The sequence below is a fragment of the Pleurodeles waltl genome, chromosome 1_2 (genome assembly GCF_031143425.1).
Source record: "Pleurodeles waltl isolate 20211129_DDA chromosome 1_2, aPleWal1.hap1.20221129, whole genome shotgun sequence".
Classification (NCBI taxonomy): Eukaryota; Metazoa; Chordata; class Amphibia; order Caudata; family Salamandridae; genus Pleurodeles; species Pleurodeles waltl.
In genome coordinates, this window is record NC_090437.1 from 1198090443 (window position 1) to 1199243875 (window position 1153433).

General features: G+C 44.6%; 3 protein-coding genes across 6 annotated transcripts; 1 reads left to right on the forward strand and 2 right to left on the reverse strand.

The window, feature by feature from the left end:
- Positions 1-289: 289 nt before the first annotated feature.
- RNF4 (ring finger protein 4) lies at positions 290-201846 on the reverse strand. The gene is made up of 9 exons (XM_069205866.1): positions 201732-201846; positions 194447-194554; positions 89758-89881; positions 63569-63651; positions 51170-51182; positions 46721-46861; positions 30743-30935; positions 25046-25094; positions 290-10755 (listed from the first exon to the last, which is right to left on the reverse strand). Exons 2-9 carry the CDS (start codon positions 194453-194455, stop codon positions 10606-10608), a joined length of 762 nt encoding a protein of 253 aa, XP_069061967.1. The 5' UTR covers positions 194456-194554; positions 201732-201846; the 3' UTR covers positions 290-10605.
- Positions 201847-254267: 52421 nt separating this feature from the next.
- On the reverse strand, positions 254268-453974 carry CFAP99 (cilia and flagella associated protein 99). 2 transcript variants are annotated; one of them, XM_069203675.1, is made up of 16 exons: positions 453917-453974; positions 422055-422184; positions 388657-388801; positions 379018-379112; positions 376791-376903; positions 368289-368463; positions 359813-359893; positions 315647-315715; positions 309808-309891; positions 300009-300097; positions 296310-296514; positions 285612-285753; positions 275000-275151; positions 265898-266103; positions 258509-258692; positions 254268-254688 (listed from the first exon to the last, which is right to left on the reverse strand). In XM_069203675.1, the coding sequence occupies exons 2-16, from the start codon at positions 422163-422165 to the stop codon at positions 254533-254535; spliced, it is 2007 nt and encodes a 668-aa protein (XP_069059776.1). In that variant the 5' UTR covers positions 422166-422184; positions 453917-453974; the 3' UTR covers positions 254268-254532. The 2 variants fall into 2 exon arrangements, with proteins under 2 accessions (XP_069059776.1, XP_069059768.1); XM_069203667.1 differs by lacking the exon at positions 453917-453974 and adding an exon at positions 453347-453433.
- Positions 453975-454215: 241 nt separating this feature from the next.
- Positions 454216-970672, forward strand: ZFYVE28 (zinc finger FYVE-type containing 28). Of its 3 annotated transcripts, none has more exons than XM_069203698.1 (14): positions 454216-454496; positions 665543-665683; positions 725218-725355; positions 745527-745729; positions 799554-799643; positions 816339-816428; positions 818492-818593; positions 856777-858138; positions 883616-883720; positions 925831-925985; positions 926862-926978; positions 938409-938513; positions 946217-946320; positions 967638-970672. In XM_069203698.1, exons 1-14 carry the CDS (start codon positions 454458-454460, stop codon positions 967767-967769), a joined length of 2883 nt encoding a protein of 960 aa, XP_069059799.1. In that variant the 5' UTR covers positions 454216-454457; the 3' UTR covers positions 967770-970672. The 3 variants fall into 3 exon arrangements, with proteins under 3 accessions (XP_069059799.1, XP_069059790.1, XP_069059809.1); XM_069203689.1 differs by having other exon boundaries at positions 454226-454496; positions 925834-925985; XM_069203708.1 differs by lacking the exon at positions 883616-883720 and having other exon boundaries at positions 454226-454496.
- Positions 970673-1153433: the final 182761 nt, after the last annotated feature.

The window sequence follows — 1153433 nt, forward strand, 5'->3', positions numbered from 1 at the left end:
ATAAGTCTGCCATGGTCCCCAGGCAATCAAAACAAGCCAAATCTAAATTACCATACACAGCAGATATAAATACACAAAAAGAGTCATCACAGATCACTGAACCTAATCAAGTGTTTTGTGACCTTCAACTTATAGTACTGATCTGTTTGACAAAAGGAACCCACACTGGCTGATATTAGAAAGTAACTCATCTCACTTGATAAAGGGTAACAAGCCGTCCTGATCCTTCTTGATTGCTCGGGGTCTATTACAACATAAACTTTAACACACTGCTGCTTAGACTACAAGATTAGTCTGGGAAAACGTTTTTTTTATTGCCGAAACGCTGCTGCTGTATGCATGATTTATCAGTTTACAATACATGTAAAAATAAAAAAATAAAAATAAATCAGAAGAACTCACTGTTACAGATATTGTAAATTAATACCCAGTATTAAAATCGGGTATTTGCAGTAGTGGTTGCATACACAAAAATCTTCCATTTAATTTCTCTTTTTCATAATCCTTCAGTATCCTAGTTAACCATTCATTATACATTGAGGGTTTAACCTCCTTCCAATAGGATATAATTATGGAACACGCTACCAAAATAGTTATAAACTACTGAACTCTTTTATTCCTAGTGCCTATCCTCAACCGTCTCAAGCTGCCCAACAGAAGTGATCTGGTGTAAGATTAATACCCACAAAGCTTATCATGATGACACTGTACACCATACTCCTTATTCATCCAGCAATACCAAATCATATGCACTCAAGTCCCTGTTGCAATACATCTTGAGCAACTATTAAAAATATTAACTTCCCATTTGTACATTTGACTGGGGGTGTAAAATAACAACTATTGTGCATATATGTGCACAAGTTTAAAATTGAGTACTCTCTGTGCATTTTAAACGAGAACCTGTCTTTCCATTCAGTATGGTACAAATGAATATCGGTTTCTTTAATCTACCAGCAAATTTCGTACTTGTTAACATAGGCAACCATGGGCGATGAAAAGTTAGTAAATTGAAAGGTGATGAGCCGATTGTCTTCTTTCCTTGCTTCTTAATATGAGTTTCTTGAAGAGAAACCAGAGTATTCTTACTGGCAGGCATCTGACATTTCTTCTAGCTGTCCACCCAATGCTCCTTCCCCTGCCAACCTAGCTCCTGCCAATCCACACATTCCCTACCTGCTACTTCCTCCCACCGAACTGAATTTCACCTGTTTTTTTTTTTTTTTTTTTTAAAGGGGGGGGGGGGGACTTGGGGGTGTGTGTGTGTGTCTCTTTAAACTGTATCAGCTATCACTGTCTCAGCTCCTTAATCTGTAACCAAGGCTCACAGGAACTCTCTGGACCAACACAATCCTCTTCACTCGGTGGTGCCCCCTAGTTTTTATCTCTCTTAGAGTTTGTATTTAACTGCAACCAAACTATTAGGCTATCAAATCCAATCTGAGATGTACAGTAACAACTAAATGTATAATCACATTTAAAAAGATACAATGAGCTTATCTGACCATTTCCAAAGCTAAATGAGAGAACGCCTCCAGTCAGAGAATCTTTAAGACATGGGCAGGGTAGACTTTAGGCCGGGGCTCCCTTATAGAACCAGCTCTGTTCTGCAGAGAGTCTTGCCCTGATTACCTTGAGTAATTCCTAGACAAATTGTGGTAATTATCATTTCCCTTTAACTTATTTAATGTGGGTGATGCGTGAAAGCCTATTATGTACATTTTGCAGAGACATGCAGTTTGTTTTGTGAAAAAAAAAGTGTTTTTTTTTTTTAAGAACAAAATAGGACATCACGTATGAAAAATGGAAAGGCATCACAGAGATTGCTGTAAAATTAGTGAGCTGCTGCTGTAGTAAATATTGAAAATATAAGTCATCATTCCTGAAAACTAGATGTAAACATTTAAAATTTGGATGAGCATGCCTGTGCTCTGTCAGTGACCTGGCCAAACAGGGCATCAAAGAGCTGAAATTGGACCATAAATTCATGCTGTTGTGAACAGGGGCCCCCAAAATCCGTTTGGCCCAGGGCAAAATGTTGAAATCCTAATCTTGAAGGGATGCAGCCACATCATACCCACACTGGAAGCACTCCATGTGCTTCCCATGGCATTCCAGATCAAATTCATATGTACTGCATTATCCGCAAGACTTGCTGCAGTGAAGAGCTGTCATAGCTACACTAGCCAGCCTTCACGTATGCTCCTGAGCCTCAACTCATTACATTAAATGAAATACACCAACATAACTCAGGGGTTGCAAGACTCTGAAATCAGGAATGCCCTGGATCTCAGTCTTCAAGCTGAGCTATTTTTAGGTCTACTGTTTGTTTATCCCCCTTCTTTATTCCGTTTACTTAACCAGACAAAGACTGGTCCAAGGCTGGGAATGAAGTTGGCCAAAACTTGGTTCAGCTGTGAATCAAGGGGCATGAATAAAAATGTTTCTAGCTTACGCGTTAAGAATTTTCAATTCTATTAAGGACACGGAGGCGAGGATTATGCTCTCTTTCTTTACTGCCCAAAAACAGCAGCCAATCAATATACAGAAAACAAAAAACTACACATCCCATGATGTCATTAATGCCATGTCACATGGCCCAATTACCAACCATGACCTTTGTCCATATAAGGCATGACCCCAAATGTCACTACCTCTTTCTTTGTGAAGTCAGATAATCCACACAGGACCGGAGGCTCAGATTATGCTAGTTCAAAGCTGACCCATTACAACAGAAGCAACATCTACCACAGGTTTGTGATAAAATTTACGAAATGTAGATTCAGATGACCAGTCTGCTGCCTTCATGATGTCCTCTAATCTAGACCCCAATGCATATGTTTTAGAGGCCATGGCTCCTTTAACTGAATGTGCTCCAAATAGACTGGTATTTATACCTGCTTCTCCCATCAACCATCTCATCCATCTTGAAAGAGTTGCTGAGGAAACTGGTTTAAATGGTTTCTGTAAAGAAATCAATAACTGTCCAGCCGCAGCCTGCCTAAATTCTTCAGTAACCATCTCAATCTTTTAAACGTTGTACTACACAAAGTTTTGAGTTCTCAGGATACATTGGATAAGTTACTGACCTGCAATTGGTCTTCTGGAAATACTAAAAGTAACACCTTCAGGGGAGTAAGTTCTTCCCGATAAGTCTAAGGCCTTGACGCAGGAAACTCTTTTACATGAAACCAGACATAACAACATAGTTAATTTGCCCAAAGTTGTTTACAAGATAAATACTTATTAGCCGGCCAGGCATCTAAAAAATTTTAAGATTATATTAACATCCCACAAGACCGAATCTTGTTTGAGGAGGGTTGGCTAATCGAATACCCCTCAATAGTTTACATATGAGTGGATGTTCACCTACTGGTTTACCATCAATGTGGTTACGACCAGCAGAAATGGCTGACCTGAAGTTATTAATAGTCCTACACGCTAAACCTGAAGAAGCCATTTCAGCAAGAAAGTTAACAATCAGTTCAACATTGGACTCCATGGGATTGATATCCCTTCCCATGCACCAACCATTCCTTCTGCGCCATGCTGAAGCATATCTTTTGTGGGTACCAGATGCCCAAGCTTGTTCAATGAAATGCGCAGCTTGTCGCTAAAGGCCTGGGGAATTCCATCTCGACCCAGAACCATCCTTGCCATCAAAGTCAAAGTCAACTTCCCTGATAAGATCATTTGATGTTGAAGGCCTTCCGGACTCAATAGAAGATTCAGACGAGGAAGAATGAGCAACGGGCGAGCACAAGCCAGCTGAAGAGCAATAGGGAACCAGGGTTGAGACCGCCAAAAAGGTGTCACCAGGATCAGGTCTGTTTTCTGTCTCTGAACCTGAGACAGGACCCTGGGAATTAGTAAAAATGGAGGAAAAGCATAACCCTGAAAGAGGGACCAGTTCTGCAGGAACGCATCTGTCGCTAAAGATAGAGGGTCCGGGCGCCAGCTGAAGAATTTTGTTATCTGAGCATTGAGCCGAGATGCAAATAGATCTATTTCACAAGGGCCCCATTCCTTGACAATCTGTTGAAAAATCATCGGATCCAGTTTCTAATCGCTGGAATCCGTTAGATATCTGGAATTCCAGTCCCCAACAGAGTTCTGGGCTCCTGGGAGGTATTCTGCTAAGACAACCAGACGATGGTTCAGACAACAGTGCCAGAAATCCTTGGCAATCTCCGCCAGAATCCTGGACCTCGTCCCCCCCAGTTTGTTGACATATCGAACTGCTGAAATGTTGTCCATTCTCCAAAGAATGCAGCAGTCCGTTTTCTGGGGAGAAAGACTGGATGGCAAAAGAGCCTGCTAGGAGCTCCAGACAATTGATATGGAGACTTTGTTCCATCTGTGACCAACGTCCTCCTGTCACTACAGACCCGCAGCGGGCTCCCCAACCCCACTGACTGGCGTCTGACTCGATCACTACTTCTGGGTGAGACCCAAAGATGGCCCTGCCAATCCAGGCTTCCATGTGTTCGAGCCACCAATGTATCTCTTCCCTGACCTCTGTGGTTAATGGAATCATCTCTGAATAACTCAGGCCCTGTTGTAGGTGTCTGATCTTTAGTCTCTGTAGAGCACGATAATGAAGAGGGGCTGGGAAGACTGCCTGAATAGATGAAGCTAGTAGTCCCACTAGTCTGGCAATGTTCCGCAGAGAGATTGTCGGCTTGGATAAGGCTGATCTCAGTTCCCTCTTGATATTGCAAATCTTTTGTGATGGAAGGACTAGAAGTGATTGAACTGAGTCTATATTGAATCCCAAAAACTCTATTGTTTGAGTCGGATTCAATAACGACTTCTGCACATTGATAAGGAAACCCAAATCCTGTAAAAGACTGATGGTCCAGTTCATATGCCTCAGAAGAGCATGGGTATCCTGAGCCATTAAAAAGATGTCGTCCAGGTAGCTAATCAATCTTACTCCCTTGGATCTCAAACACTCTACTACTGGTCTCAACAGCTTCGTGAAGCCCCAGGGGGCCGAGGACAGGCCGGGTGGAAGGGCTTTGAATTCCAAACAATGACCCTTTCAAAGAAACTGAAGAAATCTCCTGTGAGGGGGAAAGACTGGTATTGACAGGTAAGCATCTTTTAGGTCCAAGCGGACCATCCAGTCTCCTTCTAATAGAATATCCCTCAACATGTGGATCCCTTCCATCTTTAAGTGTCTGTACACGATCCAAAATTGAAATCTTTTAGATTTAAAACTAGTCCCTGACCCCCACCTTTTTTGTCCACCACAAATATGGGAGTGCAAAATCCTGAGGGATGCAGAACTGAATAATCTACTGCTCCTTTGTCTATTAATGCTTGGACTTCCAGGTCTATGAACATCCGATCTGCGAGGGCAAAATTCATTTAAATAGAAGGGAACAGTTAGGTTGGAGTACTGATAAACTCCAGGTGAAAACTTAAAACGGTCTGGAGAATCCAGGGGTCCACTGAGATTTTTTTCCAGTTGTCTGCAAACAAAGCCACTCTGCCCCCAAGGGTAACCTGAGAATGAGGAATAATGCTTACCAGAATAGGCAACTTCTTGGATTGCTCCTTGTTGACCTCTACGTTGTCTGCGGAATCTGGGCCGACCTCCTCTGAAGCAAGTGGGGTAGAACGTAGAGTCGGATTGGTCTCCATGCCAACCACCCCTTCCTCTGGGGTAATAGTTTTGGGGACTAGAAAAGGAACCTCGGCTGGGCATTCATCCTCCAAAACGACCGGCCCTGGTAAAAAGGCAACGCTTAAAAACTTTAAGAGACATTCATGCCTTATCTAGAGAAGAGAAGGTAAAACAGAATTTGGCTAACTTATGAAAAAGGGTCCAAATAGAAGCCCGTCCGCCGCTGGGCCTGCTTCAGATGAGGCCAGGTCTACTAATATCAGATCAATGCGCATAAGGACGGATTTCCTTCGCTCTGTAGATATAGCGCAGTTAATGTTGCCCAAATGGCTCTCTGAGCCCAGCCCATCAATACATCAGTGTCCACTGGAGTGCCAGATTCTTTAGCAAGAACAGCCATATCCAGAATTTTCGTTAACGGTCCAGTTAAATCCAGAAGCTTGTCTTGGCAGAGACTCCAAGATCTATCTAGACCTTTTTTAGGGTCCTTTGCGAATTTTCTCATAAAGGTGACCGTGGTAGGATCACTATCAGGAGTGTCAGACACCTTATTGTCTAAATGTGGTCTAGGGCATTCTGCACGAAGTCGAGAGTGAACCTCCTTGTCAAAACTCCATCTCAGATTAGAATGAACATATTGTGCCACCTCGGCAGACGGAAGCCAATTAGACGATCTAGGATGTACTATTTCAGTTGGGTCAAAATCTAAAACTTGAAAAACAGGGGTTTGTTTCTTAGGCTTTTTACTGGGACCAGGAGCCTCCGAATCATCGGAGTCCTGGGCTGAGAAATCATTATCTGAAGACGAAGGCGAGAACGATTAGTCCTTTCTAGAACTATAATTATGTTCTGCCACACGCTTTTTGCGCAATTTTTCAAAATCAGCATGAAAGTCCCCTGAGGGACCATCTGCGCTTTCCAAATTTTTTGTCTTAGACTTTACCTTATGTCTAGCCCCTTTGAGGAGGAATGGTGTCTGGCCAGGGAGCCAGCCCTGTGATTGAGCGTATTGAAATAGTTGGCCCAAAAAAGGTCCTAACGCTCTGACTAATGCATCATTCACGGACTGTCGAATCCAGAGCCTCCACTAGATTAACCTCTAGTTGGTTGTCAATGTCCTCAGGATAATATCCTGCTTCTTGCTCATTCCATTGAGCCATAACGTTTCAGTAGTTCTAAATGACAATACAAATCAATATGTATTTGAATCAATTAACAGGGGGAGTGTAAAAACCCCTTTCAGGCAAGTTGTAATGCCCAGATAAGCTGTGGAGGGAGCTGCCTGAAAGACACTCTAGGCAGAGGCTTGATGTATTTTACAACCCATGCTCTAACAACGCTGGGCGTCAGGGAGCAAATTCAGGGTAGAGGAAACAAACTGAAATTGTAGCGCGCGCTATCTCCTGCAGAAATGAAGCTGGAATGATCGGCTCGTGAAAAGCAGTGTGCACACGAGGCAAAAAAACAGAAAAAACAGACTACGCGTAAGGCGCGCCTAACTCTCCCCCTCCACTTAAATGAAAAAATTAATGGGCACTATGCTAAATCAGCAAAAAGCCGATAAACACAAGTAAAGATTTAGCGTCGCTGGACACTCGTAATTACAGAAGCATTTCACATGTACAAAGTTTAAGAAATATAAGAATGTAAAGTAAAGAAAGAGGAAGTGACATTTGGGGTCATGCCTTATATGGACGAAGGTCGTGGTTGGTGATTGGGCCATGTGATATGGCATTATTGGCATCATGGGATGTGTAGTTTTTTGTTTACTGTATATTGATTGGCTGCTGTTTTTGGGCAGTAAAGAAAGAGATAGAATAATCGGAGCCTCCGGTCCTCACATAGAATTGGAGTGAAGCAAAGGGTCTTACACTTGCACTGTTGGACACAGAAGTTCAGTCGGGTTAGATAGACCTGGGGAATGAGTCCACTGCAGGCAGGAGAAAAGTCATCCCCACTTTTAGAGAGCAGTCTATCCTACTCACCCTTCTGCTGTGCAAGTAACAAATCACTGTCTCAGGTTCCAGAGGTGTTGTGCATTGAGACCCATTCAACTGCATTACCAGCTTTCAGTAGAAAATATGAAGAAACCAAGTAAAAGGTGACATCCATCGAGCCAGAACTATACCTGGTGATGAAGCAACTTTTACTAAATAGTATTGTCACACTCCACTCAAACCCACTCCACTCGAGAAGTGGGAGACAGACATGAAGATGCTATGATACAAGAAGCTGCAGATCTCACTAATAGTGAAATGCCTTGATAGGATTCCTAGAGAGCTTCCACAAGAACGTAGATAGGATTGAGAACAAGAAGACTGCAGACAAGCAGAGACTGAAGGACATGTGGAACAAAGTTAGGTGAACAGAAGCACCCAGAATTGTCCTGGAGAAGAGAACAATGTCTTTGGAGTGTACATATGCCAAACAAATCCAATGAACCTTTAGACACTTTCCAGAACTGTGCAGTCACTTCTACTGTTAACCTTGTTGATTCAGTGGAAAAGCATGAAAATGCAGTGAGGCTGCTGAACGTACACCTGATTGGGCGAGATGACATGGAGGATGGAACAAAAGTTAGGAGTCGTATCAAGGTTTATTTATGCAGTGGGATGGAACTTTGTTGTGGTATTCTGCTGAGGGTTGCAAGAAGTGTTATTGTCTACTCAAAAGGAGTAAACTTGATGGTCAAATGGAAAGGTGATGTGTGGTGGTAAAGGATTATTTATTTGTTTCCTAATTTATGCCAGGATGAATACAATGAAAGCACAAAAGGAGTGTTGGCACTTGGGCCTTAGTCAGCATACCTTTTCCAAACCAGTTTATGGTAGGCAATGGGAAAAATCTTCACTGTTTGGTGATGGAGAGGAAACTATTGCATACTTCAGAGTTCCCTTAAGGCAGCCACTGACATTTCACGATTTGTGTATTTTCTCTCTCCTTTAAAAGTGGTTCCTAACAGCTGTCACTATATTTGGTATACAATTTTTGTCTCTATGTTTAGTGTATAACTTTTTAGGGCTGTGGCAGGGTCGATAATAGTCATTGTGATGTTTCTATCCTAGTCTTAGAAAGCCATCATGCTACTTCTCGAATCCTCTCTAGGAGAACTTGTTTTATGTATGGCTACTTTTGCTGATTTTTTTACAGCTGTCTTGCCACCAACGGATGAACATGTTTGCGTCTAAGTAATTGTGATGTGAGATTTTCTTTCTTTCTGAAAATCCATAAAAGTATTAAAAAAAAAAAAATCCCAGTGCAGGAGAATGAGCAATTATTTATCATCTGTCATAAATTTAGAGGGCTGGACTTTACAGGCAATTTGACACAAGTATTTAAAAGTCTGGACCATAATGGTGCATGGCAGTTACTAAAATTGAATTACTAAATTAAGTGTTAAGAAATCAACACCTTCAGAGGTCCTCAACTAAAGATGAAGATAAGGAGGATCCTGTTTTGATAAATGTTAGAGCATCCTTATCAACTAATTGAATTCAGTCTTATGATCCTCTTCAAGATTCAAGTTTGATAGATTAGTATGGGTCTAACAGAATCAACATCTGTAAGAGGGAATCGTTTGATAAATCAGAAGGCTTTGAATCCCTGTACAACAGGAATGGGTAAAGCTCCAGAATTTTTAAAAGCAGTAATGAACTTGACTTGGATATGAAACTCAACTTAACAGGGTGTAACAAAAATATATTTGGGGATTTGAAAAGAAGAGTTGGACTGGCCTTGATGTGTTAAACTCCTATTTAAAAAAAAAAAAAAAAAAAAAAAAACAACAACAACTAAAAAAAAAATCACCTCCAGAGATTGATAATCTGTGTCTTAGCGGAGGAGATTAAACACACTGAGAATCAGAGGTATTTCATAGTAACAAAAGCAAGGTTTGTATCCAGCTAACAGAGTGAAATATTACAGAAGACAGTTTGAATTTAAGGATGCTCTACTGCCTCCCTAAAAATGGCGGACTGTAAGGTACTTAAATAACTTGCATTCTACGCCTATTCTTAGGTAAAAATAGAATACACATGATCAAATCCTACACGAAAGGAGAAGCAGAACTTTGTGACAGCTTTCTAATCTACTCTACAAAAGGAGACAATCTAAGAATCCTACTAGAAACAGACTGCTTTCAACATGCAGTTATCCTTTAAGGTCCAAACTTAATTGGGGCTAGCCACGATCACTTAAATTACAGCCAGGCTCTCCCTAACCGAATAATTGCACCCAATGGAGGGTTGGCTGACTTCCTAATGGATATTTTAACGAAGCGTATCAACATTTACTGTAAAGCAAGCAGGTAGTACGTTATTTGAACCATGATCACAGATCTCAAATGATGGTGACTTGCACAAATTATATCCTCTACAATTTAGATGCTTCGACATAAACCAGAACAAGCAAGCATTTCAATTAATATTAGGCCAGAGGCTTGTATTAAAAGCACTAAGTGCATAAACACTGGATAATTTACAAGCCCCACAATGTTTTATTTCCACCTTAAAATTCGTTTTGGCTGAAGTTTTAAGCGGCGATTTTCACAATACCTAGAGCAAAAAAAAAAAACTAAACAAAAAAACATGAGAAATGTACTTTTACAGCACTCCTTTAGAAACATGTAAAATGAGTTTTGCCACATCTTGTCATTCAGCTTTTTCTTAAGTCGTATATCCACACACAAGTGCACTTTCAAAATTGCTGTGTAAAATAAATAGTGTCAATTCATGAAGATGTTAAGATTCATAGCCCTAGGAGGAATTCAATTTAAACAGAAATCCCATAGTACAGCAATTTCCATTTAGATGAAACCATTTACTCCATCAATTATGTCAGGTCTTGTAGTATAAATTCTATGTTTTTGTAGGTGAACAAAGATAAACCACCAGTTCTGGCAAATTGTTTAGTTGAGGCGGAGGAATGGAAATCCTCTAATAAATTGTCCAAAAAGGGAGATGCCAGAGCCTCATTCAGATGTATATTGGATGATACTGTTTGTGAGTTAGTTTCTTTCTGCATGTTGGGCAAGTGCTGCTGTTTTTCATAGCATCACGGAGACACTGGCTGCAGAAGACATGTCCACATTTTGTTGCCACAATAACTCGTCCACTCTGTATGATCTACATTTAAGAAAAAGAAGCATAAATGTAATTAGAAGAAGCATAACAAAATTACTCATTTATTATAGGATACATAATAAAAAACTTTCAAGGGGAGAAGTTGATAAACTTCATCAAAATCCTGAGGAGGCCTTGTTGGCCCATAATGCATGTTGTTAATTAAGTATTTTTAACATCACATGTTTATTTTGGTGTAGTTGTATGAAAGGACAATGTGACCCTGTAAGCATCAGTTTGTGGCATGTAGTGGTGCAGACTCACATGCTGTGCATACTCCTGCCATCTAGTGTTGGGCTCGGACATGTGCATGTTTATTTTCTTGAAAGTCTTTCAAGACACAAGATATAATGACCAGTTATGCACATGGGTATTGGCTCCACACGAATGAGGAGGCTATAGATGCAGAATAGCGATACAGCAAAGATGACCATGTCAAGGAATATTAAAGATGAAAGAAGAAATATCTGTAAATTGAAAGGCTTCTAATGAGGAGGGTGGGAGCATGGAATCTACAGCACTACATACCACGAACAAAGGCTTACAGAGTAAGTAATATTTTCTGTTTGTGGACTATGTAGCTGTAGATAATCGTGCCGTGAATTGAATGTAAAGCAGCCCTGCCTTGAGAGAGTGGCTAGCCTGAGGATGTCGCAGAAGTCTGAAAAAATGTGCAAGACAGCCTGGCCAACTCTAGCTTGTCGTTGAGCTAAAACATCCACATAGCTTTGTTTATGAAACAGTGTGGGGAGTCGACTAAGTAGGTGCTTTGCAGATGTCAGCTGTAGGAATAGCACCCACAAAAACTCTTTATTTACAGGTTGAGTGGGGTCTGAGAGGGACCGGCAAAAGTCTTTTGGCATAACAGGTCTGTAGGCATTTGACCAACCAGCATGCTATACATGCTTTAGAGAGAGCACACCCTTTGTGTGGTTTGGAGAAAGAGGCAAATGTCTGTTGTGTCTTACAGAAGGGCTGACTCTGGATGTGGGAAGAACACAAAGATACGTAGTTTAATTAAGGTGGAAACTAGAGACCACTTTAGGAAGGAAATTTGAGGTTGTCCTGAGAACTACTCGTTCTTGTGCTAGGAAGAAGGGTTCTTCCAGAGTAAGACCCTGAAGCTCACTGACGCCTGAGGAAAGTGATAGCTACCAGAAAAGCTTCCGTCCAGGGAAAACTGTAAGATGCAAGAGTGGAATTGTTCAAAAGGAGGGCCTCTACATCTTGTTAGAACAACACTGAAGTTCCACAGAGGGGCAAGTAGCAAACTTGGTGAGATAAGGCTTTTGAGTCCCTCCATAAAAGCTATGATAGCAAACCCTGAAAGGGAAAGTGTGTTTTCACTTTTGATATTATGCTGCAACAGAAGTTAAATGAAGCCTGATAGAAGTGTAAGAAAGGCCTGATGTCTACGAGTGGAGCACATAACATAATATCTTGGACTGACGCCTGGAGAGGGTCAATATGTCTAGGAAGACCATAGCGCACAAATCTTTTTTATTTGCCTGCATAGCAGGCTCTGGTTGTGCACCTGTGTCTCTTTAGGAATAATAATACATTCTGAAGGCAGACTGAGGTACCCAAACTCTAGGACTTCAGTGGCCAAAACACAAGATTTAGCTGTTTGAGGTGCCTAATTGTGCCCGGATTCTGTGAGCGAAGATCTGGGCGCTTGGGCAGCTTCTTGTATGAGGTATTAGCAAGCTGGTGGAGAAGGTGAACCAGGGCTGCCTGGCCCAGGTTGGAGCTAGATGAGAGTAGAGGTTGTTTGCTGAAGCCTGTGAACCACAAATGGAAGAAGTGGAAAAGCGTAGTCAAATATCCTTAACCAGTTCATCCATAGTGCACTGCCCATAACTGTGAATCTGGAGGCTAAGTTTGGGCATTTTGGGTTTTCTGCTGTTGCAAAGATGCAGGGAAATCCCCAAAGGTAGAAGCACTGAAGTAGGTGGACTACGATAGTCCAATGTAAAATGCCCTAGGCTAGAGCGGACAACTGTACGGAGTGAGTGTGCCTTTTTGATGTTTGTCCCAACAAGTATTACTTTATGTTGGATGCGAGCGATGGCTAGCAATTCCTGCAGTTAATGTGGAGACCCGGTTGACTGGACGTCCACACCCCTTGAATGGTCCATTTATCCCCCCCCCGTGGAAGAGGAGTCAGTTGTGATAGTCATTTGTGGCTCTGTGTCAGAAAAAGGCCAGCCTTGCAACAGGCTGTTGGCATTCCACCATTGCAGAGAGAGGAGTAGGCCCAAGATCAACAGTAGATCCTCCCAATGACACTGTGCTTCTGACCCCTGTGCTGCAAGCACGCCTGCAACGGATGCATGTTTAACCTGACATAGGACGTGAGACTATAACAGTAGAGGAGGCCTTCATGCTGAGGAGGAGCATGACGTTTCTGAAAGTTAACTGATGATCTGGCTGAAAAAGGGGGAGAACAATGAGAATGCTTGGACCCAAGGGCCTGGTTATGCTTTTCCTGTGACAGTTAAGTACAGCCCATAGGAAGGGCTGGACCTGAAGGTGTAAGCCAATCCTCTAAGTAAACAAAGACGTGGGCATCATTCCTTTTGAGGTGAGCGGCTACCACAGCAAGACATTTTGTAAACTCCCTGGGAGCTGTGGTCACCTCGATTGGCGGCAATTTGAATCAATAATTCCGACCACTTACAACAAAATGGATGAACAAGCGATGTGCAGGGTGTGGAAGTAGGTATCCTTCAGGTCAAGGACAGTTGTGAAGTCACCTTGCTGTATTAGAGAAATGCCATCCTAGAGTGTTACAATATTGTAGAGTTCTACAGGATGTACTTGTTGAGGTACAGAGGCTGAGAATAGGCCTTACTGACTTGTCCTTCTTGGGAATGAGGAAGTATAGGGAGTTTACCCCTTTGCTGTGAGTTGTGGCAGCATGGGTTCTACGTCCCACTTGCCAAGTGGCAAGTTAATCTCCTCATGAAGCAGACACTGATATTTCCGAGGACAGGTGTTAAATGGTCAGGATGGGTGGGTGGGGTGTAAGGAAGTCACTGTTTTGCAGGTGTAACCCTTTCAGGGGCTGAGCCCCTGTCCCTGCCTCTGCCATTGTCACCCTCCCCTGTAATAACTCAGTGTGTCTGTTACTGCCTGAGGAAATAAATTAATGCCTTGGGGGTAGTATTCCGTGCCCCCTCACTCCGTCTGTAAGGTACTCATGGCCTTAGCCGTCTGTGTTCTTTTTCATATTTTCCAACACCTGGTCAACTTGAGGGCCAAACCGTCAAAGGGCAAGTTGACCAGATGCTGCCTTAAAGCTTGAAACATTCAGCCAGGTCTGTAAGCAGAGGAGGATACTAGTGTTTAAATCATGAGCAGTGGTATCAGCTGCGTCTAGCATGCATTAAATATTAATATTTGTCATAATCTTACACTTGGCTAATAATTCCGGACACCTTTACTGGTCTAGGAGGTGTTGAAGTAACTCCTCCATTTCATACAGGTGGGCCCTATCGTACCGGGAGAGTAAACCTAAAGAGTTGGTGATACACCACTGCATAGCAGACTGGCCAGCAACATGTTTCCCTGCCACATTGGTCTTTTAACTCCCCCTGGTCATTAGGCGGGTGCATACCCTGTGCTAGCCTGTTTGCAGGTGGTGTGAAATACCAGAGTCAGGGTCCGGTATACCCTTGATGTACAAGTAACTTACCTTCGGTAACAAAATATCTGGTAGAGACATATTCTAGTTGCAGACTCCTTACGTTAGAATTTCCCCCAGGCATCAGACTGAATCCGGAGATTTTTCTTCGAGCAATACACTTGCGTGTCGGAAGGTGGCGTCGGTCGACTTCACGGGCGTCGTAGTCACCGTGATAACATCGGGAGTATTACATAGACGCAGCCTCAGCGCAGTGTCAGTTTCTTTTAACGACTTTCCATGCGAAAGCGCAGAGCCGCTAAGAACACTGAGATTGGGGCGCCAGAGCTAAGGACTTGAATGGGGAATCCCTGTCCCTTGAAATCAGTTCGCAAGCGGGGAGGATGGGTGGGTCGGTAAGGAATCTGCAACTAGAATATTTCATTACCGAAGGTAAGTAACTTGTACATCTGATAGAGACTTCTAGTTGCAGATTCCTTACCTTAGAACAGATACCCAAGCAATGCCATACTCTGAGGTGGGCTGCGACCCAAGATCATACTAGAAAGTCCTGCAGGACCGAATGACTAAAGTAGCCATCCAAATGGACCCGACTGTCCAGGCAGTAGTTTTTAACAAACGTGTGCAGGGATGCCCACGTAGCTGCCTGGCAGATATCCAGGTCAGGAACTCCACGTGCTAACACAGTGGCAGCAGCAGTTGATCTGGTGGAATGAGCGCACAAGCCCTCAGGGGGTTGCTTCTTGGCCCATTGAGAGAATGTACGTTTTTTGCACCGCTTTCCCGTTTTTCGTGCCCACATACCAGATGAAGTTGATCGTCCACCCGGAAATATTTAGTACGATTAAGATAGAACGCCAATTACCTTTTTGGGTCCAGACGGTGGAGGCTCTCCTCATGGGAAGGATGCTGAGGTGCGTAAAAAGTAGGCAGGGTGATTGACTGGCCTACATGAAAAAGCATAACCACCTTGGGAAGGAAGGAGGCCTTAGTGCGCAACACCACTTTGTCAGGGTGCACAGACAAGAATGGAGGCTTGGAAGAAAGGGCCTGAAGCTCACTCACTCTGCGAGCAGAAGTGATGGCAACAAGGAAGACAGTCTTGAAAGTGAGGAGCCATAAAGGGCAATTGTGCATCAGCTCAAATGGAGTATACATTAAGTAAGCAAGGACAAAATTAAGGTCCCACTGAGGCATGATAAATGGAGTGTGAGGAAATAAATGGGTGAGACCTTTAAGGAATCTATTCCCAAAAGTAGAGTTAAAGAGTGAGGGCTGATCAGGGAGCCCAAGAAAGGCCAAAATGGCATATAAATACCCTTTAAGGTTGCCCAAAGCAGAGCCCTGCTGGGCCAAAGAAAGAATGAACAAAACCTCAGATAAATGAGCAAAGAGGGGATCAACAGTTTTGTTGGTGCATCATGCCACAAATTTATGCCTATGACAGGCGTACACCATTTTGGTGGAGGGACACCTGGCTGCCAAGATAACATCACAGACTTCGGGTGGAAGATCAAAAGTCGTCATCTATCGCCGCTCAATCTCTACGCATGAAGGCAGAGATTGGACAGGTTTGGGTGGAGAACTGTCCCCTGTTGCTGCGACAGAAGATCCGCCCGAAGAGGCAGTCTGAGTGGAGGATTGATGGCCATACTCAATAGCTCTGGATACATACTCTCCGTGCCCAGTCCGGAGCCACAAAGATGACTTGGACCCGGTTGTTCCTTATCTTCTTGAGAACTCTGGGCAGAAGTGGTATAGGCAGAAAGGAGGCCAGAGTTTCACTCGAGATGAAGAGTCTCCGAGCAAGTGCTGCCTTCGAAACTCCAACGCGCAAAACAGCTAACATTGCGTGTTCTCTGCTGAAGGAGAGAGATCTAACCAAGACTCTCCCCACTGCTGAAAGAGACCTTGCGCCACCTCCGGATGGAGACGCCATTTGTGATCTGCTGTACATCAACAGCTGAGTTTGTCCGCTCTGGTGTTGAGAACCTGCCAGATGTTGAACCATCAGGGTAATGCCCTGATGTTCCAGCCATGTCCAGAGACGTAGTGCCTACTGACAAAGGGTCCAGGACCCTATTCCGCCTGGTTTGTTGCAGTGCCACATGGCGGTAGTATTGTCCGTGAACACCTGCACTACTTTCCCTTTGAGAGAGTGAAGAAATGCTTTCAGTGCAAGCCTGATCACCTGGAGCGCCAGAAGATTGATATGGAGCACAGAGGCCTCTGATCTCCGCCTCTCCCATGTGGGCGCCCCAACCCAGAAGCGACACATCTATCATTATGGATAGATCTGGCTGGGGAAGGGATAGGGATCTGCCGTGGACCCAATGTGGATTCGAAAGCCACCACTGCAGGTCTTTCGCAGTCCCCTCTGAGATCAGGACCATGTCGGAGAGATTCCTCAGATGCTGCGTCCACTGGAACTTCAAGTCCTACTGCAGAGCCCGCATATGCCATCTGGCATGTGTCACTAAGCAGGAAGCAGGAGGCCATGAGGCCCAGCAGCCTCAGAGTCAGTCTCACCGAAACCCAAGACTGGGGCTGAAAGATCAGAATCACAGCCTGAATATCTTGGACTCGCTTTTCGGGAGGATAAGCCTGAAAGTGCACGGTGTCCTGAACAGCTCTAATGAAAGGAAGCGTCTAAGAGGGAGTCAGGTGTGACCTAGGCACATTGATAGTGACCCCAGCATGTGCAGGAGGCTTGCCTTAGTCTGAAGGTGGGAGATGACTTTCTGGGGCGAGTCCGCCTTCAGCAGCCAGTTGTCGAGGTAGGAAAAGACTGAGACCACCAATCTGTGCAGATGAGCTGCAACCACCGGCATCACTTTCGTGAACACTCGAGGGGTGCTGGTAAGGCCAAAGGGGAGCACGGTAAACTGATAGTGCTCGTGACCTACCACAAATCGTAGGTAACTTCTTTGGGCAGGCAGGATGGGAATGTGGAGATAAGCGTCCTGCAAGTCCAACGCTATCATCCAGTCTCCTGGATGTAAGGCAGACAGGATCTGAGCCAGGGTAAGCATTTTGAATTTCTCCTTCTTGAGGAAGTAGTTGAGGTCCTGAAGGTGTAGGATGGGATGTAAGCCCTTGTCCTTTTTCGACATCAGAAAGTAGCAGGAATAACAACCACAACCTACTTCTGGCACAGGGACCTTCTCTATAGCTCCCTTGGCCAAGAGACTTCCTGACGAAGAAGTGCCAAATGATCCTCCGGAAGTTGGCTGCTTGAAGGAGGCATGGCAGATGGGGCAAATTCGAAAGGGAGGGAGAAGCCCTTTCGAACGATCTGCAAAACCCACCTGTCCGTAGTGATGGATTCCCAGTGGGGCAGGTGATGACGAACCCTGCCGCCAACTGGATCAGAGTGAGGGGCCGGACTAAGAGGGTTTGGAGGCTGCAGTGGGGGCAGAGGTGGACTGGGCAGGCCTCTGGTTCCCTGTTTCAAGCACACGTGGGATTCCACGTCCCGGCCTCACAGAGGCTGAACAGCATGGGTGGCACGGTGGCTGGGTGGGGGATGTGACAGGGAGCCCCTTCCATTGCCACAAAAGGGGCCAAAGGTGGACTGTTGGGGAGAGGGGTAGCAGAAAGACCAAGGGACCGAGCCATAGCCCAGGAGTCCTTGAATCTCTCCAAGGCAGAGTCCTCCTTGTCTCCAAAGAGACAGGAGCTATCAAATGGGCATCACCATGAGCGAATGTTGGACATCCCCTTAAAAAAAACAGAAGTACGCAACCAGGCGTTTTGTCTCAAGGCCACTGTCATAGCAACCAATATGCCCAGAGAGTTGGTCGTGTCCAGCCCACATTGGATCGTGAACTTTGCACCATCACTCACATCGTTGACAGCTTGGGAGACAATTATATGGGCCTCCTCCGGTATCTGCAGCAGAACTTGTGCAACCGTATCCCACAGAGAGTGGGTATGGCGGCCCAAAAGGCATGCAGTGTTCACGGACCGCAACACGAGACTGGAGGAAGAAAACATCTTCTTCCCAAATTGTTCCCGCCTTTTTGATTTCCTGTTCGGGGGTGCAGAAGGGAATGCGCCAGAGGAAGAGGAAGCCTGGATGACAAGACTAAGGCGTGGGGTGTTGGGACAGGAATTTAGGGTCGTTTGGGGCAGGCAGACGGCGGTGTGCGATAGTCCTAGTCACAGAAGGCCCTGTGTTGGGTTTGGACCAAGTACCCAAAAGGACATCGGTGAGTGCTTCATTGAATGGCAAAAGGTGCTCAGATGTGGAAGCCCCTGGCTGAAACACCTCCGTCAAGAGATTGGACCTAACCTCTACAGTAGGTAGCTTAAGGCCAAGGACCTCAGCCACCCTACTGACCACCATAGCATAAGTCGCTCCCTCCGCCATAACCACAGTAGGAGGAGACATCATGCCAGCGTCTGGAGAAGTGTCCAGTCCACTGGCCTCGCCCAATTCCTGTGCCCAGTCCACAGATGGGTCATCCGTGGTATTCATAAGGGTCCCAGCACCCCTCCAATCCTTCCCCAAATTCTTACCCATAAGGAAAAGGGTCCAATTTCGACATGGGGTGAATAAGTCCCATTGAAGACCGAGGTGGCATCGGCTGACGCTGCTCCGAGTCGTTGGGGATAAGGATCGGGTTGACGATGGTGGGTACTACAGACGTTGGTAGCATCAACAATTGAACCAGTGCTGGGGAAGATCTCAGTGATACGACCGGCGTCAGATCCGGAGGGGACCTCGGTGGCCTAAGCCGAAGCTGCTGGCGCAGAACCCGAAGGCCCATCTTCTGAACCCTTTGGGCCTGAAGGCGCCGTATATGGGTCGTTCCGCCTAAAAATGAGGCGCATGGCCTCATTAAACTCCTTTAATTGGGCGGGGGTCGCTACAGCTCCTGGAAATTCAGGTAAGCTTGGAGCTGACCAAGAAGCAGGCTCCGAAGACGGAGGCCTCCTGCAACGCATCAGCTGACCGATCGGGAAAAGTCAAAGAGCGACGGGACCTCTTCGACGAGGACTTCTTACCTTCTTGCCCGGAGACTTGGAGGAAGAAGTATGGTGGTGGCTCCCCGAACAGTCTCAAAACATTAGTCTTGAGCGAGACCAGGACCTACTTGGAGTCGAGCGCTGGGCCGCCAAGAGCTTGAGAGACCACTCCCTCAAGGCCTTTAGGTGCATGGCCTGGCACTCTGAGCACGACTTCGGATCGTAGTCACGCTCCCAGCACCACAAACAAACCTGATGCTGATCAGTCATCGACATCATAGGGTGACAGTCCTCACACTGCTTGAAACCGGTCTTCGGAGACATCCTCGACGAACCAAAAAAACTCAACAAGGTCAAAGTTAGTCAAAATGAAGACCAGGGTAGCTCTCTCCGGATCAGCGCAAGGCGCGGAAAGAAAAGAACTGAAGTCACTGAGCCGAGTAAGCGTCTATGTACTACTCCCGATGTCATCATGGAGACTACGATGCCAACGATGCCCGTGGAGTCGACCGACACCACCTACCGACGTACAGGGGCATTGCTAGAAATCTCCTGATCCAGTGTGACGCCTGGGGGAAATTCTAAGGTAAGGAATCTGCAACTAGAAATCTCTATCAGATATAAGGAGTGTCAAAAGGGGTGGCTAATCAGTTACAAAGAGAGGGATGTCAGCCAAAGAGAATCTTTGATAAATTTGCTTAATTACCAACCCAAAGCAAGGGGAAAAGACCCAGACAGGAGCTTGGGTAGAACCTTGCTTTTGTAAAAGGGACTCTTCATGGCATTCTTCATAACGGAGTCCACACCCAGCTTGCTAGCCATAGCTAGCGGGTCCAACCCCACTTTGCAAGAACTACTTGTTGGTAGTGAACATAATCTTCTCCAGCTATATTCTCAAGATAAAGAGTTTGGCATTTGTTCCCAGTGGGACCTGTGTTACATGCTACTTGCACTATGAACTCTCTCACTGTGGACCAGAAATTCTTTATTTCTAATTTGGCCGATGCTAGACAGCGCACAGGCCCACCATTTATTTACTACAACTGAGTTATTGTCATAGGAAAAAAAACACAGCCTGTTCAGGACTAATAGCCTAATGGTTAAAAACATTGCCTTCGCATTTCAGGCCCAATATATTTTTGGGATTTTTTCCTAGAACCCAACCTGGGAATAGGCTTTCAGACCTTCTGGGCCCCAAGTACTTTGACAATGTGCCAACCTATGACAGTAAGCCAAATTGACTGCAACCACCCTGGAAACCACTGAGCAATACCAGAGTAACATGTGTTTCAGACAACAATCAATCCTATAAAATAGCACAGGGATTTAACTATTGGAACTCACATCCTTTTTCACTATGGAAGGACACACAGCACTAAGAAACCAGGGATACAAGTTAAGTGATTTTCAAATTCAAAACCGCATCCTAGTGTACACAATAAGAATAGTAACTATGATGAATATAAACAACATGGTAGCTGTAGGAAAGTACCCTCTTTCCTTGCATGGTTACACCATTTTCTGCCTGTCAGTGTTTGACTGCGTCTACAGGGATCCTACTAACTAGGACCCCAGTAATTTTGTTCTCTCCTCTAAATTGTACCTTTTTCTGTCCACAATTGGCATACTGGCCCTCCCATGTAAGTCCCTAGTATATGGTACAGAGGTACCCAGGGCATTGGGTTTCTAGGTGATCCCTATGGGCTGCAGCATTTATTCTGCCACCCATGGGGTTCCATGGGATCCCTATGGGCTGCAGCAGTTATTCCCCGCTCCCTGCTCTGGTGTGAAACTGGACAATGGAAAGGGGAGTGACCACTCCCCTGTCCATCACCACACCGGAGGGGCAGTTCCCAGAGCTCCTCCAGAGGGTCCCTGGGTTCTGCCATCTTGTTTCCAAGGTCGGCAGGGAACTCTGGGAGCATATGAGTGGCCAGGCCAAGTAAGTAATATCAGAGCCCCCTCCTGATAGGTGCTTACCTGTTTAGGTGACCAATCCCCCTTTCAGGGCTATTTAGGGTCTCTCTCTTGGGTGGGTCCTCAGATTCAGCTTGCAAGATTCCAGCAGGACTACTCTGCAACCTCTGCTTCAACTTCTGGCCACTGGAACCGTGACTGGACACTCTAGGAACCGACAAACGCTGCTACAACGAAGACGACTTCTGCAACTTTGTTTCCATGTCTTCTGCCAGCTTTGCCACATTTCCCCAGCCATGCATCCTCAGAAGACTGCAACTCTTCAGCCTGCACAAGAAGGAGGAATCTCCCTTGAAGTGAAGGAGTCAATCTGAATCAAAAGTGTTGCTACTAGGCTGCACTCTGGTAGGACCAGGGTGCAACTTTAGTCACAGTCTTGATGGATTCTGCTCAGAGTTGACAAGCACAAACGATTGTGAATTTTCCTCTGGTGTTTAAGGCAGCGTGAATTTGAAGTGAACCGGCACAGCAGGTGAAGCCAGGACTAAAGTCAGTATCAGAGGTGGGATCTAGATGCATATATGGTGCTGAGGGCAGACTTAGTGGTGGAAGTTTGACTCAAGGCCCTTGAAGTTCTTTGTGGCCTAAAGGCACACCAGAGGGCTAAGTAAATTGCCAGAGATGCAATGTCACAAAGGACTGGGAAACTTGGGGTGCACTGGAACAAGACTCCGGATCAGCTCCATTGGAGACTGGGATTGAGACCGGGTGGCACGTTGAGCCTTCGCTGAAGCTCGAGAGTGGTTGGAAGGGGCAGGTTCCAGCTTAGTTTTTTTAAGCCTCTTCTTAGACTTAGCCAAAGTATTTGATGAAGACGATCTGCCAAGGACAGGGACCTTAATTTCAACTTCGACAGGTCACAGTGTGGACTCCGATGTTTTGTGATGTACAGCTTTGCCTTGTGGTACTGTATTGCTTTTTAATTCAATTGGGCACAGCCTGGACAGGCCCTGGAATCATGCTCAGTCCCCAAGCTACATAGGCATACTATGTGCGGGTCTGTCCCCAGCCACCTGTTTGCAACAGTCTCTATACAACCTGAACCCTGTTTTACGGGGGTGACATTTTTGCTTGCATGCTGGTAAAATTTAGCTGAAAAGTCTCTAAAAAGAGGAGCTATGGATCTACATCTTAAGACACAAAAAGAAAAGGAACTGAAGTCTGCACACAAGGGTGGGCGCTTACATGTGGCTTCACTTGTCACTCTTCCTGAGTGGAATGATGTTAGCACGGAGCTGCACACCACCACCTACTGGTGTGGTGCAGAAGTACTGCTTTTAAAGTTTTAAGACTCAATCTGAAGTATGGGGAATATTCATAAGATGAGGATTCTCTGGCATGAAGTATCGATTCAAAATAAAACTATATCACTATTTTTAACCACTTTGGCTAATCAAACTGATCTTGGTGCTAAAGAAAGGGCCAAATTAACGTTTCAAAGATGGTTCATACCTGCATACCTCTTCCGAACAATAGAGACAATGTTACGTAAGAACAAGGCATTTACTTGCAGTAATGCTGTTTCTGGTTGAGACTAACTGCAGATTCCTCACATTTTGAATACTGAACATTGTCTGAATATGCAAGACTCGATCCGGAAACCTTTGAATAGTACCTCTGCATGGTGGTAGGTGGCACAGTGTGGCAACACACTGACGCTGTTCCACTCCAGAAGACTTGCACAACTAAGATAGGTATGACTCCCCGCAAGCGGACATCAGTTGCTGGAGGCTGGTCTTTGGTCAATGCAGAGCAGATCTTGATGCAGAATACAATCCAACAGGAGATGATCTTCTGTGTGGACTTGCCTTTTTTCGCCCCAGGAAACCCCACAAAGAGTTAATCATCCACCCTGTCCTTCCTTGGTCCGATAGATGTAAAAGCTCAGAGTTCTTTTGGGGTGCAAGGACCGAGTCTCTCCTCCTTCTTAGAAGTGTGATGTGATAAGGAATACCATAATGAGGGTGAGGCTTTACAAGGAACAACTGTGAAGTGTCTCAAAGGGAGTGCACTTCAAACATGTGAGGAGGAAGTTAAGTTCCCACTGAGGCATGAAGAAAGGAGGGAAAGGAAACAAGTGTTGGAAAAACACATCACAATCAGTGACCTAAATTATGAAGTCTGATCCGACAACTATGAAAAGGCAGGAAAAAAGCCAAAAGGCACCCCATAACTGTGCCCAAAACAAAGCCTTCCCAGGCAAGAGACTAACTACATAACTAAACATAAGATACCTTTTCCCTGGAAAGGAGGGTGGGGGTTCGGGTTTGGAGCACTGCTACATGCCGCACAAAACCACAAATCTGTCCCAATGAAAGGCATGTACAGTTTTAGTAGAAGGATGCATGGCTGCCAGAAAATCATGATACCAAAGAAACACATAAAAAAGGACTACTTTACCTCATCACCAATTTCTAGTGCAACTATAGAAAAAAAGTGCACATCCCAAAATGTAACGGAAAACTAAAGGCAGCAAATACCTGAAGGGGGCTTGTTCAAACAAGCCGACTGGTGAAAAGAGTCAAAGCCTCTTTTTGCATGTTGTATAGTGTGTTTGTGTGATAGCAAGAGGTCTTACCAGCCAGCCAAAGCGCTCTATAGCTAGACCTAAAACAGGCAACATGGTCGGGTGACATTACCAAACTAAAGTAGGTCATGTCACTTGCAATCTGCATCACACTTGCAGTGTTGCTGCTTTAGACAGAAAAAACACTTAAGAGGACTGGGTTGCCATTTGACAAGATTTCTGATGAGCACGTGCATCTTACGATACTAACCAATACCCTTCCTGCAAAAGCTGTAATCAGCACCTAACTACATTCAAAAGGATCTTTTTACTATAATTGTTTTGATTTTTTTTAACAAAGAAACTCAAGTATATGTTCTTGCAGAAAGTAAGAGAGAAAGTCATGCACACACAATACATATAAAGAAAAGTGTCAGGAAAATATATTTTTGCTTAAGTTACTGTTATTCAGTTTTGATTATTAATGAGAATCCGATTATTAAGAACTGTCTTTGAGAAAGGAACACATAATGGGTACACGTTTTAAGACAAGCAGGATAAGTAAAAGCAGTGATAGTTAAAGCATGGGATGAAGAGAGCCCAGAAACAGGCAACTTTGAATTGGTCCAGGGCTTTTGGAGGCAAAGACATTACCCCATGCAAGCACAGCTCAGTGACAAAAAAGGAGAGGAAAACGGAAGATCATGGTAAAGGCTGTTAACTTACACTCAAGACTGATGCTACAAGAGTACTCATCAATCTCATATGGAACTATTTGGGGAGTCTAATATTTTAAAAATATATATCTTTACAATTTCATTTATACAGTCATAATGCAAGCCAATAGATTTAGGGATGACACTTACGTTTTAAAGTTTGTTCAAAAACACAAAACAATATTGGTCTTGGTGCAATGCAAGGTGAGGAGTTTAACGTAAATAAATGTCTTAGAAACATTTTGAAAATCTAATCATCCTGTGCAAATCCTAGACACTTAAAGGGTTTAAAAAAAACAAATATTAGCAATGGAAGGTTAAGCGAAACAAGGTGCATTTACATAACTACTCAAAATATATAACAAAAAGTAAACGCAGAGTGGCTCCTCGTTAAAACTGTGAAACTTCTCAAAATTCTTCTTAAACCCCCCCCCCCCCAAAAAAAAAAAAAACAACAACAGAAGCTTGTGTTCTTACCTCAGTGTGAACATCCATGCAAATTGGACAAGTAACTGTACCAGGAGGCCTAAAAACAAACATTTGTATAATTTATGCAATTAGTAGCTTTTAGAGCACACGTCACTTCAAGCACATAAGAATAAGATCTGAAAACCAGTAATGGGTTATAATAAGTAGGCACCCATCTTACTTTACCTGCCATTAGTTTTTTCCTCCAACTTTCGCACACTACTTTATCCATTCAAGTTGCTAGCAATAATGGGGAATTCTGGCACCCACTGAATGGTGAATGGGTGATAGCTATTACTTTTAAATGGGCACTGTTTTCTAGTGGTACCTCTGGTGGAAGCGGGCTGTCTTCGTCTTGGTTGCCTAGAGTAGGTTGCAGATGGTGGAGCTTGATAGGGTTGATGATGTTGGTAGGCCAGTCTAAAGGGCTGCTGGTAGGAATGTGGCTGGTATCTTTGGTATCCTTTATGATACAAGTTAGATCCGCTGCCACTTGAGCTGTGAAAAGAGCTCTGAGGGATCGAGTTGTTTCTGTGTCTGCCTTTATGGTCTGTAAAGTGTCATCGATGTGCTTCCCAAATAAATAGTCGCCATCAGAGGGAATATCCAGGATTTTGGTTTGGCTTCCGGGCAGAATGAAGGGATCTTAAGCCAACCTTGGCTTTGAAGTACAGCCAATCCTTCCAACTGCTGGAAACCTGGATGCAATATCAATTGCGCAATTGATAATCTTGGATGCCGCTCTCTCGCCCTTCTGCAAAATGTGAGTGGATTCTCAGAGTCAGTGTTGGAAGTGAAATTTCTTGCGATCTAGGCGCCGCTGCAGCTGATGGTTGCTCTTCAGCTGGCATTGGGAAACGCTTGTAGTAGTCTGCAACAGGCTCTAGGTTTTTTACTAAGGCACCTGGAACCTGGACCATGCCTGGTGGAGGAGTATATTGCCTTGGATAACGCCGGCTTTGGTAAACAGGCTCATAATAATCTTGCTGCTCTTTTTCTTTCTCATGCTGATATTTTCTGTGTAATTCAGAGGGACTGTGAGTAGTAACAAACATCCCCTGATTGTCAGAGTCCTGAATATCCTATAAATGGCTGGGTATAAGTGGAGATACTCCAGCAGGTGACAAACTCAGGATGGGAACCTTTAAGTGAGAAGACAGTCGTCGACTGTAGTGTAGACAATGAAAGCAACACTAAAGTGGATGGCCTCTTTTTTGGTTTAACCGAAGGAGGATTTTTCCAACATCTGAATCGTCGACGAGGTAGTCGGTTGTCGACACGGACATCGACAAGGTGGTCTTAGAAGGCAGCACTGAGGACGATGAGGACATCAACGGTGTTGGTACGGTTTTCGTCAATGTCACTGTCGTCGATGACACAATGGATCTTGTTGCTGGTGTAGTGGTTGTCATCGAGGTAGTCTTAGTAGATGCAGATACAGTCAACGTTGTCAACGGGGTAGATGACGGTGAAATCGTAGTCGGGCTTCTCATGACTATCGTCGATGATGGTTTAAATGTTTCCAGCATAGACAATAATTGCAGATGAAGTTGTTGGCTCAGATTTAGAATCAGAAGAGCACTTTGTTTTTCCTCATGAGGAGCCTTCTGCAGATCCATAGTGGGTCTTTTTTAACCTCTTTGGTGCGTGCGTTGGCCAGTGGCTGACGCATGCACACCCTCCGAGGTGTGAGTCACAACCAGTGGCTGACGCCTTAAAAGTCCCTCGGGAGACAGGGAAGAGCTTCAGTGTCTTCCCCCGACCTGCCCCTCTGTGACGTCAGTGCACAGCGATGTGCACCCTCATCACAATTTGTTTTCCCCACCGGAGCGGGAAGCGGAGGTAAGGCCACCTTTTGCTCCGGTGGGGAAAAAGGGCCCAGAGGGGCCTCCCCAGCCTTCAGGAAGGCCTCGTTTGAAAGGGGAGATTCTCCCCTTTCAAACTAGGCCTTCCTGAAATGGCTTCCTGGCCGTGGATGACTGCTGCTCAAGCCCTAACTTGGGTTATGAAGGACATCTCCGACGTAGGAACAGAGACTGAGACAGCAGATACTGAAAAGCATGTGCATGCGGTGGCAAGGACAGAGAGAGTGGTCTCTTGGGAGCTCCCCAATTTAGTTCAGTCCCCAATTCTACCGGCCAAATCGTATTGTGGAGACATCAAAATTATCTATCACAAAGCAACCTGGTTCAGGAAGGCAGGCACCTGCATTTTTGGAGGCACCTGCATTTTTGGTCCTGGGCTCGGCAGCCATATAGGGAAACCTGCCAAATCCAGACATTTCTAGAAACTAGACACCCGGGGGAGTCCACGGAGGTGAGGCTTGTGTGGATTCCCCAAAGTTTTCTTACCCATAATACCCTGCAAGGTCAAAATGTTGAATATAAACTATTTTTTCTTGCATTTCTGTCACACAAACTATAGGAGTATGCTGGGATCCACAAACTTCCTACCACCCAGTGTTTCCCCACCTGTCCTGATAAAAAAGCTACCCCACTTGAGTGCCTGTACCTGGTGCCTGCGTCAGAGAGCCCCACAAGTCACCCCATCCTGGATTCCCTAGGTGTCTACTTTAAGGTATAGGTCTGGTAGGTTTCCCTAGGTGCCAGCTGAACTACAGCCCAAAAATCACAGCTAGGCAATGGAAAGATGTTGTGTCCATGTTGTTTTTGGGGCGTTTCCTGTCACAGGCACTAGGCCTATCCACACAAGTGAGGTATAATTTGTATCAGGAGACTTAGGGGAACACAGAATAGAAGAACAAGTGTTATTGCCAATTGTCTTTATCTACATTTTGCCTTTCAAATGTAAGACAGTGTATAAGAAAAGTAATTTTGAGAAATGCCCTGTAATTCATATGCTAGTATGGGTACCCCGGAATTCAGAGATATGCAAATAACCAAAGTTTCTAAACTTCTTATCTTGTGCCCATTTCGGAAATACATAGGTTTCCTTGATACCTATTTTTCACTCTTTATATTTTACCAATTGAATTGCTGTATACCCGGTATACAATGAAAACCCATTGCAAGGTGCAGCTCATTTATTGGCTCTGAGTAGCTTGGGTTCTTGATGCACATACAAGACCTATGTATCCCCACAGCCAGGAGGGTCCAGCAAATAAAATGGTATATTGCTTTAAAAAAATCTATCATAGTTGGAAAAAGTTACGGAAGAAAAAAGTCAGAAAGGAAGAAGGATCTACACAAATGACCCCTTGCTGAATTCAGAATTTTGTCTACGTCTCAGAGATATTTAGCTGTCTGGGATCCACCATTGGTTTCACGCCCATTTCTGTCACTAACTGGAAGGAGGCTAAAATCAGAAACAATAGTAAAAATGGGGTATGTCCCAGTAAAATGCCAAAACTGTGTTGAAAAATTTGGTTTTCTGATTCAAGTATGCCTGATCCTGAAAGCTGGGAAGATGGTGATTTTAGCACCACAAACCCTTTGTTGATGCCATTTGCAGGGGAAAAAACTGGTTCTTACTTCTGCAGCACCTTTTTTTTCCCCCATTTCACCCTCCCTCCCCCCCCAAACAAACAACAAATGTTAGCTTTATTTTGGCTAATTTCTGGGTCTCCTCCGGGGGAACACACAGACTTTGGGTACCTTTATCGTCCCCAGAATGTTGGGGAAAAAAGGGCGCAAATTTGGTGTGGATAGCTTATGTGGACAAAAAGTTATGGGGGCCTAAGCACTAACTAGCCCAAATAGCCAAAAAAGGGCTCAGCACTTGGGGGCTGGGGGCATATCAGCTAAGGGGTTAAGACCTTTTACTACAATGAGGGGAATCATGGCGAGACCTTTCCCTCTTTCTGGAAGTCTGTGAGGAGATGAAACACTCACTACTTTCTTTCTCAGAAACTACGGCAGTCTTGATTTTAAGATTCTCCAGCCAAAGTAAAAGCCTTCCCTCATGGTCTGAGGTTTTTTGTGGACTTTTATTTGAATATCTTGCAGTATCTCATCTTGTGGGATGGATGAAGTCTATATATACATTCTGTATGATGATCTGCTGAATGTAGTCTTCTTGTCACAGGTGTCACAAGGGCTGAAGAGTCCTTTCTTAATTAGTTCTGGCATGCTGGACTGGAGAAATACCAATTTTGAGATCACTTACTTCAGGGGGAAAAAAAACTAAGCAGAGCTAAGGGAGACTCCCTCACACATGACGTTCGGTGAAAATCCGAGGGAAGATGCCTCTGTTGGGATTGTTCTAAAGGGTACTGTCGCCTGAATGGTCATTGTTCAAATTTGGTCCTCTCTTAAAGACAGATAGGCTATTAAGCTGAACTTTGCATTCCCTTTACAGCCTATTATACTGTTATATACTGGTTACTATGATAACGTGGGATTTCCACTGCGACGATGGAGAATGATTCAAGCATGTGAATCTATGAAAGATACCCCAATACTGGAGAATGGATGAGTGCGCAGAATAAAGACACTCTTTTGAAAGAAGTGGCAAAGTGGGTGGTTGAAGGATGGCCCGAGAAGAGAGTTCCAACTAAGGAGGTGCATACATTTTGGGACCTAAGACATGAACTCTTCTTATTGCAAGGAAAGATGTGATCTCAAATACAGACTATTTAAAATGTGCCACAAGGGCCATTTAGGAGTTGTAAAAAACAAAATGAGTATGAAACACACACTGGTGGCCAGGCATGAACAAGGACATTGAGGTAGTAGTGAGAGAATCTGTCATGCAAGGAGGCAGATAAGACAAAGATCACCTTTAAGTCCTGTAAATGCATCGAACATGTATTGGGAAAAATAAGCATAGACATCACGAGTCCAATAAAACGGGAAGATACACAAGTTTATTGTGGTTATAATTGATAATTTCTCAAAATGGGCAGAAACAGATTTTAGGACTGATTTGGAAAGAATAGTGAATTCCTTGATAATGTATTATTAAGAGAAGGATTACCATAAAGTATTCTCAGCGACAATATGCAACAATTCATATCTGATGCATTCAAAGCTTTTGTAAAAAGAAATGGAATTACACATAAAATGACTTCTGTATATCATCCTGCAAGAAATGGTACGGTTGAAAGATTCAAAAGGGTGATAAAAGGTATCATACAACTAGTCATTAATGCTGGAGTGAATTGAGAGAAGGATAATGCATAAGGTATGGGCATATTCGATCACTCCTAACACAACTTGGAGTAAAGTTACGCGAGGCCTGGATCACCTATGGGTGACTAGTGGCAATTCTTGCAAGACTGACTCATGCCCCAAACCCAAGCACCAAAGACGCACTTCATGTGGGTTTGTGACTGACATGTTTTCTTCAGTTATGGCACTTGTAGTTTTAGAAGGGGATGTTGTTCCCTTGTACATTGTGTATGGTTCCGGGAGTCCTTTAAAGACCAACAAAAGTGGTATAAGAGCTTCTGTGTTCGAAGGCGTGAACAAAAAAATAAAGTGCCTCCGGTGTGAAAGGATAGTCCTTACATGTGGGTTTGCTTTATCATTTTACAGAAGATCGAATGCAAGCAATCCAAGTTAAAAAAAAATATATATATATAGTGAAAACCTTGAAAATACAGATGCCAGATTGTCTCAAGAGAACTAACTACTCAGTTTTGATAAATTAAAAGTTAGAGAGGTGAGAATGTGAGTAAAGAATGCATGCATGACTACCGTCAAATATTACACGCTTTATGAAGAACAAGTCAAGTGAAGTTTTTACCTGGGACTTGCTGTTCCATCTTTTAGCTTATTTAAGTATGCTGAAAAAGTACTAGCTACACACACGTCCCCTTCAGAGTCTTCATCACCACTACTTAACACACAGCTGTCGGGACCTTGAGTTGTTCGATTTCTCCTTCTTCTCCTGCGCCTTTCTAAACAAATGAGCAAAATAGATACACTTATAGTTTCACCTTTTAAAAAGTGCAATCGTTACCCAACAAATTGTCTACTCTGAATTTTAGCACATTTATACATTAACAAAAGAACCGGTCTACCAATTAGACCTTAAATACTGTGACTCGTTTGTTCCAAAAAATAAAGCAGTACACAGATATATTAAAAACATATTGTGCTGCTTTCATTCATATCACCTGTCCCAACAGGTAATGAATGACATCAGATCAGTATATATCCAGGGATCCGCATTAACTGAAGTAGTCCTATTGCATACACACTCACAAACTGGACCCGGCTGGGAGATTGGGGTTGCCCCCCTGAAATGGGAACTGATAGATACCCAAATATGTGAAACCTATTTCTTCACAAATCAAGAAATATTCATTCAGTAAAAACTAGAGTGATGCCAGGTGACTACAAAATGCTGGTGGGACACTGGTGGGAGCTTCCCATTTCCATGTTACGCCGGGCTGCACTGTATAAATGATTTATCTGTCACAGTTTCTCTATACCTTACAAAATAAACCCTTTGGGGGGGTCCCAGACACGTTCTTTCACAAGAAAGATGCAGTGACAAGACTGCTGTTGTGGGAGAGGTGCAGCTATATTGCTGGTCGGCACAGTTACTGGTAGTCAATGATCAGATTCTTACACTTATGCAGATAGAAGGGCCATGGACCGGAGAGGTTGCCTTTGCCAAACTTTACGGGACCGATAGAAAACTTTAGCTTCCAGCTCCCACCATTGTGAATGTGAGAATATGGTGACCGGTAAAGAACGCACTGTGGAAGATTCGGGTAACACTCGAGACTGAGGAGGAGACGGCTGGAGTTTAAAATTCTAGGACCCCATTCAGTATCCTCGAGACATGGCAATAGGCACAGAGTTTCTGCTTGTTCAGCTGAAGAGATTCTATACAGCAAACTTCAGGAGAATCAGGGTGATCCAGATGGGGAAAATAGTAGACGCCTGCTGCCTTGGGGGGGGGGGGGGGACACGGACAGTGAGGAACACTATTTTATAAAACTTATGGGACTGTGCGGATAGAAGTTACGTGGAGAAGGTGCGTGGTCCAATATCCTTAGTCACACAGTTAAATAGCACTCACCCTGTCCCCCTCCCACCTCCCCTGTTTTGCTGGTTATCTAGGAAAGGGGGGGGGGGTACACAGACTCTGGACAGGTACACACTTCTCTTCTGTAACATGGCATTGGTAGTGGCAAGAAAAGACATAGGGCGATATTTAGGCACATTCACTAGGACTCTGTCTGGTTTACAAGACTATTAATAAGATTACAAAGTAAGAGTACTATAATCAAATCTTTAAAAAAAAACTATTCCTAGAGAACACTGGTGGTCACTCACCTACTTCTCGATGAATATTCAGACACTGTGGGTGTCAACCCTGCTGTAGGAAAGTACCCTCTTTTTGCCTGTTGTCAGTATGTTTTGACAGTGTGCACTGGGATCCTGCTAACCAGGACCCCAGTAACTTTGCTCTCTCCTTTTAAATTTGGTCGCTTGGACCACAAATACCCCACATTTGGCATACTGGTGCCCCCATGTAAGTCCCTAGTGTATGGTACCCAGGTACCAAGGCAATAGGGCACCCAGGGTTCCCCATTGGCTGCAGCTTGTATTATGCCACTCATGGAAGCCCATGAAAAATGGGTTTGCAGGCCTGCCACTGCAGCCTGCATGGAAAGGTGCTAGCATCCTTTCACTTCAGGTCACTAAGTCATCCCTATGGTAGGCCCTCCTAGCACAGAGGACAGGGTGCAGGTACCCGCGTGTGAGGGCACACCTGCACAAGCAGAGGTGCCCCCACAAACTCCAGCTCCATTTTCCTTGACTTCTTGAGTGTGAGGATGCCATTTTATGCATGTACTAGACATAGGTCACTACCTATGTCCACCTACATAATGGTAACTCCGAACCTGGGCACGTTTGGTATCAAATATGTCGGAATCATACCCCAGTACCGTTATCAGTATTGGTTGTATGTTTCCATGCAATTTGGGAGCTACTTAAAATGCCCCCAGCATTGCTCCTACCAGCCCAGCGGCTGCCACCCCTCAGACAGGTTTCTGCCTCCTGCTATTTGACCAGCTCAAGCCCAGGAAGGCAGAACAAAGGATTTCCTTTGGGAGAGGGAGGCAACACCCTCTCCCTTTGGAAATAGATGTTACCTGGCTTGGAAGGGGTAGCCCCCCCTCCCAAACTGCTGGTGTGCTTTTTGAAGGGCACATTTAGTGCCCTGCTTGCATAAACCAGTGTGCACTGGTTCAGGGACCTCCAGTCCCTGCTCTGGCACAAAACTGGACTAAGGAAAGGAGAGTAACCACTTCCTTGTCCGTCACCACCCCAAGGGTAGTGCTCAGAGCTCCTCCAGGTGGCGACTTGATTCTGCCACCTTGAAACCAAGGTGGGCAGAGGCCTCTGGGAGCATCTGAGTAGCCAGGTCAGGCAGGTGACATCACAGCCCCCCCTCCTGCTAGGTGGTCACCTTGCTAGGCGACCAATCCCCCTTCCAGGGCTTTTTAGGGTCTCCCTCTGGGGTGGGTCCTCCAATTCCACATGCAACACTCCAGCAGGACTTCTCCGCAACGTTTACTTTGACATTTGGCCACTGGAGCCGCAGTTGGACTCCACAGGGACCTACAATTTGCAGCTACAGTGATGACCCTGCTCTGCAACATTGTTTCTTTGGCTCCTTCCAACAACAGTAGCATTTCCCTGCCTGTGCATCTTCTGAGGGCGGCAAGTCTTCAGTCTGCACCGAGAAGCAAGAAGAAATTTCCCTTGGAGTGATGGAGTCACTCCCCTGCATTTGCAGGCACCAACCGCAATGGCGACCGGCTGCATGGATCCTGCATCACGGGTGGCGATCTGGAGTGGTCCCCTTGGACATCCCTGCCAACTGTCCAACTTGGGATACAGTAGGTCCTTACCGCTTCACGCAGGACAATCAGCCTGTGCACCACGTCTCTTGCAGCTACCAAGGCTTGTTGGCATCTCCAAGGGATCTTCAAGCTCCCTGCAGCCCCAGCACTCTTACCTGTGAAGCACAGCCCCCCCAAGTACCTCTCCTGCAACGTGGGGCTTCCTCCAAGGTGTGCTGTGTGGGCTTCACCGTGACTCCTGTGCTTGCTGCTTGTGGGTAGTCTGTGGTGGCTGCCTCATCTTCTGACTCTCCTGGTCACTGAGGGTCACCGGGGATTCCCTTCCATGGGCTGAGTCCCCCCTGTACCTTGCTGGTTCACGGCAGTGACACTTTTCTCCATTCACGACATTTGCCTTTGCCAAGGCTTGATGGTTGTGTTGCCTCACCACAGACCGACTGCAATTCTTCATCCAGCATGGGACTTCGACTGCATCACTCAGGAACTCTTCAGCTGCTCCAGGACTGCATTGCTGACCGTCCTCATCTCACCGTCCGCCAGATCCTGCATCCAGACAGGTGGGTAGTGGCTCCTTCCACCACCGGACAACTCCAACGTTAACTGGACTTGGTCCCCTTCTTTTCCAGGTCTTCCTCTTCCAGGATCCACCTTTGGTTTCTTGCAGGCTCGTCTGGGTCTTGCAATATCCTTCTACGAAGTCCTTCTGGTGGGTTTGGGGAGAACCAGTTCCTTACCTCTTTTTTACTGGTCTCTGGGGGGCACTCTGGTACTTACCTTGTGGGTTTCCTGGTTCCTCCAGCTCCCTTCTATTGATTCACATCCTTAGGTGGGGGGCTCGACTTTCGCATTCCACTTTTAGTATATGGTTTGGCCCCCCCAGGCCTTCAGTACTGTCTATTGCTTTCACTGTTTTCTATTGCTTTCTATGCTAATTCCCGACTGCTACTGAACATATAATCGGGTGTTTTACTTACCTCCAGTTGGCTTATTGCCTATATAGTAATTGTGTCACTAAAATAAAGTACCTTTATTTTTTCTAACGCAGTGTGGTTCTTTCATGTGTGTAAGAGCTGTGCGACTACAGTCGTATTGCATAAGCTTTCATTGTCTCCTAGATAATTCGTGGCTGGTCATCCACAGCTACCTCTAGAAAGCCTGGCTTCCTGGACACGGACTACACCTCTAATAGAGGATATATCGACCTGGTGTAAGGTGATAATACCCTAGGTACTCACCACACACCAGGCCAGCTTCCTACACCTGCCAATAGCATAGTACCTTATGAAACCTTGGACATTTTGAATTATACCAAAATAATTTGCAGCCCTGCATTTTAAGGCGTGTGAAACTTGATGCTTTTAGCGTGTTTGCACTACTTTCTTTACTCTTTGTCTGACTAATTTAAGGTGGCGCTGCTGTGGTGTGGAAATTCATAGGTGGCAAGGGTCCCCACAGCAAGTGTCTCACATTAACTAATTTTAACAGACATCACATTATATTCTGCAACTTGTAATGTCGCTGTTACCTTTGTAACTATGGACTCAAAATCCCAGTAGTAAAATGTAGGAGGGTAAAAGCCATGATTAGCGGAAGGTATCTAAAATTAAAATGGGGACAACTTGCAGATATGAATTTTGTTGGTATGTGGAAAGTCTTTTTCTCCACCAGGGGCACTCGTGGTTTAGCAGACCTCCTGGCAGAGGCTGCATTGGTGAGTCCACAGTAGGCAGGTCCAAGGGAGGCTTTGTGTCCGGAGGTCTAGGGGACCACGTTGGCACACTTCAATTCTCGCTGGTCAGCAAGGGTGCAGTGTGCTTCCCGGTGTCTAGTTTTTGCGGTCCAGGGTCCTCTCAGGCTTCTTGGGGTGCTTGCAAGATTAAGGGAAGCAGCTCCATTGCCCCACAGGAGTTCCTGAATCTCTGTTGAAGGCAGAAGTCCTCCTAGGCTTTTGGAGGCACAGCAGCTTGCAGGATGAGTAGACTTTGGCGCAAATCGGAGGGAAGGAACAGTAGACAGGCCGGTAGGGCCGGGGCCAAGTCAAGTGCTTCTTTCTCTGGCTTTACTTTTGCGGCTCGTGGGTGCTCTTCATAGGTGAGCAGAAACCTAATTTCCTGGTGCCAGGAGCTCCCCTAAATACTAAATTGAGGGGTGTTTAGGAGAGGGCCAAAAAGCTACTTACCTTTGGGTCACTACACAGCCTATATGACCACTTCCTGTGGGATGTGGGCATAACCCTGTCCCAGAGTACCAACGTTTGCCAAAACCAGGATGGCAGATTTCAAACATGTAGACATCAGGCAGCTCACCTTAGGGGTGGCAATGACCTGAGGGGTAAACACACCTCAGAATACTTCATTTCATGTCAGCCATGGTCCAAAATGGGCCATTGGGCCGGGGGAAAAGGGGTGGGGGCTGGGGGAGAGAGAAAATCAGCATCTCTCCTTTGAGGGAAACCAGATCTGCATACTAAGGGTGGTGGGCCTCTTTGAAGCCCCCTGCCTTGGAATGCAGATTTGCAGTCATCCTGTTGGGTGGGGTGTATAAACCCCTCACCCAGAGCAGGATTTGTTATTGACCGCCCAAGAGCAATGGCTCTCACCATCGGGGCAGAATCTTGTCTGGTGGTGGAAGGCTGGCTAAAACTAGTTGGTCCCCATACAGGTAGTTGGTAGTCTTTCAGGGGGGCACCTCTACGGTGCCTACTGGATACATGTATTAATAAATCCATCAGAAATGAATAAAAAATATTACTCATTCTATCTCACTTTACTTTCTTTGAATGGTATTTTAGTTTGTGGTTATGCAGGTGTTTCAGTGTTTGTGTTTACACTATTGAGGGCTGTTTTCCTTTCAGTGGGGTTTTATCATGTATTATAGGTTGAAACCTATAACAGAATAGCCTAAAGGTAAGTTAATAAATGTTGTCCCCTGTGCTGGATTTTTCATAGCTTCTCATGCTTAAATCAGAATAAACAATACATAGGATTCAAACTATGCATGTTCACCTTTAATGAAACAGGTTGCATAGAAATATCTGTTGCACAGAAGAGGCGATTGCTGCATTCAAATCTATTAATAAAGTATTTTGTTAAAGTGTACTTGCTCTTCCACTTAGCTATGTGGCAGAACACCAGCAAGGAGCTCAGCTGTTGCAGATAGGAGTCTTGTGAAATGTTCCCTTACTGTATCCTGATAAGGGGAACTTCGCTTTATTGTAGCAAAAAGTGACTTAGGCTGAAAGATATGAATGGCTGATTAGAATTATGCTTTCTTTATTCTGCCCTTGTAAAAATGTTATGCCCCTATATGCATCTAGTAAATGTTAATTTCTTTTTCAAATGGATTTGGATTTAAGATAAAAGCAAGGAATGGCAGGCACGTTTAAATGAAAGTCTGCGAGAACTTCTGGCATGAATTTTGGGACAGAGCACTAGGTGATCATCTATGTGAAATTAATCTCAGGTTCATTCATTGTGAAAGCCTGGAGCTTTCCCACTCTGTTGTGATGGGAGCCAGGAGCAAAGCTTTTTTTTTCTTTCCCCCAAGAGATGTACGTAAGGTGAGCTTTGAGACCGGCTCAAAGGATGGCAGCATCAGTTGGCTGTGCACCATTTTTAACTACTACAGCACCAGAACAAGTCTACCATGACAGAAAACCCTAAAAAGGCATTTTATTAGCTGTTTGATTATTCTCTGTAAAAACAATTTGGTATTTTCTATTCTCCTAAACATTATTATTGAAACCAGATGAACTCAGACTGAAGAAAATTTGAGATATCCTAGGTTCAGTTGTAGGAAGTATGGGAGGGTTGAATAGTAATGGGATTTAGTTCTTTACTCTTGTACCACATATAGAATCATTTACGCAGAGCTGTAGGTTTTTGTTGGCACTGGAGCTCATGCTCGTGTCAATATTGCAAACTGTGGGGATTTTGAGATGACCAGATTTTAACTGGTCAGGAGCCAAGCCGGCAGGATGAGCCACTATAAGGCGTGGTGGAGGACCTGGCCACTATGTTCGCAAAGGGGATTGGAGTGGTTCTTCAACTTACTCTGTGTATCTAGACAGTCATACTACATCAATATATTAGAATCAGCCCGGCCAAGCTGAGGCAATCCATATCAACGAGCAGCGGTCTGCCCTGGCCTTCCCCAGCACGCTGGGAATGAAGGGAAATGGTGGAAAGGCGTAAACAAGTATATTTGACACCACCTACAGTAATGAGTGGTGGCTGACCCAAGACATGGGGATGGGGTTTGGGAGTATTCAGCTTGAAGAAGTCAGGCTGGCCTAGTGGTATCATCCCCTATGTTTGAAAAGGCTGCATGTCCAAAGGTATTGCAAGTATCTTCAACAGCACTTTAGGGAGGAATGAAACAAACTTGAGCAAGCCTTGCGTCCTAAAGAATGCAGCGAAAGGCAAATGTTGAAAGCCGATGTAGGAGGTGTCTATCACCGTCGGTATTGGAGGCCTAGATGCTTTAGGATGGTTCAAGGCTATTAAAGATGCTATATTGTGCCACATCTTGAGGTGGCAGAAGCAAGTATAACCAAATAATTAGCGACCTTTATGGATGTTGCCACCACAGAGAGAACCTTAAGACCTAACTTGTCATTTTGAGTGCAGTCTCTGTAAGGGGGGGCTGTGGGGTAGGAGGGTTTGTCAAGCTAGGCAATTATGTTTTGTTTCCATTACGGCATTATGCTGCTACTGCTATGATTGAGCCCAGTTTAGAGTGGCTGGTTAAGCATACTGGTGCAGAGCCAGGGGCTTCATATTTCTCTTCAACTTGTGGCACCACACCTTTGTACGGTGGCAGGTGTAGTCGTAAGTTTTTGCCTCTCCTTCCAGACATGATCCAAGATTGGATGGACTTTTTTCTTTTCCTGGGTTGCTCCTTGAAGTCGTAGAAAAGCCACTGCTGTTCCTCCAACAACACTGGGAGGTTAAACTTTTAACCTGCCCTGTCCATCAATGCACTCCACTCCTTTTTATACTAGTGATATTAATCATTTTATTGCTCTTCATCTGCAACCTTGGCTTCCCTCTAGTCCGAGTCTGCTTCCTGTTCACTATCTGGTTGATTCTTGCACTTTTATTGTATTTCTTGGTGTTGGAAGTACTGGTCGCTGTGTTACTGGATCTGATGGAGGAAGAATGTCAGGCACACATAATTGTGGCTCAGACGGCCCCATAAAAGACTGCAAGGATGGGCCAGATGGTAACACCTGTGGTGCATAATGAAGTTTTGACTGTGGACCAAGCATTAAAAGGCTTCAATCATGTGATGCACAGAGGTCATGAAAGTGATCGGGACCTGTGTCACAAGAGGTTGCCTGTAATGATGCCTGGATCATAAGGATGTTCATGCTTGTTGGAAATTGGCCCTCTCAGCAGGATATCCTGGATTTTGTTGACGACGATGAAACTGTAAGCACTTCACTCCTGTTAACCAGTAGTATAGTGCTCCCAACCTTTTAACATGTTGAAACTGGTATACACCGGATTGCCATATTTATCTTGCCTGCAAGTCCTTGGTATATAGTAGAGTGCACCCTAGACTAAAGTAAATGTGACTAGTGAGAAGCAACACTCACTGTGCCACTCACTAAAGTGACCCAGTAAACAGGTTTACAGGTCTATCATTGCAGGCTGGCAGTGCAGCTTTAAACTGCCAATTCAGACTGTCAAAATAAACCACTTTAAACAAGTCAAAACCTTTATTTCCAATATTATTATTTGACCCTACAACGTACTGCTCATTAGGCAGGGTGTATTTAAAAGTAGGACATGTAAATGTTTACTGTTCTACATGTCCCTATATTGAGAACTAAAACTCTTCTCACTTTAGCAAGGGTGGCTGCTCTATTGGAAAACAATGGGTTACATTATAACAACATCTAATAATGCTAATTGTGATTTAGAAACAGCAAGAAAAAGAATTCAATGACTTTCATAGCTATGCAAAATCCAATTTAAATGGTAACATCAAATTTAGTATAACTATTAAGGAAATTATACTTTTTAGAAAGTTATATTTTACTTTGCCTGAAGTCACTTGCAGCTAATCTGTATTTTACTCTACCACTTATTCCAGCCGCCAGTAATTAGCATTGGAATAGGTGTGACTGTGGTGTGAACTTGCTCCCAGGACTCTGTGGGAGGTGTTGTGCCCTTGAAAGGATGGCATGTGGGTTGAAGCGAGGAACTTCATTAACTTCGAGGAGGCCTACCTTGTCAGAAGTATATGTAGCTAATACCCAGGCCTGCATCCTTTTTGTACCCACTAAGTAAACTGGCCCCCGATCACAGCACGCTTCTTGTTAACATCACAGTGTCAGCTCCAGCAGGAGTGTTAAGACACCCTTGACAGGTCTGCTGAGATTTTATATCACATTTTGGGCTCACTTCAAAAGGCGAGAGATGGATGCCAAAGACATTTTTGTGCATCTATTGTCTGGTTGCTGATGAACCCAGACATTTGTCTATCTGTTTCTTGGGGATACAGGGACTGCTTCGAACTTGATTTTGATATTAGATGTGAGAGTACTCCAGTATCACCAGAATACAGTCCCCACACACAGTCTCAACCCTCAGGTTTATTGTGTCCCAAGATAGCTGTCACTTTGAAAATGCCTAAAGGGGGTAGAGCTAGCTCAAGGAAATTTTACCCCATTGGGTAGGGCATGTCCAGGGGTCATTCCTACCCACTAGCTCGTGCCAGGTATAATGTGGCATATCTGGACATCCACTTCAGAAAACTCCTGGACTAGAGAAAGATCTGAACCTGCTGTCTGCAACCTGAGAACCACCCTCGAGGACTGGACCTGCTCTTTCATTTGCAGCCAGAAGAAAGAAGTGGGATTCAAAAGTCATAGGGCTGACCTCCAGTTCTAGCTACAGGGATACAACAAGCTACAAAAGGCTGTTCCTGCAGCTGCCCAGCTGAACAGTGGCACTTGAAGTGAACTCCTGTGGTGGATTGAGACTTAACCCCTTCGCTGCCAGGCCTTTTTTTTTGGCTATTTGGGGCAGTTTGCGCTTAGGCCCTCATAACATTTTCTCCACATAAGCTACCCACGTCAAATTTGCATCCTTTTTTTCCCCAACATCCTAGAGGTACCCAGAGTTTGTGGGTTCCCCTGGAGGAGACCAAGAAATTAGCCAAAATACAGCAACAATTTTCCAAGGGGCCATTTGTGTAGATCCTACAAGGTTTTCCTACAGAAAATAACAGCTGAAACAAAAAGAAATTGAAACGGAGGTGAAACAAACTGCCATTGTTCTCCACGTTTTACTCAGTAACTTTTTCCTACAATGTCAGATTTTCAAAAGTAATATACTGTTATATCTGCTGGACTCTTATGGTTGCGGGGATATATTGGGCTTGTAGGTTCATCAAGAACCCTAGGTACCCAGAGCCAATAAAGAGCTGCACCTTGCAATGGGTTTTCATTGTATACCTGGTATACAGCAATTCATTTGGTGAAATATAAAGAGTGAAAAACAGTTATCAAGGAAACCTTTATATTTCCAAAATGGGCACAAGATATTGAGAAGCAGTGGTAATTTGCACATCTCTGAATTCCGGGGTGCCCATACTATCATGTGAATTACAGGGCATTTCTCAAATAGACATCTTTTTTACATACTGTCTTACATTTGGAAGGAAACAATGTAGAGAAACACAAGGGACAATAACACTTGATCTGCTATTCTGTGTTCCCCCAAGTCTCCCGATAAAAATGGTACCTCACTTGCGTGGGTAGGCCTAATACCTGTGGCAGGAAACGCAACATGGACACAACATTTTTTACATTGAAAACGGACGGGTTTTTTGTTAAGAGCCTAGCTGTAGTTTTTGATCTCTAGCTCAGCCGGCACCTAGGGAAACCTACCAAACTTGTGCATTTTTTAAAACTAGATACCTAGGGGAATCCAAGATGGGTTGACTTGTAGGGTGCTCTCACCAGGTTCTGTTACCCAGAATTCTTAGCAAACCTCAAAATTTGGCACAAAAAAAAACAACAACACTTTTTACTCAAATGTCGGTGATGGAAAGTTCTGGAATATAAGAGGAGCCACAAATTTCCTTCCACCCAGCCTTCCCCTAAGTCTCCTGATAAAAATGGTACCTCACTTATGTGAGTAGGCCCAGTGCCCACGACAGGAAATGCCCCAAAACACAACATGGACACATCACAGTTTCCTAAAGATAACTGACCTGTTTTTTGCAAAGTGACAAGATGTGGGTTTTGGCCTCTAGCTCAGACGGCACCTGGGAAAACCTACGAAACCTGTGCATTTTAAAAAACTAGACACCTAGGGGAATCCAAGATGGGGTGACACGTGGGGCTCTCCACTGGTTCTGTTACAAAGAATCCTTTGCAGACCTCAAAATTTGGCCCCCCCAAAAAAAAAAATTAAAAAAAAAAAAAAAACATTTCAGTGACAGTTCTGGAATCTGAGAGGAGCCACAAATTTCCTTCTACCTGGCGTCCCCCCAAGTGCCCCAAAACACTACGTGGACACATGAAAAGTATCAAATACAAAACAACCTGTTTTTTTTTGGGGGGGGGGGGGGGGGTCGGGGGGGTCAGGGGTGAAGGGGAGGCGCACCTGCATTTTTGGTCCTGGGCTCAGCAGCCATATAAGGAAACCTGCCAAACCCAAACATTTCTGAAAACTAGACACCAGAGGTTGTCCAGGGAGGTGTGACTTGCGTGGATCCCCCAGTGTTTTCTTACACAGAATCCTCAGCAGACTTCAAATTTAACAAAAAAAATATTTTTTCCCACCTTTCTGTGTGGGATCACCGCACAGACGCAACTTTCCTACCACCCAACGTCCCCTCAGTCTCCTGGTAAAAATGATACCTCACTTGAGGAGGTGGGCCAAGTGCCTGTGACAGGGAAGAGCCAAAAACATGTCGAAATTGAGGGGGAACCAAAGCAGGTCGAAAAGGGCAGTTTGAAAAAAAAACATTTTAGGCTGACAAGTAGGGGGGAATTTTTATCGGTATAGATGCTACAATGCTGGGTAGTAGGCATTTTGTGGATTCCTGCAGATTCCGGAAGGTTCCATCACAAGTGTGGGAAAAATGTGTGATTTCCAGCAAAGCTGGAGGTTTGCAGGACACTGTGGGTAAGAAAATGGTGCAGGGTGCATGTGAAGCACACCACCCTGGAATCACCCAGATGTTTAGTTTTCAGATATGTCTAGTTTGCCTAGATTTTTCTACTTGGCTGCGCCCCAAAGTCCAAAAAGTGCAGCCCTCACCATTCCAAGTGGGACGATTCCGAGAGTCAGACAAGCTCCAATGGCCCAAATGTAAAACCACCCCCCCCCCCCAAAAAAAATTAAATGTCCTCCTGCTTGCCGTGGGATAAGATGTTTTAGTGTGCAGGGGAGAGCTGAAAGACTGTTACCTCCTTCAGTTGGGGTGTTACTCTATTTCTCATAACCCTGCCCATACTGGTTGGTAGCCACTATTTAAAAAAATAATAATAATAATAATTGCCTGTCATCTAGTAGGTTTTCTGCCCTCACCCCCGAGTGAATCGTGGGAATTGCTTCATCTGCCCACCAGTGGGCAGAACAACTTTGTCCCCATTAAAAAAATATTCCCTGGTCTCTGCTGGGCTTTCTGCCCCCCTTGGGGGTAGACTGGCCTTCCAAAAATAGGCCGATCTACCCCCAAGAGGGTCAGAAATGGCCAACAGTAATGTGCTCCCATGGGAAGCGACCCTTGCCCAAGGGTCTGCCCCCCAAACAACACACAAACACCAATTCCTGGTGACTAGGTGGTTTCTGTCCCCCTTAGGGACAGATCAGCCTAATAACAATAGGCCGATCTGCCCCCAAGGGGGCCAGAAGCGGCCTAAAATACAATTGCCCCCCAGGGGAGCGACCCTTGCCTAAGGGGTTGCTCCCAACCTGTACAAAAAAAAATATAAAAATAAATATCCCTGGTGTCTAGTGGCTTAGGCGTAAGAAAAATAGGCCATCTGCAGAAATGGCCTAAATACAATTTGCCTCCCAGAGGTCGCTCCCCAAATTAAAAAAAAATAAAAATTATCCCTGGTGTGTAGTGGCTTCTGAAACCTTTCCTTTCATGTCTCTGCCTGCCCCACCTACCGGACGGAGAGAAATGTTTAGCATTTCTCTTCCGGATCGCGATGGGGGTGACCTCCAATGAGGTCCGCGCACAATTTGCGTGCTGACATCATCAGCCGTTATGATGGGGGATGGTGGTAAGGGAAGCTATTCCCTTTCCATCCCTGCCCGGTGGGGGTGGATGGGAGGCTCCCCACATGAGCCAGGTTCAGGACGAGCTGGTCTCGTCCTCGGCACACGGAGACCATGGCTGAGGGCGAGACCAGCTCGTCCAAGGCACCCAAGGGGTTAAAAGACAAAAATCTAAAAATAAAATCTCTATGCAGTTTGAATCTTGTTAGTGTAGCTGAACCATGATCCATTGTGGTCAGCATCAAATCACATCCAGATCCTGCACTACCACAACAACTGACTATCAAATTGTTTTTGTAAAACATTATATTAACTTTGCTCGTTCCATTACATCAGGGCTCCTAGGCCCTCCACAGTCAAAACAAACAATATACAGAGCATTAGGAGTCGGTACCGTTACCAGATGTGCCTCGGGAACAGACATTAAGAAAGGCAATACAAACAGGGCGGATGTTTCCCCTTTTTGGGCAGTGATGCCTCCTCATTTTCCATGCTCATGGGTATCCCACATTAATTATTAAGTGTCCATGGGTTATCTGGAATTGGATCATGTGCTTCCGCCCAACGAATCCATATTTTAGAATACTTTTGGGACATCCCCGCGCTACATATATGGGCTTTTCCAATCACATGCAGAAATCCATACTTCGGGCCCACCACTCGACCGAGGGGCTGTGTGCCTCCTTTCATGCCTTTGCAATATCTCTCTTGGCCAGCACCAATCCTAACCACAAGAGTATTTTTTTTTTTATATCCTCCCAGCCAGTCTGTAATGTGCAGACAAATCAATTTGGCATCCCTTGGAATATTCCAGCCCTAAATCACCTCTAGCTGTCTCAAATCTCTCTCCCAGTAACTGGCGAGAGCAGGGCAGTGCCAAAATGTGAGAAATACATTTTCCAGTGTAGCCCCACAGTGTAAGCAAACGCTGGTGGCCAGAAAACCTATGCGGTGAAGGCGCACCCTTGCATAATAAGTGCGATGGGGCAATTTAAACTAAATATCCTTGAAATGTGAAGCTATGGCTGTCTCTTTGGGTGCCTCCAGTGCCTCCCTACCAGTTATCATCCAGGTCACCCAAATCTGTTTCCCAGATCCTACACACCATCTTCACAGAGTCCAGTACATTCCTGAGGATCATTTTATGTGTCTGGGATTGCTTATGTTCTTTCATGTGTGTCAGTAGGAGCTTGGTCTCTAGGGATGAGAACTCCGGTATCCCCGGGAGTGCCCAGAGCATGGGTGTCAGAGCATGCTGGAGACTCTTTTCTCTGTGACCTTTCACACAGCTGATGATCTGGCCCCTCAAGCAGGCCTTATGGGCCTCCAATACCACCTGCTGCGAGGTCACCTATCCCTAATTTTCTATAACATATTGCTCACTACTTTGCCAGCACATGTCTCTGAAGTCATCCAGCCTGATGCCTTCTGCGTCCCAAGTGAAGCACATCTTTATCGGAGAATAGTCCTCTCGCTAAGTGTCTCACCTCTGTCACCCTATGGATCTCCTTTGCAGGCATGAGAAAATAACCCAACCTAGAAAAGGTCTGATGAGCCCCTGAATAGAAGGTATAGCATCTCTCGGTTGGATGTTGCACCCTCCAAACATCTACAAGATTCATATTACGTAGAAAAGTTGCTAATTGTGTGGACCCCCCCCCACCCATTCCCAGCTGAGGATCAGTCCATATGGCAATTGCACACCCCATTCAAGTCTCCTCCTACCACCCATGGGGCCTCTGGTAGATCCTTAAGTAGCCCTCCCAACTGAGCCACACCCCCACCATGGTGAGCAGAGGTGGGATCTATACACTTACAATAGATATGGGCTGGCCCTGAGGAGTCCTGGTGACAGCCACATACTGACCCATGTCTTTTGTCCAGGTGCGTGTAACTACCAGTGGTTTACGCTTTCTAATCAGTATGGCTGTGCCTCTGGAGCCCCTGTGAAATCTTGCATGGTAAACCTGCGAGTAACCCTTGCGGACCAAGAAAGAACAATTATTGTCAATTAGATGTGTTTCTTGGAGAAGCGCAATGTCCGCCTCAGTTTCCAATGACAAACGGAGGACCACTCCCTGCTTGTATTTAAAATGTGCCTGCCCTGAAGGGGATTGGGTCAGTGCTCCCCATCGTGATGGTGTCTATCATTGAGAAATATATCTGAACCCTGTGCACGCTATTCTGTGGTGTATACTGGACTATCATGCTGCCATCTTCTCATGAACTTCCGAAAACAAGGCAAAAAAACTCTCCGCCTCACCCCTGTCTTAACTCCCAGCCTACACTTCCAAAACTAGAAGTACCTGTTGTGTTGTGTCACAGGACCTGACTAAATGGGCTAAACTGTGACCTGTAGCACTCCCTGTACCAAATCCCCCTTCCCCAAAGTAAATGAACCCCACCTTCCCCCCTGCAGTCCCTTAAACATGCATACATAGTCTCTGGTTATCATCCACCAACTGCTCAGTCTTTGTGCCGTGCAGTCGGCTGGGACCTCTGCGTCAGGTTCATTTCATCGGCAGAGGCCTCCGGGCTCGCCAGAGAGGTAGCCATGTCCTTTCTTTCTCTGGCTGCCTCATGGTCTAGCAAATGGGTGCGGCGCCCCTTTCTCCACATACACTGTCTCAGTGCTGTGCACCATACCTGTAGTGACTTCCAAAGGGCCTTCACCTTGCATAGTGGACTGAGAGGACAATGTCTTCTGTTCGTTCCTCAATCCAGTGTCAGGCTGCCTCTGGTGTCGAAGAAAAAGGGATTTTTCCTGGTAGATCATTTTAAGTCTTGCTGGAAATAAGAGCATATATTTGAGCCCTATAGCTATCAGTCTAGCTTTGGCCTCTACAAATTATCAGCATTGCTGCTGTACTTATAAAATATAGACCGAAAAAATCAGGACTGTGCTAGACTGGCAAGTCAGGGGCTCCACTCACCGCTCTAAGGACCGCATTCTTTTCTGCAAAGTTGAGCAGCTGTACTATGAATGGCCTTGGCGGGGCACCCACCGGGAGCCTAGCCGTCAGCGCCCTGTGGCCGCGCCCACTATAAAACACGTTGAGAATTCGTCCTTGGGGACCCAGCTCATCAGCCAATCCTACATGAATTTAGTAGGGGTAGTGCCTTCCGCACCTTCGGGGATTCCCACCACTTGAAGGCTGCTCCTTCTGGATCTTCCTTCTGCATCTTCTGCCTTAGCCTCTAGTTGATTCACCAGCCGTTGCAGGTGCGCCAAGCGTTCCCTCTTTTATTTAACCGTATTTTCTGTCTGCCTCTAGGCGTCTCAAGAGGTCCTTGTCTACCCCCAGCTACACCTCTCCATGGTGCCACCGGCCCGACAGGTCTTCCGGCTTTGAGCCGTACACCAGCACTGGGTAGTGATAATGATTAACCCGTGCCATCTCCTACCCTTCCATGTCGTGCTCCAGACAACCAAGTATTGTCCAAGGAGATCTTTCCCTCGCCACTCTATGGCCTATCTACTCTTTACGCTAGGCAGCCAGGAAGTTTCTGCAGAGGATCTTAATAGTCCTGGGTCCAAACATTCACCCCCACCTGCACCAAGGGTCCCGCCAGTGCCGTCTCGGCGCTAGGCAACCTCTGTCCTCCGCACTCTTTGGATCATGGTCTCAGGGCTCTGTAAAGCACCCAGAGGCAAAGGGACAGGGGGGCGGGGGTCCCCAGGGAATACCCCACGGGCCTCAATGCAGAAACTCACTGGACACAGGGGCCCGCCTCTCTAGATGCCACACCTGCAGGCTCACCGGATCCCCGCTGGCTTTCTCTTATTAGCCGCTCCTTGGCAAGTCCTTCAGGTTGCCCCTTCTCCTCTCCACGAGGGCCATATCCCTGTGCCGCCTCTGCTGCCCACAGGCTAGGTTGCATGTGCTGCCACCGCCTCCAGGAACTCTGGGGGTGACACGCTATGGTCGAGGTCCTCAGGCCACCACCTCAGTCCAGCCCACAGGCCTGCCTCGGAGCCTGCACGCCTGCGTCCGTCCACAGTGCACCTCCAGTCACAGCCTGCCTCAGTCCTGCAGCCTCTCACGGCACAGGCCACCATGGCACCCGCATCACCCCAGTTCTGCACACTGGACCTCTCCACTCCTGGGCCGTTCGCCGTCCGTCAAGCCCATAATCAACAGTACTGCGGCCGCCGCTGGAGCCAGGACTGGGTTCCTTCATCTGGCTTCCGGGCCACGCTCAGCCCTCAGCCACCGAGAACCAGCCTGTGAGCACCACGGCGCAGCAGGCTTCACCACCGCACCATCATTGCAACATTTAAAAAAATTGTGCATCTGGTTCTTTTTATTGGATTGTTATTATGGTGTCTTTTTTTTAAATTAAATGTTACTCTATTTCTCATTCGTTTTGGGATTGTTTTGGTTTTGAATTTCAACTCTATTACTGTTTTGGTACTGCAATAATATACTTTACACATTGCCCTAAATTAAGCATGTCTGCTCTCAGATACCAGGAGGATTGCGCTCAGGTTAATTTAGTGACTGAGGATTCACCCTGATAAGGAATGGGATTATTACTTGAGGTAGATACACCCAGTCTGTCCCTCCTGGCCCCACAAAACTTAACCTAATTTCTTACAAGGATTCCTTCTGTGAATTTCAGATGATGGAACACAAGGGATGTACTCTTTGTATTCTTTTAGTTGAAAGTATGTGCCTCTATTCAGAAAACTCTCCATAATAGTTTTCCTCATTCCCGGGTATGTAGCACACATCTAGCTGTGCTGGTCTATTAAGCTATATCTTAGTCCTGCTCCTGCTCACTAACATCTGCCAATTCCAATCTCAAGTTTGGTACTTGCAACTGAAGGGAGATATTCAGAGACAAATGAGTTAGCTTGTGCAGCCCTGATGGAAGGAAGGAAGAGACAGGTCTGTGGTTGATGGTATCATTGCTGGGGCTGTGCACACTGGAGCTGTGGTCTTCATAGATATGGATGTCGTCAGTGGATGAAATGCAGATGGGCTCGCTATTCTTGATGAGGTCTACGGCTGGTGTGGATGATAAGAAAGGTTTTCAGTGGTATGCTTGATGGCTGCCTTTTCAGATAGCTTTCCTGACAAAGGTTTGGTTACTTCCTCAGTAGAAGCAGCTGAAGCAACTTATTCAATGGAGAAACTGCAGTTTAGGAAAAGTGATAAACTTATTTTTGCTCTGCCTTCATGGAGTGCTTAGATAAGCACTTTCCAGGTAATCAAACCCAGATGAAGGAGGCATCCTCATTAGAGCAGGAACATTTCTTCATTTCCAGGACAAACAAGGTCAGCCTCTTCTCTTGTCCTTTAGGGGCTTTGAAGGAAATATCTTGCAGATGTATCAGGATGGTTTGTGGGATTGACAAGATCATAAATGCACTGATTACGTGGATGAGGTGCATAAATCTCTTCTCCACAGTCTGAGCAGTGTGCCATAGCGGCCGTTGCTGATGACCTAGGTCAGCTCAAGTTTAAAACCAATAGAAACAACTCATAGTTGGGCTAGGGCTAGAGCTGACCTAGCACTGTCTGAAGTGCACCAAGATCAAGTGGAATGTGAAAACCGAACCAAAATATAGTTTGAGATAGAAAAGAGGAGAGATCATTCTGGAGATTCCCTCAACACGATGAGCAGTAGAAATCGGAGCTATGGTAAGCTGGCTCCCTGCTGTTCATGATGGAATAGGACGGTTTCCGGGGAACTTCAGAAACCGTTTGTTTTCACTTAAGTCTGCTGTATAGGAGCATACTTTTTGTCCTGTTAGTACAGTTTTGCTGTGGTATTTTAAATAAAATGGACTATGTTGTGTTTCCTCCAAAATACGTTATTCCAAGGTAGTGTACACACTGTAAGTAGTCAGCTCAGATTTGACTTAACTGGATTTTAAACAATAAATACACAAAAAGACAGATAAGGATGCCTTCTATAGGCAGGTTTAGAATATTTTCAACGATGACAACTTGTAATAATATTCTACTGTTTATGATTATCAGAGGATCCTAAGATAAATTGGGTACATTTTTTTCTTTAATCGTCTGACATTTTAGAGAATAATACTACAGAACGTAATATTTATGAGACATCACCTTTTTCTGAAACTGTAAAAGCTTTACTATGGCATTACTGCATAGAGCAAGAGAAAACACAGATTACGTACCATTTATAATCGCTTCTAGATGCATGATGAAATCAAATACAACAAGAAATCACCATATTTAAAAGGCGTACCTACATGGTTTAGTCAGGAATTATATATGTTTTAAATTAAGAAATGACACTCCAACAACAAAAGGCTAATGTGATTTTTTTTTAGCATTTTAAGTGAAAGCCCTACCTGAAAGGGCCTTGTTAAATATGTGTTAAACCTACAGCAGCAGCTTCTTGTTTCTTTCATCATATGAAACAATCTGTCACTTTCACGGAGCTCAAATTCCATCTTGAATGAGCCCTAATACAACTCTAGTAGGCTATACGAGGAGTTTTTTTGTTTTTTTTTTAAATATAAAAATTTACTGCGGCAAAGCTTCATGAATTGAAGCATACACTGCAGATGTGTACAACCTGCAGGTCAAAGACTGGAAACTCAGAAGCACAACTGAACAGTAATAGGATTTTTTAAGAATGAGCTATTTTACTTGCAATAAACTTATGCTTGGAAACTAAGTACTGACTTTTCCTTAACGTTTTCAGCACGCAAACTGCTGCACAATATGAATTAGGACAGTGTTGTCCAACCTTTTTATCGCCGCGGCCCGGTAAATGTTTGATAATTTTTTCCATGGCCCGCTTGTCTCATTGTGTGACAAGCGGGCCACGGAAAAATTATCAAACATTTACCGCCCGCCACAGTGGGGCGGCCTGGTGCCGATTGATCCACGGACCGGCACCGGTCCGCGGCCCGGGGGTTGGGGAACACTGAATTAGGAGATAGCAACAATATATGCATTTCAACAGAATACATAAACGCAAACTTATACAAGTCAGAAGGTCAAAACTATCTTAATTTTAATAATATGCATGCAATCACCCACCTGATTACAATCAATATTCATACTAAAAAAAAATTACATTTTTTTTTTTTTTACACAAAATACTCACCTTCTCCAACAAACTTTGATGTTAACGGGTAGCAAAAACAGGAAAATGAAATAAAGAAGTAAGAATTAGTCATGTTTATATTGTTTTGGTGACTTGTGCCACCGCGCACAATTTGAAATAAGAAGCAGATTTGGTGAATACAACATTCTATCGTTATGCTCTTCACTTGTTTTACAACTGTCAGCATATGAAACACTTAAATTATAATTAAGTGATTTAACAACAAATTTGGGGTAAACCACTGCAGTGGTTATCAGAAAAAAACAGTCACAAATTAATCAGGAATAGTCATGTTTTAAGGTTTTTTCAAAGGGCTTCATCGGTTCTTTGACACTTTCTTTGGAGAAGGTCTTCAGAGCTGACCGGAGAATGTTCCTTTTTCAATTGTAACACATTAAAACTGAGGTTTTATGTAGATAAATCAAAGATATTCTGAAGAGACACAAGGGGATATAGGATTAAAAATGGCTGTTTAAAAACAATTTACTTTTGTCTTAAAAATGTGTGCATGAGATGCATACCAATGTCAAATGTAATCCCTTTGTCCTAAACAGCTGATAACGCTGGCCCTCAAAAGGATGTGTGATGTCACCTACATACTACAGTCAGGCAAATGAGCTCTGACTGTGCTGAAGGCAAGCAAGCAGGTAAATTGTGACACTGGCAGACAAAGTTGCAAAGTGCAACTCTAAGCAGAGTACAGACTAATCAGAAATCTAGAATTCAATCACATGCGGATCCTTTGAACGATCAGAGTGTAGAGACTATGAGGCAGTACAATCCCTACCTACAATCAAAATGTAAAAAAACAGTAAACAACGGATCACAAAGCACATGCATTCAATTAAAGTAACTTAAATAGGTTACTGATAAGGCACCATTGCTACAGCCTCCAACCAAACAACACCTATTCAAACTAGTTACCCCTGACACATTACCCACTCAGTGCATATCATACACTACGTTTAACATAAATATAGAGAGTGTAACATGGGGGGGGGGGGGGGGCTACCATCCACATGGCACTTTGTCGAGGATAGATCTAGCCTTTACTCAATGTGGACATTTAAGAGAATATCAAAACAACTGACTTCCTAGATTGGATAATGTGCAATCACACTCTTGTTGCAGGTTTGGCATTGAGGGAAGCAGGAGACATCTATACCGTAGTGGAAACTGGAAAAGAGACCACCCATGTAGAGAATACTAGTGGTGCCATTTAAGATTTATAAAAAAAAAAACAAGGGACAGTCAGATCTGCTGGAGTCCTCTGGAAGGCATGTGCAGTGACTAGTAGAGGGTAATGTATTGAGTTCAGCAAATGCGGCGAGAAAAGCTCTAGTAAATGAGGTCAAAGTAGAAGAGAAAAAAAAAAAAAGAAGATCCTGGAGGTAGAAGTAGGATGGCCATGGAAGGCAGTGATGAAGACTAGAGGCCTAGGCAGCTTGGAGGAGGCAAGATCTTGGATCTCGAATTTCGTTGAAAAGCATGGCTAGTAAAAGGTATGTGTGGTTGTATCAAAATACAAGAATGAAAAACAAAATCACTGCCCTTCTGCTTAACCTAAAGTACCCCAACTCCCCCCCCCCCCCCACCTGCCCGGATGCCTAAAAGTAGCCTCCCCACACCTAAATACCTCCACCCCTCAAAACAAAGCCTGAGCCCCTCCCCACTCTAGACCCTAAAACTCTGCCACTGGAAAAAAAAAGAAAAAAAAAAAGTGCCCGATCCGCTCCCCCCGTAAAACCAAGGGTGTCACAAAAAAAAAAAAAAAAAAAAAAAAAAAAAAAAAAAACTTACCCCAAGCCCTCCTACCCACCCTGAGGCCTAAACCCTTCCCCCACACTTAAAATAACCCCACCCGCCTTAAAATATTCCCCCACTCTGAAACCTTCACCCCCCAAAACCTGGCTCCAGATCTTCCCTACCCTGTGACAAAAACTTGCCCACCCCTAAAAATTTAAGTACCCCGATCCTGCAACACCTCAAGGCCTAAAACTGCCCCCCAAACTGCCCCTCTCCACCCCTCCACCCTCTGACCCCACTCTGCCCTAAAAACTATTCCGTCCTCCCTACACCCTGAGCTCTAACACCAACTCCTAACAAAAAAACAAAAACAAAGCCACGACCCCCCAAAACCCACACTCCCAAAATTTGGCCCTTCCCCACCTCTCCGCCGCCAATCACTCATTAAAACGCCACCCCACCTGCCCCACTTACCAGCTGCTGGGTTCCCCTCCCTGTTGTGTGCCTGAACCACGCATATGTATTGTGCCTTAGCCTTGTGCATTTGCGCGGTTCAGGGCAAGCGTGGTTAACACTTGTGTGGTTACTGTCTGCGTGCTTCCGGGCGCGTAGTAAAGGCCGTTTCCCAAATACTTCATATTGCTGACGGGGTGAACAGCTTGGATTAAAATGATGGTTTACCCTTGTGTTATTTATATAATGAAACATATGAAGTCGATACCTGAAACATGTTTTGGAAACTAGACATTTTAATGGGGCAGCTATACTGAGACCGTGAGAGACCTAGAATATCTTTGGCAACCCTCAGTCACCAATGTAACTCAGGGTGGAGGGATGAAGGTTTGCACCAACCTTCAGAACCTGGCGTCAGGTAGCACAACTCCAGCACATATAATGCTGGAGCCAAAGTGATCTGATCCAGTAACGTCACCGATACAACACGTTATCTCCAAAAAACAGACAGCTCTGCTGCTGTCATGAGAAAACATTATAAAATACACAGACAGGCACTGACTATACTTAAAGTTTGGAAAAGGGCAACTCGCATTTAAAGCTAAAGACAATAATACACGCCAAACCTGTCCAGATGCCATACCTCAGTTTCTCCGGCTATGTCGAGCTTCATGCCAGAATGTGCCAGGGCAACTAACCCAGTATCTGGAATGCATACGAGGAGAGTTGTCTGCTGGGTTTCGCAACCTTCTGCACTAAATGAGGGATTTTAAATGCTAATTTCCTTGTCTACAATTGGACAGCAGCAGTGATAAGCAAGATCTATTATGACCTCCACAATGAGCCAGAGATAGACCAGGTTAATTAAGGCATTTTGGCAATGGAGAGAGCACAATAGTTACAAAAATGTATCAAATATGCTTACCCACCAACAGCCAGAAATGGAAATAAATTGAAAGAGGCCTGGGCAGCCGATATGCGTGAACACACTGGAGCACCATCGTGGTGTAGAATTGTCAGTAGATTGCAGAAAAGTAACCATAAATGCCAAACTCAAACTTACTCATATAAGTGCATACATTGGACAGACATGACCCTTCAGCTGATGAAGAAAAACATTGACAATAGCAGTGAATGCCCTAAATGTAGGTTGTCCGAGGGAACTTAATATACACAAGTGGTGGGATTGGGCTGAAATCTGTACTTTTGGGCAACAAGTGACCAAAAAGCCGGGGCGAACTAATCCAAACACAATTCAACAAGACAATCCAGTTATTCCTACTGGAACTGGTATCAGTTAGAAAAAAAAAAACACACATGGCATTAATTCAACTTGTGTAATTGGGACTAACCAAATGGAACATAGCTATGAAATGGAAGAAGAGTATAGCACTAGGATAAAAACATCGAAAGCATGCTTGATTAAATGGTTATCAGCCGAGTGTAGTGTGAAGAAACTAATATATGTCAGGGTGGGGGTCAATCTGATTCATGAGAATGACTTGGGAGCACGTATTAACCAATATGGAGCAACACAATGATCAGGAAAAAGAAAGGCAAGCCTTTGATTAATGTAAGAATGAGAAAAAAGTGTAATTGAAAACCTACTGCATAATGAAACAGCAAAGTGATGTTTTATTTGTATGTAATATATGATAATTAGTGAATGAGCCGATTAGAGGAGCTGGACATGTTTCAACACCACCAGGGGAGGGATCGTAGGTTGTCGTCGTTCGGGTTGAGCTCGCAAGCGCTCTGTCCTTGTTGTAATCTCTGTGGGCTTTTAACCATGCTCGTGTCACACCCATCACCTTTGTTGGTTCGTGGGCTTTCCTTTTAAAATTTGCTTGAAACATATGCTCTATGTTTTCCGTATGATTTCTGGACTACGTTTTCTCTATTTCGTAGGCAGCGAAATCTCACTGGGCACTAATCGAGCGACTTTCATGACTACCACATTGTAGGAAAATGTCACTGTTGGCATTATTACCTCCTAACTTTTTGCCTTTTGTTGATGCCAGCTTTGATTGAAAGTGTGCTGGGACCCTCCTAACCAGGCCCTAGCACCAGTGTTCTTTCCCTAAACTGTACCTTTGTTTCCACAATTGGCACAGCCCTGGCACACAGATAAATCCCTTGTAAATGGTACCCCTGGTACCAAGGGCCCTGTGGTCAGGGAAGGTCTGTAAGGGCTGCAGCATGTATTATGCCACCCTGGGGACCCCTCACTCAGCACATGCACACTGCCATGCAGGTGGGGAGAAAAAGGCTAAGTCGACATGGCACTCTCCTCAGAGTGCCATGCGCACAACCCACTGCCTGTGGCATAGGTATGTCACCCCTCTAGCAGGCCTAACAGCCCTAAGGCATGATGCACTATACCACAGGTGAGGGCATAGCTGCATGAGCAATATGCCCTTACAGTGTCTAAGTCTATTCTAAGACATTGTAAGTGCAGCGTAGCCATAAAGAATATATGGTCTGGGAGTTTGACAAACACCAACTCCACAGTTCCATGCAGGCTACACTAAATACTGGGAAGTTTGGAATCAATCCTCTCAGCACAATAAATCCACACTGATGCCAGTGTGAGATTTATTGAGAAACGCACACAGAGGGCATCTTAGAGATACCCCCTGCATTGCAGCCCAACTGCTAGTGCTTGGCTGACCGGTCTCTACCAGCTTGCCACTTCCAGACTAGTGTCTGGCCACACGGGGAGAGTGCCTTTGTGCTCTCTGTGACCAGGAACAAAGCTTGTCCTGGGCGGAGGTGCTTCACACCTCCCCCTGCAGGAACTGTAACACCTGGTGGTAAGCCTCAAAGGCTCAAGCCTGGTGTTACAACGCCCAAGGGCACGCCAGCTAGGGGAGATGCACGCCCACAGCCCCCACTTTTGGCGGCAAGTCCGGAGGAGTTAATGAGAAAAACCAGGAGGAGTCACCCACCAGCCAGGTCCAACCCTAAGGTGACCAGAGCTGATGTGACCCCCCCCCCCCCCCTTAGAAAATCCTCCATCTCATGTTGGAAGATTTAGCCCAATAGGAATAGGGATGTGCCCCCCTCCCCAAAGGGAGGAGGCACAAGAAGGGTGCAGCCACCCTCACGAACAGTAGCCACTGGCTACTGCCCTACAGCCCTAATGACACCCCTAAATGTAGTGTTTAGTAGGAAATCAGATTCCCGACGACCTTACAATGAAGGACTGCTCACCTGAAAACCCTGCAGAGAAGATGGAAGACGACAACTGTTTTGGCCCCAGCCCTACCGGCCTGTCTCCTGATTCAAAGAGCCTGCACCAGCGACGCATCTTGCGAGCCCAGCAATCTCTGCCGACTCAGAGGACTGCCCTGCAACTCCAAAGGACCAAGAAACTCCTGTGGACAGCTGCCCTGTCTAAAGCAACAAAGAAGAAACCATCTTTAAAGGGACTCTCACCTCACTCCAGAAGCGCAAGTCCCCACCACTCTGCACCAGACACCCCTGGCCCGTGTCCAGAGAAACCAACGCTGCAGAGAGGACCCCCAGGCGACTCAGATGACGTGTCCACCCTGAACCGCACCCCCACGACGACATCTGAAAGGGAATCCCGAGAAAACCCCGCTACCCCCCCTCTCCCAAAGTAAAGGAACCAGACACCTGGAAGAAGCACTGCACCCGTGGGCCACAGGCCAGTGACAAACCAACCACAGGTGCAGCAGTGACCAGCAGGCAGCCTTCACCCTTGCCCAGTCGGTGGCTGGCCCGAGAAGCCCCTCCCGTGCCCTGCCTGCGTCACCTGAGCGCTCTACAAAACCCCCCCGGTCTGCTCCCCGAGGACACAGATACTTACCTGCTAGCAGACTGGAACCCGAGCACCCTTAGTCTCCATAGGCGCCTATGTTATTTGAACCCCTCTTTGACCTCTGCACCTGACCCTGTGTTGCTGGTGCTGGGTGTTTGGGACTGACTTGAACCCCCAACGGTGGGCTGCCTATGCACCGGAGTCTTAACTTGTAAGTGTTTTACTTAACACAAAAACTAACCTGTACTTACCTCCCCCAGGAGCTGTTGAATTTAGCAGTGTCCACTTTAAAAATAGCTTATTGCCATTTTATGCCAAACTGTGTACATTACTGTTTTGATTCAAAGTTCTATCTATACATATGCAAAGTACCTTACATTTAATGTAATTACCTGCAATTTGAATCTAGTGGTTTTAAAATAAAAAAATAAAAAAATATTTTTCTATACAAAAACCAACTGGCCTGGAGTTACGTCTTTGAGTGTGTCTTCCCATTTACTGCCTGTGTGTGTAAAACAAATGCTTAACACTGCCCTCTGATAAGCCTAACTGCGCGACCACACTACCATAAAATAGAGCATTAGTATTATCTATTATTGCCTCTGTCAAGCCTCATGGGGAACCCCTGGACTCTGTGCACACTATCTCTCACTTAGAGATAGTATATACAGAGCATGCTTCCTACAGGAAACAAATATCACTTCAAGTAAACATTTTACCCTACTTATATGTTCTATTCAGTGTTTTCAGAGGTAATCGTGAATGAGCATGGCAAGCCATTCAGTCTGAGTCTTTGTTGGCTGGTCCCAGTTTTGTGCCAGTCATGTCACCACAGGGCCAAATCAAAGGTTCTATTGTTATTATGCTTCCCTGATCTTCAAGTATGAAAATAGCCATCGCCAAGGGGTGTGTCAGAGATGGCTGTGTGACGCTCGTCCCATCACTCTAAGCTCTCACCATGGGGTTTCCTTCTTTAGTGATTTGACCCATCCATCTCTTAGTCTGTCCCTCCCTTTCGCCTTTGGCTGAATTCATTCCTTTGGGTAGATATATGTTTCAGGGACTTTGCTTCGTGTCTGCGGCGGACTAGGGCATTCTTCGAGCCGCATCCATGCCTCCGCTGACGCTTGAAAAAAAGGATTTGCCCTGGAAATGACCTTTAATTTGGCTGGGAACAAAAGCATGTATTGCAGGTTGAGTCATCTCAGTTTCGGGTTCACCAAGTCAAAAGTGTGCATTTCTGAACTTCTCTGGAGTAGTCAGGGAAGATAAGGACTTGTGCGCTACTGTGAGCATCATATCTCATTCCTGATAGTTCAGGAGACACGCTAGCACTGTCCTTGGAAGTGCTCCAGGTGGTGGTTTGCTCCCCAGTGCACTCTTTCCATGATGAAGCGGGGGAGAACTTGTGAGATGGAAGAGTGCAACGTAGCCATTGATCACGAAATGCTCCCATATCCGGGTCCTCTACTCCTTCGGGTAGGTCCACAAAGGATAGATTATTGCAGCAGGCTCTACCTTCCGCATCTTCAAGTCCCCATAATGCATCATTTGCAGAGGTCCTTGCTGTGTCTTCCAGTTCGGAGATGCTTGCTTCTGTGAGTAGACTTTTTATGCTACGTTGCATAGATCTTGTTGTAATAATGATACTTCAGAACACACTGCACCCACCTTACCATCAAGTACCTCTCTGAAAACCTGAATTGCCTGTAGGATGGTGGCATTATCAGGCATCAGCAGCAGGGCTGCCTCTGGCAGAGGAGCCATCATTTCGAAGTAGCAATCCAATTTCCCCTGATGCTGTGGCTTGGGGTTTTTGTCTTTTGCCATAGTATTGTTACGGTGTCCGACAGGGTGTCAAGTGCAGCTCTGGGACTAGTTAAGGGAGCAGAAACAGTGGCGGCCACTGGTATCTTTGTTGCTCTGCCAGGTTTGTAGGCCGCTGTCCAAATAAAGTGGGCTTGAGTGATGGCACTTGTCTTAGTGCCCAAGGAGGTTGACAATACTCCCCTGTCCGGTGGCCCAGGTCACAACTGGTGCCACCCGGGGAGGGTGTATTTCTCTTTTCATATGTGGTAATAACTGATGGGGAGGGGGTGATGAGCCTGGAATCTCTGAATCCTTTGATCCTCTTTGAGGGGCCTCTGCATCCCCGCCGTGATATCGCCAGCCAGTTTGGGCGCTCCTCCTACCAGTCTCTCACCAGATTGCATCTGCCTGCCCTCACAGGCCACACGTGGCGGATCGTGGAAGAGGCCTCCACACACCACCGTTCGTGCCTACCTCCAGCCGATCAAGCCGCTTCTGCTCTCTCAGCGGCCCCAGGGACCACCCATCATCAGAAGACTGCCCCAGGCAATGCTCTACAGCACCTCGCAGCCTCTCTCTGGCTCCAAGCTGGGGCTGCATCGTGCCTCTCCGGTCTCTGAAGTCCGTTTGCCCTTTGGTGCGGCCGGGGTGTATGAGCATGGAGAAGCCCGCTGTGAATTCTATTACGGCTCCGGGGCCTGGGCATCCGTCGGCAGCCCCAAGATGTGACTGTCAGTCAGGATGTAGGCGGGCTGGAGGCGGAGCTCGTTAAAGGACTGTCTGTCATGATCGCCAATTTGACCACACACCCCTGGAAAGAGACTTTTGAGACTTATCTCGAAGCTCTGGGTGGGGATGCATTTGTTGCCAAGCGGAAGTAAGCTTTCTTAAAACATTGTTTGGGGACAGAAAACCGAGAGGTGCTGAAAACTATACTAATGCCTGAAGGTGATAATTAAGGAGAGACCGGTTTGGATGCAGATAAATGTGTGCGTGATGAGTATGTGAATGCCATGAAAGCCTTGTAAGAAAACGCCGGGGACAAAAATAAGTGCAGTAGATTAAAGTCAGTTGTTTTTTTTCTTGTGCTCATTTACCTGGGTAGAGTATACAACAATGTGTGTCAGTATTGAGGACATTGGCTGCCACTTGGATTTAGACATCTACAGGAGGAAATCACCAGGGATCAAATTATTAAAAGAAACTCTGATGTGAAAATACAGGAAAAATTGCTTGGTTTGAAAGATTCTTTATTAGAGAAATCTATATGTATTGCACAAAGCATGGGTGAGACAGCTAAATATGCCAAGGAATTGAATAAGGGTAAAGACGGGATGAAGAAGAGCTGTGCAAGATGTGTAGTGAAAACTAAATGTAAGTCAAACAAGAGAAGTGCAATATTGCAATCACAGTTTGAAGGCAAGAAGAAACATTCTTACAGACGTGGAAGCATGAAACATACCGCGGAATCTACGGAAGGTGCCACTCAAACCCAAATGTTTTAAATGTTTTAAAAAAGGTCATTTTTTTGCACGTGTGCAAAATGATGGATTGATCCGGGGAAAACGCAGTGTAAATGTAGTTGGGGAACGAAAAGTCAACCATAAAGATCCAGATTTGGACAGTGGTGAAAACGATTTGGCATGTATAGTGTATGCGAAAAGGTTTGTCATCCACCTAAATCTATGTTAAGGTAAAAGGTGAACAAGAATCAGCCAACAGATTCACTTCTCCCCCATTTATCTTTAATAGACTTTGCAACATGGGAACGTTTGGAAAATAATAGATTTGTTCCTACTGATTTGGAACCCGTAGGGTATTGTGGTGATAAATTACCCTTTAAGGGATATTTCACTGCAGAGTTGGAATATCATGGCCAGAAAGAAGTAGGCAAAGTCTATGAGAGAGGATGAATTTTGTTGGGGGTGGAAGGAACAGAAAGAGTTTGGTAAAATTCTTGATCCCAATCATTCCGATCAAGTGTTAGTCATGTCAGACAATGTGGTTGGCAACTGGAGTTTAAGATTTTCAAATTTATTTTCTGAGAGGCTGGGAGAGTCTTTGTGCAAATTTGAGCACTGCACTATGTTACGAAAGTGTGCCGTGCCCAAGATACACACAGTGTGACACATGTCTTTGCCTTTATGTGAGCAGTTGAGAGATGAGTTGAAACGATTGTGTGAGCTAAGAGTAATTGAGCCCATTGAAGCTTCGGAATGGCTCAGTCCCATAGTTCTGGCCTGGAATGTTAAACTGCACATGTGGGTGGACCTGAGGGATCTGAATGACATTTGGGCAGGCAGGCATCTGTTTCCTGATATAGAGAAGACGCTTACGCGTTAGTGGTGCTAAGTGTTTTACTACTTTAGATTTGTCAAATGCATACCACCAGGTTCACTTACACCCTGAGTTCAGGCATTTCACATCATTTGTAACTCCAAAGGGGGCTTAATAGTTCATCTGCAAGTCTTTTGGTTTAGCAACAGTCCTCTGAAGGGTCCTGCAGGGAGTTTTCAGTGGATTGTTTAATGTTTTGTTTTTCCAGGACCATGTGTTGGTATGGGGTGCCAACAAAGAGCAACATGATGTTGTCTTGGAAGAGGTGTTAAGCAGGTTAGCAAATGCTGGTTTGACCATAGCGCGTATTTGGAGTATTCTTTGTCATATGAGGGGGTTAAACCTACGGTAAAGTTGGTAGAAGCCATGAAGAAGGCACCTCCCCCCACGAATAGAAACCTATTGCGACCTTTGAGACTTGCTGAGTATTGTTCTAAATTTGTGGACTGTTTTGCTGAAAAGGTACATGTGTTATGTGCTTTAATGAAAGAGTGTGGAATATTGTTGGACTGATGCCTGTCAACGAAGGCACATTTTGAACTTCACACAGATCACAAGCCACTTATTGATCATTTAACTACAAAAGGGGCTTGTAGGGCAATACCTTGTATTGCCAAGTGGTTATACTGCTTACATGGTTTTACATTTAATATCTAATATGTACCCGATATAAAAACTGTCAGTGCGGACTGCCTTTCATTATCGCTGGACAATGACAAATGCGAGGAAGATGATGGATAGTAGCTGACAGAATAATCTTGTGGTAGGACTATATCGGAAGATCAATGAAGGGCAGCTGTTTTGGATGATCAAAGTTTGTAATTACCGATAAATACCTTGCCATCAAGAGTGGACAAAAGGACTGGAGAGAACAAATGTTTGAGGAAATTAATCAATGACTGGGAAGTGTTGTCAGTGGTGAATGGAACTTTAAGAGATGTGCTTGTGGAAACCATTCCTTTGCGTACATGTTTACTCAGTTTACTGCATGGAGGTCATGGTGGTTTGTCAGCCATGAAAAGGAGAGCATGTACAGAATTTTGGAGGTAGAGTATGCATAGAAATATAGAGCGAAGTGTGGGAATTGTGTGGCATGTGCCTGTAGTGACAAGTCTCACACATCTTCTATGATTTTGCACACCCTCCTTCCTTTTTTCAAGCCACTTGACAGATTCCCCCCAGAAATTCAATGCACAAACAAGGGAAAAAAGACCACTTTTTTGTAAAGTTTTGTGAAGACTTTTCACAAATGGTGCTAAAGTTATTCACAAAATAATGAAGGAATTTCCTATGGAAACGCTGCCCTAACTGTAACCACTCAATGGCTTCGGCCAGTGGGAGATTATACACTGAGATCATACAAATTGCTATAGGAGGATATTCATTCATTCAATAAATAACTGTGGTTAAATCTGATGGAGCCTTTCGTGTAATGCCGACCATGCAATATATATTATACAAAAGACTCCATTGAGATTCAACCACAATTATTTAATGGGAAACATAAGCTGGTTAACGACACTTTGAATGAATATCCTCCTGTAACAAATGATGATGATCATGAACCAAGAAAACACAATTTATGGCTAAAGTTTTTTTTTTTTTTTTAAACACTAACTATAAAGTAACTGAAAATGAGTGAAAAAGCCATAGGGTCACATGTGCAATGCATGAAAACGTCACATTGCCTTAAAATAGAGCCCCTATGGGCTAAAATTGGAGAAATGATTAGATAAGTAACTTCTGTCATAATCTCATACCAGTTATGGTTAACATCTTACCCTAGAAACATAATAGCACCTGCTCTGGGTTGGCAAGGCTAACAATAGCAGGCTTTAAAAAATGAAGACAATTAGGATTAGTGGTGCACCACAGGATATATAACTGAAGCATATCTACTCCATGCACTGAGGCAGAGGCAGTCTCTTGCTACTGATATTTAGGTCTCATTCAATGCAGTTCATAAACTCAGAATCCAAAACAAGGTCTTACAAATTAAAAATATACTAGATTTGTATGAACACTACACTGTGGCATAAAACAATGTGCCAATAGCTGTACGCACTGCCCATATGCACGATTCACACTACATGGAGTGTTTCCAGGTGAAGACAATACAGTAGGCTGAATTAGAGCCAGTGACATACAATGCCATGTTGTGAATATTTTTTCAAAGCAACAGTCCCACCTCATTGCTTAATTATGGAATCTTTTGGGCACAGGTTGAACATACAAAGTGGAAAATAAAAACAAACAATACTATCACTTACCACAACAGAATCATTGTGAGTTAAGTCAACTACCACTGCATCTGAAGCCGATTCACATGTAAGATCAACAACTTCTTCATCAGCTTTAGTACAACAAAACAATAGAGGACAGAAAATAATGTAGCTCTTAATTATTTGCTCAGGACATTAAATATTTAACATCATTTACAGTGTCAGCCAACACTTGAAGATTTGTTTGTTTTGCACAATAAGAAACAGTTTGGATAAGTATGCTATACTACATTTTTTATCAGATTCACAAAGCTAGAAGCCAAGGTCACACTAGTATTACCATGAGTTGTAGGTTCCTTGGAGGGCCTTATGGTTTCTGATCATTACATTTTAATGAAAACGTTCTAAAGTTATACTCTGTCACAGTTCCACTTTGTTCTTTTCCTCTTTCTAGGAAGCATAAGGCAGAGAAGGTCATTTTCAAATATGTATATATATATTTGAAAATATATATTAAAATATGTATATATATATTTCAATGTAGCTTGGCGAGAATAAAGAGGAACTGTAAATTCTACACTCTAAATGCAAGCAATCTCAAGTGGCACAGTCCCTTCATGAACAACCCCAAATACAATTATATTTTTGGATAATTAACAGGGTTGCATGTGATAAAATTGTATATATATATATATATATATATATATATATATATATATATATATATATATATATATATATATATATATATATATATATATATATATATATATATATATATATATAACCTTAAACACTCCTTCCAATATCAGGAGAACCAGGACACCTCCAATATGAAAATTCAGTTTATTTCAGCACAAAATCCAACGCGTTTCGGCAACAGCCTTACTCATGGACACCACATAAATAAAGTGCTTCACATATATACAGCCCAAGTTGGTCATAGAAATAAAAATAAGAGTGAAAATAAAAGTAAGAATAAAAATAAAAAACAGACAAATCCTGATACAACCACAGCAGAACACGTATTTGTGGTGGCCATCTTTAAAGTGCACATTCAATCTTAATACACTGTAATAAATGTTAAATAGTTTTTAAATAGTTTTTAAATCACACTGATATCACTCATAAGGTTTACATTATCAAAAAGACTTATTCAAAGTTACTTCTCATAATGTTACTTTACAAACAAATGGTAGAAAATATAATAAATAAATAAATATTTGATACACTATTGCAAATTTATAAAATAATTCAATTATTAAATATCTCAAATAAATATTACAATTACATATTTCATTTCCATGACGTTTGAGTAAAAATATCTATATATATTTTATCAAGTTAAAATCCAATATATTTTATAAAATATTTCATATAAGTATTTAGTACTCAAACCCATATCTCAATTACTACCATTGTATCTTGTACTGCCCAAGTGGGCATATACATTCGCAAGTAACTGTCCTAGAGGATAACATATCATTTCTGATGTTATACATAAACGACCTCGTTCTACTAGTGCATCATGGCTTATTAACCCAAATGGGTGGACATACAAATTTCATTCATAATAGAAAATTAACACCTCTCCATATCTTAATATACATTGAAATAACACCAACACTACAAAATACTATTGTGGTAAAAAATGCTCATTGTACTACAAAACTCCACATATCCTCAAAATATATTAATTACTCAAGATGGATGCTCAGTTCCTCACTCGAATTCAGCCCTACAGGTTCCAATGTCTCAAACTCAATTATGTATTTAGACTCCAAAGTACGTAACGTCCTTACTCTATTGCCACCCCTTTTGTTGATCTTGACTTGACCAATGACCACAAATTTCAATAAGTTCTCATTACCAAAATGTTGCTTAAAGAAGTGCCTCGCTACCGGATAGTTTTTATCATAATTCTTGATAGCTCGTCTGTGTTCCAGAACTCTTTTCTTTGCACTATGTATCGTGCTCCCCACGTACAATTTGTCACATGGACATATCAGACAATAAACACAATAAGTTGTGTTACAATTAAAGTTCCCCCTAATTGTAAAACTGTCTGACATCCCTGGAACATTTAGTGTTCTACAATTGTTACTAGTTCTGCAAGCTTTGCATTTCATACAACAAGCAAAACCTGCCACTTTAGTATTCTCCATATATCCCTTCAATGTTACATCATTGCGACATAAATTGTCTTTCAAAGATCTATTTCTCCTGAAGGTTATTTGAGGATTGTCACCAATCCAATTGTTTATAGTGGAGTCAGTCTGTAGAATGTGCCAGCTTTTGCTAAGAATAGACCGTATTTTATAAGACTGGTTGTTGTATGTCGTAATGAATCTGATTGGGTCATTGTCCTTCCCCTGACTCTCATTCGTCCTATACAAAACATCATCTCTCTTCAAGGACTCTACTTTCCGTCTAGCTTGATTAATAACTTTAACCCCATAGCCTCTACTTCTAAATCTTTCACACATTACCTCACATTCCTGTTGGAAATCTGCTGTCTCACTACAGTTCCTCCGGGCTCTCAGCAATTCCCCATATGGGATGCTGCGTATCAGGGTCCCCGGGTGTGCACTATGGGCGCAAAGCAAGCTGTTACCAGCTGTCGCTTTCCTAAACAATTTGGTCACCAATCTGTTATCTCTTACATAGACTTCCACATCAAGGAACTCAATACAATTTGGATTCAAATGTTCAGTAAATCTCAAATTGTAATCATTATTGTTCAAGTCTTGTACAAATTGTCTAGCTCCTTTCTCATCACCCTTCCAGATTACAAAAATGTCGTCAATAAAACGGCACCATAGGACCACATTGACATCAAATTGAGTGATCACTTCAGACAACTGTTCCTCCCACCAGCCCATGAACAAATTGGCATAGCTGGGGGCGAAGCAGGTGCCCATAGCTGTCCCTTGCAACTGTTTGTACAGATGATCATCAAAAATAAATAAATTATTCTTGAGACAGAACTCAATCATAGTACATAACATTTCTGAGTGAAAAAGGAAAGACAAAGATCTCGCTCTAAGAAAATGTCTAATAGCTCTTACCCCTAAGTCATGATCTATACTTGTATACAAGCTGGTCACATCTAGGGTCAATAATAAAAAGTCATCATCCCATTGAATGTCCTCAATGATTTTTAGAAAGTGTGTAGTGTCTCTCACATAGGAGGGTATTGACTCAACAAAGGGGCGTAGAAAATAATCGATATATTTCGATGTATTTTCCAAAAGAGAATCCATAGCCGAAACTATAGGTCTCCCCGGTGGACTAACCATATCTTTGTGAATCTTCGGAAGGAGATATAGCACTGGAATCTTCGGATGATCACACTTAAGAAACAGGAACTCGTCCCATTCTATCATACCCTGATCTTTCCAATCTATAAGCATGGCATGATATTTCTCATTCATTAATCTCACATCACCCCAGCTCACTTCCTCATAACATTGGACATTACTGAGCTGTCTCACTCCCTCTGCCACATATTTAATGGTATCCTGAATAACCACATTGCCCCCCTTGTCAGATTGTCTAATGACAATGGTGAGATCTTTTTTCAGTTCTTGGAGAGCTTGCCACTGCTCACCCGATAGATTGCTATTATTCACATTAAATACACCATATTTCAACTTTTTCAGTTGTTTAGTCATTTCTCTTTCAAAAACATCCAGAGCATCACACTGGATGGCAGGAAGAAAGGTCAATTTCGGTTTAAAATTGCTAGGACATGTACTGTCTAAGGCGATATCTAATCCCATCAAATTTAGAATAGGATCCTCATGAGCATCCACCCCCTCACACAAATCCATTGCTGTGTGAAGTACATCAATATCCGAAATGCATAGTTTGCTCTCATTATCTCTTACCACCACTTTCTCATCACTTTTAACTTTAGTGTGGTGCCACTTTCTTAATTTCAATTTTCTGATGAATTTGAAGGTGTCAATCCTAGTTTGAGTATAGTTGAAACCACCAGTTGGGCAAAAGGATAAGCCAAGAGAAAGGAGATCCTCTTCAACAGCAGACAATACTCTGCTGGAGAGATTAACGACATATGTATGAAAGTAGCACTGATGTTGAGGTAAGGAATACTGAACGAGTAAGTCAGCTAGTTGAGGAACAAGAAGAAAGTGACATTTCGGATGGGAACCTCTCGGATGTGCCTGACACGGTTTTGTCTGGGGCTTTGACATCAGACAAAGAAAAGGCTAGATCGAATTTTTTAAAGCAATTCAGACTGTTGAATCAGGGAAGGTTGGAACAACACAAAGGAATCCATCCCCAGAGGGGCAGAGGACGAGGAGTCAGAGGAAGAGGAAGAGGAACAGACAAGCCAAGGAGAGGGGGCGAAGGAGAAGACGCAAGGCCCTTGGGAGTGGTAACTCGTGCACGCAAGTAAAAACTATGAATGTCGTTAATCTCTCCAGCAGAGTATTGTCTGCTGTTGAAGAGGATCTCCTTTCTCTTGGCTTATCCTTTTGCCCAACTGGTGGTTTCAACTATACTCAAACTAGGATTGACACCTTCAAATTCATCAGAAAATTGAAATTAAGAAAGTGGCACCACACTAAAGTTAAAAGTGATGAGAAAGTGGTGGTAAGAGATAATGAGAGCAAACTATGCATTTCGGATATTGATGTACTTCACACAGCAATGGATTTGTGTGAGGGGGTGGATGCTCATGAGGATCCTATTCTAAATTTGATGGGATTAGATATCGCCTTAGACAGTACATGTCCTAGCAATTTTAAACCGAAATCGACCTTTCTTCCTGCCATCCAGTGTGATGCTCTGGATGTTTTTGAAAGAGAAATGACTAAACAACTGAAAAAGTTGAAATATGGTGTATTTAATGTGAATAATAGCAATCTATCGGGTGAGCAGTGGCAAGCTCTCCAAGAACTGAAAAAAGATCTCACCATTGTCATTAGACAATCTGACAAGGGGGGCAATGTGGTTATTCAGGATACCATTAAATATGTGGCAGAGGGAGTGAGACAGCTCAGTAATGTCCAATGTTATGAGGAAGTGAGCTGGGGTGATGTGAGATTAATGAATGAGAAATATCATGCCATGCTTATAGATTGGAAAGATCAGGGTATGATAGAATGGGACGAGTTCCTGTTTCTTAAGTGTGATCATCCGAAGATTCCAGTGCTATATCTCCTTCCGAAGATTCACAAAGATATGGTTAGTCCACCGGGGAGACCTATAGTTTCGGCTATGGATTCTCTTTTGGAAAATACATCGAAATATATCGATTATTTTCTACGCCCCTTTGTTGAGTCAATACCCTCCTATGTGAGAGACACTACACACTTTCTAAAAATCGTTGAGGACATTCAATGGGATGATGACTTTTTATTATTGACCCTAGATGTGACCAGCTTGTATACAAGTATAGATCATGACTTAGGGGTAAGAGCTATTAGACATTTTCTTAGAGCGAGATCTTTGTCTTTCCTTTTTCACTCAGAAATGTTATGTACTATGATTGAGTTCTGTCTCAAGAATAATTTATTTATTTTTGATGATCATCTGTACAAACAGTTGCAAGGGACAGCTATGGGCACCTGCTTCGCCCCCAGCTATGCCAATTTGTTCATGGGCTGGTGGGAGGAACAGTTGTCTGAAGTGATCACTCAATTTGATGTCAATGTGGTCCTATGGTGCCGTTTTATTGACGACATTTTTGTAATCTGGAAGGGTGATGAGAAAGAGCTAGACAATTTGTACAAGACTTGAACAATAATGATTACAATTTGAGATTTACTGAACATTTGAATCCAAATTGTATTGAGTTCCTTGATGTGGAAGTCTATGTAAGAGATAACAGATTGGTGACCAAATTGTTTAGGAAAGCGACAGCTGGTAACAGCTTGCTTTGCGCCCATAGTGCACACCCGGGGACCCTGATACGCAGCATCCCATATGGGGAATTGCTGAGAGCCCGGAGGAACTGTAGTGAGACAGCAGATTTCCAACAGGAATGTGAGGTAATGTGTGAAAGATTTAGAAGTAGAGGCTATGGGGTTAAAGTTATTAATCAAGCTAGACGGAAAGTAGAGTCCTTGAAGAGAGATGATGTTTTGTATAGGACGAATGAGAGTCAGGGGAAGGACAATGACCCAATCAGATTCATTACGACATACAACAACCAGTCTTATAAAATACGGTCTATTCTTAGCAAAAGCTGGCACATTCTACAGACGGACTCCACTATAAACAATTGGATTGGTGACAATCCTCAAATAACCTTCAGGAGAAATAGATCTTTGAAAGACAATTTATGTCGCAATGATGTAACATTGAAGGGATATATGGAGAATACTAAAGTGGCAGGTTTTGCTTGTTGTATGAAATGCAAAGCTTGCAGAACTAGTAACAATTGTAGAACACTAAATGTTCCAGGGATGTCAGACAGTTTTACAATTAGGGGGAACTTTAATTGTAACACAACTTATTGTGTTTATTGTCTGATATGTCCATGTGACAAATTGTACGTGGGGAGCACGATACATAGTGCAAAGAAAAGAGTTCTGGAACACAGACGAGCTATCAAGAATTATGATAAAAACTATCCGGTAGCGAGGCACTTCTTTAAGCAACATTTTGGTAATGAGAACTTATTGAAATTTGTGGTCATTGGTCAAGTCAAGATCAACAAAAGGGGTGGCAATAGAGTAAGGACGTTACGTACTTTGGAGTCTAAATACATTATTGAGTTTGAGACATTGGAACCTGTAGGGCTGAATTCGAGTGAGGAACTGAGCATCCATCTTGAGTAATTAATATATTTTGAGGATATGTGGAGTTTTGTAGTACAATGAGCATTTTTTACCACAATAGTATTTTGTAGTGTTGGTGTTATTTCAATGTATATTAAGATATGGAGAGGTGTTAATTTTCTATTATGAATGAAATTTGTATGTCCACCCATTTGGGTTAATAAGCCATGATGCACTAGTAGAACGAGGTCGTTTATGTATAACATCAGAAATGATATGTTATCCTCTAGGACAGTTACTTGCGAATGTATATGCCCACTTGGGCAGTACAAGATACAATGGTAGTAATTGAGATATGGGTTTGAGTACTAAATACTTATATGAAATATTTTATAAAATATATTGGATTTTAACTTGATAAAATATATATACCGTATTTATCGGCGTATAACACGCACCGGCGTATAACACGCACCTCATTTTAAGAGGACATTTCAGGAAAAAAAACCATTACATTTTATCGGCGTATAACACGCACACATCATTTGCTCCCTATTTTCAGGGAGAAAAAGTGCGTGTTATACGCCGATAAATACGGTAGATATTTTTACTCAAACGTCATGGAAATGAAATATGTAATTGTAATATTTATTTGAGATATTTAATAATTGAATTATTTTATAAATTTGCAATAGTGTATCAAATATTTATTTATTATATTTTCTACCATTTGTTTGTAAAGTAACATTATGAGAAGTAACTTTGAATAAGTCTTTTTGATAATGTAAACCTTATGAGTGATATCAGTGTGATTTAAAAACTATTTAAAAACTATTTAACATTTATTACAGTGTATTAAGATTGAATGTGCACTTTAAAGATGGCCACCACAAATACGTGTTCTGCTGTGGTTGTATCAGGATTTGTCTGTTTTTTATTTTTATTCTTACTTTTATTTTCACTCTTATTTTTATTTCTATGACCAACTTGGGCTGTATATATGTGAAGCACTTTATTTATGTGGTGTCCATGAGTAAGGCTGTTGCCGAAACGCATTGGATTTTGTGCTGAAATAAACTGAATTTTCATATTGGAGGTGTCCTGGTTCTCCTGATATTGGAAGGAGTGTTTAAGGTTATATTAGGGTCTCTCGGAACCCATCCAGGACCGCTGTGTGGAGCACCTGCATTCCGGGACTTGGTTACGAATATATATATATATATATATATATATATATATATATATATATATATATATATATATATATATATATATATATATACATACATACATACATACATACACACATTTTTTTTTTTTTTTTTTTTTATTGAATACGAGGTCTCAAATTATTTTTTAACTATCAGTAACTTTAAAATATTTTAAGGAGATTCCATAAAATCTGTACCAATATTTCTTTACAGTTTGAAAAGAAAACAGAAAATGAAGAACAAGTTAGTTACCTTTGGTAATGGCTTATCTGGTATAGACTATCTAGCTGCAGATTCCTTACCTTACAATTATCCTCAGGCACCAGACTGCATCTTGAAATGTTTTGAGAGCAGTACCCCTGTGCGCTGGTATGTGGTGTTGTCTGCGCCAGAAGTGATGCACACAGTGCCTATATAGAGGCCACCCCAATGCGCTGAGATCAGTTTCTTTTAGCGACTTTCCATGTTAGGAGCATGAACCCACAAAGAAAACTTAATACTGGTTTGGAAGACTAGGTCCCTGAAAGGGGAAAACAGCTGTGTCCCTAGAAATCCGTTTGCAGAGTGGGGAAGCATGGGTGGATTGGTAAGGAATGTGCCAATAGATAGTCTCTACCAGATAAAGTGTTACCGAAGGTAACTAACTTGTTCATCTGATAGAGACTTTTAGCCACAGATTCCTCACCTTAGAATAGATACCCAAACAATACCTCCCCAGAGTTGGGTCTGTGGAACCATTTCACATTAAAAAGTCTCGTAGGACCAAACGGGCAAAGTGCCCATCCCGACAGACCTGACCATCCAGGAAGCAGTGCTTGGTAAACGTCTGAACGATGCTGCCTTCCAGATGTCCAGGACCGAAACTCTGCATGCTAATGCAGTGGTGCAGCCTTGGTTTTATTAGAATGAGCACACCAACCCTTAGGGGGTTGGTTGTTGGCCAATGTGTAGCAGATTTTGATACAGAGTACTATCCATGGAGAGATAGTCTATTTCTGTACAGCCTTCGCCTTTCTGGCTCCACCATACCCCACAAAGAAGAGTTAATCTACCTGGAACTCCTGTGTACGGTTAAGGAAGAAAGAACAAGCTCTTTTTGGATCCAGCCAGCGGAGTTCACGGGTCTTCTTCAGAAGAAGAATGCAGCGGAGCATAAAAGGAAGGCAGGGTGATGGACTGACCTACATGAAAGGGAGTGACCACCTTCAGTAGTCGGGAAGTATGAAGGACCAGCTTACCTGGGCAGATGTTGAGGTACAGGGCTTAGAACACAAGGCCTGGAGCTCACTGGAGCTATTGCCACTAGAAGAAACGTCTTAATAGTTAGAAATCTGAGAGGAAAGTTGTGGAGTCGCTCGAAAGGAGCACACGTTAGATATAAATTTGTCCCAATGAGGCAGGATGAAGGGTGAAGGAGGGTGCAAATGTTGGAGACCTTTCAGGAACCAATGCACAATAGGTGACTTGAAAAGGAATGGCTGACACACAATTGCAGAAATGCCGAGATAGTATAAAGACATTCTTTTAAGGCGCCCCAAACAGAGCCCTGCTAGGCAAGTGAGAGAATAAACAGAAGGACCTGAGAACGGGGAGCAGAAGGGGGGGGGGAGTCAACCTGTGTTTCTGCTCACCACGCCACAAACTCACCCCAATGGCAGGCATATACCGTCTTGGTGGAGGGACCCCTGGCTGCAAAGATATTGCAGACTTTGAGCTGAAGGTCAAAAGTGGTCAACTGTCGCCACTCAATCTCCACACTGAAGGCGGAGTGTTGACAGGCCTGGGTGATAGACTCTCCCCAGCTGCTGCGACAGAAGAATCTCACGAATCGGCAGCCTGATCACAAGACCGATGGCTATGCTCAACAGCTAGGGATATCAAACTCACCAGGCCCAGTCCAGAGCCAAAAGGATGACTTTGGATCCAGTTGTTCCTGATCTTCTTGAGAACTCTGGGCAGCAGTGGTATGGGCAGAAAGACATACAAGAGGCCTCCAAGTGACTGCCTTCATGGAAACTCCAGAGTGCAGAATTTCTGCCATTGAGCGTTCTCTGTGGTGACAAACCGATCTAACCAAGGCTCTCTCTAACCAAGGAACAACCACCCCCCTCCCCCCACACTGCCAGGTGTTGAACCATCAGAGAAACGCCCCGTTGTTCTAGCTATAGCCAGAGAAGCAGGATTTTTTTTAAAAAGGGTTAATGACCCCACCCTGGATCGTGCCAAGGCTAATGTCCTAGGCCTACCCACACAAGTAAGGTACCATTTTTATTGGGGGATGTGGGGAAATGCTGGGCAGAAGGAAGTTTGTGGCTCCCCTCAGATTACAGAACTTTGCAGCACCAACATTTGAGGCAAAATGCAAAGGAGTCTGGGTAACAGAACCCAGTGAGAGCCCCACAAGTCACCCCATCCTGGATTCCCTAAATGTCTACTTTTCAAAAATGCACAGGTTTGGTAGGTTTCCCCAAGTGCCAGCTGAGCTAGAGGCCAAAATCCACAGCTAGGCACTATCCAAAAAACACGTCAGATTTCAATGTAAAAATGTGATGTGTCCATGTTGCGTTTTGGGGCGTTTCCTGTTGCGGGCACTAGCCTACCCACACAAGTGAAGTACCATTTTTATCAGGAGACTTGGGGGAGCACAGAATAGAAGAACAAGTGTTACTGCCCATTGTCTTTCTCTACACCTTTTCCTTCCAAATATAAGACAGTGTTTAAGAAAGAAGTCTATTTGAGAAATGCCCTGTAATTCACATGCTAGTATTGGCACCCCCGAATTCAGAGATGTGCAAATAACCACTGCTTCTCAACACCTTATCTTGAGCCCATTTTAGAAATAAAAAAAGGTTTCCTTGATACTTATTTTTCACTTTTCATATTTTATCAAATGAATTGCTGTATCCCCGGTATAGAATGAAAACCCATTCCAAGGTGCTCTGGGTACCTAGGGTTCTTGATGAACCTACAAGCCCTAAATATCCCCGCAACAAGAAGACAACAGTATATTGCTTTCAAAAATCTGCCATAGCTAGAAAAAGTTACAGAAGAAAGCGTAGAACGAAATGGCTGTTTTTTGTAACTCAATTTCAATATTTTTTTTTTTATTTCAGCTGTTACTTTCTGTGGGAAAACCTTGAAGGATCTACACAAATGACCCCCTTGTTGAAATTCTGAATTTTGTATACTTTTCAGAAATGTTTAGCTGTTCGGGATCCACCATTGGTTTCACACACATTTCTGTCACTAATTGGAAGGAGGCTGAAATCACACAAAATAGTAAAAAAAAATGGGGTATGTCTCAGTAAAATGCCACAATTGTGTTGAAAAATGTTTTCCGATTCAAGTCTGCCTGTTCCTGAAAGCTAGAAAGATGGTGATTTTAGCACCACAAACCCCTCGTGAATGCCATTTTCAAGGAAAAAAAACACATGCTTTCCTCTGCAGCACTTTCCCATCCCCCCCCCCCCCCCCCCAAAAAACAACATTTTAGCTGTATTTTAGCTAATTTCTTGGTCTCCTCCTGGGGAACCCAAAAACTCTAGGAACCATTAGAATCCCTAGGATTTTTTGGGAGGGGGTGGGTGGAGAAGGGTCGCAAATTGGGCGTGGCTAGCTTATGTGGACAAAAAGCTATGAGGACCTAAGCGCGAACTACTCCAAATAACCAAAAAAAAAAAAAAAAGCCTCGCCACAGGCGTGGGGAATAGGCCTGGCAGCGAAGGGGTTAAAGTAAAATCTGACTTGGAAACTAAACATTTTCAAAAGAGGTTTTAGGAAAACTATTTCACCACATAGATTCTATACTAGGCAGAGCTCTAGGTGGTTCTGAAGTGTACATTTTTGTTGGCGGATATAGAAAAACACTGTCAAAATATACACACGATAAGATCGAACAGCAGCTGATCATGTATAAGATCAAAAAGCAGCCGTCCTAAATATGGTTGACAAAACTGAAATTGACTAAGCGCCAAATGTAGACTGACAGAATTTACATTGTCCAAAAATTTGACATAACAAAAACAGATCCATCTGACTGCAATGAACCCCTACAGCATGGGCGTCATGCAACATTTGCTACCTGCATTACCTCCATAGTGTGGCAGTCATTGAACAGCGATCCTGGGGCGGGTTTCAAAAGTACCTCCAGCACTTGCACTGGAGGCTTCCTTGTTTAGGTTGAGTCTAGGCAGTGCGCATGTTGTATTCAGTCTATGGGCTTTTAACCACGCCCACTACTGCCGTTCGTTCTTTGATGTGCTTCTCTTAAAAACCTTTTTATTAGTGGTGCACTTTTCTAAGTGTCCCTCCTTTGTGTGTTTAATTCCATCCCAGGCGAATTTCCTACGTTCACGCTTTCTCCTGTTACAGCGTGATGACCCCTCCCCTCCCATCTGGTTTCCGTTTTGCCTTTAATCCCAGCCACGATCTTTTCTACACACAGCTTGTTCTGCTTTGTGTCACACGTGTGCCTGCTCCTCCCATAGTTTTATGTAGAAGTGACTCATTTTACGCTTACTTTGCTCTTGAAAAAGTATCCAAGAAACTTTTATAAGTTTCTCTACAGAGAAGTACTGAATAATCACGTTCATTTCGCTTTGGGAAAAGTATTATTCCAGCTGCTGTGCCAGGGAGAATTCACATTGGTATACATGTAACAGGAGAGCGAGGGTTTCAGTTTTTAAGTGGCAAAATGTTTATTCCTTCACAGTCTTTATTCCCACCATAAGATCCCTCTCACTAAAAGTCCAAAAACGTCAATTGTGCACTCTAAGCTGTTTTTATTCTTTATTTTATTCTATTTATTTATTATTTTTTTAATTCTATTTTATTTTTATTTGGTTGGTACTGCAACCAGGGATAGCACGAAATCTTCCATCCATCGATTTGTTTGTTTATATCTACTGCCACCTGCTGGCAGAATTGTGGAATAGTCTGCGCAACAGTATTTCGTTTTGGGCTTAATAACTTGTAAAACTTTTTTTGCAGTTTTTTTTTTTTTTTGTGGGTCCATTAAGCACGAAACCGACGTCAGGCGTGGGATAAAATCAAAAAATAAATTTAAAAGATGTCACTCTAAACAATCTTATTATCATTAAGGGGCTCTAACCCAAAGTTCACCATTCCATAAGACATTTTAAAATGTTCACCAAGCAAGTTTCAGGGTATTACACTGGTACAATAATTCAGCTGGATAATTCACTTGCTGGAGAGATCTGTGTGTAATCTCTGGCCGGGGGGATGACTGAGCACTACGTAACTCTGGCAGTTCACCCTTTTATTGTAGATTTTTTTTTTTTTTTTTTATAAAGAATGTGGGTTTTTCACCTGGGGTTGCAAGCAGTTGAGATCCCAAAGAGGGAGAGATCTGAAAACAAAATGGCAGCCAAAGTTTGAGAGGCATACATTTTTTTTTTTTTTTTTTTTTTAAAGAAAGAATGATTATTTTATTCTGTGGGCTGCGATTGTGTCCCAATTAAGGGCATGATTGACACCCCATGGGAAGACAAAATGGGGGCTAAGTTTTCCTGGGGGAAACTGGCCTATCAGACATGCAGGCGGACCATTCAGGGAGGATTAATTTCTTTAAAAAGAATGATTGCTTTCATTTGGGGATGCAACTAGGCCCCCAAGAAGGGTGGGATTGGCCATCACAGAGGAAAATAAACTGGCCCTAATCCACTTGAGCATCATGAAATTTTGCTATTTTTGCGAGGGGCGGCACAGAGGAGCATAATTTTTAAATTAAATTGCAAAACGTAGCCATTTTTTTATTGCTTGTGTGCCCGGTTTATGATCTGATAGGCCAATGCTCACTGTTTATTATCACGATAATTTCACAACATTGACTGCATCAAGCACACATGCATGCCGTCTTCGATACTTTCCAAAACACTTATACACAATGTTCAAAACCGCCCCGCTGTGCAAATGGGCTACTTATTTAGCCATCTGGTTTGGTAATGGGGGACATTTAGTTGTGTGCCCGGGCCTAGGTTCTGTCCCTGACTGGCTTGGACATGGCTTTATTTTGCTGTTCCCCACCTAAAATTCCCTTCACTGCAACGCTAGTGAATGATGAAAATAGATCCCCTATTTTTCCCACCTCACCCTTTTTTCACTTTCAAAATGCCTACATCTATGGTACTGTGTTATAATTGCATTTACATGGTGCTACCCCAGGTGAGGCATTAAAGCATTCTGCAGCAGCCAGCAAGCTACTCTGCAAGGCTAAATTAGTTTCTAATCCAGTGGGTATTTTTGCTTATTGGGATTAGTTTTATGCTCTTGCAGTTTAAAAACTGAATCCTGACAATTTGTCCTGAAATATTTTTATCTACCAGTTGTTGGCTGTTCCAGGACAGCAAATGTTAATAAATGGCACCCACAATAAATGAACAGAGGCTGGAGTGGGCGTCCCACTCGTCCCTTGAAATATGCTGTGGCACTGCATATGTGGTAAATTGAGGTCACCGTTTTATGTTTTAAAATATATATATATTTTAGCGTCTTCGGAGAAGCTAGTTGAATCACAGCATGGAGAGCCAAGTGCTTCATTTATCTATTTTTTTTACGTTGCCATCTCCCTCACACGCACAGTATCCCACTGAATTTTTAAGTATACTTCTGTCTTGTGTAGGACACAGAATTTCAAAAGTAAGGATTCAGACTGTTAACGAGATGGTGCCTTGGTGGATGTAATGGACGACAGATCTGAGGTTAATCCCCAAATTACCCCATACACTGCACATTCTGGCAGAAGATTGTTAGCTATATAGGGATTGGCGGACAATGTTTTTAATGCGGGAAGCAGAGTGTGAGCGCCCAGGGTGAAGGGGACTTTGTAAAGGCCAGAGACAGCCTACACAGGGATGCAATCAGCAGGGTGACTTCCTGAAATGTTTTGTGAGGAATGTGAGGCGGAGATGGTAAGAATCGAACAGATTTAATGGAAAAAGATTGATAACTATCTGGATTTATGTCATTAAAAAATGCAGAATAAGTAAAGGCAAGAGTGTCAGATGACTTGATGGACGATGGCAAATGGGACGGACTACAATGATTGTGAACAAAGGAAAATATTTTACTGGACTAATTGCAAGCTGAAAAATAGTTTCAGGGCTGCTCAATAATAAGTCTTTGCTATGGGACAATAATTGTGTCACCAAGCCCTTTCTAGGGACTTGCAGATGCGCTTTATTTCCTCCAGCTACACAAAAAATCAGGGAGCTGAGGGGGAGGAGCATTTGGAAAATATATATATATATATATATATATATATATATATATATATATATATATATATATATATATATATATATATATATTACACGCACAATAATTTTTTTAAGTAGGGCAACATAGCTTAAAGTGGATGTAAATAAAGAAAGCATTGTAGGACAGCACCATTCTCACTGATGATCTGAGAGGTAGTGAAATCAAATGGGGGTAACAATAGCAAGAACGAGGCTGAGATTGTCATAGGCAATCTTAACTCATTATCTACATAGCGGGGGAGGGATGGTGTTGGGGGGAGGGTACAACCTTAATCAAAGGGTCAGAGGGAATGGATGGAGTGAAGAATGTGGCTGGCTGAAAAAAGGGCAAATGTGAGGCAGTGGTGAAGGCAAAGAGTTGTCATGGCGGTGAGAGAAGAACAGACCTCAGATTATGCAGGTTCAACAAACCACAGATTAATATTCACCAAAACTGTGAAATCTGAAAAGAAAAGTAAACAAACGGATGACCAAGTTAAAAAATGTTGGGCAAAAAAAGACAGAGCTAGAGGGTAACGGAGGAGGATGCCAGAACAAGAGCAGGCAGTGCAGAGAACAACAGTGTAAGAAATTAGTTACTTACCTGTATTGGTATCTTTCATAGATTCATATGCTTGATTCACAGTATCTTATAAAGCAGTATGCAACACCCACAGAGGCTGCTACAATGCAAATAGGCCTCATATTTGCTAGTCTATCCATATACTTTTTTTGTTTTTTTGTTAATGGACCAAACTTGAACCATAATCAATCAGGCAGCAGCACCTTCTAGAACACTCCCAAGAGAAGCTACCTTCCTCAGATTTTCAGCACTAGAGTGAATTATGTATCCTGAGTTGGCAAAGGGAGCTTCTAAGGGGAGGAGGGTGGGTCGCATGTGAATCTATGAAAGAAACCAAGACTGAATAATTGCAGTTCAGATAAGCAACTTATTTCTTATCCAGTATTGGATCTTTCATAAATTCACATGCTTGAATCATAATAACAAGCAGTATTAACTATGTAGAATAATAAAACCATAGCGGATGGTGGGTATGAAATAATTGTATACATCATACCTTACATAGAGTAGTCATAACAACACAACTGTGTCTAGAAATGTTCAACTTATAACAGTAATAATATTAAGAAGAAGAATACAAATTATCACCAGTATTAGAAATACAATTCTTGATTACCACAGAGGCTCACCTTACTGGAGCACATGAGGTACGACTGCTAGACCCACAGCGGCATCAGTTCTATGCGTGGACTGGAGGCAGTAGTGCTTCGTGAACGAGTGTGTATTCTTCCAAGTAGCAACAAAGCATATTTGTTTGAACGTAACTCCAGCAAACAGAACAGCAGAGGTTGATACTGCCTTTGTTGAATGTGCTCTAGGCCACCTTTCTAGAGGTGTTCCTGCTGCAGAATGGCAGAACTGGTTGTTGCTGATAGCCATCTTGCTATCGTTGTCCGTTATTGCAGTGCCCTATCGCCCAGGTCCGTAGTACAGTAATAATTGACGAGACTTACGAAAAGTTTTAGTTTGTTGACGATAGAACTTAAGACATCTCTTCACATCCAAGGTGTGGAGGGATTTTTCGGCTGGTGATGTTGGACTGGGAAAATATGTCCGCAGAATAGATGATTGATTGAGATGAAATTGAGAAGGAACTTTAGGAATGAATTTTGGATTAGTTTTGAGAATGATGAAATCCTCAGTAAAACGCAGAAAAGTTTGTGTAGCAAAAGCTTGGATTTCACTGACTCTTCTAGTGGAAGTGATCACTAGTAGAAAAGCTATCTTCCACGTATGAAACTTGAGGTCTGCTTTATGCATAGGTTCAAACGGAGATTTCATTAATTGTGAGTACACAACATTAAGGTGCCATTCAGGGGGAGGCAACATTGCTGGAGGAAAGACCCTGAATAAACCTCTCATGAATTGCTTAATTACTTGTGATGAACAAAGGGAGGCCGCGTCTGAAGGACATCTGTATGTTGAAATTGCTGGCAAACACTTTCACTGAGGAATGCACGAACCTGGAGTTCACTAGCAGTATCAGGTAAGGTAATATTTGTTCTGAGGAGACCTCATATGGGTGTGTGCTATTTTATTGACACCAACAACAGAACTGCTTCCATTTAAGTCAGTATGTTTTGTTTGTACTGTCCGCTGTCACTTTAGAAAGTATGTTTCTACATTCTGGAGTAATCTTCAGATGCTGGAACTCATGGAATTCAGGAGCCATGCATGCAAGTGCAGTGACGTCAGGTCTGGATGCAATAGCTCCCCTTGATGCACTGATAGTAGCATTGGAGTTCTTGGGAGACTTATTGATGTGGCTTCTGACATCTGATACACGGAGCTTATTCTGAACTGTCTGGGCCATTTGGGAGCGATTAGTACTAAGCGACAGGATTCTGCCTTCATCTTGGCTATGATTTCGGGAATTAAAAGGATGGGGTGTGGGGAGCACATGCATAGATCCCGGACCATCGCATCGAAAGGGCAATCCTCCCAAGACCTTAGAAGGGGATACTGACTTGTGTAAAATTGGCATTTGGTATTCCAGTTTGTTGCAAAAAGATCTAGAGTTGGCCTCCCCCATGTTGCAAATATTTTGTCTAGTTGGGGTTCATTCAGCTCTCATTTGTGACAATCGCTGTGGGCACTGCTGAATGCATCTGCTAACGTGTTGTGTGCGCCTGAGATTCGTTCGACCTTCATGGAGATATGTTGCTTGCTAGTCAGTTCGAAGCTCCTGGGCTTCTTGTAAAAGTGTTAAGGATTTCATGCCTCCCTGCTTGTTTATACAATACATGCTGGTTGTGATGTCTGTCCGAACCAGCACTCAAGAACCTTGTATCCTTGGGAGGAAGACATGCAATGTGAGGAAGATAGCTTTGATATCCAGGCTGTTGATGTGCATCAGCTTTTGATGGTTTGACCATTTCCCTTGATTTGCAGATCTTGGAGATGACCTCCCCATCCTTTCATTGATGCATCCGTCGTAACTATTAACTGTGGGACTAACTGAATACACGTGAGGCCTTGAGAAAGATGAGACTGGTGAGTCCACCCAGTCCAATGCTTTGGCATCTTTGGCCAACAAAAATGCAATCTTCGAACGATCCTTGTGATTGGTTCCACTAAACTTGTAATTCCTCCTGCAACAGTCATTTTGAGACGTTCATATAGTACTAGGGTGATTGTGGAAGATATACCTAGGAGCGATTTGTACAACCTCACTGAAATGGACTTGATTGATGATAACTGATGTGGCAAAGGACGCCAGTCGTTTCTGTCAGTCCAGAACAGCTCTGAGAAACGGCATTCTCAGAGTAGGTATTGTGAACGATTTTCTTTCATGGACTGAGACTTAATTTTTGAAAAAGCGTAAGACAGCCCTTTGTCGATTTGAGTGTTTTTTGTGGAGTTGACACTTTTAGTAGCCAGTCGTCTAGGAATGGAAAAACCCGATGATTTTGTTTCCGGGGAACAGCTGCTACTGGGGCTAAACACTTGGTGAAAATGCGTGGGGCTCACCTGAGTCTGATGGGAAAGACTCGAAACTGATAGGGAGTACCAGCCACTATTAACCGAAGATACTTGCGATGCTTGGGATGAATGGGGATATCAAAGTTATCATCTTCCAAGTCTAGAGATGTCATATAGTCTCTGTTGTTTAAAAGATTTCATATGTCTGAAAGAGTAAATCATTCTGAAAGTTTGCTTGCGGAGCTATTTGTTTAGATTCTGCAGGTCTAGAATAGGTCTCCATTCCCCTGTTTTCTTTCGGATGAGGAAAAAACAGGAATAGAGTCCTTTTCGTCTCTGACCTACTGGAATTTCTCTATTGCTCCTTTGTGAAATATCAATTTGGTTTCTTTTTTCAATAAGAAAAGATGAGGGGAATGTGCCCCTTTTGGGGGGTTGTTTGGTGGTTTCAGTGCGAAATCCAAGTTGTGGCCATAAGCTATGTCTAATATCCATTGATCCGAGGTGATAGTTTTCCAGTTGTGGAGATATTTGGATATATTTGCCCCTACTTCATGATGGGAAGGTTGAGCAGCTGCTACTTGGACTGGGTCATTGTTTACGTCCTGCGTCGTTGGATTGATGTGAGGTTCTCAGACGAGCTCCATGTTTAGAGAAACCAGCCGTAGTTGGTTGAAGATACATTTGCGGTGCTCGATATTGAGATTGGTAAGGCTGAAGCTGTTGGGTGGGCTAGTATGAACCTCTACAGGTCGAAAAACATTTGCCACCTTGCCCCTCTGAAAGGCAATCTTCTATACTGCAAGGCACCTAGGGATCTGGCGGTGTCAGTGTCTGTTTTAATGGCAAGAAGAGCCTCATCTTTGTGCTTGCCAAACAGCATATCCCCGTCATAAGCCATATCCAGAATCTTTGCACTACAGGTCGAAATCAAGTGGCTTTGAGTCAACCCTGACGCCTCAGAACAGCGGTGCCTGACAGCTGCCTGAACCCTGTTGAGGTGATATCCCTGGATGTGTCAATCTCAGAAGAGGCCTGTTCTCCTTCTTGTAAGATCTTTTTGGCATCCTGTCTTTGGTCCTCCAGAATGAGGTCTATCATAGATTTGACGTCGGACCACAACTGCCTGTTGTGCCAGTATAGTCAAAGCATTAGCAGCCCTCACTATAATGGCCGACATGAGGGGAAATCTTTTGCCTAAACTGTCAAGGTGTCGTCAGTCTATCTGGTGGTGCTGAGATGGAATCTGCCAGATTTTTCGATCTTCTCTGTGCAGCTTGTGAAACTATGGAATCTGGCCAAGGGTGTCCTGTGAGGCATGCATGATAATCATCAGGAGCCCTGTACTTTTTGTCAATATGGGACAGGGCTGCCGGTACTGTAGCAGGGTTCTTCACGATTCCAATCCTCTCCTGCCATAAGTGGTCAATGATGGGATGGACCTTACTGATTTCTGTGCCTGGTCATTAAAATCATATAAGAAGCGATAAGAATGCTTCACTGTAATGGGTAGGTGTAATCTTTATGCTGGCCTTTCCAAAAAACAAAGATGCTGTCGGTGGGGGTGTCGACTAGTTCTTAGGCCCCGACTTCAACAGCGTAAGGTTTACAGTCGTCGTCTGGGAAACTGTCATCGCTGGAAGTAAAAGTGCCTTTCGTCTCGGAGGTTCTCGTGGACAATATACGAACCTGAAGTGAAGATGTGGCCGTCATCAACGTAGATGGTCTCGCCAACGATACGGTGGTGACGGTCGTTGTCGACGATGTTGCCTTCAACGGTGATTTTGTCGTTGACGGGGTTTGGAAAGGAGATCTTTCCCCTGTTGTCGACGTGTCTGAGACAACTTTAACTTTTTGCCTTTGTGGTTTACATGGAGTAGCTGGAGCAGATGAAGCTATCTCTGTCGAGGATTGGTTTTCTTCTCTCTTTTCTTAGAATCCCTCAACTGGTGTTGAATTTTAAGGGATTTTCTGCTTTCCTTCGAAGCTCCCTCCAAAGATCTAGCCCTTTTATGCGACTTAGGCACAGAGTCACTATTTTCATCAGATGATTTGGTTTTAGTTTTTTGTGGCCACAGCAATCATCTGTCTTCTCTGTCTCTCAAAGCCTAGGTGGAAACGTACGACAGATTTTGCATTCCTTTGTCGTACGAGTAGGGTGAAGGCAATAAAAATAATTTTTATGTGGACCATCGACAGACTCTTTTTCCCCCCACAGGTCTTGCAGGGATGTAAGAGGCCTTTAGAATCAGACATAATTGGAATAAATATAAGTCCAAACCTTGCTTTAAGTAATTTGTGGAAAAACTGAGCAGAGCTAAGGGAGACTCCCTTCACACTCGACATGCGGTGAAAATCTGAGGAAGGGAGCTTCCCTTGGCAGTGTTCTAGAGGGTGCTGTCACCTGATTGGTTATGGTTTGAGTTTGGTCCATTTTAAAAAAGGACATGGACAGATTAGCAAATTTAAGGCCCATTTCGATAACCTCTGTGGTGGTTACATACTGCTTTAGGAGTTACCTTGGGACTCCCACTTCGACGACGGGGAAGAATCAAACATGTGAATCTATGAAAGATCCAAGTCTGGATAAAGAAGAGATTCAGCTAGAAAAAAAAGGAGTGAGCAGCTTTTCCGGAAAGCCCATGACTGGTGAAATCTGCGAAGGGCTGGTGCCTGGATTTTGAGTAGTTCAAGCTCTTCGATTTGTAGAATAGTCCCTATCATGATATCTTCTAGATGTTGTGACCAGTGTGGCAATTCTTTAGAACTTTCCTGCAAACAAGATCTTATGATTCGCTCCTTTTTGGGTAATAGTCTATGGCCTTTTCTGAACAAGTAGAACGCCTAGATGGATAAAGGCTGTCTTCTCAGGAACTTAAAGTTCTAGTTGAGTAATAGTAGCAAGAGGTGCAGATTTATACACTCTTTCATGAACTGAAGCTAACATTTTTAGACAAGGTGGCTGTGTTCCCTTATGAAGGAGTCTGATTCTGAGAAGAAAATGTTATATAATTGAAGTCCTAGTTATGTATTGTAGGAATTTGCACTAAAGTCATGAATGCTTGAATAACCTCCAGCTGAATTTTCATCTCCAACAAACTAAGGAGTTACATAAACCTAATCCGCTTTTTTCTGATTAACCATGGTCAAATTAGACAAGAATCCTCTGAACAATCTATTGCTAAATAGACAGTCTTAGGTATCATTACCTTCTATCAGTTAACAAATACACTTCAGACAAGAGCAGTATCTTGGAAATCAATACATACTTTCGTTATTACCATGATCTTGATACTCAAGTAGTTTACGGCCCCTGGGGGATGGGGACCACTGGAACATTTTAACCCGGGGGGGAGGGGGAGGGGGGGGGGCGCGGAAGGGGTGGGGCACGCACCCTCTCCTGTTTATTAAAATCAGCCCTAGAAGGCTGGGTCGGCCTGGGAGGGTGGGGGTGAGGGGTCATTAAGCACCCCCTCCCCTAAAATATAATGTATGTGCCGGCCCCTGGGCCACCCCATTTTTTTTTCTTTTTTAAATTCTACTGCAGATTCTCATATCCAGTGGGAATTTGCTGCAAAAAGACAGTTGAGGACCACATGACCTTGGAGTTAGGGCATGCCTACCATGCCCCCTACATTTGTTTTTTGCATTTTTTTCCCCCCTTAAAGAATTCTGTACTGCGTCTCAAGTCGAAAGATGGCATTCTTTTTGATGTGGTGGCAGCAAATTAGACCTCTCTGCATCATGGATAATCCACAGCATAAAAAAAAAAAAAAAAAAAAAAAAAGACAACATTTTTAAACCTTAATTGCTTAAAAATTATTGAACAAATTTACACCAAAATACAAAAAGCACTTCTCCTGGACCAAGATCTAGCCTTCTGCCACATTTGGTTTAAGTCTGCTCAGCAGTCTGGGAATGAGCTGTGTTTAAGTTTCAATAGAAAAATAAATGGTTTTGGGATCAACCCCCCACATCTTTTTATCAGACACGCTTGATAGATCCCCCCCCAAAACTCTCCAGTTAGGAGGTGAAGTGATTCTGTTTTTGGAAAGTTTTATGAAGGTTCGTCAAACTGTGCCAAAGATAAGCACACACATCCTAACTACCCAGTGGAGACTGTCACTGGGTAATATAAATATATTTATTAATGAAGGGTCATTTTTTATTTCCTTCTGCCAAACAGCCTTTAGTGGATTGGTAAAGAGTGATTCTTTATTGAAGCATTTTTACCATCAACTATTATCATACAATGCAGAAATAAAAGTTATTTTCTTTTAGTTTTAGTTCTGAATCGCAGGAATCGTCATTGAAGTTGCGCATTAGAAAGTTGGATACTCTTTACTTTTCCATAAACAAAAAAGCGAGAGAGTCTAACTACCAGTACAACACATAATGTGTAGATGAACAGGACTATTTTCACTCTGTTTTACATTATGAGTCTATCTCTACCAAGTTAGATTTTTTCTAAACTTTTTGACATGTTAATCCTGCCTCTACACCTACAAGGCTGAAATGTAGTCTTAAAATGTCAGGACGAACCTGCTGTATTTTTTCAGAAAAAACACAGTTTTGATAAGACTCCGTCAGGGGGCTGTTTTCATTCTACAGACAAATGGCTTCTTCACACCCTGTAGTATATAAAGAACTTATTTATGGTATAGTGCTCTGGGGCCACAAGACAACAGACGATCCTTTCTAAGGGTGGGTGATAAATACCGACGGCTGGTGGAGTTCAGAGTTTTGCCCGCTCTGAGCCATGTTTCCTGCAAAACTCAGCTAACCGCTGCCTGGCGGAGTTTTTTTCTTGCGTGCTGCTTGCCAACATAAGTTGGCAATTGTGAATTCGCGTCCCCTAGAGTGATTTTCGGGTGCTAGAATGGCAGCCAGCCAGATCTCAACACAGGTGGTCATCACCATTCACAATAAGAAAGCTGTAGCTTAAGTAGAAAATCTACCTGAGCGTCAGCAAAGAAGCAGCGCACTCTGGTCAGCCGTGTGGTGTCATTCACGCTGATTTTGCAGTGCAGAACAAGCTTCCGGTGATAAAAATCAGTGCGACCAGCATGACATACTGAATTTCCGCCCGCTTGCGGAACTGCGTGGGATCTCACTTAGTTTTTATGCAACTCCATGGAACTCTGGAGAGTAAAATTCCATGAGTTCCACCCATCCCTAGTCATTTCCAGCATTTATGACAATCAGTGAATATCCCACAATGCAGAACCAAACCTTGCAGAGCCTACCTGGTGTCACCAGCATGCTAGAATCTAGTATGGTCCTCTCCATTCTTCAGGACTCTAAAATCAGAGAACTGGAAGGTAAACTAAGACCCATTTTCTCCAAATGAGGGCCAGGCTGTTCCCAAAGAATCTGGGACACTAGCCCAACCAGGAGACTATCAGTATGCTCTCGAGGCTAGGAGGATTGCTGAACTACTGAAGGTTCCTAATGTTTCAGAATCTCAAGGCCAAGACAAATTCCTCTGTTGTAATGTGAAAAGCTCCACAGCCAACTAGAAGAGAATATGAAACAGAGTGTCCCTAGCTGTCTAATGTAAAAGACACCAATAGTGTTAGCCACTCAGACCATAACAAATATTGTCCAGACCACTGAGTGGAAGGTTTTAGCAACAAAAACACTTCTAAAGAAAATTTAGAAGTAAGGATGAATCTGATATGTCCTACAAAGCATTGATTTTGAGTACATGCTATAAGATGCCTCCCCCTAACTCCTAAACTTTGCTGATTTGGTTGTGACTGCAACTGCCAGCTGCAGTAGCCAGAAGGGAGGATGGGTGAATGAGAGACATTAGATGCGATACAGGTGGACTAGGTGATTCTGGGATTGCCTGTTTAAATACTGATCCTGGTGCTCTCACACATAAGGTAGCAGAGGGACTTCAGCAATGTAAGATGCAAGTAGCCTCAAGACTCTGGAACCAAGTCGGTTGTGTTGTGTAGCCATTTTATGTATAACTCAATGCATGTTAGTTTAACATACTAGGCCGCTGTGCACTTTGCCCTAGATATATTTTATTCAGCTTCGTACTGTTATTTTACAATAACCAGTTTTTACGGTCTTGTTTTCATTTCTTCTATCACACTGTTTAGCTTAGTTCAGCACTGTGTTCTCAAATAATGCATTCTTGATCGCCCTGTGCCGCAGTCAAGGCTACAGTCTGGTACATTGCCGGTAAACGTGGTAGAAGTTTAGTCTCCAGCATTCGTAGAAAATACACATCCTTACGTAGGGGCATTTTCTTAGAACATCTGCGTGTTAGTTATAAAAACACTTTCTAGTCCTAGTACACGTCAAGAGGGATATTCCAGCCAGGGAACCACAACTGTATGCTGAATGCCCCGTTGCAGATGCTGATGCAGATTACAGGCCTTTGCTCAGGTATGAGGGTTGATGTCCTCCCGGGGGAACCTGAAAGGCAGGCTTAGAGCTTAACATGCTGTGCTCAAAATATAACTTAGAGAGAGAATAAAATAATGGCACCATGAGAGCCATATTCTTGTGTTTCACTCTCATCGTCACTATTTTAATATTACTGTGTTGTGTAATTCTGGTTATTGCAGCTCACACTTTGCTATCCAAAATGCAGTCGTTTTATTAAACCAATCTTTAAAACTTATACTGCCTTTATTGTCATTTATATATGAGACTGCATTGTGTATGAGAGAACCGGTTGTGACCTGAGTGACCACGACTTCCCTGAGAAGTACTGATATGTCATGCGCTCGGCTGCCCAATTGTCTCTGCCATTTGGAAGGGATGAGGCACTGCTAGTTAGCCGGAGCAAAATCCAGTTTTGGAGTGACATGCGTCATCCACCGTGGGTCAGACTCAGTCCCCCACACTGTGGACGATCTTGCTGCTCAAAATCCAGTAGTCTCATTAGGATATTGAGAGCCTACGTGACAGTTGGATGATCACAACTCTGGGATAGGGACTTTATATCTTGTGTGTGGAATCCTGATCAACTGTATCCTACTTAAAGGTACCAGAGGGTATTTTGCATAGCTCACTGAGAACCCATGTTTGAAGATGGAACAGAGAACTACCGCTAGACATGGCTATTGAGCTGCCTTCACCCGGACTTAGTAAGAGCAGCAGTGGACTGCTGTCACAACATTATTGACTTTGGTGGTGGTTTTTCTATGCATGTAGAAATCAAGCTGTTTAAGGCTGAAGGGCACATCTGGTACGTGAAGTGCTTATCTTATGTGTTTCATGGGAAGTGCTTGAAGGGCTGTGGAAACAGATTTGCTTACAAGTGACAGTTTATCTCCAGAGAAATTTCACTGCAAATTTTGCAAGAGACGGTGCAACAAAGGGGTACAGTGTTAGCAAAAGTCCTTACCACACCAGCATGAATCCAGAAAACATGCAGCTCATATCACCAGGTAACTTAAAACAACGTGACACTGGTTTTTAAGAATGTCACTATTTACAATGCAGATTTACTGTATTGATTAATCATTAATGCATGGTCAAGTAAACATACCATTTTCTTCAAGTTCTATTGTTTCCGTTTGCGTTGCCATCGGCGTGGATGTATTTGAGGCTCTTCTCCGTTTCCGTTGTAATCTCGAATTAGGTCTTGCTAGTCCACGTTGTCTACGCTGGCTCTGTTTAAAAGAAAATTGTTTTTGTTATTAATGGAATGGTGCTAGTGAATAGAATCAGAGGTCTCTTTTTTGGCACTGTGAAGCCAGCCAACCAGTGAGTTCTTTAAAATCCACGGACCAACTGGAACTCCAAGCCTTAAGTGAAACACTCAATTATGTCATTAACTTGGCAAAATCTCATCATTCTTGCTTGAATTAAAAACATATTTCAGAAACTAAATAAATGCCAATGGTGACTAGCCACATAAAAAGTACAGATAAGTAAACAAAAACATCCACAATAAAGAGACAGAGGTTAAAGGTCAAGCTGAAATGGTGACCAAACTGATTGGAGCCAGGCAGAGAATCACAATCAACTAAAGGAGCACAACCAACTGTTCAATAGACTTTCCCCAATGTACATTCTGCTGTAGTGTTCATCATAGAATTTAGCCTATAACACAGCCAATGTTTGTGCCTACGAAGTAATCCACATGACTCACTTTCAGGAGTATCGCTTAAAACTGGCCAGCCAACACTGACATTCATATAAGGTTTTCCCTATATATTTTTAGGCGCTCAGTTAGCATTTTTAGTAGGACCCTTCAGCACAAAGTACAATTTGCCCCCTATAGTGATTAATGTACGCAATGCTTCAGATTGCCTCATGTTTGATAAACGTGAGATGACCAGTGAGTGAAGTGCTTTGCCAAAACACATTTGCAGGACAGTCTACGCTTATTTCTTCACTTTTCAGCCGCCACAGGTCACCTCCCCATTCAAATAATCTCTGCCACCCCTCAGATGAATTAAAGGAGCCATCCCAAACAGTTCATCATAAATAACAATCACTAATAGTAAGCATTCCAAAATGCTACTTTGTTTAATTATGTCCGCTTGAATTGCTTGATTGGGTCACAGCATTCACCGGATGGCCCTTTCAATTTAGAAAATAAGTATTTCTCAGCTCGCAATCTAATTTTACATGTGTGAAGAGAGATGAGCATTACAGTATTCACGACACTAGGTAGTCATATCAGTCAAAGACATTAAGAATTATGAACAGAGTAAAGCCTCTAGGGCAAGCATTTAATGTATTATACTTGCTCAACATGTTAACTGCCTGCATGTGGCCTGCTTGGAAACCATTTACTTGAAACTACATTGATGCTGCCATGGCACTGCACAAAGCCAGTCCAAGACATACAAAACAATCAAGCAGCCTATGCACATCAGCCCTAGTCTGAACCATTATAATACATGAAATACCTACTTCAAAAGTGAAAAGTCTTGCACAGAATCAGGAGGGTGCTGAATCTTAGTTTTTTGTGAAGTCTAGAATACTGATGGACATTTGAACTTTGGTCAGTCCTGAGCAGCTTGCATCGAGTTTCTGATGCTTGTTGATCCTGATGTCTTGCTGATGAAGATTCCCTGACTGCTGTACCCTTGGAGAAGTATCTTCCTCTGCCATTTGCCTTTACCATTGAAATGTCTTTTTAGATTTAGTAATCCTTTTATTTTTCCGTTCAGAAGACTTGTGACTGAGATTCTGATATGCCGACGCTTTCTCTTTTTACTTATCTTTTGTCAAACTTATCTAGTGACTTGCAGTCCCAGATTATCTTTTTCCAAATTACATTTGTCCTTTTTGTATTTTGCCTGCATGTGTTTTTCCCCACATATGTATTTCCCCGATTTAGTTAGATGTGGGGTTGACCTGTGCCCAGCCAAAGATTATTGGGTCTGCTAAATTTGAACTGACTGATATAACGTGCTGCTCAGAATTTACAGTCATTGGTGTCTCAGATATTGTTATTGATGTTAAAACTAATTCTTCTTGAATGCTTACTTTAATTAATGTTATTATGCATCTCTATAACCTGTTTTTGTGCACTGTCTTCATGACTTTTAGCTTGTGGTTGTAATAAATCATTTAACCTATTCCTGATTGGAGTTTTACTTCCATGACCACATTGGTCACACTTGCTGGGTCAAAAGCTCCATTGACCTTGGTGAGCATTTGATTCCTGCGCAGGATGAAACATCCTACATCAATACAAAAGTCAGGCATGGAACAATAACAACAGGCGAGTAACAAGAAAATGGTTTTGGACAATTTTGGATGGTATCATGGAATACTGTCTACAGTGTTGGTCTGATGGACAAACAGTGGGCTGATCAGCGACTTTCAACCAGAAAATCTAAGGTCACAATGCAGACCTTATTTTTTTGGAACACATCCAGCTTCTTTATTAACAGAAATGTACATATAACTGAGGTTTTCCACCAGAACATGGTACTTAGTAACATATCATTAAATTAGACCGTTAGCAAGAGAAAGGTTAGCAGCGGTGAGCATAACTATTAAATTAATAGGTTTTGACCACCTGATTGAATACAAAAATGTACATGACTTGAATATACACAGCATACATTTACAATATAAGGTGTAAAAAGACAGGTCCATTGGTCTACATTCAATTTTTATGTTACTGCAACTCAAGGGTCAGGGTGCATGGTCAGAAACAGCCACTAAACTGCATCTCTTCCTTTAGATATGATTTTGTGATTCCATTGTTCATGCTGTGTAGTACTAATGGAGTCTGGTATGTCATATACAGGGAATTATAATGGTTATATTTAAACCTGATGCTTCCTAAAATAATGTGAGTATAGGGCACCACGTCCGCTACCTGAAATAGCAGATTATTGTAGAAATGTTGAATAAGATTTTACAACCACATCTCGGGTCTGGTCAAGGTTTGTACAAATGATGCTTATCACCAAATACTAAAGGATTAAACTGGCCACCAACTGCTTCTAGCCAGTTCTAACATTGTAAAAATTGCCCACCCTCGCTGTTGAAGTTTTGAGGATGTCTTCCAGTATACACAGCATCTTCACTTGGTACCCCCTCCCTCCCCAGCTTCTGAGCGCCCGAGGAGCCCAGAAAGCAAGGACAGAGGAAAGTTGGCAGGAGCAGGTGATTTTTGCTGTGCAATTACATATTTGAATCTGATGGTTGTACTAAAAATGTACTGAAGTGACAATAGACCACCCCCCTAAACAAAAATAAATTGGGCAAAAAAGTTATCCCAAACCCTAGCTTAGGTGTGTAGAGACTGCTTAATTTGTTTTGTGTGTGTTAAATTGTGTATGAGAGTATGTGTTGCACTTGTCTGTGGTCTGGTAAGAGATGGATTTGAAAGTGTGAGCATTTTTTTTTAGTGGCTTGCAAAAGGACCTTACCTGACGTGCTGCCTGTTGTAAGCTAAGAAATTTGGGCCTGGGCCTAGAGCCACCCGAGCAGGCCTTCCTCCTTTCCTCCAACTTTGCACAGCCCCTCAAGTGTAAGGTCCCCTGATCTATAGAGCTAGTGTTTCCAACAGTTGTGGTGCTTACAGCTTGGCCTCCTAGTGACGTACAGTGTTCTTATTAGCTCTAGCACTTAGGGACTGACCTATTGCTGGAGCTCCTTTTGGTTATTAGAGCTTGGCTTCCTATTGGTTCTAGGGTTTGGAGCTAGGCCTTCTATTGGTGCTTATGGTTAGAGTTCCCATTGCTTGTAGGTCTTAGGTTATGATTGGTTTCTAGGACTAGTGGTTCCATAGGCCCAGGTCTCCTTTTCATTAAGGTTATTTAAACCTAGGGCTTTGGGCAGAAGGTTAAGTCTGTCTGTTTGGGAATGGTAAGGTCTGGAAAGAGCCTAGGGCCAGAAACTCAATCTCCACCATAAGCACTTCAAGTAAGAAGTCACTTGTTTACAAAATATTTGCCAGCTATGCCTCCTTAAATATTATGTATACTAAAAACACATCACTCATATACATTTTCCTTGACTGACCATTACTACTATACCATGCCAACTACCATATGAACTCTCCAATAGCATAACCACTACACCTACACAATCTATAAAAAATTAAATACTAACTCTAAAACACTCTAGACCTCATTCAAACCACCAGACAACACACATGAAAGCACAACTACCCTCCAAAAAAAGTTCACAGATGGCACATCTCAAACTTATAAATTCGTGACCCAAACAACCTCCTATCTACCACTAATGCAACCACACTACCTTGCAACCCACCAATACCACATTGTTCTGTACCCCTGTTCCTCTTCCCATACTACATCACAAAATCACTTCAAACACTCTGACATGAAGTGGGAAGAAACAAAACTACTACAGTTTTCACTCTTCAACGCAAGAAATATTTTTCTCAGAAAACGCCCTAGACCTCACTTTCATTAGAGACCAAGCTCAGTGAAGACTTACTATGCACTCACATTTCACAAAGCCATTGCAGCAGATGTTTATATCACGTACAAAACTCAAATTGGAGGAGGCCTGTCAGACATCATCCAAAAAATAAAAAGTAAAAATCACTAAAAATAAACTGAAAACCACATGATAGGCAGCTACAACTCATGAATGACAAGAGGTCACCCCAACTCCCCCTATCACTTACGCCTTCCCCTTAATATATGGACCACCATTCAGCAATGCTAACTATAAAGATGACTTACTGAATACAGTGACAAAGACTCATCTGGGCTATCCAAATCTATACATTCTAAGAGACCTCAACATATGGTTTGACAAGAATAACCCAAATAACCACAGCTACCACAAACAACCCTGAACCATTCACCCTCCAACAAGTTGTTTAGGGCCAAACTCACTTGGCTGGACACTCTAGATGTCATATTTGCTCTCTTAGGAAAGCCACAGTTACAAACATCTCCCTTGTAAGCTGGAGTGACTGCAACATCAAGACCTTCAATAGCAATATACGTTTTAACGCAGACACCAAAAACAACAAACACACTATTACAGACAATACGATTAATGTAGACATTGAAAAAGAACTAGACACCCACAACCTTAACTACCATGCTGAAAGAACCCCAGTAAATATGTAATCAAACCATAGGACATGCACACCTTCTATAACTGGAAGCCCAATGCAGTGGACAAACATGCCAATAAAGACAACATCCAAGGTTGATTATCAAAAGAACACCACATGAATTAACATTAAAATAATTAAAACAGAAATCAACATAATACAACACAAGAGAACATTAAAAAAAGGCTCCACGCATGACAGAAGCAGACTACCCTTCTAAAGAACTAAGATTCTATCAGAATTCTGCAATCCAGTGGGTCAACAGGCAAACACTACAACTGGAAGACGTCTGACACACAATCTCCATGAAAATGATCTAAAAAAATTGAAAGAGATAATTACCTTAAGGAGAACACAGACAACATCACACTAACACATGTACCAACCAACACAGAAAGAGAAAAAATAAATTTGTCTCAATACGCACTCAGAAAAATGTTTCCTCAAAATTACCATCACAAGCAGACCATAAGCATCACCTTCAGACCCAGCAGCTCCAAACATCTTTAAATATGACCTTCATAAAACCTGTGCAGGGGAGGTAGCTAAATGCCCTGGAACTAGTTTCATTCTCACCTAAGCAGAAAATCTTCTGTATTAGACCACTCTTCAAAAATAAAAAGCCCAACTCGCCCCACTCAGAAATCCAGAGGCCTGTATCAAATGGACCATTCTGAGGAAAAATATTTGGAAAAGCAGCATTTACCCAGCTTTCACATTCTTCAAAAGAAAATGACAATGTCAAATCAACAATAAAGATTCAGACCAGGCAAGTCAGCCACCATATCCCTTTAGGGTGCTGTAAAACTCAGTGAACAAGATAGGATACCACCAACAGTGATATATTTAATGGCTTTGGGGGCCCTGGCACGTTTGGAAGGGGTGTGGGAGGGAGAATAGGTCTGTCCTGGAAAACTTACTTTTGTTTTTTGCTAAATCCAGCCTGCATGATGATAAACAATACTTAATCATATGCTATATGCTCAGTGAAGGGTCACACAAAAACAGTTACGATACATCTTGTCTGGGTTCAAAATTCCTTACAATCTGTCCAACATATTGCTTCAGGATATACAAGTTGCCTTCAGTATTGTTCACCGCCATGCGCTACTACAAAGACTCCACCACCTTGGAGTAATGTATAAATGGTCTCAAATGGGTTGGTTCTTATCTGAGAAAGAGACAAAGTATTGTTTACTTACCACTGTTCACATCAGCTTCTCACACCAAACAATAAGTTCCCTCAAGAGACAATTGCTTCCCCTTAATTATTCAACATCTACCTACCCCCTTAACCAAACCTGATTAAATCCTTCAACTTCACCTACCACAACTATGTAGACTGCACCTACATTTTTCTAAAACAATTGATGGACTGGAACACCACCTCTATAACTCAAAACCTGGTAACTTCCCTTGTGCCATAACCACAGGGATTATAAATAACTATATAAAGTTGATCACAGCAAAGGAAGAAATATCAACCTATCACCATACGGCCCAAGAAACATCACAAGAAATATGAAATCATCAACTATTGATTCAACTCCACTGTTGATAAGTTAACATCACAGTGTGCCTTCTAACAATGAAAACATTGGGTTCCATCTTCCCATGCCTTGGATACGGACAGAAAATGCAATACATCCGCACACTTGTAATCCTCAAGCTTGACTATGCCTACAGCATACACCTTGGCGCACCCATATTCACACGCAACATCTCATCCAAAGTGCTGTTGCAAGACGTCTTCTAAGCTTTCATCCAAGACAAAGGATGACCCTTGTTCTGCAATCCCTACACAGGCTACCTATAGCTACAAGGACAATGTTTGAGGCACTTAGCGGTGTCCACAGAAAATCCTAAGAAACCGGGCGAGGTATAAAAACAAAACAAGACACTGCTCTGGAGCTTGGCACCACTTGTCGTACCACCTTACCATAAGAAATCCACAGACAGCACTGCCTTTCAGTACCAGTGCCATCCTCTAGAACTTGCTACCAACCACCATTTGAGCATCTAGGAGCACTTACACTGCAGAAAACAGTTGACAACATGCTTACATCCTACATACAGGGAACAACCCAACTAGAACACAATTTTCTACACGGGGGAAAGCAAAAAAGGGGTGACCTAATGTTAGTCTTGGCATTATATAGTTATATCAATAATATCTATGGTCCACACTAAAAATAATAACACTCCGCTTCCGTCAGTCAACTGTAATTTATCACTTTTACACTCACAAACAAGTTACATACCTATAGTAACACCTTATCTGGTAGAGAAAATCTAGCCAGAGATTACTTATCTTAGAACTTTCCCCAGGTGTCAGACTGGATTCAGAAACATTGATGAGCAGTACCTCGCGCTGTTAAGTGGCATCGCTCGGCTTCGCCTGGCGTCACCAGAGTAGCCCGCGCCAGAAATTATTCACGTGGTGCCTATATGGGCGCCACCCCAGCATGTGGTCAGGTTTTTGTGACTTTCTACACCAGAAGCGTGGAGCCACAAGGAACACTGGTGTGCGAAGTTAGGGCCCTTAAAAGGGTTAACCCTTTACAACATTATCCGTTCACACAACTGGTAGAAACTCTACCAATCCTCCCTGCTAAGGCGTTCCCAGGCAAGTAAATTCTTCATCTGATACAGACTACTAGCCAGAGATTCCTTACCTTAGAATAGTTACTCAAGCAATACTTCCTTGTAGGTGGGGCTGCAAAGATTAGACTGAAAAGTCCTGCAGAACCGAAAGAACTAAGTGACTTGTCATGCAAACCTGACTGTCCAGGCAGTATTGCTCTGTAAGCATGTGCAAGGAAGCCCACCTTGCTGTCTGACTGATATCCAGGTCAGGAACTAAAGTTAATGCAGTGGTTGTAGTCTTGGCTCTGGCAGAGAGCAAGCAAACCCTCAAGGAGTTGCTTCTGGCTAATGCGTAGCAGATTTTGATGTAGAGCACTATCCATTGCAAGATGGGTCGTTTTGGCAACGCTTTCCCCTTTCTTGACCCAGACATACCCCACAAAGAGTTGATCGTCCACCCAGAACTCACTAGTAGGATCAAAGTAGAACGACAACGTTCTTTTTAGGGCCACCAGGTGGAATCTCTCCTCTTCTTAAGGAGGGATGAGTTGGAGCATAAAAAGTAGGCAAAGTGATGGAATGGCATAGGTGAAAAGAATTTACCACCTTCAGTAAAAAGGATGCTTGAGTCCGAAGGACCAGCTTATCTGGGTAGAAGGTAATGAATGTATGATTTGCTGACAGTGCCTGTAACTCACTGACCCTCCTGGCAGATGTTATTGCTATTAGTAAGGCTGTTTTGATGGAGAGAAATCTGAGTGGGCAGCTGTGGAGCAGCTCAAAGGGAGCGCACATCAGGGATGTGAAAAACAAATTTTAGGTCCCACTGGGGCATAATAAAAGGCACTGGTGGGAACGTGCAGGAACCTCTTTACAACAGAGGATTTGAAAGGGAAGGCTGGTCTGGCAACCTCAGAAAATGGCAGAAAGATAACCTTTTAATGTGGCAAATCAGAGTCCTGCTGGACAGAAGAAGAAAACAAATGGAAGAACCTGGGAAAGGGGTGCAAATAGAGGTTTAACCTATTTATCTGTACACAATGTCACAAATTTGCTCCAATGGCAGGCGTATACCATTTTGGTGGAATGACATCTGGCTGGCAAAAGACCCTTGAAGACTTCAGGCAGATGTTTCAAAAGTTGTCAACTGCTACCGCTCAATCTCCTTACATGAAGGCAAAGCATTTTAAGGTTTGCAGAACCCTGCCATGTTGCTGCGACAGAAGATCATCCCAAAGAGGCAGCATGATCAGAGGACCAGTGCTCATGCTCAACAGCTAGGGATACCAGTCTCCGGTGCCAAATGGAGAGCCCAAGAAAGGGCCTAGTCATTCCAGATCTTGAGAACTTTGGGCAGGAGTGGTATTGGCAGAAAGGTGTACAGAAGGCTGAAGCTCCAAATATGCCGAAAATCATCCCTGATCGAAATCTGCCTTGGAAATGTGCAAAACCACTGATGTTACCCACTCTCGGCGGTAACAAACCGATCCTCTCCCCACTCTTGAAAGGGGCCTTACACCATCTATAGATGGAGATGCCATTTGTGATCTACTAGGTATCGACTGCTCAGTTGGTCCGCTCTGCCGTTCAGAGAAACCACCAGGTACTGAACCTCTAGGGATATGTCTTGGTGTTCCAGCCACATCCGGAGGAGCAGTGCCTCTTGACAAAGGATCCACTACCCCACCCTGCCCAGTTTGCAGCAGTACGAGGCAGTGGTTTGGTCTGTGAACACCTGTGCCAGCCTCTCTCTCATTGAAGGAAGAAAGGCTTTTAATGCCAAACTTAGTGCCCAAAGCTCCAACAGGTTGATGTGGAACCCGAAATCCGCTCAAGACCAGAGTCCTGTGAGATTTCCACCTCTCCCAGACTCCCAGCCCAGGAGTGAAGCATCTGTCACTACAGTCAGCACAGGTTGGGGGAAGGGAGAAGGGTCTGGTGCTGACCCAATCACAGTTCATCAGCCACAACTGCAAGTCTTTTGCAGTTCCCTCCAGATCTGAATCACGCCACAGATATTTCCCTGATGCTGCGCTCACTTGAACTTCAGACCCCACTGGAGAGTCTGCATATGCCAACAGGCATGAGTAAGAAGCAGGAATCAGGAGGCCATGAGGCCCTGCAGCCTCAGTCAATGTCACCAAAATCCAGGGCAGAGGCTGAAACATTAGTTTCAGAGCTTGAATCTCCTGGACTCGCCACTTAAGGGGATAGGCTTGAAACCGCACTGTGTTCACTACAGCTCCAATGAAGGAGAGCATCTGCGAAGCAGTCAGGTGTGACTTCAGCACATTTATAGTGAGCCTGAGCAAGTGCAGAAGATCTGCCATAGTTCACAGATGGCAGCCGTCTGCCTGGGGTGAATTCTCCCTCAACAGCAAGTCGCTGAGATAAGGTAAGTCTAGCACCCCTGATCTTCGCAGATGTGCTGCAGCCACCGCGATCACCTTGATGAACACCAATGTGTGCTAGTAAAGACAAAGGGGAGCACTGGAAACTAAGTGCTCTTGGCCCACCGTTAACCACAGGTAACATCTGTGGGTAGGCAGGACGGGGATGTGAAAATAGCCGTAACTACAAGTCCAATGCTACCATCCAGTCTCCTGGGTCCAGAGCAGGTAGAGCTTGAGCGAGCATGAGCACTCCGAATTTCTCCTTGAGGAACAGATTAAGTGAAGGTCTAGTAGAGGATGGAGGCCTCAGTCCTTCTTTGGTTCCAGAAAGTAGGAGGAATAGCGACCACAACCTACTTCCGATGTCAGCACACCTATGAATTCTTTGGCAAAGTGAGCAGAGATTTCCTGACAGAGTAAGGAGAGATGGTCCTCAGTCAACCTGACATAAGTGGGTGGCATGGGTGGAGGAGAATAACTGCTTTGGATGATCTGCAAAACCCAACGGTCAGATGTTGCTGACCTCCAGCAGTGATGCAGGTGATATCCCCTACCCCCCCCACTATATGCCCATGATGGTTGGAGGGCAAACTAAAAGAGTATGCAGGTTGCGGCTGGAGGTTTGGATAACTGGCCATACCCCTGGTGAACCGTGTCCCGGGTCATGAAAAGGTTTGAAAACCTGTCTGTGGTGGCTGGAATGATAGAGATGAGTTTGAAAGCTCCTTCCATGGCCAAGAAAGTGGCGGAAGGCAAGCTGGAATTGGTGCAGGACCATGGAAAAGCCCAAGGACCTGGCTGTAGCCCTGCTGTCCTTAAAGTGCACCAGCGCTGAGATGCTTTCTCTCCCAACAAACAGGAACCATGAGTGAGGCCTGGAAGTCCTCCAAAAAGCCAGTAGCTCTCAACCAGGGGTTTTGACTAAGTACTATTGAGGATAAAATCACTCTTCCCAACGAGTGTCCAGCTCATGTTCTATGACGAAACTGGCTGAAATGAGAATATAGGCAGTATTTGCGCAACCAGGTCTCTAATTGTATGGGAGTATTCGCCCAAGCGGCATGCTGTGTCCACCAAATGCAGTGCTACGCAGTCAGTTTCCTCTTCCCGAAAGTATTCTATTCAGTGGGATGGTGAGGAACACGCTGAGGCTGACTTTGGAGGTGGAAGCCTGGAACACCAAGCTCTCCGGGGTGGGGTGGGAAAACTAGGGTCCCTTGAATTGTGGCGATGGCGGCAGGCAATTTTACTGTGAACAGAAACCCCTATGCAAGGCATGGACCAGGCCGCAAGCAGCACGTCCATGATAGCATCATTAAAAGGGAGAAATGGTTTCGACGGGGTTACTCTCGTTTGAAGTACCTCAATCAAGACATTCATCTTGACTGCCACCAAGCGCCATTGACGGTCCAAAACCACAGCTGCCCTCCTCACCACCATAGCAAATGAGGCACCCTCTTCCGTAGTCACAGTAGGGGGAAGAGACCAGGTCAATGTCTGGTGATGTGTCAAGTCCACTGGCATCCACCATATCCTCAAACCAGGTATCCTCAAGGTCTTGTAAGGGATGATAACGACAAGAGTCCTCAGATCCCTCCCATTCATCACCCAATACAGGCCTGTCAGAAGATTAAGGCATTGGCTCTGACATGATGGGGAGGGTCTGAGAGCGGGGGAGCATCATCACCCCCAGGTCAGCACCAGACAACGCTCATTTGGCTCAGTGTCAGAGGTGTTAATGACAATAGGGGCTCCACCACTGATAGGCGTCGGTGGGGCCAGGGGTGTCGGCACTGGAGTGGGTACCAGGGAAGGTAGAGGTTGCTTGACCGGCAGCGCTCCAGATCCATCACCGGATACCAGAGGTCCAAATGGCCTGCTGGCAAATAACCAGTAAGAGTCCCTCCTGAATCGGTAGGGCCTGAAGGCGCTCCAGAGGTGCAGTCTCTCCCAAGGATGAGGTGCATGACCTCAGATTTCTTTAAGGAGGTCGCTCCGATTCTAGGGCCTTCCTGATGAACAAGATCTTGAATGTCGCTGGGTTGGTCAACAATGGGAGGAGAGAAACTTAAGGGACTGCTCCCTCAGCGTCTTTGAATGCATTACACGACAATCCTATCACATCTTGGCATTGTGATCACGCTCCAGACACCAAAGGCAAATAAAGTACAGATCAGTCATCAACATCTGACGGAGAGAGGCACCGCATGGTTTCAAACCTGCCTTCACACCAGGAAACAGTCTTGAAAAAAAATATTCTACAGAAAACTGTAAAGGTTAGTAAAAAAGTAAACAAGGGCAGCTCTCTCCAGATCTGCGCTGACTTGCGTGGAAAAGAAAGAAATGACGTCAGTGCCCTAGGGTGGAGCTTATATAGGCACCTTGAAGGTAATTTCCGGCACAGACGATGTCAAGCAGAGATGAATGACGCCATCTGCCAGGGTACAGGGGTAGTAGTGGTGAACAGTTTCTGGATCCAGCCTGGCACCTGGGGAATATTCTAAGGCAAGAAATCTGCAGCTGGAAGTCTATCAGATATAAAGGCATACCTACTTTGGGGCTTGCCTGTTACCAGTGCTGTGCCACCCCAATAAGCTAGCCATGACCAAATTAACAGGCATGGAATAACAAGAGATCTGTCACATACTGCTGGACAATTGGAAAACTTTAATCTAGTCCACCACTGCAGGTCTCAAATAACCATATAGTTTGACTGCTTCTTTACATTTCACAATGACACATTAATGATATGAGGGTTAAAATAAACTCCACCCCAGCAAATCTTGCTACTTTTTTCGTATCTCTAACCATGCCAGCTCAGGCCCAAAACTGTAAACAGAATTTCACTTTAGACAACCCCATGCAGTAATCAGATAAGTAGACTAGGATCATAAGAAACCATCAGAGCTCCTCAAAGTGCTTCTTTCTCAAACCTCATCACACTACTAAGAACTGCTTCCAAGAACACACTAACCACGCTTCGGTTGTCATCACACACAACATGTAAACACTTCCCACAAAGGATACATGAAGACAACACCCTTCCAACCACACAACCTACAGTGTGTAGCTGGATGCCAGTGTGGGCAAGTGCCTCAGTGTGCCATATAGGCTTCATATAAATATTACAATACTATACAATCTGTGAGATTTTGTGCAAGAGACCGATCTCTGCAGGATTTAATATGGTGGAATAACAAACTTCCTTAAGAGTCTATTGGCTTTAACATACAAGTTTCTTACCTTTGGTAACAAAATATCTGGTAGAGACGTATTCTACTTGCAGATTCCTTACCATTGCATTTCCCCAGGCGTCAGACTGGATTCAGAGATTTTTCTTCGAGCAGTACCTCTGCACGCCATCAGGTGGCGTCGGTCAACTCCGCAGGAGTCGTTGGCATCGTGCTCGCAGTGATGATGTTGCGGTCGTATACAGGCACCAGCCTGGTGCGCTGACGTCAGTTTCTTTTCACAACTTTCAAAGCCAGTAGCGCAGAGCCATGAAGAACAGAGTAGTGAGCCAAAACTAGGACCCTTATGGGAAAGTTCCTGTCCCTAGAAATCAGTTCGCAGTGGGGAGAGGATGGGTGGGTCAGTAAGGAATCTGCAACTAGAATGTGTCTGTAGCAGATATTTTGTGACTGATGGTAAGTATCTTGTACATCTGATAGAGACTTCTAGTTGAAGATTCCTTACCTCTGAATAGATACCCAAGTAATACCATCCCCCGGTGGTGGGCTGCAAACCAAGATCATACCAAAAAGTCCTGCAGGACCGAACGGCCATAGTAGCCGTCCCTTCGGACCTGATTGTCCAGGCAGTAGTGCTTGGTAAAAGTGTGCAGAGATGCCCACGTTGCTGCCTGACAAATATACAGGAATGGAATGCACTGTGCTGGCACTGTGGTAGCAGCAGTAGCTCTGGTGGAGTGAGGTCGCAAACCTTCAGGAGGCTGCTTCTTAGCCAGAGCATACCACATTTTGATGCATTAGAGTACCCATCTTGAAATGGTCCTCTTCTGCACCTACTTCCCCTTCTTTGCACCCACATATCCCACAAAGAGTTTATCATACACCCGGAAGTCTTTGGTACGATCAAGATAGAACGCCAACCCTCTTTTTGGGTCCAGACGGTGGAGTCTCTCCTCTTCATGAGAGGGATGTGGGGGGCGAGTAAAAGGTAGGCAAGGTGATGGACTGTCCGACATGGAAGGGTGTCACTATCTTAGGTAGAAAAGAAGCCCTTGTGCAAAGCATCACTTTGTCAGGATGTATGGCAATAAAAGGTGGCTTAGATGACAGAGCCTGGAGTTCACTAACTCTGCGGGCAGAAGTAATGGCAACTAAGAAGACAGTTGTTCTAGTTAAGAGCCTTAGAGGACAGTTGTGAAGCGGTTCAAATGGGGTACACATGAGGTAAGACCAGGTTGAGATCCCATTGGGGCATCATGAATGGGATAAGAGGAAAGAGATGTGTGAGGCCTTTAAGAAACTTCCCAACTATGAAAGATTTAAATAAGGAAGGCTGATCTGGTATCCTCAAGAAAGCAGAGATGGCAGAGAGATATCCCTTAAGAGTGCCCAAGGTGGAACCCTTCCAGGCAAGGTAAAGAATAAAGAGAAGAACTTGAGAAAGGGGAGCAGATAGAGGATCGACAGATTTGTCGATGCACCATGCTACAAATTTCTTCCAACAACAGGCGTATACAGTTTTAGTTGAGGGACGCCTGGCTGCCAAGATAACGTCACAGACTTCGGGTAGCAGGTCAAAAGACGTCAACTGTCAACGCTCAATCTCCACGCATGAAGCCGCAGAGTAGACAGGTTCGTGTGGGCAGACCTTCCCCTGCTGCTGCGACAGAAGATCCTCCTGAAGGGGCAGTCTGAGCGGAGAAGCTATGGGCAGGTTCAAAAGCTCGGGATACCAGACTCTTCGTGCCCAGTCCGGAGCTAGCAGTATTACTTGGGCCCGGTTTTGCCTGATCTTCATAACTCTGCGAAGAAGTGGAATAGGCGGAAAGGCGTACAGGAGGCCTGAATTCCACTTGCGATGAAAAGCGTCGCCGAGCGAGAGCCTCCTTTGAAACTCCAACGCGCAAAACAGCTGACATTGCACGTTCTCTACAGAGGCAAATAAGTCTAACCAAGGTTCTCCACACTGAAGGAAGAGACCTTGCACCACCTCCTGATGGAGACGCCATTCGTGATCGACCACGCATCATCGGCGGAGTTCGTCTGCTCTGGCATTCAAGGAGCCTGCCAAGTGTTGAACCACCAGGGAAATGCCCTAATGTTCCAGTCAAGTCCAGAGGCAAAAGGCCTCTTGACAAAAGGGTCCACGACGCCACTCTGCCTTGTTTGCTGCGATACCACATGGAGGTGGTGTTGTCTGTGAACACCTGCACTGCTTTCCCCTTGAGAGAGAGAAGAAATGCTTTCAATGCTAGTCGAATCACTTGGAGCTCCAGATGATTGGTGGAAACTGGGCTCCATGTCAGAGACCAGATGCCTCTGATCTCCGCCTCTCCCATTTGGCCACCCATCCCAGGAGTGACACATCTGTCACAACCGCAAAATCTGGTTGGTGAAAGGAGAGGGATCTGTCCTTGACCCAGTCCTGATTCGTTAACCACCACTGCAGGTCTCTTGCAGTTCCTTCCGAGATCTGGACCTTGTCCGAGAGATCCCCCTGATGCTGCGCCCACTGGAACTTCAAGTCCAACTGCAGAGCCCGCATATGCTACCTGGCATTTTGAACCAGCAGAATGCAGGAGGCCATGAGGCCCAGCAGCCTCAGAGTCACTCTCACTGAAATCCAGGACAGAAGCTGAAACATCGGTATCATAGCCTGAATATCCTGGTCTCGCTTTTCAGGAGGATATGCGCGAAACTGCACTGTATCCAGAACAGCTCAGATGAAAGGGAGCGTCTGAGAAGGAATCAGGTGTGACTTTGGCATGCTGACAGTGAACCCCAGCAAATGCAAAAGGTTTTCCGTAGTCTGGAGGTGCGAGACGACTGTCTAGGGCGAGTTCGCCTTCAACAGCCAATCATTGCGGTAGGGGAAAACTGGGACCCTTAACCTGTGCAGATAAGCTGCCACCACTACCATCACTTTCGTTAACACCCGAGGGGCACTGGTAAGGCCAAAGGGGAGCACGATAAACTGAAAGTGCTCGTCACCTACCACGAATTGTAGGTAGCGTCTGTGGGTCGGCAAGACGGGAATGTGGAAGTATGAGTCTTGCAAGTCCCTCGCTATCATCCAGTCTCTGGGATACAGGGCCGATAGGACCTGAGCCAATGTCAAAATTTTGAACTTCTCCTTTTTGAGGAAGAGATTGAGGGACCGAAGATCTAATATAGGCCGAAAACCTTTGTTCTTTTTCGGCACCATAAAGTAGCGGGGATAGCAACCATGACCTACTTCTGGCAACGGAACCCTCTCTATAGCTCCTTTGGCCAAAAGGGCTTGGACTTCCTCAGGATAAGCGCTATATGATTCTCCGATATCAGATTGTATAAAGGTGGCATGGCTGGAGGAGATGTCTCTAAGCGGAGGCAGAAGCCCCTTCGGACAATTTGGAGCACCCACCTGTCCAAGGTAATGGACTGCCATTAGGGCAGGTGATGGCGTATCCTGCCACCCTCTGGCTCCTGATGTACCCGTGGACTAGGAAGACTTGGAGGCTGAGGAGGGGGCAGGTGAACTGGGTGACCCGCAGGCTCTCTGATCGCTGGGGGCTGTACAGCATGCGCAAGTCGTGGCCAGGGGGGAATGGACGCAGTTGGGTGCCCCTTCCGTAGCCATGAAAGGGGCAAAAGGCAGACTGCTGGGGTCTAGGTGCAGGTGCGAGGCCAAAGGAACGGGCCGTGGTTCGGGAATCCTTGAAGCGCCGAGTCCACCTTGTCTCCGAAGAGACGTGTGCCATCAAAGGGCAGGTCCATCAATGATTGCTGGACATCCCCTGAAAAGTCAGATGTTCTCGGCCAGGCATGGCGTCTGAATGCCACCGTTGATGCAACCGATCTGCCCAGAGAGTCAGTCGTAACCAGTCCACAACGAATCATGAACTTCGCTGCATCCCTCCCATCTGTAACGGCTTTGGAAAGGACAGTCCGGGCCTCCTCCGGAACTGCAGGCAGCACTTGCGCGGCCGTATCCCAGAGAGTATGGAAATAGCAGCCCAAAAGGCATGAGGTGTTCACTGACTGCACTGCTAGACTGTTGGAAGAAAACAACTTCTTCCCCAAATTATCCTGTCTTTTTGATTCCCTATCGGGGGGGCGGCAGGGAATGCGCCAGATGAAGAAGCCTGGATGACAAGGCTCTCAGGCGTGGAGTGTTGGGTCCTATTCACAGGAGCCCCTGTGCTGGGTCTGGACCTAGTACCCAAAGGGACATCTGTCAGTGAGTCACCACCAGCTCCCAAGACACTATCGGCAACACTGAACACATGCACTTCCTCGTCCACATCAACAACAACTCCACCCTCAGAGGTACACTAGTCTACAGACCACCCGGACCACGCCCCACCTTCTGCGACACCATCGCAGACAGCATCAGCCCGTACGCCCTCACCTCCACAGACTACATCATCATCGGTGATTTCAACTTTCACTTAGAAAACCCAAAAGACCACAACACTACCTCCGTCATAGACAACCTCAACAACCTCGGACTCAAACAACTGGTCACCGCACCCACCCACTCAGCAGGACACACACTGGACGCAATCTTCACCTCAAGCCAACACATAGCCTAAACCCACACCACCGAACTCCCCTGGACAGACCACTGCTGCGTCTACTTCTCCTTCACCAAAACCCCCACACACTACCATCAACACACCACACCCTACTGCATGTGGGACAAGATCCCCACAGAACGTCTAAACTCCTAACTGGCCAATAACCACCCCCCCACACCAACAACCCAAACGCAGGAGCACACAACCTCTCCAAATGGATCACTACCTGCGCAGACACACTAGCACCCCTCAGAAGACACATCACCACCCGCAACATCAAGAACGCCCCATGGTTCACCCCTGAACTCCAAGACTCCGAGCGCAAATGCCGCCAAGCTGAGAAAATATGGAGAATAGCACCCTCCACAACCAACTTCCCACACTCAAAACCAACATTCGCACCCATCACCAACTCATACGCACCGCTAAAAGAGTTCACTACAAGACACGCCCTGACAACAACTCCCAAAACAGCAAAGAACTCTTCACCATCAACTAACTTGCCAAAACCAAAGCCAGCAACATAGACCCCACACACACACACACACACACACAACCCCTATGTGACGCCCTTTCCAACCACTTCCTCCACAAAATCCTAGACATCCACAACAGCTTCACATCACACACACCCACCACACATACCCCTCTCCCACCCAACTCAACCCCCCCTCAAGACCCCACCACACTATCCACATGGACCCCTACCACACATGAAGAAACGGAAAAAACCATGAACTCCATCCACTCCGGTTCCCCCTCCGACCCCTGTCCACACCGCATCTACAACAAAGCTAGCCCTACCATCGCCCCCATACTCTACAACATAATCAACTCCTCTTTTGACTCCGCCACCTACCCAGACCCCTGGAAGCTCGCAGAAATTACTGCTCTCCTAAAAAAACCTCCTGTTCCCCGCCAAGGTTGCAGAGAAATTAGTCAACACTCGCCTATCCCACTTCCTCGAAGAAACCAACACCCTTGACCCCTCACAATCTGGGTTCCGCAAGAACCACAGCACAGAAACCGCCCTCATCGCATGCACTGACGACATCAGGACCAAAGTCGACAAAGGCGAGACCGTCGCACTCATCCTCCTAGATCTCTCTGCAGCTTTTGACACCGTCTGCCACCACACACTCCGCACATGCCTCCACAACATAGGAATCCGCTGCAAAGCCTTAGACTGGCTCTCCTCCTTCCTCACCGACCGAACCCAGAAAGTCCGCCTCCTGCCCTTCCACTCCAACACTACCAAGATCACCTGCGGAGTCCCCCAACGGTCCTCTCAGCCCCACACTCTTCAACATCTACATGATCTCCCTAGCCAACATTCTCCGAGCACACAGAATCACCATCCTCTCATATGCAGATGACACCCAACTCATCCTCTCCCTCACCCGCAACCCCACCACCGCCAAAACCAACCTGCACGCCCGCTCTCCTAGACACCGCCAACTGGATGACCACTAACCATCTCAAGCTCAACTCAAACAAAACCTAAGTCCTCATCTTCGGCCCCAACAAAACCACATGGGGCTCCTCCTGGTGGCCCACCGCCCTAGGCCCCGCACCCACCCCCGAAACCCATGCACGCAACTTCGGCATCATCCTCGACCCCACCCTCTCCATGACACAGCAAATCAATGCTCTAACCTCCTCTTGCTTCCACACACTCCGCACCCTAAAAAAATCCTTCAAATGGATCCCCCCAGAGGCCAGAAAGACAGTCACCCACACACTTATCAGCAGCAGACTGGACTACGGCAACGCCCTCTACGCCGGCACCACACTCAAACGCAAACTCCAAAGAATCCAGAACACAGCTGCGCGCCTCGTCCTTGGCCTCCCCCGACACGGACAAATCTCACTACACCTCAAATCCCTACACTGGCTCCCCATAAACAAGAGAATCACATTCAAGATCCTCATCCACGCACACAAATCCCTCCACAACACCGGCCCAACCTACCTCAATGAAAGAGTAAACTTCCACACGCAACCTCCGATCAGCCGACCTCGCCCTAGCCACAGTCCCCCGCATCCTACACACCACCACAGGAGGCAGGTCTTTCTCCTACCTCGCCCCCAAAACCTGGAACTCCCTCCCCACCGACCTTCGCAAAACCAAAGACCTACTAGTCTTCAGAAAGAACCTCAAGACTTGGCTGTTCGACCAGTGACCTTCCCTGACCCCCCTCTGCCCCCCCAGCGCCTTGAGACCCTCACAGGTGAGTAGCGCGCTCTAAAAATTTCTTTGATTGATTCATTAAAGGGTAGAAGGGGCTCGTCGGTTAGGATATTAGACCTAACCCCCAAAAAAGGTAGCTCGAGGTGCAGGACCTCAGCTGCCCTTCTCACCACTATTGAATAAGAAGTACCCTCCTCCGTAGCCTCGCTAGGAGGAGAGAGCATGCCAGTGTCAGGGGAGGTGTCTAGACCACTGGCATCACCCAAATCCTGCACCCAGTCCATTTGAGGGTCAAGCTGGTATTCTGAAGGGTCCAGCGTCCCCTCCATGCTCTCCCCGTATCCATACCCACAAGAATAAGGGTCTGGATCAACCCTGGGCCCAGGACAGCCCATAGAGAACCGAATCGGTGTTGAGCAACGTCGCTCCGGCTCGTCTGGTATGAGGATGGGATTGACGTCGATTGTGGGCCCAACCGACGTTGGGAGCGTCTACGTCTGACCCAATGCCGGGTTGGGTCGCCGTGGCACAACCGGCTTTGGGACAGATCCGCTACTGGATCCGGAGGGGTCCTCCGGAGCCGTGGCCGAAGCTGACGACTTTGAAACCAAGGGAACCCCAACCGACTCACCTGTGCTCAAAGGTGCCAAAGGTGGGTCGGACTTCCCAAAAATGAGGCGCATAGCTTTGTAAAATTCTTTAAGTTGGGCAGGGGTGGCTCTAGCTCCAGGGAAGTCGCATAAGCACGGAGCAGACCCAGATGAAGGCTCCGCTGACGGAGGCCTAGAGTGTCGACGCTCTTCCCGCATCGTATCATCCCATAGACGGGGTGAAATCTAAGAATGCTTTTCCTTCTTCGACTTCTTTTTGTGACCAGAGTATCTCAATGACTTGGAGGACGAGGAGTGGTGGTGACTCCGCGGCCGGTCTCGAGACCTTCCTCTCGATGGAGACTGAACACCGTGGAGTCGATTGTCAAGGTGCCATGAGCTTTAGGGACCACTCCCTCAAAGCTTTTGGGTTCATGGCCCGACACTGAGCACGACTTCAGGTCATGATCGCACTCCAGGCACCAAAGACACGAGGTGTGGATCAGTCACCTAGATAATTCGGTGACAGAAGTCACAGGGCTTGAATACGGTCTTGCGGGACATCCCTTGACCCACCCACAAACTCAAAGACTTCGACAAAAGTGTTGACGCAGTCAAAAAATTACTGAGGTAGCTCTCTCCAGAACTGGGCGTAGGCTGGTGTAGAAAGAAAAGAACTGACGTCAGCATGCAGGGCTTGCACCTATATACGACCACGTAGTCATCACGGCAAGCATCATGCCAACAACGCCCTCCGAGTCGACCGACGCCACCTGACGGCATGCAGAGGTACTGGTCGAAGAAAAATCTCCAGATCCAGTCTGACGCCTGGGGAAATTCAAAAGGTAAGGAATCTGCAACTAGAAGTCTCTGTCAGATATATGTGTTTCATAATAAAAAAGGATCAGTTGAAATAATTTCAGCTTAATTTTTCATAACAAACAGATCAGATGTATGGTATTTGAAATAACGTTTCCCAATGAACCAAACTGTCCTGCAGCCTTTATTATTAGCTTGCCACCAAAACTAATTCAAACTTTCTATAAATGAGCTTAAGCTCTCCCACAAGGCAACCATTCAGTATACAATAAAAAAAATGAAGTATGTTTAAATTTACAGTTGCCAAACATAAAATTCGTCCCCATAAGTCCCAGTAAAGATTTTTATAGTACAGATTTTAAATCTGTACAGTTTGAGGACCACCACAGCCAAAGCCCTTGCCTTGGCAGTCTGAGAGATTCCATGTTTCGCAATCTCTACCTAAAGGCTTTGGGTAGGGAAACATTCACCTTCAAAATCTAGTGTGTTTAACACACATTTTTCACAATACGTAAGTTGAGTCTACTGGCTTTGATACAACTTTTCCTAAAAAAAAAAAAAAAAAAAAAACACATCAGACATATGTAATCTGAAATAACATTTCCTGATGAACAAATAAGACCTACAATCTTTACTCTTGGCTTGGCTCCACTGCCAAAACAGACCTAAAGAACTGTGCATAATCTGGTTACCACCATGCGCAAGGTTATAAAATTGCAAATATGTGCCAAATTACACTACTCCTCTCAAAATAGTCCAACAGTCATTATCACAGTGAAGGTCTTCTATCTGCAGGGTCTGTCAGAGGAGAAGACTAACTCCAAAATCCTTGACTACTATGGTAATCTGTGAAAGGTCATTAAACAAACTACTGGTCTACAGCCTTTTACACAGTATGATTAACTAATAGTTCAGGGCCAACTGACTTTAATGATTTTCACAATAATTAAGCCGTGCCTTTATCATAATTGTCCTTAATAAACAGATCAGACCTAGGGTACAGACATAACTTGACCCAATAAACCAACCAGATATATAGCTTCCATTACTGGCTTGTCAATATAAGATATTGTGGTGTTCTATATCTAACGTAAACTTTCCCACAAGGCAAACATCAGATATACGGTCGTAAAATTACAAAAGCATACAAACATTGTGGTGGACAAAAATGCCATAGTCAGTCCAACAAGCAATATCACAGTGCAAATCTCCCCAGGGTTCTTTCAGAGAGGGTAACCAACACATTTGCGTACAATAGTAATTGTGAGCTTCCATGTAACAAAGTACCTCTAATATGGAATAGTAACAATCCATCCTTAAATACCTACTTGTTTTAACAGATGCTTTTCACAATAAATAGATGAGGCCTAGTCCCGTGACCAATGGCCTTACAACTCAGTTCTGCTATACCGAGCTCAAGATTTTCCACTATTCATCAACAGAAACAATGATTGGCCTGGCATTCATTTATATGACTGATTTACCTTTTTAAGTCAAAGCCTACCAGGCAGCAGAGCTGTCCGGCTGCTAAAGATGTCTTGGGGACATTCTGAAAGCTAACCTATGAAAGCATGGTGCCTATTGCTTACCATTGGCTTTGTGGTTTGTAACTCACATTTGCCTGCTTTCTATTTCTTTTGTTTTAGGCTGTTCAGCAGGTCTTTGTTCCTCCCGTGGATCATTGCCTGTTTACTGTATTCTATCCAGAGTCCTCACTTTCTGTAAAAAGGCTATTACATTTTGTTATCTTATCAAATTTGCTGTGCATTTGAAAACGGAGGTCAAATGTCAGGTGCAGTCTTCAATGGTGTTTACTTTTCTATCTCGGACTTCAAAGTGAGAAGATTTATGTAACAATCTTGCTGGATACTGGGGGTGAGAATGAAAAGTTATTTTTTCTAGCAGTCAACAAAATTTAAATGTCTGCAAATGAGCTGTGCAAATATTTCAGAATGTATCAATATTAGGAAAGCCCAAAGACTTTTTTGTAATTCTCAAGTGTGCTGCTGGAAAAATATTTTTATACCATCAAAACAAATCAATACTCTAGGTGATGCCATTTCCACACATTATCATGTGCGCGCTGGGTAGTTTTTAATCAGCAAAACTACGTCTGTGGAAACAAATGTCATTTAAATTTGAAATGTGTTGTCTGTAATAGCAATGCACTACCACACCATGTATATTTCATTCAACGCGGTGCGACTACACTCAGACACAAAACCCAACTGCACTCAATATGGCACAGCACCCTACGCCACAACATCCTACGCTGCAACACTAACTTTTGTGCATTGTGAACAGCAGCCATGCTGGGATACAACATGGCTAAAACAGATTGCCAAAGCCAACAGCTCTTGCATAGAGGAGAACTACTGGCTTTGCCAATGCTTGTTGTATACCGTCTACAACTTGTTGCCAGTACCTGGGCAGAGGGAAACATTTAAATATGTTTATGACATAGGAATAGTTTAGGAAACACACAAATGAATCATAATCAGCATGTACAGTGCAAAGAGTCCCCAGTGCTCACAAGAAAATTATGATCGTGCATAGACTGTGTGTAGACAAAAACAACAAATGCGCATAACAAGTCATGGATTGAATGTTTCCTTTAGTCAACATTTGGAGAAACGGAGGATGTCTTGTCTGTATGGTTGGCTGCAATGTTTTGACGTCTTATTCAAATTGGTCCGATATTATCAGGACTCAAAATGAGTTTAGGTTGCCTACAGTATGACAATGGCTAATTATTCCATGCATAGTAGTAGAGAAAGGCTTGTGTGATACTCCCAGGGTAAAATTACTCACTTGTGAAGTCTAAATGAAAAAGGTCTGTTATACGATGTGATTAGCTGTAAGTGCTGAAGAAAAAATCATAAAGAGGGGAGTGAGTCCCTGGGAAAAGCTATTGTGCTGAGGTCAGCAAGATAAATCAAAGTTATACTCACTATGAAAGTCAAAAATGACAAGTAGAAGATGTGGTAAAGAGCCAGTAGTATACCTATGTCACTGCCAACAAACAGACCGGAGTGTAAAAGTGAATTCCAGAGTATACACATCCAAATGTGGGTAATGCATATATTTAGCATAGACTCTAGCACTTTTCAGTTAAATGTGATTTTGTTTGCAGTAATGAATAAATTGGCTGCAGCAAGTTCCTGCTCGTAAATCTCCAATCTTTATCCCTTGAAGGGCCCTTGTTTTGCTCTATTGAAACTAATTCAGTTGGATATATATTGTCGATAGTACTAATGTCATGGTGTTCCTGATCCAACTTTGTTCTTTCTCCCCTCCCCCAGATCAATCTACAAAAAGATTGAGTACTTTTTTTTTTTTGTAATACACATTGTTTTATAAATGTTGTACTAAGCAATCATACTTAGACACACATAAGAAATAATAATGGGATAAAAAAGAAATAATAATGTACTAACTTAAGTTAGCCTGACCGTTGAGGCCATAATAACAAAGGTTTATATCCTAACATTAAAAGGCCTATTTTTCATGCTGAATTGTTGTTTTACACAAGATGTTTTTATTTCCACTGCAGCATTGCATGTAACATTCCAGGAGCCATATGTTAGTGAATACGAATTTGGTGTTTATTAGACAATTGACAGCGAGGTACTCACCAGGAGGAGAGGTGACAAAAAGGATGACTCATGGAAAGAACTGTCTGAACCGCAAAATGTGAACAAATTATCTTTACAAGGACTTATTTCTGTGGCTTATTGTGAAAACTTGAAAATCGGGGAGTTTACTGAATAATTATTAGATGCTATGAACGGAGACTGTAAAACTTGTTTCAATTTAGAATCCATTGTGTTTATATTAGTGTGTGTTTCTAGAGTAGTTGACAACTTCTTTTGGGTGCATTTTCTGGAGATCCAACCCCGAGACCATCTCTCTTTATAAGAGATTACTTAGAGCCTGTTCCCAATTTATTTTGATTTCTGCCGATTTATAGCTCTAGATACTTCCCAGTTTGACACTTTGTTTAGTTCGTGTTCAAAGGCTTCATGCTTATGCATTTATTAGCTCACTAGAACTCTTTACTGGGTTTCGGAATTGACACCTTACTCAATTTCATTCTACTATTATTTAGATTCAAGAAAATCCTTTATGGAAAACACTTGCTGTGTAATTTCATTTTTAACTGTTATGCTTACCAATATTGTAGGTTTCCTTATATTAAAATATCGATTCCTGGATTATATTAATTTCTAATGATGATGCTTGAAAGACTAATACTTACTGCATAAATATTAAAACTAAAGAATTGAATAATAAAAACCCTATGAAGTCTCAAATTCTCTTTACTGACTGTATTAAAGTCTTCAAGGATTTTATGTTTTATATGGTTTGGATGTAGATGAGGAGGAGAAATTCCAAGGTCCATGTGACCAATGGCAAGGGTTATTTAATGGTTACACCATAAGTTTAAGATAAAGAAAACCCAGCTCTGTTAAGTGGTAGCAAGAATATGGTTCATGTCACAGAGAAAAGGAGCTTAAATACATTGCCCATGTGTATAACTGCCTATGTACCATAAGTCCAAAGAACAAAGTTGAAGAATGAAGGAGTTCACAGTTTCGAAAGTGATTGCAGTGGTGGAGGTCTAAGCATCAATAGGGTTATGTGCTGAAATTGTCTTTGAGAGTTCGTCATTGTGGTGAAGGTGTGTGGTTTGGCAAAGTAGATAGAACAGTTGAATCTATGTATTGATGTTGAGTAGCTGAAATTGGGTTGTATGCTGGAACCATGTATGCACTTACAACGCGGTAAGTACAACGCATGGGTCATTACCATGCATGCACGTAGAACTATTTTTATTTTTATTTTTTAACCACGCGTGTCTTTACCACAAAACTTGTTGTAAAGACATGGCTGGTAAAGGCATATGCATGGTAAAAAGTGAAGAGATAAATATAACCCATACATATTATGCATACGTACAGATACACACACACACACACACACACACACACACACACACACACACACACACACACACACCTTTCCACCCAAAAACCCATACCCACCTATAAACCTAAAAATGCCCTTACCTCCCCTAAACTCAAACCCTCCATCAATCCCTCCCTCCATCAATCAATCAATCAATCACTCCCTCCATCAATCAATCAATCAATCAATCAATCAATCAATCCCTCCCTCCCTCCCTCCATCAATCAATCAATCAATCAATCAATCAATCCCTCCATCAATCCCTCAATCAATCAATCAATCAATCAATCAATCCCTCCCTCCATCAATCAATCAATCAATCCCTCCCTCCCTCCATCAATCCCTCCCTCCCTCCCTCCCTCCCTCCATCAATCCCTCCCTCCCTCCCTCCCTCCATCCATCAATCCCTCCCTCCCTCCCTCCCTCCCTCCATCCATCAATCCCTCCCTCCATCCCTCCCTCCCTCCATCCCTCCCTCCCTCCCTCCATCCATCCCTCCCTCCATCCATCCATCAATCCCTCCCTCCCTCCCTCCATCAATCCCTCCCTCCATCAATCCCTCCCTCCCTCCCTCCATCAATCCCTCCCTCCCTCCCTCCATCAATCCCTCCCTCCATCAATCCCTCCCTCCCTCCCTCCATCCATCCATCAATCCCTCCCTCCCTCCCTCCCTCCATCAATCCCTCCCTCCCTCCCTCCATCCATCAATCAATCCCTCCCTCCCTCCATCCATCAATCAATCCCTCCCTCCCTCCATCCATCCATCAATCCCTCCCTCCCTCCATCCATCAATCAATCCCTCCCTCCCTCCCTCCATCCATCAATCAATCCCTCCCTCCCTCCCTCCATCAATCAATCCCTCCCTCCCTCCCTCCATCCATCAATCAATCCCTCCCTCCCTCCATCAATCAATCAATCAATCCCTCCCTCCCTCCCTCCCTCCCTCCATCAATCAATCCCTCCCTACCTCCATCCCTCCCTCCCTCCCTCCCTCCCTCCATCAATCAATCAATCCCTCCCTCCCTCCCTCCCTCCATCAATCAATCCCTCCCTCCCCCCCTCCCTCCATCAATCAATCCCTCCCTCCCCCCTCCCAATCAATCCCTCCCTCCCCCCTCCCTCCATCAATCCCTCCCTCCCTCCATCAATCCCTCCCTCCCTCCATCAATCAATCCCTCCCTCCATCAATCCCTCCCTCCCTCCATCAATCCCTCCATCAATCCCTCCCTCCATCAATCCCTCCCTCCATCAATCCCTCCCTCCATCAATCCCTCCCTCCATCAATCCCTCCCTCCATCAATCCCTCCCTCCATCAATCCCTCCCTCCATCAATCCCTCCCTCCATCAATCCCTCCCTCTTCACAATTTCCCTCCCTCTTCACAATTTCCCTCCCTCTTCACAATTTCCCTCCCTCTTCACAATTTCCCTCCCTCTTCACAATTTCCCTCCCTCTTCACAATTTCCCTCCCTCTTCACAATTTCCCTCCCTCTTCACAATTTCCCTCCCTCTTCACAATTTCCCTCCCTCTTCACAATTTCCCTCACAGTTTCTCTCCCTCTTTGAATTCTTTAGTGCAGCACACAAAAGTTAATTGTGCTTGTTATGAAATTGTGTGTGAGAGAATTGTAAAAGAAGGTGAACCGCTGCAAGGAGTAAAAATTATGTTCGAACATGCAGTGCTGGGATAGGTCAATTGACGTGAAGTGCAGCGCTGGGAGTGGTTGGTGAATCATCAGGTGCTAAACTGCAACAGGATTAAAAGAAGGAGGATTGTGTTGGAACTGAAAGTAAATATTGAAATGCACAGACCTATAAATTAAACAAACACTGGAATTTACTGAACTGACAAATGCTCATTTTATTGTTCAATTTTTTGCAATCATGAGAAGTTTTTAAGTTGTTAGAGACTTAATGAAAAGTGATGCACGAGCCCCTGTTTGGGAGGGTGAAGAGGCTCAAGCAGAAGGTACACCAGGTTATTATATCGTGACAACCATAGGGCTTCTTACATGTCTGTTACTTGGTCAGTGGCACTGAAAAAACAGGAGAATTCAGATTTTGACAATACCTTTGATTTAGATTATTGAACATTTAAGGGAAAAGTTATATGAAATGAAACTTCCTCCTACGCCCACGCAGTACAAAGCAATAAATGCTTTGGGCAGAGCAGATCATGCCAATGATAAAGAAAGGTGTCAGTATGGAGCAAAGACCACCACAAAATTATGCAGACGCCTAGTGCGATGAAGGACAGCAGAGAGAGAGGAAATGTTTAGGTGAGGGAGCTAGAATATATCCAGCAATGGCGAGAGAAAAGCCTTTAAAAGAATCAAAAACGGGGAAATAATTATGAGGAGTCTGCATGAAAAACGGATACTGATGAGGGGGAGGAGGGCCCGGCTCTCGGGAGGGAGCAGGAGAATTGCCTCCCCTGGGTAGCCACTGTTTTAGGGAGTGCCACGGTGGACGCCAGGGGTGCTGGTGACGAGGAGGCGAGCCCAGGGTCAGAGCACGATTTGGGCTTGGGAGGCGACTGCCTCGACTGAGAACACAGCCGGAGGGGCCACAAGGTCTTTGAGGACACTCCCAGCTCGGCAGGAGAAGACGTGTCGTAAGCTGGGGACGGCGGGTCTCCCATATACGGACTAGAAGGAGTTGAGCGGGCCCGGGTCAGCACAGCATGTTAACTAGCAGCAGCCCAGGCTCTGCAGTGTGCACCTCACGGGACAACTAGACAGGGGGGTGCTGCGCTGGCGGGGCCCCCTCCAATTAAGTGGTTCCGTGACCAGAGGGAGAGAAGAGGGGAAGGAGAACCCCTGAAACGCCCTTTCAGGCAGGCGCCTCACCAACTTGCAAGAGCCTGGACCGCGAGAGACGGCGACGGCCCTGGAGCCTTCCCTCCCCAATAGAGCGGCCTACAAGTTGACACTGCCTGCAAAGAAGCCCATAACGAGCAGAGTCATCCAAACGCTTCATAACCCCCCCGATGATGGCTGACAACAGGGGACCAGCGGATGGCGAACTCATACCGGTCATGAGGGGCTTCCCCACCTCCCTGCTTGACTTCTTAAAGACTGATCTCCAGGATCTGCAGAAAGACTTAAAGACTTCTCCCAGGAACTATGCAAACTGCGCTCTAATCTTACCTCGATTGGGCACTGGGTCTCAGGTCTGAAAGACAACGGGATTGCGAGGGATGAAGATATTGTTGAACAAATCCGGCAGGAGATCCTCAGACTATGAGAGCAGCAGGATCAACTATAGATAATGTCTGAAGACCTTGATAATCACTCTCTCAGTCATAACATCCGAGTCAGAGGTGCCCCTAATGGGGTCGAAGAGAGGAGATTAGAGATTACACGACAGCCCTGTTTCACTCAATCCTGTGATATGAGGAGAACAAAGAGCTGTGTGCATACGTCGACCTCCTGCTTTAGTGGTGTATGGTAGCACCGTATCCAGGGCACTGGTTATCCACCTATTAAACTTCTCTGAGATACAAAATGTTGCATACCTACGAATAGTACCAGCAAACAGGGACCTGCAAACAGGGACCTGCACGTAGGGACCTGCACGTAGGGACCTGCACGTACAGACCTGGTAGTAGGCTCTGAAGTGCTCCCAACCACAACGTTGGAGATTCAGTGGCTGGGAATGTCCTAGAGGTTGGATGTAAATCATGGACACGGACATGTCCAATCCCGGCTAAGCAAGACCAGTGACTGTGTTCAGCATGTTCTGGACATAGCCATTTGGACACAGAGGATGGTCACAGGCTAGGCTATGTGCTGAGCCTCTACAATGCCAAAGTAGTTGGGCACATGGCGTGGCATGCACGGGCATGATTTATGGTTCATTTAGTGGACCATAGCTGTTTTTTTGGTTTTAGCTTTGAAACGATAATTCAATGTTAATGTGTTTATTCAGTGAATATTTTAAATTCCCATGGATCATTACAGTGTCTGTACAACAATAACTATTTTTTTCCAGTTAACTGTGTGTATAAATGTGTACAATATTACTCAATAGCAGATATTCTAAAATAATACAGTGCAATTTGTAAAAAAAAAAATTAACTTATTTTTCTATAGGAATAAGGTTATAACTTAGCTCTATATAATGCCATGTAGAGGATAGAAATTGATATCAAAGAAACCACAGATGCTTCAGTTCAAACGTTTACACTGTAGCGTTTCCTTCTTGGATTTATGTTGGTCAAGAACGGACATCATTGGTCATACATAGGCCACAATGGATGGACAGAGGATAAAGGAAGCAGGCCAAGCAGGCAGTGCGGATACAGGGAGGTGTAACGAGAGGAGTGAAGACTCAGTAAGCTAAGACTGTGTTTTTCAATTTGCGGCTCCAGACACTAGGAGCGGGAGGGAGGGATTGAAAGGCAGGGGAGTGTGTTGCTTGCATCAGTTTTAGAAAGGTAGTCTGAAACAGGAATGCACCATGTCATTACTTTTCAGGTGAGTGGCTGCATGAGAGAGAAAATGTGAGCGTGGGAACATGACCCAGAGTCCTACACACGTTCTTAGGTGCACCTTTGCAGGACAAATGTGTCTGAAATTCTAAAACAAAGCATAAAAAGGCAACAGATATAACTTACTGTTATAATAAGGGGGTTGAGACTTATAAGGGGTTTCAATGTGGCCTTTACAATCTACCACATTTTATATATTTAATGATGTCAAGTGATACATGTCGACCCTAATTAGTACAATATCAAAGTCTGTACTTTTTAAAAGGTAAAGAAAAGTGTGACAAGGATACACTCTGGAAGCCCTGCCAATGTATTTTCGTAAAAACCATGGCACACTCACCTGATAATACACACCCAGAGAACATGTTTACTCTCTTGGGCCGCAAGATGAATCCTGAGTGTTGGCGCCAGCAATGTAGGTTTAAAGCAAAAGTGACAACTGAAATTTGTTAATGAGCACAGAAGGCAGCAACCAGTTATCCCAATACACGCTTCGAGTAAGAGGACAGCAACACCAGCATGACAATCACTGCAAAAAACCCACATGGCTACCCATCTAAATACAACACAGACTTACACTGCATGAAAAGAGATAGAAAACTAATACAGGGTTCGACATGAGAGTGGAAGAGAGCGGAGAGAGTAGAAGAGAGAGTAAATACCTAGGGCACAGACAATGGGGAAGCCACTGTAGATCTTTAAATCTTAAGCATAGGTAGCAGACAAGAGGGTTCAAGTTAAAAAAGAGTAGCAATTCAAGAGAGAGGAACACTTGCAGGAATACATTGGAGAACACAGGGCTACATTTGCAGACGATGTGGTTTAGTAACAGTGAAACACACACTTGGGGAATGCTGTTTAAACATATAACCTTACCACAAAAGCCATTTTCCATTGAGTATGGTAACGCAAATGGCCAATTTTCTTCATTCCCAACAAGGGCTCGTGGGTCGTTTCCATTATGTATAAGACCTGATTTCAGGAATAAGTCCATAAAAGGAGCAATACGATAGAAACATGCACTATCTTACAAACATAACAATAATTCCAGTTACCAATTTCATTGTCCAACTGAGCAGATATGACACCAATAAAAACCACTGACTAAATTGATATATCTACATAACCTGATTTAAAAAAAACGTATCCTTCTTATGTTAAACTGTAGTTCTAACTTGCCCAATTATCTATTTGTTTCCAACCTATGCAAGCGTACATAGTAACATTACTATGTATGGACAAATCAGTATTATGAAGTTCAAATTTTACACAGCACTACACACTGATTATTATTATTTTTTTACTAACCCAATAAACGTCACCCCTTAATTGCAGAGATTTTTCCACCCTCACTGCTGAGCACTCATTTTTGATGTTTGTGGCACTTCCCGCTTAGGCCTTCATAATTTTTTTCTACACAAAGGTATCCAGATCACATTTGCTAGGTCAGCCTACTCTTGTCTCAGATAATAAGACCAGACATGCAAGTGAAATAAATCCTCCAATGTTCCTCCAGAGGTCGAGAGAATTAGGGGCTGGGGGAGGATGAGAACGACTGTTTGGCGCTGTAGGGGTTGACAATATGGCCAATTGCAGTCCTAACCTCTGTTACTCATATCAGAAGAATTTTTTGGGCCAGCGGGGAGAAGACATTCACGTCCTGCCCATGAATGTGGTAAAGTGGAGGACACTAACATCTCACCCTCCACATTTAAAGGGTTGAAGGACAATCATTTTTATTGTGGCCCAACAAGAAATGTAGCCCCATTTTGGGTAAAGTAATTTTATGAACATGAGGATGACTGAACAGCTAGAATGGAAAGTCCTCTTGCTAATATAACTACTTCAGGCAGTGCATCATTTCCAAAGTGCAAGTACAATGTTCAAATTATGGTTGGAAACAACTTATGCAGGTGCACAGCTGTTGCTCAAGAGGTTTCTTAAACCTGCATATCTTCCGGGCATGTATAGAACTACTTCAGGCAGTGCACCATTTCCAAAGTGCAAGTACAATGTTCAAATTATGGTTGGAAACAACTTATGCTGGTGCACGGCTGTTGCTCAAGAGGTTTCTTAAACCCGCATATGTTCTTCCGGGCATGTAGTTAATTTATTTTTCCAATTTACCTTTGGTCATTGCTCTTCAACAATGCTGCTGCAAAATGTTAACTTTCAAGTTAAAATTACTTTCGTCTTGAAAAATATGGAAGGCAAGCATACTTTGCTAATTCATGAAAGTACATTTGGTATAACTCCTTCATGCCTCATGAGCTATTTGACGCAACAGCTAGGCCTGTCCTAATGGTCACCCTAGACAACGGAACAGAAGATGGAAGATGGAACATAAGATAGATATTCCAATTAGTATTTTAAAATTTATAGGAACAAGTCCCCTAAATTCACCTTGGTAGAGCGCACTAGTTATTGCTTTTCATTGCTAAATCTCAGTAATGGCTGCTATGAAAGCCAACTTTTTTTTTATTGCACCTACATATCAAAGTGCATTGTTAGGCGAGAATCTGCTGAGACTGAGGTGTTTCTGGTGTCCAGCTACATTAATTCGGCAAGCACTGCCAGAGCCCATAGGTCTCGCCTGTGTGAAAGCAATTGCGATAATTTATTTTATCTGTGTTGTACAGCACTGGGTTGTACAGCATGTTTAAAGGTTTGTTCTAAATTGCTATGAAACAGCCACTATTCCTTTGTTATTTATTATTGCCTGAGGGATGGTTTGAGCTTTGAATTAAAATATGAAATGGGAGGGGGTAGCAAAACGTACGACAGTTTTAAAAAAGTATTATGATATAATTAACAATGCACTTTTTAATGAGGGCTCGGGGTGCTTAATAGAGAGACGCGGATGGGTAATTAATAAATACGTTGGATAATGGGTAGTGTGATAATAAATATGCATTATTTTAAGTGGAAGTTTCTGTTTAATTTGATAAATTAATGTAATTTAAATTTATGGAAAAGATTGTGATTATGATGCAAAATAATTAACGTGCACATGTAAAAAAAAGACAAATTAAATTTCCCTTTGTAGCACTGCAAGTGAAGAGAGGTAGGAAGCACACTTTATCGCAAAGAAAATTGAATGGCCAGGGTACTGCATGCCAGGTAAGCAGTTCCGTGAAATTGATGTGTGCTTGAGCTACGAATGAATGCTATTTTTAAAAGCACAGCAAAAGTGTGTCTTTGAAGTTAGTTTTTTTGCCACTGTAAAGTGGAAAACAACTTAGTTGTGGGTGAGGTGTAGTTGTAAATATTGTTGAAATCTGTCTAACTTAACAATTGAAAGGCAGCATTGTCCAATGAGTAATAAAGGTGAATGCAAATGTTGCCCTCTTGGTCGCTACTGGATACCCATAAATTCAAATAAGTTATGGGCAAGGCACATTTTCCCATGTGCCTTGCACATAATCTGTTTATGCAGTCACAACTATTGTTGAAAGCCGTCACACCGAAGGAAAAAATAAAAATCGAAATGCGGCATTGTTCGAGAGAATAAAACTTAGGCTTCAATTGAGGTGCAGTTGAAAATATTGTTTAAAGCAGTCTAACATCAGAAATAAAAGGCGGCATTGTCCGAGGTAGAATTAAGGTAGATTCAAAGCGGAATGTAAATATTGCCCTCTTGGCTGCTTTTTGAACACCCATAAGTTAAAGTAAGTGAAGGGTAACATTTTCCCATGTACCTAGCACATATTCTTAGGGGTATGGAATTTAATAAAATATCCTACTTGTCCATGGGACAGTTTGCTTCATAAATCTACTTGTCCTGTAAAAGAAAAAAATCTACTTGTTCCTTTGGTGCCATGTAGTGAAGCAACAAATGATGGCACAATCTCACTATATACGAGCTCTGGTAATAGCCTCTGTGATTATGCCAGGGCTAATATTAAAGTAGGGCTTGAATACCAGCAATTTCCTTATTTTGTCACCTCTCTGCACAATCTACATACAGGGGCTGGAGGCAGTTCTTAAGCAATACTTCCAGGGTTGAAATGCCCTTTTGAGTCTGTGCAAACCTATTAACTTACATGTTTTAAAGGGGAAAGTGAACTTGTAAATGCTCAACAGATTTTCGTATGAGCATATCTAAACATGCATACTTGCTCGTTGTTAGAAATGGGGGCTTTAGTTGGCAGTCAGGTTACACCCCTCCACCCCCGTCCAAACGAGGACCCTCACGCTAGTCGGGGTAAGTCACACACAATCCAAATTCTCCTGTGCCCTCCCTCTGGTAGCTTGCCACTGAGTAGTCAGGCTTAACTTAGAAGGCAATGTGTAAAGTATTTGTGCAATAAATCATGCAATACCACAGTATAATACCACAAAAATACACCCCACAGTGTTTAGAAAAATATAGAATATTTATCTGGTTAAATGCAGGTCAAAACGATCAAGGTACAATAAATACACGTTGAAATATCACTTAGGAAATGATATAAAGAGTCTTTAGTTCTTAACAAGCAACAAATGTCTCTTGCAAGCACAAAGTGCCTGATTTGTGTTCAAATTCTCTGCAAGGGACCGCAGAGGAGGAATTGAGTGGAAAACGGGGAGGTGTGCGTCGATTTTTCCGGCAGACACAGACGATGCGTCGTTGAGTTTTCACACAAGGAAGTCTTCGCGTCGATTTCTGGCGGACGTCCCGGGGGCAATGCATTGAAATGCTGGGTGTGCAGGAAGAGATCACAGGAGCTGCGCCGATCCAGTGGGCGATGCGTGGAAATTTCTGCTGCATGGCTGGCGCTTGCATCGATTCCTCTTAGGAAGTCAGGCTGTGTTGTTCCAGCTCGGCTTTGCGTCGATTCCGTGGGCCAAAGTTCCGGTCGCAACGCTGGCGCTGCATCAATCTGCACTTCAAGGAGCCGGGCTGCATCGCTCCGGCTCGGCGTGCGGCGATTTTCTCACTGCAATGCAGGCTGTGCGTCGAATTTGCACAAGGAGTTCTTTTGCAGGATAAAGTCTTTTTGGTCCCGAGACTTCAGGGAACAGGAGGCAAGCTCTATCCAAGCTCTTGGAGAGCACTTCTCAGCAGAGCCAGAGGGCAGCAGGGCAACAGTCCTTTGCAGAAAAGCAGTCAGGTGAGTCCTTTGGGCAGCCAGGCAGTTCCTCTTGGGGGTTGCAGGTTCTGGTTCAGAGATTTTTCTCCAGTGGTATCTTGTCCAGAAGTGTGTGAGTTGGTAGGGTCAGAGGCCCTGTTTAAATACCCAAATGTGCCTTTGAAGTGGGGGAGACTTTAAAGAGTGGCTTAGAAGTGCACAAGGTCCCCTTTCAGCTCCATCCTGTCTGCCAGGGTCCCAGTAGGGGGTCTGGCAGTCCTTTGTGTCAGGAAAGGCTACTGTCCTTTGACATGTAAGTATCAGGCCCTCCACCCTCCCAGCCCAGGAAGACCCATTCAGTATGCAGATGTTTGCAGGTGTGACTGAGTATCCTGTGTTTGGGATTTGTCTGAGTGGAATGCACAAGGGAGCTGTCAACTAACTCAGCCAGACGTGGATTGTAAGGCACAGAAGGATTTAAGTGCAGAGATATGCTCACTTTTAAAAAGTGGCATTTCTAGAAAAGTAATATTAAATCCAACTTTACCAGTCAGCAGGATTTTGCATTACCATTCTGGCCATACTAAATAGGACTGTTACTCCTTTCAAATCAGAATCTACCACTAAAACTGTATGTGAGGGTAGCTCTAATGTTAGCCTACGAAAGGAGCAGGACTCACAGCAGTGTAAAAACGAATTTAGGGGTTTTACACTACCAGGACATCTAAATTGCACAAGTACATGTCCTACCCTTTATCTACATAGCACCCTGCCCTATGGGTTACCTAGGGCATACCTTAGGGGTGACATATGTAGAAAAGGGGGAGTTTAAGGCTTGGCAAGAACTTTTAAATGCCAAGTCAAAGTGGCAGTGAAACTGCACACACAGGCCTTGCAATGGCAGGCCTGAGGCATGGTTAAGAGGCTACTTATGTGGGTGGCACAATCCGTGCTGCAGGCCCACTAGTAGCATTTAATCACCGGGCCCAGGGTACACAGTATAAGTAGATTAAATAAGCCAATTGGTTATGAACCAATTTCACCATGTTTTAAGGGAGAAAGTATATGCACTTTGCACACATTACCACTTCTAACCAGTAGAGTCCTAAAACCAGCAAAAACAGTGTCCAAAATGTGGAGGCAGTCAGGCAAAAAGTTAGGGGTGACCACCCTAAGGCTGTCAGGTCTAACACTCATGCTAAAAAACAGTTCACAAATATTTTCTAGGAGTACGATTCCCTGGTCTACTTCTGTAAATTCTAGTGAAATCATGAAATACATAAATTTGCACTAATGCAAGAACACATACCATGGGTCCTCTTTTGTTACTTTGAGAATGGGCCCCCTAATTAGGTCTGGCTTTAACTAAGACTGTTTGTGTTTATTAAAGTTCTATGTCTCTCATTATCTACCGGCTGCACATCTGCATCCAAAGAACTTTTGTTCCATGCCAGGAACTACTGTGGCAATGTGTGCTTTTTGAGATAAAAAATATTTTTGCCTTTTACCAATGTTTTTTTTACATTGGTGAGGGTCAACAGAACCCACAACAAAGTGCTCTAAAATCCATGTCAAAACAAGACACACCGACAAAACTAAAAGGCTGACCCCCAATGTCGGAACTTTTTGCTTTGCCAATGAGTGTTTATTTTCATGTTGACCATGATCTTGTTGAAAACGGGTTACAGTGATTTTCCATTATGAATATTTTTGGAAATACTTGTAAGCATTAACACATTTTTCTAAATGATTCTTCAAATAAACGGTACTCAAAATTTCACAGTCATTCAGCAAGACCTATTTTCCCTGGTTGCATTTTGTTTGTGAACATTTTATTTTGAAAGAAAAGGATCATCAATCTTGCTTTCAAACGTCTGCAAATAATCAGAGTATTCTTGGGGCATTATACATATATTGTTTGTAAACCTGTGTACACACATTGTTTACTGGAACCACAGTCAGTAGTTCAGACCAAGCTTGCAACATTGATTTAGAGAGGTTACCCTAATGATAAAGACTTTGCATTAATGAACCATAAATACAAGTTCAAGCAGCATTCACATATGGACACAAATATTACCTCAACTAAAGACAATTGCATTCCATGCTCCATAATGTAATACTGTAATCTGGCAGCCAAAGGTTTTATGTTGCAGGGGGTTGGGCCTACTTGTCCCAAGGACAAAATAAACATGAAAACATGTTGTCCTTGACATCAAACAATATGTCCTGTGCGTCAGGCTATAGGAATTTCACATCCCTGATTATGTGTTTTAGCAGTTACAACTATTGTTTGGAGCGGTTTAACAAAATAATTAAAATGCAGCATTGTCAAAGGTGGAATAAAGGTAAATAAACAAGCCCTCATATGCAAGATCCATTTAGTTTGAGATTAAAAATAAATGTGCTTCCTATTTTGCTTTCACTTGCAGTGTTAAAGGAGGGCGGGCAAAGGGGAGCCTGGGCTAATCTTTTTATTTTACAAGTCCACATTAACTAATTTGCACCACAATCATAAGGTTGTGGCACTGCTGGGACTTGATTGGGGTTTCCCAGGTTCAAAGGCCACAGCCCTGCACATAAGGAAACACTCCTTAATGTAGGTCTCCTTATCTGCAGGTCAGTGGCCTTTTAAGCTAGGGAACCTGTAAATGTCCAGTATCAGCATTGGAAGCACATTTTTTAATATCAAAGAAAGGCGAGTACGACAGATTTTGTGTATAACAGGCAAGCAGTTCCCCGAATGTGATAACGAGTGGCTGAGCTAATATTAAACAAACATTTACGCGTAAGGTCCCCTTATAGTCACACGGTAAACACAAACTCAGGCAAATGAAAATTGTTTATAAGAAGAAAAAAAAAGACACAGTAAGGATGTGGCCGAGATGAATTTCCAAACATTGGTAAAAGCGAAATAAACAAGCCAGACACCGACAACACGAAAGAGCAGACGACAGAGCCAGCTACAAAAGATGCACTCTGCAGAGTGACGCAAAAAAAAGAAAAAGAAAAAAAAAGCTACCAAAGGTGCAAGCAGTGGAAGGACAAAAGTACTTGTGCAATGCTCTGGGGGAGGGTGACATGCAAGAAGAGGGGAGGGCCAACCGCAGAGCTGACCAGCAAGAAGCAAGCAAATCGAGAGGGGCTTTGAAGCCCACCAATTGTAAGCAATGGGAGGGCTCCAAGCCCACTAACAGTAAACAAAATGCCCTAAGGAGACCTATGCAAGATTTAAAAAAAAAAAAAAAAAAGGATAGCCAGATATTGAAAGGTTGCTAAATAGAAATGCCATGCTTTCAGATACCTAAAGAAAAAAAAATGCAGTTTCCTACATTAATGTTTTATCACACAACAGCAAATGTACAGCACATAACTGTTTTGGGAATTTCTGGTGCGGGCAATTAGCAATGCATCATCTGCACACGGAGGTTCCAGTACAGTCAATTTTGGCATATAAATAGAACAGCTACAGCAAAATTTTGAAAACAATTCATAATATACACAAATAAAGAAAAGATGCAAGAATGCATCTTCAACATACTCTTCTACCAACATCTGCAACATTGCCAACGGAATTCCATCCTGGGCATCGCTGGTACCTCCCATAAAGCAGCCTGCTGTTCAGGGTGATAAGCACTGTAACTGTGCTGCTAAGTGGTACGCTTCGAAGGAGGGTGCTCCCAGTCCTCCTTGCCCTACCGGAAGCTGCAGTGTCTTCAGGGCCGCTTGGTGACATTTTGCACCCCATATGAGTGAACACAATTTGGCCAGTTCTTTTGAAAAAAAAAATAAAAGAATGCAGAGGAGTGAGCGGGAGATTAGCAAAAAAAAAATACAGTAGTCTGGGTAGCGCAATTATTTTTATGAGGGCTATATTGCCAATGGAGGCAAGTGGGATGGATTGCCAGAAGGTTAGCTGTGCATGAATATCTGAGTGCCCTGCAGAGGCTACCATCAGGTAGGAAGGGGAATGGTAAAGAAACTCCTAAACAGCGGATCACCTTCATGGCACCACTGTAGTCTCGTTTCCCCAGTAGTATTTCATGCTGTTCTTCAGGGCAAAGGGGGTAAATTGCTGTTTTGGTCCAACGCATCCGAAGTCCTGAGACTTCAGCAAACTGTACGCGGAGCATGTATTGGAGTTAGGATGTTGTCACATCCCTGAAGTATATAAGAAAGTAGTCTGCGGAAAACGAGACCGTACACACGATTTGAGAGGGATGCCCAAATCTCACCCTTCCTTGCTGAGGAGGATCACCATTGGTTCCATCGCTAAAGTGAAATGCAAGGGAGAGAGTGGGCATCCCTATCTGCTGCCCCAGCCCACTGGGAAGGGGTCTGATCAAAGGGATACAATTGTACACAGGATGAAGGACCTGGGTACAGCAGGTGAGTGTACGCTAAGAGGCGTTTCCCTATACCCATAGAAGAGAGCACCTGGAATAGATAATCTCAAGAGACGGTGTCAAACACCATCTCTATATCCAGGATCAGGCAGGCTGCTAATATTTGTCCATTCTGGACCTGGTTTTGAATGTGCAAAAGGCGTTAAATGTTTAGTGAGGTGTTGCGGCCAGGAGCTAAACCATTTTGGTCCATGTGGATGAGTACTGGTACAATCTTTGATTATCTGCTATCCAGGATCTTTCTTAGGATCTTATAATTGGCCCCTGGAATTGCAATGGGGTGGTACAATCCCAGTTGGGTAGGGTTACAAGCAGGTTTCAGAACTGATACTAAGTGACTCTCGGAGGGAGACAGGGAACACACCGAGCTGCAGGGCCTCTTCATACATATCTACCAAGAGCCGGGCCAGCCTGGCAGTGAAAGTAGAATCACCACCTAATGGGAGACTGTCTAGGCCCGGGGATTTGTTACGTGCAAGGTCTTTTATCGCTTGTATACTCTCATGGGTGTTACAGGGATGTCAAATGCGCCCCTGGATGCTGCGGGGCAAACAGAAGTGTGATGTTGGTCAAGAATTTCGTTACATCCATCTGAGGGACAATAAGAAGAGCTTTATATATATTCACATAACATGCATAGAATTCTCGAAGGACTGCCTTCTGTGTATAAACCACCTTCCCGATGGGGATTTCGTAGTCAGGGTTACAATCCCACTTTGTCTAACAAGCCAAGCGAGTAGCCACACAGCCTTATCGCCTTCCTCGTGTACTTTTGCAGCATGCCATGCAAAGTTAAAATGACGTAGGCGCTCAAGAAGCAGGGCATTTCCTTCTTTCACCTCTGCATATTGTGAAGTCAGCAATAGTAGTGATGATACCTTCCCTAAATCTGCAAGTCTGGATTCAACTTCTTCAAGTTCCCATTCCAAGGTCCTGCATATGCCCCAACTATCTCCTGCATGCAGAGGCCCAGTGTAACTACCTTGAATGCATCCCATTCCATGGCTCTAGTTGATGCTGTGTGGTGGTTTTCTGTGAAACATTGCAGTATATGTGTCCCCTGTGCGTCTCGAAATGCAGGATCTTCAAATGTGTCTCGTGGGAGGCGCCATGAAGGAGTTTGGGGGAATGGGGTAGCCACTCTAGATCCATTATCTGAGCGTCGTGGTCAGAGATCACCCTTTCTAGGTAGTCGGGAGTGTCATTTCCGGAGGGAATCTTAACAGAGGAAGCAATCTAGTCAGACATAAAGGTTATGTGGGATGGAGTGAAATGAAGAGCCTAATATTGTGGTGTTGTGCTCTCCACACGTCCATGAGGGACCAATGTTAGACCCAAGTTTGAAAGTCAGCTGCCTGAAGAAAGCAGGTCCGGACCTCGTGGGGGCAGGGGAGCCAAATAACCCAAAGTAATACTGGAGCGTTCACGCTCCTCGTGCAGCGACTGCGGAAGAGGGACTTACCTTCGCCTCCCTGGTTCTGCTTCACAGGTTCCCCCCTCCTAGTCTGGGGGCACCGTGCACACCCTCTCTGCTGGGCGAGACCTCCAATAAGGTTTCCTGGCCGCCAGACTGGTGGCTCTGGGAGCAGGAGGGACCTCCGATAAGATCTCCCTTCGTAACATGGGGAAAGTTCCCTGTACTTATACTCAATTTTGCACAGCACTTACACAGTTGTAATTGGTTGGAACCTCTTCTCCCCTCTGATTCTAGGAGTGTCCCCTCTCTCCTCCAGCACATGCTCCAGTCATCAGTTGGAGGCAAACAAGCCCTGTGTGTGAGGCCAGGGCAAACTGGGAGTGGCACAGTGAGCAAAAGAATGATGGATTAAACCCAGATCTGTGACTGGGGGAGAGTATTTGATTGTTCAACACTCCTTTCGTCATCATTTTGTGTTGCTAAAGCAGCCCTAAGTGAGAAGGGTATGCCCAGACGTGAATCAGTGCTCACTGTGCCATTGGATCCAAGTTAACCTGGCTGATACAGGGTGATAACCTGAAACCGGTCTCAGGATGCTTGTTTCCGGTGCAGGGAGGACCTGGCCTGGCAGTTTGGGCTGGACTGTTCCCATGAGGAACAGGGTTAAGAGTGTTTTGCATATGGCTGGGTCCAAACTGGGGTGGTATGGTGAGCAAAAGAACAATATAAATTAAACACAGATCCGTGACTGGGGGAAAGAGTGTTTGATTGTTCAGCACTCCTTCCATCATCATTTTGTGTTGCAGGCCAACTAGTAGCATTTAATTTACAGGCCCTGGGTATAGGGATACCACTGTACAAGGGGCTTACAGGTAAATTAAATGTGCCAATTAGATGTAAGCCAATCATACCAACTTCAGTAGGGAGAGCACCTGCACTTTAGCACTGATCAACAGTGCTAAAGTGCTCAGAGTCCTACAGCCAACATCAAGAGGTCAGAAAACATAGGAGGAAGGAGGCAAAACGTTTGGAGATGACCCTGCAAAAAGGACCAGGTCCAACACCCCGCCCCAGACTGGTTCCTGCCTGTGGGCACCCTTGTGTCTGCACTGCAGTACTATTTATTTTTAAACCCCCACCACCTACCAATGGCCCCCACTAACATTCTCACATGGAATGTGAGCGGTACAAACATCTGCATGTAGATAACTCATTTACTCATACTCCAAAAGTCACTGCCCTCTTGCAAGGAACACACCTTATGCTCCCAGAGGCCACTAGGCTGCAGAGGCAGTGGCTAGGACATCTGTTCACAACTCACTTCTCTTCATATGCTAGGGGACCCTTTAAATGGATTCGACCAGGTACCCCCTTCGTGGCCAATGAACATGATATGGACACTGAAGACCACTACATGTTTGCACGAGGGTGCTTAGATGGCGGCACACTATTATTGGGTCAATTTACACACCAAACAGAACAAACCCCCTTCTTTCACAAGTTGTCTAGCGTCCTTTCCCCAATGGAGAGTCCTCCCCTGTGGCTTACAGGATGAGATTTTATCAGTGTCATCGACCCGGGCTCGAACATTCCTTCCCACCATTACCTACTACACCCACAATATCCCCTGCACGCTCACTGCAAGATTGGCTCCAGCACTGGCATTTGACAGACATCTGGCATCAGCGTAATGCTACGGTAAGGGTTTACTTTTTTTTTTGTCCCACACCAATTACATGTGCGACTAGACCGAATCCTCTACACACACAATCTGGTATCTGCAGTGCTGCAAACAGCCTACCTGGGTCGAACCCACTCAGACCACAACCACAACTGACATGGGACAATTCCACCCCAATCATCCCCACCTGGTGACTACGACGTGAGGAATTGGAGGACATCTCCTTCCGGAAATCTCTGTGCACTGCCATAACTAATTATTTTGACTGAAATGAAGGCACTGCATCCTCAAGGTTCCTTGAGTGGGATGCATTTAAGTTTACCATGTGGGGACACTGCTTGGGCACACAGTGGAACATGCATAAATCTACTGAAGGGGGTTTAACCCGAATGGAAGGTAGACTTCTACAACATGACTCGTTCTATCCTGTGAAGCAACACCAGCCTGCAGATGGGCACAAGGAGCATGAATCACAAGTGGAGTGGCTGAGATGCCTCAACTCTGCAGCTCACTCAGCCCGCACACACACACTGCAGCTGATAGGTCGGACCAGTTGTTGGCCTGGCTGATAAGCCAGCAGCACTCTCGAACCACTATCCTGACCTTGTGCTCAGCCACAGGGCCCCTGCTCCACACCCAGGGTGAGATGCACAACTAGCTCACGCAACATTATGTACTGTGGACTCCACTAAATTAGACACATTCTTCTCCCCGCTCTCCCTGTCCTGTCTTATGGTTGAGCAGCGAGCAGAGCTGGACAACCCTATAACGCTGTTTCAGAAACAAAACAGCATACGTGCTCTGGCCACTGGTAGAACCGCAGGTCCCGATGGCCTTTTGGACAAATTTTATAAAGCCTACTCATCCTTGATCGCTCCAAGTCTACTGCGGCTGTATGAAGCAGCTCTGTTGGCAGCCACCCTGACTGCTTCCCTTGACGAAGCCCTGCTGATCTCCCTCCCCAAGCCTGGCAAAGACCCAACGGAGGTAGGCTCCTATAGGCCACTAGCGACGCTCAACACAGATATCAAAATCCTGGCTAAAACCCTGTCTACCCAATTGGCACCTTTGGTCCAAAAATCGCACCATTCAACAAAAAAAGGGTTTGGGCTACTGCACAGTACCTCATTGAAAAGAAGGGCTGATGGCCCCTTAACTTTGGCCTTTACTGCTGGCCCAGCCGGAGGTGAAAATAAATAAAAAAGAAGCCCCCTGTTGCCGTTCAGAATGAAAGCAGACAACAGTGCAGGTGCTGCTGAACGAGTCAGTGTCTGAAAATTACACAACAACCCATCACTGCTCTTCTATGCACATCAAACCCCTTCTTCCTTCCCTATAATTTGACCATGCACTTCCAGGAGCTTACTTTATTTTCAAACTGCATGTGCAATGACACCAGGACAATAAGAACTCATGGAAACATTAAACCTACACATTTTAAACATAAACAAATACCATTCCTTTACTTACACTTGGAGATAACACATTGTTAACACCAGATTATACATTTTAACCCTAACTTCATGTGAAAATACAAAGTATGGCTATTGTTTACTAACACCACAACTTATCACCCTGCTTCGAGGAACACACACCAACAACATACCTCTCTCATTATTGGTCATTTTGAACTACACTTACCAGACCGGACATTACATTTGTGCAGGAGGTACAGTGGCACCATGACCAACACAATCCGAATAAACATAAATCTTTTTTCCCTTGACTCACCTTACTCCACCACACCATTGTCCACCATGCTTTTAAAAAGTCCTAACTTCCATTCAGGGTTCAGGGCGGTAATTTCACTTCTTTGTGCTTTTACGTAGAAATATGCAAGTTGTAACATTAATCTTCCTGCTACTGGTGAAGACCACAATCTTAGAGCCACTCTGAGAATCCTTCCTCCACCCACCCACCCACCCACAGTTCTAAGCACCCCCAAGCGCCTCTCCCTCTGTCTTTCCAGATTCAAAGCTTCGAAATCTATCTTTAGGTTCTGTTAACACTTTGCGCAACACTGTTTCTACTTGCACTTCACCACTCCCTCTAACAGTTACACTGCATCCTTTATCCCTTTTACCACGGACAACAATTAAAAATATATGTTCTTTCAGGCCCCGTCTTTCACTTACTATCACGTAAGCACACAAACAGGCCTCTGGCTTTTTGTATCTCTTCCAGCCCTAGCCCGTACAACATTACATAGTGCGCCCTAATAACATTACATGTACTACGTGTAGCAACACCTTATGCTAAAAATAAGATCAATATACAATGATAATTTGTTGTTTTGCAATAAAATACAGCTGCATATTTAATTAATGCCACTACAACTCAGGAGACTCTACCTCTGCCATGGAGCACTTTTTCGTTAAAATAGATTTAACTTACTAGTGTTATCACCTCTACCCTACACCAATACGTTCTTTCGAAACAACAACAAAGCCTCATCAATAATAATTCATAGCACATTTTTCGCCCGTTCCTACCTTCTGCGCGCGCACACACACACACTTATGTCACTCTTTCTATTTGTGCAACAGGTACAGTCCCACAAGGACAATCTGGCATCAAGGACATACTGAAACCCAATTACTGTCAGTTTGCATTTTTTGTTATTTTTTTTTAGAAGCGAAAAGGACACCATTTTCTCTATCTCACTGTGCTCTATGCAACTGTACTCTACACCATTCTACTGTGGTCCACTGCACTCCATGCAACTTGACCATTCTACTCCACCCAACTTTACGGCACTCTAATCTACTGTGCACCACTGCACTCTATACCACTTTATTTCTTTGTACTCTACTCCACTGTACTATATGCCAATACACTCTACTATACACCACCATCTTCGCCACTACTCTATACCACTCCAGTCTACATAACTACACTACACCAATGCACTCTACATCACTACTCTATGCCATTCCACTCTACCCTGCAGCACTACTCTAAAACAATCTACTCTACCTCACTGCACTCTATGCAGCGTCACTCTACTATGCGCCACTGCGCACTACACCAATCTACTCGAAACCTCTGCACTCTACCCAATGTACTCTACACCAATTTACCCACAGCTAATGCACTCTCCACCACTGCACTCAATGCCAACTACACTGCACTCTACGTCACTATGCTATACTCTACTCTGCATCATTAACGCCACTGCACGCTACACCACTTTACACCATTGCACTTTAGGTCACTGGACTCTACGCCACTCTATTCTACTCTGCACCACGCAACAGTATGCCACTGTAGTCTATGCCAATGCACTCTACAGCCCTACAACTCTAAGACACTCTACTCTGCACTCCCCGCCACTGAACTCTACACTACTCAGTACCAATGCATTCTATGCCACTGCGCTCTACTCCGCACCACTCATCTCTATGACAATTCACTCTACACCACTGTAATCTAATCTGCATCACTGCCCTCTATGCCACTCTACACCTCTGCACTCTATCATGCACCACTTCACTCTAATCTGAAACAATCTAATCAACGCCACTGCACCCTACACCACGGCAGTCTAGGCCTCTATGCCACTCCAGTATATGCCACTGCACTCCAATCCAATGCAATCTACGCTGTACCACTCCACTGTCACTCCACCCCACTCTCCCTCCATGCCAATCAACTCTGAACCACTGTACTTGACGTGGCTTCACTCTAGGCCACTACTACACTATACAGAACTACATTAAACTCTACTCCACAACACTACTCTATTTTATGACGTTCTACGCAACTCCCTGTGCCACTCCATGACACTTTACTCCACTCTATTATGACAACTCCACTCTACACCACTTCAGTACTCCAATCTATGCCGCTCCACGCTGCTCTATGCCACTACTCCAATCAATGTACTTCCACTCTAGGACATTCTACTTCCTCCACAACACTATGCCACTCAATTCTGTGCATTCCAAGGCACTCCACGCCACTTAATTCTACACCACTTCATAACATCCCACACCAGGACACGTTTATGCAATTTTTAGTCATGCTGAACAGCTGCCACGCTTGTGTACAACATGGATAAATTATACAGGCACAGCCAATAGCTCTAGCAAAGGCAAGACCTATTGGCTTTGCTAATGCCTGTTTACTTTCTGGTCCTCCACCTCCTCCATTGCCCATCAATTTGTTTAAAAACAAATTGTGCTGAAAAGTGCTTTGTTGAGTGGGATGGTATATTTACAAATGAAGTTTAGGGGTGCCTAGCGTTTTAATAAATTACATTTTGCCATTGAACATGACAGTTCAATGCAAGCGCTCGCATTTCGAAAGGGCTTCCTCAGCATTGGTTCATAGCTTAGGCATCTGGCAACATTAAGAAAGCACTATTATCCAAGGAGTTAAATTGGCATAAATAGGGGCTAAAAGATACATCAAGGTGCAACAGGTGTCAAGATGAGAGCGCCAGTCCAACTCATATTTTATTTAACAGTGTAAGCATTCAGAAGTATTAGGATTGTGTTTCAAAACTCGGGTGGGCTGGGGTGATCAATCTAAACATTTTCAAAAAGAAAAAAAATGGATACATTTAATTTTTTTCCGGGTTCAATCAGTGTCACACCTTTTGGTGCATTAATATGAGTTCACTACAAAATGGTACCACCAATACAGGATAAATAAATAATGGAATACACTTACTGACCACTACATACTGGTGAAAGTAAATTTGAAAGAGAAAAATATATATATATTTTATGTGCTAAGTGGCACCTCTCATAATTAGTAGCTGCCCTGCGATCACATGACAGGCATCTCTGGCATATCCAGTACTATTTTTCTCATAATCTCATGTTTGATCATGGTATTTTAAATTAACCTGATCACACTGACTGATCTGTTAATGGACTGCATACTATACACTTCCATATCAGATTAACTGTTTGTAAGCAACTTGTTGCTTATTTAAGCAACAAGTCTACCCTTTTCTTGAATAAAAAATGAAGAAAAACTAGAATTGCAGGATCACTTATACGGATCATACACTGAACAGTGGGCTTGATATACATATATATATATACACATATATATATATATATATATAAACATATACACATATATATATATATATACACACATATATATATATATATATATATATAACATCCATGAGCTACTGCAAACTATTACGGAATTTAAATTAATGTAGCCAATTTGTTGGCAATATAAGATAGAGGTTAGTCTGGCAGTGATACCCACCAGCGACGACCGCAGCAGGGCATCCAACAGATTACATTTGGAACAATTTCCTAAACATGGAAATTGTTCAAGAAAGCACCTCAAGCCAGTGGGTGCTAGCAACATTTACTCAAAGAAGAACCGAGGCGAATATTATTTGTTGCCAATATATCTTATTTTTTGGATGTCACTCATTGTTTGAGGCATTCAAATAGTGGTGTCGGAAGCCTCCAATATAGCTCACAAAATCTTTGGCGTTTAGAGCATAAACATCTTCATTGCTAGTTGCATCTTGAGAAGCTATATTATATTAATCTCTACAGGACGTGTCAAGGTCAGTATTGAGGTCATTTTGCCAATGTGGCAGAATGAGTGAGCTAGTTCCACCAACAAAGTCTTGGTAGAAAAGCTTTGTCTCCTGAAAAAGTCTTACTTGGTAGCTACATACAGATCAAGAAAAAGAAGCATGAAATTACAACTCATTTCTGAATCCCATATAGTTCAGGCTAATTATTTTATAAGTGTTGTTTTGGCTACCCAAGGCCAGCCATCTTACAACCTGCATACATTTTCAACCAAATCACCCTCCTTAACTACATTCTATCGCTAAGAACTATTGAAAGTCGTAGACATTCATCTTTCAGACCCAAACTGCCAGCTACAGGTCCGACCCCTCCCCCATGGGGACAAATTTAAATGAATGATTTCCCCTTCCAAGATTTAAACTACTGCTACCTGGTATCATTCTGGCCCCACAACATATGTTGCTGAACAATAGCTGAAATGGGCTGACGGTGTCCTATGCTGTCGGGTGTGGAAGTGAAATATGTATAGCACAATAACTGATCAATGGCTTAAGTGGGCTGACACTTTTCTAAGCTCTGGTGGGCAGAAGCAGAGGGGCACGTGGACCACATGGCTAGTTCCATTAATAGTCACTCAAATTCTGCTCTTTCACACGGAGCCCGCTGACTCACACAGAAGTTTCTCCTGGTATCAAGGATGACTATGGCAATAAGTTCCTCTGGCAGCCTATGGTATTTTTTTAATTCTATTTCTTTTAGCGGTTCTTTGTACTGCAGCATGGAGTAAAATTAGTGATTTTTGACTTTTCAAACTATTGCTGTTATCACACTTTCCTACATTCGCAGAGTTGCACTGCGTTTTTCCAGTTCATGGCACACACAAATCATTCATGTCTACGAGTACCTCTGCATTCTACCTAACCCAGAGTGCTTTAGAATGCATGTGCTATCTATTGGCAGACCACCACGGGAAAACGGATGTTCTATCTTGTTTTTCAGTTGAGTATTATTGAATGATGCTGCAAGGAGTGAGTATCAGCACTTTGCCAACCACATTCCTGAAACTGAGCAAAAGTCGCAGATATCGCCAATGCAGAGTTTTCATTCATTAAGGAAATTGGTATGAGAGCAGCTATTACTAGCTAGAGGGCTCATCCCAGGCTGGTCTGATTTAAAAAAAAAAAAAAAAAAAAAAAAAAAACACAACGTGCTTCAATTTGTACCACAATTTGTATCTGCCTCAAATGGCTGCTCATGAAAACATACCTTCCTTGGCCACTACCTGAGTAGCTGTCCAGCTTTTAAAAGTTTCCATCCCATTTTGAAAGGACTGTAATCCAACACTTTATTTATTACTTTTTTTTTTTTTACTTTGCCCTTCTCCATCACCTGTTCGATGACTGGTTTCCTTATTTACCGGACCTCTGGCCCTGCTGCCAATTTCATTACCTCATTAGCGGCTAACCAGTTTCTGGATAAATGGATCACTGGGGCCGTATGTAAGACTGCACCTCTCGAGGGTCATGTAGCGCTGAGAGCAAAGCCTTCTGCCGAATGGTTTAATGCCGAGCTTTGAAAAAAAACAAAAAAACCGGCTGGAGCGTCTATGGCGCAAAGTTCTTAGTGCTAGCAGCAACGTCTACTATCATGCAGCCTTGAAAACCTATCATCGAAATATCCATGCTATTCGCAGGCTTTTTATGCCGATAAGATCAAATCCTCGTGTAACTCACCCAGAGAATTGTTTTCCATCTTTAAATCCTCGACATCGCAGGACTACGTTTCCGCGCAGCTCATGCCCCTCATGATAAGGTGGTGCATATCTACCAGATGTTCCCTGAATCAGTGAGGTATCTAGAATGCCAATCGGCTTGTTTTGAAGCCTTCACCTCGAGGGTCTCTCTAGCTTCATCTCCCACTTTCCGGAGGAATTACGGGCTCTGGTGACCAAAGTAAAATCGGGATCCCTTGAGGATGCTGCCCGATTCCCCCTCACCCCCCAGAATCTTGAGGCAGGTCATGAAATTCATTCTGCCTGGTCTGGGCAATCGTTTGAGTACCTCGTGCTCTGGCCTGATAACAAACAAGTGGAAACATGCTATGGTCAAGTAAATTCTTAAAAAACAAAAAAACACCCTGGACCTTGCCTCACCAGAAAATATCTCGCTGCTCCCTTTCTTTGCCGAAGTGGCCGAGAAACATGTCAATGCCCAATTGATATGTTTTATAGAATCTAATAACTTGTGTCACGAGTGCCAATCCGGCTTCTCGGCCCAATACAGCACCGAGTCAGCATTGTTGCTGGCCTCGGAGTCCCTTCGATCTGCTGCAGACCAGGGCTACACTGCCACTCTGAGTATGCTGGACCTAGGTGCAGTATTTGACAACGTCTCCTACAGGCTGATGCTGCAAAGTCTCTGGAATTGTGGTGTTCACTCTTCTGCATTGTAGTGGCTGCCATCCTTCCTTCAAGATTGCACCTTCCAAGTAGTTTATATACCGTTTGCTTCGGAAGTGTTGCCCCTGTCCAAGATGGTCCTTAGGGCTCTACATTAAGCCCCACACCATTTATCATCTATTTGTGCACCCTGACAGATGTCATCAACAAACACAATGTTACCTCAGTGTCTTATGCCATCACTCTTGCTCAGGACGAAGGAGGATCTGCAATGCGTTTTAGGTCCTGCCTGGTAGAACTGTCTCAGTGTATGAACTCCAGCAGCCTAAAGCTTAATGCCAACAAAACAGAGGTTCTCTTAGTCGGTCAGCAACCCTCTGTGTGGTGACCGAGAGCAGTAGGCCCCACTCCAAGCCCAAGGTTAAGGTTAAGGTTAAAAACTTAGGAACATGGTTTGACCAAACCTCCCCTTCGATAGCCAAATACCCTGCTTGACTGGAAGTTGTTTCACTATTCTTAAAATGTTAGCCAAGATCTCTGATCATGTTTCCTAGGTGGATAGAAAAGCTGTACTGCAGGCCCTTGTGATCCCAAGATTAAATTACTGTAACTGCCTCTACATTTGAGCCACCAGGGTAGGATCCGGAAGCTTCAAAGAGTGAAAAATGCAGCAGCCCAACTTCTTTTGAAACACCTGAGACAGGCGCATGTGTCCCCGGCCTTGGTTGAACTACACTGGCTCCCCCTGGAAAAATGTATTATCTTTAGAACTATGTGCTTCAGTCAAAAAGGTTTTAACAGAGGACTGCACTACTTTTTCAACTTGGTGAAACCCTAAGCACCTGGCCGCAGCCTCAGATCCATTGGAACAGCACTTGCAGTAATCCCTTGTGCTAAGAAAGCTCGGATGAGTGGTTGAGCCTCCAAGCTCTGGAACACCCATCACCCTTTTTCAGACTATAACCTGTTGAGGCAGCGTTCAGGAAAAAATGTAAAACCTTGCTGTTTAGACAGAGCTAAATCCCCATAGTTCTTACAGTTGTTTGGCACCGGTCTTATGCCTTGGATGCCTTTCATTCAGGGTCTCTAGCTGCTTGCTTTGCTTTTTAATTCTTCCAGCTGGAGTAATCGGAGTGCTTAAAAAACTGCTAACACACATATCTACCTCTATTAGATTTGACCCTCCATATCCTTACTGACTACATTAAATTAAAGAGATATACATTGATCCTGTTTTGGTTGCTTGCAATCTTCATCCTACATTAAAAGATGGCAGATGTTCTGTCCATCGTATTACAGTCAATGTACTGTACAAGGTGGACAGAGCATATGCCATGTTTTGACTGAGTACCCTTTAGGGAACTTAGTAGTCAGCCCAAACATGTTTAGCCCAGTTTTCAGAAGGTAGATATGCTCATACTGTGCAAGAAACGAGCTCCAAGTGCATCCTCAGATTGCTAACTTACTGCAACAAACTGAAAGAAGTTGGATTTAGTGCAGTGCATGCGCTGAAATCATATAAAAGACAAATCTTTCTGAGCCTAAACAAGCTGCCACATGCAGTGTTAGTAAAGAATGATCTGGCGCAAACCTGGCATTAGTCACAACTGAATGGGAAAGACACCTAACGAGGTATTCAAAGCTTAGGCTTATTTTCTGCTGGATCTTATGCTGGAAGAAGGTAGATGAACAGGTTAGGAGTGACCCAAAAACCACTGTACCCGCCTGTTTGCCAAGTTCTTCCTTTGTCACAAAATAGTGAATTTTCCGTTTGGTGCGTTAGAAGTGCATTACAGTCAATATTATGCACATAACAGGGATGAGAACATGTGCCATGTTTGGATGGAGAACGTAGATAGTCCAAAAATGGCCAAACTTGGACAAACGCCAAGGTCCTAAGTCTTTCTGAACATAATCTCTAGGAAACTAAGTACAGCCTGCACAAGCATATTTGGATCAGTTTTCAAAAGTAGTTATGCTCAACCTGTCTACAGAACGGGCAACAAGTGCCTCCTCAGACACCCCCACCTTACTTCCACACACTGCAATGAGTGTACTGAAGACGTGAGAATGATCGGTCTTTCGGAGTGTAAGAAGGCCACCAGGGTGAGGTGTTGGCAAACGTGCACCTGACACCTTCGCAGTATTAGGACCCCAAGTGAGGTGGACACAAACAGGGAGTCAAAGCTTAGCCTGGGTTTGTTTTCATTGGGATCTTATGTAGGTAAAAGGCAAGAAGGTCAAGGTATAAGTGAAACTCCAGACAAGGCACTAACCCTTAACAGTGGCTGGCAGATTGCATGCAGAGGTGATTGTGTGGCTGTTTGAACGTGTGTACTGGTTTACTGGAGGTCTGTTTGTATGTTAAGTTGGCTGATGACTGAGGGAGTGATAAGGCGATTCATTATCAGTCCTGTGGGCACATGAATGTGATAGTCCCTTGAAAGGCTGCAGTTTTGTTGTGAGAGTTGTATGTGTTGGGTCCATGGCTAGTGTCTGAATGCTTTGTGTGGCGCGCATGAGACATTTGAACGGACACTGGTGTCTTGTTGTGACTTCACAGTTTATTACCAGTAAGTTATGGGATATATATTCGGATTATGGTATTAGTACTTACTCTTTGACCTCATTGCTTCTGGTAGTGCAAAAGTCAACAGGGATTAGTCTGAACTTGAGTAGGTGATGGATTCTTCTATGAAACCTCAACACACAGAAAAGTCAACGGATGCGCAACTTGTGTGGATCCCACTCACTTATCCACAGTGTCCTGCAAACCTCAAACGTTACCCAAATGGCTAATATTCACACATTTTCATGTTTCTTTGAAGGAAATTTCAGCAATATGCTGGGATCCACAAAATTTCTACCACTAAGTATTGCTACACTTTCTCTGATAAAAACGCTACCCCACTTGTGTGTGTACATGCGCCTGGCACCTGCAACAGGAATGATCAAACCCGAGAACATAGCATTGGGAAGTGTGTGGAATCTCTGGCTAGTAGGAATGTTGTGGACCCCTACAGATTAGTAAAGTTTCCATCACAAATGTGAGAAAATGATTGTTTAAGGCACGTTTGAGGTGTGCATGGGAGCCACACAAGTCCTAACACTGTATTACAAGGTGGGGGGCGCAATGGGAGACTAGTTTTAAAAAATGACCAGGTTTGCTAGGCTTCCCTGGGTGGCAGCCGAGCCCAGGCCCAAATACTGTAGTTATTCCAATAGCTAAAAATGATTTTTGGATCGGAAATGATATCTTCACATTGCATTCTGGGGCCACAGAAGTGGGTGAGCGTTTTTCAATCGGGAGAAGTGTGAGAAACATAGAATAGTATAACACTTCTTATTAGGAGTTGAATTTCTTTCCATTACTGGCTTCCGAAGGTAGGCCAGTGTGCAAGAAAGATCACAATTTGCAAATTTCCCTCCGAAACACAATATGAAGGGCAACCCCAAATTTAGAGGTGCACAAACACCCGCTATTCCGATACCCAGTATCATGCACACATAAAAAAAATAAAAAAAATACATCCTTCTTTCATACCAAATTCCATACATTAGATTTTATCATATGAATTGCTATATGTTTGTACATAACAAAAATCATTACAAGCTGCAGCTCCATTGTTACCCCTGGGTATTGTGTGCTTTGGACAACCAACAATATATAGCCCTGTGACCAGAAGTGTTTGATGGATGTAATAATATGTTACTTTGGAAATTGGCCGTAACGATAAAAACTACAGAAACAGTGGCGCCAACTGTGATTTTTTTCCTAGTTATTTTCGAATTTTAAAGATTGGTTTCTTTTGGAAACCTGTGAGCATCCTACATAATTTAGAACCCTTGCTGAATTTGGAATTTTGTCTAGTTTTCAGAAAGTATAGCTTTATAGGTTCACCCATGGGTTTTATACACGCTTCCACACCAACTGCAAGTAGGCTGAGACCTCAAACAAAATAGGAAAAATGGACAACCAGTTAGAAACAAAATGTAAAAACTGTGGCGAAAAAATGTTTTATTTATACTCTGCTTGTTCCTGCAAGCTAGGAAGATGGTTATCTTGGCAAATTAGGCCTTTTGTTTTGTTGTTATTTTTTTTCTTAGGAGAAAATCTGCTTTCTTGCGCAGCACTTTTATGCCTTTTTTTTTTTTTACCAAAACACAAAATGTTGCTTTAATTTGGCTACTTTCTTGGTTCCGTCCTGGGGAATCCTCAAACTCTGGTTAACTTTGAGGCCTCGTATTGTGCAGAAAAGAGCATGAAGTGCCCCAAATGTCAAACAAAGAGCTCAGCGCCAAGGATGGAAAAGTCTCAGCCACCAAGGGGTTAACTGTGGTTCTTCTGGGCATGTGCACAAAACAAAAGACCTTAGGACTGGTGTTGCAAGAAAAAGGTGCTTTCTAGAAACTAGTTATCAAGTGCTGATCCAATGCCGACACGATTTGAATTAACCTACAATGCTGACCTGTTCATCATCAGTACAGTCATTTTGCTATGCGTGGAGAAGTGCGAAAAAGGCTGGGAAAAGAGATCAGTTTATCTTGGCTCTCTCATGTACCTTTAAGCAGTAGTGACATGATCAAGAAGTAGTTTAACTTTTAAGTCAGAACACACAAAGAATATCAGACATGGTGACAGCTGATGGAGCTGTGATGGGTTGATAAGGCAACTTACTTTAAACTAGTGGAAAACCTTTGTACACTTTACAGCATATATTTTTCTGGTACGTGGCGTCAATACTGCCAGAATAATGTTCTACAATTCTAACGGTCACTGAACGCTCCACTCAACTTATTCAGGAGCCAAGTCATTAAGTGTGCAGATGTTAGGCTGTGGTGCAAATTTTTTAATGACCGCCCACACACCTCCCACTCTCAAACCTGCCAAAACTTGATGGCCCCTTTTCCTCTATCCCAGTTTTCTTAACCTGTGATGTGAAGACCCCTGGAGGTCTGCAACACCTACTCAGGGAGACCATGACTGCTTAGATAAAAAATATTAACAGAGTGTACATAAAGAAGCAAAATTGAAAATGTTAACATGTTCAGTAAATGTGAATTAATTTGAAATTGAAGGCTAAAAATTAAGTTGGTATCCTCAGATTGATTTTTGGAAACAATGCAAGTGCATCAAACAGAATATTTTATGGATGATGGGTGGCCTCAGTTGAATTTAGCAAAGCTTTAACCTTCCCATTAAAATGTTGATTGTTTTACTATGTTTGTTGAATTTTAAAAATGATGTAATCACTTGTGTATTTGTCTGATGAATGATTGTGTTGTAAGGCTCTTGTCTTCCAGCACAAGGACCCCCTTCATCATTTCCGTTTGAAGATATGAGTTATTGAAAAGTTAACAAGTGATAAATTGATATTTCATCAAATGCACGTTTCTGGCATTTGCTTTTATTCTGTAGATATATAATGAATATGTCTGATAAGCAAGATCAATCAAAAATACATTTAGTGATAACTTTGTGATTAGAGTCTACTCCAGGAATGTCAAATGTTATCATTGTGTCCCCTCCACAGTTCTGTTATTTTATCTATTTTAATCACTAGCTTTTTTGGAGTTTTTAACCACATTAGTGTCTCCATTTTAGTTAGCCTTTCCAGTTTCTTTACTTTGGCCCTGAAACTGATACCAGGATTGTGTTCTCTTGGGAACACAGTCTCCTAGCTTTGCCTTGTGCTTTAGATAGCTGCCAAGTTATTCCAGATAACAAACCCTGTTGTCCAGGTATGCCTCCAACTTCGGAAAAAAAAAAGCTTATTATTTATTCATCTGCTTTAACTAGCATAGCGCTTAGAGATAGCACACTGAGTTTGTAAAAGATAGGACATCAACCTTCAATAAAAAAATTCTTAATAGCCAAGATCCGCTATTGGAAGGTGCAACAGACTATGGGGGTCATTCTGACTACCGCCGCGCGCGGACACCGCGCGCCCGGCGGGAGCCGCCAAAATACCGTACCGCGGTCGGAAGACCGCGGTGGGTATTTTGAGGTTTCCCCTGGGCTGGCAGGCGGCCTCCAAAAGGCCGCCCGCCAGCCCAGGGGAAACCGTCCTTCCCACGATGAAGCCGGCTCGTAATCGAGCCGGCGGAGTGGGAAGGTGCGACGGGTGCTGTTGCACCCGTCGCGTATTTCACTGTCTGCCAAGCAGACAGTGAAATACTCGTAGGGGCCCTCTTACGGGGGCCCCTGCAGTGCCCATGCCAGTGGCATGGGCACTGCAGGGGCCCCCAGGGGCCCCGCGACCCCCCCTACCGCCATCCGGTTCCCGGCGGGCGGACCGCCGGGAACTGGATGGCGGTAGGGGGGGGTCGGAATCCCCTCGGCGGCGCAGCGAGCTGCGCCGCCTTGGAGGATTCAAAGGGGTGGCGGTACACTGACGGGAGACCGCCAGTGTTGCCGGTCTGACCGCGGCTTTACCGCCGCGGTCAGAATGCCCTGCGGGGCACCGCCGGTCTGTCGGCGGTGCTCCCGCCGACCCTGGCCCCGGCGGTCTAAGACCGCCGGGGTCAGAATGACCCCCTATGTTTTTACTGTCCTCAATTCACACTTAACATCTATGCCAAATGGACCAGCTGAAGGGATGTGCAAACTTTTGAAACAATTACGTGAAATTCAGCAACATGTCAATCAGGCATTTTGCGCTTTTTAAAGAATATGAAAGAAAAAAAAAAGAATTGGGAAAGCGAATAGGTCTCGCCTATGTAGGACCTATTGGGTTTGTCAAAGTGTTTTAGCCATGTTGCACACCAGTGTAGCTGCTCTTCAGGATGGCTAAAGGTTAGTGGGATGGAGTGTGGTAGATTGCAGTGGGAGTAGAATGGGATACAATGGAGTGGGGTGGATTGGGGTAGTTTGGAATGGGGGTGGAGTAGATTAGAGTGGTAGATTGGAGTGGGTAGATTGGTGTAGAGTACATTGTGGGAGATTAGAGTGGGGTAGATGGGAACAGGGTAGGTTGGGGTAGAGTGGAGTCGGGTAGATTGGGAAAAAGTGGGGTGCATTGTGGTGGGGTAGGGTAGGCTGCAGTGGAGTGGGGTAGATTACTGTAGGGTAGAATGGATTGGAGTAGGAGTAGATTGGAGTGAAGTCGGGTGGAAGAGTGGAGTGGGGTAGATTGGAGTGGGGTGGGGTTGACTGGAATGGGGAGGATTAGAGTGGGCTAGATAGGAGTAGGGTAGATCAGGGAACATTGGGGTAGAGAGGAGTGGGATATATTGGGGTAGAGCGTAGTAGATTTGGGAAGAGTGGACTGGGGTGGAGTGGAGCAGAGTAGAGAGGGGTAGAGTAGAGAGGGGTAGAGTAGAGAGGGGTAGAGTAGAGAGGGGTAGAGTAGAGAGGGGTAGAGTAGAGAGGGGTAGAGTAGAGAGGGGTAGAGTAGAGAGGGGTAGAGTAGAGAGGGGTAGAGTAGAGAGGGGTAGAGTAGAGAGGGGTAGAGTAGAGAGGGGTAGAGTAGAGAGGGGTAGAGTAGAGAGGGGTAGAGTAGAGAGGGGTAGAGAAGAGAGGGGTGTGGTAGCTGGGTAGATTAGTGCGGTAGATTGAAGTGAAGTAGATTAAACTGGGGTTAACTGGGCTGGAGTGGGGCACATGGGGTAGATAGGAGTAGGGCAGATCAGGCTAGATTGGGCCTCAGTGGAATGGGATATATTGGGGTAGAGTAGAGTGAAGTGGGGTAGATCGAGTAACAGTGGAGTGGGGTAGCCCGGAGTGCAGAATGCTAGAACAGAGTGGAGTAGATGGGAGAGTGGGGTAGAACGCAATGCAGTGGGGTAGGTTGAAGAGGGATAAATGGAGTGGGATAGTCCAGAGTGGGGTAGATTGAAGTGGGGTGGATTAGAGTGGAGTAGCCTGGAGTGGGTGGATTGGTAACTTGGGGGTAGAGTAGGGTCGATTGGAGTGGAATAGATGAGGTACAATGGAGTGGGGTAGATTAGGGTGTGGTAGAGAGCAGTGGGTTTGGTTTGTGTGGAGTATGATTTGGAATGGGAACAATTGGAGTGGGGTGGGTTTGAGCACAGTGGAGTGTAGTAGAGTGGGGTGGGGTAGACTGGGTAGCGAGGGGTGGAGTGGAGTTGGATAGATTGGAGTGAAGTTGAGATTGTGGAAGAGTGGAGTAGACTAGGGTGAGATTGGAGTGGTGTGGAGTAGATTGGAATGGCGTGAAGTGGGGTGGGGTTGGATAGATTAGAGTGGAGTAAAATTGGAGTGAGATAGATTGGGGAAGTGTGTGGTGGATTGGGGTGAGGTGAATTGCACTGGGGTAGGTTGGGGTAGATTGCAGTGGAGTTGGGTATTGTGGGGAAAGTAGGGTAGACTGGAGTGAAGTAGACAGGGGTAGATTGGAGTGGGGTAGATTAGGGTGAGGTAGATTGGGGAGGGGGTAGATTGGGATAGGGTTGGTTTGAGTAGGTGTGGTACACTGGAGTGGGTTAAACTGGACTGGATCAGATTTGGGCAGAGTGGGGTAGATTGGGGGTATGGAGTAAACTGGTATAGGGTGGAGTAACCTGGAGTGGGCTAGACTGGGTGGAGTGGAATGGAGCTGGATAGATTGGAGTAAAGTTGGGAATGGAGTGAGACAGAATGGGGAAGAGTGGAGTGGGGCAGAATAGGGTGGAGTGGGGTAGAGTGTAGGGGAAGATTAAGGTGGTGTGCTGTGAGGCTCAGAGTAGTGTGGTAGAATGGCTGGATTACAGTAGGGTAGATTGGAACGGAGTGGGGTAGTTTGGAGTGGGGGTAGACTGGAGTGTGGTAGAGCAGGATGGAGTATAGTGGGGTAGATTAGGGTGGAGAAGACTAAAGTAGAGGTTGGTGAAGTGGAGTTGTACAGATTAAAGTTGAGATTAGAATGGAGGGAGAGACAGGGGAAGAGTGGGGTAGAGTGGAGTGGGGTATATTAGGGTGGAGTGGACTGGGGTAGATTGGGTGGTATAGGATAGGTTGTAATGGAGTGGAATAGATATGGGGTAGGTTGGATTAGGGTGGGATTGAGTTAAATTGGAGCGGGGTGGAGTGGGTTATATTGGCCTGGGGCAGATCTGAGTGGAGTTTGGTAGATTGGAGTGAAGTGTGGTAGTTTTTGGGCAAAGTGGTAGATCGGAGTGCTGTAGATTGAGTGGAGTAGAGTGGAGTGGGGTAGACTGGAGTGAAGTTGGGTACATTGGAGTGAAGTCGCGATTGGAATGAGACTGGGGAAAGTAGAGTGTAGTGGGGTAGATTTGATTGGGGTGGAGTGTAATGTAGTACAGTGGGGTTCAATGCAGTGAAGTAGAGTGGGGTAGAGTGGAGAGTGGTAAACTGGAGTCAAGTGGGGTAGATGGAGTGGAGTAGATTAGAATGTGGTAGATTACAGAAGATTGCAGTGGGATCAGGTAGATTTAAGTGGAGTGGGTTGGACTGGGGTTCATTGGAATGTAGTGGGATAGTTTGCAGTGAGGTAGAGTGGGTTGGAGTATATTGCATCAGCAGTGGGGTAGGTTGGGGTACAGCAGGGTAGAGTGGAGTAGATATGGGTATGATTGGGGTGGGGTAGACTGGGGCAGGGTGGGTTAGAGTGGAAAGGTGAAGATCTGAGTGGAGAGTGATAGATTTGAGTGGGGTAGTTTGGAGTGGGGTGGGAAAGATTCAAGTGGGGTAGATAGCAGTGGAGTTGGGAGTGTAGTGGGGTATACTGGAATGAAGTGGGGTAAACTAGACTGGATAGATTAGAATGGAGTGAGGTAGAATGAAGTGGAGTCGGGTAGACTGGAGTTGAGCGGGTTGTACTGGAGTACATTGGAGTGGGGTAGGTTGGGGAGGAGTGGGATAGGCTGAGGTGGGGTAGGTTAGAGTGGCGTAGGGTAAATTGGGATAGAGTGGAGTGAGGTACACTGGGGGTAGATTGGAGAGAAGTGGGGTAGACTGGGTGGAGTACATTGGGGTAGATTGCAGCGAAGTGGGGTAGGCTGAGGTACACTGGAGTGGTGTTGGATAGACAGGAGTGTGGTAGATTGGAGTGGGGTGGGGTAAGTAGTGTAGAGTGAAGGGATCTATAGTAGAGTTCCATGTGTTGTGAAGTGGAGTGTTGCAGAATGGAGTGGCGTGGCATAGAGTGGCGTGGCATAGAGTGGAGCATGCATGGTGAGGTAGCGCACTGCCATTATAGACAACACATTTTCAAATTGAACATAATAATTGCCCCGAAATACGGTTTTACTGCACACAAACGATAATGTGCGCAAATGTCATCACGTAGTGTACTGATGTGTTTTTATCTATTCAAATATTTGGTTCCACCACGCTTCAGAATTACAAATAATGTGCTTCATTTGTGCTAATTTTGATATATTCTGAAACATCAGCACAGTTCATTTTGTTGTGTGCAAAACATCCTACACCCTCTCCTCTTACATGGGTACTCCGCATAACTGTCACAAACTCTCTCACTTTCAAGACAGGAAGAAAAATAAACACCAAGCTCCATAGAAGAGAGAGTCTGACATTTGACACCTGTCTTTAAATGCACAGCAATGTGACCAGATAAGAACAAGATTAAAAGGCCTTTTTATAGAAAGCGAGTTTGCGGAAGAATACAGTAAACAAAACTTGGGCATCAGGAGGGACAAACTCAAATTGGACGTCCTAAAGTAAATAAAGCCAGCAAATGGAAATCCAGCAAATGTGACTTACAAACCACAAAGTCAATGGTAAGCAACGGGCAGAAAGCATTCCAAGGTCAGCTTTTTGAATGTCCCACAGTGACTTAAGCAAACTAGACAGCTGCGCTGTCTAGTAGGCTTTAGTCTAAAAATAATGACCTGGGCTAACATGACTGCTCGGAATTAAGGTTACAAAGTTTCAGCCCTGTTGGGTCGTTATTCAGTTTGTCAACAAGAGGTCATTACTGGCACTGCCACACGCTCCCGGACTCTAGTCAGTGCACTCCCCCACACCATGGACAAAAGTTGCTTGAATTCTGTTAATTTGTTTTGTTCCCATGCTCCCAGAATATACTTTTAACCAAACAGACATGAAAGTACACAACCTGACATATTGGCTCAATTTCAGGAATTTTGCATTCACATAAAATGCTAGACATTTGTGCAAGATCAGGCCAGCATAACACAAATTTCACCCAGACTAAACAATACTAATCCAAGGCCAATGAAGAAATCTGCAAACCTTTGAAGAAATCATTTAAAAATTAATAAGGTCAACCAAAGTGCAACGCGTCCATAATTAGCTGGAATTTAGCAGCCACAGCTCAAATTCATCCAAGGTTCGTTACACACACCCGGCCTACATGCTACTGCATGCACTACCCAAGGTAGATAAACTAAGATCAACCACATGACTGGCTCGAGACTCTCCATCGCACTGCTCCCTTAAGCCTTTAACTGCCTAATCCATCAATGATTAGAGGAAGCACACTTTGGTATATTCAATCCAGCTGTTCAAAATAAACAGACATAGCCAGTCGAATGAAAACCTATTGTGTAGTGATAACTCTTTTACTGATATACTTCCAGCGGGATTAAAAAAAAAACATTGGAGATTTAGAGTGGTTGCTGTTCGTTGTTTCTTCTTAAGCGGGATCATGCACTTACAATATTTTCAAGGGACATAGGGGGCAGACACAGCAAGTAAGATTAACTGAAGATGAGGCATCATTGTCTGCCCTCTTCTCAGAAGCTCATCTGTTCAGCACATTATGGATGGATACAACCATTCTGTGATTAACAAGCAAGCCAAATATGCGATAATGACCTGGTACATCAGGGAACTTAGCATACCTAAATGGCATTATGTTAATTCATACCTGCCCTGCAGAAAGGCAAATACAGTAATGCTCCAAGACATGCACCTAGCAGAGACTATTAAAATAAAGAGACAGTAGATGTGGCAACTCTAGTATCACACTTATTCAGCATTTGCTCGAAGGAACTTTAATCCCTTAGGACAATACCTAGACTCCCTTTGAACCCTTGAAACAAGTAGTGGATATCGAGGGTTGGTACGTCCTTCTGATGGCCCAGCTTGATGGGGAAGTGGTACTGTTGGTTAACATAGATGCGCCAAGGTTTTTGGGGGAGGAGGGGGCCTAATTATTTATCTAAGCAACTAACCAGGTTTACTGGCTGTCCCCTATTTATAGTAGAAGGCCTTATTGAGGTGTAAAACATTAATATCGATATATCACATCCTTCCCTGGCTTCTGCCGCATCAGCAAGGGGAGCTAAAGCACTATTTAGTGGAGGCAACATTGGGCACTGAGAAGACACCTGGAGGCGAATGCACCCTGACCTAATAGAATACTTGTGCTACTCCATGATCTGCATGTCAGATTAGACAAAAGATATAAGAGATAACTTCTCCCTTATTTGCTCAACACAGAATATCTGGGTATAACATATTCTGACCATAACCCTATGATACCACACCTCACTTGGGGCTATCCATGAGATGTGGTGCCAACGTGAGACTACAGTCTCATGCCCTCAAACACCCTGCTTTTAAAGGCAAGATGAGTGAGAACTTTATTAGAAGATGTTGAAGCCAATGAGGGGACAGCAATTGGCGCCACTAACAAATGGGAGGCATTTAAGATAGTGTCTGTGGGGCCTGCTTTGTAACAACATGTGATCCCCGGTCACCTCTCACTCTGCAACTGACCACCACAGAAAAACAAATGCAGCATTTGAATCCGGTCACACACCAGACCTTGACGAGTAGAGAGAAACAGCCCCAGTAGAAAGAACATGTGTTGCAAATAATGGACTTACGTTGATGACGATTGCTAGCCTTGAAAAAGCCCAAGAGATATTTACCATAGGGGCGAAACACGTGTCCGCTCTGTTTCTAATCTTTACAACCTTTGCTTGGCTCGCCGTTTCAAATGTTTACGACCTTCGTTTAAAATGGTCAGCATTAAAAAAAAACTTTCGATTCACCACCCTGACCCATTGAGTTAATTTTATATTGTAAACTGTTATAAATCACACATTTGGAACCTTACATCTGGATATTAAGTGGGTTTTTCAATTCTCCACTGTTTCAATATTTTGCATATTGTAAGCTTTAACATAGATGGACATGCGAAACTGGGAGATTTTTATCAGTTGATTTACGTAAAGTATTTGATACAATCAACTGGCCGTAACTCATGTCAGTGCTGAGGAAAATCAGATCAGGACATGGCTTAATCAACTGAGTAAAAATATTGTACACATCTTTAGTGGCCAGAGTACAGTCAGGGAAGGTCGTCTTAGTGAGGCAAGGATGCGTCCAGTCCCTGCTCTTGGTCGCCCTGAGGATGGAGCCGTTAGCAGCCTGCTTTATGGCGCAGAGCAGATCAATGGGGTTTAAAACAGTGGAATTACAGCATTTTATAGTCTTATCTGCAGATAAAGCCTTGATCTTTCCTGGAGTACTGGATCAGGGACTATGCCATACAATAACAATACTAGATGACGTTGGTCAGATTTCAGGACTTGCGGTTACTGGATCAAGAAGTGCATATTCTCAAATTAGATCAAGCATATCAATACCTACGGCAGAGCAGGGGAGGGAAGGATAATATAATGTGAACTTTGAGATTTTGCTTATTGTATAGTATTCATATTACAAAGCTAACACTGGTAAAGCAATCTGAGCACTATGATACACTGTGGACTTCTGAAACACTTAAGTATCACGGGGGTGGCAATGACCACAATCGTAATGCTCCCTATGATGCTTTCCTATGCCAACCGCCCATATACATTTTCCCTGAAACACTAAAGGGACTTCGACTAACAACATTAATGCTTTGGACAGAGGAAGGAAAGGAGTCATGTTGAGTACACTGAAACTACCGACTGAAAAAGGAAACTTCGAGTACTATCACATAGTTGCCCAACTACAATGGCTGGCAAGATGGCCATCGAGAGTAGCACATAGGTAAGAAACATGAGCATGGTTTAGAAACACCCAGAGTTATTAGATTCCCTTTTCACTGTATCAACATACAGGGCGAGGGATAAATCACTGCTTGTGGAGTCAATGGTCCAATAGTGCAGAAAACATCAATACAAGCATTGTCAATCTCAGACTGACTCCCCTGATATACCGCTGAAAGCGAAGTTCTATAAAACAAGAAGTAGAGTGCAGGAATAGAACCGTCTTGGGGTAACTGTTCTGGGAGGCAGGTCTGACCCAAACAAATTATACACTTTGTAGAAATAACGGAAACATCTAATGCTTCCCCAGGTCTCCTCCTGGCTTATGCTGGCACTACATAAAAGGTGGAGTCCTGCAGTTGTAATGGAACCCGACCATAACCACAATCTAAATAGTGTACTAACACTAGGGCAAACCTGTCACACAATTATACAGAGCATTACACACAGACTTAGATGATGACCTAACCAGCCTAAGGGATAAGTGGACACTAGATCTAGGACCAGAGTTCACAGATAGAGACTGGGAGACAGTTTTAGAATATCTGGCCCAGATCTGTAGAAATGCATGGTTTAAATTATATCGATCATTCTACCTGCATAGAACATATCTGACTTCCGAAGGGCCAGGGTTGATGTTGCAGAATCTAATACTGCAATGTTCAATGTGTGAGAAAGAAACAGCAGGATTTTATCACATGGGATGGTCTTGTCAGGTTGCTGCAAAGTACAGTGGAACAGTGGTGGACCAAATAGAACAGACAAGTAGTCAGCCAGCAATATTAATCTGAAATGTCTGTTAGAGGTAAACCTGCAATATAAAAAAAAAAAAATGGAAGAAAACAAATATACCTGGCTTTAGTACTGGTAGAACGGTGAATAGCCACCACTTGGAAATCCCTTTAAGGCTGAAACATGTTTAAATGGACAGACCTAGCTCAAATTGAACTGGAGATGCTCACTATAGACAGAGAGCTAGGCATATGGGAACAAATGCAGATCTGGGTGGGGCATCTGATTTCAATCAATCATTCATTTTGTGAAACAACAGAACCTCTTAACACATAGATGTTAAGAGTCACCAGATGTCCAGCTGGTGAAAATAGAACAAACACGAAATAACCTACCAGAAGTACCACAGTTTGGGCTGGGGTCTTAGTTATGCTATCTATCTTGATGGGGTCTGCCTCTACTAGTGCCAAGAAAATACTTTGATGAAGGAGGGTTCTACTAAATCCCATTTAACTCCACAAAACAACAAACATGCTGGCCTTGAGGGTTCAAACAAGAAGTGCTAGGGACTAGCAGGACTGGGCTAGTGTCCAGTCATTATATAGTAGCCTCCGACATGTTAGTGCAACAGCAATTATGGATAGATAATTTTCTTATTTCTCTCTCCCTCTCTAGCCTCCTACACTGCCTGTTCCCCAGTAACAGACACACTCAACTAATCTTAATAGGTACTACTAAATTAAATCTTACTTGGTCAAAGTTCCACGGAACAGTGCCACACTAACAAAATCAATTATGGACATGTAACAGACCTTCAACTACATGAGACTTCTTTAAAAAACAAATTATTCTAAAATAAATGACAGTATCAGTTCTAGATAGTATCTGGTCTAGACATTATGTTTAGAGCAAGCCAGGTACTACAAAAACATTTGCCTTGAGGAGGCTGAGGCAATATAGCACTCAAAACAATTGGTACAGACTTCCTGATTGCCTTTCATGCCAACACCAAATAAAGTAAACTCATACAAATTGTGGTGGCGAAGACCAGTAGGACTTCATCCATAACTGAGGCAATAGCTAACTTAATTAGGAGGTGGGATTTTCCCATCGCCTTTTAGGTCAAGGCTATTTGAACGCGGAATCACACTGACTGAACGACGAACTGTTTCTTATATCTACTTATTAGGTGTGTCAGAACAAATGACTTTCCTAACTATCTTGTAGTGCTAGCCAAAAAGGCACTCTTACACAAGCCTATTTACTCTATGTAACCATGCAAGCTGAGACACATACCTGCTTCCATCCCATAAGCCACCATCCTTGAACTTCAGTTCTTTTGATATGTGCCCATATCAAAAGAACAACCATACTCCATAGCGATTGGATATAAATGGTAGGTGATAAATAACTAGGTTTTCCAGGTATATACTAGAGTAATTAATATTACAAAGGGTCAAGTTCCCTTACTCCAGATTAAGGGGACAATTGTTAACTACTGAACATCCCAATTCTATGCATATCACAGTTTGTTTAAAAAAGTGATGTGCGAACCACCCTCCACATTTGAAAAGAAAATGAGGCCTAGTGCCAGAGCCCAATACTCAAGCTGTAAAAAAAAAAAAAAAAAAAAAATGTCGATCACAAAAAACATTTGTTTTTTTTAAACTGCAATCCAAATTGCAAAAAGTGTGAACAAAGGTGCGTGACATGCAAGCATTTGTGGTTTTTGCTTAAAGTGAGAAAAGGACTGGAGTAGGAGGAAACCTGGTGAGTCCTAGACATGAAACAAGGGTAGATGTGCACGTAGGACTTTAAATTCAAATAAATTTACTTTGCATTCTACAAAGGTTTTCTGGTACCAAAATGACTAATAGTTTAGTGGGAGCAGGACTGGGTCATCCAAGTACTAGACAGAACTGTTAATTTGTTTGGAAAAAGTGCCATCCAAGATGATCTAAGCCAAGAACCTTACCTGAAATTCCAGACCAAATATATATTCACCCACACCCTTTCAGGAGGGGAACTCCACTGGAGGCATCTGCTAATACTGTGCCCTCTATGTTAAAGGAAAGAGAACACAATCAGGATACTGTAACTTAATGAGCTGCATAAGGACCTCTGACAGAAAAGATATGCTTTGCAGAGGGCATTGTGGCTGATACAAAGTGATTAATATTTTAGCCTGAGATAAGAACTTTGCTGAGGTGCAAATACATCAGAAAAGAACTAGCACGTTCAAAACAGTAATACTCATCTGTGCTACAACTTTCAAACATGTGGAGTCAACAAAACCTAATGCCCTGCTTCAAGGTGACTGTGGGAAACGATAAAGCCAATAGTTTTGCACCCATATTATGTTAAAGGAAACTGTAATAAAAGAGGCTTGGCGGTAGAACAGATACTCAAACTAAGATGTTACAGACTAGGGAAACTCCTAACTATACTAGTTACATTTATCCATTATTCCAGGTTTCATGTTTCATGAATTAATACAGTGGTTGATTACGAGGTTGAAATAAGCTGTTGGGTTCTCAAGAAAGGATAGGTTCTTGAGGACCACAAGGTATTTTGAACATCAAGCCCAGTCCAGCTTTTACAGCTCCCGTAGGGGGCCTACTGTATAGAGCAAGAAGTACTAAAGGCTACTGACATATTTCCTGGAAAGGGTCAGAAATTAGCGCCTGACAATAGCAAAACCTTTCCAGGGAGGCGCAGGGCCCACGTTCAGTTAAAAATAGTAGTGGTGTAGAGAAAGGAGTTACCCCACACGGGAAAATATTTTTCCTTAGAGATAAAAGAAATAAAAGTTTTAACAAGTTCACTTGCGATGCATATTTTCAAATGAGCAAATGCACTTCTGTATTATTATCATGCAAAAATGGAATTCACAAAGATTTACTAGGAGTATGGTTTCCAGGCCTACTTCTTTAAACTCTTATGAATTCCTGAAAAATCGGAAATCTGTCCAGTGCGAGGTCAAATAACTTCAGGTGCACTCTTGTGACCAAGCATGTTGCCTTGAAAGTTCCCTTTAGTTGTTTTACAATGGATCCCTACGATCAACTTAAAAATAACCCGATGTCCGAAAACTTTTTTTTATTAAACAATACCTTCAGAGATATTGTTGTATTTAAAGTTATTCTTGAAAAATTGTGAAATAGTTTGGCAAAACTCCATCGAACCTTTACCTTTTGGCAAACTGCGAATATTATTTGGGTAAATTTCATTTTCAAAACAATCACAAATCTTGCTTCTTTTCTTCAACATGTATCTGCATATAATCAATGAGCATTGTGGGAACATTATCAAAAGGCATACATTTTAAAATTTTGAAAACATCTGTACAAGTTTTCATATTGGACTCTCTATCAATTATGTAAGCTGAGCTTAACGCTCATTCTATTCCCTTAGAGAACATGCCCTAATAGTAAGAGCTTTGCGTTAATAAACTATACAAACATTTTTGAACATCTTTTATTTCAAATTTTATTAGGTTTTTTCATGAGAAAGAAACAATACATTATACAGACAAGTATTAGCACTTCACTTCCATCACTCATAGCAAGATTCTACATCAGGCGCCATTGTGTGACAGTAGGAGGTGTAGGAGCTTTGCAGTGGGGCATAACAATTTTGACCATCTGATACACATGGAACCTAATCTTGCCAGCAGACAATTCTCCTTTCCATCACCATATTGTGGTACTGTAAACTGGCAGCCAAAGAGTTTGCGCTGCACGGTATTTGCCATACTTACACAGTGAACAAAAGAGAAGAGACCATTTTTTTTTAAACTGACCCTAAACAATACGTCATGTATTTCAGGAGATGGAAATTTCGAAGTTTTGTAAACAAACCTTAAGAAAGAAGGTTCTTGGGCATAATGTGTCAAACCAAGTGTCTGTTTATCACAGAACAGGAAAGGCCTGAACTAGTTACGTGTGTTTCTGTACTACTGATCCTCAAGGCTGAATGCAGACAAAACATTTTATATGGATACAGATATAGGGAATGAAACGTCATGTTCATTATAGTCAACTACTAGGACTCCACTGGGAACCTGCATATGAGCACGCCCAACTTTACAGCAAATATTAAGTCTACCTCCACATAACGGCGTCAGAGGCAAAATCTAATGTGTCTATATAACTCACATAACTAACTTTCAAATCAATACACAAGGCGCTTGGCCAACGGGGCGCATTTGGCATAAATACTTCTTCTCTTTAAGGGACTGGCCAGACAGATAGTTGGGTTTTATTGTTGTACTCAGGGACACGGGTGGAAAGCTACTTTTAGAGTACTGTCCCCTTCTCAATTTTGGGGAGATTTGCCTGTGTGTTTATTACTTGATTTCAAACACCATTCAATGCCTGCTTCAGGTAATTTTGTGTTGAAAGCATTATTCAGTGTATCAGTGTAAGCCAATTGGCTTTGAAAAGTAGTACCATTACACTGATTCTGTATCTTTATTTTAGAAATGAGGGATAGAATCGTATTGAGACTACCTGAATTCTCTTGACTAAGTTGCATTCTCTATTATTGGCTAGCTCTCAATCTTGAGAACCGCAATCCATAGTCTCATGTTGAGAAATTGAATGCAGAAGGCATCTTACAGGAGCAAAATGACTGACCGATGAGCAGAGGATTTTTTTAGAACCTGACTTCCCAGAAGCTAACGGAGCAAAGGATGTGGGGGAAATGTGTTTCTAATTACCTATTTGAAATCTGTTGAGCTTTTAACTGAACTTGTAATAGACTTAGTGAACGATGAGAAGACTTGTGTTTAATTCTGAAATTGTGGTTTGGTGAGATTTGTTTTCACGACCAAACATTCTCTCTCTCTGCTAAGTGTGAGTTCTGGTTATGCACATTGCACGTAGAGAAGTAGCCAGCCAAAGGAGCAGGTAGATGCTGCCAACTGGGGATGTCCTGAACCCCAGTATTTGCTGTCGACTGCCGCTCAGCACTGCTAAGCTGCAACAAGGCGGGAGGGCTGCAAGACAGCAGGCGGGGTGGTGGCAGGTGACAGAGCGCTAAGACATGTTGCAGAGGAGCAGCTCCCATAAATTACAGCTCATACCTTGGGAGGTCAGAAAAGGATGAATAGCCGAACAGAGGGGCAGAGTGGTCCCGGTAAGACCTGAAGCAGGAGAGGGGGATAGCGGGGTAGGGAGAGACCACGGCAGATTGTGGGTTGCGGCGGTGGACACAGTGGGCTTAGGTCTCTATGCAGTTTGTAAAGTCCCAGATTTGCTAAAGCAGCCAAACCAGTTTCATGTGTGGCTTGTGGGCCTGCACAATGCCACATCCTCCTGGTGCATCGCCCACTTGTGCCTACACTTCTCGTTCTTCTCTTTTTGCAACTCTGCCACCTTTGTCACTTTCTCAAAGTGCTTCCTACGAGTACAGGTTTGCTTATCAATCATTGGCTATTACATTACTACCTGGAGACTAGAGACGGATAGCCAAACAAAGGGCACAAAGGACAAAGTACAATTACAAATTGCCCTTGCACCATACTGTATGGCACTGTCCATCCACTGGCCTAGGAATAGCAGAGTTCCAAGCCAAATAGCAGCAAGACTTATAAGCCAACGAGTCATACTTGGAAAAATATTAGGAGGGCTTTCTACTCCAACAACTGCATGCTCCAATTTTGTACAACGTGTTTGTGCAGCGTGCACCCCCTCCCCCCCCTTTTGCAAATTACTGGATATCAAAACATGGGGTGGGGAAAGAGGGCACTGGAGGGAATCAAACTTATTTGAAACAAAGACCCTGAGAAATGGAGAATGAGGTACAGTAAACAAATAGTGCACGTTTGCAGCACCAGTACGCAAGTAGTGTAGTTCCATTTCACATTCTAAGTTGCTGTTGTCTGGCCTGGGAAGGTCAAGGTCTCAGGTTAGTAGCAGGGAAACAAAAGTCTTAGATTTGTTCAATTCCCATCTGTCCGGTCCCCCCCCCCAATCCCCACCAAAATCCTCTCCCTACCCCAGGTCACATTCACCCAGGAGGTCAACCTGGGAGACAAGACAGCAGGACTACAAAATAGGTTAGAAGATATAAGAAAACCAAGGAGAACAGAATCAAGATACTTTTCAACACTTCTCCAAGACTCAAGGCCTATCATTCTCTGCCAATCTTCTACCAAACTTTCAGGCCAATCCTTTAGTCCCTACCCTGTCTGGGAAGGAAAACAGCTGACCCCTCCCTACAAGTTAATTAGCTACTCTCATAAATGGAGTCTCTAGTTGGCAGTGGCTCACACCCTGTCCAAGTAGGGACCTTCACTCTAGTTAGGAAAATGGAGTCACACAGCTAAGATAGCCCCTGTGCATCCCGTTGGTAGCTTGGCTCAAGCAGTTAGGATTATCTCAGAGGCAATCTGTAAAGTATTTGTGTACACACACACACACTAACAGTGAAAACACTACAAAAGGCCTCCACACCATTTTAGAAAAACAGCCAGTGTTTTTTTTTTTTTTTTTTAATGTATAACAAGCCCAAAACAATGATTGGCACCCAGGGACAAAGCAGGAAAATTCCAGACCTCTGTTGATGGAACTGCAGTGAAACAGGAGCTGCGACAATTCTGCAGCCACGAGACCGATGATGCATCAATTTTTCAGCCACACCACAGGCACTGTGTTGATTCTTCCAGGCCATTGATGGGTGGATTTTCTCCTTACACTTCCAAGGGTCCAGGGACTGGAGCTGGCACCACTTGGCAAGTTAGGACTCTCAGCAGAAGAGCCCAGGCACTGGCAGAGGAAGCCTTTGATGTCCCTGAGGCTTCATAACTGGAAACAAGCGGAGTCCAAGCCCATGGAGAACTTTGGAAACAGGATGTAGAAAGGCAAGTCAAGTCCTTCCACTCCCAGAAGAGAAGCAGCGGGTCAGCACATCAAAGCAACAGGAAGCATCAAAGTCCCTCCTACAGCATCCAGCTCTTGTTCCTGGCACAATTTTCTCTGTCTAGATGGATTCTATGAGGTGTCGGATGTCCAGTACTTATACCCATTTCTGTATTTGAAGTAGGCAAACTTCAAAGAGAAGTCTTTGTAGTGCACAAGACCCTGCCTTCCCCTGCCCTGACCCCAGACACACCAAGGGGTTGGAGACTGCTTTGTGTGAGGCACAGCCCTATTCAGGGACAAGTGTCAGCTCCTTCCACCACTCTAGCTCAAGATGACCCATCAGCCTGATGATGGACTATCAGGATATTCAGGGCACACCTCAGCTCCCTTTGTGTGACTGTCTAGAGTGAATACACAAACAGCCCAACTGTCATCCTGACCCAGACGTATATTCAGCAGACAAGCATACGCACAGAATGATTAAGCAAGAAAAAGGTCCACTTTCTAAAAGTGGCATTTTCAAATTCACAGTTCAAAAACAACTTCACCAAAAGAAGTATTTTTAAATTGTAAGTTCAGAGACCCCCAAACTCCATATCTCTATCTTTTTTCAATGGGAAATTACACTTAAGATATTTCAGAGAGAGAGAGAGAGCGAGTCCTTGAAACAGTGAAAAACTAATGTAGCAATATTTCACTATTAGGACATGTAAAACAAATGTGTATATGTCCTACCTTTTAAATACACTGCAACCTGTCCATGGGGCTGCCTTAAGCCTACCTTAGGGGTGACGTACAGGTAATAAAAGGGAATGTTTGGGCCCGAAAAATGGGTGCACTTGCCAGGTTGACATGGCAGTTTAAAACTGCCCACACAAACATTGCAATGGCTGGCCTGAGACATGTTTGCAGGGCTACTCATGTGGGTGGCACAATTAGTGCTGCAGGGCCACTATTAACATTTGAGTTATAGACCCTCGACACACACTGTGCACTGTACTAGGACTAACTAGTAAATCAAATATGCCAATCATGGAGAGACTAATCACCAATACATTTAAAACAGACAGGATATGCACTTTAGCACTGGTTAGCAGTGGTAAATTGCCCAGGGTCCTAAAGTCAACAAAAACAGGTCCGAAGAAATAGGAAGAGGAAGGCAAAAGGTTTGAGGATAACCCCACAAAAAAGTGCCAGGTCCAACAGCTACAGAAGCAAAGAGGCATAAAAGGTGAGAAAAGAAAAGGGGCGACAAAAGAGAAGACTGAACAGAAGCGTCACTGCATCACGTGCACTGATAATTTGTGCTGTGGCAAAAGGGTTATTGGAGCCTTGACTCCACACCATATTTAGTCCTGACTAACTAAACAGCTGTGTGATGATATCACAGCATCCAAAGGCACCTGAGAGCAACTAGAGAAGAAGGTCTTGTGCCCAATTTACGTTACCCACACAACCTAAGTGACTAAGTCGAAATGCCCAAAAGAAAACTCCTGCCTCGGGAAAAAAAACAAACAAAAAAAAACTGTGCACTTGTAAATGTCCCATCTACAACTACCACTGCACACCTGCTTGTGGCCCACCTTGCAACCCGCTTCAATGGGTTGGGCATTCTGGGAGTGAAGGAAAAGTCTCCAAACAGTACAACCATGGAAAAAAAAAAACAATGTGCACGAAACAGAACAAGGGTTCAAGACAATTCCTTCATAAAATCTCTGTAGCACAATCGCTCACCTCACCGGATATATGGTATTCAGACAACCTTTCTATGAGCTCATACACAGAAGACCAAGAGGCCTTGCCAGCCACAGGACAAAAGTCCCGTAGACTGCATTCCTGCCCAGGGCAAAGCTGTGAGATAATCGAGCAGTCACCTCAATGTCACTCACCTTCTTGTCATAAGGAGCCCCACAAACACAAAAAGAAGACTGCTGGCTGAAAAACAATCACAGCAGGTAGTCACTCTATTAACCAAACCTGTTTTTAAAGGCGCCTCGGAAGTTGAAAGCTTGTATAGTAAGCACAGCAAGCAGACAGTGGTTGCTCAAATGCATGTGAGGATCACCATCCATCTGATCCAGCTTTAACCACAGGAACAGTAGTCAGCAAAAACGACATCAGTGGCACAACAAACACCATCTCCCCTTAAGAGGGCCAGGAGGTAAAGTATAACGGGCCAGGAACTGGGAAACCTATTAGACTGTTTCCACAAGTGAAGTGAAGTGAAGAAACATTGGCTCCAACACCCATGCTCGTGAGAGAATACCCGTTCATGAGCCTTAGCCCCCTCTGTCGGCCCCTCCAGTCCCTCTTTGGCCACTCTCAGTGCCACGCAGGACACGACTTTCAGAGTGTCTCTATGCCAATCCCAAAAGAGAGATGCAGGCAGACTTTATATAATCAATAGCCACTAATTTGCCATGCCCAGGCATGGATCTTCAGAGGTGAAAAAAACAAGGCCTTTCTCTCCCATAATAGACAAGCTAAGCACTCTGCCTCGAAAATGCTAAGAATAATGCAAATAAGCCGGGAACAAACACAAAGAACACTTCCAAACAGGGCTGTACTTGCCAAATCACACAACAGCTGCACTTCACAATCGAAGATAACAATGACCCCCTCTGGGTTAGCAAGGAAGGCTAACTTCCCCTCTACACCACTTACTCTTTTTCCTTAATGTCTCAGAAAACAAAATTCCCTTGAGCCCGACCAACAGAGATAAATCAGTGCCTCAAGGAGTACAAGTGCCATCTGCTACCCCTGCCCCTTCATCCCCTCCAATAAACACCACTCTCTTGAGAAGGGTGAAAAAGAAACTGATAAAGCAGTTGAAGGAACAGCGCATCTCAAACAAGAGATCCTTGACCTTAGGAGCAGCCAACATTCCTGTGGAGCACTCAGGGCTTGGGTCTTCAAAGATTTTCCCTAAATTTGACTCACTAACCAAGTCAAACACTGAGACCCCAGAAGGTACAAGCAGCAGCATAAACAACCACCTGGACTTAACGGCAGCTGAGAACCTGGGCCTTTCAGCTAGCACCCTACTCAAAACCTCAATGTGCGTGCAAGAGAACAAAAGCCCACTGCCGAGAAAAGTTTATCTAAATGCACCAGTGGATGGCTCAGTCTTAGTTGCCTCCAGGAAACAGACATAGGCACGAATCCAGACTGCTCATGCACTGATTCAACCAACAGATTGCTACATGGCCAAGAGCACAGTGTGACAACTCCAAACTCAGTCACAGCAGCTCCCTCACTCAATATCAACAGATGCCAAAATGGTCAGCCGCCCAACGGTCCCACTCAGGCACTGTCAACGCTGATTCAACAAACAACCTGATAGGCTCTTGTCCCAGTTGCATATGAATATGCAATCCGACCATAGCGGCAGATCTCACCATGAACAGCCAATTGATGGCTCTGTACAGAATGGATTCATCACCAAGCCTCTCCTCAACAATAAAAGCCACCTCTTAGCTGGCAACATGCCTCCAGTTAACCAATTCTCAAGAGATCCAGAGTCTCCCCTTCCCCACTGGGAAGAGCTACCCAAGCAGGCACTCAAGAACGGTTTGAGCTGGCATTTATCCACATTATATCCCTGTGTGTTGCTATCCCATAGCAACCAAGGATAAAAAGTAGCATACGAAGGATGCATCTGGCGCCATTCACGGCTGGTACCCAAGGGCGCCCGAGCATGCAACCTCCTTAATAGTATCATATGTGCAAAATGAGGAGAATAAGTTATATCAGAAAACCCACAGAAGGGAGGGCCAAGAGCAGCATTTGTAGCAATGTCTCCCCTGATCCGCAGCAGCCACAGAAGGCAACTAAAGCATTCAATCTTATAGTAACATACTGGAACGTGGCGTTATGTTGCTAACTTAATTTAATTTGTAACAGGCATGCATCACCCTGGGATGGGTATCACTGTACCAAGCAGATCGTAGACAGGAAGTCAAACTAATTAAGCCACAAACAACTCTGTTTTGAGAAGTTTCCTAAATTTGAAGTGGTCCTACTTTGCCAAATCTGGGGTGGGAGGTTATTCTAAAGCAAATGGGCTAAGTATGAGAAGTATTTTCTCCTGGTCTGGCCTTCCAAATGATCTTGATCTTAAGAATCTGTCTGGCCAGTACTGAACAAGCTTGGTAGAAAAATAGCTCCAGCCTTTTCCAGTCAAGGACTTGTGTGTCAAACAACTAACTTTAAAGACCATTCCCTTGCGCATTGGTAGCCAGTGGAGACAGCGCAGAAGTGTGGGGGGGGGGGGGGGAGCCGTCCTAGCTAGAAGATTGTTGATGAGACAGGCTGCCGTATTTTGAACAACTTGCAGTTTATTCACGACCGTTTCATTGGAAGAGGCCTAAAAAGCTTTTCAATAACCCAAGCGGCCGATAACCAATGCTTGGATCAAGGTTTTCCTCACAGAAGGCGGGAGAAGGTGAAAAACTCTCCGTAAAAGACACAGCATATGACAGCAGGTGCCAATTGTAGTCCCGACCTGTTCTTTCATAGTGAGAGAATGGTCAAGATGAACACTCACATTTATTTTACAACTAATTTAGAAGAAAGAGCTGGGCCCAATTCAGAGCGCCACCAGTCGGGAGTCCAAAGCTGTTGGGGCCTTGCCAAACAGTATAATTTTTGTTGGGCCTTAAGACAACCAGATTAAGCAAGAAAGTGCTTGCCTGCCTGGACAAAAGCGACATCCTCTGTCTGCAAGAGACTTTGGCTCCAACTCCTTCAGTGACACATGGATTTCACAAAATATTTAAGCCGGCTAATCACATCAACCTCTTTGGCCGCCCACCAAGGTACTGTCCATCTTCAAACATGTATGTTCCAATCAAATTCAGCTCCTCAGCCCTACAAGCAGCAATTATTACAGGCACAAAAAAAATCGGTATAAAAACATCCATCCTTGCAGCTTATAAACTGTTGCCATAACACGCCAAAAAAATTGAAGGCGTCTGTACTTGAAGATCTCTAACAGTTCGGAGGAGCGCTTCATGGAATTTTCTAACCATGAAATTCTCCTGGTGGGAGACTAAACTAAAGCAGGGTGCTGAGGAATTCATGCAATCTTGTGCCAAACTCCAAAAAAACAGTAAAAGATGAAAGACCACCAGACAACTTAAACTGACCTAGGCCTAACAACTATTCGAGGCACAAGCTCCTCACAGTCTGTTTCCCCCTCACTTTTAAAGGTAATGTCAACTACTGACTACATCTTTAGTTCATTCGACACAGTGCAAAAAAAAAACAACAAAAAATAAAGGGAGCACACTGCCTCACACTCCAGTAAAAAGTTGCATAGGGGCTATTTTATGCTGGAGTGTGAGGCAGTGTGCTCCCTTTTTTTGTGTGTAATTGACGGCTCCCGTGAGCCTACGAGCTGACGAGCTCTGGTGAGGCACCTGTTCGCCTACTGAGTGGTACAAAAACCTGTTAAGACGTTTGGCGGCATTTCAAGCAACCCCTTCAGATATATTTTCTCTCTGCTGATGACGGCCGAAAGCCAGAAACACGTGTCCAGAGATACTGCTCTTGCTGCACCTACTTAAGGTGAAAGACTTTTTGAAAAAGGTCTATCTTTAAATCAAATGACTGCATTTACCATGATGAATAGGGGCTATTTTATGCTGGAGTGTGAGGCAGTGTGCTCCCTTTTTTTGTACATCTTTATGTCAGATACCATACCAAGTCGGCTTGTCAATTTCAAGATCACTAACAGACTGGGAAAGAGACCACAGCCCCTTGTCCCTCACCTTAGCACTAGCAGCACCTACTACAGACAAATGCATCACCGTGGGCTCTTCAACAGGGTTGAAATGGCAACACTTGGTAGGAGAATCAAATGGATGCAGAAATCTCTTCAAATGTTAACATGCGACTAAAACAAAGCTGACTTTTGAATATTATGTTCATTCCCAATTGAAAATGTCCTATGTCTAGGACAGACTCCTGACTTTTGGGCCTCCCTGCTAGCCCCTGGCAACCAGCAGCAGCACTCAAGGACTGATGACAAGGGGAGGTCCCAAATGCAATACAATAAAGTCACTGTCTCGACATGAAGAGCACTAAGGAGGTTACACTGCGCTCAAACTCAATCCCACTGCAAGAACAGCAGAGCAGTAGCCATAATTGGCTTGCGTAAGCAGCACAAAATAAAAATCAACATGGGAAGAAAAGAACACATCACAGCAAAAGGAATGACTAAAGACTTTCCAAACGTTGTACGAAACAAACCAGGCCCACTTTTCGAATTATATCAATAAATGATAAAGCTCAATAACACAAGGGAAAACAGTGTCTCAGAGGAAGCCTAGATGAGACATGCGGAAGAGCTATGCACAGGCCAGTCTCTTTCAACCCGATCAAGCAGATAAGTGGGAGGTTACAGACAATGCCTAGGAACTCCCCTCTGCTCTCCAGGTCTGCAAACCTATCAGGGAAATGTGAAATAATGGAGCGCCTTACCCTAATGGTCTTCCTGCCAGTATATTTAAATGCACCTCATAGGAGCGGTCAAAGGTGTCTCCTATTTAATCACACCTTCTTGACAACCCAAGTCCCAGGCTTATGGAGGGGTCTGCCCTGTGCCCAATATTCAAAGAAGGGGACCAGACAAATCCATTAAATTACTGCCACATAGCGGTTTTAGATTTAGAGTCTAAAGCCTTTGCCAGAGCACTGCTTAAACAGCTGTAGGCCTGGGCCGCTGAAAATGATGCCCTGCCTTTCTTCCAGACAGGGTTGCTGGGCACCACATCAACAATGGATAACATCACAACACTTGCAGCCCAGACCCTTCAAGTAGTACAGTAAGATCATCCACCACTTTTCTGCTGCTTTACCTACTACAGTCCCAGATTCATTTGGTTAGATCGGCCTATGCTATGGAGAAAACTAGGTGCATGGGGTGTCCCCTCAAACCTATTAGGGGCAATAACTGCCCTGTATACAGGCTCGTGGGTGCAAGTGAGAGCGGGACCTTACACTCTTACCCCTAAAACCAACACCCACTGTGGCCTAAAGAGGGCTATGTCCTTAACCCTTCCTCTTTAATTTATATACAGCTGATTTAGGCAAAGCCATGGAGGGTGGCTGTCTTATTCCTCCAAAACTGGGCCAATCTAAAGTACACATCCTTCAAGACGATGTAGGGTTATTGGACCACCCCAAGGCTGGCATACAACAGGCCTTTATGTAGCCTCCACATTTACAATGGGAAAACCCACTTCATGATAAATCAGGACAAAACCACAGTCCGGATTTTCAGGTACTATAGACAAACACTTCACATGGCATATTAGGAGAAAGGTCATCAAAACAACCAGGAATTATAACTACCGGTCTGATTCTCAGAGACTTCTAAACCTATCACTCATTTGACCTCCTTGAAAAGGAAAAGGCAAGGCAATCATACACAGTATCAACCAATTGAACACAACATTAAAAAGCACCTCTCAGGGTTAAAGGCCAACCTTCTTCCTGCTCTTCAATATGAACATCAGGCCTTTCCCGGGGCCTGCGCCTCCTGCCTAGATCAAACAGTGCACAGGTTATAAGAAAATACTTCAAGTGCCCAGTTATATCTGCAGGGCTAGACTTAGAGCCTGATAGAGAGTTTGGCAGACAGGTTACTCCGTCACAAACGTGACGGATATCCCTTCCGCCGTATTATCATTTCCATAGGATATTATGGAATCGTAATACGGCAGACAGAATATCCATCACGTTTGTGGCTGAGTAACCCCATCAGCCAAACTCTAAATCAGGTGCTTAGATTGGAACTTGGGTTTTTGACACAAACCTTAGCCTGTGAGTCAGTTATACTGAAATACTATATTCAGACCATGAAAGCATGTGCCAATTCATTAAAAACCCACCTGAAAGGCATATTTGAGACCTCAAACAATCCCTGGCTCCAGCAATTGCAAAAAAACAACATGACGTCCTTCCAAACTAAAGAGTTGGTGTTAAAGTTGATTGATGTTTCCTATACACCTGCTAAAAGGCAATCAAGAGTAAACTGAAGCTAATTTCGAATTTCCATGACATAGCCTCCCTAAAGAATTCTGCCATCTTACTTCCTTTGAATAACTCCTACCTGGCAGGGAAGCCCCAACTATATCTATCAGAAGCCATAAACTGACAGACTTGCAGAGAGATCTTGTATATGCACCTAATACACTTACCAGTGGCTAGCTTCAATCCGGCAAGAGCCCACCAGGGTGAAGGAAGGGTGAGTAGGCCATGCAGTGATAAGCGTGCAATATGGCTGCACCTCCTGTGTTTCTGTCCCAAGCTAGATCCTTCTGGGAGGACACTGATGAAGCCAATCTTCCGTGCCTATACAGCTCACACTTATATGGAGGAATCACTGCTATGTTTCACTCAATCGGGTTCAAGAGCCTTATTGAGGTGCACGAAATTTGTCAAAGGACTAAGGGCGCAGCTCAACTGCAAATTTCTTGGCGTCGTAACTTCATGAGTACCCAAAAGCTGATAATGGATTACTGCACATAGAAAATCTGAATCATGTCAGTCATGCGGCCAAGGGGCTCTCAGACTAATTAGGGCAATGCAGTTGGTTCAGGGGCGATTACAATCACTCTATCCACTTAAGGGGCTAGTTTCTTAAGACAGTAGTTTATTACATCAGGATAACCGTGCCCTCCATTCCTTTTTGCACCTGCAAACAGACACTGATTGTATCGGCACACTACATTTTGCCTTCCAAAGCATCTCACCCTCCCTTGCACCTCCCTTGCATACCAAGTACCTTTTAAAAGTGGTTTGTACTCGATGAAGCTTTTATACCTCGCAGTTATACATTCTCCTGTGTACACCCAAAGTGTCTGCCTTCTCAAGTAACATCTTCCTGCACCATAGGAGACACTTTGCCCCCGCCATTACGACCCTGGCGGCCTTCAGACCACCACAGGCATAATGTGGCAGTCTGACTGCCACCAAAGCAGTGGTCTGGCTGCTTTGGCAGCAGTCAGATTGCCACATTATGACCGTGGCAGTTGGGCTACCGTCAGACCACCAGTTTCCCACCGAGGAGACTGGCAGCCCTAATCCATGTGGGCAGTGCTGCATGTAAAATCTGGCACAGACTGGGTGCAGGGGGCACCATGGACAGCCCCGATCACTGTCTGCATTGCAGACCGTGAAAAGCGCGGCAGATGCTGTTGCATCCAATGCACTGCAACATTTCCGCCGGCTCAATTATGAGCCAGCGTCAGTGATGTGGGCTGTTCACCGCTTCAGCGAGTTGACCCAGCGGGGAACTTGTAATGGGGGCCGCAGGAAGGCGGCCACACTGGCGGCAACCTGACCGCAGGAGTTTGGCAGACGGCCTTTTCTGACCGCCAAACTCGTAATAACTCCCTTTGTCTTTGTTCTTTTTGCCATTCACAACTTTTAGCCTCAGAGGTTCCTTTTGCACACAGAGCGGGTGAAGTGATCAAAAGACACCTTATTAAGTAACAAAATTTAAACTTTCCTCTTTTTCTGCAAATTAACTTGTTTTCTTATTAATAATTTTAATGTGATAATTAAACATGGTTGCTCATGTTATTGCACGGCTGTACGTTTTTTTATAGTATGGATATATATGGTTATGATTTTTATTAACTAAAATAAAATTGACACTGATGAAACGTTCCTCATTAGACATTGACCAAACATTCCTTATTAGCACCAGCATTCTTTATTTGCAACTGGCCAGGTTTTTCTTGCAAGAGAGCTTCCTCTCAAAGTAAGTAATGCATAAGCGGACTTCACTGCATTTAGATTCATAACACTGCTAGTTTCTGAATAAATTCTGTCTTTCTCCTTTTACCTCAGGGATTAATGTCCTGTTCAGATGTGCTGAAATGGTGGTCTTTTGCACAAAACGAGGATAGCTTTCATGAGTGTTTGTTCCTTGTTCGATGTTTCTAGTGCCCTTCTGAGGCGTTCTGAGAGTTGGGGCGACTAATGTAGAGAGGGCCTATCAAAGTGATTACTGGAGGGAATTACAATAGAGAAGAGCATGCGTGAATCAACAGGTATGGTTAACTAACTTGGGAATAGGGAAGCACGTAATTTTCCACCCCACCCCTTTTTTTTTTTATATTTAAATGCAATTTTTGTTACAGATAAATATTGGAGACCACTTTCAAAGTGTTAAGGATTCTAAGAAAAAAAAAGAATCTACAGATTACTGGCAGGTAACCGCAAGTGGGTCCATTTGCCCCTTCATTCTTCAATCAGAAGTAACATGCATTATTAAGTAATTGTGATATGGGCCAAATGCAGTAGAGGATGATATAACACCATGTGGCCCTGAATGGGAAGTTTCAGGATATGTAATGGAGGATGCTTCACTATACTAATTCACTATGATGCTGGGATATTGTGAAGTTTAAGATATAGAAATGATCTTTTATGTTCAAACTAGAAATAATATCTTAGGCACTTTGCACAGTGGTGACATCCACGTATGAGTGGAGTACTGACTTTATCCGAGTGGGATGTATTTGCTTTTTAAGTATGTATTACAAGTGTAATATGGCACCTGAGAATATGTTGTTGTATTTTAGATGTGAGAAAAAAAAATAAAAAAAAAATAAAAACACACATTGCACATCCAAATGAAGAAAAGGGGCATTTTCCTGAAGAAGGCAGTTTTGCAGAAACCTGCATTAAAAAAAAAGCCTAAGAGTTTAGCAGAATTCGATTGGGAAAAGAAAGCACAAACTAATCACTTTTTTGTACCTTCCATGTTATAACCAGTAATACTGGTAGTGATGTAACATAGAATCAAACAAGGTATAAGGCAAAAATCAAAGTAGGGTATAACATATGCAGATTCTTTGTCCTTTTCAAGTTATGAGGAGCCAGATTGGTATTGACCAAATAAGGATTGAAAACGATATAAGGCAATAACAAACAATTGTGCGATATATGTATATTAACAAGTAATGATGTTTAATGCACGATGATGTATGGGTGAGGATGGTGAGTGAATGGATAATGGGTATATATGACTTTATTCTTAAGTGACTAGTATCTGTAAAGAAGAATAGCATTCAAGCACTTTCTGTATATTGGAAACAAATTGGTTTAACAATATAAATTATTTTTTTCAGCTTTCCTTGTATGCCATACACAGAGTAATTTAGAGATATCTGGAATTCAGGGTCACCTGGGGGTGTTCCGCTTTTGCACAAAACGTCCTGTAGATTAGACCAGTGGTTCCCAACCTTTTGACTTCTGTGGACCCCCACTTTATCATTACTGGAACCTGGGGACCCCCACTGAATCATTATTGGAATCCGGGGACCCCCCATTAAGTCATTACTGAAAGCTGGGGACCTAATCTCTTAATATTATTTAATTTTCTAAGCAGTCACGGACCCCCTGAGGAGGCTTTGCGGACCCCGAGGGGTCCCCGGACCACAGGTTGGGAACCACTGGATTAGAAGTCCAAGGGGAAAGCAACAGTCCCTCTTTTCTTTTTCATAGTTGAAATTTCAGGCAACGACTCAGTCCAATTAGATATTTTAACATTCTTTTTTAAATAGCCAACTAAAAGGCACCCTGCATTTGTGTTACTAGTACCGTGCACTGGTTGTTTGAAAAGATTTTGGTTCTGCTAGAGCATTACAAACTTGAAACAAACTTTGTATTTTTAGTGTTTTATAATATTGTCACATCAATAAGCATCTATATATCAGAATGTTTGTTGATGGCTTGAACCTCTTTTCAGGTTATTTTTCCATTTGGAGTTTCACAGATCAGTGCTCATTTCCGCAACCTGGTCTTAGCTACAACCAAATTTATGTGGAAGACTCTTGGGTCATCTGGGAATTTCAAGTTCTAAAATCGATATTTTACAAAGCCACGTTTGAATGAATATGTTAATCGCCAAGGTCAATTATTCCTATAACTTGAGCTAAATCAACCAAATCACTTATTCCTCACTGGAGGTGCACAGCTCCCATTGCATTATTTGTAATGGCGAGTCATTCCAAATCAATATTTTACTTTAAGAGAATTTGCCCAATGTGTGAATCTGTAAGAATTTATTAAAGGGTATTACTTTGTTGAAATCACAACCCAAAAAGTCAGAGGTTAGTGCCACTAAAACATATTGAGAATACAGTTTTGGGTCAAAAAGAGGTCCGGCACCTCCTCTTTTCACAATGAGGACAGCTACTCACCAGACACTGAGATCTCAATGAAATATTGAGAACTAAGTTTATATTGGTCTCTCTTGGACATCTCACTTTCCAAATCTCATGATTGGATGTGCAACAAATCATTAACATGAAAAATAACATAACCAATGTATTGTGGTTATAAAAGAGGATCTTATCAGATAAAAGATTTACTAACAATAAAAAAATTACCAACCACACAAAAATACTAACATCCATCTCAACCAACTGTGCCCAGACAATTTCCATGTGTAAGATGGAAATACAATATTATTATACAATATCTAGCAGTATACAATACACTTATACAATATGAAGCAGGATGCATGATGGTGTAATTCTTGAGCAAATGGTATAGAAATGGTACTGTTAGGTGACCTGGCCCTGGGAAAAGGTGGAATATGATCATCTAACCAGCTACAGTATTAAAACTACCAAACGTTCAACACAAAAGATATTTGCTATCAGCTAGAAGTCTTGGGTAAGGACCCAACAATAGTTGGTATTTTTTTTGGGGGGGGGGGGGGGGGGCGGCGAATGCTATTGGATGGCCTAGATGGAGCACCATAAAGCCTATCACATAGATATGAGGAGGTATCTTCCTTTGCTTAAGGACGTTTGAGAGCATGAGGATAGCTTCTAACGTTCAGATAAGGGCTTCCCTTCAGAATCTAAGTGTATAGAAACATTTGCATCTTCGTGAAAGAACTGCTACCACCACCAGGCAGTTGGAAAAAGCAAGCGTAACTTTTTTTTTTAACCAAACATATTTTTCCAGTGTAGACTATTCACTGCAAAGAAAGACTAATCAGACCAACTTAGGACATTCAGACTCCGGTTGGTCAAGCTGAACTCCAATAAATTGGAAGTTCTTTTGCTTGGCAAACAAGACCACATCTGGACCAACAATTGGTGGCCTGTGGAACTTCTCCACCAGTCTTCTCGATCAGGAATCCGGGACCTAACCTTGGCCAAGAGCAGTCTATGGCCAATCAAGAACGCAAAATAGCAGCTACCTGATTTAAAAATGATGTTGAATTATTGCGGCATGTAAACGTGACACTCACAATTTATCCAGATTAGAAACTCCTTATACCTTGGTATTGCGACTTCTTTACTGGTGTGGCTGTAAGTGGTCCAAAATTTGACAGCTATGTTATTACTTTATCTTCCCAGAAATGCCCACATCGTAAGCAAACTACACTGGCTTCTGGTTCGCAAGAGGGCTCTTTTCAAGACCCTCTGCTTAGATTATAGGACCCTCAACAGACTTAGGCTAAAGTATATTGCAGAGAATTTGTTTTCTTACAGTCCCGCGAAGCAAACAAAAGGTTAGTTTCTCTCTGATGGGTTTTCTGTAGCCACTGTGTTGGTTGTGCATTTTCCTATTTGGTAGCGAATAAAAATGTATAAACTTCCCTCTTTCATGTGAAAAGTATCTAATTTAACACAGTTCAGGACAAAAACTTAAAACCCAGGTTGTCCAACAACACCAATGATGTTTCATCCTTTCATGATTTTTTCCTTTGATTAGCAACTCAGCATCAAGATGCCAAATTTGGGACACCCGAGCCCTATACAAATTTTAAACGTAACATTGTGGCCTTTTGGATTTTTAATTCTTCCTTTGTATTCATTTTATGAAAAAATAGTAACAGCAAATTCCTTTATCTTTGATACTAGTGCCCCCTTTTCATGTATGTAACCCTTTTGAACCAGCAGTGCTCTAGCTCTAAAGGTTTGCTGTGTGGAAAATGAAAGTTATGTCCTTTTGAATTTTATGTCACAACTGTTGTGAATGATATTGTGCACGCTGTTTTACTTTACTGGAAGGCGGTTTATAATGTTTTTGCTATTTAAAAGGTTTCTTAAAGAATGAGGACCTACCAATCCATGCAATTTAGACATTTACAAGAGCATTGGTGATTAAAATCATCATACAAGCTTTTACATTGTATCAGATATTAGAAATTATATAAAAGATTGAATGACACGATTTTAACTAAAAAACAGTGGTACGGTTCACAAACCCATTTGAGTACGGCTCACTTGCATGTTGCTTTTAGGTATCAGACCAATGACTGGATATATTTACCTCTTTGTGATGGTTTTTCTGAACAATCTACTTTACATTTGGTATTTTTAGTAGTTTTTATTCCACGCCAAGAAGGATGTTTATTTTACCCCTTCTGAATTATTTGTTTGTACTATGTGGACTACTTTATTAAACATATTGCAGATGCATTTGCACTTCATATGTTTCTCTGTAGTAAACCTTTTAAACTGTGTTGTAAAGACAAAGAAATGTCTACCTGAGCTGTTCCTGTTAATGTGATATAATCTTGCAATGTGTGTCTCCTTTTAGTTTCATGGTTTTATTAATTTTACATTGTAACTCGCATTACTTCTCAGCATCATGCAGTTCAATTCATGTTACCGCAAACCGTTTACACAAAACATGGGGGTTTTATTGCGGCATCATTTTTAAATGTTTATTTGATCTTTTATGGAGTGATATTGGTTCCAAATAAAGATTACATAAAGTGATTTACAAATTCATAATATGGACAATGTAATGTGCAAGGCAGGATAAAAAAGTAGCACAGACTACCGCCATACATCAACAAAACATGTTTGGACTATGTTGGGCTGACTCGGACTCAGGACAAAATTCAAATTTTACAAAGATCCCACAACATATATAAAAACCAATCAACGTTTTTCATTTTCCCTTCGACATTTACAGGGCTGGCTAACACAAAAAAAAAGCAATATCAAAAGATCAAGAGTAAGGACTACTCTCTCCTTGTTTCATAATAAAAAACAGTCTCTCAAAAAGAGTCTACTTCATATTAGTACCAACTTCAGATTTAATGAAACACAAAGATTCCAAGTGAGAGACAATATTTAGCATTTGCCTCAGGGCCATTCAGGAGCAAAAGGAATACTGTAGGAAATACACCTTTTCTGTGTGGTCGCCCCACAGTGTTCTCAGTTTGCTGGCTGGAGAACTATGTGTGATTTACCCCAGCTAACCAATCAAATCAAATCAAATCAAATCATTAACATTTATAAAGCGCGCTACTCACCCGTGCGGGTCTCAAGGCGCTAGGGGGGAAAGGGGGGGTTATCGCTGCTCGAACAGCCAAGTCTTTAGGAGTCTCCGGAAAGCGGAGTGGTCCTGGGTGGTCCTGAGGCTGGTGGGGAGGGAGTTCCAGGTCTTGGCCGCCAGGAAGGAGAAAGATCTCCCACCCGCCGTGGAGCGGCGGGTGCGAGGGACGGCAGCAAGTGCGAGGCCAGCGGAGCGGAGGGGGCGGGTGGGGACGTAGAAGCTGAGGCGTCTGTTGAGGTATTCCGGTCCCTTGTTGTGGAGGGCTTTGTGTGCGTGGGTGAGAAGACGGAAGGTGATCCTTTTGCTGACTGGGAGCCAATGCAGGTGTCTCAGGTGTGCGGAGATGTGGCTGTTGCGGGGTACGTCGAGGATGAGGCGGGCCGAGGCGTTTTGGATGCGTTGCAGGCGGTTTTGGAGTTTGGCGGTGGTCCCGGCGTAGAGGGTGTTGCCGTAGTCCAGGCGACTCGTGACAAGGGCGTGGGTCACGGTTTTTCTGGTGTCGGCGGGGATCCAGCGGAAGATCTTGCGGAGCATGCGGAGAGTGAGGAAGCAGGCGGAGGACACGGCGTTGACTTGCTTGGTCATGGTGAGAAGAGGGTCCAAGATGAAGCAGAGGTTGCGGGCGTGGTCTGCGGGGGTCGGTGCGGTGCCGAGGGCCGTGGGCCACCAGGAGTCGTCCCAGGCGGACGGGGTGTTGCCGAGGATGAGGACTTCCGTTTTTTCAGAGTTCAGCTTTAGGCGGCTGAGCCTCATCCAATCTGCGACGTCCTTCATACCCTCTTGTAGGTTGGTCTTGGCGCTGGCGGGGTCCTTGGTGAGGGAGAGTACAAGTTGGGTGTCGTCGGCGTAGGAGGTGATGATGATGTCGTGCTTGCGTACGATGTCGGCGAGGGGGCTCATGTAGACATTGAAGAGTGTCGGGCTGAGCGATGAGCCTTGAGGTACGCCGCAGATGATCTTGGTGGGTTCTGAGCGAAACGGAGGGAGGTAAACTCTTTGGGAGCGGTTAGCGAGGAAGGAGGCGATCCAGTCCAGGGCCTGGCCTTGGATCCCGGTGGAGCGTAGGCGGGTGATTGGTATAACCAATGAGAACGTGCTTGAGCTCCTTCTTTCAACGTGGTAAAATTTGGATAATCCTGATTGCCGCATTCAATTTACAGGCCGGAGGTACGATTTGTATCATATACTGGGGATGTACAGGTAAAATGTCACCAGTGGACTGCAATCCCCACTGGGTCATCTACTACAGTGACAACGTAAACATCACGGCAGGCGTACTCTCTAATCTGGCTGAGAAGTTTTAAACTGCACATTCATTCTATTAAAATAGTCAATTTTTAAAGGCCTACACCTTCCAGTTAAATATTTTAAGTCACTCTTTAGTAAGCGTTACTGCCCATAAGGCAGAGTGTACAGTATTTAAAAATAGGACATGTACAAATTTGATGTTGTACATGTCATTACGGTGAAAACACCCCAAACGCTATTTTCAGTATGGAAAGGCTGGCTATCTCACAGGAAGAATCTGCATTTTTGCTCCCCTACTTCTGACAGCCAGTGATTAGCATTTCAATAGGTACTAGACTGACCTGAATGGGCTGAGACGAACCCTCTAAACATAACAGAATATGCAAGGTGGGGCTGCAAGAATCCTTTAAAAGAGTAAATTCTACTTGAATGTCACATCGTGCCTGACAAGTCTGCTGGGTTTTTTCATCTGTCACCCTGGGTGCACTTCAAAACAACCTCTCATGTCAAAAGAAAATTGTTAGCTAACACTTGGGCCACCAGGATCCCACTATCCCCTGTTTTATTAAAATAGGAGTGAAATATATATTTTGTATATTGTTTTTTTGAGTTGCTGAAGTTATTGGGTTAAGTGGGAGGCCTCAGTAGGGAAAGCAGGTATCTGTGTTGGACCCCCGCCCCCACCTCCACCCCCCAACCCCCAAGGGCACAATTTAAAAACCCTGAAATTGCTAAGTCAAATCTCTCTGCATACCACTTGACTGTTCATCCAGCAAAGATTGATCAAACAGATATCATGGATTAGGGTAGCCGTAACCTGATCCAACCATTAAAAGCAAATCTGTCATGTGACTAAACCTGATCTAGCCCAACTGACCTTTCACAGGTGATTCAGTCTGGTAACTCACTATTAGCCTGGTAGTGTTATTCAGTGGTGTGGGATACACTTTGCTCCAAGTTTGCTTGTCTTTCAGACGATTCCAATAGGAGGCTGCAGTGCTGGCAGGTTGCCCGGTATGCAATGTGTGACACCTTAACTCAGGTCATGCTTTTTAGCCAGCAACACACTGCCTTCTTGAATGGTGATGAGAAGGTGGGTTTCTTACGAAACAATGAGATGATGATGCTGTCTGATTTGCAGTGGTGCTCTGATGCTTAAAAAAAAAAAAAAAAAATGGAGGAGCTCTTTTATACAGAGGTGTAGAATTTAACAAAAATATCTACTTGTCCATGGAACAAGTTGCTTCACAAATCTACTTGTCCTGTAAAAAAAAAAAAAAAAAAAAAAATCTACTTGTCCCTTTGGTGCCATGTAGTGCAACGACAAATTATGGCAGCAATCTCATATAAGTGCTCTGATAATAGTCCCTTTGATTATGCCAGGTCTGATACTATAGTACGGCTTGAATACTAGCAATTTCAAGCCCTACTATAGCAATTTGTTTATTTTGCCACCTTTCCACAGATCTACATACTTGGGTTGGAGGAAGCAGAAAGCAATAGTTTAAGGGTTGGAATGCCTGTGAGACTGTGCAAACCTACAACTTTGCATGTTTTAAGGATTTTCCCCAGTTCTTCTTTAATCTCTTCCCATACAGAGAAAGATTGGTAATTCACTCTCGACAAGGGTAGAGGCAGAAGTTCTTCCACGGTTGGGGAAAAAAGTGGTTGGAGGAAAAGTGAAATTGTTAACGCACAATAGATTTTCACGTGAGCAAATCTACAAATGCACATTTGCTTGTGCTAAAATACTGTATACAAATATTTTCTATGAGTACGATTTCCTGGTCTACTTCTGTAAATTCTTGTGAATTTATAAAATCCACTAATGGAAAGACATACCATCGGTGCACTTTTGTGACTTTCTTAAGAACTGGGTCTCTAATTAGGTCTGGTGTTAACATATTTTATAATTTGATTTCTGTATCTAGCCATCTATTGGCTGGCTTTTCTGTGTGTAACAGAGGTCTTGCTTCCTACAGTTCCAGGAACTACTGTGGCAAAGTGTGCTTTTTGAGACAAACATTTTTTTGTAGCTTTTTACCAATGTTTGTTACAATAGCAAAGGCCTGGCAGCTCCCACACCAAAAGTGTTACAAAAGCCATGTCAAAACAAGACACTGGTTGATGAAACCAAAAGAATGACCACCAATGTCAGATCTGTTGGTTTTCCCAGTGCTTGTTTATTTTCATGTTTCCCATAACCTTGTTGAAAATGGTTACAATGAGTTTACATTATGAATATTTTTTTTTTTTTTTTTTTTTAAACGCTAGCATGCATCAACACATTTTACTAAATTAGGCTTCAAAGAAGTAGTACCCAATATGTCACATTAAATTACTTGCATTTGTTTTTCTGAACATTTTATTTTGTAAGCAAAGATTATCAGTCTTTCTTACAAGCCTCTGCAAACATTTGCATCTAATCAGAGCATTCTGGGAGCAGTATACGTATCCTATTGTTCAACTTTTCCAACATGTGTACACATTTCTTTTACTGGAACCACTGTCAGTAGTACAATGTGACCTTGCAACGATTATTTAGAGCACTCACCCTAATAATAAAGGCTTTGCATTAATGAACCAGAAATAAAAGTTTGAACAGCATTAACATATGGACACAAATATTACCTCATCTGCAGATAGTTTCCTTCTCTGTAAACTGGCAGCCAGAGTGTGTGTGCTGCAGGGGGTTGGGTCTACTTGTCCCAAGAGCAAAATAAACATGAAACCTTATTGTTCTTGACCCCCCAACAGTATGTCCGGGGCACCGGGCTATTGGAATTCCACATCCCCGTTTATGGATTTATTATTGGGGGGGACCCCTTTATTGAGAGGTTTACCTTGAGAAATGAACAGTCTTTGAATCCATGAAAGATTGTTGTGAGTTTGTCATGCACTCATTATAGAGCCCCATGTGCGGGTACAGGCACATTGCCCAGAAAAGGTGTTCAGTGTCATTGTACAGCTCCTGGCATACGAGTACCTGATATTTTCAATAATGTTTCAGTATCTTGCTCTAGATACAAACATGTTTCGCATAAGAAAACAAATACATCACGCGAGGGAGGACTGTGATGACCACACAATGACACATTGACCTGCATGTGGCAAATCTATCTGTTTCTAGTTGAGCAGCCAACAAGGCCTTTAAGTACAAATGAACAAAGCCCTTCGATAGAAGATCTCACTTTGCCCCTCAAAAAGACTGTTTATGGGGTGATGCACATGCCGAAAAGCCCACATGGGATTTAAATTTAATTTAATAAAGTGTGATATCAGGACATTTAATAGACCATTATTATAAATGCTCAGAGTTTAAAGCTGTCAGGCTGGTTCATACCTTGACTCAGGGAGCTTACAGGACATTATTTGACCAATTCATTTACTCCTGATCTCCTTTCTTATTCCTTCACTATTATGGAAAGCGAAAGCTGGGTGAAGTGAGAGGTCTCCAATACTAAAGCACCAGAAAGGCAGCGCAGAGGAGCGGGGTTTGGACCCAGATGTTGATCCTTTTTAGATAAACATGATTATTCAACTTAGCGTGATTGATTCCAAGGCCCAGGGCAATCAGTGGATGTTCAGTGGGGGTGGCTGTAGCTAGATGGTTTGGATTTTGTACAGCTGGCTAGCCATACTCTTAATGAATGCCAACAGTTTGATCATTATCCTTCTATGACTCTACAAGTCCGTTGATTTCAGCTACTGAATATCACTATTATCATCACTGTAGCTGCCACTGAACCATATTAACCATACCTGGTTTGCAGCATACTAACTTTGCTAGTAAGCACATGAGAACCACCTAAACCTAGTAACTTATTTTCACTAAACGTATTTTTACTAAAACGTATTTTCATTAAATTGAAATAAATTGGGATATTAGTTGAGAGGGAGGAGGTATCCTACCAGGTAATAACCACACTTTGTTAGGGTGACTAAAGTCTCTACATTAACCTGAGGTCAACCTCCTGGTTGAGATGGCACAGAGCAGACAGGCTTAACTTTAAGACAGTGTGTGAAGTACTTACACAGTATTAAAACAGTAATAAAAAGTTGAAATGCAGACAATAAAAATCCCAGAATTAATTAGAACAAATGAGTAAACTGGGATAAACAAAATGACACCACCATGACAAAAATCCAAAAATGGGCACCAAAGATATTCATTTTTTAAGTGTTAAGTAAAAATAGTGCCAAGAAGTTACAATGATAATCAATGGTCTCAGTAGACTAGGACCTGCACAATATTTGACACTGTCCGAGATGGAGTGCTGGTCTGGTACACCAACCAGGTTCCTCCTCAGCAAAGGATTTTATCTTATGAGTTTAGTGCTTTACGTCCCAATCCATCACAAAAGTACACATATAAAGCCTTCAGGACCTCCTTTAGAGACTCTCAGGATGTCAGCTAGAGTCCCATCCAGGTCCAGCTCCACTGATAATGAGGGCATTTGGAAGACAGGCCTCTTGGAGCTTATTGTTACCCTGTAGCTTTAACAGAAGGTCCGCCTTATGACCCCTGGAGTTAGCTTGTTTTGTCCTGGGTACATGAGAAAGAGCAGGTTCAATCCTCCTGGGCTCTTCTTAGGTTGCAGACAGAAAGTTCATTCATCTTCAGATCGTCCTCAGGTCCAGGAGTGTTCTGCAGCAGGTGCCTGGCAGTGCCACGTACATGTCAAGCAGAAACTAGTGGGTGCGAATGATCCATGGGGACAACATCACCAATGGGCTAAACGTGACTAACCCTACTCAATTCCGGACATGTTCAGGATGGTGAAAGATGACTATATTAAACTTGAGCTGGTGGTGTTTGTGGGGATTGTGCTGTGGTGGTAATCCTGCTATCCACCCACATCTAACACCAAATTTAAGTTTGAAGCAGCCCCTGTAATCCTAAAAAAAAACAGGATTGACGTCTGGTAGAACAAAGTTGAGTTTCTATTAATTAGACAATGGATGTACAAGCATCCTGTCTTCTCCTTTTGAAGTATGCCTACTTGTGATATGCAAGCTGGAGTTGACACTAATGTCTAAAAGAGACCCACTGTATTTGTCGTTTGTCTAGCTGGGGGAGGAGTTGGTTAGATAAAAGAAGGCGGGTCTGATAACTTTATTAAATTATTCTACCTTTAGGCCTAAGTGGCAATTTTTTTTTTCCCAGGTACTTCTATGTGGGAAATGTACAGTTTGCTATAAGAAGATCTGTCAGGGAAGGAATTCAGCACCCTGGATCTGTAGTCTTTTTTTTGTATATCTAGCACAAAGGAATCGGATGGACCTATGTCCATGTCACGGTTCCCTTCAAAGTCATTTTGTGGAGTACAGAGGGGGGGGTCACAAAACGCATAATCCTTCCGAAGACTATCACTTACTGGCATTGGAGGATAGGTCACTGAACAGTTTATAGCCATCAAAAAGCCCTATACTCCATAGTCTGGGGGCCTGCTGCCAATCATGAAGATTCTGCCTTCAGGGGTATAGTGCAGGAGTGATTAAGATAGTACATTGAGTGGGGGTGCAGCCAAGATGGCAGCCGCGTCGGAAGCTTCTTAACAAGCTCCGAGGCTGGCCCAGGAATTATCCTCCCCCATCCAACTACAAGACTTGATACTAGCCAACCCAGGGCACCCAGGATGATGATCAGCACTGTCCAGCACTGAATACCAAAAGCAACCTCCATTTCAGGGTCGCCACTGACAGCCAGAAGCTGCCACTGCAGAGGCCTGTAAAATGGCAGCCTCACTACTGCTCAGGGGCCATGCTACGTAGATCTTAGAACGCAGCAGGTTCTACCTTGGGGCAGAGTAGTTCACTGGCAGCCAACTCCACGCCTCCTGCTTTGGAGGAAGCAGACCCTGGCCACCTCGCCGGGTACTCTGCAGCCTCGGTGTGGTTGCACCCTATGCCTGGACTGGCCTCCATGCCAACTGCCCAAGCCGCTACAGCCTAGGACATCAGCTTTCTGCTGTGCCTTGCTGGGCTCTGGTGATGCAGCGGCTATTCCCTTCTAAGCACCAACAGCAGAGCGCTGCCCACCGAGCTGCAGTTGTGCCAACCTCTACCTGGTTGGGGGGGGGGTTTGGGGGGCAGCTGCCACTGACACTATGGTACACTGCCTCAAACCTGCCCCACATTACCTGCAGAGTCCTCATTGGGCCTGACCCAGCAGGACGGCCCTCCGCAGCACCCAGTTGGCCCAGTAACTCCCCTTTAGGCACTAGAACCTGCACTTGACTCACCACACTGTGACTGGCCAAGGTCCCGCCAGTGGAGTGCCCGTAATACCGCAGGATTGAGGTGGTTTACTGGGGGACTGACCCTGATCCCCCCTCAGGAGCACGACCACTACCCATCACTGCCAGACTTCTTAACTATTGGGATCGCAACCTGCGACTGCAGCAGTTTCACGCAAAAGGTCCCTGGCAATATGAAAACACCACAATCACAGCATACTCTGATTTTATGGTGGAGGTGCAGCAACTTCTTAACTCCTACTTTAAAGTTAAACAACACCTCAGTAACCTGAAAACCAAATATGAGCTTTTCTTTCCAACAAAGCTCAGAGTAACAGACTGGGAGCTAACCAACATTTTTTTTTTAACCCCGGAGGATGTGCGAGACACACCCGAAGAATCGCATGCTGGGGAATAGTTAGTGCCTTAATCCCGAAAGGCAGAAACCCCTTAACACTAAGCAGTCCCAGGATCAGGAAGCGTGGAGCAAACACAGGGAGTGACTGAGGCCTCACAACACAGCAGAAACTCCTCCGCTCTCTTGGAGACCAACCGCCACTCGGAGTCTGGTTCAGACTCGGGTGGCTCGGTATCCGCATCAGCTGGTGTTTTACCAAGGCCCAACAATTACTCCATGACCTGTGATACAGGTAGAGAAGCCTCCTAGGTGAGTGTATTCGTAAGTCTTGAATGTTGACACGCCTGGGCACTCATGTTACAGGTTTAAATAGTTAGACAGGAGAATACGGACATTCCCACACCCCAGAGAGACTCCAAAGTGGACATGTTTTGCCTGTTGTATTGTTCTTTCGTTTTGTGGTTTCTGTCTAGAGGTGAGTAGCCAGGATCATGTGTTACCCAACTGGGGGAGGGGGCCATTAATGTACATGTTGTTTTAGTTTTTGTTTTTTGTTTTTTTTAAAGACACTGTACACATGTTGGTTCCTACTGGGAGGAGGCGATACTTCTGGGGGTGACTCGATGTCGCAGACACTAGAGACACACCATCCTGGGCCTAGGTCTTCCTTCCTGGCACGCACACTAATGCTACAGTAAATGGGGACACTCAATGATACTACTATCCTCCCCCCCCCCACCAATACATTAGCGTGATGAGATGGAATGTGCGTTGCATGATGACCCCTGCTAAACGATATTAGATTCACGCATAACAAACACCGCCACATACAGCATATTGCTATGCTGCAGGAATCGCACCTCAAGGCCATAGAACTTCAGAAGGTTCGGGCCCAATTGAGCAAGCAAGTAAATGGCACGTTCTCCTCTGCATTTGCCTGTGGCGTACATATATAGCTAGCGCCAGAAGTTTCATACGAGGGAGAGGGAGAGGGAGAGGGAGCATACAGACTAGGGGGGGGGGATAGACATCCTATACTGGAGGGTCACTTAGATGGAGCAGAGCTGACACTTGTGGGCATAAATGCGACAAACTCCAAACAATTGGCTCTCACCCCTGTGCTTTTCCAAGACCCACTGGCACCTGACCTTTGGGGTGATGACTGTGTGGCACATTTGCTCAAGGACTGCTCTACCCCCCTTTTTTGGGATGCAGCAGGGGCTTGCCCGATGCAGAACTTCTGATCCTGGCTGAGGCAGACACATTTATATCATGTGTGGCGAATGGGTCAGCCAACAGATTGCGAATGATCATTCTATTCACCGGTTCATGATCTCCTTACCAGGCTGGACTTATTCTTCTGCACCAGCCACCTGGGTCAGTGGATTTTCCGACCGCGCACACACACACATCCTTACCTGGCGCCTCCAAGCCGATGCATTATCAGACCATCCCTTTAGTCAGGGTCTTGTTACATGCATTGCCCAGTACTTCCACATTAAAGAGGAGTCTACTCCCTCAAGGCCATAGAAAGGGATGTGCATAAGGTAGTGGCAGCGGATCCCTGCATTGCTATATCATGGGGGTCTGACGGACACTGCAAGAAGAGATACTGAAGGTGGAAAGGGAGCTGCACCCCTTGGAGAGCAGTGGCTGCCAGGGCGACGGGGTCGAGCATCTTAACCACCTGCGCAAGCTGTATGGGGAAGTTGAGATGAGGTTAGGGTGTAATGATTACAAGCACCGTCGCCTATGCTGCACTCAGAGGGAACCGATAGAGCATATTATTGGCATAGCTGGTCAGAGAAGCCTAGCAGCATATTCCGACTGGAGACATAAAACGCATCAATGGCTCGATGGCCACCACAGAGGCAGACATCAAGTGCATGTTCTGCAAATATTATTGAACTCTATTTGGAGCTGCTGCAATCCCTAATCTATTACACGGATTCATGACTCGACGTTCGCTGGCACAGCTGTTCCCAATGCAGCGGGCTGAGCTGGATGAGCCTATCTATACCAGGTCACAGCATCTTCCGCAATAAAAAACTACTATTGCCAATTATCCACAGCAAACCTCTAAAGGTGTACAATAGAGTTGTGGTGCCCTCGACATCGAAAATGCCTGATACCCTGAGCTGGGAGTTTCTGCTAACGTCCCTGCAACATAGGAATTTCAGCCCAGGGTTGATGGGATGGATCAGAACACTGTACTAAAAAAAATTAAAAAAAATATTTAAAAAAGCTAGAGTGAGGATGGGCCAGCTGATATCTGACAATTTTCCTACAATGAGGGGCACCAGACAGTGATGCCCTCGGTCGCCTTTGCTCTTGCCAATTGCCATGAAGCCACTTGCCTGCACCAACAGGCTGCCGCTTGAGGGATTCCGGAACTACACACTCACCATACTGTGTTCCTCTACAGAGATGACGCTCTGGTCTTTCTGGAAAATGTTGAAGCCTCACTGCAAGAGTTGATCCAACTACTAGACAAACTCGGAATTGGGTTGTGCCTCAAAGTCAACTGGCCCAAGTCTTGTTTGTTTCCCCTCGCTCTGACCCCCGAACCCTGCAGGGCTGCCACCTCGAACACCGCCTCAAATTGTCTTATAACACATTCAAATACTTGGAAGCCCAAAAAATACCACGCTGACAAGGCCCTCTAGGAGGGCAACCTGGACCGGGCAGTGCGCTCGGTGTGGGGAATCACTCCCTTTCTGGGGTTCCCAGCCTCTGTCCGCAATGGGACAAGTGGCAATCACCAAGATGCTGGTACTCGCCAGGTTGCTGTATTTTTTTCCCTGCGCTGCCAAGTCTGCTTCCCAAATGTTTCTTTTGCGAACTCAATGGCCTCATGTTGGCCCTGAGATGGGATGTGGGCTGTCGGTGGGTAGCCTTAGCAATTGCACGACCTCTACTTCAGGGGGGGACTGGAGTACCCAATTTTGAACTATACTATGCAGCAGCAGAGCTGCAATGGCTGCTACACTGGCTGGACACAACACATAGTGCCAAACGGATGGCCATCCAAGCTAGACCGGGTGACTTGAGTGGTTACATCTGGCTGACTGACGGCACTTGCCCTCAACAAGGTAGATTTAGCATTATGGCGACAGCACAAGCATGCTAGTGCCGGTTCCTACATAGACACGGCCCCACCATACCCTATTCTCCATTAATTATTTTGGACCAACTACCGGATGTGCAGGGGTTAGATGCCCAGCACTAGCTAAAATCATGGCAGGTAGCAGGGATCGAAACCTTGGGCAATTTCTTTCATGAGGTAACCCTCATGTAATTTGGGCACATATACCTGGGTGCAGGCCACTTTTTAACATATCATGCTACCCAACATACATTTGGAACTACGTGGGGCGCTGGCAAGATGGAACCACCCCAAATGCCCGTCCTACACATGCTCCTATCAAGCGGCAGAACATGTCGAGCCATTTCAGCACTTTGTGGCACAGCTGATTGTAGCTTTGGCGGTTGCAGCCCTAGAAAGATCTACTCGCCCACTCGCTATGGCGAGTCATCAGTTATTATCAGTTATATTTTTTGGGCCTACTCGTCCCTTCTGGCGAGTTAAGAAAGAGGTGTTCTGTTCAGTCAAAAAGTGAAAATATGCCTTTAAATCTTGTTCTTGTCACATTTGGTCTGTGTTCAGAGACAGAGGTCAAAAGTCAGTTTGTCTTTTTTTCCATTCCGACTGAAGAGTTCGACAACTTTGTAGGGTGACCTACTGTAAAAAGTGTGAAATGAAAGGCTGTGTGGGTTTTTCCTAACACACAACATTTAAATAACTAAGTAAGTTGTGCGAACATTTAAAAATACATGTCAGTAGCTGTGAAAGACCATTTTTTGTTTTTAGTGTGATGAAAAAAAATATTTTAATAAGATGAAAACAAATAAGAACACTTCACTTGGTGATGTGCAAGTGATAAATATGTTTTCTGAAATCCAGCTTTCACAGATTATTAATACACTACATAGTTTTATCAGTAAAACTGCAAGTTAGTGGGAAGGTTTGTGGACATTTCTTGGAAAAGTACAATCTGTAAATGACAGTGTACTACCACATCATGCTTTAGTAATAGATGTATTAAAAATGAGTGTTTAAACAAACTGGGAAATAGTTTACTGATACTTCTGCCCTGATGGCAATGCTAAGAGACAAGTCAAGGACCATGTGTACCCTATATGTGGTCCAAATTCTTATTATACATGGAACAAATGTTTAGTCTATTTATTCAAACGAAAGAGGTTTTTTTGTAAAGCGGAAATGCTGAACTCACATATTTGAAGGTGCACTCATATGTGAGAATGAAGGAAAAGGAGACTGTGAAATAAAATATTTGTCTAGGATCACACCATTTGAGATCCATTTATGGGTCAAGTGCATTACAGTTAGGTCGATTAGATTATTCAAGTTACTAGACCTGCAGGTCTAGTAACAATTTTATGATTTTTCGAGGCCTCGGTGGGGAGGGCACCGACACAGTAGAACAAAGTACTTCCTCAGCTACTGGCAGACAGGACCTGGGCGCAGGCACTGCAAAATGTAAAGTAGGTGTCCAGAGATCCCAGGTTGCACTTCACACAATTCAACTACAATAATCACGCTTATTTCTCTCCCCAAAGTACTAATCGCATTTTCCCTGAATCCACATTGGGATGTCCAAGATGCAAGCTAGAGGAAGCAGCTTTTTGTCATATGGTGTGGAAACGCCCACGACTACAAACAGCATGGGCAGAAATCGCAGCTAAAACTGCATAATTAGCTAATCATGTACTAACACCTTCCCCTGAATCTTGCCTTCTTTACCTATGCCCTAAAGCCAAGGGAGATAACCAATTACACTGGTTCATTGATTTTGCCTTTGTTCTCTTTAAGAGACAAGCAGCAATGCAATGGAATGTGCCAGCAACTCCAGATACTCACAAGTGATTAAACACACTTACGCTAGGCATGTGCAGAAAAATCAAGTGTGTTGAAAACTGTAAGTAAATGCCTCCTTGGCATGGTTACACCCTGACCTTTTGCCTTTGCTGATGCCAAGTTATGATTTGAAAGTGTGCTGAGGCCTGCTAACCAGCACCAGTGTTTTTTCCCTAACCTGTACTTTTGTTTCCACAACTGGCACAACCCTGGCATCCAGGTAAGTCCCTTGTAACTGGTACACCTGGTACCAAGGGCCCTGATGCCAGGGAAGGTCTCTAAGGGCTGAAGAATGTCTTTTGCCACCCTGGGGACCACTCACTCAGCACAGACACACTGCTTGCCAGCTTGTGTGCGCTGGTGGGGAGAAAATGACTAAGTCGACATGGCACTCCCCTCAGGGTGCCATGCCAACTTCACACTGTCTATGGCATAGATAAGTCACCCCTCTAGCAGGCCTTACAGCCCTAAGGCAGGGTGCACTATACCACAGGTGAGGGCATAAGTGCATGAGCACTATGCCCCTACAGTGTCTAAGCAAAACCTTAGACATTGTAAGTGCAGGGTAGCCATAAGAGTATATGGTCTGGGAGTCTGTCATGCACAAACTCCACAGCACCATAATGGCTACACTGAAAACTGGGAAGATTGGTATCAAACTTCTCAGCACAATAAATGCACACCAATGCCAGTGTACATTTTATTGTGAAATACACCCAGAGGGCATCTTAGCGATGCCCCCTGAAAACATACCCGACTTCCAGTGTGGGCTGACTAGTTTTACCAGCCTGCCACACACCAGACATGTTGCTGGCCACATGGGGAGAGTGCCCTTGTCACTCTGTGGCCAGGAAAAAAGCCTGTACTGGGTGGAGGTGCTTCTCACCTCCCCCTGCAGGAACTGTAACACCTGGTGGTGCGCCTCAAAGGCTCACCCCCTTTGTTACAGCGCCACAGGGCATCCCAGCTAGTGGAGATGCCCGCCCCCTCCGGCCACGGCCCCACTTTTGGCGGCAAGGCAGGAGGAGATAATGAGAAAAACAAGGAGGAGTCACTGGCCAGTCAGGACAACCCCTAAGGTGTCCTGAGCTGAGGTGACTGACTTTTAGAAATCCTCCATCTTGCAGATGGAGGATTCCCCCAATAGGATTAGGGATGTGACCCCCTCCCCACCGGGAGGAGGCACAAAGAGGGTATAGCCATCCTCAGGGCTAGTAGCCATTGGCTACTAACCCCCCCCCGACCTAAACACACCCCTAAATTGAGTATTTAGGGGCCCCCCAGAACCTAGGAAGATAGATTCCTGCAACCTGAAGACGAAGAAGGACTGCTGACCTGAAAGCCCTGCAGAGAAGACGGAGACACCAACTGCTTTGGCCCCAGCCCTACCAGCCTGTCTCCCCACTTCAAGAAAAACTGCAACAGCGACCTCTGAAGCCTCAGAGGACTACCCTGCATCTAAAAGGACCAAGAAACTCCAGAGGACAGCGGCCCTGTTCCACAAAGACTGCAACTTTGCAACAAAGAAGCAACTTTTAAAGACCACACGTTTCCTGCCGGAAGCGTGAGACTTTCCACTCTGCACCCGACGCCCCCGGCTTGACCTGCGGAAAACTAACTCTACAGGGAGGACTCCCCGGCGACTGCGAGCCCGTGAGTAGCCAGAGTTGAGCCCCCCTGGGCCCCCATAGCGACACCTGCAGAGGGAATCCAGAGGCTCCCCCTGACCACGACTGCCTGCTTTAAAGAACCCGACGGCTGGGAAACCCACTGCACACGCAGCCCCCAGGACCTGAAGGATCCGACCTCCAGTGCAGGAGCGACCCCCAGGTGGTCCTCTTCCTAGCCCAGCTGGTGGCTACCCTGAGGAGCCCCCCCCCCTTGCCTGCATCGCTGAAGAGACCCCTGGGTCACCCATTGAAACCTATTGCGAACCCGACGCCTGTTGGCACTCTGCACCAGGCCGCCCCTGTGGGTGTGCTTTCTGTGCCTGCTTGTGTCCCCCAGGTGCCCTACAAAACCCCCCTGGTCTGCCCTCCGAGGAGGCGAGTACTTACCTGCTGGCAGACTGGAACCGGGGCACCCATATCTCCATTGAAGCATATGCGTTTTGGGCACCACTTTGACCTCTGCACCTGACCGGCCCTGAGCTTCTGGTGTGGTAACTTTGGGGTTGCCCTGAACCCCCAACGGTGGGCTACTTTGGACCCAACTTTGAACCCTATAAGTGCTTTACTTACCTGCGAAACTAACCAATATTTACACCCCCAGGAACTGTTGAATTTTACACTAAGTGTCCAATTTTAAAATAGCTTATTGCCATTTTTGCCAAAACTGTACATGCTATTGTGATGATTCAAAGTTCCTAAGATTCCCGAGTGAAATACCTTTCATTTAAAGTATTGTTTGTAAATCTTGAACCGGTGGTTCTTAAAATAAACTAAGAAAATGTATTTTTCTATATAAAAACCTATTGGCCTGGAATTGTCTCAGTGTGTGTTCCTCATGTATTACCTGTGTGTGTGTACAACAAATGCTTAACACTACCCTCTGATAAGCCAACTGCTCGACCACATTACCACAAAATAGAGCATTAGAATTATCTTTTTGCCACTATCTTACCTCTAAGGGGAACCCTTGGACTCTGTGCATGCTATTTCTTACTTTGAAATAGTACATACCGAGCCAACTTCCTACAAAAACGCTGCACACAAGAGGAACGCACGCGTGGGAGGTGTGACTTGGCACATACATCATAAACACAGAGGCTAGAAACTACACATGTCCACCCTGAAGGATATTCCTTATACTTACGAGATCACTACACCATTGAAATCACACAACTACCCTACACACTCAATCATATTGGGAACACTTTGAAGAGATGGATATCTGACACACAGGAGGGACCGTACAGCTCAATGCTGCTCTCACACTGAACCAGCCATGGAACCAATGTTATCTATCCCCCATACAGTGCTCACTACAGGCTATGTATATATGCTAACCTCTGAGTTGTTCGGTAGTGCTCAATATGGAAACTATGTACTATAAATATATATAGCAGTATGTCTATGCTGGCTTCACCATTATTGTTGTGAAATAATAAAAACAGATTAAAAATCAAAATAGATGGTACATCAAGTGAATAAATTCTTACAAAACAGTGTAAGAACCTTTTGAGAAACGAGGGATCTGGCCATTGATCATGTTCACAGCTCTAGATGACAGGGGGTAAGACAACCAAGGCGAAATTAAGATCCCAATAGGGGAAGGGATACACAATTCAGTCTTCAATCCATTGAGCAAGGAATCTCGATCAGGATGATACTCAAATCAGTCTTGAAATCATGGCAATACAAATCAAACAGCAGATATTAATCCCCATGTTTTTCCATTTATCAAAACTCTAAAGTAGTTCCTATGTCTACTGGTAGCAGTCAAACATTACCATGCCAGCATTCAACCTTTATACCCATTTTACAACTTTTCTTTTAATTACAGTTTTTGAATAGGAAAAGTTAAGCAAAACATAATTTTCCAGTAATTAGAGCTGCATAGATAAGACATTTTCAGCACTTAGTTAATGGAGTTATTACACAAGATCTAGTCTGCAAAAGAAAGTTTTGCCACCTTATCCTTCCTAGTTAGCATTCATAGTGACATACAGTGCTTCACAAAGCATGCAGCCACAACTTCTTTAGCACTGAAAAAGAAACAAAAATATGCATAATGTGATAGCTAGCAGGCTGGAGTTACTTACTGTGCTCATGACGCTCCTGGAATACAAATCGAAGATGGAATGAAATGCAGCTCGAGGACACAGCAGATGAACTTGTTACCAAATGATAAGAAGAAATGTTTTCAAGACCTACAAAAAAAAAAAAAAAAAAAAAAAAAATTGTATTGAGCTTTACTGGCTTTTCGCAAAACTGACATCTTTTTACAGGCAACATCAGTGTCATAAAAGTAAGTCTTTAATCAACTAGGGATGATAAACTATTTTAAACACAAACCTTCCATTTGCCACTTGCAAGACAGCATACAGCATACAGCTATTTACAAAAAGGTGCCTCTAGCTGTGGCTAAAGAAGCATAGTGTTTAAAATTTCGATTGAGCACTGAAATGTTGGGAAGATCCACTCCCTTTCCAGGGTTAGAATGCTACTCCAAGTAATGGCCAACAGTAAGACAATTTGCAAGCAATCCTCCTATGACTTTTTATGTGTTTGAATTAACACCACAAGCGGCCAAGAGTATGCCCAGACTTTGGTACCGTCAACATTTTGCCACTAGAACCAAGTTGCACCTGAAAAAAAGAGGCTGAAATAGGTTTTGGGTTGGTTGTGTTCCAGTACAGAGGGCCAAGCATGGCAGTTCGGGCTGGACTGTTCTTAATGGATCGGGACCAAGGCTTATCTGCGTATGGATGGGTCTAATATGAGGTGGTATGGTGGACACCCAAGCAATTGCCAGTGATTAGACTAATAGCAAGCATTCCTTATATTACCTTTCTTGTGTTTAATTCACCAATGTCCCACCTGAAAGCACAGGAATGTCATTTTATGGACACTGAACTACCACAAATATCGTCAGGTGAAGCAGAAAAGAATATAAGAACTATGATGTTAAGGGCAAGTTGGCCACTAAGGTTGGGGTAAGAGGCACAGCTCGCCAGCACCCTTCAGTTTTGTAAATCGATCTACATTTACTGTTACATTTCCTTGCGACAGGAAGCACCATGGTGAGCAGGGAATGAAAGGGTACTTACTTTGTCTGCTCCATGCTCAGAGAAACAGACAACAACACCTGGGCGTCTGTCACTCAGAGTCAGGTCACCTTCTGCTTTTTTTTCTTTTTTAGAAGTATAGAAACTTTTTGCAAAATAAAAAAAAACTGACAATGTCAGTCACAGCACTTCCTACCCACTACAAACTTTCCCTTCAAAAGTGTAGTGCTGTTCATCTTTTTTTTGTTTTGACTCTACTTACACTATAGGCTCTTCCTTAAAGAAGCAGGCCCGCAGAACGTTAGAGATCTATTTATTTCTGTGTCACACTAAGTGGCATATCAAGATTCAAGACATTGGGGGTCCGATTCATTTTACGCCTCCATGTTACCTGTACTTAAGGGTTCAGAGTTCTCTGCATCGACTGCGGAGTCTCCTGACACTTAAGTGTACATTTTATCAGTTAATGTGGGTAGGACTCGAGTTAGTGGATGAAAGAAGGGGCAGCCTTGCTACAAAAGGGGATGGGGTTAGAGAAGAGGTAGGAAGGGTTAGAGAAGGTCAGGGATGGACATCTTCCAGTCACACAAGAGAAAGCCAAGTACATTACTCTGGGTGTGGAATCATTAACTTACAATTTTTAAAGTAAGTTTACACTCTGAGTTTGTGAATATGTAAAGTAGCAAACTTATTCAAAAATATAAACTCACCCAAAAGTGTAAGTTACATTTGTGTATCGGACTAGATCTGGAAAAGAGATTCAACACATTTAGGATAAAGCTTAAGTCTCCCGTACCCAACTGGAATAACTGCTGTCTTGTAAACAGTGTATGTCATGTAAACAATTCTGGTAGTAGACAAACGAATGCCCCCAATCCATCCTGTGGGCATTTTATAGAATATAGGGAAACTGATGTGGCTTACAATGACCAAGCATACCATCAGTAGTTGAAGGGGGGATCTTTTACATTTTGTAGTGTCAGGAATGTCAGTGCGTCATACACTCTTTTCAAATGGGTGAGAAAGAAACTTTGTTAAACGTGCAAGCTAAGCTTTAGATATTTGAGTATGTGGCAAATTAGGGGGGAAAATGATCACAAAAATGTGCATCAGAAGAATGTTCTTCATATGATAGATAGTGCTTAACAAAACATGCTCAGAAGCCCAAGATCCAGCTGTGCAAAATTCTTCATGAGGCAGACCCTGTAACTCTGCCCAAGAAGCTGCCATTCCTCGCTTGAATGTTTCTTAGACATTGTAGATCTTGGTCTGAATATGCAAAGAGAATTGTCTCTTTAATCCAAAACCCCAGAGTCATTTTAGATGCCTTCTTACCTCCTAAAGTATAAAAAAAAAAAAAAAATATATATATATATATATATATATATATATATATATATATATGGATTGTGGATTGAATGCTTGAATTAAATCTCAGCCATCGGTAACTACTCATGTGTCATAAGTTCATCGTTATTTTGCACACCATACCACCTCAGTTAAGACCCAGGCATATGCAAACCAGTAGACCCTGCTCCAATGGTTACAGTCCTGCTAGAAAGGCCAGGCCAGGACCTCCCTGAACTGGAAAACAAGCAACCCAAAAGCGGTTTCGCACTAGTTAGGGCTCATCAGCAATGTATAGTTTGGTTGCAGTGAGACAGTGTGCACTGGACCCCTGTCTGGTAATACTCATCCCTCTTGATGACTCCCGAAAGTATACAAAAAATGATGGATGGAATGACTGATTTAATTAATCTCAGCCACTGGTAATTACTCAGGGGTGCACACCAATCCATTGTTATTGTCCATACAATGCTATCTTGGCAGGTAAACCAAAACTGACAAGCTGTCAGATTTCCTGCACTCTCTGGATTTGTCAGTTTAACATGCAACTCTCGTTTAACATCCATCAAATTCGATAGCCTCACATCCTCAGATGTAAAAAAAGAAAAGAAAGAAGGATAATTCATAATTCCTCGAAAAGAATGAAGCTTCCAATGTGTTTTAAGAAGAAAAGATGAATCTAGTTTAAGCACTACAGAACAGCTGAAACGTCACACGAATGTTTTGCTGAAGCGATAGCCACCAGAAAAAACACCTTACGACCTCTAAGGGCTCAAAGGGATAAGAATGTAGACATTTCAAGATCAAAGGGAGATCCCAAGGTGGAGTCTTAGCACAAAAAGAGGTCTAGCAACAGAAAAACTCTTAAACAGCCTCGATACAAAAGTCTCAGCTTCCTATAAGGAATAACCATCTTCACAGAACACTTATTACAAACCACTGCAACTTAAGGGTTTGCAAAGATAAATAAGTGTGAAATGGGATTTCAAGAATAGAAGACACCAAGCAAGTAGAGAGCATGTGAGATCAACACGACTCAAAATTTCCCCAATGTCCACTGATTTTAAATCGAGGGTCTTTTGAACCTTGAACAGCTTCAATAACATAAAAGGGACAAACCTTTCTGTATAAGGTTCAACCTTTCAACCTCCAAACCGAAAGGATTTTTTGTAGGTGACCCAGAGGGATGACAAACTTCAAGGTGGCTGGACTAACAGGTACAACACAGGGAGGTTGAAGGCGAAACGTGTAATACCAAAATTATATCCACTTTCTCCCTCACCATGTTCAACAATAGTCTCTTAATCAAAGGAAATGTGGAAAATCACACAGGAGCTCCTTTGCCAATTAAGTAAGAACATCTACTCCCCATGTTTCTTTTTCCTGGAAGCTGGAACAAAACTTCAGAGCACTGCTTCCCAAACCTTTTTAGAACACCACCCACTTATTAGAACAACAAACGTTTGCGATGCCTAGCTTTAATGGACATGAAACAGGCAATGTTTTAATTTTAACAAAGCATCTTGCAGTAGAGCATTGTCATTTACCAACAACATTAAGTAACACTACTCTGGAGTAAGCAGTTTGTCCTGGATGCATATAGGGCTACAAATGGGGTGTCAAATCTCTGGCAAATCTTGTGAAACATTAATTTAGATAAAGTCATATTCTGGGAGTAGGTAAACACCCTGACAAGGTCATCTACTTCTACATTTGTCTTTCTCCTTTATAAGAAACCCTAAAATTCAGAGTAGATGCTTCTCTGCCTATGTTCCCAGAGCACATGCTATCACTGACAGTGAGGCCAGTAGATAGATGGATGGGTAGATCGAGAGACAGGATTTTTCTATAACACAAAAAGGTATTGTTAACAGCATACCTAATTAGGGGCCCAGTTCTTAAAGAATTCACAAAAGTCCATCCATGATATGTCTTTTCATTAGTGCAGATTTACATTTTCATTAATTCACCAGAATTTACAGACATAGACCAGGAAATCGTACTCTTAGAAAAAATTTGTTAACTGTATTTTCGCATGAACAAACATGCATGTATAGATTTGCTCATGCGAAAATTTGCTGAGTTTTTACGAGTTCGTTTTCTCTCCAACCTTTTTTTCCCAACCATGGGAGAAGTTTTATTTCTGCCCTTGTCAAGAGTAAATTTCTAACCTTTCTCAGAATAGAAAAATTTGCCCTGGAATTATTGCTTACTGCTACCTCCAAGTCCCAGTATGTAGATCTACAGAAAGGTGGCGAAATCGGGAAATTGCTAGTATTCAAGAGCTACTATAGTATTAACCCTGGCATAATCAAAGAAACATTTATCAAAGCTCTTATAAAATCAGATTGCAGCTATAATTTGTTGCTGCACTACATGCCACCAAAGGGACAACTGTTTTTTTGTTTGTTTTTTTATACAGGACAAGTAGATGAAACTGTTTGTTCCATGAACAAGTAAATATTTTATTAAATTCAACACCCCTGATCAATCCATGCTTGTTTAGCATAAATATGCTCTCTTTTAACAAGTGGAGTAATTTGCATGAAGAAACAAGTGGTCCAGGTACAGATGTACTGGAATCTTCTGGACCTATAAAAATTAAACCAAAGGAGTCACCACTTTGTTGAATAAACTTGGGTTAGATCGTAACCCAAATGGCAGTACTCTGAATTGCCAATCCTTTCCTGGATGCAAGACCTTAAATAGTTCTGATGACACTCTGCCGTTGGCACGCATTCATCAGATCTAATGTCATCAAGTAATGATCCTTCTGAACCAAAAGAATAATATTTAATAAAGTAACCATCGTGAATGGATTTTTATGATGTACTTGTTCAGAGTTTTTAAAGTCAATAACAATTCTATTTCATTACCATGTTCCACGATCTTTAACGCCAATGCATCAGTGGTGGACCTTAGGAAATTTCCATTAAAAAAAAAAAAACTATGCATTCTTCCTCCCATTTACTAAGGCCCACCACTTTGGTTTCTGGGAAACAGCATAGTCAGGTACGATGATCTCTGCTGCTCCCGTTCTGACTTTGGTTTTTACGATATTGCTGTGAAGATGATTTAAACTGGGTTTTTTCCCCCATCATTTTGTCTTCTGCAAGGCTGCCAAAAGGATCACTTGTGCTTGGAGGACAAAGATGAACTAGGACTCTTGGTTTGATGTTTTCTGAATAAGTAATGTTTTCTCACCTTGAATATTTTGTGCAACTTCAGTTCCAGCTCGCCCCAAACATGTTTTCCCTTCAAAAAGCGTTCTTAAGACGGTTACAGCCCTTTGTGCTGCATTTGTATTCTAAACTTCAAAAACAGGTTGCAACGAGCGGCAACAGGAGCTACAGAGAAGGGCTCAAATTTACCAAATGAAATATTAGACCAGAATTACACCAGAAGTCCCACTTCCTCCAAAATATAGGTGCAGCCATGACCCTTCCGAATAGCTCTAAAGAGGGATTTAAAGTCAGACAACAAAAACAGGAAAGTGTAAGCACTGTAAACTCCAGCCTTCAACGCGAAGTGTGCTCAAGAATACACATGCTCTAGAGCAGTGGTTCCCAACCTGTGGGCCGGGGACCCCTGGGGGTCCGCGACTGCTTAGAAAGTTTACTAATATTAGGTTCCAACTATCAGTAATGGCTCAGTGGGGGTCCACGGAGTCCAATAATGAGTCAGTGGGGGTCCCCGGGCTCCAGTATTGATAAAATGGGAGTCCACAGAAGTCAAAAGGTTGGGAACCACTGCTCTAGAGCTACATCCAGTTTTTTTTGTCCACAACGGACCCTTTAAAACATTTTCCACTGTCACGCAAGACCTTCCAACTCGGCTCATAACGAGAGTCCAACTGTAAAGAACCAGGAACCATTTCCTCCAAGGGGTACGATTTTGACAAATCAGCATATAAACATTTAATCAAAATGAACTCCATTCTATAACCGTAAGTGCTTTAAATGGGATGGTACTGCCAGGTAATGGGATCAAAGCCCTGCCCCCGCCATAGGCCCAGTCTCTAAAGGTTTTCTCTCCTCAATCTGTTGGGTATTTTTTGGGATGTTGCCAGGTTTGTAACACCCAACTGAGGAAGGGTGAGATTAGTTGACAGCATTCATGTTTTTTTTTCCCTGACTTGCGGTGGGTCAAACCTCCTAAGTGATGACTGGAACTAGCACCGCTTTAAATGGACATACAGAAGTGCGAGTACTAACTATTTAGAGTACCTGTTTGCTCTTCAGAAGTGCTGGTACTCTCCCATAAAATAGCTGTCCTGGGTAAGTGCAGGTACTCTCCATTTCAAAGTAAAGAACTGAAGATACTCAGTACTGGACATTACCTGCCCATTTAAAGCACTGGGGACGAGGAAGAAAGGCCTAGAGATAATGAAGAATTGCACTGATCAGGAAGTTGAGAAGACATAATTAACAAAGGAAAGGTTAAGCAGCAAGGGGCGCTCACCATTTGTGCACACTACATATGGGGTTAAAGTGAAAACTGATCCTGTTTGGAGCCCTGCCACTGGGTCCACTGCTGCCTATGGTACATTCGCAGGCCTAAGCTGTATATCAAAATCCACTACGCACGATGGGATAGTAAGGCCATTAAGACAACGTTAGAAGAAATGACCAAATACCAGGAAATGGAGGTCAGCTTGCTTAATTAGGGAGACGTATAAGACTAGTTTCTTTAGAATAACGTGACAGATTGTTTAGGAACACACCTTGTAGTCTCAGTTTCTTTAAAGTTAAACACCCCCCCAAAGCTCGCCCAGCCCGCCTTCCACTTCCAGAGAGAACCTCTCAAATCGCCCAGCCAGCTTCCCTCAGATTCCTTCTGACGGCGCTAAATACATCTATCTGAAAGACTCAATCACTGAAAGCCTCCCATGCCAGCCCCAGAATTGCAGCCCCTATTAACCTACATTCCTGGACCACCCGCACAGGCCCTCGCCACTAACACCACACCGTACCTCTTAACAGGCAGCAGCGGTTCCCCTCTCAGCGACTCCAAAACCCCGCCCACAGGACGTACTAATTGGTTTCTCACCCGAAGCTACGAGCCCCGCGCAGTTCTTTGATTGGTAAGTATCCAAGCCTTTCTCTTTTAAAAAAAACATCGCTTCCGTTTTACCTACATTCCCCCCGGGATATGTAGTTTCTGTAATAGACCGGAACAGACTCCACGATTTGGGTGTTGTATCTTTACCATTGAGTCTTGTGATAGTGACATTTGACGCTAAGCCCGCCTACCAACCAATCAGACTTTTTAAAAGTGTGCCTAATATAGATGCCACGGAAGTGCATTGGCTGTATGGAGTCCATGAGTTTCGTACACTAGACCGCGACCGTGTAATGTAGTGACAAGTGTGCAAGCTGTATACGCATGGTGAGAGAACCCATCACTTACCAGAAACACTTTTATAATAGGTAGCGATCTTACAAGAATTCCAACAAATTTACATTTATGAATGTGTCCTTGTGTAACTGGAGTTGATGTAAAGCGCTCCATACCGTCGGGTCGACACGGGCTGTATAAAACTGCAACATTTTTTTTTTAGAGTTTAGCAGTCTATGCGCGACAATTAACAAGTCAACTAATCCCCAACCAATGAGAACATGTCCACTCACCTCTTGGCTCAGAACTACACCACCTCCGCTTCATCTGGCGCTCACAATTCTACAGCTATCTACCCTGCCAAGATTCCCAGGTACATGTGTGACGTGCTGCTGCAATCCAAGGGTTTTCTTTGAAATCTGGCACTTGTTCCAAGTCTACAAGTCCCAGAATTCAAAGAAAAAAAACCTGGCTGGAGCAGCACATCACCATAGACTTGGCAACTATGGCTTACGTAATTGTGTTTGGTAAAATTTGGTCCATGTAACGATATATAAGCTTAGTGGTCTTCGCCTGCTCCAGCATACTAAGGATGCTGAAGAAAATCTTCAAATAACTATCAGACAATCACCCAAACCTTTATCACCATCAGACTAGACTATGAAAACATCTAATATGCAGGAATTACTAACCAGCTCACAAGAAGACTGCAGACCAGCCAAAACACAGCAGCCAGACGAGTGCTCAACCTTCACGCCAAGCCCACATCACACCATAACTTAAGGAACTCCATTGATTCCTGAAACACAAGTAAGTCCACTTTATACTCCTCATCCACAGCTACAAAGCTCTACAACACCAACCCTGCCTACCTGAACAGCCCCTTCACTTCCACCAACCTTCCAGACACCTCTGCTGGTCTCTCACTAGCACACACCCCCTGTCAGTACTTAACTCGAGCAGCTGGATTTCAGGCTGGGCACCAGCGCTTATTTTTTAGGGCCGGCACTTATTCTTCTGCTTCAAGCATTTTCTGTGAGCAAAAGACACATATGGGAAAGACAGAGGAAGAGAAAAACAAACAAGCGTCACAAAAGGAGAAAGCAGAAAGCACAAGAGTGAGCTGAAGGGGCAGGGATTGGCTGTAAATGGATTAAAGAGACCCGAGATTGCTTCAGGATTACTCTGCCTCTGTATTCTGTGCTTGCACATTTAAATGCAGCAGCCGCATGTTTCTGAGGAGAGCTTTGGGCACCGGCACGTTTTTATTTACAAATTAAACACTGCCCAATGTATATAAAAAAGCAGGGCAGGCGGCCACGTCTTCTCGTGCCTGGCCCATAAAGCCTGGTACGACCTCCGACAACACATCAGAGGTGCCTCCATATCTTGTTGACATATGACAGAAGCTAAAGACCTTGCTTTTCAAGTAAGCTCCCAGGGCTGGCCTCACACACCTGCTACAGATCGCCTGGATACCCTCACAAGTGATTAACACGCTATAAAAACACAGATGAAATAACCTACTGTAAAGAACTCTGGCACCTTTGGGTAATGCTTGCACTAAATAAAAATGTATAAATACATAAATAAAGAGTGGCCATTGACAGCCTAGAAGTGCTGCATGCCCGATAGTTGTGTTTTAGTGTGCTAATTTGTGCTGTTACAAATGTTTTTACAAAAAGGGGATATCTTCAGAGGAAAATTACATACATTATCCTTTTAGTATATTTGTTTACATAGGCCATATGAAGGTAGTGACCATCTTAAAATAAATTGGGCAATATTGGTAAATCATACAGATTTTGCTAATTGGCACACAAGTACATCTCCTAGTTTTCTCAATTATGGTTAATATGTTTATAATTTATTTTCTGCGGAGCTAACAGTCCATGATAGTCTGACCAATTTAGCTAGCATGCAATGTGTACGAATGGCAGGAGTAAAATCACCACTAGCATATACATGAGGAAAAATGTGTGTTGCTTACATTCAGGATAACTGATCAGTTATTGGTTAATTAAGCAATGCTAATTGTGCAATGTTAATGTTGAAATAGTATGCCTCTTTTAGTTGTCCCAAACTCTCAAAAGTGTTTGCTATTTATACATAATTTTATATTTTATTGTTCTGTGGCAATTATTCGCACAATTAAACTACTTGGAGGATCAAATAGGGCTCACCGCAAGCAAATGTATTTGCCCTAATTAAATATGACAGCATTTAATAAAAGTTAATGAGTCTTATTGTAAGGCAAATTGCAGATGACAATACATTTAATATTGATCTAGTATACGTGTGAACACAGATTTGTCATTTACATATCAATGTCCTTTGGAATTTAAGGCTGCTTTTAGCTTATCACATGTGCAGAAACCTCGTTCATATTCTTGCGCTCTGTGGCTCACAGATGAAGGCACATTTACCAGGTACATCCTCAACTAGCCACGTCAATCGCTAGACAGTCGTCTGTTAGAAACACCTGAATTAGGTGGAACAGTCTCGTTTGTTAAATTAAAAAGTGCCAGATAATTTAGCTTTCTCCCTCTAAAGCATCCTAAACTTCAATGGATTTAAATTGCAAATAAAAGTCTGTGGCAGAACCGAAGGGTCGCGTTATGCTTCTCATCTTTTAATGAGATCACACATTACTTCCACGCCCATTGTCCTCTTTCAAGCCGGGATTAAAGCAGGATAAAAAAAAGTTAAGGGGCTATCAAGGAGGCATGGCCTATGGAAATAAGGCCATTGCTTGAACATGTAGACTACATTTCTGTGATTTCTATAGTGTGCCACCCAAGTGGCATTTATATACATAAAAACAATAACTGACATACACTGAAATACAACCAAGACCATTGGTTTTGCCAATGGTTGTTAATTGTTTAAGCGAAATGAGTAAGAACAATGATTTTGTTGTAAAGAGTGAAAATATTAAAATTCAGAAACTGACTAAAACATTAGTAAGGCCTGTGAAACGGGATGGTGGTCTTCTGAGTGTCAATGGCTCTTGCTATGCTCACTCTATGTTAGACATCATTTCTCTCCACAGCTTGTCCATTTGCATATTTTACATATATTTTCCTCTTCGCACCCTGTTTTCACTCTCTCCTGATGTTCTTTTTCACATCTCCTTCACCACCTCCAAAACTTGCAACACACCCACCCACACACCAATAAGCACTGACTTTTCTTCTACTTTCGCCTTGTCAATATTTGGACAACTGTGAACCTCCTTCAGATAGAATCACAATTTTAGCTGGAATATATGCCCAAAGCTGTGTGCTCTGTGCATAGTCCAAAGACCGGATGACTGTATATTTGGAACATGTTTTTGAGCCACTGATAGGCATTGTAAGAAACCCGCACTTTCAGCCTCTGCTCTGTAGCTCTCAACTGTGGCCCGTAATTAGCACCTCGAGGTGGCACAGTTGAAAGTATGAACTATAAAAGAGTAATGTGCTAAATGAAAGAAATGCAGAAAGTGAACACAATGGAAATAACACTCTTGATTTCACATTCCCAAGAGTGCTAAACATGTGAAATAAAAACAGAAACTAAATTGCTGACATGGATTACCTTCACATTTTTTATATTCCTTTTTCAGAAATCGATCAATGTTTTTTTCCAGTAAAGGTAAGGGCATGAATATAGGGACCTGTTTCAATGTCCGTTTTTGATGACTACTGAGTCTGAGACCTGGAGGTACCTGGCCAGCTGAAAGCCCAGCTTCCAGATTGTTAAGGTATGAGATGAATCCCATCTTGCAATGACAGGAAACACAACAGGAATGCCAAGAATAAACCCTGCCCACGCTAAGCTGGGCACTGTTAAGGACTAGCATTTCCAGCCTCTTCCTGCCTTTTTTCTGACTCGCAGGATGAGTGAATGCTGAGGTTACTGTGGGCTTAAACTAGGTTTGCCACCTTTCCCAGAGAAAAATGCCAGCCATTTGTTCACTTTTTAAGATTCTGCAAAAGGCCAGACATGACACCTACATAGAATTTCATAGAAAATCATCTGTATTTATTTTTAATATGTCATTTCTGTCTTTTTTCACTTTAATTATCAGTCAAGGCTGATTAAAGCAGCTGTAGAACACATTTGAAAGTGCCTTTGTCCTATATTGTTCTGTTTCAAGTATGTACTGATGGGGGGTGGGTATTGTAGGCTTTTGGTGATGTTCCTAATATTTGTACTGGCTGGGACATTAACATACTGGTCATGGTGGTAAAGAAAGGCCAGGTGGCAACTCTAGCTTCAATGTCTATTGCTGTTGCAAGGGTCTCCTGCTCTGCTGGGCTTGGAAGGAAACCTTAAACAATTGATGTGGCAAACAGGAGTAGAGCTTGAATTGATTCTATGATCGGACCGGAAGCAGCAGATTATGCATTCTCTTTCTCGATTTAATTAATATAGCTATCACTGTACAAGAGTAGCTTTGGTTTCATGATAAAGAACTACAATATCCAAGGTTCTTTGACAAATAAACTACAAATTCCATCAACATGGCTGTCCACCAGTAACAGTCCAGAAAACAGTGTAAACGCTCCTAACTGGTTTAATTCCACTTATTTATTGCTGTTCAGAGCAGCCATGGTAAGTATTTATTTTACTTCTCAATGATGGAATTTGTTGGTATTGTTTAAAATTGCCTTTTATTACAAGTACTTAGGCCCGTATTTATACTTTTTTTAGCGCCGCATTTGCGCCGCTTTTTGACGGCTAACGGCGCAAACCTACAAAATACAATGGTATTTTGCAAGTTTGCGCCGTTTTTGCGTCAAAAAACGACGCAAATGCGGCGCTAAAAAAAGTATAAATACGGGCCTTAGTTTGAGTTCAACGCTGTACTGACTTATGTCGCTGACATGTCGATGACGCTGACACACACTTATTTTTGTCCCAGTTGGCTAAGTTGTGTGGAGTGCTTCAGTCTCATCTCCCCTTCCCTTTTATTGCCGTTTTGGTAATCTCTGTGCTGGAACCATTTTTAGTGCTCGATACATAAGCCAGCTTGGTCCCTTGCTTCAAATTTCAACATGCTCTTCTTCTCACCTCCTCCAGGCCTCTGACGCATCTCTTGAGGTAGCCTCCAATGTGTTTACCCTAATACTTGAGAACAGCTCTTAAGCTGTCCCTCTAGAATGTGACAGTTCTTGACCAAACCTTTCAGTGAGGTGCGGTAGCTGGCACTGCTCATTACTGTTCAGTTAACCCTTTGTGCTCTGGACAACCGCTCGAGTCAGTGTGTCGGGTTGTAATAATCATTGATGAGTTCTCCACTTCCCAGAGCTTTTACAAGCAAGAAAGGAGGAGGTTTCTCATTAGTCTAAAATCTCAGAGAATTAATCACCTGGATTTTCTTCACACATTTAAAAATGGAGAGCATTCAGCTCCTTAGGGACACGCTGAGAGAAGTGGACTTCATAGTGCAGCTGCACCTGAAAGACACTTATCTCTCAGTCACAATCATTTTTCCTCTCCATCTCTTCTTCTAGTTTCGCTATAAAGTATCAACCAACGCATTCTTAGCCCTTCCATTTGGGCTGACATCAGCCCCATGGTGTTTTACCAAGCTTACTTCTGGTTCAGTTTAAGAGACAGAGAGGAGTATGGCTGATCATTTACCTCCACATCAACAACATTAAGTTAATGGCTCAAGGCCCAGCTCTCTCCCAACACCATCTGCAGCTGGCAATCTCCCCCTTTGAACTATTGGGTTTTGTCATAAACCAAAACAAATCCTATTTATCCCTACTCACCCAGACAGAATTTCTGGGGTTTTTCATTGACTCTGAGACCGGAAGAATGGTGCTTCTGAATCAAAGTTATTAAAAAAAGACTTGTAGAGCTCTAGCAAAGGACAAGATTACCAATCGCGAATTACTCGGTTAGTAGGCCTTCAGTCAGCCTCGATTGTTCGAGGACCATTACACTGTAGAACTCCCCAAGGACTGAAGATATTATATCCGTGCAAGGGCTTTCGTATGTTCAATCAGTTCTATTGTCTCAAGAAGTGAGACAAGCACTTCAGTGGTGTTTAGCCGACATGGAAGCGTGGAACGAACAAGCCACCTTTGGGTTTCCTCTGTATATTGTAATTGAATCAGGCACAAGTTGTTTAGGCTAGGGAGCAAGATGTGGTGAAGTCTCAACAGGAGGCAAGTGGTTTCAGGAGGAACTGTGTTTACACATCGACTTTCTTGAAACTTCTGGGTCATTTGTGATCCTATCTCTTTGCCCGAAGAAATCTATTTTTTGCATTCTACTCAGGATCGAATAATGTTTCAGGGGTCCAGTACATCAACTGCTTCGAAAGGGATGAGATCTCATGTTCTAGCAGACATTGCAAAGGAGTTTTAGCAGTCCTGCCTCAACCATAACATTTCAGGACTAGCAGTGGACCTACCAGCCAAGTACAATCAAGAAGCGGATTGGAGTTCCCATTTTCTCCCTGATTCCAGTGAATGAAAACGACATCCCACATTATTTATGAAAGTGATGGAGAAATAGGGACCCTGAAAGATGGATCTCGTTGACTCCAGACAAAGAGACAAGCAGCAAATATCATTCTGATAACTTCATTATGGGGGACCAAAACATGGTTCATGATTCTTTTGGGAGCTATCTTGCAAGCCTCCCCTCCAACTTCAGTCCTTTTCGGACTTTCTCTAGAATCCATCATGTCAGTCGCATCCCCTGGTCCTTCATAACTAGCTCTAACATGGAATCTTCTAGGAGTTGCTGGCAGGTGCCAGGACTTTTGAGCCAAGCTCTCTTTTTTATGGAAAAAGCATGGTCAGATTCTGCCCAAAGATGCTAGTGATCAACATGGGTAGAGGGACATGATTTTATTACAAACACGGAGGCTCCTATTATGCTAACTTCTTGCTTTAATTTGAATAGCAGCCAAGATAAACTACAAATCCAAGCAAACCCAGCTGGGGAACTACTGAAATATGTCATACAGTAGATAACCAATCAGAGTCACAGATGAGTATAAACATATTGACTGAGAGCAACAAGTCCTCTTTTCTTGCTGCTCGCAGTCAAGATAAGTACTATCTTTCTACTCATGTATTTGTAATTCTTTAGAATGCTTATTTGGTGTTTTTCCTTATTATATCGTTTTCTCTGTGCCAATGTATTACTATACGTTTCCTTTTAATAACCCCTTTTGTTTGTTTGGGTCTGTTTTTATTGCTGCTCCTTCGTTTTCTTATCGCTTCCCCAGTGTTCTAAAGCGAACGCCTGGGGCGCGGGCTGTGTACGGCAGCGTTTTCCTTGTCTAACGCGAGCCGGCACAGCATCTGACAGCGTCTCACTTCAACGCGTGTCAGATCAGCTGTTTCTCCTCAGCTCTCGCTCAATTGCGGTCCAGCTTTTACTAGCGCGACCGCTTTCACACAAACAACACATTTATCGGTGAGCCCTTATTGTCTTTTCTCTGCGGATCAGCTGTTCCCTCAGCTGTTTTTTCTTTCTGTCGGTCACGCTTTAATTAAAGCGACCGTTCTCAAGCTTCTGAAAGCCTTTTCTGCCAGATTTTTCAATAGTATTTTCTTGTTTTTTCTGCCCACTTAACGGAATTAACTTTTTTCTCGAGGGCAATCTACTCCTACATTTTAATTCTTAAATTTTATTGAAATAACTAGAATATTTTCCTTTGCTATGGAAAATTATTCCGAAGTTGAAGAGGCTCAACAGTTCAAAGAGGATTAAGATTCCTTTATTCAAGACTCGGTCCAGAAAGCGGTTTCCTCCTCAATTTCTGATTTTTCCAAGACCTTTGAAGCCTCTGTCAAACGATTACTATCTACATCTACCCCTTCCAAAGCCAGGAAAAGAAAGGCAGACAATGTCGATTTTAATTCTGACTCTCCTTCAAAAAATATCTCTAACCAACCGTCCACTTCCTCCAATATTTCCTTTCCCATACAAATCACTAATCTGGGAGATACAGATGATGATTTGGGTGATTCTGACACAGATAAGGATACGGATAAGGATGATCCAGACATAATGATCTGGTCAGGGCCTGTGGAGAAGAGGCGTAAAACTTCTCTAAATATATTGGGAGAGTCATCTAAAACCAAATAAAAAAATACCTTATTGGACTTTGCGGGTCAACCGATGTTTGATCTGTCACTTATCCGTCACCCTAATTCCACCAAATGGACTCCCTGTGACCATGTGTCAGAATATGTTTTAAAAAATCTACGACAACCTTTAGATAAATTAGTACATAATAGACTCAATTCTGAGTGCCCCAGACCCTCCCTCCCCAACAATATCACTAATACTCCTGTCATCGATCCAAACATGATAATGTTTTTTACAAAATTTGGGAAAGATCCCAAGAAAGGTGTTGACAGAGCCTGGACCAACTGCCAGGACAGGTTGCTTGACCTCTCTGGCCCTCTCACCAGAATTTTGGATTTGGCTGAAGAAGCCAGAATCGAAGGCAAGAAAGTTGACCCAGTCATTCTTTCCAATTGGGCCCAAAGGGCGATTTGCCTACTTGGCAACTCAAACACCTCAATGGCGCAAGGAAGACGCAAAAGCCTGCTACTAAAAATCGATCCTAAACTCAATACTCTCGCCGCTAAGGAGACGGGTCCAGAAGCCAATGGCCTTCTGTTTGGAGATTCCTTTATAAAAGAACTCAGTAAATATGTACAAACCTTTACCTCCATGGACAAAGCGTAGCCTTCCATGCAGAAGGTTTTTCATTCTCTTGTTTTTGGAAGAACCGGCAAAGGCAGGAGCCGCTTTGCCGGCCGATACACCCAGAGAGGTGCGGTCAACCAGACCAGAGGCTCCACTTCCTATCAACAGGAATACAAGCCACAGTTTTACCCACGAAGGTATCGTTCCTTCAGACGTGGCTTCAGATCCAGAGGTTCACAAAACTAAGGTAAGCGCTCCTCTTTATGGTCCATTGTTGGTGGGAGGCCGGACGGCATTATTTATGACAAACTGGCAGTCTTTAACCGCAGATCCATGGGTCCTGCAGACAGTTTCAAGCTATCATATAGAACTCTATTCCGTTCCTTTCCAACATCATGTTCCAAAACCCTTAATATTTTCCAAACAACAAGACACTCTGCTCTCTCAAGAGATTCATTCTCTAATTCTCAAGCACGCGATAGAGCCATGTTTCCCTCATCCTTCAGGCTTCACCAGTACGCTATTCTTGGTCCAAAAAAAGAACAAAACATTTCGTCCTGTCATAAACCTCAAATTTTTCAACAAATTTGTGGTTTATCACTATTTCAAGATGGAAACTATTCTCCATCTTCGAGATTCGTTATTGACAAACGATTGGATGGTTCGTTTAGACTTACAAGATGCTTATCTCTCTATTCCCATTCATCAGTCCTTCAGGAAATTTCTGCAATTCCAATGGAAGGACCAATTTTACCGCTTTACGTGCCTTCCTTTCGGCCTTTCTTCAGCTCCTTGGTGCTTCACCAAGGTGTTAAAGCCAGTGATAACTCCCTTGAGAGCACAAGAGGTCAGGATTATAGTATACTTAGACGATTTCCTAATTTTACACCAGGACAGATCCTTACTAACACAACAATTAGACATGTTTGTTTCCCTCCTTCAGAATCTAGGTTTTCTTATAAACAAAGACAAATCCAACCTCATTCCGTCCCGTCATATTGAGTTTTTGGGGTTTCTCATAGACTCTTTCAAGGCTACACTTCATCTTCCGACTCAAAAGATTTCCCACATAAAAAAGGAAATACATTCGGTTCTCAACAAATCACAACTTAGGATCAAAAGTCTTGCCTGCATAATCGGTCTTCTAGCCTCATCTATTCAAGCCATATTTCCAGGTCCTCTTCACTATCGAGCGCTTCAGCGGCGAAAAATTCGGCATCTTCGCGAAGGCTTCACATACGAGGATCTAATCCTGCTAGATCACGAATCCCGGATCGAACTCCACTGGTGGCTCGACCACCTAGACGCTTGGAATGGCCGGGCAATATTCTCTACAGCACCAGATCTTGTCTTAGAATGCAATGCAAGTCGGACTGGTTGGGGCGCAAGATGCGCTCAGTTCTCGACTGGAGGTTTATGGTCAAGAGAGGAGTCATCTCTGCACATAAACTGTTTAGAGATTCTTGCAGGTTCCTTTGCGATCCAAACCTTCGCCAAAGACAGGGTAAGTTGTTCTATTCTCCTCCGGATGGACAACCTTTCAGCAGTTCGGTATATAAATCACCTGGGAGGTACTCGGTCAAAACCCCTCGCCGAGCTAGCAAAAAGTCTATGGGAATTTTGTCTTTGAAACCAGATTTCCCTACGAGCAGAATACCTTCCGGGAAATATGAACACAATTGCAGATTGGTGCTCCAGATATCTTCAAGACTCTTCACCCTTCTATCTTCAACAATCTCTCTTCCAAATTCGGTCCCTTCTCTGTCGATCTCTTTGCCTCTCGTTTGAACTCTCAAATCCCTCAATTCTACAGTTGGCGGCCAGACCCTCAGGCTTTGGCCACCAACGCTTTCCAACAGGATTGGTCCAACCAAACCAATTATGCCTTTCCTCCCTTCATAATGATCCCCAGAGTTTTGGCGCAGGTCCGCCGTCAATCCACCAAAGTGCTATTGATTACCCCCCTCTGGCAGGGTCAGCCTTGGTTCCCCTCAGCTCTCGAATTACTCGTAGACCTCCCTGTTCTTCTTCCACTCTTTCCCTCTCTTTTATTGAATCCTCAAGGACAACCTCACGATCTGATACTCAACCACTCTCTTCAGTTAGTCGCATGGATGGTTTCGGGTCTGCCTGGAGAACCCCAGGAATTTCTCAGGAAGCTGCAAGCTTCATACGTCAAGCCTGGGCTCCTGGTACAACTAAAGCTTACAAGTCAGCCTGGTCAATTTGGCATAATTGGTGTCTGGTCAGGGGTGCCGATCCCTCTTCGGCAGATGTAGTCCTAGTTGTTAATTTCTTAGCCTCCCTGGAAGCCCAGGGCAAGGCTTATAGAACAGTGAATATGTACAGGTCCGCGATTTCCGCGGAACATGATCGAGTCAATAATAAACCCATTGGCGAACATCCTCTAATTTGTCGACTGTTAAAAGGAGTACGTTTTACCAAACCCCCTTTGCCTAAGTACAATTCTATGTGGGATGTTAATGTGATCTTACAGTTTCTTCTATCTCAACAGTCTAATTCCCTTTTATCCCTAAAATTTCTTTCTGCTAAACTAACCATTCTCTTCTGTCTAGATTCTCTTAAACGTATTTCTGATGTTAGACCCTTGGATGTGACTTCTGTACAGTACACTCCTCAAGGTGTTTTCTTTCAGGTTCGAAGAAGAACAAAAACTAATTTAATGTCGTTTTTTTATCCATATTTCCCTGATCATGCTAATATATGCGTAGGAACTTGTTTGAAAGAATATATTTCAAGAACTAGAGATTTGAGAAAGCCTTCTGAAACTCAACTCCTCGTCTCATTCAGATCCCCTCACAATCCTGTCACTTCCAATACTCTAGCCCGTTGGGTAAAATGGATTATGAACCTGGCCGGTATCAACATCTCCCTCTTTGGGGCCCATTCCACCAGAGGAGCTATGGCTTCCAAGGCCTTTTGGGCAGGATTGAGTTTAGGCGACATTCTCAAATCAGCTGATTGGTCAAATGTCTCAACCTTTAGAACCTTTTATTGTAAGCCTGTTTCCCATGTAGCTAATTCAGTAATTTCTATGCTTTGAACTAGCATAATAGGAGCCTCCGTGTTTGTAATAAAATTGAGATTTTCTTAGCTTTAGTGAAAGAAAGTCTTGATTTTATTAAACACACGGAGGCGAGTATTATCCCACCACTATTGTTCTCTGTTTAACCCTCCCTTTATTCTCAGCAGGTACAGCTACCGCTACCAACCAGACATCTTAAGGTTCTTTCTTCACCTTACCAGGATGCTCCGATGGACATACCTTCTTTGATTCAGAAGAGGACTCTACTTCAAGACCTTTTCATCCCAGAACTTGATCAAAAGACTGTTAATATCGTATATCGTTTTGAAGCTTTATTTTAAATTTTGTTGGCATGTGCTATTTTACCCCTGATTGTTCCTTTATTCAGAGTGGCTTAACTGCTCTGCAAGAAAAGAGGACTTGTTGCTCTCAGTCAATATGTTTATACTCATCTTTGACTGTGATTGGTTATCTACTGTATGACATATTTCAGTAGTTCCCCAGCTGGGTTTGCTGAGATTTGTAGTTTATCTTGGCTGCTATTCAAATGAAAGCAAGAGAAGTTAGCATAATACTCGCCTCCGTGTGTTTAATAAAATCAAGACTTTCTTTCACTAAAGCTAAGAAAATCTCCATTGTACGTGGAACAGGATCTTTAAACCATGGGTGAGGATGTGACTTTTGTGGTCAATATCCCTACCATCCTGGCAGCTCTAGGTGTTTCTTGCCCAATGGAAAATTCTTATTGATAAGCCATTTCAGCAGGTCACATCACATTAGTGGATCATCTGCTGGGTAAATATCCGCTAATGTCCAAGCTTCTTCACAAAATTTGCTTTACTCCCCTCCTAAACCCAGGTATGATTTTCTTTGGGCCATCTCTTTATGTCTGAAACAATTGCCAACAAAACGGACCACGCTTCTCTGTTTGACATCTTACTGGAGAATATCCAATGTCATAGCCTTAAATTTTAACAGGTAGGCAACTTATACCGGAAGGTGTTACTTTTGTTTTGTCCAGAAGAATGAAGACTACTGCAAAGTAGATTTCCTATCTGAGCTTGCCTACATATTCCAAACTTTGGGCCTCATTACGACTTTGGCGGTCCTTTCACAGGACCGCCGAAGCCACTGCAGGCTAAAGACCACCAGTACTGGAGGCCTTTTGCCCACCACATTAGGAGTTTTCCGCTGGGCCAGCGGGCGGAAACAGCGTTTTCGCCCGCTGGCCCAGCGGAACACACACCACAACATTGACACTGTCTCGTAATTGAGCTGGTGGCAATGTTGTGGTACGTCTTAAGACCACCAGCCTCATTATGTGTGATAAAATGCCCATGTGCGGATGAGAGCATAACAAGATATCTCAGGACATCCCCTTCTGATCAGCTGTTCATTTCTATGGTCCACCTGTCGGGCCTGTGCAGTAGCTGGCCCGGGATACTGTACCACTTTCCTGGGTGGAGCGCGTAGTCTATAAAGCTACACGCTGCACTGTAGGAAGCCTCTTGCCGTTCCAGTCTTTTTTTGACCAGCAGCTTCCTGAATTACGGTTACCTGACGTCTCACTCCTGATTTCCTCCTTTCTGTCGTCCTTCTGGTTTCCCTGGCATCCTCGGAGCAAGCTCCGCGGATCAGTTGCCTGGCTTCTCCTTTTGGCCGCATCCAGGTGCATCTGGCTATTTCTGTTGTTTTTTGTCATGCGGGGAATCACAGTCGGCAAACTTGAAAAGAGACAAATGGATACAAAGCAACTTGTGATCACCAATGTGGGTGACGGACAGCGTGCACATAATACCCTAAAACTTTAAGACAGTTATCTGATTATGAATTTGTGATGCTGCAGTATGAGTTATGATGCCATTTGTTGTGCAACCTGTAAAAAAGGCACAAAGATTCTATTTAGTGAAACAAGTTATGTATAAATTACACGGTTATGTGGTACCACAGTTAGGAATTCACAACAATATTCAGGAATTTATTAGTGCTTGTTATTCCCTGCTACAACTGCATGCATAGATTGAGTGTGGTAAAATGCAGTATATGTTTTTGGTTATATAATGCATGATGTAATGCATTGTGTGTGTATATATACATATATATATACACATACACTCCAATATGTGCGTGTAATATGTGTATATATATATATATATATATATATATATATATATATATATATGTATATATATATATATATGTGTGTATATATATATATATATATATATATATATATGAGAAAACAAACTGGTCCTGCTTCTGGCGCGCTCTTTCATGTTGGTGCAGGTGTGAGGAATGGACCATTTCCTCTCATGAATCCAAAAACAAACAATTGCAAGCAACTTCACCACCGCACTCCAGGAGGAAATTATTTCTTTGTATTGCAGTCAGGATTAAATCACCATCCTTCACCACTGACGCGTTTCGACCTACTGGTCTTGATCACAGTAACTTAGTCCTATCTCCATGTCCCCTATTTATAGTGTCTCTCCTATGACCCCTATTAGTGCATTGTGGGAAATGTAGTCTATTAAAAATAAATTAAATGTTGTGCATTAAAAACCAAGCTCCCCACCACCACAGAACGTGCCCAACGCTACACAAATTGTCTAAATTAATATGTGCAAAGAATATCACTATTCACAACAATCATTATGTCCATTTCTATTCTGTTGGTACTATTAACCTTACTTAGTGCAATTACCTCTGTGATTGCTATATATACCTGATAATAGATTGGTGCACTTATCTATTATTGTTTTCATACTTTCTCATATACATCCTAAATTTACCTCATTTTCTCCTTGATATTTATCTATAAATGTCCTCTATCCACACATCCACAGGTAATCTTATCTAATAACTGTTAGCAAGAGCGTTATATATCCTCAACCTACAGATGATAATGCAATTCTTTATCCCCATTCAGACCCCTCGGGCTTTTGGTTTTGAGCTGTATTATGAACTGTGACTCCAAACGTCTCAGTTGTAACTCTCTATCTCCTCCCCTTTCATTGCTATCTACACTCGCAATACCAAAAAATCTCATGTCTGTCCATTTAGCTCCATCATGAGTCATAAGGTGTTTTGCAATAGCATAGGTTATATCCTTATTTTGCACGGCTCTAATGTGTTCCAAAATGCGTTTTTTAAAGGACAAATTGTACTGCCCACATAACGCAGACCACATGTGCATTGAATCACATATACCACATAATTGTTACCACCAGAGTCCTCAAATTCCTTCACGTTCATCCCAATGCGGCATGCTTTGCACTTCTTACAGCAAACAAAACCATTTGTTTGGCTCAAGAGCCAGTTTGACTGTTCTTTGATCTGAAAGTGACTATTAACCAAAAGGTCCTGTAGAGATGGTACTTTTTTTATAGGTAACCATAGGTTTTTCCCCAACCAACTTTCCCACCTCTGGGTCCTTCCTTATAATGTACCAATATTTCCTCAGAATTTTCAAGATTAAATGGCTCTCTTTGGTGTATGTCATTACAAATCTGATAGTTGTGTCATCCTGAGGTTTTTTCATCATTGTTTTGTTCAATATATTATCTCTGGTTCGAGCTCTTGTTTTTAGTTCCCCAGCTCTAATATCTTTGTAATTGTATTTTCTTTGAAGAAATCTCTGTCTCGTTTCAGTGAATTTTTGTTCCATTTCACTTTCCGTGGAACAGTTACGTTTTATTCTGACAAATTCTCCATAAGGTATACTCTTTTTCAATGACATTGGATGGAAGCTCTCTCCATGCAAGATGCTGTTAGTTGACGTTTCCTTCCGAAATAGAGTTGTCTGAATCCGATTGTTCTCTACATACACCATCACATCCAAAAACTGGACCCGTTCTTTACTTATATTATATGGGAATTGGAGGCCCATATCATTTTGATTTAGTTTTACAAAGTATTGCAGGAATTCATTTTCTGTCCCATTCCAAATGATGAAAAGATCATCTATAAATCTTAACCAGATCACAGCTTTCTCCGCTAGTTTCTCATTCTCACCTCCCCAGGCTATCTGTTTCTCCTAACAGCCCATGGTCAAGTTGGCGTAACTCGGTGAGAAGGAATCTCCCATTGCTGTCCCGCGGATTTGGGCAAAGATTTGATGATTGAATAGGAATATATTATTGTTCAGACACAATTCTATCATCTTCAACAGAATTTGAGAGTGTTTTAACAGACTGATGTCACGTTGTTGTAAAAAATATTGCACTGCTTTCAATCCAATCCAATCTCGTGGTCAATAGATGTATAGAGAGATACCACGTCAATAGTGACCAATTTATAGCCTTCTTCCCATCCAATGTCAGCAAGAATCCTCAGGAAATCAACAGTATCCTTAATATAAGAACTCAAATTTTGTACTAACGGTGCCAGAAAGTAATCCACATAAGTAGAAATATTTTTATACAGTGCTCCACAACTCAAGACAATTGGACACCCTGGGGGATTTTTTAAGCTCTTGTGTATCTTCGGGAGGAAGTATATTGTAGGAAGTGTCGGATTTTCATTTCTAAGGAATGTTTTTTCATCATCATTTAACAAACCAACCTCATACCACGAGTCCAGGTATCTATTCAACTCAAAGATCAAATCATTTATGGGATTTCTTTGCAGTTTCAGATAGTGATTTTTATCATTTAATTGACGGTATGCCTCCTGCATGTACTGCTGCTTTTCCATAATCACTATGTTCCCACCTTTGTCTGCTGGTTTGATTTCCAAGTTGTTATTCTCTATAAGTGCCTTCAGTGCCTGCCGTTCTCGTATAGTGATATTTTCACTTTTCTTATTCTTGATCTTAACCATCTTATCAAGATCCTCGATTACCAAATCATGGAATATATCCATTATATTACCTGGTGATAAAACTGGACAGAATTTAGATCTGGGCTTAAAGTCTGCACAACAGTGTTTAGATGTTTCAATCCGCAGCTCCTCCAATATCTGTGTCTCTGTGAGCTGATCGTCTTCAAGATTGTGCATCAAATCAAATGCAGTTTTAATATCAGATTTTTGTTGAATGGTCAGACTGGGGCTAGTCACACCCCCATCATTTTTGGTCACTTTTTTGGGCATTACACTAGGGAAGTGCGGGAGACCCCGCTTCATTTTTTTTCTCAATTTTACGAGCAGATTCGCAGATCGACCACGTCTCCACTCATAAAATAAAAAAATAATGCTTTTTAGCCCTGGGGCGCAAAGGGGTCAGGGTGTCCGTACCCTGCCCTTTTTTTTTTTTTTTAACTTTTATTTTGGGACTTGGCTGAAGCCAAGTCCCAAGATGGCTGGCTACACTTCAACAGCTTCTGTTGTTGAAGTGGTATCAGCCAATCAGATCTCAGCACGAGATCATTAGGGGTCAGAATCATTTGCGTCCCTAGATATACAAATTCGGTTTCCCCTTAATTTCTCAAAAACTACTAAACAGAATTACACTAAAACAAAAAAGCACTCTTTCTGGACCAGAACCTACCTTCCTGACAAATTTGGTGTAATTCTGTGCAGTAGTTTTTGCGTTATAGCTATTCAAAATCCCTATGAAAAAATGAATGGGGAAAACGTGTTTTGGGACCCCCCCTTTTTTTCTCTTTAACTTTTGTAAACCCAATGATTAGCCATTCAGCTCATGACTTGTGATCACTATGTACTGTGGTAATGCAGCAAAATACCCCAACTTTTCGTTAAAATACGGCAACAACAGAGATCATTAAGTTTAAATACCTTAAAACTTATAAAATAGTTACACCAGTTACCTTCACCACACAAAACAATCATCTATGCACCACAATATGTAATCCTCACAAATTTTAACAAAATCAGACTGACAGTTTTCAGACAATGCAAAATTCAAAATTGTATGTAAAATACATTGGATTTAAGCACATTTTGGGTTGAACTTTTTCTGTGAGCCACCTTCACCAAACCCTACAAACCCTTTACTCCTTCCACAATGAAACAGGTGGAACAAGTCTGCAAACTTTTGCCGTCATTCGTCAAACAGGTCCGAAGTTATTAAGGGACAAAATTTGAAAAAATCCATAAAGTGGTAATAGGTTGTTCACAACAATTAAACTTAATACGTAACTATATGTAACACCCTAACCCAGAAGTCACCGAAAACCTGACTGTATGACATGATGAAGGGGATCATGGACTTACTTCTGAGGACAGAGCTGATGATTCCCCATGGTATGGGCAGGGCTCCCAGGATCCCGTGTCTGACATGACTGTTCTCTGCTTGCAGCCTCTCTCCGAGAGTTGGGCGGAGTAGGAAGCGACATCTGGAAAACACTCCCCCATATACCACTGCCAGGGAAGTGAGGAAGGACCTCAAAACCTGGCTCTTCAACTGAACAATCCATACAGCTCATCGACTGAACTGCAGACCCCCCTTCAGGGCCTTGGAACCCTAATGGGTTCTACAAGAATCCTGGTTGATTGATTGATTGATTAAGTTGAGACGTCGCAGGATTTGAGGAACGGACCGCAAGATGGGAGGAGTGGACCCTTTAAGTTGAAGGAGCTTTCTTGTGATAGAGTGTGTGTGAAGTCGAATGTGGAAGGTGATAAAGACGAAAAACTAGGACCCATCTAGTTAACGGAGGAGGAAACCTTGGAGGACGCAGAGACACCAAAGTAGGAGCAGAAGACAGAACCCATGCAGTGGAAGGCGCACAAAGAGTGTGTAATGCAGAAGACCCCTGCAGCCTACGGGAGAAAGGTCTGCGATGTCCGGAACGCCAGGATGCCACCGTCTTCATGCGCCGCCACACCACATTCCTGGAGGGACATGACTTACATAGGTAAGTGATTGATTCCTGGGCCGGTGTGGGAAGGAGAAAAGGGCTACTTAGTCTGGGGAGGTGGAGAGAGCCTCACCCCCATGCTTGGATTCCCAAGACACTATAATTTTTTTTTTTTTTCTTGAGCAGAACGACCCCGCTCATGAGACATACTTAAAGAAAAAACTGCTCTGTTGAAGTAAATTAGAGCACAATAATAAACCCCGTACACAATAGAACTTTCTTTTGTGTGTACACCTGGTGATGATTCCACTATAAACGTGAGGTACACCTGATGAATATCCCTCACCTAAGCACCATCCTTATACCTAAACAAAGCATAATCATAGACTTACATGACGTCTTTTCCTTTTATCGAGAGGCATACTCGAGACTGGTGTTCCCAATGCCAGGCAAGGCTGAAAGGGAGAAAAGAGTGTGCAAAAATGACCAACTGCCCTATCTCTGATCACATTGCATAGACTGGAATAAGAGTAAGAATAAACAAGCCAAATCTATATTGATTTCTGTGATATTTCCCACACTATAGGCCACAGTACAATATTGCTAATTTGTGATAAAAACTACATGGCTGATTTTCACCGTTGATAAGCACAGCGCTCAACCAATTGCATACCCAGTTCTAAGCTCGGTATACCACAGCACAATACGTAACTATGTTTTATACAACTTATAAGTTTAACATTACTTACAGTAATTACATATATAAACAGAAAATGAACATTTACATATTATAATATATGTCTTGGAACTATAACATTAACATGTTTTCACACATATGTTTGCTTTAATTTACACACTCGACTTTGCGCCACTCTACTTAATTACAGTCCACTTTACGCCACTCCACTATTCACTATTTATAGTATGCCACTCCACTTTAAGACACTCCAGGATACGCCACTACATTGCACGCTAATGCCCTGTACGTTAGTCCACTCTACTCCACAGAAATCCACTGTACACCACTCAAGTCTACACCACTGTACTCTATGCTATCATACTGTTCATTACTGTATTCTATTACACTTTTGTTTATGCCAGTTTGTGGATGCTCACTGTATGTAACTTCACTTTACGCTATTCCACTATATGCTATTCAACTATGCCCAGCTTTAGGGTACACTACTGGAGTGTAGCTTATTCCAGTGTACAATACTCCGCTCTACTCACTCCATTGTATTGAAATGCAGTCTACAGCACTGCACTGTACTACAATCCACTGAATGCTATTGCACTTTACAAGTCTGCATTCTGTATCAATGCACTAAACAACACTTCACTGTACGTCACTAGACTTGATGCTTCTATAATTAACCCCATTGTATAACACTCTACTGCACGCTACTCAACTACATGCCACTGTAATGTATGTTTAAAGATTTAACACCACTAAACTCAAAGTTATTACACTGAACACTACTCAGTTCTATGCTACTCCTCTGTATGACACTATATTTTATGCTATTCCACTATACGCCATTGCACTGTACCCTATTACACTATACCCCTCTGTAGTGTACACTATTCTGTTGTGCACCACTGAACTGTACAACATTTCAATATACACCACTCCACTTTACGCAATTTTAATTTACAACTACAATGTACCACACTCCACTTTATCTAAGCCCGCTGTACACCAGCCAACTGTACGCCACTCCGTTGTACCCCACTCCAGTTTACGCTACTCCAGTTTATGCTGCTCCACTGTACCACACTCCAGTGTATGCCATTTGAATGTACGCTATGTCAGCATTCCATATTACAATATATGCGCCGATACTGCACAATGCTCCATTCCCTAGCAGTCCACTGTACGCCAGCACAGTGGACGCGCAAATAGTCTACAATATTTACAGAACATAACCCCTTTACCACACTCCACTCTATGCTGTCCCACTGTATACCACTGCACAGTAAGATGCTACACTTTATGCCCCTCCAATATACGGCATTCGATTGTATCCAACTTCACTCTATGCCACTCCGTTGTATGCCATTCTAGTGTTCTCCCCTCCAGTAAACCTCATTCCACTTTACTCCACTGCACTACACCACAATATATTGTATCACAGTAGACTTTGTACCACAGTATATTCTGCCACACTCATCTTAATTACACTCCACTTCACAAAACTAAACTAGACAAATATTACAAATGTGTTACTAACATTATAAAAACATTGAAATTCACAAAAAACAAAAGTTAAAGACAAGTTATAGTTAGTAAAATTGTATTTATATTTGGTATACAAACTCAACTTAAACTACACAAACATTAGAAATAATAAAGTTAGAGTTATGCCTTAAATGTATGAATTACATATCATTTACACACTTGATTATTTCGTATTTGTGACAAACCCAATTTAAATTAGACAAACATTAGAAATTCTTAAATTAGGGTTATGTGCTAAATTTGTCATTAACACACAACTTTTGCATTGCTATAAGTCATGCTTATACCTAACATTTAAACTTGAATACCACCTTCAAAATATTATAACTTGCACACTTCTGTGCATAGTCTTGTCACCTCCCTCACCACACTACATTAACTTTAACTTCTACATGCTCTAGCTATACTATTGCATATTACATAAGTTATAGAGGTGAAATCACTACATTAATAACAACAATTAGGACATCTGAAATTACATGACTTGCCAGAACACAATGCATGGTACAGTGGTGAGTTATATTTAATGTACATTTTGGCCCTTGTGGATGGTCTCCTTGGGTCTGAAAATGGCTTGGTTGAGGGGGGTGTGCACGTGCCCCCTCCCCTTATTAAATAGATTGGACCTCGAAGGATGGGTTCCCAGGAGCCAAAAACAGGTAAGGGAGGGGGCCACCCACCCCTCCAATTAAATATACCCAAGCCTGGGAGGATCGGATCCCCGGGGCTCTAAATGGGCTGGGGAGGGAGGTCCTACTGACATCCACTTCCCATATATAGTTTATCTAGGAGTTTCACTTAGAATGCTTTTCTGATTGCAGTGAAAGGTAAGTAAGGGAAGGACAAGTAGGTGGTGAGGTCATGAGGGTGTAATAGAGATTTCTTCAAGAGTGGAAGGATCTGGCCTTTCTTGAGAGCTCCTGGGAAGATGGCTTGAGGGAGGGAGGTATATTTGATTTTCAATAGGGTTGAACAAACTTTTCTGGACAGTCCTTGAATGTACAACAAGGGTAAGACTGCCTCTATATAGAAGATGCCTTTAGAGAGAGTTGAGGATGCTGCTTTTATTGGAACTGGCCTGAGTGACGGGTTTCTGGTGTCAATTAAGGATGGGGGAGGGGGTTGCACATCCCCCTCCCCTAATATATATGTGTTAGCCCCAGGTGATGGGGTCCTTGGGGCCCTAAGGCTAAGCCTACGCTGTGTACGCCAAAGGCTGTGCGAAGTGTGGGGTTAGCAGCCTGCTAGAGGTTTGGCCACAGGGCCTGGTGGCAGGCCAAGCCCTGTGGCCGATCCCCCAGTGCGCACAGCCAAAGGCCATGGCTGCATGGGGTTGTCTGCTTCTGAGTGGCTGCCTGCGGGGAGTTGGATGCAGGAACTGGCTGTAAGCCAGGCCATGCGGCCAACTCCATGCTGCATGAGATGAAAGGCCATGTGCAGTATGGGTTTGGCTGCCTTCAGAGACATTGGCTGCTTCCGAGTGGGTTGGCGACAAAACCTGGCCACAGGTCATGCCCTGTTGCCAACTCCCTGTTGTGCACGACCAAAGGCCGTGCCCAGCATGGGTTTGGCTACCTATGGAAGTTTTGCTGCAGGTCCTGGCCGAAGGCCATTTGCCGTGGGGAGTTGGCTTTACATATAAGAATAAAATATTACTTTATGTTAAAAAAAAACCTGGAAAGTCAGTGAAAAAGCAAAGCTTAAAGTAATGTTATAGTTAGGTGTGATCAAAGGATCTGTTTTTATTTTTTAAAAATGTAGATAGTCACAAAAAAAAGGTTAAAGTAACATTATAGTTAGGTGAATATGTCAGTGATAACATTAATGTTTTGATCTAAAAAAAACACAGAAATATACCAGTTAACTTGCGCCTCCGACATGCACTGCTTATGACTTCACATATTACATCACTCATGATATGTTCTGTGATATCATTTATGACATCACTGATGACATCTAACATGCCATAATTTCTTAATCTCAGCAAAAACTATGGAATACATTGGACTTTTTTTTATCAAAACATGAAGCCATCATAATCATCAACCTTGCTAATCCACCATTATAGAACATCCCTAAATCGCTATTCCTCTTTCCTCTACAGATATCTTGATCGCCACCCTACCATCTCTCTAAAAAAACTTCTACATGAGAGAACCCTATAAATGGTACAATACATCACTCACTCAACACTAATCTGCCTTATAATGCCTTACTTTCAGAAACCCGTCAGTATGGTTCATCCTCTACCTCCCTCCCTTTTCCCCTCTGCCACCTCCACCCTTGTCTCATTCCGTATTGTCATAATCAACAATGTTTTGAGCATGACCATAACATAATGTCTATATTAGAAACTTATGTCTGCTAAAGAATGTCAAGTTATTTTGCACAGGATGCCAGCATTGTACATTGTATGTAAATAATAAAATTGTTCTGAAAAGTAAAAGTATTGGCAACACTCTACAATGTGTGGGGGTATCACAGTGTTGCTGAGCCTGCTTGCTACTGGATGTGCCCTAAATTGGTTTGTTCCCCATCTGCTTGTTTGGAATAGCTCCTGAACATTTGTCTTGATGTTTATACCTTTCGCTACCCTGGGAAGCCTCTTATCTGTATGTTGTTGCAAAGTGCTCTCTTTTATAAATCCCCCTACATATCTTGTTTGATCATATTTTGTTGTTTCAGCAGAAATAGGCACACTCTGAATTCTTCTTGATCCCTAATGTGTTTATATAATGTTTCTAACAGGGATAAACTCTAATGGACAGCTCTGACTTGTCTTTAATGATACCTTTTAGCTTCTGTTTCATCTTCTTCTGGAAAGTGCTAATTTCTATCCTGCTGTCTGAAAAGAACCTCTGTGTGAAGCTTTTAGTCACTATTTCACAACTGTTAGAGTTTTGTTCCCCTTCGGGTATTTTTGGTTCCTTGACATGCTTTGTTCGCTCCAGGGCTTGTTTATACTGGCTTGTTCCCTTGTTGCCTTCGAGTTCATCTTAATTGGTATATGGTGTTTGGAGATTTTGCTAATGCTCTTCTGGTATTGGCCTTGGCAGAAGGCATCAAGCCAAGACTTAGGCCCTCATTACAACCCTGGCGGTCGGTGGAGAAATGGCGGTAATAGCGCCAACAGGTCGGCAGAAAAAAAATGGCATTACAAGCATGGCGGTGACCGCCATGCTAAACCGCCATTTCTCCACTCCGACCCCCAGGGTGGTAACGACCGCTGGGCTGGAGACTTCGGTCTCCAGACCAGCCGCTGTCACTACACCGCAGGCGGTATCACGACCCTGCATACCGCCATGGATTTCGTGGGGTTTTGTACAGCCACGAAATCCATGGAGGTAGGCACTATCACCTCCGAGTCTTCCCCCCACACCCGACCCATCTACCATCCCCCAAAGGTGGTAGTACCCCCTCCCCACCCCCCCACATCCACACACACCCCCCTTCACGCACAAAGACACCACCACCACACATACTAACAAACATTCCAACAGACACACAGTCATACACGCACACATACATATAGTCATACATGCACACATACTCACAGACAAACATACAGACAGACACGCACACATTTGCAAACACACACCACACCCCCGCATGCATACATGCACTCACACACCCCCTCTACACACTCACACTCACACCCCCATGCACGCACACAACACACAACACCCCCCACCCCCTCCCCTAACGGACGATCACCTTACCTGGTTTGGTGATCCTCCAGGAGGGAATGGGATCCATCACCAGAACACCGCCACACCGAATCATGGGACGTGATTCGGTGGGCGGTGTTCTGATGACATGGCGGTGGAGGTGGAGCAGCCTCCACTTCCCCGCTGACCGCCAGTATGGCTGCCAGCAGTCATAATACCCTGCGCGGAAAACCACCTGCACTGGCGGTCTTCAGCGTGACGGTACCTCAGCGGTCTTTCAAAAAGATTGCAGAGGACAAAATGAGGGCCTTAATTTTTTGGTTTGTCTTAATGAAGCCATCAATACTTATATTTGAATCATCATGACATGCTCTTTATATATATACAGGTTAACTGAGATAGATATATATATATATATCTATCTCAGTTAACCTGTTTATAGTGCCTGGCTCCATAGTTCTTCAGAGGTGTGCACCCGTACTTAGAGATATCTATTCACCTAGATCTCTCTTCTGCTTCTAAACAGTTTTCTTTATGAGCAAGTTTAGTACATAACAATTTTCTCTGTCAAATGATAGGAACAATCTAGCATTTTAATATAGTCCAGAGCAGATCTCCCCTCCAAAATCTTTGTTAGTAGCTCCCTTTTTAAGTCCATTTGAGGACAGACCACTTTCAGGGGCCAGGCTGTTGCTCCACTTTGTTGCTAAGCAGTACTAGCCTGCACAGATTCACAGAGAAAGCAGATTTTGTTTCTATTGTTTACATTTTTGGGGCACGGGTGAGATTACAGGGAGTCCAGTTTTCTGGCCGATAGGCAGGTGCGTAGCTTCATGGGGGAGAGTTTTGGGGTGTCCCTCCCCCTTAATAAATGTCATTTCTGATAAATTGATAAATCATTGGGTACAGGTGCTTTCAGTTGGGTATGGTGAGGAGTCTGTCGGATTTCACCAGAAATGTTTACATACACACAGACAAAAACGTGCACACACTCTGTCACCCTCTGTTTAGAAATTCCTCAAATATGATGGTTATTTTAGAAAATATTGGGGGTCATTCTGAAGCCGCCGGCCTGGCTGGAACCGCCAGAATACCGCTGCGCGGTCAAAAGACCGCTGCGGGTATTCTGGGTTTCCCGCTGGGCTGGCGGGCGACCGCCAGAAGGCCACCTGCCAGCCCAGTGGGAAACACCCTTCCATGAGGATGCCGGCTCCGAATGGAGCCGGCGGAGTGGAAGGGGTGCGACGGGTGCAGTTGCACCCGTCGCGATTTTCAGTGTCTGCATGGCAGACACCGAAAATCATGGTGGGGCCCTGTTACGGGGGCCCCTGCAGGGCCCATGCCATTGGCATGGGCACTGCAGGGGCCCCTGCAGGGCCCCACGACACCCCATACCGCCATCCTGTGCCTGGCGGCCAGAACCGCCAGGAACAGGATGGCGGTATGGGGGTCGGAATCCCCATGGCGGCGCAGAGATTCCCCAGGGCAGCGGAAAACCGGCGGGTTTCCGTTTCTGACCGCGGCTGTACCGCCGCGGTCAGAATGCCCAGGGGAGCACCGCCAGCCTGTTGGCGGTGCTCCCGCGGTCGTTGGCCCTGGCGGATTTTACTGCCATGGTCAGAATGACCCCCATTGTGTTTTTTCTCACTTATTGCCCCTACCAATCTGCATTCCTGTCCCTTTCCACTGCCCCTTAGGCCCCTCTCATTCAACCTGCTTGCCGTATAATGTATTTTGATATTATGCCAGCATGATTTTTGAAAATCGGAATCCCTCCCACCCCCGTTCTGCTTCATTTCAGACGGAGAGAGAACAAAGCTAAAGAATGCGAAGAATGCAGCACTCTTAGTCTGAGTAATTCATTTATTAAGGCACTTCCCAGTTCTCAAACACAAATATACAATAATAATAACATGAGCATTTGATCGCACGTGCAGCTACTAAAATAACGACAACAGTTGTGTAATAATTAGAGAAAATTGAATGTATCAACAATGAATCTATATATATATATATATATATATATACATATGCAGTGAATACATATATTTATGCATGCACACAGTAAAGCTAGATAGTAAGAATTAAAAATGCATCACCATGGGGATCAAATCCAACATCATCCTTGTCTGCCAACGTCAAGCTGTGGAACCCAGAACAGCTGAGTCAGGAGAAACTTCCCCAACGGGATTATTCTGAGCAATGCGTCCACCCTCAGAAATGAATTCCTTCTGCTCCAGTGTCAAGCTTCCCCACCTTATAGACTGTAAACAAACTTAAGAGGAAGGTTTTAGAAACCCCCTCCCTTTGAGTAAATTGTGAGATTCAAGCTCCGGGTGTACTGGGTCTGTGTTGAAAAAACATGCAAACAGATTGGCCAGATCCCAAGATGTTTTTCCAAGACCGAACTGTACCCTGTTTTGCATAAACATTTTCATTCTTGTACACTCTTGTTGCATCCCCCATGTTGTGTTCACTTCCATGGTTAGAAAAGCAAAAACACGTTAACAGACTGTGTGTGGAAAAATACCTACGCCATCAATGTGATTACATTTGAAGCTAAGCACAAAATGGAGTCAGTGGTCAAGATGGAATTGGTGGTTAAATACCGATAGCATTACACCCCCAATCTTACTGACCAAGCTATGCACCTACTCACAGGAGGTGCACTTCTGTCTCCCTACTACAGTTAGGGATGAAGGAAAGTGAGACCACCTCCGTTTCACCCCTCTGCTGAACAAGTCCTCAGTGAGGGAGTGGCGTGGCCAAGATGGCAGCTAAGGCAGATGTCTCCGCCTGAGCTCCATGCTCCATCTGGCAGATCATGCATGTATCCCGGGCCCGCAGCTCCATCCGTGCCGTCTGGAGGGCTACCTTCACCCTGCCATGGGCCCTGGACTGGTAAGATAAGTGGCACTGCCTTCATAGAGGTGGGGAAGCGTGTAGACACTACTGCATAGCGGAATACAACTGGCTGGGCCACTGCTGCAGCTAGCACCTCGATTGCAGGGCTGCTAGCTGGGCCCTGGGTGCAGGGTGAATGTGCTGCCGCCCCGCATGGCCCAACAGACTTTTACAGATGCAGTTGTGCGGGGGAGCAGGCCCTGTACTTGGGCGCACACATTGATTGTGCTGGACACGGCTCCCTACTCATGCTGTGTGTCCAGCCCTGTGCCACGCTTCCGTTGCTCCTGAACACTTGCAGCTGTATCAGGGCTGAGGTGCAGCTCCTGTCTGAGGTGCTGCAGGTGAGGAGGCGGAAGCCCAGATAGGGCAGAGAACAGTGGTGAGTGGAGCAGTTCCGCCTGAGAGGCCTTGGAGTCATTGTGCTGCATGGTGGGGCCTGTGGTCCTAAAGAAGCATTTCCCATTGTCTCTATGGAGATCTCTGCTGACATGGGGCGATAGACAGCGAGGTCACCTCCTGCCCATATCATGAGAGCACTGTTCTGATTCTGCAGGACCTGGGGACACTTGGACTTCCTCTTGTCCTCCCCCCAACCCTGAAAAGCAGCGGCTCAGTTGTCGTGGGACCAGCTAAGCCGGACACCGCCACTGTTTGTGGAATATGAACGAACCTGGCAGGCAATACGTAGGAGGTTTGGCAAGGTGGTGACACTGTGCGATCCCTCCTTGGATTGGAGCAGACTGGAACAGACCGAGAGAGCTCTGCCTGACCCAGAGTACCAGGAGTAATCCACGCTGGCCCAGGTACTGTCATGGACTTCTGAGCACTCAATACATGGCTAGGGGACCTGTGCCCTGTGGCAATTTGGCACAATGGTGAAACCAAAGCAGCTCAACCACTCTTTCCTGTCTGACGAGATGCCACAACTCCCAGATGCTGCACTGGCTGGGGGGAGTTGGAGCCTTATGCAAACTTGAGGCCACGCTAAACATACACTCTAATCACTTTAAACTGATCCTACAGGCTATCCTGGATACCAAAAAAGTGCTGGAAACCAAGATCGACATGGTGCCCCAGGAAGTTTAGCTTTGCGTGGACCACCGCTGGAGTGGGAGGATGACACTGAATCAAACAGGTGGTCAGGCTACAGGTGCGTTCAGTGGAGGGTTTACTGCTACAGGCTCGCAACCCCTTTGAGGTTCTGTACTCCAACAATGCGTCCAGCGCAGACACTGTTGGCACAGTAGTCTCTGCCAATGATGACCTTCATGGACTGCTACTGACACCTTGCATGGGAGGAGACCTGTGATGCTAGACTGGGGCCCTCTCAGGGTGGTAAGACTGTGATGACGGTACCTGTCCAGCTGTTTGATTGATGTAACTATAGAGAGAGTGATGATGAAACAGGGACCCCCCATTTTGGGTGGTTTTGAAACAAAAAAAAGAGCCAGATTACATCTTTACTTGCTGCCCATGCCCCAGTGTACCGTAATGGACTGGAATTTTACTTGGCAAGTTGAGTTTTTTTGATTATGCAGAATCTTCCAATGTGGCAGAGAATGAGATATTATCTCAGCCTGGTGGGTGGGGATGGGGTTTGTTGATGTTGTTGCTGTTGTTAATGTTTGGACTCTGGAGTTGTCAGCGTACACATGCCTGCAGGCCCGACATATAGATTACACTCACACATGCACAGGAATAGAGGTGGGAGTGACCCCTCCTTGTGGGACCAGGAGTCTAGGGGTCAGATATTCAGGGATACATTAGTACACCTAACAACACTTTCACCCCCCAATACATCCTGCTGACCTGAAACATGATCGGTCTGGCCAATCCGATTAAATGCTGCGAGGTCCACACCTCCATCTAGCCTTGACATGTTCATGTGACACTCCTCCAGGAAACACACCCAAAACAGATAGAATTGCAGAGGCTAGCACGAAATGGAGAGGGCAGGTATATGGCACCAAAGTATCGACCTATGCCAAGGGGTTCCTATCTGGATGGCCCCAGGCGTCCTGTTCGTCCACAGATCCCTCAAGGTTGACCTAGATGGCAGGTATGTCATGGTGGAGGAACTGCTGAATGGAAGCTCATTGGCAATAGTGGCTATGCTCCCAATGTGCAACACACTTCCTTCATGAATAGGCTAACCCTTGCCCTGCTGCCCGACCCCAAAACCTCTATCATATGGGGTGGAGACTTAAACCGCATCTTAGATGTAGATAGAGACCAGTCCACCCACTCCACTGGCGGGAGCACCTTGCTGAATGTGAAGTACCTCCAGAGTTGGCTGACTGGCTAGGGGTGTGCGATATGTGGCGCCTTCAACACCCAGAGAGCTTTTTTCCTTCTACTCCTTCCCCAGTGCATAATGTCCACACTAACTTTAATATGTTTCTGTGTAGCTCATCGTTTGTCTCCCTCACACACCACATATCAACTATCTGGTGCACACACTGTCTGGCCACTGCCCATTGATGCTCTAGATGCAATGGGGCCGTATTCACCCCAGCATTCTGACCTGGAAATTACAGACAGCTTCACTCATTGATCCCCCATGCCGAAAGGACTTGGCCGTGCAGGTGACACAATACTTTGATCACAACACTGGCTCCCCGGCTACTCTGGCTTTGGAATGGGATGCACACAAAGTGGTGGTGAGGGGACATTGTTTTGCAACCACACGGGGGATCAAGCACACACTATGCAGAAAGATACTGACCAAGGAGCAGAAAATGAGGAGACTTGAGAATGCCCAGCCGCAGCCTAATTCTGACATAGCACCTTTGCTCCAGTTGTGCCAGGAAGCAACTCTGTGGAGGAAGATACTGTCCAAGGAGCAAGAAATGAGGCAACTTGAGAATGACCAACCACAGCCTAATACTGGCCTAGCACCTTTACCCAGTTGCGTCACGAACACCGTGATCTCGAAAGGCACCTTGGGCTGCTCGATTACAATCAATGCCTCACTAGACTCTATGGGGAGGGCTGGAAGGATGCATGCATGGGTAGTGCAGGAGGAACATTTACCCCCTCCTTTGGGCGATTCATGCGGAAGACAGCACAATCCTCAATACCCAGGAGGATATTAATGTCACCTTTGTGAACTTATAAAGCTCCCTCTCCTCCACTGGGATGGGTCCCTCCTCGTCTGTTCTACTAGACTGCAGGGGAGATCCTGCTCCTCCACATGAATGCAACCTAACGGGCAGACCTGGAATCACCTCTTCAACTAGAGGAGATTTGTATGGCCATATCACAAATTGCGTGCAATAAAACGCCAAATACTGATGGCTTTCCCAAAGAGTTCTATGTCATGTATAGTGCTACTCTAACGCCTAAGCTTTTGAAGGTTTACAATGAGGCACATGCTTGTGGGCAATTACCTGATCTTCTCTCGAAGGCCCTGATAGTAGTGCTCTTGAAACCGGGCCGGGATCCACTTGATGTTCGATACTATAGACCACTACTGAACCTGGACTACAATATTATGGGAAAGGTGCTTGCCAACAGGCTGCTCCCCTTACTTATTACCTTAGTGCATGCAGGGACATCTTAAAGGTTTTGGGGGCCCTGGGCCAAAAGTATTTTTGGGGACCTGTTCAGAAACAGCTTTGAATTTATGATCCAATTTCAGCTCTTTCAAGCCCTCTTTGGCCAGGTCACTGACAGTGCATATGCACACTCATCAAAACTCTAAATGTGTCTACATTTAATATTCAGGGATAGTGATATTTTGTTTTCAATATTGTACCAAAACAGAGGCTCACTAATGCTAATGCAAATAATCTCTGTGACACCCATCCATTTCTCATACATGGGGCCCTGTTTTCATCTAAAAGAAACTTTTTTTTATGAATGTTGCATGAAACAAACACAAACGTTCTGTGCACAATGTCTGTAGTAGACTCCAACACATCACCCACTTTAACAATAAATGGAAGGAAAATGGTATTTAAAACAATCTGCTTAAGAAATATTCAAGGTCATCAGGGCAAGACTCTATGCAGAACAGAGCTGGCTCTATCAGGGAGCCCCCTGAAAGGAAAGAGCCACTTTGCCCATGCCTTAAAACGCCTCTGAGTGCATGAAGATCAAAATGGATCATACCCGGCTGTAAAACCTTTCTAAATGTCTACCGACTACTGCAACTGCTGAGGGCAGACCTCGGGTCTACGGGTATGCTGGTGGCGGTGTCGCTTCACATTTAGAATGCCTTTGATACTCTGAGCTTGGATGATCTGTTTGTGACATTATAGCTAATGCAGGTAGGTCAGGGCTATCTGGGCTGGCTCAAAGCTCTTTATGGGAGACCAGGATCAAGGGTTAAGACAGGTCAGTTGATATCTGAGAGGTTCGATATCTGTCAGGGTACCGGACAGGGCTGCCCCTTATAACCGTTGATATTTGCTCTTGCTGTGGAGATGTTGGCCTGTCAACTCTGTACTCGGGCAGCTGAGTGGGGGATTGAGGCACCTGGTACCCACCATGTGGTCTCGCTATATGCGGATGATGCTCTGCTTTATCTACAAGATATGTCTGCTTCAATGCCAGCAGTGATGTCCCTGCTGTACAATTTGGGAGCGATGTAAGAATTAAATGCAAATTGGACTAAGTCCTGCTTGTTCCATTCCCCTGTCCCTGAAACTAATAGAAGCTCTTCCTCCTGGGCCTGGCTTTGATGGCAATATGACACTTTTATATATCTGGGCATACAGGTCTACCATTCCGAAGGAGACCTGCAGGTTGCTGCCGTTCTGGACATCTCTCCCATCTCTGGTGGATCAGGTAACAATATCTAAGATGGTGGTACTTCCAAAGATGCTATATTAGTTCTCAGCCCTCCCACTCTAAATTCAAGGCCGGACTGGCTGTAATAGGGCATCGGGTGTTTCCTCAGGAAGCTGGAAAGGTGGTGGGGTGCTTTTGTTACTGGGGCAGGTATTGTCGCTGTGCAACAGTTTTAAAAGCACTACAGAGTTCCTTGTATATCCAACAGTTTTCAGGCAACAATAAAAACGGCAAGATAACTCTGGTGATTAATGTACCCTCTGGAGAGAGATCAGAGTTTTGTCAGGTGGCAGTTTTGACTCATCTAAGGTAGCAGAGAGGGTTAATATGTCTGCTGCAAAGAACGTGTATTATGCAGATCACAGAACAGTATTTTATGTACAGTGCTCAGTGGGCTACTGCTTTTGTCACAGAGATCCCTTTTTTACTATGCAGTTCATAAGTTACAATCATAATCTAGCACAGTGAGCTACGAAATTCCATCAAAGGGCGGCATGCAAACTGCATGGCACAAGTTAGAAAGTTTTCTTTCCCCCCCCCGTCTTTGATTATTCTAATTTTGCTAAAAAGGGTTTATTGGGTAGAAAAAAATTGTTATTAGTGAAGTCAACCCTAACCACTGTTTTACATTCCTAATCCTGACTTTATTCTTCTTCAGACCAAGTACCTTTAAAAAATGCCTTCCAGTATGGATGACATGTGAATCCTACACCTTGCAGCACCCTTTGTCTCATGTAACATTTTCTATACACTGATTTACACATGTATGATTCATTGTCTCTGTACGTGTGTGTGATGTAAAGTGCTCTAATACTGGTAAGAGAGGCACTATAAAACAAATTAAATACATGTGAGAGAGAGGCTTCCCTTCTGGCCTCCCAGGGAAACATCTGATGCCCAGTAGGGCGAGTCCGGACTCGTGAGAGTATCATTGAAGAGCCCCAATAAAGATTGCTGTATCCTGTTGCACTGTAAGGTCATCATTTACTACGCTTTAAAAACAAATGCAATTGAATATATAATGAACACTGTAGGAGGCTGGACTGGCTTGTAGTGAGTACCTAGGGGTACTTGCACCTTGCACCAGGCCCAGTTATCCCTTATTAGTGTATAGGGTGTCTAGCAGCATAGGCTGATAGATAATGGTAGCTTAGCAGAGCAGCTTAGGCTGAACTAGGAGACGAGTGAAGCTCCTACAGTACCACCTAGTGTCATATGCACAATATCATAAGAAAACACAATACACAGTTATACTAAAAATAAAGGTACTTTATTTTTATGACAATATGCCAAAGTATCTCAGAGTGTACCCTCAGTATGAGGATAGCAAATATACACAAGATATATATACACAATACCAAAATATGCAGTAATAGTCTTAGAAAACAGTGCAAACAATGTATAGTTACAATAGGATGCAATGGGGACACATAGGGATAGGGGCAACACAAACCATATACTCCAAAAGTGGAATGCAAACCACGAATGGACCCCAAACCTATGTGACCTTGTAGAGGGTCGCTGGGACTATTAGAAAATAGTAAGGGTTAGAAAAATAGCCCACCCCAAGACCCTGAAAAGTGAGTGCAAAGTGCACTAAAGTTCCCCAAAGGACATAGAAGTCGTGATAGGGGAATTCTGCAGGAAAGACACAAACCAGCAATGCAACAACGATGGATTTCCAGTCGAGGGAACCTGTGGAACAAGGGGACCAAGTCCAAAAGTCACAAGCAAGTCGGAGATGGGCAGATGCCCAGGAAATGCCAGCTGCGGGTGCAAAGAAGCTGCTACTGGACTGTAGAAGCTTAGGTTTCTGCAGGAACGACAAGGGCTAGAGACTTCCCCTTTGGAGGACGGATCCCTCACGCCGTGGATAGTCGTGCAGAAGTGTTTTCCCGCCGAAAGACCGCCAACAAGCCTTGCTAGCTGCAAATCGTGCGATAAGGGTTTTTGGATGCTGCTGTGGCCCAGGAAGGACCAGGATGTCGCAAATTGCGTCAGGGGACAGAGGGGACGTCGAGCAAGACAAGGAGCCCTCTCAGCAGCAGGTAGCACCCGGAGAAGTGCCAGAAACAGGCACTACGAGGATGCGTGAAACGGTGCTCACCCGAAGTCGCACAAAGGAGTCCCACGTTGCCGGAGAACAACTTAGGAGGTCGTGCAATGCAGGTTAGAGTGCCGTGGACCCAGGCTGGACTGTGCACAAAGGATTTCCGCCGGAAGTGCACGGAGGCTGGAGTAGCTGCAAAAGTCGCGGTTCCCAGCAATGCAGTCTGGCGTGGGGAGGCAAGGACTTACCTCCACCAAACTTGGACTGAAGAGTCACTGGACTGTGGGAGTCACTTGGACAGAGTTGCTGGATTCAAGGGACCTCGCTCGTCGTGCTGAGAGGAGACCCAAGGTACCGGTGATGCAGTTCTTTGGTGCCTGCGGTTGCAGGGGGACGATTCCGTCGACCCACGGGAGATTTCTTCGGAGCTTCTAGTGCAGAGAGGAGGCAGACTACCCCCACAGCATGCACCACCAGGAAAACAGTCGAGAAGGCGGCAGGATCAGCGTTACAGAGTTGCAGTAGTCGTCTTTGCTACTATGTTGCAGTTTTGCAGGCTTCCAGCGCGGTCAGCAGTCGATTCCTTGGCAGAAGGTGAAGAGAGAGATGCAGAGGAACTCGGATGAGCTCTTGCATTCGTTATCTAAGGAATCCCAAGAGACAGAGACCCTAAATAGCCAGAAAAGAGGGTTTGGCTACCTAGGAGAGAGGATAGGCTAGCAACACCTGAAGGAGCCTATCAGGAGGAGTCTCTGACGTCACCTGATGGCACTGGCCACTCAGAGCAGTCCAGTGTGCCAGCAGCACCTCTGTTTCCAAGATGGCAGAGGTCTGGGGCACACTGGAGGAGCTCTGGGCACCTCCCAGGGGAGGTACAGGTCAGGGGAGTGGTCACTCCCATTTCCTTTGTCCAGTTTCGCGCCAGAGCAGGGCTAAGGGGTCCCTGAACCGGTGTAGACTGGCTTATGCAGAAATGGGCACCAAATGTGCCCATGAAAGCATTTCCAGAGGCTGGGGGAGGCTACTCCTCCCCTGCCTTCACACCATTTTCCAAAGGGAGAGGGTGTAACACCCTCTTTCAGAAGAAGTCCTTTGTTCTGCCATCCTGGGCCAGGCCTGGCTGGACCCCAGGAGGGCAGATGCCTGTCTGAGGGGTTGGCAGCAGCAGCAGCTGCAGTGAAACCCCGGGAAAGGCAGTTTGGCAGTACCAGGGTCTGTGCTACAGACCACTGGGATCATGGGATTGTGCCAACTATGCCAGGATGGTATAGAGGGGGCAATTCCATGATCATAGACATATTACATGGCCATATTCGGAGTTACCATTGTGAAGCTACATATAGGTAGTGACCTATATGTAGTGCACGTGTGTAATGGTGTCCCCGCACTCACAAAGTCCGGGGAATTGGCCCTGAACAATGTGGGGGCACCTTGGCTAGTGCCAGGGTGCCCTCACACTAAGTAACTTAGCACCAAACCTTTACTAGGTAAATGTTAGACATATAGGTGACTTATAAGTTACTTAAGTGCAGTTTAAAATGGCTGTGAAATAACGTGGACGTTATTTCACTCAGGCTGCAGTGGCAGGCCTGTGTAAGAATTGTCAGAGCTCCCTATGGGTGGCAAAAGAAATGCTGCAGCCCATAGGGATCTCCTGGAACCCCAATACCCTGGGTACCTCAGTACCATATACTAGGGAATTATAAGGGTGTTCCAGTAAGCCAATGTAAATTGGTAAAATTGGTCACTAGCCTGTTAGTGACAATTTGTAAAGAGAGAGCATAACCACTGAGGTTCTGGTTAGCAGAGCCTCAGTGAGACAGTTAGGCATCACACAGGGAACACATACCTATAGGTCACAAACTTATGAGCACTGGGGTCCTGACTAGCAGGGTCCCAGTGACACATAACAAACATACTGAAAACATAGGGTTTTCACTATGAGCACTGGGCCCTGGCAAGCAGGATACCAGTGAGACAGTGAAAACACCCTGACATACACTCACAAACAGGCCCAAAGTGGGGGTAACAAGGCTAGAAAGAGGCTACTTTCTCACAAACACGCATTGGCAAAGCCAATAGGTCTAGCCTGTACAAGAGCCATTGGCTTTGGCAACGTGTTTTGCCATGTTGTACACCAGTGTGGCTGTTTTTCAGCATGGCTTAAAGTTAGTGAAGTGGAGTGTAGAGTGGACTGGGGGAGTAGAGTGTCGTAGAGTGAATTTGTTGGAATGTCGTAGAGTGGAGTAGGAGGAATAGAGTGCTGTAGAGTTGAGTAGAGAGGAGTAGACTTCAATGGTTCAGTGGCAGAGATTGTCATAGGGTGGTGTGGGGAGGATAAGGGTGCAATGGGTTGGAGTGGATTGAGGTAGTAGGATGATTTGAATTGCAGTAGAATGGGCTGGATTGGATTGGGGTAGAGGGGGTGGATTTAGTGTAGTGGGGTGAATCGGAGTGAGGTGGATTGGACTAAGGTGGATTTGAGTGGATTAGACTGGATTGGAGTGGATGATTTGGACTGGAGTGTTAGGGCTGTGTGCTTTGGATTGGGGTGGAGTGGGTGGATTGGATTGGAGTGGGGAAGATTCAATTGAATTGGAGTGGATTGGAATGGAGTGCAGTGCATTGGATTCACTTGATTGAAGTGAGGTGGGTTGGAATGGATTGGAGTGGGGTGGATTGGATTGGAGTGGGGTAGACTGAACTAGAAAGGGGAGAGGTGGATTGGATTGGGATAAAGTGCGGTGGACTGGAGTGAGTGGGGAGGATTTGAGCGGGGTGGGGTGGATTGGATTGGAGTGGGGTGGATTGAAATGGGGGCTGGATTGTGGTGGGCTGCAGTGGGATCAATTGGATTGGAGTGGGTGTGTTGGATTGGATTGGGGTGGATAGGTTTGAGATAGAGTGTAATGGATTGGGGTGAGCGGGGAGGATTTGAGTGGGCTGGGGTGGATTGAAATGGGGTGGATTGGATTAGGGTTTGGTGGACTGCCGTGGGGTAGATTGGATTGGAGTGGGGTGTGCTGGATTGGGGTGGATGGGATTGGAGAGCGGTGGACTGAATTGGGATGGGTGGGGTGAATTGGGATAGAGTGGGGTAGATTGGATTGAAATGAGGTGTTGTGAATTGGGGTGGGGTGGACTTGAGAGGGTGGATTTGGGTTGGGGTGAAGTTGACTAGTGTGGGGTGGATTGGAGTGGGGTGGATAGCATTGAGGTGAGATGGATTAGATTAGCATTGAGTGAATTGGATTGTTGTGGTGTTGTGGACTGGAGTGGGGTGGACTGGACTGGGTGGGGTGAATCGGATAAGGCTGGATTGGACTGGGGTGAATCACATTGGGGTTGATCAGATTAGAGTGAGGTGGATTGGAAGGAGTGAGGTGGACTGGAATGATTAGTGTGGGCTAGATTGAGTGGGGTGGATTGGATTGAGGAGGGGGGTTATGGTGGAGTGTAGTGGGTTGGGGTAGATTGGATAGGGGTAGGGGTGACTGGATAGGGTGGGGTGGATTGGATTGGGGAGGTGTGGGGTAGATTGGAGTGGACTGGATTGTAGTGGATTGAATTGAGTGAGGTGGATTGGAGTGGATTGGATTGGTCTGGGATGGATTAAGTAGAGAGGGGCGGACCAGATTAGAGTGGGGTAGATTAAGGCGGTTTGGGGTAGGGTGGATTGGATTGGGGTAGGGTGTATTAATGACTGGAATGGGGTGCACTGAAGTGGATTGGATTGGAGTGGAATTGATTGGGGTGCTGTGAGTGGACTTGAGTGAGGTGGATTTAGTAGCAGGGAACTTGATTGGACTGGGGTTGATTGGAGTGGGTGGATTGGGTTGATTGGATTGGAATGGGGTGGGTTGGAATAGAGTGGAATGGGTTGGATTGGAGTGCGATGGGATGGACTGGAGTGGGGTGGGTTGGATAGGAGAGGGGTGCGGTGGGGTGGATCGGTCTAGAGTGGGGTGGATCGGACTGAAGTGGGATAGATTAGACTTGATTCGGTTGGATTGAACTGGAGTGGATTGGAGTGGGGTGGATTGGATTAGGGTGAGGTGGATTGAATTGGGGTGAGGTGACCTGTATTGGAGGGGGGTAGACTGGACTGGGCTGGATTAGGGTGGTTTGGATTGATGTGGGCTGAATTAGATTGCTGTGTGGTGGGGTGGACTGGATTGTATTGGGCTGGATTGTGGTGGCTTGGAGTGGGGTAAATTGTGATAGAGTGGGGTGGATTAGATTGAGGTGAGGTGGATTGGAGTGGGGTGAACGGGAGTGTGGCAGATTGTTTTTGAGTGGGGCAGGGTGGAGTGGGACAGGTTGTTTTGGATAAAAGTAGGGAAGATTGAAATGGATTGGAGTGAGGCAGATTGTTTTGGATTGGACTGGGCTGATTGGAGTAGAATAGATCGGAGTGGTCTGGATTGGAGTGGGGTGGATTGGGTTGGTGTGGGGTGGAATGGATTGGAGCAGGGTGAACATGGGATGAAGTGCGGTCGATTGGATGGGGGTGAAGTGGATTGGATTGAAGTGGGGCGTATTGTCAGATTGGAGTGCAGCAGATTGCAGCAGGCAGATTGTGTTGGATTGGGGTAGACTGGAGTGGGGCAGATACTTTTAGATTGGAGTGGAGTAGATTCTTTTGGATTTGAGTGGGGTAGATGGGAGTGGGGCATAATGTTTTGGATTGGAGTAGGGCATATTGTTTTGGGTTGCAGTGGGGCAGATTGGAGTAGGACATATTGTTTCGGATTGGATTAAGGCAGATTGTTTTGGAATGAAGTGGGCAGATTGAAGTGGGGTGGACTAGTGTGAGGCAGATTGTTTTTGGATTAAATTGAGGCAGATTGGAGTGATGCTGATTCGAGTGGGGCAGATTGTTTTAGATTGCAGTGGGGCACATTGGAGTGGGGCAGGTTGTTTTGGATTGGAGTGCACAGACTGCAGCGTGCGGATTGTTTTGGATTGGGGCAGATTGTTTTGAATTGTAGTAGGGCAGATGGGAGTGGGGCACATAGTTTTGGATTGGAGTGGGACATATTGTTCTGGATTGAAGTGGGGAAAATTGGAGTGGGGCAGATTGTTCTGGATTGGAGTGCAGCAGATTTCAGTGGGGCAGATTGTTTTGCATTGAGGCAGATTGGAGTGGGGACATACTGTTTTTGATTGGAGTGGGGCATATTGTTTTGGATAGGAGTGAGGCAGATTGTTTTGGAGTGGGGCAGATTAGACTGGGGTGGTTTGAGAGGATTGGAGTGGGGCGGGTTGCAGGGGATTGGATTGGGGTGAGTGGTTTGGATTGGAGTTGAGTGGATTGGTGTGGGGTGAGGTGAAGTGGACTGTAGTGGGGCAGTTTGGAGTAGGGTGGATTGCAGTGTACTGCATGATTATTTGTTAAAGCATCATTTCAGAAATGACACATAATAAAGAAACAATGTTGCTTTGCAATATTTGGAATAAAATAATCGTCATCTTTTGAGAGCAGCACCCACGAGCAAAAACAAATGAAAACATGAGTGCAAAGTGATAAAAGATGACCTGGCAAAATAAAAGGCAGTTAGCTATAAAAAAATAAAATTTGGAACTTTTGTTGGTCCTGCTAGGCACGTTTGTGCCAGTCACAAGCCTTCTGTTTGCAGAGCAGTATAAGTTAAAAAGAACAATATAGTACCTCGTCACGTAGGGAGCAGTGGGGGGGCACTGATTAAGTTGATCAATCAGTGCTTGGTCCCTGCTCCACACAGAGGAACGGAAATTATGCTTGGACTGCAGGAGCAACTTACGAAGCTGTAAAGAAGAGTGCCATGCCAGCCAGCAAATGGTAAGTGACAGGCGGACTCCAAGCGCTTTACAGTACACAACATTGTCTTGCAAGGAAGCCTCAGCGCTAGCGCATGCACTCGACCCTAAAAATGTGTTGTAGAATGCACCATTTTCCAAATTTTCTTGATGGGGAGAACGCCCCCAAACCCATTGTAGTAGTCAGGCTCGCTCACTATGCACCCTGTGGGGGCTGATCTGACAAAATTTGCCAGTGCTGATTTGGGTTCCTAGTCCAGCCCTGCCTCACTGGCAGGTCAGTGTGTGGGTCGGTCTGCTGGCTCTTTGTGGGCCGTTGTATGGTCTCCTGGTTCAGTTTTGCTGTAGATTTCCCTGATAATTAAACATTGGCTCAAATCCATGCCGTCTTCCATACCTTGCAAAACATATATGTAGCATGTCTTTACAAGTTTAAAACTGCCCTGATTTGCAAACATGGCCCACTTTGGCACCTTGGCCTGTTTTCTAACAAGCAACATCAAAATAAATACCTCTATGCCTTTTTGTTAGATTGCCTTCCCTACCCTTCAGGCAGTTTTGCCTTCTCATCGGGTACAGCATCCATTTTAGGACATCTTCATTCCAAATGGATGCTGTACTCGGGTCACAGCTCAATAGATCTGTGATCTTCAGTGTTATTCTTTATGAATTGTGGTTGTGACGCACTATATGAAAAGAGAACCAAATGAATAAATTATTCAGGGGCTAGTGAACTTTTGTCTGCCATGCGTTCAAATTTTATAAAATGAGGTTAATACAAGTTTAAGGCTTATTGCCATATCCAAGGCACTGTTTCTAATGTGGTGTTTGTATGATTTACGTATGTTAGTGTTACTTCAAGCCTACAGAGTAGTTTTTTTTTTTTTTTTTTTCAGAAAGAGTTCTGGGAGTGCCTGGGTTGCAGAAACCCTGGGCTATGACACTGCAGCGTCTGCTTCTATGGACTCTTCCCGGTTTCTATGGTGCCCTTCAGAAGCCAGATCTGATTTTGCAAACGACCTATGTACTAAACGTTAGTTTGCAAAATAAAACATCTTAGGGCCACATGTACGAAGCATTTTGCATGTTGCAAACGGCGAATTGAGCCATTTGCGACGTGAAAAATGCAATTTGAGATGTACTGACCCATATTTGCGATTCAGTAATCTATTTACCGAATCGCAAAAAAGGGTTTTCGAGTTTCAATTAGGAAGGGGTGTTTCCTTTCCTAATTGCGAGTCGCAGTCCCATGTATGATTGTTTTGTGACTGCGAATACAGTCGCAAAACAATCACAGTTAGCACCAGTTTCAAACTGGTGCTAACCCATTTGCAAACGGGAAGGGGTCCTACGGACCACTGCCTGCACTGAACAAATGAAAAGAAAACTTTTAATTTTTTGTTTTTGAAATGCATCTCGTTTTCCTTTAAGGAAAACGGGCTGCATTAAAAAAAAAAAAAATGCTTTATTTAAAAAGCAGTCACAGACATGGTGGTCTGCTGTCTCCAGCAGGTCACCATCCCTGTGAGGGTGGCCATTCCCAATGGGGTCGCAAATTGCAACCTACCTCATGAATATTCATGAGGAGGTAGGTCATTTGTGACCCCGTTGCGAATTGCAAACAGTGTCATTCACACTGTTGTACATAAGGTTTTGCGACTCGCAAATTGTGAGTCGCAAAACCTGTATTTCGTACAAGTGGCCCTTAGTGTGTTGCAATTTATAATTAATACTCATTAGGCAGGTCGCAAATTGAGACTCCGTCCAATTGGCCACAATCACAGGTGTGGTGGCCCGCAAGGGTCAGCAGGCCACCATGTCTGCGATTGTTTTTTAATAAAGAAACTTAAAAAAATAGCTCTTAAAGTAAACAAAACTGCTTGAAAAAATGTGTTGTCTTGTTAAAAAGTTTCAATGAGAATTGGCAGTAGACCCCTGGATCCCTAGCTATTCACCCTGAAACTAAGAGATCACTTTTCTTTTGCAAATGTGTTACCACTCCAACTTGGGAGTAACTTTTCAATAATGGGGTGAACAGAATTCCACTTGCAGATCGTTGACACATATGACCCTGAACTGGTATTTGGAAAGAATGTGGCACTCTTCTAAATAGTGATTCTGTATCATTTTCTAAACCTATTCAGTGATTTGGAAAAACGTTTCATAATCACTAAATGGCTTTAGTACATTATCAAAAAAAGTGTTTTAGCGCTTACAGGCGCTTTAATTTGCCGAAGTGGAGGGCTTGGAAACTGTCATGTATATATTTGAACTATTCTGAGACAAGTGAGGACACATTTTGTGTTTCTTAAATGTCTGCATTCTGTAGGCAGTGGCAAAGAGGTTAGCAGGAGTGGTGTCCAGTATTGGTCCAGGAGGAACAGATCCATGCCAGATATGCAAGATCATTATTGGATAAGTAAATGAGTGCCACTTGGGTTCATTGTATGTAAATGTATCCCATGTGGCTATTCTAAGAATCTTGCATAAACCCAACCCTCAGGGGCCTGCATTATATATCATTTGTTCTGTTCTCTAATGGCCTCATGCCCTACACTGCACACCGGTTTTTAAGGTTAATCGATCAGAAGCCAACCAGACTTCACGTCTCCTTAAATGAAACAGGGAGACATAGATGTAATCCAGAGTGCATCTCCCTTTATGTTACTTCGTTAAAAGTGTGGCACAGACCATGTATCATTCATTTCACAATCAATATTGCACCTGAGCATGGCAGCCCGGAGCTATCAGTGCCTCGGGGTACATTTGGCAGTAAACTGCCTCTTAAGTTAGTGCTGCCGTGCCTTTCTTACTGGAGCCACTGTAACGCATCATCATTTCTAACAACAAATTAAATGATGTATTAATGTTCAGTTAATACTCTCATTACTCACTAAGGTGACAAAACTCATTACCTCCTCGTCCGTCTTCCCCGTCGAAGTCCTTACACAATGAGCTCTGCCTCAACAATGGCACAGATTTCACCTATAGTGAATAAACATAAAAATATCCCAAACCCCCTTTCAATACAGCTTATGTGCTATAACAGCTGCATTTCCTTTTTCATGAAAATGGGATGAACCCGAACCTCTTCCTGTTTTTTCTGTGTAAAAAAGACAGTTTACAATCACCTATGATGTGGTTACATTTTCACTTTTATAGTAATTTGTAATATAATTGAATATTAATTTAATGATAAAGGAAACTGAAAGGCCCCCCCTACTGGTCTTTCTCTGCTGTTCCCCATTTTTATGCACTATTGGCATTTGAGTTATGTTGTGTCCAGTTTCTGATGCGAGGCCTCCAAAGAGAGGTAACTATTTTCTGCTCTCAACTCTGTTAAGCGATCAGGGGGCCGAAGAGAAATGATTTTATATTGTTTTAATAAAAAGCCTTCTTAAGCATTAATATGGAAGTGTCTGTAATGGTGGTGGTCCTGGGACACTTTGACTCCCAGAGCTCCTCTAATAGACTAATCATTAGGAATTTTTTCCCAGGCCGTAAAAATGTTTTTACGTCTTACCGCTGTTAAGCCTGCTTATAAAATTCATTGTTTTTGCCATTATGAGAAACCTTGACTATAGCATTATTTTATCACCTAGGAAACAGGCAAGCAGGAATAGCTCCTGTCATAGTTTGACTCTTGCTCTAGTAAAGACTGCTGGTTTAGGGATGGCAGCACTTTTGTTTGTAGGTGACTAGGCCAAGTCTACAACAAGTTGCAACTGTTGGCCCAACCCTTCCGGCTCACAAGACGTACCTCACCAAAAACCCAAACAGTGAAAGGTGATTTTTGGCAGCCTTTACGCATGGACTCAAGAGTGCGACATCTCAGGGAGGTTGTGGTTAAATGGAAATGATCCTTTTCTCACATAAGCAACTTGTCAGTCACACACCGGCAATGAAGGAGATGCAGTAAAGTTTTCAATAGGTTTTATTAACAAGACTGCAATCTACGATAAATTGCATGGCCTGCAATGAATAGGATAATAAAGAATGCAAGACACAAAATGGTAAAAATGAGTCATGAATACAAAGACCCCCACCATCTTGCAATAACATGTAATATGGAATAGATGAACCTAATCTCTAACCTAAAGAGAGCTAGGTGTGTTAAGTCTAATATGCCAGTACCATGTCCATGAGAAGAGCCCCCCCAACCCTCGTTACCTTGGAATGAGGTCTCTAGATCAGAGTCCATGAGGACACGAAGACTGGGTCAGCATCAAGGCGACGTGTAGCATAGATAGCGTTGATGGCATCTGGTAGGAATCCCTCTGATTATCTTGTCTGAGTGAGATGTATTTATACAGATCTTGTAGGACGCAGGTATGTTCCCAAATAATAGATAAGAAGGCATGCTTGGGGTGGCAATTATATAAACAATTCCCTGAAAAGGTACATTATGTTACTGTCCCACAAAAGTGGGAAAGTACATGATGTAAATACCTACGTATCTCATTTATTTTTTACGCTAACAGTGACGCCTTTACAGAGTGGCACTGATAACATGAAACTAAAACATCTTCCTAACTATAAACATGGCAGCCATCTCGGGAGAAATAATTAAATAAATGTTCTAAAAGAGAGCAAGCTAAGTAGGTTAAAAGTCACTAGGTGACGGGGGCATAGGCCTGCAAACCAGAATGCTAAGCTAAACTCCAGATTCCCATTAAAACTAAATAGGATCCACTACACTTTCTGCTCCTGGGTAATGTTGAGAAGCAGCGAGGATGCCACGGAGCCTACAAAACACTCCAGAAAGGGGAATCCACTTCCTCTGGTGAGGAAACCCTTCATTATGCTGAGGAGGTTCAGCAAAAACTGCCTCCCATGGAGATATTGCAGGGCATAATAAACAATGAAGTAAAGCTACTTTTCTGGCCAGAGACTGTCCTCCTCCAAAGAAGACTGTGCTGGACTCTCTCTCTAATCAGGACATTTACACCTGCAGAGAAGAGGTAGAAGACAGAGGGAGAGATGTTCAGGGGACTGATCTGACAGAAGTAACCCTCTATCTTCATAGTAATGTAGACTTTCCTGTTCCTTCAGCTCAAGAAGAGGAAGATGTTTTCTTAATGCAGCAATGGAATAAAGGACAAGGAGTATTTACTTGTACATAGGGCAATAAAAATGGTTCTGTATACAAGAAGAGCAGATGTGGAAAAACCCTCCCTTCATCAAAGGTTTGCTCAGAGGTTATACCTGTATAGTTTCAGGAAGAAGGCCCAGCTACAGTGGATGTGCTAATGTCTGGAATCTTTTCCCAGGAGACTATCATATTAGAAGACACAATTTCATCTGACACAATTGACAAGAAGATGGAATGCATCATACAAAGATTGTTTACTACATTCCATTTTGGTTTTCATAGCAGGCATATATGCTACTTTTACAATTCAGTTCCTAGTCAGGCTGTCCCTGAAGAATCTCAGTAGGCAATAGACTGTGCTCTCATCTGTCTATTATGAAGCTATAGGTCAAGTTTTTTGTCTTCGACAGTCTTTACGCAGCTGCCTTCGTATTATGATCTGCAATAGCAGCAAGAAGGCATATCTGCCTTAAGGGGGGAAGATTCTCAAAAGGCATTATTAAGTCATTTTCTTTTTAAAGAGTTAAAACCCTTTACATCTCAGCTGGAAGATCTGGTAAAGAAGTCTGTTGAGAATCAAAAGTTGTGGCCACTGATTCGTCCTACCTTTAAAGATAGAAGATTTGCTTTTCATTATTCTTTTGTCCCACCCTTAACAACATAAAAAAGGACTGGTCAGCTCTTTCGAGGCAGGGGTCGTGGCCAGGAAGGACCCTACTCTGACAAATCCTGACTCCATACCATTATCTTTACCTATGCTCCTCTAGGAATAACATTAGGACTCTGCAGAGTAAGTAGGAGGTAGGCTATTGAACTTTTTTGCAGTTTGGTAAACTAGAGCAATGGACCCTTGGGTGCTGCACATTATCAAATCGAATTTTAGGAAACTTCAGAAGACTGTTTTGTCCTTAGTCCTTCTCCTCACTGTTCCCTGCATCAGCAAGGCCTGATCAAGGGCATTCAAAATTTACTACACAAAGGAGCAGTGATGCCACGGCTAGAGGAACAGGGTTTACCAGGGATAATACTTCATAAGGTTCCTGGCTCACGATTGGTTTAACAGGGGATGGGGAGACCCGGCCTATCAGGTGGAGTTGGAGTTCTTGGGATTCCCACACCTCCTAGATGTGATGAATGGAAAGCCCCTCCCCCGAGACATGGGAGAAGTAACCAGGGCGGTCTTTTTGGCGTGGCGTGCTGCATTAAGACACACCCGCTGGAACACCGTTATTACCCGCCAGGCCCCACTGTGGAGAGAGAAATGGTTAAGCGCGACTGCACCACTGGAGGGATTCGCAGAATGGGACTTATTGGGTAGGGGATGTGTGGACAAGAGAAGCTATGAAATAATTTCAAGACCTACAGGTGGACTTCCAACTTGCCCAAACACAGTTCTTCAGATATCTCCAGCTTAGACATGCCCTGAGGGTCCACTTACCAGCTGCAGGCCCCTTGCCAGAATTTAATCCACCCAAACTACTCATGGGAATCCTGCGGGGAAAGGTGTCTCCCAAATCTATAAAATGCTAATTAACAACACTCCCGGGGACCTAGGACCTGTTAGAACCACGTGGGAGTTATGGGAGGGGGCCCTGGAGGAAACGGAATGGAGGGAAGCTATGATGGTGCCCGGGTATTAGCGGTGTCGGCTAGGCTCCATACAGTGCAATTCTACTATCTACATGGCGCATACCTGACACCAGCCAGACTACAACGAGCAGGCCTCCGCCCCTTTGCCCAGTGCCCACGATGCTCGAGCAGGCCTGCTGATTTTTTCCATATGGTTTAGTCCTGTCAAGTGATACAGTCCTACTGGGACAAAGTGCTCCAAGACTTGGGGAAGGTCCTGGGAAAAGAGGTACAGAAATCTGCAAAATTGGTCCTGGTGATGGAAGAGATGGGAGGATCACGGGCGCAACGAGCCCTGGTTGCCACAGCCATGTTGATCGCCAAAAGAGATATAGCCACGGCCTGGAACTCCCCCGAAGGCCCATCACTCTGAAAATGGAGAAAGGGAGTTGACTGGTGCGCAAACCAAGAGAAAGTGGTATATGAATCCAGAGGATGCCCCCGGAAATTTGAGAAAATATGGGGAAGATTGGTGGACATGATGCCATAGAATGGGGTGAGAAAAGGACTATGACGTTGTAAAGGAATCTAAACTGTGGTCCACCCTCTGGCTCAGACTACCGTCCCAATATTGCTGTCTATGGGGGGTCGTTGTTGGAATTTACTGCATTGCTACACTGTACTGTAAATGTTCTCTGCTCTGCCTGCTCTTTTACTTTTCTTTTTCTTCTCAAAACAATAAAAATGTGTTTATCAAAAAATCCTTTCGGAGACTTTCATCCAATTTTCGAGTTAAAAGAATAAACTCTTTCTTTCCTATCTATGGTACATGATGATCACATTGCAGAACATTCCTCTTTTTCTTTCTCCAGGAACGTCACTAGCTTCTTTAGACCTGTTGGATACTTACTATCAGATTCCTATGCACCCACAATCTCAAAGATTTCGTTGGGTCTGTATGGTGGGAGGCCACCTCTAATTTCAGCTCAAAGAGCTTTTACCAAAGTGCTGGCCGCTCTATTGGGTAACCTTCCCTCTCAGGGGTTATTAGTTTACCCATCTCTGGGTGACTGGTTAATCTGTGCTTCTTATTTTTCAAAGGGTGCAGAAGTTGTTAATCTGCTATACAAAGTCCTGAAGCGGCATGGATGCATTCTTATCAAGAAGCAGTCTAATCTGTTACCAGTTCAGAACAACAGTACAGAGGGGCTCTTTTCAGGAGAGATTTAGGTGCTGTGTGTCTTCCCCTTAGAGGTAAGTGAAACTAGTGACCTTTCTAAAAAGCCCTTGCACAGTGCTCCAAAGCTCCTGCCAGAGAGTGGCTGAGAATTTAAGGTGACTTGGCTGATTCCCTGTTGTTAGTTCCCTGGGCTCATCTACATCTGTACTCCACGGTGAACCATCTACTCACACTTTTGAATCCAATGTCTGAAAACTAAGAATTGATGGTTTCAATTTCTTGGAGATATCAGAAAAGCTGCAATGATGGTCAGGTCAAGCCAATCTAACTAGGGGAATTTCTCTGGTTGCTCCTTAGGCTCTAGTTCTAATTACAGATGTCAGTGGCAAGTGGCGGGAGCCACTCTGAAAGCCCTCATAGTTCAGGGTCAATGGAAAAAAGAGGAAAGGGGAAACTCCAACTGGAAGGAGTTGGCAGTCACTTACAAGGCTTTTCTGTCACTTGCCTATCTGATTCAGAACAAGGCCTTGTGGCTCCAGATAGACAATCAGTTCATTTATTCATATTTGCCATCTAGGCAGTTCCAGGGGTTCCGAGATTAGTTAGTCTAGTTGAATTGATAGGCACTTAGACAGTTATCAGTTTCCGATCTCTGTCAGTGATCTATCTTCTAGGGGTGAAGAACTGGAGCAGACAGGTTCTGTCAAATTTGTGTCTCATCAATGTCTCTATGTCTGTGTCCCTGTCTGTTTCTAGATATCCAAGACAAGTTTGGCAAACCATTGATAAATCTCTTTCCCTCACCTCAGAACTTTCTCCTACCCAATTTCTGCCCTCTCCTTCCATCTCCACAAGTATAGGAGTAGATGCAATAGCACATGGTGCTTGCATATGCGTTCCCCTGTTCCTATTCTAAGCAGAGGTCTTCAAAAGGTCAGAGACTACCATGTAGTGATTCTATGAATCACTCCCACCTGGTATCGCACACCATGATTGCCACTTAATCAGCCGTTCACAGTTCAACATCCATTGATATCTCCTACTTATCCATCGCTTTTAGGTTCCCCCAGTTATCAGAAACCTCTCTCCGACATCTAGCCCTGCAGAAGTGTCTGTTTCCATTCAGATCTATTTGAGAGAAAATAATCTCAAAGTGTATTCAAGACAACGGAAACATTTTGAGTCCTAACGTTTCTAGGGGGGCACCTCTTGTGAAGGAGGTAAGATTCCAGAATTCTTGAGTAAGTTTGTTAGGTCTCACTATTTCCACCTTCCGTAGCTTGTAGGCAGACATCTGAGTCCGTCCACACCACCTGAAACTGTTAGCCCAATTCCTGGCTAGCTCACAGTGCTTCACCTGAACCCCTAACAAACCGGGGTGGAAGTTGGTGTGGCAACCTGAACATGACACTCTGACTCCCCAGGGAAGTTGTTGAAACAGATCTTACCCTTTTGTTATATTATTCATGTATGCCCAGGCGAGATACAAAGAGATCCAAGATAAGCTTTCAATACATTTTTTTAAACAATCGCAATAATTAGACAGATGAAACATAGCAAAGTAGTCAGCATTATAAACATGGTAAAGAAGATGAGCAACCTAACTATGGTGAATGTGGTTCTAGATGCTATATAAGTTTTAAAAGTTCCCACCTAACCATAAAACTATACTCAAGAGCATAGCAGGTGTACCCTTCTGCCTCTACCAATCTAAGGAATTAGCCCCAGCCCCATACCTGAGAATAGTGTCAGGAGTCGTCCTGTGGTAGATATGGCAATCCTTTTGGGGTTGGTACATTAGCACCAGCTGAACAGTATGTCAAGCAGCATTCGCCCCAGGGCAGTATTGGCTGGAATGCCCTCTGCTTCTCCCCAGTCAGTACATCACTTATATATTAAAATCATAATGTATTTGAAGCACATGCCTTATGTAATGTGTGTAGATGTTAGAAGCTGTCACTTGAATGGGGAACACAAACTAGCATATTGTGTACAGTGTTCTTGGCCTTGGACAGAAAGTACTGCTTATGTGTCGCGCAAAGGCTAACTAAACAAGCAGTGTGTCAGTGTGTTCTCTATATTTCCTAGAATAAAGCATAGCTGATAAAAAGTGTAAAAAGTAATTGCTAAAAGCAGCCTTACTAAAACGAATAAAATGTGAAATGTAAAATGAAGTTAGATGAAACTAAAACAGGGGAACCAAAACGGGTCCAAGAGGTCCTCCCAACAGTTCCTCTACATGGTGATGGAGCTCCTTGGTGACTTCCAATATGCTTGTAACGTACTGCATATATAAAGCAGATCCATATTCTCATTTCTACCAACCACATTGATTTGGGCGAGCTTTTTACCTAACTAATGGTCTATGTTTGCACTCTCCAGATTGACTTGTTGTTTTGGACCTAAAAAGAAATTCAACTATTATTTAAAAAAGGTACCCTCAAGTTCTAGTTTTATTTAATCTCATAGGTCACAGTGAATGTGAAGATAGCTCAACATAAAGGTAACAGCATGATACTGGCTACAACTCAGCCAGTACTTAATTAGTTAAAGAATAAGTAATGGGGCCCAATGTTTTGCTAAGAAGCTTGTGGACGGGGCTATCGAAGATCAAAGTGCAGAATACAAAGGCTGTGTTTTCTTGATTCCACATCGCGCCTCTTCAATCCACCACCAACCTTTTCCTGTCTCTTTATCATACTCTTACTAGATCATTTCAATCCCTGCTTTCTTCCTTTGTCACAGTTTTTTCTGTCTTTCTCTTCCTCGTTCTATGCCTCTCTTGTGTCTTTCTCTCTTGCTCTGGGTCAAAGCCTATTGAGGAAAGATAAGTGCCCAGAAGCCCCACCTGAAGCCACAGGCTCAAATTAAGCAATGGACACAGGAATGCTACTGATAGTCACCAGACAGCTTTATTAGTAAGATGCACTAGTACTTGTGTTACCCCTATGTTTATGCTTTAGAATTTTTTGTGGATGTATTATAGTGAGTTTCATGACATCTAGTGCTCATGTTTGCAGTGGTACATCAATACCCATACTTCATTACTGTGCATAGAAGAAACATAGATGTGTTTTTGTGCTTATTGCCTTGAAAAGCACAATTGCCATTTAGGTCTCAATTACAAGTGTCCCAAAACGATCTCTTTACTTTCCTGCTCTGGAATTACCATTACTGGGAGTACTGATATTTCTGGGGGTAGGAAAATAATGGCAATTACATGTTTTAACATATTAAAGTCAGTGTTTTGGAACCAGTTTTCGCACAAGCTCTGGGGCTTCCATGGGTGGCGACCACCACTCCTCGTGCCAGGTGTTGGGGGCTTCTGTTTCATTTGTCTTGCTCTCTTTCTCTTCTCCCGGGGGGGCAACACTGGTTCCTACTTCCCCCTCGTTCCTAGTCTGCTTTGGGTTGGGTTGCAGCGTACCTGTCCCTGTTGGCTCCTCTGGCGTCCAGCTGTCTGCACAGTGTTCTCCTAAAACACGCCTCCCAATGACAATCCTTCCTGCATCTCATTTCCGCTTTGTAGGACTTGGGTTCCACCCTGGCATGTCCTGCAAGTTTAAATCTTTTTTTTGTGTTCCGGACTTTTCTCATCTGGGCTACCTGTTTATTGATGGAGCATTGGCTTTTTCTTTCAGTTGTTTCCCCCCTTCCTCGGGCTGCACGGAGGACAAAGACTGTGGACCGGACCCCCAGGAAAGGAGCGGTTGTGGAAGGGGACCCCTTCACAGCTATGCACAAACACGGTCTCTGCCCGCCGGCCTTGCTGTGAAGTCCTGTAAGGGCCAGCAAGATTCAGGCTGCGCATGCGGTCTGATGGCGGGAAGAGTTTGCCGGGCGGCCTCTGCCGCCTGCCAAACACTTAATGACCCCCTTTGTCTCCTTCTCCTCTGAAGCAGAAACGCGTTTGATGCAATGAGAAAAAGCAGGCCACCATACCACCTCCAACCACAGTGAGTTGCAATTTATGTTCTACCTCAATAATATGTTCATGAGGTAGGTCAAACTATGACCTACTACAATTTGGAATTTTACAAACTGATCTATTAGTAAATAGGTTGGTTCATAAATTTGTTTAATGGTTGCAAATTTAGAACTGTCTTTTGCACATCTGTCCCAAAATACTTTAAATTACACTAATAACATGGAGAGTGTGTCCTCTGAGAATGTTACTGTTCTCAGATATGTCTTTCCAAATTGGCAAACATTTGATGAGCATGAACCGAATATTGTACTCATTTCTCCTAGGAAAGACCAGAAACAAGGAGACAGGCAACTTACTTAACACCTCATTGGTGTGCAGAGTAGGTATCGATTATTCTTCTTTAGGCACAATACACTAAATATTTATCAACTATAAGCGGAGAACCCTTTGATTACAGAAACTGAAGACAGTGGCAAAATAATAACTTTATTGAGTAGCTTCTGACCTAAATAACTAATAAAGAAATACAATGTTCACTTAATCACTTTATTAGGAGGCAGAAATTGACATTTCATTCCATGATATACTTATGATGTACTGCAGTGGTAAGTCGCCTACTAGACATACTCAGACCAATGATTCAAATAAAAGATCTTAACGCAACAGAGGTTGATGAAATAGTCACAGTGTGTGAGGACCAGAATAAAAGTATTTTTCTGGATGTCTAAGCTCATGAAATGCACGTTGCAGAAGATGCATCTCTTGTAGCCCGATATGTAACCATTTTTTGAGCGACTTCATTTGACAATATGCCGTGCTCAAGGAGCTGAGCCTGTCGTTCTCTGTGTCCTTCCAGCTCACTCCAGTGGCTCTCTTGAGTGTGGTTCTGCAGGAGTGAAAAACATACCTCCATCAGACAGGCACGGCTGGACACTATAAACAAATAACTCATAATGTATCCTTCAACTTAGAAGTTGATTTAAGGATTATGAGGGTCATTCTGACCCTGGCGGGCGGTGGGAGCCGCCCGCCTGGCGGGAACCGCTAAATGGCCGCTCCGCGGTCAGAAGACCGCGGATGCCATTCTGGCTTTCCCGCTGGGCCGGCGGGCGACCGCCAAAAGAGCGCCCGCCGGCCCAGCGGGAAAGGCCCTGCAACAAGGAAGCCGGCTCTGAATGGAGCCGGCGGAGTTGCAGGGGTGCGACGGGTGCAGTTGCACCCGTCGCGATTTTCACTGTCTGCTAAGCAGACAGTGAAAATCTGTATGAGGCCCTGTTAGGGGGCCCCATGACACCCATTCCCGCCATCCTGGTTCTGGCGGTGAAAACCGCCAGAAACAGGCTGGTGGGAAGGGGGTCAGAATCCCCATGGCGGCGCTACAAGCAGCGCCGCCATGGAGGATTCCCCCAGCTGGGGGAAATCCGGCGGAAACTGCCGGACCCGGCTGGGCGACCGCAGCTTCAAAGCCGCGGTCTGAATACTAAATGAAGCACCGCCAGCCTGTTGGCGGTGCTTCAACCGGACTCAATGAGGCCCTCTATGTGCACGTAACTAATCTGGCAAAGCATAGCACATACTTTTATGGTTTAAAACCCATACCTTAGACAATCAAAGATGATCATATGACTACTAAATTAATTAATCCATGCTTATCTAGCTCAAGGGACATTTAAACATTTTGTAGCAAATGTATCAATACTTGACACCACCGCAAAGTCACGAAAAAAGACACACAATGTTGATAAAGTATTCACAATCCAAGGCAAAACTTTTTTGCATGCGAAAGTTGTCCTTCAAGTAACGCAAATAGCGCTTTGTTTTTCTTTTAGTCAAGGGGGAATTGCTTGGGAGGTATTCTGGCATTTCCACACAGCCACCCGTGCTTTTTGACGCAAAACCAGATCTATAACTATTGTCAGAACAGGCTTTCTGGCAAGAATAACGCCTCCTTGAAACAAGCGTTATGTAGGAGAAATGTTTACATTTCTCCATGATTTGAAGAAAAATATGGACTATCTACTACTAAATTGAAGAGAGGGATAAGGAGTGCTTTAGCAAGTGGTCTAGAGAGGGGCATGGTGTTAAAAACATCCACCCACATCGTCAGAAACTGCATTTCTAAAGTTGCTATTGCGCTTTAGCTGACAAGATAGTACTAAATGTACTCCCACCCAGCCTTAGAGCAAGCACAGCACCACGCAAGGCCATTCCCAGGTACTGAATCACACTCCAATGGAGTCAGGGACTTAATGTAACACCTCATACGAAATAATGTTAAAATAATTACATCATTTCCATTTTTAAATTCATTTTTATATATATATATATATATTTTGCCCAACAAATCACAAAATACTGAGGCTCATAAATGTGGCGGTCCGACCATGGATTCGGGAATTTCCATGAAATATGTCAAACATTTTCTTGTGGTCAAAGAAAAGGTCAGGACACTTCCAGCCAATTGTATAAAAGTTTACCGTCACACAGGGAGGAACACTTTGTGTGACAGTAAACTTTTATACAATTAGCTGGAAGTGTCTTGACCTTTTCTTTGACCACAAGAAAATGTTTGACATATATATATATATATTATTATATATATAGATAGATATTTTCAGTCTTAAAAACATGCACAATAGTTGAATATTTTATTAGTTTAAAAATTACTACTGAACCTATACAAATATTACATTTTTAAGTGTTTATTAAATACTAAAATATAATTTACTCGAATTAAACAGAACTTGTATGTAAATTTACTAAATATTGGTTATAAATAAAAATGGAGGGATTTATATTTTTTTGTTTAAAAATAAATATTTGTAAAATAAATTTATATATTTACATTATTTATTTAGTAATCATTTATTTTGAACAAGTAATGTGCTCTAACAATTTATTTTATTAGTTCTACCACCATGCAAAAGCTGGCGGACACGAAAGTCGTAATCACCAGGACAGCGGTTCTTGCATCGCTGCCCTGGCGCATTAAGACCGCCAGCACCACCAGGCCATCGGCCTGCGAAACAGTGGCGTGCTGGTGGTCGGACCGTGGCGCTTTTGCCATGGGACTTAGGGCAAAAGCGACAGTCCGACAGACACAGCGAGTCTAGTGGTCCTAGGACTGCCAGACTTGTAATCAGGGCCCTAGACTTCTAACTACCCACTCAAAAAAATGGGGCGACCAGGGGCCCAAAATAGACACACATTCCTCCCTATTTCTTACCACTCGTATGTGAATAGTGTGCAAAAACATGCATGAAGCAAAACATATATGTGATTTGTGCTGGGTGGGGGAAGGGGGTAGAGGGCTGATACAAGTATAATTGACAAAAGAAAAAGCTAAAATGTAAGCCAACATCTCGGGAGGTGGTGGTATTTAACCATTAGCTATCTTCTCTGAAAAGTATCTCCTAAATATTTGGGACTTCTGTTTGTACTAACTTTGAGTACTAGATTTCTGCCATTGACTTCCAAAATATTCTTGGATACAATATGTATATTATTATTCAGAAAAGAATCTCTCAGCAACATTTGATGCGGTCTCCTACCATACACCCATTACAAGGTTGCACAACATAGGCATCCAAGGAGCTGCTCTCAGATGGATTCTCTCTTTCCTCACAGGAAGAACGCAAAAAGTCCACTCTCTCGCCTTTACCTCCAAACACAAGGAAATTATCTGTGGAGTACCCCAGAAGGATACTTCCTCAGCCCACCCTCTTCAACACTTAAATGACTCCTCTAGCCAGCACTGTCAAAACCCACTGACTCAATATCATATCCTACATTGACAACATACAACTCATCCTCTCACCAGCAACACCAGCAACACCAAGACCAACTTCCACAACTGCATGACAGTCATTGCCAAGTGGATGAAGGACAACTGCCTGAAGCTCAACACAGACAAGACAGAGGTACTGATCTTTGGAAACAAAAGCTCCCCATGGGAAGCATCCTAATGGTCCTCAAAACTCGGTCCTTCTCCTACCCCCACTGACCATGTTAGGAACCTATCCATCATTCTGGGCAACAAGCTAACCATGACGACTCAGGTCAACTCTGTTTCCTCCTCTTGCTTCTTTGTCCTCTGCATGCTTTGTAAGACATTCAAATGGCTACCCCAAAGCTTAAGTTACACCATCACCCAGGCCCTCATCTCCAGCCGACTGGACTACAGCAACACTCTCTATGCAGGGATCGCAGATCACCTCCTCCGATGACTACAGACCATACAGAACATTGCAGCCAGACCTGTCCTGGATCTCCCTATATGAACCCACATCACCCCCTAGCCCATGGAACTCCACTGGCTCCGCGTACAGAAAAGATGCCAGTTAAAGTTTCTGACGCATGCATACAAGGCCCTGAAGAACTGCGGACCCACCTACTTGAACCACCTGCTGAACTTCCATCAGCCCACCAGACACCTCCACTCTGCTTTCCTTCTGCTAACCGCCAGCCCTGCATCCGACCTAGCAGATGCAGAGTTCACTCCTTCTCCTGTCTAGCAGCGCAGACATGGGATGAGCCACTCTTTCATCTACTGGCCTCCCCATCGCTTCCAGAGCTCCGAACGTCCCTGATGTCCTGGCTATTCTGCTAATAAATTGGACCCTGCTAGTGCCTGGATATCTTAACAGGTGACAATAAGAGCTCTACAAATCTCATGATTGATTGATTAATTGATTTTATTTTCTCACCCTTTTTGTGGATCCTGATCTCCATGAGTTTGCAGGACTTCTCTGTGGCGTGATTTTTAAGATTTCTGCCTGTTTTTTACGCTCCTGTGTTTTTTCTTCCAATTTTCTTTGTAGTTCTAAGATACGTTCATCTTTCACTCGTGCTTCTTTCACAAGCTGGGAAGTTGCTTTCTTTTCCTCTTGTCTACCGAACACAAGACAGAGTTGCATGAGACTACACAGGTAAGTGCAATAGCAATGAAGATCACCAAAGAATAAATCAGGCAGCATGAGAAAGCTTGTAAAATGGAAGTCTCTAGGTCACAAACACCCACTGATATACTTAGCTAGTCAACGTAATAAGGGATATGTAGCATTTAAAAAAGTTTACTGATAAAAAAAATAACATAAAATATTTAAAAATGTTGGTGGAGTCAGAATGATAGGATATTTATATAAGTCGAAATAACCTTATATGATAGACACATGTCCACATGGTATGTAATGAGGTATTGCCTTATTTAGCTTTAGAAAAACAGAAAAATCTCACATTTCTGAAGGAAACTCTAAATACGGAGAAGAATCCACCAGCTGAATTTCTGCCACCAATGGAAATTGTTTTGTCACAAATACTGGCAGCTTGGGATTCCTTACCTCACCACCTGTAGTAACCACAAATTATAAAACATATATTGCCCAAATTTATAGACCAGCTATCAGATGGCCCAACATTAAGGAAAGTTTTTTTACCATTAGAGAGGCAACATAAACAAAGAGTGAACAAGGAAGTACAGACAGAACCGTTTGTGCACAGCAATTTCTTTTGCATTCTTTTATTCTTCTCCAGTTTAGACAACACCACAGCCAGCCCACTTCTCCCAACCACAGGCTTCCTCAGGGCATGAATCAGTATATGTAATGTCCAAGCATCTGGACTTTGAATATATGAATCTGCTAGAAAAGCAATATTTTTTCAAGATACACTTCTTCAAAGGACAAACTTAGTTAATAGAGAAGGTAGTACCGTTCCATTTACGCTGCTAAATACATGTGAATCTAATCTGTAGGAGAAACACAGCTTGATGAACACTGTCATGCACATCATTCTGGGGAACAACATTGACAGCTGTGATATGCACTGAAATTTGCCAATTGTGGTACATTGCACAATGGACAAAATAACTTAAACCGGTCCCCATGTTTTGCTCTAGTTGGCAAGCTTTCTTATTTAGTATCTATTCAGGAAAGGGGTGTATTAAGCATGGTAGGCCGTGTGAGTTATGCTCTGCATTGTGTGTTACATACCATAACTGGTGAATTTTCAGGGATTTTTGGGGATTTGTGTTTGCTGGACCATAACCAAACTTTAACTTTGTTTTTTCGGTGAATTCCTGACTTTCTTTTTGTGATATACTAAGTTCACCTGCCATGTACCCATTCCCTACTGCACAAGGGCTTTGGTTATACACAGCGGGGGTTGGCTGCAGAGACTAGCTAAACAGTGAACTAAAATCCTGCAGGAAGACAACCTCCAGTAAATCTTTGTTGCAAATTGTCTTTGGAAGTGCAAACTAGGGGCCGGACGGAGGCCCAGTCCCTGTGTGCGTGAACGTCTATTGGGCATGGCTTTTGTCTATGCGTAATGGGTGCCAGACAAAAATCCTAGCTTTCACAAGGCCTTGTCATTTGCAGGCTGTAGGACTGGGATCGGAAACCTTAAAAAGTTACAGAGTTTACAAACCTAGTCATGAGGGTTAAGCCTGTGAAACAGAAGTGCATGACAGGAAGCATAACTCTCTCATCCAATCCCTTTTGTATATTTTTACCCTAAATTTGGGTCCTTGATATGTCAGGTGTCAAACACAAGTTTGAGAACCGTTTGAGGACTTCATATTTTTTAGTTTGGGTCCTTGAACTCTGCTTACACACAAGTGCAAGAGTTTTTGAATTTGGGATTTTGAACCTGAGTTTGCAAACCCACAAATAAAAACACTTTAAAAAACATTTACCCCAGGGAATCATTTTGGGTGCCCATCTTGAGAAGGGCATTGGAGAAAGCACTTTCTGCCTGCTTAAAGCTCATCTAGGGCCAGATGTATGAATAACTGGTTGCAAAATACTGTTCGCAAGTTGTGACCAGTAGAGAATTTTACGAACCAACCTATGCACTATTAGGTCAAGGGTAAAAATGTGAATCATATTGGGTTGCAATCTGACCTCACAAATTTTAACTCACTACAATTGGAGACGTCACAGGCATGGTGGCCACTGGCGTCAGTGGACCGGCATGTCTGTGACTGCTTTTAAATAAAGCAAACTTTTTTTAAAAATGCAACTAGTTTTTCTTAAAAGAAACAAGTCTGCATTTTAAAAGAAAAGCTTATTTTTGTTTGTTTGAGAGTTGGCAATGGTCTGTTGGATGACAGCCAACTCCACAAAAACAATGAATTCACTTAGAGGAAGGGGTTATTATTCTGAAAAGCCTCTTTCCTTGTGAATGGGTTACCCTTTCCTTTGAGGAACTGTTTTGTGATTGGACTTTGGTAAAAAAAAAATTATATATAGAATACCAATTCGGTATTTGGAAGGTGCCTACAATACGCCCCTTTCACATAACAAAGCAGTATCCATTCACAATCCAATTTTAGGAATCGGAAAAACTTTACTGATTCTTAAAATGGGATAAATACATCAGAAAAAGCATTTTTATGGGTGAAAGTGCAGAAACGTAACATCTGCATAAAAAAAAGCTTATTACATCTGTTTTATTTTTCTAAAAGGTCCTGGAATGGCGTTTTGCGGCCAGCCAATCAGAGTCTTTGGGTCATCATACATAGCCTTTAGTCAGTGGACCAAAATGGACAGGAATAAAATGACCTTGTCCAATTACTCGTACCTTTGTCCCACACGTGTCGTACATTATGAAATTCGATAAAACTAAAGTCCTGCAAACTCCACGCTTATGTGCTAGTGCTGGGTATCAACTCTCCACAGTGTGTAGACAATAAATCTACCATCTGCGAGGCTAAAAGAAAGACTATGGGGCTCATTATGAGTTAGGAGGACGGGGAGGTTGCTGCCACACAGGCTACCTCTCCGCTGGCCAAATTAAGAGTTTCCTGCTAGGTCAGTAGGCAGAAACCTGAGTTTCTGCCCGCTGGCCTAGCGGGAAGCAGCCTACAGCATTGTCTCCTGCTCTAAATCGAGCTGGTGTCAGTGCTGTAGCAGGCAGGGTCTGCAAAGCAGACAATGAACATTGCGAGGGTGCTGGCCAGGGGGGGGCCCTGCACTGCCCATGCCAACGGCATAGGAAGAGCAGGGCCCCCCCTGGGGCCCCCTGCACCCCTTCTCCGCCATCCTTTTCATGGCGGTGGTACCGCCATGAAACCGCTGGTGGAGAAAGGGGTAGTAATCCCCAGCAGCACTGCCCTAGCAGATTAGGTCTGCTGCCACCTCCAGACTGCCAGGATCTCCGATCCTGGTGGAGCTGGTGATTCCCTGGAAGGCAGACCACCAGGGATGTGATGTGGTGCTCGGACCTCCGCACTGGCTGTGGTCTGACCGCCATCCACGAATCAATAGACTGCCAGACTCGTAATGAGGCCCTATGTACTGGAGCAGGTATAAGAAAGACTTCTCAATGCAGTCCACTCACTCTCGTTGTGCATGAAGAATGATTACTCCGACTATTCCTTCCAGAAAAATCTGAAACTAACAAAAACGTTTCAAGAGGGGACTGTGCATTCACTGTAGCAGATCCATTGATTCATTGATCGTATGCCAATAACATTAACATTTTCTAAAATACAATTTACAGGAGCATGGATATTTCCTTTAAAAAAACTGTCTAGCATTTCCCTTCTATGCGGGGCTGGAAGTTGGATGTTTGACCTCCAGCACCAGTACTTTAGCGTTGAGTTTACCAGACTTAAGCTTTCATACTCTGTAGCATGTGCAGCACAAAGGTACTTACCCTGTCCCTTTTCCCAGTGCAAGCACTCCAGAAAGGTACATTTGCACAATCTGGAATGTGGTTTAGAGTTGTATGTTGAAAAGTCAAATTGTGAGGGGTTTATGGGTTAATGTGGACAAAAAATCTGGCGTCAACATAAGAACCTGATAGAAATGACCGCTCTTGCGGTTCTCATTTACATTGTACAAAAATATAAAAAATTGCAGTTCCATTTCCACTATGAAAAACTATGAAGATTACTTCAACTGCCTTAATGCATTGGCATAGGCACTAAAAGAAGACTGAGCACTGGAACATATATAAACACATATATAAAAGAAAAAATCCTCACTGTACATATTCATTACCATGCATCTGGCACGCTAGCTCTGATGGTCAAAAAGATTCCTACCAACCGAGATCATCTGGAAATATTCTTCCATACTGACCTGACTACTGTTCACAATTCCAGTCCTCATCACAACATAGAAGACAACAAATAGGAGGCTGCAATCAGTGCAAGTGCAAAAGTGCATAATCCAACAGCCGTCAAGATAAGACCCTGCATTTGTGACTATCTAGGCAGCCTGCATCCCTCATTTCCTCATTTCATGCTTTGGACTTAGAGCAGTCTCCTCAACAATCCTCTAATCTGCTGAAAAATCCTTCAAGCAACTTCAGCAACTTCCCCTATAAAGAAGTAGGGCCTGATTTAGAGTTTGGCGGAGGGGGTTACTCCGTCACAAACGTGACAGATATCCTGTCCACCGTATTACGATCCCGTAATAGCCTATGAAAATCATAATACGGTGGATGGGATATCTGTCACATTTGTGATGGAGTAACCATTCCGCCAAACTCCAAATCGGGCCCTTAGTCGATTATGGAAAGTGTTTCTGCATCTGAGCTTCTCAGCACAAGGACCCACATAAAATGCATCTTGTGAAATACTGCCTCACTTTCTGCATCCTGCTGCTGAAGGCTTAAAGTGTTCACCTATTAGAGTGCATCTGGCGGCATCCTAAGCTATTTCAAGACTACAAATGTTATGTCCCTACTTTCCACTACAGTACAGAAAGAATTAGTGATGGATCAGTTTCACACTCCCCTCTGCCAAAAAACTCATCAGCTTGGGAGTTCAACACTGTACTAGGAGCTCTTAATAAAGAAACACTTGAATCTATACATATATGGCCTCATTACAAGTCTGGCGGTCATGAGACCGGCAGCCTCACGGTGTCGGTTAGGACCGCCGCTGCAGTGGCTGTCCGACTGCCACATTAAGACCCTGGCGGTCAGGCCGCAAGAGTACCGCCATCTATGCCGCTGATTATGAACTGGTTCTTGGCCAGTCTTTAAATGGCAGAATCACTGCCATGAAAAGGTTGGTGGAGAACTGGTGCATAGGGCCACAGGGGGGGCCCTGCACTGCCCATGCACTTGGCATGGGTAGTGCAGGGGTACCCCTGCCCAGCACTCTGGCAATGCTCACTGTCTGCTATGCAGACAGTGAGCATTGCCAGGGTACTGGTGCACCCTGTGGTGGCAGCTTTGCTCCCGGCTCGATTACGAGCTGGTGACAATGTTGCCACCACTTTCTCGCTGGACTAACCGTCAGCCCAGCGGGAAAGTGGTAATGGGCCTGGCGGTGAGGTTGTCAGCATGGCACCAACCTCCCTGTTAGAAGTTTGTCCGCCAAACTCATAATGAGGCCCATAGTCTCCCTTCAAATGCTTTCAAGGATCACAGTGTTCCTTCTAGCTCTAGTATTGGCAAGACGTATTTTGTTCATTAAAACACATTATCTGAAGTTTGACAGCGCCAAAGTGACTCTTTCTATGAATCCTCAATTCATGCCTTCCGTACCAACGTCATTCCATCTTAGCATTTATTTAAATATAAAATATTTTTGCAACTTTTTGAATTTAAAGTAATAATTTAAAGGTGAATTATAAGAAAATATAATTAAATGATTTTGAATAAATTATACACATCACTTTTAATAATTATTAATACAAAATCAATTTTGTATTTTTTTTTACTTTAGGTAGAAAAGTATTTTCAAATCAAACTTCAGAAAAATAATGTTTATTCAATTTAATATATCATTATTGATTTTAATCCAAAGTAAGCTAATAGTGCCACTGCATTTTCTCTTTTCATCTATATTTGAAATAAATACATAAATAAAATTTATGGTAATATTTAACATACAAATATTAAAATAATTAAGTTATATTTTATACAAAATGCAGTGTGACATTCATTTTTAATTTCAAAAAGGTTATTAAAATACTTTATAATTAAATAACAAATATGTATAGTTTTAATATTAAATTATATTTATTTTCATTTTAGTTATAATAAATATTTTAATTTAAACTTTATTTCCTATTGGGTTTTATTTTAAGTCCCTATCTCCATTATTTTATATGGGTTGGTGTTTCAGAATCAGTAGGTGCCATGTGTGGTGCTGGACTACTGTTTCTTTTTGGCAGTAGTAACTCACACTCATAAATTTGCCCCCTCCTTTTTAAGGAAGTGAAGATGTGTAAGTCTGCATGTTTGAGTAACTTTACACTCTGATTCTCGGAATATCTAAAAGTAGTAAAGTTACACAACAGTGTAAGATTAAACTTACATAGAAAAACACTAACAAGTGTAAGTTATCTATGTGAATAGCCCCAGCCATGTTTAAAAGGTGATCAACATTGTCCATTCCAAAACTACTTCAAAACCACCTTTATTCTGAATATAATATTTTGATCTGAAAAAAGTGGTCTGATTAGTGATACTAACTGGTGCTTTAAAATCATCCTAAAAGATTATTGAAATGGATCCTAATTGATTTTTTTAAATGTATCTATGAAAATGAGAGCTCATTGAAAACACAAACTCCTCATATAATCTGGATTTGATGATGTAAACATAATCTAAACGCCATCTACGTTTTACCAAAACTGTAATTTATTACTGTAAATCTGCCACATTGCTGCAATATCTCATATGATTGTTGTAAAGAATTTGAGCTCCTTGTAAACTGCATATATGCTCATGTTAAACTACTGCAGCAACATGCATCATATTACTGTGAGGGGCTCTGACCCCCGATGGGGCATTGTTCACGCCAATGTATAAAACCACACAAATAAACAAATAAATGAGAAGTGTTGAAAGTGGGAATTCATTTATATTTTAACAAATGTTGAATGCAATTCTGAAACAAATTAAGCAGACTAACATAGTACAATATTTTATTTGAATATGTTAACAACATTGTAGTTTGGAAGTTTAAAAACATTTTGGGTGCAGTTCACAAAGATTTTGCTTTGACCTACTCCTCAGTACTCCTAAAATTCGTGAGAAAGCCAGGAGCACTACAAGAGTAAGTCACACCTTGCTAATAAACCAATCTTTATGAATCAAGCCCTGTGTGTAGTAAGGTGACTTATACTTACTTAAGTGCTGCCGCTCTTCCAAGGGCTGCTCTGTGGAGTGCAATTTGCTCTAATTTGTCTAAAAGAAACTGCTCTTTTGATTGTTTTTCCAATAAGATCTGATCCCTTTTTTCCTCCTCCTCTTTTATCTGTGCTTCTTTCAATAAAAACAAACGTTCACGCAGTTCTACTAGGGACATTTCACAGTTCAAACGATGTCCAGCGACCTCGAGAAAAAAAGAAACATTCATAAGGACAGGGCAGTATACACAGCAGAAATCAATTCCTCAAAATGACCAAATCAGCTTTTAAGATGGCTGGAACTAGACAGCTGCTGGTATGTACCAGTGGAGAAAGACCAATTATGCAGCCTTCTTTCCAACAAAGTAATACCTATCTGCTTCTGTGATAGTGATTTGTTTAAACTGCAGAGCCTGCAGCACCCTCGCAGTGAGTGCAAAGTAGAGGGATAACAAAAACAAAAACAAGCAGTACTGAAACAAATGTCAAGGAAAGAGTCTTTTACTCTATGCTCGAAATTCATTTTACCACCAGACCTCACCTTCAGAATCAGCTTCAACTCTATATGAGGTTTTGCAGTCATAGCAGAATCGCCAGGTGATGCTAACATCAGTACAGCACATCCTTAATGGCTTCAGGACTTGGTCCTTCTTGTTTTCAGCCACATTTTTACTACACACTTCTTATCTATGACTTCTGATCTCAGCAACAAGAACAACTTGATAATCAGCAAAAAGGCCACTGGCCAAACTCCTGGCTACTGGGTATGGCTTGAGAGGTTCTAAATTAAAATATTAAACTCCAGTATTTGTGGAAGGACGGTGTGCTTTCCTGTGATAAAGAGGTGGCAGTGACCAAAGCTGAAACATTGGAAAGAAAATAAGTTACTGACCTTTAACTATAGTTCTCCTGTATTGGTATCTTCCATAGATTCACATGCTTAAATAATTTCCCGTCTTCAAAGTGTGAGTCCCACAGTGCCATAGAAAGCAGTAGAGACAAATCTGTGTAGAAGTCAATGTTAAAGAAATTCACTGTAATAGCTTATTAGTATCATACGAAAAGAGCTAAAGTCCAGCCAATCAGGCAAGAGCACCCTTTACAACCCTCACCACAGAGGCACCAGTCCCTCAAATTTTCTAGCACAGGTGAGATATATACTGTATATAAATAAGGGGAGTGTATATGGGGAGGAGGGTAGGTCACATGTGAATCTATGAAAGATACCAATAATGGAGAACTAAACTTACAGGTAAGTAACTTATTTTCTTTTCCAGTATTAGATCTTTAAAATAAATTCACACACTTGAAACACAACAGTTGGAAGTTAGCATTTGTGAATAAAAACATCATGATTACATTGCGGAAGGTAGGAAAAATAGAAATGGCTCACCCTAATGGAATAGACAGCGTAATACTGCTTGTCCCACTGCTGTATCACTTTTGTCAGCAGCATCCAGGCAGTAATACTGGGTAAATGTGTGTCTGCTGGACCATGTTATTACACAACATATCTGCTGAATCGATATACCATAAAAGATAGCTGTGGTAGTAGAAATGGCTCTGGTGGAATGAGCCTTAACTCTGTGCATTAAGGGTTTTCCTTCATGTCTGTACCAGAATTAAATGGTGGCTGCGATCCATTTGCTATAGTTTGTTTTGACTCTGGAAACTCTTTCCTTAAAATTCCGTAGGCCACAAATAACTGGTCCATTTTGCGAAACTGCTTCGTTCTGTGTAAGTAAAATATGCTACATCTTTTTATGCCTAAAGTATGTAGAGATCTCTCAGCCATTGTTTGAGGATTTGGAACAAATGTTCTTAACACTATGGATTCATTAAAGTGGAAATCCAAAGGGATCTTTGGTATGAATTTGGGATTGGTTCTTAGTATGACATTGTCCTATTTGAATCGAATGAATGGCTGTTTTATGGCAAATGCTTGTATGTCACAAACTGTTTTCGCTGATGTTAATGCCAGGAGTAGTGCTGACTTCCATGTGAGATATTTTAGGTTGGTTTTGTGGACTGGCTCAAACAGAGATTTCATTAATTAGCTCAATACTTAATTGAAATGCCAAGTAGAGGGAGGTTCCCTTACAGGAGGGAAAACTCAGAAAAGACCCTTGAGGAACTGTTTGATGATACTCGCTGAGCAAAGGGAAGGTAGTTTATCTGATCTCCAAAAGTGGGTGATCACTGCTAGATGCACCTTAATTGATGAATGAGCAAGACCAGGTTTTGCCAAATGTAGAAGATACAATAGGGTCTGTTCTAGGGTAAGGAGATCGGATGCACACCCTTTTCTTGGCACCAGATAGAGAAACGTTTCCACCTGAGCTTTTACATTTTATTAGTGGTGTCTCTCCTGGCCTGCAGCAGAATTTCCCTGCAGTCTGTTGGGATGATCAAATTCATGAATTCATGGAACTCAGGAGTCAGGCTGACAAATGCAATGGAGTTGGACTGGGATGAAGTACCTGGCCGTTGCTCATAGACAGTAATGTTGGAATGGGCTTCAGCTGAATGTGCGCCTGTTCCAAAAGAAATAGGAGTTCTGTGAACAGAAACTGTCTTGGCCATCTGGTAGCAATGCGGATCATCCAGCATGGTTCTCTCTTTATCTTTCTGAGAATACTCGGCATTAACGGGATCAGGGGAAAAGCATATGCAAAGATCCTTGACCATCTGATAAAAAATGCATTCCCCCACAACCCCTCCTGGTGATGCCAGCTTGCGTAATACTGGCATTTTCAATTGTTCTTGGTCCCAAACAGACCTAGATCTGGTTTGCCCCAGCAAGTGAATATGGTTTGTAGAATCTGTTGATTGTGTTTCCACTTGTGACAGTTGGTAGTTGTCCTGATTAACGTGAGCACGTTCTGCCCTCAGTGTTATCTGGTTCTGCAGAGTCCACTTCCAAATTGCTTATGTTTGTTGCGATAAGGCTGATGATCTTGTTCCTCCTTGCTTGTTGGTGTTGTGCATGCTGGTGGTATTGTCTGTGTGGATGAGTACAGATGAGCCTGCTATTCTGGGTAGGAACAATAACAAAGCAAGCACTATGGCCTTGAGTTTCAGTAGATTTATATCCACCTTCTTTTCGGAGATGTTCCATTTGCCATTGACACAGAGATCCGTGAGATGAGTGCCCCATCCCGCCAAATATGCATCTGTCGTTTGACAAAGTCTGCCACCTGGGGAAGAAATGTTAGTCCCTTTGCAATGTTCCTACTCTGAGTCCACCAATGCATCGATGTTACCACGGTCGGGGTATTCAGGATGTTGTCATTGAATGACCCTTGAACTTGTATCCACTGCTTGCCCAGTTCTTCTAGCAAAGGACGCATGTGCAGTCTGCATTTCAGGATGAGTGAAATTCAAGAGGACAGCATTCCCAGTAGTGATTTGTACAGTCAAACTGAAACAGACCTTCTTTTGAGTTTTTGGGCTAATTGTTAAATCCTGTTCTGCCGTTCCTGTGAGGCAAATGCTTTGTCTTGGTTAGTATTTTGGACTGCACTTAGGAAAGTCAATTTTGTCGCTGGAATGAGAGATGATTTCTGAAGGTTTTCTGTGAGACCCAGTTTTTTGAAGAGTGTGAGGCATAGTGTTGTATCTGATGTCTCTTGCTGAGACACTAGAGCGTTTATTAACCAATCGCCCAGATATGGGAATATCTGCACACCTTCCACTGGGGCTAGACACTTAGTGAATATACATGGAGTGGATTTTAGACCAAAGGAGAGAACTCCGAGTTGGTAGTAGGGGCCAGCTACCCTGAACCGTAAGTGCTTTCGATGTTTTCGGTGATTTGGAACATAGAAAATGCATTCTGAAGGTCTAGAGCCAGCAAGTGGTACCCATGGTTGAAAAGGTGTAAGATATTAAGATATTTTGCAGGGCAACTATAAGGAAGGATTGTTTTTCAAGTAATTGCTGAGCTTCCGAAAGGTCTAAGATATGGCATCAGTCTCCTGACCTACCTTTTCCTTATGAGGAAGAAACAGGAATAGAAACTGATTCCCTTCTGATTCTCCAGGACGTCTTCTATTGCATCCTTTGCCAGCATGATAGATATTTCCATCAGGAGTTGTTTAAGATGGGGAGGTGGTTACCCTTTTGGGGGGAAATCTGGTGGTTTGAGGATGAATCTGAGTTTATGTCCCCAAGCTACAACGTCCAGGACCACTTGTCTTATGTTATGAGAGACCATTGACAAAGGGCGTGGGATCTATGGCCCCCAAGTTGATGTCTTTGAGAGTGGGGTGTAACTGGCACTGAGGAACAGTCACTACTTTCTAGTGGTGTCTCGACTTCTGGGAGTTTGTTTCCCTAGTGTTGGCTGCTTGTATGCCAGTGTGGGCAGACGCTGGTATTGTTGGGTGTATTGGGACAATATTGACCTTGGAAGGGCTAAAAGTGTTGTTTGTATTACTGAAATCCTCCACGATGAGAGTAGGAGCCTCCGCCCCTAGCACCTTGAAAGAGCTGCCTTCTCATCTGTCGGGTTTGTAGAGACTTGGCCGTGTGTGTATCAGCTTCAGTAGCCTGTAGAGCATCATCAATATGTTTGCCAAACAAAATGCAAAATCTTGTTTTGGATCTATGGTCTGAAGGATGTTGCTTTCAGCAAGCCTTGACTTCTCAGTACTGCCGCTACGGCTAATTGCTTGAACCCTGCCGTTGAAGAGATGTGTATGGCACAGTCAATTATCTCAGCTGAAGCTTGTTCTCTCTCTTGGAGAATTTTCTTGGCTTCAACCCTTGCATCTTCTAGCATGAGGTCTATATATTGAGCCATATCAGACCACATTTGTCTGTCAAACCTTCCTAAGATTGCCAGAAAATTGGCTGCTCGAACAGTGATGGCTGCCATACTAGAAAAGCGCTTGCCGATGGTATCTAGTTGGCATCCATCCCTATCTGGGGATTTTTTGAACACCGTTGGGCCGCTTGCGTGATGCCAGAATCCGGTTTCGGGTGACCCACTAGACATGCTGGTGAATCATCCTGTGCCTTGTATTTTTTGTCTAGCCTAGGCATTACTGCTGATACTGTGGCTGGATTCTTCATAGTTTTGATTCCTTCCTGCCAAATTAAATCCAGAATAGGAATAGCCCTGATGGATTTATTCATGGGCTCATTAAAATTGTATATAGAGAGCAGTCAGTATGTTTTGTGGTTAGAGGAGGTTAAAACCTTTTTGCTGCCTCTCCATGAATGTTGTGGAAACCACTAATGTCTTCTGGTCGTAAGTCTACTGGTGGCGGAGCAGGAGGAGAAGGTGTCAATATTAAGTAACTGTCCCACTCGTTAAGTACTGGAGCAGAGTTCCTTATCTCTCCTTCCTCTGCATCCTCATCCAAAGTAGATAGTTCCTCTGGTGGCAGGTCCACCAAAGTGTTTGTCAGTGATGTTAAGGAGTTCACCGGCAATCGCAATAATCATAGTTGAGGAATCGTTGTTTGTACATGCAGCGATCACATAGGTGTCTGTGGTTGTGGTGTAGGGTCAGATGTTGCTGGTTCAGGGAACCTTTTATAATCGTCATATGTTGGAGATTGGAAGCTTACTCCAGTGGCATTTGGACTGAGTATTCCAGTTGTTCCTCTTGGCTATAAGCAGAGTACTGTGTTTCATAATTTTGTGGGTGTTGGCCCGTATAATAGTAATCATCATAATATTGATTGTCTTCATCTTTCTGACACTTTGGGGGTCATTATGACCCTGGCGGTCAGGCTTCACCGTCAACAGGCTGGCGGTGAAGACCAACACATTATGAGTGTGGCGTGTTGGCCTCTGTCAAGCCACCACATCTCCACTCATACCGCCACAGAAGATTGCCGGCGGTATTAGGAGCCGCCTTTCCACCAGGGTTTCTGTGGTGGTAGCACCGCCACAAAAACCCTGGCAGAAAGGCCACCAGTGACAGGGAATTTCTTCTGTGTCACTGGTAGACGACTCCTCCCCCCAGCAAGCACTAAACCCCTCCACCCCCCTCCAGACACAGCACCCAACTCCACCCACCCCACTCCCTGCATACATGCACACACACACAGACACCCACATGCGCCACGCATACACTCATTCATCTACACTTACATACATGCATACTCACACCCATCCAAACATGCATTCTCACACCCATCCAAACATGCATACTCACACCCATCCAAACACGCATACTCACACGCAAACACGCATTCACCACAACACTCATACTCGCATACACCCACATGCATACACGCACTCACTTCTACAGACACGCATACAACCATGCATACACACACGCAAACAACACACACTCACACGTGCACACACAACACCCCTCACCCTCCCACCCCCCTCTCCTGTTGGACGATCAACTTACCTGGTCTGAGGAGGAGGTTGTCCGGCAGGGAATGGGTATAGGCGCTTCCAAGTCCGGCAGCGCCCCACCTTCAGTGCACCGCCAGGCCTTATTATTGCACATAATTCAGCGGGACCCACCCCAGCGCCTCCACCCACTAGCATAACTACTGCTGGATTTCCACCCAAAGTGTGGTGGAAATACAACAGTACCCGTAATATGGTGGGCAGAAGACCGGCAGCACTGGTGGTCTTCTGGTGCCCGTGGCTTTGGTGGTCTTCAAGGAAAACCACCAAAGGCATAATGACCACCTTTAAGTGGAGCTCGGAGGGGCTATAAGCCACCCCAATGGGGCCATCTTCATCTGCTTAATCTACATCAAGTAAATGCACAGTTGAGAATGGCAAAACTTTACTTGATGTGTGAGCAGGAAGAATTACATCTTTAGGTGATGTCTCAGAAAGCGTCATTATCAATAAAGGCATCAATGGTGTTAATGGTGCCTTTGTAGATGGTGTTAATGTTGTCATTAATGCAGGTGTCTTCGTCGACGGTAGGCTCGTCAACGGTGTCATTAGCGATGTCTTCATTAATGTTTCCATTGTTGTATAGGTTTTCTTTGCTATCGGTGATGCCTTCGTAGACGGGGCTGCCGTTGATAGTGTCTTCGTCGACACGGCTGTCGTTGGTGGTCACAAAGATGTCGTTGTGGACGGGCGTTTTGATGCTGGTTTCTGCATCATTGTGGAGACTGAAGAATTTTCAAGCACCTTCTTGGATGCTGTTGTCTTCGTCGACGATAGTTCATATGTGGAAATGGACATCAGTACTGCTGAAGATGAAGAAATTATCATTGGTGACGCCGCTGAGGTAGAAGTCGATGATGTTGTTGACGATGTCGTCGACAGTGCTTTGGCACAGAAAGTGATTCCGTTGTCGATGCAGGAGATTTTGAGGATCCTTTGAGAGAAAATTTTCTTTACAGATGAAGTTGTGGGGTCAGATGGAACCTTTGAGGAAATGTCCTCTTTTCTTGCAACTGGTAAATGCTCCTCATATTTCTTATGGTGTCTAGGTGGTTCATGGTGACTTTTTAGGTCTTCTGAAGGCTGTTTCTCATGGATCTATCCCTCTTGCAGGATTTTTCAGTTTTACAGGAGTCATCACTATCTTCCTCAGAGAGTGGTTGTTCCTTAGATTTCAGTTTTTGTAACCATAATAAATGTCTTCCCTCCCTGCCCTTCAGAGTTTTCTGGGGGAAAGCATGGCAAATCTAGCAATATTTTACAGTATACTATGGGGAATACAGTAAAGACACTCTTTATGAGGGTCCTCTGAGTGCAATTTCTTTTGGCCATAGGTGCCAAATGGCCTAAACAATCCCTTCTTAGGTTGTCCTGACATCATCTGACAGTCTAAAGCTAGAGAATATAAATATATCCCTGACCTGAAGATATTCATCCTGGATGAAGATTTAGTGAAAGAAAAACTAAGCAGAGCTCAGGGATACTCCCATCACATGACATGAGGTAGAAAATCCTAGGGACCGAAGCCTCTTTGGTGAGCATTCTTAAGGGTGCTGTTGCATGATTGGCTGGATTTTGGGTCCTTTTAAATGATACTAATAAGCTATTAAAGTGAATGTTTTGAAAATGTAATTCTATGTAGATTTTTCTTTACTGCTTTCTATGGTACCATGGGGCGCCCACTTCGACGACGTGGAATGATCCAAGCTGTGAATCTATGAAAGATCCAATACTAGAGAAACTCTTGCTTCTCAGTGGGCTTCAATGCTTATTTAGTACTCTCAGCACACATAGAGATTAGCTAGGGGTAAAACACTTCTCAGGACACACCTTTGAAGAAAAGTGCCTGACCCTCTACTTCAGAGAAGAAAGCTAATGAGACACACCAGGAACATCTTTATACAAGAACTCCTTCTGAAAAGAGGAAGACAGCATGAAAGCCACTCTTGAAAGAACGATAAAATAAACATGTTCCTTTGCCAGCCAGGGATGGATGGGAACTGAAATTTTTGAATGCAGCAAAAAGTCACACTTATTTTTTGTCTTACTTGACGCCAAAAGGGAATTCCAATCCTTAAGAAGGAGGCATAATAAAATGCTGCTGTAGACCAGAGTTACAATCCTATATCCTTAATAATAATCCTGGAATCCTTATCCTTAAATATGCAATTTCTCTTGGTGAAAACGTGACATGGCATCTTCAAAATTATTTGGTTGGAGATAAGTTTAAATCTGCAATTGCAAATTACTATACAAACAATAACATGATCATTATGATTTGTCAAATCAGGCATTTCTTTTTCCCAAATTTCTCTGTCATTCACATATTCTCCCTCACAAATGCCTCCAGATTAACTTGAGCATTTTTCACCGGAAAAGTGTTCCTGAATCTGAAATTTGAAGCCCAAGAAGAGGAGAGGGACATTAGGTGAAACCACTATGCCTCATTGTGACTTCATAAACTCAGAATGAGGAGGAAAAATCATTCAGTGGAAAAATCATACAGGGCAGTACCATTTTTCTCTGTGCAGTTTTATCTCCGAGCTGCAAAATGGGAGGCTAACCGATTTTTTATTTTTTTTCAATGTACAGATTAAGTGCCTAGTATTACCCTATGGCACTTATCATTGAATACCGTCAAATGAATACTGAGAACCTATAATTATTTGTGTTCACTCATTTCAAAATTATTTTCCGCATTTTATTGTTTTAAGATGTACTCACCTGGGTCAAATCAACAAACTTGTGTCTAATGAAAGGGACAGATTCAAGAGCTCTTATTTGGCAAATTAAATCAAACTTTTTCCGAAGTTCTTCCTCTGCTTCTTCTAAAGCTTGACGGAGAAGTTCGCGGCTCTCCTCTGCCACTTCCTGAACTGAAAAACAAATAAAAAAATAAAGTAAAAGATTTCCTCTGTTTTTTTTTTTTTAGTACCGTCAGTCTAAAGAGAAAACCATCAATGACATGAATGGAAGTTTATTTTCACATGTTTAACTTACAGTTTAAGAAAAGTGTAAAATAGGTTTTACATATCACACAAGTAACATAGTAAATTCAGGGTAGATCAAAACCAAATAACAGTTTCATTTTCAGTAATTAGTGAGTCAGAAATTTTAGTCTAAGATATATTCACGAAGACAGGTTGAAGAAGTCTAGCTTAAACATAACATTAATTTGTTATAAAAACATATTAAATATTTGTTTTAATACAAATAGGAATGAGTGTGTAGGGGCTCAATACAATCTTATTTATGCTCAAAATCTGTGAATCACCATTATGAAAATGTGGTAAGTGTGCCAATATGTAAAAATATATAATCTAGCTTTGATTCATACAGAACATCATACATGATGGCTACCTGAATTTATTTCATGAGGCATGCCACTGTAGACACATGGATGGGTACACATATGCCATCTTGTGTAAATGTTTAGTAGTTGTAGATAATTCATGTTTTCTGACATTAGTGGAGATTTTCAGCTGCCATGCTAAGAGGTTTAAAGACTGTCTAACTTTTACTCCTAAATGGCATTTTCAATATGTTTAATACTTATTGATTCTGTTCAATGAAGTTATAAAACAATTTTACCACAAGGTTTGAAACTCTGAATGTAAAAGAATGAGAGGGCAGTAAGTCTGACTCAGACTTTTTCTGTAAACCATGATGCCTGGTGTGAGATCCCTATAAAAATGAATGCTGTATACTTGATAAAGGCAGATGTGATTTGTAAGGAGATGCTGGTGATCTTGACATTAAAGTAGATTGAAACCTTATTTTTGTCAGTTCCTCTGAAAATGTTAGTATTTTCCGAGGTCACAGGGTCATCTGTGCCCTTGCAAATTGGCACTGTGTCTTAGTACTAGTGAAAGGTAGAATGGCTAAATCAAGGAGTAGCAGTGCTGAGTGTTTGGATCCCTTCCTTGGCTTTTAAAGAAGACAATATTCAATTAGAATCATTGTAATCATATTCAGCACTTTAACACATAATTTCCCCAACTGGGATTGTGGAAACACAGACCTCTGAAGGAGGCACCTCTGCTGGATTTAAAAATGTGATTCCAATGAAAATGAGTCAAGTTCAGCACAAACAATACGGACCTAACATGAACAAAGACGGCCTGCAATACAAAATTAACCACAAGCACAACTCCAAAGGAACCAGCAAATAAGAATTATTGCAACTACTGTTCGTTAACAAACACAGTACACTTTTATCGTTGGCCGGACTGGGGCTTTCAGAAAGTTCTGCACAACAGGAAATGCAGCACCATAGATTATCTCATTTGTGCAAGCAAAATTGTAACAGAAGCATCTGCTCCTCCTTGGAGCAACGTGTGTGCAGTCGTCAACATCTTCTCTTATGTTAAGTGCCCTCTTAAACAATAAAACATACATACATATTTTCTGATGGAAACCTGACGTCTTTGGATTCTTTGTGTGACCATCTCCAGATTTATTAACATTGAGCTGTAAAAAGACACAATAGCAACTGTGGCACCCATGTGCCTCTAACATGTAACAAGCTCATTCGACCACTTTAACAGAGCACATTCATTGCATTAACTTTTTCTTTGACCCTACCCCACCACCCTTGCAGATATGTCCCTCATTGACTCCCAACAATGTCTAAGGTAAATAGTGTAGCCTGTTACGATTAATGCGGACCCCATTGAAAGGGACATATTGCAATACTGTAGATCAAACTGCATAGGTAAGAGACATCACATGACTGGTTATTTGTCACCATATTTTATTATGGTTTATAAGGACTGGACCATGTACTCCTGAGATTGCGTATATATTTCTGTAAGACCCTATGATAGGACTAAAAAAACATGCTTATGTATGATGTTAAAGATTCGCCAAATGTAATTGTGATTTTGAAGGAAATGTTAATGAAAATGGTTAAAAAACTTATTATTTGACCCAAACATTTAATTTTTGAATAATTTTTAATAAGATGAAAATGATAAAGCAGCATTGTTGGACATTTCCACCAACACCATCAAATACTCCATAAATACTCTCAAGAATACCTTTATGGTCCTAAAATACTCCCAAATATTCTTTTATACTACCCTACCACATTTGGAACTGATATTCAGCACTCATGGGTCTCAGCACCTGGTCCAGACTAGCGCTCAGGATGAAGGAGAACATGAAAGAAGATGAGGAACAATAATCATATAATCAATAGTATCTATTGAAATCTCTCGTCAAGTTGTCCTACCACATTTGCCAAATGCTTTTCCAATCCTAAGCAGGAGGAATAGGCAGACCAACTAGCCAGGTAATCACCCAGAAAACTCAAAGCAAGGGAGTATTTCAACCCCAGCTTGTTCATTCTCCTGGAAGCTAGAATTCATAATATGTCAAAGGCTGGGCAAAACTGTACACCTCTAGCTTCATCCTCATTCTAATAAGGGTACCACAGTATGGCCTCAAATTTTCTGGTTATCACCTCTTTTTAATTGCTTGCACTGCCACAGTCATATCAGGCAAGGATCATTCTTCACTGGCTCCTCATGTGTCACAAGGCCACCTCTCATTTTATTGCTGTAGCTGACATCATGTTTCACTTCTCAGGTCTTAATGGAAGTAGACAAACCACTTCACTACAGGGTGCTGCATGGGTACTCAAAACCTCAGGTATAAGCCACTGGGCGGGTGGCCAATTCCACTCATCAAGACATGCTATCACCATTCATCCCTCAGGCCCCCAATATGCCTCTGTGCCTCACGACTAACCCAAGAAGGAAACCACACTTCACCTCCTACGATAGTTGCCTATACTCAATGCACAGATGACCACACCTTTGAACAAAACATTTTAGGTTTAAGATCTCTTTTATTGATTTTATTAAGGTAAGAACAGTACAACTTCTACCGGCTACAACCACCAGCCGGTGGGGGAATAGGTGACATAGAGGGAGGGGAAGGTAGAGGGGGGGATCCAAGGGGGCACGTCACTTACAGTATAATAGTTACATCACTCAATGGGCATACTCAAAAGGTATGTTGCAGGCGAGAATTCCATGTTTGGAGCATATCAGTCAGCCTGATCAAGGGGGACTCTGGCCGAGACTCGTCAGTCGAAGGATGCTTAGATATGATGGGCATGTTAATTCCCTGAATTCGTCTGACAAATACTGGATACATGGGCCCCAGGTTTTATCAAAGGGGATAGTAAGCCAGTCGCTGCTGCTGTCAATTTTTCCATACGCATAAGGGCCCATAACTTATGCAGCCAATCAGTGTGCGTGGGAATGGTCTCAGAGCACGATCGTGAGAGTAGTAGTTGTCTGGCCGCCCCCAGAGCCAAAGTAATAGCCCTACCCTTGGGTGTGCGAAGTGGATATGTCTGAGGCTTGGGAAGGCTGAGTAGCATGTAGCTTGGGAACCGCGGCATGGTAGTGTCATATATGTCATCTAGCGCTTGGAGGATGGAGTGCCAAAAACAAGCAATCTTTGGGCAGTGCCACAATATGTGGGTAAGTGTACCTTCCTGTCCGCACCGATGCCAGCATCCGCTGTCACCATGCACCCCTGCAGGTGTATAGTACATTTAATGGGCTATTTTCAAAAACATTTCTTTGGTGTTCGTGGCGCGCGCTGTGACACGTTCCCGGTGAAGGACATCGAAGGATTCCCTGTCTGTGAATGTGTGCTCGTATTCCCTCTCCCACCTGCGCCTTGCTGGTGTTGCAGAGAGTGCGGTCGGCGCAAGCAGCAAAGTGTAAATGTCAGACAGGAGCCGCTTGTCCGTGTTTCTGGTCAATAACCATTGTTCAAATTGCGTAAGGGGTCGACTTGAATGTGGACGAACCGCAGGCGAGGTCACCCAGTGATGAACTGCCATAAATTACCAGTATGCGTATGTCGGAAGGCCGTACCCCGCTGGAGACTGTGGAAGTCCATGACTCCGTCCTGGTCAAAGAGGTTCCTATCCCCTTGCAGATCACTTCCTGCCAAGGTGTAAAGGCAGGGTCCCCAAATTTGGGGGGAAGTCTGGGTTGCCAATGATCAGTGTCTGTAGGGAGACCAGCATGGATAGCCCTTTCAGAACCTGTACTTTGTCCCATGCTCCCATTGTGGCCCTCAAAATAGGCGAGACATGCACCCCTGGTGGTCGGTGTTTCTTGGGCAGCCATGGTACCTTCCAGATGTGGACCACTGCCACTGCCTGGTTGATAAAACACCAGTGTTTCTCTGTTAGGGGTCGGCCCCATTCAACCATGTAGCACAGCTGTACACCATAATAGTAGCTCAATAGGTGTGGGACTCCCAGCCTTCCCTCGGTCTGCGGAAGGTATGCCTGAGCCTTGGACATTCTAGACTTCATACCGCTCCAAATGTATTTCCAGGTAAGTGCTTGCATTTTGTCTAGTAGGTTGGGGATGGTTGCAACGGCAGGGTCTGCATAAAGTAGAGTATTTTAGGCAGAAGTGTCATCTTGACCGGCCAGGGTCAACGACCACGGGAGCACCGCCAACAGGCTGGCGGTGCTCCCAAGGGCATTCTGACCGCGGCGGTTGAGCCGCGGCCAGAAAGGGAAAACCGGCGGTCTCCCGCCGGTTTTCCGCTGCCCTACAGAATCCTCCATGGCGGCGGAGCGCGCTCCGCCGCCATGGGGATTCTGACACCCCCTACCGCCATCCTGTTCAGGATGGCGGTAGGGGGTGCCGCGGGCCCCTGGGCCCCTGGGGGCCCCTGCAGTGCCCATGCCAATGGCATGGGCACTGCAGGGGCCTCCGTAAGAGGGCCCCACGTAGTATTTCAGTGTCTGCAAAGCAGACACTGAAATACGCGACGGGTGCAACTGCACCCGTCGCACCTTCCCACTACGCTGGCTCAATTCTGAGCCGGCGTCCTCGTGGGAAGGTTGATTTGCCCTGGGCTGGCGGGCGGCCGCCCGCCAGCCCAGGGCAAATCCCAAAATACCCTCAGCGGTCTTGCGACCGCGGAGCAGTATTTTGTTGGGGGAAGTCTGGCGGGCGGCCTCCGCCGCCCGCCAGACTCGGAATCACCCCCTGTGTGCCTTCCACTTTGCTAAGTCTGAGCGTGTAGTGTTTAGTATCCTATTGTAGTTATATTCTACTGTTGCCTGTATGGTGGGAAGTATCCGCAGGCCCAAGTATGTAATCCCTTTTGCACCCCACGAGAAGATTAGCCTCTAGGGGTGTCCTTTCAACATCAGGAGTGGTGAGGTTCAATCTAGGCAATTTAGCGAGGTTGGTTTTAAAACCTGATACCTTACCAAAGAGTCAGTTCCACCATGACCCCGGGGAGAGATGTCTGAGGTTGGGTCAGGTGAAGGAGCATGTCGTCTGCGTAAAGAGCCACTTTATGCGATCTACCGCCCATTGTCATGCCAAAAATGTCCAGGTGCTGCTGTATATGCTCAGCAAAGGACTCCATATATAAGGCAAATAATAGAGGCAAGAGGGGGCATCCTTGTCGAGTGCCCCTTAGGATAGGAAATTGCTGGGATAGTCCCCCATTCACAGCGACCATGGCTCTAGGTTTATCATAATTGCATCAGAGCCACTCACGGAATCTAGGGCCTAGTCTGCGTTTCCTTAAAATTGCGTGGAGATACTGCCAGTGTACTCGGTCAAAGGCCTTTTCTGCGTCAATTGAGAGAAGGAGAGCAGGAATTTTAGAGCAATGAACCTTGTCCAGCAAGTGGCATAGTCACTTAGTGTTATTGTTACAGTTCCATTCAGGGATGAACCCGGTTTGGTCCGGGTCTACCAGATCCTGCATGTACGGGTTCAGCCTATGTGCTAGGATACCCGTGAAAATCTTAGCGTCCATGTTTAGTAATGTGATGGGCCGGTAGCAGGAGCATAGCTGTGGGTCTTTCCCCGGTTTGGGGATGACTGTCACTATACCCAGTTGCATCGTGGGTGGAAAGGAGTGGGATGAGCCCAGCGTGTGGTATAGCCTGGCCATCAAAAGATTTATAAAACTCTGCTCCAAAACCATCTGCGCCTGGAGCTTTACCCGGCTGCAGCCAGTGTTTGCTCGCGAGGACTTCTGTGGGCGTAATATCTCTCTCCAAGGTGGCACTCTATAGCCAGGATTCGTGGCAGAGAAGGTGAGTCCAGATAGTCCTCCATACTATTATGGTCAAGCTCCTCCGTAGAATATAAGTCCGAGTAGAACCACTCAAACTGATGACGGATCAGCTCTTCCTGGCTTGTCAGTGTACTATCGGGCAACCTTAGATCTGCCACCTGCCGCTCCGTGGCCTGTGTGCGGAGTCTGTAGGCCAGCAGTCGATCCGCCCTGTTTCCCCCAGCATAGACCTTTTGCTTAGTTCGGAGTAGGGCGTATTCTGCCTTATCCTCATCCAAAGTCCGTAGCTGTTTCCGAAGTGTGGTGAGTTGCCTTCTCGTGGCTAGGGACCCAGCCTGCCTGTGTGCCACCTCCAGGGCCCTTATGTCATCTTATAGTTGTTGCTGCTTATTACGGCGTGCGGCATTCAGTCTCGCTGCTATTGCTATGAATTGCCCTCTAATGACTGCTTTAAAGGTTTCCCAAAGGGTCATGATATTGGGTATTGGGATATCGTTTATATTTAGAAAATGGCTTATAGTTTCCTTAATTTCTGCCAAAATATCCTCATACGCTAAAAGTCTTATGTTAAGATACCAGTGTTGTCTACTTGGTGTGTACGTGGGTAGAGCAAGGGAGAGCATGAGCAGGGAATGATCTGAAATTGAGGCCACTCCAATTGCAGAACTCGTGGACAGAGTGGTAATACGGTCTATACAGGCATATGTCTGATGAGCAGCCGTGAAAAAGGAGTATGCTCAATCCGCTGGGTGGTGCCGGCGCCAGATGTCAGTCAGTCCTCTATCTCTATCTCACTCCTCCTGCACTGCTACCCAGATCTTCAGTGTTTCACGCCTACCCGGTAGACAGGGTCGGCGGGGCGCTACATGCGCATGCACGGTGCGGACCCCCTCATCCTCCTCCCAGTCGGGGTTCTTCCTCCACGCTCCCCTCCAGCATCTGCTTCAGTCAGCCCGGTCTCTGCGCCGCACCGCTTTGAAGTCCGCCCAGAGGTATCCAGGCCCCCAGCTCAGCGGGGCCCACACTCCGGGTCACAGCACTCACTACACCCGCATGGCGAGCAGGCACCGGTCACACCGCAGCTGCCATCTTCTTGCCACTCCACCAGTGGCCCACCGCAGCCCACACCAACGGCTGCCTGCAAACCCCTCAGAGGGGTCACAGCAGCCAAGAGCAGGACCCGCTGCCTCCAACCAAACTCAGGGGCCTCCAGAGGACAAAGGGGGCGCCACCGCACCCCCTGATGGCGTTCTTGGGCTTCCGATCCGGTCTGCTTCACGGTCCGACGACAAAGCTCCGAATAAACACTCCTACTCGACGGCCATCTTAGCCACGCCCCTGACCAAAACATTTTAGAAAAGAAGTGTGTGTGTGTTTCCTTCGAAAACTGCTAGCATTCCGAGTCTATCATGGTGTTAAGAGAAATCTTAGATGTCTAGAAAAACTAGACAAATAACAGAAGTTCATTATCAACAGCGTTTTGGTGTCTGTATTGAATTAATTCAGGATGTAGGATGCTGTTGAGCAAAATAGTGCTAAGATGATGGACCTTTCCCTTCATCTACGAAGGTGGCTTGCCTGCTTGAAAGCTTAAAGTGAAGAACCAAAGACAAGTGAATCAAGTAAAGAGATAAAATGTGACAGTATGCAGCTTAGGAAACTAACATCATGGCACTTTCATTTTTTCCAACAGCAAGGTGAGGTGGAAGGTTCTTTGGAGACTTTTAAGTGCACAGCATTCTACATTCTTGTTGCGTAGCAGGAAAATACATGCTGCTGGTACTGTGGGTCTTGCGTAGTCCTTTTGATGTCTTTATTTTAGATGCTAGGTTTGGTTGTATGCCATTGTTGACTGCCTTGTAGGCGATGTAGCAAGACTTGAAGATGATGTAGGTAGGCTGGGAAAGCAACTGTAGGTCTATGAGTGCTGGAGTGGTCTTGTTGAGCTTCCAAACACTTTTGATAGAGTAAGACACAATATGCAGGAGAGCCGACAATTAAGTGCTGCTAGGGTGCGCTGCAATGTTCAGTGGATTACAACAATGCACCCCGACAGATTTGATCAATCAGTGTGCTGGATACTGTAATGTCGAGAAGCAAGGACATCAATACTGTGAATGGAAGCTAGGGTGAACAAGGTTTCTGCAGTGAAAATGGTGTTGTGGTTATTGGTGGAAATGAGGCAGGTATGTCAGCTTAGTGTTGGAGTACAGCAGCGGCGGTTTCTTCTCGAGGGTAGGGGAGCATCCTCCCCCACCCCCTACGAGCCACACAGGCAAAAATAAAATGGCATTGAAAAGCTTTCATTGCCATTTTATTTTTACCTACGCAGCGCACACCAGCCTAGAGACATGCTGGGTGTGTCCTCTGCTGCTGATTAGGAGCACAGAACAGGAGCAGGGCTGACAGGACGCTCCAAAGTGCGCATGTCACTTTGGCCGGCTGTTTTGCAATGGCCAAAATGACATGCACATTTTGAAGCTCTCCACTCAGCTGTCTTAAGACAGCTGGGTGGACACACAGCACAGGCCTCCAGGGCCTGAATGAGTGCCCAGGCGCTTCTCTCATGCTGGTTAACAACATGAGAGCAGCATCTGGATTGATTAGGGCAGCTCTTCCAGGATCGACAAAGGAGAAGAGCACTACGGAGGTTGCACGGCCTGTGGGTAAGTGCTATTTTTTATTTGAAATGTGCGGTGCATGTGTTTATAATGCATGTATGTGTGTAATGCATGTAAGTGTAGTGTTGGTTTTTACTTATTGTTATGGTTTGGACTTTAGGTGGGAGGGGTGCTTTACTTTGGGGTTTTGGAGGGACGGTGTTTTATTAATTTTTTTGGGCCACTTGCGCCGCAACTTTCAAAGGGTACCAGCCACTGGAGTATAGAGCCTACACTGATAAGTTTAATCTAGATGGTGTTTTCGGTGGCTGTGCAGTGGGTGGTAGTGATGAGCAGAATATTTATGAGATTGCTTAGTTTGGAGGTGCAAAGTGTGCCGGTGCATGGGTTGTGGTGTGAGATGGTTGTGATGTGTCATGCAGAGGTGGGGAGGATGCACATGGCAGAAGTGTTGTTGAGTTGGCGCTGTATCAGGTGACAGATGCAGGAAGTTCTGGCCCTTTCCGGTCACATCAGGTTCAGACATTTGGTGCCCATGTAACTGTTCTCCCTTAGCTATGAACAATACAATTATGGCGGGGAGCACTTGTAGTATATTGAGTGGTGGGTGGCTGGCCAGGAGGCAGGCCATGTGAACCCTACTGTATCCATTAACTACAGGGCACTTCTAGATGGGCAAGTGGGCTGCTTGGCTTTGGAGTTCTTGCTGTGGTGTGAAGGCCTCAAAATCCTGATTGAGATACTAGGCTAACTTCAGTGAAAATGGTGGGGGATATTAACCACACAATCCAGAGTAAATTATCTGGCACAGAGTTTGGTGGCCTTACCTCAGTCAAATTTCACCATGAAAAGTGTGGTCCCCTGTGAAGAAAAGGTAAGTAAATTGCCTATGACATTCTGGAACTCACCGCAATCATATTTTGGAGACTAATCCCATAGATACCGATATGTACCCAAACTTTGGGGGTACATTCCCACCACCCACATTTGCCAGCCTAAATTCTGCTAGCAGTGATACAAACTGATGAACGTTCTGCAAGACTTTTTCTGTCAATTCGCTGTAATGATGGTGGATTCAGCCACTTTGGCAGAGAAGACTTTGTGACTTTGGCAGAAACCTTTGAGCTTGGCAATATGTTTCCTATTGCCTTAGAGAAGGAAAATCCTCCACAACAGCAGACATAAATAGACTTTAAACCTCCTTTAGAGATGTAAAGGATGGCAGCTGATTTCTTCTGTGTCTCCCCCTCACTTTAAAGGATAGAATTGTAGGAAAGAAGGGGGAGGACCTTTGGTCTGATACTGGATCCAAAAAAAAAGGAAGAAGAGGAATTGAATATACTTACGGTGCAAAACAATGGGGTAAAGGATTTATGCTGCTAAAGTACAGCAGTTTGATCTCATACTTTTCTGTTAAATTGCTACACCACAGTTTTCAACTTATCTACCAAAAGCACATGATGACCAATAACTAGGTGTGGAAGGAGCTACCTGTTAGAGGAAATACTAATTGGCTTTAAATCTACATAGTTTCCTAACATGAGGCAAAACGAACATAAAGTAACATCGCCATAGAATAACCAAAGGTCTTATTCACAATAAAGATATCTATAGTTGGATAACACCCATACCTATTTGTTGCTTGTATTTCTGGAGCTTTTTTCGTGCATCTTTTGTGTTTTTGTGTCCCTCTGCCACCTGTTCCACCAGGTCTCTCATTTCTTTCTCTTCCTGGAGGCGTTTTTCTGCATATTGGCGCATGAGTTCTTCCGTCTAGGCAAAAAACAAATACGTGATTGAGAACATGATAATTTGCCACAAAGTAAGCAAGATCTCAGGCGGTATGCAGATGCAAGCAGTGAACTTATAAAAATGTGGATGAATGTTTTCTTACTGGTCCAGAAATGATAAGCCCTCCTGAAGCAGCAAATAATGGAAACTGAGGAAATCTGAAGAATGAGTGTTCAGCTTCTCTTACTAATAACATGCCATTCTTGTGAGATAGGTGAAGGGGAAATCATAGGCTGCAAGTGCCTGATATTTAGTACTCTCATTCTTTACTCGTTATTTAATTAAAAGATTCCTAAAATGCAGGCTAGTCCCATGCAAAATGGATAAATAAAAAGAAACAAATTACACAAAAAAAAGATAAAACAGGAAAAGAACAAAGGCAAAAACTCAAAATGACAAATACAATATGGAAAAGTGAGATTCAACACAAAAACAAGGCAAACTAAATGTAACTTTATGGAGCTCTTATATGTGCTCATATAACAGAGGCCTGTAAGAGGACAAGAAGGGATTGTCGTACCAAGATGTTTGATTAGGACGCGAAAGAACAGTGAGTACCTCAAAATGTGCAAGAGTGATGCCAACTTTATTGCGGTGGGGAAGGCATTCCATATTTAAGAGATGTAACCTGAGACTTGTTTGTTGTGTTTTTTTGTTGAACCGGGAAACTGTTGGATGCCTGGGGTTTCCCCTACTTCTGAGTTTCTATAAGTTGCTAGACCTTTTGAATTTTATGGGGAAGAGAGTAGGAGCTGACAGCCTTGAATGTCAGACATGATGCTTTAAAGAAGCATCTTGTTTCTAAGGGCATCTATTTAAGTGACATGGGCACAGGGGAGTTATACTCAATGTTACACTTCCTAATGGTTATGATTAAACATGCTTCAGATTACAGAACTGCTTTTAGCGTTGATGCCAGTCTTTGGGGAATGATAATTAGGTGTATTTTTCCTATAATCAATACACAAGAGTCAAGCACAATCTACCCATAGGTGGATATTCAACAGTCAACTATGGAATGTAAGCTTCCAGGTTCCGCTCCTCTGCCTGGGCACCCTCCTCCCCTCCCCCTGCCAGCAGCAGCAGCTCAAACAGCAGCTGCAAACTTTTTACTACAAAACGATAATAAACGATGTTTATTATCGTTTTGTAGTAAAAGGGGCGGGGCATTGGGGATGACAGCCATGGAGGGGAATGCACAAAGCACTCCCCTCAGTGTGCATGTATGTTTGGCCGGCTGTCTCGGCCGGCCAAACACACATGCGCACTGGGCTCTCTCCAGCCCGGCACTTTGTTGTAAGGCTGGAGAGAACAGGCACAGGCTCTCAGTCTGCCTGAGAGCGCCCTGGCTGGGCGCTCCCAGCCAATCCTAACGCTGCTCTGAGCAGCATCGTGATTGGCCGCAGGGCAGGCTGGGAGCCGGTGCCTGCCACAGCAGAGGAGCGGTGCGGTGGTGGCGTTAGCAGTGATGATGCAAGTAAGTGTATTTTTAAAAAAAAATATTAATTACCCCCGCGTCCCCGCGCAACGCCCCGCCCCTACAAAGTACTGAGAGCTGCTCCTGTATGCTTCCAACAATACATTTCACTTTCCTATGACCTTTTGTTGTGCTTTTGTTTGGGAAACGTGTTATGAACCAGGCTTAAAGGACAAATTGGTGTGTACATTCATAGACCTAGCCCAATACTTTTTAAACACTGCATCGCTATGTCCCGGAAAGCAAGTACCGCCCCAGACGTGAAACTATGATTACAAGACTTGCTGAAATAGGCCAAAGCTGGGGAGGGGGTGGGACTTAGGGCCCAGGGCAAGATGGCTACACTGTAGTGCAGCTCTGCTGGCTGAGCAATAAAATCTGCTGATTATCCTGCCATCCACCGACTATACAACTAAAGTACAGATAAACTCAGGCTGAGATAAATGTGGAGACCCGCGTGGGCCCATCTGGTGTGACCAATACCCTGTTTGGCGGTGACAAGGGTCTGCAGCTGTTTGCCATGTGGGTTGCGCTGTGGAGGTGAGCCGGCGGCCGCGGCATGCAGTTGGAGGCAGCATAGCAGGACGAGTGCCAAGCACAGGTTCCGGGGTGCGCTTTGGGCCCTCAGCAGGCCCACAACAGAACTAGAGGCTCCCGTTGACTAAGGGAGCTGGCAGCACAGACTCGGGCAGCCGGAGTGCTGTTGGCCACCCGAAGGACCCCAGCATCGAAACAGTGTGTGGCCGCCGCATGCGAAGGAGCCAGGAGAAGGTGGGCCCTCTGTATTTCAATTCTTTCTTAAATATTTCCGAAAACAAACATACAGAAACATAATAACTAAAAAAACATACACAGGATAGTTGGAACATAAGTGTACCAATTATGAATGTCCATAATCATTCCATTCTGAATAATAAAAGAAGAGACTATGAGGACTCAATAAGTAATTATTAAGGAGAAAAAAGGAGAAGGTGGCCCTCTAGCCGCGCAGCTGCTGGTTGTGCACAACCCAGCAACAATTGAACAATGGGGGAGAGTGGGTGCCTGGTGGAAGACTGTGGGACCGAGCACAGTGGTTGGCCCTGAGCTACTGTATAGCCTTCCAGTGAGTACATAGAGCAGTGCCAGGACGCAATAATCAGAGGAGTTGTGATATAAATATAGAGGCATGACTATTTGCTATACCTTGGCTGCCCTGAAGGGTTTGCTTGGGCCCTGGTCCACCCGGGCCCCTCCGCACTGTGATATGTTGCTAGCTGCGAGGTAACAGCACATAACAGCACCCCGGCTCAAATCGGACCACCCCCCATTCAAAGGATGCACATCATGTAACTGGCTTCTAAGCTCCACGCTAGCCAGCAGCCACAGCACGGAGAACTGATTGGGGGTCAACGCTTACGCAGCCAGGGACTCGCCACAAATGCATAGCACCAATAAGGTGGTGGCCTTATGCCCCAATGTGTATCAATCATTGATATCACCCATAGAGCCTGCACCCTCACGACATGCCCTGCTCCTTGCTCCCGGGAACAGATGAAAAAGAAAGCGGAGAATGGCAGATGTCAGGATTCTGTTATGAAGCGATGACTACAGACTGCCTGCTGTTGAAGTGCAACACATTGCAGATCCTTGCTTGAGTGGGTCCGTACAGCAAAAAGTACAAAACACGTGAGAGGCATTGAGGGTGCTGTCTTTAAAGGTGGTGCTCTGACTGTGAACTCAATTGCGTGGGCTCCCCTGCTGCCCGTAGCGCCCTGAACAAATTTGGCTATGGGTGTCATTACTCCTAAAGGGGTGCCGGAGGGGGACAGTGCATGGAGCGACACACGGGGAACAGTTGCGAGCACCTTCCTGTGGTTATCACCCCATACGACCACACTCCTTGGAACCGAGCCTGAGTCAGTGATACAGCGTAGCTCGCGGACAACGATTGTGTGTGGAACCATATAGAAACTACAGTGGAAACCCTTCCTGGCGAACATGTCAAAAACGGACCAGAGTCAAACATGTCTCACTTTTGAAAATTGGCACACTACCAAGCCACCACAGGATATGCACCAGGCCCAAGACCAGGACTTGGACCCCACAACTAAGATCGCATAGGAGACCACACTGCTGGCAATGCAACAAAGTCTCCAGTCTATTCACAGGAAAATGATCTCCTTAAATCTGCGCATGAATAACATGGCAGACAAGCTGGATAAACAATCAACAGGCCTCATTGGTGCAGAGCAGTGGCTCTCAACAGCAGAAGATAAGCTGCAAACTGTGAGCTTAAAATGTTTGAATATGGAAAAGGTCCTGGCAATAATACAAGCCAAAAAATGAAAACTTGGAAGCTCGCTCATGACCCAATAACCTACGCATTACTACGGTCCCAAAATCTATAAATACAGGTAAGATGGAGACCTATGTAGAAACAATGCTTACCACATTATTCGGCCTGTCATGACTACTAGTGGTGGAAAGAGCACATAGGTCACTCATGGTGCTGCCGCCGCTAGGAGCGTTCCCGTGCCCTATAACAGTGAAACTATTAAATTACAGAGGCAGGGACACAGTGCTCGGATTGGCACAACAACAAAAGGACATAAACTATCAGGGCAACCAGACTGCATTCTACCCGGACTTCAAGGCGGCAGCCTGGAATTTCCACCCATAGAGAGACAATTACAAAGAGCAGAGATCCCATAAGCCATGCCCAACAGCAGAGTTTTGCAAACCTCAAGGCAGCAAAGGATTTTCTCAAGATTCTTACTGTACTGAAATGAGATCAATCCACAGAAGATATTGACAAGGAAGATACAGAATAATGCGTATGACTATAGACCACTATGACTGCGAAATGCCCTGTGTTTGTGCCACAACAAAGGATGCCCAACAGTGAAAGGGCCCCTCGCCATATTGTGTGGCCTGGTCCGTCGAAATGACCGGATGCGGTGTGATGGCATGTTCCAGACTTATCCCAGCCACCTCTGTTTCACTAGAGGGGAACTGGGAACTCAGGGGCACCTAGAGGGAGCACCCCAAATGACTTGGTTAAATGGAATCGCAGTACATGTCCTGTTGTGGAATGTTATCTGTTTTAATCTAAAAATTGTTGGTAATGGAGATGTCTTTATCAAGGTGGTGATGCTGAAGTAGGTGGGGGGGTGTGCTTGTTTGTTTGAATGCTAGACAGCAAGCAGTCAACCATTATACCATGCTTACTGTGCAACTTCCACTGCTCTACAGACTACAACGTGATACAACACCACATATTCTGACAGTATGGCCCGACCTGGGGAAAATATAACTTTATTGACCTGGAACGTGAGGGGTCTTAATAATCCTCGAAAAACCTAATTGGTCCTCTCCTACTCAGATGGCACAAAATACAGGTTGCTTTCCTGCAGGAAACACACCTGACATGCTACACAGAACAAGAAATCAGCACTAGATGTGTGATGTATAGACTGGCATCGTCTTACTCCTCTTATTTTGGAGGCGTCCTGATGGTTAAACAGGGGGTGCCATTTGTAGCTACTCCCTCCACAGTAGATGACGTGGGTCCCTTGCTCGTTGCGTCACTGGATTCAAGCTAGCCTGGTTGATGAAAGGTGATACCCTGAAACTGGTCCCTGGATGCTTGTTTCCTGTCCAGGGAGGACTTGGCCTGGCAGTTCAGGCTGGACTGTTCCTGTTGGGAAAAGGGTCAAGAGTGATTTGCATATGGCTAGGTCCAAACTGGGGTGATGTGGCGAGCAAAATAACAATGGATTAAACTCAGATTTGTGACTGGGTGTGAGTGTTTGAAAAGTTTCAACACTCCGTCTATCATTTTATTTCATTTTGTGATGTTGCCTTGTGCCCCCTAAGTAGCTAGGGTATGCCCTGACGTCAGTCCCTTGCTCGTTTCGTCACTGGATTCAAGCTAGCCTCGTTGATGAAGGGTGATACCCTGAAACCGGTCCCATTATGCTTGTTTCCTGTCCAGGGAGGACCTGGTCTGGCAGTTTGGGCTGGACTGTTCCCATGGGGAGCAGGGTCAAGACTGATTTGGATATGGCTGGGTCCAAACCAGGGTGACGTGGTGAGCAAAATAACAATGGATTAAACCCAGATCTGTGACTGGGGGTGAGTGTTTGAAATGTTTCACCACTCCACCCATCATTTTGTTTTGTGATGTTGTCTTGTGCGCCCTAAGTGGCTGTGGTATGCCCAGACGTCAGTCCCTTGCTCGCTGCACCACTGGATTCAAGCTAGCCTGGCTGATGAAGGGTGATACCCTGAAACTGGTCCCAGGATGCTTGTTTCCTATCCAAGGAGGACTTGGCCTGGCAGTTCAGGCTGGACTGCTCCTGTGGGGCGCAGGGTCAAGACTGATTTGCATATGGCTGGGTCCAAACTGGGGTGATGTGGCGAGCAAAATAACAATGGATTAAACCCAGATTTGTGACTGGGGGTGATTGTTTGAGAAGTTGTAACACTCCATCCATCATTTTATTTTATTTTGTGATGTTGCCTTGTGCGCCCTAAGTAGGTTGGATATGCCCAGACGTTGGTCCCTTGCTCGCTGCGCCACTGGATTCAAGCTAGCCTGGCTGATGAAGGGTGATACCCTGAAACCGGTTGCAGGATGTATGTTTCCTGTCCAGGGAGGACCTGGCCTGGCAGTTTGGGCTGGACTGTTTCCATGAAGAGCAGGGTCGAGACTGATTTGCATATGGCTGGGTCCAAACTGGGGTGACGTGGTGAGCAAAATAAGGATGGATTAAACTCAAACCTGTGACTGGGCTGAATGTTTCAAAAGTTTCGAAGGAAAGGCCGACACATAATAATCTGTGCATTTTTATTGATTTCATGGACATGAAGCAGCTTCCAGGATGCAAAGTAGTTTTTGATTACGCACAAATAAAAGTACCATGGAATGCATTGCTCTGCTGAAAATATATTTGCAACATTACATTGATGAATTTTCAGCACACTTTCTATCCTCTTCTTTTTGTCTTCCCTTTATATGCCACCTGACATTTATGATCTTAAAAAGTCCTTTCAAGAACATTCAGCATATTAAAGTTGGTCAATAGGATGTCCATCTGGACAGATTAAACACACCAATCATCATGAAAAATATCAACACCCAACGCCCTGCTCCAGGCAGGTCTTGTTTTCTTCGCTCCTTCAGCATACAGATGTGTAAGTTTGTTTAAAGAACCACCACAGGCAAAGAGAGATTGAAAATCAACCTTTTGGAAGCAAATGCTCTTTTCTGTTTTCATTGACATTGACTAGTTATATCAACTTTCTTGATTAGAGGAAAGAGGTACCTTTTCCTGCAAAGCAGAAAATGATATCATACCGTCTGCACATGCTTATCCCCCTTACAGGATTCCTTGCTGAATTCACTGTGGCCACATCTGATTGCAGGCTTACCCCTACATCCACACTGACAAAGGACTGCTGATGCTGGATTCTGAACAACACAGCAGTTGGAAGCCATTATATCCCTCTAATACCTAGGTCATCCAGCTGGATCGCTGGAGGCTTCCACTTCCATTTACAGTATCACGTTCCTAGAGTTATCGGAGCTGGGGCTTGCACCTGTTTACAGTTGACTTGTTCCGCGGGTTTGGTGGCAGCTGGTATGACGCGCTCTGGTGCTTCGCTAACCATAACCGTTTCCGCGCCTTTGGCCTCATTCACAAGAAGAGCCAGCTCCTTTATGAGAAGCGACACCCCCATCCATGAACTGGGGTGTTCGTTCTTGAAGGCCCTCCTGTATACTATGCAAATTTATTTTGTATGCAGGTATTATTCTCAGAGCTTTTCAAAGTTTAACACAAGAACGTAAGACAATTTTTTCAATAACATTTTACAGCTCCAGAAACTGATGAGTTCTAGGTTTCTGATAAAACAAAGAATCGTCCACATCAACAGATAGTTTATTTAAACTCGAACCTGAATTTGAATGATCCCTGTGATGTTGGCATTGTCTTAGGGCATTTACAAAAGGTTGCAGATGTTATGAAAACACATATAGCAAGTGGACAGACCTATAATGTTCCTCCATGAATTGAAAGATATTCGCACATGGCTCAAAATGTGGAAATAGAGTTTATCAATTGTTGTATGAGGTGGAAACAAATCGCCTTTTTTCCCACCTCACAAAAACGAATAAAAAAAAACTGAAGAATTCCAGCATTAACATTAAACAGAGCCACATCACTGCATAAAAAGAGTTTTGTCATCAGATATAGCAGCTGCAGAAGGAGGTCAAATTATCTTGTAATCATACTGATAAGTTCTCAGACATTGTTACTTTCCAGGCTATTCTTAATGAATCCAGACTGATTGGGAAACTCATTTTATTACATACTTCAGCTTTTTGGCCATTTGAGAAGTGAGTTTTTTTTGCATGTATGTCATGCATGTGACTAGCCGACATATTTCCACACAGGTGTGTATTTTAAGACTATGGAATTTCAGGTTGATGTATATCTTGCTGTCTGCAAAAGTATTCCTTTCACTTAGAAGTCCCCAATGTAATTTCATAACAAGAGACTCAGTCCTAGAATGCCATACTCCTGTATTATTAATTTAACAATAGACTCTACTCCAGATTTCAGAGCGTCAGATACCGTTGGGAGGTTTAAGCAATCATGAACGCTTCTTGACAACTGTATTCAGTTCTACACCGGGCGAATACAAAGCCCTGAACAACTTTGCAAAAGCTGAATTTATATTTAAGTCTTTGGTTTTAATTGTATATTTTTGCTCATCAAATATGCATTACAAATGTACAGTGCTTCTCATGTCCTGAGCCCGAAAGCTGGCAACCACCATTCATTCTCCAACCTTCTAAAAAGCGTGCTTAGTTCTAACAAAGACATATTCAGTCTTTTCAATATTTTCTAGTTTCATGTTGAAGAGATGTCCCTCAGTTCTTTGATGGAAACAATTTCTGTCTTCAGATTTAGGGACCTATATATATGTTGGTGGAAAGAAAACTCTGTTACAACAGCGATGGATTACCCTTTCAGCCGACATAATGGTTCACCCACCTGATTTAAATGTGGGCATACCATTGGTGTAACAACAGGGGATACTACTCCGTCTCTGCCGTGGTAAAACCCCTCCAAAAGCCTGATGAAGTAAGGGCTGTCAGAGGCCGAGTGGTATGTCCACTCACCTAAGTTAGGTGACCAGACACAGGTAAATTTCCACTGCCTGTCACTGCCAGGAAAACCTTAGCGGTAAGGAGCAGTGAAAACTGCAAAATGCCCCCCTCGCCAAGTGAGTTTACTCCCAATGGCGTGGGGGGGGGCATTTCTTTTTTTTATTTTAAAAAACAAAATCCTGTTTTGTGGTTTTGTACTGTAGCTTCGCCGTACGACTCTATCATGTTTGACAGAGCTGTACGGCAAACTTACAATACTTTTGCAGGAACCTCCTTGACTGCAGTTCCTGTCAATGGTTGAAATACCCGCAGACCCAACTGACATTTCAAAATTTGGCAGTGGTGACCTCCGCCTGGTGGAGACTGGCAGGAAGGAGTGTGACGAGCACATGGACAATGTATGGTGAGGGGGAGAGGCTGAAAGCAAGCACAGACAACAGCAGGTGGGAGGGGGGACAAGCACATGGATAAAGGAAGGTCGTGTTGAGGGTCTTTGGAAGCACATAAAAAATGGAGGGTGGGCAGGATGGGTGTGGTTGAGCACACGCACAAAGGGGGGTGAGTTGGAGGGGCCGGGGAATTACTCCGAAAATGGAGATTGGGTGGGATGGATCGAGGCTGGCGGAAGCTCATGAACAATGGAGGGTTGGGTGGGGTTGGGAAATCACCCAGACAACAGAGGGTGGGCCGGGGTTACTGTGGGAGGGTCTTGGAGGGAGAGAATATACGAGGGGGACGGCTAAAAAACACACACATTCATGAAGAGTGCTTAAATAACAATAAAAAAGTAGTGCCTGAAAAAGAAGCACTGGAAGGACATGGTAAGGCGTTGATGCTCCAGGGAAGGAACTGAACAGAAGGAAGCCTATTAAAGCTGACAAATAATCAAGAAGCCTTTGAGAGTGACAATGGTAAGGAGTGAGTGGCCTCGGAGCCACCTGCAATAACAAAAGGTCTCACAAGAGTGTCTTAGACGAGACCTAACAAGGCAATGAGAGGATCACATCTCAAGAGAGCCATCCAAATGCGAAGGATGAGCTTGGATCTGGCATTCTTCAAGCTCTTCCACGAAGTTCAGGGCTCAGGTCAAAGACTGTTTGGACAGTTCTGTTCTTAGCAGTTTTCTGAACTGAAGGTGACGAGGTTTCATGCGGATACCAGGCCAGAAACTGTTCCATAACTTCATAACTTGGACCAACAGGAATTCCCCCCAACACATTTAACTGTAAAACACACCTTGTAGCAAGTCTTATTTGCACAAAAATATGTTTCTCGATTGTGACGCTGGTCCTCAGTACATCATTGTGAACTGCAGCTTTTTCTGCATCGACTGCTGGGTATCACACACATTTTTAAAGCGCATTGATAACTGTTGGAGCTATGGGAAGTCTCTGTTGAAAACACTGCAAAGGGAGGGTACTGTAAATCTAACCTGCAAAGGCATAGTGCTCTAAAAGGAAGTTTTCATCAAATGAAATCAAATAACAACTGCCCCTTAAATGTATAATCTGGCTGTTGTGATGTCACAGGGAAACGATTATCAAGGCAAAAAGTTCAGTGGTGCATAGAGGCACAGAGGAGCAGAATGGTAATTTTAATGTAGCAATTACCAGTGTAAAGCGAGGCTTTGGGATAACGTGCTGCTTGCAGATACAAGACGTTCACAATGCTTTCACAGAAAAAAAGATCCTTTCATTTTTTCCCTCCACAAAGGTGAAGCCGCAATATATAAATCATATGCGCGGAATGTAATTCAATTTTGCTGAACTGAAAAGCAGAGCCTGATTTTGTACAGCGTTGATGAATCTCCCTGCGCCTGCTTCTATGCAGGGTGTCAGGCCTCTGATTAAGCTTGTAATGATGGAGGGCACGTCAGGTGCGCGTGCTCCCAGGAAGTGTTACCTCCTCTTTCTTTAGCTCGGCCTTCTTCTTGTTCTCTTGAATGACGTTCTGCCGGGCCAGTAGCGCTTCTTCGCGGCTCAGCTTCCCTTCAAGGCGCCTGCACTCGATCTCTGCCAGCTGCTTCTCCAGGTCTTTTTCCCGCATTTGCTTCTGCCAGGCCAGGAATTCAGAGGAGTCGCGCGCTCCATCAATCAGGTTTTCAATTCTAAGAAAGACAGAATATAGCAAGGGGGGGGGGAGTGTCAAGTGTTTCATCAACAACAACCTGCCAACCAATCAGAAATTACGAAATGCATCTGAAGAGCGTATAATGGAGGATTTAAAGCATGCGGTTCATCCTCGTTATGTCTGCTACTGGCCTTACTAGAGAAAACGACAGTGGATGCACTGTAAGTGAAAAATACAAAGAACTGAGTCCAAAGCTTTCAATGTCTCATAAATATTACAGTCAAATTCATAAAGGAGTTTGTGCTCCTGAGTATAAAATATGGCAATATTCTACTAAGGATTTACATATTCCAGAAAGGTGGAATTTTACTCTTGCAAACTGGGATTTGCTCACATGGGAATTCAGTACGGTACAGAATCCATATGAGGAAATTTAGGACCTGATTTAGAGTTCGGCAGACAGGTTACTCCGACTCAAACGTGATGGATATCCCGTAGCCGTATTACAAGTGCGTTATATCTTAGAGCACCTGTACTATAGCGGACGGGATATCCGTCACAACCATCCACCGGACTCTAAATCAGGCCCTCAGTAGTAGAGTCCGGTCCCTGGTAGTTGCAGTGAAAGTTAGGGAGCAAAAGTCAATGAGCATTAACAAACTTGGAAATTTCAGTGTATTTGCCAGACATTTGCAGATTTCCAATCCTGAAAATGCTTGAAAATGCATTTCTGTTAAGGGCAGGAAGTTAATGCAGGGTCAGAATGGGGTTAACAACAGCCACAAAATCTGAAACTAATGGTCATATAGGGGAAGTGGCTTCTGTAGACGGAAACATATTTTCCTCATAAAGAAATAATAAAAAAAATGTTTTCAGATGCAATCAGATCTTTGTCACATTTCTGCATTAAGTAATATATATGTATGTGAGTATTTCAGGGAATCCGTATCAAATGTAGATTGTGAGAAGTCGTTCAGGAATTCTTTCTCTAAAAAGTCAAAAATGTGTTCCAAAACAAGAGAAAACTTCTGAATTAAAAAAAACACTTTGTAAATTGGGACACCATGCCCTCAGAACCTAAGAGGCTGATTTAAGGCAAGATTACGTCTCAAGACTGCCAGACACGCAGTGGCAGTAGGACCACCACATTACAAGTGTGGCGGTCGGACTGCCAAATGGCCGCTGTCCCCATCAGGATCTCTGACCCTGATGGGCTGACGGTGGTCTTTGCTGTTATCAGCCAGGGCGGCGCTGAAGTTATTGCCGCCCTGCTGATTACACCCATGTTCTCCGCCAGCCTTTTCATGGCAGTTGAAAGGCTTGTGGAGAACAAGTGTTGGTAGGGAGAAGTAGCATTTATACTTGATGTTCGTCTGATGCTGGTACATGTAGATGTTCATGTTATTTTGAGGTTTTGTGGAGCTCGGTGCTTATAGTTTTGTGCTTAACATGTGGGTTAGCTAATGCTTGTGTTCTCCATTTCACTCCCTGCTCTCCTCCACTGTTCTTCATTAACTGTTGTATGTAAGGCCAGAGGTTCGTGGTGAGAAGGTTGGTGGGATGGGATATAATTTGCTAACTTTTTCTATACAACAGTGGTTTGAGGTATGTGTTCCTTTGGAGCTGACTTGTTTTAAACATTGGGATTTGGAGTTGGTCACATCTTTTTTGGCTATGTATCTCTGTGGAGCATTATCAATAAAAAGGTCCTTAAAAAGCCTCCTTTATAATACCAATATTTCAAAAAAACCTACGTCATTGACAAAATACTGACATTTTGTCTCCCCTGTGTGGCTCACAAGACTGCATCTGTCCCCTTTAAACCAACAGTTACAGCAACTGACTCCTTTAATGGGATTATTTCATTAAGGAAGTACAAATGAGTGAGTCCATGACTCCATTCCCTTCCTCCCAGAGAAGCAGCCCATCTTATCACATTCTCATGTCATTTAGGGATGATAACAAAAGAATGTATATGTGTGTAGAAGAAGTGTGACTGGCTCATGTTTATGCAAAAACTCTTGCCTAGACATAATTTGTGCATTGTCATACAGAGCCGGGGGCCGCAAGTGCGATAATTGAAATACATTTTGTGTTATGTACTACTATTGAGTTTGTTGCGATTTGAATTGCCATTAGAGCTCGCTCATGGGGATTATTTCCCCAGTTTAGCACCAGCTGTTTGCTAGCAGTAAAGAAAATTACAAAAAGAGCATTGATACGGTTTATGTTTATTAAGTTCAATTTTAGTATACAAAAGGGCAAATGAGGCTCGAAAACACAGTAAAACTTTGCAGCAGTCTTGCAGTTATTTTACACCAACTTCTAAAGGTTCCCATTGATGTCAGAGTCCACCACTCAAAACATCACTTCATTGCAACTTATAAGGTTTTCAATAAACTCCAGCCCTATTTATTGCCACAATTCATCTGCAAATTGTACGGACACCTACTCCCTACAGTGCCTAGTACTTATCTGAAGTCACTTGTAGGGTAGGGTCCAATAACACTGAATCTGCGTTGCTGGCTTGTTTTGCTCTCCAAACAGGGGTGGCTAAGACTGAGGAGCGTCGCCCCACTGGGTTGTGTGGCAAGGAAAAATAAAATGGTAATAACGCAATGTTATTATCATTTTATTTTTCCTGGGAGTACGGGACGTCATGGGACTGGGCTGGAACGAGGGGGCCGGAGGAGGGCTTTTGCTGCACAAAGTGTGCATATCTCCTTGGCTGGCTGTGTTGGGCCGGCCAAACAGACATGCGCACTTTGCATCTTCTCTACCTGGCTGTATTGCACAACCGGGTGGAGAGCATGCCCAGGCTTCCACTCCCAGTCTGAGTGGCGAAGCAAGCCGCTCAGACCAGTCATGACGCTGCTGTCATGCTGGTGACAGCAGGGTTGTGATTGGCTGGGAGCCTGTGTGTAGCCAGAAAGAGGACGATGATAGAGGGGAGGCAAACGCGTCTCCCCCGAAGGAAAGCTTTAAAAAAAAAAAATGTCAAACCCCTCCCCGTTCCGACCCGCCACCCTCGTTGCGTGGCAGTCGCTACTGTCTCTAAACCTTTTGTACAGGCATGCAAATTTAATCATAGTTGTGTGCAAATCACCCCTGAACACAGCAATGGTTTAAAATAGTGAGGAGGGGCCCTCTGACAAAACAGAAACATAAAGGTTCACTACCTCAGAGCAGGCATCAATCAACCACTAGCTATAAAATGTCCGATGTATAACCTTTGAATTAAATGGGAATACGTGAGCATCTCTTCAGAAGGACTATCAACTAATTAATTAAACCTATAGGAATAGTTAAACACTTGGGAACAGACAGATCTCTCAACACCTATGTACATAATTCCATTTCATATGCAAAAATAAATGTTTTCTATTCACTCTTCCATTGGTCACATCAAATCTTGTAGTGAGAATGAACTTTCTGATGGCTTAACTAGGCATTGACAACACAGGTCCTTGTTCCATATGATACTGTATCTAAACGTATCAGTGCTTGGCTACCTGGGTTTCATGTACCTACTTCTGAAGCTCTTGATCCACTTTGCGCTGGTAGAGGGCTCCTTCTCTCAAGATGGCTGTTGCATTCAATCTTACTGGTATATTGTCAACCTGTTGAAAAGAGAGATAGATATGGTGTTTACAACTGTGCAAGTGCTTGATATAAAATGTATATTCGTTTACTACTGTATAGGTGAATGAAAGACCATACAACGTATCATAAATGGGAGTCCTTTCTTGATTAATTGTAGGGTTCTCGTATGTACCGTTTTCTGATAGTCTGTCTTGTTTTTAGGGGACACTTTGGAGGCTAATTTGCCAATTTTGTGAAGCTTTTCTGCTTCGGATACATGGGGTTTAATTCCACATTTGTCAACAAATTTACCTTCACTTTCCCATCATCTGCCACAACTTTAAAGAAGTTTTTTTCACTTGCAGCAAAATCACTGCACCTGTCCTGCTTCTGGCGCAACCCTCATTTCTACCCCAGTCTAAATTGAGCCAGAGACATTAGGGCAGAATTTCCCAAACGTTTCAATTATGACCTCGCTTGAATAAATACACAATTTAAGAAAGTTTTGTTTTGTAGCTCATACTTAATTTCTCTGTTAACGCCACTGGCAACGTTCAGTATTACCTGGAAAGTGTACATATTGCGCAAGGCCAAATGGGAGGGTAGAACAGCATGGACGACTGATAAACCAACACTCCCCCCCAAAAGTAGTATAAAGTAAAATCAAAATGTATACATTCTCCTTTGTGAATAAAGGTCAACGAGTCCCAAATCAGTTGAATACAAACCCTCACACACTATAAATTCACATTTAACAATGTCCAGGTGCCTGTGAATTCAATATTGAATACATCTGCCACCAAATACTGCAAATTGAATGTTAATCGCTTTAAAGTTGAAAAATATTACATGAAAAGGCTTGTTTAAGCAAAACTACTGAAGCCTAAAAAATGGTGAAAATACAATACATCTTAAAATGTGATACTATGTTTGATGTACTTTCTATGAGATTATGGGCCTAATTATGAGTACGGCGGTCCTGAGACCGCCTTACTCGCGGTGGCAGTCCGAATGCCGCAATCTTGGTGGGCCAACAGCCAGATTATGATCCTGGTGGTCGGACCGCCAGTAAGTTGCAGTTAGTTGAATTTACTGGAAAGTACTTTGCTTTTTCTGATCTGTAGGTGGCAAAATGTCCAATAGTTTCCCAACAGTCACAAGTCATAGGCGTTTAATTCATAAGTGGATTTATTTAAATAGTTTACTTTAATTTGGGTAGGTTATTTTCTGTATTTTGCCTTTATCAATATTACTTTTGTTTTAAGTATTTGATGTTCGCTATTTTATTTTCAATCTTAATGTGTTTATGCATTACAAAATCCATTCACAGAGTCCATTGCTTCTGTATCATCCTGGCTTTGGCACTACGCCTGGGTTTTGATAGGCTAGTTGGGCAGGCTAAGGCCATCTACTATCGCTGAAACACCTACTGCCTCTAAGACATAAAGGCACAGATAGCTGCCCCAAATAGGTCAGTAGATGGACAGATTGACCCAGTCCCACTGACCTACTTCCAGCTAGCAGCACAAGGGTCTCGGCAGCCATGTCCTTGTGGGGTTGTGTAAGGATAGCCAGTCTAAACTCCCTTTATACAAGACCTAGATTGCCTGGACCCTGTGGTGTTGCAGTATATCATGCCTGACTAATCATGTGAATAGTTCTCTATGCAGATTCCCAAGCTGCATCACAACTAGGTTTCAGGTAGCCTGGTCACCAGAGGTCAGACAGGTGCAAGATTAAACACATGCCTACCCCAAACACCTATGTCCCTAGTGTCTCAGCAGCCTCAAAGAGTTTTTAAGGCATTGCTTGAACTCCACACCCACTTACCACCTCTTCTTCTAGCTAATAAGCAATGTTTTGTAGGCCCCCCAGAAAGGATAGGTGACAAATATTTATCAGTGGTCTGACATCCATGGGTAGGCATGTACATGGGCATCAATACCACTACAGATCAATACTCCATGACAAACCAACTGGGATCAGGCTGTCCAACTAGGTGGAATGGGATCTAGACAGTATGTTACTGCCTTGAGTAGTAGAATGGGATCCACCACAGCTTTGATAGCAATGGTGTCAGCTTGCAGCAGAAGAGTCTTGAAAAATGATGATGGCACAAAGGAAAACAAACTGTAAAAGAAAGGATGACACTGATGATGATCCGGAAGCAAAGATGGCTGAGAAGATAAGGCTAAAACTGTTGCAAGGCAATGAGGTATAACTTTAGATTGATTATGTTTGTGTCATGCAGAACACACCTACTAGAAAGGGGGCCAACCAGTGTGTGGCCATGGAATGTAGTAAAATCAGGTGGAGTGGCAGAAGTCCCATAGTCATAATACTACATTTGAATACTGATTATGTTTATGTATAGACAGTAAATATCTGGGGATGAGCTAGATACTTTGATAAGGGACTACATATCCCAGACTGCTTTGAGGCCCCAGGAGTCGGCCATTTTCACCAGCACCTGCATCCACTTGATCAGACCAACAAGCGCTATAAAGCGCGTGGGGGCCATTCGCGGCGCGGGACACACTAGAAACTTTGGCAAAGGGACTACATATCCCACACTGCTTTGAGGCCCCAGGAGGTGGTCATTTTCACCAGCACCTGCATCCACTTGATATAAAGCACGTAGGGGGACGTCGCAGGACACGCGCGGGCGAAGCCCGGGCCCATCTACGCCCGTCAGAGTCCGGAGGAGGCTGAGCTGGGCCACCCCCCAACATTCCCCAACATTTATCTCCAATTAGGCCTTGTTGACTCTCGTTTTTATTATTGAGTCCTTCTGCAAGTTGTATCATTGAACTAACTCTCTATAGAACATTTATCCACCAATTACACTCATTGGATGGGTAAAAGGAAAGCAACAGAGGGTGGGGCAGGGGCGGTGCTAAACACTAAGCAGAAAAGGCATAAGCATGCAGCTAATAACTGTGTTATGGACAGAATTGATAACCTTCTTGGTGAACGCAAAGAAATTTTAACCTCTTCCCCGGATAATGGCCCCAACGAAACTGGGGGCAAGTGCTCCTCAGTCAGGAAATTGGGTGGGTCACAAGAAAATTGTTGACATAATCGTAAAACGCAGCCAACAGATCACAGCCACTACAGGGCAGGGGGAGGGTAGGCATGTCATCACCCACGCTCCCTCACTATCAGCGAATGAGCCACCACTAGATCCTAGTGACTCTATCCAGTTTACCAACCGCTTAAGCCAGCGGTTCCCAATCTGTGCGTCGTGGCACCCTGGGGCACCTTTAAAACATGCCAGGGGCGCCGTGATCCAAGCACACAGATTGCTGCACTCTCCCTCGTGTGCAGATCAGACAGCATTGTCCATGTGTGACATCACAAATAGCATCCTAGGAAATATAACACAGAACTTCCCCAAAAAAGACAGGTGTAATTGGAAAGAGTCAAGGCCCTGGCTCCCCCTTCAGATCTTTTGAAGAAAGCTACACCTGAAAAGTGCAGAGTTTGTTAAAATGAATTTCCTTTCATTTCTGTCATATGAATGAACACCGTGCAGATGTCTCTAATGTAAAACCTCAGAGAGAAAGGACCAGTGAAACTCAGAAATGAAATTGCTAAGTATTTATGTTTTGACCTTTTCACCCATGCATTATTATCAAGCGCACAATAACTGGAAAAGGCTGCTCGCTTTTGACTCAGTTATGCATAGAATCCGGCGTGGCTTTCTAAATATTTAAAGTCCTTCAGGCTGTACCTTGAGTGTTTACAGCTAATGCGCCAGTACCAAAATATTACACTTTGGAAAGTCAGACACCACACAACGCATGTCTAAAAGAGAGCACTTACAGAGTCAAACTAGCAGACGTCAGTGATAACTTAGGCTGAGTTCATCCAACATTGCAGAATTTTTGGTACAAACTTCAACTTAATTTTTGCCAGGCAAACTTGACTGTATATAAAACAAATACATTTAAAAACATACTGAGAAGTTTGCCACAGGTTTTCAATCATAAATACAGACTTCGAAATCAGGAATCACTGAGGTAACATTTTCTGGGATCATCTAGGCTCTATCACACTGCCAGTGTTAGCTGACAATTCTCCAGCCAACCTGCCAAAGCCAACTGCAATTATAAGAAACACCAAAAATCAGTTTACTCCATTTAATGCTTTCTTCTCCTAATCCCTCATGACACATTTAGTAAATGTATGTATTATTACTTGTGAAATTGTTGATAAGTTCCATTTGTGGCCTTTGCATTCTAATTAGAAAACTATAGGGGTCATTCCGACCCCGGCGGGCGGTGGGCGCCGCCCGGCGGGCGGAGACCACCATAAGACCGTACCGCGGTCAAATGACCGCGGCGGTCATTTTGACTTTCCCGCTGGGCAGGCGGGCGACCGCCAAAAGGCCGCCCGCCCGCCCAGCGGGAAAGCCCCAGCAACGATGAAGCCGGCTCCGAATGGAGCCGGCGGAGTTGCTGGTGTGTGACGGGTGCACTGTCTTGTAAATGAACACTGAGCAGATGTCTCTAATGTAAAACCTCAGATGATGTTAGACAATGCATGCTTCCCCAGGTGTCACTCATGATGACCCCGTTGGAGGCAATGCACCTGCTCTTGTCTTAGTATGGAGGTCTGATGGTTCTTGTCGGTGTAAGCCTGCTCGTCAACATCAACACAGAGTCCGCTAACCAGGTCCCTGTACTGACTCTGGTAGAGACTGCAGCATACTCCGGGAACACGTGCAGTCATCTGGTAAAGACTTGAAGTCTGTCAGTGAATGGATGGCGGGACATGAGGCAGGTAAATTATATGGCACATGTGAGGTATATACAGTACCACTGTCAGTATGGGAGGTATCAGGTGTCTTCACTAGGAACCTTACTGGCTTCTTTCACAGTTGACCAGGCTGAGCCGTGCAGGACATTGTATTAAGCTGAATAACTTCGGTATAATTGCAAGGGTATGCTACAAATCGGTGGTGCTTTTCACCTTGACTGTCAGTAAGCCAAAAGAGAAGTGGAGAGAATGTGGGGTTACAGCCAACTCTGCTGACTTTGAAACAAGGGAACCAAGTTTGAGTTTTGGCCTCGGTTCAATGTCCTGTGATTCTCATGCCCTGCCCATACTTTTTTATTTTTAGAAAAACAGTTACCCTACTTTTTGTGGAAACACAACCACCCCAGATGGTTAATTCTGACAGTTAAAATGCTTCAGCTGAAGTGTAAGGCAATGAGTCTCCTGTGCTGTGAAACCGAGGGAGGTGCATACGGCTAAACAAGCCACCAGCTATGATTATAATATCTTCATCTCAATTATTTTCAGGGAGAAAAGTGGAAGTACTCTCTGGGCCGGGCTTACATCCCCCCACTCGGCAAAAAAAAAAAAAGTAACATAATGGGGAGCCGAGGCAATCAGCCAATAGGACAAGGGAGACACGGGTCAAAAAAGTTTGGGAACCACTGGCTTAAGCCCTTTAATAAATATCTCAGACTCACATGACGACCCCGACCCAGGCATCAGGATGGGTGGGTCAGTAGACGTAAATGTGTATTCAGCCCAGACAAATGCACAGCTCATCTTATGCATACAAGATTTAAAGAGGGAGGTGTTAGAACTCAAGTCTATGGTTAATTCCTTAATTGCAATAGTCAAGCAGCTAATTCCTTCAGAAGCCACGGCCATCATGAATCATATTCGTAGCCCAATGCCAAATCCATTAGGTATCTTGATGAAGTTGCCCAAATCGCCAGCAACCAGTTGTGCTGGCCAACCTTTAGCTGGTGCTAAGATCAAGAATTCCTATCAGCCTCCCCCACACAAGAGCTTAGGCTCAGGAAAGGCATCTGATGCCTGCTACCAAATCCCCAAATTCACAAGTGACACTGTCCCTAAATGCACTGCACAGCTCACCACTTTCAATCTAAAAACACTGTTCTAGTGGTCAACGTTCCCAAGCTACACCCACTGGCACAAAGGGAAGGGGGAGATTCTATCAGAAATAAGGCAATTCATTGGATTCGCCACGTAAGAGGCTGCTACTCTGTAATACGTAAGGATATAATTGATGCGGTCAGAAGGCCTGATCCAGGCACACACTTTGACATGTTAAAGTTGACATTTAGGGATAGAAGCATGGTGATAACCTGGTGGCTCTAGATGCAAGGACAAGTGCTCCAGGGAAATCCTGTATCCAGTTCAAATACCCTAGGCTGCCTCTGCACTGTGGAGTTTGCCCCACTCATTGTCCAGCAGGTAATCTATCTGCTCTCAGTGAGAATGATTGACTTGAAGTATAATCCGAAACACATGTTGAACTAACCTCCAACTTACATAAAACAACTGTCCCTGGTCTGGCTGCAGTTCCCAACATTGTCACCACAAGCACCCATGTTCCTCTTCCTAACAGATTCCACCAGACCGCCCATGACCCATTGCACAACTGTGATAACATTGTACTCTCCGTTCCCCAGGAACATCACTTACCAATCCAAGAATAGACAGCCAAGAATGAGAAAACCTCACCTAGGATTAGGCCAGCTTCCCTAGATGGATATCACCACTCAACCCAGGACCTGCTGGGCAAGAGTGATAACGATCCCTCCCTTATCAACCAACTACACCTGCCAAACCAACCTCTGGTAGCTTAACCTTCAAATATCACGTCAGTGGACAGGACGGTCTGTCCAATCACTGGGGTACGACTTGTCTCATGGAATGTGGCAGGTTTGAGATCTATCCTCCCGTCCTTTACCTCCTTTATTGAGGAACACAACATATGTCTTCTCCAGGTGACATGGTCGACCGACGCACTCTCTCGAACTGGCTATTCAAATTTTAATATCCCTGCTTTGCCCAGTATCAGGGGCAGGCCTTCAAAGGGTTTAACCATTTGGACTAGAATATCACTAAACTGCCGCATATCACAGCTATCTATTGATTCCCCCGACTTGTTAGGTCTTCGCCTAGCATTCAGGACAGACACAGTTGTGATCATTTTTAACATCCACACCAGAGAGGTTATGGGAGGGTTGGGTCTCCAAAACCCTCTGTGTTCTGGAGGCATTTTTGCAAAACTGTCCCAGGCATCATAAAATCATTGTGGCAGGTGACTGCAATGTCACATTTGAACCTCTTGACTGGGATGATCTCGGGTCCACCCATGAGGAGTTTTGGGCATGGGCTATCCCTGCCCGGGATATCCCGCCCATCCAAAGGTGGACGCAGGTTGCTGTCTAAGTAAAATCATTGACCATGGAATTTGGACTCAGGGCGCTTCATGGCAGGACCAAATCAGACGCAGAGGGTTGTCACACATATAACAAAGTCAACCATACCAGTAGAATTGATTATTGCCTAGTCGACATAAGACTATGGCCCCTAGTCATCGACATGATGGTTATTGAGAGATCTAAAAGCGACCATCACCCTCTTTCAGTCCATATGTCAGCTTTGTGTAACCACTTGTCCATGATTAACACCTCAGTAATAGCACCAGAGGAGATTAGTCTGGTTAATGACAAATGTCACCTAAAGTGGAATAAGGTTCTGGCTCGACCCACACTCATCAAAGCTGCTAACAACACCTTGAGGACCACATTGATGGGTTTAGAGGCGGGTCCCGCAATCCCCAATGAGGAAATAAGCTTAACTCACACCTCATGTTTCAAGGGTATTGCGACCCACTTCTCAGTAGATTTAGCCCCTGATGGCAAGAGGCTTAAGGGTAGGCATCCCTGGTTTAACAAAGAGTGCCAGTCCTCAAACAAGCATCTAATACAAGCTATTAAATCTAAGGATGTAAACACCATTCGCTGAGCTAGAAAGTCTTACAAGTCAGCTGTCTGCAAAGCCAAGCGTGAACCAGATGACAAGTGGTGGGCAGCACTTAGTGACGCTGCACGAGAGAGGAACTGTAGTGAGTTCTGGTCCCTGGCAGCGTGCGGCCCAGGAAACAGCAAGTTGAACATTACAACTAATATTGTTCCAACAACAAGCTGTGGGAAGTCCTTTCCCTAATGGGAATACCCGAGCACATTCTTGTACTATTTATTTGTCTCCATGAGGGTAATTATGCACGTGTCAGATGGGATGACAAGGGGCAGCAAACTGACAGAATCCAGGTGTCAAGGGGTGTACGGCAAGGGTGTGTCCTTGCCCCCACCCTGTTCTCCTTGTACATTGATGATATCGTCACCTTCTCTCATCATAGTGGAGGCTGACGCACCATCGTTAGGCACACAGAAAATTCCGGTCTTGATCTTTGCAGATAATACACTCTTGATATCCAAGACCCCAAGCGGATTACGGAAACTCCTCATGTGCTTTGAAGAATTTTGTTCCACGCGGGGACTTGAAGTCAATGCTTCTAAAATGAAATTGATGACACTCAATCCCCACAGATCCTTCAGAGGGAAGTTTATTCTCGAGGATACCCCACTTGAAAAGCACATATAGTTACCTGGGCATAATGTTAACTGAAAAAATGTTTTGGAAATCACATATTGCAAAGCAAGCACAAAAAATTAAAGCAAACAATGGGGGTTTTAATGAAGGATTTTTACCTCTTGTATACCAAACCAATACGCCCTGCAATCCAGATATATAAAGCCAAGGCTGTGAGCTCAGCCCTTTACGGGGCTGAACTGTGGGGCTATGCCAAAGCCCAAGAAATAATGATTTCTGAAAATAATGTTCTAAGAAATCTCGTGTCCCTCCCGCCAAGTACTCCACTGTTCCCCCTTTTTAAGGACCTAGGCATGAAACGTACTGGCCACAAAGCCCGCCTACGTCCCCTTTTGTACTGGATGCGTCTTTGGACTATCCCAGAGATTGCCTCCTTTACTGTAGCCCTGCAGGTCATTTTAGAAGCTGACCATTCTTATAGTATCCCCTGACTCAGACACATCAAGAGGCTACTTTATTCGCTGGGGCTTAGAGAACTCTGGGATTCTTCAACTACTACCTCCATTCCTTCAAAACGCGACCTAAAAAAATTGTATTGGCATATGGTAGACTCTGAAGATCTAGGGGTTGCACTTCACTCTACACTATCATATGATTTTGCCAACCTAAAAGAGACGTGCAAATATGAGGCTTTCTGGGATATAATCACGGTGATTAGAGAAAGGAAGTTGTACTTCCAGTTCCGCATCGGAACCTTGCCACTAAGATTACTTACCAGTTGCTGGTCACATGAAGATGCAACCATCTGCCCAGCTTGCAAAGCACCCACTGAAAACCTCCCTCATGTCTTATTTGTCTGCCCTGCATACGCTGCCTCTCGTAGGAAATGGCTGGCCCCAGCTAGTAGACTGCTGGGAGTTCGCAGGTCCGACATAGCCCTCCGAATTCTCAGTTCAGACACTTGCCTCACATTAGTGATTGCTGTTGCCAAGTTCCTTGGGGAAAGTTGGATTGTCAGAGGACATTTTTTCTCTGTATAATGGTTTTAGCAAGAATGTATCATTTCACTTTGGGAGTGCATTTAATTTTATTATTTTATCTAGTTACATGTACTGTACACATTTTATATAAACCTGTGTATTTATTTATTGCTGCTATGTGTTTTTATGGCTCTTGTAGCCAAAATAAAGTTCTGTTGACTGGCTGACTTAAATATCTGAGATAGAGCTCATTTACAGTCATCTTTCCTTGTATATAAACCATGCAAAATGCAATAAAATTCCCAATTGTACTTTTGTACTGATCAGCAAGGAACAAATGGGTGTTTTGTGTACTGCTCACAATTGACAAATCCACTCACCTTGACTGCAGGGACAGGACGAGCTTTTGGCGCATTGAACGATAGTTTGTTTTCTTCCTCCTTTATAATTTCAGAGATCACACGCTGTAAGTATTAGAAAAATAAGGGAAAATATAGATTTTTAGTACTATCAGTGCCTTGCTCCAGCTCTCCTTCCCCCAGCTCCATAATGGCACCCACTGAAGGCATCCTACATGCAGCAGCATCCCTCATTAAGGGTGTTAAGAAATATGCCCACATTACATTTACTTAGATGGGACGCCACTGGCTCCCCTTGCCAACAGGCACCATCTTCAAAACCAGCTACATCATCTACATAGCTATCACAAATGCAACTTCTGCCTATTAGTCTGACACGCTCACCACGTCCGTAGGGCTCTCGGCACATCCACAACTAAAACACCATCAGACTGTAGATAATAAGTGCAAAAAAGAAGAAAAAAAAGGCAAAAGACCTTCTCCATGTATGCACTTCTTTAAAAACAATACGTCATGAACAGTTCACTTTCAGTCGTAGAGACCAGCAACAGCTTTAATCACACACTATGTCTTTTCCTTGGGCCCTGTACAGCCCTCTGCTGCCTCTGCTGCCTTTCGACTAGGTTTTCGCAACATAGACAGGGGCTTTGTGAACCCCCGCTTTAGCAGCTACAGCTACAGTAGGGTCTTTATAGGCCTCTTTTATCTGCAGCTTGGCAGATAAAAGCTCATAATTAACACAAGAAGGATGGGCTTGTAGAAAAAAGAAAGAAGAATGAAGAATGAACGAGTGGATGCATGAGTGGGTGAAAATATGGATGGATGAGTAGGTGAAAGGGTGGGGGATGAAAGGATGGATGGAAGGGTGGGCGAAAGGATGAATGTGTGGGTGAAAGGATGGATCAGTAAAAGGATTGATTGATGGCTGGGTGAAAGGATGGGTAGGTAAAGGATGGGTGGGTTGTGAAAGGATGAGTGGGTGAAAGGATGGGGATGAGTGGGTAAAAAGATGGGTGGGTGACAGGATGGGTGGGGAAAACAACGAGGGGTGAGACCATGGGTAGACGGGTAGATAAAATGATGGCAAAGTGAACGGAAATCTGAGAGGATGGATGGTTGCACAAATGGATGGATGGGTGGATGGATGGTTATGGGTGAAAGATGGCAGAGTAAATGGAAAATTGAGAGGATGGATGGATGGGCGGTTGGGCGGGTGGAAAGGTGGCAGAGTAAATGGACATCTAAGAGGGTGGATGGATGAAAGGATGGTGGATGGATGAAAGGATGGTAGAGGGAATGGAAAACTAAGGATGGATGGACGTATGAATGAATGACAAAGTAAATCAAAACCTGAAAGGATGAGTTCAAAAGATGGATGGATGGAAGAATGGCAAAGTAAATGGAAATTTGAGAGGATGGATGAATGGATGGGTGGTTGGTTGAAAAGATGGCATAGTAAATGGCAATCTAAAAGGATGGATGTATGGGTGGGTGGGTGAAATGATGGTAAAGTAAATGAAAAACTCAGAGAATAAATGGATGGATGGAAGGAATGATGGCAGAGTAATCGGAAATCTGATAGGATGGATGGATGAAAGGGAGGATGGATGGTAAAATAAATGGAAATCTGAGAGGATGGATACGGACTGTTGGATGGATTAATTATTGCAGAGTAAACAGAAATATTAGAGGATGAATGGATGGGTGGGTGAGAGGATGGCAGAGAAAATGGAAATTTGAGGGGATGGATGGATGACTGGATAGATGGCATAATAAATGGAAATCTGAGAGTATGGATAGATGTCAAAGTAAATGGAAATCTGAGAGGGTGGGTGGATGGATGGGTGAAAGGATGAGAAAGTAAATGAAACTCTGAGAAGACTAATGGAAGGATGGGTATCAGTGAAAGATGGCAGAATGAATGAAAATGTGAGAGGTTGGGTAGATAGTAAAGTAAATGGAAATCTGAGGGGATGGATGGATGAAAGGATGACAAAGTAAATGGAGATTTGAGAGGATGGATGGATGGGTCGTTGGGTGAAAAGATGGCAGAATAAATGGAAATCTAAGAGGATGGATGAATGGGTGAGTGAAAGGATTGTAGACAGAATGGAAAACAAAGAATGGATGGGTGACAAACAGCTAAGTAAATGGAATTCAGAGAATAGATGGATAATGGATGGATCATGGATGGATGGACAGATGACATAGTAAACAGAAAGAACGGGTATCGGTGAAAGGATGGCACAGTAAATGAACATTTGAGAGGATGGATGGAGGGCTAAGTAAATGGAAATCTGAGAGGATGGATGGGTGAAAGGATGGCAAAGTAAATGGAACTTTGAGAGGGAGGATGGATGGATGGGTGGTTGGTTGGGGAGAAGATGGCAGAGTAAACGGCAATATAGAAGGATGGATGACTGGGTAGGTAAAAGGATTTCAGAGTGAATGGGAAACAAATGGTAGATTGATGTATGGATGACAAATGACAAAGTAAATGGAAATTTGAGAAGATGGATGGCTGATGGGCGGATGAATGGATAGATGACGTAGTAAATGGAAGTCTGAGAGTAGGGGTGGATGGCAAAGTAAATCTGGGAGGATGGGTGGATGGATTGGTGAAAGGGTGACAAAGTAAATGAAAATCTGAGAAAATGGAAGGATGGGTATCGGTGAAAGGATGGCAGAGTAAACGGAAATTTGAGAGGATGGATGGATGGTAAAGTAAATGGAAACCTGAGAGGATGGATGGGTGAAAGGATGATAAAGTAAATGGAAATTTGAGAGTGTGGATGGATGGGTGATTGGTTGAAAAGATGGGAGGATTAAACAGGATGGATGAATGAGTGGGTGAATGGACTGTAGAGTGAATGGAAAACAGAGGATGGATGGATGAAAGCACTGCAGAGTAAACAGAAAGGTGAGACTGAATGGATGAGTGGGTGAGAGGATGGAAGAATGGATCAGAGGATGAGACGGTAGAAAGGTAAATGGAAGTCTGAGAGGATAGCTGGATGGGTGAAAAAATGGCAGAGTAAATAGAAATTTAAGAGGATGGACTGATGGATAGATGGCATAATAAAAGGAAATCTGAGAACATGGCATTGTATATGGAATTCTGAGAGGAAGAATGGATGAGTGGATGGATGGACAAAAGGATCAGTTAATGGATGAAAGGCTTCATTGATGGATGGCTAAGTCAAATGATGGATTTATGGGTGAATAGATGCATGAATTCATAGATGGTGGACGTGTAAACAGATGGATGGAATGGTGAAAGATTGAGTGATGGATGAAAGAGTGAATAGATGAAAGACTACTCCATTGTAAATACATATGTATATCATAAGGCATAACATTTGTCAAACATTTTTTAACAAAACAGAACATTTTCAAACTGCCATTTTAAGCATCTCAATGAAAATTGAATGTACCTAAACAACAGTATGAATTCAAGGATTTTTAGCACTCAAGGCAAAATAAAAGTTTGACTGCTGGAGCATTGTCCAGAAATTCAGAAAAGGAAATTATCCTGACCTTTTGCTGTAATTTGAATGAATGAATGGTGTCCAGCTTGGGAAGCCCTGGTGTCCCAAGGCAACATTGCCCATCGGAGTACTTCCCTATCCAAGAATGGCACAATCATTACAAAAAATCTGAAGAGTTTTTTTGTGCCTGACTGCCAGTGTCATGTGAAGGAGCTTTGTGCTGCCTCATTAATAACTCCCCAATCGTGCCTCTGCTTTGTTTTATGAATAAAGAAATTGAATTCGCCCAAAAAGCTAAAATTGATTGCAAGTTGAAGCCTAAATCCCATCTGCCAAGCATGTGTCCTCATTTGCCCTAACCCACTAGGTCAAACTCTGAGTCTGAGGGGAGCTGTCCATCGCCATGGTGTCTGGGATTCAGATCTACCTAATGGAATACTTCTCTTTACCCCTAACCAAGAGTGTACTCTCTAAACAAGAATGCACGGGTGCATTCTAAGGCCTCTTCAGGCTTCCAATCCCTGGGGGCCCGTACACATGTGGATTAATACCCTAACTAGCCTAAACCACCCAATGGGTGTGTGGCCTGAGCAATTTACTTCTTTCTTGAAGATTTTAGAAGTAAAAGCAGGTAGCAAGGTGGGGTGAAAGTTGTAACATATGTTGCAGTCAGCAGAGCTTTCTTTGAGAGTGGTACTACCCCGGCCTTTTTCCACTCAAACTGGACTGTTGCAGTGGAAAGTGAAGTGTTACAGTGTGAGCTGATCACAGGACCAACAATACCAAGGGCCTTTTTCATCTGTGCAGAGAATGGAGTTACCAGAGGTCCAGTGCGAACCAAAGAGAAATAAGCATTGATTGTGTTGTTAGGCAGCGCATTCAGAGAAGACAAGCTCAGCGTATTGCTAGGCGCCCGCACTGCCAAAACTGCTGTTGTGTGTTCTTGCACATGGCTGACTCAACGGCATTCCTTGAACTGTTTGAATCACAGGGTGTGAATGGCGCCAGGGTGATCGCAGAATGCAGCTGAGGGAGAAAAATCTCAAACTTGGGCTTCTTCTTTGGTTGCCCTTTGCCTTTCCAAGATGGTGGTCCTTCCTTAGCATGTTGCCTGAGGATTCTTATCCAAGATGAAGGTCTTTTTCCTGTGATGTCAGTTCCTGTTAGACCATATATATGGAGGCAGTTCCAACTGAAGGACACGTCACAACGTGTTTGTTACCTTATTCTTCATTGAATTATTCCTCCCTCTGCTTCTTTTTGTGACCCAGATTTGTGATCCTTGAAGCTGGAACTTCTGCTAGCTTCTTCTCCTAGATATTGGCTCAGCCCTTCTTCTGCTGCTCCTTCAGGAGATGTTTGGTTCTTCCCAGTCTCATAATTTCTAATCTTTGCATTCAATCATGATCCATAAGAATGCCAATGATGATTTTCCCTCCTCCTGTTTGGGGCCTCTTTGAAGAGACACTTAGTACCTTTCATATATAGCATTTTTGCAGGATAACACTGAAGCTACCGGGAGAAGCTGCCCTTTCTAGTAGGTGGGCATGAAGTTGGCTTAAAGAGGTATTTGACTATTTTGAAAAGGTCACAGAACAAACTGCTAGCTGAATTAGGGCCTGATTTCAATTTTGGTGGTTGGCCTGTCCTCCACCAGGGCGACTGAGTAATTTACAACACACATTTCAAGCACTGACATGAACCGGTGTCAAGGCAGTTCCTGCCAATGCATTATAACTTTGCCGGGTGGCTCTGTCAAACATGACACAGCTGTACAGCAAAGTCATTTTTTTATTTTCAAAAAGAAAATCCCAAAGCAGAATTTTCTTTTTCAAAATAAAAAATATATAAGCCCCCCTCGCCATGGGAGTTTACTCCCATGGTGAGGGGGGCATTGAGCACTTTTTACTGTCCCTTATTGCTAGGTTTTTTCTGTAATGGCCATTGAAAATGGCGATGTCTGCCCATATAAAGTAGGTGGGTGGATATCCATCCAAACCTCCAACAGCCCTTACTCAATCTTGCTGTCAGACGAGTTTGACAATGGCAAAGAAGGAGTAGTCTCTGCCATTGTAAAACTATGGTCTGCCCTCATTTATATTGTGTGGGCGAGCCAATTTGGCAAGGAGAGAACTTGGTAGCCTTTGAAACAGAGTTCCCTCTTCACCAAGAATTAATTTGGGCCCTCAATCCTAAGAGCAAAGTAGACAGAGCATGCATCCTTGAACAAAATTTTAGAAGCTTTAATGTGCATCACAAACATAGCGTTGGTGGACAGGCATAAACCATGCAGCCACGCTGTCTCAAGAAACATACAATGGCATTTAGTGAGTTCCTTGGCATACCAAGGCAAGCTTTGGACCATGGGTTACCTTAGCACTGTCTGACTTTTCTGCACTGGCGCACTTGAACTGTCCAACGTTTGCTGTCAGTAATAATTCCTAAAAAGCAAACAGAGATTTCAATGAATTGTCAAGCAGATTTAGTATAAAATGGGCATATGACCATGAAAAACAAAGGCATTAACCTATAGAAAGACACCTTTGTGGCAACAATGGAAGTCGCCACTGGTGGGTTATATAGGTGTGTGCTGCCAGCCAGTGCAGGTCAGCAAAATTAAGGTTCATAGTGAAGGTACATACCCAAGGGATCTAACACTGCAAAAGGTTAAGCTATATTCCTAATAGCACTACTACTCCTGGTCAGCATTCTATGCACAGTGAAGGTATATAGTGAAGCTACGTACCCAATGACATTGAATCGCAGGTCTGCTTCTATGTAAAATGAAGGTACATACCCAATAACACTAACATACAGGTCAGCATTCTATGCAGCATGAAAGTATGTACTTAATTGTAGTATCATTGAGGTCTGCTTCTATGTAAAGTGAAGGTACATACATAATAGTACTACCATTGCAGGCCAGCATTCATTGAAAAGTGAAGGTACATACCCAATAGCAGGTCAGCATTCTTTGCAAAGTGAGGACACATTGGGCCTCATTATGAGTCTGGCGGTCAGTAGACCGCCAGACTCGCGGATGGCAGTCGGATTGCTGCCAAAGTGGCGATCAGAGCACTTCATCACAACCCTGGCAGTCTGGCCACCAGGTAACCGCCAGCTCCGCCAGGATCTGGAGGTGACAACGGTCCTAATCCACCAGGGTAGCGCTGCCCTAGGGATTACGACCCCTTTCTCCACCAGCAGTTTCATGCCAGTACCACTGCCATGAAAAAGCTGGTGGGGAACGGGTGAAGGGAGCCCCAAAGAGGCATATGCACTGCCTATGCACTTGGAATAGGCAGTTCAGACGCCCCCCCTCTACCCCCGGCCAGCACCATCGCAATTTTCCCTGCTTTGCAGACAGTGAACACTGCGAGGGTGCTGGGGCACCCTGCGCTACAGCATTGCTGCCTGCTCAATTATGAGCCAGAGACAATGCTGTAGGCTGTTTCACGCTAGGCCAGTGGGCGGAAACCCAGGTTTACGCCTACTGACCTTGCAGGAAACTCTTAATTGAGCCGGCGGGGAGGTAGCCTGTGTGGCGGCAACCTCCCCGTTGGAAGTCTGAACTCCTGAGCCCCATAGTAAAGACGCATAACCAAGGGCATTGCAAACTGCCAATATGCCAAAATTACATAGTGAGGTACATACTCAAAGGCAATACAAGTGCATGTCTGTTTTCTATGCAAACTGACAGTACATATTCAGTGTTACTACCACTGCAGGTCTTTATTCCATGCAATGTGAAGGTACATAGTGAAGGTACATACCCAATGTTAGTACCACTGCAGGTCTGCACTCTCTGCAAAGATGAAGGTTCATACCCAGTGGCACTAGGGAATAATTCAAACTGCCTTCGTTTTTACTACCCAATTGCACCTTTGCAAAAGTAACTCCTCTTAGACCTGATACGGTAACTAATGATGCCGTACAAATATCAGTTATCGATATGACTTGGTCAAGACTCGAATGCTTAATTCAGCTAAAAATATAATTTTGTTAGCAGAATTAAGGTGCTGAGTTGTCATTATTTAGGGATAGATGCTAGTTACTCTGTGGAAGGCTAATTAACCTGGAACAGGCCATTCGAATATGGAAATATGGTGTAGACATTTTTCTTTTTCTAGGAGGCGCTTCTAACACAAATTAGTTAAATTGTAAATGACTCTTAGTTACAACACTAAAGCTTTAACTATTGACTAGATAAAGAAAAAGACTGACACAATATACCATTACCAAAAAACTGCCATCCTTGTATAAGAATGCGTAAGACTTTTTTTACATACGTCTTCAACTCTTCTATTATACTGAATGAAATATGGTAAGTATTAGGTATATCCAGAGCCTGTAGCCTGGTTCTGGGTGCTCTCCTAGGTTCACCAGATGCCCTGGTGGTGCAAGTGGGTATTGCTTTAAGATAACTTGTTGAAGGCACACAAAATAGTGTTCAGTGTGCACAGACATAATGTTATCTTTTCTTCAGTTTCTGTTTATTACTTCATGAGCTGATAGAAACAATCTTATCACCAAGTATTGGATTGTTCATTTGTTCATTCATTTTCAAAGACATATAAACTATATGATACAAAGAAGCGGCTTTGGGCAAAACCTTTACCCGTGACTTGTTGACTTTGCTGTCTGTCTCACTTCTCTGTTCCTGATTCAGTGTTTTTCGTCCCTATTCGTGTGTCTGAACCGCCCAAGAAGCATTTCGGTTTCACTATGTTTTGATTCTATGGTACATATCTTTCCACTGTTTATGTCAGACCTGGTTGTGCAATGGATATTAGGGACTGTTTTCTCTCCCTTGCTACCGCATCTTGCTCCCCCTCTGCTCCCCACCCATTCTCTTTATAAAAAACTACCCTGAGCATCCACGTGCCTCCCCAAACCCTTACACTCTTAGTGTTGCCTACTGCTGTATCAGTGGGTGGCCATTTTAAAATGTCTTAACCATTCCACGATGGCCACCTATACGTGTGCCTGAGCATGTACGTCTGAGGAGCGAGCATCGTCCGATTAATTTTCCCAACCTTTAAGACAAAGCATATAAAGATGACTGCCATAAATGCACTGAAAGCATAAGAAAATACATTCAAAGATAGCCCTCAGAGATATGCGAGCATCCGCGGTGACCATCTTTCAATTAATTTATATAAAGTATAAGTAAATTAATTGAAAGGTAGCTGCCACATGTGCACACAAACGGAAACCAACTAGGGAAAAAACAACCATTGTCAAAGCCAGTAGCTTGCATAAGTGAGACCTATTGGCTTTGCTGATGCTTGTTAGTCTCCATGTAAGCACCAAAATACTGATCAATTTCCGATTACGTTTCTTTTAAATAGTTTATATCATTAAATTTGCACTCAAATAATCTGGCATTTCACTTTTATTAAAGCTCTGGGTGAAAGCTCAGCCTTGTTAGATAGTCCTGACTTTAAATGATACAGAACATTGCCCAAGGGAGATTCCCCGGCCCCCCATGCACAGCAGTGGCCCCAGAAGATGCACATTGTCAAAGACATAAACACCGACTGAGGAAGCACTGAAAGGAGCGGAGAAACTTTTCACAGATATGTGCCATCAGTAATGCTCCATAACTTTGCGACACATATAATCCTTGACTAAGTCCTACCAAAAACGATGCTGTTGTCTTGTGTGCTGCGCCACAGTAATTCTTTTTCAAATCTTTGAATGGGATATAGAATCACCAGACTGGAAACACTAGACAGGTAAATAAAAGCACAGACTCATGCACTGCTTATGACTAACCCTTTCTTATACTTCCTTTGCTTCTTGTTCCTTAACTTATGTGGGAATTTGCAATACTACCTTCTGGGTGATGGGCATCTCTCTAGTAGTGTATCTGTATGGCTACACAGTTTTCCACAATTGTTTCTTTCACATTTACTGCCCATCCCTTCAATAGAAAGTGGTGTCCAGAGTCCAGGCTGAGACTGTCTTGGAAAGATACTGCACTTCAGCTCCTAGTGTCTGAAGCACGGTATTATGAAAGGTGACAGTAAGTATGCGAAACTTCTGCTCAGTTCCCAGGCTGGGTACTTGAGTGCCCTTGTTGAGTGTAAGTCTATAAGCATATTTGAGCTGTGAAACTATCTGCAAAAATATGAAACACCCGTGTGCCTGGTCCAATCATCAAAGATGTTATCAAACTTGTGAAATGTCCACATAAGCAAACCTCACTTCTGAGGATTTTGCCCTCGTGAATAGTGATAGCCGCAAACCTAAAGTTCAGGGATGTTTCATTTACTTTCCCACCATAAATACACATTTACTATTGCCCTTAACAGGAGTAATGTAGGAGTCCGTTCAGGGTGGACAAGTCCTTGCAAACGTAGATGAATATCTACAATCCTGGACGTTTGTGGATGTTCACTTTGAGAAATCCAGGTTGGAGGGTGCCAGGGTGGTCAGAAAGTATAGGGCCCCAAATGTAATAATTGGGTCTTTTACCTCTAGTGTTTTGGGGCCCCTTAACATATTGACTATTAGAGGGGCCACACAAAGTGTGAATGCAGTTAATACACTACATATTTACAGTTGAGACAAAAAGAAAGGGGCATTTTGTTATGTATTCCCAATTAAATTAATAAGGTCTGGACAGGCTGTAATCAATGTATTCTGCATTTCATCTGCAACACAGATACGAGGCGGAGTCAGACAACAGTCTTCCAAGCACAGCCTCTACACATTCATACGTAGCCAGCACAGGGCCCCCTCCCCAGAGCTGCACAGGTGGTTACATCTCAAAACCATTTTAAAAGACTCCTACAGCGGGTGATACTCATGGCAAAGATTCTAAAAAACTAAGAGGGTCAAAATCAAAGACAACAGGGAGTTGTTTTGTGTCTGGACCCATTTGCTCCCCTCAGATGTAACCGTGGGACCACTGCCTGTTCTTAAAAAACGTTTTTACATGCATTCACAAAGGGGAAGAGGTCCCTTGGGGACCCCTTCCCGTTTTCGAATGGGTTTGCACCAATTTGAAATTGGTGCTAACTGCGATTGTTTTGCAACCGCAATCACAGTCACAAAACAATCATACATACCATTTAGATTCGGTATTATGAAGGAACGCCCTGGACACGCCCCTTCCTAATACTGAATCACAAAACCCAAATTGCGATTCGGTAACAAGTTAGCGCATCACAGTTTGGGCTTTGTACATCCCAAAAAGCTTTTTTCTAGTCGCAAACGGTTTGCAACTGGAAAAATGCTTTGAACATGTGAACCTTACTACTTCTGCCCTGCACAAACATTCCCAACACAGCTGCAGACAGTATGTCACCAAGTACAGATGACTGACAGGAGGTTCTGCTGGGAACATCAGAACAGTGGTGCTGCCTTGCTGCTGTAAAAACACTGACTTGAGCTTCCACGGGCCTGCAAGTCACCTGCTGCAGGCCTGTGAGAGCTAAAAGTGCATTTCTTTCTTCATGGCTGGACACTTTTGCATGGCACGGCCATGGCTTTATCTTTGTCTCCAGTCTGGAGGAGGTGCGAGAGTGTGGCACAGAAGCCAGGCTCAGCAACAAAAATGTATTTTTTTTAAAGAATCCTGAAAGATGCCTGGAAGCTCTGACCTAAGGCAAAACCTCGGGGACACATGAGGCATGTAGGCTGGGGTCAGTACTGCCAAATTTGTATTTTTCCTATACTACCGAGCTAACTTTTCCAGCTTGTTCAAGAACGTAATGACTTCTGATGGTACTCGAATACTATTTTTTATGACTTTGCTTTTTGTGTGTATTGGACTACAAATCGGTGAGTACATAATACAAAGTAGCTGGGGCCAAGCTCTCATTTGTGGCTTGACTGGCAGGCCCGGAGCTAATCTGGGAAGGTGACAGGCAGTCTTAGTAGCTATCACCACTGATGTGCAGTCCATGGTGCTGTCCTTTTATCATAAGGTTACATTGTGAATCCTGGCTGTCCCATGGGACTAAAACGTGTGATCCTTAGCAAGTAATATTGTCTTCTTAAGCCTCAGATCCCATGTACAATTAGTACAAATAGAAAGCACTGTGCCCTACGTGTACTTTTGCTAATAGAGAGCTGGACAGTGCGAGGCCACTTCACAAAGATATGTAAAAATACACAAAAGGGTACTTCATCAACATACATGTATTGCTAATGTGTGGCACTGTACGGTGCTTCTTTCACATGTTCTTCAGAAGCCACTTAAACATTTGGGAAGAGCTCCGTGCCTCCACTGAGTATGGTTCGTGTATTGTTTAAACTAAGTGTTGTGCTTCTGCCAGTGTTGGGCACAATAATTCATGTTGCCCTTTGACACCACTTCCGGTGATGTCACGGAGGTCAAAGGTCATCCCTTACAGCTCAGCCCCACTGGGAAATTCGGAAAGTTGACTCACCTGTCCCTGAGTACAGACGAGCACTCGGGGTTCATCTCAAAGTGATAGGGGACACAGATAATAGCTTTATCGTATTAGCACAAAAAGATTTGCTGAGGAATATGACACAAGAAAAGTAGTCCCCGGGGTCGACATACTGTCGGAGACAAAATGTATACAGATTTTTATTGGGTAATTACCCCACACTGATTTCATGCATTATGGTCCTTCAAAAATTGATGTGAACGGTTTAAATGAATCAATCATTTGCACACCATGCCGCATAGTATGTCTGCCTAACTCAAATGCAAACGTCTTATGATACCATCGTTGCTGTAAGTGCAGCGCGGTTTGGTGTCTCTCAAGGGATCCCAAATACGCTGTCACTCGGGGTGTCTTGTGAGTAGCATTTCAGCCTGACTTATGTTTCCATTTCAGAGAAATTGTAATTTGTGCTAAAAATGCTGACGTCGTCTGAACAACGCGGGCTCGAATTTGCTTACTAGAGAACATGTACTGGCATCACAAGCTGCTTCCCTTCTGGAGAAAGCGTCCAGGCTGCAGAGGGATTCATCGCCAGCAAAGGTCCCTTTCCAACAACAATGGGTTGCTTTTGTCAGACTCAGATGTTATGCTGTGTTCTACGTGTGTTATACTGCGTTATGCTAGGGTTTGTGGTTTTATAATATATTAAACCTCAGTATGCTATGTCACGCTATGGTATATAATTTGGTGCAGTGCACACTATAAAGATGAGTAACCCTAGCTCCTGCCTTCAAATGTTAAGCTGAAGTCACTTATTGTTGCTACTTATATACTTCTAGTGGGTGCATACACCTATGTATCAATTTAAGATATGTTAATATTTTGGTAGTTATTTTGGTCCCTGATATTTTGGAAGCGCTAGGTTTCTGTCACCGATATTTCAAAATACAACAACATCTATAGTAATGGTAAGGAAGGCCACTGGTGCACCTTAGTACAACCCAGGTCTTCTGCTCTGTAGAATGGATCAGTGAGGTAAGGTAAACACTTGCTGCTGGCCTCTTCTATTTTTCTTTAGATCATTAGTTAAATCCCCTAAAGGTCAACTAGCATTTGATCGATAAATTCACTACAATTGAAATGAATACATTGTAGTAATAGTTATGTACAATGCTTAGAGAGGAAACAATTGATGCATGGAATACTATGTTAAGAAAAAGTTACAATGGAGTTTAATATCATAATTAATAATCCTAAATTCCATGTGCCCAAATCTACAACTACATCCCAACAGCTAACACTGCACCATGCTGTAGAGACTCCAGTCCTTTCCTCTGCATCTATTCTAAATGTCAAAAACATGTATTGCTGGAATAGTGAGTGGGTTAACTGCAGGAAACTGGAGGAAAAGGGATTATGTTCTAAGAGATCTTAGGCGGCGAGTACATGGTACTTAGTCTACAACCCATTCCCCATCCTCCTTACTCAGGGAAAGATTGAATAGAATCAATAACCAAATGTGGAGTAAACAGCACAAACCACTTATCAAGCAGAGCATACATGCTTCAGCAAGTTAATGCTTAACACTTGCAGAAGGTGTGTTATGAAGCCCACTTGGATGCCCTACAGATAACATCTGGCTGAATGTACCAAAAAGGTACAAAGACTACATGCATATATCCAGTGGCGTAGCGTGGGGGGTGCAGGGGGGCCGGCCGCACCGGGCGCAACATCTTGGAAGAGACTAAATCCACGGGTTAGGGGGCGCAAATTACTTGCCTTGCCCCGGGTTAGGGGGCGCAAATTACTTGCCTTGCCCCGGGTGCTGACAACCCACGCTACGCCACTGCATATATCTGCTTTTGCCAAGAGTGAGTGAGAGGTCCTCTAACTGAGCATAATTTAATAATGTTGGACACAACCCAGTGGTATATTACACTCGTTGAGTTCTATATTCATGTATAAAGGACACTATAAGCGGGGGAAGAGGCTTTTTCAAGTCCAGACGGCCTCGATTACCATTTAAAATCAAGAGCCCTACTCACAGCCAGAAATGGAAGGCCATCTCAGCATAAGAAGAAGGGGAATGAAAAATAAGTAGAGATCCTTATCTAACGTTATATATGAAAATCAAAAAAGATATTTGGGAAAAAAGAGCTGCATCTAAAACTGTACCTTAAACTTATGAAAGAAAGTGTAAAGTTTAGCAAGGCAGGCCTGCATTTCACTAAGGGCCCATTAAGAGTTTGGCGGTCCCACCCCAGACCGTCATACTCTACGGGAGGACGCCTCCTGCCATGGCAGTGACGTCCTCCCTGAGTGTATTACAATGTATACAGGCTGACTGGCGGGAACATTGTAGTACGCGGTTCCCGCAGGATTCTGTTTCATTTTATATCTGGAAAATAGTACTCTTTACCCTAATTGATTTTATGGATGGGAGAAATCCCTCAATGTCAAGAAATAGTATTGTGTTGTACTTTGCTAGCGTGGTGTTTTGAGTTCTTTTGATGCCACATTTTGTGTACTCACAAAAGCTCCAGAGGGCCCTAAATTATAACAACATGTCTGCTGTGATGAATTACTCTATTACCCGAGACATGCAATGATTATCAGTGATTATACTAGTTAATTTCTCACTGTCCTTGAGACTGTAATTGAAAGAGATTGCAGCTATAACTCCTGTCACGGAGTGAGCAGGGTGGTTTACATCCAAATATTAACATCTAAACCTGCCAAGCCATAAGAGGCCATACACCCCAGGCAAAATATGGGGGGGGTGGTATTCTGAAGTGCCAGAATCCTCAGTGGGTTCCCCACTGACACATATATGGTGTCTGTTAGACCTGACAGCCTTAGGGTAGTCACCCCTAACTTTTTGCCTGCCTCCCTCCATTTTTTTGGACACTGTTTTTGCTGGTTTATAGACTCTGCACACTTTACCACTGCTAACCAGTGCTAAAGTGCATATGCTCTCTCCCTTAAAACATGGTAACCTGGAATCATACCTGATTGGACTATTAATTTACTTATAAGTCCCTAGTAAGGTGCACTTTATGTGCATAGGGCTGGTAAATTAAATGCTACTAGTGGGCCTGCAGCACTGGTTGTGCCACCCACTTAAGTAGCCCCTTTTTCCTTGTCTCAGGCCTGCCATTGCAAGGCCTGTGTGTGCAGTTTCACTGCCACCTCGACTTGGCATTTAAAAGTACTTGCCAAGCCTAGAACTCCCCTTTCTCTACATATAAGTCACCCTTAAGGTGTGCCCTAGGTAACCCCTAGGGCAGGGTGCTGTGTAGGTAAAAGGCAGGACATGTACCTGTGTAGTTATATGTCCTGGTAGTGTAAAACTCCTAAATTCGTTTTCACACTACTGAGAGGCCTGCTCCCTTCATAGGCTAACATTAGGGCTGCCCTCATACACTGTTGAAGTGGCAGCTGCTGATCTGAAAGGAGCAGGGAGGTCATATTTAGTATGGCCAGAATGGTAATACAAAGTCCTACTGACTGGTGAAGTCGGATTTAATATTACTATTCTAGAAATGCCACTTTTAGAAAGTGAGCATTTCTTTGCACTTAAATCCTTCTGTGCCTTACAATCCACGTCTGGCTGGGCTTGGTTGACAGCTCCTTGTGCATTCACTCAGACACACCCCAAACACAGGGTACTCAGCCTCACTTGCATACATCTGCATTTTGAATGGGTCTTCCTGGGCTGGGAGGGTGGAGGGTCTGCTCTCACACAAAGGACTGCCACACCCCCTACTGGGACCCTGGCAGACAGGAGTAAACTGAAAGGGGACCTGGTGCACTTCTTAGCCACTCTTTGAAGTCTCCCCCACTTCAAAGGCACATTTGGGTATAAAACAGGGCCTCTGCCCTACCTCATCAGACACTTGCTGGAGAAGAAACCTGAACCAGAAACTACATCCTGCCAAGAAGAACTGCCTGGCTGCTCAAAGGACTCACCTGTCTGCTTTCTACAAAGGACTGCTGTCTTGCTGTTGCCCTGCTGCCTTGCTGAACTCTTGTCTGGCTGTGAAAGTGCTCTCCAAGGGCTTGGATAGAGCTTGCCTCCTGTTCCTTGAAGTCTCAGGACCAAAAAGACTTCTCCCTTTCACTTGGACGCTCCGTGCGCCGAAAATTTCGACGCACAGCTTGTTTCGCGGCGAGAAAAACGCCGCACACCGACGCTGATCGACGCGACGCCCTCGGGACGATCGAGACTTCGACGCACAACCTCGCAAGGACAAAGCCGCACGACTTTCCAGGAGAAATCGAAGCAACGCCTACCGTGAGCGCGAAACTTTGACGCACGGCCTCGCAAGGACAACGCCGCCCGACTTCCAAGGAGAAATCGACGCGACGCCTGCCGTGAGACCAAACTTCCGACGCACGGCCTCGCAAGGACAACGCCGCCCGACTTCCAAGGAGAAATCGACGCGACGCCTACCGTGAGATCGAAACTTCGACGCGCAGCCCCGCAGAACGACGCGCAGCCGGAAAACAAGCAGGAGAATCCACGCACAGACCCGGGACATCTGGTAATCCCCGCGATCCACGAAAAGAGACTGTCTGCGCGCCGGAAAACGACGCCCGACTTCCCCGCGTGGAAAAGAACGACGCAAGTCTTTGTGTGCTGAGGAGAAATCGACGCACACACCCTTTTTCCACGCATCTCTCCACCTGTGGCCCTCTGAGGAGATTTTCCACCAGAAACCAGGTACTTTGTGCTTGAAAGACACTTTATTGCATTCTAAAGACTTAAGACACTTTATATCACTTCCCTGTGATATTTCTACAATTTTCCATTGCAACTTTATTCTTTTTGACCTACAATTATCCTGATAAATATTATATATTTTTCTAAACACTGTGTGGTGTATTTTTGTGGTGCTATATGGTGGTATTGTATGATTTATTGCACAAATACTTTACACATTGCCTTCTAAGTTAAGCCTGACTGCTCGTGCCAAGCTACCAGAGGGTGGGCACAGGATAATCTTGGATAGTGTGTGACTTACCCTGACTAGAGTGAGGGCTTTTGCTTGGACAGAGGGTAACCTGACTGCCAACCAAAAACCCCATTTCTAACATTGGTGATCAGCGGTGAGGATAGGACTTGTATTTGTGCAGTGACATACAGTAGCTAAGTATCTCACTACCTACCCACAGTTGAAGGTCAACTTGGTTTTTATCTCTTTTTGAAAATCCGTTTTTTCCTGACAATTTTCAAAAACTAAATCCTCACTCAACATGTCTCTGACTGGGTCTCAGACAGGGGACTTTGACCTAGTCCAGTTGGATACATACACGGTTAAACAACTAAGAGGATTCTGCAGGGCATTAAGGGTACCCACCCAAGGGGCCTCCAGAAAGGAGGACTTTCAAGTGGCGCTGAGGGCCTGGGCAGAAGCCCATTTAGAGGATGATGAGGAAGGGGAGCCAGAAAATGGCCCCTCAGAAGGATTTTCACTATCTATGGATGGTGTTACCACTGCAATTGTGCACCCTTCCAGACCAGGGAGCAGTGTCTCCATGCAAAGCCTGACCGCAGCGGAAAGGAGAGAGGAAAGGGAGTTCCAATTGCAAATGGCAAAACTGAAAATTGAGGCGCAACAGGAGGAGAGGAGGGCAGAAAGAGAAGCCAAACAAGCTGAGGCTGAAAGAGCAGCCAAACAGATTGAAGCTGAAAGGACAGCCAAACAGATTCAAGCAGAAGCTGAAAGGGCAGCCAAACAAGCAGAAGCTGAAAGAGCAGCCAAACAAGTGGAAGCTGAAAGAGCTTTGGCTGAAAAGAAACTATTGTTGGCTCATGAACTGAGTCTCAAGGAGCTGGAGATCAAGGCAAGACAGTCTGAATCCAGCAATAATGGTGGCAGCATACAGACAGGACCTGCTGGAGAAAAGAAGGTTTGTATACCCAAAAATGTGGTGCCCAGTTTTGTGGTGGGAGATGACATAGATAAATGGTTAGCTGCTTATGAAGTTGCACTAAGGGCTCATGAGGTTCCTGAAGGGCAATGGGGGGTAGCTATGTGGGGTTATGTGCCGCCATTGGGGAGGGACACACTTCTCACATTGGATCCACCGGATCAAAACACATACCCACTCCAGAAAGCCACTTTACTTGCCAAGTTTGGGCTGACCCCTGAGGGATACCGTCAGAGGTTCAGGGACAGCACCAAACAAACCACACAAACATGGGTAGATTTCTTTGATTTCTCTAGTAAGGCACTGAATGGATGGGTGCGGGGCAACAAAGTAGCAGATTATAAAGGTTTATATGACTTGATCCTGAGAGAGCATATGCTTAATGTTACTTATACAGATTTGCGCCAGCACCTAGTGGATAGTAAGCTGACTGATCCCAGGAAGCTTGCTGAGGAGGCGGACCTCTGGGTTAGCACCAGAGTGTCCAAAAAGGTACCTGGGGGGGACTCCCACAAAGGTGGTCAGGGTTCCCAACAGAAGAAAGAGGGGGGAGATAAACTTACAGATAAGGAACTCTCTAAAGGCCCCCAAAAGAATTCCCAGGGAGGGGGTGGCAACCCTTCCTTTTCCAAATTTTGGAAAAAGCCAGGGACATTTGACAAGTCAGGAAAATCTAGCCCCAAATGCATGGAGTGTTACCAATATGGTCACTACAAAGGCGATCCACAGTGCCCCAAGAGGGCACCGTCCACTACCGGACAGGCACCTGGGTTGACTAGTGTAGCACTCGGGGGGAGATGGACCCAACTAGCTTTGGGGAGCAGGTAGAGATTTCCCTAGTGTCCCTGGGAGAAGGAGAAATGGTGCCCAAGGCCCACATGCCCAGAAATACTTCCAAGTACCGGCAGTGGGTCACCATTGATGGGCAGAGGGTGGAGGCTCTGCGTGACACAGGAGCCAGTATGACTACTATCAAGAGTCAGCTGGTGTCAGCAGAGCAGATAGTACCTAATACATTCCACCAGGTCAGAGTCGCTGACAATCGCGAGAGTCACCTACCGGTGGCTCTGGTTCCCTTTGAGTGGGGGGGGGTCTCTGGTACTCTGAAAGTAGCTGTGAGTCCTGCCATGCCTGTAGATTGTCTGTTAGGCAATGACCTTGAGCACACTGCTTGGAAAGAAGTGGAGCTCAGGTCTCACCTGGAGATGTTAGGGTTACCTGAGTGGGTCTGCATGACCACACGGTCCATGGCTGACCGAGAGGGAAGTCAAGGGCATCTGGAGCCTGGAACGATGGCCCAGAGAGCTGCCAGGAGGAGGGACCAGGGGTGCGGGAAACCGGCCCCCGCTGTTCCCACAGTGGCTGACGGGGCTCCTGAGGAGGAGGCTTCCGAGCCAACTGGGGAAGACATTGCCGCCCTAGGTGACTTACCTGAGCTTGCTGGCTGGCAAGTTGAGGGTGGACCCACCAGGGAGGAATTCTGCAAGGCGCAGAAAGAATGTCCCACTCTAGAAGGTTTGAGGAAACAAGCCTCAAACCAGGCAGCCGGCGACGCCTCTGGCGATCACCACCTATATTGGGAGAATGATCTCCTCTACAGTGAGCCTAAGGTTCCGGGCTTTGGGGCAGCACGTATGCTGGTGGTCCCCCAATGTTACCGAACCTTCCTACTGGGTCTGGCTCACGACATTCCCCTGGCAGGACATTTGGGGCAGGGCAAGACCTTTAACAGGCTTGTCACCCACTTTTATTGGCCCAAAATGAGGACACACTCAGACAAGTTCTGCAGATCCTGTCCTACCTGCCAGGCCAGTGGTAAAGCAGGAAAAAGGGTTAAAACCCCCCTGATTCCACTTCCTGTCGTTGGCACCCCCTTTGAAAGGGTGGGCATCGACATTGTTGGTCCCTTGGACCCCAAAACTGCCTTAGGCAACAGGTTCATCCTGGTTTTGGTGGACCATGCCACCCGTTACCCAGAGGCAATCCCTCTGAGGACAGTAACTGCACCGGTGGTGGCCCGAACCCTGATGGGGATATTTACCCGTGTGGGATTCCCCAAGGAAATAGTGTCTGACAGAGGCACTAACTTCATGTCTGCATACATGAAGTCTCTGTGGGATGCGTGTGGTGTAACTTACAAGTTCACCACACCCTATCACCCCCAGACGAATGGTCTTGTGGAGAGATTCAACAAGACCCTGAAAGGCATGATTGGTGGCCTCCCTGAGGCCATGAGGCGTAAGTGGGACGTCCTCTTACCATGCCTTCTCTTTGCTTACAGAGAGGTCCCCCGGAGAGGGGTAGGGTTCAGTCCCTTTGAACTTCTCTATGGGTACCCTGTCAGGGGACCCTTAAGCATTGTCCAGGAGGGATTGGAGAAAGCTCCAAAGACACCCCCTCAGGATGTGGTCAGCTATATGTTGGCCCTCCGCAACCAGATGACCCGCTTCTGGAAAGAAGCCCAAGATAACCTTGAGGCCAGTCAAGAGGTGATGAAACAATGGTATGACCAGAAGGCCACCCTGGTAGTTTCAACCTGGAGACAAAGTGTGGGTAATGGAGCCAGTAGAGCCCAGAGCTCTCCAGGACCGCTGGTCTGGCCCATTTGAAATAAAGGAGCGGAAAGGGGAGGCCACTTACCTAGTGGACCTCAAAACCCCTAGGAATCCCCTAAGGGTGCTCCATGTGAACCGACTAAAAGCTCATTTTGAGAGGTCGGAGATCAACATGCTTCTGGTCACAGATGAAGGAACGGAAGAGGAGAGTGAACCTCTCCCCGACCTCCTCTCTGCCCAAGAAGGTGATGGGTCAGTAAGCGGGGTCATCCTGTCTGACTCCCTGACTCTAAATCAGAAAGGAGACTGTTATGAGCTGTTGGAGCAGTTCTCCCCCCTGTTCTCCCTTACTCCTGGGCTGACCCACCTCTGTGTTCATGATATTGACACCGGTGACAGTCTCCCTGTGAAAAACAAAATTTACAGGTTGTCGGATAAGGTGAAGGCCAGCATCAAGGAGGAGGTCTCCAAGATGTTGACTCTAGGGGTCATTGAGAAATCCAGTAGTCCCTGGGCCAGCCCAGTGGTATTGGTCCCTAAGGCTACTGCCCCAGGTGCGAAGCCAGAACTCCGGTTCTGTGTGGACTACCGGGGTCTCAACTCAGTCACCCGGACTGATGCTCACCCCATCCCCCGAGCTGATGAGCTCGTGGACAGGCTAGGCGCTGCCAAGTTCCTGAGTACGTTTGATCTTACTTCAGGGTACTGGCAGATCGGCCTAACTGAGGGGGCCAAGGAAATATCCGCATTTTCAACCCCGGATGGCCATTACCAGTTCCGGGTGATGCCGTTTGGGTTGAAAAATGCCCCCGCTACCTTCCAACGGTTGGTTAACGGGGTCCTAGCTGGCAAGGATGCCTTCTGTGCAGCCTACCTGGATGACATAGCTGTCTACAGTTCCAGCTGGGAGGAACACCTGCTTCACCTCAAGGAGGTGCTTCAGGCCCTGCAACAGGCAGGCCTGACCATCAAGGCCAGTAAGTGCCAGATTGGGCAGGGTTCCGTGGTGTACTTAGGACACCTAGTGGGTGGTGGCAAGGTGCAGCCACTCCAGGCCAAGATTGAAACTATCAAGGCCTGGCAACCACCCCGAACACAGACGGAGGTGAGAGCCTTTCTAGGCCTCACAGGATACTACCGCCGATTTGTCAAGGGCTATGGTACCATTGTAACACCCTTGACAGAACTCACTTCCAAGAAGCAACCTAAGTTGGTGAATTGGACAGAGGCTTGTCAGAAAGCCTTTGACGCCCTGAAGGAAGCCATGTGCACGGCCCCCATACTCATGGCCCCTGACTACTCCCAGGAATTTATCGTGCAGACAGACGCTTCAGAGCATGGCATAGGGGCAGTCCTAGCACAGCTGAATGAGGAGGGCAGAGATCAACCGGTAGTCTTTATTAGCAGAAGGCTATTACCACGGGAACAGAGGTGGAGTGCTATTGAACGAGAAGCTTTTGCTGTTGTCTGGGCACTAAAGAAGCTAAGACCCTACCTGTTTGGGACTCACTTCCGGGTTCAGACAGACCACAGGCCCCTCAGATGGCTCATGCAGATGAGGGGTGAGAATCGAAAACTCTTGAGGTGGTCCATTTCCCTACAGGGGATGGACTTTACGGTGGAACATCGCCCAGGGGTTGACCACGCCAATGCTGATGGTCTCTCCAGGTACTTCCGCCTTAGCGATGAGAGCTCCCAGGAGGTCGGGTAGCTCTCCCCACTTTCAGCTGGGGGGGACACATGTTAGACCTGACAGCCTTAGGGTAGTCACCCCTAACTTTTTGCCTGCCTCCCTCCATTTTTTTGGACACTGTTTTTGCTGGTTTATAGACTCTGCGCACTTTACCACTGCTAACCAGTGCTAAAGTGCATATGCTCTCTCCCTTAAAACATGGTAACCTGGAATCATACCTGATTGGACTATTAATTTACTTATAAGTCCCTAGTAAGGTGCACTTTATGTGCATAGGGCTGGTAAATTAAATGCTACTAGTGGGCCTGCAGCACTGGTTGTGCCACCCACTTAAGTAGCCCCTTTTTCCTTGTCTCAGGCCTGCCATTGCAAGGCCTGTGTGTGCAGTTTCACTGCCACCTCGACTTGGCATTTAAAAGTACTTGCCAAGCCTAGAACTCCCCTTTCTCTACATATAAGTCACCCTTAAGGTGTGCCCTAGGTAACCCCTAGGGCAGGGTGCTGTGTAGGTAAAAGGCAGGACATGTACCTGTGTAGTTATATGTCCTGGTAGTGTAAAACTCCTAAATTCGTTTTCACACTACTGAGAGGCCTGCTCCCTTCATAGGCTAACATTAGGGCTGCCCTCATACACTGTTGAAATGGCAGCTGCTAATCTGAAAGGAGCAGGGAGGTCATATTTAGTATGGCCAGAATGGTAATACAAAGTCCTACTGACTGGTGAAGTCGGATTTAATATTACTATTCTAGAAATGCCACTTTTAGAAAGTGAGCATTTCTTTGCACTTAAATCCTTCTGTGCCTTACAATCCACGTCTGGCTGGGCTTGGTTGACAGCTCCTTGTGCATTCACTCAGACACACCCCAAACACAGGGTACTCAGCCTCACTTGCATACATCTGCATTTTGAATGGGTCTTCCTGGGCTGGGAGGGTGGAGGGTCTGCTCTCACACAAAGGACTGCCACACCCCCTACTGGGACCCTGGCAGACAGGAGTAAACTGAAAGGGGACCTGGTGCACTTCTTAGCCACTCTTTGAAGTCTCCCCCACTTCAAAGGCACATTTGGGTATAAAACAGGGCCTCTGCCCTACCTCATCAGACACTTGCTGGAGAAGAAACCTGAACCAGAAACTACATCCTGCCAAGAAGAACTGCCTGGCTGCTCAAAGGACTCACCTGTCTGCTTTCTACAAAGGACTGCTGTCTTGCTGTTGCCCTGCTGCCTTGCTGAACTCTTGTCTGGCTGTGAAAGTGCTCTCCAAGGGCTTGGATAGAGCTTGCCTCCTGTTCCTTGAAGTCTCAGGACCAAAAAGACTTCTCCCTTTCACTTGGACGCTCCGTGCGCCGAAAATTTCGACGCACAGCTTGTTTCGCGGCGAGAAAAACGCCGCACACCGACGCTGATCGACGCGACGCCCTCGGGACGATCGAGACTTCGACGCACAACCTCGCAAGGACAAAGCCGCCCGACTTTCCAGGAGAAATCGACGCGACGCCTACCGTGAGCGCGAAACTTTGACGCACGGCCTCGCAAGGACAACGCCGCCCGACTTCCAAGGAGAAATCGACACGACGCCTGCCGTGAGACCAAACTTCCGACGCACGGCCTCGCAAGGACAACGCCGCCCGACTTCCAAGGAGAAATCGACGCGACGCCTACCGTGAGATCGAAACTTCGACGCGCAGCCCCGCAGAACGACGCGCAGCCGGAAAACAAGCAGGAGAATCCACGCACAGACCCGGGACATCTGGTAATCCCCGCGATCCATGAAAAGAGACTGTCTGCGCGCCGGAAAACGACGCCCGACTTCCCCGCGTGGAAAAGAACGACGCAAGTCTTTGTGTGCTGAGGAGAAATCGACGCACACACCCTTTTTCCACGCATCTCTCCACCTGTGGCCCTCTGAGGAGATTTTCCACCAGAAACCAGGTACTTTGTGCTTGAAAGACACTTTATTGCATTCTAAAGACTTAAGACACTTTATATCACTTCCCTGTGATATTTCTACAATTTTCCATTGCAATTTTATTCTTTTTGACCTACAATTATCCTGATAAATATTATATATTTTTCTAAACACTGTGTGGTGTATTTTTGTGGTGCTATATGGTGGTATTGTATGATTTATTGCACAAATACTTTACACATTGCCTTCTAAGTTAAGCCTGACTGCTCGTGCCAAGCTACCAGAGGGTGGGCACAGGATAATCTTGGATAGTGTGTGACTTACCCTGACTAGAGTGAGGGCTTTTGCTTGGACAGAGGGTAACCTGACTGCCAACCAAAAACCCCATTTCTAACAGTGTCAAAGAAGGTCAGTTGTGATGGGAAAGCAGGAGGCATTCAACCTTTCCCTGTTTAACAGCACTACTTGTCTGACTGGAGTGGAAGTAAGAAGGTGATGGGGGGGAGATGTGACGAAAGAGCCCACATTCCTAATTAACAAATTGTTTCTCTGGTGCGATCTGTCTACTGGATGCCTCAGTGAATGAGGGCCGAGACTGCAATCCTAATTTACGTTTTCATTTAACAGCACTTTTATAAAAGGGACAAGAGGAGATCAACGGCAAAAAGGCCTTACATTAGAAACAAAAATTGTATTACTAACTTGAAATCCTGGTCCGGAACAAAATGCTTGATCCCAGACAAGACTCTTAGGGCCTGATTACAACTTTGGAGGAGGTTGTTATTCCGTCCCAAATGTTACGAGTTCCATAGGATATAATGGACTCGTAATACGGCGGGTGGTATATCCGTCACATTTGGGACGGATTAACACCCTCCTCCAAAGTTATAATCAGGCCCTTAATTTGAAATTGTGCTCCTTTATCATTTAAGTAACTTCAGGTTTTTGTCCAAGAAGAACTCAAGAGATTTGGAGCATCTCACGATTGAAGGATTACAGTTCAAAGTGTTGTAAGTGAGTTCAGTCCGGTTTGAATCACTATCAGGCAATTGGTGGGCACAACAGAAGGAACTCTGATTTAAGTAGGTTGAGCTTTCAGTGATGGAGGGCTTCCAGACTTAGATATCCAGCAGAATGTAAGTAATGAAACAAAAAAAAATATCAAAAGTGAAACAAGATGTTAGAGCAACAGAGTGGAGGTTAGAGGCTTCATGTGAAGGTTAGACAAGGAGGGAGAGAATGAGAACTTGTAGGATCCCTTGGTGGATCATAGCGGGGTCAGAGAGAATATTGTCTCCTTTTTACGTCGTGTTTACTTACAAATGTAGCAACCTCTTGTTGAAAGACCAATTGTGTACTATGCTAATACTTAGAGTAGGATTTGGGCCAGCCCATTACTTAGCATTGGTTTGCTTTCTTATCAGTCTCATTTGTTTGCTTCCTATTCAATTACTTTTCATCCTTTTCATGTGTGTGTCCCGAAGAGGATAGCTTCTTCACACCCTTTTATTGAATGATTTCTGCTCTCCCACACTCACATCAGTGGCTAGTTTTTTTTTCTTTTTCTTTCAACACTCCATGGAACTGCATGTTTTTTATCTCTCTATCATGTGTGCTGCTTCGCCCTCACATTTTACCCTTGCGTGCTGTATTTCTTCTCGCCCAGCATGCCCCTTTCTTCCCTATCCCTCCCTGTCCATCTCTGCTGTTTTTTTTTTTTGTTTCACTCCCAGCCCCTTTGATGTTTTCATGTCCTTCCCTGTTCATTGTTCCTCGCTGCCGCTTAGAAACATTTAATTGCTCCACACACTTTCCACAGCCTCTCTTCCTGTTTTATTTCTTCTTATTATTTTTAGTATTTTTTAAAGCTGCACTTTGGTACAGAGCCACTTATATATATTATTGTATTTACTGCTCCAAGACTAGCCTATTTGTAACAGTAAATTAAAAGTAAAAAATATGCATACATGTGCATGCACGGTGGCATACGTATACATCATCACACTGGGTCAGCCATATTGAGGATTTTTATTTTGTTTTTGCTGATGCTTTTCAGCATCGGTAACAACCATTTTTTTCCTTAAGCACTGGCAAAGCCAAAAGGTCAACTACTGCCTTTCGATGACGCTGGTTTTTCTGATGAGCAATAACTAAGTACGCACCATTCAGCCTCGTACTGTCTTTGAGGATTTCCAGGAGAGTGTGATGGTTCCCTTTGTTGAAGGCAGCTGATAGGTCAAGAAGTGTACCTTTATCTAGGATGCGGAAAACGTCATCAACTATTTTTAAGGCTGCAGACTTGGTGCCCCATCCTGACCTGAACATAATTAGAGCTCATCCAGTATTAGTCTTTTGTTGTGCTTCATGTAGAGTTTGATCTCTATCTCCATGCAACTCTATATGGCTTTAGCTAGAAAGTGAAGATTTGAGACTGGGCCAAAGTTATCAAGATCAACTAGGCCCACACCCGTTTTTTGTTTTAGTAAAGGTGAGACAGGGCCAATTGTTGTCCATTTTCAGGCCTGTTCCTTCAACCAAAGAGATAATATTCAGGTTGGTCCAGTGGAGGGCAACAGAAGAGCTCATTCACTTTAGATACGCAGGAAAGGGAAAAGAAAACGCTAAATGCGCTAACATTTCCCCCATGAATGTTTTACTTGCTGGAAAACACACAGCCCTCACAATGAGGGCCTGATGTTTACAAGCACATCCAACAAATACAATCATCTCCAACTGTGACAGAGGGCAGAATGGGGTGTTGCTAACTCTACAGAACCACCCAGAAAGATGACTTAGTGATGTAAGCACTCACTGCTGAAACCTTGCTGTAACCTATTGTAGGAGGCTGGCCTGGTGTGTGGTGGGTACCTATGGTACTTCCACCTTATACCACGTCCAGTTATCCCTTATTAGTGTAGTGTAGTCAGTGTCTAGAAGCCAGGCTCTCAGGAGGTAACTGTGAATGAGCAGCCAAGGCTTATCTAGGAGACATGCAAAGCTCATACAATACTGCTGTAGTCACACAGTACTTACACACATGAAAGAAAACACTTTATTAAATAAAATAAAGGTACTTTATTTTGGTGACACAAATACCAAAAATACGATAGAGGCTATACTCCCTCAGTCGGTCCCCCACCTAGGCAAGTGTAGTGTGTAGAGGGGAGCTGGGAGTACTTAGAAAGCCCAAAGGTAAGTACCACAACCCACCCCAGTGACCCGCAAAGCAGGAGTAAATCACAGTAAGTTTCCTAGAACACACACAAAGTAGAACAGAAGAACATTGCAAAATCCAGAAAAGACTGCAAGACATCAACAGTGGATTCCTGGACCAGAGGACCTGTGGAACGATGAAGTCCAAGAAGCACAGAAGAGTCCAGGAAGGGCAGGGGCCCAACCCGCCAGGAGGAAGGTGCAAGAAGTGAACCACTGATGAGGAAGAAGAGTCAGCACTGCACCCAAGAAGACAGAGTCGGGTTCCTGGAGGGTGCAGGTGATGTCCTACACCAGATGGAGGAGTGCAGTCAGGTTTACGTCATCAGAGTCTGCCAACAAGCCTTGGCCCATGCAAAGCTCACGGTTAGCAGAAAATGGCGCTGCCGGGGACCAGGAAGGACCAGGTGGACTCTACCCAGACGGGGAGACACATCGAACCCTCAACAACACAGAGAACCCACAGAAGACCTGGCAGTGCCCATAGGAGTCCCACAGGAGAGTCGCAGCAGAGGCCCACGCAGCACTACGAGAAAGGCTCAGAGGTCACCGGAGAACCACTCAGGGAGCTGCGCGTCACAGGAAGGAGTGCTGGGGGCAGGAGCTGCAAGATGCACAAAAATATTGGATGAAGGATGCCAATGAGCTTTAGCAGCTGCAAATGACACAGTGCACGGGGGTACTGCCCTGCATGGAGAGGCAAGGGCTTACCTTCACCCAAGTTGGACAGTTGAAAGAGAGGACCGTTGGGACCACTTCAGTCCACCACCCAGGATGCAGGATCCACGCAGCTCAAGAAGAGAGGGGATCCACGCAGCTGGTCGTCATCGCAGTTGGTGCCTGCAGAAGCAGGGGAGTGACTCCTTCACCCCAAGGGAGATTCCGTCTTCTTTCTGATGCAGGCTGAAGACGGGCTGTCCTCGGAGGATGCACGACCGACCGTGGAAATGTTGCAGTTGCTGGAAGGAGCCGGAGATACAATGTTGCAGAAGGCATCTTGTTTCTTTGTTGCAGCTTGTAGGGTGCTGAAGAGTCCAGCTGCGGTTTATTCGGTCAGAAGTCGAAGTGGAGGGTGCAGAGGATTCCTGCTGGAGTCTTGCAATCCGAATCTGAGCTGAGGAACCACCTAAAAGAGAGACCCTAAATAGCCCTGAAAGGGGGATTGGTCACCTAGCTTGGTGACCACCTATCAGGAGGGGGCTCTGACGTCACCTGGTGGCACTGGCCACTCAGATGCTCCCATAGTTCCCTACCACCCTAGAATACAAGATGGCAAAATCCAGGGACCCCCTGGAGGACCTCTGAGCACCAACCCTGGGGTGGTGATAGACAGGAGAGTGGTCACTCCCCTTTCCTTTGTCCAGTTTCGTGCCAGATCAGGGACTTGGGGGTCCCGGAACTGGTGTAGATTGGTTTATGCAAGGAGGGCACCAAATGTGCCCTTCAAAGCATTGCCAGTGCCTTGGGGAGGCTACCCCTTCCCAGCCTGTAACACCTATTTCCAAATGTAGAGGGTGTAACACCCTCTCCCAAAGGAAACCCTTTGTTCTGCTTTCCTGGGCGTGAGCTTCTCAAGCAACAGGAGAGCAGAAACCTGTCTGGGAGGTGGCAGCAGCTTGGGCTGCCTGGAAACCCTCAGAAGGCTGAAATGGCAATACTGGGGGTCCTCTAAGGAGCCCCCAGAGTGCATGGAATCATACAACCAATGCTTGCAAAAGCCTTGGGGTATGATTCCAACATGTTTGATACAAAATATACCTATGTTCAGAGTTACCATTATGTAGATGGACATAGGTAGTGACCTATGTCCAGTACACATGTAAAATGTGATCCTCGCACTAAGGAAGTCTGGGAAGATGGGCCTGGAGTTCATGGGTGCACCTATGCTAATGCAGGGGTGCCCTCACACACAGGTACTTTGCACCCTGTCCTCTGGGCTAGAAAGCCTACCATAGGGGTGACTTATAAGTGACCTGGTGTAGTGAAAAATGGCAGTGAAAGGGTGCTTGCACCTTTTCACTCAGGCTGCAATGGCAGTCCTGCAGAAGTTTTTGCATGGGTTCCCTATGGGTGGCAAATATATGCTGCAGCCCATTGGGATCCCCTGGAGCCCCAATGCCCTGTGTACCTAGGTACCTTATACTAGGGACATACAATGGGGCACCAGTGTGCCAATTGTCTGTGAAATACAGAATTGTGGGAGAGAGAACATAATCACTGGGGTCCTGGTTAGCAGGATCCCAGTGATTACAGTCAAGCACACTGACATCAGGCAGAAAAAGGGGGTAACCATGGCAAGAAAGAGGGTACTTTCCTACACAACCCCCCCACCCCAAACGAGGGACAAGAAGGCTAACCTTGCCCAGATGAGTCTTCCTTGTCTAAGTGGAAACATCTGGAGAGTCCATCTGCATTGGAGTGGTTACTCCCAGGTATATGTTCCAATGTAAAGTCCATACCTTGTAGGGAAATGGACCACCTCAACAATCTTGGGTTTTCTCCTTTCATCGGCTTGAGCCATAATGGACATTTGTGGTCTGTCTGAACAATGAAGTGAGTACCAAAGAGGTATGTCTCAACTTCTTCAAGGTCCAAACCACAGCAAATGCATCTCTCTCTATGGCTGACCAATGCTTTTCTCTGGGGGTCAACCTTCTGCTTATAAACGCTACTGGTTGATCCAGGCCCTCTGTATTAAGTTGTGAAAGAACTGCCCCAACCCCTACCTCTGAAGCATCAGTCTGAACTATGAACTTCTTGGAGTAGTTTGGGCTTTTTAGAACAGGTGCAGAGCACATGGCCTGTTTGAGTTCTTCAAAAGCTTTCTAACGGCTTGCTGTTAATAATACCTTTTCAGGCATTTTCTTGGAGGTGAGGTCTTTAAGAGGGGCAGCAATGGAGCTATAGTTGTTAATAAACCTCCTGTAATAACCAGTGAGACCGACGAAGGCTCTGACCTGGGTTTGTGTGATGAGGGGAGTCCAATCCAAAATGGTTTGGATCTTCCCATGTAGTGGCTGAATCTGTTTCCCACCTATTAGGTGTTCCAGATAAACCACTTTCCCCTGTCCTATCTGGCACTTTGAAGCCATGATAGTAAGGCCTGCTTTCTGCAGGGCCTCCAAAACGTTCCGAAGGTGGACCAAGTGGTCATCCCAGGTAGAGCTAAAGACAGCTATATCATCTAGATATGCTGCACTGAAGGCTTCCAGACCTTCAAGGACTGTGTTCACCAACCTCTGAAAAGTGGCAAGTGCATTCTTCAGACCAAAGGGCATTACTGTGAATTGGTAGTGCCCTCCAATGGATGGTTGAGAATGCTGTCTTGAGTTTAGCCTCTTCTGGCAACTTAATCTGCCAATAGCCTGCAATAAGGTAAAAAGTGCTAAGATACTTGTTAGATGCCAGTGTATGAATGAGTTCATCTGCCCTAGGGATAGGATGCGCATCTGTTTTGGTTACTGTATTGAGGTCTCTATAATCACCACACAATCTCATCTCTCTTTTCCCATTTTGAGAGTGTGGTTTTGGGACCAGCACCATGGGGTTAGCCCAGGGACTATCTGAGTGCTCAATAACTCCCACGTCAAGCATCTTTTGCACCCCTGCTTTAATGCAATCCCTTAAATGATCCGGTTGCCTATAGATTTTATTCTTGACAGGCAGATTGTCCCCAGTATCAATTATGTGTGTATGGACAAACAGTTCTGTGAACTGTCCTAGGAGATTTCTGCAGTCTTACTTTTGAGACTGAGAAAGGCAGTCTTCTAAGACCACGCCCTCAACTGAACCATCAGCTGCAGAATTTGAAAAGGGGACAGGGAGAGGGTCACTCTCATCTTCCTGTCCCTTATCAGTGGCCTTGAGCAGGGTTAGGTCAGCCCTGTCATTGTAGGGCTTTAGGTGGTTCACATGAAGTACTTCTTGGAGTGTCAATAAGTGACCTCACCTTTCTTTTCCACTATGATGTGTGGTCCACTCCATTTGTCTTGGAGTGCTCTTGGTGCCACTGGCTCCAGGACCCACACTTTCCGCCCTGGTTGGTACACAATCGGGACAGCCTTCTGGATATGCCACTGGTTTTGCAATTCTTGGATTGCCTAAAGGTTCTTACTGGCCTTCTTCATGTACTCAGCCATCCTTGATCTGAGACCAATTCCATAATCCACTATATCTTGTTTAGGGGGCTTCAGGGGTTGCTCCTAACCCTCCTTCACAAGTGCAAGTGGACCTCTAACAGGGTGACCAAAGCGGAGTTCAAAGGGGTTGTAGCACACTCCTTTTTGGGGTACCCCTCTGTAGACGAAGAGAAGGCATGGTAATAGGGCATTCCATCTCCTTCTGAGTTTTTCAGAGAGTCTCATTATCATACCTTTGAGTGTTTTATTAAAACGCTCAACCAACCCATTTGTTTGGGGATGGTAAGGTGTGGTGAATTTGGTTTCACCATACTCTTTCCACATTGCTTTTAAGTATGCAGACATGAAGTTGCAACCTCTGTCTGATACAAACTCTTTTGGGAAACCAACCCTGGAAAATATCCCCAGTAGGGCCTTGACCACTGCAGGAGCTTAGTGGTCTTAAGAGGTATGGCTTCTGGATGCCTGCTGGCATGGTCCTCCACCACCACCAGAATAAACCTGTTTCCAGAAGCTGTGGGAGGGTCAATGGGGGCAACAATATAAGCCTTTACCCTTTAAAATGGTACCCCAACCACTGGCTGTGGGATTAAGGGGGGCTTTGGGGTGCCACCTGTCTTGCCAGGTGACACAGGAGTGACAAAACTCCTTTGTGTCTTCTGACATGTGAGGCCACTGAAAGTGAGGGACTAGTCTGTCCCAAGTTATACTTTGCCCCAGGTGCCCAGCAACAGGAATGCCATGGGCTAAAGTCAACAAAACTCTCTATATTGAAGAGGGATGACCAGTCTTCTGGTAGCACCAGGTTTGGGTTGCCTAGGTTCTGAATACAGGAGGTTGTTCTCCTAGTACACCCTGTGGGTACCAATGACAACTCCTGCTTCTTCTTTGACAGCTTGCTGTCTCAAACCCTCAAGTGTGGGGCAAGTTTGCTGAGCCACACTTAACTCCTCCCTGGCAGGCCCCACTGCACCTAAGAGTTCAGCTGTGTCAGCTTGAAGTTCTTCAGGTGTAGGTTCTGTCCATGGAGTGGATTCCTCCTCCTCAAAGGAGGATTCATCAGTGGACGGAGGGATAGGGGATCATTTCTTACCCTTCCTACCCCTGCTTTTGGGAAGCTCTTGGTCCATATTTACAGGATCAAACTTTCCCTGTTCCCTTTGCTTTTTGGCCTGAGCCCTTCTCAAAAGCAAAGATATGCCCAGGAATGCCCAGCATGACTGCATGGGCCTCCAACTGTACTTCTGAAGTCTCCAAGTCATTCCCTAGTGGACATTCTACAGGTAGGTTTGTGGACACTACAACTGTTTTAGGACCAGTAACCTCCCCACCCCCCAGCTGAGATCAACAACTGCCATGGGGTGGCTCACAGTATTGTTGTGGGTGTCAGTCACTTGGTATGACCAATTAGGTGTTGCTCAGGGGACACCAGTTTTTCAGTCACAATTGTGACACTGGCATCTGTGTCCCTGGAGGCCTCTGCATGAACACCATTTATTAGGGGTTGTTGCTTGTACTTATCCATTTTAAGGGGACAAGCAACAAGGATGGTAAGGTCAATGCCACCATCAGAGACTAAAAGAGCCTCAGTGGTTTCCCTAACTAAACCAGCCCCCACTACACTCTCCAGACTTAGCTCTGCTACACCCTTGGATTGACTATTGCTAGTATTAGTCTTCCCACCACCACTGCCATTGCTAGGGGTACTAGTTGTAGCAGTGGGGGTAGTGGTGGTGGGAGGTTTGGTGCTTTTATTAGGGAACAAGTTGTCTCCTGCGCTATGGCCTTTGTTCTTACAAATATAGCACCAAGGCTTTTTGGTCTGATTGTGATGTGAAGCGGATTTAGACCCACCCCCTGAATAGTTGCCTGGGCATGATGAAGTCTCTTTACTTTTATCTTTGTCCCAACCTTTGTCATTAGACTTAACATCCTTCTTCTTGTCCTTGTCACCCCCTGTATGAGCTTTTCTGCTCAACCTTGTTCTGACCCATTTATCTGTCTTCTTTCCCAATCCTTGGGGAGACGTCAGATCTGAGTCTACCAAGTACTGGTGCAACAAGTCAGACACAAACTTATTCAGATATGCTCTCTCAGTAATAGATTGTACAGGCCCTCATAGTCAGACATACTTCTAAAGCTTTAACAGAGCAGTCCACAAAGTCAACCCAATCCTGTGAGGCCTCCTTTCTGGTCTCTCTGAACTTGATTCTACATTGCTCCGTTGTGAGACCAAAACCATCTAAGAGTACTGTTTTGAGTATGTTGTAGTTGTCTGCATCCTCCTCTCTGACAGTGAGAAGTATATCGCTTTCCTTGTCAGAGAAGGACAACCAGAGAATAGCAGCCCACTGCCTTTGAGGGACCCTCTGAACTTTACAGGCCCTCTCAAGTGCAGCAAACCATTTGTAAATGTCAACCCCCTCACCTTGTATGAGGGAACAATTTTGTGCAAGTTTCTTGAATCAAAAGAGTCCTTCCTGACTCTGTAATCCCTGAAACTTGAGCTGCTGCCACCATGGGGTGCTAACCCCAACCCCTGTCTCTCTCACTCTCTCGCTCTCTCTCTCTCCATTGCCAAGGCCTCCCTATTTAGGGCTAGCTGTTGCTGCTGCAGCCTCAGTCTGGCCTCCTCCAGTCTCAGTTTCCTGAGTTCTCTATCTATAGAGGCATCCCCTGGAGTTGTACAGTGTGATCCCTCAGACACTGAAGTGACATGAGAGTGAGCAGAGGTGGATCTTTCCCTAGTCTTAGTGACCATTTCTACCTGTCTTAGGGGTGTAAAGGGAGCCCTACCTGTGTGACTTCCCCTCCCACTACCAGCTACACTATTTGGTCTGTTGGGCACTGCAAGATCCATTGAGGAACCCTCCGAATGGGTCTAGAATGTCATTCTCGATTACAGTGAGATTAGGGTCTGCTCCTTCTTCCTCCTCCTGATCACCAGCATGGTCTTGGTCATCCTGGAGGAGGAGGCACAAGAGCAGACTCTTATTAGGATTCCTCTCCATGTCCTGCTTCCTCTCTACACACAGCCCCTTCAATTCCTTGAAGGTCAGATTCTCATAGGGAGAGTCCGTGACCTCAGAGCTATGTCCAGCTGAGACATGGTGTGTGATAGGATGCTGTAGGGTGCACCTAAACTACCTAACCCCTAGTGTCTAAGAAAGACAGTTAGAGCCAGGGCTATACCTATACCGTAGCTTGCCTAAACTTTAGAGACTAGTTCTCTTCACTAGGTACTATGTATATACCACTAGGTATGGGGTGGTGTAGGAAGTTGGCTCTGTATGTGCTATTTCAAAGTAAGGAATAGCATGCACAGAGTCCAAGGGTTCCCCTTAGAGGTAAGATAGTGGCAAAAAGAGATAATTCTAATGCTCTATTTTGTGGTAGTGTGGTCGAGCAGTAGGCTTATCAAAGGAGTAGTGTTAAGCATTTGTTGTACACACACAGGCAATAAATGAGGAACACACACTCAAAGACAATACCAGGCGAATAGGTTTTTGTATAGAAAAATATATTTTCTTAGTTTATTTTAAGAACCACAGGTTCAAGATTTACATGTAATACTTTGCAGGTAGGTACTTTAGGAACTTTGAATTAGCAAAATAGCATATACAATTTTCACATAAATCACATATAGCTATTTTAAAACTAGACACAGTGCAATTTTCAACAGTTCCTGGGGGGAGTAAGAGTTTGTTAGTTTTTGCAGGTAAGTAAACCACCTACGGGGTTCAAGTTTGGGTCCAAGGTAGCCCACCGTTGGGGGTTCAGAGCAACCCCAAAGTTACCACACCAGCAGCTCAGGGACGGTCAGGTGCAGAGGTCAAAGTGGTGCCCAAAACGCATAGGCTTCAATGGAGAAGGGGGTGCCCCGGTTCCAGTCTGCCAGCAGGTAAGTACCCGCGTCTTCGGAGGGCAGACCAGGGGGGTTTTGTAGGGCACCTGGGGGGACACAAGTCCACACAGAAAGTACACCCTCAGCAGCACAGGGGCGGCCTGGTGCAGTGTCTAAACACGCGTCGCGTTTTCAATAGGTTTTAATGGGAGACCAAGGGGTCTCTTCAGCAATGCAGGCAGGCAAGGGGGGGGCTCCTCGGGGTAGCCACCACCTGGGCAAGGGAGAGGGCCTCCTGGGGGTCACTCCTGCACTGGAGTTCGGATACTTCAGGTCCTGAGGGCGGCGGGTGCAGAGTCTTTACCAGGCGTCGGATCTTAGAAGCAGGCAGTCGCGGTCAGGGGGAGCCTCGGGATTCCCTCTGCAGGCGTCGCTGTGGGGGCTCAGGGGGGGCAACTCTGGCTACTCACGCTCTCGCAGTCGCCGGGGAGTCCTCCCTGAAGTGATTGTTCTCCACAAGTCGAGCCGGGGCGTCGGGTGCAGAGTGTCAAGTCTCACGCTTCCGGCGGGAAACGCAAGTTGTTTCAAAGTTGCTTCTTTGTAGCAAAGTCGCAGTCTTGGGTGAACAGAGCCGCTGTCCTCAGGAGTTCTTGGTCCTTCTAGATGCAGGGCAGTCCTCTGAGGCTTCAGAGGTCGCTGGTCCCTGGGGAGAGCGTCGCTGGAGCAGTGTCTTTAGAAGTGGGGAGACAGGCCGGTAGAGCTGGGGCCAAAGCAGTTGGTGTCTCCGTCTTCTCTGCAGGGTTTTTCAGCTTAGCAGTCCTCTTCTTCTTAGGTTGTAGGAATCTGAGTTCCTAGGTTCCGGGGAGCCCTTAAATACTAAATTTAAGGGCGTGTTTAGGTCTGGGGGTTAGTAGCCAATGGCTACTAGCCCTGAGGGTGGGTACACCCTCTTTGTGCCTCCTCCCGAGGGGAGGGGGGCACATTCCTATCCCTATTGGGGGAATCCTCCATCTGCAAGATGGAGGATTTCTAAAAGTCAGAGTCACCTCAGCTCAGGACACCTTAGGGGCTGTCCTGACTGGTCAGTGACTCCTCCTTGTTTTTCTCATTATCTCCTCCGGCCTTGCCGCCAAAAGTGGGGCCGTGGCCGGAGGGGGCGGGCAACGCCACTAGCTGGAGTGCCCTGTGGTGTTGTAACAAAGGGGGTGAGCCTTTGAGGCTCACTGCCAGGTGTTACAGTTCCTGCAGGGGGAGGTGTGAAGCACCTCCACCCAGTACAGGCTTTGTTACTAGCCACAGAGTGACAAAGGCACTCTCCCCATGTGGCCAGCAACATGTCTGGTGTGTGGCAGGCTGCTAAAACCAGTCAGCCTACACGGATAGTCGGTTAAGGTTTCAGGGGGTACCTCTAAGGTGCCCTCTGGGGTGTATGTTACAATAAAATGTACACTGGCATCAGTGTGCATTTATTGTGCTGAGAAGTTTGATACCAAACTCACAGTTTTCAGTGTAGCCATTATGGTGCTGTGGAGTTCGTGCATGTCAGACTCCCAGACCATATACTCTTACGGCTACCCTGCACTTACAATGTCTAAGGTTTTGCTTAGACACTGTAGGGGCATAGTGCTCATGCATTTATGCCCTCACCTATGGTATAGTGCACCCTGCCTTAGGGCTGTAAGGCCTGCTAGAGGGGTGACTTATCTATACTGCATAGGCAGTGTGAGGTTGGCATGGCACCCTGAGAGGGGTGCCATGTCGACTTACTCGTTTTGTCCTCACTAGCACACACAAGCTGGCAAGCAGTGTGTCTGTGCTGAGTGAGGGGTCCCCAGGGTGGCATAAGACATGCTGCATCCCTTAGAGACCTTCCCTGGCATCAGGGCCCTTGGTACCAGGGGTACCAGTTACAAGGGACTTACCTGGATGCCAGGGTGTGCCAATTGTGGAAACAAAAGTACAGGTTAGGGAAAGAACACTGGTGCTGGGGCCTGGTTAGCAGGCCTCAGCATACTTTCAAATCAAAACTTAGCATCAGCAAAGGCAAAAAGTCAGGGGGTAACCATGCCAAGGAGGCATTTCCTTACAGGTGGTCTTTCCTGTGGAAAGCACCACGTGACAGAGTGATAAGGCAATTGCAAGTACTTAACCCACCGCTGCACCACCAATGTAGGAGGCTGGCCTGGTGTGCTGTGGGTACATATGGTACTTACACCTTATACCAGGTTTAGTTAGCTCTTATTAGTGTAGTGTATTCAGTGTCTAGAAGCCAGGCTCTCTATAGGTAGTTGTGGATGAGAAGCCAGGGCTTATCTAGGAGATATGCAAAGCTAATGCAATACCACTGTAGTCACACAGTACTCACACACATGAAAGAAAACACTCAGGGGGTGATTCTGATTCTGGCGGGCGGCGGAGGCCGCCCGCCAGAATTCCGCCCCCATTATACCGCTCCGCGGTCAGAAGACCGCGGAGGGTATTATGAGTTTTTCCCTGGGCTGGCGGGCGGTCTCCAAAAGACCGCCCGCCAGCCCAGGGAAAAACTCCCTTCCCACGAGGATGCCGGCTCGTAATCGAGCCGGCGGAGTGGGAAGGTGCGACGGGTGCAGTGGCACCCGTCGCGTATTTCAGTGTCTACAAGGCAGACACTGAAATACTTTGCGGGGCCCTCTTACGGGGGCCCCTGCCGTGCCCATGCCATCGGCATGGGCACGGCAGGGGCCCCCAGGGGCCCCGCGACCCCCCCTACCGCCATCCTGTTCATGGCGGCTTTCCCGCCATGAACAGGATGGCGGTAGGGGGGGTCAGAATCCTCATGGCGGCGGAGCGCGCTCCGCCGCCATGAAGGATTACCCCGAGCAGCGGTAAGTCGGCGGGAGCCCGCCGACTTGCCGCTTCTGACCGCGGCTGAACCGCCGCGGTCAGAATGCTCGTGGGAGCACCGCCAGCCTGTTGGCGGTGCTCCCGTGGTCGGTGGCCCTGGCGGCCACCGGCCGCCAGGGTCAGAATGACCCCCTCAGTGTTACAAAAATTAAGGTACTTTATTTTGGTGACACAAAAAACAAAAATGCCATAGAGGCTATACTCTCTTGGGAGGTAAGTAAAACACAAATTATATACACTAGTATGCAGAAATAGGCATACAATGGGCATAAAAATAGTTAGAAAACAGTGCAATTAGTGAAAATCACAAGAGTTAGAAATGGGCCTCGGGGAGCACAAACCATATACTAAGAAAGTGGAATGCGAATGTCGGTCCCCCGCCTAGGCAAGTGTAGTATGTAAAGGGGAGCTGGGAGTACTTAGAAAGCCCAGTAGTCGAAGAGGAAGAGTCACTCCGACAGAGCCCTTGGGATGCCTGACGGCAAGGGTGTAGGGGTGCAAACAAAGTTAACCAGGGGACTGAAGCAGAAGCCAGACTCTGCAGGCAGTTTACCATGAAGTAGGTTCGAAATGATGGATATGCTGTGATTTAACCAGGGAACAGAAGCAGAGAGTCCGGATTCTGATGTATGTTAACTAGGGTGCAAACAATGACCGATGAAAGGGGCAGCAGCAGGCGGGCACAGCACTTGCGGCCCGGGCAAGGCCAGAAGCTGCCCACAAGAACTTGGCACACACTGAGACCCTGTTGGTCATACCAATAAGAGGCTGTGCAAACTAAAGGTTGACAAGCAGACTAACTATGAGGATTTGACTCAAGAAGTTAGACACAAAAGGAATGTTTTGTTTTACATGTGACATATGTATGACCACATGTGCGATGTTTATGAACCATGTGTTTGTGCTGTTACAATAAACCACGTCCGTTATAACTTCCAATAATGCCTCCCGTATTGTTTATAGAGGAGAGGGAAGACAGTGAACGGGCGAGAGTTGAGTGGTTTCTCGCACGTCTCGGAGGGGGTTAGTAGTACCCACATCTTGCAGTTGTGTTACAAACTGGTAAAATAGGGCTCAAGTTTCTAATTGCTCACTTTAGACAACTGTCTGATCCGACCTAAGGACGCAATTTCACCTCACTGTGCCTCATTTTTAAATGTATTTGGATATTGTGTTCACACTATGCTTGTTTTTACGGCATTTCCGATTGCTTCGTACAAATTAAGCACTTAGCTCACCAAAAATAATTGTTTCGCTTTTGACTGTAATAGATGATGCTAGGTAGTGTGGGTACTGTGGTATAGTGCTGTAAGCCTTTAACCACAACCTTTCTATATGTGCTGTGGCTTTCTCACTGGCACATACAACCTGCCATTTCTGGTGATTTCTATAAGGGTGAAAACAGTTACAGTGATGTCACATGGGTTATGTCCAGATCCTCAACCGCACCTAAGGGAATTTAGAAGTTGGCACCTTTGAACTTCTATCAGGACATTTCTAAATCAGTTTGTGGAACCATCCAGCTTCTGAGCTCGTGTTGGTTGAGCACAGACTGACCCCCGGTGCCTTCAATCTCATGACGCGCAGCCCCGCCCACCGCTTACAATGTCCGCTATGTCTTCCCGCAGCTCCGGGGATTGGCTTTCGTCTTTCGACTGAAAGCGACATTCATTTCATAAGCCACAAACTGAGATTCTTCAGCTACAGGCATTTACTGGCTTGACCTCTGTAAATACTCCGAATGTTTCTTACTGTTTTAAACGCTACTTTACACTTGCAGCACAAGACGTGGGTATGACCGGAAGTACAAAGAGAGCCCTGCTGGTTGTGGTGTTGACCTTTGGACAATGACGTCATACATGCCAACACTTCAGAACTAGACAGTGGGAAAATGTGAAAAAATATCGGGCGATTTCAGGCGCCTCCAGCCTGATTTAACACGAGTGCATATAAATCGCGTAGTCTCGCCTGGTTTATTAATAATAAAGTCACACTAGATCATGATATTATTTAGACACAGCAACTATGTACACAGTACAACTATGGTTTCATGGGTTTTCACCTTATGGGCTGAACGCCTTTCTTGCTACCCTTACTGCACAGCATGGCAACACTACTCCTGCCCCCAGTTTACTCCACAGCAGACCCTTACCTCTCCACCAGAGCAGACCCTTATCTCTCCACTCCTGTTTCCCGGTTTATTCACTGTACGGCTTGATCCCTCTCCTCCTGTCCTCTGATAAACTTACCAGAGAGTCTTACACCTCTGCTCTTGTCTCCTAGTTAATTTACATCAGAATCCGGCCTCTCTGCTTCTGTTCACTGGTTAAATCACAGCAGATCCATAATTCCGAACCTACTTCATGGTAAACTGCCTGTAGAGTCTGGCTTCTGCTTCAGTCCCCTGGTTAACGCACTGCAGACCCTTGCCTCTTGGGGCATGTGTCCTAGTAAACTCACTGTGGAGCGTGTCTTCTCAATCAATCTGGATTTGTAGAGCGCGGATAATCACCAGCGAGGGTATCCAGGCACTAGGTTCTTGCTGGGATTAGTCAAAAAGGCAGGTCTTAAGTCCCTTCCTGAATTCCGGTAGAGAGGATGGAGTTCGGAGGTGCTGGGGAAGGTCATTCCAGGACTTGGCGGCAAGATAGGAGAAAGAATGTCCTCTGCGGGTGCGGGGCCTGTGAGCAGGGCGAGGGAGGTGGAGCGCAGGTGTCTGGAGGGTTGGTGGGATTTCAAGCAGTGGTTGATATATGCTGGTCCTTAGGCGTGGACGGCTTTTCTGGTTGGGGAGCCAGTGGAGGTCTCAAATAGCAATTCGTCAGGGCTAATGCTGCTCTGATCTACACAGTGGTTGAAATCTTAAAGGTATCCAATCCCCGTTAACCTCTTAGTGGTATAATGGTACCTACAAGGACCGGCCGATCTGTAAAATAGAAGAATCAGAGAAATCACTTTGGCCACGTACTTATCAATGAAGAGGTGGTATAGGTGGAGCATGCGTCAAAAATATTCAGCATGCTGCTATCAGTTTCAAGTGCCTCTAGCACAGTAAATTATAAAACAACACCAAACATATAGATTTTGCACATTGTAGTGCAAGGCGTCGATAAGAACTCACCCACATAGCGTGGCTTTTCTATCTCCTTGTTCAGGAGCAGAACGGACGCTGACTTAGCGTCCTGTAATAAAAACAGGAGAGAAGTCCCGTGATGTAAATCAAAGGCTTGAGACCAACTTGGCACCCAATCCCATAGACAACCACTGATTATACTCACAAAGTTGTTGCCTGAACTCCACCGCACAACCTACCCTGGCTCTGCCTCCTCAGGAGTGGAGAGGCAGCTGGGGCAGGCGGTATGAGAATCCATAGCCTACAACCCTCAGGTGGGTTTGTTCTGCCTCAGAATGACTAGAACGGTAACCATCAGTATTGTTGGACCCGTCATGCTGGGTGATCGTTAGAGGGTCATGGCGGAATAACAGATAAATACTCTCAAAGAGGAATAGTTGCAGTCCCCCATGAGAGATAGCCAATGTTTAAATCCCCCCAGGTGCATAACCGCTCTTGTCTCCACATGTACGCGACCTCGCTCCTCGCCCTCTAAAGAGATGTGTGCGCCATCTTGCAATGGTGTGAAGAGAGTGAGTGTTCCTGATAAAGGAGGTGATACACATAATACACTCTCAGTTTAAAACAATGGTTGCATTCGCGGCTGGTGCTGTAACCTTCTATAGGAAGAGAAGCTGTGCACAACCCAGAAAAGTATCTGAGCACACCCACTCATAGTCAGCAATTCCAGCGCTCCTCTATAGAACACTGGGCACCACCTTAGAAAGGAGTTGTATGAAGTATATCAGTACCAAAGCTGGGTATCAGATAGGAAATGACGGTGGCGGCAAGGATATTGAAGTCATGTATACATTCTTGCACAGTGAGTCTGTGACTCATACTCAACCACCCCAGTATGCCTCTGCACACAAAAACAGGCGCCACTTTGGAACGGGCTTGGGCTTTGAGGCTGTGGAGTCATCGTAGGACTAACCTCCCACGTCGCACGGTGCACTCTAGATGGAGACCTGGACCTTGAACAGCTTCGAGCCGAACGACGCAGAGAGTCGTGTCGACGCCGCTTCTCATGTTATTTCGAAGAAGTGTGAGAAGACAATCTCCGATGGCTTCTATGTTCTTTCTTCGCCTTAGCCAAAAAGAGTTTGGCTTCTCTCTCCTTCAGCTCCCTCGGATTCATGCTTTGGCAGGACACACACTCCTCGACGTCATGCTCTGAACTTAAACACCAACGGCAATCATCATGACAGTGCGTAACCGACATGCGACCCCGCACTCCTGACAAGGCTTAAACCCAGACTTCCTAGGAGGAGACATTGTAGCCAGAAACAAGAGGGAACACCTTCAACAGTACGAAGAGCTAGGAGAAAACCGTTAGCGTCGAAGGCACGGAAAAAAGGGAACTGACGCCAGCACCCCGGCGAGGACCTCTTATTGTCATGGTGATGTCAGACAGAGTTGTGTGGGAGCTGTGCAATTGTGATGTCCTCGTCAACGTGGAGAGCTGGCGCATTGGGAGAATTCATAAGGTGAGGAATCCACAGGTAGTTGTATCCATCAGAAACTGTGATATCTAAAGCATTTTGTTTAGAAATTGTTAAAATGAGAGGGTCTTATTCCCATAGAAGTTATGGTTAGTGCTCTAAAAATATAAAATGAGGACAGATTTTCTGAGTTCTCAAATAGCGACAAAGCACTTTAAAATCATTTGCTAACTTGATGTGTTTTTTTATCCAGTTGATAACTTGATTATATCTTACACTTAGGGGAAAGAGTGTGGCATTACGGCCAGAGCTGCAGACTTTGCAACTGGAGAACCAGGTTCAAGTTTCAGCGTCAGCTCAGTATGCTGTGATTCTAGGCAAATTCTAGGCAAATCTCCCCATATCTAAAGCCCAAAAGGAGTGTGTCCATGTGTAATGTAACTGATGCTCATGTAAAGCACTCTAATACCTTTGATTCAAATCTGCGCTATATAAAACTGCAAAACAAAATTGAGTGTTTTGCATAATTCTGTCATTGGGCTATACTTGGGCTACATTTGGGTGATATTTGTGCTATATTTGGGCTCTTTTTTCTCTGGCGGTCATCTTGGGAGATTTGTCATGAAGTTCCCTAATCTCTTCATTTACTGCAGTATCATCAGTAAACAATGCTTTCAGGTTTCTACTTTGATTCCATCAAGATGGTGGTGAGATGTGCCACACTTTTGGCATGAAATTAGAATGTTAGCACTCTAGTTGCTCATTATAACAATGTAGTAAACTACTGATCACCAGGGATTAATTGGCAGTCCACTGCTGGTGTTGAAAGCGCATGTTTCAGTCTACATGTCAGAATGTTATAATGAAACAGAAGAGGAAGATATTTGAGAACTCACTTAAAACGTGTCCTAATTTCTCTTTCTAAAGCACTAACCATAATTTACATGACAAAATTAAACCCCTCATTTTGCTCCTTTCTAAATTAAATGTTTAACGTTTTACCAGTTGGATTCAATCAAGATGGTCTCAGTTGTGCCACACTTTTGTCAAAAGTAAGACTGTCAGTGCTCTAGTTGTTCTTTAGAACACTCAGGGAGGCTGCAGTAGAACACACGGGAATCAAGTGACAGGCTGCTTCTGTTGGAAGTTCATGTTTTACTGAGAATGTCAGACTTCATTCTCATAAGGCTGAGAAAGATACTATTAATTTACTGAAAATATGCTCTTATTTTAGCTTCTGGAGCACCTTTCATAACTTCTATGGAAAAAGCACGTGCAGACAGTTTTCTCTCAAACATGATTCATGGAATCCCAGCAGAAGCCGTTTTCACAGGGTAAAATCACCTTAGCAACAAGTGCTTTGTATTGTAGCTAAAATCTGTTATCACTCTTTATATGTTCTCCTTTTTGTGACCATCAACACCTGCCATTCACTACAATGCATTTCAATGGGGTGCTGTCATGTATTTAAGTCACAGGATGCCTGCCAGCACTTTCTGATTGAAGTGCTGACAGCCAATCAGATCTTACCATGAGATCTGTGCTTAGGCTCCGCCCAGATATTCCAATTTCTTTGTCCTTTAGTATCTCAAAAACTACTGAACGGATTTACACCAAATCACAAAAGGGTGCTTTCTGGACCAATAGCTACCTTTCTGCAAAGTTTAGTTTAATTCTGTAAAGTGGTTCGGGCTGCAGTCATGTTTAAAATCTCTATGGAAATTAACATAGGACATACACTTTTTTTGACACCCCCTCTTTTTCTTGGCCCCCGCTTGAAGGATCACCCCAAAAGTGTGGAACATAACAAGACCCTAGAGGACACCTTTTTGGGGAAAATGTCATTAAGATTCGTCAAACAGCAACAGCCAAGTCAAAAAACGCTTTTCCTATGGAAACTAGGTTGTAACTATAACTACCTACTGGTGAACGCCAGTAGGTAATATAGATAGATGTAGACAGATATAGATATATAGATATTGTCAAGGTAGCACTAATTCTGGCACTACGGATCCAACATGCTAATACCCACTTCCCTGAATCCACTGACGGCCATGTAAAGAATACCTATGTCAGTCAATGGTAGATTGGGTCAAGGGAAATGGTAAAAAAGATAAACAGAGACTTTATTCTTATTGCCGGACTCAACCTGCTCTATAGAGGCACAGATATATACAAGAAATAATTTTAGTTTTTGCTAAATTATATTACAGTTCACTATGTCTATTTTATTATATGATATACTTCATAACTTCATAACAGTCTCTGTATATTCCACTGTCTCTGGTTGCTGACAACTGTATCACTCTCCAGAGTTGACTAGTTAATACACTTTTGTAATACGTGCACTGAGTAACTTGAACTGTAATGCACATTCTTGTATCAGTTACTACCTACACCAAGTTAGAAATAAAGTCTGTGATCTGAGTGATGTTTAATCAGTATAGTTCATCATCTATAACATACTGAATATTCATTAGTACTAGGCTTTTTCTCTTGACATTACACATTCACTTCCCAACCACTAGCAAATACATAATTCAAAACATAAACAAAGGCCCTCATTCTGACCTTGGCGGTCTTTTCGCAAGACCGCCGAGTTACCGCCGCGGTGAAGACCGCCGACCGCGGCGGTATGCCGCTGTGCGCATTCTGACCGCTGGGAGCGTACCGCCGGAAAACCGCCAGCAGCCACACTGGCGGTCGGCGGGAAAGTGGAGACTGGTCAACCTCCACCGCCACGCCAGCAGAACACCGCCCACAGAATTACGACCCACATTTCTGTGTGGCGGTCTTCTGTTGGCGGTCACCTCCCCATGGCTCCTGTCACCTCCCGGAGGACCAACGCACAAGGTAAGTTGATCGTCCGTGAGGGGAGGGGGTGGGGGGGTGTTGTGTGATGTGTGCGTGCATGGGGGTGTGCGTGGGAGTGTGTAGAGGGGGTGTGTGAGTGCGTGCATGCGGGCGGGGAGTGCTGCTGTGCCTATGGGCAATGTGTGTAGTTCGGCGGGTGCGCATGTCGGCATGTATGTGTGCGGGTATGTGTCCCCGTTGTGTATGTGTGTGTGTAGGGGGTGTGTATATGTGCATGTTGGGGGTGTGTGCATGTCGGGGTGCGTGTATGTGCATGTCGGGGTGGGGGTGGGGAGGGGGTTCGTACCACCTCTGGGGGGTGGCAGGGGGGTGGAGGGTGTGGGGGGAGGACTCGGGGGGGCAGTGGGGGGTGGGGGAGACCCCTATCAGTGCCAGGGAAGGAATTCCCTGGCCCCAATAGTGCCTACCGCCATGGTTCGCATGGCGGTTCCCGACTGCCAGAAACCGCGGCGGTAAGCAGGGTCATGATACCGTTGGCGGTCTTGGGTCGACCGCCGGACCGGAGTGCGCAGACTCCAGCCCGTCGGTCATGACCGCCGTGGCTGTCGGAGTGGGGAAGTGGCGGTCGGTCGCGGCGGGGACCGCCGCGGTCAGAATGCCATTTTTAATACCGCCGGTCTGTTCGCGGTCCGACCGCCGTCTCTCCGCCGACCGCCAAGGTCAGAATGAGGGCCAAAGTCTGTACAAAAAGAGGATGCACTAGGTTCTGTCATGAATAGGTGAAATCGAGTTTGATACCCTAGAAAGAATGACTCTAAGTAGGAGTTGAAATCTTTGGCATGAGGGCACCAATTCTAAGTGCAAATCAGTCTAAATCCATAGGCTCTAAAGTTTATCCAGAACACTACCCTAGGAACAAAGTCCTTGATAAAGCCAAATGAAAACGCAATGAATTCTGCACTCCTGGCAACATGTTTCCGGCTGCAGCAACTAACTATAAAAAATGTCTAGGAAGGAATGCTCTAAAACACAAGGAATTTATACTCAACTGATCCAAGATGGCCACCGCTAGCATTGCAAATGTCAAGAGATTCCTTTGGCGTTCTGAAATATGCAGTTTGTTGAGCCTCTACTTGTGTGTTCTGCATAGTCTAATTTTTGCAGTCACAAAGGCTCACTCCAAACAGTGGCCATGCTTTGTATGCACTCTGTGAGAAAACAGGGCTAATTGCAGAGGCTCCCTAACTTTTTGCCCCCATTTTTCACTTTTTGCTGGCGTTTTCCTGACTCTGATGTTGCCCTTGGTACTGCTAACCAGTCCCAGGGCCTGTGCTCTGTGTACAATCAGTATGCAAATTAGTCTAATTATAATTGGCTAAGTCAACCTACCTATAAGTCCCTAATATATGGTAGGGCATGTAGGTTTTGGGACCCCAGCATAGGTAGTGCACCCATAGGTGCACTGCTGAGGTGCCCACTGTCATTTTAAAGGCAGGCCTGCCTTGCTGGCTGCTTTTAAATTAAAGTTACATGCAAATTCGACTTTGGAATTAAAAGTAGTTCCAAAGCCTTAAACTACCTTATTTTTACATATAAGCCCCCCCCCTAGGGTGTGCCCTATGTGCCCTTAAGGCTGGGTGCCACGTAACTATAAGCAGAGACCTTCTAAAAATAGTTTTATAAGCCCTGGTGAGGTGAAACAGCAAAACTCGTTTTTTCCTCATTGTAGTGAATGGCCTCCATATGCTAGAATGGGGAGACATTATTTTAATTTTAAAAATCCCCTTAAGTTACAGATACCACAAGTTTGGTATCAAATTAATTGTTATAATAAATACCACAACTCCCAGTTGTGGGATTTCAAATAACTTGTTCAGGTGAAGAGTTTTGAACTTTACCTGAAAAATTGCCAACTTCAGCCATGCAGTGTTTTTGCTGCTTTGCTCTGATTGGCCAGCCTCTGGCAGCCTGGCCAGGCTGCCTTGATGAGGTGTGAAGTGGCCTGGCTCAACACAAAGAGATGTGCCTGGGGGAGGAGATCCTCCCTCAGCAGATGGGGAAGCAGGAAGTGGGGAGGGCTGCCAAACTGGTCTTCAAAGGCAGGGAAGGACATTTGGAGCAACCCAGTAACACCCTGACATCCTGCAAACACAGACAATTAGGTGCCCCATTGATTAGATTAGGAGAGGGCAGGAGAGGGGTGTGTTTAGAATTTTTAGCCACACCAGTGGATGGGCTCAGCCAGATGTAACCCCCAAAAATCACTTTCAGCCATGATCGATTTTTGAGGAATGTTACTCCCTGTGATTGATTTTTGCCACACTTCCCTGGAAGTGGTCATCACAGGGGGAAGCACCCTTCCCCTGATTGGAGAACCAGGACCCCCTGTTTTTCACCCAGGAGCAAGGATAAAACTGGCAGACCTGTGCCCACACCTCAGTTCCCTACCAGATCCCTACCAAGAAGAACTACAGAAGAAGAAGGACTGCCCTGCTGGATCCCTAACTTGCACCTGGACACTGCACTCTGGAGGACTGCATCAGCTGCACACTTGGGCTTCACCACAAGAAGGACTTTGCCTGGCTTCAACTGGTTCAAGGAGGGACTCCCTGTTTGCTACAGGTGAACAATTGCTAACCAGAGTCCCCTGCACCAACTCCTGAAGAAACCAACCAGCCACTGTCCAGTGGCCAAAAAGGAGTTTGCGCCAGGTGCATTCTGGGAGTTGTAGTCCGCACCCTCAAGGAGCATCTCAGCGCTTCTGGGACCTTGGGGTGAACTGTGGACCTCTTGGAATGCCTGTTTCAAGCGTATCAAATGTATTTAACTCCCCATAGACTACACTAAATATACCCCAGTGTGAAAGATAAATGTCCCTACTGCCAAGTACCTCTGACAGATATATTGCACATGTTCTGGAAGAGCCCCATGTTGCAGTGGTTCTGGGTAGTGGTACTATCAGACATCACACAGGACACAGAGCGGACAGATGTTGTCATGATGCACCGCTATCTATTGGGCTCATTCCCCAGCCCCAACAGCAAGAAGGCCACCAGAAGATTCATAGACCTGTCCCTTTTCCTGGCTATGAGGGCGTTGTTAATGAGAAGGAAGTCTCTTATTCCTCCTTCCATCCCGCTATGGAGGCAGGATGTTATCAGGTGGTCACAGGGCATGGGCACAGTCATCTGGAGGGAGGAGGAGAGAGGTTAACACCTCCTTTGGCAGTTTACTGGGACACAATACTACATTATTTTTAAAAAGAATTCTAAAAATGACACTACACCACCATAATCTTTCTTGATTAACCATTCATGCTAACACTATTATAGCATATTGGGACTAGGACCCTTTCTAGTGAAGAGGGGAGAATGTCTGGAGTTTAAATCTGTGGGATGTTCTCACTGCACCTGGTGTTCTTTCCTTTAGGTCCTATGGTCTGCCCACACCCTCCTAAAAATTAGGGTGCATAGCTCTGGAAAAGTTAACGGAACTTAGTGTGGCATAAATGTTATGCTTTGTGGTATTGGGACACTCTGCGGTGAGTGAAAGTGATTATTTTCTGTATTTGTCTGAGTCACTTGCTCTAAATATTATACTGTGTGACTAAGTCTTATTATGGTTAACGTCCTGCACCAGATTATAATATATGATGTACAGAGATGTATATCTGTTTGCTGCAAAATGTTAATAAAAACAAATAAAAATAAAATAAAAAAAATGCCATTACCACCAGCAACCCCCCTTCTCTTGCACACAAGCTCATCGTCTCTGGTGGTTCTCTGCATACCCACAGCCACAACGCCATCAGGCTGCAGACTCAGAAGCGTTAAAGTCAAACACCAAAACATCAGGCCTTTTTCATTTATGCATCTAAGATCTGGAAGAACATCCCAGTATCCTTCAAGACCACCCCACAGCTGCTCCAATTTTGGAAAAAAGTGAAGCCTCACCTCCTTAAAGAACACTATATCACAGTGCATTAACTGCCCACAAACCCAGCTAATTGACTTTATGCCTGTCTTTGACCATGTACAGTGCTCAGCTGCTTTTCATGTGCTATAGAACTACTATATGCATGCATAAGGCCAATTTACTGAACTGGAAAAAAGAATTGGGGAGCTTATTGTAAACTATCTATACAATATTGTAAGATAATGCAGGGTGGATCAGACATAATTACATAATGCTGAAAAAAATAGATTTGGCAGACTGGCAGAGGGGGTGGCCATTTGATGGCCAGTATGCCAACCACTAAATGTGTCCCTTAAGCTTGAATTAACTTTCTTAAATGTTGATCAGGTACAGCAGGAGGCAGGCCCGGCAAGGGAAGGGATGAAGTTTGGTCTAAACCCTGCTCATCCAACCACCTCCTACAACCTGATTTTTCAGTTATACCACACTACCAAATGATAGGAAGACACTTTATGGTTCCAAAGCTAATCACAGAACTTCAAGATGTGTTCCACTTTGTTGGGCTTACATTAAAATGTACACTGTAAGCATATCCGACAGTGGGTTCCGTGCAAATGAATGCCATAAAGCGTTTGATGGAACGCGGACATCATTATTCCAAGACATAGGATGTACCCTAAGAGCATGGTTTTGTGTATATCATGGCAATATTACCTACCTCTGCTCTTTGGCGATTCTTCAGCTTTGTCTCTTCCAGTCGCTGTATTTCCTTTGGTGGTTTATAGGTGGATACCGGGATCTAAGTAAAAAATGAGACATCACATAACTTGAACCAGTTGAAGGAATAGGCAAGAATTTGAGATTAACATCCTACAAAACTCACACTTTAATAATCAATATTGTTTTCAATACATTTTTCATCTGATTAAGGTTGCTAACAAATGTACAGGTAAAACAAGTTAACTAGTTGAAATGCTCTACAGAGGCAGGCAAATCAAAAGCATAACTAATGGGTACAGTGTCTACTCGCTTTAATTTATTAGACAAAATATGATAACAAATATCTCTGATGCATAGAAAACAATAGAAACATGGAAGTAAGAGGGCTACTAGTGTTTTTGCCCCAGTTCTCCAAGTAGTTGGGTTGCCCCATATTGCATCTTCTGGGCCCCTGTTTTGGGGCAGGTCTCTCATGAGGACCCATTAAAACTGAGGCCAATTTCAGCACAGAGGCCAACTACTCTGTATGGAATGGAGTACAGATGAGGAATCAAGGTCATGAAGAGTAGATAAGGTCCCAGCCGTGCCCCACTTCTGACATACCCAACAGGCTTCAGGTCCACTTTCCCACCAACTAATTTTAGAAAATTCACACCAGCCCAGCTCAAGCCATCATAAAGGCAGATGGACAAGAAAGGGGGCATCATCTGTAAAGTTCACACCAACCCAGGCTATTCCAGGATAAAAGCAGGTGGAAAAGAAGGGAATACCATCCATAACTGCACGTTTTACACCACCTTAGCCTATGCAATGGTAAATGGACAAGAAGAGAACATCATCAATAAGTGCACATTTCACACCAACCCAGCCTAAGCCATGCTAAAGGCAGATGGACAAGTAGGGGATGTCATCAGTAAGTTCACAATCCCCATACCAATAGATATTGGCATTGTCAGGCTTAGGTGGTTGTCACTGTACATAAAAGTAAGAGGCATTGAAAGCAGGCAGGAGAGTAATCATTCATCTAAGACCCCTCTCAGAAGTGTTGTGCCTCTACACGTAAACGTCCAGTTATCAGTTTGTATCTCTGTTCTGGAGGCTTACCAATGACACTCACCACTGATTGTAATCTGCATTAAGAGGGATAAGCCACGATGTTTAGGGAGATGGTAACTCCAGTCACCAGTGGGATGAAACATGAAGAATCCATCGTCCCACGGTCAGTCAGCCCTGTATCCACCTTTTACACATCAGGAGGAAGGTTACGAACAGCCAATTGTTAATGTGCAAATACTAAGCGTAACACTCAGGCAAGCAAGGAGCTTACTGCTAAACTGACAGTCAGGGGTTAATCGGGCAAATGTAGCTATTAAGGCTTCTTTCAATGGGATGCTTTCTTCCCTGCTCCCCCCCTCCCCCCCCGAGATCTGCTTTCATTCATTTCCTTTTTACAACTCCTCTAACTATAAGGACTGACATTAGAAAGTGGCGAGCAGCGGTTTGCAGAAGATGGAAAAAAGTTGACATGTAGTAAGTTGATTGGAAGCTACCTGTACAGCAATACTGCTGCTGGTTTATCGGACTCTGGTCTAACAATTCGACAATTAATCGATTTGCTGTATTACTTTATCTGACAAGTGCTACTGATTATACGGCCTTTTGATCTGTAACTTACTTTGGCTTATCCATATGTTGTTTTTTTACCTGAAGTACTCTTGGAATGTGTTATGGCAGCATCCAATAAAGTTGGAAACAACAGAGTAACCTTTAAAAGAAAGCTAACTCGTCACATTACACAAGCCCCTTTCCTATTTCTTATTCCAATTCCATTCCTAATTATTCAGTGCAGTTTACAATGTTAGCGAAGATTTGATTATTCTTATTGTTGAAAATAAAAATTCGTTTTGATTTTGTTATACTAAGTTTCTCTAAATGTGTCTTCGTCTTTGCCTACTGCTCTTGGTGGAGGCAGCAGGTGGTGATCCTGCCTCATGTCACTGAGCATATTGGCTTGTATCAAGTAAAAGGGAAAGGAGCCTTGGACTGGATGAGGGACTTGACCTCCCAGGTGATCCTAAGCCTCACGAAGGAGGGACCAGCGAGAGGCAGATCCCAGCTCTGGAGACCCGGTTGAGTACAGTGAGAGATCAAGGAAAGCAAGACTTCCAGGATACTTCAGGAAGGTGAAAGGAGGAGAGGGATGTGTAAATAAGACAAGGCCACCTCATAAGAGTTCAGTACCAAAGAAAGGTGAGGAAGGGCGGTGTCATCATGAACAGCAAGATACCAACACCCAACGGGTAGCTGTAGACTGCAAACAGCAGATAGAAGGCAGTAGACAATATGGCTGATTAGTGAGTTCTGTCTTGAAGGAAGCTCAACTCAGTAGGCATGGAGGGGTACATATGAGTAGAGACAAAACAGAGAGAACCAGTGCAGAAGAGGCTAAGAAAGAAAGACCTCCTTGAGACTCTGGGCACGAGAGGCACAGAGTTAAAGAGCCCTGAGTATAACACTATAACATTGAGGTTTTACTTCACATATAACTTACATCTTAGATGAATACAATACCCACTAAAAGGAATAGACTGGGAAATGCTTAAAGATCAGAATCAGTGGGTGAAACTTACCTAGCAAGCAAGAAGGAGGCTCCACATTTGAGAAGGTAGGAATAGGGTCTAAAGAATGTTATGTAAGAAAGGAAGGAGAAGGTCACCCTTCAATAGAGAAGTCATTGCTAGAAGAGTACTCATTACAGTAATACAGCCGCAATCCCAGGGAAGCCCTACACAAGAGTTGGTGGGGGTATTGTGCAACCAAGGATCATGAACAGACACAAAAATGTTGTTTCTCCACCCTTTGCACTATGATATGGATGTATACAATTAGTGCTGCCTAGCCAACTGAAGTAGGTCAGTACGATTTGGGTGCAGTGGTTACCAGATTTGCTACCTCTGTAGAATTAGTGAGAATAAGTGGGTAGCAGCAGCCTGATACAGTCCAGTTCTGATCCTCCGAAAGGTCAGCAGTATTCATCCTGGTGAAACTCATCCGGCTGATGTACAGTGGCCAGGGCTGGTCAGTGGAAATCTCTTCTCCACTGTAGCTATAGCCTATTGATTATCAGGCTGGTGGCAGCCAATGAGTGCGTGGCAGGAATAAGCAGGTAAGCAGGCTGTAATGGTATCAATATGATGTTGAAAGATGCTGCCTTGCATATCTATGTTCTGTGGTAAGCAAAGATTTATAGTTGCACTAGTATAATAACAAAATATACCTAATTAGGGTTGCAGAAATTGGATTAAAAACTGCCACTGGGAGAGCAATAGGTGTGTATAAATATATATATTTATATATATAGATATATATATATATTTTTTTTTTAAAAATATATATTTATGTACACACAGAGCATTTGGGAATTAAAGAAGGGGGTGCAAGTCGTTATGTAACTCTTGTGGTAACTGTGATTGTCTGCATGAGGGCAAGACTGCAAATTAGTAAAATCTTTCTACTATGCACATGCTACACATTACTGACCCCTGTGGTGTCACACAAACAGCACCCTTTGGGGTGCCCTTTAGGAAAGAGCTAGAAAAGTCATAGAACCTCTGGCAAAGATGTTATTTTATGTGTATTTGTAGAGCGCGTCTGTATCCTGGCATTTAAGCAGGGGCAAACCTGGTCTGGCCAAAGTATAGGCTGGTGGGACCTATTCAAAGAGCCACATCTTCAGTATCTTGCGGAATTCAAGAATAGAAGAGGCAGCTCAAATATCCATCAGCAGCATGCACCAGGCTTTAGGAATGATGTACGAGAAGGCCCGGCTGGTGGATCTCAATCTGCATAAGTGGGTGATTATTGCGAATAGGAGTCCAGCTGAGCATTGGTGTCTGGCGGATTTGTGGAATGTGAAGTGGCTGTTTTGGTAGGCTAGGCCTGTGTGTGTAAGCCTTTGAAGGGTGTGTGAGGAGTCTGATAAGAGCTCATTTGTGTATGGGAAGCCACCGGAGTTCCTGAGATATGGGGTGATGTGTGTGCGAAATGGTAGGTTTAATGTAATCCTGGCTGATGAGTTTCATATGGTTTGGAGGCGCCTGGTCAGGTATGTACTGGTTCCGGGGTATAGGGTGTTCCTGAAGTCTAGTCAGACATAGCCAGAAATGCATAGAGCAGTCACTGATAGCACAGCAGAGGTTACTATCATTATATGCTTGGGGGATTTTGAAGCCCTGTCCTTAAAGCACCTCATGAGTTTGTATTAGCACCTAGTGCTGTGGGGAACTTCATTGCCTCAAGCAAACAACCAGAAAGCAATAGATGTTATGTTCTGTTGATTTGTATAGCATACTAATCATCCGTGGGGGTACGCAGTCGCTTGAGCAGGTGAGTAGACATATGGTCCCCATAGAGTTATTCGAAGAGTCAGGTCTTCAGCTTCTTGTGGAACTCCAGAAGTAAGGAGGAGGCTCTGATGTGTTGTGGGTGGTTGTTCCATGTTTTAGGTGTCATGTAGGAGAACAAGCGACCTCCTGCTCTGCTTTTGTGAATGTGGTGGGTGTGTGAGAGTGAGGCTGAGCATAGGTGTCTGAAAGGCTTGTGAAAGTGTACCCGGCTATTCAGGTTTGCTGACCCAGAGTTGTGCAAGGTTTTGTATGGGTACATGCGGAGTTTGAATTGGCTGGAGATGTAGGTGCGGCGTGGAAGGTTGGGTATGAGTCTTGTGGCGGCGTTCTAGATGTCTGTGTGGGAGCTGTTTGGAGATTCCAGAGTAGAGTGCATTGCAGCAGTCAAGTCTGCTTGTGATAAGTCCTTGCATGACGGTGCGTCTGATGTGCTTTGGCAGCCACTTGAAGATCTTTTGTACCGTGCGTAGGATGTGGAAGCAGGCAGCACTCACAGCCTTGACTTGTGCCGTCATGTTGAGCTAGTCATCCAGGATAATCCCCAAGTTCTGCCGTGGTCTGTGGGTGTTGGTGCTTACTCAGTCGAACCACCAGGTAGTGTCCCAAGGAGAGGTCCTGTTTCTGAATACCATTACTTCCGTCTTGTCGGAGCAGAGCTTCATGAATGTGCTGTCTTGTGTCCCCATTATGCATGTGCGCTTTGATTTAGCAAATGAGATAGAGAGATTGTACAGGGTTAGTTAATAGTATACCCAGTCGTGGTCTGAATCTGTCACATCTGAACAGGCACAAAATGGAACCACGGACCTGGTAGATACTCCTACCACACTCCCATCTCAAAGGCAGGAATACATCAACTAAGAAGATCTTGATATTTCCTAGGTTACTTTGCAGTTTATGGAATGTCCTGTACACCTGTAGTGGTACATTCTTGAAAGAGTGGACTGCTGTTAAAGCTGGTGTGGTTCTGGAAACATCCACTGGGAAGCTATGGATACAGTAACACACCCAATAGGAACAAAGGAAGGAAAGCCCCAGGCTTACAGCTTTATGTTCTGACTCTGCAACTACATAATGCAATGGTCTCTATATAATGCAATGGCCTAATGCCAGTGCTTAATTTGTGCTTGTTGTTTCCGGTGCTGAGCACCAGCACTTATTTTTGAGGGCCGGGGCTTATTCTTCTGCCTCAAGCATTTGCTGTGAGCAAAAGACACATATGGGAAAGACGGAGGAAGCGAAAAACGAAAAAGTGTCATAAAGGGGCAAAGCAGAAAGCTGCAGGTGTGAGCTGAAGGGGCAGGGAGTGGCTGTGAATGGATTGGAGAGGCCCGAGATGGCTTCAGGATTACGCTGCTTATTATTCCGTGTTCCCACATTTCATTGCAGCAGCCGTGTGTTTAAGAGGAGGGCTTTGAGCACCGGCACGTTTCTATTTACAAATTAAACACTGCCTAATGCAAATGAAAAACTGCATCCAGAGCCATTTCCCAGACTGAAGCCAAGATACTGGCAGGACTGCAGTGCAAATACCTTGCAAACACGTTTACCAGAGGGAACAGGGCAGTACTGCATTCCCACCAATGTTGCTGGCTGTGACTACAATGCACAGGGGCAGCGACAATGCCAGCCAGGCGTGGGGCCAATAGCCCAGAGGAGGGTTAGATTGTTGCCCCACGGCTTCAAAACTGAGGGCATTTGTTCCACCAGGGGCTAACACTAAGAATAAGGGAAAGAGGGGAAGGAGGACAGATTCAACCCCAAGCCCTCTTCTAAGAAAATGTGGGAGACTGAGTTGACGGTGTCTATGCTTCAGAAGGAGCACATGGTTATGGTGGAGTTTCAGGAGTGTGTGGTGTACTCTGTCCAACACTTAGAGGTGAAGATGGAAGACCTTGAGGACTAACTTTTGACCTCATGATGTGCTGTCTAGGGGAGAGTTGCACTTAGGAATATGTATGTCCTACCCAGAGCCCCGGAGGTAATGGCATTAAGGGAATGCTTATTGCTGAGAATGGGTCTTGATAATAGAAGAATGTGGCTATGGAGGAATGTTGCATAGAAACATAGGAAGATGTTCATGTTCACGGGTTTAAGCAAGGAGCCACAAAGAGATTTGGGCTGCTGCACCTGAGGGAGGCTTTTATACACGAGAGCGTAATCAGAAAATCAAGGTGTCTGTCAAGCAGATTCTTACAGGCCTTTCCTCGATTGAATTAAGATGGGGAGGTGAATAAGTGGGAGAAGGTCGAGATTCAGAAATTATTGAGTTGAAGTCTCATGGCTTCTGGAGGCTTGCTAAAGCTGTCTGGCAGGATAAGCACTGAGATTGGGTTGTATTTCTCACTGTCTTTTAATTATCGAATGAGATGTGGTGTCTCGCTCTTCCACTCTCTCTTTTGCTCTCTCTCTCTCCTTCTCGTTTACTCTCTTGATCCCTTTCTATCTCCCTCTCTCGTTCTCTCTCTCACCTATCCCGTCTCTCTCTGCTGCAGTTGTGACCAAAGAGCAATTTCTCATGATTACGTAGATGCAGGCATGTCAGAAGCTTTGGTGATGCTGGGGGTCAAAACTTATCAAGAACCCCTCTTAGGTTTGCGACCCAAGAATCAGCTTGTAATTAGGAAGAAATGCTTAAAATGAAAACACAGAATTTGGTGCCAACTAGGAAGAGGGCCCCAAAATGTGCAGGGCTGGGGGCAAAGAGTCCCAGGTGCCTCAATTTGTGACAGCCATGCGTAGATGTTGATACCTAAACTGTGCAATTCACCTGGTGAGGTGGTTGGTGAAGTATGTACCCTCTTTCTGATCTTCCTTTGCAGGGGACGATGTTAGATGTTCTACTGTATGTGAGGGACATATATCTTTGTGCTATTTTTCTAATAAAAAGATTTTACAAGAACTATTTGTATGTTTGAAAGGAGTGCACATTTTATGATGTTTTTAACAAACACTCATTCTTGACATTCCCACGCCCATGAAACGTTATGGTCATGGTGGTCATCCAAGAACACAACTTGATACTTACACGAAAGATCATTATTACAGGCATGGTACTATTCTAATCCTGCCCTAATAATTTAAAAATGTTGGCCTACTGCCGTGGGAGGAGATCCATGGGGGGGGGGAGGGATCCTCGACTGACAGGGAAGAGGGCAGATGGCGGCGCACCACCTATGTTCTCCCGCCTCCATCCGGTATGTGGAAACCAGACAAAGATGGGAGAAGGTGTGTGTGATGGTAGACCGGCATCTGCCATTCACTTGCTACACTCTGGTCTCTGGAAACCTGGACAAGACAAAGATGCAAGCACTTCCTTTGGTGACACAACACAGATGGAAAACAACTTCTGTTTTTTACTCCTTTCACAGTATCAATGAATAACCAGATTTAGAATTCAGTATTCAATGAGAGCAATATATAATCTGTTATTGATACCCAACATAGGCCTTCATTACAAGTAGCAGTCACCAGCCCCATAGGAATCACGAGACCTGTGGATCTGGAAGCAACTGAAATCTATGTGTGAAAGTACGGGGTACAAGAAGTAATTACTGGGGGAGTTGTGCCTGGAATTACCAATTCCCCTAGTAAATCCTAATTTCTTAATGGACCCTCATGGTCCAGCTTACCATGGGCCAGATTTTCCCCACCCCTGGAGTTATCGATACCCCAGGTTTCAATAAGTCAGTGGGTGGGGAAATCCGGCCTATTTTACTGGGCCACTCATAAAAAATATCTTAATCGCTCTCATTTTATCACTCTCTGAAAGGCAAGCAGCTAAGGTGCTCCGCTGAGACTCGGCAATGTGGCCTACACATTACACATTAGACATATGCAGCATATTTTGCAGCCTGCTAAGCTACAATATTTTTAAATGCCTCTTCTGAAAGGGTGCCAAGTGTGGTTTTTAGGATATATTAAGTGTTTTTTGATTGCAGTAAGATTGAAGGAAAGTATACATTCAGTTTATATTTCTACAAATTTACCTTTCAATACATCATATTAAAAAGTGGAAAAATTACAATTACGCATTTTACAATCATTCAGAAAAACAAAGTAACTTACAGTCGGATGCTTTTCCATCGGTGGTATTGGCTGGGGTACAGGTATGGATCGTGGCTTGGGTTTGGTTAAATTAAACTCTTTTAGCTCCGTCACCTTAGTTGTTTTCATTGTGTTTGGGCGATTGGCTATTTTGTCCGCAAGATGGTCAATCAAATGTTGAATTTCAGGTTGCCATCTAAATTAAAAAAAACACATGGGAGCTCAAATTACTCCCTAAACTTAACTAAATGCTGCACTTGTTTTTAACAATAATTTAGTAATGGACAGTTTACAAACACACTGTCACAAATTTCCACTGGGAAAACAGCTATCCAGATCTGAGAGCCAGCGAAGGAACCATGATTTAAGTGATAAAAGATTGTATATACTGGGTTGGCCATTTGCTGGCTCACCTGTTTATGTAAAAGGCGGAAAAAAACAATATTTTTTAGCAAGGTTTTTCTGCACAGAAAACTGTGCAATCACCTACAAGGATAACATTTTGCAAATGTTGTTGGTACATCTGCAGAATTATGTGGTCTGGTGAAACTCGACTTGTCAAATTACCAGCTTTAGGAAAGCAAGACGACGAAACAATTCACTTTCCTGATGACGTTTCAGGATGAATTTTGCACCCTACATAGCGATCCCATAACGGTCACCACCATCGTGCAGTGCTCCTGCCCCTCAACGCCCTGGTGAGACTCTGAGAGGTGCAGTAGTGCTGTGGGACAAAACCTCTGAGCCCCAAGGAAAGTCCTTGTACCATGTTTCTTGCCTGCCTGGTGACCTAGTGTGGGCAGTGATGTGACATCCTGCCCATCACTCCATGTCTTGCTTGTATACTTGTATAAGATTACTGTTGGAGGGAGCCTCAGAGCCCAAATAAGGTTCCCTGCTTCTTGATGACAAGTTGGGGAAAGTACTTTGGGGTGGCACCTCAGAGCCTCGGGAGTGTGTGCCTTCTCAATGCCAGGGGTTGGCAGTGTGAGGGGCAGTGCAGTAGACAAGTACCTCCTGGGCCTAGAAAGTATGCCTGCTCCATGCTCCCTGACAGGGTGGTGAAAGTGAATGGGGCAGTGTTGTGGGAGAGCGCCCAAGGGCCCCAGGATAATACTCACTTCTCCCACATGTCTCCTGAATGCTGCTCCCTGTGGCAGTCAGACATCAACATGTGAAGCCAGATCGTTGTAAAAACATTTGTCTATAACTTTGTACTTTAATTTCTGCTTACATGTTGTCACCTTCGAGTGCAAAATCGTCACTTGCACTGACGTGTTCTACTTTGATGTTAACAGTGGGCTGGAATGACCCCCTCAGTTTGTAGTGGCAGTACCTACTACCACATAAGTTGGCAAAAGGTAAAACTGGAGTATATCATATTGTTCAACATATTGCCTAAACTGTGTAATGTTCTATGATAATATTCACTCACTCAAATTCTAGGAATACTGTTTAGAGGTTTTCCCCTGTAAAAATGCTGGTAGTGAGCTCCAGTTTCCTTCACTACAAGTATTTTAATCAGTTGCGGTTACTATGCCCAACCCATTCTCTCCTCATGGTCCCCATCACCATATTTCATTTCGCATCCACACTTTGCAAGTTTGACGGAGATGGGTAGCATTCAAGCTACAGTCAAGGACAGGGATTTGGATATCCTTTTATTTAAAACTGCATCAACACTAACAACTTCATTTAAAGCGTTTCTGGAACTTTTTTGATGCATTTTTCAGTTGGCAAGCTACCAAGGACTGCTAGTACCACAACTAAGATATTTGGAGCTGGCTACCATGTGCCCACACTAGACCTCTTCTACCAAAAATGTTAAATAATTTACCCTATGTTCCTAACTGAAGATCAGCAGACACAACAACTCACTGCTGTGGTACAGAATGTATTTACTGAAAAAATCCTGCTTAGATTCAAATGCTTTGAATTGATTGAATGGGGAAATGAGGTGCAACACAGATTATTGGGGTTCACTTTCTTATTATGTTTTATAATGGATACAGATTTGTTATCATCAAGTGTCGCAGCTCGGCCGCTTTTGCTCAATGCATCATGGTGTTGTCCACCCTAAATAGCAGCACCACACTATTGATGGCACTCAATATTGAGGACAAAATATCCAAAATAAAATATCGTCAGGTAAGTCCAGATTTTCTATACCTAACTTCATATATATGTACCTTGGTGAGATATATATCTTCAAGGTAGGTAGATGTGGAGTTAGGGAGATTCAATCTATACTTCCCTATATGCACTTACCTTTCGATGTTTTGTAACTAAATATTCAGTCCTCAATATTCTTGTTTGCAATTTTCTCATTCGCTCTTACACTGGCCTCCATAGCTATTACCATTACATTTTGGTCCATAGTTTTATTTTCCCCTTTGGTGTACACTTACAGTTAAACAGAGGATATATAACAGTCGGTAGCATATCCTGGATGTCTGGCTGGACATTCTATTTCAGTGCATTGTTTCATTTTCTTACCCACTTTGCAGCCATAAGTACTTACAGATGGACCAGGGGTCAGTTTCAACACTTGAGTAGTAGAGACAAACGTCTTATTCACAGCAGAAATTGCTTGAAGTGAGACATCATTGGGAATACAACTTAAACTAGGATTTATCTCCGGGGCAATCCTGAGGATTTTACACATTTAAATTCCATAGGAAAGATAAATATTTTTTTGTCTGGGCGCTCCCTATTAGTTGAATTCTGAAAGAGGTGGGGACTTAGTAAGAATCTAGCGCAAAAATATTACATATCCAGGGTCACCAAAAGTTGTGCTGTGTCACTAAACAGATGTTTTTCTATATTATTTATAAGGTCACTTCTGTCCCTAACAAAACCAGAAATGAGCAGCACAAATGGCTTGGATAATTTTAGTCCCGACCCACACCCCAAGATTTGTCTCTGCCAGTGTTTAATTTATAAAAGAATGAGTGCCAGTCCTCAAAGCTCTGCTCAAAAGCCCGTGGCCAGTGCTACTAAATGTCGGCCTGCCAAATCCCAAGGTTGCATAGTTGCGAATCCTTCTCATGCCTCTTTAATCCACGAGCAGACACTTTTAACCCCTTTCTCACTCTTGCAGGTTTCTGCTTTCTCCCTTTGTGATGTTTTTTCTGTTTTCCTCTTCCACCTTCTTTCCCCCTTGTGTGTTTTCCTTCTCTTGCTCTCAGTAAATGTCTGATGAGGAAAAATAAGTGCTGTCCCCAAAAATGAGTGCTGGTGGGCTCAAATTAAGGACAGGTCCCTGCTTCCCTAGGTTCCTTGTAACACATACATAAATTGCACAACTGCACCAGTTCTGCACATCCTTTGTTCTTTAATGTAGGTGACTCTGTTGAACACTGACTATGATACTATCTATAATAGTTATAGGTCCTGATATGGCTAAACTGTGCAGGTACCTTCCTGTAATAGATGTAGATCGTCTAGATCATCTGATTTCTGCTTCTAACTAAACTGTATTATTCTTATTTGTTTACATTGTAATATAATAGTGTCAGATCCTGATATAATATGTAATCAGTGCTACAAACCAAATGGTGTGTGGCTGCCGAGATTGCTTTGTTCTTATGATGAGTAGCCAGATCCTTATAAGACGAAACAGCAACTTTTCACTTTCTACTAATGAGAAATTACTTCTGCCTGTTCTTTTAAGGATTTAAACAGGGATCGCACTGTTTTTTCTTTTTTTGCACAGGCATACAGTCCACCATAATATGAAATAAAAGCATGCAGTTCCTGAATTATAATGGCAAATTATTGCATTTTTGTATAGCTGAACATTTGGTACTTTTGGGTAACTTTACTACTTTCAGCTATTCACAATTTATGAGTGTAAGGTTCCTCAAAGGTTTAGACTTAAATGTATTTACCACCGAAACATGAGGTGGTGCCAAATTTATGAGTGTAAGTTACTAACGACAAAAAGGAAAATTAGTATGTCAAGCACCTCACATGGGCAGCCACTGATACCGCAACACCCTTCCATAAAAGTAGATGACTTAAAATAGAACCCCGTTGAAAATAATGTTAAATTCAAATTACTTATTACAACTTTTTAAATGTATATATATTAAACTGAATTTTTAAAATTATATATATTTTTAAAATACATATTTTAATGAAAATATATTTGCAACTTCTTTCAATTTAAAAATAAATGTAACTACATCTTTAAGAAAAACATATGAATTTCAATGAATTTATACAATTTCGTACATTACGTTTTGTAATTTTGAATACATAAATAGTAAATACACACATTCTACTTAAAATAATTATTTTTTATTTTATTTAATATATTTAATTTAATTGAATAATTATGTAAACAATTATGTAAAAATTAGTTAATAGTTTAAAGTTAATACTAGTTACTACCATTAACTTTTTCCCAGAGAGGCCATCTCCATATGGTAAAGTACAAGGAGATTTGTAAACGTAAAACAAATAGAAATAATATTTTAATTTAAAATATTAATGTTAAAGGATTCTATATCTGTATTTGGAACAATATATAAAATGTTATAGCATTATTAACAAAATTTAAGTTTAAATTGTAAATATTTTGAATATGGTAAGTTAAAAGAAAATTATTTTTCTAAAGTTTAAAATAGGAAAACAAATTCCCTCTTAAAGTAAAACAACATAGTTGTATTAGTTATTTAAATATTAAAAGCTATGTCCATAATTAATTAAAAGTAATGTAGTCATATTTTACTCAAAATCAATGTTACATACATTTTTACATTTCAGAAAGGTTACTAAACTATGTTACATTTAAATAACAATTATTTATTTTTATAATTTGTTAAATTAAATTAATTTTACCTATATGTTTAACTACTTTAAATAATATAATGTCATTTAACTGTGTTTCCTGTGGGGCTTTAGTTTGAGTCTCTGCCAGGGCCAGACAGGCCCTTTATTCCACCTTGCATTTCTACAGTGGTATGGAGACCCTGGAGGATGTTTTTAGGGCAGGGGGCCTCTATCACTTTCCCTAGATCCTCAAGCTTAATTGCAGGAGGCATGGGGAGGCTTCATTTGAGAGAGAAAGAGAGGGAGTGAGGAGGAAGGTAGAGAGAAAGCAATCAGAGAGGGAGAAGAGAGGGAGAATTGATGGAAAGAGAGAGGTTGCACTAGGAGACAAAGGGAGTTGGGCTGGTTTAAGCATTTTTGCTAGTGCTGCTTTTGGTTCCTCAGTCTGGTCCTGGTATATTTGTCCATTATTTTCAATGGCAGGGAATTGCAGTACCAGTGTTTGGCCATTTGTGATGCTAGACATACTCCATCTCTGAGCTCAAGTATATACACAACTGTGTTGTTTTTTTTTGGCTAAAGTAACTTTAGAAGTGCAATTTGTGAATAGGAATGGGGTTACTCTTGTGCGTGGGTGCATGTCTCTCCTTAAACTCCTCCTTAGTCCTCTATTAAACCCTCCTCTTTTGTAGTAAGTAGCCCCCATTTTCCAATCTCTCCCCTATGTCCTTATCATATTTTCTACTAAAACTTATACTTACATGTGGGGAGACTCCACAGTCAGGGCAGAGATCTTTGCAAAGAAAAGGATAGCAGAGGTGGAGGTGGAACATCTGCACATTGATTTGTGAATAGCATTTTGTAGTATGTTACTAGAACTTTTGTAGTACTGCTACATACTACAAAATGGAGTTTGCGAATAGACCCCAAGGTCTTTTGATATTCATTTTATGTTCTTGTGTCATTTTGAGTAAGCAAGACAGCAGCAGTTTCCACCATTTTCCTTGCATAATGGCAGACCTTCTAACAGTGTATGGTGAGCCTGTTTTTTGTGTTTTAGATTGAAGCATGCTACTTTTTATATCTCAAATGATTATTAACATTTTTGTTGTCTTTAATGTTGTTATTATTCTTGTTTTTTTTTTACCAGGACTTGAGTTGACACATTAGCCTGCTTTAAATTCAATCTTTCTCGTTATTCTTCATACTTATTCATATATGATATATAGGCTATTTCACTCAGTTGTTTAGGTGATAAGGTTAATTCTGTCTATTTTTGACGGCTTCTTTTTTTGCTGAGTTTTTGTAATTTTGATTGACAACTGATAGTGGCATTTTTAGATCTAACCTAGAGACATTTTTAACTGTTTAGCCAATCTAATGTTATCCAAACAATGCATACATAAGTATATACGTAATGGGGCTTTTAGTCAGCATTCTTCATCCATTCGTCTTTATTATGTGTAATTCACATCTGGCTTCCACACATCTAACCACACACTTAAGAGTCTGTCCGTTTCAGACACTCTTCACTGCTAGGTACAGCATTCTGCTTGTGTACATGTCTTGTTCTGTAACAATTATTTTAGACAATTATGTGCCAAGGTACTAATATCAGCACTAGTTAAAGAAGCTAAAATTTCATATGTGCAATCTGAGGAATTTTTGGTAAGGAGCATAATGCCACTTCGAATTAGATAATCTATAGGACCACACTCAATGGTAGCTCTAAAACATGTTGCCACTATGGGCCAGATGTAGGTAGGTATAAATTTGTGACTTGCAATTTGCGAGTCATAGTGACTCGCAAATTGCAACTCGCAAAACGAAATGCAGAAAGGTGTCTCAGACACCTTCTGCGACTCGCTATGGGGTCGCAAAGACCCACCTCATGAATATTAATGTTTGCGACCCCATAGCGAGTCCATGCACTCACAGGGATGGTGGCCTGCTGGAGACAGCAGACCACCATGTCTGTGACTGCTTTTTTAATAAAGCAGTTTTTTTTTCTTCTTAAAGGAAAACGAGCTGCAAAAAGAAAAACTTCCGAAACCATTTGGTTTCGGTTTTTTCAGAGGACCACTGCCTGCTCTGAAAAAATATTTTCTTTGGCATTCACAAAGGGGAAGGGGTCCCATGGGGACCCCTTCCCTTTTGCGAATGAGTTACCATCCACTTCAAGTGGATGGTAACTGCGAGTTGGTTTGCGACCGCTTTCGTGGTCACAAAGCAACTCAGCATCGCGATGTGGTCGCAAATAGGAAGGGAACACCCCTTCCTATTTGCGAGTCGGAATCACATGGTACCGACTCGCAAAATGTGACTCTGCATCGCGTAAGGCCTTTTGCACGTCGCAAACTGCGTTTTTCGCAGTTTGCGACGTGCAAAAGGCTTCCTACATTTGGCCCTATATTCCTGCTGCACTCAGAATAAAATGTTAGTCTCGCTGATCCCTTCAGTTTTCAGTCTAACTTCCCTTCAGTTCAACTAACTCCAGTGATAGGCTGGATTTTTGCTACTAACCACTTTGGTAACTAACATTACCGGGCCACTCTGTAATGAGAACTTAGTCATCACACATAGGTTTACTGGAATAGCTCATTATTAATTTGTTTTCTGAACTGCGGTTGGTTTAGCTGTGATCTCACTGCCCTGGCCCATATTGATTAACATCTGCAGTCATGTGTTGCTGGCTACTTTAGCACTATTAAGGTAGCATTGTGTGTGAAGGCAGAGTTTAATAAACCAGTTACTCCAAGAGTCTTTCAAGTAAACTGGTGTTAATAAACAGAGACTTACGTTTTACATTGGCCCGTCAAAGGTCACGTGAACAAGTACCTGCAGATGGAAACACCACAATACCCTTTAAGGCCCTAACAATGGTCCATAAGGCCCAAAACATCACATCATACTCCTTTTTGGTCCATAAATTTTCCTTTAACCAACCGTCACACTCCTTCAGATTGGCAAACCAATTCTTCCTTGCCAGTACGGCCACATATGGAAACCAGGCTTTCTCCTCAACAGCAGCCAAATGATGGAACTCTCTCCCTTTGAGTATTTACTCTGCTTTAGACACCTGCAGAAAACCTGTCTTTTTATAACTAGGTATGGCCTTTTTTCCCAGTCACTGTTACGTTTTAAGATTGAGGCCCTCATTCCGAGTTTGGCTGGCGGCAGTAGCCGCCAGCCAAAAGGGAACCGCCACTTGGCCGCTCCGCGGTCAAAAGACCGCGGAGGCCAGTCTGGCAATGCAGACAGTGAAAATCTTTCTGGGGCCCTGTTAGGGGGCCCCTGCACTGCCCATGCCAGTGGCATGGGCAGTGCAGGGGCCCCCAGGGGCCCCACGACACCCGTTCCCCCAATCCTGGTTCTGGTGGTGAAAACCGCCAGAAACAGGCTGGCGGGAAGGGGGTCGGAATCCCCATGGCGGCGCTGCAAGCAGCGCCGCCATGGAGGATTCTCCCAGCCGGGGGTAATCCGGCGGGAAACCGCCGGACCAGGCTGGGCGACCGCGGCTCGGAATACATAAGGAAGCACCGCCAGCCTGTTGGCGGTGCTTCCGTGGTCGTCGACCCTGGCGGTCAGAATGACCCCCTGAGTCTTCATAAAGTGCCAAAAAGCATCTGTGTACCAGCGCTCTACAAATAAATTATAACGTAACGTGATAGGAAGAAAAAACTCTCATTATGTTAGTGATATTTTATCTCAACAAAGAAGTCAAAGCTATGATTAAATATTACTCACTTCAGCAATGGATCAATCCAATTCTCTGTTACGTAAACAGCATCATATATCAGACTCCACTCATCTTTTATCCATGTATTCAGATTCATAGGATCGAAAAAGAACCTGAGAAACTGTAAAAAGTGAATTTTGTAAAAACAACATCTCTTTTCAAAAACTATTTTACACAGTATTAAATCATGAAAGACTAAGATGTTCAGAGTAGCACTGCATTGTCTGTGTGATGGAACTGAAGTGTGAATGGCTGCAGAATGCCACATTTACAAAACTAGTAATGTCTAACTACAATAACCCACCAATAACCCACCAACCACAGATTTGTAAAGCAAGAACAGGAATTAAAAATGGACACCCATCAAGCCAGCCACCCGATTCCTGCCAGGCTCTAGAAAATTCAACCTTATCTTGCCCATCCTCAAGGAACAACCCTTGCTTGCTATTTAATCGAGGATTAAATTCAAAATGAAATGCCTTGCTCACAAAGCCATCCCTCTAAACCGATTTGAAAGTTCTTTGGCCACTGCACTGACTGCGGATCAAGCAGGAGCCCCAGTACAAAGTGATATGCCTCAAACAGTGGTTGGCATTTAGATTGCCCTTAAGCTTCGTTTAGCGCCTATTGCTCCCTACGTCTCACCCCATTCCTGAGATCTGGAGTTAGAGCCCTATTTAAGATCCCATGGTTCAAGCCATGATGCGGTGGGCACCTTCTTTTCCCATGTCACAGAGGTCTAATCTTTCAAACAGACCTTTTACAGAGAGTAATTCCCACTTCTAATCAGTGTCTGTGATGGTTAGTAAAATATGCCCTTTTATCAAACTGCATCAAACATTCTGAGCAAAGATTGATGGTAGGATGTACCTGGCTAGAAGTCATGATATATAGTTGCTTGCCTGGTCATATGTTACAGAGAAAGGAACATCTTTAGCCTGCAACATCTGCAACACCTGCTAAAGACTAGGGTAGTTCTATCACAGTGGAATAAGCCATGCTGAATTTTATCAAATGGATGACTGAGGTTCTTGTAGATTTCCATTATCAGTGATAAGATCTTTTGGGCAGAAGTCCAACTTCATGTGCACTCATGGACTTTAAAAGAACACCTTTATTATATCCTAGTCTATTCTTTACCCGAAGGACACAGTCAAGGACTATGTAGTTACTGTAATGTACCCAAGGACTGTGGAGGAACTGTATCTCTACCCGAGGTGTAGAGCTGTCTTATAGTTTTCATCAAATGTTGATGCAGTAAAAGTATCAGATAGATTGTCATATCCTTTTATAGACTCAGACCTGCCATATGGCACATAACCAGTGCTGGCCGCAGTCCTCCTACACTCTGACCAGTCATTGGATACCTTGCAGACTCCTTCTGCCTACAACCCTTCCAGATTATACCCTGTCCACTTAACAACACCTTCTTAATGTTTCCATACTCCATGCAACATCACCATGCATTATGGGGTGCTTGCAACCCCCCCAGAAGTCTAATTTTGGGGGTAGCCCATCTTCTCCTGGAATCCAATTCTGCCCTCCCTCATGGGTACTTTCTGTAGTGTACAACCGTGATGTTAAGGAGAACAAGTAGCAAACATGAACTTCAGAAAAGGGTCAGAGAGGAAGCCATGATTCAAAGATGATGCTGTGTAGTGAACGAAGGGTGTTCTTTCCTTCCTAAAGCTGATTCACAAACCATTTTTCTACAGATTGTTGTATCTTATTTCTGTCCTGAGCCTGAATAACTCCTGAATATACAGACCCAATTCACAAAGCATATTCTGTGGATAGTATTGTCTTACTCTAAGATTCAGTGGAACTTACTCATGACCCCTGACTCAGAAAGATTTTCCTGTGAGTAGTTGTGTCCTAAGGCACACATAAGAGTAGGTTTTTTCAGGAAATTCAATAAATAAGATAAGATACTTACTGGGAGACTCAGGAGTCATGAGTAACAAGGCTTTGTGAATCACATCTGGAAATTCAGGAGCTAGTAATACTTACGAAAGGTGTAAAACACAACTATTCAAAGGAGGATTTTGGTGAATTGGACCAAATGTTAATTTCAAAAGCAATACAGACTGTTTGGACAAAAAATACTGGTGGACATGAGGAACAAACATGCTTAATATCAGAATATTTGTTTCAACTGAAAGGCCTTTATCTCCCAGTAATGTATTCAGACTAATCATATTTTTTATTTCAGTGGCAGTACGACTAGTATTTTACCTTGTGCATTTTGGAGATATCTTGAGACTTGATAATCCTGGTAAAATTCTGAAGACCAAGTTCTTCTAGTTTAAAAGTGGCTATATAACAGATGACTTAGAAAAAAGGCAGAGAAAAGAAACACATTAAGAGACAACAATCCAAATCATTAACTTAAAATGAAGTTAAACACATTGCCTTTCTCCCCCTTTGGCATTAATACAAAATACATTCCTATGAAAATGACTCACATTGCACCTGACTCAGTAGTGTACGTAACGAAGGGTCTCATGCTAGGTCTGTTAATGTTGCTACTATTTCTAAGAGGCTACATAGTCCTAATGAGATTTCTTCTAAAAAAAAGAAAGAAATGTGTGGCACCTCAGAGAGTGCATTCAAAAGGTGTTTCCATGAAATCTGGTCCTCCCACGGAGAGGTTGATTTTTCAGGGCTCCCTTCCTCCCCCCTTAACATTACTAATTTACAGGGCATTGATAGTGATGAAGATGGCATCTTAGATGATGACAGGACTACATTTAATGTCAAGGATGACATCTCTGGCAGTGGGCCTCCTGAGAAAAGGCGTGAAATATCTCCTTCGGATAGTTTGTCCCATCCAGTGTCCAATGGTTCCCTTCTGATCATGTGTCAGATTATGTTTCCTTTTATTTAAGACACCCATTGGATAAGTCCTCCAGAAAAGATTTAAAGTCAGAATGTCCTCGACTGTCCCTTCCCAATAAAGTGGCTGATGCCCCCATTATTGACCCAAATATGTTATTATACTTTACTAAATTTGGGTAAGACCCCAAGAAAGGAGTCAATAGACCCTGGTCTAATTGCCGGGACTGGATTTTGGACCTGGTGAGTCCACTGATCAGGATCCTGGATTTGGCAGAAGAGGCAAAGATGGAAGGGGAACAAGTAGACCCTGATAAACTTTCTAATTGGGCACAGTGTGCCACATGTATGCTGGGCAACACAAATGCCTACACTTCACACGAAAGGCATAAGAGCCTTCTACTGAAAATAAACTTGAAGTTGAGGAGCCTGGCAACTAAAGAGGAGGGACCTCAGGCTAATGACCTTTTGGTTGGGGATTCCTTATTATAAAGGAAATGAGCAAATATTCTCCACTTTCGCGACCATAGATAAAGCCCAGTTTTCTATTAAAAAGATATTTTCTTCTTTTGTTTTTAGAAAGGCCGGTAAAGATAGGAGGTCGTCTTTGCCAGCCGTTATTCCTCAAGGGGTCAATCCCTCAACAGAGGCTCCTATGTTCAAGGCTCCTAACAAGAATATTATCAGGACTTCAAGCCCCATTTCTACATCCGCAATTCCCGTGGAATCCATTACAGAGGATACAGAGCCAAAGGAGATAATTTCTCAGGTAAGAACTTTGAATTTTGGCCTTCCTCCCGTAGAAGGCTAGATGCTTGGTTGTCTCTAACTTCAGATCCTTGGGTGATTGAGACTATTCAGGGTTATTACATAGAGCTATATCAGATTCTGACACAGAGTTGTCCCGCCCAACCTCTACATCTCTCACAGGAAAAGTTTCTCCTTGTTCAAGAGGAAGTGCATTCCCTTCTTTGAAAACAAGCTATAGAAAAGACTACTTTCGACCCACCAAGTTTCCTTAGCACCATTTTCCTAGTTCTCAAAAAGAAAATAAAGTATCGTCCAGTCAGCAATCTAAAACTGTTCAACAACTTCATGGTATGCCATCATCTGAAGATAGAAACCATCCTTCTTCTTAGAGATCTACTTCTTCAAGACGATTGGTTAGTACGTCTAGATCCCCAAGAAGCTAGTTTGACGGTTCCTGTTCATCCTTCCTACAGGAAGTTTCTTCAGTTTCAATGGGGACAGTCCTTTTTCCATTTCAAAACTTTACCTTTTGGTCTCCCTTCAGCCCCTTGTTGTTTCACCAAGATTCTCAAACCTTTGGTAGCCCTCCTCAGAGGTCAAGTGTAGGAAAGTACCATCTTGCCTGGCATATTACCCCCATATTTCACTGTATATATGTTGTTTTAGTCTATGTGTCACTGGGACCCTGCCAGGCAGGGCCCCAGTGCTCATAAGTATGTGCCCTGTATGTGTTCCTTGTGTTATGACTAACTGTCTCACTGAGGCTCTGCTAACCAGAACCTCAGTGGTTATGCTCTCTCTGCTTTCCAAATTTGTCACTAACAGGCTAGTGACTAAATTTACCAATTCACATTGGCATACTGGTACACCCATATAATTCCCTAGTATATGGTATGGGCTGCAGCATTTCTTTTGCCACCCATAGGGAGCTCTGACAATTCTTACACAGGCCTGCCAGTGCAACCTGCGTGAAATAACGTCCACGTTATTTCACAGCCATTTACCACTGCACTTAAGTAACTTATAAGTCACCTATATGTCTAACCTTAACCTGGTGAAGGTTCGGTGCAAAGTTACTTAGTGTGTGGGCACCCTGTCACTCGCTAAGGTGCCCCCACATCGTTCAGGGCAAATTCCCTGGACATTGTGAGTGCGGGGACACCATTACACGCGTGCACTGTACACAGGTCACTACCTATGTACAGCGTCACAATGGTAACTCCGAACATGGCCATGTAACATGTCTAAGATCATGGAATTGTCCCCCCAATGCCATTCTGGCATTGGGGGGACAATTCCATGATCCCCTGGGTCTCTAGCACAGAACCCGGGTACTGCCAAACTGCCTTTCCAGGGTCTCCACTGCAGCTGCTGCTGCTGCCAACCCCTCAGACAGGTTTCTGCCCTCCTGGGGTCCAGGCAGTCCTGGCCCAGGAAGGCAGAACAAAGGACTTCCTCTGAGAGAGGGTGTAACACCCTCTCCCTTTGGAAATAGGTGTGAGGGCTGGGGAGGAGTAGCCTCCCCCAGCCTCTGGAAATGCTTTGATGGGCACAGATGGTGCCCATTTCTGCATAAGCCAGTCTACACCGGTTCAGGGATCCCCCAGCCCTGCTCTGGCACGAAACTGGACAAGGGAAAGGGGATTGACCACTCCCCTGACCTGCACCTCCCCTGACCTGCACCTCCTGCCGGCTTTCTCAACTGTTTCCAGGTGGTGCATGCTCTGGGGGTAGCCTGCCTCCTCTCTGCACCAGGAGCTCTGAAGAAATCTCCCATGGGTCGACGGAATCTTCCCCCTGCAACCGCAGGCAACAAAAGACTGCATCACCGGACCTCTGGTACCCACTACAAGCCAGGCCAGCGTCCTACATCAAGGTGTAAGGCTCATTGTATATCTCAACAAATTTTTTAATCATGCCTCAGGGCAAGTCTTGAATCTGGCTCACTTACATCTCTGTCAAGATCTTTTACCAATAAACATTCAAAAGTCTTCTTTGGTTCCGTCACAACGTCTGGAATTCCTAGGCTTATTCATGGACACTTCTCGGTCAATTCTCCAACCTCCTCAACAAAAAGTGGATCTAATAAAAAAGGAGATAGATCATACCTTATCTCTTCCTCTGTGTACTCTCAGATCACCAGCTCATCTGGTGGGCTCTGGTTTCCTCCATTAAAGCCATTTTTACCCGCCTTCTGCATTACGGAGCCCTTCAGAGACTAAAGATTTGCCATCTGCGCAACGGGGTAACTTATATGGATCCAATAGTACTGGATTCAGAATCCAGAGAAGAACTCCTCTGTGGCTAAGTCACTTAGATGCTTGGAACGGGAGAAGGATTTTCTCTGCCGCCCCAGATCTTGTCTTCGAGTCAGATGCAAGTGGGACAGGATGGGGCGCAAGATGTGGCCAACTCTCGACTGGATGTAGCTGGTCTCTTCAGGAGTCATCGCTGCACATCATTTGTTCAGAGATGCTTGCAGGTTCCTTTGTCATCCAGTCCTTTATAAAAGACATTAAAATACACAGTCCTATTACAGATGGACAATCTGTCGGCAGTCAGGTACATAAACTGTCTTGGAGATAAAAGGTCCAAACCTCCAGCGGTTCTCTCCGAGTCTTTGGGAATTTTGTCCCCAAAGGAACATTTCTGTCAAAGGAGAGTATCTTTCAGTCAAAGTGAACGTGGTAGCCGACTGGTTTTCCAGACATCTTCACGATTCGAGCAATTGGAGACTGCATCCTTCAGTGTTCAATCGTCTTTCTTTGAACTTCAGCGCTATGTCAACAGACCTCTTTGCTTCCTGTATCAATTCTCAACCCCCTTCCTTTTTCAGTTGGAGCCCAGATCCTCTAGCTCTCTCTACAGATGTGTTCCTTCAGTCATGGACTTAGTGCCTCCTTTATGCCTTCCCTCCGTTCCTTTTCATTATCCGAGTACTTGCTCAAGTACGCAGACAACAGTCATTCCTTGTTCCGATCACCCCCAATTGGCAATCACAACTTTGGTACCCAATGTTTTCAGAACTGTTGTTGGACATTCCAGTGTGGATTCCTCCATTTTCCAATTTGCTTCTCAACCCTTAGGGTCTTCATCACAATCTCATTCTAAAGGGCTCCCTATCCCTCATAGCATGGAGGATTTTGGTGTTTCCTGAAGAACCCCGGGAATTTTAGAAGAGGCTGTCCAATTCATCCAACAATCCTGGGCTCTGGGCACAGCAAAAGTATACAAGCCAGCCTGGTTGGTCTGGTGTAGCTGGTGCTTGGACAGGAATTCAGATCCCCTTTCAGCAAATGTAACTTTGTTAGTTAATTTTCTAGCTTCTTTGGCTTCACAAGGGAAAGCTTATTGCACCATTAATACTTACAGATCAGCAGTATCTGCAGAACATTTCAGAGTGGATGGAAGACCTTTCGGTGAACACCCGCTGGTTTGTCACCCTGTTAAAGGGAGTACGTTTTGCTAAACCTCCTGTTCCCAAGTATAATGTGGGATGTTAATTTGGTATAACATTTGTTTTTTCATGGCCGGACAATGCTGAATTAGCTCTTAAATATTAATCTGCAAAATTGATTATGCTTTTGTGTTTGTTATCCATCAAACATGTCTCTGATGTTAAAGCACTGGATGTTTGCTCTTTCTAATATTCTTCTTTAAGAGTTTATTTTAAAGTCAGTAGATGTACCAAAATTAATTTATCGTCAGTCCACTATACTTTTTCCTTGCTCAACCTAAATGAGGTATTGGTAATAGTTTAAAAACGTAGTTTCACAAACTACAGATCTCAGAAGTTCCTCCTCTTCCCAATTTCTTATTTCCTTTCAAAAACCGCATAAGCCTGTCGCTGCTCCTACTGTGGCCCATTGGGTTAGGTGGGTCATGTCCTTGGCTGGCATTTCTACTGATTCCTTTGGTGCCCATTCAGTCAGAGGGGCTATGGCCTCTAGAGCTTTCTGGCAGGGGCAAGTTTACATGATATTCTCAGATCTGCAGATTGGTCAAACTTTAATATGTTCAGAACTTTTTATTGTAAACCAATTGCTCATCCTTTTGAATCTGTTATATAATTGCTTTGACCAAGCATAATATGAGTCTCTGGTCTTGTAATAAAATTTTGATTTTCCTAGCCTTGGTGTCTAAAAGGCTAGATTTTATTAAAAACACAAAATAAAATGATGGATGGAGTGTTGAAACGTTTCAAACACTCACCCCAGTCACAGATCTTGGTTTAATCCATGCTTATTTTGCCTACATGTCACCCCAGTGTGGACCAAGCCATAAGCAAATCAGTCTTGACCCTGCTCCCCATGGGAACAGTCCAGCCCGAACAGCCAAGCCAGGTCCTCCCTGGACCGGAAGCAAGCATCCTGGGACTAGTTTTGGGGTATCACCCTTAATCAGCCAGGCTAGCTTGAATCCAGTGGTGCAGCGAGCAAGGGACCCACGTCTAGGCATACCTTAGCCACCTAGGGCACACGTAGCAACACCACAAAATAAAATGATGGATAGAGTGTTGAAACTTTTCAAAAACTCACCCCCATTCACAGATCTGGGTTTAATCCATCATTATTTTGCTCGCCTCATGATCCCAGTTTGGACCCACGCATATGCAAATAAGTCTTGACCATGCTCCCCATGGGAACAGTCAAGCCCGAATTGCCAAGCCAGGTCCTCCCTGGACCAGAAACAAGCATCGTAGGACTAGCATCGGGATATCACCCCTCATCAGCCAGGCTAGCTTGAATCCAGTAGCACAGCGAGCAAGGGACCCACGTCTGGGCATACCCTGACCACTTTTTAGCACTCCGTCCATCATCCTTTTGTGTTGCTAGATTTTATTAAAGACACAGAGATGAGTATTATCCCACCACAGTTTCATTAACCCTTGTAGTTTCTTTTGTCTGTAGTCCCAGTGCCTTCAACAAGTTTGACTGCATCCAATTAACTTGCATGGAGCATCTCCTCCTTTGGATTCCTCCTTACTGATTTCCCTACGTACTACAACACTTATGGACATGCCTGCAAGATGTGCATGAGGAAAAAAGTAGGCATGTCCGTACATGCCTGCTTTTTTCCTCATGCACATCTTTAAGGATTTTGTGACTCTGATATTGACTTTAGGTTCAGTTATAATTTTGTTCTCATATTGACTGACTCTCGCAAGAAAAGAGGGCTTGTTGCTCTCAGTCAAGATAGTTACTGTTGTACTCAACGTCCTATTGGGTACACTATTGTGACATAATGTAGTAGTTCTTTCCTAGGACTTTTTGGGTAATTAAGTTTTTCTTTTGGCTGCTATGTTTATTAAAGCAAGAAAAGAAAGCATAATACTTGCCTTTGTGTCTTTAATATATCTAGTCTTTCAGACACCAAGGCTAGGAAAATATCAATTTAAGACGAGTAATATTCATGAGACATTATTTATTAATACTAGTTGGATGCAGTTGTGGTGTAAAACCCAATTTATTCAAAGATGCGTGCATGTGTGTGTTTTTTGTGGGGTGTTGATAGTTTAAAACTATTGCAGTGAAAGCAAGGAAAGTTGAAAAACTGGCAGAGACCAACCTAAGAAAGAGGTAGCTACAAAGGGACCTGAGGAAATGGAAAACACAAAAACATGTGAAAATGCCAAACGGATGTGTAATGAGTTCGAAGTAGAGACTGATCAAAAGTGCCAAGCACAGTACTTCATACTTTCTGTCTTTTTAACTGGCATTACCTCTCATAGCCCAGAAGTGAAACCAATGGCTGACACTGCTGTCCTAAGCTTCGCAGCCAAAGCCTTAAAGGGCTTGCCTAGTTTCCAGCTACACATTTCTGAGAGCGTCTAGCTCTGCAAATGATTTTGTCACTGTGGACACTTGTGAGGATCTTTGGAGAACGAAGTTCTAACTGGCAGGGAATGTTCTTCTGTTGGTCTGACCCCTGGAGAACCACGAGTCGGAGACTGATTTCTGACACAGACTGAAATTGAGGAATTCCTTTCCCTGAAACATATAACTGAAGTGAGGTCTGGAAGAGATTTGGGGGAGGCTTATGGTGACACTCTACTTTGTGATCCGTGATAAATCTGTACCATAAGCTGGGAGCAAATCGATATTGAATGCTAGAGAGAGGACTGCATTCCTTTATTTCATTTAATTCATATAGCTCTATTTCCAGGAGTTACGTGGCACTAGTAATTTGCTAGTGAATTAAAATTTTGGTCATGACCACATTACCCTGAAAGTGCAAGATTGTTTTCTATTTATTTAGGTATTTACAGCACACACAGTGAAGGCAGCCTCAAAGGGCATGCCAGTGGCTAGTAGAGGTAGGTGCTATAATCTAACCAATAAATAGGTTTAGAGGTTCCCAATAATAGTAAAGGTAACTATCGAGAACTTTAGCAATTTCCTATATATGAGGTATTTGTATTCACTTCTGATGAATAAAGAAAGTTAAATCCGTGCTTTGACCACACGAAAGGAAGAAAGAGCACAACCACCTGCTTGTGCTCTGTGCATCCCAAACTCCTGCGAGGGGTGGGTGTGCGCAGGATGCAAACTATGTGCTGGTACGTTTGAAGAACTGCTTTTTAAGGAAGGTATTTTAAAATAACTCATTTCGGAATATGTGATTCACCAACACTATGAGAAATTGAGTCACACCTTCCCAGATCTAAAACTAATCTGGCTGCTGTTTTTCGGGTATTGAGAAACATCAAGATGTAGAGTGATTGATTTATAAGCGAGTTGTCATAGTTTAAGCAAGAGGTAATCACACCTAGACAATGGTCTCACCGCAGTTTGCCGGAACAAGGGGGAAACCTACTGATGGTAAAATAGCATGTTGATGTCAGTTTGTTAATTTGTTACAGGTTTCCTAATAGAGTTCTCTGGACTTTGGTGGTGCCCTTTGATGCATGGGATCTCATGACCACTATGACTTCCATCTAGTTGGAGTTTAATGGAAAAGTGTTAAAACACATGCATGAATCACAATTACAACAGCTTCTGGGTTGATTTCACCTTATCCTCGAGCCACATAATCAGCTGGAAATGGTCTTTAAACTCCTAAAACATGAAACTGACACAGTGGATCAAATTTGTTAGTGATCTTGTGTATAGGGTAAATACAAGTTAGATGAAGTAGGGCTGAGTGATGAACCTCGAGGGACTCCATCACCTAGTTGCTTTCAGTGTGACCTACCAGGGACTCCATGACTTAATTGCTTTGAGTGTGTCCGACCAGGGCCCAATGAGATAGCCTAGGTGTGCCCCTACAGGAAGGAAATAAACCACTCTAGCAACTTGCCCCTGACTCTCACCTCTTCCATATAATTAATAAGTATAGAATAAGAGACAGTCTCAAGTGCCTTGGAGGGGACATAGGACCATGACTGCTGCCTTTCCAGCACCCAGAGTGGTGTAGATGCTACCTATGGCAGCTGTCAAGACTGCTTCTGTTCCCCGATTGGGTGTAGAGCCTGCCTGTCTGGATATAATTACTTGATGTTCGCCAAGAATTCGTACAGTTGAGCTTTAACTGTACTTTCTATAACTTTGGTGCAGAACGGGAGCAGAGAAAGGAAAATGTCAAGGGGTTGGCACCATTTGTTTTAGAAATAGAACGACTTAGTCCTTTCCAACTTTTGGGAACAGCTTTTAGGAAGAGTTAACTAGTCCAGGCAAACTGATAATAAAAATCTGTGAGGTGGGCAGTGATCTCAGGAGCTCATTTCTAAGATCCTAAGGAGAGCCTGATTCAGTGCAGTGCAACGTATCGTACACAGAGTACCCACTTAGGGGACAAACTTGCCAATTCTTACTGCTGATGAGGGGGGTTGGGCAAGTTGAGGAGGTGGGAGAACAGAATGATAGTTTACAAAGTTGATGAGGTTTTTTGTGAAATTTTTCCTTGAAAGAAGTCAGACACACAATAGCAAAAAAGCAAAAACCAGCGTGCTGTATGGGTGAAGAACCGCTCTCCAGGAACAAGAGCTCGCTAACTATGCTAAAAATGTCCCTTGACGGAAGTAATCAAACCACACATTTTTATATTCTTTTTGGGCTGGTCTGTACTACCTTTTTTATGAAATGTTATTACTCATCTAGTGGTGCTCAGCTACTTTGCATGCTTTGCTATGATCTAGCAAGTGTGAGTGCCAATAACTGCAAGGACAACTTGACACCTGAAACGTAAACAAGATTATATCACTCTGAAGCTTTAACTATTACTTACTCTTGTAATATACAAGTAACAGTGATTTGAACACGTGCAGCTCAACATGTTAAAAATACATACCAACGTATAGATTCTGTTCCGACAGCAGGTAATGTTTCCCATCTCGGGCATAAAATCCATCAACCACAATATCCCACAGTGGTTTGTACTCAATGCAGCCAGCCAGCAACTCTAAGACAAAGGTCTCCTCTGATACTTCCAGAGTCTAAGAGAATAAAGGCAAAGATTCAGAAATAATGAAAATAAAAACCAGGAATGGTGGTACTTTAAATGAACTAAAAGACTTTGAAACACAAATACACCTGCAGGCCATGCTTCCTTACATAATATTAAGGAATGGTCAGTGTCACCTTAAAGACATTGGGCTCCAGTGTGCATTTATCACCTCCTGCTACAGAAAAGGCATCAAACATATCACCTGTAGCAAGCTCTGACCAGTCATCACTAGAGGAGTGCTGCCATAGGGGCTTCCAATATGTGTTATCTGTGGTGGGGGGGTTGTTAAAGTGTGCAAATGTTCAACGCCAAACATATTATCGGTCTCCCAACTTATGTTATGTGTATTATTGCAAGATTTCAAATTTTTTGTTTGTAGTTTAATATAGCATGAACGTGGCAAAAGGCATGATCACCTGATTAGTTTACACAAGGTCAGATTTTTTTAAGACACAGGGAGATTAAGTAGTTTGCCTAGAATTACAGGATGTTGAGCTGATGCCGGTACTCAACCATGTGAATCCCCAGTTCCACAGCTCCTCCCTCAGACAGGCAAGTTCTTGCTGAAGGTGGGAAGACAGGTAGTTAATATTGTAATTGATGGAACTCTTGTGTTACAATCCACTGAACTCACTGTACATCTTCTACAGTCTAGTCATTGTTTACAGTTATGTCTGTTGAAGAGAATGCACAAGTGCATCCTCAAGTGGATCCTCAACTACCATGGTGATGAGGAAGCAGAGATAACTGTCAGAGGGAGGAATATTCAAGGACAGCACAATGCACATATCGCCATTGATAGCACATGTACATTTAGGGGTTGGAGCGAAGGAAGAAAAATTAGAGCAGACCCTGCTTGATTGAGGAAAGCCCAAATCCCAAGAGACACAAACTGGTCTTTCAAGCATGAGCTGGAGGTGTAGAATGGGTGGATGACTAGACATTGCACCATGAATGGGGGTAAAGTAGGTAGCGGAACTCTGGATCCACTGGGCACAAGGCATAATGTTTAAAATCTATACCACAAGAGGTACAGCCATTTAATGTTCCAAGGTTTACCTATGGGCAAGAGTAGAAGCCCCTGAGAAACACGATGCCTCCGGCCCACAAGTATTTTCACATAGCCCCCAAGAAAATGAACCTAAGATAATAGAGAAAATCCCAGGAACAACTAAGGACCAATATCAATGGCAAAATCAACGATGAAGCTACCAACACCAAGGTTGGTGATGTTGTCATTAGCGTAAACATCAATATCACAGGACAACTTTTTAGACATCTGACCACTAGCAACATAGAGCAACATGTGGCTGATACTGGTAACAAGATAATATCCGATCCTAAGAGATATAACATAGTCAGTTTTCTGACATTTGATAATGCTTAGGAAATAGTCACTGTAGTAGATCTATCAGATGGTGAGACACAACACTCGTGATATTTTTCCCGCTATGCATGGCTGTCTGGAGATTTCAAACAGGAAGAATTTAAATCATATTTTTGATATGGTGGTTCTTGCTTGTGATGTTTAATGGACTACTTTCTCTTAATTGCACTTGCTGTTCTATGGCAGCTTTGCTGGAAAACATAAAACATCTATCTATTCATCTGTCTATCTATATAATATATGGCAGCTCATTTCTTTCAGAAAGAATATACATCTATAAGGGACTAAAACAGGGATGTGTTGCATCTCCCCTCTTGCTTAGCCTTTTAACATCCGACATATACTACAATATGCTGAAGGCCTGGTTGTATTTGATGAGACGAATGTTGGCTTATCTAGGTAACTAACCCAATTAAAGAAAAGCAACAGGGTAAATGTCTGTTAATTAAACCATCAAACATTAAGATAGGAGTATTTGGAAGGGACAGAAAAGATACTAGTACTTTGTATGTTGGAAAATACAGTATTTAAAGTAATCCCCAATTACAATTATTTGGGAATATGGATGAGTGACAATGATTCCACCCGCTTCCACTTTCCAACTTTCAAAAATAAAGCATTAGCATTGACTTCTGCTTTTTCAGTGTTTAAGTAAGAAGTTGGTAGGTTCCTCAGTGGAAACACTATTAAAGGTGAAGAACACTAAGCTTCTACCTGCCCTTTTTTATGGATAGTGGCCTATTTGGGATCTATTGAACCTGCATTGATAAGCTTCAATGTCATGTCTAGAGGACAGTTTTTCAGCTACCTAATGCCTCCTGTTGCACACCATTGAGTCTAGAATTTGTTAAATCAATCTATCTATCTATCTATCTATCTATCTATCTATCTATCTATCTATCTATCTATCTATCTATCTATCTATCTATCTATCTACTTACCTACCTACATTGCAGAGGCAGTAGTAGTTAGGTCAGACTTTCCATTGTGTTATGCTAACAAAAAACTTGTTCATCCAAGTGATGTGGGATGCAGGAGCTGTCAAAAACACAACTTTTCCCATTTTAATTTGATTGTAATTTCATGAGGATGCCACTGATACAGCCACAGAACAATTAACTGAATGGAATTATACCAAATCTACCTTGAAGAGCAGAAATTCACACAAGGAAATGCCTTTAACAGTTTGATGTAAATTCAGTTCAGTAGTTTTAGAGTAATCAGCATTACAAAAGTGTTTTTGTAGCCTTGAAACTCAATCCAACTGTCAATCAAGACAGAGATATCTGGACCAGTAATCCAGAACTGGTCTGTGTACCCAAATTCCATAAAATAAATAAATCCCATTGGATGAGAGATATTTTTCTCCCCATTGGATGAGAGTTCTTTTTCTCCCATCATCTATTTTGCATCCACATACCAAAAGGCAGGTTTGCAATCCCATGACTCTCTATACCAAAACCCAGGTTCGCTGGCTCATGCCTCTCTCAATGGTTGTTTGCAACTTGAAAAAAAATGTTGCAGTAGACCAGTAGACTTAACCTTTTGACTTCTGTGGACCCTGACTTTATCATTATTGGAATTCACGGACCGCCACTGAATCATCATTGGAATCTGGGAACCCCCCCATTGAGTCATTACTGGAAGCCGGGGTCCCCTGCCTAAACATTGTTGATGATTTGAACAACAAAACAAACACAACAAATACAGAAACAAGCATTCCATCAAACACATACACAAATGATAACACATTTTATTTAAAGTTGCAAACAAATATAAATTTTAAAAAATCTAATAGGAAGTGTTAGAAATGGAGTTTCTGGTTGGGTAGGGAATGCACCTAAGCCAGGCAGAACCCACCACTCTAGTCAGGGCAAGTAAGTTACACATCAAAGATAACCTGTGCTCACCCCCTCGTAGCTTGGCACAGAGCAGTCAGGCTTATCCTCAAAGGTTATGTGTAAAGCGTTTGCGCAATACACTCACATCAGCAACACAATAAATACACCACAAAAGAGACGCCACACAGGGTTATATACAAATAGGGTTCTTATATTGTAAATATATATCTCCAAGGCCAACAAGCACTGTGCATAAGGTCCCAATCCTGTATATATATATATAAATCTTAGACCCAAAATACCATCAACATCATGTGTACTCTAGATGTACCACTGTACTTGCATAATAGTCCCCAAATGACATAAACCAATTATGTTTGTGCATATGAAGCAAGCCCTGAAGGCACACTTAATATCATGACACAGTAAGACCATACTATAAGGGTATGAGGTATGAAATGTAATCAGGAAGCACATGAAACAATAGTAGTCGCCAAACAATTCAGCAATTATGTATGACACATACTTTGCAAAACATCACCGGTACCTTTTAACACCGGTCATGCAAGGGAATATTGCCAACATCACGCTTATCCTGAAATAGCACTCCTTATCCTAATCATGTAGGGTGAAAGTGGCATAACTCATGCCTACTGTGCACACTATGCAGTCACCTTTAGTAGTATTTGGTGACCTAAACAAGGTATGGCACAAACGATAAACACCCTTATGTTAGTGCTGAAAATGCCACCAATAATGTACACAATACGTATATCGCTTAATATCATCCTCACACACCGGTGCAGTGTACCTGCAATCCTATTAAATAAAATATGGTAATTAGTGTGCGCTGCGACGGAGACAACCCCTTGCTTCTAAGGGTGTTGCTGTGGTGATCCACTGCCTCAGCGCAGAGTGTCCCCCGCAGTAAATTCAAATGGGGAGAAGGGCACCAACACTGTAAGGGGTTAGCAGAGAGACATCCTAGGACTTCCCCGATCCATCATGAACAGGGGCTGGGACTGCCACCCGTGCTCTTCCTGCAACGCGGTGTGGCTGCCCGAGGAGAATGCTCCCTTGGTGTCTGGGCTCCCGAAGAGACGGTCTTCCTCCTTTCCCTCAATGGTTGGAGTGCATGCCACTAGGCGGACCATGCTGGGCTGCCCTCCGTGGTTGGGCAGCCCTGGTGGTCCACTTCAGGCACCAGGCCATTCCTCCCGCACCAGGGAGACTGGCATGGCAGCAGTGCTCCTCTCTTGGGGCCTGGCGGCATGTGAGCCGCGCTCTCCACGTCCCTCGTGGCAAAGGGGCCTCACTAGGGGGGATTCTCGCCCCCAGGAAGAAGATGGTGTGTAGGAAGATGGTGCCTCGGGCCGGCGCCTCACCCCTTAGGCCAGCCTGTTGAGTTTCCCTCATGGGGGGGCGCAAATACTGGGCCCACTTTGATGAACACGGCAACACAGGCCACTCAAGGGGAATTTGAAGCCCTCAACATGCGCAGGGGGATTATAAGTAAAGCAAATTAAAAGAAAAGCACTCTCCACGCTTTGGGGGAAAGTTGAAGCGCTCAGTAGGTGCTTTGCTGCAGGCCCTAGAACAAGCCTGCATTTGGGGGTGAGAAATAAAGCTCTTACCAAGCACTGAGAACACTGGTGGGAGCACAAAGCAGGCAGCCAGCCAGCACGTTAATAAAAGTGGCAGAATAGTGCCCCTTGCCCCGAAACATAGCAGTGCCTTAGTGAAACAGAGTCAGGAAGCCACTGGAAGCAGGGCAACAAGCAGAAAAGCAATCCAGGGAGTCCTTTATGCCACCCTGCAGAAGCAGGGCAACCGCAGAAGAGCCGTCCAGATGAGTTCTCAGTGCGGTCCAGCAGTCCCTCTGGCAGAGGTTCAGTCCCAGTTCCAAAGTGCTCTGAAAAACAGGGGGCGAGAGCCCCTGTACTTATACTCCAAAAATGCCTTTGTCTAGGACGTAATTTCAAAAGAACCCTTTCAAGTGAAGCACAACACCCTTTCACCCCAGCCCTGTCTCCAGATATCAATAGGGGGTAATCAGTCTATTATGCAAGTGCATGACACAGTCTATTTACATGTAAGGTGTGAACGACCCACCCATCCCCAGCCCAGGAAGACTATCAGTATGCAGATGCTATTTTCAGTCACACCCAGCCCCTCCTGTGTGATGATTGTCTGGAAGGTATACACCAAGTGGAGCTGTCACTCTGCCCCAGACATGGATTGGAGTCAGGCTGCAAAGCACTTATAAGCACAGAGAAATGCCCACTTTCTAAAAGTGGCATTTCTAAAACAGTAATGTAAAATTCACCTACACCAGTAAGTGGGATTTCTCATTACCATTCAAAACATGCCTACGCTACCCCTGATAGATTAGAAATTACCACTTAGACATATATAAGGGAATTTCCAATGCAACCCTATGAGAGGAGCAGCACTCACAGTAGTGAAGAACTAAATAGGCTGTTTGTCACTACTAGGACACGTAACACATAAAAATATATGTCCTACCTTTTACATAACACTGCACCCTGCCCATAGGGCTATCTAGGGCCTACCTTAGGGGTGACATAGGTGTAGTAAAAAGGGAGTTTAGGCCTTGGCGAGTAGTTTGACTTGCCAAGTCAATGTGGCAGTAAACTGCACACGCAGGCCCTGCAGTGGCAGGCCTGAGAAAAGTTTGAAAGGCTACTTCTATGGGTGGCGCAATCTGCACTGCAGGCCCACTAGTAGCATTTAAGTTATAGGCCCTGGTTATCTGGTATACCACTTTAGAAGGGACATACAGGTAAATGAAATAAGCCAAATAGGTATAAGCCAATTATACCAAGTTTTAGGGGAGAGATCACATGCACTTTGGCACTGATTAGCAGTGGTAAAGTGCCCAGAGTCCTAAAGCAGACAAAAAGAGGGTTAGAAAAACAGGAGGAGAAAGGCAAATAATTTTGGGATAACCCTGCAGAAAGTGCCATTTCCAAAAGGGAGGTTGGAGCTTTTCTAAATTCAATTGAAGCCACATATTGTACATACTATATTCTGTTTGATGCACCTGCACTGCTCTCACGAATCAATCTGAGGATATTAATTTAATTTCTTAGCCTCCAGTTTAAAATTCCTTGAAGACAGTATGTTTCAAAATGTCCAGTTGTACATTTAGCCATTCTATTTATATACACTTTAATAATCTGTTAATATTATTTCATTTTCTAGGCATTCACAGACCCCCGAGGAGGCTTCGCGGACCCCTAGGGGTCACTGGACCACAGGTTGGGAACCACTGCAGTAGATATTACAGGGCGCAGGGACTCGATCCTCACATCCTGAGAAAACAAACTGAAGGAGCCATAAGGGGCAGGAGTCGGCATCCTCTGACTCACTGGCTCAGTTGGTAGGGCCCCACAGAGACCTGCCTCTGATGATAAAACAAAAAATTATCATGGGGGATGCAGGCATCCTGGTTTGCTTCACTGTAAGCACAGTGGACCCCCAAGGTCTGTGAAGCTGGCCCAGAGGTTTGCGTACCCTGGTTAAGGGGTCCTGTTGGGCTTTTCGAGGGATTGTCAGACCTAGTGATCGGTCCGTAGACATGGAGGGACGCACAACAAGGGCACTGTGAACCCTTAAAAAATACAAGGACAGACAACAGGCCAGGCCCCAGTTTTCCACCAAAGTATTGAGGAAAAAATATCATAGGGGAAAAAATATCTAGGCCTCAATATTGAGAAACTAAATTTCATGAAGGTAAGTGTGCACAGGTAAGTGTAGGTTTGGTATATTTAACTTCACAAAGATCCACCTCGATAATATACAAGTATGTAGATTGTAAATTAAGAATAGAAAAACTATACTAACATTTGTAATTATCTTCATGATATTTTTGTTCTTGATATTTAGGTCTCATAATTGTGGCCCCACAATGTTTTCCTCAATATTGTGATACATGCCGTCTAGGCCGCAGGCCACCTTGAAGGCTGTGCAGAGCAGGGGTTGTCGGCTGAATAGGGTTAAGCTCAGGGTGACTGGAGCTGAGGGCCTGTGGCCTCTCTTTAACTTTAGAAGAGGTCAGGTTTGGCGAGGATGGAAGGCAGGAACATGGAAACTAGGCTACGTATCACTTCTAGGTAGTGGGCATTAAGGATCAGTGACGAAAAAAGGTCAGCGCAGGCACTGGGGCAGGGCCCGGCAACATCTCCGAGTTCCTTCAGCTTACTCCGCTTCAGTCAGTTCGTTCATTGGCATTTGCGAACCTCAATGCTTGTTATTTCTACATTTTATTCAGTTCCCAACCTCTGCTAGTCCTCAGAAACCCTTGCCCTCTATCCTCTGATTTACATTTACACTTTAGTACATACAAAGTTCTTTTGCTTCCTTACTTCTGTGTGCTTGGCACCAGACGTACTGCTGCTCTCCATCTTGGCAGAACCTCTGTGGCGTTTGCATCAAGTCCTGAGTGCTGCCTCACTCCATTCTGGCATCTCCTCTCCTCAGCTGTTTGGCTCCAGGACTCATTCCTAGTAGGACGGGCACTAGTCACAGTATGTGCTTGGCAAGCAAGAGGTAAGCTATAAGCCTTTGTTATTATATATTCATTTTTGTTGATTACAAGTCTCATACTGTTTCTTTTATTCTCTCTCTCATAGATACGTGAGCAGTGGTTCTGAGACAATCCTTGGATGTTAATGGCGCCATTCTGAACCAATGTCTTGAGAGGGTTTTTTTCCCTTCCCCCCTTTTTCCTTGGGTTCCTTACTGACGTTTATTGTTTAGTTCCCGAAACAGGCGTACGATTGAATTGATGACTAAATCCGTTTTGGGAAATTACACAACTATCCTCAACTGCATTCCCAGGGGTTAGCCAGACCACTGGCTGTGTGCAGCGGAAGCTGGCCGCACGTGGCTAATTTGGTGCAGGGCCTGGTTGAAGCCCAAGTGTGACAGTAATGGTTTCAGTGAGTTATGACTGTTGTAACAATACCTTAAATATTTCAGTGTTTTTTCAGTTTTAATTCATAACCATAACTGTGTTTTAACTGTGCTTTTTTAAGTGAGTGAATATATATATATATTTTTTTTTTCACTTAAAAAACAAATGTTACAGGGACTTTCTAGTTAAGTTCTCAATTTACTTTCAGCAGTTATAGTTATGGTTAGCTCAAATAACTTTAACTCATGCCCTAACGTAATCATAACTCGCGGTCCCGCCGTGCAGAGTTTTCTCCTCAATAACTTTACTGCAAATGTTAATTAATATTATCAATGATGTAAAAAATATATCAAGAGTGATGTAATATGTGAGTTACTTAGCAGTGTGTGGCATCCTAACCCCACGACTATACTGTGGACTTTACAGCATAGTGGTCGTGCCCATGAACTATGGGCATCTTTTTAAAATGACAACTATTTTTATTTTTTACTGTGAGGGACATTGGGCTCCCCCTTTAAAGCCTGGACATCAGGGTGTGCTCACCCTGACCACTTAAGTGGCTTTTATTTCATTTCTCTGGGATGCAGGAACCGTGCTGTGCATCTTGCATTGGTGACAGCAAGTGTAATCTTATGCTTGCGTCAAGGAATTAGTGATGTTGAGTTCACAGCCTCCAGTTAGCATTTCTTACACTTTATAAAAGATTTTCAGGTACAGATGCGATGAAGGATCATGTGTAACCAATTATCATGTCAACATATCAGCACAGAGCATTTCTCACTTTTTAACAGAGTCAGAATTTAGCACAGATGCATGCACAGATGTATGCAGAGAAGAAACAAGGTGACCTAGACAGGTCAAAGCTGACTTCTTAACAGAAATACAACACATCATTACTCTGGCTGTTGTGCAAGCTCTTTTTTAAACACCCACGCATCCCAATGTCTCCTTGATAAAGAGCTTTGCCACTCCACAATTACAATATGCCAGTAAGATTTGAAGCCTAAACCACCGTGTGCTGAATCAGTTGGCAAAAAGGTTGCAGTGATCCTAGCATTTGTGCATGTAAAATAGGATTGTAAACAAAACAAACCCACATGTCCTTCGGTCTGTTGACAGCAAAATGTAAGAAGGAAAATGAGTCCACAGCCTCATCACAGTAGGCTGAAATAAGTAGCCAGCCCTTCACCTTCGGTATTGGGCCATGTAACCAGGTCATGGAATTTCTATGCGTTGCTATATGTGGTGACATGAAAGGATATGCACTGGTTGACAGAAGCAGTAAGATCCCTCAAGCAATGGCAAGTCTATATTTCTTACATTTTCGCAAGCTGATCCTTGGACTTTTGTGGATTAAAAGGGCCAAGATTTACAAAAGTGTTAACCCATTGAAGCCCACTCAGCAACTTGTTCAATACCTCTACACAGCGGTGGTGCGATAGGAGCACACCTGTTTTGTAAATACTTACAACCATTATCTGTGCCCCAGCTGTTCAAAATTAGGTAGAAAAGTAATATGGTAGTTATCTGCCACCATGTACACTGTAAGAAAAACTTGCACACTCCTGGGTGATGTCATCAGTGATGTCATCAATTATATCATTTGAGATGTCATAAATGATGTCATATAACACGTCATGAGTGATGTGATATGTGAGGTCATAAGCAGTGCATGACGGGGGCGCAAATTATAGCTAGCACTGCTAGCTATAACTGCTGAATTTTTTGTGTATTTTTTTACTTCAAAACATTAATTTTGTTGCTGAGAAATTCATCCAACTATAACCTTACTTTAAACTTTGTTTTTTTAGTATATATATATATATATATATATATATATATATATATATATATATATATATATGAACACCCAGGACTAAAAAACACTTTTTTAATAAACATTTTGCTGCAATTTTGTGAGGACGTCGTGATTTCATGGAAAAAAATAAAAAAACAAGCTTGGGCTCCCGCGCTTGTTTTTTTTTACAATCCCCCGGGTGGGCCTGGTCCCAGGGGCATTCACAATTTCTATGCCCCCCCCCCCCAAATATAATGATGGGGGGCCGCGTGCACCCCCCTGCAGCCCTGTGGACTGCCACCTCCCTGGGGCACTTTTGTAATTCAGTGCTGCGGGGCCCCGTGCTCCCCGCCCAAGCTCCAGGGACCACCACCTCCCCGGGGCTATTGATTGCTGGAGGGGGCCACGCAGCCCCCCTCAAGGAGCCAATGATGGCCCTGGGGACTGCCACCCCCCATGGCCGGCTCCTGCTATGTCCCAGGGTGCCCACCTCCACGACATAGCTGTTTGCAGTGACTCAGTGGCACCTTTGACAGCTGCGGCCAAGTCACAGCAAACGATCTGCTTGCAGTGAGGGAGAGCTATCAAACAACTCTCCCTAACTGCAAGCAGAGGTTTCCTCTGTCTCCCTGCCTGCAAAGATGCAGGCAGGGGATCAGAGGAAACTGCTCTCACAGAGAGGGAGCTGCTATAGCAGCTCCCTCTCTGTGACAGCAATGCTGACTCCCACAGGAGGTGGGGAGCCGGCTGGGACCACCCGGAGAGCCTGTCGGACCAACATTGCCACTGGGTGCCCTGAGGAACACCCAGATCACATGGCCGGGCCCTCTGGTATGGGGTCTCCAGGGCTGAAATCAGCCCTATGGAGAGGGGCTACGCGGCCCCCTCCCCAATAAAAAAAAAAAAAATTGGAGGGGCCGTGGCCGAGGCGTCAAGATGGCGGTTGCACTTTCGTAGTGCTCCGGACCCCTCCGTCATCCGCCTCCATCAAACACTCCATCCGATCCCATCACAGCCATGGAGTGACTCCAGACATCCTACTGCCTCCCGGGACAAAGGGAAAACAAATAACTAACATCCCCAACCTGCAGCGAGGAGAGCCCTTGCCGGGACGTGGGTGCCGCCCGCATCCAACATGGCGGACCGCGGGTGAGGACGCGCGGAGATCGTGGAGCGGACGAGGCCTGCAGACAATCGCTGGCCGGCCGCGGCACCCTGAACAGCCTGGGGCGGCGTGCGGCTCGAGGAGGGGGGGCGGATCACAGTGTGGAGGGGGCCCGGCTTCAACTGGAGCGGCGCGCGGCCCTGAACAAGGGTGAGAGGAGCGTCGCGCTGAGGACGGGCGGCGGACCCGGCGGGCCGGTGGCAGACCAGGGCCCGCGGTGCCCTTTCTCTCTCCGCGCCTCCCCCCTCCCGGGGAGGAGGATTCCACAGCTTTGGGGCGCGGCGGCGGCCTGCAGCCAATCGCTGGCTGGCCGCGGCGCCCTGAACAGACTGGAGCTGCGTGCGGACTCCACAGTGACTCCTGACCCGGAACGGGCGGGGGCATCTTCACGGCGACCCTGACACGCCTGGCGGCGAGGAGGGACTGAGGTGCCGCGGGTTTGGCTCACGCCCGGGACGTCCCCACAAGCAGGAGACACCAGGTTCTAGCGGCGATTCCACGGAGCTCCGGGGGGCACCGCACGGAGGGGGCATAAAGAACCGGTACATCTGTTCAGCATTGAGCTGTGACCCATACCGACATGGGCCAGGGGAGTCTCCTCCGTGGGTCCTCCTCCCCTTCCCCCACTGCCCGGGCCTTCTTTTCGGGGGAGAAGCTTGGAGGTGGACCCCGGGTCGAGGCCAAAAGACAATCGGCGCAACATAAGGTGAGGAGGGGTAAAGACGCAAAGAGACTAACGCACACTTGAGAACACCCCCTACATACGAAGACCACAACACCTCATTAATGGAAACTCTATAGGGCCCCAATCGTGAACGACCTATGGACTGAGATAACCACCCAAACACTGAACCAAGATCCACAGAGTTGTGGGAGAAAAGACAGTTCTCCGGTGTGCCCCCCCCACCTGCAACTGTCCTGGAGAAGACATCCGAGCCGGGGTCGTATCCCCGGACAGAGAGGTGGCGACTGGTTCTCCTTCTACCCCCGGGTGTGAACCTGAGACCTAGGATCATAGATTGCCCGAATGGTGCAAACTGGGGTCTGGAAGCTGCTGCTGCCCCCTGGGGCTCCGGGGCCTCCCGGAGTTCTGCTGGGCACGGGTGGACGCCGAGAAACTGGCCACCAAGCTAAAGCACTCCTGACCTCGTAACTGCGAGCACTGACCCCCCGAGCTGTCATACGCCATCAACACCTGACGGTCTTATGGGACCAAAATCCCTTTGACACCACCATGGGCAAAGATAAACCAATGTGGCAGACAACAGCACAGACGCGTATGGACCAATTTACCACGGGAGCCACCGGGTCCCGGGCTGACGACCGCGCTTCAGGCCGAAACGGCGAACCACGAACAACATCAGAAGACCTAGCGACGATACTCCAGGCGATCCAGACATTCCAGGACGCCATTGAATCTAAAATAGGGGAGGTCAGGGTAGACGTGGCCTTGGTCCGAAAGGATCTCCGGAATGCCACAGCCCGACTCACAGAAGCTGAATCCAGGATTTCCACGGTGGAAGACGAGGTGACCGCTCTCAAAACCCAAGTCGCCGCTCTGAAGGCTCGCACCTCCGATCTGCACCGGAGAGCTGAAGATGCTGAGAATAGATCTAGACGCAACAACCTCCGTGTGGTGGGCCTTCCTGAGGGCGCAGCGGAGTCCTCGCTGGCCCAATACCTAGAGGACTGGATCCGCTCCTGGATGCCGACTGATCACCTCACGCCGTGGTTCGCGATTGAATGGGCCCATAGGGCACTGCAGTCGAGGCGTCCTCCGGGTTCTCCGCCCAGATCGGTGATACTCCGCCGTTTTCATTTTAAGGACCGTGATGCAGTGCTACAAGAGGCACGTGTGAAGGGCAATCTCACATGCAATGGAACAAAAGTCCTACTTTTCCCAGACTACACCAGGGAGGTTCAACAACAAAGGCGCTTATTCACCGAAGTGAAACAAAAACTAAGAGCTATGGATGTTCAATATCGCCTTTTGTTTCCAGCAAGACTCTGTGTAATTTATAAAAACAAGACTCACTTTTTTGACCACCCAACTTTGGCCTGGACCTGGCTGACAGAGGAAGTCCTCCTGGGCCGTTGTACAGAGGGGGCCAGGTCCCAGCAGGGGCCGTGACGGGAACGACAGGGGAACAAGCGGTCCGACCGATGCCGTCGCACGCGCTCAAGACGGCGCAGAACACCAGGGGGTCCCTCCCCCGTGGAGCCACGGCCCGGGGCCCACCGGATAGACTCACAAAGCCCGGGCTCTGACAGAGGGGCTAGACATGCGGAAAGGGACCCGGACACACCGAGAGGGGAGAGGGCCCACTCAGGACCTCAAGACACAGACCTATCTCGCAGTCCGGTGCTGTGACTTCACCGGCGCAACTTCTTCCAGGCAGACAGACATTGCAAGGCAGGGATGGCCTGGGCTACACCAAGACTACCTTACGAATGCTTACTATGTGTTACATAGATCAGACCCAGAAATATGGAGGGGTCCACCACCTCCGCCACCACCACCCTATCAGTTGAAGTTTCATCCCACTAGTTGCAGAGTGGGATGGTGTATAAGGGCCACAGATGCTTCTGGGGGGAAGTATGGGGAGGGAAGGGAGTTGGGGGGATTGGGCGTTCTGACCTAGTTCCAAAGGCCGAAGTTACGATGTTTAAAGTAAGATAACATTTTTGTTTTATGTCAAGCACTCAGAGTAAGAAAAATAGAGATTCCACCAACATTAGAGAACCGTATGCCTCCCAGGGTCAGACACATAAGAGAAGACCCTCTACAACCCAAGGGCCGACTAGGGGAGGCCCTAAGAGCCACGATACAACCTCTCCACACACATATCCCCATGAATCAGACACAAGTAATCTCCTGGAATGTTAACGGTCTCTTGGACAAAATTAAACGCACAGCTATGTTTACATATATACACCGATATAAACCGGAAGTACTCTTGTTGCAAGAGACTCATCTCTTGGGAGACAATTGCCCCTTCCTGACACGTAGAGGCTTTGATAGGATATACCACGCTGGATTCACACGTGGCTCGAGAGGGGTGGCTATACTATTACATTGGTCGTTCCCCATGACACACATTCAGGTGCGAAGAGACCAGCAGGGGCGTTACATAGCTATCACGGGTAAGATTGAAGGGAACATGATTAATGTGGTCAGTGTTTACACCCCCCCCCCACCACTAGCCCAAAAACCCCTCAAAGATCTCTCCCAGCTGCTTCTCGATCTACCACCGGGGCTCACGATGGCGGGCGGTGATTTCAATGCTACCCCAAACCCGGCTATGGATGTAGCCAGTCCACTCTCCACATACAGACATACAGCGGTAGCAGGGCTCACGGGGTGGCTATCTGCGACGGGGCTCTGCGATGCGTGGCGGGTGTGGCATCCAAGATGGCAACAGTTTACCCACACCTCAGCAGCCCATGGCTCTCAATCCAGGATAGACCTGGTACTGCTCCCAAGCTCAGACTGTACAGCCCTCTTCCACATCGAAATCTTGACACGGGGATTCTCTGACCATGCTCCACTTAGATGTATAATAGGTCCAACGCAGTCTCGGACCCGTCCAGTGTGGCGGCTGAATGGTTGGTATCTCCAAGACATAAACTACACCGATCAGCTGCGTAGAGCAATACAGGAATACTTTGACCTTAATGTAGGGTCGGTCACCTCCATGGGCACCCTATGGGCAGTGAGTAAGGCAGTGCTGAGAGGCTCGGCAAAGAGCCTGATACGCAACCGAGAACACACACAGGCCCAACATATCGAACGGTTAGAGCTTCGGGCCAGAGACCTCGAAAGGGAGGAAGAAATCCACCCAAGTGAAAGGGTAACACGGCAACTATTCCTAACCAGAGAGGAAATTAGGGACCAATCCCGGGAGGCGGCGAAGCACATGTGGAGGGCGAACTCAGCGAAAATCTATGGATGGGGAGACAAAACTGGGAAAATGTTATACTGGCTGGTGTCACATCATCAGGCCTCCATGATCGTTCCCGAAATCCAAGACAGGGAGGGCAATCTTGTAACGGGGCACGCAGAAATAGCAAACGCCTTTTCCACATATTATCGAACATTGTATCAGGCATCGGACAAGGTGGACCTAGATCTGGCCCGCCATCTATTAGATGGCATCCCCCTCCCTCGATTACCAGTGGCGGAGGTGCGAGTCCTGAAAGACCCCACCAGCGCAGAAGAAATACAAACAGCTATCACAACACTAGGCACTGGGAAAACCCCAGGCCCAGGCGGATTCCCCTCAGAATATTACAAAGCCTTCAAGAAAGAGTTAACACCACATTTATTAAATCTCTTTACAGAAATAGAAAACAATGGCACCTTCCCACGAGAATTGGATGCAGCCATCATTGTGGTACTCCCCAAGACCCAACCCCCCTCACTGCACTGTGCTGACTACAGGCCAATCTCACTGATTAATACTGAAGTTAAGATCTTTGCATCCCATCCTCGCTGCCCGTCTTAAGAGGGTTCTGCCCCACCTAATACACCCAGACCAATGTGGATTCATAGCTTCTCGCAACCGACGGATACAATGTCTGGTGCTGCATGTGGCCTTGGCCGAGCATCATCGACTGCCCCGGGACCTCGCCCTTTTGCTTATCGACTTTGAAAAAGCATTTGACTCAGTAGATTGGGGATTTCTCCTGCTGGTGCTCCGCCGCGCGGGCCTGGGCCCGAGGTTCTGCCGTCTGGTACAAGCCTTATACGTTAGCCCCACTGCCCGGGTGCAAGTTAACGGTACTCAGTCCTCAAAGTTAGAGATTCACCGAGGCACGCGACAGGGATGTCCCTTGTCTCCCCTTTTATTTACCCTAGCCATCGAACCCCTAGCCCAGATGATCAGGTCCGACTCGATATACCGAGGGTGGAACTGGGGCCATACACGGGAGGACAGAATAGCGCTCTATGCTGACGACGTCCTACTATACATGGAGGAACCCAGCACAACGGGTCTACGCAGCCTTGAAATATTGCGGTGTTATGAACAGGCCTCGGGACTAAAAATTAACCCTGCCAAGTCAATACTGATCCCACTGGCAAGCTCTAGAGACTGCTTTGACTGGCAAGATAGGATTCCTCTGCGCAGACTCAGCTTCAAATACCTGGGTATATGGGTGTCCCTACTGCCCGAGATGACATGGGCCAAAAACCTATCACCGTTGTTGACACATATCAAGACGGACCTGCAGAGATGCCACACCCTACCGCTAAACGTAATGGGCCGTGTAGCCCTATACAAAATTATGATCCTGCCAAGGCTCCTATATACCTTCCAGAACTTTCCACAACCTATCCCCGCGCCTAGTTCAGGGCACTGGACAGCGCTACAGGGCTATTCCTCTGGAAAGGAGCCAGACACCCAGTAGCGGCTCACCACTGTAAAAGAGGGACATACGATGGAGGTTTGGGTGCCTCAGACCCTACCTATACTATCTGGCTACTCAATTAATAGTAATTCATGACTGGTTTAATGGGGGATGTGGGGACCCAGCCTACCGGGTGGAACTGGAACTCCTGGGATTCCCACACCTCCTAAATGTAATGTATGGGGTACCCCTCCGCAGGGTACTGGAGAAGTAACAAAAGCGGCCTTCCTAGCATGGCCCGCTGCCTTGAGAATGACCCGTTGGAATGCTGTTATCACCCGACAGACCCCCCCTGTGGCGAGGGAAATGGCTAAGTGCTACAGCAGCACTAAAAGGTTTCACAGAATGGGACCTGGAGGGTATCTCTCTGGTAGGAGATGTATGGTCTGGAGAATCCATGAAATCATTCCAAGACTTGCAGAGGGAGTTCCAACTCGCCCCAACACAATTTTTTAGATACCTTCAACTTAGACACGCCCTAAAGGTTCACCTACCAACAACGGCCCCCTCCTGGAATTCAACCCACTAGAGGCCAAATTAATTATGGGAAACCTAGGGGGGAAAGACATTTCCCAAATCTATAAAACTTTGATAAATAACACGCCCGGTGACCTGGGTGCCACTAGAACTAAATGGGAATCCTGGGTCGGGGCCCTGGAGGAGACGGAATGGAGGGAAGCCATGATGGCACCCAGGTCACTGGCAATATCGGCCAAACTCCGCACAGTGCAATTCTATTATTTACATAGTGCTTACCTAACACCAAACAGGCTGCACCGAGCGGGCTTGCGCCCCTCCGCCCAATGCCCATGATGCCCGGATGGGCAAGCAGACTTCTTCCACATGGTCTGGTCCTGCCGAATGATACGACCCTTCTGGGACGGGGTGCTCCGGGAACTGGGTGGAGTCCTGGGGAGGACGATACAGGGCTCTGCAAAAATGGTCCTGCTGGGAGTAATGGATGAAATGGGTGGATCACGGGCGCATCGGGCCTTAATAGCCACGGCCCTGTTGATTGCCAAAAGAGACATAGCCGCGGCCTGGAGCTCTCCCGAAGGCCCATCACTTAGAAAATGGAGAAGGGGAGTTGACTGGTGTGCTAGTCAAGAAAAAGTGGTATATGAATCTAGAGGTTGCCCTCGGAAATTTGAAAAGATATGGGGGAAATGGATGGATATGATGTATTAGGAGGTAATGGGGACAGGCCTCACACTGTAGCAATGTAGTACTGTAACACATACTAGGATCGACCCTTTGGCTCAAACCTTCGTCCCAATATCGTTGTTACCTGGGGAGCATAACTACAATCATAAATGCAATTGTGATCAATATTGTTATTACAGACCCTAACTCTCGTTGTAATGTCACAATGTATCATGAACGCTCTACTCAGATTGCTCGATGTGCTCATATACTTTATTATATTGTTCACTGCTTCCTTTTCTCAGAAAATCCCTGCGGGATGGGGTCCCTGGGGCCAAAATAGACCTATTGAGGGGGGCTCCAGAGGATGGGGTTTCCGCAATGAGATCGGCATGGGGAGGGAGGCCGTGTGGTCCCTCCTCCCCCCACAAAAAATATAAATGTTTAGGCCAGGCTCTGGGGGATGGGATCCCCGCAGGCTGAGATTGGCCTGGGGAGGGGATGACAGACGTCCCGCCTCACATTTAAATATTTAAGCTGGGCCCCGGGGGATGGGGCCCTGCAGCCAACCCCCGCTGCGCACGTCCAAAGGCCATGCGCCGCACAGGGTTGGGTGTGTATAGGGGCTGTTCTCAGGCCAGGCCCTGCGGCCAGCCCCCTCTGCGCACGGTCAAAGGATGTACGCAGCACAGGGTTGGGTGGTTATAGGGGTGGGCTGCAGGGACGGGCCGCAGGTTTGGCCCTGCGGCCAACCCCAGCTGCGCACTGCCAAAGGCCGTGCATGGTGATGGTTGGATTAAAGTATAGTAATGAAAATTACTTTATGTTAAAAAAAATTACAAATTCACTGAAAAAACAAAGGTTACAGGGAGGTTATAGTATATAAGTATAACTGCTGAATTTCTATGGTGTTGTACGTTTAAAATGCAAACCTAACTATAACGTCCCTATAACCTTTGTTTTTTTTAAGTGAATGTATATATTCAAAAAGAAAAGGTTGCAGTCTTGTGAGCGGTTGAATTTTGTAATATTTTAAATGCTTCAGGAAGGAATGAGAGTTGGCCATCCGAGCAGGTGTTGAAGGTGCAAGGCAATGAGTGTGAATAGGCTACAGTGAGATTTTTTTCTTGTATCAAGCTCCAGTGCATCCTGGTAGGTGAAGTCATTTTTGTAGTTTTGCCTATTAGAAATGCTAGCACGTTTCAATATTTTGTACACAAAGAACCTGCATTTACTCAATTCCTTGAGGAACTCACACTGATGTTGAATTTTTTTGGATTAGTCCACACATCTTTCAAAATTCGACTTTTCAGTACACAACTGTCAGGCACACCGCAGAGTGCATAACTGCTGCAGATTCACTGATGACATGAAAACTAACATTAAAGTTGAACAGCTTACAGGAGTGTGGCCTTACGTTTTGGAAACATATATTTGGTGTTCCCCGCACTTGAAGGAGACGACACCTCCCTCCCCCTCAGCACCCAGGGCTGATCCACACAGAAAAAACTACTTTTCTGTAGTGTTTCTGTTTTATCAGGACCGGCTTTAGCGCTGGTGGCGTCCGGTGTGACACCATGACACTGAATTCCCTCATTACCAACCGCTAAAGTGCCCCTTACCTCTCCATAGCCCTTCTCTCGCATACATTGAACTTGTTTTATTCAAAGCGCTCGTAGGCTGGCTTTGCTAATCTTCTCAGCTATCAACATAAAATACAGATCCTGTTCTTTGCAACATGCATCATAACCCTCTGCTCTATTTTATGGCTAGTCAAAACTGCCACTGGACAATACTCCGATCCCTCTCTCTCGCAGGAACATTTGGACTTTTTTTGGACTTTTTTTTTATTGTTGACTAAAAGCTGGATGCACAAGGATGCCAGAAACAGGTGCTTTTAAATCTTACTTTATTGCTGAACACAGCGACCACCCCCCTGAGCTCCAAGTCAGCGCCCAGTGCGGACGCACCGGCCGCACCACCCGAATGCCGGCCCTGGTTTTTACTGTATTTATAAGCTATAAGTTTAGTTTTACTAATAGTTATTAGACAGGCTTATCTTTTTATGTGCCTAGTCTCTACCACTAGTGGAAGTCTCCAGAGTCATAAAATTACTATTAGTAACAAAAAACATGTATTTGATAAATGCCAAAGAAATAGTAAACTTACAAAAAAGTGTAAACTTACCTTTTTGAATCAGGTCCTCCGTTTGCAGGATATTTGTACATATACCATAGCAGTGAAAATAAATGTAGCACAATAATACATGTTATTTAGAACAACTGTACTAATTTACACATATGAGCACATTTATTACGAAAGTGCAAAGGTCAAATTCCAGTACATGATCCCTATATGCAGGTGCCCCGAGTTTAATATATAATTTACTAACACTCACTTCCTCACCCTCCCTCTCTGTTTTTTCTCTCTCTCTTCACAATTGGAACATAGTGACCGTCAGAATGACAGACAGGCGCGCATGTGCGCCCTTCCCCAACCAACATACCTATAATCATGAGGATGGGCCATTGACTGTAATGAAGCGTGTATTTAATACTCTAACTCCACACGCGCTTTGATAGTATGGAAGGTTATAAAGCAGACCAAGGCAAATATAAATGCACTTTTAGTTTTTTGATGCACTCGCTCGAAACTACCTAAACACACACACACACACACGCACATGCACACACACACACACACCAGCACCGAGGCCATAGATCAGAGTGCACACTGAAATAGTTGAAAAAATCATTTAATATATTAATTGGCCAAGTACTGCTTACAGGAAATGTCCGTCATAAACTCCTTTTTTAGAATCTCAGACATTAAGATCTTCCTTGAGGAGATTAAAAAACATCTTTCACCCACCTGGAACTCAATATAGTCCACTCAAGCATGGGCCCTAGTTTGAGTCATTCGACAAAGTATTTTGCAAAATCTCTTGAGGAAGGCTGCTTTCCCAGCAATCACTTCAGCACGCAGTTACAGATCAAGGCCCATGATCCATGAACCCTATTCTATATTACATAGGAATAAGGTCAAAATGAGGACACACACACAAGTTCTATTCCAAAGATGGAAATGGAGTTCCATGCTAACCAGTCCATTTCTTTACCAAATTTATTTCGGAACCCTTCTTTGTTAGAAAGGTGCACACTGAATGTTAAGAGAGTACTAGAATGTCTTTCTGTAACAGATCAAAGTCACATGAAAGACCAAGCACTTGTGTGTTAACATTGTGCATGTTCATATGAGGTTTTGCACTACAGAGCAATCAGGGTCAGACTGGGAACCCAAAGCAGCCCTGGCAATTTTGTCAGACCAGCCCACAAATGTGGATTTTGCTGGATTGCTGCTTTTGGTATTGGGTCCCAATATTGTAGCAAAAGCAGCCCCCAGTAATAAAACTGCCCCCGCCCTTCCAGCCTCCCGGAGTAATGCCTGGTATGGCCAGTCTGGCCCTGAGCGCAATCAATTTCTAGGTGGATAGTCTCTTGCATCCTACTGTCATTCTCCTGGTGCACAGACCTGATTAAAGCCCTTATCTTTCCTGAACTACTACTCTACAAACGAGTAGTGGAGAACTACTTGATCACTGTAATGACCTGGGAATTGGCGGGGAAAGGAGAGAGAGAGAAAAAACACTGGACTGGAGCTTACTCTTGGTCTTAACATCCTGCATGGCCAGAAAATGAAAGGTATCAAAGGCATCACTGGTAGGAGTTTGGGAATTCACTGCATAGGCTTTAATGAAGCAGGAAGCCTCAGGTGAGAAAGAGGTGCTATTTGGGCAATTGTCCAGGCTTACCGGTTTTGGTATTGAATGTTGCTATGATGAACCCTCTAACAGACCAGGATTCCAAGAGAGGATCCCTGGGCATCACTGTAAACCACACCAAACAGGTGCTGAGGAAGCAAGCATGAAAGAGACCATACCCAGAGGTATAACAGACAAGAGTTGGGAAGAGGAAGTGAATCTAGGAAAGTGGAGGGCCTGAAAGGAAAAACAAACAAATATAGGGATGTAACAAATTGTGTGAGCTACTACAACAAGGAGTGCCACAACAACTAACGATGCATTGCCAGGAGTCATCTCCATGTTTGTTAATCTATTAAATCCTGGTTTTATCTCTAATTCCCAGAAGTATAAAGAACCCGGGAAATGAATAAAACATATAAGTCAGCATTAGGTTAGTGGTTGGGGTTTTTGGCATTCACAGTTTCCATTGTGATGTTCTCCAAAGTCTCCATCCTTGAGTCACCCAAGCCATGATCCCATGCTTCCAACTGAATAGAATGCTGATACCTAATTTGTTATCAAAAAGCAAATATGACCTTACCAATAGGACCAAAACCACACCACTGGAGGAAACGTTGTGACCACAGCGTTATCAAGGAACATTACAATAGCGGAGATCTGGAAAGTTGCTACCTGCAAGGCAAGCCACACTTTCACAAGAAGCCTTTATCTTGAGTCAGACTCCAGGGCTGACCCTCAAGCAGGTGAGGCCTCTTTAAGGAACTATTTGGGTAAAGCATGGTATTTTCTCTTACTTTCAAATGCGTTTTCAATTGATGGGTTTACTACTCTAGTTAATGCTTATGATTATCAACAGAGATCCATTTAAGGAGAAGGAAGCATTACGTCAGGCACACTCCAATAAAATCGTAAGTAACACTCCCTCCTAACAAATGGAAAGAGAAATTGATTGCAGCTAGGCAGGATTCAAAATCTTCCCAAAAAAAGAATTGGATTAATTTCCACTGATAAGACATGACCATATACTAGAGTACTTTTCTTTCTAGAAGAAGTGTCAGTTTTCCAGAAGGCAGCTGACTAGCTATACTGTATTTCTAATTATTATTTTGTGAAAGAGTTTTGCTTTTTTGCTTTTATTAAACTAGTGACATTTGTAGGTACAACTGGCTGTCAGGTCAGAAGACATATTTAGGCACAAAATACTAGGACCTTTGAGGAAATGGCACAGAGGACAGTGGAAAATCCCACTTGCACTTGAAAAACTACATTTTCCAGACTCACATGCACAGCTCCAGCCACTAGAAGACTGGTCAGTATTATCAGGTATACTTTTGGATCAGTAGTGGTAAACCAAGTATTTTTACCCCATCTGTAGAAAAGTCCCTTGTCTGGCAACAGCAGTTGTGACTCTTTGATTTTCGCTATAGTTTGCTCTTGTTCAATCCTTCACCTTTGTTGTTTTCTCCCTTATTTGGTTCCCATCAGTCTTCTAGTTCCTATTTCATTTGCTAGTGAATTCTGCTTCATTACTTCTTTGCCAATGTGTCTCCATCTCTAGGCCTCAGGTTGCCTGGTGCAGCATGGGTTTCCACATTCAGCTTATATGCGCGGTCTGCGGTATGCCAGAACTCAGTTATAGCATCCCCTTCGCTTGCACCAGTTAAGCCCTGCTCCCTGTTAGCCTTATGTCTAATGTATGTTCTTTGTTGTTGCTTTACTAAATGTCTTCTTGAACACTTAAGTGGAGACCTTGATATCCTTAAATGTGGGCCTGGGACATTGGGCCTCCAAAAGCCATTCTAGGTTTTCCGAATACCAGCCTGTAGGATTGTGTGTGTCACACTCTCCTTCCTTGCCCCCTTTTCACCTTAGCCTGGGTCTTTTTTAACACCCTTCATTCAGTGCAAGATGTGAAGTTGACCTCTAGAGGGAGATGGAGGGATTGGCCCTGACATCCACACTCTCGGAACACTGTGTTCATGACACTGTCTTGTTTATATAAAAAAATAAAGGTTATCAAAAATGTATTTCAATTTAAAAATTGACTTTTCTAAAGAAAAGTATTTATGATTATATTAGTAATTCCCTAAAAAAGAAAATGAGCTCCTTCTTACCATTCTTTGTTCTTAACCAACTACTCTGGGTACTTGTTCTCTTCATCTCAACTAATGCTTCTCTTTTAACACTGGATTATACAAGCACAAACTTTGCTACATTCTGTTCTTTTCTTTATGCTGCTGTTTGAATTACCTTTGGTCTTTCATATTCAGTGCACATCTAATTTACATTCACCACATCAGCATAGCAGATTCCCTGTACCAATGATTATCACATGCATTTCCTATATATAATTTAGGGACACTTTGTGAGGGGCCAGGGGCTGCAGACTACAACTCCCTGACTCCATTGCAGCAGTAAGAAGCCCTTGCCGCTCTCTTCGTGCCCGGAGGCTTACCAGACTTTTGCCCCACTGCACAGGATGCTTTGTGAAGGGTCCGGGGGCTGAAGACTACACCTCCCTGACTCCTTTGTGGCAGGAAGCCGCACTTGCCGCTCTCTGCGCGCCCGGAGGCGCTTATTACCGGACTTTTTCCCCAATACGCGGGACGCTTTGTGAGGGGCTTGGGACTGCTGACTACACCTCCCTGACTCCTTTGCGGCAGGAAGCTGCCCTTGCCGCTCTCTTCGTGCCCAGAGGTGCTTATTAATGGGACTTTTGCCCAATAGCGCGAGACACTTTGTGAGGGGGCCGGGGGCTGCAGACTCTACCTCCCTGACCCCTTTGCAGCAGGAAGCTACCCTTGTCGCTCACTTCGCGCCCGGAGGTGCTTATTACCAGAATTTTGACCCACTACGCGGGATGCTTTATGACGGGGCCGGGGGCTTCAGCCTACACCTCCCTGACTCCTTTGCGGCAGGAAGCCGCCCTTGCCGCTCTCTTTGTGCCCGAAGGTGCTTATTACCGGACTTTTGCCCCGCTGCACGGGACCCTTTGTGAGGGGGCTGGGGGCTGCCGACTACACATCTCTGACTCCTTTGGGGCAGGAAGCCGCCCTTGCTGCTCTCTTCGCGGCCGGAGGCGCTTATTACCGGACTTTTACCCCGCTGTGCGGGACGCGTGCGGGCATGCCCAGGCGAAGACCGGGCCAAGAGCGGGCCCATCTGCGGCCGTCAGAGCCCGGAGGAGACTGGGCTGGGCCAACCCTCTAACATTTAATGGTATTAAAGAGAGAAAAGCGTTGTCTAAACTGCCAGTCTATTGACCAACATTAATGTTCTACTAACCAATGTAATAAGTTTGTACTGTATTGATTTCATTGGTTCTATTGATCAGCGTGTTAACAGGGGGCCGGTGTGGAATAAGTGTTTCAAAGTAACATAAACTAGGTATTTTAGTGTAGGACTGAAATCCAGAGATGGGCAAGAGGAACCAATCAAATGCAAAAACACCCCCTCATAAAGATCATACATCAATATTGAAGTATATCTCAGGCTCAATGGGGCCTATAGATAAGCAGATCACAAATGTAGAAGAAAGGCTACTATCACAAGGGAGCCCTATAGAGGCTTCATCCTTGCATAATAATCCCTCTAGCTTAGATCCTGATTCCATACGCCGGCCTAAGATAATAGAGAGTAGGAATCAGGAAGAAACCCTAAACGGCTGCATTCAATATACAAACGAGTCCATACTAGAGGTGGGTGATTCCCCCCCTCCACCTAAACGTATACAGAAGCCTCGAGTACCCCAAAGGGGAAGTGCTTCAAGCCCTTTCATAGCCGAACCTCGTAAAAAGGGTGACATAAGCATTCAACCTATTGGAAAGTCTCAAACTAAAACTGTTACAAAGAAACTCCCCCAGAAGAAATTACAGCAAAAACATATGTAAATATTCTGGACACAATTAAAGCCCTAGAACTCACAGTAAAAACATAATTTGATATATTTCTAAATCGTCTAATTCAAGTGGAGAGTAATGTGGAGTCTAGCCTTGACTTAGTGAAGACACAATAGGTTGATCCAATCTCTATAACCCTTCAACCTAATGGTACAACCCATTCAAATGTATGCCTAGTAATGGAACTACAACTCCTGCCAATTACACCTTTACCCAAGCAGCCTCCCATAGAGTCCTGCACACATGCAGGTCTCACCTGTAGTGTACACCAAACTATGACAGTGCATACAAGCACAAGTGGCTCTGAGATCTATAACACGTCCCACTCCTCCTCGGACATTCCACTTCTCCTGAGTGATATTTTACAACTACCCCCTGCAGTGAACCCTGGTCCTTGCGAATGTTCCTGCTATACCCGGCAAGAACCGGGAAACATGGATGTTGTTAAGAAACAAATCCTTAAATTGGATAGGATCTCAAATGGAACCCGGCATGATTGGCACTCTATTTGAAGATATAAAGATGGTTAGGAGAGTCAAATGGGTAGGTAGGAGACAGAAATCATTAATGGGAGAGTGTGTGGTACTTTCATTTAAATCTCCAAAATTGGTAGAAAGAATCTTATGGGGATTAAGTCCTTGACAGGTATCTAACCATGGTATTTCATTACTTCCATTAGGCTATTTCTATCAAGGTAATAAGGGCCAGAACCAACCCAAAAAAGGGACTCTCTCTTTATGGGAGATAATTGAGTGCAACAATGTTGTCCCCATAAGTAACAGATTCCAAGCCCTTCTGCCTCTGGAAGAATTGGACTGACTGTTGGATGATCTGGCCAGGGGTAGCGGGGGGCCATCTCTGCGGAACCTCTACCTGATCCACCCAACAACAATAATGATATGACGGGCAGTAGTAGGGAAGTACTTGCAGGAATCATTCATGAACAGTACAATACCAGATCTGGAGTGCGAGATAGAGGCGATCTTGTTCACCCGATCACACACTCATCCTTCCCTCTTAATGAGGTAGATCTTGCTGCCCCTGATCGATACGATTCAGGGGCTGCAAAACAAGGCCTCAATCTTTTGTTTTGGAATGTGGCAGGCCTTCGCAGCAAGATCGAAAATACTGAATGGTTAGGTTTTATTGGACCATTTTCCTGTCTGTGCCTCCAAGAAACCTGATGTACGGATCCCATACATATAAATGGATATAGGACATTCCATACTCCCGCGATCACTTCCATGCATGGCAGGTCGAAAGGGGGGCTTTGCACTTATATTTCCAATAACCTTGATTTGATGAAGGCGATTAGCCTAACTTCAAATGTTTTTTTATCAGGTAATTGTGTGCAAATTACAAAATTTATTACAGTTAGTTATTATACATTTTTACAATAACGCCCCTTTGGGTAAAATCCCAAATATAATTAGACAATTGCAGGATAACTTGGGACTAGTGTGTAACTCCACCAGGAGAGAGACCTTGATTGTATGGGGAGGTGATTTTAACACACATTTATGTACACAATCAGCTGGGGAAGATTGTGGCATATATGTAGGGGGTAGCGAGGCCCAAGTTAATTTTACCCACAACCATTATGGTAGCATACTGAATGAAAACATGTTCGAGTTTCAAACGAAACTTGTGGTAGTAATTTGCATTTTAAACCTACTTTTATGGCAGATGCGCAAATACAACAATTGAATTTATTTTAACATCTAATAATTTCTCTCACAGCGTATCCAATCACCAGATCTATGATATTGCACTCAGTGATCACTATCCTCAAAGCATACATCTTGCTTTGCCTTCAGATAAAAAGCAGCACAGGGGAACCGTGGATAATCTTAGTAATATAGAATTGGGCTCCAGAAATGGGTACTCTCTACGCTGGTCCCAGATTGAAACAATAGGCTTTATGAAGCAGCTGCTTAGTGACCACCTTAAAGACTTCGAGATTTGCCTTGATGATAATATATACCCAAAAGAATGTATCAGAGCTTTTACCGCAATCACACGTGGGATTAAAAAGTCACTTAGTGCTAACGTGAAAACATCAGGAATCCAGAAATAAAAAAGGCTGGTTTGACTCTGAATGTACACGGGCTCATAAAAATCTCAAGAAGGCCCTACACAATTCAAAAAGAAGTAAAAGTGATATATCCATACTTAGACAGGAGTGTAAGAAGGCCGTAAAAAAATAGGAAAAAACTAATAAAAAAAAGAGGCTTGGAACACCCTGTACGAAGCAAGCCTTCAAAATAATAAAGTTATATTCTGGAAGGTAGTAAACTCCCCGCTGCTGGGAGAAAAAGAATCTCCCATGATGGAAATAGCTATTACGGAAGAGGAACGGATCGCCCATTTCTCCGAAATATACTGCTCAAAAAAGGGGACTCTAGGTGCAGATGTATATAAAGGCGAGTTGTTGACTATTACCCCACCGTTTAGAATAAATGAGGTCATCGAAGCCATTAACGCAAGCAAGAGTGGGAAAGCACCAGGCCCAGACGGAGTCCCAGTGGACATATACAAGTCCAATAGTGTTCTTTGGGGCCCTTTATTGACACAGGTTCATAGAGCATGTTGTTCCACAGGTTTTATCTCAACCTGGGCAGAGTCCATTATAGTACCAATATTTTAAAAAGGTGACCGTCATAACCCTGCTTGTTATAGACCAATCTTGCTTCTCGACACTCTTGCAAAGATAGCTGGTCATATTATTTTGAATAGATTACAGAAGTGGGCTGAAACAAATAATATCCTATCGAACTTGCAATATGGCTTTTGCCCAGAGATAGGAATGGTGGAACAGGCTCTAAATCTAGATATTTTGATAAATACACTAAGGCCTATTTAGGAAACCTCTACATAGTTTTTGTAGATTTGACCTTGGCATTTGATTGCGTGATCCACAGTAAACTATGGTCTACCCTGATGCAACTGGGGGTAGATAAAACAATAGTCCACTTTATAAGGGAGTTATACTCTGGAAGTAGAGCAAAGGTACAGTTTGGGGCGCACAGGGAGTGCAAAAGCTCATTTAACATAAATCAAGGGGTACAACAAGGCTGCGTATTAGCGCCTTTCCTTTTTTCATTATATAGAAATAAACTTGAGTCAGTGTTAGTCAATGAATGTAAGGATTTTCCTCAAATTGGTCACCGACCGAGACCAGCTCTTATGTATGGTGACGATGCCGTTCTTATGGCACGAACCCCACTAGCTTTGGAGTGTCTTTTGGCAACTTTTGCCAATTACATGGAAGAACTAGGCCTTAGAGATAATCGCTCTAAAACATATGTGATGAAATGTGGCATTAAGACTATTAAAAATTACTGCATCTCAATAAAGGGTGAGAAAATAGATACTACATCAACATTCTCGTACTTAGGAACCCTGTTTGACAAAAAAGGTACCTGGTCCCAATGTATCAGTTCTAGGAAATTACAATTTATTAAAACCAATATGGCCATAAAAAGAAAATTCTAAACGAGTAGGGACGATCACTCCAAAAGACATGCTGACAATTTATAGTGCTGAATGTGTCTCTGTCGCAATGTATGGGGCTGGCCTATGGGGACATAAAAAGTGCAATGCATTGCAGATAGCGGAAAATTATTTTTTAAAATCACTTTTAATTGTCCCTAAATCCACTTCATCATCCGTGTGTCATTTAGAACTGGGGGTTACGCATATTGCTGACTTAATAAGGATACAACCAGTATTATTATGGCACAAAGTCTGGTCTTCAGAATATGCAAGCCTGAACAGGGCGATTATAAAATATTGTCAAACCTTAACTCATTCATTGGGAATTCCTTGGTTGGAGTACATTAAGAACTTTTTTACGGACTTGGGCCATCCAGACTATTATGTTACACCAGACATAGGGGGTCATTTTGACCCCGGCGGGCGGCGGTCGCCGCCCGCCTGGAGGGAACCGCCATATGGCCGCTCCGCGGTCGAAAGACCGCGGAGGCCATTCTGGCTTTCCCACTGGGCTGGCGGGCGACTGCCAGAAGGCCGCCCGCCAGCCCAGCGGGAAACCCCTCCCCACGAGGAAGCCGGCTCCGAATGGAGCCGGCGGAGTGGGCATGTGCGACGGGTGCAGTTTGCACCCGTCGCGTATTTCAGTGTCTGCTAGGCAGACACTGAAATACACAGTGGGGCCCTCTTACGGGGGCCCCTGCCGTGCCCATGCCATTGGCATGGGCACGGCAGGGTCCCCCAGGGGCCCCGCGGCACCCCCTACCGCCATCCTGTTCCTGGCGGGCGAACCGCCAGGAACAGGATGGCGGTAGGGGGTGTCAGAATCCCCCATGGCGGCGCAGCGAGCTGCGCCGCCATGGGGGATTCCAAGGGCAGCGGTAAACCGGCGGGAGACCGCCGGTTTACCCTTTCTGGCCGCTGCAGAACCGCCGCGGTCAGAATGCCCTTTGGAGCACCGTCGGTCTGTCGGCGGTGCTCCCGTGGCCGGTGACCCTGGCGGTCACCGGCCGCCAGGGTCTGAATCAGGCCCATAATGGGAACACTGACCAGGAAAAAACTTTAAATGGAATGCCTTACCCATTTTGCCAATTTAAGGTGGGCAATAGAAGCACAAAAACCAAGTGTTATGAGGAATCAACTGATGCAGATGACGGACGGCATGGAACCATATTTACAGCATGTTTGGAACCCTAGGCATCTTTTTGTTCTTATTCGCTTAAGACTAGATACATTCCATCGATTAGTTGCGATTCAGTCTCGACACAAAGTACAATAAATACAGTTTTATTTTGTAAATTGTATACTAGCCAGAGAAAAAAAAATCAATAACATTTTTAAAATCTTTACAAATACCTCAGTTTCGCCCGGCCTTTTTGTACCTACAAACCCTTTCATCAATCAAAATTTTTAATGGTATTGCAGTTTATTTATGCGCAGTATTGAAGGCCAGAAAGGGCTTTTAGACAAGTTTGTAGATGTTTTATTAAGAGTCTTCGTAATGTGTTGCCGTGTTTTTTTATTACAATTAATTGATGTATACCACTTTTAGATTTTAACTTAAATTAGCTATGTTAATTTCTTTTTATTTGTTTATATGTGCTTTTATGGTTGCTGATAACAACCAAATAAAGTATTTTCTACTATATAATTTTAAAAATGTCATTATTTCTTGGCTGTCCCTTCTATCCGACCTTCTGTCCCTTTATCAATTTTCAAGATCTCAGATCTACTTTCATCTGCCTTTTGGCCAACCTTTACCCTTCATGTGTTCCATTGTATGCTTGTTTTTCGCCTAATCACCCCAAAATTATGAATTTTAGGGCCTGATAAATTATCAATTTATCAGGCAATTTGCCTCAGCAAGTCTCTATAGTTTTTCAGAAACCATTGTATGTTCAAATAACTTGCTTGTCTGTGGTCATGTACTGAGACATTCAATCAATGTTTCAGTAATTATTTCTATTCCGATTTCACATTAAGATTAACATTCTGTAATGCAAATTGGAAAAAACACTCTATAAAATAAATAAAAGTAATCATAAGTAACATCAACAAAAGTAACATAAGTAACATACGTAAATGTTAGAAGGATGCAAGACTGGGTTATGTATTTTGTATACTTTCTACAAATTTATTAAAGGTTTCACTTGCATATTGCATATTGTACATCCCTAGATTTGGGGTGCTACTAATACACAATAGAGCATAAGCATTAGGATTTGAGTAAGGTCTGGTTTGCAAAAGAGATGAGGTGAATATTTGTTAGGTTTAGCAGTTGAGAGAGGACTCAAATAAGGCAAGGTGCAAGTGATGGCATAAGTGATGGTGTAAGAAGAAGAAAGTTTAGTAGAAGAGTGGCATAGGGAGTAGTATGCGAGAAACCCCACTGTCTCTGTAAAATAGCAGATACAACATGGTGTAAGGGAAAAATTCAGCAGTAGCAGGGATTTCGTTAATGTGTATCTGTGCACTTCAAAAATGTAGTGGAACCAAGTTGTCATTTTTTCCTCTAAATGTTTGTATTTGACAAAGACATACTTCTTATTTTTAAATACTGCTTATTTTGTATTTAACAAAATGAAAGGTGAACAACAACTTTAAATTAACACAACAATGCACCATAACAGCTACTATAAATCACAAATCAGGTACTTCAAGATACAGTTTCCAAATGTCCCATTTCATCATCATTGTTCCTACTCAACTTCAAAAAACTAAATCTTCCCAGGTAACACACTTCCACAGAATACCCAGGAGCTCAAGATGAGCCACCAGGAGAAAGAGAGTTAAAAAGGAAATACAAGGAGCAATATAAATGAAAAACACTAAGTACGTTTCTGAATTCAGTAAACATCTCTGAACCTCTCCGTAAACCTCGTTCCTGCCCTTAGAGAGAGCACAACCATCTCACCCCTGCATCTGTGTGCCAGAATAGATTCCATTCCCACACCAAGCCAATTCTCCTGACTGCAAGGGAATAAACCACTCCTGCTGTCATTCAAGTCGTACATCACTAACAATGTAGCGCCCACAGCTGCATCAACACCTTTTATGTTTACAGGGACTTTATGGCCCTCATTCCAACCCTGGTGGTCTCTGACCGCCCGGGCGGAGGGCAGCGGAAGCACCGCCAACAGGCTGGCGGTGCTTCCAGGGCTATTCTGACCGCGGCGGTAAAGCCGCGGTCAGAAAAGGGGAACCGGCGGTTTCCCGCCGGTTTTCCCCTGGCCCAGGGAATCCTCCATAGCGGCGCTGCTTGCAGCGCCGCCATTGGGATTCCGACCCCCTTCCCGCCAGCCTGTTTCTGGCGGTTTTCACCGCCAGAACCAGGATGGCGGGAACGGGTGTCGTGGGGCCCCTGGGGGCCCCTGCACTGCCCATGCCACTGGCATGGGCAGTGCAGGGGCCCCCTAACAGGGCCCCATACAGATTTTCACTGTCTGCTTTGCAGACAGTGAAAATCGCGACGGGTGCCACTGCACCCGTCGCACCCCTGCAACTCCGCCGGCTCCATTCGGAGCCGGCTTCCTCGTTGCAGGGGCTTTCCCGCTGGGCCGGCGGGCGATCTTCTGGCGATTGCCCACCGGCCCAGCGGGAAAGTCAAAATGACCCCCGCGGTCTTATGACCGCGGTGCGGTCTTTTGGCGGTTTCCGACCGGCGGGCGGCGCCCGCCGAAGTCGGAATGAGGGCCTATATGCCTTGTGTATTGCTCATTCGGTAACTCCCTCAAAGCCCCTAGCAACATTTCATCGCTGGTTTCATAGATCCACATTTAACTGTTGCAGGCACTCCCAGACCATTAAGCTTGGTGCCCCCTTATGCCTTCGAGCATCGCTCACCATTGTTCCAATTTCATGATAGTTTTAATCAGACAGTCTGTAAAATTTACAAGGCCACTCAGAATGTCTATGGTTATCTGCACCTGGTCTACCAGTTTCTGTATTGCAGTGGTTCATACAGTAATAGACCTGCTACCCCAGCACCACTCTAAGGCTCCTCAGCTAATGCATGGAATTCAGATTGCTTCTCCAAGCATGTCCCAAACACAGTGTCTGCAGGTGTGAAAAAATTGTCCAATCGTCCACTGTTTCTTAAAAACTTGTAAAACCAAGGTATGGCTTTACCGGGAGCTCCAAGCAAACGTAGCCCCCCTTTCTAGATGTATACATTAGTAACAACATTTTTTACTCCTACTTTTGTGAAATCTACTTGTTTGTATACTCATTTTTACATACAATTGTTCTGAGATTTCGATTCCATAGTGTAATAAACCATAAGAAATGTACACAGTTGTATTGTTTGTACTTCCCTTTTTCTATAGGTTATATGCTTTTAAAATCTAAAATACTAAACATTGAACAAAAGTAATTAACTGATGGAAGAGAGATGACGTATAGCTCACCTTCAATTCCTTCGATGTGTCTTCCAAGAAATAATCTAAACCTTGACTTTCTGGATTGAATTTAGCAAGCATTTTCACCACTGTTTCAATATTTTTTCCATAGTTGGTCATTTTCACAGAGGTTTAACACCTAGGATTGTGGAAAATAGTAAACAAAACGTATTAATATTGCCACAGTTTTAAAACAATTGGACCCAATTGGGAGATAACTTTTTTCATGTGTTCAAGGCCTATATCCATAACATGAAACATTAAGAACAATTTGTATCTCTGTATGTCATTATATAAGCAAGAATGCAAATGGTCGAACTATTGTTTATGACCCACGCTAAACTCATGGATTGGTGTTTTTAGTGCAATTTGATGTAGGCTGGTTACTGTATGGTATGAATTCTTTAGCTGATGTTACGTCTCTGCATGTCAGGAATACATTGATGTGGTAAAAATAAATGTACATTGTTATGATTTTAGATTTACATTAAAGTTTTAGGATTACCTTAGAGAAGCTTTCATATTTGCTACAAAAGTAAGAGCAATATTTGAGTTTTTTGCAAAACAAGTCAATAAAACAAGATCAGTAAACACCAAATGCACTAAAAAGTGTAATTTATGCTAACAGAAGATGGTCACTATATATATTTACAGACAACCATGACAGGACAAGGACAGGGAAATATATCTGGAACGACTGATAGGTTCAGGGAAGGCTGTATGGGATATAATGTAAAGAAGCAAGCTAAATCAGCCACTGCAGTCATCCAATGATGTCAGGGATTTATGCACAATGAAAGGTGTAGCACATGGACTCTGTGAACCTAAAATAGCAAATGTAGAAAATCAAGAAAATGTCAATTACTGCCCAGACCAGGTTCTTTTGCTTAATATTGCTAACAAAAAGGGATGGTAGTGATATGCTGAAGTAGAGACAGAACCACAAATACAAGGTAAGTGTAAGACTGCCGATTTTTAGAGGGAAAAACATAACATGAAATAGTAAGACAAAATGTGGGCGAGATGGGGTATGATGTGATACCGCCCAGGATTTGAATGGATATAAAAGCGATGCTCTGGAAACCAAAAACAATGTCGGATTGGGTTAGTCACTAGAGAGAGCGTCAGTTCTACATGTCTGGGGCAAATCAGGTAAAGTCCTAATTCACAAAAACAGGTGCAACAAGAAAGTATAATATCACAGATCAGCCAGTGATAACTCAGCTGTGAGCAAATTTATGGAACCACTGACAAACGAGAGGACTTTTTAGGTTCAAAACAGTAGTGTCCAACATTGATTAAAAAAAGGTTTATATAATTAATGAGTTTGTAAATTAGTGTAATTTAGATTTATTACATGAATTTATCTTCTGTGGTTATCATGCACATCTGGCATGGGGTCTGCCATCCTAGCCATCCTAGTTTCACTTTGGTCAATTCTAACTCAGGCCCTTATTCTGAGTCGGATGGACTTCTGCTCAGTAGTCCCCTCCTCTGGAATTTATAGGTGTGAAGCTCTCCGCAGTCATAAATACGCTTATGCCTGCTAGGAATCCCTTTGTAAATTACTGGCAGGTGCAAGTAAGGGAAAATGGCTTGTAAACGTTTGTTTATGACGGAATTTACCTATGAGAATCTGGTCTCAAGTATTAAAATATATATTAAAGTATGTGCACATGGACCCTAAATCCCTTAGCTGCAGGGTGGTATGACTTGCATGGATCCCGGTATGTTTTCTTACTCAGAATACCCTGCATATTTCACACTTTGGTTTAAATCATGCGTTTGCCTCACATTTCTGTGACGGAAAACTGCGGAATCTGCTGGGATCCGTAAAATTGCTACCACCCAGCATTGCCACACTTCTCCCGACAAAAACTATACCCCACTTCTGTGCTTGGGTCTATCGCCAACAACACGATGGGCCCCAAAACGCACTATGGAGACATCACATTTTCGCAATGAATATTAACTATTTTTTTCGATAAACCAACTTCATTATTTTCTTGGTAACCGAGAACAAAAGCATATTCCATAGTGGACATATAGTGAAAGACTGCTTGCACCAATCCCACACACCCCTAAACCCACCACTAACAGTCACCAGAGTGCAGTATGTATTAGGAATACTATTTGCCCCAAATCCTGTCATGCTTCTGCGGGCAGCCCCAAGCCGGGTATATTAGGTTTTCCGTCTGAGCACACCAGTCCGTTCCCATTCGTCATTCAGTTAGGGTGGTGTGGGTGACAGGATCTCCACCTATGGGCAATGTCACGTTTGGCCCCCTTTTTGGTAATTCCTACTATTATCTGCTCACCACCACCATTCTACCCAAGATCTGGGGCAGTATTTCCTGTACCCTGCCAGAAACCAGTATTCAGGGTCATGTCCATACCATATAGTAAAATTCTGAGTCGGTTCGGGAACACCAGAGATAAGTTGGTTGAGACAACATTCCTGCATTCCATAAACATTGTGATGTGAAATAGGTCGTGTGGAGATAGTGAAGTTGGCTTAGTTGCATCTTGGAGGAAATAGCTAACGCGCAGGGGGCCATCGTCATCCTCCAGCAGACCCAGCCACCCCTCCCACAGGCGCCGTAGAGATATCAGTGTATCTAAAGCATTATTAACCAGTGTCCAGTATATCATCAATACTGCCCCTTTACAGAGGCGGCCCATCAGAGGTTTTGGCTCAAGTGGGCTGTAGTCCGACAGGGTGGTCTCACCTTGTATGTGGTAGGATGTGGCATGGCGAACTTGTAGAATTTGTGAAACTGTGTATGTAGCAGTGAGATCTGATGTTGCAGTCCCTGAAAGGAATGTAGATGGTCCCCTTCCCAGACACCCCACAGTGGTAATCCCGAATCATTACAATATCTAAACCCTCCAATGAGGGCAGTGTAGTGCAGCCATTCTCCTTCCTATAGGGTTGTCATTCGCATGAGTTTCTTATCTTATCATATGAAGCGTAGTGCCACGCTCCAAGTCCTAATAGGTATTGCCATCAATGCGGAGACACAGTTAGGAATTGCAAGGTCGTAGGGTAGACCCAGGACACCGAGGCTCATATGTTAAAGCTGTAGCTGGTAAGCAGGATTATCCCACTCTCCAGTTAGCCATTCATTAATCACCATCATGTGGGCTATCCAGTAGTAAAGTTTAACGTCTGCCAGTCCGAGTCCCCCATAATGGGCCGACCACCACCACTTGTCGAGTTATATACGCTGCGGTCAGTCTGTCCAAGGAAGACTCGGACCAGTGTGTTGACCTTCTGAAACCAACAGTTAGGAATGGCAAATGGGGAGTGTTGAAGGACATAGAAGAACCTGAGCAATATCATTTTGAAAAGGGCATCCCTTCCCGATAAGTTGAGAGTAAGATGCTCCCATCTCTGAATGTCTTGTTTCATTTACTAATAAGGGGAGAGAGACTGAGAGCCCAGGCCAGCTCCCTGAAAATGTGAACACCCTAGTATAGGAAGCTTATGAATTTGGAACCAAATCCCATCCAGTCCAGCACCCCGAACAAGGAGGACCAGTCGATAGAGTCAAAGGCCTCCTCAAAGTCTATTAAAAGAACAAAAGAACAAATGAACAAGGTTTGGGCGTAGGCTTGGGTGGCTTGTACTTGAAGTATGCAGTGTCCAATATTTCTAGTAGGCATGAAGCCACATTGGTCGGGATGAATAAGGCTAGGGAGGGCTCACTGAAGCTGATTGGCCAAGATCTTGGCACAGATCTTAACCTCCGCATTGATCTGCGAGGTCTTGCGGTAAGAGGTGCATTTGATGGGTGGGTGATTCCCCAGTCTTCGGCAGGACTACTATCATGGCCACATCGAGGCCAGAGGGGAAATGTTTGGTGTCTATCACCTCAGATTATAGATCCAGAAGAGGGGGATAAGCAAATCCCGGAATTTCCTGTAGAAGTTCCTGTCTGCCAATGGACTCCGGGCAGGTCCACAATTTCAGGGACTATCGTATAAGCCACATCATTGGTATCTAACCAATACAGCAGCTTCCCGCTTTTATCTCCCCATTCGTAGACACGGTGCATAGAAGCCCTCCAGCATTGCCTGGCCTTTTCAAGGGAGATTTGATGCAAGGACATCTTTGAGATTTTCAGCTGACATTAATGAGATGCAGTCGGAGTGAGTATAACCTGTCGCTCCAACTCTAGTATTTGGCGCTCTAGTGATGTGACTTGGCTCAGTTTATACTTCTCTTAACGTTTTAGCTACCCCTGTATGAATCCCCGGACTGTGGCCTTCCTGGCTGTCCGTAGGGCCCCAGCGGAGGAGACTGTGTCCGGGGTAAGCTGTCTCCAGAAAATCCATGTAGTCAGTATTAACAAAGTGTCAGGCATTAAGGCTCCAGATGGGATGTCAAGTCACGTCTTCCATCCCAAACTGGCCAGCAACAGGCGAGTGGTCAGAGATGCTGTGTGGGTGGATTGTAGCCACCACCAAGTGTATGAGTTCCATGGCCGGGATGAGGATTAGGTTAATACGAGATAATGTCCTGTGTGCTGCTGAGGTGTGTGTATATTCCCACGTATGAGGGTGCCAGACCCTCCAGGCATTGCAAAAGCCCAGGGATTCCCTCCAAATCTGCAGTTGGTTAACACATAATATGTGGCTTGCTCCGGGTTCGCCGGAGAAGTCAAAAACAGGGTATGGCGAGGCGTTTAGGACACCTATTATCATGGGCCCCTGTGGGACTTCTAGAATGGCATTCTTCACTGCTGTAAGTGCTAGCACAGGTGGTTGTGATGGTATACATACACTAAGGAAGTTATAGTGAAAACCCTCAAGAAGCCCCTCCATCCATATAAAATGGCCATGAGTATCTCCAGTTGTGCACGTCACCACTAGTGGAAAGGACTTAAGGAGGATGATTACCACTCCCCACAAGCCCAGATGTACCCACAATGGCACACATCTTCCTATCCAAACCATTTCAGAAGAGGGCATTTTGTACACAGCAGGTGCATTTCTTGCAACTTTAATATTGCAGGTTAGTATCTTTTGGTATAACGTAGGACCGCTGCCAGCTTAATCTGGTCAAGAAGACAGCTGACATCCAGGACACAAACCTACACTGCCTCATCAGTGTTAGTCAGGATTTCTGTGTGGACAAGTTCTGGGCATGGGTGCCAAGGGTGGTCAGTGTAGGGTGGGTCGATGCATATCGTTATGTCCGGTGCAAAAAGGTCGAACAGAGCTAAAACATAAGTACAAACAAAACTTAGTAAAACAACCCACGCCACAACACCCCGCGCCCCTCACTTCTTCCCTTGAAGCATCTGTTGCCCTGTATAATCCTGAAATGCAATCTATTGCAACCAATGTGTGCAAAAATTGCAGCATGGGTATTCCTCTGGTTCAGGACCCATCGAGCTAAGCCATTAAGTTTCAGGATAGCACCTATGGACTAGTGTGGCATTGTATGCAAGGGATCGCCCAGCCAGTGTCTCCATAAAAGTAGGTCTCCACTGTCAGTTTCCTGTCCTTGATCCTACCTGGATCGCTGGCCGGGGCCAAGTTGTGTGCCCCTTGGCACTCCAGGGAGCGATCATTGCCATGGGATCGTGCCCTCTTAGGGTCTGAGGAGCCTGATGAACTCCTGATGTGGTTCCTGCCTTTCCTTGATCGTGTTCTCCTGTGGGACTTGATGGGCAGATGTCTATTGTGGGAGTTCAGATATGGGCCACTCAGGTGTGTTTTGTTGAGAAGGTCCCGCTTTTCGGTCACCCACTTCCAGGCAGACCGAAAAGCGGGACCTTCTCAACAAGCCATCATGGGGCAGGGAGGGGCACCTAGGTGGGGGCTGCTGAGCCACAGCGTTGTACCCTCCCGATGGTAAGCCTACTAATCTTACCTTGACATTTACGAAAACTAGACATCTGGGAGAATCCAGGGTGATGCGACCTGAGTGAATCCCACAATGTTTTCTTACCAAGGATGCGCTGCAAAGCTACAAAAAATAATACATTTTCCTCACATTTCTTTTGTGGATCTGTCGGAATCCACAAAATGTACACACTTCTACTGATAAAAATGGTAGCCCACTTGTGTGGCAAGACCAAAAACGTAGTTGGATCAATGCAAGCAACAATGTCCTGGTTTCACCTGGGTCTCTAGGTTTCATAAATGCCCATGATCTGTAAAATTCTTAAGGGGCCTGCTAACTCAGAGCCCAAATAATGCAGTTATTCACCATGGCAATTGAGAATAAATTAGGATTTACCCACTCCCTACCAGCCCATTTGTCGGAACTACGCTCAAAAGGATCCAAATGGTTGCCAGGGAATTGGGGTTGGTCTATGTCCTTGGGGGGCAGACAAATTGCTAGGGCTTCAGTGGTGCAGCCTCATATCAGAATGGGCTGGGCCCCCCAACATATTTTAATATATATATATCTCTCTGGCAGCCAATTAGATATCTGCAATTTTGCCCTGGTTCAGAAGAAAGACTGTTGGGGCTTTAGGGGTGAGAGAGAAGGATTCCATCCAATGCATCACCACAAATGACAACATCACCCCAGCCATACAGCACCTCAACTTCCAACTCTAAAGAGACTGCAAAACCTCCAACAGTGGCACCTTGTCTACCATCCTCCAGGACCAAGTCCAGCCTTCTGCAACTTCATTGCAGACTTCACCACCCCCCTCGCCATAGACTCCAACACCTACATTTTCCTCTGTGACCTCAACTTCCATCTCGACGATCACAATGATATCAACACCACTAACCTCTTTAACAGCATGAACAACATCGGACTCACCCAGCTCGTCCGCGACCCCTAGCACAATGCAGGCCACACGCTAGAGCCCATATTGATCTTCAGTGACATGAACTCACCAGGACCGACCACTCCATTGTTCACTTCAACATCACCAGCTCATGGACCTTCGCCACCAGTCTGCCCAATGCCCCCCACCGCAGCTGGAGCTAATTCTCAAAAGGACATATGGATTGACGCCCTCAGCACCACCCACCCCCATCTCCTCCAACAACCTATACTGGAACATAAGAAACTTCAACAACTGGATCAACATCTGCACCAACAGGGTTGCTCCCATCTGCAACAACACCCACAGAAGGTCCACCAAGCAGTCTAGCTGGTACACTGAAGACCTCAGAACCACTAAATGGCACTGTAAAGAACAAGAAAGGAGGTGGCGCATCAGCAAGCACACAAATGACAAGACTGCCTTCAGGACAGCCCTCAACCTCTACCACAGACAGATGAGAGAATCAGAGAAAAAGGCCTTATCCTCATGCATCAAATCCAATAACAGCACAGAACTCTTCAATATCATCAAAGAATTCTCCAATCCTTGCAAACTTCTTTCATAACAAGATCACCAACATCTACAGAATATTCAAACCCCATCCAAGGCCACCAACTTCTTCAAGCAACACAATGACCCCGCTACCACCACAGACATCCGCCTATCCTGTGGCCAATCCTGACGCTGCTCAGAGCAGCATTAGGATTGGCTGTGTTGCCGGGCTGGAGAGACCACACCACAGTGCGCGACGTATCATCTTCCTAAAGACATCAAGTACCTAGTATGTTATATTAGTCTTTATTCACCTGCATGTTACTCATGAACACCTCTATGTCGCTCTTACAGAAAAAGGCCACATGGCTGGCTTATTGCTGCTTCAGTAGTTCCATTTCCACTGCTCCTAAAGTTTGAACCTCCAAAATCTGCAACAGAAGGTCCCGTAGCCAGTTTTTAAGCAATGGGCTCACACTTTTGGAAACCACTGACAAGAATCAAGTCATATTCACAAAACTGGGGAGTCCTCTGAGGACAAAAAATGTGGCTCTCAAACAAGAAGCACCAGATGTTGAAGGATACGCAAAACCAAAAAATAATACATCAGTAAAGTTTTTATACTGGAATCTCAAAGAAGAATAGCATCCAAGCAAATGGCAAAAAATACAAACATACATGAAAACCACCAATGGGCATCATACCCCTTCAAGAAACTCACCTAGATGACAACAAATTGGCAAACTACTATCTAACTGTATTGAGTAAAGTTTTAAGTCAATATAACACTAGAGGGAAGATTGGAGGGATTTTGTGCTACCCTACCCTCCAAAATCAACAACCAAGACGCGTCTAGCATAATTGTGAATTTACCACTGATAGGTATCATTCTTTTAGGATGTGGAACCCTCACCCCAATGCGAGCATGCTTCATCAATGGGTTCCATCCTCATCCAGAGCAGACATATAGGGGGTTATTACAACTTTGGAGGAGATGTTAATCCGTCCCAAATGTGACGGATATACCACCAGCCGTATTATGAGTTCCATAGGATATAATGGACTCGTAATACGGCTGGTGGTATATCAGTCACTTTACCGTCACTTTTGGGACGGATTAACACCTCCTCCAACGTTGTAATAACCCCCTAAATCTTTCAGGTAAGCTCCACTGTTTTCAGGGCACTTTAAGAGCCATAGCGTTAGGCTTGAGGGCATATAAGGAAGTCACTGAAGTGATAATTTGCCTAGAGAAATTCTAGCCTAATATATTGTGGGTTTTTGGCAAATGTTAAAGGAAGGTTCAATGAAACTGAAGTCACTACTACACTCACACTTCACAATTATTTGGGTAATGCATCATGAGGGATGGCAGTCATGAAACCCCCTGTAATCACACACTGGGGAATAGAGCACATGTACATCAGTTCATCAAAAGGAATAACTTGTCAAACACTGAATTCCTTCCAAAAGTGTTTGAGATATAGCCTGTTTCCTCCCGAAAAGGTTGGAATAGGTGAATGGTAAAAGGTTTAGACTCACTTTGTCAAGTGCCAGTATCCAGCAATTAAACTAACACCACTCCTGTGCCCTCAAAATATCGGATTGCGAAGAAACACACTCTACTCAAAGGATATAAGAGATGTTAAGTTGCAATTCACCTTAGTCAATCAAAAGATAATTTGGTTGTGCACATTCTGCAGCTTTCGGCTCCGGGCTACGCACACTGGACATGGCACCCTTTATCAGAGGGGTGCCAACGCAAGCCCCTCTGTGCTAGTTTGCTTCCAGGCAGCCCCAAGTGCCAGCACCTCTGGCCCTTCAACCCTAGCCTTCTCGGTGAGAAGGACGTACTAAGCAAATTTCCTCTCACGAAGCCAATATGGCAATCCAGATAGCTGAATCTCTCTAAATATACACTCTTTACCCATCCCCATTGCCTGCAAAATATGTGGCCAGACATAGCTTGAGTAACATCAGCTCAATCCAGAGCCTATACCATCAACTTGTGCTAATAAGTTTACTACAGCAAATTGTATGCTTTTATACACTCATTTGTTGGCTTGATATCTTTGACATCACGAAGACACATAGACCTATGGCCCTTTTCTCAACAGAAACATGGCTAGAAGACTCATTGGCCCCAGATATTGCTCAGGCTATACTAATGTGCTATACTATAGTCTGCCAAGACCAGGAGGTGAAATTGCAATTGGACACAGCCCTAACTTTACATCTCAGATCTTTCCGGCAGACAAATGCTGATTTTCTCCGTGAAATTCAATGACTGTTTTTCATTTTCAGAAGCATTAATTGAGCCCAGCAGGAAACTTCATTAACTACTTCAAAATTCAAGTCCTACATCGGCTATGGTACCAGTATCTTGGAAACAAGTCACTATAGTCCTTCTCTTCAAAATCTCAAATATAGATCCAAACTGGCCTGGTAACAAGTCACTATCGACCCATTTTTTAAAAAGTCAAATACTGATTCAAACTTACTCACTAAGTATGTCTTCTAGCCATGTCTAGATTGCTTTTCCCTTCACAATCAATCCAAAATATTGGAAAAGCATGTCAGTACTCAACTGTCTCATTTTCTGGAAATTAAAATCCTACTTCATAGCACTTAATCGGGTTTCAGGCCCCATACAGTACTGAAGCAGTCCCTCTAGCCATAAGGTAGACCCCAGAGCCATTTTAGACCAGGAAATGTCTGCCGCACTGACACTACTAGACCTATAAGTAGCATGAAATGGTTCCGCATGCCAGTCTTACACACAGTCTTCACAATGAGCCCTGAGGTGCTTAAAATATTTTTCTTCTGATAAACTGCAAGCGGTCTCTCTACCACCCTTCTTCTCTTTACCTGTTTTCATTAATCAAGGTGTCCCACAGTGATCTTGCCTTAGTCCCATGCCTTTTGATGATCCCCCTAGCCAACATCCTCCGAGCACACGGAATCACTATCCTCTCCTATGCAGATGACACCCAACTCATCCTCTCCCTCACCCGCAACCCCACCACTGCCAAAACAAACCTACACGCTGCTCTCCTCGACACCGCCAACTGGATGACCACTAACCACCTCAAGCTCAACTCCAACAAAACCGAGATCATCATCTTCGGCCCCAACAAAACCACATGGGATGACTCCTGGTGGCCCACCGCCCTAGTTCCCGCACCCACCCCGCAAACCACACACGCAACCTCGGCATCATCCTGGACCCCTCCCTCTCCATGACACAGCAAATCAATGCTCTAACCTCCTCCTGTTTCCACACACTCTGCACTCTAAAAAAATCCTTCAAATGGATTCCCCCAGAGACCAGGAAGACAGTCACCTACGCACTCATCAGCAGCAGACTGGAATACGGTAACGCCCTCTACGCCAGCACCACACTCAAACTCAAATGCAAACTCCAGAGAATCCAGAACACAGCCGCACGCCTTGTCCTTGGCCTCCCCCGCTACGAACGAATCTCACCACACCTCAAATCCCTTCACTGGTTCACCATAGACAAGAGAATCACATTCAAGATCCTCATCCACGCACACAAATTCCTCCACAACACCGGCCCAACCTACCTCAACGAAAGAGTGAACTTCCACACTCCCACACGCAACCTCCGATCAGCCGACCTCGCCCTAGCCACAGTCCCCCGCATCCAACGCACCACCACAGGAGGCAGGTCCTTCTCCTACCTCGCCCCCAAAACCTGGAACTCCCTCCCCACCAACCTTCGCAAAACCAAAGACCTCCTGCTCTTCAGAAAGAACCTCAAGACATGGTTGTTCAAGCAGTGACCCTCCCTGCCCCCCCCTTTGATTTCTCTACCCCCCGCGCTTTGAGACCCTCACGGTGAGTAGCGCGCTCTACAAATTTTGTTGATTGATTGATTGATTTTAATAAATATGACACCTCTAGCATCATTGGTTCGCACCTTCAGCTACAATATTATAACTTACGCAGCTGACACTTGTTCACTGTGGCAATCCAGATCATTGGACCACCAGCAAGAGAAGTTTCCGGGCCTGTCTTTCATATACAGCAAACTGGGTGCATAAGAACTGTCTCAAACCAAATAGCAACAAGATAGAAATTATTTTCTATTGGAAACACTATTCACTCTGGTCTCATCTCTGGTAGCCATCAGAGCTGCGTCATCCCCATAACCATCCTCATCTATAAGGAATTTAGGTGTCCGCTTTGACCAACATTTCTCCTTCAAAGGTCAAGTATTTTCAGTGACAGCCACCTGAACTGCATTGCTGAGAACTAGGAGGAAGGTTGGTCCTGATTCTTGCTGATACTAGGAAAAAAGTGGTACATGTCCTATTCACTTCAAGAATAGACTACAGCAATAATAAATAACAGGTTGTTCAAAATGCGGCAGCACACCTGATTCCTAAGCTTCTTCTGCATCAATGTATGTCAAATCACCTTAAAGTGCTACACTGGCTGCCCAACCATAAATGATGTAAGTTTATAGTAATCCGCCAGATCTTCAAAATCTGAACTATCTAAGGTCATCTTATATTCAGAACGTGATTTAGACTTAAATTGATGTGTGTGACATAATGTACACTAAACACAAGCTTTATAACTACAAATTAGACCACAAATAATCTGCTCTAACTGAATCCAATCTAAAACAAGTGTCTCAGATGTAGAAAACCGCATGTCTAAGTCTACCCTGCTAAGAATTTTTTCATTTGAGTTCAATCAATCAAAAAGTGAATACATAGGATTTGCAAAATGCTGAATGTGTGAGATTAATATGACACACATTTAGTTTAGATTATTATGTTCTGCAAATTGATAATCAGGCTTACATGAATATATTTGTAGTATTTACTTTGAATGCTGACTGAATTAGCTTGTAGTTTCTAGAAGGTTTACAGCTATGTTTCATGTTTTCTGCTGTTATTTCCAAATTACACAATATCATAGAATAAAACTAATTGAAGGGCATCTGGCCACTTTCAATTAATTGTTTGTGCTAAGAGTTTCTAACAACCTTGAGATTATGTTATAAAAGTCGATCACAGAGAACAAAGGGTAGAGGACAATCTTCAACCCAGGCAAAACTGAAGCAGGAAGCACAGAATCATATCTCCAGTCCCAATTGAAGGCTACAGAGACAGGAGGCATTTACCCTATGTTCGCAGACTTATAAGTGCACCTGGCCTTGAGACACAAGAATAGCAGTTCTTGCAACTGCAATAAACATAAGAGCTATTGTTCAAACAGGTATGTTGGTGTGTACCATCTCTGAAACTCAAAATAGGTTTTATTTTCTCCTGTGCTAGAATTAGATTAATGCTTAGAAGTAGCAGAATGAGGGTAAGATTGCAATACACTTCACATCGCAACCATGCTAGAATGGCTCCTCTTAGTTATGCATTTGGTGAATGTTGCTGCTGCTGTTTTATTTCTCTTTATTTTGGTTACAATCCACTAGTCTCTAGAATACAATTCTAATTTTAAATAAATATTTAAAATGTATCTCTCATGTTCGGGCATTCTTTACTGTATAATTCTTTAATGAAAGAGGGCTTGGGTTGTACTGACAAACTCTGTAATGTCACATGGGATTGATCATTACCTGAAACACATGTTGCTCAAATATTTCTCAGTGGGTTATGGAATGGTTGCAGTAGAAGTGATTTTCTGATTCGGGTTGGCACATCGACTAAGACCTCGGTGCCAGGGGTCTAGAAAACTGACCTTTGTATCTCTATAGAAAATTAAACAAAAAGTATAATTTGGTCCTTGAAGAAGTTTGGATGGTACACTCAAGAGACTAAGAATTACTGTTTGTGGAGACGTCCTTTGTTAATACTGAGTACCTCCTTGAGGTCAGTTAAGTACTTCCTATTTGCTGTACGTTTGTCAGGCACTTGACTTATAAACGGTTATTCTCTTTGTTGATTTCTGTTTTTTTGAATCTTTGAGTCTGTTTGTTGAAAGTGTAACAGCTTCTATTCCGATAGGTCAAAACTACAGGGCACCAGTCACATCTCTTTGCTAGGGGTGTCCCTAACATGAGGAGTGAAGTAACATTTGTTGTAATGGCCCATGCTGCCTATCTGTTTGAAATATTTTAGTCCTGTGTGCAGTTTGATCCTGCAGAAATCAATACTGGGCACTTTCATACATTCAAACAGGCTGCAACACCAGTTGATTATGTTCCCTATTGTGACCTACAAGTCCTGTCAGGCAAGGTTTGGTGGTCAACTGCCACATGTAGAACAGAATGTTAGAATGAGTCCACTAAGTAATGACGGGGTCACCCGGCCCATTTTGCTGGGTGTACACCATATTACCGGCATGGCGAATCTGACACATCCAAACGTAAGAAAGTTACTGACTCAGGTAGTGTCTGTTTCTAGGAGACTTCAACAGTATATCCTATTCTATAAATAACTGTCACAGAAGCAGCTACTCCTGGACTGCATCACATGTGTATGCCTCAATACTAGCAATCACTCCACAGACTATTCGCGCTATCCTGGGCAAAGCACTACTACGCATGGTACACCCTGCTTGTTGGTGCTATTAGAGGTGTCACAACAAGTACATAATGAGCATGGAGCAGCACCTGCTCTGGATTTCGGAATGAATTTGATAGGCAATGTTGAGGCAGTTTCCTCCATAGTCCGGAGTAATTTTCATGAACGTTCAGGGAGAAGCTGCAGTTCTGGCAGTGTTCCAGCAGCTAGCAGCATTTCCCCTGCAGGATCAAGAAAGTGAACTTAGAAAAATAATTTCAGAAGTGTACACCTCTTTGGATTGTGATATCTTAGGTTGGCTAGCTCTTAAACTGGTTCTCAAAGCTAAAAATGGAGGTAGACGGTTCCAGCAGGGAGAAAACAATGCTGGAAACTTAAAATATGCAGAAGATAAAACAAAAAACAAGGACTGTGTCTTTAGTACTCTGGTGCCAGTAAAAGGGCAGAAAGAAGTAGACAGACAGAAATGACGACTGCATCAAGAAGAAACGCTATTTAGCATCTAAGGTTGAGATAAGTGTCAAGAAAGAAGAGAAGGTTCAGACTCACAGACTAACTTCAAGAAGAATAAGAAAGTGACAGCTCTAGCAAAGTAACATGCCCTGCAAACTACAGATACTTCTGTGGAACAAGCCGTCAGCAATAGCCCTTCTGAACAGTGAAGCAGAAGTGACAATAGTTTTCCGACTTCAAAGGAGCGTCTGGAGGTGACTTCAACTAAATACTACATATAGGTTGAGCTGCCAGGTTGACAAACAACCCATCCAGATAGGGTTTATGATGTAGAAAGACAAATTGAGGGGGACATCCAGCACAAAATAGAAGCTATATTCTGGCCTCATTTGACTGAGACTTATGACATCATTCTTGCAGAGGATGACTGGCCTCCAACTTTGATTCGGGATGCACCTTGCGGTGAGGAAGTCATAATGCCAGAATGTTCCTCATTAGTACCTGAAGAACTCAGGGAACAATTTGCAAGTGAGCGGGCTTTGAAACAGGCTCCTGCTTTATATAGACCTCAAGCAGGGTGGGATAAACAGTCTGTTCCATATGTGATTCACTTTAGGAGTGCGCTTCAATTTCAGGCTCAATATCATTTGAAGTATACGAAAACATGATGGATGGAATGCTTCAAATCTCAGCTACTGGTAAATACTCAGGGCCACATCCCAGTCCATTGTTATGTTGCACACCATGCCACCTCATTTGGACCCAGTTTTGACCCTGCCCCAATACGAAACAGTCTGGTCTGAAATGCCAGGCCAGGACCTCCCTGACCTAGAACACAAGCAACCCAAGACCAGTTTTGCCCTGACTCGTGTAGCTTGGTTCCAGCGATACAATACATATAGGACCCAAGTCTGTGCATACTCTTGCCTCTTAGGGCAGTATGTCAAACAGACAAACACAACAGTCTCTTTATTTTATTTTTTTGTCCATTCTATTTAATTTTCAAGTGTGCACACTTATGGGGCATTCCCCATTCTCATAGAAAGTAGAGTTTCTGCAACTCCTGTTAAAAACTGCTGAACATCACTTGCCTGCGCAACAGTCAGACACAAAGATGAAGCATTCAAAGTACTAAAGACAGTTTTGGATTTCAAACTTCAACTCTTTAAAGCGATAATAGTTAAACCTTTTGTGTCATAATGGCATGGAACATTTAGAATTAACTTACCTCAAAGAAGAAAGAACTAAGGGCCTGATCACAACTTTGGCATCAATACAGTGGTGGGGAGGATGCTGCTAAGCCAGCAGTGTCCCTACCGCTGTACTATGATGTTCCTGCCGGGCCGGACAGCAGAGACAGTGCGGCAGCATTGGCTTCGGCTCTAAGGGAGAGCCGAGGCCAATGCTGCTGCACTTTCTACACCGCCAGCATAGTCAAAATGCATACTGGTCCTATTGCAGGCAGTGCGCATTCCGACTGTGCTGACAGGGGGGCCCCTGCACATCCCATGGTCGTGATTAGGACGGCAATGCTGATATCGACACCGCAATACTTGACCACAGCTTTTCCTACCAACGCATCTGGATCCAAGATTCTGATGGTAGCGGCGGTCCGACAGCCAGCATCCAAATCTGGCAGTCAGACCACCAAGGATGCAGCGGTTGTCATAAGAACCATCAGTATAGTAACAAAAAAGAGGAACTTGATGCTTGCACAACATTCTTAAGTCCTTAGAATCAGTGACCAAGCCTACCTCTATTTCAACAACTTCTCAAATGTCTGGGGTATTAACACAAGTCATCCATGCAATTTTACCAACAATACCCTTAGACTCTCCAGAAAGATTCAGAGGGGATCCACAAAAGACCCGACATTTTTTAATGCAATGTTCCTTACATTTGTTATACCGACCAATAGTTTTCTCAGATGCTCAGTCAAAAGTGGCTTTAATATTGTACAATCTGAAAGGGGGTCTAGCAACCCCTAAATAAACGCCTTTGGTTTCTAGAATTGACCCTGTCTTGCATGATTATGAAATATGCAAGGCAGCAGTTTTGTAAATGTTTGACAGGAGACCAGCAACACAGGGAACAGATAGTTAACTTTTAGGTCTTAAAGAAGGAAACAGAGATCTGATAACCTTTTTGACGCCAGGGGCATATATTCTGTGGGGGTGTTTGGGGTGAAACACCCCCTCCACGCTCCCTAAATAATTGCTCATTCGGGTCACACTGCCTTGTGACTGGCGGCTCTGCTTGCTAGTGTACCGGACTGGGGCACAGATTTGACCCCAGTGACCTGACAAAAAAGACAGACATCAGTCTTTGTGGTGCTCGGTTCTGGAGGCATGCCTCCAACTTGTAAAGTCTGTTCTTATCAGACTCCGATCCCTGCAGAAGCACTTATTTCCCTCTTATGGGACTCATGCATGTAGAATTGTGCACATGGACGTCGGATGTGCACTCCAGTGATCTCTGGTGGTGCTCAGCTTCAGACAGAGCCATGCAAGGCAAGTCCTTTCCATGACCTCTAGGTGTGTGTTAACCATTCATTCTTACAGTGCATTTTTTTGTAAGGGGCGGGGCTTTGTGAATGTGGCAGTGAGGCTATGATGACCTCAGCACAGTACTGACCAAGTACAAGTCTGACGTGCTGTTTCAGTGGGTGTTCCTGCTGCCCTGTGGTGCGAAATAACTTAGGTAGTTGAAGCACATGCTGGAACGTGTAATGTCTGGGCGGCAGCTTCAATCGTTTGGAAGGTTAATGTGTCTGATTCAGGTAATTGTACATAACGTTACAGATAGGTACTCAACATACAAAGAGTACCCGTGATGCCAGTATCCTGCACATACTGTAGTTAGTGAAGTGTATGTAAAATGATCCTACAGCCTGTGAGGTGGCTGAGGTGCTAGTGGCCAGTATCTGCAGTACCTTATGTCCTGTACAAAGTGCATTCAATGCAGTCTGGTTTGATTTCTCTAAAGCCTGTAAGATACGTTTCTATGTGAAATGCTTTACATTGCTAAGAGTGTGTGCATTGTGACTATAGAATGAGATGCCTGTACAATGTACCCCTAAATAGTACTTCTTGCTGCTGTCCATGCAGCCTGTGCTTTTGTTAGGCTGCAGGGACCCCACTGCATGCACTTCTCTCCATTGTAATACATCTCGTCATTTCGGGCATTGCTCCCCAACCTGTACTGATCTCACACTCTCTAGCAGTTCTTCCCAAGGGTCTGTGGTGTCTCACTCAGAGCCCTACCTCAGACCTCCTTTTACCACACACTTTACACACACATGCACACTCAGGTGCCTATTCACAAAGGTGCATTTACACATGAAGATTAACTTATGTATAAATGTACAACTCCTCCTACAGGCCTTGAAAAATCCTAAAAATGGTACCTGATCTGAAGGTCTAGTGACTTCAATAATCAACTTGACCTAAATGTAATGTGTTTAACCCGTAACCTGATCTCAAATTGTGTGATACCAGGCATATATTTTATTTAACAGAGTGTCTTTTTCTTCATTATCACATAATATGTGAGTTCAGCATTTCTGCTGTATAAAAAACTCTTTGGATTGATTAAGTAGCCTAGGCTTTTGCTCCAAGTTTAATAAGAATCGAGCCTACATATATGGTGCAGATGACCCCTGATTTGCTTCTTAGTTCACTAGCATTGTCATCAGGGCGGGGGCAGGAATGTTTCTCAGTTTATGTTTACAAACTCTCACTTTTACTAAATATATAACTAAAGCATGATGTGGAAGCGCGTTGTCATTTACACACAGCACATTTTCCATTGAAATGGCCACAAACTTTCCCACTAACATGCAGTTTTATTGATAAAAACATACAGCGTAAAAACAATGTGTGGAATTTTGGTTCCACAAAAATAATAATCATTTGCACATCACTTAGCAAAATGTTTTGATTTGTTTTGGTGTGGTTAAAATATTTGTTTCCACCACAAAGAATTACACAAAATGTGCTTTCCTGGCTATTGCAATATAATATTTGTACAGTTCATTTACAAGCTATTTAAATGTTGTGTGTTTGAAAAAACTGACGTTGTACAGCACGGCTGTCAGACAAGTCACTTTACAAAAGCCTCTAACTGCAGTCAAATAGAGAAAAGTAAACACCTACCTCCAGGATAAAATAAGGAGCAAATTGTAAGAAGACATAAGCTGAAATTTAACCTCTCTGTGAATGCACAGCAAATGTGACAAGATAAAAACAAGATTTCTAGGCATATTTATGTCTCATTCACTTTCTGAGGGAACAGAATCCCTGTTCTTTGTCAACTCAGCAGAACAGGAAGGTAGGCCCTAAAAATAGCTTGCGCTCCTAAAATATGAAACACCATAGCGAGTGGGAGAGTAGATTTCTTGAGGCCTGACCTAGGAGCAACTTCTACTTTTTGCTATTCACCATTTCTGAGTGTAAAGTTATTCCTAGGTATAAAATTATATGGCCCCACCACCTGATGCTTCCTACACCCAGGAATTATGAGCGTAAAATCAGTACTCATCAATTTTGACACTTACGCAGAAGTCTCCACCACCAGGATGGAGATCTCCCTATGGAAAAGTACAGGGTGGAAATTTGTAATTCCGAATAGGCCAACCGAAGTTTCAGAATCAATAGATTAGCTGTTACAAATTTCTCAGTGATTAAATTAACATCAAAGTTAGAGAAGAAGAAAAATTCACCTCACTATTCCCAGATACAGCAAGACAAGAGCATATGCTAGTAACATAATAGAGAGCAATTTGAGAAAAGAGCTAAAGCAAACTTTGAGTGTCAGTCACGCTTTTTCAAAGGAACATAAAGAAAAGCGCAGAAGAGGAAATATACATTTGTACTGTGGGGTCACAGGTCATTTCGTATACGATTGTCCAAAAAAGTCCAATCAGAACCAGAAGGGACATGGAAGGCCCCATAAGTAGGAGGAATTACTCTGATGGGTGTGATTAAGAAAAAACTCCAGATTCTCATTATTTGATCATGCCAATCATAGCTAAACTCACAAAACGTGGAGATTCTGAGCATGGCTGTCATGACTGATTCAGGAGCTACAAACAATGTTTGGGACATCAAATATGCCAAAAAGACTGGATTACGCCTCATGAAAAAATTGTTTGTGAACCGGTCAGAGGAGTGGATGGTACCAATTTGTCTTTGGTGCACAGATCATAGTGAACTAGTCAAATTAATTTGAGTAGGTAAACATAGTGACCTGATTCAGGTTAGTCTTATTGCTGTTCTGCAGTTTTAACTTATTTTGAGCTAACTTTGCCTGATGAACACAATTCAATCATAGACTACGGGAAGAAGTCAATTGAAATGAATTCCAATTATTGTAAGGAAAATTGTTTTGGCAAAATGATTCCTCACAAGAGATATCTCAAGCAACAATTCTGACTTGAGTCACTGAATCTCGTTTGTGTGAGAAACACTTGGGAAATTCCAACAGAATATGCAGATTATACTGGTATTTTTAGTAAAATGGAAGCTCATAAAATACCCCTGACACCTGCCATACTAATGCAAGATCGAATTAAAATGTGGGGTAACTTTATCTTGGAGTAGAATTTACTCCTTCAGTTAAGTAGGAAGTGCTCACTTAAAAGAGTATTTGGGTCCTTGTCAGTGTTTTCATTAAAACTTCCTATTCCCAAGTGTCTTCACTGTTATTTTTTGTCCCCAAATGGAATGATGAACTGAGACTCTGTATTGACTATACAGCTCTGAACTGAGTGATGCTCAAGAATAGGTATCCCTTACTGTTCATCTCAGTTCTTTAATATCAAGTGAAAAGCACCAAGGTGTATACAAAACTGGATTCATGAGGAGCCTACCACTTGATAACAATTCAGGATGGAGACGAGTAGAAAACGGCATGCAGAACCTACTTTGTTTTTTTAGTACTAAGTTGTAAGTCGCCTATGAAATGCTCCAACCACCTTGCATCATTCTGTGAACAATGCCCTGAGATAATTTTTGGACAGAATTGCCGTAATATATATTGAAAACATCTGGATTTTTTTCATAAAATGCGCAAGATCATGTGAAGCATTTGAAAGCCATTTTGCAAAAGTTGCATTAAACTCATTTATATATAAAACAGGAACAATGTTCCTTTCATTTAAAAAACTGTGAAATTGCTGGGATTTGGCTTGTCTGGCCTGTCCACTCAGGATGTCTTGATGGATCCATGTCAAATAAAAGCAGTGACTGAATGGCCATCTCCCACCACAAATGTGAACAAGGCCAGAGTTTTAGCAGCTTCATCAATTTCTACTGGCTTATAATAGAAGGGTTTTCACATACATTTGTTCCCATCACGCATTTATCGAAAAAAGGAGTCACCTTTAATTGAAGCAAGCCTATAATTTCGTGAAATAGGCCTTTACTTCAGCCTCTATTTTGTTGCATCCAGATCGAGAGGAACCAGTTTACGTGGAAGATGATACCTCCGATCAGGCTATTGGAGGAGTACTTTCCCAATGACATAAGAAGACAGGCCAGCTCTATCTTCTGGCTTATCATTACAGAAAATTAAATTGTGCTGAGAAGAATTATCCCATAGCTACGTTAGGTGGTTATTTTATTTTGCTCACTTCAATTTTGTAATAACCTTTTGACTTACTTCTTTGAAGAAAAAAACAGATGCCCTGTCTAGAATTATTGTAGATCACAACGCCAACATCACGAAGAAAGAGCCCATCATTCAAACTGCAAAGTTTGTTTGTGGCACAACTTATTGTGATCTGGAAAACAAGTTCATCAAGCAATTACTGAATAGAAAAGGGACGAATGGTCAGAGAAGGGACCTGATCATGAAATAAAATAAAACCTACTAGATTATAAAAAGGCTCTGTATCTACTCACAAAGAACTTACAAGAGAAGTCATTAATAAATTGCTATGATGCCCTATGGGCTGGGCACAAAGGAATTCATAAGACAGAAGACTTGGCTAAGAGACATTTCTTATAGCCGATTGTAGGCCCTTAGATAACACAATATGTACTTACCTGTGAAAAATGTCATGGCCACAAAATGCGATGGCCACAAAATGCAGAATATTAGCTACACGAGGAAGAATAAGGAGACATTTTAAGCAATTTATTTTTTGTCCCAACCCCCTCACCCCAAGTTCTTGCCACCTCTGAAAGGGTCCTTTCAATTGCACAAAAAGAGAAAAGAGAGTTGAGATCATTCTTCTGCTCCTATGGAGTCCACAAGCAAGGTCAGTTCTGACATAGGGTTTTATGAGCACATTTTTTCTGCTCCAAAAGAAAAAAACACAAATGTGTTTGTATCATTTCACAAACTTTCTACTTGGCATTTTAGCAGCCCTGGGGAGTTATATAAAACTTCAGAAACTAGTAGCTTTGGTACTCAGGTCTCAGCGCATTCCGATGATTCTATGCTTAGATAATATATATTCAAGAACAAGTTCAATCGGTTATGTAGTTAATCCTGAGAAATCTGCCTCATCCAAAACAGCCTGTGTTCAAATGTCACTCTCTTCAATGTCTTTCAGACTTTCTAACTGGTGCTAGTATTTGACAGTTTTCAAATTTCTGCTCTGAAATAATATCTTATGATAAATGCCACCATCCTTGTGTTCCATCCAGACAATGTCTAATGGTGCCTACTGTTCTTTCCAGCCAGCACATCAACACATGCTTCAAACAAAGCAGCAGCATTTCCACCCAGCAATCAAGAATTCACAATAACCTCCATGAAGAAAAACAAAAGAGAATAATAAGATGTAAGTTTGTTGTATTTTTTGGTACTAGGAAATATTCTGATGAGCTCCTAAATCGTTTTAGTTGTAACTGACACACCTAGGGTTGCCTTTTCATCTTATGGTCATTATGTGTCATTCTAGAATGACATATTCTTATCTGCATGAGCCCACGTGGACCTGCACACTCCAAGGTATTTCTAGAGCTCTCTCATAGCACACTACACATGGAAGCTATAACATGATGCACACCACCTGCCTCGTACACTTGCAAACGCTCTTACTCCTTGGAAAATGCACGTCCCCGTGAACTTAATTATTTTGTACGAGTGATGCTGGAACAATTTTCAGAGCGAGGGTGCTCGCATAAATGTTTACATCACTGAAGTCATAGTCAGGATCGTGAAACAAGAAAGTGTCGCTCAAAGAACAAGTATAGTAAATGAGCCACGCACATTCAGCAGGAGAGTGATAAAGGTGTTTAATGTATGTGGTGAGTTTTTGGAGCACCCTGTCATTTACAGATAGCACATTTTCTATTGAGATGGCCACAAAATTCGTACTGATTTACAGTTTTACTGATAAAACTATACAGGGCCGGTGCTAGGTGTGGGCAGCATGAGCAGCTGCCCAGGGCCCCGTGTCTGCTCACAGCCGTGGAGCTGTGCACCTTTAAAGACTCCAGAGTTTAGAGGCTCTGGCGCTCCCTCAGAGTTTATATTTTTTCTGTCTTTTTCTGCATGATGATGACAGCAATTTGGACAGGTTCTTAAATCTTAAAGTCCCCTTACATGGGAAGTGCGCCCTGCCCCCCTGTGAATGAAAAACAGGATATCCTACAGGGCGCACAACAAATGACAGAAAGATATCACATTGGAAACTGCTCACCTAGGGTGAGAGAAAAGGAAGCAGAGAGGTGAATAAAAGGGGTAAGACAAATGGAATAATGTGAGAGGAGGGGAGAGCATATAGGTGTGAGTAGAGCAGAGAGACAAAAGGTGCAAGCAGAGGAGCACAATCAGCAACAGTGGCTTGGCCAGGGCTTTACGTGGGCTGGGTCCCTGAGTCTTAGACCCAGTGGTAATTTAAAACTGACATTGAAATGGGCCCCTATTGGGCCCTATTCTCATGTCCTTAATGTTACCTACGAAAACACTTATCCAGTGTCTGAACAATGAATATGTTAGCAGGGTCAAAATGGCCTGTTGGGCAATCAGGCAGTGCCTGACAGGCTAATCTGTCAGGTCAGTATGTAGGTTGTTTTGGGTTGTTTGTGGGCCTGCTTTATAGTCTGGTGAGCTGTTTTTTTACTGTTGATTTTCCTGATATTAAAAAAAAACATAGCCTGCAGCAACCTCAAATCTATGCACATTTCCATGCCTTGCAAACAACATATACAGTATGTCATTACAGGGTAAAAACTGCCCTAATTTGTAAATCTGGGTCACATTTCTACCTACCTAATTCGCTAATAGGAGCCACTTTTATTTTGATACTAGGCCTATGTTGTGCCCCAGTCCGACGTTGTATGTTAGGGTAATCCATGGCAGATATTTAGCTCCTGTTTATATTTCACATGCTTTACTTAATCTTGAATCCTTAGGAATGCTAGCTATTTCCAGGATGTGTGTTTCTGTATTTAGGTTCATGGCATATTACTATGTACACACTTTGTACTAAGTGGCCTCCAGGTGTTTACAACAAGCTAAACTTTGGAGTTGATGCTGAAGGCAGTACGACTTTCTAATGTGCCTGTCTGTGGTTCAAAAAGGTGTTCAGAATACATGATCATTCAATACATGGTCTCTCTGCAGAGCACACAGAGCAAATGTCACATATTTCAGTTCCAGTTGTGATTCTGTGCAAATGTGTGTGAAGTGGGTACTCATTTGTCAAAATATTGACAAGGTGAACGTAAAGGAATGTAGTGTTGCTACTCATTTATCTTAAACAGTTAACAACCATTGATAAAAACAATACTACTGGCTGTTTTTAGGTGTTAGTCAGTTGTGTTATATTTCTGGATTCAATCACAGAAATCACTGAGAGGAACCAAAGTAGCAGTCAGATGGAACACTGTGGGAATCTCAGAAATTTAGATTACAGGTTTAAGCTTTGCCCTTAATTACAAAGACCACACCCCTTTTAGAGACCCATCTGTTTTTTCAGCCCCTTAAAGTCCTGGACTGGCGGACAGAGAGACAGGGAAAGAGGACAGATACATGTAATAGGCAGAATCAATTATAACAGACTGACAGAGAGATGAGGTGAATGGCACTGCATTCAAAAGACAGTAATGTAAGAGGTAGAATCCACGCAAAAAGGTAAGAGGCTGGGAGACTGGTGATCATTGAAATATAGAGGTTCCTAATTAAACATATAATACTCTGTGGTGTGCCAGGCAAGCCTCACCCGTCTCAGTTGTTTTGGTGTTACACCTTCCTCAAGAATATTTTGAAAAATGACAGAAGATAGAATGTTTGGCCCAGTTTCCATAAAAAGTGGTCAACAAGCCACATGGGTGATCTATTCTAATCAGTCTGCCCCTCTTTGCTGTGTCTCATTCTTATGTAAGAACTGTACTACTGTGTTTTCTCTTCTCCCTCCTGTATTTCCCACTTTCCCATGTGCTCCATTTTACCCTTTCAGTCACCACACTTTCCTGTCTGCAACCTTCTCCCCAATAATCATTCCCTCTCTAGTGTGTACTGTTCACTGGAATGCAACATTCTGCTCTCTAAGCTCCTTTATCTTTTGTAAACCATCATAACATCGTGCGTACCCTACCTGTGTTGCCTCCTCTCCATCTAGTGGGCAAAACGGGAGCAAGTGCCATTTGCATGTGGGTGCTAATGTAAAACTTATTGCTGAATCAGGTGAAATTGTTTTGCAACTATTTCTGAGATACCTGGGTCTAAATTACCCTGATCAAAGAGGATGCTAACAGTTACCTCCATCTGGACTCACAGCACATTGTGCCAGATGTACGAAAGGATTTAGCATTTCTTAATGGACCAAATCGCAATTTTGGACCATTAAGAAATGGTAAATTGCCTGTTCAGATGTACAAAGGCTAATAGGGAATCGCAAAATGTGATTTCTACCCAGTAGAAATCGCATTTTGGAATTCCCAAATAGGAAATCAAAAATAAGGATTTCCTATTTGCGATTTCCTAAGCACATGTACAAAGCATTTCTTAAATACGAAATAGGCATTTAGGAAATGCTATTACCATCGACTCCAAGTTGATGGTAACCATTTGCAACTTCAAAAAATGCATTCAACAAGCATTTTTTTAAGTGCTGTGTAGCGTGCCCATGCCCCCAGGGCAGAGGTCTTCAAACTGGGGGGCGGGCCCCGCTAGGGGGGCCTCATGTGATCCCAGGGGGGGCGCCAGACTCTGGCCAAAAGAAATATTATGCAGATAACAGGCCTTTGTTTTAAGCAGAAGCATGTTATTGCAGTTTTAAAAAGGTAACAGTACTTAACTGTAATGTTTAAATATATTTGGACATATTTAAACATTGCCATCTTTATAAAATACTTGTAAAAAATTCTGAGGGGGGCCAATGATTTTTATTTTTCAACTCGGGGGCGCGGCATTAAAAAGGTTGGAGACCACTGCCCTAGGGCATTTGTGCGCTTTACATGTGCACACCTTTTTTTGGGGGGTGCATCAAAGGGGGGCTGTAGCCACAAGGTACCCTTGGGTTTGGATTTCCTAATTTGCGATTTACTATTAGAAAATCACAAATTTGGAAATGCAAAAACATTCGTACCTATGGGCCTGTAGGCCCACAGGAACGAATGGTGTAGCATTTCTTAAATAGCGATTTCCTAAAAGCAATTCCTAGTCTGTAGTAATCGCTATTAGGAAATCTCTTTTTTTCTACATTCCATTTTGCATTTCCTAAATAGTAATTTCTTAGGATTTGCTATTTATGAAATGCAAACTAGGAAATGTAAACATCAAGCCCAGTGTCTGTATTAGACAGGGGAATCCTCCAGGAATTTGGCATATCAGCTTATGTCAGAATGAGGGTTTGTGTAGGGAATAAAACATATTTAAATTTAAGTTACAATGGTCAGCAGGTTATAAGTTTTAATTGGCTATTAATAAAACATTTTTACAGAGGATAGAACTGGCACATGTGTGATATTAAGTGCTATATAAAAAAGGTATTTTCCATTTACTTTTCTTTACAATTGAAACATTCCTACCCCTTACGATGTGCTCCTACTCAAGCGTATACATTGCTAGTCGACGTAGTTCAATTACATTAATATATGTCTGATTTACACAAGGGCCCTCACTGTTTTGAGCAAAGTAAAGATTTATGTTTAAAGTTGTAAAGAGGAAATACTGCAGCACAGGATGTACGTGGGAGAATAGTGCCAACACACCTTACTGATCCATGGTCCTAGTTTCTAAAATAAACTCAATGCACAATCATGATTACTACTTAGAGAACAAATCTTTATTTACATATGCAATAAGACTCTGTTATTGGACACACAAAAAGCCAATTTACTGTGACAGGCGTCTCTGGAATGTGACACCATACAATCCTATGTGATTCTTGTCTCAAACATTTTTTCACATAGTGTGTCTAGAGGCAAAGCAAGCTGACACACTGTGTGACCACCCGCACAATATGCCAAGGTCTTAGTGTGGAAAATAAAACTAGCCAGTGGTGAGCAAAATGGTCAGGAGAAACCAGAAGCAGTGGAAACAGCCCAGATTACCAACTGGTACTAAAACATTTTTCTAAGTACCAGCCCTCCTCTTATGGTACACTCAGTCTTTGTGTCTGCGTCTCTTCACATGAGTTTGCAGACAGTCATATCAGAAGGCAGGATGGAAACAGGGGCTGACGTTTCTACAGCCCCACTGAATCATTGCTTCTGATAGGGCTTGGGGTGACCCTGCTACAAATGCATCACCACCCAAGCATGCTCCTGTGTTTCACATGCATGTGTTTCAGGGGGCATGCACAGCTTCTCAATGGTTTGTGAATGTGTGAAGTGTGCGGAAAGGAGCATCGCACTGATGAAAGTAAACACTCAACCTGACAGTTAGTTTGGGTGTTTATACTTTTTGCCTTTCAAAGCTGCTCAAAACACTTTCTTTTTGTTCCTGCTGATACTGGGCAGCGGTGCTCTAGTACCCTGATGCACAGGCCGCCACTGGTAAAAGGATTGGGGCGAGTGGAATGGTGGAAGGGTAGATGTGGCTGTAAAGGAGGAGAACAAGCAAAACAAGATAGAAGACTGGGGAGAAGAATGGCAAATATTAGCACATGGAGAAGAGAGTTAAATGTTATTGGGTCGGAGTCAGCAAGAGGAGTGTAAAGGGGGGAGAGATGAAACATGAAGAGTAGAATATGGAGGGAAGAGGTGGGTGCAGAAGTTGAGGGTGGAGGGTCAGAGAAAAGGTGCAAGGTAGTGCATGAATGGGAGCAGATGATATGAAAGTAGCAGAATCATCAGGAGAACTTGAGCGGTGGGAAGAGGGAAGGTTGGGGGGGTGGATGTAAGAGAGCAGGATCACTAAGCGCAGGTAAGAGGCTGAGTAGGGAGGCAAGGAAGAAATAACTGTAATAGTGGCAGAACCAGTGAGAAAAGATTAGAGGCTGGGGAGAGAAGAGAGATGAAGTGTGCAGCGGGGAGGAAAGAGGGGGTGAAAGAGGAGCAGAATCAGTGAGAAAAATATTAGGCAAGGGGCGGGAGGTGTTTAAGTGAGGAGCATGGAAGAGTGAGATGGATGTAAGAGATTCAAAAAAAGCAAGATAAGAGGCTGGAGGTGAAAGGGGAGAGGTGTGTTTAAAGATACATGGCTGGAGTGAGAGATGAGAGGTAAAGGGTAGCACATGGATAGAAGATGGTAAGAGAGATGGAACCAGCAGACAGCTTAAGTGGAGGGGAGAGAGAGAGGGACTAGTGGGAGGTGGATGTAACAGGGTTAGAATCAATAGGTACTGTAAGAGGCAGGCAGAGAGATAAAGTGAAGTGTAAAGCATTGAGAAGAGAGGTGGATATAAGAGACAAAACCAGAAAGAAATGGGACGAACCTGGGGGCATGGGTGAGATAGATGCAAGAGGGACGAAATACACAAGGTAAGGTAAGAGTCTGAGGAAAAGATGAGGAAAGGGTAGTGCATGGAAAAGGAGGTGGAAGTAAGAGGGTCAGAATCAACAAGAATTGATTTGGGAGGATGGAAGGGGGGCGGTAGATGTAAATGAAGTAAAACAAGGAAAGACATTATGAGACTGAGGGAGAGATGACAGTTGAAGGGGTTTGTATGGATAAGATGTGTGAATATATATGAGAGACAACCAGCAAGGGAACATAAGCAGAGTAGGAGAGAAGTAATGGTGAGAGGTAGATGGAAGAAAGCAGAACCACAAAGATGGTAAGAGGTTGGGCAAAGAAAGACAAGAGGTCAGAGGTGAAAGTTAGATGGGCAGAACTAGCAATAGAAAGTTGAAACAAAAATGTAAGGGTCTGGGGAGGAGGTAAAAAGGCTCTAAAAATCTTCAGCAGGGTCAAAACTTATCAGCATCTACAGATGTCTCTTTATTGCCCTTTTCTTGGAAATCCTAGAAAAAGGAAATCAACTTCTAAATCTCTTTCATAAAAATTAATTTATTAATTGACAGCATGCTGGTTTGCTTCTGACAACTCTAGGAGTTTGAAGTAGCATTTCTTGCTTTGTCAGATGACTGTGGCTGATTCTTGATCAAGGTGTTGAAGCAGCCTTAATATTACTAAATCTTAGTGCCACGTTTGACACTGTTTCCTAGCTGGTGCTTATAAATGAACTTGTACAGCCTGTAATTTCAGGAATTCCCCTGGAATGATTTGCTTCTATTATATTTGGGGAATCTGGAACAATTCAATCACCAACTAGTTCTGTTAAGTACTAAGGGCCAGATGTAGCAAAGGGTTTTACCCATTCTGTGTCTATGGGAAAATGTGTTCGTACATATGGCCCTAAATCTCTGACTTGTGGAATTTATTGGGTCTTCGCGGTTTAATTTTTATCATTCCCAGTTGGCCTTACTCATACAGTCCTTTGGTTTCTTGTTTATATATTCTGCATAATGATACCCAAATCATCATTTCCCTCAGTGACAATCTGGTCTCTGCCCAAAAATATGTTTGGACTTGCATGCTAGCAGTTGATTTCTGAATGAAGACAAATTCATTAAAACCTTTTACTGACTTACTGACAAACCAAGGGTCCTCATTCTTAAAGGATCTCATAACATATGGTGTTCTGTTTGGTGGCTTGTGGAACTGGGTGAATCACCCACATTGGTAGAGACAGCAAAAAAAATATTGGATTCATTTTCAACCATCTTCTTTTTTTCTGAACACATTAACCATGTTTCATCCACTTGCTTTCATTACATCCACAAGCAACACAAAATCATCCCTTTTCTCCCCTCTCACTACTGTGAGGCTGATGTACAGTCCATTATCTTCTCACTAGATTATGGAAATGGCCCTCTGTCTTGGGCTTCCTGCTTTTTTTTCCTTCAATTCATTCAGAACAGTGCTAGGCTCTTCACCTGAGACTAATGCATTACTATGCCATTTCTTCGCACCTTTCTACTATCTGTTGGGTTTTTATTTCAAAACCATCTGTCTGCAATGCACCATCAATTTGTCATTGTGCACTGCATTAAAAAGGTTCTATCTTTCCTGCACTGTGAATGTTATATATCCCCTACTGACAAAGTAACTTGGATCTCTACTAATGTACAGAAGGACTAACTGTTTTCTTTTTTTTTGGTTTGTTTGTTGTATGTTTCAATATGCAATAAAAAGATTTAAAACAAAATGTTATTTCTACAGCACACTTTACATTAATTCTAGAATCCTATACTTTGTGCCAACCAAACTCCTGAGCCATCCTAAAATTTAGATGGTCCACATAAGAGGCAGATTCTTGTCATTTCTAGTTAGGCAGCACTGGAACTCTTTCCCTCTTAAGCTATGGTATAGCTCCAATCTTTTCTAAAAAAAAAAAAAACTAAAAAAAAAACTATCTGTTTGCCCCATTAGTAAAGTCTACATCTCTTCTTTGGTCATTACTTACTGCCAGAATACCCAGTTAGCTTATCATTTTCATTCACCCCATTCAATAAAACAATAACTACGTTTAATTCATTTTATGTATTTCCACTTACTAGAGATTTGAACTATAAGTATTTTATTAGAATTATTAACTATATTTGAAACCATTTTACTGATATCCAAACTAGGTAAGTTGCTTCTAGCAAAGTATCTTCAACAATGTCAGACAATTAATGGTCAGTTGACATAACTTCTTGTGAAGTCACTTCCTGTGAGGTTAAATCTTACACAAAATATAGGGGACAAATTCTGCCCGGGACCCCACAAATCCTAAAAACGGCCGGAAACTGTATAGCATACAAATAGCAGTTTCAAACCATTCACTAAATAAACTGGGCCAACAAATGGTTCGTACAGACTAATCACTTGTACCTGCATGCTGAAAAACCTGCATGCTGAAACACACACATCCAATCACATTAAAAACATAAATGCAACAACTATTCCTAAACAGACCTAAAGCATGTGCTTCTGTAATTTTGATTTCACCACTGGCATATAAAAAAACTAGATTTCGTAAACAGATTCCTGTAAGTTACTTTTAAAATGAACATCTGCAGCAGGTTACTATATTTAGAATGTTTTATATGAACTATCTCATTATTTGGGCACAGGTACCAAATTCAGCTTTCAGTAAAACTATCCTTTATTTTAAATAAATATGTTCCCAGTATAATTGACTATATTTCCTTCGCTTAATGGAAAGCAATAGGCATCGAAACAAGGTCTAGGCAGAATCTCACACAAAAAATAATAACCAAATAACCTGTTGCATGTATGAGAAGCAGGCGTGCATGTCATACTGCAGGTCGTCTTTCGCTTGTTAAGCCACGCATGCCTACAATCTTCACCCTGCCTCTCTTCTTTCAGCAGCTTAATCTCAGTGGTCAAGAATATAGAGCATCTTTGGCAACGGGATGTCGACGGTCAAGAAAACATAGAACACCTCAAGTAGGTATTGTGACATTCGTAGCAATCGTTGCACAGACTAATAATATTGTGAGTCAAAGATATCATCCCAATCCCATTGGTTTTTTTCTGAACATTAGATGGTCTCGGCGCAAGTTTAAAACCTATGCAGCTTTTTGCATTATAGTAGGTGTACATGGGGTAGCATTAGATGCAAGTAACTTACAGTTATCTCAGTGCGAGCCGTTCTCTGGTATAAAGTCAATTATTTTGAGGCAGTGACACTCTACTGGTCATCTGTGGACGCATGGAAGTCTGGGAGTTGAAGTGTTCTTTTAAAAGACTTCCCTTAGCATTGTAGTGTCCCATTGAAAGGAAAGAACTACCTGTCCCAGACAGGCAATGGCTCGGTATGTTTACTGGTCTCCTGGCAACAGGAAGCCATTCTACTCACCGAGGATGCACAAACGGTACTCTCTAGTAACAATAAACGCTGTTTGGAACACAGTGAATAATACTGAACGGTGTTTGACACATTGAAAATGCAAATATGCTTCTTTAAAAATATATGTATATTTGTGTAAATGATATTTGTGACGTAAAATATACGCCATCCAGTGGACATTGGATGTCATTAATAAATGTTATGTTTTTTTTCAGTCTTATCCCCTGAGGACAGCCAAGAATAAACCGAATGGGTAGTTCTTGTTGATGACGTTATACATAGTATTGGACACGGAGGTCCTCGGTAATTGCAAGGGTCAGGCAAAACGTAATTGTTATATTTGGAACATACTTGAGACAGAGACGTCGCGACTGCCCTCGTCTTGGTAGCGTCCTACAAGTTCAATGCCTATTAGGATTAAATAAATATATATATTATTAGTGTGTGTGAAAAGCGGCAATCCTTTATTCAATCATTACATTTTCAATCCTCACCCCGTTAAACAAAGGATCAGGACAACCCTAAGATGGCTGCTGTTTTATTACACGGTGTCTTGCGTGTGTGCGGTGGCGGGGAAGCGTTAGTCCTTTGTTTGTGCCTACTCCGAGTGTGCTTGGCAGTGGAGTCCGTCGCCTGTTTCGCTGCGCGGTAATGTAAGCCGCCTGTAACTGCTCTGCTGCAGCGGCAGGAGTGTGGCTGTCACTGGAGCGCAGGAGATACCGCAGCGGCGCCCCCTCCCCCGCTGTCCCAGCTTGGCAGCCCAGGAGAAACCCGAGGCACGGGCAGGAGGGAAATATTTAACAGCTGATTTAGGTCGGGATCGAGGCGTCGGAAGGGGAGAGCCCGGGCTCAGCGGGATCCGAGCACTGCCAGCAGCAGGACACAGCAGGGCATGATGAACAGGTTCAGAAAGTGGCTGTACAGACCTAAGGTGAGTGTCAGTCCCGGTGGGACTGCAGATCCCCAGTCCATATCACGACAGGGACTGTTAAACCTCTGTCGTTTTTAAGTGTAGACGGAAGGCATCCGGCCCGCCGGGGTGTGGGGAGTGATGGGGCAGACTTTTGTCATTCATCAAGGTGTGGCAGTAACCACGGGACTCAACCCCAAATCCCCACCCTCAAACTTCTCTGCACAGCGACAGTCGTGATAAGCAGGCGATCGGTCATCCCACTGTCACTGTCCTCCAAGTAGTGGGGGGTCTGATGGTTGGGCACAGGGGACCTCAACCCTCTCCTGCATAATCAAGGTGAGGTCTCCGAAACCAGGTAGTGGGAGCCCCTACAGGCTTCCATCATCCATGTGAGGATCATTCTTCGATTTATCACGTGCGTGAAAGTGCGTGTGCTGGACGCCGGGGAGCGTCTGTCTGAATCTAGGGCTAGGTATGGCAGCGTGTGCCCACCCCCCTTCTGGGTCATCACTGCCCCTTGGTTTTGGGTAACGGTGGCCGGTGGGGCGCCCACCCCGTCACGGAGGGGCCCGCGCGTGTGCCTCGCCGTCGGAGGGTGGTTCTCCCGGGCCTGAGATCACCTGCCTGAGTCACACCAGTCTCCTTTGTTGTTGTCAGGTCGGCGAGTTTCCAACCTCCATCCCCCGCCCTCGCCGCCGTGCCTGGTGCGGTCTCACATGGGAAGTTTATAACGAGACGAGCATCTCTTTACTCCCCTCTTCAGTGTTCTCATTTGAAAAGGATTTCCTGGCGGGCACAAACGCCTCTGAGCGCCGGCCTGCCTTTTACCTGCTCGGAGGGATTATGCCCCAGGCTGTTGCCCTTCCTGGATGTTAGCCGGTCTTGCCTGGCAGCAGGAGAGAGAGTTGGTGTTTGTAGCGGGACGTCTTCAGGGAGGCAAGGGCTCCCGCGCTGTACTTGACACTTCCAGGAGTGGACCGTCCCTTCATTTTCATTGAACTGTCTCTGTGGGACTTTAACTCAAGTCTCAGATGCTCACATGCTTCCCCCAAAGCACAGGTGGTGGTAGAGGGTTTTCCCCTGGTGTAGTGTGCGTCAGGATGGCACTTATTGCAAGCGCATGTGTTATAATGGTTTTCGGGTGCACCCAGTAGAATCCAACACCTCTGCATGTTTTCAGCAGCTGTGCAGACCCTGTCCACTGTATTTTATGACAGCAGACAGAATGGTTTCCCGACAGTGTTTAATATACCTTTGTTAGGATGATGCACACTTCTTCCGGCTGTAACAGCCAGTGGCGGAGCTATCTCTTTCTTCCCAGTTGCCATGCAGTTTTGTCATATCCCCCGCGCATTTCCATTTTTGATATAAGCCGATATTTTGCGTCTGTTTTGGTTTTGCGTCGTTTTTACGTGTCTACCTGACACATCTGAGTTACATTTTAAGGAAAAGCCGCGTATGAAATTGGGCTGTGGTTATAAACACGAGCACATGCAAACCTTTAACAAAAATATGCACTGTACTTGTTTCCTTAGATAAAGCTGACAGAATTTGGTGGCTGTGTGTGTATTTATATGAGTGTATGTGTGTGGAGAGTCTGTGAGAAAGAATAAATGCAACAAACATTTACCAAGCCAAAAGATTTGGCTTTGCATAGAGCATGCGGAAACGGTACGTATGTAAAGGTAAATATGTTCACAAACAGACCAACACTTATTAAGCACATACTGTACTTAATAAACACATGTATTGATATTTTTTTCTTGGCAACCCGCATTCTGTATATGCTGATATTTTTTAGCTGACAGCGTACAATGATAAAATGAAAACTACAGACACGTCAATGTAAATTACTCGTTGGCTGCAGTTGTTGCAGAAGGTATAGTGTCTCCAATGAGTAGCTTGTGAGCTACTAGTAGCACTCGGGGTACTCGTACGTAGCTCTCCTGTGTGCAACCCAGCCTAAAAAAACGGAGAAGTGTATATTTAAAAAAAAAATGTAAACTTGTCTGATGTGGCCAGTATTAAAATTCTAATATTCATAGCTCTGGATAATTTTCATTGACCATAACCAGTCTTTTACTACAGAAAAAGTTGGATACCCTAGGCATGTTGATCATATGCTTAAATTAAAAGTGTTATCGAGGGTAGATGTTAAAGAAAAAGCATAAAGTGTGTGATGCTAATCGTTCGTATCTTTTTGGTGCCCTACATTTTGAGTAAAGAGTGATGTAAAATATAAATGTGATTATTTAATGTACACCAAGGCCCCCTTTGGGAAGGGAATTACTTTATATCAGACGAAGGAGTGCGTGAATGCGTGGCTAGTCAACTTTAATTCAGGCGTGTTTACGTTTTTCATTGGCCACACAGTCCGTGCTAATTAATACATCTGAATTGCTGTACATACAAACATAAATTGATTTCTTATATTGCAAGACAATGAGCAGGTAGCTCCTGTTTGAATAATGTGGTGCAGCACAAACTATGCATCCAAGAAGATTGATGGTATTATCTCAAACAATTGCAAACCAGTAATTCCACATGCAGCATAGGTTGGCATTTATTCTCGTATCTTTACAATTATCTACCATATGATGGCTGCATTCCGTGCTTATAAAGTCAAATGCAGAACGTGCCCAGTGAAACCGCTCATTGAGTTATTGGGTCATTAGTTTTGAATCATGTGACCCTTCCCCAGGTCACGAGATTAAGTCCTAGCAAAGTAGTGTAATCCTTGATCCATGCTAGGTGGCTAAAAGGAGTACCAATAAATTGGGTCATGTTAAACCTAGTATTTACATCACTGCAGAACTATGGTACAAACAGTTATATTAAAACACATTTCTCTTCTGCTCCAGGCCCTACACCATTTCCCTACTCTGCCTTTCCTCCTGGCTGTAGTCACACACTGAGTTCATGTTGGGACGAAGCAGCAGCATTGCTGACTGCTTCATTTGGTGCCTGTTCACCAGCAGAGTGAAAATTTTGACTTGAAGGAAAGCAGGTTGTAACAAATGTAGCCCTGCTGATGGAACAAGAAGGTAGAAGACTGGGATTGCCAAGTGCCTGGACACTGAGAAGAATGTTCTCTACCTTGGTGGCAGGCTTTCAGTAAGTCTATTTCCAAGGTAACATTGCAAGATGGAAGAGGGCAACCATGGAAGGTCCTGGGTCTGCAGTGCCACTTACAGCATCCGTGAGTACTCTCACCTCTCTGTTGTGTTTGCATCTTAGGAACTGCACTGTATCTATTAATCTTGGGCGCTCTTCCATGAAGGCGGAGAGGGTGGTAAGTATGCTGGACACTTTTTTCGATAGATATATACAACCTTTCAGTGGCATTATTTTCATACAGCTGATCTTCCCTATAAACTCTTAAACGTTGGTGTCATAAAGGCTCGGATGAGCTTTATGAGACAAACGTCTGTTTCTCAAGGGTCATCAGTTGCTTAGAGACAGTTGATAACTTTGGCAATTCAGCTTGCTACAAAAAGCTCAGTCAATCAGTAACTGTCTATTGAGGGAATTAACTCCCCATTGGTATAAGTTATCGAATTTAGAAGCTAATAAGTCGCCTTTGTTGAAGTTCCACTTTGCATGCATGCGAGCCTGGAGCCGCTTCCTTGTCGGTTGCTTTGCTTGAGTTTCATTCATTGTTGGGTTTCTTGAGGTTTGCACCGACTTTGTCTGAATCCATTCTTGCAGTTGAAAAATATATTTACACACCTGTATTGGCATAATAGCTCGTACACTCCTTTTAGTACGGCTGATCTATTTTCATATAATTTCTGAATGAAATCATAGTACCGCTCATTCGTTCTGTTTCCGAGCCAGAAAACTACTAAACCAAACACCAGAGGTGCTGAAAGAAACGAGACCAAGGCATGGGTTACTAGCAGGATACTTTCAACCTTCCCATGACATGTATTTCCGGTCATGTACTTCTATTTTATATTCCACCTTTTCTTTTTTAAAGTCCTTGTAGATTGTTGCCTGTGTGCTATAGTGCCCCAAACCTAAACCCGTCTAGACCAGCTGATTACATATTGCCACTGTACGCTAGTGCTCCTAACTGAAACATGTTTAGCGCACCTGGGTGCACATGACCATCATACATCAGTTCTCCAAACTAAAACCTCTACTGCCCACCTGATTACATATGGCCACCGTACACAAGCGTCCTAAAGTAAGACATGTTGAATACTTTTGGCTACACATTACCCTAAACTAAAATCCGTTAAACCCAGTTGTTTATCTATTACCACTGAATAGCAGCGCCCAAAGTAACCTATTGTTTAGTTAGTCTGGTCACATATTACCACGGTACACAAGTGCCCCAAAGTAAAAACGTGTTTAGCCAGTGTACCAAACTGAAACAATCCTATCTAGCCCTGCTAGTTACTCATTGCCACAGTAAATAAGTGTTGCAAATAAAACCCGTAGCTCACCTGGTTACTTATCACTTTCCCAGTTTACTGACCGAACCTTCTGTCTAATAATAAACTTTGCGCTTCTTCTGGCACAGCTGCTGTAAGTTGTCCCGGGTTTTATTTATGTTTTCTAATGAAAAAGGCCAGTATGCTTTCCAAAACAGTCTTTATTTTTTCCCACTGGACACGTTTAAAGTAAGGGCACCAAGAAGCCAAAGAAGTGGCCGATATCTTGCTTTACAGATGCCACCTAACTCAAGAGACAATAATTTCAAATTATGACGTTTATTCTAATATTTTGTAACCAACGGAGCTTATTAGCATACCTTCTGCAATATTCCTTTGTATACACCTTTTCATGTTTCCCTGCTTTTTGTGTGAATACCTTTTGACAGCATACCTCCAAGGAGCGATTGCTGCGCATGGTTTAATATGTGGGATAATTATTTTTTTCACATTTAGTTGTGGCGAGAGTTCACAATTTCTTTTAGTATTTTATGTGCTCTTTCTTTTCTGAGTCCTGCAGTTTTCTTTTCCCTCTTATGGGAGGTAGTGCCAAAAAAAACTGTAATCTGTACTTATTCTAAGAACTGCACGTGGTGTGTGTGTGTGTGTGGAGATGCCACACATGTAGAAGTATGGTGGTATGGATGTGTGTTAAATGCTTAAAGTAGAGTGTTGGAATTTTTTAGGTCATGGTTAGTAGATTGCTGCTGTTTATGTGCTACTGTACAACTCTGTATGTCTTATGGTGTTATTGGCATTTTTGTAGGGCACAATCGCATCCTTGGTGGCACTGTAGGCTGTCTAGTTGTGCCTCAGCAGCTGTTTAGGTAGTGCCTTCACAGAGCAGAGTCTGAATTGTCTTATGGTGATATGTTCTGGGTATTGTATTCAGATCAGTCTCTGGTGGGGTGTTCTTGTCTTTCACTGAGCTGAGGATGAGTGATTTTGATATTGAGCTGCTGAGGAGCACTGGATGTCTGTAAGGAATTGCCTTGTTTTGCATGTTCGCCCCCACATTTGTGGACTTATGCTGCTGTTTTTCGACTCTTAGAGTGCACTGAGGCCTGCTAACCACACCTCAATGCCAGGGTTCTAACCCCTTACAAAAGTGTATGTCGAATTGACCATCCCCAATTTCCAAGTAGGTAATTTCTTAGAAGTCCCTAGTATATGGTATGCTAGGAACGAAAGACATGTAAGGCAGAATGTCCACCCATGGCTGCAGCACTGATTGTGCCACCCTGTATGTGACAAAGTACAAAATGGCTCCCAGCCTACTGCTGCAGACTGGAAGAACAGTGGCCACAGTGCTGGTTTGACTATGCCATTCAAACTAATGGCAAAGCCACCACTTTCCTTAATTTATGTACGTCTTCCCTAAGGCAGGCCTATAGAGCCCTATGGCAGAGAACAGTTTATTATTATGACATATATATATATATATGTATGTGTCTTATCAGCAACACCTCTAAATTGTTGTTTTGCTGTGGAAAAGTTAGTAGCTCTGTTGGCTAATACAAGGTTACCGGCTGGCACCCCAGCCTGGCCAACTTCTGGAAAGGACTGCCTAACTGGGTACTGTAGGGAATCCAATAAATCGTGGCATTAAACCTGACCTGATGCCCAGGTCATTATTAATGTCACTATTAAAGTAATGCAGCATTTGGAAGGTTGCCACTAGGTGAACCAGCTGCTCCAGTGGCCTCACATGGGCACTGGCCACCAAACCGTTTTCTGCCCACCTGGGGAGAAGTATGAACAGCTGCCATGCTTAGGAACAGTACCAGCCTGCTATAGGGTGAGGTGTAAACCTCCCCTTCGCAGGAAGCCACTTATGATGTTAGCTCATAGGGCAAGCTTCAAAGGGGAAGCTGCCTTTGGTTGGCAAATGGCAATCTCACTCCTGAGGTCATGCTCTTTGTTAAGTCTGATAGGCTGGCAACAGGGACAAAGAGGGGAAACCAGTGCCCCAACTAGTTTTACTGTGAGGATGTCGCCCTCAGGTAGTCACACCTCAATGGTAGGCTGCCAAGCTCCTAACAGTAGAGGAAGAGTTCAGATATTTTGTTACTGGCAATAATAGTGCACTCTGGGATTATTAGGTGCCATATATTGCTGGAAAGTTGTTACCAAGATGAACGGAACTTGGTAGCCCATTTGCTAGTGACTGTGTTGGCCCCTCAGGGCACTTTCCTGGGTTAAATATGGGACCCCTGGCACCCTGAACCTCAAATCATGTCAGAACTGGAACAAGGACCGAAGAAGGACTGTCCTGCTGATCCCTGAACTGCACAAAGAGAGGCCGCGCTGTCTGCTGGACTACATCTTCTGCACCTTGGGCTAGCGAAGCTGGGACTGTGCCTGTGGGTTCTGGCTGAGGGAACGGTCGTGCCCCAGACCTAAGCAGTGACTCCAAAGGTCAATTGGCTGATCCCTGGAGCCAGCTCCAGGGAGAAAAGAGATGAAGTATCCCAGACTGGCGAGTCAGTAGCCACTTCGGAAGAATCACCACTGACTGCTGCTGGACCCCACCCCCTAAGAGACTGATCCATGATGGCCAAAAGTAGCTCCTGAGTTAGCTTGACCTGGGAGTATTGTCAGAGTCCAGATTGTCTTCCCAAGAAGGACCCCAGCCTCCACTAAAGGATTTTGCTGTGACCTACTATGTTAAGAGACTGGTAGCTCAGCAGCAGATGGCATTCTACTGTCTCAAAGAGGACTTCTTGGAACCCCTACCTTTGTGGCCAAAGTCGGCCCAGACAGCCCAAGGACTCACCACAAAGGCACCTTCGTCAACCGCATAGCAACTGAAGCATCTTCAGCATCTTTTTATCCTGTATCCCCAGCTTCAGGACCACTCCATGAAAGTCTATGGCAGTCGTGCTGTAAAGTTTCCAACTGTACTGGAAAACACTCTGGTTGCCAGATAACTGTCCAAATCTACCCTATTGGGGACCCCCCCCCCCGACCTTCATCTTGTTGGATTTGATTGCCCAAACCGGGTCAGAGCAGTCAAACTAACTCTTTGCAAACTTCAAATTGACCAATGTTTGTTTGTGGTTGAATTAAAAAAGTGACACAGCTTTAAAAATCTATAGCTTTCAAACCTTCTGGTGGATTTTGCTCATTTTGGAGACTAAAAATATATAATCTATTTTTATAAATTGGTCTCATGTCTCTTTCATGTTGTATGGGTTACTTATTTCGTTGTTTGGTACAGTTACATTGAGTCCCTTTGTGCAAGCCATGCTGCTTGACGTCATTGCTACCCAGGGTTGAGTTTAAGGTAATTCAAATGACCCTGACTGGACCCAAGACAGTTTTTGTAGATGTATTCCATGGCAAGGATTCACAGCCATACCATATATTGCACCCAAATCCTCAGTGTCGATTAACATAGCCTTTTCCTGGCTTTTAGAGAGACTGTAGTGAGATGTGGTCAATCCTTATGCTGGCACACCAGTGCACAGAAATAGTTAACTTTTTACCAACCTCTGTGGCTTTTCATAACTGTTGCTAACTGAAACAGAACCATCTATAGTAATTCCCAATTAACCTACTCAGAAAAGCATATTCCTGTCATTATGGGTTGTTTCCTTCACAGTTGAGTGGCTATGCATTTAAGCAGATTGCCTCCCGAGTACAGCAACTTGTAAACGCATTTTTGAATAACCAGAGCTGGAACGCGTTTAAGCCCAATTAAGAGCCACAGTCTCCTAATTTGGAATGTTGTTAAGATAACTGGGCCTCATGTCGGCTTTAGTTTCGTTTAAACAGCCTACAGTGTATTTGTCTTTGTCTTAATTGTGATCCTTAGTTGGCGCCCGCTCTTCGTTTTCCGGCCTGTGTGTTTAAGGATCAGCTACTGGAAGGAGGAAGGGCGTGTGCTGAGGAACGGGACGTGGTGTGGTTGTCAAGGGGCCCTCTTACCTGCATGGTGTACCTCACATTTTGGTGCGATGTACCACATCCTAGCACGGCAAATCATCCTTCTGTTTGAATCTGGCAGGTTTTGTTGAAAATGCTGTTCAGTTTGGAGGAATTCAAGGCATGGCTTTGAAACGGAATCTCCACCCTTCAGTGGAGTGGTGTGTAAAACAATGAAAAAAAGGTGCTTTTACATTCTGGTAATATGTCTCTCTCTGCTGTCACGTGTGTGTGTTCCTCATTTCCCTGCTGGGAGTGGAAATTTGTTTGGAACGATTAAAACTGCTAGTGGGGCGTGTTTTTCAACCTATTTATCATCTTGAGTAAAACAATGGGCGTTTGTACTGCCAGCTTTATGATCTTTTTGTAGGATTGTGGACAGAACTTGGACCACGTGTGACATGGAGGAGAGCAATTAGCTGGTGGCGTTAAGTGGCCAAGTGTAGTGGTCACCAGTCTTCAAAGCAAAACAAGCAAAAGCTGGTGTGCTCTTAAGGCCAAGCCTTGGTGCCTTGTACTAGGTGGTAGAAGGAGCCTAAAACAATTGTGTGACAGCAGCTTGGTGTTCTCTGAGGGTGGAGATAGCCGAAAAGCTCTGCATTGGGGTACAACGAACCCTGGGCGTGTACTGCCAATGGAGGTGAGCTGTGCTGCTGATAGCGTGAGAAGCAGAAAGGATACACGGAAGAAGCAGTCTGTGGCTGTATGTTGAACTGGTGAGTTGCATGTAAGGGGCGATGGGTTGATCACTGAGGTTACTTGAGACAACGGTTTGCATTAAATGTGACAGTCAGCAGCTCTGGTTTTGAGCGTGCCCCTGTGTTTCTGGAAAATAACATGGAAAGAGCTGTTGCTTGCCCCATTTGCTGCAAGCTGCAGTTTTAAGAGGTTAGGCATTTTGACTCTCACATTCACATACATGTAGCTGAGGCTCAAGTGTTCCTCTACAGTTTGTCAATATCGCTGTGGCTACTCCAGGTCACAACTCAAGTGGTTGGCTCTTCTAAGCATATAAGAAAGAATCATTGACACATCAGGATTCTTTGTAAGAGGGAACACAATGTTGTAGTGGCAGTTTTTGTGAAGTGTGCTTGGTGACTGTTTTTACGACTGTGTGATAATGAACATTTTCTTATGTTATCAGCATTTGAATCGAAGTAGGGTATCATGACCATCATGGTTCTGCGATTTCTCATTGACTAGAACCACTGTGGTCTAATGTCATTGTGTATGCTATGTGGCTCTGTGTCTGCAGCATCAATATTGTGTGCATCAGAATATATTTTCATTGATTTATTCCATGACATAAATGGCAACACTTAGCTAATTACACGTCTTTGATGTGTTTTGCCTCCTGAAGTAGTAGGGTGGTGTGACTTAAGATGTTCTTTTGGCTCTACGATGAATAGTTGTGCGGCAAGAGGAATGTACTTTTGATTTGTCAGGTGTTTTTGCGTTGGTGCTGTGTTCTGTGTAGGTCTTCTTAACATGTTCTTTTGCGATTGAAAATGTATGTGTGTTTGTGTCTTCCAGTAGTCTTGAAGTGAGGAGAAACATTAAATCCTAAATATGTTTTAAACTTTTATGATTGTTTCAGGTGTGGGGATCACACATCATCGAGATCAAGCTATCCTATTTTGACAATTGCTCCCCCCCCGCCTTTTTGTTTTAAACAAATATCTTTATTAGGGGTAATTTCATGTTTTTATAAACAATACAAACAAGATGCAAAGCTCAATCAGCTCCTAAATCTGGATACAAGTACATTGTGGCCTGCAGATTTCGTTATTTAACCAAATCTCACGTGAGACCATTAAGCATAGACACGTGAATGTATCTTTAGACCGTCTACCGTGCCAGCATGTACTTACAAGGAGAATAGGGAAGGGGCAGGGGAAAAAAAGGATGCTCGCCGCCCCCCCCCAACATTTTTGTTAATGCAAAAGTTGCCTCGGGCATACTCTCCTTTAGAACTGTATTCACGTTTTGATTATTTTTTTTTTTAAACATTGTTTATCTTGGTTGTCTCCTTTAACTGTCTTCTGTAGATGCGTTTTCCCGATTTCTGTTCCAAAGTATAATAACATTGTTTAACTTTTATTTTTATTTTTCTTTTTTTTCTTTTTTTCTTTTTTCTTCTTTCCCCAAAACATTTGTGTTGTCCTTCAAAGGAAAATTTAGTGTAGTAACCCGAGACTTTGATGAAAAAAGATGATAGCGGTTGTGTTAACTTTTAAATCACAGAACAATAGTTGGTTTTGTTTTTATTACCTTTAGTGAAGCCTGTTGTGTGTAGTGTGTGTGGTGTTTTTTTTATTTTTTTTTGTTTTTTGTTTTTTTAACCCTTGCAAAAGAAGCTGACACCCTCATGTGCTATTAATAACTTAAAACAATATAAATTATTTATCACATGTTGAAATAACAATATAGCATTTTTAGGTACTTTATGAATATGTTAAAGGGAAATGTCTATTTTGTGTATACAAATTGACTTATCAGCTCTATTTTAATTTGTGGCTGTGGTTTGTTTTGGAATAATTGTTTACAATTCTTAGTGTTTTCAGTCTGATCATCAGTGAATTCTATACAGAAAATAATAATATTATTGAAACTGGTAGTATTATGCATACTGTTTACCTACCAACTGTAGGTGTTCGGTGTTTATACCTTTGTAGTTAGTTACCCGTGTTTAGAGGTAGATGACACTGTTGGGAACTCATACTCCTTGGCAGCATGTCCCCTCTTCAGAATGGTTAACTGAGGAGTGGTTAGAAAATGATGGCTGTTGGCTTTGTATATGCGGCGATGTGTTTTCGTTTTAGTTGAAAAAATATATTTTGGAAAGTTTATTTTATTTATGACTGGAACATATATATTCTTTTTAATGGACGTCTGTGATATTTGTTTAGAACTTCAATTGTGTTACAAAATATGCCTCATTGTGGTTGGGGACAGAACATGATTTAAAAAAAAAATATTACATTTTGGGATTTTATTTTCTTGTTTTGTAACTAAAACAATTACTTTTAAAAACGCATGGTAGAAAATGAGCTGTAAAATATAGTGTGGTAAGAGTAATAATAATGTAGGTAAATTACAATGCATGGTAAATTCTGTTGTGGTAAAAATAGCATGGTAAGCTGCTATGTGGTAAGTTTGCGTTGTAATGAATGATATTACAAAATGTGAATGAGCTGTTTTCCCAGTTACAGGACTTGGTTCCAGTTTTTCTTTTCAAGCATTCCTCACTATTTCTAGGTAACACGTGTGAGTTCATTGATCACAAGGGAAACCTACATGAAGTCTTAACCATTGCAGGTTACTAATGTGAGTTAAATGCCGTAGAAACCAGTGTGACTGAGCATGCCCAACCCTCCTTGTTTGTAATTTCAGCCCCCTGTACTCATACATGATGCCGGATGTAGAACACGGAATTCCTATTTAGCCACAGAGCATTAAATATTAGTACAGGCTTCACTGAAAGTGTCCCTGCTTCGGTACATGGGCTGCCCATTCTGTCCTTACTTCTTCACTGAGACTGTCAGTAGGAATTAAGGTGATTCTTTTTTATAGCAGAATCCTGGCCCGCACCAGTAATCACGATCAAACTGTCTGCCATCAACGGTTGCAGCTCTTACTTGTGGTCTGATGGCATCTGTCTGTCTTTCCTTGACACCCCCCTGTCAGTACAACCCCTTTCTGTGGGCAACCACTGGCTTCAAGTTTATTGGTATTGCAGTGACTGAAACTGGTATTGCTTGAAATTTTAACCTTGATCAAAAAGCTGTCTTAGAAATGCATGCCAAGGCTATACTGAGTGATTGAAAAAAAAAAAAAATGCACATTGAGCTACCTTTCAGTTGTGCGCATCCCAAAGCATCAAACATTTAGCTTGTGAGAGTGCCAGAGATTAGAGCAGGATGCCAGGGGGCAATTTGACTTCTGGGTACCACCTCCGTTAACCGGCTATAAATGGAGCTAGGCAGCAGACTTTTACGTACAGGGACCTTGAAATACAAATGGCACTTTGAGTCATCAGTGGTGGAACTGTAGGTCTTCCAAGGAGACTGGATAGCTTCCCTGAGCTAGAGATGGTCCAGAGCTTCCAGCAGTGGAGTGCATGTACTGCTGAGCTGTGGTCATGTCGTACAGATCTGTAAATAGAGCAAATGAAATGGGAATGAACTAATAGGGATGTTAAAATATCTTGTTCCAGTAAGTACTTTCAACCCAATGTACTCTACCTTGAAATAGATTTCTTTATCGAACGGTGGTCTAAAACAAATGTCATTACCTTTGACAGCTAAAAGACATATTGCAGTGTTTGCTACCAAGTACATTTTAAAGCCACATTTGCTTCAGGCAGTAAAGGTGATGTTTAATATATTAGCAATAATTTTTTTATTATGCAAATGTCTCTAATAAACCCTTTATTGGGGACTAAAGCCCCTATTAGACAACAGGACTGTGTTCTTTCCCACCTATATTTAGGGTACCACTAGGCAGAAGACATCATTATCAGTTACAGAAGTGTGTGCAATGACAAGCAGTTTCTGTTCTCGGTAGGACACTTGCCTTCTTTTGGGGGGACATTGCCCTTTACTTCTAACACATTACAAAGTATGGTGTGCCACGTTTGCTTCGGACCACATCTGCTTTTTGGCAGCATACACAAAGACTACTGTGGGCAACGTGTTGTAACTGAACCAATTTTGAGGGAAAATGTTCTTATTTTGAAATGTATGCAATTACACCAAGAGATAGAGACATGGAGATCGATAAATCAGTGTAAGGAAATGGACTATTAGTTGTGAGACCTACACTAGTAATAGGTCCTTATTGGTCCATGAAATAGGTCCCCATTGTAGCGCTCGACTCTCTCAGGGTAGCATAGCAGAGCAGTCCTACGCATACTCGGGGGAGGTGGTGTGGGCAAGTAATTGCCATTTTAGAACAGGAAAAGTACATTTATTCCACTCATGCAGTGCTTAATTTGTGCTTGTTTTTTCCGGTGCAGAGCATCAGCACTTATTTTTCTGCCCCAAGCATTTACTGCGAGCAAAAGACACATATGAAAAGACTGAGGAAGAGAAAAACGAAAAAGTGTCACAATGGGAGAAATCAAAAAGCTGCAAGAATAAGTTGAAGGGGCAGGGAGTGGCTTTAAATGGATTGAAGAGGCCCGAGATGGCTTCAGGATCACGCTGCCTCAGTTTTCTGTGTTCACGCATTTTTATTTACAAATTAAGCACTACACACATGCTCTACTTAAGACTACGCAATGATTTACAAATATACATAAGACAGGTGGAAATACCTTTTGGTAAATTTACTTTTGACCGCTAAAGCGTAATGACCCTAAAAATCACAGGAACCTCCCCTCCCATACAGTAAAGCACAAAACATATATGAGGGCGTCGCCTTAAATCAAGCATGAAAGCACTTAAGGACAGAATCATGTCGCATGTTCAGTAACCATAATCTATCTGCAATCATTATAATTAATAAAGCGTAGCAACTGTTTGCAATTATTATAATAAAGAATTGCAGTCTTTCATGATAAATCATTACTGTCGGCAATAAAAGCAAATAAAGCACTGTGAAAATCACATGTCTGTGTCTTTCTTTGACCAACTTGGCCACAAACATGTATCCATAAACCAACCAATAGAGGTCGCTACATTTCCAGGCTCTAGAAAAAAAGTTTCAACCTTGGGAATGTTTAACTTTGGCTGAAAGAGCGAGGGGGATCATAAGTTCTTGGACACTATAAACTGAAGGTCATTGTGTAACATTCTTTGGGTTTCCATAGGGGAGGGTAGCTGCTGCACTCCTGCAGCCACTCCCTCCACCTCCATTCTTATTTCCTCTTTGGTGGGGCCCCTACTGTCCTTCGGCCACCAAAAACCACAGAAACCTTGATCCATTTCCAACCCTGCAGGGCATTATGCAGTGCTCCCATGAAGGGAGTGTGAATACTAATAAGGCAGTTCCAGCCAGGCATTGGTTACCCTGCTGCTTCTTTTGTTTGTGTTTCCCTTTTTTTTCTTTAAGCTGAGGGTGCCTAGCCCCACCTGGGACGGCCCCAGCGGGCTCCCGGCCCATTCAACATTTTCCCAAGCCTGCTCCTTGCAGGTAGGGTACCTTCTTCATGGTAGCCACCCGGCTTCCCACAGATGTGGAGAGCGGGGGGAAGGGCCCACCACAACTATGGCGCTCCCCTGGTCCATCTGCTGTCGGGGGCCCAGACATAGGGTCCCAGACCCTTTTGCTCTTTGTTGGGGATTGTTTGACCTCATTCGACAATCCTCATTGCATCGGGAGCCTGGAGATGGGGTGGAGGTGATGAGGCTCCCCCATTTCCATTTTGTGGCAGGGGCCTGAAGAAAGGGTTCTAGGCCCCCTTGAGGATAACCAACCCAGTATTGAGTTTCCTGGACCCAAAGAGCCCAGGCAGGCCTCCTCCCAGACTTCATTAATAATTCTTGAGCCATCTGTTGACTGCCGGGCACTGCCCCACCCGATGGGTGTATGAAAACTTAACAGTGGAACTCCAGAGTCTCTGTCTGTCGGCTGGAGAGGTAAAAGGTGACATTTCTTGTGATGTCTCAGCCCCCCCACCCGAATGGGCCCTTTCACAGGATTTTGGGCTAGTTGTGCTCCTGATGGCAAAGCCTTACCACCGGGCACTTTTCTACAGGCCTCCTGGCCTTTAAATTGACACACTTTGCAGGGAGCTTGTTCCACTGACTCCTTGTATCAGTCTTTTTCCATTTTCTTGTCTTATTGTGCTTCTCCCCTCTAATTTTGGTGCAAAAGTCCAGCCCCCACCAACTAGCCCACCCTTACGGTGTGTAAGGGAAACCGCTTCCCTGGTCCTAGAGGTGCCCACTAGCCCTGGGGTGAACAACAGGCAGAGACCTTAGTCCATGAGTGCATCCAGGTGTTTGTCCTTCCAGTTTTCCATGGTTGCTGTTGTCCACCTCCAACAAATAGCTGTGAGAAAGTAGCCTCTTTCTAGCCTTGTTACCCCACTTTTGGCCTGTTTGTGAGTATATGTCAGGGTGTTTTCACTGTCTCACTGGTATCCTGCTTGCCAGGGCCCAGTGCTCATAGTGAAAACCCTATGTTTTCAGTATGTTTGTTATGTGTCACTGGGACCCTGCTAGTCAGGACCCCAGTGCTCATAAGTTTGTGACCTATAGGTATGTGTTCCCTGTGTGATGCCTAACTGTCTCACTGAGGCTCTGCTAACCAGAACCTCCGTGGTTATGCTCTCTCTTTACAAATTGTCACTAACAGGCTAGTGACCAATTTTACCAATTAACATTGGCTTACTGGAACACCCTTATAATTCCCTAGTATATGGTACTGAGGTACCCAGGGTATTGGGGTTCCAGGAGATCCCTATGGGCTGCAGCATTTCTTTTGCCACCCATAGGGAGCTCTGACAATTCTTACACAGGCCTGCCACTGCAGCCTGAGTGAAATAACGTCCACGTTATTTCACAGCCATTTTACACTGCACTTAAGTAACTTATAAGTCACCTATATGTCTAACCTTTACCTGGTAAAGGTTAGGTGCAAAGTTACTTAGTGTGAGGGCACCCTGGCACTAGCCAAGGTGCCCCCACATTGTTCAGGGCCAATTCCCCAGACTTTGTGAGTGCGGGGACACCATTACACGCGTGCACTACATAGAGGTCACTACCTATATGTCGCTTCACAATGGTAACTCCGAATATGGCCATGTAACATGTCTATGATCATGGAATTGCCCCCTCTATACCATCCTGGCATAGTTGGCACAATCCCATGATCCCAGTGGTCTGTAGCACAGACCCTGGTACTGCCAGACTGTCTTTCCTGGGGTTTCACTGCAGCTGCTGCTGCTGCCAACCCCTCAGACAGGCTTCTGCCCTCCTGGGGTCCAGCCAGGCCTGGCCCAGGATGGCAGAACAAAGGACTTCCTCTGGGAGAGGGTGTGACACCCTCTCCCTTTGGAAAATGGTGTGAAGGCAGGGGAGGAGTAGCCTCCCCCAGCCTCTGGAAATGCTTTCATGGGCACATTTGGTGCCCATTTCTGCATAAGCCAGTCTACACCGGTTCAGGGACCCCTTAGCCCTGCTCTGGCGCAAAACTGGACAAAGGAAAGGGGAGTGACCACTCCCCTGACCTGCATCTCCCCTGGGAGGTGTCCAGAGCTCCTCCAGTGTGCTCCAGACCTCTGCCATCTTGGAAACAGAGGTGCTACTGGCACACTGGACTGCTCTGAGTGGCCAGTGCCACCAGGTGACGTCAGAGACTCCTTCTGATAGGCTCCTTCAGGTGTTGCTAGCCTATCCTCTCTCCTAAGTAGCCAAACTCTCTTTTCTGGCTATTTAGGGTCTCTGTCTCTGGGGAAACTTTAGATAACAAATGCAAGAGCTCATCCGAGTTCCTCTGCATCTCTCTCTTCACCTTCTGCCAAGGAATCGACTGCTGACCGCGCTGGAAGCCTGCAAAACTGCAACATAGTAGCAAAGACGACTACTGCAACTCTGTAACGCTGATCCTGCCGCCTTCTCGACTGTTTTCCTGGTGGTGCATGCTGTGGGGGTCGTCTGCCTCCTCTCTGCACTAGAAGCTCCGAAGAAATCTCCAGTGGGTCGACGGAATCGTCCCCCTGCAACCGCAGGCACCAAAGAACTGCATCACCGGTACCCTGGGTCTCCTCTCAGCACGACGAGCGAGGTCCCTTGAATCCAGCAACTCTGTCCAAGTGACTCCCACAGTCCAGTGACTCTTCAGTCCAAGTTTGGTGGAGGTAAGTCCTTGCCTCCCCACGCCAGACTGCATTGCTGGGAACCGCGACTTTTGCAGCTACTCCGGCCTCCGTGCACTTCCGGCGGAAATCCTTTGTGCACAGTCCAGCCTGCGTCCACGGCACTCTAACCTGCATTGCACGACCTCCTAAGTTGTTCTCCGGCGACGTGGGACTCCTTTGTGCGACTTCGGGTGAGCACCGTTTCACGCATCCTCGTAGTGCCTGTTTCTGGCACTTCTCCGGGTGCTACCTGCTGCTGAGAGGGCTCCTTGTCTTGCTCGACGTCCCCTCTGTCTCCTGACGCAATTTGCAACATCCTGGTCCCTCCTGGGCCACAGCAGCATCCAAAAACCCTTACCGCACGATTTGCAGCTAGCAAGGCTTGTTGGCGGTCTTTCGGCGGGAAAACACTTCTGCACGACTCTCCACGGCGTGAGGGATCCGTCCTCCAAAAGGGAAGTCTCTAGCCCTTGTCGTTCCTGCAGAAACCTAAGCTTCTACAGTCCAGTAGCAGCTTCTTTGCACCCACAGCTGGCATTTCCTGGGCATCTGCCCATCTCCGACTTGCTTGTGACTTTTGGACTTGGTCCCCTTGTTCCACAGGTACCCTCGACTGGAAATCCATCGTTGTTGCATTGCTGGTTTGTGTCTTTCCTGCAGAATTCCCCTATCACGACTTCTATGTCCTTTGGGGAACTTTAGTGCACTTTGCACTTACTTTTCAGGGTCTTGGGGTGGGCTATTTTTCTAACCCTTACTATTTTCTAATAGTCCCAGCGACCTTCTACAAGGTCACATAGGTTTGGGGTCCATTCGTGGTTCGCATTCCACTTTTGGAGTATATGGTTTGTGTTGCCCCTATCCCTATGTGTCTCCATTGCATCCTATTGTAACTATACATTGTTTGCACTGTTTTCTAAGACTATTACTGCATATTTTGGTATTGTGTATATATATCTTGTGTATATTTGCTATCCTCATACTGAGGGTACACTCTGAGATACTTTGGCATATTGTCATAAAAATAAAGTACCTTTATTCAGGGATGTGGAATTCCTATCGCCCGGCCCGGGACATCTTGTTTGGGGTCAAGGGCAACAAGTTTTTATGTTTACTTTGTCCTTGGGACAAGTAGGCCCAACCCCCTGCAGCACAAACTCTTTGGCTGCCTGTTTACAGAGTGGCACTCTCTGCAGTTGAGGTAATGTGTTTCCAAAAGATAATGCTGTTCGAACTTGTATTTATGGTTCATTATTTGAAAGCCTTCATTATTAGGGTGCGTGCTGTAAATAAATGTTTTAAGGTCACACTTCACTACTGACGTTGGTTCCAGTACAAAAAAAAAAAAACGTGTACACACATGTTTGAAAAGTTTAGGCTAAGAGGCTAAGTATAATGCTCCCAGAATGCTCTCTGATTATATGCAAATGAAGTGTCATTTAGTTAAATGTGTTGATGCATGCTAGTATTTCCCAAAAATATTTCTAATGGAAAATCAGTGTAACCATTTTCAACACGATTATGGGAAGCATGAAAATAAACAAACACTGACAAAGCCAACTGATCTGACATATTTTTATAAGTCTTTTAGTTTCATCAATGCGTGCCTTGTTTTGACATGGCTTTTGTAACACTTTATTGTTGTGGGAGCTACCAGGCCCTCAACATTGTAACAAACATTGGCAAAACCCCCCCAAAAAGTTTTTGAACTCTTAAAGCACACGCTGCCACCAGCGGCATAACAAAGGCCCCGCAGCTGCCCTCCAGGGGGCCCCTTCAGCACAGCACCTGCCCTGAGTGAGTCTGGAGAGGGGGCTCCTCCATGTTCTTTGCAAAGGGGCACCCTCCAGTTTCGTTACGTCACTGATTGCCATTGTAGTTCCTGACACTGAACAAAACTACTTTGTGTGGCAATATGCTCCTTGTGGAAGAGCAGAATGTGATCACTCACAGTAAAGCCAGCCGAAAGAGAGAGAAATAGAAGTTTAATAAAAACAAAATGTCTTTGTTAACACCAGACCTAATTAGGGACCAAGACCCACATGTAGGTAGCTTTTTGCATGTCGCAAACAGCGACTTTCGCTGTTTGCGACGTGCAAAAAGCACATTGCGATGCACAAACCCAGTTTTGCGATTCAGTAACCTGGTTACCAAATCACAAAACGGGTTTGCGACTCGCAATTAGTAAGGGGTGTTCCTTTCCTAATTGCAACTCGCAGTGCAATGTAGGATTGTTTTGTGACCGCGAACGCAGGCGCAAACCAATCGCAGTTTGCACCCATTTCCAATGGGTGCTAACACTTTTGCAAAAGGGAAGGGATCCCCATGGTGAATGTCACTGTAAACATTTTTTCAGAGCAGGCAGTGGTCCTGCGGACCACTGCCTGCTCTGAAAAAATGAAACGAAAACGTTTCATTTTACAAAAAACAAAACAAAAAAAAAAAAAACTGCTTTATTGAAAAGCAGTCACAGACATGGTGGTCTGCTGTCTTCAGCAGGCCACCATTCGCGAGGGGGTCGCAAATTGCGACCCATCTCATGATTATTTATGATGTGGGCATTTGCGAAGCCCTTGCGAATCACAGATGGTGTCAAGGACACCATCCTACATTCGGATTTGCGACTCGCAATTTGCAGGTCACAAATCTGAACCTACCTACATGTGGCCCCAAATTCTTAAAGAAAGTCACAAAAGTGCACCCATGGTATATGTCGTACCCCTATAAAATATTTGTGAACTGTATTTTAGCATGGGTAAATACGATGTGTAGATTTGCTCATGTGAAAATCTATTGAGCATTTGCAAGTTCATTTTCCCTCCAGCCACTTTCTTCCCAACCCTGGAAGAAGTTCTAATTCTGCCATTGTCCGGAGTAAATGTCCAACCTTTCTTATTATGGGAAAATATTAGAGAGAAGCTGGTAAAAATCTTTAAAACATGCAGGTTAGTAGGTTTGCAGACTCAAAGGCATTCCAGCCCTGGAACTATTGCTTACTGCTTCCTCCAGCCCCATTATGCAGATCTGCAGAAAGGTGGCAAAATAAGGAAATTGCTACAGTAGGGATTGAAACTCCAAGTATTCAAGCCCTACTATGGTAGTAGCCCTGGCATGATCAGAGAGGCTATTAATTGCTGCCATAATTTGTCGCCACACTACATGGCACCAAAGGGACAAGTAGATCTTTTTACAGGACAAGTAGATTTGAGAAGCAACCTGTCCCCTGGACAAGTAGATATTTTAATAAATTCCACACCCCTGCCTTTATTTTTAGTATAACTGTGTATTGTGTTTTCTTATGATATTGTGCATATGACACTAAGTGGTACTGTAGGAGCTTCACTCGTCTCCTAGTTCAGCCTAAGCTGCTCTGCTAAGCTACCATTATCTATCAGCCTATGCTGCTAGACACCCTATACACTAATAAGGGATAACTGGGCCTGGTGCAAGGTCCAAGTACCCCTAGGTACTCGCTACAAGCCAGTCCAGCCTCCTACAATAGCACTCTCTCTCCCTTGTGCCAGAGTTTTTAAATTGGGCTGGAAAGTTGTAGAAACCAGGCATCCCTGGACAATCCATATAATCTCTCCACCCCTGTCCCAGCCCTCCTGCACAGCATGCCTGTTCAAGATGGTGCTATCCAGGAGCTGGTCACATCACCTCTAGGGGCCTCAGCTCCACCCCTCACTGGTTTCACTGCCAGAGCCTTTCCCACCAAAACATCAGAGGGCCCCTTTTGGGTTGTCTTTAAAGGTCTGGGCCCCCCCTTTGTTCAGTGGGCCTAGCCTGTCCAAGTGGTTGCAGATTTTCGTCCTCACCCTTCCTCCTCAGGAGCTGAGTGAAGCGCTGTTAATTTCTCCCTTTTTGTGGGCAGGTCTTTGTTCCTGCTGCTATATATGTTTGGGACATGCATACTTGAACTGGGTGCAAACTTTTCACCCTAGTTTGGTAGTTCACTCAACCTTGTAGGCCAAAGGGAAGTGAAACCGCAGTCTAAGGCAGGTTGTCCTGATGTATATAATGAAGTGTCACTGCAGGCAAAACAGTAAACCATCCTTAATTTTCCTATGGGTGTCCACTGATATAAAGACTACCCCGGGTCAATATCTTCACACTGCAGAGTCCTCTTTGCGCCAGGTAACCTGTACGCAGAGACCAGCCTACCCAAGACAGTAGTCTCACGCGCAGCCTTCACACATGTCCACTCGCATGTGTGTTCATGTGTAATCGCCCAAGTGCCCTTTACCCTTGCTGCGTTGCAGCACCATTACCTTAAAAGGCAGATACTGGCGGTAAACATGTGTTTGTTTATCACAGGCAAAATACCAGTCGTGAGGCTCACCCACAGGTAAAAGTCTAAAACCAGGTGATCAAAAGTGAAAGATTCTGGCAGATTAAATGGGCAGAACCCATTGGGCCTCAGTCAGTGACCACTCTGCCCACCCCTGGCAGTGGCTGTAGTCTGGATGCCAATCTGGTGGAATCTGGCGAGCAAGTGAGCTGGAACAAAATCACCTGGCCACTTCTAAACACATTGCAGCTGGAATTGTATAGTGAAATTACCAGACGCATCTACAGGACACATAACCCACAATGTGAGGAGGGAAACGTTCAAGATGGTATGCCCTAAAACCTCAAAACAAAAGCATGGAAAGGGAGACGGAGAGAATTCACCCACACCACCGCAAGGTTTTGCTGATAATGGATTAGAATCGCACACAGCAATAATATTGGTGGCTTTTAAGGAAACTAAGGAGACCCTTGAATGGAAAATTGAAATGGTGGTAATAGATGTTGAGCTCCTGCGGGAAGATCACAAGAAACTGAATAGAGTCACACGAACCGAATCAGTGCTAGCACATACGAGGCCCACAATCTTAGTCTACAGTGACTGCCTAACTCAATTGGAAAAAGAAGTGCAAATACTCAGAGATAGGCTGGAAGAAGTGGAAGGGCGTTCACGGAGGAATAATATTAGAGTGGTTAGTCTCTCTGAAAAGGTTGAAAGTCCGTCCTTGGAGTTGTATATGGAAGATGGGCTGGCTAATACAGTGTTGGAGGGAAAGACCTCTAAATGGTTTACAGTGGAACGTGCACATTGAGTGCCTGCAAAGAATCTGAAACCAGGGGAACCTTCCAGAGTAACAATGGTGACACTCCTAAATTTATAGGACTACAAGGAGCCAGAACAATCGGGCTCTGGCAAGTAGAAGGAGCTAAGGTGGCTTTATACCTGGATTATACCACAGCAGTGCAAAAAACAGAGAGCTACCTACCTCATGGGATCGGGGGCGGTCGCTGAGCATATGTTATGGGCATATCCCGAAAACGTAATGGTGTTATCTTCACATGACTGCTAATGATATAACAATATTATAGTGGAATGTAAACAGACTGCCTGGTGTTTCTCCAGGAAACACATATGTGTGGTACAGATACATCTGTATTAAAGAGAGGGAAATATAAAGTTTTGGGTCATGCTGGTTATACTACGGGATCTAGGCAAGTGGCTGTTCTAGCTCGGAAATCACATCTTTTTGAGCTAACTACATTGTGGATCAATACCTTGGGGCGGTATGTAGTAGTAGTAGTAGTTGTGGGCTGCTGAGGAAGAACTGCTGGCACTTGTCAATGTATATGTCCTTCCAGGACTTCAAACCAATACACTACAGGTGCTGAGTGGGGTGCTGATAGAGATTCCACAGACCATAACCCTAATGGGGGAGAATCCAATATGTTAATGGACCCTTCCGTAGATAGGACATATATGAAACAGGTAAAATCACTCCTGAGGGGAAATTGAGTGAATTCACTTGGGCGTTTGGAATGGTGGATGAATGGCGCTCTCTACATCCTCAAGATGAGGCTTATTCTCATTTTTCGGGGACTCGCAGTACACATTCCCGGATAGACTATATGTTTAAGCATGCATTGACAATTCATAGATGCACAATTTAAAGCACTGGGTAGCTCGGACCACTCCCCTCTTGAGATCAGGATACAGACTACTAAAGTAAGGCAAAGGGAAGGTTGGCGAATGGTTATGCAGTGTCTAACCTCACCGAAGGAGGTAGAGAAACTGAACAAATTCACAAGTAATTGTTTTGAGGAAACTAAAGATGAGGGATGAGATGGTGATATGGGAGGCATATATAGTGACATTAGGAGGGGAAATAATAGCAGGGTAGGTGGCAGATAAAAGAAAGAGAGAAAAAGAATGCAAGGATTTGGAAAGGGAGGTAAGATGACTAGAAGAAAGCCAAGCCCATTCACAAGCAGAGACCATAATTAGATAATTAGAACTGAAGAGAACAGAATACTAGGTGGATGTAATAAATCAGGTTTGCCAATTGAGAATATATGATGGGGGTGATAAAGCAGGGGAAGCTGCTTCCATGATTGGCTACTAGAGAGGCAACGAGGTCACACATCACGACGATGGTAAACCCCCAGGGGTCTAAGGTATACACTAGTCATCTCACGACAGACTGTGGCAGGTTACATGCAGATGTTTTGTAGAGAAACTTGTAGCTACGAAGATGCGGAGTTACAGGACTTTGTGAGAGACTGACCCAGCAGAACATTGAATAGGACAAAAGCATTAGAACTGAGGCCAATCTAAAAAAGAGTAGGTGGGAACAGCACTTGCACAATTGCAATCTGGGAAAACCCTGGGCCTTAATGGGTTACTAGAGGATGTTTTTCGACATATGACTGTGAGGGTTGAACCTACTCTTCATAAGATGTTTCTTAAAGCTCATGAGAAAGAGGAGCTGCTTGGGTATATATGGACAGCGACAGCGGTCCTTATTTTAAAGCTGGGAAACCGGCGGATATGCGGGACTGTTATAGGCCTGTATCATTACTGAATGTTGAGGCTAAGATACTGGTAAACTCACTGACAAATAGATTGAGGTGAGTAATACTGGGCTTGATTCATCCCAATAAAAACTTCTTTATGCCACATTGCTCTACACGTTTCAGTCTTAGAAGATTGTATCATAAGATGGCAACAGCTGCAGGTGCTGTTGGCAGTGGCCTCCCTATAGACGCTCATAAAGCATTTGATTCAGTGGAGCGGCCCTGTATGTTTTCAATACTGGTGAAAATGGGCTTTGGACCTACATTTTAAAAATGAATCAAATTATTATACACCGCACCTCAAGCGAGAGTGAAAGTAAATGGTGTTCTCTCTAGTATATTCCGGATAGACAAGGGAACGTGTCAGGGATACCCCCTATCTCCGTTACTGTTTGCAATCACAATAGAACCATTAGTGAAATGGGTACGAGCTGATGCACAAATTGAAGGCTGGGGGGGGTAGGATTCATCATGGGAAGAGCATATATCCTTATATGCAGGTGACATGTTGTTTTATTTGGCAGACCCAGACAACACCTTACGCAGAACTAGGGAAATATTTGAGATAGTCAGGGAATTCTCCGGATTGCATTTTAACTGGAATTAACTCTTTAATTTTACCAATGGGTACTTGGGAGGCAAAGCATGCTCTCCTCCTGCCATTACGAATTGAAAGGTCACACTTTAAATACTTAGGACTCTGGATATCGACATCTGCGATTATGCACTACGAAGATAATTTTACTCCCTTGTTACAGAACCTAGAGAAGGATGGAAAATATTGGAAGGGCCTGCCCCTCTCCCTGCTGGGAAGAGCAGCAGTATTTAAAATGGTGGTTCTCCCTAAATTCCTTTATATATTATAAAATACTCCTTATAGATAACCTAAACTTTGTTTCCACAAGGTAGACGTACTGTTGCGGACTCTTCTCTGGTGGGGAGGGGGGGCGGAACCCTCAAGAATGGCACTCACTAACTTACAGCTTTTCGTATATGATGGAGTAATAGCTGTTCCTAACATTACACGGTATTACGAAGCAGCACATCTAGCTATAATTAATGACTGGACCTTTGCACCATTGACCCATCCTGCGTTCTGGATGGATAGGGAAATGAAGGGAGAGACTGGTTACCTCCATGTTCTCTATGGGGGAAATTGAGTAAGGATGCCCCCACAGCCACGAGGTTATCAGTGGACTTGTGGCATGAGCTGCACTGAGCGATGGAATGGAAAGGTCAACTGACCCCAGGGACCCTGCTATGGTTGGGTACGAGGTCACTAGAAGTTGTGACATTGAAAGGGTTTAGACAGTGGGATTTAATAGGGATAAGTACGCTGGCAGCCGTTTCCGATGCCAATGAAATGGCATCATTCTTGCATTTTCAAACTGTACACCTACTTAATATTGGGAAAATACTTGACTCCTTCTGTTTGGGAGAATGTGGGCAGCCAGGAACCTTCTTTCATACCCTTTGGGATTGCCCTTTCTTGAAAAGATTTTAGGAAAAGTTGCATCATAAACTAGAAATGGTTGCACGGGTGGATCTAACACTGACTGCACCACTGGCTTAACTGGGAATTTGGATGATTCTGATGCCAGCTTGTATCAACGAATAATTATTAAATTGGTGTTCTTGCTGGCCAAGAGAGAGAGCACGCAGATGTAGAACAGCTGGAGCCCCGAGAGGAAAAGACTGGGAAAGCAAAATGGATGGGAGTTACATTCAGGAAAAGTCAATATATAAAAGTAGAGCCTGCCATAAGAAATTCGACAAAGTATGTGATGGGTGGACTTGCAACTTAATATTTGGATTCCTGGCGACCTGGTGGGGGGTGAGGAGGCAGTCGGGGTTAGGGGTGGATCTTGTTATTTTTCTTATTTGTATATGTTGTATAAAGCAAAAATCAATAAACTGCTGTACAAAAAAGGTGAGTCTCTGATGCACATGATTATCTAGCAGCAGGCAAGCCAGCGGGTCCAAGGCTAGGATAAAAAAGTAACAACGACAGGGGCATGTTTGTATGCTTTATAAATATCGACAGACAAGCCATTTGTGCGAGGTGCTTTGCCTCCTACCAGCGCCTCTGTCGCCCCCTGTATTTCGTATACCGAGATGGGATTAGTAAGGAATTGTCTATGGTAGTCTTCTAACCACAGCAGGGCTATTTCATCAAGATAATTCTTCCTGGCATTTGTGCAAACTATAGAGGTAGTGTAGTATTCTGTGAATTCTTTATGTATATTTTAGCTATTAGTCAATGAGTCCCACTGTCTGTTTTAATGTGTTTGATATTCGCTTTAGTGCACTCCCTATTGAGGAGCCAAGCGACGGGACTGCCAGGACGCTCCCATTCTCCATATCTCATGGCTATAGCAAATTTTCCAAGGTGGTTGCCCTCTCTGTCTGCCAGGTCCTGATACAGCTGTAGAAACCTATGCAAATTGATTAATTATGCTTGATGTGTAGCCACTTTGAGCTGTTTGGCCTAAAGTACTGGTGACCTGCACAGTATGGGTATAACAGTCAATGCAGACATTTGCAATGCACCGCAGATGGCTGTGGTATCCAAGAATTGCCTTTTCTGTCATTTACTTCCTTGTTCAATTTTCCCCCTTCACTAGTAATGAATAATGCATGGATCTACCTTGGTCTCTTTCTTCTTAGTAGACTAAAGCATCTGCAGCCCACAGTTGGGGATATAGTGGCCAACTTCACAACTATCACCCTAGCCTTGAAATTTGTATGTTATTTTCAGTTGTCCTGCCAAACAATGGTAAAAGCCATGTGCAGCGCTCATTGTGCCCTTTATGGCAATGGCACACCTTTTCTTTCTGCCAAATATACTCACTATTCCCCCCAAGGCACACACTTCACTCCTCTTCCTTTGCCTTATTGAAGTGCTCCCCTCTACTGAGAAGGAAAACTCTTGTCTTGTTAAGCTGCGGCCTTTCAAAAAATCTTCTGGAGGTGTTGAGTATCAATGCACACCTTTTGGAAGTTTCTGAAGACCACACTTTTTTCCTGTCTAAATATCATCCATCCTTGGACTCCCAAGCAGGACAAACTGTGTACATGGTTGTTGGACAGCTTTGGTTGACTAAAGTTGTTTCTTTTCATGTACCCATGCTTTAGAAAATGACGTCAGTTTACTATTTTTGCAGAGTCAGCGAAGTAAAAAGATGGATGTTCCTCTATGTATTCTAACATCAACACACGCCACACAAGGAATGAGCATAACCATGTTTGTGATCCTATTATGACAGAGAGAACGGTCGTCTAAGTATAATTAGCAAAGAATTCAGCAAATATTCTGAATAACTATGTGACAGCTATATGCGAATTACTATTGCATTTTTGCCCTGAAGAAGACTACAGCATCCTTTATTTGATGCCGTGGAAACCTTTATCTATTTCCAATGCCAGATTAAACCTTTTAAGCACTCTTTATTGCATCCTTGCCTAGCCTGTGATAGCATTTTAAAACCAAGGACCTAGTTTTTCATATGTGTTTCCTTTTATTCGTCATATAGGTATACAATCTTGATTTCGTTCTTCAGTTTAGTAATGTGCATAATCGCCTGGTTTAAATTCTAAATTTCCATGCAGTAGGTTATTGCTGTGTATTTCAAGTTCTAATCCAGTAGTAACCACTGTGATCTGTTCTAAAGTGTGCTCAGATACAGAATACGCGGTGATGCCCTAACAGTTGCGGCTGGTGCTGTACCCATGTGAATAACCCGATTTAACATGCAGAGCCCAACAGCATACAGTATTGAGTTTCTCTGTGGCACCTGAGCAGTGTGTAGCACACTTACTGTAAAGGTCTTTTTAGAGCTAACTAATCATTTTGAATCAACCTGCCACACGAACTCCCTACTTCCTACCAAAAAGCAGGAGAAGAGATGCTATCAAATTAGGATTTCTCTAGTCTGGCGGACGGATTCCCATACCCATGTGAAAGGGTGCCCACTTAGAGAATGTGCACTAATGCCATAACAGAGCGGTTGGTGCTATGCAAATGTGAATGATATATCTTAGTGGAACAATGTCACCACCTTCTCACAGCATAGTGAGGCGAGGATGGGTCTGTCTCGCTTGCTGCTATGCTGCACTTCTGCAGATGCCCATTCAGAGCATTGAAATGTGAATAATATAACCCTGTTTGCTGGTGATATGTTCTAGATTGCCCTTTAAATTAAATTCTGAGGTAGCCCTAGGTTTCTTTGTTTTTCGTGTTTAACTGCCATACTGCTCCAGTTTCTAATCCAGGGCTAGCAACTTCTCTTCCTAATCAACCGACATTGTTTAATGAGTGAACTCGACGGATACCAGTCTATCAGGCAAGGAGGCTTGGGAGCGACTCCGACATATCTCTTTGAGGCAAATTAGAACTGGTCATCACCTAGCAATACTGTCTTAAAATTACAGACTATCCAGTAGTGTCCATATTCTAGCAATAATGCAAAGATTTGCCCAACACTGCGATCTTAACTGAATTTGGAATTTCTACCTGGCAGCCTTTTGTTTTCATAAGAAATCTCTTTGTAGCGCCGCTTCAGCATTTCTAAATGCCTGGAAATAGCACAATAAGCATTACTGGCACACTGGATACCTTGTGATGACAAATCCCTCATCTACAATTCTCGCCAGGCCCTGCAGAGGCCTGCAGCCTGATGGATGAGCGATTCTCATTCTGCCCCGTTCTTTCAGCCCCACTGATGACTTCTGGGATTGATGAATTGTTAAGGACTCCATCTCTAAAGCGCTCACTAACCTAGTTCTGCCATCTCTGAAAAAGAGCCGCTATGCGGTCCGAATTCTTCCCACTGTAGTCCATATAAGACTCTTTCCTTGCTCCCTTCAAATGCGGATCTTTGAGGGCAAGCATCGTCTGCTACTGACGTGCCCTGCTGAAGACCGTGCGGGATACAGCAGAAGCACGGCCTGCATAACAACAGAAGGTAAGACGAGATGAGACAGCGCTGTGAGTCAGACTGTGTGACTCGCATCTACCTTCCAACGTGAAATTGGCAATTTTCTCTTAGCAACCACTAAAGAAGGTAGATTTTAGTATGGCATCCTTCGATATAAGAACCTTTAGGTAAAGTGTCCAGTGTGACATCATTTACATTGGCTATTAATTTTCTTCATTGGCGTTTTAATTACTAACTTATGTTATGGTCTCTCCTTTCTTTCTTTCTCTCTCTTTCTCTTTCTCTCTCTTTCTCTCTCTCTCTTTCTCTTTCTCTTTCTCTCTCTCTCTCTCTTTCTCAGCACACGTACCCAATTCATCACGCATACTTTAAGCAGACTTTAACTCTGATCTCCGTTATTGGTAGAGGCTTTGCTTCCCTCTGCATTTAGATGACTATCACTGATTTGCATTGTGATATAAAAGTACTTTATAATTCTGTCTCATCAAGACGTCTGCTCTGTATTTTAAAACAAAAGTTGGCCGGTGGAATGACGAAAGGTGGTGCTGACAACACACACTATCCTAATCCACTGATAGACAGTGCCTGGAAGACACTCCATGTCTGGGGATGCGGAAGGAGGCTGATGACTACAGGTCGGGAAGTCTAAGCTGATAATTTGATGCATTGATGACCTCGCTCCTAAAGGAAAGGAGTAGAGTGGGCCATTCGAGCCACAGCAGTTAGTGTCAGCCCCAGTTAGGGGCTCATAGTGCAGACACGGGCACAGCCAATCACACTCGCACTCATCAAGTCCCAGTAAATCAAATAATCAAACGTCAATAAAATTAAGTCCCAATGTTCGCTAAGTATTATTCTTTTATTCTTCTTTTATTTCTGTTCTAGCTAAGCCACCAACACGTGTTTCATCTAGGGTGTTACCCAACGACTTCCTCAGGGCTTTCTATGGCTGTCCTCCATTACTGCATCTCAGTATAGTCTCTTCTTATGTAACCGTCATCATGGTTATCTGCTTGTATTAATCTTAGTATCGCAAGACGTATCCTCTGTTATGAGTTCCTAATCAGTATATCCCTCTTATTTTGGATGCTTCTACCCACCTGTAATACGAAGCGTATCCTGTATTTTCTTCTGTGTTATCTCGGGCCTGCGAGTACGGCATTGAACTTCCAAACCTGAACGACACTCCATGTCTGGGGATGCTGAAGGAGGCTGATAACTACAGGTCGGGAAGTCTAAGCTGATAATTTGATGACCTCGCTCCTAAAGGAAAAGAGTAGAGTGGGTCATTCGAGCCACAGCAGTTAGTGTCAGCCCCAGTTAGGGGATCATAGTGCAGACACGGGCACAGGGCGACAACCTTGGTTGTAGTTCGCTTACCCCTGCTGTCAGGGGACCACCTGTTGCTTTGAAAACTGGGCCAACTGCACCCTTCCTGCACTTTACTCTCAGGTTAGTGAGGGTGAGCAGTCAAATGTTTCTCGGGGATGAACATGGGGGCAGGGGAGACAGGGATGCAGAACTCAACAGTCAGACATTAGATAAAATATGTTGCTGTCCAGTCCAGTGCCTGTCTTTTTAGTAAAAAGAAGTACTTAGTTTCTTTGTTAATTGTGTAGTATTCTTTACTATCTCACCCGTGGGCTTCTAACCAAGCACTACATACTCCATGGTGCTCTTCTCCCCGCTCTACGGTATCCCGATTGCCTATTATGACCGCCCTGCAAGTCAAGAATAGGCACATGTTCAAGTTTCACTATGCTGTTGCCCCATCATCAACTTGTAGGTTTGAACAGTTCTTAGCCCATAGATTAAGAACAACTTCCTGTTGTGACCTACATTGGTCTGTATCGCAGTCTGTGGAAGCTGGACCTTGCGTTTTCCACACCTGTGCCCTTGGGGAGTGTTCTGGCAGGAGCACGTCATTGCACATGGTAAAGCTCCAACAAAAGTGCCTTAACTTCCACTCCCCCCCTGCCCTGGAAGGGCCAGTGCCCTGTCGAGCCTAACAACTCCCCCCGCCCCTAGCAATTGCAGTGCTCCATAAGCAAGCGTTTCTTCAGAGCGAACAGCGCTGGGCCGCTCCCCCCCCGCATACCTCACGCCTTCTTTGCCCATACCATGCTTTGATCCCTAGGAAATCCGAACCAACGGTCTTCTCCCACCCATTCATGTGCTGGTGAGTGGGAGAGTGAAATACTGGCTGCTCTATTGACGCATAAAGTGTGCTGGACGGCAGGGAGCCCGCTGGACCGGTCAGGATTGGGCTGCCACATGTCCTCGATTCACCACAGAGCCATGGTGCCCCACTCATATGGGTAGGAGAACTAATGGAAAAAAGGAATGCACCAGCAGGCACTTTAAAAAAACAAAAAAAAACAAAGGGAAAATTCACCTGCCGTGGCTGGATCAGATGCCTAGTTGTGGGTGAGAAACTCACCCATAAGACCTGCACAGGCTTATAGAATTGGCATAATTGCTTGGTGGTGCAGTGGCACCCAAAGTACAGTTTGTCTCGGGGGAGGGGTGGGAGCTGCCAGGGAAGCAGCAGGTCTCATGTGTGAACCCTTCATTGGTATTTGAAAGTTACTCCACCTAAGTCTCATGAAGTCAAACATAGTGACCTTGGGATGGTTTTACATTAAAATTGAGCACAGCTGTTGGTGGGAGTTTAGTCCAGAGGCTCTAAGGTGCATGGACCTTAGCTTACAAGGTCTGTAGTTGCTTGGCAACTTTGTTGAAGGTAGAAGGAGGACTCTACTGGGATGTTTGAATATTGAAACCCGCTATTGATGTGTAAGTTGAAAGTATATGGAGTAATTTACTTTCTTGTGTTAATGAAAGCGTTTACCATCTTAAAAGTGTTTTAGTATGTTTTTTGCATTATGTTAAAATGTATTTGTTGAAGTGTGTGAGAAAGGCAGTAGGCCTGCCTTTTTGCACTCATTAGGTTGTCTTTGGATTTAGAGGCTGTGCTTACTGGTGTGCAGACTGTCAAAGGTGGCTCCAGCGCAGAGGGCCCAGGATAAATTTAAGGAAGGCATGCCTGATCTGTGGGCACTTTCTTTAGTGTGTGCCCCAAGCAGATTGTGATGGCTTTCTGAAGGTGTCAGTGTAAGATTTTCCAATTGCAGTTTTGTGAATATTTGTTCATTTGTGTGTACGTGAAATAAAATACTTTTATATAACAGCACTACATGGACAGCAACCTATTACGTGTTTGTTGAGTTGCTGAGTTCTGAGTCTCTAACTCATTGCATCTACCCTGAGTAAACCCTGGATTGCTCTGCCTCAATACCGTGAGAGTCAAGTTCTAAAAGGGGTACTTGGTTACTAGTGGGTGGGTTGGAGGGCAGAGTGGTGGGGGTGCTGCAGCATATGGGGAAACAGGACACCAGTGGTGAAAGACTGTGGCCTGGTACCTATTGTCTGACCTGGGACTTTCCCACCTGGAATTCTTACAGCATGTGTTTAAAAAAAAAAAAAAACTTCTGACATTCACTTTAACACACTTGAAGTGAATTTATAGTTAGTAAACAAAACATAAAAACCAATGAAATTTGCAAATTCTGGTTAGCTCCGCATTCCATAACTTCCTCAGTAGTCTTGCAAACCGTAATGTAATGCTCTTGACACATGCAATTAAAATATCATCAGTAACCTTACATATAAGACTGCTTTCCACATGATCATAAACAAGATGAAAGGAGACCTCTTTGAATGTAGTATCATTTACTGGTTTGAGTATATGTTGTTGATTAACAACCATGTTCGTCTGAGTGTAGTTACTTATTAGCATACATATTGTGAGATCATGAGCATTGCATTTTTTTATAAAGTTAAGAAGACCGGTTATGGTGCAAAGAGCAGGTGTTATTCTCGGAATAACGTGTGCATTGTTTAATTTAATTCCACATTCATGTTGGAATGGGAATATCCCATGTTTGATGAACAGGCTGTGCCCGACTGCATGTGAAACTGGTATCCTGATTTTTGTTTTTTGGCCTGCTCCTGCATGTGTGTTGCGGCCTGTCTCTGGTAATACGAGGTCAAGAGCCTGTTCCGTGGCCTCGAAGACACCCAAAGCATGCCCTAATAGCTGCCATAACTATTCTCTCTATACCTTGGGTAAGCCATGTAAAGTCATGACGGCCCATTTCTAGTTTTTGTAAATATTGTGACCATACCTTTTTTCTTTGTTAGGATAGTGTGTGGCCTACTGACCCTTCTCCTGTTAAGTTCCTTTGTGCGGACATTTGTGTGCAAGGATATATATTTTTATTTTTGGATAGTATAAATCTATCCAAAAAGTAGCGGGGAGCTGCACAGGGTCAAAGGCAAGCATACACTCACCAAGTGATATGGACTGTAGCTGGCAGCAGACGTGTACTGTTAGCACATTGTGATTCTGTGTCCTTTAAAGTGTTGTACCTTCATCTATTTCCTACATTGGGTAAGCATTTGGGTGGTCCTGATGGATTTGTGTATAGTGTTGTGAGGACCTCTTGGACTGTGGTTGGTCACCCCTGTTATGTCTTTATTTTATTTGTTTTAGTATGGCTACTCTTTGCAACAATATTTATATATTTTCATCAGCTTGCTTTTCATTCCAAGAACAAAAGGAACGAGCTGCTTGTTTAGTTAGCCTTTGTTCGACATGTAATAAGTACTTTCTGTCCAAGGTTAAAAACACTGTACACAATATGATAGTTTGTGTTGCCTGTTCAGGAGACTGCTTCTAACACCTACACACAGCACTGCATCAGGACTGTACTTCCAAAGAGTGTGGCTTATTATATAAATGGTGCACTGACCTGGATGGGTCAGAGGGCATTCGTGCCATGACCATCCTGTGCGACATGCAGCTGGCTGATGCTAATCTAGCAGCCTCCTGATAGGATTGCCATCTACACCACAGACCGACTCCTGACTCTGTCTCCAGGTATGGGGTTAGGGCTAATCCCTTAGATTTGGCCGGGCAGAAAGGTACACCTGCTATGCTCTCAATGTAGACTAAGGGTTAGGTTGGAACTTCTAGAACATCTAGAACCACTACATTGTGTTTGGATTGTTTATCTTCTTTACCATGTTTGTAATGCTGATTACTTTTCTTTGTCTCAGCTGCCTAATTATCGCAGCTTACTCTTTGTTGGTGTCCTTGACAGTATTGTCCTGACTCTGTCCCTATCTGCATTCAAGTTGCTTGCAGTGGTGTTTGGTGAGCCTATGCTCTTCTGTGTACCAATTTGCTTGCATTCTGGTTCTAGTGGCTTTGTTGGCTTTGAGAGCAGCCAGTGTGTCTGTGCAGGCCGTGAGCCAGGTGTTTAAGTTGAAGATGGTTTCGGAGAGGTGGTTGTTGTGTTGAGGTGGTGGTGTACGAGTTCGGAAGGGGGAGGTTATTTCTGTGACGATGGCTGGAGTTGACAAGCAAATAGGCCAGGTTTTGATCAATCAAGGAATTGCTCTGGGGGGGGGGGGGGGGGGGGGGTCAAGGCACTGAGGGGGGGGAAGGAGGAGATCAAGGTGGGAAGGTGGTGAGGAACAAATCTGATAAGCTGTTGTGTAACAGATCATAATTCCGGTGCTATTTTTAGTGAGGGAGCAAGTGTTGAGGTGTATGCATAACAGGGAGGGGTATGTTTGTTGGGTATGTGAGATGCGGGGAAAGTGAGGAAAGTGAGGTAGGTTTGGTAGGGTGCATGTGAAATGGCAGGTGGCACAGGAGAGTGCACCTTGAGTGTTGGGCAAGGCACAGTAGCAGCACTGGGGGATGTGACTGGGATTTAGGCTGTGGAGGGTCATTGTGGAGCAGTGTCGTTGGGGGATGTGGGAGGGAAGAGTGCCAGAGGCACTGGGTGCTGGCGGGGCATGAACTGGCACAGACAAGGTTACCGTTGGCGCATCTTCAGCTAGCCTAAAGGTGTCCTCCATTATTTTTTGGCAGGAAAGGAGGAAGTCACTCCCTGTGGAGATGGGTGACGGGAAATCCAGTGATGTGACTTCTTGTGCACACGGATGATGGAGATATTGCCAACAAACACATACTCTCACTAAAGATCATTCCTAACTCCTACTATTGTAATCTACTAAATATAAAATGGAGTATGAGCATGAAATGGTTTCCTATAGAGCACAAGGCTGATCCCAATATCCAAAAAAACACCAACAAACCTGGGTTCCGGAGCAACATGCTTCGTCAAGGGTAGTAAGTGCTGTATAAATGCAGTTACAATCCAATGCCATGCAAAAACCACTCTAAAACTAATACCATAATATTCAGCAGACAGTTCGTTTTAGTTCACACAAGCTACTTAATAATTCCTTTTTACTGCTTGACGCTCTTATGCTTGCATAAGACTAAAATGCTCAAGGTCACGTGCATCGCCCAGTACTATACCAGTCCACAGCAATAAATCGCCCATTAACAACTGAACAGGCGTAGAAAAACTGAAGAGATCTGCTGCATGTCACTGGTGGATTTTAATATAGTCCACTACTGCAGATCCCGACTAGCTAGGTACTGCTGCTTCTCATAGGGACAGTCTGATAATAGATGACATTAACAAAGCCTGTTCTGGCAGATCTCTCAACCCTTTCTCCCTTTAACCTATGCCTACCCAGGATCATAAACGTAAAAAAACAAATTCATTGACAACCCAGTGCAATAACCAGGTAAGTGGACTGCAAACATAAGCAATACCAAAAAAGGACTGTCCAAGCTGCCAGCTTACTGAAAACCATAATGTGTGAGCTTGTCTCTCACACTTCTTCATCCATCACACTGCTAAGCACTGTGCCCCATAACATGATAATCACACCTTGGTGGCCCTCGCCCATGTCATGGAAACAATTCCTACACAGGATCAAAACAAAAACAACATACTTCCAACCACACACCCTACGCAGTGTAGCATGCTACCCATGTAGGCAAGCACCCAAATAGGGGTAGTAAGCACTATATAAATGTTGCAGTACACTACTATACTCTATTACTGGTCATTTGTACATACCAATGACTACAGGAGCCAAGAAGGTGGGCTACCTGTGATGGTCCCACATACCACTCCAGTTGGTTCACAGGTCCAAAAACAGATGTCTGTAAACAGTTATTATCTAGAGTCATTTGTGTTGGAGGATGAATGGGGTGATACGATTTCTGAGTGATAGTTTTGTACTACAGGGTCTGTACAAAATGTGCATATGGGCAGAGCTGGCATTTTTGAGAGCGGGTGGAAAAAAAACACATTTTACCCAGGGTTGCTCTAATGTAACTATTGAATTTCTTAATCCCTGGTAAGACTAAAATATCTTTTGATGTGGGCATTGTGCATGACATCTTGTGAATGACATACCACTCTACCTCTATCACAGACTAATGAGGTGATTTACTATCATATCAGACTTGCATCCCAAAAGAAGTGGGATAAAAGACAAAATGCTACAAAACGGGCTAAATAATAGATACTCTACTCCACTGGTTCTCTGCCTGTGGTCTGGGGGCCTGCAAAGCCTCCCCAAGGGTTCGCACCTGGTTAGAAAATTCAATAATATTAACAGATTAATAAAGTGTATATAAATAGAGTGGCTGAAGGTACAATAGAAATGTTTAAAACATACTGTAAACGTCAAGGAATTTGAAATTGAAGGTTAAAAATGTAATTGGTATCCTACGAGTGATTCATCGGAGCAGTGCAGGTGCATCAAATATAATGTGGTGAGTACGATGTGTGACTTCAATTAAATTTAGAAGAGCTCCAGCCTTTCTATTAAAATTTAATTTTTTTTAAATGTATATTTGTTTGCAAACCAATGTGTTATTTCTGTATGTTTGATTGTTAGAAATGGGGTCTCTCGTTGGCAGTCAGTTTGTATCTTGTCCAAGTAGGGACCCTCAAACTAGTTAGGGTAAGTGAGATACCCAGCTCAGATAACCCCTGCTCACCCCCTTGGTAGCTTGGCACAAGCAGTCAGGCTTCTCTCAGAGGCAATGTGTAAAGTATTTGTACAAGCACACACAGTAACACTGTGAAAACACCACAAAAGGCTCCACACCAGTTCAGAAAAATAGCCAATATTTATTTAAATCTAACAAGATCAAAAGAAGGTCAAAAATCCATAATACTCAAGCGAAGATATGAATTTTTAAAGTAAAAAGTGTATTCATCCACAGAAATCAATGGATATGTTGTTTTAGCACAAAGTACCTGGTGTGGGTAAAAAATAAAGCTGCAGGGGGGAACGTTCTTCAGAAAAGCAAGTCGATTCCTTACTCGCAAGTGAGGCAGTGCGTCGATTCTGTCTCCTTTTTCCTCTTAAGGCAGAAGCAGCAGCAGGCCAGCACAGCTAGGCAACAGGCAGAGTAGCAGGTCCTCCTCAAGCATCAAACTCTTCTCCTTGGCAAAGGTTCCTCTTGATCCAGAAGTAATCTGAGATTGTGGGGGGTCAGCAGTCCAATACTTCCACTCATTTCTGCCTTTGAAGTAGGCAAACATCAGATGAAAGTCTTTGTTGTGCACAAGACCCTGCCGCTTCCTCGCCCTGCCCAAGACACACACCAGGAGGTTGGAGACTGTATTGTGATAGGACAGGCACAGCCCATTCAAGTGTAGGTGACAGCTCCTCACTCCCACTCTAGCTCAGGAAGACTCATCAGAAAATGCAGGACACATCTCAGCCCCCTTTGTGTCACTGTCTATAGTGAATTCACAAACAACCCAACTGTCAGTCTGACCCAGACGTGTATTCAGCAGCTAGGCAGAGGCACATAATGGTTAAGCAAGAAAATGCCCACTTTCTACAAGTGGCATTTTCAAACAGACAGTCTAACAACCAACTTTACCAAAAGATGTATTTTTAAATTGTGAGTTCAGAGACCCCAAACTCCATATCTCTTTATGCTCCCTATGGGAAGGACAGGCCTTGCAACAGTGAAAACCGAATGTAGCAGTAATTTACTATCAGGACATGTAAAACACACTAGTACATGGCCTACCTTTTAAATACACTGCACCCTGCTCAGGTGGCTGCCTTGGGCCTCCCTTAGGAATGCCTTAGATGTAGTAAAAGGGATGGTTTGGACCTCTCGACATGGCAGTTTAAAACCCCACACACAGTCACTGCAATGGCAGGTCTGAGACATGTTTACACGGCTACTCGTGTAGTGGGTGGCACAATCCGTGCTGCAGGCCCACTGGTGGCATTTGATTTACAGGCCCTGGGCGCACACAGTGCACTAGACTAGGGCCTTACTAGAAAATCAAATATGCAAATCATGGATAAACCAACCACCAGTACAATTTAGACAGAGAGCATATGCACTTTAGCTCTGGTTAGCAGTGGTAAAGTGCCCAAAGTCCTAAAACCCAAATAAAACGGGTCAGAAAAAAATAGGAGGAAGGAGGTAAAAAGTTTGGGGATGACCCTGCAAAAAGGGCCAGGTCCAACATTGATGAATGCTTGTTTTTATATTCTTTGCATTTCAAATCTTCAACAAAGTTTAGGCAGAGGCCCCCGGCTTATAGTAATGACTCAGTGGGAGGGTTCCCAGATCCCAATAATGATTCAGTGGGGATCTCCAGATCCTAATGATTCGCTGGGGGGTGCCTGGGTTCCAGTAATGATAAAGTGGGGGCCACAGAAGTGAAATTGTTGGGACCCACTGTTCTACTCCATCAGTTCGCCAGTAAGTTTACATTGTATAATTAAACGAGAAAGCATTATCTGAGTTCTGGTACTGCATTTTGCTCTATGTTCTAAGATGTCTGCTCTCAATTAAAGTGTTATTACCAAGGACTGTATTGCAGTGGCAGCCTCACTGCAAGTGTCTCCCATGCCACCATAAAGACACGTGATGGATAAAGAACAGTATTCTTATGCATCATTTTGCTGCAGCATCTCCGGCGTTCAATTAAAATACAGCATGTATCAAAAATGAGTCATTCCTCCTCCAAATGTGCATAGTCACTTAAACATTTCTATTTCTAGTTTGACATTTAGTGCTGTTTCCAGCCACCACATTCAATTGCAGCCTAATTCCACAAAATTAGCCACGTCACTGCACAGCAGGAGAGGGTGATTTGACTCTGGTCTCTTTATGGAAGCCCAGATATCGGCAGTAGTCTGGAGTTACTTCTTTAGGTTTCAGAGAACGAAGAAGGTTGGCCCTTCTATCCGAGGCACGCTTAACCATGGCGGCCATTATAGTCCCGGGTTAGACAACGTCAGTACATTGTTTCTTGGTCTTTGCAACTAGTGGGCGCTACAGAACCAAGCAGTCCATCTGGTGATGGGGCCTCACTAGTACTGTCACACATGCTCTTCCAAAAATCCAGCTACGCCCTGCCAGTGACACATTGCCATTCATCCTTTTATGTCCACACTCGTGATTTTCAAATAGAAACCACTCTATGCTCATTTCAGAGTCCTCAACGTAGGCCCTCATCTGCCCACTTCGCTTGCCATCATTACATTTGACAGAGTTTGCTTAGGTGCCCACACTAACCCACCCAATTGGTCCATCAAGCAAGATGGCACAGAATAAACTGGCCAAGAGAGACCAAAAGCCCCCTTTATTAGGACAGGCAAGCAGCTAAGACTTTGTAAACATTACAAAAACATGGAACAACCCCACCTCACTAATAGAATATATCAACCTGTCCCCTCCTAACCTTGTCACCCTCCCCCCCCCCCCCCAAAACTAGTACAAACCCCCCAACTAAAACTCCCAACAATCAACCCGCTCCCTCTTCTTTTTTTTTTCTTCTCTTTTCTTTTCTTTCCTTTCCATCGGCCATCCTTTCACACCATATGCATATGACACCAGTTTTACTCTCCTGTACTCCTTCTGGCAACATCCCTCTGGCACAGCCCCAACCCTTCCTGCCTAGAGCGTTAGCCCTCTGCTTGTCTGCCATCCAGGAAAATCCGGGAACAGGTGTTTCCCTGCCCCCTCCTATTCGTGTGTTGTCCAGTGCATAAGAATTAGGTTGTCACTCTAATACCCTCCGTCACTAACCAAGCAAATGAGTTGCTGCTCAACAGCCAACTTCACAATCACCATCTCCTGACTGTTAATTTATTTCCCAGCTGCGCCTGTATCTTCTATAGATAGACCTCATTCCCTATAAAAGACAAATGCACCCTGTGAGAAAGTAGCCTCTTTCTAGCCTTGTTACCCCCACTTTTGGCCTGTTTGTGAGTATATGTCAGGGTGTTTTCACTGTCTCACTGGGTCCCTGCTAGCCACGACCCCAGTGCTCATAAGTTTGTGGCCTATATGTATGTGTTCCCTGTGTGATGCCTAACTGTCTCACTGAGGCTCTGCTAACCAGAACCTCAGTGGTTATGCTCTCTCTTTACAAATTGTCACTAACAGGCTAGTGACCAGTTTTACCAATTCACATTGGCATACTGGAACACCCTTATAATTCCCTAGTATATGGTACTGAGGTACCCAGGGTATTGTTGTTCCAGGAGATCCCTATGGGCTGCAGCATTTCTTTTGCCACTCATAGGGAGCTCTGACAATTCTTACACAGGCCTGCCACTGCAGCCTGAGTGAAATAACGTCCACGTTATTTCACAGCCATTTACCACTGCACTTAAGTAACTTATAAGTCACCTATATGTCTAACCTTTACCTGGTAAAGGTTGGGTGCTAAGTTGCTTAGTGTGTAGGCACCCTGGCACTAGCCAAGGTGCCCCCAAATTGTTCAGGGCAAATTCCCCGGACTTTGTGAGTGCGGGGACACCATTACACGCGTGCACTATACATAGGTCACTACCTATGTATAGCGTCCCAATGGTAACTCCAAACATGGCCATGTAACATGTCTAAGATCATGGAATTGTCACCCCAATGCCATTCTGGCATTGGGGAGACAATTCCATGATCCCCCGAGTCTCTAGCACAGACCTGGGTACTGCCAAACTGCCTTTCCCGGGGTTTCACTGCAGCTGCTGCTGCTGCCAACCCCTCAGACAGGTTTCTGCCCTCCTGGGGTCCAGCCAGGCTTGGCCCAGGAAGGCAGAACAAAGGACTTCCTCAGGGAGAGGGTGTTATACCCTCTCCCTTTGGAAAAAGGTGTCAATGCTTTGATGGGCACAGATGGTGCCCATCTCTGCATAAGCCAGTCTACACTGGTTCAGGGATCCCCCAGCCCTGCTCTGTCGCGAAACTGGACAAAGGAAAGGGGAGTGACCACTCCCCTGACCTGCACCTCCCAGGGGAGGTGCCCAGAGCTCCTCCAGTGTGCTCCAGACCTTTGCCATCTTGGAAACAGAGGTGCTGCTGGCACACTGGACTGCTCTGAGTGGCCAGGGCCAGCAGGTGACGTCAGAGACTCCTTCTGATAGGCTCTTACCTGTGTTGCTAGCCTATTCTCCTTCCTAGGAAGCCAAACCTCCTTTTCTGGCTATTTAGGGTCTCTGCTTTGGGGAATTCTTTAGATAACGAATGCAAGAGCTCATCAGAGTTCCTCTGCATCTCTCTTCACCTTCTGCCAAGAAATCGACCGCTGACTGCTCAGGACGCCTGCAAAACCGCAACAAAGTAGCAAAGACGACTACTGCAACCTTATATCGCTGATCCTGCCGCCTTCTCGACTGTTTTCCTAGTGGTGCATGCTGTGGGGGTAGTCTGCCTCCTCTCTGCACTAGAAGCTCCGAAGAAATCTCCCGTGGGACGACGGAATCCTCCCCCTGCAACCACAGGCAACAAAAGACTGCATCACCGGTCCTCTGGGTCCCCTCAGCACGACAAGCGTGGTCCCTGGAACTCAGCAACTCTGTCCAAGTGACTCCCACAGTCCAGTGACTCTTCAGTCCAAGTTTGGTGGAGGTAAGTCCTTGCCTCCCCACGCTAGACTGCATTGCTGGGTACCGCGTGATTTGCAGCTGCTCCGGCTCCTGTGCACTCTTCCAGGATTTCGTTTGTGCACAGCCAAGCCTGGGTCCCCGACACTCTAACCTGCAGTGCACAACCTCCTGAGTTGTCCTCCGGCGTCGTGGGATCTTCTTTTGTGACTTCGGGTGAGCTCTGGTTCACTCCTCTTCGTAGTGCCTGTTCCGGCACTTCTGCGGGTGCTGCCTGCTTCTGTGAGGGCTCCCTATCTTGCTGGGCGCCCCCTCTGTCTCCTCACACAATTGGCGACATCCTGGTCCCTCCTGGGCCACAGCAGCATCCAAAAACCCTAACCGCGACCCTTACAGCTAGCAAGGCTTGTTTGCGGTCTTTCTGCGTGGGAGCACCTCTGCAAGCTTCTTCACGATGTGGGACATCCATCCTCCAAAGGGGAAGTTTCTAGCCCTCTTCGTTCTTGCAGAATCCACAGCTTCTACCATCCGGTGGCAGCTTCTTTGCACCCTTCTTTGCACCCTCAGCTGGCATTTCCTGGGCATCTGCCCAATCTCGACTTTGTCGTGACTCTTGGACTTGGTCCCCTTGTTCCACAGGTACTCTTGTCCGGAAATCCACTGGTTGCATTGCTGGTGTTGTTCTTTCTTGCAGAATTCCCCTATCACGACTTCTGTGCTCTCTGGGGAATATAGGTGCACTTTACACCTACTTTTCAGGGTCTTGGGGTGGGCTATTTTTCTAACCCTCACTGTTTCTTACAGTCCCAGCGACCCTCTACAAGCTCACATAGGTTTGGGGTCCATACGTTATTCGCATTCCAATTTTGGAGTATATGGTTTGTGTTGCCCCTATACCTATGTGCTCCTATTACAATCTATTGTAACTATACACTGCTTGCATTACTTCCTTTTGCTATTACTGCATATTTTGGTATTGTGTACATATATCTTGTGTATATTTGGCATCCTCATACTGAGGGTACTCACTGAGATACTTTTGGCATTTTTGTCATAAAAATAAAGTACCCTTATTTTTAGTATATCTGTGTATTGTGTTTTCTTATGATATTGTGCATATGACACCAGTGGTATAGTAGGAGCTTTGCATGTCTCCTAGTTCAGCCTAAGCTGCTCAGCTATAGCTACCTTCTATCAGCCTAAGCTGCTAGAAACACCTCTTCTACACTAATAAGGGATAACTGGACCTGGTGCAGAGTGTAAGTACCCCTTGGTACCCACTACAAACCAGGCCAGCCTCCTACACACCCCATCTTGGTGAAACCAAAAAAACAACTTATTTTGTGATGTTTTCATGCTCAATTACACCTATCCCCCCGAGCTGACAAAAACAGTGCATCTCCGTATTAACTTTGTGTGTGGATTTTTCTATTGCAGTATATTTTATTGACCCTCTCCACCCTTGTCTCTCTACAAGTGCTGTCCAGAAGATATAGCAACCAGATCTCAGCCGTCTGATCACTTGTAGATCTGATTTCATTACATTAATCAATCCACGACCAGGCAGTAGCACTAAATCATTCTCACCAAGGTCTAATTAAGACATCAGGGCAGGGTCTCACTCTTACTAAATCAGAGAGCCACTGGAGTAATTTACCCAATTTCGTTCCCCTATTCCCCACCATTCAATCTTAAACTCTTTGGAACAAAATTCCAGTTTTTTTTTAACATGGGTGAGATTCAGCCTGTTTAGCTGCCCACTTCACAAACGAGGGCCCGACAATACTTATGGTGAATAGTGCCACATATGTTCCTGCGACAGACCCTACACTGAAAGAAAATTTACTACTAGCTTACTGCATGCTTTCCATATTCCTGTTACACCTAAAACACGATTTTCAATAACCATCTTCCCAGCCTCGTTCCAATCTGCTGGCCTCAATCATTTGCTTTCTCTCCTCTCATGATATTCGGAACCTGTGATGCTTTCAACTGCATCCCGTATTGATGACAAAAATCACTGCCATCCGTTGCACTGCCCCAACCAGGCACACCAACCCTCCTGTTTCCTTCAACATAATCTTGGCCCCTCTGCCCAGTTGTTCTGTTTCTGTTTTTGATTTGTGCAGGCTTAATATCATCAATGAATTACCTCTTTTCTCCACCTCACCAACTTGGATTCCCCTCTACCTAATAGACCTCAACAATTCAGAACCTCTAAACACCCAAAACCATAACCAAAGCATGTTCATTTAAAACACTGTAATCTCAAATTAATTAAAGGATATTTGTAACGAACGTCTTACCAAGGTGCCTGGTGATAGGTTTTCTTTCTTTGACCTCCCTCCTTTTTTCTTTTACCCTTCCTTGTAAGATTCTCTTATCAAACTCGGCCGCTGTGGGTTCATAACCCCCAAAAAGGTTGCCATAGAAACTGTTTTCTGATCATTTCCCTGCAATGGTTGTGGCTGCCATGTCTTTATCAATCTTCTGCATAACGAAACTCAATATGTCTTCCTGCCTTTGTTCTGCACCTAGCTGGTTCAATGTTCTCAGCCACACTGCAAGACAAAAATTCCTGCCAAGCTTGTCTGTATGCTGACTTGGTATTCTTTGATTCTTTGCAAGTGAATTCTCTGCCAAACTTTAACACTCGGTTTCCTAACTCCCAAATCTCTTTGGGAATCTGTCTTCAGTCGATCCGCTCTACGGCCTCAATCACGGATTCTCTGCCACTGTGAAACAATACAATACAATACATCTGTGATGTTATTATTCACACCTGGCACGTTTTTGGCTCTAACACAATGTTGAACATTAAGCAACCAAGCATAAAGTGCTGCAGCAACTTCAAAAGCTTCTTATTGTTTGCCTTCTTCTCACTGACCAGTGCCATCACTGTCTCCCTCCTCTGTACCACTCACACCAAGGAACACAAAGTCATCCAGTAATGCCTCACCAATTGATGGCCTGACCTCATTGTAAAACACAATTGAAGGAAAGTGGTGAACAGCCCAAACAGCTCACACAATATCACACAGCCCATGGCAAGGATTTTGCATATTTGTGTTTGTATCTAGACAGGTTCTGGGTGCAGTAGCCCCTGTTTAACTCCGAACATGCTCCTGGATTGATCCCTTGACCCTTCCTCATTTGCCCACTCCCCAAGGTTGGGGCGCCCCAGAAAGGGCTGAAATTGTACTGCCAGCCCACTAGCAGTATGCAGAGTGGATGGTTGTAGCTACAGTTCATTGTCTACCACTCCCCAAGGCTTGTCTGGCTCCCCCCCGCCCAAGTCCTTCTTTAAATTTCACATCATAATGAAATTGCTATACCCACAAAATCCATTTGTGCCTTCCTATTTGTATTTATATACTTAAATATAAATAGTCTAAACTAAGCTTAAACCGAACCAGAACAATGGGGACTCTACACTCTGACTAATGACCCGAATACCCCCAGAACCACAACTGTTAGAAATAAAGGTGTATATACACTGAATGGGAAACAGGCGGTTACTGAGAACTCCTCACAAGTCACTGCCAAATGCCATTGTTTCATAAACTGATCTCGGTCTTAAGCTATTGAGATGGTCTATGGTATGTGATAATGCCGCAATGCTTTAAATGCCAATAAAGATATAGTTTAAAAAATGTAGTTAAATATAGATATGGATCTCTCTGGGAACTTTTCACAGTGCACACACTCACAAATGAGGAAAGCAGATATACATGTATTTGTTAGTGGGTACTCGTCTTCTTGCCAACTCCCAAGCTTCTTCTTTGAACCCTTCTTTAGACTGTACCTCCCTGCATAGTGATTTGTAGACCTCCATTAATTCCCCTTTCCATATCTTCTCTTCAATTTTTGTGAAAATGTGTGCTTCTGAAGGCACTGATATTCCCATACAAGGCAAATTATTTTCTACCCTACCCGCTTCCTCTCTCATTTGACCATCGCTTACTTCTGTAACTTGAGCTTTGTCCACTTTACCATTTTCAGTAACTTTTTTAGATCCCTCACTCATCTGGTGTCTTACCTTGCAGTCAGTCTTCTCCTTTGTGCACCAAATCAGGGCCAATCCTTTTTTCAACATATTTTGGTACTCGTTCTCCACCCCCATTCTTTCTACATTGCCTCCACACTTACTCACCTGTCTGCGATAGTAGTTAAGTAGCTGCCTGCTTTGCACCTTGTTTGTTTCTGTCCAACGAATATCATTTATCGCCTGTGCTCAGCTCGGCCTTGTTAGGGTCCTGTACTTCTGTAATACAGTACCACTTTCAAACATGTTAGTCCCCCTCCCCTTTGTTGCATGATGCAGTGATTGCAACTTGGATGTCTCCTGCCATGCTGATATTTCAAACTCATCCAACTCCTATTCGTCATTATCATAATGCAAGCCTAAAGCTGTATCATTCTCCAATCCACTTTCACCAGTGCCACTTACCCCTGGACATTCCCCATCGTGCACACCTCCTCAGATATTCTCCACTCCATTGCAGTAGTTTGACAGTGTGTGTCTGCTGCTTATTTCCAGGACGTCGGGATGGTTGCACAGAAACCTCTCCCTCTCAAGTCCGGCGAGTGCAGGTTGCTACCAGCATGGCCAGTTGCTGTCCACTTTGCCTGGTCTCTTGCACCAGATTTGACCCTAAATTGTCCCCCAGGCCACCCCAACCTGAGGGTGCTATGGTCCTGCTCCCTGAACCTCATTCCGCTCGAGCCTTCCCTGTCAGCAAACTAAACCCATTTACCATCTGAACCTTTGTGCCCACTATGTGCCTGGACTGAAGAAAAATCTTCCTTTGTTTGCCAGCTTGTGTCTCTGACAGCTACCTATCCTCTCACCAGACAAACCCTTTATTCTGTCCCAAAACCCTTTGCTGGGTGTTCTCTTTTTCTGCCTGTAAACTTTGTTCATCCTTGCTCTCCAGCCCTTGCCCCACATTGTGTTTTATTCAACTTGTGCCTCCTTGTGTGTGTGGTTTCTGTTTGTTACTTCATTTCCGGTAATAAACAGCGCCTTCTGCTGGCCTTTTAGAAGATGCACTTCACGCTGCACCCCCTGTTGGGCTATCAGCCACACCACAGGCAATTTCCCAGGGGTTTATTAAGGCCATGTGCTACCGCCCCTGACTGCGCCTCCAAAAAACTCTGGCCTCTACCCCATAGACTACTCACTACTCGCGCAGCCGCAATCCATGAGGACAGCAATCTCGCTGACACTGACATGCACCAGTAAGGTCTTTGCTTCTGCAATTGTCTCGTGCATGTTCTCCCCATACCACTGGCCACTCTTATGTGCCTTCTGTTTGTTTTCTTCACGAACGTGGAGGTGGGCAGGCCAGGATCGCAGCCTGTATACTGCTCGCTGCCTATCTTTTCAGCTGAGTTAGGCTGACTTAAGTCTGCATGAGCGTACCAGGCCTAATTAAATCTGCCCTGCCCACTTGACACAAAACCCTTAGTGCCTCACGAACTGCTGCCCTACAGTCCGCCATTCTAACAACACTACCCCTGCTGCTTAGTTAATATTAACTCAGCCTTACCCCTTCCTACCAAAACCTACAAGTCAGAAGAAATGAAACAGGAAGCCTGAACTAGCTGCCCCACGGAACCACAGCATGCTTCCAATTGTCCAGTAAGAAAAAGAGGGGTACGAGCTGACATGGAAGCCCCGCTCCACCTGCAAAACCACTAGTCATCCCTTCGGACCTGGTCTGTCCCACTTGCCCGAAATAACCACGGGTGGATCCCTGAAAGGAAGCCCTCCCTGGGACCCTGCAACAGGCCTGTCCTCAACCACCCCACTACTGACTCCCTACCCACAGACTATGTAGAGTCAAATGTTTGCGATAACTGGGCACAGTTTATTCTCCATTACTGCTCACAGGCGGAGTAAATATCACATTTTCACAGGTAACGTGGTACACCTATAAATATATAGAAGACCATTTCAGGAGGTGTATTAAAGAGTCTAGGCTTCCCTTGGTACTAGTTGTCTGACATTGTATGGCCAAAAGGGCTGCAAGTGGCGTGTCTATTTTACGGGTACCTTCTTCTTTTCTCTTTCCTTTCCCCTGTATCCCTGCGGTCAGGCATCGCAAGGCCCAGTGGGTCTGGCAACCCATACCAGGTTACCGAAGCTGACCCATAGGGAAGTCTTAGTGCCTATTATTAATGCTCACTCCGCTGCACCCTTCCAGGTCCTTGCTGCCTCCATGCAGCCCTGCAACGTTGACAACCATGTTGACAACCACTGGTGTGCTTGTCTTGGGTGTTCCCCTTTCGCACACTGAGCAGTGTACGGGATGATGTGGTCTGGCTTGGGCTTTTGTGCCCCCTCCCCTCCAAGAGATGCCCTCTGGCTCTTATTGGCCATTTTTAAAGGGCGCTGACCAAAGCCCACCTTTGCACCAAACCTTCGTTTGCAGGATCTTTTGGATTCTTCCTTCTTCCCTCTCTTTCTGCACTTTTAGGAAAGTCCTAAAGGCCTTGCTTTCCACAGCATCATTTTAGTTCCTTCCTATTTTGCTTTTCTCACCCTAGCACCAAGAACCCTTCAAAGGCGTATGTGCTCCCAACTAAAAATACACTCACATAAATAAGGATAACACACAAGCTGTGTTTTGTTTTCGTGCTTAGCCTTTTGTTTACCCTATACTGTTGGATTTTTTTTTTAATTACTGTTATTACACAGCATTGTGTAATTCTGCTGAGACATTGTACATGTTTTAAACACCTCAACAAGATGCAGTCCACGGTCTGCGAGGAGCACGAGGCACGCAGTCAGTGGTTTGAGCACATTGCCTACTAAAAATTAGCCCAGATTGACCTTTTCCAAATGATCTGGGTTTGCACTTCATTAACACCCCATAAAAATTGGAGGTATGTGGGAATTAAAGAGCAGCGGAGTGAAGAAGCAGAGTTGTGATGTGTGAACTGCATGAGGTGTATGAAAAAGAATCATCACTTTGTAAATGTGGGTCCTAGCTGTGTGCCTGTGCTTCTTTAGATAAGGCGCCTCTATCAACCGATGACTAAAAATATCCCCCTTGAAGCATTTCAGGCAGCTGGTGGTCAGAATACTAATTTGTATGTTTGTGCTCCTTAAAAGAACTTTTAATCAGTTTTCCAATGAAAAACACATTAAAAATACTTGTCATTTCACGACTGCACAGTCTATTACTCTTTTGCTTCACATTTGTTTAAAATAGCTGGCCATGCCCAAGAAACACCATACCATGGTGAAACCTTGTGGAGAACTGGTGGCTGATAGTGACCATACTTTGTCAGGCTCAGCAATCATGCCTCCATGAGAAAGTTCATGTCCAAACGACTTTGTTATGCAAAATTTACACCTTTCGGCATTTAAGGTGTGGTTTGCATGTGTAATTAAGTGACATGTTTTTTGAAGTCTTTATCACGCTCATTCGGCTTTAAACCAAAAATCAGTACAACATCACTGTAATTGAAGGCATGTGTCGCAGGCTGAATAATTCTATTTATAACATCTTGGAATATTTCTGCAGCAGAGGACACTTAAAGCTTAACTTTTTTCATTTAAGTAGACCAGCATAAGTCGAAAAGGTCGTAATGTACTTGCAGTTCTCTTCCAGTTTAAGCTGGTGGTAGCCTTTGTTCAAGTCAACATGTGAAAAAACTTTGGCTTCATTTAACTGAATGATCTTATCCGCAGTGTGCGGACCGGGATGTCTCTCTTGATTGCTTTGTGGGCTTGGCACATATCAACACAGATTCTCACTGGACCTCCACTGTCCTTTTTCGACATTACCAAAATGGGCGATGCCCACGGTGTGGGAGCAGTAGAGTACTCAATGTCATGTTTCAGCAAAGCTTCTAGCTCCTTCTCATCTGCTTCTTGTAGATGAAATGTTATCCTGCGGTGTTGCTGTGCAGTAGGCCTGATGTCTTCATTTATATGAAGCTGCATCTTCATTGTTTAGAGCTTTCCTGGACCACGAAACAGTGATGGGAACGGACTCGCAATTTCAAGTTGTGTATTGAAGTTGCACTTGATGGATATCAGCCCCATGTCAACAGCTGTTGCAAAGCTAAGTAGGCATGCAGTAGATGGAGTACCTTGAAGAATGTAAATTGGGGCCTACACAGATACCTTCTTATGCCGCAGGGTCGCTATGAATGATCCTTGATTCTGCAGCGGTTTAGAAGCAGCTCATGTGTACACCTTTGTACTTGACACTGAGTCGTGGTAAAGGTGATTGACTGTGAAACTGTTCAACTGGCATGATGTTGATCGATGCACATCTATCCATTACAAACGTTTCTGGACAACAGTTGACTTTCAGTTTGACTTTGGGGCAATGTCAATATGAGTTCCTTTGCTTTCTCAGCTCACTTGTTTCTGGCCTTCTTTCTTCTTCCGTGCAAGCGACAAGGCCCACTTGTGCATATCGTTCCCATTGACCCATGATCATCTCACAGTCACCCTCTTCACTGTCACTCGATGGTGACGTCGAGGAACTCTTGCAGATGAACTTGATGGCGATCAACTTCATTTAGTTTTGACCTGTTGAGGTCATTTTTTGTCTTTGTGGGTGTGGCGAGACTGCTTCTGGAACATTCTTGCGTCCATCTTCTCCTGTGACACACTTGTTTTTTTTTCTTCACTTTACAAACGGTTATAGAGTGGTTCTCCTTTCTGCACCCTTTACACATTTGATGGCTGAACATTTATTCACAGTGTTAGAAATGGGGTCTTTGGTTGACAGTCAGGTTACCCCCTGTTCAAGCAAGGACCCTCACTCTAGTCAGGGTAAAAGAGAATCACCCTCAGCTAACCCCTGCTTACCCCCTTGGTAGCTTGGCAGAGCAGTAGGCTTAACCTCAGAGTGCTAGGTGTAAAGTATTTGTACCAACACACACAGCAACTTAATGAAAACACTACAAAATGACACAACACCGGTTTAGAAAAATAGGAAATATTTATCTAAACAAAACAAGACCAAAACTACAAAAATCCGACATACACAAGTCAAGTTATGAATTTTTAAAGATTAAACTCAAAAATAGCGCTTAGAAACAAAAATGCTTCAATGAGATGTTAACACGGCGTCGTGACGGAGTCGTTCCCAACAAGCCGACACCAGCGGCGCCGGACACTGAGTCGTGTAGACCCCCAAGTACAGTACCTTTGGTGTAGAGTGAAAACAAGCCGAGGCGCGAAGTCCGGAATCGCGGCGTCTGTGCAAAACGTTGAATCCGTGCACTTCAAGCGGCGTCAGTCACGACGTGGTGCGGCGACTTCCACGGAGTCGCGGACTTCAGCGGGGCTGCTGCAGCGACGGGCCTGCGAAGAGTGTCGCGTTCCAGCGAAGGTCACGGCGTCAGGTGCAGGCGGCGTTACCGGATTCAGCAGCGGCGTCAGTCCGAAGTTGATTTCCTTGGATTTCCACCAGCTTTCCTTTCAAGGGCCCAGGGACTGGGTAGGGCACCACTTGTCAGAGCAGGAGTCTCTCCGGAGACTCCAGGTGCTGGTAGAGAGAAGTCTTTGCTGTCCCTGAGACTTCAAACAACAGGAGGCAAGCTCTAAATCAAGCCCTTGGAGATTTCTTCACAAGATGGAAGGCACACAAAGTCCAGTCTTTGCCCTCTTACTCTGGCAGAAGCAGCACTGCAGGAAAGCTCCACAAAGCACAGTCACAGGCAGGGCAGCACGTCTTCCTCAGCTATCAGCTCTTCTCCAGGCAGAGGTTCCTCTTGGTTCCAGAAGTGTTTCTCAAGTCTGTAGATTTGTGTGCCCTTCTTATACCCATTTTAGTCTTTGAAGTCACCTTTCTTCAAAGGGGACTCACACCTACTTGTGAAATCCTGCCTTACCCAGGCAAGGCCTCAGACACACACCAGGGGGTTGGAGCCGGCATTGTTAAAAGATGTATTTTTAAATTGTGAGTTCAGGGACCCCAAACTCCACATGTCCATCTACTCTCTAGGGGAATCTACACTTTAATCATATTTAAAGGTAGCCCCCATATTATCCTATGAGAGAGACGGGCTTTGCAACAGTGAAAAACGAAATTGGCAGTATTTCACTGTCAGGACATATAAACCACATTACTATATGTCCTACCTTATCCATACACTGCACCCTGCCCTTGGGGCTACCTAGGGCCTACCTTAGGGGTGCCTTACATGTAAGAAAGGGGAAGGTTTAGGCCTGGCAAGTGGGTACACTTGCCAAGTCGAATTTACAGTGTAAAAATACACACACAGACACTGCAGTGGCAGGTCTGAGACATGATTACAGAGCTACTTATGTGGGTGGCACAACCAGTGCTGCAGGCCCACTAGTAGCATTTGATTTACAGGCCCTGGGCACCTCTAGTGCACTTTACTAGGGACTTAACAGTAAAACAAATATGCCAATCATGGAGAACCAATTACGTACACATTTTAAACAGGAGCACTTGCACTTTAGCACTGGTTAGCAGTGGTAAAGTGCCCAGAGTAACAAAAACAATAAAATCAGAGTCCAGCACACATCAACAACCTGGGGAACAGAGGCAAAAAGTTAAGGGAGACCACGCCAAGGATGAAAAGTCTAACACACAGTCTTTCTTTTTCGAGGATGCCGACTTGCGAGCATCTGCTTGGGGCTGGTGTCTACTTTTCATGACTAATGCCGATTCACCTTTTGCTGTTTCCGCTTCCATGTCAGTGGCTTGCCGGTTGGCTTGTTCTTCAGCTCTAGTATCCATTAATACCTTTTCTAGACTGATTGACTCTTGCAACGTGCGTCTTTTGAACGAGTCGGACAAACACCCATGAAGGACTCTGAGGTGTATGGCTTCTTCATCATTAAATTCACTAAATTTGCAATGCTTGATGAGCACATCAAGTCTTTCAGAAACCTCATTCATCGTTTCACCAACTTGTTGCCTCGCTTGATTGAAAATGTACCTTTCATAGTCGAATTGTCGACGTTTGGCATAGAGTTGAACTTGGCCCCTAACGCTTCTTTGATTTGATGGTAAGACATTGTCTCATTCAGTGGGAGTTTCTTTATCACTTCTTTCGCTCGGTCACCAGGAAGATTTAATGATTTTCTCATCACTTCTTCCAGATCATCTGTGAAATCATCTAAAGTCTCCATCTACGTGGTCCATCTGGTGCCAGTATTCTGGTTTTGGTGGTATTGAATGGCGCAGGAGGCTTTAGAACTTAATTACTGTACTCTATGCTTCTGTGGCAGCTAACTAAAAAAAAATCACAATTAAGATGGCAGCTTCAGTAGTTCCTGCAGAGACTAACAGCATGTGATCACAACCTCCGCGTTTGCTCTCTAGTCACCTCGCCTGATTTTTAGGTTGTATGGGTGGTGAGTAAGTTCACTTCTTGTACCTGGTTGTTGCTGCCTTCTAGCGTTTTATCTGACTGTTTCTGCCTTTGTTGTTGTACCTGGTTGTCACTGCCTTGTGTGTTTTCTTTTTATGACTGATGGTTTGGTGTTGTGGCATAGCACCTTCTTTTTTCTTTAGCCTGGCCAGCAAGTCTTGGTGGGCTATTCCAACAGTGCTCCCTTGTTGGGCCTTGAACTTCTCCACGAGTCCTTGTACGGGCTGGAGTGGTGCTTGCACTCCACATACGCCAGTGGCAGGGTTCGTCGTATTGACTTGGGAGCACATGGCACACACTAGCAGTTTTTTATTTCTTCCAATCCCTCAGGGAGAGCACTTCTGTTTCCTTGGGAACACATATCCCATCCTCCTTGCCAGTTGTTGGGTCTTCCCCAGCCCGGTAGCATGGACAAGAACACACCACACACGGAGCTCATAGTCAATGTCTTTACTCAAATTAGAATACAAAATTCAACTGAACTCTCAATAACCGTTAAAGAGCACACCTTGACACCGCCCAGATCGATTACTTAATTCCCTTCATACGTCTGCCTCTAGTCACGGAGTCCTAACAAGTACAGTTCTAAGACATTGCATCATAGGCCCACATTCAGCCCTAGGGTTATGAACATGGGAGTCTGAGACAGTAGCTTAGCGGACCCCCACCCTCCCGCCGCTGCTGTTTCAACTGAGAAATGTGCCAATAATTACCTCTGGGTTCAGAGGGCCTGTCAGACCTCTAGACCCGGGTGCCACGAGCTGAAGCTTCGCCACTGTCACACACCACATTGCACAGGGAGGCCCCATCATTTTGTGTAACGCCTCAGCTAGAAGCAAGCACGCTTTGTGTGTTCACTGTTCTCACTTTGCAAACCTCCCCGAGCCTCGCGCCGACAGACTGGCGCGTTCCATCGAACCGCCCTCAAGAAGCGCTGGCGCGCGCCCTCGCTGGTACCCGGCTGGCAGCAGCGCGGTCTCTCGGGCACGTGCGCCATATGTTGTGGGGGCCTAAACCAGCGTCAGCTCCGGGAGTCCACAAAGCACCGCGAACCCTTAAGCGGATGCCTGCCGCGCATGCTGATTACCAGCTTGCGGCTATCCAGAGTTTAAAGTCTGAATTCCCGGAGGCCTTTGAGTGTTAATAGCGAGGCAAGGCTGGCGTAGAGCGAGCAACCTACTAATAACGAGTATAATCTGCGCTCTATGGCAACAGCCCGCAGTTCTTTTAGCAGCCGAGCCGCGCGCCGCTCGTGGCATGTGATAATGTGGCGACCTGAAATATACTTTAAAATGGGCACCCGCTGCCTCAGGTCCTTTCAAAGCCCGCGGGAGAACTGTGGCGCACTGCTGCTGCGTCGAACACTCTGATCTCTTATCAAATGTTATGTCTGGGCACTCAAAGCAGTCTGGCCTAATTATGCATATATCGAGCAAATCACAGCTCTCCTACGGATGGGGTGGAGGCAGGGGTTGATATTGGAAATAAAAAAAAAAAGCACACGTGTGAGTAAATAACGGAAGTGTCCCAATTGCACGCTGTTTGGAACAAGTGTTAAAATATACGTATTTGCCCGTTATTACGCAAATGTCAAATCTCATGTTTGTTTGTATATCACAGAGTAGCGCGACAAACCACTGCTTCCGTAGGCCTTTATTAGAATTACTTCACAGAGGGAAGTCACGATGCCCATGACTAGCCTGGCCTGTTTAATGAGAATGTATTTCACTGCATCGATACAACCTTGCGTGCTCTGGCTGTGGATAAGTACGTATTTCTCTTATGTGCGTTAAACAGCATTGTATAGACCGTGTCCGCAGTCAGCCGAGAGAAAGTAATGTGCACGTTTTTAGAGCTAGCAGGCGTTCTGCAACCATATTACAAACAAGGCCCTTAAAACACAAATTGCTCTCAGCTATAAAACAAAAGTTCCATCCATGAGAGGTTAAAGAGACACTGGATTTTCGTGACTAGCATCGTGAGTAGTGTTACTCGTGCATTCAATCATTTATCCCCGTAATACAAAGGCCACATTTCATGTTATTCCTCATACAACCTAATGAATGCGAGACTGAGGAACTTTTTTTTTACTGCCACAGACTGGACAGTTCAGCAGCTTTTACAGAAGAAAAGATGTCTGGTAATATTCACAAAGTATATTTGATGGGATTTCATCTTCATATATAATTTTATCCCCAGGGGGTTTCATTCAGTTTTTTCTTTTTTTTTCCTGAAATCTTACCTTTGAGCAGAATACGTTTGATGCTCCCACTCGAGGATTTAAATTGAATAAGCTATGCCTTCTGTAGTGCGAAACAGCTACTAAAAAAAATGGACGGCTTCGTCTATTCAGTTTATGATAAGTTACACAATTAAATGTGTGATGATATAGTATACTTTTTCAGGTGTAAAATAGTCCCTTAGTTATTCCAGTGGAGGCAGAAGTATACTTCCAAACAGCCAATAGAAAAAAGGTGTTGGTTGAAAATTCCTGAACCCAAATAGCCAATGACTGAAGGAGGCTGAACTATTAAAAAAAAAAAAAAAATTGAGTATGTATATAACACAATATGTACGTCATTTATTTATTACATTCGACATGAATACGTTGATATTTCAAACACAATTGCCATACCCAACGGCATAAAGAGTACCTGGTGCGGTCTGGTAGATAACCTAATCCAGAGGAATTGATTGAAGCATTTGCATATAGATGCTGATTTGTGAGAGGTGATGAGTGAAACAAGAAATACGTTACATGTACATTCTCTTGAAGGATTTGCTACATTTAAGTTGTCATGTGTATATTCATGTATTCTTACTTTCCAGACGTGGGGCACACATAGATGCCAGGAGTCGGGGTGTTACACTGATAAGGGGCTAGAAGATGAAGAGACTGGAATCTAGAGACCTCACATGGAGCATTGGGTATGACCAATAAGTTTCTTTGAGAATAACAGCTTTCTGGATGGATTATAGCAAGCCATCATGTCAGTAAGGTAGCATAGGGAGGTATCTTGAAACACTTTACAAGGCCATTCTTTGTCAGAGTCCGCTGCAAAGCTACAATCATTGTGGCATAGGGTGCGATAATAATCTAGTGTGCGATTATGACACTGAGGACCTAATTATGCATTATTTGATGTGCTGGGAGGCATGGAAAAGAGGTTAGCATATAGCGCAAGTATAATTTTTTTCTCAAATCTTTGTGGATGTTGGCCGCCATGCTGTTGCACCACCCTAGCCTTGCAGTGCTAATGCTACCTTTGGACTTTGACTACCATGATGTGAAGTCCTGTATCTGGGGCATGATTCTCTTCAGGATGGACTGTTTGGGGGTGGGGCACTCTTCATTGTGCAAACCCAAATACAGGTTTAGAATTACTGATGATATCAGGCCAAGTCATAAGGCAGCTGCTTGTGCCAATTTGTGCGAACATTGGCTTCCCAGCAATTTACTTTCATCACCAAAAGTTTTGTAATTGTAAATTGTATATCGCCTACTACACTTTATGAGGCATTGAAGCACTTAACATTGCATTATTCCTGAAACAAGCACCTGGTGGTTGTTCGGGCAATTTGCCCCGCTTCTGTAGTTAATGCCAAACATCTTATCAAAGTGTGACCAAACACATATGCATACTATTGGTATATGACCATACATGTTAGGCCCAATGACACTGCGTGCCACATAGCGTATTGGTGCTTGCCTAACGTATCTCTTTGATATGCATGGGAGCCTTCTACGGTCTGTGCTGTGCAGTCTGTTATGCTTCATCGTGCCATTTCATTAAGGTAGTTTTTTCTTTCAAATTGAGTTTCTATTCCAAATAGTCCTAATTTAAGTATAATTCATCATTATAGTTTCATAATTTCTTACTTAAAGCAATCGGGCGAGCTTTCATAGTTTTGTGCAATCCTCAGTGCGATCATGCTCTTGTAATACCCGAAAGTGGTAAAGTGCAATTTTTATTTTGCTACAGTTTGTTACTATGTTACATCACTATTTATGCCTCAAACATTCCATATTTAGGTATGCATTTAGTGAAGTGTGTTTCAGCTAAGTACAAAACGAAGTCTAAGACGTCCCCCAAATCATTGTGTTCACTTTCTGTGCACCCTTTCCCATACAACTTTGTTGCTTGCCTTCTATTTGTTTCCTGAACCATTTTCAAATTAATAACCTTTTAGGCCTTCGGTACTCGTTCATCGTCCTAAGCAAGACTATTATACACTTAATCTCATTTTCCACATTCACCTATGTGTCTTGTAATGACTGTCCAAGGGAAGCAGATTATTGTGTTATTTGAAGGAGAGCACAACTTTGCAGAACCCAGATTCTGACCGATTTAAGAGTGATCATTAATGAATAAATTGACAGATAACCAGGAACACACATATAATAGTGAACTTTGTCAAGTTATGCTCGCTGTCACAGTCGGATGTTGCAGATGGGTGAGTGATGCATGTCATTGGTTTCTACTTGTGAATGTGTTTTCTTATGTCATAAAAAGTGGGGGGGAATGTTGAACTTACTGCCAGGGTCACAATGGAGAAACTGGAGCTGGGAGGTGAAGGAAGAACAGAGAGGTATTGGCAACATCCTGGACGTATTTACCTTGGTCCCATCGCAATCATTTTTGTTTCCTTAACGTGAAGACCAAGAGTGATTTATCTATTTTGAAACCAAAAGATCACAATTCTTAAGGAAGATATTGTAGATTTGTCTTTTATCAGAGGATTTCTGTAGTAATCCTGAGCTCACTGTTTGAAGGGGGGGGGGGGAAATTTGGTTTTTAGGGGACAGTGTTTGTGTTTTTTTGAAAAATCCATGACCCAGAGACACAAAGGGAGGCAGCAAGGGTGACCAAGTTCTCAGTGCCTTTACCATTTAAAGCTGTGCATCTTCCGCATATCAGTGGAAGACTGTGTGTAAATTTGAAAACAATTCCATTGGAGCATTCTATTGTACGTTTCTCTAATTAATCCAAGATATTAACATTGTATGGTAGGTCTGTGGTAGGCTTGTACTTTTTTAGGCGCTTGGTGTTGGCATCAATACATTTTCTGGATCAGTATTCCAGAACATAACCCTGAAATACGCTTTCTAGACCACTGGCACTAAGGACTTTTGTCAATGTGCCAGCCTGAGACAGAAATCCAGTTGGGCTGCAACCGCCTCCCACAACTCACTGAGCAATATCTGAGGAGATGCGTTTCAGGTAATGCCATCTGCTGAGCTGTAACACAAATAATTTGTGGTATTCCAACTTGTTTTTGTTATGGAAAGACACACTCGAGAACACTAGAAAAACACTGATACATTTCAAAGACTTATTTTTAAAACATCAAAACCCTATCCTAGTGCACACAGTATGAATAGTACCCATTCTAAATATAAACAATTGAGTAACAACAAAATACAGTGAAAGTATAAAACAGTAAATAATAATGTAACATTGGTAAAATCATAAAGCTTTTCTTTATATCAATATTTACATTCTCACCTTCACCTCTTTGACTAGGCAAACTGATCTTAGCACCAAAGGAAAGGACTAATTCAAGTTTTAAAGATGGATCACACCTGCATGCTTTGTCTAGACAAATAAGCGATTCTCCGTATAATGGCAGTATTTGCTATTCACGCCTGCATTGGCTGGCAGATAAGCCAGCTGACTGAAAGATAAATGTGCCTTCTGTTAACCTTCAGCAAAAGGAAGGAGATACAGCTCAGCATGACCTCAGTCCCTGGGTCTCTGGTACAGAATTCTCTGTCTCTTACACTCTTTTCTTGGCTTTTATTCTGATCATTGTTGAACCTCGTAAAATAAACAATTGGCAGAAAAGGCCGTGGTAACCTCTGACTTGTATTGTGTGAAGCCGTGCCCATTGCTTAATAATAATAAACGTGAAGAGACGTTATTAGCTTTTATAAAACATTGTTAATAATTTCAAAAAAAGTACTCCATTCATGTAGAATGACATGAATATATTCAAGAAGACTTGATTGTCACAGTGGAACGAATACATGTGCATTTTATATTAGCCATTTATATTTAAATAAGTAAGCTGTGCAGTTCGAAAAGGAGGATATCTGGAAGGTAAAAACACAGCAATTATAAAAGCAGTAAGCTGTCTCAAGTCAGGATCGACATGACCATGAAGGGACCTTGCTCCAGAGAGGCATTTATAATATCTACCGATAGGATAATGAGTGCATCAGCATGCTCTTAGAAGAGGGAAAGGGCAAAGTGTAATAGGAGTAAGGCGAATATTCTGTGTTTGCAATGACCAGCTTATTTATTTTGTTTTGGCAAATCTTTTGAATGATTTTATCCATTTAACTGATCTCTGGTTTTCACCGTACAGATTTGCAGTGGCATTGCCACCAGTCAGACAAATATCTCGGTCTTACAATTTGCATGCACAAATTCCTTGTGGATGGACCACCAAAATGCTTTCAGTGTCATAGAGTGATAATAACAAGAATGACATGCATAGGTGCCATGAGGTGACCAGAAACCAAGAATGCACTGGATAATCCTGATAGGCAAGAGTTTGCATCCTACGCATCAGAATCTATCTCCAGCAAGGCTAGAGTCAGCTCCGCTCTAATATAAATGAGGCCGTACATGCAAGCAGATATTAATACGTGTACAGGAGCAACAATGGTGAGAGAAAAAAGATTGCATAATACAAACAGAACTGGTAACAAAATGTTGAAGCCCATCCACAACCCCCCATGCTCCCAGAGGCCAAGGGACCCAACGCATACTAGCATTCCCACAGCCACACTCTCAGGTAGAACAATACATGAACATCCGTTAAATAAGGAACATGTGGGAGCAGCAGAAACTTAGAGGAGAGAACATACAAGTAGGTGACCAGGCAATAGACGCGAGCCACAATACAGCTAAGCGGGCGCTAGTTTGTCGTCGGGTGCCATTGGATCACTATCGATTACGACTTGATCCTCCCCCCTGCAACTGAGTCAACATCTCATCCCAACCAGACGAAAGGGGATACATGCGCAGGCACATAGCATCCTCACGCCGCAGTGCAGCCCACTCCGCCTCCGCTCATACCATAAAGGAGCGCCTCCAAGCTAGTACTGATGGGGGCTCGGTGTCCTTCCATCTTTTAGTAATGAGACGCTTAGCTGTCAAAAGACCCAAGTCCAGGAATCTTGTACACGCTTTAGGCTTTTTGGCTGTCGGGAAAAGACCTAAGAGGCAGGAGCCGCCATCTAATAGCAGTGGGCGCGATGTAAACTTGGATAGGGATGTTGTAACTCCATGCCAATAAGTGTTTAAGGAGGGGCAAGCCCAGAACATGTGGAGGAAGTCTGCCCCAATTTCGCTGCAGCAAGACCAAGTGGAGTCCATTCGATTAAAATACCTGTTAATACGGGCTGGTGTGAGGTAAGCTCTGTGGAGTATGTAAAATTGTATGAGACGGAATCTTGCGTTCATGACCAGCTTATTATTAGGTTGTTAGTTATGGTTGAGTGTAGCCCAGAATAAAGAGGCCTGCTTTCAAAAACAGCTGCGTTTTGAGTCCCAGTTGGTACAGAGGCTTTCAAGAGTGAGAATCTTTTCTAAATCTTATGACTTTCAGTCAGTGGAAGAGGTAGTGGCTCCATGAAATTGTTTATGGAAGAGACTGAAACATTATTTTGGTTTAGTCATAGATTTGTGAAGTGCTGCTCTGAAAAGTTAAGATTTGAGCTGACAGAGATGTTTTGTAGGAATGTCTTTCTGCATGTAGTGTTGCAGATTTAAACGTATTCATAACAGTCAACAGGCCAGGGATTGGGAATGTCAATTTTATCTTTCTTAGTTTTATTTAAAAGTCAGTAATATTGGCCTTCACATATATCAGCTCCATAATGTCGACTACCTCTGTACTGTCAACATAAGCATGTATAGGGATGTATAGATCTACACTTGTAACTTCAGGTCTACTTACCTTGATTATATAGTGGTGGTCAACGTTCTGAAGCCAATATAGGGGCAGGTCGATAATAAAACTGGACATTGTAACTTCCGAACATTTTTATAATCAAATGATTACACCTAGTGTGCATTTTTTTCATAGGAGTGAATCGTACTCCCACAGGAAAGCTTTTAAGGACTGAAATCCCTGACAAATATGTACTTACATGAAGTCGGACTGGGTTATCATCAAACCAATTAGTGCTTTGACAGATGTATTTCTGTGGCCAGGAACATGATATTTAGTTTGTAGTAGTTGTTAGATCTTACATCCTTCTGTGTTGTATTCCCCCAAACAGAAACAGTTTACGTTGTGGTGTGAACTGCATAAGTATTCCTTTTCACTATCCTTTATGTCTAGTGCCCATCTGTTAATTTCTCTGGCTCTCATAGTATTTATTACACTGACTTTCTTTTTTTGATCATGGTCTTTAGTTGTCATCTAACTTGGGATCACATATTCCTAATGGCTGTCTCTTGTTTTCCACCCTTCATAAGTTGTGCTAGTTGTGTTTGTTCCTCAGATAACACTGTGCAGTGCTGTCACTCAGTATCCGTTTTCCCAGCAGATCAGGTGTCCCTTGCTGTTTGTCTGAATGAGTTTCCCTTCCCTACGTACTAGTAGCTTTTGGTGCCCTGCAGTGATTCATTATTCATTTTAGGGCACTCCAGGCACCCCTTAGATTATGAGGCCCAAATTCCCTACTTTTCCCTCAGCTTCTGCTTCATTGTATTATCATAATCATCATCACCATCAATGTCATCCATCATCACCATGCTTGGGTGCAGACCATGATGCTAGGTTTCAGGGGTGACTCTCCCTCACATTGTTTCATTACTGGAGGTGTGTGCCTCTAGCATCTTTTCTTTGGTCAAATACATCTTCTCTTTAGTGGTGGCTCTTTGTGGAGTCATGCCTTCTAGGTTTGGAAGGTCCCGGTGGACACTGAAGGGGAAAAAGAGAGTTGTTGCGTCACTGGGGCCCAAAGATGAGGCATATTCAGAGACCATGGAGATAAAAGAACAAATCTCCATAATGTTCAAAGATCTTATGGGAGTGTGGTCTATCAAAGAGAGTGAGGAACCGATCAGGATTGTCCTGTTTTCCCCATTTGGGGTGAATATACTCTGCAGAAGTACAGAAAAGATTCAGAAAGGCTGTAGCTTTCTTGGTTTACTGTCAATGTGTTCACTCAAGCTAATTGAAGGGACTTGCCTTGCACTATGTCTGTTACGTTATTCTATGCAGATTTGTAGAGCCCACTATCACCCTGTAGGGTATCCTGGCAGGTGTGAGGCTAGCCACACCTATGACCTAGTGGGACTACTAAAAAAAAATCAGCTATTCAGCTTCTTGTGGAATTCAAGAAGTGTAGAGGAGTCTCTTAGTGGCAGGCCGTTCCACACTTCAGGAGCAGTGTAGGAGAAGGCTCGACCGCCAGATGTGGTTTTCTTTATGTGTAGGAATTATGCAAATAGTCTGGATGAGCATATGTGTCTAGAAGGTTTGTGAAATCAGATGAAATTGCTGTGGTATGTAATGCCTTAAAGGTTTGGTGAGAAGTTTGAATTGTGCTTGTTTGTGAATGAGGAGCAAGTGGTACTCCTTCAGGAGTGGTGTGATGAGATTGCCGCATGAGAGGTTGATAGTGATTGTGGCCACCGAGTTCTGAATAGTCCACAGCCTGCTGGTGAGTTTTTTGTTGTTGTTGTTGATCCTGACATTGAGGGGTGTTCCCATAGTCCAGCTTGCTTGTGACCAGGACATGCATGATGGTTTCCTGATACTGACCGGGAGCCATTGGAAAATCTTTCTTAGCATCTTGAAGGTATGGAAGCATGAGGAGGTGACTTCATTGACTTGGTGGTCATGTTGAGGTTGCCTTTGATGATTCTGAGGTTCTTGGCATGGGCGGTGGGGGTGGGTGTCCGTCCTAGCTCACTTGGCCACCAGGTGGAGTGCCACTATGATGTGCTTTTCCCAAATATCATGATTTCAGTCTTTTCAGTGTTAAGCTTTAGATAGTTGGTCTACATTGAATGAGCAGTTTCAGTCAAGAAGGCATTTAACTTGATCTGGGTACTGGGTGTCTTGTCCATGAGGGAGAGAATGAGATGCGTGTCAGCGTAGGAGAGGATGTTAATGTGAGAGCAGATGATGCTGCTGGAAGGTGTCATGTATGTGTTGAACAGGGTCTGGTTCATGGAGAATTCTTGTGGAAACTCCGCAGAAGAAGTTGGAGGTGTATGGTGCCAGGCTGACTGAGTCCTTCCCATCCAGAAGGAGCAGATCTATCATAATGCATGTGCTTGGATTCTGATGTCGTGTAGGCGTTAGATGAAGATGTGAGATTGTGTCAAATGCTGCATTGAGGTCTAGGAGGATGAGGTCAGCTGTGTCTTCACTGTCTTCAGTCATGCGGATGTCATCTGTGGTAATTAGGGGAGCAGTTTTTGGTCTGTGGTTGAGTCTGAAACAGACACAATGGTGTAGAGGAGGAGGAGGAGGAGGAGGAGGAGGAGGAGGAGGAGGAGGAGGAGGAGGTGGTTATTGAGATATTCAGTGAGGTGTCTGTTAATTATTTTCTTTAAGACCTTGGCCAGTAATAGTAGCAAGGAGGTCACTCTTTGGGCTCGTGTTGAAGGGTCCATAGAGGGTTCCTTCAGCAAAGGGGGGGACAGTTGTGTGTTCCCAAGCATCTGGGAAGGTTGCGGAAAAGGTGGAGGTATTCATAATGAGGGCGAGCATTGCTGTCCTCTGGAGTAGGCGTGGTGGGGGGCATGCTCAGTTGGAGCCCCTGATTCACTTCATGGTGGCGGCAGTTTCTTCAGGGGTGATTGTGAGCCATGTGGTTAGTATTGATTATTTGGATAAGATAGGGAGGTGGTGGCGATGTCTGTTGTATCCGGTTGCGGACTGAAGCTGCTGTAAATAGTGGTGAAGAATTGAGAAGGATTGTTCACAGGTCCAGCAATGTGGTGAGCACTTTGGAGAAAGTCGATGATGAGGTGAAATCTTTCACAGTGGCAACATTTTTTTTTTGCTTCCGTTAGTTCTGGCATCAATGTGGTCCACCAGAGTGGCACAGTTGGTGGCCCAGATCATTTGGTGATGGTGTCTTAGGGCAGATTTGAATGTGCTCCAGTATACACTGTCCTGGCTCATTCTCCAGCGGCGTCTTCATCAATCCTCTGTGTACTAACTGATCTGGGGTCTGGATCTTGCTGTATTTCTCTGTTTGAGCAGGAACAGGGAGTTAGCACAGGAGGTGATCCACTTCTTGAAATTCTTTAGTGCTTTGGAGAGGCTGTTGCTGTGTTCGGGTCATTGGATGTTGACAGAGGTTTTCCAGTCCTTGTCAGTGATGCTGTTTCAGCAGGCTTGTCTGGTTGTGGTTCATGCGAGTTGAACCAGGATGGGGATGGTGAACTTGGTGAGGGCATGGTCTGTCCAGGGGACTGGTATGGGCTTGTCAACTCACATGTTGTTGAAGTTGGTGAAAATAAGGTCTAGAACGTGTCCCAGTGATAGGTTCCTTTGCACGCTGAATGTGGCCCCAGCTTTGATGGTCTTAAATGAATTCTCTTGAGCTTGGTTCAGCATGGTCTTCTAGGTGGAAGTTCAGGTCACTGAGTAGGATGCAATTGCTAGCAGTGAGGGACAATGTTGCAAATACGTCTGTGATGGTGTCAGGGAAGTTGGTGCGCGGCCCTGATGGTTTGTAGTTGAGAGTTCCACTTAGCGTAAAGTTAGCTGTGACCTGGAGCTTGAAAAACAGATGTTCCATGTTGGAGGATGACATGTCAGTGGATTTTATGTAGCTGATGGTGTTCTTGTGGATGATGGCAATTCCGTCTCCAGGTTTGTGAAATCTGTCTTACTTGGCAGCATTGTAGCTAGGGAGGGGGTGGTGGGTGAGGGATCATGGCAATGTCGGATATGCAGGCTTGAGCCAGGGTTCCATGATGAAAAGTAGGTTAGAGGCATTGTTGTGCAGCAGGTCCCAGATCTCTGTGGTGTGTTTGGGGAGCGGGCAGGTGTGTAGGAGCATGTATGCGAGAGTGGGTGGTTGCTGAACTGTTTAAGTGACGGATGTTTGCTATTGGTGCAGTGAGTATTGGGTGTGGGTACGTTCATGCAAACTTGCAATAAGCGCCTGAGAATGTTCCCTCAATGTTTGGTGCAGCGAGGCAGCAGCGTTTGGAGCAGCAGTGGAGGTTGAGGGTTACAGTGTGGTAGCAGCAGAAAGACCAGGGTTCTTGGCAATGGTCGCGGTCCAAGCTTGGATGGGCACAGATGGTTTGCCTTTGGTGTGCCACTGCGTGCATCTACGCTATGGTAGTCAGTAGGTCTTGTAGGGTAAAGGAGTTATGTCACTTCCTGTGCAGATGCAAGATGAGAAATCCAGTGATGTCACTTCCTGTACCGATGGATGATGGAAAATCCTGTGTGTCCACCTGCTCTCATTCTGCCTTGCCCCTCTGTATTTCTTTGTACCAAGTCCTCACGAATCCTTCAGTCTGCCTCTTACCTGTGGCCCCTAGTGTTTATCTGGAACAAGGCAGGTATGAGAAAACCAGATCTCATTGGGTTATATCTCTTCCACTGAGCTTTACTACTGCATGGCTGTATCCTGCAATCTGGTCATTTTTGGAGCCTACAAACATTTTAAACGTGTGCAAATTGTCAGTGAAACGAATACTATCAAATTAAAACAGTTCATATGTAAAAGGCTTTCAGCTATTAACGTTTTTCTTGGGTTCCGGAGTTGTGGCCCACGTTTACTAATGATTGTACTCCTATTATGAGATTGACTCTGTTTTAGGAGACCATAGTTGCATTGCATTGCATTGCATTGCATTTCCCGCCTTTAGGTTGTGACTGAAGCGTAATGGGCCCAGCTTCTGTAGGTATTCTCGGGTTCTCCCCGTACCCTTTTTAAGAAATGGATAGAATGGTCCTTTGCTAAAATGAGACCGCATTACTCTAGTTGCGCATACTCTTGCTGATTTATTCTCTATTATTTGGAGGTCCTGAAAGTATTTGATGGCACTCTAGAAAAGACTAGTGTTAGAAATGGGGTCTTTGGTTGGTAGTCAGGCTACCCCCTGTCCAAGCAAGGACCCTCACTCTAGTCAAGGTAAGTCACACACAATCCAAATTATCTTGTTAGCAGCATCTGGTAGCTTGGCACTGAGTAGTCAGGCTTACCTTAGAAGGCAATGTGTAAAGTATTTGGGAAATAAATCATGCAATAACACAGTATAGCACGACAGAAATACACCACACATTGTTTAGAAAAATATATAATACTTATAATATAAGATGCAGGTCAAAACTATTAAAATGCAATAAGTATATGTTGAGATATCACTGTAAAAGTGATATAAAGAGTCTTTAGTCTTTTAAAAGCAATAAATGTCTCTTTCAAGCACAAAGTACCTGGTTCATTTTTAAAATCTCCACAAAGAACTACAAAGGAGGAGATGCGTGGAAAACGAGGAGGTGTGCGTTGCGTGGAAATTTGTACCGCATGGCAGGCGCTGCATCTATTCCTCTCTGGAAGTCAGGCTGCATCGTTCTGGCTTGGCTGTGCATCGATCCAGTTGGCTGTGCGTCAAATTTACAGTCACTACACTGGTGCTGCGTCGATCTTCTCGTTGCGAAGTCAGGCCGCATCGTTCCGGTTTGGGTGCAGTGAATTTTTTACCGCAATGCAGGCTGTGCATAGTTTCTGACAGGCTGTGCGTCAATTTTCACCGCACAAGAAGTCCTTGTAGAGATTAAGTCTTTTTGGTCCGGAGACTTCAGGGAACAGGAGGCAAGTTCTATTCAAGCCCTTGGAGATCACTTCTCACCACAGCCAGAGAGTAGCAAGGCAGCAGGGCAATAGCAAGGCAGCAGTCCTTCACAGAAAGCAGTCAGGTGAGTCCTTTGGGCAGCCAGGCAGTTCTTCTTGGCAGGATGCAGGTTCTGGTTCAGGTTATTTTCTCCAGGAAGTGTCTGAGTTGGTAGGGGTAGAGGCCCTGTTTAAATACCCAAATGTGCCTTTGACGTGGGGGAGACTTCAAAGAGTGGCTTAGAAGTGCACAAGGCCCCCTTTCAGTTCGATCCTGTCTGCCAGGGTCCCAGTAGGAGGTGTGGCAGTCCTTTGTGTGAGGGCAGGCTACAGTCCTTTGACATGTACGTTTCAGACCCTCCACCCTCCCAGCCCAGGAAGACCCATTCAGTATGCAGATGTGTGCAGGTGTGACTGAGTATCCTGTGTTTGGGGTGTGTCTGAGTGAATGCACAAGGAGCTGTCAACTAAACCCAGCCAGACGTGGATTGTAAGGCACAAAGATTTAAGTGCAGAGAAATGCTCACTTTCTGAAAGTAGTATTGCTAGAATAATAATATTAAATCCAACTTCACCAGTCAGCAGGATTTTGTATCACCATTCTGACCATACTAAATATGACCTTCCTACTCCTTTCAGATCAGCAGCTAGCACTCAGACAGTATATGAGGGTAGCCCCAATGTTAGTCCATAAAGGGAGCAGGTCTCACAGCAGTGTGAAAACTAATTTAGGAGTTTTACACTACCAGGACATGTAAACTACGTTGGTACATGTCCTGCCTTTTGCCTAACAGAACCCTGCCCTATGGGTTACCTAGGGCATACTTTAGGGGTGACATGTTGAAAAAGGGGAGTTTTAGGCTTGGCAAGTACTTTTAAATGCCAAGTCGAATTGGCAGTGAAACTGCACATTACAGGCCTTCCAGTGGCAAGCGTGAGACATGATTAGGGGGCTACTTATGTGGGTGTCACAATCCGTGCTGCAGGCCCACTAGTAGAATTTCATCTACAGGCCCTGGGCACATATAGTGCACTTTACTAGGGACTTACAAGTAAATTAAATAATCCAATTGGGTATGATCCAATGTTATCATGTTTAAAGGGAGAGAGCATATGCACTTTAGCACTGGTTAGCAGTGGTAAAGTGTGCAGAGTCTTAAAACCAGAAAAAACAGTATCTAAAAAGTGGAGGGAGGCAGGCAAAATGTTAGGGTGACCACCCTAAGGCTGTCAGGTCTAACAACTAGGATGTGGTAATCCACTCAAGGCATGATCACCGTCCTCTTACAGTTATCACAGTGGCTCATCAGGCGCAACAGAAGTACCCTTCTCAAAATCACTTGTTTAATTGGTATTATTTGTGATTGCTGTGATGCAATGATTGAAGGGTAGCTCTTTGTCAAGGTAGAGCCAAAGTTTGTATGTTTTATTTGTAATGGGCCACTCCGTTTTTGTGCCCCTGGGAAAAGGAGAGCACTTTAGAGTGGAATTGTCGAATACCAGTATCTTTTATGATATTCAGGCAGTGGTAAATATACGTAGTGATTTTGGTCCTCCTGCCATGTGTGTAACTTATTTATTTGCATTTAAATTTGCTGGCTGAGTTGTGTGTTTACCTCTGCTAGTGGCTGCATCTTGATTGTAGAACATCACGAATGGTGAGAGGCCTTTGAATTCACTGCGGGTGATCCTCTTTATAAGTGAGGAGAAAGTGGCCATTTTGATCTGATGGCTCCAGTCTGCAAGGAAATGTCAACACTGTTGTATGGCTGCTGCGATTCTGCCCAATTGTCCAACTGCTAGAAAAGGATTCAAGAATTACATGGTTGCCCCGGCTTTGAACATGCAAGCAGCAGAAATTTTGAGGAGGATCAGTGTTTACGCCTGCTCTGCATCATGTGAGATGGTCCTCCCTCCTGTTAGCCAAGGCAGGTTATTTTCCTTACTATGAGTCTGGTGGTCCTGAAACTGCCAGACTTGCGGTGGCAGGTGGACTGCCCCTCAAATAGCAGTCCAGCCGCCACATTATGACGGTGGACACCGCCAGATTGGCACCGGTCGACAGCCTGGTAGTGCCGGCGGTCTTAATCCTGGGGATTATAAATCCCCTCTCTGCTGACATTTGCATGGCAGGTCGACCGCCATGCAAAAGCTGGCAGAGACAGGGTGTACTTGGTGGTGCAGGGCCCCCCATGGACAGCACCGTTGTGCTTTTCACTGCCTGAATTACAGGAGGTGAAAAGCGCAATGGGTGCTGTTGCACCCGACGCACCGCAACATTAGCGCCGGCTCGATTACACATGCACATTCAGTTCTCAGTGTGATCTGGTTGCTGCAACTTAGTTAATTAATTGTTGGTGTAAAAAGCCTGATATGGATCCCAACTCAAGTAAAGATCCTATAGTTGAGTTATATGCAACAGTGACTGTTGTGGTGTAGTGGCCCCCTTTGTCGCTGGACCCCAGTGATGTGTGGGGGCGGCATAATCTCTGCAGCTACTGCACTAATGAAAGCTATGCCTCGTTCTGGTTTTTTTAAAAGTTTTTATTAGTTTTTCAGTACAAGTGGAAGCATTTAACAGTCATCTAACATGAGGTAATGGTTAGAACTCTCCCCCCTCCCACCCCACCAATGCTACTCTGAGGAAACTATCCAAGTCCATTAAGAGGCATAGAACATAGCTCTATGGAGCAAGTGTCAAGTGATCACGTGCGTTAGGCATCCAGGGCTATTGCACATCACATAAACATTTTGGATTTCCTATCATTTGTTCAGAGTATCTCCTGCTCCTCCATCCTGTCTTGCACTCATACCACACCCGTCCCCCAGGGAATTTCTTACCATTCATCCCTCACTATCAGTATCCCCTTCTGAGGGGGTCTGATGCATATCACTCAGTCCCCTACCCAGCATCTCATCCGGGGCGTGTGGGCCTCCTGCAGCATCTCTGCCCATACCGCCATATTTTCTTCTACCTTGTCATCCGTCTGTACATGTTACATGGGTATCTCTTCCGCCACAGTCTCTTCTAATATATATTTCAGCCACTCATTATATAGAGGCAGTCTAGGGGCCAACCATTTGACGCAATACTCCTCTTTGCAAGGAGAAGTCCATGCAGCATAAATTTGTGGCTAAGCGTCCGTTTCTGTGGGATTGGAATGAACCCCAGCAGTATGGCTTTGTGTGTGTATGGTATCTGCCACCCCACTGCTCTATTGAGGGTCTTCAATATTTCTCCCCAAAAAGGTGACCGCATCGGTCAGCTCCACACAATAGGTACAAAGTCGGCTATCAGAACCACATCAGGGGCAGTGGTCCTATCTACTGGTATACATTTGGTGGGCCAGATACGTTTGATTGACATAATTATATTGCATCAGTTTAAAGCGGGCATTGGAGCTTATTTTGTCACCCCAGTGTGTATTCGTTTCCATTCTCATGATGTGTGCAAGGTTCACCCAATGCCTGTTCCCATCTCCGTTCAGATTTAGGGGTAATTCTAGGAACATTTTCTCTAAGGCCCCTCTATGTGTGATATCAGCCTGCGATTACCCACCATAGCGAGAAGTGTGGTAAGTGTTTGGGAGACTGGGCGTTCTTTCGGAAAACACGGCCATATCTCACGGGCCGTGGCTGCGATTTTTGCGTAATTGTAGATATTGCCAACCCCAATCTGAAGGCGTCGATTGCGTCGTGTGATGAATTTGTCACCCAAGTAGAGGTCTCCCAGATAGGTGCAGCCGCCCTTCCTCCATGTTTGTACGGACTTAATATCAGCAATGCGTGCAATGGGTTTTAAGTCCTAAAGTGGCATGCCTCCTTCTCTATTTTTCTGTGACATTCCATACTATACGTCTGCTGTTTCTAAGCGCTTTAAATTACTATTCTGTTTTTGAGTGCTTATATGTAGAGATGCTAAGAATTCGCTAACACCTCTTCTAGCCATACCTTTAGCAAGCTTTGGCACTTGACCTTTTCTCATAAAAACCTGGCAGGCACCCGTAATGAGGGCGTGTCTCGTGACTCGAATGTTAAGAACACGTTAGCACCCTCGGGAATCTTGAGATGAGCTCAACCAGTCGAGTTTCTTGAAATGCAGGCTTTAACAATTGCAAGCCTTTTTAATGGAGTGAAATTGCAGAAGAATGATGTGATAAAAAACGGAACAACTTGGGTGCTTGTAATTACGTACACTCGCGCGTGCGTCTAGCTGCGTTTGTTAGTAACTTCAGGATGAGGGGTGCTTACAGCCTTACTCGCCGTTGCTATACGTTTATAATACTCTTGCTCTTTTTTTTAGTTTAGATCCATCACAGGGCAGGCAATTCATAGCTATAAATACCCGCATCAGAGGGTAGTAAGGCTTAATATCAGAAATTGTGGCCCAAAGTGATGGTGATGGAGAGTTAGGAGACCATGAAAACGCACACAAATAAAACGTTGTGTATTTGTTTTGATGGCATTAGGAAACTGTGCAAGGTTAATAATTATATCTAATAGGAGCATTATATGAAAAAGAGCAGTATTTTGGTCCGGGAGTAGTCGTAAAGAAAATGTTCCTAGAAAAATAACGTGACCGCTCTAAAACGATTAGAATGCCAGAGTATGGTTACTGACAGTACGTAAAAAATTGACATTGTTTTTGAAGCTTGTAATCCGAGACACATCGCAGAGTTAGATTTCCTGTCTTTCGTTTGTACAATGGATTTCAGGCGGGGGTTTGTCCTTTTTGTATGGTCCTCTAAGCCTGTATGTAAGGTAAAGAGTCTACAAGGTCTCTATTCCACAATTAAGCTGAATTTTCAGTGATATTTTCTGCCAATCTCAATAGGTTTATACAGTAGCATAATTAATGTACTCTGGCACTAAGCAGTTAATTCTGCTCCCAAATATGAGGATTTAGGCGCACTTATTTCCATTTCTCCATATACCATCTGCATTTTAAAACTTGGGGTCCGATTTTAGAGGTTGGCGGACAGGTTACTCAGTCACAAATGCGGCAGATATGCTATCCACCGTATTACGATTTCCATAGGATACAATGAAGTTATAATACGGCAGGCAGGATATCCGTCACGTTTGTGACTGAGTAACCCCATCCGCCAGACTTTAAATTAGGTCCCTAGTCTGGCAAAGTCAAAGATACAGCTCCGTATAGAGGATGCCCCACTCTGGAATTCTGCCTATTGCTGGACTCCACCGGGCTGTATCTGACCATAGGCTTCAGCTTTCTGGTAATTTTGTTTGGTGCCTGTTTTGTCCTCCACTTTTTCAGATAATCCTGATCTTGCCCTGTTAGTTCGATCACAGAGAAATGAGAGGTTTTTCATTTGTCCATAATGTGTTCTCCTGTCCTCCCTACCGTTTCCATTTGTAGGCTGCTTCTTTTCGAGAACTAATCTGTGCTCTTTCTGCTTGAATTGATGAAATCTGATTTATGTCTCAAAGGCCTTGATCTGTCTGCTCTGGCTCCCTCTCATCAAGAGGGTTGACTTGACATCTAACTTACATAATTTTTCTTTACTCGGGCTCTAGCTTACCAACGTTTAAAATCAAATCATTAACATTTATAAAGCGCGCTACTCACCCGTGCGGGTCTCAAGGCGCTAGGGGAAAAAGGGGGGGGGGTTATCGCTGTTCGAACAGCCAGGTCTTTAGGAGTCTCCGGAAAGCGGAGTGGTCCTGGGTGGTCCTGAGGCTGGTGGGGAGGGAGTTCCAGGTCTTGGCCACCAGGAAGGAGAAAGATCTCCCACCCGCCGTGGAGCGGCGGATGCGAGGGACAGCAGCGAGTGCGAGGCCAGAGGAGCGGAGGAGGCGGGTGGGGACGTAGAAGCTGAGGCGTCTGTTGAGGTATTCCGGTCCCTTGTCGTAGAGGGCTTTGTGTGTGTGGGTGAGAAGTCGGAAGGTGATCCTTTTGCTGACAGGGAGCCAATGCAGGTGTCTCAGGTGTGCGGAGATGTGGCTGCTGCGGGGTATGTCGAGGATGAGGCGGGCCGAGGCGTTTTGAATGCGTTGCAGGCGATTTTGGAGTTTGGCTGTGGTCCCGGTGTAGAGGGTGTTGCCGTAGTCCAGGCGGCTCGTGAGGGCATGGGTCACGGTTTTTCTGGTGTCGGCGGGGATCCAGCGGAAGATCTTGCGGAGCATGCGGAGGGTGAGGAAGCAGGCGGAGGACACAGCGTTGACTTGCTTGGTCATGGTGAGAAGAGGGTCCAAGATGAAGCCGAGGTTGCGGGCGTGGTCTGTGGGGGTCGGTGCGGTGCCGAGGGCCGTGGGCCACCAGGAGTCGTCCCAGGCGGACGGGGTGTTGCCGAGGATGAGGACTTCCGTTTTTTCAGAGTTCAGCTTTAGGCGGCTGAGCCTCATCCAATCTGCGACGTCCTTCATACCCTCTTGTAGGTTGGTCTTGGCGCTGGCGGGGTCCTTGGTGAGGGAGAGTATAAGTTGGGTGTCGTCGGCGTAGGAGGTGATGATGATGTCGTGCTTGCGTACCATGTTGGCGAGGGGGCTCATGTAGACATTGAAGAGTGTGGGGCTGAGTGATGAGCCTTGGGGTACGCCGCAGATGATCTCGGTGGGTTCTGAGCGAAACGGAGGGAGGTAAACTCTTTGGGAACGGTTTGAGAGGAAGGAGGCGATCCAGTCCAGGGCCTGGCCTTGGATCCCGGTGGAGCGGAGGCGGGTGATTAGGGTGCGGTGACAGACGGTGTCAAAGGCAGCCGAGAGGTCGAGCAGAATGAGGGCGACTTTTTCACCGTTGTCCATCAGGGTTCTGATGTCGTCAGTGACTGAGATGAGGGCGGTTTCAGTGCTGTGGTTGGTTCGGAATCCGGTTGGTGAGGGGTCGAGCAGGTTGTTGTCTTCCAGGAAGGTGGTCAGCTGTTTGTTGACGGTCTTCTCTATTACTTTGGCTGGGTAAGGCAGAAGAGAGATGGGGCGGAAGTTTTTTAGGTCGCTCGGGTCAGCCGTAGGTTTCTTTAGTAGGGCGTTGACTTCGGCGTGTTTCCAGCATTCGGGGAAGGTAGCAGAAGAAAAAGAAGAGTTGATGACGGTCTGGAGGTGCGGGGCGATGATGTCGTCGGCTTTGTTAAAGATGAAGTGCGGGCAGGGGTCCGAAGGGGCGCCGGAGTGGATAGAGTTCATGATGGATTTGGTTTATTCCGTGTTGATGTGGGACCAGTTTTTGAGGGTGGTGGCCGTGGATGCCGGTTCGGTGGTGTATGGTTGGGTCTGGTGTCCGAAGCTGTCGTGGAGGTCGCTAATCTTGCGATGGAAGAAAGTGGCGAGGGATTCGCACAGATCCTGTGAGGGCGTGACGGCGTTGGCGCTGGCGCTGGGGTTGGAGAACTCTTTGACGATGCTGAAGAGTTCTCTGCTGTTGTGGCTGTTTTTGTCTAGTCTGTCGGTGAAAAAGTTCCTTTTGGCAGTGCGGATCAGGTGGTGGTGTTCGCGTGTAGCGTTCTTGAGGGCGGTCATGTTGTCAGCGGTGTGGTCCTTGCGCCAGGCCTTCTCAAGGGCACGACAAGTTTTCTTTGATTCTTTGAGGGTGTCAGAGAACCAGAGAGGTTTTTTGGTGTTGGTCTGTCGATGCGTGCGTTTGAGGGGAGCAAGGATGTCTGCGCAGTTGGAGATCCAGTTTGTGAGGTTGAGGGCTGCGTCGTTGGGGTCGGTGGTGAGGGTGGGTTGGTTGGCGGTGAGTGCGGAGAAGAGTTGCTCTTCGGGGATCTTGTTCCACTGTCGACGAGGGATTGGTTGGGTGCGGAGGCGACGGGTCTCGCGTCGGAATGTGAAGTGGACGCAGCTGTGGTCGGTCCAGTGTAGGGCGGAGGCGTGGCTGAAGAAGACGTGTTTGCTGGCGGAGAAGATGGGGTCAAGCGTGTGTCCGGCGATGTGGGTGGCAGTGTTCACCAGTTGTTTGAGGCCAAGGTTGGCGAGGTTGTCGTGCAGGGTGGTGGTGTTGGGGTCGTTGTTTTGTTCCAGATGGAAGTTGAGGTCACCTAGGAGAATGTAGTCCGGCGAGGGCGTGCGGGGAGATTAAGTCGGCGATGGCGTCGCTGAAAGGGGCGCGTGGCCCGGGAGGACGGTAGACGAGGGATCCTCTGAAGGTGGTCCTCGGATCGGTGCAAATCTGAAAATGCAGGTGTTCAGCGGCGAGAGGGGTGTCTTCGGTGGAGGTGGTGACGCTGATGGAGTCTTTGAAGACGATGGCGATACCTCCTCCTACCTGGATGGTGCAGTCTTTTCTGGAGATCTTGTAGCCTTCGGGGATGCAGTGGCAATGTCAGGGGCCGAGGAGGCGTTCATCCAGGTCTCCGTGATGAAGGCGACGTCCGGTGCTATGGAGTCCAGGAGGTCCCAGAGTTCAATGGCGTGTTTGTGGACGGAGCGAGCGTTGACTAGGATGCACTTGAGGTGGTTGATGGCTCGTGGGCTTGTGATCGTGGTTGTTGCGTGGTGGAAGGTGCGTTTGCAGGAGTTGCAGGCGAAGGGTCCATGGGTGCGTTTGGGGTGAGCTTGGAAGCAGGTGTTGGAGCGTCCTGGGTTGAGGGCGTGGAGGGTGGTGGGGTCGTAGCGGGGCTTGGGAGAGCTGGGGACCAGGGGTCGTGGCGCTGGGCGCGGGCCAGGTGCGGACGGGCTTGCCTCTGGCGTGCCAGTGGCGTGCCCGCTGCGCGCGCCCGCTGCGCAGTCGCGCAGCGGCCGCCATATGAGGTAGGAGGGGGGGAGGGGTCAGGTGGGGGCGAATGGGAGCTGGGAGCTGGGGGGCGGGGGCGTGCAGGAGGTCGCGGCGGGAAAGCGCGAGGGAGGGGGGGGACAGGTAGAGTGAGAAGAGCTGGGGGAGGGGGGTTTAAGGGTGGAGGGGGGTGAGTGTTAGGAGGTTTAGGAGATAAGGGAGAAAGATAGGAGTAGGGTTGAGAAGATAGGGGAGGGGGGGTTGTAGGGGTGGGTGAGGGTGAGAGGTAGAGTGAGAGGATAGGAAGATAGGTAATAGAGGGGGTGAGGGAGGGGGGGAGAGATAGAGAAATAGATAGAGAAAATAGATAGGGAAATGGATAGATAGGGAAATAGAAAGATAGGAAGATAGGAGGAGGTGGAGAGTGAGGGAGTTAGATAGTGGGATAGAGAGATAGGTAGATAGGAGGAGTGAGGGAGGTAGATAGTGAACGGGTTAGATAGGAGAGATAGAGAGGGGGATGCGAGTGGGGGAGGGGGATGAGGCAGGAGCAGGAGGGCAGGCGCGGGGAGAAGAGGACGGAGGAGGCAGAAGAGCCGAAGACCAGAAGAACAGAACACCGGAAGGAGAGAAGAAAGGAAGATCAGAAGACCGGAAGGAGAGAAGAAAGGAAGACCGGAAGAACACAGAAGAACACAGAAGAAGATACAGAAAAACGAAGAACAGAGGGCAGAAGACCACAGAAGAAGATAGAGAAGAAGAGTGAAGACAGGGGAAAGAAGAGTACAGAAGAAGATTACAGGCGAGGAGGAAGAACAGAAGAACAGAGAAGAAGAAAAGAAGCAGGAGCAGGAGAGAGGGTGAGTAGCGAGGGGCTGGGGGGGGGGGGTACTTACTGTGAGGTGGGACTCAGGAACCTGGAGGAGCTGCAGCGGCAGGGGGAGCGACCTACCCTTGGGTCAAGGGTCGCTACCACTGTCGCGCAGCGGCCGCCATATGAGGTAGAAGGGGGGGGGGGAGGGGTCAGGTGGGGGCAAATGGGAGCTGGGGGCGTGCAGGAGGTCGCGGCGGGAAAGCGCGAGGGACAGGTAGACTGAGAAGAGCTGGGGGAGGGGGGGGGTTTAAGGGTGGAGGGGGGTGAGTGTTAGGAGGTTTAGGAGATAAGGGAGAAAGATAGGAGTAGGGTTGAGAAGATAGGGGAGGGGGGGTTATAGAGGTGGGTGAGGGTGAGAGGTAGAGTGAGAAGATAGGAAGATAGGTAATAAAGGGGGGGAGGGGGGGAGATAGAGAAATAGATAGAGAAAATAGATAGGGAAATGGATAGATAGGGAAATAGATAGAGAGATAGGAAGATAGGAGGAGGTGGAGAGTGAGGGAGTTAGATAGTGGGATAGAGAGATAGGTAGATAGGAGGAGTGAGGGAGGTAGATAGTGAACGGGTTAGATAGGAGAGATAGAGAGGGGGATGCGAGTGGGGGAGGGGGGATGAGGATGAGGCAGCAGCAGGAGGGCAGGCGCAGTGAGAAGAGGACGGAGGAGGCAGAAGAGCCGAAGACAAGAAGAACAGAAGAACAGAAGATCAGAAGACCGGAAGGAGAGAAGAAAGGAAGACCGAAAGAACACAGAAGAACACAGAAGAAGATACAGAAAAACGAAGAACAGAGGGCAGAAGACCACAGAAGAAGATGAGGAAGAAGAGAAGAAGAGTGAAGACGGGGGAAAGAAGAGTACAGAAGAAGATTACAGACGAGGAGCGAGGAGGAAGAACAGAAGAACAGAGAAGAAGAAAAGAAGAAAAGAAGCAGGAGCAGGAGAGAGGGTGAGTAGCGCGGGGCAGAGCGATGGGTGGGGGGGGTACTTACTGTGAGGTGGGTCTCAGGAACTCGGGAACCTGGAGGAGCTGCAGCGGCAGGGGGAGCGACCTACCCTTGGGTCAAGGGTCGCTACCACTGTCGCGCAGCGGCCGCCATATGAGGTAGGAGGGGGGGGAGGGGTCAGGTGGGGGCGAATGGGAGCTGGGGGGCGGGGGCGTGCAGGAGGTCGCGGCGGGAAAGCGCGAGGGAGGGGGGGGACAGGTAGAGTGAGAAGAGCTGGGGGAGGGGGGTTTAAGGGTGGAGGGGGGTGAGTGTTAGGAGGTTTAGGAGATGAGGGAGAAAGATAGGAGTAGGGTTGAGAAGATAGGGGAGGGGAGGGGGGGTTGTAGAGGTGGGTGAGGGTGAGAGGTAGAGTGAGAGGATAGGAAGATAGGTAATAGAGGGGGTGAGGGAGGGGGGGAGAGATAGAGAAATAGATAGAGAAAATAGATAGGGAAATGGATATATAGGGAAATAGATAGAGAGATAGGAAGATAGGAGGAGGTGGAGAGTGGGGGAGTTAGATAGTGGGATAGAGAGACAGGTAGATAGTGAACGGGTTAGATAGGAGAGATAGAGAGGGGGATGCGAGTGGGGGAGGGGGATGAGGCAGGAGCAGGAGGGCAGGCGCGGGGAGAAGAGGACGGAGGAGGCAGAAGAACAGAAGAACAGAAGACCGGAAGGAGAGATGTGCCTCGGGCTTGCAATTTGCCATCATTAAGCTATTCTGTGGCAGATCCAGAAGTTATGTATTCTGTGTACTAACTTTTCAATGAGCTGCCTTTTGGCCGAAGAAAGAAGGATGATCATTTACCCTTTTGCAAGCCTTAGAAAATGTAGGTTTTAACTTTGTAACAATCATTAATTTTTGTTTCATTTGTTACCTTCCTCAATCTACAGTTGGAACAGCGAGACCTATTTGGTGTAAGTAAATACCAATCAGTACCTTGAAGTTGAGATAGCATGATAAAATATCCAGAAGATATTTCAGAGTATATCAACTAGGAAAGCACAAATGAAGCACATTCCGAAGTGTGGAGGAATCCATTTTTTTTTTATAGAAACATTTTATTGCGATTTTACATAGCAACAGTAAAACAAAAGCCTCTCAGCATATCCTGTTCAGATTAAAATCATGGAAGAATTCCAAAACCCATAAACCCCACATTACTATAGTTCAACCCACCTGTGCGATAAGCCATTGTAGTTCAACCATTGTTTCCATACCCTGTCATATTTGCAGGGGCGCACTCTTGGGCCTCATAAATGGTTTCCTCCATCTTGCCACACCAGTCCATGCTGTAATCTAGGGGGTCCACTGGGGAGGTCCAACCATGTGCAATATCCCTTTTAGCTGGTATTGTGCCCACCTCAACTAGTGTTCCGTCTCCCCCCCCCCCCCCCCCAACCAGAGGCCCGCCTTCTACAGGTGGTGGGGGAGGCAGGGGCATGTAGGCCTGATGCAAGTACTTAAACTGCACAAATCGGAGTCTAGCTAAGATCAACAAGGGTTGATGGGCCATATATGTATCCCTCCAGTTCTCCTTATCCAGTTCCCTCACATGGCCCTCCCACCTCTCCCTTAAAGGCGTCAATGATGTGGGTGTGTGCGCTACCAGGGACCTGTACATTTGGGAAATCCCCCCCCCCCCCCCCCCCTTTATCTAAGTGACCCAGGAGAATCTTATTTTCCAAGGGGCTGTATTCAGGGATGTCTTGAAGGGTGTTGTGTTATGTATTTAGTGCATGTCGTACCTGTAAATAACGATCAAACTGGGAAGTGGGCTTATGAAATTCACCTTTGAGCTCTTGAAATGCCTTCATATGGGTGCCACTCCACATGTTTCCAAGCCTTGATAATCCAATGGAGTCCAATCTCCTAAACCCTTTTTGGGTGGATACCTGCTCCAGTCACTTGCCCACCCACAACAGGGTTTCCGCTGTCAACGAGTGGCTACATCCCAGCCATGGCAACACAGACCTCCATCTCCATACCTCAACCGCCACTTTGGTGACCTCCAGAATGTTGGAGGGAATAGGAGCACCATAGAGAATGTGCAGAACGTTATCTAGACCAAGAAAAGACCGCTTTCCTTCATACGTGAGGTCATCCCACCCTATATGCAACCATTTATTAATAGGGAGTAGTTGCGAGGCCCAGTAGTAAACCACATCTTTCATAGCGAGGCCACCATCATACAAAGCCAGTGTGCACTTGCCAAAGGTTACAGAAACAAATATTTTGATAGTCAAGAACAAATCATTACACTAGGTGATGACATTTCCACACATTGTGCGTTGTATACTTTTATCAGTAAAGCAGTATGTCTGTGCAAAGGTAATGGTCATTTAATTTGAAAATGTGTTGTCTGTAATGGCAGTGCGCTACCACACCATGCATACTCCATTCCACACCACTTTATTCCACTCTACCTCGTACCACTATATTCTACACCACACCACTGAATGACACACCACTCCACTCTACGACATGGCACTCTACTCCACTCTGACGCACCAATCCACTCTATGCCTCTCCACTCTGCTTTACGACGCATTACTCCACTGTATGCCACTCCATGACACTCTATACCACTCCCCTCCCCTCCACTCTACTCCTTTTTATGTCCCTTCACTCTTCTCCATTCTATGGTCTCCACTTCCTCCACGACACTTTAAGCCACTCTATTTTACATCTCCGAAGTACACATTACATTTTTTATCTCATAGATTCATTCCATATAGAATTTGCTTTGTGTTTTTTCAGTGCATCTGACTTTTTTAATGTTATAATTAGGGCCCGAATGCAAGTCCGACCTATTGGCTTCTAGTCAGTAGAAGCTGGCCAAGGCTTTAGATATTAACAAGGCTTCAAAAATTAAGAAGCAGCTTCAAAGCCTGGCATGGGTCTGGCGTTTTGTTAGGGCAGGTGTTCAAGTAATACTTTGGTGACCATGTGGGTCCAGCTGTCCTAGGATTCAATTCCATAATGACGCAGCATCCTGGTTTAGAACATTGTGGATCATGGGAGTGGGCCCTCATCCTGAGCAGACTGCATTAAAGAAGAAGTGTGTTTTGTAAAGGAGTCAGAAAATAAAGTTTGTGTTATAAGTGGTTCAAGTTGCCGTGCTCTACACTGAACAACCCTATAGAACTTCTGCTCTGTTGCTTTCATTTTACAACAAACACGGGCTGCATGTGAAGTAAATAACCTAGATGCAAATTGAGGGAACAGAGGTGAACTACACATGCAAAAGAGCACATGTAATACTAGAAAAATCTATTTGAACTGTGTATGGTTGTAAGGATTAACATGATGCACAGCAGGCAAAATACAAAGAAGGAAGCTACTGAATGCTGTGCTTCTGAGAGTATTTTAAGGCTTACAAAGTGGCCGTGCTTCTGAGAGTATTTTAAGGCTTACAAAGTGGCCAAGTACTGTGCAGCTCGGAAGTAGTAAAATACGCATGAAAACAAGGTACGTTGATGGAAATAAATACTACAAATGATAATGTATGTGTGTGTGTGTAGTGCTGTAAACAAAAGGTGTTGTTATGAACCAGTTTAATGGTACTCAGTTTCCTTACCATTGAAGGGTGGAACCTGAGTCATTCTTAATGTGATTAGAACTTGTGACTTTCTTGTCACTACATGTATCAGCCACGAGCATTTACCTACTGAGCCTTTTTACCTACATAGTCTTGGTAATAAGTGTTACTAAACGATTGTGAAGGTTAAGGTAAATATCAATCTAGAGTGAAGCAGGAAAAATCTGAAATTGTTGCCCATCTCCTGCTGCTAGCTTCCAAGCTACCCTCACACTCCATTATGGATAAATGGGTTCTCACGTCGACCAAGGGCAGCCGGTGGCATAGTTTCAATAAGCAGAGTAAAATGGAATCGGATGGATCCTGTGCGCTATAAATATCTTTAGAAGAGCGAATGAGCCATGTAGAGACTTCATAGAAACAACCTTATTTTTATGTTTGTTAACTTGCCTTTTTCGTGCTGTCCTTTAAACAAAGTATACAAAAGGTGATGGATGATATGCTTGAACTCATCTCAGCCACTGGTAGTCACTCGGGCCACATCCCAGTCCATTGTTATTTTGCACACCATCATCTCACTTTGAACCTAGCCATATGCCCATCAGTCTTGACTCTGCTTCAACGGGAACAGTCCATCCCGAACTATTGAGCTAGGTCCTCCCTGAACTGAAACACAAGCAACCCAGGATCGGAGTCGCCCTAGCTAAGGCTCATTAACCAGGCATAGTTTGGTTCCAGTAACAAGGTGTGCACTGGTCCTTTAAGCAACAGGTGATCTTCAAGAAGAACCAGTCCTTCTAACAGGAACAGTTGTTTTTTAAATGCAAGGAAAGGACAGGGTGGCTTATTCTGTATGTTAAAACCCCTAAGGCAGCTAATACCAAGAATCTGCCTTTTTAGCAGCATCCTAGGTTGAAGGGTTACAGTTCAGCATGATGTGAGTCATTAACCATTGGAAAGTGGGTGGGTGCTTTAGTGTTGTCTTTGAATAGAAAAGAGCACCTACGATTTCTCTTCTGCACCTAGCAGGTGGGTGGGATCAGGGACATGCTTAGCTGGCAGTGCTCATACGGTGTTTCCCCCTCCCCCCCCCCCCCCTCCCTCCAGCTCAGTAATAACGTGTAAATCTGGTTGGTTGCAGGCAGCTGGGCTTTTATGGAGAATGGGTTCATCTGATACTGATTGTTGAGTTCTCTGGCAAGCATGAGTTAGAGATTTTCTTCAGTATCTCCCTTAATATTTTCTTATAATAAAAGTAGAATCAAGGTGACTGCAGGATGCATTAGTTAGTACCATGGGTGTTCGGGGGTAAGTGTTGCAAACAGCACTGAATTGCTGGGGAGGAAGGTATGCAATATTTGGAAGCCTCCTCAAATAGATTAATGGGCCAAATAGATCAACTGAGGGGACTATGATGCTACTGGGCCATTCCTCACATGGAAGTTGTGCCATTTGGGCTAGGGATGTTCTGTATCCAACCCAGAAAAGACAATTTACTTCTCGTTTGGACAAAGGCATGTTTATGTGTGTTTCCAGGGCGGAAGACTACCTGCAAAAGGTATCGGAGAAGCCACAAATTAACGAGCGTCTGAGAGTTCACATACTTCTTTAGAGTGTCCCATCCAGAAGCGCCCAATAGCTCACACCTATCCCAAAACCTATGAATTCCATGAATTTACTATCCTTTGGGATTCTCTGGATTACACAAATGCATCTTAGAAAGAATCTGCATTAGTTGCAGTTTGTTTTTATCTAGTTCTGAAATTGCCATTTGCAACTGTTTTCATCATAGCCAAATTTCCCTTGGATGCTGTAAATGCTTTGACTCTGGCCCATAATTAAAAGCCATCAAGGTTACATTTCACGCTCAACTCAGAGTCTGTGCTTAGCGTAGAAATATCTGATTAGTGCATAATAGTCATCCAAGCTCTTCAAGTTTCTTGCGGTATGTTCTTTCTCTTCTCACAGTGGCCCTCGCTAGTAATGAGTTAAAGACTATTATGACCTCTCAGTGTAATTCACTGTCCCATATTCTGGTTTCCAAAAAGAATGGTGGCCATTTGGAACTGGTCTTTGCAGCAGAACCCATAGTAACCTTTGTGCATGGCTGAACAATGGAAATAATGTAAAGTAACAGTTGTGTCCAGTGGTAACTACCTAAAACTCAAAACATTGTAAATACCAAGAACATGTTTGGGAAAATTATGAACTTTTCCCTCAATTGTCATGTTGGGTACAAAAATTGCTTTCTTTTACAAAACTATGTCTCTTTTGTTTAACTGGTTGGGGAGGTTACATAGCTAAGGAAATGCAAGATACTGAAGATAAAAGGTGAGTTTGGGAAAGTTGGCCTAATTAAAGGTATTGTGAGGTTGATCATGCCTATGATTACAAGCACGAGGCCTATTGTTTCAAATATAAACTCCCTGACAGACACTTTAGTTAAATATGTTGACCTTTGGTAGCCACACTGAAGTCTTATATCAAGGACACTACAGCTAGGAGCACAATAAAAATGTTAAGTAATTTGATTGTATACAGTTTTTTTCTGTTATTTTTGGACTAAATGTTTTGGATGACGTATCTAGTCCAATGGATGAGGAATTATATTAACAAACATCAATTGTATCTTATGTGTATTTTATTAAATATTTATGGGATTCTGAATATTGTGGTTGGAGCATAATTGGTTACTTTTGATATCAAAGTTATATGTGTTGTTCTTAGGTTGATAATTAAGCATCCACATAGTGAAAAATTGGATTTTAAGAAAAAAAGTCCAGGGGAAAACTTTTGTATAGATCAGTCAGGCAGTCAGCGTAGGTCATTGCTGGCTACCTTTGGATCACCCGCAAGTTAACCCATTACAGTACCAAATAAACTTGCAAACATAACCTTGTCCAAACAAACTGGTGTGGTCTCAGTCATTTACTTCTGGACTTTTCCCTTGCATGCATTTGTTCAGTGTAATTTAGTGTAGGTTATCTGTGCTATGCCACAAAGCCTTGGAGATATGAAAAGTGGTCTGCTGCTCCAACTTCTTACCTTTTGCTAGGCACAACTTGCTGACCCAATTGCACAAAAAGCAAAACTTGAGTCTTCCTCCATTTCAGAATGAGTCGGTTAGAAGCACATCTATCTTTCCTTGGCCTTAATGAACAGAACTCCCCCCCACCACCACACCCTCACGGTCCTTTTGAGTAGCTCGTGGTTTGTATTTATGCCTAGCATGTATTTTTAGCTGAACAAACAGCTACTCTATAGATTGAATCCTAAGAAGAGTATTCACATTCTTTACAGCTAAGTAAAGTAGCCATTCTTTCTAGTCTTACTGCCAAGCAAGAATAATACAACAATTCCCAGTTGACATCATGAAGATGATTTGCTCAGTGTGTTTCTTGCACATAAGGCAGCATCCTAATCAAGTGTAATTCAATTTGTGTTATAAATGCTTTCCAGTGAAAAATCATTTTCACAGGCCAATGTGATTTATTAGTTGAAAGTAATTTGAAGCATATCTCTGGAGGCAGAGTTTCAACTCTGGTTATTACAAGCATGAATGGGGTTTAGCAGCCTTCTTCTAGTTAATAAGATGCATGTTTTCTGTATCTCTGTGCTTCCTCAGTAGGGGACATTAGAAAACCACACATAAAATGTGACAAAAGACCTCTTCTTTAATCATAAATCTTTATCTATGTAGCCTTTTAGTGAGTTTCTGCCTGTGTACTGTCAGACAAAGAAAGATAAATCACATGTAGTTGTATTCAGTTGATCGTTTTAATGTCTTAGTTCTTGACCAAATGGAGAAAGTGATCAACCTTCAGACGAGTAGATCATGTTGTATTACGTTTATTTCGCTCTGTTGACTGTTTGTGCATTGCAAGTTGATTTTAACTAAATCAAAATCAGTACTTGATACCAAACCGTATATGTAATCAGATTTTACGCATCCCTTATAAGCAAAAACCTCACCTTGGCTCTGATGGAAGCCTGGTTGCTAGCTTGTTCAGGACATGTGCAGCAAATTGACATATGAGAAACAACATCATCAGAGCCTGCTAAAACCAGCCACAGCAGAAGTCTCCAAGAGCAAATACAGTACGGACTAGAGGCTCTTTTTTTCTATTTCATCTTAAATTGTGTCAGCTGACCTCAGCCATGTGCTCATATGAATTTGTGTTCACAAATTTACAGGTCCCTGTAAGGTTGGATGGAAAATTTAACCTTCTGGTGGTATTAAAGTGTCCCCTGACTCCAAACAAAGCCCAAACTGGATGTATCCAGGGACCTAAATCAAACCAACAATGAACAGAGGTAATAATGGTGAGCACCTTTGTACAGAACATGTGACTGGCACCCCTACTCCAGCACCATTTGTCTGGAACTTTGCTTTCTTCTTGGAGAGAAAAAGTCCTGTATTCCAGTTGCGTGTTCGGCAGTTTCACCTACAGCATTGTAGGCAGGTGATTTTCTTAGGCATGTCTACCGGATAGCACTGATCTGTACATGTCCTGCCTGAGTGGACAGCTGGAGGTGCCTTCATGATATCTGAAGGCTGTAACTCCTATTACTCTCTGTAGTAATCGGGGCATACATACATAATATTTATAATTTCATCTGTAGGGCTAAGTACATGTTGTGTTTCACATTCTTATGGCAACATCACAACATTAGTACCCTCTGTGCAGCCTGCGACCATCCAGCTCTCGGTTGATGGCAACAGGCAGTTGGCTCTGTGCGTTAACTCTGTTCTGATATAGTCTCTTTGCAGCTCCTTAACTGTAAAGATCCGCAGCAGTGATGGACATCAAAGTTTTTAGAGGCCAAGAAAACAAACGTTTGCCCCAGTAATGGTTGGGCGCAGGGCCGCACCGCACTGAGGACACTTTAATGAGGCCGGTTTATTACTGTAAGGCTTTGGCTCCTATTCGGAGTGGCTTCATTATGACATTTAGGAAGGAAACATGAGTTTCTCCCCAAAATGCCATTACTAACACTGCTTTCCTACTTTGCCCCTGCAACAAAGCTTAGAGTTGGGGTTTCGCATTCAGAAGCCTGTGTGGGAGCGTCGGCTTCTGCATGCTTAATCCCCATTGCATAGGGGTGAAGAGGGGGATTAATAACCCTTGTTAACAAACCCTGATGCGTTATTACTCTATGCAATAATTCCGTGATGGCGAGCACGCTGGTAATGGGGGGGGGGGAGGTCTGACTGTAGGTAAAATTAATGTGATCAAATGACCAACCCCCACTTAAATTCACAGCCTGAAACTTGTTTCTGCTGTTAGTAGAACTGCACAAGATATACTTTGAGACTGGGCTCTTATGGCCAGATGTAGCAAAGGGTTTTTCCCATTCTGTGTCAATGGTAAAATGTGTTCGTACATATGGCCCTTAATGTTTTACCTTCATGTTAGTGAATGACAAAGAAAATACTTGGAGTAAGAATACGTTCTTTTATATCAGTGATGTGTTCTACAACCAAAAGCCAGTTGGAATGAATAAAAAGGCAAATTCTCAGCAGTATGGAATTTATGGATCGTTTACAAATATCCTGATGCTATGTACTGAAATTTGAAAAATAAATTTAGATTTGAGTGCACCCCAACTTTTTTTTCTCCCCGTGTAAAATTATTTCCATGAGCGGAAATCCCTTTCCCTTGTCTTCCTTCTGTCTAACGTATTTTTCACACTGAACTTCATCAGTTAGGCAAGCATTGTTTTACGAAATGTAGGTGGGCTAATATGGTGCAAAAAAAAAAAAGCATTCTGAATGTTGCGTTGGCTGTACTTACATGGCTGACACACTGCCATTGGTGTAGCTTTGCAGTGTAAATTGTTGTAGGTATGTTTTTGTCCTAGTTTTGAGGATTCCATTGCAGACCAGAGTCTGGTGTTTGAGTTTTTTAGTAAGTAGAGCTACGAATTTCTAGCTTTTGGCATTTTGCTATTACCCACCAGCCCAAGCCAAGCCTCTCCCTGCCCCAATTCTTTCCCACTGAACTAGCAATCGCCCACCCAAAACCCTGAACTCAACAACCACAGATAATTCACAGATAGAGTCAGGATCTCTCATTCTCTCTCACAGACGGCTCTTCTTGAGCACTGCAAAAGGTTTGGAAACTCGGGCTGGATTTATGGGGAGACCATCTCCTGGGAATCGCCACTGCCTGTTGGAAGGGAAGAAGCTCCATCCCAGATCGTTGTTATCTCTCTGTAGTTTCGCATCGGCAACCATCCAGTGACTTTGTTGCCAAATTAACTTGGATCTTGTACACCTCTGTCCAGTGTGACAATAAAACTATGTGAGTATTAATTCAGTCATTAAGTTTGGCTTTTGTATAGTGGATTCACAGCATCCCCACATATGGACACAGATGATTCCTACTTGCAAACATACGTACTTATGGAGCAGCACACCTGCTGTCGCCCATACGCCCAGAGCAGCACCATAACAAGCACCCACATAAAAAAAAAAAACAGGTAGCATTGTGAGTTGGTTGCTCTTGTAGACGCCATGCTGCTCTGTAGGCCGTTTTGTAGTACTGGAGATTGAATTGGAGAGGGGGACGGAAGTAAGGAGAATGCTGTAATGTTAAATATGTTTATTTGGACATTAGTCCTTAAAATCAATACAAATCAACACCATATTCTTAAATCGACTACAATAAAATATCCATATAACTTCTTGTGGGATTTAACCCATGATTGTCAATATTTCTCATAAAACATAAAACGTTTTCTAAACCCACAAAAAAATGCATAAAGCTATTAAAATGATTAATTCACGACAACCCATTTTTCTCAGATATCGTAAAAAGCACTCCAATCGCACAATTACATCTAGGAAGCGGATACTCATTAAAACTTCAAATGCAAGAATGTGAGACAGTGCACCATGTTTTATGAATAATGGTCTTAAAAATGCCTGACTCTTAGATAAAAGAAGTGGGCAATCAATTAGTACATGCATAATAGTACATTTCTTTTGTAAAGTGCATATACAGTATCCCTTATTTCCCTACGTTTTTCAGCAAAAATGGGAATAGCTTTGAAAGGATTAAGGCCTATTCTAATTTTTAAAATTTTTAAACGAAGTAAATGATATGACAAATAATAGATATATAGGTACATATTCGAACTATCCAGAGAAGACACTGTCATTTGAATTGAGGGTTTCTGAGATAAATACTCCTTATCTTTCTGATAAGACAGAATCCAGGCAACTTCCTGAAGTAACCTTGTATGTGGGAAGGGCTACCAAACTAGCAAAAGCCTCTGCAGGTAAAAAATGATTGAGTTTTTGTACATTTTCTCTTGAGAGCCCAAGCCCATTTTAACTCACTCCATTGGGTTTCAATGCAACATACCAGTGCTATACTTTGAGGACTATCCAAAAGAATAGGATTATTTGAGAATATAAAAACATATCTTTGTCATATGTGCCCAAGAGATCAACTTGACTTAACATCTGATACTCTGCACCATGGACCCCATTTGGAGATTTAAAATTCATTTTATTCATACATTTTCCAATGGATCCAAAATACCCCCTTCATACATTATTTCCTGCAGATGTCCATTCCAATTCAACTGGCCTTTTAAATACAACCCTAAATACCTATAGGATGTAACTTCTTCTCTTGTATTATTAATATACCAATTGGAATTGAGTACTTCTCCCCCAAAAAAGTAGGACATTCTTATCCTAATTAATTCTCATGTGATTTAATGCACAATATACTGTTGATGCATCCATTTTTTCCCGGATACCTCTCTAGTTATAATCTAGAATGGTGAGGTCATCCGCATACATCAGACTGGGAATATAAATAACTACCATTTTTGGGGTAAAAGAGTTGTTTTGTTCAGACATATTGAAAGATTAACTACCTAGAGGCTAAAAAGGATCGGGGTTAACATGTAGAATTGTTAAAGGCCATTATTAATGTTCATTTTTTCTGTTAATCTACCCAACCGATCTATCTTCACCATAGTCCAATGTGTTTTATGTAATGCCTGAATCAAGGAGAACAGGTCCCTTTGGGAGCTCTAAGTATGTAATCTTCCCCTTTCCACCATGTCAAAGGTTGTGCGGAAGTCCACAGAACAACTGCACAATCTTTGATTTATTTCTGTTGATTTTTAAATTAAAGCCTATAATGCAAAGCAAGGAGCCATTGGTCAGGGTCCTGCCCAAAAGCCACTTTGTTCCATAGGTAGGAGTTTATTTTCTAAGACCTGTTCTTCTAGCCTTTTGAACAGAATTTTAGAAAATATTTTTCTAACGCGTCCAAAAGACTGACTATAATTTGTTGGACTTCTGTCATCTCCTCTCTTTAAGAGAGGTTTTATCGTTGATCCCCTCGAGGATTCCAAGATAGGTCCTTCATATAAGCTAAACACTTAGGGGGGCTCTCAAAAGTATTGAATTAGCCAAAGTCAGTATTTGTATTTACAGACTTATCTGATGGTGTATTTGCCTTTCCATCTTTTGCTACAAGAAAATGTTTTGATACAGATTTTCTTATTGACTACCATAATGGTAATTTAAGATCCTTGTCTTTTGGTGACAAACGTATTCGCCCCAACTCAGTACCCTTACTTTGGTAGTTCACAACAGACTCGCACTGTCCTTGCTTGGAGGTATTACTTTTTCCTTTCGCTTTATAGTCCAGCCGGATCTTGTTGAACCGTAATATGCCCGTTGACATTTGGGGGTTTCTATATCTTTCCCCATCTATTATACTCCAGTTCACCACAGGCTGGTCCATTATACACAAGCAGCACTGGTATGCTGCCCTGGCACCACCTTCAATGGATTTTGGTCCACTGTCCTGTGGACACCGCGCAATCGATCAACCCCGTTTTAATGGTCAAGCATTACTTCCTAACCTTAGAAACTGGCACGAGGAAACTCAGATTACAGGTCCAGAGTGGAAATCCAAACATCTGGATCACAATTGCACCACCCTCTTCTGTATTGCAGGTGAACCTATGTAGTTCTCAGGTGGACACTACAGGAAGGTACAGTCACTCATCCACTTGGGGATAAACTCAAACATTATCCTCCAACGTGCCATTGAGTCCACCACTACAGTCTTGCACAAGCCAACACAGCAATAAAGGTAATCTTCTGCCTGTAGCTTGTGACGCCTTGAGCCGCCACACCCTGCTAAACCACTAGGCTGTCCACTGAAACCTCTGAGAGAACTTTGGGCCCTAAATAATCTGTCTCGATGGACAAGAGAGGCCTATAAGGAAGGGTGCACGCATTCAAGATACTAGCACCAGCTTATTCTTCCCTGCACTGAATCTGGCAAGCCCTCAGGCCACTAGTGACAAAAAGTACTGACCATTAGAGAAGTAGAGGGGACCAAAGGTGGAGATAGTGGTCTAGGTGGCTACATTTGTAGATAGTAAAATAATGAGTATTCTGTACTGAGTATTTGCCTGAAATTTCAATCCTAAATTGAACTTTCTCTATCCTGAAGGTACATAATTACACATAATGGAGTAATCTGTACAAGTCTGTAAACAGGATTAGAGGGGGGAAACAGAGCTACTTGTAAATAAAGCCATGCTCCTGGTACCACAGCACAGTGGTGGCTTGAGCAGCACAGCAGCAAACTGTAGTCGCCTACCCCCTCTCTGCTACCCCCTCCCCCCACTCTCTCACCCAAGCCCTTTCAGATGGGCATGCTAACCTCTCTTCTCTTATAGGGCTGTAGGTGCCCAGTGCATTCACCGGTTGTGGAACTGTGTTAGCTGCTCTGTTACCAAGCCAATGATCTGCCTGGCCGCCAACCCTTCAGGCGTGAACCTGCCAACAGTCCAGCCGCCGAGCACGCCAACACTCCGGGCTTCAGTTTTCAGTACGTCAGCATCTCTCCCCCTGCATTATGTGTCCTATGGCTCCGCAGCCCTTACTCCGCTCAAGTAACCAGCGCTAAGCAGCTCTCTTCCCCAGGTTACTGTGACCTCTGATGTCCGACGTCTTATTGCAGGTTTACCTTGGTGCAGAGGCCACAAGGAGAAGGAGTAATTTGCTTTGTACTGATGTTACCAAAAACTGAGCAGTAGTCGACCTTACGGTGTCAGGAATCCACTTGTCAGGAAGGGAGCAGGAGAGGTTAGAAGATGTAAATCTAGAGGGGCACAAACAGTGTGAGATGTGGTCATGACATTAAGTTAGCAATGTTAGGCAACCAGGGATAGCAAGGCACTATTGCCCACAAACCAGCCGACTGAGGCTGACACATACAGGCAGAAAACTGAGAAGCATCCAAAATACAAGTATAGTCAGGCAGCATAGAGAGACAGGAGGGTGAACCGACTGAAAAAAATTATAGCCAAGCAAACGGGTGCTTAATATTTAGACCCATTTGCTTCTGAAATCCGATTTTACATGGAGGAAAGATTGAGGATGTAGCTTAATCAAACATCTCGCCTCTCCCAGAAGAATCCTACCAATCTCAGAGCCAAGACATGGATCCAAGGGCACATGGAGCAAGTTAGCTTACATTTACTTAATTTGTGTTTGCTGCTGCCCAATAAAGAAATGCGGCTTAGCATTCCACAACAAGATTAAAAATAAGAGATTGAGGACTTAATTTGCTGTGCTGATCAATGCTTTTGGCGTTCTTTCTTTTACACAAATTAAATGTTCTTGCTATTTAGCAAGAATAGAGAAATATCATATCAACCGCTATACAAGTTGTAAACAAAAAAATCTTACACCCTGCTTAGCTGTTTGCTTCTCTTACTTTTCCTGTTAACGACCTCATTTTTTAATTTTAAAACTGTTACCATTTGCAAGGAGGTATTGATGCTGATCATGGTAGTTATCATAAAAAACATGACTGTCTCCAAGCGTTATTTGTGGAAGGTGCGCTTTGTTTCCGTAAGCGCCTTTATGCGAAATCTGCTAACATTGTCTTTACATTTCATTTGTGAACCAAGAAGCTTGCCTACCTCTCTCGACCAGTCACAAAGCAGTTCTTTCCGCAAAACAACCCCTTAAGCCCTTCATGTATATTTTATGCAATTATTTCCCACCGGGAATGACAGTAACACCGTAAATTCAAATCTAAAATGTGCCTTTTTTTTTTTATAGTTTATCTAATTGAACTAAAGAAACATCGTTTCAACGTAAATTTTCATCTTGAAATATTGACAACCATGTCAACAATGCAGTCCTCTTAAAACTTCTAGCCAGCATATATGCACAGCAGTTTAATATTGTGTGCTCTTCTATAATTCACGTTTTACTACTTCAAACAGTAACATGGAATTAAGCAGCAAACGCACCTTTAATGTACCTGGAAGGCAGAGTGACCTTGACACGGAGCGCATTGCTCTTATATTACGTTAGTGCATTTTTTTACACCAGGACATTTGGCCCTATTACGTCATGTGAGGTAGGTCAGCTGGCAGACTCTTGCTTGCTATTGGCAGGTCTGTTGTCCAGTGTTGACTTAAGCTCAGCCTTGAGTCTAACAACAGTATTTATGTATTTTATGTAATAGTTTTTCACTATAGCACTACTAAGCCCAGAAAGGTGACTGGGCGCTTTACAGCAATGGGTGCAAAGCATGATAGCTACATAAGTAAAAAAACGCAATAAAATATATGGCGTTGTAGTCCGAAATGGATATAAGTGAAGAACACTCACAAACCTGCCCGCGCCCTACATGCTGGTGTTGGGTTTGGCATAGATGTGAAGGTCCTGTACGTTGTAGGGAGGAATTCCAAGTCCCTGGAATGTAACCGGGCACTTTAGAATAATGGACCCAGAGTAAGGGCAAAACAGTTTCTTACAAAGAGGTCAATGACACACCCAGTGTATGCATTAGTGGATTGACAGCAGAATATGTGTACCAGTGAGTAACGTTCACAACGCGTGATGTGTCAGCACGCCAATAGCCTGCGGTGTGGAGGTACATTATTTAGTTTGCTTTTGGGCTTATCTGTGATCTTCCAGTGAACAAATATGTGCTAGCTCTTCAAAAAGTAAGCTTGTTTGGGCCCTCTGTTGCACAGAACACATTCTCGAACTTCTGTAACCTTTTTTTTAAATGTTTAGCCCAAACAATAAACAAAGCTTATATTATTATTATTATGCCACGTAAACAATCAGTGAGTTTTTTTCTGGCTTCTGGCCCTTCTTTAAGCCTTTTGGAGGTATATCATTACTCACCAACACCTTACTACGCCAACATTTACCGAGCAATTCATTTTATCACCCGCCCTTCACTACAAGCTAGTGCTCCTTGACCAAGCAGACACCATCTCCCTGGGCATGTTAAAAACGTCACAAGTATCCTGTGCCCACTTGCTGGATGGTAGCCCAGGTCGAGTCGCCATCCTGGGGCACTGTACGCTTGCTGGGTTGTTTTTGTGTATGCACATTGAAAACTTGCGTTAATAAACCTTCTCATCTTCTGCGCCACTACACTTATTTCTTCCTTCATTCATCACACTACTTGCGGCTAACGTCCGATTGGCATATCATGAACAAGCACACCATAGGCTTATTTGGAATTGTCATTTACTATTTTTAGGTCTTGCTTGCCAGACAACACCAGCTATCTGTATGTGAAAAGACCTATTATCAGCTCATAATGGGTCTAGAGCTTGCCCATTGCTTACCATTGGTTGGCTTCATTGTCATCTTAATTTACTTTCTTTCTATTTGTTAGCTTGTGTTGGCTTTTCTTGTGTTTGGCTCATGTCCTCACCCACTCACCCCCACCCTGCCCTCCGCATAGAAAATGGCCTTATTACTTGTGTCTTTCCAATGCTTACTTTTCAAGTACTACTTGTTTCTTTTTGGTTAAGCACTCCATGAGTGATCCTGTTTTCCAGCTGTCTCTTGTGTATTTCTGCCCCTCCACGCTTTACGTTGCTCTTTCATCTGTGTGCTTCTACCCTGTCCTCCTCCATAATGCGCTTTTTCTCATGTGTGACTTTTTTCACCCACCCTACCCAGATCCATTATGCTCTCTCTCACCCCTGTGCTTCTCTTCGTGACCATGGACTCCATTTTGTTCTCTCCATGGTTGTGTACATCTCTGGCTACCTCCAAGTGGCCTCTGTGTTGCTTCCTCCCATTTGGTCTCTCATGTAGGTTTCGAGTTCTCTCTTGGTGTCCTCCTTGTTGCTTCTCACCACCCGTGCTTTTTATACTAGTTTCTCTCACCATTGCTCTCTGTTGTGCCACGTCCCACTACCAATTCAACTTCGATCAGTAAATAAAAAGAAACAAAACGCCCACATCATTTTGTAGTAATTTGCGTAGTGCTCATTGAGTGTTGGAAATGCTGTATAACATTGCTTAAAACCTTTGCCAAAGCCAATAGGTCCCAAAGGCGAGACAAGTTGGCTTTCCCAATAAAGCCACATAAACACTGTGTCCACTTATAAACAGAGTGTTAGATAACTTTCTGAGCTCATTTGCCTACATATGTAAACACACAAATATCCTCGTGTGTATACATAAGCTACGTGTATCTAGAACATTGGAAATAACATACGTTGCAATTTGCTCCTAAAACCTCATTAATATGTGTCAAGTTGTGTTGTTTTTCTGAAAGTCGCCATGATGCGTAAAGAGGAGGCTGATGGTCTGAGATATGTGTGTGGGCTTTGCCACAGGGTCGGGTGCCCCTCATTTGAGGGAATATCAGAATTTGTGGTAGTACCTATTGACCCTGTGTAGGAAGTTGGCTCTGTATGTGCTATTTCAAAGTAAGGAATAGCATGCACAGAGTCCCAGGGTTCCCCTTAGAGGTAAAATAGTGGTAAAAAGAGATAATACTAATGCTCTATTTTGTGGTAGTGTGGTCGAGCAGTAGGCTTATCCAAGGAGTAGTGTTAAGCATTTGTTGTACATACACATAGACAATAAATGAGGTACACACACTCAGAGACAAATCCAGCCAATAGGTTTTGTATAGAAAAATATCTTTTCTTAGTTTATTTTAAGAACCACAGGTTAAAATTTAACATGTAATATCTTGTTTGAAAGGTATTGCAGGTAAGTACCTTAGGAACTTTGAATAATTTCAATTGCATGTATACTTTTCAAGTTATTGACAAATAGCTACTTTAAAAGTGGACACTTAGTGCAATTTTCACAGTTCCTGGGGGAGGTAAGTTTTTGTTAGTTTTACCAGGTAAGTAAGACACTTACAGGGTTCAGTTCTTGGTCCAAGGTAGCCCACCGTTGGGGGTTCAGAGCAACCCCAAAGTCACCACACCAGCAGCTCAGGGCCGGTCAGGTGCAGAGTTCAAAGTGGTGCCCAAAACGCATAGGCTAGAATGGAGAGAAGGGGGTGCCCCGGTTCCGGTCTGCTTGCAGGTAAGTACCCGCGTCTTCGGAGGGCAGACCAGGGGGGTTTTGTAGGGCACCGGGGGGGACACAAGCCCACACAGAAATTTCACCCTCAGCAGCGCGGGGGCGGCCGGGTGCAGTGTAGAAACAAGCGTCGGGTTTGCAATGTTAGTCTATGAGAGATCAACGGATCTCTTCAGCGCTGCAGGCAGGCAAGGGGGGGCTTCCTCGGGGAAACCTCCACTTGGGCAAGGGAGAGGGACTCCTGGGGGTCACTTCTCCAGTGAAAGTCCGGTCCTTCAGGTCCTGGGGGCTGCGGGTGCAGGGTCTTTTCCAGGCGTCGGGACTTAGGTTTCAGAGAGTCGCGGTCAGGGGAAGCCTCGGGATTCCCTCTGCAGGCGGCGCTGTGGGGGCTCAGGGGGGACAGGTTTTGGTACTCAGTCGGAGAGTAGTCCGGGGGTCCTCCCTGAGGTGTTGGTTCTCCACCAGCCGAGTCGGGGTCGCCGGGTGCAGTGTTGCAAGTCTCACGCTTCTTGCGGGGAGATTGCAGGGTCTTTAAAGTTGCTCCTTGAAACAAAGTTGCAGTCTTTTTGGAGCAGGTCCGCTGTCCTCGGGAGTTTCTTGTCTTTTTCGAAGCAGGGCAGTCCTCAGAGGAGTCAGAGGTCGCTGGTCCCTTGGAAGGCGTCGCTGGAGCAGAGTTCTTTGGAAGGCAGGAGACAGGCCGGTGAGTTTCTGGAGCCAAGGCAGTTGTTGTCTTCTGGTCTTCCTCTGCAGGGGTTTTCAGCTAGGCAGTCCTTCTTCTTGTAGTTGCAGGAATCTCATTTTCTAGGGTTCAGGGTAGCCCTTAAATACTAAATTTAAGGGCGTGTTTAGGTCTGGGGGGTTAGTAGCCAATGGCTACTAGCCCTGAGGGTGGGTACACCCTCTTTGTGCCTCCTCCCAAGGGGAGGGGGTCACAATCCTAACCCTATTGGGGGAATCCTCCATCTGCAAGATGGAGGATTTCTAAAAGTTAGTCACCTCAGCTCAGGACACCTTAGGGGCTGTCCTGACTGGCCAGTGACTCCTCCTTGTTGCTTTCTTTGTTCCCTCCAGCCTTGCCGCCAAAAGTGGGGGCCGTGGCCGGAGGGGGCGGGCAACTCCACTAAGCTGGAGTGCCCTGCTGGGCTGTGACAAAGGGGTGAGCCTTTGAGGCTCACCGCCAGGTGTCACAGCTCCTGCCTGGGGGAGGTGTTAGCATCTCCACCCAGTGCAGGCTTTGTTACTGGCCTCAGAGTGACAAAGGCACTCTCCCCATGGGGCCAGCAACATGTCTCTAGTGTGGCAGGCTGCTGGAACTAGTCAGCCTACACAGACAGTCGGTTAAGTTTCAGGGGGCACCTCTAAGGTGCCCTCTGGGGTGTATTTTGCAATAAAATGTACACTGGCATCAGTGTGCATTTATTGTGCTGAGAAGTTTGATACCAAACTTCCCAGTTTTCAGTGTAGCCATTATGGTGCTGTGGAGTTCGTGTTTGACAGACTCCCAGACCATATACTCTTATGGCTACCCTGCACTTACAATGTCTAAGGTTTTGTTTAGACACTGTAGGGGTACCATGCTCATGCACTGGTACCCTCACCTATGGTATAGTGCACCCTGCCTTAGGGCTGTAAGGCCTGCTAGAGGGGTGTCTTACCTATACTGCATAGGCAGTGAGAGGCTGGCATGGCACCCTGAGGGGAGTGCCATGTCGACTTACTCGTTTTGTCCTCACTAGCACACACAAGCTGGCAAGCAGAGTGTCTGTGCTGAGTGAGAGGTCTCCAGGGTGGCATAAGACATGCTGCAGCCCTTAGAGACCTTCCTTGGCATCAGGGCCCTTGGTACTAGAAGTACCAGGTACAAGGGACTTATCTGGATGCCAGGGTCTGCCAATTGTGGATACAAAAGTACAGGTTAGGGAAAGAACACTGGTGCTGGGGCCTGGTTAGCAGGCCTCAGCACACTTTCAATTGTAAACATAGCATCAGCAAAGGCAAAAAGTCAGGGGGCAACAATGCAAAGGAGGCATTTCCTTACACCCTGCATACCAGACCTGTGAGCAGCTTGGCAGTTTTCCCTACTGTACTAGGTGTTTGATCTAGAAATAAGTTGTTGTATACTGTTAACCAGTAGGTTGTGTTTGGGGAGGTTTTCCAGTTCCAGTCAGAGATTGGCTGGAGTTTATATTCGTGTTCGTTGAGGCAGGCACACAGAACCCTTAGCACAGTTCTAACCTGTAAAATGGATGTTTTATTACTTGAGTGTCCCTTCTGATTATCCTTTACACTGAGTATTTGTTGGTTCAGTAATTCTCTGCTGACACACGTTTTCTTGTAGGCACTTGGCTGATCCCTTAAAGCCGAGCTGAGGTCATGCAGTGTTCCTTTACTCCTGTTTACTCATGCATAACACTCTTTGGGTTATACTGCACAAACCTTTTCAAAACAGATTACAGATATTTTTCAAGTCTGCCAGCTGCGAGGCCTGCTGAATCATGACGCCCACAGACAGAACATAAGTGTTGGTACTTTTAGTTCCAACCAGCTCCAATATAATAGAAATACCCGTGTTTGATTCCTTTACATTATGAGCTCTGTGCTGTTAATGCCAGAGGGAAGTATCTGCACATGCTAAGTCCTGGCAGGTTTCCAAGACTCGGAGTTTCCTTAGTTATACTTTTTGAACGCAGTAATGCCAAAGTGTTTTGGGGCTGACCGGCATCCGTAAGATGTGTGATAGTACTGCTGGTTGTAAAAGAGCAAGGCCTTTCCTCAAAGGAGGGCTTCTGTGCTCAACAAGCAGATTGTTGGGGGGAGTGAGTTCCACATTCTGGTTGCTGTAGTGGAGAGAGCCCTGCCTCACACTCCTACATAACACACAAGAACAACAACTAAGAGGTCCTGATGTTGTGATCATGAGTGACGAGAAACATAGCGCTTGAATTTATCAGTCATTAATAGGAGTTAGCAAAGGAAGAAAGCCTTGTAAATTATAACCAACAATTTAAACGAAATTCAGTTTTTGACAGGCAGCTAAGGGAGGTCTCACAGTATCATAGACTCGTGGCTTCCTATCAATCGTGCCACTTCATTTTGATTGTTAAGCAAATTGGCAATCCGCTTTAGTGGCATGTGATGTACATACTGCTGCATTACCCAGGTGAGCTGATATCCCGGCATTGACCTCAGTGTTATACGTGTCTGGCTATGTCGCGATTGATTACCAAAAGCCCTAAGCACAAGAAACGCAGACCAAGCTGGGGAGAAGCTTGCTTCCAACGAGCAAAGAAGACTACATCTAAAACTGTGTTGAGTGATTCAGCAGACATTTGTCTCTCCATTGCATGGCCTTCTCCCTCTCTACATCTCTGCTTAATTTCCACAGTTCTCCAAGAATCTACATAGGTATGTAGCTTTTTTCCTAAGAGACATGTTTTATTGATACTTGCATCTTGATGAAGGTCCACATTGCTGACGTCACCAATTTCAGTAGGCAATGCGGTGCCCCGGCATTCAGGAGCACCTTGCTGCCCGATGTAGAGGACTTCAATGGCTCATCAGCGGTGATAAGCACTAAACAGATGCAATTACATTACACCATAATATATTATACCTCCTGGCCCATACAAATGCGAAATCATTCAGCGGCCGGGCAGTCACTAGTAGCTGATTCCGACTGCATAATATTTTCTATTAGTGGGTTGAAACTCTTACACTCCCATAAGACAAAACTGCTGCAGGTCATGTCCATTGCTCAATATTCTGCCAGTCCACAGCAATAAGCCTCCCATCACCAGCTGAACAGGAATGGGAAAACTGAATAGATCTGCCAGATGCCGCTGGCCAAAAGAGGACTTTACTTTGTTTCACCATTGCTGGTCCCAACAAGCTTATTCAGTGGCAGCTTCTTTACATCTCACCCTGACAATGAGATATGGGATGATAATACAGAAGTTCAACCCAGCAGATCTATCCAAGTCTTCCTCAAACCCATGCCTGATCCGGACCATAAACCTTAAACAAAATTTCTCAGAATGGTCATCCTGGTGCAGTAACCAGCGATATGGACCACGATCATAATAAATCCCATAAATGGACCTGCAGAGCTGATCAAAGCTGCCAACTTACTGAAAAGCCATGAAATACGTGCCTCTCTTTCAAACTTCATCGGGCATACTACTAAACACTGCGTCCCATAACACAATAATCCCACATTCTTGGTTATCATGTGTGACAATGAAACTCTTCCCACAAAGGGTCAAAACAGAGTCAGCACACTTCCAGCCACACACCCTGCACATAGTAACATTCTACCCATGTAGGTAAGTGCTTCAGCACCACTGGGGAAGTAGTAAGAACCATATAAATGTTGCTATACAATACAAAGCAATGAAATGCCTTGATCGATGCTTGGTTGCTCGCAAAACTAACACCAATTGTCATATTCAGTTACTTTGTGTCTTTGTGGGTGCTTTTAGTCCGATATACTGAAAGAGAACCTGAAGACGTGGAGCTCATAAAATGATCTGCGTATTTGAGGACTCTATTTCCACTATTCCAGGGCTTTCTTATGATCTTAGGATATGATGGCTGTATTCTGAGTCCCTCGGTGAGACTGTTATACACAAATGCTCAGCTAGCCTGTCGAAGCCTCTACTCTTTTCGGTAGTAGTAGTAGTAGTAGTAGTAGTAGTAGCAGCAGCCTGAAGGTCTTCATGGCCATAACCTCTGATCCCTGTTTCCCTACGAAGCCCATATCTCAATAGTTTACCATCAACAGTCTTTTAGATGCCTTCTTTTAACTTCAAGACCACTCCCACTCTTTGCTGCTTAGATCTGGTTGTCTATGACACTTGGTTCCACCCGAACATCCCTTCTGTTTGTTTTCCACACTGTCTGCCCTTGATGCCTGTTCTTGATTCATCGGCCTTCTGGGAATCCACCATTTACTTTTTTTAGTCCCTCTTTAGCGTGCCTAAAATAATAGTGGCAGCTGTGCTTCTGTTCTTTGTGGTTTTCAGCACACCTAATTGCTACATTATTTCCTGCTCACCTCTCATAAGCTTTGTGCCAACTTCTCCTATCATGTCCTTTCCGCAAACTTGTTCACAAGCTGTAGGTCCCTTGGCTTGAAATAACTGTGTTTCCTATTTTCCTTTGTACTTCTTGTTAGTCATTTCTGCAGCCTTTGTCATTTTGCACAACAGAATATCAGCTTCAGGATAGGATAGTCTAGAAACTTAAAGCTGTGATGTGGAAGTGACTAATTTGAACTTCGGAGGTAATTCTTACACTGCCTGAGCAAAAGTGTATGCTAAGCCTTTTGCTCAATTATGCATTCCCTCTATAAAGTCCATCTAATTTTGCATAATTTTCGGACACAGTGTCTTCTGAGTTCATGCAAAATGCACTAGATTAGCCTCCCCCTCATTTGGTGGCTGCTGTGGTGTTCCTTTCTGACCACCTAATCCTTCATCTGTGGTTGGTGCTGATCTCCACTGTGTAGCCGAGCCTCTGCCATTTTGCGCGTTGTTATACTTTCTCATTTAACTAAAATGTGGCTGATACAGGAGTGAACCAAGGAGGGGAAAAGGGCCGACCTTGACCAGTGCACCCTCTCTCTCTCTTTCTTTCTTTCTCTCCTTCTTCTTCTTTCTCTCTTTCTCTTTCTCTCTTCTTCTCTTTCTCTCTTTTCCCTCTCTCTTTTCCCTCTCTCTCTCTCTCTCCCTCTCTCTCCCTCTCTCTCTTTCTCCTTCTCTTTCTCTCTCTCTCTCTCTCTCACTCTTTCATGCCCACTGGCACTTGAATTTATATCTACCTGGAGGAAACATTTCTAACTGACCTAAAAGTAGTTTTGTGGGCAAAGATTCAGCACTCTCAACCCCGCCCTTCCTCCCAACCTCCTCAGGTTCTCGTCATGGCAAAGTCGTCTTCCTTCATGATGTTACCTGTTTTCCCCTGTACTAGTCTTCTTGGTTGATTCCCTTCCCAACGTAAAGATGCTGTTGTACCTGCCGTGGGAGCTGACGGAGTAACTAGTCAAATGATGGCAGCATCTACGCAGGACAGCCACCTGCTTTCTCTTTCTGCCTCCAGGCACCCCTTGCACTATTGCAAGGGTCTGATCAACCCCCGTCTCCCTTCTCTTCTTACCTAAAGAAAAAACGTCTTTCAAACAAAGAAATCCTTTCACCAAGCCACTTCAGACACCTTGAAATAAGCTGGCATCCAGACATTCAGCGGCTATTATCTAGACTTTTATCATAGCTTTCAGTTCAGCGTTAAATTGTTATAGATTAATTTGACAAGGATGTACTTCCACCCCTACTGCCCTGAGCAAGGACTAATCTTGTGATGCAAGAAACTGAAAGATCACTATTTTTGAGTATTACTTATTGGGGCGCATCGTTCGCGTTTCATGAGTGCATGCATTACATTTTCAAAAATATCTGCATTATTGTGTCATTTTTGACAATTGCGTATTCTCATGCTTAAAAAATATTGAGGTTTCTGCAATATATGGAAGGAGGGCGTTTTGTGTATACAACGTAAAATCTTATCAGTGAAGAGTATTGGAATCGGTTAGTACCTCACTGGGTAAAAGTATTGCCTCTGCTAGAATGTAGTTGCTATTAACCAACTGTTGAGCATACCAGGAATCGCCCTACCTTGACCCTAGACCCCACCCCACTCCACTCCACCCATGTCTTTCCAAATGCCTTCCACTTTGTATCCATTTAGATAGGCAGAAGTGATGACAAGAATGTTTAATCAATCATTGTGAAACCCTGACAATTTTAGTGGGCACTTTTCATCCCATAAATATTTAGGTGGTATGTGCCATTGTGGACTAGGAGCAGCCATGTTCAAATTAAGCACCCTCTCGGATGGGACAATCTGCCCTAAACTGCAAGGCAATTGTTTCTTCATAATGGTACCACCGCCACCACCCCCCAGTTCCGTGACTTACCTTTAGCGTTCTCTCCACCTGATAACCTGCACCCTTTGCAATAGCTCGCAACATCACTGAAGCTTAAGCATTGCAAATGTTCAGCCTTGTCTAACAGGGCTGCGAAGCTTCAACGTGTAATGTTGTGAATGTCTTTATCGCTTTGCTGGAGCCCAAAAACCTGGATAAGGGGTGAAGGGTTCTTTGGTTTATTGTTTGATTAAAGTTTCCTTTTAATTGCAAATTAAACATTATTGGGCCCAATAATCGCTTTCAGTAAAACGGTCAGGGAGGGTTAGTTTCTGGACTCCAGGTGGGCTAAAAGTAGCCTAATCTGTGCCTAGCCCAAGCCATGTCTGTCCCGAGTCCCAAGTTCTTCTTGTTGGTTTGGTTTTGATTTTTGGAAGATGTAGAAGTTCTCATAGTTCTGTCAAGTCTCCCCATCTTCTCTTGTTCGACATTGAAGACAGCTCTAAAGACACATCTTCTCGATCCTTCACTAAATGCGGATGTTTAAATATGTAAATGTAGTCATGTCTTGTATTGGCAATCGCTACCCAGTACAATCTCACCATCCTGTTTGTTACCCACCCAAACTGTCTGTTTTTTAGCTGTGTAGGGCAAATCCAGTTGCTGTGTGCTTCGTTCCTTGTCGAAATGGTCTTGATTCTGTTTTTCAAGCCAGTGCATAAATGGATAGATCCCCATAAACTATGTTGAACTGAAAAAAATAACTTGTGGCAGCGCTCTGAAGCCAACGGAACCTGTTTTGAGTGTACTAAGTCGGTGAATATGCATTCCACACGGTATTTGTGAAGGCAAGGGGAGGATTATTGAAGCTTTCAGTTTCTGACATCCGGTTTAGTGAAATGTAAACAGATTAACATTCTGGTAGGGTGTAGCTAGGATTCCTTGTCAGGGTAGCCCCTACTCTAGTATACATTTGAGCTTTGGTGGTGCCAACGTGTTCTAGCAGGCTCTGTATCCACCACATGGCTCCTCCTCTAGGAAACCGGGATTTGCGCGCACAGAATGTTGCAAGAGGTAGGAACCCCCCCACCCTGCAAGCTCAGCTAGGTCTTTCCATGATCAAGTTCAGTTTTTCTAAGAACCTTTTTTGTCATCCTACCAAGAGCATGGAAGTAAAAATATATAAATACATATTGTGTTTTTCCTTTGCTGATTGCCTAGAAGTCATTAGGCCTCTGTGCCAGAATAGCAACGGGCATGCATAGTTCCTATGTGCATCAGGGTGGTCAGAGTTCTGGGCGGCTGGTCTTCACCGATTTCTGGATGCTTAATTGGTCTTTAATGGATCAGATAGTCTCTTCTACTACTTCTTTTCTGGGCTTTTATGAATACTTTGGGTTGAAAGGGGCTAGAGATTCTTCCACAATTCCTGTGGCAGAGTTATTTTGTGGATATTTGTGTTCTGCCTGGTTCGAGGTAGCTAATTAGTAGTTTTAAGTGTAAATATTTGTATTTTAAGGCTTCATTAAGCAATCAATAGGTTAGATGTCCACTGTCACACATACCACTGTACAGTCCTTCTCTGATGACCATTTGTCAGGACCTGATCAGTGGCACAGCGCAAGCAGGGGTTACTGGACCATAGTCGTGTTGCTTGAGGCTGTTTACTGCTGTCCCGGGCCTGACCAACCGTGGCTCTGTAAAGTGAACATCAAATAGATGTGAACACTTGGCTGTCAAGGTAGTGGGGAAAGCCGTTGAAAGGAATTCAGATGTAGTGTGACTGGGGTGGGGGTGATTCAGAACTCAACAGTTAACAAATAGTACTCAATAATGATTTATAATTCAGTGCTCAATTTTATAAAAGGCAAGTACTTTATTATACCAACATTAAATGCTATGCAAAGGACTAAGCCCCTGGGCCAAGTGTTCTATAGCAGGTAGTGCAGGGAAAGTAGGCAAAAAGGTATCGCACTCTGAATAGCAGGTCTCACAGGTGGAGCCCTACTATGACTAGGTTAAGCAGACGTGTTGGGGGCCCATAGGCCAGCCCTCCAATGGTTCCTTCACTGGCAACCTCCACAGTACCATCTCCTAAAGCCAAAAGAGTCCCAGTGTCTGGTGAGCACAAGTTGAAGGTTGCAGGAGTAACCTGAGCTTAGTGGCAGTGAGGTGTCCACAATGAGGCCCTCACTAGAGAGTCTGTGTGCAGTGGCTTGGCCTTGCTGTGATGTTTGTGTGCCCTGTGGAGACCAAAAGGGGCCAGCTGCTGTAGGGTCTGGGGGGGGGCTCGGTGGGGGGGAGGAGGGGGGGGGGCGAGTACAGGCCCAAAGCACCCCCACCCCTTAGAAACAAGTGAAGAGTCCATCATCTGGAGCTGGTGAATCTTCGATCTTCAGCAATCCTCAGCTTGCCGGCAGAGTTGGCGTAGGACTTTGGTTGACAGGCTCGGTCTTTTGAGACCGTAGTTGCGGTCATGCTTTCTTGCTGTCTTCAGTCCTTGATTGGCACGCCAACCGGTTATGGTTTAACCCACAATCCGGAGGCAGAAAGACCCATTCCAGCACTCCAGTCATCTCCCGCATAGCTCCCATCTCGGCCTGTTTGTTCCTTTTAGTCACAGTGGCTAACCTCCTCTGGCTGTCTCCTCAAGGGCTTATTGCCGAGTTTTGTTCCTTGGTACAAAAGTACACTTAATGTTGTGAGGTAATTTGTTGACCTGCATTGTGTGGAGGTACTTAATCACCTCTAAGGATTAAGCTTTTAAACTGTTGCTGTCAAAGGCCTGAGCATGTACAATTGACGTAACCTGTCTGATTCTGTAAGATTTGTGCACTTATACATTAGCAGTTTTATGCGCCAATTAGACTTGCCTTGCTCTTAAGTCTCCAAGTCTGCAATTGGGATATTTGCAGTTTTTATTTTTCTACTCGCCCCATTCCGTGCAAAAAACTCTCTCATAAAACATAGGACTACACATCTACAATGAAGGAGCAGAATGGGAACATTAAGTGAAGGAAGATGCCCTATACGGTTTGAAAAATGATCAGCCATGTGAGATTGCAAACTTAGAGGTTTGTAACTGTCTCTAGTACACTTTACTGTGAGGATAATTCTAGGGGACTTATTCCAGTCCGAGGCCTGTCGTTGAGATGAGACCTAGATGTGTCTCAGCTGAAGGATTTATGAGAGGGTTACCTCGATGAATGGCTGCAAGGAGCAGCTCTGTTTTCTCTGCTGTTTGAAAGTATTGAAGCGGTTGTCTTTCACCAGGAGGGCTTTAAACAGCTGTTTTATAGTCTGTAGTTCTTTTATCTTGAGAAAAATTAAACCTCACGACTCATGATCCCTAAAGCTATTATGCCTTTCAACCCCTTAAATTAATGCATGAATACATGAACTGGAAGCCCTTTTATCTGCATGTATGGTAAATGTAATATATATTATTGTGCGATAGCGAACATAAATGCATCAGCTATTGCAAGGAAATAACTTGTATAGCCCGGAGCTTCAATAAGCAAGCGAAGCAACTGCCTGATACAGAGACATGTGAGGCAATAACACACTTATGGATAGCAGAACAGAATCCCGCTATGTCATGTTAGCTGGGATTTACTGGAGTGAGACTAGAAGGCATCTCACTCTTCAAGGGCAGGAAATAGGCCTGTCCTGTGCTCCAGATCAGAAAAACGGTATTCTGCCTCCACCACTCCATAATTTTATCCCTGGGCATTTACTTTATCCATGTGATCTTGGAAGGCATGTTTGGTGTTCTCACCCACGTGTTCTGCGTCTCGGAATCTTCCACACGCTAGGCCTGTGTTAATTCTTACGAAGTAAAAAAAAAAAAAAAAAAAAACGATTGCGTAGAGTTACTCTGAGCGAGGGTGCACATGAATAAAACCATTCAGATGACATTCCTAACACTATTACTCAAATTTAAGTTGTACTACTCCATTCCTGCTTTGGCCAGTTTTCATTTGGATTCAAGCACCCAATTTATTTTGAACGCGTCCATTGGCTTGGCTTTCGTATCGTAAGTTTATCAACATGAACTATGTTTCCATTTACCAGGTGAGACTCTTAAGTCCCCTTTTATTTGATTTCCAGCAACTACCGCTTGTATCTAATAAGCAAACTACTTTGTTATGTGGTCATTTAGCATTTGGTCTTTGCCTGAGTTCTTTGAGTTTCTTTGAGGGGGATTTTTGTGTTTAGTGTATATCCCGTGGAGTGTGCAAATTCCTCTGCACTTTCACAGAGCGGTAACTAAACTAGCCTTATCTGGATTAATAATCTGTCATTTTTCATGGGCTTTCCTTGGAATCAACCTGCTGTTATTCCTCAGCCACCCCAGAAGAGCAGCCGTGTTTTCACCCTTGCTTATTTCATCACCTCCTTCAGCCTCTTCCTTTTGATGTAGATGCTTTCCTTCCTCTAGGAAGCCCGTCAGTGGTCCCTACACCTCTGACTTAAATTACTGTGAGATGGAACCTGTGACTGGTCTGTTACTTTTATTTTATCACTTGTACTTGCTCAGTTTGCCATGGACCGTGTCACTACACTTTCCTGCACTGGGGTAATACATTCTAAGTACGCATTGCTCTCCATTGTGGGATATATTATGATTACCCAAGTGTTGGAGTTGTTTAACCAGGCCACAGGTTTAGATGTAGAGGTTTTGTATGCATGGCCTAGTCCCCAATGGCCCCCCGCTTTCTGTTCCGGTCTGATTTAGAATGCTCGCCCTCCCTAGTTTTCCAGTTTTAAGTCCCTTTTCCTGCCCGCCATCTGGTTTCTGGTATGTCTGGCTGGGCTTCTCACTATCGGAGGGGTCATCTGTCAGAAGCCGAGGTTTCCTCTGTTGGGTAGGAATCCTTCCTCAGTGCTTCAGGGGCTACTGAGTCAGAGCATCGACCAATAAACCATGTTGTCTCTTCCACTGCACACTGCTTGTGGTCATCTCTACCTTGCTGATCTCCAGCAATTCCCTCGCATGCCCTTCACTATTCTCGAACTTTGCCTGAAGGTGTTGAAGTAAGTCTTGAATCGGCCCATTCTACGCTTTTGGCTGTACCTCATTATCCTTTATTGTGTTGTTCATTTTAACTGTCTTTATATTGGGAACTGCTACTAGGTCATCAGCCTTCTCCTGTAGGGCAACACTCAGCTGGCTTGATAAAGCCGACTGGGTTGCTGCTTCATAGTCCCAGCATAGTTTGGTGCTATGGCATCTGTGGGCAGACCCTCCCTCGGTACATCTCTGGTGCCCTTTTCTGGGACCTTCGTTACAGGCCCCAGATGAAAGAATGCAGCTTTTGGGTTTAGTCGGGGGAAGTTCTCATGCAGGCCTGTAGGTACTTTATTGGTCCCTTTCCCTTTCACTTGCTCACCGTTGAAAGCTGAGGCTCTAAGTAAAAGTGCAGTCATTTACTAAGAAATTGGTGAAATGCTGAACAAATGTTTTAAGAAAGAGATGTGACAATAAGATAGGCGCTGGTGTTTAAATTGCCACCTTCTCATTTGGACCCTTTCTTCATCCTTGGAGAGCCTTCAGTATTGTGTTGGTATTAACAGGAGTAAGAAGCGTGAAAAGGGTGATAGCTTGCCAGGTGAATGATAGGTCGGTGATGGACATCCTCAGAAGACCAGTTTGCCTTGCGCCCCTCTGCACCCTTTAGACCTTCCCACTTCCAAAACACTAATTTCTCCTCTCGGTAATCTCTCACTATAAAGTGGGATGCCATACGAGGAGCATGCTACCAGCCTTTCTGCTACCTGTACAGCAGTTGGCAGTATGTACAATCTTGCATGGTCTCACTGAGGGGTACAGCAGGGCTAGGATGGTGTCCGTCTCCTTCATCAGTTCCCCACATCCGATGCTGACAGTTGCAGGACTCCTGCTACTGCAAGTACATCACGGCCGCGCACCAAGAGATGCCAGAGCGCAACAGCGAGAGGCTGGCACGGAGCAACCCATACCAACATGGCTGGCCTGTCCACATGCCTTATTGGTGAGCGGTAGTCAGCCCCTTAAGTCAGACATCATCCCAGTTCCAAGGATTCTGTTCATTCTCTCTGTACACATAGTTTGGTTTAAGGCTTGAATCCTGCAGGAGTTGCGGTTTAGCTAGAACTTGGCATAATAAAATTCAAAACTGTTGAAGAGATAGAAGAGTGAAAAACCATTCCAAAAGTAATTAGAATTTCTTCCAGGTTGCTGCTTCTGTTTAAATGCAGCACTAAAGCAGATCTGGTGTGAAAGAGTGGCCTGGGCCAGAGTGGTCTGTTTGGCAGCTACAAAATAAACAATGGATAAGCTGTGTGTAGTATTTTGTTTTTAATCGATTAGCTCTTGCATTTCCACCATCGTTAGTGTTATTTGTTGTCTTTTGCTTCATACTGTCATGTTCACCATTGGTTGGAACACATGGGCACAGGTCATGTCTTTTTAAGTTGAAACTGCTCCGTCTGGTTCGCAAAAGCCGATTTGGGGACGTTCGGAAAGCTTACCAGGGAATGCATTCCTCCCATTGCTTACCATTGGCTTGTGGTTTGTAACTCACATTTTTTACCTGTTTGCTGGCTTTATTTGTTTAGGCTATGCAGCATGAGTTCGTACCTCCCAAGGAGCACCTGACTACCTCTTTGTATTCTTCCACAAGTGTTCCTTTCTGTAAACAGGTCTGTAAAGCCTGTTCTTATCTTGTCACATTTGCTGTGCATTCACAGACAGAGTTCAAATGTCAGGCTCTGTCTTCAGAGGGAGCTTGATGTGTATTTTTTCTGTCTTGAAAGTGAAATGATTTATTTGACAATCTTGCTGGATACTGTGCAAGTATTTCAGAATTAGGAAAGCACAAATGAAGCACATTTTTGTTGATTTTGAAGTGTGTTGGAAACAAATACTTTATTATGATCAAAATAAATCAGTACACTAGGTGATGCCATTGCCACACGTTATCATATGTGTGCTGTATAGTTTTATTAGTAAAACTGCATATCTGTGCAAATGTAATGGTCATTTCAATTGAAAATGTGTTGTTTGTAACAGCAAAGCACCCTGCACCATGCACCATGCAAACTCCACTCCACAGTACTCTGCACGACTCCACACCACTGTACTCTATTTTGCACCACTCCAGTTTACACCATACCACTGCACTCTGCACAACTCCACTCTATGCCACTCTGCAACACTGCACACTACCCCACTGCACTCTGTCAATACATTCTACGCCAATGCAATCTACTCTGTACCATTCAACTTTACGCCCCTGCACTTTATGCCCACCCACTATATGCCACTCTAATCTACTCAACACCACTTTACTCTATGCCATTACACTCTAAGCCACACCACTGCCCTCTACCTTGCACCCCTATACTCTATGGCACTCTACGTCACTACGCTGTACGCTGCACCACTGCTCTCTATGCTACTCTGCGTCACTCTACAACCCTGCACCCTATGACACTTTACATCACTCAACTCTACACCACTGCACTCTACCCCACTCCACACAACTACATTCTAAGTTAATTCACTCTCCCCCACTGCACTCAGCACCACTCTACTCTACATCACTTCACTCTATGCCACTACATTCCACTATGCACCACTCTAAACTACTCTGCTGAATTCTGTGCCACTGCACTCTACACCTCTATACTCTACAACACTTTGCACCAATGCACTCTACACCAGTCCGCTCTGCTCCACTCTGTACCACTGCACTCTGCCACTCTACTCAACGCTCTGTTCCTCTGCATTCTATGTCAATGCACTCGGACACTCTACTTTGCAACACTGCACTCTACGCCACTGAGCTCTGTGCCACTCTACTCTGCACTAGTACATCCTATGCTAATGCACTCTAATGCATTGAACTCTGCAGCACTCCACGCCACTGCACTCTATTGTACTTTGCATCACTCTACCCTGCATCTCTGCGCTCTGTCACTGTACTGTACTCAACTGCACTCTACTATGCACCACTGAATACTGTGCCTCTGACCTCTTCGCCACTATATTCTGCAACACTACACCAGTGCACTCTACACCTGTCCACTCTACCCTATGCCACTCCATTCTACTGCCCTCTACTCTGCACCACTCTACTCTGCACCACTGCACTCCATGTCACTCTACTCCATGCCATTCTAGTCAGTGCTATTCCACTCAACACTCTTCTACTTCACTGCACTCTACAGCAATGTTCTCTACAACACTACTATACCCCACTCTACTCTGCACTACTGTATTCTATGCCAGTGCACTCTGCCACTCTACTCTGCATCACTCCACTCTGTTACTGCACACTACAGCACTATACTCTACTCTGCACTACTCCACTCTACAATCAGCTCTCTACAATGCAGTACTCTAATCTATGCCGCTGCATTCTACAGCACTGCATTGTAAGCTGCTAAATTTTATACCGCTGCACTCTGATACTATACTGTGCAACACTGTGCCAACGCACTGTACACTAGCCCACTCTATGCCACTCTATGCCAACACACTGTACACTAGTCGACTCTTCTTACTCAGTGCCACTCTATGCGACTCCAATCTATGGAAACTCTATGCCACGCCACTCTGACACTTCTCCACTGTTCGCCAGTCCACTCTTACACTCTGTGTCACTCTCCTCTACGTCACTAACTTTTAGCTATGCTGAACAGCAACTATGTTTGTGTACAGCATGGCTGAAACACACTGGCAAAGCCAATGGCTCTTGCATAGGAGAGACCTATTGTCTTTGCCAATGCTTGTTTGTCCAGCTGTTACTGCCTTGTCCGTCTTTCTGTACCTCCTTAGTACTAGACTCCCCCTTAGTAGCCCCACTGGCTTCCAATCCGTGGTTGTGCTCTGAGATCTAGAGCCACTACCTGGCCTCACTATATAGGTGTCTAGGCCCCTTCCTGGAAGCTGGCTGAGCAGTGACACTTCAGGAAGCCTTTCTCGCCGCCGGTTTTGTGCTGAGCAGTGGCCCGCGCTGTCGGCGAAGCCCTAATTAACAGTAATGGCCTCTGCGATGTGACAAGTTGACTCAAGGCGTCAATTTCCGCATCTTTCCAGCCCCTTGGATTACTTGATTTTAAAGACATGAATGTAATCACTGTTGGCGATTGATACCGGCTAGCCAACATCTCTCTACATTTCCCAGATAAATCACAGATCCTCTGGATGTGCTTTGTGTGGTCATGACTGAGAGAATAAGAAGTCTGGCAGAAAAGAGGAATTGTTGCAGGTAATCATTTTTGAAGTGCTAAAGATGCGTTTTCCGCACCTCCTCAAATTCTTTCTGCGGTGCACTGGGTCGATGGGAAGGGGCCCCGCTGTCCCTTCACGGGCCCCAGCTAGCTGAGTGGCCCCCAGGGCCTGTGCTGTGTTTCATGGCCTCTGCCGGGAGCTGACAGGATACCAGTCCCGAGTAGTAAATTGGACTCTTCAGCTATTGATAAAGCAGCTTCCAAAAAAATGGGACCGTTTATTTTGGACGTGAAGTGACTTTGGTCTGTAGGGCAAACGAAGTGGTTATTGGGAGATGCACAGCCAAACGGAGTGAGATGAAACAAGAACTCTGGCTTTGTCTTCATGTCTGTCCTCGTTATTTTCTCCTTGACCTTGGAAATTCTGCGCACTCATTAATAACAAACCTTTGATGTGTCTAGAGGCCAACTCGGATGTAATGGTCCAAAGCGCATTCACAGTGCTGTTCCACTGCATTTTCAGACTGACTAGCTGATGGTCAGAGGACAACCTGAAATGCTTTGCAGCATGGGGACTCGTCTGGATTTTAAATATAGGGTAAAATAAATACATGTTCAAACTAATTAACGAGCAGATACCTCCTGGCGGTAGAGTGGACTTGTATGCTGCATGTATATATATAATAATACATTTAGACTGCAGGAGCAAAGGTGCACGCATGTCTTCGCGGATTGATTGGCCATATGGGGTGCAAAAGGAGCACCAAGGTGTGTTTGGGGAACCCATTGGCTGCTTTAAAGGCTGAGTGAGTTAAAGGATCCCCAGCCTCTTTAGCTTTGAAAGGAGCTCTGAGGGTGCGGCACACACAAAATAATTAGTAAAGCCTATAGGTCTCGCCTGCACAAGAGCTATTGGCTTTGGCAGTGTGTTTGCCATGTTGTACACCAGTGTGGCTGCTGGTCAGCATGGCTAAAAGTTTGTGGCGTGGAGTGTCATACAGTGGATCTGTTGTAGTGGAGTAGGGGGGAATAGAATCTTGCAGGGTGGAGTAGAATGTCATAGAGTAAGGTGGCATGGAATAGGGTGGAGTGGGTAGGAGAGGACTGAAGTAGTGGGATAGGATAGATTGTGTAGGGTGGATTGAAGTGGGTGGATTGTACAGAGTGGATTGGATTCAGGTTGGGGTGGGTTAGAGTGGGGTGGATGTGGGTGGATGTGGGTGGGTGTATTGGGTTGGAGTGATAGGACTGGGATGGGGTGGAGGGGATTCGATAAGAGTTGGGTGGATTGTGGTGAACTGGATTGGACTGTAGCAGGTGGATTGGATTGGATTGGATTGGATTGGATTGGATTGGATTGGATTGGATTGGATTGGACTGGAGTACAGTAAATTAGGCTGGGCTTGAGTACGGTGGATTGAACTGGAGTTGGGTGGATTGAACTGGAGTTGGGTGGATTGGATTAGATAAATGGGATTGGATTTGGATGGAGTGTGGTGGATTGGATGGATAGAGTGGGGTGGATTGGATGGATAGAGTGGGGTGGATTGGAGTGAGGAGGACTGAAGTGGGATAGAGTGGATTGGGCAGGGGTGGCTCCTCCATTAGGGTGGAGGAGCGTCACCCCCTTCCGCCATCCCGATGCTGGGAGCCTGTGCCTGCAGCAAGACGACGGAGGAGCAGAGTGGAGCGGCACGACGGCAAGGAGGTAAGTGGTTTTTTCCCCCCTTAATTAATTACATTTTTATTTCCTCGCCCCTCCCTGCCCCCAGCGCACCGCCCTGTCCCTTCTGCACCCCGTGGGCTGACACTGGGATTGGATTGGATTGGATTGGAGTGAGGTGGATTTGAATGTAGTGGGGTGGATTTGAATGTAGTGGGGTGGATTTGAATGTAGTGGGGTGGGGTGGATTGGATTGGAGCGTGGTGGATTGGGGTGGCGTGACCTATGGTGTGGTGGACTGGAGTGGGTTAAAATGAGTGGGGTGGATTTGATTGGGGTGAACTGGAGGGATTGGATTGGATTGGATTGGAGTGGGGTGGGGTGGATTAAAGTGAATGGATTGGGGTAGATAGGATTGGGATTGGGATTGGATTCAGAAGATAACTCCTCAGTCCCAATCCAGACTACTCTCAACAAATTTTGAACCTTTGTATTGAGCACCCTGGGAGGGGGAAGGGGGATGGGATTTAGAGAGACTGCCTCAGAGAGGATGTACGTCAATACTCAGTCTGCCTCCTCAGGTCTAAGCTTGGATACTGCACCTGCAAAAATCACATTCACAGTTACTAGGGACACACTATATCAGTTACTATGTTATCTATTCTTTTAAACTTTATTTTTTCTAATATTAATGTTATTCTCACTCACCCTGAGCTCTCTGAGCTCTCTGAGGTCTTGCTCCTCTCTATTGATGAATTTTAATATTATTGATGTGATAATGAACTTAGTTGAATGGATATGAATTAATCACGAAGAACTTCTCAGCACTTTCTTAATTTATTTATTGGGTTGTGCTCTATTGACCGTCTTATTTCTTGTTATAGTTTGTTTCTCCCATAAGCTCGATAGAGCTGTCAGGAACTTTTGTATATGGAAATGCTTATTTGTTACAGTTTGTTTCTTCCATAAGCTTGATAACTCTGTCAAAACTTTTGTATTTGGAAATGCTCATTTGTCAAAGAACATTCCTGCCGTAAACTCTGTAGACTTGCCAACCTTTTCGATAACTGCAAACAATTAATCACCTCGGACTATAGTTAAAGCGAATAACTGTTATCTGTAAAATTGCCTTCGACTGTTAATTTACCTCAACAGGTGTTTACCTCCAAAGAAAGCTCTCTCCACACAGCTGATTCCTGTCAAACCTTAGTTGAAGTGCGAAGCTTCCAAGTGGCGCGTGCGTATCCTAGCAACTAAACTGAATGCAACACTAGTACTGCAACTTACTCTTCTGGAATCGCGTCGGCCATCTTGAATTTCTCTTTTTGACTCTTTCCTTGAATTAAACAAAGTACTGCTTGGCAAACCTTCTTCCAGCTAGGACATCGCTGTCTCCACTGTGGATACCTTTTTGCCTGCATATTTATTGCTTTTCTTAGACTTTTCTCTGATTCAGCATAGCAAGTTTGTGTGGTCATGACAGTGGGATGGGAGCGAAGTGGAGTGGAGTGGATTGGATTGGATTGAAGTGGAGTGGATTGGATTGAAGTGGAGTGGATTGGATTGAAGTGGAGTGGATTGGATTGAAGTGGAGTGGATTGGATTGAAGTGGAGTGGATTGGATTGAAGTGGAGTGGATTGGATTGAAGTGGAGTGGATTGGATTGAAGTGGGGTGGATTGGATTGAAGTGGGGTGGATTGGATTGAAGTGGGGTGGATTGGATTGAAGTGGGGTGGATTGGATTGGATTGAAGTGGGGTGGATTGGATTGGGGTGGATTGGATTGGGGTGGGGTGGATTGGTTTGGGGTGGGGTGGATTGGTTTGGGGTGGGGTGGGGTGGATTGGTTTGGGGTGGGGTGGATTGGTTTGGGGTGGGGTGGATTGGTTTGGGGTGGGGTGGATTGGTTTGGGGTGGGGTGGATTGGTTTGGAGTGGGGTGGGGTGGATTGGTTTGGAGTGGGGTGGATTGGTTTGGAGTGGGGTGGTGTGGGGTGGAGTGGATTGGTGTGGAGTGGGGTGAGGTGGATTGGTTTGGTTTGGTGTGGGGTGGGGTGGATTGGTTTGGTGTGGGGTGGGGTGGATTGGTTTGGTGTGGGGTGGATTGGTGTGGGGTGGGGTGGATTGGTGTGGGGTGGGGTGGATTGGTTTGGTTTGGAGTGGGGTGGATTGGATTGAAGTGGGGTGGATTGGATTGAAGTGGGGTGGATTGGATTGAAGTGGGGTGGATTGGATTGAAGTGGGGTGGATTGGATTGAAGTGGGGTGGATTGGATTGAAGTGGGGTGGATTGGATTGAAGTGGGGTGGATTGGATTGAAGTGGGGTGGATTGGATTGGGGTGGATTGGTTTGGGGTGGATTGGTTTGGGGTGGATTGGTTTGGGGTGGGGTGGGGTGGGGTGGATTGGTTTGGGGTGGGGTGGATTGGTTTGGGGTGGGGTGGGGTGGGGTGGATTGGGGTGGGGTGGGGTGGGGTGGATTGGTTTGGAGTGGGGTGGGGTGGGGTGGATTGGTTTGGAGTGGGGTGGATTGGGGTGGGGTGGTGTGGGGTGGAGTGGATTGGTGTGGAGTGGGGTGAGGTGGATTGGTTTGGTGTGGGGTGGGGTGGATTGGTTTGGTGTGAGGTGGTTTGGTTTGGTGTGGGGTGGGGTGGATTGGTTTGGTGTGGGGTGGATTGGTTTGGTGTGGGGTGGGGTGGATTGGTTTGGTTTGGAGTGGGGTGGATTGGATTGGATTGGATTGGTGTGGGGTGGGGTGGATTGGTTTGGGGTGGGGTGGGGTGGTTTGGTTTGGTGTGGAGTGGGGTGGTTTGGTTTGGTTTGGTGTGGAGTGGATTGGTTTAGAGTGGGGTGGGGTGGATTGGTTTAGAGTGGGGTGGGGTGGGATGGATTGGTTTAGAGTGGGGTGGATTGGTTTAGAGTGGGGTGGGGTCGATTGGTTTGGATTGGATTGGATTGGAGTGTGGCGGAGTGAGATTGGAGTGTGGCGGAGTGAGATTGGAGTGTGGCGGAGTGAGATTGGAGTGTGGCGGAGTGAGATTGGAGTGTGGCGGAGTGAGATTGGAGTGTGGCGGAGTGAGATTGGAGTGTGGCGGAGTGAGATTGGAGTGTGGCGGAGTGAGATTGGAGTGTGGCGGAGTGAGATTGGAGTGTGGCGGAGTGAGATTGGAGTGTGGCGGAGTGAGATTGGAGTGAGATTGGAGTGTGGCGGAGTGGAGAGGAGAGGAGGAGGAGTGGGGTGGAGAGGAGAGGAGAGGAGGAGAGGAGTATGGAGAGGAGTGGAGGAGAGGAGTATGGAGAGGAGGACAGGAGTGGAGGAGAGGAGTGGGGGAGAGTGGATTAATGTGAATTAGATTGGCATGGGATCAACTGGAATTGGGTGGGTCAGTAGATTGGAGTAGGTTGGGGTGGATTGTTTTGGAGGGGGTGGAATGGATTGAGTCAGTGGATTGGAGAAGGGTGGATTGGATTGTTTTGGAGGGGTGGAATGGATTGAGTCAGTGGATTGGAGAAGGGTGGATTGGATTGTTTTGGAGGGGGTGGAATGGATTGAGTCAGTGGATTGTAGAAGGGTGGATTGGATTGGATTGTTTTGGAGGGGGTGGAATGGATTGAGTCAGTGGATTGGAGAAGGGTGGATTGGATTGGATTGTTTTGGAGGGGGTGGATTGGATTGAGTCAGTGGATTGGATTGAGTCAGTGGATTGGAGAAGGGTGGATTGGATTGTTTTGGAGGGGGTGGAATGGATCGAGTCAGTGGAATGGATCGAGTCAGTGGAATGGATCGAGTCAGTGGATTGGAGAAGGGTGGATTGGATGGGAGTGGGGTGGTTTGTTTTGGAGTGGCGGTGGGGTGGGGTGGATTGGGTCATACTGCACAGTTATGTGTTAAACGCATAATTTAGGAAATTACACACAAGAAACAATGTTGCTTTGCAATATTTAGAACAAGATAATCGTCATCTTTTGCGAACAATGCAAAATAAAAACAAAACAGAAGTGCAAAGTGAGAGTTCTTTGGCAAAATAAAAGAAAAACATTAAATATGGAAAATAGAACTTAGCAATTTTTTTTTGTCTTGCTCTGCATGTTTTTGCCAGTCACGCGCTGTTTGCAGGGCTCTAGAAGTCAAAAGAAGACCTCAATCATGTGTGGAGCAGTGGACTGGCACTGATAAATTGAATCAATCAGGACTTGAGCCCTACTCCACAGAAAGGAACAGAAATTATGCCAAGCCTTCAATGAGCAATTATGAGGCTGCTCATCTCAAAAGTGGCGACATTGTCACCATGTGGCAGACTTTTATAAGTACCAGCGCTGACAGTTAAGTGTCTGTGCCGAGCACCGGAAACCATGGGCTCAAATTAAGCACTGGACACACAGCATTCTTACAGGCATATATACCATCATCTGCTGCTGCAAAAGAATGATCCTGGGTACTGCCCTTGACCTCGAAGTATTAGAGTATTTCATGAGTTTTTCCTAAGATCTACTCCTAAAACCAAAGACTTTTTGTATATTTTTGTTATTTATTTTATTTGCCATTTTATGTAGTGCACACTTGGCTAAACGGTATTAGAGGACTTTAAATAAGAGCTGGTACAAATAAACGATCATTCTGTCAGAGTTACGATTTATGAGAACAGAGAAAACACCTTCAGTCAAACAGAGAGGATTAATCACTGAGGACATAGCGTACTTTAACGTAAGTATCTCTGGAATAAGAGTATTCTCAGTTCCTTTTTGGAGGTGATATGATTCAAGAGTTACAATTCCTTGTCACACTGCCGAAGAAGGCTTCATTGACATAACATTCGTGCTTGAACGTTGGAGGCTTCAGAAGAAGGAATTTGGCATTCATCAAATTGTGTTGGGCGCCAGAAACAACTGCGCCGAAAAATTAATTGTGCAGTCTCCCTTAAAAAAAAAAAAAAGCTCTCCTGGACTAGGGTATGACTGACTTGTGCAATGAGGACCTTGTTTAAATAGCATATGTTGTTCGGGTTGCTTTTAGCTGGCAGTCCTGCTTTGTGTGTCTTAAATCAAAAAGCCTGCTGCCTGCTTCACTGTTGGTTGCCTGATGCCTGATGTGCTTGTGTGAAAGAAAGAAAATATTGTGTTGGTGTTGTGCTTTTTCGTCTTAAAGTTGTTTTAGATTTAGATACAGACAAGTGTAGTTGTGGGGAAGATTTCATGTAATCGTTTCTTCAGAAATGTTCATTATGAATATTTCAAGAGAGTGCTTTTTGGGTCTGCCTACTTCGCCCAGTGTTTTTTTTCTGTGTTTCTTGTGGTTTGCACTTGTTTAGATGGGCCTTCTGTCCTTTATTTTGGTGATGGGCCATCAAGAAAACCTTTTTTTGGCATTCAGAAGCGACGAGATGTGTAGCTTCTAACCGATTCAATGTGTTTTCTAAGATGTATTTACTTTGCTTAAACAACGACATTTTAATTGTCAGTTTTTGGCTTTTTTTGTTTAGGAAATGCGTGTTGTTTGGGTGCCACCTTAGCATGGCTAGTTTTCAAGTATTCATAGAGCCGATTCCCAGGATTCTGCAAAACCCTGTGCATCCATTTGTAGTGTTTAAGGACGCTGGTGGATGCATGCCCAGCCAACAACAGCACCGCCTAACAGTCATCAGAACCAGAGGGCCCAAAAAAATAAACTAGAAAGTGAAAGTAGATGTAGCAGGTTTAAACATTTGAAAGTTATTATCTGCCAGGGGCATTTCCCTTTAAGCATGCCGTTTGTAAAATACACTACCAAAGGGCATTTGTGGTAATTTGTTCTTGATACGCACTGTCATTATCACAACATGTTTTATAATACAAACATCTTATTTAAAAAATAAATACATCTGACTAATCACACTGAATTAAACTGTTGATTTTCTACCAGTGGGGTTATTTGCACCATGTTACATTTTAAAGACTGCGCTATATTACTCCATTGATTTTTGCGGCCGTTGATGAGGGAGATGAGATGGTTGGTTAGCAATACAATGAACCAGAATTTCTTATAGGAAACTGAGTTAAAGCTTCCTAGAGCCTCCTCTCTCTGGCATGAAAATTTGTCCAGATAACAGGAAGACTTCTTAACATAAACATGACAGTTGTAGGTGCCAATACCCCAGTATGGATGATCAAAGTTGTTTTCTACACTTTGAAGCTTCTCTCAAACATAAAGTATTCTCAAAGTTAATGTCGACCCCCCAATATAGACAGTATCCAGTGCAAGGTCCAGACCTTCTGCATCTGCCAAGGCACTGATAGACCTTCCCCAGTCACCATAATCCCCTGATCAATGATTACAAATGGATCCAAAGAAAAATATCTCACTTTATATTGTTTCCTGCATAAGAGTTGTTTGGCTAGACTTATGTTTTGTATGTACTTGTATTACATTGTGTTGTAATTGTAATTCTATACTGCTTAATACCCATGAGGAGGCGCTGACATGTTTTATGACAAGTAGTATGCTGTTTCATAGCCCATACGTATTGGTTAATCTAGTGGTCTGTAATGATTGTTGTAGATATGTTGATTATTGGGTTCATCTTTTGCTGTAAGGAAGTTAGTGATTATGCTATTTCATAGCCCATACATATTGGTTAATCTAGTGGTCTGGAATGATTGTTGCAGATATGTTGCTTATTGTGTTACTCTTTTGCTGTAAGGAAATTAGTGATTAACTTAATAGGAGTTAGGTGTAAATATTAGAATGAGTTAATTTAAGTGGAAAAAGAGCTGTGAGAAAATAGGGTACTGACATTTAGTAGAGAGTAAGATGGCGGGGTGTGAAAGGGTAGGGTAAACTCAGAGGTGCTAAGGGATACGAGGCTACACATTGTTACTCTATTCCCTATACTCTCTACCACTCTAGCTATTTAGGCCATGTAGAATTAGAGGTGACTTTTCCTACTAACCAACTGTAGAAACGTATTCTCACAGTGTCCGGTATCAGCGGAAAAACAGAAGTGCGTATTGGAGAATAGTGTAAAATTAAATACACTACAGACGCCCCTGAAGTTTATCCAGAAGTTACTATTTTTTCACATTGCAGTAGGGGTGCTCTCCTACTGAACATTTTTGATGTTTGAGGCAGTTGTACTTAAGCCTTCCTAATTTTTTTCAACATAAGGTTTCCACGCTAAGTTTACACTAACATCCCGAACATGTGGGGAAAAGGAAAGGAACAGAGGACATAGAAATAAGTGACCGTGTTTTCATCTGTATTTTGTTATGCCTTGATTTACAAAAGTAAGATACTGTTACATCCATCATACCCGTCTGCTTGCAGGGAAATGTATTGTTTGTTGGTTGTCACAAAACATGTGATACCAGGAGCGAACAATTGAGCTGCATTGTAAAATAAATTGTTATTGTGTACCAACCATGTGTCAATTTATATGGCAGACTCTATCAATGAAAAATATGTGTGAATAAAGCCTGTGCTTTTTTTTTTTAACTGTGCCCTAGATACTGAGTTTAGGAATAATGGATATTTGTAGAACTCCGAAACTGAGGTTACTCACTCTACAATGTAATTGAAAGGTCATTTAAGAAAAATGTGCTCTTTCATTTGAAAGTCCAAATAGGAGAGAAACGCAATAAGAAATCTGTCTACTTTTCTGTGTTACTTCATTTCTCCTAATTAAAAACTGTAATCCGGTTATGTGCCTGGATCCCTGTTGCCCACAACCCAATAGACCCCAAAACTATGAGAAGGCATGAAGTTTGTGGCATGAAAACCAACATATTTTGACGATATTCGAGGCTGCAGTATTGGCTGTCACCAAAAGAAACTTGGTAAACCCAGACATTTTTGAAATTTTGAACACCGGAGGAGTTCAGAGGACTGCACGTTGCTTGGATCCCAGTAAGTTTTCTTACCAGAATGCCTTGCAACCCTCAAACTTTGCCTAAAATCACATATTTTCCTCACATTTTTGTGAGGGCAACCTCTGTAATTAATAACCCCCCCCCCCCAACCTGCCAACCCATATGGCATATGGAAAACTACACCTAAAAGGGTTCACATTTCCTCCTATTTACCTTGGATATGTAGATGGTGAAGATAATGCCCATTTCATGTTTTTCCTAAAAAAAATAGCCTTGGTGTTTAGTAGGCTACTGTTGTTACGTGAACTTACACAAAAAATACACTATCATGCCCTGTTGTGTAAAGACTTGTCATTAGTGCTAACCATTTACTGCGAATGAACCGTTTGTGCTGCAAATTTACAGAAAAAGCACAGGAACAATATGAACACCAGTATGAACGGCCTTTGTTCATGGTGTATTTGTTTTTTGCTGTAGTTTTGTTTTCAGCATGAAATGCATTCTAGTGCCTCAAGTGGGCACTAAGACACATTTTGCTCCAAAATACAGTGCCAAAAGCCACTTTTACATTTTGCATATTTTTTTACAAAGCAAATTATGGGAATTTCGAACACCCCTAATTTCTGCCACCCTAAGGGGCAGATTGAAGGTACAACCCTCCTCCCCCTTGAATCTGCCCTCCCCCTAGACTGGGCAGAAAGACTGCTCTACATTTTGGAAGGGTATGGGCATAGCCTGATGCAACGGTGGGCCGCCCCATCCTATTTTTATTTTTTATTTTTATGGAATGAAGGGGGTGCAGATTAGGGGTAAACAAACTAATTATGCAGAAACACAGGCATGCCCAGAGTTCTGCTCCCACCCGCCAAAATACAAAGCCCCTGGTGGCTAGTGGATCCACTAGGGAGAGTACATTGTACCCTTTTCAGCTCCGCATCTCCCATTCGTATTGATGCTGGGGGAGGAGAGGGGGGGGGGGGGGGGGGCAATAGGACAAGTCAAATATCAGAGAATCCGAACATGGGGTCAGAAATGATCCCTCAAATTACTGACAGTGGAAGAAAGAGGAAAGGAGAACATTCTTCTGGTGCTTTTAGGATCCCTAGTCCATCGCATTAAAGTATGGCCCGGCAGGGGGAGGGGCGAGAGCTCTTATTGTCCTTCTGACCTTTACATGCAGGCCCCCTGGGCTGTTGTTTTGATGACCTAGCACTGACGTTCAGAAAACTGGTAAACGGGTATTTACACGTTAACTGACTTAAAAGGAAAAAGAAGCAAAGAAGGTGTCCTGCACGACTTTTCTTTAGAAACCTGTCGGAGTCAACAGATCCTCTGGGTCTGCGCACGTTCCCAACATGTCCACCACAAGACAGCTCCAATACTCTGATTAGAATATCACAGAGTCTAAGAGAGTCCAAGTGGGGAAAAGGGGATTAGGTAGGGAACAGCTGGGAAGGAGACCTGTAGGAAGCAAAAGGTTAAACAACACAATTTCAGACTTAAAACTAGGCCTCAAGAACTCTGGATACCTGGAACAAATCAAGAATGATTAATACAATGTTTCATATGAGCTTTCATAAAATGTCACATAATGCTTAGAAATACATGAACCTTCTGGAATACAGTTTTCAGAATAAACACTGCTTTTGTAACATGAGGACTGAAGTCAATCTGAAAAAGGTTCCTGAGAAAACAATTGGAATTGTACCGGGGACTAAATATGCATAGAGAACATCACATTTTGAATTTAGTGTCTTCACAGGAAAACCATAGACTCAGAATAAATGTGTGCACTTCAGCAAACCTTACATATCAAAGTTTTAGTTGCCATGAAATGATCGTGCACACCTTCGCCGATTTGAACACCAAGTTTAACATGCAGGAAATTAATCATGCACACAGCTGATTCTAACAAGAATATGTAAATGCCATGAAATGATCGCGCAAGCGTTTGCCGATCTGAACACCAAGGTTTACATCAGAGCAATGATTTGCGTACTCTGAAAGTTTCACGGGTAGGCCCAAAAACTCAAGAGTCTTTTTAGAATGGGGTCGGGGGCCCAACCCGACCTCCGCTGTACCACCCTGCTCAAGGATCACCAAGATAATGCGGGTCAGGCCTGGAACTTCAAGGTAGGCCCCCAGAACAGGAGCTCAGGAAATTGCTGCTGCTCTGCACCGGGACCTCTGAATAGTGAGCACGTGGAGCTGGGCTGGTTCCCTTTATATCGAGTCTACCCCAGCCCACAAACCACACCCAGACATTCTGCAGAGAAAACTTCTAGAAGGTCCTAGAAGGGACCACACCCTAACACACTCAGTAAGTCTGCAGCAATACCTTGCAAATGAACAGTTATTGCAAACATCATTAATAGTGTTTTTCAAGGTTAAAGTCTGCAATGCAAAAGGTTAACAAACTGCATATAAACACAATGCATGAATTATGCTTTTGCATAAAGGCTGGGTTTTTGCATTTTTGTCGCCCGTAGAGTGCGCACTGTCCTGATGTTGACAAAACCCCTTAATTTTAAATGTTTTTGGGCAACAGACATAGAAATGTGATACACTTTTTTGAATTTTGAAGATTCTATTTCATTAACATGCAGACACCTTTCGTCTTAGTACATCAGATTACATCACAGCATTGAAAATATTTATTTATAGTGATTGTTCTCAAACATAAACTCAGAAACATTTGTGCCTTTCCAGCCCTGCCAACAGTGCCATTAGTTAACTAAGAGGCAAGTCAGTTGTCATTTGCCCCCTCCAGGTTATTATTGTACATGGAACAACATTATAATTTATTAGTTCAAACACAAGAGGTTTTGCACCATGCACATTCTTAATGCATGTATTTCATGGTTCTCTTATAGGTGGTAATGAAGAAAAAGGACACAAACCAAAACGAACAATTGCCTAGAATTGTCTGAGTTGGTCAAGTTGGAAAGCTGGGACTGAGTCTCATTGTTCTCCCTTTTTAACAAAATGAGCATCTGTACCAAAGATTTCATAAATGGAGGTTCGTCGTAGAGATGATTACCACATTAAGATTTCAATTAATTAGTGCTATACTACTTTCCATAGAGACTTCTTACTTAAACCATCTTTCGGTTCGGAATGATAAATGGTCTAATATATTCTAATGGTCTAATATTTACACTGCGATGGATAATTAAGTCTATTTTGCTAGAGTATATATTAATGTTGAAATGTTTAATCTTCTGTGGAGACTTTAGAAGTTCTAGATTACCTACCATGTATGTGTCTGGGTTGCTTAATAGTTACTCCTGTTTATGGATAGTCCTACTCCTCCCCAGATTGATCAGCAATGTCACTTGCAATGGTACATCAACCTTAATGTTGTGTTCTTAGATTATGAACAGATTTCATTGTAGACTTCTTGTTATGTACTTTGTGCATTTGTCAATGTAGTTACCGCTACTTGGCTATGTACTTCATAATCGGTATAAGGCAGAATACATTACCTCTGTTATTTTTGTACCCTATCTAAAAATCCTAATAAAGTTTTACTGAATAAAAAAACCTTAATATTGTTGTTAACACTTAGTAACATTGCTGTTTCATTGCTATTGCCATGTCTCTCCCTACCATCACCTACTACTACAAGCGAAATCTTCACAGAGTAAGAGTTGCTAACATTTAATTTATTTTACACATCCCCTTTTTCAAAGTGTTGTCTGTAACTAACACAAGCAGGTACATTAGAAATTGTCGCCGTTCATTGTACTAAAAAGTCCTTCTTGGAATACAGTTACTAAAAAGCGACCCTAGGAATGTCTACAATCCTTTCCCATGGGTATTTTCTCATCTGTATACAAAAGTGCTGCAGGACTTGGTAAGTGTGCAGTCCTTAATTGCTAAGTCACAACCTCTAGACAGCTACTCATACTTCAATATCAACAGTCTGAGTAATGCCCCACAATATCCTCTACAATGAAAGTTTTTGTTGACTCGCACTTGACAACTCACAAGCATTAGTGAGTCAATTTAGTGGGTGCTCCCAATAGTCGTGAAGTACATCTGAACAAGGCCACCATGAGTGCAACCAAATTTCCATAACCCTGATAATCCGTCTACAAAAAAAGCAGAGTCCCTTTGAATATTCATTTTCTATGAATACTGTTTTTATTTTCTACACAAGACATTTGCAATGCCGAATTGACTTTTAGCATGGATATCTTTTAACGTACTGCCACAAATCACAATATTTAAAAAAATCATTAATTGGATGTGCCTATTTGAATGTAGCCAATGCCACTGCAGCTAACCAAATATGTCCTTGGCCTAGATCTTTGCACATCCAAGTACTTCACTGCCTACTCTTACAGTGTTAATGAAACTAATTAGTACCTACTAGCAAATGCACCCAAGACAGCCATGAACCTGGTTCACGCTTCCATGCAGACATTGCTCTTAAATTGGAAATTCATTGTCTTGAAAACTGATGGGTGAATATTTTGACTTTTCAAACTAGGCAGCGTAGTCAAGTGCAGCACAACTGTGCTTTCCATCAGGGACATTCCATTAGCAGCAGCATTTCTGTCCTTATGCGCTGCTGCTATTGAGCTGGCACGCCTGAGGACTGTCTGTCAAAGTCTTTGGGAATATGGCGTCTGCATAGCAGATAATTGATTTCAAATGATGGATGAGCGAGCTTGTGCAGAGACCTTCTGCTCAGTTTTAAATGAGAGGACATCTATCCTCCCTCCTGCGCACAACCTTAGACTTGTTTTTTGGCTTCTGTGTAAAAGAAATGAACTGTAGCATTTCACCTAGCATGCATCTGTAGTATCTCACTATCCCTCTTTTCTGCAAGTAATCACTTTAGATTGTTCTCATCAACTGTGCCTTTTCGCAACCTTATTTACCTTGCATGTGTTCCACTAGCTAAACTATTTTATAATCTATTCTATGGTAGATGCATCAGGAACACTTTTTATTGTTTTTCTTTTGTTTCTGTATTTTATACTTTTCATTTGTTATATTTCGTGTATGAGTTCCCAGAACTCTATTGATGTGTCTCTATTTCTTCTTTGTTTAGTTTTGGAATAATTATGCAGTAAAGTATTGCATTGGTATTACAGTAACATGGGGTAGTACAACATATGACAAAATGCTATGCATTTACATGCAAGTATGACAAATTAAATTGTATATATTTTTGGAACGTATTTAGCAACATGCACTTGCCAGAAATATGATTTGATTTACTTGACTGTTGTCTAGATGGTGGCCCAGACCAGTAAAGATCTGTACTTGTTGGCAAGCAGGGCTTCAATGAGAAACAACAAAGTACACCCCAAACCCCCTCCCAACCATTCAGTTAATGTATGGCACAGTTGCCTCCCTCAACTCCACTTCCAGGTTCTTATTAACTTTCTTTGCTGATCCAATGTGGAGACTGGAAGTTAATGGTGAGAAGCTGTTGGCAGAAAGAGCTGTAAAGTGTTGCCATAGTCTTTCGTAGAAGGTTGATTGATGCGTAAAAACAGATCTTACTTCTAGCATGTACCCAGCTCAGTTCAGTTTGTGTGCAGAGGGAGGCAACATCACAAGTGATTCTTATTGAGTGGAGCTTTCATGTGTCCTGCCCTGCCCCATCAATTTTCTTCATGGTATTCCCCATGCATCCTATCTCTGACTCTTTTCTCACTTTGTCCCATGCCTCCTGCTTATTGCTCTCTCATGGTTCTGCCTTCCTTTTCTGACTTTGTCCCTGCTCTGCCTATGGCCATGCCAGTGCTTCCACTTCTTGCTGATGCTCTCTGGGCCTCTGCTCCAAATGTCTCATTGGTATGCTTTCGCACTTCTTTGTGTGGCTGCTCCTACTTATCTGTTGTCCCCCGATAATACTCCCTACATCCCTCTTTGCTCCTTCTAGTATCACTCAGCTCCCATCCTTGCACCGCCTCATTTTCCTTCACTGTACTACCCCCCCCGTACTACTCTCCTCCCTCTTGGCAGTATTGCCCTATTTCCTGTCCTACACTGACTTCATCTGTGTGCATCAGCTGTTGTTGGTCATTCTTCTCTCCTCAACCCTTCACCTGTTATCTTACTACCTGCCCTTGTTACATCCTCTTCATTGTTTTGTCACATCCTCTGCATGATCCATTGGACTTTGAGATCTTTTCATTGATGTCCTTCTAGATGTGCAGGTCGTACAGGTCACAGCCGGCACCACTATAGTTGATTAGAGAGCTAGTTGATAAATAAAGCCAGATTCGGCACGCACTCATGGTGTCTAAAACCGGATTCTGACTGTAATAAGTCTGCTTAATTAAACCAGAACTGGAGGGAGGCAACCAAAGCGGACTTAGTCATAAGTTAAATTATGCAAACAGTTGATGTCCTAGGGGGAACAGTTTGAATTATATGTAGTTTAACAATCTGAATAAGACTTTTTCCTAAGATATGATGTTCTTAGAAACAGTCAAATTAGCTTTAGTAATCAAAAATACAGTCTTCGTTTTTTGACCTATGGCAAGCACTGCCAGCATAAAGGCTCTACATGTCATTACTGTTGCAGTCATTTATCATATACAGCAGCTCATCTGTTGAAGTCACCAGTGGCATTTATGAACTCACTTGATGTATTTGGCTTTGGAGATATTTGCTCATGACAGTCTCTGCATGCTGTGTTGTTTGACTTTAAGCGCAGTGTTGTGCAAACATGAAAACATAATATATATATATTTTTTTTGTTGTTGTGTGCATCGTGTTTTATGTACCACAATGCAGACTCCATGTCTGGCCCAACAATAAGGAGTTTTTATCTTGATGTACTATGCGATTTTGCAGAGTGACACATAAGTTAAAAATATTCAGCCATAATTCCCCTGCTCCTTGGACTCTTAAAATCTCTATGGCTTAAGAATATTTATTCAGGCTCCCGAAACAACACCTCCCTAGGGGCCTACATAGCTACATCTACCAGAGCTATACTCAAGATTTGGGACCGCACAGCCTCCAAGAAAGGTTTTACATCCATTCCTTCACCTAACACCCTCCTTCTTGGCAACCAGGACTTCTTTCCAGTGATCGACCTTGGGTAATTCAGAGCTTGTTTGAGGGGGACTATAGTACAGTTGGCGACCTGTTTCAGGGCTCTCTTATCAAATCCTTCAAGCAATGCACACAAGAGTTCTGGATCCCGGAAACAGCTCACCTCCAGTACTGTCAGTTGCGACACTGGGCCCTTCACCTTCTAAATACACAGGCAGCACTGTGATCGCTCACTTCATTTGAGAGGCATTTTCGCATCTACGCCACAATACAATAATCCAAACCTCGCCTCAAATATACATACCAGGCCCGATGAGAGACCGACTTGTGCCACATATTCATAGACGAGCAGTGGGATGGACTGTAGCGGGAAATCCCCAAAACCTATAGAAGCATTTCTCATAGAGAATCAGCTCTGAAAGTAATGGTGCAATAGTACCTGACACCCCAATAGATTTTCCTTCATGTATCCCAACCTTCCCAAGACATGCTGGTGCTGCCCCAAGGACACAGGCACATTCCTACACATAGGGTGGCACTGCTCCATGATTCAAACGTATTGTAAATACATTCTTGGGCATATTAAAGGTGTCCTGATATACCCCCTGCTGACCAACCCCATCACCTTCGCCATGGACATGAAGCCTCCCATAATTGAGGGTATGAAGCATGCTGACTGGGCCTTAAATTGCCATTTAACCGGGGCAGCCAAACAACTCCTGGCACTATATTGGAAACTACAGGAACCCTCATCCCCATTCTCATCTTGGTTTCACAAACTATGGCAGATCTTGGAGATGGAACATCTATCCCATAAACATTCCCGCATAGAAAAGGGTTTCACTTACCTTTTGATGGCCATTGATCTGTTACCTTTCCAAACTAGAACTCACCCGCTTTCAACCCCCTAGTCTCAGGGCATTGCATATTTTTGGCTAAATGCTCTATCTCCTTGCCCCACTCCTCATCTACCCATCTAAAAGTAACAATGCTGTCCAACCCAGCACACCTGGAATTGTTTTGATTGTTCTGGTTATGCCTTCCTTGCTTCCAATCCTGGACTGAAGATCGGCGGGCTCCTCTCCATCACTGGTACAATAACGCATGCCCACCTGATGGTGACAAACCTAGATGCTTCATTACTATTTCTAAAAAGCTGTGTTACACTATGAACTTGCATAAAGCTTATTGAAAAAAACAATAATGAAATTAAAAGAAAGAACATTAAATCTAGACGTTTGGCGTGGACAATACAAAGCAAGATTAACCATTATAGTTAATATTTTTTTATTTCATCCTTCCTTGACTTTCCTTTGCTAAGTGCAATTAGTTTTTTTTTTTTCACACCTCTTCTTTCACCTGGTGTGACTAACAAAGCTGGGCATCACACTCTTAAATGATTCATCAATCAGCCCGATACTTTTCAATATTTATGAGTCCTCTGATCTCACTCATCAAATCCCATAATGTCACCCTTGATAATCATGCCAATGACACCCAATTTATTCTGTCGTTAGATGGAAACTAAAAGATGACAGTCAGTGCTTTTCATGATTGCGTGAACGATATAATTTGCTAGCTAAACTCCAACTCTCTGAAGTTTAATAGGGACAAGACAGAGTTTCTCTGCTGTCCAGCACTTAGTCCCTGGCCTTGCTTCCCCCTTACTTCTGGCCAGGACCCATTGACGGTGTCCCCATATTATCAGATGCCATCAGAAATTTTGGGGTTACTTTTGACAAAAAATGTAGTTTGGAATGTCATGTGAATAAGGTTGTGGGATCCTGCTTCACCCTAATTAGAGCATTACCGAAGATTCTTCTGCTACTGCCTCCCTCTGCAAGAGCATTGGTAGTTGGTAGTGTCATCTTAAGTAGGTTGGACTATTGTAAGGCTCTTCTGCTCAGATCTTCTGAATACTTGTTTAATCGGTTATACAGGGTCCAAGCAGTGGCTGCTAAATTGGCCTTGGATAGACATAGAAAGGCAGCTGTCTCATTGACACTGAAGGGCATGCATTGGTTGCCACTAAGACAAAGAATCATTTTTAAATCTCTTTGTATTTTCTTTTAAATCTCTTCTGGGCTTGGCCTGGCTCCCCTACAAAAGAGGATAAAAAGGTTCTCTCCAGGAAGGAGTCTTCGCTCCTCCTCAGCTAATCTTGTGTATGTGGCTAAATTCAGAAAAACAGACAAGGTGAACAAGCTTTTATGATTGAGGCAACTCGCCTCTGGGATCAACTCCCAGAATCTCAGATCTTTGAATGATATAGTACATTTCAGAAAGGCCTTAAAAACCTGACTTTTTTTCCTAAATCAGCCAAGCCTTGAATAGCACTCTTTGCCCTTTTTTAACTGTATGGATTATAGTTCCCACTTGTCCCCAGAATACTACAGCGCCAGGATATCTGTTTGGTGACAGTGCACTTTAAAAAAAGTTATAATAAATAATTATATGATTTATAGCACAGATCTGTGAGGGTAGTTATATGCTGGGCCAGCCACTGTGATCTTTTGATTCAGTCTCCACATACACAAATTAAGTATTCTAGATGGGCCTTTGAGCCTTGGCTCTTCCATTAAGACGTGTTCTAAAAGTCCCGCTGAGGTCTATAATTGATTTGGCCCTTTCTTATGCTGTGCCTGCAGGTCCTCGCCCTCAGTCCTCCCCACCAGTGTGAACAGTGCCTCCATCTCTCTCAACTGTTGTCAATCCTCCAAAATGCTACATTAATAACTGTCGCTCATTAACAAAGCATCACATGGGCAGTTGTAGCATCACACAAACATGTTGCCTTATTCCTGACAGAAACATTGTTCCACAAGGCCTCAGCCCCTGATGTTTCTTTTGAGCAGCCAATCCTCATGATTATTGGCTCTGTGGGTAGATCAGAGCTGGCAAATGTGCTTGCTATTACATTTTAAGTCTCACTCATTCTGGAGGCCTCTTGGTGAACCCCACCTTTCCCATTCTCAAATCAATTAGAGTCGGCCATCCCTTCCCCCTTATTCGGTTAGATCATCTTGCTGTACCATTTTTGATCCTCAATCCAGGCACAAATCTCATTCTCAAGCCCGATTTCTCGAAGGCGTATGGTCTAAGGTTACTGCTGCTGGCAATCCTGGTGCCACTCCCTCCCCATCTCCCTCCAGATACCACCATTGCTTCTCATTCTGGTAGCAGCTGCCTGGACATAGCCTTAAAGTATCTTCTCCTAAAGCTTATTCTGACCATAGCACCCATCCTTCAGCTCTCTGGTGGACAAATGAGTTTCTTACAAATAAAAGGAACTGCAAAACATTTGAAATTCATAGGCGCTGTTCCTATCCTATATCCTTCAAGCGAAAACTGTATTTAAAACTATGTAAAATATATATATATATATATTTTGCCATCTGGTCGGGTTTTTATGTGCCAACTATTGTGCATTTAGGGAGATTTGTTTTCCATCATTATACAAAAGCTTCATTCCACCTCCTGCGGAAGTGCCATAAAGCCCACTCTTTGCTCAGCTATCTCTGATTTCTTTGTTAAAAAAATCTAATTACTAACATCTCTTTAATTTAAAAACCTTAGCTCAATGTTGGCTCTCCTATTTTATATTTTTCTTAGCTTTGTTGTACATGTATTTCTTTCTTGTCCATGTTTTTCCCTTTGTGGTGGAGGAAGTAGTGAGTCCTTTCATTAGCACCACGTCTGCCACTCCCTTGAACCCATATCTACCTCTGGTCTTGATCATTAGTCCTGTCCTGATGAACCTTGCCAAATCTATCCATCAAGTTTGTCAGCTGCACCCTCTTTTGAAAAAAATAAAACATAAAACATCCATTGGTCTTTGCGAGTTATCGTCCTATATCTCTTCTCCCTTTACCGGCAAAGATCTTAAAAAATATATCAACCATCAATTATTGCTTACTTGGAGGACAGAAACCTTATGTATGGCTGGCTGTCACTCCGGTTTTCATCCCATTCCCAACTGCCCTTATCAGCCTTATGCTTTGCTCACAAGGTTGTCTCTTCCTATACGAAGACTACATTTTAAAGCTACTGATTTTTGCTTAAGGTTCTTTCTTACGATAAGGAAAGACTGAGTGACAGAGTCTTCTCCGTCTATGCTGCTAAACTTTGGAACGTCCTGCCCCATCCCTCAAGATCATCCCTAATCTTGCAATATTCAGGAAACTTGTTTCTCATCACTCCTTCTGACCAGTATTGGTTATCCTCCTTTTGCACCAGGACATCCTTTTGGATAATTGGGCATTTTACCAATTTATAACAACAACAACATTGTGAGTGTGCGGATGAATGCAATGAATGAGTTGTTTAATACAATGATTGGATGCAGCAACAATGAAATACAATTAATTTATTTTGGCATTGAACAACATGGGGTCAAAACCAGGCTTGACTTTGTAAACGTTATTTCACTGTTATGAGACTTATGTATTTTTTAACAATGAGATACAACTTTGTTTACTTTGTGGTGAATTCCAAATGCTGAGTGGCGCTTTCCGGATTTGTTTAATTTTATCTCCACAAATCAGATAAGTGAATATGGGAATTCTGCCGATATGTGGTTTGATCATTTGCAAATCTTCTGTTAGTGGCAGATTTTAGTTCATACATACTTGCAAAAGTGACCACCCACAAACTCATGTTTCAGGGTATTCCAGTGCCCTGAGCGACAGTGTATGTGAAACATTCTAGTACATCCAAAACAGCAGTGTATCCGCACCAGGCTAAAAGTATACAAATCCTGAAACCAAATGCGCTAAGCAGTTAGTATGTATTTGTGGCAACCATCATTTTAACCACCCGGATTCTGCCTCACATGCACAGATTGAGGTCTGTGAAGCGTAACAGGTCATTTTAGGTTTTGGAAATTAGTGGGGATTCAGATCCTTTGTTTGTTCTGATCCCTAGGTATTTAAAGCCCATATCCACCCAAAGCTTGGCTTATTGTCCTAAGCTAGCCCTAGTTGTCACCATCAACATAGGGAGGCCCTCACACTTCCTTTTATAACTTAATATTTTTAAAAACGACTTCACAGTTGGCATCAAGGTAAAGAGTTAGGTTTCAGGGCAACTAATGGTTCTCACCATGGTGTAATAATTTCACCTGTCTGCATGCTGTTGTATTTCCCTTGATCCCATCACTAATACACAAAGTAACTTCAGCGGTTCATGGGGTAGCAAGAAAAGGGGTGAAAACAGCAGGCAACTTTGTCTAGTCCCAGGGCATTATGACAGATGGGTCTGGAGGTGAGCTGTGCTGTTGTGTCCCCATATTACCAATTCACTTTAGAAAAGTAATTCTTATCCTAAATCTGCCAACGCTGCAGAGTGATGTTGGGAATGGGTTACCATGGTACTGAGTCGCAATGGATGATTCCAGTCTCCTCTGCTTTTGTTTGCTGTGCTTCTTGGCAAACACAGAGCCTTCCATTATCAACTGCCATGATTTTGCCCTACCAGCCGCCCATAGCAGTTGGGCTGAAGGAACTGAGTCTGCATTATTTGTTCTTTATGCATTAGTAGGAGATCTTGTGGATTTCTTGTCATTGGGGTCTTTATATCTATTGATCGTATATGACCCAGGGAATGTTCTTTATGTATCAAAGAATTCTGTGATATTCTCTCAAAGATACTTGCTTGCAGATATAGCTGACGAGAGCGCAAGGGTTTGGACCAGGAGTTAGTCCAATTGAGATGATGGATCATCTATCCCCACAGATTAATGTATAACAAGCTTGTGATATGCCATTGAGTCACAAAGAACAACCCATGGCACTGTTGGTAGTTCTGTCAGTTGGGCCTGTCCTGTCTAAGGGGGGTTCGGGGCAGGTTCTAGTGTCGGGTTACAGTCCCCACCCACTAAGACCTAGGTAAAGCCAAATTCTTTGAAGAGACTTCTTAGTCGTTACAAGCACTGGGGGAATATACAGAATCGGCTATTAGGGTGGTGTTGAGGGTTTGCATTTTGATGAAAGCATATCTGCCTTCCTTGTCTGTCCTTTGGTGAAGCACCTGGTGTGAAAGGGTTTTCTTACTGGGATTGCCTTTGCAGATTTCCTGTAAGCGGGACCAGGGTTGTTTTGGTCTATCCATGTTCCTTCGGAGTGACTTCTATTACTTACTGTGTCCCCCCCCAGTCCTGTTTTAGTTTAGCTGGTTGAGCGGCACTTTGGCAAGATTTTTGGATTAGTGTAATTTCCAAGTAACATAGTAACTACTTGCATTTATTGAAACAAGTCAACCATTTGATGTTAATTGAGGTTAAGACCAGAGTGGTTTATTAGGACAAGGGCGGGTCAGTATTTCTGGGCGTTGTCATGGATAGAGATAGCCTAAATTTGTAATGAGGTGGAAGGGCATGAGATCTGAAGGGGCCGCCTTCTGTTGTGTGGGGAAGAGGGGAGATTGATCGACTGCCAGAATGGTAGGATGGTTGATCCAGGTGGTGCCACGAGGGGCTGGTGGAGAATCGAGAGAAAAGCGAAAGTTTAATGGTGGTATAGGATGGTGTCAAGTGGTAGTCTTGAGATTGCAGTGTACTGAGAATAGCACTAGTCTCCTCGCAAACTGTGTATTTTGTATATGTTCTGTGGTCTAGGTGTTCTAGGGGCTAGATGGTTGGCTCACAACTAACCAACTAACAAACCAATCAGCTGATAACTGGGCTTGTACTCCGCAACAAGGGTCTCTCTGAACCGGGCCTCGGACTAACAATAGTACAACCACCTGGGACCTAATTTGAGGCATCAGTGGACTTGTGGAGAGGTGGGGCTATCCATGGAGATAAGTGCAGGAGGATCACTCCAGGGATGAAGAAGACTAGACCATAGCAAAACAATATTACTGTCCGAGTATGTGAGACATGGAAGGAGTCTTAAGTGTCTTGTACGGGTCAGCAAACAGTGTTCAGCTTCAACCTTCCAGTGGCGTAGGTGTGATCATGATCATAGACATGTGGGGAAGACAGGTGACGTGTTTTTAGTTCGGCTTTGTTCTTCGCAGCAAGGGAAATCTACTGCGATAAGCCTATGCTTCCAGTGTAGACAGATAACAAAGTCTAAAAACAAGCAGCCAGTCTAAAAGTAAAGTTGATTGCCTCAGGACATTGTACCCCTTTGGTTGTTCTTTGATGCCACCCAAACCCAGTTGCTAATATAAGTTTACTTTCTGTTTATCAACAGAAAAAGGGCCAAGTTGGAGGTGCTTTTCATGCAGTAGTTACCATTTGCATCGCCGTAGCTTCTTACTAGTCCAAATGAAATGGTTTGAAATCTGACAGCTTTTCACCGCATCTAGGATACATTATTAACACTCTACATCTCTTCACTCCAGTCTGGTGTCCTCACTTTGTATCGGGCCTTGTATATGTAGTATGTTAAACACAGCACGAGTGTGGGGTACCTGCATTCATACACCACCCCCACAGGCTAAACCTCCTCTACCTTGTGTTGTTAGTCTCATGTCCTTTGATTGAACCCCGTCTTTCTTGTGCCCTTGCGTGGCCTCTGGGTGTGTGGGGTCCTGTAAAGGAGCAGCCACTTTGAGACCTGAGCCCTTCAACTTCCACCTCATCAGGTCGTGCCATGCACAGTGTAGCACCGATGCCCGCTGTGAGGCAGAGGTAGGACTTCCACTGAGGATGCGTATAAGTCAACTGATAAGGTCACTGGCATGTCTGTTTGTGAGCACCCACTTGTACTTGCCCACTTGCTTGTGTTTGTGTGCGTCTATAGGTGTGTAAATAGGCGGGTGTCTGTACACATGTACATGTTGTGTTCTGTCCAGGCACCCATATGAAGGTGTGTGTGCTGTGTATGTGGGGGTGCCTGGATATATGATAATCCATCCTGGCATGCCCCGGCTAGCCCTGACATAAACCCAACATGTGAAGAATGCTTAATGGGTGTAAGGTTGAGTTGCATGTGCATGCATATGCATAAGTTTGGGCTTCCTTCATTCATGCACCAGTAGGTGGTTCACACTACTGGTGCCAAACGAGAATATATTGGTTTCTTGGTTCGTTTTATACTTGCACATTGGGCATCTTTGCATCACAGACTGATTGCCAAAGCCTCTCTATATGAGCTGACTCCTGATCAAGCAAAAAGTATGGAATACTTGTAAGATAAGATGCAAACTGCAGCCCTACTCAGGCTTCCCTTACGAAGCCTCATTAGTGTCCTGCAGAGGGCTTCATCAAGGAACAGACCTGCCATGGCAAGTGTTAGCTGCCTCCATGGCCTTGTACCTCTTCTGCTGTACATAGACAAACAGCTGGAAGGCTATAAAATCGAATGGAAAATAAACAGGAGAACAAATGAGCTGCTATTTCAAAAGTGAATAGCATCAAAATGAATGGAGGAGGCACGTTTATTGCTGCCTAATAAAGCTGATGTGTGCAGCATCAGCATTTTGTCTGACAAGTAGCATTTTTATCTGGAAAGAAAAACTGATATTCATTCAGTGTACGTAAGCAGAATGATTTATAGACAAAATGTATGTCATGTCATCTGTTTCTTTTACCTGCTTTCAGAGCATCAGTCTGTCACCACGTGCAGACAGCCAGTTGTTTTATTTGAAGCCCTGAACACTCTAAGGGTACCATCATTATAAGTATGTAAAGTTTTATGCGTAACCTGGTAATTTAGTATCTTGGTTACCATAAGAGTAAAAACAAAAAAATACTTTTTAGAAACTCACCATCCTGCTTCAGACTTGTAAAAGCAACTGAAACTTGGATTTACCTTTTTTGAAGAAGAGGAATTAGTTTCCTAAATGCGAACGTTATTTTTTAGGTCGAACATAGCAGTGCACAAGTGCTGCTTTTTCCGACGTGTTGGTATCTATGTGGGCTTTTAACCACGCCCGCCGCACGCCCATAACTATCACTCGTTCATGGGCTTGCCTTTAAAAAATCCTGTGTTATCATTGGTAAATGTTTTACGTTTGTTCCTCCTTGGGGCAGTTTTGTTACTGCCTTGGCCATCGACCCTGTTAAATGGATAATTGCAAGTTTGCCGATACGTTTGACTGCAAGCAAACTTCTTTTTCCTTTTGTGTCTCTCCTTCGTGCTCGTGGCGGCTGTGGCGCTTGGAATCAGCCTGCTTATGTCAACTATTTTACTTTTCATTTTAAATTTGTGGCAAGAAACGTACAGTTAGGAATTTACAACGCCAATAGCTCTAACTCGAGCAAACGCGAGACCCATTGCATTGCAAATGCTTGTTGCCATATTTTCACTTCATTAATGTTTTGCTTTTTTGTTAGCCATTCTATAAATGTTTTTATAGAAATTCTGTATTACATATGCCCACATCCTCTACATTACAGCTCCGATGTTATCCAGAGGGGTAACTCAGTCACAAGCTTTGCTGCCCATAAGAGGCCCACTGGAGAATAGTCAAAGGAGGTGGTGGTGTGGGTGGCCTGGATCCAAGGAAAAAACATGTCCAACCTTAGTTTCCTCACATAGTTACAGAAGCTCCCAGCAACTTTCTAGAATCTTGGCGGGTGCACAGTGTATTCTTCTCTCTGGTCTCTCTATGAGCCTCGATCGCCCACCACTTTCCACCAACTTCATCATCTCACTCAATTAACTTTCTAAGTGATCAGCCAAGATCAGTTCATCCAACTTTCTTCAAAGACATTGGACCACTGTGAATTTAATGTGTTTGCTTGTGGTTGATCTGGATGGTAAGTGGGGGACACACACAGGTGGTTCCCGCACAGAATTTTTGTTTGGATCAGATGGGCTATTTCGATAAGTTAGAACCCTGTAGAAGTTGTCAACTATGTCTGTGCCAGTACATGTGTATTTCTTGGAGATTTTAGCTAGATACTATAGATGTACCTAGAATGGGACACAGCACTACATACTCTTAAAGTACTGGCTAGAAATCACAAAGACTTGCATTTAGGAAGTTGCATTTGTCATAGTTACATGTCCACAGTGACGTTTATCAGAATAGTGTTAAAGGTGTTTTACAGTAGTGAGCTACTACATCTGTCATCAGTTCTCAACTTAGCTGATAAATTAAATGCTTATGTTCAGTAGCCTACATATTTTGACATTTAATAAAATATGAGCCAAGTCTTAAAATTATTTTGAATAGCTGATCTATTCAGACACCACTCAAATATGTTGCATTGGGCTTCAGCACAACAATGTGTTCCACTTTAAAATGGATTCTGCAGTTCATTCTCCTCAGTGTTGTGTGATCTGCATTTTTCTAGGGGTTACGTTTTGAGGATAAGATGCATGCCTCATATTGATGTTGAATCCCACCAAAATTAACAATCCTGATGTTTGCACAGTGTATTTTCTCATCCAGCCTCTCTCACCCATTCCTTACCAGCAACTGTATCATCTCATTCAGTTAACACTAACTGGTCCCTTGACTGATAAGCTAAGATCAGTTTAAGCAACTTTGTTTCAAAGACATGGGACCATTGCAACTTCTTTGTAATTTGTTAGCTTGCGATTGTTATGGATAGTAAGCATAAATATGTTGTGAAGTCCCACACAACTGGTTTACACCGCCCATAAATAGTTTTTGATCTGATAGGCCATCTAATAATAAAGATTGGGTGCTTCCTTTGTGCCAGGAGTTTCCGCAATGACTAAACCCTATTAATTACCAAGACTGCAACAAAGCATTGCAAGCACTTGAAGTACTGAATAGAAATCACAAAGATGTATATGTTGGATGTGCAGTTGCCCAGGTAGTAGCTGGGTCCAAACTGTGAGATGGCATGGAGTGCAAAATAACGATCTATTGGGATGCGACCCTGGGTAATTACCGGCAGCTGAGATTAATTCAAACATTCCATCCATCATTTTTTTGGTATTTGTGCCCCAGTATTGGGTCCACTGTGATATTTATCAGAATAGTGTTAAAAGCATTTCATGATAGCAACTACTACATCTTCATGTGTTCCCAACTTCAGAGTGACTAGTTGATAAATTAAATTTTCATGTTCAATAGCCTACGTTTTTTCTAGAGGACTCTTAAAACCTTAGCCCAGTCTTAAAAATGTTTCCCAGCTTTTGCCTTGTACAAGTTCATTCAAATAATAATATTTAACATTGGATTTCAGCACAACACTATGTGTTAGACATGTTCAAAATGAATACTATTGTTCATTCTCCTCTTCAGAGCTTTATGCTCGCCTCTTTTCCAGGGCAGGGGTGTGGAATTTATTTGAATATCTACTTGTCCATGGGACAGGTTGCTTCTTGATTCAACTTTTCCTGTAAAAAACATCTACTTGTCCCTTTGGTGCCATGTAGTGCAACAACAAATTATGACAGCAATGTGATTATGTAAGAGCTCTGATAATAGCCTCTCTGATTATGCCGGGGCTACTACTATAGTAAGGCTTGAATACTTGCAATTTCAATCCCTCCTAGAGCAATTTCTTTATTTTGCCACCTTTCCACAGATCTACATACTGGGACTGGAGGAAGCAGTTAGCAAGAGTTACAGGGCTGGAATGCCTTTGAGTCTGCAAACCTACTAATTTGCATGTTTTAAGGATTTTCACCAGCTCTTATCTAATCTTTTCCCATAATGAGAAAGGTTGGAAATTTACACCTGACAATGAAAGAAGTGGAAGTTCTTCCAGGGTTGGGAAAAAAGTGGTTGGAGGGAAAGTGAACTTGTAAATGCTCAATATATTTTCACTTGAGCAAATCTACACATGCATATTTGATCGTGCTAAAATACAGTTCACAAATATTTCCTAGGAATAACATGTTCGATGGCATCTGTCGCTGTAGATACACATGGTCTGCATAGCTCGCCATCTGGTGTTGGGTCGGAGTGTTACAAGTTGTTTTTCTTCGAAGAAGTGTTTTCGAGTCACTGGACCGAGTGACTCCTCCTTCTGTGCTCATTGCGCATGGGCGTCGACTCCATCTTCGATTGTTTTCTTTCCGCCATCGGGTTCGGACGTGTTCCTGTCGCTCCGAGTTTCGGAACGGAAAGATAGCTGAAAACGGAAGATTTTCGACGGTATCGTTGCGATCCGGTTCGAGATAAACACATACGACGACGCATTGAACATCGAAGCGCTTCGGTGCCCTTCGGGGTAGATTTCGGCACACCGTCGGGGCCTAGTCGGCCCGACCGCGTGGAGAACACCGCCGATGGAACGGACCCCGTTTCGATTCTGCCCTGAATGCCACAACAAATATCCTTATACGGACCAACACTCTGTCTGTAACCTGTGCCTGTCACCCGAGCACAGCGAAGAATCCTGTGAGGCCTGTCTGGCGTTCCGGTCCCGAAAAACTCTGCGCGACCGTCGAGCGAGAAGACTGCAGATGGCGTCCACGCCAAAGGAGCATCGACGGTTCGAGACAGAAGAGGAACAGGAGGAATCCTTTTCCATCCAGGATTCAGACTCCGACGAACTCGACAATACAAAAACTGTGAGTAAGACGTCGAGATCAGAAATTAAAAAAGGCAAAAAGGCCCAGGGGACGCCACTGCCAACCGGCCATGGCTCAACCCAAATTCACGGTGACCAACAATCGGCACCGAAAAAGGCCCATTCAGTGTCGAGATCGTCCGACTCCGGTCGAGACACCGGCACACAGCCTCCTCGGGACCGAGAGAGTGCTAAAGAGAAGCATCGACACCGAGAGTTCGGTGTCGACACGGATCGACGCCGAGACAGTGGCGCCGAAGACCATAGAGGCCAAGATTTTTCGGCACAAAAGAAGAGGAAGGTTACCTCGGAGCCGAAAAAACAAACAACAGGGTTTTCGGAGCCGAAAAAAGCACCAACAGACCCAGTTTCAGGCTCCTATACTGAAGAACATTCTATGTCTTCACAAATGAAAAGACACAGATTCGAACAGGAACTGCAATCCACTGAAGTGGATCACACGCAAAAGCGTATCTTTATTCAGCAGGGGACAGGGAAGATCAGTACCCTTCCACCTGTCAAAAGAAAGAGAACACTTCAGTTTGTAGCACGAGAGGCTCCTCAGCAACAAACAGCTAAGACGGTAACACCTCCTCCCTCGCCTCCACCTGTAACTCCGGCTTCGCCAACTTACACCCCGTCACATTCGCCAGCTCACACCGCCATGAGCCACGACGATCAAGACGCGTGGGACTTGTACGATGCACCAGTGTCTGATAACAGCCCAGACACATACCCAACTAGGCCATCACCACCTGAGGACAGCACAGCCTATTCACAAGTGGTGGCTAGAGCAGCGCAGTTCCATAATGTGGAACTACACTCTGAACAAGTAGAGGATGACTTTTTATTTAACACCCTCTCCTCCACCCACAGCTCCTACCAAAGCCTGCCTATGCTCCCAGGCATGCTACGCCATGCAAAGGAGATCTTCAAGGAGCCAGTTAAAAGTAGGGCAGTAACGCCTAGAGTGGACAAAAAGTATAAGGCGCCTCCTACGGACCCTGTATTCATCACCTCTCAGCTGCCACCAGATTCTGTGGTGGTAGGGGCTGCCAGAAAACGGGCAAATTCACACACTTCTGGGGATGCACCTCCCCCAGATAAAGAAAGCAGAAAGTTCGATGCAGCCGGGAAGAGGGTCGCTGTCCAGGCAGCAAACCAGTGGCGCATCGCAAACTCACAAGCGTTGCTAGCGCGATACGACAGAGCCCACTGGGATGAGATGCAGCATCTCATTGAACATCTCCCAAAAGATCTACAAAAAAGAGCAAAACAGGTTGTTGAGGAGGGTCAAAACATTTCCAACAATCAAATACGCTCCTCTATGGATGCAGCAGACACAGCCGCAAGGACCATTAATACGTCGGTTACCATCCGTAGGCACGCATGGCTCAGAACGTCTGGATTCAAGCCAGAAATTCAGCAGGCAGTACTTAACATGCCAGTAAACGAAAAACTTCTGTTCGGTCCGGAGGTCGACACAGCCATAGAAAAGCTCAAAAAGGACACTGACACTGCCAAGGCCATGGGCGCACTCTACTCCCCGCAGAGCAGAGGATCTTATACCACCTTCCGCAAAACACCTTTTAGAGGAGGGTTTCGGGGTCAGGCCACACAAGCCAGTACCTCACAGTCCGCACCGTCCACCTACCAGAGACAGTACAGGGGAGGTTTTTGGGGCCAGTATAGAGGAGGGCAATTCCCTAGGAATAGAGGAAGATTTCAAAGCCCCAAAACCACTACCAACAAGCAGTGACTCACACGTCACTCACCCCCCCCACACAACACCAGTGGGGGGGAAGGATAGGTCAATATTACGAAGCATGGGAGGAAATAACTACAGACACATGGGTCCTAGCAATTATCCAACATGGTTATTGCATAGAATTCCTGCAATTCCCTCCAGACATACCACCAAAATCACAAAATTTATCAAAACACCATTCACAGCTTCTAGAGATAGAAGTTCAAGCACTACTGCAAAAAAATGCAATAGAATTAGTACCAAGCACACAAATAAACACAGGAGTTTATTCACTGTACTTCTTGATACCAAAAAAGGACAAAACACTGAGACCAATTCTAGACCTCAGAGTAGTAAACACATTCATCAAATCAGACCACTCTCACATGGTCACACTACAAGAAGTGTTACCATTGCTCAAAAAACACAACTACATGACAACCCTAGACCTCAAAGACGCATATTTCCATATACCAATACATCAATCACACAGAAAATATCTAAGGTTTGTATTCAAAGGAATACATTACCAATTCAAAGTATTGCCTTTCGGTTTAACAACCGCTCCAAGGGTATTCACAAAATGCCTAGCAGTAGTCGCTGCACACATCAGAAGGCAGCAAATACATGTATTCCCGTATCTAGACGACTGGCTAATCAAAACCATTTCGCTCGCACAATGCTCAAACCACACAAATCAAGTCATACAAACCCTCTACAAACTAGGGTTCACCGTCAACTTTGCAAAATCCAACATTCAGCCAAGCAAAGTACAACAATATCTAGGAGCCATAATAGACACTACAAAAGGAGTAGCAACGCCAACTCCACAAAGAATTCACAATTTCAACAGAGTCATTCAACACATGTCTCCAAATCAAACAATACAAGCAAGAACAATACTACAGCTCCTAGGCATGATGTCCTCCTGCATAGCCATTGTCCCAAACGCAAGACTGCACATGAGGCCCTTACAACAGTGCCTAGCCTCACAGTGGTCTCAAGCACAGGGTCACCTTCTAGATCTGGTGTTAATAGACCGCCAAACTTACATCTCGCTTCTATGGTGGAACAGTATAAATTTAAACAAAGGGCGGCCTTTCCAAGACCCAGTGCCACAGTACGTAATAACAACAGATGCTTCCATGACAGGGTGGGGAGCACATCTCAATCAACACAACATAAGAGGACAATGGAACATACATCAAACAAAACTGCATATAAATCATCTAGAATTATTAGCAGTTTTTCAAGCACTAAAAGCTTTTCAACCAATCATAACCCACAAATACATCCTTGTCAAAACAGACAACATGACAACGATGTATTATCTAAACAAACAAGGAGGAACACATTCAACGCAGTTAAGCTTATTAGCTCAAAACATATGGAAGTGGGCAATCCACCATCAAATTCGCCTAATAGCACAGTTTATTCCAGGGATCCAGAATCAACTGGCAGACAATCTCTCTCGAGATCACCAGCAAGTCCACGAATGGGAAATCCACCCACAAATTCTGAACACCTACTTCACACTCTGGGGAACACCTCAAATAGACTTATTTGCAACAAAAGAGAACGCAAAATGCCAAAACTTTGCGTCCAGATACCCACACAAGCAATCCCAAGGCAATGCCCTATGGATGAACTGGTCAGGAATATTTGCTTACGCTTTTCCTCCTCTCCCTCTCCTCCCTTATCTAGTATACAAATTGAGTCAAAACAAACTCAAACTCATTTTAATAGCACCAATGTGGGCAAGACAACCCTGGTACACAACACTGCTAGATCTTTCTGTAGTACCCCACATCAAACTGCCCAACAAACCAGATCTGTTAACGCAACACAACCAACAGATCAGACACCCAGATCCAGCATCGCTGAATCTAGCAATCTGGCTCCTGAAATCCTAGAATTCGGACACTTACAACTTAGCCAAGAGTGTATGGAAGTCATAAAGCAGGCCAGAAGGCCATCCACTAGACACTGCTACGCAAGTAAGTGGAAACGATTTGTTTGTTACTGCCATCATAATCAGATACAACCACTAGACGCAACTCCAAAACATATAGTAAATTACTTGCTCCATTTACAAAAAGCAAAGCTAGCCTTCTCTTCTATTAAAATACACCTTGCAGCAATATCTGCATACCTGCAAACTACCTATTCAACTTCCTTGTATAGGATACCAGTCATCAAAGCATTCATAGAAGGTCTTAAAAGAATTATACCACCAAGAACACCACCTGTTCCTTCATGGAACCTAAACGTGGTCCTAACAAGACTCATGGGCCCACCTTTCGAACCCATGCACTCTTGCGGAATACAATTCCTAACCTGGAAAGTTGCCTTCCTCATCGCCATTACATCTCTGAGAAGAGTAAGTGAAATTCAAGCGTTCACAACACAGGAACCTTTTATATAAATACATAAAAATAAGGTCGTCCTACGACGTAATCCAAAATTTTTACCAAAAGTTATTTCACCGTTCCATCTAAATCAAACGGTAGAACTACCAGTTTTTTTCCCACAGCCAGATTCTGTGGCTGAAAGAGCACTACATACATTAGATGTCAAAAGAGCATTAATGTACTACATTGACAGAACAAAGAACATCAGAAAGACTAAACAGCTATTTATTGCATTCCAAAAACCTCATGCAGGTAACCCAATATCAAAACAAGGTATAGCCAGATGGATTGTTAAATGCATCCAAATCTGCTACCTTAAAGCAAAAAGACAACTGCCCATTACTCCCAGGGCACATTCAACAAGGAAAAAAGGTGCTTCAATGGCCTTTTTAGGAAACATCCCAATGCATGAAATATGTAAGGCAGCCACATGGTCTACGCCTCACACATTCACCAAACACTACTGTATAGATGTGGTATCCGCACAACAGGCTGCAGTAGGTCAAGCTGTATTAAGAACTCTATTTCAGACAACTTCTACTCCTACAGGCTAAACCACCGCTTATGGGGAAATAACTGCTTACTAGTCTATGCAGACCATGTGTATCTACAGCGACCGATGCCATCGAACTGAAAATGTCACTTACCCAGTGTACATCTGTTCGTGGCATCAGTCGCTGAGATTCACATGGGCCCACCCACCTCCCCGGAAGCCTGTAGCAGTTCAGAAGTTACCTTCAATTTTGTACATTTGTATATATATTATTTAAACCTTTAATAGGTACATACTTACACATTTCATTGCGCGGGCACTATTACTATAGTACAACTCCTACCTCACCCTCTGCGGGGAAAACAATCGAAGATGGAGTCGACGCCCATGCGCAATGAGCACAGAAGGAGGAGTCACTCGGTCCAGTGACTCGAAAACACTTCTTCGAAGAAAAACAACTTGTAACACTCCGACCCAACACCAGATGGCGAGCTATGCAGACCATGTGAATCTCAGCGACTGATGCCACGAACAGATGTACACTGGGTAAGTGACATTTTCATTCCTGGTCTACTTCTGTAAGTGCTTGTGAATTCATGAAAGCCGCTAATTCAAAGACATTCCATGGGTGCATTTTTGTGACTTTCTTTAAGAATTGGGTCCCTAATTAGGTCTGGGGTTAACAAAGACATTTTGTTTTTTATTAAACTTCTATTTCTCTATCTACCTATCTATCTATCTACCTATCTATCTATCTATCTATCTATCTATCTATCTATCTATCGGCTGGCTTCACTGTGAGTGATCGCATTCTGCTCTTCCACAAGGAGCACATTTGCACACAAAGTAGTTTTGTTCAGTGCTCGGAACTACTGTGGAAATCAGTGGTGTAACAAAACTGGAGGGTGCTCCCCCTGCAAAGAACATGGAGGCCCCCTCCAGCCTCACTCAGGGCAGGTGCTGTGCTGAGGGGGTCCCCTGGAGGGAGCTGCATGCTTTGAGACTGCCAACTTTGTTTTCTTTTTGCCAATGTTTGTTACAAAGGTGAGGGCCTGGCAGCTCCCACAACAATAAACCATGTCAAAACAAGACATGGGTTGACGAAACCAAAAGACTCACAAAAAAAATTCAAATCGGATGGCTTTGACAGTGCTTGTTTATTTTCATGCTTCCCATAATCTTGTTGAAAATGGCCTCACTGATTTTCCATTAGGAATATTTTTGGGAAATACTAGCATGCATCAATATATTTTACTAAATGACACTTCAAAGAAATAGCACCTAAAATTTCATAGCAGCAAAACCTTTTCTTTTTCCCTCGCTTGCATTTTTTTCTGAACATTTTATTATGAAAGCAAAAAATCATCACTCCTGCTTACAAGCTTATGCAAATATTTGCATCTAATCAGAGAGCATTGTGGGAGCATTATAATTAGCCTCATATTGTTAAACTTTTCAAAACATGTGTGCACTTTTTTTTTTTTTTTTAAACTAGAGCCATTGCCAGTAGTGTAGTCTGACCTTAAAATGTGTATTTACAACACTCACCCTAATAATGAAGGCTTTTCAGTAATTAACTATAAATATAAGTTCGAACAGCATTAACATATGGACACTCATATTACCTCAACTGCAGACCATTCCCCTCTCTGTAAACTGGCAGCCAAAGGGTTTGTGCTGCAGAGGGTTGGGCCTACTTGTCCAAAGGACAAAATAAACATGAAATCTTGGTGCCCTTGACCTCAAACAATATGTCCCAGGCGTCGGGCAATAGGAATTCCACATCCCTGCAGGGGTTATATTGTAAGGGTTAACTGCATGTCTGATACTGTGTGGATTCTGAGTGCCATCTTTGCAAAGTGAGAAAGTACTTTAAAATCCCATCTCTGTTGACAAAAGGTCTGGCAACTATAGCTTTTTGGACAACGTAGTTGAGCAGATTATAGCTATTGTAGTTTCTACACGCAGTGTTACATAAAATTATTTCACATGGCTAATGTTTTCCAGAAAGTGTGGAGACTTGCCCATGTTACATTTTGTTACCTTGCCACATGCCTCAAAAAATAAACTGTGGTTGGTGAATGGAAATTAGTCAAATGGGTGTGGAATTAAAATGACCGACCTTTCCCAAGATGATGGCTTACAGAAGTGCATAGTATGTTATGTTAGTGTTGTTCCAGAGGCTGTGGAGTTGTGAGATAGGTGATAAAGCATTGCTGTGGTTCACTTCCTTTCGCCAGAACCCACCTTTCTGGTGGCTCAAAGACCATGCTGCTCCAAGGTTTTTCCACTACAGCAGGTGGTAAAATAGGCCTTTGTCTCTGAGCCCTTGTTTCTTCAATATGTATATTCGCCCCCTGGCCAATGTCGTCGACTTTAACATCTTATCGTACACTGACGATAAACAATTGATCACTCTTTCCCAAGACACTGATAACACCGGCTCTTTTAATTTCCTGCCTCAGTGCCTTAAACTTAACGCCTGGAAAACTGAGGTCCTTGTCTTCAGCAAGCAGCTCTCGATTTGGCCCTCAGGCTGGTGGCTAGACTCATTGGGGCCACTACCTGTACCCAAGCCTAACGCAAAGAATCTAGTCATTTGGTTTGACTCAAGGCTGTCATTTGACAAACAAATTACGAGCCTGGCAGGTCAATGTATTGGGATTGTAAGATCGTTAAAAAAGATCTTGGACTTTCTACCAGAAGCAGCTAGGAAGACAGTAGTCTAGTCGTTACTGGTAGCTGGCTGGACTGTTGCAATGTTTTGTACCTGGGGGTCTCCCTGTCTTGCCTGAAAACTGCAGCGGGTGCAGAACATGGTGACCCGGCTGTTGCTGAAACTACTGAGATGGGCCCATATGGCCCCAGCACTGGCGCAATTGCACTGGCTTCCTTTAAAGCAGTGGTTCCCAACCTGTGGGCCGGGGACCCCTGGGGGTCCGCAAAGCCTCCTCAGGGGGTCAGCGACTGCTTAAAGAATTTAATAATATTAGGTCCCAGCTACCAGTAATGACTCAGTGGGGGTCCCCGGGTTCCAATAATGATTCAGTGGGGGTCCCCGGGCTCCAGTATTGATAAAATGGGGGTCCACAGAAGTCAAAAGGTTGGAAACCACTGCTTAAAGGAAAGCGTCTCCTTTAAAGCCATGTGCTATTGCCAAAGAATTCTCAATAAAAAAGGCCCCCTATATTTCCACTCTGGAAATATCGGGGGACCTCTCTTCCCTTATCACTCGGGCAAGAGTTCTCCGAGTTAGCTTTCCAGAAGAATCTGAAAACCTGGTTCTTTAGGTATATTTAATTGAGCCTGGTGTGGCTTCTCCGGGCTGAATCTCTGTAGCGAATCCTGCAGCGCTGGGACACCTCTAGCAAGGTAGCTATGCGCTCAATAAATCTCCCTGTTATTATCCCAAGATTTTTTGATATTTATGGCTTTTTGGGAGTGTTCGTGTTTGTGTCTGTGTGTGGGGGGGGCCTTAAATTCTGTGCTACAATATTCCCTCCCTCTCCCTCCCTTCCTAACTGCCCGCTTTTTGTGTGTGAAAATGTTCTGTCTGTTACTGCTCTTTATCCTGGAACCCGAAGTGCTACCATCTGAAGAAGTCACCTGGCTGCTCGGCATTACTGTGTGTATCATCCTTGCATATTAATTACAGTCAGTTCAATAATCTTTTTTTCAGAATCTGAAAATAGCTGGCTTTGAGCTCAACAGCGCTTGGTATTTTCTGTGAAATTAGAGCTTGATTGTAGTTGGGAAGCCTCAATATATTAAGCTGGGAGGCTCTCTTTAGCTCTGTCTACACATTTAAGGGTGAAGCAGTCAACAGGGTGTGAATGGGGTCAATGATGCCAGTAACAACAATTAAGGACTGGAAATGCGAAAAACCAGACTGATAATTAGAAAAACCTTTGCAACGATAATACCAGGTTCAGTGGAAGAGGTGAGCGAGTATCACTCGATAAAGTTTGGGGTACCCACAGACCCAGTGCCCGGAGAACAGGGAGGAATGGCAACAAAAGTGGCTGGTCCTCTGAAGTTAACTTCTATCTAACATGGCCTGGCTGCCTGCAAGAAAGCCCTTTCTTTCTTGCTCAGCACTGTCCGTGGAGATATACTAGGGAGTAAGTCGAGGAGGCCAGAGGTGAGTAGACAACTCAGCCAAGAGCCAGAGTGCACAGTGTACTAAAGGAAGATAACAGGTACACGTTTATTCCATCCTAAACTTTGAATTTATTGGAGCTGCAGCCTAGAGTGGTCACTCCCTTGCTGACCAGGATCAGCTTACCCGCTCGTAATGCTCCTACTTAAAAAACACTTGGAACCCCGAGGAAATTCCATTCTACACTAGCAGTAAGTCATTATAACACATACCCTTCCCTTCCATAAACATGAACATGATAAAGACTAAAAAAGCTATAGAATAATGTAAACAGTATAATAACTAAACGCGTAATAATAAAATTTTTATAACTTACTATAAAAAGTTTACCACCACCACAAAACAAAATAAATAGTACCAACAAAAAAAATGAGCATTATATGTTTACCTTAATAAACATAATCTCAATAAACTGGGAGGCCTGTGATACCTTACACTTCCCTCACACTTATGAGTGGGAAGAACACTTACTGAAGTATTACAAGCAATTCCTTCCCTTGTTAAAGTTTGGCCAAACTCGTGTCTTCCCCCACCCCCTCCCCTTAAATCTGCATCTCTCATTAGCATGAAACTGCTACATCCTTCATCTTCCTTTATGGTACGTTCCCCAACTTTCTGATACACTAACTCTATGATGACTCAATTTCTCTCCAGTTTCCAACTGAATGAAATATGGATTTACTTTCACTTTGAACAGGCCTCTAAACTGAGACTGTCCTGTTTTTTTTTTTATTCTTTCAGCCTTGACCTTCAACCAGTCACCAAACTTCACTGTATTATTCATCCATTCAGTATTAGCCATCAGTGGTTCCCTCTTTTAGCCACCCTGCAACACCCATTCTTTGATCCATGATGGCACTAACCTGGTGCTCGGTACTCATTACTTCAAACAGACTTGTGAGTAGCTTCCTGTACAGTTGTATGGTATGCCCGCAGCAGGGCCTCCACTGACTTTTCCACATCCAGTCCACACACACTTGCCATCTGAATAAAGCCTTTCATTAAGTGATTATCTCTCTTCATAATACCATTGCCTTGTGAGTTATAAAGTGAGGTGCGATGATACGTTATGCCAGAGCCAGACAAAAACATTTTCATATCATGAGAGATAGGTTGACTGCCATTGTCAGTTACTATTCCTGAAGGTACACCCTCTTCCAAAAGTATCTTTCTTAAACTACAAATAGTGACACATGTAGTATTTTCTCTCACAAATGTCAGCGCATCCATTTGAAATATATATCAATAATTACTAAAGCAAATTTGCACTCACTTGGAACTTCACCGATCGGGGCAATAAAATCCTTGCATACACTGTGTGACAGCTTACCAGGGTTTGTAATATGCCTCATAGACAACTGCACACCAACCTTATGTCTTTTTTTCCCCCTCCTTGCAAACTGCACATTTTCAGTCCACGAGATTACTTGATTATCTAAGCCCAGCCACCAGAACTGAGCCTTAAATCTACGTTGAGTTAAACTCTGTCCTACATGCCCCTCATTGGTTAACACCATGAGTTTCATTCTCAATCCTAAAGGTGGTACAAATCTGTCACCCCTCATCAACAACTTATCACTACACATGGTCAATTCATCCAAAACCATAATATATGGCCCCAATAATACAGACACACAACTCTCCCTTCTACTCCCAACAATCCCCATTCGTACAACTTTCTTTAGAATACGGTCGGCATCAATCTTACGGCGCCACTCCTCAACAGTAAACACACCTTCACCACCTTCTACTGCATCCTGAACAAAAGCTACAGCACCCTAACTCTCACTGGCTGATACAACTGGACAATTTATTACCTGCCAATCCCCAACAACCTTGACAAGCATCCTGCCTGAGTATTTTTCCAACCTTGGATTTTTTCAATCTGATATAGATATGCCTGGAGCCTGGCTGCTTACCTGCACCACCCTAGAGCAGTACTTTCACCAGCAATTTATGATGTATCCGCAAGGTAAATTGTGTTCCCCATAAATATGTTTGATGATATTCAACACCCCAAGTTGCAGCCAGTGCTTCCCTTTCCTATAAAAGAATAGTTTATTTTTGGATCGGTAAGTGTCCTTGATGTAAGTGCAACAGTCTTTCTGTGTTCCCATGTCTTTGAAAAGGAATAGCTCCCAAACCGGTGGCACTTGCATCACCTGTAATTATTGATTCAAGCTTGATATCAGAGGGTATCAATATTCCTACATCACAAATTTCCTTTATTCTTGCATCACAAATTTTCTTTTTTATAGCACTATAATACTTCTCCTGTTCACAGTTCCATATAAAATTGGGTCCTTTTCTTAATAACTATCTCAAACATTCTGTTTTATCTGAAATATTTCCAACAAATTTATAGTGATATTCTATCATCCCATGAAGGATCGTAACTGTTCTTTATTTAAGGGAGCTGGGACCAAATCAATTGCTTTTAACATCCTTTTTTAGTTTGGCCCCTTTCCCTGAAATAGTTTACCCCAAATATTCAATTTGTTTTTCAAAAAATTTACAAGTGTGTTTTCTTAACAAAAGTCCTACTTCAGCAAGTCTATGCAAAGCTTTCTCAAGTGCAACGTGTTGCTCAATAGTCTCATCAAGGATTAATGTCGTCTTGGAACTATACAGTATTCTCCAGTCCTTTAAAAACTTCATTAATTACACACTGAAAAACTCTCACATCTGAAGACAGTCCAAAAGGCATGCAAGTAGATTGAAAACGTTCACTCCATGGTAATGAAAGCGGTTAGTGATTTGAATTCTTCGTGAAGTTTAATTTGGTAGTACACACTTTTCAGATCCAAGTTAGAAAAGTACCTCCTCCTTTTTTTTAAGCAACAACACCGATTCATTAATGTAAGGCAATGGAAATGTATCTACTACAATTTTGATTCAGCGTTCTGAGATCCACACAGAATCTTAACCGTCCATCACCCTTCTCAGTAATAACAGGGGATATCCAGCTAGATGCTTCTACTCGTTCCATGATTTCTTCATTCAACATATCCTATATTTTTTTTTTGTACCTCCTCTCAGCCCATAATATACATCCGCCTCACCTTGTGTTGATCTGGCACTGCAACCTTTATTATTTTTTATTTTATTTGTTTTTTTAGCATGATTTTGTGCTTGTATCCCTTAAGTTGCCCAAGTTTGTCATCAAATATGTTTTACCCCATCCAATATTTCCTGAATGGGTTCATCCTTCAGAACCATAATCTAAGCCAGAGTCCTAGGATTAATAATGATACGTAGATCAGATTCATGTAACCACCCCAAGAAGGTCCATGATCAACAACATACAATTTGCCCTGAATATTCCTTCTTCTCAAAAGAAATATGAATTTCCATATAACCCGGTGTATCAGTAGTTTCACCTTGATACCCTGGAGAAATGTCCTTGGGTTTTATAGTGGTTCTGCCCCACTCAGCTCAAACATTTATTTTGGAATAATAGTGTACATCGATCATGCTTCTACCATAAGTCGGTTTTGGTGTCCATTTATCTCAAAATTGGCTTTTGGTCTATTTTTTCTTTGGTCTTCTTCAGTTACATTTCCCTCAGAAGCCACACTCAAAATTCTATAAGCCCCCCTCAGTAGCCGGCGATGAATCTTCCAATACTACAGCCACTTTGTTACAAATCTGAAATTTATACATCTGAGCAAAATAACCTAAATTACCACACTTCCTACATTCTTAGTTAACAGCAAAACAAGACTTCAAGTCCGACATATGACCTATGCTCCCATACCTATTGCAACACCTATTAGACTGGTTAGAAAACACACCTCTTAAGTGAGCAATGTGAGGATTTCAACACTATTCCCACTTAAATTTCTGGTTTGGTGATAACTCCCACCTCTGGAACCTCATGCCCCTGATTTTTCTTTTCCATTTCTTTCATACACAAATCAGATTGCGCTACAACTATTGCAACATAATTTGTACCTCACCATGACTAGATTCTCTTCTTTAGCTACTCTTACTTCTAGTCTGCGTCTAGCCTCCTTAAATATGTCTTGAATAGACTGACCATTAGGTTCTATAGCTTGTGGTAACTATCTAAAGGTGTGTTGCCCTTCTTTACCTAAGGCACTCAATAATAATGCTTTTTTTCTGTGCAGGCCGAAAGTCTTGACCATTCAGAGCCTCTAAATAGTTTTCAAACATTGGGACAATCTTCCCATGAAATAGGTGGCGTACCAGGTTGCAAAAGGAAACCTGGAGGAGTAATGCCTGAAATATGTGTAGTTTTCATGAGTACAGTACAGTACAGTGCTGCTGTTAAAATTAATTATTAAAATAACCAATGGTTGGATACAGTACTGAGATGGCTTTGAAAATGGCTAAAATGACCACTGGTTATGGTATGTTACAGCAAATATGTAAAGCTTATGTACACCAAAAAGGTTTCATAGCGCTGGGGGCACAGAAGAGCTACCCATATGCCTGTCTGAAAAGCCAGGTTTTCAGCAAAGATCTAAAATTCGCATATAAGGTCTAAGCCCTGATGTTAAGAGGCAAATAATTCCAAAAGCTGGGGCAAGTACAGAGAGCCTAGATCCCTCCAGTCTCTTCATCTTGAACTTTGGGACCTCTTAAAGATTTTGGAACGCAGACCTCAGATTACGCTTGGGGGTACAGTTCGGGATTCTGGAGGTCATGAAAGAAGGGCATTTGCCATAGCAAGATATTAAAATAATACACCTGGTTTTAAAGAGGGTTCTCTGGCCAACTGGAAGCCAGTGTAATTTTACCAGTAGGGGTGTGGTATGACAGAATCTGGCTGGCACCACGCAATCTAGGGCCATATATACCAACGAATTTTCCCATAGACACAGAATGGGTAAAACCCTTTTCTACATCTGGCCCCTAGTCGCTTAGTTTTGAACAAACTGGAATCTCTGACTCAGATCCTTGGGAAGGCCCAGGTAGAGGGAATTTGTGTGTTCAAATTGTGACATGAAAAGGGCAATTATCAGGATGATGCTTTCAATGGACAAGAATTTGGAAAGGCATAAAAATACAATTCAGTCACATTGTCATATCTACCTATCCACGGTATGGGTCAGCAAGCAGAATCAGTCTTCATCCTCAGGTCATCAATCGATCAACAAAGCATCAGGCTCTCAGTCGGAGAGTATGAGCCCAATGACTGAATCTCGAATCTCTTCTTCCAAAGTCACTCTAGATCTCTGGTCTCATAATCTGCATAAATCTAATCTGACTCAGGTCTCCTCTGTCATGTTGTTATATCAAAGTCGCCCAAACTATCCCCTAATTCCCAATTGGTCAATTAATCGTACATTATTGTACGATTAATTGGTAGCGTACCAATTAATAATTCTACACCAAATCTATGAATTCTAATATTTCTTCCATCTCACGTCGTTGATTGGTCTACTCTACGATGTTCTCATCATCCGGCTCGTCGGGTATCAAATTTGTTGCATCTTCATCTCCAGTCAGTGTCTTCATTGTTCACATCCTGGGAAACATCCTCCTGCACATATTACACACAGCTCAATACATTTTAAGGACACTGTCTCCTGTTAGTTGGTTCTCATGAAAAGATTCTGCTAAGCAAGACAATGAGCATTTCACAGTTAGTTCACTCTGTCAGCATTTTTATTAAGCACTAAGAAATACAGCTTCTGCATTAGGCCTGGTAAAACTAGGCCAGGACACTAGCTAAGTTAAGGCCTACAATTAATAAGCTAAAACATAGTGCACAACCCTAAATATGACATATTACTACATTAATCTAATACATTTTCAATATTTCATAGTTATTGATCATTAATCAGTGAAATTCGTGAACACTGGTGGCCATTCTTCGAGGTCACATTTTCAAAGCTGCACAGTATTTTCTCTACGTTATTCATTTTCTACATAAGTCATTATTCAAAAATACATAAGCACTCATTCATAATTTATAATTAAGACATCTGCTTCAGCATCACTCTAGCACTTACTTTTCCACACATTATTTTCTTCCACTTTTCTCCTACTTGTAACATGCAAAGTTATCTCCTAGAAAGTCTCTTTTGTAATATCTGCCTTAACGATTTACGATTTTGTAGTTTGCTCTTCTCGTCAGCGAACCCGGGTTCACCTCGACCACCCCAGTACACTGCAGCTACTCCGCTGGCCAGCTCGTCGCCAACTTGTGATAAAAGAAGATAACAGGTACATGTTCATTCCAATATAAAACTAACATTTATTGGAGCTGCGGCCTAGAGTGGTCGCTTCCTTGCTGGCCTGGATCACCTGTCCAGCTCGGAACGCTCCCACTTAAACAAACACATGGAGGAGATTCCATTCAAATAAAATACACAAGGTATGTCTCATTAAAGCACGCAGCTGGGCATCAGCTGACTCAGCATCCCCTCCTCTATTACCAAGCTGCCCAGCTACAGTACTCTCCTTCTGCAATAATATTCCCACCTCACCACCCTCTTTCAGTCTCTTACTCTATTTAAATGATCTTGCCAGACCACAATTCTCGCTGCCCACCCATGCCTGTGCATCCTGCTGCAGATCACAGGTACTGTACCACAGGAGCAGTGATATCTCAGAGCCCTATTCCCACAGCTGGGCATCCAGGAGTTTACTGCATTGATTTCACATTCTATTTGACTGACATGTATTTCAGTGGCCTGGGCAGTGAAGTTGTTGTCCACTCTGTGTTAAATTTTATGTTGAGCCCACTCTGAAACCGTAATAACTGCTGATGACACATATTTTTTTTTTTTTTTTGTCTGTATAGTTGTCTGTTTTAAAGTATTTTTTATGTTTTGATGATTGACTGGATGTATTGATTTTATTACTGTGATGCAAATTTTTATGGTTCATCAAACCGAATGAAGTATTTAGGATGATGATTATTGACTTGTAAAACGTTCTTTTCATTACACACTGTGGGGTGAGTTTACAGGGCCAGTCTTGCGAATTTTTAAAATGTCTCCTGTAACACATTCTGCTTGCTAAAAATAATGACTGCCCTTTTGTCATAAGCAGTCTCAACAACGCAAGTAACACTTTATAATCTAAAGCCAGTGTTACTCACAAGTATAACTGAGTATGACGAAAGGCTGAGTAAGGGGAAAGAACACCAGTTCAGGATGTGAACCTACACTTATACATTGCACTTGGTTCACTACTGAAGGCCATGAAGCCACTAACCTATCCTAACGCCTCCCATTCCAGAGCACAGACGTGGTTGCATTCATGTGAACAGTTCTGTGCGAGCACATTCATTTGTAACATATTCATATTGGAATACATCCCCTTCCGGGGAACAAAGAGGCATCCCATTTATTCTTCGATGCTTCATGGGCAAGTGACACTTTTTATCTTTCCTTTGATATTTAAATTTGGCAACTCGAGAGTCCCAATTTTTCAGTGAAGATAGAAGCATTATATGGTGCTGAACAAATCGCCTCCTTTTCTGTGGCTGAAATGGTACACATGTGAAAAATGACAAAGTTCCTACTGGAACATAAATCTGATGTGAAAAATACCTTCTACTCTCAGTTCGAGCCTCTTTTAGTAGTCTCTGGTGTACACTTTTATTGCATTTGCTGGAAGCAGGTGGTTCTAGAAAGAAACTAAAACAGAGAAATGGGTTATTGCATGTTGTATGCATTGTATGATGCATACATCTATCTAGATACATGCTATAAACTACTACCTAATATATTTTTAGATACACAGAACCTGTTTATGGTGATTTCCTTTTTCAAGTACCTCTCTGGGCTGCTCTGCAGAAACAGCCTTTGTGCAGAGTGATGCTTCTCACAGCAGGGTAGTCTCCATCCTCGAGTACACACAACAGAGGCACAAAGTGGTGTGAACTTTCCACACCTGGACATCAACAGCCAAGAAGATCGTTGTTAGGATAATAGACAAAAGGCTGGCCTCACCCAAAGGATCTTACTCACCCTTAGCAACAGACTACAGTTCCCTCCATCAGCCCCACCATCTACCAAGTGGCAGTGCTATATGAAGGCTTAACAGCGGCTCCTCTCAGCGAAAAGATCCAAGCAATTTCTATAGGAGCACTGTCTCCTCTGCCCCTACTTCAATGTCTAGGTCTCCTCCCTCTTGCTTCAGGAATAACAGCAAAACACTTCTTTCTCTGGGAAAACACAGCACCCCCATCTTTTGCACAATGTGGGAAGGAGTTGTGGCCTCAAAGCCAGAGCTTTCAGACTTTGAAAATGAGGAGCCAATTATGAGTTCGTCATACGTTCATCATCCTGTGATACTGGGCAAATCACTTAATCTTCCTTCCCATGCCTAAAACAAAATTAATCTGACCTTTTGTAATGTAATCTGGTGCTCATGTAAAGTGCTCCACTTCCCTTGGGCAGAGTTTGTGTTATATAAAACTGTGAAAGAAAACTGCCAGGCCAGCGGCTTCGAAAATGAAACCCACAGGCCACCATTACTTTGCTTCACACATGCACGGAATTAATGTACCACAGCAGATCAGACATGCACAACATACTCTTGAGATGTTTGCACTAGGTACCTTTCACTGCTCTGCTGTGTCATAGGATCAACCTGCAATGAGAGTAAGTAACAAAACAAGATATATCTTGATTGTGCATTGGCTATATGCTCTCTGTAGTGCCAAATAACTTATGTTTAGTAAGGAGGTGAAACTACTTTTCATGTAGAATAGTGAGGGAAGATCATTAAATGAGATTTTTCCTAAAAAATACATCTGCCCCTCCTCCCCTATAAACTGTTTGAAAAGGCTGCCCTAGGCTAGGCACATATCAGGCTAGGGCTCTTAATGTTTAAATTATCTGTAAGCGTATGTAGATAGATAGACGGACAGATAGACATACTGGCAGTCAGCAGGAGGTAGTTATAGTTAGGACCTAGTTTCTATAGGAAAAGTGTTTTTTCTTTTGCTAATAACTTTGGTGCCCTTTGATGAATCTTCACAATTTTCTAAAATTATGACGCTCAGCGTAGGTCTGGAAAGTTTTGGGGTGATTCATCAAGCGGGGGCATAGATAAAGGGGAGGGGGGTCCCAAAATGTTTTTTTCCCCATTCATTTTTTCAAAGGGATTTTTAACAGGAATAGCGGCCAAACCACTTGATGCATTTACACGAGATTTGGCAGAAAGCTAGGTCCTGGTCCAGAAAATGACCTTTTTCTGATTTGGTGTGAATCAGTTTAGTGGTTTTCTAGTTATTTAATAAAAGCCAGATTTGTATATATAGGGACTTGGATCCTCCTCGACTCATCGGGGGAAAGCAAGGCCCTGATTGGCTGGCTGCAACCTGACTGAAAAGTTGTGGCTGCCATTTCGTTGATCGCATTGCCTGGTTTTGGAAGGGGGAGGGTGTTCCCGGGAACAGTCTAAAAGCTGTATAAGGGGTCAGGATACAGGTATCCTGACCCCATAGGACACATGGAGGGGTACCTTAGGGGCCCCTCATGGGCAAAAAATTGCCAATTTTTTTGTTTACAGGAAATCTGTGGTTTGGAGGATTCTCCTCAGCTCCTCCTTGGATCCTGTGGAAAAGCAAGACCCTGACTGGCTGGCCACAACCTGACAGAAATATTAACGTGTGCTTTAAATAAATCATAGAAATTCCCTGAAAAAATCGAAGGTCATAGGGATGTTATAGTTAAGTTGACGTTTTACCCATACAAAACCACCATGCGGCGCCATCTTGATCCCATTTATATCTCCCCATGTGATTTAAAAAAAACGACATAAACAAAATACTTCATTGCCCCAATTAAAAACCGTTTGCTGGGCTTTGCCACCCAAATATCAGAATTTGCTTTATCAACAGAGGTTTGTACATTCTGATTTCTACTTAAAACGTGCTCACATAATTCATGGATGAAAATTTATATGAAATAAAAATTCATGGATGAAAACTATCTTAACTTCTGATTGATTCTTGCCCTTTCTTTCTTCAGTGACCCTCTCCCCTGAGGGTAGCCTCCTATCAGCCTTATGCCTGTTTGCCTTAAAGTTTCTTACTGTAATGTTGCAATGGCTCACACATCACATAAAACCCATCTATGCAACCTAACAATACTTAACTTCCGCCATCCTATTTATCTATATTACCAACCATTTTCCTGAAACCACATACGCCCCACTAATGATCACACCCAACTGACTAAACACCAATAATCAACAATATCACTGGATTTAGCACTAACCCTGGTTTCTGAAGTAGCATGCTACTCGCTGTAAAGTGCTTCAGTGCCTCATCAGGGATAAAAACTGTAAGCGTTGATGTTAAACTAACTCAAAAAAAGTACCAAATAGTGCATTGAATGAAAAACAAAATACCAAACCATGGAAAGAGGGCACCAATAATTCATCATCGGATCCACTTATCACCAGCCTGTAGAAAAATATAAACATGGTTAAGTAGACATCTAGGTTACAGAGAATAAGTGTAAGTCACATCTATCATTTACCAGTGCCACCAACAACCCAAGAGTAGAGCATAGCTGCCACCAGTGTGGTGTCCAACTCAAATCCAGTGGTGACAGACGTGAAAACGCACAGACTTAACCGCAAAAGTCTGGTGTCAATCAATCAGTTTTTGTAAAGCGTGGCTACTCGCCTGTGAGGGTCTCAAGGCGCAAGTGTCACGTCTCAGCTCAATATGACCTGCTCAGATTAATTGGAAGCCTCCCAAAACTTTAATTCTAAAGTAGCCACACCTACCCCACATTACAAAAACGCAAAATAGACCTTTCATGTTTGTAACAAAACAAAAATATATATACACACTGATGCTTGTATAAAATTACATTGTGCTGCCACTTTCAACACTGTGAACAGTATTGTAAAGTGTAAAGTACCGTAAGCACCGCAATTGTGATATCCTTTGTGGATTTGAAGTGAACACTATTGTATCACCTTTATTTACAGGGTTAGGGCCAGGAAGGTACATGGCCTACTTGTACAGCAGCTCATGTGGCATATCACATCCTTCACACAGTCCATATATAACCAACACGAAGCAAGGATGTCCATAAAGCAAACTGCCCGTTAACATTGTTGTCTGCATACCCTGGGCCCTGCACCCATTACAATAGGCAGTGTGTTCGATAAATCTTCTAAATGTATGACGATCTCACTTGCAACACATAGATATAGACATGAACCTGCACAAAAAGTCAATACAACAACTGCAACTTCGTAAGAAAACAAATATTTAAAGATGTACCACCCTCTGGGATCCGCAGTGACGGGCCTAATTTTCAGCCCAAGTATAGCTGTTAGAAGTCCTTGTCTAGCCCTACTGTTTGCTAATGTTGATGACAAAAACATCTGCTACAGGGTATATAGAAATAATGCAAAAGCTGATTTCAGTATTGCAGGTCGACATAAAAGTAAGATTTCAAAATACTTAAGTCTAAACTGCCTCCATCACACATGCCCGCTCTCCAACTAACCCCTAAACAACAAATATCACTAGTCTAAACTGTAACGTCCCTATCCTACCTCCCGCCAAAACCCTCCTATCCCGGATTCCTGGTTGGTACATTCTACCCCCACCGGCTGCCCAACCAATAGCTATCACTGTACTCAACCCACCTTCCCTATCCTATTCCCCATCCAACCTCATCTACACCTAACCTTCTCTAAGAATAAAGTAATACTTAAATAATTACCCTAACTCCATTTAGCAAAGCTGTTGGAGGTCAAAGTCTGCATCTTTTTGCGCGGTTTGTCCTGCCTTCAGTAAATGGGCTGAACAAGTGGTATGGTGAGGAGGATGGAGAATAGATAGGTAGTACTGCTGAGCTTTCCATGGCCAACAAACATAGGCAGTGTTGTCAAATAAAATATACATCAGATTGTGAGCACCTTACACAGTAATAGCAGAAGGGTGTAATAAAAAATAGAGACTGGGACAGTCAGGGGCATATTATAAACGATTGCAATAGGTGGTACGAACATTACAGGAGGCGAGTCTCCCCAGGGAGGCAAGCAGAGGAAACTTGGGGGAAGGTGGGCAAACAGGTGCCATCGGGAGGTTTATGGCAGTGTAGGTGGTGATGAGTCACCGTCTGGGGCTCTGGCCTGGAGTGTGAGCAAGTAGTCCTTCAGTGGTTGCCTGATGTCCTTGGGCATGGACGTTGGGGGGGGGGGGGGGGGGGGGGTTACAGCGACACACATACCTCGCTGGAACGATCACAAAAGATCAAGTCGAGAAGCCAGTCAGTTTTAGTGGGGACTGTATTGCTACTCCAGCATATTACAATCTGGCATTTGGCCAGTAGTAGCACCAATGCAACAAAACACCTTATATTCACTGGTAAGGGCTTGACATATCCAAGCAATACCATCATAGGCTCAATAGTAAGCGCCACCATTACAGAGCGGATGGCTAAAATCTGTGACTAGTACTTCTGAATAATGGAGCAGTTCCATGTGAGATACGCGAAGTCTGCATGTGCAGCATTACATTTCAGACAGTGATTGGATTGTTGCCCTCTTCTTTCTAAGGCCTACTTCCTTATTTGCTTTCCTCTCACCCATCTATAGCAGGGACTATGCCATGATGATTGTTGACTTTCCTTCTGCTGATTCTAGAACTAATCACAATCAAATGAGTCCCAGGCCTCAATGTCTTCACCTGCTTTGTCTATGGTAAAATGCTGTTCAATTGCTTCAAATTCATGCCCTTCCAGCATGCCTCGATCTCACTCATCCTCCTTGCAATCCCTCATCCTCCTTGCAATCCCTCATTCCCCTTCCTAGATGAGATTAGGACAAACAAAGCCGCTTTGGTGACGGGGATGTTTGTGTTCTCAGAAGCAATAACAATCCTTGTAGTGACGATTGAGAAGCTTGTTACAGCAGTCTTTGTGAGAGAGGTTTCAGAGGTTGATTGCTGTTGGATTTTCTGCAGTGGCTGATGTTGCTGCTGTGGCCACAGAGCTGGAGGGTGTGATGCCAGTGAACACATGATTGCCAATTGTGGTAGCAGTGCCAGAGCATTTTGATGCCCTGCCCCTCCCTAATCCCTTTAGGTGATAGTGCATGACTAGTAGAGAGCTGTGTGGCCAGTCTCCATGTCAGCTGCAATAGGATCATCATAGTCGGGGACTGCAAACTTGAAACTCTGGGCACCCAGCAAAAGCAAGACGTTCAGAGGTGAGTGACTTTCATCAGACAACACGCTAGCAGAGGGAAAATTAGTATATCCGGTGCCTTAGCACTCATACCCTAACAAAAAAAAGAGAGCAACTACAAAAAAGACAGACTAACAATCATTCAGTATCCTGCAGTACCTAAGAAAATCAGACAACTAGTCACGAAACATTGGAAGTTGATAATTAAGAAACATTCAAATACGAGCTAAAAAAACATCAACTTTTGATTTTAAAAAAAAGAAAAAAGAATTAGGGGTCGAACAGTGTCACTTTTCCATGACCTTCATAAACAAATCTAGTAACCTCATAAAATGAGATGCGATTGTGCATCTAAAAACAAAAAAATAATAAATGTAAGGTTACAATACACGGAGTAATTATGTAGGTAACAATATAAAACGTCTGTGGGGCTTATTAGATACTAGAAAGACAACGCGAAAAGTCAAGTTAAGTAACGGATGAACAGATCACATAAAACAGCAAGACTTAACATTTTAAGTAAAAACAACATACGGTTGCCCATAAGACATTACACGTACTTGGACACTCCCTTCCATGAGGAGGAGATGTGGCAGGAATCATTTATTGGATCAGTGAATGAACTTCTGTTTAAATTATTTGTATACATTGTCACCAAAAGGATTTAATGAATTCAAGGTTTTTGAAGTGTTTCATTTATTTTATTTAAGAACTTCATATCTGACCAATTGCCAGAGTTATATGAGAGTAAAGGATAGAGAACGACTTTGGGAAAAGCATTCAACTGAATGAATATTAAAAAGCAAAAGAGGTGTAGAGAAAAATCATGAAACGCCCTATAAAAATTAAGGGACAAACCAGATAGTGACAAATCTTGGTAATCCGACAAACAAATATAAACCTTATTTTTACATATAAAGCCATTGTAAAAAGGAGACATTCTGAAAAGGTGACTGGGAAACTGGGCACAATGAGGATTACAATTTCTGGGTGACATAAACATAGGGTGCCAGAACCATAATAGAAAACCTAAGCGGGGTTAAATGATTGACCAGTTCGTAGGGCAATAGACGCTTGACGTCTTCAAATAAGAACACAATATGTGCTAATAGAGAGCTAATATCTATGGCAAGAAAGTTTTTTTTTTTTTGTGGAAATATGTGTACAAGGTAGACATTTAGCATAGGAAAAGAAGCTTAGCATACCGATTTTCAGGCATGAGGTGTCAGAGTTGATGATTAAAAAAAAAAAAAAATTGGGCCTATATAATCGAGAAAAGGAGGTGGTGTACATATAAATGATTTTTAAAGTTTTGCTCAGACATAAAAAACTGTAAGATGAAAATTTAATTCATGATTATTTATTTTCTAGTCCGCGTAGAACTCTAAGGAAGCAGATAAACGTTCGAAATGCATTCAACAATAAATATTGCTAAGGCTACAATTGAGGGAATTAGCCTAAATTAATGAACATGAGTAATAAAAGGGATCAACCTAAATACATATTTCCCCTGGAAATACTAGTCTTACTAGACCCCAGAACTGTGTTATCCCTCAGCTAAGTTTGCAAACCCATATTATCAGTGGTACGAGAGCAAATTTGTATACCATGAATCCAACAGAGCAAAAGTAACTAAATAAAGAGTGTGGAAAAGACAGAATTAATTTAGGTGTGCTTTCTCACATTCCTGTTGAAATGCTAGACCACTGTATTTGCAGATATTTTTTTTTTTTTGTAGTTATCCTACTTTGCTGTTAGTGAAATACATGGCATCTTGATATGGTTGCACAGCGGCTATTTTGTCGAAGGGCAAAGTGATCTGATTACTAAATTTAAAAAACATAATGCAGATTTTTTTCCCCATTAGGTGTGTTATGGTATGTAGGTTATGTCTAAATGGCACAAAACCTATGATGCTGAGATGATTTTATACCAGCTGTGTTACCACATGTAACTGTGCGCATGTGTGGGGACAGGGGGCTGGAGGGAGGGGAGTGGGCCCTAATGTTCCTGTGGTCTGCCTTTGTGGATTCGAAAAGGGAAAATGTTTGGTAATGTGAAATCAAATCCGTAGTTTGGCTTGTTTACAGGATATGACGGCCCTTGGCAGAGGTACAGACACATCACTCATGCACAGGAGCTTTCTCTCTCCAGCCAATTCAGAAATAGACATAAAAAATTGGTTAGTGCTGTAAATCTGAACATTGTAAATCTCAGCCGTCATCTTGAGGTATTCTAGATCCTAACAGAAATATGAGCACTGCAAGTGGCATCTGCGGCATGGCTAGAAAGTATGAGGTCTTTCAAATTATTAGAGGCGGCAGCCTCCATAATTGATTGCAGACTGTACTCCCAAAATTAAACAATTGCTTTCAGAAAGTTCTACTTGAAGCTATAAATGTTACCATGAAAAGTTGTGTTGAGGTTGTGTTGAATTTCAGCTTCAACTTGTTTTTTTCACAAATCTTCAACAGAAAAGTTGTCCGATATTTTTTGATGCTGGTGATGCAAGAATGCAAACCTCTACTACTATTTATTGATGACAAAGAACTCTTTGTGGTTCACAAGACTTTTTTCATAAAAGGAAAAGTGAAACATACAAACAAATTTTATGGCTTTGTCAGAAAAATCTAAGCAGATGTAATGTTTCAATACCATTTCTATGCAAAAACATTTATGTGTGCTAAGGTTGTACAAGGTGTAAAATTCCACACTCAAATTTGCATTTGCATATTTAACCTCTGTTCCTATGAGTAGAATATTTTTGTAGTGGGAAATCTCCTTAGCATCGCTAATTTTTAAGTAGTGATCGCTCTCCCTTCTTGTCTAAATCCTACGCATGAGAGAGTACATTTCACACATTTTCGGGATTAGAAAAGACCATTAAACTGCCCATGAATACCCACAAAGATATCCGTTTATTGGTCTTCATCATTATCTATAGGTGGATCCATCTAGGAACAGCCACAGAAGTGGACCTAATGCCCAAATTCAGCTACCCTTGCACATGTTCTGCATTCACTGCTGCACCTTCCATGTGGAACGCCAACTAATCCAATTTCTGAGATTCAGAATCAAGATTGTCCATGCCACACATGAAAATTTTCTCCATCCAAGTTCAAATAAGGTGTGCAGAATGCTGTAAGACTCTTGCCCACAGTTTATACTGTCTGGTCTTCTAATCTTCAGAGATAATATATATATATTTTTTTTTTTTTGTCATATACAAGTCAAACTTTTTTTGTTAGTTATTTTGATTTCTCGTACTGTCTACAAGTAGCATCTTCCATTTTTGGTCATGTACCTGTTCTGTTCTCACTCTTGTATGAAGACGGACACCAATAGGGAGTCATTAAGATTGGTCTGTAATAATTCCTGTTATTCCCCAACCCCATGTGTCCCCGTTCTAGGGGTCCTCCCTCTTCCAGCACCCACATCTTTTGTTTCCCTATCCAGTTCTTAGGTGTTTTTCCCTCTTGCATTCCCCCACTATTACGCTGTTCCACTAGACTTTAATTTTCAGATGCCTTCTCCTTTAACTTTAAGATAGGCCGTTGCTCTCTAGACCCTACCTCCCAGATTGTATACAGAGGGCATTAGTCTCTCCCTGGGTATTACTGTGTAATGTATATTCCAATTACTGCTGTATTATCTCACTTATATTCTATCCCCAAAAAATTTGATTGTGCAAGTTTTCGAGGCAGGGCCACTCTTCATTGAAATTAGCGTTGCCTAATATCCACCTTTATTAAGGAAGGAAACTTGTTTTAGTGGTTAAGTCATTGGATGCAGAAACACGCTTTCAGTTGAGGTTTTGCAAACGAAGAGCGCTCAGAAGGCAAATTTGCTGTTCTATCTCCAGTCAGAAAATTCAGTCCTGTTTTGAGGAATATCACCCACAAACATCATGTGGGGCAGGTTTTTTTGTAGCAGGAGTGCATGCTTAAAATAAAATAAATGTCCAAGGGCACACTGTGAGGCAGCTTCAACTTACAGCTGGCTTTTCCTGCTTTATCCAGAATATATCTCATGAGCAGGCTAGTCATATACATATTTAAATATCTTTATTGGTTTGCAAGGAGCAGGTTAAGCAAGTACAAGTCATATACAGTGTTACGTATGTGAGCAGGCATTACAGACAAATACACACTGCAAACTGAAACCGCCACCTGACCACCGGTGCCGTCAGGACACCGCCGGCCCTGTTACAACTTTACTGCAGGGCCGGCAGGTGGAAAGAGTGTTCCGCGGTGCAGTAGAGAGGGCCTTAACATTGATGCCGGCTTGGAATCGAGCCGACCCCAATGTGGCGGTGCAGCGGGTGCAGCAGCACCTGTCGCGCATTTCACTGCCCCTAATTCGGGCAGTGAAATGTGTGACGGGGCTGTGCATGGGGGCCCCCGGCACTCCCATTCTGCCAGATTTTCCACGGTGGTGTAAAACACCCATGGAAAGGCTGGCGGAATGGGAGTCATAATCCGGAGGGCAGCGCTGCCCTAGTGGATTACAACTGCCGGGACCGCCAGGCTGGAGGCTGACTGCAGCCTGGCGGTCCCGGCAGTTTGACCTCGGCAGTTCAGCCGAGGTCAGAATGTGGTGGATCGAACCGCCACTACCGCGGTGGTCCGATGGCTACCCCGAGTCTGGGGGTCTCAAGACCGCCAGACTTGGAATGACCACCTTAATGTTAATTTAAGCAAATATGACATACAATACATACATGTAACATTGTCAAGTTCAGTTTAGTGTACTTTCATAAACAGTGTTGGCCGTGCCTTGTAGCCATCCGTACATCTCTACAGCACCAATAGTAACTGGTTTATAAAACATATTGAACTGTGGTACGTGGCAATGGATCCATGTAGAGTGTCTGGCGAGGAGTGTTCAGTAGTAGGGTTCGCAGGAAGAGAAGGGGGCGGAGCACAGCAGCTTAGGAGCTGGTCCCTTACATGAAGCCCAGTACGATGTCAGTAATGTGTTGGTATTGCAGTGCTCTCTATGGTACTGTTGTGTGAGGGGGGAGCTCTTTCTATTTGTGTGCATGGTGCTCATGGTCTGCGGAATTTTGTAGATGAGGGGGTGATGTAGACTCCACTAGGGTGAGCCATTGTTGGATTGTGTTTCCACCCTCTCCAGGTATCCCTGCCAATCTGAATGTCTGAGTGGTGGTGAGCCTTGTGCCCTGGCAGTTAATAATACCTGTTGCTCTGCCAGTATCCTGGTGTGCAGATCCATTATCCACCAGCTGATGGGCAGGGCAGTAGCACACTTTCAGCACATTGTTAGTCTACATTTCACTAGGACTAATGCTAAGTCAATGAGTTTGTTGGCAGGTTTACGTTTTGCAGTGTGGGAAGTGATCCCCAGTATGTAGTGCAGCCCCTTCCTATGAAGTTGAAATTCCACAACCACGGAGAGGAACCTGTAAATGTCCTCCCAGTAGGTTCCGAGGTGAGGGCAAATCCAGACCGCCTGGCATCGCGGACATGTGTCTGCTGCCCCTGGGTTTATCGGCGCAAAGCACTCCGGGGTGAGGTAGGTATGGCGTAGGAAGATGAACTGTATATATCTTAGTCTGTCATTGGTAGAGATGATTTTCAATACTGTTAAACTCTGTGTTCATTGTTTGTCAGTGAGTGTTTTGTTAAGGGCTGCATCCCAGTAAGATCTAAGTGTGTGTGTAGGGGTTGCTCTCTATCCGCACATAAGGATCTGTAAAAGTTGGTAATGGCTTATCACACTCCCCCATGTGTTAGCAGCACCTGAAGAAATACCGATATCTCTGGTTCGTTGTGCGTTTTGTGCTAAAACTGATTTAAATAACATGTGAGCATGGCATAAGTTAAAAGGAATCCGGTGGTATGCTGTAGAAATCTACCAGGCTCTCGATTGTACTCCATATCTGATCTGTAAAGACGTCACCCCATTTGTTAAGGCCTGCCTCAGATGCTGAGTCTGGGCACGAGTGTAGCTCTAAGCAACCTTGAATTGCCCTGAGGGATAGTCCCGGAGCATATGGGAGGCAGAAGTGTTTTGTGAGTGTGTATGTGGACCAGCACTTCTTGGCAATTCGCTATAAGACATTGTTGTCCTCTGTAGGCAACTCTACACTTAAAAGCCATCGTAACACCTGTGCAGGTGCCCCCCCCCCCCTATTCAATCTGGTTCTGGCCTGCCAGCCATCGCATAGGTAACAGGAGCTGATCAGCCGCAAAGCAGTATTCATAGTTTGGGGCACTCATTCCCCCTCACTCCAGTGGGCATATCATTTGAAGAAGGCCATCTGACATCTTCCCTTGCCCTATATCAGCGCTCTCAGCAGGGATCGCAGATCAGCAAACAGCTTGTGGGCCAGTGATGGGAGAAAAGAAGTATAGTAGTCTGGGGAGTACCAGCATCTTGGAGATGCTGATCCTACCCAGCGGGGAAAGGAGGAGGTAAGTCCAAAACTGAAGGGAGGACCCCACTCCTGCAAGGGCCCTGCCTATATTTCCATCTATCAGGCCCTTCTCAGAGTGATAGATTCTGATGCCTAAATATTTAATGGAGTCATACACCCATGACAGTGGATTAAGCAGGAGTCTTTCCCGCTGCTGCTCTGACATGGCCGTGAGGGGGGAATAGGCAAGGTTTCTCCCAGTTCACCTTCAGTCCCAATACTCCACCAAACTGTTGCAGAAGGTCCATCAAATGGCTCAGTGCCATCACATCATCACGGAGGTATACCAAGGAGTCATCAGCATACAATGATATTGCATGCCAACTATCCCCAGCCCAGGTCCGGTGCTCGTGCTTGTAGGGCACACACCAGGGGTTCCATCGCCAGCGCAAATATCAGTGGTGACAAGGGGCAACCCTGATGAGTGCCACGTTCGATACTGAGTGGGTCGGAGATAAAGTTTCTGGTTTTCACCTGTGCTAGTGGGGTGTTATAGAGCAGGGCAATCCACTTGAGAAATCGGGGGCCTATGCCCATTTGTTTGCTGACCTCCTGCAAGTATTCCCAATCCAGAGTGTCAAACGTCTTTTCTATATCTAGTGCTGCTACCCAGGGGTTTGCACCCATGGATCTTCCCCAACCCATAAGCATGAATAGGCTTCTTAGGTTCATGAAGGTGTTCTTGCCAGGGTTAACTCATTCTGGTCATTCTCCCCAATAACATGGTGCTAGTATATTGTCTATGAGTGCCAGGGTAAGTGATTGCAGAAATATGGACTGATTGGAGTTAGGGACGTATAAGGAGACTATTGATAACTGAGAGCCCTCATGGAGCTGTAAATGCACCCAAATACATATGATCCAAATAACCCATCCCGTGAAGTATTATTACAACTTCCACCCCACCAGTGTACATATTATGTTAGAGAACATTGCTCAGCATTATGCTACTCCAGGATATATAGGCAACTATATAACTTCTTCAGCTGTTTGTGGAGTCATCTGGGGGCCTCTGCCCAGTGGCGCGTCCACCGATGCCTGGGCAGCGTCTGACATGTCATCCTCCGTTCATCCCGTATCTGAGGAGGGAGGAGAGGGCGTTGCTACATGCTGCTCCACTTCTGCAACCAGCAGTGCCCTTTCCTTGGCCAACCTGTGGGTGACAGCTGCGAGACCCCTGACGCCTCTGAGCCCTCCACCTGCAGGTCATTCCTGGTGCTCCAAAGGTGCGGTAGTTATGCCTCTGTGCTCCGTCTAAGCACATGCCCCCTCTGGGGTAGTCCAAAAGGTGGTGGTGTTCCAGTGTGTGATTCGGGGTGTGGCTGGAAATTACAATGCAAATTTTATGGTGTGGTCTCGAAGGCTCTTTTTTGCTGCCAGTAAGGAAGACCAGTTGTGCTGTACCTCCGGGGGTAGTCGGGGTAAATGTTAACTTGGGAGTCTGTACCATCCACGGGCCCCTTTGCATGGGTGACTTGGAGGATGTGGTCCCTGCTCTGTAATTGAAGAGGCAGGCTGCCCCTAGGTGAGGGAAGGGGTAGACCCCAGCGACAGCAGCCTGCCCGGCACCCTGTGTGCACGTTCCACAGAGGAAAAAGGTTGAGTGTTTGCCCTGATGGATTGTCGATGAGAACCATTCTTTGAGGTACAGTTCCATACTGGGACCTTCTACGTTCTCTGAAAGGCCCACTAAGCGCACATAATTGTGGTGGGATCTGCCCTCCTAATCATCCGGATGCTGTCGGAGGGTGCCGCCTCTTTTTGCAGGGCCTTAATGTGTGCAGTGGTGTCCGAAACCGACGGCCTGAGGGAGGCCAGGTTGGATTCTGTGGATTCAACATATATCAATTTCTTGTGAACTTCCCTCATTAGGCACATATCGGTCCGCAGTGCGTTGATCTCGGGTTCCAACGCTGTTTTGATGTCTAGCACAGTGTGCACAAGTGCTCTGCCAGGGCAGTGCTCAGGGACTCCTCCTGGGTGTGTGGTTGTTCTCCTTATGTTCCACTCCCCTGTGTGCATCCGCTTCCGCCATTGTGACATGGGTCTTGCATCAGCAGAGGGTGTTATTGAATGTTTGGGATAGTCTTTCATGCACCTGGTACTGTGGTGCATGGTAGTTGGGTCACTACGGCGCAAAGTAATATGAGGGAGGTTCCTCAATGTCCCAATTCTTGCTGGGTGGTGGGTGGCAGGCGCCGCCCTCCCCTTGGCGCACCACATTGCCAGTAATGTTATTGTGGGAGTCCAAGAGAGGAGAGCGACAGGCAATGACGGAAGTTCAGGTGGCTCGAGCATTGATGCCCCCTACTGGCTAAGGGCAGAGTGCGGCGTTCTGTGCCCCAGAGGAACCATTTAGGGGGGGGGGGGGGATGTTCATGTGTTGCTTTCAGTCGGGGGGGAGAGGGTGGGGATTGATAGATGCACCCAAGTCGTTCCCCAATCCCGTAGCACCTTCAGTGAAGGTCCCTTCAGTTTGATTACTGCCAGTATCTGGCCTCTCTCCGCACAGTTACTCGAGGTGGGGGAGTAGCCACGGGGCAGCGCTGTGAGGTTGTTTATGGCACTGGTTAGCACGGTATAGAGCTGCGGTTGGGGTTCCGGCCTTCTCCCCTTGCCGCCCCCACAAGGCCCCGGTAGGCCGCACTGTCTCCTCTGCTGCCGCCTCCCTGCAGTCGCGCTCGCTGACGGAGTGTGAGCGAGAGGATCCTCTCCCCGGCCGGGCCCTCTCACCGCTCCCGAGGGGGGCCGATCGTGACCGTTCAAGGGCGGGGGTTGGGCCCCCGGGTCTTCAGTCACGGCAGCCCCCTCCCCCCCCCATCCATCCTACCTGCCGCTACCAACTTTGCAGCTCGTCCGCGCGTACTCTGCTGGGCCAACTCGACGCGATCTCCAGAGCGGCGGCCCCGCACTGCATTTGCGGTATGTTAGTCCTACAATGTGTGCAGCTGTGGCGGCTTCGGCGTAAGAGCAGGATACTTAATTACGGGCTTGGGTTCACGGAGCCCCTCCATATGTGACTTGCGAGGTCGTCATCATGGCCACGCCCCTGGCTAGTCATATACGTGTATGTATGTGTGTGTTTAGCAGTCACAGCAAGGCCCTGAAAAACGCAGGCTTGTCATGTGGCCCCCAACTGCACCTCCCTTGTGACGGTCCTGCTACAATATTAGGGAAAGTGCTACTGTCCCCAAAATAGATCAAATCTAGAACATTTTGGGATGAATTAAAAAAACAAAAAAAATCCCAATTATAAAACAGGGCTAAAATTTTGCCTCTTGCCATAATCAGACAACTTGCTGCCCTGAGGGCGCAGTCCAAGCCCAAACATCTAGGAATACCAGTAGCAGAGGAGGCCAGAGTTCCAACCTCGGCTTCACCGCTTGACAAACTGTGCGATCCTGGGATGAGCCCTTCGCCTCCATATGTCACTCACTATATGTCAGCTTGGGAAAGTTTAGAAATCCGTTTACACAGTGATTGGCACTATATAAACAACATATGCTAAAATTTAACAGAACTAGACAAATGTAATCTTACTGAGTGAGGGTTTAAAAAATCGCCAGAAATGAACATTTTAGAGCTAGAGTCACAAACCTCCAGCATTGTACACAGAACCTTTGCCTCAACGATGCATCCAGTACGTTTTATCAATATAACTCGCTCCGTCGTGTGTAGTGTTTCGCCAGAGAATCAATAACTGTGTTTTATACCGGCGGGAAAACCTCCAGCGGATACACCTGAATTGAAACTACTTCGATGGCCACTTTTTTTCCGAACACTACATCGCTGTACCTTGGTTCTTTCCAGTGCTTGAAATAGAAAAATTAAAGCGCAGGTACTCTGTTCGGAGTACCTGCTTGTGTTCGAGAAGGACAGGTACTCTCCAATTAAAATGATTACGTTTTTCTTGAAATGTGCCGGTACACTCCCTCTCAAAATAAAAAAGTGCCGGTACCGGCCCATTTAAAGCACTGGATTTCCTTCACTCTAGCTGCGCGTCTGCGTTTATTTCTTGGAACGTGTAGTACAGTTTTTAAAAACTGTTAAAATGTCATTGTTCTATTTGCAGAGCATGCTGCATTGGGTTTCATATCCTTAAAACGTATATGATTTACTGGGAAAACTTAAATTGCTGAAAACAGTCCGTTGTTGTTGCAACTGGTCAGTCTGTTCAATGCTTTTTTTAGTGACTGGTTCTGTAAGGATCGCAGAATGGTGGTGGCATTCAGAGCCATCAGTAATGTGCTCCTCTGTGCTGAGGAGGAGCGTGGCGTCGTCAGGAGGCCCAGCTAAAAATGGCAGCTCCCGCCAACCACACGCAACATCAGCAAATACTTCATAAGCTGCAAACATGCAGCTGGAGAATCTTACTGTTGTTAGATTTAGCAGTTCTTGCTATTTTTCCGGCCCCTTTGGTCGTTTTTCCCAGTATGCTGCGGCCTGCGTGGGCCGGAGTCATTAGAAACAGAAGCTTCAGCCGGGTAACGCTTGCTCTTACTGTGTCGCTGGTGTCCTGGTCTTACCTATGGCTGGAGTCAGGGTGCTTAAAATGAGGTGACGCAGGAACAAGCCGTAGAGCAAGGGGGAGAGCCCACAAAGTGCTCAACGTTCAGTAATGACGGAACTTTAGTATAGGGATGGTGGCTCTGTTCGCAGAGTACGCTAGTCTTGCGCATTGAGTTGTGAACACATGGTCGGATTCGGGAGTCTGGGAGTTAGGCAGGGTCGGTCTGTCCCTTGGAGTTAGGCAGGGTCGGTCTGTCCTTTGGAGTTAGGCAGTGCCCCAAGGGCTGGTTTGACAGGTCAGAGCGTGGGCCGTTTTGTAGCTGTTTGTGGCCTGGTGGGCTGTTTTTCTGTTGAGTACCTCCAGTGCTTTAATTGGGAAAAGAAAAGTGCAGGTACTCGCTCAATTGAGTGGGCGTGGTGATCGGGGGTAGAGTTTGCAGTTGGGTTAGGGGTGGGGCTCGGAGTAGGGTGAGGATGGGGGGCATTGGATGGGATCAGATTTTCAAGGAGTGCGTCAAAGGCGAAGGGCATATTTGAAAATGGTGGGTCCTAACAAGTGGGTTTCCTCAGTCAGTGACTCACTATCCTGGTTGTCCAGTTCCTAAGTGGCCACTGCTCACCTTTCCCCCTGAGTGAAGGGCTCAATCCGGCACATATAGGCGGTCAGTGGGCTATCACAGGATAGTGAATGGCTCTCCTTGGGTCACACAGAGAGTCAGTGGCAGACTCGAAGTGAAACATGCAGGGTTCAAGGATTTGGAGTAACTCCTTGGCTCTTAAGGACTACTGGGTGGTTTAAGGACTGGAGCACCTGATCTTTTCACATTGGTCCCGAATACAGTTGCTATCAGTAGCAAGATCGTGCAGATGGCGTCCATACACTACCAGCAGAACTCGCATGTGTGTTCCAGCAACGGTGTGCTTCTATTATTAGAGACGGGGCTGAACCGTTGAGCCATTGTCATCTTTTTATCAGGGGTGGAAACTCCACAAAAACTACAAGCACATACTTGGTGCTCACTGACACACACACAGGCAGACAAACTCACACATGCTCGTAGAATTCAGCACACTGGACCCGCTCTCCGTAAACTAACATGAAGTATGACATTAGGCGGCCTCTCGAATTACGTTGAAGACAGCATAATAAAAATACAGCGTGGTTGGCAGCACAGGGTTTGATTGGTCCTAATGCTGTTGTTGTGTTGCGCGGCCTACAGTGCCGTAATCAGCGAGCCACCCTGTCACTATGAAAAGGAGCCTCTGATGCATATTTCGGTGGCCCAGTCGAGGCCTAATAAATAGATTCAGCTGTCAGAGGTGCACAGACAGGTTTGGTTCTGACAGCCCAATCATTATAATTGCCTCCTACCATACCTGTATCTGACCCTATTCCAACTTCTTGGGTACTGGTACTCTCCCTTTGCAAGAAAAAGTGCAGGTACTGAGAGGGAGGAAACTGATAAATGCCGGTACTTAGTACTAGTGAGTTCTGGCCCATTTAAAGCACTGATTACCACAAACATTGCATGCAGCAGGCACAGATAATTGTAGTCAACCACACCTTGCAAAACACTTCTACAGCCTGCCATGTGCCACTTTTGTTTTAGCTATCTGATTCACAAATGGGTCCACTTTGATTTTGGTGCCTAGGTCCGTTTTGTGTCCCAGCCCGACCCTGGTGTTAGGGTGGGGTGGTTCCGCTTGACATGTTTATGTAATGGCTAAACTGTAATACCCTAGAAACCACCACGTACCCCCAGAGAAAGTTGATTCCACAGCTGTGATCTTGAAAGTACATAAACTGATTAGAAGGTCTTCTAAAATAATATACACTGCACTTTATTTAGACTGATAGCTATGTCCCATTTTCACAAAGATGGCATTGCTCTGTCTGACAATTGGATGGGCCTCTTCATGCAGAATACCTTTTAGTTACATTAGGGCATTTTTCTGTTTTTGGTACTTGGGTGTAAGCGGCCAGTGGTCTCTAACATTGTTGAAGTGGCCTGACTGTTTATGTTATAAAGAAGTAATAAAAATGAACTTGCTAATTGTGAGTTTGATCACTAGGGTAAGGGTAAGAATTTGTGCTGTTTATGTGGCCTTCAGGCAGGGACAATTGGTTAGTCACCTTAAGTTTACACCTTGCAAGGTGTGATGCAGGTTACCACTAAACGATGAATACAATAAATTGCTGGATTTGAGATTGGGTGTAAGATTTATCTCCTATTTGACCAACAGCCCCCTCGTAAGTTTGAAAGAAGAGATTTGTGAACAATTTTGAATTTGTAGAATTGTGCCATTGTGTTATCTAAGAAGATATGATCTTAATCGTTTTGTAATCTCAAGTTTCAGTGAGGAAACACAAGGTGAAGGGTGGGATGCTTCAGTTAATCTCAGCAATTGGTAATTGATCTAGGTCACATCACAATTCCTCGGTTTTCCCCATTCTGCTACTATAGACAGTTACCAGCAATATGTGAATCAGTCTGAATATATAAAATCTGAATTGTTTCAATCTCATGTTTGACCTTGGTGATCCTAAAACTGTGGTGAACAAGTCCTTCCTTTAGAAACCAGCTACTGCTCCAATTGTTTGTTACGTTTTACAGCACTTATAATAAATCATGTTTTGCTTAGATATTACCACACAATGCTCTCCTTCTTGAAAACGAGTCTATACAGTAAATTCTGTCTAATTCTTAATTTCTTAGGTCAGGTCGGCATTCGTTAAACTTTGTAGGGCTTTTGAAAAAGGCAAGTATTGCACCTTTTACAGAGATTGGAAAACTACTCAGATCTGCGGGTCAGTCATCTTCACCACCTGTCTCTAGAGTGTGTCCTATTCAACCTTTGGCTTCAGCCATAGAAACATCTGTAGCCATGAATGAGAAATACGGGAATAACTGGTGGGAATAAGAATAAACAAAATATTAGTATGTGAATGTGCTTGTGAGTGTACTCCATTCAGTGTCATATCATGAACACAAGTTACAGCATCCTGCAAAAAAAAAGTTCGATTATATTTTATCTGCCATCATCATATCCTCCTTTCCCCAGCTGTACCCACGTCTGCAAAGTGTCTGTTCTTCTAGAATCTAACCTGCCATGTAAAGAACACACTATTGGCAGTATGTCTCCCAAATGGTGCTCTTTTCTCTAGAACACTTATGATGGACAAATACAAGTCCAAGCAACAGTGAGAATTCCCTAAGACCAAACTTGGAAACCCCCAATGGGTGAGAACTGTGCAAAAGTTTACCACACAAAAGGACGTGTATACACAAATACATTATTGATTAAATCTAAACACATCAGAATTGTTGCTTACTCATCCATGTAGCCATATGGATATACCGCAAACCATTTGTAAACACAAAAATCACCTACACGGACAAAAACATTAGGAATAAAAAATATAATAATAATTTTTGCACAGTAGACACTCGTGGTCTTTATACAATCATAGTGAATGAAGGGGTAGTAAGACAAAAGTAGAAGAACATCATAGTATATGAAAGGCATTTAAAGGAAAGTGAAAGCACATCAGACCAGGCATCAATCACCACTACTTATAGATGTCTAGAACTTTCCCTACTATCGTCAGATTTAATGCTGACATAATGCAAATACAAGTCGCCTATGTCTGGAATGTAGTATCTTGGCATTAGCCCATCAACAATGTTACCTTTCTTTGAAGTAAATTTAAAGTTGTCTTTTTTTAGCATTCGCTGGCCTGCAGACAAGGAAGGTGTTGGCATATGTTGAGTAGACACACAAAACCGTCAAAGAAGCGAGCTGCATAGTCGAAGAAAGGAGAGAGTGAACTGAAAAATGTACGAGAATAATAACTTTGAGCCGCAGATCTCTTTCAGAAAGAGCCTACATGCTACTAAAGTGCTTATTGTACGGTAATCATTGCTATGATAGGGTATTTCGGTAGTACTTTTGCAGAAACCTAATCATCTAATGTTTCCACCAAATCATTTGCTGCGTAGCCACATGACCGCTGTCTTCATCAATAATCCCCTAATCTCTGTAGCTAGAGGGGCTGAATTACAGGCGTCAGAGGACTGAGTGCAGGCTTAACTGCTCTTTTACCACATGAGTCTGCTAGTTACAGAACTCACCTGGGGTAACCCCGGCTCGTCGCTTGTGCTGTCCAGCAGCGCTGCAAAAAAACAGTATACTCAGGGCGACTGAATTTAAAAAAAACTGTGGATGAAACCTCAGAACTACTGTTTTCTTTTAGCTGGGTTCATGGTAAGGACCTTTGACTGCTGGTAAGAACACATGACTGGCTTCTGCTGACATATTTGGTTATACTGTAGCTTGTGCTGCTCTCGATATTATTTAACATCGCTTCACAGATCCTGGCAAATTTCTAGAACAGGTTGCGTCTTCTTGCTACCCTACTGCTGACCTGGTTGAGAAGGGCTCTGTGCTATTGGGGCATACAGAGACACTTGAATAGTCCTTTAATTTGACATGCAAGACACCTTGATGTAATGCCTGTGGAGTGTGCTCTGTGCTGGACCGCTCTCATTGCTGCCTGATCATTAAAGTAGACTTATCGGTGGGTCTTTCATTCAAACCTTTGATGTATTGCTGCTTAAAAGTATCTTTCATGGCAGCTTCTCCGCCTGCAAGCGACAACATATGTTTGTTAAGTCCATGTATTGATATTGTGTGATTTTAAGCCGTATGCTTCTGTAGCTATGTGGAGAACTTCTGTTACTGTGATGCTTCTACTGGAAGCGGCTACAAGCCTTTTAGCATCGTCTCTTACACCGACATATAGAAAGCCTTGTTCATTGCAGGCGTTCATGCACATTCTACCAATAGAATTGCAGCTTTCTGAGCTATTCAAAAATACACCCTTTTCTGCAATTAACTAGGTGCCTTCTTCACGCTATAAAACTCTTTTACATTCCGCATTTACTTGCAGAAGCAGATGCTATATTTAGCCAACCAGAACAGTAAGGCTTGTAATTGTTAATAAGAAGTGATGGTTGATGTGTGCAAGGCATGCATTGGAATGGTGCCAGGGACGTGGGGTTGCAAGCACTGCATCTCCTGGCCTCACACTTTCCGAACTGCAAACCTGTGTATTTTCATCCTGCCAAAGGCAGGTGAAACATATTAAAAGCTAGCCATGGGCAAGGCCTTTTTTGTAATTTTGATACAGAAAAAAAACGTGTAATTGGCTATAAATTTTCCCTTGTTGCGGATATGTTAATAAATTAGCATAATTGGAATATCACATTTCCAAAGTTGCCATGGATAAGGAGAAACTCTGTTTTCGCTTCAACATCCGGCATGTTACATGTTTTTTTAATAGTTATAAATCATTGTTTAAGATACTTGACGTCATAAGTAGTCAACACCCTTAACTACATTTAGGTCAACTGCTTACTGATAAACCGAGATTCCCGGTCAATCAACTGGAGCTCCCAACGGAGTCATCTACAAATTATATAGCTTGGAGACTAAGATGGACCCTTGTGGCACCTAAGATAGGAATGGTAGTGATCAAATTGGATTCCCCCACACTCACTCGCTGAACCAGTTAGTCCTTTAGTATATTAATGATGGTGACTTGTTTAATTATTTCAAAATAGTGCCAGGAGATTCTCTGTCATTGTGTGCAATGTACATCATATAAGATACATAGCCTAGCAGTTTCTCTGTTGCAGCCAACATGAAAACCCAACTGGATATGACTTGACGGAACCATTTTTGTGACCATCCTAATGAGGTGGGCTGTCATGTAAGTCTCTGTCACTTTACCCATAATTGGCAGATGGGCAGTTGGACAATAATTGTCCAATAATGCTGCATCTGACGTGGGTTTTTCAAGAGTGTTGCAATTTGCCATAACTTATGTCAGTCGAGGAGCACTCATTGAGAAAAGATGCGTTTACTACCTCAAATGAAAAACAGTCCTCTTTATGAACCATACAGAAGAAGGCCCGACTGAGAACCAAAAATTGCCTTGGTAAATGCTGTCAGACCAGCCCCCACAGGGTGCATAGCGAGCAAGTCTCACCACTGCATTGGGGTTTGGAGAACCCCCACCCCACGAACAATTGGGAAAAATTGATCAAACAGTGCATTCTACAACACGTTTTTCATTGTATTTAAATTGTATTAGTTTTTAAAGCATAGTAAATGATGACTTTACATAGGACCAGGATACAGCAATCTTTCTTGAGATTCTTTAATGATTGCCTCATCCTCATCCTCATCCTCCAACAGTGTCTCTCATCTCTCCATAGCCTCTCCCTCGCATGTATTTAATTTGCTTTATGGTGCCTCTCTTACCCTCTTAGGGTGTTGGGGCACTTCAAATTACACACAGAGACTATGAATCATACCTGTGTAAATCAGTATATAGAAAATGTGTAGGATTCACGTTATGCATACTGTAGGCATATTTAAGAGTGCTTGGTCTGGGGAAGCATAAACCCAGCATTTGGAATGTAACACTGGTTATTGGTTGACTTTACCAATAACGATTTATTTTTACCCTTTAAGCAAAATTATGATAATCCAAGACTGGGAAAAAACATTACTATCTAACCTGTACTATGCAGTTTGCATGCAGCTCTTTCATGGCAGTCTGTAGGTCACTGTGCTAGATTATGATTGTAACCTATGAACTACACTGTAACAAAAAGAGCTCTGTGACGTAGTGGCACAACATAGGCCCCCACAGTGCAGGGGGGTCTGAGTTCCAGGGGACCTCTTCAGCAGAATAGTAGGTGGTGGGAAGGAGGGTGGCCCCTCCATGTACTTATGCCAGGTGGCCCCCTTGAGTTTTATTATGCTAATGCCGTGACAAAAGCAGTTTCCCACTGTGCTATGCAAATAAAATACTGTTCTGTGATCTGCATAGTACACGTTCTTTGCAGAAGACATATTGCCCATCTGCGCTACCTTAGATGAGTCAAAACTGCCACTAGCCTAAAGCCTGATCTCTCTCCAGCAGGTACATCAATCACCAGAGTTATCGTGGCACTTTAATTGTTGCTTGAAAGCTGATATACAAAGAACTCTGTAGTGCTTTTAAAACTGCTGCACTACTACAAAACCAGCCACCTAGTTAGAAAAGCAGCCCTTCACCCTTCCAGCCTCCGGGTAAATGCCCAAAGCCCGGTACAGCCAGTCGGGCCTTGTGCAGTAGTTATTCTTTAAGCCTCTGAAAAAAGACCTACTCAGCCAGGGTGAAGGGGCCTTTGTTTTTATCAAGATACAAGCTCTTTCCTATTGCAAGTTTCTAACATTTCTCAAAATTAGCCATTTTCTGTGAAAGGTAGAGGTCAGATCTAGAGCTCTGAACAAACAGTTTCTAAGAATATGAATTCAAATAAAAGGAAAAGACTGTTTTACAGCATAAAGTTCCGAGCTGAATAGACCTAAAATATTTCTGGCCTGGATAATCTCGGAGACTAGTTTATCCTATTTAAAAATGGTTAAAGAAGTTTCACCTTTTGCTGCTTCAAATTACTCTCGCTATGCTTCACACAGATGTTCTTTTGACTTGGAGATTCTAAAATAAACAAGGAATAGAAGTAACCACAGATCTTATCTATTAACTTTTGAAGCATGATCGTCACTAATAGCTGATATCTTGTAATTATGCACCTTTTACGTCTCTACAGAAAGAACTTTGATGCATTTTCATTCCATTTAGTATCGTATCTTATTCCCCCGCTTCTCCAATGGCACACTATTAACCTTGTGCGCTTTTGGTAATGTTAGACGTGCCTTTAGTGGCGTTGTTTTCCTTCTGACTTTTTGCCTTCAACCCTCCTTTTTGTTTACTTCGTTTGTGCTGTCCTTAGGGCGCTGCACTCTTTACCACTGCTAACCAGTGTTTTGTGCTTGTGCTCTCTCCTTAAAACATGGTAGGATTCACTTAAAACTTGCCATATTTAATATACTTGTAAGTCCCTAGTACAGTGTCTGTAACTGTGCCCAGGGCCTGTAACTTAAATGCTGCTAGTGGGCCTGCAGCACTCATAGTGATACCCACTTAAGTAGCCCCTTAAACATGTCTCAGGTCTGCCATTGCAAAAAGAACAAGTGATGGACGGAATGCTGAACAATGTCAAACATTCACCCCATTACAGAGATCTTGGCCTAAATCCATCATTTTTTGCCACCCATGCCATTCCAGTTTGGACTCAGCTATATGCAAATCAGTCTTGACCCTGTTCCCCATGGGAACAGTCCAGCTCGAACTGCCAAGCCAGGTCCTCCCTGGACTGGAAACAAGCATCCTAGGACCAGTTTCACGGTATCACCCTTCATTAGCAAGGCTAGCTTGATTCCAGTGGCATGGGGAGCACGGGACCCACGTCTGGGCATACCCTTCCCACTTGGGGCAACAAATGCAAAAAAAAACAAGTGATGGAAGGAATGCTGAACAATGTCAAACATTCACCCTTAGTACAGCGATCTGGGCCTAAATCCATCTTTTTTTTTTGCCACCCATGCCATTCCAATTTGGACCCAGCCATATGCAAATCAGTCTTGACCCTGTTCCCCATGGGAACAGTCCAGCCCGAACTGCCAAGCCAGGCCCTCCCTGGACTGGAAACAAGCATCCTTTGCAGCCTGTCTGTGTAGTTTTAAACTGATATTTCGACCTAGTAAGATAAACCTTTTACAAGGCCAACCCTTCCTTTCTACATAAAAGTCACCCCTCGGTTAGGCCCTGGACAGCCGAGAGGGCAGGGTGCAGTATGTTTAAAAAGTTGGACTAATACCTTTATGTTTTTGCCTGTCCTGGTAGTGAAAAACTCTCAAATTTGTTTTTCACTACTGCAAGGCATATTTCTCACTTAGGATAATACTGTAGTTACCTTATTATATTTAATAAGCTGTATCTCCCAAATAGGAACAGATAACCAGCCCATGTTTGGGGTCTTTGGCATTTTCAAAATTGTAACCATAAATTCAACTTCACCATAAGAGAAGCTTTTACCTTACAATTCCACTTTCAGAAATTTGGCTTTTTCCTGCCTTAGCCATTCAGTGCCTGCAGTCTGTCTCTGGGGCACATAACTGGGTGTAGTTTGCAGTTAGGCTTTGTGTATTCCTCCTAGACAGCCACACACAATAGAGAGCTCAGGTGTCCCTGGATGGGCAATCACTGGCAGGTTGGGCGGGCGGAGCTGAGCACAGCACTACCTACTCTTGAATAGGCTGTGTCCTGCCTCCACACTAAGGGCTGCATAGCCCTTGTAGTTAGTCTAGAGCCAAGACAAGGGAGGCAGGAAACATGTGCACTTCAAAAGGAAACCTCTAGAAGAAACTTCTCCACTTCAAAGGAGGCACCTGGTATAAATATTGGACCTCAGGCACCAACTCTCCAGTACACTTTTGGACCTGTAGAGAGTCTGCCAGGAAGAAGGATTGTTGTGCTGCTGAAAGGTCTGCCTCTCTGCTGGACTACTGCCTTGCTGGATTGTTGCCCTGTTGCCCTCCTGCCTGTGTAAGAGGAATTTGGAGGTGCACCTGAACCCAGGACTCCAAGGGCTCCCAAACCCCAGAGCCAGCCCCCAGATCCAGCTGGGGCCAGCCCTTCACACCTAAGTGGTGCCCCTCAGGTCCTGGACCATTGGAGTGGCCCCAGAGAGGCTGAATTGAAATTTCTGGGCTCTTTGTGACTGCAAATGGGCCCAGTTGTACTGAAACCTTGTCGCTTGCAAAGACCGCCAAAGCGAAGTTCTGTCAGCCTGACCCTTTGCTCTACCATATTGACCTCTTGCGAGGGACGCCACAGCTAAGCTCTGCCCTGACCATTCGCTATGGCAACAGGATCTTTGCGCTACAGGGATGCCTGTCTGCAACTCCTGGCTTGTTCCTCATGCTACTTGGATGACCGTCCACAACGCTTCCCTTCTCCTCGTGGCCCCCTCCACAGTGAACGGGATGCTTTGTGCTGGACTGAGAAGGTAACTTTTCAGCGGTGCAAACCCAGTCCCTGTATCTGACCCACGCTCTATCGCAGTCTCCCAGTTTCGAACGACCAGATGGCCATGAGTCTCGCTTTTGTGCTTTTTGACACTATTGTCACTTGAATCATTAAAAAGTGTTAACTCCTGTCCTACTCGTATTTTTGTTGTTTTGGTCTCAAAGAATGTATTACATTTTGCTTTATTTTTCTAAATTGGTGTGAGATTTTTTTAAATGTGTTGTGCTTTCACTTCATTATTGTTTGAAGTGTTGTATAAATACTTTAAACATGGTTTCTTAGTTAAGCCTGACTGCTCTGTGCCAAGCTACCAGAGGGATGAGCCCAGGTTAACTTGGAGTTTGCTTGTGCCTCACCCTGACTGGGATTGTGAGTGCTGCTTGAGTAGGGTTTCACCCCCCAACTAGTAACCAAATTTCTCACTTACTGTGTCATCTTCAGGATTATTTTGTGCATCAAGCACTCCGGTATACCTATACCTTGTCAGCAAACATCTGGATAGCATGCCTTCCGATTGAAGTGGGTGAGAGTGGGAAAGCTGTCAAACACTTCTTCATATGTCAGCAGTTGATCAGAGCAGTTAGGGTCAAGCTTGCTGTCACATTGTTAAGTTAAACCTAAAACACAATCTAAATCCTTAGCTGCTGACACTTTCACCCAGATGTTAACCTTTTAAACGCCAAGGTAGTCTCAAAATATCCCAATATGTTAATGAGTTTGATACAATATACTTTTAGCTTGATATCAGGTGATTAAAAATTCACCTCTCCAAACTGAGGTGAAAGTGTATCTGCAATAAGAGTATAATGAGCTCCAGAACCTTACAGAACATACACACCAATTCCTCTAATTTTATTAACACAGTATTGACTATACAATATCATGTAATTCACAGAATTGCAAACCTCTTAAACCCCCCTCATCTACATGTCCACAATATTCACGCAGTCATCTATATCTTCCTATACCGACTGCATCCTGTGATTTTCCTTTCCACATTCCATTTGGTTTCACACTCGACCTAGTAGAGAACACACTAGCAAGTGACCAAAAAGCCCACACCTGAAAAAAACTATTTTTCTCTATTCTCATCCACCCGTTTCTTACCGATTCCTTTATATTCTTCCTTGTCCTTGAAATGAGGTCTATTTTTTTATCACTAATCACACTGACTTCCCTCTCATGGACTTAATTCAGAGACATCTCCTTACTTAGGGAAGAATTTTAGGCCCATTAAGCTGTTTAAATAACCAATTGCAACATTCAATTTTCAGTCATCAGGAGCTTCTCCTGTGCCATCTTATTATTTGTCCTCTTCACTAATTTGTCCCTTAATATGGCATCATGAAATCCTCTATAGTTGCAGCCAAGGTCTGAGAGCAATTGGATAGCTGTCCATAGTCTCAAGGAAGTTGTCTCCTGCTCGTAAACCTATATCTATTTTATCATCTCCCTGTTCCACATGGGGAGGTACATGTTTAAGAATTTATTGATCCTCTACTCTTAGACAATGTTTCAACAGAGCTAGTGATCTTTCTGTAAAACCCTTCCCACCCACTACTTCCATTCTTTCCACACAAATGAAGGTTGACTGGGGCTGTTTAAACATAATGGTGGCTCTCAATTCTTTGGTACTGTGAACACTACACCAATATATGATTAGCTGAGGGAGATCACTAGATATAAGGGGTCATTACAACCCTGGCGGATGGCAGAGAACCGGAGGTAAGATCGCCAACAGGCTGGCGGTCTTACCTTGGTGAATTATGACCATGGCGGTTACCGCCATGGCCATCCGCCGGTTCTCCGTCCCGCCCGCCAGGGCGGAAACAACTGCCGGGCTGGAGACCTGGGTCCCCAGCCCTGCGGCTGTCAGTATACCGCCGGCGGTATTTGGACCCGGCTTACCGCCGTGGATTTCCAGCGGTTTGAACCACCATGAAATCCATGGCGGTAAGCACTATCAGTGCCAGGGAATTCCTTCCCTGGCACTGATAGGGGTCTCCCCCACCTCCACCCCGACTCCCTCCCCTCTTTAATTTGTCTCCACTTTGAGGTAGTGCTGATCATGCTGGTTCCCTCTTTCTGCTTAGGGATGATTCTGTAGCCATTTTGAGCCATCTGTTTGTCCTCATGTGACCCCGCTCTGGGCCCAGAGCTTCCGCTGCATTCTGCGAAGGCCGCCCTCCTTTCCCCCTGTAGCACCTATTCGCTTACAGGACAGTTTTTCTCCTCCCCCCACACCTGCTGCACCGCAGTGGGGGGGGCGAGTGCCGCCCTTACGCGGCATGCGCCGGGGCTGCTTCCTTTGGCTTTGTTCACACAGGCAAGCCCGGCTCGCCTTGCGCATACACTGACCCCCGCGGGGCCCCATGTTTGGCTAACCGCTGGGGTGTCCATTGATTCTCCCTACCTGTAAGGAAGGGGCTTAAGTGTAAAAGCTATTCATAAGGGCTTAATACACTAATGTCTCGTGGCAGCCATGTTGGTTCGGGCTTAATGCCCTTGTTGTTTTCACAGGCGATAGCCTGTTGTCTATTTCTATCTAGTGACGTTACGAGCTGCAATCAGCTGTTCCTTGACGGTTGATCACTTGCATATCGCACAGTGAGGAAGACCTTTACATTCACTGGGGTGATCATTTATTTACATCTGAAAACCTTAAGCCTGATTATAAATCATTTTAAAAATAGCTTAAGAGCATTTATATATACATTAGTTCCTAGAAATATATATTGTACCTGCTAATATATTTCATAAATATGTCAGATTCTGAGGATCATCAGGCCCTTTCAGAGGGCAGAATTAATGAGGAAATAATAAAAAAAAAAAAACTCATACAACACGAAATGCGCACATGCATTGTGAGACAATAATTCAAGTAATGAACAATAAGAGGCCTTTTGAAAATGGACAATGTCTCAGCCGTAGCTTATATCAGTTGGTTAGGAGGTACCAGATCCATGGATCTGACAATATTAGCGAAGAAACTTTGGCTTTTTTGCTTGGAGAACAACATTAGTCCGAGAGCGGAATACATTCCTGGAAAATGTTTCTGCGGACTGGAATTCGAGATTTTTAAAGGATTACAGTGATTGGAAACTAAACAAGTCTTGTTTCCGCCAAATATCCCACTTTTGGGGCCCGCTAGGGATAGATCTCTTTGCGAGCAGATTGACATTTCAACTGGACAATTACTACAGTTGGATGCCGGATCCAGGGGCTCTAGTAGTGAAGACATTCTTACAATCTTGGAAGGAAGTGAGGGCTTACGCCTTCCCTCTGTTCACAATGATTCAGAGGTTCCTCCAGAAGGTGAGACTAGAGAAATGCTCCCTTATCCTGATAACTCCTCCCTTCTTTACCTCGCAAGCATGGTTTCCCATGACTGTGGAGCTTGCTTGCGACATTCCATTTTCCCTTCCGGCAAAGAAGGGCCTACTAAAAAACATAGACGTAGGAGGACATCCTTTAGTTCAGAACAAGACTTTCAACCTTCTTGGCTGGAAAGTGTCAGACGACATAATGAGCTGTCAGGTCTTTCGGGAAGAACTGCGGAACTCATCCAGGAACCATGGGCACCAGGAACCCATTACAGGTATAACGGAATCTGGAAAAACTGGGCTGGTTGGTGCATGGAAAGGAACGTGGATCCCTTGGAGGCTCCTATATCCGACGTAGTTAACTTTCTAGTGATTCAATGCGACAGGGGTCTAAGTTATAGAACTATTAACTGTTATAGGTCTGCCATATCTGCAGGACATAATTTGGTCAATGGTAAGAGTATGGGAAAACATTTTCTGGTCTGCCGCTTTGGAAAAAGCATTAGACTAAGAAGATCCCTCCACCCCCAGACCAAGATATCAAACCCTTTGGCATGTTAATTTGGTTCTCTCCCTACTCTCAAACTGGCCAATTAATAGGTATCTAGAGACTAAAAAAATTCTATGAAACTGGCTTGTCTATTATGTTTAATTTCTTGCCGCAGAGTTTCCGATGTAAAGGCATTAGAGGTGAGTAATAAAATTTACGATCCTTTCGGGGTCACATTTAATATTACTAGAAGAACAAAGACTGTCTGACACAAATTTCTACCCAAGACTCACTGCGTGCACAAAGTTATGTGTTTTTGATTGCATGAGGGAACAAGATTCTCGTATGCTTGAATTTAGACCCGACCGCGTCACCCAGCTATTAATCTCATTTGTCAAACCATTTCATGTGATTACAACTGCTACCATTGCTTGATGGGTGAAGTGTATCATGCAGGAGGCAGGTGTGGATTTACAAATATTCCAAGCTCGGTCCTTAAGAAGGGCAATGGCCAGTCACGCCTTTGATGCAAGGTGCAAGACTTGAGAAAATTATGAAAGCAAATCATTATGCTTGCTGAGATTACAGTGGATTCTACATTTTTTTGTAATCTGCTACAGATAAAATGGTTGTATGGAAGGGGGAGTTAATTGCTGGTGGTGTTAAATGTGGGTTGGGTGATTTTGTTTGTATTGTTGCTGCAAGAACGGTTTTTAGCGCTGGTTACATGTGGGTGTTTTATTGGAACATGCGAGCTCTCCAAATGCAAGAAACAAAGTGTAATTTTAGTCAAATAAATAATATATTTATAATTTAAGCACTCTGGTTAAAATGTGCTCACCATCAATTAAATGGGTGTGTTTTGAAAGTCGACTATATTGGTTTGTACTAAAAACATGAATTCAAGAGCTATACTGGCTTTGCCATGGTGTTTTAGCTGTGTTGTACACCAGTGTGGCTGCTATTCAGCGTGGCTAAAAGTTAGTGGCATAGTGGAGAGTGGCATGGAGGGGAGTGTTGTAGAGTGCCGTGGAAAGGAGTGTTGTAGAGTTGTATATAGTAGTGTGCAGTGGAGCGGTGTGGATTGGAGAGGTGTAGTGTCATGAAGTGGAGTAGAGTAGTGTGACACATATTGGAGTGGAGTATGTATTGGATGCCAGTCCGCTGCCATTACAGACAACACATTTTCAATTGAAGTGACCAGTACATTTGCACATGCATACAATCTTACTGATAAAACTATATAGCGCACAAGCAATGTGTGGTAATGGCTAGTGTATTGATTCGTTTTGATCATATTCAAATATTTGTTTCCAGCACACTTCAGTATTAGACAACAATCTGCTTCATTTGTGCTTTTCTAATTCATTCACAGACATTTAAATTTTGTTGTGCTAGGAAAAAAAGCCTTTGTTTTCACACCCTCAGATTGTCAACCAAATCCTCTTTTTAAAGTCGTAGAAGGAAAAGAAAACCCACCAAACTCCCTCGTAAGACAGAGCCTGACATTTCACCTGTCTTTGAATGCACAGCAGATGTGAGGAGATAAGGTCTAAACGCCTTTTCAAAGAAAACGAGGACTTGTGGAAAAATACAGTAAACCGGCTGTGCTTCGTGAGAGGGACAAAAACATGCTGGACAGCCTAAAGCAAATAAAGCCAGCAAATAGAAGGCATACAAATGTGAGTTACAAACCAGTAAGCCATTGGTAAGCAATGGGCAGAATGTATTCTTAGTTCAGCTTTCAGAATGTCCCCAAAAGTCTTTAGCAACTAGACAGTTGTGCTGTCTGGTAGGCTTCAACCTAAAAAAGGTGATGACATTTTAAGGATCCAACAGGAAGTGAGAGCCAGATAATCACGTTTGGTTTCTTATTAAGTGATGCTGTTTGATGTGCATAAGCAATTTTCAGCTTTCCCGGCATCTTTTCGTCCACAGGATTATATTTTAAGAAGGCCTGTGTATCGTCCTGACAATTATCATCAAATACTACTGGCAGTCTAGTATTCATGTGACATGATGTATGGTAATTTCATAAGTAGTCTTCGGGAGCTAAATTAATTCATTTGGTAAATGTATTGTGAAAAACGTTTTTTTGTTCACTTGGCAGTTACTCTTGATTTTGTATATATTTTTGCTTTGATGGGGCGCCTTCTGAACAGGGTTACCTGAAGCATGCGGTCAGCAGTATCTTGAATCTAGTTCTAATTAAACAACATATTATGTATGACCTACTTTAGATATGCAGGCGCCAGTTCTACCTGAGGGATCTGGTGACTGCATCAACAATAAATGTTACCTTCAGAGTTTGCAAAGGGATGTCCCTGGAGACCCTCATGTCATTCCATCCTTCTAGTATATACATTTCACTTCTGCTACATCCAAGGCCGGACTGGTCTTACCGGGCATCGGGCTATTCCCTGGGAGGCTGGAAAGGTGAGGGGGGCTGGTGGGGGAGGGGCGCTCCTGTTAGTGAGGGGTCGGTTTTGTATCGGTGCAAGAGTTTTAAAAGCACTACAGAGTTCCTTGTATATCCAACAGTTTTTAAGCAACAATTAAAATGGCAAAATAACTCTGATCTCTCTCCAGCAGGTACATTAAACACCAGAGTTTTGTTTAGTGGCAGTTTTGACTCCTCCAAGGTAGCGCAGAGGATTAATATGTCTACTGTAAAGAAGGTGTAATATGCAGATCACAGAACAGTATTTTATGTGCATAGCTCGGTGGGTTACTGCTTTGGTCACAGATCTTTTTGTTACTGTGCAGTTCATAAATCACAATTATAATCTCGCACAGTGAGCTATGAACTGCCATCAAAGAGCTGCATACAAACTTCATTGTACCTTTGTTAGAAAGTTGTTTTTCCTGTCTTTCATTATCCTAATTTTGCTAAAAAAAAAAAGGTTTGTTTGGGTAGGCTTAAATTCTTAGTAGTAAAGCCAACCCTAACCTCTGTGTTACGTTCGGAAACCTGAGTTTGATTCCCCAGACCAAGCATTCTTAAAAAATGCCTACCTGTATGGATGACATGTAAACCCTACACCTTGTAGTCTGTTCCCTTTGTCTTATGTAACATTTTCTATGTCTATATTCTGATTTACACATGTATGATTATTGTCTCTGTATGTGTGTGCGCGCTGTATAGTGCTCCAATACCCTACAATGGTAAGAGAGGTGCTATAAAATAGATGTGAAAAGGGCTATGAAGAGATGTGAGGCACTGTCAGAGAATGATGGTGAGAGAATCATTGAAGAGCCCAAATAAAGATTTTTGTGTTCTGGTGCACTGTACAGTCATCATTCACTGTGGTTTAAAAGCGAATACAACTGAATATATAATATAATGAAAAATGCATTGTAGAATGCACCATTTTCACAATTTATTTCCATAGTTTCTTGTGAGTGGGAGAACCAATAACCACCATCCCAAAACTCCCTTGTAGTGGTCAGGCACACTATGGGGTGCTGATCTGACAAAATTTGCCAGGGCTGCTTTGGCTTCCCGGTCTGGCCCTGGCTACACACCTCTGCTTTCCAGTGGAATCTCCTCTTACATAGTTGCCATGCCAGACTCTTAGTGGTAGCTTTTAAGGGGGTGGTGGGTGTTGCTCTCTTTCCCCCAATGTCCCCCTCCCCGATTAAGAACAATCCATATCTTTCATCATATCAAGTTGTTGCCCACCCCACCTCTGAACACTATTAAGAATGTGATTTTGTTAGTGGTGGACTACTCTTGCTTAAGGCTATCATGTTTATTCAGTCGGATGCCCAGGTAAAACCTACTCAGTGTGAGCAACCTGTGCTGCCTTTGCATCGCTGGCTTAACGGGGAAGGAACCTGAGGTAGCATAAAAGCAGTGCATAACTCTAAGGGTGACTATGCCCTCTGCAAGACTTTAATTTTGAGATGCTTGATAAACTGCAGTGAGGCGGGACGGGGACACTGAAGGAAAAAACAGTTGCCTACACAATTTTCATTACAAATGCAGCAGAATTACCCTCACCTATTTTCAAAACTATACCAAACCACTTGACCTATGTGTATTAAAGTGACTTCCCTAACCTAACCCTGGTGCCTTGTGCTTGGTGATCTAAGAGCATGAATGCAACACGAATGCTTGACACCATGTTATGGAGTCGTAAGCTCAGCTGACTGCAGACCTTTTGTACAGTCAGTCTTCTGTGAAGTGTAAGATTCATGTCCTAACCCAGATAACTCCTGTGAAGCCCCTAAGGGATTGCCACTACCCCTTCCTTTTAAACACTCCTATTATTTTTATATGCACATAGATGATACCCAGATTCTTTTCATGCAAGTCAGTCAGTCAACCTAGACAGCACTACTTCCACCTAATGGGAATGGATAAGCTTTCATTCTTCCTTAAGTGGGAGTGACTTTTGATATAATTTGAGATTTTCTTTGCTAGGGTTCCACAGCATGGCTGCCAGTTTAAGAAGGCGCTTCCTCCTGCACCAGCCCTCAATATTTGATCGATTCCAAATTTCATTTTTAGATTTGTGATTCCTATTAAAGTTGTAAAATGTTATTATCTTTATATATTCTGACGACTCTTCAAGTACTATTTTGTGAGTTTTAAATTGAATTCTTTTAGAACAGGTAGAAAGTGCATTTTTTTTTTTAAGTATGGAGATATTATTATGCTTCAAATCCATGTCAGGAAATACACTTGAAGTGTATTTGTTTATTACTAAAACGAGGCACAATGACATGAAACATTACAACTGTCTAACATAGCTTCAACCCTTGCCCGGGCTGTTTATGCAGAACATTGCGTCCCTCAGAAAGGTTCAGTTCGTGTCTTCATCAATGTTAACTGTTCATTTTTAAAGCCAGGGTAGAATTTATCCACCTATTAATGTTGATCTTGGAATTACAGATTATCCTGTTAGTGTGTAGTTTGTCTCTGGTTTGTATTTCTGTGCCACTAACTGTAAAATTGGGCTTGGTAGCCACAACTCTTTTTGTGATGGATCTGAGCTCGTCAATAGTTGAGATAATTTAAGTCCATCTAGTTTTGGTATGTTTTTGAAGAAATAATCGGCTCTTTTTTTGGCGCTGTCCACCAACATTCTTAGTCATCTTGGGTGTTATCTGTGTAATTAAGGAGCAAGAGATTATGTTCTCGCAAAGGTGAATTATTTCTCTTGTAAAGCGCACTGAAACCTGTACTGGCTCTAGTACATATTTTTGTAGGACTGCAACAGAGCAATGCTCAAAACCAGTTAGAATCAGTCTACTACAACACCCTGGCTACTTATCTTGTGCTTGAATTCATAATCTGGTTCTCTAGGATGTCAAATGCAGTTGAGAAGTCCAGCAGCATCAAATGGCTGTGTCTCCTTTGCCTTAAAGTGATATAGAATGTTCAGCTGTTCCTGTACCTCCACAATCATCAGTGAACATTGCAGACATTGAACCTAGTCCCAATAAGTGGAAATTACCTCTAATGGGACAGGCAAACCCATTATTCTAGTACGTTTCTTGTTTTTGAAGGGAGCAAAGCCTTATTTACCAATTTGCGTAGCATGCTTCATCATTGGATCGTTCCATATTAAACCCCATTTCTTGTGCTACGGGCGGGCTCTATAGTCCTTGGAGCTCTTAGATAGAGATCTTTTTTTGTACACTATATAGTGTAGGGAGCTGCACTAATCAGATTGAAATTACCTACATCACAGAAAATAAATTTATTGTGATCACCTATGGTAATTTTAAAATAACTAAAATAGGACTATTTGAGGATAAGAAATAATACGCTATCCCTCTGGCCCACATGTTTCATCCGTGTTCAATAAGTCTTATACAAGGTGATCTACATTGTTTATTGGTCAAGGGAGGGGAAAACCTAATCAAGCAGCAACCACAATTTCTGTCAGGATGAAACGTAAGCAAACCCCAAATTAACCTGTGCTTAACCCTCTGGTAGCTTGGCACAAAAGCAGTCAGACATAACCTAGAGGCAATGTTTAAAATATTTATGCAGCACTTCAAACAGTAATGGGTAAAGGTTCATGCCGACTGTGATAGAGCACAGCCAGATACAAGGACCAAGTTAGGCCCACTCAACAAAGTACCTTAAATCTGGTTCCGGAGCGTTGTGAGGTCCAGCATCGTGAATGCGTCGCATAGCGGCGGCTGGGAAGTCCTGTGTTGAGGAGCCGTCATGCATTGGTGATTCTGAGGAGCCATAGGACAGCAATGCGAGGTCCTGCATCACAGATGCATCGCACAGCGCTGGTTCCGAGGAGCTGGGAACTGCAATGGCAAGGTTCTGTGTTGAGGATGAATCGCACAGAGCCAAATGTGCGGAGCTGTGATGCAAGGTCCTACTTTCAGGATGCATCTAGCTGTGGCAGTTCCGATGCGAGGCACTGTGTTGTGCTGCATCAGTTCTGCCCAGGAGACCACTGCTGGGCTGGCAGAGCACCTTCTGGCCCACTTCTAAGGGTCCTGGACTGGGGTGGCACCACTTGGGGGAGGGGGGGCACTTCGAAGTAGGGGGATATTCTGTAGGTTTCCTCTCCCAAAAGTGTTTGGAATTTCCGGCCTTCTTGCTCTTGTCCTAGCTTGTTTGGAGACACAAAAATCTATTGTTAAACCCTTTGTGATGCGCAGGTGTACTATCTGACAGCTCTACCCCCTATCAATTCAGAGATGGCCCATACTGTTAACATGTATTCACCTTCAGTCTCACTGTCTGGGAGCAATACACAAAGACCACTCCTAGCTATGTGAACTAGGATTCAGGCTGCAGGCACTGAATTTTTAGGACAAGAAAGTGCTAAGTTTCTAAAAGTTTATAAAAGTTGTATTTTCAGAATTGTGACTCGAAATTTGGCTTTACTATTAAAGAGGGTTTTAAATTACAATTCTTTAGACTCCAAAATAAAAATGCCTACCTGCTCCCAATTGAAGGTTACCACTTATTAAGTGTATTAAGAGAACCTGATGTTATCCTGTGGAAGAGGTATGCCTTGCAGTAGTGAAAAACAAATTTGAATTTAGATGTTTTTCAGTACCAGGACATGTAAAACTTAAAAAACATGTCCAATCTTTTAAATACACTGCCCTCTGGGCAATGGAGGGCCTGCCTTAAGGGTGGCTTTTATGTATTAAAAAGTGAGGGTTGGGCCTGGCAAGAGGTTTATCCTGCCAGGTCGAAATGGCAGTTTAAAACTGCACACACAGACAGGTTGGTGGGTGGCACAATTAGTGCTACAGCCCACAAGTAGCATTTCAGTTACAGGCCCTGGCTACATGTGGTACCAACTTACTAGGGACTTACAAGTAAATTAAATGTGCCAGTTGGGTGTAAGCCAATTCACATGCACACACATGCAATCACATTTATGCCATCCAAAGTGATTGTGTATACTCACATTTTTGTTCTGTATCCTCAAAAACTAGGTACCCAATAATGTTTTTGCAAGTGCCCCATAGAGGGGTAGCCATAGGAGCCCCTTCTAGTCGCACATTAGTCAAAAGGGGTAATTCCTGTTGGAAACTTGCATGATGAGTAGCCCTCCGGTATCTCCGCCTGATCTGAAACCAAACTGTCTATTTATTTGTTTGTTTGCTCTAATAATTTAATACATACAGCATACTCAAGAATGGAAAGTGAAAAGGGAACATTTTATTTCTTCTTAGCAAGGATTTTCTCGAGTTAATTTCAGCTCTTTAGGTACTGTTCTAATGTGAAAGGAGGTATTAGTCCGATGTGTTGTGAAAGAAGCCAATAGTTAATTTCTTCTTATTCCCAAATTGTTATGGCCATGGATTCTGTGGGAAGTTAGGTGGGTTCAGCATATTAATTATCTGTTTTACCCCATGGATAGTAACTTCCCAGAAATGAAAATATTTTCCACTGCAGTCTTGCAACTGCATAGTAGTTTCTCTGTTTTTTTAAAAATTTTGTTACACTACTCTTTCAGGAGTAATATTTTATTACATATATATATATTAGTATATATTTTATAGAGGTCTTCCGTATGTCCGGTAGAGTGGTTAGTGCTTGTTGAGCGGAGAGGTAATGATTGGAGAGTAGAAGGTGATGCAGTGGTTGAGGTAGGCGGGTCCTAGGTTGGGAAGGGCCTTGTAAGCTTGGAAAACAAGCTTGAAGTTAATTCTCTTCTCGATAGTGAGCCAGTGGATGTCTCTTAGGTGATTTGAGATATGTTCCCAGCGGGTAATGTCCAGGATGAGTCTGGCTGGGGCATTTTGGATGTGGTGTAATTTTTTGAGGTTCTTCTGGGTGGTCCCAGCGTAGAGGGCGTTGCCATAGTTAAGTTTGCTGGTAACCATGGCATGGTTACAGTTACGGTTTTGCGGCAGTCCTTTGGGATCCATTTGTAGATCTTCCGGAGAAGTCAGAGTTTGTGGAAGCAGGAAGATGTGACTGCGTTGACTTGGCAGGTCATAGTGAGTGATGAGTCCAGGATGACCCTGAGGTTTCGTGCCTGGTTTGTTGGGGTGGGGGGGTGAGGGGCTGCTGAGGTGGATGGCCACCATGAGTCATCCCAGGCTGATGTGGATGGTCCGAGGATTAGGATCTCGGTCTTGTCAGAGTTGAGCTTGAGGCAGCTATCCTTTATCCAGGTGGCGACTGCTTCCTTCCTTTTGTGGAAATTCTTCTTGGCAGTAGCGGGATGCTTGGTCAGTGAGATGATCAGCTTTAGTTTGTGGTCCCTGACTGATGCGAGAGGGGCCATGTAGACATTGAAGAGTGTGGGGCTCAGGGAGGAGCCCCATAAAACTCTGCAGCTGTTCTGACAGGTAATGCAGGAGTCTGACTCTGTGTTTGGACAGACAGGAAGGAGCGTATCCATTGTAGAGCCTTTCCGCGGATGCTGGCTGCATGGAGCCTGGAGCAGAGGGTGAGGTGTGAGACCTTGTCAAAGGCGACTGATAGGTCAAGAGAGTTGCTGTATGATCGCGATTGAGGAGCAATAGGATGTCTTCTGTGGTGGTGAGGAGGGCAGTCTCCGTGCTGTGATTGCTCCTAAAGCCTGATTGGGAGGAGTCCAGGATGTTGTTGTCCTTGATGTGCTTACGGATGTGAGTGTTGATGACCTTTTTGATGACCTTGGCTGGGAAAGGCAGTAGAGAGATGGGGCAGTAATTCTTGAGGTCCAGGGGGGGTCGGCTGTGGGTGTCTTCTAGAGTGGGCGGATCTCAGGGTGCTTCCAAAATCTTCAGGGGCATATAAACATCTATCTTACACTTAATTTATTTTGCTTTTCTTTTCTTCTGAAATAGCTTTTTTTATATCCTGCCTGATTCTTTTTTATTCTTGGAGTTTCAAGTTTCACTTTTGGCTGTTCAAATTTTCATCGTATCCTGAAGGGATTTTTTTTAAAGTGGCAACATATACACAGACTTCTGCACAATCTAGTTATATGTGGATGTTAAATAGCTTAAAAGATGTGATATTGCCAAAAGGGACATAGCCTCAGAGTGGCTAGCAGAATAGACCCCCACGCTGACGAAATGGCACCGTGGGGTAGACTGGTGCGCCTCCCAAGAAAAACTTGTATATGAAGCGAGGGGCTGCCCCACTAAATACGGAAAGGTGTGGGGGAGATGGATGGGATTCTGGGGAGCGAAAGATGGGTAGAGATCCCCAATATGACAGAGAGACATGTCCGAGACCTCAATATGGTTTTAGCTCCATGAACATGATATATCTATGCAATGGTCAATCAAATGAGGAGATATGTGACCAGTGTTGTTGTTGTGTCATGTTGTCTTATTGTTCCGCAACAAAACCAATAAAACCATTTTATAAAAAATAAAAAATAAATGATATTAGCTGTGCATGGCTTTTCCTGTAGGTCTTCACTGAGAAGAATTTACTTGAGGTATTTATTGTTCATATATCTTTTCATATTCATTGCGAATCTGGCTTTTGTGTGTGACTAGCAGGCGATTTGAAACCTAATCAAATTAAATCTAACCACTCTGTGATATGTCCAGTCTGTATTCATTATGTGGCTTATGTTTATTCCTTAGTATCTGTCATTACCTAGTCTGGTATCTAGCCTTTTATGTGTTTGTAATAGAGGATGATTTTTGACAAAAAAACAAGTTCTTTAAAAGTTCTTCCGAGGTTGGTTGCATGTTTGCACTTCTTGTCTCCAAACCAAAAATCTAAGTCTACTAATATTTTTTTAGTGAGATATCATAACATATAGTAAAAGTAGATTCAAAGTGCTCGGTCTTCCATGAGTGATACCAAATGTACAAATAAAAAGAAGAGGGGTGACAGAGTGTGAGACAGCTACACCACAGCAAGGAGACTCCAATTGTTGCCCGCCACATATGAAACTGAGCGGGATGACATTTTTACTAATGACCATATGCCCGAGCAAGAGGATCCACTTCTCTGTATCTTGAATCGCTGAGTGGTGGTATTCAGAGACGGCAAGTTATGCTGGCAGTTTTAGAGGCAATTTCCTCCCAACCATGATGCAGGAGTGGAGGCAGCATGGTCTCTATATAATTACACAAATTAGGTGTGTATTGAAGTACTGATCAGCAGTTGTTGCTGGACTGGCCCTACAACTTCATTTTTGGTTACTGGTGGTGTGTAGCATCGACTTCCCATTATGCTTTCCAGTTAGATGTTGCACAAGTTGTCCATATTGGTTTAGAGTTGTGCACCATGATGCACAACCTACAAAACTTCCAGTTCACTGTGCTGTTGCATTTACCTTGAATCTGTGAGAAATTTGGATGTGGTGGTATGTTAACTACCCCTTTTACAATCTGCTCTAAGGGGGTGCATGACTGGTGATTGATCAGATGCACTTGTATTTGCCTGAGAGTTTCCTGGGTCGCTCAGGTGGCTTGAAGCAGGGGTTCCTCACTCCGGATCAAATTCTGAGATCTCACTTATGTGGACTGTATATCTCTGCTGAGGTATGGAGATGATCACTTCATCACGGACAGCCTCAGAGTCCCTTTATCAATAGCATTATTTGACTGATGCTGAGGCACTTTTATCCATAGGAGGTGGTAAATGAAAGAAAGAAAACATAGCTTGATACTCCAATGCCTCCAGTCCGCTAACATAGGCCGGTCTTGGAATACATTTCTGCTCCGTTCCCTACACCTCAATCCTGACCAGCAGCCCAGAAAAGAGAAAAGCTATTCTATTCTAGACTGTTTTTCGAAAAAAAGCAAGCTTCCTAAATCTGAGGTCCCAGCTGCACGTGGCTGCAACTAATGCCAGCCTAGGACTGGTCAAGGTGGTCAATAATATCCCTAGGAACAAGGTCAAAAACTTAAGAGAAGGGTTTACATGGGGTGGCCACGGCCAGGGAGCCCCAGCTGCTATCCAGAGACAGTTGTTAGGAATGCAGGATATGGTTCCATCTAATAACAGGCAGCAGACATCATGGATTAAGCAAGGGGAGGTGCACAGGAACCACCTGCAACATGCGGATGATCAATGAGCTGCAAACACGCACAACAAGTAAAGAGGGGGTCTCATGGCACCATTCCCAAAGAGAGCGCGTTCTGCAACAGTTGCATGTAATTCTTCTATGGAACACTTCACTGCTGCCATTGCTCTTAGGACAGCTCGTCCCCCCGCTCCCTGCTCGCCTGCCCCACCCTCATCACTAGTCCTTTGCCCTGGTCAGTCATCCTAGGAATTCTAATATTTAAGATAGGACAAAACGGCTTTTGGCGTTGACGTTGGTGGTGGAGGAGTTACAATTCGAGGGGAACAAGAACCCCAACTTTACACCTGAAACAGGAAGTGTACATAAAGGATATGATGTAAAACCCCTGAGGGGCGTGGCGATGCTGTGCACCATAGCTGACTGAGCATGCAGACTCCTTCAACTTACCACAACCTGTCTTGCCTGAATAATGAACCTATAGGGTAGCTTGTTGTGCTTAATACAGAATTCTGATGCTGAGAATTGGGTATATCTTCATGAATGTTAGGAGCTCAAGAACCGTGTTATGAGGCAACAAATCATTCAGTATTCAGAACAAGGCACAGATCACACTCAACAGGCAAGTGTTAAGAATGTTAAATTGTTAAAAGTGGAAGGACTAGTGTATTTCACTTCCTGTATACGTCTTCCGCAAATAGGGTTTGTTGCTTTTATGTTTTGTGCCAAAGGAGGTAACTCTACCCAGGTATGAATCTTCATCTGGATCGCGGACCCCTGCAGTGTTTACTTGTCTGTGATGTGGAATAGTTTCTAGGTAGTTAATTGACGCTAAATTTGAATGAGTTAATAGCATGTTTAAGAAACAAGTCTATGACCTACAATATGTATTCTAATACACTGATGGATAACATTTGTTTGCCTCGACTCTTCAGCAATTCCCAACTCAGCTGGTGGACAATATAGTGCTGGGTACTGTTGTTCGCATGGCGAAGTCCAATAAAGAAATCACCAGTGTGAAAGGTAGACTGTTACTGGAAAATATATCTGCTCCTCTTCTCAGAGGTAGACAAAAACTGGACAGAACTGTGGGATTTAAACTAAGTGACTTTCAATGGACCTGGAGACAGGGGCAGACGAAGAATGTTCATTGCTATACAAAATATTTAAACTATTTATATTTAAGAGCTTATGTCACCGCCAAAACCTTTGAGTCGTGTTGATGCCTTCCAGACGGGCGACTATACAGAATGTTAAAGAGAAAAATGTACTTACCTGGTTCCGGAGTGAGAATGGCAATTGGTCACTGCAAAATAAATGGTATTTACGTGGCAACAACTCAACTGTAGCGTGGAGGGGGGTATCCTATACACAAATGGGCCTCCTCGTAGTGAAATGACACATAACACTGTTATGAATACGGGCACAGATTCCCAAGTCACTCGTATGGGAAAGTGATATGGTGGAATTTACCCAAATTGAAGGTAATTGGGTGGGCTGGAGGATGAAGCTCATGTTGACGGATGCATCTTCTGCAAACAGTCATGACAATCTTGTGATGTGACAGGCTGATGCTTAAACTGTGATGTTTCCTACCCTTTTAACTGTAATCTGACATATAGTCAAAATTATGATGACGAATTTCTGATGTACAGTAGGAATCAAGTATTGTATATGAATTTATAGAAGGTTTTTTACTGCTCAGTTTGAAAAACGCTATATAAAGATTATGCAAGTTATGCTGTAATTTAAAATCTTTACTGTATCAGTGCTTTTCCTCAGTTGTCTGTTCCCGCCATGACATTGACTTGTCCATCTGTGCAACCGATGAATGAATGATTGTCTGTTCATTACTTTAGATGCTTGTCTTGGCCAGGTTGCCGTGTCCTTCATTCATGCATGTCGCAGACTTGCATAGTGTGCCTTGTGATCTCTCATCAATTGTGTATCTCAGAATGCACTACAGGGCTCTAAGCAGGTGGTAGTGGTTCGGCCCCATTACCTTTAGTTGTTTACAGCTGTAAAAATGCTCCCTTGTCTCTACTCCGGGAACTTCGACGTCAGCAACTACATTCTCATCAGCAGCTAGGGAATGTTTGTACTTTCCTTTGGGGTCAAAAGCATTTGTTTGACGTTAAGCGCTGCTTTTATACTAAGCAGGCATAGAAACCTATCCTCAACCATTCAAACTATCAGTGTTCTCAAAGTACATTTGTAGAATGTTACTATTTACAGTTTATAGAGACATTGGTTCTGTGACAAGTCCATCTGTCGATCTTACGTTGTTTACAAGGGACCAAAGCTGACAGTCACACCCACCCTCAGCTCTCTAAATAGATGTACTATCGGAGCTGGGTCTGCCTACAACACAGCATGTCTCACTTATATCGCCTTATAGTATAATGCACCCCCTTGGCTCACTGGAAAGACTTCAGTTGTCTGGCCGAAACTTTAAGGATCCAAATATAGCCCGTTTTCGAAAACTTTTACCCCAGGAAGTGCACCTTCTATAGGCATGCCCCAGGATATGGTGTGCTCTTCCTATAGACTTGGTCTTTTGATTGAAATCTTCAAAACCAGGCATTCGGACCATTTACTAAATCCGACATAACATTTTGCAAGCTGTAATTCCTCTCTCAACATATGTACCTTTTTCTTCCCTTACTGCTGTAGATCTTCGATTCTATTTACTGTATACAGCCTATACCTGCATCACTACTAAACCTGCCTTTGTTTATTCTATTTTCCAAAACTTAGTCTGTCTGACCTGTAATTTTTTTTTTTTTTTTTTTAGATAAAGGATCCTCGTCCTTTTTATAATGCATTACCCTTAACCTCTTCCTTGTCTGTGTTGTGTCTATCCCATTTTCAGGTCTGGGGTTAGCCAAGACCGTTTGGTTTTACAAAAATGATATGTATAATGTACTTACTAATAAGGCTTTCAGCCAGCCCTCCTCCTGTCATTGGGTCATTCACATTTTTCTTCTGCCCTCTTTAACAACATGGGGCAGGTCAGCCCATTCAAGCCATTGGCTAAATTCACTGTGAATGAGGACATTACTCATTGTCACAAGTAGCACATCCACACACAAAGTTGTTCCTTAAGTGCTAGGTACTAATATGGCAGTGTGTGTTTTCTGAGACAAAAAATATTTTTGCTTTGAACTAATGATTTTTTGTTAGACTGTTGAGTACCCGGTAGGTTCCCCAACAATAAAGCATTGCAGAAACCATGACAAAACAAGCATTGACAAAACCAAAAGGCTGGCAGTTAGCAACGACCTGTTAGCTTTGCTATTTTTAACTACTATACAGTAATATTTTTGTCAAATGAACCAACTGTTGTCTATAGTCTTTTATATTGTGCTATTGTACATTGATATTTAGGTTTTGTCTGCCCAGCGCTTGCAAAATCTCTTGTTGTAAAAAAAAAAAAAAGCAAAAAAACTTGAGAGGGGCTTATAGTGCACCCATTACTTAACATTCGTAGGCTTTGCGGTCACTCATTTTCTTGCTTCTCAATGGTCAGCAACATCACCTTCACGTCATCAGGTTTCACTTCGCCTTTCCTCGGTTGTTCCCTGGAATTTGTACCAAGTATTGTTTCTGGCTGGTGGCTAGTGGCTGACGGCCAGTGTGCTTCCACTGGCCGCGTGTTTCAGAAGTACTTTAAATTTTTTTTTTTTTTTTTTACTTTTGTCCATGCACTCCATGCGATTGCATATACTTATACTCAGTCTCCTCTTTTTTTTTTTTTCGCAGCTTTATATAGCGCAAACTCAACCATGCTTTTACACCCCTGCCATTCACCTCCACCCCAGCTTTCAGTCCTACTTTTCTCCCTTGAGTCCCTCTTCATTTTTTCCTGCATTTGTGAAAACAGGTGCCTATATTAGGCACGAGTCTAGAGCCAGATGGTGACTGTGACTGTTCAATCCACTCTTGCGTTTTATTAACGAGCATCAAAGTGGAAGAAACATTCTGCGCAGGAGAGTCAAACCATAACTAAACAAAAACATATGCCTGATAATTACCTTTCTAAGGGAACCAAAGCTCCGAGCTCATGAGCTGAGAGCAAACTGCTGACGCTCCTTTCCCATGTGCTAATGGTGAGCTTCCACTTGTGTAGTTGAGAACAGTAGCCACAATCACTTGTGTTCAGGTGTAAACTTGCCTAGCCACCATCGTGCAGCTGTTAGTGGTGGCACTGTGTGTACAGCCGTTATTAGTGACCCCCTTACATGCGGCTTCTCCCCTGTGTGTATCTGCTCTGCTTTCACCCCTCCCTTTCTCCCGTGCTGTACGTGTCCAGGCCCCCCAGAAACAGCAGCTCCAAGTGCTCCCTGCGGCTGATGAGCATGGGGGGGGTACTATAACCCAGAGCAACTTATTGAGTAAGCATTTGCAGCGGTTGACTGTTTCTGTCCCTCTCCCTGCTTGGTTTCACAGCCCTCCGCAGTCTAAAAAACAAGCATTTACAATGCAACAGGTCTCGCGTTTGCTCATGTTAGAGCTGATCGCGTTGTAAACTCCTAACCCGACTTTTCACCTATCGGGCAAAAGTGCATTTATGTACATAACCCGAAAAAGTGAAATTAACTATGTAAAGCGCTCGACTTCTGCCAAGCAAGATCGCGCTCGTAAATTAGAGAAAAAGAAGTCCACGAGCCCGATGGAAAACAGCGAGCCTCGCATGTTTTCTGTACTTGGTCGCTGCGCTCGAGGAGGGCTAGCTACCGGAAAAGGCATGACGTATGCATGCCTTCGACTAATGAAAGCAAGCAGATTTTATTAGGCAAGCCCACAAACCAATAAAAAACACTGACGTTAAGTTGACAGGGCTCCGAGCCCTTTTCTAAATACTAAAGCGTCTCGCTGCGATAAGCATGCGTGAGCGCATGCAACGCAGGCTCGACCCTAATAAAACAGCTCTCGCTGTGTTCCTGGCACATCCTCCTCTCAAATTAACATGCATGTGTGTGCTTTTTGGGAGTGGAGGCTTCAGGCAAATGGTGCATCTGCCTTGAGTAAAACTAGTCACCATATTAACAACCTCGTGCAGATGTTGCGGGTGAAGTTTGTTATGCTCAGAGCTCTCAAAACAAGCGTTTTAAAGAGACTTTACATTTATATATTTTGCTTTGGTGATTTGGTGACAGTATCTATTTTAGTGTTACTAAACACCCCCATTCCACACATATACCCATATCAAGAAAACACACAACAGTGACACGTTATTTTGTGGTGTTTTGAAAGGAACCATCGTATGTGGGGTTTCATTTCTTCTTCTCCCACCCTCCCCCTGCGTCCGTATTTTCCTCCACCCCTGTACGATTTGTCTCTCTCACCCCAGCCCTCATGATGTTTAACCGCACTCGTGCTGCTGTGCAACATGTCTAAAAACATTGACAACATCAATAGATTTTGCAGAGGCGATGCCTATTGGCTTTGCAAATGTTTGTTTTGAAATGTAGTGCTAAACTACTGAATAATACAGAAAATAAACTTCCTTACATGTAAAAAAAAAAAAAAAAAACCCAGAGAATTCTGCCTGTGGTGGTAAATTCACAATAACTAAGATTACAAATTATGAGCAACACACTAATGTTTAGTGAGGGAGTACAGTATGAAACTAGTAGCGTAGCATGGGATGCAAATTGTTTTTAAGCTGCAGTCTTAACAAATAATTTTGTAAATTGGCTTTTGAGCTTTGGATGAGTGTGACTCAGGTGGATTGACACCTTGTGTCATCGCTATCTAGGAGTGATAAAAGGAAAGAAGTCATCATGGGGTCCCAACATTGTAAACTGTTCAAAATAGATACATCCATACATCCAGAAACACACTGAACAATAAATGGCGGTAGACTGCTTACCTTGACGGTTGCTGCCACTGCACGCGCTCTCAACTGATTTCCAGCGACTTTCAAAGCTCAGTTTGTCGGTTTCTGTCTTTTCACCACTGCTCGCAGCTCTTTTTAATCACTGACTAAATGTAAATAAAAAATAATCATATTTTAACACAAAAAATACACTGCTTGTACTATCACTGCGAGGCAGGTAAGTGTAAATTTAGAGTGATTTAGGGGTACTCTAGAGACCTTACAATTAAACTGACTTAAGCCTACGTTTGTTTGATGAAAAAGTCATGGAGCCGGTCCAAATAATTGTTGGCGGGTACACTCCTAAGCAGCTCATTTACTTGGATGAGTAGCTGCGGAACAATGCCAAAAGAAAATAAGTCATCATTGTACATGTCATTTTGTGAATGAGAATGTCTTACCTGTGCTCATACAAATGACTTGTGGTGTAGAAGAAAGGTAATAGCTGTGCTAGTATACCTGCAAAAAGTCTTCATATTGATATTAGTTTGCACAAATTTCGTGTTGTCATAGTGTTTTGCAACATCGCGGTGATATGTGATGACCTTTCAGATGTCATCAGAGATGTCATGAGCAGCATGCAACTGGGGCATGAGTTATGATTAAATTACTTTCATTTTAAATAAAGCGTAAGGCAACAAAATGTAAAGCTGTCAGTCATCACAGGAGTACATCTTTATGTTTTATTGTCCTAGGTTGTATTTAAAATAAAATCAATCTTTTGTTGAACCTAAACAAGCTACCCTTAAAGTATCCTGTTATGCATTATAGAAGCACATGAATTCCTGTTTAAGAAGTTTGAGTTGGTAGCGAAATGTGCTTCTGTTTCATTTAATTGCTTGAGTCGGATTCACTCAAGCCGGGTTCCCAGCTTAGGAAGCTCCAGAGCTGCTACCATGACTTACATCATTCATGGGTGTGGAATTTATTAAAATATCTACTTGTCCAGTGGACAGGTTGCTTCTCAAATCTACTTGTCCTGTAAAAAGATCTACTTGTCCCTTTGGTGCCATGTAGTGTGGCGACAAATTATGGCAGCAATCTCATTATGTAAGTGCTCTGATAATAGCCTCTCTGATTATGCCAGGGCTAGTACCATAGTAGCGCTTGAATACTTGCAGTTTCAATCCCTACTGTAGCAATTTCCTTATTTTGCCACCTTCCTGCAGATCTGCATACTGGGGCTGGAGGAAGCAGTAAGCAATAGTTCTAGGGCTGGAATGCCTTTGAGTCTGCAAACCTACTAACCTGCATGTTTTAAAGATTTTTACCAGCTTCTCTCTAATATTTTCCCATAATAAGAAAGGTTGGACATTTACTCCTGACAATGGCAGAATTAGAACTTCTTCCAGGGTTGGGAAGAAAGTGGCTGGAGGGAAAATGAACTTGCAAATGCTCAATAGATTTTTACATGAGCAAATCTACACATCGTATTTACCCATGCTAAAATACAGTTCACAAATATTTTATAGGGTACGACATATACCATGGGTGGACTTTTGTGACTTTCTTTAAGAATTTGGGGCCACATGTAGGTAGGTTCAGATTTGCGACCTGCAAATTGCGAGTTGCAAATCCGAATGTAGGATGGTGTCCCTGACACCATCTGTGATTCGCAAGGGCTTCGCAAATGCCCGCCTCATGAATAATCATGAGGTGGGTCGCAATTTGCGACCCCCTCGCGAATGGCGGCCCTCACAGGGATGGTGGCCTGCTGGAGACAGCAGACCACCATGTCTGTGACTGCTTTTCAATAAAGCAGTTTTTTTTTTTGTAATGCAGCCCGTTTTCCTTAAAGGAAAACGAGATGCATAACAAAAATGAAAAATGAAACGTTTTCGTTTCATTTTTTCAGAGGAGGCAGTGGTCCACAGGACCACTGCCTCCTCTGAAAAAATGTTTACAGTGACATTCACAATGGGGAAGGGGTCCCGTGGGGATCCCTTCCCTTTTGCGAAAGTGTTAGCACCCATTTGAAATGGGTGCAAACTGCGATTGGTTTGCGTTCGCGGTCACAAAACAGTCCTACATTGCACTGCGAGTCGCAATTAGGAAGGGAACACCCCTTACTAATTGTGAGTCGCAAACCCTTTTTGTGATTCGGTAACCAGGTTACCGAATCGCAAAACTGGGTTTGTGCATCGCAGTGTGCTTTTTGCATGTCGCAAACAGCGAAAGTCGCTGTTTGCGACATGCAAAAAGCTACCTACATGTGGGTCTTGGTCCCTAATTAGGTCTGGTGTTAACAAAGACATTTTGTTTTTATTAAACTTCTATTTCTCTCTCTTTCGGCCGGCTTTACTGTGAGTGATCGCATTCTGCTCTTCCACAAGGAGCATATTGCCACACAAAGTAGTTTTGTTCAGTGTCAGGAACTACAGTGGCAATCAGTGACGTAACTAAACTAGAGGGTGCCCCTTTGTAAAGAACATGGAGGAGCCCCCTCTCCAGACTCACTCAGGGCAGGTGCTGTGCTGAAGGGGCCCCCTGGAGGGCGGCTGCGGGGCCTTTGGTATGCCGCTGGTGTGCTTTTAGAGAGTTCAAAAACTTTTTTTGGGGGGGGGGGGGGGTTTGCCAGTGTTTGTTACAATGTTGAGGGCCTGGTAGCTCCCACAACAATAAAGTGTTACAAAAGCCATGTCAAAACAAGACACGCATTGATGAAACTAAAAGACTTATAAAAATATGTCAGATCAGTTGGCTTTGTCAGTGTTTGTTTATTTTCATGCTTCCCATAATCGTGTTGAAAATGGTTACACTGATTTTCCATTAGAAATATTTTTGGGAAATCCTAGCATGCATCAACACATTTTACTAAATGACACTTCATTTGCATATAATCAGAGAGCATTCTGGGAGCATTATACTTAGCCTCATAGCCTAAACTTTTCAAACATGTATATACAAGTTTTTTTTTTTTTGGTACTGGAACCAACGTCCGTAGTGAAGTGTGACCTTAAAACATTTATTTACAGCACTCACCCTAATAATGAAGGCTTTCAAATAATGAACCATAAATACAAGTTCGAACAGCATTATCTTTTGGAAACACGTTACCTTAACTGCAGAGAGTTCCACTCTCTGTAATCAGGCAGCCAAAGGGTTTGAGCTGCAGGGGGTTGGAGGTGCACGATAGATATTTGGCCTGCCAATCACACATTCATCAAAGTTTATGGTGTGGATCCTGACAGCAGGAGCGATGCCAAGTTTGTTTGAAGAGTTCTTCAAAACTAACTGTGTGCTATATATTTAAATGATAAAAACAACAACATCCGAATAAAGTGGGATAGATACATTACTCATCTCTGAGACATGTCCATTATTTGGAGTTCAACAGGGCTCCAGTAAGCATGGAGTTTGTGGGAACATTACAATCAGGACATTAGGTCATGATTTAGAAGTGTTTTTCTTTGAAGGACATTTGTTGGGATGGAAATGCCTGCTGCATCGTATACAGTTCTGCTGCCATACGCATGTTCATCTGGTATATTCACTTTATCTAGCATGTACGCAGACCTGTCCTGTAACCTGGAGGGTTGAATCAGGCAAGCCCTCATAGTGAACAGAGGACTACTATACCTATTGTGAGTGTAAAACATAAGGGGGAGGATCATGAGAGAGATACAGTGTTTTTTGATAAATAGTGTTACATGATTTTTTTTTTTTATCTCAGTCATCAAAAAAGTTGCCTACTTGCCCTCTCGTGCAATGTCCTGCTGTTATGTAACTTCCCAGAATCCTTTTCAGATATCCTGTGCACATGTCAACTGTGTGTAGTGTGCATGCATGGTTTAGCATGACACAAACTATAAGATGAGGACTGCTTCCACAGACAACAGAAAGGTATTGCCTGCATTATTGTGGCTGGAGTTTGGAGATCCAGGCACTGATGGGAGGAGGGCAAAGATCAGGAATATCTTTAGAAAGAGCACGAAGACTTTGTTAGCAAAAGGCTCATGATTAGTTCTTCCTGAGTAATGCCATTTGGTGGATGGCAAGGTGATGTGTGGGACTGCAGCTTCTCTTGCTCAAGATTTTGGGTCAGGCCTTCTCTTGTCTGTTCTTTTTTACTGCTTCGGAAAAGTTGATGACAGCCAGGTGTAGACACCTCCTACTTTATTTAGCACATTTTTGAGTGCTTGGGTTTTCGCTATAACCCCTTGCTACCTGCTGTAAGAAGCATCACTTTGTACAAAACCTGTGCCTGGAGGGCAGCCAAAGAAGGACGCTTGAACAAGAATCTCGCCAAATGGGTTCTGAAGTTTGAGACAATATTTAAAGTGTATATAAAGGTGGGACCCAAACTACCCCACTTTGTTTCAGTTCCAAGTTCTTCATGATGGAGGAAAGACTTGCTCTGCAAAATACTTGAATGCTGCTGTCTGAGCTAGGTAGCATCTGTCTGACAGCCTGTCTTCCAGGAGTGATTGGACATGACCTGAAGTCTGTACTATCTCTTGAAGAAGTAGTCTGCCTAGTGCCTAAAAGCCTGCTTGCTAAGAGAGGAACGGAGTCTACCTGGCCCTGCATGAGGAGGGACTGCCGGGCAGGGGTGCTCAGTGTGTCCTTGGTCGGAGCAATTCCCAGAGTAAGTGGACTAACTTAGGAGTGAAGCCAGGAGCGACCCCGCTGCAGAGAGTTAAAGCCACGATTGGAACATGTTTTGAATTATTGAAGTATTTCTCAAGAAAATGTTTTTTAATTTCTACCAGTAAAAACTCTCAAAGGCATTACTCATGCCTAATAACATCTAGGCTGGATTACGCAAATGCCCTGCTCCTTCTGCCTGCTCTAGGGCTTCTAGACAGTCTACACCTGGTCCTGAATATCCCCCAAAAAAACAACTCAATTCAGAAAGGACTGAAAACACTACACTGGCTTCCTATCAGCCAAACAATCCAATTTAAAGCACTTCCATTCATCTTTAGAGCTGCAAATTTGGCAGGTCTGAGCTACATTCAGACTAGGGTGAAAAGATATGAGCCCCACAAAAATTTACAATCTGCCCACCAAAATCTTTTAGTCGTCCCAAGAATACACAAATCCCGAGACTGAGGCAATGGTTTTTCCAATCTGGCACCTAAACTGTGGAATTCGCCTCATGATTACCTAAGGATTATAACAACAGAGACTATGTTTAAAGCCCGACTAAAAACCCACCTTTTTAAAGAATAGTCAATTGCCTGTTCTGTCTCCCTCTAAGACAGCTTAATTAGTCTTTCTGTTTGCTTACACCTGCAACGCCGGGATGTTCCTTCTGAAGCAGATGGTCACGCTTACAAAATTATGACTTTCACTCATTCAGACTCTCCCAGTTTCTCTGCAGTTCCCGGTGACAACAGCAAAATGTTCACATCCGGTTGGGCCTGCAATTGGTTTGATGTTCGCATCAGCCCAGTCTGGGCTGCAGCTACCTTGGTGTTCTCATTAGACCGGTTGAGAACTGCACCTACCTCGTAACCTCCCAGGACAGCACCCTCCTGGAGAATCACCATATTTACAATGTCACCAGGAGCAAGCATCAACACTAGACTGATCAATGGCGGGCCCATACAGACACACCTCCCTTCCTCGGCAGCTTCTGTGTGACTCCACCGATCATAGCAGGCCTACGTCTGCAGTGTGGTCAAAGCCATTGAGTCCTTAGTGCTTAGTGTAAACAAAAAAATTGAATTCCTACTGCTATATTATCTGGGGTCAGAACTTGAGTATATGAGTGAGCTGACTGTGCATTTGAATTGTGGCACACTAAAATCAGCCTTATTTATGCTTTCCAGCAAGTGATCAGGATCACTACCCTGTATATTGGGTTGAATTGTGTACTGCTGAGTACTGTTGGTAGATTAAAAAAGGATTTTCTTTTCTAAAAAGACAAGCACTGGTTGGTTGTTGATTGAAATGATTGTGTCTGTTGGTTGCTGATTGCTGAACCAAGGAAGATCAGTTTCCCACAACCTCCCTAAAAAGCCTGTCAACTCTTGCCCTCACAGCCCTGAGAGTCAAGTGTGGAAAAGGTTGTACTTGACCCAATCTACTGAGCTATGATAGTCTTCGCCTTCTGTACTTTTATGAATGCATCAGTTTACGTTGTGTGTTCTTGTTTAGCCTTGCAGCATTATTGGTGACTTAGGTCTTTATTTAGAGTTTAGTGTATAGGGAACATATGCCAAAAATTGGCGATGTCCCGTCCACCCTACTGTGTGTGTATATACGGTATTCATACATTCTATATAGGGTGGAGGGGACATTTCCCCTCTTTTTGGGGGATGTCTTGTATCTGCTAAACTCTAAATAAGACAATTTGTGTCCTTTGCATATCAGTCACAGTATTTCATGTTACACTTTTGCATTTGGCCCATCTAAATGTGTTTACGGTTGCTAGATTTTGTCGACTTTCTTAATCCTAATATAATTGCACTTCACAGATTATGAGAATTGAATTGCTTTGATGGGGAAATAATATGGATAGTGGCCTAGTACCACCATTAACGTCCCTTCTTTCTTTTCTTGTCAGCGGACGGACCCACAGCTTCTTGCCCAGTTTTACTACGCCGATGAAGAACTAAATCAGGTTGCTGCAGAGCTGGACAGCTTAGATGGAAGGAAAGACCCCCAAAGATGCACACTCCTGGTCAACCAGTTCCGCTCTTGTCAGGTAATGAGATGACTCTGGTCCTTTTTCTTGCATATAATATGTAGCAGTGACCAACAGGGACTCTCCTTTCTGTGGAGTTTGTGTTCCACGCTTTAAATCCAGGATTTGCCCCTTTGTGTACTGTGCATGCTGAAAACAACCGCGGTGCTGAAGCACAGTAATGTGCACTAAGCCTGATAAGAGGACTGAGTAATTTATCAGTCAGTGAACTGATATGTCAAGGGAAAAGAATGACTTCAATTAAAAGCGAGTGCTTATGACTGGCCGAGTTCCAAGTGCTGAAAGGGCACCCTGAGCTGTTGTGTGGGCTCTTTTGTTGAATACAGAAAATGCCTGCCTCAGCCGATAATATGGGGCAGTGAGATTTTTGAGGAATGTGATGGGTTTCCTTTAAATACCCAAAGTACCAATTTGGTAAATAACAGAACCTTTTTACTGAGGGAGAACAGGAAAATCTGCTTAGATTTGGAATGTTGATACATATACGTTGGAGCACATTTTAGATAATGTGGTGACTCAAATGACGTTTGCTTGACGTAATCGATCCCTGGATTGTGGGTAACATTAACTAAAGTTTACAATTCGTATGCATCTTTCTTTTTGGAACCTGATACTCTGACCTATATTCTCCAACGAGCATCCCAGCAAGATTTCTGGGAAGAACTGCGCTTCAAGATTCAGAATGGTTGTTGATTTGGCTCCTTTAATGCAACCTATTTCTGTTCAGATTTTGCAGTTGTAGTGTTAGGAAAGTAAAAAATAAAATGTCCGATTCACAAAAATACACGTAATACATGTAGACATACGAGCAGAGATTTACTCCTCCACTTGAACGTATTTTATATGCACCAGCATTGAGGTTGTATGCCTGGACATCTGCGCCATGGAATGTAAGGTGACATGGCCTCGAGGCCCCGTTATTAGTGTGTGGGGTACTCCATAGCACAGATGGTGTGAGCTGAGTCGCGTTATGTTCCCTGTACTTGTTTGCTTTTAAAAACCGTATAAAGTCTGAGTTTTCTCTTAGTTAGTAAAAAAGTTTTCATTTGTTTGCTGGTTGCAGCTTTCCTGTATAAAGGAGATGAAATGGGAAGTTCGTTTTCAGTTCATCCAAATTATCTGTCTAGTTTCTGCCAGCCTCTTAAGCTTTCTCAAGAAATAAGAGTAAGCTGTATTTATGTAACAGGTGGGACTTTGTGTAAGGGTAACCTTACGTGAGCTTTCACGTCTCTTATTTGTAATTGTGTCATATCATCTCTTTTATAGTAGTTACTATTCCTTCCCCATAGAAAACTTCTGCTTCTCCCAGTGTCTTGGAGAGGGTTTGCATTATAGACCCCTAGTGAAGAGGATATAGCCTGTATATAATGCAGTTGTATCCTCCATTTTTTTTATTTTCTATGTTCCACTCAGAAGCTTTTCGGGCAGTAGCTTAAGCATGAGGGCAAATTCTAGTGACAATAAAGGACATTACTGCCTTATTCCACCTTTTAAAGTGAATTCAGGAGCTAGCATGCTTTTTAAGCTTATCTTAGTTAAGGGTCTTACAAAGCTAGTCAGTAACAAGTTATATATAATGACTAAATCCAAACTTCATCTTCTGAGATGGGTAACGCCAACTGCAATTGTAAAATACTTTGTCAGGCTAGATGTGTCCCTTCCGAATGAGGGTCCCAAATGAGGTGAAGAAGATGTCAATCCGCTATGACATGCCAGAAGCATTTCAAGTGTGTTCACCCATCCCGGTGGAGACTTCCAGCTGCCTCAATCATCCAACAGTGTCATTCCTGTCTCCATTTACTGTAATGTTTGCAAGGACCTGTTTCACTGCATTAGACAGACCGAGACTTGCATCCCTAATGTTGTAATCTCTTCTGTCAGTTACTGAAGCACCTTCCCATGGACCTGACACTCGTATCAGGGAATAACAGAAGCTTTCTGCCCATATGCATACGTACAGCATCATCTCACTCAGTGTGTCATCATTCAGCATGACCAAAGCTATTCCATGTTTTCTGTGTTCTTTGCTTCAGTTTCAAGATGCTAGTCACGCTATCCACAATTGGAGATTTGCCTTTTGTGGCTAAAGTTTTGGCAGTAAAGACTGATTTCCCACATTTTATGTTATTCCTAAAATTCTAATGTTGGCTGCATGCTTAGCATTTGATAAGTATTCAACTTTATGCTCCGATCTGAAAATGGACTTATTCGCACACTTCTGAAACTCATCATGGGAGGCCAAAGTGAATGTGACTTTTGCAGCTGATTTACCTAGGTTTATAAAGTCCCCTTCCGCTGTGCGAAGTCTAGTCATTGGCTCAACTACTTTTGTTTACATTGCTTTTTTTGAGTCAAAGGCAATTAGCCTGTTTTAATTGTTGCTTGTTATTTTTGTAAAGGGGGTCCTGGGAAGCCACCCTCGCCATTTGTAAGGCCTGACACTCCATTTGATTTGATTGGGAGCGAGTGCCTCTGTGCGGGAAGAGAAAAGTCTCTTTTCGTAGGTTGTCTAGGTTTCTTCCGTAGTGTAGCTTGTCTAATTTACTCAGTAACCTGTCTTTCTCATCTGCCTTCTTCAAATGAATACAAGCGAGTTCTCTATACAACTTGTTTGTCCAAGTAATTGCTCGAGTTATGTTCGGGTAATTCAGAAGGCAAATGCCTACTTAGTGCTAAAAACCGAATTGCCTATCTCTTCTCAGGTGGAGCCAACCCCTCGTAGTTCTCTGATTTCCTCATGCCCCACCACAGCTGCTCCTTTCCCGTGATCAGGTATCCCTACCACTTCAGTTCAAAGAGGGGCAGCTTGCGAAGCTCCTGAGAGGGCCTATACCTCAGGAGAAACAAATCCTGGTTCACTGCTTCTCAGTGCACCAGCCGCCTCCAGCATAGTAGTCATGATTCAACTCAGTCGCAGTAGCACAGCTGTCATTTTAGAGGTAATAGGGGTGGTGGAGGGCTCACTTTTCCAACAGCATACTGTCCCATAGAAATCCCCACCCCATTTACAGGGGAAATGCTATGCATGGAGGGCTTAGTCCCCAGCTAGGCATCAAGTTTTTGCCACCTATCCTGGCCCCAGGGACATTGCCTGTGTCCTGCAAAGTCTAGCAGTGCATTGAGAAGAGGAAATCCACTCTCCAGCCAGCTTTTCCCTCTCCATTATATGTTTTTTCTTGCTAGATGGTTATTTTGGTACCCTTAGCACACGGCTTTTATTGATTTTAACTTCAGCAACAATTACAGGTAATCGCCGTGATCCTCAGCAAATTCTTTTTTCCAACATATATTAGAGAAAATTATCTCTCTGATTAGCAAAGATAAGAAAGCAATGCACCATCATCAATACAGTTAAATGAAAGTATTGAAGACTGGAGACAAAACTCAGAGTAGGTCCGCCACTTACCCTAGATCCTAGCGTGCTTTTTTGGGCACTCACAAGCTGTGAACACTGTGTTTTCCGTTGTGGCACAGTAATCCATCCCTTAACCATTCTGCCCTTGAGGGAGCTGTCTTCAACCACCAATTCCATGTCCCTCTTAGCTAATAGTTGCCCCATGCCAACTAGGATCCTGTCACTGTGGGGGCCACCCCACTCATCCATTATGCCCAATATCACCAGTTTTGAGTCAATATCTATCATCCTCCACAAGACCCTACCCAGAGGACAAACGATCTCTTGCCACTAGTGACAGATACTGCCACATTCCCACATAACATAAAAATAAGTGGCTCTAGGATCATTTCATCCTGTGTAACAGGGGTTTGGAAGTTTTCCCATTTCCATAGGCATTGTGGATTATAGTAATATCGTTGGAAGCATTTAAACTGGATCAGTCTAAGATGACAGGATATTGCAAGAGTTTTAGTGGCCATTTTAGCTTCTACCCATTCCTCATAGTCTCTCTGGCCTACATATTCCTCCCATTTTTGTTTTAGAGTAAATGCTTGATCTTGGGAGTTGGTTAATAATGAACAATACATTCATGTTATGCCCTTATCTTGCATCTCCTCGACCACAAGCTTTGCTTCAAGTGGGTCACACTGGAGAACTTTCTACAACTGGCTACAGAAAAAGGGGAAAAAACCCTGCTGAGAAACTCAGGTGTAGCCACATTACCCCAAAAAGGCACTATTTGTGCCTAGCAAATGGGTTTCTTGTAGCAACTTCCAAATCAAACAGCCCAGTTGATAACAGAAGTTATTGACTGGGAAGGGGGGATAGGTTTTGAAGGGATCGTAGGATACATCCTCCCTAATCAAAACACATGGGGTATCCTACAGTCCTATTCCAGGTTGCACTTTGGATAATATCCTGCCAGTGTCTTCTATGAGATAACAAATACCTTGGAACACCCAGGTATCCATTTAATTAGTGGGTTCTACTGGCATGGTTAAGAAATATATACTTGTTTTGCTTGTTATTGGGAGATGATGACCTTACACCCTCTACATCGTTGACTTGTTTCAGCCCCATTTCACAGGCCCAATGGGTCCCATGCATTCATCAGGACTACGCTTTTGTGCCCCGGAATATATATTTTACGGTGAGTGTGTCCACCTAACCATCTTAGAACATACAACATGTAACCCCTAAAGCATGCAAGATAGGATGCTACTCCCTTTGTTCCTGCAACTATTTGTCTGGATTCCTGAAATCATTTTTTGTTTTATAACAGACTATACTGGTATCAAGCATTTCCATGTTGCAGCACCAAAAACACATCACACACCACGACCACATAACAGCACACGTAATGGTTTGCCATTAAATGTTCTAGTATATCTCAGTGTTGGCATACTTGCATTATAACGTCATTACACATAACAGGGAGGGATTCAACACATAACATCACATATGTGATACACAGCAAGCAGCACTGCAAATCATGATGAGAGAAATTCAGAGGGCCGTTACCCAAGTTTGGAAACACTCAGTGTCCCATAGGAGGGGGGTCGCAAACATGCCCCTATTGGCGCACACTGTTGAGGCGAGACCCTATAAAATCACTGGATATTGTACAAAAGACCATCAAACGGGTCCAGTGGGACTAAGGATTGATGGTGGGAGAGAAGAGACAATATCAGGAGGTTCTCTTAGTAGCCGTTTTTTATGCCAGGACAAAAGTATGCATAGAATTGTGTATTTATATCCGTTCTCACTTCATCAAGGGTGCCATGTCACCTGCAGTGCAGTACAGCGCCCCATTCTCCTCCCGACTGCTTAAGATCTTATGGCACACGTCCTCAACTCTGAACCAGAGCAAGGTCCTCCAGCCCCAGGATACACGCTCACACCATGTGCTTTCACTTTGATGTCCGCATCAGCACCTCGTGGGAGGTGTAGGTATTGTGGCACGGTGATCATGCGCACCTCGCTATTATGCCTGCGCCATCAAGACAAGGCCACGCCTTATGGGAAATGCAGTGCCTGTGGTACGATAACCACGGGAGGAGGGGCGGATACATGCCTTGCCAGCACAGGTCGTGCTAGCTGGGAATCGTAGCTTGCTCCCATAAACAACTGTATACAACCAGAATAGAACCGTGCTATTTATCTTGTATATAAAGAACAAAAAAAGTCCATGTTAAGGGTCAGTGAAACTAGACAGGAATATGAACAAGAAGTGGTGTATGATTACTTCAAAACCACGTCATAAACCCAAAAAAATGAACACCAGTGAGGCAGGTTATGTCAGCAATTCGATCAGTGGGATCTCTAATACACAGCTTGTGTTCATACACTTATCACAATGTCCATTTTCTGATAGAGACTTCTAACTGCAGATTCTTCACCATAGAATATTCTCCAGGTGTCAGATGCGGAGGAGGAGCGTCACCACCCACAAACCCCCCCCACCCTTTTACCAGCAGCAACCAACCTTTTACTACAAAACAATAATAAACTATGTCAATCATTGTTTTGTAGTAAAAGGGGCTGGCATTGGGGATGACAGCCATGGAGGGGAATGGTCAGAGCATTCCCCTCAGTGAGCATGAATGTTTAGCTGGCTGTCTCGGGCCGGCCAAACACACATGCGCACTGTGCTCTCTCCAGCCCGGCACTGTGTTTCTGGGCTGGAGAGAGCAGGCACAGGCTCCCAGCCAATCCTAACGCCTCTCTGAGCAGCGTCCGGTCCGCAGGGCAGGCATGGAGCCTATGCCTGCCTGCTGAGGACATGGAGGAGTGGCAGAGTGGGGGTAGGTTTTTAATTTTTTTGTTTACATTTTCATAATAATATTATTATCCAACCTCCCCTCCTCCCACCGTCATGCTCCCTAGAACCCTAGCGACCCGCAACTGCGTCAGACTGGATCTGAAAAATCTTGATCAGTACCTCTATGCATCAGAGGGAAATCTCAGTTGTTTCTGACAATTTTTTTCGACTTTTTTGCCAACTCTTTTTTTGATTTTGCCCCCAGTGTGCTTGAGACATGTCTCCCAACACACCCACCAGGTTTAAACCATGTTAAGAATGTCACCGACAGATGTTGTCTCTGACCCTCGCTTGGTGTGCCTTTGGTGCCTGGGTCGGGCCATGGCCCAAGGCCAGCACCAACTGAAAGATAATGTACCTGAATGCAATTTGTGCTCAAACAATGAAGCTCCTGTAGCAGAAGAAGGCGCCCAATCCTAGGGAGATCTTGAGTCTGTTCTCAGAACCAATCCCACGGACCATCGTGATCCTGCTCCAAGTCGTCATCATCGAAATCGGGTAAGTCTAAGAAGCATAAAAATAAGTAGTCTGAGCATTTTTTAACTTCTGTTAGCAAGCACTGTACTTCTAGGCCCTGCTCTCACATCCACACATGCAAAGCCAGCAGCCTGGTCTGCTCCACACTTCCCTGAATTCCCTGGAGCTGAAGTACCTCCTGCCCAGCCCAAGGAGTTCTACGATGACATGCACTCCATCCTTGGGCCAACTGCTTCTTCTGGTGTGCCTTTGGGCCCCATGGTGTCTAAAGATGCCCCTGCTAGATTACCATTGGCAGGTTTGCCCTCCACACCTGCTAGGCCCTCTGGATCCATCCCCAGATCCGGACTGACGCAAACACTGGTTCCTTCATCATACCCAGTCCCATGCCAACCGAAACCGGCACCGCTCAAAGAGGAACATAGTCTCCTCTCCAACTCTGAAACAGCTCTGCGTCCACGCTACTTGATGTCTGGACAGCGCAGCTTTTGGCAAAGTCAGCCAAACCAGGACTTGACATCCCAGGATAGACCCCCTTTTTCAAGAAGGAGGGGATGATTAAGAGGGTTATAGCCTGCAGGAGGACGACTCCTACCATGAGGAAAACTGGTACGAGGTGTTGGGTGACACCAGTGGCCTGGACACATCTCCAGACTGTGGCCTGATTTCTCCTCTGGGCCGTGCCACGGATGAAGGCACATCTTCATGGTAGTGTGCGGTAGCCCTTGACCTACAGCCGCCCTCCATGAGGCCAGGACCAACTATTGACAGAGGTGTTTAAATTAGGAGCAAGCTCTGCGGAGCCCCGGCTTCCCTCTAATGAGGCCCTCACAGACGTTGTCCTGGGGGGCCAGGGCTGAACCCTGCTTTAGGGGCTCCTGTGCACAGAATAATTGCCTGCCGATATTGCTCTACCCCCGGAGACCCAGCCTTCATCGCTCAGCATCCATCTGTCTGGTGGTGCTGGCCTCGACAGCCAAGGTCACCCAACCTCATTCTCTACTCCTCCACCGGATAGGGAATCAAAGAGGCTGTATACCTTTGGAAAACAAATCTTCTCAGCTTGGCGTTACGGTTGGTGAACATCTGGGCTGTTACTACCACGCCTTTTGGGATTTGGTTGTGCAGCTGCTACCCATGCTTCCCAAAGAGGATTGAGTCATTCCGAACCAGGCATTGGCTGAAAGACAGAAAGCAGCAAAGTTTATTATTCAGTGTGGTCCGGATGCCACTGGCTCACTAGACAGGGCCATGGACTCTACGGTGGTACTCCGCTGCCATTCCTGGTTGAGGTCCACTGGGTGTTTAGGGGATGTCCAATCGTCTCTGAAAGGTGGCGCTCAAGCACTTCATGGAGAGCCGGGTCACTGTTCGATCCCTGGGCCTTTCCTTGGGTTCTAGGCATTAGCCCTTTCGCCCCTTAAAAGTCTACAGCCGGGGCTCCGATGCATATCCGCAATACCTGCTGTGCTCAGAGGCCAGCAATCTTCCCAGTCCTTTCGTAGCCGGGGATGCTGATTCCATGGAATCCTGTCCCCGGCTCCTTCAGCTGCTGCTGCCTCCAGAACTCTTTAATGAAACCTCAGTGCAGCACACCCATCCCACTGGTGGCAGGATCAGGCACCGCCTGCCACAAAGGCACACAATAACCTCTGAAAAGTTGGTGCTTTAAACCATGCAGTGGAGTTATGCCCTTCCATTTCAGCAAAACTTGCCCACCTTTCCACCATCCACAGAATGAATGACAGAGGCCATCTTTTTTTGCTCTGTTAGGACGTGTAGGGTCTGCTAACCAAAGAAGCCATCATGAGGGTGCAAGCATCCGAAATAGGGTGTGGTTATTATTTCTGCCACATTCTAGTGCCGAGAAAGGACTAAGGCCTCTGCCTTATGCTAGAACATCACCCTCAACAACCTTTTTACTGAAATAGAAAATCAAGATGCTCACCTTGGCTCCGGTTCTGTCTGCCCTGGATCCTGGATGGTAGTGCTGAACCTTCGGGACACTTAGTTCCCCATTCCCATCCTGCAGGGCCCACATACATTACCAGCATTACACGATAGGCCATGAGTATTTCTAGTTTGCTGTGCTATCCTTTGACCTCACCAGTAGCTCTTGAGTGTTCATGAAAATAAAGTGGTGGTTGCAGCACACTTGGCTAGAACAGGGGTCCCAGTCTTACACCTCAGTGACAGGTTGCTAGGACGGGCTGGTTCCAGACAGTTCCCAGCCGTCTCCAGACTACGATAAACCTTTTGCACTCACTGGGTGCACTCACTGGGTTGCACTCACTAGCAACATTCTGAAATTACATGTGACTCCTTCTTAGAAGCTCCCTTTCATCAGAGCTGTTCTGGACATGTTGCAATTCTGCGTCCACCCTCCAGAGTGGAGAGTCCAGGCCATTGGGGCTTAAATCCTGATGTTTAAACCTCAATCCTGGAGTTTGGTGAGATGGCCTACTGCATCCTGCTGGGCGGGCGCTGCAATGGGAACTGAAGCAGTATTGGGCACAACATCAAAGAAATCTTTCCGACCTGGTTCATATTTCGGAGGAAACTGCCAAAGATATGCACTGGTGGCTGACAGACCACGATTGGATCAGTGGCGGACCCCTCCACCCTCGGAGCTGACAGTGGGTTTTAGTGCATCATTTCTAATTTTGAGGCCATCGTCAGGGAAAAATGGAGATCAGAGGACTCTGGTCTCCAGCAGAATCTCAGTTTCATATATCAACCTTCTGTAGCTCAGGGCTATCTGCTTGACAATGAAGGCCTTTGTCCCATCAGTCAAGGTCAATCATGCTATATTGCAACATACATGTCAAAGTGGGGTCGTGGACCCTCTGACAGGAGGCACTGCTCCTCTAGACGTGGCCGGAACACCAGGACATCTTCCTGGTTGTGCCGCACCTGGCAAAATCTCTGAACTTCAGGGCAGACTAACAGCCTTTGATGCTGTGCAGTTCATCAGAGCCACAATGTCTTTTTTGAGAATGGGAAGAACCTTGGCTCCATCTATTCTCCACCCCTGAGAATGTGCAATGTCAGCACTTCTGTGCATTTGAGTTTCCAAGGCTCACTGGGAGATGCATTCAGCTTAAACTGTACAACTTTCCGCTGTGCTTCTGCCACAGGTTCTCTAGAAGATCAGGTCTGAGCAAGGCAAGTGTGATATCCCGAACTCCTGAGCATCTGTCCTCTGATCAGGCTGCCGTTTTGGGAGGATCTCCTGTCATAGCAATATGGCAGGGTTCTTCGCCCGAACCACAGGCTCCACCTTCAGGCATGGAGATTGAGTGGCAACAGTTAAATGCTTTTGATCTTCCCCCAGAGATCTGTGATGGCATCGTGGCAGTCAGGCGTTTCTCAACAAAAACTGTATATGTATGCCATTGGGACAAATTTGTGGCTTGGTGTTCCCCCCATGATACTGATCCACTTTCCGCCCCTTTGTTGAAGGTGCTGCTGTTTGTGCTATTGCTGGCCCAGCAAGATCTTGGCTTGGGCACTGTTAAAGGTTATCTTTCCAACATCTCAACTTTTTTGCGGCTTTGGAATTGGTCTTCAGTGTTCAAGGCACCAGTTGTGACACTTTTCCTTAAAGGCCTGCAACATTTGTTTCCCATGTGCCCCTTTTGTCCTCCCCCAATGGGACCTGAATTTGGTTCTTACCTCCTTACATGTTCCCCATTTGAGCCCCTACATAGGTATCCTTTGCGGTTACCAACCCTTAAGACAGTATACTTGGTGACCATTATGTCTGCTAGGAAGATCAGTAAGCTTCAAGCTCTTTCAGTTATACATGCACCTACTTCTACCCAGACAAGCTGGTTCTTCCGACTTGTGCCTCCTTTCTGCTGAAACTGGTGCCCCATTTCCACGTCTGTTAAAGCATCAAACTACCTATATTTTCCAGCCTGCCTCATCCTTCTAAGGAAGAGGATATACAGCATCATTTGGACCCCAAAAGAGCTCTTTCTTTTTACATCGTTCTCACCAAAGAACCCTGGGTGGATAATAAGGTCGTCATTGACTTTGCCGAAGCAAATAAAGGCATGGGTGTGCAGAAACGAACTAGAAGTACTGCTAAAGATTTTACAGATCCAGTCTGACACCCGGGTAATATTCTTAGATGAGGAATATGTGGTTAGATAGTCTCTACCAGAAAAAGCGTTACCAAAGGTAAGTAACGTGTTCTTAGATCCCATTGGGATGGGGAGAGCTTATGCACTGAAACTCCCACTACGAGATCCAATGTCAGGCTGGAGGCATTGCAACTTAAGTGACCTCAGCCCAAAGCCTGCACCACTCTGCTTCTCTCATTATCTCCTCTAGGTCCACGTCCTCCTCAATGATTTTCTGACCTCAGTCACCTGGGCCTTCTGAGATCACTCCTCGCCTCACAGGACTTCTGGTGCGCCACCTTTTCCAACCAAGCTCTGGGTTGAGCCGTGCAGGCCGGCTGTCTGAAATCCACCTTTGCTGATCTGAATCATTCACTGTTCTATTGCTTTGACCCGGCCAATCAGATGTGCTTTTGCCGATGTTGGTTCACACTCTCTCATCCACTGCACCCCTCTGCTGTTTCGGAGGCACACCAGGGATATCCCCAGCTGCCTCAGTGTAGTCGGGATGCCCCTCCCCTCACTTCTCCTTTGGGCACTTACCTCTACAACCGGCATGGCAGAGATCCGGGCGCCATTTTGTAGCTCTTGGCGTTTAATTCCACTCCACCATTTCTGTACTTTCTTGTCTGTCCAGGTAACCATAAACACCACACGATCCTTCAGCAGACGCGTGTGCTTGAATTCAATGGCATTTGTATTTTTCTAAAAGGCTTTAGTTGCAGGATTAAGTCTGATTGTAAAAGTGGCCTGAGGAGCCTGAGCTCAATACAACCGATCCGCCATCTTGCCGAGCCATGCTCTCCCCCCCCACCCCCCCCAATCAGCTTTTTTTAAACCCGAAAAATATATTGATTATGTAACTCATTATACATTACTTTATTTTTTATTTTTTATAAATGCATTCTTTTCTGTACTAAGAATTACATTCGTCTGTAGACGCAAGGGTTTGAAGCTCCTCCCTGCAGTGTTCTTCGAACAGTCAACCTTAACTGCAGCGGAAGTGCTCGGGTTTTGTTGAACTTTCTTAGAGAGGATTCTGATTAATCTACGAGTGATGATGAAGCTGGGCGTTTTGTTTTTTTGCACTCTCCTTGGTGCTTTCGTTACCTAAATGCATTCGCCCGACTCTAGACTAATTAGCTGTTGAGAAAGGAGGCTAGAATCCCACTATGCCACTCTGCATAAAGTATACACTGATGGACATTGATATTGCATGAATTATGGAAAATAATAAATTCACGGATACTGTATGGTTAAAGTAGAGGTTTTGAAACTAAAGCAGTTTGAAGATGAAAGTATGCGTTTTACAAAATAGATTTGAGTGCTTTGGGGGCGTAAAAATCGATTTTTAAAACATTCTTTAACCGCTGAATTTTCAAATGTAATTTACATACGTTATGCTTGGAAACAAATTATCACTTATTTTCCTTGTAAGTGCGATTTGCGTCGGTACTGCATCTTTTGTAAGTACGTACCTCTGCTGCCTTGCCGTTGGTGGATGGGTGTCAGGCTCGGAGCTGTAAAACACTGTTCTTCCGTTGCAAGCTGTTCCACTGATAGCAGCATCTTCAATCCTGACAAGTAATGTTCACAAATGAATATTATGTACTAAAACGTAATGCCCTCAAGCAGCTTCGGAGCAAACAAGTGAAATCTAAAATTAATCAGCTATTTGTAGTCTTGTGGAGTTGGCCTTTAAAGTGAGACGAGTGTCAATAAAGGTGTGAAATGATTAACATCGTTTCATTGTTAGTAGTTCTCAAGTGATTGAGTTGCCAGGTGGTGCTGGGTGAAGTAGAAATTTTGGAATAAGACTGTAGTTTTACTCAAGTTAATAGTATGTCTCCCAGCATGCATTTTACCTAATTTGTGGCTCCACATGCTCCAACTTTAAACTTTTTTTGATTCTGCCCATTTTTTTTTTTTAGGTCTTGCGTTAGCCAATCCCTTTTGATTTTACTAAAACAATAGGTATGATATACTTAAAGGGAGTTTCCTCCTTCGGGCTGTTGTTCTCAGTCACATTTTTTTTTCTGCCCACTAAAGCAGCGTGCATGGTGGAATGGACATTCTGCACTTTCACAAGGAGCACATCCACACACAAAATGGTTGCCTTACATGCCAGGTAGTACTAAGGCAATGAGTGCTTTTTGATTATAACAAATCCTCGCTAAAAGCACATTTTTGGGGGTTAGATTGATGAGGGCCCAGGAGCTTCCCCACCAATAAAGTTTAGCAAAAATATGACAAAACAAACACTGACAAAGCCAAAATGCTGGTGGCCAACATCAGACTCACTGGTGTTGACACTGTATGTTTGGAGTGTATTACTGTTAGGAGGTTTTGGAGAAGAAAGTTAACAATTACGTCCAACTTGATTTTTAGAGCTTGATTTTGTGTATGTCTTTGTAGTGTTTGAATGAGCGTTGAATTGTGTCCTTGTTCTCTTTTCTAATTTGCATCTGTTTAAGCGATCAATGAAACTGTAGCATAGGGGCAGCACGTTCTTGTATTGTTTGTAACATTTGCCCTTTGCATCCAGGACTAAGCAGAAGTTTATATGGGATTTTAATGTTCATCTTTTGATGGCTCAGTGTTCTTCTTATCCTCTCCATTCTTAGCCCTGTGTCTGTAATCCGTCTCCTTGTTGTTCTATATTTGCATAGGTGGTCCTTTCTTGTTACATTTTCTATTGGCTTATGTGGAGTTACTTCCACAAGAGTTATAGCGCACGGAAGCCATGAATTCTTGCTCGGGGTACATGCACACTGATGTTAAGTGTTGTTTCCTTCAGTCATTTTGGGCTGCAGGTTAGCAGCATTTCTTGCAGTGCTTCAGCTGGATGCTTACAGTAATGCCTATATTAATGTCACTGCATTGTCATCTCTGTCATTGTGGAAATGTGCTCCAAAACTACCACAGGCAAAATGGCAGCATCCCGGGCGCTCAAAGAATTTCCTTTAAGTTTCAGTTCACAAAAAAAAAAAAAAAGATGGAAAGTATTGGCCAGAACCACGTTCGGCGCATGAATAGTGTCTATGGAAATCGGATTCTGCCCTACATTGCTGAAAGAAAAGCAATGGGGATGTTTGTGTTAGTGCTTCTGCCCACTTTAGGTTCATAGACTGCTTTTCTGGCTATTCGCCTCAACCTTGTGCGTCCCGTCTTACACTACGAAGAGGCAAACTTTGTGTTTTACCTTGTGAAGATTCACTGATGCATCAATAATGCAAATCCATTTTGGCTCTTACTGGATGGACCTAGTCCAACTCACTTAAGCGGCTGTATTGTGTAAAGATTATACCTAAGGAGAGCATATTGTTAAATAAAATTGCACTGTATATGCTACTTCCACAATAGGGATCACAGTAAATTAATGTTGCCTAAAATGTTTCCTTTTTAGGTTTCTTTTGCCCCAGCTCTTGTACTGTGCTTGTGAAATCTCTCGTATTAAAAAAAACAAAAAAAAAAATCTTAGATCTCCCTGTTATTTACCTTTAGTTACCATTGGCTGGCTCCCACATGGCTCCGGCATCACTCTTGTTTCCTTGCTTACTGTTGGTCATCACCTCCTGCTTACCTCCGTGTTCCTCCTGGACTTTGAGTCAAGTCTTTGTCGTGCAGTGAAGCCTGGATCAAGTACTGCTTCCAGTGGCAAGTGTCTTTCCACTGCAAGCTCCTAAGTGCAGGCACTCTTTTTTTTTTTTTTTCTTTTTTTTTTGAGTGCATGTCTCTTCAGTCCCTTTCGTTCACTCCTGCTTAAAGTAAAAAAAAAAAAAAAAGGGGGGGTCAAATGAGTTTGTGAAATAAAAACTGCAGAGTCACGATTACGGAGTTTGTTGATCCCAGAGAGCGGTGGTGGGCAGGTTTTATGCGTGAGAGAGAAGCACTGCCAGCCTTTCCACTCCACCTCAGTTCATTCACCGACCACCCGGGAAGGGGGCTGCAGACTCTCACACCCAGGACACTCCCACCTCACATTTTACACAACTTTTGTGGCTGTTTTCTCCAGTGCCAGAGACGTTTAAGGCCAGAACTGAGCCTCCGAGACTCGACTAGAGAGAGACAATTTGTGCCCTTCTCTTCCCGGGAACTTATATTCTAACCGCACCGAGGTCAAGGTCAGCAGAGCTGCCCAAGAGCCAGCTGCCCCCAAGCACAGTGCACCGTGTGCGGGAGAAGCATGTACACACTGGCATCTCACCTCAACATGCAAAACTACAAGTATGACAAGGTGATGGTCCCCGACAGCAGGAATGGGGACAACCTGGCGCTGAACAACATCAGCAAGAACCATTGGCAAAGCCAATAAATAGGTTTCACCTATTGGCTTTCTCGGTGTTTTATTTTTTTTTATTTTTATTTTTTTACATGTACAGCAGTTGAGTTGTTGTGCAATATGGCTTAAAGTAAAAAAAAAAAAAAAAAAAAAATGCTATGATATGGTCAGCGTTGTCCACGCCATAGCACTTTTTTTTAACTTTTCTTTTTTTTATTTTTTTTTTACTTTAAGCCATGTAACCTGCACAAAAAAAAACAATGACCAAGACAATAGAATTCTGTTAGGTGAAACATATGGGCAACATAGGACAAAACTATAAAATTATTGCCAGACTGAGACAAAATTGTTCGCCCATGATAGACGGCCCAGGATTTTACAGCCGGAGGAACCTTGGAGCCCTCCTCAATTGCCTCCAATTTAGGTAGCCCTTCTGCAACAGCCTCTTGCGGTGTTCTCAGTAGGAATTCTTCTTTTACTCACCACAAGCACACAGGTGTTCAACACTCTGATGTGCTGAGCAACGTGGTGGTGGCAAAAGAATATTAGTAGTCAGTTTTTCACCTGGACTGCTGCCTCCTGCACAGTTTGTAAATTGCTGTTTGGGTATTAAATCTATTCATCTTTGTAAATCCTTGGAACAGATTCCAAGCCCATTAAGACTATGGGTTTATAAATGCAGCGTATACCACCTCCACCTTATTGTTGCATTAAAACAATCTTGATCCAGTGGATTAAATGTCATTGGCAGATTCTGAAGAACCACTTTCAGATGACAAACAGGTTCTATTCTGCTGTGAAATTGATGCATCTTTCTGGAAAATATGAAGCTGACGGAATGATATGATCTCTCCATGCACTGTTGGTGATTCACAAATGTGAATACATGTTCGAGAAACACTGTATGCAGATTCTACAATAGGCTGTGCAAATCTTCAACATACATTTTTAGCTGAAAATAAGGAGGTTTTTGAATGCACATGTGGGCTTATGAAGTTTATTGCAAATGTGCAAGGTAGCTCTCAAACACATTTTTGATTCTCAAATATGCAAGTGTTTTTCAATAGAGATTCTTGAACGCCTCCATACATTCAAATTGTATAGCTTTCTCTAATGTGTCATATGATTCTCAGAAACTCAGATGTGGTTGGGTTAGCAAACGTTCTAAAATGTATATACAAGCTCGAGTGCCACTTGTTGTCAATGTTCATGTGCTTCCATCAATGGGTTCTATAGATTTTAATTATGCTTTTGTTTGTTCTGAATGACATTCTGGCATGAACATGTCCTTTGAAGACTTGTAGCTCACGACTGCGTAAATATGCATTCACCATGAGGTTCTCAGTATGCATGCTTTATTCACATCCACAATAATCAAGTACAGAAGAGCATTGTAGAATGTAAGTTCATGTTAATATGTTATGGATTTCTGATGTACGTTTGTATTCATGAACTATCACTTAAAAAAACAAAAATGTAGAAGAAAAAATATTTATATATTGTAAATGAATCAAGTCTACTGAGAACACATACATACTCACTAAAACAGGCATTAGCATAGCTAGTAGGTCTAGCATTTGCTCCCAGCCTTTTGGTGTGGTCAATGCTTGTTTTGTTTTGGCATGCTTTTTGCAAAACTTTGTTGATGGGGAAGGTGCCAGGCCATCATTAACCTAAAACAAAATTGACTAAAAGCAAAAATAATGTTTCAATGTCAACAAGCACACATTGCCATAGTAGTCCCTGGCACTTAATAGAACTACTTTGTGTGTGTGTGTGTGTGTATGTGCTCCTTGTTCAATGTCAGAATACCATGACTCAGAGTGAAGCTAGCCAATGGCTGACGTGGGTGGACCCATTGCCCCATGCTTTATGCTGCAGTGGAAGGGAGAAACATATGAATACATTTAAGGAATGCCTCTTTTGGCAAGTTCATCCCCACATTTTTTGACTGCTGCTGAGAGTGCACTGAGCCTGCTAACCAGACCTTAGTGTCAGTGTTTCAACCTCATACAAATTGCATGTTGGATTGGATACAACCAATTGGCAAGACCTGGCTTACTTATAAGTCCCTAGTGTGCGTCCCAAGGGCATGTAAGACAGAGTGTCCACTCAGGGCTGCAGCACTGTTTGTGCCACCCTTCTTGTGACAATGTACTAAATTGCTCCCAGCTTGTTGCTGCAGACTGGAAGGGCAATGGTTTCACTGCCAGTGCAACTTTGCCATTTAAACCAATGGCAAAGCTGCCCTATCCCTTAACATTATATGTAAGTCTCCCTTAAAGAAGGCGTATAGAGTCCTATGGCAGGGAGTGTTATTTTGTTAAGTAAGACGTGTTTTACGATATGTCTTAACAGCAACCCTACCAAATTGTCGTTTTGCTGTGGGTAAAGTTGTAGCACCATTGGTTAATACAGTGTCACCTGGTGACATCACAACCTGGATAATTTTTGACTGGGATTACCAAACTGGGCCATGTAAGTTATCAAATTAATTGCCACATTTAAATGCGGCCTGATGCCCAGGACAAAATTAATGTCACTATTAAAGGTTGCCACTCTGTGATCTGCTCGTCCAGTAGCCACACAAAGGCATACATGCACAGACAGCATTCGAACCACCTGGGGACAAGTGTGAATGACTCCCAAACTCAGGAACAAAGGCAGTGCTGCAGTAGTGAGATGTCACCTCCTCTGCCAGGATGGGGAGGAGGGCACTAGCTCAAAGGCGTGCTTCGGATGCCTTTTGTTCCTGTATACAGCTTGAAGACGAGGCCAGAGAGCGGAAACTCGCCCAGCCGGTTTTACTATGGACGTGTTGCCCTCGGGTAGGTTACCTTGCTCCTCTCGACCGATGAAGGGTCATGCCATTTTGAAGGCGGCAATAATGTGGCATTCTGTAATAGTCAGATGCCATACACCACAGTAACTTCGTCACTGGGTAGGAGGGGATCCAGTATCCCATTGGCTATTGACCATGTGGCCCCCTCAGGGCACTTTCCTAGGATAAATATGGCACCCTGGCACAATGACTCTCAGTGCTCGCTGGACTTGGAAGAAGGACAGGAAGAAGACCACTTTGCACCCATTGGAAGCACATAAAGAGAGGTTGCAATGCTGGAGTGACAGAACCTGCTACACTTTGGGCTAGCAGAGTTTGGACCTTGTTCTGTGTACCTGTCTCAAAAACAAATCTGATTACCAACCCCAGTTTGGAGCAGAGACTATAAGGGTCGGTTGGCTGGCCCCCCAGAATGGCACTGGGGACATCAAAGCTGAAAGAGCCCAAGACGCACCACTGGTAGCCACAGCAGACCTTTTGCCGCTACTGGGTGCCATTATCACAAAACACATATCCATGTGAAACTCATTTTCAATCAGTTTAACTATTATAGCAGAAAAATCTTGCTACTGGTTAACTCATACAAAAAATTCTTAAATGAAGATGCAAATCATCTGTTTAGAATCTTTAAAAAAAACTCCACTGAATCCAGTACCATACATATGTGAAAAACGTGTTTTTAATGCTTTGGAAGCTGCATCAGCATATAATGGTGAATTGTTATAATCATACTTTAGGAAAATGAACCAAGAGTGATAGTTGAAACAAGTGATCCCCAAGTGAGAAAAGAGACACCAGAAATCGCTTATAGTTCTGTGATCTTTGGTGTATCTCACAAAGACAGCTTCTTATTAAGTTATGAAGGTCGCTTATCAATACATAGATTGATAATTCAAAACCTAGTCGAAGAGGTCTTGTCGGATTAACTTCTCAACGGAGTTTCGACCCTCATGCTGGATTCTAGGGTCTCATTAAGATAAAAAGTGACCTGGGGAATGGTGAAAGGTTGGAACTATTAAATCTTCAGTTGGATGGGCCCTTCTATCCAGACTTCAGAATTAAAAAAAAATACAGCTTTCCCCTCTGTGGGAAGATGCTGCCAGTCTACCCAGCTCTTATATTAAGGTGACAAAAGCACCATTCTGGGTCAGACAGTTATACCAATATTCGACATCCAGCTGAGGCCCAGAATCACAGGATGAGCGCAGAGACTCGAACTGTGTTCCCCAGCTCCGCATCCTCTCCCCTAGGGTTTTTTGTCAGTTGCATATTGGTGCAGTCTTGGAATAACTTTTTTTAATAATGTGCATGGTAATACAGGTTCTGCCATTTCCTAGCGCTGCAAAACAAGTGCCATTCTTAACAAAGATGCTATAATTATTTGAATTGCCCTTGCAGAGATAAATAGGTGAAAAAGCTATGTCAGGATTGTAATCTGTGACATTCTCGTTCTGTCAAGACCTCTGCAGTGGGTGCATTACCCAGCTGACTTGAGTAGAGCTCAACACTAGGCGATAGCACATGCTCTTGATAACCTCTGGAGGGTCACCAACCAAGCACATAGGTTAGTTCTAAGCAAGAAGATGACAAAAAGTGTTGTCTTCAAATTGGTGGAAAAGGAATCGTGACTCCAGACCCAAGCACTTCACAGCCTCAAGCTTGATAGCAAAAAACATCTAGCCTTTGGATATAAATTGGGCTTCTTTCAATAGAGAACAGTTAGTGCAAACTCAGTACAAAGGTATTACAGCTCTTTACACGAGCACTGGTTACATTACACAGGAACACATTCATTTTTACTAGCAAGGGGATATTAAGTGATTTGACCAGAATTACAGGATGTTAAGCTGGTGACAAGACTTGAACTGTGTTCCCCAGCTCCAAGGTTGGCAACTCTGGATCTTATGCCACATCCTCTCCCCTAGGGTTCTTTGTCTGGTGTGTGTTGGGGCAGACTGGGAATAACTCATTTTTTTCAATATAGCGCTTGGTAATACAAGTTCTGCCATTTCAGTCAATGTTTTAAAAATTTAGACTGGAATTGCCAATCTAGAGGAATAATTATTAACGCACATACATATGGTTGCCCCCTTTTCTTTGCTCCTAACTCTTTTGACCCCCTCATTCTCTGGGTTAAATGCCATGACGGTACCTCTGAGTGGCTTATTTGGTGCTATAAAAAGTTAGGTAAACACACTAGAAAGGGTTGCATCTCTAGGGTATCACAGCCAGTTTGTAAGAATGAGGCAAAAACACTCCCAAGATGGCGGCCTTGTTGTGTCCTCTCAGCTGCAGCGACAGGCGTGTGAGGATTGCTGTGCCACCTGGCATACATCCATTGCACTCCAAACCAAAACACATAGGTAAAAGACATGGGGGGTCATTACGACCCTGGCGGTCAGAGACCACCAGGGGTAATGTGGCGTCCGTACCGCCAACAGGCTGGCCGTACGGAGACCCGTATTACGACTGCGGCGGTAGAGCGGCGGTCGCTCCGCCGGGGCCGGCGGTTTCCCGCCGTTTTAGCCTCGGCGGTGATAATCCGCCAGAAGCTGGCGGTAAGGGGTGTCCTGGGGCCCCGGCACTGCCCATGCCACTGGCATGGGCAGTGCAGGGGCCCCCTAACAGGGCCCCGGCCAGCTTTTCACTGTCTGCATAGCAGACAGTGAAAATCGCGATGGGTGCTACTGCACCCGTCGCACGGCCGCAACACCGCTGGCTCCATTAGGAGCCGGCTCCTATGTTGCAGCCTCATCCCCGCTGGGCCGGCGGGCGTAAACATGGTTTGCGCCCGCCGGCCCAGCGGGGATGTCGTAATGAGGGGGCGGGAGTGCGGCCGCATTGGCGGCTGCACGGCGGTTACCGCTTGGAGGGCGGCAGTAGCCGCCCGCCAAGCTTGTAATGACCCTCATTGTCATTTACAATGCCAATAGCTCCAACTCTCACACATGCAAGACTTATTGCATTGTAATGCTTGTTTTACTGCTGGAGCTGAGAAATGATTCGCCAAATAACACTCTTTCCTTGTCTAATGTTTTGCGCTCCCCAAGATTTCGTTATCACATTGGAAGCAAAAATACTCATCCAATAAGTTTTGGTGGCAGTCTTATTTGCAGATCTAAAAGATGAGGGGAGGGTCTAATAATGCTATGTTGTTTTCGATGCAGCCCTTCAGACCACACTTCTTCGGTTTCCAAGCACTAGAACAGGTTTTATGATTACCCAGTTTAATGGCACTTAATTTACTTAACTCGGACAGATGGCAGCCTGAGTCTTTCTTGCCAGCATTCAATCTTGTGATGTTTATATCACTGCAGATGTCAGCGACATCTCAGTATTTCTTCTATGTCATTACTAGAATGCCTCTTTTTTTACTACTACTTCCTGCGTGTATCACATCGTCCCTTGTTACTTCAAGACTATGGCTCTTACCTTGTAAATCATGCAGACTCTTTTACTGCTCATCTCATTTCCCTCCTTTCTTCAATGTGCTGCACTCTATTCAACTTGCATCTTCCTGTTTGCTGTACAGCTCCCATGAGCACCAATATTCCGATCATCATTTATTCCTTATAAAGATTAGCTCTTTAGCCACTACGACCTCACAGAAATATGATTTATGGGTAGAGTAAGTGGAAACATATGGTTTTAACCTTTTTAGGTTTCTCCTTGTTCTTTAGAAAACTGGAACTTCTCCAATAATCTAATTGACGTCCTGCATCTGTATTGGCTCCCCTAAATCTGACTATTCTCCTTTTTGTTGTTGAAATATTGATGAATTCCTGTTTAACCAAACGTGTTTTTAGCTATCCAAAAGTTGTTAATATGTGACTGGAATGGTGAACGCTGCAATGGGGAATGCTCATGTTCTGTTATTGAAAATTATTGTGCATGTATCAGTTTCATTTGGAATGCTTGCCCTCTTAATATTTTAGCCAGTGTCCCTTTGGCAGGAAATCTTTAATACAAACATGTACATTCCTCCATAAAAATAAAACTAGCCAGCGGATTCAATTTTTGGACAATACACAGGAAATGTATTGTTACATTCACCGGAAATTAAGAGGATCATGCCAATTTTAAAACAAGTTTCAGAACAGACACAGTTCCTGTATGGCCTGTGAGAAAAGCCACCCAGCTTCTATTTATGGTTGGAGAGCAAAGCATGGTGAAGCCAATAGTCTCGGTTTGTCTCTTGGTTAATGGGTTTGCTACTCTGAAAGGGCTTGAGTTGTCCTCTCAGCTTGGCCGTTGGCCATGTCAATCCATCTACTTGGCCTTCGTGAATCAGCTGTAAACTGTTTTAAAAGTCACCCAGGACGCTTATTGTGTAATTTCTCAATTATTTACAGTTTACTTAAAAAAAAAAAGTATGCAAATAAATATAATGAACGTAAATTTCATGCATATTCAAAAGTTGAAAACAAACCACAGTTACTTGTGCACTCAAGTTAAGTGAATCTGGACACATCAAGTTGATCATGCGATCAGATGGGGAGGGACAGAGACCGGTTTTGCAAATAATTCTGGATGTGTGTTAATCTAGGACATACACTTATCACTTAAAGCAGTAACATCATAACCTTTCCGAGCCTGCAGCCCCCTTCCCCTCACATCTATCATCACCCTTATGGCATCTGATACAAGCTGGAATGCACAAGGCATGTCTGAGTACAGTGCTCCAAACACTTAAGTCAATGCCTTGCGTATTCTTATCAATGATTTTTCTGTACTGTTTTGAATGTTATTGTTTTGTTTTATAAAACAGGGAAATAAGAAACAGTCTTACCAGCCCAATATATTTGTTTGGTTAATGCATATTTTAGTACCAAGCTTTCACAGCACATAGGTCCCTAACTGAGGCTGTATTAATAGTTTTATATACTTTCTGCACACTTTATTTCAAAACATCCTGGGTGTCCAAAATGCAACCTTAGAGGTTATACTACACAGATTAAATATATATACTATACTGTACATGTATTCTATAAATATTACTAGTAGTAGTAGTGTTGCTATTAATGGCATTTACTTGAAACATACCATAAAAGTCTGTTTAAATGCATTCTTTCAGACAAACTACAAAAATATAGGACTTTTGTTCGCTATAGGGAGGTGGGATATTTTAATATAGATAGCAGTGCTTCCTAAACATTTTAGAACTGCAACCCAATTTTTAGAATGACACCCTCTCGCATGACATGAGGCGGGTGATCTGTCACAGTTTTATATATCACAAACAACGTCGGAGTGCACTTGAGCTCTTTTTATGATCATCAGATTACATTACACATGGTCAGATTAACTTTATTTTAAACACAGGAGTTTAAATGATTTGCTCAGAATAAGGGGATGTTGAGCCAGTGCCGGGACTCAAACCTGCTTCCCCAGATGCAAATACATCACTTCTGGCTGTTATCCACAACCACACATCCTAATTTACAGGCCCAATAGTAGTATTTAATTTACAGGCCCTGGGTGCGCACAGTGCATTTTACTAGGGACTTAAAAGTAGATTAGTTGTGGATAAGCCAATGTTACCATGTTTTAGAGTCTAGAGCACCTGCACTTCAGCACTGGTCAGCAGTGGTAAAGTGCCCAGAATCCTAAAACCAACAAAAACAAGGTCAGAAAATGAGGCAAAACGTCTGGGGACCACCCTGCAGAAAGGGCCATTTCCAACAGTCTGTTTAGACAGGGGAGTGTATGTATGTGTGTATATATATAAATGTAATATATATATTTTTCCATTATGGGTACAGATCATGTCACCTTATCAGAATATCAACACTAAGTGATCTGATATCATAAGGAGTTTATATCTTATGGGGATGTGTAAAGTGCACTAGAAGTGACAATAAATCAATATGTTTTTCTACATGCTCTACTGTATCATGTTTTACACAGGTACGATTTAAGATGGATGGATGGATATCTTAGAACATTCTCCAATATGAGCAAGTGTATTAATGCAGGAATTAATGGAGAGGACCGTTTCTAAGGCCTACTGCACCACGTTAACAATATTTTACCAGACACTTTAGAGAATTTAAGAGAAAAATGGGAAACTGACATTGACCCAGATGTATTGAGGCAAAGCCATCTCAAGTCCGAGAGAGGTGGTGATGCCATTCAGGTTTGGATTGATACAGTTAAAATCCTACATAGAATCTATTACCACGTGGTGATATTCCAAGCAGTGCCCCTACTAACCCTATTTGTCTGTGTGGTAGGGGCAATAGAGGCTCATTCTTGCACATAACATAACTTGGAGTTGAGTCATGATCCAAGGGTTCTGTGTAAACGTACCCTTGGAATTGGAGCTGTCACTATGGCTGATTATGCCACTGGATTTAAGCTAGCCTGGCTGGTGAAGGGTGATACCCTGAAACCGGTCCCAGGATGCTTGTTTCCGGTCCAGGGAGGACCTTGTCTGGCAGTTCGGGCTGGACTGTTCCTATGGGGAACAGGGTCGAGACTGATTTGCATATGGCTGGGTCCAAACTGGAGTGGCATGGTGAGCAAATGAATTGATGGATTTAACCCAGATCTGTTACTGGGGTGAATGTTTGATTGATTATGCCTTCTGTCCATCATTTGTGTTTCTTTGCTTCTGTCGCCATAAATGCACCGGGTATGGCCAGACGTGGGTCCCGGGCTCTCTATGCCACTGGATTCAAGCTAGCCTGGCTGATGAAGGGTGATACCCTGAAACCGGTCCCAGGATGCTTGTTTCCAGTCCAGGGAGGACCTTGTCTGCCAGTTCGGGCTTAACTGTTCCCATGGGGAACAGGATCAAGACTGATTTGAATATGGCTGGGTCCAAACTGGGGTTGGCATGGTGAGCAAAAGAATTGATGGATTAATCCCAGATCTGTGACTTGGGGTGAATGTTTGATTGATTCCGCATTCCGTCCATAATTTGTGTTTCTTTGCTTGAATTAACATTGGCTCCTAAAACACCACCACTGGAATCATGGGCATATTGTACCTCCGTAGGCATAGAATCACCCTCTATTTACTGGGATTGATAGTGCCATGCTGGGATATAACGTGACATGCAGGTATATAATGTGGCAGTGGAGAAGTGATTAGACAGTAGTGATTGATGGCTAGACAAGGGCATGGATTGGTATACAGGAAAACGTGGGCCCCGTGGTGAAATAATTGATGTACTCAAGATATGAGATTTTTCGAGACACAAGGATCCTTGCAATTTCGATGTGAGGTGGGGTTAATGTTTCACCGAAGGAGTTCAATGAATATTTGCTAAATGGTGATGATACAATGTACAGTGATATTCGTTTTCCTATCTTCAATTGTAGGCTCAAGAGGTTTTTTTGCAACCTCTTGCAATTTAGATCCATATTCAAAAAAAAAAAAAAAAAACAGTTGTTTAACACGAATTTCAAGCAGTATGATGTGCGTACGTGGAGGAGTAGCAAAGTCACTTTAACCACACCCACCGCATGCCCATCACTGTCGCTCGTTCATTCGCTTGCCTTTCAAAAATCCTTTATAATTGGTAAATGCTTTACGTTTGTCCCACCTTGGGGCAGTTTTGTTACCGCCTTGCCCATTGACCCTGTTATATGTATAATTGCACTTTTGCTGATACGTTTGACTGCGTGCGAACTTTTTTCCTTTTGTGTCTCCCCTTCGCCCTCACGCTCATGGCACCCGTGGCACTTTGAATCAGCTCGCTTATATCAACTGTTTTTCTTCTAATTTTCAATTTATGTGGCAAGAAAAGTCCAGTTAGGAATTTACAACACTAATAGCTCTAACTCGAGCAAACGCGAGACCCGTTGCATTGCAAATGCATGTTTGTATTTATTGTTCGTGTTTGTATAATGGACTATATTGCCCTTGTGGCTAGGTTCACGCTATAAAAATAAAACTAATAACTAAAATAACTAATTTGTTAGGGTCAAAAATCTAGATGGGTGCCTGACATTCTGAAACAATGTCCACACTGTCGAGCTCTCCAAGATCTGCTCTTCTCTCCTGCTGGCCTGTTCAGTGCACCATTATTAAAAAAATAAAAAAATAAAAAGCCCAGCCAAAGGAACTACCACAGGGGTTGGACAAGGAAAAAGGTTTTGTCTTTTAGAAAAACCCTCACCCATCAGGGTTACCCCTTGTTGGCATGCTTCATCATTGGGTTTCTTCCCGTTTCATTGCACAGTGGGGTGTGTTGCGACCAACGGGATACTTGGGAGAACTGATGTTGTTTTGTTAATGTGAATCAAATGAGGTATAGGAGTGGTGGGGTCTTGGATAAGTTTAAAAAATACCTGCCTCGTAGTGGTTCCAATGGTTTAATAGATCTCCTGGAGGCAGTATTGGTTAAAAAGGGGCTTTGGAAGTCCAGTATTTCATGTACCTCACTTCCTGGTCTACATGTTTGAGCCTTTCCTCTAGGCTCCTCTTCAGGTCCGGGGTTGACTCCTTGGTACCACTCCTTGTATGACTACCACTAATGAAAGCATCAATAATACATGCTATGTGATATGGTGCAATTCACCTAACTAACATGCTGACTTTAAATTATACCTATCATGTCAGTCATTGATACCCGTGAAGATATAAAGGAATATAGTTATCATAGCCCTCAGTCATTTTTGGGCTGCTATTGCTTGTGGGTGTGGGGCCACATATTTGCAAACTACACCGACTCGTGGGAAAGGCACTCGTGATGATCAGAATGAGAGAACCAATGCATTCTCATGATGGACACTACAAGACAAACTACACATAAAAAACATGTAAAGCACACAACGCTCATTTGGTGCATGCGTGACCTACTCAATAGTATGTTGACTATTGTATCATAGATCCTCCGGAAGGGGTGTGTGCTTGTAGTCACACTTTAAAGATTAGACAAAGTTTTATGATCTACTCATCTAGCGTCCGTGACGCGGTGTTAAAATATTTAAATGGCACTTACTTCCTCAAAGCGACACTCCTGCTCAGTACCTAATGCTCAACTCCCCGGGGTCTGAATCTTGAGGGCCCATATCGGAGCCGGGGCTAATGAACTGCGGTCTTTGCGTCTCGGCGTGCTGTGATGACGTGTCGCAGCACTGGACAGCTAACTTACCAAGGTGGTCAGCCTCCTGTGGAACAAAGGTATCATTTAAAGACACCACATTATTTAGGTGAATTGCACCATATCACATAGCATGTATTATTGATGCTTTTGTTAGTAGTAGTCATACAAGGAGTGGTACTAGGGAGTCAACCTTGGTCCTGAAGAGGAGCCTAGGGGTAGGGCTCTGAAACATGTAGACCAGAAATTAAGGTACATGACATACCCGACTTCTATAGCCTCTTTTTAACCATGCCGTCTCCAGGAGATCTATTAAACCATTGGAACCACTAGGAGGCAGGTATTTTTAACTTATCAAAGACCCCACCACTCGTATACCTCATTTGATTCACACTGACGAGACTACATCAGTGCTCCCATGTATCCCATTGGTTGCAGCACGCCCCGCTCTGCAACGGACCGGGAAGAAACCCAATGATGAAGCATGCCACCTGGGCGTAACCCTGGTGGGTGAGGGTATTTCTAAAAGGAAAATCATTTTTCCTTCTCCAGCCTGTGGTAGTTCCTCTGGCCGGGCCTTTTTTTGTAATGTTACATAGGCCATAAGGAGGACAGGCCCAATCATACAACTTCCTTCTCCCTCTTCGTTTTTCGTACTGTTCAGTGCACTGCATGTGACTGGAGAAACACCAAAGGTGTCTGTGATGATGTGGTTTGATTTCTTGATAACGCAATCTTTCTCTGCTAAAAATATACCTGTTAAAATAATGCGTCGTTCTTTTTCTCTCAAATAAGCAGACATAGGTGTTAGAGTTTACAATAGGAACATTGGCGTCAAATTTGCTCCATAGGCTACAAAGCAATCTGGTGTTCCTGCGAAAAAACATATATGAAAACGAGTCTCGACCCTTACAGTAGTCTGTGGGTACGTGCATCTTACCTTTCCTTACCAGGGGCTTTTAAGACTACTTTTCTTGTCGTTTTGTCTTGTGAAGTTATGTGTAATTTTCTTGAGTGAAGCAAAGACAACATTGTAAAGTATGCATTGTGCTGGATTCAGAGAGCGAGGGCAGTTGCTATAGCTGCAGTGAAGCTTGCTACCTTACACCGTCTCACCATCACTTGCCAAGTCCTGGTATTTTCAGTCACAAATGATTACTAGGTGTGTTATTCCATTTGGTTGAATTGAATAAAATAGAGATTTCAGCTCTCTGTATGCATTAGATTGTGAGATGAAAGTAGGGCACTTGAAACAAAGTGTTCCATTGACCTAGAGTTATGTGGCAGCGCTGACTGCAATATTGTGACCAGTCCCTCTGGGTTCAGAGCTCTCAAGTTTAGCAAAGTATTTAACCCAGTACAAATTCTCTCTTTTCATTCGGGGATTTTTAATCCTGTTTATCCCGTTATATAATCAGGAATGGAAGTCACTGAGTGCAGAAAAATTGGGTGGGATGAGCTCCTTGCAGCATGGACTTGGGAGCTCTGCTGAGTTAATGAACTGTTAATGGATAGTTGCATTAGGCTGAGCTGTTAAAAGTTTCTTGATTTCTGAAGATCATGCAAATTCCGGTGGTCTAGGAAATAAATCTATCAGGAAAGGCATCAGTCAGCAAGAGCTGGTTAATTGGTTCCTAATTAGCTCTCAACCAATGCGTGGCACCCAAGTGAATGAAGCATTGCACTAGAAACAGCTGCCTCTGCACTCCCCAGATGTGTGAGCACGGCCGTCTCTGTGACCGCCTTTTTATTAAATTCTCCATTGGTAGCTGCCGGTGCCCTGGTTAGGATGTGACATTATGGATTGTATTGTGATCTGTAGTTCGTTCAGTCATAAGAAAGGTCAGGAATAAAATCAATGCATCCGGCAATATCGACACGGACCTTTTGAACGAGCAGAGCACGCAAAGGGCCATGAATACATTGATACGGAAAATAATGAGGTTGTCCGAGAGGACCAGCAATAAATTATTAGAGCGCTAAATCCTTTGATATTCAGCACTTGCCTTCAAACAAGTGGTATGGAAATTTCACGTTCAGGCTGAGGCTCGCACTGGTTTTATGTCTTTAAGCTAGCAGAAATAATTTATTGCAGTTATTCATATTAGGTGCCAGGTAATTTTTGACATTAGTTTAACTCTTAATATACTTGACCAGGAGTATTGTAAGCAGGATTCTGAGGCCTCCAAGACATGACTCCGCCTGGCACCCTTCAGAATTGTCTCTGATCTAGAACATCCATGACACCATGGTATCTTCACCCCCATACCGTGCACAAAGATAGATTGCCCAAGAACACGCAGGCTGGGACACATCTCCTTTCTTCACAGACTGACTCGAGCAGCCTCACTAGCACAGGCCCTACGGTCTGCACTTACATGACACACAGGTATGGGATAGAGGTGAGAAAGAGCAATTAGTTATCACACCTTGCTGTTGGCAGAGCGGGGTACTGTGCAACACTCGTCAATAGAACTATGCCACCAGCTACAGATTTCCAGCACAGTACAGTACACTGTACATGTGTGGGGGGTTTCACTTCATACTCCCAAACTACACCATTTTCTTGTGTCAAGGCAGACATAACCTACTCCCCCCAGTAACACTATTAGTTGCATCAGATTTGATGAAAACATGCTATGGTGATTCCTCTGATGCAAGTTAATCCATGTATTTATTGGAATAGAGACTCCCCACCCCATGAAGGGGTCTGTATTACAACTTTTGACAGAGGGTTGATTTGTGGTGCAATGCCACTCCACTGCCACAGTGCTAGTTTGCACTGTAGCGTGCAGCCTTGGAGTCACCCCCTTACATTTTACTACTACCTGTTCCTATGATAGTGCTATCGCCTCCAAATTAGTCATATTGCTTTTTGCATTCTCCCTCTCTAGCCGTTTGTGTCTATGTTGTTCCCTCTAAGTCCATCCTAGCTCATTCTGGTCACCTTCTCTGCCTCTTGGCTCCATACTGCCTTGTGACTCAAGATGGGCCCTACTCTCTGTGCTGTCTGTTTTATAGCACTCCCTCATATATTGTTACCAGTGATCTGCACTGCAATGCTGCCTGCGTTGTCCCCTGTGCTTTGCCCCTTTTGCTACATGTGCTGTCCCTCAGCTCCTAATGTTTCTACCTTTCATATACCCACCCACATTCATCATTCATTCAGACTCTACATCCATCAGATTACACACTCTTGATCAGTTCACCATCTCTCTATCATGCCCCGCCAGTCATTATCTATTCATCAGTTAGCATCTAAACACCGTTTACCCATCATTTATCATACTTTCACCACACACCATCCATCAGCTACCCTTTATCATCCATTTACCATTTCACCAAACATTCTTAGTTCACCATTGATTACTCATTATCCAAATCCCATCTATCATTCGGTATCCATTCACCATCTACCACGAATTCACTATATGTAATTCGGTATCCACCCACTAACTATTCATGCATGATGCACGTTTTCACCATCAGTCCATCATCACTGTACTCAGCATCCCTCAAATTAACATTCACATCCATCACTCATTCATCATCCACTACAACCCACGATGCATAGATTTGCCATCACCTATCCATCCGTCATTTCATACATACCTCCATGGCATATACTCTAGGCTTTTACAATGGCCCATTCAAAATAGCACACAGTATGACTGAAATGGTCTTCAGATCTAGGTGTACATCTCGAAATGTAGCCCCAGGACTGAACACGCCAAATGACTCTTCTTGTTCCAAATACAATACAAAAATGTTGCCCTTATACCGGGAATCAGTTTGAGGGGGGTGTAGTAAATTAGGTGAGGCTGGTGCTGAGGTCAACAGCAATCAATAAAGATCTAGAACCCCGGCCTTTAACAAGGGTGAGGGCCTTTAACAACCGGTATTGTCAGAGGCAGAAGGGCTATAATGCTATTAGGACATTGATCTCACTGGGGCTAGAATGTTTTTTAAAAGGGAAAAACAGAAACTCAAAAAATGGAATGTTGGAGCAGACAGTGCTTACCAGCCATTAACGGCCTTGAGACATTGCTTTGACTTTGGTGGAGTTCTCAACATTCCAGTGTTATAATATTCTTTAGTTTCTGAGGAGGTGTATTGTGAAACACACTGGCAAATTTCCTTTAAGTATTCATTCGATTTAACAAAATGTTACTGTAAGTTGACTAAGATTGTATTTGCTGTCCAGTACTTACATTGCCAACCGAGCATCAAAGAGACCGCTTACAGTCTGAGCTCCACTTGAGCACATTGTGCAGTTCTTGTACAAATCACTTCATCTTGCTGTGCCTCAGTCACTTGTTTGCACTAATTGTGTACAAATGCCAACTGGTAGATCAATGAGTGGTTTACATTTTACAACTGGTTGACAACTACAAAGCCTTGTCAGAATCAGAATGTTACAAATCTGATTCTCAAACCTATGAATACATTTAAATGTTGCTTAATAGTGAAAACGTTGGTTTTATACTCAGACAATTAACTCCGAGAAAAATGTAGGGCCTCAGGATTTAGTGGTTCTAATTATTGTCTCAGTGACACCGTCTGTCACACACCCTTAAATCCCGCCTCCATGCAGCAGGAATCCAGGACCAGGCCCTCGAATGGCCCGCATCCTTCCTCGCCGGCAGAACCCAAAGAGTCCACCTCCCCCGTACCAATCCAAAGCATTCAACATCACCTGCGGCGTACCCCAGGGCTCATCCCTCAGCCCGACGCTGTTCAACATCTACATGGCCCCCCTCGCACAAGTGGCCCGTCAGCACAACCTCAACATCATCTTCTACGCCGACGACACCCAACTCATCCTCTCCCTCACCAAGGACCCGCACACCGCCAAAACCAACCTCCACGAGGGACTAAAAGCCATCGCCGACTGGATGAGAGCCAGCCGGCTGAAACTGAACTCAGACAAAACGGAGGTCCTCATCCTTGGGCGCACACCCTCCGCCTGGGACAACTCGTGGTGGCCACCCACACTGGGCCCCCCCACCGACTCCCACAGACAGCACACGAAACCTCGGCTTCACCCTCGACTCCTCGCTCTCCATGTCAAAGCAGGTCAGCGCCATCTCCTCCTCCTGCTACAACACCTTCTGCATGCTCTGCAGAGTTTACAAATGGATCCCAACAGAAAAACAGTAACCCAGCCCCTCGTCAGCAGCAGACTCGACTACGGCAACGCCCTCTACTCCGGTATCTCATCCAAACTCCTACAATGCCTCCAACACATCCAAAACACCTCCGCCCGACTCATCCTCAACATCCCTCGCCACTGCCACATCACCCCCCACCTAAGAGACCTGCACTGGGTCCCCGTCAACAAGAGGATCACCTTCAAGCTCCTCACCCACGCACACAAGGCACTCAACACCGGACCAACATACCTAAACAACAGACTCCGCTTCTACACCCCCACCCGGCAACTCCGCTCCGCCAACCTCACCCTCGCTTCCATCCCCCGCATCCGGAGCAAATCTTCCGGCGGCAGATCATTCTCGTACCTCGCCGCCAAGACCTGGAACACCCTCCTGTCGGATCTACGACAGACCCAGGACCTGCTTTCCTTCAGAAAACTCCTCAAGGCTTGGCGGGTATGTAGCGTGCTTTACAAATTGATTGATTGATTCACTGAGTATGGAGTCAGGGGTGCGTGAGCAATCCCCTGGTCGGCACAGCCCTCCCCACAGTATCAATATAAATAAGTAAATAATAATAATTGGAATTCTTGTACTGATTGCTTATTAAATTGTTGTCATGCCTTATTACGGTGAACAATCATGAGAACATTTCGAAGTAGAGCAATTAAGAATGCCAAGTAAACTGTAGGTTTGCTTGTAAGAATTTTCGAGTCTTATTTTCTTGCACAAGACAGTCACGATCAACACACGTTTTCCCCCTTGAGGTGCGCAAACATGATTAACTCGAAATGAAGCTTTCCCTGTGAGCTCCCAAAGAGGCTAAAAGCAGATGGAAAGTGTTATTTCTAGGGCTGGAATGCCATTGAGGCTTGTGCGTACCCCCCTCCACCAAACATACATGTTTAAGAACATTAAACAACTTCTTTCCAGCATAAACCCACTCTGCAAAAGGTTGGCTAGTTACTATAGAGAAGGGTTGGAGTAAAATGTTTACTGTGTTGGGAGGGACCACCACCTCCAAAAAAATAAGGAGGTGTGTAGGGCGAAGAGTTTCTCCATTGTTAAAAATATTCTCTCACTGAAGCAAAAAAAGGAGGTTTTAACAAGTGTTTTGCACTTACGCTGAAGGTTTTTGCATGTGTGGATATTTGATCATGCCGAAGTGGAATGCACAAACGTTTGCTAAGATATCATTTCTAGACATACTTCTGTAAACTCTTGTGAAATCCTTCCAATTGTAAATTTGCAGTTCAAGGTTGTAGAATCACTGGTTTACTTCTATGACTCCCCTTAAGAATGGCAATCCCATTGTATTAAATGTTATCTTTAATGGCCCTATCCTTTATTGCTCGTTTTAAAATAATCAAACTAATTTTATTAATTGATGCCATAGAGAAATCGGATTTTAAATTGCCCTTCAGAATTGCAAAGTTGTTCAGCAAAACCTACTTTGACTTTCTTCTTTTTTTTTCAAATTCAAAATATTATTTGGGTACGATTTATATTGTGTACAGTCACCAATGCTATTGCATATAAACAAATAGCCTTACGGAAACATTATAAATAGCCACAAGTTGATACATTTTGGAACTATGTGCGTTATTGTATTGGAATCACTGTCAGTGATGCAAGCCGAGCCCAAAAGTAACTAGTTCTTAGCGCACCCACCCTAATAATAAATGCAATACTGCAATAGCCAGGGGAGTAGCTTGGTCAGTATGATTGGAGCGGTGTGAGGTAAAACTCCTTTCACTACTATACAACAGAATGATTGGCTTTATCATTGACTGGTTCTGTGTGGTTGCTGCGTGCAGAGCTGTGTGCTTTGCATTCTTTTAATCTCATTTGCCGATTCCATGGATTGCTGCTGCTTCACAGTGCTGCTCGTTTACCAGCCAACCCCCCCCCCCCCCCCTTTACCTCCGAGGGCAGGCTGCCAAGCTGGGATGGTGCCAGCGGCAGCCGTCAAGCTGCAGAAAATGAAAACACGGGTTCATCAAGTGGGACTGTTGAAAGGAAACTGAATAAAACCTGTCTGAACGACACATCAAGGAAATAAAGATATACTGGGTTTTATTTGATGTTCATCCTCGACTATGGAGCAGAAAGGCGCGATGGAGATTATTGATTTGGGAATGTATTTGCTGTTTGTGTCTGCGCGCTTCTCAGGGCAGGTTTCCTTGTTTTCTTCGGTTCCTCCGCGAGGAGCGGCCTCATGCTAATCGGTCCCACCTCTTGAACTTGGCCCGGCCGCAGATGGGATCGTGGTCTCTGCTCCTCGCCTCCTGTTCCTCCGCTCGCGTGCGTCACCACGCGCGTGCTGACGTCATTTCCTTTCAGGCGTTAGTAATGCCCGTCCCCGGCAAGAGGGCAGCTACGCACATAGGAACGCACCAAAATGCCAGGTGTGAAGTAAGGTCGAGGTGCTTCTGTCTGCCCTCATCAGCAGCACAGATAAGTTCCTACACAAGATATCTCTGAGTGTAGTCCAACCAAGAAATTGAGTAGACTCAGAGCCATGAAGGCCTAAAATGCGAACACCTGGTTTGAATTCAATATGTTAGGAATAAATATTGGAGCCTGCAGGCAGACCGCCAGGGCAACTGGGGGATTACGCATTTCAGCTATGTACATTAACATGAGGGGCAACAGATAGAACATATGATTTTACATTGAACAAAACAAATAAGGACAGTAGATACGCATGGCTCGGCCCAGCCACAAACCACAATCCAACTCCCACTGTTCTCCTTTGTGGCAACGGGGACAGCAGAGCCCCGAGGAGAAGCCCGGAGGCTTAACTTGCCTGAAGACTAGCAAATCGTGGGTTACTCAAAAATAGAAATGTCCAGCTCGTGAAAACACCATAGATATAATCAGTAGAATTTCAAGCCTGTTATAAGTGACAGGTCACGGACTTATATACCAGTAAGGCTTGCTTGTATGACTAGTAGATATTACAAAGAACTAACATACTTAAAATATTATAAAGATGGGTTTAGAGGGCAGGGAAACTAATGGCACGTGATACAGACGTTAGCAAAAAAAAATCATATGATTGCTTATATGCAGGGGCTTTAATTGTGGGGGGGTGGGGGGGAAGGGTGGCAGACTGCTGCTTCTCTGCCATTCACACACTTCCTTCAGGCAGCCTTCTAAGCCAGCTAAAAGCTGGGTTTTTATGATCATGAGTGACGGTGTCAAAGAAAGCCCATAATAGTGAACTCGGGCCTCCACTTGAATAATATTTGCGGTTGCCATTTGTTGTAGTTTGGGACTTTGGGAGCTTCAGCTGGATCACAGCACAGCTGAGAGAAATGTGTTTCTCCACTAGGGATGTAAGTTGCCAAGATAATACATCTTAATAACAGTCCAGATCAGGTGTGCCGTAAGCTGGACAAGATCTAGATAGAGAAAATATTGGGCATTTTTCTTCCTTTTCATGTATTACTCATGAAACTAGAGTGGGTGCTCGATTTTTGGTTTTGATATGTAATACTGCTTGCACCATCCATGGCAAACACACATTCTGCGCTCAGACAGAAACGGACTTTGGATCAGCCTCGTTTAGCAATTGCCTGCTTTGGCTCAGCTCACCTTAGCGTTTGGTTTGAGGTATTGTTGATCATATTTTGGATCAGCAGACATGAGAGTTTTTGTCTCACTGTCCTTCTGTTGGCTGTTCCAGTGTTTACTTTCACATCGATTAGGATTCATGTGGGACTTCATTACTCATTTAATTATTTGTCTCGTATGTGTATTGTACACGGAAACACATACACCACAAAGATAATCGTCTGCATGCTTTTAAGTTAACACAAGAGTAATACTTTGATTCTGAGCCTTCTATCGTGATTTCGAGCTAGGCTTGTTTTAGGCATATTTTGAAAAAGACTTGTGCTTGCTGGTTACCATTTGTGACCTGGATAATCTATATCTCGTTTTTAGTCAGTAGGCAGGCTTTTATAGACTATCTTATTATATATAATTGTGTAGAATTTACTGATGGGTAGCATATGAGCTTTAAGAATAGAAGATTTCATCATCCCTAGCATAAATCAAGAGAAGATGCAAGAGGTTTAAAAAAAAGTCATGACCGTAGTGCAGAAAAGCCATTGAGAGCTTAAAAAACAAAGAAATACTCTTCTCCAGCAGAAATGTAGAGAAGTTTACAAAAAAGGCCATCTTGGTATTAGGTCATCTTGATATGTATGGAAAGAACACAATTAGGAGGTCATCCTATGGTCGGACTCTGTCTTGATACTGATGGATACATTGTAATGGCTAACGTTTTGGATGCTTTGTATTTGCAACCCATTTGTTACACGTGTTAAATTATGATTTAAATTTTGCCAGTGTGTCAGCATGTTTCATCGTAATTTAAAATATCCTTCATGCGCTGTCTTAGAAGCATCACAAATAGGTAGACTGGTAAATAAAACGACCTGTGAGTGCCATGAAATAATTCCTCTGAAGCCCACTGTCTTTATATTTTTAGACGAGTAGTGCCAAATGTTCTGGTGGTTGCTCTGTCAAGCCAGATCTAAAAACAGGAAATACAAATGAGGTGAGAAGAGTGTAGATCTTGAAAAAAATGTGCAAACCAAACAGGCTTTTATGTGTGACACTGTACAAACATGTGGTAGTTTGCCTAGTAGCTGTTGGATTTATGGGCAAGAGGAGAATCTGGGCAAGAAAACCTGAAAAACATGACATCATTGACAAACAAGGCATCACACCAACTGTATCTAGTAGATTACAGATTAACATTGTAAAGTATTTGGCAGCAAAATGTTGTATTTTGGATGGAAAGGCATAGACGTGCATAAATTCAGAAGAAGCTTATTCCATTAAGGCATCGATGTTCTTGTTTCCATAGCTCAACGCTTGGCAGAAAAAACTTATTTGCGTTGGGATTGTCAGCCATTCAACAAGTCCAGTCTCAGTCTGAGTTAGGAATGATATGTACCTCATGGCAGTACAGGGCACAACAGGACCTGTTACACCATAAAATAAGTAGGAAACTGTGAGAGCATAAGGAGCATTTTCAGCGCTGAACACATCCACGTTCAATGAGTTTGTAGATATGGCTTTGACCTGAGACAGGGGTGTAGTGGTTTCACAGTCGTTTTTGGATCATAGCATAGACTGCAGTAGAGACTGCCTTCGTTTTTCAATATCGTAGTACCCAAGTTAGCAGCAGACTAAAGGGCCTGGCAGTTCTCTTAAGCCTTCATCATTCATCTCTGGCTCCTGGCATTTGAATGGAATATGTAGGTCCAGTTGACTTTTGCCTAGCGTGTACCGCCGTTTAGAGAAATAGTATCACATCAATAATTAAATAAAGTGCCTTTCTTCTTTAAATGGTATACTGTGAAGCAGTGCCCTTTTTCCCAATTTGTCAACAACTTGGGCAGCTCTTAGCATATTCGAGTGACACACAATTAGCAGTGTCCTCTCTATTTTGCTATTGTTTTTGCCAGAAGTGGGCGATGTGCAATTGTTTATAGAATATGGAGACAAGATGTGCAGCCAGCAGACGTTTATTTAGTTCATATTTGAGAGTCCTGTTTGTCTGAAAGCCTGGAAAGTCTGTGCCGCTGGGCAGTGCCATAGACAAACTCACATATGTAGAGCCTCTGCCAGGGTCTGTCATTACCAGTTATGTTTTTATACCACGAGTGGCATTGGATTCCTGTTTTTTGCTCACGCCGCTTTTCCTCTGATGGAATATTTGTACAGGCTACCAAGGGAATGCAGTATATACTTTCAGTGATGAATTATCGGCGTGATTGAGAAAGGGTCCCATGGCTGCCAAACATGCCGTCCGTATCTGATGTCTTAAGCTAGTTCTGACGTTTTGGCCTTTTTGTACGATAGGCCTTTTCGTTTTAAGCCAATCCCATACCAGCAAAGTTGAAATGTGTCTCGCAGTGTAACGAGCTGTTAGCTAGGACTCGCTGCCCCTTGACGGCTCTGACTGGCAGCTCTGTTGTTGCCCGTGTTGGCTGCGACGTTTAAGAGTTTTGTAAACTTTTACATTAAAGCACTGATTAGCAGCCTAGAAAGCATATCGAAAGATACCGTGCCTCCAACTGCATTTTATTTTTTCCTACAATTATCCCTCCTGGAGAAGCGCGTTTGCCTGGTGACTTGTGCTCTTACTGGACACGGCGGTGAATGACGGGGCGCTTTTCACGGTGGACCCCACGAGCTGGGGCCTGCTGCTGATGCGGCGGGTTGCTTTGCAGGATGCGCAATAACTCACTGCTGCAGTCGAGCTTTTCGCGTGAGGAGACGCGTCACGGCGCCAGGCGCGCTGACCAGGGCACCCCTCTAGAGTGTGCCACTGGGGGAGCCACTGTGGCGAGCCGGAGGGGTAGAATGGCTCTCCCTTCCTTGTCTCCAGAACACGAGATTCGGTGCCGCTTGCAAAGGGCCTTAGTGCGATTAGCAGGCCGCGCCTCTAGCAACGCACTGTTCCTCTTTGGCTCTCCGGGTAGTGACCGGGCACCTGCAGTGACACGAACGCGCGCTCGGGGCCGCTGGTAATTCCCAAAGCAGGGGTAAGGGCGCGTTATGATGGCGGCGGTGTGTTTGGTCATGTGCATGAATTCAGAACTCTCATGGCATAGCCCGGCCACTCACCCGTTGACGGCAAGAACCAGGGAAACCCAGGTTTCAGCTTTTTTTCTGATCCTGTAGCCTGAACAATTTCCGCGTCGTCGTCCAGGGCAGCGGTCTCAGATAGCCTTAAACAAACCTGAGTGTTATTACATGGCTGCATACCAACGGAACAATCCCAGCACTTGAGAAGTAAGTGCTTATTAGTCTTTCAGTCCAAGGAGGGAAAATGCGGATACATTCTGGACCAACTGCAGTGAGTCCATTGAGTCCTTTGGAAAATACAGATGGATAGATGAGGGTAGCATAGGCATTAATCACCGCGGTCCTATTGTGCTAACTCTAACAGCAGAGGCTATCTGGAAGGGCCTCAAGCATGGAAAACACTTTCAATTTCTAGAACAGCGTTCTCATTTCTCCTGCGGTTGTTTGGAGATTTGGTTGAACTTCTTGATACTCTCAGTAACCTCCCTCTGACGTACAGAGTTACTATATCTCACAGAACACGGGCTCCTACCTGACTGGCATGTTGAACTCTTTGGCAGCGGCCCCTCCTGACACATGGGTAGTAGCCTGCTACTGCACAAGGCTACAGGCTTTACTGCATGGCAGTCTTTTTCACAGCATCCTATCCTGGCATATGGGGTTGCCGACTCAGCACTCTGAGTGACCCATGGCCTGATGGGTGTTTCACAGCACAGAGCTTGCTTCCCAGAGGCTCTCTCCTAGTCTGTGGGGGGTCACTGACTCTTTCCTGCACATGAACATCAACTCAATTGGTGCAGCAGCGACTTCCTCATCCCTTGCAGAGGGAGTCCACTCGATAGGGCTCCCTCACGGGACCTTGCTCCCTCCAACGTGCTCCTCTTTCTCACAGGGCACACTGGTCTTGGCGAGCAGGAAGGCTCTGATGCTGCCGAGCAGGTGGTCTTGGATTCCATGGGTGATGTTACCTCACCCAGTAAGGTGACTAGCAGGCCTTGGCCCCTAGTCGTAATCACATGCAGAAGTCTTCCAAAGCTTCCCCACCTCACATAGCCTGTCTGGCTACTTGACAGATGACCATTTTTGGGGTCTCAACATCCCTTCTTATAGTTTATTTCCAAACACTAAATATGATTTAGGGTCTGAGTTTTTGAAGTTTTATGTTGAGGAAATCTTCTTTAGAAGTGTCCACTCTTTAGCTCTCTCTTTCTCTTGAAAAGCAGTCTGTCACAGCAGGAGCGACTCCATAGCAGATAGTGAAGCAACACAGGCCATGGGAACGCGTAGCGTTCACACCTGGATGTCAGCCATGGTGATATGTGTATTAAAAGCTTATCACAGGGCCCCAACTCTACTCTTTATGATTCTCTTATCAACCCTATCTCCTTCCGGAGATTTAACAGGCCCCTTCCAGGTGCATCTCAGAGTCAAAGAGCAACATTTGAAGTGTACCGACAGATGCCCGACTCTCCCCTCTTCACTGTGTGTCCCACCTAGTTTAATGGAATGCAACAATGACACGACCTGTCTAGGGGATATCTCTTTCATCTCTCCATGTTTCACCATGCAGGCCTGCGTCTCCCCAAATTGGAACCAAGGGCCCTCCTAGTTTATACCATCCAACAGGGCAAACATATTCCCAGTGCATTTATAAAGCCTCACATACTGCATAGTACTCTAACCTCCATGTACTCTACCGCTCCTAGGAACTCATACAACCAGCTCATGCATCCACCATGCACGCACTGCATAACACTGTATCCCTTGTATACTGTACCATGTATAGGCACACAAAAGTCCATTACATGTGTTCACTGTGCACACATTGCCCAGTACTGCATTATCCTTGGATTGTACCCTTCCCAGTCTCACATACCCAGTGCAGATACATCACTTCTGTTCTGTGCAGCACTTCACAACAAACCAATGTAGGCCAATGGTGCGTTAAGCCTACAGCAGCTGAACATTTATAGGTGGATGAAATTGTAGGCCTCACTCCAGTAACACAGGTCAAAAAGGATCTGTTCACTACTACTGATCACTACCTGGTATGCTTCACAACCACACTTGTGCCACTTAATTCACGGTGAAGGCAGTAGCCTTCGCCTTGTTTGTGAGTAGCACTTTAGGGGCCCCTTCTGGTTCTGTTTGTGAGAAATGCCTGTCATGGTGCACACGCATGATCCATATTTTTCTATGACAATAAAAATCACCATTAGGGATCCCAACATCAGTATAGTTGGGCACTTGGAGAAGGGGTGCATGCCCATTACCATACAGAGGACTTTTCTGTCCTCTCAGCATTCTTGTGTATTATTGTATGTGAGTAGATGTATGTAGTTTGCTATTGTATCCATCCCCCTCCCCAGACAGGAAAGAGTACAGTGCACACATGCACAAACACACACCCACACACAGGTTCTAGAAGTTGTATAATTGATGTAGGACATAACCTTTTACAAAGCCTTCCTCTCGCTACTTGCTATGTTTGACCAAAGGCAGCGCAAAGTTGGCTCTTGGGTAGGTTTGGCGGGCAGAGGAAGTGACCACATTTTATTCCTAATATGTGCTGTACGCAGGGAAAGACCCTACTCCATTGTTACATGGACACAAAGATTGGGCTATTCTATGTTCAGGAAGACTGCCAATGTTTGCTGCTCACTGCAGAAGGACGTGGCAGCTGAATGTGACCAACCTACACCCAGTGCCTTCCCTACCTCTTTGAAGGTCATATATAGTCAGATGTGGTCTGAGGTAGGCGGAGTAGGCACACCTCAATGTGTAACATAACATTTGTAATGTGCTGGTTTACCCCAAAGGTTATGCTAATGCTAAGCTTAATAAAAGATGTTTATTTTTACCCATCTTGTTCATTTTATCAGCCTTAGAAAGGATGCAAGAGTGAGAGCACCTACTGAGATTTCGGTTTGCTCAGATTCCTTAAGTGGATGCATCAGTCCACTGTGCCATCATGACCAAGGCAATGCATTGTTCCCAGTCTCCTCTGCTGCTATGAGGACCAAGTCTATGTGCTGTCTCCAGTCACCTGTCTTTTGACAGAAGGTCATGTTACATGTTTGGAGGTACGAACAAGATGCTTGCCTTGGGTTGCCTGCTGTGCACTGGATAAGCCATGCATAACTGTATAGTCTCAAGCGGGCATTGTGATTGGGCACAAGGTTGAGCCAAAAGCCACGCTCTGCATCAGTGCCCACAGTACTTGGTACAAGGCGTGGATAGCGTGTTTACAAGTGGAAGCGTGGTGACTTGGTGCATTGACTCTTCTCCCACTATGCACAGGAGCATTTTGGCAGCAGTCTCTGCTCCAGAAAGCTTGATAAGGGGTGCATCAAATGGTCTATGCACTTAGCTGGAGAGTATGTGCAGTTGAGGTGGATGTATAAGGCCTGGGCATATGCATGGTCAAAAGTCCTGCTTAACTTGCATGGGTTTGGTGCAGAGCGACTTAGTACAGGACATTTCCGAAGGCTCAGCATAGTGTGTTATTACATAGGCAGGCTGTATCTTTTTAGAAAGTAATACGTTTTTTAGGACCAGCCAAGACAGCGCGCATGCCGATAAGCCACTTCCTGTTCTTGGCTGAGGAGCACCGGCCAAGTACGCTTTAATTACGCCTGGATTGTTTTTCTGTTGTTTGGATGGACTATTTTTTTGTTTCTTGCCTCTATAGTGCTTTTAAGTTTTATACAGCGGGACTGCTGATCGAGTTACCGCTGTATAAAACTTGAAAGCGACATGGTGGGGCTGCTGGTAGACTCACCGCTGTATAAAAGTTGAAAGCACCGTGAGCGCGACTGAAAAACAAATAAAAAAATGACAAGTATCCACCAGTTACTTGTCATTATCTGTTTTGTTTTTCAGACGCGCTTGTGGCAGTTTCAAGTTTTATACAGCAGGACTGCCCGCTGTACAAAACTTGTTCTCTTTTCCTTTCCAGCCTCTTACCCTGTCACCTTTTCTTTTTCACCCCTTCTTCCACCCCTACATGGCAAGAAAAGTCCAGTTAGGAGTTTATAACGCTAATAGCTCTAACTCGAGCAAATGCGAGACCCATTCAATTGCAAATGCTTGTTTTAAGGATGTGTTCAATGCAGTTGGACAAAGTAACTTAAAAGATCTTGCTGTGATGATGTCTTCGGCTCATTCCCTAAAAACCCTACACAACCTCAGTTCCCATCCTCCAGTGCACTGCTCATGAACTTGTACATCCTGTCACAGATAACATCATAAACATATCAGATTACATCACTGGCAATTTCGCATAGGACATCACCATTGACATCTTTGAATATGTCACTGATGCTGTCACAGGAACATTGTGTTTCCAAAGCCTGATCATTTGTGATGAGTTTAGAACTTATTTGAAAGTGAGGCCCAGAACTCATTGCATAATCCTGTTAAGTAGTTTTTGGTGTCTGAGGCATAGGTTTGTTATGGGATTTTGAATGGAAAATGTAGCTTTTAGTGCTTGTTCCCAACATTTCTGAGCCTTAGATGCGTGTATACTTCTTTCGATACATTTTCTGCATATATGGTGAACGAGACCATATATAATCCCAGTCGCTCCAGAAACACGCTAGTTATAGTCGTCTAGGTAACCATCTGTGCTTTTCTCATAACTTCCGATCTACTTGTGATGGGTAAGATCACAAATGACATCGCTGGTGAGATTACATATCACATCACTGCTAATGTCATCAATGGCGTCTTTGAAGCCACTGGGGCTGAGGTGCTCAGCACAGGTACAACATGTGTGAGAGAGGTAAAGCCCAGTGAGCTTTGGAGATAGGTGCGCTGACCACAGGGCCTCGCTGAAGGTCAGGCAAAGCACCAGAGGATGCTGGGCACAGCTGAACAATGCTGCCACGTGGGTTGTGCTCAGAAATCGCGGGTCACTTCTGAATTCCAGGTCTAATGAGCCTGTTGTTAGAGTATTGCATTTTGAGCATGGCTCAAGTGCAGGCACTGCTTTACAGCCTCGTGGGTGTGGTTGAAGGAGATCTGACCATCTAAGTCCTCTAGCTTCAAGCTATTGGCTGCTTTTAAAACCTTTCCCTTTTTTAATGCAAATGCAGGGTTGGAGGTCTGCTGTCCCTGGCAGGCAGTGCTTAATTTGAGACGGCGATTGTAGTCTGGACCCACAGGCACTTATTTTTCCTGAACAAACTGTGATCCAGAGAAAGAAAAACAGAAAAAGTGAAAAGAAGGCAGAAGAGAGAAAGACAGCAAAACAATGACAAATGGTGAAAGTAGAAGCAAAAATGAGCCTGCGGTAATGAGGTAAAGAAACGGGGAGCATCTTGTGGTGGATTAAAGAGACATGATGTGGAATCAAGATTATTCAGTCTATGGTTTCCCGACCTTTTAAAAAAAAAAATAGCACTTAAGCACTTCTTGCAGGCCTCCATCGCTTCATCCACAGCCAGTTACACGTGGTATCAAATTGTGACCTAATTAATATTCATTAGGTAGGTGGTTCTTCTGTCATGGCGTAAAACGTAAAAAAAAAATACATGTATATTTTAATTGTGTAAGAAAATAGTCTTGTTTGGCCACGTTTGAATCCACATGCAGATTTGCGTAGCAACAAGGCTGAGTTTGTGGAACACATTCTGTAGTTTTGTTCACATTTAGCTCAGTTGCTATTTATTTTTTTAGTTTACAAGTATAAATATCATGCAATGCTTACGCCCCAAAAAAACATGCTGGGTTCCTTTATCTTTTGAGAACCAGAGTGTGTGCTTAGGGCTTCACCGCTCAGGATAAATAGTACTAGTAATGGAAAAGTGGCGACATTATGAGAGAAATAGAACTATAAATACGTGAAGTTGCACACTGGGGTTTTTAATGGGCAAATCAAGTAGCTTTTCCCCACAGATGCTTAGTAAGTCAGATGCCTGCCACCCTCTGCTTACTCACAAAAGGATGATGGACGGAGTGCTGAACAATGCAAACACTCACCCCCAGTCACAGATCTGGGTTTAATCTATCGTTCTTTTGCTCACCATGCCACCCCAGACGTGGGTCCCTTACTCACTGTGCCACTGGATTCAAGCTAGCCTGGCTGATGACGGGTGATACCCTGAAACCGGTCCCAGGATGCTTGTTTCTGGTCCAGGAAGGACCTGGTTTAGCAGAATGGGCTGGACTGTTCCCAGGAGGAACAGAGTCAAGACTGATTTGCATATGGCTGGGTCCAACCTGGGATGGCATGGTGAGCAAAAGAACAATGGATTAAAACCAGATCTGTGACTGGGGTGAGTGTTTGCATTGTTCAGCACTCAGTCCATCATCCTTTTGTGTTGCTCCTCTGCTTACTGGCACCACCAACATTGAAGGACAAAATGGCTAATAGGTTCGGTACCCCAGGACTCTGAGAGGTTTTGGTCACTGCTGTACTACACAGAACTGCACAAGCATGAACCATGTAGGTGCTAACACAGCAACACATTAGAAAAAAAACAAATGAAAGACAAATATATCATTGAACATCAATAACCATTTACAAGACACAATGGCAATCAAATCAGATTTTCCCATAGCTTGTCATTAGATGTCCAAAAGCCCATACGATATCAGCTGGGTCCACTGTATATAATTAGTAAGTGGTCAACTGAAAATGAAACCAAGATTTATAAGTTTGCCATATTTGGAGAGTGCAAAAGTTGTATTTACTCCGGTGTACACTTGTCAGTTTTGGGTCTCACACAAAAGTATTACAATTATGTGAAATATAGGTGTTGGCCTGTGCCTGCATGGCTCCACACATTTATTTTGAATCAGTCCCTCTCATATCACTTTGGGTTTTTGTTTGTTTGAAATCACAGATCAGTATTCTCCACTTTATATATTTATACCAGCAAAGAGCTTTTGCATGTGCCTTGATTTGATTACAGGGTAAAATCCCTCAATTTCCTTGGGGTAGGAAATATTCTTCTGCACTAAATGTTGCCAAACCTCACTCTTCTGCAGTTGATATGTGCCTTATCAGTTTTAGTCAAGTGGAGACTAAACTTTGACTTGGGGGCTTATGGTCTTGTAGTTCTTCTAGTCATCGCTCTGCCCTACTCTCTCCAATCCTGCAACCCAAAACGTGTGGCCGCCTTAAACTCAAACCCACTACAGTTAAATAAATAAAAAATGTTAATAAAAGTCATGGTGGTGGTTAAATGTAACCTGCCGCTGGACACTTCAGGAGAGGAACCGCTTGTGCTAATTTGTTGCACAAATTAGAATCAAACCGCAACCCTGCCACCATGTGTCTTAACTAATTCATTCTTCGTTTACAGAGCAGAATCCGGCAATTAGCTAAATTGAATGTTATTTGAAGCACTAATAAAGCGGAAGAGTCATTTGCCTACACCGCACTGGGTAGTGATTCTAATTTGCATGGTGATCATTCCGCCTGGGAAGCTGGGATTTGAGATGATCATAGAAACAAGTGGTTCCGATTTCTTTTGTTGATAATCCTGATTTCTCAGCATATGGCTCCGTAACCATTTGGGAACAAGAAAGTAAATATGGAGGAAATCATTTTAGCTTTCTCTTTGTCTTTGGAGTAAACAATCAAGACTCATTCGAAAAGAGCACATTTAATGAAAGTTATCTGTTTTTTTGTGAAATAAAATTGTGTGGGGGGGTGCCTCTGAAATGCATCTGCTCCGTTTCAGCAGAATGAGATTGGAATAGTGGCTCACAGCAACACCAGCGGATAACCACTGCTATCTGAATTAAGTATGTTATAAAACATGCACAATGAATTGTTCTTTTGTGGTTGATTATATATGAAGCTTACTTATCACGTGAGTTATATGGATTGATTTGGTCTAGGCAAGTAGGCATTTGCAAGTTCACTGCAATTTAGATGATATTGTGTTTTTGTTCTTGAGTGTTATGTTTAAAGAGCACACTTGTGCATACTGGTTCACTTTGGTCCCTTGAACAGTATGACCCTTGAAGAGCTTGTAAAACAATTACTTTAATGAGCTTGTAACGTTTGATAGACATTGATATGGTTACTTTTGTATGTCTATTTCTTAAAATATGTTTAACATGGTTAGAAGTAAGTTCACAATCTTTATTTAAGACTCCGCATACTTGGTTGTCTCTATTGCAGGCCTCCAGATAATTAGGCACATAAGCAAACAATTTCTCTGAACAGCCTACATAAACAGAATAATGAATACTACTGAGCGTTAAAAGCGTATAGAACATCCAGTATTGTAAATGGAAGGCTGCCGAGTGATTGAATTTTCTACAAATCCTTGTTCTAGTTCTTAGATTTGGTACTCGTTGCAAGTGTTTCAACAACATGGATAAAAAGTAATGAAAGTATCAGAAGCAAACAAGAAAAACTCTAATGGTAAGTACTGATGGCACCTCCGGCATAGGCTCTGCCATCGGAGAGATTGTATTCTAATAGGTTTAGTTGATCACTTTGCTGCCTGGTATATCCGACAGGAGCACTGCACAGCGATCGGTAACACAAATTCTATGGTGCTAAAAAAAGGGCAACTTTTGATCTACCTCTGATAACCACTCCTAAAGAATGTGATTCTTTTCATGTAGTAGAAAAGAAGGGGTTGCAAAAGCAGACTACAAGCTCTTCTAGGGTTTTTCTCAAGCTGTCCTGAATTAAAACCATTTACTTTCTTGCTTCATATTTCAGAGTGCTTGACTGTACTAATAATTGACATAGAGATACCAAAAACACTTAACATTACATTTTTTATTAAAGTTCTCCTTTGAATCTAGATTTTCAGACTATCCCAAAGCCAAATTAATTTAAAATATGTCAAAATACGAATATCTTGCAAAGGTAATACCAATTCTGAACAAGTTATGAACCAAACTAGACATCCTGGTAGACCTCGAATCACCGACATTAGTCTAGGATCCAGCTAATCTTGGTCAGCCAGCACCTGTTTTAGTTAGCAATGCAGATACAAATCATGATGGTTTGCACACACATCTTATTTATGTTCCATTTGTCTTGGTCCTAGGGACATCTACATTTTTTTCTGATGACGGGGTGTGTGTGTACAATAAACTTAAACACAGGTGTGGGGGGAAAAAAGAAAGGTTCAAAATAAAAACTCGGAGAAATCCTTATCCAACAGTACTAATTACCCAAGAATTTGTACTTCCACCCTTCGGCTCATTTCAGGTTTGTCACTCTGCTCCATTCAACTTGTCTCATTGTTTCCGTAGTACTTCCATCTGGTTTCATGTAATGGTGTTTACTGGTTTAGGACCGTGCCTGGCAATGTGCTGCACTGTGCGTGCAAAACCTTATTCCCTTCGAGTTGTACCTGCACCTTCTTGCTCGGTTAATCGGCTTTTAACCTTGTCTGTATGACAGAATGAATCCTATTGATTCACTGGACGACTAACCATAGTATAAATTAAGGATGGGTGTGGATCCGCAATTTTTTAAAATCACTTTGCACTTCCATTGTTATTTTCTGCATTTTGCTAATCTGTACAGAGGGCACGAGTGACTGGTGAACTTCTTCCCTCTAAAGAAGTGATTTTTTTGTTCCCAGGGCTCTTTCCTTTGAACATTTCTCTCCAAGGAAAGGAATGGATCGGTTTTCATCGTATCATCCATAAATTTATGGAATGTGACACTTTTTTTTAAGATGACAAACAGTTCCTGCTTCTTAAAGCTATATGGGTTGAACCTTTCCTCTCGTATTGCAAATCTGTGTCCCCAACTTCAGTTGATAATTGTGTCTGAAACAGTGCTTGTTTACCTTGTTGGTTGTGGGGCTAAACACCTAAATGGTAAATGGGTCTGGACCAAGGTACTCTCTTCCATTGTTTTCCCCAGTTAAAGCTTCACATCACTCACTGCCTGATCTTTAGTGTCTGCAATTGTTAGTCGTTCTGTAGTCTGTCAAGCTAGGATCCTGCTTCTTGACTGTGTCCTGCCGCACAAGTGACTGAAATGAGTTCTCCTCTCCTTGTTTTCCCACCTTTACTCCAGAATTAATGGCAGATGTCTGATCATTGAAGATGCAAAACCTGTTAGATGCCCTTTGGTGTACCAGGCTGATAACATCTGTAATATGATGCCTACATACTCAATTTCGTATTGACAAACCTCCTGCTCCCCCTGAGAAGACGGGCTCAGCCGGAAGGCATTTTAGCTAGAGACCTCAAGCCCATTTTTTCCTATGATATGCACATAGATGCTAATATAAAGTGTTTTTGTTAATTTCGTTGTCCTGAATTGTCAATGTTCACTTGCATTTCATGTGACCGTGCATTTCGCTCTTCGTTTTGCTGGTTGCTGAGCCTCATGTATTGGCTTGAGTCCCTCATGACCAGTGACTTGTGTTTGCTAGTCACACTACATTGGCATCTCTGTATCACCTTGCTTTTGAAAGTTCCACTGAGCATTGCTTCCACCTCTTTTTGTGGCTCTCCCCATGAAGCCAGAAAACAGACAGGTCCTTCTCTGTTGCTGTGTGTGGTCTCATCTTCAGCTTACTGTAGATTCACACTTCTTCCGTTCCTTCATGTGTCCTCAGTTTAGCCTTTCCTTTGTCACAGGTGCTACCACCAGCAGGGACATGTTGTGGCTCTAGGATCTGGGAAACCCTGAGCTATTTCAGGATTTCTGAATCTTTTACAGGAAGTTCCAATCCGACAACTTTGGATGTCCACATCTCCTACGAACAGGACATCTGTGTTTCCCGTATAGTGCAAGTTTAAGGTTCATTAACCAATGAACGTCAGTACACCAAAACAAACAGTAGACATTCACCTCTTTAAGAATTAGCCAGCATCAGCCCAGGGCATCAAAAAACCTGAAGGTCAGTTGTTTCATGGAAAATATAACTGACAAGTAGTAAAAGGCAGCATGCTGTAGAAGAGAAACCAATTGTAGCACCTGGTGGATGGTGAACTTCATCAAATGGTTTAAAGAGGAAAACGGGGGAAGTTAAACACAGACACTGATTTAGTCTGTTTGCATTGGCCTCAGAACCCAGGCATGAAAAAGAGCACATGAGAGAGTCGGATGGAGAACCTTACTGTAAGCGCAGGCCGAATCGCCATTGATCCGTTCCACAGTGGGACCCTCAAGTTTAAAAATACCAGTTCTTGTGGAGTCGAATTCAGTTGCTAGGGAAACATGACAAATACTGCTGATTAAGGAATATCTTAAAATTCAACACGTATGTGGCAGTAACTGAAAATAAAAAGTCAGACAAATTGCTTCTTTTTGTATGGTCATCCCCAGGTTTTTGGACTCAAGCTGCTGGTTTTTTTTTTTTCAACTCAGAGTGTACTGTGCCCTGCTGTCCAGACCTCAGTGCCTATGCTCTTACCCGTAAATTGGTATGTCAAATTGTCTCTAACCCAATTGGCTGAGCTAACGTGCCTGTCAATAGTGCTCAGGGGATGTAAGATAGAAGGTTCCCCCAGGGATTGTAGCACTGCTTGTGCCACCCTGGGTGGAACATGAGTAAAACAAGACCCTCAGCCTGGCATTTGCAGGCTGGAAGAGCAGTTCAAACTCCTAGCCAGACTTTGCTATTTAAAGTAATGGCAAAGCTAGACTTCCCCCTGGTATGTGTAAGTCACCCCTGCGGCAGCCCTATCAATTCCTAAGACAGGATGCAACATATCCCACTGGTAAAGCATGTAATTTTACATGTTCTGATTGTGAAAACGTGAAACTGACATTTTTACTGTGGAAAAGCTTGGTTGCTTAATTGATGAGGGCATAGATAGGCACTGACCCCTCAGCTGTGCTTACTCTGGGACAGGGCGACCAAAGTGGGTCATCCAGTGTATCAAACAACTTGTTACATTAAGCCCAACTTGATCTCAGGTTGGAATTAATGTACAAAGTTTCAGTGTGCAACTTTAGCAAAGTTACCACTTTTTTGCCTTTAGTCCCCTGTGCCTATATTAGTTGCACACGGGGTCCTGCCACCAAGACAGCTTTCTGCCTTTCTGGGGAGGCGTGCAAAGGCAGAGGACTCCAACCTTTTCTCTAATAGGAGCTACTTATGTTCTATGAAAATACTCCTCAGATACTAATATTATTAGAGATGTAATAGTAATTGCATAAAATAAGATTGTTAGTGGTCACCATATACAAGATTACGAGCAGTGTTCACCTCACTGCATCAGACACGGTCCAACAGCAACGTAAAAAATGCTTTGTGAATAAAGAGTCCCTCTACATGGGTAGCACATACGTCATAGCTGCAATGCTCCTAGCACCAAGTTAATGATTTTAGTAATGTCTCTCCAGCACTGATCCTTATTACTTAAATATCAGCTTTAAATATGCTTCAACCATATTTCCCCAAACAGCAGCTTGTTTTCAATTTTTGTATACATATATTAATTCAACGAAGCAAAAGCTTCGAATTTAGATCATTGGGCTGCATCCAGGAGAGGTACTTACAGGTAGCTGGAGAGCTACCAGTAGCTCACAAGCTAGTCATTGGAGAAGCCTGTGCTAAGGGCTCCTAGAAAGAATAGAATAGGAACCTGCTCTGTAAAAAGATGTCACTTCCCCCCTGCAAGAAGCAACACAGGTGTTGGCCTGAAAGGCGAGCTTCAATGGAAGAGCCACCTTGGGCAAATTGGCAACACTTGGGAGAGGGGCTGCTACATTGTTCAGGCAGTCAGGCTGGCACTTAGGACGGAATAGGGAGTTGCCAAACCGATTTTCTTGCCCCCTTGGTAGCCACACCTCTGTGTTGGGCTAGAGAGCTCCACATGCCAGGTGCAGGGTACTTCCATATTGGAAGTGATCAGAAAGTGGAATCATGGGATGCCCAGATGCCACACTTTGCAGGAAGTGGCAGTCTTCTGGCAAGGAATCAGGTAGCCCATTGACCACCAACTTCATCCTACCTGGAGGGCATTTTCTGAACCTAAATATGGCTCCCTGGTACCCTGAACTCCGACCTCGACGGTACTGGAAGAAGGACTGCCCTGTTGCACCATGGAACCGGCAAGGAGAGGCTTTACCCTTGTGGACTGCACCTGGTAGCTAGCAAAGAAGAGGGACAGGGCCTTCTGTGTCCTACTTGAGGATAAGTCTCCGGAGCTCAGCCATAGCCAAGAGACTCCAAGGACCAGTGAGCTGGCTCCCTAATCACAGCACAGGGACACAACAGACGAGAAGCCTCCTGTGGCACGTTCGTAGTTCAAAGTCTTCAACCCTCCATCTGCTGTTGTGCAGCACCAAGGTCCTGGACATGATGCGCAAAGTTCCACCTGGGTTTGCTGGGCCCAGGTTAGCAGTTGAAGTAAAGCTGGGACATCCAGAGGACAAGTTAATGACCTAGGAATGATTGGCCTGTGACGTGATACTGGGTGACTGGTAGTCCAGTGGCAACTGAGCTTCTGGCAGCACCTAGAGGATTTAGAGGGATGTCAACCCTGTGGCCAGGACCGCCTCACCTCAGCATGGACTGAAGAGTAGCCGCAGAAAGAACCTGTTGACCACATCACATCCACAGCTTTGTTTGAGCATCGTTTGCACTTCTTCAGCATCCTTCATCATCCCTTGCATCAGGACCACTTCCATAGAAAAGCCCTACAAAGGACAAAAGTGCCTGAAACTGACTGAGGACTGCTTCACCTAAAGCTACCACATTTATCTCTGTCTAGCCTTTCAGAGCAGCAGATATTTTTTCTCTATATATAATAATGCTACGCTTGTGTAAGCTGAATATACTTGGCAAAGAATGCTACGCTTGTGTAAGCTGTATAGACTTGGCAAAGAAGCTGCTAAATATTTTTAGTTCAACGCCTACTGAAGGAGGCAGAGAATTGCAGTAGTCGCAAGACTATTTCTGGTGGGTCATGAAAGTTCAAGCAATAAATAAAGATGTCTTTAAATTCTGTATTAATCATGTCACACTTGCTGTACTTCAGAGACAGCGGTCAAACGTCAGTGTGTGTCTTCTGACAAAAAATTGCTACTTGTGATTTTTAACATGGGGATTTGTGTTTGACTATTTACCCTACTGTTCCTTTCTGCAGCTTCGTGATAGTGCAAAGGGACAAAAGTCTACTGTGGCACATGACTATTCATGCTTACCCTGATGTTCCTTTCTCAAGCTTTGGTGATCGTGTAAAAGGACGACAGAGTACTGCTGCACATGACTATTCGTGCCTACCCTGATGTTCCTTCCTGCAGCTTCGGTGATGTTGTAAAGGGACAACAGACTACTGCTGCACATGACTATTAATGCTTACCCTGCTGTTCCTTCCTCCAGCTTTGGTGACAGTGTAAAGGGACAACAGACTACTGGGGCACAGTACTATTTATGCTTACATTACTATTCTTGCTTTTTCTTCCTTCATTCAGTTTTGGTAATGGTGTAAATAGATGATAAACAGCTGCAGCACACTACACTTCCTTCTTCCCCCACTGCTTCTTCCTGCAGCTTTGGTGATGGTCTAAAGAGACAACAGACTACTTCAGCACATGACTAGTCATGCTTACCGTAAATTGTTTATCATGTAAAGCAATTTGCCTTTTAACGTAAAATATCAAATAAAACACAGAACAGTACATTTTACAATATTTATATATATTCTGTATTTGCCTTAAAACATTTTATATCATACTTACAGAATGCTGGCACAATTGAAGGGGGATAGCAATAGTATACACAGTTCTGGAAGTAGTGGGATCCTAATGGGACCCCTCGGTTAGATACAGGTAAATCCAGGCACTTCTAGAAATAGAAGCAAGGGCCCGCTCACACACCCAGTTGGGTGTCATGCTTCATCCTTGGGCCTGCTCCTCGCCGGACCAGGGCTGCAATATCCAACTATTCCCACAGGGGGCCTGTCTGCCGGAGATCTTTATAAACAGTGCTGTCTGATAAAGCAAAGGGATTTATTGACCCTATAGATGAAAAAATGTGAAGGACTGGGAAGTGAACATTAAAATTGACTATAGGTCCTCAAACCTACGTGTTCATTCAATCTCCACAGAGTCTGTCAAGATTAAAAAACACAAATGGGAGTGTTGATGGAAATAATGTCCGTACACTCACTATAAACAAAGTGAAGTGAAAAAAGGGGGGGTTGATTGAGAGAGGAAAATTTATTCTATCCATGTATGAAGGTCGGCACGCTTCACGCCTTTTGATAGTCTATACAGATCAAGTGGCGTTTCTTCAGGACCACAAACGAAACCTAATCCTCACTGAAGAGACCTTGAGTGTGTCTGCGTTGTACAAAAAAATTTAAAAGACAGAAACTTACTTATGAGCCTAGATAGCCTAATTTAGGGTGGACCTGAAAAGGAAAGCATATAACAAATCAAAAACATATATTAATGCAAAACTATTGCGGTGGTGTGGACACACAGTGATCGCATACCCACACACCTCATGCGACCATGTGACGTTTCTGCTAACAATCATGTCGAAACTCAGTCTAGGGCTAGTGTTTTGACACAGAGAAAACATTATGGTCTTACGGTCCCTTCTGGACAAGCAAACCCTTGGATTGCTGCCAAGCTATAAAATACAAAACTCAAAAGATAAAGTATGTTTAAAAAAAAAAAAAAAAAAATAACCTATCCAACAGCTAAAATTTGTAGCTATGTAGTGATACTACACTCTCAAATCATGGAGGTATTGGAGGATAAGTTCCTGTCTGGTGTTTTATTAATGTTCAATTAAAATGTAATCTTTAGGCGTAACACTCATTCAAAATACAGCAGCTGTCCTCAAAGATATACTGGGAACGAGAACACATTTCTTTTGACAAAAAGGAAGAAATTCAGGAGAAGTAAAACGGTTCATCTATATGAAAAGACAAATTAACCCAACATGTGGAATCATAAAAGATCAAAAGGCAACCCAAGTGGGCCTGTTCTAAAGTTACGGAGTCTCTACAAGGTTGCTCCCTCCAGATGTGATGGGGCATTAACATAGAAATCCGATGTGCATGTAAAAACAAATGTTGAATGTGGTCACGACATGGCAGCTCCCACCAAGCGTCACCTTATAAAAATTATTTCATAATTCAGATCTTTTTTTTAATGTATATATCGCACCGGTCCACATCTACTTACATTTTTGACTGGACATGATTGGACAAGACTGAGGTTGAGACCACTTCAAGCATACACATTTCCCAATACATTTTTTTAAGTTACTGTGACATGCATATGTGGGGAAGATAAGTGTGTCAGTCATGGATGGGTACACACTGGAACATGACACGTCACATCCATTCACAACTGTTATTTTGGCATCAGTGTTCATTGCCAAATGAATGCTGGCCCCACAGTGGTGGTACATTCCAAGTTGTCAATTGTGTCCGTGTGTGCAGAATGCAAGGGGACCTGTACCTGTGATGTTGTGCTACCTGTAGTGCATGTGAGTCTGTACGTGTATGTATGTGTGTGATGCGATTAGCTGTTCATGGTGGAGGTAGCTGAAGTGGGTGATGTGGTTGTTTGTATGAGTGCCACTTGCATATGGGTGTGATGTGGGTTGTGTGTTTTGTTGCTGTGTGTTACCTTTAGGTGAGTCTTGTGTGGTTGTTGTTTTGATGTGTGTAGTTGTGCTTGTTTAGGAGTGTGTTTGTGTAGCTGAGTGTGTAGTTGTGTTGGTTGTTGTGGTTGTATCGTGTGAGGGTGCAGTGTCAATGGTGTGTGTTTGTTGTGTTATGGCTGTATGGCAATGTGTATTTTCGGCATGTACGGGTTGTGTTGGAATTGTAATGGATGATGGTGTGTATGTGGTGTGTTGTGTAGTAGAACACACAAAGCTAATGTACAGTGTGTGTGTCCCTTACCTCATTTCCATAGCCACTGCCATTGTACGAAGTTCATTGGGTCCCACGGCCGTCTCTCTCCATCAGCAATCCATCGCCAGTACACCGCCTGCAGAGCTGTAACATCTAAATAAGTCGGGTGGAAAACCGTTGACTTGACAGCGTTCTCGGGTCTGCCACTGACACAGCTTGGCGGTTGTTCTGCTCTGCTTCAGACTGAGAGGAAACAATGGAAGGAATGCAAAGAATGCAGCACTCTTAGTCTGAGTAATGAATTTATTAAGGCACTTCCCAAGTTTCATACACAAAAAGAATAATGTGAGCTTTTATTTAAAATGTAGCAACACCTGTGCAATTCTCAAAATAATCACAGCAGCAGGATAACAAGGATCAAAGAAACAAAGAAAATGCAATACTTCAACAATGAATATAATACATATATAGTGACTACGTATTCATGCATGCACACAGCAAACCTAAAGATACAAATTAAAAATGCATCACAATGGGGCTTGACTCCAACATCATCCCTTGTCTGCCAATGTCAGGTTGCGGAACCTGGACGACCGAAACAAGAGGGAGACCACCCTCAATGAGATTATACTCTGGGCAATGTGTCCACTCCCAGATGAGTTCCTCCTGTTCCAACTGTCAAGCTTCCCCACCTTATATTCTTTAAACAAACTTAAGAGGAAGGTTCTAGAAATCCCCTCCCTTTTGAGTAAGTTGTGAAATTCACGCGTTGGCCATATCAGGTCAGTGTTGAGAAAACACGTATCAGACTGGCCAAGTCTCACGGTGTTTTTCCTATGTTTTGTTCCCTAGTGAGAAGAGCGAAAACAGGTTAACAAGCTGTGCAGGGAAAAATACCTTCGCCACCAATGTGACAGCATTTGAAGCTAAGCTAAGCACAAAATGGAGTCAGTGGTCAAGATAGGGGTGATGGTTAAATACAGATAGCATTACAGCAGTAATACCATCAAGATCCAAATCAGCACTTTAGTCTTTTAATGTCAGCAAGCCAAATACTTGCACCTATGCTGCCATAGCTTGCAATCACTTGCACCAACATTAAATATATGGCTGCATTTGAGAGTCTGACCAGCCTATCCAGAACAGCACTAGTTTTAATACAGCCATTTCTGCAATTGTAGGGATGCCTATTTCCAAGTAATAGGCTGTTAATGGGTACAGGAAGCAGGGCCCTTGAAAAGGTGCTCTCTGTTACTTGTAATGTAGTTTAAACTGCCATATTCCCAGTATTTGCCACTATGTAATGCAAAAGCCACTACTTTCATTTTGTAAATTTGGAGAATTGTTCATATGGATTGGCAACCTACCTTTGTTTAAACTAAAGCTCTCAGAGTTTGCAGTGAGGTGGTGATTGATTTTGTTATTTGAACCTTGCAACTGAGTTGCCTGGCAGAACGAATACCCAGATAATCCTACTGTGGTACATCTGTATTTTCTATCCATGCACCTTAAGTTAACCTTAAGAGAAGGGGGATGACTTCATTGGCATGGCTATTATATTTGTACTGTCAATGATTAAAGGCCTGATTTAGATTTAGGTGGACTGGTTACTCTGCCACAACAGTGATGAATATCCCATCTGCGGAAATCTAGATAATACACCTGCATCACCCACAAACAGGAGAATGGGAACGTTATGGCCAGCAACCATGAGGACATCGATGGTGATTTCCATTAGGTATTCCACCATATCATTAAAAAAATAGACTAAAAGGAGCACTGTTAATGAACATCACGGTCTGTCTCCCTTTTCAATTGGTACAATTTCACTGCAGTCACTATAGGGCCCATAACCAACTGTGCCTTCATTAACAATATGAGGACACCTTACCACCCCCAGAATAAAACTGTCAAATCCCTGTTTTTGAAGAGAGGGCCTTCCTTTACCAGGCCTGGACGGAGTTTGCAGAGTGACAAAAAAACTCCACTGATACGCGGAGTTCCGCAAGCGGCGACACCTTGCGCTGATTTTTTTAGCTCTGGGTGTTTGTCCCACGCTGTAAAATCAGCAAGAATGGCATCACACGCAGCGCAAGAGGGCACTGCTTCTTTTCTGCTGCTCGAGTAGATTTTCTTCTCGAGAGGCAGCTTCCTCAACTCAAACGGAAGGTCTCTCATCGTAAGTGGTAGCGACCATCCGTGACTGCCCGTGTTGAGAAATCTCTCCGGGAGGTGATCTGGAGTAAGATTTTCCTGGCTCGTGGTCGCCAACTTAACATTGGCGAGCGCGAACAAGGAAAAAACTCTGCTCCGCTACACAGAGTTTTACACAACTCTGCAAGCGGAATGGAGTTTACCACCCACCCCCACGCCCCCCCACACCCCCCCCCCCCCCCCAAATGTTACACAGTTAACAAGGACAAGTGTTGACTTCAGGTTGATGAAGGTTAAATACAACCACGTCCTCTTAACCACAATGTATTTGTAACAGATCATATAGAAACGAATAACAGTTCAAATCCGCGACTTGATGCCAGCCTGTGCATTGGACTGCTCTTAATTTCTGTAGCTTTGGTAGTGGTGTAAATAGATGACAGAATGCTACAGCACAGTACTGTTTATGCTTACCCTCGCTCTTACTTTCTGTAACTCCGCTAATAAATAGATGACATACTGCTGAAGCATAGTACTATTCAGGCTTACTCCTGCTCTTCCTTCCAGCATGTTTGGTGACTGTGTAAAGGGACGACAGACAACTGCAGCACAGTACTATTTATGCTTACCCCCGCTCTTACTTTCTGGAGCTTCGCTAAAGGTGTGTATATATAGATGACAAACTACTGCAGCACAGTACTATTCATGCTTACTCCTGCTCTTCCTTCCTGAAGCTTCGGTGATAGTGTTAAGGGACGACAGAGCACAGTAGTGTTCATGCTTACCCTCGCTGTTCCTTATCCCCTGGTTTTCATTCCTGTAGCTTTGGTGATGGTGTAAAGGAGATGACAGACTACTGTGCACAATACTATTCATGCTTACCCACGCTGTATCCTCCTGCATCCTCAGTGGTGGTGTAAAGGAACGCCACAGCACAGTACTATTCATACGTACCCCCTCTTAGCCTTCCTGCAGCTTTGGTGATAGTGTAAAGGGACGACAGACTATTGCACCCCAGTACTGTTCATGCTTACCATCAGCTTTTGTCATCCTGTTTAGAAACAACAGATTAATGTGTCTCAGTACTATTCATCTGTTTTATCACTCTAATAAGAATTAGCACATTTGCATCTGGCACATGAATATGTTTGTGTTCATGCACAATATAGACTGCCATGCTTCAAATTAAATATTGAAAATATTGTTACTTAACCGGAAGACAGTAATTCTTAAAGGGGTACAGTCACTTAAATGGCTCTCTGCCAGTTGCCCTTAACTAGTTACACCATAACAGTGTGGTCTTCTCTACACTTTCTCGTTTTTTTTGCCTCTTGTGCTTGTTAAGCTTTTACATTAACCAGAACCGAATTGTCCCCGTTTGTCTTACGAAGTGATCGTCATAAACCCAATGTTGTCAAGGCTTTTAAACCATTTTTGTCTTAGGTTAAGGCTACAGGACATGCTTCTCAATACTGTATTGTTTGTTACTTGATGTGATCCAGGTTCCATTCTCTACACCTACCATAGCATGTTTGTTGGCAGATTGCACTTATACATATCATGGTTTGGCCCTTGTATTATTTGCTGGCAGCATCCTACTTATTGCAACCAGTGCAAGCCTACTAAGATAGCATTCGTAAGACCCGTACGTCTTGTGTTAATTTGCACATCCTTCACCTGGTCTTTTTCACACGCGTAAATGTAAATTCTACTGTCATTTTCAATAAAGGTGGTACATGTCTGGGCCTTCCATGTTGCTGGGCTATTTCCAGTCCGTGGTATTGAACTTTCCTGACATTTTGTTTTGTGAATCCAGTTCTGACAGCTGCATACTTCTCTTTCAGGACAATGTTTTAAACATCATTAATCAGGTCATGGAGGAATGTATCAAGAACGAGCGAGCAAACCGCGACTTTTGTGTAAAGTTTCCAGAGGAAATTCGTCATGATAACCTTGCTGGACAGCTCTGGTTTGGCGCTGAGGTAAGACACCACTCCAGATGTTTGATCAGTAAATATATTGTTGAGTTAGAAACAGAGCTTGAGGCTGGTGATAACTTCAGTAACCCCTAATCAAAGGTTGAGTCCTTCATGCATTTTGACTCCAATCTCAGTTATTGTAACTTAACATTGCAAAAAGGCTGAGGACTATACTGCTAGGAGAATTTCTAAAGTTTAGTATAAACAGTACTGGATGCAGGCTGGGGAAGATTTCAGAATATGTTGGATCGGCTATGGGAATAAAACATAGTTGTCTCCTGGACTTCGGTAGTTTTATGCTACTTAGTGTGTATGGCATATATGGACAAAAATATCGATGACGCTGTCCTTTCTGATTTTCTTTTAGCCTTCGTCCGGGAATAAAAGAGAAAAAGGGGTGTAAAATGGTAGTGTTTGGTGGCTGGTGTGCATGTCAAAGAATGTTAATATTTGAAATGTTTCTTCCTCGCAATTTAGCATGGGGCTAGCATGTTAGTGTAGCAGTCTCCTAGGTAAATGTACAAATGAGTGCCACTCCCCACTTAACAGCAATTATGGAATTTCTGAATGATTGTTGATGTAGGTTGCAACTATTGTAGTGCAGTAGATATTGGGGACTAGTAAGGCCAGATCAGTTTATAACAATAGAGAAAAGGTTCATAAGAGCAACTACAAGCGTACCTAGATAATGTCAATGTTCTTACATTGGAAACGGGAGTGAGACTACTGATTTACTCTTCAATCAGTGTAAGTCTGTCACAGAATATGTACAAAGTGGTCAGAATATTAGCTTTTGCTAAAAGTTTGCAGAAGGAAGTTTATTGCGCTGTTGAGGAAACTGTTCAGAATTTATCTCTGATCCAGATTGGAGAATGATGCATGACTGCTATTTAAATTATCTTCATGTAGATTTATGTTATGTTCATTAATCACAAGCGGACAGTATGAAAATCGGGCATAGTTATGCCCTCTTCAACCATCATTGAGTGTAACCAGATAAAAAGCCATTGCTTCAAGTGAGTATTAAGAGGCAGGCAACTGTCCTTCTGTTGAGAAATCAAGATGGTCTTAAATGTTACTAAGCAATATAATGAAGAAGAGACCATAGATATAAAGGAAAGGATATGGCTCCTCTCTTGTACTTCTTCGTTATGGAATAATGTATTTAATGTAATAATGTATTTTAAAATGTTCTTTGTAGTTTATGCTGCCTTAAAGAGGTGGATGGTTCAGCTATAAACTATGAAGAAGAGATCTGAGAGGTTAGACAGAAAGGGAGGCAGAGATAAAAGTAACAAGCGTTTGCAATGCAATGGTTCTTGCATTTTCTCGACTTAGAGCTATTAGCGTTGTAAATTCCTAACTGGACTTTTCTTGCCACATGAATTGAAAATGAAAAGTTAAACAGTTGACATAAGCGAGCCGATTCAAAGCGCCATGATCATGAGCGCAAAGGAGAGACACAAAAGGAAAAAGAAGCCTGCTTGCAATCAAACGTATCGGCAAATGTGTAGTTATCCATGTACCAGGGTGGATGGCAAAGAAGGGACACAAGTAAAGCATTTACCAATGATAACAAAGGATTTTTGAAAGGCAAGACCATGAACAAGTGATAGTGATGGGCGTGCGGTGGATGTGGTTAAAAGCCCACAGATAGATTACAACACGTCAGAGCGCTTACACGCTCGATCTAAAAAGGAGACACACCAAGCAGAAATGTGGACAGTGAGGGAAACACTCAAGACAGGGTGGGAGCGAGAGGGCGGTGACAACATTGAAAAAGACGCAAAGGCATTAAGTTTGAGATGCACTGATCAAGGGCAGAATAAAAGAAACATAATCGAGGGTGAGACAGTGAGGATGACATGGGGGAGGAAATAGACAAGACAGAGATAAAAAGGGATAGAAGAGAAAGGACAGATGGTGGGAATAGAAGTGAAAGAGACACTGACTGGACGGGAGAGTAAAAAGAGCTAGACAAGAGACAGTGGTTAATAAAAACTGTCCCGGAGAGTGAAAAGCGTGCCAGAGAGTTGCTTAGTATTGAGAGAGAGGAGAGCTAGAAAGAGACGTGCAGAAGAGGAGAGAGAAAAATTGAGAGAAGAGATTTAGGGAATTGAAGAGCAACTTTGGGGACTGATAAAAAAAGATAGAAGATGAGGGATGTACAGGGAAGAAGGCGTTGAAAGTAGCAGATATTTGGTAAGGGATGTGAGCCAGGGTGAAAGATGGTGAAGGGAGGAAATAATTGAGAGACAGAAGGTGGAGAGACAAAATAAGCGAGGAAGGAACAAAACAGTTGAGGTGTAAAGCTATATATAGAAGAACTCATATCAAAATATTGCAGAAATGTTTGGTTCACTTTATTTTGCCACAGTTCTTTCCACAGTGTTCAGACCATGTGCTTATACTTTCAGGAATAAAGTTTTGAAACCTCAATACTGCCGGCTTCGCCTTGGAGCAGAAATCTCTCATAGCCATTTGTGATCACTTCTCAGGGATGTGTGATACACTGCACATTCTAGTAATTACCACAAACAGTTGTTGTGCTCCTGTGCAGAAAAGAATTTGCAATTTCTGATGGATACAACTACCTGTGGATTCCTCACCTCATGAATACTCCCATGGCGCCAGCATTCGACGGAAATCTTCTTACTAGTCTCTGCACGTCGACGAGTACGTCACTGTCGCCCACGCGACGCCGTCTGACGTCATACAGGCAATAAGAGGTCCTCGACGACGTGCGGACGTCAGTTCCCTTTTTTCCGTGCATTCGAAACGGTTATCTTCGAGGGAGCAACTGTTACTCTTGCGGTTACAGTGTATATCTTGCTGCGTAGTCTTTCGCTGTGGAAATAATGTCGCAGAGAAAGTCTGGATTTAAGCCTTGTCGTGAGTGTGGAGGCAAGATGTCGGTGACGGATCCTCATTCCGATTGCCTTTGGTGTTTGAGCTCCGACCACGACGTCTCGACTTGTGATTCATGTCAGCACATGAATCCAAAGGCTCTTAAAGAACGTGAGGCGAAGCTGTTTATGGCCAAGTCAAAGGAGAAGCATCACAAGAAGTCTTCTCCAAGACATCGGCGTCATCGAGACTCCCGGCGCCGTAGAGAATCTCGGCGTCATTCAAGGGAGGCTCGTTCCAGGTCTCCGGATCGGCGCCGAAGAACATGGGAGGTCAGCCCCACGGTTACGCCGCATCCTTCGACGCCGTTGCCTTCTCCGGCGTCTCCAACTTCACCTGGACAGGCGTCGGTGATTGAGGTATTGGAGCCTCAAGTGTTTTCTCCGGCGCAGACGCCGAGGCCGGCGTCGGGGTCGCCTCCGAGACAGGCACCCCAGTATCCGGCTTTTCCCACCCCTGGAGCCGATAGTTCCGCATTCTTGAATGCGATGTATGCCATCTTCCAACAGATGGCTCCAGGGGGTGCTCCGGCTGGGCCTTTGGCCTTTTCTTTGGGTGATCCTGCGCCTCTTCGGCCGGCACCCTTTATGCCCTTTCTCCCGTTTGGAACGTGGGCTCGGCGCCAGTGTCGGCGCCGGTGGCCGCTCCGGTGGCTTCGGAAGGATTGGCCCCAGGGATTTCCATCCCGTCGACGTCGAGATTTCGGCCTGTGACTCCGGTGGGTCCATCCGTTTCAACTGCTCTTCAGTCGGCGCCGAAGTTACCTGTGGCGCCGGATGCGGCGTCGGTGGCTTCGGAAGATCGGCGCCGATCTCTGACTTCGGCGGAGGCATTGTCGACTCCGCGGATTGAGCAACGACTGCATTCAAGGAGACGTGCTCTCCGGGTACTAGAAGAGCAGGAGTACCAACGAGCCCTAGAGGAAGGAGAGCTAGAGGACTCGGGTGATGAGCTGCGTGGACTGGAGTCGGCCAGTGGGCTGGACACTTCCCCTGAGTGGGACCTTTCGTCCCCGGGGGAATATACTGAGGAGGCTGCTTCCTTTCATGCAGTGGTACGGAAGGCAGCTAGTTTTTTGGACTTGCCTTTGCCGGTGGTGGAGGCGAAACAAAGCCTTTTGACAGAGGTGTTACATCCGGCCTCAGCCGCGGCGGAGCCTCTGTTACCTTTTAATGACGCTCTGCTGGATCCGGTTTTAGAGGTGTGGAAGAGGCCGGCATCTTCCCCAGCAGTTCACAGAGCCGCGGCCAGGAGGTATCGGGCGGCTCCAACTGACCCTGGTTTTCTGTCCAGGCACCCTACGCCGGAGAGCTTGGTGGTGCAGGCCTCCTGTTCGTCCAAGTCAGCGCCTGGTTCTTTTCCGACGGTGCCTGGGGACAGAGATTCAAAGAAGCTAGAGGCGCAGTCGAAGAAGATTTTTTCGTCCTGCAGTCTGGCGTTAAAAGCCACCAATGCAACCTGTATCCTGGGGAGGTATATTCATGCTCTGATGGATGACATCTCCTCTTCGTTTACAGAGCTTCCCCAGGGTCTTTTGGATCTTGTCTCAAATGCCCAGGCTGCTGCGACCCAAATTATCCAGACGGGACTGGATACCACCGACTCGGTAGCCAGAGCAATGGGCACAACTGTGGTGGCAAGGAGACAGGCCTGGCTCCGTAACTCGGGCTTTTCGGCTGATGTACAGTCCACATTGTTGGATCTCCCGTTTGATGGGGACAAACTGTTTGGGGCTAAGGCTGATTCGGCCTTGGAACGTTTTAAGGAAAGCAGGGCCACGGCTAAGTCGTTAGGGCTCCAAGCTCCTTCTTCCACGGCCTCTTCCAGATTTTTCAGGAGGTTTCGTGGATTTGGGCGTGGCTCTTCCTCCTCTTCCTTTCGGGGAAGATATCAGCAACCTGCCTCTTCCCATCCCTATAGATCTTTTAGGGGGAGAGGTAGGGTCCAGAGGAGCCTCTCAGCAGCACTCTGCCTCTTCCTCATCCTCTGGCGGGGTGCAGCAGGGGAAGCAGCCTTAGGCTTCCACCATTTCCAACTCACGCCTCTCCTGTAGGGGGAAGATTACAGCATTTTCTCACCAAATGGGAGACTGTTATGTCGGACAATTGGGTTCTCAGTGTTGTGGGAAAAGGCTACACCCTTCCTTTTCGGGAGTTTCCGCCCCTCATCCCGCCCCGCCCTTCGTATTGTTCACAAGAACACCTCCTGTTGCTAGAACAGGAGGTAGAAGTCCTCCTTTTAAAGGGCGCGGTGGAGTTGGTCCCGGAGCAGGAAAGGGGTCAAGGAGTTTACTCAAGGTATTTCCTGATTCCCAAGAAGGATGGTCGTTTGAGACCAATTCTGGACCTGAGGATCTTGAATTGGTTCCTCAAGCAGGAAAAGTTCAAGATGCTGACCCTAGCACAGGTGCTTTTGGCGTTGAACATGGAAGACTGGATGGTGTCTGTCGACTTGCAGGATGCTTACTTTCATATCCCGATACTCAAGTCACACAGGAAGTATCTCCGGTTTGTGGTGGGATCGCAACACTATCAGTTTGCGGTCCTTCCGTTTGGTCTTACTTCAGCACCTTGAGTCTTCACGAAGGTGATGTCGGTGGTTGCGGCAGAGCTCAGAAGGAAGGGGATAGCAGTATTCCCTTACTTGGACGACTGGTTGATCAAAGCCAAGTCCCCGGAGCTTGTGTTGCGTCATCTGCAGTCAACAACCCAGTTGTTGTTCGACCTGGGTTTTTCGGTGAACGAGCCCAAATCTCACCTAGAGCCCTCTCAGCGCCTCCTGTTCATAGGGGCAGTACTGGATACAACATTGGGTCGGGCCTTTCCTCCGCCTCAGCGGATTCAAGATATTCAGGATTTGGTTCCAATGTTTCGAAATGGAGCGGTAGTTCCAGTCCTCAAGGTCCTTCGTCTGCTCGGTCTTTTTGCCTCCTGCATTCTGTTGGTCACGCATGCTCGCTGCCACATGAGGGCTCTTCAGTGGTGCCTCCGAAGGCAGTGGTCTCAACACAGAGGGGATCTAGAGGGTACTGTCAAGATCTCCAGAGATGCTGCTGTGGATTTGAAGTGGTGGATTGTAAGCAACAATCTTTCGCAAGGAAAGCCGTTCCAGCAGTCGCCACCAGTGGCCACAGTCATAACGGATGCTTCCACTCTAGGGTGGGGAGCTCATCTGGGGGATCTGGAGATCAAAGGTCTTTGGTCTCCAGAGGAACAGATTTTTCACATCAATCTGTTAGAATTACGGGCTGTACGTCTGGCTCTCAAGGCCTTCCTCCCTTCCCTTCGTGGTCAGTCGGTACAGGTCCTAACGGACAATACTACCACGATGTGGTACATAAACAAGCAGGGAGGAGTGGGGTCGTACCTTCTCTGCAGAGAAGCTCTTCGACTATGGTCCTGGGCAAAGGACCATCGGATTTGCTTGATAGCAAACCATCTGGCCGGAGTTTTGAACGTGCGTGCGGACAGTCTCAGTCGCCACTTCTCGGCAGACCACGAGTGGCGTCTCCATCCAGATCAAGTCCGTTTAATCTTCCAGAGGTGGGGGTTTCCTCGGGTAGATCTGTTCGCCACTCGAGAGAACGCGCATTGTCCGTTGTTCTGCAGCCTTCAGTATCCGATGCAGGAAGCGTTGGGGGACGCGTTTCAAATGACCTGGTGCGGCCAGTTGCTTTACGCGTTTCCTCCCATACCCTTGATTCCTCGAGTATTGAGGAAGATTCGCCAAGACCGGGCTCTAGTAATCTTAATAGCTCCGGATTGGCCAAGGAGGGTGTGGTACTCCGACCTTCTCCAACTCTCAATGTGCCCGCCGCTCCGTCTCCCTTTCAGGGCAGACCTCCTCTCGCAGTCGCAGGGGCAGGTTCTACACCCCAACCTCCAGAGTCTGCACCTACATGCCTGGAGATTGAACGGGGCAACCTGAGTTCCTTCTCTCTCCCGCCTGAGGTAGTGGATGTTATATTAGCGGCCAGGTGACACTCCACTAAATCTATCTACGCTAATAGGTGGTCTAAATTTGTTGTGTGGTGTGGAGAGAGGCAGATTGATCCTTTGCATGCTCATCTATCGGACGTTTTGTCTTTTGCTCTATCTCTGGCGCAGAAAGGTTGTGCAGTGGCTACCATTAAAGGTTATTTATCGGGGTTGTCAGCCTTCTTATGTCTTCCAGACCAACCATCTTTATTTAAATCCCCTATTGTTATCAGATTCTTGAAAGGTCTTCTAAATCAATATCCTCCAAAGCCATTCGTTATGCCGCAATGGGATTTGTCCTTAGTCCTGACTTTCCTTATGGGGTCCCCTTTTGAACCTATGCATTCTTGCCCCTTGAGGTATTTGGTTTTAAAAACAGTCTTCCTGATAGCTATAACATCAGCAAGGAGAGTGAGTGAGTTGCAGGCCTTATCAGTAAAACCCCCTTATACAACTTTTTATGGGGATAAGGTGGTGTTGAGGACCAAGGCTGCTTTCCTCCCGAAGGTTGTTTCACCCTTCCATTTGGCTCAGGCAATTACTTTGTCCACGTTCTATCCTCCGCCTCATCCTTCCAAAGAGGAAGAAAGACTGCACCGTCTGGACCCAAAGAGAGCGTTGAGCTTCTTTATCGATAGAACAAAGGATTTCAGGCTGGAGGATCAGCTGTTTATTGGATACGTGGGCAAGAGGAGAGGAAAGGCAGTCCACAAGAGAACACTATCCAGGTGGGTTGTTCTTTGCATTAAAATATGTTACTCTTTGGCAAAGAAGGATCCTCCTGAGGGCATTAGAGCTCATTCCACCAGAGCTAAGTCGGCCACTTCGGCCTTGGCCAGAGGTGTTTCTGTGGTCGACATCTGCAAGGCCGCAACTTGGTCGTCCCTTCACACTTTTGCAAAACATTACTGTTTGGATTCTGAGGTTAGAAGGGACGGCCATTTTGCACGGTCAGTGCTGCAGGATTTCTTGGTTTGACCATTTAGGCACCCACCGCCGGGCGTGGTACTGCTTTGGGACTCTATTCATGAGGTGAGGAATCCACAGGTAGTTGTATCCATCAGAAGAACGAGTTACTTACCTTCGGTAACGACTTTTCTGGTGGATACATTAGCTACCTGTGGATTCCTCACGGTCCCACCCGCCTCCCCGTTGCCTTTCTGGTCTTACCAAGTAATCCTTGAGTGCGCTCCTCTTGGTCTTTGAGGGTGCAATAGATGTATATATAATATATTTATATATATATATATATGTATATATGTGTATATCTTTATGTATATACTTGGTGTGTGTATATATTTTAAAAGAGAGAGTTTTATATATATATATATGTACATAAAAAGATTTACAGTTATTCATACAATGTGGTGTATTTTTACAATATAATGGATGTTGCCTTGCTCTTTCATTGCATTGCCTGGTTGTTCTCATGCACGTAAAAAATGATTGGTACTGACGTCCGCACGTCGTCGAGGACCTCTTATTGCCTGTATGACGTCAGACGGCGTCGCGTGGGCGACAGTGACGTCCTCGTCGACGTGCAGAGACTAGTAAGAAGATTTCCGTCGAATGCTGCCGCCATGGGAGTATTCATGAGGTGAGGAATCCACAGGTAGCTAATGTATCCACCAGAAAAGTCGTTACCGAAGGTAAGTAACTCGTTCATCTGGACTATTGGACATTTTTCCTCGCCAGAGCATTACTAGATATTTTAAAATGCCTTGGGTAGAGGAGTAGCAATTGAGGCACTCAGAGGAAGGTGAAAGAAAGAAGAAAAGGCAGATCTAAATGTGAGAGGGTGATCAGAGGAGAGAGAATGAAGGGACAGAGGATAAGGAGCTAAAAAATAGATGGAATAAAGATAATCGGGGGTTTTATGCTGCAGAAAGTGCAGGGTTAGGCCTACCAAAGGAATGTAAGCATAAAGAAAGTTAAAGTAACACTATTACCTTCTATAAATGTCCAGTTTCCTTTTTTTTTTTTTTTAGCCTTGTATGCGAATGAAATTGTTCCTACCTCACAAATTGCACGCTGTACACTTTAATGTGGCAGATCAGTTTGCCTACCGATGCCTCTTGGTAGGAACACAGCATGCATGTCTGTTTTATGGTTCAAATCTGTTTTTATTGTCTCAGGGCAATGGGAAGAACACACCAACAGCAAAAAGCATTGTAGCGCTTGTGAACATCTCGGGAAAGCACAGACAGACAGTTTCAACCACCCCAAACCTCTCCTCTATCTCCCTTTGGGGTACGTACTGCCTATGAACATGCGAGAAAGGCACTAATTGTCAGGTACGGGGTTTGCCCTGCTGGGCCTCCCAGTCCGCGTAGGGTGGTCCATATTGGGGAGCCTCGCAAATGCGCAGGTATTTGGGATCCGTCAATTCCTGGAATTCTTTAGACAGGAGAGTAATGTACTGTTGTCAAAGTTCACTGTAGGAGTGACCTTGAGATGTTAAGACTAGAGTGAGCTTCTCCATACCCAGCACAAGCCGCAGGCGGTGGCACAATCCTAAATGTGCCGGGAGTTTGTCCTTACCCCAGTGTGCAAGTGTGGTCTGGTGGGCTGCTTCCAGTGCCAGGCCGATGTGACTGCCTTTGCGAAATTTAAGCAGGAAGGTGAGCACCTGGGGAGTCCCAGGATTGTGTAGACAGCCTTAGACCAATCTGCAGCCTTTAATATATCTTCTAGACACTCACCTGGTGAGAAAACCTTACTTACTCTAAAGTTGTTGTGCGAGCTGGAGCAGCGGAAAGACTGTTGTTCTGGTTCCATGGCAGCTCTGGATGAGAATGGCTTCCTGAAGGGGAGTGTCTCCTTTTATACAGTTGGTTTCTGAGTGGGTTTCCGTGGTGGTGTGACCGCGACAGAAACCTTGGCAGTGTGCAGCCTCGTGATCTGTCTGGCAGAAACATGGTCTCCGCCGGCCTGCAGGTGGCTACTGTCGTTGTGGCGGCCAGACCGCAGTGGCAGTGCCTTCGGTGCTTTGACTGTATTCTGTTGGGAATACCGCCATGGTCATAATATGGTGGTCTTCTTCGCCAGCCTGTGGGTGGTGAGACCGCCACCGCCATTATGGCAGTCCTGGGACCACCAAACTCGTAATGATGCCCATAGTCTTTCCAGGTTTCCTGAGTTTTGGGCAGAGTATTGGCAAAGCAAAACCTATTGAATTTGTAAATGTGAAGAGACCTTATGCTGGAGGCATAGGGAGTCACAATCTTAATATGTCCTGTAGAAAGTCTTTGTCCAGAGACCTTAACACTTCCATACACATGATATACAATGTCATTTAAGTGTACAACTAGACCACAGCCTCTGCCCTATACACGTTCCTCATTCAGAAACAATCTTAACATCCCAAATCCAAATACTCTCTTACAACTACAACCATTTCGTCTTGCTTGCATTGTGCCAGTTTACCAAACATTCATATTCTGACTGCTTATTCCATTCATGGTCGCTATGATTGTGCTTTTCACCTCCTTTACCAAAAGAACTATGACACAGTTTTCTCATTTTCACCAGGCTTGTTGGCCTCAACTAAATGTTCTATCTTCAAGTGTCCTTTTTGTTTTGCTGACTCACATTTGATGACCTGACCACCCTAATCTGTGCTTTTTTTAGACTTCTTCTAAATTGTCCTTAAATAACGTTTTTTCACTGTTGTGAGAAAGAGCAAATGTAGGAACACTGTAGCGACACACTTACATCTTCATTAAAATACTAACAGGGTAACTCTTGGCTCACAGGTGGGGTAGTACTGTATGGTGAAAGTGCACCAGTGGCTAAATGAAAACTTTACGTCCCGATTTTGTTTACTCTCGACACCTTGCCCTAGCGTGAAAGAAACTTCTTCCATAGTGTTTTATGCATTTTTCCTCCATGTTGGTTCCCATGTCCCTTAAAAAGGGTTTTCATCAAAGTTTGAAACCATGTTCCTCATGTAGGAAAATTAATTCAGAAAAGCCTAGCATTCATTTAGCTGTAAACTATGGATAGATTGCAATTTCACCTCTATTTTGATATTTGTATTTACTTATACATAGTAGTGGATCCACAGAAACTGTACATTGCTAAACAAATATTACACTACTACTTAAAACAGTTAACAAATTGTCTTCAGATAAAAACAACAAAATCAAATCACAATAATACTCCATTACAGTTTTTCAAATACAACCATTCTATACACGTTAAAAAATGGAATAAAAAACAAAAAGCTAATCCTCAAGACACAGAAACATGGTCTTTACATCACTATTTTAATATTGATTTTAAGAATGTACCTATTACCGACCTCCGAGGAGCAGCACAGTGCTTTACATTATTACAGGAACATGATTCATGTATGCGTGCAAGCATTACATAGTTCTGTGGATGCACGCATACCTACATTTTGCAGTGGAGCCATGATAGCTACAGGAAGAAAGAGTCTACCAGGGGGAAACCGGTGGCAGGAACGAATCATGATGTTATTAGCAGGCATAAGGAAAGAAATCTGTTTTCGTTATTTCCGGTATCATTTCTGTAAGGAGGGGAGCTTGAGCTATAGTCCCGGCCTCATTCAAGATATTCAGAACAGAGGTGGAGATTGCTTTACGGGGGTCTTTTTTTGTGCTATGTAGACCACTAGACCCATAGTAGATGGACTGCAGCTTATGCAGTTTTGTCAGTGAAGTAATATTTTTTGTGTACATATCTTTGTATGTCATGCAATAGAATTTACATTTATTGCAGGCTAGAAGGAGTAACCAATGGAATGGTTGTCATGTTATCATGAAATGATCCAAGTTGCTTTGGTTCATGGTCAGGCAAGTTGAGGCATACTGAACTTCCGTCTTTGAGGCCAGTTTGTTTTTGAAGGGCAGTTAGCAGAGAGCTGCCATTGTCGATGGTATACAATGGTATAAGATGTGGGCCGAGATGATGGAGCAGATGTTGTTCGTTTGACCTCTTTATTACACTGGGCTGTCAGTGCCTTGGATAGACGGAATGTGGACATTAATAAAATAACTACCTGTTCAAGGAGCACAATGCTTCATAAAAATACTTACCCTCTATAAAGGTCCACGTGTCTCACTTTGGTGCCATGCAGTAAGGTGACAGATTGTGCCAGCATTCTCATACCGGAGCTCTGATAAAAGCCTCTCTGATTATATCAGGGTTCATGATATCAGGGTCTGGGCCATAGCTTGGTCAGTCAAATTGGTGGGGGGGGGGGGGGGAGGTTGGGAGGGGCAGTGAGCTTGGAGTTTTTCCGTCAATCTGGCTGGCATATAATGTTTAAATACATTGTACGGCAAGCAATATGTATGAGAGGGTCCCACGGGCTCTGGAAAGAAAGTGTTATGTGGTTTGGTATTAGTACTAAGAGAGAAAACACAGGGTTCTGTAAAATAACCAATATTTTTGGGGACTTTGAAACCAGAGAGTAAGAGCATGCGTTTGCTTTTGTCTTTGTGTATGTAAAAGTCCTGCTGAAATCCGACTGACGTCTCACAATACCCAACTGAAAGCACTTCTACCCAACTATGTATCAAAAAATACATTTATTAGTGTGGATGTAACAACTGAGGATCAAGAAGACCACTCACTCTGTCCTCCTTCCCTTGAGCACACTGTGTAATTGTGATTATATACCAAGTCCTAGATAAATGAATGGTTTACAGTTTACAACTAGATGGCTACTGCAAGGTCTTATTAGAGTCAAAAGATTATGGGGACAGATTTATAAAGTTGTTAATGCAAGCAAGTTTGACTTAACCAATGTAGATTGGGTTAACCATATTAACAGCTGTGATATATTTTTGCCAGGAAACCTAGGCTACCGATTCTGTTGTATTAACCAGATATTTATCTTATTGTGCACCTGCACTGCCGTCCTCAGCTGGCAGGGGGAAGGGAGCTCTAGTTACTTTTATATCATGTATGATAGGCAATCTGAGGGCTAAGGTCATAGCGATGTCCCCGTATTTTTGGATAGTGCACCTGCAAAAGGCTCCTGTGCTAGATATGATTCTGATCAGTTGTAATTATAACCATTTATCTTCTCAATCTGAAGATGTAGTTGAAGACCTAGAACTGTCTTTTGTCTTTCTTAAATAGCCCTGGGAAAGTTCCCTCTTCTATTATGTGGGCTGGGGATTTTAACACGGTTAAATGCTGCTTTAGTGGGGAATGTATTTGTGGATTTATCGTTGTAGTCAAGGACTTTACTGGTCATTTTACACATTCAGCCTATTGTGACGCTATAAATAAACTGATTTTGTCCTATAACTTAATAGATGTATCAGACATAACAAGCTAGAACCTTCCTACCTTCATAGGTAGAGTCAAATGTAGTGTAATTGACTTTGTACTGTTATCCTCTGATGTAGTGCGTAGTTTAAGGAACTTTAAAGCAAGCACTCCATTTACCTTTTAGTGACCATAATCCAATCCATTTATGGTTGGCTCTTAACTTGCGCTCCAGCAGAGAAGAGCAAGCTAGCCTACCCATCAGTTATACCTCGAATAGAGGGACTCGCTTGAAGTGGGATAAAATGAATCCGAAAGAGGTTTTTAATAGATTAGTTAAAGATAGGGCTAATGAGATTGTCTGCTGCTTGTCACCAGACAGGCCTTGATAAGAAATTTTGGCATGTTTTAAGAAAGTTAGTATGACTGTAGCGTCTAACTTAGTTTCAGATGGACTCTCTAAAGAGTACTAAGGGAAATCATGGTTTAGACTTGAGTGCAGGGTTGCACTCAAAGCCTTAAAAAAGCAACAGCTCAAAAGCCTCAATGTGGTGCATATAGGAAGAGCCAGATGGGCTTATAAGCAAGCCCTAAAAAGGAGAAAACAGGAAATTAGAAGTAAGGCCTGGGATGATCTGTAAAGAGCAGCGTATCTAAAAGATCATAAATTCTGGGAAATCATTAATCAGCCTTTTTATTTTTATTTTTTGCAGATCTCCCATCAGATGCGATTGAGTGTTATATTAGTGAGCAGGATTGGATGGCTCATTTTACTGCTATTTTTAATTCTGAAGCACTTCCCCTAGATCAAGGGAGAGATGTTGGGACACTGCCTGTTGTAGTTAATGAGTATTGTCTATCTGATTTAGTTGATTATCCGCCAGTTGTGAAAGCAATTCATGGCACTGCCAATGATAAGGCCCCAGGTCGGGACGGTGTCCCATTAAACCTTCATAAACATAATATGGACTGCTGGGCCCCATTGGTGACTACTGTTTTGAGGGCAATGGTCAAGGAAAACCTCATGGACTTGTGGTGGGAGTCTGTTATAGTTCCCATGTTTTAAAAGGGTGATCAAAACTTATCCTCTTGTTACCGATCAATCTCATTATTAGATTCTACAGGTAAGATCCTAGGGTGGGTAATTTTAAATAAATAAATTAGAGGCATGGACTGAATTGTCTTCCTTTTTTTTTCCCCATTGCATTATGGTTTTAGACCTGGCTTGACTGTTGAGAAAGCCCTTAATTTGGGAGAAGTAGATCAACCATTGCTGGATTTGGTCAAACGTCTCCATGCGGATACATTGATTAAGGTCCATTATACACTCTCCGGGGACTGTAAAATGGCGATCAGGGTTTTCAGCGGTGTGAGGCAGGGCTGTATTTTAGTCCCTGTTTTTGATATATATAAATAATTTAGGCACCTTCTTAAAATCATATACCCATGATGTGCCTCATGTTGCAGGGATGTGGAATTCCTATAGCCCGATGCCCAGGACATCTTGTTTGGGGTTACAGATAACAAGTTTTCATATTTATATTGTTCTTGGGACAAGTAGGCCCAACCCTCTGCGGCAGAAATCATTTGGCTGTCAGTTTAGAGTACCACATTATGGCTCAGGAAAGGGCACTGTTTACAGTAAAGGTAATATTTGTGTCCGCATATTAATGCTGATCAAACTTGTATTTATGGTTTATTAATTCAAAGCCTTTATTATTAGTGTACTAAGGAAATGCTGTTAGCTCAGACTGCACTACTGATAGTAGTTCCAGTATAAAAATGTGTACACACATTTGAAAAGTTTAACAATGTGAATCTATGTATAATGCTCCCAGAATGCTCTTCACTTAGATGCAGATATTTGCAGAAGCTTGAAAGCAATATTGAGGAGTCTGTGCTTTCAAAATCAAAACATTCATTAAAAAAATGCAACTAGGAAAGAAAAGTTTTAAACTACTGTGAAATTTTAGGTACCATTTCTTTGAAGTATCATTTAGTAAATGTGTTGATGCATGCTAGTATTTCTAAAAATATATCCATAATGGAAAAATCAGTGTAACTTGTTTCAACAATATTATGAAAAACATGAAAATAAACCAGCATTGGCAAAGCCAGGAGGTTCAACCTTGGTTCTCAGCCTTTTGGTTTTGTCAATGCGTGTTTTATTTTGACACGGTTTTTGTAAAAGTTTATTGTTGTGGGAGCTGCTGGGTCGTCACTATTATAACAAACACTAGGAGAAATATTTATGGTCTCAAAAAGCACAAATTGCACCGGTAGTTACTGCCATTGAACAAAAACTAGAAAACCCAAAAAGGCGGTGCACCGCCACGCAAATATAAACGTTACATAAAGTACAAAGAGAGTCCAGTGCTCCAGTGATGTAGATGAATGATTCTTTCTTTTTAATTCTTGTTTGCAAGTCCAATGCTTCGTGTTTTCACAGTTCCGTAAATAAAGCACATAAAACATTGGATGGGCAGCCAACGCGTTTCGCCCACTGGAGGGGCTTCTTCAGGGCTATAATATAACATGAGAACAATGTATGCAATATACACTAAATTGCAAGAATCCAATTACATAAAACACCCTTAAAGTTGGAAATGAAAAAATAATGAATAAACCAGAAAGATGCTATGTACCAACACAAATATAAAGCACAGTGAGACCGAACAAGAGTGCACAAAATTCGTAAGTGCATCCAGGTACGCACATGTTGAAAATAATATGAAAATACAATGGCATGTGTGATCCGCAACTTAAGCAGTGTGTAAATATGAAAGAGCCCCAAGTGATGAATAAACATGCGAAAAAGATAAACTCATCAAAGGAATAAGCATGTGAAAAAAGTTAATAAGAAGAAAAAGAAACATATCCGTATTCCAAAAGTCAAGTAGATAGAAGACATCACCCTGTGCTGAAAAAACAGAATCAAGAAACATATAGAAGATAGTACATATATGGTTAAGCATACCACAGTGGAATCCAATCAGTCGCAAAAAAACAAAAAACAGCAGTACGTTTAGGTACGTTAGGTGCCTGGCAGGAAAGAAACACTCATGAGTCAAAACAAAATTAAGTCAGAAAAATAAATAAATAAATAGATCTCATTGTTACAAAAGTATGCAATCCAGAATAAGATGAAAAGATGTTCAAAAACTGATGTTACATGTGTGCAAGAAACGGGGTGCAAATACCAGAAAGTATATTAAAACTGTTTCTCTTGCCATCTCTCAACACTTGCCTCGCATGTTTTTCCCTCATTGCCCATGTGAAAATGTTTCTTCACAATCCACTGTGCACTTCATTCTATTCTGTAATTTGTTTTCTTCATTTAGGGCCCAGTTTATTTGCCCAATTCTAAAGCACAAGTACGCCTGGTCACATATGAATAGTCGTGGGTACCTGCAATCTGCAGCATCTCCGGAGAACTGCTTTGCTGCTATAAATGTTATTAGTGCTTCTATTAAATTACGGAAATCTTATGGTGCATAATTGGATCATTAGGGTTGTTTTATCATGATCATTTTTTTTCTTTGCTTGATGTATTTGAATTCTGTATTGGCTCGAAGGCTGATTTTGTAATTCGTTTTGTTAACTTTTAGCTTATGTATATATTATTGCATCTCTTTTTAACTTCATTTATTGAAAGAATGTTTTGTTTAGTGTATTTTTATGGTCAAATTGAACCAATAAAGATAATGAATGACTTAACCAAGGAAAAGTTGTTTTTAAACTTAAGATTTTCTTGTGAGAAAATCTGCTCACATGGGCTAGAAGAAGGTGGGACGTGGTAGTTGTAGGGCGTAAATGCCACTTACATCTTGGGAAAGGTTGACAGTTTGTTCCTGACGGAGCAAGGGTAAAATGTTTTCCATGGTTGGAAGGCGACCACCCTCTTCGAAAAACAGGGTGAGTGTGTGGGGAAATATAGGTTTCTATAGGGGCTAGAGACATATTTTACCACTGGAGCAAAGCCAAAGAAACAAAGTAAACAGTTTTAGCAACTGAATTCGCACTCGTTCTGCAGATTTATGTAATGGCACATTCACAAGTATATATTTGCTCAAGTGAAAGTGTAATTCACATAAGTGTGCTATGAGAATGCTTTCCAGTCCGCCTTCTGTAAACTCCTGTGAACTCCTGCCAGTCGCACATCTGCACCAATGCAAGGATAGAATCGTGGTTGCATTTGTGTGACTTTTTTTAGGAAGGCGGTCTTCAGGTTATTTATATTTTCCATATTGCGCATAGTGTCGCCCTTTATGGTTCGCCAAATATTCTCCATTATTATTTATTTATTTATTATTTTAAATAATGGCATGTCTCAAACACGTTTTAATGATTGATGCCTCAGAGAGATGGTATTTAAAGTTGGCCTTTAAAATTGCACGAACAGATTGCAAAACTGCCTGTGACTTTTGTCCGTTTGTGTCAAATTCCAAATATTATTTGGGGACTGTTTATATTGAAAGCAATAACCAATCGTGCTGTCATTCTTCTACATATATTGCATAACACTAACAACTAGAAACATTATATATAGCCACAAATTGTGAAATTGTGCAAACATATATATGCACATGTTTGGCATTGACTCCCTGTCAGTAATGCAACCTGAGCTTTTAAACGCTTCGTATTTTTTAGAGCATCCATTATACTAGTAAACACTTTTCATTAGTGGACCATGTATAAATGTTTAACATCTTATACATGTGGATCTATGTCTTACCTTAGCGTCCAACAATATTCTTCCAAGAACCTAGTTGAGCAAGAAGTTGGGAGTTTGCAGGGAAGGGTAAGGGGAGGATCGTTGGGAAGGTGTTTAGTTCTGATAAAGTAAATTTTCTAAGGGTTCACAACTTTCCCAGTCGTTTTCAACCTAACATGCTCTCTTCCCTGTATTGACACCATTGACTTGTTTCCCCAGTAGTAAATCAAATATGCAACTGGTCAGAGTAGCAGAGCTGGGATTTGCTGTAGCCAAGAGATGCATTGCAGTCCGGTGGAGTAGGAAAACTGTACCGACATTACAGAAGTGGGACAGAGAAATTATCAAATGGGTGAAGGTGGAATGTGAGGTATGCAAGAAATTGCCGTGCCATTTGGGTGGCAAGGGAGGCTAGCTCTACTGGGATCTAGTGGACGTTGACCTGGAGCAACAGGAAATTGGAGGAGGGAAATGGAGACTGCAACGATGGCACAGACATTGTCAATTCAAATGTAGTCATATCACAGACGTGCCACGGCAATTTTAAAATGTCTGTATCATGCTGGACAATGTCAAAATATGTACTGAATGTGATCTACTTCATATCTAACAGGACTGACGAAGTGAACTCCCCATGGAAGCGAGGGGTGGGGATGTTGAAATACCTTTATTTTCGTTTTGTTATCTTGTTAAAATCTGTAAAACGCTTTTAAAACAAGAGTGAAAAGTTGCTGTCCAAAACAATACCATTATTTTGTGAGTGTTTAGTGAACAGAATGTATTTACCTGGAAAACAACTTAGCACGATTTCTGCCAGTTTATAGTTCGAGTACGCCTTTTAGCTTCTAATTTTCTATACTGTGGATGTTGTTCCTTTTGGGCTGTTTTATTGAGTTAATTGAGTAATTATATGTTATGTGGCAGTTATACAGCCATTCACACCACATTGTGGGTTGTTGAAACACATTCAGGCATGGAGCGCCCGACACCTTGAGGAAGCGCGTTTTGCCTTGGAGGTGATCCTGTGTGGGAAGCGTGTCGGTGTTGTGTGTGAGTGACCAGAGAGGTGCTCTTCTTACCTTGTGCTGGCCTGCAGCGCCTACTTGTGTGTGAAAGATAGCTGTGCTAAATATAACTGGCGGCTGTAATGTTTCCTACTTAAGATATTGCTATTGAGTGTAAAAGGCTTGCAAGCAAGTCAAACATCTGGGGTGAGCTCGGAATGGTGGATCTTAAAGGGCTGCACTGCGCTGTGTTGTATTTGCTTAAATACATCCAGCTTGTAAAATGGATAATATATTTAAGTGAGTGAGCCAGGAGTTGGGAGGTGACAGTTATCCCCAAAAAGTTTGACAGCAAGTGACGTTCTATTAGTTTATTGAATATTGTTGCGTTGATGTTTAGTTATCACCTGAAAAAAGGTAATTTTGCCATGTCCATAGGCAAAACCCTGTTGGATGTTAGAGACACATGAAGTTGATTAGCTTGCATTCCGTATTTCTGGTTTCAAAACACAGAAAAAATAACTGACAGCTCGGCTTTATATGGGCTTGATCTTAAGACAAATGTTTCGTTAAAAAAAAAAACTAAACCATTTACTGTGCCATATATATTGAATTTTTTTTTAACTTCAATTGTATGTATACTAGTTCACAAATTAAACCAGGTGTAAAAAGTTGATGGTGAGTGCAATATTGCCTGTGTTCTGAAATAGACAGTTGCCTAAAAAAAAAAACATCATTGATTGCCAAAACAACTACTCTTGTTTGTGGTATTGATATTGTGAATGTAATTTGGATTATCTGTTGTTGCTGTAGCTTCCTGGAAAGCAAGCCCATCCTTGCATTATGTATCTTTATATATTCCCTGGTAAGTAATTCTGTACCTATAAAACAGTACTACGTGTGGAAATCATCTCACTCTTTTTCTTTTTTAATATGCAAGACCTTTCTAATTTCTGGGTGAAATTAGAGCGATATATTTGGCCCCAAAACAGGCATTATTTGGGGCCATCTTTCATCACCCTGTAGATTAGCTTGAAGTTAGTTTGAGGTGGGTTGGACATAACCATTAACACTTAAGTGACTCTGATGAATTGTGTTGCAAAGGCACGACTTAGGGTCTGAATCGCCTCAAAGTTGACACCGGATTCATGAAACATCAAGTCTGCAGTGATCGGATTTGTCCAGGGCTAGATGTGGGTGATGGATAACTGGAACCTCCAATTTTATGTCTCTCCATGATAATGCTTTATATCTAAACACAGGTTGGAAATGAGCTGGTACAATGTAGTGAATTTCCCTGAATTGTTTTTCCTCTCCTTATTTCCACAGTGCTTAGCAGCTGGTTCAATTATCATGAATCGTGAAATAGAAAGTATGGCTATGCGGCCCTTAGCCAAGGATCTGACACGAAGCTTGGAAGAAGTGAGGAACATTATTCGTGACCAAGCCTTAAGGGATCTAAACATGTACACTGATAAAATGAGAGAGTCCCTAAAAAATTTTGATGTTCTCTTTGCGGAATTTGAGTTAAGGTAATTTTGGAAACTTTTTACAATGTTTGCTTGCTTCTGCAGAAAAGGTTTATTTTGAAAAGTAAACATTGACAAAGTGTTTTAATAGTTGTCACAAATCTTTAGTATGTAATTACATTTGTATTTGTGTTGCTGTCTTTGTAAACAGAATAAGAATTTGTAACTGACAAATTCACTCATGCTACAATAATTTCACATTACTCTGATGACAGACTTCTCACTTTGTTGTATTCTAGTGTTATCTAGTGTATGGGTTTTGTAATCTCTTTTCAGGATAGGTTTAACGAGTTTGCACCAGTCCTGCTAAAAAAAAAAAAAAAAAACGCCAAGTCCGAAGTTTTTAGCTTTATTTTACACGTAAGTATTTTTCTTTCAAACAGGGATGAATACCGTTAGCATTTCTAAGTTCTTATGAACATTATTGTGGGCATTTTGTAACCGTTTCATTGAAATATTTTAACAACATTTTTCAACTTTGTACACTCCTGTTTTATGCTGTAGAGTAGCTATGTCCATTTTCTGCAATAATGTTGTCATTGCTTCACTGTTTTTGATGAATTTTCCCTTCTGGATTACAGTCCATGTCAGTAATGGGTCTCTAGTTGGCAGTGGTTTGCACCCTGTCTGAGTAGGGACCCTCACTCTAGTTAGGTTAAGGGAGCCACACAGGTAAGATAACCCCTGCTCTCACCCCCTTGGTAGCTTGGCACGAGCAGTCAAGCTCACCTCAGAGACAATGTGTAAAGTATTTGAATGCGAACACACGCACGCATGCGCGCGCACACACACACACCAATTTAGAAAAATAGCCAGTATTTATCTGAACAAAACAAGACCAAAACGGCAAAAATCCAGCATACACAAGCAAAGATATCACTTTTAAAGAGTTGCAAAACGTCTTAATCCAGAGGAGTAAATAGTTGTTTCTTTTTAGCTCACATTACCTGGGATGCGTCAAAAACAAAGTGGTGTGTGCCACAGAGGAGGTGAGGCTCCGGAAAACAAAGCGATACGTTGGTTCCTTACTGTGCAGGAGAAGTGATGTGTCAATTGTCTCCTTGCAGGAGAGGTGATGTGCTGGTTCCTTACTGGCAGGGGAGGTGATGCAACGGTTCTCTCCCCGCAAGAGAAGGGGATGTTAGTTTCCGGGCATGCAGCCCCGGTTCCTTGCTGTGGTGCAGGATCGATGCAAAATTTACACTCTGGGACAATCCATGGTAAAATCCAGACTCAAAATGATGATAGAGCCATGGTGGAGCAGGCGCTGCGTCGATCCTTCCACCACAAGGCAGAAGATGCGTCAATTCTTCAGTTGCATGGCAAACGCTACATCGATTCTTCTGCTGAAAGCACAGTGATGCAGCAAATTTAAGCCATAGCGATCTGATGCATCGATTTTCTTTCTAAGGGCACCAGTTTCCACTTTCAAGGGCCCAGAGAATGGATTTGGCACCACATGCCAAGTCAGGACTCTCCGAAGAAGAGTCCAGGCACTGGCAGATGAAGTTGTTGATGTCCCTGAGACTTCTTAACAGGAGGCAAGCTCAGTTCAAGCCCTTGGAGAACCTTGGAAAGCAGGATATAGAAAGCAAAGTCTAGTCCTTCCATTCCCAGGACAGAAGCAGCAAGCCAGCACAACAAAGCAACAGACAGAGTTGCAGTTCCTCCTACAGCATCCGGCTCTTCTTCCTGGCAGAATGTCCCCAGTCCAGAAGTGTTCTAACTATGGGATGTCAGAGGTATAGTACTTCTACCCAGTTCTGTCTTTGAAATAGGCAAACTTCAACAAGAAGTCCTTGTAGTGCACAAGACCCTGCCTTTCCTGCCCTGGCCCCACGCACACTCCAGGGGTTGGAGACTGCTTTGTGTAAGGACAGGCACAACCCTATCCAGGTGCAAGTGTCAGCCCCTCCCTCCACTCCAGCCAAGGTAGACCCATCAGGAAATGCAGGACACACCTCAGCTCCCTTTGTGTCATTGTCTCGAGTGAATTCACAAACAGCCCAACTGTCATCCTGACCCAGACATGTATTCCACAACCAGGCAGAGGCGCAGAATAGTTAGGCATGAAAATGCCTACTTTCTAAAAGTATCATTTTCAAACTTACAACTTAAAAAACAACTTCACCAAAAGATGTATTGTTCAGTTGTGAGCTCAGAGACCCTAAACTCCATATCTCTGTTAGCTCCTAATGGGAAAATACACTTAAGATATTTCAAGGCAACCTGCATGTTAAACTATGGGAGAGATAGGCCTTGCAATAGTGAAAAACAAATTTAGTATTTCACTATCAGGCCATGTAAAACACGCCAGTACATGTCCTACCTTTTGAATACTTTGCACCCTGCCCAAGGGGCTGCCTAGGTCCTACCTTAGGGGTGACTTACATGTAGTAAAAGGGAAGGTTTTGACCTGGCAAGTGGGTACACTTGCCATGTCGAACTGGTAGTTCCAAATCGCCCACGCAGACACTGCAGTGGCAGGTCTGAGACATATTTAAAGGGCTACTCATGTGGGTGGCACAATCGGTGCTGCAGGCCCACTAGTATCATTTGATTTACAAACCCTGGGCACCTCTAGTGCACTTTACCAGGTACTTACTAGTAAGTCAAATATGCCAATTATGGATGAACCAATTACCAGTCCAGTTTAGACAGGGAGCACTTGCACTTTAGCACTGGTCAGCAGTGGTAAAGTGCCCAGAGCCCTAAAGCCAGCAAACACTAAGTTTAGCACTACATCAATACCGGAGGTCAGAAGCAAAAAAGATAGGGGAAACCACCACAAGAGCTGACCGGTCTAATATTCCAAAAACAGGCTGTCGTAATTCATCTTTTTTTACTTCCCCTTTAGCCAGTTTCCCATTCCCATTGTCTTAACTTTTGGAGTAATATTAATTGCACTTTTAGTAATCTTTGTCAAAGTCACATTGATTTCTAGAGGAATCGTTTTACTGTATTTGCTGTATTGCTCCAGCTTTGACCATTATCTAGATGTGTCGACTGGGGCATAATGGACACGCCAGCAACCTCAGCAGTGCAGGAGGTCCCCCTTTGTTCTCTACCCGAGTAGGGCCCCCTCCGCTTGTCTATGACACTCCGTGTGTCTCTCTAAAGCAGCTGCGCAGGCTCGGTGCTGACATGGGCTGTTTGAAGATTGAAGGGAAACAAATACGTTGTTTGTTTTTTCGTTCAGTCCCAGCCTGCCTGGCACCTTGCTAGAATGTTGGTTGAGTGGTAAAGATGTGAAGGGATTATTGCACGTAAGTGATTGAGGTGGGTGAGTGGGGATCTTGCTTTGTTAAAGGTCTGCCGGAAAGGGACAAGGTTAACATTTTAACATATTTAAATGCTGGGATAATGGCCCCTGCATATGTACAAAGCTAATGTAAGGTGTTCTGTAGGAATACATGCTTTATTCAGGGCCACCGGAATTATGTGATTGTGCGGCATAGGCGTGTTTCGCATAACCACATATTTGTTGCATTTGCCACATAATCCATGCCTAAATTATGCGGCAGGAAAAGACAAATTGTGCAACGTAATGCAGCACATTTTGTGATAGTATTACTTCTTAATTTTGTAATTCGCTGCCTGCAAAGATTTCACCTCATTTGTACCAGTTTAACATACAAATAGAGTAAAAAAGCAACAGAAAGGTGACCAGTCGGCTATTGTATACGTCATTCCACTGCACAGCAACATTTGTTGCTGGGATTTTAATAACCTTTCTTAAGTTTAAGTCCGAAACATTGTTTCGCTAAAATCTGTAGATTATGCCACAGATAATGGATTTTGTGGCAAATGCGGAAAATCCATAGTTTCATGGAAATGCTACAGGATCACACAATACCAGTGGCTCTGTTTATTACCCAGAACAGCAATTACCCCCTAGCCAACCCCCTATAACCACCCAACCACGTACGGCTTTGGCCATCCCCCTATAACCACCTAAACCCCGCCAAGCACAGCTGAAAGGTGTCTCTCTGGGTGTAAAAATAGGTATGAGAAGATGTCTCTGGGTCTGAGAGTGTCTGTCTGGGTGTGAGAGTGTGTGAATGAGGGTCTGAGTAGATGTGTGACGGTCTGAGTGGGTCTGTGAGTGGGTGCGTGAGTTTCTGCATGGGTCTGTGAGTGAGTGCATGAGGGTCTGAGTGGGTGCATGAGTGGGTCTTTGAGTGTGTCTTTGAGTGGGTGCATGAAGGTCTGAGTGGGTCTGTGAGTGGGTATGTCAGAGTCTGAGTGGGTCTGTTAGTGGGTGTGTGAGTGTCTGGCTCTGTCAGCAGCTGCATGAGTGTCTGAGTGCTACAATGATTAAATGAATGAGTGTGATTTTTTAAAATATGTTTTCGCCGTATTACCGCAGCGTTACACGGCAGGGGAAGGGGGAGTGGGGGCGAGCTGAGCGTAGTGGCGTGGTTGTGGTGACAAAAAGTACTTTTAAGGACATAATTTCACCCTTAGAGACCACTATATCACAGCCATGGGGTCAGGGTACCTTCACCCTAACCCCTTAAGCCATTTTTCATATTTTTTTTCCAGCTCCAGGGACAGTGTCCCATTAGCTAAAATGGCGGGGCAATTTTCTAGTCAGGTTGTGGCCAGCCAATCACAGCATTCCTGTTGGCGCATGCATTCTAGAATTTGCCGCGATCACCGCAAAAAAAGTTGCGACGGATCCACAGCCCTAGATATGCAAATTTATTTCCCCTTTAATATTTCAAAACTACTGAAAGTAAGGAAAACCACTTAGGCACCAGGGATTGCTGTGTGTTTTGTTTGGGGGAGGGGGGCAGGCCCTTGGGCAAGGGTCGCTCCCCATGGGGGCACATTACTTTTGGCCATTTCTGCCACCCTTGGGGGCAAATCAGCCTATTTTTGTAAGGCCCTTCTGCCCCCGAGGGGGGCAGAAAGCCCACTAGAGACTAGGGAAGGGTTTTTTTTTTTTCCCCCAAAAAAGAGGATGGGGATATGGTCATACCCCCACCCCATATAAATGGGGACAAAGTTGTTCTGCCCACCGGTGGGTAGATGGTGCAATTACCCCAAACCACTCCCTGGTGGGGGGGCAGTAAGCCTACTAGATGCCAGGGAATTTGGCTACCAACCAGTATGGGCATGGTTATTCCCCCACCCCGCACACTAAAGCAACTTATCCCACGGCAAGCAAGAGGACATTTGATTATTTTGGGTTTTTGTTTTACATTTGGGCCATGAGAGCTTGTCTAACTTTCAAAATAGTCCCACTTGGAATGGTGAGGGATGCACTTTTTGGACTTTGGGACACCGCCAAGTAGAAAGATCTACGAGAACTAGACACATCTGAAAACTAAACATCTGGCGGAGTCTAGGGTGGTGTGCTTCACATGCACCCTGCACCATTTTCATACCCACAATGCCCTGCAAAACTTCAATTTTGCTTGAAATCACACATTTTTCCCACATTTTTCTGATGGAACCTTCCGGAATGTGCAGGAATCCAAAAAATTCCTACCACCCATCATTGTTGCATCTATACTGATAAAAATTCCGCCCCACTTGTCAGCCTAAAAACGTTTTTTTCCAAACTGCCCTTTTGGACCTGCTTTGGTTCCCCCTAATTTTCGATACTTTTTTGTCTCTTCCCTTTCACAAGCACTTGGGCCACCTACACAAGTGAGGTATCATTTTAACCGGGAGACTGAGGAGAATGTTGGGTGGTAGGAAATTTGTCCCAGTGCGGTGATCCGACACAGAAATGGGGGGAAAAAATGTGAATTTCGTTAGCTAAATGTGAGGTCTGCTGAGGATTCTGGGTAAGAAAACATTGGGGGATCCACGCAAGTCACACCTCCCTGGACTCCTTCAGGGTATCTAGTTTTCAGAAATGTTTGGGTTTGGTAGGTTTCCCTAGACTGAGCCCAGGACCAAAAACGCAGGTACCCCCCTCAAAAACAGGTAGTTTTGTATTTGATCATTTTTATGTGTCCACATAGTGTTTTGGGGTATTTCCTTTTGCGGGCACTAGGTCTATCCACATAAGTGAGGTACCATTTTTATTTTGAGACCTGTGGGAACGATGGGTGGAAGGAAGTTTATGGCTCCCCTCAGATTACCGAACTTTGCAGCACCAAAATGTGAGGAATAAGTGTTTTGTTTTTGCCAAATTTTGAGGTTTACAAAGGATTCTGGGTAACATAACCTGGTGAGAACGCCACAAGTTACCCCGTCCTGGGTTCCGCTAGGTGTCTAGTTTTCAGAAATGTCCAGGTTTGGTAGGTTTTCCTAGGTGCCAGATGAGCTAGAGGCCAAAATCCACAGCTAGGCACTTTGCAAAAAACAGGTCTGTTTTCTTTGGGAAAATGTGATTTGTCCACGTTGTGTTTTGGGGCATTCCCTGTTGCGGGTACTGGGCCTACCCACACAAGTGAGGTACCATTTTTATTGGGAGACTTGGGGGAATGCTGGGTGGAATGATATTTGTAGCTCCTCTTGGATTCCAGAACTTTCTATCACCGAAATGTGAGGGAAAAAGTGTTTTTTTTGTGTGCCAAATTTGGAGGTTTGCAAAGGATTCTGGGTAACAGAACCTGGTGAGAGTGCCACAGGTCATCCCATCCTGGGTTGCCCTTGGTGTTTAGTTTTAAAAAATGCACAGGTTTGGTTTCCCTAGGTGCCGGCTGAGCTAGAGGCCAAAATCCACAGCTAGGCACTTTGCAAAAAACACGTCGGATTTCAATGTAAAAATGTGATATGTCCATGTTGCGTTTCCTGTCGCGGACACTAGGCCTACCCACTCAAGTGAGGTACCATTTTCATCTGGAGACTTGGGAGAACACAGAATAGCAGAACAAGTGTTATTGCCCCTTGTCTTTCTCTAAATTTTTTTCCTTCCAAATGTAAAAAAGACATCTATTTGGGAAATGCCCTGAAATTCACATGCTTGTATGGGGACCCCAGAATTCAGAGATGTTCAAATAATCACTGCTTCTCAACACCTTATCTTGTACCCATTTTGGAAATACAAAGGTTTCCTTGATACAGGGATGTGGAATTCCTATCGCCCGACGCCCGGGACATCTTGTTTGGGGTACAGAGAGTGGAACTCTCTGCAGTTAAGGTAACGTGTTTCAAAAAGATAATGCTGTTCGAACTTGTATTTATGGTTCATTATTTGAAAGCCTTCATTATTAGGGTGAGTGCTGTAAATAAATGTTTTAAGGTCACACTTCACTACGGACGTTGGTTCCAGTACTAAAAAAAAAAAACTTGTATATACATGTTTGAAAAGTTTAGGCTATGAGGCTAAGTATAATGCTCCCAGAATGCTCTCTGATTATATGCAAATGAAGTGTCATTTAGTAAAATGTGTTGATGCATGCTAGGATTTCCCAAAAATATTTCTAATGGAAAATCAGTGTAACCATTTTCAACACGATTATGGGAAGCATGAAAATAAACAAACACTGACAAAGCCAACTGATCTGACCTATTTTTATAAGTCTTTTAGTTTCATCAATGCGTGTCTTGTTTTGACATGGCTTTTGTAACACTTTATTGTTGTGGGAGCTACCAGGCCCTCAACATTGTAACAAACACTGGCAAACCCCCCCCCCCCCCCCAAAAAAAGTTTTTGAACTCTCTAAAAGCACACCAGCGGCATAACAAAGGCCCCGCAGCCGCCCTCCAGGGGGCCCCTTCAGCACAGCACCTGCCCTGAGTGAGTCTGGAGAGGGGGCTCCTCCATGTTCTTTACAAAGGGGCACCCTCTAGTTTAGTTACGTCACTGATTGCCACTGTAGTTCCTGACACTGAACAAAACTACTTTGTGTGGCAATATGCTCCTTGTGGAAGAGCAGAATGCGATCACTCACAGTAAAGCCGGCCGAAAGAGAGAGAAATAGAAGTTTAATAAAAACAAAATGTCTTTGTTAACACCAGACCTAATTAGGGACCAAGACCCACATGTAGGTAGCTTTTTGCATGTCGCAAACAGCGACTTTCGCTGTTTGCGACATGCAAAAAGCACACTGCGATGCACAAACCCAGTTTTGCGATTCGGTAACCTGGTTACCGAATCACAAAAAGGGTTTGCGACTCACAATTAGTAAGGGGTGTTCCCTTCCTAATTGCGACTCGCAGTGCAATGTAGGACTGTTTTGTGACCACGAACGCGGGCGCAAACCAATCGCAGTTTGCACCCATTTCAAATGGGTGCTAACACTTTCGCAAAAGGGAAGCGATCCCCACGGGACCCCTTCCCCATTGTGAATGTCACTGTAAACATTTTTTCAGAGGAGGCAGTGGTCCTGTGGACCACTGCCTCCTCTGAAAAAATGAAACTAAAACGTTTCATTTTTCATTTTTGTTATGCATCTCGTTTTCCTTTAAGGAAAACGGGCTGCATTACAAAAAAAAAACTGCTTTATTGAAAAGCAGTCACAGACATGGTGGTCTGCTGTCTCCAGCAGGCCACCATCCCTGTGAGGGCCGCCATTCGCGAGGGGGTCGCAAATTGCGACCCACCTCATGATTATTCATGAGGCGGGCATTTGCGAAGCCCTTGCGAATCACAGATGGTGTCAGGGACACCATCCTACATTCGGATTGGCGACTCGCAATTTGGCGACATTCGGATTGGCAAATCTGAACCTACCTACATGTGGCCCCAAATTCTTAAAGAAAGTCACAAAAGTGCACCCATGGTATATGTCGCACCCTATAAAATATTTGTGAACTGTATTTTAGCATGGGTAAATACGATGTGTAGATTTGCTCATGTAAAAATCTATTGAGCATTTGCAAGTTAATTTTCCCTCCAGCCACTTTCTTCCCAACCCTGGAAGAAGTTCTAATTCTGCCATTGTCAGGAGTAAATGTCCAACCTTTCTTATTATGGGAAAATATTAGAGAGAAGCTGGTAAAAATCTTTAAAACATGCAGGTTAGTAGGTTTGCAGACTCAAAGGCATTCCAGCCCTAGAACTATTGCTTACTGCTTCCTCCAGCCCCAGTATGCAGATCTGCAGGAAGGTGGCAAAATAAGGAAATTGCTACAGTAGGGATTGAAACTGCAAGTATTCAAGCGCTACTATGGTAGTAGCCCTGGCATAATCAGAGAGGCTATTATCAGAGCACTTACATAATGAGATTGCTGCCATAATTTGTCGCCACACTACATGGCACCAAAGGGACAAGTAGATCTTTTTACAGGACAAGTAGATTTGAGAAGCAACCTGTCCACTGGACAAGTAGATATTTTAATAAATTCCACACCCCTGCTTGATATCTATTTTTCATTCTTTATATATATCCAGCAGATGTAACCGTATAGTGCTTTTGAAAATCTGACATCGCAGGAAACAGTTGGAGTAAAAGGTGGAGAAAAATTGCCATTTTTTTCGCCTCAATTTCAATATTTTTTAATTTCAGCTGTTATTTTCTGTAGGAAAACCTTGTAGGATCTATGCAAAATGACCCCTTGCTGAATTCAGAATTTTGTTTACTCTTCAGAAATGTTTAGCTGTCTGGGATCCAGCATTGGTTTCACACCCATTTCTGTCACTAATTTGAAGGAGGCTTAAAGCTCAAAGAATTTTATAAATGGGGTATGTCCCAGTAAAATGCCAAAATTGTGGTGAAAAATTTGGTTTTCTGATTCAAGTCTGCCTGTACCTGAAGCTGGGAAGATGGTGATCTTAACACCACAAACTCTTTGTTGATACCATTTTCAGGGGAAAGACCACAAGCTTTCTTCTGCATCCCTTTTTCCCGATTTAAAAAAAAAATAATAGTAATAATTGTTCGCTGTATTTTGTCTAATTTCTTGGTCTCCTCAAGGGGAACCCACAAACTCTGGGTACCTCTAGAATCCCTAGGATGTTGAACAAAAAGGATGCAAATTTGGCATGGGTAGCTTATGTGGACAAAAAGTTATGAGGGCCTAAGCGCAAACTGCCCCAAATAGCCAAAAAAAGGCCTGGCACCTGAGGGGTAAAAGGCCTGTCAGCGAAGGGGTTAAAAAAATTAAATGAATAATGAAGTAGAAGCAGAACTATAAAAAGTTGTAATAGATTAAATGATGTGGTTTAATTCTTGGAGCTCTAGATCAGCCATAAATAATGACTTCTCCTTACCCTGCCCTTACCCACTTTATACAGAATGCGTATGTTATCAATGTTGGCTGCGCTCACCTCAGACAGTGACTAGAAAATACATCCACATTTTTCTGAAAACCAAAAAACGATGGCCTCAGCAAAAAAGGAAGTTTTTTTCCTGTAAGTGGTGGCCAATGTTAATTTTCCTTACCTGACTTGCAGACCCTAATAGGGGTCTGCCTCAGGAAACCCACCTAAAATAGGGTAGACCTCCATGATGTACTAACGGCGGGAACCCTTGTGATTGTTAGACCACCACGTATGATAAACTGATGGCAGACTAGGGATCAATTTTTATTACCCATTAACCCCACCTTCCAGAGTTAATGGTAACACTTGTATTATTAACTCCAGGATATGGAATTGCCGGAATTACGAGATGCTACACCTGGGCACTCAAAATAAGACATCAAAGGAAAAGGGACTGTCAGTCTCGTAGAATGGAAACTACACAAATGTGTGATAGGTGAACCACTCTGGCAAAACATAAATTACCCTCTTAATCTTCATCTTTTGGTGGCTAGACTTATTTGCATCTGCACATCTCATACAAACTTACTCCCTTAATTGAGCGCCAATGAGGAAAGCATAAACCCAGCCCCTAAAGTTCAATTTTATTAATAAGAATAACAATATTATAAAAAATATGAACACAACTTGGTTTTTAGTGTGCACATATGAAGAGCATGCTCAACCAGAAGGACAACCTTTCTTTCTTTAACACTGAACCTACCATGGAAACGTCTACTGATGTCATCTGGATGCAGGCGGCAAAGATGAAGTACTTCTACAGGGTGGTTGGCAACAGCGAGGGAATGGGCATTGTAGGGGGGGGGCTCACCATTCGTTGCAGGGGGGCCCCATAAGGTTTTGTTACACCTCTGTTTGTAGATTCAAATCGTGTTCTAGGAAAATATGGCACTACTAACCACACACTTCCTAAAACCCTCCCACATTTGACCCCACGGGTGACTTTTTAAGGATCTCGCTTCATTTTCATTTCCAAAGTATTTCTAAGAATAATCTTGTTGCGCTTGTTTTCTACATTAGCAGTTATATAAAAGATATAGCATTTTCTCTCTTCAGCCGCTCCAGAGAGACATTATTCTAGCTGTTGAAAGCCTTTCTTTCTAAACACGTAATGCAGCCAAAAGCTTGACGCTATTTAAATGATCCTTTTGGTTGCAGACAGGGAAAACAATGACTCCAGACCACATCTGTGGCACTGTTTGTTGTTCTGCACAATACCAACATTAGCTAAAATTGAAGGCAATTAAACATCTAATTTTTGGCCTTAATTGAAGCTTTAAAATAGTGCTTCCTGCAGGTCTATTCACTTTGCAAAGCGCTGTTGTTCACTCCTTCACAGGTTTTGTCACAGTTACATTTACAACACCTTTGTAATTGCTTTACGAGATGCTTATGGCCTTCACTTCACACTTCCTCATTACCACCCACAATCATCATTTTCCTTCCTTCCTTTGTCCTTATTCACTTGGGAAAGGACTAATAGTTCTGGTTGTTGGTGTTTGTACAGTCATGCTTGATTCATTGTTTATCTTGGTGCAGATTCACAAAGAAAAGGGTAGATGTGAAAGCCTTGCACTGTGTACACTTTTATTTAGGCAAATACTGCAATGGATGGCCTAATTTAGAGTTTAGGACATAGATTCTCTTCCGCTATCCATTATGCTCTCCTCTTCTCTGCCAGTCGGTTGGAGAAGAATCTGCTGCATTTTGAGATTTCCCCCAAATTATCAGTGGTTTCTCCACCAAAATGGCCGTATGTCCAGTTAAAGATGGAGATCTTCAAGCAGAAAATTAGCCAGTGCCCACGTTCAGTGGTAAAACATCCACCACCAGAAGTGGGGACTGGGACGATACCTCTACTGTGGGCTACATTGTCAGTGCCACACACCTAGTCTACCTAACATGCTTGGTGGGTTTTCTGAGGATGCTATAAACACCATACTCTACTTTTTTTTGAGAGTGCTCTACCCAGGCAACTTGGAATTTCATGGAGGTGACTCCACCAAACATGGTTTTGGATCCGTTTTTGTAGATGAGGAGGCTGATAAATACCATTTCTGATGGTGTTCCCTTTGATTCTAGGCAGATTAGAGGGCTGATGTGGTGGAGTTTCCTCTAGCGGCATATTGGCTAAATAAAAATTGGAAGGATATGTTGTCTGAAGGAAAATCCAATGTTTTGCGGAAGGTTACAGGCCAAAAGTACATTACGTTTTTAGTGGTAATTCACATATATTACAGTGCAAAGCATATATAATGGTGCACCTTGCATAAAATGTATGCATGTCCAGTGATTACTTGTATCTGTTCCACTAATCCTTTGACTGCTTAATATACCCTGTAAATGCATTATGCATGTGGTAGTTTAGAGAAATGTAGCAATTCATTCTTATAAAAATGTGCTTAGAAGCCAAACCTTTCTACATATATATTGGAGATCTTGCATGGATTGTTGCGCTTTGTAGCATTTTTTGCACAACACAAGCTTTGTTCATGTCAATGTAAATAGGTTATCAGACAAGTGATGCAAGTGCATATATACAACTTTGTGAGATCACAACATATGTGTATTTCATGTTCTTGGGCACCACTCAGGCATTGCACCAGAAACACACACCTTTACCTTCAGAACCTTTTGCAGTTCACTGCAGATACTGGACGAAGAACAAGATCTTAAGCCATATCGTAGGCATAGGTCATAAGCTAGTGCCTCTGCTCACAGTTCCTAGAAACAGGTTTTGAAATTCTGAAATGGAAACGCGTGGCAAATAATATGCTTATTGATTGTCAAACTCCTTAGCTGCTGGTCTCACAGTGGTAGGGTGTAGCCACCCTGTGGCCGACATGGCCTGATAGAGTTTTTTTATGCAGTGCCAGCTCCAGGACCACACAGTGGCAGCTAGAGAACCAATCTTCAGCCCCTGCCAGCTTATCAGTGTGCTGTTTGAAATTTTGAGTTTCAGGACTCGAGCAGACGCACAAATCCAATTCTCCTGTAGCTACATAGTTTCAAAACGAGCGGGATGTATTTTCACCTTATCATTAACAGCAGGCAGACAGCATTAGCCCTTATTTCTAACAGAATTTTGTTGTCCAGTGTTTATTTGAGACTTTTGAGTGCCTTCTTAGCCCCACCCATAACCTATGAGACGACGAATGGCAACTCCTAGTGAGGGAGGAACTGTTTTGCTGCAGTTCCTTTGAGAGTGAGAGTACCTGCATGCAGCTTGGGAGCCTATTTGGGTTCTTTTTTTAATCTGCCTGGTATGCATAGGTGCCCTAATGAAGATTTGTTGTTCCCTAGACAATGCATTGAGCACATTTTGGAGCAATAGCTTGGCTGAGTGCTGTAATGTGAGGTCAGTTTTACCTAGCCATAGAATTGCTGGTCCCGTCAGTTTTTCCTGTCTCAAAGTCCCCCATCTGTCGGCAGAGAGATGGAGAGGTTGTGCTGTATGGCCAGGTGGGCAGCATGGCACATCTTTGGCCTCTCCTTGGAGATTTTCTTCTCACCCCCTACATACGCCACTATCCTATTACAATTTCATTTTTGTCCACTGCTCATTGGGCTTTGGACAAGCCCCCAAAACCTGTCTCGGTGTTGGTTTGGGTTTTTGAGGACCTGTCCACCAGTGGGCAAGCTCCCATAACTTGGCCCCGTGTTGGCTTAGGTTTTGGAGGACCTGTCCACAACAGAGTCTGCCACTGCTATGCTTTTGTTCACTTTTGCATGTCTAGACAGCTGTTCTGGAGACTATGTAAATGCAATATGTGTTGGCTATATTGGATTGGCTCCTGCCTTCCTCCCGTGCTATATATCTGCACAGTCCTCCAGTCTCCATTACAGATTAAATACTCTCCCAAGTCTTTTGCAAGACTTCACAGATTGCAGGTTGTTCAGTTCAGTTTCAACATCTGTGAGCTGGAACACTAACCATGCCTGGACAACAGATCGCACTTCATAGACCATGCAGCATGTCTAGTTGTATAATGCCCATTCCTATATGTTGTTCCGTTGCCTCTCCTAAGTTGACAGTTCATAGCAAATACAACAGATTGTTGTGTACTACCATTTCTTTCCCAGGGAATCTCCATTGAAAATCATAAGCACTGAATGGTCCCCACTCATTCACAGGGACCCCAGGGCAGTTCTTTCAGCGTTTTATTTTCACAGTATCTTCACCCTACTTTGGAAATGCCAGGAATTGTGACAAACAAGTAGAGTTTTGTAGCCTGAAGGCAGGCTATAGTGTCCATCCCACCGACTTTACTTTAAGAAAAGAAAAGCATAAGCTTTTTTTAAAACCACTATAAATTAGAATGACGTTTTAAAAGGCCTTTACAAAGTCTTTTTACATATTTTAAAAGGATTGATAGAGAAATATAAGACAATATAGCCTGTATAGCCTGCAGCATTCAAATAATTTGAAATGCCTTTAAGAGCCTCTTGTCCCATCATGCCCTGCAGGTGGCAGTTTACCCTGCTCAATTGTTTTTTCTGACGCCTGCTGACAGGATTTCCTGACCTACTCCTGTACGTTCTTGTGAATTAATGAAAGCCACTAATTCAAAGACCTATACATACCATGGGTGCACTTTAGTGAATTTCTTTAAGAATTGGGTCCCTAGTTAGTGCTGGTGTTAACAAAGACATTTTGTTCTTATTAAACTTCTATTTCTCTCTCCATCGGCTGGCTTTACTGTGAGTGATCGCATTCTGCTCTTACACAAGAAGCATGTTGGCACACAAAGTACTTTTTGTTCAGTGCCAGGAACTATTGTGGCAATCAGTGGTGTAACGAAACTAGAGGTGGGCCCTCTGCAAAGAACATGGACCCCGCCCCCCTCCAGACTCACACAGGGCAGGTGTTGTGCTGAGAGGGCCCCGTGGAGGGTACTGCAGAGCTTTTGTTACGCCACTGGTGGCAATGTGTGCTTTTTGAGACCAACTTTTTTTTCTTTTTCTTTTTCTTTTTGACAGTGTTTGTTACAATGGTGAGGACCTGGCAGCTCCCACAACAACAAAAGCCAGGTCAAAACAAGACACGCATTGACAAAAACAAAAGACTCTCAAAAAATGTCAAATAGGTAGGCTTTGCCAGCGCTTGCTTATTTTCATGCTTCCCATAATCTTGTTGAAAATGGTTACACTGATTTTTCTATTAGGAATATTTTTTGGAAATGCTACCATGCTTCAAAACATTTTACTAAATGCCGCTTCAAAGAAATAGCACCTAACATTTCATAGTAGCTTAATGTTTTTTTTTTCCTACTTCCATTTTTTTCCTGAACATTTTATTTTGATAGCAAAGAATCATCACTCTTGCTTAAAAACTTCTGCAAACATTTGCATCTAATCAGAGAGCATTCTGGAAGCATTATACTTAGCCTCATATTGGTAAACGTTCCAAACCTGTGTACACTTTTTTTTTTTTTTTACTGGAACCACTGTCAGTAGTGCAGTGTGACCTTAAAACGTTTATTTACAGTGCTCGCCCTAATAATGAAGGCTTTTCATTAATGAACCATAAATGCATTAACATATAGACACACATATTACCTCACCTGCAGACAGTTCCCTTCTCTGTAAACTGGCAGCCAAAGGGTTTGTGCTGCAGGGGGTTTGGCCTACTTGTCCCAAGAACAAAGTAAACATGAAAACTTGTTGCCCTTGACCCCAAATAATATGTCACGGGCGTTGGGCGATAGGAATTCCACATCCCTGGGACACAGCCTACACAGCCCTGGGACACAGCATATGCAACTGAGAAATGGGCTATAGGCAACACCCTGCTTCTTGAAACTTGATCAGCTTCCCTTGTCCTCATCACATGGCAAGGTACACTATGACACATGGGCTGGTGGGCAAATTCACTGAGATGGCGCCTTTGTGGCATGGCACGGTTATGCCACAGGAGGCCCAGCTGGAGGGGTTTGGGAAATGGGACCGGATATGTGTCTCAACCCTTTGGGATGTCGTCGATGGCAGTGCCTTGAAATCATTCCTGGGTCTCTAACAGGACTATCAGCTACATCACCACCAATTTCATCGATACCTGCAGCTAAGACACTCCATCACTCCATACATCAAACATCTTGATACACTACCTGAATTCAACCCCCTGAAGGACAGACTCCTGCTAGGAGACTTGGGAGTCCACAGAATTTCTAAAATATACCACACCCTTGTGATCAACAGTTCTCACACACTTACGGCACTCCAACGATCCTGGGAGAATGTTATCGACAGCCTAGGCAACAACTGGACTTAGGCAATATGTACATCACGAGAGCCAGCAATCTCGGCACGCTTACACCTAATCCAACTAAAATACCTACAAAAGGTCTATTATATAAGACGCTGCCTATGGTGCATGGGAATGGTGGATTCGCCCTTATGCCCCCGGTGTCAGACAATGGGGGCACATTTATACACACTGTGTGGGAATGCCCACATTAGATCGCATCTGGTGTGGCGTCACTGGCTGCCTTGGAAAGGTTCTCCAATGGACCATAACAGTGGACCCCCGCTTGATCTTACTACATAGCTACGATGGCTTAGGGGGTAACAGATACAAGCGGTCACCCCTTTTCCTAGGCTTTACCATTGCAAAAAGGGACATTGCGTGGGTATGGAAATCAAATGGTGCCCCCTCTATCACCGAGTGGAAGTGTGGCTTAGATTACTGCATGGGGCAAGAAATACCAGTGTTCTAGGCGAGGGGTGGCCCACACAAACATTCCAAAATATGGCAGAGATGGGCAGAGTACAGGGGTATAGTGCTGCCTCTGATACATACTCCACAAGCACACCTAGAAGACGAGGTCCAGAATTACAGTGCCTGACGAAGTAGTTCAGAATCATTGAATGCACACCAAATGATTATGGGGGCTGAAGGGAGTGGGGGTGTTGGGCAGATGGCTACTTGTGCTTGATTTGTGCTTTTGTTCCGTGTTGGTTATGGCAAATGTTTGCTGTATTATATTGGCCAAAGCTGGTTTATGTGAAAAATACAATTTGTTGTGAACAAAACAAAAGGCAGATTTTGTCTCCCCCATAACCCCCAACGTCGGTATCCTTAGTTTGTCAAGCTCTAATGACCCTAAGACATATCATCACTGCAGGACCTCCCCAGATGCACTTTAAGGAAGAGAGAGAAGATTTGCCTGCATGGTCAAGTGGAGCACAGAAAAATACAATATTCCCTGGCTGAAGCGACATCTGAAGGGCGAGAAGAGGCTGTTCCCTCTACTAGTGCCCTTATCTCACCCTCCAAGGACTCCCATAAAAGGAGTTTAAAAAGGAAAAGATCTGGTGAGAAATGATATTCTCATTCAGTGTTGAAGACATTGATGCCAAGAAGACTTGTTCGCCGTCCAGAGCTGGTTCGGACACATATGACATTGAGGAGGAGTACAAGATGGACGTTGAGAGGTACTTCGAGGTCGAGAATATCGAGGAAGGCTCACATGAAAGCTTCCAGAATCCCATCTGAATTGGATTCAGAATATTGCAGGGCTTATTCACCATCGAGACTGGCTTCTTCAGTCTACATTCCAGACATGCTAACACCTCCTCAAGGTCCAGTGGACACTTCATCCCCACCACCTTGTACCTTTCCTCCTTTTCCTGCTCCAGTGGTAACTCTGCTAAAAGAGCCTCCAGCCAGACCGCCTAGCCCACCACAGTTACCTGTACTAGTGGCATCTAATCCAAGACATCCTAGATCTTGCTCACACCATGCAAGATCTAGTTTTTACAGGCCTGGGTCTAAAATAAGATCAATATCTCACCTCAGACGTCACTGTTTCAGATCTCCCAGATGGTCACACTCACAGTGAAGACTGTTTTCTTCATGTGGATCAAGATACACATGATCTCAATATAGTTCCTTTTTGGGGCTATATTCCCTTACGTTACTAGACTTGCCTCAGGCTAGAATATTTCCCATGGATGGTATAAACACTTTCCAAGAGGTACTTATTATGGGTGCCAATAAACAAATTATTCCTGACTACCACAGCTTACGCGTCGTAATCTTTGAGACACTTCATCAAAGAAGGATCTTCCTCTAGACCTCTGCTTCCTTTGGTTCCAGGCCTTTTAGGACCAGCTATGGAGCTATTCTTGACACTGGCTTCTGTAAAGACTGTACCATCGTGCCCACAGAAAAAATACAAACCATCAGATCAGGATACATATTTTCTGCACACGGATCCTACATCAGACTCAGTCATCACGTCTGCTGCCAGGAAACTACATGTTACAGCCCGTCATCTACTGTTTCTCAAAGAAAGTAAAAAATAGAATTCTGTGGGCAGAAAAGTCTGCAGTACCTCTGCTGTTTCTATGAAAGCAGCTACACAACAGCTCTTCTAGGATGTTATGACAGGTCTCTTTGAAATTCTATTCAGCAGTTCCTGGAAGACCTTCCCAGAGACAGGGGTCAGGACTTTCAAGAAATTGTCAACAAAGGCATGATGATGTCATATGTGCTGCTCTTGATTCCTCCACACTAGCAGCACAGGAATACGGTCATGGTCTGACACTTCCGCTTTCATATTGGTCCAGGTTCCCACCACTGAATCTTGAAATCCATTTCAGTTCTCATGCTGACTGTTTAACGTCTCTTATGAAAACTGAGCTCAACACCACGAGGGCTGATGGACTGGTGACAAGGGGGAAATATAGGAGACATTCCTATAGGTGCTACGACTGCTGGTACTTCCATCAGGAGGGTCAAAGCCCTCATTGCCTTAAAGGGCAACACCAGCAATCTCAATAACCACAGAGACATCAGCAGCATAGACTTAGGTCAAGGGGCAGAGGGGGTCATCAACCATTGACTCAAGCCTCTAAGCCAACAACCGGTGGCAAACAGTGAGTGTTTTCTTACCGCTCCTCCATTACCCACTCCAGTTGGAGGGAAGCATAACATCTTGCCTACAGGAGTGGAGAAAAATAACCACCATCAAATGAGTTCTGAATATTCTAGAGTATGGATACTGCATCAGATTAATTGTCCTCCACTGTCCATTCCGCAGAAGAAACCAGCCCTCATCCATAGGAAAAAGCTGCAGCAAGAAATCTCCATCCTTTTGTAAAAACTTTGCAGTGGAAAAGGTCTCCACTCCCCTAAAAGAAATGGGAATTTATTTCTGTTACTTTCTAGTGAAAAAGAAAGGACCAGAAAATGGGTCCAAACATAATTTAAACTTCAAGAAAGCAAACAAATGCAAAGAAAAGTTGGCTCTAAATCAGACCTACGCTCCACTCTATCAGCGGGACTGGTTATGATCAGTTGATCTGCAAGATCCATATTTTCAAATGCTGATAGTCAAGAAACATTGAAAATTATTGAGCTTCACCGTAGAAAGAGACCCTTACCTATACAAAGTTTTTCTTTTCGGTCTCCAATCTGCACCACAGACGTTGCATGGCAGTTGTAGCAGCTCACCTCAGAAAAATAAAAAGAATGGTCTGTCCATATCTAGATGACTGGCTCAGCAAGGTATCTTTGTATCAACAAGCAAGCCAACATTATCATTTGACTGTCATCACTCTGAATCAGCTGGATCTCACAGATCTCCTTTATCTGTGTCCACACAGGAGGCTGATGTGCTGACAGGACCTTCTTCAGAAATTCAGAGGACAAATTAATCACCCACCTTAATACCACTGAACTTAGCAGCTTGACCCGTGCGCTCATACAATATGGTCACTAGAACCTTATTCAAAAATGCATGGATGTTTTAAGAGAAGTCAAAATACCTTGTACTAGAACTTCACATTCGTTTAAGTGGAAGAGATTCTGCATCCTGTGTGCTCAGAACAACTTAATTTCTCTCACATGCCAAGAAGAGGCAGCGTTTCCATACCTCCTTTATTTGTCTAAAGCAAAATTGCAGTTTTCTTTTATTGGAGTTCATCTTGCAGCAATCACAGCCTATCAATGTCCTTCACAAATATCCTTCATCAAAACAAAGATTTCCTAGAGGGTATTAAGCAAATCTGCCCTTCTCTCAGAAGGCCTTCTGCTCCTGGGGAATTAAACAATGTACTTTCTCGACTTAATTGGTCCTACCTTCAAAACCATTCATAAGGCCTGTCTTGAGCACATATATTGGAAGGCTTCTTTCTTCACTATAACCTCTGCACATAGAGTTGGCAAAATGAGGCCGTATGCTTCCATGAACCCTAAACAGTATTCCATAGTAGTATGTTAGTGATGAGGGCACATCCTAAATACCTCCCTAAAGTAGTGTCAGGTTTTCACATCAATCAGACTGTCTCTTTGCCAACATTTTTTCAAAATCGCTCTTCTCTTACAGAGATATATCTCCATACTCTTGATGTAAGAAGGGTTTGACATTTTATTTACATGAAACAAAGTCCTTGAGGAAGTCAAAGCAACTTTTTTATAAACTATCGTCCTGTAAAGCCAGGATTTGCCACTTTAAAGCAATCCCTGTCTAGATGGACAGTCTCCTGCCTAATCCTATATTATCAGAAAGCCAACAAAACCTTACCTGAGAAAACTAAAGCCCTTTCCTCCAGAGGTAAAGCATATCCACTACTGCTTTTCATAGAAACTTTCAGGACACTTTTGTCTTGTTTCAAATATGAGAGAAGATGCTCCGGTTGGGCAAGCCTCTGTAAGAAATCTATTTGTCTATGTTTTACTTCTGCCTTTTTAACTCTTCCCTCGTGGATTTCCTTGGGGATGAACTAGCTATCGATCCAGTGCTTATGATTATCAATTGAGATCCCCTGAGCGAGAAGAAATGGTTTATTACTTGTCTCTTTCACTGCAATCACCATTGAAATAAGCATCCCTCCCTTGTCCACGAAGGAAGAGATAAAGATCGATTAGATCCTTTCCTGTTGTTTGCTGCATCAGAAAGAGATGAGTAAACTGCCTCCTGAAGGGCATGATGGGACACTGGGGTTCAAGAGGCTTTTAAAGGTACAATGTTCTAGTCACATTTTTTCAATGCTACAGGCTATGTTGCCTTACCATTCACTTTAAAATAATGTAAAAGGACTTTGTGAAGGACGTTTTAAAACACCACTCTTATTTGTAGTGCTTTAAAAAAGCTTACACTTTTACTTCCATTTTTAAAGTAAATTTATTGGCATTGGCACTATAGCCTTAAGGCTACACATATACTTCCTGACTCTTCTGAAGTAAGTTCTGAAAGAACTGCTCCAGGGTCCCCGTACATGGCAGAACTATTCAGTGCTTATGATTTCAATGGAGATTCCCCTGATAAAAAACTAGGATTACAGGTAAGAAACCATTCCTACCAATAGATTTATCCTCTTCCAAGCTAGACCTCTTAGAGTATACTCTATGGCTGGTTGTTTAATGCTCATTTCGGAGAGCTTCTTCTGTGCAGCTCATGGGTCAATCTTTCAATCCCTACAGCATGGCTGTTTAGAATAACCAGTCCCATGTGTTGTTCTTTTGTCTGTCCTGGACAACTCATATCTTTGACTATGGCAAGTTGCATAATGGGTTCCTTATTCATTCCTGGATATAATCCATAAAACATGCACTCAGAGACCTTTTAAGGCATGGACAAAGTGGTCAATTGCATAGGGACCCCTCTTCTAAGGGGTTCCTTGGTAAGGTGGTTTGAAATAGTGCAAATTCCTGCCATAACATCTAACAAGCCACCCCAACATGTTTTTCTTACAGTGGGAGAACAAACCTGGTTAGACACTAAATTGCACAAAAAATTGCAAAAATAAATGGATTTATCAATGTATTTTGGTACTATTTAGCTAGTGTACCCCCGGCAGTTTGAGCTGAAGTTGATTTCTATGTCCCCATTTCTGAAGGTTTAACATATAATTTAATATTATTTGCCATCACAATGGCTTGAATGACCTGAAAAGTGAGTGATTAAGTTAAAGTTGTTTCTAACAGGGAGCCCCAAAATATATGTTGCCTGGGCCCCCCACAAATCTTTAAGATGTCATTGAATGCACTACGGCTGGAAATCCTGGATAGACTGCAGAAGTACATCAGTGGTTTGATGATGCCTTTAGGGAAATGCCTCTCTTGGCATGGTTACCCCGTAACCTTTTGCCGATGCCAGTTATGATTGAAAGTGTGCTGAGACCCTGCTAACAAGGCCCCAGCACCAGCGTTCTTTCCCTAAACTATACCTTTGTTCTCACAATTGGCACAGCCCTGGCACACAGATAAGTCCCTTTTAAGTGGTACCAAGGGCCCTGTGGCCAGGGAATGTCTCTAAGGGCTGCAGCATGTATTATGCCACCCTGGGGACCCCTCACTCAGCAGATGCACACTGCCTCACAGCTTGTGTGTGCTGGTGGGGAGAAAGTGACTAAGTCGACATGGCACTACCCTCAGAATGCCATGCCCTCAACCCACTACCTGTGGCATAGGTAAGTCACCCCTCTAGCAGGCCCTACAGCCCTAAGGCAGGGTGCACTATACCACAGGTGAGGGCATAGTTGCATGAGCACTATGCCCCTACAGTGTCTAAGCCAAACCTTAGACATTGTAAGTGCAGGGTAGTCATAAAGAGTATATGGCCTGGGAGTCTGTCAATTACAAACTCCACAGTTCCATAATGGCTACACTGAAATCTGGGAAGTTTGGTGTCAAACTTCTCGGCGCAATAAATCCACACTGATGCCAGTGTGGGATTTATTGAAAAATACACACTGAGGGCATCTTAAAGATGCCCCCTGAATACCAGTCCGATTCCTAGTGCTAGGCTGACCAGTTTCTGCCACCCTGCCACAACCAGACGAGTTTCTGGCCACATGAGGTGAGTGACTTTGTCCCTCTGTGGCCAGGAACAAAGCCTGCACTGGGTGGAGGTGCTTCTCACTTCCCCCTGCAGGAACTGTAACACCTGGTGGTGAGCCTCAAAGGCTCATGCCTGTTGTTACAGCGCCCCAGGGCATCCCAGCTAGTCGAGATGCCCGTCCCTCTGGACACAGCCCCCACTTTTGAAGGCAAGTCGGAGGGAGATAAAGAGGAAAACAAGGAGGAGTCACCTACCAGTCAGGACAGCCCCTAAGGTGCCCTGAGCTGAGGTGACTCCTGCCTTTAGAAATCCTCCATATTGATTTTGGAGGATTCCCCCAATAGGAATAGGGATGTGCCCCCCTCCCCTCAGGGAGAAGGCACAAGGAGGGTGTAGCCACCCTCAAGGACAGTAGCCATTGGCTACTGCTCTCCTGACCTAAACACCCCCCTAAATTTAGTATTTAGGGGCGACCCTGAACCCAGGAAATCAGATTCCTGCAACCTACAACAAGAAGGACTGCTGACTTAAAAGCCCGTCAGAGACAACGGAGACGACAACTGACTTGGCCCCAGCCCTACCGGCCTGTCTCCAGATTCAAAGAACCTGCACAGTGACGCATCCAGTGGGACCAGTGACCTTTGAGGACTCAGATGACTGACCTGCACCTAAAGGACCAAGAACCTCCCAAGGACAAAGGCTCTGTCCAGGAACAGCAACACAATTGCAACAAAGAAGCAACTTTAGAGAGACTCTCACTTCCCGCCAGAAGTGTGAGTCTTCACACTTTGCACCTAAAGCCCCGGCTCGGGTTTGGAGAAACCAACACCGCAGAGAGGACGACTCCAACGACGTGGACCCCCTGAGTCGACCTTTTTGCACCCACCCAGCGACGCCTGCATAGAGGTTTCAGAGGCTCCCCCTGACGCGACTGCCTGGTAACAAAGGAACCCGGTGCCTGGGCCAAGCACTGCCCCCGCAGCCCCCAGGACCGAGAGGAGCCACCTACCAGTGAGGAGTGATCAGCAGGCGGCCCTCATCCTAGCCCAGTCGGTGGCTGGCCAGAGAAGCCCCTCTGTGCCCTGCCTGCATCACCAGAGAGACCCCGGGGTCCCTCCATTGCTTTCAATAACCAACACGACGCCTACTTTGCACACTGAACCCAGCCACCCCTGTGCCGCTGAGGGTGTGTTTTTGTGTGCTTGTGTGTGTCCCTCCCAGTGCTTTACAAAAAACCCCTGATCTGCTCCCTGAGGACGCAGGTACTTACCTGCTAGCACACTGGAACTGGAGCACCCCTGTTCTTCATTGGCGCCTATGTGTTTTGGGCCCTCCTTTGACCTCTGTGCCTGACCGGCCCTCTGTTGCTGGTGGGGTGAGTTTGGGGTTGCCTTGAACCCCCAATGATGGGCTGACTATGCCCAGGAGACTGACTGTGTAAGTGCTTTATTTACCTGAGAAAACTAACCAAACTTGACTCCCCCAGGAACTGTTGATTTTTGCAGTGACCACTTTTAAAATAGCTTACTGCTATTTTAACCAAAACTGTGCGTACTACTGTTTTATATCAAAATTCTATACTTACCCGTGTGAAGTACCTTGATTTTATGTACTTACCTCAAATCTTGACTCTTGTGGTTCTAACATAAATTAAGAAAATATATTTTCTATATAAAAACCTATTGGCCTGGAGTAAGTCTTTGAGTGTGTGTTCCTCATTTATTGCCTGTGTGTGTACAACAAATGCATAACACTACCCTCTGATAAGCCTACTGCTCGACCACACTACCACAAAATAGAGCATTAGTATTATCTAATTTTGCCACTATCAACCTCGAAGGGGAACCCTTGGACTCTGTGCACGCTATCTCTCACTTTGAGATAGTATATACAGAGCCAACTTCCTAAGGATTGTTCCCTGGCAGAGATGGTTGGATGCTACAGAGGATATACTATGCTCATATAATAGTTGTCTCCTCATTACTCCATAGTGACAACTAAGAGCACCTACTATGGCAGATTGTGGAATTCCTTATTCTATGGATTTTTCCTGGCTGTGCGCCCCTGCACATTTACTATGCTTGTTAGTATAATGGCTACTTTTGTGCTATATGATAACAGCACTAATTCTCTGCTGCAGAACATGCTAACCACGCTACTCCCCTACTACAGTATATATTAACAGCGCTTCTCCTCTGCTACAGTGTATGTGTGAGGAATTGGGTTACTGGGGAAATTGGGGAATGAAACGCTACTCAAGCAGCAACCTTAATCCTTGTCAGGGTGAAGTCACAAGCAAACCCCAAATTAGCTTGGCACAGAGCAGTCAGGCCTAACTTAGATTCAATTTGTAAAGTATTTGTGCAACAGGTCAAACAGTAATAATGTGAAAACACAACATTAAAGGAATTCCACACCAAATAAAAAAATAGGGTCAATTTTAATGAATAAATGAAGACCAAAGACATTTCAGTTTAAATGCCGCTAAAATGTACAAACCACCAACTGTGATTATCTGGTCGCACCGGACCGGGCAAAGTTACAAGCTCAGGCTGAGTGCGATGGAGTGTGGGCCGGCTGGAGGGACCCGCTTAGGCCATTGAACATAGTACTTTAATCCAAGTTGTAAAGAGCTATGGAGTCCCACATTGAGGATGTGTCGCTCAGCTGAGGCAATGCGAGGTATATGTTGCACAACGGTGAATCCAGGGAACTGCAGTGTGATGGCCTCGCGTGGAGATGTGTAGTGCAGCAGCGGTTCCGATGGGCTGCGTTGGGTGAGGTGATGGCCTTGTGTGGAGATGTTTTGCACAGTGGTGAGTCTGATGGGCTCAATGAGTGACGCGAAGTCCCTGCATCAGGGAAGTTTGTGCAGCAAAGGCAATGTGTTGGTTCTGCAGGAGATGCACCGCCGAGGAGATGTTACGGTTCTGCTGAACCCACAGATAGGTTAGCAGAGCACCTTCTGGCCCACTTCCAAAGGGAAAAGACAGGGAGGGGACCACATGGGAGGGCAGAACACACAAATGGCAGAATCCAGGTGCTGGGATCAAGGTTGTTAGATGCCTGTTCTGTCCCTGGGGCTTCTGATTAGGAGGCTAGCTAACTTAGCCCTTGCTGTCCAATCCTGGGTCCTGGGTTCAGAGATGCAGGTCCAGTCCTTCTTACCCAGGCAAGAGGGCAGCAGGTCCGCACAACTGGGCAGCAGTCTAGGAGAGTGGCAGTCCTTTCAGCAGCACCGAAGTCCTTCTTGCTGGTAGTCCACAGGTCCAGAAGTATACTGAAGAGCTGGGTCTAAGGGTCCAATATTTATACCTGGTGCCCACTTCGAAGTAGAAGAAGCTTCTAGAGATTTTCACCCCCCTCAGGTGTCAGGCATCCCTTTCCTCTTTGTTCTGGCCCCAGCTTGTCTGGGGTCACAAAAGGCCAGTGTCAAACCCTTTGTGAGAGGGTTCATGCGGAGCCTATGTGATGTGCAAGTGTGGTAGGTGACTGCTCCTCCCCATCGTTAACTCAGAGTGGCCCATCCTGCCAATACCTAGCTTCCCTTTGTCTCACTAATTGGAAGCAGTACACAAGGACTAATTGCCAGCTATGCCTAGATATGTGACTGGCTGCAGGCACCAAATAGGACAAGAATTTGGCAACTTTCTAAAAGTGGCATTTTCAGAATTGTGACTAAAAATCTGACTTTACAATCAGAGGGTTTTTAATTCTCTAGACGCCAAACTCAACCTGTCTACCTGCTTCCAATTTGAAGTTAGTCTTCTGTGGGAGAGGCAAGCCTTGCAGTAGTAAAAACAACTTTAGGAGTTTTTCACTACCAGGACATGTAAATCTTATAGTACATGTCTAACCTTTTGAATACACTACTTCCTGCCCTTTGGGCTGTTCAGGGCCGAACCTATGGGTGACTTACATTTATAAAAGCAGGAGGTTTGGGCCAGGCTAAAGGTTTTTTTGCCAGGTCGAAATGGCAGTTTAAAACTGGACACATGCTACAATGGCAGGCCTGAGACAGGTTTAAAGGGCTACTTAAGTGAGTTGCACAGTGAGAGATGCAGCCCCACTGGGTATGTGTAGTACACTTTACTAAGGGCTTGCAAGTAAATTAAATAGGCCAATTGGGTGTAAACCAATTTTACCATGTTTTAGGGAGAGAGGACAAACACTTAGGAACTGGTTAGAAGTGGTAAGGTGTGCATATTCCTAAGGCCAACAAAAACGGGTTCAGAAAAGAGGAGTGGAAAGGCAAAAGGTTTGAAGATGACCTTGCAGAAAGTGTCAAGTCCAATATAATGTTTAGATAATACTGTTCATTCCTTTGTGTACTCCTTGCCTTATCTGGACAGATTTGTCAGGCATATACCTTAGTTGTGCATGTAGCGGTTGCTGCTCTGTCCATTTAAATTAGACTCATCTGGGAATGCAGTAATGCTCTTGTGTAGACTCCTGGGCATATTCTACAGTTTACGCAACATTGCACCCCTGAGCATAGCAGCATTCACCTCTGGGGACCGACCCATATTGGATTTCAAACTGATATAGAGACAAAAACTGGTAGGCATAGCTTTTCTCACACTTATGTGCCACAATCACATACTTGCTGTAATACACTCTCAATAGAAAAACACTTCCCAACTAGGCCATGCATGTTTTCTCCATCCATACTCTAGCATATACTGCTTAGGCCACTCACTTCTTTTTGGTTCCAATGCATGCCTAGACAAAGCAACAAAACATAAGAGCACAGCTGTGGTCCTCAGGCGCAGCACCAACACACAGTTCATATAGACCACTTGTAAGACACACAGTCTTCCATACATGTGCTCCAGTGGCGTAGCATGCTAATTCTTTGCAAATGCGCTGTAGCCTCTTGTCAGCAGCATGCAGCTCCATATAAACACAGCAGCAAAACTTAACAGTTCCTTTTAGAGTTTGAACAGGAAGAGTAGCGTTGGGTCCCCTCGTATGTTTTGCTCTTTCTGCAACCTGGACAAACCTTTGCTAGATCCCTCATATTGTAATTCAGCATATTAAAGCATTTGCAGGTTGTACAGCATCACAAGTTTCTGCCTGATACTGTCATACATCTTTGGAATTCATTATAGAGCTGTTTATTACTCCTTCCAGGCTGCAGGCAGCAATTAGATTCCTACCTTGGGAGGAGGAAAGTAAACGATTTAAAAAAAACTGCTTCTTTTAACGAGGTCAGACGGAAACGACTCACAGTGTTGGAATGCAAATTGAGTCACTCACAGAACTGACAGTAACCTCACTGACCCTGCACTGTCATGTATATTTGGGTCGTCCATGTGACTTAGCGTCCCGCCCACCTACCAGTACATACATTTTTTGCCTCCTAGAACGTCAAACACCATCCAACTAGCAGGTCATAACTGGTCCAACTCACTCTTGCAGATTGAATATTATCAAAATTGCTCACTCGCCTTACCCCCTTTTCACCAACCCGCCCACTATGTGATGCTGATTTAGTGTGTATGTTTGATGAATCTAAAATGCAATTTTATTTTTACATTGGTTTGCTTATCTCCTTTGCCCTGTACAGTGGTGCGTCAGTCAAGCTCTGTCGTTGTCAGAATAGCTCCAGCAGATCTCAGATCTGTGAGGTTGTAAGACCAAGACTTTGGAGGAACAATATGAGGACAGTTGGACACTTTTGACCTGTGATTGAATGATGTTTTTGTCCTAACTTAACAATGCATCCAAGTGTCACACGGTTTGTGTTGGAGAGGACTGAATACAGTTAACCTTTGTCTTTCCTGACTGTATTAGGCGGTGAGCTTTAATAGGTGGGAGAGTAACACACTATTTATCCTTTTTTGTTTTGAACATTGTGAATTCTGGGTCTGGAAGAATAAGGAATGTAATGACTTACAGGCTGTGGAGTGGGCTTTCCTTTTTAGGAACCAGTGGCTGTCACTCATGACTCTTTTGCAGTGACGGTCACTGTCCACCCGGGCAGAACTTGGATGGTGTGTCTGGGGCCATTGCCCAGGACCGCCCCTTCAAAAAGGCTGCTTAAGGTGGTTGCCTTTGGCTTAGATTAGGATGCAGTTGTTTAGGTTGAGCATAGGAGCTGCTTTTCGCACGTGCTGGTATGTATCTGGGCTTTTAACCACGCCCACCGCACGGCCATCACTATCACTCGTTCGTGGGCTTGCCTTTCAAAAATCCTGTGTTTTCATTGGTGAATACTGTACGGTTGTCCCTCCGTGGGACGGTTTTGTTACCGCCTTGGCAATCGACCCTGTTACATGGCTAATTGCACTTTTGCCGATAACTTTGACTGCAAGCGAACTTCTTTTTCCTCTTGTCTCTCTCCTTCGCACTCGCAGTGGCGCTTTGAACCGGCTTGCTTATGTCAACTGTTGTACTTTTTATTTTCAGTTTGTGTGGCAAGAAAAGTCTAGTTAGTAATTTACAACGCTAATAGCTCTAACTCGAGCAAACGTGACACTCATTGCATTCCAAATGCTTGTTTTCACTATGGAGAACAGGATGGGGACGATAAGCTGTACTTTCCTTTTTTTCTTCTATGAAACATGATTGTAATAACAATTAAGCCTGTATCTGTTACACGTTTCTTTTCCTTCTGCCACGTTTGGAAATTATATCCCTAGGGCTCTATATTCTACCATGCCAAATGTAAACAAATGTCTACGTAATTTAGTAATAATAATAACAGCATGTTCTACATGTTGTGTGCCAACGTATAGCTTTGCGAATAAGGCCATCTAACTATTTGTGCATCCTTGTGCAAGACCTTCCCTTGTGAACCTCGGTCAAGGTACAGAGTCACACAGTGAATCTCTAAAAAGAGGTAACGCACCCACCTAGGGGCACCAGATTACCCTTCATTTAATGCAGTTTCTACGTCCAATGGGTGTTGGCGAGAGGTCTGAAAGCAGAAAGATAAATGTGCCAGAAGCTGTAAGGGTCCTGTAACGGGACTGCCTCATTTGCCACACGTAGAGGCTGATTGGTTTGCAGTCGGCGCTATAAAATGACTTCTCTCTGTCACTGTAACGTCATTTTAACTGGGTTATTTCTTTCTAGAATACACCCCTTCTGTATTCACATACAAAGGGATAAGCACAAACCTATTTTTGTTTCACTCAGCCTTCTTCAAAGGCAGGGGAAGGAATGGGCCATTCTAAAAATGGTGCTCCTCATTTAAGCCCTGCCACATTCAGAGAATCCCCCAAGTCACGAGGGGGTAGTAATTCCAGTCCTTTCCTTTCCTTTAAGGAATTCATGTTCTTTTAGGTTTGCTTTTGTCATTATGAATCCAGGACAAAAAGTACCAGAATGTACAGATCCGGCTTGATCCGATATGTGGCCAATTAGTGAAATTTGACCATTGAAACTGACCAAAAATCCCGATTTCACTTTGCTCCTATTGTTAGGTTGAGCCTAGCAGCGCACAAACACTGCTTTTCCGACGTGTTGGTATCTATGTGGGATTTTAACCACGCCCACCTCATGCCCATCAATTTCACATGTTTGTGGGCTTCCCTTTCAAAAATCCTTTGCTAACATTGGTAGATGCTTTCCGTTTGTCCCTCCTTGGGGCAGTTTTGTTACTGCTTTGGCCATCTACCGTGTTACATGGATAATTGCACGTTTACCGGTAGTTTGACTGCGAACAAACTTCTTTTTCCTTTTGTGTGTCTCCTTCACGCTCATGACGGTCATGGCGCTTTGAATCGGCTCGCTTATGTCAACTGTTTTATTTTTCATTTTCAGTTTATGTGGCAAGAAAAGTCCAGTTAGGAATTTACAATGCTAATAGCTTTAACTCGAGGAAACTCGAGACCCATTGCATTGCAAATGCTTGTTTTAATGTTACCATTAGTGCTGGAAAGTCGTGAGGTCGCGCCAAATCCAGGTTCTTGCAGCTGTTTCTGGGCAGGATATGGGACCATCGGACCCAGGATAAATATGTTGAATTTGTCCAGGTGTCGTTTTCCGACAGCAGACAACAATTTTGCCGCTCCCGCTTGGTGTCTGCATTCTGTTTGGTGAAGCAGGGCCAGCTGCCCTACTTTCTTATAGTATCAGCCTGGCTGGGAGCCATCTGAAACGTAACACGAGATGCCAATGAAATGGGAGGAAGCAAAGGCACACAGCTTATCCCTTCACAAGTACTTCATGGAAACTGTGACTTGGAGGCAGGTTTTTAACTGTGTTCAAACCCTCTCCCCATGCAAGAGGTAAGCGTGCTCTGTAAGAGTGCAAGAGTTATCTGTGTGTGTGAGTAATTACACTAATAATGATTTAAATGGCACCTACTAATTTACTTGTTTAGCCCTTTTATAGCGCTGTTCATTGATGTGTGTCCGAGCCCTTCACATCACACAGAGAAGCAAAATAAATCATATAAATGTGTAAATCAATGTACATGAAATGTTACTTAAGATAATTAGGGTTAAAAGATGTAGGAATCACATATCATCAATAACAGATGTTATTTGTTAAAAGTGAATAGTCGGGAGAAGAAGTCAGGATATATAATGTAGCACAACGATTGGGATTGTCTATACTAATAAGATTGTATTAATTCCCAGAGGAACCCTTCTTTGGAATCTTGATGTAACAACTGATGGAGGGCAAAAAAACAGTAAGGATCTAAACCCAGGACTAACAGTTTGCATGCAGCTCCTTGATGTCGGTTCATAGTTCACTGTGCTACATTTGAAGAATTGCAACTTATGAACTGGAAGTAACAAAATGATCTCAGTGTCAAAAACAGTAGTCCACTTACCTGTCTACATAAAACACAAATATGTAGTCTGCATGTTAAACGATGTGCTTTGCAGCAGGCACTTTAACCTTCTGTCCTACTTTCAGTTAATGACTGAACAAAATACATAACTCTTCCAGAACCCCTTTAATGGCCGGAGTTATCTTGCTACTGTTATAATCCACTCAGTTATTGGGCACACGGTCTCCGTGGCACTTGTCTTAACCCAGTGAGACATTTTAAAATGCATAATCTTTGTGCCCAGCTAAATGAGCTAGAACAGGTTTGTTTATAAACTCGTCCTTGTTGCCAATTTCTTTGCAGCAGATATTTAAAAAAAAAAAATTCTATAAGTTGGTTGGCAGACTTTGCTTTTCAGGCTCGTCCCCACATGACCCCACCCCTTCCCCGTCACACCTTGGTATTTTATTTCCCAATTCTAGCTCTGGTTACTAGGTAGTCTCGTCTGGACTCAGTGAATATTATGCAGTGTCCTGGGAAACGTGTAATTTGAATTGATGTTTGCTGTAAATAAACTACATATATATATTTTTTTTATAGGTACGGCCCTATGTCTACCCTCCTAGGTGTTGTCTGGCTTTTCTTCAGGCAGTAAGGGCTGTACGAAGCCTTGATAGGTTCCCCGTCTACACCATACTCGGTGCTTAGTCTGTGCTACTGGTTGTAAGTGCTAGTGGTTGTAAGTGGTGGCCACAAGCACGTATTTTTATGGAAGGCGACTGCTGGGGTGCTCGTTGAACATGTTTATCCCAATATTTTGATTGGCACCCCCTTTGCCCTTCGCCTTCCATAGCCTCAGACAGGACCTGTAACAGCTCCCAATTAGCAGGACCATTTGAGATGCTTAACACGTCTGAAGCTGTGTTGGCACATCGCGGTAGGATGCCAGCACTGTCGATGCAATTACCAGTGCAGGGCTACGAGTGTCTGTCCCCGGGTAGAAGTCACAGCAGGAACTGCAGCAGAGACAAGTCACACAGGGACAAGGCAGGTAGAGAAAGGCACGTATTTCGCATTTAAATTATTTTCATGTGTTCTAAAGGTTATTTTCTCAAATAGCTATTGGTTCAGACATTTAAAATGTCTAGGTGCTCCATCATGCTGATAAGGCACAGGGTAAGGAGGCACATTGCTCAGGATCTCTTAGAGTGATGAAATATAGGAAGTATGGAGAGAAGTGCGCCCCGGTGGGTCCACACTATGAATTAACCACTGACCTATGATTGTAGCTCTCCATGGAATAATTTAACTTTTTTTGTAAATGTCATGTATGAATTTTAAAAAGTTCCAATCAGAGAAGTTGGTAAACAGTGAAGGAGATTATTTAATGCCACAAGACACGTGGGCTATATGCCTTTAATATACAGATCCTCAATTTCCTGATGACTTTTAAGTTAATGTTTTAAAATAAAGTTATATGTTTAATATGTATTTACGACTCATGTAGCACATTTGTACCTAATAAGGTTTTGTGTTCTTCGCTGACAGCTGAAGTAATACACTGCTAACACAAATGTCCTTAACACAACCTCTAAAGGATCAAATGCTAAGTTGGCCCCACAAGGATTCAAACTGTTAATTTTCAAACCACCAATAATTCTTTACTGTTGTTTGTTTTTATTAGCCCAGTGTTTTTTTAAATTTTTTTTAGATAATGATATTTTGAATTAGATTTGAATATTTTGTGCCACAGTGATAGGCTGATGTGGGTTATTATAAGGTGGTTGTGGGGCAATTTCATCCTAATTTTCTGTACTTAATAAACTGCTGACAGTAATGTATGATGATCTATGTTCTGGGGTAGAGAAACTTGACAAGAGAATAAGTAGATAGAGGCTTAGGGAGGGTCACTCACATTAAAAACAATGCCTCGCAGTCTCACTCAGTAGAGACAAGCACCAGTGCGAAACAGTCAGTGTACTACTCTAGCAGACCGTGTTGTGTTTGTGCTGCTGCATGTCTTGCTACTACCCCAGATACTGAGGAATCTTTCTTTGACTTCATTCTCTTTGTGTTTGACGCGATGACCCACCATATGTCTCCAAATACTTTGCTTTCTTATGGGCTGCTGCTTCTCAAATGTCTATGGACACTGTCCTGATGATGACCTTCTACAATGACTGTAGGTCGAAACATTGACAATAAACCTGATTGGCATGTCCAATAGTCACCATTTAGGCATTTATACGAGATTCAGTTCCTAAACTCATCTGTAGTCTACTATGATGCGAAATTGTTGGCAACCAATTCTCTTTTTTGATTTCCATTTTGCCCTTGCACATATTCACCTCTGCAAGTTAGACACGCTTAAGCACTGTGCCCTCTGCCTACTCATTCTGTAGCACTTAATTATGCATTATTTTTGTATGTGGTGAAATATATCAAATGTATGTTGATTCTCTTTGTTTTTGTGCCTTTACGTAAACTTTTATTTCTGTTCCTTTATTTGGGTACAATTTATTTTGTCTCATCAGTAAAACTGCAAACTCACATTTTTATGTAGTGTCTTTGAGGAAATAGGTTGACTTTCTGTGGCGTTCCATTTTGATGTTATTTGTTATGCTAGATCATTGATGCTGCATGTAATGTCAGTGCATTGCTGGTGTCGTGTGAGGTATAGAGGAGTGCATTTGTGGTGCGTTACGGTTGTGCAGCATAAATGGAGATTTTTTAAGTTTTAAAAAAAAATACATTATTATTATTAATATAACCATAGCTCCATTTAAAGTGACATTCTTTACTTGTAATTTTCCACTTTTTGGGGTCGAGCCTGTGTTGCATGCGCTCGCGCATGCGTATCGCAGCGAGACGCTTTAGTATTTAGAAAAGGGCTCGGAGCCCTGTCAACTTCACGTCAGTGTTTTTTTTTTTGGTTCGTGGGCTTGCCTAATAAAATCTGCTTGCATTCATTAGTCGAAGGCACGCATACGTCATGCCTTTTACGGTGGCTAGCCCTCCTCGAGCGCAGCGACCAAGTACAGAAAACATGCGAGGCTCGCTGTTTTCCATCGGGCTCGTGGACTTCTTTTTCTCTAATTTACGAGTGCGATCTCGCTTGGCAAAAGTCGAGCGCTTTACATAGTTAATTTCACTTTTTCGGGTTATGTATATAAATGCACTTTTGCAAGATAGGTGAAAAGTCGGGTTAGGAGTTTACAACGCGATCAGCTCTAACATGAGCAAACGCGAGACCTGCTGCATTGTAAATGCTTGTTTGTTATGGTGTTAAGTCATTGGCTTTTGTAGGCACCAATGACTGTAGTAGTGAGTACAGGACTCAGGCAAATCTTTTCCAGGTTCTTTTATTATGAGCATCCCATCCACACTCCAAGTCAACAGCTCTGCCAACCTTCAGCCTGGAGAAATAGAGTCCCCTTACATTCTACATGTGATGTAATACATCTCCTATACCACACACCTTCCCACCAAATACATTTGAACACAATTCAAACATAATATCATTTAGAAGACAATAGAATGAAGAACAGTAGTAAATCTAAAAATAAACAATTTCCATATCTTTCTTTTTTTGACTTCACAATTCGATTCAGGTTCCATATTCTCCCATCCTTAATTTTGACTGCATTCCTGAAAAGTTTAATAACTTTGAATGGACCCATAAACTTGCTCTCACTCTTATACAGAGTAGTTTTTTTTTCACCAGAATTTCATCCCATACAGTTATTCCAACATCAGCTACTCTCCATCTGACATCATAATATTCCTTCCTTCCTTTCTACACATCTTTTCTCGCTTTCGTTCCCCCCTTGTATCCTGGACCAGGAAACGCAGTCATCTTTCCCCCAGGATACCCAACCAGGAGCCAACTGTGTGTTTCCTTTATGACCTCAAAAGACTTCAAAGGAAACCTCACCAGTTGTTGTGTGTGGAGTAAACCTGTAAGCATGCAAACATTTCTTCATACCTTCTTTCCAATTTCTACCAGCTGAAATTTCCAACTGTACACATTCTTTAACACATCTGTTGAATCTTTCAACAGTACCATTCCCTTTGGGATGATACAAAGAACACACTTTGTGCCCAATACTTCTGCACTTTAGAAATTCTTCCATCTCTAAAGAAACAAATTGTGGACCATTATCAGACGCTATTGTGTTAGGCAGACCTTCACGACTAAAAACCTAATTGAAAAACTCTTTAACTCTCCTTGTTTCAATACTGCTGACAACGCCTATGTCAGCCCACCTAGAAAACTGATCTTCCAATACCAGAAGATAGTTGGATCCACCTTTTGCATAGATAGGTCCTACTATATCGACCGCCACTGCATCCCACGGGCTGCTGGAAAACTCTCTAACACACATCGGAGGTATTCTAGTTTTGTACACTTTGTCACTATTAAAACAGTCAGGGCATTGTCTGACTAGTTTCTCTATCATTAGGTCCATGCCCGGCCACCAATAATTGAGACCAATTCTGGCTTTTGCTTTACTCATTCCCTGATGTCTGACATGTCCCAACTCCGTTATTCTGTCAACTAACACAGAGGGAACAACTAATCCTAAACCTCGTAAGAGAAAGCCATCTACTACAGACAATTCATTTTTACTCTCCAATAGCCTCCCAGAAATGCATCACGCTTCACATTCGAACTGCGTCCATTCTTTAGTGCCTTGCATACTTGCTGTAGTACTGAATCTTCAGCTACAGCTTTCAACCATTCCTCTTGTTCCACAATCCCTTCTGTAATACTGCACACTTTGATTTCATTTTCTTCTTCCTCTACTAGGTAATCTTCAACTTCTGAGCTGAGTCTTGACAAACAATCAGAAATCTTATTGTTAGGGCCAGGTACATAGAAATGTTCAAATCAAAAACATTGAAGTCCAACAACCCATCTACCAATCCTATCAGAAATCATGTCCAGACCCTTCCTTGTATAGAACTCCACCAGCTGTTTATGATCTGTGTAAATGGAAAATTCTCTTCACCATACAAAATTCTTGAACTTGTTAATTGCCCAAAACACACTCTGAGCCTCCCTTTCTGTTGTGGAATATTTCATTTCAGCTCCTCGTAATGTCCTTGAAATATACGCCAAAGGCCTGGAGATCATCACCACTTCCAGACTCCTGCATCAATACAGCTACTAGACCTTTCATACTTGCATCTGTCATGATTACACATTTTGTTTCCCAGGATCAGAGGAATTCAAACAATCAACTTCTGACAACTCTTTTTTTTATACTCATAAACTCTTTTTCACATTCCTCATCCCATGTGAATTATATGCCTTTTTTGATCAGTCTCCACATGTTTGCTGTTTTGGAAGCCAAATTCGTTAAGAACTTGGCATGGAATTCTATCATACCAAGAAAGGACAAAAACTCATCTTTCCCTACTGGATCATGAAACTTCAGTATGTTCGTGACCAATTCGCTGTTAGGATATAAACCATTGGAAGTAATTTTGTGACCTAAATACTGAATTTCTGTTCTAATGAAGGAGCATTTTTTTATTTGAGAGTTAAACCATGATCCTTCAATATGGTTAAAACTCTTCTCACTCTCCTATCATGCCCCATCTCAGTCTGACCATGAATTAAAATATCATCTTGAAAGTACTTAACCCCTGGCTCTGTCCCAAAAAAACTGTACATCATGAGATGGAAAACTGCAGGAGCTGATACTAATCCGAAAGGCATCTTATAAACTGTTAAGTCCCAAATGGAGTAATAAATGTGGTGTAGTCTCCTGAGTCAGGATGTAACATGATCTGTTGATATGCAGAGGTCAAGTCTAAAGTGCTGAAAAATGTGGATCCATGTAGAAGTGAGACCATCTCATTTATGTTGGAAAGAGGTAATTGATCACTAACTATGCATTTATTGAGACCCCTTAAATCAATACACAACCTGAAGTCGCCAGATTGTTTTTGTGCAACAACAATAGGTGCAGGCCACTCCGAACACTCCACTGGTTCAATCATGCCATCTTCACATAGTTTTTTGATTTCCTTCTCAACATCATCTTTCATAAATATTGGAATATGACATACTTTAGCAACAATGGGTACAGCCCGTTTGATTTTTATACGATGTGCATATCCTTTAGACATCCTAATTTGTCACTGAATACTTTAAACTCGTTCAAGAATTTGGGTACTGATAATTTTTTTTCACTTTGCAACGTAAGTTGATGTACGTCATTTACACGTATGTTCTCCAACAATTCACTTCTAATCATTACAGGCGTAGAAGAATTTGGGTCTCAAATAATGTTTAACTCTTTCTCTGATGTGGCCAACTCAGAACACTGTCCCATTTCACTGAAACATATATCTTACCTGACATAGTGTTAGATTTGAAAGAAATATCAGATTCAAAATTGCCTCTTAGTTCTATAACTTGGCCACCATACGCACCCCCAATCACATCTGGTTCTTTTAAGTCCACTCTATGACTTAATTGTTTGTCAAAAAAGTTATTGGATATCAAAGTCATCCATGCCTCTGAATCAAACAAAAACTCACCCTCAAAACCGATGACAGTGACTTTATCTCTCGGATGTTTCTTTTATTGAGATTCAGCAAACACCGATAAAATACAATCCTCAACTAACTTTACTGGTGCAACGTTAGGACACTTGCCTGACTTACAACACTTGGCAAAATTACTCTTTTTATTACAAATGTAGCATGTCATGTTGAGAGCTGGACACTTCTTATACCATGCAAAATGGCCAACATTACCACATCTGAAACATTTTGTATCTCTGAACCTTGCCCACTGCCCTTGCGTATTGTTTTCATCATCCTTGTCACCTTCTCTGAACTTACTTTGTTCAGTTTTTTTGCATAAACCTGATTCACTATGGGATTCTTGTTTTTTTTCCAATTCCTCAACACAAGCTAGAGTATGTTCCACACTCTTCGCTAAAGTGATTACTTCATGTAGAGAAGGATCATCTTTCCCCATAGTTCCTGTCTTCTTTTATCACTGCAACATCTTAACATAAATTGATCTCTTATGCATTCTTCTATTGTGGACCCAAATCTGCAAGTTGAAGCCAATTTTCTTGGAGCTGTTACATACTCTTCCACACTTTCATTGGGTTTCTGTTCTCTTATGCCGAAGTGATAACGTTCTAAAATTGTACTAAATTTGGGTAAATAATGTAGATCTAATTTATTTAAACATATCTCAAACTCATTTTAAGCAGTTATTGCATCACCTGGATCAGGTAACATTTCAAAATCTTCCTGACCTTCACTCCCTAGACAGTGCATAAGCAAAGACGTCTTCCTTTCATTTGACAAATTAGTACCACAAACTCTACAGTAGTGAAGGAATGACTTTTTCCACTTAGCCCATTTTATAGGCCGATCACCTGGCATAGTCCAGAAAAAGGGCGGTGAGGAATGTTCTACATAGTTGATGAAGAAAGAATGCAGAGAAAATCTAAATATGGGATATTGACATTGAAGTTAATGCAGAGTACAATTTATAAAATATAACTAGAAGTTTTAAATAGCGTGTGCATCTTTGATCTATACAACACTGGCAGGACGAAGGATGGTTTATCTGAAGTGCTGGCTAAGCTTGCCAAACTATTATGCAAGATAGGGTAGTCTCAGACTGGCATCTCAGCTAATTGGCGAGAGACATTTAGATGAGTCAGTTACAGGAAGGTGGAGACAGAGGAAGAAAATCTGGAGTAGGGCAGTTAGGAAATTTGAACAGTGAAAGTGGCTGCTTCCAAAAAGGGTATGGCATGAGTAACATTTACCCAACTTGAGCCCATTCTGCTTCAATATAGTTATAGGTAGGGTAACTAAGGAATACCTAAATTTTGACCCCCAGGGACCTTCCTGATAGAATAGAATAAAATGTAGAATGGAATTGCGTAACATTCCCCTAGCTCTCTCATTGCACCTTTCTCAACCCAACAGGCTCTTTTGCACAGATATGAGTAAAGGGATCGAACCTGCTTGCAATTGGTTTCTAGAAGGCCTTTTATTTTCGGAGATTTGATTCTCAGCTTCTGAGGTTGTACATCGTTAGGTCATGTGTGGGGGAGCTAGTGATCATCCTGTCCCCAAATATCCTACTTCAGAAAGCATTCATGGTAATACACACAAATGATGGTATAAATACATATTTAACAAGGGCAGCATAAGGCGGCAACCAGTTACCTTGGACTTGAAATTACTCTCACTGATGACTAAAGAGTGAGCAAAAAGCAATGTCTAAAGGTGTGGGAGAGACCGTGAATCAATTATATGGTAAAGGCTTCACAGACAACCACCTTGCATGGAGTAAAACAAAGTAAGGATCAGGACATACAAAAACATAGAAGAGTCAATACTTTGAAATGGCTGAAAGCGTTTTGTAATTTAGTAGCTACTGGAAGTAAGTCTTGGGTTTGGTTCTTTGACCGCATTGTCCTGGAAGAAGGATATAGGGCCTGCTTACAGCATTATACATGCTTTACTAGGGGAGAGATCATATGACAGATATGGTGGGGATCCTATATTTGCCCTGAAGTCCCACATCACTCACAGTCAGCCACTAAGAATTGACTATGGCATTGGTGGCACGGAAGACACACAAGTCAAATAATGGCCCTGTTGATTGTTTAAGCATCTCCTTCAGTTTAGGCTCTCTGCAATCAGCCAGTCAGGATTTGTAGTGTGCACTTATCACCAGTGAGGGTACCCAGGTGCTGGGATCTTCTGCAGTCTATGTCCTAATGCTATTCTGGAGGAAAGGTAGTCCCTAAAACATTGTTGTAAGCTGTCAGGCCCCGTTCAGGGGCCTCAGGCCAGACTAGAGACTACTGGACCCCATCTGTGGTAATTGAGATTGTTTGCCATTGGTGTCCTAGGGTCTATTTTACTATGGCTTTGCAAAGTGGGCCAAGTAAAACCCTTTCCACACTTGATTTACAGGGTGATGAGGGCAAGCAGTCCACAGCAGGTTTATCAGGGAGGTTATGTGGGGGGAATGGGCTCACAACTCAACAGTCGACCAGCAACCGCAATAAATTAATGTCCATGCCAGACCTTGTCTTTTAGAAAAACAATTACTTAAATTACAGAACAAACCTAAATACTAAACAATTGAATTTATGGTAAGTCAGTACATGGTTTTATTCCTGATTGTGATCTACAGAAGACATTACTCCCTCCTACTCTAGTGCTCTCTCTCCACCTGGCTAACCATAGAAGCTACAGCCCCCATATGTGGATTCAGAGTCATGAATTAGTCCCAGTTGCATATTATCATTGGTGCCCCCATGGGCTTAAAATGCAACTTAGAGATCTATGATTCAAATCTCTTTATTGGCATTTCTAACATATTTATTTAAAAAAAAAAAAGCACAAGCAAAGGGCATCGAAGCATACGCCTCAAATAAACCCTTTAATAGAACAAACTAAGAACTCACCTCACCCTTTCCCCGGGTACACTGTATAGCAACTGCACCTGTCATTGGCAGCACTGAGCGAACCATATACAACCTGTTCCCCCTTTCTGCATCACTGGGATATGTTCCCTGGCCGAGCGGCAGAGTTGTCCTAAATATTTAGGGCAAGTCAATTCCCGAAACCCCCCTGTAAGAAGAGACAGAAACGGATGCCACAGCTCTCTAAATGAGTCTCCTGGGCTGTGAGGACTAAAGTGAGCTTCTCCATTCCTAAAACATGCCATAATATGTGTAACCATCCTATCTGTGGTGAGAGTGCCCCCGTGGATTAGGATATTCTGTAAGGCCGCCCTTAGTGCCAATTCAATTTGTCACCCCCTGAGGGACTTAAGTGGAAATGTTAAGGGATTTGGAAGTCCCATTATGACATAAGTGGGGAACTGCAGGAGCTGGGTATGTAGATGGGCATCAATGTCGTTTAAGATTCCCTCCCATTATGAGATAAGCTTTGGCTATTCCCATAGAAGGTGCACTAGCATACCAAGGGCGCCACTATATCTCCAGCAGTCTGTGCTCCTGGTGGTGTCGCTCTTGTGTAGACGTACAGAAGTAAGATACCAATATGTGGCATTTTTTTGGCTGTATCCACAGTAGTTGTGAGCTTTGTAGCACACTCTATAATATACCGCCTCCCATTCTTGGGAAGTCAATGTTCTTCCAAGTTCCGCCTCTCAACATGCCTGGCTTGATGCCCTAGGCTTCGGAGAGGATTGTTGCAAGAGATCATATAAGTTGGAAATAAGACGTTTGTCCGTATTCTTCACGAGCAACCATCTTTCGTTTTCTGTAAAGGGTTTTTGGACCCCGGCTTGTATCTTGGGGTGTGTCACCCAGTGTCAGACCTGTACATAGGTCATTCTCTCCGTCTCCTGGAGTACACGGTCGTCCCTTAAACTCTTAAATGGGAGAGTAGTACCTCCACATGAAATAGGTGTCCGATAGAGCAACAGTCTGGGGCTAGCCAGAGGGGGAAAGTGCCCTGGTCCAGGCCTGGCATCAAGTCCTCATTTCCCACTATGTGTCTGGGGAAGGGAGAGTGGTGAGGCCTCTATGCTGTGCCACCTGATCCCAAGCTTTCAAAGTGGTGTGGGTAACCGGCGAGGAGTACAAGCTCCATTACCTGTGCCAGTGTGGGAGGAAGGACATCTTCCAAAGTGAGGTGCCTGCGATTGCTTGGTCCATGAATAGCCAGCATTTGTCAGATTCCCCTCAGAACCACTCCACAGTGTAGCAGAGCTGGACTGCCCTATAGTATTTTTGGATGTCAGGTATACTCAAGACCCCTTTCAGTGGGGGTTGATAAGCTATAGACCAGCCCATACATGGTTTCCTCTCCGCCCAGACAAAGCAGTTTATTTAACCCTGTATAGATTGGAGCATCCCAGGCAGAGGTTCCGACGGCAGGGCCTGGAGCAGAAAAAGCCATGGGAAGCACAGACATTTTTATGGCTGCTTTTCAGCCAAGCCAGGAGATGGGATAAAGTTTGCACTGCACCAGATCCCTCTTAACGTTCTGTAGTAGGGACTGATAGTTCAGCACGATGTCTCCAGGACCATCTGGGCTAGATGTATGCCTAAGTATGGAATAGAAAGTGGCTACCATTGAATCGGTATTGGCGTGCCAGAAGTGCCACCGTCTCCTTGGGGAGAAAGAGATTGAGGACCTGGGACTTCAGGATGTTTTTTTTACAGAAGCCTGATAACTACCACGAAAGCCTCAGTCTTGTGAAAAAAGGCCAGGAGTGCCTTTTGCGGGCTGCCCAGTGCAACTATGATGTCATCTGCATATTGTACTGGGGTATGCTGTTCCCCTCCGAAAATGGCCCTGTAATGTCTGGATTATCATACACACTAAGCAAAGGGCTCCATGTACAGAGCAAGCTGCAGGTGTGATAATAGGCACCCCTGACGCATCCCACGTTGATTGGGAATGGGGTTGAGATCACCTTATTGACTCTCTCAGAGACTGTCAGGTGACTGTAGGCACTTGAGATCCGTGCTCGAAATCCAGGTCCAAAGCCAAAATGCTCTAAAGTAGCCTCAAAGTATGGCCATTCGACTCGGTCGAACGCCTTTTCGGTGTCTATGCCCAGGAGCAAACATTCTTGGGAAGACCACTTGGCCTTGTCAAGGATGTGCAGTATCTGCTTGGTGTTGTCACTGTACTGTCTGTGCAGGATTAATCCGGCTTGCTCTGGGTTTACCTTGGCCTGCTTTTATCTGATGAAGCATCAAACCCTATTTAGCAAGGCCCATTTAAACTTCTTTGATGCATGCTTTCACAGCCAAAAATGAGCAACAACGTAGGTGATGCATATAAGTGAAATGGGGTGTAATAACGGGGGACTAATGGCGCTCGGGAAACTAATTGGCCAAATATAACATTAGGGGTTGCCTACACAAGGGAAAAACACCCATCCCTTCACGGTTCAACATGAATCCAACAATAATTTAACACAATGTGAGGCCCCCCTCGCCCAAAGTTTTCTAATCACAAATCAAGTAAGTCAAAACTCAAGTGAGTAGAGTTCAAAAGAACGCAATCTGAAGTTTCACGCCAATTTTTTATAAAGTCCAATCCAATCCAGAATTTTATTGGATCACATCTTCAAATTTACAGCATCCTTCATGGAAATACACTCCGAGCCAACACGTGTTTCGTCATGGGAAATTCCTCTAGTCCCCAACGACTTCTTCAGGGCTCTTATATACTCCCAATTCCAAATAATTTTATGTTACTTCAAAAGGTAGGTACTGTTCTTATTATGACTGCTTAGTACACCACAAACATACATCAAGTTCCTTGGTTCTTATATGCTCAGTATTTGAAAGCTGTATAGTTCAAAGCTATTATATTATAGACGATCCAGATACGGCGTTGACATGCTAAGGAAACGCTACGCTGCGAGTACGCACGCGTAGGTGATGCAGCCTACAGTGTTGACGGCTCTTTTCTAGTATGTTTAGTAAAACAGACGCACGTACTTGGTTTAAAATAGAAATATGACTATTGACACAGCTTCCCAATGATGCAAGTCTTTGTTCGGAGTGTCGTGCGGTGACGTTTCTTGTCAGTGTCGGACTGATTCAATAATAGGTTGTGGGAGTGGGCTTGCTGGTCATTCCAAAGGAATAGAGGCTGGAACCACACAAGAATAACTACTGGAGCCACTTGATGTCAGTGTACAGGAGTTACAGATGTGTACAGGGCCCAGGAGAAGAGCTTTGGAACCCCTTTAAGAGTTGGGGCTGTAGGCTGGAAGCTACAGGAGAGATAAGGCTAGAGCCACACTGCAGTGAGACTGGAGGGTGAAAACTACAAGAGAAGAGAGCTGAAGCCTCAGGAGAGTGGGGGCTGAAGCTGAAGGAAAGGGAAGCTGGTGCCAGTAGAGGAAAGTTATCGAGCCACAAAAAGGGATGGGTAGGAGCCACAGAGTGGACTGCCGCTACAAGAACCGTAAGAACACTGATTTGGGGTTCTAGTTCAACCCTGTTCTCTAACAAGGGTAATCAAGGACTGGAGCCACATAAGAAAGGATAGAGTGGAGACAGAGCAAGCAGGCAACGAGCTACAAAAAGGAGTAAAGGTATAGAAGCAGCAGTGAAAGATGAATGGACCCATAGGAGGGGAGAGGTTTGAATCACAAGCTGGAGTCTCGCACCCCATGGAGTTACTGAAGACATGCATGGTTGTTGTCAAAGCCTGAAGAACAGTGGACTTGACAATCCCGAGTGGCTGGAGAATAAGGGACTCGTTAGAAATAATGCAGAATTTTGAGAGGGGATAACCGGAGGGGGCAGAATCTCTGGTTACATTGAATATTTCAGGCCAGGTAAGGGCGCCACTCTGCTACAAAATTCCACTTGTCTGGGGGCCATGTAGAGGCACCCAAGGGTCGGGTGGAGGGGGAGTGTTTGCAGCTCCATCCCATTGTGCAGGAAGAGGGATGGTGAGTTGGGAGTGCAGGCTCCACAGGTCCTGCAGCTCAACATGGGGCCTGGATCCAGTATTTTTGGGCCTGGGATCGGCATAGTATTAAAATAAGATGTTTACAATAAATAACTGTCATAGAAACATATATTTTCTGGAGTTTCTACTTAAGTTTATCGCTAACAGAAAAGTAAATATACATCGTTGAAACAGTGTAACATGCTGATAAATTATATACTTTATTTTCTAAGAATTTTTTCTTTCTTCTCCTGAAGTTTACATAGTAAGGGTGTTGGAGTACCACGTCAATAACAAGCATTTGACAAAACCTGTATTGTGCCAATATGTAACTCTAGTTATACACAGATGGTGATACATTCGTTGAATGCACCAATTATGTTATCACATTACAGCCTAACCTACTGGCTTTGCCAGTGCTTTGATAAAAAGGAAACAAAAACGATTGTGTATAACATGCATAAAGGTGATAAAGTATTGGATGCAACAGTGTGATGATTTAGTATTAAAATCATTTTCAGATATAAAATGAGTCCTTTATGCATTCCAGTGGCAGCAGTCCCTGGAAAGTAGAATGATACGCAGCCAATAGTATGAGGTGAGAGAGTAACGGTCCTAGCTTTTTTTTCAAGCCAGACCTAAGATCACAGACGAGCAACAAAAAAAAAACGCCTATTTTTAGTTTTTGGAGTATTTCCCAAATGTGCTAAGTATTAGATTTGTCCAATGTGCTTTAGAAACTATTCTGTGAGAAGCCTGTGTGTATTATGATTTTTGGTGCGTGTGTAACAATGATTGTTTTGTTCTTCATTTAATGAATAAAAATTGATTTTATACAACCCTATGTGTAATGATTAGATTATTTTGTTGAATTATGTTCTTAGTTTAAAAACCGAAGTGAAAGCTTTTTTAGTCATTGGGTATTAACATTAAAGCATTTGCCCTTAGCATGCACGCGGGGCACTGTCTTTTGTTAACTATTGGTGCATGCTTTTGGACATGTTGATGTCACCGTCCTCTTTATTAGTTATTTAGTGCTCACCTTACCTTGATAAAGATGTGAGCTAAAATTATACCATCCTTGAGACCAAGACCTCTTGTATCCCTCCACGATTTATGAACCTGTCCATCCGTGTTGTGTTACCACCAAACACCCTCAGAAATCATCTGTGGTACCATGGCAATTGATAACCACAATGCCTCACATGCTGGCCATTAACCAAAAAATTCCCTTATGTTCTCATAGCCATGTAAGCCAGGACAGATAATATAACATCCCAAGTGCCAGCTCCCATTCCATATGGTTCTGCTCTCTGCTAAACTATACAGCTTGTACTGACGTGGTAAACCCAGACCTCTATTTACCCTTTTCAATGCAGGGTAATGGGGTCCAGTGTTTCCCTTTTCCATGTTTACTTGTGCTTAGAGCTGTTCCCTCCAGTAGCACCTTTTGTCCTCCTGTCCACTGCCCCAGGCTTCTTCTCCAGCTAATTTCTGCTTATACTACAACCGCCTTTGGCAACTTCAGCAGCTCATGCAACATAAATGCATCCCTGTCCTTGTCCATGAAGATGCTTAGTATCTTTTCTTCAGTTTTTTTTTAACCAATATTGCTAGAATAACCATGATTTCTTCACAAAGTCGCTAAACTCTGCATGGTGTCCTTACGCTTGTGATAATAACATTACACTTGCCCTAAGATTAAAATGGGCACTCATCTTTACTAGTTGTTGAGCTACTCCTTTTTAATCTCCCCCACGGATGGTGACTGTTAAAAAATACTCTTCTCCTCAGACCTTCTCAATGAAGTAGCAACATGATCTTCTCTTGGAATTGGGAGTACAGCCACACACAGGAGACAGATAGTTTTAAAAAACTTTATTCCATTGTCTTCAAGTGACTGATGCCCCCACACCATTGAATTATGAAAAGGATGCTGGGAGAACTAAATGCATTGTTTCCATAAAAACAGACTTAACGTTTACAGGGTCTAATTTGATGCGTATATTAAATGACTCTGAAAACTAGAGTACACACTACAAACTAAATTTAAAAAACTATCCCATTTCAGTGCATACAAAACTCAAACCATTTGTGCAAGTCTTAAGGCATAAAGAATCTGCTGCAGAAACAAGAGACAGTAAAAATGCACTTTTTTTCTGCAAAACCAACTGTTCACCATAAATGGGCTATACAATTACAGAAGTAGTAGACTGGGTGCCATTATTCGTTAAGACAATCTTGATGTTTATTGTTAAGAGCATATCAAGGCTAACTTACAGCTAATGGCATTCAAAGCTCAGATCCACATCTAATTCCTTCTCCAGTCCCCCTTTGTAGCCATCCTCCAAAAACATTTCAATCAGTGCCCGTTTTCACAGCTACCACCTGCTGAATATCCACATGACTTGATACAACTTCCACTCTGCCAAGACCACAGCATAGGACTATCAGCATAACCTAGTCTTTGAACTCCCCTCACTATTCTTCTTTCCAACCTCCAAGGAAACACGTCTGTTACTGGCTTCCACTTCTCATTTACTCAGTAGTTCCTGAGGACCATATTAGATAATCTGCGTATAAGACGCATTACAAAAAAAGTCTGAAATTGTCCAACAGTTCAATAGATATGTTACATATTGTGCAATATGTGCAGGATCATTCGCGAACACGTTCTGAGGCTCTTTCTAGGCAAAAGTAGCACAGGTTGTTAATTGATACTTATTAGATATTAATGCTAATGTTAAATGGATACTGAATGGATATAAATCATACCACAATATTGGGCATATCAAGCCAAATAATGCCTTTTTTTAAGAAGCTTAATCTGGATCCGGAAATCAATGATTGACCGATTAGTCCTTATTATAAGCAGTATTTAAAACTGGTGGAAAAATACTGGCACTTTGGATTAGTAACCTCCTAAAATCATTTAATATTCATGGCTCCTGTGGATTCATAGCAGCACAATACAAATATTGTAATGTCAGCAACATTGTTTACCTTTATAGAGAAGGTTGAAAGAAAAGATTCCAGTGGTATTGTTCACACTGGATGTGAAAATCATGTTTTACTGGCAGACTGGCCTTTCCTGGCTCTGTCCTGAAGGAAACTGGATTTGACTCCTATTACATAGAATGTAGCTACTGGCCACTTATATAGAACTCCAAGCAAAGACTAATCTAAATTGTGCTAAGATAGAGTAATTTGGTCACCGCTTGACAGGGCTACCAATATTCTTACCTAAATTAATTAGATGAGATCTTTGCAATACAGGAGAAACTCATCAATCGACTTGTTTATTCCAGTCTAAAATATATAAAACCATAATACCTCTACACTTTGGTACATAACAGTGATATGTTGCAGTACATAACACATTAACCTAATCTACAAGTTATCAAATATATTGCCTCTAGACAAAGTTCAGGAATTAAACATGTTTCACTTTTACAGACAAATGATCTCCTCTGACATGATGCTTCTATGCATAGCAGCTGAAATTAGAAACTTCTCAGCATAAAAGGACGATCAAGATGATGGACATTTGTATCTACAAAGACACCGGCCACAGCTCACAAAGATTATAGATCTCAGAACAAGAACAATATGTTTCTTTACAGTTGTACAGAACTGTATTGTATTATCACAGGGACAGCAGTGTGGAGACTCAAGTAAATTACAATTCCCGTTCTAAATCTTATCAAGGAAAAGGTTTCCCCACCCTAATTAAGTAAGGTTCTAGGCCAATGGTGGATTTCAGTAGAAAATGAGATCTCCATAAGCGTTTGGTTAATTCCCAAGCAACTCTAGATATTTCCCTACGGTCTCTGCATCTTGTCCTGTTTGTCAGTTCAGTGTGGAGAATGTATAAACAGATCCTTTATATACCTTAACCAAGGAATTCGATCATAGCTGTCAATACAAAGCAATCATCCAATATTTTAAGATGGAAATCAGTCTCAGGATTTGACCACACAGGTACCCCAACAATCAAACATGTTTAATCTTATCCATAATAATATAATTAAAGCATATCTTGTCCAATACAGAAAATTAACAGGTGTATTGAAATAGGCCCTACAGCAGTCTGCATAAGCATTTTTTTCACTTTGAAGTACAGAGAAATTTGTATAACCCCACACTCCACCTCATAAATAAGAGTGTGTACACATTTCATGCTGTATATCTTATGTGTTTAAGCTAAAAGTGTGTGTCCTCTTTTACTAGCAAAACTAAATATGTCCCTTAAGGTCTTCTATCGGGGAAAACGCATACTATTTAAAGTGGATTAATTGGTGTACTATATACCTACCATCTTTAAATACTTTGTTGCGCCACAAACAGCATTACTTACCGGGAGCTAACTTGTTCTGAAAGTCAGAGCTACCTACCCAAGCCAACTCACTGATGTAAGGAACAATCTAAACATACAGGATCCAAACTTTGTTGCCTAGATTGGGAGAAAAGAGGCAATTAAAATTAATGTGTTGCCTGTATTATTATTTCTGTAAGCTGTCCTAGTCACTATAGGCACCCAAATATTTGCTCTGCTCTAATCTTTAGTGTATACATTCTTCTGAAGGGGAAAGTAGGTGTGTTCCTCAGCTAAACTGAAACCCATATCTCACAAGGGGAGTTTTACTGTCCAACTTTAACTTACAAAAGCTGGTGACACATTTCACAATTCTTGCGAAATGGGTAGAAAGAAACTAATATAAACCATGGGTCAACATGAACCAAAGCCTGTTTGCACTCCCACAGAAATGATTTTGGGAAAAAGTGGTTGCCAATTGGTTTTCAGTCTTACCTAACACCAACAAAATTTCAAGCGAAATTTCATCTATTCCTGTTAAATGGCTCTTTTGAGTAATGAACACTTAATGGCTTTGAAGTGATTGATTTGTTTAATTTATTAATTTTAATTAATTCTATACATCACTTTGAATAATTATTGAAGCACATTAAAAAAAAAAAGTAAATTAAAATTATGTTTCTGAAGCTTAAATTAAAAAATAAATTCCCACCTAAAGGCATAAAACATTGTTTTAATGTACTGTAGTAATTATTTCTTTTAAAAAAAACTTTTTTTTTGCATAAAAACAAACACAACATCCAGTGCATTGCAACAAGTGGAGGTTCCAGTTCACATGTCTCAGTTAAATTTCAACCAGGATTCCGCCAGAGTGAGGAACATTATACACAGCAGGTCAGTAATAGGAACATGGAAACACATATCTCGGAGCTTCACTTGGTTATGGCATTTTTTGGCCAATAGTAATACTTTGTAAATCATCTTGTCCTTGTGTCTTCCGGGTCTGAGCCTCGTTCTGAGTTGCTATGTGCATTAAAAGAATCCAGCATTGCCCTCCAGACTTCTAAGTCCTCTGCTACTTTGTCGTCCGTGCGAGTCAGTTGCATATGTTGTTCCTCTGCCACTCCCCTCTCCAGTACATCCTTGACCCATAAAGTCTCACTAGGGGCTCCAGGTCCCATCCAGCCAATAGCCACTCCGTGCTTGGAAAGGAGTAACGCCAGCCGCAGAAGTCTGTACAAGCTCTTACGTCCCTTGGGCCTCGTAACCATACCCAGTAAGCCTGCCCTGGGTGTCATGGGGAGTGCAATCGGGGCACAGCCTCCTCCCAGAATTTGTATACTCTTGTGCACTGCCACCCTAGGTGTAGAAAACTGGCATTGTTCACCCCACAACTTGCACACCACACGCTGCCCTAGGAGGGTCAATTCTATTCAGTCGGAACTGCGTTATGGAAGTGCAGTGTAACTAATAAATGTGTTTAAACCTGTTGTTGCAGGATTCCTTTTTCGCCAGGCTGCATGTATGTTCCCAAGTCCAAATCCTCAATAGGTTCCCGCAGATCTAGCTCCCATGCTGCCCTCGCCATATACTGGCTTTACAGAATAAAGTAATTAGGTGTCGACCCTCTCCCCAATTAAGTAGCTCCCACTCCCCAATGTCGATGAAGGCAAGGAGGCCGCTGGGTGCGTGCATCATATTTCCTTCCCAGTATTCTAGTAATCTTTTTAATTGATGTATAGAACTAATTAAAGCTAATTTCATTCTTTTTTAACAAACCGTATTGCATTATTTTTTTTAAATTCAAAATAGGTTATTAAAATTTTTCATAATTAAATATGTGCTATTTTGTATATTTTTAAACATTACTTTGTAGATATTTATATATTTTTTAAAGCAAAAATTATTCCCCCTCCCCAATTAAGAAAATGTAAGTGAAATAACTACAGTGGTACATACATTTTCTCCCATCAACACCACATGAATGTATACAATCAAAGCAGTATAGACTAATAGCATAGCCTTTACAGCACTTGCCTTTGCCACATGGACAGAACATGATCATTGTTCTTCTAGCCTCTTATTTCCATCTAGAAATTAACTTCCAAGTTGCTTTACGCACCACAATACCACTTTGGACATCTATTTATTTAGTTTTTTTAAACTATTTTAAATAGTTCCATTTGCATTATTTCCTGTAAGTTTTGTTTTATGTTCCCTACCTCAATTCTTTTCTTCGAAGAGTGTTGCGTACAAGTGGTTGGCCATGAGAAGTGCTGGGTTTACTACTGTTTGTTTTTTGTTGTAAATTACACTCTGAGTTTGTGAGTACGGAAAATTAAAATTGTACTGTAAAGCAGTGTTTCTTAAACTGTGGGACACGATGCTATGGTGGGTCGGTGACGACTTTAAGCGGTTCGCCTATGTCCAAGCAAAAAAATAAAGTTTGGCTTTAAATTTTATATCCATCATGTCACTTTCACTGCGCTTCAAAGGCGGTGATCAAATGTCGGGGTTTTCTTCTGCTGCTTATATTATAACAGGGGGACTGGTGAATTAAGTGACAATGGGAAAAGAAAGGCTCAACAGTGTCATTTTTTTGCAACAAACAACAAAATGTAATACCTGTGGATGAAGTGCACACATTCAGCAGTGTGGAAAGCAGAAGTTAAGCAAATTTTTTGTAATTCTGAATTGTGGTTGAAACAAAGATTTTAATAGGATCAGAACAAATCAAGATAATTTGTGTTGCACAATTAATATCCACTGAAATCCGATTTCCGCACATTATCATTTTTGTTCAGTATAGTTTTATCTATAAAACCATATATCTGTGCAGGTTTAGCGGCCAGTTCAGTAGAAAATGTGCTGACTGCAAATGAAGATGCTCTACCACACGATGCTTTAGCTACAATAAAAAAAAATTGCACACCATCTGCCCATTAAAGCTGAGAGGGTCGTGAAGGTTTGTCATACTAAAAAGTGGGTCGTGGTTCTAAAAGGTTTGGGAAGCATTGCAGTAAAAGGTAAGTTCCCTTTGTGAATCAATCAGGCCCGGTCTCTGGATGTTGAGTGGCATGATCTCAACAAATGATACAATTCTTATGTAAGCAGTAACGGATTCAAATTGGACTTGCTTTAAGAAATGAAAATCCGCTCTGCCGAAGCAGCTAGTGTGTGAAAATGGTATGATCGTAGACAGCCGTCGCTAATACCGCCAGATGTTAGCAGCACAAAGACATGAACAATAAATTGATTAGGGCTTCACCCAGCCAAACCTAAACCATATACATTCAATTTCACCCGAACAGCTGGAGTAGAAGTGATGTAAAAGGGGATTCTTCAGCCACCTGACAAAGGTGCACTAAAATCGGCATATTTTGACAGGAAAGGCCAGGTGGGTTAGCCGACGTCCTTGGATATGCTGTCCCTACTATTAAGAAGTTTGTGTAAGTGTTTATTATTGGTCCCTGTTTGGTAGATGCCAAAATGGCAAAGGCAGGTGACCTTTCCTCCCTGTCATCATGCCACAGGGGAACCTGGAGTGTTAACGGTATGTCAATATGGCTGAATCTGCCCACTGGATACCTTAAGGAGGACCTGTGAAGAGGGCGGGTTACTTCATAGCACAGAATGGTTTAAGACGCCTGTTGGCTGTCTGAGGCCTTCTACTGAAAGGAACTGAAGGGGCTGTGACGTGGGGCTTGGTGGAAGCATGATGTCTAGATGTACATGTACAACACATTTAAGGCTATATCTATATGGTCTGCTTTCTGTATTCATTCGAAATTAATGGAAATGCTGAAAAAAGGTATTTGATATCCATTTGCATACCTTACCACTTGTCTTCCCATTACTGTTTCGCACACCGCTGAGTCGACACGCATGATGATGAAATGTTTGCTAGCCTGTGCAGTGATGCCATGGGGGAAATGTAGTTGTGTTAACAATTTAAGCATGTTCTACTGTTTTTCCAGTATTTTTTTTCACAACATTCAAACAGCATGCGTCTGGTCCTGGCCTGGCCCTATGTATATGTCTCTTTAAAATAAATTAAAACATTTAGAACGGAATTTATCATTAACTAGTTTGTGCAGATTGGTAATATCAAACTCAGCAGAAATTGCTGACTGCCAGTTGAAGACTGCTTTCCTGAAAATGAATGTGATGTCAACAAACTGCTTACAAAACACCTAATATCCGCAGGAAAGCAATTGAAATTTGCTTTCTAGAGCTCTTGCGGTGTGCACCTCCTTCAGAGAACCCCTGATTGGAGTGTGATTGGTTCTCTTAGCGCGCTGCACTTTTTTAAATCAGGGACGGAAAAATACATGATCATGGAGACTATATTTTGTCTTGTGTATTTCTTTTAGTTATGTGTCAGCCATGGTACCTGTAAAGTCTCCGAAAGAATATTACGTACAGCAGGAGGTGATCGTCCTTTTTTGTGAAACAGTAGAGCGGTGAGTATCCTGCGGAAGTTAATATAGCTGCACAGTTTTACCTGTTCACTAAGGTTTGTTGGCTGTTGATACAAAAAAAAACCAAATGATATATGTACGCACACACAGTCTTAATCTACTGAGTGCTTTCATGAACAAACAGTACTCTATAAAATGATATGTAGGTGTATGCACATATTTTCTGTGTGTGTATATGTATAATTCTATATATATATATATATATATATATATATATATACATATACACACACACACACACACACGTGTGTGTGGTTGTGTATGTGTGAGTGTGTGGAGTACTGCTCCTGCAGATATTTGAATGGATTTTGATGATGTTCAAATTTGAATTTCATGGCTAGTTGCACATGGTTATTTGTTCGTTTTGGATGATTTTCTTCACTATAAGTAATTTTGGTAATGTACATGCCATTTAGTAAACTGAGACATATCGCTTGCACCTAACAGGCGTAGGAAGGGAAAGCTGTCTGTTAAATGTTTACATGTGTGTTCTTTTCTAAAAGGTCCTGTCTGAAATTAATTGGTTTATAATTTTTCAGTCTAAAATAGCATATTTCTTCATGAAACACGTGTCACCTGGCGTTGTTCTTAAAGATATTCACTATAAATGTAAAAATACCAAAGAGAAATACCAACATGATAGAAAGTATATTTTTGATTCATTGATGAGTGCCTGCTTCAAATTCTACGTTGAACAAACTGTGGTAGAAAGGCATCTGTGAGAAGAGAGGGCTCCAAACCTTACCACCTGAATTATTTTCCTTTAACTAATCAGTTAATTTGTCAAAATAAAACTTGGGTATATCCCTTTGGCTTTTTATTTATTTACAAGGTGGCTTACAATTAGGAATAAAAGTGACAACAGGGACAGACAGATCCCTGTTCCTAAGTCCACACAGTTGTGAAATGATGTAAAGTTGACAGTAACCTAACCGTAATATTACAGTTACCCCGTTAACTTGTGAATTTCTAGTACCTTCTGGTAGAAGACATAGGGGGTCATTACAACCCTGGCGGACGGTGATAAAGGTGCGGTAATACCGCAAACAGGCCGGTGGACAAAAAAAGGGAATTATGACCGTGGCGGAAACCGCCAACAGAGACAGCCACTTTAACACTCCGACCGCCACGGCGGTACAGACAAGCAGCGCGGCGGTCACCGCCAACAGACAGGCGGGAGACATTGTACCGGCCACAGTATCACAACCCGCCAATCCTCAACCTTTTCCGGGGCGGATTCACCGTGGATAAAAACACGGCGGAAATAGCTTTTGCAATGGGAAAACGCTCACCTTCTACACATCCCACGAGGAAGGAGGACACCATGGAGCCGGAATTACAAATCCTACCTGCCCTTGTCTTCCTGCTCATTTACGAACACCAGCAATGGCGGCGCCGAAGACAACGGTGAGTACTGCACCTACGACATAGGGGAGGGGGGAGGCAAAAGTCAGGGGGACACACACGCAACACCCCCACCCCCACCCCCACCCTCGCACATTACAACACACACACCAATGCATTTCCAAAATTACAGGAACAACCCACAACCCCCCCGGAAGAATGCAAAGACCAAAAGAAATCAGTTCAAAAATTTTAATGTATCAAAATACAGTTGCATGGCAGTGAGTTCCTTGTTCAGCGGTGCTTTGCCATGGCGGTCTCTGCCCTGTTCAGCGGTTCTCTGCCCTGTTCAGCGGTGCTTTGCCATGTTCAGCGGTCTTCCTTGTTCAGCGGTGCTTTGCCATGGCGGTCTCTGACCTGTTCAGGTGTTCTCTGACCTGTTCAGGTGTTCTCTGACCTGTTCAGGTGTTCTCTGCCCTGTTCAGCGGTTCTCTGCCCTGTTCAGCGGTGCTTTGCCATGTTCAGCGGTCTTCACCATGGCGGTGAGTTCCTTGTTCAGCGGTGCTTTGCCATGGCGGTCTCTGACCTGTTCAGCGGTTCTCTGCCCTGTTCTGCGGTGCTTTGCCATGTTGAGCGGTCTTCACCATGGCGGTGAGTTCCTTGTTCAGCGGTGCTTTGCCATGGCGGTCTCTGACCTGTTCAGCGGTTCTCTGCCCTGTTCAGCGGTGTTTTGCCATGTTCAGCGGTCTTCACCATGGCGGTGAGTTCCTTGTTCAGCGGTGCTTTGCCATGGCGGTCTCTGACCTGTGCATTGGTGTGTGGCATGACGGTCCCTCATTGCCCAGCGGGGCTGTGGCAGCCGGGGCCCTCCTGGGCACTGACTCCGGCGGTGGTCTCCTGACCAGGGACGATACTGCTGCCCTCCTGGGCACTGACTCTGGCGGTGGTCTCCTGACCAGTGACGATACTGCTGCCCTCCTGGGCACTGACTCCGGCGGTGTTCTCCTGACCAGTGACGATACTCCTGCCCTCCTGGGCACTGACTCCGGCGGTGGTCTTCTGACCAGTGACGATACTCCTGGGCACTGACTCCGGCGGTGGTCTCCTGACCAGTGACGACGGTGCTGGTGGTGGCGTCCCGGCCGCCGTGGAGGATGGCGCCCTTCTCCGCCGTGCTGCTCTTACCAGACTGCGCACACTTCTTCTGGCACTGCACCACCTTTGGAGGAGTCACAGCTGACTCTGCAATCCCCCTGGGACCCTTGTGAGCAGTCTTTCCGCCAGGAGTCTTCACCCTGTCCCGTCGGCCACTTTCCAACTTGAGATGCTTTACAGGGCGTGGACTGGCAGTGCTTTGGCTCCGTGTCACACTGCCTGCCCTGGTGGCCGGTGCACTCCACACACCTTGAACACGCACCACTGGTACTGGAGTCTTTTTGGCTGAGGCGCTACTACGTGACTTATGAATTGGAGGGGTGGGGGCAAAGAGGTCAACGTTGCTGAGGGAGAGTTTCTGACGAACACTGGGATGGGTAGCTGGAGGGGGTCTGGGAGTGGAGGAAGAGGTGGTGGTTGTAGGAGGTGCCACTTTAGGTGTTTTGGGTGCAGGTGCAGGTACTGGAGGCTGTTGTGAGGTGGATGGATGTTGGGTGTGTGGGTGCCCGCGTTTGTGTACTTTGGGAGGGGGCGTCACAGACACACTGGGAGAAGACACGGGGACGTGTAAATGGTAGTGGGGGTGGTGAGTGCAGGTGAGCGGGGTGTGGTGCTGGGTGTTCTGGTGCGAGTCCTAGTGCCTGTATATGTACTGCATGCAGGTCAGAGTGTAGACAACACTGGGAGGGAGGAGGGAGACAACGGGGAGGGGGACACAGTGGAGGCAGTGGATGTTGCTGTGTCTGTATGATGCTTGTGTGAGTGCCTGTGGGATGTGTGGTGCCTATGTTTGCCTGAGCTACTTTTGTGTGTTGAGGTGTATGCATGCTTGTCAGATGGTGTGCTTGGGATAGGCAGGGGTACAGGGGATTGGGTCTGGGTGGAGGAAGTTGGAGGGGGGAGGCTAGACACAGGGACAATGGCTGCCATCAGTGCTGAGGCCAGAGATTGCAGGGTTCGATGAAGGGCAGCCTGACCAGAATGAATGCCCTCCAGGAATGCATTACCGTGTTGCAACTTCCTTTCTATACCCTGGATGGCATTCACAATGGTAGACTGCCCAACAGTGAGTGACCTGAGGAGGCCAATGGCGACCTCACTGAGGGCAGCAGGGGTGACAGGGGCAGGGGCTGAGGTGCCTGGGGCGAAGGTGATGCCCACCCTCCTGGGTGAGCGCGCACGGGGCGAACGCTGAGGGGCTGCTGGGAAGGCGGTGCTGGTAGGGGAGGTGGCGGCTGTACCTGTAGAGGTGGTGGGCACAGATGGTGCCGCCACCACAAGGGAGCTCCCATCGGCGGACGAGTCCGTGTCGCTGTTTGGTGACCGACGTGATGCTCCCCTCGCCCTCCGTCCCACTGGTGCATTCTGAGTCCGTGGTGTGGCCCTCCATGGCCATTTGGGATGCAGCTATCTCGTGCTCCAGTGCCACTGTACCTCCACCTGATGATGCTGATGCACAAAAGAACAGGGAGAGCACAAAAGGGGGGGGACGACAGAAGAAAAAGAGGTTGAGTGCATGGCTTACCACTACCATTGGCGGACAATACAGACACAGCAGCCCCCTGCACTATGCCGCGCTCTAGGCCTCTACAGATGCAAATCCTGGGATCTGGCCTACATCGCTATGGTGGACATCTGCACACATGGATGCCACAGGGGCATGCATACCTGTACTTGCCACTCTACAGAGGTGGGGTGGAGTGGCACATGGCATGCATTACGGAGGGGCCTAGCCTACGGAAGTCGCCCTGGCCTAGGGAAACCCACAGCCCTCCTCCCACACCCAGACCCCTCAACTGCGCGCAAAGTCCCCAGAATGAGGGTGTACTCACCCCCTTGTGTCTGCTGTGATGCCCTAAAGTGCCCATCCAACTCCGGGTAGGCCACCGCCAGGATCCGGAACATCAGGGGGGTCATGGTGCGACGGGCACCCCTCCCACGTTGGGAGGCCATCCCCAGCTGAGCCTCCGCCGTCTTCTTGCTCCAGCGGCGAATGTCCTCCCATCTTTTCCGGCAGTGGGTGCCCCGTCTCTGGTGGACCCCCACCAGAGACCATACGTCCTTGGCGATGGCATGCCAAATCTCCTTCTGGTGGGCGCTGACCTACATGACATGCACAGGGGAAGCAGAGAAGTCATTACCAACTGCACCTTCGAAGTGAGTGGCCCACATCCCTGCCCTTGCCATATGGCACATGCATTCACACTCATTCATGTTCCCTGAACTCTGCCCCCTTCCCTCTTACAACCCTCTCCACACAGGCATAGCCCATACAACGTGCTCCCTGTGTACTTACCTGTTGGTCTGGAGGACCGTAGAGTAGCGTGTACTGGGGGAGGACCTGAGCAGTGAAGGCAGGGGCCCTTTCCCCAGACGCAGCAGCCATTGTCTCTTCCAGACCGAGGTCACAGCAGCACGTGCAGTGTAGGTCCTCTCCTGTCGAAGATCAGGTATCGAGTGATTGAACAGATAGAAAATGGCGGTCACGTCCGCGGTGGTGCGTATCATCACCGCCGGCGCAAGTCATCATTGGCTCCTTGGACCCATAGGGTCCAATGTTAACCAATGCAGCATTGTGCCGCGGTCTACGACCGCCTACCGCGACGGTGTACAACATTGTCCCAGTTTAGAGGTCAGGCATCCGCCATTTCAGGGGCCCACATGGCTTCATTTACTACTGCGTCACACATACCTAGGCCTACACTCGACACACATACAGGAAGATTTTTGTATTTGGTGTCGTGTTCTGTGTATCTGTGGGTACATACCTGGGATTTTGTTGAGTCTGTGGTCGCTGTTGTCCTTCCTAGGCACCGTCAGCTGGGACATTTGAGAAGATGGCGGAATCCTCCGGTGTACCGACTGCTGGTGGACCTGTTGACAATGGAGGAGCGACATTTGATCATCACCTACAGGTTTGACCGTGCCACTATCCAGGAACTATGTACCCATTTGGAGCCAGACCTGATGTCAGCTATCCGCCATCCCACAGGAATCCCCCCTGACGTGCAGGTGCAGGTGCTGTCAGTGCTCCATTTCCTTGCAAGTGGGTCTTTTCAGACAATAGTGGCCATGGCATCAGGGATGTCCCAGCCTATGTTTTCCAACGTGTTGTCCAGAGTGTTGTCTGTCCTGCTGAAACACGTAAGGAGCTACATCGTTTTCCCTCAGGTGGAGGTATTGGCTACTGTTAAAGGTGACTTCTATGCCCTTGGACATATGCCCTTGGACATATCCCCAACATCATAGGTGCTATTGATGGGACCCATGTAGCTTTGGTCCGCCCCCACAGGAGTGAACAGGTGTACAGGAACAGGAAGAGTTATCATTCCATGAATGTACAGATGGTATGTTTGGCAGACCAGTACATCTTGCATGTAAATGCTATGTTCCCTGGCTCAGTGCATGACGCCTACATCCTACGGAATAGCAGCATCCCTTATATGATGGGTCAACTCCAGAGGCACCGTGTGTGGCTATTAGGGGACTCTGGTTACCCCAACCTGTCCTGGCTATTGACCCCAGTGAGGAATCCCAGGACCAGGGCAGAGGAACGCTACAATGAGGCCCATGGGCGGACTAGGAGGGTGATCGAACGCACCTTCGGCCTCCTGAAGGCCAGGTTCAGGTGCCTCCTAATGACAGGTGGTTCCCTATTCTACTCACCGAAGAAGGTGTGCCAGATCATCATCGCCTGCTCGATGCTTCACAATCTTGCTTTGCGACGCCGGGTGCCTTTTCTGCAGGAGGATGGTCCAGATGACGGTGTTGTGGCAGCTGTGGAGCCTGTGGACAGTGATGAGGAGGAAGCTGAGGGAGAAGACATAGACAACAGGGAGTCAGTCATACAGCAATATTTCCAGTGACACACAGGTGAGAACAGTTTTCTTTTTACCATTACATTCACTTTCACACTTCTACCTCTATCCAGTCTGTCATTTCATAGCAGTATTTGGTCACTGAGTTGTACCTTTACATTACGGTTTCACAGGTGTGGTTAGCAACGTGTGTCATCTGCTTGCATCCTTCAAGGACTTGTGATGTGTGACATAGGTATGTTGGCTTTACAATTGGAAACACATTTTGACACTGTCATTGATTATACATATTTACCAAATCAGACTGACTCCAGATTGTTTTGTGGTTCAAGGGTGTTTATTTAAGTGCTCAAAAATGGAGGGGGGTAGTAATATGGTGATGGGGGACGGTGGAGGAATGTCCATGGCAGAGTCCAGTCCATTGGTCACACAGGTGCACTGCCCATATGGGCATAGGAAGTGGAGCTGGGGCAGTTTCAGTATGGACAGGGTAACAAAGTGGGACAGTGGGAGGACAATCAGGGTGGTCTCATTTCCTGGCGGGGGTCTTGCCATCTTGCTCTGTCCTGTTCCTGGATCTCAGGGACCGCTTGCGTGGTGGTTGTCCGTCTGCAGGGGGTGGGGTGCTGGTGTGGTGGTCCTGTGGCGGTGCCTCCTGTCCACTAGCGCCAGCGGAGGTGGTGGGCAGTTCATCGTCCATGCTAGTGTCCGGGGCCCCTTGGAGTGCCACAGTGTCCCTCATGGTCTTTTGTATGTCCTTCAGCACCCCTACGATGGTGCCCAGGGCAGAGCTGATGGTTCTGAGCTCCTTCCTGAACCCCAAATACTGCTCCTCCTGCAGGCGCTGGGTCTCCTGAAACTTGTCCAGGACCGTCGCCATAGTCTCCTGGGAGTGGTGGTATGCTCCCATGATGGAGGAGAGGGCCTCGTGGAGAGTGGGTTCCCTTGGCCTGTCCGCCCCCTGTCGCACAGCAGCCCTCCCAGTTCCCCTGTGTTCTTGTGCCTCCGTCCCCTGGACCGTGTACCCACTACCACTGCCCCCAGGTCCCTGTTGTTGTTGGGGTGGTGGGTTATCCTGGGTTCCCTGTAGTGGTGGACACACCGCTGATTGACGTGTCCTGGGTACGGAGGCATGGGCTCGCTGGGTGGGTGCTGTGGTGGTGTTACCAGAGGGTGGAAATTCAGTGTTGGGCTGTGCCTGTGCAAGGGGAACCGACTGTCCCGAGGCCCAGGATGGTCCGGGCTGGTCATCAGGATCCAGTAGGGCAGAGCTGCTGTCGTCACTGTGGGCCTCTTCTGTGGGTGGAGTGGAGTTGTCTGGACCCTCCGGTGTGGTGACGTTCCTTAGTGGTCCTGCAGGGATATAAGAGCATGATTATTGCATGTGTGTGTGTAATGGTGTGCAATGGGTGGGTGTTTGTGTACCCCAGTGCAAGCATTCCTGTGTGTGGGTTTGTGTGATGATGGTTAGGGGGTTGTTCTGGGCATGTGCAGTGAGCATGCTTTGGTGAGGGGTGACCATGCTTAGTTGTGTCATGCAGGGCTTGGTGTTGGGATGAGTGGTTTGTGTTATTAGTACACTAGTGAGGAGTTGGGGTGATAGGGGATGGGGTGAGGGTGGGGGGTGTGATTGCATGCAGGTAGGGTGGGGGATATGATAGTTAAGATTTGACTTACCAGTGTCCATTCCTCCACTGACTCCTCCGAGGCCCTCTGGATGCATGATGGTCAAGACTTGCTCCTCCCATGTTGTTAGTTGTGGGGGAGGAGGTGGGGGTCCGCCACCAGTCCGCTGTACCGCAATGTTGTGCCTGGAGACCACTGAACGCACCTTTCCCCGTAGGTCGTTCCACCTCTTCCTGATGTCCTCCCGATTTCTTGGATGCTGTCCCACAGCGTTGACCCTGTCCACGATTCTTTGCCATAGCTCCATCTTCCTGGCTATGGATGTGTGCTGCACCTGTGAGCCAAATAGCTGTGGCTCTACCCGTAGGATTTCCTCCACCATGACCCTGAGATCCTCCTCGGAAAAGCTGGGATGTCTTTGGCGTGACATGGGGTGGTGTGGGTGATGTGTGGGGTGGTGTAACTGTTGATGTGTGTGTTGATGTGTAGTGGTGTGTGGTGTTTTGTGCGTGTAATGTTGTATGGGTGATGGTGTTGTGTGCCTCTGTGTGGTGGGGTTCTCAGTTGCTGTGCTCTCTGTCTATCTGGCCTTCGACCGTGAATTGTTGTCGTATGGGTTTGTGGGTGATGTGGGTGTGTGTTTTATATTGTGTTGGGTGTGTGGGAGTGGTGTTTGTATGTGTATCAGGTGTGTGTATTTTGAATTGTCCAATGTGGCGGTGTTTTGGAGATGTGTGTGTATTTTGAGCGCGGCGGTGTGTACCGCCAATGGAATACTGCGGTTGAAAGACGGCCGCGTGGATTCGTGTGTCGTGATAGTGTGGGCGTATTTCTGTTGGCGTGACGGTGGAGGTTTTGTTTTCGCCAGTTTACCACTGACCTTTGGTGTGGCGGACTTGTGTGGGTGTCTGAATTTCGGCGGTTTCCGAGATTTGGGTCGTAATAGCTGTGGCGGAATTCCGCGGCCGCGGCGGTGTTTTGGCAGTCTTCTGCACGGCGGTAAGCGCCTTTTACCGCCAGGGTTGTAATGAGGGCCATAGTCTCTGAAATGGTAAGGCTGGCAATTGAAATTGTCTTCTGGTTTGGAAGCCTTACTTGGTCACATTGACCATACCGAAAAGCTATGCGGTAATTGGATTACTGGATACATTTTCCCTTTTTAATCATTACAGACATTTGTGAGAATTGTTAGGTGTGTCTGTAATGCTGCATATTGAACTACAGTATATCTAGCGGTATTTTGCCCACCATGCAGATTTGTTTTCATAATCAGCAAAAACAATATTTGCACCAACTATTTTTCCCCAAACTCGAGGACAAGCTACAATACTGCAGAAATGACTGCCATAGGGTTAATAGTGGGCCTGCTATTTTCGCAATATGTTAAGGAGTTGTACAACGGGTGTAAATCATTAGAACCTCCCCAAGTCTAATTTGTTTGTGTCTAACGTTGCAACCATCCAAGCAAACGTCTTCTGATCAGCTTATCTGCATGCATAAATTAATGTCAATAACCACTTGAAAGACATGTACTGTTGACAGAACTGTCTCGGGGATACCAACGAACGGTGCACCTTATGGAGGACGACTTGAAAGAAGAACCAGGAGAGGCATTCTAAATACTAACAAGGTGTATTTAACATGTTTACGAAGAAATTTCAGAAAGTCTGCTTCTATACCCTTGCTGCATATGCAGGGAGTTTAAAGATATTTCCTGATCATGAGTCCATAGAGCAAGTAGGGTCACAGAACTCTGTAATTTTGGTGCCATAAAGCAAACATTTCTCTGTATTACTTTTGGTAGGAGGCACACGACTTTATTCTGGAGTCTTTGGGGAGCCAGTGCATCAGTCTTCTGAAATGAGGATATGTGCCTTCTTCACATAAGGAAGATTAGTTGAATAAAAGATGTTTTACAGGCTCTCCAGAGTTAAATGTGGGGAGGCCGTTTTACTTAGACGTCTCATAACCATGTTCTACTTTAAGGCTTCTATGACCATGGGCTTAGTTGTGCCCATTTGTGTTTTTTTCTAAAAATGCTATACAAATGTTGTTATTCAAGGAAGAAGACAACAGAGAGTGCATGATAGAATTAGCGATAATTCTGGGCAAGCGCTGACAAGATGAAGTGTTATGATTCTTTGAAATTTTTAAGGTGCATCAATCACAAATACACATTGACCTTTTGAGTATCGACAAGTGTTTATCTCAGGCAGAAAATATGTTTGTGTACTTTCAGTATGTTCCTGTAACTGCTATAAATACATAAGCCTTGGCTATAAACACATAAGCCTTGCAAATAATATGTCCCTCATCTTTAACTCCCGTCAGCAGTTGCATTGATATGGCATTTATTTTACAGAGCCTTTCCCTTGACCGGAGGTGTGTGGTGGGACATTGATTTTTTTTTCAAGAACGTGGCTTTTCTAATCATTCGAAGTTCCACTTTATCTGCTTAAGTCCTTCATCCATCATCGGCCTTTGTGTGGGGATCTCGTTTTTGTCTGTAAAGCCACAGCTATGTCTTTTCATTGGTTCCTTATCGGCCAGAGTATAACAGCTTTCCCAAAACCCAAAACAGTTTCAACACCACAAATATTCCTCTGTAGTTTCTGGTCCAGGTTTATCATTGATAATGGCCTATGTAAGACCCTTTTTGTTTGATCGGTGTATGATTTGGGTGGGTCCACTGTTAGGTTGTCTCTAAGTTGTCCTGGCTGCCTCTGTGAACTCCTTGTGTGCTTCTACGTCTGTTGAAACCAAGGCCTCCTAGTATGCAGTGTAAAACTCAGACCGGAGGCGGTCCCTTCCTCATGATTCCCTATAGTCAATGGTGGCCTAAATTCTCTGCGCTAACAACTTTGTCTTCGTGATTCTCTTTCCTGACCAGGTCACTTCCATTAGGCCTCTTGTCCGTTGCGGAACCAGTAGAGATTGATACATATCTAGCTCCTTACAATAATTAGCTAGCAACTGTGAAGTCTATTCCTGTGCGCAATTGTATCACTGTCTCCTCTCTGTGGCTGAAGTCTCTTGTCTGTCATTTCTGTCATCAATCATGACAGTAGTGTGCCTGGCCTTTCTCCTTTCATTGCAGTGGAACCTTTCCATCGCTTTTAATGTATGCACCCATTCCATCCTCTTCTCCACCAGTGAGTTTAATCTCATTATGCAGTTAGCATAATTACCATTTTTTTGAACCGGCCCCTATAGTGGTATTCTTTGCCATCCATGTCCTTAATACTGAGCTGACAACGTTGAATTCAACTCATTTATGGAGATGCTGTACTCCCGCTCTCATTTAGTCTCTGAATGTTGAATTCAAATAATATCAGACGTCCATGTAACTCTCATCTCATACTTTCTTAGTACCACCCCAACAACCTACAAGCTCTAGACAGTTGCCTGGTGGGTGTAGGTAATCAATCAATGATGGAGTCCACAAGGCATTTTAAGGCTTCTTCCTTCCCTTCCTCAGTTACATGTCTCATCGACATCTGCTTCTATAATAAATTTCCCTTTGTTTCTACATTCTGTTTGTAAATGTTCGTCAAACATGACTTCCTGCCCTTCATTGGCACTTTTATTATCAGATTTTTTAACTTCCGGTCTGTTATCACTTCCATTTATTCAGAAGAGCATCGTGTTTGAAAACCAGTTCGCCATCCGAAAGTCATAAGCAGTTTTCTGTAATATTGTGCAGTTTTAAAGGACAACTATACTATTTCTCTAGGGCATGAATTAATGAAATATACTTACTGAACAGCATTATTTAATAAAAGAATGGAGAGTCATTGGAGAACGTTTCAGTGAAAACTGTATGTGCAACATGTAAAAACAATAATAATCTGGTGAGCCTCATTCTTACTAAAAGTCACAAAGGTTACCCCAGATTTTTGACATCCAATAATTCCCAAGACTTTACAAAGGTAGACCCGTAAACCATACTCCTCGTAAACCTTAGTGAATTCTATTTTGGCTTGAGCAAACATACGCATGTACATTTGCTCCTATGAAACCTGCGTAGCAAGTGCAATTATTATGTTTTTATTTTTTGCTACAATGGGAACTTATTTTGCCCCATGGAGAACTTCCTTTCCCTACACCCTTCTCCTGTTTTTCAAGGATTGCTTCCTTCTTATTTTGAAAATATTATTCTCCAAGGCTTGGAGTAAGTTGCCCTCCTTTTGGTGAAAATGGGTTGAAGAGAAGTAGGGAAATGTCCATAGAAATTTGTGGGTGTGCACAAACTTATAGGGCATTGCAGCCCAGAACTACCATTTCCCACATGCTTCCAGCCCCTGGCAGTAGCTCATACAAATATTTGTATGTAAGTAAATAATTTTATAAGTGTAAAACCAACTTTTGCACGTTCAAGCCAAGTTTAAATGCTTTAATAGCTTTGTAATAAGATCTAGCAGCATTCATCTTGTTGTAAAATGAAAACCATTTATTGATCTGGGATTTTATATTTGTGTCTAATTATGGCAAATCAGGGACTGAGGCACAGTAAGATGCAGTGATATACCCAGGAATAATGCAACGTGCTCAAGTGGAAATTAGACTGTGAATGGTCTTGTTGATCCTCAGTTGGCAGCCTAGACACTGGACCACAAAAATAATATAGGGTTATTTGCTGCAACAGTTGGTGAAATTGAGTTAATGCTTACAAGTGCATTTATTCACAAGGCCCTTACTCTGAATCTTAGTAGCAATGGTACAGTTAGAACAGTGTGATAACCTGAACCTTGCTATAATCATAACAACTGCATATTTGTACAACGGCATAGTGATAGCCCTACTATGATCAGAAAGATGCTGTAAACCGAGTCTGTGAATATTCAGATATTTGACAAAAATAGTCAGAACTCTAGCATGTCCAGGATTTAGTTTACCCAGAAGTGTGGCATAATGAAAGGCTTGCTAGAATCCAAACTCAAATTAAAACATACTATGACACCTCAAATTATTAGAGATGATAATATTAGAGCTTTGATAAGAGAAGATTGTCTTACTTTGTCACATCACTGCGTGGATGGAACAGGTGGATTTTTTCACAGGGCAGGTTGATTTACAACGCCTTTGGACCCTTGCACAAGTAGATAACTTGTGAAATTCCACACCACTGAATGTTAAGAGTTTATTCTTTGAGCCTAGAAATACATTAAAGAGCAGTTAACCAGGGAGTGGATAACTTGCCTCTCCCTTCGCTTAAGTCCCAGTACTCTTCGAATCTAGTGTAACAATACATGAGAAATGCCACTGTACCCCATAACATTCATCTGCCAACTGGGACATCCTAACATAAATCCCACTATCCTCTTCGTAGTTATCCTTCTCCCTCTCTGCTTTTCTTTATTCCCGTTGTCAGAAAATTGAAAAAGTATAACACAAACTATGATCTTATGGTTTCAAGCACCATCATTGAAGGTGCTCACCTCAGTCTGCTTGCTCCCCTGAAGGAACACGTATTCCTTTCTTAGAGTGCCTCTGGTGTGAAATGTGTACTTTTGAATTTGTGCTATGTCTGTAGTCACACCAGTGTACCCTCCAATCCCTAAAGCAAGTTGCAGCACATGTGAGAATAGTTTAGTTCCCTCTATCACACAACCCGTATTTTTCAGTGCCTCATGCAATTGCCTTCTCTTGAGTTTTTCCATCCTTCTTCATCTTCTTCAGCATTGGTTATCTTCTAGGCCCTTAACTTAGCTGGGAACTTCAACACATTTATCTCTAATGTGTGCAATTTCTTTTTAATACCCACTGTTGTCTTCTGAGGTTTTTGCGCCATTGGCATATTATCTTGGAATATCAGAATCTGGAACTCTTAAAGGCATGGAACCACTCTTCTGCGATGATTGCCAGGTAGCATCTCTATAGTTTATAGGGGTGGCTCTTGATGGGCCACTGAAGAGGGTCTGAATACAGATGCTCTGTGTATCATTGCTCCCAAATTAATTCCATGCTCCTTTTCCCTTGTTTGCTTCTACACTTGCTATACTTTTCTTGTTCCGTTGAGATTTTGCATCCTCTACATTGTACTCCCATTGCCGTGTTCGATCAACTTCTTAATTTATGTTGCCTGTTTTTGAGCGTAGATTTTTGTCCCTTTCCTTGAATCATTCTCTCTAACAGTTTGTGCAAGTTGCACAAGAGTGTGCACACCTCAGTGCATACTACGTAAATATTGTACTCCCCAGATGTGCAGGAGTTAAGTTTTCTGTATCTCAGACACAGCTGTGCCTGCAGGTGGTTCATCTGTCCCTTCTATGTCACTCGCGGCCACCTTATAGGTTTGCATCTTAACTTCTATTAAATGTGTTGCTGTGTTCTGTCATAGTAGTCAACCTGTTTTCTCATGTTTTGTCTGTGTTCATTTGTGAGACTGAAGACCGTTTTAGTTAGTGTGCTCACTCTTCAAAAACAGTCCATGGAAGATTGGTAGTTGGCGGGTATCTTCCTCCTATTATTCAGAGCAGGACACCTTTCCACCTGTTTCATAGGTGTTTTGCTGTCCTCTGCATTTTCATTCTCAGCATGGTGTTCATTTGGAATGAAGGGCCCCTAACAGAGCATTCATCTTTTCTAGTACCCTCGCAGTTCCCAGAGGATTCTTCTAGTATAACCCACTGAGAATATTATCTGGCTGTGACATGAATATCACATCATATGGTTAATATTAGCAACCCATCATGATTTGATGTGTATAAATCGAAAACATTTAGAAAAGTTGTGATTGTTGGGTGAGGCTATCTGTTAATAAATGTTAGCTGCATTTTCTGGAACTTAGTCAGGATCTTGACTTAAATATCAATGCACATGGGTCACCTGGTCATCACTTGTGTACCAATGCACCTGGGGCACATTAATACCTGGACATAACTTCTACAGCAATACACAGGGGTCATTAACATCTGATTATGACATTAAAATCACTGTACATGGGTAGAATGAGCACCTGCTTATAAACTGATACACATCAGGGGGAATACATTTAGGACTCTTAAGATTCTGAGGCATGGCCAGAAATCTGCAAAGGTTGGCTGTGTTTTCTGGAGCTTCATTTGTGACTCCAGTAGCCTGGGCCTTGTAGCTCTTTAATTCCCCACAAGGTCGAACAGTTGACAAATTGAAGTGAGATGATGGAGGGAAAGGTATGTATGAGCTGTAGTAAATACCAAACTGACTTAGAACTGTAAGTACAACTTTGTGCTGCATATGCACACAGTGATACTTAGGCAGAAATAGCAACCACCATGGGTGAGTTGATCCCCACCACAAGTAGCAGAAAAACAGTACATGAATTTCAACACTTGGGCCTGGAGCTGATTTCAGTTTTACCCACCAGTTAGACCTGGTTGGATCCTCTGCAGCTGAACAGCTGAGTTAACTGTATGGTACTGCTAAAGAGAGGGCACAGAAGCAAGTCCAAGCCAAGGCACAGAACTCAATTGCCAGGAGGCCTAATCTTATCCCTGAGAGATCCTTTAAAGGGTAGCCCATAGGAGCCTTGAGAAGATTATTTCTAGACACGAATGGGAAAGTCACCAAGCTGAATTATAGGCTCATCCTTGCAGGAGGGTAGAATTGGCAGCCTTGAAACTAGAATGGGTATCTTTCAAAAGCAGCAAACGTTTACATTTGAAAGGATAGACAAAGCACTGATAAGGGTGGTCAGATAGCACAGAGCATTGACCTACTGCACAAAACCTTTGGAGGATGGGAAGACAGAAGCAGTTCAGGATACTGGGGTGACAGAGAATGGACAGAGACGACCAAGACCCCATAATTTCAACTTTATTTTTGATTAGATGGAGCTGGACAGGGAGATTGACCCTATTAATGTGGATAAGTACCGCATTATCAAGCCGAACATAGTTTTACTTATGGCGAACAATGCCCTTGTCCTTTTCTGGGTTAGAGTATCATGCAACAAAGAGCAGCACTTCCAACATGGGGGCTATGCCCCAATAATTGATCAGAAAAGGGGGCTTGTAATTCTTTAACATGTTTCTAGCCTAAGGCGTTAAAATAGGTATACCCTAGCCAGCAGAATTGCCAGTATTGGGATGCTAAGGTGGGCTGTGATCTTTACCACACTGTGAAAAGGTAAACAGGGAAAAGGAGGGCAGAGTGAACAATGTTTGTGAGACGATTGTTGTGTGAGTACCACCACATTTTGTGTTTGCTATTAAACTAGTAAAGATTTTACTTGGATATGTCTCACCTCTCTGCACTGTTACAGTGTAGATTCACTACATACTTTATGCTCTGCATTATACAATGTGAATAACAAGCTTTCCTTATGTTTCACATCTTGTGACCACGATAAATTAAAGGCAGTCACAGGGGGGCTTGCTACTTCCATTTTTTTCACACACTTCATGCTTGTAGTGGACTGCAGGGCTTACTTTGAACAATAAATATATAGGCATAGCAATAACCATTGTGATTTTATTTTCAAAATAAAGAAAGGCTATTACTTTAGCTTAGGCCAGTTCCTTTCTTTTTGTAGAAGAATACCATTTATCAAGCTATTCATAATATATAAGTGAACTTTCTGGCCTAGTAAGTCTTATTAGATGTTATGTTTAAAAAAAATAAAATGATCCCATTAAGTTTGACTGTTAAACTGAGAAAGACTTATTTTCCTTTCAGTATCTGTGTTAATGTTTTAATGATGATCACTGGATGACAATATATAACCACTTCTCATTTTGCCCCCATTACTTAGAGCCTTGAAGCTTGGTTACCTCACGCAGGACATGATTGACGACTATGAGCCTGCACTAATGTTTACAATTCCAAGACTGGCCATCGTGTGGTAAGTACTTACTGGACGGATTGTTTTATCAAAGAAAGGAGGTCTTGAGTGCATCAGCACCAACAAAATGATGGCTAATATTGCATGATCTTATTACCCCTTAATGGCAGATTGCCAAATCCAGGGACACAGAATATTCCCAGGGTAATAAACACACAGGTCCCATGTATAATTAATACTTTGGTGAACCTTATTAATCAATTAGACTACTTCAAATAGTAATCTATATGCTGACCTATTACCAGAGAGCGTCACTAAAAAATCTGGCCTCAAAAAGCCTTACTTGATTTCCAATACAATATGGGTAATTTGAAGACATAGAGGGTGATTCACAAAGATTTTGCTATGTGTATGCATAATTTACTCTTCTAGTACTCCTGAATTCCACCTAGACTCGGGGACTATTTTTCATCCTTACTGACAAACATTGATAATGTAATTCACGGGCATCACCTAAAACTCAAACTCCTCATAGAAACCATCTGCTAACCATATTCTCTCCTGGACCCCAAGCTGATCCCTGCATGGGGACATTCCGTTTTTAGTAGTGTCACCTAGGTTAATTCACTTATTCAGTACTTTTTGAAGCTCACATTACACTGAGTATGCATTGTTGGAACAGACTGGTACGTATTTTAGTTCCCACTCATGTATAATCCGAGAGATTCTGCATTCATCCCAAGTCTTAAGCAAACAAGTGAGTTAGGACTCATTCACATCTCAGAACAACTGCCCTTTCTGAACTAAACAGTTATTATTCAAAGATATTGATTTATTGTACTAGTAACAAGGAGGCCTGGGATTTTTAGGATATTGGAATAAGATGAATGTACATAAAACATACATAACCTCATTCTCGATGGGACATGGTTATTTTGAAAATGTCATTAGTACGGACCACAAGTCTAAAACCAAAAAAAGGCAGACAGTATTAAATGTGGACTACAAAGTTATGGTGTACTCTGTCTTGATGGTAAGCTGACTTTAAATCAGGTTTGAGATAGTCTTTTGAACCTTTTAGCATTATTTTTATTTTTATGTCAGGGGGAGAATAACCACCTCGCAAGGTTTGAGATGTAGTTTGCAAAAAATCAAGATTACTTCTTTCTTTCATGGTGATCATCACAAGAGAAATCGTTGAAGTTCTTTGCTTCAGAAAGTTTATTAATGCCATTGATCACACATACTCTCTACTGAATTTATATTATATACCTCCTTGGAAACAATTGTTTAAGATGCACCAGAAACTACAAGAATTTTTCTTTACCTCAAGACTGCAATTCAACTCTATTAATTTAATTTCTGAGAATTCCTTGGCTCTTTTTCTTACATAGTTTAGTGAAGTTTTTCCACAATTACAGCTATTTTTCTTAAAGATGACCAACTCTTCAAATTAGCATATTAAGTTCTGCTTAAGCTAGAAGTCCTGCCTTTGTTTTCACAAACGTTTTTGCTACCAGTGGATTTATTATTTTTCACCTGATATTTGCTGCTTTTCTCTCTGTTAATTTATCTACTACTTCAGACACTTTGCTGCTCTCAAATTGCATTTGTTTTAATCTGCTTCTCCATGCAATATTGATCTTGCCATACCCTTAGCAATATGAATAGCCGATTTACTTAAGATAGTGCTGCCCTACCATTTGTGTAACTATTCATTGTTACAAGGAGCAGGAGGATATTCTTGCTCAGTAAAATTGTCAAACTGCCATGTTGGCACTACTTGCCTAAGCTCGCTTAAATAATGTTAGGTTATCTTATTTGCACCCTTTGTAGCTGTATATCTTTATGGCTCTCATATTGGACCGGTGGTGCAGGAATTGAAAATTGGGCTCCTTTGCCTGATACCTGCTCTGCAATTTTAATTAATAGTCCATTTTCCACTTTACTAGCCACACATCATTATTTTTACAGAGATCTTCAGCATTTGTTTTGATCCAGTCAAGTCATGGAATCTTTCAGTTGCAGGAATCTTCTAATCGGTTCACACAAAAAAGATAGAAATGTTTTCACTGTGTCAATTGTTTACATAATAACTATTTTGGTTCTTGTCCATTGTACAGTGGGCTTGTAGTTTACTCCGAAGGACCTCTGAATTTGGACAGGAAAGCTGAAGATATGTCTGAGCTTTTCAGACCATTTCACACATTGTTAAGAAAAATAAGGTATGTTCCATACAAATGTTTATATTCTCATCACAGTACAATGTTAAAAAATGTCAGTTGAAGAAACAGCATTGCAGATTTCCTATGCATAACCATCATACTATCTCTTTTATCTTGTGTTTTGTAAATGTTTTGCGGGATCCAATTTTACACAAATGTTAATAATCCCTAAATTACATAACATGAAATTCTATGTAAGCATGTGCTAACATCTTAGCAGAATTTGGAGCGCCTTCAGTTCCATTGTGACATTGTGCGATGTGTACTCGGTATGTCTTGCTTTTTTTTAGGAAAACTTAAATATTGGGACTGTCATGCTGGATCATGCTTTAACCCACTAAGGAAGTGGCATTGTGAACATGATTTTGCAAACGAACGATTTAGCTTCTTAGTCTAGTTTGTGAAAAACGAATTATTACTGTGAAAGGAAGTTTATAGGTTCGAGAGTAAGTATATCTGCAGGAAAGGGACACCAAAAGCCAACTCACCCAGGAATTCGACAGAGCCATTCTACTTTATGTGAAATGATACAAAATCATAACATTTCCATTCTTAAAGAAACAACACTACACACGTCTTGCCATTTGTATTTGATGTATTCACTGGTCTATTGAAAAACAAGATTGTATCTGCTTTTTACAGAAGCAGGATTGCAGGACATATAATCTCACAATTTGTAAAACAACGTTGGGGGTGTGTTAGTGTGTGACATTGTCTAAAACACGCAACTTTGTTTTCTACAAATGTTGGACTAATTTGCTCGTAATAGTAGTTTAATTTTTACAAGAAGCATTCATTTATCACAACTTTTCTGTAGTGCAGATGGACACTAAATCACTTTATGGTGTCAAAGTTATAACAATAATAAAAATACATAGGCCATTTGATTTACTCATTTTTAATAGAATACGAGGATGATAGTACCGTGCTTCAACTGGGATATAATGAAATGATGTTGGAAGATAGCCATAGAACAAATGGACATACTTCATATGGACAGACATCAAATTGAAGTGAATGGTTATCCAGCTAGAGGGGTTACCAGGCATGCATGGTTCAAGGCAGGGCCTTCAGACTATAGTAGGGCATCCGTTTACAGAGAAGTGTTAGGGCGCTGATAGAAACTTGATGAGGTAAAAGGACATAATAGAAGTAAGGAATAGAAAAGGGAGAAGAGCAAGGAGGTGATGAGTGAAAGGTAGTGTTAAAGGGCTAGGGAGATGATGAATTGCAAAGCCTTGCATCAAAGGTATTAATATAATATTGCTACATTCAGTGAGGCATCCAAATGACTGTAAGAGATAAAGGAAATATTAGTCTTAGACGTCATTTGTTAAGAGAAATAAATAATTAAACATTGAGATGCTATTGCTCACAAATGCACCCTACGTTTGAAATACAAGAACACATAGTATTGTCTAATAATCTCTCAGGTACGTTGTTCTAGACACAATCTCGAGGAAGAGCCAAGTTAAGGAGAAGTGTTGATACAATACGGAGTTCCTAAGCAGAGTGCTGGTGCTTCAGAGCTTTCTACAAATAAATAATATTTTGAGTTTTCTTTTTAAGTATTTGAGCAAGTTTAAGTTCAGGAATTTGAAAATAATGCACGTTGACCCAGCAGTGAGGTTCAAGAGAAGGATATCTGATTTATTTGAGTACAGGTGTTACTTGGTCAGATTTCCTAGTGTCCTACACTAGTTTGGCATCTGCGCAGAGGACCGATTTGATAGGTTATCTTTTAATGGCAGTGAAGCCTTTAACTAGGAATGCCCATAGTCTGTGGGGAATGACCAGTGCCTAGGATCCTTTCTGATGATAATTGAATTTTGTGGTGTCCTTCCTTCAGAGCTACTCAGGGTTTAGAATTTCACCTTCATCAAGGAATTCTACACATAGCTGGAACTCTATGCTTGTGGAGGGTTCCTCGTTAAATGTGATGGTTTGAATTAAATGGGATTTAAGGAGCTAAGGAAGCTGAAGGAAGAAAGCTGAGGTGTTCGATGTAGCTTGAATAAAGATGGAACCGTTTATATAACAAAAACATGTGCTGCACATCTTTACACTGCCGCTGAGCGAAACAACCCTTGCAGACTTGATTAACTTACCCCTGAACACCTCAGCTTCATCAGAACAACAGAAAGGATAACGTTTTCATCTCATCTTGTGACAAAAAGTAAGAGCAACTCCCTAATTTTGCTTCTAGCGCAAAGTGGTATGTGTGCAGGCCTCCCTATTCACCCTGGCCTCACTGTGACAAGCTGTCATCTGGGTGTCAACCCTTGGTTAAGGAGAAATCTCAACTGCAGCTGTGGCACTTTTAAGATGTATGGCACATAGCGCATTTTCACAGCCTTAGCAGGGACCAGAGAAGACCGTCAAACCTAGCTCAAGTGATTTGCTTCTTGGAGTGTGCTTCAGTTGTTTAGCACAGTGCAAAAGGCATCACTACCTAGGCGTGTGGGATCCCTTGTGCGACACGTGTTGAACTTGTTGCATCCCTTGTGCGAATACACTAAGCTTGGCATACATATTTAAGAATGCCAGTAATTCTAACCGAGTTCCAGGACTTCCCGGAGGCTTAGTTCCATGCAGCAGCTGACCTGCTCTGGGCTTCGCTAAGAATTCTCCTTGAAACATTTGAGCTGATCTTTACGATTGGCTTGCATCATTACAGGCTGAACAATCTGACTTCTGTGATTGGCTCGCATTCCCCTCACTGAGCCTAGAAGTTCTGAAGTTGAAACATTTGAGCTGAGCAAAGGTGTCCGAGGTGATTGGGGAAAGATTTGAGAGTAGAGGAAACATTCAAAGCATTTTTAAGAGTAAAAAGTAAGCTTGCATGTCAGAATGGGTTGTTTTCGTGAGGGACAGGGCCGATTCCACCAAGCAGCTTGAGAGAACAGTTGATAGTTTGCTCACAATGGCATCCCTGCATCTCTAAGACAAAGGAGATATTAAGACAGATGTACTGGTGGCCTGGTATTAAAAGAGCTGTGAGAGTGTGTTTTGAATGTGAGGAAAAGTGACACTTGAAGCCCAGGCTGCAACCCATGAATCTAAGGATACTCCCTAGAGAGGCTTGGGGGGAGATGTCAGTTGACATCTTGGGTCCTATGAAACTCAAGTGTTGATAAATGCATTATTGTATTAATGGATGAATACTCTAGATGGACAGAAATTGGGATTACCAATTTCATTGAGACTAAAGATATAATCCATTTTCTAGAACGGATTTTTGAAAGGGAATGTTTCCCTTCTAGGGTTTGTCTGATAAAAGAGTTCAGTTTACCTCTAGAAAGATGGAGAAATTCCTGAGTGATAGGGGGATTAAACAAAATAAAACTGCTCTCTATCACCCAGAGGCCAACAGAATTGTGGAGACGTTCAATCGCGTTCTGAAAGAGACCATCCAGAGAGCGTTGGCAAATCAAATGTGTTGGAAGACAAATCTTCAAAAGGGTCAAACATTACAGATTCCCTCCCCATTTGAGCACTGGCAAAACAGCATTTGAACTGTTTTGCAAAAGGCAGGCATGCACAATGGTGTGTCCCTTCTGGATGCTTGACTTATCCCAGGGTTTGGTGTGTGAGAGGGATGGCGAGAGTAACAATGAGATAAAATTGATGAAAATGGTTGAGAATAAGTAAAGATTAGATCTACTCAAAGCAGTTACGAGAACCAAAGTTGAAGTGGGTGACAAGGTACAGATCTTCACAAGGCTTCAAATTTCTACCACCCGTGAGGATAATCAAAGTCTTTAGAAATGCCACCAGGACAGAAGACCATAAGATGTGGAATCTCAGTAGGGTTGCTAAACTAACTGGTGGTAAGAAAGAAGGTGATGAGGGTAGCTGCAACAACAGAGCAGTGTTCGATGTAGCTTAAATAAAGATGGAGCTGTTTATATAACAAAGATGTGTGCTGCACATCTTTACAAATGTCTTTAATTTGAGTAGTCACAGCTGATAATGTGCAACTTTTATCATCACTCGAATGTAATCATTTAGGTTAAATTTGTTGTTCCAGCCAACAGTCTCAAACTGGTCATCGTAACCATGCCAGAGATCTACCCCCACTCACTAATTCCCATAGGTAACAACAGATTTTGCCAATAATTTCTCCAACTCTGACTCTTTCCATCCCAATCAGCCTAGCAATCTCAGCAAACTAAAGTGTGGCAAACACAATTTCCACTTCTAAGTTTCCACTTTCAACTCTCTGGAACAAAACCTCATCAATATAGCTATCAGGACTCATTCTGCAGTTGTTTTCAGCACACTCCTCGACTCTTGCAACAAAAGCTTAAGAAATAAGGTGAACGCAAGTTCCCAAAACCTACTAAGAAATAATTCAAAATCAACTGTTTCTTTGCAGAGAAGACCAAAAATATAGTACTTCACTCAAAAGCAACAAACCAACCACTAACCTACTTCAGCTACCACTAGGCAAATCCTTCGAGTGGACTAAGTTCATACACCTTTCTGTCAGACCCACCAACCATTCTCAAAGCTACACAAGCAAACACAACAACCTGCCGTCAACCATTGATAAGATGTTTCTCTGAAATCCCTCATCAGCATAGTCAGTGATTGTCTCCTGTAAGTCACATTCACCAAGACATTCAAAACTAGACCGACCTTACCACTCTTGAAGAAAATAACTCTTAAGCCTAAAGGTCTCATCAGTTCTTCATCCCTTATGCACTTGCTGTTTCTCAGAAAGATACTTGAGAATGCGGTCCTAAAACAGCTGCACAATTTAATCACCAATAATCATCTTCTGCACAATGACCAATCAGGCTTCTGGTTCATGATAAAGCACTAAACAGCAGCCATCGAAGTCATGGACAGCATCTTCCTCATCACTGAAAAGGAAGTCACTACCTGTTAGGGCTCCTTGCCCTCTTTATGTTCTTTGACCCCATCACCTAATCGGTCCCTAACAGATGTCCTACAAAGGTGCTTGAGATACTCAGATGCTGTACTTTACTGGTTCACCTCCTGTCTCTTAAGATGACATTAATTCATCCTGATCAGCACTTCAAAGAATCAGTTTGCCATTTATCTACTGAGTATCTACTGAGTACCACATTCACCCATCATCTCTCCTCGCGTCTTCGAAGAAGCTTCTAGCTGATAACCATATTAAACTCGAACAATACCATGTTGATATACAGTTATCTGAAAGTCCACTCTTACTAGCAAATTCAAATGACATGAAAACCTCCTTACCTTCCCACATAACTGGATGTTAAGTACCTGCCAAAAATTAAAACTTGCAAACCAGTAGTCCACCTTCTTCACAAACAGACCAGTTCGTACCAAAGAATGATTGCTCTGCATAAAGTTGGGCAGATTCACAGTTCAGTTTGTAACAAGCAGCAAGTAACTTGGCTTATTTCTGGATACCGACCTACTCTGTAAGACACATATTGCCAAGAAATACCAGCATTAATTTCTCTGAAATGTGAAGCCATGCCTCCCTGAAGGAAACTTCAGATTAAATATCTTAGCCGTGGATGTAAGACATTCTCGCTGACATTTGCCTTCACACTGGCTTCTCTAATGGGCATTCTACACACTGTTGCCCAACTCCTAGAAGGGCTGAAAAATATGGGCACATCATTTTTTGAAAGAGATCCTCTAACTATCCAAGCCTGTATCATCTTCGTAACCTATACATCAATGCAATGCAGCACGAATCAGTACACTAACATCCTTGACCCAACAGATACTACCTTAAGGAATCCAACATAACACAGGGAGGCCAGACTTGGGTCTGTTATCAAACCAAGAAGTGCAGAAAATGAAAATAAATTAGTCCAGTCTTCTCCATCTATACACCCAAGATCTGGAATAATATCCCTTAGACATCAGATTTGCACCCTCATGTCTGCAATTCAGGAAGGAGCTGGAGATGTATCTTTTGAAGATGGATCTGCAACCATCAGTAAGGTCTTCCTAACTTCTTCGGCCACTGATGCAGCATCAGAACCCATTTCACTTACTATTGTCATAATCTTGAATTATCTACGTCCTCCTTCAGTTTCCCCCTATTGGTTTGTACAGTGCTTTGTTGGTCCCATGCTAGGTTAGCACTGTAGAGATGCATGCATACCTGCAGGCAGGAGAGTTCCCTGGCATCTCCCTACCCAAAGAATACTGCAGCTGATAACGGACTCTGCATCTGTAAAAGTAGATACAGGATGCAAAATACCAACCTGGGTTAATCACCTTTTGGTGATGGAAAGGGTTTAAATCGGGAGTATTACATGCTCTACTTCTGGACTTTAGGAGTAAAATTAGTTCTTGGGACATAGAAACCAATTCAGTTTCCTAATGGAAATATTTTTAAGCAGGTAAAAATAATGTAAATATTGTTATTTTTTTTAAACATGTGGCCAATGCATTATTGGTAGCTGGAAACATACGAAATGAAAAACCTTTTCTTTTTTTCTTCTTTTTTCTATTTTTTCCTTTGAAATGTCTCCTCAGATCAAACAGCCTGCACTGCAGGGTGCCTTCTTTTGGTACATAGCTGCTGGTCTAAACATAATTCGGGAGTGAGGCATTTGGACGAATGGATGGCGTTTTACATATATTTTACTTTCTCTGTTTATGTTGGTATAATTTGTGTGATTAAATGAATAAGACAAAGAGCAAAAGATCTTCAAGAATCTTGCCACGTAGTAAGAGAATACTCAACACAGTGTCATTTATGCAACTATCCTGCAATAGTGCACAGCATTAGAATAGCTTTAGTAGCCCAAAGCTTCCTGGATCAATTTTTTTCCCAAGGAGGTGTGACTATCGCGAACACGAGTTTTGTTTCTCACTGAGAGAGTTTTTATCACACTACCTAAATTGGTATTGGCATGTTTCCAAGAGCCAATGCCTTCCTACCCCCATGGCATCTAGAAATTGATTTTATGTCTTCAGTGCCACTGAATGTCAATATTTGTATTTGTCATAATCTAACCCTTGAGCGATGTAGGTCTTCCTTGCTGGTACGCAAGGGGACCCTCGAGGCCCAGTTACCCTTTGGACACATTTTTTTAAATCTCAGACTTAAAAATCAGGTTAAGGCAGCATCGTAAAGCTCATATTCTTTCAGGTATGTGATGTACCCAGTGATCTGAATGTTTAGTGCCTAGCATATTAGCCTTCACATCACTCTCAATGTTTTTGATGTTCCTGTAACTTCCGGGAATATTGAAAGAACCCCTCAAACAGCCAACAAAGATGACGATTCTGTTGGGAAGCATCAAGGACTGATTCCTGGATGAGAAGCTGTATTATTGTCTCTTTACCTAACTGGAAAATAGGTTGTGAATGTCCCTGTGCCTGTTTGTAACGCAGGATGCTTTTTCCCAAAAAAATTCTAATATTTGTTTATGGTGCAGGAAAGGTGTCATTCCATAAACACATTGTCAGTCGCATATACGGGCATGAGGAAACAATTATTTTGTTTCACTACATGAAGAAGGGGGGCCCATAGAAATAGGTAATTATAAATTGACCAAAACATTCAATGCTGATCAGAATAAGTCTTGCAGAGTCTCCCCTGGATATGTTATCAATTCTGCGTCTCACCCTGAGGCCAGAACTATTGATTAATATCCACTGAGTCATCTCTTCCGCAAACGAGCGGGACGTGACTAGGTCTTCAAATCCGCGATCTGTGTAAAACAATAGATACGTGGCTTAATACCGGTCTGTGTTAGCTTGTGTTTTTTTAATAAATGTACGAAAAGGGGCCCTAAAGCTCTCAGATTTGTTCATTTTACCAGATCCTAATGCCAACACTTTTTCCATAACATAAATGTGACATACCTAGGACCACCATGTATTTAGAGGTGGTGGGTTAGGTTGTTTCTATACTTAAGCTATTTTGAGGTGAGCAGGAAATAAAAACTGAGGAAGATGCTTTATGTGTGAGTAGTTAATAAGTATTGCAGATTATCAATTATATCTCTCAAAAGCAGCGTTAGGGGATTCATAGGTAACTCACTATATGTTATTAGCTTAGTTTGTTCTATAACCTCTTTCCAAAATGCTTGAACCTGGTCACAGATCCACCATATGTCAGCCATCGTTCACCTCTTCCCTCAACTTCTTCAGAACATCTCTGATGAGCCAAACAAATCATGAAGCCTGACTGGAGGAAGATTCCACTGTAAGACGATATTACAGCCATTTCTTTGTCATGTTCAAATTGATGCTTTCTCTGCCTAGGACTATTTGTGTAACTTTGAGCCCTCGTTTATTTGCACCCCTAGTTAATTTTCCCATATGTATATGTATGGGGTTGTCATCTTTTGATGTAGGGTATTAAGCAATCTATATAAATTCAATATTCCTCATAATCGTCCCACTTTTCAAGAACAATTTCAAGAGGGTGAGGTCCCTCACTACTGCATTTTAGGGTCGAGCCTGCGAGTGCATGCGCTTACGTATGCGAGATGCTGTTGTTTTCAGTAAAGGGCTTGGATCCCGCCTACCCCTCACCATTTGTTGGTTTGTGTGGCACTTTTCTTTACAGCCTCTTAATTCGTCAAGGCATGTCTGGCATTATTTCAGTTACTCTGTGTGAAGCAGTGATCAAGCACTAATTGATTTCAACTTAATTAGTGGCCATCTGCTGCGCCCAACAAGATTGAGGTACTATTTTCCTCTAACTTCTAGTGCCCCGTAAACAGAAGGCTTGTGACTAGCAAAAACGTGCCTGCCGGACAAACAAAATTGCAAAGTTTTATTTTTTAAAGCTAACTTTATTTTAAGTCATTTTTTCTCAGTTTCCACTCATGTTTTTTCTTTTTGCTCGTGAGTGTTGTTGTAAAAAAAAAAATCAATTAACTTGTTCAAAATATGCTAGACTTATTGCATTGCACATGCTTGTATTCACATGGTGCGCCTATCCCAGGAGCACCATGTTTGATTTCACTATGAACTGCTTGCGTGGTTATAGTGTAATTGCTGAATTGTTTTAATGTGTGTTGTTTGGCTCTACACAGTCCCGCCTCAACGCACTAAATAGCATATGTTGTGCGAGGTACCTGGTAAACGTAGAGTACAAAGTTAACTCCCTAGATGATATGCTATGCGGGTTTCTTGTCCAGCGGCTTCTGATGCTCTAGGGCTACTTGGTAGTGCTAAGATTAGAAGTTTCCCTCTGTCGCGTAGGTCAATCTTTCACTTTTATGTTTTAAAAGAATATCTTGCATCCGCTTTAGCATATTTAAGTATTTTACTGATTTTTGTTAACTTTGCAGAAATATACTTTATTTAAATTTCACATCGCTGCTTCATGGCGTAAAGTGACCTCATTTGGAGATTTCCCCTCTGCTGGGCCCCTTCACCCTACAGGCAAACCTCTAGCACCTCCAAGTACATTGGGTATCTCTGTCCTTGTAGGCCCAAAAGGTTAAGGGTCCTGGTTGAGTACCAAATTAGGAAATTGTCCTCTTACTGCTGAAATTGTGACCAGAAATTGTGATCAAAGGCGATCTTACTTTGCTATTATTCTTATTAGACACTCTACATTTCTATTATTTAACTGCAAGAGCATTCCTATACAGCCATAGGTAATCTTTAGCAGATTCCTTAGGCCGACCATTCAGATCAGAGCCTCTCTTCACCAATCCAGTTAGAATGATGCTTACAAAAATACAAATTAAGCACCTCCCAAACGATATACCTAGAATAGAAACTTGTTCAAGCACTTTTACTAAACCTATAGAAAAGGGCCCTGAAATTTCAGTTTTAAGCTTTGGCACTACCACGGTTTTCTAACCATTGATGGGTTAAAAAAATGAAAACTTAGATTATTATCCTTATGCCATATAACATTCGTTTTCTATTTATGCACTTTAAGACATGCAAGACAAAATCTTTTGTAACCTCTAAAACTTGTCTAGTGTTCAGATAGGATTTTGTTTCTTTGCTTCGTAATGGTTGCACTTGGAACTTGATGACTTTTATGGACATCTTAGAATACACCTGGAAACTCAAAATCTTACACTAAGCACAGCTACCAGATTTGCATTTACACTTATTGGAGGCCATAATGCACTGTTGGAAGGAATGGCTCAGATGCTTTCCAATTCAGAATTCCGCTAAGTCAAACCATACAGAGTAACGCCATACAAATACACAATGGAGTAACATCCTTTATGTGAATCAGTATGCTGCAGAGAAAGGGAATGGAAGATTCTGGGGGAGTTCTCATGAATTCTACTGAGGTCAAAGATTTTACTTACTATGCTATATTAATGACATTAATTGAGTAGTAGTCGAGCTCCTACCCCTACTTCTAAGTAGCATGGCGATGGCTTAATACAGCTTAACATGTGTTTTTTCCCTGTCCTGCGAAACGATTGCATCCTGGCATTCTTCAATAAATGTTGTACCTTGTACATATGATAACTTAGTTCGGTGGACTTCATGGCTTCCTGTAAGCTGCTAAACATGTTTTCTTATTCCTTCAATGCTCCTCTGAAATCGTCTTTAACATCTTACTATACAGGGAGTGCAGAATTATTAGGCAAGTTGTATTTTTGAGGATTAATATTATTATTGAACAACAACCATGTTCTCAATGAACCCAAAAAACTCATTAATATCAAAGCTGAATATATTTGGAAGTAGTTTTTAGTTTGTTTTTAGTTTTAGCTATGTTAGGGGGATATCTGTGTGTGCAGGTGACTATTACTGTGCATAATTATTAGGCAACTTAACAAAAAAAAATATATACCCATTTCAATTATTTATTATTACCAGTGAAACCAATATAACATCTCAACATTCACAAATATACATTTCTGACATTCAAAAACAAAACAAAAACAAATCAGTGACCAATATAGCCACCTTTCTTTGCAAGGACACTCAAAAGCCTGCCATCCATGGATTCTGTCAGTGTTTTGATCTGTTCACCATCAACATTGCGTGCAGCAGCAACCACAGCCTCCCAGACACTGTTCAGAGAGGTGTACTGTTTTCCCTCCTTGTAAATCTCACATTTGATGATGGACCACAGGTTCTCAATGGGGTTCAGATCAGGTGAACAAGGAGGCCATGTCATTAGATTTCCTTCTTTTATACCCTTTCTTGCCAGCCACGCTGTGGAGTACTTGGACGCGTGTGATGGAGCATTGTCCTGCATGAAAATCATGTTTTTCTTGAAGGATGCAGACTTCTTCCTGTACCACTGCTTGAAGAAGGTGTCTTCCAGGAACTGGCAGTAGGACTGGGAGTTGAGCTTGACTCCATCCTCAACCCGAAAAGGCCCCACAAGCTCATCTTTGATGATACCAGCCCAAACCAGTACTCCACCTCCACCTTGCTGGCGTCTGAGTCGGACTGGAGCTCTCTGCCCTTTACCAATCCAGCCACGGGCCCATCCATCTGGCCCATCAAGACTCACTCTCATTTCATCAGTCCATAAAACCTTAGAAAAATCAGTCTTGAGATATTTCTTGGCCCAGTCTTGACGTTTCAGCTTGTGTGTCTTGTTCAGTGGTGGTCGTCTTTCAGCCTTTCTTACCTTGGCCATGTCTCTGAGTATTGCACACCTTGTGCTTTTGGGCACTCCAGTGATGTTGCAGCTCTGAAATATGGCCAAACTGGTGGCAAGTGGCATCGTGGCAGCTGCACGCTTGACTTTTCTCAGTTCATGGGCAGTTATTTTGCGCCTTGGTTTTTCCACACGCTTCTTGCGACCCTGTTGACTATTTTGAATGAAACGCTTGATTGTTCGATGATCACGCTTCAGAAGCTTTGCAATTTTAAGAGTGCTGCATCCCTCTGCAAGATATCTCACTATTTTTTACTTTTCTGAGCCTGTCAAGTCCTTCTTTTGACCCATTTTGCCAAAGGAAAGGAAGTTGCCTAATAATTATGCACACCTGATATAGGGTGTTGATGTCATTAGACCACACCCCTTCTCATTACAGAGATGCACATCACCTAATATGCTTAATTGGTAGTAGGCTTTCGAGCCTATACAGCTTGGAGTAAGACAACATGCATAAAGAGGATGATGTGGTCAAAATACTCATTTGCCTAATAATTCTGCACTCCCTGTATTATGAAAATTGTGCTTTAATTGAGAGGCTGGAGCATGTACGCAATTTGCTACCACCTCCATGTAAATGTTCCTCTACCCTTTCCCTTGGCCTTTCGCACAGCAGCGGCCAATCCATTATGCTATCTTTACCATCTATTAAGACTTGCAATTTGGCCTCTCTTCATACACCCCAACTTTATTATTGATGATGCCTCATCCCTTTCTGAAGGAGCCTTGCAATAGTAAAATGTCAGTCAGTTTTGGGGGACACCAAGTTTGTGGGGATAGCTCATGTAACTGTCATAGTTTGACTCTTGCTCTAGGCAAGACTGCTGGTTTTAGGATGACAGTACTTATGTTTGTAGGTGACTATGCCAGTCCTACAACGAGTCGCAACTGTTGTCCCAACCCTCCCGGCTCACAAGCAGCACCTCACCAAAAACCCAAACAGTAAAAGGTGATGTGTGGCAGCTTTTACGCATGGACTCAAGAGTGCGGCATCTTAGGGAGTGTTGTGGTTAAATGGAGATTACCCCTTTCTCACATGAGCAACATGTCACAATCAAGCACAGGCAATGAAGGAGATGCAGTGAAGTTTTCAATAGGTTTTATTAACAAAACTGCAATGTGCGATAAGTTGTATGGGCTGCAATGATTAGGATAATGAATAATGCAAGAAACAGAATTGTGAACACAAGAGTCATTAATACAAAGACTGCCAACAGCTTCCAATAACATGCAATAATATGAAATATGTCCTAATACCCTAGCATGATGAACCTAACCTCTAACCTAAAGAGAGCTAGGTGTGGTAATCCTAGTCTGCCAGTACCATGTCCATGAGAAGAGCCCCCCCAACACTTGTTACCTTGGAATGATGTCTCGATCAGACTCCGTAGGGGCACGAAAACTGGGTCAGCATCAAGGTGACGTGCAGCATGGATAGTGTCAATGGCATCTGATAGGAATCCCTCTGACTGTCTGTGTAAGGTGCATTTATACAGATCTGATCGGACCCCTGACGTAGGACTGTTCCCAAACAATAGATAACAAGACATGCTTGGGGCGGCAATTACATAAACAATTCCCTCAAAAGCACAAAGTGGGAAAGTACCTAATGTGAATACCTACATCTTATCTATCTCTGACGCAGATAGTAACACCTTAGCAGAGTGGCACTGATAGCATGAAACTAAAACATTGTCCTAACTAAAAACAATTCAGCCATCTTGGAATTATATAATTAAATTATTGCGCTAAAACAGAGCAAGCTAAGTAGGGTAAAAGTAACTGGGTGACAGGGGCACAAGTCTGCAAGCCAGAAGGCTAAGCTAACTCCTGCTTCCCATTAAAACAAGTTAGGATTCACTACAGAACCAATCCATTAAATAAATATATTTTATTAAGTATACCTGTGAGAGACCATTTTCAAATAGTCTATATAAAATCCCACGGAGCTCAAGCCCCAATTTCATATTGCGTTACGCAGTTTAATTGAAAAATACGTTCAGTGAGGCTGTACAGTCTCCGTTAAGCAGCAACCCACGTTTGCTCTGGTGTGTTTAAAAAATAAATAAAAAAATGTACATATTTTTTTAGGTCGTGCGCACAAGGGCTTTGACCTGTTGTAAGTCTTGTGGGCTTTTAACCACGTCCACTGCACGCCCGTCACTTTCACTCGTTCGTGGGCTTGCCTTTCAAAAATCCTTTGTTATCATTGGTAAATGCCTAACGTTTGTTCCTCCTCAGGGCGGTTTTGTTACCACCTTGGACACCGACCCTGTTACATGGAAATTGCACGTTTGCCAAAACGTTTGACTGCGAGCAAACTTCTTTTTCCTTTTGAGTCTCCTTCGCGCTCATGCTCATGGCAGCCGTGGTGCTTTGAATTGGCTCGCTTATGTCCACTGTTTTGCCACATAAATTGAAAATGAAAAATAAAACAAGTCAAGTTAGGAATTTACAACACCAGTAGCTCTAACTTGAGCAAACGCGAGACCCATTGCATTGTAAATGCTTGTTCTGTTCTTGAGCCCAGTGTGCTAGCTGTGTGTCTCTAAAATAGTCTAATTCTAAGAAGTCGCCAAACCTTTGGAATGCAGTCTGACTTAATCTGTCCTCTGTCTTATAAGTCACTTAGTGTCACCATTGGGGCTGTAAACCAGCCTTTGAAGCCCCTGTCACGTACATCTGATGAAAAGTCAGACACTTAGGGCCAGATGTACATACCATTTTTCTTGTTGCAAACAGCCCGATTCGCAGAATCTGACCATTTACGACAGGAAAAAAACATTTTGGTATGTACAGACCCTATTTTGTGATTCGGTAATCTTTTTACTGAATCACAAAATAGGTTTGTGAGTCGCAATTAGGAAGGGGCATTCCCTTCCTGATTTCAAGTCGCAGTGAGATGTAGGATTGTTTTGTGACCGTGAATGCGGTCACAAAACAATCGCAGTTAGTACCAGTTTCAAATTGGTGCTAACTCATTCGCAAATAGAAAGAGGTCCCAGGGGACCCCTTCCCCTTTGTGAATGGTAGCGAAAATATTTTGAAAAAATGAAAAGAAAACTTTTCATTTTCGTTTTTGAAATGCATCCCGTTTTACTTTAAGGAAAACAGGCTGCATTTAAAAAAAACAGTTTTATTCAAATGAAGTACCAGACATGGTGGTCTGCTGTCCCCAGCAGGTCACCATCCCTGTGAGGACAGCCATTCGCAATGGGGTTGCAAATTGTGACCTACCTCATGAATATTTATGTAGTAGGTAATTTGCAACCCCATTGGTAATCGCATAGTGTCAACGACACTGCTGTACATCAGGTTTTGCGACTCGCAAATTGTGAGTCGCAAAACCTAATATTCGTACATGTGGCCCTTAGTCATCTCATTGCATCTTACAGTCGCCGACCAGAGCCTCATGGTGATTTTGGTTGATTTAAAAAGATTTTCAGCATTATACGATCTAGGGGCTAGCCACATAACATGTCAGGGCGACATTACATATCATTTTTCAGTCTGGACCTAGAGTTTCTCTGAACTTGTGTTTAGAATATTTAGTACTGGCTGAAGCTGTGTAGCCCAAACATAGGTTTCCAAATGTGGGAACGACAAACTGCATATATATGTGTGTGTGTATGTATGTATGTATATATGTGTGTGTGTGTGTGTGTATATATATATATATATAAATATGTATGTTCGATGGCATGTGTAGCTGCAGATACGCATGCTTTGCACATCCCGCCATCTAGTGTTGGGCTCGGAGTGATACAAGTTGTTTTTCTTCGAAGAAGTCTTTCGAGTCACGTGATCGAGGGACTCCTCCCCTTTCAGCTCCATTGCGCATGGGCGTCGACTCCATCTTAGATTGTTTTTTTTCCGCCATCGGGTTCGGACGTGTTCCTTTTCGCTCTGTGTTTTGGTTCGGAAAGTTCATTAGAATCTCGGAAAATTTGACGGTATTGTTTGCGTTCGGTATGGGGTTAGTTACTACAGATCGACACCGACTTTTGAAGAGCTCCGGTGGCCATTCGGGGTTTTATCGATCCCCCGTCGGGGCCTGGTCGGCCCGGCCACGTGTCTCTTCAAGGCTGATGGAACGGACCCCATTCCGCTTCTGCCCAAAATGTCACAACAAGTATCCGTATACAGATCAGCACCTGGTCTGTAACTTGTGTTTGTCTCCAGAACACAAAGAAGATACTTGTGAAGCCTGTCGAGTGTTTCGGTCGAGGAAGACATTAAGAGACCGAAGAGCGAGAAGACTGCAAATGGCGTCGGCGCCGACAGGACAGAGGCATTTGGAGGAGGAAGAGGAAACCTTCTCCATCCAGGAGTCGGACTCGGACGAGCTCGATCCCGAAGAAACGCCTAAAACCGTGAGTAAGACGTCGAAACATAAAACTCACGAGAAGACCACAAAAGCCCAGGGGACGCCACCGCCAACAGGCCATGGCTTAACCCGTAAAATAGGTGACCGATCATCGGCACCGAAAAAGGGCATGCTTGTGTCGAAGTCATCCGACTCCGGTCGAGATACCGGCACACAGCAGTCTCGAGCCCGAGACAGCGGCTCCGAGCAAGTTCGGCACCGAAATGGGTCGGCACCGAGACACCACGACGCCGAAAATAAAGTGTCATCGGAGCCGAAAAAGGCTACCGAAAAGGTTTCCATTCCGAAACATCCAGCCTTGGAACCGAAATCAGGTTCCTACACAGAGGAACAGGGCTTGTCCTCCCAAATGCAAGGACATAAGTTCGGACAAGAACTAGAATCAATGGAGCCGGATTACACTCAAAGGAGGCTCCACATTCAAAAGGACACAGGGAAGATAAGGCCTCTTCCCCCAATTAAAATGAAAAGAAGACTTGCCTTTCAAGAAAAGGACAAGCAGCCACAGGCAAAGGTGGCAAGACAGACCACTCCGCCACCATCTCCACCACCATCAATGCACACATCACCGGTAGTCACTCCACCACTGATGCAATCCCCAACGCATACTGCAATGAGTCAGGACGATCCTGACGCATGGGACCTTTTATGATGCGCCAGTATCGGATAACAGCCCAGACTGTTACCCAGCGAGACCGTCCCCACCTGAGGACAGTACATCCTACACGCAAGTGGTCTCAAGAGCAGCGGCTTTTCTTAATGTCACCTTGCATACAGAACCGATTGAGGATGACTTTTTGTTTAATACACTATCCTCCACTCATAGCCAATACCAGAGCTTACCTATGCTACCTGGAATGCTAAAACACTCCAAACAGGTGTTTCAAGAGCCTGTGAAAGGCATGGCCATAACTCTAAGGGTGGAGAAAAAGTACAAGCCACCGCCTACAGACCCTGTGTATATCACGCAGCAATTAACACCAGACTCTGTAGTAGTAGGGGCAGCTCGCAAGAGAGCAAACTCTCACACCTCAAGAGACGTACCACCTCCAGACAAGGTGAGTCGCAAATTTGACGCTGCTGGGAAAAGTGTTGCAGCACAAGCAGCAAACCAATGGCGCATTGCCAACTCACTAGCACTTCTGGCAAGATATGATAGGGCTCATTGGGATGAAATGCAGCATTTCATAGAACACTTACCCAAAGAGTTCCAGAAAAGGGCACAACAAGTGGTGGAAGAAGGACAAAGTATCTCAAATAATCAGATCCGGTCAGCAATGGATGCAGCAGATACAGCTGCAAGGACAGTAAATACTGCAGTAACAATAAGGAGACACGCATGGTTGCGTACATCAGGATTCAAGCCGAAAATACAACAAGCCGTGCTGAATATGCCTTTTAATGGACAGCAGTTGTTAGGGCCGGAGGTGGACACTGCTATAGAAAAACTTAAAAAAGACACTGATACGGCCAAAGCCATGGGTGCACTCTACTCCCCACAGAGCAGAGGCACATTTCGCAAAACAAAGTTTAGAGGGGGATTTCGAGGACAAGCTACAGAACCCACAACTTCACAAACAAGGCCCACTTATCAAAGTCAATATCAGCGGGGAAGTTTTCAGGGGCAATATAGAGGGGGACAATCCCAAAAGAATAGAGGGAAGTTCCAAAGCCCCAAAACTCCTCAAAACAAGCAGTGACTTCCAAGTCACAAATCCCCAACACATGACACCTGTTGGGGGGGGAGACTAAGCAATTTTTACAAACATTGGGAGGAGATAACAACAGACACTTGGGTACTGGCAATTATCCAGCATGGTTATTGCATAGAATTTCTCAGATTCCCTCCAAACGTGCCACCGAAAAGACACAATATGTCAAAACAACACATGGATCTTCTAGGACTAGAGGTCCAGGCATTGCTACAAAAAGGAGCAATAGAACTAGTACCAATTCAACAGAAAGGAACAGGAGTTTACTCTCTGTACTTTCTCATACCCAAAAAGGACAAAACACTGAGACCTATATTAGATCTCAGAACATTAAATACCTACATCAAATCAGACCACTTTCACATGGTGACATTACAAGACGTAATCCCACTGCTCAAACAACAAGACTACATGACAATACTAGACCTAAAGGATGCATATTTCCATATACCAATACATCCTTCACACAGAAAGTACCTAAGATTTGTATTCCAAGGGGTACATTACCAATTCAAAGTGTTGCCATTCGGAATAAAAACTGCGCCAAGAGTTTTTACAAAATGCCTGGCAGTAGTAGCTGCACATATCAGAAGGCAGCAAATACATGTGTTCCCGTACCTAGACGATGGGTTAATCAAAACCAACACACTAAAACGGTGTTTACAACACACAAAGTACGTCATAGAAACCCTACACAAGCTAGGCTTCTCAATCAACTACACAAAATCACACCTTCAGCCGTGTCAGACACAGCGGGGCAACAATCGACACAGCAAAAGCGATTGCCACTCCAAGTCCACAAAGAGTGCAAGCATTTCACAATGTAATACAGGTCATGTATCCAAACCAAAGAATACAAGTCAAAATAGTAATGAAACCCCTAGGCATGATGTCCTCATGCATAGCCATTGTCCCAAACGCAAGATTGCACATGCGGCCCTTACAACAGTGCCTAGCATCACAATGGTCACAGGCACAGGGTCAACTTCTAGTTCTAGTGTTGATAGACCGCCAAACATACACCTCGCTTCAATGGTGGAACAATATAAATTTAAACCAAGGGCGGCCTTTTCAAGACCCAGTGCCTCAATACGTAATAACTACAGATGCCTCCATGATAGGGTGGGGAGCACACCTCAATCAACACAGCATTCAGGGACAATGGGACTCGCGGCAAAAACAATTTCATATAAATCACTTAGAACTATTAGCAGTATTTCTAGCGTTAAAAGCATTTCAACCAATAATAAGCCACAAACACATTCTTGTCAAAACAGACAACATGACAACAATGTATTACCTAAACAAAGAGGGAGGAACACACTCAACACAGTTGTGTCTCCTGACACAGAAAATATGGCATTGGGCGATACACAACCACATTCGCCTAATAGCACAGTTCATTCCAGGGATACAGAATCAATTAGCAGACAATATCTCTCGGGATCACCAACAGATCCACGGATGGGAGATTCACCCCCAAGTACTACACACTTACTTCCAAGATTGGGGAACACCACAAATAGACCTGTTTGCAACAAAAGAAAACGCAAAATGCCAAAACTTTGCATCCAGGTACCCACAAGATCAGTCTCTGGGCAATGCGTTATGGATGAGTTGGTCAGGGATATTTGCATACGCTTTTCCCCCTCTCCCACTCCTTCCATATCTAGTAAACAAGTTGAGTCAAAACAAACTCGCCTCATACTCATAGCACCAACTTGGGCAAGACAACCTTGGTACCCAACACTACTAGACCTCTCAGTAGTGCCTCATATCAAACTACAGACCAGATCTGTTAACTCAACACAATCAACAGATCAGACACCCCAATCCAGCATCGCTGAATCTAGCAATTTGGCTCCTGAAGTCTTAGAGTTCGGACACTTACACCTTACACAGGAATGTATGGAAGTCATAAAACAAGCTAGAAAACCAACCACTAGACATTGCTATGCAAATAAGTGGAAAAGGTTTGTTTATTATTGCCATAATAATCAAATTCAACCCTTACACGCATCTGCTAAAGACATCGTAAGCTACTTGCTACATTTGCAAAAGTCAAAACTAGCTTTTTCATCCATTAAGATACATCTTACCGCAATTTCAGCTTACCTGCAAATTACCCACTCATCTTCACTGTTTTGGATACCAGTCATAAAAGCCTTTATGGAAGGCCTAAAAAGAATTATACCACCAAGAACACCAACAGTTCCTTCATGGAACCTCAACTTTGTCTTAACACGACTCATGGGGCCACCTTTTGAGCCCATGCATTCATGCGAAATGCAATATTTAACATGGAAAGTTGCATTTCTAATTGCCATCACATCTCTAAGAAGAGTCAGTGAAATCCAAGCATTTACCATACAAAAACCATTTATTCAAATACACAAGCATAAAGTAGTTCTACGGACAAATCCAAAAATTTTTCCAAAAGTCATATCACCATTCCACTTGAATCAAACAGTGGAACTACCAGTGTTCTTCCCACAGCCAGATACTGTAGCTGAGAGAGCACTACATACATTAGACATCAAAAGAGCGTTAATGTACTACATTGACAGAACGAAACAAATTCGGAAAACAAAACAATTATTTGTTGCTTTCCAAAAACCTCATACAGGAAATCTAATTTCCAAACAAGGCATTGCTAGATGGATAGTTAAATGTATTCAAATCTGTTATCTCAAAGCAAAAAGAGAACTGCCTATTGCACCGAGGGCACACTTAACTAGAAAGGTGCTACCATGGCCTTTCTAGGAAACATTCCAATGACTGAAATATGTAAGGCAGCCACATGGTCTACGCCTCATACATTTACCAAGCACTACTGCGTGGATGTGTTAACAGCACAACAAGCCACAGTAGAACAAGCAGTACTACGAACTTTGTTTCAAACAACTTCAACTCCTACGGGCTGAACCACCGCTTTTGGGGAGATAACTGCTTACTAGTCTATGCAAAGCATGTGTTTCTGCAGCTACACATGCCATCGAACGGAAAATGTCACTTACCCAGTGTACATCTGTTCGTGGCATGAGACGCTGCAGATTCACATGCGCCCACCCGCCTCCCCGGGAGCCTGTAGCCGTTTCGAAGTTGATCTTGAACATTTGTAAATTTGTAAATATATCACTTTAAACTACATTATGTACATACATGTTTACTCCATTGCATGGGCACTATTACTATAATACACAACTCCTACCTCACCCTCTGCGGGGAAAACAATCTAAGATGGAGTCGACGCCCATGCGCAATGGAGCCGAAAGGGGAGGAGTCCCTCGATCTTGTGACTCGAAAGACTTCTTCGAAGAAAAACAACTTGTAACACTCTGAGCCCAACACTAGATGGCGGGATGTGCAAAGCATGTGAATCTGCAGCGTCTCATGCCACGAAAAGATGTACACTGGGTAAGTGACATTTTCCATATATATTATATATTTATATATATTATTTTTTTTCCCCACTGAGAAAAAACAGAGGTTACAGGAACGTTATAGTTAGGAAATAGATATAAAAAAATAAAACATAGAAATTCACTTAATTTCATCAGTTATAGTTATGGTTAGCTCAAGCAACTATAAATTGTGCCCTAAGGTAACTATAATTTGCGCCCCCACCATGTACAGTTTTTTCTTCAATAATCTGACTATCTGACTGCTAATGTTTCATTGATATTTTTATTGATGTTATAAAAGTTGTCATGAGTGCTGTAATATTTGGGGTACTTAGCAGTGCATGGGGGGGTGCGTGAGTTATATTTACCTTGGGCGCCAATTATAGTTACTTGAGCTAACCATAACTGCTGAAAGTCTACGGTTTTGTGCGAGTAAATTCAGATTCGAACTATAACACCTCTATCACCTTTAGTTTTTATAAGTGAACTTCTATGGGTTTTTTTTAAATTCTATTTCCAAACTATAATGTCCCTGTAACCTTTGTTTTTTAATGAATTTGTATGTTTTTTTTTAACATAAAGTAATTTTAATTGCCATACGTTAGTGCAACCGATGTGCATGACAGGGTTTAGCCTCATGGCCTAGACTGCGGGCAGGCCTTGCGGCCAGCCCACTATAACTACCCAACCCTGTGTCACGCACGATGTGGTGGGGGGTTGGCTGCATGGCCTAGCCTGGGGCCAGGCCCTGCAGCCAAACCCTAAAATCATAATACCCTACCCCCTTTTAATGTTTAAAAAAACAAAACAAAAAAAAAAAACTCTTCTGAAATGACTGCCAGTACATCTTGGTTGAAGTGCTGGCTGTCAGTCAATTCTCTGCACGAGATTGGGAGTATTCGCAAAACCTTTGCGCCTCCACAGATGCATATTTAGTTTTCTTTTAATATCTGCAAAACTACTGAACGGATTTACACCAAACAACAAAATAGCTTCTTTCTGGACCAAAAGCTACTCTTCTGCCAAATTTGGTGTAATCCCATCCAACAGTTCAGGTTGTAGTCGTGTTCAAAATCCCTATGGAGTTTTGATGGAAAGCACACTTTTTTTTTGCCAATCATGGGGTTATGCCATCTAGGGGCTAACAATATGGGTACATGTCCATGTTTCTTATAAATTATATTTTTGTCTAGGGGCTGTTTTGAGCATTACAGTCTAACTCCAAAAGTTTATTTCTGATAAAGGTTTATATGATAATTGCATATGTTTTATTAATCTCTCCTTATTAGAGTTATGACATTGATTCAGGCCAACTTAACATCCTTTTTACACCATGACTGTTTGAATACTCTTTACAAGTTTGGGTGGCTTTTATAGTTTGTTTCTCCTCTGTGACTTTCTTGTGTCTTTTTTGGGGCAATTGTGTTAGCCAGCCAGCAACTCTGATGGTGGGCTTTTGAAATTGGTCTTCTATTGGAGTTAGCATGGCAGATTTAAATTAGGATGCTAAATGGCAACATTTTCATTTTTAGCTGCAAATAGAGGAAAAAGGTAAATGGAAGTGCTTTAGAGAGCAGGGCCACTGGAATTAAATGGCAGGAAAAGACCAATTTATGTGGCAGGAAAAGTCCAGTTATGAGTTTACCATCACAGTAGCCCTGACTCAAGCAAATGCAAGACCTATTGCATTGCAAATGCTTGATTTTAGCTTGTGGGCCAGCTGCCTTGTCATCCTTGCCTACTAATCCTGATTTCTTGCAACATTTTAGTAGCTGTTTCTAACTGCCGAATGTGCTCCAATTCTGTTCTGCTCAATTCAATTCAACAAAAGAAGTGTCAGTACTATGTAAAAGAGGTGTCTTGTTTGCTGTCAAAGAGACACACAGGGGTACAGATGGCTGACATTGTCTAAGGAATGGCTAATTTGAGACCAAAGAAAATACCTCATGTGAATGTTTGTGCCCCAGATGAGAATAAAGAGGCATTTTTGTCTGATTTGTTCCCTCAAATTTCAGGCTTTGTCCAGGGTCTTCTGATAATTTAGGGTGAGAAGAGGAAGTGCTGGGGAGAGATATTTCAGCACTACACTATGGGCCATATGTACGAACACATTTTCCCATAGACACAGAATGGACAAAACCCTTTGATTCATCTGGCACTATATTCAGTAGAAGACCGATTGGGCTCGTCAGGAGGGTACATTAACACCATGCAGTCTTTGATACAAAGTACAAAGGATGTTAGATTTCAATTTGATAAACATTTGGCATTACTGTTGGGGAGCACCATGGCCCTCTGAGTGACAGGAGATATATATTCTACTCTAAAGTGCATAGAACATCTTCAAGGATAGATTACCTGTTTATAGAGCAGAAGGCTATACACACAACTTTGTCTTGCGAAATAGGGATGTAGATCCTCTCTGATCATGCCTCTGTGATCCTGGCATTTGGTGATGCAGCGTTCACTGTGAGGCTTTATACTAGGCAAGAGAGAATTCTGAGATGCAGTAGTTTGCCATTCTATCACTAAAACCATGGAACATTACTTCTGTGACAATACAGAGGGTGAGGTCCCTGGGGCCACAATATGGGACACTTCCAAAGCGGTCATTAAGATGGGGAACTTATTTCTCATGCTTTACCCTTTTTCCGCCCGAAGCAAAAAAAAAGATAGACATAAAAAAAAAATAAGGGAACTTATATTACAATACGAACGCTCAGAATCTATACTCATGTACAGAGAGCTCCAGCTTGCAAGAGGAGAATTGGAGAACCTCTGCAGGGTGAAGCAGCTTCCATGATGACTTTGTATATGACGAAGCTAGTTTTGAAGAGATTGTAGGACGTCGGAGGGAGTCAGTGGAGTTTCCTGGGTGGTGGTGATGGGGCCATATATCTTCAGAACTTTGAGGCATGCTGTCATGAGTAGGGTGCTTGTAAGATGGGGTAGGTTATTATCACAACACAGATGTAAAAGAATGAGAGCAAGCAGCAGTTGTGAAGTCAGATTCTGGGAGGAGCTGCTTCATTTTCCTTATTACTAAGCATCTTGATTATCTTGATGATGTGTTTGATGGACAGATGGGTACCCAGGGTGAATCCAAGTGACCAGAGGTGGGGTGAAAGTTGGGATTTGCCCAAGTTCATGTTATGCAGCTAAGTGTTGACTAGTTGGTACTTCTTCTTGATGAATGGCAGGAGGTCTATTTTGGTGTGGTAGAGCATCAGGTCGATGCTGGACATCCAAGTCTGGATCAGGTTCAGCTAATGTTTCAGGAGTTTGGTGTCTGGAGTGGTGAAAACATTCAAGTATAGCTATGTGTTGTGTGAGACTGAAAACGGTTGGAGATAAAGTGGAACCCTTGAGGTACTCTACAGCTAGTATGTATCTTCCTGATTCTGAAGGTGCCCATGTGAATAAAGTGCTATTGGTTTGAGAGGTAGGAAGAGAACCAGTGAAGACTGTTGTCATGGAATGCCATTTAGGACTTGAGTGTGTGGGCAAAGAGTGTAATGAACTGGAGACAAGGGTCCTCTTCCTCTGTGGTGAGAATTGAGCTGTCTGCTACTTGTCCTCCTGCTGCAGTGTGATTCTCAGTCCGATTGGTAGGTTGTAGAAGTTAGTCCCTGTTGATTTTATCTAGGAGTTTCACATAGAATGTTTTTTTCTGATCTTTCAGTGAAAGGTAGGTAAGTAAAGGTCCAGTATGTGGAGTAAGGGAGCCACTGTCTGTTATGTGTATTGCCCTGGTTCTAGGGTTATTGGAGGAGCATCCCTCATTTTTCCTGTAGTAACACAACACACAGAACCCCATGCACTGAAAGCAGGGGAATAAGATATAATCCGGTGTTGGCAGATATTGGGGGACAGCTGGGATAGGACTAGTTTAGGTGCACTAGAGGGTCTTCCTACCTCATCATTTCTCTGATTGTATGCATATATGTGTCCCCTTGACTTTGTGAGTGTTTCTTTTACCAATATCAGTTTTGCTGTACTTGTGTAATTCTTTACTTGAAGTGTGTCCTCCAATGCTGGGTCTCCTATAGAAGTGTTGTTATTTTTCACACACTGAAACAGTCATGGTGTTCATTCTGTCTGTGTGTAGCAAGGTGGCATTATTGTGTCGTATGACTGGGGAGTCTTATCATGTAATATTAACACATTGCCCAGTAGTGGACCTCAAGTTCACACTAGTAAACCTTAGCTCAGTCCTGGTAGTGTGGCAAAGAGCGGTCAGGCTTCTTAGAGGAACATGTGTAAAGCAGTTCACCATGGACAATTAGTAAATGGCACTACTCAAAAGAAATCCAACACCAATTTAGAAAAATAAATCAGATTTTATATAAATGTAGACACCAAAACAAACTTTTTAAGTTGCACACTTCCAGAGTTATTAATTTTAGCAGCTTTGTAAAATAGGGTATTTTCACTGTTTAAATGGCTCCCATTGAAGTCAATTGAGAAAATCAATGTGTGACCTTGGGCACTTGCAGTGTGAGTTTCGAGGAGCCCACCTGAATCTAAGTTCTGCGGGGCCCTAGACCAAGAGTCAACAGTCAGTTTCTTATTAACCGAGGGAGTCTGGGTGCAGAGGTGCTTTGACTGTCCTTGGTGCTGACAGGTCCGCTGCTGCTGGTGCATTTGCACCACTTGGGAAACGGGTACTTGGGGGTGGACACAATTTACCTTTGGATGTAGAGGTCTTTGGGGAGCCAGGACCAGGAATCAACAGTTGGAACCTCACCACTACGTCTTGTGGCTCCGGGTCCAGAGGTGGCTTCTAGCTGTTGATCATGGGAGTTGGTTGCACCAAAGCTGCTCTGCTGCTCCCTTTGAGGTCACTCTTCAGGATGCAGAACCACATGAGAGAGGTTGTTGCCAAGGTTGGTCTCCATGCTGGGGGTCTGTTCTGGAGTCGGCAATGTTCAAGTGGCTGTTGGTTTTCGGAACGGCAACAAACAAGCCTTGGTAGCTGCAAAGGTGGGCCACTGGTACTTCGACGGCTAAAGATCGTATGACAGGGAGTAAAGGCTTGGAACTTTGGACCTCACTCAGACTCTTTGGATGCTGGACACCAAGTTTTTTTAGGCTCAGCCCCACAGAGCCTGTCAAGTTGCAGTTCTTTGACTTCAACTAGGTGTTTACTGCTGCAGGTTATAGAGCACTGGTACCACCAGTCAGGGGAGTGTTTCTTGGTTTCTCGGTGTCCACTGGGGTCCTTCTTGCTGGGACCAACGAGCTTTCACCTCTGGCATACGTTAATCACTCAGTTCCAGTGGTGGTCTCCTTAGGTCACTTCTGTGTCCACTCTTCGCGCTGCGGCTAGAATCCAGGTCCTGTTTTCGGTGATGGCGTCTTCTTTCTGCCTCTTCTTCTTTGCATGTAAGGACTAGCTTTCTGGTGCCAGGGAAGCCCCTTAAAACCTGGTTTTAGGGGGCATTGAGGGGGACGGTTGCCTGTAGGAGTGTAGGAGGCTGGACTGGCTTGTAGTGAGTACCAAGGGGTACTTGCACCTTGCACCAGGCCCAGTTATCCCTTATTAGTGTATAGGGTGTCTAGCAGCTTAGGCTGATAGATAATGGTAGCTTAGCAGAGCAGCTTAGGCTGAACTAGGAGACGTGTGAAGCTACTACAGTACCACTTAGTGTCATATGCACAATATCATAAGAAAACACAATACACAGTTATACTAAAAATAAAGGTACTTTATTTTTATGACAATATGCCAAAGTATCTTAGAGTGTACCCTCAGTGAGAGGATAGGAAATATACACAAGATATATATACACAATAGCAAAAATATGCAGTATAGTCTTAGAAAACAGTGCAAACAATGTATAGTTACAATAGGATGCAATGGGGAAACATAGGGATAGGGGCAACACAAACCATATACTCCAAAAGTGGAATGCGAACCACGAATGGACCCCAAACCTATGTGACCTTGTAGAGGGTCGCTGGGACTATTAGAAAATAGTGAGAGTTAGAAAAATAACCCTCCCCAAGACCCTGAAAAGTGAGTGCAAAGTGCACTAAAGTTCCCCTAAGGACAAAGAAGTCGTGTTAGAGGAATAATGCAGGAAAGACACAAACCAGCAATGCAACAACTGTGGATTTCCAATCTAGGGTACCTGTGGAACAAGGGGACCAAGTCCAAAAGTCACAAGCAAGTCGGAGATGGGCAGATGCCCAGGAAATGCCAGCTGCGGGTGCAAAGAAGCTTCGACTGGACAGAAGAAGCTGAGGTTTCTGCAGGAACGAAAAGGGCTAGAGACTTCCCCTTTGGTGGACGGATCCCTCTCGCCTTGGAGAGTCGTGCAGAAGTGTTTTCCCGCCGGAAGAACGCCAACAAGCCTTGCTAGCTGCAAATCGTGCGTTTGGCGTTTTTGGACGCTGCTGGGGCCCAGGAGGGACCAGGAGGTCGCAAATTGGACCTGAAGAGAGAGGGGACGTCGAGCAAGACAAAGAGCCCTCACTGAAGCAGGTAGCACCCGAAGAAGTGCCAGAAACAGGCACTACGAGGATGCGTGAAACGGTGCTCGCCGAAGTTGCACAAAGGAGTCCCACGTCGCCGGAGACCAACTTAGAAAGTCGTGCAATGCAGGTTAGAGTGCCGTGGACCCAGGCTTGGCTGTGCACAAAGGATTTCCGCCGGAAGTGCACAGGGGCCGGAGTAGCTGCAAAGTCGCGGTTCCCAGCAATGCAGCCCAGCGAGGTGAGGCAAGGACTTACCTCCACCAAACTTGGGCTGAAGAGTCACTGGACTGTGGGGGTCACTTGGACAGAGTCGCTGGATTCGAGGGACCTCGCTCGTCGTGCTGAGAGGAGACCCAAGGGACCGGTAATGCAGCTTTTTGGTGCCTGCGGTTACAGGGGGAAGATTCCGTCGACCCACGGGAGATTTCTTCGGAGCTTCTGGTGCAGAGAGGAGGCAGGCTACCCCCACAGCATGCACAAGCAGGAAAACAGTCGAGAAGGCGGCAGGATCAGCGTTACAGAGTTGCAGTAGTTGTCTTTGCTACTATGTTGCAGGTTTGCAGGCTTCCAGCGCGGTCAGCGGTCGTTTCCTTATCAGAAGGTGAAGAGAGAGATGCAGAGGAACTCGGCTGAGCTCATGCATTCGTTATCTAAAGTTTCCCCAGAGACAGAGACCCTAAATAGCCAGAAAAGAGGGTTTGGCTACCTAGGAGAGAGGATAGGCTACTAACACCTGAAGGAGCCTATCAGCAGGAGTCTCTGACGTCACCTGGTGGCACTGGCCACTCAGAGCAGTCCAGTGTGCCAGCAGCACCTCTGTTTCCAAGATGGCAGAGGTCTGGAGCACACTGGAGGAGCTCTGGACACCTCCCAGGGGAGGTGCAGGTCAGGGGAGTGGTCACTCCCCTTTCCTTTGTCCAGTTTCGCACCAGAGCAGTGGCTAAGGGGTCCCTGAACCGGTGTAGACTGGCTTATGCAGAATTGGGCACATCTGTGCCCAAGAAAGCATTTCCAGAGGCTGGGGGAGGCTACTCCTCCCCTGCCTTCACACCATTTTCCAAAGGGAGAGGGTGTCACACCCTCTCTCAGAGGAAGTTCTTTGTTCTGCCATCCTGGGCCAGGCCTGGCTGGACCCCAGGAGGGAAGCTGCCTGTCTGAGGGGTTGGCAGCAGCAGCAGCAGCTGCAGTGAAACCCCAGGAAGGGCAGTTTGGCAGTACCAGGGTCTGTGCTACAGACCACTGGGATCATGGGATTGTGCCAACTATGCCAGGATGGCATAGAGGGGGCAATTCCATGATCATAGACATGTTACATGGCCATATTCGGAGTTCCCATTGTGAAGCTACATATAGGTAGTCACCTATATGTAGTGCACGCGTGTAATGGTGTCCCCGCACTCACAAAGTTCAGGGAATTGGCTCTGAACAATGTGGGGGCACCTTGGCTAGTGCCAGGGTGCCCTCACACTAAGTAACTTTGCACCTAACCTTTACCAGGTAAAGGTTAGACATATAGGTGACTTATAAGTTACTTAAGTGCAGTGTAAAATGGCTGTGAAATAACGTGGACGTTATTTCACTCAGGCTGCAGTGGCAGGCCTGTGTAAGAATTGTCAGAGCTCCCTATGGGTGGAAAAAGAAATGCTGCAGCCCATAGGGATCTCCTGGAACCCCAATACCCTGGGTACCTCAGTACCATATACTAGGGAATTATAAGGGTGTTCCAGTAAGCCAATGTAAATTGGTAAAATTGGTCACTAGCCTGTTAGTGACAATTTGAAAGTAATGAGAGAGCATAGCCACTGAGGTTCTGGTTAGCAGAGCCTCAGTGAGACAGTTAGGCACCACACAGGGAACATATACATGCACACCTATGAGCACTGGGGCCCTGTGTGACAGGGTCCCAGTGACACATACATATAGGCCACAAACCTATGAGCACTGGGGTCCTGACCAGCAGGATCCCAGTGAGACATAACAACCATACTGAAAACATAGTGTTTTCACTATGAGCACTGAGGCCTGGCTATCAGGATCCCAGTGAGACAGTGAAAACAGTGACAAACACCCTGACATACACTCACAAACAGGCCAAAAGTGGGGGTAACAAGGCTAGAAAGAGGCTACCTTCTCACAAGGAGTGGGTCACTTTCCTACCCAGAATTCTCTAAACCGAAGGATTGCCAAAATGGCAGAATCCTCTCTGTTGTACAGAACTCTTAGCCCACCATAAAGGTGTGGCTAGCCTTTTGGAGGCGTATGCCTCCTGCATAGCTAATGTTCCCACTTGTCAGGCTTGACAGGGCGGGAACAGCTTTGTCCTCAACTTGGGGACAAGTAATTACATTTCAAGGGCGGGTGAAACCTTTGAGGCTCACCACCTTGATTACCTTTTGACACTAGCCAGTCTGAGAAGGAGGTGTGACCTCCTGTCTGCTCAGACCCTTTGTCTCCATCCTCTGAAGTTGCTAGCACAACCACCTGGAGGGCAGACTCTTGTCTGTGGTGGCAGAGGCGAGGGAGAGCCCACGAAAACAGCAGAGATGTTGGTAACTTGGTGGGCTCCCTCTAAGAGTGCCACTTGGGTACATGCTTGTTAATCCTGAGCATGCTCATCATGCTCAAGGTTAAAAAGAAATGTGTTTGATACCAAACATGGGGGGAATTGGCTGGGCCATTACGGAGCTGGACATCTGGGAACTGCCCAGATGCCACTCCATGTTATCCTATGGACCACTAGTTACTCGAGGTAGCATTATGTTTTAAATGCTATCATGGGGTCATATATGCTCATGCGTATATGTCCTCACTCATAGCACAGTGCACCCTGCCTCCTGGGCTATAGGAAGCCTGCCTTAGGGGTGACTGACCTGTACTGTGGGCAGTAAAGGGACTCGAGCAGCAGGCTGCTTGTGCAGGTTGACATGGCAGCTCTGCGGTCTCACTTTTACTCGAGTCACATAGGGTGGCGCAATCAGTGCTGCAACCTTGGTGACCACTTTGCCACCCTTGCTCTGGGTACCATTGGTACTAATTATAAGAGACTTGCAGGGGTGGGAAAGTCCTTGTCAGTTGGCCTATGCAATTCGACATACAGTTTAAGGGAAAGAGCATAAGTACTGAGGTCTGGTTAGCAGACATCAATACCCTAACAGGTCAAAAACAACAGCATCAAGCAGCAAAAAGTGGGAGGTGACCATCCAAAAAGAGCACTTTACAACACTGTGCAAGTACCTCTTTGTTCCCTTATGTATATCACTATTTCCGTACGCGTGTGTCCTTGTCTCACTGTCTTAGTGTTTGTGTATCCCATGTCCCAGTGACTGCAAAAGGTACATTTTATGTGTGCAACTCTTACAGAAACAGATACATTTTAACTACTTTTGCTCTGTTTTGTCACTGAAGAAAGTGAATGAAAGCCATGATTGAGGACTGAGAAACATCACACTGCTTACTGAAGAAAAGTTATAGTATAGATGTGGGCGCTGACTCATTAGAACATTGTGTAATAAAACTAAAGATATCTGGTACTTTACGGCAATTAGAAAGCCCGTTTTCTCAGAAATACAGCTTTATTGGATTTGATCTCATAAAACTGTCTACTCTTTCAAGGAATGGAAATTAACTGCTTATAATTCAATACAAAATATAGATCAAGAGATTCATTACATTTGAGACCTTAACCTTTACCTCTTCGTAGGAAGCTGAAGATTTTTTTTTTTTTTTTGTCCTCTGAAAATGTGATTTGTTTAGATGGCATCTCGTTTGTCCTGATTGTATTAGAAGAGATAAGAAAAATAGTTTAGATTTAATTATGTTAACAATAAATTGACCATATTTTATGTTCGGTTCATGTAAAATAATCCTATGCATTGCAGTAATTTGATCTGCCTCTCATTCTGGTCCTTCGTGGCACCAGTCTACGTCCTTACTGAATGCAAATAGCTGTGCTCAAACTAAATTTGCTCTGATCTATGATCCAAATATTATATTACTCCCATGTGCTAGAGGGCGGAGCGCCACCAGTAAGATACTCGTGATAATTCTAGTTGTCCTTGGTAGTGGTGTTGCAAAGGAAGGTGGCTTCAATGCACTACATGTCTCTTACCATTCAAAATGAAGGGTCTTACTATAAATGAAGAGGAATTTAACCAATCATAATAGCTCTGCCATTACATATGGATGCTGAGTCAGTCATGCCCTTCTACTCTTTCCTATGATAGTTGGGATGCATCTATACACAGGTAAACCAGTTGATTCTGCTTTTAGATAGCTGCGCCAGGTTGGTGGTAGGCGATGATACCATTGATTTTTGCACTATATCTCACTTTTAGTTAGGCATCAGACTGTCTTTTGAAAAAGTGAGATGTTATGACAATTAGTGGTATGGAGGCGTAGTCCGACATCTGTAAGTGTGTCGTGGTCACGGACGGGGAACAGCAGTGGTTGTGATAAATGAGGCCCCACCTTGATGGGAATGTGCTTTGCCTCCTGTCCACCATAGTTGGGGCGAACAAACTGGACTCCATTTTGACAGAGATCGAGCACACTCGCACCAGCCTTGAAGCACAAATTGACAATAACAATTTAAATGACCCTTATCCACGATAACCAAAGGAAACTTGTTTACTGAATATTTCAATCGGAGTGCATCCTACAGGAACTGCAACCACAAACAAGTGATGCTCAAAGCGCATATTGGATCTGACTGAGAGAGTGTGGCACCTGGAGGATAGGGCGGATGATGCAGAGGATTGGACCTGCCAACATAACCTTTCACTGCCTACTGTTGTTTCCCCTGGGGCTTTCTTGTGCTTTCCTCTCCACATTCCTGACACTTGCCCGTACTGCTTACCCCTCCTACTTCGTTTATTGCCCGTGACAATGGATTGGAGCTGGCTGGGACACCCGCTGTGTTCCCCCTAATGTGGCATGAGATTCGGCTCGTGATACCCTGAACTCTCTTATCCCTATGTCTGGGCACTTAAATCTGAGCAACCAGCATGTTGGGCTACACCCAGCGATCCTCTCCTGCTGATGCTACACATCTCACCACCAACTAGGGGTCCTTACCTAGTTTCAGCAGTTTGAGCGGTGAGCCATTTGCTCTCTGCCCTGCTGACAGCTGCCGTAACACCTCTGCTTCCCAAGCGGGGGATACCCCTCGATGGGGGATATTGCTATACTGTCGCACACGTACTGTACTGCCACACTAGCTTATACTTCCCATGGCTGGTGGTGGGAATAGGTCCATCACGGATTATAACACGATGACATGGAATGTGAGGAGCATGAGCACGGCATACTCTTACTTAAATCAAAGAGGCACCCACATCGCTCTGGTGCAGGAAACCCAGTTTATGCCATAGGAGCCCACTCGGCTCCAAAGGAGATAGCTTGGCCAGGTTTATACCACTTGGTATCCTGCCTATGCAAGGGGGGCTTTATTTTGAATCGGGCAGATACCCCATTCCAGCTCCTGGCTTCGAGCATTGACCTAGACAGTAGACATGTCCTTTTTGAATGGACGCTTTGATGGATCCCCTATTGTACTTAGCTGCATTTATGCCTCTCACACAGACCAGGCCTCATGCTGGGCCTCTTTATCCCCGCAGATGACGCAGTGGGCTGATTGAGCTTGGATAATGGGAGGGAACTTTAACTGTGTATTAGATACCACGCTTGATAGATCTTTACCCCCTATCCTGCAAGCCCCAGCGATATCATTGATAAAACCCTGGCAAACTGGCTCACACTCAAACCCTCACAGACACTTGGCAGCATCACAACCCCACCCATCGGCTTTTTACTCCCCACCCCCCTTACAATCACCTGTTTTGTTGCTTTAATCACACAAGCAAGTTACACATCTAACCACAATCCATTGCGGTTACCCTTAGCTGGGGCAGACCTTCTGCACCTGTCCCAACTTGACGCATGGAGCCTGAGATGCTTAAAGATGCAGCGTTCTGCTCCTCGCTGCGCATGGCGATCGCAGAGTTCTTCACACTAAACCAGGGTACAGCCTCCTGTAGAGCCACAGACAGAGTGGGAGGCTTTTGAAGTCTTTATCAGGGGACATGCATAGGTACTAGGGTGGGTATGTGGTGCGAGTGTGAGCGGGAGGCACAGCTCAAGAGTATCTAAGATTCCATTGCATCCTTTGAGAAGGAGCAGTTTGATTCGAGCACTGCACATTCTCCCCTACTGCAGGCACGCACCAATCATGTGGCTCTTCTAGGACTGCTCTGCTGTATTAACTTAAAGGCATACTTTGAGTGTACACATTTGGATAAGCCTGGTGCTGTACTGGTCTGTCTGGTACAACAGGACAAAACCCAACAGCCCATCACATCCATCAGAGCAGGCCCGGAATGACTCCTCCTCAGGCAGCAGAATTTTTACTCAGCTTTCTTAACTCACTACTGGGTTCTTTGTCTTGCCTAATCCCAAAGGGGTGTACTCGGCAGCAAGCTAGCTAAACAGCATCCACTTACTGAGCATTACTCCTGAGCAGCATCAGTCCCTGATCGCACCCATTTCTGTAGAACAGATTATGGTTGCCATATGGTTGAGCCTCCAGTAAAACTCCTAGCCTCAATGGACTTCCTTTAGAATTTTACAGTATGCGCACTGATATATTCGCGTTGCACCTAGAAACACTTTACAACACTGCTCTCGACAAGGTAATATTTTCTTCTTCTTTACAAGAGGTGGCACTGGTTTCCATCCCTAAACTGGGCAACGATACTGCAGACAAAGCTTCATACTGGCAATATTAAATACAGACTATACAATTTTGAGTCGCTCCTAGAAGACCGAATCCACCCCACTATTAACTCATTTGATCCATCCAGACCAAAACAGTTTTGTGCCAGGATGCAGTACATTTTCAAACATCTGCTGTTTGTTCCGGGTCACGCCGTTCGCCCCCCAGGCTTACCCAGATCTGTATGCCTTGTACTTGACCTGGAGAAGGCATGTGATTTGTTGGACTGGACATAACTCTTTACCCTTCTCAGACGTTTTGGCTTGGTGATCATCTACATCGGTCTATCCAAGTACTCTACGCGCACACTGTGGTGCGAGCGCACGTTGGTCGGTACATATTGAATGCACCTCCAGTCCAAAGTCTCAAGGCTGTCTGCTCTCGCCCCTTCTCTTCGCCTTGGTGATGGAGTCTGTTGCAATACAGCTTTGCTGAAATGGAGTAGACTGGGGTATTTCTCTTGGGGACAGAATGCATGCCCTCTGCCTCTATGCAGACAACATGCTGCTGTACTTATGCAGTGTCACCACAGGCTGCCCACACATTATGCAAACCCTGGTGGAATTTCATGCGGTCTCAGGCTTGCACGTAAACTGGCACAAGTTATGCCTCTTTTCTTACTGCCAGCAAGCCACTGAAGTGCAGCTGTCTATAGGCCAGTCAGTAGTGTCCTGGCAGCCCCACACTTTTTGTTACATAGGAATACAGGTTTATCATACCGACCAGGACTTCCTTGATGGAATCATCATGTGCGCAGTTAAGGGTCTTTGTGGGTGGATAACCTTTTGGAGCTCTCTGCCTTTGTTGCTAATGAGTAGGACTTTGTTGCCTAAAATGATCATGCAGCCCCATTTACTTAACTATTTTGCTAACCTGCTTCTTTACTTACCAGCCATGTTCTTCCATCACTTAAGGTTGATGCTTGACAAGATACAATGGAATAGAGGCTGACACCAGGGACGAAAAGCAAAGCTCAAGCATCCCCCTTGAGCATGGAGGGGGCTGAATATTGCAACCTTACCTCTCCTCTCCAGCTAGTGACCGGCTGTCTAGCCAGTAACAATCTGGACAATACTGTCACAATGGACAGGGCATGGCATCTGTCTGAAGTGCCCTGATGGCTTTGCCCTGTGGGAAACTCTCCACAATTTTCTGCCCGACTCAAGCGAGTAGCTCACCAGTGTTCAAGAACAGCTTTGCGTCTCACAACCCTAGTCCTTCTCTGTGCCCCAACTATGCCACTGCAAAGCTGCAACACCTTGGAACTCATGAGGCCCTCGCCTCCACTCTGCAGTGGCGCGCATGGGTGTCGAAGCCCTGGGACATCTCTTCGAGGATGGTTCACAACTCCCCTTTGAAACCCTATTGGAAAACTGTGGGTTACCCCAAGGACACTTCATTACCTATAATTCTCTGTTGCATATGCTATGTCTCCATTGGCAGATTGAAGCACTAAATGTATTGGCGGTTTGATGGCAGTAATCACCTAATTCCCTGGGCAACAGCTGTCATCTTTTTGGAAGGATCACCTCCTCACACGCTGCACCCCCCCTCAGTACATTGTGAGTTGCATGTGAGGCAAAGCTGGGGAGAACACTCCGCAGTGCAGAATGGAGGTGGGTGCCCACCCAACCATGTACGGTACCCAGGAATGCCCATCTGAAGCTGAAACAGAGCCTACGAGACCCCAGAGAAAATAAGTGCCTTCTTCCCAGGAGCCAGCTTCTCCTGCCCCTGCTGCCATGAAACTGTAGCTGGACTCCAACACATGATGTGACCATGCCCCAATCTTGGCAATTATTGAGCCGGGTCACTAGCCAACTCCAGGAAATCTCTAGACAGACAACTTTCATTGATGGAAAGTCTGTGCCTTGGGCCTTTTCATACGACCCAAGATCCACAGTGCCCTCTTTCGTTTCTTTGACCTAGTGTTTGTGCTTGCAGTTTCCTCTGTGATGTGCCTCAGGAAGGCAACAACCCAACCTACCATTGAAGCTTGGCAGCGAGGATACGTCTTATGGGAGGAAGTGGGAAGCACTGTGCTCCGTCATGAAGAAGCTCCTGTTCTCAGGAAATGCCAGCTGTCAATGAGCTGGGACACCCTACTTGAGGCGTTTCGTGCCCAGCGTGATGAGGTGATCTCACTGGAACACCCATCTCAGACTACTGACACTGCGTCACAACCGGTTCTTACTTCCCTGCATCACTTACCTCACAGAGGCGAGAGCACCTGTGGACACTGCCCCCCACTTTTGGTGTGTGAGGCACCTGTGGCACTTGATCAGATACCTAAGATCTTAATTTCACCATAATTAGCCACAACACATCCGACAGTCGCGCAGGTCACTTGACACCGCTCCGCCTGCACATATCCTGTAACTCCCACTTGTCTCCCTATCCTGTGACCCCCCACCCCATGCAAACTATTGTGTTGCCTTGCCGTCTTCCCTTGCAGTAGCCTTAGTAACTGTTCGCATTGCAGTTATTCCTCTATTGTCAAAATTCATCTGGACTCCATTCTATCCATGCACAATTTAAGTTTTTTACAGTTTTTCGTTCTGCATTTGCCCTTTATCTTCCATACTCATGAATTATGCCTGAATGTACAAAGTATTTAAGCTTTTGTTGAAAACCAAATAACACTTTTTGTTTTTTTAAATCTAGCACTGTTTCAGTCTTCCTTTGGAAATATTTTGTTTATGCACAGTAACCGTAGGTATTGGAGGGCGTTTAAATGTAGCTAAAACACAAGGAATACACTAAAGTTCTTGATCTAGTAACATTTAGACTTTTTATTTGGTATTTCTAATTGCATCATCGTGTCACCTTTTGGTCACTTTAATCTGCCATGCATACAATTGAATAAATGTTGTAAGTCAATAAGTTTGCATAGAAGTTAGCTAGGTCCAGGTAGACAGTGACAGCAATTTATAAATTAACCCTCCCACCTAAACTGATTGTGTTACTGGCGTGGATATTTTTGTTTAATAATCCAATACGTTTTACCTAGTAGTGTTTTAAAAGTTTAATCTTTTGTTTTGTTCATCTTCAAAATGGTTTAAACGTTGTGATGCTGAAGTAAGTATGAAAAAGGTCCATGTATGCTTATGTGGTCTGGCATTCAGTGTGGCTAGCATTTGAATGAACCCGGATTTGATATACTGGTAGACAGATAAGATATGTTTTCTTTAAAGCTCACTTAAGAAATCATGCATCTAAAAGTATCTTTTTTCATTAAGCGCACAAAAAAATTGGATGTTTGGAATCTTTACTGTACCTCTGCTTCCGTTTAAAAACTCATTTATTTGTGTGTTGGATGAAGGTATATTAAATATACTTGTATTACTACATGTAATAGGGTATTCGTGTCACCTTTACCAATTTTACCAATTTACAAAATAGAGTAGGGCACATAAGCAATCATAACGAATAGAAAACAGATCTTCCACTAGTGTATTTTATGGTCTGTACTTTGCTTCAAATTCATGAACTATTCCCCTGTATGGAATCATTTCTGTTGTATGATGCTATGATTAGTAACAGTTATCTGGCATCTACTCTCTTGGGGACTGAGAAATCACAGAATGTGAGTCTACGAAGTGATGACAAGTGCATTTTGTGGAAAGGGCAAACACAGTTAAAACCCGTGGAGAAATGTATTGTTTTTGACGTGCCAAAATGTTACAGAGCAACTTCAGAGGCTATCAGTCCACACTCTTCAGAACCTCAGACGATATCATAAAAGTCATAATTGTAAAAATGAAATAATGCCAGGTGTTGCCCTTAGAGATGCATGGTTTTACTTAAGTCTTAATCTATGTGTTGCACCTGACTTTCATTATCTGCTTTTCAGAGATCTTCTGCAAACCTTGACTGAAGAGGAACTGCACACACTTGAGCGCAATCTCTGCATATCACAAGATATGGAATTTCCCGTTAGAACGGATCCTGAAGTGCCCTCTGTCCTCACGCCCGTGTTAGTAGCTGCTTTGTCAAGCGAGGAACTCTCATCAAAAGCTGAAAACACAGAGGTGGAGTTGGCTTGCTCCATGCAGTACGATGAAGAAGAGCTAGAACAGCTCAATATGATGGTCCACCGAGTGGGAGATGAGATGTCCTCTCTACTTTCTCCACCAAGTGTCTGTCAGTCTCCAGCCCGCAGGCCGGGAGTGAGGAATGATTCTAGCGTAGAGGCTTCACCAATCAGGAGATGTCAAGAAAACTTAACAGATGAAGAGGAGAGAGTATTTTTCATGGATGATCTTGATGGAGCTGGAGATGCTCTTGGTGTGATAGCATCAGCTGAGAACACCTTGGCATGGGTCAACAGCTCGTGCCATAATTTGACACAGAGGGTCCCATGTAAGGAGACGTTAATTCTACACAATGGTCAACCAGTTGGATCAATATCGATAAAGGATACAGAAAGTGATGTAAGCAATAATAACAATATTGAGGATGGTAAAATACTAATGACTAATTACTCTACTCCCAATACTTGTAGTTGTTTAGAAGGCCCCGATTCACAGGTGTACCTCAATGGCTGGGATGCTAATGGCGAGGATGCAGAGACTGCAGAAATTATTGCTAACAGGACTGGTGGGATGAAGATCTCTGCCACTGTAATATTTAATCCCAAATCTCTTTCTTCTTCAGGATCTCCACCAACTATGCCAGACGCAGCTGGTGATTGTATTTCAGCGTCACCTGAGCCTCCATCTGATGATGAATCCCATAAACTTGCTTTAGCAGCCACCAATTGCCTAATTAACTCGTGTGTATGTTGTGGTACCTGTGAAGACAGCAGAGAGGAGAGGATAGCAGGCATACAAAGTAGACATTCTCCAGACAAAGTAATAAATGCTTCCTACAGTTTAGTGAAATCGAAAGAAAAGGACCACGTAGATAGACTGGAGAGCGCAATATCTGTTACAGAGATTTTAAAAAAGGAGCACTCTAGTCCATTGTTGACAGAGCGAGATTCTGGCAGAGGACATACGTGTTCCAACTCATCCAAGTGCCTGGCTCACAACTCTGGATCCAATATAGGAGTAGAAAATGAAGCAGAGGATGGCGTGGGTGTCTCAAGTCAACCGAAAAAAACTGTGAAAAACACCCAGGCAGGTGATGGCAAAGAAAGACAATTGCCGGGCTCTGATGAAACTAACAGTGAGACGCTTGGAAAGGAAGACATGAAACCAAGATACGGTCCAGGGTAAGTGACAGTAAAATACACAATTTTTTTGATTGAGGCTGAAAGCTAAACATTTTGGAAGGTTTTTTTTTTTTATATAAGTTTGCCTTGTACGGTTTTGATATTGGCTAATTTTAGGGGAAGGCAGAAGAACAATACTTGATCACAATAAAAAACTCTAGAACACATAGTCCATAAAGTACGGCAACATTTCATCTTCTTCCTCTGTTATTTGCTGCTTCTGAGCAGATAAGTATATTAATTTGTTTATGTTTTGGGGAGTGAATGGTAGTATATGTAGTTTGTGAAGGATACTCATCTATTTTATGGATCTTGTGGTAGAGTTAAAGTTTGATTTTATAGATTAGCTGGGGATTTGAGGTAAGTATGTGTATATTGCTTGTTTTGATTTAAAAACAGTAGATGCCAGCACTACAGAGCAGCACTTTTCTTAAATATATTCAGAGAGGAGTATTAATTAATCATGAAAATTAATACGTTACTTTTTGGTCAAATGGTTACGATCTGAAAGTAAAAGGAATTTCTGTTGAGGTAAGTATTTTGAAATCTGCTCCTTGTCCTGCTTCGATCATGTACAGTGAGGGCTACTAGCCAGGAAATGGCTTCCTATAGGATTTAAAGTGGACATATTTCTAGGAAAATTAGACCTTGTTGCGCACATGTTACAGGAAAGGCCATTAAATGTCTGGAACGCGATCAGGTGATCATTTGACTGTGATTTGAGGTGACCAGGACCCTGTTTTAAGGACAAAATGGTGACAGCTGCTAGTTGTGGTATATTTGTGCTAAAAGTGGCAGAATATTTTCTCAGAGCCCTCAACACATTTATAAAGCATTTTTTGTATAAGGAGAATAGGTTTGGCTACAGTGTATTAAGAATGGCTGAAGATGGTCCTGGAGGTAAGTGTCCAAAGAAGAAACAACACTTGACAGTTCAGGGAAAGGTGTCCAACATGACTCGCAAAGAAAGGGTGTCCTTCGCTGCAGGTCAAGAAGGCAGGATTTCCCTTCAAATGATGGGGTATTGGAACATATCAACACGGATGGAAGTACCAGACAGCAGGATGAGTAAATTTTTTATTTAGAGACTGATAATTTATTGGGTAATGAATTTGGAAATTTTAATTGTTTAGAGTTAGACTCAGAAAAAGCAATAAAGGACCATTCTGATGGATACAACTACCTGTGGATTCCTCACTTAATGAATACTCCCATTGCGCCAGCACTCGACGGAAATCTTCTTCCTAGCTTCTGCACGTCGACGAGGACGTCACATTTGCCCACGCGACGCCGTCTGACGTCATACAGGCAATAAGAGGTCCTGGCCGACGTGCCGACGTCAGTTCCCTTTTTTCCGTGCCATTCGAAACGGTTATCTTCGAGGGAGCTACTGTTGCTGTTCGACAGTTACAGTGTGTTTTTTGGCTGTGTTTTTTCTCTGAGATTACAATGTCGCAGAGGAAGTCCGGTTTTAAGCCCTGTCGTGAGTGTGGGGGCAAAATGTCAGTAACAGACCCACATTCTGACTGTTTGTGGTGTCTAAGTTCCGATCATGATGTTGGCAGATGTGATTCATGTCAGCATATGAATCCGAAGGCCCTGAAAGAGCGCGAGGCCAAGCTTTTTATGGCGAAGTCGAAAAAGAAGGAGAAGAGACAACATCGAAAATCCTCGTCACCGAAGTCTCATCAGCATCATCGGGACTCCTGGCGTCGTCGAGAATAACGGCACCGGTCGAGTAAAGAGAGGTCTCGGTCGAGGTCGCCATCGACTCGGCGTCGGAAGACTTGGGAGGTCAGTCCCACAGTCACTCCCCATCCGTCAACGCCGTTGACTTCTCCAGCATCACCGACTTCGCCCGGGTCTTCGGGCCAACCGCCTTCAGTGTTTGAGGTTCCACAGCCTCAACTGTTTTCTCCGACGTTACAGATGTCGAGGCCGGCGTCGGTGTCTCCTTCGATCCAGGCACCCCAGTACCCGGCTTTTCCGGCCTCTGGAGCCGATAATACCGCATTTTTAAATGCGATGTTCTCCATCTTTCAGCAGATGGCTCCAGGTGGTGCACCGGCTGGGCCTTCGGGCCCTTTGGCTTTTAACATGGGTGCTCCGGCTCCGCTTCGACCAGCACCCTTTATGCCCTTTCTCCCCCTGGGGAACGTGGGCTCGGCGCCGGTGTCGGCTCCGGTGGCTCCAGAGACTTCGGCTCCGAGTGTTTCGGCTCCAGCGGCCTCGGTGTTTCGGTCAGTGACGCCGTCTAGGCCTTCTACAACTCCGAAGCAGTCTTCTCTCCATCTGACTCCTGGTTCGGCGCCGAAGGTACCTGCGGCGCCTATAGACCCGACGTCGGACGGATCCGGAGATCGGCGTCGTTCTTAGACATCTGCTGACGCCATGTAGACGCCGAGGATTGAGGAGAGGCTGCACTCGAGGAGGCTTGCTCTCCGTCTCCTGGAAGAACAGGAGTACCAGCAGAACCTGGAGGAAGGAGAGATTGAGGACTCTCGTGAGGGTCTCCATGGGCTGGACACGGCTAGTGGCCTAGATACTTCCCCTGAGTGGGACTTGTCATCTCCTGGGGAGTATACGGAAGAGGCAGCCACTTTTCATGCTGTTATCAGGAAGGCAGCTAACTTTTTGGATCTGCCTTTGCCGGTGACTGAAGCGAAGCAGAATCTGTTGACAGAGGTGTTGCACCCGGCCTCTACATCAGCAGAACCACTTTTGCCGTTCAACGAGGCGCTGCTGGAACCTGTTTTGGAGGTCTGGAAGAAGACTGTGTCTTCTTCGGCTGTCAATAGGTCTGTGGCTAGGAGGTATCGGGCTGCACCGGCTGACCCTGGCTTTCTTACCAGATATCCAACACCTGAAAGCTTGGTGGTCCAGGCTTCCTGCTCGGCAAGGTCTGCGCCTGGGTCTTTTCCATCTGTGCCATCGGATAGAGACTCCAAGAAGATGGACATGGCATCCAAAAAGGTGTTCTCGTCATGTAGCATGGCATTAAAGTCCACCAATGCTACATGTATTTTAGGGAGGTACATTTATGCTCTGATGGACGAAATTACATCTACGCATACGGAGATCCCTCAAGGGCTATTGAATCTGGTATCGGACGCTCAAGCTGCTGCAACTCAGGTTATCCAATCTGGGTTGGATACAACTGACTCTGTGGCTAGAGCAATGGGCACTGCTGTAGTTACAAGGAGGCAGGCTTGGCTTCGTAACTCAGGGTTTTCATCGGATGTACAGTCGACCCTGCTGGACCTCCCTTTTGATGCCTTGGCTCTTTGGTGCCAAGGCGGATTCGGCCTTAGAGAGGTTTAAGGAGAGCAGGGCCATGGCCAAGTCGCTAGGCTTGCAAGCCACTTCTTCTGCCTCCTCCAGATTTTTTAGGAGGTTTCGAGGATTTGGTCGTGGCTCCTCCTCCTCCTCCTTTCGGGGGAAATTCCAGCAGCCTACCTCTGCTCTCTCCTATAGATCTTTTAGAGGGAGGGGTAGGGTTCGTACCAGGGGAGCCTCTCAGCAGCACTCTGCCTCTTCCTCTTCCTCTGGAGGGGTGCAGCAGGGGAAGCAGCCTTAGGCTTCCACCAATTCCCACTCACTCTTCTCCTGTAGGGGGGCGGTTATTGTATTTTCTCCACAAGTGGGAGGTCATCACTTCAGACTCCTGGGTTACCAGCATTGTGAGAAAAGGCTACACCCTTCCCTTTCAGGAGTTTCCACCCCCCATCCCGCCCCGCCCATCTTATTGTTCAGAAGAACACCTCCTGTTGTTAGAACAGGAGGTTCAAGTCCTCCTTTCAAAGGGTGCGGTGGAGTTGGTTCCAGAGCAGGAAAGGGGTCAAGGTTGTTACTCGAGGTACTTCCTGATTCCCAAGAAGGATGGTTGGTTGAGACCAATCCTGGACCTGAGGATTTTGAATTGGTTCCTCAAACAGGAAAAGTTCAAGATGCTGACCCTAGCTCAGGTGCTTTTGGCGTTCAACAAGGGAGATTGGATGGTGTCTGTCGACTTGCACGATGCTTACTTTCATATCCTGATACTCAAGTCGCACAGGAAGTATTTCCGGTTTGTGGTGGGGTCGCAGCACTATCAGTTTGCGGTCCTCCCGTTTGGTCTTACTTCAGCACCTCGAGTCTTCACGAAGGTGATGTCGGTGGTTGCGGCAGAGCTCAGAAGGGAGGGGATAGCAGTATTCCCTTACCTGAACGATTGGTTGATCAAAGCCAAGTCCCCGGAGCTCGTGTTGTATCATCTGCAGTCGACAACCCAGTAGTTTTTCGACCTGGGCTTTTCGGTGAACGTGCCCAAATCTCACCTAGAGCCCTCTCAGCGCCTCCTGTTCATAGGGGCAGTACTGGATACAACATTGAATCGAGCCTTTCCTCCGCCTCAGCGGATTCAAGACATTCAGGCGTTGGTTCCAATGTTTCAAAGTGGAGCGGTCATTCCAGTCCTCAAGGTCCTACGTCTGCTCGGTCTGTTTGCCTCATGCATACTGTTGGTCACGCATGCTCGCTGGCACATGAGGGCTCTTCAGTGGTGCCTCCGAAGGCAGTGGTCTCAACACAAAGGAGATCTCGAAGGTTCTGTAAAGATCTCCAGAGATGCTGCCTCGGATTTGAAGTGGTGGATTGCGGGCGACAATCTTTCCCGGGGAAGGCCGTTCACGCTGCCTCCACCAGTGACCACGGTCATAACAGACGCTTCCACTCTAGGGTGGGGAGCTCATCTGGGGGACCTGGAGATCAAAGGGATTTGGTCTCCAGTGGAACAGATGTTTCATATCAATCTGTTAGAGTTACGGGCTGTACGTCTGTCTCTCAAGGCCTTCCTCCCATCCCTTCGCGGTCAGTCGGTTCAGGTCCTGACGGACAATACTACCTCGATGTGGTATATAAACAAACAGGGAGGGGTGGGGTCGTACCTTCTCTGCAGAGAAGCTCTTCGGCTATGGTCCTGGGCAAAGGACATCAGATTTGCTTGGTAGCAAATCATCTGGCCGGAGTCTTGAATGTACGTGCGGACAGTCTCAGTCGCCATTTCTCGGCCGACCACGAGTGGCGTCTCCATCCAGATGAAGTCCTTCTAATCTTCCAGATGTGGGGGTTTTCTCGGATAGATCTGTTTGCCACCCGGGAGAACTCGAACTGCCCGTTATTCTGCAGCCTCCAGTATCCAGTGCAAGGAGCGTTGGGGGGACGCGTTTCAAAGAACCTGGTGCGACCAGTTGCTTTACGCGTTTCCCCCCATACCCTTGATTCCTCGAGTGTTGAGGAAAATACGCCAAGACCTGGCCCAGGTAATCTTAATTGCTCCGGATTGGCCAAGGAGGGTGTGGTATTCCGACCTTCTTCAACTCTCAATGTGCCCTCCGCTCCGTCTCCCTCTCAGGGCAGACCTCCTCTCGCAGTAGCTGGGGCAGGTTTTACACCCCAACCTCCAGAGCCTGCACCTTCATGCCTGGAGATTGAAATGGGCAACCTGAGTTCCTTTTCTCTCCCGCCTGATGTAGTGGATGTTATCTTAGCGGCCAGGCGACACTCCACTAAATCTATCTACGCTAATAGGTGGTCTAAATTTGTGGTATGGTGTGGAGAGAGGCAGATTGATCCCTTACGTGCTCATTTGTCGGATGTTTTATCTTTTGCTTTGTCTTTAGCACAGAGGGGTTGTGCAGTGGCTACTGTTAAGGGTTACTTGTCTGCCTTGTCAGCATTTATTTGTCTTCCAGACCAGCCTTCGTTATTTAAATCTCCTATAGTACTTAGATTCTTGAATGGCCTTATGAATAAATTTCCTCCAAATCCTTTCGTTATGCCTCAATGGGATTTGTCCTTGGTTCTAACTTTCCTTATGGGGTCCCCTTTTGAGCCTATGCATTCTTGCCCCATAAGATTGTTAGTTCTTAAAACAGTTTTCCTGGTTGCTATAACATCTGCAAGGAGAGTGAGTGAGTTGCAGGCTCTATCGGTAAAACCCCCTTATACAACTTTTTATGGGGATAAGGTGGTGTTGAGGACCAAGGCTGCTTTCCTTCCGAAGGTTGTTTCACCCTTTCATTTGGCAGACAATTACTCTTTCCACGTTTTATCCTCCAACTCATCCTTCAAAGGAAGAAGAGAGACTACACCGCTTGGACCCAAAGAGGGCGTTAAGCTTTTACATAGACAGGACAAAGGATTTCAGGCTGGAGGACCAGCTTTTCATCGGTTACGTGGGAAAGCGGAGAGGAAAGGCAGTCCACAAGAGAACACTCTGCAGGTGGGTTGTTCTTTGCATTAAAATGTGTTACTCTTTAGCAAAGAAAGAACCCCCTGATGGTATAAGAGCTCATTCCACCAGAGCTAAGTCGGCCTCCTTGGCTAGAGGTGTTCCTGTGGTCGACATCTGCAAGGCCGCAACTTGGTCGTCCCTTCATACTTTTGCCAAGCATTACTGCTTGGACTCTGAGGTCAGAAGGGATGGCCATTTTGCACGGTCGGTGCTGCAGGATTTCTTGGTTTGACCATTCAGGCACCCACCACCGAGTGCGGTACTGCTTTGGGACTCTGTTCATTAGGTGAGGAATCCACAGGTAGTTGTATCCATCAGAAGAACGAGTTACTTACCTTCGGTAACGACTTTTCTGGTGGATACATTAGCTACCTGTGGATTCCTCACGGTCCCACCCGCCTCCCCGTTGCCTGTTTGGTCTAACCAAGTAATTCTTGAGTGTGCTCCTCTTGGTTTTGAGGATTGGTATATATCATGTATATATGTTTATGTGTATGTATATATATATATATATATATATATATATATATATATATATATATATATATATATATAGTTCATATATTTATTTACTTGTTTTCCAAAAAAAAAAAAAATTAATAACCGACTTCTCAGAATGATGTGTTTGTTTGAGATGTCATTAAATATTGCTATTGTTCTTTAATCTCAATGGATTATTATTCTCAGGCACGTAAAAAATGTTGGTACTGACGTCGGCACGTTGGCGAGGACCTCTTATTGCCTGTATGACGTCAGATGGCGTCGCTTGGGCAAATGTGACGTCCTCGTCGACGTGCAGAAGCTAGGAAGAAGATTTCCGTTGAGTGCTGGCGCAATGGGAGTATTCATTAGGTGAGGAATCCACAGGTAGCTAATGTATCCACCAGAAAAGTCGTTACCGAAGGCAAGTAACTCGTTCTTTAGGTCAGAAAAGATATGACCCTAGAAAGTTAAGACATCCGAGAAGCTCAGATTGGTGATCCGTGAAACATGTGGCAGATTATATAAAAAAAAATATAGAACCAGGAGACCACTTGAAAAAGAAGAGAGGAGTATGATGCGGGTAGAATGCTCGAGGTCTGTGATTAGAGAAAAGGAACCATGACTCCTAATCTAGACTCCGAATTAAACACATCTTTCTTAGCTTGGAAGGGACCCAAGAAAAGGTCTTAGGTGTGTATTGAAACAATGCAAGGATAAGTTATTGGAATATTTGGGTCCGTTGGCATGTATATTTGATGTGAAAGAGGAGGCATATGTCAACAGAAGCGACATGAATATAGAACTCCTTAAAGGTTGGAGTCAGAGAGTAATCTGTTTCCTCTGGAATGCCAATGCAGGTTTAATTGCAGAAAGGTGATCTTGATGCACATCAGCCCAAAGTTGGGGGAGTTAGGGCAAAAAGAGTCCTCTCGAGAGGTTGGTTTGGTTTGCTATTTGGTGATGGGATAGTATAATCCGTGAGCAAATATGTATCCATTTCTACAGCGTTGGACAAAGCGTAAACATTAATGAGGAAAGCTTTTAGTGGAGGCAATTTATATGGTAGGGCCAGAAAGGGGAGGGCAAACTTTTGGCCAGACAAATTACAAAGCCCAATATAATCACGGAAGGGTACTGTACAGAGAAAGTCATTCAGGAGAATGGATAGAGGAGAAAGAACTAGAAAGAACTAGAAACTCAAGGGGAGAGGTCAACAATCTACAAGTATTCAAAGTGAGCATTATTACTGGTTTTATCCAGGGAAAGGTGGGAGGAAGGTTACGTTACTTCTCATAGGAGTGGAACTTACTCATAAAAGATCCTTGGGCGATTGCTGCAATACAGAGATATGTGATAGAGAACCAAGGGAGTTGGTGCTCAATCAAACTTAAAAAGAAAATTGTAGCAAAAGAAATATGTATTTTAGTAGACAAGGAAGCTGTTGTGAAATAACTGAATAAGAAAAAAGGTTTGGAAGTACCCTTTTCTTGGTAGACAAGGTTTGGAGACTGGTGATATATTTAAGAGATCTAAATTGCTTTGTAACGTGCAGGCATTTTGGAATGGAGGGAGTATATGTGTTGAGAGACATTTCACAGGAGCCGGATAGGATGGTGAAGCTAGATCTAAAGGATACTTATTTTATGGTTCCAATAGATAAGGGAAGCCAACATTTTCTGCAGTTGGTGGGAAGACCAGTTGTACCTGTTCAAATGTCTTCCATTTGAGCTTTCGTCTGCCCCCTGGTGCTTCAGAAAGATTTTGAAACCTGTACTAGTTTTTTTTACGAGAACAGGGTGTGAGGATGGTTATATACTTGCACGAAATTATAATCATGAATCAGTGTGGTGATGTTACAAGTTCATTTAATTATGGTGAAAGGTTTACTGGAGAGATTGGGTTTTTTGGTCAACCAGGAGAAGTCGATTCTTCCACCAGCTCAGACTATGGAGTTTCTGCAGTTGCCAGAGAGGACAATAGGTATGATTTAAGAAAAAGAAAAAAAAAGTATGGCAGTTAATGAGAGAGGAGGTGACTTTGTGATCTTGCTTGTGTAGTTGGACTTCTTTCTTCTTCAATTCAGGCAGTTTTTCCAGGTTCATTAGATTACAGGGCATTTCAGCGTTTAAAAACAAATGAGATAGCACGAGGACTGTGGTATGCAGATGAGATAAGGATGTGAAGGAGGAAGTGAATGTTGAATTATCCTGGTGGTTGGAAAACCTAGATGCTTGGAATGGTCGAGCAGTTTTTGGGACAGCTCCCAATTTTGTGGTGAAATCAAATGTGAGCAATCTTGGTTGGGGAGCTGTGTGTCTAGGTCAGGTAACTGGAGGGAAGTGGAGTGGGAAGGAGAAGAAGGAGCATATAAATCTTTGGAGTTTACCGCAAGTCTGTTTGCTCTACGTAGTTTCAAGGACAAAATTCAGGGTAATGTTTTATTGAAGGTGGACAAATTGGGAGGAAGCAGGTCAAAGAAATTGTCAGAATTTGTGAAGGAGTAATGGGAGTTTTGTCAGGAGAGCAAAACCTATGCATTAGCCTAGTGCCAGGGAGGGAGAATGCAGTGGCTGATTTGAATTCTCGCAATTTGAGAGTGTCCAGTGATTGAATGTTGCAGAGGGGAATTTTTCAGTCAATCAATCAGGATTTATAAAGTGCGGCTAATCACCTCATGGGTTGTCCAGATGCTTGCAATTCCTGACTGCTATTCAAACAGCCAGATCATGATGGCCATTCAAAATTCCAGAAGTGAGCTAATTGTCCAAAGGTGTGTGGGGAGTCTGTTTGGGGTTTTTGCTGCGAAGTGAGAGGAGCATCCACCACTTCTGCTTTGGTAGATGTGCTGAGTATGGGCAAGTGAAAGGAAGGCTGAGCATGGTGTTCTCGATGGTTAATGGACATTCAGGCAGTGGTTATTGTACGTGGACACTTGGTTGTGTAGAGCCCTATGTGCGTGGGTCAGCAGCTTGAATTGGCTTCTACTCTGTACGGGAAGCCTCATGTTTAGGTCCAATAGAAGTAGATTTATTTGTATCTTGTTTAACATTTCAAAAGGAGAAATATCTCACCTGGTTCCCAGATTCAGTGGTAATGGTAAAGGCTGCGTTCATTCAGAATTGAATAGATCTGAGGATATGCTTTCCCGCCATTTGCCATGATACAGAGTGTTAATCCGAGTGATGAGGCAGAAGTATCAGGTTGTGTTGTTGGCTCCTTTTTGGATGACATAAGTTTGGTTTCCTTCAGTCATAGAGTTGGTTGTGGAAGAACCTCTGTAGATTCAGTCATGCTAAGTAATGTTGATAGGTTCAGACAGAGAGGAACATCCATTGGTAGTCGGGTTTGCTCAGCCTTTTAATCTGGAAGATATCAGGGGATCAGAAAGATTCCAGGATCTTTCTGGAGAAACTTCAGAGTTGCTCAATAAATCATGGGCCCCGGGAACAGATATAAAAGGGCATGGAATGTCTGGGTTTGTAGATGCATGGAAAGGGATTTGGATCCCGTGGAGGCTGATGAGGTAGTTCATTTTTTAGCAGGATTATTTTCTAAAGGTTTTTCATACAGAACTGTACATTGTTACAGGTCAACGGTGGCTGCAGGTTATTAACTGGTGCATGGATCCTTTTTTGGGAAAAGTCCTTTGATTAGCAGAGTATTAAAAGGAATTAGTCTTAAGAGACCTCTGAGATCTTGTTATGAAAGTGTTTGTGTTTGGGATATTAATGTGGTGTTAAGGATGTTTCAATCTTGGCCATTTAATCGGTATTTAGCGATAAGGGGACAGACATGGAAGTTGGCAACTTTACTTTGTTTAATTTCATTTAGGAGAATATTGAATGTTCAAGCTTTGGATGTCATAAATAGATGTTACCAACCGGAAGGAGTAATTTCTGAAGTATACAGAAAGACAAAGACTATGTTAGATTTAATATTTTATCATAAATTTGAAAGTCACCCGAAATTGTGTGTGGTGGAATGCTTGTAGGAGTACGAGGCTTGAGTGAGAGAGTTCCAGGGCGATGGTGTTAATCAGTTGTTGATTTCATATGTAAAACCTTCTACGGCAGTGTTTTGCTACTATTGTGAGATGGGTGAAGGAGGTCATGAAGAGTCTGGTGTGAACATTGAAAGATTTAAGTCATATTTGATGAGAGGCGCTATGGCTTCTAAAGTCTTTACAGTAGGTGTGTGCTTGGAAGAAGTGACGAAAGTGACTGATTGGTCAACACTGAGGCTTTCAGAAAATTGTACTTTAAACCTGTGGAGCATGTTTCAAATTACGGATTTGGGGAGAATGAATATGCATTATGCTAGCCTCCTGTCCTGCCATAAACTGTTGATTCTCATAACTTGGGTGAATAGATAACTGGGATTTTATTAAAGGCAAGGAAGCTAGCATTATCCCACCCTCTCTACCCATTAAAAAAGGGAGGAAGTGGGTGATTTGGGTTAAAATAGTATACATTTGGGCATGAATATGGAATGGTTACATATTGTAAGATATGCAAAACTTAATGATAATAAAATTGCATTAAGGAGATATACTTTTCTGTGTATTAAAGATGTAAGATATGTTACTGGTTTTGTTTTGTTTCTAAAGCATGAGGAGCAATTTTTGTATCCATTATCGCGGAGAAAGATTGGTTATATTTTCGCAGCGCTTAAGTAGGGAGAAGTGTTGTGCTTTATTGAGTTTGTGTTCTTGAGTTTTTATGTGATTCAAGTATTGTTCTGCTTTAGATCGTTGATGTGTTTGCTGCTTGGAGGAAATAAATAAAAGTTAATGCTAGCCTCCTTGTTTTTAATAAAGTAACGATTCTCTATCCACTAAAGCTATGAGAATCAACATTCTTTAAGTTTTAGAAATCTGGAGACGTTAATAGCAGTTAAGTATTGTTATGAAATATTATGTGTTTGACCACATCACAGTGGTTTTAATTACGTCTTATGAAAATCAAGGGTGGTCCTTGGATGCATTTAGTTAATTGTAGGTTGGCCTGCGGCTCAAGGGTAAGAGTCACACATACGTCTGCTGAAGACCTGCTGGGGCCCATCTGTGATCACTGAGCGCCTGAAGACTGAGTGCAAGTGACACTTGAGTTGCATATATTATTTTGATTAATCTACAGATATTTATATTGCCATTTTTTAGTGTGTTCCTGTATCACCTTTTTTTCTGCTCTCTTACCTGTTGGACCGGAGCACTTGCCAGTTGTCTTGAATGCGGTATTGTGTTTACACTGGTCTTAGTGGGAGCTCTGAGAGACATGCACAGGTAGTAATTCATTTAGTTAAAGGTATGGACCTCTAACATGCAGTCGTGGACCATAGGTTATTCATTGTTATGGCAGTCCATGTGAAATAATTTATGTGTGCCTCACAGTAGCTAGGGCTACAGAATGGAAATGGCCAACAAAGTTCTGTTCCCAGCTGCCTGTCTGGTGCCAAACTAGTTACAGCACAGTAACATTATTTTTTACTGGTAGCCGTAAGCAAAAACAGACATAGACGTGCATTGGAGGAATCGTTACGTTCAGTCCATTGGTTCTGCTAGCCGCCCTGTAGTAAGGGAGCATCGACAGTTTTCTTTAATGCAGTGTTATGCTTACATCAGGTCCATCACATACAGTACTTGTCCTTTTACTAGTTCGAGGAGAAAACCTTTAACTTGCACACCATCAGTGAGGCTAAGGGCCTGATGCACAAAGTAAGATATACACATCATAATGCGCAATTTGCACACCAGCTGGTTATTGAACCTGTATGGAATGTGTCCTGTGTACTAATAAGTAGCAATGCAAATTTTACATTTACAAGAGCTCACGAAACAACCTGCCTAACAAATAGTAATTAGGAAGATTGAAATTTGTGAGCCCTATGAAAGTCACAGATGCAGGCATGGTGGCTTGCAGATCACTACCCTTGCTTTGCACTCCAAATCATGAAACACTTTTTAAAGCATCCTTGTCCATTAAAGGCATGGGTGCTGTTGTTTAAACCAAAAAAGGGTTCCTATTTGAGAACAGAAGGGAGGGCAGTGCTTTCTCCCCCAACACTGCCTGACACAGTTCCGAAAGGGCAACCAGTCCTACAGATTCTCATTTACAGATCAGAGACCACCTTCTGTGGTTTTGCAATCACAAAGCATTGCAACATTTGATTGTGACTCTCAAATAGAGTGACAGCCTTTTCATGACGCCTCCTATTTGCGATCAATAATGGGTCATCAAACCACTTCTACAAGTTGGAAAGACTTTTCTGACTCGTAAAAAGAGTTTTGTACTTTTCAAATGTATAGGCAGTTCTTAGTTGATAGGATAGTTGAAAGGCAGTGAATTGAGTTCTCTTATTCTCAACAACATGATCTCACTCTTAGGCTGCATTCCATCCAGAGGAATATGTGGTCCAGGGAAGAGGGTGATGATGGTCTGTTTAGTTTTGTAATTGGAAGTGGATCTGATCTTCATCTATTATAGCCTTAGAACCCGCCGTACGGGTCTCTACCGGACATTAAAGGCCCGCTCCCACGTTAAAGGTCCGAGCCAAAGGCCACTAGTGGGCAGAATGTTCTATTAAATAAAACAAATTCCTCACAGAGCCAGAGGGGATTTTAATCCCCTCAAGCTCCGTGAGGCTTTGTTCACAACTGTTGCTGCGAACAAAGAGTACATTGGAATGTTGGCTCTGGGCTGTTATCAGCCAGTAAAAGCTCGGAGCACTCCATTGTCTGCAATAGAGATCCGAACATTCCAATGTTCTAATATAGCATGGGTCGGATTCTTTCTCTACAATCACGTTAAACATACACAAATAGGTTTCAGTGGTATTGGTTACCTCTTGTCTTTGCTCAATATTTGCCCATGACCACTGGCACACATATTTTAGCAGTACCATTCACGTTCAAGGTTATGTAGTCCATGCTTTTAGCATTGCCGGTGCAATGCTGAACTGTATCATACACTGCTGGAAGGGTAAGGAGTGTTAAAGCAGGATTCCAACCCTCATCCAGAGATTGGAGCGCTACCCTCATATTGGCCAAAGAGAACTCCGTGCCAATCATTTGTCTAAACACTGACTGGTGAACATGAAGGTGATGGATTCTTATTCTGTCTGGTTTCCCTTTTCATATCTTTACTAGGGTAGGATAATTTGTGGCTCAACTTTTAATTAGACAGCATTATGCTTTTAATTGTACCAGAAACAAATCCGATTAGATGAAACACTTTTACCATGGATTTGATACATTCAGCAATTTTTTTTGTGGGGTGAGGGGGTAATTATTTCTTATTTGAGGCTTTGAGGCTGGGTAAGGCTGATTTTGTTTTGAGGACCAAGCCTAAGCCCCTCCTCTATATTCATAAATGTAAATGCTGTCAATTTACCTACAGAGATGGTGGGTTAAGGTGAAGTATATGGGTTACTGGAGATGAAGTAATAGATCATGAATGTTTGGACGCAACAGCTCCAGTTACGTTCTCTGGTAGGTATGTCCTGCAGTAGGTTTGGGATATCTGTGTGCAGGTATACAGGTAGGTGGAACTCTGTCTCGGTCTTCAAATGGACCATTTGATAAAGATCATGTTTCATCATGTTTCAGCTTCCCCAGGCCAATCATACAAAATACTGCTCTCTGAGTGGTAATGTAGGACCTCTTGCCAGTAGTATAGTAGATTACGCCACTGCCCCCTGCCTGACCATTGCAGAATACAGTTGTATAAACTGCAGGGCCCAGAATGCAAGAGTGTGTACCTTGCTTTTGCTTTGACACAATGCTGCCACGTGACAGGAGGCCTTGTAGGCACCTTCACTGGCTCCTTATGGTATCCAGAGTGGAGGAAAAGGTTTGTGGACGATCTTCAGATGCCGACCATGGTTAGCACCTATTTACCTGCAGGGGAAGGTCAGCCTCCGCCCACCAACCAGACTATTGAGATTTGCTGATCAAAAGTTGTGATTGGCTCCTCTTTCATTTGGCAACCGAGGGGTGACAGAGGCTTGACAGCGTGTACAGTTGCATCTAGCAACTCCCCCCCCCCCCCCCCCCCCCGCGAGAGTCTCCTATTGCATTTTATTGAAATATCACCTATTTTATAGACATTCTAGGCAACTAGCCTGTGCTTTAGCAGAGCAGTGCCAAGAGACGAATCTTAAAGCACAATACGCGTTTTTTTCACATACAGGAATCGGCCTTCTTCACCTAAGTTAACCACTGTTGAGCATTTATTGGTAAAACCTTTTGTAACAGCCACAGTAATAAACATATTATTATGTTCCCAAAACAAGCTACAGTTGTGAGACTTAACATATTCCTTTTCCCCTCCGTTCAAGGCCACTTCTGCATTTCTCGCTTATTATTGAAACCCGGCTTTACAGAATAGTGGCTATTCAATGAATTGTTTATTGCATTTCTTGCTTGTACACTAGGGTATTTTTTATTATTAATGGCTCGATCTCAGAAAAGTTTACTCTTAAAGGATGGTAAGATCCACATATATATATATTGTTATAAGTGATCACTTCTAGTTTTATTTTGAAAAACAAACAACATATTTGTACAACTGCTAAAATACCCTTGCAAAAACTATGAGTAATTTTTCATATATCATAGTTTTTAAAGTTCATTTCAGTTTGTTTCGATCTTTTTTGACGCTGCAAATGAATAATTCAGTATTTCTGCTTTCTGTTAACAATGGTGATCCCTATAAACCCAAATTTGTGGTTTTCTTTGGACAAAGGCATCTTGTACTTCGAGTTCCTCCACATTGGCTGACGTCTTGGAAAAAACATATTTTCTGAAGTAGAGGCTTTATAGTTTCCAAGACTCATTCAAAATGCAGTACATGTGTACCACTTGTACATGAATTACACACAAACTGCAGATTGTAGTTGTGGACTCGAGGCCTCGCAAAAGTTCGACGTATACTGATTTTCTTTTTCCTTGATTTACCTGATTTGGTTGTTAACTCACAGATCTTCTTATGGATAATAAAAAACGTCGTTCTTAAAACTATGGGTAACCAAAATGCTTTTAAAACTGTAGTCTAGCACTTCTGGGAAAACTGTGAGTAAATAGGCAAATAAAATAGTATTTTTTTTAATTTGTCAGACAAGGCAATTTAATTAAAAGCATAGCGCCCCCCCCCCACCCCAAAACACACTAATCAAAGGACTCTGAAAATCTTGTTGCGTCTAGAGTCTCGAGTCCATTGTAGCTCCAGTTTGGTTGGTAAATGAGTTTTGTATCTTGACACCCATCTTGCCTAGACAGTTCTTGACAAATAAGGGGCAAACAAGTTACTTAGGAACACCTAGAGGGACAGAGTTTGATATTAAATCAAGGTGTGGCAAAAAGGCTGTTGACAGCATTTTTATAGACAATTTTCTCACATTTAAATCAGGCCTATACTATTGTATAAAAGTATATAATGATCCTATTACATAATTTGATATAAACTTATTTTATGAATACAAATATTTTATTGTTCAATAATAATACAATCAATAAAAAATATATATACATTAAATCGAAAAGAGAAGGAAGACATACGAAGCACCTAAATCAAGCATACCACATGCACACTAAACTTATACAAATGAATACACGTGTCTTATTTACAAGTGAAACAACACATCGAGAAGCTAATCTAAATAACATAATAGAGCTAAAACAATTTTAGATAATAAGAATATAACAATTATTCTAATGTGTTGACATTAATAGTCTGATACACACAAAAGATCTCCCAGATCAGGACAGAGTGACGGCTAACTATGGAGCAGAGTTCCAAGACTGGTTGAAGATATGGGGATTCTAATTTTAGCACCATTGTGGTTTCTGTGCTTTACTTTGAGTGTGCTCGTATAGTTTGGATGGTTCTAAATGACTGGTTGCTTGCCTTGTAGACCTTCCTGCTCCCCTCTAATTTTCTTATTCGACAGATCGTTGTTTGTTTCCAGAATCTGCTTATTGTGTCCCATTGCTCAGCGGTTGTTATTCATATGTGCATGTACCTTAAGAGGCTAGTTTTTTTTTTTTTTTTTATCTTATGTTAGAAATGTTCATCTGTTTTTTTGTCCAGGAGATAGGAATTGCCCTCATATGAGCTTCTCAAGAGGTTTCCTTAGTGACTGACACTGTTGAGGTTAAACTATGCATCTGAATTCATATACCTCGCCTCCAAATCCAAGAGTTTATTCCCTCTCTTCAGTAACAGAGTGGAATAAGAGAAAACAATTCGACAGCAGAGGAACCCCAGAAAAAGCAATTTTATTGTTCGTAACAGGAAAGTTTTAAGATGTGTTCTAAACTTGTTGGGTGAAGCACCAATCTGTAAGAAGGCTGGCAGTCAGCTCTAGGTTATGTGATCTATTCCTTAAAGTTCCCGAACCACTACACTGGTTGTTTTAGAAAATGTGGGCATGAAGGCAGATTGTGGGCAGACTGAAGCCAATGCATACCTTAGCAGAGTGAATGCTAGCTAACAGGTTTTCCAAATATTGTGCTGGCATTAGTAGACCTAACTTTTCACCACTGTACGCACGCTGAATTAGCTGACTGCACAAGCCACTGTGCATTTCTGAACTTTCTGTTGGTGCTCAGTATGGCCTTTGGTGCTTTTTTCACAAGTGTGGATGGAAGGAATAGGGACAAAAGGTGCATGGGCATGTAGGATTTTTTGCTTGTAAATAAGTCAGTAATGAGAAGTGAAATGGGTGAAAGCTCCATCCTAATCATAAACCTCCGACTCCGAATGTACCCAGCGCAGCCACTCTTCATTTTCCATCACCCGGCAGGAGAGTCCCTGTAGTCTTGCATCAATAAATTGATGACCGTTTTATACATAATCATATTCAATGTATTTACCTCGTAAGAACGAACGGCTGAGTCAGTGCTCCTTGGTTTCAAAACTTGTCAACGCCTTTTGTTCATTGTAACCAGATTCATCAGATTCACCCCTCCAGGCAACGCAGCTCGCAAGCTGCCAGCCCCTGTCTGAGCTGCTCCTCTGCATCCTACGCGTCCGGAGCTCACAAGCTGGTGGTTGTACCAGTCAGAGCTGCTCCTCTGCATCCTCCACTTCTGGAGCTCACAAGCTGGTGGTTGTACCAGTCAGAGCTGCTCCTCTGCATCCTCCACTTCTGGAGCTCACAGGCTGGTGGTTGTACCAGTCAGAGCTGCTCCTCTGTTTGCTACACGTCCGGAGCTCACAAGCTGATAGTTGTACCTGTCAGAGCTGCACCTCTGTATCCTGTGCTTCCAGAGCTCACAAGCTGGTAGTTTCACATATCAGAGCTGTTCCTCTGCACCCTACGCTTCCGGAGCTCACAATCTGCTAACTGAACATATCAGCTGCTCCTCTGCGTCCTCCGCTTCCGGAGCTCACACGCTAGCAATTACATGTATGTGAGCTGCTCCTCTGCATCCTACACTTCCGGAGCTCGCAAGCTAGCATTTACATGTATGTGAGCTGCTCCTCTGCATCCTACACTTCCAGAGCTCGCAAGCTAGCATTTACATGTATGTGAGCTGCTCCTCTGCATCCTAGCATCTGGAGCTCGCAAGCAGGTAGTTGTAGATATCGGAGCCGCTCTTCTGCGTCCTACACTTCCGGTGCTCGCAAGCTGGTAGTTGCACCTTTGCCTTTCAAGCATCTTTTCTGGTTGTAAAACATTTCTGCTTACTCCCCCTTCTGCTTGTCCTTCCACTCATCCTTGGCTGTACCTGTCCTAGGTCTGGTGTTAGCAAAACACTACTGCTGGTGTGGTGTATGCTTCCCTCATGAATGACATCAGTAGACAGGCTGGCATTGAATCCAACAATGAACACAGTTACATGGTAACATGGATGAATAAATACTTGACTGAAGCTCTAAGAATAATGGAAACCTTCGAGAGCTACAGCTCAGTTAATCCTGCAACCCTAAGGAACAATTTAGTCCTGCAGGTGTACTTGAGAATAGGCAGATATGCTTTTATAGCTCGAACTGAAGAGCTCTGAACCAGTTTTGGCTTTGACTGGTTGTCCTCAAAGGCAGTGCTTTAAATGGGCCGGTACTGTCCGGTACTGTGAACCAGCACTTTTCTATTTTGAGCAGGAGAGTACCGGCACATCTCAAGAAAAACGTAATACTTTTAATTGGGGAGTACCAGCACTTCTCAGAAACAAGCAGGTACTCTAGCACAGAGTACCTGCACTTTATTTTTTCCATTTCAAGCACTGCTCAAAGGGATAGGAGAAGTGGGACACAGAGCCTAATGGCGTTAGCTACCAGTAGTGCAGCAGGCACAGTGGCACCAGGGCATGGGTATTTAAAATGCCCACCACTCCCCAGTTATTGCTATTTATTTTCAACCAGACCAGAAGATACGATACTCCATTTTCTTCCTAGCATTAGGGCCCGTGGCACTCACAACACCTCTGACAGAGCTCTTTTTTTCGCATCTAACATGCAATGGCTTAAGTTCATATCTAGGTAGCCCAACACAGAAAAAACTGCTTTATCCAGTTTGGCCTTTCGCAAGTGACCCACCCATTGTGAATATTGGCAATATGATTTAGTGGCAGTAAATTCCTTAGTTGTGTTATCTGAAGCACAGACCATCCTAGAATGTATTCTCCTCTCCGACCCCACACTTCCAGTGGTTTATGTATTCCCAGATCTCCATCCTGGAGAGCCCCCATATGCACTTGTTTTTCAGATTTGGCCTTGTGTTAAAAGTTCTTGCCAAGTCCTTCGTTTATTAAGGAGAAAGACAATTCTTGGCAGCTGTGGTCTTCTATTGGCACACCACGAGAGGTTCAAACAATTAAGTGTTATGAAAATTGTGGGTGTTATTCTGGCAAACCCTGTTGCCATAAACCGTTCCTGTTGGGCCAGTGGCTTGGTCTATGTACACCTCTAAACTGCTGCAGATCAGTTGATATGAAAATGCAATTGTAGTTCTGGGTACTTAACAATCAAGTTTCGTTTTTCATCCTATGCTCATAGATGCATTTTGTATTCCTATATCTAATGCATATTTAGCAGAGGAGAATTATAATATATTTATGCAGGCACTGGTGATTATACATTTCAATATACATGCTTAGTCGTGTGCTTAAGGGAGGGTTTTATTATCTTAGAATCATATGTCATACTTTCTCAAACATCTCCTAAAATGTAGCTGATGCACTTTGTAAAAGAAGCACTGGTGTGTGAAAAACAAATTAAAGTTAAATATGCAGCGAGTAATTATACAGTAATCCCGGGTCGATACTTAATAATTGTCAATTACGTTCGTCTCTCCTATTCAGGGTTGAGAAAGGAGTTATACATGAAAACCTAGACTGATCCAGGACTTACATAGGGCCTGCAGTTTATTGCATGTAACTTCCTTGCTTATTGAGTATGTATGTTGGAAACTAGATGGTCGATATGAATTTCCCTTCAGAAATCAGAACCCAGTACTTAGGGGTGCCAGGGTGCTCCACAGTTGGAAAACCTTTGTGTTTGCATGGCGTCGGTGACAGCAATGGAAAGACCATGTGGGTGAGGCAGGCTGGTCAGCAAGTCACTGAGTGATAGCCGACTCGGAGGACTGGAGTTGTAGACCTTCCTGGCCATAAGACCACAGTAGGGACTTTTCCATCTCTGAAGAGTGATTGAGCCTGGAGATCTAGTGTTAGGAGCTGCAGACAATGGACTGGGACATCACAGCTGATGTGGAATATACTGCGTTTTGCCTGGTCTGTTTCTTAGTTTGAATTTGTGTTGTTTTGGAACATCTTTCTAGCAGTGTAAGTATTTTGTCTGGGTAGTTTCCGGTCTATACTTGATTATCCCTTGCAGGGAGGAAGCCTGCGCTCTTCTGCAGTCCTTTGTTCCTTCAGAATCGTATTCCAGAGCTTTGGCAGAGACTCCATTTCACTATAAGGAGTAACATGTTATATGTTCAGTAAAGATGATTGATGGAGTTGCATCTTTGAGACATTTTAGCAGACTATTGATTAGAGTGATAAAACCCGGATATGGCTTATCGAGGGCTGATTGAAAGTGTTCGGACGCAGCACTAGCCGCGCTTTGGGGCCACTCTAAATTGAAGAGGATATGTCAGAAAGACATTTTCAGGCTAGGGGATATCTGTGACGAGTGTGCCTGTTTTCTTAATGGGTAGTTCTAGAAAAAGCTAGGTGGCACAATGGGTAGAGTCTAAGCAGGATTATAAGAAGAAGGTTTGATGACAGATGCTTTCTATCGACTGCTTGGTGTTCTGTTCTCAAGGCCTTGAAATGGACACATTACCATACTGGGAACCAGCCCAGGGACCACAGTGCTGCTGTCACGTACTCACATTTTTCCAGTTCTTTACTAAGTTGAATATTTTGGCTGCAGCACGTTTTCGTTTGTCACAGCGTTAAGTAAAAACATCTTTAGGGCTAGTCAGGTAAGGCACACCAGGCTGGCTGTAAGGTGGTTGCTGTCTCCTCCTGGCAGAAGTTTGATAATATGTGCTTCAGGAGGCTTAACGTGTTCCATCATCCTGTAACTACCACAGCAACTGGGATAGTCTGAGTGGGATTGGAGTTCATCCAGAGATCCTCCTCTTCTTCAGGCTGCCAATAGGTCACTCATGCAGAGTTGGAGATTGCCCCAAGGTTTTGTTATCTGCTCAGTCGTGAAACGCTTCGATGAAAAGGCTGATCATGTGAGTAGGATCAGGGGGTCGTTATTACTTAAAGGCAGGAGCAGTACACCGGCACTCACTTTTGGTGACCAGCACATATTTATTTTCTCATTTGGCTTTGACCCAGCCCAAGAGTAAGAAAAATACCACAACATGGAAGGAAGGAGGAAGAGAAAAACTGAAAAATTGTGACAAAAAGATTGAAAACGGGGATTTGCAAGAGTGAGATAAAAAGGCAGGGAGTGTCTGGTGGTAGATATAAGAGGTCTGAGGTGCATCCAAGATTGCACGTCCTTGGTAATCCGCACTCCGGCATTCAGTATTGCTGGACACAGGCTCCTGAGAAAAGTTTGTGCACAGACACTTGGGGCCTCATTGCAAACCTGGCAGTCACTAGACCTTGAGGTTCACGGGTGGCGGGCGGTGGTCTGAGCACCATATTACAACCCTGGCAGTCAGGAACCGCCAGCTCCGACAGGATCGGAGATCCCAGTGGTCTGGAGGTGGTGGCGGTCTTAATCCGCCAGAGCAGCGTTGCCGTGAGGATTATGACCCCTTTCTCCGCCAACGGTTTCATGGCGGTACCTCTGCCATGAAAATGCTGGCAGGGAACGGGTGCAGGAGGCCCCTGCACTGCCCAAGCACTTGGCATGGGCAGTGCAGGACCCCCCTGGCCAGCACCCTCGCAATGTTCACTGTCTGCTGACTATAGCATTGCCGCCAGCTCGATTACAACCCAGAGGCAATGCTGTAGCCTGTTTCCTGCTGGGCGTGCGGGTGGAAACTTAGGTCTTTGTCTGCTGACCTAGTGGTAAACTCTTATTAATTCCTATGGGGAGGTCGCCACGTAGACGCCGAGCTCCCTGTCAGGAGGTGGTGGACAGTTTTCTGTCTGCCAAACTCGAAATCGGGCCCTTGTTCTTTTACTGCACTGCATAGATTTAATCAAAGCAGGGGCGGGTGCCAAGGAAGATCTTGAGTGCTCACAATTTAACCCTTTTAATGCAAACTGTTGCACTGTTAAAGACCCGAACCGTGTTGAGACGTGGAGAGATACCTCCTTCCATTGGGACAGTACCTTGGGGTGGGATCAGGATTTGGAGGATGGCAGCTGTGTATAATGTGTTCTAAATCGGGATGGATGTTAATATTTTGTTCGTCAGTTTTGCCTTCTGCTCGATAAAGACCTCTTCATTATGCTGTCAGATAAAGTTAAGTGTATGAAGTGAAAAATTGGCCCAAAAACCTCTGATAAAAGGGCACAAATGTGGAAAGGAAAAAATATATTGACAAATTATCAAATAAATAAAAGTGCCAGGTAAGTACAATAGTGAAATGCTAAGGGTAAGAGTAAAAGTTTTTTTGTTTTTTTTTTAAATCCGAGTTGGAAAGTGCTGGATTTACGTAAATAAAGAGGTGCACAAAAAAAACTAAAAAATTAACTGGATTATGGAGATGGTATTTTTCCAAAATTGGGGCAAAAGCTATTTAAATAGAGGGACGAGGAATCCTGGCGCCAACAACGACCCTGATATTATGACATGGAACTGTCTATTGACTTCGCCTTTTTTCCTTCGAGCTGAGAAGCATCTAGCACTGAAAGATTCACTGGTCTATGGAAAGACTGTTCATTACTTGGTCACTAAACTGTGGATTATGTCACCTCTCTCTTGATGAAGCCAGGGGGGTCTGCCAGTTGCCTTGGATAGTGTAAAAGCCCCACGGTGGTTAGAAGGTACATATGTCATGCAAGCACTGCGTAGTCATCCCATTTGGAAGTCGCTGGGTTGCAAGTTTCTCTTTTCAAATGCCAGAAAACCAAGTATGTAGATCACCGTAGACCCGCTCTGCTGGTGAGTGCCATGTGTTTTCATTGTAGTGCCATTCATCCATTTGCTGGTTTTGGCCCTCTTCCTCACCACTGAAAGACAGAACCCGGTCCGAGGAGGGGGTTGAGTTTTGGAAGGTAGTGGGCAGGTCTGTGGAGAGGGGTAGTGGGAGGAGGATGTGTAAGAGTATTGATAAAGGTTTCGGCTGCGTCGAGCCACTTACAGGGTTGTGTCAGTGCTAAAAGTCGGTGACAAGTGAAGCATTCTGATTGGCTGTGAAGATGTAGCGCGAGATAGTGCATTCCTAAAAAATGCTCTTTGCGGATCTCTGCACCCTCAACTGTGCGAGCACAGAATGTATCTGCATCACTAGCTACAACGTGTACCAGTGCTTTAAATGGGAAAAAATAAGTGCAGGTACTCATGAGCATAAGCTTGTAGTGTGGTGGGTGGGGCAAGGGGCGGGGCTTAGAGCAAGACATGAGGATAAGTTATGACTTATATACCAGTTGCAGCACATACCAAGACACACGAGAAATGTGTTTAAATAAAACAAGTTAACTCGTTACACAAAATGAAAGCGAAACACAATTATATTTTAACGTTTTGTTTTGTAATATTTGCAGCTTCCTAATGCCATACTGTTATTTCCTGTCGTTTTGCACAATACTATATATTCTTGAGCAAACACACACACACACAACGAAACAAGCAGACACGCACTCACAAAGCATTCCACACAGTCCTCCTTAAAGTGTCCTGATTCTCTTCCTCTTTCATTCGCTTTTCTCTCACAGAAGAACACATGCATACAAGCAGGCACACACACAGACGTAAGCAGACCCTCGTTCAAAAGGCTCAGGAGGAATTAAAGCCATTTTAAACTTCTTTCCTCCCATGGCTTTCTTAGATGTCGCTGTTAGCGGGGATCCCTCCATTCCTGTGTTTGCAGAAATGCATACAGTAGTGTGAATGTGATTGACAGCAGAGGGCCTGTATGGGCCCTGTTCTGTCAAACACAGCGTGATGGTGAATACCCGGACATTAGGCAGATAATTCCTGCTGAATAGCTCAGCGGGGTCGGCTCAGGGCTAAAGCAGCACCTTAGCTGTCAGAGACAGGTTCAACTCTGACAGCCTAGTGCTCAGCAGCACTAGCAGCTAATGAGACTACCTTTCATGAGTACCGGTACTCTACTTGGCAGCAGGGAAGTGCCGGTACTCAGAGTGAGAAAAATAAGAAGTGCCGGTACTCAGTACCTGTGAGTACCGGCCCATTTAAAGCACTGATGTGTACTATGTACCAGAAATCAGTGTGCAACATTGGACTCTCGAGTGTGCCCGTCTTTACAGGTGATCCTCAGTGCCACGTAAAGGTATTGGTGCTACATTCATCCATCAAATCAGCAGTGCAATCGGTCTCTTTAAGGCAGAAAAAAACAGTGAACCTATTACCTTGTTCCATGACGACAACAGTGACGTATGTGATGCTGCGGTCTCCATGTTGACAAGAAGGGTGTGGCTTTTAATTTAAGGTTCTTTCAGGAGGGAGGATGGGATTGCTGGGCGAGGGAAGGAGAGATGTAGGGCTTAGTAGCTACAACTCGGTATTGATGCTCACTGGAGTAGCTTGCTATATCGAGCTACAGTGCCTACCCCGGGGTATTAAGCTATACACAAATGCAAGTGCAATGCAATGCAATACAATACAATACAATGCAATACCTGTAGGCAGATCTGATTATTAGGAAGCTCAGGTAGGTTTATTGCAGTGTTTACTTCTAATTGCACAGTCTCGACCACAATTAAGGTAAGTGTAAGTATTTATGCTGGATTTGAATTAGACTGTGTTCATTGAATTCATCATAGATGCATGTTCTGTGTGAGAGTTGCACATTTATCTCTGAGGGCATTATGCTACTGGGCAAGAAGTAAACGCTTCCGACAATTAACACTGATGTGCCCTCGTTTTCTTTTGCAGTCACTCTCATACTGTTGGTAAAGGGCAGCTGTTTTGAGTGCAATCATGTGTCCCATTCCTTGTAACTCATTGTTCTGTTTGGAGTGATTTGCATTTTGTAAAGCGTAGCAGTGGGTTGCCATTGGCGAGAAATGTTGCAGTGTGTGCTTTGTATTGCCATGTAAGAAGGATTTGCAACCATTTGCTTCACTCATCTTTTTGTTGTATTCAGTTCATGTTGTTTTCATGTGCTTGTTTTCAGTTCTCAGGATGGCTTACGCGATTCCCCTCTCAGCTCCATCTCCAGCAGTGACTATGAGAGTGTTTCTGTCACTACATGTAGTCTCTCCAGCATTTATACTCTGAGGTACTGTAATAATACCGCGTTACACGAAGCACTGTGCCCAGCTGTCTTTCATTATGCTTGATGAACATTCTCATTTGTGGTTGGCAGTCATTGAGGGCACAGAAACCTTTCTTTCGTCTGTCTTCCTCCTTCCTAGCTTCTCTTCATGTACCGCTCTCTCTGAGACTTCCTTACAGTCTTACTATCACCACTGAGTCTTTCTTTTTCTCTTACTTAGGGCCTGATTTAGATTTCAGAGGACGGGTTGCTCTGTCACAGTAGTGACAGATAGCCCATCCGCCAAAATATAAATCCCATTCTGTCCTATGGGATCTGTATTCCGGGGAACGGACGGGCTACCAGTCACCGCTGTGATGGAGTAACCTATCCGCCGAGATTTAAATCCCATTCTGTCCTATGGGATTTATATTTTGGGGAGCGACGGGCCATCCGTCACCGTTGCGATGGAGTAACTCGTCCTCCGACATTTAAATCCCATTCTGTCCTATGGGATTTATATTTTGGGGAGCGACGGGCCATCCGTCACCGTTGCGATGGAGTAACCCGTCCTCCAACATTTAAATCGGGCCTTTAGTCTTTTTTTCCATCCTTTTCTGCTTACGCGTACGCCGCGTAGGATGCTCCTCGCTATGTACAGCATTGACTTCATGTTCTAATGTAGCTATTTAGCCCTCCCTGTTATTTTGAAAGAATCAACAATATCTTTGAAGAGTTTACTTTATCCCATCACTCAGTAACGTATTGTATGCATTTTTAGGAGAAAGCTACAGCAATATCGTCCAAGAGCATTACATTATTTTGAGAAAAATGCTGTCAACTGCGCGCCTACATTTCTTTCAAGACTAACATGATCGCTTTTAAGTGACCACAAATAATCCAGATGATACCGTTGTAGGATATTTGTCAGGCTGTCAGTGTTTCTGTTAATTTTCTAAGATTTTAAGCACAGCAGTGGTTATATTTATTTTACTGTTTTGGAAATTTGATGGTGGATCCTGTTCAATTTCTTATATTGACGTGCTTTTCTTCAGTCTCCTTTGCCACATGCAGGGGTGTCTGTTCTTTGCATACACTGATATACACCCCAGGTCGTGCCTGGGAAGGCTCCACATTAAGATAGCTGCAGTCTTTGTCCCAACTTACATTGCGTGCTAGGGGGCATGGGAAGGTCTGGTCCTTTTTTTTTTTTTTTTTTTTTTAGTTTAAAAAAAAAATGTTTTTTCCTTAATGTTCGTTTACGCTTAAACTACACTAAACATTTGCATTAAGCGGATGGCCATCAGCCTTCATTTCTCTTCTATTGTCCTGTGCACCTCAGAACAGCTAATTCATTTTCAGCCGTTAGGCGAATTTGTATTAATATTGAGCGTTAAACAGGTCTCTATTTGTAAACAACATCGAAGAAATTTGTTGACATCTGAGACACAAATTAAGCTGGACTCACTTGAGGGGAATTAAGTTATATAATATGGTGTTAATAGTTACAGTAACCTTAAAAATATTTTTTAATGCCTGTAAAAGGTTATAGTAGTTGCCAGAGCATTCCAACGAAAATAAAATTACAGTAGTTGACAGTGAGGCTCTGCTTGGGCCTTAAGAACCATTTATATATGATTTCTTCTCAGATGTCCTATCTGAAGCACCCCGGTAGGGGCCAAAGAAGCTCCATGTGCTTTTATTGTGAATTAAATATACAAGTGATAACTTTCCAAAAGCTTCAAAATAATTCACAGGTATCGGAATGGCTCCAAACGATGAAGTGAGTGTACTGACTTGCTTTATATGTACAAAAATTGGGTATTCTGGAATAACGTAAATTTCCCAAAATAAATATATGCCATATATTTCAAGGTACAAGATATGTCTGTCTAGATGTATTATTTAAGCTTATGGTTCTTTTGAAAGAAGGTTATTGGCTTAACCAATTTAACCAACTATATAATCTTGCTTTATAACTTCAAGGTTTATGAAGCAAAGAAGGAACTGTGACATTGTTCCAGGTTATGTGGAAGAAATGTTTTGAATGTTTCCTATCTGCATAACAATGGGATTATCACACCTTCACTTTAGCTTTACTATTATTTGTAAAAATGTAACTTGCTGGTTGAGTAGTTTTCAGCATAATCATTTCATTCTTTAAAACATATACTTTTAAAGATAGTTTTTGTGGCCTCCATGAGGTCCAGTGAGCAAATACTGGACAAAAGCAAATGTTAATTTAAATAAAATGAAAATAAATGGCAGTGCGCTAAGAGAATTTCACATGAAATCAGTGGAGTGGCTGCGGAGATGCATGACTAGGGTGTGTTGTGGGGTGGGCCAGGTACTCACCACAAGTGCCAGACAAGGTGTCCTCTGCACGTGATCCAAGCGGCTTTAGATTCACACAAACTGATATCTGGCAGAGAGGAAAATAATGTGTCTTGTGGAAGCAGCAGCTCCAGATAGCAAAGCAAAACCCAAAGAAGAGTAGCAAGTGTGGAGTGGTAGTGGGGAATGAATTTATAACTTCTGGGTGGCCTGGTTTACTAGTGTGCATGGTGGGGTGTAGTGTAGGGCAGAGGTCTTCAAATTGGGGGGGCGGGCCCCCCTAGAGGGCCTCAAGTGATCCCGGGGGGGGGGTGCCAGGCTCTGGCCAAAAGAAAAATTTTACAGATAACAGGGCTTTGTTTTAAGCAGAAGCATGTTATTGTATTGTTAAAAAGGTAACAGTACTTAACTGCAATGTTTAAATGGGTCTAGACATTTAAACGTTGCAATCTTTATGAAATAATTGTGAAGAGTTCTGAGGGGGGCCCAAGGATTTCTATTTATCAACTGGGGGGGGCGCATCATTAAAAAGTTTGGAGACCTTTGGAGTAGGGTGTTGTTGGTGAGGTGATCTTAGTTTGTGCAATTGATGGGAGGCAGTAGAACCTGCAACATTACTGCGATATTCACACCTTTTCCCAAGACTCTTGGTGGGGCGGGCAGAAGATGGTTGACAGAGCCCATGGAATCGGACCACTTCAGAGAGGGATCTTGTGAGTGGCGGCCTCTGAGGCATTTCTGAAGCACCCTACTTGTCAGGTCATTGTAGTAGGTGATGCAGCACCGAACTCATGTTGTTTTAGTTACGTGAGAACTGTTGTTGACTCCATCAGGTGGACATTAGTTTTGAATTAATTGTGTTGTGTTGTTGTTTGAAAAAAAATAGTTGCTTTCCATTGTTCTTGTGTGGTGTGTTCAAGCAAAGGGTTTTCTGGCATAAGTCAAATAGGCGATCTCATCCAACCAGAACATTTGAAGCAGATCTGCAGAGCATGTTTAGTCTAATATCTTGTATTTAGTTTCATGTACTTCAGCATGCACTAATAGTGTTTTTCCGTTGATTTGTCAACCAGTTGAAACCAAAGTCAAGAGTGTTTTTAACCCTAATAGGGGGAAGGTGTCGCTAATAAATGGAGGAGCAAATCTCTGTACAAACCATGAGCACAAGGCCAAATAATTTTGAAGATGTGTGAAAAAATCTTGCTATCAAATGTAAACGATCACTTCCATACGTCTTAGAGAGGCATATAGGGGGCCAGGTTTAAGACAATTATGTGCTGTCATTTAATTCATCCTAGCCGCTAACACAGCGCAGTGAGGTAACACTCTGCCCTCATGTTGTCTATGAGCTGCAGTCCACAAGTTTGAATCCCCGAAAGGCCTATCAATTCATTCGTCTTCCTTTTGATGTTGGTAAGTTGAGTACTTTTAAATTTGTTAATAATAATGCCTGTGGCATGAGACACTGTATTAAAAAAGACACATGAATTCTTCACTACGTGATCAGTTAAATCAGTGCTGGCAATTTTTGGTCCTCCCTCAAGCATAGCATCAGGAAAAATGTTTTGTAACACAAGTTAACTTTATGTAACTACAGGTCGGTTCCTTGTTAACACCAATAGTTATCAAATCAAATCATAAATATTTATAAAGCGCGCTACTCACCTGTGCGGGTCTCAAGGCGCTAGGGGGAAGGGGTTACTGCTGCTCGAAGAGCCAGGTCTTGAGTAGTCTCCGGAAAGCGGAGTGGTCCTGGGTGGTCCTGAGGATGGTGCGGAGGGAGTTCCATGTCTTGGCCGCCAGGTAGGAGAAGGACCTCCCACCCGCCGTGGTGCGGCGGATGCGAGGGACGGCGGCGAGAGCGAGGTTGGCGGAGCGAAGAGGACAGGTGGGAGTGTAGAAGCTCAGGCGGCGGTTGAGGAGTTCAGGTCCCTTGTTGTGGAGGGCTTTGTGTGCGTGGGTGAGGAGTCAGAAGGTGATCTTTTTGTTGACGGGAAGCCAGTGCAGGTGTCTCAGGTGTGCGGAGATGTGGCTGTTGCGGGGTATGTTGAGGATGAGGCGGACGGAGGCGTTTTGAATTCGTTGCAGACGTTTCGGGGAGTTTAGCGGTGGTTCCTGCGTATAGTGTGTTGCCGTAGTCCAGGCGGCTCGTGACGAGGGCGTGGGTCACGGTCTTTCTGGTGTCGGCGTGGATCCAACGGAAGATCTTTCGGAGCATGAAGTTAAAATATTGTGTCAGGTTTTCATAATGTTTCTCATGCCACGCCTCAAGCACATACACGCCACTGCCTCTCCTTACACACCATGATAATTAGACCGCTAGGAGAATTTAGGATTTCAGCAAGGCTATGGCTTTCGAGCCCAGAACTTCGGTTTTTCCTTTAAAGTTTCAAGAGAAGAGAGCTTTCTCTGGTTAGAGAACCCCTACGCTTTCCCCAGTCTAGGACCTGGCGGGGTCAGCAGGTAGTGGGCCATCAAATGGGAACTGCCTTGCTGCAGAGTAGCCTGTTACTGATTTTAACAGGGAGGTCCAGTGTTTCTGATCATTCTAGGAATTGCTTATAGGATTTTGAGAACATGGCAGAGCTTAAACTGGTAGCACAAATATGGCTCTTAGTTTACTTGGTGGTCTAAGGCCCACAACTGGTCGTTCGCCTTGTTCTGCTGGTCCGCCTTTAGGAATGTTCAAGTCTGCGGCTGTGATTACTCCGAATAGTGCCTGCCTGTGTGAGCCTTATATTCCTTATGATTGTAATGTGGATCTCCTCAGTCTTAAATTCATGCACTAGTGGTTGTTCAAAGACAGTTTATAGTTCATGACGATCGGCATATTTTGATATAATGGTGGTGGATGCGCTTGGTACAGTGAGGCTGGCTATTCCCGGATACCACCACCTGTTCTTTATGTTTTTTAGAAATGAAGTCAGTTTGCTGGCACCCCGCGTTTAGTAAGCTATTTTCAGTTTGTTGCGTTTTCATTGTGTTCGATGATGTTGTGTTGCGTGTGTTGTTTGTGTTCCCATGTATTATACTAGAGTTGTTGGGACTTAATGTTGTGGTGTACTTTTTCATTATATCAGTGTGCTGTGTTTTGTGTTATGATTTTGTTCATTTGTGTTATTGTGTGGTGTACCCTTGTGTGGTGTGGTGAGCTGTTGTGTTGTATTAATGTTGTGCTCAATATAGTGTGGTTCTGTCGGTATTGTGTGCTAATTATGTTGTACTGTTATGTTGGTTTTGTGATTATGTTGTGTCTGTTCAATTCCACTAATCCCATATTTCCGAAGTACTGTCTGCTTTCCTAGAGACTTACTGAAGAACTACTGGCTGACGACTGTCTTGTGACAATGAATGGACCAATAAAGGAAGGAGGGAAATGTTATTATGTTATGTTTTGGCGTCCTTTTATTTTGCATAAAAGTGGTGAGAAATATTTTACAGAGAACTATTAAGAAAGGACACTATTTCACAGTTTCCTGTAAAGTATCTGGATTTCATCATCACAATAATAGCTCCCAGATCACTTTGCGTTACTTTACCATTGTCTGAAGGACTAGTATTATGCGGCATGAAGAACCGAATTATATGGCAAGGTTATCTAAATTGTGCAGCTGAAAACACAATTTATAATTTTCATCCTATTTTCCTTATTTACAACTATATTGTCATACTTTTGGGCGAGAATCACTCTTTTTTTTCACATTTGCAAATTATTTGGTTGTGTTGCAAATACAGTAAACCCATAATTATCCAGTAAACAGTGCAGCGGTAGTATTGCATAAATCCCCTGGTCCTCAACATTTCCGTTGTTTTATTAAAATGTGTTCATAAAGGGTAAACACAACTGCCATCTTGGGTTTCTGGTGATATTTACAAACCACTTAGAATGAGAGAAAAAACCCTGTGCCTGCCCGCCTCTGTGGCCCACTGGTTAGACGCAGGGCCTAGCTTTTGGACCAGCCCTTTCCCTTGCTCTACCTACAGCTTAATGACATCTTTTAAACTTTTAATTTTACATTCACTCAGACTTGCAGATTTGAAAAAGTGGTGTCTGTTCCAGACATCCAAGTGGTGGCTGCGCACTCTGGTGACCCTGACTGTCTGTTACCAATGCAATGGTCCCACCCAAGGGGCAGCACCCACCCGCCACCCACCGCTGCGCTCTATCAGAGCAGCTTCCTGGTGCCAGGAGTACAAAGAGGGGAGGTGTGGTGCACACAGTGGGACTGCAAGAGAGGTGGGGCACATAGAAATGCTGCAGGTGAGCAGACCATCCAAGTGTGTGTTGTGGGGGAGAGCAGGGGCAGTGGAAACAGAGGGACTGTGAAGGGGCATCTGTGGCGGTTTAGGGCAGTACAGTGGGGGCTGCAAGGCAGGGTTGTGAGGGGAAACAGGGAGGCTGAAGGAAGATGTGGGGTCTGCAGGGGTAAGGGACTCTGGCACACATTGGGGCTGCAAGGACCACGCAGACTGTGGAGTACAGAGCTGCTCTCACAGAGATGGAGTTGGGGATGCAAAGTGAGAATGTAGATGAAGTGGAGGCCACACAAAGGCCCTGTAGAATGTGTGGGGGCTGCACTCAGACTGCAGGAAAGGGGTTGAGGGGTGAAAAGTCTCCAGGACGGTGGGGATCACATCCACTATCATACAGCCACAAGCAACATTATACACTAACAGATCTATCATGTCTACATAGTCCACATCGTATACCAAAACACCCACGATTATACTCCAACCTAGCCAACATCATACGCCATCATTTGTCCACTCAACCAACATCGTACAATCACTTACAACACCTATCGATGAATACATCTGCCACCTTGCATCCACACAACCATCATCATATACCAACAATCATATGTCCACACAGCCAACATCAAAAGCCTACATAGCCACCATTTACCACCAGCACACCCGCCATTATACTGCAACCTACCCATGATCTCCAACACACGTACTATTGTACATACACACAACCAACACAACATACCAAAAATGTCACTGTTGTACGTCTGTGCAACCAACATCAGGCCAATAGGTTCACCCTGATGCCGCCTTCATACGTGCACACAGGCAGCATCATACACCACTTCCTATACCAACACACATACAATTGTATGTCAGCACAACAAATATTATATGGCAACAGACTCAGGATCATACACAAACACACCCATCATCTGTCTACAGCGCCATGACCCCCATGGGCGTCAATTCACCAAAATACCAGGGGTAGCGGAAGTGACATCATGCACCCTTTGACCTTCACTTTCACTCACAGACTTACCCATACACACAAATTCACGCACACCCTCTCACATAGACACACTCACCCGCAAGGACGCGCACAACATATATTTAAAAGCATTTTTAATCACCTCAGCCGCCGTGGGAGGGCATATTCACAGTTTTATTATACTAATAGTGAATAATATACTATTATTCACTATTCGTGTAATAAAAATTGACTGAAACCAAAGAGAATGGAGCCCCAGCTGACGTCCATAAGGACGAGCAGCCACTGTGTTCCTGGCACTGAATTTGCCACCTCCGAAGCCAGGGGTCGTAAAGGGCAAGTCAGGCGTTGCAGATGTGACCCCTGGAGATCCCCTAAAAGACGTCCATGATGAAAACTCATTTCGTTGCTATTTTGCAGAAACACCGGGTTGGGCCTACCTGGTAGAAGATGCAATTTTTCGTCGGTTCTAAGTGATTAACTGCCCAATTGTGACTTAAATACTCATTATTATGTCTGATGCACCTAGAAGTGGAAAGCGCAGGGTGAGTGGGGAGGGCCGCGTTGTTCATGAGCAGAAAGCCGGTTGTGATGTGTGAACGTTTGTTTTGCTAATCCCATAAGATCTTTTTTTAGCTGTGTGTGTAATAAAACATGAGGCAAGCTCTCCATCAGCTCGTAATGTTCCAGATTGTCACCTGTATTTTTAAGCAGCCGTAATGAATAGTTAATGGCGGCTGACGCCTCACAGATGATGCCGCGCAGATCCAGCCTGAGCCGCCCACTTCACTGCTGCGCGCCGCGTACACGCGGTGAAGGCCCTTATGCGGTAAAAGCCGTGCATCTGCCCGTGCATGCGGCCTCGACCAGGTGACCAAACGTCCCGCTTTCTCAAGGACTGTCCCGGTGTCCCGACACTTTTTTTTCTCCAAAATTAAATATTTGTCACGGTTATGAGAGAGGGTCCGGTGAGCACGCACATTTATTACCACTGTGCTGTGAATACTCACGTTAACACCGGCTCTCTCATCACACCTGAAACGGACCTCGCTTGAAAGGAGTCTCTTGCGGTGCTGTCTGGCTTTAGTCACGCAGCACAGCAGGATTCATTGAGCGGTGAGTCAGTCCCTAAAGCGCCCATCACTCAAGGCCAGACACTACAGTGCCCACACCAGCCTGCAGCCCAAATGCCACCACCAGGGTATGCTCAGACTAAAGGCTAAAACAACTGGCCTGGCCGGGTGAATGCCTAGCACAAAAGCAGTCATTTTTTTTTATAAAGTACCAATGTGGGTAAAATCAGTGTATAGCCTAAATTAAGACGGCAAATATAAAGGCCTGTGAAAAGCTTTTGCTGGGCTTGGATCGAAATAAATTCTGAATAAAGGCCCCACGTAATGGTATTTCATTTTATTCCAAGTATCCTGAGCACTTGTTTCGAAGTCTAAAAAAACCATAAAACATCCATGCCCTTGAAATAAAGTATGAATGTTCCTTATGTGTCCTTGTAATGTAACTGGTGCGCATGTGAGGCAAGCGCTCCAACTGCAACAAAAACAAAAAAATGCTTTGAGAAGGGAGTGTTCAGTCCTATTTCTATGTCAATGGCTGTCCCGTTTTTTATACTGAAAATAAAAACAATTTCTAGCATTTGAGTTAAGAATTTTTCAATTCTATTAAAGACATGGAGGCGAGGATTATGCTTCTCTTTCCATGCTCTTTATTTTAACAGCAGCCAATCAAAACCATGGAAAACAAAAAACTACATATCCCAAATACTGATATGTCACGTGATAACCATAGAGGAGGAGACCTATAAAGTGTTGATTCACACCCAACCACTCCTCTTTCTTTGTCAAATATTCGCAACAGATAAAAGTCACAGTCTTAAACATGAATCCTGCAAACGCAATCCTGGAAAAAGATGACCTGGGGAATGAAATATATGGATCCAACTCGTCAGGAAACTTGAAACGGTGACAGAGCGAACCGAAAATTACTTCTCGTCATTTCCTAGGAAAAAAGAAAATTCAGACCATAAAAACTGAACATCATAAAATGATACTTATATCTACTACCAAATAGGGTGGGATAGCACTGAAATACAGTAAATTTGTACATAAACTTCATATTAACATGATGTACCCCAAGATAACATATTGTATAGAAAAAGTGCACTGTTCCAAGAGACAAAAAAACCTATTAACTATATAGGAAGATGAGGGCGAAGATATACGATTGATATCAGGAGAGCCCTCAAGCACCCAATAGGGTGACCGGTTTCATCATTGGGCTGTCTCCTCGTCAGACCGGTGCTGCAATGTCTGGCGGACCACCCAGAAGTAGGGGTGGTACTTAACCGAAGGCCAATCGCCAAATAGAGGTCTGAAACGAGAACTGACTGAGAAAGAGAAAAGGGTGAGTGAGTGAAGGAGAGTGTAAGCAAAATAAAATTAGCTCTGAGCCTAAAACATCACTTTAATGAATCAGAAAAAAGGTTCAGGCCAAGATTAAAAATATATATAGGGAGTCTTGGTGGGAATAATGTCCGCTATACTCTATGAAGAAGGAAGGGTAGTATGCCTAATCCTGTCTTATTTATGGTCAACATGTTTCGCGTTTTTATTTGGTCAATAAATGATCCCGTGACGCTTCGTCAGGACCCAGAAAACTACTTCTCCTATTAAAAAAAATTATGAAGTGCTGGAATGTCACTTACAAATTGAAGACCAAATTTGTCAGGGTCAGTTGGTCAATCAGTCGCCCTGCATAAAAGTGAAAGACAGGTAAAAATTAATGCCAGCTAGTAAACAAACATAAAACATGATGCAATCACAGTGAAACCACCGCCAACGTGTCACATGTAAAAATAAATTAAGGCTTACCGTCCCATATTCGAGACTGAGCTTCCTAGGACCGCGCTAGCCTCAACCAAGGAAGTATTACTAGGCATGAAAACAATATAGTAACAAACAACTGCACGTCAATATGTAAAAATTAGCAGGTCATAGGGGAAGCTCCAAAAACATCAAGTTGAGATAGTCACATAATTCAAGAAATTTAATGAATAATGTCTGACAATCAATCTTAACCATTATGAACTGTATCTTGCAATAAAAAGTCTAATTCCTAAATGAGTACAGTCTCAACATCAAATACGGGTATTGAGTTCCAGGGCAAAGCTCAGGACCCTGGATATATAAGAGTATTCACTCGAGACAAGAGAGGGATGGCAATGGTGAAATAAAAAGGAAGTAAACCAATAGGTTGCCAAAAGCACGTATATCCCTGGCCAGTAGTCGATGCTTAGGAGAAAATACTGCCTTGTAACTATTAAGAAAAAAGGAGAGGGGCGGAAACGAAGCTCCCGCAACCCCGTGCTAACTTGTTTGTTCCTAAGTCCAGTGGGAACACCTACCCCGCGCCGCACGCCTGTAGACACTCAGGCGGTGTCCACGGGCGGTTTAAATACATCAAGAGACGCTTTTACTCGCGTCTTAATCCGGAAGCAAATGGCCGGTTGCTCCGGGTCACGAAAATAAAGAAAGGACCCTACTTTAGGTCCGTCGGCCATCTTTGAATAGGCAAACTCATCCATGTTTGTCTATTCCAAAGCACTTGAGCCAGGTCATAGAAATAAAGAAAGGGCCCCATTCAGGCCCGGCGGCCATCTTGGAAATCGTAAATACGTCCACATATATGTACTGAAAACACTAAATCGTGCCTAGAACCAATGGGAACATCGGTCCATAATCGGTTAGAAAAAAATATATATTTTTATACTGATCATGACCAAATAGGGAATTTGCCTAAATGTTGTGAGAAGTGATAAAAGGGGCACAGAGGTAGAGAATGGACACCAATAGTACTGTAGTGGTGGCCATCTTACCAGTAGTAGTTATATCCAAAATCAGAAATGTCTGCAATGCTAGGATCAATTTGAAAATCGAGAGTCAGCCATCCAATAATAATCACTCAACCTACAATAATATAACTCATTTCTACAATCAAAAATGGAGAGATACAGATAGTGAGCTCACTGCCATGGTAAGTAAGAGTACTCCAACAACTATGGGAACAAATAATCCCACCTGGTGAGAATGTAATGGTTATAGTGGTCGCTTGTATTTAGTACCACAAGATAACATATACATACAGTGTGGTGGGATAATCCTCGCCTCCATGTCCATAATAGAATTGAAAAATTCTTAACGCAAATGCTAGAAATTTTTTATTCTATTTCAGGACCGGAGGCTCAAATTATGCTTGTTCAAAGCTGATTCATCACCACCAATGCAATATCCACAATAGGTTTACAGTAGAAAGTTTTAAAAGTAGAAGGGGAAGACCAGTCTGCCGCCCTTAGAATGTCCTCCAAACGAGAACCCAAAGCAAAAGACTTTGCAGCCATAGCACCTCTGGAAGAGTGAGCACCAAATTTAGAAACACCAATGCCTGCTTCATTCAATAACCATCACATCCATCTAGCGAGGGTGGCAGATGAAACAGGATTATAAGGCTTAACCCAGGAAATGAGCAAATGACCCCCCATATCAGAACAAAACTCTTCTGTACTCACCTCATAAGCTCTAAGACACTGTACTACACAAAGTTTGGGATTGTCCACAAAACAGGGATAAGAAACTGACTTCAGATTACATTTAGTTCTACGTGAAATAAAAAAAGTAACCCCCTCAGGGGAAAACTCTCTCCCTGCCAAATCCCCAGAGCTCTAACATCTGATACTCTCTTACATGAAATTAAACATAACATCGTGAGTTTGGCTGAAAGTTGTTTCCTAGTTAAAAATCTATTGGGAGTCCATGATTCTAAAAAACGAAGAACAATGTTCACATCCCAAAGGGAAGAGTAGCGAGAGCGAGGAGGATTAGCCAGTCTGATACCTCTCATTAATTTACAAACAATGGGAAACTCTCCAATAGGTTTGCCCTCAATAGGTAAATGTCCTGCCGAAATAGCAGTCCGATAATTATTAATAGATCGATAAGCTAGACCTGATGCTGCAAAGGAAGATAGAAAATTTAGGGCCAGACAGCAATCTGCTGAAGAAGGATTCGCACCCCTAGCACCACACCAAGAACTCCAGCGCTTCCAAGCCGAAGCGTATCTCTTGTGAGTACTGGAGGACCAGGAACCTGCAATGAAATCGGAAGACTCTTGCGAAAGCCCTGGGATACTCCATCTTTCCCTGAAAGACGCCACACCACCAGAGATAGCTGACCCGACAGGATCAATGGATGTAGAGGACCCAGAGGGTCCTGGAGAAGATTCTCTCGAAAGGGAAGCAGGATCGGATGATCGCAACTCAACTCCATTGCCAACGGAAACCCTGCCTGAGACCTCCAAAGAGGTGTCACCAGAATCAGATCCGCTTGCTTACGTCTGATCTGTGCCAATACCCTGGGTATCATTAAGAAGGGGGGAAAAGTGTACCCCTGTTCTTGAGACCAGTTCTGAAGGAAGGCATGTTTGTTGCTTCCGGATCTGGCCTCCAACTGAAAAAACATTTGATCTGCCGATTGAGGCGAGACGCAAACAAGTCTGTCATGAAGGGATCCCACCGAGCAGAGAGTGCCCGGAAAACTCTGGGGTGCAGTCTCCAATCGCTGTAATCTCTCAGGTGTCGCGAGTTCCGGTCCGCCACCAAGTTGCTGACCCCTGGAAGGTACTCCGCGACAACTGAAATCCTGTGCTGAAGGCAAAAGTGCCAAAATTCCTTGGCAATCTCCGCTAAAATGCAGGAACGAGTTCCCCCCAACTTGTTGACACACCTCACCGCCAAGATATTGTCCATGCGTAGAAGAAGACAACAGTTCCTCTTGAGAGGGGCGAGACTCCTGATCGCAAATGAGCCGGCTAGGAGCTCCAAACAATTGATGTGAAGGTTCAGCTCCGTGTTGGACCATCTGCCTCCCGTGGAAACTGATCCGCAACGGGCTCCCCAGCCCCAACGACTGGCATCGGACTCTATCACTACATCCGGGGACGAGCTGAAGATAGCTCTGCTGTTCCAAGCCTCCATATGTTCTAACCACCAAGCCATCTCTGCACGAGATTCCTCGGAGAGGAGAACTTGGTCCGCATAACTGAGACCCCTTTGAAGATGGGAGATCTTTAAACGTTGAAGGGCTCGGTAATGTAGAGGGCCCGGAAAAATTGCTTGGATCGAAGAAGAAAGCAGGCCCACTATGCGGGCAATCGCCCTCAATGATACAGTCTGTTTGGATAACAGAGACCTCAACTCCCTCTTGATCTAATTAATCTTCCCGGGGGGAAGTACCAATTGGAATCGGACTGAGTCTATCTGGAAACCCAGAAAGACCATCCGTTGTGAGGGGGTCAGAATGGACTTCTGGGCATTGATTTATAAAACCCAGGCTCTGAAGCAGAGACACCGTGCACTCCAGGTGGGAATGCAGAAGGCCTTGATTCTGGGCCATAATCAGGATATCGTCTAGATAAATTATTAGACGGACCCCTTGAGAACGAAGGAACTCCACAACTGGACGCATCACCTTCGTGAAGCACCAGGGGGCGGAAGACAGGCCAAAGGGGAGAACTTTGTACTCTTAATACTTGCCCTCCCACTGGAACTGAAGAAATCTCCGATGCAGAGGAAAAATAGGAATGGTCAGGTAAGCGTCCTTCAAATCTAAACGGACCATCCAGTCTCCCTCTTGGAGAATGTCTCTCAACAAGTGAATGCCCTCCATCTTGAAATGACGGTACAGTAAAAAACCGTTGAAGTCTTTTAAGTTTAGAACCAGCCGAGACCCGCCCCCTTTCTTGTCCACTAGAAACACTGGACTGATAAACCCTGAAGGGTGTTGCGGTACCTTGATGACGGCACCTTTTTGTTATCAGCGCAGAAATTTCTGCGGAAAAGAGACTGTGTTCTTGAAGGGAAAAATATGTAGGGCACAGCTGAGACGGGGACTCGTAAAATTCTAGTTTGAACCCCTGAACAGCTTCTAAGACCCAAGCATCCGAAGTAATCAGACCCCATGCTTTCAGAAATTTCTGAGTTCTGCCCCCCAACATTACATCTGAACTTGCAATCAATCTCACCTGTGGCTCCCGACTCCTGGGAGAAAGATTGATGGCCTTTGGATCTCCCTCTGCGGAATCTGCCCCGACCAGACCTTGGTCTTGATGGATAGAAGGTTGAAGAGGAGGAGTTGTACTCCTGAAAAACGCCTCTTCCTTGATGGTAGTAACCACGTTGAGGGCCTTGTTGGTTGAAGCGGCCAAAGGCACGCCCTCTGTAGCATCCGGCCCCTCTAAAAAGTGGACGTAGCACCCTTCTGATTGAATCTTGGGTCTTGTCCAAACTTGCGTAGATTGAAACAAATAAGTTCCTTTATGAAGGGGGAACCAAACAGTAAACCCTGGGCCACAGGGCCTGATTCAGAGGTAGCAAGGTCTGCCAACTTGGGGTCTAACTTCATCAAAACTGAGCGGCGACACTCCGAAGATATGGCGCAGTTGGCATTGCCCAGGAAACAAAGCGCTTGTTGAGCCCACCTCACTAGAATGTCAGGGTTGATGGGCTGTCCTGACTCCTTGGCCTGAAAAGCCAACTCTAAAATCTTTGTTAACGGACCAGAAACATCTAACAGCTTATCTCGACATCCACGCCAGGCGCAACGATCTATACCCTTCTTTGGGTATAGATTTTTTGAGGAAAGTGACCAGAGTAGGGTCCAGTTCGGGGGTCTCAGTCACCTTGGAGGGGAAATCCGGCCTGGGGCATTCAGACCGCAGCCTGGAGCGAACCTCTTTATCAAAGCTATGTCTAATGTGGGATTCCACATAATTTGCCACTTCAGGAGGTTGTAACCAAAGTGAAGACCTGGGGGTGTGCAATGTCTTCCGGCTCAAACGTCAGGACCCTAGGGGTAGGAGCTTCCTGATGATGAACCTTCTTTTTGCGCTTGCGAGGGGGGTCATCTCCCTGCTCTGAGTAGTGTTCAGAAGAAGAAGAAGCTGGATCACTTGCAGCTTTCTTTTGTGATCCTGAATTATAATCATGCTCTCTTGCCATATTCCTAATAAGGCTTTCAAAGTCGGCAGAATGCAGATTAGTACTCTGCTTAGAGGCTTGGGTATTCGCCGGTAGGGAAGGTTCCATAATGGGTTGAATGCCCGATGGGGCTACCCAGCCTTGTTGCTCCGCAAAACCCAAAAGGTGGTGCTTAAAGGGGTCGATAGCTTGAGCTAAAGCTTGATTGACTGTATGACGCACTCCTGCGTCAAGAGCATATAACAAGTCCTGTTCAAAAGAACTAGCTGGTTCATCCAGATAATAGCCATCATCGGCTTGGTCTTCATAGCCAGCCATACTGTTACACAGCAGATGAGCCCCAGAGGAGCAGTAGTAATAATAAAACTGGGCAAACAAAAATTCCTTCTTTAGGACGTGGAGGGAGCTGCCCTGTGAGCAGACACACCTTTAGTGCAGGCCCAGCCTGAATAAATAATTTATTGCAACCCCAGAGTACAGGCACTGGGGTGTAGACGGGGAGCTGAGCTGGTCTAAATTTCCTTAGAAGAACCTTGTGCTTAAATCAATAAACGCTCCAGGCCACGAGCATGTAGGCATAGAACTCGTCGAGTTTCAGCAGAAAAAAACGCTCCTGAGAACGAGCGTGTAATTATTTGTCCAAACCGAAGCTTGTCTTTTCATAGAAAGACGCTCTGTGCACGAGCGCTTGAATAATTAGGCCCCCGGGGCAGAGTAAATATAGCTCTGGCACAGAGACGCGCGATATAAATAGCCTGCTGCGCGGTCTCTGGACGGCTGAAGCTGGCGCTCGGAGCGCGTTTCTATTTTTAGACCGTACGGCAATAAAAAGAGGACTGCGCGGAGACGCGTGAGTCCTCGCTCCCCTGCTCCCCCGAGCGGCCGCTTTAGGGAGGGAAAAACACCGCTCCCAAACAAATACAGTTAAACACAATACCATGTAAAATAAATCAATAAGTCACTTAACTGGCTGCGAAGCAGCAAAGAAAGAGGAGTGGTTGGGTGTGAAGCAACACTTTATAAGTCTCCTCCTCTATGGTTATCACGTGACATATCAGTATTTGGGATATGTAGTTTTTTGTTTTCCATGGTTTTGATTGGCTGCTGTTAAAATAAAGAGCATGGAAAGAGAAGCATAATTTGAGCCTCCGGTCTTGACATAGAATCTTGTTACCCTAGCCTCAACGGATTGGTCTGTTTTTCGCAGACCTTATGCCTCGCTCAGAAACTGCTCACCAATGTTACGGGTTATAGAGGCGCGTGCCTTAGAAATCATAGAAATTATAGAGAGGGAAACATCAGTACTGCACGTTTAACGGGTTCTTGGTGGTGGTGGTGTTGGGGGGGACCTGGGGCACACCCACATCCATTTCTCGTGCCTTTACTGTTGCAGAAAGGATTTATAGTACAGACATTGACAAAATGGGCTAGTAGCCCTTAAACTGAATTTACAATTTGCATACTGTTACTAGCAAACTGTGAAGTTGTCTTGAATGGCAGATCAAAAACCAGATGCATTTTAAAAACTTCGAAGTTTAACAGCGGGTCTGCGTTTACTTACATCAGACTTTGTTAACAGAGACATAGAATTAACTAGCTGCTCTCTACACCCAAAGTGTCATCATTTGTTCTCGTCCTTAATCCAAAGTCTGTAATTGTTAGGTTAAATGTTACATTTATGCCTGTTCAAAGCTAATCTGAGTGATAGTTTGCAGCTTCCTCGAGCTCTTAAATTGTGATGTTAGTTGGCTATTCTGGGCCTTAATTCCATATTCCTTAATAGATCGGTATAAAATATATTTTATGAGAATAATGATTTTGTCCTACTATGCATGCTACAGAGAATTCAGACTGCAGCCACCTACCTGACAGCTACTCGTTGACTCTTTCAAACTCTGATCCCACGTCGTATCATTTCACTGGCTGCCTCTGGAAAGAGGTATCCCTTCTAAAGGAATGAGACTCCCACATGGATCAGTCAGTGGAACTGAAGCACTCTTCCTTCAACCTAAACAATGCACTTATTGCCAGAGCTAACCACACTTTAGGTTGTCCTCTTCTTACCCAACCACACTTTAAGGCAGAACCTACCAGAATATCCTTCTCTGTTCAGACTGTTAGGCTCTGGAACTCCATCCCCGCTGGAATAAAAAAAGAATGACAATCACCTAAAGTTTTGGAGAGGACTACAAACCTGGCTTTACCACCCTCATAACTGCATGATACAAATAACCGACAAAATGGTAAGTGTGCCTTATGGTGTCTGTTCTCAATCCTTCTATGCAGCCTCAAACTTATGAGCAGGGGTGTTCAAAGCACAATTTTGGAAGTGTGCTTTTTAATGCAATAGGAGGAGGAGTGTCTCCCACCCTTCGCCTCCTCCCCCCCCCCCCAGCCCCCATTTATTATCGTTTTATTGTTAAAGGGGTGGGCCATGGGGGATGAGGGGAATAAAGGGGGAGTGCACATGTATGTTTGGCTGGTCGTCTCGGGCCCACCAGACACACATGCGCACTGTGCTCTCTCCAGCCCGTAGTGTGTTGCCGGGCTGGAGAGAGTAAGCACAGGCTCCCAGTTTGCCTGGGAGGGCCCAGCCAGGGTGCTTCAGCCAAACCTAATGCTGGATTGGCCGCAAGGCAGGCTTGGGAGCCTGTGCTTCCAGTGGCCAGGAAAGAGGTGCGGTGGGGAGGCAGGCAAGTTTTTTTGTATTTTTTAATTTGAATGTTTATTTTGTCCTCACTAGCCCCCCACCACGTGTCGCCCCACCCGTTCACCGCAGAGGGAGCCACAACTGTTCTATTACAAGGTTGAATCTTGTTAGCTGCAGTAACAAAAGGCTGTCTGTGACAAAAGCAACAATCCTATAATCTCTCCCTAAAGGTCGAATATTAAGCACAAGACGTATCTTGACATTTTTATTGCTGCCTGAAAGTTGGGCACACAAGCAACTCTGCAGCAGGTGTTTTTAAATTGTAAGTTACTGCTAAACACAGTGCCTCCCTCCTACGGTCAGCACCCCCTCTCTCTCTCCCCCACCCTTACAGCCCCCCTCCCCTCCGCAGGTCAGCGCCCACTGCAGCACACCAGTCGCACTGCTCTAAAGCCAGCCCTAGACTGCAGCCACAATGAGGTGCTGCTCAGTGGTCTGGAAGGCTTCATTATTGCACTTGTGAACATACTATCCTTTGACCTCTGTGGACCCCTCTTATTCGTTACTGAAACCTTAGGGACCCCCACCGGATCGTTATTGGAATCAGGAGACCCTCTCTAAGACATTATTGAAAGGCAGGAACCCCGGCTATGCATTTTCAATGATTTAAACCGTAAAACAATATGAAAAAAAAAGAGAGAAACAACCATTCATGAAACAAATACACAAATGATGAAATATTTTATTCACTTTACAAATATATAGAAACAGACTAACAGTAATTTCAAATTCCTTTGTATTTAGACAACGTTTAAAAAAAGTAATATTAACTTTTTCCTTCTTTATTTATACTCACTTTATTAATTTTGTAAGTAGTCGCGGACCCACTGAGAAGGCTTTGCAGGCTCCCAGGGGTCCCTGGACCACAGGTTAAGAACCACTATTCATTCTCTCTGCGGCAGCACACATTTGCAGTGCGCATGTGTGTTCAGAAGACTGGTGTTATTTTGACAGCCTGATGCACCGTGTTGGTTTGCGTCACTGGCATGCGCAACGGTGGACTGGTAATTAGCGTGGTCTGATGCTTGCCAGACGCTCCGTCCACATTGAAGGCTTTCAGGCGGACCTCCAGGTAGATCAGGGCTGCTTTACTGTAGTTGCTTATGTTTCTCCTTAGTAGCACCACCAAACATAAACATTTATTTCAACACCTGCACCTGCTTTGCAACTTTTCCTCCCCATTTACATTGTGGACAACAGCTGACCCCTCGGTCACCTCTGTGAAGCTCACGTTACCTGAGTGAACAACTTCCGGTGCAGTGCAAGGGTGCACTGGCCATAACACAAGCGAAGAACTAGATTTATGTAAGCAGCCCTCAACTGTTTCCTCCCCAGTGTTCGCTGTTTATCACTTGCTCGCTTGTTCCCGTCCAATCCAGTCCAAATCAGTTTTTTATTGGTTCGCCTTAATGCATTAGAATATAGTACAGACCTGAAAAACTATATTTATTTAAAGGTTAGCAAACAATTTCTGTAATATGTATTGATTTTTAAAATCATTTAAATTAAATGTATTTCATTTCAGCCAGCACACATAATTTCGCCTTATTTTTTCAATGCAGTCCTCCTGTCTCATTGCTCTTACCGTTGTTTCGCTTAATAGAAAATGGTCCCACCTGCATTGTTGATCTAATTCCCTATTTCTTCATTACACGCCCCAGTGATCTTCTCTTTCGAGCCATGTTTAAAGGGAGCAGAACACTAGAAAGAGGGAGTGAAGAGAATGTGTTCCCAGGTACTGATGTGATGCTAGCTAGGGATTATTTCCAGGCCAATGGTGTAATCACTACAATGGTTAATTACCCTTTCACTGCCGGTGAGTAACCATGTGCCAGAACCTTTTAAAACAAATGCTTTTGTTCAAACACAGGTACCTCTTTGGCATTTTGTGTACCCTTACAAATTGTATTTAGCTCATTCAGGGCTGTTTGGTGCAACTTCTATAGCAATATCTCATGAACGCTGAAGATACAGTGAAAAGGGGAAGATGTGTTTTTAAACATTGACTTCAAAAAACAGGAGGGACAGGGAGATTAATGGTCCAGTGTACTGTCTCCCTTAATGAAACTCTAAACCAAATAAGTACACTGTTCCAAACAAACTAAACACAGGGGACTAGAAAGGACTGCAGTGCAAATGTTATAGGGGTGCCCTCAAGCATCACGTTAGGATGTCTAGCATCATCATTGGGCTAACCCCTCGCCAGACTGGCACTGCAATGTCTGACGGGCCTCCAACGGAAAGATGGAGGCTCTTCAACCAAGAAGATGATTAGTCAAAGACTGCAGCCCATATTGACAGGGGAAATGAAGGAGAGACACAAGTCTAAAATTAGCTCTAATCCTCTTAATAGTTTTAATAATTTCAATAGGGATTAGGCCAAGATTAAAAGCACAACACGGAGTATACAGGAAAACAATGTTACCAATACTCCTTCAAAGCTAGAGAGGAGGCAAGTAGTTTGCTCCTAACATATGGTCGACATGTTTCGCGCCCGCACGGTCACACATGGATCCACTGGCGCTTCATCAGGACCGCTAACATTTTACTTCTCCTTATAATAACAAGACAATAAATGCTGGAAGGTCACTTACAGTCTGCCGATCTATTGTGAAAGTCAGTCAAATAATAGGTCGCCCTGTGTCAGAAACAAAGAAACAAAATTCGAAAAAAAGACAAATCTATATATGTCTAAATGACGAGACATTCATTATTGTCACTGTCAAAATGGGAGCCGCACGCATATTGATACTTGTTGTGTACTCACAAAAACAAGGTACTCAGGTAAAGAAGAAAAAGAAAACAGAAGACATTGCTTACCATCCCATGAAGGTAACGGGCATCATAGGGAGGCGTAAACCTCTTACCCAAGGAGAGTATTCTACATTTGGAACAAAAAATCAGCAATGAAAAGGTATTTGCATGTATCAGACGCCACACACTTTATTCGCACATAGTATCCGTGAGTCGTCCACTCTAGATGTCTAGAAACATATGCATGTCATCACTAAATGAACTTTGTACATGTATTAATAATCAAAGTCTGTCAAAAACACTGCGAGACTAAGCTAGAAGAAAGAGTCAGTCGTAGCTGTTCAAAGGTTTTATATTCGTCTGTCACAGATGAATAGGATAGCTACCCAGACATAAGAAACAACCTTTGTAGATTTAGGCCATTAGTGGTTGAGAAGGCTAATGTGTAAAAACTGACAGTGGTCATCATTCAGTAGGGCTCAATGAACCACATAGTGTTGCAAACTGAGCCGGTTGTTATTAGCTAGACAAGCCTGCGGCCATTAGCTCCCCAGATACTTAATTCAGAGAAATTCAAAAAAATTCAAAAAAAATTCTGGCGTGTAGTACACGATCCCTTATTAGTATTGTTTGCCTTCATATGGTGTGTACTCAATTGCTGCCGTTATTGATATTAGATTGGAGTCATGTCTTGATATCTTTTAAAATACACAAACACGTCTTTAGTACGAGAGCCCGATACCCTGTTTGATAGAACTACCGCATTGTGTGATCTGCCATGGATCAGATTACAACCCTGGCTATGGGCCGGCTCATGCAGGGTCGGCTTAGAATTGTTTTCAAATGGGTAAAAAAAGAAGTTTTATACAAGCGTCTCGGAACGCAAGTACCTACTTGCACTTCTCCCCGAGGTCCGTCTTGAACCTGCCCGAGGTCGCGTTCCCGGAAAACAAACGCGGCGCATGTTCGCAACGTTTATATGGAGATCAGAGGGATCTTCCAAGGAAATTGACCTGTGACGTCACCGGAGACTCGAAACAGAAAACGGAGTCGTCCAAGGCTGATCGTTGGTAAAAGCGGCGGCCATATTGGATGAGAAAACTACATATATGGAAATATGCATAGACAGGAGCTCCAGTGGTCAGCGCCGCAGTGTGAATCCATTCGTATTTGTGGAGGGAATCGCTTACTATCTTACCAAAGTGTATCCCCAAATCTTATGTGCCCGGTGGAGGTGCCACCGCAAAATTGTATTCATGACGAACTCGCGTGGGGAATAAATCTAGGTCCTAAACCTTACATGTCATGGACGTGTGGTACTTGAATAGTCTACTGAGAGAGGGTCCACCAGGGAATTTCGTCATTTAGGCCCTCGATGGCTGTTTTTAATCTGAAAACCCAACGCTGTTCCATCCTAAACAGGGATTTAGGGTCATCTACTTTGTATTTTGGTGCTTGTATGACTGTCCACGTGAGATCATTAGGACCGTGTTTGGCAGCTAGAAAATGTGCACTTAGTTTAGTTGTTATCCGAAGACATCTGATATTGCTGCGATGTTCGTTTATTCGTAGTTTCACTGGTCTAGTTGTCATGCCTACATACTGTAAGTCGCACGGGCAAGTTATCAGGTAAATGCAATGTCGCGTATTACAATTAGTGTGGTTTCTTAAGTGCCAAGTCCCAAAATGTTTGAGAACTAGGCTGTTTGCATGCTTCGTTAAGGAACAAACATTGCAAGAACCACACGGATAGTGACCGGTGACTGGAGGAAGATTCCAAAGTGTAGATTGAACTTCACCGACTTCCTGTCTATGTGGACGGGTGTGGATAACTAGATCCCTGATATTAGTGGATCTCTTGAATGCAAATAAGGGTTTTGGAATCCGCGTACCCCCACTAAGTAGGATTTGCCACCTCTTGTTGATTAATCTTTTAACCGTATTGGACATAGGAGTGTACGTTGTTACACACGTGATTCGTGCTTGCTCTTCCCTTACTGCTGGTGCTAGGAGGGCTTCTCTATGATTGTTACGGGCTCTCTTATAAGCAGGATTGATCACCTTTAGTGGATACAGCCGAGATTGGAGTTTCCTTCGGAGTTCTCGTGCCTGATTGTCAAACAGCAATTTTGAAGAGCAATTTCTGCGTAATCTTAAAAATTGACCAAAAGGTAGATTATCGCGTAGAGCTTTTGGATGGTAACTGTCATAACGCAATAAGCTGTTGCGATCTGTAGTCTTGTGATACGTGTCTGTCACTAATTTCCCATCCACAATGTGGATCAAAAGATCCAAAAATGATATATGGGTGGTTGAAACATGGGCTGTGAATCTCAAAAAGGGGTCTAATGTATTGATCCAACCAGTGAACAGATCTACTGTCGTAAGAGATCCTTGCCATATGATAAGAATGTCATCTATGTACCGTCGCCATAGTTTGATATGCTTAAAGAAAGGACATGTAGCTGCCAAAATAAATTTCTTTTCAAATTGATACATGTATAGACAAGCCAAGCTAGGGGCAAAAGTGCTTCCCATGGATGTCCCTTGGATCTGATGGTAAAGAACATCCTCAAATTGAAAAAAACTCTGTGTCATTGCCAGCGATGCACAATGCATAACAAAGTGAACTGGCGTTGGTGAAGTCCAATGTTGCTGAAGAAGAGCGGATTCCACGACCTCCAAAGTGGCTGTCTGTGGAATATTGGTGTATAGGGATTCTACATCTAGTGTGATCAGGACTTCTACCCGGATGGTGGAATTGATGGTCTCAACAAGGTTAAGGACATCCTTGGTGTCCTTAAGATAAGTAGTGGAACTCTTTACTAGTGGTTGGAAGAAAGAGTCACAAAATATCGATAATGGTTCCAAAATTGACCCAATTCCTGAAACTATGGGGCGGCCAGGAGGAGGGAGAATTCCTTTATGGATTTTCGGGAGGCAGTAAAAATATGGTATTCTCGGATGGATACTTTCCAAGAATTCGGCCTCATTGGAAGAAATCCAGCTATTGCTTTTGGCTTCATGAACCAAACTCTTAATCTTGTGTTGTAACTTATTAGTGGGGTCCTGGTTCAGAAGCGTGTAGTGAGTTCTGTCATTTAAAAGGCGGAGGCATTCCTGCCTGTAATCTGATGCATCCATAATAACTATTGCTCCTCCTTTATCCGCCGGTTTAATGACTATAGAGGAATCGTTGGATAGACTCTTAAGTGCAGTCCACTCAGTTCATTGAGCCCTACTGAATGATGACCACTGTCAGTTTTTACACATTAGCCTTCTCAACCACTAATGGCCTAAATCTACAAAGGTTGTTTCTTATGTCTGGGTAGCTATCCTATTCATCTGTGACAGACGAATATAAAACCTTTGAACAGCTACGACTGACTCTTTCTTCTAGCTTAGTCTCGCAGTGTTTTTGACAGACTTTGATTATTAATACATGTACAAAGTTCATTTAGTGATGACATGCATATGTTTCTAGACATCTAGAGTGGACGACTCACGGATACTATGTGCGAATAAAGTGTGTGGCGTCTGATACATGCAAATACCTTTTCATTGCTGATTTTTTGTTCCAAATGTAGAATACTCTCCTTGGGTAAGAGGTTTATGCGTCCCTATGATGCCAGTTACCTTCATGGGATGGTAAGCAATGTCTTCTGTTTTCTTTTTCTTCTTTACCTGAGTACCTTGTTTTTGTGAGTACACGACAAGTATCAATATGCGTGCGGCTCCCATTTTGACAGTGACAATAATGAATGTCTCGTCATTTAGACATATATAGATTTGTCTTTTTTTCGAATTTTGTTTCTTTGTTTCTGACACAGGGCGACCTATTATTTGACTGACTTTCACAATAGATCGGCAGACTGTAAGTGACCTTCCAGCATTTATTGTCTTGTTATTATAAGGAGAAGTAAAATGTTAGCGGTCCTGATGAAGCGCCAGTGGATCCATGTGTGACCGTGCGGGCGCGAAACATGTCGACCATATGTTAGGAGCAAACTACTTGCCTCCTCTCTAGCTTTGAAGGAGTATTGGTAACATTGTTTTCCTGTATACTCCGTGTTGTGCTTTTAATCTTGGCCTAATCCCTATTGAAATTATTAAAACTATTAAGAGGATTAGAGCTAATTTTAGACTTGTGTCTCTCCTTCATTTCCCCTGTCAATATGGGCTGCAGTCTTTGACTAATCATCTTCTTGGTTGAAGAGCCTCCATCTTTCCGTTGGAGGCCCGTCAGACATTGCAGTGCCAGTCTGGCGAGGGGTTAGCCCAATGATGATGCTTGACATCCTAACGTGATGCTTGAGGGCACCCCTATAACATTTGCACTGCAGTCCTTTCTAGTCCCCTGTGTTTAGTTTGTTTGGAACAGTGTACTTATTTGGTTTAGAGTTTTTAAACATTGAGCCTAGTTTGGTTACATTTTTCAAATGGAAAAACCTGGAATGCTGGTCAAAGAAATGTTGTTGTGAATGCGTGAAGTCTGGAAATATAAAAACATATATGTGATTGTAGAGGATGTGGTCTGCACATTAAATTATATTAGTAGAGATCAATGAATTGTGATAGAATCAATGTTTATGATGCACTGATCATTTGGTGATAGATATCAAACCGAGCACTATACGGAAAGTATAAAAAATATACTTTTGTGTTATCTACAACCTCATGTGTCTCCTGGTGGAAGAGAAGCACAGCCTAATGCACCTTCCTCGCTCTGATTAGTGGGTAAAACTTGTTGAACATACATTTTGTCACATTTTCAGCAATGTTCCTTCCAGTCATTCTCATGCAGGAACGTATCCCTGTGAAGGCTTGACTCACATCTTTGTTCCTGTGGGACTTCTGGGTGTAGGGGTACTAAAGGTTTGTGCAGGCATTAGACACCACTGAATGTTTTTGATGGTTGAATGATGACAGTATTTGGGCCTGAGTTTGACCAGCCCCCAAGGAAACCTACCAATCCCTGTTCTAGCTTCTGAAAACTAGGGATTCAAGGGGCGTGGATTGTGGGAAAAACCTGGAGTGTGAACCGCTCCAGGTTTTATTACCTATAACTTCAATTGAAATATCAAAGCATGGTGAAAAAAAATCTAAGCAAAAGGTCTTCTGCTCCTGCCACACTCCCTCCCACCTCAGTGCCACCTCACCTCCTGCAAACCTAGGTCAGGTTGGTGACCGTTGAAGGGAGGGTCTAGTGGCAGTGAAAGCTTCTCTTAGCCCCACCCAACTGCCCGATCCTGGTGAAAAACAAAGGAGGGATTAGGGAGCCCCTCACAGTCCTTTCCAAATGTATAGGACCTCACACATATCAATAAAGCGTTTCAAAAGTTACCTGTAGGCTACCTGGGCTCGGGGCCCTGCAAACTCCCTCTCGCAACCTCACTGCCCAAAAAAGATGGTTTTCCACCAAGGGCCAGGAAAAAATAGAACATAGGCCTCTAGGCCTGTGGGAGGGGCAAGAAAAGTCCGACATACATGTAAGTCATATGGATGGTAGTCTTGAGAACACATTGGGTTTTTTGTATGTGTGTTTGTATTTTTATGCAGACAATGCTCAGCTCACCATTGATCCTCAGGATGACTTGCCACAACCTGTGAATGGGGATTCATGAAGTCATTTGTCACATGGATAGGTCGTAACCACCCAAACCTCCCAGCCTTTCATAAAGTGATTCATTGAGCTAACTCCCTTTGCCACCTAAGGCCAACTTAACTGGGAGAATTCCTCCCCCCATGCCCACTGCCTTCTTCTAAAGGCAGAAATCTTGCCATTGTGATTAAGGGTAAGCTAGACGTAAATACTCCGATCTCTCAGGTCACTAAATCTTCCTTCCACCAAATAAGTCTTCTGAGGAGAATCTTGCCCTTCCTTCTACCTGCCTAAGATCCTAGCTGATAATGCCTTTGTACACACCAGACTCAGCTACGCAATGCTGTGTACTGGGCATTCCCACCACCTCCATTGCCATGTTCCAGGAAATTCAGAATGCCTTTGATAGAAGCAGCCTTTAACCATCAAAAAAATACTTCCTCCTGCCGGAATTGTTTGCTTTCTGTTAGCAGAAGGACCGTATTTAAATGGGCCTGCATTACACACAAAATACAATCCCACAATAACTGGGCCTTTATGTCCCTTTTTAATAAGTAAGCCTTGAGAGCCAGGCTGAGACCGCTGTTTGAGCCCTCCCATTTACAACTCGCCCAATAGGGTGGCTGTTCATTTACAAGGAGCCAAGTTGTGGTATTCCATCCCTCCGGACAACTGTACCGTCCCACTCCACCCACAGTTCAGAAAAGCGGAAGAGACTCCGATGGACTGATAGTGTGCTAAATAAATCTCCATAAAATAAAAATTCATAAGTGATTTATAAGCAATGAAACTCTCAAGTCAAGTGATTTGAACGTCAACCACAAAATGGCGGTCTGTTCCAGTACCTAAAATGGCAGCCTGATGACTCTTGAATCTTTTGTGACGTGAGAATCACACACTAACTTGAGTGTTTCTGGTGTAGGACTTGAATTTTCCATGCCTCTGGGTTTTTCTTACCACTCCTGTGGGTGGGCCAAGCACCTCGGAGAGTGGCACCCCATGGCTGTGCGCAATTTGTTTCCACAGTGTGAAACTATTGTATTACAGCTGACAGAAGAATTTCAAGATAGCTGAAAAAGGCTTCAGAGCCCTTATCCAGCCAACCCCAAGCTTTCATTTGAGCCAGTGGTTTCCGGTGATTGGCACCAGCCCTTAATTGTCAACACTGGCACCTATGACAGTCTGCCACATGGTGGGGATTTTTTCTAATTTAGAGATGAGCACAACAACAGTTGTTTATTAATTAAATATACATTTAAAATGACTAATGCCTGCCACCAAGCCATTCTTATAGTGTTGGGGGTTTTGAATATTCAGAATTGTTATACTTGTTGGGGTTTGATGGTTAGTAGTTGTGTTGGCACTGTCATTGCAGGGGGTGGTGCACGTTGCAGTGGCCTCCTGACGAGGGCCCTGGCACTTATTTTGTTACAAACTGAGTTCTGGCCATTGGGCAGAGCAGCAAGACCACTTGTGGCTCGAAGCACTGTGGTGGCAGCAAGCTCTCCAAATAACTGCTACAGAAACGGATTGGTTCCCAGAAGGGCCCAAATTAATGATTTTGTGGAAAGACAGTCAGTATCCATTAGAAAATAATTTATAGGACACACTGTAATGACCTGCAAATCCGTTACCCTCAACCCCATCTACAGTTTCTAAAGTTTGCAAAATGTTAGATTGAAAACATTTTAAACTCTGTCTCGAGCTTTCATTCTTGGCCTGCATCTGGAAGCCTTATTAACTCGGGTATTACTATTTGTGATTACTCAATGTGCCACGAATGACAGTCACACTACCTGACTGATGCTACGTGGTCAGGCAAATGTGTGAATGCCCACCACAAGAACCTTGACAAAGAAACTTGAAAAAGCCAGACCTATTGTCTTTGCCAGTGCCTGTCCATACTGTTTCGATCCCATGTAGCGCGGCTATAATTCATGGTTCCAGCTCTCTGCAAATCAAGTATTAATCTTTTCTGCGAGACTAGCATGCTAACCAGAGGGGAAAACACGATTTCAATGAAGCTATCAATGGCCACCTGCTGCATCATTCACATGTGCCTAGGGCTGCATCACCAGTGGGCTGTTAGTTCTTTTTCAGAATGGAAGAGATGCCTTCTGACGGGAAGGTAGCCTGACTGACTCGTACAATGAATGCTTGCCTTCGGGTCTCATCCGTTCTACAATAACAGTTTGTTTTCAAGATAAAATGAACCTGTAATCTCTGTACTTAGTAGCTTCCCCAAGGTTATGGTATCCAGCTGTAATTTCAGTCTTCTATAGCAGTCAGATTTTTTATGATAGCTCAGTAGCAATCCTTTAATCTCAGTGCCCACCTTCTCTTGCTATCCTTCTTTATATTAATATTATATGTCATTTGAACAAAATGGGCAAGCACAGTCCGATAGGATTTGCTAAAATATATGTATTATTTTGTTGTGCAGCTAAAATTCCATGAAGTGCATCAACGGGCATATATGTATCATGCAAGAGAGCAGTTATAATGAGCAAGCTTTCATTGATTTTCTAAAGCTCCTGGGGTAATTACATCTTCTGGGATTATGTGCCAGCTGATTCTATAGTAGACCCATACGGCCACATTAGATGCAATGAAGTGATCCTCTCCCTGCACCTGTGGGATCTTGAGCACACTAGGGTATTGTTTGATGGCAGCTCTTTTATTGGGATACAAGCCTGTAGTCGTTTAAGGTTTGGGGTGGATTAAGGTATAATTACTTGTGCGCTTGACAAATTAGTTTAAACACCATTCTACAGCTCATCATAGGCCAAAGATGTTGGAGCAATGTCCATTGCTCCATTGTGCACAGCTTCTAGTTTTTAAATTAGAAACGTGGGTAGTACAAAATAGATTGGATGAGCTCACTGCTGCCACAATTGTATTGGTCATGATATTATTTCACATAACTCATTTCTTTGTTTATTTACTTCTGGATGAAGAAAAACTTTATATGTCAGAAATAGTGCTACTACAGAAGTATTGTCAGTGAGCAGTGTGGGTGTGTCAGACCTTATTTGCTTTTACATTATTATGATAAGTTGGCACGTATAGGGTAAGTCATCTATTAGCCTCAGAGGTCGACTCACACCTTTTGACTCAGACAGGAGTGTGAAATTATCCAATCAGAAAATACGAACCAATAATCACCAACAATGACATCAAATAATCAACATAATCAATTAAGAGTCAGTAATTTAAACACATCATGACTTATGTGGCCATGAATCACCACACCAGTTTAGTAAAGTTTAAACAGTTATTGCCCTTTAGATTAACAATGCTAAGATCATGTAAATCATGCGCAAGACGAAGTGATAGAAATACAGAAACATCACAGGCTGTCCAAAACGCTTGAAGAATCTCAATCAAACTAAAGCATTTATCATTAAACACTCCAAAAGAACAATGGAGAATAACAACAGAATCAAGTGAAGAATAGAAACAGCATACATTTAGTTTGTGCAGTTGAAATAATCAAAATCAGTTTATAAACAGTCAAATTTAGTCATAGGTCAGGCATCCGTAACTATTACTCCAATTAGAAAACATGTGTGGGCTTCATTCAAAAGGAAAAATCCTACAAAAATTAAGTTGGAATTCATGTAACTATTGCACTAACCAGAATTAGCGGTTGTATTTTCTAAGGGAGAAAAACGTGTAAGAAAAACAAATGGACATTGGTTATACCTCTCCTAAATGAATCACCAGTCAGTAGTATCTTCATTAGCAGAGCTCAGGAACAATAGGTCTTCAGGGAACAGCATCAGTACATGAAAGGGAAACAGTTCAATAAAGTTGTGCCTAATATATCTCAACTGTTACAATCATAGACAAGAAATAAGCAGCATCTCGAAGCTTGGAAAATGGAGATCTAATTTACATCACCTAAAACTTTACTCTGTTAAAGTCCCCAAAAGTACTAACTAAGCTTTTATTGGACAGGACTATGAGGTGGTTTAGTGTGCAGCCAATAAAACATAATCTGTGCTTGGATGTATATCTTCTTCCTTCAATATTTCGGATGGGTTTACGCTGTCACTCCTCTCTCATTTCCGTACATCAGCTTCTGTGATCAAATTATATTTAAAACAACATGGAAAAACATGTACTTCCTGGAAAAAACAAAAACTTGAGCAAGAACAAAATATGTAAGATGAAAACAGGACATTGAGCACTGAGGTTCTTCATTCAAAATTAAAAAAATGTATCTAAAGGAAATATGCAACACGCAGTGAAAGCAGTACAGATATTCCCACTGTGCAAGTCACACAGGATGTTTGAAGGAACATTATTTTGCAGAGTTAGCAGACCATTTCAACATCGTTTTTGTGGAAAATACTAAAACGTGAGGCCTTTAAACTAGTGCTAAGCATTAAGAATAAAACATTTCATAATATTTTTAAACCATTAATCTTTTAGTACATATTAATAATTATTTTTTCAGTATATTTAATTCTGAGTAAATAAAATACATTTTCATTAGACATTGTTTTTCACATAATACACGTTGTTTAAGGTGTCCACCATATGAGCTATTTCTAACACATGTTTTCAGTTAGGCATTTTAATACACATTATTTCACAATATGTTTTAGTGACACAATTTTTTATTAATAATGTTTGCTCTCTAACAGCAGCACAGAGGATGAAGCTGTTGCTTTCATTTGGCCCCCAATTTTGGGCACTGCTTCAGGCTCCACCTAAAGTAAAAAACTTGGACACCCTATTCTACACAGCCTTTTCTACAAATTAGAAAGGTGGTCCAAAAGGCAACCCTTCAGTTGTTGTTGTTGTTGGGGAAAGTCCCTGTCCCCCATGCTAACCAGCTAATGCATAGACTTAATCAAATCTCTGGTGATTGCCCCATTGGAGTATGGAAACATACCATACACTACCTTATCTAAAATCAAATCGTGTTCCAAAACAGAAGGTCAGACTAAGACTCAGCACAATAAGCCAGCCCTAAAAGTCATTGATTGGCTCCCACCGGAACCAGGATCGAATTTACAATCCTAAGCGCTTGCAAAAGGTGTACTTGAACAGAGGACCTGCTGTCACAGAGAACTGGCACCCTTCTAAGTACCAGCTAAAGATGTCTGATCATCAAACTCTAACAAGATCACACCACAAAAATTCACCAGCTGAGGTACACAGGCCAAAACTGAGGAAGGCTTTCACCCGTACATTAAGATATCAATTTAAGGTGTAATGCATTCCATCTAGTCCTCCTTCAGTGAAGCAAAGGCTGAAAACAACTGTTCAGAGATGTTTCCAACTAATCTGAAATCAAGCTAAACTGATTGACTCTACCATTGAATAAAGAAAAAAACTAAACGTAATGATTCTGCATTAATACGTTACCCAGCCAAGCAGACAAAAAATATAGGGGGTCATTACGACTTCGGCGGTCTTTTCACAAGACCGCCGAGGGAACGCCGTGCTGAAGACCGCCAGTGATGGCGGTTTTCCGCTCAGCGTATTATGACTGCTGGCAGCCCTCCGTCTTTTTCCGGACGGAGAGCCACCAGCAGCCATACTGGCGGGTGGCGGGGAAGTGGAGGTTGCTCCACCTCGACCGCCCCGTCAACAGAACACTGCCCACCGAATCACGTTCCGTGATTCGGCGTGGCGGTGTTCTGTTGACGGGTTGCTGGCGGCGGAGCAGCCCCCATGGATCCCGTCCCCTCCCAGAAGATCAACGGACAAGGTAAGTTGATCGTCCGTTAGGGGAGTGGGGTGGGTGGGTGTTGTGTGATGTGTGCGTGCATGGGGGTGTGCGTGTGAGTATGTAGAGGGAGTGTGTGAGTGCGTGTATGCATGCAGGGGGTGTAGTGTGAATGGAAATGTGTGCGTGTCATGTATGTCTGTATGGATGTGTGCGTGTATGTCTGAATGTTGGTGTGCGTGTATGACTGTGTGTGTCTGCTGGCATGTTTGTGTGTGTGCGGGAATGTGTGTAGGTGGTGTCTGCATGCGTGTCGGGTGTGTGTCTGTGTTGTGATGTCGGGGGTAGGGGTGGGGAGGGGGGTCCTGCCACCTTTGGGGGGTGGCAGTGGGGTGGTGGGTGTCGGGGACGGACTCGGGGTGGGGGGTGGGGGAGACCCCTATCTGTGCCAGGGAAGGAATTCTCTGGCACTGATAGTGCTTACCGCCATGGATTTCATGGCGGTGAACCGGGTCATGATACCGCCAGCGGTCTTGTGACGGCCGCCGGGCTGGAGACCCAAGTCTCCAGCCCAGCAGTCGTCTCCGCCATGGCGGTCTGATCAGAGAAGTGGCGGATGACCATGGCGGTAACTGCCATGGTCATAATTCCAAATTTTTTACCGCCAGCCTGTTGGTGGTAAAACCGCCACTTCTCCATCAACCGCCAGGGTCGTAATGACCCCCATAATCTTTCAAATTTTCCCTGGACCCCATATCGAACAATCTGAATGGTCATGTTTAGTTACTGTAATTTTGTCAAGCTACCATTATTTTGTTTGTAGCTACAGAAGGAAGCCGAATGGAGCCTCCACATCTATTTCTGTCTGGTGTCTGCCAGTGAACAATCTGACCTTATCACTGTCTAAAACATACAAATCCTTCCCCTACACACATTAGCCACCTCCCAGAAATTGACTTGTTTCTTGAGACCATTTCTGTAAAGATTGTACCAATAGCGTTGACACCATTCCAGCAATAACCAACACTCTGAAGTCATGTTAAAGTGACATTCTAGCCTCTCACAAAACAACTCTAATGAAAGATAAATATCAGCTGGTTAGCTTTGTGAGTTAAAACAGTGTAAAAACGTTATGACATTGTTTATAAATGAGTACTGCTATGGATTGTCTAACTGGAATTCTTTAGCTTTTCCCTTCTTCACAAATGCAGTCACAATGGGCCAGATGTATGAAAGCATTTTGCATTCGCAAACGGTGCGAATGCCCGTTTGCGAATGCAAAATGCCATTTCATAATGCATGAAATACATTCTGAACACAATTTTAAGGAATCGCTAAAATAGCAATTCCTTAAAATTGCGACCCTGTTTAGAGAGTCGCAAATTGCGACTCTCTAAATTAGAAATCGCAAATAAGGATTCCTTATTTGCGATTCCTTAGCACATGTATGAAGCAATTCCTAAATATGATTTTGGCATTTAGGAATCGCTAATTACCACCAAGTTCAACTTGGTGGTAACCATGTGCAAAATTTAAAAATGCATTTAAAATGCCTTTTTAAATTGTACATGTAAAGCACACATGCACTTTTGGCATTTGTGCACCTTACATGTCCCCCAAAACATTTTTGGGGTGCAGCAGAGGGGGCCTTAGGCCCCCAGCACCCTGGGGTTTTGCATTTCCAAAATTGCGATTTCTGGTTCAGAAATCGCAATTTTGGAAATGCGAAAAATTCGCAGATATGTGCCAACAGGCCCATAGGTACGAATGGGGCCGGTATCACAATTTGCGAATCGGTAATAGCATTTGCAATTTTTAAGAAATCGCTATTACCGATTCGCAAATGTGATACATGGCACTTTGCGAGTCGGAAATAGCGATTTCTTAAAAATCGCTATTTCCGAATCGCAAATGGCCTTGGTGATACATCTGGCCCATTATCGCAGTTTGGGGATCCCTAAAAGAGATTTCTTCACTTTGCTGAAATGCGATTATTTGATGCAGAGTTGTAGCCCCTGTACCTAGTTGGTAACCATCCACTTCTAGACTCTTTCTGGAGCGTAAGTATTTTTTCCCTATTTTTCGAATCTTGGCTTAAAATGATCCATCATTGAAGCATTTTTATACAGATAAATACTTTAAAACATTTTTTAATTTTAGCAGCCAGTATGTGTTTTATTTTTCAGGAAATTAATGAATAGTAGGATTTGTCCTCCACCCTAAAGCTGACCGCAAGTGATGTGCATATATTACTAAACCAGTGTGGATGGAAGCTTGAGTAGATTATGGTGTATCAATGATTGTATATTTTTTATATTGGCAGTATTTAACTGTTTACAGAATGTAAAAGAGGTCATTTGGTGCATTACATGGTGGCCTGTTTATGGCAATGTAGGTAGTTCTTCTGTGAAAATTACTAGCGATTCAATAATCGCCAACATGAATTTAGTATCATCTGCCTGGGTGTGAAGTGTCACACCTGGCCCCCTTAACCTCTCATGTATACTTGTTGCACTTACATACGATATTATACGTGAGAGACACAATATCTTATGGGAGATGCTTTTTCTAGTATACATGTATTGCGTAGTACAAGGGAGATGCACAATACTTTGAGAAATGGCCTTTCAGGTATGATGTGTTGAATTTGCACAATAAATATTTACAGAGGAGAGGTATCATATATTGCGGCAGATGACCTTTTTGGCATCATTGTTGTAAGAAAATGCCTCTCTTTGTATTGTCACCCCCAAGTCTTTGGACTGATGCTGATTTTTTTTTTTTTTTTTTTTTACTCTTACTGCTAACCAGACCTCAGTGCCACTGCCCTTACCTTTAAACTGACAAGTCAAATTGGCTTTTACCCAATTGGCTGAGCTAGCTTACATGTAAGTCCCTAGTAAGAGGTATCCAGAGCAAACAGGCCATGTATGTTAGAGGGTGTCCCCGATGGATTGCAGCACTGGTTGTGCCACCCTGAGTGGGACACGAGTAAAACCAGATTCCCAGCCCTCCATTTGTAGTTTGGAAGAGCAGTTTTCACTGCTGGCCTGACTTTGCCTTTTAAAAGCAATGGCAAAGACAGGCTTCCCTCATGTATATGTGTAAGTCACCCCTATGGCAGGCCTAACGAGCCCTAGGGCAGGTTGCAACATATTTAACGGGCAGAACATGTAACTTTACATGTTCAGACAATAAAATCGCAGAATTGTTTTTTTTTGTGTAGAATAGCTTGGCTGCCCAATAGGCCAGTGTTGAGTTACGCGCTGAACCCTGAGCTAGGCTAACTCTGGAACGGTGCAACAAAAGTGGGTTATCCAAGGTATCAAATAATTTGTTACATTTTGCCCGACTTCATTCTCAGGTGAAAGTTAATGTATCAAGTTGCCACTTTGTTGCCTTCAGTCCCCTGTGCCCATACTGGTTGCACACGGGGCCCTGTGAGACAGCTTTCTGCCCTCCTGGGGAGACGTGCTAACGACTCCCAAGGAAGGAAACAATAGGGACCTGCTCTGGAAGGAGGTGTCACCTCCCTCCTGCAGGAACTAACATGGGTGTTGGCCAAAAGGCGAGCTTCAAAGGAGAACCTGCCTGGAAGGGCAGATGGTTAGCACTTGTGAGAGTCTGCTCCACTGTTCATGCAGATAGGCTGGCACTTGGGACAAGAGAGGGGAAACAAGCTGCCAAACCAGTTTTCTAGGGGTGTATGGCCCCTTTAGTAGCCACACCTCTGGGTTTGGGCTAGGGGGCTCTATACACTGAGAGAGGGGTTCTGCCCTATTGAAAGTGGGAAGAATCGTGCATCCTGGGATGCTCAAATACCACACTTAGCAGGTAGTGCTTGTCAGGTGGGAGGGAATCTGGTAGCCCATTGGCCCAACCACATCCTACCCTGAAGGCATTTTTTGGGCATAAGTAGGGCATACCTGGCACATTGAGCTCCTACCTCGACTGGACTGGAGGGAGGACCTCCCTGCTGCATGGTGGAACCGGCAAAGAGAGGCTGCACCACTGTGGACTACACCTGTTGAATTTGGTGGCCAGCATAGAACAGGGACTGTACCCTCTGTCTCCTGCTTAGGGAGAAGTTGTCTCCAGATCCCAGCCAAAACCAAGAGACTCCAAGTGGTCAATGAGTGGGCCTACTGTTCACAGCACAGGGGCACAACTGCTGAGAAGTCTGTTGGGGCAAGTTGGTTGCCTAAAAGCTTCAGTCTACTGCCAACCACCACCATGCAGTACCAGGAACCAGGATCGGCCTCACAAAGTTGCACCCGAGTTCACTGAACCCAGAAGTGTTGGCGAAGTGCAAATGGGGACCTCCAGAGGATGAGAGTTACAGACCGAGGAAGGATTGGCCTGTGACCGCAATACTGGGAGACTGATAGTCCATTGGTGCCTTGACTTCTGCCAGCACTGAGAGGACCTTGAGGGATGTAGACCCTGTGACCAGGACTGCCTCATCCCCTTCATGGACCAAGGAGCATTCGCAGCAACACCCCAGTCGACCGCATTTCATCCACAGCATCCTTTCAGCATCGTCAGCATCCTTCATGACTTGCATCCAGACCACTTCCATAGGAAAGCCTTACAAAGGATAAAAGTGCCTGGAACTGACTGAAGACTGCTTCACCTGCCGTGGTTACTGTTTCTGCCGACGTTGCTGGTCCCCTTGACTAGCACCCTACTGAAGTTAGTTGCCTAAAGTGATTCCAAGTGACCGCATTGCAAATAGTCCAAACATTGTAGTGAAAAAGCTTCTAAGTGTCCAATTTGTTGAATTTTCCAATGCTTGTTTGTGGTAGACGAAAAAACCTTGATTTAATGTACCTTGTAAATTCTATATCTCCCGAACCCTCCAGTGGATATTTTCCTTTGTGGTGTCTAAAATACATAAACATACAGTCTATTTTTATAGATTTGTGTTTGATTTCTTTGATGTCTTGTCAGTTTTTTTCTTCAATTGTTTCAATGCTGTTTAAATGCTTTACACATGTTCCTTTGTGTAAGCCTTACTGCTCAGAGCCACAGCTACCCAGGGTTGAGCTGAAGGTATGACAGTCAAAACCTAAGGCTCCTAAAGGGGTTGGTAAGTGTATAATACGGTGAGGTTGCATAACCACACCATGTAATACACCCCATTGCCTCACAATTGTGTTTCACATACCTATTAAATAGTATGGTGGGGGAGATATAATAAATATAATAGATAGATGGAGATAGCCTTTCTGCTATGAGTGTGTTGCACATGTACATTAAATAATACAGGAGAGGGACAGCGTGTTGGGAAGATGGTCTTTTTGTATCAGTGGCACATTAATTAGTACAGGGGAGATGCACAATGTCTGGTATCGATGTATCAAAGCCACCCTCCTTTACCACACCATATTTCTTTGCATCATCAATGATTAGTAGTCTAGTTTAAATTCCTGCCTTTTTGTCACTGAAATCTAACATACCAAGGTTGCCATGATTTAGGGTCTAGTCTTCAGAAGCTGTGCACAAATTTAAAAGGCCTTGCAATGGGACAACTGGCCTGGTAGACAGATTGGGGGCGCTGTGCTTATTTTTTTCAGTAGTCTCCACCACCCACATATTTTTGCGCTTCTTTCCCTCATGGCCAAGTCAAACTGCTCTTCAATCAAGCCTTTGTCTGAGAGACTGGAAAAGTGATCTAGCTGTGCTGGTCTGTTGCAGAGAGTTGTCGTAAGAAGCTGCAAAGCAGCAGTACTCTGACCTGGGTAAACCTGAAGCTCTGAAGCAGCTAGTAGGGCCAGCATAACTCTAAGTGACTTGAGTCTTAGCATGAAGGTGAGGTATGTTGTTTTTGCTGATATATGGTCAAACAAGTTAAGACCCAAATATTGACAAAGCCAATAAACCTGAATTTGCAAAGGACTTAGGTAGCTTGAGAAAATTGTATCATATAACGATGGCTTGATGGCTTGGAACCCCGGCACTCAGCAACTGCCAAGTCACTTGGATTCACCCTGGACATCAACCTCTCCCTCAAGGAACACATTGCCCAAAACACTGCTCTCTTTTAAAGAAAGTCCATTCATTTCTTCCAGAAAGCGACTTTAGAACTTCAGTTCAGGTCATCATCTTCTAGCATCTGCATGGTGGTAATGCCACACCCCATGGCCTCTCAGATGCACCACTGGTACCCGCTAGGGGCATCTACTTGATGCCACTCGTCTCATCCAGAGCTTGAAAAAATATGATTGTGTCACTCCCAGCACATTGGAACTTGGCTCCCCTATCTCTCCTGCACCATCTTCAAAACCAGCTGCATCATTTACAAAGCCATCATGACCATCATTTCTTCTTATCTTCTAGGCAAGCTCACTATAGTTGGTAGATCTTGGCACACCTGCAGCCAGAACACCATCAGGTCAAGAAAAGTGTTTCCTATTTTAATTCCCATAGGGAATTGAACACAACTACAGCCCGAACCCCTGGACAGAATTACGCCAAATTTTTTAGAAAGGGTGCTTTTGGTGCAGAAAGCACACTTTTTATTTGGTGTAAATCCGTTCAGTAGTTTTAGAGAAATTAAAGGAAATCCAAATTTTTATATCTAGGGACTTCACAAATACCGCCGATCTTGTGCTGAGGTCTGGTTGGCTGCCAACACTTCAACCATCCGCTAAGGTTGGAACCAGGCCCTAAGTGATTTGTCCAGAATCACAGACTGTTGAGCGGACGCCGAGGCTTGAACCCGATTCCTCAACTTCACGCCAGCTGCTCTGGCCCTCAGGCCACATCCTCTCCCCTATATATTGTGGAGAAAAGTCTGCCACCAAACAGTGCAATCCTTAGCATGAGTAGAGTGACCGTATATAGTAGTATAATAAATATATTAATCTAACAAGTAAGATAATTTCTATTGCTGATATGTTTAGGGAAAATCCGTGTGGAAGAGCTGTGCGCAAATAGTCCGATTCCACAAGTCACTGTTGCAAGGCACCGCCATCTAGTGGAGTTTGCTAAAATAGCAGTTCTGAACATTTTTAAATTGTTTTCTCAAGCTGCTGTAAGGGTGATATCAATAACAACACGTTGATTTACAACACAATGAGGCAACTATTTCCTGGTGAACAGTGACTGGGGGATTATTTTAGTTTGCGGGAAGATTTTATAGGCAGTGGTTTATATACAAGAACAAACGTGTTAGGCACCAAAACCTGGTTCTCTGAGAAACCCCGTGTAGCCACGAACACTTATGCATAAGTGTTATTTCCACACTGTCAACCTAAAGTCCATGAGGTTTGCTCTTCCGACCGGGATTCGCTGTTCTCTGACAGATAATCTCAGTGAATTCCATATTATTAGTATTCTGGCAGCACCAATTGGCAGCTGCCTTACGAAAAATGTGTCTAAAAAGAATTCCAGAGAGTTTTTTGAGTACATCACCTGAGAGAAAAATACAGAGAGCTGCCTAATCATTAATAGATTTGTAACTTTGTCCTATGCCTTTCATAGAAGGTGGATTTTTATTCACTAATTGATGTCTTGTGATGACCTTACGTAATTTGGATAATTTGGTGCAAGACCCTTCACAAAACATTATGGAATCCTCTTTCAGTTATCAATATATTCCATACCGCAAACTGCGCGTGGAGAAGTTTAGATCAAGGGTGACAAAGGGGGCACACATGCTGGTGATGTAAGCACGGCTCTCATTGGCAGCCTTTCCCTGTTTATGATTGGAGGAGATGCTGGGTAGTGTTTGTACTGGACCACGCATACTCCATATTTCTCTCGTTTTTACGTTCCCTGTCTTCCCCAGTTTCTCTTTCTCCCTCTTTCTTTAGTTACCACCATTTCCCTCTTTTCTCACGCGTTATCGTATTTTCTCACCTTTCTCACAATCTTTTTATTTTCTCTCTCTTCCATCATTTCTGCCTCCACCGATTGTTTGTTAAACATATCATTTGTATAAAGCTTCTGCTACTTCAAGACCAATCAATTTGCTTCTCTTTGGACAAAGGTTTGGTGTATCTCAAATACTTAACCTCTTAGGACAGAAATAAATGCGGCTTTTTTCATCTTCTTGCTCTTATGCGGGTTTTTTTTCCCTATTATTACGTTAATACTAGTCATGCCCCTTTTGAAAGGGGGAGAAGCAGAAAAGAATGGATTTGGGAGAGTTGGGGGGCTGAGGGGAGGTGACAGCATTTGTTGTATGATCTGTTTAGTTTTTTGTTTTTTTTTCCAAGTGCAGTACCCGCTGCGTCTAAAACATATTTGTAGAGCAAAACCTATGGCACTTGATAGTTTTCTATTCTGTTTTTGCAATTTTCCATTTTATTAATTTCATTGCACTCTTTAAGCCAGTGGTTCTCAACCTTTGATTTCTGTGAACAGCCATTTAATCAATACCTGATTCCAGGGACCTTAGGCTGAATCATTATTGAAGGCCTGGGACCCCCACTGAGTCATTACTTTAAGATGTACCCTTGCTCAAGTATTTGGGTAAATTGAACCTAAAAGTAATGCACAAAAAATACAGAAAACAAGCATTCATCATACAAATACATTGATACACAATGATGAAACATTTTATTTAGTTCAAAAACAAATATAGAAAAACTTTTTATTTTAATGGGATGGTTGGGACTTTTATAAATGCAACCGAGGCCTGTAGTGTAACAAAGCCCCCTGCAGCCTGTGCGGAGCGGGTCGACTCCTGAGCTCCAGGGAGCCCCCGCAGCACAGCACCCTGGCCTGAGAGCTCATGAGTGAAGAAGTGGGGGTCCTCCTTGTTCTTTACAGGGGGCTCCTTGCAATTTTGTTAAGCCACTGACTGAGGCCTCTCATTGTCCATACTTTATTCTGGTTGATGCATTTGCGCTGCCCCCATGAATCAATCTGAGGATACCAACTTTATTTTTAGCCTGTATTTGCAAATTCCTTCACATTTACTCAACATTTTCAGTTTTACATTTTGTTACTTTATTTACATATACTTTATTAATTTGTTAATGTTGTTTAATCTTCTATGCAGTTGCGGAATCCCCTGTGGAGACATTGTGGTCTCCCAGAGTTCCCCAGACCACAGGTTAAGAACCACCGTTTTTAACCATTCAGCCAACACATTTTGCTCACTGTTCCTCATTGAACCTTTTTAAGGCTTAGTAATATATTGTTCTGTTTTTTTATGTTAAAACATTGAGACCTCAGTGGCCCAATCCCTCCTGACTCTTGGGCTGGCCTGCCAGGAGGCGATCAGTCCTAGAGACAGAATATCCCTCAACATTTTTTACTTCCAGATCCTGATTAAAGAGAATACATTGGTGTCACTCAAAATAATGCTACCAGATGCACAAAACATTATGAAAGCAAAAAAAAAAAACACACTAGTTTTTCTGTCACCCTAGACATGAATTCAGGTGAAATCCTGTATAAATGCTCAAGTAAAATGATCACCAAGGGCAGCAAATCCTCGGATGCCTCCTCTTGAACAAAGCCAGAGTGTGTAAAAAGATGCATTAGAAAGTAAAAAAAAATTCTTGAAAGCTCTCTAATGGTTCCGTATGTTTTTGGCGTGCTCAGATACCTTTCAGCTTTTTGTGAATGAATAATAAGCATTTAGTAGGCAGGTTTTCTCATAGTTTGAGTGATCCTGTAGCCGTTAGACAGGCTTCTTCTTTCGGCTTGGCCGAAGAAATACCGTGGGTGTGCTGACGTGCATTCACAGGCATCTAGAACATCACAGAAAATGTGAGTTAGTGCATTTCTGATTCTTACTTCCATTTCTGACAGCAGTTTAATGACGAGCTCCTGTTCATCAGACGATATAGACCAGGAGGAGATCCAGCTGGCACTGGAAGCGGCAAAAATTGCTTCCAGGGAGAAGATCCGATCGCGGTTCCACAGCAGCAACGACCTCATACACCGGCTTTTTGTCTGCATATCAGGTGGGTTTTCTACCTGCTTTGTGAGTCTGGGTTGAGCACCATATTCAAGAAGACTAAAAGGACAATGACTCATATTTGAGAACAGAAACTATTGAGTCATTAGTGTTGGTGCTAAAAAGGACCAGTGTGTGTCTGCTTATCTAACTAGTTAAGAAATACAAAAAAGTAATGGGTGGAATGCCTTAAAGCAGTGGTTACCAACCTTTTGATTTCTGTGGACCCCCACTTTAACATTAATGGAACCCAGGGACCCCCACTGAATCATCATGGGAATCCGGGGACTCCCGCCTGAGTCATTACTGGAAGCTGGGGACCCAATTTGTCAATATTTGTTAATACTTTTTAATTTTCTAGGCTCTCGCGGACCCCCTGAGATGGCTTCGCGGACCCCCAGAGGTCCCCAGACCACAGGTTTGGAACCACTGCCTTAAATAATCTCAGCCACTGGTAATTACTCTTGGCCACATCGTAGTCCATTGGGTTTTTGCCCAGTATGCCACTATCCAAAGACAGGAATCAACCATTTGCAAATCATCCTTGGTCCTGCTCCTATAGGAACAGTTCACCCCAGACTGCCGGACCTGGCCCCTCTGGACTGGACAACAAGTAACCCAAGACCGGGTTTGGCCTATGTGGGCCTGAATAGTATCGTGCAGCTTGAGTCCTGTGGCACAGTGAGCACAGGACCCCTCCTGTGCTCAGTGCTGATTTCAGATGTCCTGTGATGACTCTGCTCATTTCATATGCTCTAGTTGGGTTTGTGTGTCTTGTTACTTAGGATATGTTAGATATGATTTGTTTCAGTTTTTGCCAGGAGTGAACATATGATTGTATAATTCAATGTTTGTTTGGAAATTGGTTTCCTCGATACTTTAGGTGTTGCCGACCAGCTGCAGACAAACTATGCAAGTGACTTGAGAAGTATCCTCAAGACCCTTTTTGAAGTTATGGCAACGAAACCTGAAACGGAGGACAAAGATAAGCAGAAGAAAGGTGAACGCACCCAATTGTCATATGTCATCTATTGCTCATTTATTTTCAGAAGGTTTAGGTTAATCATTATAAAAAAGCTTTAGAAGCAAATGACGACAGTCAGTATCGCTGTTGAAGCTATTCGCCCCTAGATACTCTAGCGTAGTAACAAGTTATTAGACTGACTTACTAAGATCAACCGAAGAAGCTGCTTTATAACCGCTTACCTCACAGATAGTGTGACCAGAGTGCTTTACCCAGCGGATGGATGGTGCTCCCTCTGTGTAATTTGTCATTTTTAGATTAGGGTACGTGAAATTGTGTCCCCAAGTCAAGAGGGCTCCATTGGTGTTATACAATGGCACTGTTTATAATCCTTCAGTGGCATGCATGTTTATTTATGCTTATATGCGCATGAAATTGGTGTAGGTACCAATACAACTGCCTTACAATCCGGCATCTGACTCTGAACCGAATAGAGTATTGTCCCATTGAATGGACAAACAAGTGGCTACAAATTACCACAGTTTAAATAGAGATCAAACTAGTTTATGAAAACTTCAGCCAAGTTTGTTGGGTGACACCTGAAGTTAATTGGCTGGGGGTATGGTGGGGCAGACAGCTGTCGGTAACGCATTAAGTGGGGTTCACCATTACAGCAGATTTCATTAAAATTCAGAACGGTACCCAAGAATGGTAATGCACCACACACCTATTCCAGAAACACCTATCTTAGATTAGATTAGATTGGGAAGAACCCTTACCAGCTAGAGATTGAAGTTCTAAAACCTTTGTGCGAGACCCAAAAAAGATCTAATGAAAGTTATCTCGGTGTCACTCGCATGTGATAAATTATATTTACTGTCATTAAACATCTTTAGAAGGTACATTCCCAACTGGTCTAATAAGATCAAGTGTTAAACGCTACCTCAAGATCCTTATTTCTGAGCTGTTTGTCAAAGCAGTGCCAGGCCTTAAACACCCCTACAGGGGACTTAGTGCTTCAGTACATATTCAAATCAACTCACTCGAGCTAAAGTCTTTTGGATGTGCCTGCTTTTCACTAGCCAATATTGATATTTTACTTGGAGCAATCTTCCTGGGAATATGTGTAAAATCTCCTTGTTATCGTTCTGGTGGACCTGCTTGGATAGTCTGTTTTTTTTTGCTATTGAACTGTATAGTGCTTGCAGGCGGTCAGTCCAAATTGATTTTTTAGTGACTCACATTTGAGGCGTTGTGCCTACTACAGAGGGTACACAGGCGTAAGGCCCTATGTATGGCGTCAAATTGATGCCCTAGCGCCTAATAACATAAGCCATTTGTCAGATGCTGATGCAAAATGATTCATAATAATAAAGTTGGAAAAATAATGTTTAATTTAAATTTATCTATACATATTGTTATATAATGTTACCATATATTTTCAGAATAATTGTAGTGGTAAAATATAAGCTACCCATACATTATGGTTTTCCAAACCCGTGCAGACCCTACCACCTATTTGTGCGACTAGTAAGTGCTTCACAACCTTTTCATGAAAGCTGTGTATAACCAGAATATACCTAGGCAGTATTCCCCCAGTCTCTGTCATTATATAGTTTTGTTTATTCCTCCTTTTTTCCAACAATGTTTATGGACACCCTTGATCAGCGTTTTCATAATTCGTTGCCCCCTAGCCCTGCCTTTCTTCTTTCTTTCATCTTTCTGACTTGACTAATGCACATTATGTCGAAAATCCTGTTTATTGACTGCCACCTACTTCACGCCTTTTCCCCGTTTTATAACAACTACTTCATCGTCTCTCAAGAACCAATTGTGTCTTACTCAGATAAGGGGCGGTTCCACCCAGTGGCGATGATAGTTTAAACTATGCACTGAGAAAAGCAATAAGTAAATTGTAGCAGTCAGTTATCAAACATCTCAAAACCCATTGTGAGGGTGAGGTATCTTGTTGAGGGACCGTTTTCTCCCTGCATACCTCTTTGGTGAGTTACCCAGCCTGAATATATGTGCCAGGGAAGTTGAAGGTATCAGGTCATAAGTCGTTTTTTCCCGTGGCAATATATCTTGTGTCCATTGTGGATGGTACAGTCCTTGAAATGGATGACTAATGCTCAGGTTTAAAAAGCATCTCTAGGTCAACCTTTTTGTTATCTTTAAACTCTGAATCTTATGACTACAATTGAAAATTGTCTTTTATGGTACAACGGACCTCACCTTCTGGGAACTAATTGTCAGTGCAAGTGTCCATACCGTGATGACTTAGGTTACGCTGGCAAGTTCACCTTCCTCTGTGGATGCAATTCTTCAAAGTCCCACACTGCCCAATAAATTTCCCCAGGCCACAAGATTTCTCCCTGTCAACAGCCATTGAGTACACCTCTCATTCAGTATAGCACAAGATGAACATCAATTGACCTCCTACCCCAAATGCAACAACTCATCCATCAGGACATTTTGAAGGAGACGAAGACCTCCTTAATTTCTGGCACTATCTTCTTGCTCACTGGTATCCAGGGAGCCAAAAAGAAAGCATAAGAGGTACAAATCCCACTCCAGGTTGTAAACACATCCCTGACTCAGCCATTTGACCACTCCATTTGGCTAGTGATTCCTGTCTCTTTTCTAGGAATAGGCAGAGTATGTAGTTTGGCTCAGCCTCTACCTCTACAAATCCCAGAGAAAAAGGAGGTGAACACTGGGTATTTCACCACTGCTATTCTATCAGCAATTTGTCTTTATCCAGCTACATCAGTATCAAAATGCCCTTCATTAATGGTCCGCTCCACAGGTTTTTGATCCATTGTGGTTTGATGAGAACATGAAGAACATGTTACTTACTCCCTTAGTACCACACAACTTGGTGCAATCTATATAGGTGTATCACAGGTTTTCCCATCCTAATCAGGACCATGATTTTTTTTTAAACATATTTTATTGCTTTTTCGATAACCAACATCGTGAAACTTTCAGTGACCAACATGGTCTGAAATTGGTATGAATTTCACATTGTACAAGTCGTTGCTTTGTTGGCAGTATGTACATCAAGTCCCCCGAGCCAATATTCGTCCTCAACTCCCCCCACAACTGACATCCCCCTCCCACATCCCAGTTGTGCAGCATAATCACAGAGCAAGCATTAGCACACACCCAGCCTGATCCCTGCCCCGCATGAGCCTCATATGACAGGTCTGTTACCCTTCTGGCAATCCTTTTCCCTGCTCCTTAGTTTTCTATCATGGGGATCCCGCAGAAGAGTCATCTGGCTGGGCCTCAAGCATCTGAGCTCCTCCACCAGGACCGACCAGCTCCAAGCCTTCTCTGACATGCCACCAAGCCTTTGTGCTTCTAGGGTCAGCACCGCCCTTTCGTAATCTGCCCACCGCAGGAGTTCTTTACGTCAAAATAGTGCACGCGGGCCCTTTGTGGCTTTCCAGTTACGGGTGATCTCCCGCTTCGCTTGAACCCCAAGTCTAGAAAGCTGCTTGTGACCCTGGAATTGGCCATATGTGGGAAGTTGCTCAGTAGACAGTAAGCGGGGTCCGTTGGGATATCCTTTTCAATTAATGTTGAGAGGGTATCCAGAATTTCGTACCAGTTATCCATCTAACTGTGGGAAACTCCAGAACATATGCAGAAATCTTGCCCCTTCCTCTCCACATTTAGGGCATCCAACCTCTGATGTTCTAAGCATCTTATTCAACCTTTGTGGAGTGAGGTACGCTCTGTGAAAGACAATGAAGTGTATTAATTTGAATCTGGCGTTGCGTGAGATTTTATGTACCCTGTTCACTAACGCCTCCCAAAATGCATCTGTAAAGGGGCCATCCATATCTGCTTCCCATTTCTGTTGTATTTGCGTTAGGGACGGTATTTGGCAGCAGTGTATCTTGCGATACAGGCAAGTGACTGCTTTCCATGTGCCTGCTGCCGTCGCTATGTATGTGCAGCCCGGATGCAAGGAGGGTTCGACTCCCCACAGGCCCCAGTGTTGCCTGATTGCTGCCAGAATGGCCCCATGTACTAGAAAGTGCTGTGAACTAATGTCCCACTCCGCCTGCAGTTCGTGAAACCCAGCAGCGTCCCGTCTCTAAAAAAAAAAAAAAAAGTCCCCACCCGGTGCACCCCGCCTGCTGAAGCCGATTGACTCCTCCCCTGTGAGCACTGTAGGCTAACGTAGCCAAAGATTCAAGTGGAAGGTCGCCGAGTAGGGACGTCTAGTGGTTGTTTTTCAGAGACATCTGATCTAGCAGTAGGCCACCACTCTTTGCTCTCTCATCTCCCACTGCTCTTGATCAGGGAACCCCAGAAGGAGTCGGGCGAGCCCAGTCCCTGAAGGAGTGCCCAACCGTCTTTCGTTCGGCAGGCTCTGTTGGCACCACTGCCACTGCATGAGGTATTGCAGCTGTGCTGCCAAGTAGTAGTCCTCAAAGTTTGGTGCTGCTAATCCCATATCAGAAGTGGGACGTTTCAAAGTGGTTAGTGCAACTCTTTTGCGCCCAGTACCCCATAAGAGGAATAGTGTCAGCCTATCCAATTTTCCAAACATGGCCCGCTGGATTTTAATTTGTAATGCACCAAAATAATAAAGCAAACGCAGTAACGCCACCATCTTTAGTAGGGCCACTCGTCCCATGACAGATAGCGGCAGTGTTTTCCAAAAATCTATAGTCTGTCTTAGGGAACCTATTGCCCTGCCGATGTTACACTGTAACATATCATTGTGGTCATGGCATATCCTTACTCCTAGATATGTAATCTGATGCGGTTCCCAGGAGATGAGGTCCTGGGCCGTCGGTGGGAGGGCATCGGGACAGACTAGGAACTGGCAGGTCTTCTCCCAGTTTACTCGTAGACCGGACATCTCTCCATATGAGTGTAGTAATAATTGGGCCCCTGTTGGGTCTCTCTCCGGATCCTGTAAAAATATTAAAATGTCATCCGCGTACAACGCGATCTGTTGGTGCTCCGCCTCTATGGTCGGGCCCCTATATTCATTCCCCAATCAAGCACGGATGGCCAAGGGTTCTACCGCCAGAGCAAATAAAAAGGGAGGCAGTGGGCTGCCGCGCTGTATTGTAAGGCTCAATGTTATGAAAGCACACATTTTAACTCTTGCACGTGCTTCTGCCTATAAGAGCTTGGCCCAGAGTAAGAATCCACTGCCCAAACCTTAGTAATACCTCCCCCAGGAAGTCCCATTCAAAGCTGTCAAAAGCTTTTTTTGATGTCAATGGATAAGACTGCTCCCTGTGGTGCAATGATCGGGGCGTTCTCCAGTATTAGCAATTGCCGACTGATGTTTTGGGCTGTGTTATGATACGGGATAAAGCCCGTCTGGTCTCTGTGTACCAACTGTGGCATATGGGCTAGCAGCCGAGAGGCTAAAATTCTACTAAGAATTTTGTAGTCTGTGTTGAGAATGGACAGAGGGCGGTAGGTTTCCCTGTTTTAATAGGGGGACCATCAAGGCCTCTCTGGTCGTGGGAGGGAGAGTCTGCAGTTGTCTGGCTTCACTGTAGACGGCTACCAACTTAGGCGCCATTCGCACCGTGAAGATAGCATAGAACTCCACAGGGATCCCATCTGACCCCGGTGTTTTCCCTCTTGATAAATGCTGTATGGCTGCCCGTACTTCTGGGAGTGTTATTTCTCCCCCCAAAGATTCTGCCTCCTCTACCCCTAGTTGAGGGAAGGCCAGCGGCTGCAGAAATTCTGCAATTTCAGAAGGGGTGACATGCGATTTACTTTTGTACAATCCCACATAGTAGTTATGGAAGGCCCGTTAATCTCAGCCTGTGTAGTGACTGTATGTCCCAAATCTACTTGTATCTCCACTATTGGGAACCGTCGTACGCTCTGCAAAGCCAACCATGCTAACAATTTGCCAGCCTTGTCTCGAGTCGTGTGTTTTTATCATGTAATTTCTGTAGTTGTGACAGAGCGGAGACGTTCCATTAGGAACTCCACCTGCTCCTTGGCCTGCAATACCGCTTCCTTGGTCCCCCTCCCCTTCGCTAGTTCGACTTCCTCCTGCTTCAGTTTTGCTTCCGTGGCTAGTGTTTCTCGCAACAGGGTACATCGTATCCCCACGGCCTCCGCGATACATCGACCCCTTAGGACCGTTTGAAGGTGACCCATTCCATCCCTCTGGAATCCGTTAATTCTGCGTTCTCTGCATAATACTGTGAGATACAAGTTCCTATTTGCCCACTAAAGGAAGGGTCCAAGAGCGCCTCTGGACGGAGCTTCCATGTGGGTATGGGCAGAGGGTCTGTGCTGCAGCGCAAATACAGTAGTACGGGGTTGTGATCAGATATGGTTCTAGTAAAGTATTCTACATCACGAATCTTCTGATGAAGCGGCAAAGAATTTGTCTAACTGCACATGTAAATATGAATATTCAAAGCCGTCAGGGTTAATCACTCGCCAGGTGTCCATCAAGGCCCGGTTGCTCTCCCAGTCCTGAAGTGTGCCAGACAGTTTATGGATCACAGTCCCGTCCAGAGGAGGGTGTGATCTGTCTTGGTCACCTCCAATTAGTACTTCCCCAGTGATATAGGAAGCCAATTGCCGGGATAGCTCGTTAAGGAAACCTGCCTGCTTAACGTTCGGGTATAAATGTTAATGACAGTGATGTCTCTCCCATCCAGGCATCCCCGGAGCGCCACAAAACGCTCCTGTTGGTCCACCCTATGGTCCGTGCATTGAAACGGGACCCCAGGTTTGACCCAAATCAGCACTCCACTTGCAAATGCTGAGTATGTCGTATAGTACAGCTGTCTCCTCCACCTCCTTTGTATGGCTTGTCCTTCCTTCTGCAGTAGGTGTGTTTCCTGGAGTAACGCAATATGTGCACCCCTACAGGACAGATATGAAAATACTTTAAACCGTTTAGTAAATGTATTGATGCCCCTCACATTCCAGGAAATTATAACACGTTGGTTCTGGCATTTTGTATGCTACTATCTTTTGGTGGTACTCTAGTCCCTCCTGCTGGTCGCTCTAGAGAGTGCCAGGGCCATAGGCTTGTGTGTAGTGTATGAATGTCCCCGGTGTTGTCATGCTGCACTTTCCCCTCATTGAACGGACAACAGTTTAACTCCCCATCCCCTGGACTGGCAAAGTAATTCATATCTGAACTGTTCAAAGATACCAACATTGTGGTATCCTCCACCTCTCCGGATGAGGGGTGGGTGAGGGTCGCCATAGAAATGTAAACATGGGATGCCCAGGCCCCTCATATTGATTTGGGAGACGGCCCCAGTTCGTGCTGAAATGTCCGCTGTGTATTGTCCAGTTTGCAGCCCAGGCCAGTCGCCTGCTTCCGGCCCCTGGGTGGTCGTCATGCTGGAACAGGGGGGTTGGCCACTCTAAGAAGGCTTCCCCAGACATTCTCCTGTTGATCACAGCAACCACCAGTTTCAGATTAGTTCATCCGCCGTTCTGGGGGTGACCACAGGAAGATCCTGCTCAGAGTCTGATAGATCTGTTGATTCTGAATGGTTTGTTTCAGGGCTCTGGGCTCCCTCGACGGTCCGTCCCTGTCCATCTGCTGAGTTCCATTAGTGGGAGCAACGGAGCGAGCGCGTCCTTCAAACTCCACCACATCCGCCAATGCCCGATGCTGGGCCTGTTGCACCTTCTCTGCCGTGGGGGGGGGAGGGGTCCCCTCGCCGCCCCGCCCAATACCCACCACACATCCCCCCCCCCCCCTCCCCACCTGGTACTTTTCGGGCGTGCCGTCTGCCAGGCATGCACACCCTTGAGTCCTGCAGAGATTGTATTTCGATCCAAGACCACACTTCCTGTGGGGTGTTGAAGAAAAGGGCAAGACCCTGGGATTGTACCCTCACCCTGGCCAGGTAGATCATTGCATACGAGATTCCTATTTCTCTCAGTTTCCGCTTCGCAACCAGGAAAGTGTTTAGGCGGGGTTGGACTTTCCTCGAATAGTCTGGGAATAGCATTACCTTATTATTGTACATCATGATGTCCCCTTTTCCTCGAGCTTGTGCTAGAATTGTGTCCCTGTCCTTATAATGCAGGTGGCGCGCTATTATTGCTCTTTCCAGAGCAAAAAAGGTCGATAGCCTGGAAGGTGCTATTTCATCTTTGATCCACTGTTCAAGGAAGGTGATCATGTCTCTGCCCTCTGCTTTCTCGGGTATTTCCAGAATCCATATATTATTACGGCTGGACCTATTCCCCGCATCATCAGCTTTCTTTTCTAGGACCTTGACCTTGTTCTCCAGTTCTGTGATTTGTTCTTATGTACTGGCCACTGCAGCTGCTATGTCTGCTGCTTCTCTCTCCACCGGCATCACTCTCTCGGCCAACTGGCTATGATCGTCTTTCAGTAGGCCAGACTCAGCTCCCATGGGATCAGTTTTTGTTTCTAGGGCCTCACGAGAGGCCGTTATTTCTTGGATTATATCACCCAGGGTAGGGCCTCCTGCAAGCGTTCGGGGAATGTCTCGCTATTCTAGTGTGTCCAGTCCCGTCAGCGGCATCTCCTGCACCGTGCCGGTTTCTCTTTCTGCTGGCCTCCCCCATGATGAGGTAATTAATGCGGACCGGCCTACACTGTATCAGGGCTGTGGTCCAGTCCCTTCTCACTCGTTGCGTGCAATGTCGCTGGGGGCCACTCCTTGTAGTTCCCCCACCTCTACTTGGGAGTTCTCTTGTTCTGGGCCACACTCCTGAGCCAGCCAGTGACTATGCTCATTCAGCGCCCTTTGTCTTGCACCCAAGCGCCCTCCTGTCCGAAGATATTTCTCACAATGATTGGGTCCCCATCCGTGGGCCTCAATGGTCACTCCAGCCTCCAGAGCGACCCACGTGGGCAGGAGGGGGGCGCCGGGCAAATGCAGGAGCAGTGTCTGAGGAGGGGGCCCCTGCAATAGGGCGCACTATTTCCTTCTTCTCTGTGCCCCCGTGGGGTCTCGTCTGCAGATGGTGCTCCCGTTACAGTAGACGGTAAAGCACGGGGTTCAGGTCCCCCACTCCCCCAAGACCTTTCTGGCCTCCCCCCTCGGTGCATTGGGCCTCCCGAGGTCCCAGAACCCTCAGCTCCTACAACTGCACCCAGAGGGAGGAGGCAAATCAAACCAAGCAGTCAGCAGGGAGGGGTGGGGGGGTGCGGGCAGTTGCTCCCCAAGCAATCCCTCCTCTCAGTGTGGGGGCCACAGGCCACATCAACCACGAGACCCAAAGGCCCAGGCCCCGCCGCCCCGTCTCCCAGACAATCCTCGCCGCAGTCTGCCCCCTGACCCTGCCCACTCACTGTCTTTTAAATCCAGGGGGGGGGCAGGGGGCTCCAGTACGACACAGCACTTTGACCTCCAGGGCCTGGGCCTTGCTCGCCCAGGACCGGCAGGTCGCGTCTCTGCCCAGGCCTCGGCCCACGCACTCCGTCCTCACCATGCGCCGGGGGCCTCATCGCGGTCTTCTTCGGCCCCCAGTAGCACCTCCGATGGCCCAGCGGTTCAGGCAGGGTCGCTCCCCCGTCACATGTGCAATGTTCTTCCTCCTCCAAGGTGGGGGGTGACCGGCAACCATGAGCGACTGCTCTTACCTGTTCGGGGCCCGCCTCCTTCCAATAGCGGCTTCGAACAGCTGCAGCGTCCCGCAGACCCTGAGACTCACTCTGCGGCAATCCCTGCGGCAGGAGGCCCCCAGAACGCCACTCATCCCCGGACGTGTTTTTGACTGTTCCGGGGCCAGGCGCTAGTGTTTTGCTGGCACCTGGTTCAGGATATCAGAGGCCTGCGAGCAGGCTGCGGTGGAGCAGCGTTTCACATGTCTGCCATCGCCGCCATCTTGGCCACGCCCCCCCTAATCAGGACCATAATATTCACTCTGATGAAAGGGATACGCAAAGAAGTTTTTTCAACCTTTTTGCCGTCCTCATCCTTCCCCTTCCAAGCCTCACAAAATCATTGGTCATTGATCTATCAGTTCCAAACCAGACTTATGACATAAGGGTAAACATGACTCTGAGCCAACCACATGCCATTTGACAACAAGAACATGACCCCAAGCATGATTAGGTATACTTGTCTGGGAATCCACCAGCTCTATTAGGCCGGAGCCCTTTCGCAGGGAAACATGTCTACTTTCACTTGGACAGAAAAAAACACTTGGGGAGACATACTGGACATTCCCTTCCTCAGTTAAATGAAGGCTAATTTTATCATTGCCAGCTCTGTGTTGCGCATATGTCTTGATCTTGGTTACCTTAGGAACCTCCTGCTCAAGAGGAGTACATAATACTCAGCTGTGGGGAATTGGGTTGTTGTTTGTGTGCTGGGGGTGAAACCTTACTTGAGCAACAGCTACAATCCTTGTCAGGGTGAACCACAAAAGTCACTCAATTAAAATATGCTTAATCCTCTGTTAGCTTGGCACAAAAGTAGTCCGGCTTAATTTAAGAGGCAATGTGTAAAGTATTTATGCAGCACTTAAGCAGCAATAATGTCATAAAACAACAGAAGAAAAATCCCACTCTGATTTCGAAAATAGAGTTATTTTTAATAAATGCTTTTTACACAAAAACAACAGAAATCCTATAAGTAGTGCCTTAGTTATGAATCTTTAAAGTGTAAAATAATGCCTAAGAAATCAAAGTGCAAGCTTTGGACATTGTAATGTGTGAGACTTGGGCAAGTCGAAAGTTATGGCCTGCAATGATGGAGTGCGGGTCTGACACAATAAGGGGATTGGGTCCGATCTCCACTTACCTTAAGACCTAAGAGAAATTTGGAAGAAAAATTTCTAGGAAGGTAAATGTTCAGTGGGGCAAGTCAGCCAGCCGTGTCGGAGTAGGAGAAAGTGTTGTCGTCGGGGAGCTGCTGGATGAAGTTTCAGTGAAGATTTCTACGTCTGGAGTTAGGCCCATATGTATGAACACATTTTGCATTTCTTAACCGTGCGAATATCTACTTCGGGCCATTAGGAAATGCAAAATGGCCTTTCAGTATATACGAAAGGCATATGTGGCGGAGAAAAATGCGATTTTTGCACAGTAGAGATCACATTTTTGGAAACGTGAAATAGGAAATCGAAAATAAGGATTTGCTATTTGCTATTCGGTAGCTGCATGTACAGAGGATTTCCTAATAGTGACCAGTTACAAAATGGCCATTTAGGAAACAATTATCATCGGATCTGGTGGTAACCAGGCACAGACTTAAAAAAGGCACCCAAAATGTACCAAATAAGGTTTCCTAATTTGTGATTTCCTAATAGCAAATGCGAATCCGTAGGAATTGCTATTAGGAAATTGCATGTTAAATACATTCCGTTTTGCGATTCCCAAATAGCAGTTTCTGCAGATTCCCTATTTGGGAATCACAGTTCCAGAATTATGTACATACGGGCCTCGGTGTCAGATATATTATCAGAGTGATGATCTTAATTAATCTTTCTTTTCCTCTTGTTTTCCAGTTAACCAAGGCCTGAGGAGTGCAGCGCTAGAAGACTGCGCTTTGTGCCAGGAAACTATTTCTTCCTCAGAACTTGCAGCAAAAGCTCGGGATGGAGAGTTTGAAGGTTCTTTACTATTTTTGTTTCAAAAGACGACATAATATTTTTTGTCAACACAATGTTACAGCAATAGCAGAAAATTGTATTTGTCTTTAGCAAGAGAGCCTAGTGAAATTCTACTAATTTTTTACAAACAGTTTGCCTTATGCACATGCATTAATTTTTTCCCGGTTCTGGAAGACCTTACCTTGGCATAACCACATGGGCATGAATGTACGGCGGGAAAGAGCAGTAGCATATATGGCCACTCTGCATTTGATCCATCTTCTGCTATGCACATTTCACGCATAGCTGTGAGAATCAGATAGAAAGTAAAGGAGCTTTCTCTTGAGGGGCATGGGGTGTTCATTTGCGGTTTATCAGAAAATCTGTAAAATGACCCCAACCAGATAATGCATTGTCATTTCATGCAGTGAAGAGTACACGTCTCTGCTAGAGGGGCACAATATTCAATGGTGACCTGAACAATTGAATTCTTTATCTGGCTTTGTTGGGTCTGGATATCTGTAAAGGGAGAAATATTTTCTTAGGTCTGCTGTTTTACTAGGCAGAATATACTTTTCATTTAGGGGCTTTCAGCCAACTCTCTTAATGCATTATTCTTTTATTCATATTTTTCTTCTGCCCACCATAAGGGCAGTACACCAGCCCACTTCAGCTGTTGGCATGCTTCCTTTCCATCTCAAGGAGCACATCCATGCACAAAGTGCTTCCCTTCAGTCCCAGAGGACGTTTACTGCAGTTTTTGTATGATGAGGCCCCAAAAATATTTTGGCTTATAGTAAATGTTTTTGTTATTGATGAGGGCCCAGTCGCATTTCCAACAATAACGTTTTGCAAAACCCATAACAAAGCAAGCAATGACATATTAAAAAGTCTGCAGCCAAAACCAGATCTGTCGGCTTTGCTAATGCTTGTTTATATAACTTTTATGTCTGGCCTCGGCAGATGGAAGAACTCCAGTCTCATTTATGTTACTTGGTCTGTGTATCTTGCTCTAGTCCTATTAGTTCTTGTAGTGAGATGTTCTAGTGCGCACTGATTGGCCTCATAATGGGACTGCCCCGTCACCTCTTGGATCTGAGTTCGGGCACAAACAGCAGGCTTGTTTTCTTAACATACACCTGGGATTGCAAAATTCAGGCTTCTCGTTCAGGTCCTTGTTGCCTTTTTCTACTATGTTTTTATGGAGGATCAGGATATCGCTCTAGGAGGAAGCAGTCTAATGATTCTACCACTGCATGCATATGTTTTTTGCATATCATAACCCCAGATAAGAAGAATGACTATGTTATGGAGTATGTGTTCCACCAACTTGGAAGCTCATTGGAAAACAGCAGTACTCCAACCTGAACGGAAGGAACATTATTACTGTTTTGAAATTGCATACCATGGGAATTGTTTTACTCATTTGAAGAACTACAAAATAAAAACATCCTGCGGGAACTTCATGGAAACCGAAACCATGTTTTGGCTTCTATGACAATAGCAGGAACAGAACCACTTTAGCTGATTCAAAGCCTTAGCCAGACATTTTGGCCAGAAACTAATTAACTTAACCTTTAGTTTAAGTGTATTATATTCCTCCAACTGAGGATATGTTGATATGTGGTTTTCCTTTCAAAGATTCACACGTGAAAGTGTGTGGTACTTGAGTCATTCATGATTGTCTGGAGTTTGAAAAAGAATTAATAGAAAGCTTAACCTAGAGTAATCCCTGTTACCATAGCTTTAGTGTCAGTAACATTCCACAAATGGTGAACATAAAGTATTTAGTAGTCATTTACTGTCCAACCAGAAACTCTAATCTTTGTATAATCGATCTGAAGGTCCAGGCAGCCAAAAGCTGCTGATAAAACTAATCATCCTAGTACCTTGCCTGTGAGATCATAGTGGTAACTACGTCACCTTTTGCAGGCTGAATCTAGACATATACAAGAAAGGGTTAGTAAAAAAGTTCGCCAATTTAGCTAATTCCGACCGAGCCATGCAAAGTGTTGGTGGGATAAGGTCTTCAGAGGTCTTATGATGCCCATGCTACCCAGGGATTCACTACTTCTGAGCAGCAAGAGAGTTTTCCCTTATTGTAGTATAAAAGATGATGTGCTTGCCTAAAAAAACAAATAGCTATAGACCAGGGATCATGTATGTGGTTATAAAATTAATGGCACCAGAAATCTTTATTGAGGAGGTGGCCTCAGTTATGTATGTAGAGGGATTGAGGTAATGCTAAAGTGTGTGATGCCTGTTTTGTGTGGGACATCTATCTGGCTCTGAAAATGTCCCTCTGCGATCTAGCACTTGCATTGCAGTGGTTTGGTTGGAGATTGGCAACGGTACCTGGGTGTAACTTTATATTCTATGATATGTACTGGACAAATTTGGGAGTGTGATTATATGTTCAGAAATTCCCTGGTTTGGCAGCAGATCCACGATGAGCATCCCACCACTCCGGAGACGCATATGGGAGACAAATACTTAATATGCTTACATTGGATATATACTTTTTTCAGTGCTGTACTGGAATTTAAGATCCAGATCAGCTACAACTGTCTTAAGAGCTAAGGGGTAAGTGAGAGACAGATAAGGGGTGTAGTATAAGACAGTCAGTGGAATAAAGCTCATCCGTAGGAAACTGGTCTTGTGTAGTAAAAAAAAAAAAAAAAAAGCTGCATTCTAAGAGTCAACGCTGCTTCATCAGCTATATGTGGGATGTGCCCTGAGAAATCCAAAAAGGTGCAATACATGTAGTTTGTAGGTACAGAGTTCATTCATATGTGGTGCGGGTGTATTATGCCATTGATCTTGTGGGAAAGATGATTTGTCAACTTTGTTGAGTTTTTCAAATGGTTCTTCACATGTCTCCTAAGTTATGCTTTCTGAGGATTGTCCTTATAAAATACATTTTTTGGCATTGTGCTGTTATTAGGCAAGGCTACTGCCACTTGGAAGAGCTATTCACTTTTTGTTTATATAATTTAACTATAGAATGCTTCTGGAGGAAAGCTCAATACAACACAGGTTCCCATGTCACAGGTTTTGTATGAATATCAGGAAATGGAGAAAGAATGTTGAATGGATGGCCTTGAACACTAACACAAATTTTATTGACAGTTGGTGCTGTATGTTACTGAAGGTATACTGATGTGAAGGATGTATGAAGATTATTTATGATTCTTAACTGTTTGCTTTTTCTTTCTTTCTTTGACACCACAGATGTACTTTATGCCAGTGAAATTGTTTGCAGCTATTAGTTGTTTAATGAAGCTAACCGGAAAAAAGATCCCTTTGAGACCGGAGGCATAGTGTGCATGATTTAGACTATACTATTGTCAAGGATGGGGTTATTAATTTGGGAGTGGGGATACTCCTACCAACTTAATAAATCTAATGTGGTTAGGCGAGAATACGCTTCTGAGAGAATCTGTGCGCAGCCCTTGGTAGCAGTAGCAATGCAGTAGGCAATCCCCAGAGAAGTGCATGTTAAGTTCAAGCAGTACCATCAACTTTAAAGTAAAGAAGACAGCACAGTGACATTCCCAAACAATTCAGAAGAATAGAGATACATTTAATGAGCAAAAAGACAGCAAGTTCATTAAAACAGGTTACCAGGAACCATAGATATGACATATTAAGGTTTTACCTTCTAGCGGGGCATGGTCAAAGGCTGTAGCCAACAAGGGTCCTTTGAAGTAGAAAATGTCAGTGTCAGGCTCCCCTAAATCTTGGTTTTTCCAGTAAATGTTCTGAGCAGAACAGACCTTTAGTAGCTGCGGATGTGGCTTCGCAGATCACCTAGATTTGCCGCCTCATGCCAGTCCAAGGTATTACCTTAAGACTTGGGCTGGCAACCTTCTCTGCGAGGTCCCACTGAATCAGTTTTTAGTAAGCCAAAAAGTTCCAAGCATGACATTTTCTTTTACTTGCCAGTCTTGGGTGCAACTTCCTTGGACAAACCTCATCTACTTACCCCGGTTTTGCGGACATCGAAAAAAATGACTAAGTCCCAACTTTTTTTAATTGCTGGAAAAGTTCCTACCGGTCAGTCCTGCAGCCCTTAGCTTCTCAGGGGAGGCTTCTAGGCATTAGCACTCTCTTCCACCATGTCTCTTGAAGGTTCCAGTCTTCTGTGAACAGCTGGGCTCTATTGAAATCAAGATTTCCTCTGCTTTTTGTGACACAGGCAAACAGATGGCCAACCCCTTGAACGTGTGGGATCCATTCCAGTCCCTGACTGCCAGCGGGATTCAGGAGTTCCCTAATGTTCTGAGGAGTTGGTGGTTGAGGTGCCAGATTTATCCTATGTTGTAGTCATTGACAGGAGAAATTCAACCACCCCAGTTTTAGCCTCCTTTTGCAGCACTTCCTCTCTGCTTTACAGTACAATGACCCAGGAGCCCCTGTTTCAAAATGGCAAAAACCATCTTCCAAAAGACAGGCTTGTCGTAAGCTCCTGGCCCAGCATTTAGATGAGCTGTCCTTCCACCTGATATGGGCGAAACTGGTTCTTTCTCCCTACTGTAACTAGCTTGGCTGTCTGGAAAGATCATGGAAGTGAATTGGAAAAACCCTCCCTAACATTTCCAAGTTATAAAGAGGTAGTGCTAAAGTTCTAAGTAGCCAGCAGTTACCACCAATTTGCTCTTCTTGGGCTTAGAGGCAGTCTGATGTCCTCTGAACCAGCCTCATTAACTTTCTCAGAAAACGATGTGTATTCCATCCCTGAGGCTTAGTGAAAAAACTTGTTTTAGGCCAGTTTTGGCTCAGGCAGTAGGAAGTAAATTTTTGCACAGTTACTTTTTCCTTCAAGATATCAAAATCTCTTTTCACTCTTAAATCAGAATGTGAACATTAAGTAAGAAATAACGTTGAAGCATTTTTCCACCATTTCCCCAAAAAGAAGTCTAAAAGTTAAGATTTTAATCCCGTCCATGCCTGTTAAAGAAAAAATCTACATAGTGATATAGCTTTTGGGTTTTACTTCACTGTAAGTGCGCACACACTTCAATATGTAGAGGGCCCTATTTTCATGTTTGCCCCCTGCCTTGTGGTCTTACAGCCACAAATGCTACAAGTAGTATAATGCAAGCCAGTTCAAATATATAGTATAAAAGATTACCACAGAAGAAAGACTAAGAACCTCATTACAAGTGTGGCAGTCCATGGGCTGTGACGGTTGGGCTCAGCTACCTTAAGGGAGCCAAGACGAATGCCATAACACTGTTCCCGCCGGGTAGCCTGGCGGAAACCGTGTTCTACAATGTTCCCGCTGGTCAACCCAGCGGGAACATTGTAATACGCTCGGGGGTACATCACTGCCAAAGCGGTGGCATCCTCCCCATGAGTTTAGCAGTCCTGCGGTGGGACCGCCGAACTCATAATGATGCCCTCAAATCATGAGTGATGTGCCACAGACAAAAACAAAATATTTTTATAGAAATTAAGATGAGTATTTGTGATGAGGAGATAGAGATGCTCAGTGCCCCAGTGATCACACCAGGTCCAGCATGTGTGTGTACAGAAAGAGAGTAATGGCTCCAGGATTGGGATGTTCAATTCTGTAATGTATTTAATTCATTTGTCCTCAATATACAAAGAAATATTATAGTATGCCAGTGAACCTTAAAGTCAACGTTTCGATTTTTTCAAAATTAGGATCAATAAAAGAATCTGTAGCAGCAACTCAAATTCAGGTGTGCCAGCAGGCCAATCTTGGCAAAATGGGAAGGAGCCAGAACAGTAAACTAGTTCAGCATATATGCAGAATCGAAAATCCTTGGACATAGTGGGTACAGAGTAGCCACTCACCAGAATAGGTTTAGTAGGTCAGGGACTTATATAAAATCGAGGCAAGAAATGATGTCCTGAACACCTCAGCAGCAGAGGTGCTGCTGGTACCAGCAATCAAAGGACGCAAGGATGAAAACATTTTGGGAGACGAGGTAAACTGTTGTGCCCCGCAAGTCTAGGGAGTCAGGACCACAGAAGGTGCCAGTGAATGGGTTCTGTGATCAGGAGATTCTGGATTCCTGGGACCAGATCAACTGGAGAGCCAGGTCACTGACCGCAAAGCAATTTCACTGTCATAGCTCACAAATTACAGTATGTACGGTCCTCTATTTTTTTCTATATTAGCCCCCTGACCTATGGAACTGCAAGGCACACTTTAGGGGTGACTTGTGTATATATAAAAATAAGTTTAAAAAATAAGAATAAAAATAAGTTTTTCCTACATGGCAAAGGCACATTTCCCCACCATATGTCAGTGCAGTGCATTTAAGCTGCAGCCCAGCCAGAGCACAGAGGTGCACCTGGTAGATAAATATATTTTGCCATACATGTGGATGGTGTAAATACACAGTGCAGCCCACATATGACTCTTATTGTCCACACCATAGGTACCTTTTCTTAATCATATAACATGGTTTTACAGGACAGTTAAATAGACCAATTGGTTGTAACCATTTTCCCCAATTTTGTTAGGGACAGATCTACACACTGATAAGCAATGTCACAGGTCACATAGTCCAAATTCAAGCAACATTAGGGTGCAGACAAAGGGAACACATTTTGGGCAACGATGCAGAAAAGTTGAATTTGTTAAAGTTAATGTTACATAATGTGTTGGGCTATGTTATTTATTGGCTTTAGAGTGAGGTATTAACTCAGAAAAGGTCCCTTATATTTTTGGTTTTGTGTGTTATATCAGTCTGAAAGCTAATGGTGTTGCATACTTATAAGCTTGTTGTCATCACAGCAAAATGATTCTCCATAAGCCTTATTTTTATTTTGTCAGTTATGTTATAATGCAAATTATTTGTAGAATTTTAGCAATGTTACTTTGTAGATGTTTGCGAGATCCCTGCTGATCTTAAAACAGAAATGAGTTTTTATTTGAAAGTCACTAACACCATTTGAAGCTGTTTGGGAGATGCTTGATCTTTGTTCAGCAAGAGACATACTCTCAAGCCTCTATTACTGACCAGCTCACTCGTTCGTAGTTTATATTGGTTTGAGACCACTTTAAAGCAGTGCTGTTTTTTTAGATACTTGGCTGCAGGGGAGTTCTTTGGATCAGAGTGTATTCTTAATCCATATTCCTCTCATTCTTTGATAATTTATGTTGATGCTTGTGGAGAAGTTTTACTGCTATATCCCACTCATCCAGGCTAAAGGAATGCACTGTTGGATAAAATAGAATGCTGGGTTTTTACATCTCCACCTTCCATATGCCTATCGGCTCACACTAACTATTGAATCTCCATTGAGGGTGCTGGGCATGTGCCTTTGCAGGCCATGTGTGGGCATCCTCTTTGTGGCTTTTTTCTTTACCTTAGTGTTAATCTGCCTTTAAATGCCAGGCATTTTTATATGTTAAGGTAGGTACCAGTTACAGCCATTTGTGACAGTGGATTTTGAAAAGTGGATGAATGCCTATTATAAACTGGATTTAACTTGTGTGAAATAGGCTACTGAACGACCACTGCTTGTCAATACTCTGCAATTAGAAGAGATCACCACCCACTGTGTCATAGGTAGAGACCAACATACTCTGGACCTAGTAAACCGTGCTTGCTAACCCTTTGTCAAATTGCATAGCTGTGCAGTCATTCCACAGATAATAGGTTTGAACCTCTCTATAGATAAATTCACTGTTCTTGTCCATTTGTTCCACTGATTGTGACTTGTGTTTTATCTGGTTTTTGCAGATCCTCCCGAGTGGGTACCTGATGAAGCTTGCAGTGATTGCACAGCGTGCAAAGCTCCATTTACAGTGATAAGAAGAAAACACCACTGCAGGAGTTGTGGCAAGGTAACCGCCTTTCCCATGAAGCACATATTTGACATGAATTGATATATGATGCATCTATTATACCACCATCTTCACCTATAAGGTTGCATTATTCTTGGGTCTCTTACTAAACTCTCTTGTAGTGGTGGCTAGTGGGTGTTAAGTTCTCAAACCACATCAGGAATCTTTTGTTTGGGTAGGTATCCTGTTGTACCACTCTGGATATGACAGCGGGTTTGTAGCTAATGTTTAGAAAGACATATTTTAATGGAGACTTTTATCTGCATATTCCTCACCTTTTGAATATTCCCCAGGCATCAGACTGGATTGGGAAACTTTACAGTAGTACCTCGGAAACCATCAGGTGGTACCATGAAGCTTTGCACTGACACCGTTGCGCTTCAACAATAATGTGTGGCCCCACATAGACGCCACCCCTACGCTCGGACATCAATTCCTTTCTTTCCACACCACCAGACACAGATCCCGACCTTCCTGCGTGTCTCTCAGAAGAGACATTTCCTCTACATTTTTTCCAGTGTGCAATGGATGTCAGTTAAATGACAGGTTTCAAGCCCTGTAGTGACTGTCGCAAACAAATGTCTGTGATAGATCCCCACCAGGTATGCTTGTATTGTCTGAGGTCGACCACAACTCCAAAACCCGCATCGACAGCGCATTGATAAACCTGAAGCCCATTAGGGACTGCGAGTCTAAGCTCTACTTTACCAAGCACAAAAATACTCCTCCGTGGAACTGCTCCAAGTAGTGGTCTGTGTCCAGAGCTTGGTCCTGGTCCCATGCTCTCTGCCAGAGTTGTCGAAACTGCTCAAGAGGTTGATCTTTGTCACAGTTGAAATCCTCAGGTAAATCCAAGCTGAAGTACATGAAACTGAAGAGGGATTCCATTCCCTCATGCCTCTCGCATTCACCAGCAAGCGCAGAGCAGTACCACACTTCTCGATCTAGCTCCTGAAGTCAGCCTACTTTAATCCCAGTCCGGCTATTTGTTTCCAAGATAACTGAGTTTCTCTCGTAGGGGATTTCCATGTATAGTCATAAGCACTGAATAGTTCCGCGCGCCTGCGGGGACCCCGGAGCACTGTTGTGTAGTATATTCTTAAGTGCAATCATCAGCTCCTTGACAAAAAAGGTCTGTGAAAAACACTTAAGAATAACAATGTGCAGCCTATGTGAACAACTACACAGACCAAATTGTTAGAAGAAAAAACAGTTGTAGTGTAAATTCACGTTTAAACCTCTATTTATTCTATAAATACATAAATAAATACATTCTCATATTTTATTTACACCTCTCATGAGAATAAAACAATGTAGGGCAGTGTAGCCCATAGGCTGCCATTATACAGAATGAAAATAGAGCTGTGCCTTTAAGAAAGTAAAGTCTTCCTGTTTCCCATCATGCACAGCAAAAGGCAGTTGCCTCAGTTCTTTTTTCCGGCTCCTTTCTGACAGGACCCTGAAGCATTGAGCTCTACCTCACAAAATCCTTTTGTGACAGAAATTCATTTAAAATCTTTTGAATTTCATTTTCACTCGACGTTTTTAACATTGAGTGATAATTTTCTGCTTTTTTCTGTTAGATTCTGACAGAATTTTGAGGTTTTTCTACTTCAGAAATGCCTTCACTGTTTGACAAATGTCCTTCTTGTGGCAGAAAAAAGGCCAAAACAGATCCACATCGGGTCTGCATAATTTGTCTTCCATCCAGCCACAAACCGGAGTCGTGTGACATCTGCAAAACCTTCTCCAGAAGGACCCTTCGTGACAGGGAGAAGATCCGACTCCAGGCGAAAGAGGACAGGAGGAAAAGTGGTCATTCTACCACAGAGCGAGGAGAAGGTCAGTCTTCTACCAGGGCTCACACTGGTTCCTCTATAACTCCGACCAGACCGGCTCAAAAACGGCACAGGTCTCCGACGACGTCGAGGGCGTCGACGTCGAGGCAAGGAACGGCGCCAACATGCTCGCCGTCGAGGAGTGGTTCGCCGGCGAGAAAGAGACATCGCTCGCCGTCGACGACGATTTCGCCGTCGAGACGGCGTGGACTTTCGCCGTCGAGATCTGGGTCACCGTCGACACGGCGAGGACGTTCCACGTCGAGGAGATCTGAATCCGGTTCGCCGTCGAAACGGCGAGATCGATCAACGTCGAGGGGTGATCGACGTCGTAGACGTTCACCGTCATCACGGCGACGTCGAGGGTCGTCGTCGAGAGATTCTCAACGGCGAGAAGAATCGACGGCGAAGGGCACTCGCCGTCACCGTACTTCGACGTCGAGGAGTGTGTCGACGTCGAGACAATCAAAAAGACCTAGGAGGGTTTATACAACCTCAGAATCCTCGGCTTCACTCATCCTCCTTCCAGCGTCTCCACAACTCTCTCCTCGACAATCACCATTGCCACAGACGCCGGTAACACCTACGGCGCCTCTTCCGGCTCCGCCTTCAGAGTCTGTTTTGAGGACTCCAACGCGGTCTGTAAGACGTTCGGGACATTCCTCTAGACGCTCTTCTTCCTCTCGGCACCGTCATGACTCACAGAGATCTCAGCATTCACATCACAGGCGTTCTTCTTCGTCTACACGGGACTACTCTCCAACCCTATCGGACTCACCGTCCCCGAGAGTGTCCCCCATAGATGATGTGAATACGTTCCAGGAGGTCTTAGTACGAGGGGCAACCAAGCTGAACATCCCGCTGGCGGTACCTGCCCCATCGACGTCAGTGATCTTCGAGACCTTGCATCACAGGACATCTTCCAGACCTTTGCTTCCACTGGTTCCAGGTCTCCTTGAACCAGCAATGGATATTTTCCTTGCACCGGCCGCAACAAAGTCTGCTCCTTCCAGACTTATTAAAAAATATCGTCCACCAGAACAAGATCCTCTATTCTTGAGGTCGGACCCAGTTCCTGATTCGGTGGTCATAGTAGCGGCAAAGAAACTGCATTCAACCTCACCATCTTCTTCTTCGCCTCCAGATAAAGAGAGCAGAAAGATAGATGCTGCAGGACGAAAAGTATGCTCTACTGCAGCCGTCACGATGAAGGCAGCCAGCGCTACTGCGTTATTAGGGCGGTACGACCGTGCCCTCTGGGACTCTTTAATGCAGTTTGCGGAACATCTTCCTAAGGATAAAAGGGAAGATTTCCTGGAGGTCGTGGGCGAGGGAGCCATGGTGTCTAACCAAATTATAAGTGCTGCAGCTGACTCTTCGGTGCTATCCGCACACAATTATGCACACGGGATAGCGCTCAGAAGGCATGCATGGTTGAGACTTACATCACTCAAACCTGAAGCGCAGCAGAGAATACAAAACCTGCCTTTCTCGGGCTCCACCTTGTTCGGTTCTCATGCCGATGACGAGATGGCTAGAATGAAAGCTGAACTAGATACCTTGAAAGCGGTAGGCATGGAAAGACCGAAAGAACAAAGAAAGGTTTTCCGGCCATATCAACGACGACTTTTCACCCACCGGTATCAGTCGCCACACTGGATGTCTTCGCGCCCCCAGCAGCAGCAACAACAGCAGTATCAAAGGGGTTTCTCTACTCAGCGAAGGTCGACAAGGGGTCGTTCAACACCTCAAACTCAGGCAACTCGACAGGCTCCCACGTCTAAGCCCTGAATCTTTGCTTCCCCCTCCTCCGTTATCCACTCCGGTAGGGGGAAGTATCTCAAATCATCTGGACGAGTGGCTACGCATCACAACAGACGCCTGGGTATTGAATATTGTGAGACATGGTTACGCTCTCAGATTCACCAGTTCTCCACCATCTGTTCCACCCAAAACAGCCAACCGCCATCTCGAAGCTCTACAGTTAGAGGTCAATATCCTATTGCAAAAAAGAGCCATAGAACCCGTTCCCATCAGCCAACAAGGGAAGGGGATTTATTCGAGATATTTCCTTGTACCGAAAAAAGACAAACAAGAGTTTCGTCCCATCTTAGATCTGAGGACAGCAAACAAATGGATTCGCAAAGAAAAATTCAGGATGTTAGCCTTACACCAAATTTATCCACATCTACGTCAGGGCGACTGGCTATGTGCGATAGATCTTTGCGACGCTTACTTTCATATCCCAGTAACCAAGAAACATCGAAAATTCCTAAGGTTCACCGTCGGAAAACGCCATTACCAATTTGCAGTTCTACCTTTCGGCCTAAAATCAGCGCCAAGAACTTTTTCCAAATGCATGGCGGTAGTAGCCGCCCACTTGAGGAAACAGCGAATATTCGTCTACCCCTATCTAGACGATTGGCTCATAAAGGCCTCCAGTTGTCTCGAGACACAGCAACATTTCGAATGGACTCTACAACTGCTGCAAAAACTTGGTCTTCAAGTCAATCTCCTGAAATCTACAGCAACACCTGTTCAGAGGTTGCATTACTTAGGGGCCATTGTAGATACCAGGCTAGGAAAGGTGTTTCCTTCGGAGGAACGACGGTTATCGATTCTCCAGAAGTGCAAACAACTGCAGGAAAGACCTCAAGCCACTGCAAGAATAATAGCTTCTCTACTGGGCTCGATGGCGTCTTGTATCCATCTGGTTCCCAATGCTCGCCTCCATATGAGACCATTGCAGGAAAATCTGGAGGATCAGTGGTGTCAACTGAGGGACGATTGGGAGAACAAAGTCCTTCTTTCTCCTCACACCCTACAATCCCTCAAGTGGTGGTGTTTACCCAGCAATCTCTTGGTGGGGATTCCGTTCCAACAACGGCCTCCATCTCAAACCATCGTAACAGATGCGTCACTGATCGGATGGGGGGCGCACATGGAACATCTTCGAGTCCAAGGCGAGTGGTCACAGAGAGAGAGTCTCTATCACATCAACCTGCTGGAACTTCGCGCAGTCCACCTTGCGCTCAAAGCCTTCCTTCCCTCTCTGAGAACGGAAACTCTCCTTCTCCAGACAGACAACGTGGCCACTATGTACTACATGAACAAACAAGGAGGCACCAGGTCCAGAATTTTATCCAGAGAGGCTCAGACAATCTGGCATTGGCTTCTAGCCAGGAACCTGTCACTAGTGGCAACTCACCTGCCCGGCATCCAGAATGTTCAAGCGGATGCCCTCAGTCGGGTAATGGACGAGAACCACGAATGGGTACTACACGACGACGTCGTTCATTCCATTTTCGCACTCTGGGGTACCCCCTCTACAGACCTATTCGCAACCCCAGAAAACAAAAAATGCCAAAACTTCGCCTCCAGATATTACCATCCAGGGACACTGGGGAATGCCCTGTGGATAAGCTGGTCAGGAGCATTTCTTTACGCCTTTCCACCGCTTCCCCTGATTCCGGCGGTCCTCCAGAAGCTGTCCAATGTTCAGACCAAAATGATCCTAATTGCTCCGGAGTGGCCACACCAGTGGTGGTTCCCAGACCTTCTTCACCGGTCACTCAAACCACACATCAGGCTACCATATCGTCCGGACCTTCTCACGAAGTTCAGAGGGCAGATATCTCATCCCAACCCCTCATCGTTGAGTTTGGCAGCATGGCTCCTGAGCTAGTGCAATATGGACACTTGAACCTACCTCAGGACTGTATGGAAATTCTGAAGGAAGCAAAGCGCCCTTCCACACGATCAGCCTATGCAAGCAAGTGGAAGAGATTCTGCATTTGGTGTTTACACAACAACATTGACCCGGTTTCCTGTGGGGAACAATCTATCCTGCCATACTTGTTAAGTTTGGCAAAATCGGGCTTACAACTGTTGTCAATAAAAGTTCACTTGGCGGCGATAACGGCATACAGAAAGAGTCCTTCACAAACTTCCTTTTTTCGGATTCCGATTATTAAGGATTTCCTAGAAGGTTTAAAGAAGGTTTTTCCTCCCATTAGAAAGCCTTCTCCTCCATGGGAACTGAACGTTGTCTTATCACGTCTGATGCTGCCGCCATTCGAGCCGATACATAAGGCATCGCTGCAGCATCTCACATGGAAAGCTGCTTTTCTGGTGGCAATCACTTCAGCGCGTAGGGTCAGCGAAATCCAGGCCCTTTGCGCTCAGGAACCCTACACGGTTTTTCATTCTGCGAAAGTGGTAATGAGAACTCATCCAAAATTTTTACCTAAGGTAGTCTCCGACTTCCATGTGAACCAAACAATTTCATTACCGACTTTCTTTCAGAATCCAGCTACCCCTGCTGAGAGAACTCTGCACTCTCTGGATGTAAAGAGAGTCTTGAAATTTTACCTGGACAGGACAAAAAGCTTTCGAAAATCACAACAGCTTTTTATTAACTATGGCCCAATCAGAACAGGTTTGGGCACATCTAAACAATCGTTATCCAGGTGGATTGTTTCATGTATAATGTTATGTTATCAGTTAGCAAACAAATCCCTTGGTGGTAGGCCAAAAGCCCACTCTACCAGAGGGAAAGCAGCTACTGTAGCCTTGATGAGAAATGTCCCTTTGGCAGAAATATGCAAGGCTGCCACTTGGAGGTCGGTCCATACCTTTACTAAGCATTACTGCCTTGATACAGACGTTAGGGCAGATGCTCAGGTTGGGCAGGCTTTGCTCAAGAATTTGTTTGCATGATTCATGTTTTTCTCAGTATTCTTATATCTACTCCACCGTGGTTATGGGGATGGGCTTGCTACTCTATTCAGTGCTTATGACTATACATGGAAATCCCCTACGAGAGAAGGAATGGTTTCTTACCTGTAACTCCAGTTCTCTCGTAGGGGTATTTCCATGATAGTCATAAGCAACCCTCCCTCCTCCCCGGTGGAGTTGACATAGAACATGAATATTATGGAGGTTGGTACTCCAACAAATGTTTTGTTTTTCTTCATGTCAGGTTAATAGCCTCCAAAAAAGAACTGAGGCAACTGCCTTTTGCTGTGCATGATGGGAAACAGGAAGACTTTACTTTCTTAAAGGCACAGCTCTATTTTCATTCTGTATAATGGCAGCCTATGGGCTACACTGCCCTACATTGTTTTATTCTCATGAGAGGTGTAAATAAAATATGAGAATGTATTTATTTATGTATTTATAGAATAAATAGAGGTTTAAACGTGAATTTACACTACAACTGTTTTTTCTTCTAACAATTTGGTCTGTGTAGTTGTTCACATAGGCTGCACATTGTTATTCTTAAGTGTTTTTCACAGACCTTTTTTGTCAAGGAGCTAATGATTGCACTTAAGAATATACTACACAACAGTGCTCCGGGGTCCCCGCAGGCGCGCGGAACTATTCAGTGCTTATGACTATCATGGAAATACCCCTACGAGAGAACTGGAGTTACAGGTAAGAAACCATTCCTTCTGGGACAATCAGCCATGCCACAACTGATCGAGGAGTTCCGTGTAGCATGCTCTGGCTCTACAGATGCTTACCGAATTCCTCTCACGAGCCTTTGGGCTCCAAGGAGTCGAGAGTCCTTCCATCTGGAGAATCGCCAGTTGGTTTACTCTCCGGCGGCAGTTTCACCCTCAAGCACATCTTGTGTCTGGCTCCACTTTTGACCAAAGCTTGCCCCGGCCCCCCAGTTGAGAAATTGTCCGGCATCCTCACTCTTGCAGAGGCGATCCTGGTTTTCTTTTACAGCACCTTTCGCCTGACAGTCTGGTGGTGCAAGCTTCCATGAGTGGCTCAAATCCCTTTCCTACCACTCCCTCTGACAGAATCTAAACAAGTAGAAACAGTCAGGCCTTTAGATCCATTAACACCAGCTGCTAGTTGGACAGTTACTCCCACACTGTCTGGGAGTTGGTAGCACAGGCCCTCCCTCGTGACCCAAAGACCTTCCGCCTGCTCTCGCTCAGGAAATTCGAGACCGCCGAATGCGGCCAGGTTCACCAAAAAATTTGGCTTGAACACCTCTGATTCCATCTGGCGGACCACCATTGGCATTCGCTGCCACGCATAACTGCGATTGAGTGGGTTCTCAAACGATGGCCAGTCCCCTCTGATGGACATGCCCTTCGATGGGAATCGCCTGTTCAGGGACAAAGCTGATTCTGCATTAGAGCGCTTTAAGGAGAGCAGGGCTACTACATGCTCTTTGGGTTTTTCTGCCCCACTTCACCACCCGCAACAGTTCCTCCACCCCTTTTGTGGCTTTGGCCGTGGTGCCGCCTACCGCCAGAGGCCCGAGATGGCTTCAGAATTACGCTGCCTCAGTATTCCGTGCTCGCATATTTAATTGCAGCAGCTACGTGTTTAAGAGGAGGGCTTTGGGCACCGGCACGTTGTTATTTACAAATTAAGCACTGCTCCAATACATGTCACTTGCTGCGTTTCTATTCAGGAATGGGAGGGGGACTATAGGGCTATCTCGAGGCATGAAGCGCGCTTTACTGTATATTTAAAGACCGTACAGTATTCTGCATTGTTCGGTGTTCAAGAAAACAAGAACGACTTGCAGACAATGTCAGTTTTTTTTATTTTTGCGCAGGGCATGTGATTTGTGAGCGGACAGCAGCTGCTCCTGCGGTAAGGGCTTCTGCTGTTCGACTCCTGGCAGCGATATCAAGAGATCAGCCAACTTCCTCTCATGCATCAGTGCCCAGGACCCACACGATAAGGATGCCAGGCAATTTCTGCTCAGATCTCGATTGCCTTTTCATACCAGGCATTTGTTCGTGCTTAAGACACGGCAATGCCCCCCGCCGGCTGCTTAAACAGAACTTCATTGCAAAATCACCGATGTTCATTTGTAACATGTCTTTTATGCGTTTGTTTAATTATCAGTCCGGCAGCTTCAGAACACGTTTAAACTGTTTTTGCCTATATTTACTGTCTGAAGTGTGGACTGATAAGGGGAGAAAATACCATCCCTCCTGATTTTGTCTACTTTTTGGTAGCAGCCAGACCATAAAAATACACAAAACCAGCCAGGTGGCGTTCCTATAATCATGGTGCACAGCCCTTAACAATTCCCACATTGCTGCTTCACTGTTGCCAGCTGTTTTTCCCTGCATTAAAAGTTAACCATTTAATACCTCATATTTCTGCTAACATTGTTAATTATGTCACTACCATTATCATAGAATGCTCACGGAAATTATTTTCATACCCAACACTAATTGTAGCATTTTCCCTTATGGCACCAGCTCACTGTTTTCATGTGGCATGCACGAGCGGATGCTATTTTTTCATCACCACACTGCACCCTGGACACCCAAAAAGATGCGTAAACTTGTGCAAAGTGTCACTGCTAGCATTGATGGATGATCGTCAGGAAGATCAATTTGCTGAGCACCTCGCACAGATAAAAGTATCAATATTTGCAATCACTGCAGCACCTGCCGACGCAGGGGGTGAACCGTTCACCAGCCTCTTCCTGGCTCAAGCAGATTTCACTTCTACACAAAATATTGTTAGGCATTTGTTTAATTTACAAATGCTGTTGGCTTTACAAATGTAGCTGTGATAGTAGATTTTAGTGTGTATGATTTTAAAACACTTGAAACAGTACATTCTAACACAAATGCATGTGTTTTGGAAATACACAACACACACTTGCATTACGTGTTAAAAATTTCCAAGTCCTTAATTACATTTCCAAGTCCTTTATTTTCAAGTCCTGAATAATGTTCAGTATTCTCCAGCGAGGGAGGGGACACTTTTACAAAATGCCAGTCCTGGTTGTTATGCATTTTAAACAAGATCTTAACATTATAATTCTTCAAGTCTATGACCTTGTATGCTCCATATCACCGCAGTGGGTGCATAAGCCGTCTGAGCTACCTTACTCATTTACTAAGGCACGAGCCTGCAAGTAGTTTGTGTGTGATTTAAAAAAAATATATATATATCTATTTCCTTTTTGTTTTCCATTACATATGAACTTGCATTTTGGTCATCAGCATGAGGCAAGTAATAAAAACAAACATTAACATAGTGCATAACTTTGTCAAAGATAAATCTGGACATTCAGAGCCTTGTCTGTACACATGTGGTTTGGTATAGCAACGCAACTGACCCATTAGTGTCTGCATCCTACCCCTATGGCACGCTAGTGATGAACACCCATTGCCATACACAGTACACCACCACAGCACAGTACACCACCACAGCATTGACCAAACAATGAACTCCCCCTAGGCCCTGGGGTTGCCATCCTAGTGGCTGAACACATCCTGATGTGGACTGTCTTATTGCACACCAGCTTCTCTTGTTACAACTACTGAACAGACATCTTCATCGTGTGGAGCACCTAATGATCTCAGATGCTCCTAGAGGGGCCCCAGATATATTTGGGGCGGCTGTGCTGTGGCGCTAGCTCACAGTATTTGTCCAACTGGACGTTACAAAAGGTCATATCTGTCCTAATCTACAAGGTAGTACTAGGCCGGGTACGCAAATCCTCCAACTTCTGTCCCACGGCGCTGGCGCTGGGTGCTGTCCTGCAGGCCATAGTGACTTAGTCGCTCTGGAGTATAGTATACCCTATTTATGTATTTGAAATGTCATAATCTGTGCTATTCACGGAAATCTTTAGTCATGGTGCAACAATATATATTACCATTGTTAGTAGCTTATAGGAAATCCAGGCTCCCTTTGCCGCTCTAGTCCAACAGTTGTGTCTCCGGCCTACGGGCTTCCTGTGCATAGGCATACAGGCGAGACGCCATGCGACTTGGTACACTGGTCTGCAGTGGGGACGTGAGAGCTGGCATTTCCAGAGGTTCTAAAATATCATCTCCCAGCAAGTCTTGCAGTGCACGCCCTATGGTTTTGAAGTGGCGTCAGGGCAGTGTGTTTGTCAAGCGTTTCACTCACTGCTGCCCTGGTGAGCATAGAGCTTTCGCCGAAGAATTCTCCCATTAACTGTATGCGCAGTTCGCTCTGTGCGCTGACCACTCCCAGTTCCTAAGTGGGAACCACATATGGGAAATAGAGGGGAATATAGTAGTGATCCGGCCTGCTGCTCAAGAAGCCTGCGCCGTGCACAAACCATGGTGTTCAGGGAGTCCAACACATTGTATCATTGGGTGGGTTTGCAAAACTGCACTTGAGGTAAAGAAAGTGGGGCCCCAGCATCTTTTCCCAACCAGAGATGTGGAAGGCCCTGGGAACCATGAGTCCTGTAGTGTGTGAATGCACACTGGCCGCTCTGTATTGAGTTTCTAGTTCCAGGGTTTCCATCCCGCCCCAGCATATGGTAGTGTAAGAGTCGCCCATCACACACAAGTTTGTTTGCCCGCCCAGGCTACGCAGATCAAGTGTGTCCGAAGGTGCTTGAAAAATGCACATGGGAGCAGCATTGGTATGTTTACAAAAATAAGAATCTGGTCAGTACCACCATTTTATCACAGCTATGCGCCCCATAAGTGACAATGGTAGTTTGATCCACAAGTCTATGTCTTGGGCCAACTTTTGTGCTGCTCTGTCATAATTATCTCTTGTCTCTATTGTTGGGTCAGTATGTACCTGAATTCCCAGATATCGAACTGAATCTGTGACCCACTGCGGCTGGTACGGTGACTGCACAGGGGTCATGACCGTAGTGAGTGGGAACATAATGGATTTGTCCCAGTTAATAAACAACCCGGAAAGAGCACCGAACTGCACTACCTCCTGAAACACTGGGGTTAAGTTACGCCCGGCATCACTTATATATAACAGTGTGTCATCAGCTTGGCTGAAATTATTAATTTGTAATTTGGGAACTGAAGGGCTCAGTGGGCATGGTACTCTGTCAGCGCACATGCTAGCAGCTCCATCACTAGCGCATAGAGCAGGGGAGGCAGTCCTGCTGGGTGCCTCGCGCAATAGCGACACAGGCCACAGCAGTCCCATTAATGTTGATGCATGCTGGTGGCATGTTATACAGTACCTGGACAATACGGCAGAGCACTGCAAACAAGAAATCCCATTCGACTGCGTTGAATGCTTTTTCAGCATCCAAAAATATTGTGGTGGCACGCATGTTGGGGTCTAACTGCTGCATCCCTCCGAACAGTGTTCTTAGGTTTAGTGCTAAGCTGCATCCCAGGACAAAGCCTGCCTGCTCTGGCACCACCACACTAAGGAGAAGTGGGCCAAGCCTTTTAGCCAGAATTTTAGCGTAGATCTTAGTGTCAACATTCAGGAGCGAGAGAGGCCTAAAGGAGGAGCACAGATTCACTGAATGAACTCTCCCTCACCATACGACCTGACCACCACTCGCATTTTCACACAGGAGGGAATAAACGACACAGCAACTAGCCAATAGTCAGTCTGTTTGTGAAAGTCATATCCTAATTTGTGTAGCTTGGCTCTAGGGGTGCTCTAGTTCACCAGACATCTGGTAAGCCACTGTCAATAATTGTTTGCACTGCCCACCTGAGCGATCCAACTCTGGTACACTGTTAAAATCTCTGCCCCAGATTTGTGGGAGGTCCCCCCACTGCACTACTCTGGTATGTAATGGTATATAAAGTTGAGGATCATCATGGTTTGGCCTGTAGACCCCTACCAGTAGAGTTGTAAGGTCGTCTTTAGTGCCTTGTGCTATCACATACCGACCACCCGGATCAGTGCACAGTTCACATTATTGAACACCTGGGCCCTGCATACCCATATGAGCACCCCCCCTACCATGAGAGGTAAAGCACAGTAGTTCCCTTGTAATCTATTCGTAAGCATTTCGCTGTCGGGCCACATCTACTTTATGCCTTCAAAGGTACGCTATTATCTTACATAATTTCTTGTTGCTGTTCAGCACCCGCACATTCCATGTCATCGTGTGTAGCTTTGCTATTCCTACGTCACTTCATGTTGTCCTAAGCTCCACATCCTCAACCACCATCTGTACTTTCCATAGCCAATATTGTAATTATTGGTGCTTTAACCCATAAAATCAACCCATGCCGACAACTCCCAGTGGAAAAGTATAATCTCCACCCACCCACGCCGTGCCCCAACTGGCACAGCAGTAACATACCTCCTGTCTTCCCTCCTTTTCCCACCTACAAACTTCAGTACTACAGAGTGTGGTGCACACATGGGGGCGGACGCTGCCAAGTCTGGCTTCTCAGTGCACATCACACAATGTCAGCCATGGGCACAGATTATATTCTCAGAAATGCAAAAACCTATGTTCAACACCTACGATCCACATTAATTACTGACCCCAAAATATCTTAATTTTTGGTTACGTAATGTCCTGCCAGTTCCCCTGGTCCGAAATACAGTTGGACCACTCTTTCCATATACAGCATCAGCTGTGGCATTCGTACATAAACATGTCCCTGGGAGGCCCATTGCTGAAAGCCAGCAGGCTGACCATGGTACGAAGTCTCTGAAGTACTGCAGCCAAGTATTGAGTGACTATCCACCTGCGACAAGGCTCTTAGTTAGCCCGTTGTGCCACCAATAGTAGTGACTTTGTCCTAGGTGTCTACTCCTCCATTTTGCATATGCTCTCTGCATCACTGGCATCCGATTTGGGGGAACTGCGCTGCTTCTTTGTGGATTCCTTGTGCTTGAGATGCTGTTTCAGTTGTTTAGGATCAGTGAATACCATTGATTTGCCCTTGAATAGCACTCTCAATCTGGCTAGGTATAACATACCATATTACAACAGGAGCTTACGGAGATGCTTTTTAAGAGGGGCAAACAATCTTCTCGCCTCCTGCACGTGTTGTGTGAAGTCAGGAAACATTGATACAGTAGAGCAACGATGGACTCTCTCCACGATGTAGACATCTGAAAAAGTCTCACGCTCCAGCAGATCAATTAGTAGTTGTTCAACAAAGCGCTCCATGTTGGTGATGTTAGTAGATTCAACGATCCCCATTATCCTAAGATTGTTCCTCCGAGAATGGGCCTTGAGGTCTTTGACCTTGGTTTGCATTGTCTGAAGGGCTCGGTCAAATCTCTTTTGTGCATCTGACGCATTGACCTGTAACTCCTCGGCCTCTGACACACATCTCTCTAACATGTCCAACCATTCTGCATGTTTATCCATGCATTCGGACATGCAGTTCATTCTAAAGCTCAGCGCGTCAATTTTACCATTGATTTTGGTGAGGCTCAGCTGCATTTCTGTAAGGATTCATTTCAAGTCCATATCCTTGTCCCTGCCCGCAGGCCCTTGCGTGCTACATGTCGGCTCTCCACTTTCCTGCGGATGACCTCAAGGACTTTCTGAGGTAAATTGTAGCTTAGGTAGTGTGCGATCCGCCTTGCATTTATCTGCAGCCAGGATGGTTCGCTAGCAGATGAGCGGAAGGGGTGAACATTCCTTCTCGCAGTCTGTTCTGCGGGTCAGGTACGCCTTAGTCCTGAGTCATGAATTGATGCGCCAGGCCTGTATCAACCTCTATATGCCCCACAGGGGTTGCATGGATCTCTACTTTGGAAGGTCAGTCTGAAGGCCTAGCTGCCCACTCCACTGCAGCCGGAGACCTTCCTCGCCCACTACCTGTCTGTGATCCCCGACAGTGAACAGGAGGTGAAACCCCATGAGCCCCATGCTGCTCAGCTTCTCTCTGATGCCAATTATAAGTTGCAATGCAGGTCCCTAATGAGTGCTCACCAGTCTCTCCCTGTGTCAGGGCGTCTTAGTGGGCGGTGTGCGGCTCCCTCTGACCGCAGTTGGCACTTCACAGGTGTCACCGGGTATCGAGAGCACGCCTAGGTAGGCCCCAAACTCTTTCTCAGTTGTTGATTTGGAGCAGCAGTGTGCCAGAGGCTGCCGACCAGTTCCTCGCTGCACGCCTCCTCCCCAGACATGGGCCGCGGCATCACCGCTAAGGGACAGCCGCTCAGCACCTCATCGCCAGGATGCGGACTGCAGTGTGCTGGCAACTTCTGTCAGGGCCTGCGTGCCGATGGATTTTACCGCCACTACCCAATGAGTGATTCAATTGGACTGCGCCCACGCTGCTTCACCTCAGGTACCGTCTCCAGGGTCCTGGGAGTATGCACGTCTCGATATGTGAACCGCAGACCTCCGCTGCAATTTCAATCAGTCACAAACTTGCAACAGGCATTGGTGAGATTATTCTACCAAATGAGGCAAACCCAAGTAACCCTTAGACCTAGGTAATTAAATAAAATATCAAAAATCTTTGGTCCTCAGAGAGAAGTATAAGCCTACACTTCCACAGCACCTTTAACTTTCTATTGAAAGATTATTTATAACCAAACATACCATTGTTGAATCAATATACATTACTTTTTATTTTTATCATCTTTCACAAAATCATTCTTCAATTGTAAGAATTTTTTTCATTTCTAAATCATGAACCTTAGTTGCTCCCAAAATATAAAAGCGCAGTGCAGTGATTAAAGTGATAATGTTTTTTTTGTTGTTGTTGTTGCTGTGCTCACATGGTCGGTTTCTTGGCCCACATAGCCTTGGCTGTAGTGCATAGAACCCTTACACTGCTGCACACAGAAGAAAATGTATTAGGGAGAACTTTGGCTGTGATCCTGATCTTTCAGCCTCTGCCCTGGATTCAGGGAGGTCGACTCTGATGCTCTTCTGCATTCTGCTGGGCTAGCAAGCCAGGTGGCGTATATGGGCTCTGTAGTGGGATATGAAGTCTCTGTGGGCCTGTTGTAAGGACCCTTTGGTACCCAAGTTGGGCACCACTAGCTTAGCTTGGATTCCCTGGTTTGTGGCTTTTACATTCATACACGTTTTATTCACATTTTTAGCAAGCCTGCTTTTAGAAGTTGTTTTATATATTTTATCAGCTGTCTGTTCTAGGAAGACAGAGCTCACGCTGCACATTTTATCAGCCTTTGTCCAAGGCTGCCATATACGGTACATGATATGCTAACTTGTATTGAGAGCCCAGAAGCCAGCTTCTATCCTCAAGACACACCATGAAATCAGAGCTGTACAGGTTATTGCACATAGGCCCAAAGAGTGCAGAGGACATTCTGGTCATTACCGTCCTGGAACATGTACCACACTACAGACAGCTTTGCTGATCCTGGTGCTGACTCTTCAGCTTCCCGAGAGGATTGCCATTCATGCAATAGGCAGACCTCTGCTATTGTATTCAGGCATGGGCTGGGGCTGTCCCGTAGGCCGGGCCAGACAGAGGGTTACAACCACTATGCTCTCAGATTTAGACATAGGGTTTTGGTAGGTACATCTAGGCTCTCTAGAATCGCCCAACATGGCGGGGTTGTTTATCTTCTTCGCTATGGCTGTAATGTTGGGAAATGTGCTCTGTTTCATCTGCCTTATCGCAGCAAATGCTTTTTACACTAGAATGCGATTTCTTCAATAAATTAATTGAAATCTAGTTCGCAACTTGTACCTTGCCTTGGCATGTGTGAGTAACCGAGTGAAAGGAGTCTATGATCTGTTTCCACAACTTCCTGAGGACAGTGTGTCAGGTTCAAGTTGCCACAGATCACCTTCCACCCAACAGGTTTGGAGGTTTGGGTGAGGCATTGCAAGCTAGCCAGGAGTTAGGATGACAGCTGCCAAGCGGTGTGGGGTTGACTCAGTTTCCCACACTCAGTGGTGCTGCTATCCTAAACATAGTCTTTTTACGGAAATAGGAACCGCTTAACAGGCCCACCATCAAGGGGACCTCTCCAACGACGGACAGATTTCGGCGGAGACTACAAAGAAGCTGCGTTCATAGTTGCTGTACTGAGATTGGGCCTGTGGCAAACCCCTCTCCCCTGCCCCCCAGAGTTGACAGTAGTGACCGAAGAGTCTCTTCTGGCCCGGAGCGGCCACAAAGAAGAGGTAGAGATCAAAGGTGGCTGGCCTTCTACAGAGTCGTGGCTCAACCTTCTGGTGCTGAGGGCCATCTGCTCAGCACTGAATCCTTCCTTCTGTGACTAAAGCAATGGTGATACAGGTGCTCACAGAAAACACCACCGCCATGTGGTACTGCAACAAACAGGGCATGGTGGGGTCAGGAGGAGCTTTTGAAGGCTTCTCTTGCTCTGAGATGTGTTTTGCCTCGCGTGGATCTCTGGGTTGCTGAATGCCTTTCCATCATTGCTTCCCCTGCCTCTAGTATTCAAGAAGATCAGGAACAAATGGGCCCAAGTCATCCTAGGGGCTCCAGATTGGGCACAGCGCTTTGTATAGGAAGCTCCTGGGAGCATCTGCCCCTCCGGAAGGCCTTACTGTCCCAGCAACAGGGCTGGGTTCTGCACCCAAGCTTTCACAATTTGTACCTGCATGCTTGGAGATTGAGCAGCCACAGCTGAACACCTTCGACCTTTCTCCGAAGGTGGTTGATGTCATCTTGGCAGCCAGGTATCCGTTAGCAAAAGCTGTATACACTTTCTTTCAGACAAATTTGTAGTTTGATGTGACACACACCAGATTGATCTCCTCCAGACCATATTATCTATTGTTAAGGTTATCTTCCAGCCTTCTTAAGATTGCCAGATCAGCCCTCCATGTTTAAGTCACCAGTTGTGATGTGATATTTTTTTTTTGTTTTAAAGGGTTTCAACACGTTTTCCCCTTATCCTTTTGTGATGCCCCAATAGATCCTTAATCTGGTCCTTATTTCCTTGACGTGCACTCGGTTTGAACTGCTTCACAGCTGCCCCTTGCAGCTTTATACTATCAAAACTGTGCTCCTCATCTCCATCACTTCTGCATTGCGTGCCAGTGAGCTTCCATTCTGTGTTAATCTACCAAATACCACGTTCTTTCCGGACAAACTGTTTCTGCAGACTTGGGTATCTTTTCTGCCAAAAGTTGTGATGCAGTTCCACATCGGTCAAACCATCACCCTGCAGGTGTTCTGTACTCCACCTCACCTCTCCAAAGAGGAGGAGGGACTCCATTGTTTGACCCCCAAAAGAACATTGCACTTCTACATAGATCGTACCAAATAACACCTGGTGGATGATCATCTATTGGCGGGTTTTACTGGAACAAGAGAACCATCTGCTGCTGCATCGCGCTCTGCATTAGGATTAGCTAAGTCTTGGGAGAAAAGTAGCCTCCGGAAGGACTGCGTGCTCATTCTACCAGGCCCAAGGTTGCTACCATTGTGTTAGCACATAGACTTCCTGTCCTGGACATCGGTCAGGCAGTTAGGTGGGCGTTCTTCCATACGTTCACGAAGCACTATTGTCTGGACAGCCAATTTCACCACAATGGGGCATTTTGCCCTCTCAGTCCTGCAGAATTTTCAGATGCGAGTCCATTCCCATATCCACATACAAAAAGATACTGCTTTGGTACCTATTCAGAAGGTAAGGAATTTGTGGCTGGAAGTCCCTGTCAGAAGAACAAGTTACCTTCGGTAACACTCTATCGGATAGACTCTCTTATCTAGATGGAAGTTCCTCACCGACTCTCCCATCCTCCTTGTTCTGCGATTGGACTCCATCCATTTATAAGATCCCTAGACTAGAAATCTGCACACTGATTCTAATCAGTTTGCTCTTGGGGCTCTGCGTCTCAGAACTTTCACAGCCTCAAAGCAACTGACGTCAGCACAGAGAGGTGCCACCTATATGTGCCCTGCAAAGAGCGGAACGGTGTCAGTGTGGTGCCACCTGATGGCGTGCCAAGGTACTCCTGAAGAGTTTCTGAATCCAGTCCGATGCCTGGGGAATATTCAAAGGTGAGGAATCTGCAGCTAGATAGTCTCTACCAGAAAGAGTGTTCCCAGAAGAAAGTAATGTGTTCTTAAATATTCTTAGTACTCGATTAGTAACCAATAATGTTTGATGTCGAGGGTAGAAACCCAGAACATTTGGAAAATGCTTTTAAGAGATTTATTATTTCTAAAGCAGAAAATAAAACTAGTGTTAGCACTAATATGCAATTTGTGTAATAGTTTGAGTGAACTCTTAGGTGTCTGGCTACAGAGATGTAGCAAGTTCTCATGAGTGATGGTGAAAAAGATGAAGTGTTTCCAGATGGGCTTTGTGTTTTGTTTTTGTTTTTAATTCTGAACTATTGAAAATCTCTGAGGAGCGCTTGGCAAATAAGTAACCTTGCGGTGAACCAATGGTGAATACGTGCCCCGCGATTTCTGAATTATACAACCAGATCTATGCAATGTTTGTTGGAGTGGGAATTGTGTATCCAACTGACCAGCGTCAATGTTATGATTCTGTTAGCTACTATCTGAGTTTCATTACTGCGCCATCTAACAGTAATCTCAACTCGTAGATGATTGACACTAATAGTCCAGCATGCTTGGGAATAAGTCGTATATTCTCCTCTACAAAATTCTTTAGTTGCAGTAATTGCCCTTTTCAGTAGGACTGCAGCTGTAGAAATGGAAAAACAGTAGCTCTTTTCAGTGTTTTCAGGACTACTCTTAGAGGAAGTAACACTTTCATTACTTTTGGCATTTGTAGACCCTTTATGGTAGGCAGACTTTTAATTGCCGATTGAGGACACTAATCAGAGACTGACACCACTAGCATAATGATGTGTAGAGAGGTACATGTGGTCAGACTGGAGGCACTATCTAAGACGTTTCCGGTAACACCAGAAAGATGTAAGAATATATTGCTGAGCTGACCGAGTAAGTGCTTGATTGCCAGTGTAAAATTCCAGTACCTTGTCATTTAAATAAACAGCTTAGGTTGTTGATATTGTATGGAAAAGAAACAGGCAGGCATCTACACTAGGAACGTTGCCAACGCTTTATAGGAGACCTAGCCAGACCATTGAGATGTATGCAGAACAAGGACACCGACTGTAGAATAACGTATGGTTGGCATTTAAAGCCACATTGACTACCCAAGACACACACCTAGTGTTCTATTGGAGGTAAAGAACAAAATAATTGTTGATTCATTGTTGGTGGCCATGTCCAAAATTAGGCATTTCATAACAAGATTTTAAGTGCCATGAGGAAAATGATGGGTTTGTAATAGCTTGCCAAAATAGAGTAAGTCATACTGAGGCTGAGAGATAAAATTGTTAAAGCTTTTACACTCAAAGGTAGTAAAAAGAGGTCACTTGCTAGTGGCAGCCAGAGGGGTGAATAGCAGAACATACTGGACAAAGGAAGGTCACCCATCGATATGCACCTTGCACTCAAGGCTGTGGGGTATCTGGCAGTGGTATCAGTAATTAGAATTCCTACTGGAGATAGATCCTTTCCAGATAATGATAACCTCTTATAGAGTATCAGATGGGAGAGCGAAGAACTGAATTGCCTGCCCAGATTAAGAGTCCCCATCTTCTTGTGAATAGAATGTACGCTAGCACGGACACACTTATTGATAATATAAATTTAAAACAGACCACAGAAACTAGTAAATAGGGTGCAATAGCATAGAAGATACAGCTTCTCGATGTTCTAAAAAAGAAAAAAGCACTATGCAGGGGTAATATTCGTGATAGCAACTGTTAAAACGCAGATCCTGACCAGGATTGAACTACCTTAGAGTGCTAGTTTGCTCCAGATACTGATGTAGGCTGTGTCGTGGTTGGGTGTGGCTATAAACAAACAGTAGTCTACCTTGAACCAACACATGCTGAGCCACAAGGAATAGTAGAGTGCACAGACTTCACTAATCATATTTTGCTTGTTTTTTAAACTGTTTTAATCTGTTTCCTTCCTATCCTGACATCTGGTGCCTTTATACTTGGCATTTTGACCTAAATATTTATTTTGTGGCCTTACAGAGCCCCCTTCCTATCTGTACCATGTTTGCCCTTTTCACTTATGTCCATGCTGTTTACTTGCTTTCCTGCTGCCTGCCCCCACTTACTTTTTTTTTTTTTTTTTACTTGTGGCTGATATAAAGTTTTGTTCATGAAGCAGAACTTCATCTTCCGCATACTGGTGGTGGATAATCCGCCACATTGAGAGTTCTCAAGTAAGAGAGGGAATTCTCTATCGAGGTGACTATCTGCACCATAGGAGATAGGAGACACTTTATCAGAAAAGCTACAACTGCAGTTTCACAAATGCCTGTGTATGATGGTGGAAGTTCTGTACTTAACATGAACTTCTGGAAATGTAGCTCCCTCCTCTCCTCACATAGCGTCCACATATTTGGTCGCCTTAACATGCTGTGCGGCCATAACCTCAGTAGGTTAGGAAGACCAGTTCTTACCATGCAAGTCCAGCCCTATGATATTGATTGGGTCTTTAGACAACATCTCTGGCAGAGCAATCACTGCATAATGGGGACTATGGAGGGAAATCTATATAGGACTTATTGATTCAATTGTGAATCGTGAATCTGCTGTTTTTTTCACAGAATCTCCTCTATTATTATGCTCTAAATCAGGCCCTTACTCTATCCTGCTAAATGTTTTCCAGTTCATTGAATTACCATTAAATTGTTTGCTTTGTTTTTATAGCAGCGTGATTTAATTTGCTAAAAAGTAGAAAGTGAACCTGTCAAACTGATAATCTCTTTGTGTGCTTTTTTTTGTAGATTTTCTGCTCCCGCTGCTCTTCACACTCCGCTCCTTTACCTCGCTACGGCCAGATGAAGCCGGTCCGTGTCTGCACGCACTGTTACATATTCCACGTCACTCCCTTCTACAGCGACAGAGCTGGTATCTGACACATTGAATCTGCAGTGGACTCAAGAAGTCTGCAATGGGCTTGCACAGCATCAACTCAAGCCAGGAATTTGCTTGCAAGAAGGTCCTCCAAGAGGGTGTGGGCTTCGCGCATCCATCACTACATATATTTATATGGACTGTTTTACTTGCATTCTATCAAGCTGCTAACAGGAAGTACCCAAATCTGTGGCTGTGGGAACTGCAAGAGTCTTCCATGAAATATTCTACCTGCACCATTATAATGCTGCTATCTGAACTTGCAGCATTATTGGGATGGAAATAGGGCTTGGAGAAGTCTACATTGCTGCATTGTACCTTACCTTAAGCGTGAAGAACAGACCGCCTCTTGATTGTACTTTACAGCCATGAGACACGTCATGGGTAGCTCACCACCTACTGATGCGACTGGCGTTACACAGACCAGCAGCCTCTCCTTCCATTCACCAATCCTAAGACGGTTTCTATCTGATCTCTGATCCTAAACGATCAAACGTATAGATATTCATGCAGGTCACATTTATCAGACCTGTGCTCGGTATCATATAGGCAAAGCTGACTCTGAGGCGGACAGGAGAAGACCATATTCAGTCAGAACCCGACAGTCGCTGTGCGGTATATTTTGCGTTGCCTTTTGTTGAATCACAGCAATAACTTTTGGGCATTTGAAAAATGCACTTGTTATTCTTTATCAAGCCTGTTGGCTCGCAAGCTTATTTATAGAAGTCTGTCTTTGTTTTTTGCACTTTGCACGTTCATCTTCACCAACCCAACAAGCTTCATGCAATGAAAGAAGAACACCTGTGGGCGAGTGCTGGTCATGCTCAAACTGCACCTAATATCCCAAAGGAAATGACTCTTAGGTTGAGAATGTGTTTCAGTTGATCTTGAAACTATCTACTCTGAGAGATTTCGATTTTTTTGTAATAGCTGTGTATATTTCCTTTTGTACCTTATCTATTTGATAAATGTTAGTTTCATTTTAAAAATAACAATTTTTACCGCTATGGTATACAATTATTCCTAAAAAATCAGCAGGCTGTTGACCCAGATGCTCTTATATGTGTAATTTGGGTTTCCCATAACACAAATAGCGTTGATGGGTTCGCGGGTGGTCCTGATAGAAAGGTGGGTGTTTGACCCATTCCATGTTTCTTGTCAGTTTCCTTCTCATCAGGGGTTTCTGGTGAACCCATTGATGTGGATGCACCGGTGGCTGACCTCCCAACTGACCCAACAAATTCTATGGCACCCTACTTCGATTCCCAAAAACTGTGGGCTGCAAATGCATAGATGTGACCTTCATTTCAGACCTCATCCCAGAAATCCTAATTCAGGGGCAGATTGTGCCAGCATCGGGCTTCCAATTGTTGCAGCTCGACTTTGAAGAGTTGAAACATGCTGCACTTTTTATGAGCAAACAATGTACTTACCATTGTGCACACCTCTGGTATTATTCGTGGTATTTCTGCGTTCCTGCACTTTCTGGGGTCCAAAACTCTGCATGGTGCACTGTTCCATACCTGATGATTGCTGCACCTGCTGGTATTATTTGCCATGAGCGCATTCACCACCCTGGATATCGAGGATTCGTTTGCAGAGCATAGATTATTCCTGTTTTCCCAAACTCAAAATGAAGACACACCCCTCAGATCTAAAATGTAATTACAAGTTGTTTCCCTGAAAAAAAAAGTCCACCAAAAATGTTTTCCTTCTGGTTTTTTCCAAAGCATAGATTCTAAGTGGAAGAGGCAAATCTTCCAATACTGTAAAAGTTCAAGTGGACATCATGTCTACACCATTCATCATGGTGCCAGTGCCTATTTTTTTGATCAGATGAGAACTTGCATAGTTTGAGCAATGATATATTCAGGTCAATGTGAGTTCAAATGTGCTTGATGTGAAGACAAAAATAGTATCACTGGTCCAAGAGCGACCTGTAGTATAAATTATAATTTGAATCATTCCATTGAGCTAAGTGTATGTTTTCCCTTTGACGAAAAGAAGGTCAGGCTTCAGTGACTTACATTTTTCTGGAACCATTATCAGAAGTGCTTTATAAGATGTTTGTTGTTTTTGTGTATTTCAAGTAAGACACAAAGCCATGATGAATCCCATTGTGGATTCTCACACAATAACCATAAACAAGACGTTGGGACAAGGAAGAAGTGAATGTGTTTTTACACATTTCATAGCATAAGTTGGACTCTGCCATTCCTGTGAATGGCCTGAGTTGAGGTGGTCACCACATTTATTTAAGATGATTGGCGTACCGTTGTTTTGGAGCTCATTAGGCGGTATCTTGTGCAAGCAGGGTCCTGGTGTGATCATGCTTAATCTAGTTGGGTTTTTTTCTTCCATTTTTTTAATGTCTGTTTTTCTACCAGGTCATGATCAGAGTCTTTGATTTGCAGCATCTTCGATGGCCTGCAGTTTGGCTGTGCACGGACTGGCCCCTCTGATGCTGAGCGAGGGAGCCAGTGTGGAAATGGGCAGTAATACTATATTCAGGCTTAAATCTCAGGCTTCACCTTGCAATGAAGATTGCAGTTTTTTTTATTATTTTATTTTTTAATACAGAAATGTAATGCTTCTTTTATAGGATGAACAACAATAAACTTAAACTGTGAAATATGCATACAAATTGCTCCTTCTGTGGAAAAAAACTGGAATCCTATTTACTGGACTGTATTTATTCAAAGCTTGTTCTTATTTTGTAAATGCTGTATTTCAGAATCATTTCCATAAATATGATATTTAAGGATCTCAGATGCTGTACAGTAATTTTCTTATGTACATACACCCCTATTTCTTTTACTGAAAGCACAAAAGAGTACTAAATTGCATTTTCTCTTGTAATCACTTACGAGAATTAAAAAGTCAGGATTTTATACTTCCACATGTTAAGTTTGCGGAGTTTCTTTTCATTTACAGCAGTGGTGATTAATGCCTGTGTGGCGCGTTGTGTGCTTTAAGCAACAGTTTAGTCTCCCTCTTTTTTCAAAATAATAATGTATCTGAGAACTTCAGGACCTTGGTAGTTCCATTAAATACAGTGAAGTCGCAAAGGTCCAATCACGGCCTTATCCAACGTTCTGATGGTGTCTTTCTTTCTCTTCTTATTTAATTTAGAACTTGTAATAGGCCCTCATTTGTGTCTCAGGCGTTTAACTCCAGTAACATGCCTTAAACAAGCAGGATAGCCCTCAGGAGACAATGAGGATGCTATTATGGCGTGGTAGAGGGCCTTCTCCTAACACATTCCAATGCTCGCCTTTCTCCTTCTCTCTAATTTAGAGCAGTCTACCTTCCGCGAGTTATGGGTAATAGCATTATTTAGAGGTCTTCTGCCCCTGGCTGTATAAGTCATTAACAGCCCTCTCTGCTTTTATTGGCCCTCGGTTGCAGCTCAGGCCTATAATATAGGCAGGCAGCTTTTAGTGACAATATAGCTCTAGCTGGCTGGTTATAATGTAATTCTACAGACTCGTATTGCCTGATTTTCTCAAGTCTGTGTTGTCGGAAGACCCATATTACTTTATGCAACATGTTCATGCAAGTGTTCGGTAGTTACTAGTTGTACTGCGTTTAATTTACAGGTTTGACATGTCATAGGAACACTGTTAAAAGCAACATTGGGAAAGGTAACGTGGAGTCTACATGTGTCTCTAACCTAGAAAATCTGGATTTTAAGCTAAAAAGTGGTCCACCACACCATATGGCTGGACATGGGTGGCTCACTGCCCCCAGCCCACCTCCACCGCCCAGCCCACCTCCACCACCCCCACCCCCACCAACTGAAAAACTTTTACAGTAAAAACATAATAAACTCTGTTTGACAGGCATTGACAGGGACAGAGGTGGAATGCAGAGCACTCCCCCCTCAGTGCGCATTTATGTTTAGCCAGCCGTCTCGGGCCAACCAAACATTTCTGATGGATACAACTACCTGTGGATTCCTCACCTAATGAATACTCCCATGGCGCCAGCATTCGACGGAAATCTTCTTCCTAGCTTCTGCACGTCGACGAGGACGTCACACTGGCCCACGCGACGCCGTCTGACGTCATACAGGCAATAAGAGGTCCTCGCCGACGTGCCGACGTCAGTTCCCTTTTTTCCGTGCATTCGAAACGGTTATCTTCGAGGGAGCTACTGTTACTTTCGTTGTTACAGTGTATTTTTTTGCTGCGTGATTTTCTCTGCGGTTATAATGTCTCAGAGAAAGTCGGGTTTCAAGCCCTGTCGAGAGTGTGGGGGCAAGATGTCAGTTACTGACCCTCACTCCGACTGCTTATGGTGTTTGAGCTCTGACCACGACGTCGCTACATGTGATTCATGTCAGCACATGAATCCGAAGGCCCTGAAAGAACGAGAGGCTAAGCTCTTCATGGCAAAGTCGAAACGGAAGGAGAAAAAACATCATAGAAAGTCATCTTTGCCGAGATCTCACCGGCGTCATCGAGACTCCCGGCGCCGTAAGGATTCACGGCGCCATTCCAGCAAGGAGTCTCATTCGAGGTCGCCTTCGGCTCGGCGTCGGAAGACCTGGGAGGTCAGTCCCACGGTCACGCCACATCTGTCGACGCCGTTGCCTTCTCCGGCGTCACCGACTTCGCTTGGACAGGCTTCAGTGATTGAGGTGACGCAGCCCCGGGCGTTTTCTCCGGCGTCGCAGACGTCGAGGCTGGCGTCGGGGGTCGCCTTCGATCCAGGCACCCCAGTATCCTGCTTTTCCTGCCCCTGGAGCCGAGAATACCGCATTCTTGAATGCGATGTACACCAACTTTCAACAGATGGCTCCAGGCGGTGCTCCGGCTGGTCCTTCGGGCCCGTTGGCTTTTTCATTGGGTGCTCCGGTGCCTTTACGACCGGCACCCTTTATGCCCTTTCTCCCTTTAGGGAATGTGGGCTCGGCGCCGGTATCGGCGCCGGTGGCTTCAGAGGGTTTGGCCCCAGAGGTTTCCATCCCGTCGACTTCGGGATTTCGACCTGTGACTCCGACGAGACCTTCGGAGACTCCAAAACGCGACCCTCTTCGTCCGGCTTCTGCCTCGGCGCCGAAGCTGCTTGTGGTGCCGGATATGGCGTCGGATGGATCCGGAGATCGGCGCCGATCCTCGACTTCGGCGGATGCCATGTCGACGCCGCGCATTGAAGAGAGGCTACACTCTAGAAGGCGTGCTCTTCGTCTTTTGGAGGAGCAGGAATACCAATGAGTCTTGGAGGAAGGAGAGATTGAGGACTCTGGTGATGGACTTCATGGTCTTGATACGGCCAGTGGGCTGGATACTTCCCCTGAGTGGGACCTTTCATCTCCAGGGGAGTATACGGAGGAAGCTGCTACCTTTCACACGGTGGTAAGAAAGGCAGCTAACTTTCTGGACCTGCCTTTGCCGGTGGCAGAGGTGAAGCAGAATTTGCTGACTGAAGTTCTGCATCCGGCCTCTTCTGCAGCGGAGCCTCTCTTGCCATTTAATGAGGCTTTGCTTGATCCGGTGTTGGAGGTGTGGAAGAAGCCAGTATCTTCCTCGGCGGTTCATAGGGCTGTGGCCAGGAGATATCGTGCTGCGCCTTCTGACCCTGGCTTTCTATCTAGACACCCTACGCCGGAGAGCTTGGTAGTGCAGGCCTCCTGTTCTTCTAGGTCAGCTCCTGGATCTTTCCCGACGGTGCCAGGGGACAGGGACTCCAAAAAGTTGGATGCACAGTCCAAGAAGATATTTTCGTCCTGCAGTATGGCGTTGAAGGCCACCAACGCGAGAAGATACATCCATGCTCTTATGGACGACATTTCATCTTCTTATACGGAGCTTCCCCAGGGGCTTTTGAACATTGTTTCGGATGCCCAGGCTGCCGCGACTCAGATTATCTAGTCTGGGTTGGACACGACAGACTCGGTGGCTAGGGCGATGGGCACGGCTGTGGTGGCAAGGAGACAGGCTTGGCTCCGCAATTCGGGGTTCTCTGCGGACGTGCAGTCGACCCTTTTGGACCTCCCGTTTGGTGGGGACAAACTGTTTGGAGCCAAAGCGGATTCGGCCTTGGAAAGGTTTAAGGAAAGCAGAGCCACAGCCAAGTCACTGGGACTGCAGGCCCCTTCTTCTGCCTCCTCTAGGTTTTTTAGGAGGTTTCGAGGTTTTGGACGGGGTTCTTACTCCTCTTCATTTCGGGGGAGATACCAACAACCTGCCTCTTCTATCACTTTTAGACTAATTAGAGGGAGAGGTAGGATCCGCACCAGGGGAGCCTCTCAGCAGCAGCACTCTGCCTCTTCCTCGCCCTCTGGAGGGGTGCAGCAGGGGAAGCAGCCTTAGGCTTCCACCAGTCCCTACTCACTCCTCTCCTGTACGGGGAAGGTTGTGGCACTTTCTTCACAAGTGGCAGATCATTACATCGGACACTTGGGTTCTCAGTATTGTGGGGAAAGGTTACATCCTTCCCTTTCGGGAGTTTCCGCCCCCCATCCCGCCCCGCCCGTCGTATTGTTCAAAAGAACACCATCTGTTGCTAGAACAGAAAGTCCAGATCCTCCTATTAAAGGGCGCGGTGGAGTTGGTCCCAGAGCAGAAAAGGGGTCGAGGTTGTTATTCGAGGTACTTCCTGATTCCCAAGAAGGATGGTCGGTTGAGGCCAATCTTGGACTTGAGGATCTTGAATTGGTTCCTCAAACAGGAAAAGTTCAAGATGCTGACCCTAGCTCAGGTGCTTTTGGCGTTGAACAATGGAGATTGGATGGTGTCTGTCGACTTGCAGGATGCTTATTTTCATATCCCGATACTCAAGTCGCACAGGAAGTATCTCCGGTTTGTGGTAGGGACGCAGCACTATCAGTTTGCGGTCCTCCCATTTGGTCTTACTTCGGCACCTCGAGTCTTCACGAAGGTGATGTCGGTGGTTGCGGCAGAGCTCAGGAGGAAAGGGATAGCAGTATTCCCTTACTTGGACGACTGGTTGATCAAAGCCGGGTCCCCGGAGCTTGTGTCGTATCATCTGCAGTCGGCAACCCAGTTGTTGTTCGACCTGGGCTTTTCGGTGAACGTGCCCAAATCTCACCTGGAGCCCTCTCAACGCCTCCTGTTTATAGGGGCAGTACTGGGTACAACATTGAATCGAGCCTTTCCTCCGCCTCAGCGGATTCAAGACATTCAGGCGTTGGTTCCAATGTTTCAAGGTGGAGCGGTCATTCCAGTCCTCAAGGTCCTACGTCTGCTCGGTCTGTTTGCCTCCTGCATACTGTTGGTCACGCATGCTCGCTGGCACATGAGGGCTCTTCAGTGGTGCCTCCGAAGGCAGTGGTCTCAACACAAAGGAGATCTAGACGGTTCGGTCAAAATCTCTAGAGATGCTGCTGCGGACTCGAAGTGGTGGATTGCGGGCGACAATCTTTCACTAGGGAAGCCGTTCGCGCAGTCACCACCAGTGGCCACAGTCATAACGGATGCTTCCACTCTAGGCTGGGGAGCTCATCTGGGGGATCTGGAGATCAAAGGGCTTTGGTCTCCAGAGGAACAGACTTTTCATATCAATCTGTTGGAGTTGCGGGCTGTACGTCTGGCTCTCAAGGCCTTCCTCCCATCCCTTCGCGGTCAGTCGGTTCAGGTCCTGACGGACAATACTACTGCGATGTGGTATATAAACAAACAGGGAGGAGTGGGGTCGTACCTTCTCTGCAGAGAAGCTCTTCGACTATGGTCCTGGGCAAGGGACCATCAGATTTGCTTGGTAGCAAATCATCTGGCCGGAGTCTTGAATGTACGTGCGGACGGTCTCAGTCGCCATTTCTCGTCCGACCACGAGTGGCGTCTCCATCCAGATCAAGTCCGTCTAATCTTCCAGTTGGGGGGGTTCCTCGGATAGATCTGTTTGCCACCCAGGAGAACACGCACTGTCCGTTATACTGCAGTCTCCAGTTTCCGGTGCAGGGGGTTTTTGGGGACGCGTTTCAGATGACTTGGTGCGACCAGTTACTTTACGCGTTTCCCCCCATGCCCTTGGTTCCTCGAGTGTTGAGGAAAATTCGCCAAGACCGGGCCCAAGTCATTTTAATAGCTCCGGATTGGCCAAGGAGGGTGTGGTACTCCGACCTTTTCCAACTCTCGCTGTGCCCTCCGCTCCGTCTCCCTCTCAGGGCAGACCTCCTCTCGCAGTCGCAGGGGCAGGTTTTACACCCCAACCTCCAGAGTCTGCACCTACATGCCTGGAGATTGAACGGGGCAACCTGAGTTCCTTCTCTCTCCCGCCTGATGTAGTGGATGTTATATTAGCGGCCAGGTGACACTCCACTAAATCTATCTACGCTAATAGGTGGTCTAAATTTGTTATGTGGTGTGGAGAGAGACAGATTGATCCCTTACATGCTCATCTGTCAGATGTTTTGTCTTTTGCTTTATCACTAGCGCAGAAAGGTTGTGCAGTGGCTACTATTAAAGGTTACTTGTCTGCCTTGTCAGCCTTCATTTGTCTTCCAGACCAACCATCGTTATTTAAATCCCCTATTGTTCTTAGATTCTTGAAAGGTCTTCTAAATAAATATCCTCCAAAACCATTCGTTATGCCTCAATGGGATTTGTCCTTGGTCCTGACTTTCCTTATGGGGTCCCCTTTTGAGCCTATGCATTCTTGCCCTTTAAGGTACTTAGTTATTAAGACAGTCTTCCTGGTGGCTATAACATCTGCAAGGAGAGTGAGTGAGTTGCAGGCCTTATCGGTAAAACCCCCTTATACAACTTTTTATGGGGATAAGGTGGTGTTGAGGACCAAGGCTGCTTTCCTCCCGAAGGTAGTTTCACCCTTCCATTTGGCCCAGACGATTACTTTGTCCACGTTCTATCCTCCGCCTCATCCTTCAAAGGAGGAAGAGAGACTGCATCGCTTGGACCCAAAGAGGGCGTTAAGCTTCTACATTGATAGAACAAAGGACTTCAGGCTGGAGGATCAGCTGTTCATCGGATACGTGGGCAAGAGGAGAGGAAAGGCAGTCCACAAGAGAACACTCTCCAGGTGGGTTGTTCTTTGCATTAAAATCTGTTACTCTTTAGCAAAGAAGGATCCTCCTGATGGTATTAGAGCTCATTCCACCAGAGCTAAGTCGGCCACTTCGGCCTTGGCTAGGGGTGTTCCTGTGGTTGACATCTGCAAGGCCGCAACTTGGTCGTCCCTTCACACTTTTGCGAAGCACTACTGCTTGGACTCTGAGGTCAGAAGGGACAGCCATTTTGCACGGTCAGTGCTGCAGGATTTCTTGGTTTGACCATTTCGGCACCCACCGCCGGGCGTTGTACTGCTTTGGGACTCTATTTATTAGGTGAGGAATCCACAGGTAGTTGTATCCATCAGAAGAACGAGTTACTTACCTTCGGTAACGACTTTTCTGGTAGATACATTAGCTACCTGTGGATTCCTCACGGTCCCACCTGCCTCCCCGTTGCCTTTTTGGTCTTACCAAGTAATCCTTGAGTGTGCTCCTTTTGGTCTTTAAGGCTGCTATAGATTTTGTATATATGGATACTTGTGTATATATATATATATGTTCGATGGCATGTGTAGCTGCAGATACACATGCTGTGCACAGTCCGCCGTCTGGTGTTGGGCTCGGAGTGTTACAAGTTGTTTTTCTTCGAAGAAGTCTTTTCGAGTCACGAGACCGAGGGACTCCTCCCCTTTCGGTTCCATTGCGCATGGGCGTCGACTCCATCTTAGATTGTTTTTTTTCCGCCATCGGGTTCGGACGTGTTCCTTTTCGCTCCGTGTTTCGGGTCGGAAAGTTAGTTAGAATCTCGGAAAAAATCGTCGGTATCGGGTTAGTTAGAACAAATCGACACCGAATCTTGAAGAGCTCCGGTGGCCCTTCGGGGTAATTTCGATCCCCCGTCGGGGCCTGGTCGGCCCAACCGCGTGCGACTTCAAGACTGATGGAACGGACCCCGTTCTGCTTCTGTCCTAAATGCCATAACAAATATCCGTATACGGATCAGCATCTGGTCTGTAACTTGTGCCTGTCCCCGGAGCACAAGGAGGATACGTGTGAAGCCTGTCGAGCGTTTCGGTCGAGGAAGACGCTCAGAGATCGAAGAGCCAGAAGATTGCAAATGGCGTCCACGCCGACAGGACAACATCGGTTCGAGGACGAAGAGGAAGCGTTCTCCATCCACGAGTCGGATTCGGGGGAATCCGACGCTGAAGACATAACAACCGTGAGTAAGACGTCGAAAATTAGGACTCACGAAAAGTCCACAAAAGCCCAGGGGACGCCACTGCCAACAGGCCATGGCTTAACCCAAAAACTAGGTGACCGAGCCAAGGCACCGAAAAAGGGCATGCTGGTGTCGAAGTCATCCGACTCCGGTCGTGATACCGCCACACAGCAACCTCGGAGCCGAGACACCGGCTCCGAGACAATTCGGCGCAGAGACAGCGGCACCGAAGATGTTCGCACCGAGATACCACGCAGAAATCAAAGAAATCTTCTTCGGAGCCTAAAAAGCCTACCGAAACGGTTTCGGTACCGAAAAAAGCCTCGGAACCGAAAATGAGTTCCTATACAGAGGAACAAGGACTAAACACCCAATTGCATAGATTTGGTGAAGAGCTTCAAACTATAGAAACTGACTACACTCAAAGGAGGCTTCACATCCAGGAAGACACAGGGAAGATAACCACTCTTCCCCCAATCAAGATGAAAAGGAAACTTGTTTTCCAACAAGGGGACAAGCAACCACAAGCAAAGGTGGTAAAGAAAGTAACACCACCACCTTCTCCACCACAATCAACACATGCATCACTGGCGCAAACTCCACCACTAACGCACTCACCAGCTCATACCACAATGAGCCAGGATGATCCCGATGCATGGGACCACTACAACGCCCCAGTGTCTGACAATAGTCCAGACTCATATCCAACTAAACCGTCACCACCTGAGGACAGTACATCATATGCACAGGTGGTCGCAAGGGCAGCCGAATTCCACAATGTCTCACTACATTCGGAACCTATTGAGGATGACTTTCCCTTTAACACCCTGTCCTCCACCCATAGCCAGTATCAAAGCCTTCCCATGCTCCCAGGAATGCTAAGGCACTCAAAACAAATATTTCAGGAGCCAGTTAAAGGCAGAGCCATAACTCCAAGGGTGGAGAAAAAATATAAGGCACCTCCCACAGACCCAATATTTATTACAACACAACTAACACCGGACTCAGTAGTTGTGGGGGCAGCTCGTAAAAGAGCCAACTCTCATACATCAGGCGACGCACCACCTCCAGACAAGGAGAGCCGCAAATTTGATGCAGCGGGAAAAAGAGTTGCAGCACAAGCAGCAAATCAGTGGTGTATCGCCAACTCGCAAGCACTCTTGGCAAGATACGACGGGGCTCATTGGGATGAAATGCAACATCTCATCGAACACCTTCCCAAGGAGTTCCAAAAAAGAGCGCAACAAGTGGTGGAAGAGGGACAAAGTATCTCGAACAATCAGATACGGTCTTCCATGGATGCAGCCGATACAGCTGCAAGGACAATAAACACAGCAGTCACAATACGGAGGCACGCTTGGCTGCGCACTTCTGGGTTCAAACCCGAAATCCAACAGGCTGTGCTCAATATGCCGTTTAATGAACAGCAATTGTTTGGGCCGGAGGTAGACACTGCCATTGAAAAACTAAAAAAGGACACCGATACAGCCAAAGCCATGGGCGCACTCTACTCCCCGCAGAGCAGAGGCACATTTCGGAAGGCACCTTTTAGGGGAGGGTTTCGGGGTCAACCCACAGAAACCAACACTTCACAGACAAGACCACCTACCTACCAGGGTCAATATCAAAGGGGAGGTATTCGGGGACAATATAGAGGAGGCCAATTCCCAAGAAGTCGGGGAAAATTTCAAGGTCCCAAAACCCCTCAAAATATACAGTGACTCACAAGTCACACAACCCCATCACACAACACCAGTGGGGGGAAGACTAAGCCAATTCTACGAATCTTGGGAAGAAATAACAACAGACACTTGGGTCTTAGCAATTATCCAACATGGCTATTGCATAGAACTTCACAAATTCCCTCCAAACGTCCCACCGAAAACACACAATATGTCAAAACAGCATATAGATCTTCTAGGACTAGAAGTTCAAGCATTACTACAAAAGGACGCAATAGAATTAGTACCAAGCCTACAGAAAAACACAGGAGTTTACTCACTGTATTTTCTAATACCAAAGAAGGACAAAACTCTGAGACCAATACTAGATCTCATAACACTAAATACCTACATCAAATCAGACCACTTTCACATGGTCACATTACAAGACGTAATCCCACTGCTCAAACAGCAAGACTACATGACAACATTAGACCTAAAGGATGCGTATTTCCACATACCGATACATCCTTCCCACAGGAAATACCTAAGGTTCGTATTCAAAGGAATACATTACCAATTCAAAGTGTTGCCATTCAGAATAACAACTGCGCCAAGAGTCTTTACAAAATGCCTGGCAGTAGTAGCTGCACATATCAGAAGGCAGCAGATACACGTGTTCCCTTACTGAGATGACTGGTTAATCAAGACCAACACGCTAACAAGGTGTTCACATCACACAAAGTATGTCATACAGACCCTTCACAAGCTGGGTTTCTCCATCAACTATGCAAAGTCACACCTTTTGCCGTGTCAAACACAGCAATACTTAGGAGCGACAATCAACACAACAGAAGGGATAGCCACTCCAAGTCCACAAAGGGTTCAAACATTTCACAAGGTGATACAGGCCATGTATCCAACACAAAAGATACAAGCAAAAATGGTATTAAAACTCATAGGCATGATGTCTTCATGCATAGCCATTGTCCCAAACGCAAGATTGCACATGCGGCCCTTACAACAATGCCTAGCATCACAATGGTCACATGCACAGGGTCAACTTCTAGATCTGGTGTTGATAGACCGCCAAACATACATCTCGCTTCTATGGTGGAACAGTACAAATTTAAACAAAGGGCGGCCTTTCCAAGACCCAGTGCCACAATACGTCATAACAACGGATGCTTCCATGACAGGGTGGGGAGCACACCTCAATCAACACAGCATCCAAGGACAATGGGACATACATCAAAGGAAGTTTCACATAAATCACTTAGAACTGTTAGCAGTATTTCTAGCGTTGAAAGCATTTCAACCCATGATAACCCACAAATACATTCTTGTCAAAACAGACAACATGACAACAATGTATTATTTAAACAAACAGGGGGGGACACACTCGACACAGTTGTGTCTCCTAACACAAAAAATATGGCATTGGGCAATTCACAACCACATTCGCCTAATAGCACAATTTATTCCAGGGATCCAGAACCAGCTAGCAGACAATCTCTCTCGGGATCACCAACAAGTCCACGAATGGGAAATTCACCCCCAAATACTGAACACTTACTTTCAAATTTGGGGAACACCTCAAATAGATCTATTTGCAACAAAAGAAAACGCAAAATGCCAAAACTTCGCATCCAGGTTCCCACACCATCAATCCCAAGGCAATGCTCTATGGATGAATTGGTCAGGGATATTTGCGTACGCTTTTCCCCCTCTCCCTCTCCTTCCATATCTAGTAAACAGATTGAGTCAAAACAAACTCAAACTCATACTAATAGCACCAACATGGGCAAGACAACCTTGGTATACAACACTACTAGACCTGTCAGTAGTACCTCATGTCAAGCTACCCAACAGACCAGATCTGTTAACACAACACAAACAACAGATCAGGCATCCAAACCCAGCATCGCTGAATCTAGCAATTTGGCTCCTGAAATCCTAGAATTTGGACACTTAGACCTCACACAAGAGTGTATGGAGGTCATAAAACAAGCTAGAAAACCTTCCACTAGACACTGCTATGCAAATAAATGGAAAAGATTTGTTTGTTACTGCCATAATAATCAAATTCAACCATTGCACGCATCTCCAAAAGATGTAGTAGGATATTTACTACATTTGCAAAAATCAAATCTAGCTTTCTCTTCCATAAAGATACATCTCACCGCAATATCTGCTTACCTGCAGATTACTCATTCAACTTCCCTATTTAGAATACCTGTCATTAAAGCGTTTATGGAAGGCCTAAAGAGAATTATCCCACCAAGGACACCACCTGTTCCTTCATGGAACCTCAACATTGTCTTAACAAGGCTCATGGGTCCACCTTTCGAACCCATGCATTCTTGTGAAATGCAATACTTAACGTGGAAAGTTGCATTTCTCATTGCCATCACATCTCTAAGAAGAGTGAGTGAGATTCAGGCATTTACCATACAAGAACCATTTATTCAAATACACAAGAATAAGGTAGTTCTAAGAACAAATCCAAAATTCTTACCAAAGGTTATCTCACCGTTCCACTTAAATCAAACAGTAGAATTACCAGTGTTCTTCCCACAGCCAGATTCGGTAGCTGAAAGAGCACTACATACATTAGACATAAAGAGAGCACTAATGTACTACATTGACAGAACAAAACAAATTAGGAAGACAAAACAACTATTTATTGCCTTTCAAAAACCTCATACAGGAAATCCAATTTCAAAACAAGGCATTGCCAGGTGGATAGTTAAGTGTATTCAAGCCTGCTATCTTAAAGCAAAGAGAGAGCTGTCTATTACACCAAAGGCACACTCAACCAGAAAGAAAGGGGCTACCATGGCCTTTCTAGGAAATATTCCAATGAACGAAATATGTAAGGCAGCAACATGGTCTACGCCTCATACATTTACCAAGCACTACTGTGTAGATGTGTTAACTGCACAACAAGCCACAGTAGGTCAGGCTGTACTAAGAACATTATTTCAAACTACTTAAACTCCTACAGGCTGAACCACCGCTTTTGGGGAGATAACTGCTTACTAGTCTATGCACAGCATGTGTATCTGCAGCTACACATGCCATCGAACGGAAAATGTCACTTACCCAGTGTACATCTGTTCGTGGCATGAGATGCTGCAGATTCACATGCGCCCACCCGCCTCCCCGGGAGCCTGTAGCCGTTTAGAAGTAGATCTTAAACAATTGTACATTTGTAAATATATTACTTTAACCTTTATTATGTACATACGTATTCATTCCATTGCATGGGCACTATGACTAACATACACAACTCCTACCTCACCCTCTGCGGGGAAAACAATCTAAGATGGAGTCGACGCCCATGCGCAATGGAACCGAAAGGGGAGGAGTCCCTCGGTCTCGTGACTCGAAAAGACTTCTTCGAAGAAAAACAACTTGTAACACTCCGAGCCCAACACCAGACGGCGGACTGTGCACAGCATGTGAATCTGCAGCGACTCATGCCACGAACAGATGTACACTGGGTAAGTGAAATTTTCCATATATATATATATCTTTGTGGGTATACATAATTAGTGTATATTTGTTTTGATTAAAAAACAAAAAAAAAAAAGAAAGAGGAGTTTTATTAAATCTACAGCCATTTTATTGCAATGTTGTGTGATTTACAATGTTATGAGATGTTGCCTTAATCTTTCATTACGTCAGGTTATTGTTCTCATGCACGTAAAAAATGTTGGTACTGACGTCGGCGAGGACCTCTTATTGCCTGTATGACGTCAGACGGCGTCGCGTGGGCCAGTGTGACGTCCTCGTCGACGTGCAGAAGCTAGGAAGAAGATTTCCGTTGAATGCTGGCGCCATGGGAGTATTCATTAGGTGAGGAATCCACAGGTAGCTAATGTATCCACCAGAAAAGTCGTTACCAAAGGTAAGTAACTCGTTCATATGTGCACTAGCATCTCTCTAAAACCCGGCACTGCGTTGCCGGTTTGGAGAGAGCAGGCAAAGGCTCCCACTCTGCCTTGGAGCGCCCTGGCTGGGCGTCCAATCCTACTGCTCCTTTCATGCTGCTGACAGCATGAAAGCAGCGGTTGGATTGGACGCACACAGCAGGCTGGGAGTCTGTGCCTGCAATGCAAAACAGAGCAGAGCGGATGGGAGCGGCGCGCCCCAGGGAGAAGTTAAGGGTTTTGGGGGTTTTTTGGGGGGTTCGCGCCACCCCGCCCCGCCACTTTTCCCTCCCGCGAGCCGCACCTGTGTGTATACCAGATACTTATTATTTTTCAGTTAGAAGCATTAAAGGACGTCTCAATCATCCACTAATAAAGTAAAGATTGCTTCCGTGTTTGCTTCTCATTGGACACAGCTCCTTTGGTGTCTGCAGTATGGTGGATCATATGAGGGTGTAGAAAATCGGAATATCTGAGGCTCCTTTTGAAATAAATGGGATAGATATGCCCTGATTGTATTAATATGTATTTGTTTTTTTGTTATTGTTATTAACTTGTGTACGTTTATTAGCTTGCCAAGTGTATGAATATACCTACGATCACGTCTGCCAACTGCATAGAATATATGACTGGTTTAGCTTTTTTTTCAATTTATTATTCCTTCTGTTGGTTTTGAACGCTCATACCCGGCTTACTGATTAGACTTCGAAGAACTTTGTCGACCTCTAAGTTGTGAGATGTTTTTAGGAAAGTACAACTGCGAACGTCTGCCTCAAGTCTACAGTTATTCAGCAGGCTGATTGCTTTTCTCTGTTCGGTTTTTGTACTTTACTACAGCATGGAGACATGGCTGAAGGGGCTTTTCAGTCAAATAATAGTTAGTGCCCTACGATTCAAACCTTTTGATATCTATTAGTGATTAAGGATGCCTTCAGTGTTAGGCGGAACTGGTCCTGATGCAAAAAGAGTCAGAAAAATGTGAATGTGTGGCGCATACTGATGTATGGCTAAGAGGTCTGACTGTTCACTTTACTCTCCTAATTCCTCAACATATGTTTACGTTCCCTTCGTGCTCCAAAAGTTGTACATATAAATGTTTATTGTTAACACGATGCAAGAAAAGACTTTAAGGTGCAAAAGCTTCCCTTTCCACATCCACCTTAGCTAAATAAGCGTATACATGCATTTTTCACAATTTCCAGAGCACTTAGAAATTAGTGTGGGAAAGACATTGTAAAAGTTTGTGACTATCCCATAGATTAACTTGTTTATGCTGATTTTTTTAGCACCACTCCTGTAACATGCCTCCACGATTGTAACCACATCCACTCTTTTATGGGGCACGAATAGTCTGCACAATTTGTGGAACTTCCACCCTCATAGATAACATCACCAAATGCAAAAAATAATATATACAGCCTGCTTAATGAAACCATACTAAAGTTTTAGGCATTTGTCACGTGTCTCAAAAACATTTAGAGAATCCAGCAGATCATCTTGGAGTGGTTTATTTTATGATTTTGGTATTTCTACAGAAAACTAGAAGTGTTTGTCAGATGATTAGGTCCTCTTCTCATTTGGTGAAATATTCTGGTTCTAGGAATTTGTAAAGCACTGCAGTCACCCAAAAGAGTATTGTGGTGCTAAGGATCAATCAGTCTATCAGGATTTGTAAAGCGCTGCTAATCACCCGACAGTGTATCCAGGTGCTTGAAGGTCCCGGTGAAAGCAGAGAAAACAAGGGAAAAGCAAGGAGAAGGCACACAACAAAACGGGTGAAAAGGCAAGGCAGGAGCAGTGAGAACGAGGGAAAAACAAGAAGAGGCACACAAAAACCGGTGGAAAAAGCAAGGAGAGAGCTGTGAAAACGAGGGAAAAGCAAGAAGGCACACAAAAAGCAGCAGAAAACATAAGGAGAGAAAGCAGTGAAAACAAGAGAAAAAAAAAGGAGTGGGCACACAAAAAAGAGGGGTAAAAGCAGGGGGCAAGCATGGAAAACAAGGAAAGGGCGCTAAGAGAAAGCAGTGAGCATGATGGAAAGGCAAAGAGAATGCACTCAAAAACAGGAAAAGCAAGGAGAAGACAGGGGCAACAGTGATGCAGCAGCATTGGGAGAGCTGAGCCTGGGACCTGCTCATTAAGTAGGTCCTAGGAGGAGGGAGGCGCTTTGGGAGGCGGGGTGGGTAAGACTTGGTGGGAGGTGGGAAATAACGGGCAGCAGGCAGGAGCGGCAATGAGGGAAAATGCAAGGAGAAAGCAGTGAAAACAAAGGAAAAGGAGAAGGCACACAAAAAATGGGTGGAAAGCAAGGAGAAAGCAGTGAAAATGAGAGAAAAGTAAGGATCTGACACAAAGAACGGGGAAAGCTGCAAGGACAGCACTGAGATTGAGAGAAATGCAAGGAGAAGACACTCAAACAACGGGAACAAAAGCAAGGAGAAGACAGGAGCAAGACTGATGCAGCAGCATGGGGAAAGGTGGGCCTGGGACCTGCCCAATGGTGTTGAGCTGCATCTTCCATTAAGTAGGTCCTGGAAGGAGGAAGTTCTGGGTGGTGGCAGGTGGAGCTTAGTGGGAAATAGGTGGCAGGCGGGAGCGGCAAGGAGGTAAAAAACAAGATGAAAACAGGGAAAATGATGGAAAAGCAGGAATATTGTATAGTTATTTTAGCCATGTTGTTTTATACTAACTAGGTATGCCGCTGTGCACTTAAACCGTTACAGTTTATTCAGCATTGCTTTATTTTTCTAGCAATAGCAACATTTGCAGTGCTGTTTTATTTTCTTGATCTCATTGTACTTTCGCCTAGGAAAGCATTACGTATTTAGTAGGACATTTATTTCACTCTGTGCTTTCTCCAAGGCTACAGTCAGAAAGGGTTGCCGACAAACGTGGTATGCTGTGTCTCCAATATTCACAGAAAACACACACTCCTAGTGGGGACCATTTCTTAGAATGTCAGCTGTTTTATTATACAAAAAAAAAACCTTTGTCCCAGACAAGTTAGAGGGAGATTACAGCCAGATGACCACGACTGTATGCTGATTGCTGATCACTTCGCTGCAGCTACTTGTTTAGACTGCAGGCCCCCGATCCACATGGGGATAGTGTCTCTCTAGACTACAGGCTTCTTCCTTCAGGTATGAGTGATGGTATACCCCCAGGGGGAAAACCCGAAGGGCAGATTAGGCTTATTACGCTGTGCCTCAGACATAGTGTAAGTAGGAGAAATATATACATCACTTCTAGTGACAGTATGGTAGGACTATTCTTGTGTTTTACTCTGTTAGTCACCTGCTGGTTTTTATTGTGTTTTATCATCCTAGTTATTGCAATACACGCCTTTCTATCCAAGATGCAGTTATTTCAATAAATCCTTATTGAACTATATTCTGCCTCTGTTGTCTTTGCCTGCATGAAACTTTATGGGTAACTAAGAAAAAGGAATGGAATATGATCGATCACGATTCCCAGGAGGAGTCACCTTGTCATGTGCCCGGTTGCCACAATCATCTCAGCCAGAGATGAAGCGCTTCTAGTTATCCGGAGAACCCGGATTAGGCTGACAGGCGTCACGTGGTGTGGAATTCCACTGAATCCAAGTGATCTTGTCTCCCAAATCCAGTAGCCTCATTAGCATAATGAGAACGTATGCGACAAGAAGACACACAAAAAAGGGGGCAAGGAGAAGACAGGAGCAAGAGCGACACAGCAGCTCGAGGAGGGCTGGGCCTGGGATCACAGATAAGGTTAAAACGGACCTGTTAAAAAACAACATCTGAGAGCTGGGTTTTCAGAGATTTGCGATAGGCTAGAGGCTTACTGATCAGACTAGGCATAAAGGGTAGTGCTTTACATTAGATGCCTAAAAGCCAATGGTATTAAGAGCAGGCAGGAAAATCAGGTGAAAGCTTTGCTTTCTGATGTAAGAGTCAAGTTTTTGGTAGGCCCAATGTACCAGACACAGGGATTAGAAGAGTATCCGCAAAGAAGCTGGCAGCCATTGCAAAGAAACCCTTAATGTGGAGAACAGTGCTCAGCAGAGTGGGCCAAAAATTAACCTACCTGCAGAATTATGTATCATTTGAATGCAAGCAAGAAGAAATTCAAGGAGGGCCAAGACCTGAGACTTAAATAGTCGAGGCGGGATAGATTGACTTCCACCATTTGACATAAGGTGATTGAAAGTAAATGCACATTGTGCAACCCATCAAGATGATGAAACAAGACACTGAAAACTTAATTGACGTGCGTGGACGTGGAAAAATTACGACCAAAATAAATACTAGGGTTTCTGACCTTAGATACAGGAATGGGGGCTGAGCTCAGAGACGTGGATTACTAATCCGATGACCACTTGAATGAGTGCTTGCAAACTAACCTCGCATTCTAGCAACAATCAGTTACAAAGATCAGTTAGTAAAGGCCAGGTCGAGTTCAAGGCAAGATGAAGGATCTACACCAGACACTGTTCCAGAGGAAAGCTTTATTTTATAGCTTGTGTAAAATCCACCACACATATACAGATTTTAGCGAGGCATGTACAGGTAAGTGAAAAGAGTGCATCATGTAAGATACTTATTCTCACTGTGTATAAAATCACTGTTTATTAACTTTGTTAGCCACCTGTATTTGCACCGCTTCTTTAATTTACATTAGGTTTTAGATTTTGTAATAAAAGCTTCAACATACTTTTGATATCATTTGGCCATCCCACTAAATTACTGTATTTTAGGTTTATCATTGTGGGTGGTTGCTTCTTTTATTGCGTGTATTAAATCCTCTTGGCTTGAACACTTTCCCTGGGATAACTTTACCCACCTACCCCAACCCTAAAATATGCACTTCTATTTGATGTAGCATGGTTAAGAAAACAGTTTTGCATGGAAATTTACTTGGTGGTAATCAGTTTTCAAATCAATGGTCAAAACAAACATTACTCCTTTTGACCTCACTGTCACCTTGTACAGAAGTGAAAAGCTGCTAAGTAATATATTTATTTTCAAATTCCTCTTGTAACACTCAAAGCTTCCCAGCTAGTTTTATGTTGTAGTGGCAACAAAATGTGAAAGCCAGTCTGAGCTCTCAGTCCGCCCTATTGTCTTCCTCTCCAGCACTGACACATATGTGCCACCCCAATACTGTGCCATGGGTAATAGTGTATTGACCTGTGGGCTGCCTAAGAGGGAAAGTACTCCTCGTCACGTGCTGTGAAATTACTCTTTAAATGTGTTGTTATGGGTTCTCATGGGTATTTCTAAGCACTAGCATGGCTGAGTAACTGACCAGCAGCCAACTCGGAACACCCATACGTTGACCCACCTAGGCCTAATAACTAGCATTGTTGATTACCAGTCCAGCGGCCACCCCAGACTTATGTACCCAGACTCACCTAGGGCTAAGCACTAGCATGGCTGACTACCAGACCAACAGCTACCCCGGACTACTATACCTTGCCCCACCTAGGCCTAAGCACTAGCATGGCTGACTATCAGACCAGCGGCCACCCCCGGACTAATGTACCTGGACTCGCCAAGGCCTAAGCACTAGCATGGCTGACTACCAGTCCATCGGCCACCCCGGACTAATGTACCTTGACTCATCTAGGCCTAAGCACTAGCATGGCTGACTACCAGGGACACCCCGGGCTACTGTACCTAGACCCACCAAGGCCTAAAAACTAGCATGGCTCAAGCAATCAATCAGGGTTCTTATATAGCACAACTACTCACTCGTGAGGGTCTCAAGGCGCTGGGGGAGTGGGTGGATCTGCGGATTAGTTGAAGAGGGTCTTGAGGTCCTTCCTGAATTGCAGCAGCGATGGTGATTGCCTGAGGTGCAGAAGCAGGGAGTTCAAGGTCTTCGCAGCGAGGTAGGAGAAACAGCTTTCTCCAGCTGTGGTCTTATGGATCCATGGGATGGTGGCCAGGGCTAGTTGGGCAGAGCGGAGATGTCTGGTGGGGGTGTAGAAGGAGAGGCCGTGGTTGAGGTATGCAGATCCGGCATTGTGGAGGGCTTTGTAGGCGTGCATGAGGAGCTTGAAGGTAATTCTTTTGTTGATGGGTAGCCACTGAAGGTTTCTCAAGTGGCCGGTGATGTAGCTGCGGCATGGGATGCTCAGGACGAGTCTGGCAGAGGCATTCTGGATGTTCTGTAGTTTCTTTAGGTGTTTCTGGGTGATGCTGGCATAGAGTGTGATGTTGTAGTAGAGTCTGCTGCTGACAAGCGTATGGGTGACCATTTGTTTGGATTTGGTGGAGGTGATAACGAGGTTTTGTGTGTGGACCGTTGGTGTGGATGGGAGGTGAGTTCCGAGTGCTGCAGGCGACTGCGTTCATCCTATTGTGGAAGATGCTCTTGTCGGTTGTGGGTTTGTCTGTGAGGGAGAGAATCAGCTGGGTGTTGTGTTGAGTCCATGGCTTTTGACGATGGCTGCAAGAGGGGTCATGTAGATGTTGAGGAGGGTGAGGCTCAGGGAGGCTTCCTGAGGTAGTCCGCAGCTGATCTCTGTGGGTTCTGAGTTGAACAGTGGAAGTCTATCTCTCTTCGGCCTGTGAGGAAGGAGCAGATCCATTCTAGGGCATTGTCACGAATGCAGGTGTCATGGAGTCTTGCGCAGAGGGTGCGGTGGGAGACTGTGTCGAAGGTGGCTGAAAGGTCCAAGAGTATGAGGGCAGCAGTTTCACCTCGGTTGAGGAGGGTGTGGATGTCATCTGAAGCGGTGAGGAGAGCAGTCTCTGTGCTGTGGTTGCTTCTGAAGAGAGGTCCAGGATGTGGTTTGTTTCGATTAACTCAGAGAGTTGGGTGTTGATGGCTTTCTCGATGACTTTGGCTGGGAAGGGGAGCAGCGAGATGGGATTGTAGTTCTTGAGGTCTGTCGGGTCAGCAGAGGGTTTCTTCAGCAGGGGGTTGATCTCTGCGTGCTTTCAGTCTTCTGGGAAGTTAGTGGACTCGATGGAACAGTTAATGGTGCGGCAGAGTTCGGGTGTGATGGAGGTGCCTGCTTTGTTAAAGATGTGGTGAGGGCAGGGATCCGAGGGGGCTCCGGAGTGGATGCTCTTCATGATCCTGAGGGCGTCATCAGAGGTGAGGGTAGTTCAGCTGGATAAAATCTGCTGGGGTCTGGGGTCATTTGGTGCGGTGGTTGTGGGTGGGCTTGGTGTGTCTTGGTTTGCGAAGCTGTAATAGATCTCCTTGATCTTGCAGTGGAAGAAGGTGGTGAGGTTGTTGCAGAGGTTTAGAGAGGGGGGAATGTCTGTGTTGTGAAAGACACACCAACGCTGTATCTTTGTCAAACAGGTGGTTTAATAAGCCGGACAAATGGATGCAACCTCTACCTCAGTCAGCTCCTTACAGCCGTCTGAAGCATGTCACGGCTCCCATGACAACACTTGAAGATTCTTTTCATAAAGCCACATCACATTACAACATATCCTCTTCTCTCGTACAACAATATACAAACACAACATTAAAGGAGGAAAACAACTTGATATAAAACAAACGAAAATAAAAACAAGATATAGATTATTGTGGAACGCAGTTAGTTTGTAAACATAACTATCTCACAAAATCTCATAGATACAAGGGAGGACACATTTGTCTCTGAATCATTGCTGAACCTGCACCATTGCTTCTGTTTCCCATATCCGAAAAACAACCATCATTTAGACTTTGAGCAGCCTCAAAAATGGGTCGGACGCCCTCAGAATTGAACTGAACACCTTCGGAGTTTTGAGAGAACTGAAACTATACTTTTGTCAGAATCCTGAGAGACTGAAACTAAGTCTTCATCTTCAATCATCATGAACCCATCACATCTATCTTCTTGTGTACTGGATTTAGAGCCCTGTGCACCAAATGTTGCTATTCTTCTGAAATTTCATTTTTTGTCATTTTTTAATACAATGTGCCACTTATGAACTTCCTTAACCTGAAAAGGCCCACTAAACTTGTTTAACCCTCACCAGGCACAATTTTATTTTTGTGACTTTCTGTCTTCATTTGACACTCCTGTACACCACCATTCCCTTCTAACAAAGCTTTCAACCAAGATGGTGTCAATTTAGTACTAGGCCTTAGACCACGCATCATCCAAAAAGGTGAAGAAGACAGCGTGTTGCTCTCCGTTGTCCGATATGCCCACACCAAATCACTCACAACTTTTCTCACACACAGCTGATTCGCCAAAACTAACTGAATGGCACCCTTAACCATTCTGTTAGCCCTTTCTACAACACCATTCCTTTGGGGATTGTAAAGAACAGTGCGTGACTGTTTCACTCCACTTTCGCTTAAAAATTGCTTCATCTGATGCGATGTAATTTCTGTACCATTGTCCGTCACGAGACATTCCGGATATCCCTCCTCACTAAAGACTTCAGACAAGATCTTTATTGTGGACAACTTCCGCCATAAACTTCACAATCAGCCACTTGGTAGTGACATCAACAAAGACGAAAGAAAATCTCTTACTGTAATTAACTCCTGCAATTGGACCAATAAAGTCCCCACAGACCATGTGCCATGCCTTACCTGGATCCTGTATATTCCCACACAAGGTTTGCTTTCCCACCTTTAACCTTTTCTCACTTTCAATGCACTAAGAACACCTTTCCACCCAGTTCACCACATCATCGTCCATTCCTGGCCACCAAAACTCCGCTCTAAGACATTTTTTTAGTCATTGTCTGTCCAAGATGACCTTGATGAGCAATATGGAATATTTTTCTCCTAACACCCATTAGTGGTATCAACCTTTTGCCTCGTAAAAAACATTAGCACCCAAAACAGACAATTCATCAAACACCTTCCTAAATGTCCTCAAAGCTTTGGGTAACACACTCTCCCTCCTTCATCATTTCAAGATCAATTTGAATACTCCTTTCAACACTTCATCTTGTGACATGGCATCCATCCACTCTTCCTTACTCACGGCCCCCAACGTCCACTGTACCACATCACAAACACTTGCAACCGCTCCTTCACTCTCACACTTTATTACAGCTTCTTCATCAACTGGTTTCCAAACCACAAGAATTTGTATACCGACAGTCAACACTCACTGCGCTGGTAGCTAATCAGCGCATACCTCCAGAAATCCTGTACGGGTCAGCAGCAAATCATCTTCACAACTACTTGTTCCTTACTTCTCTAAAAGACCCGTTGGTCTTTTCTGCTTGAGTGTTTTCTGTCACAATTCCTCCAATTCTCAGGGTAAAGGTCACATCACTCCTGCACAATGGAAGCTGGCTTCAACTCATCGCCAAAATCATGTTGTGAAGGACACACTGACGCTGCATCTTTATCAAACAGGTGGTTTAATAAGCCAGACAAATGGATGTGACCTCTACCTCAGCCAGCTCCTTACAACCATCTGAAGCAGAATGTCACAGCTCCCATGACAACACTTGAAGATTATTTTCATGAAACCACATCACATTACAACAGTCTGCTGTCTCTGCGTTTGGTTTGGTGAATTCATTAACTACGGCGAAGAGTTCTTTGCTGGTGTGTCCATTGGCATTGATACATTCCTGTGTGGCTGCTTTCTTTGTTGTTCTGATGAGGTGGTGGTGTGTGGTGATGGCGGTTTTGAAGGCTGTGTGATCTACCACAGTCTTGCTGCTCCTCCATCTTTTCTTGAGCTGTCTGCAGGTGTGTTTGGACTCTTGGAGGGTGGGGGAAGAACCTGCAAGCTTTCTTGGAGGGTTTCCTCAGGGGAGCCAGTGTGTTGCCACAGTTGGATATCGAGAGGTGGAGGTTGCAGTCTGAGGTGTTGGCTTCTATGGATGTCGGTGGTGGGGTTTTGCTAAGGGAGATGGTGAGCTGGTCTTCGGTGACCCTGTTCCAACTTCTCCAAGGATCGCGTTGGGCGTGGTGGCGTCAAGGAGAAGTGGATGCCTTGGTGGTTGGTCCAGTGTAGCTCAGAGGTGTGGCTGACCGAGATGTTGTTGCTTGCAGAGAGGATGGGGTCGAACGTGTGTCCTACTGAGTGGGTTGGAGTTGTGACCAGTTGTTTGAGTCCGATGGTGTCGAGGTTCTCCAGTACGGATGAGGTGTTGTGGTTGTTAAAGTTGTCCAGGTGGTAGTTGAGGTCGCCGAGGAGGATGTAGTCTGTTGAGGCAAGAGCGTGGTGAGCAATGAAGTCAACTATGGCTTTGCTGAAGGGGGGTAGGGTCCAGGGGGTCTGTAGACAAGGGTGTCACAAAGGGTGGTGTTTAGGTTGGTCTAGTTCTGGAAGTGGAGGTGTTCATTGTCGGGTGAGAGGTCGTTGGAGCTGTTTGTGAGGCGGAGGGTATTTTGTGTATGATGGCGATGCCTCCTCCTGATCGGTTGACGTGGTCCATGTGGATGATTTTGTAGCTGTCTGGGATGGGGGTTGTGATGTTCGAAGCTGAGATGAAGTTCAACCAGGTTCCCATAAAGAAGGCGGCGTCAGGGTGATAGAGTCCAGCATCCAGCAGGTCCCAGATCTCCACAGCCTGTCTTTTGAGGGAGCAGGTGTTGAGTAGGATGCATCTGAGGTGGTTGGGTCCAGTTCTTGAAGGTTGTGCAGTCGGTGGGTCTGGTGTGTGGCGAGAGGAGCAGGCACAGTTGACACAGGTGAATAGGCCTTGGGTGTTCTTGGTGATGCGAGGTGGCAGGCAGTGGACCTTCCGGGGTTGAGTGTGTGGAGGGTGCAGGAGTCGTATTGCTGGATGGTCCGAGAACCAGGGTTTGTGGTGCTCAGCGTGGCCCAGACGGGCACAGATGGACTTGCCTTTGGTGACCTGCTGCACGGCCACGCAGCAGCCACCATTAAGAAGTGTTTGCAGAGACCTGGCCAACTGGGAGATGGGAAACCGGAAAATGGTGCTGGAAGGGGGTGGGGCCACTGGGGACGAGCAGTGGCAAGGAAAACAGTTGCCAAAAAGAGGAGAAAGTGAAAGAAAGTAGTAATAGATGAAAAGTTGGAAAATAGACCACAGGAGAAAAAAGGCAGAAAGCAGAAGAGAGAGAGGGCAGAGAGCAGCAGCAGAGCGGAGATGCTCCCCATTGGACCACTAGGGATGAGGTGCAGGTGGGTGCCTGGGGGTGGAGGAGGGCCTCGAACTAAGGACCTGAAAAGGTCAGGGGACAACAGCTACCAGCGGAGCTATGCGGTGAGGGAAGCAATTTACTGACAAGGTCAGTAAGAATGCTCCTTCAACGCGCAGTGGCCACCATTAGGTAGTGTTTGGGGAGGGATGGACAACTAGGAAGCGGGAGAACAGCTCTGTAAGGGGGCAGGGCTGCAGGTGACAAACAGCGGCAAGTGCACGAAAAGAAAAACACGCAAAAAAGAGGATAAATTAGAGAAAGTAAAACAAAGCAGTAATAGATGAAAAGGTGGAAAAGAGCAGAGAAGCAAAAAGGCAGAAAGCATAAGAGACAGAGGGCAGAGAGCAGCAGCAGCAGAACAGAGATGCTCCCCATTGGACCACCAGGGATGAGGCACAGGCGAGTGCCTGCGGGTGGAGGAGGGCCTCGAGCTAAGGACCTGAAAGGGTCAGGGGACAACAGCTACCAGGCAGAGCTGTGCTGTGAGGGAAGCAATTTACTGACAAGGTCAGTAAAATCTCCAGTAAGACTACCAGACCAGCGGCCACCTCGGACAACTGTATCTTGACCCACCTAGGCCTAAGCACTAGGGTGGCTGACTACTAGGCCAGTGGCCAGCCCAGTCTAATGTACCTTGACTCGCCTAGGCACTTGCATGGCTGACTACCAGTCCAGCGGCCACCCCGGACTAATGTACCTGGACTCACCTAGGCCTAAGCATCAGCATGGCTGACTACCAGTCCATCGGCCACCCCGGACTAATGTACCTTGACTCATCTAGGCCTAAGCACTACCATGGCTGACTTCCAGTCCAGCGGCCACCCCGGACTAATGTACCTGGACTCACCTAGGCCTAAGCATCAGCATGGCTGACTACCAGTCCATCGGCCACCCCGGACTAATGTACCTTGACTCATCTAGGCCTAAGCACTAGCATGGCTGACTACCAGTCCAGCGGCCACTGCAGACTAATGTACCTTGACTCACCTAGGTCTAAGCACTAGTCTGGCTGACTACTAGTCCAGTAGCCATCCCGTACTAATGTACCCTGACACACCTAGATAATTGGTGACCATTCCTGTTTGCTCAAAACACATTAGCCATTAGTTGTGAACTTTGACTGATGGCTCCTTCACCTTAACTTTTTGCCCTAGCTCCTCGAAGGTACCACATTTATGTTTGTCAAGCCTTTCAGAGCAGCAGATATTTTTTCTCTATATATAATAATGCTATGCTTGTGTAAATTGTATAGACTTGGCAAAGAATGCTATGCTTGTGTAATCTGTATAGACTTGACAAAGAAGCTACTAAATATTCTTAGTTCAACGCCAGACTGAAGGAAGAAGAGAACTGTATTAGTCGCAAGACGATTTCTGGTTGGTCGTGAAAGTTCAAGCAATAAATAAAGATGACTTTAAATTCTGTATTAATCATGTCACACTTGCTGCACTCCAGAGACAGCGGTCAAACGTCAGAGTGTGTCTTCTGACAAAAAACTTGCTGCTTATGATTTTGAACATGGAGATTCATGTTTAGAAACTGCTGAGTTTGCAGTCGCAGAAATAAAAATAAAGTGAGAATATTGCTTGGGTAGAAGAGGGTGAAAGGGAAAACCGTAGGATATCTGTTTTCGTTACACGACAAAATGTAAATGCCAGTAAGTTAACCGTACATAATCAGTAGTTAGGAAAGCAAAAATTGAGCACATTTTTTGTAATTCTGAATTGTGCTGGAAACAAAGATTTTAATAGGATCAAAACAAATGAAGGCGTTTTACTTTGTGCTGCACAAATGATAAATATTCAATGAAACCAGATTTCCACACATTGTCTGCAAAATAGTTTTTATCAGTAAAACTGTGTGTGTGCAAATTTAGTGGAGTGGCAATTTTAGTGGCAAATGTGCTGTCTATATATGACAGTGCATTGCCATCTAAATATCTAATTCAAGTGAAAAATCGCCTGCCTCGTCTGTTAAAGCTAGGTTAGTTGTGAAAGTTTTTTGTTCTTAAAAAAGGGTTATGTTTCTAAAAAGTTTGAGAAGCGCTGCACCACTGAGTTGTTTCTAATGTGGAAAGAAGTAATTCAAGATTTCTTTACTGAGAAGGTTGATACCATTTGCCATAACTTAAGTCATTGCTGGAATAGGCAGCTGATATTTGATTCATTTCTTACTCTGTGGTCCCATTCTTTTCTTTCATGTATAATATGTCTCTTACTGAGATATGTTGTGTGTTAAAGATTTTCTAAAGCGCAACAAATACCCTGAGGCATCTTTGCGCTAAGCTGATAAACAGAGTAAGCAAGGGAGTTTTTTTTAGGCAGATCTAAATAGCCAGGTCTTTAGTTGTTTGCAAAACTGTAATAGATTAGGAGCATTTTGAAGTCCAGACCAATATGTTCCAAGCTTTGGCAACCCCGAGAAAGAAACTCTGGCCTCCCCAAGTGGCCCGCTTGAACTTAGGGACGACAATGAGTTTAGCGTTCATGGACCTGAGCGATCGTCCTGGGAATACAAAGCGAGTCCAGCGCATAAAAACTCAGGGCACATACCGCGGAGGTCCTTATAGGTAATGTAGAGGGCTTTGAAGGTATTTTTTTTACTGTATGGGTAGCCAATGCAGCTCTTTAATGTCCTTCAACACCAAGCAGTAATTGGGAAGCTTCAGAAGGAGACCAGTCTATTGGTGCGCATTTAGATTGAGGCTGTTGTAGTAATTCAATCTGACCAGGACTAATGCAGTGACCAGTGTCTTCTGTAGGTGAGAAGGGATGTAAGGAAGATGTTATTCATCAATTTGAGCATTAGAAATACAGAAAAAGGCTGTAGCATTGGCTTAGTCCTGATAGCTGAGCTTATCATCAATAATAATAAAGCCTAATTTGCAGGCCTTCTCCACTAGGGTGGGGAGGGGACCCATATCTGAGGACCAGACAGACGGATGGGAGCCATATAAAATGACCTTGGTTTTATCTGAATTCAGTTTCAGACTATTGCTTCCCATCCAAGGCTGACATCCTCCTTGGTTAGAGAGACCACAATCTGGGTGTTGTCCGCATAGGAAGTTAAAGAGGAGCCAAACAAACAAGATTAGCCAATGGGGTAACGTCAACACTAAATAGGGTCGGGCTCAATGAGGAGCCCTGTGGTACTCCACAAGGAAAAGAAAATGAGGGAGAAGTTATGGCACTTATTGTTAAGATGTGTTCACGCCCATACACACCTGTTCATCGTTTTTGGTAAAGGAATTGATTTTCACAGTGCACTGTCCCTCTCATAGGGGATTTCAGAAGGGAAAATTCCCTGATTTTGAAAATCACGAGTGACTTAATTTTTTTTTCTTTTTTTTTTTTTTAAAACCTTCCTTGAATCCTAGGGCACCCACCTCATTACAGGCATTCTTCAGGGGCCTCATTTTTGGTAAAGATGTTGGAAAAAGTGTTGACATGTCAACGCATGTTACATCTTAAAAACTATAGCCTTCTGGGAGACCACCTCCTTGGTTTTTGACCTGGCTGTGGCACTGAGTATTTCCGGCTAAATATACAGTGCATTTCATGATCGAACTTGAAAATCTTGGCAGGAAGGATGATGAAAGTGTTGGTTCGTAAGTGGTGAAATAAGCTCCTCCCCTGATTAAAGGGTCTGGGAAGTGACAACCGTTAATGATAAACGGAGATCAGTTTGTTGCATGTTTTTGATGCCCGCTGTCTTGTCTAGAAGACAGAGATTTTCTCACTGTTGGAAGTGGAATTATTTTCATCCTAATATTCAGGTGCATCAACCACTGTTGTTGTGTCTCCTTATTTCTTGGTGGGCAGAAAATAAAGGTACGCCAGTACCATACCTGCTAGGGTGCTAGGGGCCCGCGCTACATTGGGATCATATAGAAAGCTCTGACAGTAATGGGCGTCTGCAGGGGGAAGGGGCGCCCAGCCAGGGTGCTCCGAGGCAGAGTGAAAGTCTGTGCCTGCCTTCTCCCACCCAGCAACACAATGCCTGCTTTGCTGGGTGGGATAGAGCCCATTGTGTATGTGTGTTTGGCTGGCCCAGGACGACCAGCCAAACATACATGCGAACTGTAAGTGCCGTGCACTCCCTCTTCGTGCTCGTCACAGCCCCATGGCCCCGCCATTTTTGCATTCTTGTAAACGTTTTGCAACTGCTGCTGCAGGGGAAGTGGGGGAGCTGGGGAACGCTCCTCCGCCATAGCTGAGGAGCTGCGCCTGGTGTATGGTTACCACTGGTGGGGAAACAGTATGTTATTTAACTATTAATCTGTTCGAAATCGATTGCTTTCTTTATATTATTCACAATATCTGTATTTACACATAGTGGCGGCTATCAGGAGACTTAAAGTTGGACTACAGATCCTTTAATAAGACTTCTATATCGCGCTTCTCTTCGGATACCTGGGCAACTTGAAAAGTTAAGCCCAGGATCTGCATTTTCCAAGTATCATGTTTTTTTAGGGTCGAGCGCAAAGTGCTCCGTCCCTGGTGTAATCTCTCTGTGGGCTTTTAACCAGGCTGATGTCAAGCCCATCAGTTTTATTGGTTTGTGGGCTTGCCTTTTAAAATTAGCTTGATTTAATTAGTGAAAGGCACGCATACGTCATGCCCTTTCCGGTGTTTAGCCAGTGTCAAGCGCACCGGCCAACTACTGAAAACATACGAGGCTCCATGTTTTCAGGATGGCTTCTGCACTATTTTTTCTCTTTATTTCGTAGGCAGCGCGATCTCGCTGGGCAGTAGTAGAGTGCTTTACTTGACATCGACCATGTTGCAAGGATATTTGCACTTTTGCCGGTCACATGGATAACTTCACTTTTGCCAGTCACATGGATAGTTCCACTTTTGCCAGTATGTTTCGCTTCGAGCGAACTTATGTTTCCTTTTGTGCGTTTGCTTTGCGTTCATGGCGGCCGTCGGCTCGCTTATGTAAAACTATTTTACTTTTCAGTTTATGTGGCAAGAAAAGTCCGGTTAGGAGTTTACAACGCTAATAACTTTAACTCGAGTAAACCGTTGCATTGCAAATATTTGTTTATGAATATCTTCATCTCTGCAAACATACGATCACGGGTACCCAAATTACAGCAAAGTACAGGGTTGTCCTGACACCTTGTGGCTGAATTTCGGAACTGCTGTGAGGTTTCCCTATTTTGTTTAAAGTGAAAAACCTACTACGCTGATTGTTATTTTTTTATTGATTTTGGAGGCCCCGAATAACGTCAAAACACGTCACTTGATAGACAGCAGACTTTGCTTTTTGGAGAGACTTGGAAAAAAACACCCTCCCACTCTGGTTTCCACAATGTACAGCTCATGCCGACCAAACGGCGATATTAAGCTAAAGAGTAATCTATGCATATAGTATGTAGCAGGAATACTGTGCGCTCAATAAGTAACTCGGTTACTCTCTAGGACAATCAAGTTCTAAAGGTTTATGGCTAAGAGACACTGAAGGATCGTGTTTATTTAGGGATTCCCAGCTCTGCCAAGTTTTCCAGGTCCATGCGTGATGTGCTGCACCAGTGTAAGTATTTTCTTTAAATTATGGGACTTGTAGTATTCTTTATTTCATTATAAAACAGGACTACAAGTCCCAGAATTCAAAGGAAAAAGTCTGGACTGGAGCAGCACCTCAATCATGAACCTGGGAAACTTGGCAGCTATGGACTCGTTCGGGCTTGCTGTACTAAATTATAAACTTACAACATATGTGATCAGTCGCTTACAAGTATGCAAGAACATTTTTGGTTACATAGCACAAAATGCGCCAAAACCGGGGTTTCAGAGCGCTGTCCATTGCATGTGTGAAAAATGCAAAAGTGAGCCATGCATTGACTGAGGTAACAAAGTCGACATTTTCTCATATGTACAGACTTCGTCAGAGCGGAATGTACAGATAAGAGATACTCGTCATCAAGAGAACGCAGGGAGCAGCTATAACAAATTTGGTATCACCCACTTTCTTGAAGATCAGCAAAAAACGGATATGTTTTTATAATAATCTAACAAAAATAGCTCTTAATAGTGAGATGAGCCAAGATTTCAATTGATGAGGGACGCGTGACTGAAGATCACATATTTTGTCGTGGAGAACACGAGCGTGAAAAGTTCACAGGTGTGTTGAACTGTGAGGGCGATGAACTACACATGAAATCCGCCGTTCTGATGGTTAGTTGAACTGCCATTCCCTCACCATGCGAGTCTCCCCAGGCTCCAGACTGGATCTGGAAACTCTTTCAATAGCTTCCAGGCACCGACAGGTGTCGCGATCTGCTTCCGTCACAACTCCGTCCCACGACAAGAGATGATGACACAGAGCCGTATGCAGGCGCCACGCTGCGGGCTGTCTGAAAATCACTTACTCTTTTTTTCTGCACTCATCCACATCTGGAGGTGCACTCGTTCCATTTTTCAGTGTTCTTACCAAAGTTTTTCTCTTAAATCTTTTTTGCAGTGATTTCCCCCTTCCCCCCCAAAAAACAGCATTTAGACTGTGCCATGCATGTCTTAGACCTATGTCAGTCACAGACCCGCACAATTTGCCTTTGGTGTCATTTACAGACCCGCTCAATCTGTCTTCGATGCCTCAGCACCAAGCATGAATCTATGTTGTGCAATAGTTGCAATGACTCGAATGCTATCAGGGAGTGAGAAGCTGAACTCTGTCGCATAGCACAAGAAAGTGGATCACTCCATCTCCAAGTCACAAGATTATATAAAAAAAAACTAGTTGGAAAAAAACACAAGATGTCCAAGTGAGGCACTTTACTTTCTCACACTTTGGTCAGTGCTCTAAATGCCTGATTCTGGCTTCCTTCCACATCAGACTCTGATCAGATATAGTTCTGGAACTGATGCATCGAGTTCTCCAGGCCATTGTCAATTCAGCAGAAAATAGCAGCCTTTAAGAAGGTCATGCTGCAGCTCTTTAAGATGGTTCAGGATCCCTCTGGTGCCTCCGGGTCCCAATGATCTGTTGGGGTTTCCATTCAGGCTTTTGCCAGTGTGGGTCCTCATATGATGCTGATTGACCTACGACCTTATCCCATTCTGGTGCTGGAGGTAGCTTGATTCCTTTTCCATTGACCCTGTCGGTTGTTCCTTTGTCTGCACCAGTTCTAACGCTAGAGACACCAGTACCTGACCCCACTCCAACTCCAATTTTGGAGTCCAACCTCAGCTTGAAGAAGAATTTCCTCCTCTTCTCTTACCTCGGAGGGAGTATTTCAGGAGGATACAGGCCCTCTCTGCTCAGACTCTGAAGCTTCTCAAGACTGATCATGTTCCCCATAATGAAAATAATGATTAGGCGGACCTCTTGCTTCCTCTGATGCTGGCTTGTCTCTTGATTTCTAAAATTCCATAGGATGGAACACTTCACCAGAGATGAAATGCAATTGGACCTTAAGACCCTCAACTGATATGCCTGTCCCCAACTTCAAAAGGTGAAGCTTGTTCTGGACCCCCTGTAGGAGGCTGGCCTGGCTTATAGTGGGTGCCAGAGGTACTTACACCTTGTGCCAGGTCCAGTTATCCCTTATTAGTGTAGAAGAGGTGTTTCTAGCAGCTAAGGCTGATAGAAGGTAGCTATGGCAAAGCAGCTTAGGCTGAACTAGGAGACATGTAAAGCTTCTACTATACCACTGGTGTCATATGCACAATATCATAAGAAAACACAATGCACAGAAGTACTAAAAATAAAGGTACTTTATTTTTATGACAATATGCCAAAAGTATCTCAGTGAGTACCCTCAGTATGAGGATAAGTTATATACACAAGATATATGTACACAAACCAAACTTAGGTAAGTAATAGCAAGAAAAGTAATGCAAACAGTGTAGAATTACCAATAAATTGCAATAGGAGCACATAGGTATAGGGGCAACACAAACCATATACTCCAAAAGTGGAATGCGAACCACGAATGGACCCCAAACCTATGTGAGCTTGTAGAGGGTCACTGGGACTGTAAGAAAACAGTGAGGGTTAGGAAAATAGCACACCCCAAGACCCTGAAAAGTAGGTGTAAAGTGCACCTACTTCCCCCAGAGAGCACAGAAGTCGTGATAGGGGAATTCTGCAGGAAGAACAAACACCAGCAATGCAACAACAGTGGATTTCCGGACCTGAGTACCTGTAAGACAAGGGGACCAAGTCCAATAGTCGCGACAGTGTCGAGAGTGGGCAGGAGCCCAGGAAATGCCAGCTGAGGGTGCAAGGAAGCTGCCACCTGTTGGAAGAAGCTTGGAGTTCTGCAAGAAAGAAGAGGACTAGGAACTTATCCTTTGGAGGATTGATGTCCCACGTCACGATGAAGCTTGCAGAGGTGTTCCTACGCAGAAAGATGGCAAACAAGCCTTGCTAGCGGCAAGGGTCGCGGTAGAGGTTTTTGGGTGCTGCTGTGGCCCAGGAGGGACCAGGATGTCGCCACTTGGAAGTGGAGACAGAGGGGGTGCCCAGCAACTCAGGGAGCCCTCACAGAAGAAGGCAGCACCCACAGAAGTACCTGAACAGGCACTTGGAAGAAAAGTGAACCAGAGTCCACCCGAAGTCACAAAAGGGAGTCCCACGATGCCGGAGGACAACTCAGAAGGTTGTGCACTGCAGGAAGGAGTGTCGGGGACCCAGGCTTGGCTGTGCACGAAGGAAATCCTGGAAGAGTACACAGGAGCCGGAGCAGCTGCAAATCACGCTGTACCCAGCAATGCAGTCTAGCGTGGGGAGGCAAGGACTTACATCCACCAAACTTGGACTGAAGAGTCACTGGACTGTGGGAGTAACTTGGACAGAGTTGCAGAGTTCCAGGGACCACGCTCGTCGTGCTGAGAGGGGACCCAGAGGACCAGTGATGCAGTCTTTTGGTGCCTGCGGTTGCAGGGGGAAGATTCCGTCGACCCGCAGGAGATTTCTTCAGAGCTCCTGGTGCAGAGAGGAGGCAGGCTACCCCCAGAGCATGCACCAGCTTGAAACAGTCGAGAAAGCCGGCAGGATGAAGCGATACAAGGTTGCTAGTAGTCGTCTTGCTACTTTGTTGCGGTTTTGGAGGCGTCCTGAGGAGTCAGCGGTCGATCCTTTGGCAGAAGGTGAAGAGGGAGATGCAGAGGAACTCTGGTGAGCTCTTGCATTCGTTATCTGAAGAATTCCCAAAAGCAGAGACCCTAAATAGCCAGAAAAGGAGGTTTGGCTACCAAGGAAGGATGATTGGCTACCAAGAGAGGTAAGAGCCTATCAGAAGGAGCCTCTGACATCACCTGCTGGCACTGGCCACTCAGAGCAGTCCAGTGTGCCCCCAACACCTCTGTTTCCAAGATGGCAGAGGTCTGGGACACACTGGAGGAGCTCTGGGCACCTCCCCTGGGAGGTGCAGCTCAGGGGAGTGGTCACTCCCCTTTCCTTTGTCCAGTTTCGCGCCAGAGCAGGGCTGGGGGATCCCTGAACCGGTGTAGACTGGCTTATGCAGAGATGGGCACCATCTGTGCCCATCAAAGCATTTCCAGAGGCTTGGGGAGGCTACTCCTCCCCAGCCCATCACACCTATTTCCAAAGGGAGAGGGTGTCACACCCTCTCTCAGAGGAAATCCTTTGTTCTGCCTTCCTGGGCTGGGGCTGCCCAGACCCCAGGGGGGCAGAAACCTGTCTGAGGGGTTAGCAGCAGCTGCAGTGCAAACCTTGAAAAGGCAGTTTGGCAGTACCTGGGTTCTGTGCTAGAGACCCGGGGGATCATGGAATTGTCACCCCAATACCAAAATGGTATTGGGGTGACAATTCCATGATCTTAGACATGTTACATGGCCATGTTCGGAGTTACCATTGTGACGCTATACATAGGTAGTGACCTATGTATAGTGCACGCGTGTAATGGTGTCCCCACACTCACAAAGTCCGGGGAATTTGCCCTGAACGATGTTGGGGCACCTTGGCTAGTGCCAGGGTGCCTACACACTAAGGGCCTCATTCTGAGGCCGGCGGGCGTCGGGAACCGCCATATGGCCGCTCCGCGGTCAAAAGACCGCGGAGGCCATTCTGGCCTTCCCGCTGGGTTGGCGGGCGACCGCCAGAAGGCCGCCCGCCAGCCCAGCGGGAAACCCCTTCCCACGAGGAAGCCGGCTCCGAATGGATCCGGCGGAGTGGGAAGGGTGCGACGGGTGCAGTAGCACCCGTCGCGAATTTCAGTGTCTGCTAAGCAGACACTGAAATTCAAAGTGGGGCCCTCTTACGGGGGCCCCACGACACCCCTCACCGCCATCCTGTTCCTGGTGGTCGGAACCGCCAGGAACAGGAGGGCGGTGAGGGGGTCGGAATCCCCCATGGCGGCGCAGCAAGCTGCGCCGCCATGGAGGATTCCTCAGGGCAGCGGAAAACCGGCGGGACACCGCCGGTTTTCCTGTTCTGACCGCGGCCATACCGCCGCGGTCAGAATGCCCTGCGGAGCACCGCCAGCCTGTTGGCGGTGCTCCCGCCGACCCCGGCCCCGGCCCCCTAAGTAACTTTGCACCCAACCTTCACCAGGTGAAGGTTAGACGTATAGGTGACTTATAAGTTACTTAAGTGCAGTGGTAAATGGCTGTGAAATAACGTGGGCAATATTTCACTCAGGCTGCAGTGGCAGGCCTGTGTAAGAATTGTCAGAGCTCCCTATGGGTGGTAAAAGAAATGCTGCAGCCCATAGGGATCTCCTGGAACCCCAATACCCTGGGTACCTCAGTACCATATACTAGGGAATTATATGGGTGTACCAGTATGCCAATGTGAATTGGTAAATTTAGTCACTAGCCTGTTAGTGACAAATTTGGAAAGCAGAGAGAGCATAACCACTGAGGTTCTGGTTAGCAGAGCCTCAGTGAGACAGTTAGGCATCACACAGGGAACACATATAGGCCACAAACGTATGAGCACTGGGGTCCTGGCTAGCAGGGTCCCAGTGGCACATAACAAACATACTGACAACATAGGGTTTTCACTATGAGCACTGGGCCCTGGCTTGCAGGGTCCCAGTGAGACAGTGAAAACACCCTGACATATACTCACAAACAGGCCAAAAGTGGGGGTAACAAGGCTAGAAAGAGGCTACTTTCTCACCCCCCTCCCTTCAACTTACCCATTTGCACTCCTATGTCATTGGCTTACCTGAAGTCCAGTTAAACCATACCCAAGCACGTTATATTTACTCCCGCTTCTACACTGATACCGCCGTTTGTGTATTGCAATAATGGATGATGACTGTTTCCCCTTGATTATGTTATGTTCTGTGATATGGTTATATACTCCACTACAGTATGGGAGACCACCTCCTGATTGTGCTCCCGCAATGCCCCGCTGCATCACTCCAGACACTGCGATTGTTATTGTTGTATTATAAAACCATAAACAGATTTTTTTTATTTTTTTTAAAGAGCCTCAACTGTTATAGAGCTTCTTTTGCAGTGATGGTATGCAGAGATGTGGATGTGCTAGATTTAAATTTCCGTACATTGGAGCCGAATGATAACTACATGCTTGGCGTTTTGCAACTTGGGCTTTTGACTTCAGAGACCTTACTGCTGTTTAATAAAGGCCTGACTGAGTCTCTCAAGTCTGCCTAAGCTAAGAAGACATAAACCTGCACCGGGTGATCCAACTTTCCTGTTGCAGCATCCTACTCATGAGATCTCTCTATGAGCAAAGTCAATCCAAACTCTTTTCCCACAGCTCCATGAGTCAGAAACAAATAAACGCTGTGGACAAGAGAATCTTTTCTTCGGCTAGGTGTAGGGATGTTTGTATTTTGACCACTGACTTCGCGTTGCATCACTTTGTACTTGGCTTAGCTGCCCACTGTCACATTAGTGGTCACCAGTTACAGACTCCATTTTGTATTCAGCTTAGCTCCACTGCCACGTTAGAGGTGCGAGTAGTTTTCCGTACAAACATTTTATGCAATGTGTTTTCTATTTCTGCATGTTCTCTTTCTCACTGAAGAACTAGGACATAATATGGAGAAGTTAGTCAGTCAGCACGATAAGGATGTACTAGACTGATGTTTATGGTACAGCAGGGAACGCTTTGGCTTTGGGAGGGACGCCTTGGGATTTTGGCCAATTTCCAACGTGTTTCTTTCAAAGCTTACCTAAACTGGCCAGCATTCTTTAATACTTCTTAATGGGAGGGATTTCCAAAATGCCCCTTTGTTTTTTTTTTAAGATCTAAAAGATGACCGTGATCGACAGTAGCAGATTCAGAGACGTCAATCCGGATTCAGACGTCAGATGCCTGATATAGATTTCCCGTGAGGGCGGAGAACTCTTTCTCGCAGCCGAACGGGGTCATCGGCTTGCTGGCAGGAGAAAGATGAAGCACCTGATGGGCCCTACAGTGATGCATTTTTATTAATTATTTGCTTTGCATTGTGTATGAATATATATACATATATCAATATCAGTGTTTGTATTCTTGCATGTATATATTTGCTGTTTATAGATTGAAGATTCTTTATATATGGTGTTACTTCATTGTTGCACATTTTAAAAGTACACTTTTTGCTATTCAAGCCTTCCTTCTCGAACATTGCGAAAAGCTATAATAAATGTCTTCTTCAGATTAAGAAGTGCATTCCAGAGAATCTTTTCGACTCCTTTCAGTGTGTATATTTTAGGTCAGTCAAAAGTAAAGCAAAACACTAGCCTAGCTCTTTCTTTGGTTAGCCTAGCTCTTTGATCTTTGAATGCAGTTTGTCTCCTGGGTCACTACACTTGCATCCTTTGAGACATGGTGCTCGAGGTTTTGCACACTTAGCCTGAAGGCTTTTAAAACTCCCATGCCCATACAGTACATGATGGCCAGGACTGTTTTGCTTCACTAATGATCGAGTTGAAACACTAATGCTCTGACAAAAATCTCTGGCATGCACTTCTTAGTCTAAAGAAGACATTTATTAATTAACTTCGCATGGTTCGTAAAGGAGATTAGCATGCTGAAAGCACACGTTTAAAAATGGTCACAGCAATGAAATGAAAACATGTACAAATGATTCCCCACTGCAATATACACAGCAAATATATGTATATGTGCAAAGCAGATAACAAGAATTAAAAAATATGCATCACCATGAGGCACAGGCACATCTGCTTCATCTCCCTCCTATCAGCATCAGATCGCCAGATCCCAGAATCGATTGTGGAGAGAGAGAGAGAGATCAACTATCCTCACAGGAAGGATAACACACCTCAGTGTCCTGAGCATGTCTGTGATCTGAATCACTCCCCGGTCCATCTGGTCTCGGCCTCTTATACTTTGAACAAACAGAATACTAGAAACTTCCTCTCACTACATTAGTTTATTATTTAAAACAATGCAGATTACTTTAGGTCAGCTTTGAAAAGAACACTTCAGGACTTGACCAAAATCCCAAGGAGCCCTGAATCAAAACAAAACCATTCCCTGCTGTCCCAGTAATTCTTATCAGGCTAAGCCTTTGGTGAGAAAGGAACACACAAACACACAAAATAAAAACAAGCACATTGCATAACGTGAGCATGGAAAATTACGTGCAGCTTTTAACGTGGCGGTGACTAATGCTAAAATAAAGTCAATAGGCAAAATGAAGTTGGTGGTCACTAATATGACGGCGTGCTGCTAGGCTAAGTGCAACGTGGAGTCAGTGGTCAAAACACAAATATCATTATAAGGACGCAGCTAAATATTTTGTCCTCTAGCCTAGATAGCATGGATGTGTTTCCCAGGTTCAGTGTTGTTGCTCACCAGATGTACTGGGGTATCCAACTCTCATTCATGGACATGCCCTTTGATGGGGCTATGTTGTATGACAAAAAGCCAGATTCAGCCCTAGAATGCCAGTACTTGTACTTATTCTTGAGTGCCAATTCCATCAACAGTTTCAGAGGTGTCTAGATGTTTGGGATGCTTTGCCTATAAACCTAGGCAGCCTTTACAGCCCATTCAGCAGTCACTTTTGTGACTCCAGGGGTGGTGGCAGGGGAAGAGGTTAGTAATAGCAGTCCACCCAGCCAGGCTCTACTGTCACCAAGCCCCTTTAGTCAACCATCCAACAGCAATTTGGGGGCCAGTAACAAGCCAAAACCAACATTGTATAGCCGATAGGCACTTTATGACATGCGAAGAATGGAGACTTCAAATTGCGCTTCCTTTCCTTGTTTCCCCTTTTACATCCCAGTTTTTGCTCGGTTGTCTGCAGACACTGGCAGGCAAAGAGCTTCAAGCAGACAGGGTTTCAACCACAGACAGTGGCAAGAACAGTCTTTGGACACCACAGTTACTAAAGCACACACGCGTCTTAGTACAGATCCCCCTCTGTCCATTCCCATGTCTCCACAGTCTCTGAAGGGACCCACTGCTCCACCTCAGGGAAGGTTCCCTAGATAGGGAACTTAGGCAACTGAGGGTGGAGGAAGCCAAGCTGCGGATGCAGCAGCAACAGCTGGCCGTAGATAGGGAGGCCTTGGCTGTGGAGAGGGAAAGACAGGGTTTGGGGTTAGCCCATCATGGATGCAATTTCAGTTTCAGGGACAGCAGGGTCAGGGAGGACTCTAATGATTCTGGAACATGAACAAGATAGTCCGTCCTTACAAAGTTGGGGATGATATCTATAAATGGTTCACTGCTTTGGAAAGGCATGTAAGGTACAGAGGGTCCCCAAAGGCAGTGGGCAGCAATTTTATGGCTCTCTTTCTCTGAGAAAGGAAGAGACAACTCCTCACTGTCAGAGAAGAGGATGCAGACAATTACACAGTTTTGAAGGCAGCACTGTTTGAAGGGTTTGGTCTGACTACTGAACAGTATAGGATCAAGTTCAGAGAGACCAAGAAAGAGCCCTCCCAAGATTGGGTAGATTTTGTTGACTGTTCTGTGAAAGCTCTGAGAGGCTGGTTGTATGGAAGCAAAGTAAGCGACTACCAGGGCTTGTATAACCTAATTCTAAGAGAGCACAGTTTAACTGTATATCTGATCAGCTGCATCAGTACCTGGTGGACACAGATCTGACCTCCCCCCAAGAATTGGTAAAGAAGGCAGACAAATGGGTCCAAACCAGAGTGAGTAGGAAGGCTCACACAGGAGGTGACCACAAAAAGAAAGAAGCAGGTAAGTCTCAGAATAAGGGTGGGGACAATGATAAACACAAAGAGTCTTCATCAGGCACACAAAATTCCTCTGGGGGTGGGAATAAATCTGCTTCATCTTCCTCTTCCTCTAACTTCAAAAAACCTTGGTGCTATGTTTGCAGAAACAAAGGCCATAGGGCAGGGGGCAGCTCCTGTCCTAAGAAAGGCACCAAGCCTTCCACCACTACTAACTCAATTTCTACTCCTAGTGCCCTTAGCAACAGCAGTAGGGGTGGGCCTACTAACAGTAGTCAGTCCAATAGTGTAGTTGGGCTCACCCTAGGGACTGTAGTGGGTCTGGGCTAGTTAGAGAACCCACTGAGCCTGCCTTGGTCTCTAATGAGGGCATTGACTTTGCCACCTTTGCTGCCTGTCCCCTTAATATGGTGAAGTACAGGCAGCATCCCCTAACCAATGTTGTTGAGGCTGAGGCCTACAGAGACACAGGTGCCAGTGTCACTATGGTGACTGAAAAATTGGTGTCCCCGGAGCAACACCTGCCTGGTCACAAGTACCAAGGGACTGATGTTCGTAATAACACTTTGTGCCACCCCATGGCAGTTAATGATTTCAGCCTGGGGGGTTACTGGCCCTAAATAAGTTGTGGTATCCTCAGACCTACCTGTAGAATGCCTACCTGGGAATGACTTGGAGACTTCAGCTTTGGCTGAAGTGGAATTGGAGGCCCATGCAGTAATGATGGACATCCCAGGGCACATCTTTGCTCTCACCAGAGCACAGGCAAAGAAGCAAAAAGTGCAAGGAACCTTGGAGCCTGGAACAATGGCCCAACAGATTCCTAAACCCAAGGGCAGGAAAGGTAAAAAGTTACCTCCTGCACCAGTCTCCAGTGAGGATTCCACTCCTGAGGGAGAAGAAACCACTTATTGGGTGGAACCTACACCAGAGGAGCTTCAAGATGACACAGTTGAGCTGCTCTTTGGGCAGGGGGACCCATCAGGGAAGAGCTGTACTGTTCCACCCTGGAGAACTTGAGGCAGCAATCTGCAGCTCAGGAGGCTGGGGATATCAGTTGCACCCATAAAGTAAACTGGAGAAAAATCTTCTATACTCAGATTCAAGGGACCCCAAATCTAGTGCCACCAGGAGATTGGTAATCCCTCTGACGTTTAGGGAGTTTCTGTTGATCTTAGCACATGATATTCCCCTGGCAGGTCACTTGGGACAAAGCAAGACTTGGGACAGGCTTATCCCTCACTTTCACTGGCCCCACATGTCTGAAGACACAAAGGAGTTTTGTTGGTCCTGTATCACCTGTCAAGCTAGTGGCAAGACAGGTGGCAATCCAAAGGCCCTCTTAATTCCACTTCCTGTGGTTGGGATTCCCTGTGAGAGGGTTTGGGGTGGATATTTGTGGCCCCTTGGGCCCTCACAGTCTCTGGGAACATATTCATACTGGTGGTGGTGGACCATGCCACCAGGTACCCAGAGGCCATTCCTATTAGGACCACTACAGCTCCTGCAGTGGCAAAAGTCCTCCTTTGTATCTTCTCAAGGCTGGGTTTTCCTGAAGAGGTGGTATCAGACAGGGGTGCCAACTGTGTTTGCTTACCTGAAAACCATGTGGAAAGAGTGTGGTATTACTTATATGTTCACCATTCCTTATATCCTCAAACAAATGGCTTAGCTCAGAGGTTTAACAAATCATACCCTTGAGAGTTGATGGGACTCTCAGAAAAGCTCAGAAGGAGATAGGATGTCCTGTTGCCAAGCCTCCTCTTTGCCTATCGGGAGGTTCCTCAGAAGGATGTGAGTACAGCCCATTTGAACTTCTGTCTGGGCACCCTGTTAGGGGATCCCCTTGCTCTTGTTAGAGAAGGCTGGGAACAACCTCTCAAGCCTTCCGAACAAGACATTGTGGACTAGTTGTTTGGCCTCAGATCAAGGTTGGGTGAGTACATGAAGAGGGCTACTAAAAGCCTTCAGGCCATCCAAGAGTTGCAGAAACAATGGCATGACCAGAAGGTTATACTGACTGTATACCAGCCAGGACAGAAAGTGTGGGTCCTGGGCATGTGGTTCCCAGGACACTCCAAGACAAGCGGAGTGGTTCCCACACCATTGTGGAGAAAAAGGGTGAGGATACCTACTTGGTAGACCTTGGCACTCCCAGAAGCCCCCACATGGTGCTTCATGTGAATCGCCTAAAGCCCTACTATGACAGGTCTAACTCTGCTCATGGCAACTGATGAGGGACAGGAAGAAGAGAGTGACCTTCTCCCTGACCTCTTCTCCCACAGTGCAGTAGATGGCTCAGTTGATGGGGTAGTGCTTGCTGACTGCCTCTCTGAGTCCCAAAAAGAGGACTGTAGAAATATCCTAGGAAAGTTCTCAGAACTGTTCTACCTGACACCTGGTCGGACCACATGGTGTGAACACACCATTGACACAGGGGACAGCTTGCCTGTTAAGAGCAAAATTTACAGGCAACTTGATCATGTAAGGGAATTCATCAAGTCTGAATTACAGAAGATGCTAGACTTAGGAGTCATTGAGTCATCAGACAGCCCTTGGGCCAGACCTGTAGTGCTTGTCCCAAAACCCCACTCCCAGAATGGCAAAAGAGAAATGAGGTTGTGTGTAGACTACAGAGGTCTCAAAGCTTTTAAAAATCAGATGCTCATCCTATCCCTAGGGCAGATGAGCTTATAGATACACTGGTATCTGCCAAGTATCTGAGCACCTTTGATCTGGCTGCTGGCTGTTGGCAGATCAGGTTATCAGGGGATGCTAAACCAAAAACAGCATTCTCCACCCCTGGTGGGCACTAACACTTCACTGTGATGCCTTTTGAGTTGAAAAATGCACCTGCCACATTTCAGTGGCTGGTGAATAAAGTTCTCCAAGGTTTGGAAAGATTTAGGGCCTGATTTTAACCTTGGCGGACGGCGGAGGCCGTCCGCCAAGGTTCCGCCGCCAAATGACCGCACCGCGGTCACAAGACCGCGGCGGCCATTCTAACATTTCCTCTGGGCCGGCGGGCGCTCTCCAAAAGAGCGCCCGCCGGCCCAGAGGAAATGCCCCTGCAACGAGGACGCCGGCTCAGAATTGAGCCGGCGTAGTTGCAGGGGTGCGACGGGTGCAGTTTGCACCCGTCGCGTATTTCAGTGTCTGCATGGCAGACACTGAAATACTTTGCGGGGCCCTCTTACGGGGGCCCCTGCCGTGCCCATGCCAGTGGCATGGGCACGGCAGGGGCCCCCAGGGGCCCCGCGGCACCCCCTACCGCCATCCTGTTCATGGCGGGTTTCCCGCCATGAACAGGATGGCGGTAGGGGCTGTCAGAATCCTCATGGCGGCGGAGCGCGCTCCGCCGCCATGAAGGATTCCCCTGAGCAGCGGTAAGTCGGCGGGAGCCCGCCGACTTGCCGCTTCTGACCGCGGCTGAACCGCCGCGGCCAGAATGCTCGTGGGAGCACCGCCAGCCTGTTGGCGGTGCTCCCGTGGTCGGTGGCCCTGGCGGCCACCGGCCGCCAGGGTCAGAATGACCCCCTTAGTGTAGCTTATCTTGATGACACAGCTCCACCTGGGAGGATCAACTGGTCTACCTGGGGAATGGTTTGGAGGCTCTACAAAAGGCAGGCCTCACTATCAAGGTCTCTAGGTGCCAGTTATGGCAGGGAAAAGTGGTATATCTGGGCCACCTGGTAGGTGGATGCAAGATTAAGCCACTACAGGGGAAAATCCAGACTATTCTGGATTGGATTGCTCCTACTACACAGACTCAGGTGAGAGCCTTCTTAGGCTACAGGAAGTTAATTAAGAATTATGGCTCCATTGTAGCTCCTCTAAATGACCTAAATTCTAAAAGAATGCCAAATAAAGTTTTATGGACAGCTAGCCAGAAAGCGTTTGATGACCTTAAACAGGCCATGTGCTCTGCTCCTATTTTAAGAAGCCCTGACTACTCCAAACAATTCATAGTACAGACAGATACCTCTGAGGTAGGGATTGGGGCAGTACTGTCACAACTGAATACAGAGGGCCAGGACCAACCAGTGGCTTTTATAAGCAGAAGGTTGACCCCCAGGGAAAAGCGTTGGTCAGCTATAAAAAGGGAGGCCTTTGCTGTGGTTTGGGCTTTGAAGAAGCTGAGGCCATGCTGGTTTGGAACTCAATTCCTTGTTCAAATGGACGTAATCCCTTTCTATGGTTAAAACAAATGAAAGGTGAAAATCCAAAACTTTTGCGGTGGTCCAAATCCCTACAGGGAATGGACTATACAGTGAAACATAGACCTGGGAGTAACCACTTCAATGCAGCTGGACTCTCCAGATATTTCCACTTTGGCAATGAAGACTCATCTGGACACGGTTAGCCTTATTGTCCTTGGTTTGGGGGAGTGTTATGAAGGAATGTACCCTCTTTTTGGCATTGTTACCCCCACTTTATACCTACTGTCAGTGTGTTTTGACTGTGTTCACTGGGATCCTGCTAACCAGGACCCCAGGCTGTGCTTTCTCCCTCTAAATTTGGTTGTCCCAGACTTAGTACACCCACAATTGGCATACTGGTGCCCCCATGTAAGTGTCTAGTATATGATACCTAGGTACCCAGGGCATTGGGGCACCATGTATTGTGCCACCCATGGGAGCCCATGCAAAATGTGTCTGCAGGCCTGCCATTGCAGCCTGCTTGAAAAGGTGCATGCACCCTTTCACTACAGATCACTGCACTAGATCACTGAGAGTCATCCCCTTGGCAGGCCCTCCTAGCCCAAAGGGCAGGGTGCAAGTACCTGCATGTGAGGGCACCCCTGCATGAGCAGAGGTGCCCCTACAAACTTCCGCTCCAATTCCTGGACTTTGTAAGTGCGGGGAAGCCATTTTACCCATGTGCTGGAAATAGGTCACTGCCTATGTCCAGCTACATAATGGTAACTTTGAACCTGGGCATGTCTGGTATCAAACATGTCGTAATAAAACCCCAATACTGTTTCCAGTATTGGTTGTATGATTCCATGCACTCTTGGGGCTCCTTAGAGGACCCCCAGCAATGCTTCTACCAGTTTTCAGGGTTTTCTCGGGCAGCCTGCGTTGTTGGCATCCTACAGACCGGTTTCTGCCCTGACCAGCTCAACCCCAGGAAGGCAGAATAAAGGTTTTCCTTTGGGAGCTGGAGGCAACCCCCTCTCCCTTTGGAATTAGGTGTGACATGGCCTGGGATGGGTAGACTCCCCAAGCCACTGGTATGCTTTGAAGGGCACATTTGGTGCCCTCCTTGCATAAACTGGTTTGCAACAGTCCAGGGACCCTAAGCCTCCGATCTGGTGCAAAACTGGACAATGGAAAGGGGAGTGACCACTCCCCTGTCCATCATCACCCCAGCCGGGGTGCCCAGAGCTCCTCCAGGTGGCCACTTGATTGCAAGGTGCACAGAGGCCCCTGGGAGCATCTGAGTGACCAGATCAGGCAGATGACATCACAGGCCCCTCCTGATAGGTAGTCACCCTGTTAGGTGACCAATCCTCCTTTGTGGGCAATTTAGGGTCTCTCTCCAGGGAAGATTCCAGCAGGACTCTTCTGCACTATTTACTTCATCTTCTGGCCACCGGGACTGCAACTGGACACTCCAGGAACCAACAATCCCAACTCTAGCTATGTCTCTGCTCTGCAACATTGTTTCTCTGGGCTCCTTCCAGCAACTGCAAGATTTCCCTGGACATGCATCCGTCGAGGGCCACAAGTCTTCAACCTGCACAAGAGGTAAGAAGGAATCTCCCTTTGAGTGGAGGAGTCACTCCCCTGCATCCGCAGGCAGCAATTGACATCCGGCTGCGTGGATCTTCTCTCCTGCAAAACTGCATGGATCCTGCAACACAGGCATGGTCTGGAGTGGTTCCCTTGGTCCTCTCTACAAGCTGTCCAACGTGGGAGACGGTGAGCCCTTGCCTCTAATTGCAGGACAGTACTCCTGTGCACCGAAACTCTTGCAGCTACCAAGGCATGTTGGCTCCATGTAGCCCCTGCCTCTAGCACTCTTCCCTGCAAAGCACAGTCTCCTGCCTGCTGCTCCAGCAACATGGAACTCCTCTTAAGGTGTGCTGAGTCAGCCGCACTGCGACTCCTGTGCCTGCTGCCTGTGAGTTGCCTGTGGTGGCTGCATCCTCATCTTCCAACTCTCCTCACTGTTGGGGGTCACCTGGAAGTCTCCTCCTTCAATTGAGTCCCCCTGGACCTTTCTGGTCCCCAGCAGCTCTGCAACTCTTCTTCTGTGACTCTTCCCTTTACCAAGGCTTGTTTGTGGTTTTTCCACACCACTGACTGACTGCAACTATTCTTCCGACGTGGGACACTGACTGCATCACTTCTGGAACTATTCTCCTGCTCTCTGCTGCACAGCTGACTCCTTGTCTTCACCGTTGACCTGGTCCTGCATCTCCAGAAGGGTGGGTAGTGGCTCCTGCCCCAACCGGACACTCCAACTCAAACTGGACTTGATCCCCTTCATTTGCAGGTCCTCTTCTGTCAGGATCCACTTTTTTGTTCCTTCCAGTCTTGCTTGGGTCTTGCACAGTCCTTTTCCAAAGTTTACCTGTGGGTTTGAGGAAAAACAGGTACTTACGTCATCTCTCCTGGTCGCTGGGGTTCCTAGTTCCTCCAGCGCTTCTCTACAGATTCCACTTCCTTGGGTGGAGGACTGACTTTCACATTCCACTTACTTAGTATATGGTTTGGTCTCCACCTAGGGACTCCATTACATTCTGTTATTTCACTGTTTTCTTTTGCTTTCTACGCCAACTCCTGACTTCTAATGTGTATATAATAGTGTGTTTACTCACCTGCTAATAGAGTATCAAATCAAAAACATTTATAAAGCGCGCTACTCACCCGTGAGGGTCTCAAGGTGCTAGGGGGAAGGGGTTACTGCTGCTCGAAGAGCCAGGTCTTGAGTTGCCTCCGGAATGCGAGGTGGTCCTGGGTGGTCCTGAGGTTGGTGGGGAGGGAATTCCATGTCTTGGCCGCCAGGTAGGAGAAGGATTTCCCACCTGCCGTGGTGCAGCGGATGTGAGGGACGGCGGCGAGGGCGAGGTTGGTGGAGCGAAGTTGACGGGTGGGCGTGTAGAAACTGAGGCGACGGTTGAGGTATTCAGGTCCCTTGTTGTGGAGGGCTTTGTGTGCGTGGGTGAGGAGCCGGAAGGTGATCCTTTTGTTGAGGGGAAGCCAGTGCAGGTGTCTCATGTGGGCGGAGATGTGGCTGTTGCGGGGTATGTCGAGGACGAGGCAGGCGGAGGCGTTTTGAATTCGCTGCAGGCGTTTCTGGAGTTTAGCGGTGGTTCCTGCGTATAGGGTGTTGCCGTAGTCCAGGCGGCTCGTGACGAGGGCGTGGGTCACGGTCTTTCTGGTGTCGGCGGGATCCAACGGAAGATCTTTCGGAGCATGCGGAGGGTGAGGAAGCAGGAGGATGATACGGCGTTGACTTGTTTGGTCATGGTGAGAAGTGGGTCCAGGATGAATCCGAGGTTGCGTGCGTGGTCTGAGGGGGTTGGTGCGGTGCCAAGGGCCGTGGGCAACCAGGAGTCGTCCCAGGCGGACGGGGTGTTTCCGAGGATGAGGACTTCCGTTTTGTCTGAGTTCAGTTTCAGACGGCTGAGTTTCATCCATTCTGCGACGTCTCTCATTCCATCTTGCAGGTTGGTCTTGGCGCTGGTGGGGGTCCTTGGTGAGGGAAAGTATCAGCTGAGTGTCGTCGGCGTAGGAGGTGATGTTGATGTTGTGTTTGCATACGATGTCGGCGAGGGGGCTCATGTAGACATTGAAGAGAGTCGGGCTGAGCGAGGAGCCTTGTGGGACGCCGCAGATGATCTCGGTGGGGTCTGAGCGGAAAGGTGGGAGGTAGACTCTTTGGGAGCGGTTGGAGAGGAAGGAGGTGATCCAGTCCAGGGCCTGTCCTTGGATCCCGATGGAGCGGAGGCAGGATATTAGGGTTCGGTGGCAGACGGTGTCGAAGGCAGCCGAGAGGTTGAGGAGGATGAGGGCGACTGTTTCTCCGTTGTCCATCAGAGTTCTGATGTCGTCTGTGACTGAGATGAGGGCGGTTTCTGTGCTGTGATTGACTCGGAATCAGGACTGAGAGGGGTCGAGTAGGTTGTTGTCTTCCAGGAAGTTGGTAAGTTGCTTGTTGACGGTCTTCTCTATGACTTTGGCAGGGAAGGGGAGGAGGGAGATGGGGCGGAAGTTCTTCAGGTCGTTGGGGTCCACCGTAGGTTTCTTCAGTAGGGCATTGACTTCTGCGTGTTTCCAGCTCTCGGGGAAGGTGGCAGAAGCAAACGAGCTGTTGATGATGGTCTGGAGATGCGGGGCGATGATGTCGTCGGCTTTGTTGAAGATGAAGTGTGGGCAGGGGTCCGAGGGGGCACCAGAGTGGATGGAGTTCATGGTGGCTTTGGTCTCTTCCGTGTTGATGTGAGTCCAGGCATTGAGGGTGATGGCTGGGGTTGTAGGTTCTGTGGTGGTTGGCTGAGTCCGGTGTCCGAAGCTGTCATGTAGGTCGGTGATCTTACAATGGAAGAAGGTGGCGAGGGAGTTGCAGAGGTCTTGTGAGGGCGTGATGGTGTTGGCGTTGGCGTTAGGGTTGGAGAGCTCTTTGACAATGTTGAAGAGTTCTTTGCTGTTGTGAGTGTTCTTGTCCAGTCTGTCTGTGAAGGAATTTCTTTTGGTGGCGCGGATCAGTTGGTGGTGTTCGCGGGTGGCGTTCTTGAGGGCAGACATGTTATCTGCGGTGTGGTCCTTGCGCCAGGCTTTCTCGAGGGTGCAGCAGTTTTTTTTAGATTCCTTGAGGGTGTCTGTGAACCAGAGAGGTTTCTTGGTGTTGGTCTGTCTTGGGAGGCGTCTGAGGGGAGCGAGGTTGTCTGCGCAGTTGGTGATCCAGTGCGTGAGGCTGAGGGCTGCGCCGTTGGGGTCGGTGGAGAAGGTGGGTTGGTTGTCGCTGAGAGTGGAGAGAAGCTGTTCCGCTGGGATTTTGTTCCAATGTCGGTGTGGGATGGATTGTGTGCGGAGGTGGCGAGTCTCGCGTCGGAAGGTGAAGTGGACACATCTGTAGTCGGTCCAGTGTATAACGGAGGAGTAGCTGAAGGATACGTGGTTGCTGGCGGAGAAGATTGGGTTGAGCTTGTGTCCGGCGATGTGGGTGGGGGTGTTTACCAGTTGCTTGAGACCGAGGTTGGCGAGGTTGTCGAGCAGGGCGGTGGTGTTGGGGTCTTTGTTCTGTTCAAGGTGGAAGTTGAGGTCACCGAGGAGGATGTAGTCCGGCGAGGCAAGGGCGTGCGGGGAGATGAAGTCAGTGATAGAGTCGCTGAAGAGGGCGCGCGGTCCAGGGGGTCTGTAGATGAGAGTTCCTCTGAGGGTGGTCCTGGGGTCTGTGTGGATCTGGAAGTGCAGGTGTTCGGCGGCGAGGGGGGTGTCTTCGGTGGAGGTGGTGACGTTGATGGAGTCCTTGAAGACGATGGCGATTCCTCCACCGACTTGGTTGGTGCGGTCTCTCCTGGAGATCTTGTAGCCTTCGGGGATGGCTATGGCGATGTCGGGGGCCGAAGAGGCGTTCATCCAGGTCTCAGTGATGAAGGCGACGTCCGGTGCAGTGGAGTCCAGGAGGTCCCATAGTTCAATGGCGTGTTTGTGGACGGAGCGTGCGTTGATCAGGATGAATTTGAGGTGGTTGTTGTCGCGTGGGCTGGCGGCCGGGGTGGTTTCGCGGTGGAAGGTGAGTTTGCAGGTGTGGCATGCAAAGGGTCCGTGGGTAAGTTTTGGGTTGGCTAGGAAGCAGGTGGTGGAGCGCCCCGGGTTGAGGGCGTGGAGGGTGTTTGGGTCGTAGCGGTCCTGCGGTATTGCCTGCCTATACAGAATTTTAGTATTTGTGTTACCATAATAAAGTACCTTTATTTTTGTAACACTGTGTGGTTCACTGTAGTGGTATAGCATAAGCTTTACATGCCTCCTAGATAAGTCCTGGCTGCTTATCTACAACTACCTCTAGAGAGCCTGGCTTCCTAGACACTGCCTACACTTCACTAATAGGGGATACCTGGGACTGGTATAGAGTGATAACACCATAGGTGCTCACCACACAGCAGGCCAGCTTCCTACATGCATCACCAAATTTTGGGCGAGGGTCATTTTGATCACTGCTATCCTGCCTACCCATGACAGGCATGGAAGCTGCAAGGACTGAAGGTCTGTTCGGACAGTAGTAAGTGATTCAGAGTAATTACTGGGCTCCTCAAGGAGTCTCGGGTGTCTTGTGGGGGTAGTGGGATTCAGGATCTGCGATCTCTGCATGTTCATAGTGAGGCTCAAGACTCAGCTGAGTGCCTCAAACTTCTTTAGTATGGTGAGATTGAGCTTTGCGGGTTCGGCAGCGCCACCAGTATGTAATCTGCATAAAAGGCCAATTTATGTTCATGGCTTCCAATTTCTATTCCTTTGATTACGGGGTTGGAGCTCATTTGTTTCACCTAATGGTTCCGTGTTCAGTGCGAGAAGGAGAGGTGACAAGGAGTAACCCTGCCTCCTGCCCCTACACACCTGAAATGGCTATGATGTTATCCTTTTACTTTTATTACCACTTTGGTGGTAACCGTGTGCTTACCTGTGTCCGCTATAGAGGTGTGTTGGTAATGGGATTATGAATGGGTAGAAAATTTTATTAAAAAAAGCAGCTGAGTATCTGTTAAGATATGATGCTTTGTTAAGCTGAAGTTTAGCAATCCCTTTGACAACATCTTCCAGCAAGGTATCAGATTCCATCTTTTGAAATTGTTGGCACTTTAGCATCAGTGTTGTAGCTGTGAGCAGGGCTTGTTGGCACTTTAACACCGGTGTTGTAGCTAGTGTTGTAGCTGTGTAGAGGACTTGTTAGCACTTTAACATCGGTGTTGTAGCAGTAGAGGGCTATAGTGGGATGTTCGTCTCTGAGGCTTCATCTGCCACGTATATGTCCCTATAAAACTGTTAGGGCAATATCCCTGTCAGGCCTTAACTGTCCCCCCCAACTTGAGGTAGCAATTGTTTTAACTTTCTTTGTGCAAACTACACCTCAATTTGCATGGCAGTAGTTTGCCTGCCTTGTTTCCCTCCTTGTAATATCGCTGTTGTGTCCAAAAAAGAGTGTTTTCTGTTCTGTCCATATCTAAAGCTTTGAATTGTTGTCTAGCTTCTGATAATTGTCTCCATATTTTGAGCCCCCTGTTTATTATGGCTGGTTCCTCAATCTTTCACTTCCCCTCTAGCTCCATCCTTTTGTGTCTCCTATCATTATTGAGTCTCTATGGAGGTAAGGTTGTCCCAGATCATAGCTGTTAGAGCTTTGGGTGTCCTAGAAGTGTCATTGTCTTGTAGGAAATGTTTGATTACCCCCTTTTATTTCAATTTGAGGATGTTTGCTTTTAATGCGATTGTTGTTTGGCCTCTAGCTATGACCGGGACTCTCCATTATAATCATTATAACCAGGATGCTCTCAAGATTATATAAACTGGGAAATTATCTAACAGGGCAGCCTTGCCTAGCTCGACTTACACCTTTTCTGCCAATATGCAGGACGTGCTCAACATATAGGCCCTTATTACAACCCTGGCGGTAAATCCTGCTTTCCGCTGTGCTGAAGACCGGCAACATACCGTTGCAGTGGCGGAAATCCACTACAGGTATTACGACCCACATCTTGGAATCCACCACAACACAGACACCCACACAAGTCCGCCACACCAAAGGTCAGTGATAAACTGGTGATACCAAAACCAACACCGTCACACCAACAAGAATACACCCACACTATCATGACCCACGAATCAACGCGGCGGCAATCCATTGGCGGTACACACCGCAGAGCTCAAAATACACACACACTTACAAAACACAACCACATTGGACAATTCTAAATACACACACCTGATACACATACACACATCACACCCAATTCAATATAAAGCACACACCCACATTACCCACAAACACTTACAACCAACATTTTTTGAGAAGGCCAGAGAGCGAGATTAGCTAACACAACACCAGCATCCACAGACACACAACACCATCACTTATACAACATCCACTCACCTCAAACAACACACACCAACAACCCCCCCCACACATCACAACAGACAGCACCTCACACATCACCCACACCACATCATGGCACCTCACAGACACCCCAGGTTTTCAGAGGAGGAGCTCAGGGTCATGGTGGAGGAAATCATCCGGGTAGAGCCACAGATATTCGGATCACAGGTGCAGCAGACATCCATTGCAAGGAAGATGGAGCTATGGCTGAGAATTGTCGACAGGGTCAACGCAGTGGGACAGCATCCAAGAACACGGGATGACATCAGGAAGAGGTGGAACGACCTACGGGGGAAGGTACATTCCTTGGTATCCAGACACCAGATTGCTGTACAGAGGATTGGCGGTGGACCCCCACCTCATCCCCCGCAACTAACATGAGAGGAGCAAGTCTTGGCAATAATGCATCCTGAGGTCCTCGCAGGAGTAGCAGAAGGACTGGACTCTGGTAAGTCATATTGTAGTGAATCCTACTTTGTTTTTATGGGATAACAGGAGTGCCCCCGTCACCTAGTGACTTTTAACCTACTTAGCTTGCTCTGTCTTAGCACATCTAATTATTTATTTCTTCTAAGATGGCTGCCTTGTTTAGAGTTAGGCCACTTGTTATGAGTTACATTATCAGTTTCACCGCGCTAAGGTATCAAGATCAAGCACCAAAGACAGTAGGTGTTCACACTTAAGGATTTTCCCTCTCTATACTTTCGAGGGATTGTTTATATTAATTGCTGTCCCAAGCATGTCTACTATCTATTGTTTGGGAACACACCTACGTCAGGGGTCCTTGAAGATCTGTATAAATATATCGCACTTTAGACAGATAATCAGAGGGATTCCGACCAGAGGGCATTGCCACCATCGCTGATATCTATGCTGCAGTCATCTTGACGCTGACCCAGTCTTCGTGTCCCTGCAGAGTCTGAGATAGAGACCTCATTCCAAGGTAACAAGGGTTGGGGGCTCCTCTCATGGACATGGCACTAGCAGATTAGGTTTAACAAACCCAGCTCTCCTTTAGGTAGGAGGTTAGGCCTTTCACATTAGGGTATTAGGCCTAGTACATCTCACATGTCTTTTCTATGCATTGCAAGATGGTGGGGGTCTTTGTAAAAATGACTCTCGTCTTCACAATTCTGTTTCTTGCATTATTCATTATCCTAATCATTGCAGCCCATGCAACTTAACGCAAATTGAAGTTATGTTGAATAAAAACAATTGAAACTTTACTGCATCTTTGTTATTGCCTATGTTTGTATGAGACATGATATATCTGTGAGAAAGGGGTAATCTCCGTTTAACCACGGCACTCCCTGAGATGTCTTGTTCTCGAGTCCATGCGTAAAGGCTGCCACAAATCACCTTTTACTATTGTGTTCCTGATGAGGTGCTGCTAGTGAGCCGGTAAGGTTGGGACAACAGTTGCGACTTGTTGTAGGAAAGGCGCAGTCGCCTACAAACAAAAGTACTGTCATCCTTTAACCAGAGCAAGAGTCCAAACTACGACAATATCTCAACTACCTCATCCCCCCACCCCACCTGCATGCCATCACATACTCCCACTCTTACCCTCACCCCCATCACACCATCAACTCTATATGTCCCACTATCACAACCCATACATCTCAATACCAAGGCCCTGCATGCAACACCTATGCATGGACCACCATCACCAAAGCATGTCCAGTACAGAAACCCACACAGACCCCAAACCAACTATCACAAAAGGGCTAACACAATGACGCAAGCACAGGAGTAGAGGGTACCTCACCCAGTACACAAGATGGCACACACAGATACTAAAACTATGCATTTACATCCCAACAGGACCCCTACTCAACGTCACCGGACAGGATATCCAGTCCCCCCACAGAAGAGGCCCACAGTGGTGACAGCAGCTCTGCACGCCTGGGTCAAGATGACCAGCCCGGACCATCAGGGACCTCGGGACAGTCGGTTCCCCTGACACAGTCCCAAACCACCTCAGGAAACACCAGCACAGCACCCACCAAGCGGGCCCATCCCTCTGTCCCCTGGACACGCCAGTCAGCAGTGTGTCCACCACTACAGGGACCCCAGGCAATCAGGGACCTGGGGTCAGTGGCAGTGGGAACACGGCTCAGGGGACAGAGGCACAGGATAACAGGGAAGCTGGGAGGACTGCTGTGCGACAGGGGGAGGACAGGCCCAGGGAACCCACTCCCCACGAGGCACTCTCCAACATCATGGGAGCATACCACCATTCCCAGGAGACCATGGACATGGTACTGGCCAAGTTTCAGGAGACCCAGCGGCTGCAGGAGGAACCTGGGGATCAGGGAGGACTTGAAGTCCATTAACATCACCCTGGTCACCATTGCAGGGGTGCTGGCAGACCTTGTCAACACCATGAGGGACACAGTGGCACACAAACGGGCCCCTGACACTAGCCTGGACGATGAACAGCCCTCCACCTCCGCCGGCACTAGTGGACAGGAGGAAATGCCACAGGACCAACAGGCCACCAGCACCCCACCCCCTGCAGAAGGAGAACCACCCTGCAAACGGTCCCTGAGAGACAGGAACAAGACAGAGAACATTGCCAAGACCCTCGCCAGGAAATAAGACCCTCCTGAATGTCACCCTTCCGTCCCACTTTGTCACCCTGTCCACCTTAAACTGCCATTGCTCTCCTTCCTATGCCCCATTGGACAATGCACCTGTGAGACTCAACCCTGGACATTCCTCCACCATCACCCCAGCCCATTGCACACCCCCTCCACTTATTAGCACAGGAATAAACACTCTTGAATCACAAATCAATCTGGAGTCAGTTTGTGCTTTCACAAATGTGTAATTGCAAAATCTATGGAATATAGCAATGTCAATGTACTTGTTCACATATCAGTGTTACACAGCTGTAGGCCAGGTGTAAACATAGCAGAGGGCACAAATTGGGACCCAGATCTATGAAATGGAAAGCCAAAGTGACAAGTCAGGGTCCATACACAGAGTGAAAAAGGCAGACTTATGCTATGTCCTACAATAGTATGAGATGTGGGAAGCAGTTCCATCTTCTTACCTGTGTCTCACTGGAAGTATTGCATGATGATGTTGTTTCGGTTGTCGACATTTTCTTCTTCTGCCTCCTCTTCTTCACTGTCCACAGGCTCCACAGCTGTCACAAGACCACCATCAGGCCCATCCTCCTGCAGAAAAGGCACCTGGCGTCGCAAAGCCAGGTTGTGCAACATACAGCAGGCCATGATGATCTGTCAAACCTTCTTCGGTGAGTAGTATAGTGATCCACCTGTCAGATGGAGGCACCAGAATCTGGCCTTCAGGCGGACAAAGGTGTGCTCTATTATCCTCCTAGTTCGCCCATGTGCCTCATTGTAGCCCTTGTCCTGGGATTCCTCACTGGGGTCAGTAGCCATGACAGGTTGGGGTATCCAGAGTCACCTGCAAATATCAAGGGACAACTGTTAGACATCCTCCAAACATTAGGGAATCTCCCATAACCAGACACCAAATGAAACTGTGTGGGGACTTTAGGCTCACCTATTAGCCACACACGGTGCCTCTGGAGTTGCCCCATCACATAAGGGATGCTGCTATTTCTCAAAATGTAAGCGTCATGCACTGAGCCAGGATACTTGGCATTTACATGAGAGCTGTACTGGTCTGCCAAACACACCATCTGCACATTGAATGGTAGCTTTTCCGGTTTCTGTACACTTGTTCATTCCTTTGGGGGGGGAGGGTACAAATGCCACATGTGTACCATCAATGGCACCAATGATGTTGGGGATATATCCCAGGGCATAGAAGTCACCTTTCACTGTGGGCAAATCCTCCACTTGATGGAAAACAATGTAGCTGCACATGTGTTGCAGCAGGGCAGACAACACTCTGGACAACACGTTAGAGAACATTGGCTGAGACATCCCTGATGCCATGGCCACTGTTGTTTGAAAAGACCCACTGGCCAGGAAATGGAGTACAAACAAGACCTGCACTAGAGGGGGTATTCCTGTGGGATGGTGGATAGCTGAAATCAGGTCTGGCTCGAACTGGGCACACAGTTCCTGGATTGTTTCACGATCAAATCTGTAAGTGATAATTATGTGTCTCTCTTCCATTGCCGACAGGTCCACCAGTGGTCTGTACACCGGACCATGCCGCCATCTCATCACCTGCCCCATGGAGGAGAACGGTGAGCAGACGGTCATACAACACTTAGGCATCACAATGTTTTTTTGCTAAAACGTTATAATTTCTCCATGTCCCTTTGTCTGTCCGTATTCCTGGCCTAAATAGGTGTGACGCAGTTATTTGGGCTGCCATGTGGCCCCCTGAAATGGCGGCTGCCTGACCTGTAAGGTGGGACAAGAGGAAATGAGATAACTGCGTTGGCGTTGTACACCGTCGCGGTAGGCGGTCGAAGACCATGGCGCATTTCAGCATTGGTTAACATTGGGCCCTATGGGTTCCAGAAGCCAATGACGATGTACGTTGGTGGTGATGGTACGCACCGCCGCGGACGTGGCCGCCATTTTTTAACTGTTCACTCACTTTTGATACCTGACCTTCAACAGGAGAGGACCTAGACTGCAAGTGCTGCTGTGACCTGTGTCTGGAAGTGACGATGGCTACAGTGTCTGGGAGGAAGGGCCCCTGCCTTCACTTCAGAGGAGTTGGAGAAACTAGTGGATGGGGTCCTCCCCAGTACATGCAAATGTACGGTCCTCCAGACAAACAGGTGAGTACACTGTGAGCATGGTGGATGGCACATGATTATATGGAGTGCGTGGATGGAAGAGGGAGGGGAGGGAGACAGGCCAGCATGTGAGGATAGTGTGCGTGTATGTATGTCTGGGCCAGAGTGGGAGGTTTTTAGGCAATGCGTGAGAAGAACTGTACGGGATAGTAACATCCATTCTTACTTCACTTTTCCTCTAGGTCAGCACCCACCGAAAGAAGGGTATTTGGCGTGCCATCACCAAGGAAGTGCGGACCCTGGGGGTCTACCATAGCTGGTGCACCCACTGCCTGAAAAGATGGGAGGACCTGCGCCGCTGGAGCAAGAAGACGGCGGAGGCCCAGCTGGGGATGGCCTCCCAACGTGGAAGGGGTGCCCGTCGCACCCTGACCCTCCTGATGTTCCGGATCCTGGCGGTGGCATATCTGGAGTTGGATGGGCGCTTGAGGGCATCACAGAAGCCACAAGGGGGGTGAGTACACTCTCATTCAGCTGACTCTGCGCGCTTGATGAGGTGTCTGGGTGGGGGTGGTGGCCTGTTGGTTCCCCTAGGCAAGGGCAAACTCGCAAAGGTAAGTCCATTGTTTTGAAGCCTCATTTCCAGTCCAATCCCAAAGGTGGTATTTGTCCTCTACACCTAGTCAAGCTCCCATGGGTGCCAGCTGTGCATGTAATGGGTCTGGACAGAGTCCCCCTTGGGCATGTGCTTTTCATCTACACTGTTAGTGCATAGGGCTGCTCCCTGTGTGTTGTGTCAGCCAATGGTAGTGGTGTTGCATGCACTGACCATGTGTATCCTCTGTCTCCCCCCCTTTTTGTTTTGTCACCCTGTTCTTGCGTGCATTAGCATCATCTGGTGGAGGAGAAGTGGCACCGGAGCAGGAGGGAGCTGCTACCCACATGGCCCTGGAGGGTGAAGTAACGGAGTCTGAAGGCACCAGTGGGACGGAGGGTGAGGGGAGCTCCACGACTGGGACAGGAGCATACACCAGCGACAGCGACTCCTCCTCTGATGGGAGCTCCCTTGCGGTGGCGGGCACCTCTGTGACCACCGCATCAATGGGTGCAGCCGCCACGCCCCTACCAGCACCGCCCTCCTAGCAGCCCCTCAGTGTGTGTCCCTTGCCCGCTCACCAAGGAGGGTTGGCATCTCCTTCGCCCCAGGCACCTCAGGCCCTGCCCCAGTCAGCCCTGCTGCCCTCAGTGAGGAGGCTATTGACCTCCTGAGATCCCTCACTGTTGGGCAATCCATCCATGGTGTTGAGAGGCATTTGCAGCAAACAAATGCATACCTGGAGGGCATTCATTCTGGGCAGGCAGCCCAACAGAGAGCATTTCAGGCTCTGGCCTCAGCACTGATGACAGCCATTGTCCCTGTGTCCAGCCTCCCCCCTCCAACTTCCTCCACCCAGACCCAATCCCCTGTACCTCAGCCTATCCCTAGAACACCATCAGACCAGCATGCACACTCATCAACACACAAGAGTGGCTCTGTCAAACATAAGCACCACACATCCCACAGGCACTCACACAAGCACCATCCCCATACAGACACAGCAACGTCCACTGACTCCACTGTGTCCCCCTCCTCTACTTCCTCCTCCTCCCTCCCTTTCTCATCTCCACTCACACCTGCATGCACTACATCCTCAGCCACTACATCCTCAGCCACTACCTCCATCACCAGCACACCCATCACCACACACCGCTCACGTGCACTCACCACCCCCACTACTATTCACACAACCCCTGTGTCCTCTCCCAGTGTGTCTGTGAGCCCTCCTCCCAAAGTACACAAACACAGGCACACACCCACCCAACAGCCATCCACCTCACAACAGCCTCCGGCCCTTGCACCTTCACCCAAATTCAGCAAACGTACACCTCCTACAACCACTACCTCTTCCTCCACTCCCAAACACCCTCCATCTTCCCGTCCCAGTGTGTCTAAGAAACCTTTCCTGGCTAACATTGACCTCTTCTCTACACCTCCCCCCCAATCCTTCCCCTAGGGCCAGGCTTTCCAGGTCCCAGCCCAGTACCTCAGCCACCGAATCCCCAAGCACAGTGGTCCCAGCAACTCGGGTCTCATCGCGGGCGCCACCCATCACGGTTGCCAGTGTGCCACCTAGTGAGGCCAAGGAGCAGGCCATTCCACCACCTGCCAAGGTGAAGAAGGTGCCCACATGCCGGAAGGAGAAGCCGCACCTACCAGCAAGCAAGGACTCCTCCAAACCAAAAGGGGACAGTGGCAAGACACCAGCAGCAACATCAAAGGTGGGGAAGGGACACAAGCCGAAGCGCAGGTCAGGACAGGGCACGGTGACTCCGACTGAGGGACCAGAGTCACCCCTTCTGTCAACCACTACACCAGCCTGTACGGCGGTGGACACGCCAACTGCACAGTCACTAGCACCACCACCTGCACGCCTGCTGCCTCAGCAACAGTCCCCAGCATCATCCCCAGTGGGCAGCCATCCGAGGCTGCAGGAGGCGTCCTGCTGTGTCCCTCAACAGATGCAGACACATGCACAACCACCAGCACCTCCGCCACAGACACCGCTGCAACCACCGCCACCAGCCCCGCACCGTGCTCAGACAGTGCCACCACAGCTGACATGGCAATCATCCCCAGTGGGCAGTCGTCCGATGCTGCAGGAGACGTCCTGGACCCTGCCCAGCGTCCATGAGGCATGACTCTCAGCACTGCTTGTACCTGCAGGTGGCAGGCGAAGTTGCAGCAGGGTGGAGTGTGTCTCTGCCTCCATGGCGTATCATGCTACCTGTTCCCAGGCAATCTCGTGGCACACACACCCATGTGAGGGAATGGGACCTGCCACACTGCATGTGAAGCACTCTGGGCACCAAGCCCCCTCCAGAACCAGTGGAGAGATACATCCACTTCCTCAGTCATTGGCAGGATGAAGCACTCTGGGCACCAACCCCCCTCCAGAACCAGTGGAGAATAACATCCGCTACCTCAGTCCTTGGCAGGATGAAGCACTTTGGGCACAAAGCCCCCTCCAGAACCAGTGGAGACTAACATCCACTTCCTCAGTCCTTGGCAGGATGAAGCACTCTAGGCACCAAGCCCCCTCCAGAACCAGTGGAGACTGACATCCATTTGTGAGACTAAGGCTATGCACTACCCAGGATAGAGCAGTGGGCAAACCACCCCACTGGAAAGACTTGTGAGACTGTGGCTTTGCACTCCCCAGGATAAAGTAGTGGGCATGGAGCCACCTCGTGGAGCAGTGGTGTTGTGCGTTCATCTGGCTGAGGTGCCCCCCTCCCACTCCCCCTGAGGTGCCTGTTTCATTTCAATCTGATGCCCCTGCAGTGTTCTCTCTGTTTCGAGTCAGGTTTCTTGTGTGGAACACTGATCCATGGACGAAGTTTGATTAATATCCGGAATTGTGTAGTTGGTGTACTTATTTGTATATACTGATTTTTGAAATTGCACTATCTGATTTTTATTGATTATAATTGTTAGAATCATTTCCTTTTGTCCTTGCGTTCTTCAGGGGTGAGGAGGTGTATATGTAATGTTGCTGCATGTATTTGTGTGTATGGTGTTGTGGGTGAGGGTGGGGGTGGGGGTATTGCGTGTTGCATGTGTGTGTCACTCTCTTTTCCCTCCCACCCTCCCCTGTGTTGTAGGTGCAGTACTCACCGTGATCGTCAATGGCGCCTTTCCTGATCCTGATACAGAAGGAGGAAGACCAGCATGGGCAGGACCTGTAGTTCGGGCTCCATGGCGTCCTGGTTCCTCGTTGGGTGTCGAGAGGTGAGTGGTTTCCATTCCAATTCCTGTTTCTGCCGTGCTTTTGATAGCGTTGGTACTGCCCCGGAAAAGGTGGCGGATAGGCCTCTTGTAATAGTGTGGGCGGTACTTTGTCCTCCGCCACGGTGTTTGTTTCTAACGCCGTGGCAGTCGGAGTGTTAAAGTGGCTGTCTATGTTGGCGGTTTTCACCATGGTCGTGATTCAATTTTTTGTTTTCGCCGGGCTGTTGGCGGTATTACCGCTGTTTTATCACCGACTGCCAGGGTTCTAATGAGGGCCATAGTCTAGTCTGGTGGTTCTGTTGAGAAGCTGAGTAGAAAGAGTAGTCTCTAGTGGTAGGGCTCAGTTTACACTAGATATCTGTGATGCCCCAATTATTCAACCACTTCCTCTCATTGTTAGAAAATGTGCCTGTCTGGTATATGCACTGTGCTGATGTACCTAGTACAGTGTCCAGCACAATGTTGAAATTGTCTCTTACTAGGACATCGGTCTCTGAAAGCCATGACCTTTGTAATAAATAAACTCAAAAATAAACTTTTTCTGATTCTTATCGGAGGCATAGATCATTGCTGTAGTGAATGTATGCCAATTCATGGAGACCCTTATGGCTAATAGCCTTCAAGTGATTTTGGCCACTGTGTTTAAAACCTTCTTCTTTATCTTGTTAGCTATCAATTTGGTACACCCTCCACATCGGAAGTCACGCAATACCTAGTTAGTACAACGGGAACAACTAGAGCAGTAACAACTTTATATAGAAAAATCCAAGCCAATGGGACCCGACCATTATCGGACCTTAAACTGAAATGGGAGGTATATCTAGGGGTAACATTAGAAGACAACACATGGGAGGAAATCCTAGCCTGGACCGCGAGAGCCTCTAGAGATGCCTGATTTAAATTAATAAATACATATGTCCTTCACCGAACATATCTCACACCAGGCAGAATAAAGAGACATTTTGGGGCCTTGGAGGCTTGCTGTCCCAGATGCAAAGAGGAGGGGGCCGAATTTATGCCTATGTTCTGGGCCTGCCCAACAATTCAAGACTACTGGCACAACATAACACAGCTGCTGTCTGACCACATTGGATGCAATGTGCCAGAAGACCCCAGTCACTGCCTTCTGGGAAACTATTGGCATCAACCCCAGCATAAATACACTAATCAGTTCCAAGATCTAGCCCTTGTGTTAGCCAAGAGAGAGATAGCAATAACATGGAAAGCAACGTCAGGGCCAAGAATACAGGCATGGGTGAGGGAAGTTCTTAAGTGATCCAAAGCTGAAGAAATGATCAGACACAGAGAGGCACGGAGAGGCCAGGGGCCAATAGAGCGAAAGCCTGGAGTACACTATTGGATGAATGGGAACAGCAAATAGAGAAACGGCAGACACCCTGACTTTCATAAGAGACCACTGGCAGATAGCCACAGACCTCCCCAAAGCCTTACATAACTCATACGTTACAATGAAACACTCTATTAGGCGTGCCCCAGCCATATCTAGGAGTAAAACTGCACATACGACTCCTTCATAAGAGATCTAGCTCACATAAACATTAACCACCGCGCTACACCTGCCAGTCACTTGACCGTCAGTTGGAAAGGGTGGGAGGGAGGAGGGGGGGTGGATCCCCTCAAGTGGAGGCATACACATCAACAAGCGACCAACAGATTACCACATTGCCACGCAGGACTTGCCGATCTCCCAAGATAATGACAAACCCGAAAGCAAGGCTATATGGTAATGACAAACCAGCACCCAGCCAGTGGAGAACCGAAAGACAAAAGAGTAAACTGTTTACTGGAGCTACTATAAATGCCAGACATCAGATTCCGCTACTCTTCTTGAGGGGAAGGTTCGACATGTTATAATGTTTGTACTAATATATGTACTAAAACTAATAAAATGTTTTTAACCCTCTCTCTTGCTAGGTCTGGAGAACCATCTTGATTTTAATCGGCCCAAATCCCTTTTACAGAGATGTGCATCTCGTGAAATAGATAAATATTGCATGTGGAATCTTTGGGTACTTTTTACCTTGTTACCTATCAGTATGGGTACACCCTTTTTCTTGCTAGGTCTGGAGAACCATCTTGATTTTAATCGGCCCCACTCCATTTTACAGAGATGTGCATGTGGAGTTTTTGGGCAATGTGAGGAGAGACGGGCGCTTGGTTGGGGCAAGGGGTAAAGCCCCTTTTATCTAAGATCAGTATTTTATTCATTTGTGTCAACCAAGTGTGACTTCACTTTCTAGTCGCATCTGACCATGTTAGTGAGAAGCAAGCTATGTGTTAAGATCTGCCTGGGCATGCTTGAAGTCTATAGGTCCACAATTTGAGTTCCTTGGTTGAGTTTTAAACTGAAGGGCATATTTATACTCTGTTTGTGCCGGATTTGCATCATTTTTTCACACAAATCTGGCGCAAACTTAACTCCATATTTATATTTTGACGCTAGACCCGTCTAGAGTCAAAATATAGGAGTTAACTTCATTTTTTTTTTACAGTGGAAACCTACCTTAAGTCAATGAGATGCAAGGTGGACGATCCCCGGCAAAAATGACTCTAAGGCATTTGCGCCTTATTTATCCTCCCATGCAAAAATGACGCACAGGAGGAGGAGGGCCTTAAACAATGGCGCTGAGCCTGTTTAGCGCCATTATTTAACTCCTGGGTGCAGGGAAGTCCACAGGTGCCCTTCCCTGCACCCCGGGCACCCGTGGAGGACACCAAAGGATGTGGGGACCCATCCAAGGTAGGTCCAGGTAAGTTTTTATTTTTATTTTTTCTAAGGGCCATAGGGGGGCCTAACTTGGGCCCCCCTACATGGCACTGTACCCAATGGCCATGCCCAGAGGGACAGAAGACCCCTGGGCATGGCCATAGGGTATGGGGGCATGACTCCTGTCTTTGCTAAGACAGGAGTTATGCCCATGGGGGTTGTGCGTCACAAAATGATGCTAGTCAGGTTAGAGTCAATATTTTTGACGCTAACCTGACTAGCGCCATTCTTTGATGCACAACCCCCAGTATTCCCTATGCCTCCCCTGCCCGGCTAGAGTCATTTATTCTGACGCTGAACGGGCCTTTGTGCTGGTTAATGTCATTCCTTACATATGATGCCCGGCTGGCGTCTAGGAATGGCGGTAGCTGGCGGTAAACGTTTTGATGCAAACCTGCGCTAGCACAGGTTTGTGTCAAAAAGTATAAATCTGAGCCTTAGTATCTCAGGACAGAACAACTTGTGTAACTCCTCCCCCTACCAACTGGAGATCAAATTAACAAGTGGTATTTGAATGAGGTGACAGGATCAAACATGTAACTTTCATGTAACACAGTTCCTGCACCAGTCTGGATCCAATGAGTTAAATTATATGCTGGTGGCTCATCCCAGGGGTAATACCATCAACTCAGATAGGAGACCAGTCCATCAACCCCCTTCCCCCGTTACATGGGGTCTCCAGCTCCGTGTGCGGTTCCTCATTGGCTTTCATAGGGGGGAGGGTGGGCTCAGTTCCCAATTTCTGCCTCGTCCCCCTGCAGTTTATAAAGAACAGCTCTTCTTTCACTGCAGATTTCTTCCATGGCATGTTTATGAGATTTCTTATACTGTATGGTGGATCTCATGGTCCATCTACTTTGCTAAAGACCCATGGGATCTTTGCAGTTTTGGTTGGGTAAGGCTGCCCTTCAGAGCCTTTTTAGAGTGTGAAAACACTGTGTACTTTCAAGAGGGTAAACACTAAGGGGGTCATTCTGACCCTGGCGGTAAAAGGCAGTTACCGCCGGTCAGAAGACCGCCATAACACCGCCGCGGCCGCGGTAACCCACCAGGGTCATTCTGACCCACAACTGCCAAACCGCCAAAAACCCGACCTCCACTGAAGGCGGCCACATCAGCGGTCAGCGATAAACTGGAGATGACTAAACCTCCACCGTCACGCCAACAGAAATACGCCCATGCTATTACGACCCACGAATCCACGCAGCGGTCTTTCAACCGCGGTATCCCATTGGCGGTACACACCGCCGCTGTCAAAATACACACACCTTAACAAAACACAGCCACATTGGATAATTCAAAATACACACACCTGAGACACATACAAACACCACTCCCACACAATCAATACGATATAAAACACACACCCACATCACCCACAAACCCCCACAAATCGAAATTCAGAGACAAGGCGCAATACACAGAGAGAGAGCACAGGGAACGCAAACCACAACACACACAGGAACCCAACATCATCCCCCACACTACATCTACGCACAAAACACCACACACCACTACACTCATCACCACAAACACCACCCCACACCTCATCCACACCACCCCATGGCACCCCAAAGACACCCCAGGTTCTCGGACCAAGAACTCAGGGTCATGGTGGAGGAAATAATTAGGGTAGAGCCCCAGCTCTTCGGCACACAGGTGCAGCACACCACAATAGCCAGGAAGGCAGAGCTATGGCAAAGGATCGTCGACAGGGTCAACGCTGTGGGACAGCATCCCAGAAATCGGGAACACATCCGAAAGCGCTGGAACGACCTACGGGGGAAGGTGCAGACGATGGTGTCAAGACACAACATCGCTGTGCAGAAGACTGGGGGCGGACCCCCACCCATTCCACCCGAATTCACAGCATGGGAGCAAGAGGTCTTGAACATCCTGCATCCTGAGGGCCTCGCTGGAGTAGGCGGAGGAATGGACTCTGGTAAGTCTAATCTCAACTACTTCACCCCCCCCCCCAACCACCAGCATGCCAACCCACACCCCCACCCTCACCCCCAACCCCCCAGCACATATCCTCCCTGCTAATGTCTCACCAGCACAACCCACTCAAACCAACACCAACCCCTGAATGCCAACACAAACCATGGACACCCATCACCTAAGCATGACCACTGCACATACCCTTCTCCCCCCCACCCCCCAAACCACCCTCACAACTCCTCCCACAAGGGAATGCCAGCACTGGGGGACAAGGGCACCCACAAATCGCACGCCATGGCACACACAGAAGCAATAACCATACTCTTTTACCCCTGCAGGGCCCGAACGCCAACACACCGGCCCGGAGGGTCCAGAAATGTCCATCCCACCCCCAGAACAGGCCCCCAGTGATGACAGCAGCTCTGTCGACCTAGAACCTGATGACCAGCCCGGACCATCGGGGACCTCTAGACAGTCGGTTCCCCTCAGGCAGCCACAGGCCACAGCAGACCTACCCCCCTCTGGAAACCCCAGCACAGCACCCACCCAGCGGGCCCATGCCTCTGTCTCCAGGACAGGTCAAGCAGCGGTGTGTCTAGCACTACAGGGCACCCTGGGCAACCCACCACCCCAACAACAACAGGGACCTGGGGGCAGTGGTAGTGGGCACACCGTCCAGGGGACAGAGGCCCAGGAACAAAGGGGAACTGGGAGGGCTGCTGTGCGACAGAGGGAGGACAGGCCTAGGGAACCCACTGTCCAAGAGGCCCTCACCACCATCATGGGAGCGTACCACCACTCCCAAGAGACGATGGTGACGGTCCTGGCCAGGTTCCAGGAGATCCAGGCCATGCAGGAGGGCCAGTACATAGGGTTCCGGGAAGAACTGCGCAGCATCAGTTCCGCAATGGGTACAATCGTGGTGGCACTCAACCAGATTGTCACCACATTGCGGGACCATGTGGCCCCCCCAAAGGGCCCCTGCCACTAGCATGGAGGAAGAACAGCCCACCACCTCCGCCGGCGCTAGTGGTCAGGAGGCCCCGACACAACAGCAACGGGCCACCCGGACCCCACCCCCTGCAGAACATGAACCACCCCGCAAGAAAGGCCTGAGATCGAGGAAGAAGACAGAGTAGAATGTCAAGACCCCCGCCATGCACGGATCCCCCCGGATGTCATCCCACTGTCCCACTTGTTCACCCTGTCCAACCTTGAACTGCCCCTGCTCCACCTTCCACAGGCATATGGACAATGCACCTGTGCGAACGTGAGTCTGGACTCTGCCATGGACATGCCTCCACCATCACCCATCACCCTTTTTGAACTATACACCAATTTTTGCACTTCAATAAACACAATTATTGCACAAAAACCATCTGGAGTCTGCTATCTATTTTTTTAAACCAAATGTATTCGATATAACCAACCAAAAATGTCCAAATACATTGTGATGACAACATACAAGTGTCACACAGCGGTAGTCCATGGGGAAATAAACCAGAGGGCACTCCGCGGGGACCAGATCACTGAAATAGGAAGGCAAATTCACAACTAAGTTACCATACATTGGGGTGAAAGGTCAGACAGTAGAGAGCCAGTACTGTTACAGATATAATAAAATGCAGGAGTAGATTCTTACTTGTGTCTTACTGGAAATACTGCAGTATCACTCTGTCCCTGTTGTCTGTGTCGTCCTCTTCGTCTTCCTCCTCTTCACTCTCCGCAGGCTCCACAGCGGCCACAACACCACCATCTGGACCATCCTCCTGCAGGAAAGGCACCTGGCGTCGCAAAGCCAGGTTGTGAAGCATGCAGCAGGCCACGATGATATGACACACCTTCTTTGGTGAGTACATTAGGGATCCACCTGTCATATGCAGGCACCTAAACCTGGCCTTCAGGAGGCCGAAGGTCCGCTCGATCACCCTCCTAGTACGCCCATGGGCCTCATTGTACTGTTCCTCTGCCCTTGTCCTGGGATTCCTCACTGGGGTCAATAGCCAAGGCAGGTTGGGGTAACCAGAGTCACCAATTAGCCACACACGGTGTCTCTGTAGCTGTTCCATCACATAAGGGATGCTGCTATTTCGCATGACATACGCGTCATGCACTGACCCTGGGAACTTGGCATTTACATGGGAGATGTACTGGTCAGCCAAACAGACCACCTGGACATTCATGGAATGATAACTTTTTCGGTTCCTGTACACCTGTTCATTGTCTTTTGGGGGGACCAAAGCCACATGGGTACCATCAATGGCACCAATGATATTGGGAATGTGTCCAAGGGCATAGAAATCACCCTTCACTGTAGGCAAGTAACCCACCTCAGGGAAAATGATGTAGCTCCGCATGTATTTCATCAGGGCAGACAACACTCTGGACAATACCCTTGAAAACATGGGCTGAGACATCCCAGATGAAATTGCCACTGTAGTTTGAAATGATCCACTAGCCAAAAAATGGAGTACTGACCGCACCTGCACTAGAGGCGGAATCCCTGTGGGTTGGCGGATGGGTGACATCAGGTCTGGCTCCAGCTGGGCACACAGTTCCTGTATAGTGGCACTGTTGAGTCTGTAGGTGAGTATGACATGTCGTTCTTCCATTGTCGACAGGTCCACCAGCGGTCTGTACACGGGAACATTCCTCCGTCTCCTCGCAAGTCCCAGCGGACGGTGCCTAGGAAGGACAACATGGAGCACAGAGTCAATCAACCCACAGGTAAGTTCCCACAGCCTGCACAGTACATGAATCTCTCAGGATTGAATAGCTTGTATGAGTGTCGATGCAAGGCCTAGCCATGTGTGACGCAGTAGGAATTAAGCCATGTGGGCCCTTGAAATGGCGGCTGCCTGACCTGTGAAGTGTGACAATGTGAAGTGAGGTCATTGCGCTGGCGTGGCACGCCGTGGCGGTAGGCAGTCGAAGACCGCGGCGCAAAGCAGCATTGGTTAACATTGTACCCTATGGGTTTCAGGAGCCAATGACGATGTGCGCCGGCGGTCGCGGTACGCACCGCCGTGGGCGTGACCGCCATTTTCTCTCTGCTTAATCACATGAGACCTGAGCATCCACAGGAGAGGACCTATACTGCAAGTGCTGCTGTGACCTCGGTCTGGAAGTGACAATGGCTGCTGCGACTGGGGAAAGGGCCCCCGCCTTCAGTTCCGAAGAGTTGGAGAAGCTCGTGGACGGGGTCCTCCCCCAGTATGCGCTACTCTACGGTCCTCCAGACCAACAGGTGAGTACACGGGGGCCAATGCATAGTGGGCAATGCCTGTGATGAGTGGGGTGGATGTACGATGGAGGGGAGCGAATTACGAATGCATGGCATGACAGATGAGAGCATGTGCCACATGGCACATTTGGGGAGGGGGGGGCACTCACATCGAGCATGCAGAAAAGTGATGATGTTTCTTTTCCCCCCCTGTACATGTCACATAGGTCAGCGCCCATCAGAAGATCGATATTTGGCGTGCCATCGCCAACGACGTCCGGGCCCTGGGGGTCCACAACAGATGGGGCACCCACTGCCGCAAGAGGTGGGAGGACATCCGCCGCGGGAGCAGGAAGACCCCGAGGCTCTGCTGGGGATGGCCTCCCAACCTAGGAGGGGTGCCAGTCGTACCTTGACCCCCCTGATGTCCCGGATTCTGGCGGTGGCCTACCCTGATTTAGATGGGCGCTTGAGGACATCACAGCAGACACAAGGGGGTGAGTACCAGCACATTCAGCTATATTTGCGCGCAGTGGAGGTGCCTGGGTGGGGGAGGAGGGCTGTGGGTATCCCTAGGCCAGGGCGATTTCTGTAGGCTAGGCCCCTCCGTGAGGTATGGTCCTGTGCCCCCGCCCCCCACCTCTGTAGGGTGCCTAGTAACGCTATTCATGGACCTGTGTATTCTGTGTGGGCAATTGTCGCCCATAGGCTTGTAGGGCATGTCCCAGGGAATGAGTAGTGTACCCCAAGTGCGCAGCGTAGTGCAGGGGGCTTCTGTGTCTGTCCTCTCCGCCAAAAGTGTCCCCAATACATGCACTCAACTTGTCTTTATTTCTCCACCCCCCCCCCATTTTCTTTGTTTTTCTCTGAATGTGTGCATTAGCATCATCAGGCGGAGGAGAAGTGGCATCGGCGCAATAGGGAGCTGCATCTCACATGGCCCCGGAGGGCCATGCAACGGACTCCGACATGACCAGTGAGACGGAGGGCGAGGGGGGCTCCACCACGGGGACCCGTGCAGACGTCAGTGACACCGACACGTCCTCGGATGGGAGCTCCCTTGCGGTGGCGGCAACATCCGTGCCCACCGATACTACAGGTACAGCCGCCACCCAGCGCAGCAGCTCCACCCTCCCAGCAGCCCCTCGGCCTTCGGCCCGTGCCCGCACGGCCAGGAAGGCGGCCATCTCCTTCGCCCCAGGCACCTCAGGCCCTGCCCCAGTCACCCCTACTGCCCTCAGTGAGGAGGTCATTGACCTCCTGAGGACCATCATTGTTGGGCAGTCTTCCCTTTTGAATGCCATCCAGGGTGTGGAGAGGGAGGTGCATCAAAGCAATGCATACCTGGAGGGCCTTCATTCGGGTCAGGCTGCCCATCAGCGATCGTTCAATGCTCTGGCCTCAGCACTGACGGCAGCGATTGTCCCTGTCTCCAGCCTCCCTCTTCTAACTCCCTCCACCCAGTCCCACTCCCCTGTTCCTCTGCCTATCCCATCCACACCTACAGACCAGCCTGCACACACCTCAACACCCAAGGGAAGCTCATCCAGACATAAGCACCACAGAACACACAAGCATTCACACAAGCAACATACAGATGCAGACATGCCAACGGCCACTACCTCCTCTGTGTCCCCACCTCCTCATCTCCCTCCTCCCTCCCTGTGACGTCTACACTCACACCTGCATGCACACCACCATCAGCCAGTACACCCATCACCAGCACACCCTCCACACCAGTCCGCACACGTGCAGTCACCACCCCCACTGCCATGTACACGTCCCCTGTGTCCTCTCCCAGTGTGTCTGTCACCCCCGCTTCCAAACCACACAAACGCAGGCAGGCACCCAACCAACAGCCATCCACCTCACGTCAGCCTGCAGCCCAAGCACCTGCACCCAAAGACACCAGACTTGACTCTCCTACAACCACATCCTCTTCCTCCACTCCCATACCCACTCCAGCTACCCTTCCCATGGCTCCTAAAAAACGAATCCTCTATAAACTGGACCTCTTTTCCTCACCTGACCCACCCCCTCCATCTCGTAAGAGTTCCAAAAACACCTCAGCCACCACCAGCCCAGCAACTCCCAAGAACGTTGTGCCTGGTTTTTGGAGTCCGCCCTCTCCTTTTGCAGGGACATCGGCCAGCAGCAAAGGCACAGCCAGCCCCCCCTCTGGGAAGAGGAGCAAAAAACTGAAGGGCAGGGGCGCGACAGGCCTGATATGCCTGCCCCCAAGGAGGGTAGCCTTGCACCGTCACCTGCCACATCGGGTAATGGAGCCAAGGGCCACGGAGAGTCTGCCAAGGAGGGCAAGGGCAGCAAAGCGCAAAAGGCAGGGAGCAGCCGACCTGGCCATGAGGGCCCCACCAGCCCCATTCCGGGGGTATCGGAGGAGACCCAGGGCCCCAGGACTCCATCACAGGAGGGCCCCGCAACGGAAAGGTCCGATGCTGACTGAGCAGGAAGTATTGGCCAGGTGTGGTTCACTCGAAACACAAGACAGGCACCGCTGAACAGGGCCCCGCCGTGAGGAGCACCGCTGAACAGGGCCCCGCCGTGAGGAGCACCGCTGAACAGGGCCCCGCCGTGAGGAGCACCGCTGAACAGGGCCCCGCCAAGACAGGCACCGCTGAACAGGGCCCCGCCGTGAGGAGCACCGCTGAACAGGGCCCCGCCGTGAGGAGCACAGCTGAACAGGGCCTCGCCGTGAGGAGCACCGCTGAACAGGGCCCCGCCGTGAGGAGCACCGCTGAACAGGGCCCCCGCCGTGAGAAGCACCGCTGAACAGGGCCCCGCCAAGACAGGCACCGCTGAACAGGGCCCCGCCGTGAGGAGCACCGCTGAACAGGGCCCCGCCGTGAGAAGCACCGCTGAACAGGGCCCCGCCGTGAGAAGCACCGCTGAACAGGGCCCCGCCAAGACAGGCACCGCTGAACAGGGCCCTCCTGTCAAGCACCGCTCCGCTGGGCCCTTCCTGACGAGCACCGCTCCGCTGGGCCCTTCATCTCAAGCACCGCTCCTCTGGGCCCTTCATCTCAAGCACCGCTCCGCTGGGCCCTTCCTGTCGAGCACCGCTCCGCTGGGCCCTTCCTGTCGAGCACCGCTCTGCTGGGCCCTTCATCTCAAGCACCGCTCCGCTGGGCCCTCCTGTCAAGCACCGCTCCGCTGGGCCCTCCTGTCGAGCACCGCTCCGCTGGGCCCTTCCTGTCGAGCACCGCTCCGCTGGGCCCTTCATCTCAAGCACCGCTCCGCTGGGCCCTCCTGTCAAGCACCGCTCCGCTGGGCCCTCCTGTCAAGCACCGCTCCGCTGGGCCCTCCTGTCGAGCACCGCTCCGCTGGGCCCTTCATCTCCAGCACCGCTCCGCTGGGCCCTTCATCTCAAGCACCGCTCCGCTGGGCCCTTCATCTCAAGCACCGCTCCGCTGGGCCCTTCATCTCAAGCACCGCTCCGCTGGGCCCTTCATCTCAAGCACCGCTCCGCTGGGCCCTCCTGTCAAGCACCGCTGGCCCATTGGCAGGCCCGGTTCTGTGTCGGGCAGGGCTTCACGAGGCACTCTGCCCACCATGCCTCCTCCATGACCAGTGGACTCTGTAATCCACCTGATGGACTGTGGCTTTGCACCCCCCAGGATGGCACAGTGGGCAACCCACCCACTGTAGAGACTTGAGAGACTGTGGCTTTGCACTCCCCAGGATGGCACAGTGGGCAACCCACCCACTGTAGAGACTTGAGAGACTGTGGCTTTGCACTCCCCAGGATGGCACAGTGGGCATGGAGGCCCTTTGTGGATCTGGCGTCGTGGACTCATGTGGCTGAGGTGCCCCCCCTTGCCTTCCCTTTTGAGGTGCCAGTATTTGATTTTTGTGATGCCCCAGCAGTGTTCTCTCCAATGGACTTGATCTCGTGTGTGGGCTTTGCCCATGTGTTGCTGCACATTGGCCCACGGACATTTGGATTTTGCAAAACTGTGCCGGACTTTTGCTACTTGTATATATATATAGTTCTAGATGTGTAATAATTCTTTATATATTGCTAAGTTCGCTATACTTAATGCTTGCTATAATATAGTTATATTTTTACAATCATTGCCTTTTGTCTTTGCTTTTTTGTTTTGGGGGTTTGGGGGTGTCACTCTGACTTTTTAATCTGCATTGGTGTGTAGGTATTTCGGTGGGGGTGGGGGTGGGTGTGTGGCGTATGTGTGTGCCCGTAAGCTTTCCTCCTCCCCCCTCCCCTGTGTCGTAGGTGCAGTACTCACCGTTGTCGTCTGCGGCGACGTTTGTGATCCTGGAAGAAGAGCAGGAAGGCAATGGCTGGGAGGATGTGGAGTTCCGGTTCCATGCTGTCCCGATTCCGCGAGTAGTGTGTCGAGGTGAGCATTTTCCATTGGAAATGTCTGTTTCCGCCGTGTTTTTATCTGCGGGGCTCCCGCCCCGGAAAAGGTGGCGGATTGGTGAGTCGTGATAGGGTGGGCGGTACATTGTCTGCCGTCTGGCTGTTGGCGGTGACCGCCGCGCTGTTTGTTTGTGCCGCCGTGGCGGTCGGAGTGTTAAAGCGGCGGCCTGTGTTGGCGGTTCCCGCCAGGGTCAGAATTCAATTTTTTGGACCGCCAGCCTGTTGGCGGGTTGGCCGCCGCTTTAACACTGACCGCCAGGGTCAGAATGACCCCCTAAGTGTGTTTCATTGTTTGAAGAGAAAATTAAGTTGAATAGATGACCCCCATCTGCATTTTTTTACTTGGTTGCTCAGAAATTTAGTAGCTTGGTTAAGTAGCCATAACTTTAGCAAAGTGAAGTGATGGGGACAAGCCGTGGTGAAGGCACAGGTTCACCCCTTTGAATAGAATTGGACCAGAGGAGCATGCCACCATCATGATGTCTTCCGTCTGTTTATAATAGTAGACATGTCTGGGTGTCTTGGTGGTTTTCTGGAGATCCTGATGGCCAGCCTGTTTGAAGTGCTTGATAGAAGTTGGATGTCGGCATCTGTAAGCTCTGGTCTTGTGTCTGAACTTTTTTTTAACATAGCTTTCAATATTGCTTATCTCTGCACCTCAGGGAATGCCTTTGATTCTAATGTTGGACCTTCAGTATCTGTTTTCAAGTTCTTCATAATGGCATTGCAGGTCAACATTTTGCTACCTCAGGACCTCCCAGTGGAAGGTTTCAAGCCCTTCTCTAGCGTCCCCTGCATCCTCCAGAGTGGATACACTTTCCTACTGTTCCAAGTCACCACATCTTTCTTCATCACCTTTAAGTCTTTTGATACATCTTCATGTATCCTTGAAGGAGTGTATTATTGGTGCCTTGTAACTTCTTGGACAGTGCTCAGTAGGGGGCATTGTGGTTCTCGCCTACATCTGCTTCATGATCTTTAGACTATTCCTCCTTCTTTTCTGGTGACTGGCTTGCGGGAACTCCTGGGGGGGGCAATTCACAGGTTGGGGTGTTCTTTGATGTGTGTAGAGTTGGCTGTCTTGCTGGTGACAGTATGTATGTCTGCCATCAGTAAGTCTTTTGGTTGGTTCACAAAACCAGGAGTCTTGCCAGTGCACTTATTGGTGGGATTCAAGTTTCCTTACTGCTGGTGACTTAGGCCAGTGACCCTGGCTGGTCTATTGCATTCCAAAACATGACCTCAACTCTATTTCTATTCGCTCTGGATCCCTGGCTACAGGGTGGCCAAAGTTGCAGTCTTTTGTGTGTAGCAGGCCTGAATCAATCTCACTCAAGTGGCAGCAAACTGTTATATCTGGGCGTAAGCTGGTGCTGGGCATTCTGTGGAAGTGGTTCTGCTCAGTGGAATACAGTGGTGTCTAGTTGCAGCATGAGGCCCAAGCAAGGCAAATCACTGCCCCTTTCACAACTTGTGGTCAGTTTATATAGAGAGATTATGAGTTTGCTTTACTGATATCAGGTTGTATGTTTTTTGCCCGAAGAAGGAAGAAAAAAGAAAATGAGGTCAGACTCTTCCTGCACTGGCTGGAGAGCCCCTGTGGCAATCAAACCTCCAGGGTCACTCGCTATGTTTCAATTCTGGGAATTCCACAGGAAGCGAAGTCCATGCCCCATGAACTAATGCCAAGGTGCTTGCTATTGCCTTAGGGATGGTTCTGCTTGTTACCAGCGATGTTCGTTAATGCAGAGGGGACAATTTTCCATTCAGCTCTGTCAAATAATTCTGTAGAAATTGGTCTTTCTATCTGATAAATTCAGCCCCAATGGAAAGAGGTCCCAACTTCGGCACTCAACCGCTCTCCTGGGCACAGAGCCTGTGCTCATCATTTATGGAGGGGAATATTGCTTACTAGAGATTCTCTACAAAGTATGCCACAAGGGCTTCCCTGGAGCCATCACCAGGCAAGACCAAGTTCCAGATTCCTACCGGTGCCAGTAACTCTAATAATAGTCTGTCGCTGTAATGCTGGTGAGTGTCCAAAGGGTTACTTCTCTTTGTTGACAAAGCTGCTCGTTAATAGGTTGGTCACACCCTAACCTTTCCTTGACAGCCGGTTACGTGACCCCTCTGTTCTTTGAGGCCGCCATCTTGGATACTCTGCATTGCTGCACTCTCACAACGCGCTTCTGACTGGGATGTTCACAGAGGCCCCAGAGAGCAGCTCCACAGTTGGGGCTTTGTTTTTGCCTAGTTGGTGGTTGGTCAGTGGTGCAGTAGAGTCTGGAGCAGAGGCAACTGGGCAAGCTCTCACTCACCTACCATCTTGGCTACACCAAGCAATGCATCACTTTTGAAGGGAGGAGATGCAGTTTTGTGTCATCCTCCCTTCAGGCAGTGGTCATGCTTGATTACAGCAAAGTATGTGTATTCTGAGCAGCAGAATGTTGGGGATAAACGAATACAGGTGTGATTGAGCATCACACTTAGGGGCATATTTATACTCTGTTTGCGCCGGAATTGCGTTTTTTTCCGACGCAAAACTAACTCCATATTTATACTTTGGCGTTAGACCCGTCTAGCTCCAAAGATCTTGGAGTTTGCATCATTTTTTAGCGTGGACACCTACCTTGCGTTAATGATATGCAAGGTAGGCGTTCCCGTCTAAAAAATGACTCCCAGGACTGTGCGCCGTATTTACACTCCCGGGCAAAAATGACGCCCGGGAGTGGGCGGGTCAAAAAAAATGACGTCTAGCCGCGTTAGCGTCATTTTTTAACGTCTGCTCAGGGCAGGCGTTAAGGGACCTGTGGGCTCGGAAGGAGCCCAGAGGTGCCCTCCTATACCCCCAGGGACACCCCCTGCCACCCTTGCCCACCCCAGGAGGACGCCCAAGGATGGAGGGACCCACCCCTGGGACATTAAGGTAAGTTCAGGTAAGTATTTTTATTTTATTTATTTTTTGGCATAGGGGGGCCTGATTTGTGCCCCCCTACATGCCACTATGCCCAATGACCATGCCCAGGGGACAAAAGTCCCCTGGGCATGGCCATTGGGCAAGGGGGCATATGACTCCTGTCTTTGCTAAGACAGGAGTCATTTCAATGGGGGTTGGGAGTAAAAGAAAATGGCGCACATCGGGTTGAGGCGATAATTTTGCCTCAGCCTGACTTGCCCCATTTTTTGACGCCCAGGCTCCATTTTCCCCTACGCCGGCGCTGCCCGGTGTGTGTCATTTTTTTTGACGCACACCACTCCGCAGCGCCGGCTAACGCCGGCTAACGTCATTGAATAAATACGGCGCCCGCATGGCGCTTCAGAATGGCGTTAGCCGGCGTTAAATTTTTTGACGCACAACTGCGTTGGCTCAGTTGTGCGTCGAAAAGTATAAATATGGCCCTTAGTTTCTAATTCTGTTGCACTAGATTACAAAACAATTTCTGTATATCAAGCTTCAGAATCTTTGGGTATTTGGATTTGTGGACTGTCTGTTTATGGAAATAGATGCTCTTTTTAAGGGGACATCATCCATTAGCAAATAATGGAATCATACAAGGATTTACATAACCCTTCTTTTTTATAGAATACTTCAGGTATAGATGACACATCCCTTCTTTGTGAAAGGAATAGATGGCACATCCCTTCTTTGTGGACTAACATAGTTGGTAAACACAGAACAAAATATTCTAGTCCATGTAACATAGTCCATGGAATGTCCTAATTTAATCCAGAATGTTGTGTACTGAGATGAAAAAAATACATTTGTTGTCCTCTTTGAAAATGTATTGGTTCTCTCTGTTGGATGACATGGATGATTTTCTAACATTGTCGATATAAGGTTATCTACTTTTCTTAAAACAAACATATCTCTGAATCATACGTCAGACTTTGGTGATTTGATACAATCTTTGACACCCATTCGGGTAAGCATATGTTGACATTTGCCTTTAGGCTGTATGCATGGTTACGCATTGTTTACTTTGCTTTACTCTCAGAGTGACCCATGTGTATTTTCACTCATTGATCTTATACTTACACACTTGTGTATTCATTGTTGATAATCTGTTTTACAGGGACAAACCTCTGGATGTGGAATCTAACATACCACTGGTTGTATAACTCAAGATTTTTTTTTCCCACAACATATCTTTTCTTTTGCTACATTATTTGAGTACCTTCTTTGTCAGAGAGGCTAGTACTGCTCCTTCCTAGCACACACACCATGGACACATGGATTCTTTATTCAGCTTCAAACCTTTCTCTATGGTTCTGATTTCATAAGTTTTGGCACAGGTCTACATAGAATGAGTACGATAAAATATGAATCTGGGGTATCCACACTTGAAATCATAATATAAGTCGAGAAAACTGGAAGCTTGAGGAGGCTATAAAAATAATCTTGTTGTGCCTGACTTCACAATTGCTTGCTGGCATAGGTACATTTCATTCAGTGGGTTAATTGAGAAATTTACAACTGGTAGATTCCCTTCAGCAATCCACCTGTTAGAAATTTGTTAATAAGATTTCAAGTGCAATTCTCATCTTGTGTAGACCTCTCCTGAAGTGAGTTGGAATGTGCTGTTAGGGATTCTAACTAGAGGTGAGCCACATCTGGACCAGAGAGGTTGGCATGAATCCATTATTTGACCTACATTGGTTATTAACTTATTTCCAGGAGACGTAATCATTATACCTTGATTCTCCTCTCCCCTATTCTATTAGAGATATTTTGGTGCTTGTCCCCCACATACCAGTTTATGCCATCAGTACTGCTTGTTTTCCTTTTGATCTATATCTGTCATAGAATATATTGTTTGGATGAGTTATTTTCCCACTATGCATCTAACATTTTTCACTTTCAGTTGATATTTAAATGTCCTTGCTTCTTCAAATGTACTCAAGATGTATTAATTTCATTGAGAGAGCACTTTCAATTTAGATTGTTGCACGATTTGCTCCAGGATTTGTTTAAGTTTGATGATCAGTGATCTCATCTCCCTCATCTCCCTATTGCAATGTGAAATTTCTGAAGACAGGTCCTGAAAAATATGAACACTGAAATCGGCAAGGTCTTTAAAGAGTTTTTGCAACCTGGCTCTTTCTCTATTCTTTGATTTGACAACCTTGGAAAAATACCAGTGCTAAATGGGGAGGGCCCCCTGTTTTTGGAATGGGACACAATGGGGGTCATTCTGACGCCGGCGGTCTGAGACCGCCGGGGCCAGGGTCGGCGGGAGCACCGCCGACAGACCGGCGGTGCCCCGCAGGGCATTCTGACCGCGGCGGTTTGGCCGCGGTCAGATGCGGGAAACCGGCGGTCTCCCGCCGGTTTCCCCCCGCCCTGCAGAATCCCCCATGGCGGCGGCTACCGCCATCCTGTTAACAGGATGGCGGTAGGGGGTGCCGCGGGGCCCCTGGTGGCCCCTGCAGTGCCCATGCCCATGGCATGGGCACTGCAGGGGCCCCCCCGTAAGAGGGCCCCACAAAGTATTTCAGTGTCTGCCATGCAGACACTGAAATACGCGACGGGTGCCACTGCACCCGTCGCACCCCTGCAACTCCGCCGGCTATATTCGGAGCCGGCATCCTCGTTGCAGGGGAATTTCCGCTGGGCCGGCGGCGGCTCTTTTGGAGAGCGCCCGCCGGCCCAGCGGAAATGTAAGAATGGCCGCCGCGGTCTTTTGACCGCGGTGCGGTCATTTGTCGGCGGGACTTTGGCGGGCGGCCTCCGCCTCCCGCCATAGTCAGAATCAGGGCCAATGTGTTCTTGCAAAGGTCTGTTTCTATGTATTTATCTCCTGGAATCAACAAAACTAATGCTTTGATTAAGGTTTCTATAACATTTTCTACTGATTTGTTGCCTTCCATCTCTTCAGGGATTCCAATGAATCCCAGATTCTGCTGGTGAGATCTATTTTCAGAATCCTTCTGTTTCACAAAAAAAATGTATGTCCTTATTATTTGTTGGTTGCCGCTCAGTGCACATTTTGTCAGCCAAGTCATGTTTTATTTCCTTTTTTTGGAGTTGATGTGAGAAAATTCCAAGTTTGGTATCTACGTTCTCCAGTTAACGCTTAATAAATCTGACATCCTCCCTTGGTTTGGATTGGATAGTATTTGTCTTCTGGACAGATCTCAAGATTGGTTTACTGTTTGTGATATTTGAGTTCTCCCTTACAGCAGATTCTCCTCTTTTCCTCTTTTCAAGGTTTTTATTTGGGGCTGTACCTTGGAAGCAGAATCCAAGTCTGTTCCCATCTCAGATATCATTATGTAATCTATGCTAGATTCAGACTTGGGTTCAAATAGCCGAACTGAAGAGAATCCATCTAGCATTATTTCACCTTTTAGATCCCTGCAGTTTGTACTTTCTTAGGTGTTTCCAGTTAACACTTGGTTCCTTACTCTGGGCTTACAGAGCCATTTTGTCCGGTGAGAACATAGAAATAGTGAGCAGAATAGCAGGGGGAATGTGAAACAATTTTGGTCTCCTCCTAATGCTGTGTAAAAATGCATTCATTTTCAGGAGTTCTGCTGAGACATGTTTCTGTATCATTTCATTTTCTAGGTTGCCCACTCCTGCCCCTTCTGTAGTAAATTAATTTGGTTCTCTTTATGTACTTCACTCTTTATTCCCCTTCAGGGTTATAGTGGAGCTCATTAGTCATTAGGGAAAGGCTTCTTTTTCATCAACAATGTAACTATTTGGAATCAGAGAGCTTAAGTCTTGGAACTAAGGTTTGAAGGTGTTTCAGTTCTAGGGTCAGTAAATTTGGTCTTTTCTCTGACAGCTTTCAATGGGGGTTGTGATCTAGTTCGGGATTGTCCAGCCTCATCCCTTTTTTGTTCTGCTTGTCCGACAGCTGTGATGGGAAAGTAAGCTCAGGTAATTGTCTGTCTGTTGTTCTGCTGTGGGCAGAACTGGTGTATAAACAGAGGAAAGTCACACTTCCGACCTTTGTCTGCCTCCCTGTCATTTAGTGAATTAGTATTTTCTTTCACTTTCTCAGTCTTGTGTAACTGAAACCTTTGCAATCCTGTGTCATGCTTCCTCTTTTGCTCTGTGTTCAGCTGAATTATTGACTGTGTCCCTCTGACTCGCAGAGGTGAGCCACTGGGCCTTCGTTTTTTATCACTATTATTGTTATTATTGGTGTTACTGTTATTATTTTTGCTGGAGAAGAGATTACATTACTGTTCTCAAAATGTTCCTGTATTATCCTACCTAGTTTACTTAGGGCAAATACACATGGGTGACCTCTCTCTGAGCCCTTTAGTGGTTGTTTGCTGATTAAATCTGGGGTTGACTCAGCAGTTTAGTGTATGCAACACCTTTTATAACTTTGTCAAGAGAAAATGTGGTTGAGAGTTCTCATTTACTCACTTTAATTTTCTGGATATACTTGTCTACACATCATCTACCAGACAATGCTCCTCTTTGGCTACTGTTTGCAGATTCAGTTGACTCAGCATAGTCAAAGAATTGGCAGTGTATGGTAACATTGTCAAAGAGTCGATAAACGCTGGTGGTCTTCTGTCTCCATTCAAGCACACTTGGTACGGTCTCCTTTCATCTCTGCGTTCATTGCCGACACAATTCATTTTGTGTCTCTCGGTCTTGCTTCGGCATTTCTTATGTCTCTGCCAGTAGCTTCTACATTTGGCCCAACTCCACCACTCCCTCCACAGTGGTCCTGGATGCCATGCTTGAATTCAGTTTCAGTGCTTCAGAGGCCTGTATTTTCACCATTAGACCTGCTGATACTGGTTTCACACGTCGCAGGTTGGCAGACCTGGAGCTCGTAAGTGCTGACAAGTTTCTGATGGGAGCGACAAAGTTCTCATGGATCAATACATTTTCAGGAAAGATTAATAGAAAACGTCTTGAACCTTCCTATGTTCCAGTTTTTTCAAGGACATGAACTGTTATGGCGCCGCCCTCTCTGGTCTAGAGTGCAGGAGCTCTTGCTGTCTCACACACTAACACCTTCCCAAATCTCGCTACACTCTGCCTTGCAGGGTACCAAAGTGCGAACGTCACCTCTAGCATCACTAACTCTTGCCTCACTATCTGAAGTTCATGCCTTCTTGCCTGTCACCAAAACTACTAATGCATTTCAGAAAATGACATGAAGTTGTCTGTTTTATTTAGAATTCAGACACAAGGAATATACCTTCCTCTGGCTCCAGTGCATATTTCAGCACTGATGCCTTATTTAATATAGCATCTTACAAGCCTGGATCCTTCAAGACAACAAATATTGTTCCTTCACCATTCTCATCAGAATGCTGATCCTAGTGGAAGAGAACCTCCATGCCTTCATTTAGCCATTTACTGTTATAGTCAGGAAGATATATGGTGCTCCATACAAAAACTTTTTATTGCCTATACCAACTGACTTATCTCAGGAGAGAGTTATTTACCCCAACACTCTAAGATGGGCCCCACATTTCAGGTTCTCCAGCGTCTCCACTTTATTTTCTAGTAAAGGAAAAGCAAAACTCACATTTCCACAATAAACCTCATGCAACTTTAAAATATTCCTTTCTTTGGTCTATCCTAGTTTCCAGCATTAGCTCCCTAGACCCATTCTCCTTCATAGAACACTCCTTCTAATCATCATACTTTCAAAATGCCCCAGGCAGGACTCCACTCCAGCTGAACACTTCAACACCTTATCCAACGCTTTAGAAGTTTAAGATAAGTTTTAAAGCTCTTTTTTCTAGTTGGTTTCATCAAGCGAGATTTTGTGCCAGCACCTGGAAACCTTTGGGGTTGGACACCCAACAAATTAAAACTTTCTTGACATAATCAACTGCAGTGGAACTGAAGGGTCACATCAAGCATTTGGTCTGATATAAACCTATTTCTGCAATAAAAACGCTTGCAGCATAACATGTTACTTAGCACCTCCGCAGGGTTTCAATTTAGCACCAGGAGGACCTATTAAAAAAATTCCAGAAATTGAGAGTACTCCCTTAAATATATATGGACTACTGAAGATCAACATTTAACTTCAGATAAAAAATGTAAATTCATTTGCACTCTCTTGGACCCAAGTGTCTTCATGTGCCTGATCACAGACAAAACGGTGCCTAAGAAGACCATTTGTTAATGCACAATCTGTTTTAGATCAGCAGTATTCTGTCACTATGTGTTGTGCAGTCATCAGGTGCAAATATTTTCATGGCGAATAGGAAAAGAATGAAGATGTGGATGATTACTTTTCAGCCTTTAAAAACGTTTCTATTAATTGCAAGTTTGGAACATTGCACAATAAATTGATATGCAATCAAATTTTAACACACACTGGCAACCACAGCCTAGAAGTTAATCTAGGGGTAAATGGAGACGCTTCAATAGACGATATCCTGCTAATAGTGAGGGAATGAGAAATGTGGGGCGGAGGTAAATCTGTTCAACAAAACAATAAAAACATAGATTGGAACAAGAAAACACAACCTTCTTGTAAAAATGTTCGCAAGTGTTGTCAATGTGGTAGTTTCAATCCTATAGCCCAACTTATGATAGGTTTTGCATACAATTTGAAATGTTTGGAATGTGGTGTTATAGGGCATTTTGCAAGAGTTTGCAAAAAGAAGAATACGAACCACTTCTTTTGTTGTGTTGCTTAAGTCAATAGAAACAAATAGAAAAATTACAATGATTCAGGCTAAATTTTGAATGTTAAGGATGATGAACAAACCAGAAACAAGCCTCAGGGTTCTGAGGACTCGAGCTTTGCCTTCGTTGTCTATTTCATGTCATTCAGAACCCCACGGTAGAAAATAAATCCTCGTAATTCACTGTTACCCATCTATAATTCTCTATGTTATATGTGGCTCTTCTTGAGAGCCTCTATTGTTTATTTCAGTTTTTAAATGACATAACTCACTGCTATTGCACTTGAACACTTGAGAGTAAAACTGATTATCCACTGCTGTGATGTCATAAAGGCCTCCCAGTCTGAACGAGCTTTCTGGCAGGCTGTCAATGCAGCGCTTCTTAAGGTAACACGACATAGGAGAGAGCCAATGTAGTCAAACAGTAACTAACTTTGTATGTACTCCAAACAGGTCTGGAGCCCAACTATATTTTCCTTGACTTTCCATAATCTTCCTTCCCTCTATGAGTGACATTGCTTTTTCTTTTTTTTATTTCAAAACATTTTATTCATTTTTTGTGGGTACAAAGAAAATGAAATAATAAAGACGGGTAATTAATATAATGCATAGGAGGATATAAGGTCTGATCTTACAATCAGGAGTACTACAATGTATAGTCAAATAGAAACAGATCCATATTATAGATAATGTTTTTTATACGTCAATACTTGTAGACCCCAAAAGCGAGAAGGGTAGGGAGGAGGGGAGAGGTAAGAAACATAGGTGTGTCCCAGGAGAGGGATAATGGAGATCAGATGGAGGGCAAAAGCGAGATGCCAAAGTTGAGGCAAACTCAGTGTGTTGATGGTACATGTTATTGTCACTGAACGTGGAGTATTAAATCAAGGAGGCTTGATTTTTTTGTATATACAGTTCTAATGTGTTCTATAGTTTCTGTGATGTCTGGAAATTGAAATTGCTTTTGGAGATTGTTCTCCGTGCTTCTTGTGAAACAAACCCATGCCCACCAGGTGTGATGTGAAAGGTTTTGGAATGTTTTCCATTCACATACAATGTTTTTTTTAAATCCTATCATTAGTAGGTGGTCCAAGAGACACATGACAGTGGAGTTTAGTTTCAAGACAGGTGAATGGGACCAAGGTCGCAGGAAGAATACATTGAAATCTAGGGGTATATCAGTGTTAAAAATATTGTTTATTTATTTTGAATCTTATTCCAGAATTGCTGGAGTTTTTTTAATGAAATATCATGACTAAAAGTGCCTCGTGAATCTCGACAATTCCAGCATTTCTCTGTGTCTAAAAGTCCTAATTTATAAAGTTTCTCCGGGATCCAGTAAATGTTTTGTAGTACCCAGTATTTACATAGGATAAGAATGGGAGATATTTTGTTTTAAGAGCAAATGTCCAGCTCTTTTTCCAAGAATCATAATTTATAGTAGATTTAATAGGGTTAGGGGCAAATTATATAAATTTAGACTGGATTTATGATTTAATTTTCTTGTTGGTGTTGGAGGAGTTTAGAGTTTTGTATATTGAAGATGCAGCATGTGGTAATTTGTAAAGTTTAGATAATAGGCATATAAGATCACATTTATGTGGGGTAGGAATCCTTTTCATCACAACCTTTAGCTTAAGAAAGTTGTTGAATTCAATGTTGCTTATGTTATACGAGTTCTGTAACTGCAAGTGTTTTTGGGTGGGGCAGTGAACCAAGGTCTTTGAGAAATAGAAAGATGTCATGATTAAAGCATATACTTTACACATCAAAGTGAAAACCAAGCATTGTTAAATTGGGTTACAATGTTGCTGGCTGGCTCTTTCCTGTGAAAAGATCTCAACCTGTGCTTGACAGGGAATGGGCCATTAACAGTGTAAATTGTTCTATGTAAATTGTGTTATGTTAAGCTGACGCCAAGACTACAATGCTGTTTTGTACTTTGTTCCTAAAAAGGTAGTTTCACAAATTAAATGGACTCAAAGAAGAAGAATTTTGCAAAACATGTCCCAATGTTTTCTGCACATGAAGAAGATACCTTTTGAGATGACTGTCAAAACAAAAATGGCACACGCAGGCTCAAGGGAAAAAGGCTGCATTCTTCTTTCCTATAAAGGCTGTCGCTTTGAAGTCGCCAGAAAGCAAAACAAAATAACCAGGCTCCCACGAAAACACTGCTTAACATTTGACTTCAGTCTTTGAATGCCTAGTAAACGTGACAGATAATAACAAGATTTAAAGGCCTGCTGACAGAAAAGAAGTTTGTGTAAGTATTCAGTGCACACAGCTTTCTCGTCATGCAGGACAAGCTGAACCTGGAGAGCCTAAAACAAATAAAGCCAGCAAATGGAAAGGAAGAAAATGTGAGTTACAAAATGCAAAGCTAATGGCAAACGACGGGCAGAAGACATTCCTAGGTCAACTTTCTGAAAGTCCCCATGATGTCTTTAGCAAACCAGACAGCACTGCTGTCTGGTAGGCTGAGACTTACAAATATAAATAAGAAAAAAACAACATGAGGTGCAGATTGTAATTGAGACCCAGTAAGTAAAGATGTGCACTTGCATAGTCTGCACCTATTTTAAGTGCGCAACTTACAACCCAGATTTCATCTTCTGTCTTCTTCTTATCATAATCTTCTTTGAGGGTACAACTTAAATCTCTTCATGAAGTCTTTGCAGTAAAGGACCCACTCAGCACAGTAGCCTGGTCTGGGAGCTCCTGACTGAGTCTGAAGGAGGGCCCCTCCATGAACTTTGGAGGTGGCACCCTCAAGTTTTGTTACGCCACTGCCTGTATCTGCAATACTTGAGGTCCTCAGGGACCTTCCAGTAATGATGTGATGTAGTGTCATATTTTGAAGCAGCCCCAGGCGTGTACAGTATCAGCCCTGTGCTTCCGGGGCTTTTTGTGAGACATTTACAGCTGCCTCTCGCCCCCTTCCCTTTCCCAACTCTACACATGGTGACGAGTTGGGAAAGGGAGTGGTTGCAGCCTGTGAAAGAGGGCTTGACTTCAGAATCATTAGAATCAACTCATGGCTCTGTGAGGCTGGGTCACGTGCTGCATGCTCTAAACAGGTACACTGCACATGCTTCTGCGCCTCGTGTATCCGTTTAGAGCAGTGGTTCCCAACCTGTTGTCCAGGGACGCCTGAGGGTCCACAAAGTCTTCTCAGGGGGTCCGTGACTGCTTAGAAAATTAAAAATTATTAACAGATTAGGTCCCCAGCTTTTAGTAATGACTCAGTGGGGGGACCCTGGATTACAATAATGTTTCAGTGGGGCTCCCTAGGTTCCAGTAATGATAAAGTGGGGGTCCACAGAAGTCAAAAGGTTGGGCACCACTGGTTTAGAGCATTCAAGCAAGCGAGAGGATTTCGGGAGCTTGCAGCTTGTGAAACAGAAGTGCCGCAGGGTATTGGTGTGCAGAAATTTCGGCTGCGACACCAACCGGACAACAAGACTGTTTGGGTAAGTAGTCTTGTCTCTCCTTCGTGTTTCACCTCTCACCAGGGGTGTAGCTCCAGGATGGGTGTGTGGGGTGTTACACCTTCTAAGAAATGTCTTATTTAATAAATAGTTGGGTACAGGAGCTTTCAGCTGGGGATGGTAAGGTGTCTGTTGAATTTCATCTGGGATTTTTATGTACTCACTCCGACAAAAACACACACATACACACTCTCATCCATGTTTTGAAGGTCTTAAAACCTGGGGGTCATTGTTATTTTACAAAATACTGTGTTTTAAGTACCCTTCACAATCCGTACTCATATCTTTTCCCTGCCCTTAAGCCCCCCCTGCGCTGCTTCTTATATAATGACTACCATGATAGGCCGGTGTGATTGTCGGAAAATGTGAGGCTCACACCCCCTCAGTCTTACTGACCAAGCTACCCCCGCCCCTCACTCTGTCTTTACTCTTCTCCTCCCTTCTTCTTTCCCTTGACCTTATTTTTCTTTTTCTCATGGACCTTCTCCTGTTGAACTCTTCTCCTTTTCCCGCTATTTCCTTTCTCTCGATTTCTCCCTAGCAGCAGCAGCAGCAATGTGCTGTCACTAAAGAGAAAGACAGGGAGAGCAGAGACCACAGGAGGAAATAAATTAGGCACTTGCCAGGCCTTTCGCAGCAGAAGCATTTTAAATGGTGCCAGGCTGAGAAGCAGAAAATAAACCATGCTTCTGAAAGTCATATATCCTGGACTTGTACGTTCTGTGTCTAGAAAATTAGTTACCTAATTGAACTAAAAAAGACAACTTGGTCTCTAAACGCAACACGTACCTGCTTGGCAAATGACCACTTTATAGAAACAGAAACATCGGTCTTGATTGCTGCACAGTCTGGCAGAATTTAGAATGAAGCCATCTAACCTGACCCCTGCTCCAATGAAATGCACCTACCCTTGAGCAACACTCACGAGTCACTAGATCCTGAGTGCAACCAAACTCTGTTGTTACGTTGAGAATAGTCATGGGAATGAAAATCTGTATGGAAATGGAAGGCTTCATCTTAATAGCATTGACATGCAGGGCTGGCTTTGTCCCTGTGGGACAATCTTTTTCAGTGTCCCCCGCAGACTCCCCCCAGTGACCTCCTCTTCGGATTCCCACACTACACCTGGCAAAAGTGCCGCTCATCGCTCCATATCCCCTCCCTCACATACATTCCACTTGTTTTAGAGCGCTTGTAAAGGCTGGCTTTACCTACCCACTCAGCTATCCACATAAAATACAGATCTGTTATTTGCAGCAGGCACATTAAACATGTGCGCTACTTTATGGCATCAAAACTGCCACTAGACAAAACTCTGATCCCTCTGTTTAGCTGGTACATTAATCACAACAGCTATACCGACGTTTTTATTGATGCCTGGCAGCTGGACGCACGTGGAACTTTGCGACAGGTGCTTGTAAATTCTAAATTATTGCTAAACACAGCGCCTCCTCCACTGGGGGTCAGTGCCCCCCTTCCAGATCAGCACCCAGTGCGGCTGCACCAGTCGCACCCCCTAAAACCGTCCCTGCCTTTTCCCCTATGCTGTGGTGCTACTCTGATGTAAGACCCGCCTCGTGCTTCCTTTTCCATGTTTCCTCTTTTCCCTTTCCCACAATCTTCTCCACGAGCCTCTGGTCGCCCACCTTGTTACTCTGGTGTTACAACGACCACTGAGCAATTGTTGCTGTTGACATGTAAAACTCTCGGTGTTAATGCGCTGTACACAACTGTTAATTACGTGAATAAATTCCGCAAATGTCTCATGTTTTTTTTACTTGTGTTGAGCAGTTTTATGTGGGTTTGCATCACATACATTTTGCACCAGGCAACAGATTTGTTTTGTATGGCACTTATATTCCTTTCTTGTTCTTTTCATAAACGTGCAATTGACGAGTGAAGCCAGGTGCACGGAGGGTTGTGAAGTAAAATTCTAGAAAGACATGGGTGTACAATGTAGTGTTTTTTTGCTGCACGTTCCAATATATAGTAGCTGATTTAATAATCAAATAGTGCTGATTTTCCTACAAACAATAAAACAATATTAAAAAGCAGAAGTACGTCACATGTTGTATCCAGATAGCCAAGGAAAAATGCCACATAAAAGCATCAGGAAGAGGGGGCGAGGGCCATGTCCCAACCCATGATGTACCAGAATATTGTAGTAGGCCCACCACCTTCCCCATATAATTGCAATTTAAATGGTTTTTAAATGTGTTATAATTACCCCTCTGCCCTGATTAGCTTTGCCATTCATCCCAGTTGTTTGCACAGTGCAACATTTTCAGTATCACTTACAATGTGTAGATGAATAAGTAAATGGCAGCCATTCAGACATGATGGTACTGCATCTGATATTTCACAGCCAACTTGTACATAGCATGGGTCTCCTGTGACAGTTACACACACACATATCTGCACACATACATTGGCCCTAACTATCATGTGGTTGCAAACTTGCCCCATAATTGATGAGCACTAAAAAATATGGAGTGTAATCGTCTCATCATGTGCATCCAAGAGAAACATCCAACGCCTGATTACTTGAGGACTGCATTACCCGTCAAACTTACCTTGTGGCCATGACACATTTATTGCACATAGGCCCAATGTACAGAGGGAGGGGCAGGGACTCCTGTAAGCCATCCTGTTGTTACAGTATAGTCAATTGATGTGGCCCAGCTATGGTGATTAACACCAACCATGGAGATGTAAAGCCATGTGCATACACTTGGGCTGCATCCATATTTGGATTGTGGCTCAACCGATTCCAACAAACATCTTACGATGTTAGCTGAGGGCACCTTACACCTTTACACAATGTATTAAAATCAGGAACTGACATTTATCTTAAAAGATTAAGAAACACAATAATCCCACACATTCATAGTACTTCTGTGAACGCTTTCCTTCCACACTCACCAGACTCACATGAGACCAATATTTGAGCCACTTTGCTATTATAAATTGTTGTGAAGGCAGCACTCATTTTCAGCATCATGTAGTGATTCTAAAGTCAGTCTAGCAATTGTGTCAACATAGTTGGCCTAAATGTTGGTACATCTGTACTTCTCTGTCAATAATACCCTATATAGACATGATTGGCTCCTATTTTGTTAGCTGTGCTGACTGAAAGGCCGCACCAATTTCCTTCATGGTAGAGTTACCTGTAAGTTTGCTGAGCACGTGCTACCTGACAGCTAGCAATTGTGATCCATGCCATAGTGCATCAATGATCCCCTTATATGTCCCCAAAATTACACACAGTCATCAAGTTAGCTGGCAGACATTGCACTAATCCACTGATGTCACTACAGAGCTTTCATTTGTGCACAATAACAATAGTCGTACTCACCAACAGTGCCACCAATCATGATTCCCAGGTGGTCCAAGAGATCCTGCTCCCTGGTGATGAGGTCAGCCCACCGGTGCTTCAGCTGGTGGTCACTCCACTGGCTGGCATACACACGCTGCAGGTGACGCAGCACCTTTCCCCACCGGATTCTGCACGCCTCTGTCGGGTACCCCTGTATGACCCTGCCTGGATCATGAGCGGCAAGAAATGTGTCACCAGCCAGATGAAGCCCCCCAACTCCTCTTCCCCCATCCTGCCAAGACATGGCCTACCAGACATACTTATAATTGAAGAGAAGGAATAGGGGTAAAAGAAATAGAAAGGGGAAATGGGTAAAAGTAGGGGTAAAAAGACAGAAAAAAAGTAAACCTAAACACTAAAAGAGTCCAACTATCCCCAAATTAACACTACCCACAACAGACTCCCACAAACAAGAAATACACAAGATAAATGGACAAATGTAGACAAAACACAGTACTACAGTATACACAAACAAAATTTATTTCACAAAAGGACTTTACAGATAGCACACAGGACAAATACAGCACAAAATCTCTGGACAACACTCTCTACACAGCCACACAGTCTAGAAGGATCATAGACTGCAAAGTGAAAGTGAAAATACACCCACTGTACATGATCTGTAAACAGGATATCCTATTACATCACTTCCTGTGTGAAAAGTCCCGCCTTTTTCGCGTAATGTGTAATTTTTTGTTGCACAAAACTGTATTTGCGTCATTTTTTTGGACGCACAGATGTGAATATTAACCCGCACCTACATAATGATACATGGACTGTACAAATATCTGGATGCGGGCTATATTTCACTCCTGTGCGTCAAAAAAAATGACGCAAATACAGTTTTGGTAAACAAAAAAAGACGCACACCGCTAGGGATGTCAAAATTACAGTGCATTAACTGGTTTGGGGGCATTTTTACTTGTTTTTTGGTTATTTTACATTTGGAACACATCAGAGATTGGCTAATTGAAGACAGTATGGTGTTGATGGTGTATGTTCACATGTGTGACATCATACTGCAGTGGAACATCATCCACTACACCCTTCACAGTATGTTTACAGTTGGCTGACGTCATAGATGGTCATAAGTGTGGCCTAGATATATGTGTGGCACAAATTGTGCATGTTTGCCATAAGGAGAGGATAGCAATGTGACGCACATATGTACAATACCTAATTGCCTTTGTCTCAAAGTGTGTGCTTTGACAACTAATTTGTTGGTTGACCGGGTGTGTGTGTACATCACATGAAGCATTATTGTACATTTGGTTGTATGAATGTGACCTCCATGTGTCCAGCCCTAAGATGCAAGTAAAAATTGGAATGAGCAAGGGCATGTGTTAGTCATACATGTAACAACACCCGCAAAGTATACTTCCAAGTTTTAGGGTCACGTAGACACCACATGTGACATAGCATGCACCAGATGGATGGCAGACACATGTTCATGTCAAAGGTCCACAATTTCTACATCCTATGTCCTAGAGTATTGGTAAGAGCTTCCTAGGCACTAGTTGATGAATCCCACAGTGAGTCATACACATGCATTGAGGAAGTGGGTACCATGTTGTTTGCACAGACAGACAAGGGTCAATCTCATATGGAGGATGACACCACAGTTGAGGCCATAGAAGTAAGCCCCAACTATCAAGTGGCTGTGGTGGACCAGCATACAAGACAGCAGGTGTCCACATATTTCCAGTGATCATTTGCACATAGGTGTCTTGTTCATGTGTGTGGTCCAATGATGATCCTGTCGATTTTTTGGGATATAATTTGTCACAGTTCGGACCAGGACTCATCATGAGTCAGTGGAAGCTATTCCTGTAACTACTGAGTATCCTTTGTTGATCAATGTGAGTAAAGTAGATGTGGACATGTGAACCAACATGTGGATGGTCCCACCCTGTCACTAAAGACGTGTAATGAGACAGTCAACAGGGCAACCTTGGTGTGCTGAGTGAGATAATGTCTCAATTGTCATGTTCCGGCAGGTGTCATTACAACATTTGTACACAGGTTGGCCTCTGCACGTCCCACTGCATCTGGGAACATCATAGCCTCTGTGCTGTTTATTCTCGCAGCTATTCACCACACACGGCCCATCACTATGTTGTGCGCACTGTGATGCTGTGTGTGAACTGTCATGGTTCTGTCATTTGTGTATTAGTCATGTACATTATCAGAGGTTGCTGGTTGTGCTGAAAGCCCTGTACCCAAGCCCTGCCTATGACCCAGGGACACTGTCACACTTTGTCATTCATGCACAAGTGCAACCCAGAAAAGGGATGGGCCATGATTTTTGCATTTCCAAGAGGATTTAACTCAAATGGTACAGTTAAAAGGCAGATGATGCTATACAATGTATTTGTGTATGCATGGTAGAAGCCCATGCCCAATGCCCCCTCATGAATGGCAGGTTTGCTAACCCAAGTGTGGTACATATGTAGACACAGGGATACTTTAGTGTGACGCACAGACAGTTGCCAGTCAGACTGACAGAATGCAAGATGATTCAGGAGCCAGCTACTGGACAAGTTACATAATCAGTGGTCTGACTGAGACTGTTTGGAGGACAAACTAGACAGTTGACATGTCAATCTGTGTATGTCCTGTGTTTTTGAAGGTGACAAATGAACTCAAGGGCTGTGTTACATGGCTTAATTACTATCAATGGTTGACGATGTATTTGACATAATGGCAACTCCTATGCTGTTCCAGGCATCATCGGGGGCAGTGCTTTTTGTAATGGGTGGTGTGCATGGAGGTGATCACAGGTGTGGGCTGCATCTGTTTCACACCAGTCCTGTAGGTGAGACGTGCATGCTAAGGGCCAACAGACATTTTCACAAGGGGAAGCAATCTACATGTGCTAACAGGGCTTTGAAACTAGAAGACAGTGTATAAATTGACCTGACGTCCATGCAGTCAGATGTTCTTTGACAATGGCATACCTTAGGAAAGGGTGTAGCACACTGGTTTGCTAATGTTGGTCTGTGTTTGTAGAGGAGGTATTATCAGGGTACACATCTTAGTATTCCAGGGACCTCTTCCGACAGGTGGGTTGTGACCAGGTGCATGGGTGTGTCAGGAGTTAGGAAATGGGCTGACATGTACATGGAATGTCATGTGCGCAATGCATGTCATATGTGTGGCACTTGTGCTGTCTATGTTCTGCTTCAATCGAACTCTAGTCACAGATGTTCCTTGCAAATATTGGATGCAGTTGGACTAACTGCTGTCAAGCGTCTTGTCAGACATTCCTATTAGTGATGCCAAAGCACATTGACTGCCTCATGTATGAGGCTTGTTTTCCCCTTATTGAGTGATGGTGTCATAGTTGTGTGCCATATGCTGCGTTGGACCTTGCTTTCAACATGTATGTGTGAAATAGTTGTGGTCCTCTGCTATAGGCCTTCAAAGGAGATATGTACATGATATATGTCATTAAGAGTGTGTGTGTATATGACCATTGTATGTTAGGCATCACATAAGCTCTGGGATGTTCCGTGTCCTACTCAGTATCTCAGCAATACTCCATGAGGCAACACTCTTATTCTGATAAGTAGAGATGAAGGTGTGTAAAAAGGAATAGCCAGACCATGATCTGGTGATTATAATAGGTGTTTATTTACATTAGTTAACTAAAGTGGTGAAGGTGATCATATTCAGAAGAAATTATTTACAATCTGTTGCCGCCTGCGTATACCAGCAGCTGTGTTCTGTAGTTCCCCCTCCTGTTGCAGGCCAGCATCCTCCTCTTCAGGCATGTGTGACTCTGGTTCCAGGAGGGGAATGTTTCTTCTGATACAAATGTTGTGCAATATTGCACATGTGAGGATGATCCTACAGACCATCTCAGGGGAATATAGTAGGCTACCACCAGTGATGTCGAGGCAGCGGAACCTTGACTTGAGGATGCCGAAGGTCTGCTCGACAATGCGGCATGTCCTCCTATGGGCCTCGTTGTATGCACGCTCTGCAGCTGTACTCGGGTTGCCAAATGGTGTCATAATCCATGGCTGGATGCCATACCCTTGATCAGCTGCAAGAGAAAATGAATGGTATCATGTTGATGTAGATGGCACTATTGAAAAGACCTTTAATGGCAGTAGTTGTCTTGTGTTGTCTGTGACTCTTTTGTGTACTAATGTGACATCCTATGCTTGTAGGCTATACCATCTGCATTGTGTTGTTTCCTTGGCTGAACAAGTGTTTGTCTGCTAACCGTTTGTCAGCAGTATGTTTTGGGATTTTCAGTACAGTGTGCCCTCCCTAGCATTGTGACTTGTGATACAGGTGTCCGTGTGTCTTCACTGGGGGTGAGATGATAGTTCCATACACAGTTAAAATTGAAAGTGTTGTTAACACGTTCATATCAAAGTACACTGGACATCCCATACCTTTAGACTTATGCAATGTATTAATGTAAAGGTCATTGGGACACTTACAATTTTCAAGGTGAAATTTAGGTAACCACGCTCATTGACGTCTTCACATTAGGCTGTACAGTAAATTCCGATGTGTGACAGGTTCAATGGTGACTTAAGAAACATGGCTAGCGATGTCACGACCTCAGTGAGTTCCTGTCGACATGTTGCTATTGTGGTGTATGTGTTGTGTGTCCTAGAGGGTTGCTGTGCAGTGTGTAAATAAGTAGGTTTTTGTACTTAACAACAAGTAGTCCATTGCCATAACGTCCATCCTGGAAGTGTTCATTGATGGTGCAGTGACGGAAGATGTATGACTCATGTACACTCCCAGGATATTTAGCCACGATGTTGGTGATCAATCCTTGGTGATCGACTATGGCCTGCACGTTGATGGAATGTGTGTGCTTCCTGTTGCGGTAGAGGTGTTCAGTTGCAGCAGGTGGCACAAGGCGTACATGTGTGCAGTCGATTGCACCAAGCACATGTGGGAAGCCACTGATTGCGTAGAACCCCTGTTTAGTTTCCTGCTGCTTCTGCAGTGTGTTAGGGAAGCAGATGTGGCGGGGTGTTAGTCGAATGATGGCATCTAGTATTTTGGGCCAAAAGGCGGAGAATGATGCTTGTGATATTCCGCCAACCAGGGCACCAGTTGTTTGAAAAGAGCCACTTGCCAGCATGTGAAGTACAGCAAGCAGCTTTGTTTCTGTTGGGATGGTGCAGGGTGTCACCAAAGTGGGGGCCAACTGCTGTTCAATGTTTCGCAGCAGCTGCTGAATGGCCTGCCAGTTCAACCGGTACCTCTGTATGATGTTGTGTTCCCTGAGGCCCTGAAGGGTGGTTCTTGGGCGGAATATCCTCTTCTGCCTTCTGCACTGCCTTTGGGGTCCCTGCTGGTGTTGTTGTAGCTGCTGTTGTTGCTGCTGGGCTCTGCGTCTGCGTGCATGCTGGATTAGAATCACGTCCATGGCTCCCTGTTGCTGCTCTGCTGCTCTGCTGTTTGTTCTGTGTGTTCTGATTAAATACAGGTGTGTTTGCCCCATTTTAACGCCTGCCCTGACCCAGGCGTAAATTTTTGCCGCAAATCGGGCTGTGCGTCATTTTCTGGCTCCGCCTCCCGGCCGTGCGTCATTTTTGCCCGAAAGCATAAATACGACGCACGGCCCTTTAAGCCATTTTTTGGACGGAAACGCCTACCTTGCATATAATTGACGCAAGGCGGGTTGCCGCATCAAAAAAATTACGCACACAGCGGAATTTTGTCATCCGCGGGTGTCAAGGTTTAAATACGGGGCAACGTTTGCACTGATTGTGCACCAAAATTTTTGATGCACAATCGGCGCAGACGGAGTATAAATATGCCCCTATATGTACTTTGTGATCTGCATGGTACACGTTCTTTGCAGCAGGCATATTAACCCACCACGCTACCTCAAAACTTCCACTAGAGGACACACTGATCTCTCTCCAGGTAGAACATAAATGACAGAGTTATGTTGACATTTTTATTGTTGCTTGAAAATTGCTGGAGGCAAGGGGCTGCAGCATGTGCTTTTAAAACCATATTATACTTGCACACACAGCACCCCCACCCGAAGTCAGCGCCTTGTCCAGTAGTCGCACCGTTCTAGGTCCATGACTAGGACCGGATGATGATATAAGGATATTGTTTTTAATGTTCCAAGATCAGAAGGAGGACCTCAAGGATATGAGACCAGTTAAAAAGCCATTACTAGTTTGATCTGGTTAAGACACTTTCAGCTGGTGGTACTTGGTTGTTTTCAAAGCCTGAAGGAAACTTTACTGTAGGAGCAGAAAACATATGCTTTGAGCACTGTACTAGGAGGCCAAGGATGGGATGACAAAGCAGTTTTAATAGATTTTTGATCCACTGACAGACACTGTAACAGACATGTACTGCCTGCAGCCTGAAGTCTAGAGCTCTCAATCATGACTCACTATAAAGGCTTCCTTTGCAAGCAGAGGTGGGCAACCCAACAAATTAACAGGGAGAGCCGAGCCAAGCCCATGTATAAGCCAAGCCCTTAAATGTTTGCTGTGTAAATAACAAAACAAGCATCATGTAAATTATTATGATGTCTCTTCAAAGTTCAAAAAAGTTAACTTTTTTAAAATATGAAAGCGTTGGAATTAATTCCTCACATTGCAGCACTGCAATGAGAAGTACTTTTTAAAAGTGATAGGGGGTCATTACAACATTGGCGGTAAAAGCCGCTTACCGCCATGCAGAAGACCACCAACACACCGCCGCGGCTGCGGAATTCCGCCACGGTCATTATGACCCACAGCTCGGAATCCACCAAAATCCAGACACCCACACAAGTCTGCCACATCAAAGGTCAGTGATAAACTGGCGATAACAAAACCTCCATCATCACGCCAACAGGAATATGCCCACACTATCACGACCCACAAATCCACGCCGCGGTCTTTCAACCGCGGTACACACGGCCGCGCTCAAAATACACACACATTTACAAAACACTACCACATTGGACAATTACAAATACACACACATGATACACATACACACACCACTCCCACACATCCAAATCAGTATAAAACGCACACCCACATTACCCACAAACCCAACGTCAACAATTGCGACTGAAGGCCAGAGAGAGGCACCACCATCTACAAACTAGCATCCACAAGCACTCAACACCATCACTCACACAACATCCAAGCACCTCACACAACACACCTCTAAATATCACCCCACACATCACGACACACACCACCCCACACATCACCCACCCCACCCCATGGCACCGCAAAGACACCCCAGGTTCTCTGAGGAGGAGCTCAGGGTCATAGTGGAGGAAATCATCCGGGTAGAACCACAGCTATTCGGATCACAGTTGCAGCACACCACCATAGCTAGGAAGATGGAGCTATGGCGAAGAATCGTGGACAGGGTCAACGCAGTGGGACAGTACCCAAGAACTAGGGATGACATCAGGAAGAGGTGGAACGACCTACGGGGGAAGGTGCGTTCCGTGGTCTCAAGACACCACCTTGTGGTTCAGAGGACTAACTAACAACATGGGAGGAGCAGGTCTTGACTATACTGCATCCTGAGGGCCTCGCAGGAGTAGCAGGAGGAATGGACTCTGGTAAGTCAAACCTTTAACTACTTCATCCCCCGCCCACCTGTATGCTATCACATACCCTCACCTTCACCCCCATCACTCCAACTCCTCAAGTATGTCCCGATATCACAAACCACACATCCCAAACCCAAGCCCTGCATGTAACACCAAAGCATGGACACCCATCACCAAAACATGGCCACTGCACATACCCATACACCCCCCTAAACCATTATCACACAAGGTCCTACACAGGAATGCAAGCACTGGGGTACAGGGTCACCCACCCATTGCACACCATGGCACACACAGATGCAATAATCATGCCTTTACACCCCTACAGGACCCCTACCCAACGTCACCGGACAGGAGGGTCCAGATATGTCCACTCCACCCACAGAAGAGGCCCACAGTGATGACAGCAGCTCTGTCCAACTGGATCTAGATGACCATCCCGGCCCATCTGGGACCACAGGACAGTCTGTTCCCCTCACACTGGCACAGGCCACTACAGAGCTTCCCCCCTCTGGAAATACCAGCACAGCACCCACCCAGCGGGCCCATACCTCTGTCCCCAGGACACGTCAATCAGCAGTGTGTCCACCACTACAGGGAACCCAGGCTAACCCACCACCCCAACAACACCAGGGACATGGGGGCAGTGGCAGTGGGCACACAGTTCAGGGGACAGAGGCACAGGAACACAGGGGAACTGGCAGGGCTGCTGTGCGACAGGGGGAGGACAGGCCCAGGGAACCCACTCTCCACGAGGCCCTCTCCAATATCATGGGAGCCTACCACCATTCCCAGGAGACGATGGCAACGGTACTGGCCAAGTTTCAGGAGACCCAGCTGCTGCAGGAGGAACAGTATTTGGGGTTCAGGGAGGAACTCAAATCCATCAATTCCACCCTGGGCACCATTGTAGGGGTACTGAAGGAACTCGTCAACACCAGGAGGGACACTGTGGCAGAACAAGCGGCCCCTTGACACTAGCCTGGACGATGAACTGCCCACCACCTCGGCCGGCTCTAGTGGACAGGAGGCACCGCCACAGGACCACCACACCAGCACCCCCACCCCCTGCAGATGGAGAACCACCCCGCAAGCGGTCCCTGAGATCCAGGACAAAGACAGAGAACAATACCAAGACCCCCGACAAGAAATGAGACCACCCTGATTGTCATCCTTCTGTCCCACTTTGTCACCCTATCCATACTTAAACTGCCCCAGCTCCACTTCCTATGCCCCTTTGGACAATGCACCTGTGAGACTAATAGACTGGACTCTGCCATGGACATTCCTCCACCATCACCCCTAACCATTTTACAACCCCCTCCACTATTTAGTACTTAAATAAACACCCTTAAATCACAAAACAATCTGGAGTCAGTCTGTGCTTTCACAATTGTGTATTTGCAATAACTGAGGAGAATAGCAATGTCCATTCTATTGTCAACATACCTATGTCACACAGCTTTAGTCCATGCGGAAACAAAGCAGATGTCACACAGTGGGACCCACATCTGTGAAATCGAAAGGGAAAGTGACAACTCAGTGACTATACACTGGGTGAAAATGACAGACAGATGAGAGGTAGTAGAATTAAATCAGATGTAGCAGCCAGTGTTGTCTTCTTACCTGTGTCTCGCTGGAAGTATTGCAGGATCACCGTGTTCCTGTTGTCTATGTCCTCTTCTTCTGATTCCTCGTCTTCACTGTCTACAGGCTCCACAGCTGCCACAACACCTCCATCTGGACCATCCTCCTGCAGAAAAGGCACCTGTCATTGCAAATCCAAGTTGTGAAGCATACAGCAGGCCACGATGATCTGGCACACCTTCTTTGGTGAGCAGAATAGGGAATCACCTGTCATATGGAGGCATCTGAACTTGGCCTTCAGGAGGCCGAAGGTCCGCTCTATAATCCTCCTAGTTCGCACATGGGCCTCATTGTAGCGTTCTTCTGCCCTTGTCCTAGGATTCCTCACTGGGGTCAGTAGCCATGATAGGTTGGGGTAACCAAAGTCACCTGCAAATGTCGAGAGACAACTGTTAGACACACACTAACTCATAGGGACATCCCCAGACACCTAGTCACACTGTATTGGGTCCATGTCCTCACCTAATAGCCACACACGGTGCCTCTGTAGTTGCCCCATCACATAAGGGATGCTGCTATTCTGTAGAATATAAGCGTCATGCACTGAGCCAGGAAATTTGGCATTCACATGGGAAATGTACTGGTCTGCCAAACACACCACTTGCACATTCATCGAATGGTAACTCTTCCGGTTTCTGTACACCTGTTCACTCCTGCGTGGGGGGACCAAGGCCACATGTGTCCCATCAATGGCACCTATGATGTTGGGGATATGTCCCAGGGCATAGAAATCACCTTTCACTGTAGGCAAATCCTCCACCTGAGGGAAAACGATGTAGCTCTGCATGTGTTTCAGCAGGGCAGACAACACTCTGGACAACACGTTGGAAAACATAGGCTGGTACATCCCTGATGCTATGCCCACTGTAGTTTGAAAAGACCCACTTGCTAGGAAATGGCTTACTGACAGCACCTGCACTTGAGGGGGGATTCCTGTGGGATGGCAGATAGCTGACATCAGGTCTGGCTACAACTGGGCACACAGTTCCAGGATTGTGATACAATCAAGTCTATAGGTGATGATCACATGTCGCTCCTCCATTGTCGACAGGTCCACTAGCGGCCTGTACACCGGAGGATGCCGCCATCTCCTCACATGCCCCAGCGGACGGTGCCTATGGAGGAGAACAGCGAGCAGAGAGTCAACCAACTCTGAGGTACGTAAACACAGCTTAATTGAAAAATATTAGCAAATCGACGGATGCCTGTATTAGTGTTTAAGCAAGGCCGAGATATGTGTGACGCAGTCCAAAATAATGCCATGTGGCCCCCTGAAATGGCGGCTGCCTGACCTGTAAAGTGGGACAATGGGATATGAGGTAACTGCGCTGGCGCTGTACAACGTCACGGTAGGTGGTCGAAGACCGCAGCGCAATCCTGCATTGGTTAACATTGGACCCTATGGGTCCCAGGAGCCAATGACGATGTACGCCGGCGGTGACGGTACGCACCACCGCGGATGTGACCACCATTTTCTCTCTGTTCAATCACTTGATACCTGATCTTCGACAGGAGAGGACCTACACTGCAAGTGCTGCTGTGACCTCAGTGTGGAAGAGACAATGGCTTGTGTGCCTGGGGAAAGGGCCCCTGCCTTCAGCACGGAGGAGTTGGAGAAACTAGTGGATGGGGTCCTCCCTCAGTATATGCTACTCTACGGTCCTCCAGACAAACAGGTAAGTACACTGTGAGCATGCTGTATGGGCAATGCCTGTGTGGAGTGGTGTGTATGAAAGATAGGGGGGGTGAGAATGAGGCGTGCATGAAACGACGGTGAGTGCATGTGCGTCATGGCAAGGGTGGGGATGCGGGCCAATGACTGTGACGGTGCAGACAGTAATATCTTGTCCTTTTCCCCTGTACCATTCCTGTAGGTCAGCGCCCACCAGAAGAAGGACATTTGGCGGGCCATCACCAAGGAAGTCTGATCCTGGGGGTCTACCACAGACGGAGCACCCACTGCCGGAAAAGATGGGAGGACATTCACCGCTGGAGCAAGAAGAGGCGGAGGCCCAGCTGGGGATGGCCTCCCAACGTGGGAGGGGTGCCCGTCGCACCATGACCCCCCTGATGTTCAGGATCCTGGTGTTGGCGTAAATTTGGATGGGCGATTGAGGGCATCACAGCAGCCACAAGGGGGTGAGTACACTCTCATTCTGCTGATTCAGCACGCATTGGAGGTGTCTGGGTGGGGAGGTAGGCTGTGTGTTCCCCTAGTCCAGGGCGAGTTTAGTAGGCAAGGTCCCTTCTTAAGGGAGGTCCTGTGGCACCCCACCTGTGCACAGTGCCAGCTACACCTACTCCTGTGACATCCATGTGTGCAGCAATCGGACATACCAGCAGCCACTGCCTCCACTGTGTCCCCCTCATCCACGTCTCCCTCCTCCCTCCCTGTCACATCTCCACTCACACCTGCATGCACTACATCTTCAGCCACTACCTCCATCACCAGCACACCCACCACCACACCCCACTCATGTGCAGTCACCACCCCCACTACCATTCACACATCCCCTGTGTCCTCTACCAGTGTGTCTGTGAGCCCTCCTCCCAAACTACACAAATGCAGCCACACACCCACCCAACAGCCATCTACCTCATGACAGCCTCCAGCCCATGCACCTTTACCCAAAGTCAGCAAATGTACACCTCCTACAACCACTACCTCTTCCTCCACTCCCAAACCCCCTCCATCTACCCGTTCCAGTGTTCCCCAAAAACTTTTCCTGCCCAACCTTGACCTCTTCCCCTCACCTCCCTCACCCCTTCAGTCTCCTAGGGCCCGCCTCTCCAGGTCCCAACCCAGCACCTCAGCCACAACATCTGCGGAACCAGTGGTGCCAGTAGTAACCGGCTTCTGGAGTGCGCCAGGCAGCAGGGCAGCTAGTGTGGCAAGGAGCCAGAGCACGGACAGTCCCCCACGTGTAAAGCACAAAAAGTTGGCCAGTGCCCGGCGGGAGAGAGGAAATAAATCAGCCACCAAAGCCGCTCCCAGGGGTACAGTTGGGAGTGTGGCGACAGCTGCGCCACCATCCAAGGTGGGGAAGGGGCACAGTAAACCGGCAAGTCTGGGAAAATCTGAGCGGCGGACAAGACCGCCACCAGCACCGCTGCCCAGGACACTGCCGCCACCAGCACTGCTGTCCAGGACACCACAGCCAACAGCACCACTGCCCAGGACACTGCCTCCACCAGCACCGCAGGCCAGTGAGCGCCAAAGATTCCGATGCTACTGAGGCCTCCATGAGCTGGATGAAGCACTCTGGGCACAATGCCCCCTCCAGAACCAGTGGAGTATCACATCCACTCACAGTCCTTGGCAGGATGAAGCGCTCTGGGCACAAAGCTCCCTCCAGAACCAGTGGAGAAAGACATTCACTACCTCAGACCTTGGCAGGATGAAGCACTCTGGGCACAAAGCCCCCTCCAGAACCAGTGGAGTATCACATCCACTACCTCAGTCCTTGGCAGGATGAAGCACTCTGGGCACAAAGCCCCCTCCAGAACCAGTGGAGTATCACATCCACTCACACAGTCCTTGGCAGGATGAAGCACTCTGGGCACAAAGCCCCCTCCAGAAACCAGTGGAGGATGTTATCCGCTTGAGAGACTGTGGCTTTGAACTCCCCAGGATTGAACAGTGGGCAAACCACCCACTGTAGAGACTTGAGAGACTGTGGCTTTGCACTCCCCAGGATTGAACAGTGGGCAAACCACCCACTGTAGAGACTTGAAAGACTGTGGCTTTGCACTCCCCAGGATTGAACAGTGGGCAAACCACCCACTGTAGAGACTTGAAAGACTGTGGCTTTGCACTCCCCAGGATTGAATAGTGGGCATGGAGCCCCCTGGTGGATCTGGCGTCGTGCACTCATCCGGCTGAGGTGCCCCCCACTTCCCTTCCCCCTGAGGTGCCTATTTTATTTCTATCTGATGCCCCAGCAGTGTTCTCTCCGTCTTGTTCGGGTATTGAGTGTGGGCCTCGCCCATGCCTTTTGGGCCCAGTGGTCCATGGACTATGATAGTGGAATACCTTGGACTTGTATTCTTGGTGTATATATTTGTTTATAGTGTGAATATCTTTATATATGTATAGATTTTTGATTACTGTCTTTGGATATATTACAATCATTCGACTCATTTCCTTTTGTCCTTGCATTCTTCCGGGGGGGGGGGTTGAGGGGTGTAACTGTAATGTATCATGATGTATTAGAGTGTGTGTTGTCGTGGGTGAGGGTGGGGGTGGGAGTGTTGCGTGTTGCATGTGTGTGTCACTGTATTTTCCCTCCCCTGTGTCGTAGGGTGCAGTACTCACCGTGGTCTTCGCCACTGGCATTCGTGCTCCTGGTAGAGGAGCAGGAAGATAAAGGCTGGTAGAATCTGAAGTTCCGGTTCCATGGTGTCCTGGTTCCTCGTGGGATGTGTAGAGTTAAGCGTTTCCCCTTCCAAGTCCTGTTTCCGCCGTGTTTTTGTTCGCAATGAATCCGCCCCAGAAAAGGTGGCGGATTGGCCTGTTGTAATTCTGTGGGCGGTACATTGTCCTCCGCCTGTCTGTTGGCAGTTACCGCCGCGTTGTTTGTTTGTACCGCCTTGACGGTCGGAGTGGTAAAGTGGCTGTCTATGTTGCCGGTTTCCGCCATGGTCGTAATTCCATTTTTTTTTCCGCCGGCCTGTTGGCGGTTTTACCGCCGCTTTAACACCGACCGCCAGGGTTGTAATGACCACCATAGTTTTTAAACATGAACCATTAGTGAAGTCATGTAAATCTCTGCATGACCCAGATTATTAAAGAACAACATTATAGTCTAACTAAATCAAACACATTAAGGGGTGTAATTTTTTGTGACGGTCTGGTGGCGCTAAGCCCTGCGCAGTATTTACAAGGTGGTGTTAAGCCACTTTTTGTGGCTTAACACCACCTTGTAAATATGGCCCCTTCACACGCAGACCTTTGCAGGAAGGGGCGTGCAATGGGTTTTGCTGTGTGCGTTCCACAGCAACACCCATTGCATTTTGACGCTGCCTCAGATTTATGAGTTTTCATAAACCTGAGGCAGCGCCAAAATCTAACGCCACCCCAGGGGTGGCGTTAGCAAGGCAAGGTGTTAGCAAGGCGCAACGAGGAGAAATACTTTTATTCCTCCTCGTTTTTTGCTTTTTCTATGTGTGCTGCATTCTGGGAGCAAGCATACAAAGAGCAAAATGCCAAAAATAATTGTTTATGTGCATTCTGCAGCACACACAGAAGCGCCAAATCACCATTAGTGATTGTTTATGTACAAGAAGGGACACCTTCACGCACATAAACAATCAAACCCCTCAAGGCAGGCATCCTTGCACGATGATGCAAGAATGCCTGCACTGGCGCTGGGCAGCTCAATTTAGCATCAGCCCAGAGGGAAATACAGGGGTGCGCTGTATTCTACTATGTAGGGCTCAACCCTGCGTTTCTAAAGTGACTCAGCATGGCTCTGCCAATTTTAGCACAACACCGCGCTGCACCACTTTTTAGTAAATCTGGCCCTAGGTTTTTGTACTACTGGTATTTTGAGCTTTCATCTTTGAAAGTGCTTTCATTTGTGATAATGAATAAAATTGAGTTATAGTGAAATACAGTAATTGTCTTAAGATCACACAATTTAAGTGGTGAATCCCTGTTTTATCCAAGTTTTGTTGATTCACTTTGTGCAAATCAGCCACTGAATGAGTGTTTATTAGTCTTTTATTTGTTAGGGCTTTGTTTTTAATCTCTTTGTGCAATTTTTATTTAGTGCAAACTTGACCCAAAGGTATTGCAGTGTTTTACGTGAGCACTAATTACATTATACAAGGTTACAATAATTTTTATAGGCACATGGGAGACTAAGGGCCATATGTATGAACACATTTTCCCATAGACACAAAATGGGTAAAACCCTTTGATACATCTGGCCCTAGTGATTTGCCCAGAATCACAAGTTGGTAAGCCAGCACCAATAACTGAATCTGATTCATGGTTCCCCAGTTCCAAACTCAACAGCTTTGGCTGTAATGCCACTTCCTGGGTAGAAGGAGGGTGGTAGGCGGAAGCCAGTGTAAGTATTGTATTTTTTGCCCTTTTAGCACAGAAATAGTGCTGAAAATTGCACCGAAATACACCAATTAAAAAAATATATCTTATCAGGAAGAAACCTCTCTCCCAAAACCCCCCTCATGACAGCTTTGCTCACATTCAGTATGCTTCAATCATTGCTCGTACGCCCTACTACTTTCAAATTCCACAAGCCACCACAGGGCACCATACCTGTTTGCCCAAGATGTTGCTTTATGGTGAGAATTGTTTTTCTATCGTGGTTGGGCAACACACACAGGTACCCAGCTATTATTAGGAAACACTTCCTATAATAAAATTTATAACCTGTTGGCTTTGCCAGCGCTTGTTTGAAGTTTAACATTGTCAATATGTACTGAAAGTTTGCTACCGTTCAGTAGTTAGAAGAACTCACTGCTGCCCAGAGCGCTCGATGCTTGGCTGAGTTTGCTAAATATTTAGGTATCATCACCGCCCCTTAGTGTACCTTTAAGGTTCAGTGGACCTTTCACCCACACATTTTTATTATTACTATTAAGCTTATATACAAATAAAAAGTGAAATAAAACTAAAGCAGGGCGTAGGCCTGAACAGGGGCGGACTGGGTCTGATGGGACACGAAAGCTGGCACGGCACAAGTTCAAAAGTTGGAAATACTTTGTAAGTCCTGCGGAAGCTCGCGCCTGAGTTTGTGGCCAAGAATGAGAAAGCCCACAGTGTTTACATTTAAAACTGACATGCAGAGGGATGAGGGGTCTTCGAGGTAACGGTCAGGTGTGTTGATGCGGGGGGTTATTAGATGTATGCACACATCATATTATTAGACTCCATTATGCCATTGCCACAGCATAAGGTCTATTATTTTTTTTTAATCTTGCTGTTTGCAGTAGCTGAAGACTCAAGAAACAGGGAGCACCAGAGGCACAAGATCAGTGGTGCTTGAATCATTTTTGGAGTGAGGGTGCAGCCATCAATGTTACATCACTGAAGTCACAGAGATTGTCACACAAGGCACAGGTGTAGCAAATGATCCACCCCCAGGCAGCAGGAGAGTGGTAAGGGTGTATTATGTAGCAGGTGGTGCATTTTGGAGCATGAGGTTGGAACTATATTATGAAAGTAAGGTGTGTTAGCACACTGTATTTTACAGACAGCACATTTTCCATTGACATGGCCACTAAGTTTGCGTAGAAGTGCAGTCTTACTGATGTGAGGATAGTGAGTTTCAGTGAATGTTTATCATTTGCTTATCATCCAGCAACGTGTCTTGAATTGTTTTGAGCCTATTAAAAATCTGTTTCAACCACACTTAAGAATTACAAAAGTATGTTATTTTTGTTATTTCCTAACTGCTAATGTATTCTGAAATATTTCCATAGTTCAGTTACAGGAGTTAGAAACCTGCAGCCTTTCTGTTCACACTCCCTGTACCACAGCAAGAATGCCACACAGTTCACTCTACAAAATCCTCTCATTTTGTGGTCAGAGAAAATAAACACCAATCTCCATGTTAAAAGAATGGGTAGCAATTTCTCAGAAGACGAAGCTGGCCATTTGACCTCTGTCTTTAAAACACAGATGATGTGACAAGATAAAAACAGAATTTAAATACGTTTTTATTGCTCATTCAGCTTCTGAACCTCAGCATGGTTATTCTGCGGGTGCTTCGGTACCCCCAAACACCTATTTCTAGTGCCTATGTACAGCTTCCAGTAATGACTCAGTGGGGGTCCATTAATAATTAAGTGGGGACCGACAGATCTCAAATGGTTAAGAACCACTGCTGTAGGGCACAAGAGTGTATTTCCTAAGCTATGAGGACACTTAGGGCCTCATTACAAGTTTGGCGGTCTGACCGCCAGACTGCCATGCTGGCGGCCGCCAAAAGACCACCATGTTGGCGGTCTCACATACCGCCGTATTACAAATTGAACAGCCAGGACCGCCAACACAGGCAAAACAACGACACCGCCAGGACTCTGGAGGGCGGGATATAGGTGGTCAACCCACCAGCACCACCAGCTCGTCAACCAACCACCTACTGTATTATGACTCACAAATCACAATGGCAGTACATCCATGGGGGTCTACCAATGGCGGCATGAACCGCGGCGGTCACCACCGTAATACACACCACCACATTGGATGGATTCAAATTCCACTCATTCACACACCTACAAACTTCACTATAAAACACACCTCTTACACAACACAATCCTTTGCATCTACAATGCCACACATAGAAGCCAGAGCCCAAAATAAGAGAGACAGTGCCATAGATTAGGCCCCCCTCTAACTTTCACATAGCACTTATCCCACACCCGCACAACACACCCAACACACAAACTAGCACCTCTACACATAATGTACCAACCGTCACCCCCTCAACACACAGCACCTACACCCCATCAACCTGTTTTTGTGTTGTCTACCACAACGTCACCATAAAAAAAATCCCTGTTTCACAGACGACGAGTTAAGAGTCATGGTGGATGAAATTATCAGAGTAGAGCCACACTTATTTGGAGCCTAAGTCCAACAGACTACAATTGCGAGGAAAATGGAAATGTGGCAAAGAAAAGACGACAAGGTGAGTTCTGTAGGCAGCTACCCGCGCACAAGGGATGACATCAAGAAGAGGTGGGGAAAGGTGCGTTCCATGTCAGCCAGGCACCAGCTGGCGGGCCTCAAGTCTGGCGGTGGTCTCCCACCTCCTCCCCCACAGTTCACATCATGGAAGGAGAAGGTCTTGGTCATTCTGCATCCTGAGGGCTTGACAGGAATACCTGGGGGAGTCAAGTGGGTAAGTCACTGTAAGGAAATGCCTCCTTGGCATGGTTACCCCCTGACTTTTTGCCTTTGCTGATGCCAAGTTATGATTTGAAAGTGTGCTGGGACCCTGCTAACCAGGCCCCAGCACCAGTGTTCTTTCCCTAAACTGTACCTTTGTCGCCACAATTGGCACAACCCTGGCACCCAGGTAAGTCCCTTGTAACTGGTACCCCTGGCACCAAGGGCCCTGATGCCAGGGAAGATCTCTAAGGGATGCAGCATGTCTTATGCCACCCTGGGGACCCCTCACTCAGCACATACACACTGCTTGCCAGCTTGTGTGTGCTCATGGGGAGAAAATGACTAAGTCGACATGGCACTCCCCTCAGAGTGCCATGTCAACCTCACACTGCCTGTGGCATAGGTAAGTCACCCCTCTAGCAGGCCTTACAGCCCTAAGGCAGGGTGCACTACACCACAGGTGAGGGCATATGTGCATGAGCACTATGCCCCTACAAGCAAAACCTTAGACATTGTGAGTGCACGGTAGCCATAACAGTATATGGTCTGGGAGTCTGTCAAACACGAACTCCACAGCACCATAATGGCTACACTGAAAACAGGGAAGTTTGGTATCAAACTTCTCAGCACAATAAATGCACACTGATGTCAGTGTGTACTTTATTGCAAAATACACCCAGAGGGCATCTTAGCGATGCCCCCTGAAAACATACCCGACTTCCAGTGTGGGCTGACTAGTTTTTTCCAGCCTGCCACACACCAGACATGTTGCTGGCCACATGGGGAGAGTGCCTTTGCCACTCTGTGGCCAGGAACAAAGCCTGTACTGGGTGGAGGTGCTTCTCACCTCCCCCTGCAGGAACTGTAACACCTGGCGGTGAGCCTCAAAGGCTCACCCCCTTTGTTACAGCGCCACAGGGCATCCCAGCTAGTGGAGATGCCCGCCCCTCCGGCCACTGCCCCCACTTTTGGCGGCAAGGCTGGGGGAGATAATGAGGAAAAAAAGGAGGAGTCGCCCACCAGTCAGGACAGCCCCTAAGGTGTCCTGAGCTGAGGTGACTCTTACATTTAGAAATCCTCCATCTTGCAGATGGAGGATTCCCCCAATAGGATTAGGGATGCGCCCCCCTCCCCACAGGGAGGAGACACAAAGAGGGTGTAGCCACCCTCAGGGCCAGTAGCCATTGGCTACTGCCCTCCCAGACCTAAACACACCCCTAAATTCAGTATTTAGGGGCTCCCAGAACCGAGGAAGATAGATTCCTGCAACCTAAAGAAGAAGAAGGACTGCTGACCTGAAGCCCTGCAGTGAAGACGGAGACGACAACTGATTTGGCCCCAGCCCCACCGGCCTGTCTCCCTACTTCGAAGAAAACTGCAACAGCGACGCATCCAACAGGGTCCAGTGACCTCTGAAGCCTCAGAGGACTACCCTGCATCTAAAAGGACCAAGAAGCTCCTGAGAACAGCGGCCCTGTTCAACAAACCTCAACTTTCTGCAACAAAGAAGCAACTTTTAAAGACCACACGTTTCCCGCCGGAATCATGAGACTTTCCACTCTGCAACCGACGCCCCCTGCGGAAAACTAACACTACAGGGAGGACTCCCCAGCAACTGCGAGCCCGTGAGTAGCCAGAGTTGACCCCCGTGAGCCCCCACAGCGACGCCTGCAGAGGAAATCCAGAGGCTCCCCCTGACCGCGACTGCCTGTAACAAGGAACCCGACGCCTGGAACCAGCACTGCACCCGCAGCCCCCCAGGACCTGAAGGAACCGAACTCCAGTGCAGGAGTGACCCCCAGGTGGCCCTCTGCCTAGCCCAGGTGGTGGCTACCCCGAGGAGCCCCCCCCTGTGCCTGCCTGCATCGCTGAAGAGACCCCTGGGTCTCCCCATTGATTCCTATCAGAAACCCGACACCTGTTTGCACTCTGCACCCGGCCGTCCCTGTGCCGCTGAGGGTGTACTTTCTGCGCCTGCTTGTGTCCCCCATGGTGTCCTACAAAACCCCCCTGGTCTGCCCTCCGAGGACGCTGGTACTTACCTGCTGGCAGACTGGAACCGGGGCACCCCTATTTCCATTGAAGCCTATGTGTTTTGGACACCACTTTGACCTCTGCACCTGACCGGCCCTGAGCTGCTGGTGTGGTAACTTTGGGGTTGCCTTGAACCCCCAACGGTGGGCTACCTTAGACCCAACTTTGAACCCTGTAAGTGTTTTACTTACCTGTGAACTTAACATTTACTTACCTCCCCCAGGAACTGTGATTTTTGCAGTGTCTACTTTTAAAATAGCTTATTGCCATTTTTGTCAAAACTGTACATGCTATTGTGATTATTCAAAGTTCCTAGAATATCTGAGTGAAATACCTTTCATTTGAAGTATTACTTGTAAATCTTGAACCTGTGGTTCTTAAAATAAACTAAGAAAATATATTTTTCTATATAAAAAACTATTGGCCTGGAGTAATTCTTTGAGTGTGTGTTCCTCATTTATTGCCTGTGTGTGTACAACAAATGCTTAACACTACCCTCTGATAAGCCTACTGCTTGACCACACTACCACAAAATAGAGCATTAGAATGATCTATTTTTGCCACTATCTTACCTCTAAGGGGAACCCTTGGACTCTGTGCATGCTATTTCTTACTTTGAAATAGTATATGCAGAGCCAACTTCCTACAGTCACTACACTAATAATGCCACCAAAATGTATTGTCATATATGCTCACTGATCACTTTTTGCCACCTTAACAGTCAACCCACTCACCACCCCTGTGTCCAACTGTCCAAATACCCCTGTCTGGCATCTCACATGTGAAGAAAACTCACCTGGGGGCACAGTATCTGTGCATGGTGTGGGTAGTATAGGGACTGACAGCCCTACAACTCCCAGCGGGCACTGTTCTACCATTAAGAAAACCAGAACATTGCCCCATAATTTAAATAGCCTTGCATGTAAACTAAACAATGGAGTTTACTCACCTGAATGTTCCACAATTATATAGTCTGTAGGAATGACAGCAATGCCATGGACATTTGCTAAACTGTCCCTTCTATAGAACTGTACTCACCTAGGGGATAACAATTGTAAAGTCTGTTGGCATAAGGCAGCTATTGACAGGAATGCCAAGGACAGCTGCCACTAACATACCTCTCACACATGGGTACAACTGTGCCCTCTGCTACTCTGTCCCTTCTACCTCCAATCACCTCTAGAGCTGTACTCACCTAGGGGGATGACAATTGTATAGTCTGTTGGCATAGGACAGCTAATGACAGGAATGCCAAGGACAGCTGCCACTGACATACCCCTCACACACAGCTACAACTGTATCCTCTGCTACTCTGTTCCTTCTGCCTCCCATCACCTATTGGACTCTACTCATCTGGGGGGATCTCACATATATGCAGTGTGCTGTACTTGGTGTAACCTGTAACATATGTCTAGGTAGAATGGTTACTCCAAATCTGATGGCCAGGTCAGTGTCCACATGACATTGTGCAGCTGTCTGTTAACTCAACAATGAAGAACTGCTAACTGGTAGGTACCATGAAACATATAATGCAACACTTCTGCCAAGATATTTGTCAATGAACAGACATCCAAGTACCAAGATACTCTGACATCCTGTAGCAAGGTGACTTAAAAAGGAATTGTCGGTACCCCAAATGTTAGGTCTTCATAATTGAAAGCAGGTGGCACTGTCACATAAGGGGATCAAGCAACGCCAATCTGTATATGGCCCAAAGCAAATCTACCTGTCAAAACTGGTGCTACATCTCACATTACAACCTGTAACTGTCTGTTTCACATCTTCTACCTGACACTGGGACCACGGAAAGCACTCCAGAGACAACCACTTCCCCCCCTGGATGAAGCCCTCAGTGAGGAGAACACTCCTGGATGTGTGGACATTGGGGATGGTTCTGGCCCATCGGGGCAACCTGGTCAGATGACAACTGTCAGCCTCACCCTGCTCACATCGACTCCTCTCTGCCCTGTTAAATGTACATCCCAGGCATGCAGTCTCCCCTAAACCTGTGTCCGAAGGACAGTAACAACCATCATGTGATCCCTAGTCTAGATACCGGAGTCACAAGTCGAAAATCCTGACAATGATGGACCTAGCACCAGTGGCAGTGGGCTAACTATGCCAAGGGCACAGGCATGTGGGGGTAGGGTGCTCAGAAGGGATGGTGTGGGCCAGCGGCTTGAGGCTGCTAGGGATGGTTCTGGCCAGGACACCACCTCCCAAGTCTTGGGAGCCAACCAACAATCCCAAGGCATGATGGGCCAGGTACTTGCCATGATGGGGAGATGAAGCAGCTGCAGAGGGACAACCACCAGGAAGTCATGCAACAATGGGAGGGCCACAATGCCCACATGGTTTCCCTAACAGGGGTGCTGAGAGACATCAACACCACCCTGAGCAGGTAATGCCCACAACATCAGACCCTTGCCATTGGCCAAGTTACACCAGCCCCTTCAACATCTGTGGCAGCCAGTGGAATGAAAACCCTGCCAGGGGAAGGACATGCCTCAGACACCCAGGCCTCTGTTGCTGAAGAACACCCCAAAAGCGGGGACATCCACCCAAACAACCTGGAGGTGCAGATGGCAAGGCAACAACCACTGCCAGGTAGTAACCCCCAACTGATAGATTCCCTTTGATGCACCCTGTTGACGTTTCTAAAACCACTTTCTAATTTTCCAGGATAGTAGGACACTGGATTTGGGACTTCAAAGCTAATCAAATGATACATCCACCATCACTGATCCCTTCACTGTTTGAACGTTATTTCTTTGCCCACATTCATCCTAATCTCCTGTGCACACGAAGATAAACACAACTAATACACTATCTATGTATGATCATTATTTTTCATCTATGTGAATAGTTTAATCTGAATATATTTCATGCTCATGGTTAACTCATAAGAAGGAAATGTAAGGAGGGACATGTCATAGGTAGTGCCATGCTGGTGATCACTTTCAACACACTGACACAAGTGGACAATCACCAGTCTCTATTTATTATACACACATAGGCTGACCAAATGACAGGACTGTTATAGTCAAGCATGTCTGAACCATTTTTGCTTCTGACTAGGTGTCAGTAGGTAACATCCCACTGACCACTGAAATAAGGAACATGTCAGACTGTGTCCCTCTGAATAGCCTAACAGATGGGTGGAAATTGTCATCAGCTTAACCATTTCACATACCTATACCATACCTACCAAATCAACAAACCCCATAATACAGACAGGGGACAGTACAACAGACCCTATTCAGAGAACCTTTCACTTACAATGTTCAGGCATATGTAGGCATGTCATTCACCCATGTCAATGTTGACACACAAGCACAGTGGCCTGGAATGAGGGAACAGAATGACTGCTACAGACAAGCCAAACAGGACCATTGTCAAAACTATGTGAAGGTGGAGTGGATGGATTGCACAGGATGACATTTGTCCAAAACACATGATCACACATATGACACCATTGGCCCCACATACCACGGCAAACAGATCTATTGTGTAGCACAGATCTCGGCCATCGTCAATCTGTTCCAAATATTGTTGTTTCTCATATTGTGCATTTTGACTGCCCCAAACGAAGGAGATCCTCACGAGAATCACATCCTGTCTGATGGTCACACAGAGACCCTTCTCAACCAATCCTGACCCCTAAACTACCCCAAGGAGTCAGTGAAATTACAGAACATCACATGCTTACACTCAGGAGATCTGCCTGCATGTCTCCACCTTCATCCTCATCACTGTCATCCGTACTTAGCATTTCTGCATTCTCACCAGGTGGAATTGCTAGCTCCCCCTCATCTGGGATGTATGGGATCTGTCGCCTCAGAGCAAGGTTGTTGAGCATGCAGCTGGCCACAATGATCTGACATACTTTAGCAGGTGAGTAGAGGAGGGTTCCACCAGACTTATTGATGCTGCGGAATCTTGCATTCAGGAGCCCAAAAGCCTGCTTGACGACACGCGGGTCCTTTCATGGGCCTCGATGAAGCGGACTTCCCCTGGCGTGGTTGGGTTCCTTCACTGGTGTCAACATCCAGAAACAGTTTGGGTAGGCAGAGTCCCTTGTAAGGAATTATGATGTGTATAAACATAAGTCAAGGGCATCATCACATTTGGCAGTAGACATAGCATACAAACACACATGACATATGTAAAGTACCTACCAGCCAGGCCCTCTCTGGGTACTGTCATGTCATCAGCTGTAGGCTTGTGATGTTTCGCATGATGAAGGCATCATGGACTGAACCTGGGTACTGTGCACGTATGTGGTAAATGTAGAGTTCTGTCAAACAAACTACTTGGACATTTTTGGAGTGGAAGGTATTCCTGTTCCACTAGACCTGTTCATTGGCATGTGAGGGAACCAAGGCTACATGGGTACCATCAATGGCTCCCACTACATCTGGAATGTGTGTCAAACCATAGAACTCTGCTTTCACATGGAGAACATCTTCACATTGTGGAAATCGGATGTAGCTGTCCAGGTTTTCCAACATTGCAGAGAGTACATTCTTCAAGACCAGACTGAACATAGGTTGGGACATCCCTGCAGTTAGTGCCACTGTATTTTGGAAGGAGCCCGTGGCCAGGAAGTGCAGCACTTACATGACTTGAACAATGGGTAGTACGCTATTTGGATGACTAATGGCAGGCATCAGATCTGGCTCCAACTGACGACAGAGATCCTTGATTGTCTCCCTATCCAGGTGGTAAATTTGTATGACATGTCTATTCTCCATGGTCTGCAAGTCTGCTAGTGGACGGTACACAGGAGGTTGTCTGACACTTCTCATTCCAGAGTAACTATGTGAGAGAAAATAAGAAGGTATGTCCATCACTCATTGTGTCCCTTGTTAGTGACAGGGCATATGTGAAAACATGATACACAGCACATACCAATGGTAAAATCATCACATTAGTTACTTGTCATTCCCTTGCCTCAATTAAGGTGTGTATATATAACCTGATACATTAGCGAGACTATTTGATACTAACATAAAAGAATGCCTGTGATTAAAAGCCCAAAAAACAATTTTGCACATGGCCGAGAGGGTGGTTACTGTGCGACCAAAGATTCTTGAAACTTAGCAGGACAACATGAAAATACGATCCTTCATTCAGGACAAATAAACATCTTTAGACAATGCCAGTATTGAAGATTATGCCGTAGAAATGTTTCCCACATTGTAACACATCAAAAATTAACTTTCCAAACATCTAAAGGCTTCAAAATGACGACTGTCTGGCCTACTACACTGGAATAGGAAATGTCTGCGACCACCGGCGGAAGTTGTCATGGTGGTAGGCCGATGCTACCGCGGCGGACATTGCCATTGGATAACATTGGTGCCTGTGGTGGTCTGGGCCAATGGCAGTATCAGCCGGCAGTGACGGTCGTGTATGTGGCAGACATGACCGCCATCTCCTGCTTAATATCTCACTTGACTCATGACACTGATGCCAACAAGACCTCCACAACCTGAGCTGCTGCGTACGGCCTCTGGGAGCAATCATGCCACATCCTACAAGTGATAGGGCCCCTTTCCTTCTCACCAGAAGAGCTGGAGAAGCTTATGGAGGAGATCCTACCCCTGTACGGACAGCTCTACGGTACACCAGAGGAGCAGGTAAGAGCACCATGTGCACATATGCTGGCAGTTTGGGCTGGACTGTTCCCATCGGGAACAGGGTCATGGCTGATTTGCATATGGCTGGGTCCAAACTGGGGTGACGTGATGGGCAAAATAACAATGGATTAAACCCGGATCTATGACTGGGGTGAGGGTTTGAAAAGTTTTAACACTCCGTCCATCATTTTATTTTGTTTTGTGATGTTGCCTTGTGACCTGTGGGGACGATACAGTATGCAGCTTGTGATCATCAGGGGTTGTGGATGTATGTGGGCAATGTTTGCTATTTGGTGTACCTGTCACTTGTCATTTTTGTGTGATATGTTATATCGTGTTCCTGGTCAATGCCATGTGGATTGCTCATGTCACACAAAACACACTGCTCTACTAACTGGTCAGTGCAGGGGCTGGTGGTTGTGATGGGTACCCTTGTGGGGAGTGTTAGCAGTAATGTCCTCCTATGTCTGCTATGTGCCATAGGTGGACAGGATGGTCAAGAAAGGTTGTTATTGGCTTGTTGCACTGACTTGTATTTAACTCTGCCTGTTCTTGTGTGGGACTTGTGGATATGATTTTCTGTCTTGTCTTTTGAATCCATGCAGGTCAACACCCATTAGAAGAAGGGGATTTGGCGTGCCATCACCAAGAATGTGCGGACCCTGGGGTTCCACAGCCAGTGGAGTGCCCACTGTCGGAATAGGTGAGAGGACCTGAAACGCTGGGCCTGGAAGATCGCAGAGGCCCAGCAGGGGCCATCCTCCCAGTGAGGAAGTGGTGCCCGTCGGACCATAACCCACCTAATGGCCCACATTTTGGCGGTGGCCTACATGAGTTGGATGGGCATTTGAGGGCAGACAGCAGCCACAATGGGGTAAGTACAAACCTAACTCATGTTTGACCCTTTACCAGGTGATTGAGTGAGGGACAGAATGCAAGCTCTGACAATGTGGGAAGTGTCATGTGTCACAGATCTTCTGTGCTCACATTGGTGAACACGGGTCATGTATTGGCAACAAATGTGTACATTCATTTTGGTTTGGGACATGGTACTCAACAACGGGGACCCCTCAGTCTTATAGCACAGAATGGAGCACATATGACTGTGTTTTGTGTTCCAGTAATCTGCTTTTTCTACCCTGGTGGGTGTTAGTTCCCACCAACAGATCACTCCTCCCTAATATCACAGTAGAAATATGGGTAGGTTCTTGCTCTCTGTCCTCTGCTATATATCAGGGGTATGTCTATGTGTGATTTTAATTCAGGAAGGGGCAAGTCATCTCCAGTGTGTGTTGTTTTCTGATGTGTCACATCATTATGTGATGCAGGGGTGTCCATCAAACATCTCACATGACTTACATAGCTAACATCTTCACACCTGTTGCAAGGTAATTCCCCTTGGTAAGTGAGGAATGTACATTGACATATGTGATGTCCCTTCAGAGTTGACAAAATGCATGTTAGATGCCAGTGTGTATGTGCTACATTTCCACTGGGACACATATGTTTGTATCAGATGTAAGCATGTGATAGCCATGCTGATATCCTGAAAGCAGAAAGTGGTCACATTTTTGTTCATGTGATACTTTTGTATGTATGACACATAGGCAATTGTTGTCCACCCACAGCTATAGCCCAGACAGTAATTGTGTCAACATCATGTGTATTCTAAAAACAAAATTAATGCCATACTGTTTGAATTTATCATGTGTACCTGCTGTAGCTATGAAGGATTTGACACATGAGGCCATGCTGTTTGGAAACTTCATGTTTGACGATAAACCTATTTGGTGCAGTTGTGTAGTTCGTATAAACCTGTGTGTAGGTTGGTAAGTGTGACCTGACTTTTGGTTTGCATCAGGGTCGGTGTACCAGTAATGTTAGCATCACTTATGCTTTGCCTCTGGGAATCCTCCGGAGACAGATGACATGCTTGCCATGTCTGATGTGTGGGTAGTGATGTTGCTTCTCATTCTGTGACAAATTAGTTAACTCATGTTAGTGTTTGCAAGGACTGTCTCTCTCTTTCCTGCACAGTACAGTAGTCTTTTTGATACATACACATAAATGTTACTTGGTCCTTACATGACTATTATTGTTTGTCTTCTGGAGACATTTATCCTAGATATTTTGGACCCGAATCCATTGTTACGCCTTGCTACATCGCAATTGGGGTGTGTGTTTAACATTATACTACCTTTTTTGCTAACATTTGGCAGTTGTTACATGTTGATATGTCATATGATGGTATGTGTCCATAGTGATATGGTTGAATCTATGTCACTTGATGAAGGTATGGCTTATTTGTACCATGGTTGCCTGCCTTTACTTGCCAACATATGTTATATATGTTATTGCCTGGTACATGACATCAGGGGAAGGTATTTGTGTGATAAGGATTGGGTCCGTGTATTTGGTAAGCTACCTTACAGTGGGAATCCATTGCTTGTATACCGGTTGTCTATGTTGTGCAGAATATGACACCTGTATTGGGTGGAATAGTCACTTAGTCATGGTATGGTTAGTGTGATTACTCAACTTAATTCCTGCTATTGTAGTTTTCAGATAGCTTGCTTTGCTGGTGTGTTACAAATGTAAAACTGAGAAACATGCATTGTATTGTGTTGTTACATGATGTTAGCACTTTGCTGGCACTTCCTGGGGGGGGTCATTTGACATGATGGTATGCGATTTCTTTCTGATTTGCAATAGAAGTGCTATCATGTATTTGTTATGACCCTACTTCACTATTTTCAGCATCAGCACCAGCAAGCGGAGGAGATGGGGCACAGCTGAGTGGGGAAGCTTCTGGCCACGGGACCTGCGGTCACGACACAACAGACACTGAGGGACCCAGTGGCCTAGAGGGCGAGGGGAGTGCCATGGGGGTGACCGGGTCAGCAACATCTTATTGGAATTCTCCTCCAGTGGCCACTCTCTAGTGGTGGCGAACCTATCGTGGACCACTCCAGTACCATCTCTGTCCGCCACCCCGTTCTATCACCAACCTCCGCGTAGCTCCCCACCCAGTTGGCTGTGCCCGCTCACCCAAGAGGGTGGGCATCTCCTTTGCCGCAGGCACCTCAGCCCAGCTCCTGTTCCCCCTGCTGCCCTCAGGGAGGAAGCTCTTGACCTCCTGAGAAGCATCTCTGTTGGTCAGTCCACCATCGTGAATGCCATCCAGCGACTGGCAACCCCGATCCAACAAAGCAATGCAGGAGGGCATTCGCTGTTCAATGGCTGGCCTATAGAGATCTTTTCAGGCTCTGGCCTTCACACTGATGGCAGCCAATCACCACTTGTCTACTGTCCCCCCTCCACCTTCCTCTTCCCAGTCCATATCCCCCATCCCTGACCCAGCCAAAGCACATAAACATCCACCTCAACAGACAAGGGAAGCGTACACAAACTTAGGCATCACAAGACACACCACCGGCATGCACACAAACAAAATCCACCTGCAGACACAGCAACAGTCACGATGTGCCCTGACACCCCCACCCCCCTGGTTCACAGACATAACACCTGGCACACCTGCAGACACCACACTATCATTCACTGATCCAGCCACCACAGCTATCCTACCAGCAGACACCACCCCAGCAGACTCTCAGACATCCACCCCAGTCACCACACCCGCAGACACCACAACCACTGACATGCCTGCAAGCAGCACATCCACCATACGTGTCACCACCTCAACAGACAGCCATCCACCCACCCACCACAGTATCTCCTAGCACCTCCACCCCCCTCAGCCCAAGACACACAAATGCCCTCACTCACCCACCCAACAAACACCCAAGCACACCTCCCAAAACACGCACCGAAGACATCCACACCGACACATCAGACAACCACTCCCTCACCCAACCCCCCTTCTTATGACCCCTATGTGTCTAAAAAAGCTTTCCTTTCTAACCTTGACCTTTTCGCTACTCATCCCCGCTGCCCTGTGACACCCCTAAAAGAGCTGTTTCTCTCCCCAAGGCCCTTCCTTACACCTCCAATGCCCCCGCTACCCCCATGCCACCCCCCCACCAAGAAGTCCATCCCTCCCAAAAAGGTTCCCCCCTCCCAAACCAAAGCCAAAACCCACCACTCCCAAGGCCAACCCCACCTCAACTCCCCCGCCACCCACCAATACTCCCTGAGGTGCCCCCTTGATGCCCCTATCTATGGAGGTTACATGGCAGTCAGGAGTGAAGTCTGGGCACAATATTGTGCCTTTGGTGCAAAAAGAAGACTTATGACTGGCCAACGGCCTTGGACTTTCATATTTTTTGCACTTTTAGAATATTAAAGCCAACTAGTTGTTAGTTTTATGGTTACATCTTTGTCCTGCATTTCCTTTCCAGTGTTTCAGTTGTTCTTGGCTGGCAATGGTTGTGTGCCAGTATTATTGGGTGTGTGCTGCTTGCCGTTTCATGTTTTGTTTTAGCAGTGTGTGAGTTTGTGTGCAGTGCTGCTGTCCCCCAGGGGTAGAGTGCGTGATAGGTATGTGTATGTAGCTGGAATGTTGGTGTCATGGTATTGTGTTGTGTTTGTAGTGATATGTGTTTGTTGTAGTGATGTGCAATGTGGTCCTGTGTGGTGTATGGCTTGTCCCCTGATGTGGCTATTGTGTACATGTGGTGTGTGTTCTGGAGTTTTTTCAGTGAAGATATGGAGTGTGCTGAGTTGTGCAAGTTTGCTTTGCTTTTGTGTGCATGTGACTATTGAGGTGTGTGTCCGTCAGAGCTGGCAGGTGTCTTGTGTGGTGTTTGGAGTAGTGTATGCTTTTTAGCTTTGCCCTTCACCCATATGTGTGACTGTGCATTACATTTGTTGTTGGTATTCCTTGTCCATGAGATCTAAATGGGGTCTGTTCATCTGGGCATGTTTTGGTGGGCCTTGCTCAACACAAGATGTGTCCCAGTACGGCCTCCTCCCATATATGGTTTTGCTGCTCCCATCGCTACTGTGCCAGTCTTGTTGTGATGTGTCGCTTTGTGTGTTTTGACTGTTTGTGTCTGCATGTATTGTGCATGGCATAATAGGTTCGATGTATTGGGTGCGTGTGTGATGAGTGTTTAAATTGCTTGGTTGTTTGATGGTGGTGTTGCATGTGTTACATTACACATGGATGTACATGTGTGCCAAATCCCTGGCCAGTGTTGGATGTGAGTGTGTGACATGTATTTGTATTTGTGCAGTTGTTGTGTTGTTGTTAGGAGTTTGTATGTTGGGTGGGAATCTGTGAGCCTGGGCCTGCGCTGTGTTGCCGTGCGTATATGTGTGGTATTGACGTGTGGGGTGTGTGTGTGCTGGCCGAAGTGTGCGTGATGTATAAGTGTGGGTGTCCTTGATTCAGTATGTGAGTGTGTGTCACTATGCTGTTACGTAAGTTCAGCCCTAAACATCCCTCTTCCTATTGTATGTTATGTAACTGTACAAATTTATACATTTTACAAATGTAACAGGTGAGTGTGTGTACTTACGGGTATTGTCGTCCTCGTTGACAATTAATTTATTGTCTTTCGGCGAGCAGGAGCAGCGGGATGACATCTAGTTGTGGTTCCATGGAGGCTCCGGACGTGTATTGCTTCCTGGAGGCGAGTGTCTCCCTTTATTGTGCCCGTTTCTGCCTCCTGATGTGTGGTGGTTGGACTGCAGCAGTCACATTGGCGGTGTGCAACCTCCTAATAAGTATGGCAGAAACATGGTCTCTGCTGGTCTGTTTATGCCTCCAGACGCCGCCGAGGTCTGTGCGGGCGGTGCAGGCGGATCGCTGGCAGTCTTCTGTGTGCACCACCGCCAAACTCATAATTTGGTAGTCCGCTCTGCCAGCCTGCTGGCAGTCGGACTGCCAACGCAAACAGTCACGGGATCACAAAACTCGTAATCAGCCCCTTAGTGCTGTTTTTAAGACATATTTTCATTGGTGACGTAGGCATATCTTGTGGAATCTAGGTACATAATTTCAATGACTAAAATATTATGGGGTACCCAGGTACAATATGGCACATAATTGCATATGATGGGGTACCTGGGCCCTTTATGACAAATACTGGCACTTAATAGGAATACATAGCCAGACAGCTGCAATGGATTATCCAGTGATATGCCTGCAGGGACCAGCCTATGATGAGGAAACCTCATACATACTTGCTAACAACAGCATTAGGTAGGGTATTCGTTCACATTTTGTGGATACCTCAGCTCATAGAGGCAAAGGTTAATATGTAATTGGCACACCTGGATTTATAATAGTAATACCAGGTGCACTAGATGTATAAGCAAAGGAGGGCAAAGTTTGGTATCTGATGTACATAAAGGCAGCAACAAGAATGTATCTATTTACTACAGTAAAAGATTCGTATTTGTGGACAATATTAAAACATTTATTCAAAAAGTCCAGTAGATACTTGGGAACAAAAACTGTTGGATTTTCAGATCATTACAAGCTGATATTTGAAGGCAAATCCGTTTAAGTATCAAACGTGAAAAAGGTTGCTTTGGGGATTATGAGTGCATTTTCAGAACATGGCATGCAGATGTTTAGGCAGGGACAAATTAGTTTATTTACTGAAAATAACAAGGTGATACTGAGTTAGTTTCCAAACCATTTCTAGCTGATAGGTGAGCGATCATTCCTGCTTATTTTGCAATACTTATTACAGTAGTTAGGGCACACTTTTCTTGATTGCTGGCTAGGGGGGACTTTATAGCTGCAATGGTGATAACAATGGCTGGTGCTAAGGCATTTACTTATCCATACTCAGAAGTAGCACTATAGGTAAAACTTTTGTCTGCGGCTGAAACCTACTAGATTGGTGAAATTGTCTCCCTGAAATGATTCTGGTTCAGAAGGACCCAGGCGGCTGCAAAGGAGACCATACAGAGGAGAGGTCTTAATCAAACACATCGATCCCACTCACTTTATTGATGGTCTTTGTGGGACTGGGTGCAGCAGATGAGAGGGCATGAGAGTGTTGTACATCACCTTTTCTAGGCACCCTATTAACGAATAGCGTGACCAGAAAAGTGGCCTTGTCTTTAGCTTAACTAAATGGAAGCAATGTAAAACAGTTGGTTTTAGTAGGAGGCTGGTCATCTTCGGGTTGTGAGCAAAAGTTTAACACACCATACTGCTTTCCTGTTTTTAACCAGGATTCATGATGCTTAGATGTCTTTTTTGATGATCAATGATTTAAACAACTTAAAAGACAATGGCTTCCAGGGCCCTGCTGCAAGAAGTGACCAAAGCCCAGTCGCTATGTCCGTTAGTGACCTTAATCGTCAGATAACTCATATAACCAGAAAAATTCCTTAACCTATCCGGCCAAAAAACAGTCTACCTATGTTGTGTGTTGTTTTGACATTTTTTTAACTTTATTTTCGATTTTTCTGAAATGAACAAAAATAACAGTGAATCATAAACATCTGGGACATGTTTACATGATACAGACCAAGCAATAATAGAGAACCACAAAAACGAGGAAAAACCCAAAAGGCCGGTCATACAGACGTACATAGCATGTAAAATTGGTCAGGTACATTGGAAGTATATCAACATCTGGAAACAATATACCAAGATTTATCAGTCACTACATCTACAATTTGATATCAGTAGCCAGTAAGTATGATCTCAGAGATGACCATATATCTTTGGGTCAAGAAGTACAAGATAACATGGAGGAGTATATATTCATATTATCTTTATAGTATTAGAAGGCTTTGATCCATTCCAGCAAAAAGGTGCGCAGGTTGTCAGATGTGGATTGTCTGCATTTTTCAGGTTAGACTATGCCCCTCATCAAAGGTTGAAGCCGTCTAGTGATGATTTTGGCAAGAACTTTTGTGTCAAGATTAAGTAATGACAAAGAGCCGTAGGAGGAACAGTCCCCTAGAGATATTCCAGGTTTGGTCAGCACAGTAATCATCGCCTCGCGGAGGGTATGAGGAAGTGTACCTGATAAACGGACATCACCATACATCTCCAGCAGTCTGGGGGCCAGTATTGAGGCAAATTCTTTATCAACTTGTGCAGTTAAGTCATCAATGCCAGAATTTTTCCCTCGTGCAACGGACTCTATTGCTCCTTTAACTTCTTCAATTGTTAAACAGGCATAAAGAACCTCAGAATCTTGAGCCTGCAGCCAAACAAGTCTGCTAAGTCCTCACCGGGGGAGGAAGATGAGAACTAGGCAACGTGATATGGAGCAAAAGCAAGTGTTGTATCCTCTGATTTCGTATGTTTGGTACCATTTTCACCCCAAACACATAGTACTTTTCTAGTCTTGTAATTACTTCTCAAAAGCCTAGCCAGGGTTGCCTAGGTTTATCCCTCCTCCCCATACCGCCTTGCCACTGCATTTTTCTCCAAGTATTTCACCTCCCTATCTGCCTCCACCATACACTGGAGCAATGTTGGATTTGTGGGGTATCAAAGAGTCTTGAAAATGGGAATAATTATCTAATTGTTTCTGCTTTTTCTCAAGTGTGTCAAGTGTGGAGGGAGTGAACATAATATGCCAGTATGCTTTGACATGAAATAGCCCAGAAAATGGGCCTTAAATGCCTCCCACATCGAGGCCTGACTGTCCACTTAACCTTGGTTGTAATGGAAATGATCCGTTATGCCCAGGCTGTCCTGTTGTTAGTGTTTCTTTTGTGGATTTCAGTGTTTTTTATCAGTATTTTCTACACATTTTAGAATCACTGCTTATCAGTGTTTATTCAGCTGCCTAAGCCCCACAAACATAAAGCTGCATTTTCCGGTGTTTATGAACCATGCTGCTTTTATTCCAGTGCAGTGATTGATATAAAGCACATATTTAATTCAAAGGAGATGTAATGTAGGCATGTAATGTCTTCCCATTGGCAGTGTGTCCAATGGCCTTATATTAGACTGTTTTAAGAATAGAAAGTATGTGAATTGCACTCTCGTTTACAGCCACATCTCATTACCCTGTCTCACATCTCATTACCTTTGACACTCAATCTGTCAGGACTCTGTCTAGTTTATAGGACTATTAATGGATTAAAAAGCAAGCGTGCTATAGTCAAATGTTCTCGGACACAGGAAGTCTGAGAGGTCCCCTAGGGTGCTGGCCACCAGAGTCATAGGTGTACACGCTTACCAGGGACTAAAAACCTCCCTCTAATACACCCAGGATGGCGAATCATCAACCCAAAGTGTTGTGTTGAATCTTGGCGACAGTCATAGGAAGAGATTTATGCAGGAGAGAAGTCACTCCTCTCAAGCCCCTTGTGAACACCAAGTGGTAAACCCTGGGGTACCCATAGAGGCCCAGGAAGTGACACTGTGTACCAGCAGATGAGTCTCCTGCTGGAGGAGTATGTGGGGGGGGGGGGAAATGTTTCTTGGCATAGCAGAGGACTGCTCCTCTTTTCTCCTTATCATTGAGGCCATTGATGTTCCAGGAGATCACTTTGATATTAGTGCTAAGCCGTACAGGTCATCATTGATGTAGAGGTTAATTAACGTTAATGCTCTCACTAATACATTCATGCAGATCTAACAAGAAGATGTCCCCACCCCCCAGCTACCACCCACCCTACACTTCCCAACATAAAACATCTATCGTCCTGCACTTTAAACATTTAGGGCCTCATTATGAACGGCATGGCAGTCTGGACCGCCCTATTAGGAACACAGAACCTAAGTAGCGCTATAGGTAAAACTGCTATCTGTGGCTGAAACCTACTAGATTGGTGAAATTGTCTCCCTGAAATGCTTCTGGTTCAGAAGGCCACAGGCGGCCCTCTGCCACCGCCAGGCAACTGCCACCAGGCAGCCTGACGATGGCAGCGTTCTCTATCCGACAGAGCAGCGCTGCCCTCCAGATAAAGAACTGGTGTTCCGCCAGCCATTCCCTGGCTGTTTTACCTGCCAGGGAAAGGCTGGCAGAAGGGGTGCTCCGGGGCCTGCCTGGGTGCCCCTGCACTTCCCATGCACTCGGCATGGGCAGTGCAGGGGCCCCCATGCACAGCCCCGTCGTGCAGGTCACTGCCCGATTTACGATGTGCACTGCGGCATTGAGAGCAACGTCCAGGCCCAGCATTCCGCTGGGCCGGCTGGCAGAAACACTGTTTCCACCCGCCGGCCCAGTGGAATTTTGGTTATACGGCTGGAGGGGTCATCGACGGGCTGGCGGTCTGCGTTCAGACCACCAGCATGAACACTGCGGGGATTCCCGCTGTGTTCATAATGAGGCCCTTAAACTTCCAGTGGGGCAGCAGCCTTTCGACTATGAATCAACACCACAACCATTTTGATGTATGTCCCAGTTGTGTGTGAGTATGATGATGGCATTTCTTTCTCAGCTGCCTGGCCCAGGGACGGCCCAGCCATCAAGGCCGGTGTCAGTGCCTTGTCTTTGCTCAACATCCTGGAGGCTTCAGTGCCCCCCGAATCGTTCCCTCTGTCTGCAAGAGTTTTGCCAAGTGTGTCTCTTGCTCTAGAGGTTAGCTGTTCTGTGAACATGTGTCTTATCTTTTACCCCTCTGAGGTATTTCTGCAATAATTCACAGGGATTGAGGTTCACCCATTCCTCCACCCATTCTCAGACTTGTTCCAGGGAGTTAAAAGAGAATGATTTATTTTGGTGCAGTAATTTAGGTCTAGCACGATGCAACAGCATATATTGGTATTGCATGGCTCTGAGCGTTTGCTTAATGCCTTGGAAGGATTTCCTGGGCTGTTGAACGTTTGTGGTGTAGTCTGGGAAGACATATACTTTGAAGAATTTGCCTCTTAGTTCTCCCTTTTCCTGTGCTGTACAAAGGACCAAGTCCTGATTGGCAAAGTTCAGTATTTTCATTATCAGTGGTCAGGGAGAGGCACAGGGAGGTGGGGTCCTGGAGGATGAGTGATCTGGGTACTTGATGTAGAAAAAATCAGGATGACGACTGTCCTTTTGGCCCCCAGTCTTTAAACCATGCCGGTTTGGGGCCTTCTGTCCCCTCTGGGAGTCCTACCAGGTGTAGATTGTTGCAGCAGGCTCTCTCCTCTATGTCATCAATCTTCCCCTTGAGTTGTATTGATGTTTCCATAAGGTTTTTCAGAGCCAGAGAGTTTGAGCTGAGCTTGTCTTCCATAGAGATATGAGATTCCGGTTTTTCGTGCACTTGGACAGATTGACAGTCTTGGCAGAGTAACAATAGTTCAACCCCAAAATCATCCCTAATCTTCTCAACCGGTGTCTTTTGGGAGGTCTTAATGGCCTGTAAGAGCACTTCCGGAGAGAACTGTATGAACGACTCAGTTGTTGTGTCAAGGGGATGGACTGGGATTTTACAGGTCCGCTTGTGGTGTGTATGGGGGGAGATGTATTTGTTGATTTTACCTTGATGTCCCAGGAAAGGGGCCTCCACTTGCTCATAACTGCAAACTGATGTCTGAATTCCCCCTTGCTGATCCCACACTGTGCGAGGCTAAGATCAGACCCCACACTAGCTTACTTCATGAGTATAAGAGACTTATGTCCGATGGAGGCCCATCAACCAGCCTAGATAAGGGGCCAGAGATCTGGTGTGCGACAGGGCCTCTCACTCAGGTCTCCCACTCCACCAGTGGTATTCTCCAGCAGGCATCCTTTCTGCACAAAAACAATCTTAAATGGCGATTTGCTCTTTTTTTGTGTGCTGCAGGATGCTGCACACATAGGAAGAGCAAAAATCGAGGCTAAATAAAAGCATTTCTCCACGTTGCCCCATGCTAATGTCACCCCTGGGGTGGCGTTACGTTTTGGTGCTGCCTCAGGTTTATGAAAACTCGTAAATCTGAGGCAGTGTCAAAACGCAATGGGTGTTGCTGTGGCACGTCCACATCGACACCCATTGCACGCCCCTTCCACGCAAAGTGCTGCGTGTGAAGGGGCCGTACTTACAAGGTGGCATTAAGCCACAAAAAGTGACTTAACGCCACCTTCTAAATACGGTGCAGTGCATAGCGCCACCGGAGCGACATTCCAGTGGCACTAGGGCCTCTTAAATATGCCCCTAAATGTGGCTATAATTCTACTACAGTTCTAATGGAGATAAAACAGACTCAAATGTACTCCAGCTAAGACTTAGAATAAGTCAAGCACTACTGATACAGCAACAGCCTATCACAGAAATCATTGGAGGCAGAAAAGTACACTAGGGAAAGTAGGAAAATAAATGGGCATTTGTTTAATGTTACACCATTTTTTTAAATATGTCTTATGTAAATTATATTACTTAAAATGTTTTTACAATATTTTGACTTATGTAAACCTTTCAAAATATATTATGAGGCTCCTAACTCATGGAACACACCTGTTAATGTAAGAGGTAGGCAGAGATAACTCACCCAAGCAGACAACTCTAGTCATTGACAGGAACCGCCATCACAGAGGTTCCAGTAGATGAGTTGAATATCTGACAGATGGCTTTGTAAAGCATGAGAGTTACCTGTCAAAATTTTAACCTGTTTTTGTTTCTTCAAAAAAAAAAAATCCACAAAACTCATGAGATACATTAATATCTCTACTGCACCTTAATTGCCTATTATATATCCCGGTACCCATTCCTGGTCCTCCTTTTTTTTTTTTTTTTAAACCCACTAATCAAAAGTGCCAAGTGCTGGGGCATTTTATCAGCTTCAAGACAGCAACCGAACTGTGAAATACGAAGTTAAAATGCAAAAGTAGTCTGTAACCTAAACAGTATCAATCCTATTTTTAAAAGTCACTGATCCAAAGTGCCAAATACAAGGGCATTTGTTTCTATTCAATCTGAAGTCACCAACCGCACTATAAAGTACAAAGTTATACACCAATGAAAATAATCAATTTATACTTAGCTTGCTAATACAATGTCCTTAAATCTTGACCAAATGTTCTCAAAATATTTGCCTAGCTTATCACATAGCATACTATTTTCACATTTCATAACTGAACTAAACAATGCAGTAAAAGACCTAATGCCCGTATCTCTAAAAGCTGGGAGTAGCAGCCTCCTTCTTTCATCTGTAAATGCTGAGCAAATGATTAACAGATGACTTAATGACCATAGGCCACTTTTACAAAATGGTCAATTTCTCAAATGTCTTGCAGTACTGGGCTAAGGGCGTCTTGGAGGCTGCCAGTTTAGAAACTGTTGCATCTGATCCAGCCTCATCTTCAACGTCCACCATCAAGTCCCCCTTGCCTTTATATCCTTTAAATATTGCTGCATTTTTCCTGCTAAAAATCATACCTAAGAATTTATAATCTGAAACAAACTCAACCATTTGCCCATTTAACCATGAATTGTGCTTAACTGATTTATTTGAAATACGCCTTTTTGAAGTAGAAGCCATAACTTTTGTTTTTGACACCTTAATATCTAGATCATTCTCCCTGCAATAACCAGTAAAGGCCTTTAACAATCTCTGCATTCCCACTAAGGTTAGATCAAAGATGAGAGTATCGTCAGTGTAAAATAAGTGCAATAGTTCCACCTGTTCCAATCTTGGTGGAAAAGACATAACTTTCTTTAAGTTACAGGGGATAGCTGCTATGTCCCTCATACCAATTTATATGTTTCTCAAATGTTACATAATTCAGAAATGTTATGGTTCAGTTAATCAATTCATTAATTCCTTAATGACAGTACCCCTTTGCTGCTTCACTGCCTCCCTGGTTAATGAATTGTTCACTTTGTTATTGTGTTATTGTTCTCAATCTTGTTCAACTCATCTTTCTTTAGTATTTGTTTAGTTTTGTCCTGCCTTTGCTAATTTCTGTTGTTTCTCCATCCGCTCAGTTTTCCTGCCATTTTTCCTGTTGCTATTTCTTGCTGCATCTCCCTTCCACTTCCTGCCCTTGTAGGCCCTGCCACCGCCTTCCACGCCCCTTCCTCCTACCAGGACCTACTTAATGGAGGCCGCAGCGTGGTCCCATTGAGCAGGTCCTTCGTAACAGCTCCCTTCTTGCTGCTTTGCTAACTCCCTGGTTACTGAATTGTTCTCTTTCTCATTGTGCTCAACCTTGTTTAATTCATTTTTGTTTACATTTTGTTTAGTTGTGTACTGCCTTTGGTAATTGCTACTGTTTCTCCTTTCACTTGCTTTCCTGCCACTGGTTTTTCCTGCTGGTTTTTCCTGCTGCATCTCCCTCCTGCTTCCTGCCCTCGCAGAGACTGCCCACTGCCTCCCAGCTCCCATCCCTCCTCCCACGATGTACTTAATTGAGGCCACATGGCAGGTATGCCGCTGGTGCCCCAATGGCAAACCCGTCTGCGCCTGTCCACTCCTGGACAATGCCCACTTGCCAGAAACCCTAGTTTTCCTGCCACACACTGATACACTGCCAACGAGCTCTAAGCCCTATACCCCAGACTCCACAACAACAATTGCTGCCGCACTTCTCCACGATCTATGGTAAGACCTTTTACCTGCCAGCACTGTCTTCTCCTGCAACATCGGAGCACCCATATGCACAACGACCACCACTACACTGACCACGCCAACCACGAATGCTTTGGGACAGCGCCACTGCCTCCTGCTTTACACACGATCACTCTGCAAGCACACCACCAAGATCTGGAACAGCATCACCTCCCTAAATCCCGACGTGGTGTTCCTCACTGAGACCTGGCTCAACCCCGCATCAAGTCCCGACATCACCTCAGCAACTCCAGATGGACCCCATCAACAAACACAGAGGTGAGATCGCCATCATCCACAAAGAAACCATCCACAGCACTGCTGCCGTAGACGACACCACCCGGATCATGGAACGCCTCAATTTCCAACTCCAAATCAATGGCAAAACCACAATCAGAGGCTCCCTCACCTACAGACTTCTAGGACCACGCCCCAGTTTCTGCAATGTCATTCCTGAAATTATCGCCCCGCTCGCCATTGACTCCAAACTCTACATCTTCCTCAGAGACCTCAATTTTCACCTCAACGGCCTCAATGACGCCAACACCTCCTTGAAAACATGAACAACATCGGCTTCACCCAACTAGTCACCGACCCAACATACTATGCAGGACACATGCTTGGCCCCATCTTCACGGCCAGCGACAGAGTCAAGTACAGCCATGTCATCGAGCTCACCTGGACAAAATACGCCATTGTCCATTTCACCATCAAAGGATCCTTCGGCACAGCAACCAAGCCTCCCAGAAGCTCATACCACAGCTGGAACAAGGTATCAGAGAGCCAGTGGACAGACACCGTCAACACCTCCCACCCTGACACCGCAACCAACCTAGAACAGGCTGTCAAGAACCTCTCCGCCTGGATAACCAATTGCACTGACAGTCGCCCCAAACTTAAAAGACCCATCAAACAGGCCAGTCGGTACACCACAGAACTGAGAACCATAAAACACAAATGCAAGTGACTAGAAAGGAAATGGTGCACCAGCAAGGAGCCCACAGACCAAGCCACCTTCAAGTTGTCCCTCAACTAATACCACCAACTACTGAAAGAGATGAAGAGGAGCACCCTGACCAACTGCATCAAAGCCAGTTCTAACCAAAGCAAAGAACTCTTCAACATCATCAGAGTTCTCCAACCCTTCAGCCACTGAAAACATCATCACCCATCTCAGGAACTCTGCAACACCCTGGCAGACTTCTTCCATGACAAGATCTCCACCATCTACAAAACTTCAAACCCACTGCTGTCGGCATCCTCAGCCTCCTCACTCCCAAAGATGCAAACCCTAATGTTATCTCCGACCACCATCTTACTGCCTGAGACCAGCTAACCACACAAAACACCACAGCTAATATGAACTCTGTCCACTCAGGAGCACTCACACACCCCTGACCCGACTACATTTTCAATCTTGGGAGCAAGATGATCAGCAGTAAGCTCACTGCCATCTTAAACTCATCCATAACTATGGCCACTTTCCTTAAAGTATGGAAACATGCAGAAGTCAAGCCTCTTCTCAGGAAACCTTCCTCTGACTCCAGCAAACTCAAGAACTACTGTCCCATATCGCTCCCCTTTCCTGCCAAAAGTCCTCAAAAAGGCCACCAGCTCACAGAACAATTGGAGATCAACAATCTTCAGGACCCTTCCCAATCCGGGTTCTGCACCAATCACAACACCAAAACCTCCATGATCACTGCCACTGACAAAATCAGAACCCTCCTTGACTGGGGAGAAATGGCGGTCCTGATCCTCCTCGACCTCTCAGCAGCATTAAACACAGTGTCCTACCACACCCTTATGAAGAGGCTTCATCACATTGGAATCCAAGGAGACGCCCTCAAATGGATCGCCTAATAAACAACAAGGGCGACCCAAATGTTCACATAATCCTGGGTGTGTGTATATATACCTTGAAAAACAACTGGGTGCATTACGTATCATTTATGCATGCTCGACAGATTATTAACTGTATGGATATAGATATTTTTGATGAATTCAACAGTAGGATTTCCATCTTCATTATTGTAGGAGGCTGGACTGGCTTGTAGTGAGTACCAAGGGGTACTTGCACCTTGCACCAGGCCCAGTTATCCCTTATTAGTGTATAGGGTGTCTAGCAGCTTAGGCTGATAGATAATGGTAGCTTAGCAGAGCAGCTTAGGCTGAACTAGGAGACGAGTGAAGCTCCTACAGTACCACTAGTGTCACTTGCACAATATCATAAGAAAACACAATACACAGTTATACTAAAAATAAAGGTACTTTATTTTTATGACAATATGCCAAAGTATCTCAGAGTGTACCCTCAGTGAGAGGATAGGAAATATACACAAGATATATGTACACAATACCAAAAATATGCAGTATAGTCTTAGAAAACAGTGCAAACAATGTATAGTTACAATAGGATGCAATGGGGACACATAGGGATAGGGGCAACACAAACCATATACTCCAAAAGTGGAATGCGAACCACAAATGGACCCCAAACCTATGTGACCTTGTAGAGGGTCGCTGGGACTATTAGAAAATAGTGAGGGTTAGAAAAATAACCCTCCCCAAGACCCTGAAAAGTGAGTGCAAAGTGCACTAAAGTTCCCCCAAGGACATAGAAGTCGTGATAGAGGAATAATGCAGGAAAGACACAAACCAACAATGCAACAACAATGGATTTCCAATCTAGGGTACCTGTGGAACAAGGGGACCAAGTCCAAAAGTTACAAGCAAGTCGGAGATGGGCAGATGCCCAGGAAATGCCAGCTGTGGGTGCAAAGAAGCTTCTACTGGACAGAAGAAGCTGAGGTTTCTGCAGGAACGAAAAGGGCTAGAGACTTCCCCTTTGGTGGACGGATCCCTCTCGCCGTGGAGAGTTGTGCAGAAGTGTTTTCCCGCCGAAAGAACGCCAACAAGCCTTGCTAGCTGCAAATCGTGCAGTTAGCGTTTTTGGATGCTGCTGTGGCCCAGGAAGGACCAGGAGGTCGCAAATTGGACCAGGAGGTAGAGGGGACGTCGAGCAAGACAAGAAGCCCTCTTAGCAGCAGGTAGCACCCGGAGAAGTGCCAGAAACAGGCACTACGAGGATGCGTGAAACAGTGCTCACCCGAAGTCGCACAAAGGAGTCCCACGTCGCCGGAGACCAACTTAGAAAGTCGTGCAATGCAGGTTAGAGTGCCGTGGACCCAGGCTTGGCTGTGCACAAAGGATTTCCGCCGGAAGTGCACAGGGGCCGGAGTAGCTGCAAAAGTCGAGGTTCCCAGAAATGCAGTCTAGCGAGGTGAGGCAAGGACTTACCTCCACCAAACTTGGACTGAAGAGTCACTGGACTGTGGGAGTCACTTGGACAGAGTTGCTGGATTCGAGGGACCTCGCTCGTCGTGCTGAGAGGAGACCCAAGGGACCGGTAATGCAGCTTTTTGGTGCCTGCGGTTGCAGGGGGAAGATTCCGTCGACCCACAGGAGATTTCTTCGGAGCTTCTAGTGCAGAGAGGAGGCAGACTACCCCCACAGCATGCACCACCAGGAAAACAGTCGAGAAGGCGGCAGGATCAGCGTTACAGTGTTGCAGTAGTCGTCTTAGCTACTTTGTTGCAGTTTTGCCGGCTTCCAGCGCGGTCAGCAGTCGATTCCTTGGCAGAAGGTGAAGAGAGAGATGCAGAGGAACTCGGATGAGCTCTTGCATTCGTTATCTAAAGTTTCCCCAGAGACAGAGACCCTAAATAGCCAGAAAAGAGGGTTTGGCTACCTAGGAGAGAGGATAGGCTACTAACACCTGAAGGAGCCTATCAGAAGGAGTCTCTGACGTCACCTGGTGGCACTGGCCACTCAGAGCAGTCCAGTGTGCCAGCAGCACCTCTGTTTCCAAGATGGCAGAGGTCTGGAGCACACTGGAGGAGCTCTGGACACCTCCCAGGGGAGGTGCAGGTCAGGGGAGAGGTCACTCCCCTTTCCTTTGTCCAGTTTCGCGCCAGAGCAGGGCTAAGGGGTCCCCTGAACCGGTGTAGACTGGCTTATGCAGAATTGGGCACATCTGTGCCCAAGAAAGCATTTCCAGAGGCTGGGGGAGGCTACTCCTCCCCTGCCTTCACACCATTTTCCAAAGGGAGAGGGTGTAACACCCTCTCTCAGAGGAAGTCCTTTGTTCTGCCATCCTGGGCCAGGCCTGGCTGGACCCCAGGAGGGCAGATGCCTGTCTGAGGGGTTGGCAGCAGCAGCAGCTGCAGTGAAACCCCAGGAAGGGCAGTTTGGCAGTACCAGGGTCTGTGCTACAGACCACTGGGATCATGGAATTGTGCCAACTATGCCAGGATGGCATAGAGGGGGCAATTCCATGATCATAGACATGTTACATGGCCATATTCGGAGTTACCATTGTGAAGCTACATATAGGTAGTGACCTATATGTAGTGCACGCGTGTAATGGTGTCCCCGTACTCACAAAGTCCGGGGAATTGGCCCTGAACAATGTGGGGGCACCTTGGCTAGTGCCAGGGTGCCCTCACACTAAGTAACTTTGCACCTAACCTTTACCAGGTAAAGGTTAGACATATAGGTGACTTATAAGTTACTTAAGTGCAGTGTAAAATGGCTGTGAAATAACGTGGACGTTATTTCACTCAGGCTGCAGTGGCAGGCCTGTGTAAGAATTGTCAGAGCTCCCTATGGGTGGCAAAAGAAATGCTGCAGCCCATAGGGATCTCCTGGAACCCCAATACCCTGGGTACCTCAGTACCATATACTAGGGAATTATAAGGGTGTTCCAGTAAGCCAATGTAAATTGGTAAAATTGGTCACTAGCCTGTTAGTGACAATTTGAAAGAAATGAGAGAGCATAACCACTGAGGTTCTGATTAGCAGAGCCTCAGTGAGACAGTTAGTCACTACACAGGTAACACATTCAGGCACACTTATGAGCACTGGGGCCCTGGAGAACAGGGTCCCAGTGACACATACAACTAAAACAACATATATACAGTGAAAAATGGGGGTAACATGCCAGGCAAGATGGTACTTTCCTACACAACCCCCCCCCAAACGAAGGACAATAAGACTAGCCATGACCTGATGAGTCTTCATTGTCTAAGTGGAAATATCTGGAGAGTCCATCTGCATTGGAGTGGCTACTCCCAGGTCTATGTTCCACTGTATAGTCCATTCCCTGTAGGGATATGGACCACCTCAACAATTTAGGATTTTCACCTTTCATTTGTTTTAGCCAAAGTAGAGGTTTGTGGTCTGTCTGAACAATGAAGTGAGTGCCAAACAGGTATGGCCTCAACTTCTTCAGAGCCCAGACCACAGCAAAGGCCTCCCTCTCTATGGCAGACCAACGCTTTTCTCTAGGGGTCAACCTCCTACTAATAAAAGCAACAGGTTGATCCTGGCCCTCAGAATTAAGTTGTGATAGGACTGCCCCTACTCCTAATTCAGATGCATCAGTTTGGACATAGAATTTTTTAGAGTAACAAGGGCTTTTCAGGACAGGTGCAGAGCACATGGCCTGCTTCATCTCCTCAAAAGCTTTCTAACAGTTTGCTGTCCATAATACTTTTTTAGGCATTTTCTTGGATGTGAGGTCATTAAGAGGGGCTGCAATGGAGCCATAGTTCTTAATGAACCTCCTGTAATACCCAGTGAGGCCTAGGAAGGCTCTCACCTGAGTCTGAGTGGTAGGGGGAACCCAATCAATAATTGTTTGGATTTTCCCCTGAAGTGGTGCAATCTGTTCCCCACCAACAAGGTGTCCCAGATAAACCACCTTACCCTGCCCTATCTGGCACTTTGAAGCCTTGATAGTGAGGGCTGCCTTTTGCAGGGCCTCCAAAACTTTCCATAGGTGGACCAGGTGATCATCCCAGCTGGAGCTAAAGACAGCTATATCGTCCAAATATGCTGCACTGAAAGCTTCCAGCCCTTGCAGGACTGTGTTCACCAACCTCTGAAAAGTGGCAGGTGCATTTTTCAATCCAAAAGGCATTACTATAAATTGGTAATGGCCTCCTATGGTTGAAAATGCAGTTTTAGGTTTAGCATCTTCTGACAATTTGATCTGCCAATACCCTGCAGTCAAATCAAAAGTGCTTAGATACTTGGCAGATGCCAGTGTATCTATAAGCTCATCTGCCCTGGGTATAGGGTGAGCATCAGTTTTGGTTACCAGGTTGAGACCTCTATAGTCTACACAAAACCGCATTTCCTTCTTTCCATCTTTGGAATGGGGTTTTGGTACAAGTACTACAGGAGAAGCCCATGGACTTTCAGAGTGCTCAACCACTCCTAGTTCTAACATTTTCAGCACCTCTTGCTTTATACAGTCCCTCACATGGTCAGGCTGCCTATAGATCTTACTTTTGACAGGTAAACTGTCTCCAGTATCTATAGTGTGCTCACACCAAGAAGTGGTACCTGGCACAGTAGAGAAGAGTTCAGAGAATTGATCTAGGAGATTTATGCAATGGTCTTTCTGCTCAGCAGTAAGACAATCAGCCAAAACAACACCTTCCACAAGAGCATCTTGTTCTGTGGAAGAGAAGAGATCAGGTAGAGGATCACTGACTTCTTCCTGTCCCTCATCAGTTGCCATGAGCAGGGTGAGATCAGCCCTGTCATAGTAGGGTTTCAGGCGGTTAACATGGAGTACCCTAAGGGGACTCCTTGCAGTGCCTAAGTCAACTAAATAGGTGACTTCACCCTTTTTCTCAACAATTGTGTGGGGACCACTCCATTTATCTTGGAGTGCTCTTGGGGCCACAGGCTCCAAAACCCACACTTTCTGCCCTGGTTTGTACTGAACGAAACAGCCTTCTGATCATGCCATTGCTTCTGAAGCTCTTGGCTGGCCTGAAGGTTTTTACTGGCCTTTTTCATATACTCAGCCATCCTTGATCTGAGGCCAAGTACATAATCCACAATATCTTGCTTAGGAGCTTTTAAAGGTTGTTCCCAACCCTCCTTTACAAGTGTGAGTGGACCCCTAACAGGGTGACCAAAAAGAAGTTCAAAGGGGCTGAAGCCCACTCCTTTCTGGGGTACCTCCCTGTAGGCAAAAAGGAGGCATGGTAGAAGGATATCCCATCTCCTGCGGAGTTTTTCAGGGAGACCCATAATCATGCCTTTGAGAGTTTTGTTAAATCTCTCCACCAGTCCATTTGTTTGTGGATGATAGGGTGTAGTGAATTTATAAGTTACACCACACTCCTTCCACATGGCCTTTAAGTATGCAGACATGAAATTGCTTCCTCTGTCTGATACTACTTCCTTTGGGAAGCCCACCCTAGAAAATATTCCCAGGAGGGCCTTTGCCACTGCAGGTGCTGTAGTGGTCCTTAAAGGAATTGCTTCAGGATATCTTGTGGCATGGTCCACTACCACCAAGATAAACCTATTGCCTGAAGCAGTAGGAGGGTCAAGGGGGCCAACTATGTCAACCCCTACCCTCTCAAAGGGAACCCCAACCACAGGCAGTGGAATAAGGGGTGCCTTTGGGGTGCCACCTGTTTTGCCACTGGCTTGACAGGTTTCACAGGACTTACAAAACTCTTTTGTGTCCTCAGACATCCTAGGCCAATGAAACAAGGGGACAAGCCTGTCCCAAGTTTTCATTTGTCCTAGATGCCCAGCTAGGGGAATGTCGTGGGCAAGAGTTAGGAGGAACTTTCTGTACTCCTGAGGAATCACTAATCTCCTGGCAGCTCCAGGTTTAGGATCCCTATGCTCAGTGTACAAGAGGTTGTCCTCCCAGTAAACTCTGTGAGAGTCACTGACATCCCCATTAGCCTGTTTGACAGCTTGCTGTCTTAGACCCTCTAATGTGGGACAGGTTTGCTGTGCCACACTCAGCTCCTCCCTGGCAGGCCCCCCTTCACCCAAAAGCTCAGCAGTGTCTGCTTCAAGCTCCTCTGGTGTAGGTTCTGCACAGGGAGGGAATTCTTCTTCCTCAGAAGTTGAATCTACTGTAGAGGGAGGGATAGTAGGAAGTGGTTTGCTTCTACTAGCCCTAGCTTTAGGGAGCACTTGGTCCATTGTTCCAGGATCTAAGCTTCCCTGTCCTTTTTGCTTTTTGGCCTGAGCCCTGGTTAAAGCAAAAATATGCCCTGGGATGCCCAGCATTGCTGCATGGGCCTCCAACTCCACATCTGACCAAGCTGATGTTTCCAAATCATTTCCTAGTAGACAGTCTACAGGTAAATCTGTGGCTACCACAACTTTCTTTGGACCAGTAACCCCCCCCCCCAGTTGAGATTTACAACAGCCATGGGGTGGCTAAGTGTGTTGTTGTGAGCATCGGTTACTTGGTACTGGTGACCAAGTAGGTGTTGTTCAGGATGGACCAGTTTCTCTATGACCATAGTCACACTGGCTCCAGTGTCCCTGTAGGCCTGAACCTCAACACCATTTATTAGGGGTAGCTGCTTGTACTTATCCATATTAAGGGGACAAGCAACTAAGGTGGCTAAATCAATAGCCCCCTCAGAGACTAACACAGCCTCTGTGGCCTCCCTAACAAGGCCAACCCCAACTAAGTTACCAATAGTGAGCCCAGCTACTCCCTTGGATTGGCTATTAGTAGGTTTGCTCCCACCACCACTGCTATTAGTAGGGACACTAGGTGTAGCAGTAGGGGTTGTAGTGGTAGGAGGCTTGGTGCTTTTCTTTGGACAACTGGGATCTGTTGTCCAATGGCCTTTTACTTTACATAAATAGCACCATGGTTTCTTTTCTTTGTTTTGATTAAAGGAGGATTTGGACCCTCCACCCCCACCAGAGTGTTTTTGTGGGCCTGATGAAGACTCATTTTTAGATTTGTCCCCACCCTTGTCAGAAGACTTACCATTCTTCTTTTTGTTGCCATCTTTGTCACCCCCTGTATGAACTTTTCTGTTCACCCTTGTTCTGACCCATTTGTCTGCCTTCTTTCCCAATTCTTGGGGAGAGGTCAGATCAGAGTCCACCAAGTACTGGTGCAACAAATCAGACACACAATTATTAAGAATATGCTCTCTCAGGATCAAGTTATACAGGCTGTCATAATCAGTAACTTTACTGCCATATAACCACCCCTCCAAGGCCTTCACTGAATGGTCAATGAAATCAACCCAGTCTTGTGAAGACTCCTTTTTGGTCTCTCTGAACTTTATCCTGTATTGTTCAGTGGTTAAGCCATAACCATCCAGGAGTGCATTCTTAAGAACTGTAAAATTATTGGCATCACTTTCTTTCACAGTAAGGAGCCTATCCCTACCTTTTCCACTAAATGATAGCCATAGGATAGCAGCCCACTGCCTTTGAGGGACATCCTGTACAACACAGGCCCTCTCAAGTGCAGCAAACCACTTGTTAATGTCATCCCCCTCCTTATAAGGGGGAACTATCTTGTGCAGATTCCTGGAATCATGCTCTTTTGCAGGATGACTATGGGGAATACTGCTGCTGCCACCATGGGTTTCTAAACCCAACTTCTGTCTTTCCTTCTCTATTTCTAATGACTGTCTATCCAAATCCAGCTGTTGCTTTTTAAGCTTCAGTCTGGTTTGTTCCACCCTCAACTTATTGAGTTCCCTCTCTAACAATCTGTCATCAGGGTTGGTGGGAGGGACATTTCTAGATACAGAGGTGTGATGGGAATGAACAGAAGGAGACCTGTCCCTTACAGAGGCCACCCTAACAGCTTGGCTGACAGTGTAATGTGAGAGCACATCATCTGGATGATGTGACTCCACCTCAGTACCAACTATGCTAGACTGTCTAGTAATGGGCAGGCTAAGAAGTTTCTTTCCTGAACCTTTTCCTGGGGGAGTCCCTGGATCAGATTGGGAACCATTAGCTACTTTTTCAACAGATGGGGCACTTTTAGCCTTATCTTGTTCTCTAAGCATGTTAAGTAACAATTCCAAGGAACGATTCTTCCCTACACTCAAACCTCTCTCTATGCAGAGACTCCTTGCTCCTTTCCAGCTAAGGTGATCATATGCAATCTTAGACAGGTCAACATTTTGGCCTGTGCCAGACATTTTTAGAGAGAGTTAAGTGATAGAAAAAGAGAAAAAAGTTTTCAGAACTTTTTAGAAAGACAGAAAAAAACTTTTTAAACTTTTAAGAACTTTTTGTAAGTTTAGTAGTACTTTTCAGCACTTTAGAAAAGAGTGAAAAGAGGAAATGCAAAACTTTTTAGCTATGTGTACACACACTGAACTTGTTTTGTATATTTTTCTCTTATGAAAAGTACAATGACAAGAGTGGTAAGTAGTCTCAAAGCACTTATCCCACCGCTGCACAACCAATGTAGGAGGCTGGACTGGCTTGTAGTGAGTACCAAGGGGTACTTGCACCTTGCACCAGGCCCAGTTATCCCTTATTAGTGTATAGGGTGTCTAGCAGCTTAGGCTGATAGATAATGGTAGCTTAGCAGAGCGGCTTAGGCTGAACTAGGAGACGAGTGAAGCTCCTACAGTACCACTAGTGTCACTTGCACAATATCATAAGAAAACACAATACACAGTTATACTAAAAATAAAGGTACTTTATTTTTATGACAATATGCCAAAGTATCTCAGAGTGTACCCTCAGTGAGAGGATAGGAAATATACACAAGATATATGTACACAATACCAAAAATATGCAGTATAGTCTTAGAAAACAGTGCAAACAATGTATAGTTACAATAGGATGCAATGGGGACACATAGGGATAGGGGCAACGCAAACCATATACTCCAAAAGTGGAATGCGAACCACGAATGGACCCCAAACCTATGTGACCTTGTAGAGGGTCGCTGGGACTATTAGAAAATAGTGAGGGTTAGAAAAATAACCCTCCCCAAGACCCTGAAAAGTGAGTGCAAAGTGCACTAAAGTTCCCCCAAGGACATAGAAGTCGTGATAGAGGAATAATGCAGGAAAGACACAAACCAACAATGCAACAACAATGGATTTCCAATCTAGGGTACCTGTGGAACAAGGGGACCAAGTCCAAAAGTCACAAGCAAGTCGGAGATGGGCAGATGCCCAGGAAATGCCAGCTGTGGGTGCAAAGAAGCTTCTACTGGACAGAAGAAGCTGAGGTTTCTGCAGGAACGAAAAGGGCTAGAGACTTCCCCTTTGGTGGACGGATCCCTCTCGCCGTGGAAAGTCGTGCAGAAGTGTTTTCCCGCCGAAAGAACGCCAACAAGCCTTGCTAGCTGCAAATCGTGCGGTTAGCGTTTTTGGATGCTGCTGTGGCCCAGGAGAGACCAGGAGGTCGCAAATTGGACCAGGAGGTAAAGGGGATGTCGAGCAAGACAAAGAGCCCTCTTAGCAGCAGGTAGCACCCGGAGAAGTGCCAGAAACAGGCACTACAAGGATGCGTGAAACAGTGCTCACCCGAAGTCGCACAAAGGAGTCCCACGTCGCCGGAGACCAACTTAGAAAGTCGTGCAATGCAGGTTAGAGTGCCGTGGACCCAGGCTTGGCTGTGCACAAAGGATTTCCGCCGGAAGTGCACAGGGGCCGGAGTAGCTGCAAAAGTCGCGGTTCCCAGCAATGCAGTCTAGCGAGGTGAGGCAAGGACTTACCTCTACCAAACTTGGACTGAAGAGTCACTGGACTGTGGGAGTCACTTGGACAGAGTTGCTGGATTCGAGGGACCTCGCTTGTCGTGCTGAGAGGAGACCCAAGGGACCGGTAATGCAGCTTTTTGGTGCCTGCGGTTGCAGGGGGAAGATTCCGTCGACCCACGGGAGATTTCTTCGGAGCTTCTAGTGCAGAGAGGAGGCAGACTACCCCCACAGCATGCACCACCAGGAAAACAGTCGAGAAGGCGGCAGGATCAGCGTTACAGTGTTGCAGTAGTCGTCTTAGCTACTTTGTTGCAGTTTTGCAGGCTTCCAGCGCGGTCAGCAGTCGATTCCTTGGCAGAAGGTGAAGAGAGAGATGCAGAGGAACTCGGATGAGCTCTTGCATTCGTTATCTAAAGTTTCCCCAGAGACAGAGACCCTAAATAGCCAGAAAAGAGGGTTTGGCTACCTAGGAGAGAGGATAGGCTACTAACACCTGAAGGAGCCTATCAGAAGGAGTCTCTGACGTCACCTGGTGGCACTGGCCACTCAGAGCAGTCCAGTGTGCCAGCAGCACCTCTGTTTCCAAGATGGCAGAGGTCTGGAGCATACTGGAGGAGCTCTGGACACCTCCCAGGGGAGGTGCAGGTCAGGGGAGTGGTCACTCCCCTTTCCTTTGTCCAGTTTCGCGCCAGAGCAGGGCTAAGGGGTCCCCTGAACCGGTGTAGACTGACTTATGCAGAATTGGGCACATCTGTGCCCAAGAAAGCATTTCCAGAGGCTGGGGGAGGCTACTCCTCCCCTGCCTTCACACCATTTTCCAAAGGGAGAGGGTGTAACACCCTCTCTCAGAGGAAGTCCTTTGTTCTGCCATCCTGGGCCAGGCCTGGCTGGACCCCAGGAGGGCAGATGCCTCTCTGAGGGGTTGGCAGCAGCAGCAGCTGCAGTGAAACCCCAGGAAGGGCAGTTTGGCAGTACCAGGGTCTGTGCTACAGACCACTGGGATCATGGGATTGTGCCAACTATGCCAGGATGGCATAGAGGGGGCAATTCCATGATCATAGACATGTTACATGGCCATATTCGGAGTTACCATTGTGAAGCTACATATAGGTAGTGACCTATATGTAGTGCACGCGTGTAATGCTGTCCCCGTACTCACAAAGTCCGGGGAATTGGCCCTGAACAATGTGGGGGCACCTTGGCTAGTGTCAGGGTGCCCTCACACTAAGTAACTTTGCACCTAACCTTTACCAGGTAAAGGTTAGACATATAGGTGACTTATAAGTTACTTACGTGCAGTGTAAAATGGCTGTGAAATAACGTGGACGTTATTTCACTCAGGCTGCAGTGGCAGGCCTGTGTAAGAATTGTCAGAGCTCCCTATGGGTGGCAAAATAAATGCTGCAGCCCATAGGGATCTCCTGGAACCCCAATACCCTGGGTACCTCAGTACCATATACTAGGGAATTATAAGGGTGTTCCAGTAAGCCAATGTAAATTGGTAAAATTGGTCACCAGCCTGTTAGTGACAATTTGAAAGAAATGAGAGAGCATAACCACTGAGGTTCTGATTAGCAGAGCCTCAGTGAGACAGTTAGTCACTACACAGGTAACACATTCAGGCACACTTATGAGCACTGGGGCCCTGGAGAACAGGGTCCCAGTGACACATACAACTAAAACAACATATATACAGTGAAAAATGGGGGTAACATGCCAGGCAAGATGGTACTTTCCTACAATTATATATTGTTTTCAAATTAGTTTCAAGTGAATGTTTTGTTTCTCAAATGGACGGCATTCTTCCTCACTGGAAGCACCCAGAGAATCTATTTAACACCTTTCACCTTGGGACCCAAGAACATCATTGGCGGTGGCCCTCAAGGCTCATTCCGCGGCCCCTCACTGTTCAACATCTACATAACCCCCTTTGCCAACATCTTCAGAACCCACGGACTAAACATCATAACCTAGGCAGACAACAGCCAGCTTATCCTCCATTATTAGAAGACTCATCCACCATGAAGGCCATCTTCCAAAGGTGCATGACTGGCATCACCAACTAGATGGAGAACAACTGCCTAAAACTCAATACAGACAAAACAGAAGTGCTGATCTTCGGGAACAACACCTCCCCATAGAGTGACTCCTGGTGGTTTACCGAACTAGGACCAATACCGACTCTGACAGACCACGCTTGCAACCTTGGCATCATCCTGTACAGCAAACTTACCATGAAAAAACAAATCAATACAGTCTCCCCCACCTGCTTCATCACTCTTCGCATACTCTGTAAGATCAAATGGTTCCTCATCAACATCAGATGAACCGTCCTTCTATGTAGAAATCACCATGCGCCTCCTCAAGAGACTACAGACCATACAGAATTCAGTGACCAGACTCATCCTAAACCTCCCCAAACGAACCCTCCCCAGCCCCCAAGAAGCTCCACTGGCTCCCCATTCAGAAGAGATGTCAATTTTAGATGCTAATTCACACCTACAATCAAGAACCAGCATATATCAACCACCGCCTGAATGTCCACCAACCCTGCACTCAGCTTCCCTTTCCCTCGCACACAGCCCCTGCATCCGCCGAAGCAACAGTGGAGGCTACTTCTTCCCCTACCTTGCAGTGAAATCCTAGAACAACTTAGGCCCATATTTATACTTTTTTAGTGCCTCATTTGTGCCGCTTTTTGACGCAAAAAAGGCGCAAACTTACAGATGGAAAATAAACAGGCACCTCAGCCGGGTGAACGGACGACGCCACTGCTCCTCGAGGGGGCTCCATGCCCACTGATTGGTCCTGGGGAGTGCAAAGCCACAGTCTCTCAAGTCTCTCAAGTGGGTGGTTTGCCCACTGCTTTATCCTGGGGAGTGCAAAGCCACAGTCTCTCAAGTCACTCCAGTGGGTGGTTTACCCACTGCTTTATCTTGGGGAGTGCAAAGCCACAGTCTCTCAAGTCTCTCAAGTGGTTGGTTTGCCCACTGCTTTATCATGGGATGTGCAAAGCCACAGTCTCTCAAGTCTCTCCAGTGGGTGGTTTGCCCACTGCTTTATCCTGGGGAGTGCAAAGCCACAGTCTCTCAAGTGGATGTGATTCTCCACTGATTCTGGAGGGGGCATTGTGCCCAGAGTGCTTCATCCTGCCAAGGACTGAGGTAGTGGATGTGATTCTCCACTGGTTCTGGAGGGGGCATTGTGCCCAGAGTGCTTCATCCTGTCAAGGACTGAGGTAGTGGATGTGATTCTCCACTGGTTCTGGAGGGGGCATTGTGCCCAGAGTGCTTCATCCTGCCAAGTACTGGGGTAGTGGATGTGATTCTCCACTGGTTCTGGAGGGGGCCTTGTGCCCAGAGTGCTTCACATGCAGTGTGGCAGGTCCCATTCCCTCACCTGGGTGTGTGTGCCACAAGATTGCCTGGGAACAGGTAGCATGATACTCCATGGAGGCATAGACACATTCCACCCTGCTGCGACTTCGCCTGCCACCTGCAGGTACAAGCAGTGATGAGAGACATGCTCATGGACGCTGGGCAGGGTCCAGGACATCTCCTGCAGCGTCGGACGACTGCCCACTGGGGATGATTGCCATGTCAGCTGTGGTGGCACTGTCTGAGCACGTCGCGGGGCTGGTGGCGGTGGTTGCGGCGGTGTCTGTGGCGGAGGTGCTGGCAGTGGTGCATGTGTCTGCACCTGTTGAGGGACACAGCAGGACGCCTCCTGCAGCCTCGGGCGGCTGCCCACTGGGGATGATGCTGGGGACTGTTGGTGAGGCAGCAGACGTGCAGGTGGCGGTGCAGGTGGCAGTACAGGTAGCGGTGCAGGTGGCGGTGTCCACCGCTGTACAGGTTGATGTTCTGGTTGACAGAAGGGGTGACTCTGGTCCCTCAGCCGGAGCCTCCGTGCCCTGTCCTGACCTGCTCTTCGCCTTGTGTCCCTTCCCCACCTTTGATGTCACTCCTGGTCCCTTGATACTGTCCCCTTTTGGCTTGGAGGAGACCTTGCTTGGTGGTTGGGGCGGCTTCTCCCTCCGGCATGTAGGCACCTTCTTCACCTTGGCAGGTGGCGGAATGGCCTGCTCCTTGGCCTCGTTAGGTGGCACACTGGCAGCCCGGATGGGTGTCGGTCGCGATGTGACCGGACTTGGGAAGACCACTGTGCTGGATGATTTGGTGGCTGAGGTGCTGGGCTGGGACCTGGACAGCCTGGCCCTAGGGGAAGGATGGGGGGGAGGTGTAGGGAAGAGGTCAGTATTAGCCAGGAAGAGTTTCTTAGACACACTGGGATGGGAAGATGGAGGGGGTTTGGGAGTGGAGGAAGAGGTAGTGGTTGTAGGAGGTGTATGTCTGCTGAATTTGGGTGAAAGTGCATGGGCCGGAGGCTGTTGTGAGGTGGATGGCTGTTGGGTGGGTGTGTGCCTGCATTTGTGTACTTTGGGAGGAGGGCTCACAGACACAATGGGAGAGGACACAGGAGATGTGTGCTTGGTAGTGGGGGTGGTGATTGCACGTGAGTGGTGTGTGGTGATGGGCGTGCTGGTGATGGAGGTAGTGGCTGAGGATGTAGTGCATGCAGGTGTGAGTGGAGACAAGACAGGGAGGGAGATGAAGGACGTGGAGGAGGGGGACACAGTGGAGGCAGTGGATGTTGGTGTGTCTGCATGGGTATGGTGCTTGTGTGAGTGCCTGTGGGATGTGTGGTGCTTATGTTTGCCATGTCCACTCGTGTGTTGATGAGTGTGCATGCTGGTCTGATGGTGTGCTTGTGATAGGCTGAGGTACAGGGGATTGGGTCTGGGTAGAGGAAGTTGGAGGGGGGAGGCTGGACACAGGGACAATGGCTGCCATCAGTGCTGAGGCCAGAGCCTGAAATGCTCTCTTTTGGGCCACCACGCCAGAATGAATGCCCTCCAGGTATGCATTTGTTTGCTGCAAATGCCTCTCAACACTCTGGATGGCATTCAAAATGGTTGATTGCCCAACAGTGAGGGATCTCAGGAGGTCAATACCCTCCTCACTGAGGGCAGCAGGGCTGACTGGGGCAGGGCCTGAGGTGCCTGGGGAGAAGGAGATGCCCACCCTCCTGGGTGAGCGGGTACGGGAAACTCGATGAGGGGCTGCTGGGAGGGCGGTGCTGGTAGGGGGGGTGGCGGCTGTACCTGTTGATGCGGTGGGCACAGAGGTGCCTGCCACCGCAAGGGAGCTCCCATCAGAGGAGGAGTCGCTGTTGGTGGTATCTCCTCCTGTCCCCGTCGTGGAGCTCCCCTTGCCCTCTGTCCCACTGGTGCCTTCGGACTCCGTTACTTCACCCTCCAGGGCCATATGGGATGCAGCTCCCTCCTGCTCCGGTGCCACTGCTCCTCCAGCAGATGATGCTAATGCACACAAGGACAGGGTGACAAAACAAAAAGGGGGGGAAAGACAGAGGAGACACATTGTCAATGCCTGCAACACCACTACCGTTGGTGGACACAACACAGAGGGAGCAGACCTATGCAATAAGCCATGCACTAACAGGGCAGGGAAAAAGCACATGCCCATGGGGGACTCTGTCTAGACCCATTTCATGCACAGCTGGAACCCATAGGAGCCTGACTAGGTGTAGAGGGCAAATACCACCTTTGGGCTGAGAATGAGGCTGCAAATCAATGGATCTACCTTTGCGCGTCTGCCCTGGCCTAGGGGAACCCACAGCCCACCTCCCACACCCAGACACCTCGTCAAGCACGCAGAGTCAGCTGAATGAGAGTGTACTCACCCCCTTGTGGCTGCTGTGATGCCCTCAAGTGCCCATCCAACTCAGGATATGCCACCGCCAGGATCCGGTACATCAGGGGGGGGTCATGGTGTGACGGGCACCCCTTCCACGTTGGGAGGCCATCCCCAGCTGGGCCTCCACCGTCTTCTTGCTCCAGCGACGCAGGTCCTCCCATCTTTGCCGTCAGTGGGTGCTCCATCTATGGTAGACCCCCAGGGTCCGCACTTCCTTGGTGATGGCACGCAAAAATACCCTTCTTCTGGTGGGCGCTGATATAGAGGAATAGTGAAGTAAAAATGTATGTTACTCCCCGTAGATTTCTTCTCACACATTGGCCATAAACCGCTCACCCTGGCCCAGAGAAACATGCACACACCATCCTCACATGCTGGCCTGTCCTCCCCTGTCTCTTCCATCCACAACACTCCATGCAATCATGTGCCATCCACCATTCACACAGTTTACTCACCTGTTTGTCTGGAGGACCGTAGAGTTGCGTGTACTGGGGGAGGACCCCATCCACCAGTTTCTCCAACTCCTCTGCAGTGAAGGCAGGGGCTCTTTTCCCAGACACTGTGGCCATTGTCGCTTCCAGATGCAGGTCACAGCAGCACTTGCAGTGTAGGTCCTCTCCTGTTGAAGGTCAGGTATCAAGTGAGGGAACACATAGAAAATGGCGTCACGTCTGGGGCGGTGCGCACCGTCACCACCGGCGTACATCGTCATTGGCTCCTTGAACCCATAGGGCCCAATGATAACAAATGCTGAATTGCGCAGCGGTCTTCGACCACCTACCGCGACTCTGCACAACGCCAGCGCAGTTACCTCATTTCCCCTTGTCCCACCTTACAGGTCAGACAGCCGCCATTTCAGGGGGCCACATGGCAGGCCAACTAACTGCGTCACACCTCTTTAGGCCAGGAATACGGACAGACATTGCACATAGAGAAAATTTCACGATTGTGCTAAACAGCCTTGTGAAACCTATGGGGTGTATGACCCTCTGCTCACCGCTGGGGCAGGTGATGAGATGGTGCATCCTCCGGTGTACAGACCCCTGGTGGACCTGTCGACAATGGAAGACAGACACATCATTATCACTTACAGACTTGATCGTGCAACAATCCAGGAACTGTGTGCCCAGTTGGAGGCAGACCTGATGTCAGCTATCCCGCCATCCCACAGGAATCCCCCATCTAGTGCAGGTCCTGTCAGTGCTCCATTTCCTGGCAAGAGGGTCTTTTCAGACAACAGTAGCCATGGCATCAGGGATGTCACAGCCAATGTTCTCTAACGTGTTGTCCAGAGTGTTATCTGCCCTGCTGAAACACATGCGCAGCTACATTGTTTTCCCTCAGGTGGAGGATCTGCCCACAGTGAAAGGTAACTTTTATGCCCTGGGACATATCCCCAACATTATTGGTGCCATTGATGGTACACATTGGCATTTTTTCCCCCCCCGCAGCAATGAACAGGTGTACAGAAACCGGAAAAGCTACCATTTAATGAATGTGCAGATGGTGTGTTTGGCAGACCAGTACTTCTCCCATGTCAATGCCAAGTATCCAGGCTCTGTGCATGACACTTACATTTTGAGGAATAGCAGCATCCCTTATGTGATGGGGCAACTCCAGGAGGACTGTGTGTGGCTAATAGGTGAGCCCAAGGTCTCCACACAGTTTCATTTGCTGTCTGGGTATGGGAGATTCCCTAATGTTTGGAGTATGTCTAACAGTTGTCCCTCAATATTTGCAGGTGACTCTGGTTACCCCAACCTGTTATGGCTACTGACCCCAGTGAGGAATCCCAGGACAAGGACAGAGGAACGCTACAATGAGGCACGTGGGCGAACTAGGAGGATAATAGAGCGCACCTTCGGCCTCCTGAAGGCCAGATTCCGGTGCCTCCATCTGACAGGTGGATCCCTATACTACTCACCGAAGAAGGTGTGCCAGATCATCGTGGCCTGCTGTATGTTGCACAACCTGGCTTTGCCATGCCAGGTGCCTTTTCTGCAGGAGGATGGGTCTGATGGTGGTCTTGTGACAGCTGTAGAGCCTGTGGACAGTGAAGAAGAGGAGGGAGAAGAAGATGTAGACATCCGTAACAACATCATCATGCAATACTTCCAGTGAGACACAGGTTAGAGGATGGCAGTGCTTCCCACATCTCATACTATTGTAGGACCTAGCATTAATCTGCCTTTTTACCTCTGAGTATGGACCCTAACTTGTCACTTTGGCTTTCCATTTCACAGATCTGGGTCCCATTTTGTGCCCTCTGCTATGTTTACTGCTGGTCAACAACTGTGTAACATTGGTATGTGAACAAGTACATTGACATTGCTATATTTCAGAGAGGTTGCAATTACACATTTGTGAAAGCACAGCCTAACTCCAGATTGATTTGTGATTCAAGGGTGTTTATTTCTGTGCCAATAAGTGGAGGGGTGTGTGAAATGGGCTGGGGTGATGGTGGAGGAAGGTCCATGGTAGAGTCCAGTTTCTTGGTCTCACAGGTGCATTGTCCAATGGGGCATCGGAAGGGGAGCAATGGCAGTTTAAGGTGGACAGGATGACAAAGTGGGACAGAAGGGTGACATTCAGGAGGGTCTGATTTCCTGGCGGGGTCTTGGCAGTGTTCTCTATCTTGTTCCTGGATCTCAGGGACCGTTTGCGGGGTGGTTCTCCTTCTGCAGGAGGTGGGGTGCTGGTGGCCTGATGGTCCTGTGGCGCTGCCTCCTGTCCACTAGTGCCGGCGGAGGTGGAGGGCTGTTCATCATCCAGGCTAGTGTCAGGGGCCCGTTTGTGTGCCACTGTGTCCCTCATGGTATTGACAAGGTCTGCCAGCACCCCTTCAATGGTGACCAGGGTGGTGTTAATGGACTTCAAGTCCTCCCTGATCCCAAGGTAGTGTTCCTCCTGCAGCCGCTGAGTCTCCTGAAACTTGGCCAGTACCGTGCCCATGGTCTCCTGGGAATGATGGTATGCTCCCATGATGTTGGAGAGGGCCTTGTGGAGTGTTGGTTCCCTGGGCCTGTCCTCCCCCTGTCGCACAGCAGTCCTCCCAGGTTTCCTGGTATCCTGTGCCCCTGTCCCCTGAACCGTGTGCCCACTGCCACTGACCCCAGGTCCCTGATTGTCTTGGGTTGGTGGGTTTGCCTGGGTTCCCTGTAGTGGTGGACACACTGCTGATTGATGTGTCCTGGGGACAGTGGCATGGGCCCACTGGGTGGGTGCTGCTGTTTCCTGAGGGGGGGAGGGTCTGTGGTGGCTTCTGACAGTGGCAGGGGAATAGACTGTCCAGAGGTCCCTGATGGGCTGGGCTGGGCTGGTCATCTTGATCCAGGCGTGCAGAACTGCTGTCATCACTTTGGGCCTCTTCTGTGGGGGGACTGGATATGTCTGGCACCTCCTGTCCAGTGACGTTGGGTATGGGTCCTGTTGGGGTGTAAATGCATAGTTTTAGTATCTGTATGTGCCATCTTGTGCATTGGGTGAGGTACCCTCTACTCCTGTGCTTGCATTATTGTGTTTGCCCTTTTGTGATAGTTGGTTTGGGGTCTGTGTGGGTATCTGTACTGGACATGCTTTGGTGATGGGGGTCCATGCATAGGTGTTGCATGCAGGGCCTTGGTATTGGGATGTGTGGGTTGTGATAGTGGGACATATGTGAGGTTTTGGAGTGATGGGGGTGAGGGTGTGGGGGTATGTGATGGCATGCAGGTGAGGTGGGGGATTTGGTAAATAAGATATGACTTACCAGAGTCCAGTCCTCCTGCTACTCCTGCGAGGCCCTCAGGATGCAGTATTGCCAAGACTTGCTCCTCCCATGTTGTTAGTTGTGGGGGAGGAGCTGGGGGTCCACCGTCAGTCCTCTGTACAGCAATCTGGTCTCTGGATACCACTGAACGCACCTTCCCCCGTAGGTCGTTCCACCTCTTCCTGATGTCATCCCGTGTTCTTGGATGCTGTCCCACTGCGTTGACCCTGTCAACGATTCTCCGCCATAGCTTCATCTTTATAGCAATGGAGGTGTGCTGCTCCTGTGATCCGAAAATCTGTGGCTCTACCCGGATGACTTCCTCCACCATGACCCTGAGCTCCTCCTCTGAAAACCTGGGGTGTCTTTGAGGTGCCATGATGTTGTGTGGGTGATGTGTGAGGTGCTGTTTATTGTGCTGTGTGATGTGTTTGTGTGTCTTGTTTGAGGTGTGTGGATGTTGTATGAGTGATGGTGTTGTGTGCCTGTGGATGCTGGTGTTGTTTGCTATTCTCCCTCTCGCAGCTGTTTAAAAAAAATGTTGTTTTAAGGGTTTGTGGGTAATGTGGGTGTGTTTTATAGTGTTGCGAGTGTGTGGGTGTGGTGTGTGTATGTGTATCAGGTGTGTGTATTTGGAATTGTCCAATGTGGTTGTGTTTTGTAAATGTGTGTGTATTTTGAGCATGGCGGTGTGTACCGCCAATGGATTACCGCGGTTGTAAGACCGCCGCGTTGATTCGTGGGTCATGATAGTGTGGCCGTATTCTTGTTGGCGTGATGGTGTGAGTTTTGGTATCGCCAGTTTATCACTGACCTTTGGTGTGGCGGACTTGTGTGGGTGTCTGTATTGTGGCGGATTCCGAGATGTGGGTCGTAATACCTGTAGCTGAATTCCGCTGCCACAACGGTATGTTGGCAGCCTTCAGCACAGCGGAAAGCGGGATTTACCGCCAGGGTTGTAATGAGGGCCTATATTCCTCAGTTTATGATGACAGGAAAAGTAAGATACCTCACATTGCTTTGTTAGTTATAATCACCTAAAACTAAAGGTGGTGTTAACCTACCCAACTGTCAACATTATCATAAGGCTGCTTAGTAAAACAAGGTTTGTTAGGGCTCAAAGATGATTCTTTATATCCATTCCTAAATCACCATTGATTAATATGAATGTTCTATCCTTTTACCATAATCTGCATTATGCCTATATCCAAATCTTTGCCAAAGGTTTCATTTTACCTATTTTAAAAGTTATGGTACGTTGTATTTCACTTTCTAGTGGAATTTAAGATTCAAATGTAATTTTTGATTGACACAGCCCTTTAAATATTGGGAGAAACCTATATCTTGGCAGCATTGGCACCTGAGAGGTATTTCTCACCTAAATGGTTTCATTTCCAATAACACAGATTCCATCTGCTGATCCTTTTAATTTGTATCACTTTCCTTCTGGTTTACATACTATTTACAAAGGCAGGCTGCTATATTAAAGTTGTTTAAAATTATTTTAAAAATATCAAGACACACATTAAATTTGACCAACTTGGACTCTTTGTCAGTTACTGACTATGTGGTTGCCAAAACCTTTGAAATGTTCTATTCTGATTACTTAAAGAACGATTTGTTTTAGATCACAAACCATCTAATGCAAGTTATATATTGATTTCTAGTAGTAATTGGAAGTTTATTCTGAAAAAGAATCGTAAATCATTGTTCCAACATCAATTTATCAATTAAGTACTTTTTAATTCATGATTTGTTGGAATCATGTCCAACTTGTTGTCATTGTTGGAATTCATGATTTGTTGTACTCCTAATAATCATATTTATTTGTTGTTAAATGTTTAAAACTATCGAAATGTAAGAAATATAATGATGAAGAAGGTACATTAGTTGGTATGATTTTTCAAATTAAAGCTGATACGCCTTTTTGGAAACTTTCAAAAAATACTATTTGTAATATTCTCCATTTGAAAGAAGATGTGTTGTACTCACATATTATGTATAAATATACGAGTGTGAAACATTCTTTAAAGTAAGATGAAATGCAAATTATTTGTTATCTTTATGGAACTGGGATCTAAATACAGTTCATATAACTGTAAATCCTCTTTAGGCATCTGTAGGAAAGTACCCTCTTTCTTGGCATGGTTACCCCCATTTTCTGCCTGTTGTCAGTGTATTTGACTGTGTTCATTGAGATTCTGCTAACCAGGACCCCAGTGATTATGCTCTCTCTCTTCTAATTTGGTAACTTTCTTACTTACACCCCACATTTGGCATACTGGTGCCCCCATGTAAGTCTATAGTATATGGTACCCAGGGCATTGGGGTGCCAGGGGATCCCCATGGGCTGCAGCATGTATTATGCCACCCATGGGGAGCCCATGCAAAGAGTTCTACAGGCCTGCCATTGCAGCCTGCGTGAAAGGGTGCATGCACCCCTTTTCACTAATAGTCACTGCACCAGGTCACTGTAAGTCACCTCTATGGCAGGCCCTCCTAGCCCAGAGGGCAGGGTGCAAGTACCTGTGTGTGAGGGCACCCCTGCATTAGCAGAGGTGCCCCCACAAACTCCAGTTCAATTTTTCTGGACTTCGTGAGTGCGGGGACACCATTTTATGTGTGTACTGGAAACAGGTGTCCAGCTACATAATGGTAACTCCGAACCTAGGCATGTTTGGTATCAAACATGTCGGAATCATATCCCATTACTGTTGGCAGTATTGGAAGTATGATTCCATGCACTCTGGGGCCTCACTAGAGGACCCCCAGCATTGCTCCTACCAGCCTTCTGGGGTTTTCCAGGCAGCCCAAGCTGCTTCACCCCTCAGACAGGTTTCTGCCCTCCTGCTGCTTGAACAGCTCAAGGCCAGGAAGGTAGAACAAAGGATTTCCTTTGGGAGAGGGGGTAACACCCTCTCCTTTCGGAAATAAGTGTTACATGGCTTGAAAGGGGAAGCCTCCCCAAGTCACTGTTATGCTTTGAAGGGCACATTCGGTGCCCTCCTTGCATAAACCAGTCTACACCGGTTCAATTACCTCCAGTCCCTGCTCTGGTGTGAAACTGGACAATGGGAAGAGGAGTGACCACTCTCCTGCCCATCACCACCCCAGAGGTGGTACTCAGAGCTCCTCCAGAGGGTCCCTGGGTTCTGTCATCTTCAATCCAAGGTTGACAGGAACCTCTGGGAGCATCTGAGTGGCCAGGTCAGGCAGGTGATGTCAGAGCCCCCTCTTGATAGGTGGTCATCTGGCTAGGTGACCAATCCCCCTTTCAGGGCAATCTAGGTCTCTCTCTTGGGTGGGTCCTCGGATTCAGCTGCAAGATTCCAGCAAGACTCCTTTGTAACCTTACTTTGACTTCTAGCCACTGGACCGGTGACTGGACCCTCCGGGAACCAACAATCTGCATCCACGACGAAGACTCTCTTTGCAACATTGTTTCCACAGCTCCTTCCATCTTCTGCAATATTTCCCCAGCTGTGCATCCTCTGAGGGTGGCAAGTCTTCAGTCACTCCCCTGCATCTGCTGGAATCAACTGCAACGACGACCGGCTGCGTGGATCTCCTCTCATTCTGAGCTACTTGGATCGTGCATCACGGGTGGTGGTCCAGAGTAGTCTTCTTGGTCCTCTCTGCCAGCTGTCCAACTTTGATGGAGGTAAGCCCTTGCCTTCCTAGGCAGGACAGTAACCCAGTGCATCATCTCTTGCAGCTACCAAGGCTTGTATGCATCTTCTCCAATGGATCTTCAGACTCCATGTAGCCCCAGCACTCCTTCCTGTGACGCAAAGCCCTCTGTGTGCTTCTCCTGCACCATGGGACCCTTCTCCAGTTGTGCTGCGTGGGCTCTTCTGTGACTTCTGGTTCCTCATCCAGTGGGTCTCATGTGGGTGCTACTTCTTTTTCTGTGGACTCTCTGCCTCCGTGGGCTGAGTTCTCCTGGACCTTGCTGGTCCCTGGCAGCTCCACGTTTGCTTCACTGCGACTTCTGCCTTTGCCAAGGTTTGTTGGTGGCTTTTCCTCACCACTGACCGAAAGCAATCATTCATCCGGCGTGGGGCATCACCTGCATTCTCCAGGAACTCTTCACCTGCTCCAGGGCTGCATTCCTGACCGTCTTCGTCCTACCCTTGACCAACTCCTGCATCCACAGCTGGGTGGGTGGTAACTCCTACTCCTCCTGGACTCTTCTGTGACTTCTGGACTTGGTCCCCTTCTTCCACAGGTCTTCCTGTTCAGGAATTCACCGCTGGTTTCTCGCAGTCTTGTCTGAGTTTTGCATTTTCTTAATGTTCTACCTTTTGGGTGGTTTGAGGAAAATCAAGTAATTTACTCCTTTCCTCCTGGTCGTCAGGGGCACTGTGGTTCTTGCCTTTGGGGGGTTTTAGTACCCCCAGCTCCCCTCTACACATTCCACTTATCTAGGTGGGGGTCCTGTGTTCGCATTCCATTTGTTTAGTATATGGTTTGGGCTCCCCCTAAGGTCACTATTGTCTATCTGAATTTGCACTGTTTTCTATCTCCTTCTATGCCTATTGCTGATTACTAGTGTAAATATCTAGTGTGTTACTTACCTCCTATTGGAGGGTTGCCATTCTAGTACTTTTTGGTATTGTGTCACTAAAATAAAGTACCTTTATTTTTGTAACCCTGAGTGTTTTCTATCATGTGTGGAAGTGCTGTGTGACTACAGTGGTATTGCATGAGCTTTGCATGTCTCCTAGATAAGCCTTGGCTGTTCACCCACAGCTACCTCTAGAGAGCCCGGCTTCTAGACACTGGACCTGGTATGAGGTGTAAGTACCTCAGGTACCCACCACACACCAGGCCAGCTTCCTACATTGGTGGTGCAGCGGTGGGATAAGCACTTGTAATTGCCTTACCACTCTGTCACTTGGTACATTCCACTGGAAAGACCATTTACTAGCTAGAGGTACACATTGTACCTAGTATCAGGAAAGTAGTCTCTTGGGATTGGGTAAGCTAGGGGTCTAGGCATAGCCCTTGCTCCAAACTTCTTTGGGGAGACTTAGTTAGAGTGGTTAGGGAGCCTACACCACTCTAGCTAGCTGACATGTCTTCAGCAGAGCACACCTGTAACATGCTGGTAGCCAGGGGGAGGAGGAGTAAGAAGTAGACTCTGACCCTCCAGTGCTCGAAAAATAAAGTGTAGCTATTGAGGTGGGTCAGGAAGAACCCAGTGAGGATCAGAGAAACTCTAGGCACACTCACAGTCCTGTTAGGAGCAGTTAGCAGTGTAAAGGTGGGCCACACCAGTAGGTCCACTTTTGTCCCTAGGGGCTGGTTAAGAAGGTGTCCAAGGGTAGAACAGATCCCCCTGTGCCCACTCTCACATCTCCTCAGTATCTGAGAAGACCCACTGTTCAACTCCAGGAGAAGATTCCCTAGACAGGGAACCTAAGCAACTGAGACTGGGGGAGGCCAGGCTGAGGCTGCAGCAGCAACAGATAGCCCTAGATAGGGAGGCCATGGTGGCAGCAACTTTATTTTCAGGGAGCCTAGGGTCAGAGAGGACTATTTTGGTTCCAGAAACCTAAACAAGGTTGCCTCCCCTCCCCCCAATGAGGTGGGGGATGACATTTACAAGTGGTTCACTGCTCTGGAAAGGGCCTATAAGATACAGATGGTCCCTCAGAGACAGTGGGCTGCTATCCTCTGGCTCTCCTTCTCTGACAAAAGGAGAGATAGACTTCTCACTGTCAGAGAGGAAAACGCTGACACCTATGCTGTTCTAAAATCTGCACAGTTAGATGGATTTGGTCTCACCACTGAGCAACAAAGAATCAAGTTCAGGGAGACCAGGAAAGAGTCCTCCCAGGATTGGTTGATTATGTGGACTGCTCTGTTAAAGCTTTGGAAGGCTGGTTACATGGCAGCAAAGTCAGTGATTATGAGGGCTTGTATAATCTAATTTTGAGAGAGCATATTTTGAACAACTGTGTGTCTGACTTGTTGCACCATTACTTGGTTGACTCAGATCTGACCTCTCCTCAAGAACTGGGAAAGAAGGCAGACAAATGGGTCAGAACTAGGGTGAGCAGAAAAGCTCATACAGGGGGTGACAACAAGAAAGGGGAAGTAGGTAAGTCTCAGGACAAGGGTGGGGACAAAGATAAAAACAAGGAGTCTTCATCAAGCCCACAAAACTCTTCTGGGGGTGGGTCTAAAACCTCTTCTTCTTCCTCCCATGTTAAAAAGTAATGGTACTGTATGTGTAAAAACAAAGGCCATAGGCCAAGAGACAGCTCCTGCCCTAAGAAAAGCACCAATCCACCCACCACTACAACCCCCACCTCTACTACCAGTGACCGTAGTGATAGCAGAAGTTGTGGGTCAGGTAGCAATAACCAATCCAAGGGAGTAGCTGGGCTCACTTTAGGAAGTGTAGTGGAGGCTGGTTTTGTCAGAGAGACAACTGAGGCTATTTTAGTCTCTGATGGGGGCATTGATCTTGCCACCCTTGCTGCCCGTCCCCTTAATATAGATAAGTACAGGCAGCAGACCTTGATAAATAGTGTTCAGGCAGAGGCCTACAGGTACCAGTGTCACCATGGTGACTGAAAAACTGGTGTCCCTGAGCAACACCTACTTGGTCACCAGTACCAAGTGACTAATGCCCAAAACTATACTGTGTGCCACCATGGCAGTTGTTGATTTCAGCTGCGGGGGGGAGGAATGGGGCGTTACTGGTCCTAAAAAAGTTGTTGTGTCCACAGACCTACCTATAGAGTGTCTACTAGGGAACGACTTGGAGACTTCAGCTTGGGCTGAAGTAGAATTGGAGGCCCATGGAGCCATGCTAGGCATCCCAGGGCATATTTTTGCTTTGACTAGGGTGCAGGCCAAGAAGCAAAAAGATCAGGGAAACTTGGAGCCTGGAACAATGGCCCAAGAACTTCCAAAACCCAAGGTTAGAAAGGGCAAAAATGTGCCCCCTACCCCACCCTCCAGGCCAGCTTCCTACAGCATCTTTTATTATTCTTGGTGACAGTGTTCATTTTATAAAGAGAGAAGTGTATCTCTGTTTGTCACTATTGTCTCATATGGATTTAAGAAATGCATCTTGCAAAGCCACCTTTAGATGAATCAACAGTCAATACATTAGGATTGAGTTTTTATTTATGTTGTTTGCTCATGTTATAATTTCCTTTTCTCTTTATCCCAATCATTCTATTTCTTATGATGATTCTGCTAATGAGGTGTCATTTATTGATGTTGCATTCTTACATTATGCTAGTCATTTCAGAATGTAGATACACCTATTTTGAAAACAGAAAACCCACAGGATGAGGATTTTTTGTGATACAATTGAAAAGAATACCAACAGCTTGAAGAATTCCTCCAGAAATCAATTTGTTTATGACTGGTACAATCAGTGTTAATTTTGATAATGCAGATTTGATGACTTCAATGTAACTCACAGTATCTCGTCTCCTTCATTAATCTTCTTCTTTTCCGGGGTGAATCTGAGGTGCGGTGGTGGGGAGATTCAGATTCATCAGTGTTACTCACTTGCAGTTGCACATGCTACACTAGTCTTCTCTCTTCTGGTCATAAGTCTCAAGGATAGCTGAGTAGGTCAAGAACATTGGGTACAGCTTTCAGGCACTATAGATGGAGTCCTCTCTCAGTATGCCTGTAACACATTTCATAGCAGCCATAGGCTGAAAGACATCACAGTGGCAGAGGCAGCACAATCACTATAAAAATATGTTAGTCCTTGACTCCTTGCTTTACAAGCCTTGTCTTGGAGAGTGTGCCGTATTCTTCATGTGATTTAGTCAATTTCTGGATTCTCAACCTGCTTCTGGTTGGGATTTTGGACTTTGTTTCCATATTGTAACTGACCATGCTTGTTCCTTATTTACCTTTGCCAGTTTCTCTTTTCTTACCTCTGCTCATGATAGTGAGAGAATGGCGTGTTTGTTTTCCCTAACCATTTTCAAACTTGCCTAAACTGGTTGTTCTTCCTAGTTATAACTCCAGCCCACACCACTTCCTCCCTTGCCCTCTTTTGGATTACAAAGCTAACCTTTAAAGTTTTCTTTCTTGGGCTACAGCTTAATCTGCTGAAGGATTCCTCCTTATCAGCATTACCCTTCTTTGTCATTACCACTGATATTCTCTACTATTGAGGGGCTTACAAACTCTTATTGAGTTATTTGCTATTGAGTTAGTACTACCTCTACTCCCAGTCACATTACCGTTCTGTCTCAATTTAGTATAGCTTATGTACATTCTTAGTACTGTTTAATAATCTTCATCATGATAGTCTGTTGGTGACTTGTATCCATTCTATTGCAGCCTTGGTGTTATCTGGTTTCTGAATTCCTCCCATTCATTCAGTTGAGAATTCCACTGGCATTGCCTGTTTCTGTCAGGTTGTGATTGTACAGTATGTCAGGAAATACAAATATAGCAGGGAAGAACCCATCCCTCACTGTATTTGAGTAGTTAGAGAAACGAGTCTATTTGAGAAATCTATTTGCTATTAAATTTGCTATTTACTATTGAATTTGCATTTTGCAGGTATTTGGAGGGAGTTTTGCGTGGTTGAAAAGGTGTTAGGCATACCATCCTTGTTTGCTCTGGTGTTGAGAATGGGGTCTTGGTTGAAGTTTGCTGCACTGGTTTATAACTGTTCACTTTCCACTGCATCTGTTGGGTGATTGGGGTACTGAATGGTTAGTCTCCAGTTCTATGCAGTGGCTGAAGGGCCACTGGTAATAGGAGGCTTCCGACAATCGTACTGTGTGAATATGAACTTGCTGGATATTCTGGGGGTCGGTATGACACATGTTTCCACTTAATGTATGTCTACTGATAGTGCTGGAGTTCTTATAAAGTTACCTTTTTCTGAATTGACAGGTGCTTGTTAGGTTTAATGGACAATTTAATGGCAGGTTTTCCTGTTTTTTTGCTTGCATGCCTCTAATACCACTCCAATTCCTGGCCCTTGGCACTGGTTCAGGGGAGCTTGAGACTGACAAGCAGTGATTTACCTGTGGTACTTGATTTCTAGTGCCCTCGGTGCAGAATTGGTTGTCTGCAACATCAATATGAGTAAATGTTCAAGGTGGCTTTTGCTGTGATCATCAGGTCCACTCAGGAGGGTGTAGTTATAAGTGATCCAAGGAAACTGCTACGTTACCCTGTTAGGTCAAGTAGCAATACTGAGGTGCAGTGAGATATTTCACCACTGCTGTGCAATCGTGAGGATATTTGTGTTGGAGTAGGTTTCATGTGTTTGAGTATTTTATCCATTGAGTAAGTTTCTTTAGGTCAAGTACTCACAAATAAAAATATCAAATATATACTTTAGCTGTTTGAAATATATTTATATGGTGGCCAGGTTGTCATTGTTGTTTACAATCACAAGAATGCCATTTCTCAAACTTCTTGGTATGGCCTTGCCAATACTGGCCTGAGCTCTCTCAGAATACCTGCCTTACCTTACGTAAATACTAAGGGGCAAGTTCACAAAAGCATTTACAACTTTGGGAAATAGTACTGAAGGAGCAGTCCTTGACATACTGACATAGTCTTACATGATTTTGACAATGGACCTCAAAATTTCCAACTCACTATTAGTAAAAATGCAAAAAATGTTCTACCTGTGTGGAAAAGTCTGGGTTTATATTTTGTGCATCAATAATGACTGAACTAACGTAATTGCAATTGAAACACACGTCCTATGATGTATAGAAGTGTGTCATTTAATGTGTTTTAGTTGTGTCACATTTGTTTGTAAAATGTCTTTTTTAGGGAAGATGGATGCCATCTTTGTCATCCACTCCTGTTTCCCCCATGAACAACCTTTCTCAATAAAGGCAGCATCACACAGTCAAATTAGTTTATTTTCATTGCTGTGATATTTCGCAGACAATGAACATTCTATGGTATGTAAGACTGAAATAGTAGTGTAGAAAGTGTTGAATAATTTTATATTCAAAGTTTGTGCTTAGGTGTAAAGGTAATGACAGTGAGTTTGCAGAATGACCAATCTCCTATCCAAGAATTGTGAGGTGGCTTAAAGCTGTCACACATTGCCTCTTGAAATTGAGGTTTAACACCGTCTCCGATCCAGCAATCTGCGGGGCATACTGGATGAGGTAAACGTTGGTGTGTCCAAATTTTGGGATACTGGTTTGCTCCCACACCTGTACATGAATATTCCCATTACATTCCAGTTTTAGATGTTTTCAAGCCAAGTCGCAAAGGCATGCAAGGGTACAGAGAAAAACTACAGGAGTATAAGTTATATACCCAGTTTGTCTTTTTAAATGGGATCAGTAACACGTTCCATTAGAATAAACAAGTACAATAATACTTCAATGTCTAATACTGACCGTGTTTGAATTTTCAGTCAGTTAGAATGTAAAATGATTAATTAATTGTTAAGTACACAAATAAAGATGTGTCAAACTTTGCATAGTTTATGAAGTCTTTCACTTTCGGACATCCCTGTGAAAGTTGTGATTTTTATAACAGTTTCTATGATATACACCCTTGTTTAACAATAAAAATAGTGCTGTAAAACATATACTTCACAGAAAAAAGTTGCATGCCCCCAACTATCCACAGGGAAATATCAGATACAAAAACCGTCCACAGAAAATTCAACTACCACAGCTGGCGAGTTTCCCTCGTGTGTTCTGATGCCGGATTCAGAGTTTTCCCTTTAACAGGCAGTGAAGGTCTTTGCAACTAGTATTACCACCCAGGATCCTCTCTGGGCGCTGTCTTAACAGCATAATTTCTTCCAGACTCAATCGGAGAAAGTTGTGCGTGCAAGAAACCTGGATCCGGGCACAATTTGTGTGGAACCCAGGACTTAAATGTGGGTGCAAACATTGCTCAAATGTAGTGCGACTCTCAGATTGTTAGTGTTCTACTCTCCACAATGCCACTGTGCATGGAAACACTGCAAAATGTAAACTTAAAGAGAAACATGCTGCGTTATGAGCAAAGTTGTTCCTCTTGGCTAGGTTCTGTTAGCATGAAGATTATTTTGTATTAAAAGAAAAAAAAAAAACACTTTGGGGCATACTCGTGAGCGGTTTACGCCATGCTTGCACCACACAACGTGGTACATACGTGGCGCAAACCACTAAGTCATATTTTTGAGGCTAAACAAAGCCACTTTGTGTGGCTTTGATTGGCTTAAAAAATATTGAGTGAGGCAAGGCAGCACAAATGGCTACGTTGCCTTACTCTGAGCAAGGGAGGCGTTCTACGGGCATTGAGTGGGTGTTCCCACACAACTCCCATGGTTTTTGACGCATTTCCAGATTTACCACACCTGGTAAACCTGGGAATGCGCCAAAAAGATACACCACCCGAGGAGAGGTGTAACAAGGTGAAATATCTTTATTTCTGCTTGTGCGTTCCTCTTTCTATTTGTGCTGCATTCTGCAGCACACATTAAAACATGAAAAAGCCCATCAGGATTGTTTTAGCAAAAGAAGATGGCCCTTCCTGTACAAAAACAATCCTACATGAAATGAAGACACCCTTGCACCATGGTGCAAGGGGGTCTATGGTGCAAGGGGGGGTCTTCTTTGGCTCTAGCCTGCCAGAAGGGTGTCAGTGCAGGAGGAAATACAGGAATGTGCTGTATTTGATAAATAAGGTCTATTCCTGCACTTTCCTATGATGCAGGGCAGTGCATCAAGGTGACTTGGAAATGCAAAATTATTATTGTATGTGTCAATGGGACAGAGCTGCTTGGCAGAGAAATGGGGCAGGAGCAATTTAATGGTTTTATGTTTGTGTGGCTAAAGTTCCCACCTTCCGCCAGAAGGAGTCCCAAATATAGAAAAACCCAGCATCAAACTGAATGACAGGGTGCCAAGTCTCAAAATAAGATTCAGGATGCAAAGTCAAATTCACTAAAGTCTTGGCCCCTGATTCTAAGCTTGGCGGGCGGCGGGAGCCACCCGCCAAGCGGGAACCGCCAGAAGACCGTACCGCGGTCAAAAGACCGCAGCGGTCATTCTGGGTTTCCCACTGGGCTGGCGGGCGACCGCCAAAAGGCCGCCCGCCAGCCCAGTGGGAAACACCCTTCCCACGAGGAAGCCGGCTCAGAATGGAGCCGGCGGAGTGGGAAGGTGCGACGGGTGCAGTTGCACCCGTCGCGAATTTCAGGGTCTGCAAAGCAGACACTGAAATTCTTTATGGGGCCCTCTTACGGGGGCCCCTGCAGTGCCCATGCCATTGGCATGGGCACTGCAGGGGCCCCCAGGGGCCCCACTACACCCCATACCGCCATCCTGTTCCTGGCGGGTGAACCGCCAGGAACTGGATGGCGGTATGGGGTGCCAGAATCCCCATGGCGGCGCAGCAAGCTGCGCCGCCATGGCGGATTCCCATGGGCAGCGGAAAGTCGGCGGTACACCGCCGGCTTTCCGCTTCTGTCCGCGGCTGTACCGCCGCGGTCAGAATGCCCGGCGGTGCACCGCCAGCCTGTTGGCGGTGCTACCGCCGACCCCGGCCCTGGCGGTATTTACCGCCAGGGTCAGAATGACCCCCTTGGTGTCTGAAAATATAGGACTATCAAAGATCTGGTTGTCAGGGGGATTTCGTCTCAGTCTCTGAAAGCAACTGAAAGGAGCTCCAGCTGGTCCAAAATGCAAAGGCATTGAGTGCTAGATGAAAGAAAAGTCCCTCCAGAGATGCCAAACTTCAGTATCTCAAAATACACCAACCACAGTCAAAATTTGTGTTGGAAGATGCACCTGCTCGACTAGGTTTCCATCAGCCAAAACTGGATTTAGTGCTGGAGAGACTATTCAAATAGTTTCATAAATCAGGCTTCAGGCCACAGCCAACATGACGCAATCCTACTATCTGGGATGACGAGGAAAGCGCTCTGAGCACTTCTTGGGATAGATTTGTTCACACAGAGGATTCGCATGGTTCCAGAGTAGACCAGAAAGGTTATAAATGGTGGTGGCTTATCACACTTTGCAGTTCTGGAAGGGATTTCACCAGTTGCACTTGTATCTGCCACTACCAGCTATTCTGCAAGATCCTTTGGACTCCTGGGAAGCTCACTCTTGAGATCTTCTCTGGACAGAACGTAAGACAACCAAGCCTTGTAATAGACTTCCTATTGGTCAGCTACCTCTGACATCAATCTGGTGTCCTTTCCTTGAGTAAGGGCCCAAGTGCCATCAAGGTCTTGTCCTTGGCAATTGTCCTCTCTGGGTTGGTGCACAAAATCTTCTTGAAGTGCTGAATAATTTAGGCTGCTAGTATGAGATGACCATTATTAGGACTACTTTGAGGGCACTAGCAGGATAGCTTCTTTCAAAAATGATAACACTCCTCACATAAGGAAGCAGTGCATTCCTTTTTAATTTTCTTCCCTGGGCTTTCCAGGAAAGCATGTAGAAGGCTGGCGGGTCCAATCTGGTCAAGGTGATTAGTATTGTGGGCTGAGATAGCTTTAGCCAAGCTGGTGGTTTTACTACACACAGCCCAGCACAAGAAATGTAGGAAACTGTCTTAGCACAGACGGGACAAACAAACTCTTCATCCCACCACACAGTTACAGTTTCAAGGCAGAGACCTGTTAAGAAATTAAAGCCTCCTCTCATCTCCCCTTTTGAATGCCCTATTAAGCTGCCACGTCACCCCATTTGCTAGTATAGGAAGCAGTAGCCAGCCTCATCTGTAGCTGTAGAGCATATTGAGTTCACTCCCAAACCAGTGGACCCTATGTTCTTCAAGTCTGTAGGTGCAAAGTGAAGCCCATACTATATTAAATGTCAAGCACAATTGCATAACTTTTCCAAGTCATGACAGAAATTCTGGCCCAAATTATATCAAATACGGACATTGTGATATTAGTATAAAATATATGAAGCAAATCTTTGATGTAGTCAACAGAGTGGACATGTGTAAGTGTTCATGCAGTTCTGGTATTAATAAACCCCCACTTGCTGTTAGCAAAGTCTAAGAAAATGCCAGCACAGATGGTGCTGAGACAGTCGGCCTTCAACCCTCCTTGGCTATAAATATCAGCAGGAACAAGAGTGTCTTAAAATGTATGTCTCCTACAAAATAAAGTCCTTTCTGTCCCTAGAGAGCCCATAATCACCAGCCATACTCAAGGTACCATCAAGATGCTATCAGCCAAAGCCATCCAGTGCTCATGTGCACCATTTTCAATGAAACCATTACGACTTCACCCTGATTGTTGAATGTATTACTTACCAGTGATCTTCATTACCCCTAGGATAGTCCTCCATGTCATAGCAGCAACCGATGAAGCCACTTTGCCTTTGACAGGCTTTCCGGCTGATGCTAAAGAAGTTTGGTCTTCCTGTTTTAGACCTGTTTGCATCCCCAGTGAATGTTCTCCTCAATCTATTCTGTGGAATCCTCATTAAAGAGTGCTCATGCTGCCTCAAATGTTTTGATTAGAGCTGCTACCAATGTGGCACATTGTTCTCAAACATTGCTAAAGGATTTCCAGGTTTTGTTTGATACCTTTGAGCCGAAGGACACTATTGGCATTTTAGCTAATATGGAAATTTTGGCAAGGTTTTTGTCAGAAGCCTCATTCAATTTTCTGTGTCTTCTGCTACTACAGCTGTAGTTTTCTATTGCTCTATTGATCAATCCCATAAGCTCCTATCCTGCGGCTTCCTTCTCTAGGAGATAAATTGTTTTCTGCTCAGCTGTAGGATTTGGTAAAGATGGCTGCAGAGAAGAAAAGGGTTCTTCAGCCTTTTCATCCTTACCAAGGGAAGAAATCTTTTATCCATAAGAAATACAATCAGGCTCTTCAAAATAAACAGCCCTTTTGTGGCCGGGCTTGGGGACAGGGAGCTGCGGCGGGTGGAAAATCCTGACAGCAGCTGCACTATCAACAGCAGCTTCAAGCAAACAAATGACAATCAATCCAATATGGAGGAAGAATAGCCTGCTTATTTCCAAATTGGCAAAACATAATTTTGGACCAATGGGTGCTCACCATTGGCCATGATGGTTATCAAATTGTTTTTCACACCACCCCGGTGGAACTATTCTTTTTTCAAACACAATTGCCAAAGAATCATCTCAAACTTCAAGCAATTCATCTGGGGGTACAGAACCTGCTTCAGAAGGGAGCAATTATTCCAGTTCCACCTCATCAACATTGGCAAGGGTTTTATCCACTCTCTTTTTGGTGCCCAAATCAGACAGAAGTTTCAGACCCATCCTGGATTTGAAAAACCTCAACGCTTTTGAACAGTACATCCATTCAAAATTAGGATGCTGATGCAGAACATCCCAGCTATCTCAAAAGGTGATTGGATGACCACCATCGACTTACAGGATGCTTATTGTCACATTACTGTTCATCTAAACTATCAGAAGTACGTTTGTTTCACAGTGGCTGATGATCATTTTCAGTTCAGAGTGTTGCCTTTCGGCCTGTCCTCCTCACCAAGAATCTTCATGAAGATACTTGCTCTGGTGGTCGCTCACTTGCATTTGTTTGGAGTTAAATTGCTTCCATATTTAGATGATTCGTTAATTGTGGCACCATGTCTCCCAAGGCCCAGGAAGATGTTCAACAGACCATTCACTTGCTCTCATCTCTGGAACTGCTTCTGAACCAGGAGAACTCAAAGCTTCTCCCTGTACGTCAGAGGCAATTCATCGGGCATTGTTCAAGTTGGAGAAGGTGAGGATTTTCCTGCTGGAAGACAGGAATGAGATTCTCCAGTCGAAGCTCTGTTAGTTGTTACAGGATGCAACAGCTACAGCCAACAAATGGTTACAAGTCCGGGGTCTCATGTCGACTTGTACAGCAGTTGTACCTTGGTCGCATCTTCATCTTAAATCATTAGTATAGCATGTTCTAGCTCACTGGTCTCCGGCTTCCCAAGATTACAATGTTCAGATCCCAATTACACCCACCGTCATTCTAGATCTCCAGTAGGTACTGTCACTGCAGAACCTTCTGCAAGGGACTCACATGTCAAATTCCTTCCCCTGACCATTAAAACCAATCAATAGGGTTCGGGGTGACTCTGGGTTCTCAGGAGGTACAAGGAAAATAGTTGGAGTCAAAAAGCCTCAATTCCTCAAATTGGAGTGAGTTATCTGCAATAGGGAGAGTGTTGTTAGCCTTTTTGAATACCCTGATGAGTCAACCTGTCTTAGTAAGGACAGACAACCAGGTGGAAAAGGAATATGAACAGACAAGGGGGGGAATAAAGTGCCTGGTTCTTGCTTGTCTAGCCCAGGAAATCCTAACGTGGGCAGAGAAGAATTTGTACTCAATCAAAGGAGTGTACATTCCGGGGTCACCCAGTGCCCAGACTGACAGTCTCAGCCTGAATATTTCATCCTCCAAAGACTTCCATCTCCCTCGCCAGGCTTTCCGGCTGGTGACACAAGCCTGGTTATCCTGTTCTGGACTTCTTGCATCCCCAGGGAATACTCTCATCAGTCTATTCTAACAGAGATTCCGTGTCCTCAGGCTTGGAGTATGGATGCTTTGACTCTCTTGTGGCCATGGGAACTGCTTTACACCTTTCCTCCTTTTCCCCTCCTCCAGAGGCTGCTTCAGAGGATTTGGAAGTAGATGGTCACAGCTCTTCTTGTGGCTCCGCTCTGAACACAATGCCCATGTTTTCCAATTGTGATGCAGCTGGCTCTAGAACCCTGACTTAATCTCCCTGGATCTAATGCTAAATCAAATCTTGCAAATTTGACCGTTTGAAAGTTTAGAGGTCTGGGTTGCAAGACCTATGTTCCTCTAGAGCAGTTGCTTTTGATATTCAATCAGCAAAAAGGAATTCCACACTAAAACCTTATGTGAAGCACTGGAAACATTTTTCCTTCTGGTAGTTGTGGATCTAGGTCCAATGTGTTCCGGGTTCCTTTTAGGATATTGGACTTTCTTAGGGATGGATTTGCTAACGGCCTGTCTCCTTACACTATGGCCTCCCAGCGGGCAGCCAAGAAATCTTGAAGGGAATATAGGGGAAATCTCATAGATATTCTCCCTCTAGTTCAGAAACTTCTTTAAAATTTCCGCGTGAAAACAACTGTGAAATCCCCTCCTCTGCCTTCCCGAGATCTTTTGGTGGTTTTGGAGGAGTTACAGAAGGAACCTTTTGAGCCACTAGAAAAAACTAACCTGCCTTGGTTATCTGCAAAGGTGGCTTTTTTATTGGCTATGACTTCAGCTAGGAGGTTGATTGAGTTGTAAGCCCTTATCATTACCTACCCATACTTAAAATTATTTCAGGACAAAGTCGTGTTGTGTCCGAATCCGGCTATTAAGACGAATATCCTGTCAGTTTTTCACACAGATCAAGACATAATTCTTCTGTTCTTCACTTCTGATCAGGATGTTCCATCTTCTCTGGCGGTGAAGAAGGCAGTGCTTGTTTATCTGGATGAGACTAAACCCTTCAGATCCTCCCATTCACTTTTTGTCTCTTATGGGTTGGCTTCCAAAGGGTAGAAGGCTTCTTCAACTACTATCAGTAGGTGGGTCCATCAGGCCTATGATACTCTGGGTCAACCGTTACACTGAAAGGTTTTGGACAGGTCTTCTAGAACAGTCGAAGCTTCCTGGGCTCAGGTGGGGGGAGGGGTGTTTTTCCTGCAGGATACTTGCCGAGCTGCTACCTGGGCTACACTCCATACTTATCTCTCGCACTATAGGTTGGACATGTTTTCTTCAAACACTGATACTTTTGTTTTTTCTGTGCTTAAGTCAGCTTTGCATTATTTCTATGAATAAATATTTCTATTTTTGCATAATATAATTGTGTCTGTTGTTTATTGCTTGGGTAAATCCTTGTGGGATATGGCTGTGACGAGGAGGATAGACACAGTGGTAATGAATAGATTTCTTACCGGTGATCTTCATTACTCTTAGGATAGTCCTCCTTGTCATAGCAGCAACCCGCCCTGACCCTTCCTGGGACACAATTATATGTGGCTTAATTACTCACAGGAAGCGGTTAGGGGGAGGCGCCTTCTGCCCTACTGGTGAGCTCTTTTGTCATGGAAATAAAGCAAAGCTTCGGTAGCATTTCTCTGTCAAGGGTGGCCTCATGGGTTTATGACTATGACGAGAAGGAGAGACATAGGGGTAATGTATATTTTAGGGACAGACCTGGTATGTGTACATGCCTTAGAAGAGCTGCTCTCTCATGGCCTCTCTCTTACACTTGGTGACACCCATAGGTGTGCTGGGCAAAGTCTTTCATTTACTTTTATTGTTTTGGGTTTATATAACATGAAAAAAGCCAAAAGTGCCTTTCATCAAAGTAGTGTAACAAGTTACAGGGCATCTAGAGGAAATAAACAAGGCACATAAAGAAATATATACAAAGAACTAAACTAGCATAACATATAGTCAGTGAATGAGATCAGGGAGCATTATTAGTTAACAAAGCAATTCACTCCAGAATATAGAAAAATAGGTGGACGTGGAAGTGAACGGAGAATGGCCTAACATTCGTGTTTGTTGTTTTTGGAACAATTATGCACATAACCACTGAGAGCGCCAGGGGCACAATGGCATGTGCACCTGTTTTTTGTGCACTGTGACACTTTATTTGCATGGCTCCTACTGTAATACAGATCGATCCAGAACACATGCAGTGCCAGCGCGATCTCAAGGGGGCTTAGCACAATACAAAAGAGGAAACACAGCCTCTCTGCTTGCACCATGATACAGATGTGGGCCCACAGGTAAAGGAGCTGTCAGGGGGCGCAGTAACTGTGCTTCGTGTGGTGGTGGTGGACATTCACGCCCATATTTATACTTTTTTTGCGCCGCATTTGCGCCGCTTTTTGACGCAAAAGCGGTGTAAACTTAGAAAATACAATTGTATTTTGTAAGTTTGCGCCGCTTTTGGGTCAAAAGGTGGCACTAAAAAAGTATAAATATGGGCGTCAGTGCGCTCTGCAAGGGCGACCCATAAAAGGTGGGAAAAGTGGTCTTATGGACACCTCATCCCAGACATCCCCGGGTAGGCGGGTGCAGTCACAGTATGCCCCCACCTGCAGAGGGAACTCTGTTGCTCTTTGAGGTGCAGGCCAAATTACCACCTGCAGAGCGAAAGGTGACCTTGGGCTTTAAACTACCGGTCTGCTTTTTGCGAATGTGCTGCCGCATGGATAGGCAAGAGTTTTTTTTCCATATCTTTTCATTAGGTTTAACACATGATACAACAAAACAATCATGTAGAACAACATCAAACCAGTATGTGTGCACATAAGTATCAGAGATGGCAGTATCTTTGAGAGGGCATAAATCAAATACATTTCGAGAATACAATATGATTACTACAGTATGACTTAGAAAGTATATCAAGGCACACAAAAAATAATAGAGGCGCAATGGAAGTTGTTCGGGAAGCTCTAGAAAACATAAGAAATTGACTGTGGGTGCAAGTATCAGGTAGGCCGGGTTGAGGACATTACGAGGTGATCGCCCACCCTAGGGATTGCAGAGGGCAAGCTGCTCTTAACGCAATTCGGGACAGATCAGCAGTTCTCAATATCAGATAGTGAATTACTCTGATCAGCAGATATATCGCCCCTCCAGTCTGTGGGCCATCATAGAAGGGGGAGGATTCCCATTGCTCAGAGTGGTTAATTGCCATTCTTAGCCTACACATTCATAATATATGTATCTCAATGTCACATCCCAGTCTTCAACAAGCCCCTGTTGTGTAATGCTAGCAGTGTATTGGCTTCGGCACAAACCCACAAGATCAGGGACCGCAGCCATTGCTGGCTTTCCATGCCATAGCAAACTGGCATTTAAAAAGGACAAATACTAGATCGACAAATCTATGTAACTGTTTGGATCCTTTGGCCTGATTCCCAACAAACAAGATTCAGGGGAAGGGTGTAGGGAATGGCCCGCCATTTTGGACGTGTGTGTTGAAACGGATGTCCAAACTTTTCGCAAGTGAGGGCACTCCCACACCATGTGCTAAAACCCCGCATCGGGGGTACTCAGTGCGAGTATCTGGAAACATGCAGCCAATCTGGTGCGGGGACAGGTATGTTTTATGTAGAAAATGAAAGTGTGTATATCGAAATTGGGGGTTGCAGGAGACTTCTTTAATCTGGCAGAGTGCCTGCGTCAAAGCTTTGTCTGTGAGGGTAGAGTTCAATACATTATCCCACCTGGTCTTAGCCCGAGTTAGTGCATTGGACGATATGGTCATGAGAGAGGAATATAACATGGACACTGCGTGATGTGTGGACCTCCATGTAAGGCGGGCGACGACGCAGGTTCCTTCTCCCCTGCCCTCCATGTCAGCTGCAAAAGGCGCTTAGTAACATAGTAGGGGAAGAACAGTCCAGGACCAACATTGCATTCAGTCCTAATGTCTTGGAAAGACAATAATGAGCCCTTGTGGAAAAAGCTTTCCACTTCATTTAGTGCTGCCGCTCGCCATGGCATAAGGTCATGCTGCCGTAGCAGCAAACCCATGCTCGGTAATTGGTCTATTGGCATGAGAGGGGAATATGCAGCAGATAATCCCTTTCTTTGTATATATCGTAGATAACAATGTCGGGCTACCTGCATCTAGAGTTGCTCCTGCTGAGGGTAAGATTTGCAACCGGCCAGCCAGGTAAACACATGAGCGTCGCCCAGTCCAACCCTTGCCCCCGTTTGTTCCGGGGTAGCCGACGGAGAAAGCCAACCTATAGGCTATTGCAGCTGTGGCGCAGAGTAGTATAGTTTGAAATGTGGGGCACCCATCCATCAAAGGCAACTGTAAGGTTGATAGGGCCACCCTGCCTCTACCTGTTCCCCATACCAATTCCAAGAGCAAGCCGTCCAGTTACCGAAAGAGGGCTTTAGGGAGCACCACAGGAAGGGTAGCAAAAAGATATAATAATCTCGGTAGGATCAGCATTTTGGAGATCGCTGTGCGACCAAGTGGTGACCGAGGTAGTGAGCTCCAAAAGGGTAGCGAGCCCCGTATAGAGTGGACTGCCCATCCCAGGTTGCCATACCGAAGACCATTCTCAGTGTGATTAATATGTACCACGAGGTATTTAAACGAGTCTTGAAACCACTGAAGCCTGGAGCTGGGTGCCAACCCTCTATTATGTCCAGATATGGGCATGAGGGGTAATAAACAAGATTTACTCCAATTAATCTTGAGGCAGGACAACAGGTCAAAGTAATCTAGTAATGACATCAATCCTGGTAAGGTCGACTCTATTTCTCTCGGAAACACCAACGCATCATCAGCATATAGTGATACTATATGATGGGATGTCAGGTCCCTGATCCCCCAATCCGCTGCTCGGAGGCGTAGATGAGAAGCCAGGGGCTCCATCGCAAGAGCGAATAGGAGAGGGGATAGTGGGCACCCCTGGCTAGTGCCACGTTGAATAGGGAGATCAAGTGTCCTGTCTTTACACGGACATAGGGTTAGCATAAAAAGTGCATAGCCATCTCACGAATCCAAACCCGAAGCCCATATATTCCAGGATGCTCATTAAGTAGTCCCACCCAAGGGTGTTGAATGCTTTTTCGATTTCAAGAGACACTGCTACCCCACCATACGCCTCAGCTGGTGTGTATGTGACCAGTCGCAGCAAGCGCCTGATATTCGGGAATGTATTTCGTCCAGGTATGAACCCCGACTGGTGCAGTTGGATAAGGGTGGTAATAAGAGGAAGCAATCGACTGGCAACGATTTTCCAAAGTATTTTACAGTCAAGGTACAATAAGGATAAGGGGTGGTATGAGCAAACATCTAGTGGATCGCGACCCTGCTTGTGTAAGACTACTACTATGGCTTCCCACATCAAGGCTGGTAAGCGGGTGGCTGCATGAGCCTCCTTGAACACCTCCAGTGGGACAGTGTTGCCCAGAAAGCTGAACAGTACTCAATCGGCAAACCATTAGAGGCAGGAGCTCTATTTACAACAACGCTAGTTTGATCTCCTCTAATTGGATGGGTGCATCCAGGTCAGTCTTTTGGAGGTGAGTAAGGCAGGCAAGTGGGAGGCCATGTAAGACCTCGAGTGTACCATCTAGGGAAGAAACTGGTTCCACTGCATTGAGTTCACAGTACTAGTCACGAAATTTGGTCTTAATCTACTGCTGTGTATTGAGCATTCTGCCATCTCTACTCTTTAGTGCCCCTATCAATGTGTGCTGATGATCTTCTTCGACCAGCCAAGCTCGAAGCCTGCCTGCCATGTCGCCCTCTGCATGGATCAAAGATATACCTCATCTATAATCACGATGGCTAAGACATGCCTCCGCTTCTCTATATAGCTTACGTTTGTCATTAAGACGCGTGGCGGCCTCTAGGTTACCCACAGCTTCCTCTTGTAATTTGCGCAAGGAATGTTCTAAAGAGGCTACTTCCACAGTGAGAATACGTCAGACCCCCCACGAAGCAGACGTAGAGTGCCCTCTTACAACCACTTTATGAGCTTCCCATTCCATCACTCTAGTGGGGTGGGGAGCCCTTATTATTTGTGAAATATTGGAGTATGCAGCGAGATAAATCTGCCTTGAATGGGGGGTCCTGTAATGCCTCGGGCTGTAGCCGCAATGTAGGAATGGGTGAAATGGGTCTCCCCATTGCAGTTCTACCTGTAAAGGGCAGTGGTCTGACAAAGTGCAAGCTAGGTATCCCGCTCGGATAATGGAAGGAATCAGTGCTCCCGTGTCAAGTATTAAGTCTAGTCATTTGTGTGGGTTATGGACTGATGAAAAAAAGGAGAATTCACAGTCTATTGCGTGGTTTGTGCACCATATGTCGTGGAGGTGTTGGCACTCCAACCAAGTCTTAAGGTATTGGGATAGTTTGATGCAGAGTGCTGAGCGTAGAGTGGGTATGGAGCATTCGAGGTCAATGTCTACTACACAATTACATTCTCCTCCTCATAAACTGGGAGTCTGTGGGTCAGTAAAAAGCGCTAGAGAAAGGGCGCCAAAAACCGCAGACTGATTGGAATTTGGAGCAAAAAGGCCCATCAGTACGAGCAGGGAGCCACTGAGGTGACCCTCTACGAACACATTGTCCATTGAGATCTATGAGGTGCTATGTATGGTATCCCTGAAACAATCCATAGGAGTAACCCCCGGCAAACGCTGAGGATGTGGTGCCGTAAACCTGGCCCCTCCATTAGGTAAGCAATTTGCATAGTTCAGCCATCTGGAGATGGGATTTTTGTATCATAGCAATGTGCGTATGGTGGCGCTTAAGATATGTGTGGATCCGATAGAGCTTAACCGGTGTCGCTAAACCCCCTACATTCCATGTAATAAAATTATAGCATGCTATTCTATTATCAACCGTGTCAGTCATAGATTAAAATAAACCCATGGAAATGAGGGGATGATCCCATTGCCCATCTTCAAACTGGGATGGCACACCGGACAACCCCTATGTGCAGGATTGGGAAGATGCCTAAGTGTGAGTGCGCCCTCTGCATGTAGGAGTGCTTGAAACAACAGTACAAAAAACACAACAGAAATCACATAAAGCAAAAGATAAAAAACATTCATCTCCCCGGTCAGTTGATAAACCCATCCCCGACCATAGTATCCCAACCACAAAAAACTGAAGCATAAACAATAACAAACAACAACATGAGTTCACTTTGAAAAACTTGGGGGGCATTAAGGGTGATGAATCCAAGAGTTCATGCCCACGATCTGCCACAGGTGCTGTCCCATCCAGCAAGAAAGGGAGACTTTAAGTTACCTGATCCGCTGCACCTGCACCTGGCACACCGACCATAAGTATCAGTGCCACCTCTGTCACAGATCTTCGGCTGATCTTGGGGGTCACTGGGCCCGCGAAGGTACACTGTCGCAGATAGGTCTGACTTCTCCGCTTTCAAGTTGGAGTCTGATGGGTTGTCCCTTGAATGTGGACCTAAATGATTACCACTGAGTTGTGAAGCCTCCACTACCGCCATGGCTTGTTCAATAGTTGCTTGATCACGTGTGGGTCGGTGTTTGCCACTGGGTTTCTGCTTTCAACAGGGTCTGCAAGGAGTCAGCCAATACCTCTTGGGTATATCATCAGTCGTCTGTAGTGTCAAGCCTTTGGCATGAAGCCAGATCCAACCGTCCTCCAGTGACGAGAACACATAAGTGGTCTCATCAGATAGAACTCTCAGTTTAGCCGGTAATAAAAGGGCATATTTGATACCAAGTTCTCTGAGTTTTTGCTTCACTTTGTAACAAGAATTGCAGAGTTGTTGTATCTTAACTGTGAAGCCTGATAAGCCGTAATCAAAGTATCCTCAAATCTCAGGGGGCCATGCTCCCGGAAAGTTTGGGGCACCAGGTCGCAATCATGGATATTGAGGAGTCTGGCAATAATCGGCTGCGGCGGAGGGCCAGCGGATGGACGTCTGCCCAGGATCTGATGTGCCCTCTCTATGGAGAAGAATTTAGGGGCCTTTCCAGCTATCACTGTCTCAATCAGCCAATTCTCCACTAAAAGTTCCCTCAGCTTGCTCAGGAAATCCCAACAGCCGAATATTGTTGCGACGGGATCTGCCCTTGGCATCCTCAGCGCGACGATGTTGAGTAGCCACCTCTGCCCCAAGGGATTTCACCTGAGTGTGTAGATCTTGCACTGTGGGGCATATAGAGGTCACTGATGATTCTGCGTCATCTACCCGGCCCACTAGTTTGCAGTGATCAGCTCGTAATAAATTGACATCAAGGGAGTTAGGGTCAATACTTGATTCTAGGGATGCCTTAGTCTCCAATATCGCCTGAAGAATCTTTTCGAACTGCGCGGAGTGTGTTTTAAGAGTTGTTTGCAGATGTTGCAGTTTCTTGGTGCCACTCTCCCTGGAGGAGGGGGACAACAAGAAGTCCGTGCTCCCAGCAGTTGGCCCGGGCAACCACACAGCGCAAACACAGGCTTTGTCCAGAAGGTAAGAAGGGGCCTTGTAGTAGTCACGGTGGGCGCCACCACTGCCGGATATTGGCACTGGGAGCCAGGTACCACGGGCTACACCGTCAACACCAGGCGCACCCCACTCCAAGGGCTCAATGTGAGCGCCGGGCCTCCACGTTCAAGTCCCAGCCCAGCACTGCCCAGACGCCACCTGCAACTCCACCGGCACAAGCGGTCTGCCACTCAGTAGTGGGACTGGACGGCAGTCAGGCACAACATCGCGGGCATCAGTACCTCTCCAACAGTAGGAATATCTGGATGGGCAGGATATTTGGAGGATTTATGGCCGGGCCCGAAGTGGAGCTCGCTACAGTGCGTCTGATATGGCTGCCATCTTGGCCCCGCCACTCAGACACGAGTTTGTGGTTGTGCTGGGGGTAGTGCATTCTGATGGGGAGCACTGACACAGTCGGGACCCAATATGCACCCTGTAAGAGGTATGCTGCAGCACAGGCCGAGGCAGTGTGCCCTATCAATGATATTTATCTATGACTACGGGAAGTAATGCCACAGGAATATTCTTTTATGTGCTCCTACATGATTTTGTGAATCAGCCCTAAAACGTTGTACTCCCTATTTGTAAAAAATGCAAAGAGGGCACAGTACTTTCCATTTGTATGAATTGTCCATGAATTTTCAATGAATGTTCTCGTGTTAGATGATCTGAGGCCCATTCGGAAAGGCAGGTAAGAGTTAACAAAAAGCATTTCACCGATCTGTGTCAGCAAATGTTATTCTTTATAATGTGTGACGGGCGTCAATCTTCATAATGTCTTTCCCGTTCAATCCTGCCTATCTGTTACAAGAATCTGAAGTGAAACCCCCCAAAAAACAGGAACGTTCAAATACTCCCCAGATTGTTTTATTTTCTTTGTCTGTAAGCTGTTTTGTGGCGTCTGGTTTTGATGATGCATATCGGCTATTCTAGTATCAACCTTTACAGCCACAAAAACACTTTACAGAACAGTAAACAGAATAGCTCTGTGGAAAGGCCCCCTCCTCCCACACAATTCTGTTCAGTTCGTGACAGCGCATATGGGATAAACATATGATCGGCTTTGTGGTTCCTGCTCTCGTGAGGAATCTGTTGTTTGCAGACAGACATGATGGGTAATGCGGCAACTTTCCTCTTTCTGCAAGTGTTTGAAAAAATCAAGTTATGTGTTCTATTTATAGACCAACACATGAGCCACATTTGTTTTCACTGTTGAAGAAAACATACAAGCACTAAAGAAATGCTCTAGAAGAAAAAATAGAATGGTAGGTCGATCGGGTGGCTCCGTGAAATAGGCTCTGAGATATGAGGAATCGGAGGGAAAACTTAAGATCACAAATTTGATGTACAACAGGGTCAAGTCAGCCCTTCATCCTGCTGAGGACAGTAAAAAAAAAAAAAAAAAATGCAATTTTTCAAAGTGAGGGATCCCAGGGCTCCTGGTAACATGATAATAAACCGCAAGCAGAGTAGACAGTGGGGTAAATATTCCCAGAATACAAGGATGTCGTTTTGTATTTTACATGTAAATGCTTGTTTTAAGTTTCAAATTGTTTGAAATTCACAATTTGAGAACTTTTGGAAGTTTCTGTGTATTATTGAAAAAATGGCTGGTATGGCAATTTCTGTGACACATAGATTTTCGAATCCTTGCAGAAACAATAGGCAAGCATGTGATACAATGACATCAGAAAAGGGCTGAAGTTTCAGAATATCCTATTCCAGTTACTCTGAATTATAATGTTTAAATCATTTTTATTGGAGCTCGGGCAAGCACAAGTAGTTTACAGTGGATTCCAGAGCACACAACTCAAATGTGAAAGACACCAATCCCCCGACCACATCACAAAACCGTTAGACCCAACCTTATCACGTCCCATAAACAGCATCAAACATTTCCAAGAGGTTGTTAACAAGTGCTAATTTCTCCTTAACCCTCTGCAAACTCCTGGGTAATGAGGACAAGCTCTCCTGATTGAGTGATGCAGTTTATTCCCAGTGGCGTAGCTTCGGGGGGTGTTTGGGGTGCTTCACCCCCTCTAGTAAATGTACTATCTGATAAACAGTTGGGTACAGGTGTTTTCAGTTAGGTATGCTGACATGTTTGTCAGACTTCACTAGGATTTTTTACATACATACAGACAGGCTCTTTGTTTTAAAAGTCCTCAACCATGTTGGTTAGTACAAAATATTGTGTTTTCTCCCTTAATACTCCTACCAATCCGCATCCCTCTCCCTTTCCACTACTCCATAGGCCCCTCTTGTGAACCCCACTTGGCAGTGCTTAATTTGTAAATTAAGAGGTGCTGGTGCTCAAAGCCCTTCCCTTAAACACGAGGCTGCTGAAATTAAATCTGCCAGCACTGAATACTGAGGCAGCGTAATCCTGAAGCCATCTCGGGCCTCTTCAATCCATTTACGGCCACCCCCTTGCCCCTTCAAGTCATCCTGCAACTTTCTACTTTCTCCCTTTATGACTCTTTTTAGTTTTTCCTTCTTCCGTCTTTCACATATGTGTCTTTTGCTCGCAGCAAATGCTTGAGGCATAAGAATAAGCCCCGGCCCTCACAAATAAGTGCCGGTGCTCAGCACCGGAAACAACAAACACAAATTAAGCACTGCCACTTGGCGTATAATGTATTTTATCGTTATATGCCAGTCTGATTGTTGGAAAATGTGAAGCTCACACCCCACCAGTCTTACTGACCAAGTTACGCCCCTGTTTATTCCATTCTCACTTCTTAACAAAATGAAGAAGGACTTAACATATGTAGAAAAGTAAATAAAACGCACGAGAGTGAGCTTAATCCAACAATGCATAAAGGCAAACTAAATACAATAACACTACAAAACAGTACTAGGATACAGAAAAGCAAGTTAACCCTAGGAGAGATCCTACTCTGTCCTGCCCAGATGATTCTTGTCTCAGGCGGAACATTCCTTGCCAGCAGGCGCGGCCCGTCCTTTAGGGCGGAGGGGCCACGCACCCCCACCTTTTGCCCCTCATGAAGAGTGTCTGTCAGGCTGAACAAAGGTCAGCCAATGAGGGAAGGCAGCAGTCCCAACCCTCCTGGGTCCTCTGAGGCTGAAGGTAAGTGTGTGTGTGTGTGTGTGTGATCTTTTAAAATGAATGCTTGGTGCGTGCGTGCATGTTTGAATGTTATGAGTGTTGTTAATGGATGTGCGTGCGTGCGTGCGTGTGTGAAAGAATGAGTGTGTGTGCTTCCCGCTCGCCCCCCTCCCTACTAAGGCTGCCGGCTGCCACTGTTGACCAGTAAGAAATTTCTATGGAACAGCAAGTTCCTTATTCTCTTTTTCGCTTCTCAAAGTCTCTCTCTCTTTGAATCCTCACCCCCTTGGACTTGTTGGGTTCATGCTCATCTCACTCTCGCACTGTTCAACAACAAGCTGAACATCTTCCCCTTCCTCAAACCACCAACAACACTGATCACGTCTCTCACTGCTGCGCCTGCCACTCCTTGAACCACCTCTTCTAATTAAACCTAAACGACTCCTGTGCTAAAAGCACATGGAGATGATTTTGGGGCCATACATAGTATAAAATTAGAGATGGGTAAATAGTGAATAGGGATGTTTTTTCACCAAGTGGTTCTGAGGGACATCAAGTAGACAACGAGAGCAGAACTCAAATTGTCTGTGATGTCACTCAGAACCCTGGAGGTGAAAAACATCCAGGTAATTCACTTTTTACCCATCTCTAATTTTATACTATGTATGGCCCCAAAATCATCTTCACGTGCTTTCAACTGCTACGCAGGGGCAGGGGAATAGTGTGGGAGCATCTCATAACACAACCTCTCCCGGTCTCTCATTCAAAAAATACCTTACCGGATATCCTTTACCACCCCGACCCCCTTCCCTGACCCCCTCCCCATGCAGCTGGGCTTTCTGCTTTCACTCAAAGCCTCAACCTGTTTTAGTTTTTCACTCTACCCTCACTATTCTTGCGCAGCTTACAGAGGACATGTAAGAAAGTGTTTTATTCACAGTTGCAACTCCTCTCTGTGACGCCTCTGCTGAAAGTCACTGCTGAGGTGAGTTTTAACCTGCACTTCAGGTTTTTCTGTCTTACTCAGTGTTCACCAAAACGATTCTATTTTCTTTTTCCATAAGGGCTCACCAGTAAAGTCTTAAAACACGAAAACCCAGAGTTTCTTTGAGTTGCTGTTTTGCGTGCCTAAGGATTCAATTCATATTATATCCGTGTTTTGGCCCTTCTTAGGCTGCCAAAAGGTCATTGTTAAATGATACAAAAAGTCAAGAACCCGCCCCTCTCACAGGATAGAGGTGACTTACCTGCCACATGAGAATGAGCTGTCATCAACTTTGCGTGACAAGCGTCCAGGCGAGGCAGCTTTCCACTGCAGAAGAAAAACATGTCTGGGCTTATTCACAAAGACATTGTGAGTATGCAAAGTTGTACCCCTGTAGTACTCTTCTATGTACTCTTACATGCTTTTGTAACTAATCCCCAAAACATTTCAAATGGAAGTATTCAGAAGTAACCAGTACAAATAGACAGGGCCGTGCCCTCTGCACAGTTACAAAAATAGAGTTGCAGACATTTACTAATATGTAAACGAGTACTCCTGTGCCCCTAAATGCTTTTCAGGATTTTCCCTGTCTAATTTAAGGCTTCAATGTCTCACAGAAGTGATCTTCTATCTCGGGAGTTGGGGCTGGAGTATTGCCAGCCACCTAGAAGAAGGGCATGTGATTAGAGCCAGTAGCCACATGAAATACAGACCCTTTAAATGGCGGGTCTGTGGACAGAACTATCAAAATATTGGGGCCCAGCATCCGCACGACCTACAGAGGAACAGCTGGAACACACAATCACCCCAGCTGTTCACAGTGCAGTGCTCTGGCATCTTTATGGTGAAATGGGCTGTGTGGCATACACCTACCTTCAGATGGCACAAGCATGGTCTTGGGAGCAGGCAAGGCAATACACATGTAATGTGGATTTGTAGAGTGCAAACTTGTCACCAATGAAGGTATCACACATAACAGAATGACTATCACTTCCCTGATACAGCCATCCACTATGGATACGCCACAGGCACCCACAGTGGATACGACTAGAGTTAGACTAGTAAATTAGCCAGGGTGCAGTACAGCGAGTTTGGTGATTGCCAGATCCCAAAGTCAAAGTGAGGGTGGTACAAGTAAAGTGAGGAAAGACAGACAAAGTTTTGTGACTTCCGTAAGGGAGTACCATTGTACTATGCCATGGGTTTGAAGACAGGCATCTGCCATGTTGTTGTTGGTGGTGTCAATCTGCCTTCCTGGATTTCCCTTCCTGAAAAAGAGTAGAAGTGAAGGGATAACTTGTATTTTTGTAAATCAGTTGAGGCTTTCTTCACCATGTTTCTCATTACTTCCATTGAATTGTGCTGTAGCAGCTGTGTAGCTCCTACGGCCCCAGCATTGAAGCACTCATCCACGCGGATATTTATAATTTGTTCCTGTATAAATAATCTTCGGCTTTGGCTTAGTGACTCAGGGTCTGGGGATAACTTCTTTTGCTTCTTTCCACATTTTCTTATGAAAAGTTACACAGTGCTTTTGAAATCTGTTACCACCAGGTTGTATTCTTCACCAGAGTACCTCCCAATAATATCTATTATTGGCATTATTGTCTCTCTTGTGGTTTTTGGCTTTGCTATTTCTGTTTGTTGGTTGGTTAAGGTCTTGGGTATTCTCCAAGAGTGGGTTCTATGTTTGGACTTATTTGTTGTCCTCTGACTCATCTCATCTGCTGTGGAAATCTGTGCAGTTACGCCAATTTCTTTAGTAATGTCCCACGCATTATGGGGAATCTGGGAATACTGTGCACCCCAGAACTACCACTCCCTGTAGTATCAATAATTCTGTGTGCAAAAATATGGCATTAGAATTCCCAATAAATCGAGGATGAGGGCCTGGTCTTTATTATAACCGCCCAGGGACTCTGGTTTTCAAGCTAGTTTGCCAGTATCAACAGACCTTGGCCAGATGTAGTAAAGGGTTTTACCCATTCTGTGTCTATGGGAAAATGTGTTCGTACATATGGCCCTATGTGCGCCCACTTAACCTTGCAAAGAGAAACCATCTTTCTAATGCTAGGGTAGTAGTGTGGCAACACATGCCGTAGTAGGCCTGGCTTGGGGACGCTAAGCTGATGACGTCATGTAGAGGTAGCCAAGGTCACAGAGTGAACCCTGGCTTGCTGTCTGCAGCAACTAGCACTGTGCTTGCAATCCCTGGCCTCAGAGCAAATTAAAAAACTTGCAAAACAATTATTTGTTGTTGTTATGGGACAGAAGGCCAGTGAAGAGGTGTCTCTGTCTCCTGCTGCTCCTGACCGCATGAAGGGAGCAGAGGAGGGGGAAACTCTGAGGCCAAATGAGGGGAAAATAAGTGAAGGGAGAGGAGGCATGGGAACATCAAGGAGACCAGTGAGAGATCGAGAGACTAAAGCAGGGGTGGGTAAGAGAGTCAGGGAGAGAGAGAGAGATCGCAGAAGCATCAGAGAGGTGCCAGATGTGAGAGAGATGCAGACAGGTTGGAAAGAGAGTGAGGCAGGTGAGAACAATAGGTGACAGACACATAAGAAGACCGGTGAGTGGGGACGACTGTTATAGATCTGATATGGATAAAGATGAGAAAGAGATGGTTGAGGATGTGTGAGAACAGCAGTGAATGATGAAAAAACACTGACAGGCAGAGTAAGGTGGGTGAGACTCCGAGATGGAAGGTGAGACAGGCAGTAAAGAGGCAGCGGAGAGGAAGAGTGGGGAGATAGGTGCCGAGGTGAGAGACCCCTGAGGAAGAGTCTGTTCAGAGAGGAGTGGCGGAGAGCGCTAACACAGTAAATAGAGACAATGATGAGAGCAACAACTCGGAGAGAAGGGAATGCGGGTGTGAGAGACGAACGATGAAGAGTCACTTAGACAGCCAAGGGAGGAGGTCAAGCAAGAACGTGACAGCTGAAAGAAAGGACAAACAGAGAATGCTGATGAGGCGAAAGAACTTAGTGGGAGACAGAGGGGTTATGGAGACAGGTTAGAAAAAACAGATGAGGAAGAGGTGCGGAAAGGTAAAGTTGAGATATATGAAGGAGGTGATATTGAGAGAGAGAGGGAGATGAGAAAGGAACTGACAAAGGAGTAAGAGAGGGGAGAGGCAGTTGAAACAGAGATAAAAAGAGACAGGACAGGTGAGACTGTCAAATATGAGCTATTATAAGGAGGCCCTGAGGGAGACACGGTTGACATACAGGAGGAGACAGAAGGGCTGAGAAAGAGGCAACTACAGGAGAGAGAGACAAATGAGTGAGAGAAAATAAAAAGACAGTTGAGAAACTGCTTAGGGAAGTGTAACAGCAGACCAAAGGTCATATGACCACTTCATGTGATGTCATGGGTCAAAGGACATGTGGTGTCACATTCGCTACCCCAGGCACATTGTTGAATCGATGTTCATGGGTGTAGCAAGGGAGCCATAGGCAGCAAATAAGCAAATAAACTTGTCCCCTCCTGCCCTTTGTCCGGCTAGTAAAAACAGACACAATTAGGGTGCAATGGGCCATACACACCCTGTTGCACGTGCAGCACCAACGTTCGACTGTAATCAAAATGAGGGAGTGGGAAGTAACCAATGTGTCTGATCACCTTCTGAGAGTTGGGCAGAGGAATCAATAGGTGTGGGTCCTCTAGGGTATTCCCTGCCTCTTTTAGATCCACTAGATAGGGGATTTTTCAGGACCCTCACCCAATAGGAGTAAAAGTGGCATGCTCCATCACAGAGTCCTCATCCAGATACCTAATGTAAATGGACGGGCTTAATCTTGAGAATCAAAGAGCTCTTTGATTCATAGAGGGCTCCTAAAATCACAATTAAGGATAAAGGGAACCCCTCATACTGATTTCTCTGCACAGCTCAGTGTGTGAAGTTTTTTAGGGGGTTTCAAAATAAGTTTTGTGTTTCGAGGGATTATGTTGTGTGAGCATTGCTAAAATTGCGCGCTTTATCAGCTGCTTGG

Excerpts from the sequence above, each read along its gene's own strand:
- RNF4 (XM_069205866.1), bottom strand. Across the intron at positions 30,936-46,720 it reads CCCTTTGGAAGTCACTACAG|GTGAAACTATAAGTGTATCT; the intron begins GTATGGTGCACA and ends ACTTTTTAAAAG. Across the intron at positions 10,756-25,045 it reads GCATGGATGTTCACACTGAG|ATCATACAGAGTGGACGAGT; the intron begins GTAAGAACACAA and ends TCTTAAATGTAG.
- CFAP99 (XM_069203675.1), bottom strand. The coding sequence starts at position 422,165 with ATGACCAACTATGGAAAAAATATTGAAACAGTGGTGAAAATGCTTGCT. Across the intron at positions 379,113-388,656 it reads GGAACAGAATCTATACGTTG|TCATCTGTTATATAGCCACT; the intron begins GTATGTATTTTT and ends CTTTTTTCTAAG. Across the intron at positions 266,104-274,999 it reads AGTTTGTTGATTTGACCCAG|GTCGCTGGACATCGTTTGAA; the intron begins GTGAGTACATCT and ends TTTTTTCTCGAG.
- ZFYVE28 (XM_069203698.1), top strand. The coding sequence starts at position 454,458 with ATGATGAACAGGTTCAGAAAGTGGCTGTACAGACCTAAG. Across the intron at positions 665,684-725,217 it reads ACCAGTTCCGCTCTTGTCAG|GACAATGTTTTAAACATCAT; the intron begins GTAATGAGATGA and ends CTTCTCTTTCAG. Across the intron at positions 925,986-926,861 it reads GCTTTTTGTCTGCATATCAG|GTGTTGCCGACCAGCTGCAG; the intron begins GTGGGTTTTCTA and ends TCGATACTTTAG.